This window comes from Zootermopsis nevadensis, unplaced genomic scaffold, assembly GCF_977971745.1.
Source record: "Zootermopsis nevadensis isolate Lab colony 2312 unplaced genomic scaffold, Znev_1.0 Znev_ptg000027l, whole genome shotgun sequence".
NCBI lineage: Eukaryota > Metazoa > Arthropoda > Insecta > Blattodea > Termopsidae > Zootermopsis > Zootermopsis nevadensis.
This window is the reverse complement of record NW_028259159.1, coordinates 2048128-3053641: the sequence shown is the minus strand read 5'-3', so window position 1 is coordinate 3053641 and position 1005514 is coordinate 2048128. Positions and strand designations below refer to the sequence as shown.

The following is a 1005514-nucleotide window of genomic DNA, read 5'->3' as shown; positions in this document are numbered from 1 at the left end:
AATAATTACAGAAGAACTGAATGGGCTGTATTATGTTACAATAATCTGGTTTAGAGCGCGTAATGTTGAAGCAAGGCTTCTATATCATCATATAAAGGAAGAGAGTGAAGTATGCAAGCTTTTGATAGGTTTCCTCGGAGACAGTACATGAATATTAAAGGCCAACATCTGATCGTTCGTTGAAAGGAATAAGGAAAAGCTAATGGGGAGGCAGGAATAAGTCGGCAAGACTAAAAATGTAAAATATTTTAATACAGCAAAAATTACACAAACCTACAGCCCGTGTATCTGCGTATGTATGTGCTTTACTGCACAGAGCATACTCCTTGAAAAGCTAGTAAAGAAATTTCTCGCCTCTAAAGAACCCACTACATAAAATTACAAAACCTGTTCTTGTCAGGAAAATGACAGTTTCCCATGAACATAATAAGCCTACATTCGTTTATACGCGTAAAATAAATTGCTGCTTGCAAGCGTTTTGGCCGAGACGTTGGGGAACTGAATTCATCGGTAACAATGCTCGCTTTACTATCATTAATTGTATCTCTTCTATCTACTATAAAAATTTGTGATTAGTCGTTGTCTTCAAGAAATGACGTCATCAACAATGCCAACAGATAATTGTTTACTCGGCATTGTTGTGGAACACAATAATGCCGAGTAAACAAATACCGCTTCACAACAAAGAGATCAAAAACTATCAAGCCAGTCGCATTATCACTGCTCCAGCAGCACATCGCATTCTTGAATATTGACTGACAGTTGGCCTAAAACATCAGAAAAGTGAAAGAAGACGTTATCAAGTATTTGAAGTACCAACTCTAACAACTGTAACAAGGTAAACTGATACTCATTCGATATATTACGATTACGAAAACTATTATGATCGATTTTAAGACGAAGATTTGCAAGGGTGGGGCTGGACGTAGAAAGTTTACTGACCAAGAACAGTTGGCCTCTGAACAGCGATGTAAAGAAGTAAAATATCAGATAGAGACAGCGGGGTTAGTTTAGTGTGTTACTTAAGATTTTAAAATACAACCAACCCCCCCGAAGGGGGGGGGGGGGTTGGTCAAATGTTTTAATCCCCATTCGGGGGGAGTTTAGTTTCTTACTCAAGGTTGGTTGCGTTTAAAAAATTGACCCCCCCCCCCCCCCCCCGAGGAGCTCCGAAAGGAGCGCTCTGCTCTAGTTGGAATCAAAATGACCGATTGTCAACACCCTCCTCAAGGAACGTAATGTTTTGTTTTCAAACCGCCAATCCGTCTATGATTAAATGCCTGTTAGTTGCAGCAAATAACTTTGGTTTAGTATTAGTCTAGATGCATGATTAATAAGAGGAGTCTGAGTTTTGAATCTTAGTTTATTTAATGAGAAGAGAGAAAGAAAGCAACAGTTGAACATCGCATGCATTGCTAGGGCACCAGTGCTGACGTAATTGCATGACGTCAACTCGACGCCACAAGCATCGACCCCCACGAACAGGATAACGGGGTTGAAGGGGTGGGGTTTGTAAGGTGACAGCAGAGGAAGGTAAATGTGTGTGATACGCACATCCAATCGGTAAGAATCAGAGGACATGTATTTTTATTAATACTCCCTTTTTATCTGCGCTAGCATTTCTGTATTGCAGCATCCTATGGTGTTCAATGTTAACTCGTACAGTCACTACCACACTACAATTCTGTGTGATAATGGGAGTAGGACTATATTTAAAGAAAGTTGCCTGTACTTTCCCAGATGAGCGCAGTAGGGTCAGACGAATCGTAATGGATATTTAATTTCAATGAAGGACCTTATATACTTTCTACCTACCATAAAGAGCCACTTAAGCATATGACTTCAAAAACTACCCTTTGTGCGACAGTCAGCCATTTCAGATACTTAACTCCGGAAATAAGACTACAGTAATTATATTTATTGTACTATATTTTAACAGTTTCCAAAACAAACGGGCCTTACATATGATTCCAAAGCAACAATAACTTAATTTATAACCTACATAGTTCGGGCTAAAACAAATTCCCACTGTCTTGATTTGTATCATCCCTAAACCCAGTACCTTAACGAAGCTGAAACCCTGGGCAGTTTCAGGATTTGTCACCTTCGTTCCTGAGATCTCGCCGAAACGAACAAATTTTGTGTAGGCGACGTTCTTGTATCGTGCTTAGTTTCCGAGCTACAGAAATCATATTCGTCGATAATCAAACCCAGGACAGTTTTTCGGGATTGCAACATAACTCCATATAGAAACTGAAAATACGCTGAATTAATCAAGAAATTCCCCGATTTTTATGGAACCCGGAGGTTCATTAGTGTTCTTAAGAGCTCACTGCAAGTCCCTATCCCTTGCCACGGATGAATCCAGTCTACTCGTAAAGCCTTTCCCTAAGATTCAGTTTAATATTTTCTCCCATCCACAGCTTGGTCTTCGAAATGGTTTCCAACAAAAATTTTGTACGCATTTCTCACTCTCCCATGCATTCCACATGCCCTGTCCAGCCCATCTCATTCTCAATGTGAAATTTTATATTGACAAAAGGTATGTATGCAATGTCAGTAAATTTGCCATGAAATAACTATGGACAGCAACATGGGTTCAAACATATTTATTTCTTCCATGATGACTACACTTATGTTTGCAATATGAAATATCAACCAATGGTCATATTTTAAAAAGATGTTACCTGTAAAAATGTCACTGTCTTCTTCCAAAAAAAATAATTAGATACATAAAAAAACTTATAACAATGATGACATTTTTACATTCCTTATATTGATACTGGCACTTCAATTTTATTTCCAATCTTTTTGTTGCCATTACTATAGCAATATATCATACAGCACAGAGTGGATGAAGAGAGGTGCAGTCTTCATTAAAATTTTGTATTTGTAAGTACCAGTTTCATTCTAAGCCTTGGGGACTTATTATTCTGTATTATAAAGCCTAAATATTATTGTAACTGATCACAATTTCCACATATTAAATAAACCCTGTGATAAAATCTTTAACGCAAACATTAAGACGCATTTATTCTTAACAGACACCATCGTTCCCTTTCCTCTTTCAGAACCAAGCCCAGATTAAAATTTCAGAAACTTCTTATGTACCAAGGCACAGAATTAAACTGTTACCACAGAAAATACAAGGCCCTTTACATCTTTCCTTTTGTAACAAAAGAAAATCCTCGCTGTTATCATAAAAGACCTATAATCCTAATTATGCACCTATAATTATGAATTCAATCTGTACCTGTAGACAAGTTTAAAAAGTAAGAAATATATATTATAACACATAAAATTACATGGAACACGTTACAAAATCCAGCCATTTATTTCAATGATTGTTTTTCAAAAGGGGAGAAGAAACATGATTTACTAATGATTTTGTACTTGCACATCATTTTCAAACTTCTTCACACTTTCTTGTATCCCATTTGCTCATTGTGTACCGTAAATAAAGTCGCGCGCCACCCGACGAGTAGCGGACTGGCAATGCGCCCAGACGCCACAACCGGCTATTACACAACAAAATACACAGTAACATTTAATAATATAAAACAAAGATCATATTTAAAAACTATTGGTATATTTGTATGGCAATGAGGTAGACCCAGTATAATTGCTATGTGTTTTACAACTGTCAACGAAAACATCGGTTTATCCTGCAGTTAGGTCTGGCAAGCCTTGGATCAAAACGCTACGGGCAATCAGTCTAAATATTTCCCGTGTCTACGGTACGCTAATGTAATTGCAGTTCAACTTCACTATCAATAACGCAGATATTCACACAATATTTACTCTTAATACATCTGACGCGGCGTCCGATACATGTCTGCGTAGTTCATGACATCACTAGATGGAATAAGAATATATTACACAACCGCATTCTCATCGTGAACTACGCGGGCGTCTGAACCCTCCAGTTACAGTCGGTCTTACCACATTATCCATGAAGACTAATTTCAACATAGAGAGAAAGGGACACCAACGGCTTTTAAAATTTTGTTATCAATACCTGTAAAGTTATTAAATAATTTCCTGCCAAATACTGATCAAGACGTTTCCACTTTTTCTGCAACTTTCCTCTTATGAAGAAAAAAGAACAAAAACTGAAACAGAATGACCGAATAAAGAACACGCAATTCTACGGTCGACTCCAAAACATTCCCCGGCGCACTTCTCACTCTGGTTACGCGCGGAACACCGGACTAGTTCTAAATAACGAGATAAAACATTACTGAAACTGGAGTTAATTTCAGACAACTATCAGCTTAACACCCCTTAACTAACAGACACTTACACATTTAATGAGGAGGGAACCACGGCATTCATTTGTTCACAACACAACAAGCCAATAAAACGGCATCACAGAAAAGAGGAGAAACCTTGAAATGCCCTCAAATTCTTCCAATCAGTGCTCTTATCACTAAACAACTAATTCTTCATTAGCACCAGCTGGAAATTATCTCCGTCTTCCTTAAATAAGAAATTATTGATCCACGGCTTGCTAAACCATCACTGTTTTAAATATTCAACAGTGGCGTTGAATGTTAGAATCCTGTAAGCATATGGTAACAAAGTGTATTTACGTACTGTATCGTTATTATAAAATATACCCGGTTATACATTATTTATTTTAAAAAAACATCAGTCAAGTGATTCTGCACTGTAAAAAAACCCTTTTTGTTAGTTTAGAATAGGCTATTACCAAACTTAACAATGCGATTGGTATTCGGCTTCAAAACGAATACTGGGTTGCAGAATGAATGTGTGTGTGTTGATGTACAGTCAATTCTTTAAGCTACGCTTCCAAAAAATCAAATACCTTCAATGTAAAGAAAAATGAAGAGTGGCAAAACGTATGTCTGCGAGCACGTGCTCAACACGCACAAAAACTTGCGTCTGCCGTATTGGACAACCTGGTATAATAATTAGGACTATATACAATTCAATTTGGTAATCAATTAATTATAGCAGAACTTACTAAATTGACTGTACTGCATATTATTATTAATATTAATATTATTATGCACTAAGAATATCCTTAAAAAAATTCAGAACACAAATGTTCAGCTTCCTACAAAACAATTAAAAATCGCACAACTAATTAAATTATGTTGTACTTTTTATCATATTTGATTCAACGATAATCAGATGACACCCATGCAACAACTGAAACTGGTTATTATTCTATAATACGCCTACATGACAAGATGGAGGTGTTACGCTACACAGAAACCATGTGGCAAAATTGTACAAAAACACATTTAGAAAAAAGATTATCTTTTTCTGCCATTCAAAGTTTTACACACAGTAATTTTCGTTTATATGATAATATTTAAAATTTAAGAACTTAAATTCTAAACATCATGGATAACTTCAAATCTTAATTTGGAATTCTAATTATTAGAAATGTCATAAAAAGTTAGTATTTTTCTTTCTATCCCATTTACCAAAAACATGACAAAACCTGCCTAGTAAATCAATCAAATTTTAAGGTGTGACAACACAAAACAAAAGAGCCACAGATTCAGTATACTACGCAATAATTTTATCAATTTAAAAAAGTCGCGTTAAGAATAAAATAAAACAACAGGGAATGTAAATTCAGAGAATAAAATTACAACCACTGAAAACGTCACTAGACAATGTATACTCAAAGAATCAAAATTATGTCCTTTAAAATTACACACGATTGGAATTTTCATCATTCTTAGAAAGGCACTTCTTTAAATGCCAACATCTTCAATAACAATAAATTGCCACGTCACTTGTCTGCAGTCCTGGATTTTGTCAAACTTCATGCAGTAAGTACATCTGTTGAAATTCATAAGCATTAAACCATTGTCTTTCCTACGTGCCACGGCTCAGCCTACGGACAAAAATTACTGGCAACACTGCGGTCCTGGGGGCGCTATATTCCGGCATCAGCGGCAAATATTAGCTTTTTGCGACAGACTGAATCGTGCTGCGTACATCAATATGTTTCTGCAAGTGCAGGATCAGTTTTAAAACGTGTACAGTGACGTCAAGCATCGGGTACCACACGAAGCTCCTCTAACAAGCGACACAGTTTCATGAAATTCCAGGTTGCACGAGGGAAAAACACACGCAGCCAACGTGCCGCAGCTCAGTACATCAGAGCATCCCGCCTACGGCCTTCTCGCGCATTTCGCCTTCATGGAGCATGAAGTTTCATGAAGCAATAGTGCTTGTTCTTACTGGAGGTTTCATTAATGCTTTACACCACTATGACACTAAACGGTTATACACTTGTGAAAAAAGGCCAAGACACGCAGAATGATTCAGTCTCTCACACAAAAGCTCTTTTCTGCAGCACTGCACCACTGATTTTATAATGGCCAATGCACTTGCTTAAAATGAATCTCACAAATAAGATTTGCAGATTGCAGAGAACATGAGTATCCAATGTAAATGGGCAACTTCGTGCTCTAACAAATTTTCCAATCTCATTGGGCCTCATATTTGTCTTGTTATTAGAGCAGACTTCTCAATTCTGTGACGCAACTTTTCTTTTTGTTAAATTTATAACGAATTTCACAGATAAACAACTCTTGTGTTGTGGCAGGATTGTGGTGATGGTTCTTGACATTCATGTCAATATTTCATTATTATTATGAGCAATGTCATTAATAAATTACGTCACTAGTTATTGTAGACTATTGGGGTATCGAGTGAGGTAATCTAAGTCATAATGTCAAAGACCTACCCTAAAGAATGGGGGAAATACAGACACAAGAACCTCAAATCTCAGATGTCAAGATATCAATTCACGAACCTTGCAAACGCAGACTGCTCACTTGTTAATACAAATTAAACTTCAGGACTTTTACTGCTAGCAGAATTCAATGAGTACACATTATGCGTGCGACTTATCAAAAATAATCAAATACTACTTCCTGTCAAGTTGTAGTTCTTATATTCCTCGGACTGAGAGTTTGCAATTGCGCTCTACAACATAAAAGTGCGTACTTATTTTCTTTTTAAACACAGTAGCATGTAGGATACAAAACATATTATAACCACACTCAAAAGTCTGCACGTTCGCAGTACACGAGTGTATGAGTGTCTCTGAACCTGGTCCACAAACATTCAAGACCAAAAACTGGTTGAAAAACGGTTATCCTGAGTTTATAAAAAAAATATTTATATAATTTCAGTTCTTAATTCATTGTTAGAGTTGCCAACATTTACCAAATGAAGAGTAAACTGTCATTGTAGACAACCTGAGAAAATCATAGTCTTCATTGTTTATTGCCTTTGTTGAATGCTGGTTAGTTACCATTGTCTTATTTATACTAGTATCAGCATTATAACATCTTCAGTGCTTATGTTATTCTTTTCTAAAAAGATTTCCAAAAAAAGTGTTGGCGTGAGGAATAAATACCAGTTTACTTACTACACTGCGTGAAAGAAAGGAAAAACCCAACACTACACAGGCCTACGAATTTTCAAAGTGGGCAATACCAAGTTAATTTGGCACTTATCTAAAGTTTTTACGTGTCTGATAAATGCCCCCTTCTGTACCGCACAGACTTTTAAACTAAAATATGTAATGTGAAGATTTAAACAAATTAATTTATTACCAGATGCAACCCAGTTTCTTTACCATTGCCATTATTTTATTCAACACTAACTGAATGAAATGAAGAGTGCAGCCAATTTATCATAGCAGAGAAACAATTAATTACTCAACTTCCCTAATTTCGTTACCTGACGGCACGCATCGTATTTTAATACCTGGGATAAAAAAGTAGTACGCAACATTAGCAAACCTGTACTTTACAGTATGTAACAAACAGCGGTAATAATTATCAGTACATAAACATACCACTGATACCACCAATGTAAAACATAAGACAATGGGCGAGTACCAATTTCTTTACCAAATGCAGAAAATATTGGCAACCCTAACCTGTATGAATTGGTGTACTTGGTTGACTCTTTATTGAATAGTAAATAGAATTATTTGATAATGCCTCATGATTCTACGTAGAAAATCAGTTTGAATGTTTGTTATATGAAGAAACTGATTTTCATTTCTTTTTTTACATTTTGTAATTTTGAAAAGCTTCCACTACAATTTCAATCTAACACTGAAGTCTATTTATACACTGATAAAATATATTTATGCTCTTACTCCTGGCCATCTTTGGATTACAAATGAGCTTTCTTTCTTGTGTTTTCCATTCTGTTACTTTGCAACACAGTTTTTAAAGTTGCAGCTATAATTCACAGAAGCATTTGTAAGTTCAAAGCATCTCCATGTCGTATCCAGTTATGTCCTGTAAAATTCACATCTACGTATGTTTTCTTTCACATATTCCAATCTAAAATGAATTACTGAAATTGTACCAAATCTTATAACCCTTAATAAAATTAAAGTTACTAACAAAGCTAATTCAATTTAAATCTTGAACTGATTACCACATGGACTTTGCCAATCACAGAAAAATACACATCAATCCCAAATGTTAGTATGGAATTCTGTACAATTCAAGAATACAGATTATCACTTAAAAAAAAAAAAAGAACGAAAGAAATCCCATTACCCACTCTGGTTTCTTGATAACTTACTCTTCACGAGATAATTCTGAAAGTAAATTCTAGCTACACTCAGCATCACCACCTTCTGTTAGAGATTTTAAAGGTCGAGCCGGTAAATTTTGCAAATTTTGCACATATTTACTTTGTCCAGAATCTCCACTTTTTTGTGTTCCTTTCTTAGGGACATTTCGTGTTATCAGAGGTGTTATTCTTGCCAATGTTGGTACTGTATAAAAGCCTCTGCTACTACTGATGCAATTACCTTCATCTTCATCATTGTCACCACCAGCACAACCACTGACAACTCCATCATTGCCACCATCACCACTACTGACGATGCCAGCGACACCACCTCCTCGGGAATTACCTCCGTCCGACTCGGAATCTTCCGCTTCATCTTCTTTCAGACTACTACTGCCACTAGGTGAGCCTGTGGATTTTTGTAAGGTCTCTACTATGGCTTCTACTCTTCGCTTTTTTCGAGTTGTACCGACACTGGCGGTTGAAGATGGAGACTTTTTAGCTTTTGGAGAATATTCTGCAGGAGGCTTGTTGTTCTCATACTGTAGTTTACGTGCAGGGGAACCTCGTGTTCTTGTTTGCTTGACTCTGGAAGCATTACCGATTCTCTTTTTACGAGGTGGTCTTCCTCTCTGTGGCACTATTACTTCTGGAGTACTACTAAGGGAATCATAGTCTTCACCACCAACACCAGCAGCTAAGGCTGTACCTTCGTCACATTCCACTAAATCTCTTCCTTTTTTTGTCACCTTCTGGGGCGAAGTCTTCAGCCTGTTCTTCTTTAAGATCCGATGTCGACCTTCTCCAGATGTACTTGGAGCAGTTAAAGTCTTATCCTCATTTTGTTTTGAACCTTTCTTTGAAACTGGTGATTTCTTTGTTCGTGTAGTTCTCTGAGTTTCACTCTTTCCTGATGGAATGCTAGAGTAATCTTCGAATGCTGCAGAAGTGGAAGGCTGCTTTGTGGATGATGCTTTTCTCCCAAGTATTGTGCCTTTCTTTGGTGATTTTTTTGCTGGTTGGTGTGGTTTCTCTTCCTCTTCTCTGGGCAAGGACTGACTTGTTGAATCATCATCTGTCCAAGTAATGTTATATTCACTATTAGAGTAATGAAACAGTAATTTATTCTAGGCAGCTACACATACTAGCAGTAATATAAAATGTGATTAAAAGGAAGTCAAGAGTTGTACAAAATAGCAGTTTTCATTCTTATTCGATGTAATCTGATTACCTTCTGAAATGCGGTGGTAAGTCCAAAATAAAGCAGGTGATGGAGAACATGAATAATATCTGAGCTACATCTGTTTTAACAGAATTTAAAGAATGTTTTAAGAAAGTGATTAAACTGCGTTAAACTTTGTGAGGATGACTCATCATTCAATATACAATTCACTGACTTCACATATGCTAATCACAAGGTTCTAAGAATGCCAGAAATTAATTGGCATCATAAAAGCAAGTTTTCTGGGGAAGGTGGGACTGGGAATCTTTTACCCTCTGCCATTCCTGTTTACAGGGATACTACCTTAGCCTCTACATAGCCCTTTAAATGTTAAACAAATGTGTCATATGAGATGCATAACTTTGAAAAATTGTGTATATATCAGAAACCAAAAAATATATTGTTAGAATTTTGAAGCAAAATTTGATTCACTAAACATTTAATTCCTGTACTCACCCTCAATTTTGAATCTCATCATCCCTTTCTCTGTAGTACTTCAAAAAGCAACAAACAAGGTACAGTGGAAGGTCACATTATTTACACTGTATAATGCCTAAATTCCACATTCTGGTAGTGTCCATTTTATATTTTTGATGCACAATATAATCTTTTGTGTAGCTTGCGATTTTGAAGAGGCTGAATTTGTACGCCAACTCCTCTTCCTGCCTGTATGTTTCTGTGATGTGAATGTTCTGATCAGTTTCTGCAGCACCACCGTCCTTTTACCTCAGCTGCCTGTTCCCACATGCAGTGCATGTTGGCCCACTTGTCACATTATAGAGAATGAAATGGTTCACAATAAACACATATAGTACAAAATATAATAAACTTCTATTACTTTTTGGAAGATCTATCAACACTAAAATATTCACACAGTTGGTCAAATCCACTTCCTCATACTGCATGTGTAATTAGCCACAGCTATTTAGGCATGGTATTTTAATCTCCATGACTATTCCTACTTCATTCTCCACCAGATATATCAGATCTCAGGTCTGAATTTGTACGCAGGAGCAGAATTTCATATAAATTGGTACACCAATATATGTTTCAATTTCATCAGCACTGGTGTCTTCCCAGTTGGCATCAGGTATAACAAACTTTCTTTAAGAAAAGGTAGTCAATTTTGTTGATTTCTTCTATCACATTGCAGAAAAATACAGAGTGTACACTTTAAAATGCAACCCAAACAACAATCATCACATACTACAGTACAAAATCAAAATCAGAAGCAGGTCCACCCCAGAGTCAAAGACTCTCTCAACCTCCCCCAATACTCAAATCATAGTCATCCCTGTTGCTAGGCCACCACTCATACCAACTCTGCAAAAGCTGTACAGGTGTAAGCATGGTGTATTTTCAAACATTACTTCACATTAAAATCACTTTCCGCTGTTTTTGAATCATTTAACAATCTGTATCCTGACAAGGAAGTACCAAATACACGATAAAGTAAAGCTGTCCCACTTTATGCCATGGAGGCACTTAAGGGGAGAGGTAGTATAGCTCCTACTCAGCCTTAACGTTAGCACTAGGTGGGGGCGAGTGGTTTACGTCACGCTCTGGGAGCACTTTACCCCTGGGAAAGGGCCCCAGTACCCATTGGATAGGGCCCCACAGCTGGTCTGGATGCAGTGGGTAGAGGATAAATTCCTGTTGGGGATAGAACCACAGTCATCCAGTCCATAGCCAGTCACTATACTGACTGAGCTATCCCAACTCATTTCAGGGGGATGCTTGTCTTAGTATCTGCTGTAAAACTATTCTGTAAGCTCTTCCTCACAAACAAAAACTAAAAATAAACTAATTTGTTTTATTATGTTGATGTTACCAAAAGCCTTGCAAATATTGTTGTAGTTAGAGTTGCATTTAAATGTAACACACTATATATCTATAACAATATAAACTAGTCATTTTTACATTTGAAATAGGAAGATTATGGGACAATCCTAAAAATTATCACAAATGGGTTTGATAACCTTGAAATTCAAGATATGGTTCCATTTCAGATCAGCTATCTTTTGCGTGGCTCGGACACTACCACCAACTCTACAACTGGTTTCTCTAAATACCTGTCTAATCTTCTCTCTCTTTTTCAAAATCTTCTTCTTCGCTCCATGATGTACCACAAATATCACTTTCAAATTATCTTCCACAATCTTGGACAGTGCACTGTCACTTACACTGGTTTTGTGCATAGCCACTACCAGATACGCAGAAGTCACGGCCTTGATTTCAACACTGAACTACAAACAGGCTTTGAGTTTTAGAGTGACATCAGTGTTACGGTTTATAAATCACAATCTGTCATTTCTTGATTTGAATAATTCAAACACCATTCATAGCCTCTATTTATTCTAATTTGTTGCTTAAGAACATAAAATCTGCATGCTTCATTATAACTTAAACAGCCGTTATAAAATACACTACCAAAAATTTGAAAACTACTGGACTGATTTCGGGCCAACCAAAGATGTCTTGCCTTTATATATGTAATCTGTACACAATTCTATACCAGTATCATTACACATATTTACTGTAACAGACATTTTATTTTCAGTCATTAAATATAAACAATACCTACCTTCAGTTGGGTCTCCACTGATATTAGTAGGGACTCCTTCTGGAATGTGCAAGCCAGCCTCAGCAGCAGACATCGCATAGAAGCAGTGTTTGTACTGTGGATGTTCTGGCGAAATCTCATGCTTCTCTAGTAAGTGGCGCCGTAGAGATTTTCGTACAGAGTATGCCTTTTCACACAGAAGGCACTTGATGTGTTTCACACCCGTATGAGTCATGAGGTGTGCCTTCAGGCGAGCTTGCTGTGAAAATGCCTTTGTGCATCTGCAGAAAAATAAAACCACCCATTTGCCAGACATGAACTGATCTTGCTACGTGACAAGCAGAAAATCACAATACAGGCATCCCTCCATATCCGCAAATTTGTCTGTCTGCAGTTCACCTCCCAAAAATACGCTATAATGAATTTTCCTTCAAAGAAATGAGGACAAAGCAGAGATTTATAAATTACAATATAATTCCTTGTCATATTTATAATGCTATTAAAATGAACAAGGGTAATAGTAACAAATTTCAATTAAAAACTAAATAATAGATAAAAATATTTACACAGACTAATGCACCCTACAGAAAATAACAGGTGGCTGAAACAAATGATACACCAAAGTACCATCAGTTCATAAAAAATAAAGCAAGTTTCAGAAATATGAACCCGAATGAAACAGTACACACAACAGGATGTTGAATGGCCATAATACTCCTCAATGAAGGGCTAACAAAATTCTAAAATGATACATGTAATTTTACTTACATAGGACAAATGAAAGTGTGAGATGGTTCATGGACGATGGCAACATGACGCTGAAGGTACTTTTCACTGTTGAAGCCTTTACCACACTGCTGACAGAGGATTTGTGTCTGGCGATTATGGATGACACGATGCTCTTTCAGTGCAAAACTGTTTGTGAACGACTGCAAAAGAAATATTAAATTTTTTTGTGATTAGTAATTCATTAACTGTTTAGCACGTGATGTAACATTCTGTAAAAATTCCAAATCCCACAGTTACTAACAAATTCATACAATTAAAGTTGCCAAAAAAGGTATCAATAATTAATGTGCATAAGCCATGTGACCAACTACTTTCCATTGTGCACGCCTGTAAATACGGTGCACCATCTTGCCTGTGCTGTCCAGCCCTGCTCATATGTCTCAATGTGTGCAAGGCCTTAATTACTTCACAAACAAAATGGTGAGGATGTTATGTCTTGCCCTATCCTAAATTTTTAAACTAAATTATTAACATTTAAACATCTAGTAGAGCAGCTGTTATAGCCAATCCAAATAAATGTGCCACAATTTTTCAAGAAAATGACAATGATGACACTGAGGTACGGGGCAGGGAATGAAACAAACCCAGAGGACAAAAACACCTCATGTGCCATGTCTCTATTCATAAACTAGATGCATCAAAATGTATTATATGTGCAAATGAACTATCTGTTAAGTCTCTCTGAAGTTAACAATCATGCATTGTGGGCAGGGTAAAGTGTACTGACCCATTCAGAGCAGTGCTGCCATGACAGCATGGAACAAGAACTTTCCAAGCATTTGCACTGCTAGGTAATGTTAACAATACCGTGGTTAAAAGTAAAGTGGCAATGTAACAACCATGTAGATGGAATAGTGGGTACTGTTCAATTTGTATTCTACTTTGAATCAGATTTATTTGGACAAGTTCAATTAAATAAGAGCAGAACGAACAGTGCTAAAGTACAAGCCAATATTCCTACCTTATCCAATGTTTCTAGGCCTCACCTTTGTGAACTGCTCTCTCATTTAATGGACATACTTCTTTAAATGTTATTACTTAATACAAACTAATGCTCACCTTGCTGCATATCTCACAGTTGATGAGTCCCTCACCTGTATGTTTCCGAATGTGGTACTTCAGTTTCTGAAAACATTAAAAACACAAAACTGTAAAATGCAAAATGACTAACAACATATTAATTACATTGCTTTTGATAATTAGTGTTTACAATGTCATTACTGTTACTCTGAGGGAAGAACATAAATTACAATTTTTGAAAATTTGCTGCTCAGGAAAATATATGGATGTCAGAGGAATGACATAAACAAGCAACTTGAGCTATTAATTAATACACATGATTTATATATGGCACCTAGTACTTTTAGGGTAGTGAAACCAAGGTTACAGTGGGCTGGAGTTTAGCTCTAACAGGGAAAAGAAGGAATAAAAAGAGAATCTTTATGTAGAAACACTGAAAACAATCTCTTGGAAGATTCAGAAACAAACTGAAGATAATATTATGATGGATCTTTCAGAAATACATTGTGGGAGGTGAGTGAAACTGGCTCAGGATTGTAGGACCCAGCAGGCTTTGGTATCAGCGGTGTTGAATCTTTAATTTTTATTATCAGATAATAATTTACTGCTTTTGTCATAATCGTCATATCAGTACATAAAATTAAACGTGTGTCTAGCTGTCCCAGAACCTGAGAATAGTCAGACCAATCTGCTTCACATTTTCAATATTTAAGAATACCACAATGTAAGTAATATTACAGATACAACAGCATCTCCCCAAGTGGATTCCTGAATTGCTGCCTTTCCAAGTTTTCTGATTCTGAGTTCACTGATTTTATATCCAAACATGCATGAAGTAAGTTTTTCCTTTCAATAATATAGAGGATAAGGACTGTCCTGGGGGACTGGTATTTAGATAGAGTGCTCAGGTTATACAAGTTGATAACAGAGTATGAACAAACATACATACACACACAGGCACACAATGTTCACATACATATAATTAACTCCAAGCAGCAAAGTCCTGCTTAAGAAACTAATGGTCACATACTGTTAAAACATTCCCTGCTTTTTATGCAGATTTATTACCATGTTCACAAAAGCTAAACACTAGATCTTATCCTAAGACAAAACAATCCAACACACACCCTGACACCCTTCTTTTAAGACAATCCCACTAAGCGAATACTGCTACTAATCAATTAGTCAATCAATATCCTGCATCAAGTTTAGAAAATGTATCTTATTTAAATACAAACATTCATTAACATGAAAACTACCAGAATCAACATACTTGTTTCTTAGAGAATGTCTGCCCACAATATGGACAGCTACATGTCTCTTCACGAGTGTGCACACGAATATGAGAGTTGCAAGCCCCCTTATCCGAGAAACACTTCTCACAGTACAGGCACTTGTATGGCTTCTCTCCTGTGCAAACAAATGATTGACACAATGTAATGACAAACGACTGGGAGAGAAGAGAAAAGTTAAATTACCAGGAAATGCTGTAATAATGGAGTTATTTCTTACAAACAGTGAAACTACCAATGACACTAAAGAAATTAATAATTGTATGGTAGTAGAATAAAAAGGTGGTAAGAACTAGTGAGGGAAGATATACCAGTTTAACCCATTATGACATATCAGTAATTAAACTAGAAACTCAGAGTACCTTTCAAGATGAGAAATCTTCACAAATCAGTCCACCATCATCCATTTAAATTTCAACATTATACTGCAGAATAATGAAGATGAGATCCCTGTCCTAAATGACACTTTGACGACAACTGATGATACAGTAAGCATCAGTTATAGGTAACAAAGTGTATAACATCACAATCCAGAAAATACTGTAATGTTACATACAGGGAATACATTATACGCAAGAAATGCTATAAAAATGTTTTATAAAATCACAATGAACCATGACTATTAGAATCACATTAAGTTTGAAGAATGACTGTACAAAATATGCCTCTTCATACAACTGTATGAAAATCAACACTTGCATATAACAAATACAACTTAGATGAAAAAGTAAAAATCCATTAAGTCCAACAATCCTGGAATCAGAAAAAACTGCATCACTTACCTGTGTGAATGCGAATGTGTCTGACCAAGTTGGATCTCTGGACAAACTCCTTTGGACAGTGTGGACATTTATGTCTTGGCCCATTGTGAATCAAAAGATGTTCATTATAACTGTCCTTACGCTGCAACAAAAAGTAATTTTTAATCATTTTAAGATCCTGAATATTGATCAAGTTACACGAAAAAGTGTTCCAGGTTTACAGAATTATTTCATGCAAGATTCAGAATCTGTTCATCCAGAGTGCCAGCACTACAAATTAAATCTGTTACCTAATAAAAATCCATTTGTCCACACGTTCATCATATATTTCATGCAAATGTTTCTGTAGGAAATATTTTAAAAGCTGGCTATAAATACCATCATCATATATGAAAAATAGCACATTATTTTATTCTTCTTCTGTACCTTACACATTATAGTAGTTTGGACCACTTCAAACACAAATCACTAAACATAAACACAACACAAAAAGGGAGAAATACCGAAGTCCAAAACTGTAGAAAACTCCTGCAATAAGGACCACAGAGTACAATGGAATAAGACAGAAATCAAGAAAGAAGAAAACAGTATCACTAGGAAGTGGAAAGAGTTGGTATTCATCAGAATAGGTCTGTAGAAATGCTTCCGGCATCAATATGGCTGCTGGCAGAAATTTATAACAACAAAAAGGAATAACAACCAAGGAAGTATAAAGTAAAAGATACCATTATGACAGATTAAGTCACACGCATAAAAGCACGCAAATTTTCGACACTCCTACTACAAGAAATTAATACAGTGCAGGAGTATACTGAACTTTACCGTAAATTCCTTTCCACAGTACTGGCATTTGGACACCCCTGAACCTGTATGCAATTGCCGATGACCATACATTCCAGACTTTGATGCAAATCCCTTTCCACATTCTGCACAATGATATGGACTTTCCCCTTCATGGTCTACTTGATAATGCAGCTTCCTGTAAATTCAATAGCTGAATTTAGTCTAATTCAGCAGTAATCTGTACAAGTTTGTTAACGTAATATATCACAGACTGAAGAAATCATTAATTCCATCCAAGTAGGATGACGAGAAAAATAGTACAAATATCAGTCGCCATCCACAGAATCAAAACCAGATGCTCTGGCAACATGCACAAGTATTGCAATTTTTTTGCAATGTTGAGCCACTGCAGTCAGAGATCACATTCCATGAAACTGGAGGGAAAATGTTGCTCTAATAGGTCCAAATGGCATCGAGTGTTAAACAAATTTACTTTCTCAATAATAAAATGACAGGTCTGTAAAAGCATTTTTTAATTATACAACAATAATTTGTGAATCATGCCCACCATAAACATAAAATTTACAACAGATTTTAAAAACACACATTTAAAATGTATTTTCTGTGTTAAAAGCTGGACTATTTCAATACCTCGGAGGGCTTTATGGCTTTACGACAAAATTCTTTCCTAGAAAACACCCTTTTATTTGATCACCAACAGCTAAATGTTTAAAAAAATTTCATACAATATGTCAGGTTGTGTACTTCGCTATTAAGTATTATTACACTGCTCAACACGACTCCACATTACAGCTATCCTTGAAATGTTGATATAATTTTTAAGTCAAGAAGTTTCCTGTTGTTACAGAACCTAACAAATCATCACTATGTTTGCAAAGTGGAGTCTTTGGACTCTACATCTAGCCTGTTTAATTCAGTCTACATCTTAAAACACTATTAGTCTGAGACTTATTTTAATATTACTGTCAAGTACACTCCTTGATCTCCCAAGCAGCCTGTTTGAAGTTTTCTGTCCATAATTATGTATGCACACTACATGTCCCATCCATCCATCATTTAATCACCTAACAATATTAAGTAAAAAGTACAAATTATAACGCTCCTCATTATGTAACTTCTTCCAACTTAGGCACTAATAGGCATAGTAGCTTATGTGCCTATAACCCACTACTACTTCTTCCATCTTGAACCTACTCTCTTAGGCCAAGTATAAAATTAAAAATATGTTTACTGTACCTCTCATCCTTAGAATCAAATCTCTTTTGACAGATACGGCAGCGGAAGCCAACTTTAGATGCTGCACTGTGTTTCATGCGATAGTGGATGGCATGTGCACGTTTACTCCATAACACCTTGCCACAAAGACTACAGTCCCGCCGACGGGCTTCTGAATGCACATTCTATAATAAAAATAAAGTAGGACAGAAAAAAAAACTCCCGTCAAAAGTACAAAGATGTACGTCACGTTCCATGTCAGATATGTTTAGCTGCAACATTAAGTCCTGAACCTCTGTAATAAGAATGTAATTTGCTATCAATGGCTGAGAAGTAGATTCTGATAATACCATCAGAGTGCAAACATCTTTGTATGTATTAACACCAAAAACTCATTTATTTTTAACCATAAAATTTTCTTACCTTAATATGTGTTTTAAGAGTCTTTTTAGTCTTTAGCGTAGTGTTGCAATGCCGACAATGGAAAACCAGGGCAGTGGGGTGTGAATCTCGGAAATGCTCTCTCATTAGGGCTACACTTGGGAAAGTAAGTAGGCACATCTTGCACTTGAATGATACAGATCTGAAGGCAGGGCGGTCTACATGGGACTGCTTCACATGACGATTCAAACATACCTGAAACAGCAGCATGTTGTGCACATTACGTAGTACAGCAAATGCTACACATCCTCCACAAACAATACACGACTATGAAAAACTTTTAATGCTTAAAGGCATAAGGTATGAGAATTAACATTTTACTCCAAAGATGAAACAATTTCTATCATTTATATATTTGTAATAGGCACACTAACCATAAACGTATGATTATATGATGCAATAAAATAATACACTGATCTCAAACAGCTGAAACATACTAGCAGACACTACAAACAGTAACTAATGACTATTCATCTAATGAGTATAGTGTCATGGAAACTTAACAGGAGAGAGCAATTTCTTATGATATATTTAAATATTTATACTGTAATAGAAATTTGTTTATTTAAATTAGTGAACATTTTCAAATTGAAACACTATATCATAATGCCATAAATGTTCAATTAAGCATTGGGACTTTGTTAAAACAGTAGGCAGCTGACTACAGAAACTATAAATTTGGTTCCATGCAATGTAACTTCTACACAATGTCTACAGGTTTAATAGTAGTGGATGATAGTAATTATGTGAATGATTATAAAGCAGGAAGTGGCTGTGGCTCAGATAACAAACCAGAAACTGCCTGGAGAGATTGACATAACACACATAAAGCCTTGGAAGAACAATCAGCTTTTTGGATGTAAACAAGACAGTCATGATTAGTGTGTCTGACGAGGTAGTCACTGCAGCTTATTTCAAGTTTTTAACAAATCAATCACGAAAGAAAAGCCATGAAAATACCCCACCTGTACAATTGATCTATTGCAGAACTGAGCCTCAGTATTCTAAAAAGAAGTAAAATGTAATACACTGACTGTTGTTTTGTATTACACATTTGAGTTACTGGATAGGTAAGCATATAACAGGAAGCAGTAACAACAGCCAGCAAAAACCTAAAAGGCCTGAGGAAACTCACAAAAGATCAGTCATAGCAATTGTTTGTAGTACAGTATGTCACATTTCTTTCAATAAGGGACGATGATGGAAAAAGGGTGCTAACACACTATTTTAAAAACTATCCCACCACACACATGAGAAGGAATGAGAAAAACTGTCATCAAACTTCAATGACGATAGATAACTCAGGATATCTGAACACCTTTAAAAATGTGTCCTGAACTTTCAGACACATAAGTAATGTTAGCACCCATGCACCACAGGACTATGACATTTTTGGTTGTATTTGAGAACAGGGCATTAGAAGAATATTTGGACCTAATAATAGGGACAACATAACAGGTGCGAGGAGAAAATTTGTACTCTTCATTCAACAACAAAGAAAAACCAATTTTTAAATTCTTGTCTGTAGGTTTGTGCAGCTGGAGTTCACTCCTTTCCACCTAATTGCTGCAAATCATTTCCAAAACAGTCACCCAGTCACAAGAACCTCCTAATCAGCTCCTCCCAATCTTCCTGTCACCTCCTTTCCTAACCACATGCTCCTCTCCTATTGGATAGCAGCCAGATCCTTCACTCTACCAATAAGCACAATCAAATTTATCTCTCACCCACTGCTTGCCCTATACAAGGCCTTCTGAAATTATCCCACCTCATACCCACATTCAAAATGGCAACTGCAATATTTGCTGGAACACTGGTTAACATCAAATATCTAATGCAGCTCTCACCTGAAGCAATAAATTTTTAAATATTAAAGATAGTAACTTGAACTAGCATAATTTCACAGTTCTTTAAAGTATGATTACAAAACTTTTATTTATCTGTGCATCAAAGAGCCGTTAACTTCCACAGGTGCTTCCATTCAATATAACTTCAACAGCAGAAAAAATAGTGGATTTCTGAAAGTATATTTATGCTAAAGAAATATTCTGTAAATTACACTAATTATTTTTGTTGTATTATTTACTGTATCAATATTTTACTGTAAGCAAACTACTTTTATATCAACAGCACTTTAAAATTACAATTAAGAAATGAGCATACATCATTATGTGAAAAGACACAGACCCCAAGCTGAGAAACTTCATTACCTAATATAATACTGCATAAAGCACATTTAATAACAGAAACAAAATGTACCTTGCTGGAAAAGAGATGGGAACAGACATAACACTTGAAAAAGCTGTCCATTTTGTCTTTATGGACATCAATCTGATGGTCATCACGATCCTCAGTGCGCCAGAACAGCATAGCACAATAGCGACATCTGTGAGCTAAGTCTTCTATGGGATTACCAGATAAGTAGTTTTCTCTGTGGTTGGCAAACACATGTTGGCGCATGGCTACCTTTGATGTAGAATGTATGGCACAGTATGGACACTGGAAAATCCTGAAAGATTCAGCATCTATTATCTTCTGTTCTTGTTGATGTACTTCACTTAGGTGATAACTTAATGACCCTTGAGTACTAAACACTTCTCGGCATCCTCTGATACTGCAGACAAACTCCTTTGGTGTACAGTATGCAGATATCGTAAAACCATGAAGGGAATTAAGGTGATCCAACAATTGCCTTGGACCTTCCTTCAGGGAGAACTTCCCATGACAAATTTCACATACTATTCCTTTTCTTTTTAATTTATTCCCACTATTTTGTCCAGCAATTTCCTCTTGAGGTTCATATTTTATTTCTCCAGCTTTCTTATTTACATCCAACTCTTTATCTTGTGAGGTGTCTTCTCGAAACAGATCTTGCATGGTCTGCTCAAGTAAATCCACATTTTCCAAGTTCTCATCACTTTTGTCTCTGCTGCTTCTAGTTTGTTTGATATCATGTTCTTTCTTGATTCTGACTGATGCAAATATGGTGCTTGGTTCATCACTGTCGGCTTCCACACCCACAAGATTTTCATCATCATTAAAGTTATCACAGTCCCCATCATCATCACTGGAATCAGTGAGGATACATTCAACCTCTGTAGGGTCAATATCAGCCTCACCCATCTCAGTTATTGGAACTACAGTATTTTTCTTTGCCTTCTCTTCTGCCTTTGTTTCCTTCACAATAAATTCCTCATCATCGTCATCAGTCAAATCTTCATTTTCACCTGCCTCAACTTCAGACCCCAAATACTCCTCCTCAGAGCTCATTTCACTTGATGAATCAAAATTTACTTCATCTGTCCCATCTCCATCAGTCTTTTTTCCATCCCCTCCACTATCTTCTACTGAATTCTCGTTATTTGTCTTTGAATTCTCTACACCTGATAAATCTGCTTTTCTTTTTCCTTCCGCTGCATCATCTCCTTTCTTTTCTTTAGCAGAAATTGACTTCTGATTGTTGCTTCTTGCTTTATTTCCCTGACTTTCATCCTTACTGCTTAAACTGGGTAATGTTCCACTCCCTTTAGAACTGTCATCTGTTTGTTCTTCAACTGCAGCTGTGATGGTGTCCAGAACCAAACTCTTGCTGTTGTCTTGGCCTGCAACATTTTGGTCTGATCCTTCAGTTTGTTTGGTTCTGTTCTTTATAGGTGTTGAACTGTCCATGTTATCACATGGGGGGTGTGTTTCTAACAGCAACAGCGCCAAGCGTAGAGTAACTTTATGATGCTGAAGGTGTTTGAAAAAGGAGATGATGTCTTTCATCAGTGAGGTAATATCTGCATCACAAAGTGAGCATATGACAGAAACAGAAGTGTTATAGGTCTGAATGTGGAAGAGGTCAGTCCCCACGAGATTGGTATCCATATTTCGAATGGCATGTCCAGAGATAGAACATGCATGTTCTAACTTAAGGTGAGTCACAAACCTTCCTTCCCTAGTCGACACAAGTGCTCTGCAGTAACTACACACACGCACACTGTGATCTGTCAAATAATGAGCAGAAAGCTGAGATTCCTGAGTGAACATGATATCAGTTAAACATTCTGCAACAAGGCAAGGAAGACTTCCATGTTCTCTTGCAACATGGGAGTTACGTGATGTTTTACTATTAAATGTCCGGTCACAAAACTTGCAAAGAGCCAGTCCAGTATTATGGCGACAGAAGAGATCGTGAGCGAGCTTTGGCACTTGGACAGAGTATGGATTTGTACACACGGTGCAACGACTTGGGGTTGTTAGTGAAGGTGAACTCGAACTGCGGCGATTTTCTTTATGTTGTTGATGATGATGTGATTCTTCACTGCTTGCAGAGATCCCTGAGGTTTGAGAAGCATCTACATTGGAAGTATTGTCCGCTGCTGTGGCCACAGATTCCAATGACTGCTGCTGGGTTGAGTTTTGTACATTTGATGACCCAGGTGCAGGAGTTCCCTGAACCGAAAAAACAATGCCTTCTGAAGCAAGAAGCTGGATGAGACAAACCAATGACAGACGATGATAGGAAAAGAAATGCCCAAATGTTTCCAACCTTTTCCTTTCTTTACCACACAGTCTACAATTGAAAGTCCAAATAGAATTCCCTTCCTGCCCATCCCATTTATCAACAATTTGAACTCTTTCCCCCACATCTTGCTGCAAAGCATCTCCACAACTTACAAAATGTTTTCGACGTACATGGACTTCATAATATGATTTTGGTCTAACAAGAACACCACAATATATGCATGTTCTAACATCATGTTCACTGTCGTAATGCTCAGCCAAGTCTTCTGATGTTGGGACAGAAGATTTACACATGTCACACTCCAGAGGAAGATGTGATTGCCGTTCATGTTCCACTAACACATCCTCAGATTCAAACAGTTGAGAACAGAAATGGCAGTGCTGCATTGAATGATTCATCACCAAATGAATGACTAATTTTTCACGAGAAAAAAACCAATCATTACATATCTCACAAATAAATGGCTGTTTGCCTGGTGTTGAAGTGGCAGAATCCTCTTTGTGCAATGAAAATGGCTCCTTTGATCCTTTCATTACCCGAGGCATAGTACGCATGTTGGCTGTGCTACCCATGATTGTGCCTTTCTGCGTTTCATTTAGCATTAATGGTTTATCCACCTCAGAAGCAGAAGTTCCGTACAACCAATGCTTTTGTGAATGGCCCTGTTGGTCCAGTGGTAACATTACGCCTGGAGTCGGGCTAGATGACAGGAGGTGGGGAATCATTAACGGATTTAATAGTGATGACGATGATGGAAGATTAAGACTGGATGGGTTCTGAAGTTGCTGCTGCTGATGTTGCTGCTGCATCAGGAGAGCCAACTGAGGCAACTGGAGACCCATTGCAAGGAGTGGATTCATGACAAATGGGTTCATGCTTCCTGGAATTTCACCAGTAGACCTGATACCAGAAGAGAAGTCTTTGTTGCTCTCCAAATCCCTATCACCATCTTCACTACCACTACTGTTCCTCCTCATGCCTCCTGAAGTCAACTCCTCTTGACCACTATCCTCTGCATTATCATCCAGTTGTTCAACATTTGCTGCACATTCCTCATTTGTTCTCTTGCCCCAGTTTGATAGCCCACTGTTATCTCTTGATGTCTTTGATGATATTTTACTTTTCTTTGGACGAAACAAAGGAAAACTTGTCCGTTCCAAATTTGTTCTATCACTCCCCTCTTCATTGTAATTCATTCTTTTCAATTTAACTTTAGTAGTGAATGCATTTACTTAATATATGCATTACTTAACACTTCTGATACATCTCATACACATCTTGGGGTTTAAACAGACCTACTATGCATTTGCTTAACAGAAGTAATTTGATTTCTTGATTGAAAATTGTAAAATATATATTTATGTACAAAAGGTATTTGTAGGTTGCTTATACTTGAAAAAGTAATCTTTTCATGGTATGATGTGATGCACCTGATTAAGGGGTTTTTCCTTCTTTGGTATTTCTTCAGTGGAAATGCAATATTTAACCAGTTATTCTATTGTTAACAGTAACATAAATTTCTGTTGATGAAAATCGAACAGAGGCCTACTGTACAATTATGGGATATATATGAAATATTGTAGTATGTGTATAGATATAATATATGGAAGGTATGTCTGTGTAGATAAAATATAACTTGTATGTATTCCTGTAACTATTTCAACATAAAACTGTGGATAATCTGAAGCAGATATTAAGGCATAACCCGTTGTTACTCGTTTAATTGTACTGTCTTCTTTTAACCAATTAATTGGCTTCCTTAGTGATCAGATTCCTGTGTATTGTGGACTAGGAGGTCCGTAAATATTTAAAAAAAGTTTACTGGTTTATCCCTGAGAAATTGCTATGTACATGAAGGAATTTCTCTTCCCCCAATTTAAATCTTGTGACTTTTCACTATGAAAATTCCATTTCCAAATGTAGTATATGTCTTCCCTTTTTAGCCTTTCTTCATTGTCATGAGATGGAAGTTTTTGGGACTGTAATGAAACACAAAACAGAACATTAGTATTTCTCATCTAATACAATTACATGATTTACTACACTGAACCAAACCAGGTGAACACTTCATTCTCAGGCAATACACCAATTATTGCTAAACCTTTGAACTAGTAGAAATAAATACATACCATAAAAACGATAAATATGTAGCTTTTTCTACCATTATTCATACTAACAAATGCAACCAAACAATACTCGTGAGAAAATAATGACAGGGAGCCAACCTTAATATGGCATGTACGTAAATAATCCAATGTACACAATATAAAGCGTTCATGTTGCCTATACTGTTGATTACATAGCCAAAACATAATACACGTGCACAATTCTATTATTATACTGGATGCACATTACACATTCGTCAGGGGTCTGGGTTCAACTCCTGTTCTTGGCAGCCATTATTATTGTCAATACTTGCAATGTACATGTAAATGATCGACCGGAAAAAAGATGAAGAACAACTTTCGGAAGGAAGGTAGTATATTAATACTACAAATAACCTGTACAGAGATACAACAATAAATCACTATACTAACCCGCTTAAAGGTAAACATTCAGCTATAACCTCCCTCAACCCTACGCTTTGACCTTTGCCCCACACAACAAAAACATCCTAAAAAACACCAGCGCCTTATTTGATTGTGTGGTGAAGGTGCCATCTGGCGGAAGAATTCTTATTCATTTAATTTGTCCATCATTGAGTGTACACTTATCTCTAAAATACCAGACTTTCTCATCAAAGATTACAAATGTTCAGTTTTTGTACGTACATGCCTAATTATTAAACACATAACGAAGCATTTACGCAATTCAGATATTGAACGAACTTCCCAAAAATTTATAATCTTTAATTCATTGGCATTTAATTGCACTAAATGTTCAATTCCACATCCTAATAGAGTACTATGATATATCTGTGGAATGATATATTAGGCTGGGGGTTCACAGCCACCGTGTCCTTAGACTATGCCGTATGTTTAACATCACTGTCTCTAAAATCAAGTGTCAGGGCAGTGACCCGACAAAAATACAAACATTGGGGCGCTGACAAGGACCTCCCTGGCTCGACTATAGCCCTATGGCCCTAGTTATATGTGCATTAAAGATAAAATTCTGGCCATATTTTGGATCTGAAATGCTACCAAAGAATAGTGTCGGTTGTTTACTGAATCTAAATTGTTCCAATCAATGACACTGTTGATGACGTCTGCCGCCTGGGCATTTAATTTCTAGGTGGTGATCACCTGATATTTGGTGATGTAAGATACAGGAAGCGTAACTTCTGCTTGGAAAAGAAAAAAAATTGGCGGCGTTAAATGTTGCATACCCTTGCCTGCGATATAATTGTTTCATTTATTAAACAGTATACAACAGATTTTAAGATTAAAAGTAATGCAACGAGGAAACGGAACTAATGTAGCTTTTTAAACTTGTCATGCCAATATAGGTAGTTGCAAAATTCGACATAGTGCTTGTTTTTATGTGTAGTCAGTTTTTTTAGCAACTGTACGGAGACAAGTAGTTGTTTTATATAAATTTTAAGCATTGCGTTCTGTAGGAAATATCTTTTTTCTCACTTCACAAGACTCTTAAGGTCGGTAACTATGCACATGTCTTTTGCTTACAATGGTTATTGGTCCTAACTTCTTTCCTAGTTTTACTAACAGTTATCGATAATGTTTCTGTTATACTTGTAGTCAGAGTTGCATGGTAATTTGGTGGAGGAATTTTCTAAGGAGATTTGAAAAGACTTATAATTGAGGTTGGGGAAGATTGAAATGGGGTCGAAGAAGAGTAACACTTCTACAGCAAGTAAAAGTAAATCTTTACAGACTAATTTAGGACGCAAGAATCATGGGAACTTATCGAACATACGTGGTTGTGGCTCTTCTGGTGAAATGCTAGATCAGTCAGAGTATCTCAGTTTTACCAAAGATCAACTTAAAACAGAACTGAAGAGAAGAGGTTTAAAGGCTTCAGGCAATAAGACAGAACTGGTATGACATTACCTCTCCTTTCAGTTTATTATTTTCAATAAATGTATTCTGTACGTTCTAAGTATAGGTCAGAATTTACAACTCAGTGCATGTGAATAGGTATTTTGTTTTGCAGTAACTTGTATAAATATTGCATGATTTCTGTTTAGTATGCAACATTTTGTGATATTTCATAATGCAAAGCGTAATAGGTGCCAGTACATTTGAAGCTAGATTAATTTATACACCCAAATATTGTACAATTTCTGAAGCAAAATAATGTTCTCATTCAAAGAAAGTTCCAAATGACTTCATTGTTAGATTTTTGTTTTTGTAGTTGTGTATAGAAAATTTCTTAGTTACAGCAGTGTTTTTGGCAACCTTTTTTCACTCATGGCACACCCTAATTTGTCAAAACCACATGATGGAACATCACATAATTTTGCCTGATGAAATGGGGATATGAAACTACACAGTCATAAATATGATACTACATATAAATTCTTGCCCTGTAGAAGTGCAGGCATATGAGAACAAAACAACATATGTTGAATAAAACTGTCAATGACAGACCAGTGTGTTTGCATTAGGGATTCTGTGTACGAAAGATAAGTTACCATCTGTTTCTAACTGCATGTGAGTATAGGGTTTAATTTTTTATAAAAATTCACGCAACATCTGAAACCTTGTTATGGCGCGGCAGTTGCAGAACACTGGTGTACAGTGTCAGTGTCTTGAATTGAATATTTTCATATTGTGAAAAATGTCTTTTAAAACAGTAATTTTCTCTTCAGATTCTTGATGTTTGTTTTAAGTGTCACTTTCACACACACTGTTTAACACTTTCTAAATGTTTAATGAACTACAGTAGATTCCAGTTAATTGGGCCATTGGTTAATCGGGGCAGCCATTTATTTGGGACAAATCTTAAAGAACAAACCTTTTTAACCCTTTACATGGAACTATGCATAATTGGGGCAGCCACTTAATTGGGCCAAAATGTTCTAGTCCTGATGTGTCCCAATTAACTGGAATCCACTGTATATATTTTGGCAGCATGTGACCATCTTCATGTTTGATGTGTGTATGTAGTCATTTTACTCATATTAAAAACCAAGTGACAGTCAAACAAGTATCAAGTATCTGAAGAGTAACACACTGGGATGCTGCATTACAGAATCATAATAAAGGTAAAGTTGTCCCAGTGCCCAGGCATTACTTCATTAAAGCAGATAGGGCTTGGAACAGTTCCAAATATTCTAGACCTTAGCATTTGATAGAAATAAGTGGTCTGCTTCATGCCGTGGGTGCTTTAGAAAAGGCCCCCGTACACATTGAACAGAATATTGGTTGGTTCTCAGATCTGTTCTGCATGTAGTACCAAAGAAAACAATCTCTGTCCCTGCCATAAGTTGAACCCCAGTCATCCATCTAGTAACCAGTCACTTTACTGAAAAGTTATCCTGGTTCATGTTATTTACTGAAACAGAAACAAATACATATAGCTTGTGTATAGTATTAATATATTGTACAGAAGTCATTTGAAGAAAATATTCCCACAGGTCAGTATCAACTTTCCTTATGGATATCTATTTGAGAAAATTATGACATGTAAAAGAGTTCTACGAAGCCTTAGATTAATGTACTTTTTGTGGATATGAAACTTCATCTTGTAAAACTTGGATTGACCAAAATATTTGTAAAATGACTATCTCAAATTAAGCCACTGACATTTCTGTTTTCACTATTATCAACAGCAACAAGAATCTGAATGCATTTCACTTTCTTAGTTTGTTTCTGTAGAATGATAGTTGAATGTTATATACATTATTACAATACTTATTGCACTTATTTTTCTTCTTCAAATAAGAGCATTTTGTTTTGCTATTGAAACACTCAGCTTGCTATGCCAGTATTTATCTGTTGTCTTCATCAGTATGTGGACTTTAGTCTTGGCACAGCTGCGGCCCAGTTCCGACCTTAGCATGTAATATTCTTTTAATGACTGTAACTGTCTGTAACAAATATGAATGCACAAGGGGAAAGAAAAAAGGAATATATTGCTATTGCTATTGATTATTTTGAAGACTCCAGTGTTGATGTATGTGTAACACTTGCTTAGATTGAAATGGAACTGTGGTTATAATGCTGTAAAATTGTGTATTTCAATGCAGTAAGAGTAACTGAGTTGCATTTTAGATAATCGTTTATGGAATGATAGTTTAAATAATTGCACATTTAACTTTTTGTGATATTGGGTAATCTGTCACCTATGTGTTTGTGAGTCTTTGTTCTGGTAAGTGCTTTCCTTTTAATGAGCAGTTTAATATTTCATAAGTAATGTGAAATTAGCTACTTCTCCAATGGTTGATTATTTATTTTATATTCTTGTATTAATTCCTTGGGTTCTGTAGCATCAAATGAGATTTTACAGGGAATATAGCCACTCTACAGCTGGAGTTTGAACCTAGTACTTCTCAGATGCAATATGTTAACCTCTGTACTATTCCACTATGTGGTCTGTTGCTATGCTAGCTTCATTTTTAGCTTTCGTATGGATAGTGGCACTTGTGAACAGTGCCATATTTTTGGATGTAAAACATATTTGTTGCAGGGAGTAACTACCAATTAAAATTTTGACATCAGACTTATAAACTTATTCACTCCATTTTCATTTTGCATTAAACATTTCCACAAAGCGAATGTGCTTTGGTACTTTGCTCTTTGAACTTATACATACACTCTACAGTCATGGCATACATGGATGGATTTTGCAAGAAAGAGAATTTGAGAGATGTGTTCATTGTGATATGGGAAATAGACAATTTATCACAGCCAGAATTGCCATCTGCCCATTAATATGTTAAATTAATAGTATATGAAGATTCCTGTCATACTGCCTCCGTCATCAGGGCGATGACGGAGGCAGTATGACTTCTGAAACGTTGGCTAACATCAACCAGACTACATAGCGCAACAACCCAGAAGACAGGAATCTTCATACTCACCGCTGTGAAAACCTCAAATCTTACAATGTTACATAATAGTATATGGTTATAAAGACAGTGTATGAATATTTGTATCACCAAGTACAAGGTATACAGTCAAGTTTTCCATCCATGTATTTTTTTGTGTGCATCATTTGCACGACTAAGACTGGAAATAAGTTCATTGTAGCTTCAGCCATTTCAGGGCTTGTGATTTAAATTTTACAGAGAAATTAAATAGTCCGAGTTAGTTACAGCTTTGTTAAATAAACCACAAATAAAATAAAAAGTGAATTTACAGAAAAAGGCAACATACACTGTGGAAGTGCCTGACTGCAGACTAACATGTTAATAAAAGCTATCAGAACAACCATAATGGGTCCGGAGATAGGGATTAGCTCTATCTAGTGGGCCCAACTGTGTAGGAACCTGAAGACGGAGATAGAGTCCCATCTCCGAAATGTCGTTTTACGTTTTATATTTACTAGATGATGGATAATATCCAAAGAAATTTTTATTCAATTAACCATAATGTAACTCAAAACATTCAGCCTGTAGTACAACTTTGTCTCTTCACATCCAAAAATGAACCAATAGCATTCATATCTAAATAATTGATGACTCTTCTTAGGACATCATACCAGTTGTAATTATATACTGTCATTCCTTTTCAAATCCATTAAATCTTCAAATGTATAAGAATTATGATTTTAATATCCTGTTGTTTTTTCATGGTTCTGGTTTTAGGAAATGAGTTAGCCACACGCATTGCTACTTAAGACCAACCAATAAGTTCTTTATTAACAAAGAAAATAGTTCTCGTGTTTTGTCTTCATCCTTTCTGTATATACTGTTGCTTATTTGCTCACCTCATATTCTACTTTCCACAGGTACAATCAGGCTGCAGGCTGAATGCATGGCTGACTCTAAGGAAAAGTAAAATAGAAAAAGTTGTTCACCTCTTTACCTAAATCTGTAGGGGAACAGAGTACTGTGTGCATATTTATTATTTATTTATGATTTATATAATGACGGGCAAATACTAGGATAGTACCTTAAATTATGACACAGCCTCTTCCTTCTATATACTTTCCAAATCACACATAACTTGATTCACACACATTCCAATAATATCAACCATTTCACATAGAAATGACCAATGCAAACACGTAAATGACAGTGTTTTACTTACCAACTGATACAAAACAGAAATGTTTCTCTAGCTATATAGTGATGACATAAAAGAACTTTGCTTCTATAAAAGAAAGACTAAATCACTAGTTTTGACTATGAAGAAATTAAAACAATTTTCTTGATAATAGGTTTATTGTCTGACCTGCTCATACAGTCCATTTAAATTGAGATTTTCATGTGTTTTAGTTACAGAGATTGGGTTTCAATATGAATATGTCCCGAGTGGCTAATTCTACTGTGAAACGAAAAAGTGATGGAATGACATCATCAGGACATAGAAATGGTAACAGTCTGACATCACAGGCACAAGTTAATACTTCTAGAGTGGCTGAAAAGGCAGAACGTGAAGCCCTTGTTCTCTGGAGACAGCCAATTAAAACTCTAAATTACTTTGTACGAGAACTGTTCTTAGATCTCTACATATATGGAATCAAGTAAGTGTTTTTTAGACACGTATTTTAGATGTGCAAACCCAAATAGTTGTGTGGTGATAACCAGTTTTGAATTGGTTCAAACTAGTTACCAAATCCTTTACAGCTTTTAAAACCCTGAACCGGAACAGAAGTGGAGTGTGAGAATACTCTCTGGACCAGATCTGTATTTAGAATAGTTTAAAACTCCGGTAGTGAGTGAACCATTCTCACATTTAGAGAATTTCTCCTCATTTCAGTTACCATGGGTGTGAAGTGATGATTAAATGCTCAGTAAATAACCTTACAGCTGGTATAGCATTAATAAATAATCTGTTAATAAGTCTGTCAGTCAATTAGTATTGATAAAGCACTGTTCACTTATTCCTTCAAGTGATTTATGGGAGGTTACTTTGAAAAGAGTGGTTTGACCTTAATAACTTGTTGATTCATTGTACAGTCATAGCCTATGGATATGTTCATTTTACCTCCCAAAACTACTACATCTTCTGACAATTTCTCTTGTATTTATTACATGCTGTTCCTTCAATTCTAAAGATTTGTTACACTGGTCTAGTAGCATAAAGGGACTCTGTCCATTGTTAGGTTTGTTGTGATTTAATTTCTGTATCCAGAGTTGTCACAGTGTTAAATTCTGCCCTATCACAGCCCACAGATATTCTGGTAGTTATATCCTTTCAAGTGCAAGGGAACTTGACCACTTGGGTAAGTAATACTCTTAGTTTGAGAAGTTAATTTCATAAAACAAATTATACTTTGAGATTATTTCATATATCTTTACATCTTATGTTTTCAGACTATTCCAGTACCGCTTGGCTCTTGGCATTGTCCTTCTAGTCACCATAGTTTGTTCTGTGTTGGTAAATATAGGTGGACCACATCAACAAGTAAGTGGTACAAAATATGAATTGCAGTGATGAAATAATGGAGTTGTTAGTGCAGTGGCATCCTTCTTTCCCAAGCAATATCTTATTTTTATATCACTGTGGGCATACAGTGGTATGTTTTAGTAAATTAAGACTTACTTGTTGCAGTACTGGGACTCTGTCTGTAAGCAGACTATGTGGTGCTTGTACTGGTTAGGTTTGGGTGTGTTGTCTTCGGTGGGACTTGGAACTGGTCTGCACACATTTCTGCTCTACCTAGGACCTCACATTGCTACAGTGACATTGGCTGCATATGAGTGTGGCAGTCTTAATTTTCCTGAACCTCCATATCCAGATGAGTGAGTTAAATTTTGGCTCTTTCATCCATCTTTTTTGTATGGATTTCCCTTTAAGGTTGTTTTTCTTGTGATTTATGCATTTAAATTAAATGTATGATGTTAATGTGAAATGGTGGATATAATGCTTTACTTCTTACAGAATAATCTGTCCAGATACAGTAGATCCAACATGGGAAGCAAGCATCTGGAACATCATGTCAAAGGTTAGAATAGAAGCAATGATGTGGGGTGCAGGCACAGCTTTAGGAGAGTTACCTCCATACTTCATGGCAAGAGCATCTAGACTCTCTGGTTATGACCCTGATGATGAAGATGATCTCAAGGAATTTGAGGAACTCCAGCGTAAGAAAAACAACCCCGAATCAATGGTAAATTTCATACATAGCTATAATTATTGTTACAAAAGGAAAAATATGTCCTTTGTCTCATTATAGTAGGCAGGGTTACAGTGATATGAACTTCTGTATTTGCAGACACATTTAGATCGAGTGAAGCTATTTGTGGAAAGACTAGTGGAGAAAGTTGGTTTCTTTGGCATTCTGGCTTGTGCCTCTGTGAGTATAACACATTTAATCATGAATATCTGTAAATTTGCTTTTTTTTTCTGTTATCTGTTTTTAAAAGTTGCATGTCTTGACCATCTCTGGCATCAATCCTCTCCAATCCAGTGGGTACCAGGGTTCTTCTCTTGGGAATAAAGTGGCTGAGGCATGAAGTCATCTGCTCACCTCTGTCTAGTGCTGAGGTTAAGATTGTATGGAGCTTTACCTCCATTCACCTATATGTTTGATGGAGTGATACTTAGTTCAGCCCCCTAGACACCTTTACCTCTACCTTTTTACATACAAATTAAATAATGACTCAGAAAACATAAGAATCAGAATTAAACTGAATGAAAAATATTTCTTTACAAATGTTGATTATTGATGTTATTCCTACTTCGTCTGTTTAATAAGCTGACATCATGGATATGATTATTGAATAAAAAGTACCATTTAAACATTTGAATAAATCATACTTTCACTTCAGTGATGGGTACAAAATCTTTTTCAGATTCCTAACCCACTGTTTGACCTGGCAGGGATCACATGTGGACATTTTCTTGTCCCCTTCTGGACATTCTTTGGTGCAACTCTTATTGGTAAAGCTGTGGTAAAGATGCTTATTCAGAAGATGTTTGTCATCATTGCATTTAATGAAATGCTGGTTGAGAAGGCTGTTGCTACATTAGCATACATTCCAGCTATTGGCCCTAAACTTCAAGAACCATTCAAACACTTCCTTCGCAAGCAAAAAATGAAGCTGCGTAGGAAACCAGGAGAAGAGGTGCCATTGGTATTATTTTTATTGTTGTTGTTGTTGTCATTTTGTATTTTATTTTATTTTTATACATTATGATTCTGTAAAGTTATTAAGAAATCTGTTTCTTTCCTAAGGTCAGTTCAGGATTGTATTTGCAATTACACTGAAAATCCGTTCTTCTTCTGGGGATGAAGAATAAATAGGAAATATTTTATTAGAATTGATTATGCACACTCATCCTAATATTTGGTGATATATAACCTGTGCAGTTGAGATAAGCATCATTAAATATACTAAGAAAGAAATATATTCAATTACTAATATCCTAATATGGTTTTATTTCAGGAAGGAAACATACTATCATCAATTTTTGAGAAGTTTGTGGTAGCAATGATCCTGTATTTTGTGATCTCCATTATCAATTCACTAGCCCAGAGCTACCACAAGAGACTACATAAACAGCCACGTAGTTTAAAGAAGTCATCAGATTGATGAAGCCATGTTTTCTAGTTGCCATATCGAAACGTTAGTGGCTTGGAAGAGAATTTGAAACCACCTGTGTTTAAAAAGCTGGATTTACTGTCCCATAAGTGTGGTTCCTTAAGTAGGATTGCTACATTCAGTTATTATCACTATACAAGTTTTGTAAGCAGATATTTTCATGCAATGTTTGGAGTGGGTTATTTTTTTTTTCAAGTGTGATTTTGCCACTTTTCTTTAGGGATATAGACTCACCAAATTTGTACTTAATTCCTTTGAATTGGGCTTTATTACATTTTTTATGGTATGTAACCATGATTACGAATTGTGCAGGATAATGTTTTTTGTTCAGTAATGTACATTTGAAGACACTGTATTTGCACCCTTCTAAGCAGACTTTCCAATTACAGTGTGTACTAGTACATCATCTCCAGGCTGTGATTTGAATATTATGTAAATTTTCTCTCCTGAGTGTTGTTTTCATATTGCTTACCAAGAGCAGAATAGTTTTAATATTAAGAGAACAGATGCATAATATACATGCCTTATCCTCATATTACTACACAAAATTGATCCATAAAATATATGTATCTTACATCCAAATCATCTTTGATTAATATTAAATTTAATATTTATGCATAGTACCTACATTAATAGTCTTTCTCCATCATGCATTTCAGAATTGTGTTGTTTTTTAGGGTTAGCATTTATAATTGTGTATACATTCCCATTTAATTGTCTTTGTAGAATATTTCAAGTTCAATATCATTGTAACATGAAGAGGTATGTAGAAAATTGATTTCAGCACAGGAATTTAATTTCGTACTTCCTGTTTTTGTATATGGTCAGGTTCCCCCCTTTCTGTTTTATAGAAGTTCTTCGTAAATTTTGCTGTTATGGGTCACAACCAATCTTGTAAGGGAGCCCAGTCTGTTTCAGTGCATTTACTCATATGTCCATAAACCTGAGTGCCCTCTTTTGTAAAACCAAAGAGTGTGAGATTTGGGGTTCTCATGGTGGTGAAGATGTCAGTGTTGATTTGCTAGGTTGTGATGTCACATGGACTTGTAGGTAGATACTGTTTAACACACTGTCTCTATCGTCAAGGCTCTATCATCTGCTCTGAAAATGCAGGCAGTATGTAAATAATGTTTTACAGGAATATACTCCCTCCATCTTCAGGGTTGAAGATGGCAAAATTTTATTCCTAAGAAGTGTTGGTGTCTGCATAAAATCCATAGAAATGATGTTACAACCTGGAAGACCAACATCAACACTAAACAGTTTGATTAATATAGAACCACACGCACACAATAAGTGTTCTAGGGTGGGGAAGACACATTTAATTTTCAAGATTATGCAAGTAATTTTACTGATGTGGGCTGGCTGAGTCAATCTCGTGACCATAGTTTGATTCCTGGTATGGGTATTTTCCATCGCATCCATACTGTCTCTGGGGTCCACCCAGCCTGTTCAGTGGGTACCAGGGATGAAATGTCCAGGACACAATGCTGACCACTTGCTTCCATCTAGTGCCAAGGTTAAGAATGTGTGGAGCTATATTTCCACTCCCTGTCTTCGTAGCATGGTGTTTAACTAAGTGCTGAGACAACTTGACCTTTCTGTATTAACTCTTACACATTTGAGACCATAGCAAATGAAACAATTAGATTTTCATATTCTCATTACTAGGTATGGTAGCTAATTGTTATACAATGTACTGGCCTACATTTATAATAAGATATCATAAACACTAAATTTTAATTTAGGTACAGTATTATTCATATGCTCCTGGTAATGGTTCTTTGATGTAAAATGGTTTTAAAAATGTTGATATTAGGTAAAATAATTTTTATTCAATGTCTGGTTAGAAGGGACATTTACAGTTAAAATTTGCTGCACTTTCTTACCATTTTATAACTAAGTAACAGATATGTTGGACTAGACTTGGTACAGTTTGCTAGTTTCTCATTTGATATCTTATTTATTCATGTTTCCATCTTCAGCATATAATTTGATGGTGTTGAGAGATTCCAGTAGAATTTGAAGATGAGTTTTGTAAATATGTTTACACTCTTGGTCACCATATTCATGTTTCTCACTGCAATTTCTTGTGAAATATAGTGTGAAATGTGTTTCTGAATATATGTTGTTGTTTAAAAAATACTGATTAGAATGCAGAATAGTATAAATTTGGTAAGAAAATGCAGTATGTAGTCATTTTTTATTCTGGTGCTAAACCTTCAAGATATTTTGTAAAACCTTTAAAAAATATATCAGATCAGTACATTGATGCTGTTGCATTATGAAGCACTCAGAAGCCCTCACATCTTGTTCTCAGGGAACAGCATTTTCGATTCATTCGTTTTTTCACAAGTATGAAGCTGGAAATCTTAGAAGTACAACTACACAAACTGGAAATTGCCTATGAAGGGAAATAAATTATAGAAGGAAGTGTCACAAGTAATGTGCAATTGCTGAGCTCACATGTACATTTATTATGAAACAATGACAAATGGTTAATTATTTTAAAAACACACCCATGGAATTGTTTGTAGCACGACATTTTTCGTATGTCCTACAAGTGACTCTACCCATTCCCATTTTAATTCCATTTTTTTATAATAAAACTTTCAAATAAGTAGTTCAGTCCCTGTAAGAAGTGGAATTTATTTTATTTTGTTTTGCCCTGTAGGAATGATATATTAGATATGTATTATGTGAACAAATGAGTGCCCTTGAAGAATGATGTATTTATGAACATTTATGTATGCCACAATGATAAAAGGGTGCCTTTATTTTCAACTGTATGTGTTGTGCTTGTGTGATGTTTATTTCCTGTTCCTGCTTCCTAGTACCAGTTGTTCCACAGTGTTTGCTGTCATAGATTTTCCCATTCCATTGATGAAATATATTTTTTTTAACAGTTTGAGCTGTGAGATAGTGTAGCACACAATATTTGGAACTGCTACTTGTTGGTCTTGACATACAGAAATACTGTGTTTCAAAAAAGGCGCTATGTTAACTTATAACTGGTGACACAACCCTTCAGTGCTGTGCTAAGGAAACTGCTTTGTTGCAATATAGATTAAATTAAACAAGTAAACATATTTTGGAATAAATGGGGAAATAGTTTCATCCTTCTACACACACTCACCCTGCAGGACAGTATCATCAAATGTTTTATAAACATGGTAATTGTATATCATGACCACAGGGGCACTGGATAATCCTTGTTTCCCTTGTAAAAAACAGTGCAGTATCAACCAGTGTCCAGTTTCCAAATGTTCATGCAGATATCCTTTTACCCAGGATTGTATTTTATAATACTGTGCAAGGAATATTGCAGAAACTGGGAAATGATGATATGCTTCTTGATTTAAGTGAAGTTCCTTTTAAATTTTAAGAATTCAATTATTATCAGCTAGAGTTAGTGTGATTTGTGAAATGCCCTGAAATGTTTTTAAACTTAATAGTCCTTACAGGCTGAAAAGATTGAAATTAAGACTATAAAAATGTATTTTATCCAGCCAGAATTCTTGTGAAAAATTTCCACTTATACTTTTATCACACATCTAATAAGACAATAGTGTTAATTCATTTTAAATTAATAAAATGTATGCAACTTTGTAGTTTTCATTGTATTGTTCTTAATGACATGCAGAATTTAAAGATGCATGAAGGTGAACAAACTGTTTCAGTTGTTGTTAGGCCTAAATGGAACTCTTAAAATAAAAATAGTTAAGTGTTGGCAATAGATTTTCCTTGGAACCACTTCAGTTATTATATCTTCAGTTCACAAACGTTTTAATTACACTGAATGAAACCAAGACATCTTCACAATATATGTGCAACTATAGACCTTTATTTCATATGAAGGACTGAAAATGGACTCTTCAGAAGTAGAATTTGTTGGAGAAATCAGTTCATAAATGTGTCATATTGATTTGACAGTTTGATAAGCCCTGTGCTAGTGTTAAGCATGTGTCAAACTATATATTAGACTTTAATGAGATATAAGATGATGTCTTGTGGCAAAACATTTTACAAAATACATTTAATTATGGAGCTTGCAATTGTTTTGGAAAGATATATAAGTTCGAGTGAAATGCATTTTGTATAGGTGTTAAGGACTGAACTGGAAATATCTGAACCTACAATATGGATAACTGTAGTTTTGGGCTTGGACCTACCTAGGGATTTGAGTGTATCTTAACATCAGACAAAGCACAAAATACCAAATAGACAGATTATAACTTCATTAGCTGTCTGTTTTATCCCAGCAATGGCTCGACTGGTTTATAAACAGTCTGCTGGCTCTGAGGCACTGGCATGTTTAAATTGGACATACCCAGAGTCCTGTGAAGCTTGTATATTTGAACTCTATTGTGTCTCTTTGTATTTAGCCCTTTGATGAGGTCATATATATATAAAAATAAATTCGGTGTCAGGGTACTGGATGGAAGTACCCATATGTTTCTCCACTTTCCAAATCCACAACAAATCTTTGCTTTGCTGAGTATTGTAATATTTTCACATTTCTGTGGGACTGATTACATTAAGTGAGTAATCAGTTTGTTTGTCTATGTAAACCCTCAGTTATATTTCTTTTGTGTGACATGAAAATTATGACGGACTGTAAACCAAGCAAGTGAACAAACATTGCTTGCAGACAGTGGGCTGTACAACTGCATACAAGATAGATGAAACAGCATTCTGATCCCTCATACTCTGTTGGTAGCAACACTTGTGTTGAGTCTGAATCTGAACCAGTTGCAAGAACTTGTCAATACAACTTAATGAAAGAAGCAGATGATTGAAATTAATTTCTGTGGAAAAACATGAACACAGGTGGCATATGTGATAATTTTACTGTGTAAGGAAAGAGTCACTCTGGCAATGCATCTAGATCATTTAAGTGTCACCCATCAAAGGGTCAACACAATAGTAAAATTATTGTGTATCTTCCTATGTTTCTGCTAACTTCTGTTTCCATTGAACACAAGGTTATCTCCCAAAAGTGTGTGCCCTTGTTCATCAACTTTCATCACCACTCCACTTGAATAATGAAACCTGTCATGTCTGATAGTATCATGAGATTTGGTAGCAGTTAATATTAACTCGCTGGCTGGTATGGTTATGTATGTAGCCAGAGCATAAGTTTTACCCTGAAAGCTAATCATTTAATAGTTTCTTCAGTCAATTAAAGTTTATTACAAGAGTAAGCAGGAGGTTGACTTATTTTCTTGTTGTAAAGAGCAGTTCAGTGGGTATAAAAAGGCTCCTTTTGTATGTGCAGCCATGAATAATTTATGACAACCTGCTGCCAGATAATCAAGAGCTTGCTCTTCTGAAAACAGGTTGAAGGCCTCAGCCCTTTTGTCCTCAAACTTTCAGTCTTGAAGACATATATCAGAAGACGTGTATCTGATTTAGAATCGTCATACTTGGACAAGATCTTATATAATGTTATAAAGCTTTGCCAAAATTATCTGAATATATATTTTGAAGAAGACATTTTCTTATGTACTGTAGACTAGGCAAATCATCAAAATGAAATAAGTTAAACAATATATTCAGTGTGTTGCACTTTGGCATTAATTATTTGCACTCATGAAGACAGTTTATAAAATGAACTAAACTGCACATTGATGTATCAAGCTTACATTTTGAAAATGTAGAGTATGTATTTATCTGAAATATGCTCATTTATTTATAATTTGAAATGAGATTTCTCTGTGTGTAGTATCTGTGAAGACACCAACATGAGGGAAAATTCCATGTAGCTTAAATTTTGAATAAGATTTGTGTGTTTTTATTACCCAAAATGTTAGAATGTTTGTTTTATACCTTTGCTAAAGTAGCTGTGCTACTTATAATAAACTCAATAAATAAACTGTTATTGTTTTAGTATACATGGTATCAAATTATTTTATTTCATCACATTTATTTCTGGGAGAACATTTTCTATTTCCATACTTAGTGCATATCCGAGAACCTATCAACCCCTATGAAATAGAAAAGATGATAGTAATACAGGCTAGCCAAGAAAACAATAAGAAAAGGATTATGGTAAATACAGTACTTGGTTGTACACCCATTTTTATGGTTGCTAGAACTGTATTTATCATGATTTAGATGCTGAAAACAATCAAAACCTTCCGTTTCCACTGATGATTAATTCTATTTTAATTAAAAAATACGAACAATGAATGTTTGGATTTCTTGGAAATAAGAGTGCTGTTTACAAAAAACTCTTATTTATGTTGCACACTGTTATTCTTGCCCTCTCATGCTGTGAAAAACATTTGTAAACATACAATATTTTATTCATACCTACCAATATTTTTCTGTTTTTAGTTTACATAATGTATTTTTACATTAAGTGGATACTGCTTTAAAGGCAAACTGAAATATACACACAAAGCAGGGGCACACAGTGACCAGGTGCCATTCTATATTACTTAGTCTACATCTTACATTTTCATCGGTACAGATGATCAGCATGGATGTTGGATGCTATTTCAGATTCCCATTTGTCACCATTATCTAATAGCTTCTCTTTGTTATACAGCAATTCTTCATGGGTTTCTGTTGAAAACTCAAAATTGGGACCCTGAAAATAAAGTACATTCATAAATAAAATAATTTTATATACTGAATTATTTGCATATGTTAAGGGACTCACAATTCATGCACTTCAAAGCACTTTAATAAGTATACTTACTTCTACAATAGCATCAACTGGACAAGCTTCTTGGCAAAAACCACAATATATACATTTAGTCATGTCAATATCATAACGAGTTGTTCGTCTACTTCCGTCAGCTCTCTCTTCAGCTTCTATGGTGATGGCCTGATATAACATTGAAAATTCTCTAATACAGCTTTCTTACAAGTATTAGCTTATAACAACATAGAAAGTATAATTCATCCTTCATTTACAAGCATATAAATACATTTAATTTGTTCTCATTCTTATCACAGTCAAAATATTGCAAATTAATCCAGTTATTTATGTTTTTTTATGAGTTAGAACATTCTATTTCATACCTGTGCTGGACATATGGCCTCACAAAGCTTGCAGGCAATACACCGTTCCTCTCCTGATGGATATCTCCTCAATGCGTGTTCACCTCGGAAGCGAGGACTCAGAGGACCTTTCTCAAAAGGATAATTGATTGTAGCAGGTTCTTTGAAGATGTGCCCCAAAGTTACTCCTAATCCTATAAGAAACAGAATTATTGTAGTCGGCTTCATTTCCAACAGTTTAATTCTCATTTTCAGACCAAAAATATGTGCACTTCACAAGATGCAATCTCTCTTCTCCTTTGGCTACATCACCTGTGTTTCACATCACTGTCCATACAAGAGATTTCAGGGCAGAGCGCCCCAACACGCAAAAAAGGTCTGGGACGATTCCGTGGCTTGAGTACGGCCCTGCTTACCTCTGAAAATCTCTGTCCAGAACATGGTCTGTGCAGCTCTATCAGTAATCTCCTTCATATTCAAGGTGCGTTCTTCGGCATTCACATATTTATATGAATTTCGTGTATGGCACACAATGGTGAACCGCGGCAATGGCCTCAAAATCTGTGGAGCTACAAACGAAATTAGGCGTATAAAACGTAAGACATTCATACAGAATTAGTACATTAACGGGAGCGTATCGCTTCACGTAATAGAAATACCTGGCTAATATGCCAAAGCAATTTAGAAATACTAAAGAACATCAAATTCAATGATCAGTAATAATTACAGATATATGATTAGAAAATTGTTCTCAGAAATAAACAAAATATCATTATTTATAACACTACCTTTGTTTAAAGAATATAATTTTAAAGCTGCCATGTTGAACAGTTTGCATATAGCCAATATCACTAAATTTATCTACATGGGAAAATTCAGATATCAGAGTTTTACAGACTGTGATTTGTAGCTGTAACTGTGGTAATTGCTATGTTGGTTAACGTTGTTTGTGAACAATGTTGCCAATAGATCCAATATAACCAAGAAACACCAGAAAATATTTTATCTATGGGAAGGAACAGATGGCATGGTAATGATTGCGTGTTTATTCGATTATAATATTTCAAGTATAAACTGTTTGGAATGGCCACAGACGAAATAGAATACAATGCATATTATCATACTTTACAGGTATTATATTTATCTTATGTGTGAAATAAAAACCCAAGCCTCTTGCGATATCAAGAACATTGAGTAATAGTGTCGAAATTATGTTTTGCAGAACGAATTTAGAAGAAAATATGAACAAGCCATATCTAAATGTTGGACAATTTGTGTTCCTTGCACCAGGGCATTAAGAGGGCTTGACATTACAGAGGATTTTGTAGGTATGTGATCCACGTATAACTTTGGTTTGGTAGGTGTTCATGTCTGTTGCATTAGAGTTGGTGCTGAAGGTTTGTTTAAATGGTTGTTAAAACAATGCATAGAGATAACCTGGAAGATAAGTTTGGAAAGATTCATATGAAAAGCTGGTATTCATACAGGTTAATTTTTTCTGTGCACCAGATGCAGGTGATCTGTATCTAGTGCTGAAGTTAATAGTACAGGGAGTTAACCTTCACTTTGCCAAATATCTTCATGTCAGGCCCAAGCCAAGCATGTAGAATATGTAATAGCACAAATACCAGTACAATACTTATTTCTGCTACAATTATACATTACATAGTTATGACAGAAATGTACAGTCAGGTACAGCATTACTGCCAAAATACTTACACAAGCATAACCACTATTACTTACATGCATTTACAATAGCTGAAAAATTCTGGTTGAGGTAAATTCTTCAATGGAGTAGAAGGAGTGAGATAGGAGATTCTAATTTAGAGGTGGCTTGAACTTCTTTATATTGTGATTCAGACTTTTTGTAGTGGGGGAAGAGTATTTGAGTAACTTAATTCCAGTAAACTTCTCTTGGATATTTATTGAGTTTAGTGTTTGGCACATGCAGGTTGTATCTGTATCTTGTACTTATGTTGTGGATAACTTAGTTTGTTTGAAAATTTTCAATGTTGTCCACTACAAGTGATAATAAGGAGAGCAGGAATTCACTGGCTAGAGGAAGAATATTAAATTTCTTAAGCAGTTCCCTACATGAGGCTCTCCTTTTAGTGCCTGCCATTAGTCTAATAATTTTTTGCTGTGTGTTAACTTTCTCCAGAAAGTGATTCCATATGGCATGATCGAATGGAAGTAAGTAAAGACTATTTTTAAAGTTTGTTTTCATGATTGATGTGACAATCCTCATAGCAAGGTATGCTGAGCTTAGTTTAGGGATAATTTATTGAATATGTGTTTTCTAATTTAAATTATTTTTACATAAATTATTTTTAGTTTGTAGGCCAATAAATTTAGTTGTTTCTACGTGCTCAATTGTTTTAACTACATACCATATACCTAGATTAATACAATTTTTGTTGGTAGTACAGAATATTATGAAATTTGTTTTATAAAAGTTTAATGTGTATTTATTGGCTTTAATCAGTTTCATCCAGCTAGCAAAGATGCCATTCATGCAGATTTTGAAACAGTCAATTTCTGGATAGCTCAGTCAGTATAGTGACTAGCTACGGGCTGGACGACTGGGGTTCGATCCCCGACGGGGGCAGAGGATTTTTCCTCTAGCCTCTGCGTCCAGACTGGCTCTGGGGCCCACCCAGCCTCCTCTAAAATGGGTACCGGGGTCCTTTCCCGGGGGTAAAGCCGGCCAGGGCGTGATGCTTACCACTCACCCCATCTAGTGCCGAGGTCAAGAAAGAGAGGAGCTATACCTCCACTCACCCCAAGCGCCTACATGGCGTATAGTGGCTCAGCTTTACTTTTTACTTTTTTTTATAATAATATTAGTATGATCCAAAAATGTATGGGTTTAGACTTGAGAGTTAATGGTTCTTAGTAAATTATTGATATATATGATGATAAGCAGATAACCAAGTTCCATTAATTATTTTTTGTGTTAATCATGTTTAGTGATGTTGGCAAAAATTAAGCCTTCAGAATAATGAAAAAATAGAGTATTGAATTACATGTGTTAATCTATAATATTTCTTCCAGACCTCCATATTCTCAAACCGTCAGTTTCATTTCCAAGGTATGTTTTACTTTTTTGGCGTGTATTTATTGCTTGATGTTTCTTGCTCTCCAACGTATGCATATTAATCTTTGCAATTAAATCTGGTTTCTGAATTATGATTATTTTCAGTCATTATGATAGCACAGATAAGGATAGCAGCCATAGCTTTGAGTTAGATGGTACTTCCCTCATACTACATGAAGCTCCAATTGATGTTACAGAAAAATATGTGGTGAAAATATTGTCTGTTGAAACTGGATATAACAAGGTAATAAATACAAATTAAATCTAGTTGAATCTGTGAAAATAACTGAAACATCACACAAAATAACTCTAGATCTTTCAGTTTACTAGTTCTCATAGTTTAAATACTGTTTTTGAGATGTCGGCAATATTCGTAAAACAACCCTGCTTTCATGGTGTAGAGTTACATCAAGGTCACGAGGTTGGTGACTGAGCCTTGGCATAAGGGTAGGTAAAGAGTTGTTTTCTTCCCAGAGTTACAGTGAAACAAACAAACTGAAACTTTTCTTCTTCTCCAGGAGTATCAGCAGTATAAGATTTTGATTACAGAAAAACCACTGAGTCCAAAGTATCAACCAGAACCAGGTGAAGACAATGATGTACACCTAAGAAAAATAAATTCACTGACAGAGTAAGCATGAATCATACTAAATGAACAAATATTGTCTGTATCATATTACATGGAAATACTGATCTAAATGTTCCAAGTTTAACAATACTTGGTTGAGTGGTTCAAGTTCGAACCACACCACTTCTGATCCAGCAGATCCCAAAAAAGAATGTGCAGTTGAGAATGTGTCATTAACAGTGGTGGAACCTCTCTATTTTTATCATGATAATGGGATAGATTTATACATTTGACTATGGTTTTATTTTTCCTTCACAGCGCTATTGGATTCCTTGCTCAGGTTCCAGCTCATGTGGAGATACTGAATAAACTAGGACCAGAATTACAGCAACTCTGTTCTGCATTGCTGTCTGACTCTTTACTGGCTGTAAGGGAGAGAGTACATGATACAATGAACTGCTACTGGGTGACTCTCCTCAAGACACATACACTGGATAGACAAAGGGATGCCCATTTCCAAAATTTGCTCAGTATTTCCATTGAGAAGTGAGTTAATTTTAATTCCAAAACTTATTCAGTTTCTCAGTATCTGTTTATGTGTACTTTGCACACTTTGCATAAACTTAATGTAAAATGATGGCATTGTGTCTAACCATCTATCATTGTGCATGTTTCTTCTCTATTCTGAATTTAGATTAAATTTGGCATTGGGGGTACACACTAAATATTTTAAGCAAATTTATTTTTAATGCTTACTGGTCAGTAATATCTGATACTTTACTTAAAGATCAAATAATACTTCTCAGAATAGTCTCATATGAGTTGAGTATATGATTTAAAATACAGGCCACATTATAACTTGTATCTAAAATATTTTTCTTTATGGTAAATGTTCAGCAAAATTAGAAAACATGCCTGACTGTAGTGTGGTTATCTTTGTAATATTAGATATATGTATGTATATAGTAAACAAACATCATAGCCAGTGAATTATGCAAAATCACATTTGAATACTTCTTCCCATTATTGCTTTAAAAGGTGTCTAACAACTTGTAAAGAGAGTGACAGATTTTCATGAAACTTGGTATGAAAGTTGTGTCATTGAAAGGCAGTGTGGGCAAAATATTGCATCCTGAAAATATAGTAATAGCTATATTAGAAATATGCCTGTTTTAAAGCTAGTTCTTTATGAAATGTAAAGTAAAATTGTAGGCTGTGTATATGTTCTGTTCTATAAACAACAAAATAAAAGTGGATAAACACTTGAACTTTGGTAAGACTGGAGATAGTATGAGAGATAATTTAGTATTATTTTTATGTGCATGTAACTTGATCATGTCTTTTGATAGTCGTATCATATTTATTACCTTATTTTATCCTGTACCTCTTTAAAATTATTTTCTTTCTCTAAAGATCAACTAGATGCCAGGTTAGAGGTGAAGCCTGACTAATGCTGAGGTTGTCCTATCATGCTGGCTAGTCCGTAGTGTTGTACGTCTCAGGGTTAATGATACATGAATGTAGAGCACTGATAGATTAGCAGGAGGGGAACATAGGAAATACAATTTGTCTTACATGGTTTGTGAAAGGCCAGTATTTTACTGCTTGGGCAATGGCTGGCCTCTTTATATATATCTTATCATTGTTTGCATATGCTTGTCATAGATTTGATTTGTGATGTATAACCAGTTACATATGATATTTTTAATTTCTGTTTACTATAGTTACATTATGAGCCACTTGCATGACTCGGTCTTCCAAATGGCATGCAGCAAACACCATGAAGATGATGCACAAATACTTCAGCTAGTGAAGGAGCTGGCTTCTGTAGGTGTTACTGCAGATCAGCTGGGAGCACCAGAGGACTTTGCTATTCCATTACCAGCAGCGGTATGATGTTGATGGGAGTGGTGCAGGGAAGAGAGAGATTAGGATCTTGTACTCAGATGTGAAAGAGAGTTACCTAAGCTTCACACCGTGATTATACACAAATGGCATGGCAATAAGGATGCATCGTTAACTGCTGCTCTAGATAGATACGAGTGACCAGCTTCAATCTGTGACTGATTACTTTCTTGGAAAATAGCCCCTGATATCCAGTGGATAGGCTGAGCTGGACCCAGAATCTGGCTGGACATGGTGACAAAGAAGAAAATTCGTTCTCGCTGACGTGAATCAAAGCTTGTCCATGTAGTCCTTAACCAGTCACCTTACTAAGTGAGCTGAAATATATGGTGGGGAAAGAAAAGAAAAGACCAAACAAACCTGCCCTTGCTTGGATTCAAATCCCAGTCTTCCAGCCTATAGCCAGATGTCACTGACTGAGCTATTCTTATGCATAAAAATATCTTCTAATTAAGTGTACATAACTATGTGTTAGTCTGGTTTTGGCTTGCTTCTGGTAATCCTAAAATCTCAACAGAAAATTTGTGAAATTAACACTTTTTGGGCAGACAATGGAGAGCATGCATACAATTGCCAGTGTTGATAGTCATTCTTGTTATTGTATCAAGTAGACTTGAAACACTGCCATTAAATTAATTACTTTTGTGATACTGGCCTTTTTTTCTGTATATGTTATTGGTACAAGAAAAGAGTTTATTTATTTGCAGGTGGTTGAACTGGCATCCCTCGATAGCTTAAATTGCCCAATAGATAAACTAACTTGCCTTCGAACCACCCTTGATCTAATCCTTGCCGAGTTGAAAGGAGCCATAGTAGATGCTCACAGTGTACTTTCAAGTGAGTATTGTTTAAATTATTTTGCTTTCTTCTGGAAGGCAGTAAAAATCACTTGCAATTCCTTTTCTTTATAAAGAGCTGATATGTGTTGATGTCACTTGCAGAAGATAGTCGGTTGCCAACACTAACGACAGATGATTTGATTCCCCTTTTGGTAACAGTCATCATACAAGCAAAACCTCTGCATATGGCATCCAATTTGTATTATATGGAGAATTTTCAGTGGACCTTATCACCTAATGATGCCATCAGGTAATACCATTGGGGTGAATATAAGTATCATCAAAAGCCTTCTCGTTCTTCTTCTTCATTAAATGATCTCATATTTATGACTTTCCCTTACTCACGTAGATCTTCCATCACTTGGGCTGTCTAATCCTTCATCTACTAGGCTTGTATGCCTCATAAAATTACGCAGTATCAACAACTCGTCCTCTCAAGTGGTAGATTTTGTTGTGGACTGGCCACTGTGCTGATAACAGTATTGTCTGATGAATCTTAGGGGATGATTTTCTGGATTGGGAGCTTGGGAATGTTGGCTTTGGATTGACTTTTTAATTGTATGTCAGTTAAGACTTCCTTTTGGGGAACAGTTATCCTGCACATTATTACCTGATTGTGCTTTCTTTAAATGAGTGAAATTTGTTCAAAATCAATTAAACATTTTTAATTCTGTTTCTAAATCCTGTTGGCATAGGCTGTGCAAGAATTGTTAATCTTTTTTTAAGAAAGATTGAACAATGATTAACAAGTGATACTATGTACTGCTGAAGTGCCAAGACATACAATAGAAGATAGTCTATAAGCTTTGGTCAGATATGACAGGACCTGGCTCATCAATTCAGTCAGCTCATTCGTAGATAGAGAGTGAAGCATTTTATGGTTTTGTATTTCAGTCTTCATGTAAAGGATCAGAGTCTTAAAGCTTTTAGATTTTAATTGTAGAACACTGTTTGGTGTTGTTGAACAGTATTATTTGTATTGTGAAATATGTTGCAGTTTCAGTCTTGTAACATTTAAAGCAGCGATTCAAGAATTATTGACCCTGAAACCTAAAGAACTGAGACCTCGCAGTGAGAAGGTACATCGAGAATTATGTCTAGAGGACCTTATAAAGGTGAATGAAAATCTTAAGGATCTCTTTCTTTGTGAGATGTGATATGGACATATAATCACCTTTATTTCTTCACATGCCTGATTACTATATTATGAGCATTATGGAAGAAATATTTTATATTTGTAAAGGTCTTTATAAGTATTCTTGTACTCCTGGCCACTATTTTAATATGGGGAAGGTGTGGGAGCCAATCACAAGTTCTGTGTTTCCTGTTTCTTCTGTACCATTCCATAATTTTTATTGTTAAATGTTTGTGTGTACTTGTGCAGATCTTCAAAAGGAGTATTTGAAGGAAAATAAGAGAAACTTTTATTAATTGTGTTTGTATAGAATGTTAACAGTTTGCCTTAGAGTAGGCTTTCCAGTTAACAGTTTACTTTTGTCATATGTTATTCAGGTTTAAGCTTTATCATATGGGAATAGGGGATTTAAACTCCTGTATTATGGGGCTGCTGGCTGGACTTCAACTCTAGCATTAATGATTTAGCAATATGCTGGTACAGCCTGAAGCCAGCTGGATCGTTCTTAAGACTTCGTGCTTTGTTGATGAAGGTCAAAAGAGCAAAATTGCTTTATGAAAAGTACACGTGTTTATAGAAGTGCAAGTAACGGTCTAACATCTTACAAAATGTGAATGTATGATGATGAAAGTGAAGCTGTGGATATTCTTTATGATAGGTAACAGTTGAAGTAGGACAGAGATTTGAAAGAAGTGGTGAAAGACGAGAGGAGATTCCCATCTCTCCATTGGATCGTCAAATGGAAAGGATAACTGCGATGATAGAAGCTTCCACACAGGAACTGAATGATGAAATGCTGAACACAAGTGGAAATACAGATGAAAACAAACATGTACCTGGATAAGTTACAGATTGGGCAACTGTAAGTAATTTAATTCTGCAAGTATAGTCTGTGAGAAAAGAGTATGTGCTTACCAGCTGAAGATATACAACCATGTTTGTTTGCTTCCGAGTAAAGATTTGAAAATGTAAATTTTACTAGATATCACAGATTTTTGGAACAAGCCACTCCTGTGTGTTACCATGTAAAGATTTATGAATAATCAAGCCTTAGCAATTTCATTGAGCAATATATATTATTTTTATACATATCAAACAAGTTAGTTGTAAAATCTGTCTTAGGGAACTAACTATATCATATAATATGGATTATATAGACCTCTTATGGAACTATCAAATGGTGTGCATATGGTTTATGAATGTGGAACCATAAGTAATGAGAGTTGCCTAAAATCTGACGATGACTGATATAAAGAAAATGTTCTCTTTTGTTATTAAATGTCTAGGGTGTATTACAGCATCCACCATATTGTTTATTTTATCTGTTAAATTAATTTTTTGTAGTCAGTTATAATAAAAATAATTTTGTACACATATAGTAATTTTCAAACCATTCAGCTGTAATAGGAAATGTTAACATAGCCCTTACATTAATTTTCCATATACATCAACACTGTTTACAAAGGTGCTCTGTAAACATTTTTTTCTATTTAAGAACATAAACCCTTTTTACATACTTTGTACAGAATAAGAACACTAAACTACAAAGAGCTTCAATTAATTCATTATAAGTTTGTTGTATTTTTGTCATTCCCTATTTTTACAATGATGCATCATTTGAGGAATATTGGCTGTATAGTTTACTGCACTTCTGTGATTTTTTAAAGAAGAAACCATGCTACCATGACCAGTCACCAATTTGCAGCTGTGATTTATCAATGTACATCCATCCTCAAGTTTTATGAAGTTTACAGAAGACTTTATTAGGGTCCACATTTAATAAAATTATAAGTAGACAACTGAATTATACAAAAACTTCTTTCCGAGAGGAATTTCCTTGGATATACTATTATTTTCAGTTTTGTACTATATAATTGAAAAAATAAATATGCACTCTTCTGTGACATTTACTTTGAATTAAATTCTTTTATTACCTTAAATCAATGTTGCTCCAAAGAAGATATAATTTTAATAAAACTCTTGATGTAGAATTTGACCAAAATATCTACTCAGCCGTTTGTAACTGTTATGTACAGACAGACAAGGTGAAGTCAATAGGTTTTCTTTAAGCTTTGTTCTGAATGTGTCTAAGATATGTGTTTAATTATTTTACAGCCATGCCACAGAGTTCTATATCTCATAGGACAGCTGCCTGTTGCTCTGACTGAACTTTCCCACACCTCTGTGAAGACACAGATCAGGCAGATAATTGCAACAGTAAATTTCACCATCTATTCCTTGTTTCCTGGAGTTTTCTTCAGCTCTCAGTCATTACCTCTGAGTGATGTTTCCATTGTATCACCCATCAGCAAAGAGAAAGATCATACATGACAAGTAATTATCATGATTAAGGAATATCTCCACATAGTATATACCAAAATAAAGCATCAGTTTCTTTACAGTGAACACTGTGTCCAGACGAGTACTTGGACAACAGAAGTAATAAGTTTTCTTTCCATTCTCAGCTTGCAGACTTAGTAGCTTTCCTAGCAAAGTACCTTTCAAGAGCTGCTTCAAATACAGGGCCTGCCGTTCGCTTCTCCCAAATGGAACATTTGGGAGGCTCTGGCATAGCAATACAATTTTCTTTATCTGCTTCTTTATCACCACTAATCCTTTTATCTTTTTCTTTCTCTTTTCCTCCTGATTCATCACTCTGAAGCTTCTTACTATCATTACATGCACTTACTTTTATTAATTCTGAACTGTCCTCATTTTTTGAATGTGTTTTAGCATCATTTGCTTCCTTGATTTCTCCTTCTTCTGAACCTGATGTAAAAACTTCAGACTTACTTTTTTTCTCTACTGCATTTATCTTCACACGTTTCTTCATATCTTTTTCATTGTCACTGCCATCACTATCAGAGTTGTGTCCAGTAAAATCTGAATCTGCATCAACATTTGTTTTTAATTCTGAGATTTTGTTTTCATCTTTTTCTGATTCTGATGAGGAATTCTTTCGCTTGCGATACTGTCTTGCTATTTTTCTCTCATTCTGCCCCTTGTTTTCTGATTTTGATGTTCCAACAGTGTCTGAAGTGTCTTTTACTGCAGATTTATTTTTGTCCACTTCATCTTGTTTCATTGTTATGCTATCCTTACAATCTTCCTCTCCCACTACCTGTTTATATAAGTGATGGTAGAATCCAGACAGGTCTTTCTGCTTGGGTACCAAAGCTGAAACAAAAAGATTGAAAAAGAAAATGGTTAAAGTAATTACTTTTTTGTTTATGTTTGTTATATGTGTATTACTTACTCTATATATTCCTTTCATTATTTCACACCCCAGTAATAATCTTAATTGTTCAATATAATTTTCTTTTGATTGCATCATTTGTGTCAGAGTTAGGAAGCTTTAATTTTCTGGATTTTATACTCTAAATTGTTCCTGTTGCACTGGTGTTTGTAAATGTTTTATCCCTAATTAATATCTGAGCATAATGCCACTGTTCTTACAAAGTACCAGTCACATCCTATACCACATTTATTTGAACACAGTACACACTTGAATAAGACACGCACCTCATTTTGGGAATTAAAAAATTTAAACTAGTTTATATAAGAAGTCTACTGACTACTAAAACTACTACTACTACACCATATTATTTATAAACATTTATTCCATTTTGCAAGATATTATCTTTGTTATGAAGTGTTTTGTTTTGTTTTGTTTTCCAGTAAGATCTTATACTACAAAACGCACAGTGGTATATGATTTTAAACATTAATGAAAAGGAATAAGAAACACAACACAGTGAAACATTAATTAGTAAAAGCACTTGTTCCTTATAATTGTTCCTAATGTGAGCTTTATTAATATACTTATATCAGTAGCATAATACTACGTTGTCTTTAAACTTTATTTTGGCTTTTTAACAGCAACAACATGACTGAAATGAAGTTGAAATACAGTATAGGAACATACTGAGGTCAGACCACATACAAGGAATGGAAAGGGATGAAATATTAGACTACTGGAATTAAAACTGAGAGGATGAAAATATTCCGAACCCAGTGCTTACACCAAACAAATTATATCAAGCAGACAGTAACAAAGGAAATAAGCTGTGGACAGTATGACCAAATTGTGGTGAAATTATGGAATGAATTCTATTAAGATAGCTATTTTAATAAAGGTCACCAGATATTTTCAGACTGTCAAAGACCAACCATCTATATGATCCTGGAGTCTTTCTTCCTCATCTAATTTCTTAAATTCCTCAAGCTTTTTGCGATATGCTGAAGTGACAAATTCTTCTTTATCCTTGAATTCCTCTCCTTCTGCTTCACGTTCCTTCTGCACTTCCCGTTCTACCCGCCGTTCTTGCTCCCTTTTCCGTCGCTCAGCTTGTTTCATTAGTGACTGTATGTAACGTGGCTGTAAACATCATATGGATCATAAAAATGTATCTGAAAGAAGCTATTGGCCAATTGTGAAGGATATTCAGGCCCAAAACATACAAATGTTAAGTACTGATTCAATATGGTACATTATGAGATAACTTTTTTGTGCCAATATCTGAAATAGCTGAAGTCTATCTGTTCTCTGTGATTCTTACTGCATTTGGTCACATTAAAATCTTTGTATTTCAGGTACACAATTAATGATGGCCAACTTGAATGTATGTTATTTAAACTATATATATATATATATATATATATATATATATATACACACACACACACACTATACCTTCTTTTCCTGGTCTTTTTTTATTGCCTTTGTTTCTGTTTTCCTTTCCTCCAGCTTGTCATAAATTTCATCATACTGGTAGACTGTAGGATCTTGCTCAAGTGCTCGCTGCATTTCAAGCTTGGTTTGCTTCTTCTGTACACCTTTTTCTGATTCTTGCTATAATTCAATGAACAGAAATGCCTTTTAAACCACTGGACCCAATAAAACTTTTATTTGCACTAAATATTTATGATTAATTGCTGTTTAATGATTGACAGTGGAACCACAGTTCCGGAGAATCTGACATAAATACGTCTCTGTATTTAAATTATATTTAAGCAATAAATACAATGAAAGGAAGGTAGCTAAATGTAATGTAAGGAAATGTAATGTCAAAATTATCTAGTCTACGACGCACTTCTTCTACAAGCGATTCACAGCTCAGCTCTTTCCGCAATAACGAAAGCGGACTATTTATATTTTATTATTTATTTATTTATTCATTCATTCATTCATTCAGCATGCCCCATTACAAGATTGTAATATTACATGCATTAATATATAACACGTTAACAGATTACACAATTGTAATATCGTGATTCATTGCCACCGTTTGTACCTATGTTCCTGTGCTAAACTGTATTATAATCTATGGATTTAATGAATGTATTAAAGTGCTTCATGTAACACTGGCCATGTGCCACCATTATTGGCTATTGCATCTATTAATTTACGCCTTGGTTGTTGTAGTTTTTCGAAGTCATAGATGAGATCATCCACTGTTTGTGCTGCTTTCAGACATGAGCATGTTGGGTCGTCAATGATCCCAAACCTGTGTAGATATGATTTGTTTTTGCCATGTCCAATCAATATTGCAGTTAGTTCGGGACGTATTACAATGTTTAGCTGCATTCATTGTCGCACTGATAGGAAGAATTTCTTGCACACTGCTCCTTTATTGGTGGTGTTCCACTCATTTTGCCATTTTATAATCCCTTCTTCCTTTGTTTCTTTAATAATTGTACTTTTAGGCTTCTTTGCATATACTACATTTCCACCATTTTCTGCTGCTGCTGCTGCTGCCTTCGCTAATCTGTCTGCTATTTCATTACCGAAAATTCTGATGTGTGCTTTGATCCACCCAAAATGAATAGTCCAATTTTGATCATCGAGTTTTCTTAATTTATTTCTTATCTTAGATATTATGAAGCCATGTTTGAAGTTGTTTTTTAGTAGATTGACAGAAACTTGACTGTGTACACCGCTACTATTCTTTCCTCAATGTTGATGTCCCTTAAAGTTGTTACTGCATCCAAGGCCTCTAGAATTCCGATCTGCTCAGCCTGATTGTTTGAGCAATGATCAGGTAACTTGGTTTTTAAACTATGAATTATTTCTCCATTTTTGAAGATAACAGCGGCAGCACCCACCCTTCCCTGGTGTTTACTTCCATCTGTATAGATTTCCACATTGTATTTATTGAAGTCTTTCACTTCATCAAGAGTTATTCTCTCTGCAGGATGAGGCCATTCCTTCTTGTTTAATGGTGCTTCGTACTCGGTAGAGTCATCTTTCAGTCCGTGTGTAGTTTTATATATCTGCACTGCTTCTTCGATATTAATGCAGATAGGCTTAACCCCGGGAACGGCACATGAGGCTTCATATGATAGTGTTCTGTTGACAGCAGGTAACAACAATGCACACAAGCTGGCCATTGTTGTCGGTCAATATTTGCACATTGTTGATATGGATCTTACACGTTAGGTAACAACAATGCCGAGTAAACACGACGTTCCCTAGGTAACCATTGTTGTCGATTTGTTGATCTTACACATTTTCCTTTCACTTTTTTGCCGAAAGACCCTTCTGTATAGACGTATTTATGTCAAAAGCGGATTGTTGAAGGCAGTAATGTAACACAACAATGCCGAGTAAACAGGTAACGTTTCCTAGGTAACATAACAATGCACGCAAGCTGGCCACTGTTGTCAGTCCATATTTACACATTGTTGTCGATTTGTTGATATGGATCTTACACATTTTAATTGCACGTTTTGCTTTCACTTTTTTGCCGAATGACCCTTCCGTATAGACATATTTACGTCAAAAATCAGAATTACTGTATTTGATATATTTCTTTCCACATGTAACATGTTTTAGACCAAAATGTAAAATTGAAAGCTAAATTATAACGACATCGCATACCAATAATGCCACAGAGTTTGATCTTCCGTACCTTAACACAAAGTTTAGCATTACTATATAAGATTTGCTACAAAGTGAAAAAAATTCAATATAACACACACTATTTTAATCTGCTGAAATACCCAACACTCAGGTTAATTAATGACACCTAATCGGAATACTTCTAATATGTTAATCTGTCACTCATTCTTATTTATAGTTATAATACCTGAAAGAAATAGGGTGCAGAACACTAGGGAAGTGAATATGTGGAACTACAAAAGTGAGTCAAGGGAATCCAAAATTATAGCATCAACCTTACTAATTATCTGACGAGATGACATTAGTGTACATGGGTTACAGTTCAAAAATGAGGAGTAACATGCCTTATTTTCTGCCACAAACCCTATAGCTATTTAGGAATCAAAAAGGTCTAGGTCTTCAACTGCAACTAAGGAATTTGTATGTATTATAATAATAAAGTGTAGTGTTAATTTAGATATTCCTAAACATACTGATAAATGCCAAGGAATGGGTAAAGTGATTAAATCTGTTGCATATTTTGAACTTGGAAATGTTTCTTTAACTATATTGTATTTTCTGAATATGATATTTTATTCTGACTTTTCTTGCTTCCAGGAACTATTAGATGCATCTGTGTCTATTGTCTATCATATGGGCTGAAGGATCAGTTTACTTCTCAGTATGAGGAGATAAACTCTTACGAGCATATATTAAATACATACATGAAACATTTTAAGACTTAAAATTTAAGTTGACGAACTATAATACTGGTTTCGAGAAACATGTTAAATTTCATATTAATCACACATACCTTAAGGGCTTTCTTGACCCAATCTGCACCTCCGTCATTGTCAGAATCACTATTATCGCCAAATATTGCTAGACGTGGCTGAAGTGGGCCTTGATTTGCCTTCTTTGGGACCAAAAGCCCATACCTGCAAGGAGATTTTTATAAAATTAGGGTACTTCAAAATGGAAATACGTATTTACGTTTAACGGAACTAATTCAAAATCAAAATATTTAATGTATATTGCAATATCATGCATATTTATCACACTTATCTCTGGTGCAACACCATAATTATATCATAAATTGTATGGAAACTGTTCAAAACAATTATAAAACTGTATTACAAACAAAACTTGTATAAACCTACTGTTTCTGGCTAGATGCCATCACATTCATGTACACAATTTAAGGTTATGTTCTAGTGACAATTAAACTCAATACAAATTCTCAAAGTTGAATTTAATTAGAATAAGAATACTTGACACAGTTTACAAATATTCTTAACGTAATTTTTTGTATTTAAGTTAACAAATTTGTACTTATGTTTAAAATTGTTTTTGTAAAGAACATGTGCAAGGTTTGTGTAGTCTGTATAGAAACTATGGCCGCTAGACAAACAATATTAAACATACAAAATTTGGTAAATCCGAGTTTACTTACCGGTAAGCACAGTGCTTAATATTAATTCAGCATTTTTATAAATCTTTTTGAAATTTGTATAGAAATAGAACAATTTATTTGCTCCACAGTTCCTTCATAGGCCCAAGCCAAGGATGTATGTCTTTACAATACGGTGACCGGTTTTCATTTAGGAACTTTGATCAGTTTATTAAGGCTGAAAATTCAATGACAGCTGGAGGAATTGGGTAGATTAAAATGGTGTATGTTAGGTGTGATTACTGTAAACAAGGGAGTTTTGGTTTTCACGCCGTTGAGGATTGTGATGTTCTGGGTTTCGACGCTGTGTAAACTCATTGGTAGATGCCAAAGTTTCGGAGCAACAGACTGTCTCCAATTTCAAGGCAGAACCTTCAGCCCTGAAATATGTTTCTCCGAAACTCTGGCATCTGCTGGCAAGTGTACATGTATATGGTCAGAGTATCGTAAAGTTTTTCTTGGAATTTTTCTGTTTTGAAGATTATTTGTGAAAATGTATATAAAGCCCCTAGCCTTCTCTTGAATTTTGAGGGTATTGTGGGGCAGTGTGGCTTGCCTTCACATATTTGTAAATTGGTGCATCATTGATACCCCATATTAACAACCAGGTAAGGTTATAAAATAAGCAAACAAACAACTATTAACACTATAAAAAAGACACTAGTGCCATATAGTGTTAATAGTTGTTTGTTTGCTTATTTTATGTTCTAATACACTACACGGTATGCAATGTTTTAAGGTAAGGTTAATTCAGAAGGGAAACCTGTGGCCTAATATGTGGCCAGGGAGCAGATCCATGGATCTGCTTGCAGTGTGTGACATTTGCTATTTGTGCTAATCTTGCATTGGTAATAGTTCAAGTCACAAAATTGTAAAATATGTAAGCCATTATCTAACACCATTCATAGTTAATAATTCAGCTCTCTTTCTCTTTTTCCTCCAGTTAAGAGAAACTACAAGAGATGGCTTGCCCCAACTCTGAAAGAACTGAAAAGACGAAAGATGAAGATGGGTCCAGAACCACCTACGCGGCGTTCTGCATTCTTAGAGTGGTAAGATGAGTCAAAGCACCATCAAATTAACACACACATCAACTTTCAAGAAAGCTCATTTGTGTGTATGTGGTGGGGTGATGCCTATGATACCCCTATGTTTATTTGTCACTATTAGCCTCTGCTTGCATGCAAAGATATAATACAGTCCCACAGCTCTACCCTTAGGGTTCAACACCAAGTTGTTGCACTCTCCTTTCCATTTGTTAATATCTGAGCTAACATGTATGATGATGATGGTGGATGGTAAGCAGTTTCTTTATGTTTTCTTTATTGATAAAACTTTTTTTTTGTCTAGGAACTATCATGCTGAACTGTTTGCTTTTGGAAAACGTCTGGGTGAAGAATTTCGAAAAGATTTACTTCAGCGTGCATTTACTCACCGTTCATACATAGTACAAGAGGAAATGAGACAGAAGGAAGTTGGTATTGAAGATCCAAAGCTCAGCCTTGAGGATAACCAGGAGTTCATTAGGAGAGGAGAAACACTCATGAGTGAATATTTGAAATGTCATCTCCGAGTTGCCTTACCTCGATTCCCAGAGGAAGGGATATGGTATGCCTTACTAATAAGCGTTATTGCTGTTTCTCATATAGTTTGTTACATGTCCTTTGAATGGGAACTGTTGAAGAGAAAATGCTCCTGTAGTTATTTGTCTTTTCCTAGGTTTTGTGGTGGATGAAAAATTGTTAGAATAAATTTTGTTTATGTTCTGTCACTTTCCCAGCTGTCCAATAAATTCTGATATTACTGAACAGGTTGGTCTACTGATAACACTCTATACAGGCAGTCCCTGACTTACATAAGTGTTTGGTTCTGTAAACCTTTAAATAAGTTGAATTTTACATGGATATGAAATTAACATAAATGTATGTGTTTGTCATATATACTTTAATGATACTCTGCAGATAATAAAAATAATTTACATGTGTGTAATGAACAATAATTTGTAGTGATACATTGTTAAAGATTGATGCAGAATGTAATTTTATTGTGATGTCAGATTTGTGTAAATTGAGTTTTATGTAATCTGCGGAGGTGCCCAGTTTAAATCCCAAAATTCTTACTGAAGTTTTTTGTACTTTTCTTAAGTCTGCCCAGACAAATTCTGGAATAGTACCTTTGAAATAGACCAGGACCACATGCTTCTACATCCTGGCAGGGAATCCGTAGCTTAATGTGTGACTTGAACCATGATGGTGGTTAAGGGAAAATCCCTTACTATATCAAATTCAGGGAAGGAAAGGATATTGTCAAGTATTTTTGGCAATTTATGTTATTAGTTTCTTTGATAACATTTTACTTTGTGACACTTGTGTGTTTTCTCCATATTTTTCTTGTTTTCAGTGCTGTTCATGGCTATTTGATGACAGATAAAACATTAGCCCATGTTTCCAGACATCTTGGAACCAAAGATATAATTCTTTCTTCTGTAAGTAAAGTAATAGTAGAACTAAATTTAGTTTTATGTGGAGTGTATGAATACATGTCACATCATCATTGTCATTCAATGGCATTCCTTCCTAGGTAGGGTTGTCTTATGATGGTGTCCTTTCCATTTGTCTCTATTCTCCTATAATCACTCCTTTATCTGTGTTTGGCTGACACGGTTATAATGTTCCTGGTTCTGACCCATTAAGTATTCCCAATACATACCTATTTTCTGTAAATATATTTGATAAATTGGAAATTGAAGCTGAAATGTACCCTTGGTGAAATTGTCAGTTTTGTCTATATCCCTTTGATAATGAAGCTACATTTAAGGCAACATTTCAGTACATTGCATATTTCTTTATCTGTAATACTCTTTACCTGTGCCCTTACAGGATTTTCCTGTTGAAGAAGTTACTCTTGCAACAACACTGAAGGCTTTAGTTGGAGCACTTGCAGAGAGTTCTGGAGCAGTTCGGGCTAGAGAGTTTGTCCGTGATTTCATTCTTACACAACTAGCAGGAAGAGACATAAATGAATTCTGGGAAATAAAAGATCCAATGAGAACTCTTGCAGACATATTGAAACGTGATGGCAGGGGCGAACCAGAGCCAAGACTTATCAACGAAAGTGGACGTAACACAATACTTGCCACTTACCAAGTTGCTGTGTACTCAGATAAACAATTTATAGGATTAGGTAAGTAATTAATTGCTGGATTATAGGCAGAGTGAAAATTAATCATAATCCTAATCACCACATCATGAAGGATGCATTAAGTTGGCTGATATTCAAGCCTGAATATAAATCTAGTGTTAGTGCTACATCAACCTGCACAGTGTAGGGCATGGAGATATAACGTCAGTAGAGGCACTAGATGCAGATAAATGGTATGCTACACACTGGTACTGCCTTTACCCTAGGGAGAAGCTCCATTGTGCCTTAGAATAGGCAAAACTGTCCATAAGGAGCACACTGTAGAGGCATAAAGAATGTGAGGTAAAGCTTCAGCAGTCCAAATTTGGTCTGGAGCGATCACTATTGTGCACTGGACTCCTTTATTTCCAGGGAGAGTATTGTCTGATGAATGCTGTATGCATCAGTTTTCTGACACAATGTTCCTCAAAATTCTTTAATGCAGATGGAAAAATACCAAATTAAAGAAATGGGATGTGATGTCACCTCATTATAAATTCAGAAGTGAACCTTTAGTTGAAAAGAAATAAGAGGAATGGAAAATACTTGGACTTAATGGAGTTGGCATAAGTGACACCACAGTAAATTATACAATAAGGGGAATGCCATGATTTGTCTCCCTGTGGAACTAAGCGATTAAATCAAGGAAGTTACAGTGCATTAGACACGTAACATTGGGTGGTAGAAACACAAAAGATTTTAGTGGGGGAAACTTTCAGAAAGTTACCACTTGGAAGGTCAAGGAAGAGATGGATGGATAATATTAAAACAGTTTTCTTTTAAGTGTTTGGTTTTGTGGGTTGGATTAAGCCAGATAATTGATCATATTCTAGTAATAAGTCCATGGAGCAGAGTCTCTTATAAAGCTGGTCATAAAATTCCCTCATGCACATAAAAGTTCTAGGCATAGCAGTACCCACCTTCATATAAAAGAACACTGCCCTTGGCTTGGTGAAGTTTGGGGGGAAAAGAAACTACACATGTTCATTGGAATATAATAGTTTTAATCAATTATTCTTATGAAGATTATTTATAGCTTTCTTAAGATAAAAGTTATGGTTTGGAATTATTATTATTATAGTACATTGCACCTTCAAATTCTATTTTATTTTTTGTTAACCAATATATTGATGAAAAATATTGTCATTAAGGTCCTTTACCACATAAGCTGTGGATAGACATTGCATTTTGAGCATGACAAATAATGACTTCAGTATTGGTATTACAGAATAACTGGATACTGGGAACGACCCATTCTGCAAGTGCCTGAACACTGCGGGTCCCAACTTTTCGTTGGCTTGATCTATAGACATTTTGGTAGAACTCCTAGGACGAGGGATCAGCCCGTCGCAAGGCCTCTACCTGTACACAGAAAAACGCGAACAAACATCCATGGCTTGAGTGGGATTCAAACCCACGGTCCCAGTGACCAAGTGACACAAGGTCCACGCCTCAGACTGCGCGGCCACTGTGACCCCTATTACAGAATAAAGTTTCTTTAAAGCCGGCAGTTTTAATAAGATCTGTGGAATGTAGTTCAGGAATCATTCTGCTAGTGCAACATACAGGTATATTTTTCAAATTTTTATGTACCCATATTTATTATTTTGAATATTTGTTTTAGGTTATGGTGAGTCCATTTCCATTGCAGTTGAGATGGCTGCACATGATGCTCTGAAGCGTCTGTTCCATACCACAGAGAACATGAAACCTATCCCATTTACAGTGGATGTTCGTAGTATGTCATATGATGAATCAAAGTGGAACACAAGTGTTAATGACTGGAGTAGTGCAAAAGTTGAAAATGTTGACTGTTAATAGGAACCACTGCAGTTACCACTTATAGATAGCAAGAAGGTATTTGATATTCTTTTTCATTTACAACAGTAGGTTCATGAATTATTCTATGTAACAGCTATGTGTCAAATATTATATTACAACTTAAATGCTTCTTGTCACAAATACTTTTGAACATACAATTCAGTCAAAACTTAAAAAACTACATATACAATTTAATTATAGTTTGCATGATTAGTTTTGTTATAATCTTTGTATTATTGAATCCATAATAAGATTTCCATCACTGTCCCTTACTCTAATTCTTCCATTTGCATATCTTGTTTCCAGTTTCCCATCGGCATACACAGTCTTCACAGTTCCATCTGGATACTCACGGCGCTAGAATAAAGATAAACCAAACACAATTTTTAAGAAATTGTGGTAATATGAAGATGGTGTGTTAAGGTTGATGGTTGGAAAATATTTATTGATTTCAATTTCTGGAAAATAAAATGATACAGAATAGAAAAATTCAATAATTGTTGACTGGTGTGATCATAGTCAGAACAGTGGCATTTGTTATTTGTGGCTATCCAACATAGTGGCCAACAGTTGAAATGGAAACTTGAAAAGGACACATAAAATGAACTGATCTAATCTTTGGCAGTGGCATTTACAAAAATAAATGATGATGAACACACCACAGAAACGAGACTCCAGAATGGTAGGTTATATCTTTAATTTACATAATTATATTTGTTAGAACATTCCCCTGTATCAAAATGTAGGTCTTAAACTGTGAGAAACATTGCACTGAGATAATGTATTAGGAACTTCCAACAGCTTAACATCCCTTTGGTGACATATTTTTATGTTTACATATTTCACTGAATATTGTGATTTGAATATAAAAAAGCTTCATTGATGCTGAACTAAATTTCAGGTGTCATTTTATTTTAACACCTAACATAGAAACACTAATTTTTTCATGAACTAAATGATAACATACAAAAGGACATTAATAATCATCTTGGACATATATTGCCACGACATTAGATATCTCATCATTGGTAGAAAAGAGGCTAAATCAAGAAACATTAAATGGGATTTGGGTACTACTTGATTTTGTCTCAAAATATCTATGAGAATTAATTTTAAACATTATAAAACAAACAGCTCAAATCTCTTAAGCTTCTGTGTTGGTATACTACTACTATTATCCAATAAGCAAAGTATTTTGACTTTTGTGGCTATAAGAATAGTAACACCACTAAAACAAGTAGGCGCCTAGCAATTATCAAAACATGCCTGTGTGTTTAAAGTCAATAGTGCATTCCTGACTTGTCCTCTTACCAACATCCTCATGAATTATCTTGTTTCCCATTAGATAAAGCACATGTTACATAGAGCAGTACACTGTGTATTACCATTTCTCCTTTGTAATGCACTTCCCTTTGTCCATTTGGCAGGAGTAAAACCCTTTCATCAAGACTGGGGTCTGTCTTAACCACCAAACCATCCTGGAAAATCCATTCCTCACGACCATCAGGAAAACATGTCCTCACCGATCCATTTGGATATGTGACTTCTTTTGTTCCATCTTTCTGATGCCGCTCAGTCTGTCCCCTGATGATGAAAATAACAGAATTACAAGCAATATCCAGAGTGGATAACTAAGAAATAGACCACCTGTGGTAAGTAGAAGTTTAAGTTTAATTTCCAGCCTGAGTTACAAATTTTTCAGTCTTTAAAACCAATCAACAACACTTTTCCTTGCTGTAGAATATAGAAATTACTTATGAAGATGGGTGTATGAAATGTGGATATTTAAAGTCAGTTTGTTTAAAAGAGGAAATGAAAACATGATTGCCATAAGAATTATTTCAAATTCATGAACCTTCAGTCAGTATGAATGTCTTGTGTAATGAATAGTATCAACGTGTTTTTTAACTAAAAGTTTAACTATGAAAGGGGTAAGATGTGACTAGTGCTATCTTCCCTTCAAGCTTCCCAATCAAAATTCTGTAATAATTTTTTGTCTCCCCATTGGCACTATATGCCCTTTCAGTCTCATTCTGCTTGCTTTGATCATCATAGGATAATATTCATGGAATAAGAGTACTTTGCTTTAATCGTGGTATGTGACCTGGAAAATTTCATCCTCCCTGTATTAATGCATATAACTGAAGAACCTGTAGAAACACTTACTCTGGAAATTCAAGTATTTCCAAGCCATATGCATAAGTTGTGTGCCATATCCTTGTTTCAGCATAGAAGTATTTCACTGTTCCATCACTGAGTGTTTCCTTCACATCACCATTGTAATAAATCATCTTTGTGAGAGATCCATCAGCTGATGTCTTTTTTAGGTTACCATTGGGATACCAGATCTCTTTTCTTCCATCTGGATAGACTTTTTCTCTACCTTCAGATGGTCTTGATATTGCACTGGAATTTTGTGTAGATGATGTCTTGCACTGTTGTGATGTATTAGAAGTGTGTACGGATAACGAAAGTGACGAATTCTCCTGTTCAGAATCTGTACTACTAAAATGATCTGGGACTCCATTCTTTGTACTTTGTTCATATTTGTTGTCATAATTATGATTGGCTTCTTCTCCATTATCATTTTGTACAGGGTGCAACTGTTGTGAAGGAACATGTTTGGAAACACTGTTTGTATCAGATCTATTTCCAGGATAAAATGCCTCATATATAGCCATGTGAATTTTGTTATTGTCCACTGGCACATCTCTTGTTGTTCCATTGGTTTTTTTGATGTCATCATCTTCAGATGAAGATGAAACAATATCTAAAGGGGTATGACAAACTGTAAGTTCATTTGCAACAGTAGCTTTGTTGTTCTGATGGGAATTGTTAGCAGTTCTGTGGTTTATGACAATATTTTTTGAAGTTCCGTCTTCATGAATTTCAAGTAATTTTTCTGCAGAAGGCAGAGGGTTAAGATCTGGAATGATCGGATATGCATGGTACACTTTATTACACATATTCCCCCATTCATTAATCTTAGCACTTGGCTGTTTGGCTTTAGCTTGTCTATGCTGTAGACTGTTTTGTTTTTGAAGAACAGATTCTGATATCTTCTTTGTAGATACAACATCATGGACTACGATGGAATCTTCCAAGTCAGTAGGCTTGATTTTTGTAATATGATCATTGACAGCATGAAGTATCTTGGCTGTAGACACTCCATGATTTCTTCTTGTGTTGGATTTCACCTGTAAAAGAAATAAGACAGGATGTGTCATATAGGGCTTTTTTTCTGTCAGTGTGCAGTGGTATATACTACCATCACTTCTTTCTGTAAGACGTTTACTGAAACGGAGGGAATGATGGAGGTTGAAATGGAGATAAGTTGTTATTTCAACTCATGTTCCTAATTTTTGTTAATTCAGATATATTGTTTCAACATAAGACATGGGAGAGATGAGAAGTGATGTAAAATTGTAGTCAGAGAACCTAAAAGAAAGATACCACTTGGGAGGCCTATGAATAGATGGGAAGATAATACTGAAACAGATCTCAAAGGAAATTAATTGTGAGTGTGGAATGCATTCATCTGGCACAGGATAGGTTTCAATGGCAGGCTTTGTGATCATGATATTGAACTTTTATATTCCATAAAAAGCACAGAATTCCTTCACCAGCTGAGTAACTATTAGCTTCTCAAGAAAAAATGTGCTCCATGGATTTAACTGAAAATTCAGATGAGAGATGCACAGCAGAGAGGAGGGTGGATTTTGGAGGGATAAACTATCGCCCAGATGAAGCTGTTCTGATGGCTTTCAGATGTTACTTTGTTGACACTATACATTGTGCACAGCTGGACACTGATGACTGTGTATGTTTTGTCTGTAAATTCACAACATTATTAACTGCCACATTTTTAATGAAAAAATATGGCATCTTGACCTGCATGTTTGCTCAGCCAAAATCAGCCAGTATGGCAGAAGTACATAAAACTAGTGACTGAAGCAAAAGTAGACAGGTAACACAGGTCTGTCATCTTGGAAATTTATGGTGTGAAATAATACAGTAATGTCAAAATGTAAACATGAACTTGAATGACACTATTAAATAAGAGTATGTACATAGTAATAGCTAATAAATTGGAGAAAACTGCATGTGGCAAAATGTTACATTGAGATTCCACAACTAATTACAGTAAATCTAACCATTTTTATTTGACTTTTTTCTTTTTTGAGTTTTTCAACTTCATTCTTAAGCTGGGCATTTTCTTGTTCAAGTTGCTTTAGCCGATTTCTTGTTCGAATCTGAGCAGCACTCCACCTGCTATCTTTCTTGTGCATCTCCATTTGTAAGTCTGCCAGCTGCAAATATATACAAGTAAAAGAGATTAAATATTGAAATCTAAGACACTAAAACAAAGATTTTATCACAACAAATTTCATTATGATAAATTGCCAATTCTCTGATTCTTATTTATTTAAAATGATTTTTGAACTATACAGAATATAGAGTCAAATAGTAGGAGGATGACTGAATGATGAAATGCAGATGATGTGGAAGTAAATCAGTGACCTGTTTGAAGGTACTATCCCAGCATCTGGCTGAAGGGACTGAGGTAAGGCATGAAAAACCTCATGCAGCACAGACTCAAAAGATTGTGATTCAAATGTGGGGTGTAAATAAAAGCAGAAATGTTAACCATTCCAGATGTTTGATCAGTCAGTCCTTATCTGATTTTTCATGTAAGCACATATAAAAATATCTGAATGATAGTCCAGTATCTTACCCCCAAACCACCAGCTACCCTGTGTAATATATATATATATATCACTGTATTTTGAAAGAATATTCTTTCAATATAACCAATATGAAAGGTGTTAAAAGTGGGACAACTGATTATCCTAAGCAACGTCTAAATTACATTCTTGCACATTACTTAATGCATGGATATAATACCTGTTGCTTTAGAGTTTGTATCTCCTCTCTCTCCTGCTTTGTAGGCTGATTCCTTAAATCCTTACAGTATTTCTCAAATACAGATCTTTCTTTATTCAATTTTTTTCTTTCCTCGTGAATGAATGATTCCATTTTCTCCTTTTCTTCATTCCTCTTCCTCTCCAGCTCAATCTTATCCTTATTAAATCTTGTTACATCCTCTTCATGCTTCCTTTTTATCTTCTGCAAATTTGCATTTTCCTTGCGAAAAATATCAATCTCCTTTTCAAGTTCTTCCAACCGTGTCCGAAGCAAAGTGCTCTTGAATACAATCTCACTGTTGCCTTTACTCTGGGTAGTCGCTCCAAAATCAGTCTGATCCTGGCCATCAGTATGAGGATGAGTATTAGCACAGTCGTTTAAAGGACTATATACCGATGTTTCAACATCTACTGGAAATGTGTGTATCACTTGATGCTGATTTACTGTTTGGTGTTGAGATGATGGTTTGGGACTCTGCAACATAGTGAATGACTGATAAGTAGTACTGAATGATGTGTTGGGTGATCTGCTCTCTTCACTGCTAGTGCAACTACAGCCATCACTCCATGCCTGGTCATCTTGGAAGTGCTTGCTATTTCTACTTCTCTTGTTTGTAATTTCCAATTTGTGACTGTCATGATCATCACCATAATCAATATTTATGCTTGTATCACTCTGTGATGAAAATGATGTATCACCATCACTAAGAGATTTGTATTCATTTGTCTCTGCAAACCTGACATGTAAGGGTTTATTACAAGGTGAGTTACCACTATTATTCATCCTTATACTGTTGCTGGATGTGTTCAAACATCTCTCTCCATCATCTGATTTCCAGTGACTGCTGCTTCTTACTGTTAATTTAGGACTTCTGTTCTTTTCATATGCACCAAATTTCAGTTCATTTGTCAGACCTTTGTCAGTAGGATTTTCATTGTCTGCATTATCCAAGCCATAAGGAAGATACCCACAGCTAGTACTTTTGTTATGAAACTGAAGACTGCCCAACAACATTTGGTCTTTTTTGCTGTGCCCTTTTCGAGAATATGAATGAAGTGGGGATGCTGTACATTTCTCATTTTGATAATTTTGAGGAGCCCCAAGTAGATGATTCTTCACTGGTGTTGAATTTATAGGACCCTCCATCAGACGTGCAACTAATGAGGAGGTTGAACAGAAACTGGAATTAGCTGCATGTTGTTCTAGGAGTTCAAATATTTTTAACTCTTCTACTTCTTTCTGTTAATGAAAAAATCAGTGTATTTCAAATATAACATAAATAATACAAGTAGAGAAACATCAATTTTAAAAGTGTGCTGTAGCTCAAATCCTGAACCAACAGAATTTATTCTTACTCCAGAACCACCAGGACCCATCTAAAATTAATTTTTATAAAAAATTTAAAAATGTATTTTTCTTGTTAGTTTGCTTAGACAAAAAAGTTCAAACTTTTCTCTGAATACAGTAGTTGTTCTAATGGTCTGGTAAACATTCTGATTCATACTACATTTTATATGCTGAATAACAACTAATCTGCTTTCAATTTTGAATTTTCCAACCAATTCAGTGAAATCTCACAGCCTATAAATGTACTGTGATAATGTGTTTCTTCCAGTTATGTACAATATTGTTTATGTGTGTGACAATTTAAGTTTTTATATTTGTAAATGTGACAACATGAATTTGTCACAAATTTTAAACCAATAAGACAGTTGAAGAGAAAAAAGATAAAAAGCATTCAAGTCATGCAGTCTCAGAATTATGGCAGGATTTTTATTTTGCAATAATACAAAACCAAGTTACCATAGTTCTGGAATTCATTATAGCGTTATTCTATATTACAGAGCCTTGTTAACACATTTCATTTGCTCCCATTTACCTTACTTTTTTTATCAGCATCTTTAACTTTTTCCAGAAATGAAATTTCTATAGAATCCATTGCTGGGCTACTTTGGGGTAAATCCGTCCTTTGCTGTACTTTAGGATCTGCATCTAGTGACTGCAATTTTGGGCCTTGTTGGTTTTGTAGAACATCTGCCCATGTAGCTATTGATGGTAGTGCTTCTCTGGTTTTTAGAGTTAACTTTGGCACTGCACTTTTTGGATACCAAGATTTTGAAGTCTTTGACAATCCAGCTGTATGACTTTTATCACTTGCAACACAATTTTTTGACCGTTTTTCCTTTACGTTGCTTTTGTTAGTGTTTGTCACAGACGAAGAAGCATTTTTCCTGGACTTGTCGCTTTGATTACTCAATTTAGTGGCACTGCGATTAGGCTGGTTTGTAATTAAAGTCCTCTTGATCTTATCCATACCATTGCTATTTTTCTGAGAATGAAGCAGAGTTGGCTTCATACGGAATCTTGCAAGACCTTCTCCTTTCCTTAGAAATTTTCTTTTTGGTTTATGCTGTTTATCTTCAAAAGCAGAATGATTATTATCCCCACCACCATACTGTTCCAATTTTTCTTGCAGAAGCTGATGAAAATCTTTATTTAGAGATGCAACAGGTGTCTCATCCAAAGTGTGTCTCTCTTTAGAGTTGTCTTTCATTACCTAGAATAGAAAAGTCTACAAAATACTTGCAATATTAACTACCATTTTTACAAGATAATATTAATTTCTTCCCCATGCTGATAAGTATAAAGAAATTAACTTAGATGCAGAGCACGCATTATTTACTTCAAATAAGTTTAAAATATTTCATATGCACTATTGTTTTCAGAATTCTACATCTATTTAAAATAAATAAATTACATACAGTCTGAAGAATGGGATTTGTATACGGATTATAATTTCCTGTCTCTCTGGCACTCAGATCTGAAGGAAACTCGTCTTTGTCATTATTAGAATCATCCTCTTCAGGGGTGAAGTCTTGACTCTTTCTGTTGGGTGAACTATTGAAGTGAGGTGATATAGTAGATTTGGATAACTGCACATGACATGCATCTGTAAGAGTATTTATTCAGTTAAAGTAATAGCATATTTATTTACATGGGTGGATGGTGATTAATATACTAAAGCAGTTACATACCCATATTCTGAAGTCCAAAAACTTCATACATCCGGTGCTGCTCATTACTGAGCAGCAGTCGCTGTTCCTCCTGTTGGTGTAGCAGTTTTTCATGTTGCTGATGCTGCCATTCTCTCAATTCCTCAATTTTTTGCATAATCGATCCAGTGTGGGAATAAGTTTGAAAATTCATTTTGTCGTTGTATACACTGTTTTATGCCAAATTGTTACTTAACAAAGAGCCATGGGTAGTTCAACCTTGATTACTTATAGGTTAAAATTTTAAAGAAATTAATGCTAAAAGGCAATCTTAACACGACTTTCATTGTTACTTTATATTATAAAATAATTCGATAGGTAAATAAATATAATCAAGGTTTACAGAAAACCGCGAAGTTTAAGTTAATAAACACAAATGAAGATCGAAATATTTCAGTCTTGTCAACATCGAAACACGAAACAACTTCTGAAACATATTCAGGATGTCCACCAATGAAATTCATGACGCTTGCTAACAGATGGCGGGCAGAAGCATTGAATTTCTGCCATCTGCAGTGAATGATTTAAAGTACATAGTGTTGTGTGTGTTCGTATCGGATGAAGGCACAAAGCAAATCAGCAAAGTAGGTGGCCACCATGCCAAATAGTATTTTTATTTCCTTACCAATCTTGTGCATGCTGTCCTCGTCTTGCCAATTATAGCTAATGAACAGCTAACTGTAAAGAGTAGAGTAGAGTTTATTTACATTCCATAGATCCTTCTTAGGACTCAACCAAAGGATGTAGAACATGTCATTTCATACAATATACATACACTTCAGAACTTTCAGCACAAGTACAAGAACGTATTTCACATATCAATCTATTGGTTTATGGGCATTTGTTGGCAATATAACAATTGGATATATTAAATTCAGTAGCTTTAGGGCCACCCCAGAATCAAAATCTAGCTATCAGCCCCTTAAAACAGGGATTTAAATCCCCGTTGCTGTAAGACAAAGGCTAAAAACTTTCCTCTTTATGTAGTTTACTGGAACAAATTGTTCTATACTTTCTGTAATTTTAGATTATTTTAAAAGATGGAAAACTATGTTTTTAATACAGTTTTCTTCCCTTTTTGTTATAGTTTAGAATAGTTTCTGAATGTTGCAAGGATAGTTCTACTAATCAGTGATAAATGTAAAATATGTAGAAATCACACAATGTTTGAAACAATGATGATCTTCTGGGCCGTATTTTGGTTCTGTGACAACATTTCAGAGGAACATTCAGCTTCCATAACCAGAGCTGTATGTTGCCCAGAAACAATGGTACAGATACAAAATATTACACAGCACCACAACCCAGAAGGTTCAATGTTCATATCACCGTGAAAATCAAAAATCCTGCAGTATGGTAACCAGTCATTTAGTTTACAGATTTACAAAAAATGACAATGTTTATTGCAGATTTATTATGTTATTTTCTAATACAATTGTTCAAATATAACTACACTAGTCACTAAGTTTATCAAAGTTAAATTCTAGTCAAATCTCTACTGTGTTTATGTATTATACCTTACCATCAACTCTTTGCTTCATTTAACATAATAAAATGCAGGAGAATTACATGTCCCTTGCCAGTGTTAAATTATTAAAATACAGTGCATGACAGGTATTTGTAATTAACTGGTCTGAGAATGTCAGGTTGCAAATTGTCCATCCTATTGATCACATAAGAAATTTCTCAAGCACACCTGTAATAACCTTGGTCATTGTCACCATCATAAAGTCTTGCCAACTTACGAATTGCACCTCTTGCTTTATCTGTCAAATAAGAATCAACTTGAGCAACAATGTTGACAAACTGAATCAACTTTTCGAAAGATCTGTTGAGTCTTTCTGCTCGCCCAAGCTCTTTCTTAAACAAATCCATTTCAGGACCTGCCTGGGGCTGTCTAACTCCTGGCTGCTGAAGGACTGCAGATTTTAGTATATCCTGAGACTGTCTTGGTTGGATGTTGTTTATCACTAAAGTGTTACTTTCCATCTCTAACTCTTGGTTCAAGTGTTCATAGTCTATTGGAAGCTTACTAAAACCATGATCACTAGTCACTGAAAAGTCATTTACATTTACTGGTAAACTATGTTCATTACTTTTGTTGTTGGTTAAAATATCTTGCAGAGGCTGTACTTTGTCTTCTCTAATAGCTGGGTAAAAACTCTGATTTGCTGCAATATACACATCATTCTGAGGTAAATTTTCATTTATTTCTGTGTCGTCAACATCCTGTTTAGTTGACTGGTTATTCATTTCTTGGATCTTCATGGGTGGTGAATTTTTTGTGCTGTCTGTAATTAGCTGCTTCATTTGATTTGTTTGAGATGTGTTTGTGGTTGTTTTCTTACCAAGATGTGTATTGCCTTCAAATAATGTTGCTGTAATAAGGTTTTTGTCAGGTAAAGAAAACTGAGTATTATTCTGAGGTATGTCTGCATTCAGTGTGATTTGTTTATTATGTTTCTCAGCATTCAATATGCCATTTTTGTTTTCTATTTCAGTGTTTGCAAAATCTTTCAAGTGATAATTTCGTTTGAAATGCCTTTGTTTAGCTCTGTACATATTGGCATGAATTTTGTTTTGTTCAACTGATGTAGAGTCATTTCTGATCAAAAAGTCATCAGTAATAGAACTATCATTTTTATGTTGTGTGTTTTTTTTATCAACATTAAATCTCCACATTGTCATCTTTTTAGGTTCCTCATTAAATGACTTGGGAATGTGTTCACTCTGCTGATCATGTTTAGCTGAACTGACCCTATTCTTAAATAATGCATCTTTGGAAGTTACAGCATCAGTTTGAAGCTCGGATGACAAATAGTTATCCAAAATTAGACTTTTGGAGTTCTGATCAGCTCTAGAAGATGCCTTCCTGTATGTGAAGTCACTTTCCACATTATAATGAACACATTTATATGATGGATTATTTTTTTCCTTGTTTAAATTTGCTTCTTTATTTTTCTGTGATTGACTGCTTTTACTTATAGCAATGATTTGGTTTTCTGTGTTGCTGTCAATAATTGACTTATTCTTATTACCTTCCAGAATGGTAGGATCAGAACTGATGCTGGAAAGTAACACATCTTGCTTGCTGGATAGAGGCATCGTTGTGACCTCCAAGTTCTTGCAGTGACACAGCATCATCTGGCAGGAGAAGAAATGGTGAGTGAAAATATTTATTTAAATTTTGTGTAAATATTTCTTGAAGATTTCTGTCGTCTGGGTTGTCGCGCCGTGTAGTCTGGTCGATGTTAATCAACGTTTCAGAGGTCATACTGCCTCCATCATCAGGGCAACAACCCAGAAGACAGAAATCTTCATACTCACCGTTATGAAAACCTAAAATCTTACATAAATATTTCTTAATCTATCCCTGCACAGTGATAAGAGTGGGAATATTCCAACCCATGGGGATGCTGTATATTTCGTGAATGTTGGCAACGTCAGATGAACATTTTGTGTGCAAAGTAATTAGAAATGAGCAGGTGAGACTAGTGAAATCTCTGTTTATGTGTAGTGCACAGAGGAGCATTACAAAGTAATGTTAAATAATTGTTTTCTTGTGCTGACTTGACTGTAAAACAGTGCTCTGTCATGGGCTTCAGTTTCCTTATGTTAAGGCCAGAGTTAACAAAATGCAACTAAAGCAATGATATTTAAGAGTGGACAAATGCCACATGTAACCAACCATAAGGATATGAGGTTCTCATGGTGGTCTGCTGGGTTGTGATGCTCTTTGGTCATGCAGGTGGTCACCAATGTTCTCAGAGGGCCAGCATCAACAAATATCCATCGAGTTCAAAGAGCTATTGACTTGTTGTCATTCACAATATTTTCATACTTTGAAATTTAATAACTTTCTGTTTGATCATAAAGAATAATGGTAAAAGCTTTGTGTTCTTGCTGTTCATATTACAGGAAATTATAAATCTAAGTCTTTGCACAGTTAAAAAATATAACTTTTCCATTGTAAGCAGACCTATTTGTAAACCATACCTGCATTGTTAGAGATGTAATGAGAGGAAGGTATCTGATGCATTCCTTCATATTTGAAGCAGCTGGAACTTGTAACAATTCTATAAAGGATGGTATTACTTTGATAGAATAGGACACCGTTTGACTGTAGACACTGTCGTGTCCATGTCAGCTGCTTGTTGCGGATTGTTAGGAATGTGTCATTATCAGCATCTAGAGCAAGAATGTCCAGGAGGAATGACTTGTGCTGATGACAGTGCATGATCCTTGAACACGTTTAGGTCTTAACAAACTGTTGGGATGTTTGAATTCGTGTTTTGAGATTAACCAACTTCAGTAGTTCAGCATAATTTTATTCTGTAATATATTTCTAAAGTTTTTTAGAGTTGTGTTCTAGTACTATTGTGACACTTCAATAGGACATTAACCATTGCTATTTAAAATGATGACGTTTAGATTTATCTACCGGCCACTACAGAGTAGGTAGTTAGTAGGTGTGTTCTTGCTTGAAGACATAGACAGATGAAGTCTCTGAAGCATAGTAAATTTTCGAATTTCAATTTTAAAAAATTGGCGATGGATAATGCCCTTCCAGAGCATCATGATAATTGCATTTGTATTATCTAACCATTTCCTTTGCAAAATTATGTAAACTTATCATGCGGTCGATATATTTGTGTTTATATTTCTGTACTAATCGGTGGTTGGCCTACATACAGAGTTTGCGTCGGATCTGTCTCCTTTCAGGAATACATCTTGCATTTATACAAATGGGCGAACACGTTACACCACCACTTAGTGACTCTTCTGCATTTTTTAGAAAATACGTCGATGATATTGTGATTTTCCGTTATTGGCATCGTATTTTAATGTACAAAAACAAATATTTAGACGACAGAAATAAAGGTTACTTACAAGTACGTGATATAGCAAAGGCGTGACTGCGGGGGTTATTCTGTACGAAAGATATTTGAAGGCTAAATGGATCTCACATTTCTGCAAATGTTGCAGTTTTTCACATGTCTATATGTGTATAAATGAAAGCATAACTGGAGTTTGATCACTCAAGGAAGAAACGAATTGAAAACTGAGACATCGAATAAAGTATAATGGGTCCACGTATTTTGTGTGGATTCATATTTCTCTCGCTTCTCTTCATTGCGTACTCGGCGGTAAGTATATACTAATACCGATGTTTCGAGTGTTAAAAATAATAAGTTTTCTTTAATGTCGTAATTGTTAAGGAGGAATTAACTTATCGCTTAGCGCTTCCGAATTTAGTGTAGAGGATCCTCGTTGTCAATCCCCCATAGTCGCTGTTATGATTGTCAGTTTTCGTGATTTTTGTTTTTTAAGTTTCCTCTGACGGGAAGGAAGGAATCATGGCTTAAATACGTCTTGTGATTGTTTTCAAAACCCGAAACATGTCCGTCGCACTCAAGCATAAAAAACTGTTCAGAAAATGAAACTGCACAAAAACACATCTTCAACTTCTTATTTGTGATTAGTTTTTAAATATGCAACTAGGCAAGAACGAAACCTCTCTCAAAATTTCGTATTTTAAGAGCTGTTAAATTCAGAACCAGATTCCCGTTCTCGTATGCCTTATCAGAAAAGAATCCGAGAAACGTGTGGGGTAATAAAATGCAGTTCTGTAACCTATGTCTTCCTTCTGTGCTGCTCAGATTCAACAAACAGATAATTTGTGTTAAGCATAGGGTTGTTTTGGAAGAAACTTCTGATGTTTCGGAGAATTTGCTGCCTCCATTTTCAGGATATCATAAAGATGAAATAATGACTAGAGCTAGGTGGTAGTGTGTCACGTGGCATTGCGGCCTCGTGACAGATGCGCATGAAGCATTAGTGGAATGATGATTGACGCAGGAAAATGTAAATTACGTGGAGAAACACCAACTTTAGTGTCACTTTGTCCGCCTCAAATCACACATTGACTGCTCTCGGACTGAACCCAGCAGTCTGACGATAACAGGTGACTTATCGCCTGAGCTAGAGAACGGGAATATCTTTCTTCTAAACGTCGGAAATTTGAGGAATAATTTATACACTGAGCATGTAGACATAAGTTCCTTCGCAAGGCCTAAACTTACTTCTAAAGAACGTCACGATTCCACAACTGAAAATAATTACTTATTAATTTGTCGTCAGATGCTTAAAATTAATAACTTTTATGGAGGATGTAGATTCTGTAGCATATAATGATGATGGAGTGCTGTATTATAATTCTTCACCAGGATTTCAACCATCTCATAAATTGTTTTTTAATATGCGTCTTATTTTTATCGTAACTGCAGAATTAATTTTACCTGAGATAATTTTGTTACGCAGATTATGCTGCGGAGATAATTGGGATAATGAAGGGCGTTGATACGAATATGAATTTTGATTTCCTGAGGGCCGGGTAAGAAACAGGTGTGGTATGTCGAAGGTACTAACTTACTCAAGTTTCATAGGCGCTGCGGGCTGAATTACCTTACAGAATTAATTTTAGGAACTGAATGTCGGAGGAAGTTACTGTTGCGTAATAATTATTTTGAAGTTAATTTTCTTCGTTAACTGTAACTGTTATTCTATTCAGGCATCAGCAGTTCCTATCAAAATAGCCACAGTCATCAAATCCTCGCCGAATCTTGAAAAAATTCATTGCAATGATAAGGAGTTCAAGATAAAGAATTGTGGTTCTCGCCTGCAGAAGAGGATGGTGGGACACTGCCTTGAGAGCGAATGCAGCTCTTATAAGCGCTATGGCGACTCGGAATCCGGGAAGTTCTCTCTATTACAGTTTCTACTAAAATATCTCAACTTCAAGTACAAAGCGTGGAAGTTCCTGAAGGGACTCCTGGCGCCTTGTGTCGGGGACTCCTCAGTTTGCTGACAGCACTTGGTATTTTTTAGGCTAGAGTCCTGTTTGTCTTTCACAAGACAGCGCAGAAAACGTGGAAAAACATCCATGCCTCTAGAGACATTGGATGTACATAAAACACGTTTTTCATGATTGTGAAATTTGGTCTCTTATTCTGTTAGAAGACTATAAATGGCAGGTTATTAAGGACAAAATATTAAGGAAATATAGAAAACTATGAGCTTTGAAGTACTATAACATAGAAGTTTTCGTGTTCATATGAATTTTAAGGCATTATTAGGGCGATTTCAGTGGGTTGGACATGTAGTAATGCAGTTTGGTGGAAAATAAATCAGGAAGGACAGAGCGGATTGGGAATGTTACTAATATTACTAAAAATTAGAATATCAATTGAAATGAACTGGTTGAGGGTAAGTTCGGTAGTTGGATTCCTTCTCGATAAATTTGTGCCTTCCGGATGCTGTCATTGAGAACTATTTATTTTCTTGTTTAAATCCTATTTTGGTAAAATATTGTTCAAATTATCGTATATTTTTAAAGTGATTTTTTGTCTATTTATTTACTCAACATTTTATCAGTTTTAGAGGCTGAAAAATACTTATTAACGATTTGATAGACACAAGAAATTAAAGCTAAATTTATGCTGTTTTCGAAGTTCGGAATTTTTAAACCTAGAGTGCATTGGATTTTATTTGTAAGGGATAATCTTCAGATATCTATATTAATAGGGCGTCGTTCGTTCAAGTGGAGTTTCCAGTACGTCTTTCTGTGCTTGTACTAAAAGAGACAGATGCTTGGATTTTTGGCTCAAATGAAACGGCTTATTACACAGAATTATATAACTAACCGAAGTTACTGAACATAGAATGAGAGTCACAAAACTTCTACCCACTGCTGTGTTCTGTTGGGAGATACCTGGCATAAACAGTAATCCTGAAGACTGAAGATGTATAAGGCTCTGTTATCCCCTCAGGGACCTACATCAGTGGGTACGGGGACTGGCACCCCCGAGGTACTCGAGCTGCCCGGTGCCTGGGGGTATAGCTGGGCCACCCTACCTCCGGGGGCTGTAAATACGGAGGTCTGGTCCTCCTTGTTGGGGGTTGGACGTGGGGCTGACAACCCCACCCTGTAAAAAGCAACATGTTACGAAATGAGATGAAGCAACTGCCGGATGAAGTCGTTCACGGCGGACTGGCAAACAGATTGTCTGTGAATGAGGAAGAATGGAAGAAGCTTTTGAAGTAGGCCAGGGCCCACACAGGGCTGTAGAGCCAATGATGATCATGATGAAGGCTCTGTTATGTAATGATCGAAAATATTTGTTTTGATTCTTTAATACTTCCTACATAACTGTAGAGGAATCGCGTTGAAATTTGTTAGGTGTTGTTAAACACTGCTTCCAATGATCGTACATTTGAAGAAACTGTTACATGTAACTGGCGCGCTGTAATGATTTTGGAATAAATAAAATGTTATGTAACTTTTCTTGTTTTGCGGTTTGCCATGTAGTGGCGTGTAAGAAGCCGAGAGATTTCTATGGTGGGCATTTCTCATCTAGCCATTGCCCACAAACAAATACAAATTTATTCATTTTCATTATCTGATCCTGAGAGATTTCCGCTTCAAGCAGGCTCGAAACGAGAACGTGACGTTCTTGTATCTGGTTATCCTGGTTGACGCTTTTCGTGCCTTTCTTTCAATATATCAATGCATATATAGGCCACTACCACTTCCTGAAACATCTAATATTATGTTACCCATAAAAATTTTATCATTTGACGTTGCATTTGCGAAAGTTATGTAGTTGAGAAAGAGTAATTAAATAAAGAAAGAGCCACTTCTCTAGTTTAGTGCATGTGTGAGTTTCAGAAAGACTTGCGTGGGCTTTGTAAGGAAGTTATGTCGATGTCCAATGTCTGAGGCAGAGTTAACTAAATTGATGTTCAACGGACAGCGGCTTATTATACTAGTTAGAGTGTACATATTTCGCAGATGTAAAAATGACTATTTTCCGGCAAGCGATCTTTTATTTTCGTTCCATTTAACGACTAAATACATTCTGTTCAACTTGACAACTTCCTTTACTCTCCCACCTTGTACGAAGTTTAATGGTGTGATTAGAAGAGTGGTGAGGAATAAGACTCCAAGTTTTGGAGCAGGTCGCTGCGACCCTCAGAAACGTGGAAGAGGAACCGTGTTACAAACACCAAATATTTGACGTCTTGAATTATTTCGTACGCCACTGTGAGTACATTTTGATTCCGAATATTGAATATGGATCATGGCGTCGTTTCGATCTTGATACTACACAAAGGCGTTATATTTTTTGTTGTTGCAAATTAACATGTTCAGGGTCAACACGTTGTAACAGTAATTGCATGTGTGAAGGATTGTTTGTTCTGTCCCCTTCTTCATCAACAACCACAGTTTTACAGGTCTCTGAATCAGAAAAGGTTTTTCCTCTGTGATTTAAATTCTTTTTATGGCGTTACAAATAGTTGATTATTAATTTCGAAGTGGTCAAATGAACCAGATAACATCAACCAAGACCAAGGTTTAGAATGCATGAGTAGCGTAAATGACTGCCTCAGTATCGCTCCCACGTTGGAGCGTCATAATTCTTTTATTTTCTGAGATAAACAGATTTTGATGCATCATTATCGTAAGTAATGATGGTAGAATATTTAAGTATATGAGTCGTATTTACCACTGACATTATGACCTTGCTTGATCTCATGAGGATCGGCTTGGTCTTTTATGTTTATTCATGTAACAAATATGTTTTCCTGTCGTTTGTTGAAGTAATCATATTTTACGAGATTTATAGCTCGCGTTATGGCTCGTATTTTGCTTTCTGTTAGCGTTTGTTTCTTAATTAATATTACCACAACATGCCACTTGCCTACTTTATATAGCAATGAATGGCTGATGACTATTAATGTTGCCGTAAGGAGGATATGAAAGGAAGTGATGGTTATCTTTATTAAGTTACTGTATTTCTTGGAGGTATTCAGAAATACGAATATAAAAAGCTACAATGTGTGTTATACTTCATTAAGTTTGCGGGACATGCGTAGGCCAAGTAGCGTCTAATGGCAAGATTGTGAATGACGAATTTGAAATGAAGCGAATGTGGCCTATTGTAAGACATTCTGGACGAAATTAGTGAATCTAGCAAATTCGAATCAGTATTAAATCTCTATGACGAGTTTTTAAGCCGAGATCTCTCGAGTATAAAGCAGGGATCTGTACGGATCGTTTTAATACACACCGTTCCCCTTTTGAATTCTAGTATTCCGAAGTACTTCTTCCTTTCAGGTCTTTACAAGGTCAACATTCATCACCATCCTTACATCTCATTCGATACAACGTAACATCTGAAGTTGATAGATTGTAATCAATGAAATTGTACTTTAATTAACACGAGTTGTGTAATGTCGATCCAGGTCTTGTATCCGCAGAAGACTGGTGTTGGGGATTGAAATCCAACTCAGACTATGGCTACGTATTTCTTTATTGCTTTATGATATTGGGTGCTTTACGATACGATGTTCTGCTTTTCCGCCCAGAGAGTCGTATCGCTTGCCTTAACCTCTGCAGAGTGCGAGATACGAGGGCACGAATCGAGCTGTAGCGGCTAAGATGATAGGAGGAACGGGATTGAATAGATGGCGAAAGAAATTGTTTCTTAAAAGAATTTTTTGTTTACTCCATCCTGACGTTTACAAGTGACAAGACACGAAATAGCTGTACTTGGCTGTACAATGTTAGTGGGCAGGTTGGCTCTGAGAGGCTGCTCGTAGGCTCGTCTGGAATTCGTTCGCTGTCTGCTGAACCTTGTCCAAAGCCGTGCGGGTGATCTCTTGCAAGTTCTGGCCGGCCGCCTGTGCGTCGGGCGTGATTGCATTTACAATCTGTGCACAGGAAAGCTTAATTAGCGACTTAATTATTATATCTTCTCTTCGGACTTAGTTTGTTTTGGGTTTCTAATTGTAAAATATTGGCCAATCTGAGATTTGAGGTTTCCACCGCAGGTACCATTCCAGGTCAGTCACCTCCCACTCTACGTCCATTTTCAGGTTTTTATAACTGCCTTCTATCCTCCTCCCTCACAGACGTTGACCTGAAGATTGCAACAGCAATGTTTATCGAAACATTTGGAAAACCTTCAACAAACGACACGACTTATCCCCGAAGGTGAAAATTATACATTAACCATTTGAAGCCAAGGTCTGTCTAAATAAAATTGAAAAATTCAGTCCGCACCTCAAAGAAAACACGTCTCCATTGCAAAGATCACTTGGTTAATGCTGGAAAACTGCGTTCAAAATGCAGAGTTGTTAAAGCAGATAGTGCATGGGCCTAGATTTGCCACTGGGCTTTAAAGGGTCAAAACTCCAGCATTGAAAATCTAAGGACAGGGATTAGATTTTGAGTTTCTTGATCTATCATCGTTTTCGTTGCACCAAATGCATTTACTATTCTCTCGAAAACGCCAATTTGTTACATTGCATACCTGTTATTTCCAGACCTTGTTTGTGTTTCCATTTGAATATACGTTAAACTCTTCGATATGTGCTCCATACTAAGTCGTGGCTCACCTTTTGGGCTTCCTCAAAAAAGGATTGGAGTCCGGAACTGAATGAAGTTTGCAGGTCCTGAGCGGTTCTTGTCACTTCGGGATTCTCGGTCTGCAGGTTTGTAGCGGTCTCGTTCCATTTGGCTGCAACCGACTGCAGGAGACTGGAGATTGCACCCTGTTGGGTTGAAGCCTGCAAACGGAGTTTGATCAGCCCCATATCACAAAGAATACTGAAATATGGCGGTGTGTAGGTCGACCGAGCCTTAACTGGGACTCCGAAAATTTCTGTCGATCACATGTCGGGCGTTTACATCTTAGTTACGTGTGTGTTTCCGATTTGTTGACACATTTTTTGGTTATTTTTTGCGCTGTGTTATCTTCCTAATTTATGTAATATAGAATCAGTTTTAAAAATTAACGCGAATTGTAGATAAGAGTTTGGAATGAGACGGTTCGTAATAAACTATTTTTAAATCGGAAATATATTAAAATAAGCAATCAGAAAAGCTAATAAAGATGTTACAAAATGTGCAAATCCAATGTACTAAAGTATTTGCCACGCAAAATAATTGTTTAAGAAAAGTAATCATTTTGTTAGTAATAACTAGAAAGAACTGAGGCCAAACAAATAAAAGACAAATGTTAATCCACAATTTATCGTTTTTGTTTTCCAAATTATGGCCCCATTATAATCTTACAACAAAAGTGCATGATATAATCAAGAAAAAAATTGTCATATGAATGTTACGGAATATAAATACTTAGGTACTTGGAATTTCAGAAAGAAAACAATTTTGAAACAGACCAATAATGCATCCGTATTTGAAAATAAAAAAAATGCGCTGAAAGACAGGAAGCAACGTGTTTGATTTGTATGTGGGAGGTTCTGCAGTGTATCAAAAATTGAACCTTTGAGATGATGCAGATGTCCTCAAGCAGCTTACCTCGTTCTGGATCTGTCCGACAAACTCTCCCACTGTGCGTGCAAAGCTCAGGGACTGATTATGCAGAGTGTTGGCCACGGTCTCGGGCTCAGGCAGCCCCAGAGCTTGTGACACTTCGGTGGCCACGCTGCTGACAGCTTGTTGTGCCTTGGTTACAGCTTCCTGCAGCTGGTTGACGGCGGAACTCGTGTCCGTTGAGCGTCTCACCCTACCGGCCTCCAGGACCTGTTCCATAATGCACTAAGATAAATTACTGGATTTGATTTCCAACATCGCCATCATCATCAGCTGCAAGTTTTAGGCCTGTTGAGCTATTTCAATCTGCAGGTTAGTCGAACCGATTCTCTCATCTCATCGGCGGTCGACCTCTCGCTAGTCTTTCTTCAGGGTGGTAGTCAAACAGCTTCCGAGGAATTTGATAAGTGGACGTTCATAAAACATGCCCTTATCAGTTGCATTGATGGTTTCTAATATTATATATTTTAATATGCCTATTTGTGCTAAGGACCGTGATGTTACATCGCATTGTTCGTTAAGAAGAAATTGCGTCGATATTGACAGAATAAAGCCCTCCTTTAATAAACCACGCAGAAAACTTATCTGCTTCATTCGTCTGTTTATTTTTCGTAGATGACCTGGGCCACAGAAGTACAATCATAGACACGGGATAGCATGAAACGTGATATTTGAACTGCTAGTGTTCATATTTAAGCTTATTTGATGTGATTCTTTTGTAAATATTTTGTCTCACATATAATACACGTTAATAAAATTATGCCATATTTATTTCAAGTAGTACAATATAAGTACGGATAATGAAAATATACTCGTGTATTTTTGTAGATGCTTACAACATTTAATCCATCTGTTGGCGAAATTTCAGTTGAGTGGTCACCTGGCATTGGATATGTATGTCTGATTGTAAACATTAAAAAGGATTTGATATAATTTTGAGAAAATATGCACGGAAATGTGTTACAATTAAATATCAAAACATCTTCAAACAAAACAGTATCTGAAGATAGAAGCAGTAGGTTCCTTTGGTACTGTAACCACCTTCGAGTCGGCGGGGTGTCATAACTTAGAAGACCGCAGTCTACATTTGCACCGTCGTGGTTACCTCAGATCATACAGAATGTATTTGAAAACGGAAATTTTGTTGTATTAGGAAATTTCGAACATTACGTGCAACTAAACTTCCTGCTGGTGAAATGCAGGCAGTTGGAGATTCAGAATATTTTAATAAAATCGGCAATATGAAATCAAAAGTAAATAGAAGAAATTATTATGGTGTTCTTAATGACAGCATTTTCGATTCATAAATGGCCTCAAAGGAATGAACTTATTTAAATTTTGTTCGAATATTTACCATTACACATTTTGTAAACGACGTCTATGTGAGAATGGAAAATTCCGCATTTTAAACTGTAAACTGTAAAATATAGGGTGATAAGAAAAATGAGGAATTTTGAAATTTCTGCTGACAACGCTTATTGTATTATCTTTTTTGTTGCTTTTACGAAGTCTTCTTCGCGTGATATCCTCAAAATTTCGTGCTTAGCGAATATTGCTCATCACACTTAGCTTTCTTTGATTCTTTGATGATATGTACTTCAGATAAGTAATTTGTTCACAAGAGATCAAAGAACTATGAAGACGGCTTTACTAACCTGTGTGAAACAAAGGAGTGTTGCAACAGTCACGAACAATGCCCTACTGACTGCCATTTTTGAAACGCGGTGCTCTGCTGCTGTTGTTACGGACACTGAGGTCTGACGACAGACGCAGTCCCTTATTTATACGATGTGCTGGCGTTTATCAAGAGACTTAATAATCCCCGAGCCCTGGCCACCTTTGGACTCAAGACCCTGACCAAGTGAATGATGTATGACTCCCACCTTCTTTCGGTTTTCCAATTCGGTTTGGAATAAAACTAGCGATAGTTGTTTGAGGGGTCATGATGTGGAGTACAAGACGATAATTTATGTTATACACGTACTGTACGACTCTTTTGGTAAGACATTGCCCATATATTGGGCACAGTCGAAATTTGCTTCATATATTGTATTAAAAGCTGGCTGTGATACGTAGGTGTAGTTAAAGTTAACTTGAGTAATCACGAGTGGGAAGTTCTGCTAGCGACGTCCATGTGGACGTACTTGTCTGTTATGAAATCTTTTATCAATATCTTTAATTGGTCTAATATTGAATAATTAAAGTGCATTAATTAACGGTCACTAAGTCAGTATTTTGCCCACAGTGCAGATTTCCTTAAACATTAATCATCTGATCCTTTTAATAGAATTATGTTGTGTTTTCTTTAATTATGATGATGTCTTTGAAAGCTGTTGGCTTAATTGTTTGAGGTCGATAGATCGGCAGGATTATCTGTAGACTGGGACACAGGACGAGGCGAGAGAAGTGGGAGTGTTGTATAAATTAGGAAAAATTCGGCAAATAATTATTCGCATTTATTTTTCGTGTATTGTTCACTGTTTTGTATATTTAACAAAATACAAGGTAAATTTTAGGAATATGCTATGTAGTGTAATATGCTTTTAAACGGTAAGCTTGTTTTCAATATTTCTTGTATATCTGCACTAATGAAAAGTTTCAAAGAATGCGTTGGAAAATGTGTGTTTTTCAACGGAGTATTTCTTTTTGGCGTGTCCGTTGTGTGCGAGATGTGCTCATCCTGTGTGTTGCTTAGTCTCATCCGTGACATTGCGGGTTACTGCATGATAACGGAATGAACATGTGTTTACTAAATGATTGACTCTCATGGTGATAATAAGGACAAAGGTCATTTGGTCATCTGTACATAATTCAGGGGCAAACAGAACGCCGGCTCTATATTGATGACTAAGGGATTTTATTCACAGCTTTAGGGGTTCTGGTTATTTTTTTCAACTGCTTATGATGTATAGTCTCGAGTAATGGAATGATGAATAGGAAACTGTGTGGCAGGAAGAAATAGTGGCCTATTTTAAGGTACTGCCCCAGAATTCGCTGAAACCGCTGGCACGAAATTTTGTGTAACCTATGTGTTTTAACTGATCCCCGAGCAAAGTTTACCTTAGTTTCATCACATTTACATTGCGTTTTACGGATTTATGCTTCGAATCGCTACCAACGAATAGCCTGATCTGACTCGTGGTTTTCGTCTGTTACTTCAGTCCGTCACACTCTCCCTCCCTGTTAATTTCTAGGACAGTGGGATTACTTCCAAGTAAGTCACGATCACATCCTTCAGAATGTATCCAGATTCACAGTTCACGATAATCGTAGCAGCATATTATATTAGTAATGGGAAATTATTTTCTTTTTTGGGGCTCTGTGTATATATTTAGAAGTGACCGCGGGCCGTAGAGCCCCACAGAAAAATAGTATGTACTGAAATGCTTAAATAGCTATCAATAATCTGCTCTGATTAAACATAACACTATGGCTATACCAAGATACGTCACGTAGTATGTTATTATTAAAGCGGGCGTGATGCCTTGTAGTCAATTTGGTGATCTCGAGGCGCTAGTAATCCAAAAACTAGAGTGTGCCCCACTTAACGTCTGTAGTCTGTATTATAAGACACTGTTTACTATTTTGTGCGTGTGTTGTTTGTCTGGCGAAGTTCTCAGTAATTACGCCAGATTACATACAACTTTATTTTACGTTCTGCTGCTATTTGGCATATTCTAGAAGTAATTTAAATATGGGTGACGTAAATATTTGGATGACATAACTGCTAATATATTTTTTAATTGAAAGGCCTGGTAAAGGGAGAAATGAGATAAAGAATTGGAAGCACGAAGGGCATGAAGTAAACGAAGGTGTGGGTCAAGGAATGAATGTACAAAAAAAATTGTCCCTGCTGAAATGAACGGGCCCTTTTTGGTAGTTATTAACAATACCTTTATATCGCTTCGGGTTGGATTTAATTTGCATTGGGACGTAGTTTCCTCTTATTGGAAGCTAGCTAACAGATTCGATCAGTCTCATGCGTTACTTAAGTCAGTGATCATAAGAATTGAGAAATAATTTTATTGCATTTTGAGGGTTACAAATGACACGAGGAAATCACGCATGTGGCAGGCTAGTTATTGAGCGGGCTGGTTTTGGGTGACAGCATGCAGGCTGCTCTTGAATTCGTTGGCTGTTTCCTGCACCCTGTCCAGAGCTGTGCGAGTGATCTGCTTCAGATTCTCGCTGGCTGACTGTGCGTTGGGGCCGATGGCATTCACGATCTGTAACGCAAATATGTCGTTTTATACTTTAATATTATCTTAAAGTGATGGCATTCACAACTGAAACAGAAATGTATCGTTCCGTACTCTGATAACCTGTCAGACTTCATTTACAACGGCGAAGTTGTCCTTGGCACTTAACTAAGCACCATGTCGTGAAGACGTGTGGGAGAGTAGTATAGTTCCACGAATTCTTAACCATGGCACTAGATGGGTGCGAGTATTTAGCTTAAAGTCCCGACTACGTTAACCCCCGAGTACAGAACCCCGGTATCCATTAGATAGAGAGGTAGGCGGGTTTTAGAGCCTGTCTGGACATTGTGGCGAAGAGAAGAATCCTGCCCCACCAGGTATAAAACCTCGGTGATCCAGCCTTTTGCCTAGTCAATATTTCTTCCTCCCCCTTGGTTCTGGTTAACAATTCTCTCTGGTCTGGTCCTTCCCTTAACATATTTTAATCCACGTACTTCCTACCATGCTAAACTAAGCCCTGAAGATGGAAGCATTATGTTCCTCCAAACTGATAGTATCTGCCTACAAGTCCACAAAGGCGTTATAATCCAGCAGACCGCTATCGATTGATCTTCTTTGTACTTTATGATAAATTTTCGAATGTGTCGCATTTCACCTTTTGGACTTCATCGAAAAAGGACTGGAGCCCAGAGCTGAAAGACGTCTGTACTTCCTGAGCAGTTTTTCTCACTTCAGGAGTGTAGGTCTGCAGGCTTGTGGCGGTCTCATTCCACTTCGTAGCAACAGACTGTAGCAGGCTGGAGAATTCACCCTGATGTGCGGTGATCTGTAACGAGAGGCATTTCTGATTTGTGATCGATTTATAGAATTAACAGTCTTTTTTATTATTACGTCTTTCAACGCTTAAGATAATCGAATTTGAACTGAATGTTTTGAATATTGCTAATATTTCCTTCCCAAAACCCTTCCTTGCTTTGCATGTCATGTGAGATGACGTATCTGCTAAAAGGATCTTGTCAGCTTTTGTCTCAGTTGCCTTGTATTTATTTCTGTTATTTGGACTTTTAAGAAGTTAGCTCATCTCACAAAATTCGACTATAAATTTAGAGACATTATTTGTGTACAATCGATTTATTCCAGTACCATTCCTGAAGGATGCTTATCTTTCAGCCCGTAGTCAATTCGATGTGTTCCTTATATATATATATATATTACATCCGTGATACGGTCCCTCCAAAACACTGATCACAAGATGTTAATTCGGCTGTAAGAGGCCTGATTTGTTCTCGGAAGGTATCGGTTCGATCTTGGACATTCTTACTAACTTTGTGTTGATTTCCCCACATTCCTCAGACGATGAATGACGCTTATACTTATACTTTGAATGTACTCGGTTCGAATCTTGGTCAGATTGTCGTATGACATTATTTCCCCTGTCTTTGAAAGTGGATGATTTGATATTTCCTTCAAATATTCCACGATCGTTTTCCTTTGTATCCCTTTCAAAATGGCATTCATGCTTATCTTTCCAGCTAATTACAAGATATATGGTAGCATATTCTATGAAACAGCCTTTAAATAAGCTGTCAGTTTAGGCCAATGCGTTCGTAGGGACTCACCATGACTGATTCTCATCTCGTTCCTTATGCGTTAATCCTCATACCTCAGTCGACTTCAAGCAACCCATCCTCTGAAGATGACACAGAGCTCACTCACCTCGTTCTGGATCTGTCCGACAAACTGTCCCACTGTGCGTGCAAAGCTCAGGGACTGATTATGCAGAGTGTTGGCCACGGTCTCGGGCTCAGGCAGCCCCAGAGCTTGTGACACTTCGGTGGCCACGCTGCTGACAGCTTGTTGTGCCTTGGTTACCGCTTCCTGCAGCTGGTTGACGGCGGAACTCGTGTCCGTTGAGCGTCTCACCCCACCGGCCTCCAGGACCTGTTCAAAGGATATGCATGCCACTCTATGTCATTATCGGATCGAATGCGTAGACACAACGAAAAGCTGCAAGTAAAAGTGGGGATAATGTTTTTCATGCAAGCGAAAAAATAAAGTTTTAAAAGGTTCTAATTTAAAAATACGCGGTATTTATGCTATAGTGCCACTGGACTTCTGACTGCCACTATTTCTACACATTTTCGCCATTTAGCCTATATTATTTCGTTTATACGGTACATAGTATCATATGTTTTTACTGTTACTCGTAGGATCACTTTTAACTCTTCACACTCCCAGTCAGAATTTTAAAATCGGATTTAAAATTGTGGAATTCCGCGTGAGGAATTACATGAAAGGAAACATTTAGACCATAATTTAGAAAAGTTATAATTGTCACTTTGGCTTTAATGATAAATGACCTAGTTGATTTTACTGACCTGTGAGAAGCAAAGAACTGCACTAGCCGCGAGAATTGCTCTGCCGATTGCCATGTTGCGATGCTGCTGGACACTGAGGTCGGAGAACAGGCTGCTTCATTTATATCTTCCGCCGATATTGACAAAGAAGCAATCCGTCTTTCTGATGTTGGCCACCTTTGGACTAAAGGCCCTGCCAGCTGCATGGCGTATGACCTCTACCTTGGCTAGGGTCTCGAATCTTCACAGTCTGGAATATGTTCACTTGGATGGGGTGTTATAAGGTTGCGGTGGTGCTCACGAGACGACAACAGTTTATAGTTTCACGAAGATTAAACAGCCTGTTGAGATACTTCTCACACATCCGGAACCATTGTAATAATAATTAATGAATTACTATTTACGTATTATAAGTCGTCTGCGTTTTTAGGATTTTAGCCTATAATAAAAATGGGCTGAAATAAAAATGTATGAGATTGTCTAAAAAGTCTTCTTTGATGCAGAACCAAGCTTCATGAAGGCAAAGCTGTGTATCGAAAATTTGCGCATAATAAATATGTGTCATGAATCAATCAACAAGCTTAATTTGGGCTGTGATGCCTTGTGGTCTTGTAAATGGGTACCAGCGTTTAGGAGAAGACGTGTGAATTAGTGCCTACCTTCCGTGTAATATACACCAAAAGCTTATCACTACTTATGTGTCCAGGTTCTTACATCGAACTCAGGTTTTAATTTTGGGCAATTTATTCCTTAGAAATGCCTTTGCACCCGTTGAAATCATTTAATGTATGTTCTGTAATAGTAGATATTATGTAAGTTCTTTACTCGAAGCACATAAATACTTCCACAGTTTGCTTGCTGTCTGAATGCATACATACCTGAATGATTTTTAGCTTATACCTGCATTAATTATTTTATGAGGGAAAATTTGTGTCTTCATCCATGTGTCTGCCCCGTAGTAAAAACTTCTGAACCACTGGACAGATTTTAATTAAATTTGTTGTGGACTTCATATCATTAGAGGCGTGAACATTTTTCTATATTTAATTTCAGTATCAGTATAACAACATGGCAGCCGTCATCTTCTTTTCATCTTGTAACTGTGTAAGTCCCCTGTGTGTCATTTTGTCGTCACTTTTATGAAGTTTGGAGAACATACAGAATGTATCGGTACATCGCAAGCTGTTTTAAAGTACTAGCCGTGCGTCCTGTTATTACATTTATGATTGATACATGTTAGAATTAGTATATTTTCTAGCTACTATTTGACTTTGAAGTCCATCGAATTGTGGTGTATGGTTTCTTTGGAGGGCAAAGTTCGCTTAGAACTAGTTATGTGTAACACCGCCCACTGACTTGCTGTGTGTGCCTGACATTTCCTGAGCAGTCCACAGAAATATCGATATTTAAGAAATTCCCTGACTAGAATGAAGACGTATTTTACTATCATCATGCAGATCTGACACCTCCAGTAGCCTTTATTTCCATTTATATCCCTAAAACACATTTTAACATTTTGTTTGATAGTAGGGCTCGGTCTCTAGAGTTATATAAACCCACACTGCGTCACAGACCAGAAGCCTACATGATAATTACTGTAATGCGGCTGCACTTTGCCGTCTTTATTTCTAACTACACCAGCCATAGCCATGTGTTGGGTACTGATCATCCGTGCAGCTGTTAAAACTTCCATTGCTGTCTGTTCAAGGCGACATCATGTATTGTTGGGGAGGTCGTCAGCTCTTCATTTGGGTATGCCGAAGAACATGAGTTACCGAAGCGGAGGTACTCTTCTGGTTCTTTGATAGTGATTGATTCTCAGGTTATGTAATATCGTTGTTTCAACTACGTATGTACCATGTGGTTATACCATAAGCCTGTTTTTCTTTGGAACTGAACGCAGTTAAAAATGGAACTTCGTGTACTAGGTTGTGAAGATCTGAGCTGGATTGAATTTGCTCGGGATAAAGTCGGATACCTTTTTTTATCCGTTATGAACATTCTAGTTCAACAAATGAGACGAAAACTTTGAACAGCTAAGGATCACTCTGTTGACGAATGCAGCACCTTCGCCATGGTTAGAGTTAGATTATGTCTTGACTTGTATGACAGCTTGATCTCAGATTCGTCATACGACATAGGATCAAAGTGTCCAGATAAGCCGCCATTACAACATAAGGAGAGTTCACTGCAGGTCAGGATCAGCATTTATAATTGTAGTATTTTATCTTCAGGCCTTGGACAATTCCAAGTCCAACGCGCCAACATAAATCTAAATAGATATCCTAATGTCTCCGAAAGTCTGCCTTGTTCATGATTGTACATAGAATTTAACCCTTTCATTGCCATTCCATCTAGGTATCGGTCTTCCAGTGTACCTTCTTTTTTGTGGACAGTAATTACAACTTTCTCTGGAATATATGACTTTTTTCCGTGTTTGCGCCATGTTATTTTTCTACGCTAAAATTTTGTCTGCAGTGCCATTAATAGTGATGTAACACGTTCACTTGTAAGTTTTCTCAATTGTTCTGCTACAAGATTTTCATAACCAAGAAATTCACATCAAGTCCAGTGAGCCATGAAAAATGTGCAAGAATGTATTTCAGAAATATGCACGCTCCAAATTGAGTTCTGTACACCTTTTTACTTTCATAAACTTCCTGTGATCACGAGGAGCAATATGAGCTTCTGAGGTGGGAGCAAATGTAGTTTAATTAAGGGGCGTTGGAGTGTTTTATAGTGATGCATATTTGAAAATAATGTTATTTAAAAAGCTTATGTTTCAGAAAATTCGTCTCTTGCTTTGTCCGCCCACTTGAATAATCAATCTCCCTAACCACTGTGCAGATTTCGATTAAATTTAGAAAATGTCGTCTACATGAAAATTTGTTGGTCAATCTAATCCCTGTTTATCTTTTGTAATCTCAAATTACAGGATTTCAAATTTAATTCTATGAATTATCAAAATTGAGTTATATTAAGAAATATGGATACAATTTTATATTTTAACGAAATACAGAAAAGATTATTGTTGTCTGTATGTAGTGTCGCATCAAATGTTAATTAGGTTTGTCACCAGTACAGTTAATGATTCTGTGCGGTGTAGCAAGTGTAACAGAACACAGGGATACAGAACCAGCTGTCTTAACAGAATTCAGCATCCGACAGGTATCTTTTTAAAACCCCGATTAGCAACTGCAATATTCATGGACTTCCTCAGCCCATCTACACGATTGCCAGTCGGCCTATAGTACCTTAAAATAGGCCACGGATATTTTTTCCACTTAGCAATATTTAATAGTATTTGATGGATTTGGAAATATTTAATGTTACAGTCTGGAGTAACTTGTTTTTGGATGCTGTAAATTATGAACGTGTGTTACTTGAATTAAAATGTAGTACAGCTCAGCTATACATTATGTTTTATTTATACAATGCAGTTGCATAATAATAGATTGGTTTATAAACTTTGCACTGAGTCAGTATTTATTGTATCTCTAATATCACGTAAAACGTTTTGCAATGAAATCTAATTTATTGCTAGCGTAATAAGTTTTACCTTCTCCAGATTACTTTGATATGAACAAAATGAAAGTGGACATAGCGTGTTTATGTTTCGTTTACGCTCCTGTTCCAATGTTGTTTTATAAATGTTATCATATTTTACTTTCCGGAAGAAACTATGTAATAATAGCAGGAGGAGGAATAATAATAATTATAATAATAATAAAAATAATTTTTACTCTCCGCAATGGTATTGATAGTACAATCAAATTAAGAGCGTTATGGAAATCACTGAAGTAGGAACGTAGGAAGCCAGGGGAAAATGTTCAGTGGTTGATCGCCACGCGTTTTGTTGCCAAAAACAAACAATAAACAGCTGTCGCTGTCACTTCTTTTGTTTGTTACGTGGGCTTGGCTGTAGTAGTGGAACTTGTTCTGGTGGCATTTTGTAGTGCGTTTTGTAGAATAATTCCCAACTGGTCCAACGCCGCTGACAATCCCTGCAGACTTGAGTTCAGATTCTGCATCGAGTTTCCTAACTGAAACAGACGTATCTACTTTTTAGTTTCTAGAAATGCACATTATTGGTATTTCTATAGAAATTAAACGATTTTTTGTTACGAAAATGATGGTTTAGGAACGGGAAACGAGACCTAATCGTCCGTAGTTCACGAGGATGATAATTATGGCAATTTACAAATGGAAATATTTAGATGTTATAAAACAGTTAGTTAATTACATCATGTTTTTGTGAATCGACTGACGTAATATTTTGGGCATCTTGTGGATTATCACCGCCCTTAAAGTGGTGATACAAAGTAGAGTACCTGACATGAGTTACATTTCAGTTAGTGAATATTTTAATGTAATGTATCCCAGTTCACTCACATGTTTCTAGAGTAATCGTTTTAACCGAATATTCGCATTGAACGGGATTTCTTAATCAGTGCAATGACTAGGATACTGTCTGGACGACTGGTGTTCATTTCCCGGCAGGGACAAGAATTTTTCTCTTTGTCACCACGTCCAGACCGGCTCTGTGGACCATCCAACCTCCTCCCCTCCTGCTCAGTGAGTACTCGGGGGTAAAGCGCCCGAAAAGTGAAGCTGGCCACTCCTGCCAATCTTAATAATGTGTGCAGCTGCCTTTATTCCTCCGACGTCTGCATTATGTGGTGCTTGTTCAAGAACCAGCGACAACGTCTTTTACTTTTACTTAACATGCACGACTGACTCATGTTTTAAAAGAATTGATCCACACTTATTTTTTTTTATTATTATTTATTTGACTGCAAATGGGTTTTTACCCGGTGGCAGTGGTCCTACAATAAGACACAACAAAACATAAGACAACAAAAACAATAAGAAACAACAGAACAATGAGACAGAACAAAACAATAAGACACAAAAAAACATAAGACAACAAAAATAATAACAACAGAACAATGAAACAGAACAAAACAATAACACAAAAAAACATAAGACAACACAAACAATAACAATAAGAAACAACAGAACAATGAGACACAACAAAACAGTAAGACAAAAAGACATAAGACACAACAAAACAATGAGACACAAAAAACATAAGGCACAACAAGAACAATAAGACACAACAAAGCAATGAGACACAACAATACAGTAAGACAAAAAGACATGACACAACAAAAACAATGAGACACAAAAAACATAAGGCACAACAAGAACAATAAGACACAACAAAACAACACACCACACTCAAAATAAAACAACTCATAATATTACAAAACCGTATAACCTAAAGTACATAACTTAAAAATTAATACCAACTAGACATAAGACAGTAACAGTAATGAATCACACGTTTCATCAGGACCTTCTCTTCACTTCACTACACTTATGAAGCCTTCCCATCCTCACCCCAATTTACCCCCCTTCACTGCACCCACCCATCTATTCCCTTTACTTCACCTCATTTATCACTTTCCTAACCTTCTTCCTAAACGTACTTGGTTTACAGGAGAGAGTCCCTAAAACCTCAGCAGGTAGCTGGTTCCAGAGTTGGATGGTCCTATTTACAAAGGAATATTTTCCGATATCTGTTCTTTGTTTTCTGCTCCTAACTTTCCGAATATGATCGACTCTGCTCAGGTAGTATGGCCTTTGCAATCTGTCACCTATAGCTTTCCATGCCCGATCTCCCGTGTACGCCTTGAAGAGAGCACATATTCGTGCTATCTTTCTACGCTGTGCCAGGGTTTCCCAGTTCGAATCGCTCCTGTGATATGCAAATTTACATGCTTTCCTTTGCACCCGTTCTAACGCATTTATCTGCCCCTCCCTGTAAGGATCGCAGCACGCCGCCCCATATTCCAGAATCGGACGCACTAGTGATGTGTAGGCTAGACTTTTAGTGTTACTATTCCCCTTTTTGAGAACACGCATTGTAAAATGAAGTGCCTTCCAGGCTTTTTTCACCGTATAATTTACTTGATCAGCCCAGCTTAAATCGCTGCTTAAGATAATTCCCAAGTATTTACAACTGCTCACTTCCGGAATTATTTGGTCCCGTAACGAATAGTTTAGTGGTTCCTTCACCCGACTTCTCGTGAAACTAACTGCCTTACTTTTACTTGGGTTAGTTTTCATATCATTTTCAACCGCCCACTCCCCCAGACTGTTTAGATCCATCTGCATCTTTTCTATATCTTTACTATTTATAATTTTCCTATATATTATACAGTCATCTGCAAAAAGTCTAATAGTCGATTCAATGTTCCTCCAAATATCATTTACGTACGCGAGGAATAGAAGTGGACCCAATACACTCCCTTGCGGTACTCCTGATGTTACTCTGACTTCCTCTGATAATTGCCCTCCTACTCTAACTCTCTGCGTTCGGCCTAAAAGAAATTCTCTTATCCATACGACTATCCTCGAGTCCACGCCCGATGCCGCGATTTTCATAAGCAGCCGATCGTGAGGAACTAAATCGAAGGCCTTCGAAAAATCGATTATAATCGCGTCTAACCTTCCTCCGTTATCCAGTGTGTCTGCAATGTCCTGACAAACCGTGATTACTTGACTTTCACATGAATATCCCGGCCTGAACCCATGTTGACCCTCGAATAACCAATTCTTTTCCTCCCAGTTTTTCCTCAGGTACGATGCTATAACGTGTTCCATTTGTTTGCAGACCACCGATGTTAAACTGACCGGTCTGTAATTTGTGACCAATGATCGATCACCTCCTTTGTAAATAGGAACCACTATGGCTTTTTTCCAGTCCCTTGGTATAGTGGCATTATTAATTGTTACGTCCAATAATCGCGCCAGGAATGAATGAATGAATGAATGAAGTCTAATGTACCTGACTTGACTCCCGGAATAGATCGTCGAAGCTATTTCTCCAGTCTTCCAGTGTCCTATTAGCTGTTTCCTGTGCATTGGTAAGATTGTTGTCCCCGCTGTCTCCGTCGACGGCTCTGCGGAACATCCTAGGTGTAGAGAGTCCGCCATTTAGCACCTGTTGGCAAGTAGAAATTTCTAGCGTGACTCAGATATCCACCAGTTAGTTTCACAGTCTAAGTATAATTTATAAATATACCAATTAATTAATTTGATGTTCTGCATGAAGTCTGTTATAGAGTTTTGAATTTTAACCCAGAACAAATGCGTAATACGGTACAAAAGCACAATCATAAACAGTTCCACCTCTGTATAATAGTCTTCCAGTTTCCTTCGTGACACTCGAGTCTAGGTCACCCTTGTTGCTAGGCAGCTGGTGATGACAGTTTGCCCCCCCCCCCCCCCCCCCAAGGAAAACTGCACAGTTACGAACATAGTTTATTGACGAGCAGAACATGTGTTCCAGCTCGAACATTACTTTTCATCGAGATCGTTTGATGAAGTTCGTGAAAAATTTAGCAGTGAAACTGGTAACAAAATTTCGGAACACAGGAATTTTTTATATGTGGCAATTGCTCATAGAGTGACAAAACAGCTGAAATTAAGGCCGTACTAATTTAAAGTAATGCATCATCTGCAAGAACGGGATGCGGCTACAGGAATTCAGTTTCGTTTCCTATTTGTGCATGAACGTGCTAAGTTTAATCGGAATTTGTTAAGCGTCAGCTTCGGAGATAAAATGTACGGGTTGTCAGGCACTACCTTACAATTAGATGTTCGTTTTATGTACTATACTTCGTGGAAACAACCACTTAATTTCTGAAAAGATATATCACTCATCTTTTAACATATACGTATAGATGTGTTTTTCCCCCATTTTGAAAGATCCTAGTTTTTATTATTTCAGACTTACCTGGAATATACAAAGAGCTGTAAGAAATAAAACAATTGGCTTGTTCGCCATGTTGTGAGTCTTGTTTTCCTTGCGCTGAAACTTCTACAACTGCTCTGTTATCATCGTTTTATTCCGAAGTACGCATACACGCAAATGCTCGATAGAAGGACTTTAATCCGTATCCTTGAAATAAATGCTTTTTAATGTTGCCAACGTTTTATGTGTATTAGGGTGTGCATGACAGATCACCATGATATGCGATAAGGATATTGTGTAAATGCATGATTGACTTAAGTCTCTAATTAGACATGAGTTCACAGTTATTTATTCAAATTGCAGAAATAAGAAACACACAGAGAATTATAGTTTAGAAGCCTTTTGGTAAGCCATCGCTTTTAAGACATAGACTCGATATTGGTGGATAATAATAAAACGAATTATATTGAAAACAGTTGAAATGTGATAACATTCTGGTCTACAAGTTTCAAGAGTGTTCAAAGTTTTCTTCACTGTCCTGTACTTTCACTTGTCACCGGAGAGCTAAAATAAATTAAATAGTCTCACTGCGTGTTCGTAACTGTGCATAGAAGTTTGACACCTGCCACCCGAAACGTATTGTAGGCCTAAACCGAGTAGGGTAAGTCTGGGTCAAGGAACAATAAGAGAGTGAACTTTGTTTTTATTTAGCCATGTCGAATACACATTTTAATTGATAAATGAAAAAAAATACAAATTTCTATTTTAGCTCTTGAATTTATTACACAAGTGCCCAACAAACTCAGCAGCAGAAGCAGTTGGACACAGTGAACTAACAAAGTTTATGCAAGGAATGGACTAAAGCAGTAGCCAGTTTAGCACAAACGGAGCTCTGTTATGTTGCAGTTAAAGTGTCGTACCATCAGTTAACTTACATTAGGAATTTTAGGCAACTTATACTACGGTTTTCCGGGATAGTACATAAAATTAGGCTACGGCCGTTTCCTTCCACTCCTTTCCAATTTATTATTCGCTGTCATCCTCTCATTCTACGCTATATAGTCTGACCTACTGAAAAAGCGTCGTTAAATAAACTATAAATAAATATACCACGCACCCAAAACAAGCTTCCCTTTTACACCACAATATGACTCGTGATACAAATTCTGACACTAATAGTCGTGTAAGTCTGTCATAATTTTGTTCTGATATTGCTTCAGCTGTTTTATTAGCAGTTCTTAATGACGCCTTAATAACACAAGCAATCTAATCATGCCAGCCATACTTTTATCAGCATTGAAACTAGTTTTAATCTTCTTCTTTTCCATTAATTTAAAAGTTGTTTTCTAAGTTATGTCAAAGTGATACTAAAACCAGTACTTTGGAGTATAGTTCTCCTTGGGAAGCTAACTAGTCGTTTACGTACAGAAAAATTCACAGGATATGGAATTCTTAAAACTTTACTTTTCTTATGAATTGAATTCATCTGAACAGTGCCATGTCTCATGTAAGAATTTCAGTCTTGTCGACAAGTAGCTGACAATGTCTGGCCATATGACAGCATTTTTCCCAGATGTCTTTCTGACCAGTTTCTTGGAATTTACCTCTTCGAATAAGAGGTAAATATATTTATATTTTAACAGAGTTGTGCCACGTCATAATGTTCGAGATCCTTCAGCTAAATGGTTACTGTTTCATTGATCGATACTGTACCCATGATCCGACGGTTTGACCGAATTCTTCGCAAGTTTCTCCATCGTCATGTTTGCGTTTACTTTCGTGGATTGCTGGAACGTCTTGAGAATTCCAACCAAGAGGTCATATATTTCCCTCTGCGTTGTCTTCTCAGCTGTGTTATCGTTCTTTCTCGATGGCTTACTTCCAGTATCAAATTCTTCTGAACTCGCGGAAAAATTCCTTCGTAATTCGCTCGTGTTCAAGTGCGTTCCGGTCACTGTATACGATTCAACGACGTTCTGAAATAAAACAGTTGAATAAATTCCCTTAAGAACTGCATGGAATTCAACTTATAACCTTTATGTTAAATTAACTTTAGACAAGATGGCTTAAACGTGTTACAAAATGTAAGCGGAAACGAACATGTCGATGTGTCGACGAAAGTAATTTCTCATTCACCACTGTTCGCAATTTATGCCCATGTCATGTGGTATCTTATAAAAAAGAGTATTGAAAATTATATGAACGGGAAGGTCGCCAAAAGGTCTGTCCAATTGTTCCGGAACTTGGAAGTCAGTGATTCAAATAGAAGGTATCGTGCTGAGCAGTAAGAAACTCGGGTAGACACTTCTTTTAGTCGAATCATTTCTTGGTTACAAGCAGAACTCTCCAGTTTTGGTTAGTTTGGCGATGAATAAGGTGATGAACAGTGATGACCAATTTAGAAACTAACGAAATAATTAAGCAACTCACTCCAGTGTGCAGGGTCCTTATTAAAATCTGATAGTCTCTCAGCTAGTCAATAAATGCTTCGCCTTTTATTGAACCCTAAAATTCATTACCCTGCTCACAGTTCTGCCCCCACCCCCCAGTCCCTATTCTGAGTAAGATGAACGTAGTCCACACCTTCACACCGCATTTTTCAAGATTTATTTTAATTTCACCCTCTTGTCTACGCCGAAATCTACCGAGTGATCTCTTTCCTTCATCCGTTTCAGCTAACACTTTGTATGCATGTATCTCCCTCATGCGCGCCATATGTCCTGCCCATCTCATTCCTCCATGGTAGCTTTATCAGTGTAGTGACTGACTACGGACAGGACGATCGGGGTTCGATCCCTCACAGGAGCAGATGATTTTTCCTGATCCTATCCCGGGGACAAAGCGCGGCCGGGACGTGATACTGACCACTCACCCCTATCTAATACCAAGCGCCCACATGGCGTGTGGCGGAAGTTTTAATATTATTATTACTAGAATTTGCAAATCATGTCTGGAAAAGAAATACGATGTAATCCGTTAACTTACCTGGCAGATCAGTGTTGAAATGAAAGTAATAGCTGTTATCGACAGTCGCATGTCCATTGCTGTTATGTGCTTATTAAGTTTGTACGTTTCAGTTTTCCTGCGTTGTTATAGCTGTTGTTCAAACTAGAAGTAACGTACAGTAATATATCAGATGGACTGGTAGTATGTGCGGCACATGTTTGTGTATGTGTGAAGGCTGAATCGCAGAGAATAATATCTTCCCTTTGCAAAGTATTTGCTGATGCAGAGATTTATTCCACCTTGGCTGTACCCTGAGTTTAACATTTACTATTTTGCGCTTAGTACTAATTCAGCATTTGTATTCATATCTGAAATGACACTAAAGTAATTTGTACGTGTCATTTCGTTAAATTATTCATGAATTGCTGGTCTCTCATTGTTTTACAATAAATAACTTTCTAGTTCAGTTGCCCAGTGGGAAAGATTTTTTTATTTCATACTTGTTCGTCACATTCATATTTGTTTAAAGATAATTAGTTAAAAACAATGAAAATATACATATTCGAGAACGTTGAATTATGTGAATCTTCGTAGTTCCAATTTACACCAAATAATATTAGGTTGGTTAAATAAAAGAAGATGAGACTAAATAAATAGTTGGGAAAGCTGGAGAGATAAAGAACTTGAAGACCTAAATGTAAATATTAGGATAGTTTTAGAGCTTGCTTCAGTTTTCAAGAAATGTGTTGGGAAATTCGGGACTGTTTTCGTCTGGCCCAGGGTAGGGATCAGAGGAGAATTGTTTTGAACACGACAGTGAACCATCTGATTCCATAAAAGGTGGCAATTTCTTGACCAGTTAAGCGACTCTTAGTTTGTTAAGAAAGACTTTGCTTCATGAAGTTAGTTGGTTAATAATTGTGAAGATGTTTAAAATGCAACTCGGCCTGGCTTTAACATGAATTTCTTTCAGAAGTTAAATAAATGTTTTTAAAAGGATATAATTTTATAAACGTAGTTATTTATCAAAATAAAATTGTTTCTGATATAACTTCTAAAGCTGTGTATGTAACCACATTAATAACAGTCTACAGAAAATAGCGTGTGAAGACTGTGAAGTTATTCTGACTCCCACAGTACAACTTCAAAAACAAATTCCGTTAAGTATGGTCAACTGATATAAATTGTATTGATGCCATTTGAAAATGAATTATGTGTATTGCTGTTTATCGTATGATTTTTAGCGGAAAATAACCGGCGTTGTAGACCTTGAACTATAAGCCGTTCTTGCTTCCAGTGCGACTGGCATAATTAACCTTGACACGAAGCATTGTCTGCTGAGTAATCCTGTCCATATGGTCTGTTGGCTTCTGTCGATCACCTGTTTGGCCTCAATACCACCAATGCGGTAGCATGCTTAGTCAGTATTTTATTGTCACCCTAATATTAACACACGCTAGTTATGCACTTTTTGTAGTAACTGCCTGTTAAATCGACGAATTTCTTAGCTTCGAAGACGATGTTAACGTGGCAGCCTCTTAGTTCAGTGAAGCAGAAGTAATTTCAATAGGTCAAAACATCGTCAATGTCGATCAACTTCTGGCATTTGTCCAAAGTCTTTGGAAAACCAAAGAAGACCTTGAGAGAATAGTGGGGCCCTAGCACATGTGTGCCTGTTTGTTGTAACCAACAAGACGAGCAGGAATGGTCTTACGTTTCATTCCTTCTTAGGCGGCGCCTGCGTGGCCCTACTCAGCGCGTAATCAAATCACTTCGCTCATGCGTCCGTCCATACGCATGGAGCAACTTGAGAACGAATCAACCGAGAGGAGGAGTTTACACAAACGTTTCGAGCCACGTCCGTTTTAATTTAGATCGGGAAATTTTAATGAACACTTTACGTTAGAGCGTAGATTCATAATAATTTAGTCACAACAAAACGTCCTACAAAAAGACAAAAGCTTCAATTCCAGCAGTAGGTCGCAATAATAAAACATGAATTTGGGTGTAATTGAAAGGTGCTGTATACCTGTTCGTCCGCATGTTTGATCTCTGAAACTACTAAACGATTTCGACTAAGTTGTATACTAAAAGCTGTTGACACAATTAAATATTTATTTCACCGTCTATTTTGGGCAATTTTAACCCTGGAATACTACACTTATAAATAGTCCTTGTAATACTATACTGGGGAACTATATACTCCAAGCGATATTTCAATGACAAGGAGATTTATAGTTTGAACAGACAACTTTTATTGATTCAGGAACTTTCTTATACGTAATAATTAATGATATTTTAGTATTTCTTTAACAAAATTCATAATTTATGAGCAGTTAGGGCACAAACACACTTTGTGGGCATTGCAGACAAATCGACAACACCTTTGACATTTGACTGTTGTTTTTCTGTCATTTTTCCCGGGGCAAACACAACATCGGCCCGAAATAGAGTGTTGGTAGTGTATCCTTAGTCAATTGAATTTCATCGTCTGCTACCACATCTTCCTAAACATGGTCTTCATCACTGCACTCTTCTTCTTCATGCGAATCTTCATCATCATCTTTCTCAAAGAGAGTTCGCAAAATCTCTTTTTCACTCAGGGGCTTATTTTCCATTTTCTTCTAAACTAAAAAGAAAGTTTCGTGCATCAAATGTGCTTTCTACAATAAAATCATGACCCCCGCAAAAAGCGATTTTATTTACTCTGTAATGAACACATAACCATTCTTTTATACTTGTGTACATGTTTCCATGTTGTTTCATATATATGCTTAGTCAATTGTGATTATAATAATGAAATAAAATTAAAATATCATTCACAGTTTTACTTACATGAATACTACACTGGGGAATCCAGTACCCCACCATCGTATTCCAGGGTTAAGAGGTACCAAATGGTAGGAATTAACGGATGGTCATTTAATTATAGACTTGTAGACCCTTGTTCTTGTTCTGTTACATGATTTGTTACCATTCAATTCTCTCGTCATTTCCTTGTTTACTCATTGTGAAATGATAGTAAAGGGCACCTGCCTGTTAAACAAGATATTTGTGTTTGTTTAGTCCTTGTTTATTACATCCGGATGTCAGCCATTTATATCTTTTGACCTGACGATATTCTTTGACCTCTATAGTCTGAGAAATATATTAGATCACACTGATCTTATTCAGAGAGCAGTGGCATATGTACAATTTCGGAGAATCTAAGTTTACTGACTACTGTATATTTTTTAATCACAGTTTCCATGAAATAACTACAAATGTCTTCGTTCTCGGAAGACAGGGGTTCGTTATCTCTTTAGCAGAAAGATACCAAACTGTTTAAACTGCAAACAAACCAACAACTATTAACACTATAATAGACACTATTGCCATACGCGTTTCGACCTCAAGAGGTCATCATCAGTGGCATCAGGGAAATTAATAGATTTAGTCAAATGGTTCAAACTAGATTCAGAATTAAAAATGAAAAGGTATATGACAAGACTTTTGAAGTGACACTGCACTAGATGCCGTTATTCACAGGAGTAAAACTTGCACTTAGCTATCGATCCCGTTGTTCGGTGGCCGTAGCTGGTCTCGGCGAGCTATAGTTGCGTCGTCTGTACCTGTGAACTCCAGAACTGTGGGTGAGAGGTTATAATACGCAATATTCATATTCTGGTCATTAGGCTATTAGGTGAAAATACTATTTTTCGGATGTGAGCACAATACGAATAGTGTGCAGTGTAGAAATTGAGCGAACACCACCGCACAGAGTGCCATATGATCGGTGACTGCCTGTTTTTGCCGTCCCATTGCAGAAGCCAAGCCCTGAGAATTCAAACCCAAATCAATATAGTTCTTTGCAGATGGGGAAAATAAAGGGAAAAAAACGCAGACAATAGCAGAAGCTGCAAAATTTATAGTTGGAAGGTGATGCTTTCGTTTATCCTTAAATATCATTATGTTTGAATAGTATTTTTAATCAAGTGAAGACAAAAGGAAATTTCGAAAAAGATATATTCTGTGTAAACATAGTTATGTTTCATATTTATAAGAGAAGGAATGTTAATCCATCAAGTGTGCTGCGACAAATTAAAGAAACATTCTTTAATGAAGGGGGCTGAAACATATATTTACCGAATTTTAAAACTAGATGGTGATTATACTTCAGTATCTTTGAAAATACTAGATATGGTTAGTACAATTGGATGTGGGCGTTAGTGATCTTAGAAATTGATTTTCTATTCTTGCACGGAATAGCTGTTACTTCAACAGGCTCTTTGATGAAGGAAAAGATATGCAACGACATTCCTAGAATAAAATTAATAGGTAAATATTATATGCGCTCAAGTGTTGCGACTTCAGGTAACTAGCTTCTTTTCCGAGGCTGCACTTAATGTATCTTAGAATTAATTAAATTGATATCAGGGTATTAAATGGAAATTATATGCGTTACAGAATCCTCATGTTGTTCTTTATTACATTTATTTATGATAGTCACAAGTTTATACAATAAATTAATGTTATTAGAGAAAATAATTATAGACTTATTTTCTATTTGTTGTGATTTTATTAGTAAGAAGTCTTTTCATTGTGTACTGAAATATTATAAATTTTAGGCAGTACAAAAAATATTAATATGCGACGTACAGAGTACGTATATAAATAGACATTATCTGGCTTATCAGAGTAATGTAATAAGTAAGTAAATAAATAAATAATATTAACTCATGTAAAACGGTAATAATTAATGTGATGAAATGTATGACGTACAATGTAATTCATGAAGGCGGGAGGCCTCAGTGCCGTTCTTAGCGGCAGTAATAAGCAGGTCAAGGATGTTCTGTCGTTGAGAGGAAAGAAAACTAATTTTTCAAATGCTGTGCAAGACATGTTACATGGAATGCAGTACCAACATATCTAATAATAGGTAGGGCATATTGCCGGATATATGAACTGATTTGGATGTCAGTTATTTTCTGATGATACTGATGTCTCAGCGGCAGTTTTAAATCTTATTCACAGTGTTGCATCAGTAATGTTTTGGGTATCCGTAATATCCTGGGTGTCCAAAGTGCCCAGTTGGGATTAGTGGATCGACAACAATTTCTTCAACCTCTTCTACTACTGCGGGGTATCCGTAATGGTTTTGGAATCCGTAATGTCCTGGGAACCCAAAATGTCCGGTTGGGGTAGGTGGGTCTACAACAATTTCGTCAATTTTTTCTAATATTGTAGGGTGTCCATGGTGGTTTGGGTACCCGTAATATCCTGGGTGTCCAAAGTGCCCAGTTGGGACTAGTGGATCGACAACAATTTCTTCAACCTCTCCTACTACTGCTGGGTATCCGTAATGTTTTTGGAATCCGTAATGTCCTGGGTACCCAAAATGTCCGGTTGGAGTAGGTGGGTCCACAACAATTTCTTCAATCTTTTCTATTACTTTAGGGTGTCCATGGTGGTTTGGGTATCCGTAATATCCTGGGTGTCCAAAGTGCCCAGTTGGGACTAGTGGATCGACAACAATTTCTTCAACCTCTCCTACTACTGCTGGGTATCCGTAATGTTTTTGGAATCCGTAATGTCCTGGGTACCCGAAATGTCCGGTTGGGGTAGGTGGGTCTACAACAATTTCGTCAATTGTTTCTAATATTGTAGGGTGACCATGGTGGTTTGGGTACCCGTAATATCCTGGGTGTCCAAAGTGCCCAGTTGGGATTAGTGGATCGACAACAATTTCTTCAACCTCTTCTACTACTGCGGGGTATCCATAATGTTTTTGGAATCCGTAATGTCCTGGGTACCCGAAATGTCCTGTTGGAGTAGGTGGGTCCACAACAATTTCTTCAATCTTTTCTATTACTTTAGGGTGTCCATGGTGGTTTGGGTATCCGTAATATCCTGGGTGTCCAAAGTGCCCAGTAGGGACTAGTGGATCGACAACAATTTCTTCAACCTCTCCTACTACTGCTGGGTATCCGTAATGGTTTTGGAATCCGTAATGTCCTGGGAACCCAAAATGTCCGGTTGGGGTAGGTGGGTCTACAACAATTTCGTCAATTTTTTCTAATATTGTAGGGTGTCCATGGTGGTTAGGGTACCCGTAATATCCTGGGTGTCCAACGTGCCCAGTTGGGATTAGTGGATCGACAACAATTTCTTCAACCTCTTTTACTAGTGTGGGGTATCCATACTGTTTTTGGAATCCGTAATGTCCTGGGTACCCGAAATGTCCTGTTGGAGTAGGTGGGTCCACAACAATTTCTTCAATCTTTTCTATTATTTTAGGGTGTCCATGGTGGTTTGGGTATCCGTAATATCCTGGGTGTCCAAAGTGCCCAGTTGGGATTAGTGGATCGATAACAATTTCTTCAACCTCTTCTACTACTGCTGGGTATCCGTAATGTTTTTGGAATCCGTAATGTCCTGGGTACCCAAAATGTCCTGTTGGAGTAGGTGGGTCCACAACAATTTCTTCAACTTTTTCTATTATTTTCGGGAGTCCATGGTGTTTTTGGTACCCGTAATATCCTGGGTGTCCCAAGTGCCCAGTTGAGATTGATGGATCTAAAATAATTTCTTCAAATTTTTCTACGACAGTCGGGTATCCGTGATGTGTAGGGATCCCGTAATGTCGAGGGTATCTGTGGTATCCAGACAACACTGGCTTTTCAGTCACAATTTCTTCAATTTGCTCCACAACAGCGGGTTGTCCGTAATGTCCAGGGTATCCATACAGTTTGCGGAAATCATGGAACTCGTGTGAATATGGTCCTTCGAATCCTAGGTTGGATGGATGTCCGGGATAACTGTTGTAAGTGTATTTCTCTCCGTAATGCCCGGGATAAATATCGGCAAAATTTGGTGAAGGCAGATACTTGCTAGGATAACCGTAATAATTATTGTTTCCGTAGTATTCTGGAGACAAGGGACCTGCGTGAATGTTACCAGTTGATAGAAGATGTTTGTCCTGGAGTCCGTAGTATCCTGGATAGCCTGAGTGCCAACTTGAAGGGTAATCGGAACCGTAGGGCAAGGGTTTCTCGATCAGTATGTCGTCTATAATTGAGCTTTGGTAACTGGAGTAGGGATATCCTATGTAATCGAGAGTCTTGCTAATATCGTATCCTGTGTGATCAAAGTTTACATTAGAATATGGCGTGGAGTAGGAGAAGAGAGGGTGATGGTAATTAGCGTTGTCAAAGAAGGGGTCAGGGTTGTAAGGACCTGGGAATGTTTTCCCGCCGAGATATTCAGAAACGCCTCGATGTTCAATGATGGGTGTTTCTGTGACTACTGGAAGAACCAACTCTTCGCCGACGTAAGGCAATCCGGTATTGAGGACACTACTACTGCCTAGTAGTTTGCTGTAGAATGGAGAATGCCTTGTGGATCGTGTTGATGCATCATCGGTGTTTGCCTGAAAATCAGTAAACAAAACAGGATGCAAATGTTGGCAGACTCTGTTTATGTAGCAGCTATATTGTTTACATTTACCTTCCACTGACGGATATACTAAATAGCAACACTTTTATCTACTTAGAGCGTTTGTAAATTGGAAATTTTCACTTCTTTAAACACGATACAATGAATGCTTAGAGTGTAGGAGTTTCTACTTCGGCATCGAACAAAGGTTAGGTCAGCCCTACTCTCTGGCCGCCATTACGTAAAGGAATATATTCCTCCCGGGTCTGTTCCATAGGAATCTGGATGCTCACTAAGTGTGTTCTGGACATGGTGGCAAAGAACGAAATTCCAAATGCCTCTGCTAAGAATCGAAATTCAACCCTTCAGCGCCAACTGAGCGTAGTGTTTATCTTACCAGTGGCTGTTTGATAGATTGTGGACCATACTGTATCATCTTGTCAGTCGTGTTAAAGGTTTTTTTCGCACGAAGGGTTTGTCCTCAAGAGTTAAGTTAGATCAGTGCGAGAATGGATACTGTATCATACAGTATTCATGGAGAAGTCTAATAATTTTATGATTAAGTTTAATGAATGTCGGAATACTGTATAATACATGTATACGTATACCAGACCCTGCGATTCGACAGATTTTGGTAAATGATTCTTGAGACTGCTAGGAACAGCCTTAACAAATTAACCCTACATACTTCATGACTATATATTTGTGTGTGTGTGTGTAAATTACGTAAGACTTTGAAGACTAGCAATTTTTATTTAAGAATCTAGGAAATATTAATTCAGTTGAGCTTATCACTACTTGTTTGTTTTTGTACTTTTAACTTCTGAATTTTGAAGTATTTGTGTTACTTTTTGTGAAACAAATGTGACGAACTTGATTTCATCGTCTAATTAATTGCTTTTGAAGGAAACTGGAAAATTAATGTATGCAGCTGTTTTCCACAAGTGCAGGTCTTTCGAAATAACATAGGGCTTGATTGCCCTCTTGATGCGCAGAAGCGAGTTCAGGTGCGCGGTAGTTCTAATTGCTGTCTGACTGTGCATGTCAAAAATACGTGGTTCTGAATTATGATTACTGTATGCGTGCATTTCTTAGTGCTTCTATCGCCTTAGGACCATAGGAGTATTCGAAAATATGAAATGAGTTGTTCTTACCTGACAAACTGAGATGACCAGAACAGAAAACAGCCACAACGTCTTGGCTGCCATTTTTGGAGTAACACTTAACTTCCGAACTAAGCAAAGTCCTTCTACTCTCGTTTACTGTAGAACTGAAATTACCAGCTGGAACTTCAAGTAACTCAAAAAGACAAATAACTAAGACGTTTCGTGGCGTGGAGGAGGCTTGTGGTTTCTTTGCAGAAACCTCAGCCAACTGATGATTATCGAGAGCTCTCACCTATCTTTTATAGTCCGTCATTCATAGCCGTTTGTTTATTATAGGACGAGGAATCATGATAAGGAATTTGCGTTGTTATTAGAGAGACTTAGTTTACATACCTTTTTGCTTTCCAAGTGTTGAAACGTGGGGTTTTATTGTAAATACAGCAAATACGACATGACAGTCTGTGACCTTTAAGCACGGTCTACTTCAGCAGTCAACCTCCAAGGTTTCTTAGTTGTCGGTGACCGAGGAAAGCTGCGATTCCACGAATGCAGTTATGAAGGCTTGTTTTAAATTTAAAAGAACTTTGATAAGTTACTCTTGCTTCTGTTCTTAAATTTTAAAATAATCTAGGTATAAATACTGTCCATAAATTTGCCCGTCTTCCAAATTATTTATATGCATTACATTTAAAGAATACTGACCATCCATTCCCATCAAGCGGTACATAAGTGAACACAATATAAAAATCGTACTTGTATTAATATATGCCTGTATATCCATGCCTTTATTCTCTGAAAATAACGTATGCAAACTATTTCTATTAAATCTGACCTAAATCTACGCCACCTGTTCTTGGACACATGTTATTTTGTTTCTTATTGGTGAAATATAATACCAATTGAAGATGAGTGTCTTCAGGGTTTTTGCACTATGTAGTCTGATAAAGGTTTGCTGACGTTTCAGAGGTCTTGCTTCCTCCAACATAAGAGCATCGTGATCACGGTAGTATCAGCTTTGGAACGTCGGTAAACCTCTATCAGACTACACTACACCTAATAGTGGATAAAACGAATACATTGAAATTGATCTAAGGGATCTAGCGATATTGCTCTTGTGGTGTGCGTGACTATGCGTGACGTACAGTAACGGAGTGACGAGATGTTGCAAAAATATTGAAACGTGACGAATAAATACAAAGCGTGACCAATCGTGATAATGCGTGACTATGCGTGACGTACTGAAAGGGCGTGACGAATTGTGGCCATAAGTGTTCAAAACGTCACAACAATTGTCAAAACGTTACCTAACCTAACAAAATCCACAAAACAAACACCCTAACCTAACCTAACTTAACCTAACCTAACCCAACCTAACCTAACCTAGCGTAACCAGTCTTTACTCTATCTAACGTATCGAAAAATAGCAGAAATTAACCGAGCCGTACGTAACATAACTTAAGCGTGCAAAAACGTGATTTAGTGACCATGCGTGATCAAGCGTGACATTGCGTGACTAAGCGTGACCTGCGGTTAAGGCGTGGATAGGGATCGCCAAATGTGTCGAAACGTGACTATGATTTACGAAACGTGACCAAGCGTGACAAGGCGTGACTATGCGTGACGTACAGTAACGGAGTGACGAGATGTTGCCATAAATATCGAAACGTGACGAATAAATACAAAGCGTGACCAAGCGTGACTATGCGTGACGTACTGAAAGGGCGTGACGAATTGTGGCCATAAGTGTTCAAAACGTCACAACAATTGTCAAAACGTTACCTAACCTAACAAAATCCACAAAACAAACACCCTAACCTAACCTAACCTAACTTAACCTAACCTAACCTAACCCAACCTAACCTTTCCCAACCTAACCTAACCTATCCTAGCGTAACCAATCTTTACTCTATCTAACATATCGCAAAATAGCAGAAATTAACCGAGCCGTACGTAACATAACTTAAGAGTGCAAAAACGTGATTTAGTGACCACGCGTGACCAAGCGTGACATTGCGTGACTAAGCGTGACCTGCGTTTACGGCGTGGATAGGGATCGCCAAATGTGTCGAAACGTGACTATGATTTACAACGCGTGACGAAACGTGACCAAGCGTGACAATGCGTGACTATGCGTGACGTACAGTAACGGAGTGACGAGATGTTGCCATAAATATCGAAACGTGACGAATAAATACAAAGCGTGACCAAACGTGATAATGCGTGACTATGCGTGACGTACTGAAAGGGCCTGACGAATTGTTTCCATAAGTGTTCAAAACGTCACAACAATTGTCAAAACGTTACCTAACCTAACAAAATCCACAAAACAAACACCCTAACCTAACCTAACTTAACCTAACCTAACCCAACCTAACCTTTCCCAACCTAACCTAACCTAACCTAGCGTAACCAGTCTTTACTCTATCTAACGTATCGCAAAATAGCAGAAATTAACCGAGCCGTACGTAACATAACTTAAGCGTGCAAAAACGTGATTTATTGACCACGCGTGACCAAGCGTGACATTGCGTGATTAAGCGTGACCTACGTTTACGGCGTAGAAAGGGATCGCCCAATGTGTCGAAACGTGACGATGATTTACAACGCGTGACCAAGCGTGATAATGGGTGAGTAGTGACCGACGGAAACTCCTTCATCCCTTCCTTCCTTCCTTCCCTCATTGAGTGGTTCGCATACTGGACACTCCCTGCAAGGCTAGCGGCCATAATCGGTGGATCCAGTTCTACTAAACGTCGGTTGCTTGAGGAGCACTCCATGTTACGATGTCCCTTACGACCTTCACCCCTTTTTCGGTCAGTCACGTGGACACCGTTCATTGAAGTCATAATGTTGTTTACTGATCTGAATGTATATTAAGTGACATTTATAAATACTAATTTGGCTTCAACCTTGAAGATAAATTTTAGCTAGTCGGTCCTTCAAGTCTTCACATGTGAGGCCATTCTTTGTTTTACTTTGAAATTGCAGTCACATCGTTTTGAAAGGTTGCCAGATTGTTAGCCTTAATTTTAGATTGGGGAGGGAACCTCAGGTGTCCGCTTTATATGAAACTTCTTTTGCCTCAACACAGTTATGGGGAGCTGTGTCCGTAATGCCCGTAATATCCATACCGGGAATCGAACATCGGCTTTCATTGAAAAACCATATCTTTACCATCAAAACTATAACTTCTCTGAAATAGCAGTAATAATAATAATAATAGCAAAAGATAAAGGTACCCCTCCAACACACGGTGTTATTAAGAAATAAGACAGCCTGTGGAGTGTTTGTTAATATTAACAATAATTTATTTTACATTTATATAACAATTCAGTGTAGAAATAAGCTCCGGAATAAAATGACACACTTTGGTACTGCAATACGTGTTGCATGGAATATCGTTGGGTTCCATATCTCCGGTGCAATTTGACCGCCATTTTGTTGCCGGTTAGTATAATTCGTGCAGTATAAAAGAAATACATTCAGAGAAAGGAGTTTAATTTTAATAGTAGTGGTATTGCGTAATGGTTGTATATAATATTTACAAAATATACATTTAACAACTGTCCGGTACATGTATGTAGTACACTTGATATCAGTGGAGTCATTTCGTTTACATTAACAATTTAATGTCCACTAAATGCGCGAGTTTATCACGTTCGTGCAATGAACTTTTCAAATTATGAACATACAAATAAACTAGTTATAAGAGGCGGTGAAATAAAGGTGGGCCGTGTTCGTTTTCTTTCCGCAGAAGTTGTGTTTTATTATGTGCCCTACTCGCATTATGGAAAAATTGTCTTGTCTAGGCGGTGCCAGAAATGATACTGTATGAAAAATGTGCATTGTTGTTGGCAATGAGACTATTTTCTGCGAAGATGTGGCCACCACTAAATTCTCCAATACGATAAATACCTTCAAGCGTTTATACTGTATTTTGAAATAAATGTATCAAAATTCGTATCCCACTTTTATATGAATTTACATTGTTTTGTTTACATGGCGCATTGACTTAATATTTACTTAAGAAAATGTACAATTTGACACTTGCAGATGGAAATAACTCTTTAATATGTATATTTTTATTGTGCCTTAATTTAAAAATTGCACAAATTTCGGACGCTGGCTCTGCTTCCATCTTCAGGTGAGCAACTTGTCGTGCTTTTGAATGACCAGTTCCGTTTCTGTCCGCATAACCCTTCGCCTTTGTTGGGATTAGTACGTTAGGTTAAGTGTTTTTGCCATTCATTTCATAGGCCTATGTATAGGTGTGAACTGGTTCAACAGAAGAAGACTATTGAAATACGGAAAACTGCGAGATCTAATACTCGTCAGACACGTATGGACTTCGTATCTGTGTTTCAAGTCCAACGTCGCTGTCCGGGATTTCTCTAGGGTATACCTCATGACTGTGTTGAGATCTTCTCTGGGGCCGGTGCAAATCCAATTTCTCAGAAGGAGAGTATTCTTCGTAATGTCGGTAGTGAGCAGGGACGTATTTTGCTATTACTTGTGGTGGTAACTTATACGAGTAATGTTTGGATTTCTTGTTCCCAATGGAACTGGCTTCTGTATATTCAGAATGCTCGTGTGGATGTATGGCACCTGGGTAATCTGTGATATGTTTTATTGGGTCTGTGTGACTCTCTTTTCCCTTACTAATGTGGTTGCCAACTTTAGAAAGAAATGAATGCTTGGGTTGGGTATTAGTTTTCTTGGGTTCTAATCGATATTTTTCATTTCTATTTAGGTTTTCAAATACTTTATCCTCTTCTGTCTGAAATATTTGATCTAGTGGGATCCTAGGTAATGAACTATGCCTCTGATTATAAAGCTTTTCGGAAAGTAGATTTTTTTCGGACGCACTTATGGGTCTATTGTATTGAGATTCATGCACTAATTTAGCATCATTTTGGGTGGAATATCCATACATGTTTCCAGTTTTCCATTCGTCCAGATCATATTCCTTAACCTCTCCCTCATATTTCTGACGTTTTCTGGTCGCATCTATATTGTCTGTGTTGAAGAGAATTACTTTGTCTAATAATGAAGGTATAACGGTTTCTGCAGCTTTGTTATCAGCAATGGCCTTTGAAATTTTGTGGTCCCTGTCTTCTTGTGTACATTCCTTGCATTTTCTTACACATTTACCCATGCAAGACACATTTAAGACTTTGTTTCTGCATGGAGATTGTTTGACTCCCTCACGGACACCTGTTGGCACCAGTTTTCCCTTTTTGTTGCGCGGCAACTTGAATGTTTCGTGAACAGCGAAATGTCTGCCCTCAGACTTGTTCACCACGTTCGTGGGCCCTTTCTGTTCCTCGTACCTCTTAATTTTGTCGTAATACTTGGTAGTCTTGGGATGATTTATGTTATTTCGCAAATCACACTGACGAATATGTGTGTACAGTCCAGTATCAGTATCTCCCTTGTGGATTTCGCATGGCAGTTTAATTTTACTTTTGAATCCAATTTCATTTGTTTTGAAACCTGCATTTGAATTTATCTCTGGGTGACTTCTTTCTGCATTATAATAATTCATTTTCACATCGTTTAATATTTGATTTTTCATATGACCCCAGTCATTAATATTTGAGGAAGATATATTCATGTCTGCGAGCCCGTGTTTTCCAAGCATCTTACTGATTGATTCTTCGATTTGAAGCTGTACTGCGTCAGCACGAAGCTGCAGACTTAGATCTTCTTTTTTCCCTGTTGCATTTCCTTTCGATTTCGATTTGTTGAGATGTGGCATCAGTGAGTGCGAATTGTAATCATGGACGGCGATGCGATCGGTGTTCCTGTGCATAGTACCGGGCGAAATTTTGTCATTATTGTATTGTAAATTACTCGCAGTTCGTTGAAAACTAACAGGAGAGTAATGTGTCTCCTCTATTAATTTTCCATCTTTAATGTGAATGCTGGGACGAATGTTGCTTCGTATTAAATTTGCTTTGTTACCTGGGAAACGTTCGTTATTTAATTCCCAAGTTATCCCATAAGGGCTGGCGTTTTGAGGGGTGTGTTTTATAAAATAGGTTTCATTAAATTGGCGGAAAAGGTTTGGTAGTGCATTTTCTTTGTCTCCGTGATTCTCATTGTTTGTGGGAGAAAAAGATTTCTTTATATTCTCTACTTTAATTTTAACATTTGGATGATGGCGAGTTCCTCTGAAGTCGCCTGTTTGGTAATTGTTTAGATTGTCGTCTAGATTTGTTTCTACGTTACTGCAGCGGCAGTGTTCAGACTCTTCCTTGTTTATATAAGAATTGGATTTAGATATCTTTCTCTTATCTGTTTTAGCATAAAATTTTGGGTTATAAGAGGCTTCTCTGAACATTAATGTTCGATGATCTTTTATGCTATCTTCTGTATTTATTTCGTCTTTACTGGATCTGTCATGATTCCTGTGGTGACTGAAATAGTCCCACGGACCAGTTTTCCTGTAAATATTAATGCTTCCAGCATCTTGAGCCAAAGTTTCAATGTTGTGGGCATCTTTTTTAAGCTTCTTATTCTGTTGCTGAGACAAAGTGTCACTGTGTTTGCTGCATGGATATGAAGATGTTGTATAATCAATTGTATTAGATTTTTCTTCTATGGGCATGTCTTTACCTTTTTGCTCGCGTGTATATTCTTTGCCGTTTTGAGCAGAGATCGGTATGGTGGTATGCCCTTCTTCAATACCACCCTGTTTATATTTCAAATCATATTCATTCCGGTTGTTGTCTCCTTGTCGGTAGCCTCCTTCATTATTTTCGACAGAAAAAAGTATGCCTTTCGATTGGTGAGGGAAATACCCTATAATTTCCTTGTCGTTCCGAACGAAAGACAGGTCGCTATAAATCTGATCGCTTAATTTCATGTCTGTCTTAAAATTATTTCCGTGAGTGACCGAATTATATTGATCTAAACCAGTGCTTTTGTATATTTCCGGATCACTATGATAATCATCATTGTGACTGGAAACAGGATGCACAGAATCGTTGTCTAACTTCGTGCTTTTATCTTTTTCGTGTAGATACGTTGGTGAGTTTTTGATGAACAATTTCCCCATATCTTGATCTTTGTCATCAAGATACTGTGTGATCTGGTGGAGTTCCGTTCCAAAGAGCTTATTTCCTTGTTTGAAAAATGGTCTTTCTCTGTTTCTTGCAGTTACAGTATACGGTGGTTTAACACGAGACTTAAACCCGGGACTACTGCCGTTTTTGTTTACAGTGTTGATGGGAACTGTTTGCCGGTGTACTTTGGACAAGTTCATGTTGGAAGACTGGCGGTTTGTTTCAAATCGTTTCCATCTAACCGTTTCACTTCTGTTGTCAGTTTCATCAAGATTTCTTTCAGATGCATCCTCTTCCCTCTTGTCCTCAGTTGTGTCGCCCGGATACTCAGAGTTCTTTACATCTTCGTGTTGATTTATGCTATCAGATGGATACACGATTTTTTGTTCTACTTCTGAGGCGTTCCATGTTTTGTTTATTCTGTGGGTATCCTGTGACTCCTGCTGCGTCTCAGAGCTAAAGGGAATTCCACTGTCAGTCGTACTGTTCTCTTGGTTATGGTAATGTATTTGGTTCGGTGTAAGAATAATTGGATCATCATTTATGCCAACAATTGTTTCTTCCTTGTTACTATTTATCAAAGATTTATTGTTCTGTAGTGAATTTAATTGTTTCTTCTTGTTAATTGAATCTGCATCTAACTTAATTTTATGTTCGTGCATGTTCATAAATTCATAAATTTCTTTGGAGTCTGCATTATTTGTTTCACTTTGTATTTCTGATTTTCCATTGAAATTGTTATTATACTGACCTTCAGTTACTTTCCTACCAAATGTATTAGAAAAGGTTTGTTGCTTCTTGTTGACAGTCGTGTCGTTTTTACTGTACGCCGAAATGGCGTTGTCTGAAAGACTTCTATGGATCGCTGGTGAAAGTGACGTATGATCCATTTCGTCTGAAATGTTTTCTTCGGTCTCCTCATGTGTTGTGCCTTTGGGATTGTAATTTTGATGTTTTCGCGGGTGTTTTGCCTTTGTGTTTTGTGCATCATAATGCTCTACGCGTTTGTGATGAGCGTTGCTTTCATTCCTTGCTTTGTTATATCTTGGAAATGTGTTGTTCACTTCATCATCTGCATTATCTTTCCAGAACGAATCCGTTTCGAGAAAATTAGCGTCCTTGTTACTGAAATCTTGTGCTCCAAAATAATGAACCCAGGACATATCTTCGTAAGTTCTCCTGTCTTCATCCGATGCTATGTAACTGAAGCTGTCTACTTTGCTGGTTGTGTAAGGGAACGCTGTGTTATGTTCGAGGTTTTCTGATGGAAGGAGGTGATTAAAGCTGTCGTTTGTTTCTTCCGACACTTTGTCGTTGTGTTTGTGGGAAGAGTGACGCTGGTTTCTGCGCATAAAATTTCTGTAACTGGTGGAGTTATTAGGTAAACTAGGCGATACTGAACGTTTGTCGTTCTGTTGGTTCTGCATAGGTGAGTGAGACAATGCGTATTGCTTTGCTTTTGCATGATTTACATCTTCGGTCTCTGAACTGCTGTGTTCATTGGAAGATATTGTTCCCACAAATTCCAAACTGCTGTTATTTTCTGTATGGGACTCAGACCTTCCCAAAACCGAATTTTTGTCAAACGTTAATATAAAATAATCTCCAGAGGCAATGGAACCAAAACCATCCTTGGCTGTGTGATCATATCCTATGTTTTCATCATTAGTATCTCGTTTTTCTCTGCTTCTGTGATGGTTTATCTGCTTCTTATTGCTATAGCTGTCACTGTGTGTGTAATATTCTCTGTCATCGTACCTGGGTCCTTTGTTTAGATAGTAGGCTGAATTATTGGCACTTCTACTTGAGTAGAAATCATGGCAGTCCGCCCCGACACCTTCGCTACTGAAATTACAAAGCATATGCATGACCTGAAATCACTTACTTAAGTAGTGACATAGCATTACACACTTGCGCATATTTTCGCGTAGACGTGCCACCGTGGCACCGAAATTCGCGGTTAGCATTCCAGTTTAGTGTTCTCGGGGTCCCGGGTTCCATTCTCAGCCCCATAGGCCGTTTATCTTTCTTTCATTATTTTCCTCTCTCCAGGCTGAGATAGTGACTTTAAGCAGACCGCAGTCTCTTCTTTCCACATATTTCCCGTATCATAGTTCATAATCGTCCACCCATTCGACTCCGTGCAATCCTCTGTATTTATTATTTATCTAATGACGGTATCTCAGATTGTGCAGCGTCGAATGAGAGAGTGGTTAATTAATAATGAGTTGGAAAGAATGTGGAAGAAAACGGTCGTGGTCTATTTGGATGTACTTTTTCGGTATTTTCTTGGAGGGACTAAGGAATCCCACGAAAGCCTCGGACAGGATAGCTGGCCTCTGGACCGGAATTTGAACCCCGAGATCTGGAATCTTTAATGAATTATAGACGTCATATGCATGGGGATAACCTGCCTCTTTAAAAAATTAAATACCTCTTGATTTAGTTATCTGCTTACGTCTTGGGGTGTGGCTTTGGTGTAGGCACTAGCGGCTCGTAGTTAAACAAATATTTGAGCTCCTCCTCGAGTGCCGGAGGGACCTCCAGTTTGTAGTCGTAAGAGCTGCCCGCAAAGGCTGGATTCTTCCTGGGAACTTGCAGCTGGTAGTCGTAGGAGTGTTGACGTTCATCCTTGATTTGTCGAGGCGGCACATGCACTGAATATCCGTAGCTGTACGTTTTTGGTGCCGTTAGAATCCTCGACACCTCTTCGTGGTAGGGTAGAGCCTGGTGATAAATGCAGCTATTAATTCAACGAATGATATTGTAGGGGATGACGTATCCAACAAGTTCCTGGCCGTATAAGTTTTTATGTTTTATTTATTATTATTTTCTTAGTCTCTAGACAGGCTACATTGCGTAAAGTATCCACCATATCCTGTATCTTTTCGTTCCTAGGCTGTGATTTTTCCCAACGGTTTAGAACTTAACACCAAGAGCGAAATTTCAAAATAAATATGGAGTGGACGTAATATTATAAGCAAACAAGTCGCTTGGAATAAATAAACGTGCATAGTTTCATTGCTTAACATGAATTTCGTACTTACTTCTTCTGACCTTTTGTGATGGAGATATGAACCGGCCATCACCTGAAAAAATGGAAATTGTCGTGTTAACTCAGATTGACCAAGCGTCGTTTACTAGCAAAAAACCGTTAGCTGGGGATGAATAATGCGAGTCGAGCACAGTCCTTGAAAAGCTAACAGTCGCAAAAATAATCAAGAAATTCCCCGCCTTTATATTGCCTGAACATTAATTATCGTATCCACTAGATCCCGCTGCGGGATCATATCCTGAACCTTTTCAATCTATTCCAGACCTTTACATCCTCTGATTTAAAATTAATTTTAATATTATCTTTCTATCTACGCTTTTGTCCGTTTGTCCGTTCAGGTTTTCCGACTAACATTTTGATACATGTCTCAACCATTGCATGGTTTTTATTTGGTCATCCTAATAATATTTGATAAAGAGGACGCAGCCTGAAGCTCCTCACTGCAAAAATCTCTCCATCCTTCTTTTACTTTCTTTTCCTTATACACGATTATAATTGTGTTGCTTCTTGCGTACTCAAGAACACAATGCTGAAGAATATAGTTTGCTTAAGAGAATGGAGAAATTTACACAGTGAGGAGCTTCATAATGTGTAGGCTACTCTTCTGTCTAATGGAGTATGAGACAGACGAGAAATATAGAACGCATTGTGACGTGAAGAATGCATACAGCATTTTGGTTGACGACCTGTAGGGAAGTGACCACCTGCGAGGTCCTAGGCATGTATGGGGCGAAAATTTTAAAAAGAATCTGAAAGCAATCCGGTGTGAGGATGCTGGCATTCAAGAGACAGCGTAGGGCCCACTGTTGAGCTTTTGCGAACACGAGAATTGAATTTCTGGTTTAAATGGAAGGGAGAGATTCCTGACTAGCTGGACAACTGCAGAATTAGTAATTGGGGACTGAAAACTAAAAATGTGGCTCGAAAAGAACTGTAAGTATTTTAAGTTCTGAAAGGGGTTTATTTTCGTGTCGACTTATGTTCAGATGAATTTGGTGTTTGCGACCAGATTGCTGCAACATTGCTTCCCAGAATAATCTGGCAGTATCTTGTCTCTCTCTCTCTCTCTCTCTTTTCTGTGAGCATCTCGAAAATTTCTTCTACTCCGAAGCAGGTCACGAACTGCATTTGAAAATCACCACTTCATACTTGTTCCTCTTACAGAATAAAATTGCGACATTTTGCATATAACAACAGCTCTGCTTACCTGGCAAATAGATGTCAGTATCATCAGGCCTCCTGTCACGGGGGAATTACGCTGAACCATGTTTCTTGTTCCTGTTCTGACTGGGGTGCGACTTGATATGCAAGCTGCTGGCGTATACATTCAGTTATCCGTTCTGTGTCCGTGACACTGCCTTTATATTACAGCGATATTGCGTAAGTTTTATGCAGTTTACTTAGCTTAAAACATTATATTTACATTTTCTGTATTGTTTTCATAATATTATCCCTATATTAGGTACCTTATTACTCATCTGTTTCTTGTAAATTCCATAACACACGAGCGAGGCCACAGCACACAGTGCCATACGGTTGTTATTGACTCGGGAGATCTACAGGTCGTCCATCTTCTGTAGGTTCCACACTTCGGATGAATTAATGTGAAAAGTATGCGTTTGTTGGGAAAATCTGACTTTAAACACACATGTTCCGTCTGTGCATTGAACTTGTGTGAAGCCGCAGGTTTAAGCATGAAACTTATCTGAATAATACTTAAAAATCAATTCCTATTTCAAAGAAAATTCCACTACAGTTGGTTAATTCTGTTCAAGGAAATAATCACTGTTTACCCTGAGATCCATACAGAACCCAAAAATACATTCTTAAGGCTATGCCATTTATTGTTATGAGGGTCGGACATATAGTTACTACTGCGATATGAAGAGTTAAAGCTGACCAGTGCTTTCAGACAAAATTACTTTAGTAACAGTAGTTTAGTTGAAGTCTCTTCAAACTCCGGACGGGACGAATTATCCTTAGTGTGGTTACCGGTGTCTCACTGAGATTTCGGGGTTAATTAATTAAACCAAAACACGACCGTCTCCCATTCGATGTTAATTTGAAGCGAACGTTGTTAGTGACCTTGAGTGTTGACACAGATGTGATTAAACAAAACTTTCTTTGTATTCTTGTAGCATAAGGCCTGTTTATTTTCAACCACTTACACTGAAATCCCCTCAGAGGTTGTACAGCATAGTCCGTCTCACCCATACAACGAGTAGAATGAATAAACATGAAAATTTGTCTGTACAAAAGAGAACGGTTGTAATCTCTGAAAAAGAAAGTTTTGGGGGTGTTTGAAACTATAATTACGGAATAAAATGAGAAATGAAAGGATTGAAGGAAAATATCCCGTGTTGTGTCCAGAAAAAGAGAATTTTGGGAAAGGATGTGCTAAAAATCGTTGAAAGGAAAGAAAGAAAGGATTGTTTACACCGAATCTGTGATTCGATGGAAGTAACTAATTTGAAATAAGGGACATAATATGATCAACAGAGTTAGAGTAAATGAACAGCGAAGTTGAGTCTCCTCAGGGACCCACATCAGTGGGTACGGGGACTGGCACCCCCGAGGTACTCGAGCTGCCCGGTGCCTGGGGGTATAGCTGGGCCACCCTACCTCCGGGGGCTGTAAATACGGAGGTCTGGTCCTCCTTGTTGGGGCTTGGACGTGGGGCTGACAACCCCACCCTGTAAAAAGCAACTTGTTACGAAATGAGATGAAGCAACTACCGGATGAAGTCATTCACGGCGGACTGGCAAACAGATTGTCTGTGAATGAGGAAGAATGGAAGAAGCTTTTGAAGTAGGCCAGGGCCCACACAGGGCTGTAGAGCCAATGATGATGATGAAGTTGAGTAGCTTTTTATACTTTGCGTGCAAAGGGCCAGAACATAAGAAAATAATACTTTCTTACGCGGAAAATCTCACAAACAGTTTTTTATTGCTTCAGATATATTTATAATTGCCACTGAGTTTATATTTTAACATTGCAATGCTGTGGATATAGGCCTGATTGTAATCATGTGAGCAGTGATTTTTAATTATACGGGGAGGCTAATTGGGTGGGCGTTTCCTGGAAGACCTTGAAATATTTATAATACGGTTGTTACACTCAAACTTCAAGAGTTGTGTTTCCTATTTAGGTTATGCATACAGAATTAACCACCTTAGCAACTTTACGTTCTGTCGCGTTGGCAGATTTTCGGTGTAACTACAAGCCTCATAAAACAGACACTGTATTTAGAATGGTGTAACACTTCCAATACAAATAATACCAGCAGGAAGGCCGCGGGAATTTTCGAGATGTTAGAGACAACAGCGCTACTCAGTGTTCATATCCTGATTTTTTTTCTGTTTTGCAGAATTAACCTAGTGTTCATAATTTACTCGATAAAGAAGTTTATTGATTGCATAGCCAGGATGGACGAAAGAAGAACCGCGCGCAGAATTTGGATGGGAAATTTCCTGGTAATTTTCTTTTGTACGGCCGAAAACATTAGAGTATAATATTACAATTTATCTTAGGAAAATGAGGTGTGAGAATAAGAAGTGAATTGAAGCGACCGAGAAGGGTGTCAAACATAAGCGATCCTAGAATTTGTTCGTTGTTTGTTGCAAGGGACTTATAGGATTGCAATTCATTAACTTGTCTCGCGGTTAAGTACTTGAGGTATTCATCAAAAATTGAATATTTTTGGAACGTTTCAGCTTTTTTTTCTCAAAAAAGTCATGTTCTAGTCTTTGTATGCACCATTATTGCCTCGCATCCATTGTATATGAAAGGTAATATTCTAAACATGTGTAATTTTTATAACTCATTATGTATGACCATGGTTGAGTTTGTCATTAATATATTTCCGGAGTTCGCCATATATAAATAAAACTCGCGTCTTTAGGACGACCTGCGGTCTTGTAATAATATATACACCTCCAAGCAAGTCATCATATTAACATTATAAATTTATTACAAAAACCACGCCAATAATCAGCATGTTGTTTCTCTTTACGAAGAAAATTGCGTAAATAATACGGCGCACGATTTTACCATATTCGCATATAGGCTTACAAATTTTTCTCTGCGTTACGAATTATTTTTTCACACAAACATAGAAACATTCACTGGCACACGTTTGCAGTGCTACACACATTTACTTTTAATAAACTTCACGAGAATCCGTTTATCAGTCTGAAGTTAAAAATTATTTAACTTACTCCTAATATGTCACTGTCGGATAGGAGAATCATTGTGCCCCGTAACTGGTTCAGACGTGAAAGCGACAAGAAGAATCCTCCCTCCTGCTTGCCTGTGCAGTAATAACAATATTTAAATGTTTAATTTTCTGTTTTATTCGTAAAAGAATATCTTTATTCCTAAACCAGCTAAGTGCGGGGTATATGCGTATATACATATTGATTTATTTAGAAATGACATTTATTAGAAGTACCAGAAGACATAGATGCTACACCCAAATACATTGCTGGTATACATATTGAAAAAGCAAGTAACATATTCACTGTCCCCATGCTTGTTTTATTATATCTGAAACTTTCTCCCCTATCATAATACAAGGAGCATTAGTGTTCCCGCTCGTGATGTATGGCATTATGGATGCATCGGCAACTCGCAGACCTTCGACACCATGCACCTTGAGCTGAGGATCTACAATAGCTGCTGCGTCCTTCTTGGGACCCATTTTACACGTCCCAGATTGGTGATGCAATGTATACACAGCCTCAGGTCCCCAAAGTGGGCTTGTCCCAGACAAAAAGTCCTCTCTTCTCGGCAGAAACGACGCGTTTACCTTGAAACCGGCGTCTGTGAGTGCCTTTGTCTTACCGAGTTCCACGGCGACTTTGTAACTTTCCAGAATAACATCGATGTCTTCCGGTTCTTTAAAGTAGTTAGGATATATTAGAGGCTGTGAGAAAGGGTCTGTTGTGTTTATGGTTAGATATCCGCGGCTCTTCGGCCGGAGGATAAGTGGATTGACGATTATCTGATCGTAATAACAAAATGGCATAATCATTTCGTCATGTGATGATTTTGTTGTGAAGATAAACTGAATATCCGGGTTGTCGATTAATTTGTTTGCGTATCTCGAATTGATCTTCGCGACAGTTTTGCATGCAGCTATTGAAGCCCATGGACTGTCTCTTCGTGAGAATGAGTACCTTAGAGAATCAATCAGGATATCCTCATTGCTCGGCATCACACGTGCATCCTCGTTCAGGCTGAAGAAAACACCTGGAGCAGTAAAGTGATCCTGTAAATTTTGACCGACTTTCAAATCTTTTATGATGGGAATTCCTAAAGGAGCAAGACTTTCTTTGGGTCCAATTCCTGAGAGCATGAGTAACTGTGGGGAATTGATTGTACCAGCACTGATGATTACTTCCTTTTTGGCGAAAACTTTCCCCGTTGCGTTTCTGTTTCCTTCAAAAGCATACTGAACTCCATAGGCCGTTTTGTTCTCTGCATGAATGAGTACTTTGGTGACTCTGACGCCAGTAACGACTTTTAAATTCCTTCTCGTGTTCCGGATTGGCTCTAGGAAAGCTCTGTTCGTACTCCGACGTTCTCCGTTTTCTTGCGTTGCCTGAACAGACATTACACCTGAATGGGTTTCTGTATTAAAATCGATACCATCATAGCCGATTTCCTTGAATGCTTCGTATATTGTCTTTGCGTTCCTTTCTTCGTACGGAAATCTTCCAACACTAAGATAACCACCCACACTGTGGTACTTGGTGTTATTAGCGATATCGGGGTCAATGTTGTTTTCGGACTTCTTAAAGTAAGGAAGAACTTCTTCGTAACTCCAACCGACGTTGCCTGAAATATGCAAATTGCTTGTTATGAGGCTTTATTAATGGCTTCTTGATATTCCCAAATTCGAGATACATTCGAACAACTTGGGTGGGGGGAAGCTGTTACATTGACTTTGAGGTAATTTACTTGCTCGATTGGTGGAATGCAACATGGCGTTTGTGAGTGTCTAATTTTACCTTTTTCGGCCCAGTGGTTGTAGTCGTGGCTGTTGCCTCTGTTGTATATCATGGCGTTTATTGAGCTGGAGCCTCCGAGAACTTTCCCTCGCGGCCAATAACACTCATTTCCTCCACATGACGTTGTCTGTTTCTGTGTCTTGTAAGCCCAGTCCATCCGACCTCCAGATGCATAGGGAAAGAAGGCCGGTACGCTGCTAATGGCAGGCTCCTCTCCGCCTGCTTCTAAGAGCAGAACTGACCAATCCGCTACCTCTGACAACCTGAAACATCATCATAATATTTAACTTAAACGCTACTTCTTCGTGCCTGGGCCTGCTCGCTAGCTATAGCTGGTAGATATTCGGTCGACAAAGGAATTCCCCACTCTTGAGGTCCCTTTTCAGTTACTCCTGCACCGGATTCTATTCTAAACAAACTTCATCAATTCCCCATCCCCACGCCCCATTTCTCTAATATCCATTTGAACATAATTCTGCCATGCATGTCCCTGTGTGGTATCTTCCTTTCAGGACCAACCGATGCGTTCTTGTCTGTTTGCAACTTGTTTGTTCGTCATCGTGTCCAACAGAGGATGATAGTGAGTGATGAAATGAAAGTTTCATAGAAGGAAGTGGTTGTGGCCCATTTTCACTCTTTGAAGGACAAAAATAATCTAATTAAGCCCAATGTTTAAACCTTGGTTTTCTCCTCAAAGTAAGCACACCACGTCATCATTATAGCCTCTGCTGTAGATGGACATGATAGATCAGCTTCACGCTTTGGCCGCTTTACCCCTGACATCAGCTTCCTGATAAAGAAACTTGGTTTTACCCAGATTCGATCTGAACCGAGGATTTTGCATGAAACCTGAGTCGTGTGTTCCTTATTCTAGCGATACCAGCACAGTGATAAACTTGTATGCTGTTCTTTATCAGTTCAAATCAGTTAAATGCCTGGTAAGTATAAGCATTAGCGATGTGACCTGTTGGCCACGACGCAGCCTGCAGATCCGGCACCGACTACAATGAAGTCGAAGTGCTCGCCATCTTGGAGTTGAGCAGGCTGCTTAGTGTCAGGCTCCTGGTTGATGACTGAAGTAATGTAGGTCATTATAGTGGGCAGATAGGAGACCGCGGCAACGCAGGTAGACGTGGAATTCATTTTAGTTCCCCTGAAACATGAAGACGCCTCTTTAATTTAAGAAGTTACTTAACGATACTTTTTGAACTGCAGTCTTTGTATCAACGGATGTGGAATAGGCAAGGACTTGAAAGGAATGACGCCTTGTATTTTTCAAAGTATTACCTCGCCATTCCTCTGGAGAGGCTAAACAAAGCCACGGAAGAACTCACTAAATATAGCCGATAGCTTGGTCCATATTCAAGTAAGATAACTTTCAAATACTAAGTGAGTTTTTAGGTTCTCACGGCGGCGAGTATAAAGATGACTGTTTCCTGGATGTTTAGTCTCTGCAACTAGCCCAGGTGGCGACTGCACTCATGTTTCACACTTTTCGCGTTTAAATTACCGTTGAAATCCCAAAGGTAAATTATTGAATTCTAACTGAACTAAGACAAGACACATGCCTACAGCATAGCAATACGGACTTCTGGCCACTTCATGTTTACGTAATATTTCTTTAGTGTGGTCTGTATTGCCATTATCTCTCACCTGTTCCTTTCATTACTCTCACTGATAATCCAATAATTCGAAACAGTTTCCATGTAACAGTTTACGACTAAACATCATAGGTTGTCACAAGCTCGAAAATTGTTGTTCCTATGGGGCAGAGACTTTGAGAAGCTGAAAATCGATTAGATGGTCAATATTCACCGCCTTAATAGAACCCAAAAATTCGTAATTGTGTTCAGAAGAGCCTGCAATTGTAACCTCTAGTGACCCATTTGAATTCAGCCTACATCCTCGCATTGTTTTAACTAGTTTTAACATTATTCTTCAGCGTATGCCAAGGTCTTGTAAGATGTCGCTTCCCTTCAGGTTTTCTTACTATACTTGCACATGCACTTCCCATCCCTCTTGTGTCTGCGTTTGTTTCTGCCCCATCTTGGTCATCGTCCTTGATTTGGTCGCCCTAATAAAATGTGGTGAAGAGTATAGATTATGAAGCATCTCATGAAATTTTCTCCGTTTCTCTTTCTTCTTTCCCATATATCAAAATATTCTTATCAGTACCCTGTTCTCAAACACCCCTCAGTTTGTGTTCTAACAGTCTGTATATTTTCACATGAAGCGTCTTGGTTAGGTATATTCCTTATCTACTTATTCATATTTAATATTATCCTAAATAAGTCTTTCTCCCCCTCACCTCCTGAAAATAAAAAAAACTACGTCTTTCTTTTCGTGGTAGCGTTGATAGCTGCTAGACTGATGCGAAACGCTTGCATACAGTAGCCATACAACGGATAAAATATAACTAACTCACCGTGTTATATTCGGTGGCTGGTAGCTAGTGTCTTTCAGGTGACTCTGGAAGTCGGTGGTGTAAAACCTTCGACGTCAGGAAAACAGTGCGGTTCGGAGTCGTACAATGTTTGAATGAATTAAGAACAGGGTCGACAGCGAGCCAGCTACTCCTGTGATTTCAGTTCTGCATAATCACTTCTCTCTGAAAGGTCGACCTTCGTGGACCACACAAAATTGAGCCGTTCTGCTTTGCTGACCTTGCCCCAAGACACGCTTTTCGAAACTTCTTGGGAGCTTTATGATAGTCTGTTGCGGCATATAAGCAACTGGCAGAGTGCTTTTACAAAATTAAAACTAAAACTGTATCCCCCGTGAAAGGAACGAGAGAACGAAACTCTAATTTGAGTTTCGTTGAACAATTCTTACGTTCGGGGTTTTTAGCGTCGTGTTGTCGTTGCTACGGATACAGTGTTCATGACTGGTTAGATTCAGCATCAGTTATGTCCATTTATGCAACGACTTGGACATAACATTGTAAAACATTGTGATTCTCGCTTTATCAGAAATATTGATAATTAATTCTGCGAGTTCGTACTGACACACAATATTGCTATAGCAGGTTGGAATATCACAGATAATCGCGCGGATGGGCCCGCAGGTGATGGCAAAAAAGAGACCACTGCCCGCGTAAGAAACTGGGTGTATTTTTGAGGGCAATAAATATATAGGAGACGTTTAGGTATGTATGTATTTATTATAATGAATGCTACTTAATTCAGAACACCAAAGTAATTACAAGCGCCATAGACAATAAGAAATGAACAAAAATTAAAAGGAGAAGACAAAACGGTGCTGCTTGACACCACTGCCAAATACGTAGTCGATTTCTGGTAGAAGATGTCGGATGCTGTGGAGTTCGGCTTGATGTGTTTTCGTTGTAACGTAAGCCCGTTAAGTATTTTCTATTTCACCAAACATTTTAGTCTAAAACAGTGTTTCCCAGTGTGGGAACCGCAGTGCCCCAGGGGATCGTGAAACGCCTTTTTGGGTGGGGAGGGGTGAAAGTAATTTCCATGTAAATTAAGGTTCCATGCGAATATTATCGGATTCAAATATGTATACAATTTAGCATTTATATTTATTATTTTCGATCACTTACAGAGAACCACCTTAAGATGACTTCCTGAGGACGAAATATGTAATAGATTTTAATAAACGTTCAGACTGTGATCACAAAACTTGTTTGGAAGGCGGACTCTCGACCGTACCATAAGTATGAACCTTACAAACCGACTGGTGCCTAAATAGTCTATTCACGAGATCCTTGATTCGAATCTCGACTATCTTGACTAAAGTTTTCCGTAGTTTTCCTCAGTTTCGTCAATCGAATGCCAGGGCAGGCCACGTCGTTTCCCTTGACATCTTTCCAAAATCACAGTTTTTAATTATCTTAGAATTTCCGTGTACTTGACGTAGCCTCCACTTGGTTGAAGCTTGCGTACGAAGGTGTTGTATGGTTTAGGTCTGACAACTGAGTACCTTCCCTCCCCCCTCTCGCCATTGCTGAACTCCTGCTCCTCACTGAAATCCTCAGCCTCGTGGCTTTTGAGCATCAAATGGCCTCCTACCCCCCTGCCGCATAGTTTCGGAGCCTGTCGGGAGTATTCTTCTTCGTGAGGAATGATCTGATCCTCAAAGGCAGCGCTGGACCCGACAACGAATTGATGCTGTCTCCTTGGAATTTCAGGGACGTAACCCAAATCAGCATAGCTCAGATAATTTGCTGGTCCTGTGTAGGTATTCTCTTCATCGTATGCTGCTTCTTGAGCGGCTAGAAGCGGTTCTTGGGGCGAAACACCATGTCTGACTAAAGGGTGTCTCAGCTCTACTATTTGTTTGTCGAAGCTAAAGAGACGATCTTCAGGCACGTCTTTGCTAGCTTTGATAACTGTTCCATCCTTTGGAATAGTACGAGGGCCGAAATTGAGGCCTTCTTCCTTAACAGCCGTCCCCGTGCGTCTGGCAAGTTCATATGCAAGGGTTACAGACACCGCGTCTGCTGGAGCGACAGGGCTGTAGGAATCATCTTCCTCTTCTGCGTAGTCGCTTGTGTGCTCGCTATTGCCGTAAGATTCGAACTCAGAGACCTTCGCGGCACCCCCACTCAGGGGATAGAATTGAGAATATGAGTAAGGGACTTCGATTTTATCGAGATTATACGAGGACTCAAGTTTATGGTATGGGGAAGAGCTGTACTTTGGTACAGGAGCAGCATGTATCTGAAACAGTAGAAAAAATTGTTACCTTAGTTTCATTCAAGATTATTGAGCTGCAGGGCTTCTTTTCGTTGTGTGGTCTGGGTGTTTGTCATTTTCCCGGCTCTGATTAACACATCAAATACCGGATATGTCCTTCTCCGCCACAAAACATTGAACTCTATATCGGCACATATCTCGTGAACGTTCTTCGTAAATTTTCTGCCAGTTTTATGCTAAATTCTATCAGTAGATGGTGAAATTTTACGGAACACTATCATGTATGTAAGCGGGTATCTCCATTGTTCTTCCTTTCTGATTAAATATCTACACGGCCTAACGGTTTCATTGAGCAGTTATTAATTACTAAGCATCGTGCTTTATCACAGTGTTTAAAAAAATTGTTACTGGATTCTATCCTGAGTCAGTCGAATCAATTCTATAAATTTATTCCCTGTTTATCCAATTTGAGGTTGTTTATCCATCTATGCATAGGACTCCCAAGTTGTCCCTTACCGCGAGGTTTTTAATTTCTCTGTGTAAACTGTGTACGATACACGTCACATGAGGTTCATATTTTTTTGATCCAATAATAATTATATGGCTTAGGGAAGGTCACATATACATTCCCTACGAATTTTAAGTGAAAATAATTTTTATCATTGCACTTAATGTTGCAAAATAAATTTTGCAGTTATAGAAGACACAGTTGTTAGACTTACATAGTTCGTGTCTTCGTATGGGTACAATCCTTCGGTCGGACCCAGCTTTACCCTGCTGCTTACTATTTCTTGTATAGTGGGAGTGGTCAGCTTCTGAGGCCTGGGTGGTCGAACCTATGGGTCAAGAAAGTTCATTAATAGAACGGATTTTTTAAGAAAAGCCTGATGTTGAGATGAAATTTGTCAGACTGACAAAAATTCGTAAATAAACAAGCATTATTGATTAATTTAAGAATGTTTATATCTCTGTGTACCTGTTACCCTATTCATAAATTATAATCGTTGTCATATGGTGAACCGACGGGTTATAGTGGAGAATAAATAATTCTTAGTCAAGTTTGCTTGCATTTGTTTATAATATAAGTATTGCGACTGAAACAACGTGTATTTGTTCCTCTTAACATACCACAGAATCTTGACAACCGCATACGTCAACACCCTCGGAAGTCAAGCCACAGCTACATTTCTTTCTGAGGCCCAAACCGGATACCTGAAACAAGAACAGGGCACAGTTCACTAGCATTGCAGGGGTGGAGGGCGTTGGGATGATTAAAAAACGTATAGGGGCCAACTGTCTGTTCCTCTGTAATAAAGACTCTTCTGCGAGTTTCGCTGTTGATTGAAACTCAATGTACGGGCTGAGAAAGAAATCGTTTCGTCTGTTGAGTATTTAGTGCTGCGTTGTTTGATCGAGTACTTTACCTTCTGTGTATTTTGTATGACCTTTAACTGCTGCTTGTAGGATTAAGGAAACAGACTTTATAAACGCAACAAATCTTATAGGACTAATACTTTTGCATGAGTGAATAGATAGGAAAATATTCTTAGCGTTACATAATAACTTTTGGAAGCCTTTAGCTTACGTATAACGATGTGGCAGGGTATTTTTACATATCAGTGGCTTGTGATAACTACTTCGATAAGGATAAAATGGTAGCCCGTGTAAGGTGCTTGGGAGAGATGAGAAATTTATACAATTTTTAATTGAAAACGTGAATTTTGTAAATTTGCGTCTAAAAAATTTCACTCGCGTTTTAAAAATTCTTCTGTTTAAATTCTAAGCATTTTCGGAAACATAACTACCTCCATATTGCCGTTCTGCCAATGAAAAAACTTAGTCTATATTCCTAAAGAACACGCCTCTTACCTGCGATAAAACTAAGAGTGCTGCGCTCGTCAAGAAAACAAACCTTGGATTCATTATCGTTCCTGAAACTTTCTCGCAGTGTCCCAAATGGGAAGTGTGAGGTAGAAGTCCATGTGGTTCAGTATTTATATCCTGCATTAAATTGTTGATACTCATACAGCATTTACATAACAATGAGAAACAAATACCACACCAAAAAGAGAAGGCGGCGATGGTTTATTGATATTTACAAAACTACATCCAGCTGATGACGTAATAATGCTGGAATGCTGACATGTTATTCTGTGTAATTTGGAGAAACGACGTGTAAACGAGCAAGAATACAAGAAATTTTTTTCTTCTTTGTGTCTTCACGGACTAGACACTGAACCGCCTTTAAAATGATCCTGACTTCTTCAACTTCAACTTTTTAGGGGGTTTATAATTCCATACATCATCTGTTTTTACCCATTCCTTCTCTTTCTACTTCTTTATTGAAGACAGTAATTAAATTGTTTTGACAATTATGTAATATTGTACAATATAACATTTTTGTGATGCCATATTATGACTTGTCAGAAGGCTGTTTATTCCAAAGTTCATGTTTCTAAAAATTGTGTCAAAAACATGTTTGCTATTTCAACATTGGGTATACTAAACCCTTATATTCTTAACGTTGTCTACTTTGTTATCGTTTATCATCAGAAGCGCGTTGGCTGTGAAAACTGTCAACTGCAGGGTCAGCAACACTTACGAAATTTATGACTGTTTACTTTGCTCAGCAAAACAGTGATATGCGACCTATGCTATGACAATGACCCCGTTTGTACCAGCCACAGTGAATCTAGATAATGAAATAAATTAATATCAGTACCTCAAACTCACACTTAATGGACCCCCACATAGTAGACCCCATTTTGGTATCTGAAGACGGAGTCTGGTCTTGAATCTCGTGTTTTTATATTTTGGTAGAAAATTATAGAATGTAACATCTGCGTAGAGTCGAATTGGAACCATATCGCCATTCCCTCAATTCGTCTTCATGGCGTGGAGCTTAAGAACTGGGCCAACATGTGATATAAACAAGCATTTCAGTTCACATTGATATATATGTAATCCTAGATTAGAAATACTTATTTTGTTAGATGAAGTAGACACAAAATGGCTGCCGATTGTATCGTGCGTGTAAGAACATGGATCAAAGATAATCTGAGAGTATGGCCACCAGTGTACCTTTAATGTAGGTGAAAATCTGTGGCCGAGCGGAACCGGAACTGGACATTAAATTACTTTGGTGTTTGCGTTTGAGACTAACCAAACGGCTTGATTTAAATTTGGCTGTTGCGGTGTGGTCAACATGCGGTCTGATAAAGGAAGTAAATCGTTTACATTTCATACACCACAGTTGGATATAGGAACACATAATGAGCCTGGAAAACCTCGAGTGACACGGCAGCGCCTTCAAGATCGGTTTGACAACGAATGCTCTTATTCGTTAAAATCAACCAAAGAAGACTTCAAGACGTCACAAAAAAGGTGGACGAATTTGAATCTGTCATCAATATCTCTGCTTCCTATTCATTCACGTCGTGTTCTGCGATCCGGGGCTGATAAATTGTCCCGAACTTTGAGTAATGTCCGTACGACGTTTGGCACCCTTTCTCAAGTAAGTCATGTTTCTAATGTGTGTACATATTAAACATTACGTTTCGTGTATTAGGTTTTGCCATTGCCAGAGATGGTGCTGTGTAATCATGTTATTGTTGGGTTAGAGATTTACAAGTTAACTCAACTCTCCAAACCACACTGTCACACTACCTTTACACTATTTATACACAGCTTTCAGTGTTTTTGCAGGTGTTACTTTGAAAAATAATGCAAACTTGAGGCTCTGAAGTGGCTGTCCTGGCATTAAGCTATATTGTGGTAGACTGGAAATCTTTGAAACAAAGGTTGCATATTTGCAAGCCTCAATATAAAGGCAACAAAGTAAATGGTTCTTATGTACTTAGAAAAGGAAAACTAATGAAGAAAGGCCACTTATTTAGATATCTTGCAAAATGCATTTTTTAAATTGTAACATTGTAAACCCCCTGTTTTCTATAGCCTGTACTCTTTTTGTACAATATTAAAAATAATAGCATTTCCCAAGAATGCAACCATCATGCAAGGATGTTTGCTCACCAGAATTCTGAATTAATTTAGTTTTTCTGCTGCTGTTAAGGTAATTTTCTTTTCCTCCCATTTCTTCCCCATGTAAACCTTTTGTCTGAGATATCTCAACAACACTAGGTGAGCAGTATAAGTCAGTCCAAGTATAATGAAGCTTCTATACTTGACTTGATAAATTTTCACAAGAACTCCATACATTTTGACATTACAGAAATTTCGCTGCTCAACAAGGCGCCGTTATCGTCTGAAGAATGAGTCACCACACTCTCCTATAACTCCACAGACTCGATCTCGCCATCTCTTGGGTCGTACTCCAACCAAACTGTACAGTCCTTTTGGAATTGAGTCTCCATATCGGAGAAATGTAAGAAGTGGTGGCAGCAGAGACAAAGAAAATGTAACAAGTATTGGCAAATGCCCAACTCACCAGAGGTAATAAAATATGGAGTGCAAGACTCCACTGTGACATTAGGATCATATAAACTGTGGTGTGAGATCCATTCAATATCCACTCGATGACCTTAAGACCAATTTTGATGTTTCCCTCCTATATACGCCTAAATCTCTGAGTGGTGTGTTCCTTCAGGCTTTCAGCCAGAATTTTATATTGCATTTATCTTCTCCCCCAACTGTTGTAATGCCCATCCCAATAACATTTAGTGGAATTTACAAATTATGAAACACCTCCTAGTTCAATTTTGTAGAGCCTTGTTTTATCTTAGGTCCAGAAATTCACATGTACTCTGTCTGTGTTCTTTCCTTATTGTCAAATATATCAAGTTTTCACAGTCTATACCTTATTGTGTACTATTTATTGATTTTATACTGGAAAATAAAATGAATTGAAATGCCCATAGTGTGAGGATTGTGTTTATAAAAAAATACACTATACTTTTTTATGTTGTTCATTAAATTTAGTGGAAAGTTGGAAGTGGGGCTGCTTAATAAGGTTACAATCAATTTAAAAATTAAAAATGTGCAAGTTTTCAATATCTGGCTAGTCACAATTTGGATACCAAGTGAACATTTTATTATAATACACAGCATATAATAAGCCAGTCTTATAGTCACAAATTATAATTTATTTACGTTTCTAAATGTGGGTGTGTGTTGGGCACTATGTGTTGCATTAATTGCTTCTGTGCTCTCTTCCAGAACCTAATTCTGGTGAGTAGATTCCTGAAAAATGTAATGGTAGCTCAGCTCCTCAGACATTTCCTACCTTTTCTGGAACCTAAAGGAACCACCGGACCCCTTTTCTTAGCCAGATGAATCCAGTATGCTTCATCAGATCCTGTTTCTTTAACTTCCACTTCCTTTGCAGAAGCTGAATTACCATAATTCACTACTATAACAGGTTAGTGTGATTAAGCATCTTAGACCAGTATGACTGTTTGACAATTTTACAGGGAAAGCACCCATTCGAGCTGTTGCGGTTCAACACGTGGATCTGGATTTTGTTGTCAGAGCACTTTGCATGATGGCAAACGCCCGTTTTCTTTCTTTGGCCCATGGCAGAAGTTTGATTCAGATTTGGAAGAAGCTCGTATTGGCATCTGGGAATTTAATCAGACTGCTAATGATATTGTGAGACGCAGTTTGAGGCACTGAATCATATCTGCACAGTTACTTTATGTGCCAGTCACTTCGTTTTTATCAGTAAAGTGAAACAAAATTTATTATCTTTTGTCTTCTGATATTTAGCTACCATGGTAGGTATTTCATGATATTACCATCAACAGAAGAAACTGTTGATATGTGGTAATGGTCAGTGTTATGTAACATACTGATTTTGTTCAATTTATATTTGTTGGGAGTATATGAGAAAATACTGTGCAGTTTTTATGCTTAATAGCTTCATTACATAAACATATGGCTGCTGTAAATCTGTGTAGAGTATTTGTTTTATAATTTTTGTGGATTTTGAGTGCTGAATGAAATAAGTCCCATGTTTAAATACTGCAGGTAAGGCATTACTCAGGATTTATTTTCTCATAAGCGGTTTTAGCAATCCATTTCCCTTATTTTCATCAAAATCCTTGCACTTTTGTTGACAAATGATTTCTGCTATGCAGAAATAGAGGAGACTAGATTTTAGTGAAAAGGAGTCTACAGATATGTTTTATTCCAATATTTTATATCATGCATATATATGTCATAGTTTTGTAAGTAAAATGACTTGCTGTAGATTACATGGCTGGAATTTAATTCCCAATATGGAAATTACCATCACTTCTAGATTAACACTGACGTCCCAGTCTCCTGTCCAGTGGAAAGTGGGGGCTGTTTTCTGGGGGTAAATTTTGTCAGCATATAAATCTACTTCTATATTTCTCACATATATCCATGTTTAGATAATAGACGTTACTTGTTTGGGTATTACATGGGTGATGCACTTTAACTTTTGTGGATAGAACAGTTTTTTCACACAAAACAATTCTTCGGTATAGACAGGAGTGTTCCACCAAAGGGCTATAATATATTTTCAGAAATAGAACATCAAATGTAAGTACTTGATATTGGTGAAAGACTCTCGGGTCACAAGCCATGTCAGGTGGCTGAATGGTGAATAAACCATATCTTCTGCCAACGTTGATGATGGTTTCACTCTGAGCCGTGCCTGGTATCCTGTGACAAAACTGCAGTCTGCCCAGAAGGCCGAGCCAACTAGTGCGAGCACGTGACCTCGACTGCCAGTTCTCATTGGCCAGCGTGAAACAAAGCAACAGATGGGCCACCAGCAACACCATCCGTCCACCGCCAGTTTCTCATCAACGAGCGCACAACAAAGAATCAGATTTGTTACCCAGCAGCCCTGAGGATGAGAGCAGAGATTGTTCTCGAAATGTTGGCAGAAGATACGGTTTATTCACCATTTAGCCACCTGATGTGGCTTATAACCCAACATTATTTCATGAACTTCACTTGCTGTGAAAGCTTCATTTTATACATTAAATACTTGATATTTTAGATATATAAACTACCTGAAGGCATACAAATAATGTATTTGTATGTGCAGAGGTTTTACGCTACCTTGATGCCTCCAAATTTATACATTGTCATTGTGATAGTATTGCATGACACATTGACACATTTATCTGAACTTATACTAAAAGGTTAAGTAATTGAGAGCCAAAGAATCATGATGCTAGATATTTGTTTATCAACCTATTAACAGACCAGTCTAAAAGTCTACTAATTGAAAGGAATATTGCCAAGAATTTAGGACCCAGGAGTGGACAATCATATAATGGATAGAACAAGTTAAGAGAGATAGTATAGTGTTCTATCAAGTTTATTTACAGGGATTTTTATGGATAATTTGCTGGACTCGTGGTATAGTAACAAGAGAGCATGGAGAAGTTAAGTTTAGCACTGCATATGCTTCCAGAAGGAAACCATATTTTTAAAAATATCTGCGATCATAACAATCTGGTAATACTGGTATGGTTGCCATTCATCTTATTTAATGCTGAGCCAGTTACAGTTGTATTCATTTATTCAACAAATTTAGTGTTCAAAATAAGTGTACATGTATCTATGACAAAAACAAGTTGCATATTTACTTTTAGCAGTGAATTATTATAATGGTATTATAACTAATACAAAACAGCCATTTTGTATCATTTATTAATAACAGAATTTTTGTATTGTCTCATGGAAGTAGTCAGGGTAAAATAAGTGCATATAACCCTATATCAAATAAACTGTAGTTGTGTGTTTTTAGTCTTGTCTGATGTGATTAAACTTTTAAGTATACTGCATGAGAAGCAGGATGAGTTAAAACATGTTTGTGGTGATGTCTTCAAATTGCATGTAAGATTTCTGTAATATTCATGTATGCTCCATTTTCAGAAGCTAATGACAACCTGAATGTCTTATTTTTGCATGATGTTGAGACTGTATTATTACTTACCAAAGTATACCAAATTTGATATATGTGTATTCTGTAGTATTAGTGAGTAAAAACATGCAATGTTTCAAATAGTTCAGTTTCCTTCAGCTGCTTACCCTATTATGTAAGAAGACATTTTTACAGTAATTTTTTAATTTGAAAAAAATTTAGATGTGACGTTTTAGCATCATCAGAGCAAAGTAATGTTCATCATGTAAAGAAGGCACCTGTACTTTGCATTAAACTGCAAGACTGTGTTGAATGGTAGTTAACTAAAAACAATGTTATTTTCTGTTGGGACAGGCTGGAAGAAGGTGTTAATTTTAATGTTACTGTTTTGCTTCGTGGGTATTAGTTAATAGAGTTTCGGAAGGATTTTCCAGATTATTAATGTGCTAAAGAGTAATTTACGGTCATTCTGTGTACATAACCTTTCAAATTGTATTTTGCCATTGAATATTAAGAGTAAGAGCTGTGTGAGGCTCTTGCATGTGGTCAGATGTTTTTTTAAAGGTCATTGCATCAACCAGCAAGGCATTGGAATAAATCCTGAAGTACATTTCTACCCAGGCATCTAAAATGTTCTGGGAAAGGAAGTGAGAAATTGTTCGTCTATCATTACCATAGAATGAAAAATTACGCTTTCAGATCTTTAATATTATTTTTCTAAAATTACCCATCAGTCATTACTAGAAGCCACAAGACATCGGGCTAAGTATGATGGAGTTTGTGAGTTGTGTCCATCAGTTTGTTAATATTACGCGTTATATGCCGATGTGAATAAAAATGTTGCGAGAAGTGTTTCAAAATGCATACTGTATCTGTACACTAAATTGGTGATGCAGTGATAGTACAGAGACTGAATGCAGTACAAACTCGACTGCTTTCACACGGGTTCAAATCAACAAGTAATACTTTATTTGGATAAACAGTTCATCAAGACTCCGAATAATCTAGAGTATAAGGCAACATTTGAAATTAGTAGTATTGGATGTATTCCATTAAATTTGTCAGCCAGTGAAATTAAGTGGTAGGACAAACATTTATGGCATTCATAGAACTGATTACCCATACTGTGAGACGTTCGTCGAATTATCAGGGTTCCACTACCACAGAGGGGATTTTAAATGCTAATGCAGCATTTATCAACCTATGGTACTTGTACCATTGGTGGTACGCGAACTACGTAAAAAAATCAAAAGATAATATTAACATAAATATGACGCAATTACACTATCTTGGTTAGTGGTACTTTTCATGTGTTAACTTAGAATTAGTGGTACGCCAGCAAAAAAGGTTGAGAACCCCTGCTCTAATGTATTGTAGCTCATTGCAGCATTTTGATGAACTTTCGACACGACGTCGGACAATACGTTATTTATTGGACCTGTAATGTTTAAGAATGTTGGTGGTTTTTATTCATGCCCGTGTCCTTTTTCATGTATTTAAAACATCCGAGACATTTAATGTGTATTATTTTCTTCTTGATCAGGATTTTGCTTCTGACTTGATCTCTTCCTCAGAATGTTGGTTATTTTGTTTTCTTTAAAAATGTTTTTGATAGTTTCAAATATAGTTCAACTCCACAATTATATACTTACATGCTCTCATTTGAAGTTGTATCACATTTTCTGCTCGAATACATCCAATTAGTGCTTAAGTACCAACACACATTCTGCAGTTCTTTCAAAAGTATTTATCAAATTTCTACGTTTCTCTGTTTTACGTCACTACAGTTGATAAAGTGTTTTGCACAAACTGTGATAAGATAGCAGTAAATTGGTCTTGACGTGTTATTTTAGGACGCTTAGTTGCGGTGTCGAACAAATGTGGGTTAGGTTATACCCAGGTGGTGCCAATAAATGACGTGTTTTAAAAGCGGTGAAAATGAACTGCGATGCGAAATTGAATGAAATTAATGTGTAGGACGTATCTGAGTATTGTGCACAAACTTGTCCAGTTTGGTTGATTAACTACGCAAACAAATATTTTCTGTTTTAAGTTTTAAACTTGATTTTATTTATCAGAACTGTTCTATATGATATTATGAGTATGGTAACAATGCATTATCTTCGAAAAAAACGTCGTATTCCTGTTGTGACTCGGCCTCACCTAGTTTGTTAAAGAAGAATGCTGCAAATTTCTCCGTATAGGATGTTCAAATATAACTGATTTATAATTGTATGATAATTTTCAGGAATGATTCAAAGATTTCTACCATTCTTTCCAAGACTGAAATACCTCCTGCTAATAATTTATTCAGATTATCCCCTATTATTTCATTTTCTACATTTCCAACGGACTGAAGTACAAAGTCTTTAATGTTTCCGAAACGGAGAAAACTTGCACTTCTTACAACAATATTTAAAGCTAAATCTACAAGCAGCTTTTGCTGCAGGATGTTTCCAATAACCTGTACAGTGTTAGAGTTTGGAAAAATCTTATTAAGGGTTTTGCCGAAGTTCCCAACTATCTGGGCTAAAGTGCTGTTTGGAAAGAATATTTTCTGAATGGCATCTAAAATATTTTCATTATCTAATGTGTTATTTGTAAGAGACACCTCCACCAAATCCTTTAGTTTCCCAATCATCTGCAGCAGAGTGCTGTTAGGGAGACGATCTTGTATGTCCTCTTCTATTTTCCCTAAAACATAAACCAGTTTTCCCGTACTTTGGACCACATTTCCGAATTCTCCATATCTCTGTTGAAGGCTTGTGTTGTTGCTTTTTGTAGGAGTACTTAGCGGTTCTTCCTTCTTTCCGAGTACCCCGATGCCTTGAAGAATATTCCCAATTAATCCGCCAGGTGCCGCAGTTGTTGACGGTGACTCTATAAAGTCACCTTCAAGTTTACCGATGTCTTGGAGCAGAGCCTGGCCGGTTATAATCATCTGTATCATGTTTCCGGGATCGTGTGTGATTGAGTTTGTTAGGCTTCCAATGTTCTTCAGTATCGCCTCCACATGTTTTGGTATGTCCCCAATTCCTCCTTCCAAATTTCTTTGTAGGTATATATCCATCAGGGCTTCCACACTTTGAAATGAACTTTGAATCTTACTAATTATGTATCCTGGCTCCGAATGTTGTGTCCAGTGTAAGATTGCACCTATCACTTCTAAGGTATTTTGCAAAATATTTTTAATATTGAACACTATTGCTGGAACACCTCTTCCGTGACCTCCTGCTGGCGGTGCTACAGTTGCCCTTGTCTGTGTAATTTCAGTCGTCTGCAGGTTCTTTCCAAATACTAAATCCAACAAGTTTTGGGCCCCATTCGTTTTCACTGGTGTTGTAGGTTTTGGAGAGGTAGTGGCGATTGGTTCGCCTTGAAATGAATCTGCCCCTGTACCTCCTGGTCCATCTGTTGTAACTGACGTAACATGAGTTGTAATGGTTGAAGGATGCTCGTGTGGAAGTACGTCCTTAAATGGATTTATATTGTCAAGCGCGTCTGCTGCGCCTTTAATTAAGTTCCCAGCCAGGTTTCGAAATGCACGTGGAAGACCGAATACATTTTTAAGTAGTGTATTCGTCGGCCTACTTCGTTGACATTCGTGTTGGTAATCATCGTTTCCTTGTTTTATCGGGCAGGGATGATTTTGTGTCAGGTACTGTAAAAAAGTTAAAGTGTCCAGCAGACTGTAATTTGCAATTCTCAGTCACGAACGTTTCAGGATTTCATTTACAACAAATTCAAGAACAAATATATTGATTGGTTTTTAGGTTAGTTAACAACGCAGCGGAAATGTAGGTCGTTATGTGACGCAATTTCCAAACCATCAGTCTGTGTGACACCTAATTGTAATCAGTATTCAGGAGTGCTGTGCGTTACTAAATTACAAACCTTAGAGTGTACTTGCTCTTACCTGTTGGTCAAAAGGGGTGTCGTTTCCCGACGGAGATGTCGGAGCAGCAAGACAGACATCTGCGAACACAGTTATGTTGCATGCATGTAGGATCGAAATACTGTATCTTTCCTAAGTTGGTTAGTAGATGATGTTACGATATTACAAAAATGGTTGATTCAACGACGTCAGTGGATCAGGTTGTAGCGTCGAATGATAGATAGTCTGTTAATGATAAATTATTAATTATATTTGAATGTGTAATTAAGCGGTCATGACCTAATTTATGATATTATTCCGGCAGTTGACTGTAGGGACTGAGAAAAAACACGACAACCCTCACAGAATAGCTGTTTCCTGAGGCATGTTTCAAACCTGTACTTCCTGAATACGAAACATATTTACTAATCACTCAGTCTAGACGTTAAGTGGTAGAATTATAGCTGTATATATGTCTCCTTTTATGTGCAGGTATTCAGATATAAAAATTAAAGATGTATTAAAACGTTGTGTTAAAATGTTTAGTGTGCAGTATAATCATTACTTATTATTCAATTTTTCAATTTCAATTCAGGTTACAAATTCCTTGTCCTTATGTTCTTTACAATACTTTGGGTATCATCATGTTGATATGTGCGCCCAACCACGCTTTTCACCTTCCAGATCCAAATCTGTATAACCTCCCCCCCCCCCCCCAAATCCCCATTGACATTTTTTCCTGAAAATGGTAACTGCCATACTCCATTTGAACATATTCATTGGATACTCGAAGCGGATTATCGCCAATAGCTGAAGTTATACAAACTTAACCAAGTCATTTAAAATGTATTGCTCTACTTCTGGTCTATTGCCTTGTTCTTGTACATTAATTTTACCCTTACCTGTTACAAATGTGAAAAATACGAGGACTATAAAGACGCACAGCTTTCTAAGAAACTGTGTTTTGTACTTGTTAACAGAGCCCATTTTCACACACACACATGATATCTTGTTGTCTTGAGAACTTCGTGTGTTTTGTGTAACTTGCTTGCCCGTGCACTGTGTATGTTGGTGGACGTCAGAAGCGGCATTGCTAAGCCTTATCGCTATTCCATTTTTCATGCTTCATTGTTTCGTTCTTCTTTCCGTATTGCAGATTATTTATTGTCTGTATAATACGTGTTTAGTATAAGGGCTACTTTCTTTAAAGTATAATTACGTGTATGATTTTTATATTTTAATAACCGTTTCGGTGTTTTGAGTTAGTAGTATATGCTTTCCTAATGCTTGTTTTATTTTATTGATTTATTAAATAATTTTCCTTAGCTGTGCTACACATTGTGACTTTAAGTACAAATAAACATAATAAATATTAGGAAATATCATTAAGATATTTGGAAATAAGAATTATGAATTAAGCGAGGTGTTTGGAATATTAGTTCATAATTTATACGGGGTAGTGAAATAAACAAGGCAGTGATGCGAAGAAATGTAATGCTAATCTCGTAAAATGTTGGCTTGGAAGACCAAGAGGGAGAAGGGAGCATAAGATTAAGATGCATCTTAAGGAGATATATCGTGTGGGTTGGAGGTGGGCGGAAGTAGCTGATGATTGCGTTCAGTGACGGGCCTTGGTTGCTGCTAACACAGCGGTAGCGTCTTAATGATTTATTCTTTAATGTAAAATGTCTTTAATTTATTCACCTACTGTTCGTAGAATTATTAAATGAAAAATGATTGTATCCCTTGAAGATGTGGAAATCATGAGAAACATGAAAGGAACAAACATCCTTTCCGAAAGCCTTCACTTACCAAGATCCCTCTTCGGAAACCGAGATGTAGCCTTCGTAGTTTTAAGTAAGAAGTTGAAACTGTCGAATACGAAGGCTACGAAAAGACGATTTTTTGCGTTTTATGTAGTACAGTGCAATACAAGAGGCATATTTCTACATGCACACACACAAAAAGAAAGTTATTCACTGTTGTAACTGGCCGGGTTACGATGAGATGAAAGGGTATAAACAAGTGCGAATTTGTAGAGAGTTGAACAAGCCTTCTGATCGTTCCGTAGTACAAAATGGTGCCTAACTACGTGGAATAGCGCCCTCAGTCACCTTACAGTCGGTTAACTGGTCAAGGCGTGCCCTAGATTTTATGGAAACCGTAGGTTTGTTACTGTGTTCACAAGAGCCCGCTATACTATATGAGCAGACACCCTCATAATCCCTATCTTTAAGATACAGTTTAATATTATCTTTCCGTCTGCTTATAGGTCTTCCAAGAGATATTTTCTGTTATGGTTTCCCTACTAAATACGGTTGGTTGTTTTTGTTTGGTGTGACTTCCATTATGCGTTCAATGCAGCTGGATAAACATGACTGTCTTCTGATGCTGCGCCGTGTAGTCTGGTAGAAATGTCGGCCAATTTCTGTCACTCTACACGGCTCAGCATTATAAAGTAGTTGGATAACTTAGGATAATAAAACAGTACTGAAATGTGGTGAATAATTACATGAATTAGCATGTACATGACTGACAGACAAGCTCGTCTATCGATTAAAAGTTTTTTATAATTCATATGGAAAGTGTCGTAAGATTTGTTTTATATGACAACCAAATATTTACAACATTCAAACTGCTTAACATCTGCGTCACATGTTTTCTAAAAGAACATGGGTGTAACGTTACAAGAATGAAATTTGACGTTTGTATTTAACTACCATAAGAAGTCTTTCTACTAAAACAATAAATTATTATATGAAAGTGTCAATTGTGAATTGTTTTATGTAGCCTCATCTCACGTATTTATTAAAACTGTTCTCAGATGACCCCCATCTCACTCTTAACAGCAGTTCAAGAGTCCATAATATATCATTTTAATACTTAACCAACCAGTACTTCTCCAAGAATTAACACACTCGCCGAAATTTTGCTTTTAAATTTAGCTTACACCGACGATAATGGACACAATTTATCTCTTGATTTGTAGATTCATAAAGCTTAGCATACAATTAACCAACTTAAATGTATGCTACTCTAAATGATAGATAAATGGATGCTTCGATGAACTGTTATACTATTAATTTACTCGGAAATATGTTGTTTATACCCTACGAAAACTGCATGAGACTGACCTTTTTCTATTGTAATTTTCTATAAGCTGGCGTGAAGCAGGTTTCATACAAAATCGTGTGCACCGTGGAGGCGGCAACTTCTCCGGATCGTGTGTTGTTTGGTATGCGTAAAGCATTCTTTCAGGCATAAGTTCTACTATAAGATGAATCATCGAGATTTAATGACGATATAAGCGGTAGGTTCTGAATTTAGTTTCTTTGATTCTGCGATGTGATGAGTAGGTCAGTGTACAAGATGATATGAAATATAGTGGCGAGATTTCAAGTTCCACGGCGATGTTGCTTCGTGTAGTCTGGTAGAAACTATTCAACATTTGAGGGGTGCTTTCTGCCTCGATCAGGGTGATGATGGGGGCAACAAAAACATGTGATTGTTATGTGCTCCAAAGAATACTGAAATTTCAGATCTCCTGATTCCATTTCGTCTTTGAATTAAGACACGACCTCTTCCTTCCACATGTATCCCGATTTATCATTCACAGTAATTTAATCACATCTCACTCGACTCTGTATAATTTTAGTATTTGACTATTTGATACATTGTATTAAAAATATTGAATACATGAACAGTTAATTTATTGATAAACAATAGATTTGACATAGATGTTGATTTTCTGACTTGTAGCGCAGTGTATACTTGTAGGTAAATGATATTTCGAAGAAATATAATGCATCCATCTTCAGCTGTTACTGTTCTCTTAGTGAAATTAAAGGTTTTATTTAATTTATTTATTTATTTTTACAAAACAACATGCTCATGATTATATTTGTACCTAATAAGTAAGAAGTGAGCGAGAAATTTAAGGTATTAGAAATGAACAGTTCCGTGATTACATGTCAGCTAGTGTTATTAGTATAGTGTAGCCCAGAAGGCTAGGGTGGGCGGGATAAATTTTAAGGATGTCGAGGAAATTATAAATGTTTGTTCGGTAACCGCTTGGGAAACGTGTACTTGGAAGGCCCAAAAATTATGTGTAAATATAATATTAAGGTGGATCTTGTGGAGGTAGGTGAGGTTTGTTGTGGATCGTGTATTATTCGGGTTCAACAACAAATTTGCTCAGTTTTCCATGGTATATGGTTGTGTAAACTGCCCATGGGTAGAAAGACACGCGAATCTCAGTTACATGGACCTAGCTGCATCACAATAGTGAAACTGTGGAATCTGTTCAAACGCCTGAGTTAAGTGTTTCGGTTTCCCGCTTTACAGTCACGTCAGAGAAGTTGCCGCACAATCACGGCGAACGACTCTTCTGATATACGGTGACCATTCACTAAACATAAAATATACGTCTGTGCTTTTTGCCCCACAGCATTTCACGTGTTTCGGAGGATTTTTTTTTATGATTCGCGACAAAGTAAATACTCAGAGGTTTATGCAGTCAACATGATATACAAACCTCTTCACAGACCAGCTGCTGATTTTGCACCGTATCAGAGGAGTATTCTGCTTTACAATAAAATTCTACAACAATGTATCATTATTTATCCATTAGCAACGAACAGTTTAAGTAGCATTAAATGCAATCCTTTTAACTCACCCCTTCTGCTGTGTGGCGAATTGTATTACAAGGACAGTTGCAATACAACAAAAATATCTCCATAAACTGTGTATCCAAATACATGTTTGTTAAAGAGACACAGATAAGAAATATTTGCGTAGAAGCTGCTTTGTGATCGTTCTTAGTTCGAATCAGAACCTTCGATGAACTACACAAAAAGTCGTTTGTTAACACTGTTCATCCGGCAACTTAGTTGGGATCGTTATGAGATGTATAAGAAGAAATTAATATTACACCATAATTTTTTTCTATTCTCCTACCCGAAACCTCTGGGAAAAGGCACTTTTTAATATCAATAAAATATTTGTGGAAAATTTATTTGGTGATGTGTCTCCCTTCGGTCCAGGACCTACTGGAAGGATAGTGGTGAAGACCTCTCGATAGCGGATTATACCATTGCAGGGTCCCTACTGTCACAGTACATAACATAAATATACGGAGTTCTCTGTTCGAACGGCTTAAGACATTGGCGGTCTTAAAGTCTAAATGCTGGGATCAAATTCTGTATTTTTAATATTTGCAAAGTTCCGGCAACTAGACTGAATGAACGCTTTCCACGTAAGTACGAGGGTCGCTCATTAAGTAATGCCCCACATTTTTTTTCTCAGCCAATAATGAAGATAGAAAAGTGCACTTTTACATGCTTGAGATTTGATGTTTCCCGCGTTCGTGTACGGAGTTTCAAATGATTCCAACCGATAGCGGAGCTGTAGTGAACTGTTAAAATGGCGTCTGTGAACGACTCTCGTTACAAACAACGAGCTGTAATTGAATTCTTTGTTGCTGAAAAAGAAACGGTGGTGAACATTCATAAACGTTTGTGTGCTGTGTATGGAAGCTGTGCAGTCGATAGGAGCAACGTTGGTCGCTGGGCTAAGAGAGTTAAAGCTTCAGGAAGTGAAGAAACCGAGCTCCGTGATCTGCCGCGCTCTGGGCGTCCTGCCACAGCCACCACTCCGGACATGTTGAACCGCGCGGATGCCATTATTCGTGAGGATCGGCGCATCACAACTCGACAATTGGTCCAACAGCTTTCAGTCAGCAATGGAAGTGTAATTGCAATTATCCGGGCTCTTGCATATTCGAAGGTGTGCGCAAGATGGGTTCCACGAAGTCTCACAGCAGACCACAGGATTCAAAGGAAAACGATTTCTTCTGAATTGTTGGAGCGTTTTGATGCTGAGGGAGAGATCTTTCTGTCCCGGATCATTACAGGTGACGAAACCTGGATACACCACTTTGAGCCGGAGACAAAAAGGCAGTCAATGGTGTGGCATCATCCTCTATCACCGAGAAAGAAGAAATTCAAGTCAACTCCCTCCGCCGGAAAAGTCATGATGACTGTCTTTTGGGACAGTGATGGGGTCATTCTTGTGGATGTGATGCCAAGAGGTGCGACCATCAATTCAGACGCGTACATTATGACCCTGGAAACCCTCAAGAAGCGTTTCCGACGAGTTCGGCCTCACAAGCATCCAGCAGAAATTTTGCTCCTGCATGACAATGCACGCCCTCACACAAGTCCGAGAACCCGGGAAGAAATCACCAAATTTGGTTGAACGGTGCTGCCCCATCCACCCTCCGACTCCATCTCTTTGGGCCACTTAAAGATGCTATCCGCGGAACAAGGTTTGAAGATGACGAGAGCGTTATTCAAGCAGTGAGGACATGGCTACGTGCACAGGACAAGAGCTGGTACCGGCAAGGCATGCACGCACTTGTTCCACGCTGGCGTAAAACCGTACAAGTTGATGGGGACTAAGTGGAAAAATAGTATGTGTAAAGGAAACATTGATTTATATTGTCACTAAATTTCAGCCATCTTGAATAAATATGTTCTGAGGAAAAAAATGTGGGGCATTACTTAATGAGCGACCCTCGTAGGTTAAGAGACCGATTATTAAGTCACTGTTACGTCATTTTTCGAGTCTCGAGAAGGGTATTCGAAATTGTTGCTAGTGTCTATTTTATGTGACATTATTGTCAGAATATGCTGTTAATTATTGTAATGACTACTTTAATACATTAAGAATTTTGGGTATAATTCATCTATTAAAATTTATATATCTCCAGTGAGATAAATTCTTGCACAATATGAAGGGTCTATTATGCTGCTGTAGCTATGTCGTAATAGACAGTCATTCAGAACATTTGCAATCTGATACTTTGCTAAGCTGGAGCAGAGCCATTGCTGCAAATGACATGCAGTTTTCTGGACATTTTCAGCAACAACGCATCGTTTGTGGATACGTTTTCGATACAGGAACGTGTTTACAGAGACTGCATATATTTAATTTAGTTGTCATTTGTTTCTGTCTCATGCATATGCTTATTAGCTCTTTTCTATTATAATGTTTTTGTTCTTGGCAAACACTCTAATGAGGGAACCGAAGTGAATGATTTATATGCTGAAGAGTCCGTTATTTGTTTATATAATAATGTAGAGGAAAATACAAAGAGCAATGAAACTAATAATTATATTTACCTGCTAATATGAAAAAAGTTTTATAAGCAACTAGCACAACAAATATGGACGCCTTCAAAGTTTTGTATAATACCTCGTTCTTATGACTGCTTCTGCAAATACTAGGTTATACTTTATTCAACGTTGTAAGACAAACACGATGTTGGTTAGGCATTATTCCGTTATCATTAACCTTGCTGATTGTTTAGAACTCGTTTACCTTAAATGTACAGTTTAATAACATGAACCTTGAAGAAGGTGCTGATAATTCTGAATTATGTTGAAGGTGACTCAGTGTCCCATATACTGTAAATAATGTGTCGGACATGTTAAATTACTTTCCTTTCTTATGGAAATAAGTACGCTTATGAGATCGCCGTGTTATCTGCGGGTGTGCCCTCGTTTGATCTTTTGAAAAGATTTTTTTAATCTCGTGGAAAAGTTTTGACATTCTAAGGTTCCACAAACTGTCTTATTATTAAACATGACAAATTGATTAATACATTTCGATATAATCGACCACGTGCTGGACACTTGTTCTGCATTTGTTAAATACTGGAGAAGAGAAATGAGGGAACAGTGGGACAGTACACCAGCTGTTTGCAGACTTCAAGAATGCATATGATTCATTTATGAGAAAACTCAGTGTCCCTGTGAAACTAGATGGGCTAATTAAAATGTAGCTCAATTCTAGAAGTTTGTGACGGTGGTACGTTGTTGAAGTAAAGAGTTTTACCTATCTCCGGATTAGCGCTATCGATTGGGCCCAACTGAGTAGCTCTACCTGAAGACGGAGATAGAGTCCCATCTCCGGAACGTCGTGGATTTTATGATTTTATTTATTAGACGATATAAAATATCCAAAAAACTCTCTACTTTAATTAGAATGTATTTAAAATAAATCTCTATTAAGGTCCATGTAAGTAAACGTTTGTCTCCTTCATTTCCTATTCGAAATGGTTTGAGAAAGGGAGATGGTACCATAGCTTTTAAATTTTGCTTTAGAACACATTACGGGGGAAGAAGCCCAAGGGGCCCTTAAGGATTTGTAATTGAATAGGACACATTGATTTGTGTAATTTCTTGACTACCTGGTTGAATGTCAGCTTCTGCAGAAGGACCCTACTGCATGATTCGGAGTTATAATCTGTGGGAGTTCAGTCTCTTGGTTTTACTACAGAAATTTAAGCGGACAGAAGAAATAACAAACCACATCCAGACCTTCTGTAGTTATTTGTCGAGTTTCTGAAACCTGCGGGAATATTAAGCTGCTCTGATTCTTGGAAATCTTTTAGTTATCAGCGAACAAACCTCAGGCAGTAGAATCCATTAATTTCACAAGCTGTTTGGTCTGTGCTGTCTTTACATGCGACAGTTTCTAGTACAAGTAGCAACAATGCAGGACTCTAGCTAGTACGATATGATATTATATTTCTCAGCAAACGGTAGAATACAGCTCATCTGAATATTTAGTGGAATTACGGAGAAATTAATTATACCTAAACACGCAAAAGTAACATCTGTTTATCTCCCCTTACCACCGATTAGGATGAAAACTTTTCTGACTGCCAACACAGTTTTCGCATTATACTGACCTGTAATGTCAAACTAGTTTCAGGAATATTTTGTCGTCCATTGTCATCCAGTGCGTTAAGTATTTTCTCTGTGATCGTCTATTTTTGTCTTAACGAATACATATTCAGTTCCTTCCCTGTAGCTTGTATATTTTCCTGGCACATGGTACGTCCCTCAACAATTCTAAAAAAATAATTTTTGTTGCTTGAATTTTGATAATGTTTTGTTCTCCTTAATCTAATTTTTCAGTCCCATGTAAATAGTGTAGGCAGTGCCATAAGTTTATATATAGACCACTGTTAAATTCCCCTGCCAGTAAAATTGAGCCTTATGTTGGTCTGATCTGGCCTGAGTTATCTCTGATTTCATAATTTTGCGACGGTTCAGTGTTAATGTGGATTCTGTTTTGACCTCATGGTGCCGTTTAGATGTGGGCTGCATTGCCGATCTTTCAGTGCCATGACCAAAAAACAGGATCCACATGCATTATATTGTCGAATGTAAAATTCAGCCTTCGAATCATGATGTTTGTGGAACGACCACCAAGTTTCTCGTTGCTTTATCCACGTGCTAAAAGTGTAGTCTTTGATCTTAATGCGATGTTGTCTATGACGCCTGTCGTCATCTTCCTAAAAAGTTCCTGCGTTCAAACTGCAACAAGCTTTTTACAACTCAGAGCTCAGATTGTGCGTGGCAGTCATGTTCTTACGTTACATTCCGTATAAACGATGTACATATTTAAGACATTCCATTGAACAAAAGTTTTTGGCCGTGCAGCACATGAAGTGCGGCTATTCTCCACCAATCGCGTTTCAGCACGAAGGGTCTTCGGAAGTTGCGAACACGGAGTAATCTTCACTGCCACGGGTCTCAGGCCTGAGTCACGGTTATGTAACTCGATAGTGACACCTACATGTGCCCGGCAGGGCACCCTGGTTTTAGGTGTCTTCACCACGGGAGTGTCGGTACCATGTAATTAAACTTTCTCTAACTATAGTTTTCCGAAATCTCAAGAGATTGCTGGCATTTTAGTATGTAAAATTCATCAAAATAATATTAAAAAATTGAATTTCTACATCAAATATAACACAGTGCTTGTCTTTTAAAAACATTAACTCAAAATAATAATCGCTGTTTATTCTCATATTCATGCGAAATCCATAAACACACTTTGCGGACAAAATGTAGTTACCGAATATTAAAAGTAGGTTGTACATTTTAATTACCAATGCCATATAGAGTTAACGATTTGTTAGTTTCCATTAAGTATAAATATTTAAATGGCTGTCTTTTAAATTGCTCAGAAAGTCATAGTTTTAACAGAGTATGTTCTTAAAACTCATTCTTCCCTGAATGTGTGGCTTCCGATAAAACGTGACGTCCTTTCCAGTATCTACAACGAAAATTCTTGGACGTTTCGTAATTACTAAGGCACGTATAAGCATTGTAATTTTTCAAGAATTTAACACTGAAATTTAACGTTTGCTATGCAAATGCCGTTATCAAGTGTGACGTTAAAACGTTAGCGTGTCCCTTTTTCCCGATGGTAGTATCACATACGAACTTCACATTCTTTCCTTGCAGTATTAAACTCTAAACTTCGTAGAAACATTTTGAAACAAAATTAATTTCATTTCCATCGTGGGAATGTTTTAATTCTTGATTTGTTGCCCGCACAAAGTGCGTAAACCAAACGTGTATAATAGAAAGCTCGTATCTGTTAGTCTGCCTACCTGCCTACATGTTTCATACCCAAAACTTTTTGACGGATTTCAGTAAAATTTTAAATTAACGTTTTACTTCGCTTTGTTGAAAGGCAACAGTATTAAATAACCTGTGGCGAAGTACCAATGTTGATTTGGCGGCTATAGCCGGCCCTGGGTTTATGAGAGTGTTCTTGGGGTGAGTGAACTCGCAAAAACGCCTTTTGAAAAAATATGCGAGTCGGTTTAGTTGCCGTGCATAAAACTGTAATTGTTTTCAGTTGTGACGTTTTGTTGCCAGCTAAAATGCATTAACTATATGTTATTTACCATTTTTCCCTCTATTTTATATGGTGATGACTAATAGATGATATGTTGCATAAAGATACCTTAAAAACAATAACTAGTTCTAGAGTTATCAACTTCAGTTGTTGTACTTGACGTATCACTGTGAGTGGCAGGTTGGTTGAGCGTTAGTCACCACTAATAATTATGTAACTACAAAACAGTATATAAACGCAAACCGATAAGTTTCACTCACTGTACCTGTCACCCAGCAAATCGTAACATCAAAAATGCTGAGGACTTCGGTTGTTGTTCTGTTCGTTGCTTCTGCAGCTTTCTTCATCTTGACTGGTAAGCATGTGTTATTATGTGAAACGATTTATCACGTAGACGTTTGGAAATATGATGGAGCGAATTTGTAAAATGCGTATGTAGGATTCATGGATAGTACGGTATATATGTTTTCTTTCTTTGGAGTGTTTCCGCCGAGAAGTGAACTTTGGGCTGAATTCAGCTAGTTCGAAACAGCATTAAGTTGCGGGCTCTTGTGAACACGGCAATTAACATTCTGGTTCTGTAAAGGTGTGAAATTTCTTGACTACCTGAGTGACCATCAACTTCCCAAGAATGCACTACTCCATGGCATTACTTGTGGGCCCAGCGTTGACGCATTACTCGTAGCTGAGTTCCGATTTCCTCCTTATCCACGCTTCACAAATTCAGTATCTGTTTATTGATTTCACCTTTTCAGCCATCTTTCTTTCGTTCAAGAAAACGAAATGGGCTTATGAGATCATCACACTGTGTCTGTGTAAGACTGTGTGTTGTTGTTGGCCATAAACTTGCTTACAAATTGTGAACGAAATGTTTTTTTATAAGTAAACGAGAACAAACGTGGTGGCTATGTGGATCTTTGAAGAGTCTGACAAACTTAACACATCATCTGTTCTTGTATCTAACTAAAAACTGCTGTTCATGCTGTGCTACTACTCCTGTTCCTTATAATGATGATAACAACAATAAGAATAATCTGTAGCAGCCAAACTGCTAGTAACTCTTCCTTGATCAGATAATAATTATTCGACAAATCAAGACATTCTGAAGTCTTTGCTAAAACCTAGCACTGTATCCTTTCGCCCTTGATCCAAAGCAACGTACTACACATCCTTAGAATCCATTTATGTACAGTCAATATTAATGTTACCTCTCTGCCACTCACGTTGTCTTTTTCTTTTAAGGTGTTCCACCTAAGGCGTTGGTGATGCGTTATACATTTTACCGCAAACGACATCATTCTTTGTTTAATCGCCCTAACCATATCAGTTGATAAGTACAGACAAAGATCCTCTTTTATTAAATGCTCCCGTGCAACTTCCGCCTTCTCGGATGCAAATATTCGTCTCGTGACGCAGTTCTCTAAAATAATCAATCGTGCATCTGCAGAGCGATAAACACACAACCGATACTAAATAATGTAATTTGTGTATTCACAGAAGCAGCTGGAGTGGATGCCGCCCCTGGTGATGCATCTTCCCTTGGGATCCCCAGCGCAATCGTCGAAATTGTAAGTCCTCGTTAAGAAACTGCGCACATGGTCACTTTTACACTTCCAGTTTGGATATGGGGATACAACAGTAAATATGTGTGGTATCCTGCATAGGGTTGGATAGCAGAATGACTGTGGCTGGAATTAGAATCGACACGCAGGGAAATTGTCGAAATTGTCGTGGCTTATTTTGGGATAATATTTGTGGATTTGCCTGGAGGGATTGAGGAAAACCACGAAAGTCATGGGTCCGAAATTCGAGACCGGGACGTTTTGAATAAGAATCAGGATGCATCAAGTAAGGCTAGTACATCCTGCTTCATATTCGGCGGGTCTGCAGTTTGAAACTCGACTTTTTGGCTACTATTCTGATTGATGATTCTTAGACCTACGAACCCCCCCCCCCCCCCTCCCGCAGATAAATGCTGGACGTGGAACTGTGACTGAGCTCACGATTCATAATCACTCAGTCCTTCGATTGTATGCTACTGACGGAGGCATTGTTGAATAAACAGCACGAGACACTGTGAATTATAACATGGTATTTTATTATAACTGTTCCTTGCACAGGGCATATAAAAGAACGCATAACAGGGAGGTCGGAAATGAAGGATGTGTAAAAAGTTTGCGTGGGAAGACTGAAGGGGCGAGATCATTCGGAAGACCTGGGCGTGGACCGCGGAATGGGGGGGGTGGGTGGGATAATATTAACATATATGCGAGAGATGAGAAATTTACGAACTTATTAAGGGCGTGAGTAGCTATCAGCTTCTCAAGACGGACTTTGTTACACTGTTTTCTCTCTTTTTCATACGAAAATTTGTATGAATGGGCGTACGTGTGTACACATCCAAGTAAGACTTACGTATGTATAATAGTGCAATGCTAGTTTAAGTCTTTCATTATAAAGTTGTTTTAATATTTTCATATGCTCTTCTTTCTGTCTTTCTTTGATACAGATACGAGACTTTATTAAGGAAATTATCGACAAGTTCTCCGACTTTGTCAGCAGTAATTTGAACGTCTCTCGTGAGGTTGTTGATGAAGTGAAGAATCTTATTCTCGAGGAATTAAAAAAAATTCCTGTTATAAGAGATTTCCTTCCTTAATGTTGCCCTTCCTTGCAGTTCGAACGTCCTCTCATACTTTAAAACAGACTCGACAAAGTAGCGAACCGTATGAAGATTTTTTGTTCCACTGCTAAACCGCCGTGAGCAAGTTTAAGATGCCTCATGTCAACACTAAGCATTAAACACACACAATTCATCTTATCCATAATTAGGGAAATAAATACACTTCGAGCAAATTAGATAATTTCATTTCCCTTAGTATGTTTCCGAGTCATAAAATTATATTGGATTCGGAACTCACCTATAAGATTGTTCAGGTTAATACGTTTTAACAGACAGAACTAATACTGCTTACAATGTATGTTGTAACTACATGTGTTTAATAAGGACAATTGTTTTTATATCATGTACTTCGTAGAAAAGCACGTATATCCTGTATGCCAAATAAGAATTTTATGCCACATATATTTAGAAAAAGTAAAAGGATTTGTGGAATATCATAATTTTGAGAAATCATTTTACATATTTTTGTATATTATCTGCGTTTTACTTTCCTTTCTGTCTATCCTTTTCCCTCACTTTCTTTAACAATGTAATCCTTTCGAAGGAAGTGTGGCTCAGATTTTGATGTCTGGGAACGATCCTGACTATTCCTGGATTCCGAGTATCACCGACTGCATCTGTCACGTTTCAACTGATTACCAAAACAGCTCGTACACAGCGTACATTGTAATTTTAATATGTATTTTAATTAATACGATACCGTACCTTATTGTCATTTCTAATGTAGATCCATCAAATGTACAGCTTACTCTTTACATTAACCTCCGAACAGTTTTTCGTAAATTGTCCTCTTTCTTTAGTTACATTCATGATATTTATACTTTCATGTTTATTTTCTGTTCATGCTATGGCATTGCACAAAAATGTGCTGTGAGTGGTAAGTCCAACGAGATATTTTCATTTCTCTTTAAGAAGACCCTTTGTTTATTTAATGTCTCGTATGATACGATAATAAGGGAATAATAAATTTGAAATTGTCACACATCAATACATAGCGATGGCATTCCAAGTAAGATGACATAAGTCAGTACTCAATCACGCACATTCCGATTTTTCCACTAAGTGCATTGACATTGCATTCCTAGTGAAAGTAACATCACAGGTTATGAAGATGGCCTCTGGGTTGTTGCGCTCTGTAGGTTTGTAGAAGGTTATCCAAAGTTTCAGATGTGCTTGCTGCCACCATCATCAGTGTGAACTTCCTGTTAACTGCCATGAGAATCTCAATCTTTCATTCACAGGTTATGTTTTCATTTGGTTAAACAGACCATCATGAATAATTTTTGAAGAGGTTTAAGAAAAGTAATATTTTCTGTGGGTTATAAATTCACAAATACAAAGGCTATTTCATTACCAAAAGTTTATCAGTTCAGATATACACAATTACAGGTAAAGTTATTTTCAATGTTGTTATTCTGTCCCTGTATAGTATAAGACGGGATATTAAATCATAATGAAGGATTTGGCTACTAGGGTGCAGCACTGGAAAGGAGTAGCGCAGATAACTAGTAGGAAACTCTGCATAACTTCCTACAGTTACGTGTGCTAACGTTGCTAGTAATATTGTAACAGAAGCAGAAAATAACTTTATAGAATGGTAGGCATACGGGAAACAATTTCTACCAGGTAAAGGAGTTTCAGCTTGTCGAAATTGGACATCCACCTCAAGTGTGGGACAGTCAAGTATTTCTTGCGTTGTGTGTGCGAGCCTCTGGTGACGAAGATTTTGTAAATGCTGCTGAGAACGCTCATCCACAAGCTAGAAATCACCGAAAAGAGAGACAGATATAGAGATTGGGGAATGAAACCTTGTAGACACCCTGTACTTCCTCATACTTCTGCCTGTGTTTGCTTCTTCTTGGCCCACAACCTGTTCTTTACTTCCACCCCTAACCCCTCACTCCCCCACTACATTCATTTAATTACGTCAGTGGTTCTTCGAGAAAAGAACGCCCTTTCACTTTGTTTCCGGCGTTGCTGTGACGAGGTAAGCTGATGCGTAGAAATCCAGAACAATTTCCTTTCAGAGTAAAATGGAAGGCCAGTCCATGCGGAGCTTTTATTGAATTTTATATTTGTAGATTTACTAATAGTTTCTTTATTTCCGAATATTAACTAAATACATGGTACAGAGCCGTTCTGCAAAAGCTGATGGTAGCTTAGCGGTCAAGGAATTCGCCGACCCTTCATTTATTGAACTAGAAGTTTCACTCATTAGGTGTACACGAGGTTAACCGTGTTAGGTTAGAATATGTCGAGCTTAGCTACGGACTTCGGGCTTGTCCTTTTGAAGCTAAATCGCTGGGTGTTGATCATTTTTCTGTCTTATATTACGTTATGTAACCCACATAATTTTTGTTTGGATTAGTGATTAATTGCCACAGCAGCGAAATAAATTCTTACTGTGCCTAATTATTAAAAAAGGACAACAGCTTTAATTATCGTGGAATGAATTTCGTACGCAATTCGACCCATTTCTTCTCTCAAGGCAGACTTCCTACGCAGACGAGGTCTGAGTGAGATCCCAGCTGGATTGCGACGTAATAGATCAGGCCCTGGTTACTTTGCAATTAGAATGGGGCATACAATGGGACAGTACGTCCGTGATTTATAAACTTCAATATAGCCGATTATTCAGTTAGGACACGTGTATTATACAGCACTCTCGTTGGATTCAGAATATCGATGAAATTTCAGGCAGTCCCCGCTCTAAGGAACCTTCAGACGATCTTAAAGCTTGTCGCTGTTTACCCATAAAAACAGTGTTATAATTGGGGAGGGGGTTACGTTTCCGAAATACCAAAAAAATTAGAAATCAGCCATCTTATTGCCCGAAATAAAATGTATTTACACCAGAAATAAAACGATGATTAAGTACGCTACAAAAAAAGTAAACAACGTAGAATTAAGTCCAAAACGCAATAGGAAAATACATGTTTTCCCCTTAATCCTTTCCCTTGGCATAATTCATTCCAAGGCATCCAGATAGATTAAAGCGCATTTTGTGGGGACCGGAGTAAAGATGGTGAGGGAAATGGGGGAGGCATCAGGAGAGTTTCTTAATCTGTCGAAAGACTCCGGGTGAGTTCGCTTTCGGATGAAGGGTACGCGCTTCGTTATTAAAGTTAGGCTGAGAATAATTTCGTAAAGCGACGATTGATTTAATGTAGTTAGCCCTATTAAAATCTGTTTAATCGGAACCCGCAGTGCGAACCGCATAATCTCATCGTCGTATGCGTTTGCAGTTAAGAATAGTCTCGGCCACGGTAATTATCAAAATGGGTGTTAAACTTTGCTTCAGAATCCGCCATCTGTGAAGTCTGAATTGGACATGTCAGCTGCTAAAATACTGGGTCGAAACAGAAACACGCAGCTCCATTAGACGCTGCTACAGGAGGCTGATCTGGAAGTAACGACGTAGAAAACAGACGTTTCGGGTCCTGAACGCAGGGCCGAATCACAGTACAAAGTTAAATATAGGTAGATGTAAGTTTGAGGAGGTTTTGGAGGACAATTATAAATGAATATCGACATGATTGTAAATGTCTTATTTGTTCTAGTTCATGGTTGAAGTGGTTTCCTGAGTGGTGCAAGTTAATAACTGCGGACAAATGAATTCAAGAAGGTAATGGAAGAGAATTACAATCTTCCACCTGGACTTGGAAGTAATCATGAGGTATTGGACAAAATCGGTAACAGTATTAAGCTTTCTGTAGACTTCAAAGAAACCAGGATTAATATTGGTCTTCTACATGCTTTAGTCCCCTCCAAAATCCAACCCTTGGCGTCCACGTCGCGGAGGGGGGTAACGTCCTCGGACGGCTAACAGGGCTCTGGTCCACCGAAGCCAAGGTGTGAGGTATCGTGCTGAGGGCTGCATGGCACAAAGGATCCCTTCAGGGCACTGCCGCCTTGGTCTGCTCTCAGTATCAGCCAGCCTGGGAAAGTTTAAAAGACAACCGGAGGCAGAAGCCCACCAGTTGTCAGAAAACTACCAGAAAAGTTCTGTGATATGGAGTCTCCATTTTAAAGCTGGTCATTCTCAGCAGGGAGTCAGTATTTCTGGCATACCACCACAGAGAGCTGGCATTTGCAGCAGACCCATGGAAGAATGTGATAAACAGTTTATAGCCTTGTGGCCTTCTGGTCGACAGGCAACATTTGGCACAGACTGCATGTCTGGAATGCCAGAGAGAGCCAAGATGGTACCAGGGGCATATGAAAACTGGGGTACATGACACTACCCAAGTTTAAGGAGGCTCTGACCAGGGTGCTTACAAGGCCCAGGTCGAAGGGCAATACCCCAAGTAAAGAGGTCAGTCCTCTAGATCGACCCAGGGGTCTACAGGGAGGCCATGATCATGGCCACCAATGAAAGCTCTTTAATAAAGAGCTTTTCATGATTTTGACATCTGTCAGTCATTTAGCGAAATCGGACGATTGTCATGAGATCTTGGCTGGGGGCTGCTGGTAGGTTAGAAGAAAAGGAACCACGAAAGATCAGTTAATGGTCACTTGAAGCCCATGCCCATTTATTTACATGCTTCAGTCCACATGTGCCATTGTTTGTTTCTTTAATTACTAATTTTTGTGCTTTTCTCCAACTGAAAATATACTCAGGCTGGTTGTGTGTTTTTTACGCAATTCTGTTGTTTATGCATGCAGCCTATGTGACGTTATGAATTGGCCTATTTGTTGATTGATACATGCTCATATTGCATTTCTTTGTTATGTACTCCCACATTATTGAAATGTGACAGAATACTTTAAACATGCTCTTAATTATAGATAGTTCCACTTGTATGTGTTGTGTGTACGCTGCATATTATTTTACATCACATTTTCTTTATATTTTCCCAAGTGCTGTGCACTTCTATACCTGTTAAAGTACAGATAATTATTGAAGGTTATGTTTGTACACATCTTATTTGTGCCATTGAGTTAATATGTACGGCCTATTTTAATTTAATTTTTTTTAATTGTCCTATCTGTTGCAATGATGTATGTGTTCATATTGAATTTTTGTCGTGTTTTTTCACTGTTGAATTGTATAAAATTGATTAAACTTCCTGTTAATTGTTCATAAAATACAATTTTCTATGTGTCCATTGCAGATATGTAATCTGTACCACATCTGCCTGTTGATGTATTTCCATCTGCTGGGAAGAGGCAACCAATCTGAATTGAGAGGGAAATGAGCATGCCTGGTGGAATGCAAAGTGACTTGTTTCTCTGACGAGTGTAATTTTTATTCCAGAATGCGGTGCAGGAGCTTTGAAGTTTCAGGGAGCCATGAAATACTATAGAAGAGAGGTTACAGTACTTGTTACTACGAGGCTTCGAAGAAACCTGATCTAATTCTTGTGTTCATGTGTTTCAGTGCAAACATTCCATGAAGCCATTATCATTTGTGTTCTGGGCATTCTGTGTTCTGCTGTTGTGTACTTAAATGTGAATTCAAATTTGTTGTACGCCTTATTTATTACGCTGTTATTTGTACACTTATTATATCAATTCTAATATCTTGTTATGGTTTATTCGTTGTATGTTCACATTGCATTTCTTGCTTCTCTAATTCCCCATTAATTGTGATACAAAGTGAAATTAATTAAAATTGACATTAATTGTATTCTTACAGTGCAAATGCTGGGCTTATTAGTATTACATGTATATGTTGAGTGTACTTCATTTTGATGTTTTTCTTCCTTTGTTGTGAATTTTATATGCGTGTGCTGAGTCTGTTGTATTATTTCATGCCAATTATAACACTAGTTTCATCTTAAGGCTAGTATCTCGATGCACACGAGATATGTTTGTCTGGGAGTGTTTTAAAACCTTGATTTCAGGAGTTCCCTCACAGGCCGGCCACATTTATTGGCGTTTGCAAGGCAACGAGTCTGAAATGGCAGGAAAATGAGCATGCCTGGTGGAATACGAAATGAGTTGATTTCTGTGATGAGCGTAATTTTTGTTCCAGAATGCGGTGCAGGAGCTTTGAAGTTTCAGGGAGCCATGAGATACTACAGAAGAGAGGCTACAGTACTTGTTACTAACTGGCGTCAGAGAAACCTGATCTAATTCTTGTGTTCATGTGTTTCAGGGCAAACATGCCATGAAGCCATTATCATTTGCATTCTGGGCATTCTGTGTTCTGCTGTTGTGTACTTAAATGTGAATTCAAATTTGTTGTATATATTGCTTATTTAACTGTTCTTTTTACATGTATTGTTGTTTAAATTCCAATATTTTGATATGGTATATTCATTGCATGTTCATATTGCATTTCTTGCTTCTTTAATTCCCTGTTAATTAAATATGATAGAGAGTAAAATTGATATTAATTATATCCTTACTATGAAAATGTTCCCTTATTTACATTGAGTGTAATTCCTTTTGATGTTGTCTTGTTATTTGTACTCTTTTATGCATTTTATATTTTTTGTGCTCCAAGCTGTCATAGTAAAGCTGCTGTATTGACGTACACAGGACATATTCTTTGCCTGGGGCTGTTTTCAAAGTATTTCAGGGATTCCGACATCAGGCCATGTTGATGGGTATTTGCGAACGATGGTGGGGCCTGTCTGCTGGGAAGAGGCAACCAATCAGAAGTGACCGGTGAGTGTGCATAGTGGAACATGAAGTGGATTTGTTTCTGCAATGAGCCCCTACCCTCAAAAAAAAGAATTTGAAAGCCTTTGGAGTCAGTGGGAGATTCTGAAGCAGGATGTGTGAAGAAAGTAGAGATCGCCTGGTAGATCATTTTTGTAGGTGGTCCTAAATTAGTACTATTCGCATTTTATTCCCCGTGGGCCTTTTTTAAAGCATGAGTTCAGATTCCCACCTTAGGCAGTGTTCCTGTGTGTAAAGGACATATTGTGATGAATTAAATTTTTTCTTCCAGAGGCAGTCATTCAAAATCAGCTACTCAAATGCCATAGCAACCACAAAAGGCATAGAAAGTGAGACAGTACGTGGGTAATGTATAGAATTCACTTAAGCCTGTGATTTAACTTTAGGAGACATTCTTTTAGTATACGAAATTCTTATCAAATGTAGGGTATCAATAAACTCAGTTTAGCTACAAAGAAAAGTTTGAAACTTACAAAAATGTTTGGTATACTCACCATTCAATGGTCTGATGTAAAGGATGCTTTATTTCTAGTGCCACAAGTATTTTTGTCTTGTCTCCTGAATGAAGGACACATTCAAGTAGTTAGGAGTAAGTGTAATAAGTTAAAATTGCTTTCTTGATGATCAGCCAAAGTTTCAAGTGAAGACAAAATCCCAAAGCCTGTAATAAGAGGAGAGGAATTAGTTCTGAAAAATTCCGTTCATGGAGACAAACCAATTGATATGTTACAGACATATCCAATGTATGTCTGAAGGAAGTGCTGGGTTGTTTGCTACCAGGAAGACCATCAAGAGGTGGAGGGATAGAAGAGGTCCAGGATAGTGGCAGGGAGACGACTGGAAGGTCAGTGGATGGGTGGAGAATTTTAATATTAATGAGCACGTGCTACTTTTCAATGTTTCATGAAATTTAACAATATTTGATGAATAATTAAAATAGTTTTTAATAGCAATGCTTTCAATTTCTCAGATTGTTTTCTCTGTTTTAAATTTCAGGGACAGAGTCGGCAGAACACGGCTACCCGTCTCGACAGCGTCTCATGAGTAGGTTCATGCATCATTGCATCATGAATAATTACTGGTATTATCCAAGGTTCATACAAAATGTATATTAATAGTATTGAAACCTTTACTTCACAGTCCAATATACACAACATTGGCATCACTACGAAATACAATCATATTAGTGACATGTGACACAACAACGGATGAAGATACAATATGAAGGACGTGAACATGATAAGAGAAATGAAAACTAAAAATCTTAAAAATCAGTAAAAATCAGTAATTCAGTTAAAAAGTTTATAACATAACACCTGATGATGGCTATATATAGCCGAAACATGTCGTAAAATGTTCCACATGTAAATCGAGTACTCGATACGGAACGTAAAATGATATTTTAATCTTTTAATTATCTTATATTGTGATTGACGGCCAATTTTAATATATTCTTAATACTATTTAAATAAATCACAATATGACGCACATACAATATCATACAAAATGTAGTGTATCAATGAAGGTTGTGTAGTTATTGAAGATGTTTTTAGGTGACATCCATCCTAAAATAAATGCAGGAACAACTTTATTACACCTGACATTCATGTGTATTTCTAGTATCCATAAGGAGAAACATAGGACATAGATGTGTGTTCTTGTTGCATCTCCTGCATTAATGACTGAGTTCAAGTGTTTAGAACTAAAATTGCCTTCTCTTAAGATCAGTACTGCTACCAATGCGAGATAAAATTCAAAAGCGTGTGATCAGAGAAAGGGTATCAGTTTAGCTACTCTGTTTGTTCAGGTATAAAGTCAAAATAACTGATGTGTTACAGACTTGTCCGAACTATGTGTGAACGAAGTGTTGGGTTGGTTTCCACCAGGAGGAAGTAACAGAGGAAGACCAAGAAGGAATTTTAATATTACTAAACCTATTGCTGTATTTGCGTATGTTTCATGAAACTGATACGAACACCATAAATAATCGAAATAATTTTCACTAATAATGTTCATAATATCTTCTCAGGTACTTGGATTAATTATTATATTTGTTCTCCTTTAGTCATGGCTGTAGAAGTTTCTGATATTGGAATTTTCACCGGCAAGCTATCTTTTACCAATATTTTATATAATACAATGCACAAAGAAGAATTTCCTGCATAAATGTTCCTAATTCCAGGGACAGTGTCCACACAGAAGGGCCACCCACCTTGAAACATCGTCTCGAGATGTGGTTCGTGCAGTCGTGGAGTTGCTATGGGTGTGAGGCGTGGTGGCAGCAGTTGCATATTGGGCACTTCAAGTTGTCTATGGTTCATACATCGCAGATGTCACGGATGTAACGGGGCAGAAAAAGATGAGTGCTGACGAAGCTGTCCATTGGCAGGTAGTCAACGTTCAGGGCATAATGCAAGTGGACAACGGGTGACTGAAGACCAGTGAATGACTGAAGAATGTAATCTGTGATGTGAAAGAGAAGTGAAGGCCGAGTGTCACAGCTTGGGTGCAAGAATTGATCCCTGATTTTGTGTTATACCATTCATGAAGTCTGCAAACATTTTGGAGGAACAAAAGAAGACGAGACATTCTTTACTCCTGCGCAACTTGGAGCTGAGGGGTCAGCTGCAGGCCCTAACCAACTTGCCCTGAGAAGAAGCTTTTCGTAAGAAGTGAAAGGCCAAATGGGTCACGCTTCTGGAGGGAATGAAACTGGTGGTCCAGCTAGTGACTGAGCTACATATTGTGGTATGTGACATTGTAGTGTTTATGTATCTGCTACGTGTATCCTGAGATTTCATTCTATCCCCTCAATTACTGGTATCGTGTTGGCTCACATTCCTTTCTGGCACAGAAAGGAAACAAAGGAGGCTTACATGTTCACCGCGAAGTCTGCGTTTGTCCGTCTTGCAGGAGTCAAATGAATTCACCAATTTTCATGGACAATTAGCCATTAGGCGTGGCGCGTATCTTGTACTTCTCAACCTTTTACAACTGATAAGGTTGTAAACTCGCAACTTGTAGTTTTAACAGATTATTGAAACCATTGCAATTTTCATCTGGTAAAAAGCTAACTGGCTGGGACATATTATGAGAAGGAATGGATTACTGAGTGATATCACCGAAGGCCAGGTTGAAGGAAAGAGAGGACTAGGAAGAAGATTGATACAGCTAACCGACGACCTTAAACAAGGAAAGAAGATGACGTTCCAGGAATTAAAGCGAGAAGCCGAGAATAGGGACAACTGGAGAGCTCTGTTTGGGCAGAGCAATGGACCTGTCGTAAGACAGAACTCTTAATAATAATAATAAATTTCTTGTGGAATTTAATACATTGAAGTGACTGATGATTAAAAAGTTTTTAATTTCAGGTGTTTGACAGTGCAAGTAATGAAATATTGAAGGTACACACGCAAAGTTTAATATGGAGATAAATCTTAAACATATCGTCTACATCATTACATTAATTTTAGGATACTTACTTTTTTGACAATAGTATTTCTTAGTAGTTTAATGGAAACTGATTTATGTTGCACATTCATCAAACATAGTCTTGAATTATTTTGGTGTTGCCCAATTATATTATTACTGTCCTTACTATATGGACGTGATGTTAGCATTCATCATTCTGCAGTAGGTGTTGTAAAGCGATATTTATATTTTAATTTGATGCTTGCATGATTAGAGAATATTAGTATTTGAACTACACAGTGGCCTGGAAGAGGGCTGTTCGTTAATTTAATGGTTTTAATAGGTCTCTGGTTGAAATGCCATTACAGTACATTGAATGACGTAATCACTGCCTCGTTTGTAATCGTTTCCACTTTGATAGGGACCGGCCATTATGTCATAAAATTCCATATGTATATTTGAAGCAACTGAAAATGTTAAATGAGAAGAAGTAATTACTTAAGGACCCACAGACCAGCAAAGTTCTAATCAAAAAGTGACACAACCGTGTTGAGTAAGTCATCAGTTTCATGATTGCATATCAAGAAATATAATTCATGGATTGTTTTATGTGGCTAAGAGTAACTGATGAAGTCTTTCTTGCTGTGACCATTTCTGCGTGAATTTAGTTTATTATTGTAGTAGTAGTGCATGCAGTTGAAGTAGCAGTGAGTAGCATGTTGCTGATTTGTGCTAATTTGAATTGCATGATGCAGAATTGTTGGTTGTGTGTAGGTAGATCATGTGTGAACATAAATTACGAATGTGCCATTTGCTATTGATAAACTGAAACAAGATTTATATTTCTGCAGTTTTGTGTACTCTGAAATTTGTGCTAGAATGTATTTATTGAAATTCTGAAGAAATTGTTTTGTGGGGGGCTTGAATTACTCTCATATAAGAGCATCGAAGTGCATGTTGAGAAAGGATGTATTGCGCTTCTGGATTGTGTTGGGCACTTTGTGCGGATGAGTTTGTTTTGGAACGATGTCGCGGTGATCCTGCAGATGGGTAATGCGATTTGTATACCTTAATCCGTGCCTATGCTACATTGAGCGCAATACACGTTACCTTTGCGATAAGAAGCGTTTGTATTTGATTTTGAAAACTGCCGTTGTTTGTCGCCGGATTGTTTCAGCTGCCAGTTGTGCGTTCTGGTGAAGAGATATCTTATATCCCAGGAAGACATTTTGATGTTGCTGTTTCAACTTGCTCCATGAAGAGTATGAAGCTGAGCTGCTCCATTATATTAAGCAATCGCTCATGTTCACTTTGTTCTTCATAAATGAAGATGGGTGATACGGGAATCAATTTGCTGTAACGGTCAAAATGACTTATGTACAAATATGTTCTCTGTAAGCTGAGGTGGGTGATATGTGACTGAATTTGGCGTAATACTAAAATGATGTATAAGTGTATTGTCTGTAATAATTTCCTGTATCTGGAATAACTTACTGATACTGGTGTTTCATGTTACAATGTGTATAAAGCGATGTAATGTGTTTTGCTTGTATAAAGAGTTAGGAACTTGGCCCTGTATAATGTATTTTAAAAAGGTTGTGTTTCTGTATTTATTTTGAAATGTGTGTGTCACTTATGTGCTGGTTTGTACTGCTACTTGTGAAAATGTGTATAGCCAACAGTGAGATTAAATATTGCTGATGTTTTGATGTGTAATTCAGCACAAAATGAGACTATCTGTATGTTAATCACAAGAATTTTGTAGTACCTTGTTTGCCAGGAATGTAACGGTGTCATCCTGGAGGTGGCATAAATTGCCTTCTTTTTAATCATGACATACGGCATTGAAGTAGGGGAACCTGTACGGCAGTAAGTATGAAAATGTTTAGAGTTTCTAATTGTAGTCTGCAATGTACATGTGCTGCTGGGATTTGAGAAGAAACTTTGAAATTTCTTGTAGTGCCCATTGTTACGGCACTGCCATTTTGAATCTCAGGTTTAGTGTGGTGAGAGTTATGCAACCTATCCTAAAGTTCTGTCCTTATATTAGTGATGAATGACAACAATTGCTCACTTGAAGTGCACTGCATTTGATGATGTGAGGGAAGAAAGAGAAAGTGATATGTAATGAATGCAAAATAAATGTGAAATAATGATGGATAAACAGATTGTAATATTATGCAGAATGAATGGCATTAAGGAAGTTTGTTAACAAAGATGTAGTAGGCTGTAAATATGTAAACATGTTTCAGTGATTTTAATATGAGTCTGTAATGCATAATTGTTGTATGTTTAGTATTGTGCCAAGTGTAAACTTTGAAATGCCTTGTAATGTTCATTGTTACAGCATTGTTGTTTTGATGTTGAAGTGTAATGTTGTAAGAGTCGTGCAACATATCCTAAAAATCTGTCCTTTTGTAGGTGGCGAATGATAAATATTGCTCCCTTGAAGTGAAGTACATTTGGGAAGGTAGGTACTGAATAACAATTAAATGAGATGTGATGTGATGTCTGATAAGTAGAGTAGAATATAATAGAGAATGAATGGCATTAAGAAAGTATGCTACGAATAGAGAGAGAGAAGGTAGGGCGCTTTCCCAATTGTTCTGGGTATCAGTTTTGAAACACAATTTTTCAGCAGTAAACTAATTAATGTCAAATAGCAATTACAGAGTTTTCACTGTGCCATTTCTGCCTTTGTACATGAACAGTTTTGTGCCTAGGGATTTTGTGAGTTGAGATTAGGGGTTAGTCAAAGTTAAGAGGAGTAAGTTTCTCCAGCCTTCACCGTTGTAAATTACTTGAAGTGATGGAAAAGATATCAGGGTGTGTGTGTGTGTGTGTGTGTGCTTTTTAGTGAAGAATAAATTTTTTTATATGTATGACATTACAAAGAACGCTGAGGAATATGAGTTCAGAATGTGTATTCAGAAACTGTCTAAGATGATGATGATGATGTTTTTTCGTTTTTTTTCTTTCTTCTTCTTCTTCTTCACCAGCTATCAGACGTACGTTACTCCGCACAACACATCTTGAAAATAAAACGTCTGACTACAAACAAACAACTCACCATGAAAATAGAAAATCTACAAACAAACCACAGATCATTATAATACATTGCATTAAAATATCTAATAATTTTAAAATATTGTAAAATTGATATAAACCTTAAGATGACGGTATTACCGTCGAAACATGTCGTTTAATATATAAAAGCGCTAAATAATGTAAAATCGTATTTACGATTAAAAGCGCCAAATATAATATTTTATACAACAATAATGTTTTAATATTATATAATTTTAACAACATCATTTAACTTCAACGTTTGTGTATGGACTGTAAAAATAAATATGTATGTCTAAGATGTGTTGGTTCAGATGAGAATTGAAAAGTGCTGAACTTTGGCTGATGTATATATTAAAAAGTACAAAAAATAAAAGAGTTTTGTATGTGAAAACATGTAAATTTAATGCTCTTAGGAATTAAAAATGGAAAAGAACAGAGAATGAAGCAGGAGTTGTAACCTTAATTAATTCTGGAGCCTGGGACCTTCTGAGAAGCGAGCAGTTAAGTTTCTCAGGCACTCAAGAAATTCCCCACATTTAATGGAACCTGAAGGTTCATTACTGTGTTCACAAGAGCTTGTCACTGGCCTGTTACCTGAATCCAGACCACAACACTTCAACATATTTCTCTGACATCCATTTTAATATTATCTTCCCACTTACGTTTAGGTCTTCCCAGCGGTCTCTTTTGTTCTGATTTGCCCACCTAAATCCGGTATCCCATATGTGACCTGACCATCTAAATCCTTCTTTACTCGATCAGTCTAATTATATTTGACAAAAAGTACAACAAAGAAGGTCCTCATTATGCAACTTTGACCAGTGTCATAGTAATTCATCCCTCTTAGGTGTAAATATTATCCTCCTCAGCACCCTGTTCTGAAAAACACTCGATCTGCGTCTTCCCGTTGGTGTCAGAGATCAATTGTTACACCTGTACATAACTACAGGTAAAGTATTATATTGTGGATCTTAAAATTTATGTTTTTAGACAGGCGATGAAAAGGCACAAAGTTGTGAATTGAATGGCAGCAGAAATTACCCAAATTGAAGGTGAATTTTTAGTGTCACTCCAAAATACTGAAATTCGCCACACACGTATGTTCTGATTTTGCCCTGCTTTCATGCTCTATGGTTCAAGATCAGGAATGACGTGTGATGTTGAAGGCTTGCAGTGTGTGTGTGTGTGTGTGTGTAGAGGAGCATGGAAGATGTCAGGAAGCACTGACGTCGAACAGGATGTTTGTGGATTGAAGAAGGAAAGAAACAGTGAGAGGTGAAGATTTAATTAGAGAAGAAAGAGATAATGAAATGATGGAGTAGGTAGAAAGAGTGAAAAGAGAAAACAAAAGGATGAGAGGAAAAGAAAATAGATTATAACGAAAATAGTATAAGATGGAAAATGATAGAAAATGATATAAAATGTTGAAAAATTATGCCAAAGAGTTTTTTATTTTTTTTTATTTTTTGAGAGTTTTCCCCCCCACACACCCCATGCATTTAATTTTTGTTGATATTGCTGTGCTGGTGCTGCTGCTGCTGCTGCTGTTTAAATCTGAAAACATTGGATACATGGGGATTTGAACACAGAACACACATCATTATACACTACAACCTTAACCACTAGGCTACGAAGCTGTTGGCAGTTCACCGTTTAAAACTCCCTCATATCTTACATTGTGTAAGAGTTGCCTTGGAGTACATTATGAGGCAGATTGAAGCCGCAACTGTGCAGAGTCTCTGGTGGTCTAGTGGTTAAGACATGAGACTGTTAAGTTGAGGGTTCCAAGTGTTGGTGGTTCAAATCCACCAGCCTGCAATAGATTTATTTTTTTATTAAAACTCCCTCATATCTTACATTGTGTGAGAGTTGCCTTGGAGTACATTATGAGGCAGATTGAAGCGGCAACTGGGCAGAGTCTCTGGTAGTCTAGTGGTTAAGACATGAGACTGTTAAGTTTAGAGTTCCAAGTGTCGGTGGTTCAAATCCACCAACCTGCAATAGACTTTTTATTAATATAAGTTTTAAAACATGAGTAAGACACTCGACCAACCCCCCCCGAAGGGGGGGGTTGGTCGAGTGTCTTACTCATGTTTTAAAAACTTGACCAACCCCCCCCGAAGGGGGGGGTTGGTCAAGTTTTTATAATGCAACCAACCCCCCCCCCGAAGGGGGGGGTTGGTTGCATTATAAAAACTTGAGTAAGATACTAAACCAACCCCCCCCGAAGGGGGGGGTTGGTTTAGTATCTTACTCAAGTTTTTTAAAATGTTGAGTGACCTTGACCTTGACCTTGAATAAGTAGGTCAAGGTCACTCAACATTTTAAAATTTCAACATTTTAAAAACTTTGAAATTTTAAAATGTTGAGTGACCTTGACCTACTTATTCAAGGTCAAGGTCACTCAACATTTTGAAAAACTTGAAATTTTAAAATGTTGAGTGACCTTGACCTACTTATTCAAGGTCAAGGTCAAGGTCACTCAACATTTTAAAAAACTTGAGTAAGATACTAAACCAACCCCCCCCTTCGGGGGGGGGGGTTGGTTGCATTATAAAAACTTGACCAACCCCCCCCTTCGGGGGGGGTTGGTCAAGTTTTTAAAACATGAGTAAGACACTCGACCAACCCCCCCCCTTCGGGGGGGGTTGGTCGAGTGTCTTACTCATGTTTTAAAACTTATATTAATAAAAAGTCTATTGCAGGTTGGTGGATTTGAACCACCGACACTTGGAACCCTAAACTTAACAGTCTCATGTCTTAACCACTAGACTACCAGAGACTCTGCTCAGTTGCCGCTTCAATCTGCCTCATAATGTACTCCAAGGCAACTCTCACACAATGTAAGATATGAGGGAGTTTTAATAAAAAAATAAATCTATTGCAGGCTGGTGGATTTGAACCACCAACACTTGGAACCCTAAACTTAACAGTCTCATGTCTTAACCACTAGACCACCAGAGACTCTGCCCAGTTGCGGCTTCAATCTGCCTCATAATGTACTCCAAGGCAACTCTTACACAATGTAAGATATGAGGGAGTTTTAAACGGTGAACTTCCAACAGCTTCGTAGCCTAGTGGTTAAGGTTGTAGTGTATAATGATGTGTGTTCTGTGTTCAAATCCCCATGTATCCAATGTTTTCAGATTTAAACAGCAGCAGCAGCAGCAGCACCAGCACAGCAATATCAACAAAAATTAAATGCATGGGGTGTGTGGGGGGGAAAACTCTCAAAAAATAAAAAAAAATAAAAAACTCTTTGGCATAATTTTTCAACATTTTATATCATTTTCTATCATTTTCCATCTTATACTATTTTCGTTATAATCTATTTTCTTTTCCTCTCATCCTTTTGTTTTCTCTTTTCACTCTTTCTACCTACTCCATCATTTCATTATCTCTTTCTTCTCTAATTAAATCTTCACCTCTCACTGTTTCTTTCCTTCTTCAATCCACAAACATCCTGTTCGACGTCAGTGCTTCCTGACATCTTCCATGCTCCTCTACACACACACACACACACACACTGCAAGCCTTCAACATCACACGTCATTCCTGATCTTGAACCATAGAGCATGAAAGCAGGGCAAAATCAGAACATACGTGTGTGGCGAATTTCAGTATTTTGGAGTGACACTAAAAATTCACCTTCAATTTGGGTAATTTCTGCTGCCATTCAATTCACAACTTTGTGCCTTTTCATCGCCTGTCTAAAAACATAAATTTTAAGATCCACAATATAATACTTTACCTGTAGTTATGTACAGGTGTAACAATTGATCTCTGACACCAACGGGAAGACGCAGATCGAGTGTTTTTCAGAACAGGGTGCTGAGGAGGATAATATTTACACCTAAGAGGGATGAATTACTATGACACTGGTCAAAGTTGCATAATGAGGACCTTCTTTGTTGTACTTTTTGTCAAATATAATTAGACTGATCGAGTAAAGAAGGATTTAGATGGTCAGGTCACATATGGGATACCGGATTTAGGTGGGCAAATCAGAACAAAAGAGACCGCTGGGAAGACCTAAACGTAAGTGGGAAGATAATATTAAAATGGATGTCAGAGAAATATGTTGAAGTGTTGTGGTCTGGATTCAGGTAACAGGCCAGTGACAAGCTCTTGTGAACACAGTAATGAACCTTCAGGTTCCATTAAATGTGGGGAATTTCTTGAGTGCCTGAGAAACTTAACTGCTCGCTTCTCAGAAGGTCCCAGGCTCCAGAATTAATTAAGGTTACAACTCCTGCTTCATTCTCTGTTCTTTTCCATTTTTAATTCCTAAGAGCATTAAATTTACATGTTTTCACATACAAAACTCTTTTATTTTTTGTACTTTTTAATATATACATCAGCCAAAGTTCAGCACTTTTCAATTCTCATCTGAACCAACACATCTTAGACATACATATTTATTTTTACAGTCCATACACAAACGTTGAAGTTAAATGATGTTGTTAAAATTATATAATATTAAAACATTATTGTTGTATAAAATATTATATTTGGCGCTTTTAATCGTAAATACGATTTTACATTATTTAGCGCTTTTATATATTAAACGACATGTTTCGACGGTAATACCGTCATCTTAAGGTTTATATCAATTTTACAATATTTTAAAATTATTAGATATTTTAATGCAATGTATTATAATGATCTGTGGTTTGTTTGTAGATTTTCTATTTTCATGGTGAGTTGTTTGTTTGTAGTCAGACGTTTTATTTTCAAGATGTGTTGTGCGGAGTAACGTACGTCTGATAGCTGGTGAAGAAGAAGAAGAAGAAAGAAAAAAAACGAAAAAACATCATCATCATCATCTTAGACAGTTTCTGAATACACATTCTGAACTCATATTCCTCAGCGTTCTTTGTAATGTCATACATATAAAAAAATTTATTCTTCACTAAAAAGCACACACACACACACACACACACCCTGATATCTTTTCCATCACTTCAAGTAATTTACAACGGTGAAGGCTGGAGAAACTTACTCCTCTTAACTTTGACTAACCCCTAATCTCAACTCACAAAATCCCTAGGCACAAAACTGTTCATGTACAAAGGCAGAAATGGCACAGTGAAAACTCTGTAATTGCTATTTGACATTAATTAGTTTACTGCTGAAAAATTGTGTTTCAAAACTGATACCCAGAACAATTGGGAAAGCGCCCTACCTTCTCTCTCTCTATTCGTAGCATACTTTCTTAATGCCATTCATTCTCTATTATATTCTACTCTACTTATCAGACATCACATCACATCTCATTTAATTGTTATTCAGTACCTACCTTCCCAAATGTACTTCACTTCAAGGGAGCAATATTTATCATTCGCCACCTACAAAAGGACAGATTTTTAGGATATGTTGCACGACTCTTACAACATTACACTTCAACATCAAAACAACAATGCTGTAACAATGAACATTACAAGGCATTTCAAAGTTTACACTTGGCACAATACTAAACATACAACAATTATGCATTACAGACTCATATTAAAATCACTGAAACATGTTTACATATTTACAGCCTACTACATCTTTGTTAACAAACTTCCTTAATGCCATTCATTCTGCATAATATTACAATCTGTTTATCCATCATTATTTCACATTTATTTTGCATTCATTACATATCACTTTCTCTTTCTTCCCTCACATCATCAAATGCAGTGCACTTCAAGTGAGCAATTGTTGTCATTCATCACTAATATAAGGACAGAACTTTAGGATAGGTTGCATAACTCTCACCACACTAAACCTGAGATTCAAAATGGCAGTGCCGTAACAATGGGCACTACAAGAAATTTCAAAGTTTCTTCTCAAATCCCAGCAGCACATGTACATTGCAGACTACAATTAGAAACTCTAAACATTTTCATACTTACTGCCGTACAGGTTCCCCTACTTCAATGCCGTATGTCATGATTAAAAAGAAGGCAATTTATGCCACCTCCAGGATGACACCGTTACATTCCTGGCAAACAAGGTACTACAAAATTCTTGTGATTAACATACAGATAGTCTCATTTTGTGCTGAATTACACATCAAAACATCAGCAATATTTAATCTCACTGTTGGCTATACACATTTTCACAAGTAGCAGTACAAACCAGCACATAAGTGACACACACATTTCAAAATAAATACAGAAACACAACCTTTTTAAAATACATTATACAGGGCCAAGTTCCTAACTCTTTATACAAGCAAAACACATTACATCGCTTTATACACATTGTAACATGAAACACCAGTATCAGTAAGTTATTCCAGATACAGGAAATTATTACAGACAATACACTTATACATCATTTTAGTATTACGCCAAATTCAGTCACATATCACCCACCTCAGCTTACAGAGAACATATTTGTACATAAGTCATTTTGACCGTTACAGCAAATTGATTCCCGTATCACCCATCTTCATTTATGAAGAACAAAGTGAACATGAGCGATTGCTTAATATAATGGAGCAGCTCAGCTTCATACTCTTCATGGAGCAAGTTGAAACAGCAACATCAAAATGTCTTCCTGGGATATAAGATATCTCTTCACCAGAACGCACAACTGGCAGCTGAAACAATCCGGCGACAAACAACGGCAGTTTTCAAAATCAAATACAAACGCTTCTTATCGCAAAGGTAACGTGTATCGCGCTCAACATAGCATAGGCACGGATTAAGGTATACAAATCGCATTACCCATCTGCAGGATCACCGCGACATCGTTCCAAAACAAAACTCATCCGCACAAAGTGCCCAACACAATCCAGAAGCGCAATACATCCTTTCTCAACATGCACTTCGATGCTCTTATATGAGAGTAATTCAAGCCCCCCACAAAACAATTTCTTCAGAATTTCAATAAATACATTCTAGCACAAATTTCAGAGTACACAAAACTGCAGAAATATAAATCTTGTTTCAGTTTATCAATAGCAAATGGCACATTCGTAATTTATGTTCACACATGATCTACCTACACACAACCAACAATTCTGCATCATGCAATTCAAATTAGCACAAATCAGCAACATGCTACTCACTGCTACTTCAACTGCATGCACTACTACTACAATAATAAACTAAATTCACGCAGAAATGGTCACAGCAAGAAAGACTTCATCAGTTACTCTTAGCCACATAAAACAATCCATGAATTATATTTCTTGATATGCAATCATGAAACTGATGACTTACTCAACACGGTTGTGTCACTTTTTGATTAGAACTTTGCTGGTCTGTGGGTCCTTAAGTAATTACTTCTTCTCATTTAACATTTTCAGTTGCTTCAAATATACATATGGAATTTTATGACATAATGGCCGGTCCCTATCAAAGTGGAAACGATTACAAACGAGGCAGTGATTACGTCATTCAATGTACTGTAATGGCATTTCAACCAGAGACCTATTAAAACCATTAAATTAACGAACAGCCCTCTTCCAGGCCACTGTGTAGTTCAAATACTAATATTCTCTAATCATGCAAGCATCAAATTAAAATATAAATATCGCTTTACAACACCTACTGCAGAATGATGAATGCTAACATCACGTCCATATAGTAAGGACAGTAATAATATAATTGGGCAACACCAAAATAATTCAAGACTATGTTTGATGAATGTGCAACATAAATCAGTTTCCATTAAACTACTAAGAAATACTATTGTCAAAAAAGTAAGTATCCTAAAATTAATGTAATGATGTAGACGATATGTTTAAGATTTATCTCCATATTAAACTTTGCGTGTGTACCTTCAATATTTCATTACTTGCACTGTCAAACACCTGAAATTAAAAACTTTTTAATCATCAGTCACTTCAATGTATTAAATTCCACAAGAAATTTATTATTATTATTAAGAGTTCTGTCTTACGACAGGTCCATTGCTCTGCCCAAACAGAGCTCTCCAGTTGTCCCTATTCTCGGCTTCTCGCTTTAATTCCTGGAACGTCATCTTCTTTCCTTGTTTAAGGTCGTCGGTTAGCTGTATCAATCTTCTTCCTAGTCCTCTCTTTCCTTCAACCTGGCCTTCGGTGATATCACTCAGTAATCCATTCCTTCTCATAATATGTCCCAGCCAGTTAGCTTTTTACCAGATGAAAATTGCAATGGTTTCAATAATCTGTTAAAACTACAAGTTGCGAGTTTACAACCTTATCAGTTGTAAAAGGTTGAGAAGTACAAGATACGCGCCACGCCTAATGGCTAATTGTCCATGAAAATTGGTGAATTCATTTGACTCCTGCAAGACGGACAAACGCAGACTTCGCGGTGAACATGTAAGCCTCCTTTGTTTCCTTTCTGTGCCAGAAAGGAATGTGAGCCAACACGATACCAGTAATTGAGGGGATAGAATGAAATCTCAGGATACACGTAGCAGATACATAAACACTACAATGTCACATACCACAATATGTAGCTCAGTCACTAGCTGGACCACCAGTTTCATTCCCTCCAGAAGCGTGACCCATTTGGCCTTTCACTTCTTACGAAAAGCTTCTTCTCAGGGCAAGTTGGTTAGGGCCTGCAGCTGACCCCTCAGCTCCAAGTTGCGCAGGAGTAAAGAATGTCTCGTCTTCTTTTGTTCCTCCAAAATGTTTGCAGACTTCATGAATGGTATAACACAAAATCAGGGATCAATTCTTGCACCCAAGCTGTGACACTCGGCCTTCACTTCTCTTTCACATCACAGATTACATTCTTCAGTCATTCACTGGTCTTCAGTCACCCGTTGTCCACTTGCATTATGCCCTGAACGTTGACTACCTGCCAATGGACAGCTTCGTCAGCACTCATCTTTTTCTGCCCCGTTACATCCGTGACATCTGCGATGTATGAACCATAGACAACTTGAAGTGCCCAATATGCAACTGCTGCCACCACGCCTCACACCCATAGCAACTCCACGACTGCACGAACCACATCTCGAGACGATGTTTCAAGGTGGGTGGCCCTTCTGTGTGGACACTGTCCCTGGAATTAGGAACATTTATGCAGGAAATTCTTCTTTGTGCATTGTATTATATAAAATATTGGTAAAAGATAGCTTGCCGGTGAAAATTCCAATATCAGAAACTTCTACAGCCATGACTAAAGGAGAACAAATATAATAATTAATCCAAGTACCTGAGAAGATATTATGAACATTATTAGTGAAAATTATTTCGATTATTTATGGTGTTCGTATCAGTTTCATGAAACATACGCAAATACAGCAATAGGTTTAGTAATATTAAAATTCCTTCTTGGTCTTCCTCTGTTACTTCCTCCTGGTGGAAACCAACCCAACACTTCGTTCACACATAGTTCGGACAAGTCTGTAACACATCAGTTATTTTGACTTTATACCTGAACAAACAGAGTAGCTAAACTGATACCCTTTCTCTGATCACACGCTTTTGAATTTTATCTCGCATTGGTAGCAGTACTGATCTTAAGAGAAGGCAATTTTAGTTCTAAACACTTGAACTCAGTCATTAATGCAGGAGATGCAACAAGAACACACATCTATGTCCTATGTTTCTCCTTATGGATACTAGAAATACACATGAATGTCAGGTGTAATAAAGTTGTTCCTGCATTTATTTTAGGATGGATGTCACCTAAAAACATCTTCAATAACTACACAACCTTCATTGATACACTACATTTTGTATGATATTGTATGTGCGTCATATTGTGATTTATTTAAATAGTATTAAGAATATATTAAAATTGGCCGTCAATCACAATATAAGATAATTAAAAGATTAAAATATCATTTTACGTTCCGTATCGAGTACTCGATTTACATGTGGAACATTTTACGACATGTTTCGGCTATATATAGCCATCATCAGGTGTTATGTTATAAACTTTTTAACTGAATTACTGATTTTTACTGATTTTTAAGATTTTTAGTTTTCATTTCTCTTATCATGTTCACGTCCTTCATATTGTATCTTCATCCGTTGTTGTGTCACATGTCACTAATATGATTGTATTTCGTAGTGATGCCAATGTTGTGTATATTGGACTGTGAAGTAAAGGTTTCAATACTATTAATATACATTTTGTATGAACCTTGGATAATACCAGTAATTATTCATGATGCAATGATGCATGAACCTACTCATGAGACGCTGTCGAGACGGGTAGCCGTGTTCTGCCGACTCTGTCCCTGAAATTTAAAACAGAGAAAACAATCTGAGAAATTGAAAGCATTGCTATTAAAAACTATTTTAATTATTCATCAAATATTGTTAAATTTCATGAAACATTGAAAAGTAGCACGTGCTCATTAATATTAAAATTCTCCACCCATCCACTGACCTTCCAGTCGTCTCCCTGCCACTATCCTGGACCTCTTCTATCCCTCCACCTCTTGATGGTCTTCCTGGTAGCAAACAACCCAGCACTTCCTTCAGACATACATTGGATATGTCTGTAACATATCAATTGGTTTGTCTCCATGAACGGAATTTTTCAGAACTAATTCCTCTCCTCTTATTACAGGCTTTGGGATTTTGTCTTCACTTGAAACTTTGGCTGATCATCAAGAAAGCAATTTTAACTTATTACACTTACTCCTAACTACTTGAATGTGTCCTTCATTCAGGAGACAAGACAAAAATACTTGTGGCACTAGAAATAAAGCATCCTTTACATCAGACCATTGAATGGTGAGTATACCAAACATTTTTGTAAGTTTCAAACTTTTCTTTGTAGCTAAACTGAGTTTATTGATACCCTACATTTGATAAGAATTTCGTATACTAAAAGAATGTCTCCTAAAGTTAAATCACAGGCTTAAGTGAATTCTATACATTACCCACGTACTGTCTCACTTTCTATGCCTTTTGTGGTTGCTATGGCATTTGAGTAGCTGATTTTGAATGACTGCCTCTGGAAGAAAAAATTTAATTCATCACAATATGTCCTTTACACACAGGAACACTGCCTAAGGTGGGAATCTGAACTCATGCTTTAAAAAAGGCCCACGGGGAATAAAATGCGAATAGTACTAATTTAGGACCACCTACAAAAATGATCTACCAGGCGATCTCTACTTTCTTCACACATCCTGCTTCAGAATCTCCCACTGACTCCAAAGGCTTTCAAATTCTTTTTTTTGAGGGTAGGGGCTCATTGCAGAAACAAATCCACTTCATGTTCCACTATGCACACTCACCGGTCACTTCTGATTGGTTGCCTCTTCCCAGCAGACAGGCCCCACCATCGTTCGCAAATACCCATCAACATGGCCTGATGTCGGAATCCCTGAAATACTTTGAAAACAGCCCCAGGCAAAGAATATGTCCTGTGTGCTACAATACAGCAGCTTTACTTGGCAGCTTGGAGCACAAAAAATATTGTGACGTAGGTTGGTAATTACGACCTTGGTTGTCAACCCTTGATTTTTGGGGTCTGCTGCCTTGAATCCGATCCAATTGTAAACTTGGTTCAATTGTAAGAGACCACGATGTCCTCCAGCAATGATCAATTTAATCAAGACTAAAACGTTTCTTGTACGTGGGATAACACACTTCAGATCCCAAAGCTGCTTGCGTCGGTGTCTACCAGGAACTTCTCGCCAGGTCTTGGATATCCTAAAAGGGGCGATGTACACAGCGACTCTTTCAAGGACTCGAATGCGGCGTCTGCCTCCGGGGACCAATGGAATGTTCTTCTCTCCTCGGTGAGTTGAGTCAGTGGCTTGGCGATGTCAGCAAACCCGGCAATGAATCTCCGATAGTAGGTGCATAGGCCGATGAAGCTCCTTAGCTCGTGCTTGTCCCTTGGCCTCGGCCACTCTCGCACAGCCTTCAGCTTTTCGGGATCGGTGGTCACCCCACCGGGGGAAACCACATGTCCTAGATATTTCGCCTCCTTCTGGAGCATCCGGCACTTCCCGGAGTTCAGCTTAAGTCCGGCGTCCCTGAGCCTCTGGAACACTTCCATCAGATTATCCAAGTGCTCCCGGAATGTCCGACCAAAGACGAGAACATCATCCAGGTAGACCAGGCAGGCTTTGTTCGTCAGGTCCCGCAGGACGGACTCCATCAGAGCGTTGCAAAGGCCGAATGGCATTACTGTGAATTGCTACAGCTCCTGTCCGGTAGAGAATGCAGTCTTCTCTTTATCCTTGGGATGCAGGGCCACCTGCCAGTAGCCACTCTTTAGGTCTGATGCCGAGAACCACTTGGCCCCTGCCAGTGTGTCTAGGGTGTCGTCGATCCTGGGCAGTGGGAAGCAATCCTTCTTGGTGACGTTATTCATCTTCCTGTAGTCGACGCAGAACCGCTGTTCCCCGTTCTTCTTCCGCACAAGCACGACGGGCGACGACCACAGGCTGTCTGATGCCTGGATCACACCTCGTTCCCACATGTCCCTTAGCATACCGACCACCTCTTCCTGTTTCGCTAACGGAAGTCTTCGAGGAGGCTGACGGATCGGACGAGCATCGCCTCTGCTGATGCGGTGGAGCACTCTGTCCGTCCGCCCATAACCATTGTTTTCTGTCGCGAAGACATCCTGAAAGTCGAGGACCAATGCCTTCAGCTCTCTGGCTTCCATTGTCGTCAGGTTCGGGATAGCATCGGCGACCATGCCCTGCAGTGGCTTGCACAGCTCTCTGTTTTGCGACGGAGGTTCTGTATTACCAGTCGGGCCCGCCCATGTGACCGGTTCACACAGGCCCAGGGTTGTGCCTTCCGCCAGCACTTGGTCGCCGTCCCCGACATTCACGATTCGCACAGGCACGCTGCCCCGGGTGCGGACTAGTGCCCTGGCTACGTATAGTCCTCGTGGTAAAGGGTCCACACCAAGTTCTATTATTCCGCTCGCCATTCTCATGGGATCGTTCATCCGTGCCATCACCACCCTCTCGCACCGCGCCGGTATTATTTCCTCGCTGGCTAATGTCAGGCGTGTGGATCGGGGTCTGCTCCGAGGGCTCCATAGAGATATCTCTTCTTGGCCCAGTCGCAGCACTTGGCGTCCTAGGTCCATCGTCGCATCGTAAGCTCGCAGGACGTCCAGCCCCAGGATGATCTCGTCCGTGATGTCGGCTACAAAAATCCAAGTGTGGATGGCACTCTGCCCCAGCGTTAGCTCAACTAACACCTTTTTCAAAACGGGGATGGTTTCTCCGGACGCCGTCTGCAGCAAGTACTGTCGGCCCGGTTCCCGCTCTGATTGTCCCGCAACGACGTCAGGCCTGTCGATGGTCACATTACAGCGCCTTCCCCGAATCCAGCCTTCGGTGATCAGACCGTCGTCACTCCTCTTAGTGATCACGCTCAGTGTAAAGCGAGGGGAAGGTGGTGGTGGGGCCGACGGTCCCCTCCTTACGCCGGCCATTACTCGTTTCCTGAGACCCGGTCGGTCCTTGCGGAGACCTGCGGACACTCTCTCATCAGATGGCCGGGGGCGCCCCCTTCCAGGACGTCTATCCTGAGGCGATCGCTCCTCCGTTGGGTCCTTTGACCGTATTCGACGCATCGTTAGTGGTGATCCTGCAGCTGCCTGTAGCTTCAGGGCCTGTCCGAGTGCTTCATTGAGGGATCGGTCCCCGCCCATTAGAAGGTGTTGCTTAATCTCCCGGTCTCCCAGGCCTCCCTCTGCAAGTAATCTGCGGGAAGCCCTACGAACGCTCAGTGGGCCAGCTTCTCTATTCCTGATGCGAATTCCTGCAGAGTTTCGCCCCTCCCCTGCGTCCTCGATTCCAACTGAGATCGGTAGACCGCCGCCAGCTGATGGTCCCCGTAACCGCCCTAACAGGAACGCCATGCAGGATGTCAGCAGCTTGCCCCTGAAGTACGACAAGGAGATGCGTGACCTTCTCGCCAGGAGTCCAGCCATTGTGGTTGGCCACAGCCTCAAACTGCCGATGGAATACTGTCCAAGACGAGGATCTGTCGAACTTAGGCGGTTTCACACGGTCCGTGCCACCCACGAACGTTCCGGCCCCTCCGTGCCTTGTTCGGGCCTCCACCGCCTGCAGCCGTGTCTCGAACTCCTGCCACGTAGTCTCTAAGTTTTGTCCCAGCTCGTCGCTCAGGACCTTGGTCTTCTGATTCACAACTGACAGCACGCCCCTTAGCTGTCTGTGGAAGTTGTTCTTCTTGGTCTTCCTGTTATTTTCTCGCGGTGGAAACCAACCCAACACTTTGTTAACACATAGTTCGGACAAGTCTGTAACACATCAGTTATTTTGACTTTATACTGAACAAACAGAGTAGCTAAACTGATACCCTTTCTCTGATCACACGCTTTTGAATTTTATCTCGCATTGGTAGCAGTACTGATCTTAAGAGAAGGAAATTTTAGTACTAAACACTTGAACTCAGTCATTAATGCAGGAGATGCAACAAGAACACACATCTATGTCCTATGTTTCTCCTTATGGATACTAGAAATACACATGAATGTCAGGTGTAATAAAGTTGTTCCTGCATTTATTTTAGGATGGATGGATAAGAATTTTGTATACTAAAAGAATGTCTCCTAAAGTTAAATCACAGGCTTAAGTGAATTCTATACATTACCCACGTACTGTCTCACTTTCTATGCCTTTTGTGGTTGCTATGGCATTTGAGTAGCTGATTTTGAATGACTGCCTCTGGAAGAAAAAATTTAATTCATCACAATATGTCCTTTACACACAGGAACACTACCTAAGGTGGGAATGTGAACTCATGCTTTAAAAAAGGCCCACGGGGAATAAAATGCGAATAGTACTAATTTAGGACCACCTACAAAACTGATCTACCAGGCGATCTCTACTTTCTTCACACATCCTGCTTCAGAATCTCCCACTGACTCCAAAGGCTTTCAAATTCTTTTTTTTGAGGGTAGGGGCTCATTGCAGAAACAAATCCACTTCTTGTTCCACTATGCACACTCACCAGTCACTTCTGATTGGTTGCCTCTTCCTAGCAGACAGGCCCCACCAACGTTCGCAAATACCCATCAACATGGCCTGATGTCGGAATCTCTGAAATACTTTGAAAACAGCCCCAGGCAAAGAATATGTCCTGTGTACGTCAATACAGCAGCTTTACTATGACAGCTTGGAGCACAAAAAATATAAAATGCATAAAAGAGTACAAATAACAAGACAACATCAAAATGAATTACACTCAATGTAAATAAGGGAACATTTTCATAGTAAGAATATAATTAATATCAATTTTACTCTCTATCACATTTAATTAACAGGGAATTAAAGAAGCAAGAAATGCAATATGAACATGCAATGAATATACGATATCAAAATATTGGAATTTAAACAAATAATACACGTAAAAAATAACACAGTTAAATAAGCAATATATACAACAAATTTGAATTCACATTTAAGTACACAACAGCAGAACACAGAATTCCCAGAAAGCAGATGATAATGGCCCAATGGCATGTTTGCACTGAAACACATGAACACAAGAATTAGATCAGGATTCCTTGAAGCCTATTTAAAATGCATATGCTGTAACCTCTCTTCTCCAGTATCTCATGGCTCCAACATCAAGGCTCTCTGCCCCACATTCTGGAACAAAAATTACACTCATCACAGAAATCAACTCATTTCGTATTCCACCAGGCATGCTCATTTTCTGCCACTTCAGACTGGTTGCCTTGGAAACGCCAATAAATGTGGCCGGCCTATGAGGGAACTCCTGAAATCAAGGTTTTAAAACACTCCCAGACAAACATATCTTGTGTGCATCGAGATATTAGCCTCAAGATGAAACTTGTGTTATAATTGGCATGAAATAATACAACAGAATCAGAACACGCATATCAAATTCACAACAAAGGGAGAGAAACGTCAAAATGAAGTACACTCAACATATGCATGCAATATAAATAAGCCGAACATTTGCATTGTAAGAATATAATTAATGTCAACTTCAATTAATTTTACTTTGTATCACAATTAATGGGGAATTAGAGAAGCAAGAAATGCAATATGAACATACAAAAAAATTAGGATTGAAATAATAAGTGTACAAATAACAGCACAATAAATTTGAATACACATTTAAGTACACAACAGCAGAACACAGAATTCCCAGAAAGCAAATGATAATGGCCCAATGGCATGTTTGCACTGAAACACATGAACACAAGAATTAGATCAGGTTTCTTCGAAGCCTCGTAGTAAAAGTACTGTAACCTCTCTTCTCTAGTATTTCATGGCTCCCTGAAACTTCAAAGCTCCTGCATAACATTCTGAAGCAAAAATTACACTCGTCACAGAAACAGGTCACTTTGCATTCCACCTGGCATGCTCATTTCCCTCTCAATTCAGATTGGTTGCCTCTTCCCAGCAGATGGAAATACATCAACAGGCAGATGTGGTACAGATTACATATCTGCAATGGACACATAGAAAATTGTATTTTATGAACAATTAACAGGAAGTTTAATCAATTTTATACAACAATTCACCAATGAAAAAACATGACAAAAATTCAACATGAACACACACATCATTGCAACAGATGGGACAATTAAAAAAATTAAATTAAAATAGGCCATACATATTAACTCAATGGCATAAATGAGATATGTACAAACATAACCTTCAATAAATATCTGTACTTTAACAGGTATAGAAGAGCACAGCACTTGGGAAAATATAAAGAAAATGTGATGTAAAATAATATGCAGCGTACACACAACACATACAAGTGGAATAATCTATAATTAAGAGCATGTTTAAAGTATTCTGTCACATTTCAATAATGTGGGAGTACATAACAAAGAAATGCAATATGAGCATGTATCAATCAACAAATAGGCCAATTCATAATGTCACATAGGCTGCATGCATAAACAACAGAATTGCGTAAAAAACATACAAACCAGCGGAACACATATTTTCAGTTGGAGAAAAGCACAAACATTAGTAATTAAAGAAAGCAAACAATGGCACATGTGGACTGAAGCATGTAAATAAATGGGCATGGGCTTCAAGTGACCATTAACTGATCTTTTGTGCTTCCTTTTCTTCTAACCTACCAGTAGCCCCCAGCCAAGATCTCATGATAATCGTCCGATTTCTCTAAATGACTGACAGATGTCAAAATCATGAAAAGCTCTTTATTAAAGAGCTTTCATTGGTGGCCATGATCATGGCCTCTCTGTAGACACCTGGGTCGATCTAGAGGATTGACCTCTTTAATTGGGGTATTGCCCTTCGACCTGGGCCTTGTAAGCACCCTGGTCAGAGCCTCCTTAAACTTGTGTAGTGTCATGTACCCCAGGTTTCATATGCTCCTGGTACCATCTTGGCTCTCTCTGGCATTCCAGACACGCAGTCTGTGCCAAATGTTGCCTGTCGACCAGAAGGCCACAAGGCTATAAACTGTTTATCACATTCTTCCATGGGTCTGCTGCAAATGCCAGCTCTCTGGTGGTATGCCAGAAATACTGACTCCCTGCTGAGAATGACCAGCTTTAAAATGGAGACTCCATTATCACAGAACTTTTCTGGTAGTTTTCTGACAACTGGTGGGCTTCTGCCTCCAGTTGTCTTTTAAACTTTCCCAGGCTGGCTGATACTGAGAGCAAACTAAGGCGGCAGTGAACTGAAGGGATCTTTTGTGCCATGCAGCCCTCAGCACGATACCTCACACCTTGGCTTCGGTGGACCAGAGCCCTGTTAGCCGTCCGAGGACGTTACCCCCCTCCGCGACGTGGACGCCAAGGGTTGGATTTTGGAGGGGACTAAAGCTTGTAGAAGACCAATATTAATCCTCGCTTCTTTGAAGTCTATAAAAAGCTTAATACTGTTACCAATTTTGTCCAATACCTCATGATTCCTTCCAAGTCCATGGCTCCATAATCAGAATACATGCAGGTGGTAAATTGTAATTCTCTTTCATTATCTTCTTGAATTCATTTGTAGCAGTAATCAACTTGCACCACTTAGGAAACCACTTCAACCATGAACTAGAACAAATACAACATTTACAATCATGTCAATATTCATTTATAATTGTCCTCCAAAACCTCCTCAAACTTACGTCTACCTATATTTGACTTTGTACTGTGATTTGGCCCTCCGTTCAGGACCCGAAACGTCTGTTTTCTACGTCGTTACTTCCAGATCAGCCTCCTGTAGCAGCGTCTAATGGAGCTGCGTGTTTCTGTTTACGGTATTTGCGTTTCGACCCAGTATTTTAGCAGCTGACTTGTCCAATTCAGACTTTACAGATGGCGGATTCTGAAGCAAAGTTTAACACCCATTTTGATAATTACCATGGCCGAGACTATTCTTAACTGCAAACGCATACGACAATGAGGTTACACGGTTCGCACTGCGGGTTCCGATTAAACAGATTTTAATAGGGCTAACTACATTAAATCAATCGTCGCTTTACGAAATTATTCTCAGCCTAACTTTAATAACGAAGCGCGTACCCGTCATCCGAAAGCGAACTCACCCGGAATATTTCGACAGATTAAGAAACTCTCCTGATGCCTCCCTCACCATCTTTACTTCAGTCCCCACAAAATGCGCTTTAATCTATCTGGATACCTTGGAATTAATTATGCCAAGGGAAAGGATTAAGGGAAAAAATGTATTTTCCTATTGCGTTTTGGACTTAATTCTACGTTGTTTACTTTTTGTAGCGTACTTAATCATCGTTTTATTTCTGGTGTAAATACATTTTATTTCGGGCAATAAGATGGCTGATTTCTATTTTTTTTTTTGTAATCTTTTGGTATTTCGGAAACATAACCCCCTCCCCAATTATAACACTGCTTTAAGATCGTCTGAAGGTTCCTTAGAGCGGGGACTGCCTGAAATTTCATCGATATTCTGAATCCAACGAGAATGCTGTACAATACACGTGTCCTAACTGAATAATCGGCTATGTTGAAGTTTATAAATCACGGACGTACTGTCCCATTCTAACTGCAAAGTAACCAAGGCCTGATCTATTACGTCGCAATCCAGCTGTGTTCTCACTCAGACCTCGTCTGCGTAGGAAGTCGGCCGGGTCGAATTGCGTACGAAATTCATTCCACGATAATTGAAACTGTTATCCTTTTTTAATAATTAGGCACAGTAGTAATTTATTTCGCTGCTGTGGCAATTAATTACTATTCCAAACAAAAATTATGTGGGCTACAGAACGTAATGTTTAAAGACAGAAAAATGACCAACAGCGATTTAGCTTCAAAAGAACAAGCCCGAAGTCCGTAGCTAAGCTCGACATATTCTAACCTAACACGGTTAACCTCGTGTACAGCTAATGAATGAAACTTCTAGTTCAATAAAAAAAGGGTCGGCGAATTCCTTGACTGCTAAGCTACCATCAGCTTACGCAGAACGGCTCTGTACCATGTATTTAGTTAATATTCGGAAATAATGAAACTATTAGTAAATCTACAAATATAAAATTCAATAAAAGCTCTGCATGGACTGGCCTTCCATTTTACTCTGAAAGGAAATTGTTCTGGATTTCTACGCATCAGCTTACCTCGTCACAGCAACGCCGGTAACAAAGTGAAAGGGCTTTCTTTTCTCGAAGAACCACTGACGTAGTAATTAAAAGAATGTAGTGGGGGAGTGAGGGGTTAGGGGTGGAAGTAAAGAACAGGTTGTGGGCCAAGAAGAAGCAAACACAGGCAGAAGTATGAGGACGTACAGGGTGTCTACAAGGTTTCGTTCCCCAATCTCTATATCTGTCTCTCTTTTCGGTGATTTCTAGCTTGTGGATGAGCGTTCTCAGCAGCATTTACAAAATCTTCGTCACCAGAGGCTCGCACACACAACGCAAGAAATACTTGACTGTCCCACACTTGAGGTGGATGTCCAATTTCGACAAGCTGAAACTCCTTTACCTGGTAGAAATTGTTTCCCGTATGCCTACCATTCTATAAAGTTATTTTCTGCTTCTGTTACAATATTACTAGCAACGTTAGCACACGTAACTGTAGGAAGTTATGCAGAGTTTCCTACTAGTTATCTGTGCTACTCCTTTCCAGTGCTGCACCCTAGTAGCCAAATCCTTCATTATGATTTAATATCCCGTCTTATACTATACAGGGACAGAATAACAACATTGAAAATAACTTTACCTGTAATTGTGTATATCTGAACTGATAAACTTTTGGTAATGAAATAGCCTTTGTATTTGTGAATTTATAACCCACAGAAAATATTACTTTTCTTAAACCTCTTCAAAAATTATTCATGATGGTCTGTTTAACCAAATGAAAACATAACCTGTGAATGAGAGATTGAGATTCTCATGGCAGTTAACAGGAAGTTCACACTGATGATGGTGGCAGCAAGCACATCTGAAACTTTGGATAACCTTCTACAAACCTACAGAGCGCAACAACCCAGAGGCCATCTTCATAACCTGTGATGTTACTTTCACTAGGAATGCAATGTCAATGCACTTAGTGGAAAAATCGGAATGTGCGTGATTGAGTACTGACTTATGTCATCTTACTTGGAATGCCATCGCTATGTATTGATGTGGGACAATCTCACTATGTATACAGCACCCAATATTTCTTCAGGCAATCCAACTATAAATGTGGGATATATGCATATATTAGTAGTCTCACTAGGATGCAGTCTCGAAATACTCTACGGGACTGCGTCATTATGTTTACAGTGTCTGCATTCCTGAAACATTGCTATTGGGAAGTGGTGCCAGCACCTTCCTCAAGATACGCAGACTGTGGTGTGTGTCTGTGTGTGTATATATATATATATATATATATGTACACATAAATAAATTAATTTAATTAATAAAAGAAGAATTCAGTATCTATGTATCCTCAGGTGTCTACATATTTCTTAAGGCACTGTAACTAGGAATACAGTATACTGTTTTGTGACTGTAATCTTGAGACTTGCAAGGAATGCAGGAAGTCCAAAGCATACTACTATACTGCAGAGCAGATGCTACCTTTCCTCCTTCACCCCTCTTCCTCACCCTGCAAGTCTCAGGATTAGTCAGGAACTACTGTATTTCTCAACAAACTGGGAATGCCGTAATGTATTACTTGAGGTACTCTTGCTAGAAATGCAGTGCCTACATGTATCTCAAAATAATTGTAAAAGGAAAATTATTTGGAGGCACTCTCATTATTTTGTTTGTGGTTTAAAATATTAGGTATAAGTGAGGTTAGGTTTAGGCTTTATGAATACTTTTGATCTCTTTGTATTGATGTACACATACCTGTGATACCATGTTTCTGTGCCATTCCTTATAATAATATGTTGCATAATTTAATCCTAGTTAGTGTACTGGAATGTATGTTTCAATGTTAAGCAAAATATTTGTCACATGTGTATTCCAACAAATGTTTGTGCATATGTGTATATTTGTAACATACTTATTAACTATACACAAAGAAAGGTATAAGATGTTCTTGCAGTTTACTGTGCACCTATAGTAACTGTGAAACAATTTTAGAAGTTATTCTGAATGACTCTGGCAAGTGACATGCTTTTTGAACCACGTCACCCCAAGGATGGTACATGCAACATAATGGTCTCAGAAAGTAGAAAAAACTGTATCTGCAGTAACTAGGTGCATAAATGGAATGAAACTCATTGCAGGAACTAAATGGGGTTGTGATCGCTCTACCCTAAAGACAACACACAAATAGTACGTCCTTCCCAAAATGTTATATTGCTGGGAGTTACTGATAACAGCTACAGGGAAAACACTGAGTGAATTAGACCAAGCGCAAAACCAGGCATTACAATTCACTACAGGAGGAGTCAAAACAACTCCAATCGATGCCATGCTCCTCCTAACAGGATTAAAACCTATTCCCAAAGTGATTGAGGAAAGATCATTAACTTTATATGAAAAATTACTCAGAAAGCCAGGGGATCATTTCTGGAAATCTTATTATAATAATGACAGAAGATTAAAAACACAGAATGGATTTATACAGAAAGTCCTAGAATTGAAGGAAAAATATCAAATAATTAATACACCAAAACCATTACTCCAGCAGCAGAATCCAATGCTTATGAACTCCATTAAATGCTCTCTAGACCTGGAAGAAATTGTTCTTAAAAAGGAAACAAACACAGACAAATCAAGAACCTTAGCTCTAGAAACAATCCAACATCTTTGCATTCTATATTCCAGTGGGAACATACATGATGGGGAAATTGAAGCCATCCGTGTAGCCCTGAACCAACTGGTCTGCCACCAGGAAAAGTTCAAGAATGTAGTTATCCTGTGCGACTCAAAAGCAGCTATAGAATCTGTAAGTTCCACAGATATTAAATCAACACAAATCCAAGACTGTCAAAATGCATTACAACATCTAAAAGCCAGTAATAAATTAGTATTTCTACAATGGATTCCAGGACACTGCAACATATATGGCAATGAGCAGGCTGACATTTTGGCTAAAAAAGGTGTTCAGATAACCCAAACAACATTGAAACCAACATCCTACCATACAGCTAAAATATACATCAAGAGAGTTATTCAAGAGACCCACACCCTTGAAATCAAAGCGAAATCACATGGAAAACCCTGGCAAAGGGATATCCTTACGATACCAGACAGGCCAAGAAAAGAAGCAGTTGTGAAGTTCTGCTTAACTGGACACGACTGCCTAGCATACCACCTTCACCGCTATGGCATTTTACCAGACCCGTCATGTAATTTGTGTGCCCTCCAAGATATGAATAGGGATCATCTCCAGCACTACCCAGCTCTGTCCAAAACGACAGAATGTGATAGATACTGGGAAGCGAGGAACCTTATTAGTCAATAATTTATTTAATTTTATCTATTTTTGTTTACAATTTGAGTTATTATTGTTTCATCTCTTTGTCTTATTTTGGAGATTTTAAAAATTCTGTCTAAAGGTTGTATTTAGGTCAATGATATAAAATCAATGTACCTGTCATTAGAAAATAATAACATAAGGTTTTATCCTGATTGTAGCTACCAGAAATGAATGATGCAAGTTTCTTTTACATTGTGCACTAAAACGTCATAACATGGATGGCTCATTATTAAAATACACGTATAATTAAGATCAAGAACATTTTTGAAGCACTCTCTGAGGAATGATAAGTGTACATGCAAAATACATAACTGTTTGCATTAACTTTCTTTGATTTCTGTTGCTGAAGAAAATATGTCATTAGGCACTGTATTTATATTGTAACATCAATTTATGACTGTTAAAGACAAGTAAAGTTAATGTGATTCAATACATCTATAATAATAATTCACAACTTAAATATTATGTTGTATGAATGGGGACAGAATACTGAAGTAAAGGAGTTTGTTAAACCTATTTCAGACATGTTAAAGATTTCAGTAAGTGAACTTTACATGCTTAATCATAGGATAGAGAAATAAAACATAAATGCTTCACTATGAGATATGTATTAGCAATAAATGAACATCAGGGCCAGTGATATATCAAAATCAATGTTTGGAAAATGTGTACATCAACTTTTGCACTCTGTTTCGTCCTTTTGGCCAGTCTGCATTCAGGGCCGTCCTTGGAATTGGGCACATTAACTTCACAGCCCCCCATCCACTCCAAATACACAAACTCTGCAACAATAACAGTGTTTTTCTTAAATTACATTTCATGTCAAAACTCTGCATAATTCAATTCCTGTATGGAAAAGAGTCCTCCAAAGGAGATAATTTTTGATAAAAATTCCCCAACAATCTGTAAATATCTGTTTCAGCAATGATGCACTGCTGATACTGAAGGTAGAAGTCTCTTATTTGCCTTGTAACTACTAATAAAAATTTTCCAATTTCACTGTTCCTCAAAAAGTTAGGTTATAACACAAAGTTCACATACACTTTGCAGTATATCATCTGTTTTTTCATTTGATATAAACATTTAAGAATATAACTACACTGCAGGAGATGTTACTATCATTCTTCTGTAGGATCACTAAAGGAAACTTCACCAAATTAGAAACATCCAAGCATAAAATATAACTATATGCCACAAAACACAAGCTTATTTTCATGAAGCTGAATATTCGTTATGATAAATAATTTTCTTCTGTTTCCACAGTACTGCTGATACACTTCACAGGTAATAACTAGCTAAATGTGCAACCCAACCATAAAGCATTTTTATACTCTTTGTATTACATGTCCACCTATCTCATCTACAAAAGTCTGTACCTTTTACTTTTTAAACTGACCAAATAAATAATGAGTGACAAGTATTTGATGTGATACATGCCTCCGGGACAAGCACTTGTCACAGCTGGTTTACTGGGAGTGATCATTCTGCATGTTCCTTACTCACAGCCTTTGTCTTGTGGAATAGGAATATCCTGGCCTACATCACCACCCATAATCTGTCAACGAGAAATAATGACTATATTTAACATTCACAAATGCCAGTTCCGCAGTTTGCATATCCCTAAAATTGCCTTCACAGAAGCATCATTCAAAATAACAGACACTTCACTGAGACCGCTCACTATGAATTTCCAAATAGCACACCTTCATAATCTGCACCCAACATCATGCACACCTTTTCTACAAGGACCCCTCATAATTGATGCACGCTGAAATTTCTCATAAACAAAACTTTGTTTTACAGCACCATGGTAGTTCCACAAGCGAACAGTCAGTACACAGAAATTGTGGTTTTCATTATCAAATCTTAACAGGATTATATGACTTTCAGAGACATGTTTTTAATGACATCAATGGCCAAAAGTGCCACCATTAAAGATTTATTTAAATGTCACACACTTTGATCCCATTAAAATTAAGTAACATATATGTCTTTCTACAAAACAACTTTTCACAGAATAACTATCACATTTTTATCTTGCCCACCTCTTCCAAGAATCAAACCTGGACCAACCATCCTATGGAGTTTGCTTTCAAAATTTTCCAAAAAGAACTCCAAGATAAAATACCAGAAACTGCAATACCAAGCAGGTGTGTTTCAAGAATTACCTAAAGGTCCGAGTGGTAGTGGGTGTAAGTGGCAATCCAAGGGGGAGGTAAGCAGTAGAGTGTCTATGTGGTATTGCAGATAAATGCTTGGTACGTAAATGACTTCTATTAGAGGCTTATGTCAGGATCTTGATGTTACCGAGTCTAAGTGAAGTGTTACTGGTGCAATATGTATGACATGAGGTCAGCAGTTCAGAAACAACAATCCACTTGCAAGTCAAAGCCTGTAGGCAATGTCAGGAGCATTATGATGGAAAAGGGGGTTGGGGAAGAATGTATTTGTATGTGCTGTCCACTCATATCCTGAAATACTTTTGGTCCCTTCCTGTTTTAAGATTCTCTACCCTTCACCTTGTTATTAGTTCTTACTCTGCCCCCCCCCCCCCCCCTCCCCTTCCATGTAAGACAGCAGCAAAAGCTTTTGATACTCATGCAGACTGTTGTTCTCCCTAGAAAATGAGGGTCCTGGAAGCCTCCAGAACTCCAGATGTGATGCCTGTCAGGGAGAGTTTCCAGCCCTTGAGACACTGCATGGCTTTGGATTGCAGCTAGTTTCACCATAATTTTCTGGACTGCCAGGCCACTTCTAGACTAAACAAATTCTGTGGCAGATCACGCAGTTCCTGCCAGGAGAAGGGATACGAGTTGTATATAATCATGCCAAGAGATGCACTGTATTACCACTTACCCACTGGAGGTCTTCTACTGAAAAATTATGGAAAACTACTAGAACACTGTCTAAGAGACTGTAAGCGGATGAGGCAATTGTGGTGGGGGAACAGGTGATCTTGAGCATTCTACTACCATACAGTTGTTTGGCAAGTGTAATAGTAGCAAGCAGCAGAGTAAAACTGCCTTGCCATGTCTCAGTCTGTAAACAGTAGTTATGCAGTTAATAACCAATTGCATGTTCTGCTACAATTACACACTATATGCAGCATTAAAAATGTTCATGACACATTGCATTCAAAAATTTGTGACTGCTTGTATGCCCATATGCAGTATAGCATTCAAGGCAATGTCTACATTCACAATTAGAGACTTAATTTTTTACAAATATTATTAGACACTGCAAATAACAAGTTTATTATGACGATATTAAATAAACATCTTAAGCTCTGATAAGATTTTTATAGGCAAAAAACACTGAAATTGCCTGGAATAAACCATGGTTTCTCACAGTATAAACAGTGAATAAATATTACTTACATCCTATTATAGTTTCATCAGCTTCAATAATCTCAGAAAGCCACAAACAAGTTCTTCTTAAACTCCCGTAATAGAGAATTAGTATTTCTGCCTTAATTATTCCATTTTAATGGACAGGACTTCATAACAAATTTTACCAATACTAACCACCACCATCTTGAATATTTCACGCAACGCATTTTAACCAATCACATCGTTTCCATTCCACAGATTATACGTACAACACTCTCCTGGATCACAGAACATAGTAATTTTCTTCCTAACATAACAGAGATATGGTGCGTTTTCATGTCCTCATGGCGTCGAGTATAATAACGTGTCTATCGGGAAGTTGCGCCATGTAGTATACACAAGCTTACCGACGTTTCAGAGAAACTTGCTGCCTACATCATCAGGGCGATGATGGGCGCTGCAAACAGCTTTGATATATTACTAAACTTTTAAACTACAGAATTATACTTCACATACACATTCTCACACTCTACTCCACAGTCAAGTTGAATGTGCTTCAACAAGCATTAAAACATACAGCCTACTTTGCAAGTCATCAACTTCCATGGTATTTTATAACTAATATTATTTCCATTCTTGGGTAATTACACTGTTTCGGGCTAGTTTGCTGGCACTTCATAAAATTTTGTCTTGAATATGAAGACAGCAGTAAACCAGCCCAATACAACACAGCATCATGACCTAAGAATCCAAATATGTATACTGCTTTTTAAGCAATAAAATATGCTACTTACGTGAGTCAGGTCACTTCTCAAAAACTGAAATATATTGCTCCAAGTTTCTAAAAATTAACAAGTTTTTAAAAAAGAAAAAGCTGTCATAATGACTGTCATCCGGTATGTTGCGCTGTGTACATTCTTCATGTAAGCAAATTAGTATTTTTCTACTGCAGTATTGACAACTAACTGTAGCTTATGGCTACCTTCATACCCTGATGACGGAAGCAGCACTCTCCTCTAAAACATCAGGCAGTTTTTACCAGATTATATGGTGCTTCTGAGAACCTAAAAACCTGCTGTCATGCCACATCCTGTGTGTAAAAACAAAGTTGCTATCTAGAATCCCACCACATCCTACATAACTCACTTGGAGGGGGTGTCACAATACAGAAGCTGAATACTTCTTTACTTAGAAGAAGAATGTTCTGAAATTAATAAATGACTGTGCTAGAGTACACAATCTGTTGCAACATCTATTCCACACGTTTCAGGTGCTCGTAATTTAATCTTGTCAGCATGCATGAATTTGAGGTGGATTATAAATTAAAAGACAGTAATTATCAACCCAATTAATTTCAGGTATGAATTGTCTGTTAAATAAAATAAATTGCACAACACTTCATAATAAAACATTTCATCACAAAATAGCCAGCTTCTAGTCAGGGTTGTTTTCTGACATCCATATCATTTCAGGCTTCTATGCAGCTTTAGCTAGTATTTGTTTACTACATCACAGCACAGAACAGAAACTTTATCACACAGTCAACATTATCAACCACTCTGCAACTTCAACAGTGTTCCAGAATTATACTTTACATTTTCCTCAGAAGTGGGAGGAATGTCCAACATAGAAATATGTTACATTGACATTTTCTATTCCCATCACATTCCTCAAATTTATAAGCCTCTTTCTGACACTAAACTGATTTGAGATGATGAGGCAGGTTCTGCTAGGGTTACCATAATCCAATCTAGCAATAATCAAATGCCACTTTTCTACATGTTCGTGTTTTGACAGATGGCACAGCCATGCAACATTTAATTTTATGTAATTTCTGCTACATAATCTTGGACACAGTGGTCTGTTTTATGTCAGTAAATCCTTACAAAACAGCCTGACAATTGTTGCATGACTCCTAGAACTAAGAATGGCAGTAAGCAGGTAAACATTTTGCAAATATTTATCAAAATTTTACAAATAAAAGTTCAGTGCAAATAACACATCACTGGGAAAGACTCAAGTCTGGTTTTATAAATTTTATTGGAAAATGGATACTAAATAGTAGAGGTTGTAAGACAACACAGCATTCTTTACACAGTTCAAATCTTAGAACCAATTCTGTTTCATAAATAGCAAGGATGACAATTTTGTTTTCTCAATTTTAATAAACTATCATTAAGAACTAAATACCAATGAAGATTGCAAATATTGTTTTCAGACAGGTCTGAGAAATAATTTTACACAAAAGAATATCAAACACATTCATGCAAAGGAAGGATTAAATTTATGTAGTTCAAACATTCCAGATGAAATTGTTTTATCAATTACATTACACTTGTTTCAAGGATATTGAGCATTAAAAAAGGAACAAAAATCAAAACATGTACACTAGAATATCCCTGAATATCAGTTATGTGGTTTAGAAAGAAAAACAAATGAAGGTGATTTCCAACAGGCCATGCGGGGATTAAAGATTGTCACAGGGTGAAAATTTACATTAGTAACAGCAATATTCCATTCTTACAATCTGACACACTTTCTTTTTTTTGAAAACATCCATTTTGAAGCACATATGTAGCATTTATAAATATGATCTCTTATTAAAGAAGCACATTTAATTTTCAAATATCTACATCCCCTACAATAGCCCCAAAACTATTTACTTCCCCCTTTGGCTGGTGAAATCATCTTCAGACTGAAAACAACCCCTTAAATACAGGGATGTTTGTTTTATTATCTGTCCAAAGTTGTTGCTAGTGCCATTGCCATTTCATTGTCAAATATATACATAATCTGTACAGACTTTCTGGCAATTCAGAGCAGCATAGGCCACTTGCTTGGTGCAAAGCTAGTTACAGCACTGACTGTGAACAACATGCATCTCTCATTTTCTTCAAACCAAGCAAAAACAAGGCAGTACACTTGAACAATGTCACTCTCCATTTCATGCAATATACATTCCCTTACCGAGTTGTAACTGTGTAATAATTTAATTGTTGTAGACAAGCATGCCAAAAACAAACTGATGTCCATTCACACACCCCTCAAAACACAAGTTTATCGTTGAAGATGAAAGATGAAACAAAAACAGCCCCTCCTTCCCCCCATTTCCTACTGCATACCCACCATTCATGTCCTCTTGTGCATTTCAGCAGTCTCCATTTCCAGAAAAGTTATTAAAAAACACAATCCAAAGGCATTTATTTGAGCTAACGTCTACACCGATACGATGTTTCCGAGAGCCTTTTTGTATTCTGACGATGGGAAGGCAGAAAATTACATCATCACAGGAGCACATATCGATATTCACACATCGACTGAGGGCTTACAGTTGATTTGCAGCACTCCCCAACATGAGAGCAATAATAGTTAACATGAAGTCTGCAACAGGGATGAAACCTAGCTGGTCATATTTTTCTTGGGGGAAGCAAAACTTCCGTTATGCTGAGTCAGTCCCGTTGACACATCATGAAGCTGCTGCACATACCTCACACTGAGATGAGTGGAGTCAGGCATCTCACTATCTTCTGAGGGCTTGGAGCAGTGTATCTCTCTGGGACATGGAATTCATGCATGCATTCATTCAGCCATTAGCTTGGAGCAGCATTTCAATATCCCTTCCCCTCTTCAACAGACACTGTGACTGTTAATTTTAATTAAAAACAATTATTAAAATTGCAATCATCTTTTTCACTTGTCAACCCCATGAGATCAGGCCCTCGTAATGATGGCATACTTCCTCCTATAAAAGAAATTCATATATAAATATCTGATCAGCAGATACATTATTAAAAAATAGGCCTCAGAAGTGGTGAACAGTGCAAGTCTGTTCTCTTTTTGTAGAAAGAATACACTGGCACTGAACTTCAGTGAGTATAGCCATCTCTGAATGTCTTCTGAATTTATACACACATTTCAACATTTCTGCCTATCCTGGAATCACTGCTGGAAGTCATTTCAGTGCTATCACACTACTCTGAATATTTCAGTTAATACAAAATTATAGTCTTTAAGATGATTAACAAAAGTACTGTGTGAGGTGCACTGCCAAAAATTTACTTCCTGCATAATATTTTTTTTTAATGAATGTGCTGACACTTGTAATGGATAATTCTCCTGGTACCAAAAACAAGATCAAAATGTTTTTCACCTTCTGACATGCACATAAAGAACACACATTGTGCTCTTTCCTCGCCACTGTAAGTCTCCATTTTGTTTTACACAATTCACAAGCGCTCTCAGTGGCAATGTGAAGGTCTACAACAAACGAAACTTGAGGTTACGCTCTACAGATATCTGCTGATATCAGCGCATTTTGGCTGCAGGTAACACAGTTACAGTTTTCCAAAGGTGTGCAGCTACTTTTGACTTACCCTGTACTTATCCTACCACTGGGAATATGGCATTTCTGGCATTCACTACTATGAAATTTATTTCTTCACCCACCAGGCAGGCAGAGTGCAGTAAAATAAAGCATAATAGAACTACAGGCCCACATCATAAAGAAGTATGTTAATTCGGTTATGACAATTTTAATAAATGTTATGTCTATTAACAGTGGAGAGACTGAATAACAAAAGAGAGGATGTAGGTAAACAGAGGGTTTTCTTTTATGAATTAAAGTTCATATTTGAGATTCTCATGCGAAAGAACTGCTGCATGACAGATATCAGAATGTGCCCTAAATTCTTAGATACTACAAATGCATAAGTTAAAAGAAACATAAAATTGGCACTTAAATTTAACACACTTACAAAAATAATTTTACTTAATTTAATGAGCAAACATCAATTGAGTAAACAACCAAAATATTTGCAGAGTACACAGTCCTTTGATAGGAAAAATGTAGAAGGCAACAAATTAACAGAAAATGAAAATAAAAGACCTAAATAAGATATTTAAAATGGCAAATTCCTGTGCCAGAACTTCCAGCTCATGTACAAGACATTACTCACCTCATTTTAAATAATCATGCCCAAATGAAATAAAAAAATGCCCTACAAACACTCCTCTTGACTTTTCCGTACGCATCGAGCCACTTTTCGTTTGAAATCTGTATAATTTTCTCTCCATTCTTTCTGTAAAGTGTGGGAAACAGAAAGAGTTGAAATGTTTAAATTGCATATATTAAAATGAGACAAAAAATCATGACACAATTGAAGGCTTCAAATCTTATTAGTCCCTTTGGATAGTCATGGACCTCTATTAACCCTGACATGCCCAACTTGATCAGCCAGACAGAATACAATATATCGATTACATTAATCTCCTTTATCAAATCTAGGCACAATTCTGGATTGCTGTATGTGACTGCTCCTGGCAGCAAATGTGAAATGTGATGCTAGCAATATGGGATATAAACATTTCATATATGCAGTCTTCACAGAATGGCAATGAATGGGTCAACTGTATGCATTACACATGAATTTGACTGGCCACAACAATAAAACCTTTAATTCATGACAAACTTATGAAGAAAGAAGGCTGACAGCATAAAATAACTACAGTTGTCACTATCTTCAATCCTTTAATTGTGAGAAACAAGGACTCAAAAATAGTTCCAATTTCAGTTTACTCATCAACCTAATATTCACTTCTGTGTGTTTAATCAGCTCAAAAGTGCAACTATGATCATGAGTTGTCATTTCTTCAAACAAACCTTGGTCTTATTTGAGTGAATGTCTGAACACACAAAATAAAATGTACTGGAGCACAGACAATCCAAAGTTTATGCATGAAGTTCTGTGTGGTTTGCTGTCTACTAACACACAGACTACTCATACTTTAATGACAAGATTTTTAATACTGGACCTTTGTCCTGAATCTTCTCTGACACTTCCTAACAGAATTACATTCCACATAAGATCCATACAAAAATACTCAATGTTATAGTATAAACTTATGCAAGTCCATAAATACTGCAAAGGAGTGCACACCATTTCATCTAGATGTATGTATGCATGTGTATTTGCACATATATATATCCATTTGCAGTCAGACAGTAAAAACATTTTCAGGAAAATCTTTAATTGCTTTTGATGGACCCTCCCTGTGTAATATTTTCGTGCATGTACAGAGGTACTGGGAGAGTATTGGGGGGAGCAATTTTAAAATATTCTTATTATCAATGCATTCTATGTCTAAGAAATGATTAATGGAGGATGCATTCTGACCTAATTTTGTCTAACATAGACTTTATTACATTCTCCTTTTTCAGTTTATCTTGAACTTCAGCATAAATAAAATGTAGGTTTGAAAACAAGAGCAGTAACTCATCCAATGGTAATGCACCAAAAAAAAGACTGGTATTTGAGATAATACCTTAGTATCAGCTATAACTGGAAGTGATCAGTATAAGTTCTTTTGGTAGGAGGCGTGGTTTACATGTTCTTTTTGTTTCCTTTCAATATGGTTTCCTGCAGGATCAGGTACAATAAATTCAGATCAAGGAAAAGATTCAAATAACCAGCAATCTCAGTTCTCCAATTAAAACTTCATGGTACAACTTCTTTACATTAAGTATTTCACACTGAACTAGTTATGCTTGGTCCAGGGTCCAAATAAGTAACGTCAAGCCAGCTACTTACTGATGTCCTCTAGTCACCCGTACCACTCTCATTCTCACTGGCATCAACGTCACTATTTCACAATCATTATCACAGAAAATAAGCCTCATATATTTTCATTACTATTGTCAAAAACAGACACCATTTCTTCATCGTCACACATTCTCCTCTTTGTCATATTTGCCAACATACAACAAATAAACCTCGGGTGGGGGGGTGGGGAAACTAAACACTTCATCGATGAGCATGAATTTGCACACATAGGAAACAATGGTTTCATGCACTTTCATAGCACGTAAAACCTGTCTTACTCTGAAAAGACTTCCTCAGAACATCAATGCCATCTGACTATCAGTACATTCAAACCTTTTACAAACTTTGGATATATCTGGTTGCCCCAAGAAAATGGTTAATTTCAAAATATTCCTAGCAATGTAATGTAAGATATAGAACCTTTTATACTTCCTTCTTTATGAGATGCCATAATTCAAATACAATATACTTACTGCTGCATCTACGTTGGCTGGACTCTCATCGTTTGGATCGGCCAACATGGATATGACTGAGATTAAAATAGTCTCCACCGTATGAACTGGTAGCCATCGTTCCGATGCCTTCTCATAACCCCATTTGTCATCGCCTGGCTCGTGCAGGATTGATATGCACACATCACCATTCTTCTCAACTATAAACATGTAATACACTGTTAAACCAGTGTTTATACAGGTATAAAGGTCGGAGATACCAACATGAGCCAATAAGACATGTGTTACATTTTTCTGACAGAATTACATTCATGTAGACTCATTTTAGGTTCACTGGCCAGTAACACAACTGCCTCCTCCACTGTGAAGAAGTTTATATAGTGGTTGCAATTACCATAAAAACAACGGTTACATATCAAAAACTGAAACAGCACAAACCATGGAACAAAGATTAGACAAAGACACAAAATCCTACAGCAAAAATTTACCTTCAGATCAAATATCAACACTTGGTGAGTGGTTTTTGGTTGCTCAGAACAATTTATAAGTACTCTGCATTTCTGTACTGCACAACTCCCACTTTCATAAAGATCTTTGGACCAACAGTGAAAGTTACATAAAGAAAAGAGTGATTCAACATTTTCAAAAAGATAAGAAAATACCATGATCCAAACTGCAGAAATCCGCTTCTCAAGTACCAAAAACTATTCTGTATTAAAATTAAAGCTGTCCTGCTATACACCATGGAGGCATTTGGAGGGGGAGACAGCATAGCCCCTACTCATTCTTAACACTAATTTCTTCTCTCAATACATTTACATTTTTTAATGTATTTACCACAAACTGAAATGAGAGGATGCATCCTAAGGGACAAGTGATGACATCTAAACCACTGAACCAGTGCACGTCAGCAAGCTGCCCATTACAACATATCACTGCTGGATTTACTCACGTAATATGGCCATATTTTTGGCAGGCCATGTTTATAACAAATGTTTTAAACAAGGTATTATATCGCAGATTCATACATCTAATTTTAGTTGGAGCTCCTCATGACAAACTGCATTAGAATGATTTAAAATAAATGCAATATTTATATTTCTTTCACACTAAATGTATGTAACCTATGCTTATAATAATAATTGAGGTAACAAGTAGCATAAGGACAACTGTTCTACAGATGAATTGAATGTAGTGCTAAGCATGGATAATGACACATCAAAACCACTTCTACCATGAACTACAGGAACCAGAGTTTACAACTACAAGTGCCATTAATGTGTAAATATGTAAGCCTTCCTTCATTCTATTCTCTTGGTGTTATCATTGTATTATAACATTTCTCATTACAACTTGTGGTTGAGGCTTGCATGATCACATATATTGTGGCATGGAAGGAAGTAAAGGTCGGAAGAGAGGAAGCAATCAAAGAATGAAAATTATCGACAATATAGGATTACCACATGAATTAGAGTGAAATTTAACCACTGCAACAGCATTTAAGGAAAGGAATTTTCAATAAACCCTATTATATTTATACTTTATTTGATGATGATGCTTGCAGCTCAGACCATATACAATGTCAAATGATACAATTACTAATACAGCCAATAATGAACTGGAAAGGCAGGAAGTGGTTATGGTTTACTTTAAGATACCATCCCATAATTTGCCTAGAGGGAACAAAATCTTTAAGTATATTTAATTAGCCTGTGTATGGTGATACCACTGACATGCTGAAACCATTTTGAACAATAATTCTTTTTAATAATAAATGTTTATTATCTCTTAAAATTATAAAGGCAGGGAATGGAGAAGAAAACCAGTCTATTAATATTACACAACATGAATTTGTTTTTTAACATTCTTTAGAAGCAATAAATATTATAAGAAGTTAATCATATCCTATCCTTTTCACTTGATTTAACAAAGTATGTTTCAGACAGAAGCTGTAGAATTCAAACACAAAAAATATTAACTTAATATTATTCTAATATAACCACTTAATGCACATGATTATAAAGTAAAAAACTGAATATGACAGCCTTCTGAGAAGCTGTGTCCTGATACATCAATCAACTTATACAAGGTAACACAGTGCAAAATCCCAGAAGGCTGTCTCTTCATAGCTGCTGCTGTGAGAACCTGATATCTCACTCAGTAACCAACTGCTATAGGAACACTACATGCAGGTAGTTTTCTCTGCCAACAAATACAAGCCTCAAGTAATTAAGGTCCAATTGTTGCAACATTTTGGCAAGCAGCACACACACCTTATTTTTACTATGAAATTAATATACACACACTAAATTGCCAACAATTATGATTTTCCAAAATAAAATTAAAATTTATGAAACATAAAACTGCCTTGCTAAACCTGTATGACACCTTATCTTATTATGTACCTAACTGTGACTGCAGATCAAGTGACCCAAAGGAGCCAAATAGCTTTCTACATATATCTCTAAGCAGAAGGTACAGTATACCTGTGCACAACACATTTCAAACAAATTACTTCTAGTTCGTACATGGCAATTTGATCTTATTAAAAGTGTCTCCAAATCTTTACAAAGATCCTGCAGCAAAGTCAAAATTGAGTTTCTGTTTAGGCACTACATATTGGAGTATATATTGGGACACCATGGACAAGAAATCACGAACATGGTTGAAGAAACACTACTTAACAGCATGACCACTAACACTTACTGTTTGGATGCCATATTTCTGTAATAAACTTCATCCGAGGAGGTCGTAATGGATACTCTTTTGGGAAGTGTAGGTGTGCTTTGAAAAATCCACCTTCACTGAAAAATTTAATGTGTAGCATGTATCAGTTATGTGCAAATGATGTTCCAACATTCTTAATTTCCAAAATTATAGCAATAAAAACATTCATTAAAAAAAGTAAACTCACTATAGGGTGTCTGGAGGTCCAATAATAAGTACCTCCCATCGATAAATATCATTGTCGTCTATGAGGCCAGCTGAAAACCCTTCAACAGGGTTCTTGTTCAGTTCTGAAACAGGTTAAGTTAGTATTAGTTAATGCATCACACAACGTCATCTGAATTCCCAAAATAATAAAATAATTGAATTTGGTGGTTAGCAAAATGGTAACTGATTATATGCAAATTTCATAATGTAGCAGCCAGATGATCCTACAACTACTTGCAAAAGGTGTGCACTTGAAATTACTAAGTTTATTATATTTTCATACCTTACAGACGTGTTTACAATGAAAACACCAATGTATTGTATTAACTGCTGACGACAAAGAAGTGGTACAAGAGCGAGGTCGTAGTCACGCAAGAATAAATCACATTACGTCTCAGAAACTTCAATATTTCATGATCTCTAAGAAAAGAAACCTTATAATTAAGCATACCTGCTAGTTGTTTCCGTAATAAAAGAGCGGACTGTGGCTCTGACATGAATGAGGGAATACTTCAAATTTACACGGCAAACAATCACTCCCAGAAAAGATGGCTAGGTTCGAAAGCTCAAGGCCGCATGCGCAAGATTCCATATGCTACTTCCGGCAGTTGGAAGAAATGTATGAAACATTTACGTAACAAAATAATGCGTCCCTAGTGGCAGAACCTGTAACTAATAATCCGCAGCCAGTGTTATATTCCATCTACAGGAGAAATCTTTAACTAGAATCGAGATTTGATGAGCGCAGGGATGTCATCTGAACACAGGCACTTGAACTTGTAGGTGGGTGCTTTCAAAACGTCTCTTCTGTATTGCAGGTGTTCGTCACCCGGGTCAGCAGATAGGCAGGCAGAATTGTCTTGGGTGGCTAATAAATCTTTTGAAAGTGTTACAAAGTTCAAATATTTGGGGACAACAATAACAAATCAAAATGATACTCATGAGGAAGTTAAGAGAAGACTAAATTCCGGGAATGCATGCTACTTCTCAGTTCAAAATATTTTGTATTCCGTCTGATTTCTAAGAACCTGAAAATTAAAGTATAAAAAATTATTTTGCCTGTTGTTTTGTATGGGTGCGAAACATGGTCTCTTACTCTGAGAGAGGAACATAGGTTGCACGTGTTTGAGAATCGGGTGTTGAGGAGGATGTTTGGGCCAAAGAGAGAAGACGATGGGGCATGGCGAAAACTGCATAATGACGAGCTTAAAAATCTGTACTCCTCCCCCAATATTGTCAGGGTGATTAAGGCAAGAAGAATGCGATGGGCGGGACATGTAGCGCGCATGGATGGGACAAGAGGTGTGCCCCGGGTATTGGTTGGGAAGCCTGAGGGGAAGAGACCGCTGGGGAGACCTAGACGTAGATGGGAGGATAATGTCAGACGGGATCTATGGGAGATAGGAGTTGAAGGAGACTGGATTTTGTTGGCCCAGGACAGGGTCCGGTGGAGGGCTTTGGTTAATTCGATGATAAACCTACGGGCTCCGTAAGCCATCTAGTTAGTTAGTTCGTTCGTTCGTCACCCGTACGCAGGAACTCGACACTAAACTTTATTTTGAAACATGTCTACGCAAAAGTGTAGTTCAAAAAGTATCGACGGTTGAGTACACATCGTTATTCTCTTGCCACATTCAGTGCAGTGCCATTTTAAAAGCTCCGTTAATACAAAGTACTAACTTCTACTTAGAACGATATTTGCAACTAAAAGTAACCATTCTATGACGAATAATTAACAGAAACAGGAGCACTGTACCACCTCCTTCCATCAGTCGCTACCCGTTGTCTGAATGGGAATCATCGTCTCCAACATTGATAATCACGGCTTTCATGTTCTCTGTCCTGTCATGAGTATCTGAGAACTGTGGCGCCCCTTTCTATCCTACGTGGTAGGCACAATTTCCCCACTTATTTACATTTATTTGACATTTATTTGCAGAAGCTAACATTATTCGTTTCCACCAAGGCTACCCTTTGACTTGGGTTTATAAGATCTGTATAGAATTCAGCTAACAGTGATATGGTGAAAAAGTTATTTATTTTGTGTTTTGACCATTTCGTAAACCACGGTCTTATCAATGAATACGTCTATGTTTTAAATATGATACTTTCTTGTAGAATGAGGTTTAAACATTCACAGGTCATTATCCACGAATCATTTCTCACTGCCAATGTTCATTGTAATTAGTCGCTTTCCTTCCTTTGACGGATTTCAGTCCTTTTAAAAAATCATCATTAGAAAACCTGATCGTCTGATACTGCATTAACCCAGATTTCATCTAAATAACAGATAATCTTAAACAGATAGATTTGCCCTCTTCATGATACCGTCTAATATCTGGAAGATTTCCGACGCTACAACACAATATCGTTTCTTTCTTGGGGACAGCTGTTTAATTTCAGTTTTCTGAATTTAAAACCCATGCTCTTTAGATTTTCATAAAGTTTTCTTCTTCAAATTACAGCTCGGAGCATCGTTCACAGCATTCAGGATCTTATCAACTAAAGATATTTCACTGCACCTTTAACTAACTCGTCAATGTTATAGGTTTTCCTTTTTGCAGCGACTGAGCCTGACTGGTGGATATACAGACCCTTAGTATCTTGAACACGCTACTCGTTGCCACTCCCATCACAGAGGTCGATTTTCCTGCTACGTCCGGTGGTGTTGTGAGAGGATTTTATATAACTTAAGCGTGTCTTTCACTCTATGGATACCGCGAGTGTTTCTCCATCGGAGATAGTTTATAACACCCGGTTGAGGATTTTCAGCCATGTTGAAGAACGAATCGCTTTACAGTGACAAAAGTAACAATAACAATAATTCAATTAAATAAGTTACTAATATAATTTAGAAGAGGAAATCTAATTGCATATAAAGACTGGAAGAGATTGGCCTTACTAAAGTGAAACAAAAACATAGTATATATATATATATATATATATATATATATATATATATATATAGTACAATGCAAATATAGTAAGGAATGTTCAGAGGTCTATCAGAATGTATGGCTACAATGTATATGCACATGTATGGTCTAGCTGAACAAGTAAATGATCAATAATAAAATTCTAATACACTCACTAATGTCTCTAACTGACCCGCTGTGTCGATAACCCACTGCCCTGACTTGTTTCCTTATTGCACTCATGACACGCCAGTGAACGATACCCGTGAATCTGTCATTACCGCAATGCAGCTGCAGTATTGCACCACTTACATGCTTCGCTGACAGCACTAATCAACACATTTTAATTTGAACCACTACCTACTCATCTCTCGTAGATAAAAGAAAATGAAAACAAAACACTGAGATGATGCGTCATACGACAACTGCTCTTATGACAGGACGAGTTTTAATGCAATAAGCGTGGAGCTTGGAGCTATAACCTAATACGTTCTGCGCCATGACATAAAGTTTCCTAATTGATCTTGAGAAATCAGCGCGTCTGTGTTAAACGTCACGCCATGAAAGCACACAAACAAAGGTAAAGGTTTATGGGAGTGAGTGGTTATCTTTATGCTCCGGCCTCTTTATCCTCGGGGAAAGTCCGTGAAAAATCTTGAACAGGGGGAAATGGTAGAATAGGGAAAATTTTCTAGAGTTCTTATCGAGGTTTAAACAGCAGTTTTTCAGATTAAAAATCGTGCTTCGAGGCCTCTACAGACAGAAAAATTGTAACACCTACGTGAAGAGTACAATTATGAAGTTATTTATTAGACCTATATTTGTTAATTCATCATTCGCCAGTCCGACCATTTTTCTCTGCACTTCACCTTATAATTCATCTGGATGAAAATGTTACTAATACAATATGGGTAGGATTGAAACTTAATACAGCGTTCCACAAAACTCCAGTCATATGGGTAGAGGACAGTAAATTAGTTAATGACTATGATTGTATCACGCGTTGAATGATAAGAGAAAGCTCGTTGAGAACGTCATGGTGCTTAATGAATATAAAATGAATAGAAAATGAATATTTTATCTAAAGTTTGTCTTGCAGAATAAAGTAGGTCTATTATAATGTGAAAAAATTCCGTATTTGCTCGCCCAAATAAATAACAACGTTGTATACGTAGATATCTATAGTGCTGTTTAGATTTCGCTCTGCTACGGCGGCAATTTCTCCGTCTCTTGTGTACTGCAAATAGTCGAAACGATAGGTGGCAGGCGCGACCTGTAAAGAAGGGAATGAAATCTACTACCGAGATTTTAGTTTCTCACGGCAGTGGAGATGTGGATTCTGGTCTTCTAGATTCTGCAGCCTTATTCGTGGTTACAAAAGTCTTGCAGAAACGCACTTCTATCGTCGTAACCCTGAATTTTTGTGCCAAAAATTTAATTCGAAAATGTAAGTTTAAGGCGTTTGTAATGGTTATTTTTTGTGCAGAATTGAAGGTGACAACAAGGTATCAAGCGAATTGTAAAAGTCTCAGTTGACAGACCTAAGATAAGCTATTTTAACCGACGACAGACTCATCGAACCGAGTCCTTCTTGATAAGATGACACTCGCTTTGCTGGTTAAAAAATTCCTCGCCTTTTTGGAAGTCATCATTGTGTGTTCACAAGTGTCCGCCACCGTAGCCTTACCAGAGCCACTTCAATGAAAGTAACTACAACTTAAATTAATTACTTAGTCACAGAGGCTGACATTTCGCACCAAATAGAAAGGTCAGAATTACGTCTGACTTTTATACCAAGTTACATACTCTCCTAACTTTGTAAATATAAGTATTCCGCGCCTCATAGGACATTGTTTTGGGCCCGAGTCTCATACTCCCTTGTTCTCAGACACACGCCCCCTGGCTCAACTACAGTTTTCGGCTTACTGGTACAAATTTGACACGGATATTGATCACTAAGCTGCGTTATTAACAATTTACTAGCGAAAATGGCCTGTTGAGAATCAATACGGAATTATTTATTTCCTATTTTCCTTTACATCCGTTTTCCTTACCTTTACTTCTTTCGTACCTATATATTCCTTAGAAGTATTTCTAAAAGCTACTTAATGGTAGCAGAATTTTTAAAATAGACATTCAGACATCTAGCTCCATTATGATGTCTTTGTAGGCCTACATATAGAAGCATCTAGAAGGTACGAGGGATCATAAGTTCCTCCAGAAACTTTTGTTAATGCTCAGTGTAATTCCGCAGATTCCCTTAGACCAAGTCCCACCTATTCGTTTGCCAACGTTTCCACAGAAATAGTGTGTAAGCAAAACCCAAAGCCCAGTAGCAGAAATGGAAAGGACAGGATGACAGGATATAACACATCGAAGCTCATTTTGTTTGTCATCACTTACGGTACCCAAGACACCGGCGACCCCCTTTGCCTGCTGTTGCCTACTGACAGATATATAACCCCGGTGCATCCGCTCCTGCTTTACACATCACGGATCAGCAATTTCTCATTAGTCCTATACGGTTACATAGAAAACCTGAGTGTCAAAGAAATCTTACCTTGATTTAAACTGGAGCACAATTTTACATGAAAGCTTAAAAGCGCTTTTCTGAATATAATAAAAAAATTAATAAATATATGAAATAGGCTTATTTGAAACAACTAGTAATCAGGAGCCCAGTATACTTAATGCAAACATGTTATGCTCATCTTGGAATATGCTATCTTAATTATATACCTACACCTCTGAATTCTCAGTGTAATGAATCAGGTCGTCTGGCCTGCTACGGTTCGAAAATAATTTCCGAAACAATGAATTCAACGAACAATACATTACAACAAAAATATCTGACACAGAAAAAGGCTCTGTTGTATGCAGTAAAAAAATAATTCAGAACTTAATGCTTAGCTCAGCAATAAAGAGTTTTAGTCCAGGCTAATGTCGATACAGTAGTTCAGCTTCTTTCACAACCACGTATCACGCATTTTGGGCGTTGAATTACAACTATGACCGATTTTAAATAGAACAATTATCTTCCTAAGTGGGCATAACTAACCACCTAGCTAATAATTAATGATGAAGAGACTAACTCGTTGTATTCGCCGTATAAAATACTACACATTACCAAAGAAATTAAGAAATTAGATGGTTTGAAAAGACTGTGCAACTTCAGAACGGGTCTAATGGGGGCAAAATTTGTAAGGAAAAAGACAGACTAACTCCATTTTAAAATAGTTTCCTTATAATATTAATCCAACGCTGTTGAAAATTCGAGTGCAAGGTTTGAGTAAAAGTAGCCCGTTTCACCGCAAACATCATCTAGAATAAGTGTGAGTTGGTTCTGTCATTTGTAACATTAAGGTTTGTTGGCCTGTCCATTTTTTTCTCTTTTTAATAAAAAGAAGTTGACTTTCGGACGATTTCTGTGAACGAATAAAAAAGTGTGAGATACTTCGTGCTGGTTGTCGTTGAGGGAAATGCTGCATGTAATTGCGGGGGCAGAGCGCTACAGCCACGCGGATGGAGCGATGGTAGCGGCGACTAGCAATGAACCCTCCGCGGAGGATACACCAGACTGGGAACTTACGAAAAAATAACGCTGAAACGCCGGAAGCAACTAAATAAATGCAGCAGAACAAATGCCTACTGACGATAATTATGATGACAATCTTGTTCTTCATTTTTATTTTCTATCCCCCAAACTCAGACTGAGGACCGTTTTACCCCCCACGAAATCCTAAATACGATAAATATGAACCTGCCAAAATAGTCTGTTTCATCCAGTGTCTGTGCAATGCAGTCCAGTCAGTCTCTTAAGATAAAGAGGCAACTGTAAGCATGGACCGGACTGAAGGAGACTCCACTTCACAGGAAGGACATGCAAGTCCTAATTCCTCCGGTGGGTCGGCGGCAACTCTCACCACACTGCGTATGTCATCGACGCAAGGGGGAGCCCCGCCTCTCCACGCACACGACACCCAGGGCTCTGTACCAATGGGAGAGCTTGGCCACCAGCACGTGGCTCTCCCTCCGGAGTGTTCCCGCCCAGAAGCAGTCATGTTTCGATGAAAACAGACCTCACAAACCCACAATCACAACGGCATAAGCGTAGCCTATGTGAATTGGGTAAAGAGACAATTTATACGCATTTAAATGCAACAAAAAACATGCATAAGTCGATTACTCGAACAGGACTACTGAATCCCGTAAACCTGTTGTCGTTGTTGACGCGAAGGGGTGAGCCTATGTTTCTAAGGAGCTGCCGTCGCGAACGGGTCCATTGTCTAGTCCCTAGATGACACGCGAGTGGATACGGATAAGCGGTGGGAAGATACTGAAAAATCCGTCCTAGTAGCAAGGACTGCCCTGGGCGCGAACCCCTGCCTCAGCAGTGGGAAGACGGCGACTAACCGCCTTACCGTTGACCTGCATGCACATCTCTGTCTGCCTCTGCAATATTCAAAGAACCAGATTTCGCAGATAAGTTATTGGAGAAGCAAACGAGAACACCGTTTGATAGACTATCGAGCCGATATAGTAGAAGATATAAAAAAAACAGACCTGCCTATTTTTGTGAGTGAGCACCATAACATGAAGACATCTGCAAGAGATGAATTCGCAAGTGCGAAGTAATATAATATTATTTAACGAAACGCCACCCAAAATTAAAATGCTGGCAGCCATTTAATGAACTACAGGCCTACGGTTTAACAGTTCACGCCGCGCTTTCGAAATCTGGATGTCTTCGTCTGCTACGTGGTTTCAGACACCCTAGAAATAGACCCTTCTCACACTATTTAATTAGTGGCTCGTGTGATGAAAGTGGTCTACTACAGAACAGTTAATACAACAGTTAAAATACATTTTTTGAGATTGATCCGTGCATGGAGTTCTGAACATTTTGCTGTTGCTATCCTGGTTTTCCTTATAGACATAATGACTTACGTGCAGGAGTGTCAATGAGTAATTCATTTGTCCGTAGCCCCGTTACAGGAGCTGAACTGGGCCAATTAATTATATAGGTTATAATATTCCTATCTGCCTATTCGAGAATAAAGATTTACCGGTAAAATTAAACAAATGTAATCAAATGTGTGGGACAGTGAGTAGAATGTTAAAACAGAAAAGGAAAGGTACACATACAGCATTAACATTTTATAAAATGATTGCGATCGAAACATTATGGGCATTAACAAATATTACCAACTGTAGAAATTAAAATGGCTGTCTTTTGGCAGATACTAACCGATGCTTTATAGAAACTTATTTATCGCCTTTGAAACGTCAGTCAATATTTACGAGACTGCACGCATGCTCGTCGCCATGAGAACCCCAAATCTCACCGTGTTCTGAGTCGGCGCAATCAAGTTCACGTCTTCAGTTAAAACTGCATCTGACTGGAAGGAATTTGACGACGCTTGTTGCATGACAGCTGCTCTAAAACTATTTTGAATGCCACTGAACCATCAATGTTGTAATTATAATAAGACGAATTTTCATAAATTCCTCTTTCGACTTGTAAAGTAGCCGTTTCTTCGCGATAAAATTCGTGAGACTCTGTAACTTAATGCACACTAAAACCTGTCAAGGAAATTATATTTTTGGTCACATATGTCCAGGAACTGGCTAACTAATATGAATATTCTGTGTCCGACTTCTTCCTTTTAATCTCCTAAGTGATTTTCCTAATAGGATAATTTGGTTCTGTTAATCTGTAGGCCTATACTGAACTCGTAGTTAAAATTAAATTCTGTAACGCACTGGCCTTCAGTGTTTCCAACAATTAGGAAAAAGTTGAGTTTCATCTCATCCTCCAGTTCCATTCTCAATCCATTGAAGTGTAGTAAGGCACCTGCTGTGAAGAAACTACATCACGTGAATGAACCAAGTGGCCGGGACAAGATTTCCTTTCGCCACCCTGAGAAGACCGGTCCTAGGATTAAGCAACATGCCACACCTTTGGCACTAGTTGCTCGGGCATCCCCTTCCCCGAAGGTAAAGCTGCGTGAGCGTTAAGCTGACGACTTATCTCCGGATAATTCCGAATCTAGAACGCATTGAGATTTCCCACATTCCCCGCATAAGCGCTCAAGTTGACGGAACAAACCACCGACTATCCATTCTCGTTACTGACGCACGTCGTTCACAGATTGACTCCGCCCCTAAGGCTTGAAGATCTGTTCACCTCTCCCACCCAAGACTACAAAGATAGATTCCTACGCTCTTTGCCAATGAGATGACAGAAATGTCTCAGCAGAAGTGAGGGTGGGAAAGCCGTCTTGAGCACGACATCTTCCACAGAGCAGTCTGAGTCTCTGTTGACATACTGTGAGGATAGACACACGAGGAGTATCCTACTGATGTGAGGACAGGAGTGAACCGTGAAGATTTTGGGATCGTGTATGTGTATCGGTGTGTGCCCCCATTCTACAGATACGCATTTGGGGAATAAGAATGATGTAAAATGTGGGAGGGGGCAGCTGTGCAGAGGGAGGGAAGGTAGGAGTAATTATAGTGTTGATGGTAGCAAAACTGATATTTTTATCTTTCATAGTGATTCTGGACAATATTTTATAAAACGTAAAGTGAAACGGAAAACAAAAGAGATTTAAAGCGTGTGTATTTTTTTTTGTCTTTGCAGACGTAGGAATGCATTTTGGACGTGCGTTGTTGAAGTCAGACCTGTTACTATCTTAAATACGTGCAAATAGCCCAATTCGAGAAATGCGCTAATTTGCAATGATTTCATAACTTACCAATGCAGTATTTAGACATATTTTCGTAATCAAATTTTTACTCTAGTAGCCTTTTCATGAATATTTTAGAATACTACCACTTTCATTCAGATTTTAGAAACATGCCCCTCCTTAGATGTAATACGGTAAAACATAGAAAATATTTAAATATTAAGATCCGTAGAGTTAGCTAACTCTTAACATTCAAATGATGTGTAGTATTAGATTAGGCCTATTAGGCCTAGGCAGTTATTAAACTGACAGCAAATCTGGCAATTGAATACAGACCATCTTCGCAATAAAACAGAATAATTATGTCAAATATTGGCTTATTTCTGCATAATTTTACTTATCAATTTCGAACTCGACAGCGAATAGATTAAAACCCACTCTTCCACTCAGTCAAATATAGTTGATAGCCACGGCGGCGTAGTTGTCACTTCGAGTAATCGATAATCTTTTATTTTGCTTTAAGTCAAAAGAAAAACTCGCCCCGAAGAATTAATGGGAGGTGACGAACATTTACACTTTTGTTCTCTGTTATCTTGGGTAAAGATCGCGGTTTAATTTCTAGCTAAACGCTCACTTGTTACGTTGGCGTGGCATCAAAAGACGTAAAGAGGCGTAGACTGAAGCTCCCACGCTTCTCGAAGTGTGACTTAAAATTTCTGTTTTAAAAATACTTTCCTTTGATTAATAGCTACAGTTTATAACGAACGTATTTTACTATCCTTTAAAGCATTAAATTCTCCTAAAAGGAACACAAATATTTTCAGTAATCCGAAGATCAAGAACATTTTCACAACGCAATACTGAGATTTAAAACTTAACTAGGCACGAATTTTATATTATGAAAGTATATGCATAAGCTAATTTATTAGACAGTGGTGTATAACAAAAGACAAACATTTAGGACTACTTATCAATTAAATTATTTACGCAATTTACTTAATTTAATTTAATTTAATTTGTTAGTTGTTTAGTGTTTTTGCAATACTAGAGGTGTAATTATAGATCAATGAAGACTGTTCTACTGTTTTTCACCACCGACCGTCAAAGTTAAATTTTAACGGATTCTGGGTGACATTCCATGTTTTCACGGCGGCGAGTATAAAGGTATTTTCTGTCTTCTGGGAAATTGCGCCGTGTAGTCTGGTAGTTTACCGACGTTTCAGAGGCACTGGCTCTCTCCATAATGAGGGCCATGGCTGATGAAGGCAGCAAGCACCTCTAAAACTCCGGTAAACTATCAGACGACATGAAGCAACATCTCAGAAGACAGAACAGACCTTTGTACTCGCCGCCGTGGAAACCCGAAATCTCAGTTACTTATTAAATATAATAAATAGAATTTTCATTCCATGTAACGTAAATTAGTTCGAATTCGCTTAAACATATATTTTAGCACAAGTTTACGTTCACAGTCTTTCTTTAATAATGTCTTACTTTAACCTAACAACACTGACTCAATATTCTTACAAACAGTCTGACGAGAGGTCTACAAACATGAGTCTTTCTAGAATTCTGCTTATTTAAATTATAGAAAAGAAAATGGATCATAAGATCGTGAGGTGTGTAGACCCTACAGGAAGACGACATATTCTTCCACACACTCCAACAGTTGTCATGACCTCCCCTATATGCTAAGAGCAGTTTTCAGCATAGTGGTTTGAAGCAGTACACACACACACACACACACACACACACACAATATACGATGATAAGAGATTTTCAACACTACTGAATAATGTGCTTGCTAATTTTAGTTGTCAGAACTACTTCCATCATGAGATGATGACCGGCATGTCTTACCATATGCACCTCACAATCGCGACAGGAGATGAAAAACGAAACATTTGCCTTTCATCGTTCTCCTATTAACATTTCCACTGAAGGAAAGACGCTAGTACCCTAACTTCGTTACTTATAGTCTTTAAGAAACAACAACTGTCTATTATAACACGCGGTTTTCGGCAGTGCGTAACTAGTAACGACAGAAAACAAAACTACGAAAACTACTTCATGCATTTTGTACCCAATTTGTTAACACTTTGTCATCAAATGCGTGGCGAAATTTTAATACATATAACAATAAAACTTGTTTGAAATGACGTCTTCAGTATTGTGCTCTTCTGTAATGAGGTATGGTAATATATCCATGAGAAGTAAAGTAATTCTTTTGTAAAGCAGACATCGGGCATGACAACAACAAAACTATTTTAATGATTGATGACTAAACCGATAATAATTGTAACTGGACGCGAAAACTTTATACGTGTTTGTTTAAATCTTGTCAGTCAAATCACAATAAAATTCCTATTAAATATTAAAATATTACTAAAATTAACATTTAAATATTTAAAATGATGTTCTCTATCGAAATGTTAATTTTAGTAATGTTTTAATATTTAATAGGAATTTTATTGTGATTTGACTGACAAGATTTAAACAAATATATATTTATCACAATATGACGCAACTTTATCATCTCATTTATACGTGTTATAAATTCATCTAAAATCACGCGAGTGGAATTCAAACATGCAGGGTACATTGCTGGTCTTCTGGGTTGTAACGCTGTGTAGATTTGTAGGTATATACAACAGTTTCAAAGAACATACTGCCTCCATTTCATGGCTAAAGTTCTCCGAGACGTTGGTATCTACTTAAAAGAACCACACGGAGTTATAGCCTAGAAACCTGACACTGACATCCTCACGGTATAGCCTAACTCCGAAACTTGTGCAAGTGCCTTTAATAGATCGTCGGATGACCCATTATGAAATTTGATACACGGCTTCATGAAACTAGTTATCATAATTAAAAAGAACAACTTAAAATAGCTTATTTATTTTTATAGATTATTTTCAGCATTCCCTTAACTAATTGTTTTAATTTTACGCAGGAACGAAACATCTACATTTAGGAGAAAATTTTATAATTTTTCTGGGTAATTTCAAACGTGCTGTGCAGTTTCTGAAGAACAGCCGCAAATTAAAGCACAATTTAAAAAAAGGGCTTATAACTTCTAATTCGAATTTTTCCACGACAGATTTTGTTCCTAAGCAGTCGATCGCGGATTCTGTCTCGCAGTTCCCGTAAAGAGGTCAATCTCAGAACCGCGTCCATGCTGCTGCAATGAGTGTCGATAAAGATATTCCACTCAGCAGAGTATGGGACGAGACTGCATTCATACGGAACGTGTGGCACACGAGCACCTGCAAACAAAAACTGTTACGGAACAACCCGGTTTCCCCGAATAAATTAGCATTTCAAGTTGTGCTTCACTTTTTGGTCACTCTGTATAGTACAGACCCACGAAAAATATTGATTTTGTGAGGACATGTTGATACAGGCTAGTGTTAAATAGGCCTATATTTCTAATTTACTTCGAAACCAGCGATAGAATTCCATGGAACCACAGAAACATCGCAAAGAAGTGTCGACAGTTATACAATCAAATTAAACGTTGTTTCGCCTCTGGCAGTCTCTCCGGTGGCCATTAAGTGCTGAAAATTACTACAGGAGTGAAAGCATGCGAGCAGTTTCCTTGATAAAACTGTCCGGTGTAGTTTAAAAAGTGTTCAACTTGAAAACTTTATTGACTACACGTGCACAACGGAGAACACTCTAAGGCACTGCCATTGAAAAAGGAAAATATATACACGCACAACATGGTCCTGAAGCTAATTCAAACTATAATTTTTAAGCGCGATTCGACACTATGAGACACCGCATATTAACTTATCCTTGTCCGTCCGTCCGTCCTCCTGTCCGCAAATAATGAGCTAGGACGAACTGTTTCTGTTGAAAGCAGTGGGATCTTCCTCAAGATATATTCAGAACAATAAACAATAATTTTGTTTCGCGTGGGTTTATCTCTCGCCCTGATTAAAGAGCACAGATTGAGGGAGACGATGCTGTTCTTGTTGGCTGCGACGCCGCGCGCAGACTCGTAGGCGGATGCCAAAGTTTTGGAGAAACATGCCGTCCCCATCCTCAGCAAATAGGTATATCCTTTTGTAGGGGAGCCTGTGAGTAGCTCTACCAGAATTGGCCAGAATGGTCTTTTGAATTAGAGGCGCTGAATCTTCCAGTTCTGTTACCTCACGTGCACAGACAACTACTAGCTACTTGGCTAATGCTTTACCCAGTTAAGCAGGTATAGGGGGATTGGGGGGGGGGGGCAGGATAGTTAAGTAGCACATTTTCATAAAACTTTAGGCCTATAAACGTTTGTTTCTAAGATTATTAGGCTGATCAAATCAAGAAGATTGATAAGGGGGGGGGGCAAGTAGTACGCATGGGTGCGAAGAGAACTGCATGCAAAATTTTGGTAGAAAACCATGTAGGAAAGATGTCGCTACGGAGATAGAGACGTATATCGGAGGATAATATTAAAATCGAACTTAAAGAAATATGATGACTTGAAAAAGGCGTGGACCTAATTCATGCAGCTCAGAATAAGAAACAGTGGCGATATTTTTAATACGGTAACGAATGTTTGGGTTACGTAACAGGCGGGGAATTTCTTGAATAAATGGGTGACTATTGTCTAAGTCTGTTCAATGGACATAATTATTTAGATAGCCTAATTATCTTCTAATTCTGAGTGGACTTCATGAGAGGTGTATATTTGTCATCTGCAGTGAAATCGACATATCTTATTCTTAGTATGCTCTGCTGTTTTTAAAGGAATATTTCGGCTGTTTAGTGGTCATTTGTAACTGTTTGCAGATCTGAGATGCGATTATAAGGAATCTCTTGTCTAGTATTCTAGAAATGTGCCAAAAAATGACGATACTGCGTAAGGCAATGGACTGAGGAAAACTTATAAGCATCCATAAGGATAAACGGTTGTTCTAATAGAGTGGTATTTATTTTAACACAAGTGATACATGGGCGGAAGTTTCGAAGCCTCGAAGTGACTTTCATCGCGCGTGAGACGTGTCCTGTGACCGCTGATGCGGCAGACGTGACTGGGAGTTAGGGCAGCTAAGCCCCTGAAAAATGCAACATCCTGGACCTCACTATGGGACTGCTGCCATTCCAGGAATTACCGGGACGTGGGTCCCTGCAGGAATCAGCAGCCCCGACTGGGGCGCCCAACAGCCCCTTCCGTCATACTCAACACCGATGAAGGAAATGGAAGGTAAGACCAACTGTAGATAGGAACGAGGCTTCTAGACAGCATTTCTGTGTAGCAGACATACGCATTATGGGTTGCCACGAATTGACGGGAGAAAAGTAAATCTTCTGCTTGAGTCCGCGATCGCCAAAGAAATTTACTATCGAAAATAACATGTATAATAATAACCAAGATATTCTAAATAATCCTTTCAAAGCGTATCAGATAAAACAATGATGAAAATCTGCCACAAAATGTATGACATAAATTTACAGGTAACGGTAAGCCTATATGTATCTTTGTTACAACGTACAATGCTGCGAAAGCGTACGGGTGACGTGGAGGTAATGTTCTAGACCTCCTCAGCACGAGATGGAAATTGCCAGTTACTCCCGATCACAACTGCATGGATCGGCCCCAGAAACAGTCTGGATGTGACGACAAACGGAAACATTCCTCCCACTGATGCAAAATGGATCCATAGCCTTCAACCCTGTAGCCAGCGTGTTCCAGATTTTTCTACTGATAAGATTTCTAACGCTGAAGTGCACTAACCGGCCATAAATACACAATTTGGGGGGGGGGGGGAGGGGGCTGCAGATTTACAAAATTACGACAGTCTGCTTTATTTTGGGACAGTACGTGGTCCTCGGTTTCTTTTAAAATTAAAGACATTGTTTCAAGTGAAAACAATGGGATTTTCTCCAGTGCAAATCCTTAGCAATAAATATGTCATCACTTATGCATACTGAGTAATTATATTAAGCTTATGTAGGAAGATGATATGGGACCGATGTATACCACGTAAATGCAAATGATTGGAGGTTGCGATCTCTTATGAAACTAAACAAATAATAGGCCTACATATTTGAATCCAAGCTGAATAAATCCTAATATCCTAATTGGAAAAGTGAGCTAGTGCAGAATCATGCAGTCTTTAGCTTCTGGTGGGTAGTTATAAATTATGAATTAATTCTTCACTTTAAGAAAAATTTGCGTTATTTGAAAACTGTTCGTTGCGTGAAAACGGAAGTTAATTTCCCATAGACATACCCAGCCTATAAGGAAAGGCAAACGTAGGCCTACTTACAATCCATTTATGCATGTCTAGCTGAAATACAGGAATGTGCATTTAGTATAACGAACATTCTGCTAAGTAAACCACAGGTTTTCAATGTAAAGAAAGAATTAATCAAAAATAAAACAATATAAACGAACTTCTTCACTGGTAAAATTTGTGTCTAGAGTTATGAGAAGAGATGGGATAACAGAAACATACGAAAGCTTTGGAATGTTTTTACTGTAACAAAAAGGGATATTATTGTTTCAAACGCGAGAAAAATTCGGTAAATGACGCGTTAGTGGACGAATGTCAGAAGTGTTTAGAAGAATGCCAACAACGTTGGCAAGCGTGTATAAACTCCTAGGAAGATTACTTTAAAGGCGGTCACAAAACATAATTCTTACATATATATTTATTTTATTGCTACAAATTGAATAATTCTTACGTTTACATAATATTTTTATCGCTTTAATGCTGGAACCTGTTCCCACGATTAGCTACTATTATCTCACCAAGGATGTATTAAACCAGTTCTTCCTATCACAATGTTGAAATTCCGTAGGCCAGTTGCAGGAGGAATCTTACGAATAATCTGTATTCAAAGTTCCACAGCCTCATTTATCCCGTTTAATTAACTCCTACATATCTTCAACACGCACTGTTAAGATAAGTGTAACCAGGCGATAACTGCAAGCGATATCGAACAATAAGGCAGTGGCTGTTAATTATAAGTTGGAAATGCCAGATCGGTGACTTTTAAAGCTCTGGGTTGCCACATAAATCAAGACACCTCTGACGCCGGAGGAATCCCTGCGGCAGTAGCACTGCTCACAAATTAGTCGCGGCAAATAGCCACTAAAACGTTAGGGTTGGGAACACGCTGCATTTCGTGTCTGTTATATGAACCCTCCGCTAGGATTCTCGTTACCGTGCATACACAGACTCCTGACACATTGTGGTTCGAAATTCAAACCAGGGTTCCTTGCCAGATGTAATATCTGACTGGTTGAATGAGTGCGGGTCAGCGATTGAATAGGCAGTGAGTGGATGTGTGACCCAGACAGAGAGAGATTGAGGTGAGTAATCGTGTGAGTCTGAAAGTCGAAGCATACAAGATGGCGCTGTGTTCTTCCATGTGTACCACTTCATTTTCGACGTTTACTGCACTTTTACATCATGATACTGTTTAAAATATCTTGCAGAGACAACTTCTAACAGAGTCAAAGAGCACAGTAGTATATGCTTATCTTTATGGCAGTTAAAACAAAGTAATTCGCAAACAGACGACGTAAAACGCACAATAATCCTTTATTTTTATTAATATAAATTTTGTTGGGGTCCCTTAACGGTCATGGGCTACAATGTTGGTTGTCATAAAACTATGTGGTATTTACAACGCGGAGATTAAAACAGGGACTGTAATTTTAATCGTCCCCGTGTCGGAACACCAAATTTTAAACCGACGGCGAAAAACAGTGAAGGCAGTTTGTAAGCCCTGGCACAAGCGGATTAGTCGTGTGCTAATATGCTCACGACAGTGGCTCACATGTTCAAGATACTCACAGCTCAACGAGACATGAATTCTATTCGACCAGATAAATAAAAAATTTGACACTTGCGATATTTACCGTGATAACTGACGATTACATCGCATTTCAAGTACAGTAAAGTGTTAAGGAATAACAAACGTTTTGAAGGAACCTAGGTCAACTCTGAAGAATGAGGCAGTCAGTTCTTTCGAAACGTCTCTATTATTTCCACACCTCAGTATGCTGTCAAAGGCTACTCGCAAGACAACGAAATGGACGTATATGAATCTGGACCTTCGTCACTCATTCTAAGTGAACAGAACGAATAGAGAGTAAGCCTACGTGAGAAAAATGTTTTGAGGAATGTTTACAGACCTAAAAGAAGGCATACATGAATGGAGACATACTGAGAAACTTGATAATGTGTACTCTTCGTGCAAATTAAATTCAATTCAGGAATATTATATAAAAAGTACACTAGTACATACGAGAAATGTAAATTGCACATAGAAGTTTGGCACAACATCCCAGAGACTATGAGTCAATTATGGAATTATTTTCTATTAGGTCTATTAATACTGTTATTTCTTCATTTTCTACGCATTTCGTTGACTTTGGATGTAAATATTTTCTGCTCTTTAACAAGCCGTACATCAGTTTCATGATGGCTATAATTCGGTTATGAAGTCTATTTATGGCAGGATTAATCTCATCTTTCAGTCGGGCGACAGGGAACGAATAGCTGCAAGTCAACGAAATCTGAGTAATAGTGGAAGCCAAATGTTACAAATGGAGTCCACTGTAGGCCTAATTTCGCGAGTCTGCGAGTGTTCGAACGTTTGGAACAGCGGCGTAATTCCATAGCGAAGAGGCTGCCGGTGAACGCGACTTCGCTCGCCGGCGAAGAGACGCGCCGGGACTTCGGCCTCCAGCTCAGCTACTAGTTACGCGGTGTACTTTACCATTTTAATCTTCTCGTTTATAAACGAACTGATTGCGGTCTAAGCGTCCACTAACCTGGTTTCATCCTGAACGGCAAACAAAAATTTATATTTCAATCACTAGTACCACACAGGCGCTATCACAACTGAACACAAAACAGCGCAACCTAATCCAATGTAACTTATGCCAATCAAACATAAATTAATCCATAATAACAGACACGCATAGGATAAAACCCACCCCCGCTTTAGGACTTCCACATAACCTTACAGGACTTCTCCAGAATTTCTCCATGACCAATGAAGTTCCTCATAGACTATCCAGGACTTGTCCTACGCCGCTCTAGGCAACATTTAATTGCCATAATTATTAAGTGCTGCACCTAAAGTGATGTTATGTAACGTAACATCCTCTCAATTGATGTTCGTGTGCTAAAATTTCTTTTAAATCTATCATTTATTTTGTTGTCTTTCAAACTATATATATAACCATTTTTAATTATTAAATCATGTTCCATAAGTAAATAAAGCTAAATACTTGTTCTATTAGTTTTGCATGTGGTTATATATTTTTAACCTTTGAATATTTCTTCGGTTCTGCATATTCTATATGAATCATTTCATGTTAATTCTCAAATCCTCATGTAATTCGAAACTATAGGATTCTGAAGTTGGCACAGCGTCGTTAGACAAGTGTGTGTTGTGTGTAGCATGTCTGCAGAGTGCGGGGGACAAGTGCCGGGACTTCCCAGGCGGCAAGACGACGGCCGGCGGAACGGAGGACGCCGTGCAAGACACGGGGACGGCATCGGCGAGCAAGAAGAAGTGCGCCCTGCCAGTTCACCCCAAGCTGCTCAACACGGGGGCCGCCCTCGAGATGAAGCCGCTGTGGGACGAGTTTAACGAGCTCGGCACAGAGATGATCGTCACAAAGGCTGGCAGGTCTGTTAGCAAGCATCCTCACCGCTTTGTTTGCTTCCTTATCTCCATTTCTCTTCGTTTCTTTCGCGATCTCCTTTTGCCTCTCAGGCTACCCCTCTTCATTTCTTATCAGTTAATATTTACGTATTTTTCTTTCATCCCTTCATTAATTTTTTCTGACTGTCCACATTTCTTTGTATCTACTTCCTTCTTTAATCCTTTATTTGCCCCTTATTTATTCTCCCTGTCTCTCATTCGTCTGCTTTCCAGTCTTATCTAATTGTTTCCTCCCTTATTTCCTTCGTGCTTTCATTTTATTATCTTATTCTCTCTGTATCCGTTCTCCTTCCTTTTTTTCTTACTTTCAGTCCTTCATTGTTTCATCTTTCAATGCACTGCACACTGGACAGGGAATGAGCACATCACAACATTTCCACTATCAAACGACAAGGCAGAAAATCGCGGACACACACACAAAAAAGTTGTATTTAAGCCCACAAACGCAATGCTCGCGCTCTGCACGTGACTGCGTATCACTGTTAACGGTTTTTAAAGTTATTGAGTAGGATTTCGAAATTCGTTCAATGCAATGTTGTATTCTTCAAATATATTTGTGGTCATCTACTGCATACAACGCTAATCACTAAAACTAGAGGAGTATAAAAATGTTTTTCTATAAAACAGTGACATATTGTTATTCTTCAAATACCTTAGCATTTAGGTGCGACCATCTTGGGGGAGGGGTTATTAATACGGTATTTCCTTATGCCCTGATTTGTAGAACAGAATTCGCCGCTAAAAAAACACAAATTTTCCATTTACTTTGATCAAAGAAGGCACGAAAGCTCATGCGTTGGCGTTCGATTTCACCCACGGTTACCGAGGTTGAGGCAGCAGGACCAGGCCGTCTGCTGAGTGTATGGAACGGACTGTGTTTGTATCGACTTTACAGCATCCTCCGTTTTTCTTCCAAGGATTCTTTTAATAAAAAATATAACTTTTTGCTGCTGTGGCTTGTCGAGATCTGCTTTATATAAAACGAGGTTCACTGGTTTGGGGAGAGCTTAGACAACTGCTTGGGTGGGCGGAGGAGATGAATAAGTAAAAAAGAAAAAAAATGCAGCTGAAGCGAGCGGAACATGAAACTGACAGTTGTTCCAATAAACAATTTTACTTAGTTTTAAATTCATCTGATAAATACATAAAAGATCCAAATCTCTTATTAGAAAAGCCTCGGCGCATATTTCGTAAGAAAGTGAAGAACGCTAGCTAAACTTATTTGTGTCCTTGTGTCCCTTTGTCCCTTCTTACGCACACTTCATTTCGGTCAACTGCAAACTTCCATGTGTGATATTTTCTTACACTCAGCTCCAAAATACCTCACTAACCCTCTCACTAATCGTATTGTCTGACAGTTCAATGTCAATACAAAGTCGCATCATTACACCCAATCCTGGATCATTTAAACTCAACTCACAATTGGATTACTAAAATTAATTCCATTACATTCTACTATTATTCCCTCGCATTTCGCGTGTCTTGCAAGTGATCAACAACAGAAATCCACCTGTTTTCCCATCTGAGATCCATGGCAAGTAACAGCTTTAATTTAATTAGCCCAACGTTAGCATCAGTCAGGTATTCGTATCCAGATTAAAATACATCACATTAATTTCGATAAGTGGATGATCTATAAAAATATTGAACACGACACAAAATCTGATTGATCATTTCGTAACTTATTTAAGGACAACGTTTCAATTAAAAAGACTGTAGCGTCAAATAAGATGGGAAGATGATCATGAATGATTAGTAGTTATGGATATGGAAGGAATCAGTCATGTCTTATTTGAAGAGAAACAGATTTTCCTGAAACCTGGGAGAAAGTATGAAATATAACTATTTATTTATTATTAATTTAATATATTTGGATGCTTAGAAGATACTGTATGGAAATGTAAACACCTATGCAGAGAATCAGAACTAAAACCAAGAGCACGCAAGGGTGGCACCACGCCCTCTCCGATATATGGATGAACCTGGAACAAGACGGGACGCCACAAAAACAAAACAAATATTGGAAGGGAATTAAATGAGAGCTTTAAAAAGAAAAGGCTGATGTATCTAGCACCGATGCGGTATCCAAGAAATAGGAAAATGGGTGAATATACGAAGGAATGAATAGAACAACTGTGTGTGATAAACGGCATCCGAAAGGACAGCAGGGAATAACTCCACAAAACGGAACAGCACTCCTGCAGCTCTGGAGAAAACGGGCATACAGCCGACTTTCTACTGAGAGCGCCACATGCCTGGCTTGGTAACTGCTTGATATTCTGTTCTTTCCAGACGAATGTTCCCAACTTTCCAAGCGAGACTGTATGGGCTGGACCCACAGGCTGACTACATGTTAATGATGGACTTCGTACCGGTTGATGACAAACGATACCGATATGCCTTCCACAGGTGAGTGTCAACTGTTTCATATGTCATTCAATTGCATGCACAACGAAGATTGAACTTCGAGGTCCTACTTCGGCAGAAAAGTAACTGTACCTTTGCCGCCACAGTGTCCAGACCACTTAACTCCTACTCAATGGGTACTGAAGGCACTTTCAGCGAGAGTAAAGCGGCTGGAGCGTGAGGCTGGCCGTCAGTAATTGTCTTGTGTTTTCAGTTCGAGCTGGGTGGTGGCTGGCAAAGCGGACCCCATCTCACCCCCCAGGATACACGTACACCCCGATTCCCCCGCGACGGGTGCCCAGTGGATGAAACAGGTCGTGTCCTTCGACAAACTGAAATTAACCAACAATCAGCTGGACGACAACGGTCATGTAGGTAACCGATGTGACAGCCACGTTTCTATCCATTCCTTTAACGACGCTGTATCATTTCAGGCCCAGCAGGCTACATAAACGGTAACTATTCTAGAGCACTGACCAAGATTTTCAGCCGAGATAAAGGTTATCTAAGTAATATGTATTCTCCTCAGTTACTCCACGTTACTTCCGGGACAAAACTTTGAAACTGACTACAGTCACCTAATTTTCAATCATTTGATATGAAAATTGCTCTACTTTACATAACCTCGCAGTTCGTGCAGCATCGTTAAATAACGAACTGTTAACACCATAGCACAGGGTTTTCTTTGAACAGCGGTAACTACTAAGACGACCAGGAAACACCCTGCTGTTATTGAACCCGAATGTGTCGAGTCCCGTACTTACAAAATTCCCCTAAAAATCCTACCCTGGGCCACATTAATACATTTACTATTCTGGGGATGTTCCAACGACAGTTGAAATGTGAATTCATATTCTAAATAATGTTTCAAATCTATAACAACTGCAGAACGTAATAAGTTAAATTTTACAATTTATTTTGTTTTACGTATATTACTAAATACTTGTACCATGAGTCGTTTTAGATGCGTTCGAATCCCGTGGAGCGTCTATTGAAATAAATGTGTGTGCATTCTCATGAAATCTGACACTGGGGAGTTTTACTAAAATGTGTCGAAATATACTAACTTTGTTCAAAATCGGACAATAACAGGTACTTTACATGAAGACCTATAGTCCTATGCATTTCTGCGCTCCGAAGTGACTGAATGATAGATAAGCTTCGTGGATCGCATACCATCAGATACAGCAACAGATCGCAATTACAGGTGGTCTAATATTTCGGTGTGTTGCAGATCATCCTGAACTCAATGCACAGGTACCAACCCCGGTTCCACGTGCTGTACATCCCGCCCAAATCCGAGATGACGGACACCGCACGCACGGAAAACTTCAAGACCTTTATCTTCCCGGAAACCAGGTTCACCGCCGTCACGGCCTATCAGAACCACCGGGTAAGTGGAGTGCCGCTGGCGCTGCTCAGTTATCTGCATTTCCGTTAAGTTAGATAATTCGTCTTTCCTCTCTGTTCTTCTCTTCCTTCAATTTCAATAACCTATTTTTTTTCGTTCCGGATGGCACAAAATATTATGCATAATGTTGTCTGTAGTTGTGGGTCTTATGTATGCACGCCTTATTGTATTATAACTTGTTAATCTTTGTTACTATTTTAAGAACAGAACCCCCCCCCCCCTATTTTGTAGTCCTCGCAAAGGTACACTGATAACTGACAACATATACATCTCGCATTAATTCTCGCGGAGATATTCCGATGTTGTTACGATAATAATTTGGCCCTCTATAATTTTAACAATTAGTCAGATAAACATTACTATTTTCATTAACCAAACCGGTACCTAAAACTGGGTACGATAAAGTCAAGTGGATGAAACTCCAGATTTGATTTACTATGCATAACGCCTTAAGAACAAACGTTAGTTCGTCCTCCAAGTACAAGATCTCCTCTAACTCCTGCTTTTAATTCTTCCCCTGAGCAACTAGCGCGTTGCATACCTCTGGTAAAAAAAAATGTTCTGCTTCAACATAAGCGAACAGTATACAACTGAGATTTTACCTTTCAATCATCAGTCCACGCAACTGTTGAAAAGGCCCTCTTCGGTCCGATTTTTGGTCGTTCGTTTCCATAGCATCTGCACACGTTTTTCATTTGTTTCAGATCACACAACTCAAAATCGCGAGCAACCCTTTCGCGAAAGGATTCAGAGACTGTGATCCAGATGATTGGTAAGTTTTTAAGATTTATGTTAGTGCATGCATTACGTACAGTGCTATGGACTGAAAGACCACTGTTCGATTCCTTATACGGGCATCCCCACGTCCATACCGTCTCTGAGGCCTTTCTATTTCCAATGGTTGCTGGAAGGTCGTTCTCTTGGGATCATGTAACCGTAGTATTAAGCTAGGAATTTACGAACATAAGGACAAGTAATTAAGGAAAATGTAATGGACGAGGCATGTAGAACGTATCGAGGGTTGAGAAATGCATATGAAATTTTGATTGTAAAATCATGAGGAAAGAGATGATTTGGAAGTCAGGCTACGAGTAGATGGGAACATGGATCTTCAATAAATAGGGTGTGAGGATGTGGATTTATATAACTGACTCATGTCCAGTGGGGCACAGTTTGCAGACACAGCAATTAACCCTCTCGTTTCATATAAGATGGAGTTGTTTCTTAACCTGGTGACTAACTGTCAACATTTCAACACAGACTCTTCTCAATGGACCTGGTTATTATTCTGCCTATACATACTGATTTTAAAGAGGAAAGAAACATCTCTAATCTGAAGACCGCCACGTACTAAGTTGGTGGTCAAGTCACCACCATGATTATGCTTAAGAAAAATAAATATAATAATTTCTTGACCTACGTACGAATATCAGAAAACAAACTCGGGTGATGAATTTCGGTTTAAAGACATGTTTTTCAGACTTCTTCTTCCAGCATATATTTTGGATTGAAGCCAACTCTGAACTAATGCTCCCGCATTTCCTTTCTCTGTCAACCTTCTCTACAGAAAAGTGTGTCTGAGAAAAGCGGAGGGGGTTCAAGAATTAATAGCCGCCAGGAATGTGAAAGCCATTCATCTCATATGAACTGTAACAAATGACGCTCGCACAGAACCGCGTGTTTCCCATATACTAGACAACGCACCGCCGCCAAATTTCCCTTTAACATTTGGTTTTCATAACAAGGCATTTATATTAGAAATACGTAGTTATTTATCTATAATTTATATTCCAGCTCATTTATGTAGGCTATTTTACATTAATTAGGAATGTTAAACTTACGTGGTAGTTAGTTTCTAAATTTATCAGATTTTAGATTGTACAATATATCATTACCAAACCAACTCATACCTGTAATCGTGTAAATAAGCATTTTCAAGGAAAATGTAACTGATATCAAGCTTAAGTTCGAGGAATGGCCATTGTAACATCCCTTATAATTCCCCTTAATGTTTCCTGATAACCATTTTCTTTCGTTTCCACACTTAGTTTATGCTGATGGATACATATATTGAATCATTAAATCTTAAGCATTTGTCTGGCAGACCTGCAAAAATAATAGTAATCTGGGAGATACACAATCGTTCCCATCCGTTGTAACCGTTAGAGGTGCCTCCAGTGTCTCTTTATGATATCCGCCCCCTTTTCAGCGATCATGACAGTAGGTGCATTTAAATTTCCGCTCACTATATATGGCATTACAGAGGCATCAATAACTCTCAGTCTCGCTACGCCATGCACCCTCAGTGCGGGATCCACCACTGCATTGCGGTCACTGTAAGGTCCCATTTTGCAAGTCCCACACAGATGAAAGTTTGAAAACAGAGTAGAAAACTCAGGATCTCTCCAAAGAGGGTTCTTCCCGGTTTTGAAGTCGTTCTCTGTTGGAAGAAACGTTGTGTTTAAAACGTAGCCCGCATTCTTCAATGCGCTTGTTTCTGCAAGTTGTTTAGCAATGTTGCAAGCGTCAATATGTATTTTAATGTCGTCAAGTTCACTGAAATAGTTCTGGTAGATGAGAGGTGAAGAGAAAGGATCTGTACTATTGATGATAATCTTCCCTCGGCTTTTGGGTCTAAGAACAGTTGGAAAAAATACCACTTTATCTATTTCATTCCCTTCCTTGGGGTTCAGATGTATAAAGAAACCCATTACATCTGGGTGGTCAATAGATTTATTGGCATATTTCGTGTTTATATATGCAATCAGTTGATTTACTCCGGTTGAAGCCCAAAGTCCCTCCTTCTTTGGCTCCGAGTACTTCAAGAAATCCATTAATATATCCGAAAGTTGAGATGTTTTGTGCTTCTCACGTGTAAAGAAAACACCAGGTGTTGAAGCATGGTCTTGAAGGTTTTCTCCTACCTTCAAATCCTTCATAACAGGAATACCTAGTGGCTGAAGAACTTCTTTCGGACCAACTCCAGAAAGCATGAGCAACTGTGGTGAATTCACAGCTCCACCACTAACGATTACTTCTTTCGTGGCAAAAATGCTACCAGCCACATGTCTGTTTCCCTCTAACACATACTCCACTCCATAAGCCGCCACCGACTGAGGATGTATCAGTATTTTAGTGACTCTGACATTCGTGACAACCTTCAGATTTGGCCTTCTCTTCAGTATAGGTTCAAGAAATGCTCTATTTGTGCTCTGGCGTATAGAATTCTTTTGTGTCGCTTGGGCAATCATAAATCCACTCTGTTGCTTACCGTTGCAGTCTACCTCTGCATATCCTATTTCTCTCAAGGCTTCAACCAGATGATTCACATCTTCATTTTGATATGGGAACCTTCCAACATTTAAGTATCCGTCAACGCCGTGGTATTCCGTGTCTCCACGAATATCAGGGTCTAAATTGTTTTCAGACTTCTTAAAATATTGTAAGACGTGTTCAAAATCCCAATCTGTGTTACCTGTAGAGAAGAATAACAAATCAGCTACCACAGTGTTGGTGACGTGCATGACTGTCACATCATCCTGTATCTCTCTTTTTGAGTTATTTAACGACGAGTTCAAACTACAGTGGTGATCTTACTCAGCGCCGAATGAGAAGACTGAGATTTATGAATTATAAAATACATGGGAGGAAGATGTGGTCGCTTACTTTAAAGACCTCTTATAGAAGTTGCGTGAAGAAACTTGGAAAAACCACAAAAAGCTTCATCTGGATAGATTACATCCTGGACAGAACAGAAACCAGAATCCCGAGAATGCAAAGAGGAGTACTAACCACTCGACCGCAATGAACAGTATAGACTATTTAGAATATAATCATTTGTCATCGTCATGAACTATGCAGAATTAGGACCAGTTTTATGTTCCCAAAATCTCTAGATTTCTTCGTCTCAGTGTCTCTTCCTGTAGGACTATTCTAATTTTATTCTTTCCTTTCTGTGTTGTAGCTAATTATTTTGGCAGTATTCAATTTCGCTCGTAACAACTCATTTTAATCAGGCCTGTATATTTTCTCCTGATGCCTCAGTGTCGTCATCTTGTGGCTGAAGATTTCGTATGTAAATGAACATGTTTAAGATAAATATTATATTTTTTCATAATCCCGACTTGAAATCTGATTCAATATGTCGAAATGCGATGTTTTTAAGTCATCAACTAAAAGCATGGCAGAAACGCGAAAACAAATTACACGTCAGAATATGTGATGACTAAATCGTAAAGTTCTCCAAACATGACTCTAGTATTTGTAACTTACGTTTGTTCTTAATCTTTTAAAATGCAATATGTATCATCTTCTATGACATTCAACAACTATGCATTTGACCTATAGTGTTTTATGGGTTTCGTATAATTCTAAGAGTAAACAACCATTATTTCCCTAAACAGTATGAACCAATTAATCTTCATAGTAGAGACGAGTTATTAGTCAGGAAATAATTTTCAAATGTTACTTACATAAGCTTCGACTTCAACTAGTTAGCTTATTTTACGAGGTTCTCTATCAGATGCGTGGTTTACTCATCAATGCAGTAAAATAGTAAGATAATACTCACTAGGAAGCCAAGACATACGCGCGTAAACATTTGCCTAGGGGAAGTGAGAAAAACGACAACCTCATCGGTCAGAACAGCTGATACTCGGCTTAGATTCGAAGTAGATATCTCCCGAATGAGAATCAACACGAGACATCCTGTTGCCTCTTCCTAATGTTTCTTATCCGCCTCTATCACTGAAGCGAAATGCACGAGGTCAAAACTGATGCTGATATGGGATAGAAACAGCAGAAAGAAGGTTGGCAGAATAATACACTAATTTATATGGGCAGTTGATATTCGTACAGTGTAAGTACAAAGACGATAAATAAGAGTCTCGGTGTTCATAGGGACCATGTAGCTTACGAGTTATAAAACTTAATGAGCATCACCAATATTTAAGAATTAGTAAATCACTTCAAAGTACAGAATTTGTAAACTAACGTAATTTTGAGAGTCCATCATAATATATAAAAATCAGACTTACCCGTTCTAGCCCAGTAGTCATAATCCATTTTGTTGCCCCTGATGTAAAGCATAGCGTTGATAGAACTGGAGCCGCCAAGACCCTTCCCTCTCGTGATGGGACATGGAACTCCCCCACAAATCACACCTGGGACTCCCTCGTAGCGCCAGTCCACACGGGTACCCCAAGTGAATCCGAGGAAACCGGGCACGTCGGCTAAGAAAGGCTCCTCTCCGCCAGCCTCAAGGAGGAGGACGGACCACTGCGGTATTTCGGACAGCCTGCAGCAGGTTCAGAATCGTTCATAGCACACTGACCAGCTGGCAAGTTACATGTGCTCAAATACATAGGTGGCTTACAGGCCCATGTATCACAGATTTCAAAATAAATGCGGCCAACAGTTCAGATTACAAAGCGTCAAATAACAAAGTAATCGACAAATAGTGAATTGAAATGATACGGAAGGAAGCAGGCGCGGCCTTATCTAAGGTTGTATGAGAGCATTTACCTGGAGGCCATGAGTAAAACCACGGAAAACGTCAATACCTTTACTCCGGAACCGAGCAAGTGCGGGGTCACAGATAAAGGCCCTAACTTGGGACACAGAGTATAATAATGTACTACCTCACACCTCATGGGGCGATGACATGTTTGAACAAAGATTATCAGGGTAAATCTGAAGAACTCGGAGAGAAACCTCCTCCACCACAAATTATATTTTAAGTCACCCGGGTCTCGATAATAAGAAAAGAGCCGAGCGACTATTCTGTGTTGAACTGGAACCTATATTAACCAACAGCAGCGAAGTTATCCTGAGGTCAGCTGCGGTATGATGGGCAATGCCACTCACCTGTTGGCCAAAACACAACCCGCTGACCCCGCCCCGACAATCACGAAGTCGTACTGATCTCCGTCGTGAAGTTGGGACGGTGACTGGAGGTCTTCTGGGGTTTGTACATTGATTAACGAGGTCACTAGGGCCATTAACACCTTCAGTGAACTCACAGCTATGCAAGTAGGCTCCATTCTGATATGCCCAAAACTTAACTAAGACTGTGCGTAGTAGTTCAATGGTACGCTGCATTTATATAATTCTGCTTGTGGTTAATGACGACACTTCCGCTCCTCAACATAGTTCGTCTCAAAATTTCCGTGACATACACGTGTGTAGATAAACCATATCGCAACTTACTTATACCACAGCACAATACGGACATATGTACTGTTAAAAAAGTAAAATAATTGGAGGTAGTGGATTAACACCGTATGTACGAAACTAAATGTGCTGCTCTGCTCTCTATCGTCTGCTCTATCAGTGTTTGTGTGGGTGCTTATTCCTGTAAGTCGGAGGTGGACAATTACTGCTAATGTGGCCGAACGGGGTTATGCGAAGTGACCGCGGGTCGGAAAACCTTAACAAAAATTACTGAAGTTTCAAAAAAATTTCATTGAACTCTCGATTAGACCTGTTCTCACTGACTGAACATACTACACGGGTAGTCTATTTTAAAGTAACATAAGAGTTGTATTATTTATTAATAATTAATTCGGCAGGGTATCTTGAAGTCTGATTGGTGTTCTTAACCTAACGTGGGCTCTTCTTTGCTCTCTCACACCCAATTTTAATTACAGCTGCCTAATAAAACTGTGGCAACCCAGATCCCTCGAAATCTTGGTTCCAATTATCTTGTTTCGCGGTTTTACTCTATTTACAGGCTTGTTACGTAGGAAAAATTAAAAATGGGTAAAGAGGACATCTTAGTGATAATATCAGAACTGTTCCGAGTCCCACAGTGAGACACAACTTGATTAAGTAGACGAGAATAAGAGGAAGTTTTTTTCAGGGCACGAGTTTCCGGATTCCCGTTGCGGCGAAGGAAGTCGAAACGACGGGAAACTGTGGGGGTAAATGTGTATATTAAGTTAATTTAGGTGCGGAAATCCCGTGCACCATTCGCGCATCTAAGAAACCAGTCCCAGCCGCCCAGTCTTTACATGGCATGAGAATCATTAGTTTAATATCGAATGCCATTTTAAAATGTTGCAATAACTTCTGTTTCTGACAGTCATAAGTTAACCAACTAGCTCATATTATTAAGTGTAACTAAATCTCGCCGGCCATCCTGTTAACGTTAATTGTCGCTATGTGTATGTGAAATTACAAGAAAAAGAAATTACGTATCTACCAATAACACAATTTACTAATCAGTCAACAAAGACCATAACCTTTTAAAAATATTACTGCATTGACATTAACTTGGGTGTGATCTATTGCACAATAAAACTGACTATAAGTCCGGTAATGAAAACATCAGAAAGATGTTAACAAGAAAACATCCCCGTAGCAATCGTCGACAAAGTTATTTTAATTCCGGCAAAGAACAACGGCTAACAATAAGGGTTTATGACAGGGTCACTTGGGAATATGGAAGTGGTGGTAAGTTTTCTTTCATAGTTTGCCAGGACACGGGTGAAATTTTTTCAGCGTTCTGTCGCGCTGTTCCCAGGGTTAAAAGACGTTTCGTTATTTCAAATGTCTCCGCGGGCAACGTGTTGCGGGCCTGCATTAGACACAGATAGGGACGGACAAAAATCACGAACTGGAGAGAAATTATACAGGAACTTTAGCTATTACAGACCACATATGAAGTCGGCATCTTCAGAAGACAAGCCATGCGTATTACCAATGAACCAACCTGATAAATGACATATTAATTGCATAATGTTAATTTATTAAACTATATAAGATTTGAGGTTCTCACGCGACGGTCGGAGAAGATATCACGTGGTCTCCTAGGTTGCAACGCCGTGTAGACTTACTGCGTCTATCTATAGGGCTGAAAATAAAGGCAGTATGTTCCTACGAAAACTATTTACCTACAAGTCCACACGGCGTTACAACACAGAAGACCAACATCGACAACCTGAGAATCGTCCATTAACATTAACTATTGGCCTATTTTGCTGCTACCAAGAACCCACTATCTGGATCACGTCAGTTAATCTTTTGTCCTTTGTGTATTGTAGTGGAGTGGATGTCCTCAACCATCTGCAGTTAGGGACACATCAGAGACTGAGGAATCCATCCAGGGGCAGTAATCCTGTACCTACCTGCAGTGTCCAGTTTGGAGCAAAGGAAACCAAAGGTCAGTACACTCAGCATTGCGCATGGACAAAGATCAATATTTCAGAACAAAAATTATAAATTTTTATGGCGAGACCGTCCAGGCTACAACCAAGAAATTGGTCACCTCTGACTCACTCAGCTAGTCAAAATATTGCCCGCTTCTTTCACAACAGTCCGTCATTTGGCCCTAACCTAAGCCAGCCAGACGAATCCAGTTCACACCGTTCCACCCTACTGCGAAGTGATGAATACGTGAGGATATGGAAATAGGATAAGTGATATGTTTAAGGACGCTGTACCAGCATTCGCCTGATGAATATAAAAGACTACCACGGAAACTTTAATCACAATAGCCAGTTGACAGGTAGGAACTCAAACCTAGTACTTTGTGAATAAATACAAGTGGTGGAGACCTGAACAGGATTACACTTCAAAGTCGTTTTCAAAAATAATCAATTACACAGTTTTCAAAGAACCCGTGCTTCTAACGTTAAACTTCATCCCTTCGTCATCAGATCGTTGTTGTACAATTTTTTTCCAGAAAATTTGAATTGTTTTATATATTTATAAAGGAATTTAAACCCCTAAGTCCTCCGTAAAGACGACCCAAACACGAAGATGGTAATGCTGCTTTGTAAGTTAGTTCAAAACTCAGCAATATGAAAATAATATGCGAAAAGAAACTGAGCAAAACTACCGCAATATGTAATCAGACCTTACGTTCTGAGACAACGGAACTGACCCTGTCTGCTGTATCGCTATATTTATCAGAAAGAAATGTGCAAAACAAGAACTCAGGCCTCCATCCAGAAACTGTACCAGTGGGACACTCGGTATGGTTTCCTCTGCGGCCGATTATCCGTCTATGTGCCATGTTCTCTTTCCATTGTAAATCATGGAATTATTTGCACTTCCATTGAAACGATTTTCATTTATTCTTCTCTTCCTCATTATTCACATATTTTTCTCATTCTTGTCTTTCGTCTTCTTCTCTTCGGTTCGGATGGAAAGGTGAACAAGATGAGTGGGTAAGAATTCGTAAGACGCAGTCACAGCCTGTATTAAAGTGTCCCGGTATTCTTTTTCATAGACTGAGGAAACCCAACCTCAGAAAGGGCAGGGCCAAGCCGTTAGAACTGCCGAGATTCAAGTCGGTTACGTTCCGAATAAACCATCGATTCAGTCCTGTTATTTCACGAGGACACATTTATACACGGAAGATAATAGATGTCACGTCTTTTTTGTATGTGTGTGCGCGAACGTTTCTAAAAACAGAATTGTAGACTGCGGGGGAGAGGGGAAGGAGAATATACTTAAGCGTTCCAAACAAGAGACACAAACGCATCTGGGAGACCCGTTTATATATACATCTCCAGATGTTAAAGGCCAGTGTTCAAATCGGCGAGGAACATACCACTCTGCGATTGTTAAACATCAGTACGGCCGTCATTAGAACGCACAGCATTCCCTGCACGGCCGCCTAGATACCACTGCACATGCAGCTACTCAGTATTTCTCTCGACGGCTAATGCATAGATCCACTGCTCTCAGGAATGTTATCCTCCTCCTCACCAGCGAAGGAACCTACTTGTGGTTTCCACCTAATGGGGGTGTGGGGCCAGGAATTTATTCTGGATTGTACAAATAGGGGATTCAGAAAATTCCAATTTTGGGGGGTTAAGAAGAAAACACTGTCTCCCCTTCGAAAAAAATTGAACAGAATTCCGGGACAGGTTCTAATGACAAAGAAGGGACATCCATTCTAAAAGCATATTTAAAAATATTATCTAACTAGGTCCTTCTAAAAGAGCTAACAATCGCTCAGCTGATCAAAACATTATCCGCATTTTATTGAACCCGAAGGTCCATTACCGTATTCACAACAGTGCCCGCTACTAGAAGCTGTCTTCAGCCAGATGAATCCATTCCACTCTCTCACACGCTATTTCCTTTACGTTAAGTTTACTGCTGTCCTCCCATCTATGCCTAGGTATCTTCACTTCAGGTGTTCCGACTAAAATTTGTATGCCTTCCTCATCGCTCCCATACGTTCTACACATTCCACCTATCCCATATGCTTTGTCTGACCACCCCAATAGGCTTATTTAGTGAACAGTGCAACAAGTTATTATCCTACGCACTATGCAGTTTTCTTTATCCTGCTGTTTCTTCCTCTCGCTCAGGTCCGAACATTCTCTTCAGCGTCCTGTTACGAAATACCATCATTCACGTCCTTTTCTTCCGCTGAGAGACAGTCTCGCACTAAAACCTCGAAGAGCTGAATTAAGTGACGAATGGTTTGCACTGCACAGGGTCTATTGACGAACTTGAATCTTTCACGGCGACCGAATGCACAACGGGCGATGTGCAGTGTGAGCATGGAATTCGTGACACAGAACAGATAGAACGATTTAAATTGTGTCATTTAGAAATGTGTGTGTCTGACCACCAGGGTATGAGAATGTGAATCGAATTTAACTCGCTCAGGATTCATCAAAATGGCGAGCCGTCATATTAGCGGATTCTATTAGCACAGATTTAAATCTGTTGGTCGAAGCCTTTGTCATAGCCCAGAGGACCGACATCGTCATCTTCACCGCCGCGATAACCTCCGGTCTCATACCAGACCTCTTACAACGCAATCATCCTATCTTCTGTGCCGAAAAAAATAATTTTAAACCACATTAAATTCTAATCAGTACATGCGATTAAGTGGCAATTGTCTGGCTAGACTGTGTAGAATGACGAAAATCCCTGGTCGGACATCGAAAAGGGTACTTCCAAATTCAAATCTAGATGGTCACCGTTACACTCACAAGGCTCCATCAAACAGCCAGTCAATCAATTAGCTGAAGTCGAACCTAGACGGATTAAGATGCTGCCTCCATTTTACAAGTTTTGTCAGTGTATTTATTTTCTCTGGAAGGGAAAAGAGGGAGCAGTGTCACACCTGGAGATTCTCAGCACGTACAAACTGCGTGTTCATAACGCGTCCCACCATAACTCTTATTACCAGCCAATAGCAGGACTGTCCCAGTGTTGGTTGCAGCCAATGAAACGCTGCATGCATCCCTTCTCTTGCTCAGGTAAACAGCGCACATTGCAAGGTTAAAGTGGAATAAGCAACGGCGCTGACCAAATAAAACAGAAGAGTTTGAGTAAACCAAAGTCCATTCCTGCATAACAGATGCTTTCGGTCTAGTTTTCAAAGAAACACACATTTTGGCCTCAGATTTGAAGTTATCAGCTGAGACCCTGATTTCATGCGCTCCTTGTACTAGCGGACGTTTAGCAAACCCCCCCTTTTTTTCCATTTGGGTGCAGACGACTGGATAATAGCAATTAGATCACAGCTAAAAAGCGTGTGAGGGCGTGAATTAAAATCAGTTTTTCTGAGAAACAGCCTTTGATGTAAACGGTAATATGAGCTTCAGAATCCATTAAAAAGAGGTAATTGCTGACTGGCTGAGCAACCATCAGCTTTTCAAGAAGAACCCCGCACCATCAAGTCGTAACAATGAGCCAGTGAGTCTCGAGCCCAAAATGGCCGGCTTGTTAGCGACACGCAGGCAGGCACAAGGAAGGAGAGCCGCATTCCTGTGTGAAGGACGGGTTGCCCACACCGCGACGTGGTTCTCATATTATCTGCCCGCCATTACAAGACGTGCGACATTTAGCCAACCAGCCAGAACGATGATACAGGAGAGACAGCCTGTAAAGCGATTCCTGGTACCAGACCAAACCGATCATCGTTGTACTGCAGAACAGCAGCAAGCAGAACAAAACTACACTTCATTACAGCAACGAACAGTCTGTTGATTGACTGATTCCTCCAACAAACCTGCTTCTGGGAACGGACCATATGCCAACCAAATACGGCAACACCATTCAGTTTATTAGCCAGAGACTTCAGCGCCCTCACACCGCAAAAAGTTTTATTGAGGATAGCCGGTCTCCGGGCCGAGATTTCAACACGGAACCTCCCGAATACGAAGCAAGGGCGATGTTCGGTTTCTCAACAGGGATTCACCTCCATTGTGTCAGTTAGCAGATAATAAGGCTTAGTCGTAAAATAATTCGTGAATAATAACAATAATATAACTGCTGAAGATTTCCGTCTTCTGGGTTGTTGCGCTGTGTAGTCTGGTCGATGTTAACCAACGTTTCAGAGGTCATACTGCCTCCGTCATCAGGGCGATGAATCGCCCTGATGACGGAGGTTAACATCGACCAGACTACACAGCGCAACAACCCAGAAGACGGAAATCTTCATACTCACCGCTGTGAGAACTTCAAGTCTTACAATATAACTGCTGTTGGGGGAATATGCTCTGGCAAGTTGGTATTCTGCAGCAGAAGCAGGTCGCTGCGTCCTAATGAGTGACGGGCAGGACGCCTTCGCTTCAAGTGTGAGGGTAATTTATTACTCAATGTGCCTTGAGACTTTGACAGGGAGAAAGAAGGATGATGTAGAACAAAGTAAATGGTGGGTGGAAAAACGTAACAAAACTAAAGTGTCAGAAGATAGATCCACTGGCAGACGACGACGTGCTGGCCAGCTCAGTGGCTAGCGATTCTAACAATTAAAACCTCTCCTCTGTCGTTTCCTTCCTAATTCACGTCCCAATCAATACCACATGTCCAGTTATTGCGGTGGCATTTAATCTATCGAGCTGTATTCTCAATCCAGAGATTTTAACTTCGGATCTGAATCACGTTTCAACTCTTCATGATGTCCACCTAGTTCACAGATCTTGAGATACTGACAGTCGCGCAGCTAGTCAAGACATTCCCCGCCGTTTATGGACCTCGAAGGTTCATTACTATGACCAAAACAACACACCACAGGATCATATCCTGTGCCAAATTAATCCAGCCCTACCCTCATATTCTAGTGTTTTATGATCAATTTAAACATTATCATCCCAAATAGGTCGCACAAAAATTTTATATTTGTTTGGGGGCCCGATTTTTTCTCTTACTAACTTCTAAGCACTAGTCTATATTCAGATCAGACGCCGACGTGACATAAAAGTTGTGATTGCTCCGCTTGTCAGGCCGCGTCGAGTTGCCACCCCTCAATTATTATTAATCGCCCGTTAACATATGGACACATCGTTACCCCGTTACCACAACCCCTCTCAACTGTCTGTTTCGCGGCTGCACGAACGTATCTGTCTTTTTCTCTCTGTCACCCTTCATCTTGCAGCTAAGACTGCACTTCCTTCTGTCGCTTATTTGAGTTTAGAAAATAAAATCAACGTAAGAAGCAGCTTTAAAACGAACATCAAACAATGGACGCCACTCATGTATAGTAAAATACAGACCACAAGTTCGTTAAAACACTGTCAATATGCAATCACATCCTGAAACAGATTTCTCTAAACATATCCTGAACCTGTGGCAGTGCACATTATCTTGTGTGATGTGTTCTTTTAACGAAGTGCATGAAATATTTATCTCCACAGAATGGAAATTTCGTATTGGCTATCTCTACTAAAAGTTGCCGAACGAATTTAATTTTGGTCAAGACCAGTTAAATACACTCTACAGAAATAGATTCGAACGTTCACAGATTTTGGCTAATTAAAACCCATTCAATAGTTTCGGAGGTGAAACACGACCTCCAACATTATGTGCTACAGTAAACATAATTCTTATTTATTTTTTAAGAACCTTTCTGTCGCCCCATCATAACATCAGATGCCACACAACTATAACATGATATGTTATGTTGAAAAAGTGTCGTTGAATAACCCAAGAACCAATTAACATCCAGCAAGTGCAGAGATAGCAATTTTAAACAGGGCACAACAGCAACATTCCAGATCCCTTCCAATCCATGATTTATAACCACTCATTTGAATAACATATGCAGTTTAGAAGCGTCTTTAAATACGTGATTATAAAAGAGAAAACTCAACCACATATAAAATCCAGAAGCAAGATTCGAATCCACGATCCCAAGGCCATGAGGTCAATGTGATCGCATGAACTGTTTTCTCGGAACTTAATGTGAAGCTTAGCCTCATCAAGACAGGGAACTGGGTTCAGCTGACGGCGAGAATGAGGTGATTAGTCTGTCATTAATGAAGTTTGTCCTGGCAGAGAACGACGGAGAGACGTCGGTGGCTCCCCCACCCCGGACGTCTCCGCACACACCCAACACGAGCGCCGCTCCTCCGATGTTAAGTGCCACTCCGTATCCTGCGGAGCTGTGCACTTATGGCCCCGTCTACCACCACCACCACCTGCACCAGGCGGCCTACACTTCCATCAGGTAAACGACCTCACAGCTTTCGGGTGTCAGAGTCCACAACATTCCTCTCACGAACGGGTAAAATTCGCGCTTGTACCGACATCCTGTCAATAATTATACAGTATACTATAAACTCTACCATCAGAACGTGGCCTTGCGACGGTAAAAACAGTCTTAAAAAATGTCGAATCTTTGCCAGAAAAATTCTCTAGAAAGGCAAGGGCTCAAAGTGGGCTGCCTCCCCCCTCCCCCTCCCACCACACTCCGCGCACACACAACTTCAAGGTAAAACTCATTATGGCTACATTCACCTGGAGAAACTGAGGAAAAAATTAGAACTGGATACTTTCCGAATACAATCCTAGAACGACACGGCTTTGAAACTTTCTTCACATTGTAGGAGCAGTAAACTATAACGTGAAGCTATAAGGAAATCTTCTGTTTTTGCGGGATAAGACTTGTTCTTCTGCATCTCAGAATCAGCCGAAAATGAGCAACGACATTTCACTTATCTCTCTATAAAGCACAGTAGTAACTCAATAGGTCTATGCTTACCACCTACTTTAACGTTTAGTAACTCTGATGTTGCCCACTGCAAGTCTCTATGGGTTTCCTATGGCTCTCTGAATAAATAGCGATTACTCGGGTTTTCCTTAACAGAATTTAGCGACTGATCTTTGTATTGGAGAACTGGGTGCTTCGAACTCTTAACGTTACTTGCTTGCGCAGTGCTGGCGGAGTGCCTAGTGGTCCCAGTGCATACGGCAGTCCTGTGAAGTCCCCGGCGTCCACAGCGGCAGCAGTGTTGAGAGCAGGCACCATGGTTTCTGCGGCAACTCCGGGCCCCTATGGGGGTCGAGGGGCCACTGTTAGTCCCTCAACAGCAGTGGGGCTCTACCATGCTACGGGATACCATCACCAGGGATTTTATTCTCCTCCGACGGGAAACAACGGCACCAACGTTACAACACACCATAGACCCAGTGCTTATCACGAGTACACCCCGAGATAGTGCTATGACGGTGAGACAAGAAAATAGTTTGTTCTGTGGACGAGAAAGATGAAGGAGCCATGTGTTTGGTGCGTGCACTTCCTTCGACATTTGTGTATTTGTGGAATATGAATCACAAGTGCATTGATGATATTCCATCGAATTTTTGTTCGTTCGTATAAAAGTGAAACTGTTTCGGATACGCTAGGATTTAGACATTGAACATATTCAACTGATGTAAAGCCAAAGAATGATGGTCAAAGAAGGTAAATATATAAGGAAAATATAGTCAAACTATTACTATGACATTTGGTTCAGTTACACAGAAATGAAAGTATTCTCTTTTAGAGAAGGTACAGACAAATAATTATGGAAAAGCTACGATGGCAAGGTTTTCCTTTTGCTTACAAAGGAATTAATTTGTTATGAGTTATGTTTGATAGACCACTTGAACCGCAACCAAACATTAAAGTGCCGTAAGTGGAAAATTTTAAGGCAGATTTAATCAATGAATTACGGAGTAAGATAGCAGTAGATACACTCTTCCTCGCCACAGAATTTTTGTACATTTTAACTGCATAGAAACCACAGAATAGCAGGCTAAAATAAAAACTTGTAAGTCGAATATAATCAATATTACGGCAGTGTGGCTTTTCTTTCCGTTATACGGATACATTATTCAGAATTTATTATCAACTCAATTAATTCCAAACGACAATGGCCCCAAAAGTACATTTATAAGTCGGATATAATAAAACCAGGAATACTCGTATTAGGGCAGTAGGCTTTCCTATCCGAAATGTAAGTTACACGGAGTTTCCCAGGCCACACACTTCTGTATTATTCAACTGAATTAAAAGCAAATAAGAGACTGCAGAGAGGGGCACATTTAAGGAAAATGTAATCAAACCACTGTGAAAACACCGCTGCACATTTATTTGAATTTCACATTATTCAAACGAGTTCAAGCCCAGTAATTAATAGTGGCTCGAGAACAAACATATAAATTATCAAATCAATACGAAATTATCTGAGTACAGTTTTCGGTCCAATTGTACAGAAATAAAAAAGCAGTCTGTTGTGAATTCGCTAGGTCATAAACGTTAATTGTCTAATATTCATCTGAACTGAAGACAGAGCTTGTCAAAAGAAGTTAACTTTCGCTTTTACTGATCCAGTAGAACGCCTAACTTGACAAGAAGTTCAAATCGAACTTTATTTCTCATCTTATATGTAACTACTTTTCGTTATTTTCATCTCTCACTTGTACCGATGTTCGTGTACTGCAAAAGTTGCACAGAAATCAGGAAATTCAACGCCATTTATAGAACCCGAAGGTTCATTGCCGTCTTAACAACAGCCCGCCACTGGTCATCCTGGGTCAGTGGAATCCTGTTTACACCTCACATCCTATTCGTTTAAAATACATTTTAAAGTCTGCTAATGATGATAGTCACTTTTATTTTAATTACTCATTCACACTGGATAGTAAATAGGCTACAATTGTGTAAAATTCGGAAGTTATGTGATTAATAAACTCCAAATGAGACTTCCCATAAGTAATGTGATAGAGAAGTATTTTATATGGTCAAATATTTTACTTGTGAAAATAATGTAATTATACACAAATGGAATTATATCTTTTCACTAATTTATAAACTGAATCCTTAATGTAAATCGACTATAGGCCTATACATTTGATTCCACGAAATCTTAACACGTGATAAGATTAATTTCATTAGAATCCTGATGCCCTAAGAATGTATAACTTTATGATATCCACTGTCAATCATGTATTGATTCAAACAGTTAATAATGTATCATAGGACTAATATTTTTGTGTCACCAACTTATCATGACCACTTTTATACTATTCTCGTGGATCAATGAGACCTACCAGTCAATTCAACACTCATTATTATAAAATATACCAAAGCTTAGAACTATCAACAACCATAACATTCCTCTATGTTTACGCGGCCACTCCAATCTCCCTTCCTGGGGTACATAACTGTACTGTCTGTTTCACTTATCCAGAAGATTTACCCTAAGATGCAACTGCAGTGTTTGCCGAAACGTTAGCTGAAACAGATTTTAACAAACGACACTGCTCAAATATGAAGGCTGATCTTACACATCACGACACGTGGCCCACATATGCGCAGTTACCGAGCACGAATGCTTTAATTATGTTGTAGCACTACGTTCGCCGAGAAGAACTTTTTTTTTGTAATACTGCATCATGTTTTGTTGGTGCTTTCCCCCCTAATTCTGGCAGTACCAATAACAGGAAATGTGATTAATACTAAATACTGATGTACCTATATTCTAAGTAAAACACACGCCAGATTACAATAACTATTTTGTCAGTTTGGTCAACATGATGGTATGCAACAACAATACTAATGAGCTGGGACAACTCAGTAAAATAATACGCCACGAAACAGGGTTAAATTCCCGGGAAGGGCAAGATTCTTCTTTCAGCCTCCACTCCAAACTGACTCTGAGGCCCACCTAGCCTTCCATCAGGAGTAAAGCGGCGAAACAGACCACTCATGGGTGAATTAACACCACTCCCCACATACGTCTCCATGCTGTGTTGTTTAGGCGCAGTGAATTTATTGTTATTACAGGAACAGTTGCATTTTAGAGTGGACGCAGTGAGTGGTACAACTCCCTAACGCATTCTAAACGTGGTCCTCCCATTACATATGTCACTTTTGCACTATCCCAGGTTCGGTTTATCGTCACTCAACGCTTCTTCGAAGTTCCGAAGTAACAATCACTGTCTAACAAGAGTTCGCTTTTGTGCGAACCAAATAGCCTATGTCGGTCGCCATGGTGACTGGTGTGGAGAGAAGCGAAGTTTACAACACTTGAGTTTATTGTCTACAACAATACGATCAGTAACGACAGATGAAACAAAACACAAGCACTGTCAAGGTTCTGCTGTTTGGAGAAGGCAATGCACGTGTGACATCGATTTTGCAGCTTCCTGCAATCACGCAGAACTGTGGTAAAATTAACGCGGACTTCTCAGATGGATGTGGGGAAGGAAATAAGAAAAGAGGAAGAAGAAAAGGGACTGACAGGATGAAAGGAATAAAAATATAATAAGCAGTGTGTCCGAAATAACTCTAAAAGCCAAGTTCTTCAAGAGAACCATATTCATTTTATGCTTAATAACGTAATTACGACGCTGAAATTCCTCCAAGTGCGTATGTGTCATTAGAGCGAATTTCTTCAACAAAATGTCTCAGTACCGGAACGTCCAAACTTCCAATACCCAGATCTTAGTGAAATAACAATGAGATTTTCCACTTTTACCATTGTTACAGGCTTACATTTAAGCCTAAACAAGAGACACAAATCTGTAAATGTCTTTCTAACCTGGTAATTAATTGCTCCTTCCTGACGCTACAGTCCAACTGCAGCCTTTGTCTCCTCCTATCCCCAGATCATAGAGGCAGGCCATAGCAAGACCTGTACCTTCACAGGACAACATAAAAGTAAACAAAGAATGCCTCCCGAAAAAGTCGAATCGCGATCCTAGGGCGCGAAGTGAGACCGTGACGGCCACCTGGATAGGCTTAAACTCCAGCTGGTCGATAGATAAGATGCCTATTCATTTACCTTCAATACATAAGCCTACTGTTGGACTGTATCAAATTTCGTACGAATAACTACAATGATTCGTCATCAAAGAGGCCATTACATTCACCTGTAGCCCCACTTAATTGTCTTTCAGCAGCGCGCTGTTGGAAAGTCATGGTTCCTGTGACGTTAAATCTAACTATAACAATTATCCCGACATGAAGTTCAAAAATGTAGAGATTAAGTACTGAAACTGCGACAACAATATCTTAGGACACGTCACATTATTTAACAATTTAATTATTTATTCTGTTTCTAGCGTCTCATGTGAGGCCACTACAATAATTCAAGCAGAAATCTAAACCAACTATTTTAAGAAAATATTACCCACCAAAACATTTAACTTAACTTTAATCTGGGCATAATAAATATGTTTTATAGAGAAAAAAGTTTTTATGCTGGTACTGTGTTATAACGAATGGGTCCAAAGCTATTTTTTGGGACCAACGTTATACAAATTAAAAAGTCTAAATAAATATATGCCGTTAACTGTCTAGAGGCGGTGTAGGAGCTTTGACATTTATATCCCAGGAGCGCTCTCTAATCGAGAAAGACTGTAAATTTCAGAAAATATGTCACTTGGCAACGTGTTTTATAAAACTAATCCATATATCAGAATGGGAAGGGGTGTACAGGTGGTACAGTCAGAGTCAAGTGCTGTCGACACATCCAAGACCATGATCTATTGCAGGAAGAAGCAACTTGTTTAGGCTAGGCTAGCATTCAGCGCACTCCCTAACATTAGACCTACACTGAAACAGGCTTGTGACAATTTCTGTTGGGTTTGAACCTACACTACGTGGCTCAATAATAACAATTCAATCAAAACGTTCAGTCAACCAAGGCCAATTACAGGCATGCACTAATAATAATAACAATACTACTTAAGCAAAGATGGATTTCTGGTTCGAATACCAACTATTGTTCAAGCCTTTTATGTTACGTTTCTCGTGGAGCATTGGGCGAATGAACGAACCGCCCTCGGATATGGAGAGTAGAAGTCATTACATGTATACACAATAAGCATTACGTCCAATATCTTAAAATACGTCACGATCGCGTCCTCTCAGATCCTTACCAGTCAAAATCATTATACTTTTGCACCCAATATAACTTGTACAACTGAGAAAACTTCGATGAATAAATTAAGAACGAGGGAAACATCCACAGTGGCACTCAAATGTTTGCCGCATTCTTTTGGCAATTACGAACTTTATGTAACAAAAATAGATTTTACCGTGAGTTACTTAAAGAGCACTTAATTTTAAAGCTACTTTTCCACTGTGGCTTGAACTCGACTATCTGTTCGTGTTGTGAGGTTTACAGCGTGTGACGTGTTTTGTCATATGTTTGTTATATTCGGTCGTGTGACAGGGCAAGAGTGACGTAGGCCACACTACTCATCAATGTGTCGACCCCATAAGAAAAGCAAGTCACTTTAAAGACGGTTGATTAGCTTGCATATTACTTGACACTCAAAAAATATCAGGTGCGATACGTCAGACCTGGGTTAAGATTCTTTTCACTATGATTAAATTTATGTACTGAAACTGTCGTTCACTTGCACTGGGGTCCGTATATCTTCTCGGGACTGTAACATTAATTCCTCTATATCTGACTCACAAGTATTTCAGCATTTCAATGGATAGTGGCAAGCTCTTGGTAATAATTCATGTTATTGCTAGAAGCTCTACATGAGGGAGATTTTCAAGGGCTATGGCCCATCCTTATGTAAACGAACCACTTGAAGAAACTAACTGGGTGGTCAGGACTCAATTCAACATGAATAATTACAAATAAGCACTACAAGAATATAATGAATACGCCTGCACACCCTTCTGACAACAAACAGGCTACAGTCACAGGGGATGCTCTTCTACTTTGATAATGAATGATGTCGGCTGTGTCCTAGAAATGATACGGAAAGGCGCGTCAGCGTGCAACAGCGACATTCTACGGGACATAAGACTGTTACGGTGTTGTGCATTCTTTGCAGAAATGTAAAAAAATGGCGTTGTCATGTCTGAAACTAACCTAAACTACATTTACGCCGAGAATGTCAATTGCTGGGTCAGAGGTGACGACCCTAACTCAGGATCGAGGGTATGTTGTGCCGCTCTGTCAGGGCTATCGTGCACCTCGCGGGGTGGTAATAGATATATGTGGAGCAACGGCGGAATGATGAGAGAAACCTGCTTCAGTGCCACCACGAATCTTCCTTGAAGTCATTCAGAATTGAACCCGGGTCTCCGCGGTGAGAAGTCAACATCTAGCATAACCTTTAGCATTGAATTGCAGAAATACACATTAAAAAAATCTGAAGGGGAGAAACTATCTGGGAGACCTCTGCGTTGATGGGAGAATAATATTAAAAATTTCCAACCACAATGTCATATCGTCTACTCTGTTATTTCCCCATGTTGACAACATGTCGCATTTCTTGTTCTGAGAACAATTAGATGGGTGAGTACAGAATAAGAACCTTCATGCTCCTGTTTCTAGTTGTTTCTTGAGATCTATGTGTGTTCGTCAACAACAACTTCCCTTAATCCATTCTCCACCCTCAGTAACAAAAACTAATTTTTACTGTGAAACAAGGGTGGCTGAAACATATTTCAGGTGGTCTGCGTGTTAGACAGAAAGGGTGACGGGTCACTCCGTCTCGGAGATAACACAAGTGGTCGTTTACAAGGAAAACCTCGTGTAAGACAAACCAGACGCCTCAACTCAAATCGTGAAAGTGTAATAAGTACAGCATGTAATGGTAGAGGGATTATCGAAAATAATGTGGCACGTTTGATTCATTAGACCGAAAGTATGTTGAAAGTTATGTATATTTAGCATACCTGACTTTTGGAAGATGGCTCTATTTCCAGCATACTGTAACTATCTTTAATGACAAATACTGTTTGAATTCGGCTATGTAGATAATTCCGGACGACTGTTTCAAGCAGAAATTGCACAAAGAAATGAAAAAGTGGCTGGCACACCTGAAATGCAGATATACAAGACAGTGACATACGAAGCCGCCGGGCTGAATCAGCCAAGAGCCGAACACAGTGACGAAAATAAATACTCCAGATCTGAATTTGTTGTATGAAAACAAGAACCCCACGTTACTCCAGGTGTTGAACAAAGCTTTAAAGAAGACGGCCGCTTCTACCTTTTCAACACTTTAAAACCTTCTGCCATCCTTTTCCCTACAAAGAGGAAAAATTCGTTTGATGTGGCCAACCTAAACTCTTATATTATAATACATAAACCACGAGCATAATAATCAGGCTGGCGAGTCATTTGTTGCTAGCTCCAGAGCAGGTCCACTTGTCTGTCGGCAGCGGAACGCATGTGTGAGAGATGCTGCGATCTTATAAACTTCGGATACACACTGACTCAAAACACAGGCGTTCTTTACAAGACTATCGTACACCGCCACTCAATCCGTCCGCGGTTGAGTTGACTTCTTCTGTATTTGTAGCCAGGATTGATTTTTGGCCAAGAAATCGCCGTCCTGACTGAGATTATTCGCGACTTTCCTCAGTCCCTCCAGGGAAATACTAGGATATTATCTACTAATAGGTCACTACTGCGACCTTTCACATACTTTTCCATTCACTGTTCATGTTATCTCGACACTACATAAACTATTCAATTGACAAAGGGTTGTTACACAAATAAATTAACAACGAGGCGGCCATCTTCTGGGCTGATGCGACGGTACTATTTCGGCGGTAAACGAATTCTGGTGACACTTTTAAGCTACAAAATTTAATTGTTATGAGAACCAACCGAAACAAGTACAAAAAAATCCATCCAATCAAAACTGGCAGTTAACCCAGATGCTTATGTACTTATTTGTTTATCTCGCTAACTATCGTACATATAAAAATATTGTCCACAAAAGTGAAATAAATTTATTAAATATGTATCCCGTGAAACACACTTCAATACCCTGACTCGTTTGTGACGAATTTGACTGAACTATCTTCCTTCGTACTTATCAATTTACACGTTACAATTACGAAGTTTCAGTAGAATGTCAGAATAGAGTGTGAATGGCAGTAAACAGTAGCTTCTTCCTCTTAACAGTAACAACGCATCGTAGAATTACGTACCTCAAATTTGTGCCCAGCGTTTAGGAACACCATGTGGCAGGAAAGTGGATGGAAGAGGACATTCCTGTCCGTTGACACACACAGTGAGTGCCATCTCTCTCTCCTTCCTTCACATTTCACAGTGTTTACCTTACTGTGATATACGGTATAGAGTTCCGGCTTGCACTTCATGCGGGACATCCGTCGACTCCCCCATCCCCGAAAAAATCACGACTTCAATCTCTCTATACACAACACACCAGCCCCGCCATCGCGGCGTGTACACTGCACTTCCGGCCAACCGACCATTCTGCAGTTCATTTTCGAAGTAGCCCATTCACAATCTATTAACCACTTTATAGGGTATTTACTTCTATGTACCCCAGACAAACCTCGCCCCTGAGGTACATAGTGCAACAGCTATTACCGAAATACATTTTGTTTTTAATACGTGTTACATGTATTATATAGTTTATTAATATTATTAACAACAACAGGCCTAATTCCTGTAATAATGATAAATTATTCTGTTTGTAGACTTCATTGTTTTGGCGACACTCCGAACAGACAAAACGTTCAAGATTTATACTGAATGTTGAGATGAGAGTTTTCAGTGCTAGGTCAATGCGCAAGCCATTCTATTTCACATAAGTTTCACATTCATGTGAAAAATATCAACGAGAAAGACCCCTTACAAAATTAAAAGGGGCACAAAACAAATCCCTCCTCACGAAATTTTGATCTTGGAGGAGCCAATCTGCACTTTGTAACTGACTTTCGATTTCTTTTCCATTCATTCCCTCATTCCTTCTCCATTTTCTTAACTCTTTCTAACTTTCAATCCAGTCTCTTTGTCCCTCTCTCAACCACCCCCATTTCCTTTCCTACTTTCTTCCTTTTCTTTGTCTCTTTTTGTCGCCTTAGTTTCATTTGTCTTCCTCTCCTCTATTTCTCTCTTCCTGCGTGGTGGTCATTTTCAGTAAATGACTCGCTACAGACTTTGTTTTGTTGAACTATTTTAGAACGTGCTCCAAAACAGACCTCAAACGGATAACAAATGGAGATCAATCAATCTCATCAGTGATTCATCTTCTCACGTGGTGACCACGTGGTGTGATGACAGGTGACGTCTGTCACCGTCACCAGCTGAAAGAGCCAATAAGCAATGCTGTCACTGCCATCGCTCACTGGTTCACAACCTGTACTCCGCAACCCATGCCCATGATAACATCGAGAAGTAACGGGCGTACAAAAATGCTTCTAGCCGTAATAAAATCGAAATCGGAGAATGAAGCCTGTACTTTATACGTGGGGTTACATATATACCATATAAAAATACTGATCACATCCCGGGATATAAATGATTACTCGATCCTCACTATTTTGTCTTTTAGATAAAATAACACAAAAGCCTGCTCGAATAAATTTATAAAAGAGGATATGGATAATTTGTAATATGATTCAGTTGAGAAATAACTTCTTATTTAATTACGTACCATCTATGTCTACAGCTAGAAAATTTTTAATATTTGTAAAACCAAATAGAGTGAGATTATTTTGCAATATGTTGTATATAACCAGCTACCTTTTCCACTACCAATTCTTACTATTTAAGACAAACGCGTTTCGGTCCATGCACTTCGGCAAGGAAGTCTGAAAAATTAGGTTGCTTCTTCTCCCTGCTGTGAACGTAACACAGTGTACCATACTTTGAGAAAGCTTCCCGTGAGAGTTCAGAGAAAACAAACGACAAACTGGTACCACAGCAACGACGCACATCCGGCCTGTGATGTACTGATCTGATACTTGAACATAGGTAGGATACCACGCGCAAGAATGGCATAAGCTACTACTCCAGTAGTAACACTCAAACCAAGATGTCAAAAATACTTAACCAAACTATTATTTACAATGGTCATTTTGGGGGGGGGGGGTTACTGTACAGTACAAGACGTTCTGTGAAGAGCTCAAGACCCCAACTTCGCTTTGAACGCATCAATTTATAAGATAAGACTAGCAAGACAATTAAGAATCTCAGTAAACCACTTATGTGCATCATATCCATTAGTACGTTCATCACCTTACCTAGTAAGACCCCCATGCCAAGGAATTAGTCTACTGCACCAAATTTTGTCAAAATTCGTCTAGTAAGATTCAAGTTCTTCCGAAGCGTGTTCGAGCTATTATAGCCCACTACTGCACGAAGGATGCTGAGGCCCAAACTGCTTCCATATGGGAGAAGAGACTTTACGACTTGCAGACCGCTCCCACACCGAGATCAGCAGAGTTCACTGTGTCGAGGTGCGAGTCAACATTGTGTTATATTCCAAACAAGAAAAATGGTTATGTGGCAAGAAACTGGACTTATTCAACAGAGCTTGTTGCAACGCGACCGCACTGTTCTGTTTATTAGCCACAGACCAGATAACCACTAGTCTCTGTAGGAATATATTCAGTATTCCCATTAAAACATTACATGTAATCAGAGAATGTATCGCCACTATCTTCAGGGTGGAAGTAAAGATGGTGATAGGTTCTTGAGAATCGTTGGTAACCACCTACAAGAGTACACGGTATTATAACCGCCGCGAAACCTCAAATCTCAAAAGAGATTTTGGGTGACCAGTAAACGAAAGACATTTTGAAACAGGCAAAAGGCACTAGCCTAACCCTTGAAAAGAAGACGAAAATAAAACATGGCATCTACGTAAACCTACGTATCAATCGCGAATAAGGTGAAGCTAATGATAATGCAAGGGCTAAAACAAAAGTTACATTGGAAGATCCTAAACATAAAAAATATCGAAATACCTCAAACGAGAAGAGTCTATCGACACGGGTCCCACTTGGTAAAGGTCGGTTATTTAAGAAATAAGATCTCGGAATCTCTCGTCTTTGCCAAGTTAGTACTTTTCAACATCACCATCATATCGTTATGCAGTTCTTCCTAACCTCTTAGGTCTAAATAATCTACTCGGCATCCCGTTCTCAACACCTTCAACCTATGTTTTCTCCCACAGGATTATATATGACGTTTCACACTCGCACAAAAAACGGGTAAAAATATATTTAGTAGGTTTTCGTACAAGAAACGAGAAGACAACACAGTTTAACCTGAACACTAGAAAATATTACAATTCTACAGAGATGTTAAATAACGTACGACCCATTTATCTAACCGATCCTTCGGAACCGTACGAAGTCTTCTCGCATTGCAACAGAAATGGAACTGGTCGATCCATCAGCTGAAGTGTCATGAAAGTTATGGCTACACATAAAAGTACGATATAAAGCACATATGCTTTTAAATATTTTTGGGGTTTAGTCGTGGTTTGGGGTGAGTGCAGACTGCGTGATCTCAACGACCCAGGTCGTCCATCACGTGGGAGGACGGAAGGCAATGCGTCACTATGGTAACGTTACCCCGACAGGGGAATCCACCGTCTTCACAAAAAAACAAACACTCCAGCTGCCGAGTAGGAGTGCAGAATCGCACCGTAAGCAATGCTACTTTTGATCAGCTGAATAACTGTGGTGGACTTTGTCATATCTGGGCCAGTCATTCAGGTCAGGTAGGCGTTCTTTCAGGCATACAACAAATCAGTCGCTCATCTAGTAAACCATTCAGCCAGTCAATTATTTAGGCAGAAGGCTAGATACTGTAGAAAAACCTTTACTCCAAGACCAGCCAGATCACAAATAAAGACCCTAGAGACCATGACAACGCTCTGCTTGGTCAGGGTTATAGCACACTTCGTGTGGCGGTGAGAAATGAGGAATGCTGATTGTCAGGGGGAAACCGAAGAACTTGGACAGAAACCTGCCCCAGTGCCACTTCGTCCAACACGAATCTTACGTGAAGTTATCCGGGACTCAACCCGGATCTCCCCGGTGAGAAGGCAGTGTCTACCAAAAGTTATGGCAGTGCCTGACGGAGATATGTGCAAAATTGTTCCGTTACCCAATCGCAGCAACACGGTACGAAATGATTTTGGACGGCAATGGTGCTCATAATTCATAATCATGCTACCACCCGTTTGTAAAGTAAATAGGGTGTTAGTAAACAAAAACAAATCAATACACGCTTGGAAGACGATCCATCAGACGCAGTTTGAGAAAGCAGCGTAACAAATTGGCCGTTAGTAGCCAGGCTTATGGTGGCAGAGCACCAGTCTGCAAGAAGAATGCATGGAATGCTGCCAACAGCACATGTGGGGTGCAATAATTAGCCGGAGATAGTCTGCGGACCACCCAAATTACACCCCCACCAAAAGACTACTCCAGCCTTTTTTGTGACTGTAAAATGAGTTAGGAGATTAATCACAAACTGTCCAAAATGAGATAAAATTCACTACAGTTAAGACGAAATGTATTAATATGATTATTAAATAATTCAAGGGCGTTTTTGTCAAGTACACATTCAGAAATTCACGATTGACTTTTAGGTTAGTCAGCGACTCGTCGTTAACTACTACACTGTATAACGTCGATCAGAAGATAATCAATGGACGGAAATTAATTTGAAAGGAGGCGGCCGCGGCTTGTCTGAAGGCCTGAATAAGCGAGCCGCGGTGTTAACAGTGCGCGTATGTACAAACTGCCATTTGTTCTGATTATTATTAAAGGAAACGGTACAAACATCGAATACAACTTCGTTTTCGTGTGCCAGCATCAAAAGAGAAAGCGGTCACTTGGAAAAAGGAAAGTGAGATATGAGGATAACATTAATACGGATGCTAGGAAGATACGTCGTAAACAAGAGAAGTACTCGGTCCAATGCTTAGCCCCCGCCCGAGTTTCGACACTTGTTAATCAACAATATGCATGTACATAAACCACTCTTTGACTCGAGAAATTGGAAGCCTTTTTGTGGCGTAAGTTCAGTCGTCACATGTTTTATTGCTTAGTCCTAGCGGCTTCCTTTGACTTAAACTTTACTTTCATCGTTTTCTGCTCTGCCTACTTAAAAACATTATGAGTTTTTGTCTATGACCAGGTCATCACGATGTTTGCCCATTTGGCCTAGTGCAGTTAACACTTCCAGAGACGGGGCGAGGGGCTTGTCTTTGGGTTCAATATTATATTTATTCTCGATGTTAAGGCCGATGGTTTCCTATAGTTTTCCTCGACCCCTCCATGTAAATGCTGAGATTTTATCTTAAAGGAGGACACTACCTTCTGTTTCTAGAGTAAACAAAAAAAAAAAAATGAAGGAAATGAGAAATGAGAAAGGTGAGTTACTTCGTGTGACAGTTAAACGTGCTGTGCTCAGACACAGGCTAATAATTTAGGCCATGTTTTCTTATTAATAACAAACAAAAGCAAGAAAATAGTGACATTTATAAAAAAACGAATTTGGAGCTGAGCAGAGACAGAGGAGTCGGTGTATTTTTGAAGTGTTCAACTTTTAGGAAGCTCGGCTTCATCCAAGCAAAACAGAAATCGTGGGCGGAAGGCAAAGATAACAAACAAAAACAGGAACCTATGATGAACGAGCTAGTTCTGCCAAAACCAATTTACCCTCAAACTGTTACAGCCACATTAAGGGAAGGCCTACCAGTCGATACCCTTCCAAACTGAAACAACTACACAGCAGCCACTCTTAGGATACAGTTCCTTGCGAACTTCAATGTGGCCGAACTAAATAGAAGCCTTCCTTCCACACACACTAAAGTTTCGAGTTGGAATCCCGCTTAGGGAATGGATGTCCATCCGTCGGCGTTGTGATGAAATGTGTGATCCTCCATTCGGGAACACCTCGACATGTCTCAAAATATTTACGCCTCAGAACTTAATCTAAAATAAAGCAGAGTGCGCAACCGATAAAGAAGAAGAAGCAATGGGAATGTAACGATACTTAGGTCTATAGCGCATTCGGAAGTCACGCGTTACAAAATCTTCATTATACGTACTTAAATGTTCCTCTTTTTATGAAGTCCGATTATTATATGCGAAATATAAGTAATATTACAACTGAGTTTTAACACCACGTCGCAAGCAAACAACGGGGGACATGGCTATTAAACCGCACGCAGACTCTAGCACTAGATGGAGAAGAGTGGTCAGCTTAACGCTCCGCCCGCTTTAACCCAAGGAAAGAGCTACTCACTAAATACGAGGCTCGAGAGGCATTCTGTGTGCTGCTGCAAACAGAAGAATCTACAAAATCAGTTTAGTGGTGGCTAGACTGTCCTGCACTAGGTTGGAAGTTCAGGTTCAAAATCCAGCCAAGGCCGCAAATCAAACGACAATAAAATTTATATTCTATTGGATGTGTTTAACGTTTTTTCTGAATCGACCAAAATATGATAATGGGTTGCAATACGAATCACAATTCATGCGTCTTTGCGCGAAGTGTATGCAACGAACGCACAATGGTGACGCGGTGTCTAACCGTGTTTGATGTCTAAAATTACTGACGGAATATCGAAGGAATTTGGAATATACAGAGAGAAGGAAATAATGTTGTCGGGTTCAGTGCGTCTTACCTGCCCAAGCAATTTAATTTAAATGCACGGGACAGGTTTGAAAACACTTTGTAAAGTAAACTGAGTGGACCTGCACATTTTCGTTAACGTTACTTATTCTCGGCGGGTAGTTAGCATTTCTTCTCCGTATTCGAAATGTCCAAAGTTCGATTCCTGGCAACTGGTCAGGCAATCCTTTGGGGGTTCATGGATTCTCTTAGTTCTTATACGAGAATACTTAAAGTGTTCGAAAACGCTCCCTTTCAAATCTTTCCCAAGTCATCATTCACAATGACCCTCACATTTTTCGCTGTATAATAATACCTATACAATTGAGAAAGCGTTGATAAATAAACTAAGAAACAAACAGTATTTGTTGTTTTATGTAACGCCACGATTACAGGATATTCCATCACATCCTCCAGATGAAAGCATGGAAATCATAAGTCTTGTACAAGAGACTGGATTCGTGAAAGGCAAACACACTAACCAAGAGATACCGCAACGTAAACAGTGATGACGCCACTGCTCAGGGTGTTTCCAATTCCCCGCTGTAGCATTCAGAAGTGAAATATTTGGAATCGGTTTCCGCGTAGATTGGATATAAATGTGGGACACACAATGGCCATATTATCGCTCATTCGTTGTTGATCTAGTGAATGTTTATAAGATGTGCTGCTATGCGTCTTCTAGACCACACTCAAGAACGGCACAAGTGTTGGAATTTAACTGGAGAAACGCTAGTTTCTAAATACGCGGACAACTACTGTCACACTCGAATCACTGGTTCAAATACAGCTTGGGGATTGTATGCATGTCTGCGTCCCTCTTTGTCGTGTTACTTGAGAACAAAGCATCGAGAAGAACATTATACAACGACAAGCGTCATCGTAGCGTACATTTCACCATAAATTATATTATTGGAGCGTTAAAATTACGAAATATGAAATGGAAATATATGCAGCAGGCACGACAGGGATGTTAAAGAAAATTTAATCGGAAGAATACGAAAGGGTGAGACCACTTGGAAGACCCAGATGTGTAGATGTAAAAATAATGCTAAAATGTACCTTAAATAAAGTGTCTGGTTCAGGACAGGGTCCAGTGGTGGGTCCGTGTAAACACGGTCTGAACACCCTGTTCCCATAAAATGCGAGTATCAGCTTCTCAAAAGCGGCCCACATAAAATTTGTAGAATTTCAAGAGATAAATATTTTGTTATGCAGACCCACATACATGATGTGGGAACAATTCAGTACGTCAAAACGTCTATGATCTGTAAGGCTGGCGTTGGAATCACCGGCGGAGATTTTCTCTTGGCTACCCCACGTTCACATGTCATAGTCTAGAATACGTAAAACTTTACTTCCACGCCTCAATACCGTGGCGCTTAAGCACGGGTAAATTATGTCACGTGGGGGGAAGGCGCTTAAAAGCGTTAGATGGTGAATATGTTCCGCTGTTGCGCTGAGCGTATCGTGGTTTGGCGCCAGCAGTTGGGCTATGTTCCTAGTACGGACAGTGCATACAAACATCATATGGACTCCTTGATTTGTGGCCGCTAAGTATTCCGTACCGATCGAAATAGCTTTCCAGGATGACACATTTCAACGTGCTCAGCGTGGCCTTCACGGAATTACAGAATCTCAGAAGTGACAATTCACCAGGAAATCTCTGCGAATATGTGTTTGTTTTTGTTAGTGACGTGTGATATCTCACGGGCCCTAAACTTACATCGACATGTGCGCGCGATCGTCATCATGTCCTCCAAACAACCCCAGCAAAGGCTTAATGTATTATAAGCAACAAGGTACACCTTAAAGGATCTGAACCTAATTGTAACGCTCTTCTGGATTTTGGCGCCGTGTTGACTGATCGGCAGATGACAACATTTCAGAGAAACGCACTATCTCCATCTACAGAGTCAAAACCCAGAAGAACATCATCATCGTCACCGCCGCGAAAATATCAAATCCCACACGATCTAAACCTACTTTGAAAAGTGGATCAGCGGGAAGTGTTTTTTTACGGGACATTCTCCTCAAAAGACACAAGCACATTTTTAAGTCGTCAGGGAGAAGTAACTTTTTGTGGAGTTAGCCTTTCATTTACAACAAGACCAAGTTATGCTCTATATAGGTATTCATTTGCAGGGTCAGTGAGAGGAATATCAGGCCTACGGCTAAGCCACACTTACTGACAATTAAGGAACGCCTGCATGTATGCCAGAGTGCTCATATCTCTTCACGACACTCAGGAGGGTCTGATCCATAAAACACTAACATTTTGAAGGGAAAGTCAGTTTTATAGTTGTCTGCTGTGTAAAACTGGTAACCTGTATGCGAGTGTGTGAAGGAAGTGTGGCATGGAGGTGGGTCTGGGTTAGGTTTTGCCAATGTCGCCTCAATAAATCTCCCACCACTCCCAACTCCCCCATCCCAACTTACATAACGTTCCAGGGGTGGATATGCTCATGAATGACCTCGTAACATACGAGGAGTTAACATCACCTCTGTTCAGAGGGATCAAAAGGGTCAATTGTCCTGGGCTTCCGGATAAGTGCAGGACCTAATAGGTTTCGAAGTGTTTGGATATAAGCACCTTACAACTCATAATAGTTACACTGGAGAAAAAACGGTTAGGTACAGCCACGTTCCTCTTGACCACAAAAGTGCAAGAAAATGAGCCTACTCCTTGGCTCCTGCTGCCAGCCACTGCACTGAGTACGTTGATGTATGTGTAAACCTCTGAAGTTTGTAATTATTACGAAATTATAATTTTCGAATCCGGGCCAGATAATCGGTTATTCTGACTGAGACTTTTCATCCTTTACCTCAGTCTCTTCAAACCAAGGACCTCCGTCTCTTTCCAAAGAGTTACCTATGCGCCATCCACAGCAATCTTCCCAACTCATACTACGCAATACGACCTTTCCAAATGAAAATGTATCGTCAAATCGTCTAGAACAGTGGTTTTCAACCTGGGGTACGTGAAATTTAAAAAATATATATATAATTTTATGATAAATACTGAATAATCAGTAATGTAATTTATTTAATTTATTTTAGATGTAGATTATATACTATGTATAACTTTAATTATACACCAATAACTTTGAGGGTACAAAGTTGAAGAGAAATTATATCTGGGGGTACGCGAACAAAAAAGGTTGAATACCACTTGTCTAGAAACCAACATTAAGATATAATATTAGGTCTATCTTCCTGCCTTTCCTCCCAAAACGGATTGTTTACAAGAGGTTATCCAACAGAAATCGCTGGTTGCATTGTGGGAGGTAACGAGAGCTGTCTGATGCCTGAGTCACGAGCTGCATTTTCGAAGCACTGCAAACTTCTTATCCAGACAGCCTGACGCAAGGGGATGAGGGAGGCCATGTGGAAAATATTTAGGTTAGAGGTGATAGGGGAGGATTTCAGATACAAACACACAGTAGTGATGTTAAGAATCTTTCAGCGGACAATTATTAACTTGAAGGGTTGGCTGTGTGTTACAAGTAGGTTACAGGGGTAGATTTTAAAATAAAGGAGAGTCTGATGTTTCACGTAAAAGAAAACGTGTCCTTCTCGCACCCTTAAAAGATTTATAAATATTTGTACCTCAAGTGTATACACGATGCCGGTTGTTCTATGTTATTCAAACTCTGAAAGAACTCCACTTCTGTAAGCCTAGTATAAAGCTACGGCCTAATGCAGTGTTAGGGACAGACTCTATATGTTACGTTTCTGCGGACAATTCTTTAGGTCATTTTCGACAAAATAATAAAAAAGCACCTCTTAATTCCGGTATATTCGCCTGTTTCACCATGCGGAACGCGGGAGTGATAGCACCCGGGATCGATGGTGGAACCAGAACCAGTTTCCGAAAAGTAGTGGTCTGTTCAGAATATCAAGACGATGTTCAAAGTAAAAAATGCCGGCAAGTTAATATTAACTTACTGTAATTACAATATACGAGGGACAAATATCCTTTATATTTGCATACAGATTCACGAGAATTTCAGTTGAAATTCACGTCCTGTTTGCTCTTAAAAGGAGGACAAACAATTTGTGAAGTGGAAAAGAAACGAAGAAGCAACTAAAACCTGGAAAGCATTCATCTTACAAGAAGTGTTTTTCCCCAAACAGACGTGACGTTAGAAGAAATCCTAAAAAGAAAAGAATGAAGGAAATTAAAAGAACACAGAAAGAAGAAGTCTCTGTCTATACTACCGTCCTGCAGAAGTAAACTCGATAGAGTTTCATGAACTAAACAAACTGAACGTCTAGAGAAGCCGCAGGATTTAAAAAAAAAGGAAGAAAGTTTAAAAGAGAGGTAATCCATCGCCAAGTATGAAGCACGCACAGAGAGCAGGATTGTTGATACAACGGAGGGTTTACGCTAACAGCAGGCTAGTTTATCTTGCTGCACAGTACTTAACTTTATATTATTATACTTACGCAGGACTTTTCGTTTACACCACAATGTAAAGAGAAACAACCACTCAACAGCCAACGTTATTCCTACCTGAGAACCAAACTCATCACCGTGCTTTAACGACTTAGACCACTGTTGCTCTCAGGTAGGGGGTCGCCTATGTTGTCGCTTCTGAGGGACGACTGACATCTTCCTTCCTGAGACAAGGCAACATGTGGCAATGCTCCCCACGGTTCAAACATAAAAACGTTCCGTTACTTTTCTCAATAAATTCGTCATTAAGAAAACAGTTAAAAAGAGTCGGATAATGGAAAGGAAAAGAGCGCAAACGTAGGCCACTTTCAAATATCCCTTGCGATTTTCTGATCTCCTGTCCAAGAAGTGCTATAAAATGTCTAAGAGAATAAGTAGTTTCAGAAGTGAATTCTAAATCGGAACAGGTCACAGGGCCCAAGCCGTAAAGGTGAAGGGTGACGAGAACAAAATTGGTGTTCATAATGTTAACCTTCCTTGCTTCACTACGAACGAATGAATGAGCTTTGCGAACGACTGTCCTAAATCATTAGAAATCTCCAGTTTACTATTTGTGACATGCCCCACATCAGGTTACCCTTGCAAGGGGGCAGTTAAATGTTGAGTATATACGACAGCTTCGGTGGGGACATGGAAACTCATTAATCACGTTTCAGGTCCCTTGTTTTCATTTGTTGACGGCAGAGAGTGGCGCAATTTTCTTCCGTCCCCTTACACGAAAATCGCAGGACAAACACCCAGATGACCGTCACCTTCTGACCACCCACACAGGCAACTCAAGAAGAAAAAAAAGGCCACATATTAGCGTTTCTCAGCCGGTGGGCAGTGACGGGACTTAAGGTGTGCAGTTATTCACAGATTTCTTTTATAAAGACGGTTCAGTGTGCTTCCTGAAAGGTTCGAATGATAAATAGGAAATTATGTAAAACGATACTGTGGTACATTATATTAAAATAGGTCATTATTCCAACATTTGATTGGCCAGACTGATAAAACCACAAAATTCTTAATCAGAATAACCAGCCTCTGGACTGATAGCCAAGAAGGGACGTCCAATGCAACATAGTTTCATGCTGTCAAACCAACAATCACAATTTCCCAGCTTAGCATATTACATGTGTCAAAACAGTCAAACTGAACCAAAGCAATGGACCATTCACAAAATGACGATGTAAATATGGTAAATATGGCGGTATCACATTAACCCTTGAAAGCTGAAACTCATATAAATAATATTTCATACTTCAGTTCACACCACAAAGGAAACACTAATAGCTAATCAATTAATTATTTGTACTTACATTCTGCTTTCATCACGCCATGAAACACTTCATCCACTTGCACCAGGAGTACAACTGTCTTGACACTTCCTAGCACCAATTCACCCTTTCCTATGGCTGAACCTCCTCAGCCAATGACCACAGTTGGCAATCCTAGTGACACAGGACTCAAGGTTGGGTCCTGCTAACTCCAACTTGTAACCACTGTTTTTCCCAAACACTATAAAAAATAAGGTATGAGAAAGTGAAATGGATGTCAGGCTCATTAACATGTTCATAAAAGCCCATAACCAATTAATATCTAGTCACCCTATCCTGCCATCTACGCCTTGGTCCTCCTCCAAGCAGCCTCTTCCCTTCAGATTTCTTACAAAAATTTTGTGCGCACTTCTAATTTCACCCCGAGTGCCACATCCTCCTCCTCGACTGGTGAAGAGCAGATATTATGAGGCTTTTCATTATTACGTTTCACCGTCCTCCTATCACTTCGGTTCAAATATTATCCTCAACACTTCGTTCTTTAACGCAAGAAACACATAGACCAGCAGACAAGAAGACAAATGATTCTGAAATGCATCATTAGTTGATGCAATTAGTTTAGAAAATCTTTTTAATCTGTTCACTATTTTCTGAAATGCTACCAATTAGTCGGATACAATTTAAATTAGGCTAATGCATTTTAGTAGGAGCTGTGGACCGTAAATATCAAATTTCACTTAACCGGAGTAATTACAAGGACACAGAGAGATGGATATGGCGTGGCTACAATTTTTTGCGAGGCATGGGGTAATAAAATAACAGTACTACAAAGGAAAAATTTATTTACAGTATTGTACAATCTTTAACAACTGTCACTTAAATATAACACATGGAGTATCCAGGAGAACATATGAACGTTATCATTTCTACATTGTATGTCATGTTACTTTTATTGATGGACGGTTCAGCCACTAAGACACCTTAAAATGACCACCCGCCATTTTTCTGAATCAAGGAATAAATTCACTTTCACACATGCCCAACACAACAAATGCAATTAAAATTAATATAGAGTAATTGCTTTTGCCTTCCACATACTTTCTTATTTGTCAAGACTATGAACTCAAAATGAAGAAAACTTGTTTACAATAAAGTAAACATTCTCTATAAGGCATCAGGAACCATGAAGTACTCACCTGTCTTAAAAAAATAACATCTCAGATACAACAGCTGTGTTTAATATATTAAAAAATTACTCCATATTTTGCTCATGTGGGTTGTGACATGTCGACTCACATGCAGATACCAACATTTCAGAGACCCACACTGATATCTTTGCCACCACGAGAACATCAAATCTTACTCCATCTTGTGTTACAGATATACCGTGATCTACACATCATCAGTTTGCGAGTTTTAATTTATATGAGATCCGAATTCCTAGGAAGACCCTGTATTGAAATGCTGGTACTCCCGAATACACAGTCCATTCATTTCTTGAAAAGGAACCAAAAGGTTAAGGATGCATGTGCTAAATCACAAGTTCAACTCCCTGAATCTAAAATACTTCAGTTCTTGGTCACTGAACCATATGATAATGTCCGAGATGGAAACTGGAAGTCTTGAAGACTAACGCATACACAAGCAGAGCTGAAATATTGCATGGGCCTCCAAATATAAATATTCAGGTGAATATCAGCTCACATGGACAATGAGGAAGGAATGGGACAGCAACAGCCATGGAATAATTGTAGGTACAACCTCAGCATTAACTTGGAGAGACTGTGATAAAACCATCAGAAATCTCAATCAGAGTTGCTGGCAACATCCTTAATGCAAGTGCAGTATTTTACTGTCACACTAACCTGATCAGAATATGGAAATGAAACTTGGATACGAACCAAACAGGACGGACACGAGATCTCTCAGTATGACTAAATAAACCAGGAAAGGTATGACTCAGTAATGGAAAACACTGGAACAAGGATTTAGGAGGACGTATTTCATCCAAAGTCACTCCTTTATAAGAAAACGATCCCTTAAAAAGGCAGAAAAAGTCAAACAAAAATGTCTGATGTCCTTATACATTTGCACCGGCAAGTCCTTAGGAATAGATGGTGAATTAGAAAGATTAGGTATAAATCTGGCACCTAAATACTTGAATTTAACTCTTGTTACTATGTAACAATCCAAAGGTTTGTAGAACAGTAGCTAAAAATAAAAATAAAAGTTAAAACTTCCAGAGAAGCACAACATACGATAACAATGACATTCTAGGCAAATAATTATGAGCACAACAATAAGCATGAAACATTGGGTAATTCTAGTATCAAAAATCAGCAACATGACATACATACTTCTACTTATAATCCTGTGATCAGGTTCTGCGCAACCAATGCAGGGTACTGTTTCCACGCAGAAATGGAATGCTTAAATTCTTTATAAAAACTAAGCTCAATGAAGATTCAGAAGAAATCAGCTGCTCTGGGTCTTTTAGGAAGATTCAAAAGATTGTCTGTGATGTTCAGATTTGGTGTGGCTACTCGTTTAATTCTCCCACTACTATTCTTCCCCGGGGTTGGAGTGTTAGCAAAATGAGGTGAAGGATGTCCGTTACGGGTGCTATGCCGAGGACTGGGGCTGTATGATGCAAGCAATGCCAAGTCACTACCTATGCGACGTCTCAACTGAGTTGATGCTAAGCGTCGAGCAGCAGGGGACATGGAGTTCAGACGATCCAATGATGTAGTGCCACTACGTGGATGAGGAGAAGGCCTGACAATGCAAAAGTTCACATTACTAAGCAACAACACCATAAACCAGAAATACGTGGTTTGATATTTAATTTAGTAAGACCACTGCAGCAAATAATGATATACATAGTAACATTTCATTATTATTCTCACAATGGGATGAAACTATGTGAATGGAAACGCTGTCACTAACAGGCCAATTGCCCAACCCCCAGATGACACAAGAGTGAATATGCAATACTGACAGGAGAAAGCAGAAGGACTCTAGAGAAAATCCTATCCACCGCTACTTTGTCTACCACAAATACCAAATAGACTTGACTTGGGAGCGAACATGGACCTCCACAGCGAGAAGCAAGTCGATAACAACTGCCATGGCAAAGGTTCAACAGAGCCAAGCAAAAATACCACACCTGTTTTAACACAACTGTATGCACAATACACATATGTTCAATACCAAGCTCCGATATTATTAACAGTACTGAACCACAGTCACCAAACTGCAATCTATATAATGAATCATATGCTCATGCCAACATCTTATGGAAAAAAGTGAATTCACTCTGCCATCAGCGACTGCTTCAACAAAGCTAACTGCTATGGCAAGGTATAGATTGACAGGTTTGTTGCCAATATCAATTTTCCTTCAATAAGGGAAACCTACTTTTACAGCGTATGGTGCCATTTGTTAAAGCAGCCATTATAATAACCTCAGGAGGGCATTGAAGCTTCCAACATGTAGTTCAGATTTTCTAGAGGTCTCAGTCAATTACATAAAGAGCGTCTACTTACGTTGCCAGTTGTTTCCGTGCTGCTTCTATGGCTTTCATCTTCCTGTCCCTGTGTCGTTCTCCTGCCTTCTCTGCTAATGCCAACGCCAGTTTTTCTCTCTTTGGAGGTTCGGGTATCCGAAATGAAGGTCCCTGCAGCGTGGTTCGAACTGGTGTGTCACCGCCATCAAGACGAAAAGGTGTCCCCTCAATTTCACCCCATGTCATTAGTGGTGATTCACCAACACCTGCAAAATACAACAACAAACATCAAAAATTTCATTTTATACACTGACCAAAACAGACTGGCTCACTGAGTCCAATAATTAATTACCCCAGTTACATTATTCTCCAAATGGACTGTAATATACGCTGTGCTCCAGAACTCACTCACACTGTTAAATGCATTTCAACAGTCACTGAATCCATCCACCAATGGGTCTGTTTTACCATATCGAAGTGATGCATCTGACATTAGTAATCCAGTTTTCTTTTCTTTTCATTAAAAAATTGTGTGTTGTCTTACATTCACAAACAAAGAAATATGCATAAAAAGGTAAGCTCAATTCAACAATTTCTGGAAAACAGACATCAACCAACATTGATGTACCTTGAAATTAGTATATCCAAACAGTAATGATGTATTTCTGAAGCAATCGTCATTACCACCATGCAGACATGCAATTTATCCAGTTGAAGCTACTGACTCTGCTTTTGAAGTACACTTCATAATGATGTAACATCCATCAGATGTGACTTGGTATTTCTGTCTTTGCTTACACCGAACCAAAAAGAATGACACATGAAGCAGAATAATGTTTCACAAAAATTCTCATATCAACAGTCTATAAACATGCAAGTCTTGAGGTAAGCCAAATGTCACTTAGTTCATGTTTATCATACGCACCTGGAGCAGGTGATGGCGTTTTCACAAAGCTAAACCCATTAACTTTTGGAGTTTCAGTGTGGATCAACTCTTTACCGTCCACGCCTATCTTCCCTTCTAGTGACTGTGCCTGAGACTGTGCCAACTGGTGTATTGTCTCCTTGTTTTGCTGCTCGTCAAATGGATTCGACGTGAGGCTCGTATTTGAATGGACAATAACCTGTCTCCGCCTTGCCAATTCTACTTCCTCTTCAGGAGTTAATGGAACACCTGCACAGAGTTTTACAAAGTCATTACAATGGGCTGTAGTCCGTAGAGAACACAGAACATAACACATCATTCTCTCATGTACAAGACATATCATTCAGATACAGTAAGGCAATAAATATAACATTTACTAGAGGGTTACACCATTTTTTGTCTTGTCTGATGTTTCTGGACACCTGACAAAGGTCAAGAAATTACTTCTAAGGAAAAACAAATATAAAGCAGGATTCCCACTTACTCCCAGTGCTAAGGTGATGGTGATGACAAATTACAGTGGTGAGCTACTACATAATGAGCACTCTGCAACACAGTTGAATTCTGGTGTACCATAGTCACAATGTTCTGTAGGAAAGACAAAGATCGGCATTCGATCCAACCAGTTGTGAACTCAATATATTTAGTACAGAAGTTATTCCTAAACCTAAAATTATAAAATTTAATGAAAATTTGATGTGTTGTACTAATATTCTTTACAGTTCAATATTATACTCTGCTGTAACCTTGAATAATCCAACATTCTGCACACAAAATAAATATACTGACTTTATTTGGTTCTTAGAATGCATACAAATAATAAGGGTTAACTGGTAAATTTAATAAAACTTGAACTAAAAAAGAACTGAACTGAGAACACTAAAAATAAAATGATTCACTTTCTTTTTATCTGACAAGTGCCTGTTCACAGCTGAAATCCCAATGAAGGACTGAAATTCTGATATTGTGCTGAATGGATGATTAATTAATAATATATTGGAAAGAATATGGAAGAAAGTGGTTGTGGCCTAATTTAAGGTACTATACCTACACCTGCATGGAGGAACTGAGAATAATCTGTCAGGATAGTCAGTCTCTAGGTTGAGTATGGAGAAAAATACTTTGGTGAAGTAACAAAAAATGATTAAATTTGTAACTCATCTTGTAAAGTGCATAGTGAGATATGTTATGAACAAAGGTACTCGTATACTGAATGACATTACCAACAGTTAACAGTTTATATAGCTCTTTAACCCTTAGAACAGAGTAGTACCTATATATATATATATATATATATATATATATATATATATATATATATATATATATATCACATACTTCAACATTCACAAACACTGTATTTATGGACTTAAAAATATTCTCAGAACAGTCACAGTTTCCTTAACATTAACATTAAGTCTTGTAATGGATATGCCATGTTTTAAGGTAAGAATCTAATTTTTGAACATTACTTACATAAACTTCAGGTTTCAAAGGATTAAAATTCTGACTAGAAACTGCGTGATTTCAAAATTTAATTTCTATCTTACCATCTGGGACATACATGATGTAGTTCTTGTTACGATATTTCCATGTATCAACCATCAGTGGCCTCTTCTCATTACTTGCTTGTTCTTCAATAGATGGTAGCCGCATCATCTCTTTCAGTTCTTCCTTGGAATCTTCCTCAGCCTTATATAACCATCCAAACTATAAAAAAAGTTTCTCCATCTTACTATAGTGCTTACATTATTGTAAATGTTACCACTGGATGATGGTCACAAAGAACAAGATGGTGTATTCTTTAATATGTATAAATTTGATGTTGAAAGAAATACTTACAAGATTCAATACAATCTACACCCACATTTTCAAATATAGGGACCTGGTAGTCCTGCTTTGTCTTAGCCAAAGGTCTGGGATTTGAATAACTGATCATTAGGTTAACAAATGTCATTTCTTAATTTCAGAAGTCATAGAGGGTTGAATAATATTACAAGATGATCATAAATGGTCAGCAGGTAAGAATTTGGAAGGGAACCTGACATTTACTTGGAGACACAAAACCAAAATCAAAAACATTTGTCATAATAGTAGGCAATCTGCATAACATCTGAATCAGGCTACTTCACCTTGTCATTTTAAGGCAAATTTTGACAGAAAAGATTTGCAAGTGTAACTACATACATAACCAGATTTTCTACATTAACATTAATGCACAGGCAATAAAACTTGTCAATAAACATGACATATCAGGTAACTGGTAACTGACAGTCAGTTGGAAATCACTACCTTAATTTTCACAATTTTTACTGGAGGAAATTATGCTACAGTTAATGGCCTTGTGACCCCCCCAACAAACCCTATAATTCCTGCTGGGTTACGCATGAAATTTACTACAATTAAAGAGATATTAGTATAACCACAAAAGTCAAGTGGGGAGAAATTTGGAATCAGACATACCTTATTTGAAGAATAGGGAAGAATGTGAAGAAAACCACATAAATATTAGTAATGATAGTCACGTTCCTAACTAAGATTCAAATACAACAAATCTTCCTTTCTTCCCCAAATATAAGACAATTTACAGTTGGGCTATATTTGTTTGGTCCCCTATTTGGATGCAATGTTGTCAAATGCTTGAAACCTAAGTAATCAAATGCCAATGAAGTTACATGACTAATGTAGGGCCAGAAATATGTCAAACCTTCAAGTTTCAGCTACTCCTACCAACTACTGCTCTGCAAAATAACTTCTTTTATCACAGTTACTTTCCCAAGCATACAATATGAATAATACATGACAATGTGCATACAGTGAGACCCATGGTTGGTGGAGGACCAATGATGTCACACATGCTTGAGGGATTCATTTGGCTGTATCAAAATTGCTCATCTCAAAAAAGGATTCCTTCACTTTTTATAAAAGCAAAATCTATAAGGGTCAGTTTTAATATACAATTCTACAGAACTTTATGTAACAAATACAACAGAGTTCGCCAGAAACCTCCAAAACGTGCAGCTGTCACACAAAACAAAAGCCTAAAATACTTATTTTCAACTTACTTTGTGTCTATGTCTGAGTTCTGCAGCTCTCATTATTTCTTGGAAACTCTGATTATCTTCACTTGTGTGAGAATTCAGGTACACATCCAGTGTAGTCTTTGCCTCCTCTATATAAATAAAAACAACAACAGACATCACTATTATTATAACACAAACATCTATAAAGGAAATAAATTAATGCATGAATCTGCTTCCTTACACTATAACATAACATTAGTTTCTCTTTAGAATACATCTTTTGTGTTCAGAACTTCAATCCACTGTTACTACGCGAATTTAGGGGTTCCCAAAATGTCACAAAATCATACAAAAAAACACTTTCATTAATGTGTTTATGATAAACTTGTGGTTGTAACAAATGGAATATGTTGGAATGAGCTGTCATCACTTGCCACCTCTCTTCTAAAACACCTAATCTCTTTGCTCTTCTTTGCAATTATACCACTTGACCACAAGTTTCCCTCCTGTACACTGATTCACAACCACAAACTGCATGCTGAGTATTGAAACTGTCTGATTTTTTAGAATCAATGAGCAAGTGCTTTAATAATTCAATTCTACCTTACTTTCTAAAGCCAAACCCACTTCTGTTCAAAGCTCAAATCATTCAAAATCTGAGTAATATTACAACTTTCAAGAATTCTAGGTCATTTTCATTTTACTCTTATAAAAAAGTCCAAGAGTCTCATTACGTTTGTCAAAATCCTGCGAAGACTTATCCTGCTCTGTAAAGGTGCCATCTTTCCCCTCTAACTGTGACTTGTCTGGCTCATCTTCCGCATCAGGATGGTCATCTTCCCGTCTAGCATCCAATGGTGTCTCAAACGTTGCAGGGCTAGCATCTGAAATGCACAAGGATTCAAACATTAGAAAGACACTTATTGGGACAGTACCACAAGCATATTTAAACAAATTATGTTATGAAGCATTATAAAGGTTAGACCATACATTTATATTGAAACTAAAGTTTAACTTCAAAGCAGCATCACTGCAATTTTTATAACTGTCACTACATCCTAGTATATACAGGGACAATACCTTAAAACAGGTCAATACTGGTTACTTCCATGTAATTCCCAATGCATCATATTTACACAACTATCCTATCATTTAATCCTATATAAACCATCTGCTGATGAAGAGCCATTAAATGAACCAATGACTACACAATTCCTCATTACATACTATCACATAAAGACACAAAAAGGGCCTTCTGAATTGTACTTACATCTCTCTGTTGGTGGACGTTTCCCAGAACTATATTTTGCGTAGATTTCTCTCAGTTTTTCCACATCATTTCTTTCCACCGCTTCTAAATATGCATTCTGTGCTCGTAATTTTTCTAAATCTGGAAAGAAGTCTCTCTGAATAATTCGACCCATTTCCTACAACAAAATAAACAAACATCGTTAAATAACAAGCATACATTCACAGCCACATGCAGTCTATTTAGATGCTTCTGAACATAATATCCATTACAATCATTACTTACTCGAAGGTAGGAATCTTCATCCAGTACCTTCTTGGTTTTGATTTTCAGCCTCACTGGTGGAACTGGCTCCTTAAATATTTGCAATTTGGCCATTTGTTCCTCTACAACAAGCCCCTTATCACCAGGATTGATTATATCTTGAGGCATGACGGCTTTAATGTTATTTCGGTCAACTATAAATCACAAACACGTACAACAATATCAACGCCATAAACACCCATGACGAAATAATCAACCAATGAAATTACAAGACACTCATTGGTAAATGGTAGTAGCAAACGCAGGTAAACCAACACACAGATAAGTAACTCAATTGAATATCCCAAACCGATTTCTCGCGTTCGGCTCACTCATCGCCCTGATAATTAAGGCAGTAAGAACCTCTGAAATTTCAGTAAATTTCTACCAGCGTCTGATATTTCCGTACTCACCGCCGTGACATCCAAAAATTTCTACTCAATGATAAGAGTTGGCAACGCACGAGGCGTGTGACGTCACGAATTATCTGTGCTGCCATCTATCAGCAACTGCAAAGAACTATTAATATATCAAAGTTGTGATAACCAATGCCGGATCTCAATCGGTAACAACCGTCCAACTAGCCCACCCTCAGTAAACACCCCAAACCCTGGAATAGTAAACTTAAAACTTTGGTAGAAACTGACCAGCGTTTCAGAGTTGCAAACAATACCACAACAGAGTGTTATGAATATTGAAGAATAACACAGTAGGAAGTTCATTCAAATTACGGAATGTGATATTCAAATATCATTTAATTTAGCAGCATTTTCACAGTCAACCAATTTGTTTTAGTGTGAATATGCAAGCAATATATCATTTTATTGCTTGTTTCTAGTTATTCTGTGTAAATCCTGCCTAATGTAATTACCCTGTGGGAAATGAAGAAAGCCATTAAAATCTCAATCATGATATAGCTGGTCTTCAGATGGATATTCAGAACTGCGACCTATGAAATATACAGTGGGACATACAGATACTCAAGAAAAGAAGCAAAATAATTTAATTTTCAAACATTAATTGGTGTTGATAATGATGGTTTTATTACTTCCTCCACACAGCATTTACAATTGGTGACTTTACATGGATATAATCTGATTTTATACACTTACTTTGTATCAGTAGTTGATTAAGCATTGAGTGGGGTACGTACAGAAAACACTAAATGAAGAAATATATATACACACACACATATAATAATTTTTTTAAGATCCTGCATTTCTGTCTCCCATTCTTCATTTTTAACAGTTAAACAACAAGGAGAATAAAGTGAATTACAGATCTGGAATCTAGTTACATTTGTCTTACAGTAATTACAACACATGTCTCACTAATATTTTTTCTTGTCTTAACTGATCACAACAGCAAATCACAATGTGTAGGATCATTTGGTTTAAGACCACATGACTACATTTAAGCTAAAACTGGACTTACTTTAACACTGATTTCATTACTTAATTATAATCATCTAAAAGAAGAAGAAAAAGTATTTTTTAATGTTGCTTTCTTAATTCTCTCACTTCCTGAATATGAATTTCTTAAACTGTGGCTCAGCTATGCAATTACTGATACATTAAGATAATGTCTGACAAACACTGAATTCAGTTTAACTGACTGGATGTGACAATATTGCATCCCAGAATCTTGTTTGGTTCCAGTCATGAGGAAACATAATTTCATGATTTCCAAAGAAAGTGTAAAAAATCTTTCACTTATAGTCAAAAATTTGTTAGAAACAAAAAATACTTATTTCAAACTTGAACCAAGAGAACATATTTGATTAGTTTGATAAATGTTTTCCAGCTAATAAATTATTTAAAATTTTGAAACATCAACAGTTCTGAAAAGTAAACTTAATAAAAATGTACCAATGATTAAGTAAGATCACTGTTTGGAAACTAAAGCAAGATATTAAAAACAAACACAAAATCTAACTCCTTTAGTATTTGACTCTTATCTGTAATGTTTACTGTTATAGCCATCATAAATTATACCTGTTTGCTGTTGTTGTTAATTCTTGCATATTTTTGAAATCCACTGCAGCATACATTAAAATGATGTGTTACTTTTAGTATGGGTTTGGAGCCAGTTTAATTTTAGTATGGGTTTGGAGCCAGTTTAATTTGTCCTGGTTGGTGAATTCCTGGTGATGCTAGAGAGGATTGTGTCATTGACTAAAGCTGTGGACCAGTTCTTAGTAGTTGTGATCTTTTATGAACAATCCCTGGTCTCCAGCTTGTCCCTGTACGCTGCCTGCCTGGTATTGACCTTTGGCAGCCAGTCCATTAGCCTGAAACCGTAAGAAAGTTATCAAACATACTGTGCGCTCTAATATTCACAATTCTTCACCAAACCATTTTGGCCCAAACTGATTACACTTTTTATTCTCATTTAATTCCCCACTAACAACACTCAATATATTTTGTAGAGCTTCATATCAGTGTCCATATATGCTCAATATTTATGATTTAATACATTTGACACTTGAAGCAATACTGTTGGCTATATTTGATTCAATAAATGTATGAATACATGGCAGATACAAGCACTGTTTATGTACTGCAAAGAACAGCAGATTTCTGTAATTTCTGCCATCATTCAAGGAAGTGTCTTTCAATGACATGTAGTGGAAGATATTAAGTTGTTCTTATCTCTAAGATACATAGTTTAAAGCCCACATTTCTTGAATTTGATCAATACACGAATAAATAAAATAATGTATAAATAAGAACTGTGATCATGTCTGAAGGATATCTGAGTATTGCGCTCTAAAAGGTGGGAAACATCTATATTTTGTAAATATTTAAGATAGTTTTACAATCAAATGTCCAATATTACCGATAATTCTGCATGGCCAAACATGAAGAATTATACAGTGTTTAAAGCAAAGCATGTGTGAGACAGGAAAACAAGAACATGAACACCAAGTATTAAGTCAACCCAGTCTCCTGTCATTAACTGTCATCACTGCAAAAATTCCACTTGGAAGATTTGGTGATCATATCTCACCTGTGTGTCTGCTTTCTCCATATAATGAAAGTAACTTCCCAGTCTAAAATATTTTCAGTATACTTACCATAACGGTTCTTTTCCTTTTAGCAATGAAAAGCATAACACAATATTATTAACACCTATCCTCAGTAACTTAAAATTCTGTTATCCTAAGGATGGTCCATGAATCTAACTGAGCGACACAAATCAGTCAAAATCATTGCAATTTATATGTATATCTTAATTCAGTGACATTGTTTCACATGGAACTCATGACTGTCCCTGGGGCCAATTCAGCCTCCTATCCAAACTGTACCCAAGTTCTTTCCTCAGGGGTAAAGTGGATGGGGCATGCAGTAAGCCATTCACCTGTATCCAGTGACAAGGGTAAGAATGTGTGGAGCTATACCTCCACTTTGCATGATGCTAATCTTAGTTAAGAACCAGGGACAACTTCATCCAAACTTTACTTTGGGTTTATTCATTCAATTATCTGAGTCATTTCCTTTTCAGTGGAAATATGGGGCTAGCTTCTTGAGTTTATTATTGGTTTATTTAATAATGCCTTCCCAACTGTAAAGATTATACTGTAAAACAGTGAATGTAAGGATAAATGTAAACAATAAATTTGCTAGGAGGTGAGAAGCAGCAGCAATGATCAGTTGTGTACACCCAGCCATGTTCCGCCAAGACTAAGAAAAACCATAGGATAGTCTCTGCAAGCAGAGATTCAAGTCTGTGAGACCCTCCAAACAGAAGCAGGAGTGGCCTAAGGTTCAATTAATTTTTAAATTAAAATGGTAGAGGTCAGTATTCTGCATTTATATGAAGTCAGACACTAGGATATTATGATGTGATATGAAGTAATGTTCTGACTCACACAACTGTAGATTCAAAGTCTGAAAAGGCTTTGATGGTAAGAAACTGTGATCTATGGACCATGCTTACACTAAACAAGAAAGATTTACAAACCATGAGTTCTAGAGGAGGAAAGTCAGTGCAAACTAGTGATGATCTAGTAAGAGTGATTTTTGACAAAGTTGGAATCAACTGCAGCGATGTTCTTGACAGATCCAGCCACATATTTGGCTTGACAAGCCAATCCATTAGCCTGCAAGATACACAGCAACAAACATGCTTTCAACAACACACAACAAACAAGTGCATGTCAGATATACAAGAGGAGTGAAACTGATTAGTTCAGTGTCATGCTATAATAATAAATAATATTTGAGCAAGCTGAAAACCATCATAAAAATTAATTACAACTATAATATATTCTTAATATTTAAATCTGATTTGTTGCCAAGCTTCCAATACTTGAGTATATAGTACAGATTCTCAAGTACAGTGACCAACTACTTCTGTAATACAAAAAAGTTTCAGTAACCAGATATAAGATGTCTCATTCCAATCTTGGCATTCTGCTTATTCTGCACACCCTTAATACACTCTATGGCTAAACACACTTTACACGTTTAATGACAGAAGCATCAAATATATTTTGGAATACCCACAACAAAATTATATGTGAAACTGTACAAAGCTGCATGAATGTCAAAAAGTTTACTTCATGAACCACAGAAGTAGTTAGTAGATACATCTTTACAGAAGTTTCTGAGATCAATTTGAGACATTCAGTTTGAAATATTTTAATTTTAACAGTTTTATAGTATTGTGAGAAGAGAAAATAAAGCTGATGCCAAGGGATTAATACAAAGCCACAACACTACTTTTAGAAGTTAATAGTTTATTTGTGTGCAGACAATAAAATCAGTCATACGCTAGTCTTACTAAATACTGGCAAGCACTACATTAAGAAATAAAGCCAAAATACAAGGCAATGTAATAACAAAAACTGATCAGCTGAAGGCACATGCTAAATTGACTGCACATATAATGACTGTATTTTAAATTTAATACAAAATGTTAGTTAAATAAATTTATGATGGTAACCACATCACTGCTGACCCACAGTTGCAAGACATTCTGTACATAAGTGACTGTCCCTTACTACAATGCATAATTATCCCATATCTAAGTGACTATGACACAATGACTTGTAAAATCAACACATATCCAAGACTGCCCTAACATTTCTTGCAAACTGAATACCAGGAACAATTCTGCAATTTTCTGTTCAGCTAGCAATTTTTATTCAGTGTTTATGTGCACAAAGCACATTTTTAAACTTAATGAAATAATGCAAGCAACTAACTGGCTAACAAACTTAAATTAACTCTTAAGAAGTCAACAGGAAAAATACTGCTTAAGTGCCATGTCAATTATATCAATCCGACATATATTTGCCATTTTGATTTGTTTCCTCCTCATGGCAATTGTGGAAATCTATTCCAGTGGTAACAAGTTAAATAAATATTCCACACCTAAATACAGAATAACAATCATCCTAATAATTATATCCTAATATTTAAGTAACAAAATTTAAAATGACTTCCCATCTACATTTTGGAATAACTGTGTCCATCTTCTAATGTTGCAAAGAACAAATATTTACAGTCATTATGTGGGCAATTCCAGTGTTTCTACAGTGCAATCAAGCTAGTCTTACCTTTAATATGGTTGTAAGGGTTTTATGTACAAGAATAGGAAAACACTTGCAGCAAGGTGTTGAATGTATGTTACTGACCTTGGCTCGCTTGATGAGTTCACTCTGTGCAGCCTTCACATTGTCCGGCTTCCCTCCCCATGCTCGAAGCACTGATGCCTGCACACAGCATACAAATATATGGCATACAACACAAAACAATTACCTAGTTTTCTTTTAACTTCTCTTTGGCAATAACTTCCTCCAATTAACTTAAAATTCAGATTACAAAAAATAGAACAGTACAGTCATTAGGTAAAAGTTTTCTTTATTTCTACGCCGCACAGTTTTGTGGGTTTATATTACAAACCCAACCAGAGATTCTTTTCTGGATCACATGCCTTTCTTTCACATTGTGATTTCTTCCTAATGAATCAGATTATTCCACAAATCTTATAGTCACTTTCCAGAATTGTCTTTTATTCAATGGGCTGGAGAGCTGACCCATTGCAGAACTCCCAATAGTAACAATGAGGAAAGGTGATTAGTGATCACATAGAACACACAATTATGCTAGGGAGCATCCGAAAACACAACTCAGACTGAAAGCAAAATTCTCATAATGGCCATGCCCACTACAGCTCATCCTGAAGTTGGAAGCTGTGAAACATCCTTAAATGTTAGCAAACCAGCCCACCACAGTCTCATGTCATTACTAAAATATAATACGTCTCACCTAATCATCATGAAAGCCTGAACACTTTCCAGCAATGTTTCATTAGCAACTTCTTATGCACAATCTAAATATTTCAGTAATGTGATTCTATAATGTCTTGACAGTGATGATGATCAACAGATATATCAGACAGAACCTACCAGTGTAAGAACACAGCCTCCTCCAAGAAGACCTACCTGCAAGGCACGTCCATAACTGAAGGTGAGGGGCCAGGGTTTCTTGCCACTGTACTTGTTGATAGCATCAAGGTTGACAGAAGCTTCCTCTTCAGACTGCCCACCAGACAGAAATGTGATACCTGAAAGATATGGGTCATAGAGATATTATATGCTGTTAAGCAGCTGCGAGTACAGAATATTCCATTTAAAATAAAACTATAACTACTACACATGAACACTTTCACATGCAAAGTGATAAAACCAAACTCAAAACTAGAGTACAGCTTTTCACTTGTTCACCTATGCAGAGATGAACAACAATGATACCTGCTACAGCAGCTGGCACGGTCCTGTTTAGAGCTGTCACAGTGGCAGCTGCAATATCCTGGGCAGTATACTTGGTGGTATTTGATTGACCAGCAGTCACCATGTTTGGCTTCAACAGTGTGCCTTCCAGGAACACATGGTGGTCATTTAAGGCCTTGTATACTGCAGCCAGGACAGTTTCAGTGACTTTCTGTGCACGATCAAGGTCATGATCTCCATCAGGCAAAACCTGTGAAATAATAAGAAGACAGAAGTTAGACACCTTTATCTCCCAGAAGACAGTCATCTTCATACTCATCACTGTAAGATACATACTTAGTTCCAGAGCACTTTCCATTTTTTACAAAGTTATGTATAATATTTTATTACAATAAAAATCATCTACAAATATTTTTATTTTTTACAACAAACATATTTCAGCTCTTTAAACCAACGTGATAAAGCAAAAATTATTTCAAACACAACAGAAATAATCTCACTTAAAATATATACAGTGGGTTAAGATGGGATAACTCATTTTCAAATCCTCATCCAGAATAGTTAAAGCTGTTAGCTTCTATGAACACATTACCTCAGGTTCTACAATGGGCACAATACGATTTGCCTGGCAGATAGAAGCATAGCGTGCCAGAACGTTGGCATTCTCCAGAATGGCCTGATATGATGGAGTGTTATGCTTGATCTTCAGCACACAGCGCCACTTGGCAAAGTGGCAGCCATCTTTCTTGTACTGTGCACAATGCTGGGCCAGATCATCCAGTCCTACAACACAGAGCAGTCTGGTTCTCTTCAAGAGCATAACTAGTATTTCATTTTCAGGGTGACAGGTGCACAAAACTCTCACCAGGAAAGTGAAAAAAGATTAGAAGGGTTTGGATTTGATTTATTTTTAAGAATTTAATTATAGTGCTGCAAAAGTAAAGACGATATAATATTATTAAGATAAGAAAATTATTATTAAAACTGAGTGAGCAAGGGAGTCAAATAAGACTGTCATGACCTTTTCAAGAAATAATCACAGAATTTGCCTGGAGGAACTGATGAAAATCACAAAAGTTTCAGTCAGTCAGACAGTGACATGGTCAACTGAATTTCTCTCAGACATAAGACTACAGCACTAATTCTGCATCAGCCTGAAGGTGTAATACAGCATTTTTTAAACAACAATTGTTTTAAAACATTCCATAAAGACATGCAGAAAACTAATATTATGGAATATGACATGAAAGATGAGATTAAGTGACAATTTAGCAAAAAAGCACAAATTAGACTGGTATATTACATTCCGACATCTTTTCTGTAAGATATATGCTCATGCAGTAGCTGTCAATAAGGTATATTAAACTATTTCCTTAGCACACACTTCAAAGAAGATCCTGTAGTAGGAACCTAAAAATTATCCATTTTCCTTGGAGGTTACAAACCAAAAACCCTGTATGCATTTCATACTTTCTGCTTTCTGTATCCATGCACAATGCCCCGCTCCTCTCAATCTTCCTGGTTTAACCACTTTAACAATGCTAGGCCCAGCTCTCCGCTGCGTCGTTACATTTATTCCTGTTATTTAATTTCCTACAGATCCAAATATTCTGCTCAGCACTTTGTAAACGTAAATGCTGAAAGAAACTAAATTTGTACCTTGTGTGGTGCATTCATCCTCAGATCCAAAGAGAGGAACAACACCCTTATCAACTTTGATGCCGGGGATGATTCCCTTCTGTTTCAGCAGTTCCACAAATGGTGTTCCATCATCAGCCTTCTGGTACAGCGTCTCATGGAAAAGAATCACGCCAGAGACGTTCTCTGCCACCACCTTGTCCGTAGTAAACAAGAGCTGAAAAAAAAGCAACGGAGATCTTTCATCTTATGTAAAACTCAAACACCAACTAAGGTACAAAAACTTGTGTTTGTGTACTGGGTTACTTAACAGCATACCAACTGCAGAGTGTAGTGAAAAAGGAACGACAATATTAATATAAAACGAAAACTGGTGGGACAAGGGAAACAACTGATTGTGGTCTCTTTTAGGGTATTACCCCTATACATTCGTGGAGTGACTGAGAATAAATAGGAAAAACAGAATTTCCCATGTCAGATGTGAGATATAAAACACAAGACCAGACACAAATAAAGCAGAAGTATACAGACATCAGTTAAGCATAAGGGCAAATAACTAAGTAAAATAATGATGAACTTGTTACCTATGACACGGTTAGATAAAAAAAAGTTCAACTTAATCCTCATGGCAGCATACCTGTCTGTAGTGGCGACGGTTTTCATCGGTGTTCTCTATGCCTATGTCAGCAAAACGCTTGCCAATGGTAGCAGTAGATTCATCAGCAGCAAGAATGCCCTTTCCAGGTGCTACAATTGCATTGGCAATCTTGGACAGCTCCTCCTGCAGAGCGGGTGAAGGGTAGTTGAAGTATGTAGTCATTTTTGACACTGGATTTTACAATAATAGATCTGAAATGACAAAATATTTAATTGTTAATCTATTATGTCTCTGTTTCTGTAGCTTCCAACAGCTCAATTTTAAACAATGCTGAATTACTTATATTGAATGACCTAGGTGTAAGGGAAAGGTGTTAACCAACTTCAATATTCTCTTATTCATGCACCTCCATTCTTTTAGATATACAACATTTTTAGGGTTCAGTAATGGGCTTTCTTTGGCATGGTAATAACAATTTTATAATGCAAATTAATAGGTATCATAAACCTCATTAACAATCAAATACATTAATTTAAAAAATAAATGATTGCGGAATTACAAGGTTTTTATAACTTTAACGCCAAATCCTTCGGAACACCAACGTACCGATCAAGTTCGCTTAAGCGGTAACTCTTCTCCATTATCGTGTGGAGGTAACATGCCCGGCTCGGATATCGGCCGGACCACGTACCATCTGACTGAGGTTCTTCGTGGTTTTTCTTAACACCTCCAGGCAAATGCAAACATTGTTACCTTGATATAAGTAATGACAACCCCCAACCCAATAATTTTAATATTCACCGAACGCCATCACCACCTAATATCATCCGACGCTAAAAAACACCGCAGTTGATATAGAATCGTTAATATTTTAAGACGAATGCATCTAGAACAATAAACACAATTCATTCAGCAAATGCTTCAATAGTTGTTCCCATGTGATGTAACACGAACTCCAGCATGTGCCTCCATCTACTGAATCGTACGTCATTTAACGACGTTGTTTCAAATTCGGAGGTTAATAAAATGGAATAAGAGACAGAATTAATGAATGTTGAGAAGGTGCGGATTTAGAAGGAGATGGTAGTGACCTTTTTTAACTTCTGACTTCACCTAGAAAGACTGAGGAAAATAGAGTACTAAGGCACTACAGCCGCATATCTGGCAACCAAGTGGAGATTCTAGCGGCTACTTTTTTAATACCAGTACACCAACCAGTTCGGGAGTGTTCTGAGAATGAGTTCATTGTATTGCTGATTTTCTGCCAGTGTTTTTGCAGTCAGCTCCCACATCATACCAATGAGGCTTCAGTAGTTAGAAGACTGGCTTTCTAGTATTGCATTCAATGAAGAATGCAGCCTTCCTGGGTTATTGCGCCGCGTAGTCTGGCTTATGTCCACCAACGTTTCAGAAGTCATACTGCCTCCGTCATAAGGGCGAAACGCTGGTGGAAATCTTCCAGACTACACGGCGCAATAACCCAGAAGACTGCAATCTTCTGACTCACCGCTGTGAAAACCTCAAATCCTACATATCGCATTCAATGTTTCCGGCACTCCACATACATGTAATACAATCAGACGTTTATTGTGGAATTTTTATTCACATGTAAGAAAAGATTTTAAATAGGTGTAAAAGTATAGAGAAGTATTACTTCACTGACATTTATGTAATTGGTTTGCATGGAAATTTAATGAGACGAAGACCAGAGATGAAGGAACGGGACAGAGGGAGGCGGTGGAACTTTCCAGACCTGTGGTAAATCAATATCCACCACTGCCGCTGTTGGACGCTCCGGACGTACTGGGGAATACAAGGGCATTTATGTAGCATAACGTAGTTGGTCCATGAATCCATATTCACAAATTAAATCATTTATCCAATGATTATGAAAACTGGTATGCACTAGTTGTAACACAAACATATACAACACTTTCCACGCTACGTACGAGATAAATCGCCTTGGATCCGAGCTCTTCAGTCTTGACTGTATGGTATTTGAAGGTAAACTTCTACCAGATTACACGGCGCAACAACCCAGAAGGCAGTCATCTTCAGACTCACCGCCGTGAGAACCTCAAATCCTACATGTATGGTATTTATCAACCAAAAGAAGCCTCTCCTAGTTTCTTAACACTTCAAACAATATACTTCGAGTTTCAAAGCAATTTTCCCTATACTGTAATTTACCACAGAATTATGCATAAAATAATCTTCACAAATTATTCAGCAGAAAAATAGCAAACATCCACAAAAATGTTTTAAAATCTGTACCAACTTCATAAATAAGACTGCTGTTTCAGATGCAGGGAAGACATTGGTCCCGATATTTTCCCAGAATTATTAAGAGGAATAGCGAAAATTCCCAATCAGGAATGGCAGGTACTGAGGGCTAGATTGGAAAATAACCTCTACTAAATATAAGTTAGCATCATCACTGATATCTAATTTATAATGCGTGTTGCCGTTTGTTGAAATAATGTACCAACATCTATGGAAAAATCATGAAAATGATAGGAATTTAAGAAATCTAAGCAATGAAATGTAAAGAGTCTTTTAGAGTAGCGTTATTTACAATGTGCACGCGGACCGATCAGGAAGTGATCCAAGGTCAAGTGTACTCCTGTTACTTTCCACTTTGAGACGCATTAAACAGTCACTTCATATTCGCTTGAAATGGTAAGATGGATGAAACCTCACTAATTCAAAGTTACAGGATCTTCGTTTGAAAAAACGACAACAGTTGCTCAGCTGGTCAAGAAGACCCCTGTTTTTATGATATCCAAGGTCATTAATCTTCTCCCTATTCTGAACAAACTGAATCCAAACCAGTCAATCAAATCCGTTTTATCTAAAGACCATTTTAATGTTGCACATGCTGCAAACAAACTACAGAAGTACCCAAAATCTATCGTCACATAAACAGCCCATCCATGAAATGTAATTTTCCCACTGTAGTTTCCCCTCATCTGCATTGCAAATAAAAGTGTTTCCTCGTCTCCTTCACCTTCAGAAGCGAGAAACAAAAAATTCGTGTAAATAAACGTGACTCTACACCATTTCAATAAGTTTTACGTAGAAACTAGTCCCTGTAGCAGCGTTTAGTCTAACCCGTCACACACAGGTGCAAGAGAAGTTGCCGTTCCAGCACGGGGTAACTCCGCCAACGCAAATTCACTCACCTCATTCTCAACAGCGCTGGGCTGAGAAACTAAAATACAATTTAGACGCCTTCTCGAGTTATTTAATGACATTGAGTCAACTGAATACGTTATATCGAGTTTAATAAATTACATTTTTGAAAGAATTGTACACTAGGAACAATTTTAAATAAATCAGCGGCACTAGAGGGCGGAATCACGTTCCGGTCGCATTATCACCGGTGAAAGAGCTCCCTATTGAAAAAAGACGAGTAGGTCCGTTCTGGACGTCCTGGTAAGGGATAACAATCAGAATATCAGTTCTCCGTCTAGCACGTTGCCCACTGAGGTATCGCGGGCTCAGTATTTGACTATGAGCAATAACTTATTTAGATACGCCGGGCTACAGTTCATTTAGAATTCCTACACCTGTTGAAGCAATATTCATCACGGATATTAACGATAACAGGATCTAAAAGTTACAAGAACGTCAAGTAAAAAAACAACTTATTTAACAATCTATCAAACTTAAACAACCTTCCTATACAGGGATAATAGCAGCCTATCTACAAAAACTGACAGGCAGCGAAGAGTGGGGGGAGGGGTCAAGTCTTTATGTCACGAAGATCGATAGGTGGAACGGGGTGGTGCTATCATGTTCCTAGTGCTGGCAGGACCTGGCACGAAATCACCCACAAATCATCCAACAGAGATAGTGATGGATTAGCCGCCCCGCCTATCTAACTTCCCTCTGCCACAAGATGGTACCACAGCACGGGGTTAAGCCGTCCAAAATTAGACTCACAGTTTACTACGTTCATCGAGCTGAAGTCTGAAATTTCTGCACACGAAGACAAACATAAGAAAGCACGGGCAGTCTACACCAAGCGTTTACTATCTCAAAGGTACCAGCCTTCATATACGTTGTGACATTCAGAGCCACTGAAAATATTTCTTTAAGACGTAATTGAAATAAAGAACTAAGCTAGAGGAAAATAAATTCATTACACATTATAATATTAAATTTCTATTATTACATTGCCATAAATATTAAATTCAAATCACGGAAGTTGAAATGGTTGGACTTGTGGAACGCATGTGGAATATGATAAATGAGTATGAAATTTTGCAAATAAATTCAAAAGGAAACGAATGGAGACGTAAGCGTAGATGGATTCTATTAAAGTAAATGTTAAAGAAATATGATGTGAGGACGAGGAATGAGTTCCCACTCTCGGGCTCTTGTGAGCGCATCTTCGAGTTCTATGAAACGCGGGTAATTTCTCGAACATCTCAAGAAGAACTCTATACAACAGAGTTTACTGTTTATTATTACTTTCCTTTCTCACCACGACTTTCCGTATATAAACATCGGAGCTGGATGTTACGTGAAAAGAACAAAATGTCGTCTACGCATAATTTGTGGAGTCGATAGTAGCAACAACAATGACAATAATAATGTTAATTCTTGAGAATCCTGCCATCAGTTGGTAAGTTGTTGCACGATAATATGGAATAAAGTTTCTCACCGTCGAGAACGTTCCCTCTTTTCAGCACAAAGGTTTCAGTTCCCCGTTTTTCTAGCGGCATCCGTTTTCCGCAATGCGCCAGGTGTAGAACCAATAGGGGACATCCAAGACAGAACGTCAACCTGAGTATTTTGGGAGTCACTGCCACAAAACTGCACGGCATGTCTGTCAGCTGTCTGTATATAATAATGCACTACTGTGAGGCCTTAACCGTTTCAGGCACTTGTGCATCAACACCTAAAGTCCGGTACACGCAAGGACCATGAGATGTTGTTTTGTCTCACTTCTCATCCTACGCGAAATAACCAATGTAGTTAACAAAGCGCCTTCAAACCAAGAATGAGGCAACTAAAATCCACCACACACGTTAGCAATGTTCCCCCTTAAAAGAACGGACTGCAGGGAACACGCACGATGGTGTGTGTGTGTGTGTGTGTGTGTGTGTGTGTGTGTAACACCGCAAGAAATTAGCACCGAAAATCGATACTATGGCAATCGATTGTAATTACGGCTAACCGCAGCGAAATACATGCAAGCTCTAACAAGTTGTGCTTTAAAGCTCCGCAGTTTTCACTGTTCCCAAAGAAAACACTGCGATTGCTGTACGTAATGCTGGAATAATGAAAACAAATTAGAGGTCGTTTGATCTTAAGGTCGTATTAAATACCCTCCTTCCATGGGACTGGCTACGGGCTGGGCGACCGGGATCCGACTCCCGCCAGAGAAAGGAAGTACATCATGTCGAGGTTAATCATTTATAGCCTTCAAAAAGCATTATTAGGGATGATCAAGTCACGGAGGGTGAGATGGGCGGGACATTCAGCACGTAGGGGGAGATGACAAATTCATACAGATCATTTTAATAGAAAGACCTGAAGGGACAAGACCACTTGGAAGAAGCAGGCTTATATGAAATAATAATATTAAAATGAATCTTAATTAATTAAGATGTGAGCCTTGTGAATGGATTGAGCTGGCTCAGAATAAGGCCAAATAGCAGGCAGTTTTAAATACAACAACGAATCTTCTGGTTGCATAAAGAAACATTTCCTAACCATCCAGACGACGACTATCAGCGACACATGACTGTGAAAATCACCGATTAACGATTTGATTAAGTAATGAATTAAAATTAAGTTACACGAGCTTCGTATCATGTACGTACTCATAATTTAGAGCCACCCAATTTATAATGACGTCGAACAAGAAGAGTCCTTGATACCATGAAAAGAAACTCGCAAACTTGTAACAAGTGGCCTCACACATCGAAAACTTCATAATCGAGTCGTACATCGCATACACCACAGAAACAAATGAAGACTGCGATGTCGATGATGATTATGATGATGATAATAGAGACTATGGGTTGATTGTTCGGTTCGTAGTCCGTTTAAAAACACTGTATCAACTTCGGAGGTTATTAGCATCGAATCAAGATTGAGAATTTTGTCTATGCAACGACCCTTTGTCATATTCATAAGGCACGTAGCTTTAACTGCGAAGAGGGTTTTAGAATATAATTAGGACCGATGTGGAAGGAAGAGATCATGTCCTCTGAGCCAATAACCGGTTCATGGAGGAAGTGATGAAAATCACGATAAACCTCGTCGGTCTCAAGATCTGCATTTGCATCCTAATTTCTAAAATAAGAAGCAAACCTGAAAATAAACTGCGAATTTGAATGGATAAGGGGAGAAAGACGAAGTCGAATTGCATCAAAGTACTAACTAGAGTGACTGAGGAAAACTAAGAAAAGATTCAGCTACGATATTCGGTGCCCCTACTGAGAATTATACAAAATTGAAGGACGAAAACCCGAACTACCTACGAAGTAGTAGGAATATTTTCTTTTATCTTTGCACAAGCGTTTAAACAACAGCTGAAAAGTTACAACCAAAGCGTTAATATAAATTTACAAGAAATGAGCAAAATGAAACAGGGAAGAAGTCCACATTGCTCTTGCGTCTGGTACGTGACTATAACGAGAGAAATTACTGACAATCATAATATCATATGCCGAAAATGGGAAATGTAAATGGAACCAGTGACGTCAGTCTTCTGCAGGCAATGATCTATAAATTGGAGGGATGTGACGCCTGTCTGTCTCGCTTGGTGATGACGTCATGGCGAAGGATTCCCTCACATGATTGCGCGGCTGATCGGGTATCCCCACGTGGGGATTCCCACCCGATCACTTGGACACGCAGATTTACTCACTGTTCGAGATTCGTCCGCTGGCCCACAGTCAAGACATCATTTTTAGTTTCCCTCAGTCTCTGCATACAAATTCGGAAAGAGTGCCTTAATTTAAACCATGACCGCAGCCCTGATCCCTCTCGATTGACAATTCCTCCAAAGTAAATGTAATGGTTTGAATGCAATGGCTCGTAGCCAAAGCCTTAATACTAAAAAACAGAGTACGCAATGTGAAGGTGAGACTGGCATTAAAGTAGATGTTCTGTATATGCATCTTACATCATACACAGTATAAATCGTCACGTACCACGAACATCAGAACATCTGATATAGTGACCGTTCTATTAATATTAAGCGGTGGTATTCTCCAATGCAGATATACGATAACATAAGCTAAATACAATAAACGTCTTGTCAGTTCTGTAGGCCTACGGCATTAAATTATATCATAACAGGGTTCCGTAACAAACTATACCAAAATGTACCGTGCTGAAAGTGAAACTTACCGTGATATGAATCCACACACCGACGTGCCATGTCCTCAGCCAAGAAGCACAAGCAACTGTTTCATGACTTAAGAAACCCCGACCCCTGACCTGTGCAGGCCCTCCAGCTGACACCGAAAGCGACCGGCGAGTTCGGACGCCAGGCGCCGACTGCAGCGAGATAGGGTCGCGACAACGACAACGTCAACCCCACTACCTCAGCTCTCGCCCGCCGCCGCAATGCAGAGACCGGGAGCTTCAACCCCCTACCGCCCCTGTGCCCTAACAGGATACGCTAAAACCAGAGCCAAACTTAGAGCAATAATGCAATATCTGCACGGGGAACTGCGGCAGAGCGAAGGATTCAAACAAAAAGTCATTAAATTCGGCCAGCAGCCTTCGTCGTGGATCGACAATTTCTTCGCTTATCTAAAGAGACTTAATAAAGAACAAATTATACCGGGTCAAATTACAAATTAATGATCAATGATGAGCGGAGAAATACGCAAATTCAAACTTTAATAGCTTGTTCTAATATACTATCCCCTGCATCGATGGAAGGGGCCGATGAAAATCAAGAACACTACAGTCGTTCCTCAAATTCGGGGCCCCATAAAAACAAACGTTCATCATAGCTATTTAAATATTCTGATTTAAAATCACAGGTTATGTAGCATCGAATGAGATGAAAGGACGATTTTGTATGCTGCACCGGAAAGATCAAAGAAGAAAGTGTCCATGATATATAATAAAGGTAAACAGAAAGATTACAGTCACTGCTGATAGAAATTTCATGCCTGCTCCGAAATATACAGGTCGTTCACTAATTTATTTTAATGTAATCATAAACAAAAATGCTTTCTTGCTTTTTCGTGAAAAACCACACGATATCTTAAGATGTACATGAACTACTCAACTCATTCGTGGTTACGCCTTCCTCTGGAACACATTCCTGAGAAAATTTAAATGTTTATTCCGTGCATCCTATTGCTCGTTCGTACGGCTAACATGAACCAGAGAGCGGTCAACACGACGTGTAGACATAGGAATGTACAATCTACAAACCACCACATGTTTCGATCCTTAAGGTCATCATCAGATGGTAATGCATGAGAAAGTCACTTCTGAACTGACACCAGGCCTATGTAACCACTTTATTGGAATGGATGCATATCAATAACGAGGATAACATATCGCAGCCCTGAAAATGTAGATAGTGTGTTGCTCCGAAACGTCTGTATCTATCTACAAGCTCACATGGCGTTAGAAGACCAACATTAACATTACCACTGCCGTGTGAATCACAATGGATCCAATTTACACAATGGTAACCAGTTTCCTTAACATCCATTTTCGTCCTGAAAACACTTCTTGCACCACCAAGTACACCACAGCACTGTTGGTGTCACAGTACTATCTACTATTACAACCCAACAGTCCAACGCCGCTGACACAAATTTATGCACGTATGACCTGACGTTTTCACGGCGACTAAGTACAATGAATACTTCTTGAGTTACCAACCTTGAGTACCCTGATGACGAGGAAGAAGATGGTTCTCGAAACGTTGGTGTTTTCTCCATTCATTATACAAATTTATGCAAATCGACCACACTCAAAATCAGTTCTGTAGATACCAAAGTTTCGGAGAAACATGTTGTCTTCATCTTTAGAGCTAAGGTGAACTATTTTTGTTTAAATTAAGGCGACATGTTCTTCGGAAACGTTGTTGAACCACTTACAAGACCACACAGTGCCACGACCCAGAAGACAACAATCGACATTCCTTTAATAGCTTCCAAGATGAGACATCAGAACAGACGGACGCTCAGACAGGCACAATCTCCGACTTCGCGTTCATTTCATGCACCTCATAAAGGAAGCATAAAATGATTTCACTTTACCCCAAATAAACATCCGATAGGGAACATAACCGCCAACAGTCACATGCGAAGTCAAAAACCAACATTATTTCTTGCACATCGTTCATCAAAGCCACAAATTAATGTTCCAATAATCAGAACTAAACGCCTTTAATGTTTGTCATACATTTCACCACGCGCAAAAACGAGCCCAACAATTGCTGTAAAGCGATCACAAAAGAATCCCACATTCATTCATTTACCTATTATAACGTGGAATTTAGAGGAACGCCGCTACAAATATCACTATCTCCGGCAAACCGCACTAATGAGCTAAGAGCAACAATGTAACACCTCCACGTAACACAATACAGTACTACACAAGGGCAGTAGGGAGACGGTGAGAGAGACAAAATATTTGCGTCACCAAGGGACATAATAAAACAAACTGGAATCCCAAAACATTCCTTTCTGATGCCACGGGCGTAAACATTTATGTGGTGAAGGACTTTAATGGCTATAAAATTAATTATAAATTGTACATGAAACATTTTAGAAACGCAAAGGTCACTAAAGTCTGCACTCAACTGTTAATTTCACCCTCTCTTGTGGATTCTTCTATGCGTTTTGTATATTTGTTTTATACTGTTCCTGAACATCTTTCAAAGGGAAAAGAAAAAACTTTAATTTTCTTACACGCAAATAAAAGTAACACCTCTGAACTCACCGATTCGAGACGAAGGATGGCAAAGCCTACCACTAGCCAGCTGGACCAACGTGACAATGATAAGTCACACGCAGCCTCACTGGACTCCAACCAGCGCTTATCTCGTGAGATAACTCAACTACACATTCAAATGACCTTAGTATCTTTTTGTTTTGATGCGACTACTACTGATTACTCCGGTGTCAGTCTGGATGTCATTAGAAAGTAAACAAGAATATATACACACCCTGTTACTTACATCAGTATTCCTTCAAACGGAAACTGAAACCTATCCAACGAGGTTACAAGTAAAAAACGTGTCTAAAATAAAAATTACACAGAACAGAAACCTCTTTTTATCCCAGGCCTGTGGAGTCGGTACTAAAATCTCAGACTCCGGCTTCGACACCGACTCCTTCATAAAAGCTCAATATGTATTAATATAGGTAAACCTACTAAAATGGTAAATGGCAAAATAAGAGATTTCATCACCACCACGTGAATCATCAGCCTACTTTTTAGACTTATAACCTATATTTAAATATACGTCTAATGGTTACTGCAGAAATCGGTTGATTTGTAGACAGTTTGTATTCTTAAGGTACCGGAGCCAAAGTTACATGTGGCTCAACGCGTAAGAGTGGGGCCGCCGGCGGCTCAAAAAGTATAGAAATTGTTCTTAGGATTTTATATCGAGGTCGGAGTCGGTACATTTTTACAGACTCCAACTTCACCTAAAATTGCTTCCGACTCCACAGCCCTGCTTTACCGGAACATAACATCCGGTCTCCAGGATATAGTAGAGAGTAGAGAGAGAGTAGAGAGTAGAGAGAGAGAGAGAGAGAGAGAGAGAGAGAGAGAGGCGTGACATCTTACACATCACTGATATTTAAAAAGTACCCTATCATTTTCGATTCGACTCTATTTAAGTGGGTAGTTGATCAAGCTCCGGTACTAACCCAGTAATTTTCCTACAGAAAACATGAAAAATGTCAGTCATAACAGTCCGTGTCTAAACCGGGAATCGAACCCAGGATTTCTCGAATATAAGCAGGAGATATTTACTGTTGCATTGAGCAGTGGTGATCGTTATAAATATTCCTGTGTAGAAAAACGCAACCTATGAGAACTTAGTAAGTTTTTGGTTCGCCTCAGCAGTAGAAACTTTTCTGAGTGGAATAAGCTTACGGAAAAATACTTTTAATGACGTCAAATTTGTTATCTTGAGTTTAAGTCCAAGAATTTGTTGGTCAGGGGTTAGATTGTTAAGACACTTGATGACACGTAATCTTTGACCCACAAATCCGTACGAGTCCCTTAAGAATTATCAGAGAACATGTCAGAGAAGTTCAGGAACACGTCAGTTTCTTAACTTTGTCCATAAAATCAAATGTTAGAATGTCGGTCTTTTTATAACAGTTCTATGTTAATAATTCTTTCTTCTACACTGGCAACATGAGAAACAACATATTTTCCTGACAGAAATTGTATCAGGCCTACGTATCCCTCGATCAATTTAATCACTGATCTGTGCTGATTATTATCCCTCAATAACACACGCATAAACTGCACATAACCGAGCAACTTGTGTGGCTGAACAGTTGGAGCCAATGTTACCAATGTCTTCTGGAAAACTCCCACAGGAAACCAAATTTACAAAATCACTTCAGTGAAGGAAAACTTCAGACAAAAAGTACAGACTTCTTGAAACAATGTGGACACAAAATTATAACAGCCCTATTCAAATCACTCATGTTCACAGCGATGATGAGCCAACGCGTATTACTCGTGCCGACTATAATTCGGTGGTCACGGCCTATTTCAAAGTAGACAGCATCTCACAAGCTACTTTGTGTCAAAAGTAACTGACGTCAACCAATTTGCTGAAAATGCCTGTACCTGACGCGTATTATATTGAACTTCTTGCGTCTTCCGAATACTGCCAAGGTGTGGAGCGAGGTTGCATACCACGAAGCGGGCTACGTGATCTATCAAGCAAATGACAGCATGATGTGATCGGTGCGTGAAAACCTGAGCTCAGACACATTCGCTTATCATTATGCCAATACGTCATCAAGGCAAGCAACTTCAATGACACATATTCGCCTAATTTATACAAAAACTTTGAAGGTCGTACATACTACTAAGACACTCTAAGACCAGCTTAACTGAACTGCTTGGCATAATGAGAGTTTATTCTGTTAAGTTATGACATACTGAAGTGTAGGGTATGCTGTCCTCTAGAAAAAGCTGCTGAGTTACAAAATTTATTCGCTATAAGAAGAAAACAAATCCTTTGCTAGTTTTCTTATCTCACCATGGCACAGATGCTTATTTATTGCAAAACAGACCACAGAAATCTATAGCCTTCATTACTAATGTCACTGCATAGTCAACATTATTTTTGCGAGCATTTCGTTAAGACTCGTAGTCACAACATCGTAAAATGTTTTAAATAAAATACGTACTTGAATGACATTTTATCCTATCTTGTATCGATGTTTCTTACCAAGAGTTTACTAGTCTGGAAAATATGAACAGAAAGAGACTAAATCCCACGATTCTGTTTCACATATAACAGATCGGCCTAAGGAGTAACATAATTTTATAAAATAAAACATTGTAACATTCACCCTAGAAGCATTTATATAAAAGTGGTAAGTGCAGATTCTAAGGTCACTGACATTGATAACAGAAAAGGAAAGGTGAAACCTTTTTAGAGGCTGCAATGCTGCTGAAGACTAATCTTAATATAGTATCGCATCTTAAAGGTGGTTCACGGTCATGTTATTTTTATATATTTCTTTAGCATCCTCTCCACATCTTTTATACATACACGTAAAGGTTATAAACATGGCGTCTTAGCCTTACAGTTCAGTCTAAAGTCTTCGATGGATTCTTAAATTATTTCAGTATATTACTACAATAATTTTCCTTCTTGTGTAACATTCCACTATTTTATGATATCCTATTTATGTTGTTGCAGTTTATTTCTATTTGTCTATTTACTAGTTTCTAACTGTACATTCAACTTGCCTGGTCATTCGCGACTATGCACGAAAACACGCAATCAAACGCAAAACAGGGAATTGCATTAAAGATAAAGTAACCTAAGCAAAGATTCTGCAGAATAAGTGGTACAGAGACTCAACTCGATATACAGAATCACCCGTAAAAGCAGGCTGCACGACGGAACGGTAATAACAAATCTAGCGTCCCTATAATACGTCAACAAACAGTTAATTCTCCTTACTGTCTCAATTTTGCTACGACCCAGAAGTATTATTTTATACCATTTATAAATAATCTAAGAGATTCCATGTCAGAAATATCGAAAGTTATCACAATGGACCTGCAAAATGTATCTTCAAAACAGAATAGGCCTATTGCGGTTATAAGAAATAATAAACACTTTCAAAAACGTAACAAAGCGGGTCCGAGAATGCAGATTAAGTATTAGAGACCTAGAGCAAAGCGTCGAGTATAAACAAGAAGGCCCAAACTGAACGGAAGGGCGCGGTTAGAAACTTATCCAAGAATAATGTTTCCTTTCGTGACAGTAATTCAAAGAAAACTGTGGTGTAGCTACTAATCTAAATTGGAGGAAATTGGTTATGTCATGAAGATAAACTGAACAAGAACAATTCAAAGAAGCAGTCGTCGGTCGCCTGTAGCAATTAACTCTTCGCACTTCGAATTTGCGTACAACTTCAAGCCCTCCCGCGCCCAAAAGTCGGTGAAATAGACTACGACATACACAACAGCCACTTGCCCGTGTTTACTATTCCAGCAAAATCATGGTTCACTAACCACCTGTTCAAAATTTGGAAACGGGCTGTTGATATTTGAAATTTTGGACTTTCAGTGAGCAAACTGAAACCAACACGAATGTTCTTCCAAATAATCTTTCACTTAACACTGATAACGTTGAGTTACGTCAGCAAGTTACACAGCATGCATATCGCGATAAATATTTACGAACATATTTGAAAAGTCCTTTACATAACCCTAACTAGAGCTGAGGTCTGGTATGTGGGAAACGTGATGTGTCACGCTTCAAACAATGCATTAAAATACTGATTATCGAAAACAATATGGAAGTATATTCATAAGATTTCAAGCAGTTATGTGATTTATGTGATAATATGTACCCTCAACAACAAAATATATATACAGAAACATGTGTTGCACAAAAGATAAAATTGTAAGAAGACATTTTGGAGGACTGTATACTGGTTATCAATCATGGAAACTGGGCGATCTTAAAACCAAACCACCAGAAAGTTAAATTTTAAAATTATCTGAAATTATTTATTCAACAATTGCGTAAGCAATACGTACTGGTTGCATGATGACATGCATATATCTTATAATGAAATAACTTGAAACGTTATTTACCTGCAAAACTGGCGGAAATTCATCGGTATATTCACAAAATGCAATTATTATTATTATTTTCATCATCAGCATAGTCCCGGGATCGAATCCTGGAAACACGTAGGCTATTCTACAGAGTGGGTGGGAAGTAAGTAGGCATTAAATAATCGCTATACATTGGAAATATAGAGGTTATAACCATGCCTCAATGCCTACTTACTTCCCACCCACGCTGTAATCTTTACAGCGAGTTAAAACAAAATTACGCAGGAAAAAAGAACAGTGAGATCCCTCTAATTAATAATAAAAAAAAATACTATCAAAGCATTTCAAAATTACAATAAAATATCCCTTGAAATCGAAGGGGGCGGGTCAACCTGAAAATTAACCTTATTTCCATTTTATTTTCTATCTCCGTTAATATATGACGGATTTTAAAAAATTAAACTGGCATTTACAAAGAAATTATCATAATACCATACAGTTTTCAAACAGAATAAGAATAGTCAAAATAGTACACTTACCACACTAATATTCTCTTGTAACACTTCTAGCAGGTGATCTTGCCTTACATCAAGGGCAAAGAGGACGAACCACAAACTACTGTTGCGGACTCTAGTGGAATAGCATCAAACCACTAACGGAATGGTGGGATATGATTTCGTTAGTGTTTTGTTCGGTCAGCTGTTTTTTTAATAAATTTATGGTAGTATCCATTTCATTACATGTAGATTGTTAATTTTACAACTCGATTATTTCAGTAAACATAATAAATGAATAATTTTTAAAGACATATTCTAAAGTACTGTGTTTCGATGTGTGTACATTGAGGTTATGTGAATAACCTCTACCGTTTAGTTGACAGCGTTTGTAAACAGTCTTTATTTAAACATTTTCATACCTTATTTGAATTTTAATCAATTAATTAGGGTTTCAATTGTCGGTCAGAAAATCTAACCAATTTTCGCATCCTTGTCATTTCATTTGGTCATATCATATGTCTTTTCATGCTATAGCATGAAAAATGAAGTTAACTGTTCATTCAGTTCTTCAGCCGTACTGCCTTTCAGCAGTGCTATTCCTCGTGTTCTTTAAATGTAAAGGGCATAGATACAGCGTGACCAGACACCAAAACAAAAAAATATGATATTCTGAAAATATGTGCTTTGGAAAGTAGAGGTAGGATAGAACTTGTCATTTAGATCAGACTTTTAAACGTTTGGTTTACAGCTTGTCTGTGAAGCTCACTTTTTTGATACTGTTTCCTTGTTCTTACAGGTCTTGAACTGTTTATGAATCAATTCCATCATGGCAGATAAAAAGCGATCCCACGGGAGCAGTTTAGAGTCACAATCTTTATCTCCAGACAGGACAAGGATTTGTAAGATCAGTGAGGCTTCTTCAGAACAAAATGAGCTGTCTAAAAAGCTGAGACTTAAGGAAAATAGCAGGTATGAAGGACATACATCTACCAGTAGTAAAAAGTTTAATAAGTCAAAGAAAATAAAAGGTAAACCAAAAAGTTCATCATCATCAGATTCACAAAGTCATTCATCATGCTCTTCCAGAAGCAGCAATCTGCCAAAGGAAAAGGAGAAGAAGAAGAAGCTTAAGAAATTAGAAAAGAAGAAGCGAATGAAAGAGAAAAAGTTAAAAAAGAAGCACAAGAAAGAAAAAAGGAGGCTTAAAAAGGCTGCAGCAGCAGCTATGACAAGTACAGAAAATGCAAAGGATGTGAAGCATAAAGTTTTTAGGGACAAGGAGCCTGAGGAACCTTCAGACCAGTTGTTGATGGACAGGGCTAAAGCTATGGCTCCAATGACCAAGGAAGAGTGGGAGAAGCGTCAGAGCGTGATTCGTAAAGTGTATGATGAAGAAACTGGTAGGCATCGGTAAGTATTGGTTTTAGTGACAATATGTAATAGTACAGAAGTAGTAGAAGAAATCAAATTATGAAGTTTGTTATGCAATATTCTACATTCTCATGTTACTTCTTTTTCCTAAAGTCCAAATATTATCTTTCCCAATTTGTTATGAACAACCCCAGTGTTTAATGACTGTAAATAAATCCAAAGTTAGTTATAGGTAATTTTTAAAAATCTAGTCATCCTTGAAAGTTTCAATTTTTGTCATTATTTGTCTTGCCATAATTTGATTTTGATTTGCTTTGCTTTGTTTGGTGTCACCCTGTTATATTGTGTCTTTACATTTCATAAACAGTTATGACAGTTCTTTAGTTTAAAATCAATAAGGTAGCATGTTTGACTAATGATACAAACACTGACAAAGAATAATGACTGTGACTCTGTATTTCAATAGGCTCATCAAGGGTGACGGAGAGATTTTGGAGGAGATTGTGAGTCGAGATCGGCACCGTGAAATTAACCGGCAAGCTACTCAGGGGGATGGTGCTTTTTTCCAATCCACAATAGCAGCCAAACTGAAAAAATAAGAATGATATATTGTGCAAAAATGAAAATAATATATTGTATTATATAGTAAAATGTGAATCTGATAATATGTTTCTGAGGATATGAAACAGATTATAAAATCAGGCTCTTCTCTTCTAAGTAGGAAGAAGGAGAGAAGACATCTTTGTGTACATAGGAGTCCTCAATCTAGTCAGTGTTTCTATCAAGTAGTTTACAATACCACTAATATTCCTTTTCCCAGCCTTTGAGTGCCGTATTTAATTTGCCATTCTGTCTGCATATTACGGTTCTCAGGTGAGAAATACATTCAACTCGTTAGGGCTGAGTGGTAATTATATGTATCACACTTTTACAATTATAAGATTTTTCTTAGAGTATATTTGTGGGTTTCACATAATTCTCATTGTTTTCCTAAATAAATTGATCTTCTTAATGCAGATGTTTTTTTGTTGAGGTAAGATAATTTTTAAATATTATTTAGATGAGACTGGCTTCAGAAGGTTAAGAGAGGGTTATGGGGCCCCAGTGGGTGTTCATAACACTGGTGTCACAACCAAGCATGCTACTTCTTCTGACACACACACACATATATATATATATTTTAAACCAAGATTATGGTAAGCAAGCATTTAGAAAGACCTTGGCAATCAAGCAATAAAAAGCAGAAGTTTCCCCTTTTTATTGTCAAGGCAGGAAAATATAAGACCAGGACGTCTAAAAGCTGTATGATATGTTACAATGTACTGAAGGCTACTAAGAGTTCAGACCTCTAATGCCTTACTTTATCACATAAGAGTGCAAAACATGTCATTTAATGGAGAAATATTGATCACCATTTCACAATGTAGTATACTAGTAACTACTCATAAGGTACATGAAAAGTAGACATAATGGGAGGGCAGTGCCAGCCTGCATATTTCATCTCTGAAACTATTCTACTCAAAATGTTTTGATTAAATTTGGTATCGGGGTATCTACAATTTAAGTTATAACACAAAGTTTGTCTGGATGGAATTTGTATAACCCCCATTTTACATTAATTCAATCATAATGTTCCTAGAAATGGCTCACTGATAATTATATAACAAAGGAGAAAGAAGGAAACCAGCATAAAAAAACAGATTCATTAAGGTGACTGACTTGTAGTCACCTGTATGCCATTCTTCAATAGAAGGAAACAATGTTTGACTATGCTCTGTCATCTGTATTGTGATCAGTTTTGCAATAAATGAACAAGGCCAATGAGTTATGGAAAATAGCAAGAGTGCATCCCTCCATTATCATTCAGTCATCAAATCTGATTACACTTTTAAATTTCTCCAAATACTGTTTTGTTTATAATACTACAAATAATCACTTCTGCTTTCAACTTTATTCAATGTTACATTATACCATAACATCTGCAATATGCAGAAACTTGGAATCTGGACCTCCCGAGTCATATTAAACATTCATAACTAAATAATTCTGATTATCTTTGTGTACAAAATATATAAAATTACCATCACAACTTATTGTGTTGCAATTACATATTTTCATAAAATACTTCAAAGCAAGTCTCCCGAGATGGACATAAATTGGACATTTGGCACTTGTTCCGGTTTATATGCAAAGGAAGGAGCTTAAGATAGGATTTTATTATGATCAGCACTTTTCTTAATCAAAATTTTTAACCAAATTTATGTTGGAAAGTTTTATTTTTATATTTTAGATATGTGAACTATCGGACACGAGATTTCAGTGTGTTTGCATCACGCACAACTCATTAGCACTTCTCACATGCCTTAGACAATAACAATTTCAGGAAATACAGGAAGCCATCAACATATGCCTGCCACATCATCATCAAGAGAAGAAACAGGAACCATCAATTCACTCCTGTATATTCCCTGAGATTGGATTCATGTTACCTGATCTAACTGAACCCAAAAATTAACCTCAAAATGATATCCCTGAGAAACTGAAGATATCCTACCCTTCTAACTGGTTATCCTCTCCAAACTGAGCAGGTTTTGGATAGGTACAGGAAGAAACAGAACATTTCAAACATAACACTTTGCAATCACAAGGCAAGCAAAACATACTTATATGGGTATCACTCATTTATCATCGGCACTATCAAATTGAGCTCTCCTGCTACCAGCAGCAGAACAATGGAATACCAAAACAAATTACAGCACACAAGACTAGGGCAAACAGAATATTGGGATGACTAATAAAGTGATGACAAGAAAATGCAACAGACCACATGGCCTAATGATAAAAATGGTAACACAAATCTGTATCACCTTGCTCAACTAAAATTCAGCAGATTTTGCCCCAAATGAGAAAGTACTTCATCAAGATTATGTGTATCTGTCATGCTTTTCCAATTTTATAAGAGGCTTATGACATCATCATGTCCATGTCACTCCCAACAACTACAGAACCAACTGTCTAATCACACCATCACAGATCACCCATTATCCACACTTTATAATTCAGTACCATAACACCAACATGGTGACCACGCATATCCCCGAGATGGGAGCAGCGTAAGTTCTGTTTAAAGTTTAAAATTTAGTTGTTATAAAATTTTAAATAATATATGCCTTCTGATAACATAATTTTTGTGATTAATATAAAATAAGAATATGGATACCACAAAAATATAAATTTAACTTTCTTTGATATCAATTATTGATGAACCTCTGTAGTTAGATGATAAATCATAAACATACCTACAAATTTTGTATGAAACACCTTTTTGAGAGTTAAAAATTATAAACATGGTGATGACAAACTTTGAGATTATGTCTTAATAAGTTTCAAGTAGAGAGAAAAAACTGATGGAAATTTTTTTAAAACTATTATCACTTCCACCAACATGTCTACATAGATTGAAGAATATAAAGGACATTAGGTACTGCAAGTTATTCCCAGAGTTTATGTTCCTTACCATGTAATTTTCCTTTAATAACATTCTTTTCCTTTACATAAATTACCTTTCTGTGTTAGAAAGTGTCTACAAATGACTCAAATATTTGTCTCTGATTTAATCTTATTTAACAGAAACAGAGTAGTGAAATTCAAAGTGTTCTAATTACTAGAGAATCAGTACTCTTATGAAAATGTATGCTATGATATACTTCAATCCATAATTCAAAACTATATTACTGTTGAATCACTTGTTGATATCACTCACAAGGTTGACGCAGTCGATCGTTACCGTCTGATTCAGCTTTAGTTTTGCAGCATGGCAGTGCACCTTCCTCTGACTTCTTGGTCAGAGTATTAAGTGTAGACACTCCACTTTTTCTTTAGAAAACAGTTTCATTTTGCCATACTGCAAAACCACAGCCAAATTAGAGGGCAACAGACTCAGTCCCATTGTCACATCAATTTTTTAGTACAGACTTTCTGTTTGTATACAGATCAGTCTCTTGCCAAACTCTCAATGACTAAGAGCTTATACCTCACATGGAACAGATTACAATTCAACTCACTGGGGTTAAGGAATAGGAAGATCATCAATAAAGCTGAATAATGTATGTTGTTGCACCATCTCTCCATGATGGATCATCAGCAACTACTGCCCTACACACAGGACATGTCTGTTCTCTGTCAAACCATGTGGCAACGCAGGTTTCACAGAATATGTGGCTACAGTGAAGGAGAACTGGATTTTTATAATCATCATAACAGATTGGACACTGGCTGCCTGCAGTTTGTAGCTGGTCTTTATTTGGGCTTATACCAAGATTCTGTAAGAGAAAGCACAACATTAGAAAATATTTAAAAGAATTTTAAACGGTTTAGATAATTAATCCCTAAGATTCAATATAAAGTACTCTGTTGTAGATTATGGTCTTCTGGTCTGTGACACCATACAAGTACGCACATAGGTAACACCATTTTGGAGGAACATATAACCTAACCTAAACACGGAGACGATACGTTACTCTGAAGCACTGGCAGCCACTTCCAACATCATACGCATCACGATCATGAAAACCGTGACCCACATTTCTGCCCCCAATATAATCTTATATCTTGGGTATTTTATCGTCTGCAAATTTCGGAGAGTTGGGTTTGTCAAATTTTTACCCCTGTGTATATGATCAAATTAGAGTCCTTATCAGCAATACATGCATCTATAACTTTTTTCAGCTCAGTAACCCACTGTATATTCCATGAAAAAAGTTGCTAAACATTCTGAACAGAAGGTAACCCTGTTCCAAAAGTCAAATTGTAAATTTTTTGTCACCTAAATATTCTGAATTTAATTTACAATAACCAAGAAGAAAGTTGCTGTAATTTACCTTTAAAGTAATTGATATTGCCATTTCTAGGATTAACTAAGGCATTAAGTATATGGGAATTTTGTTAACAATGTTTCAGTATGTGTGGTGTTGTACAACGTCTGAATTCAACATACCACACTCTGAAGCAACTTCCAAAATGCAACTCTCATGAGTTTTACTCTGTTCATGAGGTCACTTCCCTTGGATACCATATATGCCGCAGACAGGAATACTCCAACAACCTTCTCTGGTCCTTGGTAAGATTCCAGCAGAAAATACAGCCATGGCTGGATTGGGGCCAGGCTCCGGTAGAGCTGGGATGTGGCTTCTAAGAACAAGTACCATTTTCCCTACAACATGATCAAGAGTATGAGTTATCACATTGTTGATGTCATTCTGCAGGAGTGCAGAATTAGTTTTTTTCCTGAAATTCAGTTTCAGATATCTACTGTCACTGCCCATCTATGAATACGATAAGAAAACTATTGTGGATGGATTCATATCCAATTAAACACTGTTGGTTCAAGACAATCTACAGCATACTGTCGAAAACAATTTGGATCTTGGGAGTTGGGAGAAGAAAACTACTTTATATTTTAAATTAAACTTCAAATTTCATTTCTGAAAACATTTAATTACAAATTATTAGGTTTTGTTCACATTTAATTTGGGGCTTTGAATATATTTTGAATTAAAAAGTATACTATCTGAAAACACTGAACAATTTATACCATACTTTACATGAATCTTCAAAATTTAATTCAGAAAAAACTGTACACTTAGATTCTGATTATATTTATTGCTACGTTTTCTTAATAAAGTCCAAGCACAAAATGATACTTCGGAGATAAATTAGCTAATTAAGGTAAAAAATCAAGACATAATTTTCAGGAACATTTTGTGTAATATCCATTAAAAATCTTTCAGACAATATCTACAACTCAGCAAGATACACAGATGTGTCATCTCAGACATTTTCTTAAAAAACATTAAGCCTTTGTTTGTTTGTTTTTTGGAGAAATAAACTCTTGTTTCGTCTGGACTTGCTACCAGTAATACCAAACAATCTTATTTTAGGATAAAATATAAAGGCATATTTTGTAAGATTAGATGGATTAATATAAATAAAAAGTCTGAAGACAGACTTCAGGCAAAGCTTAAGCTTGAATATTTGCATGTTCATATATCCCTAATTTTCATTATTGGTTGCACTACATACCTATTACATATATTCTATTCAACCCTTTAAATTATTACAAATTATTTAAGGAAAATGTACAAAAGACAGAAGTTGTGTATTATCCATACTGGATGAAGTCTTGACAAGAAAATGTGAGACATGAAGGGATGGCAGTTCAAACTCAAAACAGAAGTTGAAAATGTTGTATGAGGCGACAGCAATGCCTATAGGGGGCATATGGGAAACAAGATATTATGTACCAATTCTTCCTTAGCCCTTTGAATCTGAAGAGTATCTAAATAACTATTAAGAATTCAGTCTGTATTGAGAAGAAAAGAACACTTCAACATTACAAACATCAAATGGTTAATGATACTTAAAGAAACAATCCATTCACATTTACAGGAATAATTAACTTAGTAAATACTACAAAATGGAAACCCCCTTACTCTAGGAAGAGATTATGGCCTTTTTAGTGTACAAGCCAACTTACTCGACTCTGGTAGGGCAGCAGGGCAACAGGTAGTACAGCAACGGACACTTTGAGGATTATTGTGATCAACTTGAGCACAAAGTCTGTCACAACCACAACCCACAGTAAGTCCCAGACACTGAGAGGCTGTGAATATGGGGGGATGAACACCAGGCTACAACAAAGGACAAATTATTATGGTCTTATTCACAGTTATTACACAAAAGTATGTTGACTGCACTTGAAAACTACTGATGGTGACAGCAGCAGCAAGGTTGGAAAAGGGGGTGAGAGCACTAGGAACTGGACTCTAGGATGATGGCTGTAGTCTGTATTGTGGTACCACACTGAGTTAAGATACCATAACTTTACATTTTTAAATGTATTCCTTATTACTTAGGAAAGTCATATTCTGTTCAAGAATGCATCTGCCTTTTTTCTGTATCTTAATAGTACCTGAGATATAGCTTCTGTTCTCGGAACAAGTAGTAGATAAACGGAATACATCCTAGAATATTGCAGACGATCAGTAACAGTGACGTCAAACTCCGCTGAGTCTGTTTAGCTATCTCCTGCTTCACCACTGCATTCGCATGGCAAAAGGTGATGAACAAACCAATGAAGAAAAGAATACCTGGAAAAGAAAAACATGCACACACTCTTGTCAATCCTAAATGTGGAAATGTGCAGAGCAAATACCACTGCTAGACAGGAAATATTAGTTTCCCCCTGGACCTGGTCTCACATTTCACAAGAGTTCCCCTCTACTGTTCCACTAACTCTTGAAAACACTATAATTTATAATATACAATGACAAAACTAAAATTATACTTGTTGTTTTATAAAGGCATGACACTTGAGTCCTAAACTACAGGAGAAGCACAGACAGAAAATGTATGAGAACAAGATGCAGAAGATAATAACTGAAGCGAAAGTAACAGTATGGAGAAAATTACATGACGAGTTTCATAGTATGTCCTCTTTACCAAATATTATTAAGAATTGGAAAGTGAGTTAAGAGGGACATGTAGCACCAATGGGGTGATGAGAAATATATAAATTTAAGTTGGCAAACCTCTACCATTTGGTAGGCCAATGTATACATAGGAGGAGAATATTAAAATGGATCTTGATATGGAAAAGTGGTGTTGGTGTGGCCTGCATTCAACTGCCTCTGGGTAAAGTACAATGGTGGTCTCTTGTCAACATGATGAAAACTTCAAATCCTACATGGTAATAAATCTTTGAGTTCCATAGAGGGCAAGAAATTTGTGGACCAACTAAGCAAAGAACACAATTTATGCAGTTATATTGAAAGTAGAACTTATGGTCTGTTTCAAGCCAAAATACCTAAACATTCAAAGAATCAAGTCAAACAGTGGGTTGGGTCTGACAATTTTTAAACTCAAACTGATGCATTAAGTTCATTTTCATCCAGTATTTGTATCTCCTTTGGAATTAAATCCAAAAACTTACCAAAACAATGATCATAGATGCCTTTGGCAAACAGAATAAGCAGGAAAAGTGCAAACTTTTGCAGAAAGGCGAGGGACTGCCTTGCTTCTGGACTCCGATGCAATATTTCTGCAACACCTAAAACATGAAAGTAGTGGCACAATTACAAACCAATGTAAATTTCTTATACTTGCCAAATAACACACTGAAATTCTTTTACAGCAGGATGCAACACAACAGTTGTTTTATAAAATTCTATTAAAATATACAAATGAAAAAATATTAACAAATAAAACATGAAATCATGTGTGATTTCATGAAGTATTTAGTTAACATGTGGATAAGGTGCAAGAAACATTCATCACAGAATATCAAGTAACAAAGCAGTCATGACCTGTTGTAAGATACCATTCATTAGTATGTATACTGGAACTTCACAGAGTGCAACATGTAAGGGAAGTGAACTCCTCACAAATGAAACAAGGAAAAGGATGAGAATGTTTTTCTGCTAAACAAAAATTATAATTTTAATGAACGTTTATTAACCTTGAAAGGAAGAGACCACTTGCGAGAACAAGGCATAGGCAGATGATACTAAAATGAATCTTGAAATGGATATCAGGGTATGAATGATTTACTTGGGTCAGTGTACAGTCCTGTGGTAGGCTCTTTTAAAAAAGTAAATAAATTCCGCCAACCAAATAACTATTTATTAACTTCTCAAGGATTCTCATTAATTTTTGAATCCTTCAAAAGTTGTTGGAATAGTAATTCATCACTTGCCTGACATAAGATCAGTGCTACTGAAGAACCTTTTTCTTCATATTCATGCATTACTTCTAGCTTACACTGTAACAGTGTAAGATATAAAAATGGAAAAGAACAACTTTGTTTTCTATCGTATAAATTTTTAATGACTTGGTCAAAAGAAGACATTTTGTTTAGAAACATGAAAATATTCCTGTTTTTAAATTAGGCAGAAATAGCAAAAGTCAGAAAGAACAGCAAATTTAACTTAGCAGAGAAAGGGTAAAACATATGTGCCCCTACATTTTTTGAATCCTTGATAGGACTCTTGCTTGGTGTTCCTTTATTCTCATTTTGACTGGATGAATGAACAGCAAATATATCATAAGAATGAGGGGGACTGCATTGCAACTAAAGAACTTTAATCACTCACAACAATAGCTTCATTGGTCCCTTCTCTCTCTCAGTACACAGACCAAACTTATGGTGCATTCAGCTTAAACTAGTCATGTCTAAAAGTGAAAATGGTACTCATTTTCCCGAGTGGTCTGAAATGAAACTGAGGATGAGGAAGATTATACCTTCTTGAACATTATTGTTGTTGTTGTTGTTAGGATGCGGCTGCTCTGGATGACTGGTAGCTGCAGCTTCACGGATATTGTTAAGGAAGTTCTCAGCAGTTGTAGTGTTTGGCACATTGGCCATGTTTGGACCGTACTGATGCTGATGATGGTGGTAATGAGAGTCTGATGCCTCATCAGTATCAACTGTGATCACAAAGCTATCACTAGAGGAAGGCTGAGTTATGGGAATAGTTTGATGTTGCTGTGATGACAATGGTGTTAGCAGCTGCTGTTGGTTCTGTATTTGCTGCTGACGAGTCCGAAGCCATGAAAGAGGAAGACCGTGGCTCTGTGCAGTTCTTGCATGCTCCATCAGTGGTTGCAGTCCTTGAAACATAGTGTGCAGATTGTCTCGCAAGAGCCTCTGACCTTCAGTAGAAGGTTGTCTTAACTGAGCTTGATTAATATGAAGTCCACTTAATGAACCTAAACAACAAGATAAAAGATGTTACTTGAACTGCATTTCCAGAGGCTCAGGTTCACTTGAGAAACTATTACATATACCAGTGGTCACCAACTTCTCTAGTCATACAGTTTTTGTTTGACAATAACATATAATTAACTAATATGGGTAAGTTTAAGAAGGAGAAATATGTCTAATTAAGCACCATACCATGACTGCTAGGTAACAATGATGAATGACAGTTTACAAACTTCTAAATTTGTCAAATTTGCTTGAAATTCTAATATTTAAAAATGCTAATATAACCTTTCATCATCCTTCAGAAGTAATGAAGTGCACCTGTTGGGAGCAACCGGTTAACAAAAAGTGTATGTCAACTGAGAGGCTGTGCACCGATGTAGGAAAATAAAAAAAAGACTCACATATTGTAGTACATGTGCAATGCTTTAGTTTGGGCATACCTAGAGAAGCAAGTGATTGAGTTACACGATACGGACTGCTGTGATAACTGCTAAATACTGAGAATGCTGGAAGGTTACTTCTCAAATTTCGGGTTTGTGTTGAGCTATTACGATCAAAACATGCCATGCCTAGAACAGAAAAAATGCACAGGTTATAACAAAGTTTCACTAAATCATTTCCTTCCAAACTGCATATGTCACAATTTTCTGAACATCACATGGGAACAATAAGTATGTTACAACAATTAATGGCAAACAATAAAAAAGGTGCTACCTTAATGTTCACTAAAGACTAAAAGAGAAGAATACAGATTTTGTGGTACAAAGAACATGTAGGAAAACCCATTATCACATAATGGAAACCAATAAATAACTCTATAGAGCAGAGTCCTTCTTGATAAGCTGATAGTACTCAGCGAGTTATGAAATTCCCAGCCTTTTATGGAACATAAAGTTTCATTACAGTATTCATAAGAAACTGTCACCAGTACAAGTTTTAGGCCCTGTTTAGCATTTAAAACACAATGGTCTTTTTACAGCCCCCAACCTATTCCCAGCTCCCACAATTCCCAGACTGGAGGATCAATTGGAAACCAATTAAAGTTCTGAAAACAAAAAACTTAATATGTCAGCTATTGAAGCAAGTCCTTCAGTACCTATTCAAAAATATTTGCCAGTGGACAGTAGTGTGCTTATCCCTAACTATGCACAGAAATGAAACAAATAACAACAGATGGCTGCATTATACAATTCACAAAGCTGTTAAACCCAGTCACACAGGACAAAGTCTGTAAATATGAAGTCATATACAGATGATTTGTGTCATTTCAATATCGCTACGTTATAAAATGCATGCCACATTACCTTCCTGATTCGGAAATAAAATGTTACTCAGACCAAATGTAATTGTGATAATCACAATATTAACTTGACAGGTCTGATGGTGACAACACACTGTTTCTGGTTACTACAAACAATACGTTAATTATAATGTTTAAACATATTGATCAAATAACAAAGGACAATCTTTCAATTTCGGTCACAGTGAAATACCCAAGCACATCACTAATATGGACACTACATAATTCTTTACCTCTTTGGACTTTGGTAATCTATGGACTGGAGTGTGTTCTATCATTGCATACGAAATACGCTAGTTTGATTACTCAGTCCGGTTACAGTTCTCGTGATATATTAAATTTCTATAATATTTTCCATCTATAAAAGTTCGAAATATGGAAGCAGAACTAATGGGACACATGATATAAATTTAAATTAAAATAAAATATTAAAAATTATCGATTAAAACTTACAAGTACAATCGACTTCCTTGAAAGATGCATCTAGTTTAATATTTCTCCGGCAGATGGAAGACCATGATCTGAACTGCTTCTGCCATCTGTCGTGTGATTGCATACCTTCGGCCGGTTTGTTCAATATATTAACCCATTTTACGTATGTTCCATATTTTATTATTACTAGAGCCACGCGCTCCTTTCGGAGCGCTTTCTTTAGAGTCGTTCTTTTTCGATAATTTCGCATTTTTCCTTTCGGAGCTTCTTTCGTCCATCAAGGTCATTGGTTGCGTTTTAAAATCTTAAGTAAGAAACTAAACTAACACCCCCGAACTGAGGGTTAAAACACTTGATTGCGTTTTAAATTCTTGAATAAAAAACTAAACTACCCCCCCCCCGAATGGGGGGTTAAAACACGTTTTAAAATCTTGAGTAAGACACTAAATTAACCCCCCTTCGGGGGGGGGGGGTTAGTTTAGTGTCTCATTCAAGTGTTTTAACCCTTGAGTAAGAAATTAACTATCCCCCCGAATGGAGGTTAAAACACTTGACATTTGACACTTGGTCAAGTGTTTAAAACTCAACAACAGGTAATTCTGTAAACTTCAATCATATTATTGTAATAATTGCCTCTGTTATCTGTTCCCCTGGCTATCCCGCTGACATCGTGGCCTGTGATGTGACGTAAAGAGTACACCTTTCCAATATTATTCACTGCATAGAGCGGAACAAGGTTCGAATCTCGGCTACGTTGCCGGCTGTATCTTCAGAGGACTTTGTGGTTTTCCCCAGTCTGCCCTGACTTGGGACACAACCGACTCCAATCAAACTTTCACTTACTTATAATTAATAATCATCTTCCGACCTTAATCGATGCCATACACCGATAGATATAAATTCCACTACTGATAAAGATTCCTTAGCTAATCTGAGGCTCGATAACTCTCAGATATTGCGGGGGGAAACCCCGCACACGCCAAAGTACGTCGGTAGATGTGCAGTCAATTAGGTCCTTCAACAAATGCGAAATGCAGTCTTCATAACTGATAGTCTCAAAGCATTTTCATTCTCAATGTCGGGTAAAACATTAACAGTTTCTTCGGACTAACGTAATGACGAAGGTTGAAGAGTATACAGTATCCGGTCCCTCCCACAAATCAACCAACCACAGAGTTCCGCGCCATTGAGAACACCCTGTCGTCATTTCCTGCGAGACATCTAGCGACTGCAACTGAAAACTAATTAGTACATAATTAGCAGTTAATTAACAGTAACAGGGCTCCAGTTGTCGCACATGTGTTACAGAAGGGCTTGCCTAACAGGAGCGAATTTAGGGGGCGGTGAAGTATGGCCTGTCACCGAGTGAATTCATCACCAGAAAGCTACTTACTTTCTTATGTTGCAGTACGTACAACAGTGACACGACAGACGTCTTCATATTCCATATTTCCAGTGCTGGCGGAGTTATTTTGCACTCTCTGCATAGTTTATTACACGAATAAATAACAAGGTGGTCTGTGTCAGCCTGTATGATTCATCTCCGAAACTATTCAACGGATTTGGTCCACGATCCATACTGATGGTATAGATGTACTGAAAGTTGCTGAGGGAATTTAGTCGTAGTGCATATCGTCCGAACATAATTACCATTTCCCATGAAGTTGAAATTAAAATTGTATTATTTTTCTCATTAAAATCCACCTCTTTTATTTAAAACTTTTGTGGTGTGTCTCTCAAAAAGGGTTCCCGATATCCACTTGAGGGGAGGCTGGGTGAGCCTCAGAGTTATTCTGAAGTGGATGGTGAAGAAAAGAATCTCAACGACCCTTCCTAGAATCGAACTCAAGTACGTGATACATTTAGCGCCTCACGAAAATACATTTTTGGAAGGGAGGTGAATGAAACTGGCTCAAGACCGTGTCCAGTTGCGTTGAATCTCCGGGTTTTTGTTAAGACACAGTTGGTTTAGTTACAGATTTATTTTCTAGAACTTTGTACAATCGACGGTTTAGTGAGAACGAAATGTTTGTCACCGTTCCAGAAGCTTATGATGCTCATTAATAACCCAGCAAGAAATCTAAGAAGATAAACTCGGTTGAGGAAACCGACTAACCGATGTAAGAGCCCTCGAGCTTGTTAACAGTCTGCACGCTGACACTCCATCTTGTCACACATGTGGCACCCACAGGATGTTCCGAATGGTCACAGCACAAGGTGTCTGTCAACAGCGACACTCATTTGTTCAAGAGAAGTGAAAAATTAATAAAAAGCAGACTGCAGACTACAAACATATTTGACAGGTTAAAAATTATTACCACTTGGACGTCTGAGGCAGAAGCGTAACTAAACATTGTTTAAAATTCAATTCCTACTTCAAAGAAAACACGAGGCTTCATTAGCCCATATGGATCAATAGGCTATTGACGTTTAAGGAGATTATAGCTCCTTATTCTGGGAAACATACAAGTGTCGCAAAACCACTGTGAGGGGAAAATGCAGCAATACTGAACGTTAAAGCAGATAATGACTGTGATTGCCACTGGAAAACAGTGTCTGCCGGCTACATAAAATGAATTACGCTCCCTGAGGAAAAAGCAACATAGGAAGGTGTGGGAATAGATCGAAAAATCAATTTAAGTTGAGAAACTTTTACAGGAAGACAACACGTCCTTCCAACACTATTCTACGAAAAAAATAAAAAAATAAAATCAACTTATATCAACGTCACCAACCTCACAGAAAATTAGTCTGATGTCTAATGAAACAATAGGCCTAACTTATAAGCTTCATATGAACCTAACAAGGGCCTTCAGTTTGAGACGTGGAGGGGAAAAAGGCTTGTTCACATTCGGTTTCGAGGTCCCCACAAAGCGACCAAACAACAGGAAGAAAAATAAAATTAAAATAAAATAAAAACATCAATGGAATACGCCCGAAACACAGCCCGCTTTTTGTTTTTTACAAATTAGGCGCGGAGCTGATGTGGTATGCGACACTAATGACCTCTGCTTTGGTCGACCCTTCTCTGTTTCGTAGAAAATGTTTTTTTTTCAACTGTGGTGGCAATTAATCAGTTGCTGTGATGGCAATCTGACTGTATCTAGGATTAACCGACACTAACCTAACCTAATTTACCTGTAACCAGTGTTGCCAACTAACCGGAAATTGTCACAATCAATTTGCACTTACAATAATGGGCGGAACTTCGTGTAGAATGTATAATGACAATAAGCTCTGTACTAAGCATTTCCTTAAACAGAAAACATGTGTCACAAAAACGCTTCGACTTATTAGATGAATTTAGTGTGTTGAATCGATCAGATGTTGAGAGAAAGCTGTACAGACCTACCTTCGGCACTACAGAGTGTTCAACTTAAAACGCAACCCTTCCACGCATAAAATGACGAATCCAACAACAGCTTTGACTTCTTGTAGCCGGATCCCATCGCTGCAGCTGCTGGACTACTTCAAGCTGCTCGATACGGCCGTAATTTCAAATGTTCTGTTGTTTGATGGGCACTTGTCACCTAATTATCAGAGGTTGTATTGTCCGGTACTTTCTTGTCAGGACATGCATTGCTGAATGCTCCACGAACAGCAGCAAAAGATTTAGAGGAGAAATATAGTTTGACAATGAACACACGTTCTGCACCTTCACAGCGTCTGAGAAACTGGGGTGATCTTAACTCGATTGTCACGGGAGACGTAGGGGTTTTATTACACGGGAGTGGGCCTGCTTCTGATTTAAGTTCTGTGCCGTAGCACGTGGCTGTTTTCTCAGCCCCTACACCGTCACGTCTCTCAACAGATACCTGGAACGTAGGTCTTGAGGTTTTCACGGCGGTGAGTCTGAAGATGGCTGTCTTCTGGGTTGTACACGGCACAACAACCCAGAAGACAGACATCTTCAGATACCTGGAAGTTTATGCCTGTGCCTAAAATTTTGTCCGTCATGCTTTATGCAATATTGTGAAGATTATAAATATCCATTAATCTTTATTCCAATAATTTAACAATTTCACAATTTATAAAAATTGCCCCTTTGCATGCCAGTAACGGCTGAGTAAAACTACTGTGTAATTTCTGTTCGATTAAGCCTACTACTATGTCCACTTGCCAGAAGCCTGTCCTACTTATACTGTTAGTAATTTCTTGTAAAATATAAAACGAGATTTTCGGGCAGTATTTTCTGCATGGCATAATATCCCAACCCATCTTTTCCAAGTTCGTTTAGTTCATATTTTGTGTTTGACTCAATTCCTTTTGTATTTTGTTGTTCCTGTTGCGTTACTGTTTGCTGCCGTCTGCTGAGTCAGGCTCTGAGACTGCTGCATCAAAATAACAAGTTGCTATTTTAAATTCTTTCCTATTTCCGCCCAATTGTTGTTGAAATCTGACAAAAATAAAGCTACAAGCGTTTATGCGAGCGAAAGTTGGTAAGTGGGGAATTTCAGCCAGATTAAGCAAGCGCGTGGGGAATCCCTGTGATGACGTCGTGAGAAGACAGCAACCACATGGAGAATCTCCGACTGTGATGTCACAAGCGCTATTCGCAAAGGTCAAATGTTGACGAATGAATCGGAACTGTCACGGCGTGAGTACGTTTCCTGACTGATTTCTTCTACAATTTAGGCCTATAAATCAGTGTCCCCTTGTTATGGTTGCGGAACGTTGCATTTTAATTTGAAAGAAGTACAGACGATGTATATAAAAGACAGTGGCTAGGAAAATATGTGGGCCAATACATGGATTAACTGAAGAATGGAAGGCGTGACGAGTTATCTTGAAGACATGCAAAATTTCATGATGGTGAGATAGGCTGGCTTTGTGGCTCTTATGGAAGAAACAAGAAGTACGTACAGAGTTTTTATAATAGAATCTACAGTAAATAAAACCGAGAATAAAGTAAAATAACAATATTAAATAAATATGTGTAAATTAACTGGGGGATAAAAACTGTAACCAACCGAATGTTGAGATTAGGCTGTCTTGTGACACTTTCCATGTACCTGCAGCAACGTTGGGTTTTTTTGTAATTAAAGCTTGACCTCTGGGGTCGGGGGGAATTATAGGTGTTTGGATTTATGACGACCCCTCCCCTCCCCCCTCCGACTTACTGGATGTTGTATTTGATTCACGACTGCACGAACCCCACCCTATGCTTTACGGAGCCTAACTCAGCGAATGGGCCTAACAAAGGTAACGGGAGAAGAGGTAAAGAACTGTGACACCGATAAGTTTAATGTGGGAAACAAAGCCTGGCAGTTGTTACTCAGGCACTACATGGAACTCGCCTGCTTCATCATTGCCCGTTGTTTTAAGAGAGGCAGTAAGCTTCCCAGGTGTTGCCGCTGTAGCCTACATGTTTCCACACACACTGACTATATTTACAGGAAAGACAGTCCGTTACGTCAGAGTTGGGTTGACCACCTTTGAAACTACTGAACGGATTCCGATTAAATTTAGTACGGAAGGTACAGCCAGTTCTAAATATTTCTTTGTAGTCCTATTTATCGATTACATTCAAAGCCTATTTTTCATAAGACTGCGATTTAACTCTTTTAATTACTTAAAGAAACTACTCATCGTACAAAATATTTCTTACGTGAAAAAATAATAGCGAATATGTAACGAAGTACACGGAAAATCATTTCCGCCTCTGTGTCTGTGATGTCTCTGCTGTCAGATATTTTGGGAACATTGCACTTGCATCCGGTGTAAATTAATATCAAGGCCAATGAAGTATCTAAGAGCAAAGAAACATTTGGATGGCACAGGCCGCGTCACCTGACGCAGTCTTTCCACCTGTTCCACGTACTGAGGCTTTCTACAGCCCCGTCGTGTCCTTTTGGAAACTTCATCCCCACAGAAAATAATTATTATCTCTTTTAGTTGTACGAACAGAAAAAAAATGCATGCGTGTGCCTACTGTTTAATGTTGACGTTTTTTATGACTGGCTGGCAATGAAATGTCGTAGAACCTAAACATGCTTGATTATTATCATTAAGAAGTAGCTTTTTCCCACAGGCGTTTCGTTAATAATACGGTATAGAGCTGCAATTATTTGACCAGAACCCATCATTATGAAGCCCAGGAATTCGCACGGCTTCCAGTAGGAAGCCATTCCTGAGTCTGAAACAAAAAATCTATTTGCGGAATCTGACGTCTCATGTCGAGTCTTTGTAACTTTCAAAGCTGCGCCTCGGTCTAGTATCCTATTATCTGGAACAGTGATTCGCAACCTCTCTTACCGATCGATTGATTCTTGGTTTACTTAACGACGCCTTCTCTGCAGTATAAGTTGTAGATTAATATGACGCATTGCGATGTGTGTGTAAGGAAGTGGAAGTGGACCGACATTTACCTTGAAGGAAAGAGAAAACCACAAACAATATCACTGAAACCGAGTTTGCAACCCAGGAATGCCAGAATAAGAAGCAGGGGTGCTCATCACTCGACCGCAGTTTTTGGTGATTTTTCTACTCTGGATGTCTGACAAGACGAAGGCGGGCTTCAGTCACACATTCTGAATTGGAAGGAGAGTGGACATGATCCAGTTTTCAATTAGAAAGGAATGAAGAAACCACAAACCACGGGCTGCAGGACTGCAGACAGGGTACGAGGTCTAGGTTACAGGTCTTCAGAGTTTGAAAACTTTGACCAAAAGGTCACATGTGTGAATAAGCTGCAACTGGCCTGCATCTGGACGGAACTGTGAAGACATAAGCCGCGTCTGATGACGTCATATTCACCAGCAGTTGGACCAGGAGATTAGAGGTAATGCAAATATGACGCAGAGGTCGACCCTTGATCCCTGATACAGACACAAGTCATTTGGGTGGGGGTGGGGGGGAGATTACACGGAAATGCATGGATCAGAGTCCTTCTTGACAAAGTGATGGTAGCTCGGCTCGTAAAGAAATTCCTTGCCTTTTATGGAACCCGAAAGTTGCTTACTGTGTTCACAAATGCCCGCCCGTCCCTGTTCTGAACCAGATCAACCCAGTTCACAGCCTGCCACCATATTTCCTTAACATCCATTTTAGTATTATCCGCGTATCTGAGCCTAGGCCTTTCGAACTTCCTAATCAACATTTTGTAATGGTTAGGTTTTCAGTCCGTCACACAATTCTTTTTTTAGTTTCAGTGTTTATTAAGAATTAAGAAGGTGGATTCTTAATATAAACACTGAAACTACAATAAAAAATAATTGTGTGGACGTACCGCCAACCTAACGTTAAACACACAACGGGATGCATCCCTAAAAATTTTGTAATGTTCCTCGTGCGTGCTACATTCTTTATCCATCTCGTTCTCCTATATTTGAATACTCCAAGAATGTTTGGAGAAGAATGCAATTACGGAGAGCCTCGTGTGCAGTTTTCTCAGTCCACCTGCCACTTCATCTTCAGCGCCCAATCTTAATCTATACGTGCAGTAGCAGAAAGGCCTAACAGCTGTTTACACTTATTACTCTTCTACACCGAACACTGGACATCCATGGATAAGTTAGTCTCGGGATGCAATTGTGATTCGTTTCTTCCATCTCTCTATAAAAATGCTGGGACACGGTCTGCCTTAAAACACACCGTGGCCGTGGCCGCGTCCTTCAGCATAGTTTCCAATACGCCTCCATCGTACAGTTCGACGCCTTATGACCCATGAGTTTGCAAAGACAGTTAAATATACAAAGAATCAATCATTCTCTGCAGACATGTCAGACATGACATCAACTGTCTGTCGGTTAACATGTAGAACAGGGTAGCCGGTGTCTGGAAACAAGACGGCGAGGTGTGGATGGAAATATTCATGCAAGCAACAGGTCGCCGCGCCGCGATCATTACCCCCCCTCCCCCGTTTCCAGCTCACCACCGCCATTATTGATCACAGGCGGTGGGCAAGGCAGACCAGTGCCGATCCTACCACGGCTTGGTGAGCAGCTTCAAGAAACTTGCATGGCTGCTGGCGAAATAGACAGACGGCATGGCACAAACTGACTTGTCAGACGTTTCGGGATTGACGGGGGTTGTGATCTGGTAGCCTGGCAAAACCTTTGTTCGGCTAGCGGCAGACAGAGCGATAGACATGGACCGGTCCACAAGGTGTTCTTTTTCGTTCACGCTAGAGCGTCAGAAACACCCGGGCTTAATATTTTGTGCCCCTTCGTAGCCTACGATAATATCAACGTTTCGCACAGTCTCCATATTTGTAATTAATAGTAAATAGGCGCTCGCATATCTTAAAAGGAGTGCACCGTGCAACATTTGTTGATTGGCCACGTTCACACCATTCCCTGAAATTTCTGGGGCAACAAAGAAACCTTTCTTTCTGACAAAACGTATCTCGAAAAATATCGGATGATAAAGGGATCAGAGTTTGTGCTAGAAGCGCAGTTTATATTAGAACGTCTATCTGCTGAACACCCTGTGAAGGCTAACAGAATACGGTTTTATTAATCGGTTTTCGAAACACTCCGTGCGAAATGAAATTATTTTCCCTCTGACAATATGTAATACAAGGACAATTGATAGTTAATTTGTAAATAACTTACGTATAAGATTATTTAAATACAGATTTTATTAATTGATTCTTAAAGAGATTCCACCCGAAATAAAATTAACCTTCGATTCTGCTCGGTTTTGTAGCTGGACGCTTTATTCTCATGGACTGGACGTACAATGCTCAGATTTAATGACACAGAAGAAGAAATACAAATATCAGAGAAGCATTGGTTCGTTATTTTTTGAATACGCCAAAAGCAAAGGAGAATATTCAGACTCGCTGGCTGCTGTTGCTGCTGTGGTGGTGTTGGTGGCAGAATTTTATTGACGAATCGCACGATTCGTGCAATGGAAGGATGAAAAAAGAAAGAGAAACGAAACAAGACGAAAAGAAAAAGAATCCCCTCTGCCGCAGTAGCACCCTTATGCTTTTTTTTTCTTTTAAAGTTCCCTTCCTAATGTTTACGCTCATTTTCTTCTTCCCCCCTTACGTACTTCTTCTGTTTTCATCATCTCATCTCTTGTCTATACGGATCAGAATCCAGTTACCGCCTACAAACCAATAGGGGCACAATTGGGCGGTTGCCATGGCGATGAAGTAGGAGGCGCTTGCGCATGTCGTACTACTAACCTGCTAAGTTTCAAAATGGGCGTGGCTAGCACCAGTCCCCCCACCGGCCTGTAGACATATGAATTAACCAATGCGCAAACCAGTCACGTGACCGTATCCGCGGTGCGGCGCGTCGAGACGGCGCAGAAGCAGAAGTGTTGTAGGCCATTCAGTGGTCGCGCAGATTCAAGTGCGAAAGGTTTCTACACCCGATATCTCGCGCACGGCACCCCCCTCCCCCCCGTCTCTGATAAAAAAAAAGAGACTGAAAAGCAAAAAGGAGTGAGGAAATTTTTCTTTACTGAATTGATATTTTCCAAGCGTGTATATTTCTGTGAAACTCGGCATCAGTGTGCGAAAAACGTGAAGTGCTTTCTGACAACAACCCAGTGGATTGGTGTAACACGAGTGTAGTTGTGGCGGCGACAGCTGTTCCAAGACAACAATCCAGGACACCACCAGGGGACGACATTAGGAATAGGCCGACGTACAGAACATTGTTGTAAACCTAACTGGAGGTAGATAACTTGGAATTTCGGATGTGGCCACAGCTGAGGAACAAGAGATAAACTGCACAGACCACGTGTTAACTTGTTTACACTTGGGCACATGCAGTATTTGACTATATTTCCGTTGCTTTCCGTTTATTGTGAAAAATCAGCTTACCCCTTTCGTAAGGCTGCTGAAATTTAAAACTCCAAATTTGAAAAAATACTCGTAGCAGCGTTATTTCGTTTAAGTAGCGCTACTTGGAAGCGATTATTGTGTCGAAAAAAATAATCTGAAGCCATATTCTGGGAATAAAACACACCGAACCCTAATTTCTGGTCCTTGGAAAGCAACTGTTGAATGTTAAATATAACACAGAACGAGTGTATGAGAACTATAGGCTAATCACAACGAAACGAGCTATTAGAACGTCATAACTTTTAATGGTCTACTGAAAGGTATTAAAGCATTCTCAGGCGACTTATTGGCAACAAGCTGGATATAAAATATTCTTTAAAAGGTTTATTCACTGTGTCTTAAACGTGCAAAGGATTATCTGCATTTCTGAAGTGACAGACATCGCTAACAATTCTGCAACCTGATCAGTGTACTGACTGTGACGAAAGACAGGGGGGTTTGTTGTACCCCCCGAAATATATTGTATGCTGAAGAGACATCGAGTCGATTGCCTCAGTTCCAGAAAGTACTTCTGTAGGGAGGCAAATCTTCCTCCCAGCGCACTAACCCAGAAAAGGGCGCACAAACTGAAGACAAATCCCGAAAATTATTTTACATCTGAATTTAAAAGAAATCCAAAGATTTGCTTGTGAAGAACAGTTATTGCCGAGGCAATTCTTGGACTCTCATTAACATTTCAACCCCGGCACCAACACGACGCCTATACAAGAGCATCCCCCTGGACAATTACACCCCCGGCGCCGCGGGGGAGGTGGAGGCGGTGGTGGCCTGACTTCTGTGGCTTATTCTTCATCTAGTGACGGCGAACTGGTAGGCCTGCATCTTAACCAACAACAACAGCAGCTGTTACAGGACACTCCTAGCGTCCTGGCGACCACAGCTGGGGCCCCCACATACCTGCCAGCAGCGGCCCTTGGACTCGGCCTCCACCAGCACCCCTTGGTGGCCCATGGTGGCCCTCCAGGGGGCTGTTGCGCTGTTACAACCTCCCACAACATAGGTGAGTGCTGCAATACATTCTGGTCCTGTAGAAAATAGAGGTTCGCTGTTTAAAATACGCTTACTGTAGTGCCGGGACTCCTTCAAGTAGGCCTAGGTACTAATTATGCTCAAGACGTCGACGGGAGTATAAAAAAAGCAGAAGCAAAACCGAGGCTTTCCCTAGACAGGCCAGTCTCAGTTAATCTCAATTGCTGATTTCGGAATAACTTGACGGAAAACTTGATAATGTACGGGCTTATGCTCTTCCTTCACAATGTGACGTGAAGAACTCTACATTACAGAGGAAAATTATGGGTACAAACTTCGTCTGAAACGACAAAACGAGAAGAACCTTTTCCGTAGCAAAATACACGGTTAAAACACAATCAGTTCGTGATTAAAGGATCAGATTTAATATCGCTAGCATATATGATATATCTTGTGTTAACTGAAATTTGAGATATCTTCGAAATTAAGATCTCAGATACGCTACTGTTCACAGTGGACAATGATTCTTCTTTACAGCGATAAGCCCTTCGGTCCCTGCCCAAACTCAAGACCCTAATGCAGCCTAACGCCAATTCTTATTTTCGGTAAGAAGGACGTAATTTAGTACCAATTAATTTCCCATGTACGAAGCACCAAATAATCGCTTGTTTATATTGTTTATGACCAACTACGGTCTTTGCCTTTCCAGATATTGTTAGAAACAGCAAAGTACACGCTTCTGTCGTACGTGAATCTGTAGCCCAGTTGCTGGAATTCAAACTGACAGGAGGAGGTGTTTAATGCTTAGGGTTCGTAGCGTATAGGTACGGTATATTAGTGTAAACACTGCAGTTAGTAGCCATTATCTTCCTAGTCGCGTTATCATAACAGTTTTAGAAGACTTGTGATTATTCCGTCATTAGACTGTCACTTGTTCCGTAATCAAAAAAGCAGTTTCGTTTCCATTTGGCATTGTTACCATACAAATGCAACATTAATTTGAACATCTAAAGACCATTTCCGTTGTCACCATCGATACCGGCTTAGTGCCACTGAAGTTGTTGAACCACTAGAGGTCTGTAGGTCTATTGACAGAAGCTGCCGTTATTATAATCAACACATTATTACTTCAGCAAGGCAAAGTTTGTCGTTGTAATTCTTATCATAAAAACCTCTATAACATGCGGTTACTATTGTCGTGATTGTTTCAACAGTCGATAGTTACATTCAGGTGGGACTTTATTATCATCGAACCACTGTCGTAAAATTTTAAGAAAATTAATATAGTTTTAGGCAGAGTTTACAGACCTAGAAACTACTATGGATGCCTTGAAGAGCGTTCACACAATCATTATTCAGCACTGCAAGTTATTAATGCTTTCTTGAAACCTACATGTTCATGCGAATTAAATAGGCTTAGAGTTGTGGAGTTGCACAGAGAATAACAGACTACGTTGTAAATTAATTCTGTTTATCTTAAAAGATTCTTCTGTGCTCACTGCAAAGGCACGCTCACAGATCACAAGTCTAGTAGAATCCGTGTTCAAAATATTCTTTAATCCTTTCTTGTATCGTAAGTCAGTTATTTTCGTACCTCAATAGTCTTTTCTGTTATTGTTGACGTACGCTTCATTGCAGGAAAACATTTTAGTACTTTAAAAGTTTTTAAACGTAGTCCTGTTCGTAGAAGAGGTATGACAGACGATTACAGGAGAGGTAAGACGAACTAATTTTCAGTTTTTCAAGACTTGAAATACGGGCGTAAGTCAGGTGCATACCCACAAATACACAGTTACGTTATACTGAGATACATTTAGAAGATACGAGAAAGAATGATTTAGAAATTTAAAATACATTAACTATCTATAACAGAATGCTAAGACCAGGCGTCTGTTGAAGCTGAAATACAATTTACTCTAGGTTTAGTAGCTGTTCAGATGACTGAACTGTATCTAACACACAAGCTTTTGGGTAGCGAACAAGATAATGAAGTGGCCCTATTTCGTAGTTCCATAGTTCAGTCTGCTAGTCGCCAGTAGACCGGAGTTTCGGCCCAGATCAGTCCACGTGGGATTTGTGGAGGACGAAGTGACCCTGATACGGTATCCTTCTATTTATCCAGTTATTATCATACTACCGCCGTTCCATATTAACTTATGTTTCATACGAGAATGGAAAAAGATCCCGTCAGAGGCCCAGTTCTACAGAGACATAGTATTACCCCACAGCAATGATAATAATTGTGGCCACATATTCTGAATGTAGGCCTTACACGGTGCAGACCAAGAAAAAGCCTGAGGTGTCGGCCGGCAAGGAGCGGTTGTCGTTATAACAAAGTCATTGCAGGCCGGTGGAAAAATACGACGAAATTATTACAATATAAATGAGTTTCATTTCCTAGGGCCGGAATTTTTCTGTCAGTACAGGCAGGGAGTTTTCTCCTCGACACAAGTCCGGACCGGCCCCGCTTCCCACCGAGTCTCTACCCGGTACCTCGTGGGGACTCTGCCCACTAGTAAGCGGTCGCGGTATGAAAGTGACCACTGCAGCCCACTCAAGCTGTTGGCAAAGAGTACAAGCCTATGGACTGTATTACGTGAAGCACACAATTTCAATAATCGACATTTATTTAGACCTATGAATTTATTTTACCAAACGTGGGCTAATGCGTGGTTGTAAGACAGGACCTATTGCCGTGGGAAAGAATATAAATAATATGCAGCAGCGGTAATTGAAAACGAAGTGTGGGCTATATAGGTCCAAATTATTTGAAACTAGGGTGAAATTACATGACTGGTACCTTTGTGATTTAGCCCCCTTCCCCTCAATGTAAGCACATGATTAGAAATCGAAATTAGGAATAGGCCTATACTATCAGTTTCTATAGATGCATCGATACCCTACATTATGATGGGCGATCGATGGAAAGAAAAGTATGATGAGAGGGTAAGCTAGATCTGGCCTACTGACAAATCCTCTTTCGGGAATTTTCTTTGCAATCTTTACAGAACGGCACTTTTATGTAAGGAAGGAATGACTTCTTCAAAGGCCTAGAGAATGTGCGACAAATGCCTAACGCTTCTCGAATGATGTATAACGCAGAACACAAAAATAATAGAGAACCCAGTAGCACAAATTGTTATTTTCTTCTTGCTAACTAACTTCATGGAATACAGTCGTCCTTGGGAAGCAAACAGTCGTTCAGAAACCGGACGTTCATTACCGTGAACATTTAATTTGGTGTTGTCGTTACACTGCGCCAGAAGATCCTATCACAGCCACTGATAAACGTAACGTGTACATGGAGTGACGGTTGTTACGCTCAAAGAAAAGAAATCTACTACAAGGGAAAAGGCGCTTTTCAAATTGACATTGCGCGGTTAGTAATGTTTTGCTGGAGAACAGGAGGCACAGAACATTTTTAAAACAAGGTTTCAATCAACTGGCTCCGTCGTCACTCCAAAGACTTTCAACACTTACGACTGTTATAACAATAAAAATAGTACTTGTGAAACTCTGTAAGCTTAATAAACGCCAAAATTCTTATTTCCGTCACTGTGACCTACTTGCTCTACAATATAAGATTCTCTAATTCTATAATAGGCCTGGGCATTTGAAGAAAATCAATTGGTGATGCAAAGTCCAGCCTGCACCAGGTTATGATGATCGTCGTACAAGCAGAAAGACGTTTCGTGGATGAGTAATAACGTGTAGACTGACTGAATTTCGAAACAAGTGTACATTACACCGCAAAATAGGAAGGTAAAGGTAAAGTTGTCCTTGGTGACAAAATGAATTCTGTGGCATAAAGACGTATGGGGAGTGGAGCAAGGCTCCAAGCATTCTTAGCCTTGGCACCAGCCTACATAGACTTGAGTCTACAGTTTCACTTCCCGGAAGCTTTACCGCTAAGAAAAGGGTTCCAGGTACATACAAGAATTTGATGTTGAATTATTTTCATACATTGTTGAAGTTAGATGCTTATAGGGTCGAGTGAGATAGGGTGAGTGTGAACGGATTTGGAAGGAAGCGATGCGACCTATTTAAGCACTATACTTACACTTGCCTAGAGGAGTTGGGGAATCCCTGAAAATTTGAAAATTTAAGAATGACCGATCACCGGTCGAGATTCGAACAGGACGTCTCCCGCAAGTAAGTCAAACTTGTTGGTGTTTCCGCCCATCCTGTAGCTTACATAGTTAATAAACGTGCTTTATGTGGGTGTGAAATTTGGTCTGTCGCATTAAGGAAAGAACACATTTTATTTTTATAAAATAGGTTCAGGTTTATTTAACGATGCTGTAAGCAGCTCGGACTACGCAGGATGACTAGCGACTTCGAATGGATGTGGAAGGAAGTGGTCGTGGCATATTTTAAGATGGGCTACTATCCCAGCACTTGTTTGGAGGGACTAAAAAAACACGAAACGCCTGTCAGGACAGCCGGTACCTCACGTATACGAAACCGACCACGACATTCAGTAGAATAGCGCAGATATGGGCTGTTTGAGTACATTTGGACTTAAGAGTGATGAAGTGACAGGAGGCTGGAGAAAACTGCATAGTGATAAATTCCAAAATTTGTGCTCATCACCAAATACTATTAAAATGGTTAAATCAAAGACGATGGAATGGGCGGTATATGTAGCACGCACGGGGTTGATTAGGACGATGAGACATGAGTACAAGAAGTTCCGGTAGGAAAGCTAGAAGGGACAAGACCATTCGGTAGACTAGGAGTAGGATGGAGGATGATATTAGCGTGGATCATGTGGGAAAAGTGTTGGGTGATGTGCATTGGCTTCATCTGGCGCAGTATAGGGACCGGTAGCGGTCTCTCGTGAACTCGGTAATGAAACCTCGGGTTCCGCAAAAGTGAGCAATTTCTTGAATAACTGAGCGAGTCTAAGGGCCCTCCGCTCCATGGAGTCTGCCTGCCTTTGATTTCTATAGACCAGTATCAGAAGTTTCACGAAACAATTTAGGTCTGCAGTAATGAATCTGATTCGTGTTGCAGAGTCTTCCGATAAAATCTCGAAGTCTACTGTTGTTGTTTTCCTCGATTCCTCGAAACGTTCATTCATAATATCTGCAGGCTATAGGACAGGTTGAACAACCTGAATTAATGTAAGGTAAACTAAGTTAAACTAAACTAAAGCAGACTGAAATAAACTTTGTGTTATGGTCAGTTTGACTGGTTAGAGCCGGATCAGCTTTACATATTCCAGTCTGCAAACAAATTAAAGGCCATACCACTCATACCAACAGTCGAAAAGTAATTAGTCCTATACCTAATTTAAATAAATCTGAACCCGTGGTAGCTCAGTCAGTTTATGCCTGTTGACCAGCTACTTGCTGGAAGACCGTGGTTCGATTTCCGGCTTGGTAGACTTTTCCTCGCCACAACTTCCAGACCGACTTTGGTGCCTACCCAGCATCCTTTTCAGTGGGCAACGGGATTATTTATTTGACGGAAAATGTGAAAGGGAGTGAAGTTAACCACTCAACTCCATCTAGTGTCGAGGTTCCGAGGTTAAGAATGCGTGGAGCTGTAGTCCTACATTCGCTGCGCCCTCCATATGCACGGCGTGATACTTAGTTAAGCATCAGGGACAACTTTATCTCTAAATAAAGCTAAAGTTGATGTTTGGGCATTAAGGTACAGGGGCTTGATGCTGGTTATCCCGTTCTCTCAACACAGCTGGGACGTGCTGAAGCCTCAAATGAGTCATAATAGGCTGTCACGGAATTTTTTTAGACATATAGGAAACTGTAATAAAGGATCATTATTGACTGGCATTAAAGACTGCCATTGCTATACAACATTTTTCTACAACTATAATTTTTTTTGGAATGTAATTCAAATCCCAGAGTTTGTGTTTGGCTCTCTGAACTTACGTAAGTTATTTGTTCTGAGAACGTTAATCCTAGAAGCAATTACAGCACAGTCAAACTGTCTCTTAAATAGTTCCGTACAGACGAAAGTAATAGGCCAATACATAACATCCTAATTATAAAGCGATAGTCTAATAAAATACAATCCAAAAGAACAGGAATGAGATGAACATTGATATCATATGCTAGAATTAATTTTTGGCAAATGAACAATTGGCGCACATGACCGCTTATGCATTACGTTTAAGTTTAATTTAATTTCACAGGAGTGTGAACCTTTGACCATTTGAATCTTGACACTGATGAGTTGAGGCAGTTTCAGACAAAAGTTAGATTGAAGGATAGTCGGGGAGGCGTTACCAGCAGCTGCTGTGACCGTTTGTTTCCGTTGTCGTTGTCCGCAAGTAGGGGTGATTAAGAAGTTCCATTTTGAGCCAAAAGACCCGAGAGAAAATCAAATTACTTTGTCAGGAGAGGACTGGTGTTCTGTCGATTTATTTCATTGTTAGCCAGACAGATGCCAAGAAATTAGAGCACTGGTAGCAATATTTCTAGCAGATTCCTTTGATTAAAATTGTTAGGCCTCATTTCTTGGTGTAAAAGAGAAAGCGAAGTGGCGAAAATACAACAATGTCATTCTGATTCGAATGCGATGAAAGTGAAAACGTGAAGTAGGCTGCACATATGCCTATATTTAAAAAACATTATGCGCTGTTTTGCTTAACTTAGTAGTTACTTACACAAATTTATTGTTGCAAAGCTAGTAAAGAGCACATATACTGTGCTGAGACGTGATTTTATTATGAAATATATATTATATTAAAATGGATCGGAGATCGCTGGGGTATGAGGATGTAAACTGAATTCATCTGTCTTGTTAATTTGGTAATGAACTTTCGGTTTCCATAAGAGACAAGAAATTTCTTGACTAGCTGAGCCACTATTATATTCTCAAGAAGGTCGAACAGTGATTTGATCTCAGTAGGACTTGAGGAATGTTTAATCTATAGTTCTCCATCAACTTCTTTTCCTTGTAACAAAATTAATTCAGACTTTTTCATCCGAAAACAAAGTGTCATTCTCTCACTGTGGAAACTAATTTACACCTCCTTATGCCTATAGTTTATAGAAATAGCCAGGAAATCAATAAGACCAATAAATGGATCTGTTTTATTTATGTAAAACTCTACGGTACAGAGTTCGTTGGATTCAAAAGTTCTTCAGCTGGACAAGAAAAGTTCTTTAACGTGTTTGCAAAATTCCGCCGTGGATGCTATCACCGATGCAATTAATCAAGTCCACGACCTTTTATTTTTTCGTATTATCTTTTTTAAAATAAAGTCCTTTCTGTCAGGATTCCAAAACAATTTTTATGAATTTACTGGCACCCCGTGAGTGCAAGGCAATTCCCTAGTAACATTAGGTAACGTTACAAATTCAGAAGCTCTTCTTCACATAATTTTCTCTGTTCTCCTACGACTTTCTCTCTGATATATCCAGAAAAGAGTGCCAGAAATAGAATTCTTTAGACACGTCTATGACGGAACGTGGGTTACAGTACAGAATCGCAGGCCTATGAAAACAAAGCAGTAGGAAGAAACAAATTAAATCTGTCGTAAGTGTAGGCTACGAATAGAAGAAACTTTAAGACAAATAACAAAGACATCGAATGAAGTGTAATAGTTTCAAGCTTATTAGAATGACCTGTATTTTAATTTGAAGCAATGTCTTTAAATACCCTTTAAACTAAACACCTATTCGATATGTGTACGGAGCGGATTGCAACTAGGCTCTTTCGCGCGTAGCACATCATCTTGTGAGGTTGGAGCCAAGATCTATAATTTGCTAACAAGTTCCCTGGTGTCATCAGAAATATTTATTTAATGACGTTCTTACAGATTTTTAATCACTGCTGACAGTATGAAAAAGGTACATAAAATCATCCACTATTTCCCACTCCACCAGAAACTCCATTTATGAAAGCAAGCAGCTGTAACTGTAGCAGGAATGTTTACCTTTAGCTACAAATAACTTTGATAGCGACAGAAATAAAAGCAAATTACAATTTATCGTCTGTCGGCCTTTTTATTTTGGTTGTTAATGTGATGTACGCATTATATAACCTTCTTAAGCATTCTGTGGATTGCATTTCAGTTGAATGACGTACCGTACTATTGGCACGTACGTAGCGTTGAAACTGAGAACATTAAATGAACCGTGATTGGTGTGGAACACTGGTATAGGCCTATATCAGAATGTATCAACTGTTGAAGCTGGACCTCTGAAACTGAGTCAGATCTAATAGTAATAATAATCAACAAATATAAAACAAAAATCAATAATATATTTTATGCACTCACAACGTACAAGTATCTCCCTTTCAAAACAAGGAAGAATAGGCATGCAAAGAAACATAAAATCAGAATGATAACAAAGCTAATGTGAAAGTACAAAAGTAAAAATAGCTTACAGAACTATCAATACAGTATAAAATTATAAATTATCAAAATGAACAAACATAATGGCAATAGGATCCTACTAATTAAAATTCCATGCATGACCGTTCCGTTAAATACGTCCGCGAAACAAGCTGAAGCTGCATTTGAACCTAGCCCGCAAAGATTTAGAGGCAATGCAATTCCAATTTTGCCTCACACCCACGCACACGCGCGGAAACCTGACTGACCTACAGGAGTAGGCCTATCCGACGTATTTTATGTTTTAGCATCATTTTGAGTAAATTTGCTTGTTATAGCCCCTTTATTGGTAAGAATACGCTTTCTACATACACTGTTTTATTCATACAGCAGTTAACAGTGATTTGAGCAAAAGGAATATGGGCCACACATATACTCTTGCCTCATATTTTCACTAAATTATTTAGTTTCGTGGCTCATAAATGCCAATCATTTTAAATGACGATAAATTTAGTGAATAGGCCTATGGGATATTACATGATTTAAACCTATATAAAACTAGGTACAAACATCTATTTTGTAATTACTATTTACTTCCTTAGAACTAATTCCATCGCACAACTCAACGATAAGTTGTATATTTGTGCATAATGCAGCAGTCACGCTGATACTAGTTACAGCTACAAATCGGTCTCACACAGTTGCGTAAGTGAACTTGAGTCAAATTTAATTTAATTTAAACGTGATGTTTAGGTCTGCCAGTTTGTGCAATGTGTCTATAAACTTCTTCGCCTGGATGAGAACGACTTAGTCTGTAAACGCATGCATAACATCGTACAATATCATTTATTTATTTGTATTATAGTATATGATCTTGTTCCTTCCAACTAAATAAATAATCTTTATACAATGCACGGCCCAGTATTATACACTATTATAAAGTACAACAGTTGTCACAGAGTCATTAAATAAGCTGAAAGACAAGTCAAGTAATCACCACACTAGACGGGTTTTTTATGGCAAATAGATCCTTAACGATAGAAAGTATATTGAACTACGTATCATGTTGAAATAACATTCTTAACAAGCAGAGAAACGTATGAGAATTGTGGTTTTCACGCTTTCTGAGATTTGTTCAGAAAGAGATCCTCTTCCTAGCCCACAGGAGTCCCTAAGAGTGTGATTCCCATACTACATCATGATATCCTGGCTAAGATGTACAGTTTAAGAGACAGACGCATTTCAGCAGGCCAGTTCGCTCTCTCACACTACTTTCTTGCTATTTGAACCATGAGCGAGGAAGTAACAAGTTACTCCGAAACAGGTAGACCAAATTTTACAGACACGACATATTTTATCTGACTTTGGAGTGTTTTGGTGAGGTAGCAGTGGCGTCCGATAGGAAGGACTGAACCAGGAACAGTGGGGCTGACACTCAGTGCATGACCCACACACAGTGTGTGGGGTCCAGGACTCGGAGTCAGATTAGTCGTAATGATATGGGAACATAACAGAGTACACAAACTTGCATGTTCAAGGGTAATTCGAGCCAACAGAGCGCAGACTGTGTTACATAAAACAAACAACAGCAACGTAAATTATATTCGAGAGTCACAACCCAAACTGTTGAAGTGTTCCATGTGACAAGTAGTTCGACGTTCTCCCAGTAGGTGGCTAATTACTGTCTCGTTATGCACATGTCATAATCTTGTCGACTGTTGTCAGTCCTCGGATTATGCACTTCCTTATTTACTTTAATGTTTCGACTTCAAGGTATTTAGGTCCACGCAAAGTTCTGACTCTGATTCACAATCGAAAACTTTTCCTGAATTCGCAATAAGCCCGGAACGTGCACCGTAGAGACAAAAGGATTAGATCGTTGTCGTAGAGCTATCTCGGTTTAATAAAAACACGTAACTGATTGGCTTTTGTTTTCAAGGATGTGAAGTTCTGAGAAGATCGTATGTCTTTATTTTTATCATAAATTAGTGGAGAGCGACATTTATCTCCACGAAAGACTAGCTGAAAACCTCAAGCTACAAATAAGTAATGATTCAGAACGATTCGGTGCATTCTGAAACTGACCTAGGACGACAGCCATCTCCACGGTTCAGAGTTCTCCGTGAAATGCTGAAGCTGCTCGCCCGATCCAGAACATCCCTAGCTGCTTAGAGTGGTCTCTTCTCTTTAGGGTTCCTCACAAATAATTATCTAGTTTCAGGAAACAAGTTGATGTCCTAGGAAGAATACACATGACATTTGGTGGTTGGTTGCTTTCGAAACATGGACCACTTCAAGTTACTTTTCTAGTCTCTTCTGATCATTTGCACCTCCAAGGATTAGCTCCAACGGCTGTTCCGGCATTTATACATCTATTTATAAGGTCTTCCATAATTATTTTTTCCTCGAGGACCATAGGACTGTCAAAACTCACTTGGGACACGATTTTCCTCCATTCGTTGTCTTGCACTCTTAATATAAGCCAATATTGAAACATGCCATAAAGCCGCCATTGAAATCTTTCTGCACAAACCCGGAACAACAATTCTCCTTTACCGAAAAAATCTCGGCAATCGTTGCATATCGATATTCAGGTCCCCCCCCTCCAACCCCACAAGGCATCGTTCGTTGCATGGTAACTCAGCCACTGATCGATAGCGTCCATCGCGACGCTGCGTTAACATGAGAACAGAAATACGCGCTGTTCCTGTAATCAGGCTGACGTTTTCCTCGACAGTCGCTCATTTATTCCCAAAACTCGGTAACTTAATGTTTCTCGTGTTGTTTAGCGGCAGGCTACTCTATAGACTGCAGATTGTCGGAATGCTATGTGCAAGGGTGAGATTAGAAATGCTTACAAAATTTTAACGTTTGTGTAGCAAACAGCAAAGGTCTATATAAAATATATCCTACTTCAGAAAATGGACAATGTTCAGCCAGCATTGTATTTGTGTAATAAACAACCATTGCCACGCACGTTTAGAGAATCATGACATTCCACTTTGACAATTTTGAAATTTGTCAAGTATATTTACTGAAATGAAACCTCCATAACTGAGGAATAAAAAAGATTGTGTTTAATTGCACGTGTATAAAACTGCTAATCGTCCTTTGTCAGCCTATAAAATGTGTCTCTAAAAATAAACAAAGTGATAGGACGGTTCACGAAACTCGATTGTGTGATCTGTAAAAGAGACACGAGGTCAGTAATTCCTTCTCGTAATTTACATATAAATAGAGCGTATATAAATTTAAGTAATCAGGGTTGTATCCAAGCGTGTAAAAGTGCGGTAAAACCCACACTTCTTCTATTATTAGCATGGTCTTGAGTGTGCTGGGGCTCCATTAACTAATTTAATGACGGAGCCCACAAACACGCGACTAATATCAGTGATCGTCTGCGCAGTACAACTCCCATATACGCCTATGACTATGATATCTTAATTTTCACGGATTCCTCAAATTACATTAAATTCTTCTTTGAAAACTGTTTTATTTAGATCTCTTTTATAATTTCCAAGGCTCTCATATTAGATTAATCTTCGCTACATCTGTCCACCTTATGTAGCTAGGTCCTCAGATAAAGCAAACGTTGTTACTGTACTTAAGCACCGCGCCATGAAAGTGTATAGGGACGTGAAGGTAAATAGGCTACCCACGAACTGTAGATCTTAGCGTCAGATGGAGATCAGTGATCTCCATAACCCTCCTGCCACTTTGCCCCGGCTGGATGAGACTTACAGATAATATAGACATGTGGTGGCAAGAGAAGAAATCTGCGCCTCACAGAAATCGAAACCCGACCATCCAGCAGATAGAGAGCCAATTTTCGATAATGTTGTGTTTTTAAATTTGTTGTAATTTAATTTTGTATTCTTCCGCGTTGTCACAACTGCGTAGGGCTGCATTTTTATCAGCTGTGTCTTCTTTATTATTCTCATGGACGATCTTTTTAGTCCTGTTACTTGATTGTGGCAAATATTTGACAATTTCCCCCGTACCACGTGATGATATGATGGTGGTCCGCGCAGATCGGGACTGTCCTGACTCTGCCGCCAGAACTGTCATCGTGTTCACAGGCTGACTCCTGTAAAGCTTAGGACTTGCCATTGTACAGAATGGGCCAAAAGACTTTGAACACATTTTTGTGTTATTAGATGTACAGACGAAATAAACTTGTCCGCCGAAACAAAATAAGTCACACATCTTTGCCGTGTACTGTCGAGGACTTTTTGCCAACAATGTATTACGACTCTCTGTTGAACAGTGTTTGTTACTTCCATTCACTGACCATTGTAAGAAGGTGACTGTCTTCTGGGATGTTGCGCCGTGTAGTCTCGAAGGAACAGATCGACGTTTCTACCACCAGACGACACGTCGCAACATCCCAGAAGACAAGTTGTCTCCGTGAGAACTTTAAATCTCACTTGCTGTTTCATGCAGGTCGGGTTCACTCGTCCGCTGTCGCGGCATGGCCATCTTAAGCGCGGGATACCCGTCTTGGACGGTTTTGGCCCGTCACTGTAGACTAGTATCAGTTTTTATAGGGCTAGCCCAGTGTCTGGTTGTTCCCGCTGTTCCCACGGGATTGTAACAGTGCAGTTTTGTGCAGGTCGAGTCCACCCCGCCGCGCTGCTCCCCGCCTCTGCCGCCAGTATGATCATCGAGTGCGCGGGTTGCGCCAAGCCCATCCTGGACAAGTTCCTGCTCAACGTGTTGGAGCGCACGTGGCACGCCGAGTGTGTGCGGTGCTACGACTGCAGAGGCAACCTCACGGACAAGTGCTTCAGCCGCGAGGGCAAACTCTTCTGCAGGAACGACTTCTTCAGGTAATCCTTCGGACAACTCCGTCTCTGATTCCCAGCATTCGTTCATCCAAACACATTGTCGAGCTCGGCTGTGCCACCTAATGACTCTAGGCTCACACTCGGTTATTTAACGACACTCTTCCAAGCAACTTGTACTACGCCGCTCATATTTCTCCCAGTACTCCGTTTCTTGTTGCTGCCGTCCGAAAGTGCTTGCCCCTGACATTTATAATTATTCGTTTATTTGTTCGTGACGTCACAGCAACTAGGCCTACTGTATCTCCTGTCTTCAACGTCAAGGCGCCGTAATGAAACGCAGCATGTCCATGAATGATGGCCAACTTAGCGTCGTCATATATTTATTTACTGATTACTTAATGAAGCCGTAGTAAATTTTGGTAAGCCGCCTACTTAACGCAACAGTCCATTTTCCGCTTAGTTACGTCCACGATAAGATGTTCTTACTGCCTTAAATAAGTTCTACCTGCTACGGGAACGTCTGTCCACACTGCTGATACTCCTTCAGTATATTGCATAGGGACTGCGATAGGCCTAAACGACTGCCAACGTCGGCGCCAAGTAAAACAACAACAATAACAGAACGGAGAAAATTACGTAATGAGGAGCTGAAGTGTTTGTAGGCTTGCTCTAGACTTACATTTGGTGATTTAATCAAAGAGTGTGAGATGGGCGAAGAATGCAACACACACTGAGAAGAGAGAAGTCGAAGGGGCCTACTTTTTAGTCGGAAAATTCAAGGGACGATCGCTTTCGGAAGACCTAGACATGGATGGAATATGATATTAAAACTGATCTCAAGGTAAATCATGTGTGAAGGTGTGGACTGAATTCAGGTTGTTGAAGATGATATCCAAGAGCAGGATTTTGTGAATAAGGTAATAAATCTTAAAGTTTCATAAAATAAGAAGCCAACTAAGGAATACTTAAATCCGCTGAGTAACTATCAAATTTTCAAGTGGATTGGTCTATCTGCACAGGTGGGTGCAGTTAAACTGAAAACAATTGTTCTTGAACTTTTTTCCCTGAGTGAAATTCAGAAACGCATCGATGAATCTCCACGTGTACTGGAACAATGACTGCTTTAAACTACTACATCCAAGGTTCGAAGACAAATCATTAACATTAGGACAGACTTCATAGGCATTTAAGCACAATTATTCTATACGTTTGTCATTCCTTTCATAGACGTTGTTTTCTATATAGGTGGCAACTTGTCACTTATAACACAGTAAGAAAAATTAAACTTCCAAATCGTTTCAGCTGCGACTTCATGAATGACGGATCGCCCTGGCAGAGTTATCCTAGTTTCATTTCTTTCTTAAAGCAAAGTGTTTTGAAAATCGTCCTCATGGGACCTAATATGCTAAATGGAACTGCATTTAGTTTCATTCATTTTTATATAGGCCACACAAAAATTGCAAATATCTATTTCGACCGAAAATACGGGCTATAATTAGAAGAAGAAGACGCTCAAGCTAAAGAGTTGACTGACTTTTTCCCCCTTTTTGCATTTCCCATCATGCGCCACGGTGAGATCAGAGGCTATCTACTTAAGCGGTTTCTCCAAATTGAAAACGATCTCTTCTCAGAGAGGATTACCGCTATAATACACCCCTGCCACCCCGCACCTCGCACCAGGGGGTGTGGGTTGCTTTCAGATGAGTATGGAGGAGCTCAGTTATGCATGAGATGCGCCAGTGGGCCTTAAAACCGCCCCATCACAATCCTCTCTACTTCAGCTTCATAGTATTTCAGAGGCTGGTGGTTTTCACTTGAAATGCTGCCCGTGTACTCTGGGGTTTAGACTCAAGTCAGAGGGTGGGAAAGACACATGTCTACTGTACACCCCCGACGAACCTTCCGGCATAAGGTGATAGCGCTAAGCGAATGATAACACAACATACATGAAGATCCTCTTCACAGATACACAAATTCTTTGAGGAGAGGTTTCGAAATCTTAGAAGCAGTGGGTACTTTCAGTACTTCCTGAGTAAGTTTCGATTCACGTACAATCAGTAGACTTTTCTGGGTGGAGGATCGGACCTTCGCACAGCCTCCTTACCTACACAAGACAACACAGAAAGCTCCATAGTGGGATACAAACCCTCTATTCTAGAGTTCGAGTGATAAGAAACCGCACATGAATTAGAGGATATTTTGCGTTTATTGATGTAAAATGTTACAGCTGGTTGCTTGTTTAAAATACATTTTAAAGTTAATTAAAACAATTTCAGCAGTGAGACTAGAAATTATGGATTCGAAGGGGGAAGGAGGAAACACCCCTCTGTCACGTTAAACTGTTCATAACAAGATGGGTCCATGCTGCTCGTCACATTAGCACATTAGCTTCGTACAGAAGAACCTGGTACTGGAATCTCTCCCCAAGAACACAGTCTTAATAATTTGACCGTCTTTTTCGAAAGATTCAAGTTCCTGTACTTACACGACCAGCAGTTAAATTTACCAAATTACAAAACACAAAGTGGATGGATGTCTTTAGTGAATTATGTGTGAGTTCCCTTGGTAATAAGACCAATTACTGACCGGTTACAGCCTAATTTATATACAGAAGGGCTAATAGTTGAATGATGTTTGCATAATCGCATTAGATAGACCCCAGTGTGGCCAACTGGTGAAAACTGCGGTAGCAGGGAAAATTATACATGACCAAAAGTCCGGTGATGGTACATCTAGATATGTGCCATCTCTGTGGCATGTCAGACCGTAGTCGTCCCACGAAACCACAATAAAAGTAAGTTAAATAGAGAACAAATACACAAAACTGATAAGTTGATAAGTGTCGGGGCGCTTCGTCTTACATAAGTATAAGAGGCCTTGATCTATAACTCCACACATTCTTAACCTCAGCAGTAGATGAAACTGTGATCATTTTCACACCTTGCAAACTTTCTCACGGAATCTTTCTTCACAAGCTAATTGGTCACTCAGTTAGTCAAAAAACTCCACGCTCTTTATGGAGCCCAGATGTTCATTACTGTGTTCACAAAACCCCATCACTTCACCCTATCTCGAGCCACACGAATCCACTCCTCGCGCTCATGCCCTGTTTATTTGGTAATATTATCGTCCCATCTCTGCTTCTGACCGCAAGTTTTCTCACCCTTCAATTTCGCGATTGTAATTGTGAATCTAAGCCTATTTATTATCTTCCTAAGCATGCCACATGCGACGGCAATCTAGTGACATTTATTTCATCACCCAAGTAACATTTGGTGAGGAATACGAACTGGAGAACCACTCACACCACAGATTTCTCAGTTCCCCTATTTTGTTCTTTCTTCAGTCCAAATATTCTCCTCAGCACTGTTCTCAGACAGCCTCAATCTTCTTTCTTCCCTTTGGACGAAGTTTCACACCCATATGAAACAAGATGTACAATTATATAGGTATGTGCACATTTTAAATAGGAGACGGGAAGACAAAACATTCTGAAGTGAATCGCGCAAGCATCGAGCCACTTGGATGCTCATATTTAGTATGCATTGTTTGCTGTTGAAGGTATCTATCGCAACCGTAGCCAAGTTCTTGTAGGGAGATATCTTAAAGATTCTGGCGGCTTGTCTTGTTCGGCTTCCCGGTAACTTGACCGGCGATTCCCCGCTAGGTTCAGTACAAGTATGAGACTTCCACATGTATAAAAAGCCTTGAGTAATCCAGTGCACAAGGAACTAGGCAAAACTTACAAAGGGATGGTAAATTATAAAATTGTATAAATTGTAAATTATATGCATCTATACTGGAGCTTTATCGTGATAGATAGCTAATACGTTGGTAAACAGATCACTTGAAAGACATGACCAATAAAATCTGTAAAATGTTTCGTCAGTAAAGAGAAAATCGATAACATTTAATTTGATCTTTGTGTGAAGAAGAAACGATTTATTAATTCTAACCAAACACAAATTCGCTGGACAGTTATCAGAGCAAATCCCTAACATCAAATATTATCGACATCCAGTTAAGTAGCTTCCTAGAAGAAACATGTGGAAGGACGGACGCACGACATCCGCATTGTGCGTTCATTTTAGGCACTAACTCTACACAGCAGAGTCCTTCTTGAAATGGCAATAGTGGCTCGGGCATTCAAAAAATTCCTCACCTTTTATGGAACCCGAAGATTAATTTCCGTGTTTCCGACAGCACGCCCAAGTCAAAGGCCATGCGTGCTAGTTTTTACAGTGTGAAGAACTGTTCGACCACCTCTTGTCAGCTGTACGCGACTGCTTATTCCATACATTCGCAGGCAGACTTACCTATCACATTTGGAAGCTGTCTGTACCACCTCATTTTATCCACTTTATGCAAGTAATGTGACGAAATGTGTATTTGAACATAAAATAGTACGAATAAAAAATTCAGTACAGAAGTGTGAAGCAACAAATGATATAAAAATCAGCCGGCTCGACCTTTGTGTCGTACTTCTGGAAACAAACCACAATCGAAAGTGTCGTCTTTGTTCCTTGAGAACGATATCCTTTTTGTACATGTAGTTACTCAATACTGACTTTGCTTTTACACCTCACTGGTTTACCATCTCAGCGTTTTCACGGGAAACCGATAATGTCAACATTAATGTGAATTTATATTTTATACGGACTTCTTGAAAACTCAGCCCCAAATCCAGCAAGCAATACCAAATAACAAGATCTAGTCCTTCGCTTGCAGTAGAACTCAGGACTTCGCGGAAACAGAACCCGTTAAACACGCCGCCCTTAAGAATGCCTTCACGTAAGGCCTAGCGCTACATTTTAATTGCAAGTAATGAACGCCTAATGATATGAACATCACACTAGAATTTTTACTTACTTCTTGCGTATAAGCCATTTTGATCATATGAATTTTATATTTTACTCTGTCATGTCATCCCCTTTTGTTACACGATCGTTAGATTATTTCACGACGCTCTTTAAACCCCAGAATGTGAATATTTGTTTCTCGGTAAGAAAGGCTTAAGTAAGTACAGATTGCTTTTGACTTAAATTATTCTTATCGAACACCAAAGGTACGGTGTCGAATAAAGTGAGAGACAATTTGCAAATGGTAAGCGGTTAAGGATTGGGAAGGTGTCTCTTGTGGCCTATTTCCGGGTCTACTGAATGCTTGCGGTCTGTTTGAACAGCCCACAAAATCAGCAAACATGGTTTATCTTCCAATTATCTCAGGTTTACTGTAAAAGAAACAAGTATAATATTTTAAGTTCTTTATCTCTGTATATACTTTTTGTTCATTTATTTGTTATTTCCACCGAATACTAATTTGTCCGACTTACATTTTCTGGCCAGTGACACAGCCCTTTTTCCTCCATTGTCCCGACAACGAGAACTGGACGTATTAAGAAAGCTGTTCTACTTATGTTTTTTTTATTTAGACTGAAACGCCATATAGTGACGAGTGTGAAAATTTTTAAAAATATTCCCAGTTTTCGTAGATGGTAGGTCTACACGTAAGCATTCGCGAAAACATTTGTGACAGGTTTTTTAAATATTTTCTGATGATTTAGACGTGGTCTTCCAAGTTAGGACAAGGCAGTTACTAACAGTTCGGGGGATTACGCTGCCTCCTTCTGAATGCTATCGAACCCGAGGAGACTACGATATAAAATGTTACCGCTATAAAAACCTCAAACGTCACTTTATGACGATCTTCCGAAACATAAAATATTCTATCAATAAATTTATATAGGAATACTTAAGAACTTGAAATTGCGAATATGCAGATAAGAATAAATCCTAGGGTGGAACGAAATTGGTTGTCTTTAATTTGGTTCTTTCGGATTTTCTTTTGTGCTCGAAGTACTGATATCTTCACTGCTGGGAAAGTTAGGATTACGTTCTTCTGCATTATGACTCGGCGTACTCTTGCAGATGGTAACAATATCTCGGAGGATCACGCTACCAGAATCTGCTTGAAAATAATTATCAACTGCTCTTGAGAAATATGAGATTCCTTGTGGTGTGAACCATTAGAAAATAATGCCCATTTTCAATCAAACCTGCTAAATTTTACTTTCGCCGTCCAATTTTAAACACTTCCCCTTATGGATGTATCACTTATTAAGGTAAAAGTTAAACGTAACGTTAAATAACTACGTCTTATTTAGAGACACGCTGAGTGGTTTAAATATTTAATTACTTAATGTTAAATTAGTCTGTATGCATTGACCAACTATCAAACCTGGAAATAATGGACTTTTCTTTACTGGCCTTCATATTGCGTGTAATTTACTTAGTAACAACATTACGCGCAGCCTTAAAATCGTGAATATTATGTTGTATTTGTAAGTACTAGTCTTATGCTCGGCTGTACACAGGTATAGTCTAATAGCCGCGTTTGCATAGGCCGAATCGAAATGCACGTAACTCAAAAGGAAGTAAAACTAAAAAAAATTAAAGACATTTCATTTGTAAAGGAAATACTAGATATCGCCTTCACATTCCACTCGGTAGCTTGTCTGTCTGTAGGCCCAGCCGCCTCGAAAATTCTTTACGAAATACTGCGGCTATGGTTGTCTTTTTTACACGCTTTTCACCCTTCCCCACTCCCTCCACGCCCTCAAAAACCTTCCGTTTCATATATTTTTTTTTTTTTACTGCTGTCTTTAAATTTGAGAAACGTGCCATGGAAGTCAGAGCTGGACCAAACTGAGGGAAATATCTTCTTGGTTCTGCAGCCCGCTTCGCCTCAGCGCACACCGCATTCAGCTGTATACCCCAGACGTACTCAACATTACACCCTCGTGCACTGCGATTTTCATAATTCGATGTGACAAAGATTTGGAATTTGCTCCTGCTGCATGCGATGTCACAGGATGAAACACGTGTTATGAATTAAGAGAGCGCGTGTGAAACGTGACAAGGAACGCCATGTACACTTCGTATCAAGGGTGTATATGAGTGAATATACAATAAAGAGAGAAGCCGTTAAATGTGTATCAAAAGAGTGGATCTGATGAGACACGCTACACCTTGATTTCGACTCCAAACAGAATAACTTCTCACCTGATTGAAATATCGATTAAATTACTCATAAGTTACTTAAAACACAGGTAGGCCTCTAAGCCTTTGAGTGTGATGTCACGTTGTAATGAGCATCGCAGATCACATTTGTATCTCACACCATAAACGAAAAAAATAAATGCTGGTGCTTTATGCATTATGCATTAATAGTATGTGATGAAAGTCTTTTATGGCTGGAGCTACATGTGTTAAAATTCCGTATCCGTATCAAGATTCTTAATGTCACATGTTTCATTTCGTGAAACTGCGTACAGGCTTCATTTAGCTCTTCGGGATGTGAATTGTGAAGCTTGTAAATCTAATATACTACTTACACGAACCTCAAAAATTAACATTTTTCTAAGAAAATAAATGTCTATCGTAGAAGGAAGTTGTTTTTGATAACTGCGATGTTATCTACTTTTTTATTAAAATTATTTTAATATTGTGTATAGTTTAGGAGAAAATAAAAACGTTTTATTCTATGCCGTGTGAAAAATTATATCTGCAGTATCATAGCTTACATTTTGTGCACTGAGATATTTAATTAACAAGTTAGACATTAGCAATTAAAAACGCCAACGTTTCCATTAAGATTTACGTAATCGAAAAATACGTACTCTTCTATATTTTGGAGTTTTCATCTTGGAATTTCTGAAAGAATATTATAATCTCTGGCTTACAGCAGCTACAGATGCACAAAATAAACCAGTATTGTATATCACCATTCAACAGTCAATATATCGGCCCATAACGTATTTTAATTGCTCCTGTAAATAATATAAATACTATCAGTTTTAATTTTAAAATACCGTTTCCATTTGTACTAGTACATTTATGATAGTCATAATCAAGGCCTTTTTTTCTACTTATTAAGACAATTAGTAAATCTGAGGAATAATATGTTGCTATATAAGCTTAATACTAATACTTTCTTATTTCAATAAGGAACGTTTTCTTCCTCAACAGGATGAACTTTGTAGGGTTAGGTCTTGAAGACTTGTTCTTACGAATGACAAAACCTTGGTCCCTGCGATCGTCATTTTGGTTGTCGAAGGTGTCTTCATCCCTTCGGTCGGCAACTGAATGCCTAATATCGGTTATAACCGACATGTATCGAGTACCAGTGGCCGAATATATTGACCGTAAAGATGTTTTGTACGTCACTAATCGTAGCCTTTTTGCTGTCCTAATCAGAACTCCGCGCTGCGTAGGGGGTCTGTCTTCTGCGCTTCTTTCAAGGTCCGCTGGAGTGAAGCTTGGCTTATTTGATTGTGGCTCGCAGTTGAGAGCCTGCAGACTATACAGGCACACGATGGTGTGTGTATGTGGGTCGTTGTGGTCATTTTGGAATGACTTTTCTGAGAACTAGTCCGCCCCAGCTCCCGATACCACAAGTGTAATGGGCAACAACGACATAAGTTTTATCAAGTGGCTATGTCTTTTTATTACTGACGTAATGCAATTTTAAGTAGGCTGCATGGTGCAACCGAACGTTGCTGCTACTGTTTCGGTAAAAACATGATTCTGCATTTCACTCGTCATACTTATTCTTACACATTTATTTATTTTTTCTTCTATGTATTTATTTAATTGAGCTTTATATTTATGCTGATCATGTGGCCTTGCGGTTGTAGTCTGTTTTGAATCACGCACGACACGCTGGAGTTCGACGATTTTCTGAATTTTGTCGTCTTTTTTTTTTTTTGGGGGGGGGGGGGTCAGGCTTTGAGGCGGCTTGTTCTGTCTTCTAAGGATTCCTTCCAAGTTTGTATACATGGTAAAAACATCCAAATATTGAAAACAGTAGCCGATTGGGTGGTGGAATTCAGTAGGCCTGCCAGGTTCCAGTTGATTACACTTGTAGATTTTAATATCACAGCCAGTGGATCTGATATTGGTGCAGTGTTTACGACAGGTCGGGTTGCTGTGACAGCCTATGTAATTTTGGTCTACCCAAATAAAGTATTTCTCGCGGTTGCCATACTCTGTTTATATGCCCCTAAAGAAATGTTATGGAAAATCGTCTGGAGGAATAGACACAGATTTAAGAATTATATATTAAAACTGTCGTTAAATAAATATATATTTATTTCTCTCTCTTCTTCTACCAGTATAATTTTTTTTTTCCGATTTGCCTGCAACGGACTTCACAATTTTTGTTAGCAGGAATTTAGCAACATATCGATATGCTAAATCACCATCGACGTGGAATTTCTCTTGATATCACATTGAATCGACTTATCGGTACAAGTAAGCATCCCAAATTCTGACTGTTCTCTGTTCTCCGCAGTTTCTCCAGCAGACACCAAACACTTCAAAGTATGACACAACCTCTTCTTCCTGCACCTCTTATCCAACGCCTCATGATCTCAGTGGCACACGTTGCCTTAAGCTGTTTCATAGCTGAAACGACGCTTCATCAGCTTCGTAGGTCTGTCGAGCGACCAAAATGATTGCGTGTGATGCAATGGAAAGTATGTGACAGGAAACAAACACCAACGACCTGCAGATCTGTTTTAAAAATAGCAATTACCTGCTCACCTGCGCACGCAAAGATACTACGTACTTCTCAAAATCCATGAGCCCTACATACAGCCTTGAGCGTCCCGTTAGAAATGTTCTATCTGTTGGTCAGTTCACATAATTTATTTATTTATTTAAAACTATATTTTTCTAACCATGTTATAAATGTTTATTTAAACAACTTATTAAGCAGACAGCAAAAAATGTATTACACATACTCTCTCATATCTGGCATGAATGTCAAAATAAGCAAAAAAAAAAAAATCGCGAGCTCCGTGTAATTCTAATCTATACCAGGATTATGTAGGATTAACAAGCACCATTCTAATCCTTAATCACTTCTCCTTATGCCCGTTTAACACGTAAAATCTGTGTTTTCGAGAATATCACCTCGTCACATACACATGAAGGCCTCACGTATAAATCGTTCGTTGGCAGCCGGTCTCATCCTTTTGCTAGGATGGAACAGTTATTTTTCATTTCTTCAGGAATGACCTTCAGTATACACATGTGCAACAGAAACGATTTCTTTATAGTTGCATTGCTCATTACTTCTTCGAAGGTTAACACAGACTGAGATAATCGTTTTAAAATAAACCGCTGTTTTGCATTCATTACTTGTTATAAAATAGCCGTTACTGTGAGTTATTAGTTTTATTTTCGCAGTAGGCCTATATCATACGAGAAATCATTGACCTGCACAGGTCTTAAGAACCTATATGCAGAGAGAGTTACGCGGCGCCCAGCAATATTTAGACTGAGGGGAACACGTAATGTATGCCTACTTGCATTTTATAACCCGAAGAACTTCTTACAACATATATTCTTATTAGCCAGATGCTGTGTTAAATGTTACAGATGTTTAACTTTACAGTTAGTAAAAATACCATGTTGATACTCTTGAAAGGATTAGTTTAGAAATGTGAGGGCTTGAACGGCTAATTCCAAAAAATCATCAATGCTCTGTACTAACCATCAAACAGTTTCATATAACATTTTTATACATAACTTGACATAATATTCTATCATACTAAATGTGAAGTGCTTAATTTCACTGGCACCGATTTATTGCCAGAAAACATATTTTAGTGACAAAAAATTACCCACATTACTCTATCAAAAGCAGGCTAAGTACGACCGCCATGTTTGAACAGTAGAAAGTATGTTAAATGGCGTCGGAATGGGACCCCAGCAGGTTTGCCCTTATACCGAATGTTCTTGTTCCGGATATTGCATGAAGAATTATCAGGAAGATACACAAACATTAAGCCTATGCATTAACATGAAACGGCGTTATCTTTTTAATAAGACAGAGAACAAGGAACAAAATTATCACTTCGCTACCTATTAGAAAGCTGTGCGTGTATGTGTGTGCCTGGCAACTGAGTTGTACGGACACCAATATTTTTATAAATAAATTGTTTTTCATAATACCCGACATGATCCACAAGCTATTGGAGACCTCGTCGTGGTTTCCTTCAGTTTCCATGAAAATACTTGGACAGTGTCTTACACTAGACCACGACTGCTTCGTACCACATCCTCCCCAATCCATTAAATACAATAATCCAGGAATAACTTCAACATACCAGTTGTTCGGCCAGGGTTTGAACTTGTGCCCTTCCGAAAAGGAACAAACAGTTCTAACACGTCTAACTACCAAACCACGGTATAAGGTGCGTTTAATTAACAAAGATACAGATTTATGGCAATCAGTTTATTCTTATTGCAGCTTTCAAATAGGCGAAGCTCTAGCGATTGATATTTTGGGACAGGGTTTAACACGCAGGCCTGTGAGACAACCACAAGATCACTCTAATAATATAATTGACCTCAGGATCTCGTAAAACAATATTCCATTCCTCCGTGTTCCACAGTTAGCAAATACGGTCACATTAAAAATACATTTGCTACAACTTAATCGAAGCTTGCAACGTTACTTAGACCGCTACTGCAGGAAAGCAACATGAAGATCGTCTGTACCCACTCTGTGGTTGTTGTTCGCTGCTTGTCATGGTGGTTTCTTTTTTATTTATTTTTATTTATACATATTTTTTAACATTTCTTTTTTCCTCAGTCTCTCTTGTCTCTCCAGACTATTGCTCCTTTTTACTTGTTCTTTTGCAATCGGCTTCATCAGGAGCTACTACATCCTCTGAGTTCTAACAATTACCGAGTGTAATAAAACAGCAGAGGAAGATCCTACTGTGGCTACTGCCTGGCGACATCATGGCAAACTCTATCAGCTTATTATCAAACTTTATGCTCAAATTAAATGGAAACAAAAGTTTCAGAAAATCTATGTGAGTACATCTTCATTGTAGCGGCTAATTTGTAGCCAGATTTCTGTATTTTATAATGACATATAGGTTTCTTATTATCACATTCCCCTGGTTTTGTTCAGGCAGCCTCAAGTTTGGTCTCAGGCTAGCTCAACCAGGGGTCAAACAGACAGGGCTTCTGTCCTCCTCGCTTTTCTAAGTGCAGACGGAAGCAGAATGCCCTTTCCGAAACGTACTTTTATTACTTTCTTAATTTAGACGACAGATAAAGTTCACGAGAACAGTTTTACAAATACTTCTCTACCGGCTTTATGAGATTTTACATCTAAAATTTTGTAGCATTTCTGACTTTCCCCAATTTTGTCAACAAACCTAACCCCAACCCCAACCGCTGTACAAAGTAAACTAGGATTCACAGTCGGAGTGCTGCTTCGCCTGAGTGTCATGCAACATGCAGAGCACCAGTCGGGCTTGCGTGATCAACATGGCCGCCACTGTGATTGGAGCGAATAAGATTCCTTGTTGGTAGATGAATCCCTGTGATCTATTTCCGACAGGTAGCTCACTGTCATCGTGCAACCGTTCGACACGCTACGTCTCAGTTTATTCTCGGTTTACGAGAAAATTTCTGGATATTTTATACGAAGGACATTCCCGCCGAGTCATTTTCATAGCGCGACAGTCTGTCTTATGCGCGTGTGTGCGATATGCAGCACACAGTATCTTTAATGAGTCAGAATAATAATTAACAACAAATTTTTCCTCTCAAGTATTGCATTTTTGCAGCTTGTCCTCCTTAATTGGCATTTACTTACAGTTCGATTTTTAGACCAACATGGTGGACAAAATGATCATAATTTTGTAGCATTTTAGAGGCGTTTCTCTTAGAACATTTTTGTTTTTGTTTTACTTATTTACGTCTAAAGATCCGTCACATAGAATCTATTGACGTCCTTACAATTCCACTTTTAACAGCAAGTCGTATGCCTTATATTTGGGTAAATATAAAACACTGAAGTTTTGTGCTGTACAGATATTATCTGCATTTATATGAACTGTTTTCGCACATCTCTGTAAAGAGTTGCTGACCTGTGTAAGATGAAGCACGTGTTTAATGACGGTTTCAAGTTTTGATGTGTCTTTAAACAACCTATAAACACGGAAGTTTCCTCAAAGTTGCAACATTTAGGAAGTTTCTGTGGAGATATTTCAAGTAAAGTTTCCGTGTCATAATTTTCTGAACCTACTTACAAGGTATTTGTGACACACTTCAAATAGAGCGGCAGCAGTGAAACTATTTAACCTATGCCCTTGCAATGCCTCGGGTTTGATCAGTTCTCTAAGTTTTGGGCAGGTTATATTTTGCTGTAACACAACTTAACAAATAAACAAAAACAAATAAACCTATGTTTACAAAATTACAAATATTTTTAACCTGAAAAAGAAATGAGTGAAGATGAGAAAAGAAGAGGACATTTCACTCACCGAATGAAGAAGGATGAGCACGTACAGACCTAAAATAGAAAACAGAAATCATGAAATGGTATACAGCGCCTTTATAAATTGTACATGTAACTATGACAGTTTATCTCAGTTGGCGTAGTCTAAGGACTGGAGATCCGGAGTTCGATTCCCAACAGAAGCAAGCAGTCTTCTCTTTTTCGAAAAGATTCACCTTTGTAATCGAGAAGTGTTGTGTTTTCGTTGAGTCAAAAACTAAACTTTTCAATAAAATTTAGACGACTTTCCGGCGTCATAGGGTTAACAGTAATTTAACATAGCGATGGACCACATTTTCCTCCTCCCTTATGTTTAAGTTTGACGCCAGTTTCAGCATTCAGTGGGGACTGATTGCGGTCAGCCAATCAGGTCTTCCCATCAGTAGCCAGCAACATGTGCGCATTTTAAGATGGGTTCCTATATCACACTATGCCCCAGTGTTCGTCCTTACTCACATAGGGCCATCACAGAACGATATACTGAAAAATTGTCTTGTACTAATAATGGTACTGGACCATGGTACTCGAATGGGGGCGTGCCCCCCTACATGGAATTGAGCTCAAAGAAAAACGACCATTCTAAAATATATAGGGCCTGTTGAAAGATTGGAATCAATTTTGAAATGAAAATAAGACCCTTATCGCTGTCAGGTTCAATGTGACGGGTTTGCAAATTGGACTAACCTGACATGCGGATCAATGCCTCGATTGCATTCTCTGAGGCCTGACCAGTATCCCTTGAAGTCGAGGAAATAGTGTGCCTTGCAAACGCGCCTCAAAGCGATCCACCCAGCCTTTCCGACGAAGCAGCTTATAAAATATGAAGTATTCACGCTGACATCAAATAAAAATAAAGAGAATCGCATTTTAAAGTTCAGAGTAATGGCGATGAAGACTTCCAAATACAATTCTTAAGATTTCACAAAATCGAATGTGGTAAAAAATGATCCGTGTGTCTCCCCTCTCTAGAAACCTCATGCGTCCCCTAGTGTGGGGGGGGGGGGGGACACAGGTCAAGAACCACGGTTCTTGATGTTCCACAAAACAATAAATATAAATTATATAACAGCCTGTTCTCAGACAGCCTCAGTATGTTCCTCCCGTAACCTGAGAGACCAAGGTTCACACCCAAACATCGACGTGGAATCATGTAGATCTCCGATTTCCATTCCTTCAGGTCAGAGAAAGTATAAAGGCTTGAGTTGTTGCGATGCCGTGTGGGAAAAGATGTCGCTAGGTTTAAAATTGCGCTTGTCCCAGTCCAGCTGATACATCTGCTAGTGTCGCCGTCGTGGGTTTCTTCTCTCCTCTGAAGAAGAAGTGAATTTATCATCAATTTATAAGTGGAATGATTCCTGACTGTAAGATAAAGTTTCCCATCATTTATTTCATACAGGCTATTTAAATGAGCAGGGCGGGTGCTATAACGAGGTGACGCAAGTTACAGCTCCCGGCTGTAGAGTAGCCAAGATGGTCTACAGACAGATAAGATATCTAGATGAGTTTTCTGGTAAAAATAACCTTTAGATTTACTTGCAGTGAAACGGTAAAATAATCTTATAACTTTAGTGAAAAAATGAATTAAGTCTGCTCTTCCCGGTCAGTGGCTACATACAAGGGCACGCTTACGATATCGCACCGCTCGGTCTCTGGGTTCGTCGGTTCAATTCCAGTTCAGGGAATGAACATACATTCGCATTTGTGTACGGCTTGTAGTTAGTGTAGTTACGTTGAATCTATCTTCTGTCCACGAAGTTAAAGTTATTTAAATGATGTGGGATTTAGAATTAATTCTGAATAGAAACAGGCCATATGCCTAATACATGATACCTGAAGAAGTATTTTTCCCCTGCATTTAAACACATCGAACTATTCGTAGTTCTTCTCTCGGTGTGGTCCCGAATTCTCCGAACTTCGAAACTTTCTTCGTTGATCATTACAGCATGCAAATTCTTGGTCGGTGTATTTAAATAGACCGTGACCGCTTAGTCTGCAGTTTGCTGACAGTTGATGGCGATCTGTTCCCATGTTGACGCCAAGGAATGACAATACAAGAGAGGAAACGTAGACACGCATTTTGCAAATTACTTCTTTGTAATTTTTCATACTTCAGAAATACAACTCTGTTGTTACAAGTAAATCGCATTACAAGTAAAACGAGCATAAATAAATAAATAAATAAATATATATTGTATTTCGATAAATATTAAATGTTTCAGAAGCTATGTGTTTCACCGACTATTGATTTTTATGGGATGAGAATGTTCTTGGCTTGAAACTGAAAGTAGATTTGAACTTCATGTTAAGAGGGTTATAATACATGATCAGGGCCAAAGTAATGTTCACTTAATTACTTTCAGGGCAGTCTCCAAAGTGTGGTCAATAGCTGCGGAGATGAAGCACACAAAATAAATTACAGATAATTTTCCATCACCATTTTTACGGAGAAATAATTTCCTGTCACAATATATACATAGAAATCAGATTTTATTTGTGTGTGTTTGAACATTTTTGGTAAAAAGTATAAAACGAGGTAATTAAAACTTTATACTTTTCCAGTCGATAAACATATGAAGTGGTCGGCTTTCAGGAATAGAATTGTGATGATAATGATGATGATAGTAGTAATAATAAATAGTTTAAAGGGTATTGTTGTTGCTGGCATTTTATTGTGACCGCGGGACGGGGACAGCAGCCGTGGCTACGTAGTTTCTGCAAACCCCGACTTAGCTTTTGGATCAGTAAAAACATCGAAAATTCTTTCCCATCAGTCTTACACTCACTGCCACGCGCTGTGCTAATTTAGTACAAAGTGGCACATAATTAATCACCTAATTTCAAATAACTAATTTTTTCATTTTATAATTTCTTTAGAAATAAAATAGAGGCTTGGGAGATTATTATGAACTTACGGGACTTCCCTTTTTCCGTACAATATTCAGCTGGTGCAAGAATTGCTGCTAAGAGATCATGAAAATGGCCTAGAATACTCCCGCACTTTCCAGCAGGGTTTTTATTTTGCACCATTCTGTATGAAAGCAGGATCAAATACGTTCAGTCTGAATACAACTCATTTGCACGGATCCTCTGAAAATTTTAGTGCCCACGTTCTTGCATTAAATGTAGGCTACATACGTCACTGTTCCCCGCATGGAAGATACTGTTGCAGTTTCCAGAGCCGGATGAAGACATTCCAAAGTGAATTGGAAGTTTTGCTGAGGGGAGGGAGGTGGCGGAGAGAAGAGGGATGATGATATATATCTATGTCGTCGTCTCTACCGCAGCGTCGGGAAGCAGCGTCGATATTATACCTGCCCCGCAAAGTGGACTACTGTGCAACTGGCTGTATGAACACGTTCTTCGTGGTGGCTGTTACCACATTCAAAATCTTGATTGAGTAGGCCTAAAAGGATACCTGCAGTACCGACGTCCAGTTTATAAGGCCTACCAGGTGTTGCTAACTTTTTTCGGTGACGGGCCACTAAAAAAGACCTTGAAATTCATAACCATGTTATAAAATTTTATCGATCATAATTAAACAAATGAAGATGTGCAAAAACCACCAGCCCGTCGCGAAAATGCTATAGTTGGTGACATGCGTAAGAAATATTTTGAAAGCACAGATTATTATTTCCCCCCCCCCCCCCCGAGATGTTGACGCTTAGATCGAACAAGGTACTTCTGATTGCGAGTCACGCTGGAGACAACTTGTTGCGGTCACAAATGTGAAATAGTGCGAGACTGAGTTATGCGATTCAGCGGGAAGTTGGACTCAGAGACATCGTTGGTACCAATCACTAAGAAGCCCCTTCCCTTCTACGCAGTAGGCCACACTCTTCTTCCACGAGATCCAGAACTTCGTCATTGCTGTCCAAATTAGACACCTCAGATTATCAGATTCAGAACCGCTTAAGTCCACTTGTTCGACAACGAAAAAATGGTTTTGGTACTCTGGTAGTTCCATTGTGGTTCTGAAGAGCTTCGAGTATTATTTTTGCTCGTGCTTGCAATTATTTGTGGTTCTGAAACGCCTTGGTTGTTGTTTACTTGCAGGAGGTACGGCACCAAGTGTGGAGGTTGTTCTCAGGGTATCTCGCCGAGCGACCTGGTGCGCAAGGCTCGGGAGAAGGTGTTTCACCTCAACTGCTTCACGTGCATGGTGTGTCGCAAGCAGCTGAGCACGGGCGAAGAACTCTATGTGCTGGATGACAACAAATTCATCTGCAAGGAGGACTACATCTCCGGCAAGACGCATCAAGGTAATGGACAAAACACTTTTACTTTATTAGCCAACTGTACTGCAGGCAAACTTGCCTTCACTTGTTCTAGAACTCGATTCAGGATCTCTCTTGCAAGACCTGTAACCCATTACAGAACTACATCTTGCGTAAGACCTAAAACTGTTTAGGATTGTGTCTATGTCTCCCAATAGTACCTTTAAGTCAGTTCAGGACTGCATAATGAGTAGGATACAGAAGTGTTTAAGACTGCGTCTCCCGTACGTCCTGCAACTGTTTGGAACTAATCTCCAGAGGGCGCTTGAATTATTTTTATGGCCACATCTCCAGTACGATCTAAAGATGTTTATGACTTCATCTCCTGGAATAATTTGTACCCGATTTATAACACCCAGTCTACGTCATTTTCCCAAAGAATGTATTTACAGGTTCGTATTATTCTCAGGATAAAAAGTGATTGTTTTCCTTCACAGCATCAACAGCATGATCTTCGTAATGGAGAAGTGTTTTGTTTTCTTTACGGTAGGAACTTAATTTTTATATATTATTTAGATGAAATTTGTGTTGCAAAGAATTAAACTTATGCGCCCTAAGTATTCTGCTACTTTTTGAATCCCCGCGTTTTTAATAGCCAGGGCAGACTGCCTCATACATGAGCCTGGTAACTGTTGACACTTCTAAATTCGCCGGACACAAGGCCAGAAAAGTTTCGTATGCGGCAGATTATTTAATTTTGGTGTTTTGTGAAGGGATGACAGGAGAGGGATGGAGAAAATACCAAGAGGGTTGAAGCGTAGTAGGGAGGGTGGTTAGCAAAATCGCGTTACTGCCCGCAAAAAAGCGAAAATGAAATTCGGATATAAGAAGAGGTGAATGAGAGATGAATGCGTTAGTACGGAGAGGCAAGCCTGTGAAGTATCGGGTGATTAGCAAAGCACTACCCTACTCAAACTTGTATAAAATATGCCCAATATACAACCGGTTGATTCCGGTTCTGCAACTTATTTACAACTGTAAGCTATAAATTAGACCATCTGCACACGAGGTCAATACGAAAACTCATGAACTATAATGCATTATAGGCCTGTTGCTACATTATAAGGGTGCACTATCTAAATATAACATTAGCAAACAAAGGGACAGCGGTGTTGTAGGAAAGTAGGCTTTATGGGATTTGCCCTGAACTTCTTGTTAGTAGTATTATTCGTAAATGTATCCGATTTTGTGGTAAAATAAAATAAGTTAACCTTACAGAAACAACACATTGGACAGCGAAAATATAATACACAAGCGAGATATGACAAAATATTTATGTTACCTCTGACTATATTTGAAGCTTCATTGGTTGTAAAATAAATAAATAAGAGATAAGCGGTTAATTTAAATATTGATAAAATAGCTATAACTCTAACTATAGGCTTACGTTATTGGAGAATAAAATCCTGTAGTGTTATATATTTCAAACACCCGCAAGGATATTCAAAATTACTAATTCTCGTTATGCATTTGAAAGAGTGGTCATTCTGTCATCTAAAACTGGGGTACAGAGGGAGCAATTAATATCTTTGTCTTTTGTTTAAGTACATTTTTGAACGAAGGGGCTATGAGGATACAAATTGTAGGCTACCCATCTACCTCAGTATACGATCCGGATTACATAAAAACAGGAAAATTGTTATAAGTGTGGTTTCCTGGGTTGACGCTGCATACTCTTGTAGGTAATAACAAATGTTTCGGAGGAACATATTGCTTCCGTATTCAGGGTAGAAGTGAACATGGATGTAATACGTTCTTTCGAAACGTTGGTAAGTACCGACGTAACACGGCGTCGCCATGCAGAAGACTACAGCCCACATTATCAGGGAAATATCTGGCCTGCTGAATTGCCATAACATTTCAAGGAAGATGCTGCACCATAATGGGTTTATATCTGGAAGTGCAACGATGTATGGCAAATAACAAAGAATGCGCTTGGAACATATTGTCATATACTCCTTTGCATTCCTTTCAGTAGTCTAAGCTGTTGTTTAATTGGCTATTTTGAAGAACTGCCTTGAAATTTCCCTTGTAAATGTTTATATAAAACGTTTAAATTCAGACGATTTTTTATTCAGTTGGCTCTTTCATCAAATCCCTCATCTTCAAAATTCGTCGAGGTTAAAAACCTGTGGACCTTTGCTTTGACGCACTCTGTACGTTATCATAATTTCCTGATAAGCAAAGAGGTAACTTCATTTTGCTTTGACCCGAATACGCAATTAGCTTAGAAACACGAACGGATTTCATACGCAGAACTGCGCCAGTTTTGTGACACCTGGTAGTGTGAAACGCATTTTTGGGGCATGCTGTGTGCCGCTAGTCCTCTTCAGTTCCCTGTTTAATGCCGAGTGCGATCGATCTGCGGGCCTGCCTGCCTGACCGGCGCTCTGAGCACTGCGTTCCACTTGTATTAGATTTGAAATTCATCCATCATCGGAAATCGTGTTAAAGTCCTCAAAAGGTCGCCGGCCCAAGTTGTTGCATGAGGTAATAATTTCAACAGGCTTGTTCATCATCTGCAAGGGGTGGTTTATGTGAGGGTGAATGAGACGTTTTTATAGTCCTATATCTGCGAATGCGGTTTTCAGGCAGACGATCACCAGTTTGAGTGAAGGTCTCTCTCTTCTTGTGCCGCTAGTAAGGAGCAGCTGATGGCCGGTCTGATTTAGCAATTCCTTTTAATTATCCCGAATGTTCATCACCATCACAACAAAATACCACAGCTGGACCCGATCCTGATTTTACATCACTGTGCATTAAACTGTATCTTGGCAAATAACTGTCTTCATCGAGTGGAGTTCTTGATAAACTGATAGTCGTTCAAGTGGTGAAGAAATGACCCGTCTATCAAAAAACACAAAGGTTCATTATTATGTGCATATGAGAATAACTATAAACCCTTTTCTGACCAGGATGAATCAAGTCCAAACCCTTATATATTTCTTTAAGATCCTTGTTAATATTATCCTCACATCCAAGCTGATATTTTTCAAATTCTCTACCATTCGGGTTTTCCAACTAAAATTTCGTATTAATTTTTCATCTCTCATATGCGTACTACTTAATAATTTTGGTGAATTTTGCTAATTATGGAACTCTTCATAAATTAATTTTCTCCGGCCTCCTGGTTCTTCCTCCCTCTTATATATTCTTCTCAGCTCCGTGTTCTGGAACACCTGCAGTCTAAGGCCTCTTCCTCGATGTCGAGAGACAAATAATAGTCATTTAAAAACGCTAGTCAGATTAATTTATTGTCATATAACATTTAAGGATAATTATGAAAGCTGGTATTGGAGGAATGAGGAAAATCGCTATTAGCTCAATTCAAGTTCCTTCCGAAACGTCTGTTGGTCTCGCCGAGGTAAAATTTCTATCGGAATAGTCTGTTCCTCGTAAACCAACACTTGCTGGGAGCGACTGAGCAAGACGGACAGTTGCAGGTTCGAACCTTGAATAAGACATAATGCGGCCCGCCCATTGGTGTGCAACGAGACGGGATATTTACACGGGCTGTGTTGTCATGGGACGGAATTTAACCGGCCAGTTAATCGATTAGGGATGTTTAAACCGTGGTTGGTGCGCGGGACATGCTTCGCTGATATCCCGGACGACAGCCAATGTTCATGGTTGTCCAGGCACTGACATGAGTCGCAAATGGCCCACGCCTTTCACTGACCTAGTTTGAAAACGCTCGCTTATCGCATACATCTGAGCCTGTAATGGACCAGTATGCAGTGTCGGTGGAATGATTAATGACTGGGGAACGCCAAAGTACTCGGAGAAAAAACTGTTCCAATGTCGTTTTCCCCACCAGTGCCCTGGAATTGAACCGAAGCTTTCTGGAAAGAAAGCCGGCGTCGTGGCGTATGATACAGTTTAGGCCTCTTTCAGGTTTAAATTCCATGAAATTTATTAGGTTTATGGTTGGGTTCCTTTGAATGAGGAATCAGCATATCGCAGGACCTCTACAATTTAATACAGGGCCTATCCATATTTTATATTGGTAAACAGAAATGTGTTAATAATTTTAAATTACTTCATTAATATTATAATTATACCTAGTTTTTCACAGCCATTATTTGGTTTTAATAACTCCAGAGAACACATTCTCTTAAACCATTCTGATTTACCTCAGTAAAAAAGAAAATGATATAGCGAGACCTTGTGAACGTTGATTATTTATTTATTCTTGGTTTGTTCAGAGACGCTTTTAATTGCTCAGATTGTTGATGAAAGGGCTTGCTTGCCATTCGGACGCAACTGAAGCCGGGTGCCGCCTGTTGTCGAAAGGCAGAGGATTGCTTAACCGATAGCCCTAGTGATTGAACGTTACGCGCTCTTACGGGACATGCGAACAATAAACATACAATATACAGTAATGCCCGTCCATCCACAACTTTATTCTCCAAAACTATTGAACGGATTTTGGTTAAATTTCGCGTTGACGGTATAAACCGTATGCTGTAAGGCGGATTTAATTTTGGGTCCTCTGGATACGAAGCTTAAGTATAATTTAATGCACTGTATGAAGAGCTGTTCACCCTGATACGAACTCGGCTTGAATTGCACTTCTTTATGATCTACAACTTCTGTTTAAAATGTTTCGATGTTTAACAAAGTACAAAATAATGCAGTACTCAGTCCTTAACTCTGTTAACGTTGTTCCACATTGCGAATTTGTACGTCTAATTTCTGCCACAAGATGGATAAGACGAACGAACTCGAGGAAAACATTTTGTGTCTGTAAATGAACACGAAGACCGTCAACGGATGCATTTTTTTGTGAAGATCACACTTTGAAATTGGCCTAAATAAGCCATATGATCCGTTGCAGTGAACTTCAACACTCTTGTTGTATTTATGCATAACGTTGAATCGAAGTTACAAGTGTCATACATAAAGGTTAGAAGATTCTTATTTTGACATTAAGAAAGTGTCCTTTTATCATACTGTAATTGTGTTGAAACACCTCACACACCCACTCATCTACAAAGCATCAATGTCCGATAATATAGTTGGAAACAAAACGGCGCAGAAGTAAATAACAGCGCTCAAGAAAATAAAAAAATAAAAAATGAAAAACGATGAGCAATGATTTGTGATGTCAGCACCAAAACAACTTCATGGGTGCCGAGCCCAAAACATTTTCATGGGAACCGGTTCCCCGTATTCTGACACCAGAATGGAGTCGCTGCTGCACTCACAGATCACAGAATGCCACGTACAGCAAATTAACACTTTGGGCTAAACACTGGATACAGCGATCTGTTACAAGACACTTCGTAAGTGTTGGATGCGTTGGTTGGTGGTGCGGGCTAAGGAAGAAGGGAGGAAATCCACTACAGTGGATGTCACCACTCATTTATTTCTCTGCGAGGTTTATGGAAAAGCTTAGGTATGTACAGGGAATTCAACTCAGGTGTGTTAAATACAGGAAGTCCTCTTCGTGTTCTTCAGAATGAGAGCTACACTTTCCGAGACCAACTATGCAAAATGTGGATTCATGTCTTCAGGTAGAAGTAACGAGGATGAAGAACCATATCTGAGAGATTCCTCTTTTTTAATTTAATAAGGATGCATTTTCACCACATATATAGTGCCGGATGGTTGAATATCGGATTATTTAACGACGTAGAATGTTGAACAATTTAAAGATACTTTTTGAATTCCACAGCTATAAGTAAAAATGTCGAACGGTAGGTTGATTTTAAAAACTTAATTTGAAAATATTAATTGATATCCTGAAGTGAGGTCAGCCGATCTCAGGGCTGAGGTAAGATTCGTGAACGTTCCGAATGAAAAAATAATCATTATCACTGAATCACAAAGTCAGGTAACCTTAGGTTGAACTGGAAATGCTCCCAACTAAAATGCAAATATCTTGACGTCAGGAATGAAAAGATCCATGTGGCCAAAGACCGTGGCCTATCAAAGAACCATAAGTAGCAGGAAGAACAGTAAGCAGTGTGGACAGGATCGTGTTTACAGGGGACAGACTTGATTGTGCGGCCTCCTCGTTAAGTAATGACCAGAAAAGGCAAAGAAATTTTTACAGCATTGATCCTGCTTACAGGCCAAGAAGAAGATATATTAGTCGGAAAACCGACCAAGATCACATGTAATTTGCTATATGTGAAATCAGATGTGTTTTATATCTTACTTTTGAAAATTAAATCCTGAATACAGTAGTGAATTATCTCTTGAAAACAGATGTTGCCCCGCGGACCACGTTTTGTGAAATCGCTGCAGGCGTCGCCAAGCCACTGATAATGGTTCGGCTCTCGGGTCGAAGGTTGCCGGTCCGCGGGCAGTGAATGCGGTCTGCAGCTATTATTGGCACACAACAATAGCACAGGAAGCGCCCTCCCAGCATTCACAACACACCCACAGCAAGAGCTTTGGGAACACACAAGCAGCGTGACTGCCACACCGGCTTGCACTCCGATACTTACAGACTATCTCGCTGGTACACAGTCGCCATCGAAATTGCCTCTTTCCCAATACTTCATCACAGTATCCAGAGTATACTGAACCAACTGACTCAAGTTCCCATCTTCCCAACTGTTTTATTTATCTCAACCACATTTTATTGTTATTCTCATGTATAAGTCTAGGTTTCCCATGTGGTGGTACCTCATATTGATATTTACAAACTAACTTTTGCAAGTTCTTTCTCGTCTACTCTATGCGCGCTGCATGTCCTCTCAATATCACGTCCCTTGACTAAATCACACTTAAGAGTAAAACTTATCAGACTCCTCGTTTTGTAATCATTTCGGGCACTGTACGTCCTCTTTCGTTTGTGCATATATTTTCTTCAACACTTTGTTCTCAGACACGATGTGCGTTCTTCCTACAGCGCTTAAGACGAAGTTTCACACCCATACAAAACAGCAGGCAAAACTGTGATCCTGCATGTGTTATCTTTTGTTCTCTTCGGGAACTGCGATCTAAATATTTCTGTGAAAATGAAACTATGGCCCCAATCACGACAACCGCTCTCCGGGCTCGGATTCGAACCAGAGACATCCCCAACCAAAATACGAAGCAGTATTACTAACCTAGCCACCCGATTATATTAATGGCAGATGGTCTTGCAACATTTTAAAAATGTTTCGTTGTCGGTATTGGAATCCCGTGACCTTGGTAGCCGAGGCAGCTAGGGGCAGTGTTAAACTCTTTAAAGCCCGGTGGTAACACCTGCTTTAACAAACAGAAACTCTGTATTTTACCCATTGGGTGTATTTTAAAGAGTTTCGTATGGATCTCAAAATAAACAGCTAGTATTTCCTTAAACAGCATTAACCATATTGTCTTTGCAACGAAAAAACGTTTGAGGTAGGAAATGATTTTTAAATATTGTTTACATAAAATTCGTGCTTCAAGGGGTTAAGAACTAAGGATCAGCTCAAGTTACAGAATTGTTTGTACCGATTAATCTTCAGTTAAATGGTCGCTATATGCGGGCTATATTGAGAGCTCCACTGTTCCTGTGATAGCTGCATTTCTTTATGTTGGTTCCTGTAAGTCTACGTCAGAGATGAGAAGTTGATTTAGAGTGCATCGTTCTTAAGTTGCTACAAACATAAATGTCAGTACAAGAGCAGCATTAGTACCACCCATACCTAATGTGGTTTAAGTTTAAATTTTAACGTCCTCAAATTCTTTTTTGCAGTTTTGAACTTAATGCCGATTCTGTCCAAACGCCAGTCTCAAATTCCATTTATTTTACTACATTATTTACAGAAGACACTTAAGTAATTTTGTATTACCTGTAGAAGTACGGTCCTAAATCTTTAAAATTAAAGTTCAAATGGAAACCGACAAACTGATGTCAAAGTTCTCTGTAAAAATAAAAATGAGAATGATCTTTGAAGAACCAGAAGATATTTCAGAATGGGACACAGGAAACAACAAATGAACTGTTTCAGATAAGAAAAAGACGAAGAAGAAAGGTTCTAAATCAGCGAGTATCCTCCCTGAATTACATAATAACTGGACAATGTATTGGTTTCTGCTACATGGAGTTACAATCCCAAATGTTCACATATAATGCCAACATGTAACGAACCAGACAAAGAAAGCGGCCTTATCACCGAGAACAGAATCAGGGGCATCCGGTACGACGAATTTCAGAGCACTTAGGACTGAAACCCTGACATTATGAACCTGAGACTAGAAAATGCATCGTCTCGTCACATTAAGCAAATAATCGATGCGTCGTGGCAGTTAGACGCTTGTGCCTGATAGCGCAAAACACAAAAACTGTAGAACCGATGTAGGAGCGCCCATCTATAAATTACCGTCCTCGGCCTTCAGTACGCAGACCGACTACTGTAGTGCCTATCTCCATGGTTACGAATAAAAATTCCCAGGCATTCATGCAGCACAGCATAAACTTCCCATCAATTGTTGCGTCAAGTCTCTACAAACCATTGTCTGTCTGGACTGAAAATTTACGGCGGTGTTCCCAAACAGGGGCTCGTGATGCTAAGTCGAGACGTAGGCTAATGCCCTGCAGGCTTTCTTCATCCGCGGCACGCAGGCACATGACGGCACACTACAAAATTTCGCATTACGAAGAGGGGGTAGGGACGATATATGGCCACAAATATGTGTCTGCATGTGGGGTTACGTCAGTGAAGAGCGTTCTTCATTTTAACACTTGTTAACACGTTTTACAACATACCACAAGCTACGTTCTCACTTTTCTAACATTTCAAATGTAACTCAGTCTTTTACGTGAAGAGGAATGCACTTCTTCAAAATGTGTATCAGTTATATGAATTGATGCTGTCCAAAATCATAATTACCCCGAACGGTTCTGTAAACAACCAAAGATTAATTTAATGTTGTTTATATTTTCAAAACCTGAAACAAAACATAATTCTGCTGTAATGTGTGCTCCAATGTTGGCAATGAGAGCCCACACATTTCTACATATTACCTAGCATCATAATTCGGCGCAAAGAAGATTGGCCGCATAAAAGAAGAATTAACCTATATTTGATGCCCTTCGTAGTAATGGAACTTGGCGTCTTCACCATTTCTATAGTTGCATAGGCCTAATTTAGCCATCTTTCCGAAACAGAAAGTTCTGCCTTTCATTGACGACATTGTGCGGATTTTGTTCTTAGAGCGAGATGCTTTGCAATAACAGAATGTAAATGAAATAAATAAACATCAAGGTCAGTGAGCTACACACCGGATTTGGAAATTAGGTGTAACTTACTCCATTGCAGCACGCTTTTCCACTCCATTCCTTTTTACCTGCGGTTTAGAATTCTTACCAAGCGAGGTGCTTACTGAATTAAGTTGTAGACAAATAAGAGTAGTCACAGGTCACTGATTCGGAAACATTTTTACGCGCATTTTTTACGCCTCAATTATTTCTTTTGCTGAAAATGAAACGAAAATTCCTTGCGCCATCTTCAAACGACTACATATTCAGTGACAAGGATAGACAAACGATGCACATTAAATGGAAAATCTGTCTATATGAGAAGTCCTGAGGGAACACTTCTGCGACGGTCGCTTGTTTTCGTCCGTGACAGGCTAGCTGAACACAGTGCGTCTCACTTATTCAAGAAGCACCCATTTCGAATTCAAGTTGAGAACTGGATTTTGCTACTGATGTTACAAGAGTTTTTTTCATAACCTCCCATCAAACATGTTATCGTAGACGTAACGTTTTATAAAGGTAATTATATTCGGGAGACAACATTTTCGAGCACGCCGGCTTTCTTCAGCGAAACTTTTTTTCTCGATCCAAGCACTAGGATAGTATTTCACAATATGGAACGACAGCCCTCAAAATCTTCGCGTATTTGCTATTAAGAGAGCCACGCCCATCCACAACTCTATCCTTCCCAATCCTTACCTATACCTATTCACACCGAGGTTCTTCATTGAGCGGAAAAACTTCTTCATCGCATTTTACAGCGTAAATCGCAGGATGGTTGTATGAATAATGAGTTCTTCGCAAAGAAACCTTCAGGTCACGATAGTCGGGGTCGAGTATCAAACTCAGTAACCCTCGAATACGAGGCAAGAGGGCTATCGATCCTACCGCGATGTTCCATTCCGACTGACAGCCATCCGTCTGTATTCGCCTGCGCCAGAATATTCAGATGTGGTGCCTACAGCCGGCCAGATGCAATGCCATTGTTATCTTTGGGTCTCTCTCCTTGACTCAAGTGGGTTTCGGGTTTCTCTGTGTTCTTTGAATGGTTTCTGGTGGCTCCCCTGGTCTTCTCTCATGCGATATGCATGCCAAGCTGGTGTATACGATACTCCACTCAGTAAGTGGCAAAATAAATATTTGTTTAAGCCCGGAACCTTACTGCAACCAGAAGCGGCTTGTAACGTCTGCTCTGTGATCGTGTTTGTCTAGACTTCAAATCTCAGTTCACGCGACATGTCAGGAATGGCCTAAGTACCACCGGCTTGCTTCTACGTTTATTCAAAGAATACGTCTCAAATGTCTGTAAGTCGCACAGAGATCGAACTGTAGGGTGTTCCTTAATACTGAGGTGGGAAGGAAGTGGATGTGGCGCATTAATGTAGGCTGCTATATAATAAATTGCTTGGCTGGACTGAGGAAGACTACGGAAGGTGTCAGAGTGTGGCCTATATTCTGTAAATATTCAGTATATTCTTTTTGTTTGAATAGGGAATGACGCTGTGATGTAATGATAATTCATTCTGAATGTTTTGCTAGTTTGGTTAACTCGTTTCAGAGATCGGAAATACCTTCATCTCCCACTGGGATGCCTTCATTTTAATTTAGTAGGCCTACACTTATTATTTAATGTCGTGTTTATAGGACGGATGTTGATGTGACGTGAAGCTGGAGAAAAATGCGTAATAATGAAGTGCTTGGTAGTTTCTATTCAAGGAGGATGTGATTGGAAGGGCACGAGTAATGCGTACAGAATTTTGGTTGGGAAGCATGAAGCCAAGAGATTGGTTTCTTCTGACTCAGGAAAGGGACCGATGTCGGGTTCATCTGAACACTGTGATGAACTTTCGGGTTCCACAAAACGCGGAAAATTTCTTTACTTGCTAAGCAACCATCAAGTTCTAAAGAAGGAATGAGCTCCATGGAGTTTGTTAAATGTGTTTCGTGTGTTAAAACTTAATTTCACTTCCAATGTCCAAAAAATAATCACACTCGCCAAGTTTATTATTGCAAATGCCCGCTGAGGAACGCAACGTCCATTATTATCAGAGTCTGTGAAAATAAGTACTCAGTTTATACGTTATCCAGTGACGTGGCGTTTTTCACGAACGCAATATCGCATAAATCTCGGTACATTGTGTGGCATTTAGAAAGTGCTGGCAAATGAACGAACTGAATAAGTCATGCCAAAGCGTTGACAGATTCTGGTGGTTGGTTTTCTGTTACATATAATGACGTATGGAACAGTTGGGCATTACAAGAATATCCACTCCATGTGCACTTTCTGCAGAAGGGGCGTAAGTTGCATTTATGCGTTGGCTTGTGTCAGCTGACTTAAGCAACTACAAAGTTAAAACCACTCCGTGGTGTTCAGAAAACCTAGTCTGCGCAACGCGGAGAGATTATTTTCCCTCAGAGAGAATATTGTTATTGTTGCGGTGTTCTGTGCCTCTAACAGGCCCTTTGTCCCTCCTAGACATGTGAGCAGCGGTGGAATGATATTGACAGTTCAAAACCGCAGGGTTCGGAGAGAAACCTTCGTCCGCCACGAATCCTGCAAGGACTGACCTGGGCGTGAACTAAGTGTAGCCGAACTGCCTGCTTCTGTTCCTGTGTTTCTTCGGTCGATCCACTGTCCCGAAGCCTGTGTTATCTCTGTGTGTTTATTGAAACGCTTCTGACAGATGGCCAGAATTAAACCCAATATGAACACGTAATATCTGAGTCTTGCCAAAGTAAATGTACATCCTAAATATACGTGTAAAACAAATTTTTAGGCGGGTGAATTTGTACTGTTGTATAAAATGCCAGATGCGGTATTTTTGTAAACAAAGGCTAATACGATACGCCGATAACACGTTACATTGCAAATGACTGCAGGGCTGTGCTAGCGGGTCGGAAAACGCCCTAGAGTTGTTTCAATTCATTACACGGCGTAGCAGCTATAAAGTTCCAATACATTGAAAATTCTTTCACTTGCTAAATAACACATGCAATAGATAAAGGGTCGTTAAATAACCCATGAAGCGAACTAACAGACAGTTGGTTGTAACTAGAAAGTATAGTTTTTTAAACACGGGTGATAGTCAAGAAAACGCGTAGAAAATGAACGTAAACTGGAAACTTACTGATACGTGAATAACCTAAGGACAGTGGCAATGGCGGGCTTTTGTGCCGATGGTGATGAAACTTATTATTACTATAAGGATCTTCATAATGTGTTACTTTATTCACTTTTTAGTCGCGTTAAACTTGTGGGATACAGTGCATTCTGTGTGTGATATAGTTAGCCTACAGTACGTTGTATCAATGATTCTTGCCATTTGAAGATGACCGTCTTTTCAGAGGAGCTTGCTGTTTCTATTGTCAGGGTAATGAGCGGTATTGAACCTTGTGTTATGCTTTCAAAAAGTTAGTTAAATTGGACTTTACGAAAATTAACTATATCTTAAATATCCTAGATTTTATATAATTTTAAAATAAAATCGGCTAGGCCTATACATGGGCAGTTTTAACAAGCACGCTTCGTTTGAATGCTCTGTCTTGTCCTTGCTGCTGTTATCTGTCAAGTTTGAAATGCGCTGACAGTTCTGCAAACTGCGCAAGAAACACACAGGAGCATAAATCTCAGGGGTTTAAGCTTCTTCTCTTGTAATAATCACCCTTGTCTTCTTTCCAGAAATGCAAAGAAAAGTAAGCTTACCAATTCCCCCACAATCTTTAAGTTCGTATAACGGTTTGCCCACCCTCTGAGGTAATTTACAGCCCCTTTGACACAATCCATCATTTCTTTCAAAAAACACAAAACGTCAGTTAATATTAGTGCCTCTGTAAATGTCATGAAAAGGTTCTCTATGGGGTCACTGACTGCTACACAGTAGCTCTGGTGTTTCTTTCTTAAGTAACTGTGAACATTTGTAGTGTTGTTAAGTAATGCAGCACACGGCAAACAAAAGAGATTAAGGCAGAGCTGGTGGAGTATTTAACAAAGATTTTGTCTGTATGATAAGAATAAATTGTCGGGGGACAATGTGATCCTTGGGCCTGTTTCGTTCTGACAAACTCCCAGTCGATATGAGTAACGGCTTGTGAGGCCGTAGACTTGTATGTTGGTAAGTACAAATGTTTCGGAGGTACATAACGCTTCCATCTTCAGCACTTAAACCCTAAGCATGGAGGTAATAAGTTTCTCTAAAACGCTGGTGTCTACAAGCAAGGCATTACATACCAGAAGACCAACATTGAACATCTTCACCTTGAGAATCTCAAATCCCATACATCTATGTAACTGGCAAAAAACCCGACGATTCAGCATTACACGCGAATACCAAAGCCAGCCATTGGACACAATTCTGAGTCATTACTAATCTTAAAAGCACTTTAAGATCAATCTTAATGTTAACTTGTCATTTCCTTTTCGATCTTCCAAGTTTCCGCTTTACAAGAGATTATAACCCTACCAACATAATTTCCCTGCATTTGTCGTCTGCAAGGATCTGATCCATCTTAATATTATTAATTTATTTCCCATGTAATATTTGAATGATGTCTTATAAATCACAAAGTTCCGCCTTATACAGGATAATATTCTAAACTGCTCACTTACTTCATCGATGTTATACTTGACTGTCGCCCTGAGAACTTTCAGAAACTTGAAACACACGTTCCTTCTTTTGAGTAACTAGGGAACTTGTAGCCAGCAACCCAGATCGGCTTTGGGATTCATCTCGCCTTGACTCAAATCTGTGCCTAGATATCTCATCCTGGCACAAAGCGGCCAGAGCATGAAGCTACAAATTTAAGTCCCTGTACACTTCTGTGGTGTTCATTAAGCACATGGGGAAATTCATCTTTACCTCTTAAAAAGTCCTGGCATTAGCTTTTATCTGTTGTAGAATGCAATATAACTAGGATGCCAGTTTGGTCCCATATGCTGAGAATAAGCCACAATGCTTCGCTCGGGAGGCCGCAACGGAAATAACGATTCTCGGTATTACAACTTTGCGATTTTGATGTATTTATGGCACTTGTTTGAAAGCCTTGTTGCTTTGTTGCTTGTCAAAGGCCGGTTGTGGTTACGTTTCGGGAAGCTACCGTTCTGTGGACCTCTACCCCATGAATACCAGCGGTTGGGCTTTGTGAAATACCAGGGATCTAAAGTCCACTTCAATGGATTTTGCTAATATCCTACATGCACACATGAATTGTCCGGGTTGTTAACCTCAAGTCTTCATGACCTGGTACTTTGTGCACGCACACTTTTATTTACCTCTGTCTGTATCAATTGCGCGCACTAATCATGAGTGCATATATATATATATATATATATATATATATATATGGCCTATGTAAATATGAATCACAGATAACACTCTGTGTAATTCAGATCGATTTTTTATGACCAGCAAATTTGGCTGTAGTTTGTACATAAGGATGAAGTCTTAGGGATAGATTGTTGCTTCCAACGCGCCATTTTTCATTTCTGTTTTCCTACAGTTCTTTGTAATGTAAATAGGCGATATTTCTTAGTCATTTAACAAAAGATACTGTCTGTTAATTACTTATTTGTCCTGTTAAAATATATATTTCCTTTCATAAAAATGCATCCACGTTTAGATTGCTACTAACTACGTGCCTTTCAGTTATTCCTGCTTGAAGTCCGGTGACGGAAGTTGTCAGCTCAGTGTGCTCCACTATATTGTTAATAAATGTGCTGTTCTCATAAGTTAACTTAACTAACTAGATGGCTTAAGGAACCCGAAGGTTCATCACCGAACTAACCAAAGCCCTCCACCAGATCCTGACTTTTAAGTTAACGCGGATGAAAATCGGGATTCTCCAATGGCCAAAATGTCAGCTTGTGGTAAGTTCAGTTTATGTTGCACGCTGTTCTCACGACTATGTTTTATCGCTTCTTATGTTAAGTCTTTTGTCGTCAGGCTTTAAAGCACATTCCAAGTGTACTGTTGTGCAAGGCTGCTAATAAACTGCATGAGCTATCGGCTCAGCCGCTGAAATTTCAACTATATTAGTAGTTCACATCATCAAAATTAAAGATTAATGAGTGAATATTAATTTAATCTGACGGTCATATATCCATATCCACTAATATAATGTAGAATTTGTCTAAATGTTAGAACTAGAAATGGAATTAACGTTTAGTAGTTAAATTACGAAATTAGAAAGCCATCGTATTTCAAATTCTGCATTAAACTCTCATTCCAGCACGTTTTTTTTGTCAGAGGTACTACATATACATAACTTATATATTGGTATATACATGGAAACACAACGATAGGGTATTTATTTTGAACATGTTTATGGCGAGTGTCTTTTCGAAAGAACATGCCCACATATGTCAGTTATCTCATTGCCTCGGTGTCGTGCTTAAGGAAGTTATTAATTTTAAAAGCATAGAATACTATTTAAATTAGTTCTCCATGTGGCTAAGAACGGAAGGTTCATAAAATATGCTTATCTTACTTCATGTCACAAATACCCGGTGCTTACACGCCACGGCCGAAGAAGTGCTCAGAGCACGCGGAGGAAGAAAGGAATCAAAAGGCGAGAAAGAGTATATTGAGTGAAAGATACAGACAGAAAGGAATGTATAAAGAGCTACAGAATACAGAAACAATAAAAGACGGAAAAAAGAGGCAGAAGGGCAGTATAAAGAGAAACATTTTTCAGGATGTAGAAAGGAAGCAGAGACATGAAGAAAGAAAGTAAAGGCAGACAGGCATGAAAGAATATGGTAAAACAGAACGAACGAGACATTAAGAAAGGCAGGGAGAAGGAAGGAAGAGACAACGAAAGATACAGACGAAAGGGTGAAGAGAGAAAAACAGAGAAGAGCGAGGTTGAGACATAGAAGAAAGATAAAGGAAACAAGGAATAAATGCGCCTGCTCTCGGAAGGAACTTTGTCTGTGGCCGGTGACATTGCACATGGCAAGTGGCAAGTGTCGATGTGGCACGGCGTGTGGACTGGGGGCCGCGATTGGCCACTGTCTGTGGCGGCAAGTGGGGCGGTTCTGCCCCAGCCACGCACGCGCTCGTCGCCATGACAACAGCCACTGGGTACACTGCATTTGAAAACAATATTCACTATAATCGTTACCCACGTATTGCAGAGAATGCATTCCCACATTTGTGAAAATGCTACACAAAGCTGCATTTAGCAGGATAATATTAAAATGGACATAAGGGGGAAACTGTAACGACTTTAAGTATAGAGATGAGTGGCGGAGATTTGTTGTATCAGTAATGAACCATCCATTTGAGTAACAGTGGCAGTTTCTTTCATGGGAGTGAATAGTTAAACATTTTTCAGGGAACACCCTGTACAAGGGCTTAGGTTAAATACTTCACCAAAGAAGCAAGGGCGGGCTCAAATCCCTGGTCTTTGAAAACCGTTCGCTGTTAGAGTGAACGAAATCCAGAAATGTTTCCTGAAGAAGTTTTAGTGATGATGTGGCATTCTCGAAGCCCGGTCCCTCCTCTGAGGTGAGAGGTGCAAAGTTCGGTGGAGAACGAAGCACCTGAGTAGCACGGCGAACGCAAGACAGCGGCGGCGAGGAGAATTGATAGGACATGCGTGTTCCGAGACCGCATAAACTGGCGCCAGCTGAGGGAACGGAACACGCCTGGATGGACACAATGCACTGAGCAGCGGGGGACATGCACCAGGTCCTTGTAACCCTCGTCCCTCGTCGATGCATTTGCACAATAAACTTTGCTTTGACAAATCGTCAGTTCCTACACTTAAGAAAACTCTCAAACCACTTAACCGTATCGATGAAATGTACCACAGCAGATTGTAATCAGAGCTGAGTAAAGAATTGTATTTTAGTCGGTATAACAGCAGCACAGCCAATACAAACAGGCCTGATGGAATTCGTTCTATTTTTATAGTCTTTGTCCACCACTTTGCAGGCGGGGCAGCATAATGTTCATACTAAGTTACATGATAACTCGTCAGTTGGTTTTAAAGTTTCTAGCGAGAACATTCACATACATATGATAATACTGTAAGATTACGCGTTCTACTTATATGATATGCAAAACAGGACTCACCGATACAATGTCTCTTGGCGGAACGCTGAAGAATTATTAAAATATGAAAAATGAATTTGAGTAAAAAAAAACCCAACTAATTCATCGTCCAGTTGTTTTTCCGGAAATAATTTTTATTAGTCGTTTAGTGTTTTTATTTTTCCTCAGACTATATAGCGTCATGTCGTGTTAATATAGGCCGTTGGTGTAAAAGGAACGTTACTTTCTTTTAAAGACTTTGGGTGGGGCTATATATTTAAAAAAAGGTTACAGTTATTGTCATTGTCTTCGAAGACTAAAACCATGTTACTAATTTTGTAAGTGAATATAATAGAAAATTAAATATTATATAATGTAATCCGGCATTGGAAAAACAGTTTTCCCTCGTATTATAGGTGATTTTTCACTCTTCACCAGTCTAAAGTGATAAGTGGTAATGTTGATACCTGAAAATTCTTGTTTGTGTATCAGATATTTTATCAAGAGGGAACAGATATGCGCCTATTACCATGTTACCGTTGCGAATTAGAGGACAAGGCCAACAAAAAAAAAACAGACCAGCAGGAGGCTTTGTCATATTTCCTAGAAGTCGGTCCTTACCGAAGGGCGATCGTCATTTGGACCGTGTTCTGTCTCCACCCGATCCGAGTGAATTCGATAAGCTAAGGGGATTTATCCCGCCACACTTTTTTGTTTATAATAGTCGCAGTAGCACTCAAAAATTTAGAAACCTATCAGAAAGCTGTTTAGAACGCATGAATCTACTATGTGTAATCGCAATACCACAGTATCCTACACGGGTTTTGCTGTAATTATTCTCTACTAAATGCGAAGTTGGAATGACAAGTCGCACTATACCTTTTCGCTACTCGAAACTAATGAATTTTGAAACGCCTCAACTTCAAGCTCAGAGTGTTGCATTTTACACAATTTCCTCTTCATCTCCTTACATAGGCTAGCTTTAAAACAACAGTATACTAGCTCATTTTACATTTAAATTTGAACCGAAGTTCGTACTTCTTTCCTTCAAGTATTTTTTTTTTCTTTTCACCCTACAGACAAGGTGTTGCAAAAGTTCATACATATGTTTATTCTTCTTCCTGTTAATGCGTTTCTTGCATCTGTCTGTCGTCTGATTCAGTTACGAACACCGTAACACTGGAGATCACCCTGTCTTTACACCTGAAATTCGTGCCTTAATGTCGACACGACAACCTGCGAACTTTCGAGGCGGAACACCAGTCAGCCGTGTTCCGTGCAACGTTCTGGAATGTTCGATCCACAGACCTGCTGCTATGAACTCGCAGATGTTAGTTATTTCGGCCCATCGGCTATTACTCATGATAATTACAGCTTTACATGTCCTTTATATGACGCATTATAAGAACTTCTATTAGAAATTTCGGCTGTGCCAACGTTTTCGTTGTTACAAACGGGATATCTAGATCTGGAATAGAGATCACGTTTGCTCTTAACATCGTTAGTGTTTAAATTCAAATTGAATTACTTTCAGGTAATTTAAAGAAATTTGTTGGGCGCCTTGAAGGGAACTGTCTTAATTTGCCACTGACATACGCTTAACTGTATAGAAACAAAAGCAGACAATTTTGCTGATTAAAATTCAAGATGAAAAGGGTGAAACCTACAAGATACAATATTGATTTATGAAATGGACACCGGCGACTGTTCCAATATTTATTACAACAAAACATTATATTAAACCAGCATTTTAACTGGTTACAGCATTAACTTCATGTAATACTGCATTTCCGCATAGGCTTACAGGGACAGAAACTAAACCAGCTAATAAGTGAATATTCCAGCGAGAACAAGTTTGTTAAAACTCACTAATTCCTATTTACGGACGTGTATGTGTTGTGCGTGTTCTGTGGTGTTGGAAGTAGAGATTAAAAAAGTTGTTTTACATTTTGAAATTACAAACTGAAAGATACGTGGACTAGTCAGCAGTTTCCATAGAGACGCAGGTTAGGTAGTTTTCTTTCTCCGACAGACAGACAGACAGATTGACAGACATTTATCCGAGTATCCTGCAAACGCCTGGAACTGTATGTAGGAATCAGTGGTTTTACTTAACACTGGTTTATGCTTTATAAAACAAAGTGATGTAAACACGTTTTCTAATTGGGCTGTTTGTATATTTGACACCGAAATGGAAGTATACATTTCTGGTTATTCCAGTACCCGTTACTTTTTAATTTGTTATGCTGTTTTTTACATGTCAGATGTGTCTTATTTTTTGTATGTTGGTAATTTGGGCATAATTTTTACTGGTAAAATGAAACAAAATGATAGCTTGAATTGTTAAAGTAAAGTGAAAAGTTCATCAGTGACGTGTTTAGCACCAAACGTACTTCAGAGGAAACATGCATGGTGTTTCTGGGTATGATATATCGTTCGTAGCACAGAAAGGGTTAATTATGGCCTATCATACTGGAATTGATGTCCCTAAAGATTAGTGCAACTGGGGAATACATCCTACCTCGTTAATGTTAGATTTTATACAAGTGATCGTACCATACGTAGCAAAATAAGAAATGTCCAGGAATTGTTGACAGTGACTTTATATTTACCGTCAACCTGTATATTTAACGACGTTTTTACAACCAAAGGCTCTCTGAAGGTTAGTAACCGTAAGCTGTGAAGCTAGTACACAGGATATAATGGCGCGTATCTCTTATAGTCAAGAAGTGTTATTAAATCTAAAAATGTTGTCATGGCAAAAAGAGATATTAACTGCGAACAAAGCGGGAGAACTGATTCTTTACTTACTTCTTGACTGGAAATTTGTTGTCGTCCAAGTTTCTTCTTTTTGCAAACTGCAAATGATAGGCCCATATAGCCTATTCGAATTTGGTCCGGGCGCAAAGAAGTCTACTTCCGCCACACGACCAATTAACAGTAGCAAACAACCAACAAACAATTAACGAACAAAGTGAAATAACAAACTAACAAGCAACTAACCAATAGAACTTCAAAGAAACCGTCAAATCAAACGACAAACATGGTAAGCAAACCAATGAAACAAATAACAAAGACAATGAACCAGTCAAGAAACTCAACAACACACCGATGAACAAAACAACTTACCAATCAACCAGATAAGCTGTTTACGTGTTATTCCGTAAGGCACTGTGCCAGAAATTAAATCACGTGTTTATTTTTAACAAAATTGTTCCCCAAATGTTGTTACTGAGTAGAACAAGCATCTTAATAGCAGGCCACGATAAATGACGCAAAAATTCATTACTACCATCACCGACGCCATAACGAAAATAAGAAATTAATCCCTGTCTGCGGCGACGGTTTGTGACGTGGTGGGAGTTTCGTTACAAAGTAGCGAATACTAAATGAACCTTTGCCTCAAGAGAACGGCACGACTGACGTACAAACAGTAATAAGACGAAAAGGACCCACGTGAGGTTATGAATATTTCATGTGGCGAAGGAGAGCTACTTCCAGCAGACAGACAGACAGACAGACAGACAAGACTGATAGTTCCTGAATCGTGATGCTGTACATAGGCAAATGTTAAAAGTTATCTTCAAAGAAAACAGAGTCGCTACGTGGTTCGTACATTAGACAACACTTCAAGGGAAGAGACCACTCGGGAGACGTAGGAGTAAATGGAGCATAAATTAAAATAGATGTTAATGAAATGCGATTCATTTTATTTAGGGCAGGAACCAGTGGCGAGCTCGTATAAACATGATAATGAAATTTCGGGTTTCATAAAAGGCTAAAATTTTCACGAGTACTGTATTACCGAGAGATGAACGTAAGATACATGCCTTGCAGAAGATTACTGAGCCTAATTCGTCTGCATGTCATGTTTTTAAAAGCACGTACTTCTGGAGCTGTTTTGTGTGTTGCGGAATTTGAAGTTGGCCTGTATCATATGTTCCACAGACCTGATTTAAAAGCCATGGAAGTTGCGCAGAACATGCTTTTATGCCAATCTCATGAGGAAAAGGAATATTTATTGAACCCATAAAACATGTATTTAAAAGCACGTTCTTTGAAGGTAAGGTTTGGTGTGTTGTGGGCTGTACTGAAACCTATAAAAGTGTCTCACGGAGTCGTTTACGATCGCGATGCTATTTGATGATCTCTTGAATCAGCGCTTCGGGCTGTCCGTTGCCAGCTCTGTTTGCGAGTGAATCACATGCCGCTAACCATACCGGAATGTACTCTGATAGCTATAAGCTTGTGACTGCACGCCCTGACGTTCGCATTTCAAATAAAGAGCCGACAACAGCGTTGTATTCTTACACTCCATCTGGGGCTTCCTACGTCGCTCGCAGGTTGGGCCAGAGATCATTAAAATGTCGGCGCTGTATAGGTATTAATACGTCTGTAAACAAAAAGTGTCACAAATTGCACTTGCTGCAATTTCAACATGTTTCTTCTCGTCAAAGACTGTAGGCCTATCTGTTTGTATTCTATCGTTCGCAGAGTCGCTGCTGGGATCTGGAACGGATGACGATGATGACGATGACAATAGCACAAGCACGACGGCGACGACACCCGGAGGAACGGGCGGACTGAAGCACCATCATCCCGGGGGTGTACACCCCGGTACCACGCCCGAAGCGAACAACAATTCGTTAGCGCCTGGTGATATGACACCCATCGTAGGGGGGCCTGGTTCCCTCAATGACAGCAAGACGGGGCAAGACGACTCGGAGGATCAGGGTGAGTAAAATCGGTCACCGAGCATGTGTCTATCTTGATGCTCCTCAGAATGCCACACATCGGAATGTAATTGCTTTTCGTATGTTGTGGGTCTGAGATACAGAAACGTAGAGGAACATGTCACGTTTGTTTCATTATTTAAACGAAAAAATATAAAAAAGTTGACTTTTAATTGTCTACTGTAATTCAGGAGGGCTTGTTAGTAAGTTGCTTGATTAATCACTCATCGACGTTCTTATTGAAGCAACTTCTGCATGTGGAAGGAAACAGCCGTGGCCAAATGTAAGTGATTATCCCGCAGGAACAGGCTAAGCAAACCCGGGACTCCCAAATACGAAGGAGTGCTACTACCCTAGCGCGACGTTCGGTTAAGGGCTGTGTCATGCTTGATTAGTATGGTGAAGACTGCTGTACCAGCCACAGGACGTAAAAGCTGCTAGGCTACAGCTCATCTTGTATGTCTTAGAATTAGTTAAATGCAAGCCTATGAGATCTTGATCGTTACAGTGTTTAGTTTTTATAGAGTATTATCTTGCAGGTTCGCTGGACGGGGACCCGGAGACGCGGGATTCGCAGACGGAGAACAAATCCCCGGACGACGGAAACTCGGGGTCCAAGAGACGGGGACCAAGGACTACCATCAAGGCCAAGCAGCTGGAGATCCTCAAGACGGCGTTTTCGCAGACGCCGAAACCGACGAGGCACATTCGGGAGCAACTGGCCAAAGAGACCGGTCTGCCCATGAGAGTCATACAGGTAGGCCCACGTGGGAACTACGTACATACGTATAGAATTTTCTAACTTTTATGGGAAACGCAAAGGTTATTATCGTGTTCACGGACTTTTATACTCAAACCAGTACAATCCATTTCACTTCTCGCAATCTGTTTTTGTGAGATCAATCTTCATGCCACCCCCCCCCCCAAGTAATGGTATCCTTGCAATTCTGTAACCAAAATTCTCAACGCATCGCTCATTCGTCTGAACAACCCTTAACATGTTATTTAAGGATTACATATTTAATTAGGCCTATCTGGTACGTTACTCATTGTTGCTTATACTTAACGAAACACGGGAAATTGCTAGAAACCCAGTACTTCAGAAAAGAGAAACACTCTATATGCACCGGTAGTGGGCGGATGTTTCGGGTGCACAGGCCTACCTCAATTCCTGTGAAACTGCACTCTGTCACGTAAGGTGCTGAAATTCGTCGCCCCAATGTCCAAGCACAACTGGACAGAATGCTCCAATTAGCGAATAAGCACGTTTAAAAAAAAATACTGCAATATTCTGACAAGTGTACTTATCCGAGTGTTTGATTGGTGTGCTCGTGGAGAGATACTGGCTACTTATGAAAGGAAGTTCTGATAACCGGTGCCTCTGAAATATACAAGTTGTCCGCATATTTATCGAAAAACCGTCATATTATATTCGGTCAATAACGGAATAAGAAGTGTTGCCAAAGAGACCAAGAGAATATAATTTTTAGATGTTCTCATTTTTGAAGAGAGTGCTCATTACAGATACGAAGTTCAGAGACCATTGATTCAGGCAGATGCCACTTTTGCGCACTCATTGAAGAGAATGTGACATGGCCGATTTTTCCACTATGCGAAGGTGTAGATGAAGTGTCTCGGAGAGGCTGTGTAACGCCTCGGTAACACAAACGACGCGGCAGAGATTGTTCTAACAATATGCGCCAGGAATCCAGTTTTCCGCCATACCCCAGGCCTAGTGATGTTCGCCATCTCACGACACAAGTAAAACTACATGAAGAGAACCAGTTTTCACTGCAAAAGTCCAATGTGCGCGAGTCTTGAGCAAATATTATGAAATTTATTGAATAATCCTAAAACTAAATCAGTCATGTAGTATGAAAAAGCTGACAGTATCTTAGTCAAGAAATCTCCCGTTTTTATGGAACACGTGGAATCATTAGGCCCACAATTCCGTACCCACACAAGCCCGTCACTTGATCGTATCCTGATCCAGCTGAACCCAGTCCATACCTTCACACTTTGTTACTTCAAGATTTATTCTAATGTGTGCAGATTTCCCAAGTGATCAAGTCTTCTTTTTCTTTTACTCGTATTTTACAAGAGGGACAGCTGAAACTCATTCGGGACAACAGGTCCTCAGACCGAAACCGAACTAGAAACCTCCAGAATGAGGAACAGTTCTAATCTCTACGTTTCCACGTTCAGTGTCTGGGGTAGATTAAGATTCGAGTTTCGGCACAGCAGGATATTTTTAGCTGTCGCGGGAAGTGTTTCATGCTCTTAAAATTATTTTTTGAAGTTTCTGAATGCTGATAATTATTCGGCCTGTTAAATTAATTATATAGATTTGGACTGTCAACACATGGCCCCCCCATAATGATACAGTCTCTCGGAGAAGCCTTGAGTTTACAGAGAACCATACGAAGAATGTTGGTAGATGTTTCACTCGAGAAAAAGTCATTAGGCTGTTTAATGGAATGTTTCAAATTAAAAAAGGAACAGAATGAGGCGGAGAGTGTTGCAACATTCCGTGACACGTCAGCATTTCTCTCCTGGACCACAAGAGTTGTCACCTCTGTAAGCAAAAACGGCTCAAGTGGCCGTCATTTATTTCATCTCTCCTCAAAATAAGGAAACTCCTATACCGTCGAAATGCAAGAACTTTAAGGAATTATTTATGAGACGTATTTTGGTTATAAGAACTTACATTTGTACGTAGATTATATAGATTATTATCTAGACACTCTAAAAGAAACTACATAGAGCAAAGTCATTCTTGAGGAGCACATAGTCGCGTAGCTAATCATAAAATTCCCCGCCCAAGTACGGGGCACAGCGTAACATTTCACAATGTGCTAATTTTTTACCGCAATAAATTTTTAGCCATCTAGTCAACCTCAGAGCTGGAGGACCACCTCTTGTCGGATGTCCATGGTTGCTTATTCAGTATATTCATATCTGCCCTTCATATCTGGAGGTCTCCTCCTCTAACCGCAAACTGTCGTGGCGACAAAGAACCCAGTTAACATGGAAGTTACGTTTTAAAAATTAAGTCACTTGGTCACGGCTTCAATGTTTTGCACGGCACACAGCCTTTACTCCGTTCCATGCAAGACGGATGCTTAGGTGGGATTGCAGCCTCGAGTCCTGAGACTACGGCGAGGCGTGGTTAAGACTAAATGCTCTGTCAGCGGCGGTCTGGTCCAGATGGACACGGTGACGGCGCGATGACGGCCTGGCGGCACGTGCGAGGTGACAGATTGAGTCACGGCATCACGAAACTCCTGTCCAACCTGCAACTCTTACAGTTTCAAGGCTCATAGAGACGACGACGGACTGAAGTTAAAGGGATAAAGAGCTGATTGGTCTGCAGATCATTTGACGACACTGTATTGACTGATGAAATTATGCACCATCGTACGAGATACGAAAGGATGAATACAAACGGCTACACTAAGGACATTAAACTTTTATGGAATATTGCAAACAACTTCCACTATGAAAAAAAATAAAAATAAAAGTCTCTCTGTAATTTTAAGCACACCGTACACGAAGAATGGCGTTATTCTAATCAACACCGACCACGCAGTGCGACTTTGATTTCAAATATTGGTGCACAGAAAATAAATAACTATGAGTTGAATCTCTTTCTGAAATACTTAGTTTACTGGGTGGGGTTCGCGAACCGCAGGTTGGATAACGCGGCTTAAACTGAGAAAGGGAAAGGAAGGAAAGATAAAATAACAACGTAAAGGAGATACAGATAAAAAATAAAAATAGCAAGAGAAGACTGAGAAGAGCAATGATAAAAGCCTAGAGACTTAGTTATTGTAATTCAAGTTATCTATCTACTGTTTTTAACTAAACTGAGTTGTAAGGCACCGCCATTTCGAGAGTGCTTTCAGAGCGTCGCGATAAAAACAGAAAAGACCGCACTCAGTGAAGCGACCTGTTTGTAATCAGAATATAAATGACCCGGGATCGTGTTAATTGAGTGAGACCAGGATGCTTGTCTGGGACCAGAGCACAGCGTAGCGTGTTAACTTGGCAGAGGCCAAATACTGCATGCACTGTCGACAGATCCCTGGGCTCTAATGACTGGTTCTGTCACGTTCACTCGCGTTTCGATTCCTACGGCCGCCTCTCCAAATCCATAAGTTATATCTTGTATATGTCGGTCGGTGTGTATAACGACGAACGCTCGCTCTTACGCCTACACAGACGGCGAGTAGTATCTAGTGCCAGGGTCGCTGTGAAGGCAAAGCGCTGGCGGAATACGTTCAACGCTGTTATCTTAGCATTTAGAGGGGCCGAAGAAATCCACGAAAAATCTCCATCAGGACAACGATAATCACCGGTTCGAAAGAGACTTTAAAATCTCCTGATAACAAAACAGAAGTTGGGTGGCCCAGTTAGGGAATTTTATTGCCAGGTATATTTCAATTTTGTGCCACGTCCTCTTCAGTATTTTAATACACGTAGACTCCGCAACATTCCGTGTTTTTTGTGGGTTCCGAATCAGAGGCAGTGTGGCCAACCGAACATTTGGTTTAACATATATCTTTAGAATGTTAATGAAGAAGGCTCTTTCCGGATTTATTATTTATACCAGTGTTATTTGTATGCCTGGTACAATGTATCCACAAATAAGACCAGTCTACGCGGATAACTGATAGCACAAGATTTTTCTAAACTATAGAAATTTTCTTGCTGATATCTCTCGCCGGCGGTCACTTCGAAATAGCCATTCTAGACTCCACGAGTAAAAATAGTTACCCAGTCCTATATTCGGCCTAAACAGGCATTTAAACCTTTTCATCAGCAGGTCTTAACTAAAACTATGTAACATTACTTATATTATGAAATAACGGAGTATTTCTCGTTGTTTACTTGATTATTTTACGACGCTGCGTCAACTAACAGGGAAGTGTAAAGAAGCAGTCGCCGCCTATTTTGAGGGTCGCCACTAGCCTATAATTTGTTTGAAGGGACTGAGGAAACCCACGATAAATCTTAGTATGACATGTAAGTCTATCCAGCCCGGATTCGAGCCGGTCTTTCCGGAATACAAGTCCGGTGGTTATTTTTGAGCTAAAGCCCTTCCGATAACATGGTCCTGTGGAACGTGCACATTTCAAGGCTTATTTAACAGAGTCGAGGTTTGTTTTGGGTTGAAAAGTTACTGCATGTGGCGGCACAACGTCCTCTTTGAGGTTATGGCCCCACATAACGAGTCCCCTCCGCCTCTCCCCAACCCTATTTTCTGTCTGTCAGCAAAGCCGCGCTGGTCGTTTGTATTAGCATAGCATTTTTCTGAAGTTTATCGTTTGTTCTCGCTTAACTTCAAAAGCGCTGCACTGATGTGTACCTCCCAACCTACCTACCCGTTTTTTAGTGACAGGGGAGTTGAGGGATCGCTCACAGCAGGAGGTCAAAACTCTACTTCCCTTGGCCCCTAGAACTGACCTCATCCCCCCTTCATCATGTTAGTTTCAGTGTAACCCCCTCCCCAAGACCATTTCAACCACGCCTACTGAATGTAGAGCACGCCGGACCTGACCGTACGTCTGTCTGTCATGTTCCCTTGCTGACACGGCTCCTAACAGAACAAAGTTTCCAGCCCACAAACTGTCTACTCACTTTCTGGACGTAAGCGGTATTGTAACCCATACCCCTTCGCGTCACTGTCTACTACCTACCTAAAAATGCGTGTGATAGAAGGGAACCTTACAAGGTCATACCTGTGTTTATTAATCCGTAGTAATTCTGACACTGGGTATTCATATTAAGTCCTGGCATGCAATATTACTGAACACCTTTTTGCACGCTCGTGCGTAAAACTAAAGCATTATGGGTGGCCCGGAAGTCCTGAAAGAAAGAAACTGCTTCATGGACTTCGGTGTAGATGAGAGGATACTAGTACAAGATTGGAAAGGTGTACTCTTTGGAGTACACTGTAATTCCAAAGGTGTTCTTCGCGCCACATCACGTACGGTAATGTCAGCAGGTTGCTTCGTTGATCAACACGGCGCGGTGGGACTGTGGACTTACATCACTCTTACTCAAAAAGAATACCAAGTGCAAGAATGTTATCAAAAAGGCAACAGTTGCATCGAAGGTCAATGTTGTGATGTCATCCGAGATATTGTGAACCAGTGTTGCAGTAGTATGTTCCACCAGTTCCATTGCTTCCCACTTTCACAACAATATATTCCAACAATTGCCTTAATTCCCATTTTGAAACAGATTTACAACAATGACTCTGGATCCTATTTCCTCAGAAAACGTGACAGGCAGACAAGGACGGCCCCTATGGTAATTCTCGCTCATGGTAGAGCGCCAAGAACAGCTAAAAATGGATCGTAAAGACATAGTGTGTGAGGCTTTGATCTGGACTCATCTGGCTTAGGATAGGGCCCAGCGGCGAACTCTTGTGAACACGGTAATGAACCTTCCGGTTCCATAAAAGGTGGAGAAATTTAGTGACTAGCTGAGCTACTATAAGCTTCTCAACGAGGGTTTCATTACTGCAGAGGCAAGTGTCCTCACCAATCTCTAAAACTACCCTCTAAGCCTGTACAACCACGTCACCGTCTTCTAATCAGTTCCCCTACCTGCAGGCTGAAAATTCCTCTAAAATATTAATATTACAGCCTCCGCACAGCTGAGATAGGCCTACTTGTATGTGAAAGTGGCACTTCATACAGTACGTCCATCTTATGAAATAAAACAAGAAAAATCTGCAAAAACAGCTTGAATGTTTAGATCGCTTTGCGAAACTTTAATGTGTTTTCTTTGCTGACTTTCCTGTGAATCGGAATACAACAGCAAGGCAAATGTTCCTTGATAAGCAAAGTTGTGGTGAAGCAGCTGTCATGGTTTCTACTTCAGGTATGGTTCCAGAACAAACGAAGCAAGGAGCGGCGACTGAAGCAGCTGACGTCAATGGGCCGAGGTCCGTTCTTCGGCAGCTCTCGCAAGATGCGGGGCTTCCCCATGAACCTGAGTCCCGCGGGACTTGACGAGGCGCCCCCGGGGTTTCCGTACTTCACTACAGCTGACGGAAAGTTCGAATTCGGCTATGGTGCCCCGGCAGGTTTCCACCACGAGTTTTTCCCCGGACACCATCCTCACCAAGGCCCCCCCGGACAGCCCCTGCCCTTCAACACCCCAGGTGAGAAAGCAGTAATAGCGCCGTGCATGCTTAATTAAATTCAGAGCAATTCTGTCTTGGTTTATACATTATCAACTAATCTGGTAATGTAGCGCAATAAACGGCTACGACTGATGAATGGGGAGAGACATAGTAGGAATCGATCATGACCTATTTTAAGGTATTATACAGGCTCTTATCCGGAAAAATTGAGGAACACTAAGGAAACCTCTGCAAATTCATGACTACCGTTCTGTCAACTCAGACATCTCCTTGATACATAAAATACGAGTGAAATAAAATATTCAGCTACACACGATCCACTGCTTGTTCCTGAGACAGGACTAAAATGTTGTCACTAGAGCCACCTCGTCTGTCGCCTGTGCTATGCCAGCAGGGGTTCACGTGATAACAGGGTACCACCTTACCCAATATTCATGTAATGTTTTCATTACAGGTGGACCTATGGACCAGGGTCCGATGCCCATGGGATCTGAGTTTGGGGGATTGACCCCCGAACCTCCCCCAGGTTTTCTCCAGCAGCCCCCTCCCCCCAACGAGCAACTGATTTCACAGAGGTCCAGCCCCGAATTCATCAGTTCACAGGGTCAGTAGCAAATCAGCTGTCTGGGGTCACTGTAGACCTCAGTATTAGTTTTTTCCCTCCTCACTAGGAGCACGTTAGTGTGTAGACTGATTTTTAGTGAACTATAAGGAAACAGACTTTAATATGTTCCGGTAATTTATTAGCAAGACTGGAATAGTACAATAAGTGCCACAAGTAAGTAAATGTGCTGCATAGCCCAAGGCCTGGCTTCGCCATCCTTCGTTCGTAGCTGCCATGTGCGAGGATCATAGACGCCTGACAGTGTCAGGACCGATCAATAAAATTAAAAAATATTAAATAGTGAGAATATTACTATCATAATCCCATGATCTGTGTATAAATAGTACTAGTATGTGTTAACTTAAATTTAACATATACACTTCTTAAGTGAAGTTTAAATAAAATCCAGTGGGTGCATAACTTCGTTTGATATGTTCTCGTTGTAAGCAATCATACAAGTACATAAACAAATGTAAAACGTTATATAAATCGCAGAGTAAAAGATAAAAGAAGAACGTTAGAAGAAAGAATAGCTTGCACTTTCATCCACAAAACATCTGCTATTGGCTTTATGAGACCATGGAACTGGCAGTATTTAATTGGCAACGCTTGATATGGAATGAAAACTTTTGCAGTTAAAATCATGAAGTATCAGATGCACTCACTACTGTAAATAAATACCTAAGCACATGTATTGAATAAGCCATGCTCACTGCTCCCATACTGCATTTCATGACCAGATTTCGGCGTTTGTATCAATTTTAAATAAAGAAGGGTGTGAAATGTACTAAGCGGAGACATTTTTTCAACAACAAACTTAACACGGGAAATTTGCTAGGCCATATGGAAGTAACACGGAAATTGATAAGTACTACCTGGTAATACAAACAGAATACGAATGCTAACAAACTCCATGGAAGAGCCTTTCTTCAGAAGCCAATAATTACTTGGTTAGTCAGTAAATTCCATGCCTTAGGAACCAAAAGATTCATTAACGAAATCGTGACTAATTATAATTAACGGCAGAATCTTGTATTTTGCGAATTATGTTTGAAATTGTTCATTAAGCATCGAAATCATTCGCTTTTTACTTTGTGAATTCCAGTTTTCCGAAGGATTAATGTAGTGGGTTTAATTAAGTTGTCATTCATAGTAGGCCTATAACCTATATTATATAAAAACAGGGCATCATGCAATCAGAAATATAGTTAGTCAGAATCTTAAGAAGGGTAACCACAGAGTATGTAAGCTTTTGTCAGAATTTTCCAGTCACAGTCCAGGCTCGTAAAAATATGATTATTAGACTAGGCGACCTACATACATTTACCGAACTGTTTAAAAACTTTCTGATTGAACGTCCACTTTGTAGCCTCGTGGTTAGAAACTCGCTGTCGACCAGCAAATTCATAAAAGTTGAAACTGCTGAAGTATTATTACTTCTAAAGGACTATTATTATAATTGGCATTGTCACCTGCAATAACAACAGGTAAGTACTGAATCATCTGACACGCTGAAGTTATCAACACCTTTACGATGGCTTCCTAAATGTCACTTAATTTTCATAATAAAAATCATATTTAAGATAACATGTGTATATGTTCCGAGGAGTAATTTAATTATTATTACGTACTTAAGCTGCAGGCCAAAATTACATTTACGATCTGCAAACTAGGCTTATAGGCTATATACACCCTACCACATGCAAAAGAAATTCCTTCTCCGGGGGCTGTAATGTGATAATGTTTTTGTGTACGGACAGGCGGGTTTTCCGAGCCGCAGCAGATGCAGAACGAGGGCCTGGTGTGGTGATAGCTGCCTGCCGTCAGCGGAACCTCTTGCTGTCAGGACGGCGACGACGTTGATGATGAGGAAGACTTCAAGCAATGAAACGAACAGCTTCAGATCTAAGCAGTGACTATTACGGAACCAGTTATTTAAGAAGACAGTGAACCGTGTTATCGGAAGCGATTTAAAAAGTATTGTCACCAGGAGTGAATCGTATTGTGTCAACGGTGATATTTGCTAAAAGAAAACACAGAAGAAAGTGCTTATGAGGGCTGGGAGTGTTAAGTGTCTATCTGCGACCTGAATTAAAAGCAAGAAAGTGATTTGAACTGTGAATATGTTAATAAACGATTATTTAAAACACAAAATGCCAGGTGTGAAAATGAGTTCTGAATTGTGTTTCGTGGTCATCGTAAGCCAAGGACTTCCCGTGGAAACGTTGTACAGATTGAAGACAGCAACAACCGCTCACGGCTATGCTAAACTGTATCAAAATCGAACACAAGTTATTCTTGCTTTTATGTTTAATTTGACTATAAACTTTGCACAGAACAGCAAGAACATAAGAACAAATAAGCTATCCGTAAAAAAACAATCAATGTGCTTTCGAATCCTCTACATCGTGGAGGCTATCATTTACACAGAATAATACAGAAACTGCTGCACTGTATCTGCTGTAGGCCTATCCAAGCAAAGGGATGGCTACTAATGTGTAAGAGCGAACTTCATCCAGTGGTTTGCTTAAAAATGGATCGAAGAAAATAAAACGTGTGTCTGTGTAAAGAAAACGTGACGAAAGAAAATTTGGAAATGCATTTAAGTTTAAGAGAAGAACAAATTATCCACGACTTTTACGTGCGTTAATTAAAATAACTCTGAAGAGAGAGACAAACAATTTTCACATTACAAATCACCGCATGTGCTAGAAAGAAAATACAGTCAAAAATTAATCTAACATTGTTTGTCCTTCCACTAATCGAATTATTCAGATACCTATGTGTGCAAAGAATAATTTCTGGAGTTATTTTTATTCTAAACAGCATTGTTTTGTTTGATCATGTTCCTGTTATCCATTGTGATTATCTACTGATTTTTTTAAAAGGAAAGTACTTCAAAATGTTGTATGACATTTATTATGCACCAGTTTCGTCTCGTCTATGTATCATAGCTTAGAAACACGGAATATGAATCAGTAGACCACATAATGTTCATTTATATGACCTGCCCAACATTAACATTTGTGTATTAGATTATTTCCTGAACCAGAATTCTGACCCTCAGTTACATAATTATTTCCGCTACCCACAATACAATGCGGTAGGTTATACTATAATTCCAGCCCCAAGGGATCATACAAGTTAAAGAACAGAATACGAATTTGTATAAATTTTGATCTGATGCAGTTTATTTTTACCCAGTTTAATACAATTATTCATAACAATTATTATTATACAACCAAACCTTTCTTTCTACAATCACACTGATGATAGTTTTGATGCAGCAGTGGATTAAAGAAAACATCTAGTGTGTTTCTGCCTGTAGATACATGGATTAATGTCTAAGCCAGGTTCATATTTAATACAGCTAAAATATAGACATTTAAAATAAGGGGGCAGGAATCCTCTTAATGTGTCCACCCACGTATACACGTTGTGACCAAATAAAACCACGAAAAGTACACAGCATCGGTGTATCGACGACAGTCCATTATTTTCAGAGTGCTTAGAGAACTAAAATTAAGAAATTTAGCTATTGAACAGTAGAGTGGCCACACGCCGTTAATAATTTGTATACAGTGCCACTCCAAGGAGAATATGCAAACATATTCCATTCAACTGTCTGAGAATAAATGAGAGTTTTTAGTACGTTAGCGCGAAAATTGAGTAACAATTCATTGGCCATTAACCGTAAATAATATATCAAAATCCAGTCCATACCTCAGAGAAAACACACATCATTTTATATGTCAAGTGGTTAATTTTATTCAGGGATATAATCGCTGTTTGCAGTGACAATCATACGGAACCCATAAATACAAAATGCATAGTTATTACTTGTTAAAGCAGGTTGTGTATATAGTTACCACTGGGCTAGAAAGGGTTAATATAGATGTTTCAAAACGCGTGTCCTTAATCCAAAAATTCCTTAAACTGCTGACGTTCGTCAAACGAGTCTATGTAGGTCTGCATGGAATGATTTCGTCACACACAGCAGTAAAAAGATTTCAATAGCTCCGAGTTCCCTTACCCATATCCTTGATATTGAAAACCCAATAATTGTTTAATGTGGAGAGGAAAGGTTCTCTTCCACAAAAACACAAAACAGAGAAAATTTAAATATGTCAAGTAACACAGCACAAATAAATACACGTACTGCAATTTATCGACTCTTTTATTAAAGAGGAAAATTATTTAAAGGGAATCAGTGGAATATTTTAAATATCGTAAGAAAATGTATTTTAAATTAAAATTAATATTAGTATCATAATAATCACTCATATTCCCACTTCCTATCAAAAACCTATAGATCGCGGAAAATATAAGAAAATTCAGGCCTCAATTGTATGTGTTGTTTTGTCGTGTGAACGTTCGTCTCTCACCCTGAGAACATAAATTGAGAGTGTCAGTGAAACGGGAATTAGAAAAATATTTGGACCCAAAAGATAGAACTACCTGGATGGAGAGAATTACGTAAAGTTGAACTTCGTAATTTTTACGTTCCACCAAATACTATTGGTGGTGACAAAGTCACGGCGAATTACATGGGCGGGACATGTGACACGCTTGAAAGAATAAACATTTGTGAAAAATGTGTATTTTGTTTAAATATATCTCACCATATAACATTTCCGGATGAACGCCGAATAACGCCAGTGTTTCTAGAATCCCAGAAGTTACTTCTCAGACCCACTAGTAAATTTTTTGAAATGGTACCTCAAGATAGGCCATGGCTTCTTTCTTCCGCCAGCTTTCCTATTTCATAATTTACAATAATCCTGTAATCTGATGCTACGCCGACCCTATTACTCGGTCTATAGCTTCGTGGTAGCAGCCTTGAAAAGTCGACAGAGTTTATTGATGTTTTGGGACCCAAAGGTTCATCACCTCATTAGAACTCGCTCTACTGAAATCTATCCTGAACTACTTGAGCCCAATCTAAATTTCCACGTCGCATTTCTTTCTGGCATTAACTTCCCATAGAAGCCTACATTGGTCCATCCACAAATATGTAAGCTTTCCTCATGTCTCCCCACGAGCTTTCGGAATGAAATCTATGTCAACTTTTCGTTAGTCTCGTTTGTAAATGTTTCCTTCACCGCGAACAGCTTTGTGTACACTGCGTTCAGGCTAGCTGTGCCTGTGGGTGACCGCTCATATAATGCGGAAAGGGGGAAAATGGGAAGATGCTGTGCGTACCGTTTCAAAAATACTGCACCTATTGTATAAGAACGAACGACACTCGTTCAATGCTAAAAATAAACTATGACTACACCTGCATGAGCATTGCCGACTACGGACAAATATCGCGAGTAGCACAGCTACAGTGAAAGCAGCGTAGACTTCAAACAAAAGACGCGGTACAACAACGGCAATGAACTAACTTGCGTAAAAGCTGAACCGAGTTTGATACCTTTCAAAAGTTCACGGAACCGTGCAACAAAGGTCTTCGTAAATATGATATTTATAACGTCCTTGGAAGTACGCTCATATCCGCAGATCAACTACAAAACAATGAAAAATGTTTTTATAAGTCTGTCTGAAATCCTGCAAGAAAGCTACGCACAATGCCACGCGCCGTGACGGCTGACAGCTCAAGGCGCCAACACGCCCTCGCTGACAAGATTCTTGGAAACTGGCATTTTCAGTTTGACAGAATTATTATAAATCTTAAAGCTAAAACGTATAACTTTCTGCACCCTTCTCAGTCTATGCTCAGATACTGAAAATGTCAAAGGAAACGTGAAGTGTAAAGTTTCCTGCATGTCTAAAGACTACGCCACGAAAACGTAAAACTCCACCCATTCTTAACCTCGGAAACAGATGGAAGTGAGTGGTTAGCTTCACAGTGCGTTCTTTTGAAAGGGCACTAGTACTTAATGGATGGCAGCAGGCTGCATAAACTTCAGCAACATGGAAACAAGGCTAAAAATGTGTACTCTTTGGAGTACAGAATCATTCCAACGGTGTTCTTCACGCAACATCACGTATGTAATTGTTGTGCAACAGTGTCTAAACAATGGTCCTCGGTCATGCGGGTTGTCTGCGCCCGTAGGAAAAACGCGATAGACAGTTAGAGAGAGAGGGATGGGCCCATAAATTGTTCTTCGCTCAGGCTAGAGCGTAAAGAACATCTAAGAGCTGTCTACCAAGAAGTAAATTTTATAAAATTATACCATAACATCGATAAATTCTGAATCCTCAACTGTCAGTATTCCGTTTTAAGTAAGTGTTCTGAATGCAGAAAACAATATTTTAATTTTGAGCTTAAGAGAGATGGAAATAACTTTGTGTCGTTCAGTATTAAAATGCTATCAACACATTTTGTCCGATTGTTTTGAACAGCTCTGCTGTCAAATAAAGCTTCTGAACATGGTCCTACCTGTGATATGTGCTTATAAATGAAAATCCAGTAGACTGACATTTGCATTCGTAATATTTTATCCTTCATTTAAAGAACATCACATCGACTTAGAACGTGTAGTCAAGTGGAACAGAATATTTACCAACTGAAACAAACACGATTTGACAGATGGACGTGTAAATGTGTGGGAATTTTAAGGTCATTACATTGCAACACGAAATTTCTAATACCTAAACAGAGTTACAGAATGTGACTGACATGAAATTTGCAGGGTATAAAGTCGTAACATGGGAGTGGACAGAAAACGAAAGTGGTGAGGGATGTGACGCTTCAGTTCTCGGTGATCAGCAGAAAATTATGAGTTGTATCACCGGTAATAATTTGAACAGCCCGAGGTACGATCCGTAACGAACGAAATAAGCTGCCATAACTACATCTGACAAAAGTGCGTACCAGACAGTACTACAAAAATCGAATATGGATGCGTGACAATACTATAGGCTACCCGCATTAAAAGGTTAATACATCCCTGGTACTTAACTACGCACTATGACATGCAGAAATTCTTAATTTCGTCAATAAAAATGGATGAGTGGTAAAATCCACGCCCCGGCCGACTTAACCCCGAAGAAATATCTGCGGAATCCATTAACTAGGAGGCAGGGTGAATCCCAGAACAGGTCTGGGCGTTGTGACGTATAGAAAAATCCTGCCCTATCTTAATAATACAGGCTTAAGGAAGAATTTTATAAATGAAGACAGATTCTCGCTATCACAATTTTCAAACTAGCCTGCATTTATCACTATAGACTGAGACAAACCACTTTTAGTGCGACCAGCAAGCCGGTCCAAAGTTAGACGAATATACAGAACATGAAAAACAGTCGATGACGGTATCTGTTATATGCCCAAGCATGTAACAAACTGTTTTTTGCGTTTAATATTATACAGAAGTGTTATTCAACTTAAAAAAAATAAACTTTCACATAGGCACAACATTACGCCACAACTAACATTATTTTAGTTTCAATGAAATCACAAATTCTCTAATTGAAAGACATATTGATACAACAGTACTGAAGGAACAGCACTACCGAAACATAAGGAGAGAACAAATGTTCTGAAATCTTAGGGTTTAGGTTAGGTTCAGAGACTGCGAGGGAAATTTACCACCATATAAAGACAAGTAAAACAAAAGAGTGATTAGAAAAAGCCGGGTTGTGTCCAATACAGTATCATCATTATTGTTTACGTAAACGTTTAATCCAGTATTTTTCTAACAAAAACAGAACATGATTTACATGGGTAGGTTGTAAGTGGAATCTATGACCTCTACTAACAATAATGTTCATAAAAACTTTTTCATTGTTGTACTAATGGTATCAGCCAGTGCAAACGAACATTTGAAAACCATTGGGAAGGAATACGAACAATCCTTAAAACGATTTCCTACATCCTTAGAAGTCGGTATGGTCAATATAGGAAATCACGCTATATTCAGATCTTGAAGGATCTTTACAAGAGATAACAAGCGATCGCCCGCACGCAGAAGCACGGGAAACTTGGCATGTGTGCAACATTCATGCTATCATGCCATTCATTCAACAATAGCCCCCACACACTCCCCCCCCCCCCCCCCGCGTTCTGCGGTCACCCTAATTTGACTTTTGATGTTCTGTGTAGCCTCAATTTTTCCTTTCTGTACCTCTCTTTTTCTGTCGTCATAATATTAACGAGCCTTCTAGTAGAATAGCAAGCGACTATATAAACCAACATTGTGATGCGCGTTTGTCATAACTGTCAGCAGCGCCGCGTGGTGGCATGGGGGCGGACTAGGGTAACAATGGCCATTGCTAACCCTATTTCCACATCGATTCCATGCCTTATGAATAATATAGTACCATTGTGTACGTATGTATTTTCTACTTTTTCGTGGTTTATACTGGTTATTCATGATACTCAAACTACGATTTTAATGTTTACAAATCTTGAGTTAAATTATTGTTGCTTTAGAAGCTACAGACTACGCGATTAAGGGCTTGAAACATTTACATTAACCTACCTCCGTCAAGATTCAAATATACAGTCGTACGAGTCCAAAAATTTGTTCAGATCATTTAGAATAGTACATCCCGATATTCAGTTAGTATCAAGCCAAGAAGACACCAGAGCCAATGTGGATGCAGGCGCGAAGAGAAAAATCTGAACGAAATCTTCTCTCAGCTCACCAACTGCAGATAAAGGCTCGAAAATTCGTAGAGACGTAACATTGGTAGAATTGACACAGTTGTCAATTTATTAGAACAGCACTACTTTCCTTTCATTTTTGCCCAAAATAACCTACAATTATCCCGGAGGCGTATTGTAGGCCTAATTTATTTTCAAAGGAGTGGTGAGTGCTCCCACGCACTCACAGTGATGTAACGGGGGCGCGTGATGAGCCCGAGTCACCTGCCCCCCCCCCCCCCGTCCTTATCAAAACCTCTAACACCCCCCAGTCACATCCGGCTGTACCCGACACAAAAGTTACTTTATTATCCGACGGTTGTCAGCGTTAAAAAGGGGGAGCTCTTAGGGGCAAGAACAGCCCACTTATTGGTTCTTTGTAGCGGTTAGGGGGAGCGCAACATTTTTGCAAGGTGTCGTCATAAGCGTGACGTTAATATGTTTGATGACTCCGTATCACGTCTCCATTATCACATTTCACTAGTTCGTGCCTTTCGATCCTAGTGATTTCCTGCGCACGACACATAAGGAAAGAATGAAAGGAAGAAAGAAAGTGAAATAAAAAAGGAGATAGACGGAGCCTATAACTTTGTTTTGTAAAGAAAGGCTGCTGGGCTAACTGCTTTTATGGAACTTCGTTTTGAATATCACACAATGAAAGGCCACCTCACCTTTGTACTTTCTAATTTCCTATGTAATTAAACATATCGGCAGATGGAAAGATATGGCCTCTCTGTTATGTGTTCAGTTTATGTACTTTGCGCAAAGTACACACAAACAATAAATATACTTTGAAATTTCCTAATAAATACTGTAACATACAATTAGGTTTACTCTATTCTTAGAACATGTGACCAATGTTTGGTGCCTTGTAGGTATTTTATACATCTAGCATAAAATTTAACATCTTGTGACATGTCCCGCGTTGTTCATTATAATAAATGTGTCTCAGAGTACAGTCTGACGTAGAGTTAGGCCTATAAACAAACTCAGGAGGAAATGAACACCTTAACTGTCAGATGGGAGACACCTGCTGGTGGCATATGAAACATCGTAGCATTATATTCTATGACGTGCAGCTCTTAATTCGCGTCCTGTGATTCCCCAGAAGATAGCGGCGGTGTCGTGTCAAAGGGTCATCCAACATGCCACATAATCTGTGACAACACAACAGCGAGACGTATCAACGCAACGATGTGCTTCCCACAATTAATAGAAGAAGAAAGGAAGGAAATTTATTCTTCTAGAGGAGAACAGTCATCGCAGGAGAGAAGGAGTGAAAGAAACGAAGAATAAATCAAAGAAACAAGAGGGAAAGAAGCAAAGAGAAAAATCCTCTCACCTGCGTCATATTTTCGGTTTCCTGGTATGGCGACATATTATAAAAAACAGACAAACCTAAAAAAGTATTCAGTTTCATATTTCCCCGAGCGGACTGCATTTTCAGCAAAAGGACTGTGCTCCATGGAGTAAGTTATTAATAATTTAACTAAACCATTAATCGATCACTCGAAGCAGCTCTAATATTTAACCTTAACCCGAAAGAAGCTGGCCTCGGCTCCGCTAGAAACGAACGAACGCTACGTAATTGTAATACCGTACACAGAGGAAGGTAGGTTAGCGATGATGCGAGGTCCTCGAGAATCAAAGTTGTGACCTTCCTGCTAGGAAATAGAGATGCTACAATGAGTTTAAAATAACAGTCGATCAATCTTCATCATGGACGCCATTAACCTGTATGCAAATTAAGAGAGCGCCGTTAAACAACGACGGGGAAATCAATCAAGTGTAGCAGAGTGTCCGGTGTCGCTTGTGTTTGCATTCCATCAGCTCCAGATAAAATAAGGGTGATGATGCTACGGGTACAGCACGTAATTACTTGCTGTCCGGGTGATGGAACACAAACAAACTCGCTCATCGCAGGGGTGCCAACATCCCAAAAATAAAGAATAACTTACATCACCTCTGAATAGGTGTCAGTCTTTGGCGAAGGTTTCTTCATATATGCCTACTTAATTTCAGTTTTTTGAAGTGCCACGAAGAGATAAAATTAAGAACCAAAGAAAAGGATGAGTTCAGATGTTATGGTACAAAGGAAACCCACAATAAGATGATTCCGACAAGTACGTAGGGCGGAAAATAAAAGACATGCGAGAAAATGCATGACAGGCCAGACATCGTGGAATAAGAAACAGACGTACGTAGCGGTACATTTCACGACATTTGAAAACCATCTTGCAGAAACTAAAATGTCCCTCAAATTTAATGACTGCCATAGAATGTTATCCTTTTCTAAAACACGAGCCCTATATGATTCTACAGTAAAGTGTTGCAAGCACGAGCTATTGGATTTAACTTCCATCGTCATATCGAATGTTTTATATTTTCAGTGGCTGGTAATAAACTGCACCCATCTGTGGTCTGTATGTGGATGGGACTAGAAGGAAGAGAAAAAAGAGCCGTGCTTTATTGATGGAAAAAGTAAACGAAGAGAAAAGCTTGAGATCGTAGTGAATGTTGGCTGCACGCAAATGTCAGTGGATCACGCACACACCCACATGGATGCACGTCAGCAGGACCTTTTGAATTCCAGCGTATCCCAGGTGCACGATGACAGGGTGAGAGCGATCGCTCGTGTCGATCACAAAATGGGTTAGCCCGGCGGCAGATCGTAGACAATCCTGGACTTTACTGCTGACTCACACGTTTTCCGCAGGGCGAGTTCGGAAATCTCATCTTTTGTTTTGAGAAAGCGTTACCATAGTAACCGAACGTAACCAAAATCAACGACCGCACAAATAAATAGATTTTAAAACACGTGATGTGTTTTAGACTTACAAAACACTACAAAAGTAAAAGTAAAGTTTGTCCCATTATACGCCATGTAGGCGTTTGGGGGGAGTGGAGGTATAGCTCCTCTCTTCCTTGACCTCGGCACCAGATGGGGGTGAGTGATCAGCCGGCTTTACCCCATTGTAGAGGAGGCTGGGTGGGCCCCAGAGCCGGTCTGGACGCAGAGGCTAGAGGAAAAATCCTCTGTCCCCGTCGGGGATCGAACCCCGGTCGTCCAGCCCGTAGCTAGTCACTATACTGACTGAACTATCCCGGCTCACAAAACACTACTACATTAGGTTTTATGAACGGTTTCGTTGAGACTTCGGTTACTTGATGGAGGTATATTAATTAAAGAAGTTATACAGCATCGGTGATCATAAATGGCGAATAAGCAAGGATATGCTTTTTCGGGAGGAATGAGGAAAACCACAAAATATCTGAGTCAAGATAATAGGTTGTTCCTTCGAATATAAAACCCGGGGCTTCCCGAATAAGCAGTGCCAAACACTAGATTTCCGTGTTCTGAAATCTAATAATATTTCGAAAGTTGCACAATTCCCCTCCCGCTCTCGAAGCAGAGAATTGCAATTGTCCCATTTTCTTTTAAGAAAGAAGCAACATATAATACACAGACAAATTATATAAAGTTTTGGGATGTTCCTCGTTATTCAAACATGTTAAGCTGTCAATAAGAAGGATACTACGCAAGCAGTCGGGGTTTCTGTGGACTATATACTTTTATTATTGCACGTTCTCTACTGGAGCAGCGCGCGCGCACGCACGCACCACCTGCTGTGAGCGAGAACCGTAGTACGGGCGCCCGCGGGGACATTTTCAAAATTGGAAAACTGGGATGAGAGAGACAGAAATGTACGTGGGACGAAATGAAGAGGGAGGAACGACGAGAATTACAGAGAAATTGAAAACGAAACGATCGTAGAAAAAGTAGAAAAACATTGCAGAGAGGAAAAAGAAGAAGAATGCTTTTGGAAAGAGAGAAAGAAAGTGTGTAGAAGAGAAAAAGATGAAATAAGGGAGAATAACGATACCATGAGGTTTTATGAGATAAACATACAGAAAATGAAGAGAACTGTATCGAGTGGGGAAAGTAAAAAACTGTATAGGCCAGATCGAAACAATAAAAATGGCTGCCTTCTAGAATGTTGCGCTGTGTAGTCTGGTAGAAAGTGACCGACGTTTCAGAGGTGCTTACTGCTTGCATTTCCAGGGTGATGAGTCTGGATGTATGGATGGCCTACATACGGATCGGCTTCTGCCTATAAGTAACCGTGTTCATAGTCTAATAAACAAAAGCCCACATCGGGGTACGGACCGAGAATTCGCTCGTGGCTGGATGTGAAAGACAACATGGGAAGATACGGAGACAGGGAACACGCAGCTATATAACAACACAGTTTGCGAGTTGGTACCACCGGGAGGGTTGTTGAGAAAATAAAGTGGAGGGTGGATAGGCCTATGAGTTGGAGGTGGGGATGTACGCCTTTTGTAGTATATTTCTGTATGAAAAGTGCCCCCTCCCCTTCTATCTCACCCACACACATCCAGTTCCCATTTCGCCCTGAAAATGAAGTGCAAATAAGGTTACCATGCAGCGCAGAGAGGGTGGGAGTGGGTGGGGAGCTGCCTGTACTCCACAACCCTTCACAGCATCCCCTTCAGTGTCGTCATGAACCGACTGGACCGAAGTGAGAAAAACGGAAACAGATCGACAGACAGATGGAAAGGAAGACAGATGGATACATAGAAATGCAGACATATAAAGTGTTCCATCAGCAAATTTAAAGATGCAGCAGGGTCTTGTATTAAACGAAGTTGTTGCAGAGAAAACAACAGAAGGCCGATTACTATACACAGTCAGTATGGGCCTTGCACATGTTTAGAGAAGCACGTCAAACTACGAACTAAAATATCAACATAGGACACTACGAACAACAAGAAACAACTCACCAAATGGAGAAGAAGTCCAAGAACTCCTGGAAGATGGCGAGATGTACACTTTGTAGAAAGCAGGAACATGGCCTAAAGAAAAGAAGAATTAAATTATTCGAGTTAGCAGCTTAAGTATACATACCCGTGTTCCGAGTCGGACTAGTCAAAGTCGTGCTGGTTGATAAACAGTAGGCACGTAATGCCTTTTTATTCTAACTTGATGTCTGCAAAGTGAACGACACTGAACCATATAAGACAATATAGCGTCGAGAGAACCGATAATATTAGTGATCTGGAAAATATATGGAAGAAAGTGATCGTGGCCTAACCTAAGGTAAAGTCCCGGAATTTGTTTAGAGAGACTGAGTAAACCCAGGAAAAATCCTAAGTTAGAATAGCCGGTCTCGGGGTCGAGCTATGATCCCGGGATTTTCCGAATATGAAGCAGTCGTAATGACCATTCGGCCGGCACGATGGTATATTAGTTTGAGTAGGCAGGAACAAGAAATTCTACGCGGTCTGCCACGAGTCTGAGCGCAGGACTCCACAGTGATAAGCCGTCGTAATAGGCCGAGGGAAAGCACGGGCCGGAGCAAAAGCACGAAATATTTCCATTTGTCTCCACTAAGCATTTTAATTTAGAAACAATTAATCCTACAAATACTACGATTATGTAACATGGACATGTTAACAGATTGCTGGGATTTCGAGTAGGGGAGGGGAGGGGAGGATTGGTGGGTGGATGGGTCGAGATGTAAGAGTGACACAGATGTTCGGCGCTTCACAATGGTGCTTGAACCTTTCCTCCCCCACTTCCTTTTTTGAAAGCAGCGGGAAGTTAACGATTTTGTGAAAAATCTATTGAAGTATTTCCGGCACATCCCTGTAGGGATAATCCTGTTTTCAAGTTGCAATTCAATTTCTGTAATCATATTTATTATTGTTTCCTGCTGTCTCCATATGTATCCCTCTAGAAATGTCTTAAGAGGTATCATACGTCTGATGACGTAATGTTTAGCGTCTATTTTTACTTCTTCAAAAGCTTAGGTTCTTTTGGAGATCAGAAATGGACACAAAAATTTGGTCGTAAAATTCAAATAAAAGAGGCCACTTGGAAGACCTAGGCATAGATGACATAATACTTTTAAAAAATGTTAAAGAAATAGCACAATAGATTGTGGACTGAAATCGTGTAGCTCATCACAGAACAACTAATCGTTAGGCAACATTGGTAAATTCAGAACAACGCAGAAAAATATCCATAATTAGAGCGATAGTTAAACCTGCAATGTCTGCTTGCGCGAATCTTAAAATAACACATTCACTTACCGCGGCCAACAACGGCATCATTAGATAAATTACGTAACGTAAACTTTGTATGTCAATATACATTTCAATGGGCGATATTCTTACTGAACACTTTTCTGCTTCTCCGCAGATGAGACTGAAAGACATTTTCAGTCGAGCAGTGATCGCATTCACTAGCCTCATGCACTCTCTTCAGTCCTGGCCGCGTGTAATATTTGCCTCATGCTCTTGAACACCATCCCCTAACTTTCAAGTATCAACAGAGCGATGGTTCTTGAGCGAATACAACCAGGCCAAACCACTCGTGCACGTGCTGATTGATTGCTTCTGCGTAGCACTTGTTAAAGTGTGAACCGGAAGCGACAACATCTCCAGGGGCAAACAGACATGTGAACCGTAGGAAGTTCCCTGGGAATCAAAGAATCCACACACACGTATTGCGCAGACGACATGTAACAGCATGTGTAGTGTAGTGTAGTGTTGCGCTGCTGGCTCGAATTATAATTGACCGGTTGCCATGGACTGTGTCGGGACCTTAGTTACTCCAATAGCTGTGGAAGATCGCCATATGAAATTGGAAATATTCAACTTACTGGACTACGTGCGTTTTCTAGACAGCGCAGACGTGAAACGGCTGAACTTGGCGGGAGCAGCGTCCCATCCAACAACCACAGCGGAGCTTCTCTCCCTGGCGTAAAAGCGCCCAGAACATGAAGCTAGCTGACCACACACCTCTCTCTAAAGCCGAGGTACATAATGCGTGAGGCCTTCCACGGTCTATAATGGGCCTTCATGGTATTGTTACCAGAGACTTGGAAGTGTTAATGGAACTGAAAATTTGAACCGTGGTATACTCGTTTATGACGCCGTGTAGTCTTGTAGATGATCACCGACGTTTCGGGAAAACGTATCGCTTCCAATAGTCCTATTATACGTTACCAGTGTTTAATCCAAAGAAATTATAATGCGGAATTAATTAAACACGGAAGTGTTATGACGATAGTTGATAATGAAAGTGACCCGCCCCCATTCAAACAAAGTCGAAGTTTCACTACTGTCACACTATAACATGTTATGCCTGTTTTTGAATCAAAGCTTCATCTTCGAAGCATCTTCATTCCGTGTTTTATTTTGATCGATTAAATATTTTGATGATAGCTGTGGCAAGATAATACGAGCAATGTGAACTGCAGCCACTGTACCAACACGAAATAAAAGAGCTCTCATCTCTTCACGAAGTGGCCACGGCCAGAAAGAGCTGGCTGGTGCGGACAGCACTGGCCATGACTGCACGATGCCACTGCACACGATCGCTGTGCAGACCGGAGGGAAGGACGGCGGATCGGACGTTGCTTAGTGCCGAGGACATGAGGAGGTGTTCACGATCTAGGAAGGATTGGTGAGGAAGCCGTCACAGCTTGTTTCAAGGCACTATCCTGGAATCCGTCTGGAGGAATTGAGGAAAGCCACGAAAGACCTCAGTCAAGATAACCAGTTTACCAGTCGGATATGAACGACAATACTCCCGAAGCGTTGCTGACTCATCCACCAAAGTCAAGTGTATGGACACGGGCTGTTTTTTCTCGATATGCCAAGATTAATTGCGGAGAATCGCGTAAAGCCTGTCAGGAGAGCTTGAGGCTGGTGTTCGAACACGGGGTATCCAGAACGCTTGGCAGATTTGCTTACTATATACCCGCCAGTACTGCGCCACTCGTTCCTAGAGAACTAGGGAGTTTCCTGGACCGTGTCCGCCTGCAGATGGTATTCAAGTCCCGCATTTTCTCACGTTGAAACAGGTGCACAGATCCATTATCGTGCGACAGAGCCTTGCCTCTCTCTACGATGCTTGTACCATTCCTGTATATAAAAGGCGAGTTTTCCCGAAGAGGAAGATTCTTGAAAATTATAGGTTCGAGGCAGTCAGGTCCTGATGTAGTAGTCGAGATGTGGATGAGAGATTGCTGGTTGCACGTACAGTGGCGGTGCAGCTTGTCTGCCTCCTGTGTGGAAAACCGCGTGTTGACCCTAGTGTTTGGGGTCACCGCGGGTATGCTCAATCACACAACGCAATTGGAGAAAAATGTGATTCTGTTTGATGTCACGCCTCCTGTCTTCCGGGGTGACAGACGTGTGATATAATCGCCATAGTTTCGTAATTCTGATGCAATTATGACGGATTATGTCACTCATAGTTGGGCAAATGATCTCGTTGTGAAACAGACTATCCTGGTTGAGCCCTTACGTGGATTCCTCAGTACCTATACACATTAATAGAACAGCACTTTATAACAGGCCATGACTGCTTCCTTCTCAGTTGTGGGACAGTCTCCAAAAATTGATGTGCTTGCTATTCGTGGCCATATTTCCAGCTAATATAAACCCTCGCATCCAAAAAAGTAGATCTAACTAACCATGTGATATAAAATGTTCCCGATTTATAGGTCTAATTATTAAACTAGTCGTTCCACCATTGCTCCCCGCGAGGTGTGCGACAGCCCTGCACATTTTCACACCAATGAATCTGATGTTAGGGGCTTCACCTCTGACCCACTCATAGCTGGTGTCGAAGCAAAGGCAGTTTAGATTATTAAAAATTATTAAAGGAAGTTATTTATCGTCAGGATGTAGAATTAGCAGATTCTAGCCGACTTGCAAAGTCAGTTACACCGCTTCTAGTTTCCCAGAAACATTCACATTTAAACTAATTACCGTGTAATGAAGGAATATTATTGCTTGTTACTACGGATTCCGTACTTTCAATTTCCTGTTCCCATAACTGCCATTTTGTCATAGTTAACAGAACGTCTATAGCCAATATCGGCGAAAACGCGAAGATATCAAACAAACGTTAGTCAAATATCGGATGCAAAACTACCGGTGTTGAAGCGTTCTTCCAAAATGTCGGTAACCACCTACAATATCGAATGACATCTCGACCCAGAAGGCCATAATTGACTATGTTCTCATGCTTCATCTTCGAAGACAGGACGCATTTTCATTACATTTCGTATTAGAGGTATATACACCGAAAATGTAAGGCAATTTTGATTTTGGTACGTATCTGTCCAATAAGATCCATGCTCTACATGAAGTTCAAAATATAAATTTGAATATTTTCAGAACATGGCACAACATGGTAGGTCTACATAATCAACGACAGACCTGTGAATATATATATTTAATAGATAAACAACAAAGTCAATGAAGTACAGATGAGCACATGTCAAAAATCCCAAATAACACGTTTCTAAAATAGGCCTATAGCCTATATATATATATCTCAAATTTTAAACCATTCTCGTTATTGTTAAATATGAACTAAATGAGCTTTGATTTTGTAAAAGGATGAAGGAGTACCGGTACTTGGCAGATACTTTCTCTTGAGATGATGCGACGAGCCGCCACTAAAGAAGAATGAAAAGCTATAAATAACTCAGGAAGGTGATGCAGGACACAATAATTACTAGATATGGGTGCAGCCAGGACTCAATTGCTGTGTCTACACATCATGGCCTTTAAAAGGCTACCGTAGTGCTGCTGCATGCAGCCAGCAACTGACAGACACCTGTTGTATTATGAATTTATAAAACTGAATTTATCATGAGCCCGACATATGTGACTCATACGAAAACACATGGGCATACGTGGAAATAAAGTATGATATAATTAGAATAATACCATCTGATTTATTGTCTTAATTCTATCTCTGTGAAGTCTTTCACTAAGTTCATTTTCTGCAGCAGTAGAATTGTCTTCAAAGGCATAGGAAATTACCGTTGAAATGTCGGAAGACAATGGGAATCATGCGACATCCGGATCGCTTTGAACACGAAACTTCGTTGTGTAATGGTTAGCATACAAGACTTTTGATTCAAGGAAAATTAGGTTACAATAACATATACATTCGCTGATATTCTTCGATTTTGTGCCTGCATAAGATTAAGATTTCAAACAAGTTCAAAACCCTGAACCAACTGAATTCACACATGTAAATCTAACAGGTCTGTCGTTAAATAAACCAAGATAATCAAACGCACTTTATTTCTCTCAGATCCGTTTCGATGAAATCGTTACACTCGCGTCTGTCTCTCCCAACTGAACTCTTCCTTTTAGATTTCCCGATCAAAATTGTGCGGCATTTCTAATTTGCTCTGTGCGTGCCTTACCATCCACCCAATCCTTTTTGATATTATCATCGTAAAAATATAAATATGAATTAACATCAGATACAGCGTCATTAAATAATATGGGGCTTACTCCACTCTCTCGCCTCACCGAGTGGTTTGCTGATTCCTGCTGAGAGGTAAAAGTGGAAGGGGTTGGCGATCCCAGATTATTTTTTAGAGAGTAACGTTTTTCTTATTATTTCGAAAACAAAATTTCCAGCTGGCGCGGGAGTGTATGTGAATTATTAGTTTCTGAAAACCGCTCGATCGAAACAGGCAGGTACAACTACTGACTGTTGCCCGTAGCAATTATGTAGGAGAGAGAAAGCAGAGATAATAGGTACGTAGCGTGGTTATTTGCCTGATTTATGTCTTTCCTCCTCCTCATGCCTGCCTCTTTTCTTCCGCAAGACAGTCTCTCCCCCTCCCCATCCAACAGACTACGTGTAGCACTAAAGTTGTCGACTCCCCGAACAACACCCAAGTCAAATTTCTCTTTTTGAAACTGGGGGGGGGGGGCACCATCTTAAATCGCTTCACATGTATAATATATGGCTAAAAGTTACAACCACCAGTTAGTGAGGTAAGAAAAATATATGCGACAAAAATATATGTTTATGTATTCCACACGCGGCGTGTATGGAAAAAGAGCAAGTACGGGATTTTTTTTATCAAGCTGAATTTTTGTGCCCCTTAAAGACTGACAATTTCTTAATTAGCCGAATTACTGACCAAACCAGACGTTCTGCCACGTGGTTTTGGGTCATATCCCACTTCGTATAAATTTGACTGTATGTGAGCCTCTTCACCTTCGAGAACCTTACTTGATGCCACAATCTAATATTTCCTGAGATTTCTACGATGGGCAAGGCCATTACGTAGGCAAAACACTAAATGCATCGAAATCCCAAAAATTATTATCAGGATCAAATTGATAGATGTTAACAGCCAATATGTTCGCTTTGAAGATAAATGTGTCCAGCTAAAATTAGAAACTACACAGGAACTATCAGCTAGTTATTTGAGGCTTACGTTCGCCGCGAGCATACGTCTGGCTTGACGCAGTTGGCTAACGACGCATTTTATATGATCAGTTCTTCTGTCTTCCAGTCTATGGAGTACCAGTGAATGACGAAAGCAAGATAGAAAAATTATTTTTTTGTTTTTTAAAGTCTTATCCAGGCTAACACGGTTAACATGAAAGCTCCGCCCCTGCCGGACACGTAACTTCTAAATTCTGTAACCCGGATCTCCGGAGCAGTATGAAACTGTTTTAATCCCACAATCGTGTGCACACAGACTTATAATTTCAATATGGCTGGTGTGGTCATGTCGGTCGTAATGAACCAGAAGTCTCGAACTGAGATATGTATAACATTGCGGTTCTGTAGTGACGTGTTTGTGGGTCAGTGTGCTTGTGCGTTGCTGCACGTCCAGTTGTTTAACACATGAAGTAGGTCCTTTTTATTGTTATGATGTATTTGCAAGCAGCGAGGCCACTGCACTCATGATCTCTTTTTGAACAGCGGCAGGCGACAAGTAAGTAAAGAACTTAAGAAAAATTGCGTAACGAAGCCAGCGGTCAACTGAGCGACAGAGTGCAGTCGTATGTGTTAACAAGTCTTGACCACCGTGAAATTTGTACACCGAAATCGACTGAACTATAAGACGTGTTTGAAGAACCAATACAAAAGAATACAGAAAAGCGAACTACGGTAACAGAGGAAGAATAAAACGGCAGAAAGCGATCTAATCAAGGAAAGAAACAAATAACATATAAGAAAAAGCATAACCACAATCGACAACTACGCCAATGCGCAAAGAAAGTCATTCGCTACCTTGCAGAATAAATGACACACACAAACCTTCCTAAGAAACAAAATTACAGCTTCCTGTAATAATAATAGGTGGTTGGTTACTTTCAAGTAATGAACTCGACGGTGTATAACCACACTAGATTCAGTCCTAATGCAGTTGCATCGAATCCACATCACCAAATCACAATTCCCTTGACGTTATTTCTATATGAGACGCCACTCTTGTAAATCGCTGTCTTTTAAGACTTTTCCCGAATAAATGTGAGTTTTTTCCCCCTTCGTTGAAGCTACATGCCCAGCGAATTCTGAGTTCGATTCAACTACCAAAACGGGCAAAAGAAAGAGTACAAATAATGGAACTTTCTTGGAAAACATGCCTTGCCTTACAGGCTTACACTGGAAATGCAATCTGTTCACATCGAAACTACAATGACTGAAGGTTTTCTTTATGAAGGTTTACAAACAGAAAATATGAAAGTGAAACTATTTATGGATGCAATGAAGTCTGATGATTTATAGCAGCCCAATCATACTTTTAAGCAGCGAGTGACTTCGTTAACCGGCGATCTGACGGAGGAAACAAGAAATTCACATGAAATTCTGGCGTTGTTAGGGCTACTTTTTAGAAGCAGATGCTTTAACTGTGGGAATATGTAGCATTAAATTGGGCCTTCGAGAAATATGGTTTGAGGGTGTAGGCCTAAGTAACTGAACTAGTTCATGATTGGTTGCAATGGTGTTAGTGGAGGCGTGGAGGTAATGCTCCTCGTATTCTACCTATACCTCGGCATTAGATATAAATGAGTGGTTATCTTCACGCTCAGCCGCTTTAGCCCCGCCGACAGAACATCCGATATGGGCTACGTTAGTCAAGTGCGCTTGTGGGCTACAGAACCGTTCGGACGTGATGAAGTAGAGGAGACTACCTATCACAGTCGGGGATAGAACCCTAATCGCTTTACTGACGGATTTCTTCCTAGTGTCATACACACACACACACACACAAACACACACACACACTCGAATATGTTCTTGTGCGAAGACCTACATGCCTACTATATGTACAGGCTATAAGTGTTTACGCTTTTCTTTCGACTCTAGAAATCTTTTCAAAGACTTAAACCTAAATGTTTCTTTCATGATATCGCATTGTTTAACTTTTGTGTTTATCCTCCAAAGGTTATGACCTGTAAAATCTCCCCATTCAGTAGTTACTCAATATTGCACGTTTTCTCTGTGATTAGATTCAGAAATTACGATGACGAATTTAAGAATAAGAAGATACGGAGTAGCGAGCCGGGAGCATTTAGCTTTACCATAATTTCGAGTGAAGTGGAGGTAGCAGCTCGTAGTGGGCTTTAGAGAAAGAAAGCGCACAGTTGAAAGTACCTATACCGACTGCCACTATAACTGATAGTGTGAGATTCCATTTGTTAACAAAGAAGACTTACGAAAGATTTATAGATCCTCTGGTATACAGTTCTTTGGAAGTCACAGTTAGTGTTAAATTATGGGAAGACAGAAGGCGTGTTCTTTTATCAATGAAAATTGAACAGATGATAATTTGTGAAATTATGGCACAAATTATAATTATATAAATATAATATATACAATCCGTCAAGCTCAGTCTGGTGGCTGCAGTCCACGCATATATCTATTTGGACAATACGTGCAGCCTACTCAAATTAGAGCAGGTCTTAGCACTTTTGTTGATATGAATTCTGGTGTGTATCTTTCATTCAACTTCGGGGAAGCTTTCAGAAAACCGAAATTTATGTTTAGCAACTTGAATGTCGTAATGTAGCGATTAGCTCTAAATTTCATAACCTGGAGGTGGCTCCGTAGAAATTTCTGTCGAAAAACGGTATGAGCTCTTTTGAAATTTTATTCAGACACTAAGAACGGTGGATTAGTTCATTAAAATAAGCCACAACTGCCTTTAATATCATTATTAATTTACCATTCGTTATCTCTCACTTACAATATACAGAACCCTTCCATCGAGCAAGTTGGTAGGCCTGCGTTAATAATTCCTTAGACCTGAGTTCAAGAAGTCCCCGGTTCAAATCACAGCCAAATTACAGTCTATCCTGACTTAAGATAAGCGTGGTTTTCCTCATTTTGTCAGATTATTGACGGAATAGTCCATTAAACATGCCACGCCAGCTTCGTCCCAAATTTTCATCTGTTCACCATTGAAGATAATGTTCTCATTTAATACTATGTTGTACAAGCAATTCAGCCGAAACAAGATAGTTAAGTATTATTTTCAATTCATACAGCGATGAGAACAAGCAATGGCTTTGCGATATGAATGGCAGCTGGTGTAGCTGGTAGTTGAGTGTATGCAGGCTTGGAGATAATGATACGGTAGTGGTCTGGGCAGATTGTATGTTGGAAGGAAGGGCTGGACCTCTGCAGACCTGTTATTAGCTAAGAGCTGCTCCTGCTAGGACGATCGACGTGAACTGTGTACGTACGGGGCGAGTGGGAACACACTTTTATTCTAATACTTATTTTTTCCCTACGAAAAATGTTACAGGTAAAATTGACAATTATTACACTGGTTGTTCCAAGGTGTAGACGGTGTTAAGTGAAAAGGTGAGGGGAGGTAGGGTTTTAAGAGTTCGTTTTACGACGGAACCAAATTATACTCAGTTTCAAACTTAAAATTTTGGTCTTTAATTATATTAAGAAAAACCTGTTACAATTGGAAACGCTTATTACAGCACGACATTTATCTGAAGATTTCTAATCTTACATTTATGTTCTGTAAAAGGAAACAAAACAACAACAACAACAAAAAACAACCAAACGTGGGCCCGTACGTCTTCTTGCATCTCCTTTAAAAATGTCACAACTCAGTTGAGCGTAAGCTTCAACTACGCGGCTAACAACACAAGTCTGGCTGCAGTTGGCTAATGAAGCATTTTATCTGATGGCTTATGCTGTGTTTCAGTGTACGCCGTACCACTGAAACAAAACATTAAGACTGAAAACATTATTTTTTTGTCGAAAGTGTTAGCCAGGCTAACACTGATAACACGAATAACATGAAATCTCCGAGTCTGTACGACACGTGTAATGGCTAGTAGATAAAGGACACACTGTCTCAATCTTCAGCTCTGAAGACTGAGACAGTATGTTCCTACGAAATCTTAGTATCTACATATAAATCCACGCGGCTTTTATCCCTGACGACCAACATCGACTTCTTGATTGCTGTTCAGTTAATCAGATTCAAAACTAAGTGCTCAAGTAATAACATCTCAGTGTCAGTAAACATATCGAAATGTTAACAAACGCCAATGGTCCATTCTGTCTCAAATAATTCCAAGAATTCCCTGTTTTCCTAAGTAGCCAACTACTTAAAATAGTAAAACTCGCTCTGTTGAGACTATAATAAAAGCATTTGATAAAATACTGACACAGACCTCACTTTAATTCGACCTGCTAAATTTCTCCCTGTAGACAATGAATAATATTCAAGTTTAATTTGTCTAATGGACCTAATTCTTCTCGTAATCATCGTTCCTTGGCACAGATCTTGAACCTTTGATATCAATGAGAAGAATCGGTCTCTGCAGCAACCAGCATTGCGGCATCACTTCCGGCAATTTGCTGTAAGCAGGCAGGCAGGCAGAAAAGCGAACCTCCAAGACTAATTTACAAACGTTTACCTCCCTGTAAATGTAGGGGAGGGAAGACACCGACCATAAGGCAAGGGTACGTATTAAGTTATTTCCATCCCAGCATAATATGGATTCGTCTAAAAGTCTGGCTTCCACTATGAGAGGAAATTGGTTACAATTATTTGGCGTTTTTAATGCAGGTTACAGTAAGTGCCGCGTGATGACGGGTTGGGGACACACCCACCCACATCAATTACTGGGGAGGATGCAAGACTGTGCCACCTGTCTATTCAGGCCGATTGTCCACGAAGGAATCTTGGTAGCGCTCAAAACGGCGTGGAGAATTTTATGGGTCAGTTCAGAAACTGTTAATTTCTCGTCTGCTCATAACAAAACTTACGATTAAGACAATCACACATACGGCCACGCTACAGAGACATTCACTCTTATACAAGAGAAGAATACAAAGGGCAAATATCCGAAAACTAAGCAGATTACCAAGGAAACAGCTGGCTGTAACGTGGATCTGAAACTCTGGGGACTGAGTCTTGCGGTATGAATAATTCATGTTAAAATAATAAGTGCATGACGTTTTACTGGTACAAGATTTACGCCAGTGTCACAAAAAAACGCCAAGAATGCGCCTGAACTCATGACACCCTCATAAGAATAGTGGTAAAGCTTCTTGCCACTAAACGGAAATGAGTCATCGGTTTCACGCTCCGTCCGCTTTAAGCCCGGGGACAGCGCTCCCACCATCCAATGGACAGGAACATCGATCGATTGAAGAGTAAATGGCGAAGAGAGAAGAAGGGGAAAAGCAAAGCAGAAAGAAAAAAAATATAAACAAGTTAGGAAATGTAAATAAAGCGTAACAATTTTGGCGGTTTCGCCAGATTGTGGTCTTAGATCTTTGCGAATGACACTAGTGCGACCAGAGTCGTGTGGGGCCAATGACATTTGTGTGGACAGGGTATCCGACGCCTGTCTGAATGTGTAAGTACGTCATCGCGCAGGATACACAAACACATTATGATTTTGCGGTTGATGGAGAATTCCCTCGTGAGATTCCCCACCCGGGAATCACCAACCTAATAATTTCGCGCTAAAATAAGTATGTTCGTCTTCATGGAAATCATCTGTTGTTGTACGGTTTTAAATAAAAATTGTTATGTGTTTACATATTTTAGTAACTTCCAAATATTTAATGTCATGTAAATCCGTTAAGCGGTTCTCGAATTGTCACATGCAGACAGACATGGCAAAGTTAATAGGAACATTTTTGCAACTTTTAGTTGTGAACGCGAATAGAGACAAAGAGGAAAATTATGTAGAAATAATCAAGGAAGGCAAAACGAAAGAAGATATAAGAAAGAAAGAAGGAAAAGGAAATGAACAAAAGAAAGAAACAAAGAGCTATGTAGCAGCGTGGCCGTGCGAAAACTGCACAGAGTCGCATTATTTTACAGCCGAGTCTGTCTGGTGCCGCGGTAGGTCTGCGTACAGCAGCAATTCTGCGCTCCCTTGCGCTCACAATCATAATCATTTCGTCATAAATTGACTCAAACGCCACCCACACCTCGCGATACCGGAAATGTCATAGCCACCAGCACATTATATAATTTCTTAATGGTTTCGTAAATTTTCTTCAGCGCAGTCTCAGGGATCTGCTCGAGCTACAGACGTTAATTCTCAATTAACAGAAAGAAAGTGACTGCAGCTACATGGATTCTTACTTGCTCTGAAGTGGCAATAACCGACAAGAAAATTATAAAATCCATACTGAAACACGTATATGTGTTTTCGCATGCAGCGATGAATTAAACGTAGTCACGAATTGGTATGTTGATAAAACATAATCAACAGTTAATGCTGTAGCTCTTAATTAGGTGTCACGTAGGCTATTAAAATCAGTAGATTTTATAGTCTTGTTGCTAACATGAAAATAAATTGTAGACATAAGCACCATACAATTCATATTATACAAGATGATATTTTCACGCTCTGAAAATATGGCTCAAGATAGGGATCAGAGGCCTGCAGACGTATTTATGATCTACAAGTCTTTGAAGCATGGACTATTTCGTTATGTACTCTATATATTTAAAGAAATGCCCAATTTTATCTAGGTAGTGTTATACGAAGTTTGATATGCTCGACAACAACAGTATTTGACCCCTGAAGATGTAAGCAGTAAGTTTCTCTGAAACGTCGGTCAGTATGTGCCAGACTACTCGGTGCAAAATTCCAGAAGACATCCATCTGTAACAGCATTCGATTTGGCTGAGTATTTGACAATGAAAGATCTACTGGAGAAAATAATTTCTGGCTGTATGCAGAGGGCTATTTGTAGTGTAGTCATTTTTGTTTAACTGGGTTAATGTCTGCAATAGGCCTAAATAAACATCAAGGTCACACATGCAAAAGAGCAAAGAAAGTATCTGAAAAATACACGCACTCCATTATAGTACATATTTCGATACTTAATGCATACCAAAACTTCCATGTGTTTCCCAGATATCAAAGTTCCCATGCTGGCTAGTGCGTCTCAAACACGACGTTACCAGGAAAAATAATTGCTGTCCCTATCCCCAGGGCTAGCATTTCGATGCACTGTTCGTCCTTAATAATAAAGATTATTCAAATGGGTGCCTACCCTCTCGTAACCCGAGGCGACACCACCACTGCACTTACGCACTCCCGCCTTCTCGTGTTTTTATTGTAGTATCTGTATTAAAAATGCGAATGGCGCGAGTTCAATAAACAACAAAGGGGAGCGGGGAACCGTTTATGTAAATGATGATTTATGTGGTCAAACGCTGGGCTGTGTGTCGGTAAATTACAAGTACAGCCTGTCGACGTGCGTGGCCACGCGATTTCCAAAGTCTCAGACTCCTTTGCGGGGACACGTATTCACTACTCCATAAAGTTGTAGCCTATCTGCTATTTGTTTTCAGTTTACCAAAAATGCATGAAGACACAATTTTGGATAAAATAGATTCCCCGTCTCTTATATATCCTCCGTTTTGTACTGTTACACACACACGCTCTCTCGTAACATAATCGAGAAACCGCATCATCAATGGTGGGAAATTAAGCGTAAATGTCCTATAATAAAAATTATTCACAAAAAATTATATTCCCATACATTATAAATATTCAAACAATTATGCAGTTAGGCCTATTCAATTCTACTTTTGCAAAATATAGATTATTGAGGTTGGTAGAGAAATGGTTAAAATCGCATTCTGATCTGCGTAAGTTATATAGAATAGAATCAAAAGATTATTATGAAAGATCAGTTAGGAAGTATGTCGAAGGAAAAGAGCGGCAGGCTAAGGAAAACCACGAGAAATCGCGATCAGGAGAGCGCTGGAGAATGAATGGACTGCGAACCACACTAACGTTCAGCTACGTACTTGATAATTTTCAGTTCCTCCGGAGGATCTAAATACCAGGAGAAATTCTGTCTCGTCTGCATCACGCTTCTTGAGATCCAAGTCCGGAATTTTAGCGTCTTTATTCTTTCAGGATAAATCAGTCTGAATATATGGCCGGCACTTTGTCGAACGAGCGTTCATCTGTTTTTCAAACGGCCAACTCGTGTGACATTTGAACGAGCGGGTCTGGGCCCCGGCTCGCTGGTCCGGACAACAGCTGCTACGTAATTATTGGGAGATGATATCTACCCATACCAGAAAACAAATAAAAACAAATTTCATTTTAAAACTGGACTGTGGAAACTCGTTAAAAGTAATTTCCGTTCGCCAACATCCGATCGAAATGCTGTGCGGCGCAATGAAGTGATAATAAAACGCAACAGCGCGATGCACCTCACGTTCCTCATTTGCTTCTGCCAGCAATGTGCGCTACAAGGTGCAGGTAACATGCACGGCTATCACGTTCTTATTCCATTCCTTTGGCGCGTTAAACAAACTCAACAAACTAAACTTACTTTAAGATAAGAATACAGCAAGACCCGGTTTTACGCTGTTTCCTACAAGAACATTCTGGTCTCAAAATGGACCACTCTAAAATTTATTCCACACATTTTAAATAAAATAAAACTTAATGAACGATCTGATAGTGAAAATCAATAACAACAAACCTAATACTATAGCCTACAAATGGGAATGATCATACGCCAGTTCAGTCCGTCTCCCACAATCGTCAATCACGATTAATAGGTCGTAGTACTATTAGTATCATCATCACCACTCCTCTACATAGGTTTTAACAACAAAGTTTTACACTACATCACGTTTTACAGAATACTTACTTTGCTCGTACTTTATTCAAGAAATTCTGTAACAGTATTGTAGTTGATATTGTCATTATTATTGTTATTTCCGTGTATAGAACCAATAGTCAGGTGCTCGGATTAAGGTACTTATGTTAGCAGCTAATAAAAGTCTGTATGTAGTTCGTAAAACCGACAGACGCGTTACATTACGCGTTACTTAAAACATACACACTGATATGGACGGAAGTCGGATATACATTCCATTAACATTAACATTACATTGCTGTTGCATTGCGGATTCAGTGTGCTGATTGTAACACTTTTCGACAGCTTCTCGTGAGTTCAGGTGGTCCCGAAACAGAAGCCAGGTGGGCTGAATCCAATTAAAACGCTGAATTTGCGTTGAGCGCTGGAGCACGTAGACAGGGGCGCCTGACGGTCCCTGCAGCATTCTGGCACGTACTACCAGGGTTATGCTACCAGTAAGGAGGAAGCTGAGATTGCTGGACGCAATGAAGAGGCGGAGGTCGGCGTTGTACAAGATTACAGGACACTTCCTCACAGAGCAACGTGGTGGAAAACCCTTCACTTCCAACAGTATGACCCAATACACCAGCTTCCATGCCTTGCCCACGGAGAGTCACTGTTGCATATTTCTCTGCCTAGCAATTTACCTTATAACTTCTAACAGTGGCGGATCTAATGAACGGGGCAGGAGCCCCGGGCGTAGATTATAAAGGAGCGCATTTATCTCAGTCAGAAAACGGCCTGAAGATGAAAAGAAATCATCACTGAATGTTGTCGGTTTGAAGCGGACAACGAACTTCGAACGATGCGAAACGGATTACTCTGTATGCTTGTTACTTTGTTGAAACTAAACAAATGTTGCTGGCACAGTTTGTGAATTGGTTCTCCATAAACTGGAGGAGGTGCGGAAGAAATCCTTTAACTTGCTCCGAGTGCAAGGATTGCTACTCCCGCCTTCGCTCCACGCGTAGTAGAGTCATAAAACAAAGTAGTGAGGCTAAATAAATAAAGCGAATAATTTAAAGTTACCACACGATTCCTAACATTTGTTACATCCAATGCTAATTACGTACGAGAAACCAGCCGTCATATTCAACACAGACATGCAATATTTCTTTTTTTTAGAATCGCCTTACAATTCCGATATATATACACATACACATATATGCAGGCCTAAATATAATTTTAATAAATTCTGAACTCGGAAACGTAAGCCATTTGGAGGTTCCTGCGATGGTCAGTGCTTGCAGCACAACCAAGACACTCTGTAGATGAAGTAATGCGTGATCACGATTGAGTCGGGCCGCTGTTGCAGACTCTGGACTCGCTTCTAGAATTACATTCCTCTGGCCACTGAAACCAGATCTTACAAGAACGAGACGAATTTCTTACAGAAACATGGAATTATTTCGATCAGGGCTAACAGGTTAAACAATAAACAATTACTTGACTGACAAAATAAATATCACAGAGAAACATGTGGCTTAGTGATTAACTAATAAATGACTGATTAACTGAGCAATTAAACCAACTGACTGACCACCAAAGTAATTAACTGTATGAGATTTGAGAATTTTCAGATCGGTAATAAAATGAATTAGTCACCTTGTAGTTTTGTGGGTGGTTAACATTGTTTCATAGGAATCTATCACCTCAGTCGCATGGGTAGAAGTGCCTGAATGTGGAGGCGATAGCTTCCTCCGAAACAGTGGCAAACGCACAAATGACTAAACGACTAACCATATGATATTCTGACTGACTGTGAACATGTGTACAGTTTTTAGTAAAATATTTTTGTTAACACTGATCAGAAAACATAAATTAAGTTACGTGCACATACACATTATTTCTTCTGATGTGCATAAACACTATATCGACAAATGTTGCAAATTAAGGTTGCGGACCTTAGAATACTGTAGGTCAGACAGAGAACTAACATTTTTCGTTAATTGCACTCACTTAAGATACCGATGACAGAGAGTAACCCTAACTACAGTCTTTCCTCTGACAGAACTATCGATATAGAGCCTAAAATGGCGCCAGCGGTTACGTATGTCACTCTTGTTTTCAAGGACCATAGTAATAAGAATTTCAAGCATCAAACAATTTCAACAGACAATCTAAGTCTGCTACAGTCGCTGTAATTTTCTGTAATGCGAAAAGCTACTTCACATCAGGTCACCATGGTGAAACATAAGGTGATTCGTTTCGTACCTGCCGCGTCATTACAGGGAAAAACGCCTGCACTCTTATATTTATTTATATAATTACAGTACAAATGCTTCCTAAATATGAAATAAAAGAAGTGTTATAAGTGTCTTTCCGCTTCTGTCCTCCGCGGGCAGGCTGAAGCCTGTTTAAAATGCATGGCCATTCTCTGCATGGTCTTCCTAGCCTTATAAATCCTTTGTAGATTATGTTTAAAAATAACTTTTTCGAGTTTCCTATAGTCAATTCGGTTATTAGAAATCTGTTAATTATAATTATAACCAAACTATGTGCTTGGAGTAAAGTCCTTAAGAAATTAAAATCGTTCGCCTGCTCAAAAAAGAAATATCGTCTTTTACGGAACTCAATAGTTCATTGCCATGATCACAACGAATACGATTCTCATATTTATGCGTGCGTCTCTCAAGTGATATATTATTTCTGGTTGTCCGACCAAAATTTTGTACACATTTCTTATCCCTCCCGTCAGTGGTGCAAGCACATCTCGCCGTTCTCATTCGAATTCAACACATAAAGAGCATCGTCGACCAACGTCCTCCCGTATCTTGTTCCTTCTTCCGCCTTAGGTCTTCTAATTTTTATACTGCATTTTAAATACACAGTCTTACAATTCAACTCTAAGTAAGAGGCTGATAACATTTGATAAAGCCTATGAGATTGCAAGTTTTAGGAAAGACGGAATGTTGCTGCATCCCAAGAATAATTTATGCATTGGCCTATCAACCCATAGGACAGACAAACCCGACACTGCCATTGACGGAAGTGACAACCCAGTTTTAAAACTTTTATAATTAGTTTTTACGTTTCCATTGTTATAATCATCCCACTTTCACTGCATTAGGACACTAGTCTGTCTCAATCAAGAATTAATTATTATAATCTCACATACATTACTGTTACTTTAACAAAATTTAAAATACAGGAATCTTTTTCATAGTATGGTACTTAAACTCCAATCCAAGAAGAGTATGGGCACTGAGATAGGACTCCATACATTCTCAAATTCGAAACTAGATGGAAGTGAGAGGCCGGCTTTGAAAAGGTTCACCCTGTGGTAGGGAAAAGAGGTGCCCGGCACCACTGGATATGAGCTGCTATCTATTACTGTTATAATATTAAACGTACTTAATAAATTGTTCTTTGAAGCGAAGACGGTTCACTTTGGAAGATAAATAAATCTGCTCACGAACGAAGTCACCGCTGAAAGTTTTTACGCCGTCGATGACGCTTTCCAACCTGATTTCGGATACTGTTTTATTTGTATCTCGAAACACTTGCGCGTATCTCCGAACTATGCAACATGTGGGGGATTAGCATTTATCCCCAAGGGTTGATGGTGGCAGTAGGCCTATTCCTCCCTAAAGCAAAACTAACCCCTTTCCCTGCTGGACCAACCCAATTTCACGTGTGGCTGCAGCTAGTATAGGGGTTCCTTCAAAAACCTACCCCTCAGGGGAATCAACCCCCTACTGTCACATTCACTGGATGGTTGTATGGCCTGGCCACCCCCTGGGATGCCATCTGCACAGTGGACAATGTTCAAACCACCCCCACCCCCGCATTCGCCCCAACTCAATGCTGTACACACTTCAACGACAGATTCAGTTCTCTGATTAGAATTTACAATACTTGAGACCACGGGAGCAGCACTTCTATAGATGTGTTTATATTTTTGTAATTGCTATGTCCAAACAACGTCTTACACCTCGACTAGTGATGACAAGTAGACCTATATTCAAACACACAACAAGTCTTTCAAATTCCTACACACTGGATAAGCAATGCAACATCGCGTTATAATGGTCAGCACTCCTGATTCGTAGCGAGAAAGACTGGGTTCGAATCCCGGCTACCCTTGCAGAATTTTCAAGATTTTTCTCTCCAGGGTAATCCTGGGATACTAAGGACAATCTTAAACCATGATAGCGTCTACATCGTTTCCAATTCATCTGTCAGAATCATTCCATTCCACCCTTCCATTCGATGCAGTGTAACCAACGTGGCTAAAACAGCGTCGTCGAATGAAACCTACATAATCACAAACGTTGTATATATAAATAACATATTTCCATAGCAACCAACAGTTCACAAATAGGTTTGATAACAAGAAACTGCAGCAGGAAACGGTCCTCTTTCACCGACTGCTACATACGCCTCAGCATACTCTAAGAAAGTCGGTGTGTCTAAATTAGAAATATCTTATGAGTAACAGTCCAATTTGTAATCTTTTATAAGTTTTGTAAAAAAATTTCATGTCTCCATGTCTGGTCTCGTTCATAGGTGATCTTAACAGTTTTCATTGTACAAAAATATAAATAGATAAGGTCTTTCTATTTATCTGCAGTTGTTTCACTATTTAGCAACCATTTAACACATAAAGTAATACCACGTGGCGAAACGGCGACACATAAATTTAATTGAACATTGGTGAATTTAAATACAGACTTATGAAAGTGTCACAATAAATAAGCAATGCCACTATTTCAGTACACATATTTTATTCCAAGACATACCAGGACAGAGAAAGGGTGCTTTCGCTAATTGGTCATAGAGTGAGAAGAACGGAGCCCAGTATATAAAATGTGTCATTCAAACGGCCACGCCCAGTGCAGCATTGTCCGGCATCGACATTCAAACATTCCGTATGCTTGCTGGTGCGGAAGGGCAGCTTAGGGCTCGATGCCAGCCCTTCGGAGACCACCTCACTGTTTCATGTGACAGGCCAACAAGATGTTATCTGATCTCCAGACTACTGTGCAGCGTGACATGACCACCCGCAAGGGTGCACAAAGCTGCGACAATTCTTCTGATACTCGCTCAGATGCTCAACAAATTCACGGGATATTTGACATTTCATTACAAAGATTTATACCTTAATTCATAGTCAAATATTTGTTTAATTTAGAAACTTATAAAAACAACAAATATTTCAGCAGAAAATATATAACCCACAGTCCCCATGCTCTGTAAAGAGTTCTACGGTGCAGCCACTGTTCAGGAAAAATTAATTGTCACTCTAGGATTTCGTGTGACAGTTACACACCTCATAACCAAATACTCACTCCCACTCATTCATCCTCGCTCCGAAGCACTGGTTATCTACCTACAAGTCCACACGACCTTACAACCCAGAAGACCAATTAAATGTTGCTGGGGAAAAGGTTGCAGCATTCAGTTGCTATAATTGTGGACATATCTGACAGTAAAACAAACAAAGACTCAAGCTCGTCAACGTCAAAGGCTTACCGTCTATTAAAATGAAATACTATAACTTTTCCGTATGAGGTTAAGACATGATTAGCTCCGTAAACAACTGCATTGTGGAGAAAAATGTCACTCAGACCAGACAGCACCTAGCAGACCCGTGCAGTGGCAAATGCAAACATTTGCTATTCAGACGTTCGGGGCTACGCGGTTTGAACCGAGGCCGGGCTCTCGGCTATCCTAGGTGAGATTTTCTGGTGATTTCTTTCAGTCTCTTAAGGGGAATTTTGGTACATTACGTCACGACCGCTTCGTTTACTATCTGACACTGAAGGACCAGCATCGGTAACACCAAATCCCACCAGCAGACACCATCTTCAGCTAGTTCAATCCAAGTCAGAATCTATCCAATCACAAGAGGTTAGTGATGTAACAACTCTGTACACGTTGCTTTAGAAGACACGAATCACAGTTGTATACCCCTTGAAGGGTTGCACCTGAAGCGACTTAGCCACGCGTACAAAACACAACAATCCGGGGACAATGCTACCCCAGGTGTCTGAAACGCACCCCCTCCCCGATGACTATCTCAACAGAGGATTTCACTCGGCCTGTATAATTCTGAAGAAAAAGGGTGTCTTATGGGTAGGTCCGGTCACTCTGTCAGCATCAGCACGGATCGCAGGATTTGACATCACTCCCTCTAACAATGAACAACAAAGTCAAGCCACTCAAAAGAGGATAGAATTTACAGATAGCGGTGGTCTGAACAGTTATTCCTAAGAAGCTGTTAACGGACGTTCCAACTTAAATTTCTATGCTAGTTGAGAAACTAACTCCAAGAAGCAAGGGTCCTTATTATGAAGCTAACAGTCTCATAGCTAGTTCAAAACATCAAACATCCCCATCTTTTATGGAATCGCAGCTTCATTACTGCGTTCAGAAGAACCCACTACTAGATCAAATGAAAATGGTTCACACATTTACATCCTATTTCTCCTGACTCCATGCGAACATAAGCTCCAACCTACACCTTGTCTCCAAAGTGTCGGTTTCCAAATAGAAGCAGTAAATCCTGTACTTCATTCACGATTGCTAAAGCACTTGACAATAAACTGCACACCTCTTATTGGGCGCAGTTCACGCAATGTATCTGCTAGTTAGTCCTTATACTGCATGAAATCATTTGGCAATGTGTCAAAGTTAAAATATTTAAGAATAACCTTAACAAATCAAAATTTTATTCGCGAAATTTTTAAGAGCAGATTAAATTCCAGGAATGCTTGCTACCAAGCAATTCAGAATCTTTTTTTCCTCTCTCTTGGTCTCAGTCAAAAACAGCAAAGATTAAAATAAACAAAATTATAATTTTAACCGCGATTTTGTGTGTATGTAAAACATTAAGGGATGAACGCAGATAGAGGGAGTTCGAAAACAGGGTGCTGAGGGATGACGTGACAGGAGGGTGGAAAAAATTACATAATGAGAAGCTCTATAATTTGTATCATCTGTTTGTCCACTCATTCATTTTTCCAAACAGCTGCATTCTTCTCCACCGTTACAACCACCGTCACAATCATCTTCTTTCCCATCGCCATTTTTAATTTCATCATCATCCACTGTGAGTTCTTTTTCTGTACCAATTCAAGTTATTGTTCGCTTTTTCTGTTTCGACCTTCAACTCAGACTTCCAAACTGCTCTATCCTGCCTTCATCCTGTCTGCTTGGTGTTTTCATCTCTACTCTGTACATGAGGGCGGGTTTCGGTAGAAGCAGAAGAACAATATATCTGCAAACTTCTAACCCAGTACTGGAGTAAGAATTGGTAAGAAGCGTATCCTTGGTCCACTCTTCCCGTAAGGATGACACATGTGCCAGAACACTGGATGTTCCTGGAATCCTCCTGACTGGCCCTCTTTACGTGGTAACAATGAACAGGTTAAGAAAAAAACTCCACTAAAGAAAGGCACAAAACATTTTTAAGTGATGAACCTCACACTTCAATCAGTGCTGTTCCTCGAAACAGCTTCTCTTCTACCTGTTCTCCATACTCCATGCTCTGCGTCCTATTATAATGGATATGGCAAAAATGAGGACGAGCGCTCGTATGAAGTTCGTCACCAAGGTCCCAGTGAACGAGTTCATAAATATAATCTATGGCAGTAGACTCGTCTGAAGGAAAGACAAATCCTAAGTTGGGTCTTGATTTTTTAAATCAGCAACGGGCCACGAGACAAGCACTGGGTTTCCCAAAGTGGCCACGAGCTGCTTTAATAGAAGGAAATTGAAACTATTCAAATAAAATACACTGTAGGATATCCTTATTCTATCGGACTTTCATAATTATTAACCCAACTCCGTGATGCAAAGTCCTTCGCGAGAAGAGCTAGCAGTCGCTAATCTGGTCAAGAAATTCCTCGCTTTTTTTTTTAGAATCCGAAGGTTCACAAAACCCCACTACTGGGTCCTATCCTGCACCACATGGATCCAGTCCACATCAAAATACCCTACTTCCCTGCGATAAATTTTAATATTATCCTTCCAAGACGCCTATTTGTTTCAGATTTTTCAGCTAAAATTCTGTACGCATTTCTTATTTTCCGATGCGTGCTACATGTCCCAGCCCCTTTGATTCGGTAAGTCCAACATTTGATGACGCTTTTATCACGCAGGTTTTTCTACCTTCTGCTTCGTCTTCCCCCGTTGGTCCAGATATTCTCCCCACTACTCTTCTCAGACGACCTCAATCTGTGCTCTTCCACATGTGGGGGTTTCAAGTTACAGACCCGTACATAACAACAGGTGAAATGAGAGTCTGTATATTTTAATATTTAAGTTTTTAGATAGGAGACGGGAAGACAAAAGATGTACATGCATGATAAAATGAAGGACTAATTTTTCTTTCAACAAAGCCGTCTGAACTGCGCCATCATTTGTTTCAAGACCAGTAACATGGACTGTAACACTGTGATGGTAGAACCGCTGAAGCTTCAAACTCTTCTATTGTTGCTTCTTCTTTCTTTCTTTTTCTTTTTCCTCGTCTTCTTGAGGAGAGGTGTTCAGTCGGGATGTTATTCTTTTTTCGAATGCTGTTACCTGCATAGGACCAGTTGGTCTGTTCGAAACGAAACCAACTGTTCACTCTGCTGTCATTAATCAAAGCCAGGCAGGCTGGCTGGAGAGGGCCACTGACAACCTAATGGCGCCACGAAACAAAACACTATCGCTCCAACAAGAAGCCATTCCCTTGTCCCGCAGAACCTGAGTCGTCCTGCTCGACTATTACACTTGACTTTTGTGATTAATAATCTTCCAAAGTCCTTTTCTGTTAAATGAGAGCGTTACACCTGCAAACGATCAGCCAGTTTCGAGCTCCGAAATGTTATCAGCCTCTCTTCAACAGGAACGGGACACCCCTTCCAGCATATTCGTCTGTGACACAATACTCTCTCACGCAACTGTAGGACTTACGAGTCAGCTAAATAAGCTAATTCATATTTCTCTTGTAATTGCACTACTTTAATTAAGAAATGAAACAGCAAATAGAACAGCAAAGGCGTTTCATAACTTATGCATCAGTATTTATTATTATTGTTCTTCGTTGCACCATATTGTATGTTTAAAGATTTTCTTCTATCAGAATGCTGTGTAGGAAGAACACTGTAGTTTCTATGGTGACTAGCTGAGCTCAGAGTGGCAATGCTGCAGACAGGAAGTCACTGGGTCCATCATATCCGGTCGTATGCTCACAACTAACATGTGACACATCCATTTTAATACTCACTCAATCACCTTTCTGTGTTCCAATGGCCATATCGCAGGAGTTTGAATCCAAAATTCGGGAAGCAGTTTAGTTTACTGCACCCTGTCTAAATTAAAGTACATCATATGAACCCTGACTTCAAAAAATGCAACTGTACGCGAGCGAGCGCCTGAAAGAATTTGGTCGGTCAAATACGAGTAGTTCGCCTTTTCGAAACCCAGCGTTTTATTTTATTTAGTCCACTTTCTCTAATACTACTACTACTGTAGTCTGCAGGGACTTCGATAGGTTCGAAAGAGAGGTTGTTTCTCTCGATCGTGTTTGTACTAACCACTGTACTTTACAATTTTTATAAATATACTGATTCTATTCGATACGCATTTATATTTTTCCCTTCTCACCTCTTAATCATAACTTTGACTTAAATTAATTGTTTAGATTAACTTGGATTAATTATTTTTGTCTAAATGATACATACTGTCCAGATATAATCTTTTGTTTGTCTGTGTACATTTCTTTTGTACGTTTATTCTATTCATCTATTCCTTTTTAACTCGTGATTACTTCGCAACTGGCCATTTGGCTGTAAAAAATAAATACATAATTTAAACGAATTACTAATCTGCATTCGCGCCTTATTCTTTTTCCGGCTAGACCCGTATCTTTCCACGGACTACAAGCAGATCACGATCCACAGACAGAAAGAGCACAACGAAGTAGCCTATGAATACCGCTTTTGTCACCTTGTCACCACTGTATCTTCCTGTACTTCCACGTAACCACAGGTTGTGACGTCCCGCGAGAAACAGAGGTTGTAACTGCACAGAAACATAGATCAAGAACGTCAAAAACGTTCACTACATTTCTGGAAATTTTCAGATATTTTAACGTGGTTTATCGAGTGGACTGGGTACATTACGTAAAACACAACAAACAAGGTTTCATAGCGCAGAGGAAAAACACGCTAACTCATGGCACGCGAGCAAATCGTTTACGGTGCAAAACATCTGACGCGAGACCACAATCAACTTCAGATTTACTGTTTATTTCGGATGTAGACACTTTTCCCTTTTACAGCAACGAGGTGTCTTATTACAAGTGCAAGGACGGAAGAAAAACAAACAGAAGCAAGGAAGTGACAGAACTAAAATTAAAGAAATACAAAGAAAACACAATAAAATAAAACAAAGAACAAAAGAAGAAGGAAGGCAGAAGGAAGCATAAAAGAAGGAAATAAATGGAAATCAGAACTCGAAGGTGTAAGCAAAAAAAATGGAAGAAAGGAAAAGTAAATAACGAAGTATTAACTTCTCTACTCTCAACTTTGCCACCTATAATACGGCGTCCTCCGAGACAAATAAAAACGAAATCATTTTGGGAACCACAGTTTTAGAGCACACAGTCTTTTGGTGTACATGGGCTGTAAATACAAAATACCCCAACGAGTAAGTAACAGAAGTGTATAAAAGTTCGGCTGCGTTCTGTTCCATCTTCACGAACAAAGAATAACCTTAATGTTTCTCCTTAGAGTTATGGTTTGTGAGGCCAAAAGCATTTCTACTCCAGCAACAAAGGCCCCAAGTACGGAAAGCTTTCGCAAGAGGCGCTGAAACTGCAGATATTTTTCACACCAGCTGATGCGATTCTATTGTGTTACGATGATAATGACTTTGCATCGTCCATCCATCCTGCTAACTGTTGCCTTCCAATTGTTATTTCTTTTTAGATTCTTTATATTTCTTCATGTTTTATTTTATTTTTTTTCCTAAAACCATTCCACTAGCGAGTAAAACGCGGTGAAAGAGTCTATTGTTTCCACCAGTAGGAACTCCAGTGGCGACGCCACACGTCCGCGTCTCGGAACTACTTGCTTCCATTGTTACATAACAGTCCGCAGCTGCGATGTGTTTTTGTTGTCGCAAGTTAAAAAACCTTGTCTACACTTCTTTCCTTTTCTTAACTGCATGATACCATACTAAGCTCATGTACGCAAGTTTACGGTAATTAAGTATACGTACCAAGAGGACAATATATTGATTCAAAATTTTGTATTACATGCATTATATGATTAACCGTTAACTGTAACCATGACAAAAAATAACGTCTTTCTTTTATATCAAACCGGACAACTATTCTGTCAAAAGAATACATCAACGGGTAAACATAATACAAAAGGATGAAAGAAATCTTGATATAGAAACCCGTTTATAATTAATTAAGGCCTTTGTCGAATATGAATTAATGAAAAATACAATTATGCCTACATGCGAAATTTTATGCGCCAGAGTAATACAAATACTCGTTCATAATTCCAAAGATGTACAACAATATACACACATTCTTACAAGGACGTATTTGTAACAGAAACATAAAAATTATCACAATATACTAAAGTGAGCGTCATATATATCTATAATATAGGTTTAATAAGTCACTTGAGTCTGTTACTTCAAACGAAATACTGAAAGTAATTCACTCCTAGTACAATAACTCCATATTAAAAAGTTTGAAATGAGCAGTTAGTTGCTGAAAAATCAATCCGTTTATAGGAAGATGCATAAAAACTTTTCATTGGATCCCATCCTGAGCAAGTTTAAACGAGTCAAGAAATTCACGCCCAGTTTCTTAAAGATACAGGCATTTTATGTTTTCCCTCACCTGCCGAAGCCTCCCAAACGATCTTTCGTTTTTTTTAAATGTCCTATTGCTTCACTTTGTATAATGAAAATATGAGTTCGACCTAAAATTAATAATATAAATTAAGCTTTCTGAAGAAAATTATTGCAAAAAATGCTAATCTGTTTTGCACAGTAAGATGGTAATTAACTAAAATAAACAGCCCTTTCCCGCTTTTATTAAACCCGAGAGTTCATTACCGTGTTCACAAAAGCCCGCCAGTGGTCCCTATCCTGAGCCAGATTAGCCTAACCATTCTACAGTCTCCCACACCATTTCTCTGAAGACCATTTTAATATCTAGTGGCGGGCCGCGGGCTGAGAACCAGTGTTCCAGGCTATATTAACGCTCCTCCTCTTATTTCGAATACAAAGACAAGCGACTGCCAATTCAAAGTTTTGAAAAAATTCTAGCCATTACATCATAATTACAATGACCCAAAAAATTAGTAAAGAAATTAAAGTAATATTAGTTTCATAAGAAAAAGAAAGGAAACCAGTTACAAAATTAGTACACTGTTATAATATAAATGAGGCTGCTTCTTTAGTAATTACATATGACTAGACAATCTGGAGGATTATTTGTGGCAATAACGAAATTTAGATTGATGAAGACATCGACATAATTGATTACTGTGCTGTAACAATGATGTACGAGCTCTTAACAGTAGCTGCTTAGCCCCCGGGGAATTGATGCGAGTTGGAATAAAGAACAATCGCCAGTTCTGCAACAGAACAAAACGAAATTTTAGAATGACAATGATAAGGCTAAATCTGTGTTCTCGAAGCGAAGTCATTACGACTGCTCTTATACATTATTCAGTTTTGTTTTCTCGTGGAAAAAAGACTGCTGCAGAATCAAAATGCCTCATTACAGAGTTCGCAGGCTAGATAAGAGCATGGGAAGACAGATTCAGAAAAGCAGGCCGACTGTTCAAATGAAATGATCATTCGCACAGAAGCGAATGTGATGACAAAATGGATCTGCAAGAAGCGGTGAGGCTGTACGCGACGATCTACATAGAAGCGCGATCCTTTGTACACCGCAATGAACTTACGGTTCCTTAATTTGAAGGGCAATCTGGACCAGCTGAACGATAATCAACTTCTCAAGAAGGATTCTGCCCTATCGGACTAGTAACTGGACTACTTGTTTGATTTATTCCTCGAGTGCACCAAATATTTGATTCTCTCTGTTTGTTTCACTTTTTACAAATTTTACGTGAAATTATTGTCTAATTTATCACTGTAGGCGGAGTGACGTTATAAATTGTCTTGCAAGGATTGGCCGCATAAAAGAAATATTCCTGCCTGTTATAAATTTTGGTGAACAATTCAGCGAAACTTTGATGACTCCCATTATTCACTGAAGTTCTGGATAAGCCGGTAAGGATTACTTGTGGTTCCACTAACCAAAGCGTAAGAGGACATCACACACTTGGCGGGAGGATCCGCATCGCTGGCCGCCAAGTTTGAACATAGTATCTTCGCTGAAGTAAACTGATCGTATAGCTCCATAGCAACACAAAGCAAACACACAAGTTGACATATTTGCGCGCCCAGCTTACTTTTATATTTCCGGGCAAATGAAGTCAAGAATCTCTTACGTCTTTCAGCCGTAACTAAATCTCTATGCGGGGAAAACGCAGACGCTTTACATAACAAACAGCTGCAAAGAGATAAATAATAATTATACATCTATGGATGTTACTATCCGGGAAGCAGAATGTGACGTCCTTAAACAACAGTAATTGTTATTATTGTTACAATGGGTCGAGGTGATACAAAAGTGGACATCGAGCAACGAGCAGTTCGTTTATAAATCTGCAACGTTTGCGCGACGCCCAGTTAGAGCGAAGCAGTGTACACTGTACAGACGAGGCCTCGATTTTAGTAATGTTATAATTGTTCGGCAGCGACATGGTTGCCATAGTAACGCAGAACAATGGTTTCTACCTGGCACAGTAGTGCAGCATCTCTCAACATATATCTATGTACGGCGCGGTGTGGGCACCCCGTAGTGACTCTTTTGTTTTCGGCGTGTAGCCCTGCACCGGACCCTCGCCGGGGTGCAAACCATTACATCTACCCCACCCCAACTATGGCTACAACATAACTAAACACTCCCCCACCGACATCTCACAGACCAAATGCACAACTGCAAGAGTGACCTAAGTCGAAGGCTACTCAACGCATTTTTAAATTATCATGTCTCTTGAAGAAAGTCCGAGTGTGATTTTTGCCAACTCCATGTGCGATGTGCCGCTCCTAGACTGAGTACGAATTTCTTAAATAAAACTGAGCCAGGGAATCCAGTCCACATTATCACACCACACCACCTAAATATTACATCCTCATGGACGTCTATTTCTCCCAAACTGTCTCTCCCCTTCTGGATTTTAAACTAGAATGTGCATGTATTTTGCGTCTCTTCCGTGCTTGCTGCATGCCCCGCCAATCTCACTTGACTTGATCACCTTAATATTTGATGAAGAGTGTAAATTATGATCTACTTAAACCTTTACACTGCAGTATTCCATTGAGTGATGCATCTTGAGAATGCCATCTTCAGGTAAATAAACAGTAAGTTATTTTGAAGTAATGTTACAGATGGACGTTAAAAATGGATTAACTTTTCACATAAATGTCATATATTGGTTAACCAATAATTTGTGAAGTTCCTAATTATTTAATTTTCTCCATCGTCTAATTACTTCCTCGCGCTCAGATACAAATGTTCTCCAAAGCGCACTGTTCCCAAACGCCCTCCCTTACATATACACACGTTATTACAATTTTATGAGTCTTTGTGTGCCGAGAGATACTGAACTGTGTACGAACAAAAGAACTGAGCTAACCTGTGGACGCTATGTGTACATGTGCCCGATATTCGCGTAGGTTTCGTGTAGGAACTCCCACACTCATTAACCATCCACTTCCCTGTGGACTGCCTTCTTCACTGTTTTGTAGAGTGCTTTGCCTGGAACTAGTTTTGCATTTCTAGGTTACAGTTCACAAGGTCTGCCGCTCGTCTCTCGTTTTTTCCGCCCTCGTTGGCCAGTCAGCGGGTGGTCAGCTCATGTAGTCGGCAACTTTTTGTACACATCCGAACAAAAGAGAAACAGACATAGAAACAACAGGTATACACCGGAAAGGAAGGCAGAAAAAATGCGCCTTTGACAACCGGTGAAATTCGATAGTTTCGGGAACCATTTGTACTAGTTATGGCGCCATCTCCCTTAGGGATAATGATCTTCAAAAATTCCAGCAAGCAACCACCAAGTGTGCAAAATTGTCTATTTTTAACAGCAATGCCGCCGATAAACAGGGATCTCAGTTTCGATTCCCTCTCGAAGCACGGGCCCTTGTCCGTATTTTCTTTCCCTCTCGCGCGTCTTTGTTGTTTCGTGACGACAGGCTTCATTAAAAGAGTTGTATCACTAAGAGATTCATTTTCCCTGCAGAAACTGTGAATCAGAAGAGAGAGTTTAATAAAATAGGTAAATAATTTCTGTTATGCGAGAGTGATGGCAGTGGCAACAGAATACAAGTCGCGACAGAATACGAACTTTAGAAATGGAACTATTAAAATTTACAGAATGTACTCAACTCATTAAATACCTTCAATTAAGGCCACTCTTGGGTACCATTCTCTTCAAAATCTTTTCGAACTGTCGTTCAGTTGCGAGGAACAGTGGCTTGGATGGAGTAGCAATACTGCATGTATAACACATGAGGGTACATTTTAATGGATGATGCGTTTATAAGACATAGAAATTATAGCTATGCACTAAATGGCAATTGAATGATCACTCCCTTACACACAAGGAGTGCCTCCAATTAGTAGGATCCATACAAAACCAACAAACTAAGACTGAAAATGCAGGTAGCAGACTGAATGTCAGAACAGACAATATAAACATTAGTCAGAACTTATATTTTATTGTGATGCATTTAGTTATGAACCTATAATCAAGCTACCTCACCCATCCCACTTGGTGGCAGCACAGTAGACAAGATAATTCATGGTCTCACAGATTGTACTGTATCAGTTCAATAAAGAATATAATCAGCTTTGAATTTCTCTACCTGTCCGACACGCTATGTAAAAGTAAATCTAATCACTGCTGACAACATAAAAAATTTCCTTTCACACAACAGTGATTTAGCGTCTACAAATAAAACGCATTGGCTGATTCACCGTCAAAGGGATTTATCTAATCAAATGTTTTCAAAGTGTCGACACTAATACGCAAAGATAGACACTTCCTGCTTAAATGAACTTCAACAAGTAACTGCCGCTTCTGATCGGCTAGAATTATGTTCCTTGCTCGTAGATAGCGGATTCTTTCGTTTACAGCAGGGACTATGGGACTGATCCGTCAGCAGGAGGACCGTGGGCTTAGCCCCCGTATCCTCACCAAGGAGGGCCGGGTTCGCCACCAGGGCAGTCCATGTAGGAATGCGGGCGACAAAGTGGTGATGGAATGGGTTCTTCATCGAGTACTTCGGTTTTCTCCTGTCAGCATCATTACACCGCTGGGGGTTGAATACCGGTCACAGATCCACAAAAAACGTCTCACCCAATCGCAACAACATAAAGAGGACGAATGCGAAGTGTCTGCGAAAAACCGGTGTTAAGGGGACACAGCTTCTGTGCAGTAACCTCAACTTAAAAAAACCCCTTGAAAAATGATCATAATTCGACCTTGTGTAATTTTGAACTATGAAACAGAGATTTTCTCAGCTGTTATAGACGCTAAGTTTTATGGAAACCGAAGGTTTATTACCGTTTTACAAGTCCGCCACTAAAATATATCCTGAGCCAGAGAAATTCCGTTCACACACCACCTTCAGCTCATTTACATAAGATTCATTTTAATATTATCCTGCTATTTACGCCGAAGTCTCCCACATAGTCTCTTCCCTTCAGGTTGTCCTGTTAGAATTCTACATGTATTTATTTTCTTTCCTATTCACACCACATTTTCCACCCATCTCACACACATTGGCTTATTCACCGTAATAATATTTAGCAGAGTAAACATATGAATCTTCTTATTATGCAGTTTTCTCCATCTTCTTGTAAATTACTCCCTTTCATATACAAACAGCAACTTCGAAGTAACTACAATACCAGCCTGGCAGATCATAAAGAACAAAACAACAGGTTAAAATTAATTATTATATCCGTCAGTTTCCTTAAATCCCGAAGCGATATACGTTCTAAACGGCACATTGAGGACCACACATAAATCATAAGCCTGCGTAATTCAGGTTGCGAGGAACACCTCCAATTACAGGTTTATGTGTTGTTTGTTACTTTGTTGCAGTGGTGACACTAATACCAGGCTACATAAGTCCTAATTTGCACTCACCCACGAGCTGCGTAGAACTGCCGAATCCGCTGGAGAGATACACAAGGCTGGCCGAGCCAGTCTTCATTTCAATTGGTCCACTGACCATATTATTAAGGACAAACTCGATATTACTTTTAGAGTGTTTCAAAAACAATTCGAAATTGATCTATTAGTTTCGTAATATCCATCTGACCATCAACTATCAAATAACAACGCCCAGAACTACCAAGCCAGTTTCGTTTAACTCGATGTAATTTTCTCCACCACAGTTCAAAAACCGGAAAACCACCCCTTATCGGCTGAATACGAATGCTAATAATAATAACGGAAAGTGAAAGCAAAATTAAACCCAATAATTACAGAGCAACTGGAATTGTCTCCAAGTCACTTAGAAAATATTTGGCCAACCTCCCGGGCGAACACAACATCAGAGAACTTCAGAAAACTGCCATTTTAGGATCTTCGTACATCATTCGAAAGACGCTGTCGTAAAATATGTAGTCGTCCCTCACAATAAAACTGTATATTAAATACATGTAGCACGTATTAAAAACAAAATGTATTTCGGAAATAGCTTCTGCACTATGTACCTCACGGGCGAGGTTTGTCTCGGGTACATAGAAGTAAATACCCTATAAAGTGGTGAATAGATGGAATAAAAACAACAACAACAACAGTGAATGAATCGTTGTATCTTTCTGGACCACCATCTGGACTAGGCAGTGTTCCTGTTCTAAGCAGCATCTGTAATTATCACCAATGAAGTAGCTTCTCCCTGTCGGAGCATCCGACATGGGAACTGACCGCTACGGTGCAAACAGCACTGTTGAACCTATAATTCTCATTCTTTAAAACAATCTAAGTATCAGAAGGGTCCTCCCAGACCTTGCAGCTATCTTACTAATCTTCCCACAAACATAGATCACAACTTTGAGAAGGAAGAGACAAACAAGGGCCAGAGAACGGTCTGCTTCTTTTTTGTGTGCCTCAAAACAATGATTTTTCAAGGAGAGAGAAATCTGAGACTCCGGAACTACATAAGGCACCAGGATTATTACTAGGGTTTGCCCGACGAAAGGTGTCAGACCGACGATTCACAATCCACGGCTATAAGAGGTAATTGTTGCAACAATGCAATCTAAAGAACACACTGTTGCAACACTACCCCAGTTTATATTATAGTAATATAATTACTGTTGTAGGAAACGTGACTGACAGACTGACAAGGAAAGGCCCATATGTGTAAACGGAAAGATAATATTAAATTATATAAATTAGATGTACGACTCAGGACTTGATCAGAATAGTGGCGGGCTTTTACAAACACGGACATTCTGATTGCAAAGAACCAGAAAATCTACCATTAGCTTTTCAAGGAGGACTCCGCTACATGAAGTTATACTTGCCACACCTTGACCCAGTGTTATGAGTTTTATTGCAGTTACTAGATTAGTAGCCGATTATCAAGCAATCGACAAAGTTAATAACGGCCAACAATTGTGCCAGCGCGTGACTGAAACATACGGTGAACGGAAAGCATTTTTATTTCATTGTTTATAAACAGTTTTATTTACTTTTTACACGACAATTGAGGCTCTTATTGTTGAACCACCTTTTCAGTAGACCAAAGTTTAACATATATCGTAGGGGTATACCAAATTATACTCACCGCATGCACTGTAGGTCTTTGGTCTTATAAATTTCTTATTTTAACAGAGACTATAAACTGCTTCCTGTGCGTCATTTCATTTAAGAAACTACAGTTAGATACACGTGAAGTTTGGGATAGGTTTTTGAACTAAATATTGCAGAGCAAGTTTAATTTTAATTTTAATTTTATACGAAATTAAAATCGCATACGATCAGATTTACAACTTTAACTTTAACCTGTTCGAATATGACAAACATTTAACTAAATACAAGCAAAAATAATTTCTAACCGCGTGCAGTGAAGTATCTATAATGAGATTAGGTTTACAATAAAACTGGTATTACTGTATGCATTAAATGGGAATTAAGACTAATGAGGTGACTGGAAAGAAGCCTATGATGCCTGCACCCACTGCCTTTCACTTCCAGCCGTCTTGAATCAAATTGTGCTATATTAAACCACGATACGATTGTTCAATCAGTTGCCGACAACGTAGAAAAATAGAGACAGGCTAACTAGTAGGAGAGATTTCGGGTTCTCGCGGTGACGAGTATGAAGACGGTTGTATTCTGAGATGTACCATACAGTGTGGCTGGTATTAATCGACAGTTTTTACAGCCTCCATCGTCAGGGCGGTGTCCTGATGATGGAGGCTGTAAGAACCTCTGAAACGTAGGTCAACCAAACTACACGGCGCAACATCTCAAGACAGTCATCCTCAAGCTAACAAGAATAATGATAGGGGGCGTGAAGTCAGGACCTTCCGATTACAAGGATTACAGGAGGATGCACTCCTCAAAGTTGTAATTACTCGGCCTTCGTGCGCCTCGTAACCCCATTATTATAACCCATCGGGTAAAGATAGCAACGAGAAGAAGAAGCTGTGTCCATTCAGAAGACCGCCGCTCCCCGGTAACAAATTGGCCATCAAATATAGCCTCAGTGCAGCTGTCAAATCTGGATGAAATATTCAGGTGTGAATGTAGGCAACCTGGGGTTCAGTTTCTGGCGTCTGAGTCTGAATGTAGGCTGACCAAACTGCCGCATGAAATAAGTCATAACCAGAAGTTAACAAAGTGGAATACACTGGTAAGATTAAGCTTTCGGTATCTGTAGCTATGTTAAGTGCTTTTGTCTGCCTGCATTTAGTAACTACGAGCATGCTTGCTTTTGATAACCCATATCTTGAACTTTCACTTTGCTGCAACTAGCTACAGTGTTCTGACTTAGGAAGGAAAGAAGGAAAGCTGCAACCCCCGCTCTTCGACCACCTACCTGGCATAACGAGGTGTGCTACATTTTGTTATCAAATCGCTCGTATTTGCTCGCAACAGTGCATGTCTTTGACGAGCCCTATCTTTTTGTGTGCATGTAAGTAATTGATAGAGAGCACCAAACACATTATAAATTGGATACAATTACTGTATTTAAAGAACTAATTCCAGATCAAATAACTGTACAGTGTGTAGCGTCACATATTTCTGATGCAATTAACAGAGTCCTTCAGAAGCAGATCGTACGTCATGGAACCTGAAGGCTTATACCCGTGACCAGAACTGGACCCCATACTGATCCAGCTGGATCCACTCCACACTCCCAATTCCTGGTATATAATACCCATTTTAATATTATCCTCCCATCGTCACCTCCAGACACAAAGATGCACGATTGCAGATTTGTCCCTACATGAGGAGATATTGTACGGCCGTAAATAGTCGATGTTGTGTGGTAAACAAAGCATAAGCTTCATATACCGTAGAAGTGAAAGGGTGTTTACGAGTGTGCCTAAACGTGAGACAAAATCTCTTTTTTTAACAGAGGTGGCCACGCGTACTGAGCCCATCTGCACAATTTAGATAAACGAACCTCAGCCAGCTGTAACATTTGCCCGCAAGACAATTTTCTCGCACTGCAAACGGGAGATTTACATTACTTGTTTTACTGCAAAAGCGGTTTGAGTGCGGACTTAATTAACACAAAAAATACAAGTTAACCAACTTCCGTTTCCCTAGATCTGTTTATCATTATTCGATTGACCGACCGATAAATCAGATTATGTGTAGCCTTAATGTAGAATATAACGCTTGGCTTAGCATGATTTTGATGCAGTGATAATACAAAAAACATCAAGAGAGAAAATATATGCTGATTTTACTAATGCATTACCTGAAAGATTGTTTGACTGACTGTTAATAAAAGAAGAGCGGGTACATTTACGAACAGTGAACACAGGACTATTCCAAACATAGACATGAGATTACTCATTTGGCTTGTAACAAGTTTACTCGTAGTTCTCTAGGAGTATAAAAAAACATGTAATTCATCGTAGGATATTAAAATTTCTCATGGTAAGGTATGAATAGATTGCGGATGTTTGTGGAAGAAGTGCCAGACAGATTATTTTGACCTGGGAGAGGGAGAGTGACAGCAGAAAAGGGGAAACCGAGTAATAAGGAGCTTCATAATGCACACTCTTCGCAAAGATCACTAAGATCATCGAGCCGATGAGGATGAGATGTGAGTGGAATGTAAGAAAATAATGGTAAAATAAGCATAAAAAATATTAGCTGGAAAACCTGAACAGAAAGAACTACGTGAAAGACCCAGGCGTGTATGATGGATAATAAACATAAGCGTGGATATTAAAGATTTGAGGAGTGATGGTCTGGACTGCATTCAACTGGATAAGAATAGGGCTCTTTGGCGTGTTGTAGTGAAAAGGTAAAGTGTTTCTGAGTTCCATAAAATGCATACAATCTCGTTACAAGCATCATTGCGTGTTCATTATTTTAAAGAAGTGAAATAAAATACGTACTATGGGCTGTATATGTAGGTTGGATGAAGGAAACAAAATATTTTACACGTTTTTGGCGGACGAGCCATTTCGGAAGTGGCCCATTAAGTCTTCCGTACTAACTAACCAACAACTTTCACGGGACAGAGTCTTTATAGTGAAGTTAAGAGAACGCTCAGGTAGTGAAGAAATTCTACGCCTCTTACAAACCCGATGGTTCATCACCGTTTTCATAAGAGCCGGCCGCCGGTCCACCTGAGTCGGAAGAATCCAGTCCACACACCCAAACTACTGGTATTCTGAACAACGTAAACTTACTGAGACAAAGATATTGCCAGATTTATGCCCCTGTTACACGTAACGAGATTGTTATTTCGGCGTGGGATCTGGGCGGGCGCGTTGGTCCATGCACACTGATGCTGCAATGCAAACAACAACTGCAACGTTGCCCGGGGCAACAAAACCACTGCCACGTGTGACGTCACACACACTCTCTTTTGACCTACACCCTTACATAAACACAAACAAACATCCCGTACAATGGACACCGGCGGCGATTTCCCCGAGGTTATAAATGGCGGGAACATGAATCTAATCACTCATCTGATTTTCGAGGCCGAGAATGAGTGGAGTCTTAATTCCACGCGCACTGAATCCTCCATGCTGCGATGCTTATTATACTTCTGCGGTTACATGGCCAGCTCAAATGTCGAATTCCTGGAGGGACTCAGATTTTTTCAACTCCAATAGCAGAATTTCCGAAACATTCCGCCAGTAATTAATCAGAATCAACGCAGTAACATCGCGAGCAAAGCATGTCTACAACGGAATGTATAGGAAGAAAAAACTTATCTGTTTCCGTGTCAGACAGGTTCCTGTTTAACAAATGTGCTTCCTTCTACATAAATGAGCTGCACAGTGCATGCCCATATTCTTGTGACTGAATCAAAAGCCAGAAGTTTATTATAAATGTGCAGTGTTCTATTATTAAGAAGTAAGTACATTTTTCAGACATTTTATTATTCTCTTATATTTCTCAAGTAGTTAAAGTATGTTGTATCGACCGACATTCAGAGGGAAATCAGATTTAATTATTTCCAATCTGTGACAGGCATTTTCCTTCTCAGGCAGAATTCGAAGAAGATTGCCAAAGATCAAAATCACAGAGAAGTCAATAACCATTAGAGGACGTTACTTTTCCATAATTTTTGTTTGTTTCCGTGTTAGACTTTCCGTTTATTAGAGATAGTTTTATGTGGTATTAATCTCCATCGTATCCTCTCGGGGCTAGATATTTTCTCTCATGAAAACTGGTTTCTATTTCTCTGTATCGAACAGGGTTACACTACCGCAGAACATAGAAGATCTCAGACTCGCGGACCACAAGCTGGTAACCTCGCTACAAAGCTTATGACGTGATATGACGTAGCTTGAAGGTGATCAAGCGGTAATTATTTTTCACGTTGTGTTTTGGAGAACAGAATGACATGAGGGGTATGGCAGAGAAACGGGGTGAGTTGAGTTGCTAGGGAGGGGAGTTCTTCCGGTTTAATCTCCTGTTTAGTTTTCGTTTCCACCGAGACTTCATTTCCTTTTATAAAGCGGTACACTCACTTACAAATGCAGTCGTCATCTTTTTCTATTCATATTCTGCTAACTCGTTCCTCTTCGAAGAGGAAATGTTCTTCATCCAATGAGAAAAGCTGAATGTTGTAGCTTTGTGTGTTTCTAAAGTTTGGGAGCTCACAAACGCAACAGTGGGAAAACTGTAACTCCCTTCCACCCTCTCATCTCACTCGAAGCTAAATGACCTCTACAGTTGGAGCAGAGCAGTGAAATAACATGCCGGAATTATGGTTCCATACCAGCGTTTGCCTGTAAACGCTTGCAGAGACGGTTCAAAATGAAGGACTGACGACCTGAACTATGGCACGCAACTCACTCACTCACCTCACTAAAATTTCTGTGTCACATGCATAATACAGAATCCTTTTTGTGGTACACTGAACTGTCCACTTGTTGGACACTCTTCAATCAAAATACTTTCTTAAGAACTCAGTTTCCAAATACTTGCGATTTTAAATTTTAAACTGAAGCATCCTGCTGTGTACGCGTTTCATTCGGCCATTTATATTATCGCAACATCGTAGTCAGACGTAGGTGTTAGGTGCAAACGACAAAGTTGTACTAAGAAGTGACTGAATAAAACAATTATAACTTTAACTCACGTTTTTCCCTCCAAGTATGGTACCTTGTTTCACAGTCACATAAAGAACAGATAAAATTATTGGATTGCAAGCTTATCTTCAGTGTTATGGACATAATTAAATAAAAGTTTGCTTGTGACCTGACAGTCTCTTGTTATCCCACTGAACCCCGATACAGCAAACTGGGAAGAGCGTAAGAAGAGACAAAGTCGTGTTAACACTGAGGCTCAGAAATACTCAGTGCTCCACACTAACACTAACACTAAAAGTCTAGCCTACACATCACTAGTGCGTCCGATTCTGGAATATGGGGCGGCGTGCTGGGATCCTTACAGGGAGGGGCAGATAAATGCGTTAGAACGGGTGCAAAGGAAAGCATGTAAATTTGCATATCACAGGAGCGATTCGAACTGGGAAACCCTGGCACAGCGTAGAAAGATAGCACGAATATGTGCTCTCTTCAAGGCGTACACGGGAGATCGGGCATGGAAAGCTATAGGTGTCAGATTGCAAAGGCCATACTACCTGAGCAGAGTCGATCATATTCGGAAAGTTAGGAGCAGAAAACAAAGAACAGATATCGGAAAATATTCCTTTGTAAATAGGACCATCCAACTCTGGAACCAGCTACCTGCTGAGGTTTTAGGGACTCTCTCCTGTAAACCAAGTACGTTTAGGAAGAAGGTTAGGAAAGTGATAAATGAGGTGAAGTAAAGGGAATAGATGGGTGGGTGGGGGGTAAATTGGGGTGAGGATGGGAAGGTTTCATAAGTGTAGTGAAGTGAAGAGAAGGTCCTGATGAAACGTGTGATTCATTACTGTTACTGACTTATGTCTAGTTGGTATTAATTTTTAAGTTATGTACTTTAGGTTATACGGTTTTGTAATATTATGAGCTGTTTTATTTTGAGTGTGGTGTGTTGTTTTGTTGTGTCTTATTGTTCTTGTTGTGCCTTATGCTTTTTGTGTCTCATTGTTTTTGTTGTGTCATGTCTTTTTGTCTTACTGTATTGTTGTGTCTCATTGCTTTGTTGTGTCTTATTGTTCTTGTTGTGCCTTATGTTTTTTGTGTCTCATTGTTTTGTTGTCTTATTGTTTTGTTGTGTCTTATGTCTTTTTGTCTTACTGTTTTGTTGTGTCTCATTGTTCTGTTGTTTCTTATTGTTATTGTTTGTGTTGTCTTATGTTTTTTGTGTTATTGTTTTGTTCTGTTTCATTGTTCTCTTGTTTCTTATTGTTTTTGTTGTCTTATGATTTTTGTGTCTTATTGTTTTGTTCTGTCTCATTGTTCTGTTGTTTCTTATTGTTTTTGTTGTCTTATGTTTTGTTGTGTCTTATTGTAGGACCACTGCCACCGGGTAAAAACCCATTTGCAGTCAAATAAATAAATAAATAAATAAATAAATTACATGACGTACGGAGGATACGCTGGTCCTTGTAACGTACATGATGAGTCTCTACACACGTCAAGGGAACACACGGTGTCATGGAGCATGTAAACGAGATAAGGGAAGCAGCAACACGACTACCAACACATGCCATCAGGCGGTCTCAGTCCACTTCGGACTAGTGTGATGAGTCATATCTGGGAACTAAAACATTTTCAGCCAAAAGTATCTTTCCTCGAAGACCAGGCGAGTGTGCGGTCAGAGATGGAAACACTGACTTAGGACCGAGGGTATGAAAACGTGCTGCTTGGTCAGTGCAGTTATGGAGATTCTTCTTCCTTGAACCTGAAGGAAGAATACTTCTTTATTAGTGGTTAAAAGCTGCTCAGCTAGAGCTGTTGGAGCGAGTGGGTGGGTATCGTGATGGTTGCGACGAAGAGCAGGAGGATATATTTATTGCACGCATGAGGGGAAAAATAGCTCATAATATGCCAAGATGTACGTGGGAGGATAACATAAAATAAAACTGGATGTGAGAACATGCGAGTGACTGAACTTGCTAAGAACAGTCTGTGTTCGATTTTGAAGAGACTGCAGTCAAACTTTCGGTTTTATAAGACAAAGCTTCGCTAAAAGCAGATAGTGTTTGTCATGTTTCCGACTGGGTGAAATAGGACTCGAACCCACACCCCGACGCACGCACTATCAAGAAAAATTCAGGAACACTGGAACCTCCCCCCCTTCGAGGCTCACGCGACTCAACTGACAAGAAAATAGGCTTTTCACTGCCTGGGCTACAGGACCGCACCCTCACGGCGGGACTTCAAAGCTACCCCTCAAGTCTCCCCTAAAATTGCACATACCGGCGAGGGGCACGAAAGATAGATAGACAGACAAAGAAGAAGGGGAGAAAGAAGAAACATTGAGCGGGAATAGAAGAAAAGAGTGGAAGTAAAATACTGAGAAGGGAAAAAACATGGAAAAAACGAAGGGAAGACGGAAAGAGAAATAAGCGAAGAAAAGAGGGAAAAGAGGGCATAAATAAACATAAAATGTAAAAAAGTAGAAATTAAGAAGGAGAAAAGGAAAAAAGGAGGCAAATTAAAACACGGAAAAGTAAGAAAGAATATAAAATAAGAAAATAAAAATAGAATCAGAGAAAGAGTGACAGGATGAAAAAAAGAAAATAAGTAAAGATGAATATAGGAACACCAAGTAAAGCGAGAAAAAATGAGAGAAAAAGGAGAGAAGAGAAAAATAAATAAGAACGAAAGAATGGATCAGATGAGAGAAAAGGACAGAAATGATAGAAAAAGAGAAATAAAATAAAGGGGAAAATACAAATGCAGAAGAAAGAGATGAGAGAAATAAAACTGAGAAAGGAGAAAAAGTACGGAGGAAAACAAATATAAACAGAAAGAAGGACTAGACATTTCAAAGACAAGATAAAAGCTCAACGAAACGAGAAAGGAAGAATGTAGTCTAAAAACAGCGAAAGCAAAGCAGAGAAATAGAAATAAACCAACAGGCAATTTATTGATGTAATTATCATATAAAATGTATGTGAAGGGTTTCGAACCCATACTATCGCCGCAGTCTCGTTAGTCAGGGGCTAAGGTAAGGTTAAGTTAGTTAGATCTGCCTCCTTCACCTGCTTTCTACGAACAGAGAGAGGGAAGAATGTTCTGAGAAATGATCATGACCCATTTTGCAATCTATTACACCACTTTCCTGAGGACACTAAATAAAATAACAACGGAGGACGTCGATATTCGAATCGGTAACATGCCGACTAATCTCGCTCGACTGCTGCGGTCTCTACAATATTGACCATTAAATTATTTAAAGATGACATAGTTCTGCTACAGTTGCTCAGATTTACATCTCGACCAGAAGACCGGCTGCCCTGGCTGAATTCTTTTGTAGTTTACTTTAGTCCCCTTGGAAAAATTTCGGGTATACCCCAACTGAAGTTCTTCCTCAGTTACAAGGCAACTGTCATGGATGCGGTCCGATTCCCCCCAGATTTCCTTAGACAAAGTGATTTGCCACACCAATCGCAGAGGCCGCCTGAAAATACTATCTCAACATTTCTGGGTTCAACCCCCTGACTAAATTTGGCCACGACCTCATCCTTCCACAATCTTTCGACTTCGTTATTCTTCAGTCATCGTGTCAATTACTGACAACGTCGTCAAAAATACACACATAAATAATTAGTATTAGACCCTGTAGAGATCAAACTGATCGCCTGAAGTGGACTTTCAGCGCGTTCGCTATCTTGAGGACGGGGGAGGGGGTGAGTGTGATGTACCCCCATCACATCAATAAGCACACCCCTTGCAATCCTTTAACCCGGCCAACTGGAAATGTCAAACGCATACGAACATTTACTCCCTCAGAAGACTGGGGAAATGGCGTGGAAACCATGTATTGATGATGAAGCAGTGGACGTCTTACATTGAGGAGGAGCTGCAGCCCCCAGAGCAGCACAGTTGCTGTAATTACCAAGTGTGCAACAAGTCCAGCGCTGTGACGCAGGGTCCGTTTGTTTGACGATGGATTATTTTGCATTAGGAGAGACTTGTGTTGTGTGATTGGTGTCGTGTTGCTGCTACTCTAATTCGGCAATTACGCTTTCCAAGAACTCAGAAGTCAATTGCGTAACTATTTGACTAACTGGACTAAAATGCCTGAATAAACAAATAAAATTAACTAACTGATGAGCAATAAAGTACGAAACCAAGTTAACTAAACTAAGTAACTAACTGAATAAACTAAACTAAAAAATGCAAAACAAGTTCAATAGATTCACATTTATTAAGCAGCAACCATGTAGCCTTCAACCACAGATTCTACATAGACAATGTCGTATAATGGAAGCAAACCAAAACGATATTAACTCTCAGTTTGCTGAGTTATTTCTCTGCCTTTCGTTTAATGCAGTTCAAATGCCCAGCAAAAGCCCATCATGAGTGTCTAGTATGCGAATCCATTACCATGTGAAGAATTGCATTTATGTAATTCCGAAAAGGCATTTGTCCTCGAAGTTCTCTGTACCAAATCACCAATGCTTAACAAAACCAGGAAGAAAATCGCTGTTAATGGTAACATGAAAAGGACGGTCCACCATGTTTCCATCACACGATATTAAGTTTAGCACTATATATATATATATATATACCAGTTCACACATTTACTCTTAATAACTTTTCGCGTTTAAATAAAACGGAGTTTCGGAATGTACGATGAATATACATAGTCTGTATATTCTCTTGCCCCTGTGAGAACCCAGAGCAGCAACTCGCCTCTTTGCTGTGTACAGCGGTACACTCTGCATCTCCCCTCATTTTCCTTCTTCTCCCAAGATCTAGCGAAATTGATTTTGTGTAAGTCCCAAGTCTGCTTCTACTGGTGGCGTTAGCGGGAGGAAGGGGTATGTGCCCCGAGAGATACTCGCAGAAAACCACCCCCGTCCTCGTCGCGAAGATCTTGCGCCTTCCTCAACTGCCGAATCAAATTTACCGAGAGGAGGAGAAGAGATGTGTGGCAACTATTCAGTCCGCTTAACGTGAAGGATTGGAAGTAGCACATCACTTTAAACAGCGAAAATACAGTTCAGTTATAGATGTTCCAAAACACCAAGCATAAAGGCATACAAGGTGCATACAAATAAAACTCCACGCAGTCGTATCCTCAATGTAGGCAAGTAGGCCTCATTAACCCAGTGGGAAGATCTACACTACACATCAGATATGAGTCTGAGGGATAAAAGACCATTCGAAATGGAGCGATGAAAATTACAACGCCCTGTCAGGGAATCAAACCCAGCATCCAAGTCCGTGGAAAGACATCAATCTCTTAAACGCCAAGTGGTAGCTATATGCACCATCTGCTTTAATGATCACCAAAAGTACATGTTGCCCACAGAATGTGTTTAGGAGTTTCATATAATTCTCTCGGTAAACAGCGGTCGTTTCCTTTAAACAGAATTAATCAAATGTAGAAACGTTGTGTTTATTTCATTTTGCATCACGGACTGAATTATTAAAAGACGTTTAGATGAGAATAATATCAAAATTGATAATACAGAAGTAGAATGGGAAGGTGTGGACTGGATTCATCGGACTCGGAGCAGGGACTATGGTAATGAAAAATTCGGGCTCCGTAAGAGAAGAATAATTTCTTGACTAGCTAAGCATAGTATTATTAGGTGGTCACGACATTCCACACATTTATGGAGTCCAAAGACCATGTCCTTAACAGTCCACCATTGGGACACATACTGAGCCAGATTAAACCACTCTACAATTCGTAGTTTTACAATTACCTGTTGTTTCATGCAAGCTGTGTAAAACTTCGTATCACATTCTAAGAGAACTCAGAGATTGAGGGCTTTTGAGAAAAAGGGCCGAAAAAGGAGGGACGACGTCATTGGAAAATGAACAATTTTAAGTAAAGAGAACCCCAGAAATATGTACTGTTCACCTAACACTGTCAGTGTAATTAAATCAAGAAAGACAAGTTGAACAGGAACTGTAGCAATTATTTTGTTTAAAAACTTCAGGAACGGAAGCTATTAGGCCGAGACGTAAACCAGAGAGAGAGAGAAAGCATAACACAGCTTAGAGAAATAAGTCGTGAGGACTTAGACTGAATTGAGAAGTCAGAATGGCGTCTATTTTGGGGATTTCATATGTACGGTAATAAACTCTTGGGTTCTGTAAAAACTGGTAATTCTTGAGGAACTTATTTTTCCATTATATTATTCAAGAATGACCACAATCAATTTTGAGAGCAGACTAAATTTGTCGTTTACAGCTTACGTCCCGTTTCATGGAGATGGCAACTGCATCGTTTGCCGAAGTTACACAGTGTGAAGCTTAGGCAGTTGCAGACGTAAGTGCCGGTCTTGTTCGAAGAGAAGGTTGCAAGAAGAGAGAGAGAGAGAGTGAGCAGCGGTGGTGGAAAATAGCCGGGGGTTGGGGATGCTGCTATAGTCAGGAAACCGTCGCCGTCGTGGATTCTGGCGGCGAGAAAGAGAGGAGGGAATGAGGCGGGTTGCATAGGGTGAGGGGGAGATATGTCAAGAGCAGACCATAGTACGACGTCAAGACGGACAGACGGACGGACGGACGGGAGTAACGAACCGACAAGACAGAAAGAGAGAGAGGAAGAGACGATGAAAAAATGAAGGCTACTGGTTGGAAGAAAATGAAAATCCACGCCCCGTATTTCACAGAAATGCCACTCAACCCACATTTCATCACAAACCATCATGGTATGACAACATTCTCTGAGGCGTAGTAGTTTTGTAAACGAAACAAAATAAGAGCAGATAGTGTAAAACCGCGAAAGTAAATTAACAAGACCTCGTTTGCAACATGAAGCACCACGTTTAAGGTAAATTTACGGGTACAAACCTCACCTGAAATATTTGGAACGGCGTCGAACAAAATGGCTTTCACATCAAAATTCAGTTACAAAAGAAAAATCTGGCTACAATGTCAAGATCAGGCAACCTAAGCCAAACAGAATTTGGTGTTGATGGGAAGACAGTACAGAAATATGTCATAGGGAAATAGGCCTAGGCTGGGACAGTGCGGACTGGATTCATCTGACTCAGACTAGGGGCCGGTAGTGGGCTCTTGACAACACAGTAATTAACGACGGACGGACGCTATGCCCACTAATGCAATCAGTCAATGCACTTCTTGCAAAGAACCAGAGTATAATAATGAACGCGGTAAAATGGATCTGCATGCGCCATATTGCCTTTCCACAAACGACCATGGATAATTTAATAGGTGACAACAGGTGATCACTGCGCGAAATACATTCTCTGGATTCTCATTGCTGCCGGGAAATTATTAGGTAATGTTTATTAATACAGAAACGTTAATAACAAATTACATTAGCTGACGTTTAATGCACTACTTTCACAATGAACAAATCACCGTGTTATTAATATTTTGTCAATGAACGACGAAACAATGTCAACCAAAAGGTGCCGGATGTGGGCGTACTTTTTTCTTCTCTCTGATTGAAAGTGGTACATTAAAGCCAGCTATTCACACACTGCTTATGGAATCAGTGATCAATGTCATGCTCCCGAGCTGATAGGTGTTATTTAGAAATCAGAGTAATAATATTAGTTTAAACTTGCCCCTGCACTCTACCAAGAGCAGTTGCTCCCACTGGCATCCTTAGAACTACATAAACGAATACAGGTTCAAAATGTACAGAGAGAAACAAGACAGGTTCGTAAGGCATGTGACTCAAACGACTGCGTGTTATAATGAACTGGGAATCAAGATTCTAACACATCACCGTGTATTTAGTGTCTCAAAGTGGTACCAAAATTCTAGCCAAAACGAAAATAATATATACGATTTCACAGAGAAAGGCCGGTTACAAAATACACGTTTTGGGGAAAAAACCCTGAGAAAACTTATGTTTATGTATTTTTAAACGCATAATTTGATGATTTATGCATCTAAATGCAGTTGCTATTGAACGATTTCGAAAATCTTCGGTTGCAGATAACTGGGCGCTTTCAAAGTATCTATTTCACGGTTAGTATGGGTTACTATAGAACGCAAGGACATGAGAATAATCTTCAGAGAGTCTGCTAAATGACAGTAAAAAACGATTAGAGTCTCCCAGTAACCAAATCTTTGTTAAAACTGGCTCTCGAGAGCTCAGTTATACTCCTTAGTATTCTGGGAGTGAGAAACTCCATGAATAAATATACCAGAATAAACCCTCTCTGAACCACATCCTCCCACCATTTTCTCTAGCAGCAACCCCGCAAAAGAATAAATAAATTAACAAAATGAATATGTACCCCCCAAACCCGCGTTATACCCTTAAGAAGGAAAGGTTTGCCTGAAGTCGGCTTATAAATTATTAAATATCCCGCAAGGCAGATTCCGTCAGCAATACGTGAAAGAATGGCCCAAATCACATTTGTGCTACTTCATTTGCAGAGTCTAACCAAGAAGCCAGGTTTATAAATATGTGATGTGAAAGTAAAATTGGAACGTTATGTATTTTCAAATAAATTTGGATATTAGGAATGCACACTAAAATTGTCGGATGAAATTAATTCAAATTTACCTTCACATATTCACAAATTAAAAATGAAGTTCTCCTCAGTACAACATTGAAGAATTAACAGGTACAGGATACAAAACGTTGGTTTACTGAACGCTGTTAATATTTCATTCAAACATTTATCGGATATATAAAGTTAGGTTATATACTGTAGTATATTTACTATTCCGCAACTTCTATGTAAATATAATTTATGGAGGAATATAGAGGGCACAGAGGAACTCAATTCAGAATTCGGCAGTTGATGTAGGTGAGTGGCCAGTCTCGCTGTGACAGAGTAGACCCCAGAGCTGGTCTACCAGTTCGCACTTCTCCATTATAAATATCAATTAGTTAATGTTGTTTACGGAAACAATGACAGATAATTCCGAGAATAATAAGAAATACATAAATGCAATTCGTAGGCAAAACTGACAGTTATTAAATGCTATAGCAAGTGGTACATATAGTTACCACTAAATTCTAAAATATGACGACTATAACAAATATTACTTAAATGTTAACATAGTAATTTCGGAAAGAATATATTTTAAAATACGTGTATGACGCGTTTAAAGTTGACCTGTATCGTGAGTTGAACTTTCAGAAGTGTTCGTTACAGACAATTCAAATCCATTCAAGCCAATTTCCTTGCCGCTGCCAAAGACAACAGCCTCGTTCATAAATTCATGTTTTTCATAAGTATAAAAGAGAAAGCACATATCCCACTGTTGCACAACATTCTCCACATGAAGAGCCATTAGAGAAAACATCTACCTTGCGCCTTACGAGAATAGCAACACAGAAACAGTACAGGCGCTGGAGCCACAAGTAGCATTAGTGAAAAATGAAAACAGAATGATTGTTATTCTTAGTTGCTTTTGAAGGATTAAAAACAATGTTACCCCCAACTTCTGGTCGCCAGAGAGCGTTCTGCGGTGCACATTTTAATAGTTTCTAATTGGGGAGGTCATATTTTTCTCTGAAATGTAACCCATGTTCTGAAGAAGCTATTCAGTTAACAGATTCAAAGAGGCACATAATGCGTAATTTTCATGAAACAGTTCAGGCATCAGGTCCGTCATTCTCCTCAGCTTCTGTAAATTAATTCAATGATGACGTCACTGATACTTGTTTCCTGACTATCACCTTGATTCACGAACGTTCAGTTAAAGGTCCGAATTATACATCTGACAAATTAAATAATTCTTGTTCGACGGGTTTAAAGAATTTTACCAACCGTGTCTGCTCTTAACGAAGTGCTGTTCCCTATAACAATAAATACCTATACAAGCAAGCACTACATATTTAGCGTCATCTCTTACAATCTATATGACCATCAATATCTCCATGAGAATTGTTTTCGCTTCACAAATTTTATAGGGTTATTTCCACTCAGCGTACTGTGCGGGGCGGCACAAAAAGGTGGTTTGTTTGTACAAACCTGGAAAAGAAGCGGGAAGCAAATACAGAAAAGGGGAAGTCAAGAAATACATAATGGAAGAAAGGATAAAGCCATAAATAAAGAAAGAAAGATGGTGGGAGGAGATTCAGAAGACGTAGATCAGAATGGGGAAGAAAGGAATAAAAAGAGAGACAAGTACCGCTTCAGAGGAGAGAGTCTGGGGGTTCGAACACTCTAACTATTTTGGCACATGAGAAAATACTTCTTCTGGCAACGATTAGTACGAAAAGAAATTCCGTGATCTACCGACTAATAACATGGATTTTTTATTAAGTAATTTTTTAAAACACTGTCCCCATTCCTCCGGAAACGGAATCATAAAAGCGCTTGTCACTAATCATTAGGGTGAACAAATCAGGTAGAGGCTCGACCCACACACGACATTAGACGGAAGAACTGAAGGGAAGAGACCACTTGGGAGGCCCAGCCAAGTCACTTTAGATGAGAGTATAAAATTTGAATGGATCTTAAACAAATATGACGTAAGGGTGTGGAGAGGATTCATCTGGCTCAGGATACGGACTAGCTTTTAGGAAAACAATAATAAATTTTCAGGTTTTACAAGACGGCGAATTTCTTAACCAGATGAGAAGGATTGTACTGCGTGGAGGCGGTTGGAATGTAGGCCTATCTGTAAACATGGAGACGTGTCTGATCCACCCCCACAAGACGACGACTTCTCGCGAATCAAACAGCACAAGGACCGCTCTTCAAGAAATCGATGTCACCAATAAGAAACGCAGATGTTGGGAGTTGCCTGGCAACGGACCCACCGTGAGGTCGCCATGGCAACACGTATAAACCACAGTGCTATGCCACGTCCGGCACGTGTATCGGAACTCTGGGTTCGATGCCGGCTCTGGTTATAATGAAATTAACGCGTAACTTGCAAGTCGTGCCTGTCTGCTCAGACCGAATGTTTCAAATCCTAAAATAATGAACTAATTGCGACAAAATTTTGAACTGGAAAATCTACACTAAACGTTATATGACGGGTTTAGTTTTAAGTGAAACCATTAGGCCTGCAATATATCCCATATTAGGTGGGTTTAAACTGCACTACCTAATACTTCGCAGTCCTAAAAATGCACTACTATAATGGCGAACGACTGCAACTTCTTAAACATTTATATAACCGAGACACCTCGTTCAGTAGCTACAGCGAGTAGGCTACGGGCTGAACGACCGGGATTCGATTTCCGGCCGATATAAGATTTTTCTTCCCCACAACACCCGACCGCTTTTGCGGTCTCTCCCCCATTCTGTCTAACTGGCACCTTGGGGGGGGGGGGGTTCTTTCTCAGATGTGAGGAGCATCACAATTTCTGCAGTTCACAAAAACAGAACTACTGTCAGACCAATCGAATGAAATGTACGATATAGACCATGTAACGCAGCAACATAGTGTGTAGTACGCACGTGAGAAATTAGAAATAAACAGAAGATGTTAGTCGGAAATGCACACAGACGCTGGCATATATGGAACGATTAGTCCTATATACAAACGGGTATTTGAGAAACAACGTGGCAAGGATGTGGATCGAATACACCTTCCTCAGGATGGAGTCTGTACACAGGAAATGGAAATTCTTTTTTCATAAAAGGTAGATAAGTTTTTCATTAGCTGAACGACTATCAACTCCTGAAGAAGGGCTCTGGAGCATGCTGTTATAAATAAGTGGTTCTTTGCAGTTCTCCGTGCTCAAGGAGCATATATTGGATCCCATTCCTTCCAAATGTCTTGTTTTGAGACCCAATGTAAAAATTCGTATCACAAGTCTTACTACCCTGATGGTAGCAGAACCTGTAAATAGAACATTTTGACGCCCAGCGTCAATATTGAGAGCTTTTCGGTCACTGCAAGCGCAGCCAAACACGCAGCAAAGCAAGCAAACATCAAACTGGGTCTTATATAATACAGATTCGCGAATAATATCCGTATCTAGAAGCCGTCTTATCCAATCGAAACTTCAGCGTGCTTGTATTTGTGTTTATGTCTCTGTGTTGTACAAATGAAGTACCTTCGCCGTGCATATATTACGTAAGAGTGTTCTCCATTTCGAGCACAGGTCAAATGAAATGTAGCTACGCGCGCCCCAGATTGCGGACTTGTGTACAACAAGCAATTACCGCTGTGCTGGGGTGCAGTAGGTGGAGCTATGTGTGTGTGGGGGGGTGTTGACAGCGCACTAACACCGGGGTTTAACCTGCTGGCCCCACGACAAAAGGGTCGGTCGCCATGTTCAGGTTACGCGGGATTACAACAGCTCCGAGTGGACACTTATCAACACCCTTCACTCCACATAAATAAACATGAAAATAAGTAATACGTTAGCACACCTGACGGAAATGAATTTGTGCCACCACATGATTTATTAATTGTCTTTAAAATCTGTAAAGAGGCCACTGTTCCTATTGGATAAGAGGCTGGGTGGCCCCAGAGCCGGTCTGAACGCGGTAGCTAAGAGAAAAGTAAAGCAATTTATTAAATTTATCATTGTAAATTTTGTAATAGAGATGAATCAAATTACAAACAGAAGTTTATAGTGTAGAAATAAATATTGTGAACGAGTTGAAAGGAGTGAGGAACACCGTATACTTCACAACGTCCTAGATTGTAGTCCACGAGGGAAAAAGGAATGTTGGAAGATTATTAGAAAGATGGATTCACAAAAGGAGACATTCACCACAACGAATAAGCCCGGTTCTTGAAATTGACGACGGTTGTGACGATCACGCCATTATCACTGCCTTGATCCTACACAATTTCTGACACGTACTGAGTTTCACAGCCGGCGAAGGAAACGCATTTATGTCGACAGACCCTGGCATCTGCCTTCCTATCTCGACCTTTAGTTTGCCAGTGGCGTCGTAAAGCAGTTAGCTAATAAGGAAAGCTATTATGAACCAAAACTCGGTCAAGTACAAGGAAGTATGTGGAACTTTTCGGTGTGGCTAGTCAATTGGAACGAATTTAAATTGTACACAGTCGCATACAGCGCGCATGTGCAATGTATTGATCCTGTCCTCTCGAGACCACGAGCTTCTATCATGAACCACCCCTCCCCCAGAAACCACTTCAAAACTACCGTGTTACATCTGTCTGCGAAATATTTGGTTACAAACTTCATTAAAATATATTTTTTAAATGGAGAGTTCTGTTTCATATTTATCCACTAAATATGATTTTTAAAGCAGTAGAGGAGAAACGCTCTTCTCAGAGTACCAGTTTTTCTACAAGGCTAAAGGACAATTGTTAGTTATTAGGATGACAATAAATGAAACTGCGTCATAACAACCTAACAAAAGTCAAGAAAAACATGATACAACTTTAAGTTATTAATCATTTTAAACTGTGCAAAAAATTGAATACGTGTGAAATCCAAGTTGATGTAACAAGCGGAGAAAACATGCCTATGATCAGAAGCTTCACGGTTTGTACATTGCACGAAATTTAGCTACGGTGATTTTTTAAGAAAGACGATATTGGAGAGACACGCTGCATGCAAGGAGGAAATAACAAATTCATGCAAAAGTTTGGCCTCAGGGGAAGAAACAACGTGGGAGACAATAGGATAATAGTAAAATGGATTTTATAGAAGTAAGCTGTGATGACGTGGATTATATTAAAAAGGTTCAAGATAGTAATAAACGGACGGACGGACAAGTTAGATACATCGACAGAGAGATGTAAGATAGACGGATTAGGTACAGGACAGACAGACAGGCAGGTAAATGGGTAGAAATGTAGAGACAGAGATAGAGACGAATTATAGTGTAATTACAGACGGGTGGGTAGTTAGGTTGGTAGATATGAAATTATCGGTAGCTGTTAGAGTAATTAGGTAAAAGCAGGTAGTGCGTGGGTAGAAAGGCCTATACAGGAAGTTGGTTGGTTGAGTAGCAATACAAAGTTGATAGGTGTGTGTGAAGGTAGATACATACGAGTAACTGGATCAGTGGGTAGATATATATATATATATATAGATAGATAGATAGATAGATAGATAGATAGATAGATAGATAGATAGATAGATAGATAGATAGATAGATAGATAGATAGATAGATAGATAGATAGATATATAGATAAATAGATACACAGACGCAGATGTGGAACTGCAAAGCACCAATCCGCAATGTTACAGAAACCACGCACTGGACAGAGCATTTCAAGCCGAGCTACAAACCCATCAATTGCGCTCGGCCTAATTCCTTAAATCACCGAATTAGTCGCGCTGAACTGCAAAAAAGGAACGAACATTTCATCATAAATTCAGAAAGCCTCGGCCCGTTAGATGTGGGTGGCTCGCCATGCTCACGTCACACAACATGTTGCGGTCGAACGCCGACGTGTAACATGGCACTGTTACGTCACCATATCCGGGTTACTCAACCACAGCGGTCAGATGACGACCCATAATGACAGATACTGCAATTGCGTAATGACGTCAGTGATGAAGCTCAGCCGCCGATTTTTATGATTTCCGTCTTTAATCTGGGATTCAGTTTACTGTACATCCACAAGAGTAGAAACCACTTTCAGGGCGAGGCTGCCACATAATGGAACGTTATTTGCAACAACCTGAGTCGGCTGGGTAGGTACTGCAGCTATCTCCAGTATCATTTCGACAGAGAAATAGGGTTTTTACAAACAGTTAACAGGAACTACCTTATTGCACGGGTATACCGAGCAGCCTGAAGTAGCACCGATATTTCTGATTTGGAACCCTCGTTCTTCATAACGTACCCATTACAAATATCGGATTGGGTACAGGCTGTCGTCACCGAGGCTTCCGTGGGTTTCCTCAGTAATTCCAGGGAAATACCAATATTATACAAATGGGCCGATATTTCCAGCACGCGACGCATAATCACTTTTCAACTCATTGCAGACTGCAAAACGTCGAAGTTCTTGTTAACCCTCCGAGAATTAGTGTGTCGATTACGATGACCACTCGGTCTAAGCGTGGCATGGAACTGCTACATTTTTAGAAAAAACTGGAGACCGTAATTTACGCCGAAACGTTGATATATACTGACAAGTCCAAACGGAATTACAAGACAGAAGACCAGCCCTTACATCTTCACCGCCGTGAGAAACTCAAATCCCACACAATAATTATTTACTTGGTTTTAATATGAAGTTCAAAGTTGTTAAAAGTCGTAAGACATCATTGGACTGGTCTAATCACGTTGAAAACGTGCTGAAACAGTATTCTGAGTGTCTAGACGAGGAAAGAACTCTGAACTTTCGGAAAGCGAACTACGCACACTATTTGAAGCCGTGTCGACACAATCAGGCATATAGAGAAGAAACAAACAATCAAATCACTATTCCAGATATGAATTTCCGTTCTCAAGAGACAGTCATCTGTCACGCTGTAGTTGTCAGAGGTCAGGCAGGTACTTGCTCATGTTGCTACAGCTACATGGTTTTTGTTGAGGCCTTCTGACGTCTAACAAATTGTTGTGTATTTGTCAATGGCAGTAGTCACAATGATTGACACAACAGTAAGGCACATGGCCGACAGGCGCAGTCGTCTTGGCGAAGCTATCAAACAAATATACAAATGAAAGAGTAAATATAAACAAATGCATCCGTAAATAAACACACAGCAAAAAATGGACAAACAACTTATGGAAGTTTCCAGGTGTTCCAATTCATACCTCAAACTTTCTGACAATACAAGTCCGGATATGTAAAAAATTAGGTTTACTAATGTTTCCCCCAACACGCTTATCACTATTAACGCTTTTCAAGCCATGAATGTGATACCTCGTTTATAAATAATGTTTTAGATACATACCTACTACGAACAGCACGGATTCATGCAAATATTATATACAGCAACGTATACAACTAAGCATTCATATCAATTAGTTTCGAAAACATAAAGAGAACCACCTGAAGATGACTAATTAAGGTCGAAACATGTAGTGGATATTAATAAACATTGAGACGAAAATAAAAATTTGTTAAGGAGACGGACTGTCAACCATGTTCCTTCTTGTTTGAATTTGTTCAGGTGTTTGATAACATCAATTACAGAAGCTTATCCTTTGAAAAAGTTAAGCTGTGTGTGAATTCTTAACAGTACAAATCGTTACCATGGAGACAGTCTATAAGCAGGCCTATTACAATAACAAAGTGTCCTGCACCAAAAACCACCCTAAAATGAGCAGTGTGTGTTTCAGCCGGAAAACTTTAAGGGAAGAGAGCATTTCGACACTTGGGCTTCGATGGAGGAATGCTATTGAAATCCATCTGAGTAAAGTGTGAGGGTGTGGTCGGGACTCATGTGGCTCAGAGTAGGGATCTTGCGAACACGACAATGAACCTTCGAGTTCTATAAACTGAGGGAACTGGTTGAGCGACTGTAAGCTTCTCAATAAGAACCATGTTGCACAGGGTTAGATCAGTGAAAAGGAACCTGCGATCTACAGTTCAGTTTGTGAGGCCAACCTTGGGTCATGTGTGTCATATGCCATTGCTGCGCTGTAGAGCCTGATGTAAGAAGTGGAGAGAGCTCATCAGTGGGATGGCAGCGGCACACTTGATATATGGAAGACACGGGAAGGGGGCCACAGGAACCCAGAGGGGGCGCCGTATGTTGCACCTTGAAACAAATTGCTGGTCCATCGAACCGCCAGCTGGGAAGATAGAATCAGACCAATTATCGGCTGCTTGCGGTTTCAGCACATTTAAAACGTGCCACATGCTAGTAAGAAACAGGATCATACTTCCGAGTTTTCTGTGAAAAGTGACAAGTCGGGTTATTACTTGTGTGCCTCTTTTATAACCAGGAACTTCATGGGATTTAATACACGTGGCAGTCGGCCCTGATGGAGCGCAGCTTTCAGTTCACGGTCCAGAGACGCGTTCCATATCGCCGGGATTCCCGATATTTGTGACATCGTTTCCGAACGGCCTTCTGCTTCCATTCCTTAAAGCTGTACATAAAATTTAAAATACCTGTGTCGTATTTATAACCAGGATTCGCACAAGGAACAGCGGCCCTGACAGTCCTTGGTCCCGAAAGTGTCGGATTCAATGGGCTTATGTTCCATACGGCCTGTTTATAACGTGGTGTGCAAAAACTCTTTCGTTTTCAGTGTATAAAACAACCCATAAGATTAACAGTGTGTCATTTACAATCAAGGACTGGAGGAGTTTCAGCCCAAATAAGGAGAATATCTGGAGCGGTCTTGATCCTTGGAGCTACGATCCCGTCACGTGGTCAGACGTTTTGGGGATTTTCTTTCAGATTCATTGGTTGTTTAATGTTTCGTCCCGTAGAGCCTTCTTTAAATCAGATCGATTTTTAGCTAGGAGAATTAGGATTTCTCTCACATGACTCAATGCAGATCTACCAGTAGGTAATAAAAAACATGACAAGATATTTTAAGGGCGGAAATGCTTAAGTATTTATGGTACCAAGTACGACGTTGAAACCGAGGAAAGCATGTTTTCATACAATTAAAAAATCCCCGTTGGTATGAAGATGAAAGACGTAGGAATGACTAGTGGATAGTATGTAATAAAATAATACAAACACACAAAAAACAACATAATATTGAACATTTTGTAAGGTATACAGAGGATTACATGTAGACGTTATAAGTGTGTTGGTGACGCAGGCATAAATAGGAATGCTTTGTTAAGAAGGATATTAAGGAAATATAACGTGCGAATGTGGACTGGCTTCATCTGGCTCAGAATTCGATCCAATAGCGGCGCATGTAAATGCGACAATAAACCTTCTACTTCCATACAAGACGGAAATCGTTTTGTCCAGCTAAGAAACTATCACTTTTCAAGAACTATGCTCCTTGGGGTCAGTCACATGCACAAACCTAACGAAATTCATGATATTTTATGTTAGTTATTCAAACCATATAATGTATACAATTCGACAACATTAAACTGGAATTCAGTAATGCATCAACGGTTGCTGCTGTGTACAGAAAACAAACTCGAAAAGGATAAAGGGAACGTCATAAAATACAGCAAAAGGTATTTAGAAACGCGCAAAATGGGTAATATTAATACGGTACTGAAATTTAAAACCATATCAAAACATTTGTATTGCGGAAACAGAAGAGAGGGCACAAGCGTTTCAATCCGTCATCCAATCACTTAAATTTGCACCCACCAAAGAGAAGGAGCGAGCGTTTTTGCAATACAGCTTACTAATAAGAAAACCTAGAAAATATTTGTGAACAAAGTCATAGGCCTAAGTGCAGATTTCCCACACTTGCTGACACAACATGATATTTGTAAACTCACCTCTGACTGGCAAAACTAATGAATCTACTTGGCCGTAGCCACCTCTACACCAACAGGTAGCTTGGAGTCAAAGCAAAACGCCCCAAGCAAAAAAAGAAAAAGAAAGAGATGCCGGAGAACAACAATGAGAAAGAGGATAAAGACAAAGGAAAGAAAGATTAAAAAACGAAGCGACTGCAGATAAAAGAAAGAATAAAAAAACTTAGAAATGGTTGGTAGTTGTCTGTCTTTGTCTGACCATTTGCAGGATGTCAATCACACAAACAATTTCCATTAAAGCGTGTCTGTCTAACTCGTGGATGTAACGTCACGTTCCTATGAGTGAGAACATCCAACATACACGTACACACACACACACACACACGTATTCCCTACCTCACGTCTGTCCTCAGTCTAAACAAATCTGTGTCTACAGCATATCCACAATTTCGAATCTCGCAAGTTTTAACTCAGAATCGTGAATTTTAGGGCCCAGGGTGGTCCAATAAAATGCATAACGTTTTATTTTCTCTCAAAATTCTATTCGGTCTGCCTAATTTAAGTAGGTGTGGAAAATCAATCCACAAATCCGGCAGTAAACAAAGAGAAAGATCATTCACAGAACAGAAAATAAAAATCAACATTTAATACTTTACGTTCAACATTTAAAGCGCAGTAGTGACTATAATCAGTAACTCTGTATGGGTTTCGTAAATGTAAAAGAATAAACGGCAATTTTTTTCAAACAGCCGGTTGATTTACTTATCTTAAAATGGAACAAGTTGTGCTAATTTTAGATAGTTAAATTCTTAAAATGTTCAGATTATAAATGATGTTCTTTAGTTTATTCAACAATGTTTTACTGAAATTCACAAAATATACAGCGTGGAGTGGGAGGATAATCTTCAACGATGAATTTAGGATAATGCGGATGGAATAACTCGTACCCTCTTGAAAGGTGCAGATCTATTACTTGCCTTTACGAACTGAATAAAACAACGAAACCTCAAAAGTTCAAGCCTTCGGTTCGACAATCAAAACCGGAACCTCCAGAACGTAAAACAGGAGTTACATCCACGAAACCACCAGAAGAAAACCTTAGACTGATTGGTGCATCTAACGCCCTCACAGTATGTTTCTCGGAACCGTTGGCATCTACCGCGGCAGACATATTTATGTCAACATGTAGGCCAAAGGTCTGACTCAGGTTACAATCCGGTGGCCGGCTCTTTGAGTACTATGGACCTAATTAGGCTTCCGCTCCCAGAAATTAATATGTCTATTTGTCTATTTGAGCTCCTATCAACTACTTGACAAAAACTCCCGATCCACGAAGTGCAGTTATTCACTACGGGACATAATAAACAATGTACAACCTCTCCTATTCCAGTATCTACTTGGGGATAAAACAAATTGAGATAAAAGCATAAGGTTAAAAAGACCATCGATTCATTCCTGCTGGTTTGTTACGGATCTTTTATACAATATTATTCATATAAGGTATAGGTCTACCAATCAGCATTGGTCACATTGTAACACAACACAAATATTTTAAAGGCACAGGAAAAAATTAATCAAAAAGAAAGAAATAATTACTGCAGTACTTTCACATAAAGAAATTTCATCATTTGAATGACAGACTTACCCAAGTATCCGATGACGTAAATCTCACCCAGAAAACCTGTAACAAAATACAATTTTCCGTCACTGACAACTTGAAAGCCAAAATGCCTACTGACGACAGACTTTATACATGATTTAGAACATAAACAAGCACACGAGACAAAGAGCAAACTGCTGTACAATTGTATTACATGCATTCAGAACCAGCCATGATGTTGACACATGGTGGTTCTTTAATCATAAAAATGCATTTTTAAGCAAAGAGAAAGGAGATGAGAAAACAGAAAATAAACAAACGAAAGGCAATCATATGTATATAATGTAAAGACAAATGAACAAAGACAAGAAGGATATAAAGCGAGGATGACAAAAACGAGAATGGAAGATAAAAAGTAGGAGAGCGAGAACTAGTCTTCATGTAATCTCAGGTATATCAGAAGGGATTTGAAGCCGCAAACCCTCTAATTAGGGCCCTGAAAGATGAAACAGGACAAACAACAGAGTGATAAAAAGGACAAAGAACTGCAGTTGGCCTATTCAGTAAAACATTCCTGCCTCCTATGGGGGTAATTACATATTCAATTTTCAGTACGTAATTCATTCCCTTTAATGATATGTGATCCTATTATACATTAATCTACTGCAAATAGTATTTTAATATTTTTATTATTATTAAAAAATATGCATATGACCTAATTTGGCGCAGAATTGGTCGGAAATAAAATATCTGTAGGCCTGTGCCTGTGGCTCCGTCGATACGTTATCTACCCATCGAAAGACCTCTGACATTTAACAACCCAGTAAATATCAATATACGCCAAGAATCAAGCGCTCAGCCCAAATAAAAAAATATCGCGACATTTGGTTGCAATTTGTTATTATCTAATGATACTAGGCTAAAAAGTGCACGGCTTGTTTCTCTGACGATCCGTTTCTCCACAGAAACTTAGGCCTTTCATATCCTGTCCTCTCACTTTTGTGCATTCTGGTTTTCCACACTCTAGATGGACGATGGACGAATAGACACACGTGAACAGATACATAGAAGGATAAATAAATATATGGGTACATACATAGATATACAGATAGATGCCTAATGACAATGGCGATGTGATCACGAAAATTAAACAAAACACGACGGAAAGTCTTAAATCGAGTAACATGAAATGGAGTTTTCACTTTAAACAGTGATTTTTCTGGTTGGTTTGACAGTAGATTAATTAGTTTGTTTACTTAGTTAGTTACTCAGAAGTCAGTCAGTTATTTTGTGTATTAGTTATTTGTGATCACTTCACCCTGAAGGTAAAGGGGGATACATTCCTCGGAGACCATGGCAACCACCTACATCACCACAATCGACATATTCGACTCACCTATCAGTTACATTTATCTTTATACATGCAATTCAAGGTACATGTGCGAACAGTAATCCATGCCCCACACAATATCGGATGAATGTCAAATTCATGACAAACGTGGTCTTCACACCCCTGTCACAAGATAAATCCACGGCAGAGGGGAGAAATGAGTTTGTCCGGTATACATTTGCTTTATTATTGCCTGACCTTATACCGGTTGTTTCATCAACATCACCATGGCAACAACGAAACTCAAGGAAGATGCTGGATTTAATAGGCGGCGCAAGGACGACCCCAAGTCATAACTCATCCCCCTTCAACCCCCGTGTTATCGACCACTGCCAAAAAAAGGGGGTCTACATTAATAGTCCTGGCCGATAACCACTACCTGAGAACAGGTGTATAAAAACTTAAAACAAAAACATCTAGAAATATTGGATGAGAAAGAAGCGTGATATTTGCTCCCGTGCACAAGAGCAAATCACGAGAAGATAAAGGGGGGGCAAACGTGAGGCTCCACGAATTTCAGATCTTGGACTAGGCGGAGCCGAGTAATAGCTTCATGATCCGACTGTTTACCACGGTGAACACGGTAATTGACCTTCGAGTTCCACAGAAGACGGACGACTTCTGGACCAGATGACCGACTATCAACCCCTCAAGCAGGACTGTGTTCCATGGAATCAGTCAAGCCCATGTTCAGTCTCCTTGAAAACACAGCGAGTGCAGCTCTGATAGGTCAAGACAACATATCTAAGTTAATATGAAATTACACATGTCAAAAGGTAAATACAGAACAATATGAAAAAATACAAAAGGTACCACTGCATAAGTTTTATACAGTAGTGGGAATGCACCAGAACGATGGCTTCCGACGAAAACCCAAACAAACAGAATTCACTCCAAACAATGTTAGACCAGTACCTTCCAAATTCATCACTTACGGTCGTCTAATCTCTGAAGCCTTTTCATTTGAAAAATACTTCATAAAATAAACTCAGAAACAAGCACTGTAGAAAGGTCCTCTAAACGGCGCTACTTAACTTGATTCTGTTTTCAAGCTGATGACGGGAACCGAGCGGAAGACACAAGTTACAGGACCTCAAGTTGCCCCCATGTATCAGTTAGTTCGTCTTCAGTTTTCTCTATTTGTAGAAGGGGACATGTTTATTCCCTTGAGACGATGGGAGATATGTTCTCTATCAGCACCAGAAATTCATCATTTCCTGCCTAAGGGAAAGCTAATACTGTTTCTAGAAAGTAGAACGAGAAACTCCCGCCGGATATTCGAAAAGGACGAGAAGACTGCTAAAACCAGAGACTGCAATCTTTAACTTAAGAATTTCGTTTACATATTGACCTAGACTACGGTGAATATCCCCTTTACATTTTAACGTCACCCGATGTCAATACGGAACAAATTAAACTCGGGATATTTACTTACACAGAACACAGAAACATACACTAGACGAGATATTAATGGTGGTGCAGCGGAGACGCCATAAGCATGCACTGTGCACCAATGTCTTAATTCCATGTGTTTAGATCCTCCCACCTAACCCCTAAGACTCATGTGGTCTCTTTTCCTTAGAATTTAAAACAATTCTGTATGCATTTCTCATTATATCCCATTCGTGCAACATGCTCCTTGAATCTCGGTCTTATTCATTAGGCCGCCCTAATAATACACTCTCAGAGCTTAATAACTTCTTTTATCTGTCTCCTTCCTCTATGTACATGCCTGTGTCAAATTAAAATGTAAAGAACGCCAAATACTAACATTAGACTACTACAGTGATTAGATTACTAATATAAAATTAGTTACACATGTATAGAACAAACAAAACTCCCAGAAGGATTCTAAAATACTATCCACAGAGGGTCGTAGGTCTATGACGAACAGGGCTATTAAATTAGGCCTACAAAAATTCTGTATGAGACGTCTTTGAAATTTACAACTTCCTTACAAAATATTTTTCGATAAAATGCAAGCTTAAATATATAACGAAAAGCGAGTAAAATAATGTAATGGTTCGGGTCTCGGTGTAATATATTCTTACTGCTGTTAAATGACAGTTTCTTCTTTATTTAATTAAGCCGTGTTCACTTAATCATTATGTCTGCGTCCGCTTAACAACGATTTATTGCAATTCACAGTTCCTACGCAGCTATTTCCCATAGCCATACTCCCGTATTATACGACGCATGTTCAAGTCTACGTATAAGCATCTCTTTTCTCTCACATCCTAAATTAACAGTTACTGCTAAGTAATTGTATTCTTCCACTTACGTAGTAACAGTTGTTATTATCCCATAGGCTGAATACTAATTTTTGCTGTGCCATTTATTGCATAAAATATTATCCTTCCACTTCGTCTCTCCCATCAATGTGCTTAAAATATTCATCCTCCGAGCACATGGAACATCTTCCTTTCGCAAATCCTCTCCTAACGCCTTTATATTTCAAAATTTTTACCTTCATTTATGTTATCCCATTGTTCTCATTCCTTGTGTTACACAATAATAACATCAAATCCCATTAAACCTTCTCTCTTATTTCTGGAAACAAATTATGTCTGTGAATCTCATTCCATCTTCTTTTAATCAATTTACCTATTTTGCTTATTTCCTCTCACCATCTCTTTGACCAGGTTTGAAATATCAATTACGGTTATTGGAACAACATATCTGTATATACATTAAACGAATATGGTGTGTTATACAAAATCCCAAGTAACAGATTGGAAATTAGGAGTATTCTCTTCGAATTTCATCTGAAGAGGTAAGACTTTGCCTGAGTTTAATTACGTACCACACCATAGAGACTAACAGGGGGATGCAATTCGGTTCTAGACGGAGGTAAATGATAGTTTATGCCCCGGCAGGTTTAAAAGGTTCGTCTGGCCACTGGACGGGAGGTCGGCTGGAAACCAGAGTCGGTCTGAAGGTGGTAACGAATTGAAAAATCGCTGCAACTTCCGGGACTAAATCCCGGGTCGTCCAGCCCATAGCCAGCCACTTTACTGACTCAGCTACCACGGCTACTCTTGTTTTTTTCTTCTGAAGTTGTATTAATTCGAGTTAATCCTTTCAGAACCAGCATCAGTTCTGATTTTTGAAACTGTATCATCCAAATTAAATAAAACAAAGGGTCCCATTGTGGTTATAACATAAACATTCTGCTGCCCGTCTTTAGCCTATAACCTAATTCTTTTTTAAATTAGATCTTGTTATATTTCTTTTTCTTAGCGGGCAACAATGACGTGGCATCAGTATGGCGGACAGAGATGTTCATTTCATTTGAGCTTGCTCCGAGCGATCATTAATCTTTCCGACGCGAGCGGCTCCAAATATCAATCAAAATCAGACAAAATCGAAGCAGTCGACTTGTAATTGATCAGACGAATGCAAAACTGAAGTAAGGATCTAATTATAAGTTGTTGGCAAATTTGTACAAAATTATTATCCAATTAAGCGGGATATTTAAAAGCCTACATTAAATAGTAGTCCTACAAAACTCTAATCTTATGAACAGTCTTACGTGGGCATGAAAATTATCTGCTAATAAGATAGTACTTAAAACAACAGACCACAATCTTTCAGGACCCTGAAACACATTGAACATTTGCGTGTTTTAATATTCGTCTGTATTTAGTTGAATATCGGAAAGACCAAGTCTCTTCCAGGTAAATATTCACCCGTGTATCAATGACTTTATATTAAATAATTCCATTGCTACTAAATTATTTTCATAGCCTGCAGGATCTTATAATTTGGAATTTGAAAATTAAAAAACCTGCAGAATGCTATAAGGAACAAATTGAATACGTTTTTATTTTAAATAAATATATGGCAAAAGACAACCTCACCGTTTAAATTGTTTTAAATGGCATATCACCCATTGAAACTAGTGGTGTGTCTTTGTACACAAATTTTGATACGGGTGACCACGTTACTACTTTTCAAATCGCAACTGTTTCAGTTTAAATCTCTGTTCTGAACGAGTACAAAATACTTCATATTCCAAAATACCTTTAATCCTAACCATGAAATAAGCTAATGAAGTCTCAAGTATTTGAGATAAACTCAAAAAAAATGACTTATCCGTTTATTCGCTTTGGAGTTGTTTCATTTATAAGGAAGAATATTATCACACCCTACGTCATATCATCTACGCATGATGAACAAGCCTTTCTCATTGCCTCGATGGTGCTGAAATCAGGGGCAGTCCCACATACACGAGCTACGTGGTGTATAGTTTTCTACAGCACTTTAAGTCACTCATGATTTTCCGACAAGCCCATCGTATGTCTACCCCCAGCCGCCCTCTAAATATTCTATAAAATTGTGTTAAAAAGCTGAAAAACATTTTCTGGCGAGGGGTGGGTTTATACGCAGGGATTGTTCTGGAACTTTTCAAACTATTTAAGGACGTTCGTTGCGGGGGGTGGGGGGTGGAGATGAAGTAGGGGTTGATTTGTGCGGAATGACTTTGCAGCTTGTATGCTTGTTTATTTTTTCAGCAAGGTTTTTATTTTACTGTCTCTGTCTCTCGTACATATTCTGTCTGACACGGCATGTTTTTCTGTTGCTTTGGATACCAAGCTCATTGTTGACATCAACAACAAAACAAGAAGGAATAGTAGATATGGATCCATTCTGTCAGTGAACTAATCTAATGGTCTGAATACAACGAACAGGCGTTGAAGCCACAATACCGATAGAAAGATCGTACGGACGACTTTACTTACACCAGTTAAATCCTTCTGTTATGGCAGAAAACCCGGCATTCCACTAGCAGAATAAATTTAAGGGGTTTTGTTACTTCACAGTGACTGTTTCCCTCATGTCAGTTAACTGTTTGATGCAGAGGGGATGTAAAACGCATCTCGTAAAGAATTTCACAGCTTAACAATCACTTTTACAAACGATGGTCTGGGCATCTTGTCATGGCAGAATACCTATTATGTATTTGTACTGGAGGAAATTCCACTACCTAATTTAAGATGGTCGGTTCATAAAAGTCCTAACAGAATGAACATGGCGGATAAGTGGTTAACACTCTTGCTGTGTATTCGAGAGGTCTCGGTTTCATTTCACGGTAGCAGGAAAGGTCATCCTGACGGAGGGTTTTTACAGTTTTCCTCAGCTCTTCTAAGTAAATGCCGAGATGATAACTTTAATTAGGCCACGACCGCTTCCTTTCATACCCATTCAAGTTAACTGTTCCCTTTCGTTGTATTATTCGACGTTATATGTGGCCTCAGCTACAAAGCAGTCTCGATTTGTGACATTAATAAAGCATGGACACATATTTTCATTTCATTATTCTTAATCGTTATGTCTGAAAGTCATGGTTGAGTTGTTTACATTTATGCTTCGTATTCGGGGGATCACAGGTTCAAATCTCGACTCAGAGAGATGATATCCTGGGATGTGTTTGTGGTTTTCCTCAATCTATCCAGAGAAGTGCAGAGATAATGCTTTAAACTAGGTCATGACCACTTCCTTCCATACCTTTTACAATTCATTAATCATCTTATTATTCGACGTTATAGGCGTATAATCAAAAAATTAATACAAAAAGAACGTTACTGGACCGCGAAAGTTCATCAGTGAAATGAACAGTTAAGGACAGGACGACTGAGTTCAAAGTCTCAGCAGGGGCTTTAGAATTTTGTCTTGACTATCATGCTCCTGCAGCTCGTCGAAGGGGTAGCGTACCAGGGGGCTATTTAACCAAGTAACTACGTAGTTAAGTCACTCATTAAGTGTCTGACTTATTCTCTAATAGACTTATGGTTTCCAAAACTGTGCGGAGTTAGAAAAACTCTACTACAATCTTCTGTAACGGAATTCGCATAAGAAAGACTCCAGTTTAATGTAACACCAAGACTCGTTTTCGTGTTCACAGAAGCCCACCAGCGGACCATAATCTGAGTCATTCGGTCCAGTACACGCTGTCATACCCTAATTATTTAAGATTGATTTTAACATTATTTTCCCTACCAAAGTAATCTCTTCAAAATTTCGTATGCATTTATCATCTCATCCACGCGGGTTATCTACAGTTCCAGGCCACCTCATCCTCCTTGACTTGATGAACCTAATAACATTTGGCAAACAAAAGTTTACAAATGATGTAGCTCCTCATTGTGTAATTTTTCTCCGTCCTTGTGTTCTCTTTGGTACCATGCAAACAAACTTTGTGCTGCGGAGTTAAATAAATACGACATGCAATAGAAGTAATGCCGTCAACAGAGAAGCAACAATAGTAAGAATTTCAAGATGGTCGGAGCTGACCGAACAGAGGAAGGAGGAGTTGTCGACGTTCCTCCGACCAACCAAGCATCACCAGCATTTTCAAGTGGCAAGATAATTAATTTATATGCTGCTCTTCTTCATGAGCCTGCCTGCCGCACTAAAACGAGAGAAAGGCGTGGCAAAACAGCAGAGCCCACACAAAAGATCAACCCAGCCAGATACAGGCTCACTTGCAGCGGCAACATCTCAGAGCAGAAACTGCACAAGTCCGTGGTACCTGCAGCAGCCAAATATCGCGTGCTCTCCAGCTGCGAATGTTAACAGTCGCGAGAGTCGCTTATGTTGCCATATTTGGAGTTTCCATATTAGAGCTCTAAAATACAACAGGTAGCATTCCTGCGATCTTCCATTTGCGAAGACCAGTGTTCTTTAATTTGCCTTTGGTTTATGATCACTAAAATACCGTCATATACTGTGGAACCATAGTCCTCCCAACAGACACACACACAGATGGTAAGAATTACAGATGTAGACCTTACATTTGCCACACACAAGCTACGATTTGTAACTGCAAGCCTACGACATTGTATAACTGTGTATATTTAGATTTCTATGGACATTTTACATTTAAAGAGAGATCATAAATACACGTATCACTTGGTACCACTTGAGGGATACAGGCGTAGATGGCAGGATAATATTAAAATGGATTTTAAGGAAATAGGGTGGGAAGATATGCGCTGTGTTCATCTGTCTCAATAGCACCACTAGTGGATTTTGCGAAACGGCAATGAACCTGTTACGGATCAGTTAGGGAACCGAAAGCCTAATCTGCATGTAATAAAAGAATTTATAGTTTTCGTAATAAAACATCCAGTCTTAAGAATTCTGTGCAGCAGACTTTTTACTTCAAATCCTTAATTTACTTAACGATGTCTTCAAAACTGCGGTGGTTATAGGTATATAACTTACATAAGAGATTGTTTATGGACGATGATAAATCGAGGTGAATATGAACGGCAGTGTCATACCCTATTTTAATACAGGCCTATTATCCCAGCATCTGCATGGAGAAACAGAGTGGCCCTTTCCCCGCCCGCTGTCATATCTAATATAAGCAACTGAAGAAGACCTTCGTCCTGAAGATGGCAGTTGCAATATTTGCCGAAACGCTGGGAAATCTTCAAATTCTACGCTGCTTACTCCCGAAAGCCCAAGTTATAAAATAGTCATCTTTTGTTTGCATGTTTGTTTCTTGTATTATCCATCTACTGTTCTTTTGTGAATACCAGCATCATTGTAGTTGCATAACGGTAGTAGTTGATGCAGTATGTGCTATCAATCATGATTCCGTTCAATACAATACACCCGTATCTGCAAGGTAACATGCTAACTTCTTGGAACGGACATCTAAGCTAACATATTTCGTTCCTACCCACAGAAGGATTCGTTATCTACCTTTGGATGCAATTACGAGCAAGACAGTTTTAAAGGCAACTAAATTCTTTCATTAACAGCTCAGATACCAAGTGCTTGAAATTTGTTAATGAATTCTGAAATTAGCTGCAAAATATTTACCTGCGTAAATTCTAAACTGTACAATGACTCTACTACTACTAATTTTAATAAGTTTCTCGACCATTTTCAACTGCACATGCTTTAGCGTCGAATTTTAGGATAATTCGTAAATACATTCGAAAAGATGTGTAATGAAACGGAACTCAAGAAAGTGGTAAAGCAAACACAGATCTCTATAAGACTATCCGATTTCGAGGCAGAGATTTTACGGTGGACCTACCGAGCAGAACTACTGACAACTTCGCAGCGACGCTTTTTCAGATCCTTAACATGTGCTTTAGGCCTATTTAATTGGTTTTGCATGTGTAGTGCAATTATTTTGATCCAGCTGTCGTCTGTATGCAACGCGGTCTACATACTGAACAAGTCAGTGTCTTACTTAATCTCCTGCTTTATAACGATAACGTAACAACATCTACTCAGAGGCCCCTACACGCCTTCAGGATGAATGTACGCATTAGTTTACAATAAATTATGACCCTAATATAAGGTGAGTCAATAAATCCTTCAAAAATGTAGTATAAAGTAAGGATATTTGTGACAGACGGTAACATATCAATATTAAATTCATGGAGAAGTTAGTGGCACATCAAATTCGGGGAATGGTTTCTGTCATTACGTTCAGAGTCCTACATCTTCCCTCTTCCTGTATAAACACATATTTAAATATATAAAACTATAATTTTACTTGTTATTTTACAGAAATCTACTTGTACAACTAGGTTTCTTGCAATCACTTAGAAAATATTTGGCCAACCTCCCGGGCGAACACAACATCAGAGAACTTCGGAAAACTGCCATTTTAGGATCTTCATACATCATTCGAAAGACGCTGTCGTAAAATATGTAGTCGTCCCTCACAATAAAACTATATATTAAATACATGTAGCACATATTAAAAAAAAATGTATTTCGGAAATAGCTGCTGCACTATGTACCTTAGCGGCAAAGTCTGTCTCGGGAACATAGAAGTAAATACCCAATAAAGTGGTGAATACATGGGATATAATAATAATAACAAATAATGGCAATGAGGGATAACAAAAATATCGAACACGCAAAGGAAAATCCGAAATAAGGGGGGGGAGAAGAAAATTTGGGTTCAGACTTCTAGTTGTTCAAGTCGTAGCCTTTAAAAAGAAGAACGAAGAAACAAATAAATAAAATAAAACGTGAAGACCGTGACGCGTGAAGATTTAACGATACATTACAGAATGTTCGTCGGACTCCAGAACTAATTTAAATTGGATTAATGAAAATTGGGAAGGAAAAGGAGATGTTCTCTGGCATTGCTTCTGTACAAGTCATGATTTATGAGGAAGCGGGGCCTCCCTCAGCCTCTCCGTCCTCTTGCACCTTTAATTCTACTGTTTCTTCCTCTTCAGACATCTTAACATGGACGTGGCCAAACATAAAACGCAACTGGACGTGAAGTAGGAAACACGAGATATCACTCAGTGGTGTTAGGAGCTGAAATGCAGACACGAATGAGAGAAAGAAACAAAGAAGATGAAAGAACAGAGAAATAACAAAGAAAGACGGAAGAAATACAGCAACAAACACAATGGCGTCGGAAGGAGCGAACATCGAAACGAAGAAAGAAGCAGAGAAAAAAGTGCAGGAGGAAAGACATGAAGGCGCAAAAGAAACAAAGAAACAAAGATACAGACAAGGGGAGGAAAAGAAAGCAGAACACTGTCAACTCTTTCGTTAAATGCAACGTCGTCACAGCGTCCACGTGTAGTGCAGATTGGTGATCCACTATTACTGTGTGTTAGAGAAAATTAATTCTGACAAAATGTTTACGTTGAAATTTACCAGACTGGGCGGAACTTTATATAGCTTACCTCCACGTCTCTATACGCTAATGAGATGATCAGTGACAGGAAATTATCTCTCTTATTACAATTGAACTCTGGCAGGTCACATGTAACGACAAAATATGTGGTCCAGGGTTCAAATCCCATTTTGTACAAAACTTATTGTTGTTCCTCTGTTGGCTTCTGTGGTTACAAGCTTTGTGCTGTCGAAGTGCGATATGCACACACAGGGGAGAGGTTCCCCTTAAGTCGGATATCAAGAACTAGTGTCCCTTAGACAACCTGAGTGTGAGGGGTGGTTTCTGAAAAGCCAAGTTCAGATTTCCCGGTACAACGGACAACAAATCACGAAAAAGTAAAGAGTTTCATCGCTACGTCATCTTGCTGGGAAATACGAAGACGAAAGATAACTTGCAAGTTTTCCCGCTGTCGCTGAAACTCTCCGTAATCAATGAGCAGCTTTCGTTTCTACTTGTGGAAACAGTCTACAAGTTGCCCTCCCGTGCCTTGCAATTCGTGCTTAAGTTCATTGCTCTAGTTGCACTTGACACGTGGAAAATCCAGCCACGCTTTGAAACTCTGTACACCGCACAGGCGTACTACTGGAGCAATGACATTTAACTTCGTCTCGCATGGTACATTTAATTTTGCTATGTACTAATGCGATATGTGTTACAAAGGGAAATCATGCGTTTCTACACATTGAACAGTAGATTAAAAACTGGTAACAGCACATCACCAGCTCGTGCTGCCGTTATTTGTTCAATTACTTATCTATATTTCATTAAATAAACCACACGACTTTACAATAAATTCCAGCTGCACTTTGCAATATTGTCCGGAAGCCAATCACAGCAGCTGTGGCTGTGCAAGGACTTAGGCTGCCTGTACATTGGAATCGTATTATAACGGAAGAACTGAGTGGGGAAAAAACACACACAAGAAATCTTAGGCTAACCGTCTCCGGGCCGAGACTGAAACCTCTGTAACACGAGGCTCCATTATAATAATTATTTTACATTAATTTGATTTCCTTACACGTGATGTATTCACGTCAATAACACCGAGCAACGACAGATCACAGTAGGTGCGACCTCATTTAAACGTCTAAAGAGGAAGAGTGCCCCAACTTAGTGAAACAATCTGAAATCTTAGCCTCACAAAATTAACAGACGAGAGTTGTGTCGCTCTCGCACGTATCCGTCGCTGTATGCAAATGGTAAACGGACGCGAGGTGCGCAACAATGGAGGTCTCTCTATGGTGATTAATTGTTGTTTGGTTATCGAACATCTGAAGCCCTGTCTCGGCGGGGGGTGCGAAATGACTGATTGCCCCGGGCACCAGCAACACACAACTTTTATCAGAACGGATCTGCTGTTACCACTTGCAGCACTCCACAGATTTGTTGAAATACGTATTTATCCACGCTAAGATGCTTACTTGTGGCTCACAAGCCAAGTTACTTAAATGTTCAGACCAATGATATTAAAATGGTTATTTGACCAAAGCTTTACCCGGTAGTAAATTAAAGTTCTTCAACTTATCTCCTTATATATATATATATATATATATATATATATACACATACAAGGCATTGCTTAAAACACCATTTTCCTACTCTCAATACGTCTATTATTTAACAGTCAGTAAGAAAACTGTAATCTTTAGTAATCATAAAAAACGAAAGGTAAAAGTTCGTTAAAATTCACCGAAGAATTTTTTTTATATTAATCAGTCGCCCTCTATCTTTCTTTCCTTTAAAACTTTATTTTCTTCTTTTCATCTTCCGGTATTTCCTTCCCACAGTTCTGCGTCTCAGTCTCCGTTTATCCGTCCTTGCAATTTCATTTTATTAAAGTGCCTAACACAAATTACAGTAGTGCGCTGATTATTCGGAAAAAAAATATCCGTGAATTTGATTATTCGTGTTCTCAGATTGTCTCTAATATATAATTAAATCAAGCAAAAATTACGAACTTTCTGACAAAATGACTTCAGGAAAGAATATTTAGTATTTTTAAGTGTGTTTTGCAGTATGAATACGTTCGTTTCTATGTACAGATATGTATAACTTCCTACTTTCTTAACAAGGATGATAATACTTCTAACAAAACATAATTTGCATTAACCGTATTTTTCGATTATCCAGACACCTGCTTCCACTAATTACCACGGGTAATCGGCGCTGTACTGTATCTGAACACACCCCATTCATTTCTTAAAAACAACAAACTCAAATTTAATAAAATTACAAGGACACAATGTAATGTAAAAATATACGGCGGAACCTCGATATACCGCGGCTGTGTTCATGTCCCTCATTATGATTACGTAAGTTTTACGTCGTATAAATTTCTATGAAATGTTTTGGTTACATTATAAGACTGTATTTAAACATTCCTTGCTGCAGTGTGCGGATACAGAGGGTAAAGTCCATATTCCGCTATGAATAGGTACGTTTCTGCACAAGACGAATTTAATTCCATTTCCAAAACAAGACGTTAAGGCTGCGTGTTATGTACTCGGTTTTAATTTAGAAGCAAACAACCTGGCGGCTTAGATTGAGGTAGGGACATTTGAATATCTCCCTCCGCCCTCATCATCAGACCGAGTCTATGAAGAACACAACTTCCTATAAAGTTTTGTCTCCATTATGGTACAGTGATTAGTCATACCACAATCAGTTTTTTTATGGAAACCGTATCGAATTACCGATAGTCTAAGTAGGCCTATGGAGTATAAACAAATCCAGCGAGGCTAGAAAGTCTTGTCCAAACACTTGATTTGCCGGTCATTGACAGTAGCATTTCTCCGCAGGTGTCTCCTTGACAACCACAGTGACATCCAAGAGAACCATTACTCACCGAGATATGCAAATGCGCCATCCGTCTGGCTGCTACTGTGTCACTCTCGATTGCAGGTGTGGCGTATCAATGGGACAATTTGTAACTTGGACCAAAAGAATGAGTGATTTAAGGGACATGTATCCTGGGGGGCATTTCCCAGACTGATGAAAGAATCTCGGGTTACAAGCCGCGTCATGTGGCTGAATGGTGAATAAACCATATCTTCTGGCAGAAGACAGTCTTTCATCAACTTCAGTCGCCGCGAAAGCTTCACCTTATTTCCCAGATTCATAAATAGGACAGCTATATGAGGACCCTGATCGAAGATATTTCTAAAAATGAAGATTAAAATTGTGAGGCGCAGGAATCGAACTCTGACTCGGTTTAAGAGTGCCACATATGCGCTTCAACAAATGGCACATTCGCTACAATCATTATGCACAGTGCAGGAAAACATCACTGCTTTCATGTTTGCCTTAACTGTCATAAAATTGGTAACATGGTCCCTCGAAGTTGTAACAAATTTTAAATATCAAATTTCAATGTTATTTGAAAATCTGAACTGAGTAAATATAATTTTATTTGAGTCATATTAAAATAAGTAATGTTCTAACCACAGAAACACAGTACAACAAACTTTTTTATTGTACAGCAAATACACTTAAGTGGAATAAAATACAAATTGTTCAATTGTAAATCTGCGTCCTTTCTTTCCAAGCCATAATAATGTCTTTGTTTCATCCTACTTTATTTCATATTCGTTTCGACATTTCCTCACTCAAGATTGTTGCAAATTTTACGAACGATACATATAAATAGTGAGTAACGTCATATTTAGCTGGTCAAGAAATATAAGCTGTCCGAAGTTTCAGCGCACTTACTGCGAAAGACCGTTATTGACTATCCTAAATCAGATTAACACTGTAAGCACCTTCAACCCTTACTTATTTTAGACACAATTTATTATTACCGTCCTAACAGTCGCCAACATCTTATTTAAGTCCAAATAGGAACGAGGAACAGGGTCGTAGTTTTATTATCAGAAACTCCTGCTAATTCTGTGCTTTATTAGCGCCAGACTTGGTGCAAATATCAGGACAGTCTGTTTCCCTCCGCGAGTAATTTACATCCCATCACTGTGGTTAACCACATTTTACAAATTAAAAATTAACTAATTTTTCTGCGAACTTTCAATGACACTATGACCACAATAAATTTCTTTCAAAGTGACGAGATTGCATTTATGCCAAGAACAACATATAAAATCACTGGGTTTTGATCGCTCAGGTATTAGACCTTGGGTTCGAATCCCTCTCGAGGCATGAATCTTTATCGTAGTCTTTCTGCGTGTTGCTGTCCTGTGTAGGTACAGGCCTTGCAGGTCTAAGGAATTCCACAACTGTCAGAAAACGACCCTGAAACCTAAGGTAAGGAGGCTGCCAGGTTCTCCATGAAGTGTAGAGCAAAGTATAAAAGGTAAAAAGAAATTCCATGTCCGGAGGCCGTCTCTTACATCCGCAAACTGGAACGTGTCACTCTGCATTGACCACGGAACACTTAAATTTGCCACGTGAGAACGAGTGAAGGAAATCATTTGCCTCAGACTCTCCAGCTAAAATCCACAATTAGTTTCATGTCCGGAAACCGAACTGCTGACAGGGGATCATTTAGGTCTTCGTTTGTTTTAGGAGATCTATATTTATTCGTCAGTGTCAATGGCTTAAAAGATAAGCACACAAAATAGTTGTTAGAATAGCTGGCTCCAGGACTCAACACAGAGACCTTCCGGTAGTTTACAAGAAGCGTCACATGCAGGAGGGGCGCTCCATAGCCCACTGTAGCAGGCAGGGGCTCGGACACAGTGTAAGGAGCCAGACGGGCAACACAATGCTCACTTAGCCTCCTCCAGCGCGCCAATATGTCATTACACATTGTTCCTGAGCAAGTAACATCCGCCCGCACTCCATTATTACACGGTAGTCCGGGCTTCTTGATGGAATTTTACTGGTTTATCCGCGTCCCATCAAACCTGCCTCGGTGACCGTAGGCCTATCGCCAGATTCTCTGCGTGTCAATTAATAACTTCACAGTGCAGGGTCCTTCTCAAGCAGTTGTACGTCGCAGAGGGGATCAAGACATTTTCTACTGACTAATCCATGGTGGAGTTTAAGAATGTACAAATGAACCTAGTCTCATCGTACTTGGTTTAATCACCCCGAGACAATTACGTGAAGCGCACAGATTGCAAATTTCTGTTTTATTTAAATTCTCCCTAAACTGCAAAGCTCATATGCACATACTCGAGACTGAAGTTACATATCAAATAGCCAATTTCAATTATATAAAATAACGGCAATGATTACATATTGATCTTTCTGAAGGTAAAATATGAATGCTCAGTTCCATAACCGTTTATGAGATGCGAATTATAAACTAAATAGCAGATTAATTATGTTTGTTATTTGTCTTTGATGTTGCACCATATATTCTGGTAGATATTGATCGACGTTTCATAGGTGCTTACTGCTTCCATCATGAGCGATAAGATTCTCTGAAATGTCGGCAATTTCTACCAGACTATACGGCGCAGAAGACAATGCATTTCTATATAAAATGGGTTCTCATCCCTATGTAAAAATCCAAAATTTGAGAATCGTCACTTGTCTGAAGCCACAGACCTGGGCCTATACGTATATGCATGGATCAGTGGTATTCAACCTGGGGTACGTGTACCCCCGGGGGTACGCGAAGACATCTTAAGGGGTACGTGAAATTTAAAAAAAAAGTATATTATTTTATGATAAACACTGAATAATCAGTAATGCAATTTATTTAATTTATTTTAGATGTAGATTATATACTATGTATAACTTGAATTATACACCAATAACTTTGGGGGTAGAAAGTTGAAGAGAAATTATATCTGGGGTACACGAACAAAAAAGGTTGAATACCACTGGCATGGATAATAACAAAGTGTTCTTTCAAGAAACAGGATGTTGGAATGTTTAGTGGACTCATCTGGCTCAGGCAGAATAGGGGCGAGTGGCGAGTTATTGTTAGCACGATACTAAGCCTTCGGATTAAAAAAGGGGGTACTTCTTGACAAGATGGGCGACTATTAGCTTCTTAAGAAGAACTCTGCTCCAGGAAGTTAGAAAATACAAATAAAACAATTGTGAGTGATCAGTTTACACAATGACATCCAGCAGCTGTAACAAGGCTTTGTCCTGTTTTCCGAACTTTCAGCATGTTTCAGCATCTCATCAGAATCACGTTGTTGTAACAATGACTCAGACATGTGAATTGCGATAACAATGGACAGAGAATGAAAAGCGACGTGATGGAGACGTGACCGAACGTTCCACTGGCGTTCGTCTGCTATCTCGGTGCTGCACGGCGCTGTCCTCAGCGCTAGAGCGAAACATGTCCACTTTTACAAAGAAGAATTTGAAAGAACCTTAGGGGCAGAAATGTCAGAACGAATATGAAATAAACAAGTATGAAACACTAGGAAGAAAGAAATTCTTCCTCTGGCTTTACTTAACCTTTAGCTTTTGTTTCAGTCTATTTCAGCTTGAGAATATTTAACAACGAACGAAAAGGTATTTATTGTGGTTTATTGTTTTCACCATTACTTATTTCTAAATATAAACTATATTTGAATCTCTAATTCAAATACAAGTTCAGAAACTAGAATATTTAAGTATCTGGGAATAGTAAATCCCCAATAGAAAATGTACAAAAATGAGGAAGCAGATTTAACGAAAATGTTTTAAGGACGCCTATTTCGAGCAAACGTTTTGCAAACAAAAATTGAGGTCAGGAGGAAATGGAACTGAGCTGGACATTTCACGTTCTGGTGTATGCAGGTGTTAATTCATTATGAAAAAATTATAAACACCAATTTGTGGTCTTCACCAGATATTATTAAGACGACCAAATCAAGGAGAATGCGATGAGCGGGGCATGCAGCACGCATGGAACAGAAGAGAACTGTGTACACAGTTTTATTTACAGTAACACAAGGGAAGAGCGACGTGGAGACGTACGCAGGCATGCAAGACATATCTAAGAAAGCCTGTGGATAGCAACGAGGGCTGGTTCTCGTGAACACGATATTGAATGTTCGAGATTCAGAAAAGGCGGGAAATTTCTTGACTAGGCGAGCGATTCTTAGCTTCTCACGAATGACTCTGCTCTATGGAATTAGTATATTGTTGTAGGCCTAAGGAAGAAAATTATTTTTACGAGTATGTTGTGCCACTGTTGCGCGGAGTATTGTTTTCATTGTTGGGGTGTGGATTTATAGTCCCTGAGAGTGTTGGTATCTGCATGCAGCTGCCTCCCATCATAAACCATGACAGGGGGCTGTTGACTGGTGCTGTCGAACATCCAGTCCAGTCTTCGGTTCGGTTCCAGGTAACATTAACCAGTGTTCAAAGAGAAGGCATGTAACGGCCCGTTGGGTCGAATCTGGCTACAAACACTGTCCGTCTGGATACAGATACTTAAGGACAATTCAGTATCTTACGATACATAGGATTCGAAATACCTGAAATGGTTTTAATCGAAATGGAAAAATATTAAATCCAACTATAAAGAATTTAAGTTTTTTTTTTTTTTGAAACTTGCGTCATGTATCCTCGAAGAAATTGACCGAAGTTTCAGAGGTGCTTACTGCCTCCATACTGTGTCCTGCCCTGGCAATATAGGCAGTAAGTACTGAACCGTCGGCCACTTTCTACGCAAAATCCCAGAAGACACAGTCGCCACGGTGAGAAATTTAACTTTACGGAGCAACGTCCTTCCTGAAAAAGTTATAACCGCTGAGCTGAAATCCATAGGTTCATTTCCGTGTTCACTAAAGTAACTATCTCAAGCCAGTTCAATCCAATCCACGCCCTATATTCCATTTCTTTTGGATCCATCTCAGTATTATTCTCCCAAATACGTTTCGCTACAGCGTGAAACCGATCACTCACGTCCATCTAAAGCCAATGTATAAAAATGTGGACCTCACCTCAAGGCTGCTTCACGCCTTCATGCCTCGGTGTTTAAGCACAAGGGAAGCTTAGCCCCTTTTTATTACAGAAGTTATGAATTCCCTCCGGAGGTATATTTTCGTGTCGCTGAATACCTCGTACCTACATGTCTGTCCGCGTTCTTATGCCCTTCGCCTGTGTACGAAGATGCCCTTGTGCTTGTCTGCCTCGTGTCCAGATGTCTTTCCTCTGACTGCCTTCGTGTCATTCTCCGTGTTCCGTGTGTCGAGGTGCTGTATCAGAGCTATAATTGGGCTTCCCGCAGGGCTGACAAGTGGCGTGACGTTGCATGACGCGGCGCCAGGCGGATCCACGACGGCACGTCACGAGCAGCGGGTTCGAGACCTGCCACTTTCAACAGGCTGCTCGTACATCCGGAGTGATTTCGCAGACTAACACACTACCTACATTAACTGTATGGGTGTGGAGGTTCTCTACGACGATGAGCGTTTAGACTGCGGTCCTTTGGGTTCCATCACTGTGCAGTCTTGGCTGATAGAAAGTCTGACTGACTAACTGAACTATGCAGCAGAGGAGCTCAAAGGTTAAGCCCTTCTACCAAATCCCGCCACTAGAAACAATCCTGTGTCATTTCTACAACCTCCAAGTTCCACAACTTACGCTCCTGAGACCCCTCTTAAGAGCATCCGTCAGTTTCATTCTTGAACTTCATATGGACGTTTACAATACGCTTTCCCGCCAGAATTCTGTAAGCATTCTTATCTTATAAAACCAACACAATATATCGGTAAAGTCTGAGAACTATTCAAAATTTTACCTGAAACTTATTCCAGTGGTTTCACCATACATTAAAACAAAATCCATTATCCTCTTGCGGCTACATATTTATTACTAATCGTAACCATCTCCAGCTTCTACAGAAGTTTCAATCTGTCAATCTTTATTTTACGACTGCATTTCAGATATACATTTCTAATAAACATTCTTAAAGTTACAGGTATTGGAGACATCGAGAAACCGACAGGCTGACGTTTAGTAAAATGAAGGAGAACACTAAAAGCAGATTTATCTGTAGCTACCTGTGACTGTTAATGGTGCGCAATTTGTGGCAGACGCATTCTCGTACAGCTACTACATAGGAGGTCACTTTTATAAATAGGTGGAATTTGTGGTTCCAAGTAAACGCTCTTCGTTTTTAAAGAGATTAGTTTCGTATTAGGCCTAAGTCACTTTACTGCGATCATTCTGGTCGCTTAAAATAATTGGATTTCATGATTTACGCTGATAACTTCACATAAAGTAAAACTTACTCGTTAAGTTCAATTTACACCATCTTAAACTCATACGTTACACAAATCTGTAACCAACAACCGATTTACATCCGCTAGGGAATTTTAATCGTTCAATTGTGGGAAACCCATAAAAAAACCAACAGATCAGCAAAGCTATGGTTCCGATACCAATGGTACGAGCGACCATTTCCCTTAGTACCTCCAGTACCCAACGTCTGTTGAAGCCACTTTAATCAACCGCGCAAAAACCCTTGTCATTACAACACAAAAAACGTTTGAGCTTCTTGTGACGTTTCAGTTTCCCACAACGGCGAATATGATCGCTTCCATTCACATGCTTCTCAGTTAATCATTCATATCATATACTCTCTTTGAGATCTGAGGTTCTTACGGCAGTGAAGAAGTGGGTTGTAGCTTCGTGTAACCTTGTAGGTGGTTACCGACGTTTCAGAGGAACAAGACCTCACTGAGTCAGAATCTAAAAGACCACACTCGACATATGGCCTATAACATTGCCTTTCCAAGTTATACGTGCCCATCCAGAAGCTGAGATTGCATCAGTAAACTGCGTGCAGCATTCTTGATACATCTTTACCGTGGTTTGAGAGAGCAATGAAAGCATTTCTCACCAAATTATCTCACTTTTTCCTGCAGACAGGGATCCAGTCAACAAATTCAACTACAAAGCAGTAAAACTGATTTAAAGGACAGCGTAAAGTTGCCGATGTAAAAACATTTAGAAAGAAAAAATGACAATGCAAATACGTGTGAGAAAAAACAACATTCATTGTGTGAAACTAAATTTGCTGTGAGAACCGTAAGTTTATGCACGTCGCCATGACAACCATATCGCAGCAGGTACCTGAACGTGAAGGTCTGGCGGCAGATGGGCCATCATTCGCCGCCAACTCTAGACCGAGAAGTGCCGGGATTTTACGCGTGTTAGTTCCACACTGCTTCAGGTAGCAACATGTGCCCTAAATTTCTAATGGGCAAGACACTCCTCTTTCATAAGATAGCCTACCTACTATTCTATCTGGGACACAAAATACATTTTATAAGCATAGCAGTACGTAAATACCAAATATATTACTGTTATAAAACACGCGAAAATATTTTTTAAATTCATTTAATTTGTAGGGTTACAAGAGAAGACTGTGATAAGCCGACTTAGGGTTACATGCAGATGTTCCAGTAAATCAACATTAATGTAGCGCAAGACTAGAATAGGCATATAGTGCATCTGTTTATACCGTTAAATTTGAAACTAATTATTCTTAATGTTTGTATAATGTAACAGGATATTCCTGCCAAAAAGAAATGTCAACTTCTTTCCTTAAATCCTTCCACGTTTATAAACAGGCAAGAGAAAGTATCATTCACATCAATTGATCTTACAGTCCACATTACTTCACGCACTGACTACGTCCTTAGCTGAAGATCGACGTTAAGTATTTTGCGGAGAGAAAAATGTCTCGAATAAAGTTCTAAAATGAAAGGTAAAGTTTTCCTGCTCTTAACGCACCACGCCTTGACGGCGTGTAGGAAAGCAGAAATATAAGGTCACGCAGTCTTAGCCTTCACCTTAGTGTTCAAGCTCACATTCCGGCCGCTTTAACCACACAGAAAGGACATCCTGTGCGCATTGTGGGCCCCAGAGCCGAGCCGACCTACCCCTAACCAAATTTGAACCCTGTCGTGTGAGTAATTAGTACTATTAATAAAACCTATAAAACATAAACACCCCAAAGTGTATTCACAGCTCCTGAGATCGCTATACCGTCTGCCTACGTCCACACGATTTACAACGAACTGCCAATACTTACAGAGGGCACAGAGGCGGGACAAAACCCTCCTTGCACCCGAAAGGTGCATTTAATTGCCGGTGTTTGTGAATATGTTGCACGAATTATCGTGAATTTCAAACAGAAAGGAGGAAGGTAAATGTGGGCAGCTGTTCTTGTTGCAACAACGTAAGAACACGTCTGCAGTTAACAGCTATTCCGGTTACATGATCAGATTATGAATTCAAAAGGTCGATTGATATCATTTCAGGATGGTTAAAACTACCCTTCTAAATAACGAGTGGCGTCGTGGGATGGATCCACCCCACCCCCCAAATCTCCCCCCTTCCCTTAGACCCTCTACAAATCGTTACGTTTCCTCTAATACACTCACGCAATATTTTGTTGAACATCGCAAAATGTTTTGGGGGAAGGCTGGCAGTTCATGGGAGTGTCTCGCGTGCTTCAGTTCTGTTAGTGTGCAGACAAGTGACCACTCCTCCCCCCACCGCCGAGAACCAGAATGCACACTCCGTTTCAGGAATAGAACCAAATGTTTGTGTTGTAATTCCATAACAGTTGTTTTCGAGTGTCCTATGCGCATTAGTTGGAGGAGGCTAAGTACACTAGTAACGAGTCGGAAGGCCCTGAGGAAAAGCAAGGAATCCAATCATGCCAAAAACTCGAAACAGAAGGGGCGGGGGGGGGGGGACCTGCACGCAAAGTCAGAAGGCGACAGGGGTTAACCAAGTTAACAGGACTGACAGGAAAACTGCGTGCCGCGCGTGCGTGATGCGTGACGTGGTCGCGTGGGAACTGCGTTCAGGTGCTGTTGTCACGTGACTCACTTGTCAGTCACCGACAATGGCGAGCTACACTGGGAAGAATTATTCAGAAGTCCACTGTTGATTCACTCACAATCATTTTGCAGTAGCGTCATACGACTGCGTATTGTTGTACCGTAAGGATCCACCTATCAACTGAAATACTCCAACAATCTGTGAGCAGCATCAGAAGATTCAAAATCGCTAACAATATCTACACCACTAAATACAATCGTTAGCCATTTTAATATTATCGACCGTACATCCCGACAACATATTCCTAGAAACAACAACAATAAAACAAATATTTATAGCATCAAGAAAGAAACAAACTTCATTGCCACAGAGCAGATATAGTAGGCAGCATGTAGCTGGGAAGGAAGAAGAAGAAGAAGGAGCAAATAAGCATAAACGATTAACATATTACCAAAGAGCCAAAGGAATATTCATAAAAGATCATGATAACAGCCAACCCGAAAAGTCTGTGATCAAAACATCAACGAAAGTTCATGAAGACGGGTCACAGAGAAAGTGGATGAAAAAACTGAAACTGCAGCAGACACACGTGGACGGGCCCCACAAGGTGTTCTTCGCTCACGTTAGATAGTGAGGAACATATAACAACTTAAGTTGTCCGTTTCCTAAGGGATCTGGGGTTTAGAACACGACGCCGCCGCCGCATTTCTGACTTACCCACTGCCCCCCTCCAAAACTGCGTGCCCCTTCCGCAACACTCGGTAGGTCACACCATTAAACTCTGCAAAAAGGGAGGCAAAAAAGTAGGCACGTAGTTGCTAAGAGGAAAATAACTACTCTTCCGCCTGCAGAATAAAGGCTGTAGGATTGATACTGACATCGGGGCGATCAAGAGAAGGCAGAGGAGACGCCCGGATCATGAAGTACAAACACGGAAGGTGACGACTGCCTATACGTGACATTTTAAAAGGAAAGTATGACAGAGGGAGGCTACTTGGGAGACTTAAATACAGGCCCAGATTCAATGATTACATTAAAACTGATCTTACAAGACTGGGGTGTGGATGCGTGAGCTGGGTTTATCTGGTTTCGCTCAGCGTCCAGAAGAGGACTTGTTCTTCGAGCTCTTCGCGTAAAGACGCTCACGAACCTTCAAATTTCATAAAGGATGGTACATTTCTTGACAAGCTAAGCGGCTATGAGCTTTTGGAAAAAGGCTATTCTCCATTGAGTTAAATAATTGCTAGAATTTGTGAAATGGCGTAAATTAATATGCACTCGAGCAGTTGTCCGTGGACAACGGACTGAAAACGCTGCTCTACAGAGCGACCTCTTCCCTTGTGTTGACACCAGTTACAGTCCTACCATTATGTAAATATTGATAGATATGATTTTACGAAGAACACAAATACATACCTGAACATGTAATCAGTATTTCATATTTATTTAACCTGTTTCACAAATTAAACTTCTTCTAATTATTAGCATATTTACATTATAAGACTAATTGTAAAACAGAACATCATACAGAACAATCTTTTATTTTTAACTGTGAGCAAAGCAGTTTCAAAACCTAAAAAAGTTTTAAGTTTCAAAATCGTATCCATAGAAATGAGAGGCAGAACGGTTTTGAATAAATCTGCAACAAACAACAAGCAAATTAGAGTTTCCACCCAGTGAATCTAGGTAGCAGCACACGTCTAACACTCTGAAACATCGCGGTAAATCCGCTTAAATAACACGCATCCCCGCTCTGTCGGAACAAAAATTCCACTGCTCACATACAAATAAAATTCTACCTTGAAACAAAAGGAACTAAGTACCATTGCTAAAATATCTCCGCAATGTCATGTTATATATTTTACTATAGCGGGTTTCATTAGAAGGAATCTAAAAACAACTGAAGACCGAAAACGAAATCCGACATTTGAAAATATCATACATGAAACGAAGATTCCGCGATATAACTCAAATTGGCGCCAGAATATATTCATATTTTTATTACCTTGAAATTGTAACATGTGGGATATGCCGTTTTCCTATAACTCGAGGGAAAACATAGGGGAAAGAGAACGACATTTGAAAACAGCCCTCAAAAAGCTTGTATTTTTTGCCTCTATGTGACGCGACGTGTTAAATTGGTGACTGAGCTTCCACCCACCTGTTGGTTTAAATACTGAATCATCATATAACATGAACATTATTATCATAGGACCTACAGAGTGGCTCATTATCTACGTTCTGCTATACCAAATAATGTCTCCACTTGTGATAAATATCTTCAGCGACTTTCCAGCCACCAACACGCTCCTGTCTCTACTTTCTTTATTCAAAACTGGAATCAATGAAAAGTAAGAACAAGTCAATTTCCTTTATAACACCGCAATAAATTTAATGTGTCAATTAACAGGCAAAAGTTCTTAGGTACCGTTTACACTGGAAAAGTACCCGCAAATATCGACGGGAAATTTCAGAGTAGCAGCCTACTTTTAAAAAACACATTTCTGTTTAAAAATTAAACAAGAGTATTCGATCTACGCATCACATATGGACAATTCATGGACCCCGTAGCATGGTTACCTTCTTTCTCACACAAGTTTCGAATCCTGCAACTCGATATGGTAATTTTAAAACATTATCACCGACCAACACACGTCTTTCAACCAATTTAGGAGATTAAACTGTTACACATGAAGACAAAAATTGCGCGAAACTTTATTGAAGATACGTAATGAGAAACTAGGTTATCCGTAATTTTCCTTGGTCGCTCAAAGCAAATGTTGGAGATATTACCTTAACATAAGCCATTGCAGCTTCCTTTCACTTTCTTTGTAATTCATCATAGATAAACAATCCTACGTGTCGAAGTTACATAACTTGTCTGTTCAGGTGAAAAGATATTGTTACTATGTGGAATCAAAGACGAGATTGGAACTGGATAACTCCCGAACAGAAATAAAATGGGACGATCCGTCTGACGAATTACGGAGATCAGTGAACGCGGGGACACATGTATTGGGACACACTGTACACTGACAGGAGTGCATTATGTGGTGGATGTTTTGGAATTCGCAGCGGGATTTGAATAGCTAGACGTGTGGTGGATATAAAAATGAAGTTGTTAAATGCTGTTGATGACATGGAAGGCACTGTGTGTTTAGCGGGGATGATTGATTGTGATGTGTTTTTATATTTAAAAGGACACGAGCGCTAACCTTCACACTTATTCATTCATTTTCACTTCATATTCCTACCCCGCCTAATTCGATTTGTTTTTGCCAGCATCGGCGAACAAGACGGTCGTGGCCTGTTAGTACAATTATCATACACGTCAAATACTCGTCTTAGTTAATCAGCGGTCATCTCATGTAGCTGTTGTCAAATGCAGTTCTACACGGAAAATTTCTAGCTGTAACTTGTATGAGCAAAGGTGATAATCCCTAACCTTGCTGCCTGACATTTTCAGTTCATCGTCACGAGTGTTATTTCTTCATTTATTCCTTCAAATACTATAAGTAGAAACTTCATCCGATTTCAAACCGCTTCATTGTCATTTTAAGTTCCGTTTCATTTTTAATTATGTTTCAATGCACTATTGTGAATCATTTAGTCTTCTGTGCATTCTGAATGTTAAGCACATTTATATACGTAACTTCACATTGCATAAAGTCATGAATAGTCCTATGCTAATCAAATATTATTTACACTATACCTGACGTATATTACTTTCCCGTTTTCAGGCGATTGGTTGAAATTATACTGATACTATATATTAGCGTTCTATTTTTGACATTCCTGACAGGAATACTGTATAGGCATCGCTTGAGACATTTCATGTCTTAAATAGACTTCAGAAAACGGTAAATAAATCCAGATTACTGAATAAATCGTTATCATAAAATTTAAAAGTCCACCCATAATAAACTGAGTAATTTAGTTGAGTTTCTTGAACACGCTGTAGAATGTATATAAAACATATGTTTTTATGTCTGACCTGTAAATCTGGACTTGAGGGTAATTTATGTCGTAAGCAGTTAGAGTCTGTAGAAGGAATTTATATATCTTTTTTAGCCGTTCATTAGTGCACTGCTCGAGTCAGGACGAGCTAGGCCTCGGCTGAAATACACGAGATAATTAAATCCTAGCAATGTTGCGATACAGTACTGTACCTGGACACTGCATGAATAATTTCTAGTGACGCCCTTAACTTGTGATAGTACCGTGAAATAGTGGCCTAAGTACCCAAAAGTCTAGTCCCTGCTACATTCCGCCCTCCTTCTTCGCACATGAGCTGATTGCAGTACAGACTTCATAAGCGATATCGATGTGTATGAGAACAGTTATAAAATATTTTGGAACTATATCATCATCATCGTTATCAAGTATTAAAACTGTTTATTATCGTACGAACTTCTAGCAAATAAAAACACTTGTATTAAGACGTGAAGGTTTGCGTGGTTGATTTTACATGAAGAGAACTGTTACAGGGCTAATATATATTTTGTATGCACACTTCAAATAAACAACTTGCTTCCAGATAAGAGGTTTTCACTGCTGTGAGAATGATGAAAACGTTCTTCGGGGTTTTGGCGCCGTATAGACTCGTCGGCAGATGCCAAAGTTTCGGAAAAACATACTGTCTCCATCTTCAGGGCTGAAGTGGAGTCTAAGCGGCGCCAAAACGTAGAACATTACTAACTTGTTTTAAATGTTTCTATATCCTACTTAGTTTAAATCTTCATTTCTGACATTACATTATTCTAATTTACACAGTCTGTATTTCACGTAATTACATGACCTAACAGTGAAACAATTAAATCACTTGCTACCCAAATCCCTGGTTTTACTGAGCCATCAGGCTATTTAACTGATGCCAAAGTACAGAATGAAACAGTGCAACAAGTGCGAACATAAAGAAATAATGACGCACACACAGTTCAATTTATGAGGCATCCTTGATGGAGTGTCAGGTGATTAATAAGGAGCGATTCTACTGTTATGAAGTGCGCAAAAACAGTCTTAAAAATCCATAGCAAACGCATTTGTTGTTTTTATATCTAGATGGATTGGATAAATTGGTAAGTAAGTAAATAAATTAGTGATGAATTAATTGTCCGATTAAATAAATTAATTGCTAACAAATGTAACGAATAATTACACAACCAAATTATTAAGAAATTTATTGAAAGATTAAATTAGCCACGAACATAATGACAAGGCTATGGGCTGGGTGACTAGGTTCGATTCCCGGCAGGTCGGAGTTTTCTCTTAGCTATAGCGTCCAGACTGGCTCTGGGGTCCACGCAGCCTCCCCTTCAGTGGACACAACGGTTCTTTAATCGGAAGATAAGTGACAGGAGCGTGAATCTAACCACTCCGATATTATGCCCAGCTTAAGAATGCTTGGAGCTATATCTAAACTTCCCCATACGCCTTCATGACATGAGATTTAATTATGTACGAGGACATTCTTTATTTTTAATTAATGACTTAAATGCATTTTTAGCATCTGTACTTCTGATTATATTTATCAACAAGAGGCAATTTTTTTTATTTGCAGTAAATAAACATGAGGGATTAGTGAGTGGGGCAAAGTTGCAAAACAAACACTTGCAAACTCTTTGTAGTAGCCTACGTAAACAAGTCCACCCTTTGCACTTCCTTAGGAGAGAAAGAACTATTTAAGGAATAACTGAGATTTTATAATATGAGACATGTTCATATTTTGGAACATGGCCCACTCTTCCTTCACGAGGCCCGTCACGCAACTCAGGCCTCTGAGTCTTGTTAAGGGCGCCCTCTATATGTTTTATTCACGGGATGAGCTTTGAAGTCCGTCAGACATTATGTGTCGGACTGGGTACACTCGGATACAAAACATTTCACACTTTTCAACAGTACTTTCATTTGAACGGTTTTGACTTTCGGCAGGTTTAACAAATTTCTAAGGGAGAAAGTTTCTGCACAGAACTTGCGCTGTGCATATTGACAGGAACACTTTAACGAGTTAATATCCTCATTTGAATAGTCTATTGCTGCACAGATTATTTAGCAGAGTTGTTTCACCCCAAGATGTCATAAAGTATCGAATGAGATGTGACGATGATGATGAATGTCGAGCAGGCAAGGAATGCACTTCGACAAATCGAGAAAACCTCAGAACAGCCGCTAACCTATGGCAGATTCAAAGGCGGTTGTGAAAAGTGTTGCCGCTACACTAACCTGCTTCGAATGTCCCAGTTTATGGGGCAGTTGAGTAAATGCATAGGGAACGGAAAGTATCCATTATAATATGTGAGAAATGTTATTGCGTATTGTCAAGCATTTCACCAGATTTTCTTCAAGATTTTCTCCAAGTTGGTAGGATTTTCCTACTTTTTGGAATCATATTTCCTCACAATTATGTATAAACAACGCAGTTGAGAAATCGTTGGTAAACAAAATGAGAAGAAGAAGCAGGTGAGCTAGGTTACCTACTTCCAGAGCTGTATGTCTATTAGCTTTTGTAATATACTGTAAAGAGCAGTGATAATATATGGCCCGTTGCAGACTTGAAGTAAGGTGTGCCTGCCAGCAGACTTATTTCAGCCAATTACTGCGTTTCCTTCACACTCAACTAAGACTACCACTTATTGCTCTTTAAGACACAACCAGTGGGTCGCAAACCGTTGTTTCGCCCGACACGGAAGAACTGGGAGCGGCAGATTGTTGTTAACATGTTTGTTTCATATTTAGAAGTTCGCAGATGGATTCATAGCCAAGGAGTTTGATAAGAATTTCATCATCACAATGAACACATTTTGGGAATTAAAATTGAATACTTCTCCGCAGAGATAAAAGATAATGCTAGAACAGTAATTTAAAATAGACCACGACCGCGTTATTATATATATATATATATATAAATTACATTTCATGATTCACAATCAACCATTAATTCCAAATTAGAAAGAAGGTTAATAAGGTCATTAATGTAACCAATTAATAAATTCATTAAGACTGGATGACTAGAGATCAGTTTCTGTCTAAGGCTAAGGCTAACCTACAATGAGGCTAGGACCAACTCAGCCTCCTATCTAACGGCACTAAAAAATATTTCCCCAAGAAGAGGTACAGTTGCAGCATGAGCCACTCATCTCAACCTACAGCAGAGGTGAGAATGGAATTTGTGACCTCCATGCGCTCCAAAAGAGCTGACTATGAACATATGTCCCGACAATAAAGATGTGCAAAGAAGTGGAAGATACGATAAGATCATGTAAAATAACCATCAAGGTCACCAAACGTCACACTCCTTTCAGGTCGTTTGGCGAATGTCGTCCAAGAATAGAAGGAAAATATACGTTCAAATGCACCAGCATTTCTCAGATTTCGTAAACTGCTAATGTTGTAACACAGTTCTATTTTCGGTTCAGATTTAAGGCACAAGTTTATACGACAGAGCATAAACTATTTTCAAAATGTATTTCCCAAAATGTTTTACTGGAACAAACATTTTAAAATAATGCCTTTGGATCGGACTGGTAATTCCTTTTTTGAATACAGAATTAAACTCGCTTTATTATAAGTCCGTGTTACATTACTAGAGCAGTAAGCCGGTTTAATATGATGTGCTGGTTGGAATATTAAATGTTTCCGTTCCAAAACCAAGTTAATTGTATTCTTCCCAGCCATTATTATTTAAGGCTTATACTGGGATCGAACTCATGCCCACATGCTAACTCGTCGGTTGAAATCAATTTCTAAATGGAAATAACATTGAATTCTGTATAGGCCCTACGTTTACCCACTCCCTTTTCCATCCATCTCCCACAGCGCAATTCTACACTGTCAAATCAAGTAAAACAGGAAGTTTTCAACAGCAGCGGTGCACGGGAACAATATCAGAGCGTATATATCGGCTAGGCAGCATGGTGTTGTTGCCACGGGAGAATCGGGTTCAACAGTTTTCTAATTGATATTCGAAGTGATGTTCTCTAGATAAGATGGAGAACCGCCTCATTTTACGCTCAATGAGAGCGCATTTGTTAACAAAAGAAAGTTTCACAGCAAATAAATTCTCAAACAAATTACGTCGAATGGCCACAGAGATCACCAGACCTCGCATACTACTTCTTTCGTTTCCGTTTGGGGTCATTTGAAGTATGATGTCAATGAGGTGTGTCCAAGAACAGTGATTGATTTTTAGTTCCTTCTATCGGACGTGACAGGATCGGCACTCCCGACAGTTCCAAGAGGCATGGTTTTTGAAATATTGAGTTCTTTTCAGAATACTACATTATGGACAAAGTTCAGAATTTCAGTAATACTAAACGTAACATATCATCGTAAAAACCCTTTAGAGCTCACTTATAGAAACAGAGATGGCCATTTTAAAATCACATTACTGTAACCCTGCTGTGTATGACTTACGCCCAAATAACTTGCCGAAAATTTTATTTATGTGCAATAATTTAATACTCAAATAAGGCTCCGAGGAAATAATTTTCCTTCCTTCCTTTGGACCATTTTAGAGAGCTGCGCGTGTGGACGTCCGTCCGTCTGTCCCTTAGTCCAGTAATATACAGACACCATTTCATTTATTTCGTAAAGTCGCTGTAGGTTGTAAACGTGGACAGAACTAGCTCAGAATCGTGTCGAATGGCAAGCTTCGTCATTAGCGATGTTGAACGTTCGGTTTCCGCTACCGGAATGTTACTTACATGACCTACGTATTACATTCGGGCCCATGTGGTTATTCGAATTGCAGAACAGATTTCTGAATTATGACAGTGTATATATATATATATATATATATATATATATATATATACACATAATCTGTATGAATGTGGTTTCAGCAACTGAAACCCCGTAACTCCATAGGATCACACACATGCCCGACGTATTGCAGAGCGATGTGGGAGAAACAGAGACAGAGCAGCGGGTTTAAACAACTGATGACGTGAGAGCTGTTAGCCGGTTGCAAGGACAAATTTTAATCGAAATGCACGTAATACAAAACTGATAATCCATGCCTCTACACACCCTAGGCTTTAGTTGGGTTAGCACAAACATCAACGCCTCAATCACACAGTACGTAACAAGACAGCGGTCTTCCTAGCTTGACTCATGCAATGCGAATACGGGAAAACCCTCTGTAACTTTTGGTCAAAATCCAAATCACGTGAGACCGCCTATTGCATGTGTTGATCACATGTCAGTTGCCAATTATAACGGTTAGCACTATGGCAAAATGAAGCGTCATTAAACAAATTAAAAGAATCTTCATACCACCTCTCCTTATAAATGAGGACGTAGGAGAGTAAGCTATAAAAACATCTTGTAGATGATTAGTCTGGTTCTAAATAAAACAACAACAAAAGCAAAGTCACAAAGTTTCCAAGAATCGCGAATAGCCAGACGCTTGCATTATCTGTTGGGCCGTGTTTCCCTTTCAACTTGTAAAACTTTTCTTACTGTTTGGGGGAGGGGGGAGGTAAAGAATTCCGTCAGACGCACAAAAGAAAAAAAAAGAGATAAATTACATTTTGGACCAGGGTATGGCAAAGGAACAGTCTGTAAGAAAACTATACAGTGGGGGTAAGAGCCTTGATTAGTTGCCATCTTGATGAAAAACATAAACATGTTTGGAAATGTCTGCGAAGGTGCGTTAGCCGAATGGCATGTACATTGTATCATGAACTTTATCTGTGAAAGGAAGGGCCACGCCGACGCTGCATCGTTGTTTGGTGGGTTCTCCTATTTAACGGCTTAAACTTAACACGTTAGGACCTATTCTCACAGAGTAACATCTGATGTACGCTCGCCAGAATTTGCACCTCAACATTTGCGAATGACGCCAGTGACGCCACAGTCATCTGGGGGTCAGCGGCCTTTGTATGGTCTCTACGATGTTACTATGGAGGATTCCCCGTCTGCAAATAACAGCGGCAACCAAGATAAATGTTGCCATTAGTTATATTTAAATAAGCTCTTGTGTAAAAAGATCTTCATACCCATCCGATCTAAATCAAAAGTTGGCTGAACAATTAATTTTCCGCAAAATTCTCCAGAATAAAATTTTATCATTTCATGTGCACTTAGGTAAGGAACTATTTTAGGCCATCCGCAAGGCTGAGAACGTTGCGCCTAATAAAATGGCAGACTGCGAGGATTTATTGAGTTGCTATTCAGCTGGTTAAGAAAGTCTCTATTTTCATGGAACCCTGAAGATTCACCACAGCCATAAGAAACGATAACCACTGGAATTCGTCCTGAAAGAGTTCAAATCTAAACAACCTATGATAGTGCAGTTGTAAATCGCCTGTCTGTATCTACACACTCTGTGTCCTCAGACAATCCAACAAGTTATTTCAGCAACGCGTGAAAATGTTCCGACAAGATTAACAGAATATCAAGGCTCCATCTGGTGCCGAGGTTAAGAGCAGCATTAGTCAATCTCGTGTATCCAGTAAGTGCCCCCATGTAGGCCTATCTATTGCTTGTCTAGTAAAACTACTCTTCTTTACAAAGCTTTTAAGAAGTTGCAAAGAATAAGGGTAAATATCGGATTATTGTTGTAAAGGTAAATTTACTTAGGCCCAGAAATTACAGAAACATTTTTGTTGAGCCGTATTATATCCACTGCTCACTAAAGACACTGTATCATGAAGCTGATTCAGTCAGACCCCAGTCTCTCAGTTATGATGTCGGCATATTTACGACGAAAAATTTGTTAGACAAAAATAAAATAACATTTTCCTTAAAAGTTAATGCATCATTTTCCCTCATTTACAGAGACTACACGTGACATCCTGAATATTAAAATTAAACGTCAGGTTCATATGTCCGGGAAATATGTCTTTCACATGTGAATGTTAAGGGAAAACTAAACATTGAAAAGTAGTTTCCTTGTGTCACTCTTGCCTCACAAAAATAGTTTGTTTCTTCAGTCAACAGAGAAAGGCAATTAATTGAACGTATGTATTGATGCTATTGTTGCAGGTTGTCATGTGGACTATATATGTATGTCTAGGTGATGTCGATATATCGTGTAGTCATCCTGGTTGTTAGCGACCTACAATGCAGATGCTTCCAACTCAAGACTTTCAAGTCTGTACCCGTTTTTTTAATCTTACGACATTCTTCTCAAACTAAGGCTACTGTTATCATATTCCTCAGCAGATAAATAATGAACCCCTCCGTTTGTAAATTTCTTTCATATAAGAAGATATTAATACATTAAGCTATTAATATGTCAGATAAAAAGAGCATCTCTACTTGTATATTCCACCTAAAATTGGAAGACCAAGGAGTAGATGGGAAGATTGTACTAAAATGTAACTTAATTATAACACAAATGGAGTTTGAAATATGAACTGGATTGGACTGGTAAAATTTTAGGGTCTTAACACTTACAGACCGAAATGTTCCCGATATGTGGACCAACTAATCCAAAATAGTTGGTGTCTCCCTACATACCTGATGGCGAAGAAAGATACACCCTTCGAAACGTTGTGATCTTTTAAGGCGTTTTAAAATCTCTCAACATATGCTGAGAGAAGCATAAAGTAAAGAAATTACTAATACAGTACCACCGCCCCAGACATTAAGAGAAGAATTATTTCATACTTTATTATATTCAGTAGCCATAATATTATATGTGGAATTTACATTATTTATCCGCGATATGAAGACCCGAGATAAGTATTTCACACATGATGGTAGAATGACCCTGAACATTGCTTGGTTATTCAACTCCATAAATCTTTAACGAAGTTGTGGAATAGGATAGTCAATAAATCACATTTTAAGTGTTGTTTTGAGAAAAAAAGAGATGTAATTTTCTTGTTTTTGAGGCCAATATGTATGCGAACTGTTAACGGAAATTTTATGACAATACAGCCTTCTGTTCTCATTAAGGACCGTAGTTCAAGTCCGAGTGAGAGCTGTCACAACCGGATGCAACCGTCTCGTGACGGATAAAAACTGCCTTTCTATCATCTCGCAGATTAGGGCATGCTGAATGCCCAAAGGCACCATCTCCGGGCAAAACAAAAAGGGCATACGTCTAATTCTGCTGAAAAGTTAGTTCTTTTAGAATCCATAGACGACGGATCGGAGTGATTATTAACTTTTCAAGGAGGAATCCACTCCACTGAGTTAGTTATTTACTTGGTATGCGCATGTCTTTGTAAAATTTACAGTACCATGAAGTCTTTTTTTAGAATGGATTCCGTCTCCCTTCTGCCACCAAGTATAAGTATTAGAATGTTTCTTCAGAGTAAGAAACTATTTCGCGGCGATACAAAAGAAGGGCTAAAAGAATGTTTTTGCACATTTCTGATCTTAGTGTAGCAAACCTGAACGATAAAAAGGCGATAGCAAACGTTCAAACTATTTGCAAGAAGCAAAGCTTGATTTGCCAATCTCTCCACCTCACTTATCAAACTGTGTGACAAATGAGAAACAAAGATATACAAATAAAGTGCACGCGGTGCACTGCATCGTATTTGCTTTACACGTCAAACTAAGCATGACGGAACTCAGAGATGGAAGGAGATCGCAAACAACGCAGTCAGCGCCGAAGTAGACAAGAATCAAGACCTGCAGTCGGATCTAGCTAGCAGGAGCGTATCTTACTCCAATCTCGTTCCTCTTTTTGTAACATGCTTGTGTATGTAGTGTCTGATGTAGGCCCCTCCTCTTGGCCAATGACTAATGGTCATTTTAACCCTGGAAATATCTTGAACATAACTTTACACCTTTCTTCATGGTGGACTGGACCAATGGCAATCTGTTTGAAAATAAGGACATGAACAACCTCCCGTAACCCCACCCACAGTACCCGTCCCCTACACAACTTACACGCCAGTATGTTAAACAAAATAAAAGAAAACAAAAGAAAGGACAAGATAAATTATAAAAGAGATGAAGATGCGGTCTAAGGACGAAGAAAATAAAACTATAAAAAGGAATGCGCCTGAAAAGGAGCAACGAGTGTTTCAGGAGTGTCTTCAATAAGTAATCTGGCGATTACAAGTAACTGCGTTCTTTAACGACGAACAGAATTTTTTATCTTAGGTCTTACAGTCCAACTTCTGGATAAATGCTGTCATTAAAAATCCAAATTAACTTGTAAGTTTACCTGTTGTTCTATATGGGTGTGGAACTTGGTCCCTATAGAAAAAAACGGAGTGTGAAAGAGAAAGCTTGGACTCAAGAAAGAAGAAGCAACAGATGATGGAGAGCGTTACACAGTGAGATCCGTCATGATGTGTGCTCTTCGTCAAATGCCATAGGGTTGATAAAACAAAGTTGAATTGGCAGGACATGCAGCACGCACATACATTGTTACTTGGAAGATCTCAAAAGAGGATAGATTTTGGGGGACGAGAATGGTTGTTAGAGGAGCAGAATGTTAAAAACTGGAGTTGACCAAATTGGCTCAAAATTCGTTCTGATGGATAGCTTTTGTGTACAAGGTAACGAATCGCGGGATTTACTGGCTGTTTGAATAACTATTATCTATAAAATTAGCTACTCATGGTTCGGAGTTCGCGCTGGTACGAATTCACTGCACAAGAATCTTGATACATCGATATTGCCAAACACACTTTTAGTCCCGAAAGGAAGACAGCGGCCAGATTCACGCGAGTTCCTAAATAGTAGGCTGCCTGTGAAACAGACAACCCCGTCTTCACCACTTCAAATCTAGTTCCACGCATAATAACCTCAGCAGTTAATAAGGCTTTGATAAATAAAATACGAAACAACGAACTTCATAGGCTTGTTTGCTTAAATGCCCTATGTGGAATACTACAAAAACGGCTTGTAATTACGATGGTAGGCGAAAGTAAAATTGTCAGATGCACTTTTCCCCGTGCACACAAACACTAAAATTGCATTCCATACCGTAATGGACACAACAATTTGGAGGGTTTATGCCCTTTAAAGGGATATAAAACTACAAGCGTATACACATTTATTACACACACAGAACAAAGAAACATTGTCATATTATCACCATGACAATACGTCTCGGCGCTCAGCAGCTAAAAAACACGACGCAATAAATTCTTCAACTGTTTATCACGAGTAGCACATGTGTAACGATAATTTCGCTATGACGAAACATGTGAATGCTACAGGGAAGTTCCTTTCTTTGTTACATTCGGAGAAGGAAGGGATTTGATGTGGTGAGGGTGTATTGTATGTTAAGGGGCTTCCTTCATCTTCTTCTAGGCTCAACTGATGGGTATTCTTCCCTTCGAATACCGGCATGAAGACGCAGTTGCGAGAAAAGTGGCATATCTACAAACGCCTGGAAATATACTTCATGGGCTTATAAATTGTATGGTCAGAACGATGATACTTATGAATTCAAGTAGCCGACCTTTCCAAATTTCTTTCTGCACACAGATTGATACGGCATATCGTAAAATAAACAAAGATATTCGGTAATAAACATTTTATCTTAAATTAAATAATAACTGACTACAGACAAATTTAAATTAAATTTTAAAGTGTCAATAAATGTACTAGATTAGACAAGATCAAAAACGAAGAAGCCAAACATTTGTTCAAGAAATTGACGAACATATTATTACACTGAAAATAAGTTAACTTACTTGATCATAATGAACGAAGACACATTCCAAATACTTACATATCATTACAAATCAAAGGGACATAAAACACAGGAGGAATAGTCAGCAGACCAAAATGTGTGGAAAAGAAGAGGAAGAAGGTGAAAAGAGTATTTTATGCGCCAGGTAGTTAGTAATATATCTATCCTACTACTTTCAAGTAGTTCTACACGTTTTCCAAAACATTTCTATATAAAAAATCTCTACGTATTCCTTGTTTTCACAGCCAGTCATGTTCATCCCATCTTAGACTTCTTGACTTGGCTATTTCTGACGATGAAAAGTTTAATATTTTGTTATGTCACCTACATACTCTGTACTGTTTATACAACCACTCTTCACTCCAAATTGACCGCTCCCTGAATTCCGGGTCGCAAGAGATAAGGACGAGCTTCAGAAATTCAATTGGCACATACCGTCATCGCTGGGGACAGTCATATTTAAATTAGTGAAATGCCACAGAAATAAATTCGAAATAATTATTTTATTTCATAATAGGTATAGCACATCCACATAGACGTTTCGTGTTAAGTAATGAGAAGTTTGTTTAAAAAACAATTAGAAGAAGCAGAGCCCTTTAAAAGCTAATAGTCGATCAGTTAACTTGAAGTTTCCCCGCTATTTATGAGCCCCTAAGTTTCATTGTGGCGTTGACAAGAATCCTCCACTGGACCCCGTCTTTGTACCACTGTTACATTGAACATAAGAGTTCTGTTATTATTTCTCTCCTTTTATGATTATTGTCATCCGCCTTCTCATACAGAGTACAAAAGACAGCTATCATCATTCTCACCTGTGATTTGTGTTCCTATTCCGTGGGTTATCATAAAGATAACAATACATCGCCATATTTGCGAGGTCTGCACGTCGATAATCGAAGTAGTACCTCCCACATTAAGGAAACATTTTTTTCTATTTTAGGCAACTGTTCAACTCCTACACTACGCGATCGCACAGGGCTGCTGCAATACGTGCGGGCAAATAAGTTGGGGCCTCAGTTTAGTTACACAGAATGAGTCTGAGTAACATAGGGAAGTTTGTTGCAAGCAATGATTTGGATCCCAGAGGTTTAGTGAATGGTGGTGGCATACGTTTCTCAACTGTACTAAGACAAATCTTAACGCTTTTCCTTCAACACACAACAAAGCAAACCTCATAAAACATAAACAACATACTTATTAAAATTACTGATAATGTAAAGAGTTGCGTACTGCTACGTGTGTCAGCCTACATTTTCCTGGTATGTTAACCACAACCGCATGTTCACTTACAAGATTCTTAGCTGCGTTTCCGTAGCATATAGTTACGATATCATTTAACGCAATTTTAACAAAGCCTCACAGGTATAAAAATAATATGATAATACCGCTGAATTTCAAAAATAAGTTACTTTTATCGAAGGTTGGCTGCAAGACGGACAAATATAATCTGAGTACAAAAAACAATCAAAGCAAATACAGAAATTGAAAGCTATACTGAAACTGCTAACGGCAATGTCTCGCCGGAAAATCTAACACGCATCTCTCGGAGAAAGAGATTGATGAATGCACTCACAACAACAACGGGCATTTAGTTACGTACTATATTCAGTGATATGTTAAATACAAAGATTTCTAAATGAATACGGCTCAAAACAGAAGATTACAAACTTCTGCTGAAAACGTTAATCAACAATTTACAAAAATGGATATAGTCGCTTTTGTGCTAAAATTCCCATACCAAATTTAATCCAAATCTATCAAGCGATTCTGGGAAGATGAAATTTATTGAAGGACGAACAGAAAAGTAGACTTTCACATTAAATGTTAGACTCGCGATTTGAGCGCAAAAATACATTAAGTATTAAATGGTTTTTACATTAATCATTACATCCATGACCGGAATCATATTTCAAAATATCTATTAAGAAAAACTCAAAACAATTTTATTCCAGAGCAACAGCCCTGTTTACCATGATAAGAGAGACGAGTTTTGGAACTAGAGAGCACAGGGCACAGTAAGAACGAATTTCAAAATTGAACCTGATCCCAGTTGTAAGACACGGGTAATAGGAAACGCGTGTGCAGCGGATTAGCTCCCACAATGCATCACGACGCATGCATCTGACAGCCACATCCTCACACGCCCCGGTAAGCAACAACACACCCCCTACCATTATATGGTTCCTCAGACTTGCTCCAGGCAGAGGGTGGTTTCACCCCACTTCATCTATAATTTCCTTTCATACAGCATGAACCACAAATTTGTTTCTAGTGTGGAACTAGGAATGCGTGACCTAAAAACAATAGCTCAGCATTTCGATATTGATTATCTTCCACTTGTAAATGGAATAATAATATTAAAATGAATCTTCCAGTACTAGGGAACAAAGGTGAAGAACAGACCTAGCGGGAACAGAATAGGGCTTCAATGTACATGGTAATGAACCGTTGACCTCCTTCAAAGCACTAAAATTCTTGACCAGCTGTGGAAATGCAAATTTTTCAAGGAAACAAACGCAACATTCAATTAGTCAGTTGAATGTACAGTTAACTTGGTAATTATACAACACAGTGGTCATGTTAGTCTTCTGGGTTATAAAGGCGTGTAGAATTGTAAGTGGAACATACTGCGCCCATCTTCAGGACTGAAGTAACTTCAACCCTGAAGATGAAGTATTGGGATGATGCTGAAGTATAAATGATAGGGACCGAAAAATAACGAAAGGTTTGTAATGGAAAACTTTCATTACATTGAGTTTACTCCGTGTCTAAAGGTTAACACATACTTCTGAAATCCATTAAATTTCATTACTGCGAAATTAATTTGGAAGCACATCCATGATTTAATAATTTAATTACATTTTCCAGGATTGGTGTGTATGGCGACATGCCTATTACATGTAGAGATTAGCATGGCAAACAGTGTAACTGTAGTGTAAGCAGCGAACTACAGCATAACAAGCTTCTCATATTGACCAGACAGACACGCTAACCAGTGGTTTTAACTTTCCGATATGTTACTTGCAGAAGGCTCCAGAACATTACATAAAGGCCTTGCCTGTGTGTGATTCTACGGGGGTTTTTTCACGATGTTTCCAACATCTCAGCGCTGATTGTGTCAAATGTTTCACCTGAGAAATTAATAAACGAATTTCAGTTTCATTTTGTTAGTGTTCTTATTTTAGATAAAACAACGATGTTTTTAAAATTGTATGCATAACATAGTCAGGGTTTTGCTAGGATATTGGGGTCAATGTGAGGCTGACTACACCTCCACCCAGTGCCGAGATTAAAAATGACTGAAACTTAAACTCCACGCCCCCACGCGTCGCAGCAGCATAGAGCATAAGGACAATTTACACTTATGAATCAGTCACATAACACCTCGTAGCTTAGTCTTTATTTAGAAGCTGATAGTAGCTCAGCTGGTCAAGACATTTTATCATTCTTGTGGAACCCAAAGAATTATTTTCGTGGTCACAAGAGCTCGCCATCGGTCCCTGCCCTGAAGATGAATCCAGTCCATATTCTCACACTATGTATTTTTAAGTTCCACTTTAGAATAGCCTACCGTTCCAGCTAGTTCTACCTCTCCAAATTGATATATTTCTTTCCGGTTTTTATGACAACTTTTTACGCACTGCACATCTTCCTAAGCGTTCTACAAGCCTCGTCCATCTTATATTCCTTAGCTTGACTACTCTAATATTAACTAGAGACGCGCATTAGCTGACAAGTTAGGAAACGTAGGTAAGAAAATCGATTTTTGAATTTCAGAATGCGTTATATTTTCCCTCAGAACTTGTGGACTTGGTGATATTGGGATATATATTTGTGAACTCACTATACGCACAGTGGTATATGCGTGCTACACATCTCAGAAACACTCCTAACGGGTTCACATTCATTCATTTTCTGTCTGCAGCAGCAACGTCATTCACATGTTGCACCAGTGTACCCCGAGAGCAACAAGGGCATATGTGCATTTTGTTTGGGAGAAGACGAAGCGTAGTTTGTTTCTGCGATATAAATGCTACAACAACGGAGGTCAAGCACACTAAGGCAGATTAGAAATCCAGGTTTGAGATAGTTGTTTATTCGGACGAACTGTCTCGGCATTACCAAGCCAGAACTTTATAGATGATCGTATTTCATAACAAGGTAATCCCTGAAAACATTCACCACGACAAACTCTCTATAGTTTTATTAATCCCTTCTATGTTATGCACGATATATGCCGGCTACAAAAATTAAGCTTCATCTTTGAACTTACGTTGTGTCTGACAAAATCTGTGGAAGAAATGTGTACCGCAATATGCTAAATCGGTTTTCTAAACAACAGGAATTACACAGCGCACTGCCACGGAGACATAATTTACCGACACGAGAATGTTTCTTTAAATAAAGACCAAACATTCCTTAGTTTAAGGACAGAAAAGTAACCATGAAACACCAAATTGAGTTTCGGTGTAGATTTTTCGAGGGATGCTGCTATGGACTTATGTCAGTTTTATACTTCAGCGTTTAAATACATCAACAGCAGCGAACTTTTTCCAAGGGAACACGACAACTGCAAATGCCTGTTCTTAGACTCTTCTGTTCCAAATTACAGAGTCTGCTGAAAGCTAATTGATTACAGAGGCCACGAGTTAAGAGTCCATTGATTATCGGAACTAATAACAGTGAGTGACGACGTTGTTGCAGGCGTCACTACGGTGATGCTGAGCACTTAACTGTCGTATCTCCTGGCAGGGGGCAAGTGCTACATAAAAGGGGACATGACTCTCGAAAATTCATAACATATCAATCACTTCTGTGACTAATAACCGATTAAATCATGTAGGCTATCTACAACATAAACACTTTTGGCAAAGACATGCCATTAACTTATACATATTGGTAAATATTTTCTTTCGTCTGAAAATTAAAGATCAGCGACTTTAGAGGGCCACCAACAAAAGGCCCACTTACACCACAGCCAGCTATCTCAAGCTAGTGATGTAGGAATAAAAGAAGAATTATTCAAAATCGTAACTGTAACTGAGATTACAACACACAGAAACAAGAAGTAAAATGTAAACTACTTTACTATTTTAACGACATAAAGATGACTACTGTTACAGTTCAGACAACATGCGCACATATTTTAGATCGGAGGTGTCACAAGATGTAGATTGCGGTCTTGTAGCCTTTGATGCTGTGTTGATCTACATAGCTACACGGCGTTATAACCCTGAAGACGGCAATCGACAATATAGACAGAATGCAAGAAGACAGGAACCCTCAAATAACAAACACTAATGTCCTCACGGAAGAAAGAGATTTATGAAGAACTAGAAGTAGAGAGAAAATATTTAACAACTGAAACTCAGCACTGATTTCAGAGCAACGTATTTAGAAATAATACGTTCCACAGCAACAGACCTACCGCGTGCCTTTCATGCAATGTCCATAGGTATGTCCCAGGCATGTACCTTCAATTACCCGGAACAAGATTATAAGCCATCAAAAACCCTATATACACCCACACATAGCGAAGACCCTAGGGCTTATTTACCCTAATACCCACCCCTCCCTATCATGTTTCTGTGTTTGCCCTGGTACTGGTGGATGTGATCTCTTGCTTCAAGAGATTGCAGGGAATGAGTGAGAATAAATTCCGTTTTCAACCCCCTCACTACCCTTATTTCTCTTTCTATTTCTTCATTGCAGGCGATCAGTTATTCTAACTGAAGCTCCCCCGTTCCTACTCTGAACAACGCACGTCTAACGCAACCCCACCCTCTCTTGGCTGTAACGCAAGTCTTGAGAGAGATAACTCTTATCTACCCCTAACAGTACAAAGGAGGGTGGGGGTGAATCACACATGTATTGTTGCCTGACGTCTCACGTGACTGTCTTCAGATAACACACACACACACACGTTCGACGTCATTCGTTACATGATCGGCGCTGATAATTTCACTAAGTCTGCACATTTTATACAAAGAGCTCTGGTGTTCAATCATGAAGTTACGTCCAAGGAAACGGACCAGCAGTCACTTTATTGCGTGCATTAAATCAACACTTTGTAAGCATTTAAATTACTGAACAAGTTAGCACAGCTGTACCTTGTATTCCGTTCTTATCCAGTTCGAAACGCAGGCTATTCTGACTGAGGCTTCTAGTGGTTTTCTTCAGTCTCTTTAAGCAATCCACTGACTTCGTCTATGAGATCGATTTGATTTCATGCCACTAAATTTTGTTCCTTTGTGCTACAATCCTTGAGAATTGAACTAACTGCTTTCAGTTTTTACAATTTAATTTGTGTAGGTTATGCATGGATAGTTAGTACTCATGCAAATATTTAACGATTATGATCACGGTATTTTGCGACAGAATATACATATTAAAACATATGTTTAATCTTCTTGGGTTAGCATTTTATCTTTCTGAGCAATCTTCTCTGCTTCAAAGTAAATCAAATTCAATCCCTGTATAGCTACTACCATTTTCCCTTTAACTTGCAACAAATCTGAATCTGCTTCTGCGTTTACTTTCGACGTCATTACGTAGCAACCAAACAAAACACGGCTAAACAAATGAAACTAATGCATGAACAAACAAACATGTTTATTAAATTCAGTTTCAAATTATAACAGTCAATTTCACGTCCACACCTGTAACCATTTCGAACATTTATATGAACGTACCGATCAGTTGAAAACTTCAATCAGTAGACAGCCAGCTAACACTTTTCGTCCGTGGAATGTAATTTCTGTATATACTTAGTGAAATCACGAATGATATTTCTTAAACCGTAAAGTAACCCGCATGTTAAAACTTGTACGTCAGGAATAAATAATTGTAAAGTATGAAATAAACGTTCACAAACTCATACTTCACTGAGGACAGTAACGTTGCTCTTATTGAGAATGATGAAGAAATTAGAGGAGAGAGGATGTAATCTGGTTGGAATGGCTCGGCAGCGCAAGATTGAAAACTTCTATGTGAGGTGTGATTATGAAATAATTTTTAAAAGTTTGAAGAATTTTAAGCACTATTTGGGCTATAAGGCGTATACTATGTTCCAGAAGCATATGAATACTATGTTATTTTATGCGTATAAACATATACGCAATTTTGTTTCATGGGGTGTAACACAGCAACGATCACATCTGGACTGAGAGTCATGTTAATCTGCGTCGGAAGTCGATTGTAGGACCATCAGAATAGACTATAAACACAGCGCGAAGTTATATACTACTGTGTGTAGGCCTAAAGAACAAAAAAGAGTTAGCAACTTTTCGTATGCAAACGACTATACGTTTTTGCAAGGTTGGTTGGATCGGATTTCGATTTATTTTAGGTTAGGTTTAGTTTTGTCTGACTGGAAAGGGGGGGGGGGGAGGACGTTCCTCGTTCCCGGGGGACTGTGTCATGCTCGTGTGGCGACACGGGTTGACGGGGAGAGGACCATCACTCGCCAACATCTCTTGCTGTAGAGAAATATTATTACACTAACTTTATAAAATGTACTGCAATGGATTGCAGGACATGTACCATGTTGAAAGTTCTACAGATTGCAACTACGTCGCAGCGAACGGTCGACTGACTGCCTTGACCGACCCCGATCACAAAGGTCTGCTTTATTCATACCTCGTTCACGATTACTGTGCAAGTAACGGGATACTACTTTAAATCAAGTAGCAACTGCTTCCTTCATTAACCTTTCCAATTAATATTTCACTAATTATCTTACAATTTGACGCTTTGGAAGTGTCGTTTGATAAACCACAACTAAAAAAATAAACATAACTCTCGGCTCACTGTGAACTAGGCTTCCCACTTTGTATTTCCAGATGATTCGTTGCTGTTTGCACACACTCAATCCATAGACATCGTGTTCAATGTACAGTAGGGTCTGCTTAAGTTTCATGCGATGTGTTGCGCAACGGGAGATGGCTTGCGACCATTATGTTAGTGCAGACACAACCATCATCTGGTGGATGAAAGAAATAGTTAGGAGATGATAGGGGTAGCTTATGTAAACAGTGTGGCGACACCGATACTGCTTTGTGTACTTAGCATCCAACAGGAGGGACACCCGCCCCTGGCAAAATGCAGAACTCAGCCTGCCACCGCACTGCACTGCTACTGTCTCACTGCTCAGTAAAAAAATGTCACATTACAATGCTTTCTTTGCATAAAGTCTGTAACGTACGTAACGAGGTCATTTCTAACTCTTTGTCAGTTTCTATGTTTCATCCCACAGACTGTTGGGTTGTGTGGACTTGTAAATAGATGTCAACGTTTCGGAGGAACACACTGCTTCCATAATCTGAGCTCCGAAACGTTGGTATCTGTTTACGAGCCCACGCGTCGTTACAACCCAGAAGACCATCGTCGACATATTATTTTTGCGCAGTTTATGTAAAGAAAGACTTAAAATTATTTTCGTATTATCGAAAAAGGATGTCGTTACAGAGAAAACATAAGAACTTTCTGAAAACTGAATACGACAGTTACACATTGAAATTATATTCATAAAGAAGTTAAGAGCAGATTAAATTCAGGTAATATTAATTACCATCCAGTTCAGAATCCAATATTTCAAAATCTAGTATTTAAGTATGAAAAATAAACCTGTAATTTCACCGTATGCTCCGTGTTGAAACAAAATTTGGTGTCTCAATGCGAGAAGAGAATAAATATACATATCAATGCATAAGAATACAAATCTGATTGAAGTATTTGAGCCTACATGAGACGACTAACAAGCTGGGTAACTTTTGAGTAGCCTTGGCCCAGATATAGTTTTATCATCATGGCCACGGGTCGAAGCATTACGTATAAAGTAAGCTGTTGCCAGTAGTCTACAAAATCAGGTTCAAATCGAGGCTAGTGTCATGATTCAGATAAAACGAACGGCTTGTCATGGATTGTTTATCCCAGCTGCAGAATTGTAGATTACTGCATGAGGAGGTTCATAATTTGTACTCTTCATTTAATATTGGTAGGGTTACACCAGAAGGGATGACATGTAACAGTCACAGGGGAAATGAAACATTCATACAAAATTGTGGTAGGGAAACCCAAAGGAAACACTACATGGCACACTTTGGCGCAGATGGGAGGACATGAGGTATATTCACATCGGTTGAAATAGATTAAGCGGCGTGTGAAGATGTAGACAGGTTTAAATTGGTTGAGAATGTGGTCCAAAGGCAAATAGATGTTTGTGAAAATGAAAGTGCACTTTCCGGTTCCACACAAACAAAACATATACTCACCAGGTGCCCAAAAAGAAGGGCACCATGGACTTAGTTCTGAGTGGGTTACGAAAAGGTTGGCAGTGATGCAGGAGATATGCCACTGCTACATTACGTGCGTGGAGAATCTCTACTCCCGTGCTGTAAGCAAGCAGGGAGAGGGACACAGAAATATAGGCAATTAATGAGGCAATCTAAATGCATGATCAGTGGCTATCAGTCATTAATCAGAATAGCGCTAGGTTGGCACACAGCCGCGCGGACAAAGTATTGCAACAAGAAAAGATACAAACGTCTAGACAAGACCTGGTGTTCATTGTGTGGGCCACGCCCCCTCTGAGGGCCTTCTTTATTGGTTTTAGATTCCTTATTAGCCGGACGCCCAAGATGGCTGGGCCCTATTTATATTGTTCTAGACGCTAAAGTGAATTATCCAGTGATCATATTTTGTCTTTCAAATAAACGCAAGCTACTTCTTTAAGATACGTGTAGACAAGTCGAGCTCGTCTCGCGTGCCTCCGTAAATGTGGACGGTTTCATGATCCCGAGCAGCGAGACAACCCCGGAGTCATGGGCTCGAGCGGTTCGCTGCAGTGTCGGTAGAGTAGCTGTCTGTACACACCGGCAAGTCACCCCGAGTCTCTGTAGCACAAGCCTGAGAGAGCAAAAAAGTTGTCCCTGGAGCTTGGCTAAGCACCACGCCATGCAGACATGCAGGAGGGTAGAGGCAAGTCTCCACAAATCGGTACTAGATGAAAGTAAATGGTTGGCTTCGACCCCCGACCTCTTTACCGTCAAGAGAAGAACTCCAGTATTCACTGGATAGGATTTTGGGTGAATTCCAGAGCCGGTCGGGACATCGTGGCGCAGACAAACCTCTGCAGCCCAACCAACCTCCTATACAATGGTCACCGGGGTTTTGTGCTCGGGATTGAAGCGGCCATGGCGTGAAGCTAACCACTCACCTCCATGTAGATTAAAGAAGTGTGCGGCTATGCCTTCTCTCCCCCATTCTTCTGCAAGGCGTGGTGCATAAATGAGTATCGGGGATTTTACATTTACCTACTAAGTTCAATAAAAATAAATAATATGTGAATAATAAAGTAGCAGAATGTGACAGTGGAGGGGGCAGACCACAGGCTGTGCACGAGTGAACAAGACAGCTTTGATGAGTGCTGGGACAGAAGTGGAAAAACTTGCAGAATCAAAATTTTCCCCGCCCTTCCTCCTTCTCTCCGCGAGTAATAGAGTTTCTTGGAAATGTAATGCAATGTAGTTAAGCAACACGAAGAAGGAAAGGAAAAATATGATATTATTGGAAATTTATAATAACAGGAAGTGAAATTCTTGGTAAGGCGACAAAGTCATTCCATTTCCGTTTCATATAAGGGCCTCCTATCAATGATATTATTTGCCTTTCGGCTTGTCGTAGCTTTTTATATAAGTTAAAAGGAAAGATATTCACGGAATACAGTCTCTGTCAGAGCCGATTATCGCAAAACACCTCAGCGTGGAAATAGGTATATGGTTTTAGAGAATTTTCTTCTTTTTTATTCTATATTCTGATTACAGTTGCTAATATATAAAAATTAATCGCTGCCGTTTAATGGAACCGAAACGTTCATTACCATGTTCACAAAAACCTGTTTCTGGGCCATACTTTCGACCGGAAAACTCTAGTCCACACGGTGGATTTCTTTGAAGATACATAAGTATTCATATAGTCCTCCCACATATGCCTATGTCTCTCAAGTAGTTTCCCGATAAAAGTTCTGTATGAATTTACAATCCAAAATATTTTAAATTCTTACAGGGCAAAGGTTTAATTTTTAACACTGTGTAAATAAAACTGATTGTTTATGTTCATAACCGGGAGATAATCACATCCCTTCTGAATCTGTCAGTACAAACACCTGTTGTCAGGGACAGCCCCTTAGGGGTTTTAGGTGTCCCACACCCTTCCCCGTGTACACTGACTTGTCAAATGCAAATAATGTATGCAATTGACAGATGTGTCATTTTACAGTGTCTTCATTAACAATCAGCGCGCCAACATCCTACATTTGTCAGGACACGTCTGTTAAATAAGGGTTGCTAGATCAGGAAACAGAAATAAAGACCATGATGTAAGACCCTCCTTAAAGATCTAATAATTACTCAGCTGTTCGACAATTTCAATGCTTTTACGGAACCCGGTGATTCATCGCCGTTTTAACAAAAGCCCACCATCGTGCCGTATCCTGAACAACGTGAGTGCAGTCCAAGCTTTCACACTAGGGTCAATTATAGGATAATCGTTAAATAATTAGTAGTAAGGTATATAGAAGGACTCTGCCGTGACTAAATTCAAGGCGCTGTCCCGGAATTTCGCTGGAGGGATTGAGATTAACAATGAAAACTCAGAATAGCGGGTATTTGGACCGACATAAGAACCTAGGACTTACCGAATAAGAAACAGTAGTGATAACCATTAGAATGGGATGTTTGGTGTTTCCAAGACAAATTTAAAAATATTTTTGTGCATAAAATCAGTCAAGAAAAGACTGAAGTTTAGACAACTGCAGGAACGTGTATATGACGATGAAGAATGCCCAGCGTTATATTACTGTAATGAATCAACATTTAGTTAGAATGGAACAATTTCATAACAATCGCTTCGGGCAGACTAAGTTAATGTTGCAACAACCTCAACAAAAACAAGCAATTCATAGCAGAGGTTTCTTATATCCGTAACAAAACACATAAAACAGTCCTCTATTTAAACGAATCTATCGTTGTAACTAAAAAGGGGTGACATAACAACAATAACAACCCTAACAACTCACCCTCTAAGAAGCCTCAATCTGCTATTAGCATATTAAACCGGGCATGAGAGGGGGCCACGGCTGAGCAGAGTGCAATCGCATTACGACGACCCTGGTTCCTACACGCTTGGTCTGGTAACGCGATTCATAGCCAAGAACCAGCGTGCGGGCAGTATCGCCAATCAGGCAATCAGGCGAGACAGCACAAAAGACAAGCAGGCCTGTTGAGAGTTGTCGCTGTCGGAGCAATGCATTTTAGGATTCTTAAGGATTAGACCGATTCTTAGGCTTATCGACACTGTATCAATAGATTATGAGCATGGTGGGAAGGTTGGCATATTGAAAGTCAGAGAAAGTCAAAAGTTTTGAAACTGTAGACTAATTTGAAAATGGGGTGAAATGTAAAATCTTTTTGTCTTCTCACTATATGCTGCATTCTCACGGCACAAATTAGCGTTAAAATTTCTGGTGCTCTATTTCTTCTACTGACTCCAAAACTTAACATCACGCGAGAAAACATTACTAGAGAAGGTGACAGTCGCTTAGTTAGTCAATAAATTAACCGTATTTTATGGGACCAGAAGATCCACTTCGCGGTTCAAAACAGACCGAATAAATAATTATTTCTTGTATTTATTTAAATTTAAGTTACATCGTATCAAACTACTATTTAAAGCAAAGTTATTGATTTTAATTATATCTCAATTTTATGCGCAGTACAAATTTTAATAATTAATTACATTTACGACATGACTGAACAAAAGAATATTAACTTACACAAATTCGGGGCCGTATTAGTCGTCAGGTCCTAACGTTATTCCCCTGCATGCTGTATTCTGACTCTCCCGCCACACTCTTACGTATGAGAAGTTGCCGCAAGATCAAGGTAAAACAGTAAGCTTGAAGCTCTACAGTTTCTTCATCAGCAGTTGTGATAAAATGATACTGCCAGGTTTCTGATTACTCGACTTTCGTCCCACCAATCATGCACCATCACGCACCGACGTCTCTGAGGTATGTGACAAACACGAACTGGTGCTCTGTTATCATGAACTCCCTTAATCGATGGCTCACCACCAAACATCCAATTAAATGTATTAGGTAAAAGTAGTTTTATGGAAACCGACCCGAACTTTCATTATCGTGTTCACAAAGGCCTGCCACTGGACCCTGGAGCTAGACAAATTCGATTCACGCATTCACATAAGCCTCTAAAATGGGTTTCACGTTTCGGATGAGCGATTTATGCTGATTAATTATTTAATAAATTCTCTCGTATGATTTACAAAAGAATATTTTCAGAACAGTTGCAATTCTGTTAGTACGCCTTAAAATCGAAGTTTGTGGCCTATTTAAAAACGATAGGATAGATGAATTTTAAGTTTCTGTAATTAAATTTAAGGAATATTTCAAAGAATTACGCAATTGCCTTTCGTCGTCTCTTAATTAGTATACTTCTTCAATTATACCCCGACCCCCACCACGATCGTTGTAGATGATTTAATGCAGGCAGCGATGGGTAGTGCTGAGGTCAGACAACATCACAACGGCTAATATGGACGCTGGAAAGAAGGAAGGAGGCTTTTCTTTTTTACTTTCCTCTTTCTCCACCACCTCGAGTCAGTCCTTCCCCCCCTTTCTCCCTCTTATCTCTGCGACCCGCGATCCACCCCATCCAGAGAGGTGGGGGTCCGCCTCTGTTCATCAATGGACTAAGTCTCTAGTGTCTCAAAGTTTCAGACTAAAACAGCGTTTCTGTTACTGATCCATGAAACGACATAAAGTTTTCACCCCGATGCTAGTTGATAAAATCCGTTGACAATTTTACAACAGTGATTTGATGCTTTCCAGATTGGAGTAGTCTACACTGACTTTCAAAATTAATTTATCGCCACTTCTTTCATTCATAACAGATCTTGATATTGATTACTGGATATAAAATTCGGTTACTGACGAAACAAACATAGAGAATAAACATTAAACTCGATAAATCTGAAGTTTTCTCCATGTATGTCATTAAATATGGAGGCTGCACAGTTCCGAAAATGTTTATTTTGTAAACCATGGAGGATAACATAGGTGGGGTACATATTGTACATGACGGTTAGAAGTGAGTACAAAATGATGGTGGAAGCCTAAAGGTAAGAGACCATTCGGAATACATAGGCGTAGAAGGGAAGATAATCTATTGCATTCTATATCACTTAATTTAGCTCACTCTACTTCACTTTAATTTCATTTGGTTGAATACGAGGACTATGAGAATGGACAGCACAGTCTGTTGAATGACTGGCTGACAACTAACACCAGGGACTCTTTCCCGCGGAGTTAAGAGGCTGATGAAAGCTGGCCACTCGCCTCCATCTGGTGCAGAGGTTAAGATTGCTTAAAAAAGGAGACAAATTCACTTTAAATTTAAGTTATTTGCTTAATAAGTTAATACTACGGAATCAGTCATAGCCCTGCATTAATATCAGCCCGTTTAAAATATTGCCACAGATCACTTGTCAGTTAATTTGGTTCAAGGCTTATACGTTTGTCGTTGATGATCTACGTCAGTGCCACTGCCAGGAAAAGTTCTGAGCTGCCGGTTTGGACATAGAACAGTGTTGCAGGCAGTCGCAGAGACGGGCTGGGCCAGTCAGATAAGCCGTCCCTAGCAGCAAGTGGAGAGAATCGTAGCAGGGAGATGAGACCGGGGTTGCACCACTTGCACGTGGCGGGCCCTTCGCTTTCTTTGTCGATAACTTCCCGAATTTCAAATTTTGAAACATTTCGAAGAGAAATGGTAAGATTTTCATGTGTTGCATCGCAGGGTAATTAATTTGAAAACTGTTCAGTGTCAAAATGTAAGTTTCGAATTCTATTTTATGGCGCCGCAGCCTGCAGTACCGACTGGACAGACAGCCAATGGACCACAGATCGTGTCTGGATATGGTCAGTTGTTCATTCATATCGAAACTCCACGAATAAACAGAGTAACTTTCATAAAGTATCAGCATCTCAGTAAGCGGGCACTTCCATCTTCCATCCGTTCTGATAAAAACTTTACAAACGTCAGTTCTCTTTTCTTTACAAAAGTGTCTGGGCCATTCAACCACACCAAGAGCAGAGTTGCAATGCCGCGCGATCCTCCGCTGGAACTTGCCTGTATTTACGTCTGGCACGAATTGCACCAGTAGAACGTTTCAAATCAGCTAATTCTACACCTTAAAGCTTTTATTATTGTCTATGTGAAATTCTGACGTTTAAGTCTTTGGTCTGCCATTTTTAAGCTTTGATTGTAATGTCATCACAGCGGTGTACTAAACCTAACAAATTCTTTCGTTAGTTGTGAGATTTGAAGTTTCCACTGCGGCGAGGAGGATGATGAAGTTCTTGGTTTTGTCACCGTGTAGACATGGCGATAGATGCTAACGTTTTAGATAAACTGTGAACTCCGAAATGCTGGCAACTACCGACAAAAGTGCCAAAACCGAGAACATTGTCATCTTTCAAAAGTTATTATGAATTAGGTAAATGACAGTAGGCAGCAAAATGTATGAAGGACCTGCAGAATGTGGACGATACGTTCCAATGGAAAAAAGGACTGTAAATTGTCGATTTAGTTGTTAAGTGGTGATGGTGCAACCATGATGCTGTACAGAGAGAGAGAGAGAGAGAGAGAGAGAGAGAGGGACAGAGGACACTACAGCCGACTCTGCAGGTCGATATCTCATTTATAGCAAAATAATAGAATTTATGAGAAGATGATGCCGCCGCCGCGCCTCGGGAGCCGAAACTTAAGACGCAGAACTCGAAGGGCTCCTCAGTGTCAATCAGACAGTCTTGGGTTCACATCCCGGTTGCAACAGGTTAGTTACGCCGTTCGCTCCTACATCGTAACTTATGAATAATGAATGTAATCCTAAAACGGACATCGAAACAAGCAGTAAATACCAAATCAGAAGAAGAAGAAGAAGAAGAGGAAGGGGGAAATAAGGAGGATAGTTATGTAGCCATTTGTAAGAATAACTGCAATAACATAATAATTGATATTTGAATAAAATTACATTCTTAAGAAAGAAACATAATTTTTATCTCAAGAACATTGTACAATTAACCGCTTCTGTGGAGGACACGCTGCTGGAACATGCGTTTGAAACGAGGCACACCTTAATTAGCTAATGCCTGTCTTTAATGACGGTGGCAGATACTTTGTGCTCGCCAAGAATGATGCAACGTGCCGGATATGAATTTTACGGCTGCCATGACAACAAACTCCGCCATCTTGCAGTCAGCACCTGCGATCCCATGCTCATTTACACTTTACAGGGGTGTCAATCATTGGTGTCTGTACTCACATGACAGTGAATACACTACAGGCAAATCCAACAAACTCAGTGGAACAGAAATCTTCTAATTCTCGATCAGATAGTCAAGAAATTCAGCGGCTGTATGAAACACGAATGTTCAATATCGTGTTTAGAAGAGCCCGCCACTATTCTCTATCCTCAGTCACTTTAATTAACATTCGTCCGATCACTCCCAATTCAAGGTTGTCCTTTCTCGTCAGTTTATCCGATCAAAACTGTCTGCATTTCTTATTTCTCCTAGCGTGTCATGAAATCCAGTCTTCGACCCAAGACTTTAACCTCGGAACTCCAGAGTACGAAGCAGGAATGCTAACCACTCGGCCGCAACATTCAAAAGGGAATGCTTAATTATCCGCAATACTTATTAACAAACGAATTCCAGGGAGCAGAGTCCATCTTGAGAACGGTGGAAAAACAATACAAAAAAGAGACCAATGACCTGTACTTTATAATTCATTAGTACCATGTACACATTTTGTTTTCAAATATCAGTCAGCTTCCAGCATTCACAGCGACATACGTCGACGACACACTCGTTTCACCAGAGTGGTGAATATCTTGCTAGCTAAGCAACTACTAGCTTCTCCAAAAGGATTATGCTCGATTGAGTTAATTATTATTTTTCCATTTAAGTGTTAATTCATCTCCCTCAGATCTAAACATCCCACTTAGCATTTTACTCTGCAAGAGATTTCACCGTAATTTAGTGAGAACACAGTTTTATGTAATTCTGTCCTGAGAGGTGAACCGGTATATGCGAGCGTCGGCAAGAGCCGTACAACTGCCAGTCCAATGCTCGAGGGATGAGAGGTTTAGTCTGAACATGTAACGCCGAAATTAATAACGCTGTGGAGCTTTATCTCCACTAACCTTATAAGACCTCGTGACAAGGCACCTTGACAGTCATCTTTCATTACAATCGAATTATGAAACAATAATTATAATAATTTTGTTCTGTACTTTACAGGTAGAATTTGGATTCAATGGCACAGAACTACTCGGCCTCCCGTTTTCCTCACGCGTTGATTGTGCATACAGACGCACAGCGGCTTGTCATCATAATACTTCATGATAGGGCAACACACCCCTCATAACTAAACCAACTAACCCCCTAGGAGTTGCACCTGTCTATATACACCACTAACGGACCACACACATCCTGCCAGCTACATGTTTCTGTATTTACTTTGCACTAATTCATCATCATTTGTAGGCGGTAGTTAACATCCGGACATAAAACTCCGAAAATATTTTCCAGTAGTACTATAATATTCCGGTATAAAATTCTTTAGTTTAATAAGAATAATGTATGTATTACAAAAACTTTTCTGGAAACGCTGAGAAACCTCATAATTTCTTTCGTGACTGATCACCTCTCCTCACCTCCCTTCTCCAGTAGCGTTTATTTTTTGTAATATTTGAGGATATGACACAAACACACGTAATTAAAAACCAATAGGCCTATAGTACTCTGTAATATACATATAGGTAGCAAATATCGCTCAAAGCATGCCCTCACAACAATGGAAAAATCAGCCGGGCTACACATTAATTTCAATGTTTCCCCCAGCTCCGCGCCCATTTAAAATCTATTCTGCGAGCACAAGCAAATATCAAAGCAAACGAACATCAAAATGGCTTTTACGTAAAAAGATTATCCTTTCATTTACACATACATCTCTCTGGAACTTTCCAATTTTTTATTCAAGCAACACGTCCCACTCATTTTATGATTCGATATTCAGTTTCCATACTAATAATAGGTTATTAGCACAAACTAAAATGACTCATTATGTTTTATCTTCGTCTCTGCTACTTTGTTTATCTTAGGTCCAAATAACATCTTCAGTAATTTTATAATAATCTTAACATAGTTCATGTTTATACGCTTTGTTTACATATCTGAATCTGTCTCTGATAACAACGCACAAGTTAGTTTAAATTTCTAATTCTTGCAGAGAGTTAAAATTAATTACGAAAAGAAGAAGGAAGAATTAGCTGGGCTCGGGAATAATACATAGATATTCACTTCCTGATTTGTACTGTTGTTTGTTGTTCTCATTAATATCGCATTCTGTTAGGCGGACACCGCATGTTATAGAGATCTCAAAAAAATAAATATTTAATATTGCAATACAAAAACAAAGTCAAAATATTATAAATATCAACCGTCAGGGAGAAGAGATATAATCTTGCATTCACCAGAGTAGAACGACTCAATACCATTCAAGAAAGACTGAATAAAATCACAGAACATCACGAATTCTAACATCGGGAATCGACATATAGACATTCAGCCCCCGGTTTGTATGGCCACTTGTTAGTCTCATCATTAATCTTTCAGTCAACAGGTGTATCTGTGCAGTGCGGGTTGCAGGTGCGAGATTCACAGTTCATAAGGGATACTTAGTTACTGTACAAATACCCCCCTCCCCTTCCCGTACGGTATCTGTTGCACGTTCGTTGAGTAGCTTTTGTCTAACAAATTCAATCAACACGTATGCCAGTATGAACAGAGAACATCTATACTATTAAATTTACTGACCTCATATGTGGGTCTAATGCCCACTTACAATTGCAATCATATTTCTGACAGATTCCGTGCCTCAGGTCAGTTCCTATTATTATTGTTTGTGGCTCTACAGTACTCGACGGACCTTGACCTCTTCACACATGGGAGGTTACTTGATCTGTTGTAGATAATTCGTCAAATAAGTTCCTATAGACACCGAAATTCTAACTTATCCAGCCTTGAATTAAATTCGTTTCAGTAATGTGAACTGAATCGCGTTCAGTGGCGCAGGCTTTCGTTTCTATCATGCTAAATCCTAAGGTTCTGTCAGCAGACAGTCAAGAAAGTAGTACACAGACAGACAGTTTCTTGGAACCTAATCCCTGAAACAGAAGTATCGAACCTTCAAACGACATAGTAAATTATGTTTTCATTTCCACCCCTATTTGGGAAAACAGTAAGAGATCAAACGTACATTAATCATCCGATCACTTAATGTAAGACTCCTTAAATATCCAAAAATAAAATAACCTCCGCAAATATATGTTTCACCTTTAAAGAATATTTACTTTTCTGACAAGAGCTTGACAAAATAAACAGAAAAAAAATAGTTTCACCCCCACGTTATTAATTCACCGGGCCACAACGCACATGACCACTGCCAACGAAAATATCACTCCCTCTTACGTCATGGCTCGTGCGTTCATCTATTTACACCGGCAGTTGCATCACCGTAATTTTCATTTGTTGGGATTCCAACATCGATCACAATTCACAAATTGGCTTCTCTATTCAACTGTTCTATTTTCACTTTTTTAAGTGTCCCCCTGCAACGCGTGACGACCTATTTATTGTGTAAGGTTTTCTTTAGAAACATTAAAAAATCGTCACTTAGCAACGATACGATAGATTCAATCACGAGAAATGTGTAAGACTTCATTGCATTATAGGGTGTTTCAAAATACAATATCGGTACTGTGGAGGCGACGAAGTTAGGACATGTAATTTCACACATTTGTCAAGTATAATTAATTTATGCATGATTTCTCTGTAGCCTGTCTCTCTTGCGGAAATCATAGTAGAATATTTGTTTTCATGTTCGTTGATTTTCCATAATAACTTCAAACATCACACAGTACGGAACATCACCACCCAGCATTAAACCCTCTCGTTCACGCCCCACTTCATAAGGAATTATTTTACGCACCCTTACATTAATCGGTCTGCATTTCTCGTACTTTTATTAACCAAATATCTTAATATTCACTATTTATCGCACATGCAAAATTTCCTACGCTCTGTAAATAATATTTTATTGATGTCTCAACACAGAGTGCAATGTTTTAGGTCCCAGATTCGAATCCCGACCGCAAAATAGAAGCATCTCTGAAGTTTCCACTTCCTCCAACCCCAACCCCCACCACAAAAAACATTCAATTTAGACTTGTTAGCCTAACAAATACGAGGTCATAAATGATGCGACCTCTACTGAGTTAATAATGCCGGCTAGACCTGAAGCTGATTCAACATGGGATTACAAAATAACCCTTGGCGGCCTTTGGTCCATCTGGAACAGCTGTTAAAGTCATACAGTTTATTTGTTAGTGCATGCACATTCGACGATTACTGGGTAGCAGTTCCTTAGTTTCTACAACTTATACAAAGGAGAGGAAGGAACGTGTCATAAAATACTTTCTGCCAGAGAAACTCCGATCAGCTTCTACAGTTTCATGCAATGCAAATTGTTGCAAGTCGAAGAAGAGTTTTCCTGCAGTTTCAGTGTTCACATTGTCTCGGCAAATTAGAAACGGAATGGAATACTGATGCTCATGTTCTAGTATTAATCACTCGCCTTGTTCTGTCTAAGATAAAAGCAAAACAAATTCCGCTTGCCACAGGAACTACTGCTAAGACCAACAGCTCTGACAGATGCGTTCAGATTATTAATTAGATATATTACTAAGTTACACAGACACACCGGCAATTACAGAAACAAGACCTGAAAACATGACTGGTCAAAACAAGCACTTATTTATCATTATAAATTAAGTTTATAATTACTGTTATTGTTATATTATTTTCATCACCATATTGGCTGCGTTAACATACACCGTCGCTGCAAGTTCAGTTCCCCAAACAGAACTTTCTGCAGTTAACGTAATCATCCAGAGAGTACTTGAATCTTTAATAAGGACTGGCTTTAAGTACATAAGCACGCCGACCTTTCTCAACGATAAAATCCACTATTAATTTATTTTCAAGTTAACTATTTTGAGATATTGCGTGTGCACAGCTGGAATAAATTTTTCTGGTAATAATTGTTGAAGATATACCAAGATGTGTGTAATTAATGCTGTTGCTGAACTTACTCATGGAGTCAATGTCACTTCTTACTACCACCATATGTCTTTAATTTGTTAAGTCAAATTAACATATTTTTTAATACATTTTGAAAATTAATGCTTAGTGGAATTAGAATGTCAGCCATTCAAACACTCTCTCTTATTGTTATAAGCTAGAGCAACAAACATCCTTCTATTGGACATATTTGTTTGGTCTGTCATCACTTCTCTATTCGTGTAGTATTTACACATATTGTTTTCCGTTCCGTAACATTGTGTGTGATTACTTTTAGTATGTTTTATATTATTTAGCAATTACATTTTTCTGCATTTTTATGTTATAGTTTTGCCACATTAATATAGCTGTTTGTATGCACATAATTTAATTACATTAATACTGAATTATCCATACATTATATATTCTACGGTTTCATTTGCTACTCTACACCGTTATTTTCTGCGCGAGGTGTTTTATTTTATAATGTACAAATATCATCTAAAATTGTTGATGCTTTCGTACACAATCGCCTCCTATACTATTATTATCAGACCTATTAATATATAATCGAAACGATACGACTCGCAGAAAAATGTGCGAAAAAATGTATACATTCACTATCAGCAGTGTTTATTGATTTATTAGACTTAACAGCGAACATCTGATGCTATTGGTGACCTGAGAGGCAAACCTGGTTCTGTTTACTTTGCGCGTGCCTGTGTCTAATCGGAGGATCTACGTGATACACGGTCAGCGTTCGAATCCATGAAGAGAAGTTGGCAATTTTCCCCTTGCCCAGACTTCAAAATGGATCTGGGACCATATTAAATGGAAACCGGGATTTCATTCCCCGCAGATTAAGATGGCCAGAGCGTACATTTCTTCTCACACTCTAGCGCCAAGCAAGAGGGGACGTGGAGTATATCACCATACTTCATATATTCCTTCTGATGGTCCCAGGTTCAACTTTCGACCTGGAGGGCTGCCATCCTGACAGGTTCCTCGTAGTTTTCCTGGGTCCCTCTTAGTGAATACTAAAAAGTGTCTTAAGATAAATTATAGCCTCTTATTTCGGCATCCTACCCAAGCCATCTTTTATAATTATTCGTCCATTCGACCTACATAACCAATCCAGTTGAGAAAGCGTCATTAATCAAAAACTATGGAACAAGCCATGGAATGTAACATAGAACACTGTTGCAACAGACATTTCTTGTTCTCCTCACACTGCAAGACGTGTAGCAGTATGGCCTCCGCTTTGCCCTACAACTGTCAAACACTGTTTGTTGAAGCGATGTTGGACCACAATAATCGAACAGGGGATCAGGAATGAAAAGATAGATACGCATGTTGAACATGGGATGAGATGTTCAATACAAAAGTACTAGATCACAGGACCAGAATAGCGCCAGTAAAAAACCCAGTAATGCAACAACACGTGTCATAAAATGTCAAATTTTCTATAATTGATTTACTCACTTCGTAGAGGAGAAACCTTTTTGGAAAGCTGATAGTAACCCATATGGTCAATAAATTCCTCGCCATCATGGAAACCCAAGACTAATCACAGTATTAAGAACAGCCCGTAGCTATGTTATATCTTTAGCCAGATTAATCCATTTCAAACACTCACACCGTACGTTCTAATTCATTCATGTTTTGATCTCTCATGTAGTCTCTTCCCTTTAGTCTTTCCGGCTAAATTTGTGTGTACTAATTTATAATCTCCTTCATGGTAGCTACGTGTCCTACCCATCCCATCCTTCTCATTACATTAATTATATCTGGTGAAGCTCCTCATTATGTTAATTTCTCTCTTAGGTCCATATACTTTACCCATTAATTTTTTTGAAACAATAAATTATTTCCTTAAGACAAGATGCTACTTCACACCCACATGAAACAGCGAAACAACAGGTTGCATATTTTAATCCTTAGGCCTTGACAGGCGTATCAAGGCCTGCAGCGGTACCACCGATGTTCCGTATGATCCGAGCAGTGGATACAAAACGGCGTTGAGTGTTATGAACACCCTTTCTTAACCAATTCCTCGCCTTCATGTTCTTCTTAAAGTTCTACCACATGTTTAAAATATAAAACCCAACACAAAAGGCAAACCCACCGTGGGTTCTTTCGGAAGTACACAACAACGAGGTATCACTTACTTGAACACAAGAGTGACCTATGTTCCGCTTCCAATCCCAATAGCTGTGAACGTTAGTAATTCCTTGCAACGCACGGTGAGTGCTGCTTTCTTATTTTGCGGAATGTTTGTTTTCAGTACGAAGCAGTAACACAACCGGAGGAAAGTATATACTTATTAAGACAATTACATCAGTACAATATCCTATTACGTAGAACATGGAGATCTGCCGTTACAGCCATCTCACAGAATTATCATAATAACATGAAAACATGTCATTCTGGCAAGAATTTAATTTAAAAAATATTGGCAAAGATTTGAACATCATTTATGCGACCAGCATGCGTTGTGTGCTTTGCAAATTAACCCGTAAAGTTACTGGTTACGAGGGCAAAAAAAACGGAGTTTGATTCCCGGTAAGAACATAATATCTCTTCGTCACCATGTTCGACAGGCTCTGAGGGCCAACTGTCACTGAAACATTTGCTTGAAGGACTGAGACAAATCACGAAAAGCTTCAATATCCGGGGAGCTCTTACTAACCAATTAACCACGACGTTCCGTAGTAAACAGGTAGTTCACTTAGACCACTGTTGCACGGGTCCGCGAAACAATGCGCATCTATTGTTATAGCGCACTCTTGTTATCCGACCTGCTTCACCTGGTCTGTAACGGTCTGGAGTGGACCCCACAGCTAGATCGGGGAACTAATCCTGTGCTGTCAACTCTATGGATAGGGAGATCATCCCTTCAACAGGGTGACGAAAAGCCGTACTAACCCCAACCCCTAACTCCTGCTGATACATGCTGACGCTCTGTCTGTCTGCTTTGATCAAACTGGATTTGGGAAACCGCATGACTACTGCACTGGAGCCTTTAAGTACACGCCATACACCCTCGGCTCTTACCCATTTGTACAACATGATACAAAGTTCTGTCATCACCACCTTAAGTTACCAAGAATTTAACTACTGCTTGAAATGTGGTCTATGTTATGAAGATGGCTAAATTGTAAGCCAGTGGTTCGGAAAATCTTTTAGTCACAGCCTCCTTTAATGCGAATTAAACATTTCGAGGTCCACAATATTTAAAAATTATAACTTTGCAATGCCAAAATATAATTATGTAGATATCTACGAAAGTACTTGTCCTAATAAGTTGTGTGTTAAAAATTCAAGTGACCTTTTCTTATTGATTTACATGCATTATACGCGCAAGTTGAGTAGCTTCCATTCTTCAATTCCTTTTCTGCCTCCTTCTTTCTATTCTCCCTCCTTCCTCTCATTATTAATTTCGGTCCCTATTTATTTACTCTTTTCTGTTTCATCCATCTCTTTCTTACCTTTTACAATTTCCATAGTTCTTTCTTCCGAGACAATAGTTTAATCCGAGATACCGCACCGATAATTAACGACTGGGACAGAACATCACGACGCAAACAGGCCCGAAGTAATAATTCTACTTACATGGCACCCTGTACGTGGGTACAGTCATATGCTCTGTGGGCCCTGTTGCTGTCAGCAAGCAGAAGGCTGACATACAAGTACATAACATTATTATTTTTTTGAAACTGGACGCACTGGATCGGAAAATGGGTTGGGTTTGACATCCGACACCCTGTCTACTGATACTGTATGAAAGAGGGTAAGTTACTGAGCCACCCTTTTGTTAAGGGAGGATTGGTGTGGTTAGAAAAACACGACAACAACAATAAAGGTGAGTCGGATTTAAATAATTTCGCTTGGCTGGCCAGCCAGCAGTCTTGAAAGAAGATAAATACAACAATGGGGCTATTAATAGGGCGTTTCCCGAGTTGCAAACAGACTTAATGTAAGCGCATGTCTCTTGTTTAACAAGGCACTGTGTAGCAGGCTTGTAGCTGCAAAAACAAGTGATGAAGTCCACATTTAATGAGAAAATCGCTACTAAAAACATTTAACAAGCTTAAGATCTATATCAAAATTGATCCCAGTCCTCAAAAACATATCAGCGTGATATTATATTGTGTTTTTTTCCGAAAATATATAAAATTAGCATATATTAAAGAAACTGGAGTCTACAATGTGTCGTCTGTATTTAGAGAAACCAAAAGTAATGCCAAGATGCTTTAATTAACCTGCCGATTGACTCCCTGGCGCACCTTCTCGAAAAACAGCGCTCAGCTAGTCCAGATTCCCCGACGTCATACGAAACACAAAGTTCATTGCCGCGTTCACATGAGCCGGCCACTGGATCCTACCTTGAGCCAGATCAATACAGTCGACATCCTAAAATCCTATAGGCCTATTTTAAGGTCTGTTTTAACATTATCTTCTCATTTATGCCTAGGTCTAACACATTTTTTGTCTCCTTCGAAATTTACTTCTTCCCCACATATTATTTCTAATTCGTTATTTTTGTCAACTTATCATCCGACACTATAAAATCTGAGGTTCTTGCGAAGATGTCAACGGAGACAGTATGTTTCTCAGAAACGTTAATAGCTGCCCACAAGGCCACGTGGCGTAACAACCCATGCGACCAACATCGACAAAACTCAGTCTATGCTTTCCTTGTAAAAGTAAGTGACCTTTCCCACACCATACAAAAACCAGACTTAAAATTATAATTTTATGCAACAGTATTTTAAAAGGAATGTATTATTGTCAATGAAATAATAAAATTACTGTAACCAACAAGAATTTCAAAACAACATTAGTGAAGCATTGACATAACGCGAAACAGCACGACAAAAAATTTTCACAAGACGTCCGACACTCAGCCATAGTTTTCCGCTCCAAGATGAAAGGAGTTGAAGCGATTCGTAAAGTAATTCATTTCTTGTGTGTCTGTGATACACTACTGTCACAATCGGTTAGGAAATCGAATTAATTTTCCGAGCGGCGGTTCGGGAGGTCTTCACTTTCAACTGTTCAGAGTATACGAGGAAGAACCAGCCAACAACCTGCTCTTCCTTCAAACAGAAAAGTCTAACACAGCTTCCGAAAGAAAGTAATCTGAAGTGGTCCAAGCTTTCCCCATTCCATTTGCTGCAGTTACAAATCCGTCATTACAGACAAAAATCAAACGTTGCAAAACTAATCACACTACACGTATTGAACAGAGTAGCAACATTTTTTCCTTGAATTTCGTTAAATATTTACAATCCAGAAAATCATTTTTAAATAAAGTCTGAGATATTTATAAGCCCACTGTTATAGTAGTTGATCTACGAACGTATCCCTCGCCCTAAGTGCAATTCTAGATCTGACAGTGGTCCCTGAGGCTTGCTCCACTCTGTGTCGGAGGAAGAGCATGCTTACTGCTCCTGGTTTTAGACACAGTGGCGACGGGGGGAAAAAACACACACACAGTGATGCCCCGCCTCCTCCATCACCGGGTTTTTGTCGTATTCTCGGGTCGCGACCCTCCAAACCACAGCGGAATGTAATAAGAACCACACGATGGAAGGGTAGCGCTTTTTGCCATCCCTTATACTTCGGTAATGAAGACTGAACGAAATCATAACTGACGCACTTGTGCGGTAAGGGCGACACTGTCATTTAATTAGCAGCCACAAGCTCCAACTGAAGGAACTCGTATTTGTAGAGAAGGAATCAGATCGCAGGTGACAACTCGTAAGTCAATCAGGGTGAATACAGAAAGAAGAAATCTTAATATGTTAGAAGAGAAGTGGAAAAGTGCTCTTTTCTAACGCGTTCTTCACTGCATTTGTGTTAATTTAATGCAGATATGAATCAAGTGAAAGAGTCAACTGTGATGAGGTCCCATTCATGAAGTAACATATGAAGTCGTTAAGTGGCCTGAGTCTAGCAGCCTTCTAAGTTATCGATGGTAATGTCTGAGGTCCAGTATGACGTAGTATGAAGTTAATTATGAAGTAGATCTTAAGAATATAATTTTAATACGGTGTGTATGATTCAATAACTAAGCCGATAATGTCGAAGTCGGAAATAATAAAGGTTACCCGAGCTACAACACCACTTTATGCAAATTCTTCTCTAATACAGTTTTCCTGCAATAATAAAATAAATGCAAATTGATATTTGAATATCCTTGTGAATATTAAAACTTTGTCCTAAAGAAAGCAAAAGAAGAAAATACCAATGACGACCAAACTTTAGCAGAGAAAATTAAATCCATTGGGACCGGCATCTTCGTACGCAAGTATATATTTCTATCGCTGCTAAAACTCAAAAGTTTCATAAAACAACTGATAAGGTCTTTCCCTGAAATAGTGATAAGAAGCTAGCAAGTAGCTGCTTTTTGATTGGTTAATTTTCCACCCTTCCACAACTGCCCTGCATCTTGCCTGTCGTATAAGAAGTGAAAGAAAATAAAAGTAATTCTCCGAGAATAAGAAGAAGTTTGCCCAACTTCTGCTGACATCCATGGATATACCCAGATTGAACCATTGCTATACAACCCCCTCCCCCCCAAACACACAGACACACTTTCATCGAGTAAAAACTGTCTAAGAGACACAGCGTTTCGCTGTAATAAGAACGGCCTGGCGGAAACTCACGGTTTAGGAAACTTTGACGCAGTTTGTCTTGTTGCATAGATTCACTCGGTACGTTACGAATCCCTTGTCTCGGATCTTCAATTAGATTATTCCTCCGAAGAAAGATAACACACCAGCCTTATCTTCGACCAATACGAACTCACTCATAATCACAACTTCGTTTATAAATCCAATGTCTAATATTTAATAAAAAGTTTCTGGCACTCATTGTTACATATAAAAGTTAGATTCAGCCCCGGCAGTCTTTCTTAACATATCATAACAGTAATTCCCTAACTCCTACACCCTTAAAGATAAACTTGCACAAATACATTAAACACTGCAACATAATACAGGCTTACGCCAGCAATAGCATCTTCACAAATACAGTTTTGTTCAATTAAAAGTGTACGGTAAGGTCTGTCCAAAATAAATATGTTACAGGATGTGTGCTTTTTGGCGATACAGTGTTTTAAAATGTTTTTGGATGTGCGCGTAGCAAGAGAGAATTTCCTCACATTTCCTTCCTCATAAGATAATCGTTAAGTAGCTAATATTTAGACTCTGTATGTAATAAAGTATTCATGATTTAGAAGAAAAGACTTCCGGGCTTTTCGAAAACTTCAGGTTTACGCACTTAGCTAATTTAAATATACTATATAAAAAAACGTAACACGAAATTAGAGATGAATTTTTAGTATTAGTCTCCTGTATCTTAATGATAAATATGCAGCCATGTTTCACACTGTATATACAAATGAAGTTCTGCAAACAGAACCATGTTTACGTGACAATTAAGTGTAATGCAAGGGAAATCGCAGTGGAAAGAAGTTTATCCAGTTTCAAATTTAAATTATTAGAAATTCTTGATGCTTAAAAGTCGTGACTAACCAAGTTGATGCAATCAACTATGATACAAGAAATATGCTTAGACTACTTTTCAGTTCTCTCTTAATACTTAAAGACGCAATTCTGCCGTAGTGAAGTGCCGTTTCGCCATATTCCGAGGAACCAAAGCCAGCATCACGAAAAAGAAAATCAAGGTAGATGGTCCATTCTTCTGCTGTCGTGACAGACTAGCGTTATTTTTCTTCCCGCTGAGAGCCTTGTTATCTTATAGTTGCAGCTTTTGGGTGAAACTTTTTTAATAATCCCAAGTTTCTCTGTCTCCTTCCCAACGTGTGGATAGAACACAGAAATGCAAGTCTCCTTCTCTCTTCCAATATACAGAGGTACCAACTGTGATTAAATGTCACATGGCTCAGCCTCTACCAAAAGTATATTGTGTTTTAAAACAGAATTACCCTATTATTACCTCTTCTTCGAGTAAATGATCACAAAGCAAAAAGAAGATAATAGAACTGGACGGTGTGTTCAAATGGATAATATTACACCTTCTATTATTTTAATAATTTTATACTCTTACTGAAATGGAAATGTCAGTACAAAACCACTTCATTTATTTCGATTAAATTTTATATGGAGCATATGTACTAAGCACTGTCTGGTATAGACACTATAATTCATACTCTGCTCATACATAAAGCAAAAGTCACAAGTAAATAAGACTAAGAAATGGATCAACGTAGAAATGAGAACATAAAATAATAATTTTTTAAGTTGTGCATTTAGCGTGTCAATGGTGGTGCTTAAAGCAGTGTTTAAACGTTTTGTTTTAAAAAGGTAAAGTTGTTCCTGGTGCTTAACGAAGAAAAAACGTCATTCAGACTTATGGAATAGTGGGAATCGAACACCGGCCATCTGTTCCGGATCCTAGTTACTACGTTCTCTGCGCTATCCGATCTTCCTTTGACCTTCAGTTTATTCGTGGATGTATGCAGTACAGAGCACAGGGAAGAGTGCCTGAGAAGTACCAGTCTTTACAAATCCCGGCTAGTATTAAAGTTCCGATAATACTAGAAATGGAGCATATGAAGTCGACTAAAACAATAAAACTGTAAGTGGCATTACGACACCACACGCTAAGCGAGCGAAGGGTATTTTCCGAGGTCCAACCCACCGACAATAACTTCCGTTAACCACATAACCAGTACGATTTAAGTGACTTTGTGCAAGCAACCGAGAATATCGCTCCTCCCCCCGACTCTCCCCGTAATTCAACATCCGCGGTCCGCTATTATTTTGTTCTGAAGTTTAGAATCTAAGCAGTTCAGTCGATGCAAAAATTTATTATTCCTATTGGCTGAGACTCTACTGTAAAACACTCTTCATTACAGAATTATTATAAATTCGGAAAACTCACCAGCTGCCATGACGTGCTGTCATCAAAGATCCATCTGCTGCCATCTGCAATCTGCAACAATGAAAACCAGTTTAACGCAAACAATTCGTTATTCTGAAACTTTAATGAGGCGGAGTTTTTTTAGAGAAATTTCACAATTCCTATATTTGTTTGGTAAACTACTAAACTGGTTAAAATCTGAAGGATACAGGACTGCTACAGGCACGAAACAAAAAAAAAAGCGTGAATTTTTCAAATATATTTGCGGAATAATTCCTATAATAAGCCTATAAATAAATGGAAGTTGATTGGTTAACAGGTTAGACATTTAATTAATTAGTCATTTATTTAGGAAGTAATATATTGTCCAGTTATTATATTTGTTTGAAAAATAAGTCACTTGATCACTACTTGATAGTAAGTTACCAGCTGTTTAACCATCTCATTAATTATTAATTCACCAGTTAAGAAATCATTTCATATGAATAAAATCAATTGGGAAAGTCAGCTGCTAATCACAGTGGCCGCGCGGTCTGAGGTGTCAGTCGGGGGAATGTGGGTTGATATCCTACTGAGGACATGGATGCATATCAGCGATTTTCTGTTATGCTGTCCTGTGTAGGCACAGGCTTTCGCCCAAATTCAAAAAGGCCTACTAAACACATGACAGAGGGTGTGAGAATCTGGAAATTCGCTCCGAAACTCAGAAATCGAACGCATTTAAGAAGAAGTTAAGTTAGTTGCTTAGTAACACCAACAAGCTTCGCAATTAATTTAGTTAGTAAGTAAAGTGAGTTAGCTGGTTAGACAGGCAGAGACCAGTAAGTTAAAAATTCAGCCACTTAGTGAGTTTGCGGACAGTGTACCCTGGCTGGACGATAAGACAAATGAAGCGAATGTGTAGAGCAAATGATTCTCAGAACAAAGATTATTTTTCTGAATAGTTAATCTTTGTGATGGAGAAATTTTTTATTCAGATAAGCTTTGGCATCGAAGCGTTAGTTTTAACGCCGGTGATTTCGAAATGGTCTACACGTACTACTGCAAAGAAGAATCAAACATCTCCTCCAGTATACTTGTGTTATGCATTCGCCTTATGCTACTGAAACTTCTCCGACGCACATGTAACGCAAATAGTCTACATCATTCCACAGGAAGATCATACTAACATTCTGCATAAAAAGCGTACGGGTTAAAAATCGGAACAATTTAAGCATTTGGAACTTATCACCATCTTAGCACGTTTAATTAGATTCGTAAATAGCCCATCTGTGTTGTGCGCAAAGCGTATTTCATTTACTGATATTGGCTGATTTGATGTTCTAATTCTTTAAAGCACAGTGGTAAATGTACATATCACATGCTGTAACATTCAATAGATCTGGATTTCGTCCACAGGAAGAGCTTCTGGATTTCGCATGGTTCTCGGAATACACGTCAATTATATTTTAAACAGCTTCATACAATTGATCTTTGTAATGAAGAAGAGCTTTCCTTGAGGTAGAAAATCAACAAATTAATGAATTTATATAAATTACAGAAGGTGTAGTAGCTTGATTCCCTGGTCCCATAAAGATACATATTTATTGCTGATAAAACCACTGCAAGTAGTCGAAGTATTAAACGGCAAAGAATTAATTCCCTCATTATATTTAATTACGTATACAACGCATCGAAAAAGTTTCCGCAGACATTAACGATATAGTCTATTTTTTCTTTACGCCATGTACTCAAGTTTTCTACTATTAGCCATTTTTATAAAGCTCGTTAAGTTCGATTTGAGTTTAAAACAAGCGAGGGGAACAGTACGAATCAAAAACAATTTCCTTTTACTTATTTTTGCTAAATTTCATTTAAATAATTTACGCTCATGTTTATTCTTTTCAGAAGAAAATATGCATTAGAGGGCAAATAGCAATGCAGACACAGTCACTCAACTAGTTATCATTTTTATATTAATTTAGTTAAGTATTCGCCATGCTGTAAATTATTTTCAATAGCAATCGCAATCCTTCATGGATTCAGAATATTTCATGCACTTATGTAACAGTTTTTATACGACAGTATATATTTCATGTTATGTTATATTTAGATTTCATTCAAAGTAGGCATTAAGTTCAACCGATACGAACCAGGATTAAATTAACTCTTTTACGTTTAGCGTAGAACCCCAATACCAAATTTAATCGAAATCCATTCAGTAGTTTCTGATGAAAGTCATGAGAGAGAGAGAGAGAGAGAGAGAGAGAGAGAGATCAAACCAGACATTTACACTGTCAGTTGCAAAAATAAAACAAAATCATTTCTTTAAGCTCCTTTCTCAATTCCGGATAATCGCAGCTTCGTGATAACTGTGCCGTTAGCTGGGGAACATAATCAGTTTATTTCCGTGACCTCTGTTAGGTTGTTACGGGACAAATGTCTTCCCATCATCACATGACGACACAGATTAATTAACGCTGACCACTTCATGTCGACACTATATGGCAGAGTGAGATAGCAATGTGATGTCATCTCGGAGTGATTCGTCTTGGACAGGAGAGGGTTGGGGCTCAAGTCGGGGGAGGAAGATTGATTACAGTGTAAACACCGGGCACTGCATCTCTTGAAGGATGCATTAATAAGCAGACACAGAGGGCGGCAGAATGTGTACTCATAACTGGCAAGCATTCTGCCACATTCTCACGAACAGCAATTACGAGGTGCTTTAACGCGTTAGTCACCAGGTTACCCGACATGAATATTTCAATTTTCTGCTCTAAAGAGGGACTTTTATTTTTAAGCGTGAAATATAAATTACAGAAGATCAAATATTCGTCCTTCTAAATATTTCATTAAAAATACTCACACTTTGGGATTGAGACTTGGAAAAGTAGTTGAAAGTAGGTCCTATTTCAGTTTCATGTTTGTGAGTGTAATATAAACTGTATAGATTTGTAAATGACTTTTCTCATGTTTAAGATAAAGGTGCGTTATTTCGAACGTGTTTCTTCATGAACAATCTGTAAACTAACTTCATGAAGAAGAGGTCATCTTAAGAAGCCAATAATCAGTTAGCGATCAGAAAATCCTCAACCTCTTATGGAACCCAAAGGTTCATGACTGAGTTCACGACATCCCGCCACTGGTCCCTATCCTGAGCCGGATAAATTCAGTCCACGCTGTCATATCCTGTCGTTTAAAATCCATTTTAATATTGTCCTCCCAACTACATCTAGGCCTCCTAAACAGTCTCGTCCTTCAAGTTTTACGACCAAAGCTCTGTATGCAACTCTCACATCTCCATTCCGTTCTAAACATACGCCGTCTCACACTTCTTGATCTGATCACCGAAAACACACTAAACAAATGCGATTTCCCGATAATTCACAAGGCAATAAAAAGTGATATGGCGAGCTGAGATAACAAGCTTAGATAGGCCTACGCAGCACATTTTATTGATTGGAAAGTCGATGGTGGTCTTCTGGGCCGTAACGCCCTGTGGACTTGTAAGAAATTCAAACATTTCGGAGGAATACACTGCCTACATCCTCAGGGCTGAAAAAGTCTAACATCAAAACTCATTTCTTCATCTCATGATTTTCACTTTTAATTCATAATCGCGTAATATATTCAGCTGTAATCATTCTATGTGCGTAACTATGTTATCGATCGAACGTTTCACACGTATTTCTGCGATTCCTTTCTCCTTAAGTCTATAAAATATCAAGCTTATTTCTTACTTAATTCTTATGACGAATGCCCTACAGTGTGTAGTTACGAAATGAGTGACAGAAGCCTGTTAACACAGTGGAACCTGTTGTCGAACGCGAAGCGAATCGGACGTCAGCAAGTGTAAAGAACGACGCAGCTGTTGGGCATTGTTCCCTTACTGCACATGGCCATGTGATAAAATTTGAATATGCCATTATAGTCGGATCGTTAGCTAATGGCCAGCCACGAGTGAAGGAAGAGAGCCATGGGAACGCATAACGAAACAAAACCTGCCACTGGCCTCTTTTGTAACCGATCGCCAAGCGATGGGGAAAAATTCGGTATCGGTCGTGCTAGGGGACGGAGTTACTTTCACAACACTCCTTCCCGCCCAAATGTCTGGAATGAAGCGATGCCATTTTCTTTTAGAACAAATATATCCCGCACATACGCAGGTCTATACGCAAATCAAATATTTAATGGGTACATAAATAGTTTTATTTTCTTCCAAAAGTATCTGTGCTGTATTACATCGTCAGTTGTTTATTTAATTGAAAATGCAATAAGTTTTGTGTAAGTCATGTGTGACAATAAGTTTGTTTAATTTAACCTTTCTAACCGAAGTACGGAGGCGCATAGAACTTCCGATCAAATGTTGAACGAAAAGGCGTGGTATGTGACAAGCTGGACTGTCAGAACTCAGTTTCACCGAAATACGTTGAGTACTTTCTCAGAGTAAAGGCGGACGGACAAGCAGATTTCCCGGCCATACATCAATGTCATGCATGCTGCTATAAAGCCGTGAGATGCGGGCTAACTACGTTTCCCTTAATGACCACATTTGGACGCGTATATTTACATTTAATAGTCTACAATGTAGAGTGATGTAGGCAAATTTCTGCATGAGGAAGATACCGGAAATTTTATCACAGCTTGGGATATTCATGCCGGCGATATTTTACACCTGTTTGCGAATAAAATTTTGTTCGCATCTCATCTTCCGTCGCCCGATATCTCGTATCCGTGTAGGTTGTATAATTTAATGTTAATTCTGTGTATCTGCGTTCATCCATAAGGATATACGGGGTGTTATTTTTATGCTTTAAACCATCGTGTGAAGGGGGATGCTCTGTTATACGTGCCGAGTTTCATTTGTTTTGCGAGCCGCGCGAGTCATTTGTCACGTTTATCGCCATAACGTTGTCGTTAGAGGCCCTCTGTTTCCGCGAGCTCATTATTTCTCGGCGAAAATTAGAACTGCTACCGCAAGAGGAAAAGAGCTTCCGTATTATAAAAAGGTGTCCGCAGTAGGATGTAATGTTGGTTTGTTAGTATCCAACCAGATTAAATACCTGCTGTTACCCCTGAAACAGGAAGTGTGTAAATTCTACCTTAATTACATTCTCCACCGCCAGGGTGGAAACTTGCACCACGACACCCGGATTTTTTGCTTTTTAAAATATTCCCCCATAAAGAAACGTAGATACCTGAGGTTTAGGGATCCATAATTTTGTTACATAGTCGCCATAGTTACATTGTTTTGTGCCAGTGACATCAGGATTTTGAATGTCAGAGAACTGACCTATGATAACATTTTGATGTTGGTCTCCTGGGCTGCTACGTTATGTATAATCGTAGGCAGATACCACCGGTTTGAAGAAACACACTGTTTCCATCTTTAAGGCTCATAAAACTGTACTTAAAATCCTTTATTAATTTTTCCAATGGCAGACGTTGACACAAGCTAATATTCTTTGTTCTCACGTCTATGGGTCACAATTTCTTTACACATAATCATATTATAAAGCACTGTGTTCAAAATCCACTCTTCTATTCCAATGACAACACAGATTAAAAGTAACTGAAAACTTTGCAAAGAAAACTCGACGTGTCTCTTTTACAGAGATCAACTGGTTAATGCTCTTCAAGGAAATAAATATTGTTTACTCTGAGAATCATAAGAACCGCATAAATACACTGTATGAATAAAATGCAACGTTACTTAATGTTAAGGTATGTTTTACATACAGTTACTATTGGCCTTTAAAGTCTTTTGTCCGTGTCCGAATGAGAAGACTGATGGACAGACATATGCAGGTTAGTAATTAGACTTCTTATCCATCTACAAGACTCCAAAAAAAGGGGTTGGAATTACTACACTTTCAGTGAAGAGTACGAGTTTCTAAGATATCGTCTGCAGGATCCATGACCCTGGCGTAAGAACGAAATCGAAAGAGACAAACGAAGACCAGAGATGAAGGGAGGAGCTGAAAATGTCTTGAATGTTGAAATGTAAGGGAGAAAAAACGCAGGAGGAGGATATTAATGAAGAGGAACGCACAAGCAAAGATAAAGCAATAATGAAATGTCCCAGTCAGTTTATAAAAGACGAATTATGGAATTTATGCAGGAGTGACATACAGTAAACGTTATTTGCCTAATGATTTAACAGCGGCTGCTTCAGCGACGCACCCTCATTTGGCGCCACATTAAAATAGCCTCTATTTTATATACATTGCATTAAGAGGTGAATTCTGTTAGGCGAAATTAAAACACTGCCGATAACAGGAGCCGCGCTAGACAAGGATCGGGTCTCAACCGACATTAGAATCGTGGGTTCGAATTCCACTCAAGGTATAGACATTTATTTCGCAGTCTAACACTGTTCTGTTCTATCAAGAGAGCTCTTAGTGATTACTGAAGTAATAATAAAAGGAATAAGGAAAATCAGTAACTTTCATTCAGTAAAGTTTATGCTCTGTCCAAGATTCGATTTAGGAAAATTCCTAACCTGAGTACTCATTCTGCATAGCAAAAAACCATTACGGATTCGCGAGACAAAGAAAATATGATCTGCGGCTTACAGGTCGTACATACATTCCCTGGTACTAAATTTCGGGAGGTTTCTGAATACAGCCCTTTAAATGTTTCCCTGAATCCCTTGCCACGATGAAGCAACTCGGTTGAAACTGCAACTGCAGTCTTCCAGAACATTGACTTGCAAAGTAGCGGGGTTTCTATCTGCCAGAAATGATTGATGATGCTAGTGACAGAGTAACTGGGCCAATAATATCCCCTCCCCTCCAACGTGTCACGTGTCTAGCGGACTTCCATACGGCTTATTAACCAATACAAGCAGCCCAGGAATACGTCTGCCTGCAGGCGATGACATGTGCACCAAGAGATCGTGCCTTGAAGCTGGTTACTTGCGCGGAACATAAGCTGAAGACACGCAGTAACACTCCATACTTGTGTTCGGCGATACTCGGACTGAATGCCACCCAGGTGACTGGTTATAGTGACAGTAGCAGTACCTCCAAGCAAGCCATAATCGCCTTCTTCCAGATCTTTAACTACACACCGTTCACGGCCAACTTCCCATATCATCCGACGTTACACATCATAGACAGTGAAGCAACCTAACAAGTAACAAATAGTGAAATTATTCGTTTCTTTAGCATAGCTGAAGTCCTCTAGACCAAAACTGTGGCTTTCGTATAACGTATAGACAGAAGTAGGCACTTCTTTCATAAGCTACTGATGTGTGACAACATTTACATCCCTCACTTTCTTTAAAATATGCGGAAGTGCAGTATGATAAAATAAGCATTTAACGCGTGCGGTCCGCGGGCCACAAATAGGGTATGAGCACCAAACACTGACTTCCTAATCTGTTACACAGTTTACTTTTCAGTGTCACAGGTTAGATCACGCCAGGGTGACCACCCACGGGGCTAGAACCAGGAGGCTTGACCGATTAGGGCCAAATCACCTCTAGGGTCTGCACACCATGGCGAAACCCTGAGGTCGTATCCACAGCCTTCCTTAAGGAAGGGCTTGCCACTCCTGTCTGTCGCGACTTTCACCACACCGTCGAAACACAATATTGCAACAATGGTCACGTTTCCTATTGTTACATTAATGTTTTAACCGCATTGTTGAAACAAAGGTCTCGAGTCACATAATTGGAACAATTACCAGCAGTTACACATGACTTATCAATACAATTTACATGAAGCATCACAAATTAATCTTCCTGTTCTAACACAGAAGTCGCTAATTGCTGTGTATTGTATATTATCCCAAAGTAAATAAATACTAATTAATCACTTAATTAAGAGGTTAGATTAAATCTGTATTTATTTTGCTCTCGTGCCAATAAAATAATATTTAAACAAAAATAAAATTATACACGTTGCACACATTTCATTACTAAACAATTCTACACTCCCATGCAAAAAAACAAAAAACAAATCTAGCCCATTTGGTGTAAAATATATGGATTTTCTCTGAATATGTCGTGAGCAGGTGAATCAGTGCCTAACAGAAGGAAATCTACAAATTCAATAATTTTGTCACAAGACGCATTTCAGTACAGAAGGTTCTTCTTGCTTGGCATAGACCCCGGTTGGTTGGCCTTTGTAATCTATCCATGCTACTATGTGAGTGAAATGGAGACTTAACATTTCCTACATAAAACATTCGTATGAACATGTGCTAGTTTCACACAGGCTTCGAGTTTATCAACATGGGAACAACATAAAAACATGGAAGGTGACATGCAATAACAGTATCCATAACCTTGCAATACACGTAATTTCCAACAAATGACGACACATGTGAGGCCTGAGGCTGTTGTGCATAAGATCCATAGGGACTACACTGACCCACATAAACCTATGCATCCATCATTCAAGAATGACCCTTACATGACGCAACGTCCTGTATCAGTGATGACTGCCTGGCGAATATCTATGCCACATGTCGCAGGGCTGAACAAATATGATCAGTGGCACTCAGCCTATAGCCCCGCCGTTCATGCAATGTACTGAGTCCTCATTTAATTTTACACAGTCCAAGTGTTCAAGTTTACATGGGCCGGTGTTCAAATCTCGACCCAAAGACAGGCTATTCTGCCTAAGGTTCTCGTCCTTTTCTTCAGACCCTCTAGGTAAGCGTCGGAATAACACCTTAAATTAGGCCACGACCGTTTCATTCCCTTCTGAGCAGTCTTAAATGGATCAGACTCTGAAATATTAGTAATTGACTAATTCAAAGAAGCATTTTCCATCCCGAAAAACTGATAATGGCTCGAATGGTCAAAGAATGACCACTTTTTATTGAACTCGATGGCTCATCAGCGTTCCAGAAAATCTCGCAACTTTGACTTTATCCTGCACCAGATGAATCCACTCCACCTCCTCACGTTTAATATTATCCTCCCATCTGTACCCGAGTATCGCAAGTGTTATCTTACCTGTAGATCTTGTGACTGAAATAAATTATGAAATTAGAAAAAAACATTTGCTCGACCTCATAATTCAAATGAACGCACCCGAGAAGACACTACCTGAAGATAAAAAACGTAGATATTCCCAAGTGTTACAAACGAATGCATAAAGGAGAGATTTAGTTCCGCATCCTGACGAGAAGAGCCAGCACTGGGATCACATATTTGGACCTCCTTTACAAGTGAGTGGAGTGAGGTGGTTATAACAGCCCTACAGGGACAGCACCTCACAGTTGCACCCTTATCATAAAAGGGGGTGGGGGTTGTGAAACAGCTCCCAACTGAACTCTTATCAGTCCAGTAGGGTGTTTCTCTAGGGATGAGGATGGGTGGATTTGAGGAGCATATCCCCTCCCTAATCACAGATCCACCCCCCAACCCCCAGTCATAAGTCTCTGGAGACAAGTCGAGTTGTACAGCTTACACGGACGACCGAACAGTTATCACACACAGCATCGCAGCAAGAGTGCCACAAGTCAGTTTTCCGAAGAATTAAGCGGATTCGAGAAAAGAGGAACCCCTGCCCGATCCAGTTCCCTACGAAATCTGACGCGTTTACTGGAGCTGCTCAAGGAAAGATACCGCTTTGGAGACATAGGCACTAATGAGAGGAAAATATTAAGGGGAATACTAAATACATAGAGTGACAAGGTGTATTTGATTCATCTGGCTCAGGACACGGTCCATTGGCTGGCTGCTGGGAACACGGTAATGAATATTCGCGATCCAAGGGATTAAAAACATTTCGTCGGTAAACAGACAATTTATCAGCTTCGCCAGAAGAATTCAGCTTCCAACAAAGAACAATAACTTTAATGTCACATACAACAAGCGCAAGTAATTTGCGTAGGAAGCTGTTTTACTCTCGTTCTAAACGCACATTAACATCAGGTTAGTGATGTCATATACCGTTGTTGCAGCCAACTTTTCACAGACCCCGTGTAACTTTTACGCAAAGCAGAACCGATGTCGATTTGATGGCTAGAGAAAGACGAATGCATTTTATAATCGTTCCAGCGATCAGGCATACTGTAACGGGGGTTGGTGTTTTAGGGAGTCGAATTTTGTGAGGTTGGGGGAGAAGATTTCCATAACGATACTGCAGTGTGTATTGTCGTGAAACTGACAACAAGGGGTAGAGTCTAAATCATGTTGTCAACTCAATATATATATCGATATCATTCTGTCTGATTTACAGTACCCTTTTCACGATAAGCGAGTCAGTCAAGTATGAACGCTAGACAGTTAAATTCTCAAATATCAAACTAAACCCTATGAACGCTGGGATCTCGATTTCGACCCCGGTCGGGGCATGGACTCAGGCCTACCCGCTGTGTTGTGCTGTACTGTCCGGCTTGACATGTAGCATGCACACATCGGAATAGATAAGCAATTCATACAAAGTTTTAGGTTCAGTACCAGAAGAGAACATGTGAGAATGATATTAAAATAAATCCTAAAGAAATAGGAGTGAGGGTGTGTAGTATAAACAACATTCATAGTTAATGTGGTTACAAGATAACTTATATTAATTTCAAAACAAATTCATTGGCGGATGGAATGGAAAGAAAAATCGTTAGTAAATGCAATCCAGAGAAATTCTGTTGCTTGAATTCCACGTCGACTGACTGCGTCTTAAGATCAAGTAGTCGCCGCATTCCTAAAACGTAATTGTACGAACAGAACTAATAGCAACGTTTCGACACAGGAACTCATTAGAGTTTTACCAGGCGTGAAGATAAGATGGGAGAGACATTAACATTTGTGTTTGATTTTTATATCCGGACTTGTGGTAATTATTTAAGCTCCGGATCGTTCTTCTTTTACCATATCAGTGGGCACTGTTCATTTCAGGCACGCCTCTTAGGCTGTAGTAATGATAGGGTGCACGTACTTCTGCAGCTACCTGGTGGGACGCTGCGTCGTGACTACTCACATCACAACAAACAAGTGCGCACTCCGCTACAGAATGTTCTGTAGTGTTGTTCACTATCCACGTCACATAGGATTAGTACTCTGCCATACGGTGAGTCATAATATGGGTCATTATATTCGTGAAAAACCACAAGAATTCTGCCATAGGGCTCACTAAAAAAGAGGCACTTTTCTCAACTTATTACGAGAGTCAAATATTCTGCTACACGGTGTGTCATAATAGGTTTATGTACGACTATTGACGACTCCATTATGAAGTAATAAATTTAGCAGGTTCTGTAAAATGGTAACATATCTTGGTTTGTGTTGCGGCAGTATCCGGTTTGAATCTCGACAGGGATATCGGCTTTGTTGTCTGAAGATTTTCGTGACTTTCCCCAGCCTACGAGGTGAATGTCGACACAGCAACTTAAAATAGACTACGATCCCTTACATCACAGTCGTTTCCATTTCACCACACATATCAATCAAATAAACAAGTGACTTGCCTCCAGTTTTTTTACATTCTATTAGTAATTACTATATTAAATTACTTAGAAGGCTGTTTATTTAGTAATATGCGGCGCTAATTTAAATTGAATAAATTGACTATTTGAAATAACAATGTTAGTCTCAAATGTAATTTTAATAGTGTTATAGAATACCAACTATTTCCCCCTATTGAGAATTTAAGATACTTCGGTAAGAATGTATGCGACTCTCATTTTTATTCTAAACATTTCCAAGGAGACTGTGACGGTAGAAGTAATACGGAAAGAGCCTAAAACAATAAATGCCTCCTGAGAGTAAGAACATGTTTGTGCTTCTTTTTAAGAGCAGCAGTGGTGCCGTCTAGCTGTATTGATCCCGATACAGGCGGGCTGCGCCATCTTTTCGTTTTTATATAAGTTACATCTCATCTCGACTGCAAGATCCTAACGCGAGTCTTTGCCTGTATGTGATACGCAGCACAAGACTAAGCTGACTAACTGGACTAATTAAGTGCATGACACTGGGTCTTCTTGAGACGTTGACAGTTATTTATCTATTCAAGAAATTCTCTTATTCCTTAGGGTAACTAGAGACCCATTCTGTCTTTACAGTATCCGCCAACTATTACTTTCTATTCTGAGTCAACTCACTCCGATTGATAACTTAGTACCATACAGCTCGAAGATCATTTTAATATTGTCCTCAAATCTACGTTTACGTTTACGTTACCATAGTAACATATTCGCTTGAGGTTTTATAGCCAAACATTTGCATGCGTTTCTTATTTCTGCCCATGAGTGCCCCAACAGCAGCTTCTTGATTTAATCACGGGAAAATAAAGCTCCAAATGACGTAATTTTCTCGAACCGTTAGTCACTTAATCTTCCTTTATTCTAGAACGCCCTCAATTTATATTCTTCCTTCACAGCAACAAACCAAACTTCACACTTTGAAAACAACAGACAAAATTACCGTTTTATACACAGTTGTAACTGTTCCATTTTAGACGGGATACAGACATACATAGGACACTAATACGTCCGAGGAGTATTTAACGATTTCAATTGAAGATGCGAACGAAAAGTAAGCAGGTATTTACGAAGAGTGCGCTGTAATTATACGAGTTTAACAAAAGCTGGAATGTGCCCACAAATTTTAGTAACACGCTCCAGTACAACATTTTACAAGCATGTGTTCAACAGTTTTCAAGTTGTTCCATGCACAGAAAGAGAAGGACAGACAGACAGGCAAGGCCAAGCTAATAAGTGCATTTTTGCAACTTTTCATTCCTAACGCACCTCACGAGTCTCTAACAAAACTTTCAGACACTATTTATAAAGCTCAGTAATTTCAAATATCATATTTAGAGATACAGTGATTTAGCGGGTATAGTCATCAAATGGGAAACATTTATTTTTCACCTCGGACAAAAATTAACATTAAACATCACGTTTTTAAGTGTCCTGTGATTATACAAGATTTAAAATGTGGACGAATGTTTCCAGCATGCAGTAAATGTAAATATACATTTTGCACACTTCAATCGTTATAATTAGTAAATCTATATCTACCTTCTATTTTAATAATACTGACTGAAGCTTCCAGGCATAAACGATCCAATTACTGCTGTAGTAAATAAATGACAAGTTTCAAACACTTGTACTTGTAATTTTCATAATTAGTTCAGATGGCGGTTATTTCTACCAAACTATCAGGCTGGGAAAAATCAACAAAATTTCACGCAAATGTAAAGTTGCCTATCAATGTTGTTGTTACAATCAGCAGACCTACCGCTGCATGTTGTGCGAACTTTGATAAAGTGACTCGGACATGGACAACCCTATCATCGCCGTAGCAAATGACTCCATCTAAATGCATGATGCGACGCGACGCCCAGATTGTATGACCGGCGTCGTCAAAGTGTAAACCAACCCCTCGCCTGATTACCGTTATCAATCCCTGGAAGCGCCCCCAAACATGTCACCGTCTTCTTCATGCGCAACGTTTCCTCCCGTTGGGGGTTCTGGACGTGACACTCATCAGTAGCCTTGTTTCATTCGTGTGGGGCCTGCGGACCGAGCCCAGCTGGTAGCTATTCTGATTTCTTCCATGATCCAGAGTCCTAGAGAAACTGGTCGTCGTTCAAATAGTGAAGAAATTTCGCTCATCAAACATAATTTTACGGTTCATTACCGTGTTCACGGAAAATAGTCACTGTTATTTGTTCTGAGCCAGATACATTCGGTCCACACTCAAATTAACTGTATCACAAACAACACATTCCAAATTTTATAATTTAAACACCAGACAACCTTCTTAGATTTACATAAGATTGTTTAATTCATTCATGATTATGTCACAAATTATCAAACCGCACTAGTACAACTATATTTATGAACACGTCGGCTAAATTCATTCCAATTTCCGTATTTATCCATGACATTAAAACTCTGAATATTTGTGTCACCTATTATAGAGAACATCCTGTCACCCATTATCATGGTATAATCTTTGGTATCGTCAACATCCCGGAAAATTAGGTTTACGCCTACTTACTTTTATTAATCTGTGCTCTATTACATTTTGAAAATGAATCACTGTAATATGACCAAGAGTTCATCATGGCTTCCTTGAGGTGTAATGCTTTGTGTCCTTCATTTTGCCTGCTACAAGTGTTATTCATTACGCCATTCTGTGTCATTTTGTTTATTGTACGCAACCAGTGTGGACTGTAATTAGCATTAATCTCCATCAACGAAAGACGGCAGTGTTAAACGTGTGTCTGTTTTACGGTGGACTTTACCTGTGCATGTGTTCTATGTGGTGCTTAGTGCAAATACCGATTTATCATTTATGATCGCAACATTCATGATCTCTGGTCATTCTGTACAAGAAAAAGCATCCTGGATAAGTACCGCACACTCGTACACATTGTGCTTGATGCTAAGAAGCTGAAGCCAAGACGGCAAGCAGACGTACACGTATCGGCAGGCACAATATTTCTACTCTGAAGCGGTCATTTGCTGGGATCGTGTCCTGCCCGTCCCTCTAATACAAGAACCACCACATATTATTATAAGTTATAATAAACCTGGTAGCTGTTCCATCCCACTCCGTGAGCAAGTAGATACTGGACTTACAGCAACAGCCGCTCATGTCACAGCGAACTCCAGAACAAGTTTTGAAAGCTGATAGTCGGTTACGTGGGCAAAAACTTTCCCGTCTTTTACGGACGAAGGATTTAATAAAGTGGTCACAATAGTCAGCCTAGATCCGTAACTATTCAGATTAACGCAGTCCGCACCGTCGAACCGTGCTTATCTAAGATGCATTTCAATGTTGTTATGTTACCCATGTCTAGCTCTCCCACGTTCTCCCTTCCCCTCTGGTATTCCGACTAATATTCTGTGTTCATTTCTCTAGTTTTCTCATCACGCCTGACACGTGTCACATCAGTCTCATCTGAAAATTTGATGACGAGTACAAACTATGAAGCTCCTCAAGGTGCAGCTTTACCCAACCAAAACAGAAAAACAGAATTGTAATGGCAACAATTGAATACCAAGACGAACGAGGAGTTCAAAATCGCAAAGATTGCATCTGAAACAGTATATGGAATTTGCCATTCTTCGCTTGTCTTAAAATAATCGACGTCAGAGACTCTTCCCGACTTAAAGTCAATACACTCGTAATGCATACACACTGCTCATCTTCGACAGCATCAGTCTCACATCAAAATAATAAGAACAACTTGAGCATTTATGACGCGAGACGAACTTAATGGCCCGCTCTCTTAGTGCTGGGAGTTAAAGGCGTTAGCATTTGTAGAAATAAGTTAAGGTATATTTAAAGATGTAATAAATGAAGCACATAACCACCAAATTGACATGATTATACTCTCCACTACTGCATATCCATCATAAAGGCTGCTATTAGCTATGTCGTATCGATAAGGATCCATCGCGAAACAGCGCAGGATCTGAATAAAATTTTATTACGTAGACAATAACTTGCATGCAGCGTATTCTCTTGTGAGCTAGACCCATCTGAGCGGATGTCGATTAACTTTTGTTCTTATTATAATACTGTAGCGGTAACAATGGGTCCGCAATGATCACGTAAGCGGGACTTCGCGGCTTCTGCTTTCGCGCCGGTTCCTTGACTTGAATACAGCGTGTGTCGAAATATCAGTACACAGACTCAACTTGCTATATGTAGAAACAAGAACAACACTGCTGGAAGACAAGAGTTGTGGGTTGAAAATGAACAGCCGAAGAAGAAACAAGAATGATAACGCGTACTTTGAAGTAGCTACAAATCTATTGGTGAGAGATCAAATTAACAGTACAGATACTACGATTCACAGAGTCACAAATTAAACTTTAACGAAGTGATAGACAAATAGTTTCCTTACATTAGGTTAAATGTTAAGCATATGGAAACACGATTTAAACAAAACGAAACCATAAACCGGTGATAACGTGGACCCTGATTTGAAGTTATGACACCGTGCAGATTTGGGCCGAAGTTTCTGGAAGCCTTATTGTCTCCGTCTTCTTAAAAATAAAGATAGTTTCGGAGATATAACCCACATCTATAAGGTGCTATGATACGTAAACAGTATCCACATAAAATTTTCTTTAAAAAAACCGTGTTATGAAGCAAGATTCTTAATTTATATGAAGCAGGGATTTCAGTGACTTTATACTAACAAAAATTAAATTAAAATGCCAACTCAGAATGTGAGTTTTCTGTATAAAATTCCTTCAAAATATATTCAATAGTTTTGAAGATGAAACATACGTATGGGAACGATCAACCTATTATGCGTTCATAATCAGAACCGGACACTTCACATTTCAGTCCACCGTACGTGAGGACCTTCTAAAAGTTATTTCTCATTTCCTAAACCTTTATGGCTTATACTCTTTTACCCTGGCACAGGTGAATTTATGGCGAACATATAATGAGATGCATGTATGTGTACGTAAATAAATATATGAAGGGCACAGAGAAGCTGCATGGCTTTCACCTAAGTATAAATGCCCTACGAAAGTAAATCTGCTGTAATATCTTCGAAATATACATAAGAAAGGGTAGGGACGATACACTCGAGGGTTTCTTCATTTCTCTTTTGCGCGAGGGGTTAATGTGTACTTAGCGATCGGCGGAGTGATATTAGAAGATGAGACCCCTGAGGAAACTACATAGGAAAGGAAGGAACTTGTATTTTGCTATGGCAGTAGGCGATGACGCCGAAGAAATATCTGCAATAATTCACTGCACCTAGATACAAATAAAATAGATAAGTGACGTGCATTCTGGTAAACACAGATCGACGTTTCAGAGAAGCTTTACTGCCTCCGTCATCAGGGTAATGACTACAAGAATCCAGAAGACAACCATCTTCATACGTGTCCCCACGAGAACCTGAAATCCAACCTCAATTAATAGAGGCTTTAAGAACAGGATGTCTGATCTTCTGGAATCCTGAAATACATTACGGCAGCCCCGAGTGACCTTAACATTTGCCTCTTAAATTATGTGTTACTAATCTTGCGTAATGTTCCATACCAGAACATGAAATTGGTCTATTTATTCTATACGGCCCTGCTAACGAATGCAGAAAAGCAGTTACAGCTTACCATAAGATACAGAAATTAAATTAAACACGATCATGTGTTGGAATGTATGGAAGGTCACATACTGAATTTGGTTGGAAAAAAACCAGTCCATATGACCAGACGCAACAGAGCACAAAAAAGAAAGAAAAGAAAGAGAAGCTGTTACGATAACAACGACGAATTGCAGGGGTTTTCATGCGCTCGCCATTTGTGTTCTTCCCTCTCGCTGGAACAATTTTTCTAAAATGGTAGTACGCAAACTGAGGTTTACAAAACAAATACTGTGTTCCCAGTGTAAAACTAAGGATATAACAATAATGGTGACCTACATAGAAGGACTGAAAAATTATCACCAATATTCATGACGTATTTAAAGTCCACAATAATTATTTCAAAAACACTGTGTTGTCATAAAGAGGGCTACACATATTAAAATACTTCCCCCTTAATGGCAACGTGCATTTTCTGAAACACTAAATAGACATATATATATATATAGAAAAGACGAAGAAAAGAGGAAAGAAAAATGTGCGTAGCAGATAGAAAGATGAGGAGGAATTAAGAGAGATGGGGAGGAAGATAGAATGGGGCTGGTCCATGCACGGTGCAGGTCGTATACCAGAAGCTGTTTAATCTGTGTTTCCGTGGCAACCACGCCGTTAAGTCAAGTCAGCAGCACGAAAACTCGATCTCACACCGTGAGGACATACAGGCACTTCAGAAAACGTCAGCCACTTTTTGAGAAACAGGTAAAAAAATTCCAGTCCTTTGAGGAAAGAAGTGGTGTTTAGACGTGCTTAAAACTGCCCTCCCCTAGCTAAGTTTTATCATCTCAGAACCTGTATGGATGGAATGGTTATTGAACTTTGGTCTGTAGATGTGACGAACTCAAATTATTACAGTACGTCATATGTTATGTAGCTCGGAGGAAAGCAATCTCAGATAGGCTCCAAATAGTTCATGAGATAAAGTACGTATGTTATTGAAATGGTTATTAAGTGACATTTATATTCAAACTATAGAGTTAATTCGTTATTGCTCAGCTGGAACTCTGTTATAAAAGGTTTTATTGCCTACCAAAGAGTTAATTTTCGAATCTGCTAAGAAGCAAAACTTTTCAGGAGAGCACGTCAAAAGTTTCTTGTCAAAAACTAGTTATTCTGCATTATGTAATATGGTCTATGCTCAACCATTGGTAAATGTATTCTACAGCAGGTTACGGAGAAATTACAATAGAACAACTATATTTTATTTCAAAACAAAACTGTGTCTTACTTTTCTGAAAAAAAATATTTTTTTGGCAGATTCGCAATTTTACCTTAGGGACCACGATACAATGAAAGTATATTAAAACATTGCAAACTACAAACAAACCTTACACTTTAAAACAGAGAAAAACATTTTAATATTATCCTATCATGATCGCCTAGTTATTCGAAATGGACTATTTCATACAAGTCCTCCGAATGAAATTTTGAATGCAATTCTCATCTCTCTCGTGCGTGCTATTTACCTTGCTCACCTCATTCTTCATTTGATCATCTAAATAATATTTGGTAAGGAATACAAATTATGAAGCTCCTCACCATGCATACACAAATTTCATATTAAGGCACTACTGAAAAATGTTACAAAATAATGCTTAATAAACCGATACCAACTCTAATTTTGGAAATGTTTCTTAAACAAAGCATCGTGATTTTGTTTTCGGCGATGTTGCTATCATACATGAAACAGCATATCTGCCGATATGGCCCATTTCGATCGATTCATTAATTACAAAATCATGTGCAAAGTAAAATATCGTAGTTCTTCGAAATCTTTAGGCGAGAAGAAACAATAAGGAAATTAGTTTAGAATTTCGATAAAAAGAAATATGCTGTATACTATCAAAGTAAATTATTCTATGACAAGGAAATGTGTGTTTTTAACAGATAGTATTGCTAAGGATTTTAACAATATCCGCACTATACAATTCAGGTAATTCAAAAAGCGTATGTTATTGAAATAGGTAGTTTGACTGAGAGTGAGTAAAACCGTTCTATGGAATCAAAGTATTGGTCGTACGGAAATTTCTTCTTGAATTTGTAGTTTCGAGGATAAACTGATAAAAATTATAGTAGAATATAATAATATGAAGTCGATAACATATATGTACATAGAAAGTAGCGTTGTTACGAATGTAATAAATTTTGAAGATCAATATTCAATATTTATTACATATTAAACATATAATGAGTGGAAATCGAACATGAATGGGGTACGAAAAAGGAAAGTGTGTCGTTTAATGGGAATGTGTATGACTCTCTTTTGAAACAGACAATGTGTAATTTCGAAAAGGAGAATTTTTTTATCGAAAGTAATATTTTGGGATGCACTATATCCGCACAAAACTGAGTTGTATTACGAGAATAAAACCTTTTTTTCGATCGAGCACATAATAATTTGATATAACAGAATTCTTTTGCAGCACATAAGTTTTCATAATGTGGTCTACTACATGCAGTTTTTTAGATCGAACATAATGACATCTGAAATGAATTATACTTTAATAATATAATATTCTAAAATGTAACTAATAACATACGCGGTATATAAGTCAGCTAGGCGTACTTTAAGATAGTTATACGTATGTTATTGGAACCGAGAGTATACTTGAAATCGAGCACAATTTTTCTCTGACTTATATTACGTTTTTGAAACCGGTAATATTGTAGATTCAGTCCACTATATATTCTGGTTTGTATTCATCCTGGAATGTATGGAAATTGAAATATTTGACTAAAACAATTATTCTGATTAAGACGGTCATTTTTGGAATCGAACTCCTGATACGCTGATAGCTGAGATGTTATTGGAACAGGTATTAGCGTGGTGCGGGTCGAGTTATCTCGGGGACAATGCAGGGGGCTGCTGGTGTTGGGGGTGAGAAATCTATGCATATAGATTGCTTATTTTCCAGCCTGCAGCCTCCATGTACACCGAGTGGCATGGCGGTCCAGCGAATAGGACACTCGCGTCCTGTCAAAGTAGGCCAAAACACCTTCACCATTTAACAGTCAGCTACAGTGCTCCTGGTTCGGACAACAAAACACACTACTGCAAATACTAAATAGCTTTAAATTATTTAACGAGGTTCTATCAACCACAAGTTTCATATAATGATGTATCTTTTTTAAAAATTTAATACCTATCAAGTGCTAAAGATATTTCCTACAGAAAATGGTAAGATAGTCAGTGAGTGAGTGAGTCAGTTTGCCTGGTACAAGGTTTCGAATGAGATGTGAGGATGAGAATTTATAATTAAATGAAAAGAATGACCAAAATATAAGGACTTATTTAAAAATAACATGCTGGCATTTATCCGGCAGGCCGGAGGAAATCAATCTAAATGCAGTTTCTTTTGATGGAAATTTCCATATGTACTTGCTAATTATGCGATGCGATTCAAATGGTATTAGGCTATAGACCTATATAGAATATTGTCTTTCTAAGAATAAATGCTATTTGTCCTGACAAGTGAATTCCACGGTATAAGGTGGAAAAATTATCCGCAGGTTAGCAAAAGCCGTTTATTCATAGCAACTGGGATTAATATTGGACACGCTCTTCTAATGAACAGTTGCTCCTATTCTGTCGTTTGACCTAAAAGCGATTCTATTAGAAGTTCTACGGTCATAGAGTCGACCACCCTATCGAATCGTTACATAAACGCACAGAAACCATTACTTTCCAAGAATTGTGTGGAACAAGTCGGACTCCGGGCCGAGAATCAAACCCAGGTCCTCACAAACACGCAGCGGCAATACTAAATATCCGACAGTAGGATGTCGAGTACAATCACAGCTTTGTTTTAGAATCACATCACGAGTCCGTATTATTCCAGCAGCCCAAATTTCGAGTGGAACTGAGCGTACGAAGTGATGCAAAAGAGTGAGAGAGATAGAGGGAACTGGGAACATTTGGTACACGGCGTGTAGATAGGCTAGGTGAGATGAAACTAGAGCGAGAGCGGATACTGCAACTCATTCAATTCCTGCCTTCTTCTTATTATTATTCTCCTCCACCCAACAAATATCTACAGCTTCTATTATTTTCGTTTACAGAGCCCAAATCTATTTCAGAACTCCAAATAAAAAATACATTTTTCACATATTCATATGAATTGTCAGACTTATCTCGACTGTATCAAAGTACTTGACAATGGAATTCTGAATACTGTTATTATGGTAAAGACGTATTTCTTCATATCAATTTACAAGTATAAAGTACGAATAGCATACGCTGTCACTATGGTAACTGATATTCGTATAGCCCGTGTGGTGGAGTTTCGGTGAGTAGATCATTTACTTGGGAGTGTCTTTTTTCTTGCATATAGCAATTACATCTTGAAGACGTTTCCTTACTTTAAACAAAAAAATTAAATGAGACATTTTTATAAGTGAAATAGAGTTCGGGGTCTGCTGGGTGAGAACCTCAAATCTCTTCTGAAACGTCACGAAGCAGAAGACCGTAAAAATAACAGTATCAAATAAAGAACAAAGCTTACACAAAATCTTAAAATCTCGTGCATTACTCGCATTCAATAATAAACTAATCAAATTGAAATGTTTGTTGAATGTTTTCTGTTTTTATTTTGCATAAACACTGGTACTTTATAGATCATAAGCCCCTGTAACGGCAGGCAACTTCTCCGACACCTACGTGTTGCGTGACAAAAGAAATTAGTTGCAGGGATTTGTTGTATGCGAACGATCTATTGGTTTGTTTAACGAAACTTTATAACCTCCTTAGGGCATATGGCATCGAATGCCAAGCTGATTTTAAATTTTTAACGAAAATTTTAGTATCTAAGAATAATCACATTACAACTAAAGAAGACAGTTGTCTTGCTAACATTATTTATCTGATTTATCACACAATGAGTCTGCAGACTTTGCCAAAGACTGTATTTATGGCTTTCGTATAATTCTGAAAACAGAGATTGGTAATTTGGGCTGTAACGCCAAGCGGACTTGTAGATACACACCAGCGTTTCAGAGGTACATACCACCCCCATCTTCTGGGCTACATTTATCATAATTGAAGTTAACAATGTGTTCTAATGTGTTTTAGGCTACATATACTAGTTCAATATAGTTTTACAATAAAAATCTGAGTCACCTTATGAATATATAGTAACTGCGAAAGCCCCAATGATGCCCAGAGTTTTGAAAGTAGCGGGATTGCGTCGCACTGAATCGCCTTTTCGCTAGCTATTCACAGCCTGCAGAGAGTCAGATTACACGTTAGTCCGATGGCAGACATGCATCGTGTCTTGCAGTTGCCCACTGCAGTTCGCGTAAAACCGATCGTGTTTCCGCAATGCTGTCTTGGCAACTAATAAAACAGCCTGCGGATTATCCCAGTGCAGCGTTCTTACGCGAGGGTAGATGTAAATCGAAAGAAAAGAATGAGACGAAACAAAGAGGTGCCATGGGACGAGAAATAAATGAATAGAACATTGAGTAATTGTTCTCCTTCTCCCTCAAACATTGAAATCCCATGTGGGCAGATTGCTACTGTACTGCTGTACTCCACCGACTGCTGCCTCGTTCACGTCTTTGCTGCAAGAATGGCACGAGTACGACTAGCGACAGAAACACAGACGACGACTAACTCCACGGACAAGTGTCGTCTTTAAAAAGCGAACAGCCACTCGGACAGTCAAGAAATGTCCGGCCTTTGATGGAACCCAAAAGGATTCCTTATCCTGAACCAGACGAATCCACTCCACACCTTCCTGAATGACAACGAATGTAGTGCAGTGTAATAACATTTACGTGCCAGTAGAGAGGCGTTAAGTTCACGGTAACCCTGTGAATATACTTAATATTGCGGCATCAGATTTGTATTCCTTCGTGTTGGCGATCAGAGTTTAATGCTACAATTAAATTGCAGAATACGTTAATAATAACGATACAGCTCACACAACCGGTAAGGAAATTTGGCGTTGATTTTTTTAACAGAAACTCCAAACTACTGACAAAAAACTGTGTATTTTATAACATGAACCTATAAAATCGTCTGGATATATATGAGAATTACGATCTAATCCGATGTATACAGGCAGATAAATAGATAGATACGTGCATAAACATACAGATTTAATTATCGATGGTAGGATAAATGTTACTCTACCTTCCATAGAGCTCTAAAGTCCCATGCCAAAACCAAACTTTCATTTGAAGCCTCTTTCGCAAGGCTTTATGGACACTAACCACCAGCCCGCTGTTGTGGCACATAGTTACAGAAACCTACAACAGCAGCCTATGTGAAAGGTTATACACAAGAAAGCACAATATAAATATTACTTTCACTGTGAAAAAAGAATATCTGCATAATTTTCCTTCTAATATTGTGAATATACAACAAGGTATAATTATAATTTTATTGCTTTAATACCCGAAGTATTAAAGCAGAAATCAGCCAGCATACGACAGCAAGCAAAGCTGTAGCCCGAAACCCAAAATTTTGCTTACTGTCTGTCCCCTACGAAAACTGAATGTCTTTAGCTCCCTTCTGCACGACAGAATCAGTTCCCTCGAGACAGTTGTGAATCTCGGCGCAGTGTGCACATGTCGGCCGCATCGATACCAGATTAACGTATGTAATACACCCATTACTACACACAATGCGACTAAGATTATCATAAGAAAGACGAACGTCCCACGAGACTTGAGTTAAGACCACAATTTTGTCAACAGCGAGGCCTGGATGAAGTCGGATTGCTACCGCTGACTTCAAACGCCTTACTCGTTGCAATAATTAGTTCAGTGACCACTCCATCCTCCCCGTGTGTTCAAGCACAGTTCAGCAGTTGCACAGAACGTGCTGTGGAACAGAGCAGCTACATTAAGTTCATTATTTCCGTGCTCCTAATATTTTCCGTTCTTTGCTTTCCCTTTTTATTTATTTCTTTTTCTCTCTTTATTCATTTGTTTTAATTTATTTCTATTATACATCCTTTATTTGCTTCCACTCTTGATCCCTCCTTCACTCCTTGGTTTCCTTCCTTTTTTAATGCCTTCTTACTTTCTTCATTTCTGTCTGTTCCTATGTTTCCCTTCGTTCATTCCCTTCTATCCTCTGCCTTCTTCCGTTCTTCCATGGTTTAAATCAGAACAGCGTATCGAGTGTGTACATAACATGGCGTCGAATAGAAAACCTAAGCAACAAGACAGCGCACCAATTGCTTCTAAACTGTGGAAGTTGTTTGTAAACAACAACCTCGAGATTTAAAGACGTATTTTCTTATCAACACAAAACTTTTGTTAGTTCTCTACCTTTCTATAAAACAAAAATGTCGACGTAATTTATTTAAAAAATGTACCATCTCATAAGCTTCAGAAAATAAAAATAGAAGTCGGGTTCACCCCTCCAGAGGCATGAACCAACTCTTCAAACCTACCCCAACCACCATACGAAAAGACGCTGTAATCTATCTTAATTTGAAGGTCTACTAACTTCATTTCAAGCAGTGAAGTACTTTTCTTCCTACAGTGGCGGGTTCGAAACATGCACAAAGATATGGCACAACGTAGTCGCAGAATCAAATGCGAGTTTTCTTTGTATTACGATAAATAAACACAGCGAGATATATTTCGGGTACAAAACACAGGCCTAATCTTAACGCGATCTAAGTCCACGTTTTATACAACTTTCTGTGTTACAAGTCTTTTTAAGAAACTGTATCGAACTGAATTTAGATTCAATCGAAAAGATGTTTATAACTGGTGTGCATTAAGAGTAAATTCGCCCCTCAAGCTTTAGTTTTTACCCAAATACTAATGTTCAGTCACACCCGTCGAGTAATTTCGGAAATGAAACATGGTGAGGGACAGACAGCCAGTCCACCTCTTGACGCCCTCGTGCTATCACTTCGTATATTCTCAATTAATAAAAACCTAAAAGATAGGACAAAAGAAAGATCGAAAGACACATGAAATCGGAACAGGCAGGAAAACACCTTGGAGCGCAGAAGAATAAGAAACAGAAGTCTGACAATATTCAATCCTATATTCATAATTATTTGCATGTATTTGAAAGAAAAAACTATGAAATCAGGTGTAAGAAAAAGACAACTACAAATCTCTATTCTTCATCACGTATCATAAAATACAGAGAATGATCTGTTCCGAAGAAAATCATGATATCTGTCGGATTTATCCACACAACAGAGATATTGGCGGACATTTCCATGTGTACTTATACAAAGTGACGAGAAGGTATTTTTATTCCTTATACACTTTATGCAACATATGACGTTCATGTAAAAGTTATTACACATTTCCATTGTAGAAGACAGAAATATAATAGAATGAACATGAACATAACCCTAATTTATATGTGAAATCTCCCCCAGTACCACCATCATTTTCCTGAAACTTATCATGTCTTGATAATTAACGGGGACTACGAAGAAAACAAATGCTGGTGTCAAGGCGTGGAATGTGTTGAGCAATGTCATTACCTGTGCTTTGCCGCCACTGAGCTACAGACGGATGAACACAAGACCACAAACAGGAAATAAACAAGGTAGCAACGTCTCCCCAAGTCCCCCATCTCATAACTTGGTGCGTCTGTTTCGATTAGTTTAGTTTGTTGCCGCTACTGCAGCAGGAGCGGGGAACCCCCTTCCACAAAGTACACTTAACTACAAAATTGCTTGTACGACAGAGGAATGCAACCGCAAGATACTACGGGCGTCGCCACTTGTAGTGTAAAGAATTCCACCGAAATCTGGCATTGGTTTCTAATTTAGTTTCCACAATCTTTAATTAGACCAGGGGGAAAGCAGGCGATAACTTATTTAATTTTTTTCTGCTGGATTATCCTATTGATGAGAAATCTTTTTGCATGAGGACCAATTTAGAAAGCTCAGCGTGATAAAATCAAGGAGAATGAGAAGTAGCACGCTTAGGAGAGATTAGAAATGGATGCAGAATTCTGGCCGGAGAAAAATAAAGATAACAGTTCATTTGAGAGACATTGGCGAGATGGAAGTAAAATATTAAAACGGAACTTTAAATAAAATGTGGAGATTTGGTCTGGATTCATGTAACTCAGAATATGGACCAGTGGACTGATGGTTTTTGTGAACACGGCAATGAACAATCCGTTCTTATAAAATATGAGGAATTTGTTGGCCAACTGAGCTAGCATCCCAAGGAAGACTTCCCTACATGTACATATTAATCTAGCCCTTGTACACTATATAGGCGTATAAAATTCCGCTCATTAATTGATGTTTCCTGCTGGCCTCACTACACAGGATTAAGCAGGTGTCATTCGTTACACAGATGAGCTGTCTGTATTCGGGAAAGCACTGAGCACTGAACACTAAACACATTACCAGTCAAACCGGCTAAATGGGTAAGAAAGAACGTGCCCACAGGTCTATCCCATTAGCCATGCTAACTTCGTCTCTAGAAGAGTTTTAAATCACTTTCACCCTCTGCAGGATCCCATGCCATATCATAAAGAGGGAGCAGATACAGAATGAGACTAGATAATACCATTGGGGTCGGGGGGAACATTGAGTATTCCTGTCGTAGCTTGACATGCATCAGTCATCATCCGACTGGCAGTGTTAGATTGCGAGGCAACCTGTATGACACACACGTAAGGTGGAATGCAGAAGCACAAGGCGTGTGCAATCACGTAGCTTATTAAGGACAAGAGGTCGGCAGAGTTCTGTTCTTAGATTTCCTGTCACGGTGTAGACGTTAACGAGGGTTTAACTCGTGAGGAAGGGAAAAGAGATTTTACACGAAGGCCATGAAAAACAATATAACCTAAACTCTTACATTGTTCTAAAAAAATTTCACAATCGCGTGGTATTATTGTTAGGGTACTTTTGACATTATCTACCATCTGTGTTGTAAAGTCTAAAATTTAAAATATTTTGCATTATCCGTTCAAAATGTCTTAAAAACTTACAATTTAAAACACAGAAAATGCGTGATCAAAGAAATTACCTGCACCCTTAGATTTTAAAGTAGCCTATTTTCTAAACAGTTACGTTGTTAGTTTGAGGATATTTGGAGAAAGAGCGCTGAAGAAGACAGTAGGAGAAACAATGTAATAACGGACTGGAGAATATTACATAATGAGGAGCTTTACAACAACATTCTTCACCTGTTACTGTTTACTAACTTACGGCATGGAGAATCATTTTCCTTTAAAAGTTTATGTATACAAAAGGCCGTCACTGGACCCTGTTCTGAGACGGTTTAATTCATTCCTCAACTTTACACCCCATTACTCGAACGTCCACTAATTTAACTCCCATCTATGCGTAGGCCTAATAGGTGGCCTCTCTCAAGTTTACCGATCAAAATTTTGTATTTATTAGCACTCATTTCCCTCATTGTATTATATTTATCGTCCACGACTCTAACAGCTTTGGGTGGGGAATAACGATAATGAAAATCCCCATTAATGTACTTTTATCCATCCCCCTGTTAGATTTACTTTCTCTTTCTTGGGTTCATTCTCCTCAGTACGCGTTCAACCTGTACGTTTCCCTCAAAGAGCGAGACAAATTTTCACGACCTCTAGAATTAACTGGGAAAAGTAACCCTTAAATTAGTCAAAATTTTAAGCTTACTAAACGCGTATGTGTAAAATCAAGAGGACTATGTTACATGTTACGTTGTGCTCGTGATACACCATGTTCGCACCTCCAAATTTTTTGCGCAACTCACCTGAGCAGCGGCCTAATAACATGAGTGGCCTTCGTTCGTGTCACGGAGGAAATTGAGAAAGTCTATTGCAAGGGGGCGAACATGCTTGTGATTTAAATTTTGTACCACACTATGTGATTATTCTTGAGCTGCATTTTAAATGGCACGCTCTGCATATCAAATATAGGCCTACCTCACACAACCGACACTGTCCTATTTAATCGATAATCGCGTCGTAATAAATCGATAATTTTCACAAACCTTTAGAGAGACATTAAAGATTGGAACGCCTCAGCACAACTGTACAAAGTGTTATGATCTTTCTCCATTGAATCAGAGTCCACAAAAAGCCACAAAAAATGAACTACCGCATAAAGAAGCCATTTAGAGAGTTTGGGGGCGGGTTATAAAGGCTGAGTCACAGTAACGCCCCGTATAAAGAACTCTTGAGGGAGTGTTTACATCACCACCACCACATGCTGACGAATACTGGGATGACTTCTAACCTCCAATTTTGTTGCTGGAGGGTGAAAATGTTGTCGCACGAAGAGGGTAAACCTGTTTGTGACTGGACGACACTCCGATTGGGGTCACTTGCGAGACAGGAATCGAAGTCGCGTTTTTATAGTAAAGTATTATATTCACGTGTGACGTAATCAATGCAGCAACACCAGTTTTATGCACACTTTGACAGAAGAATAAACTAACCGTTTGTTAAATAAATAATCGCTTATCTGAATAGGCAGCAGAGTAATCGGTTAAGCAGCATTAAGTGCAGACTGAGGTTGTTTGAAAACTGGGTGTTGAGGAGAATATTTGGATCAAGAGACAGGAAGTACCCAAACAAGGGTCTGTATAAAATTACATAATTTACAACTTCGTCATTTGTACACTTGACCAAATATTTTTAGAGTGACCAAATCAAAGATGGATGGACCATGTAGCACACGCGGGTCTGAAGAAAAATACAAGAAGAGTTTTATTACAAACACATGAAGAGGTCAGACCATTTTGAAGAATCAAGTGTTGATGAGATAATGGTATCAAAATTAATCGTAAAGAAACAGGATGTTAGGACTTGGACTGTATTCAGTTTGTTCTGGATAGTGTTCAGTTGCGGGCTGTTGCGAACATGGAAATAAGCCTTAGGGTTCATTAAAGTGCGGGGAATTTATTCATTGGCTGAGCGACTATTAGCTTCCCAAAAAGGACTTTACTCCATGGAATTTGTTATAAGGTTAGTTACTCAGATAGTGACACAAATAATGTAAGGATATATAGTCCTCTCATCACAGATAAACGAGTAATATCTTGCTCTTTATTAGAACTGTTACCATAACTTCATTACATGTATCAACAGTAGAAAATCATCATCAGACGTCAGATAACATACCAATAAGTTGTGTGATTAGTTATGTTCACGAATTACACAAAATAAATGCATAATATATAGGCCTTATCCGTCTTTCCGTGTGTTCAATCTTAACGTGTTTCGACTAAATTTAGTAATGTGGGGTATATAACGAATTATGTCAGCTGAATAAAATTTGTTCCGTCTCAGTCCAATATAAAAAACATTTTGATATTTTCTCCAACATCCTATGAACAATTGGTAGGACTATAGGGGTTTACCATAAAATATAAGCCTCACATGCTCTATACTCTATATCAAACTTTTTCGATGACGTGTTTATTGAATAAGACATTTTTTCAAACACGTAGGACTGTACCAATTTATTTAGTATATCCTATGGTGTGCATAATTACAAGATAACTGTATTAGCAAACAAATAAATATCAAGAACTGGATGTGTATTTCAAAGACGAGTAAAATTCAAACTGGACTATGTTCTCCTCTCTTGTTAGTTGTGTGTCCTTTAAGCATTAACAGGTGATAGTTCCGCAAGTGAAATAATATTTGTTTTATTACCCGAAACAGGACAATGGGATTTTACTAGTTTTTTCAAAATTCGAGAGCAGTTTTACAATAACGAACGCAGATAACTGAAACACCGTAACAGAGACGATGACTGAAGAGCATAGCGTGATAAAAACGAGGTGCATCATCGTAACGTGGTGAAACAAAACATTGCACACATAGACTATAAAGAGGAAATCCCGGGGAGATCAGCTGTTGATGTAGAACCCCCCGCGAGGACGACTGAAATGACTTGCGACCGCTAACATAGTTGCACAACCAGCGGGGCGCAGCGTAGGCAACAAGCCTTCAACCGTTGTTAATGCGGCCAGTTCACAGAGAATCAGGCAGACTAAACACAACAAGATCTTGATAGCCGTAACCAGCAATTGAAACAATAAAAGAATACCAGGAACAAAGAATAGAGCAACGAAAGACTTCGAAATAAAAGATAAATAATAAGATAAAATAAACCACGTGAGAGTTTACACAAACAGACAAACATGTTCACTAATATGAATGTGATATTGACCATTAAACATTACACGTTTGATATCACATCATGAATAGGTGAATGTACTATGCAGTGCCTATATGAAAAGATAAGGATAGTGAATAAACTTCCAGAATTTGTAGGCATATGCCTATACATCTTGTTCTGGAACTAGATGAATTTTTCGCTTACAGAAGTTGTTCCTACAACTGTCATCCAAGAATTTATATTTCCATCTCTTTTTGGGACGATCTTTATCTGTTTTGTCAGTGGATTTATAATATGATGCTAACGTTGGTACTTGAAATACTTTTAGCATTCCTTCTACAAGTTTCTTTCAAGTTCTGTTGATAACTGCCTACTCTTCCACTATAACTTGAACATGCAGTCTTTCCGTTATATCTGTATGTGTTTCTTTGGTCTTTAATTTTATCCCAGCAGTGCCCTTTCTAAAATCCGAAAATTCTCTTTCCTAAATACTTAAATTCTTTAATTTGTCCTATCGTTGACACGCATTCTCCAACTGCTTTTGATTTTGTTGTAGAAGTTCATATTTTCCAGTAACATTTCTTTGCAACGTTATTCAATACATGTAGGCCCATATGTACATGATTATCGAGCACTGATACTTAAATTATTCTGCTGGCCGTCTGTGCATTCTCAGCACACTTAGGTGTGTTAACTTGCAGTTTGTTCAGTTTATAACTCGCCTCCAACAGGAGACCGTGCACACAATTCCTTAAACATTCCCGTACTGCTAAAAGGCTCTTCTTTATTTTTTAAAGAAATAGAGAGAGGCAGCGAGCGAGGTGGCGGTATGACTTGTTGATTGCATTTCCTCTCTCCGCTCTAATTTGTAATCAACATGGAGCGCTTGGTCGTACACTCACACCCAGTCACAACTGCTAAACGTGCTGAATCTATACGCAACTTTTGACAACCCCCCGTGTACATTAATGTGAGATTTGAGATTTTCACAGAAATTAGAATGATGTTCTGCATTTAGACTCCTAAATACATGCCAACAATTCGGAAAGACATCCTCAGGGCCCTGAAGATGGAGGCAGCAAGCACATCTGAAACGTCGGTAAACGTCTACCAGACTACACGGATCAGAAACCCAAAGACAGCCATCTTCATACTCGCTGCCATAAGAACCCGAAATCTCGCTTATAAATAGAGCACTGAATTGTTAAAATAGCACGTCCATTTAAGTTCATTATACGGCCAGGAGAGTTGCGCACAAGCTGGTAAGTATTTAACACTGTCGCATAAATACACGTGGAATCCACGACCGAATCTCGGTAGTATCACCGCCAACTTCAATGAATTTATTCGTGATTTTCCACATTTCCTTCTGGCTAATGCCAAGATAGTACTTTTTTAAACGTTCGTTCTTAATTTCTTCTACGTATTATTACTTCATAAAATTCTCTTGTAAGTAACGTGTCAGAATAATGCAATAATTTTAAAGAACGTGGGAACCAACCAACCAAACTTCGTGTGGACAATTTTCTTTCATTGTTCTACTTCGTTTGTTTGGTGACTATACCGATATGACGGCGTCACTTCCGGGTCCGGAGAGGGCTGGTGACGATAACCTAGAGTCCAGGCCCTGGGGACTATAAAAAAGGGAAAGCAAGGGAAGGGCCGACGATATAAATAATAAAAAGAGAAGGACTCGGAATCCTGTGAAGGTAAATTATCGCCCTGCCTGGCAGGGCAGGAAATTTGGTGCCCTTCTACAGGACGATTAGAGCAAAGTACGAGCCAACATTTTGTTGTTACCAAACTTTTTTACTGTACGAAACCTAATATAAATCCTCGCTATAACCTCACTCTTGAAAACTGCGCGTTTCCTTATAAAAATCATTTATGGGTCCTTAATTGCATTACTGATTAATTATCGGAAGATGGAGAGTTGCAGTTGGAAAGTCTGACTCACTTCCTCTACAATATTATCCCGAAGCATTTATGAGATTAATTTAAATCCGATTAAGAAAAGGTCGAGGTTAAGCTTGACTCCACTCTTTAATTTAGTAAAAACTCTATAAAAGTATTTTAATAATGCACCAAAAAGTCATGCATGGATCTATTCCTCAGGCCAATAATAATTATAACCATTAATTAAAATTATCTAAACTCATGTTTTATTCGACTATTTGTACGATACAGGTCCTTCAGTGAGTTATTCAACTAATCCCTTCTGTTACAGAGTCCGACTGCGCATTTGTGTTCATAGCAACCGATCCTGAATAAGACCATCCAGGCCACCCACATAATTACACCCCATTTCTGAGATCCATTTGAATATTATCCTTCCTTCCATCCAGATTCTTCCAATTGGTATCTTTCCTTCGGGTTTTCTGTATGCATTGTATATCTTCCCAATGCGTGCTACACGTACCGCCCTTTTTATTCTCCTTGATTTGAAAGCGCTAATAGTATTCAGTGAACAGCACAAACTATGCAGCTCCTACTTATGCAATTTCCTCCATCATTCTGTTACATCGTCTCCCTTATGACAAAATAATTTGCTGCCCTCAGCACTCTGATTTCGGACTCTCTCACTCTGTTATTATCTTAGTATGAGGGGCCAAGTTTCACAGCCATTTAAAGCAACAAGCACAATTGCAGTCTTGTGTATTTCCGTCTTCAGGATCACAAAACCGCAGTCCCGATGTTCGGTTATTTATTTTTAGAATATTTAACTGCGCTGTTTCAAGTGCAGGGGTTATATAACGTTAAATAAATATGGCCAAACATCCATGATTTGAAACATCAATTCCATTACATAATGAGAGAAACTCAGAGCAGAATATGGTAACAAAAGTTTGACATGTGGCATTACAGCAGGATTTATTTAAAACGCATTTCTGAAAATTCGCATGTAGTACAAACGACACGATTCGAATATTTAATACAATAAAACGCATTTACACGAAATGTCACATGTAACTGAAGTCACCAAGCAGATATGAAAACGAAGTGAGAAATATTTACCCCATTCAAAAATAAAAGTCGAAATCGTACAAAACAATATTCAAATTTTTAGTATTCATACCGCAAGGGCGAAGAGCAGATCCGCTGAAATCCAACTAAAACCATGGCAACCGATTGAAAAAGTACCCCGCGTCTAGCTCCAGTTTATACGATTCATGTGAATTTCTCTTCTAGCTGCAGAGCTTTTGTGTTATTCCTTCAAAAGGCTGATGCCATATACACGCGTGTAGTTACTAAACAGTTGAAAGAAGGAAGAGAGTACATTTAAAAGTTTTTTAAAAAAGAATAAAAAGACAAAAGAGATAGAAAGAACATAACATTGAATCTAAACAGGAAAATAAACATAGATATAACTTGCCCTATGCAAGCTGTTAGACATCGCTAAACAAACAAACAATCTATCGAACAGGTCCTGGAGCTTCCTCGCCACAGACAAAGACAACCGGAACGTGAACTGTGACCCTTAAACACCAAGCTTCACACACCTTCATAGCGTAGTGCTCAAACACTGAGACAGCTTTACCCCTTAGAACTACAATCGAAACTAGCCTACCTATGCATGGAATGCACAGTAAAAAAAGGTCTTTGTTTGCACTGACTGTACTTCCATACAAATAGGATGTAAAATAAAGGCCCACTAGTGCATACAATAAAACATGCGGTTTCGTCACGAAATTAGGTATGTACATCGCTGTTAAGTATTAATATATATAAACAGTTCATATAGGGGAGAATGGGTAAATGGCGGTCACTTCAGAGAAAAGCTAGATAAAACGAAAAGTATACGCAAAGTTAAAACTTTATATAAACTGACATTTAGTATGAAGGGTCTGCTTCTTAATTATGCAGTATAAAATACGTTGAACGTAACAAAAATTCTCTAGGAAATGATAACTGAAGAAGTAGCTTTGACCGGTATTCCCCACCCTTAGGGGTAAAAACGGTCACTATTTGACCTTCAAGATGTCACTGAAGTAAATAAGATAATGAGTGAATAAAATGTGTTTTCTTTGTAATAGGCATGTATCTTAGTTTACAAAATGTCTACACGTCTAAATCATTTGAACGTACAAATTCTAACGGAATATTAAGATAGAAGTCTTCAATAACCTTTTTCATTTTGTATTTCTTCTTCTGAAACACAGATCACAAAGATAACCATCCGTAAATTCCCAGCCACTGCATTCTGCATGTGCCCAGATATAATTCAATGAAAGGTCACTCACCTCAAATATTTCAATGTAAAGTATTAGATCACTGGAGCACAAAACAGACACATGCAACTATCGCAGTAACTGCGCCAGAAGCAAATAGTGGAATTCACTGTTGCACTTCATTTAATCAAGCACTAGATGTCAGCACCAGCTTGAAGCATCTATCTGGTACCTTCGTCAGAAAAATACCTGACCGCCATTCCCCCGTCCTCCCCTATGTTGTTTGCATACGTTGATACATTCTGTTACGTTATGGATATTAACACGATACATGGCGTTTCGAAAATTATACCATCGTATAGATCAGCAAAGATCTTAAAGCAACAAAAATACTCGGGACATCTGAAAGACGAAAAATAAGGTGTCTAAAAACGTTGAAAGGGAAAAATATCAGTATTTGTAAAGGTTGTCGTTTGGTTCAGCCTACAACATAGTTTTCACGTCACAGAGAGATGTCAAAAGAATTGTCAAGCGTAAACGAAAGTAGGCATGGATTGCAGGGAACAGATTAAGTATTAGAAAATTGTACACACGGAGAAGATAAGACAATAGATACTTTCATGGACTGAACACCACTTCTCTCTAGAGGACCACCTGTGCATGAAAACATATCCCAGTTTTATGAACACACTGTAGCCTCGCCCTTCTGGTGCGTTAAGAAATTGGATGAAACATTATTCATGTGAACAAAGTGGTTTACTTTGGTTCTGCCAACCACCCACTTACCCCTGTTCTTTTAACGAAGGGGGAGACAGTAATCACAAATTTCAGAGATAAATAACCAGCGGAAAATATCGTGATGTAGAACAGGCACTGATTGCAGTTAATGCCAATGTTGATTGATTCCTATTAATTAACAACGCTGTGTCAAATGCGGATATTATTGGACATAGAATGAATGATACGTAAATATAACAATTAAGAATGAGGAAGTAATTATTTGGTGAGATCACCGTTACCCACTTCAAGGTACATTACGTACGTGTCTGATGAAAAGAGGAAATTCCAAAAATTTTCAGTCACCCAGACTGTAATCCCATTCCTCTTACTTCAGTTAAAAATATCGCACGAAGAGCCAATTATGAGATGCATTCTTACATTTCCACGGAACACGTCTCAAATAAATATGGCTGCCTTCCGGGATGTTGCACCGTGTAGTCTGGTAAAAGTTTACAGACTTTTCAGAAGCTCTTACTGGCTCCATTATCACGCTGATAAACGCAGTAAGCACCTTTGAAACGTCGGTCAGCTACGGCGCAACATCCCAGAAGACAGTCACCATCGTACTCATCGCCGTGAGAACCTGAAATCTCACGTCTCGCATACACCGTAACATCCACATTCCCCATGCAGTAGCCGGGGGCTGGATGTGTTAGCCGGGGTATAGAGTGCATTGTGCCATGCATGCTGGTAGCATTTCTGCACCAAATAACATTACGATGGTTTGTTACATGCCCCGCTGCTTGTGTGTGCGTATTTGCCAGGGCACCCCCTCCGGCGAACTAACAGCCCTACAGCATCATATGAATATCTGTATGCAAATGGCGTGTAATACATGTTGCTAGAAGAAATTACAATATATATCGAGAACTGCTATGTAGTGGTGAACACCCTCCCACCAAATATTAACTCTATTACTGATCACTTTCTTCTCCTCTGGGGTATGAAAATGTAACATGATGGGAGCGACATTCCAAGCCCCAAACTCACCCACTTTCATACAGTCCACTACGACAAATTGTAAAAATCGTCCCCGGTACTTAACTAAGCATCACACCAAGCAAACGAATGAAGTGGAGGTATAACTCCCGAATGATCACAACAGCCCGCCAATGGTTAATGTTCTGAGCCATACGATTCCAGTCAAATTACTTACATAATATCCATTTTAATATTATCCTTCCACTCGTTAGTAGATTTCCAAATTGGACGCTGTCATTCAGGTTTTCCAACTAAAATTCTGTTCGTATTTCTCATCTCTCTATATGTGCTACATATCCCGCCCATTTAATCCCCATCTATTTGACAGAAGAGTTAAAAAAAAGTTTCTCATTCTGTAATTTTCTCCAGCCTTGGTATTTCTCCTTTTATCTTATTTTCACGACATGTTCACATCAGAATATTTAAAACTGTAGTCATATTTATTCTTGGTCTATTTAATAACGCTTTCAGTTGCTCCGATATACACCGTAGAATGGTAGGACGATTAGTGACTGATAAATTATGAACGTGTCTTGACCTAATTTCAGGTACAATACCGATATTTGCCTGGAGGGACTGAGTAAAACCAAAAAAATCCTTGGCCAGGATAGCAGGTCTCCGGGCCAAAATTCGAACCTATTACCTCCTGCATACGAGGCAGGCGTGCCAATCACTCGACCGCGATGTCGAATAGCATTTCTTGTCTATGAATTCTTGCTTGGAATCCCCTGACTGGGCGGATGTTTTTGTAGAGATTAATGCAGTGAATACAGTGGAGTGCACATTGCGAAGTACACGCGTGACTTCGCGGTGACTGTGATGATAAAAATCACCGCAGAATCTCACTGCAGGAGGGTGCTAGACAATAGATTACCGGCGAAGCAGAAACCTTATTCCGCTCCTTCATTTCATCCTCGAAAACCACCCCCGAGTTAAAATAGCTTCCACATGACTCAAAGTTCAAATAAACTACATACACCGAACAAACATTATGTTAATATAACGAATTAACGCAAATTACTTAGAAACTGAGAAAGCCTAAGGCTCATAAGTCGAAGAAGGTTCGCTTGTAATAGTATTGCCAAAGTAGTGTGCAACCCGAGACCCGCCTTACCTCCTAATGTAACTCAGATTTATTTCATGAATGGAAGTCTAAATGTATTTAAATATCAAACGCCCTGATATTGGTTAAGTCGGTGGCAAAGAAGCAGTCAAGCTTCTTGTTAAGTTCACCAAATTAAAAACGTGAACGAAGAGAATGTTCACCGTCATATTTTGCCCGAGAATATTGTAGCAAACTTTCTACATAGTAACACGCAACTCACTCTCTATGGTGCAGAATATTCTATGAAAAGTCGATTGTTACGTGCAACTTAAAACCATTTTATAGATTTGCCAACAGAGAATCCTGTGCCTGAAGATAAGCTACTAAGAAACCAAATCTCTGGTCATCAAATTCAAAAATTTAACACCTCCAATTCCATCACCACTGAATAAAATAATAACCCTCCATTGCCGGCCCTTGAAATGACCTCATTCCAATGATTTATCATTTCTCGTACATGACCAAATCACTCTAGCAATCTTTGACTACGCTGACAATACTGGGTCAGCTGTATAATTTTAGTTCTTCATTATGTGGCATTTTCCTTTTCTGTTATTTCATCCCTCTAATGTCCAAAATCTTGAATGCACACTTTTTTACTCAGACACGTGCTCTGAACTAAGATATTTCTCAAACTGTCAGCAGGAAAGGCACAACATGCAAAGTAATAAATAATTACAAAACATCTCGCTTAAAAATAAAGGCCATATAAAAGATATACAAAATGAAGATTAAATAGAAATCCGTAAGATTTGAGGTTTTCACAGCGGTGAGTCTGAAAATTTCTGTCTTCTGGGTTGTTGCCCTGATGACGGAGGCAGTATGACCTCTGAAACGTTGGTTAACATCGACCAGACTACATGGCGCGACAACCCAGAAGACAGAAATCTTCAAATAGAAATCCATTTGAGAGCAGATACTTGTGGTTCACAACAGCAAATATCAGGACAGTCATTTGGAAACATATGAATTCCCACAGCGCAGCTGGCTGATAATCCACAAATTCAAAATACTACTGAATGCAGCATCTGTTTAGAAATATCTATAATCCCCGTAAGTCGCGCAGCTAATGTCGCAAATCAACGCCTTGCACGACTACAAACCCGATCTACTGTGCCGACGGACAGACCACGTCATCACGTGGTGCTTCGAACTGAATCATCCTCACACATCGCACGACAATCATCTCTGTTAAACGTTAACAGCTTAAGCGACAGTCTCTTACCTTCTGCGTTGTCTGTGGCCTTCAAGGTGTGGAGGAGTAAGGAAAGTCTCTGGGAACAGAAAGAGAGGACAGATCATCAGAATGGAAGCTGCGGTGATGTCAGTGTCAAAGTATTTGAAAAGAAGAGGACAGCTGAAATACAGACATCTTTCTTTCTTCTTCACCATTCACACACCTCACATGAAAAACATCTGCAGTCTCCATTCTTTCGATTAATTATTCTTAAGTAATGAAATTACATATCACACAAGAGTTCAAGAGACAAAAATAAGGAAACGTAATAAAATAGTAATAACGGTTTATAATCTTAATTAGAAATATCCAGATAATAAACAAATCATCTTTAAAAAAGACAACTTTCATATGGTAAAGTACACTACACAATGAAACGTACCAACAGTCTTTATAAACTGATACAGCAATCACAAATTATCATAAATTAACAGATACGAAACCTGTAAATTGAAGGAATCGACGCATTAAGTCCCATTATTGTTATATTAAAACACATAAAACCGTGGATTTAAAATAATTCACATTTAAGCGCCCGGGTGCAGTTTTAATTATTTAAAACACAGATGACGTCAGTTTTAAATGTTCCCAGCAAATAACAATCCCCATTTTTCAACCAAATTGAAGAAAGAATTTCTAATGGAATTGCACACATACTAAGCAAATTAAAAGCAGCTAGAAATTTTCTTCTGCCTGAAGCAATCGGTCAAACGCACATTCGATTATGCAATAAGAGACGTCAGAACTTATCAGTGTTTGAACCAACGTACTGCAGGACAGTACGACTGTCATTCATTTTATGGGTGAAATATCTGGTCTTGGACAGGACAGGCGAAGGAAGAAAATCTTACGAGAAGAAGAGAGAGGACGGTGGGGCACTTTCTGTGGCACCCAGGATTGGTTAATTTGGTAATGGAAGGGGGAGACAAAGATTGGAATGTGACGCAGATTATTGAGGATGTGCGCTGCAAAAAATACATGGAAATGAAGAGATTGGCGCAAAAACGGAGGACCGCGTCAAACCAGTCGAAAGACTGACCACAAACAAACAAACAATATTACATTTATTCTTACACTGTACATATTTAGATATTTCCCCTTTCATCTATTTAAAACAGATATTTACCAAACAGGTTTCTTCTTCCATGATGAAAAATCTATTAACTGTTTATCTCTTCATAAATATCACCAAAACATTCTTCTTCGAGCAACATTCTGAAAAGCAAATAGTAAAGAATTACATGATGAAACAATGCCACCATTTTTGTCAGCATCCTTGCTACGATGCATCCAGCATTAGGAACAGATATGTTGCGTTATAGGTCACTTATATTAAAATATAAAATAAACAAACAAAATATATTTACTTTCTAAACCCAGTTTAAATCTAGATTAAATGAATTAAATTCCTTGATGCCACTGATGATAACCTCTTGAGGTTGAAAGGCGTAAGGCAATAGTGTCTTTTTTATAGTGTTAATAGTTGTTTGTTTACTTATTTTATATTCTAATACACTACACGGTATGCAAAGTTTTAACACTTATATTAAGTCAATTTTCCATACATTTCTTCCAACATTAGAGTGTAATGTAATTAAACTTCCTCTGTAAGGTAACAGTGAAAAGTATTTAATAATTTATTTAAATTTGTTTCAAATCCTAATGCATGTGCTTTCCAGATTATCAACAGCCCTGCTCACTAAATGTGATAGCTGTTCCCCTTGTTGCTTGCTTCTTTCCCTTAACACTTATGGTTAGTGCACTAAATTGGAAAAAACTCATGGTAAAGCAAAGGATTTTTGCCTGGCTGAGACTTGCCACAGGTATTACAAAACAGAAATGATAATGAGTAAAGCTGTCTTACGGCTGTATATTAGACTTCTATTATTATTATTATTTAGTGTTCTGTCTGACGACAGGTCCATTCTTCTGCCCAAAATGCCCAAAAAGAGTTTGCCAGTTTTCCCTATTCTCAGCTTCTCGTTTTAATTCCTGAAACTTCATCTTCTTTCCTTGTTTAAGATCGTCATTAGACTTCTAAGAAAACATAACCTACAACTACCCAGACCATGCAGCACGTTGGTCCCAGCCTGATACACATAAGTATTAAAAACTATGTAAACACCTTTACATGTATGTTATTCAACTGAGAACGACTACATCGTACCTCTATCCTGAACCAACATTTCACTCAGTTTCAATATGACAAACGCACTCACCACTGGGTTGTAACCAGTCGTCTCCATCTTTCTTAGTTCCTGCAAAAGTTTCTGTTCCTCCAGTTTTTCTTGTACTTTCTGCTTCTCTGCTTCCAACTCGGCAATCCGCGCTTCGGCCATCTGTCGCTGCTGTTTGTCAGAAACCTGCACAAACAGGACAAATAACACAAATAATGCAAGAATTTTAAACATTTATAGATTCAGTATTCATATTAAGAATATGTTTGGATGGAACAGGTCTGAAGAGGAAGAATAAGAATAATTCAACTCATAAATAAACAACCTGGACATTACCCAAAGCGATACATCTATCCTGACTTTGAGAGACAGAATGTGAAAACTGCGCGAGCACTTCTCACCAGACATAAAATTTGACTTGCGCACAACAAACATAAAACAAGGGTAAACATGAGCTGACAATGACAGATCAGTTGTGGCACATTATTTTCTTGGAGGAACTGACAATACCTACAGAACCTTGATTAGGATAGCCAATCTGAGGCCGATATTTGAATAATGCACGTCACACATATCACCATTTAGCCCAAACCACTTGGTGCAGACCAAATATTTCACTTGCACCATTAAAAGGGCTACCAACACAACTAGGAATGTACCTGTATATCAATCTCCTTCCTGCGTTCTTCCTTCATTTTGTTAAGAGCTGCCCGCTGCTCCTTCAGCTCTGCATTCACTTGCTCAATGTGGGCAACAAGTTCCTCTCTGCTCCTGACTAGATCCCGCTGCTCAGCAAGGTTCGCCTCAAGTCTCTCCTCCAGTTGGTGCTGCACAGTGACGAGCACCTCTGTTAGCAGCCGTTCTCTGGCCTCACATTCACGATTCCATTTATCTTCCTGCTGCGTCCACATCCGCTGTGCCTCCTCACTGTATGAATAGGAAGAGGAGGAGGAGGAGAACGAGAAGGAAGGATACATTTTTAAAAACATTTATTAGCATTCAACATTCTGGAATAACAAATCATATTTCTCAAGAATGGTTCACTTTGCTAAACATATTAACAACACTCATAACATTTCTGTAACTTTTATTGAATATACAGCAACATAAATTAATTCTAACGGCCCATACTTGAAAAGGAACTCCATATGTTTCTCACGCTCCCTCTCAACACGTGCCTGCTCTGCTAGAGCCTGACGTGCACAAAGCATCTCTCTACGTGCAGCTTCCTGTTGCTCACTTGCTCTTCTGTTCTCCTCCATTTCCATAGACATAAGTTTCTCTAGCAAATGCAAATCTTCTGTTAGTTTCTCTTGCACTTCTTTAGCACGCCGGCGCAGTTTCAACTGGTACTGGCGCTGCAAGAATGATCTACAACATGCATGATACAATCACTGATATTGTCCATCATCAAACAGCAGCTCAATTTTGGAATCCATATCTTAATGTTAAAAATTATGCTAAGAATGACCTTTATTCCGTGCTGTCCCAAATACAATCAGCGCTGGGTGGGAGAAATTAAACACTGACCACAGAGGAAGGGGAAAGTAACAGGGGGTGCCAAAATCAAACATTGCACTAATTTATCATACCCAAGTTCTGCCTTCTTGCGCCGTTCCTCAGAAGACCTCCTCTCCATCAAGAGGTCTTCTAACTTTGCCCTACGCTGCATCACCTCAGACTCCTCCCTCTGCAGTTCCTCCGCTTTCTTTTCTCTATCTCTGTAACATTCAATTCAGCAGTTTGTCTAAGATTTGTGCACCACTGCATGGCTGATGTTCTGAATGCTACTTATGATAACAAAGAGGCATTACTAAAACAAGAAAATTAAAAAAAAAAGTTTACACTAATAGAGAAGTCAAAAATAAACAGAAAAGTACAGGAAGAACACACAGAATTATTACATGAGACATATATCACACAGTGAGTAAAACTGACCAAACCACCAGCTTACTGACTGATTAAATACGTAAAGTGTCTGATCAATGTAACATCAGATTACATCACTGGAAAAGAGTTGATTAAGTTGTAGAAAAACACTTGCATACAGATTGTATATGGATACATTCACAACGTGAAGATCAGTATGTAAAATTAACTAAATTATACTTCAAAATTTGTATATTTCAGTGATTAGAAAAACATTCAAAGTAAATACCCTTTTATTTTCCTTACATAACATTCTGCATCTATTAATGCTGTTAATGCAAACTAATGCCACTTTGAAAAAATCCAAGTGAAGGCCGTAACTGGGAAGTGAGAGGCTCACCTGAGTTCCGCAATTTGTTGCTTCAGTTGTGACTGAAGGGAAAGGGCCCTGCTCTTCTTCCGATCACACTCCTGTTTCTGACGTTCTTCCTCGGCAAGCTGCATCGCTTCACGCTCCTTCATTGCCTCTAGCTGCTCCTTCTCCGCTTTCTCGCGTTCCACCTGCTTTTCCTGCGTCTGCTTCACCCACGCCTCACGTACAAAATGACCGTGCTGCTTCCGTTCAAGCTGAGCATTCGTTATTTCACACAATAATGATAGTAAGAAATAATAACATTAACTCTGTAACTTAAAGGTACACGTATCAATAATACATCTTGAAATAACATATCGACAGGGCATTTTTAGCATTGATCTAAATGCTAATAAACATTTTTGGCCAACTCAGATGAGAAAAATAAGAAATGGTTAAGGAATGTTAGTAGGAATCTTCTTGAAATTGACAATCGGAAAGACTGAAATGAAACAAAGTTATTCAGTCATTTTATGACAGTGGACCACCTGTTGAGGCTACAAAACATCTAACAAAGTAAAATGGGATGACTGTCAATTACGATTTTGGAGGAAATGGCATGACCTATGTTCTATCTCGGCACACAGCTTCAGAGACTGAAGCAAAATCACAAAAAATATTTGTTAATGTAGCCAGTCACTGGCAATGATTCTTAAGTAGCCACAAACAAAATCAAGAGTTACACTACTTGAATAAACAGCTCCATACTGAGACAGACACAAGACAGAATTACAACAGACTGCACTGAGGTAAACTGAATTAAACTGGATCAGGATACGCTGAAGGTTTTATTTTAGCGATGTTGAAACTAAGAGTCCAAATATAAAATTGCCAAGCAACGTGCATTACACAACTTTCAGGATAAGCAACGCAAAATTACCAAAAAAATCTTCCTTTGGAATAAGACCAAATATGTCTAAAAAAAAAATCCCTGAATCACCATTACAGATTAAGTTCTTTCATCTAACAGATAACAGATTAAGAGAGTTTCACTGCACATCCGAACACTAACCTCTGTAATGGAAGGCTGCTTCATCCTCCACTGGTGGTATAATTTAAGTTCTGCTTCTCTGCGTTGATTCTCCTCCTCACGACGCTTTAACTCATAATTGACAGACTTCAGCTCTTCAAGCGGCATTCGATGATGGATACTTGGATTGCCCCTCTGTCGAGCTAGTTCTATTTCATACTGTCTTGTTTCAGAGTACAGCAACGCTGCTAATTTCTGTTGACGTTCTTCTAAACGTTGAGCTTTCTTTTGTGCTTCCATTGCTTTGTTATACATTTCCATACTGTACGACAAAACCAAGAATTATTAACATACTTGAAAATTCAAGTGGCCTCATCTTATTTCTTAACACCCTGTGTCATGTTGTGTGGTGTTTCACAGGGATTTTGGGCATACTGCATGTTTCAAGCGCCAAAAACGTGAACGGAAACAGGAATAATGAATGATTTACAATTGTTGCACTATGAAAAAATCCGTATTTAAATACAATAAGACCATCATAATGTTAACAAACGACTTGTGTTACATTCTGAATATCACATGGTATAAAAATCATCCAGCACTGCAAAAGCAAATTAGTATCACTACCTTTGGCTGTAGTAGCGAGGGGAAGCCCAATCATTGTGTTTGTTGGACTGTATGTCCCAAGTGTGAAAGTACTGAGTAATTCCATCCCACAGTTGCTGATGATCTGCCTCTGCATTCCGACGTCTGACAAGAGCCTCCTCCTGACGATTCCGCCGAGAACATGAAAAAGTCACAGCACTGCGTTGACTCGACATGCCTTCGCTGAAAACAAACAAAAATTAAACCACGAAAAATATTAGCAACAATGATTACCAATGAAAGCACCTGTTATTTGTCCCAGATTTCATTACAATTAACTGAACAGAAATAATGAAATTGCTTATTTATTACGACAGTAACATGAATACAGGCGCACATTTCCGTTGACCCCCCCTCAAGAAGTTGTCGAAATATTATGAACACACATTCCTGTTAACCCGAAAGCAGTATCTACCAAAGAGCATGTTCTTCACCTGGTCTCTATAAAGATCCTTCAACTGCAGTAGCCATGCAGGATCACATGAAATGGCATTGTAAGCACAGAATATGTTACTTTATTTGTTGCTTAACTGGTTCCTTGCTACGCAGCAAAGACTGCTGTGATTATGTCTCCCAAATGCATTACCGCTATATCAACGCCATCGGTCGATAATTTTAGTAAAATGCATACATCATGAAACAAAAGTCCTGACTGACCAGTGAGACAATATCGATATTGTGAATTTTAAATTTTGAAAGTTTTTAATTTTTAAATCATCCAAAATTAGCTAAGAATCACATACATTTAACAATTTCCGAAACACGTAGCTTTCATACGAGTCGATGAGAAGTAGCTCAGCCGGCGTAGTGACTGATTATGCGGACTGGACGATCGAGGTTCGAACCCCGATGGAGGCAATGAAGTCCTCCCCCAGCCTGATTGCAGACCGGATCTGGGGCCCCTGAACCTGATTATATATCCATGAAACTTTATTACGTCATTACGTCAAGCACCCGTAAAAAAGAAGTAAAATTTTACCTTCGTACGTTTTAATCTTTACGTTTTCAGATAAGAGACGGGAAGCCAAACGAGTCTGAACTGAATGGGAGTGTATGAAAACAAAAGCAAATGAACAGCCTACTTACGACGTTCACTGTGAGGGTTTCTACAGTAAATTCCCGCACCAACAAGTCTGTGGATTCAAAGATGACATGCGAACGGACAGACAGACATCAATGCACAAATTATGGTTTTCGTACAAAAGTACGTCTCAGTACATCAGACAGTGCGGGTTAAGGAAATCCCCTTTCTATGCCCACGGGAATAATAACTTAAAAGTTAGAAAAACATTAGCTAACACTTCATGCATATGTTAACCGTAGTCTTCAATAACAAACATTTACAACAGCGCCCGAAGAGATAAAAGGCAGTGATGCCTTGCGTTAGGTCATAACTGCTGAGTAATTCTACTGACGACTGATGTTACTGACCACAAGAAAATAGAAGCTGTTGGATCCTTGTGTCTGCAAAGGAAGTCAAGGTCCAGAAGTAAAAAACCTGTATGTTAACAAGCAACCAATAAAACGCCAAGAATGGCGAAATACTGTGAAGGGAAGTCCCTTTCTTTCTGATGGCAGACATTGTAGATGAATAATAAACATGAAGACATCAATGTCACATGTAACAGATCACGTAGTTAAAATGTTAATAGCAGAGCACATCTGCTTAGACGAAGATAAATGCTACAGATGTACTCGTAGATACAAGAAGCATGTGTCCAACTGAAGCAAGCGATTCATTATCTCAAACTCACACACTAATCCACGTCAAACTTGTAGAGTGATAGCAGGCATTCTGACGCAGATGGATGATCAAATATTTATTCTAGGAGAATGTGAAATTGCTTCAATTCTTACATTATACAAATTTGTTTGCATTACCCCAAGAGTTACTTTTCCATTAACTGTAACTTAGATAAACATATTACATGATAGCAAGAAATGGCGAATTCTGTGAACATGGTTACGAACCCTCGAGTTCCACAAAACAAGTGGATTTTCTTGAATAGTTGAGGGGCCATCAGAATCTCGAGAAATCTGTTCCATGCAGTTAGGATTATTAACTTCCTTTATATGGACTTAAATGACGACAGGAGCTTCATGAAAATATAGGTTATCTTATCTTTCATTACATTACTTCACACATTAACGACTACGGGAGGTGGGGAAAGCTTTCACTTGGTCTCACTGTTGCAAGTCAAGTAATCAATGTTTAAAATTCTGAGGCAAATATTCCCTCGCAATGCATGCTGCGACTCTGTGGTTCGTATTTTGCTGACAAAACGAATTTATCACAAATGCAACGTCACCGTTCTACCTGCTGACCACAATAACTCCAAGCGCTTAATTATGTACAGAAACAATTTCACATCTAACTTCTTGCGGCAGCGGCTTACTTTGGACATTCTCTATTATCTGGCAACCAACTTCAACAGTGCCATGTCTAGAAATGAAAAATATTTCTAGAATAACATAAAATATACTGACGATCAGCATCACTACGACTCAATACTACTGAAAATAAATGGAAGGTAACAGAAAGGGACCTTACTTTGATTCGTAACGAAGTGTCGACTACATTTTAAGATTTTCTTCCAGAAAACAAGAAGAAAAGGTAACCGATCCGCTTATATCTATGGACATTTTTGATCCTTGTTACAGGTTTGATAACCCTGTCTTAAAGTAAACAGCATAATCGAGATTTCATCATTCGGACGCGCGCACTTAAAAGTACGTCTATTGCCATGACCCCACGACGACTTCCTGGAGAAGTGACACGGCAATTCACACGATGCCGAGGGGAATCCTCGACAAACACCGACCAGTGTGAGACGAACGCTTCAGAAACTATTCGGACTTTCAAGGCGCCACATTCTTAGCAAGGGGCTTAGACAGCTAAAGCAGTATTATCTTTTCTCATGGGAAATTTCTTCATTTGTTTAAACAGCTGAACCATCTCAGACCCGAGTAGTGACGGGGACCATTTCTTATCGCCGGCTCAGATCCATAACTACACACGGGAACGTTAAACGGCCGAAGACTTGGACAATGTGTTATTAAAATTGCAAAATCGCATTTTAATTGCTGTGGGTTATTGAATGCCAAGAAGTTCGACAGTCACCTAGTCAATGTTGTCCTAATGCACAGCGTGTCTCAAAAAGGCGCGTTTCATACACATGAGCGCGCTTTCGTGCAGTCGGCTTCAGTGTTTGGCGGTCACTAATTCCAAAAATATATGAAGATAATGACTACAGCAGATAATGACCCCAGTGAAGGTTACAACTAGATGAAAAAATACTTCTGCATATAGTTGTAACGACAATGCCGTTATGTAGTGCCAAACAGAAGCATGATAATTAACAATGAATTCGAAAGAAAATATAGTACATGTCGCGGATTTTAAGGATATATTCCAGCTTTTGCCCGAAAAGACTATGAAAAAGTCCAACATTTCAGATGGAACCCTCCCTGGACCCCAAAATAAAAGCAGGAGTGCTAACCATTTCTCCGCAACTTTAAGAAGTATCTGTCGAAGAACAGGTCTATCTATAAACATTATCGTCATCAGAACAATCTCATGAAGTCGCTTGTTACGCTTTTGTGACCGTAACTGCCTAATATTTAAGACCTAGGTGTTATTAACAATTCAGATGCCAGCACTGGTTAATATTCAAACCAAGTTACGACTCTGAACGGCGTTTAATGTAACTCTTACGGTACACTATACAACAAATACTTGATTTCGGAAATGCCCTCTGGTTAAATAAAACCGGCTGCTTCTACTAACTAACTCCACGTAGCGCAGCAATTCTTGATAAGCTAATCGCCAGGCAGCCAAGAAATTCCCCGTATTTTATGGAACCATAAGGTTCATTTCCTGATGACGACAGCCAGCACCGGTCCCTACCCTGAGCCATTTGAAACAAATGCACACCCTTCTACCCATTTCCCAGTGACCAGTTTTAATATTATCCTCCCACCTACGCCGACGTGATCAGAGTGGTCTCTTTCCGCCAAGCTTCCCAACCAAAATTGTGTGTGCAATAATCACCCCCGCATGCGCTACACGACCCTCCGATCTCATCCTCCTGCAGTTGATCATCCTCAAGCCCTGAAGATGGAGGCAGTATGTCCGTCCAAGACGATGGCATGCAACCAAAATACTACAAGACGCAGTAACCCGAAACACCAACATCTATGTCCAAGTAGAGTTCTCTACAGCAGTATTTTTATCGTTAATTTCCGTCACAAGAATGCGCCACAACATGGAAGAAGAAGAAGAAAGAAAACCGGTATTTAAACATTACCAATTGTATGACATTGCCGTTCAGGAAATCAGCACTGCATAAAAATTGTAGTTTACTTGTTTCTGACTGCATGGGTCCAAAAGAGGCTACTACGAACAAGAGGAATTTTAATTGGTGACTCATTAATTTATACCACTTCATTCTACGACCACTGAATAGTTATGGGTCATTCCTCTGTTATAATTCCCACTAAAATTCAAAATCACAATACATAATAAGCATTTCAAGGATAATGGAAATGGCTGAACGATTAGTTACGGCATTTGTAGATAATTTGACTGACACAAAACAATTTTCGGAGGTTAAAGTCAATACAGTGACAAGTTGCACAAAGAAACAAACACGTTTCTCCAAACCGGAAAAGGACATCAGTAGTGGCAATAATTTAAGCATCAGAAACTGATGGGCAACAGATGGAAAGGCAGGCTGCTTTAACCCTATGACGCTGACTCTCGCCTAAATAATATTTAACAATTCTGTCTGTACTGCAAAGAAAACACCGTTTCAAGATCAATTGGTTAAGACTGTTTACAGTGCGAATCATAAGAAACCCATGAATACAATACAAAGAGTTGCTAGTTGCTGAAGCAGGTGGGACCATTGGGCTCTAAAGGGTTAAGAAGACCCAGTGATTTCGAATATAAAGTCAACGTTTAGTTCATTCCGTATAATGCTCTAGACACATACATTATTTATAATTTACTCATAAGGCCTACGTAACGCATCCTCAAAATTAATCTTGTTTGCATTAGGCGACTTCTTACTCGAAAATAACAAACTTCATGGAAAGAAACCCAGTGGCCAGATCGACTAAGACGCTAATAAAATTACTTCCAGTACTTACGTTTATACTAGTCTGTATCAACAATTGCTTAAATGACTAACATTAAAAACACGTGTATTAACAATTCACAGACATTATACTACTTCAGTATAAGCCTAATTTTTACAAACAATAAATTACTATAAGTGGATGAACGTGACAAGAGAACATCATTCCATCGTCATTCTTGTTATCAAAATTTCTTATTCGCGCACCCTGGAAAATAGATGGAAATAAAAAAAAACGTAACAGTAAGAAATAGAAAAAACAACGCATAAATTCACGAGCTGTGGTCTTCACTTAGAATTTATTCATTAAGCAGCCTGAAAAGAGTAAACAAATTCGCCTATCTCAGTCACATTATCAGCACAATCTTCAATATTTTAATCGAATGGGACTTCGTTACTGAAAGCCTGCTGCATGTTGCTGCCCAAACCAGGATTCGATCCCAACAGTTTCTACTCATCTTAAAATAAAATAAATAAATAAACAGACTGACAGTATAATGACAACCAATCACATGAAGGAGGGAGCAGATCGAACATCCTAAACTTCCAGTAGACCCTATGTCAAATTACCTCAGATCATAATTAATCAACGTTTAGAAACCCTAAACAGCGAACTTCGTTTGCATTTCCCCAGAGACAGTGAACATCACATACTGGAGTGGACATTATAAACACAAGCACATGGAACGGGCCTAACTGCGTAACGCTATGCACTCTGTTAACCTTGTTATTGGCATTTCTTTTGTCTCCATCAGCGACACGACAAAAGAACGTGTCAAGAATGAACCTCTGAACCGTATCATTAAGCATTAAAGTTTCAATGTAGGTTACCACAATAAACTAAATGTGTAAAAAGTGTCATTGTCTCTTACAGAAAGAACCCTTGTGGAGTTCCTCTTCATGTTTTTGTTATATCAGGAAGTAATTCAATTTTTTTGATAGACTGACATCATAAGTGACCTTGCTATTACTACATCACTCATTAGTTTGAGTAAATACTGCGCAGTTCCACGTATGTTATGGTTGTAATGATGGCAGTAGAGAAGGCGTGGCCTCGTTATTTGTCGTATTAAGTTTGTATTGTGTAAGAAGATTCTTGGAGGTTATAACCTCTAGGCATGGTTCAGCTTTATCCAATTCACATTACATCTATACCGATGTTCCATATTATCAGCACGTCTGTATTCAAAATATATTCTTTCCTAAAGATCTACCACCCAGATTACGTTTAACAGTTTAAGTTAACTAATCTCTGAACATGACAGCGATTCTCAAAGACTTACGAAGTCCTCGCACCAGACTTCCTCACAACATTTCTCGGGTGTTTTTTGTTTCCTGCCACATACAATTTTTATGCAAAACCATACATTGAAGAGAAATCTGTGCATTAACTACATGTAAACCACGAAAACGACGAGGGAAATGCATACAAAATTTTAGTCGGAAAGCCTGAAACTAAGAGATCACTTGCAAGACGTAGACGTAAATATATATATAATCATAAATGGGGTTTTCACTCCTGTCCACAAATCATAAAAAATGCCTCGTAGGCCGCGTGCCCTTGCCCTTTTTGTTGGAGCAATCGATAACTCCATACAACATACATTTAACTACAAATAAATGCCATTTCCACGTGTTTCCCACTCAAAAATCATTATCAGCAGTTAAATATGAATTAAATCAGCCGATTTGTACCGGACAGGTTGGCGGGATTTGCACTCACATTTCGTTGATTATTCAGTTACTTTCACTACGCTGCATCTAGTACTAACGTTATATAGGGCGAATTTGATTGCTAATCAGGAATGAGAGTGGGAAATTATCGTGACCTGAGAACTCAGAATACGATCTACGAAAAACTCAAGATAACGCATCCCTCGCGAACACGGAGTCATACAAATACAAAACAGACCTATAATTTCGAATCATACAACTTTTTAATTTTTCTCCGACATCTGCAACATGATGGCACCATGCTGTGACGTCAGGAACCACTTGCTGGACACAGGCAACAAACATAAAACAAATGTTGAACTTCACTGACAAAAAAACATACGATAGTCAGTACGGGATCGATAAGAGGGGGGATAACCATGAGAGTTAGGTTAAGCGTAAAGTACTATAGCAGCTTGATGACGTCACATGTGCCATTGACATGAATAAGTAGGCTTCGCGGACTCGCAGCTCGTGCAATGTACGGCGCGCCGTCATTATGGGACAGAGAGCCGTGGTCGTCGAGCTGTGCTCCGTCATCGCCATCATTCTGCTCAGTAAGTGTCACTTAGCGGTTACACACAGGCTGCTGTTATCAGCTTAGATTTCTGGAAGACGACGACAAAATACACTTTCATTGGGTGTCTTGAAAATGTTCCAACGTTTTGCGAAATATCAAAGATTTCACTTCATCTAGTGGTTGAAAATTAGTCAAAAGTTTAGAAATACTGAAGAAATTTACTGACGTTAGAAGTTTCGGAAGTCAGCTAATATATTGCAGAATAACAGAGGAATACATCTTAATATTTTCTGAAATAATAAATGCATTTATGGATACTTTTAAAGTTCGCCACGGGCGTGCATAATGTTACGACCTCTCCTTCATGCATGTATTTATGTCGAGTACAGAAACTGCAACGAGGATGTTCATATGCTTTACAAAGTGACTAGCTAGAAGATCAGTTATTCGCACTAAAACAATAACATTTCTTACTTTTTATATTAGCCTATACGCCTTCAATATAAATCATTGTGTTTGCGTAGGCTTATCTTCAACGAATTTCCTACATGCATATTTAGTAAACTTCATGTACAATGCAAACAATAACTTGAGTATTTTGGCCTATTAACTGAATCAGCAAGACACAAGCACTGAATTATACTTACTTATCATTGAATTAATATTTTAAAATGAAACACAAATGCAAAGGTAGAGTACTAACCAACCATGGCACACTACAGCAATTCCTTAACTTTGAAGTTATCCGACAATGTGTGGGTAACAGTTTCCAAATTGTTCGTTCTTATTTTGCATATGTACAGATCACAGGTGAATGTCCTGCGTTGTAACGCAAAAACGCACACAAATCCAGGAAAATGTACATAATAAGAGAATACTGATGACACAATGGATAAAAGCTTTGGTTCAGTAGGTTTCTATTCGTTCTCTGCTCAAGTACATAAAATTATGTGTCACATAGGATGTCATATCTGTCCTTCAGCAGGAGGCCATACCACAAGCGCAGCTTCCAAATGTCCTCACTGCATATACCAACACCACCTGCAGACTGCAGGATAAATGTTAAACTAAATTTTGGTGATCGAAGTTTAAACGTTTCTCATAACGGTGAGACACGTGTAAATTTGTTTTTTAGACTTCGTGCATCGTCTAGTTTGGAAAAACACGTTTCGGAAGTTGTTTCCGCTTCCGTCTTCAGGTAACAGGAGGACAAAACCATATCCCCCCCGGGGCGAGTTAGTTCTTACTTGAAGCTAGCTTGACCAAGGGGGCCAACAGACACGCTTTTGTCCTGTTACCTCAAGACCGAAGCAGAACCACATTCCGAAACGTTGTTTCTTGATACACCTTAACGATGGGTAAAAGTAGAATTAACTAATTTACATCTGCATTTGGTGGTGGCATAGTCTCCCTCAACAAGTAAAACAATCATAACATCACAGTTCGTCAGTGGGACATTCCCCTACACCAGGTGCAATGATTATACCACCCTGGCTAATTCGGTCTCCACGGCCTCGTTTATGAAAGCAAGAGTGTCCCACTGGAAGATGAGGTTGAGACAAAGGTACGACGAGGCTTCAACAACACGTTCTACTTCCTGCACATCCAAATGACGATACAATGCTTTTAACATTTCAGTGAGTGAAGGTGCTATTGTAAGACGGGATGCCTCGTGTCTCAACATCGTGACCCGAGCAGAGTGGAGTGCCAAACCGGCCAAACAGCGAGACAACATCACATCACTGCCGGTTCCGTTCGTCATTTTACACCACACGTACATACCTAAAGACTGTAACTCGAGCGAGGAGTGCAAGGAGGCGATGAGGAGCATGCAACACATGCACCAAGACCTGCGGGGCTGGTTCGATATAGGATACAAGTAAGTTGTACAGTCAGACACTCAGAAGCAGGGCGAATGGACGCGGTCCTAGTCGTTTCCGTATTTCCCAATATCAGACGAAAGTCAAAATTAATGCGGTGTATAGCAATCCCTCGCCAACCGCAGGAGTTAGACCTACGTTCCTGTGAAAAGGTGCGGTTGGTAATCTGGAAGGTAGAAAACTGGTTTCTGCTGCCATTACAGTCCTTCCTCCAGTAACGTGGACCTCTTAATGCAGAAACCACCGATCTAAGCTACACAAATGTACTTGAAAAGCCAAATATCGCGGTCAGCAAAACTGATACATATGGAAAACGGCGATTGGTACGGAATATCGATACGGGAAGATAAGTAGGAAGTTAGAAGCGAGGGCACTATCCTGGTACCGCTTTGATGGACTGAGGAAAACCACGAGAACTGGTAACAGGGACGAACTTCGAATTAATGTTACCATTACATCATATGACGCAGAATGAAGTATGAGGTACTGAATTCTATCCTCATCACGTCCTTGTTTATCATCAGCATCGTGAAGTTAGGTCTGAACAATTAATAGCCTCATCGTAATGACGGCAGGTAAACGTAAACCTGTCTCCGTGCCTCTGCCATGCAGATTTGTGGGGGACTCGAGGCCACGCTTCGTGTATTCTTCTTAACCTCAGCCTCAGAAGAAGATGAGCGGTCAGATGCACGTTCCAAGAACCCTTCCCCTGCAGTCTTTCCTCCGGAATCGGTCTGGACTTTTTTTTTTTAAAAAAAATAAAACTACTACTCTTGTCGAAAAACATCATGCATTCAGATTAACAATATTTATATCAAAGAGCATAATATTTTCTACCGGTAACAATAATATGTTGCATTACTGCGAACCATATGTTACTTGCTTTAAAGGTCCTATCGTTTAAAGTCGATATCTGGCATGAGCAATCCCAGGTCCGTCGTCACTTTTCATCCGGTCCACATAAAGTTTTACAATTTCGATTTCGGACATTTTTTCCAACTACTGATAATACTTGTATGACATGTACTTGAGAACAATAGATCCGGCCCGAGGCTACTTAAAGACTGCCCATGCCTGATCGATCCCTTGTCTTCTTGCTCCACAGTTTCTGTGTGGGTGAAACGGGGGAGGTGTACGAGGGCCGAGGATGGGACATTCAGGGCGCCCATGCACCTCGATACAACAATCGAAGCACCGGCATCTGTTTCATCGGTGATTTCATGAGTAAGTTCGGAATGTATTAAGTATGCGCACACACTACACTGGTGTGAATTTCTCCTCGCCAGCTATCCTAACCGACTCGACACAGGCAAAGAGGTGCCTGTATTTTCCAAGCCCAGAGCACATAGTAAACAAGTTCCCTGACGAACTGCAATACCTGGCAGCTAATTTATATTTCGTGCTCTTACTTTCAAAGACTCGCTGCCGACACCCGAAATGATGGAAGCAGCTAAAGATCTGATCAAATGCGGGGTGAACCGAGGATCCATAGCAGAGGACTACAAACTTCTGGGACACCGTCAAGTTCGGAATACACTGTGCCCTGGAGACACGTTCTACGAAAACATCACCACATGGCCTCATTGGGACCCACTTCAGGACGTAGTGCCCGTCCCTAAGCAATAACATCTCAGTGCCTGTACCATTTCGAATTGTCTAAACAGCAGTGGCTCCACCACACTTTCTACAACTGACCCCCTCATACCTAGTCATGATCCCTGACAGCATTCAGAAACAAAGCCACAGACTCAAAATACAAGGCGACAATTATCATAGTTTCTCACGAGCAGGAGTCAGTATGGCATATGTTCCTTTTGGAAGTGCAGGCCTACTTATTCAGCTACATTCGAGCCAGCCGTGCTTCAGACAGACCTAGGACTGAAACTGTAAATCAGGGTATTGAGATACAATTGCTGTCAGTGGTCTCGGTATGTGAGAGGGGCGTCATACACTGCAAATCTCGGGTGGGTGAGACCCCTCGGTGATATACACGTATGTATCAAGGAGAAGAATATCAATACAATCGAATGCCATAGCTCCTCTTCAGGATTTTTGGATCTATCCTTGAGAACTCTGACAGAAGAAGTTCATACAATCATATTTTGTTAAAAAGAACAACCTTTTGTCTTTCTTGGATCTAATTTTCTTCTATTTCACGCCACTTTTGCCCAAACAACGTATAAAACAAAATTAATAGTTCAACAATATTTCTTTCCAGTTTCTCTGCAACAGTTTCGTGTGTTTGAAGTTACCAATATTTATGATCGCCATGACAACAGCAGAATATATAATCAGTATTTAACTTAATATTAATATATATATTGATCACTTACAAAAGTCAGGTAGTATTTTCAAATGTGTGGCCAAGATAACACAGATCACCGTAATGTTAATGAATTTATTCGTTTGTAAATAAGCTTGCTGCCTTTCCAGTCTTGCTTGAACGGATAGCTCATCTTTTTTAATCATCAATAACTTTGCATTTGCCCACAGCATTAATCAACTGATCTTTGTAATAGAGAAGTGTTTTTCTTTGAGGTACGGACTGATTTATTAAATATTATTTAGAAGAGCTTCAGCTTGAAAGGTATAAGAACTATGGCGTTTCTTTGTTGGTGAATAGAAAATTCTATTAGCATTTTAGAAAATTCTTTCATCAATTACAACTTTTTTAAGACCCGAAGTTTGTATTCAGGCTCCAGATGTTCAGTTCGTTGCTCTATCCCATCGAAAACGGGCAGATTACTTAGGGGCATCCCAAAGACAAATATAACATGTATTAATAAATAATTATTTCTATTCTGATAACACTGAAAGGAGAGAAACAAGCCTACTTCCAAACTGCTAGTTCCTACTATTTTAGTCAGAAACTAAATACCTCGCCCGGTACAACACCAGTGCTCCTTTCACAATTTACGTATAATTTAATTATGGTTAAGTTCCTTACATGATATTTTTAACAAACACGTGTTCAGAACAAGACGTAACAACAGCGTAACTGCCGAAAATATCACTGTAACGATTCTCTGCATAACAGTGAATGATACGCACAGCCATCGCCCAAAAATGGAAGAATTAGCATTTTAAATAAAGCGATACATCCTTTACTTTCGGCGGATCTAAATAAGTTCGTATATTTATAAATGTATTTTAAATACTCTAATAAACATTTTCATAATCCCATACGTTAAAATAAAATTTCAGCGAATTCAATGTTCCACTTGCACACATCGATCAGTTTTAGTGTTGAAATGTTCAATTATGACGGCTGCATTTATTTACTGAATGATGGGAAAGTAAGGCCCAAGTTATGGTTCATGGAGCTGGGATATGAAAACCAAGTGCCTTGTGTTTGGTTTATGAATAATGGCACAAGTTCTTTTCTGGTGATTAGCCGACTCTTCGTGCAACTTATTCGTAATGAAGACAGAGACAATAACACCATATCCAAAATGTAGGTTAATTCTGCACCGTTTCCCACAACAACTAAAACGTTCAAAGAAATCGCAGCTACTTCCCGATGATCACTATATCCATAATTAACACAAGGTTATACTATCTTTATGCAGAGAAATTAAATTGGAAGAGCTTTATACGAAATATTTCCTTTATGTATATCTCAATCTGTCATAATTAAACCTTCAAGTCTTGCTTTATTTGTAATAACCTCACTGGGGAGTCTCCAAACTAGCCAAACGAAACGTTTTATAGTGTACAAAAGTAATGCATCTTAAACAGTAAAATTCATTAGCTATAGCTAACTTGTCAGCAGGATGAAAATGCACATTTAACCACTATGATATTATGTTAGTAACTGTATTTGTGAAAGTTATGTAAAGACAACATGTACTATTACCAACAGTGGTAAGTTTTTAAATAAATGAGCCAGTCCATTAATATTACTTGCATCCATCTTATATCACACAGAAACATACATACAAAAGCCTTAAATCAAAGTTCCTCATTCACTGTTCACAACACATGGCTTCGCATCATTTTAAAATTCAGCAATTTTGTTCCTACAAACTTTTAAATGTATATTCTATACCTCACAGAGATTATTGCAATGCAAATGCATCTTATGGCGTAATAAATTTATTTATTATCGATGGCAAGATGGCCACGTCAGTTTATTTGGCGTCTGTAATCAAAATTTATAGATATTTTGGTCCAACTCGTTATAGGTTGGTTCATGCTAACTATATTACGCTATTCGCTTCATCGTTACCATATTATTTAGCGCATAATGCAGGCAATACCTTTTGCTACAGTAATATGAAAGATCTTCGATTCTGTTCCCACAACGCCATTACCATGCCCCAGGAATGTCCATTCAAAATTCAATTATTTATTTAATGTCTTTAACTACTCAAAATTACGACGATCACTTCATAAAAATGATAGACCTTTTACAAGCTACTACACTTCTACAAATACAGCTCATACCCCCGAATTACGTTTCCCGTAAAATAATTTTAAAACGTTTGGAAATGAGTGTGTAAAATGGCAGCCTGTTCCACAATTTCTACTATCTGCCACAGACATCTGAAAAATATACACGAGCCAAATTTATCTTCTAAACTGCAAGTCAAACGAAAATAAGGAAAGGAGGAAGAATATTTAAATTTATCGGTCTGTTACATAAAAATATGAAAACCAAGAATCGATATTATTAGGCACATACTATTTAAAATATTTTCAAAAATTACTTATCTGCTAAACCAAAGTCGAAAAATATATGACAAAAACAAAATGTATGTATACTTCTCCACCTTCCCCCCAAAAAAGCATAAGTATACTGCTACTTTGTTCGAAATATTAGCCAAAATGTTCTTAAAACACGTTCACAATAAACATTGTATTCTGAAGTGCACGAAAACAAACATAAGCGCCAAAACGTCTGACATTCACGTCACTCAGATCAACCACTCGATTTCTACAGACATTTTGACAGTAATTATTCGGCGTTAGGGTTTACGACGAAAAAAAAACCAGACAAAAACTCTGAACATCAACACAATTAAAAATTACCGACTCCCACATACAAGAGCACTGGTAAGTTTACTTCTTTTAACCATTGGTGAGATCTTAGGAGCAAACACAGTTCATCTTATGCAAATACGTAATACAGATCAACAGCTTTTATCTTCTATATTTTTGGATGCGGCAAACATATAACTAAATAAAAGGGAAACAATTTCTGACTCTTTTCAATGTATCTGCAGCCCCATTAATTTTTAAATACTTCCGGGTCAACTGCGGTATACCTGCTGACTTCAAAAGGTCACACTGTAATCCACCGCACGTAACAATCCTCTTACCTCATACAGTGGCAGATAACATTTACTACTGACATTGTGACGTGAAATAACTTACGATTAAAATGTCTAAGAACTACAAAATATGGCAGTTTATTCTACAAACATCCGCAGCTTCCAAGAAAAATGATCTTGAAGGAAGAGGAACTAGATTATTAAAGGCTGTTAAAAGGGGATTACCCCCAGGACAGAGTTGTTATGTGTTTATGACGTCACCACATAAAAACACGCTCTTACAGTAATAAGCATTACAAGCTACACTGGGACAAACTCAATACTCGGCGAGCATCCTTACGCTGAAGGCAGCATACCAGCGAATATGTTGCGACGAATTATTAAGAACACTCTATGTGTTCTCTTCATTACACATCTAGCAAGTAAGTGAACATAAAATCGTATATATTAATACGCTCTTAATCAACATTTAAAAGGTCAGTGCACATACATCTTAATTTTTAAAAACACAAAGCTATTTAAAAAAAATAATTATCAAAGGTCTTTAAAGGGAAAAACAAATTTTGAGGGTAGAATTTGATGTTTTTACGACAGAGCGAGAAAACGGACCTCATTGCTTGTTGCGCCGTGTAGTTTTCTGGGAGTATACCAACGTTTCGAAGGAGCATTCTGTCTCCATCCTCTGGCTGATACCGCGATCTTCAGTGTTGAAGTTACTTCAACCCTGAAGATGCAAAAACTAAAAGAATACGTCGCGGCAACTCAAAAGTCTTCTGATATACTGAAGGTGTTTAAAAACAAGAAGCTGAAGATAAGACTAAGAACTCCACTGGACACGATCCTCAGCTAGTTTCATCCTCTTTGCAGTCTCAATTAATTTAAGTAAGATTCATTATAATTTTGTACTTTCATATTCTTCGATCTCTTCCAAGCAATCTCCTTCAAAGAAGCTTCCACGCCAGACTCCTCCACCCGAGTTGCATGCCCAACCCTTCGTGTCCTACTAGACTGCACTACACGAAGACTTCTAAGTGAAGCGTCACGAATACCGCGTTTTGTAGCAATTACAATTTCCCCCTTATTTAATCAACACCGATTGTTTAATTTAATTTCTAAAGACAGCGCCGTTTATTCATGAATGGATGGGCTTTTAGACAATAAGGTCGAATATTGCAGCCATTTTGTGATACATACTGTACATGACACAGTGGGTTCTGTTTGTATAGTTATAATTAAAACTGGCTGTATAACGCTACTTATAAAGGAACTCTAGCCTGGAGCATCTTGACGGCCTTGTGTCTGGGATTCACTCAGTTTCTTGTTTACATCGTCATGCACTGGAGAATGGCGGTTCATGGTCAGAACATGTACAGACGGCAGCTGCGTCATATGAACACAGGCAATAAGAATAAGGCATTCTTTACGCCGAGTGAGGAAGGGTGCTACTTATTCAGAGCGCACGTGGCTGCTGCCCCATGGAGAAGATATCCCGTTTGCAGAACGAAACGGGTTACTATTGAAATTAAATTGGTACTTGTACAATATTTCAACCAATCAGGAAGGTGACTTTACTTGAAGGCCCGAGAGAACATTTCCTTCTATGAAGTAAAATGATCACTAATATTATCCTCCCATCTGCGCTGAGTGATCTCTTCCCTTCCAACTTTACAACCAACATTTTGTATTCCTTTCTCATGAGTACTATATGCCCTGGGCGTTGCATATAGTGACTTGATCACCCTAAAAATATTTAGTGAACATGGCCACTTTTTACCATTACAAATGTCCTGATGAGATTTTCAGGTGACAATGAGGGCTTGCGTAACCCTCATTTGGGTCCATACATTGACGTTCGTTACTCAATCAGAGAACAGCGTGCGTACAAGGTTCCTGACAGCAGTAACTGCATTGCCTAGCTGCAAATGAATTTCTGTCACCAATATATTATAGCCAATAGTATTGTGGTGCAGTGACCGCATGTCCTGAGATCGTGCCACGTGCAGACTGGGGCGCAGTGGCCGCAGTTAGCATCGTGGTCCTGACTTCCCTCCCGGTGCCATACGTCGTGATCCACCACACGTTTCTGCCCGGGTTCTGTAACACCAGTCAGACCTGTGAGGCCGCAATGAGAAGCATGCAGAACTACCACCAGAACACCAACCAATGGCACGACATCGGCTATCAGTGAGTATCAATGTTGACACTGTGAGTCACAGTTTGTTTAATTAATTCACCAAGGACATTCAGTAATTAAAAGGTTTAATTACAGACGGATGAATGCACGGGCAGAGAGATGAATAATTGTTAAACTGAATATGGCTGTCTTCTGGGTTGTTGGGCCGTGTAGTCTGGTAGAAGTTTACCGACGTTTCAGAGGTCCTTGCTGCCTCCACCAACAGGGCGATGACCAGACTACACGGTGAAACGACTCAGAAGACGGCCATCTTCAGACTCACCCCTGTGAAAACCCCAAATCCTACGATTCTTAGACTATTTAAAAATGTGTTAAACATGTTTAATTATACGGAAACTGTGATTAGAAAGGAACCGGAAATAGCTTCTCTCAATCCCGGATTTAAATGGAACAACTGAATAAAACCAAAATATACCTCAGTAAGTACGGCCGGTAACCCGGTTAAATTTCGAACCAGGTACGTCTTGAATAAAAGGTCGGATGTATGGATATTTCCTTCAAACGCTGGACAAGGTGAAGTTAACATGTTCTTGAGAAATGAGCCTAGGAAGGTCAGCTTTCGTACTGTTGAGATATAACGCAGTTTCGCGATCAGGCTTCACGCCACACACTGAAGACCGAAAAATTGCATAAAGAACTTAATTATAACACAAAACGTATGGAGTACCGCCCAGTTCCTAAAGACAATTTCATATTATCTGCGTCTAGGCCTTCCAAGTGATCTCTTCCCTTCAGCTTTACCCGCCAAAACGTTCGTACATTTCATCGCTCTCACCCATCCCATCCAATTTGATCAAACTAATAATATTTCCTGTACAGAACAAATTATGAGGCTCCTCATACAATTTCTCCGGCCTCCTGTCACTTCGCACCTTACGTCAGTGTAAATCTGGGCTGGATTCAATAGCTCAGAATAGAGTCCAACGTCGGGATTTTGCGAACACGGTAACGAACTTTTAGTTCCAAAAATGTCGGCAATTTACTAACTACACAATTTTTAAGTTTGGTCGCATAATATACGAGTTACGCATGCAATTGCGTACTTGGTTAATATAATCACTGCGGTGAACTCAAATATCCAATAAAACATAATAACTAATGAATACAATATTTAATTGTCCTCACAGTTTCTGCATTGGTGGTACAGGTAAGGTGTACGAGGGAAGAGGATGGGACGTGGTAGGGACCCACACACCCAAGTACAACAGTAACAGTACTGGCATCTGCTTCATAGGCGATTTTCGCAGTAAGTCAGTTCGAGTTCACGTACCTGTGCTGATCACTAAACAAATCGCCACAAAACAGCGTGAATTAGGAACCTGAGGCGATGGCTTAGACTCATGAACACAAAGTCTGACAGAAAACAAAAACAGTTTCACCAGACTGTTTCCGAAAAAGTATCTAGACCATTTCCATGTACTCATTTATAATATTTCCTAAGCTACAAGTTTAAGAAACGAAAATAACACATTTCACTTCCTACAACTGATTCCAGGGAAACATAAATTGTTTTCACAAATGTATAGGAACAATTTGAGCCACAATGCCGAAAAGTATTCAAACACAACACAAAATCAGATATCGTGGCGTCCGTATTTATGCTGCTAAGGCGCATGCCTGCGGGAATATCTCAGAGCACTCTTACATATATATTAATACCAGAATTATTTTCCTTTTTCAGCTGAGCTGCCGACACCGGAGATGCTATCCGCAGCCAAGTCTTTGATAGAATGTGGGGTGGAGCGCGGTTCCATATCACCAGAGTACAAACTTTTGGGACACAGCCAGACCCGAAACACTGAATGTCCAGGCGCAGCACTTTTCAATGAGATCAAAACTTGGCCCCACTGGGACCCACTCAATAACACCAGCAGCACTTAGCTCAATCACATATCCGCCTCAATCAACGCTCCTGCAGGGCCAAGTATGAATTTAACCAAGTGTTTGATAGGAGCAGAAAAGTCAATTGCAAAAAAACTACCGAAAAAATATAACAAAATATAAATAATGTAAAAGCAAAAAGACCTAGGCCCGCAGATAACACAGACAAAACAAATTTAAATTTTCAATTTCTTTCTGTGCCAAATATCATTTCTAGCTGAGGACGACGCACATAATAAAATTTTCAAACTTTAACCACATGTAAGGAAGAATTAGAAATACATTGAAAGAAAAGTAAAATAAAACTATAACAGGAACAACATTAATTTATGGCAACGAAACAAAGATGATGATAAAAAGTGACCAAAATCAAATATGATACAGAGTGTCAGGATGAATCTCACGGTTATTCTCTCTTCGACAGATACAAAAAGTGAGGACACGACATTGTAAGAAACAGAGACATGAAAATTAAACGACAAGATTCGACAATCTCAAATAGGCCCACAGACGGAATGGACAAATGCCGTTCACCAAGACATGACAACTATTCCAGAGGAAGATCAACTGGTAGGCCACGGAAGAGACAATTCGATCGGTGGCTTCTGCTTCTGAAGACTTCGCGCTGACCCTGACTCCTGTTAACTTTAAGTAATAATTTTAAATAACTTAAAACGTAATTATAACACATATAGTAATTGCATCACTTATAAATCTATAGCACGATTAACTGATATGCAAATGCTTGTAAGGAATAACAATCAAAACACTGGATTATTAAAGAGATTACTAACTTCATCCTCACTGAGAATAATAATGTTAATTTTGTCTCCAAGCAAATTAAAATATCCACAAGCTTGTAATCTCCACAAAGCCAGAGATCGATCTATAGCGAGGAAACTGGGGGTGACGCGACCGGAGCATGAAGCCGACCACTCGCCTTCATTTAGTGCTGAAGTTCATGATTCATATGCAACAGGCTTAACTTTACGCCCCCTTTTCGTTTTCATGGCGTTGTGCTCAGGCAAATGATAAGAAGTAACATGACGCGTTCCTTAAAATTCGACAAGAAGTAACTTGCAACAAATTTGAGAAAGATTATTTTGCGTAGCGTCGAATAAAACACGGTAGTAACTGAACTCGCGATAAATCTTGGCCAGGTGACCAATCTCGATACTGGAATATCGTAATATGATCCATTTTAATGTACTAATGTACCCGGAGATCAGGATTTTCGTCTTCATCGCCACGTCCAGATCGACTTTGGGGCCCACCCGGCCTCTTGCCCAATGGGGACCGGGATTCTTTCCTAGGGCGGAAAGTGGCCGGAGCGTGAAGATAACCACTCGCCCCCATCCAATGCCGAGGTTAAGAACGTGTGGAACAATACAATCACTCCCACATAAGCTTGTATCGCGTGGTGCTTAAGCTCCAGTTACAACTTTGCCTTCATCCGTAATTAGCATGGAGAGACTTAGAAGGTCCACGAATAGACCCAGGATAGCCAGTCTAGGCCGGAATTTGAAGTGGTCGACTCCCGAACTGGAGTCAGGTGCGTTACAGCCGTGCACGCCACTGGGGCAATGCCGATTATGATTATAATGATGATGTACGAAAGAACATCTATCCTTCAATGAAATGCAATCCTGCCGACTGGACAACACGAGTAAACTTGCTTGTGCCAGTGTCCCGAAAACCTGCAGTCGTTACCCAATAGTCACCGAACTAGAGCCAAAAATAAACCCTCCACAGTCATAAAGTGTACACAAAGCAGCAAAACTTGCCTCGGGAAGCTTCGATGGGAACAAGAGTAGGAACAAAAATATATATGAAACGCACAGTTGGCCAAGAACTTCCTGCGCCTCTGACGTCACATGACGAAGAGCTAAAGCAGTTTTGTGTTGAATGCCCCCCACCCCCCGAAATAGATAGCGACACTTTCCAAAAATTACCCTTCCCCCTCTCAACCTATTTTCTCATAGCCCTCACAGAAGCTGGGTGCAGTCAGTTGGGTTTCTGTTAGTGTGGAGACCATACAGTGTTTGTGTTGCCGTGACAACCATCTCATTGCTGCAGAAAGGTAGGTGATCCTTCACACTGAGGATAACAATGTCTAATCCTCATCCTTCTCTTCTACCGATTACTTCTTAAGGTACCAAAAACTGGACCTTCCATTTCTTCCTTCACCTCGCCATCGGGCATTTCCATTACGCTTATATTAAAAAATGTTAGAGTAATATTAAAATGAATCTCAGTAAATTATGACGTATAAACCAGATTCAGTTGGCTCAGAACAGGGTCCCGTGGCGGATTCCTCTGAACATGAGAGATCTTGATTTCATAAAAGGCAGATTTAGATTTGAATACGAAAACTTAGTTAAACTGGACCAGGATAAGGTCAGATAGCGAGCTTCTGTTACGACGGGTTCTAGCAGGAAACATCTCATCTATGAGCTGCTCAGGAAAACTCGTTTGGTGTAAACATTCTCTTCAATTGAAGTTTGAAGAGGCAAATTTTACAAAACAAATCTATTTTTCAAGTGATAATCCATTAATTACCTTAATTGGTTGTTATAAGATGATAAAGAACCACGGCGCCTCTGCCAGACGTTCCATAAAATCGACTTCCAAAAATCACTAGAAATCCAAGCCCGAAACACATTACTGCCCCTATCCGTTTATTCACAGATACTTATCCACCCACCCGGTCACCCATCTACCTAAAAGGTGACTATTTCTTCACTTGCTTTCCTTCTTTCCTTGTGTTTCGTTACTTTCCTTTCCTATTCTCTTGCTTTTTTATTTCATTACAGAAATCCAGCCAAGTTTGGCGCTCACCCGCTATTAGCATATGGCATAACCCAGCTTCGCAGTGCCATTCTATTTTAAACCAGTGTTGAATAGGCATAATGGCGCATAACTCTCATATGTCAGGCTCCTATAATCCAAGATACAGATTCCAATATTATCTGAAAAGTAAATGAGTGGATATATATTTTCAAATTCAATGTAGCACATGACATTACGCAATGATTACGAACCTAATACTTGGGGAGGGGCTGTATTTATAACATCAATAGCGAATATAGGCTTTTTACTTCTAATACAAGTTGAATACAAATTATTAAAAAATTTACGTGAAACGAAAATCCTACTTTTCACCGACAGAGTAAACTTCATAGCTATATGCCCTCTGACCCAACATATTTACAATGGCCCCGTTGCTACAAAAGGCAGTTTTCTGCAATTCCCCCTTCTCCAAATGTGTATATATTAGCTCTAGGAGTTAGCACAACTGATTTTCTTTAGTGGTTCCGCAACTACACTACGTTTCAAGAATATCGCTGAGGATTGGCTAATATCTTTCCACGTTGCACAATATGACTTGCAATGCTATGGGGGAAAAATTAGTTACAAAAATATTAAAACCAGTTACTTCTTTAAAAAGTTTGTGAATAATTAGTTATTTTCTAATCTTTTCATGAATTACATTTCAGGCCAATATAACACAACAGTTGTACTTATGAGGAGCTTCTTCCCCTGTAGTAAGATTAATCAACGCACAGCAGGCCTATGTGCTTTTGTGAAAGAATTTCACAAATTTCGTACGGCATCTCGTACGACCTGAAACTCGTATCCCTTTCTGTAGCCAGAGGTAACTTTTTTCACCGGCAAATCTCAAAGGTTGGGGAATCACTCTAGCCGAGCCACGCCTCACTGAATATGTTTTAGTGTCAGCTAATCTCATACTTTAATCATAGTTTGTCACCTTGTACACTAGAGCATGTGCAGTCTAATTTAATTCTTTTAATTGTTATTTTATGGCAGAAAGGGCGTAACTAACCAGCGCCATTGTAGTACTTCACAGCTGACGTCATGTAAGTTGCTATTCTCTTTGGCATGTTGCCTCGTTTTCCTTCAAAACTTGACAAACATTCTTTAAAATTAGACCTCATTCCCTTGTTAGAAGTATGTTTTAAAGCTGGTTTTACGGGCATGTGTGTGAATGTTTCTTCAATCCTTTAACTTTCAACTGACCGTTACAACGGATGCACGATCAAACAGTCTAACAGAAAAAGAATGTTTGGCAGTAAATATTAATTACTCATTCAAATACAATAATGGCTTTCCGACTTTCCTCGTATGAGAAACATAATCAGATACGGTAACAAAATGTTCTCAGGCAAGCTCTATCGCCATTAATCAACGTGAAAGCTTCAAGCCACAAATATACACATTTTCTTAAAATTTGGCATGAATATCGTGCCATTGCGACTTTCCGATTTGAATAGCAGTTTTACTTTTGTCAACATGGCGGTTTTGCGAACTTAGGAGACAGACGCAATGTCAACTATATGTTAAGTTTTGTGTGATTATATATAATTAAAAGGTATATAATTTCATCACTGTTTGCGAGTTCTTTTAACTTTCGAGCTTGTTACAAGACTGGAGCGGTGAACTACAGAAAACTCACGACTTGCGGCCCAGGAACTTTGCCAATAATGTAGAGCAGTAGAGTCAATCAATAAACATATTGAACACGCAGAGAAGATAGACTAAAATCCCGGAGTAAAAACGCGAAACTGGAGGTCAGGTATCTCAAAAGGTCTTGAAGGCCGCCTCCTACCGTAATCTTGGCAAGAAACTGCAAATACTACGCACTTGGCGAAAATGTGCAAGGAAGATCCTCTGGACCCGAGTTCATGTTGCAGCAGCCAATTACACAGCTGTCTGCTTCGGCTTCGGACTGATAAACTGTTAACAGGTGGGGTCATACAGTGCATTTTTGAACCAATGCAAAATACATCACAGCTGAACCGAAAATTTATTAACAGAAAATAATCCTCACGGTCAAGACAACCCGGTGTCAAACTGTTGTTTCCATCGACTTCTTAAATGTCCTTTTCTATTCATCCTATAGCTATAAAAGCTCCCATGCCATCATCGGCAACATGTCTTCAGCCATTCAACCTACAGTATGTTTCCAGCTCAAAAACACAAAATGAATGTTCAACGTCTTCGAATTTTCTGTTACCAGTCCCAAAAAGTCTATAAAAATCTCTTGTGCTGCTCCCCTCCCAAGAGTTGGGTATGGAAATATAGCTTTGCTGCAATGTATGCTGTATCTCTAGTTTAACCAATAATTTCAAACATGAGTAGGCCTATTTCTAAATATTACTGCACCGAAATGTATGTACTTACATTTACGATGGTTGCCTTTTATTTTATTTCTACTGTCATATGGGCTTATTAAATTTCCTGAACAATATCCTCACGGCCATACACAGTGCTTAGAATAATATTTGGACTAATCGCGTTGCAGGGACAAAACACCCTTCGTATTAATGCGACCAGACGAGGGTTTGTCAACCCACGACCCGCCGAAGTCTTCTGTGCGGCCCGGCAACATTTTTGCAACACTTTAAACTGACCTCATTTATAAGCCGGCGGCAAACATATAAGAAAGGGTTAATGTGGCCCAAGATCTCAAAATGTTCAAGAACCCATGATATAGAGTCTAAACAGAGTTTCCAAATCTGGAGGTCGAGATAATCTGTGGGGTGGACATTTATTAACTGACGATATTTTAAAATGCAAATAAACTGACTGGCTAGCAGACAAATTAACCAAATCGAAAACAAACAAAAATTCCTCATATAACCGGTAGTTATTAAATATACGACACACTTCCTGTTCCTGTGGAAACCGGAGGTTTATCATCGCCATCCACACGAAAATATCCTCAGTCAGTTCAATCCACTTTGTGCTATTAGATGTTTAAAACACAGAAGTTATAACTCGCGAATCTTAATATAAAATCACAAAATTTCCTTCACTACTTGTCCCTTCCTCTTCCTCTGGATACCCACATGATCAGCATTACTGCTACGTTAAACGTATTTTACAAATACTTTCTCTTGTCAATGGAAAGGACGATTCGTCAACTGTACACTCCGACTATGCTTTTGGAATACACTACAGTAACAGTTACATACACTGAGGTTGTTTGGGAACAGGATGTCAAGGATATGAGAAAGGAAACTGAGGGTACATATTGAGGAGCTACATAATTTGCACTTTTCACTAATTAGGAACATAAAATGAAGAATGAGATGGGTTGGGCATGCAGAACGCATGGAAGATATGAGAAATCATTCAAAATTTCATTCGAAAAACCTGCCGGGGAAAACTTGACAGACCTAAGCATAGATGGGAGGAAACAAAACTCAGGATAGTGTCCTGTAAACACTGTAATGAACTTCCAAATCCCACAGAACATACTCCATGAAAATGGTTAAGCTTCAATGAAAACAATGGTATTTCCTCATTTCTCTGTATTTTTGCATGAAAGACGTTGAATGAAATTTTCGCATGGAAGCCCAATGCATTCCTTTAGAAACTGGGAGGCAAAAGGCCAGCTTTGTGTTTACGATTAAGCTAATAATAATCCACAGCTGCAAGCCCAACCTTGCAACTGCACCTTAACACCACCACACTAACCCATCAACATAGTAAATGTAGAAATTAATGCTGTGACAACCTAAATGCCTAACATATCAAGTCTCATAGTGATTAGGTAAGTGAGTAGGCACTTAAAGATAGACACACATGACAAAACATGGTTCCAGTCGTCTGTCAGTCAGTTGTAGTACTCGCTGGTGCAACAGCTGTACAGAATAACGTAGCAGAATTTAAATGTAATTTGTATCTTCCTACCCAATGGATTAATATGACAATGGCTTGGTTATAAATATACATGAACTGAAGTCCAAATTTACAAATGTATATTAACTTTATGTCCACAGGCCTCCAGTTTTCATCCATCAAATGCCGGCAATTAACCCAGGAGACGCTGCCTCCAATGGGCCCCAGCAACAACAAAGGACAACATTTAGACCTCCATGGGTCAAGGAGGGTCCTGAGCCCCTCCCCCTACCAACAGCACCATGGACTCTAGCTCGTACACGGCAAAGAGGTAAGAATCAATACAGAAAGAAAATGAGGTCAAACATGGCTACATAAATCTGAGATGAGGTTTTAAAGTGACGAAGTTTCACAGATTGAAAGTTGCAATGTTATTCCAGAAAATTTGTTTTGGTGCCCTTAAATACTGGTGGATATTGGAGATTTTCTTGTGTAGACAACCCCCTCTGCTGATTGAGGTCTTAGTCTGTGAACAGGCAATACGAAGCCTGAACAGGCGGATAAATGACACTGACTGTTATAGTAGAATTTTTGTGATTTTTTCAGTCACTTCAAGAAATGCTTAAAGTATTCCCAGATTACTTCTTTTCAAGTTTTACCCTGTGAATCGGAGGTTCGTAACCTTTTTCACCTTTACTTATCACCTTATGAAGGAAAATTTACTTAAACTTGGAAATTTATTAAAAATTCTACAAACAGTTTGCATATTATTCAATAATATTCTTTAAACATTTGCTGATTTGTTATTTTTCCTCTATAGCCATGAAAAAACTTGAAAAACAATTTAACTGTAACCTGGGAATAAACAGGCTACTAAGAATGCTTGATCTTACCTTCACAGCACCTGAAGCTCAGGAGGCAGTTCCTGTAAAGACCACCCTGAAGCCCGTGTCACGTAAGAACTCCACAGCTACAAGCAACAATGCAGCAGCAGCAGACAATTCCAGCAACAGCAGTGGATCATCAGGGGCAGCCAACAATGAGCTCCCACCTGTCAGGAAGACCAGCAAGATCACCATAATACCATCTAGGTAAGTATATCCCTCACTTACCAAGTACAAATCAATGAAAGCAGTATAATTGTGGTCACAGTTCAGTACATTCATTAACACTCCAGGAGTAGGATAATGGATGAGTCCAGGGAAGAGAAGATGTGGTTTCACTTCCACGAACTTTCGGAAAACAAAAAATATGTTTAAAAATTGAAATTCTAGCTTAAGATCACAATACAGCACAGATCCATTTTCACAGTGTAATTAATGACATAAGCCACAGAGAATATTTTATATATCAAACAGCATAAAACTAAATGTTGTCAAAAACTTAAACCAAATCAAATAACTTCAGGGCTTCTCAACAAAACATACAAAACCTAAAGAAAACTTATATAGGGTAGCATGTGATATAACGCATACAGAGTCGCATGAGTCTTTCAGGTAATGAGAAGTACAATACATGTATTATAATAAATACTAAATAAAAAATATATAAAAAAGACAATTTACAAAGATAAATATTTAATATCAGATGCACCATTAAAACAAAAACACCTTTTTTAATTTATAAAATGTGTATTTGTAAATATACTTTCAAGTTTATATCACTTAACTTTTGCCAAACCAATAACATTTTATGGATAAAGTTACAAAAAAATTAATGTGATAAATAATTTACGGCATACATAAATTTGTTTTCACCAAGAGCCATATTTGAGAAATTTAATGAAACATGCCTTTGTATATTTCAGTTCACCTAACAGCTATAAAGACAAGAGAACAAAAACCCTTCACACTTTGCTTACTTAAATTCTTGTTACTTTTTAATGTGTTCACCTATTTCAACTGTGATTTTTGTTATCCTTTGTATTTCTTGTCGTGTCTTTCTTGCTTTCTGTTCCTACACCTAAGATATTTATGACATTTGTAAATAAACCCAGCTATTCCAGTGTAGGTTATGTCTGCTCATGTCCTTTAGCAGCTCTTCATGTGTTCCTCATCTGCCAGGAATATGTCATCCCTCAGCTGTTGATCCATTGTTTTATATCCAAAGAGATACCAAAAATGTAATGATTATCATTAGTTTCCTATAAACTTTTCAGACCTCTGGGAGATGGAGCAATTCCCAAAGAAAATGGTCATGATGCTTCCAACACAGCTACTACCAACTCAAAACCAACCAGCTCTAAGAAACAACAGGATGCAACAGAAACAAGATCAAGGTCATCAAAGTCTCAGGCATCACAAGTTAAAGAAATTCCTATTGAAATCAAGAGTACAACCAAACCTAAGCAGGAAGAACAGAAACAAAAAAGCAGCAACAAACTGGAAGTAGATCAAAAATTAAAAAGTGGTAACAAACAGCAAGAAGAACAGAAACAAAAGAGCAATAACAAACTACAAGAGGAACCAAAACAAAACAACAAAGTGGAATCCAAACCACCTGAACCACCTGCACCACCCATGCCACCACCACCCATGCCAGGACTAGGTATGTACAGGACAACAGCTATCCAAATTATCTTTGACAGTAAGAAAAGCAACAAAACCTCAACCCCAGGTGTTTGGGTTTGCGTAGGCAGTTGTGCCTCTTATGGCTACTGGAGACTCTGCTTAACCCAGTCTCACTACATCTTAAGTAATTATTACAGTAAAAATATGTAAAACAATTAAGATAAAGCACGAGAACTCACAAACACTGACAAAGAAAACACTGAATATTTTGGCTATAAGGTGGAATTTTGTATGTACAAGACAATTATGATGTATTTGTTCTTTCATAAAACCTATTTGTTTCACATTCAAATGCATGAAATAAGAAGGAAGGAAATAAGCTCTTCACCAGAAGACTATAAGACTACATATCAGTGTCATTACAATCCAAAAGAACATGAACCACATTTTCACCACTATGAGAATCTCACTTCACTCCAGTACATGCAAAAAGTAACTGTGAGATACCTACTACAAGGCCTATACAGCCTCATCGGTATGAAATTCAAGGCACACTCAGGGTCCAGCCTAAAAGGTTGAAAGAATAACTGACAGAAACATGAGTCAGTTTGGACACCTACAATTAAGCTGAACAAGTTTTTTGCACACCATGGTGGTCATAACCTAAATGATGTAGATACTAGTGTTATTCAAAGATGTGACTCACACAGCCAGAAATTTGGCTGCCATCACCTCCTAGTTACATAGGGTTACCGGGATGTTATTGAGACAGCCACTCAGGGGCATACAAACTTTCGCATTATTATATTTTGACAAAAAGTGTTTAGATCAATTCAAATTATGATTGATTAAAGCCTTGTTACTTTGTATTAAATAACTGCCGCCAAAAAATATAATATGTCTACATGTATAAACATTTACATTTGTCATTCCTGCATTCAGTTTTAATTGTGATGTTGTGTCTCATCTTTCAAAGTACTGAATAGATTTTGATAATACAGTAATGGGGATCTATACCAAAGTTCTTGTCCACCCATGTTGATGATCACCATCTTAACCCTGCATCATCATAAGTTATATGGAACAATTACACAGCCTCCCAAAAAAGCATAAATACAAATACACAATAAATCCTCCTCCACATTCTCCAATCCTTCCGCAGTCATAAAATATGCAGACTGGTGGTCAAAAAGTAAAATCATGATTTGGCCTCAAATAAATATGCACAAGTTATGTGTACAGTGCTTTATATATATATATATATATATATATATATATATATATATATATATATATATATATATATATATAGACACTTCCCAAGAAAGCAGATACATTGTAATACTATAATTTTAATAACATTTAAATTATACACCAAATTGTAATGAAGCATAATGGCATGACTTTGATAATACATTTCATGAAGACATACAAATACATGACGATAATTTTAAGACTCCTTTTCTTACTGAGAGAAGGAATGTCAAACCCAAATAACCAGACATAAACAAATGTTATTTGAGATTTCAGGCTTTCTATGTTGTCTTCTGGGTCATGTGTAGTCTTGTAGGTGATTACCAACATTTTGAAAAAAACCATTGCCTCAATCTTCAGGGTGGAAGATAAAGGCAATATATTCCTCCAACACCACTCACAAGACAAGAAGTGTCATAACACAAAAGATCACATTTTAAATCAATGTTACTGTTGAATTTAATCATGATAAATAACATGGTCTTCTACAACAACTGAACACAGACACAAACTAGCTAGCAGTTAGCTTAACTGCAGTCCCAACATCTCCAATAAGTTGGATTCCCCTGGGCTTTGTACAAGACAGAGACACTTTTGAACAGGGATACCTTGGCTCCCTGCCAGATCATCATGATCTCTATGATCCAGAAATACCCTGTCAACCCATTCCATCTCATTCCCTAGCAGCAAATGCACACAAGAAGTCAAACATTGGATCAAAGCCAAGCTCTTGCAGAAAATACAGCTAAAATAGTGGCCACTCATGCCAAAAACATGGGGGTGTGAAAAAAAAATCATCATTTTTCAGAGATTCCACTGAAATGATACTCCAAAATTGTAAATAAGATTAAAATATCGAATAAGTGAGTTCATTTGAAATAAAAGTAAGAGAGGGCCAATGCTGCAGGGAAATGGGAAAGGAAAGGAGTATATTAACAATTTTTACATTAAAAAGGTAAATATCAGATTTTATTAAAATCTGTTCACAAAGAATGCAATTAATACAGGATATTTATCCATACATTTCCCATTGCCTAAGACAATGAAGCATGCCAGTTATCTCATGTTAAGGGAAGAACACAAATTGAGGGTGTTTGAAAACAGGGTGCTTTGGAGAATATTTGCACCAAGGAGAAACAAAGTAATGAGAGGCAAGAGGAAACCGCAAAATAAAGAGTTTCATAATTTGTACTCTTCACCAAATATTATTAAAATAGCATGATCAAATCAAAAATGATGAGATAGGTGGAGCATTAAGCATGTATAGGGGCAATAAAAAATGCATGCAAAATTTTGGTTGGAAAGCCTGAGTGGAAGACACCACTCAAAAGACCAATGTGTATATAGTAGGATGATATCAAGATGGATCTTTGGGAAATAGGTTTGGAGTGCGTGGATTTGATTTATATGGTTCAGGACAGTAACAATGAATACATACACACAGATGATTACCTGTGTTTAAAAGGGATCCTAACAACTGAACTCACATAATGTCATATAGAAAGGTATATGAAAAATACAAATAAAAAAGACAATGGAAATAATGAGTTTTCTATATTGTTTTCTGAACAACAAATGTTTTATGTAACAGATATAACACCAATGTCTGAAAGCAAAGTTGAAAAACTGGAGACGCTAAGGAGTCGACCCAGGAAACGCCCTGATTGGGGTGCTATGATGAAGGAAGTGGAGTCAGGTAGCCGAAGGCTCAAACATGTCCAAAGCAATGACAGAAGCAGTCCACTCCTGCCTAAAGTCAAAGTCAAGGATAGGGTAAGCAAATATAAATAACTACAGTTAAGACAATAAATAATGTATTGCAGTTTTCTGTCTTATTAACAGGCATGCTTCCAAATTTTAGGTTTTGAACTGGTTGTACATCAGTAAATTTTCTAATAATATTCTTGAACATCAACACATAATCCAATTTAATAGATGAATTGTGTGCTTTTTACATATGTTAGATAACAACTGGATTATAATGGCTCAGTGCATCAAGATGTGTATAGTTCAAAAACACTGTGTTAACTTAACAATTTAACTGAATATGGAATGCCCCAGAAACTTGTTAGGTAAAAATTAAAATGTTTATGCACAAGTTCATACAAGTAAACAACTGTCTGGTGCATTTTCAAATCACAATGAGATGCTTTATTATTACTGCATTTCAATTTTGTTTCAAAATATAAAAAGAATAAGAAAATGCTAACCATTATTTACCAGACTGAATGTTTATACTGTTTATACCATATGTGATGAAGTGGTATTCCTCTTATTCAAAAGTTGAAACTGCCACTGGTTCATTATGTTACACTACTCACTCAACTGCCCCTAATTTTATCTACATAAGGTACACATGTGCTTCTAGTTTTCCTGACCTGCTGTAGTCAATATAAAATATATTTTCCACTTCAAAATTCTCAGAGTATATTCATGAGAAACCATGTAATTCCCATCTCACCTACATACATTGTACTTCAGAAGAAATTATTTTACTATCAAAGGATTAAAACCAGGATAAATTTAACATAATTTGGTACAAAATTTAACTGATGCATCATAATCATGTTTTCAACATTGCAGTTTATGTATGAATCAGAAAAACCCAACGTCCACAACCAACTACTCAAGGAGATCCAGTCAGGAATAAATCTCAAGAGGGTTCAAACAAATGACAGGAGCAGACCACAACTTGATGGTAAGTGCTCACCATAAACTAATTTTCTTTTATTTTTTTAACATAATTTAGCACCGCCAGTCTAACACTAAGGACTACCATCAATATGGGTCCCATACCCAAAACTGCTTACTGCCAAAAGGTTGAGAACCAAAACAGTTATCATTTTGCCATCCAAAAGTTTGCATTTTATTTTTACTGGAGTTCTACCAGATGAGAAAACTGATCTTACAAATGGGTAGGTGATTTTATGAACAAAATAATTTCCTTTATGTGTGACAGACAGATGTACTGATAACACATAAGGGAAGGAGAGCAATAACTTATAACAGATTTAGTTTCTAGTATGGGTGAGAAACTAACCGTAAGGGAAGAACAAATATTTACAGTATTGAAGAACAAGGTATCCACAGGAATATTTGGATCTGCATGCAATGATGAACTTCATTATTTGTAATCTGTACCAAATATTATTAGGATGATCAAATCAAGGAGAATTAAATGGGTGGAGCATGAAGCACCAATGGGGAGAAATGAGAAATGTATATACAATTTTAGTCAGAAGAAATGAAGGGAAAAAGACTATTTAGAAGACCTGTATGTAGAAGGGAGAATAGGGTATAAGGGTATGTACTGGATTAATCTTGCTCAGGATAAGGATCAGTGGCAGAAGACTGTGAACACTCTAATTAACATCTGGGTCCCATAAAAAGTAGAAAATATTTCAATGAGGACTCTACTCCATGGAGTTAGTCTCCAGTCTACTTGACGAACACTAAAAATCAGAGAAGGTATTATTTTATGGCCTCAAGTGAATAGATAAGATCTCAAAAAACACAAACAGAATATGGGCATAAATCTTCAGTGCTACTTTAAAAGGCAAACTACACTGCCTCTAACCACATTTAAATGTAAAAGGTCAAAGATTCACACTGGTGGGTTAGCTCTTTGGCCTTTTACTATGCTCATGAATCATTGAAACATACTCATTAGCATTAACTGATTCCATGGAACAGAGTTGTTCTTGAGAGAAGGTAGCAGTCACTCAGATATACAAGAAACACATCACCTTTTGTGGAACCTGAAGGTCCATTACTGTGTTCACAAGAGTCTGCCACTGCATCCTAACTCAAGCCACATGAATTCAATAAACATCCCATTTATTTAAAGATCACTGAGTTATTAAATGGGTTAAATGTTTTTAATTCATCAAGTATACTTCTTCAGTATCAAAATGATGGAAGAATGATAGAATATACCTCTTTATATGAACATGCTTACCATATCTGAAAAATATTCTCTCAAATTTCACATTTAACAAAGATTCTCTTAGATTTCACACCCAACAAAGAAATTATGATGTAAGATAAAGAACTTAGGCACACAATACTTAAAGCATACACTAACATACCGTATCTACCTGCAGGCCTTCGCAAGTTCCGTCGCCAGATGACAATAGAGGAGCAAATCCAGAAAGCAGAGACTGAAGAGAATGAAGTAGAGCCTGATGAACTGGATGATATTGACAAAGTGCGGGATGATCTTCAATCAACAAAACAGATGCTTGCACTTGAATTGAGGAACAAGGAGGCCATGGAGCGAGAGAATAAGAAGCTTCTGGTAAAACTGCCAAAACACATCTAGTTTGCATTCAGGAGACCAGGGTTTCAAACTATACTAATCAGATTACTGGGCTTTATCCCTTTGGGATGTACTGTGGAATCCTGAAATAGATGACAATGAATTTCTTACCAGTCCTTAATACAGCACCATTCACATATCTCAAGATCACCAAACTGGGCAAGTTAACCAAGCCACAATTGAATCTTGGTTTATCTAATTATACTTTTCAACTGCTTTAAGTTATTTAGTGCCGAAGGTAGGATGATTTGTGATTTATGCATTAGAAAAGATATGAAAGGAAGCAGTCACAGCATATTGTATTTATCAACTGTGCACTGCATCTTAATGCACATATCACCTGAGTGTGCTTTCCATTAGTATACCATTAAACTGTTAACCCTCGAGTTAAAGTCTGGCCAGCAGCCCTGTATTTCATGAGATTAAATTACCTTCTCCTGTACAATAAAGGTTACAGTATTATTCAAGCCTCTGCCTGTAAGGACTGAGGAAAACCATAAAAGCCTCGGGCAAGTTTTAGTGATTCTGGTATTGGTAGTTACTCAGCCAGCCTTAGAACAAAATGCATTCACACATAGTCCTACAGCATTTTTTATTCAAGAATTTTTATACATGCCCCTCCCCCAATCCCCATTACCCACCCATGGTGAATAAACAAGCAGATTTCTGGAGTCCTACATATATATATGAATTTCCTTTTATTGTACCTAATTCTTTTATTTTTAAGAAGAAGAGATCAAATAAAGGAAGACTGACACATAACATATATGACACATTTTCCTGTTACTGTTAATGGTCTGAAATTGTATTGTTTACAGACCAGGATACTAAACCTGGAAATTGAGATAGAGAAAGAACGAGCAGCCAAAATGCAGACAGAGGAGAAGTCACCTCAGGCCAAGAGTGAGGCGGATGAACAGGTCAGATAACAGAAAAAGGATAATCTTGTTGCTGATTAATTCAATAAATGAAGTTTAGCGAATTAAATATAATCACCACACCCTTCAGTCAAATAATCAATGACACTAAATGAACATAAAACTTACAGACACTTTTAATTATAAAGATTCAAGTCTCTCATAAGATTCTTGGTACAGGAGAAACATAAACTGGAGAAGAAACTGGAGGTGGCACAGAGGTCAGCAGAAGAAATGGAGATAAAATACCATGACACGGCAGGTCAGCTAGACATGGTACGGGCAGACCTGGAAGAAGTTCTCCGCAAAAATCAGGCACTTGAAAGGAAACTACAAGTTAGTCTCCTTAACCAGGTAAACAAAAGGGATTAACATTAATTGACTGTGTGTCATAACATACATGCAGTCCAGCTGGCCATGTGTTGCAGCAGCATATTGCTAAACTGTCAACTCTGGAGTTCAGTACATCTGACAGCCTCACCTATTCCTGTAAGATAAAGGGATAACAGCTAATCTATAAAACCTCAAAGACATCATATTGCAAAGAAAAAATATTACACACATCAAAGATAATCTGAAAATAAATTATAGAATATTAAAATTTGGTCTTATCTTTCATTTTCATGCAAATTTCCATACTCTTTATTAATTATTTTTCATGTCCTACATTGTTTACCCTAGACTTATAAGGTCAACTGATATTCATTAATGCTGAACAAAAAAACTAGCACACAGCAAGTAAAAATCTGACACTGATTTTTATCAAGACACAAAAATTATATTTACCTGGAAAACAAGAAATATAGGGATATCAATGTTAATAGTGCAATATGACCCTGCTAAAATATTTTTAATATAGGTATGAAAAATGTATACAACTCATGCATATTCATTTTTATTTTTGTATTTTCAATCTGAAGAATGGAAAGTCAATTCCTTACTTTTAATAGTATTTACAAATCCTTTCTCCCTCTGTAAGACTTAAATCTAAAATGTGATCACACTGGCTCTTGAGTGATGCCACTAGCTACTTCATTAACAATACAAAAATTAACATCCTGACAGTGGTAACAAGTACTCTTCCAAACTTGGGATGTATGTTCTTTTTGTGTAATACAAATGAACTCAGTACCATTATATTCCATAACTAATTTTCTGATTCTCCTTAACTTGTGTAATAATTTTCTTTTGTAATGTGATGTCTGTGAGGTTCTATTGATTAATCTTCATACTACAAGAAAAGGAGATGAAGTCTTCATACTTTGCGGCTGTCAAGTGAAATTTTTTAGAATATCTATACCAACATGTTATTTAAAACTGAATGCAGCCTCAAAAACGTCACACTTGAGAACTTCTGTTCAAGGCGTTGACCCTGTGCAGGGAAATCTGTTGGCCTTCAAGTCCCTATTCAGCTTTTCAGAAACTTCAGCCCTTCAATTAATAATAATCCTCCAACCAGATGTAAATCAGCTGCTAATGTTGTCTGCAGGGATGCCTGAATTAATATTGTAAAGATATTTTCATATTTAGTAAGCAGTTGAGTTCAATGCAATATACTTTTTTAAAAAATCCTTTTTTTCCTTGCTACTTGCCTTTGTGCATTAACTTTCATTATAGTAATGTAAATTGTTGATAATTTTATTGTTTTTGGGCTCTATCTGTAATTGGCCATGCGGCTGTTGATGCAATTCACTAATAAAAAAGAATTGAATATCTATAACTAACTGAATTCCTAGGATAGTGAAACTATAATGCATCACTTGGTCTATAATTAAATTCTTTCATGAGCTCTAACACAGCCACCTCTTGACAAACAATTGGAAGTATCTGAAAATCTCTTCTAACATACACAGGTCAGTAAGCTAAGAAACACGGTGTCATATTGTCATCAATGTTGTAAAACTTAATTTTCATTCAAATGTTCCATTATAAAGAAAATGACAATTTGATCTCTTGAATTCTTTATATGGAAATTCATACACTGACTCATTTTTGGAAAATATTAAAGTCCTATACAAGGACTGTTGATTTTTGGAAACCAAATCCAAATTCCTTGAATTCATTATAGGCAAAGACCTCTCAGTTAACAAACAGCATGTTTACTGCAGTGGAACCCCACACATATAAAATAATCAGTGTGAAATACTAAGAGAGGCTGTTTTTATTTTAAGGATAAGGGCAGTGAGCAACCCCTAAGGAAGCAGCCATCAACTAAGAAGTTGGCAGCACCTGCTAAAGAAAGCAACAGTAACATGCAACAACAATCAAAAGATGATGATGAGGAGGAGTCAGAGTATGAAGAAGAAACGGACACAGAAACTGAGTCCTCTTCTGAGGAAGATGATGCTGAGGCACTTCAGGAGAGGAGGACAGCTCGAGAACTGAAACTGCTTGCTACAAAGCTCAAATCATTCAAAGAGAAGGAAGAAGTAACACGGAAAGAAAGGCACTCACTCCGGGATCAACTTAAGAAGCAACAAAAGGTACAAATTTACATTAACCATTTAAAAGCCCACTGGTAAACCACATGTAACTTCAACAATCAGTGCATTTATGGGTTTAGTATGATTCTCAGAGTAAAGAGATATTATTTCCCTACACAGCATTAACTAACTGATCTTAGTAATGGATATGCTTTGTGTTTTCTCTGAGGTAGGGACTAAATGTTTAAATATATTTTCATGAGATTCAGCTTTAAAGGGTTAATCACCATAATGTCAAAAAGTTGCTAGCAGAATTACTGGGGACAGACTCATAACAAATCATGATAGTTTACCCTGAAGTTATATTAATGAAAACTTAATGATCTAAAGTTTTCCATTTGGCCAGCATGTTTCCAAGGCCCATCCTGAGCATGAGTGTCATTTTATACAAGTTTAATCATCTAAAAGTTATGTTATGGTCCCTGAAAGCATGGCGTTAATACTCATGAGGTTCATCAAAATCTTTCTTGTTAGTTTAAAAATATACTGGACAGCTGTAGATAGTCTGACACAGGCAATAATTCTGTCAATTGAATGAGTGGATGGACTGATGGAAAAATAGAGATATGCAAGTCCCTGAAATTGCTTTCCCTTTCATAAAGAAAGAAACATAAAATTTTGCATTCTTTTACAATCTCACCCTATTTCCACACGATCAAACCATTCTTTCAGATTCTGAGCGAGGAGAGAAAGAAGTATAAAGTTCTTCAGAAGGAGGTAGATAAAATGGCAAATCTAATGAAGGATGATGATGAAGGAAGTGAGGAAGAAGAAGAGCCTGAGGAAAGTGAGGAATCAGAGTCAGAAAGTGAAAGTGAGGAATCAGAAGAAGAAGTAAGTGATGGTGACCTACCCCAAGATGCTCCAGCAGAAAAAAGAAAGCAAAATCTGTCTGAAAGAGGCAAAAGGCATGAGAACTGCCTGGCAGCTCTTCGCAAGGGCAACTACCTGCTAAAAGCAAATATAGATCGAATCAAAGATGACCTCTTCAAGCAGAAAGAGATGTCTCTGAGACTACAAGAAGACCTCAACTCTGTTCTTGCAGAACTTGGTTGAATAAAGCAAAATATATTCCTGAATGAACAAAATTATTGTCATGAAAATAACAAAACCATATACTTACTGCAGCTTGCCAGGGGGCATATACTGAAGACAAGTATTCTGATTAAGTATTCAAATTGGAGAAAAAATTATAATATAAACCACTACACAGGAATTTCAAACAAATCTCCAAAAGAAATGTTGTAAAATTAATAAAATATTAGTTGACAAAACTTGACATGAATAATACAAATATCTGTCACAACAGGGAAGTAAAAGTTTTACTAAGTCTTCAGTATACTTTGTACTTCATGCATAAAATAAATGTATAATGGAGAGGTCCTGTCAGTCTGTTAATGCATGACTGAACTCTGATCTCCCAAACAATGTAATGAGTTATCATATATCAGAAGTCTATATGAAAGGCTGCAAAAATTTCATTTTGGCCCAATCGATTCACTATTATTCAATGTGATGATTTACTTATCAAATTTCTAAACAACAGTGTAAGACTTGAGGTTCTCACAGCGGTGAATATGAAGATTTCTGTCTTCTGGGTTATTGCGCTGTGTAGTCTGGTCGATGTTAACCAACGTTTCAGAGGTCATACTGCCTCCGTCATCAGGGCGATGAATATGCCAATAGGGTGTGAGGAGTTGGATTTTATAGGCAGGGACGTGAAAGGTGTAGCCTGCCCCGAGCCAATGGGAGCAGGTATGGGAGTGGACCAATGGTAGCACGTGGGCGAGGGTGGGAGAGGGAGAGAAAGTAGAGAGAGAAAGGTGAGTGTCCATACAACTACACTCACCTTTCTCTCTCTACTTTCTCTCCCTCTCCCACCCTCGCCCACGTGCTACCATTGGTCCACTCCCATACCTGCTCCCATTGGCTCGGGGCAGGCTACACCTTTCACGTCCCTGCCTATAAAATCCAACTCCTCACACCCTATTGGCATATTCATCGCCCTGATGACGGAGGCAGTATGACCTCTGAAACGTTGGTTAACATCGACCAGACTACACAGCGCAATAACCCAGAAGACAGAAATCTTCTAAACAACAGTTTATTGCACAAAACATAACTAGAAAACAAATGTCACTATGATCATCATTTTTATCAGCAATATTTAATACTGCACACACTTAACCAAACACAAAGAACACATACAGAACCTGTGTCCTCCAAAGTACTATTTATATCATACATAACAATTCTGATAGTCAATGAATAGGAATATGAAGTTATTTTATTTATTCCTCATATGATTAACAGATATTTCCAATAATTCTTCTAGAATCACTTTCCACAAGAGATTAATTTTGAGCAGCTTGCTTCTTGAACAAAACATAAATACCTGACACATGCTTGCAAATGTGACAACATTCAAACAATGAATATCCTTTATTGCTACCCAAAATTCCTTAGAACAGTTGGAGAAGAATGCCACAGATATCTATACTGCAGGCTTCTCACCAACTAACATGAGACCAAATCATGATCCCCTGACATTAACAATGTAAGTTTCCATCAAAATATGGAAGTTTACAGTAACAATGTTTCCATTTTTAGTTAACTGTTATTTAGAATGAACAGGCACACATAAGTAGATACAAAATTTTGGTTGGAAAACAAAGGAATAAATCACTTGGGAGAATAATACATATAAACAAGGATTTTAGAGAAATAAGGTGTAAGGGTATGGGCCACTTTCAACTGGCTCAGTGTCTGTAAACTTAGACATGAACTTTCAAGTTTTAAGAAAACAGGGGAATCAAATGAGTAACTATAAACTTTTCAAGAAGGACCCTATGCCCTGAAGTATTTTACTTAGTTAATATACACACATTCTAGAAGTTATTTACTTAACCTGCAGAAATGCAGTATGGCTAACAACAGAAACACATAAAGTAAAAATATGATGGAATAGGCTGACAGTGTTAATGCATAGTTTAAATTACAGGGTTTGAATCTTGGCCAGAACACTGCATTTCCCAACCAAGGTTGTCACATTTTTTTTAAAATCTTTGTAAATGAGTGCAGAGCCAGTATTCTGAAATATGCAATAACTATTTCCTTCCCTGTTCCTACTCATTGCTCATCTCAGTCAGTATTAAATAACCACTGCAACTGATGTAACCCACAACTCTCAGTCAATATAAAATATGACTGTTGTACAAGACAAAACATTACACAAAACAAGCTCAAAGAATGTGGCAAATCAACATTTTGATCAGAAAGGTGTCATCCTGAATATATTTTCAAGCAGATGCAATATCTATATTGGTTTATTTCTCCACTTTCATGCAAAGTTCCATGTTGCTTATGGATTATTTACTCTATGTGTTTGAAGTGATAGAACATAAAATTGTATAGACCTTGTCAAAGTTGTGATATCTTATGCTCCTATAGGAACTTCTTATATCGTTGTTATTATAACATTGATGTATATGTGCTATTTTTCTACATGAAAATATTAATTGCAATTTAAGATTAAAGTTATAACATTTAATAGCATGGAACTGCTTTATTTTCATGATACTCAAACTGGGTTGTGCGCAGAACCACTCAAGTATAAACCACAAAAGTACTACAAAGACTGGTTCTCTATGTACTGTGTTACTGCAAAATATCACATAAGAGGGCTTGACTTGAGTCAGTTTACATTGTATCAAGAGAAAAAGGAAATACAATTATAACATTATTTAATGCAAATCTTTGTAGAACATAAGTTGTTTTAAAAATGTCTTATAAATAATCATTACAGACTGTGTTACCTAAGTGTTATAAATTATTTTTAAGCATTGTGAGTTTCGAGTGGGTGAAGACATTTAGCTAACTAACCAACAGATAATATGCTAAAAGTTGTAGAAAAAGTCTTTTCTTCCAAACTGAAACTCTCAGGTACAAAAACTGCTCATCTGTAAATACTAATGAAGTGAAACAGTTAACTGCAATAATATGTATACATTTCTGAATTACAAATAAACAAACTTTCCATTCCTTCTTAATAAACAGAAAGTAGTTTTGGTGTCAACAAATTCTGAATCCACATCACACATTCCACTTTCCATTTCAGTGTGTACAGGGTGTGTGCAGGGTTGAATAATGTATGTTTAGTTAAAGAATAAAAATAACAAGTAGATCAGGCATGACCCAACCCAACACTTATTGATACTTTCCAAACAAAATATGTACACATATTTGGAATCTTATATAATACAAAATTTTCAAATGATGACTACAGTGATTCATCTGGCTAACTTATAGATTCATGAAATGTAATAAGAGTGTAAGTATCAGTTTACCGACGTTATAGAAGTATTTGCTGCTTCCATCATCGGGGCGATAGCAACTCTAATGATGGAGGAAGGAAGCACCTCTGAAACGTTGGTAAACTTCTAGCAGATTACACGTGAAAACCAAAAATGCTATCTTCGAAGATTTTAGCAGTTAGTTATTTATACTTGCAATAAATTAGTAATTAATACACTTACCGAGAACTGTCATATTCCACAACATACAACCGCCATTCTAAATCTCCTAATTTCGATGATCGACTGTTCAACAGTTATCGACTACAAGGGTATAATTGAGTACGTTGGATGGTAGTTACCGGTGTTATCGACCGAGTTCTTGGCACTGGCTGCTAGGAATAGAATACAATTTATTTACATTCCATAATCCTTCACAGGCCCAAGCCAAAGATGCAAATTGGATGAGGGTTGAATTAATTGAAGTATAAGATTGCACAACTTTTAATTTCATCCGAAGCATCCACCTTATTGGCTCTGATGGAAAGGAACATCTTGCCAATATGAAATAATAAAATATGGTACCCCATGCATATGTTATGACATACAATAACAATACAATAATAAAGATGTAAGATTGAGGTTTAGTTGCACCTCTTTCTCTACTCACCACCAATATTACACAGCTCAGCTAGGTTATATTGGGATGGGTTATTTAATTCAGCAGCAGTAAGAACATTTTGTAATTCCATGAGTCCCTCCTAGATAACTCAGAATATACATATCCCTGTGTAACATTATATAATTTTTTTAGGAATTCCCCTCCATACAACCATTTTCCATGCATATGAATGATAAATCATGTTCCTATTGAATGAAAATCTTGGTAGTGGAATTATGTTTCAACATTGCAAATAGAATAAATTACAAGAAATAAAATGTTTTCTTACATGAACAGGGCAACACCACTGATTGATATGGATTTTCAATACTTACACAAAAAGTATCTATCATTTATCTCTTAGCAAACCTTCTAAACAGTTTTCATGCCGACAAACAGTTTGGGAACCTAACACACGATGTAGAAAATGATAGTAAGATGTCTCCAATATGACAGTTTCGTAAAGTTTATGTGTATTTAACCTGATGCCTAAAATAGAAAGCCACTGAATGATTATTACCTTACATACCACACTTTCAGAAAACATTTTATATTACATGTAATTAAAGTACAAACACCAATTTCAAATACGCTACGCATTTATTTCCTTATTATGTAGACAGTCTAACAATTTACTTAATTTTAAGAAAGATATGTAATTGCACTTTTGGTGTAAAATCTTAATGAAAATGAAATCTGAACAAGAATGGATGGAATAAATTTTATCAAGTTATAGATTTATTTACCAAGACCCTAATATGAGACTGTTACAATTTGAATGCTGGCCAATATGAAATTTTTAGCCACTGAGAATAATGCTGACATTTTCTTTGGTTGTTCCTTTTAGTATAATTATTCAGTCTGATGGTTAGCAAATTCCCTGAAGCTCCAAAATAAATGGGCAATATCTCTTCTCACCCATATACATTTCATCATACTTTTACTTAAATGTAAATGAATAAACTAATAGCATTGGGTTATATAAGACAAACAAAATTGAAATGTGTAAAATCAAGTAAAGATATGTTGTTTATTCATCCCAAGTGCACCTTTTAGGAAACCATTTAACTAACTAACTAACTAGATGGCTTACCGAACCCGAAGGTTCATCACCGAATTAACCAAAGCCCTCCACCGGACCCTGTCCTGGGCCAACAATATCCAGTTTCCTTCAACTCCTATCTCCCATAGATCCCACCTGAGATTATCCTCCCATCTACGTCTAGGTCTCCCCAGCGGTCTCTTCCCTTCAGGTTTCCCAACCAGTACCCTTTGCACACCTCTTGTCCCATCCATGCGCACTACATGTCCCGCCCATCTCACTCTTCTCGACTTAATCACCCTCACAATACTGGGGGAGCAGTACAGATTTTTAAGCTCGTCATTGTGCAGTTTTCTCCACGCCCCATCGTCTTCCCTCTTAGGCCCAAATATCCTCCTCAACACCCGATTCTCAAACACCTGCAATCTGTGTTCCTCCCTCTGAGTGAGAGACCATGTTTCGCACCCATACAAATAGGAAACCATTTACCAGTTTAAAAACAAAATATTGATTGCCTTACTCCAAACCTCTGACCTTAGTTCTTAATCAAATTATATCCATCCTCTAGATTTTGGTGAAGAGATGTTTGTTGTAAATCATATTCTCTTACAGATCCCAAACAGAACACATACATAGTCTTTACTTCACAGCACACTTCCTGATTCTGCAGTCACCATAACAAATTATTATATACTAGAAATTTACTTGAAGTACTCTTAGACCTATTGCACTTGTTTAGCTACATTTTATGCATTTCAATGATATGTTCACAAGAAAAGAAATCCTCCAAGTTTAAACTTTTAAAAATTTAAAAAATTAAATGTGTTGTATGGGAAAGAACTTCCAAAAATTGGTGGCTGCAACACCATAGAACATGAGAAAATTCATATCTTCAATTTGATTTGCCTCTTGCATTTGCGGAAATAATTCAACTGCAGTTGACTAGAATCTATCTCATCTATCAAGTTTGAAGTATGTGATAAAATTAAGGTCCTGACACATATTTGATCGCTTCTGTCAATGTTTTGAAGAAATATGACTCTCTTTCCCTAACCACCATAATAGAAGTTTCATAGAAAACAATGACAAACATGTAACACTGAAACACAGTTTTACTGTTTTGGTATTAAAACCTGCAAATCCTAGATTCCTTATTCATACATAACAAATATATGGTTTTTAAACTCATAAAAGAATGTTGTTATCATATCCATGCCATTTAAATCACTCACAGAATAAAATGTATAATCGTTATATCTGTTATCTATAAAATATAATTTCATAGATAATAGATTTCATACCAAATAAACAATATCTATCTTACACACAGAGACTGAAAGAGATTACATTTTTATTAAGCACTGTGTTACTTAGCAGCCAGATAATTTTGGTTATTGGTATCCTATAATTAATGTAATGTGAAACTGGATTAATTACACTGACTTGTATCCCACCATTCACTTGCAGAGACAAAGAAATTTTTCAGTCAGGATAACTGATAACTTGAGTAAGTACTTTTGGAATTAAAGTTTAGAACACCACCATTACACACTTTATTCATATCATCATAAGTTCATGAACAGAGGTGAACTCCATCACACTGATTTCAAAGCACAGGGCTCTACAAAGTATAGCCTGAAGGACAGAAAAATCTTTATTTACCCTATTAATTTGTTTCTCTTTAATGTGAAAAGAGCCTAGATATGTATGATGGTCTTGAGAGTCCAGTCCACAATCACAAAATTTAGTAAACAAGTCAGGAAACATGGTAGACCCTGAGAATACCTGCTCCAGCATAACTACTGTCAGTCATAAATCTAACTAAACTGGATCTCAGATCCTGGTGTCATATTTTATGAACAAGTTTAGCATTGGAAATCTGGCCAATATTCATTTATAGTTTATTTAACAATGTTTTTTCCAGTAGCTCAGACTATATAATGTTGAATGAGATGATGATAGTGAATAATAAATTGGAAAGGATGGAAAAATACAAACTGTTGTATAGCCATATACATTTAAATAACATAACCAATAAAGGCTTTTATATCACACAGGTAAGACTTCTGGCATTTCCAGCTCCTACAAAAGAATCTTGTTTATATCTAGATATCACAAGTGCTTTTATTTTAATTAGTGGATAAAACAATATTCTGTGTATCTTTCACAAGTGCCAGCTACACTATACATATTACATATAGTGTATTAAATATTCAAGATGTATAAATTCGTTGTTTTATGTCAAAGTAGACCTATCTCAATATTAATCCAAAATGGCATATGCCTGTCTGAGTTCTCTGTGATTTTATAACTATTTACCTGTGTATTCTACCCTCTGGAACAGTGTTTTGATGTAGTCATAGTTCAATTATTAACATGTACTTCATTGATATTAGGTTATGTTCAAATGAGTTTGTTATCTAGTGTCAACAAAAGCTTGCTTCTTAGCTAAAAATCAAAATATTTAATCATTGCTTGACACACAGCTTTATTCTATGGACATTACCTGCTGTCTGCCTGATGAAGATGTGTCACATTCAGTTTAGGGCTGGCTTTGTCATTGTGTTCAAATAAATGGAAATATTACCCACTCTGTTGGGCCATTAGGTAAAGTCAGATCTCACTATTAGGCATACTGAATGAAAACAGTGCAGACAATGCTAGGCTCCAAACATTAGTTCATTCTTCTTTTATCCAGACAGGGAACAATGTTCAAAGAACATGCTTCTGTGACAATACTAACCACTGTCCCAAACAATTAGAACTACGATGACTTAAACTGATGCTAAAATCTGTGCAGTAAATGTGTTAACTCAACATAATGTTCATCTTACTGAGAGCAACTAAAAAAACAACTCAGTTCTTGAGTACTGCATAACTTTTCATGTTATATTTCCTTAATGTTGATTTTATCACAGTCTAGTGATTGTCAGTAAGCTGAAAGGAAAGGGCACATTTAAAATTAAAATGAGGTTTATCTTGTCTATTTACAATGAAGCGTATAACTGCTATTTCATTAGCATCCAAAGAGAAAAATAAATAAAGAAATATTTATAAAAAGTGGGGAACATTAAATTAAGGCTAAAGGATTATGTAAACCTGACATTATCTTATTATTATTATAAATATGTGAAAACTACCTACATCTGTTACAATCCTGCTATTTTTCTGATGTTTTCAGCTTTGTTTTTTCATTCAATAATTTATGTTTTCTTTAATTCCCTGAATACCCCACCTACCCCATCTTGACCACCACATTATCTTCAAAGCAGAGGCCCAGTCTTACACAGTCAGATATCACAGTTCTGGCAAATATTCTTTTAACACTACTTTCATCTGCAACCACAGTGTTCACTGTTTTAGTATTATTAATAAATCTTTGTTTCCAACAAAATTATTTCTGACAGACATTCCTGAAGGCAGGAAAACTTGCAGTCACTTTGAATTTCAGAGAATGCCTGTGACTCTTCACTGTTATTCTTGCAGCTGAAAGTCTGGATGTCACGGTGCGATGCTTGTGGCAATCATCGTTGGAACAGACCAAACAGTCGCCTTGTGGAGGTCCTTTTGCTACTTTCCAAATTGTTTGCTTGACGAAAGCGCTCCTGCCTGCAGAGTTTCTGCTTCATTTGATCATCCAGAAGGCTTTGCATGTCCATCTAAAAATAATTTAATATTTGTAATTTTTAAAGTTTCCTATTGCTGTTCATTTCTTCCACACCACAACATAAAAGCAAACAGACAGAATCCAGCTGAAAAATTGCTTTACAATCTGAGTATCAGTACTCAATGACGTTAGTTTCACAGTTTTTCATGACTGTATAATTTCAACTCAGGACAGTAATTAAATCAGAATTACCAACCTGCCACTGTTCAAGTTGCTGACTCAACTCGACTTTCTGTTGGATGGCTTCCATCAGCTGGCTATTAGCTTGCATCACATCTATCCTTGTCTTTGCTAACTCTATTTCGATTACATTCTTCCTTGCCACAGCCGTATCACGCACCTCCCATGCTTTGTGTACCACTTCATCTCTTGAAAGGTGGGTGTTCTCCAAGTCGGTGCGTGCCCTGTCACGCTCCTCTGTGATTCCAGCCAACTCTGCATCTTGCACACTCAACTGTAAAAAGCATTACATAAAAATTTTGTAAAATGACAGAACAGATAAAGTGGTCTCTATGTAATACAGGAACATTGCATAAAGCATTTAATCCTTTGTCACGAGTAACATAGTAGAGTACAGTACAGTCAAATGTCCCCTACTGCACTTAATGTAATAATAAACAGTGGAAGAAACAGCACTTAATGGAAAACAAAAGAATCTGCCAGCAAGCACTTTTTGTGGATAATTTCACCATACTTTAGGAATGACTCATGAAGTAACAAGATTTGGAAGAATTAAACTTGCCATTCTATCAAACTACCACACCTTGCTGGTGAGCTCCATGACTTGCTCTGTTTTCCTCTTGAGTTCCTCCTCTCGCTCATCAAGCTGCCTTTGCAGTTTCTCCAGACTCTCATTGGCTCTATGTAACTCTGCCTCCAGTTCTAGCTCCAGATCAATGCCACTGCTGGATGATGAACTGGGTCGAGACTCTCTCCTGCTCAGAACCTCCTGGATCAACTTAGAGAGTTCCTTTACAATTTCTGACAGCAAGCCAACCTGACAAAAAGATGAATGTTGTGAAAATTTACTATATTTGCATAAAACTGTATGTTTAAAATGCAGTGTTCTGTTGGGGCCTTATTCTGAATAACCAAGTGACTCCATGGAGCAAAGCTGTTTTTGAGAAGACCACAACTGGTCAGAAAATTCTTCTGTCCCTTTAGAGAACACAAAGGTTCATGCATTCATACACATACTTGCACACTATGTCCTACAGCACTATTAGTCCTTTCAAAACTGTAAAGAATAAACATGTCAGTATTTTAAATATTTAACAACATAGAATTTCAGCTTATTAACTACAGACAGTAAAATTAACCTTATATTCTGTATTTATGAAATGGAAGATTATGACATGATATGGACATGTTTTAAGACTGAATGAAAAAAGTATCACAGAGAGGGTTTTTGAACATAAAAGTAAAACACTAATACCAAAGAGGAAAACTGAGATCATGATGGGAAAACAGGCTAGGAAATATATTACACAGAAGGATGGAAGAGCATAGGAATAAAATAAGTTGTAGGAAGACAGAGATAGATGAACAGGGAACAAGAAGCCAGCACAAAGTACAAGTCAAAACAAGCTTAATAATGACATTCATTCGGACATACCTTGAGTTTACTAGGAGATATATCTTCACTTATCATGGACTCCATATCCCAACTTACTGAGTCTCCTCTGCTATGGCGTAGTCTATCGCATGCTGTTCTAAGCTGCTGGTAAGCTGAGAGAACTTCCTTTTGAAGCTGAAGGCAGAGAGTAAATATCACTTAAATTGAAGGCATCCTTTTCCTTAATCCATGAGCATACTGTTTGCCTATTAAATACCTGCATAAAATTAAAATATTTCAGAATAAATCCCCACAAACTATTAAATTCTGTATAAGTAGGCCTTCACTAATGAATGAGAACAAGAGGTGTGCTTACAATCGTTCACATTTCACTGTTGCATGTCAGTGATTTCCTATTATTTTCTTCAAAAATCCCCATTCAGGACATACAATGCATGTGATATCTGTTTTAAATTAACTATGCTATGGTAGAATACAACTTTATTTAGAAAAACATGCAGTCATAATTGGAGAAACATACAATAAAAAATACTTCAAAATCACTTAGGGCAAAAAGGATGGGAAGATGAACATTAATTGTAAGTAGATACAGTTTTAGAAAGTGTTCAAGACCTGTTTAAAGGCATTATTGTGGACGTGCCTCCAAAAATTGAGTGAAAGCTGCTATTTCTTTATTGTACTATAACCTGAGAATCAGAAAGTTATGCATTAGTAACTCACCCCATCTAGTTGCTCTGAACTGCTGTCATTATGGGGTATCAGCTCTGATTCACTGCTTGTATCATCACATTCCATCTCTTGCAGGAGTGATCGAGGGCCTGGGGAGGAACTGTGGGCTGAAAGCACTTCAATTCTCTCACCCAGTGAACCATTTGTAGCTCGTAACTCCTCAATCTCACGCTGAGCTTGGTGCAACTGAAATTGCAAAGGAATGACTCAGCTCATAATGTTTAATGCAGTGTTCATTGATATGAAAATGTGGTTCAATTTTCAACTAATGAATTTTTATGCCCTTTCCACTGTCAATAAAATGTTCTGTAAATACTGCTAAATCAAAAGTGTACTGTTGTTCCACACTGGGGATCACTTGTATAACAGCCAGGATCCATTTCAGAGGATAAACCAAGACTTTATTTAGCAATGGCCTACCAGGAAGGACAGAATGAAACTAAAGGGGAAAATTATACAAAAATAAAGTACAGTTCTGTCCTCAGTTATTTAGTACTTGGTACCTGAAGTTCTTGTTCTCGGGCCTTGTGTTCCAACATGACAATGCGGTCTGTAGCTTCATCAAGAGCCGATCCCAAATCCTCTCTCTCACTTAATAGGGACTGCAACCTCCGCTCCAGCTCACATTTCTTCTCAGACATGAGGTGGATCTATGCAGGACAAGAAGAAATGTATGTATCTCTGAATTCATTGAAACAGTCACTAAGCTTGGACTCAAAGTGTTTAATACAGTGATAAACGCGTTTTACAACTTAGGAGATACGGATACATACCTCATCTCTCAGAACTTCAAGACTGCTTACATGGTCCTGAAGACTGGACTTTTTAAGGTTGCACTGATCCCGAAGGCCCTGAAGCTGCACAGTTAGCTGTTCTTCTACACGACTAGACTGTTGCACACAAAACAAGAAACTCTTTTTACTGCATAACTCTCATTTTACTCTTCTCAGTATTGAATTACTTAAAGCTATTATGTTAAAATGCCAATATATGATAATTTAATATTAAAACATGTAACAAAAGTATAACTGTTCATAAATATGTGTTAAAAATAAAATCATTGTGTTATTTTGAGATACAGGTTGAGATTTCAATAACTTCTTATTTTCTCAATCTATTATATTTCTTTCTTTGGTCATTAGATAACCATGTGATTCTTAGTTTCTTGCTATTTAAAGCATAAAATTTGATCTGACACATAAAAGTGGATCAAAGATAGTACTTCTCTATCCTCTATTTAGAAACACATGTTTGTAATGTAATGGGAATTAAAGCAGAGAGGAAGAGTAAATACATTCTTTTGTTTGTTCAACAAACTGTGTCAGTCCACAGCATGCTTACTTTACTGGTTTAATTATCAGTGACAGAATACATTTGCTTTTCCCACCAAATGTTTTCAGTGTATGAATAAAAAGACAATTCACAATGGTACAGAGGATATTTAAAGATTTTTTGCCACTGGCATTGGTTAACACAAATGGTGCATGTCAGAATTATGTGATGTTGTTTTTTAATATCACTTTTTCAGTTACATAGGTTACATATCATCAAATGGTAGGACAATGAAGTAGAAACAATTTGATAGAAAGTACTTATCTGCAGCATGCCTGGAGCAAGTAAGCAAATGCAAAAATCTAAATCTTTATGCCTGGTCTCCAGGTCAAAATTTGAAACTAGAAACTTCTGAATGTGAAGTTGGAGTGCTAAAACTATTTTACTTTCTGGAACCAACTGCACAAAGTCTGACTCAGGTGAAATTTCCTAACAAGAAAAATTTCTCATACACTTACTTCTTTGAGTTGATTTGTAAGCCTCTGGTTCTGTTCTGCCAGTTCAGCAATAAGAGTTGTTTTCTCACGTTCAGTCTGTCTGAGGGTTGTCTCTCTTTCTACTAGTGTTTTATTTAGCTCCCTGATGTCTGCTTGAAGTTCAAGCAATCTCGTGTCACATTCTGACTGTGTGGACTCGAGCTTCCGTCTCAGGGAATGCCGATCCTGCTCCAGCAACTATAAAAAAATTATGTTCTGTCATTCAATCTTCTTCTTTCTTAACAATTATCTATGTATAATAAGTAATTTTTATTAACTCTTCAATTAAAATTATATATTAATTTAGGCAGTAACTATTTCTTCATTACACAGAATGATACAACATTGCAAAAATGTACAAGGCTGCACAAAACAAATTGGCAGGATGCATACAGTTTATGGGCTGTGGGTTGAGAACCCCTATACCCTCCCAACAACATGGTCTTAAGACAAGGAACTGCAAGGTGTTGATCTCGACTCCAATAGAATGTTTAGTCACCGTAACTGTAATAATTCAAAACTCTTACATAAACTTCAAGGCCTGCTTTACCACAAAGAAGAAACGAAAAACTGGAGTGTCATAAATTATGTTTTTAAGTAATAGTTAAAGAAGCCCAAAATATTTAACTCTTGTCTTTGGAAATGACTAAATGTTCAAGAAAGCTTTGATTTGTACAAAAAAAAATCCTTTTTGTACACATTATTATTCAGATATCAAAATGTAAGTTTTATGTTAGGGAAGAAACTTTCTTCACTTCATATGAAAATGCATATAAATGTAAGATAACTGAAGGTAATTTTCATTTAAATATTTAAGTTGTAATAGAACACTTTACCAAAACTAGCTTCATCCCATTATTTTCTCATAGTACTTAATACAATATTTCTTTAACCTATTAGTTTATATATCCCAGTAGGTCAGCATGATTCTTTGTTTGTCATAAAAAGTATAATTATAGTCTAACAGGAAGTAAGCATTCCAATGAAGAGGAACACCTGGTTTCATATTTACTTCCCACGGTTCATTCTCATGAGCATTGTTTCAACTTGTAACTGGATCAGTAAATTCTTGTGCTCTTCTTACATTACTGGGATGTGGAATACCTCTTAACACACCACAAGCTGACCTCAGATAAATATTTTTGCTACTCATCAAGGTCACTGGTACTCACCTGCCAACTGTTACCTGGCGTAATCATTCATAATAGTAACGCAACACTATTAGCTCAAGACATGGGAGACTTAGTTTTTTGAATGTAATTACTTGTTCTTGTAAGTCTAAAAACCTTTTTAACATAATCCATGTTCTCGCTAGTTGCTCCTTAATTGTAACAAAAACAAACTTGGTCTTCAGATTAATACATAAACTATTCTTAGTAATTACTTATTTAAATACTGGATTTACAAGGACAATAAACAAAGCCGGTACATTAATGAGCATGCAATGAACACTAAGCATAATTTTAAAACTGGCTTTCTTTTATTTAACAAGAATTACATAACACAGGTCTTCTGTAGTTTGAAAAATCCCCAAAGGTTACTAAATGTGACACATACTACAAAGTCTTTATCAGTGTCACAGATAAATTACTCTAGATAGACAATCACAAAACTGTGTGACAGAATGATCCGGGGTGTGTATAAGAAGATGCAGAGTGATAGACACCTCAAGGAATATCATATTATCTTGCTTGAAACTTCATGGCACAATGCACCGCGTAATGAAGTTTCTGTCTGCTGACTTTTACAGCCTGAACAATTAACAGTTTAACGAACAAGCTCCAAAGCAGAACACGGCTATAATTTCACGTTCCCTGCACCTGTACGGTTTTTTTTCTAACAGTTAGATTCCATCTACAAGGTCTTTGGATTCAGGAAAAGTAGAAAAATTAGCAATTCTGTGTAGAGTAATAACACTTGCAACATCTATACTGTATATGCAATTAGAATATAATAGTGAATTAATTTGTCCAAGATCGGAATATTCAAGAAAATATATTTAATTTCTAATCTCAAACAGAAATATAGTTGTTAGTTTTACTTTAATAGCTGTATATAACAAGACAATATTTTCAAAAATTCTAAACTTATTTCTAATAAAATCATTTCATCTTGTTATGTCAAGGTAACAAAATAAACTGTTTCAGTTATTTTAAAGGTCAAAATAAATTTATTGGACAATAACAAAAATGTGGAATCAGAAAACGAAAAATATGATGGATAATAAGAATTAAAAAGGAATAGAGAGAAATTTGAGGGAACAGCAATGAAATGATCAGCAGTTATGGGGCACAAGAATGATAACACTATAAAAATAGAAAAACTCATAAGGAATAAGAGGAAAAAGTAAAAATGAGCCAAGAAATCTCCTGAGTTCCATACTTCATTTCACTTCAATAAGTTAAAAGTGAACATTTAGATTATTTGTATTTATAAAAGTCCTGCAGAACCTTTATCAAGTAGCATAGTTTATTTCATGACTTGCAGTTGTTCAAGCTGTATTTTTCCAAAACTGTATAATATACAAGACTATAGAAAACATAAGTAAAAGGCATTTAAATGTATTATCTTATCACACTAGCTAGCTCTACGTAAAAGCTAATTTTCTAAACGAGCTATGAGTCATATGATGAGTCAGTCACTAATTTGTGTTGTCTGATAAGCAAAATGAATCACTGATTATATTGATTTTGAAACTGTGATAAGGTTGTTGATCGTGACCTTCTGCGTATGTGATACTACATAGTCCTGTAGGTGGGTATCAACATTTTGGAGGAATATACTGCCTCCATCTTCAGGGTTCTGGTGATCATCTATAAGGAACCATAGTGTCACAAAACAGAAGATCACAATCAAGATCTTCACTGCCATGAGAACCTCAAAATGACAAGACTTTGAGACGAAAACAAAGTTAAATTTAGAAGAATGTGTGGCTACTTTAATTTATCTAGAATTTTATAATTTTTGGCTAGTTTTGGAACATATTCTAGGCCCACTATACTCAATGTCCACTTGCATTTTTTATGAGTCTGACAAATTTTGTAAGGCAGTTTGTTATAAGAATATGTTACATAAGTCAATTTTCTTTATTTAATAAAAGGTGTTGTTTTTAAGTTCTCTGCAATAAATAATCACGGTTATAATTTAATCACTGAAAGTGAAATTATTGCGTGCTGGAAATGATTAACTGTACTTGCATATAGACAGGGCTGATTCACTTCACAGTGTCATTCAGTCTGCAAGTCATGTTTGGGGACTCTTGCTTTATTCAATATCATAGCTACTGGTAAGGAAAATAAATGTCTGTAAACAGCGATCCCTTCTTTGTTGTTATATCAAATGGGCTCATTTGGAAAGCGATTTTAATTGTTTCTTAATTTATCTTTGCCTTCTTTAATATTGATCACTGACGGTCAAGGTGAACTCAGAGGAGAAATGTTAAGTCCACGTTTAACTTCTGTTTATTGATTTTTACGTACAGTACAACACTTGTAAAAGTTCACAGAATTGTGTGGCCTGGCAATGATATGTAACCATAAATTGTAGACATAGAAATCTTTCTTTAACACTCCATAGAAAATTAAACAAGTGACCATAAATGTTTTTACAGAACTACTGTATGTATGCTCTATTTAAACAACGCTAATTTAGACACTTCCGAAGCATGCCAAAAATATTTAAAAAAAGTGTAATTTAGAGGCATGCTCTGCTTACTACCACATGATTATACAGAATCAAGAAAAGAGAATCAAATAGAGTAACAATTCTCCTTTTTTTCAGACGTATACTAAAAGGACGTTTCAGACTAAAGTTTGTTTTGATATCTACTACTTCTTGATTTCATTTGAATGTGGAAAGTGGTTGTTATCATCACTTTAATGTTATGCTGAAAAGTAAAGGCACAGTCAAATCACATTTTTTCCAAACCGATCCCAAAACAAAAGTTATTTTTCAAAACTTTAACGTTCAGCAGAGCATATGGAGTTATTGACATATTTTGAATATTATGTTAGAACCTAATGAAATTAAGGTTTTGTTGTTATAAAGGATCTGAGAAAGTAGAGAGTAAATCCAACATTCTCTTGTTTCACATGACTAAATGAGCGACTAATATCTGACAGCAAGAACAATTTTCACTTTTTATATATATCCTTAATGGGGGGCCGTATATATGATTTGGTGTGTGTTAGAAATTCGAGAAGTGACAGAAATGGGGCTGGGTCAGCAAGCAGAGTGTAGAGGTTCCGCTCTCATGCAGTCTTGCAAATAACGGGCTCCTGCATGCGAGTGAACACAACTGTTCAGAAACGATATTATCATACTCTTTCATGTAACATGTTATTTGCTCTCACACTAATGGCGGAAGGGGATGATTATAGTGATCGTTAATCTTGAACCAGTAAGACTGAAGATGGTAGAAGCGAAAAATATTGCTGGCTCATAGATATTTAATAACACTATATCGACAGAAAAATTATTTTTTGCTGAATTACATGGGAGTTATTGTCTGGCTCAGTTTATTTGGCGTCTGCACTTCACTGTCATGATTTGGGTTTGGTTCCTTGGGGTCTGTTCCGTGTGTAATAACTTATACAATGCATGTGACTGGGTTCATTTAATACAGTATCTGGACAACGTATGCTGTAAAACTCGCCTGAACTCGATCCTAGAGACTTCGGAATGGAAATGAACAGCTTATTCGCCAAGCTTCGTCACTACTTCGGTCGAGTGCTTCGCTGGCGGTCACTGTAAAAACATTTAAGGTGTCGTAATTGCCTTACCAATTGCAATACTGAGGGGTGATTTACAGACCGCGACAATACTCGCCGCATATGCAACTCAATTTACACCTCTGCCATTTGGATTGCCTAACTGATACGCCAGTGGGCGCTGATTAAAATTATACCTCTTGTTCTGATTGCAGGTCATCAAGATGCAATTTATTTCATTTGTGATCACACTGGGCACGCCTAGTCAAAGCACAAACCAACAGCACAACTGGTTGTTTATGCCTGGAATGTTTTAGGCGCGTTTAGGCGTGATGCTATCCAGGGTTTTGGTGCCGTGCAGACTCGTCGATAGATGCCAACGTTTCGGATAAACATACTGTCTGCATCTTCATGGCTAAAGTTACGCTCCGACATCTTGAGTGGAGCCCCGAGATACGGTTAGAAAAGTTACAAATGTTCCTGCCAGGAACTGAAGTCAGTCCGTGGCCAGTCACGGTTCATAATCTTACAATGACGTCAGCCAATGGTGACAGCATACCCGCTGCCATGTATCACCGAATGTAACAAAGGTACGAAACCAGAAGCTGACTCATGCGGGTTGGGCAAGGTGTTTCGCTCGGGTCGCTGGACACAACTCACCTTCACTTTCCAACACGGTCAATCATGCGGTGCCAACCTCTCTACCGTAATAACAGCAGAGAAAGTGAACTGGCAGTACATCCTCCAGCTGACACCGTTTACATCTGTGGTTTACATGCAGCAAGGTCGCGTTGAAGGAGTGCCATGTCTGGGTTTGAACTTAGTATCGCTTAAACTTGGTTATTACCAATCCTGCCTGGCAAACATCGAAAAAGTTCCATTTAAATCGGGAAATGGTTGTCTTATGGAAAGCTGTGCCATGTAGTCTGGTAGAAAATGACCGACATTTCAGAGGTCTTCACTGCTCTGACGACACAGGCAGCAAGCACCTCTGAAACGTCGGCCAATTTATAACAGATTACACGGCTCAATATTCCAAAACACAGACACGCCTTAGCCCCGTACTTGGTAAAATTTCGCCTAGCGGCCAACATGAATCCCGGTATAAGTTCATTTCGTGGTCATCGTGTACAAAACATTGGGTACTTTTACTTCGAGTGACGTTATTCCATAAAACGCGCGTACTCTTTTGGGAAACGCTTCTGGATTTGGTCGCGATTATCCAACTACTACTTCCGATTTCCATATAACACGTCATGTCTGTGGCCAGCATTACCTCGGAAGAAGGAAGGCCATGCTTCGCTTAACAAAAGCCACCTTCACTACAGAGTGAAACTTGTGTTGTTTCTCTGCTATGACTGCAGATTTGTGTATATTCAGATCTGTGACTCTCTAAAGGTTTGTGTCTGCGGTTGGTTCATTATAGGCCTATAAACATGACGCTGGCCACTGCCCATTGATTGTACTTAACTTTGTCCAGTTGACTCTGCTCTCGTCTTCAGGTGATCGACTGTCATTATATTCCGACAATGACCAGTGTTTATCTACCTGGCGATAGCGCTGAAGTCTCTGGATAACAAACAGAATGAGAGGTCGTGTATAAACACGTTCTGTTGATTGCACAGGGCCAATTCTTTCCGTATAACGAACCATTAACCTTGGTTGGGATATACCAACAGATTTATGAGTACCCTTATTATTATTTTCAGTATAAGTGGCAGGGATCCTTTGAGTACTAGGCTAGTAGCCTACACTGATTACTAATATTCAAATAAATTTAACAAAAAATTTTGTCAGTATAATGACAACTAATCCCCTGAATGCGGGAGCAGAGCAAACTCCCGAAACATCACGTATTGCAAATTTACTTCAGACAATGGGCAATGTCCAATATAATATTATTATCACACAATAAATTAGCAATATTTGGCTAGTCGACGATTTGATTATAAAGGCAAAAAGACTTGAAGAGTGTACATCAACTTGAAATAGCCTACACGTATTTTCCAAATGATATTGCAATTTTGTGATGACATCACGATGCTTAACCAGGGATTTTCCGAGCACTAAGCAGGAGTGCTAACCACTCGGTCACAAGTCGGGTCTTCTTAACAACTCTCGGTGAATAATTAAAACCATTGGGCTGTCCATCACGTAATTTCCTCTCTTTTGCTCTCTCTTAGATCCAAAAATGTATTAATCAGCACTGCTCACGAATATCCTAGATCGGTTTTATTGCACCAGAATGAAAGACTAATTTCAATACCCACACAAATAAACAACAGAAAATAAAAAAGCGAAAAGAAAATCGCTGCTGAGGTTTGAAGCCGCAACCGTGCGGCTGCACGATGCGTGGTGGCACAACTTGGGCGTGTCTGTCTATCTGCCCTTCATGGTCAGCATCCGGACACGCCTGCCGGCTAATGGACAACTTTATCCCGGATCTTGAATCATCTCATCTTCCAAATTCGGTAAATTGGTCTAGCCCAATTCACTACCTTTTAAAGCTAAACACTTTAACAAATAAAAATTGTTAACAAAAACTAACAAGCCAAAGTGCAATGGAAAATACGAGGCATTTTAAAGCAGATCGTAACCTATCAGAAGCCAGGGGCCACATTCGCTTTTCCAAATCTACCTGCAGGCCCTAAAGATATAAATAAATGTAAACAATTTGATAATTTATCAAACGTTCTACTAAGTTTGGTCTACCATTACAAACACTATGTACGATTTGAGGTTTTTAAGGTGGTGAGTCCGCTGTTTACCAGTCTAGCAGACTACACGGCGCTACTACCCAGAAGACAGTCATCCATTGCTAACACGTTCACATGTTACGTTCCTTTAATGAAATCAGCCATGGGTGCGATACATGACACAACTCTGGCTTCGGCATTCTTCCAATTTCAGTTTTAATTTTTATTGTGCATTCCTCCAAGTGCTCATCAGTAAAACTAGTCTTAGTTCTTGGTTTGATGTTCTTCTCTAGGCCTAAGCTAAACCGTTGCTCACAACGACAGCCGATGCCAGATACTGCGGACATTAACAGGTGACCACAGCAAATGAATACGCGGGCCCACAAAACATATCAGCGGACCGCGAGTTAAGAACCCCCGTTTTCAAGCCTGGAAACAGCGCCGTTATCATCGTGACACCGTCTACAATTAACACATAATTGCAGGTGCCTAGAAATAGATATTCACCAGTCTTCGTAAATTTAAGCCTAAAATATGACTACGACCAACTTCGCATTTCTAATATACAAGAACGCTCCATACAAATATTTACAGCTTTTGAAATTCGCTATAGTAATGCTGAACTGCCAGAACTGCAGACCTGGCATGGCTTTACAAACAGCTGACTGTTCTCTCCCCCCCCCCCCTCTCAGTTGTGCCATTAGCTGAGCACAGTAAACGAGAACACATGACAGCGGTTCCGCCAGGTAAACACTGCTTCCTGGACACTTCCAGTTCTGAACAAAAGACACGACAACTTATTTTCATCTACTAACAAAAGAGCTGGGTTTTATATTCGACAATCCAAGACACGAACAGGAAAACCCTCCGTTAAACCAAGATAGATCGGAATTAGTTTGCTAAGTAACTTCGTACAACACTTAAATTACATAAAAATTAGGACGCAAAACCTCATTCATCCTATTTCTACAACCTAAAATGTTTCATCTTGCCAGAGTAATCTATTACAAATAATCATGAAAGGAAGTACTCAAGGTATTGGCTAGTTTTAAGTTTGTATCGCAATTTCTCGCTTTTCTTCAAGGTTGTGTTGTTAGGTTCTTACGTCTAGGTTTCCCTTTCTAAAAGTTTACGGCAGTCGTATGTTTACAATGCAACACATTCCAGGATCAGCTGGAATAGCCATGATAACAGATACAGATGATGGTGCAAAAATTACCATGTCTTCACTGAAGTTTCTATGTTAATATGGTTGAGATGGTTTGCGTTTCATGCTCTGAAACGTTTTGTCTCCGTTACTTGGAAAACAATACGTGATTATACTCACAGGTACACTGTTTCTTGTCTGGCTTCTTCATCGGCATTAAACATCTGCGGAAGTATTTATGGTTTCTGTTGCTATTTAAGCGTATTCGTGTTCAGCACAGAATGTGACAACGTAACTTTATTACAGGTAAATCTGACCGTGTCCAATTCAGACGGTAATTTGACAGTACTTCATTTTTTGCTAACAGCTCTTCGCATTAGATAGTAGTCTATAATATGACAAATGCTTGGAATCTGCTTACTCACTTAAACTTAACATATTGACTGCCCACCACCAGTGTCAAGTTCGAGAATGAGTGAACTCCATATCCGTGACTTCCTTGGCGCGGTACTTTGCATACGAACAACTTTACCTGCGTAACGCAAACCAGATCTTAGGAAATTTACGGTTAAATTAATTTAATTGTGTGAGAACTTTACATTTCGAATGCGATGATGACAGGCTCTTTTTATGATACAATGGTTTTACTTTTTGTTAGTTCTCCCTTAAGCTTCTGCATCAATGCATAAGGCTGATCTGTTCATTTTTTAAATGGGAGCAGTAATTTCATTAATGTTGAAAGTCATTAACTTATTTTTAAATATAGTACTTAGGGGGATGGCAATGAAAATGTCATTGGATCCTTTTCGGACAAATTGCATAGGTATGTAGATAGGTAAAGAGATTCTCAGACTTCGTCACTTTACAAATCTCCTGAAACATCAATATAATAAACAAACTCTCGTTTCGGAAACTGGCTACTTCCGTCATGAGGTAGCAGGATAGGAAGTTTCTTACTCAGATGGACCCACGGGACAGAGCAATTCTTGATCCCTGGGTAACAAACGACGAAGGACAATGTCCAACAACAATAATGTTCATAACAGCGCCACTGTTGTAAAACACATTCAGATTTAGAACAAAAACAGGATATTCTACAAGAACATTTTTGTCAGTCTGAAATTCCCAGAGATATAGGTAACCTCAATGACAACAGTGTGTGAACAGTTGCCTGAACGGTAAGGAGCTTTCGTTGGACTGTTTACAACTGAGCCAATAACACATTACCTTCGTGCCTATGACTGAAAACTCAGAAGACAAAGGTAGAAAAGAGGATGAGAAATCCACACGGGGAATGCAAAATAATCCACTTCCGGCTTTTAATTAAGTTCAAAAAGAGAATCAGAGAACTTTCTAGGACATTCTCTAGTAAACTATTACTTCAGTGTATGTTTACGGCTTATATATGGGAGCTTCGATAATTAATTATATATTTTAAACACGAAAGAAGAAATAAACTGTTTGCATTAGCAACGAAAGCCCTATTTCAGAATGAACTAAACACAATGTACAGCAACTCCCCCACGTCTTCAACGGAGTGTTGCTTAACTGAGCACAGGGACAGCTACTTGAACATTGCACAACAAAAATTCCGTGTATGAACACGGTCATATGCGTGTACATTACAATATTGGAAAGCGTTACTCAACCCAGCTGCACGGCTATTCCGTTCTTGCCATTTTCATCTGTAAGGTAAACACTTTCGTAACGCAGTAACCTTGACAAAGCATCGACTCTCGCGTCTACGTGAATAATACGCATTATCGCGATTATCCCTCACGAAAAGGACTGCGGGGGAGGGAAGTGGAAACCCCCTTCAGTCTCCTCTGGACTTTCAAAAAAATATATTGAAAAAATAAAAAAATATACCAAGGAGTAATGACAACAGTTACGTTCTACATACAGAAGATTTTTGTCAGCTGTACAACTAACAGCAATCAAAGCTATTAACTAATACTTTCGTGGCAATTCTGATGTTTAATTTAATTTTATCAAGCAAAATATCTTCGCATTACCACATTTCCGTATCAAGAAATCAATTAATCACTTGAACCTGTTAAAAAGCCAACTGAAACATGGGATTTCCAACTGACGTGCGTCTGTATTACCTAAAAATTAAATTAATCCTCTAAACATAAATTACGTAACAAAACGAATTTTTTAATTCCAAAAACACCATTTGTGTAAACAATGACTTTAATTCGACAACGTACAAGACGCACTTAATTACCAGGAAGGAAAGCGAAATATCCTGTAGGAACATTGCGTAAGCTCCAGACCTGACTTTAAACAATAAATTTCAGTAATAATTACCCGGAACATTTCTGTTAACCGGAACCGCTCGTATTAATAAGAAGGGAAGTGTTTCAAAGCGCCACTTTAACTGCCGTTGCAGAATCTGGATGCGAGTGGTTTTGAGAACTGAACCTGTATCATCCCCTCGTTTATGTAATTTACGTCTACGTAATGTATTTATGCATTTATGTGTAAATATCGTACGATAACGTCTAATAAACGTCTCGGCCATGTTGTCATGATGAGGTTCTTAAAACAACAAGTTCTGAAAAGAACACCTACTTTACACCGTCCCCATATTTGCGATTAACATGTAAAGAAGTGATTTCATACGGTATTTTCGTCATGTATACAATTTATATGACATGTCCAGCTGAAACAGCTACTGTAGCAGCAACGATTAATGCAACTTTAATTAATTCACTTTCTTTCATCTCTAACCTAACAACTCAACTACAATCCTTTGTAAATGGATTTACCTTCTAATGTATGGTTCAAACAAACCGCAAGCTACAAACAAACCTAATGTTTGCACGATGATCGTGCTGTTTTACGTTTAAAATAAAGACGTGGCTTCACAAAGGTTCCATCGTTATTACGAAACACAAAATCGGCTCACTGTTGGAGCTTCACCTCAATTTCGGCTGTACCCGCATTGAGATCGATTGTTTTCTAAGGTGAACCGGTCAAGAACCTTGACAACGAACGGTTGCTGTTGGCAACCAGATGTAAACACGTGAGGTTGGAGGCAGAGGATCGATTTGCGGATGGTATTCTCGTTTCTTGCAGGCTAGGCCTTTTAGCAGACGAATGGCCTGACATGGCCACGTCCACTAATGTTTTGACTAACTAACTAGATGGCTTAGGGAACAGGGAATGTTCCAACAACCAGGAAAAAGCCGGCTACCCCCCCCCCTTTCTGGTGGGGCGGCGAAAATACAGCATGTTTTGGATGCATCCCTGTTCCTTCAGTGTCTTCGCAGTTTATTTAACTTCACTGTAACAACAGATAAAAATTCCTTTGTAACGTCATTTTACATTCAAGTCATCCTATGTTCCCTGTTTTTATAAAGAAATATTGGCTAGTGGCTTCGTCGTGTGTTTAAGTGTGTGTATATTTCTGTTTCTCTGGTTTCCCAATCCAAAAACCTTTTAACCAAGTCACAGATTTCCGTGAACCTTAGTACAAACGTCGTCTTCGGAGGCTACTTCAACACTACCAGCAATAGACCGCGCGAAAGTTAAGGCGAGAACCGATCACTCAATGCATAGTTTGATATTTTGGATAGTAATTATCTTAGAAAAAAATGATAATGTTGTTAGTGTCATTAACGATTAAGCAACAATAAAATCATGACAGCGTCGAAAAAATATTTAGCTTTCCGTTTAAAAGATCATTTAGTGAAAATTGACGTAAAATGCGACTGTAAATGGAAAAAAATTACTCATGTAACTATGTGTAGGACTGTATAAAAACAACCAACATGCTGACAGCTCACAACTTTCCCAAAGGAATGTAAATAAATACGCCTTTAAAGACAAAATCCTTCACAAATAATTTCTTTTGGACATTTCTCGGCTTCAAATAGCAGTCGCGGGCAGGCACAGATACAAATTGCGGTTGGTACCGGTATTTGGCAGGATAAATAAGATTTCGAAACTAATACGCCCATGTTTCAAGTTCATTCACAGCTGAAGAGAGCCACACAAATTTCATTTAACTTAGCAAACTCCCATGTAAACACCTCATTATGATGCTGTTCACACGAATTCAGTTAAATGGAAGACTTAGCAGCATGTGCTTGAACTGCAACTAGTTTGTAGGACAGCAACTGTCAGCTGCTGCCCTGTTTACTACTCCATTATTTACGGCATACGTACAAGATTAAAATACAGTACAAACCCCCGAAACAATAGAATCAAATTAAGAAGAACTTATCTGAAGTTCATTGCCGTTACACTACTGCATAAAATCACGTGATTGTAATTATTATGTAAACGTGCAACAATAGAGGTATGCAGGTAACATGAAAAACAGGGGGAAAAAACACAAAAAATTACAGGAGTTAAAAATGAAATCAAATGCCCATTCGAATCTCACAGTATGATGAAGAACGACAATAATATAGCAGTTGCAGTGAACTTTCTCTGTTTAAAATCCTGCTTGAATTACTTTAGGAGAGATGTTTGCCAGGCGAAAACTGCTAGATTGCATTGTAATACAGTTCCTTCCATACGTCGACGGAATTATAATTCAAAGCATCGTTGTGTTACACATCCTTACTATGAAGTGTTTCCGGATTTCAAGAATCCTGTAGTTTCGCAATGTTTCTAAAATGTTGCGGATATGCACATGAGAACCGGGTGACCGCACAATAAGAGTCCCAGAAAATGAAGAATTACAATTAAAGATCATTGTGGCATTTATCTGTGATTATACTTTGTATGTTTCATAAAGTGCTTCTGGTTTTTATGTTACCTTTCGATCTCTTCAGTCAACTTAGATTCATTATATTATTTAATTTCTAGAATGTCTATTTTGTTTCGTTTCTTTAGTACTTGGCTGCAATTGTCCTTGTTTGACTATTGTAAAGCACGTAAAAACGTTAATGGAATTATTACTGCAATTAAATATTACTTTAATTTACTATTGTAATTTTATGATTACTAAAGTACGAGGCCAGAGGTCCACTAGGTATCAAGTGTAAACACCAAGTTGATGTATTTTGAACGCTTCTTTCGAGGTATGTCTGAGTGCATAGTTGCGAAACAAACATAACTCTCCAAGAAATGTCTACACATATCAACAGCAAAAGAAGGTTTAAAATAAATAAATGAAAGCAGGAAAAGTGAATTTCACGCTACTATAAACACGGGTTAAAACCCGCTGACACTTGAAAGTGAAGTGCTTCACATTCGCCACAAAATGTTACGAAGTTCATAAAGTTTAGAAAGCTGTGAGAATGTTCGATACATACAAGTGTGGGATAGGAATGAATAATGATAATGAATTTGTCCATAATTGCAATCTGCGGATATCCGTTTCTGGCTTTTTAATATTTTTGTACATCTTCAGACCGCTATCAGGGTGTTACTTTGGAGTTTATTTGGAAAAGTTTAGCCATTCTAAGAAGACATCCGGATATTTACTCAAATATAACATGCCAAATCCCTGTTTTTTACATGCCATCATACTTTTCTAAAGAATCTGACCTAAATATTCAGAATATCAACAAATAAAGTATATTTTGTTATTTAGTGACATCTACGAAATTATATATAAAAACTGTTCATAACTACCGATTAAAATAAATTAACACAAGCTACATCGTGAGTGAATTTTCATGCGGAAAAGTAATAACTACATCATAATTTTCATATCGTATAATGTATAAACTGAGGCAGGGAGGTAATATTCTTTCAAAAACTTCTTAAGGTCTGCCTGGTTCTATTCTTAGGTATCGTAAAGAAAAACGACATTATTATTTTAATATCATAACCTATGAAGAGATTCTTCTTATTCATTATTTATACTGAAATGTAAACGTCGTGATATTCTAAGACTGGCATTGTGCCCAGGATATTGGGTACAAACTGTGTATTAAAACAATTGACTGATGCTAACCCCAGTTCTGGTTTCTTGTAGGAAGTACACTTTTTACGCATTCGCCCGGGCAATTAGCTTATACGATATTTACTAGGTACCCATCTTTTTAGAACTGATTTCTCATGGATTCTTAGATTATCTGACGACGCGTTTCCAACTGCATGTTACAAAGCGTTTGATGGTAGTAGAGCTGTTAAATGAAAGGATGTGGATGTAAGTGATAGTGGATTATTTCAAAATTGACGAATCATTTATCAACACTTTTTCTAAACTGCATCACTTACAGGCTTACAGCTTCGCACTGGGGAATGAGTGAAAATAATGACAGTGGCCTTACGGCTTCTCGCTAGGTAATCTCTCTCTCTGGTCCTGAAGCTGTGTCCTTATGATGAGATCAGCAGACTGTTTGTCATGCCTTGGGGCAAGGTTGCAGATGGGTCTGCTACCTGCTTGAACCGGACCAAGTTTTGTTTTTCTTACAAATAGCTATCGGTCTGAAGGCAAACGAGCCTTGGTCGGTCCTTCTTTGGTTCTAGACTCAACACGTAGAGAAACAGGTACACTGTCAATCGATTGCAAGTATTTGTAACAATTTATACTTAAGCCACCAAACAGACTATGCACTTAACATCAACCAAACTGGAGGACGTTCCATAGCCCTTGAAGTAAGGGGGTAGAACCGCCGGAGCGTGTAGCTTACTTCAGTACCCCATAAATTATGTCTTGACGGAGTGGTGAATAATTAAGTAATATTACTTCCTTTGTGTAAATGTCGAGTTCCTCAGAGTATGTGCAGTCACTCTATGCTCCTGATGTTACCCACTGGATCAAGACAGCAAATACACATATTTTTAATGGTAATTTCTTAAACGTCTCTTACGTTACCTCGTTTATGGTTATTTTGTGCCTTGATTTTTACGACGCGGTATCGACTGCGTAGGTTTCATATTGTGAAGTTCATGTATAATTTCGGAAGGACGTAGAAACACGATCATGGCTTATTTCCTGACGACCGAAAAACTAGCAAATACCTCCCTCCAACCCTAGATTCGGACCGGGGACCACCCGAATTGTTCACTGCCCCAAAAACTTCACAATACATTATAGACATTGAATCAAGAAGAAACTTTGTTCCATATCACGGGGGTTGTTGGCTACAGTCAGCATCAAATAAGACTGTGACTTGAGATAAATGTCGACTTATGAAGGTTGTATATTGTTCTCAGAACCTTGCAAGGTAATATGGACGGTATTATATCTGTGGACGGGCGGACACACGCTTTCTAACTCTGCCATTGCTCAAGGCCCACCCATATCCTCAAGCCTTGTTTAGTAACACGACTACATTTCGTTGCAGAAAATGTAACAGGATTTTGATTTAGGTATCAATTACAATCGGGCTACTTCAGACGCATCGATGATTTCAGATATAATCTCATCCGTTGAGCACTGTCTCAATTATCTTTAAAAAAATAACAAAGACAGTTTCTCATCACATTCATGGAGGACAACTGGAATGACACCCATAGACGTGTTCTGAATTATTTTCTTTAACTTTTTAACGAGCTATGTGTGTGTACAGAGGAATAGGAATTGTCTTTTATTTCAGTTACTTGCGACTGCATAAAATGCTGTTTCCATTCAGAATCTTTCGTATCTCCATGCCCTGTCTAAAAATGTAAAGATTAAATACATGAAACTATAGTGTTACCTTCTTTTGCACGGGTGTGAAACTTGAGGGAAAGGAAGAACACTTGAGAATGTCTGAGAACAAGAAGAATATCTGGACCTTCAAGGGATGAAATAACAGGAGGCTGAAGAAACCTGAATAACGATGAAATTTATAATGTCTTGCGAAATGAACCTGCAGACAACAAAAAGATAAAAAATAAAATGTAACGTAATAACTTACACCTGAAAGGGCATGGAGAATGACTACTCGAGTACTTACAACCCACACGAAGGGAAACACGTTTATAACCTTACCTCAATCAGTAGTTAAATGTTCCCGGCCACCAATAACGTATTTGCTTTCTGAAAGTCTTATTAACATTTAACTACAAACATGACTCATTAAATGTCATGTCACAGCGAGAATTACAGTATTAGCTGCATAAAGAACTCTTTTCCGGTAGATAACCTTGAAATTTGACGAAGTTCGTGCGTCAACTGATAACTTCTCAGTGTTCGTTCTCGTGTGGGCCGTCAAGCACTTAGCAACTCAGACTTAATGCACTGTTTTGTTTAATGAATGAAGTGTACTGTGCATATTTCATCATGACTGACTATTCCACGAAAGCAAGTCTGCCTGCCGATATGGATTCACACAGAGGCTAATAAAACTTCTTCTTTTTTATTGTTCTCAGAGCTTACAAAGATAATCTGCCATTACATTTCTAGTTCTCTTGAATTCGAAACTATTCAACACAACCCTCGTGACAGATCTAAGAACATTTTAGGTTTCAAATTTCCTTCTGTGATTCCAAAAGAAACAGCGACAGTTACAATTTAATGACAAGGTGTTTGGACACGATCAAATTTTCGCCTACCTAACCTAATGAAGAAACGTCTCGCCTGAGTAGTCAGAAATCTTGCTTTGTATTCGAAAGATCCTAGATTATATTGTTACCTGTCATGACTGAAGATTTTCGTGGTCAGAAGTAATTCTGGACAAAGGCTGGGGCAGTAGGCTACCGAAAGAAAAGTTTCATTCCAGAATTCATCATCCACTTTATTTTATCTTTCAATATTGTAAAATTTATGTTATTTAATTAAAATCATATTCCGGAACAAAGAGAAGTAAACTGATTTGGCATTTAGGCCAAGTCGTCTAGCACCCAGTCGTGTAAGCGAGCGTTCTGGTCGTTTTCTTACGACTGCGTGTAAGTTCGTGACTTGTTTTGTTAACATAAGATGACGTTACAATAGGTTGAATGTCAGAGTACTGAATTTCAAGGAACTGGGATGTACAACCCAAACATAAATTCGTAATATAGAGAATAAAATGTATATTGTTCGGAAACATTACGCATAGCACAGCAACTTCGGCGATGTTACTTTCTTTACTTTTTTAATGTGTGAATGCTTACTACAGATTCTCCCTAATACATAACGTAATAATATAGCGCGCGTGAGCAAAGACCTCAAATACAAAATCTGATGAAAATGCGGTCACCGGTTCTCGAATTACGAATAGATACAACCTAAAATTTTACTTTGTTTAAGCATCTTACAGAAAAATGTACTGAGCACAATCTGTGTTTAATTTTTCTCAACAACTTCTGTCAGAAACATGTTTCGCTCCGATAAATACTTAGCAATCACAAACGATTTACTCTCGAGATTCGTGCAGAAAAGCGTGCAGATCTTGCAGTGTCCGTTATCGGCGTCAAATTTTAACCAAAACTAGAAGACGTTTACGAATTTTAGTAAAACTCCCTAGTATTAAATTCCATGAAAATCCGTTCAGCTGTTCAAAAGCAGTTACATGCGGACAGACAGATATGGCAGAGCTAGCACCTTATCGTTGCGAACTCTCCGGACACAAGTGTACAGTCTTCTACAACTTACTTAAATATAGTCCATAACCTCACGCATAATTTAAGATAAAATTTAATATTATTATTACGTACAGGTCTACTCCGGGTCTCCAAAATTCTTTCTTCACGTTTTCGGACTAAAATATCATGGTTAATTTATTTCATGACACGATGTCAGTATTTGAGTGTAAATAGCATCAAATTAAAAAAAGGCAGTGTGGTAAAAACAGATTTGTATGAAGAGAGAGAGATTTTCTTGACGTACAACACCAGCTTATCCCTTGTCTAAAATCCCCGTCTTTAGGAGGCCTATGAGCCCTGTAAAAGGGTGGTAGAGCTATAAAATTCGAGAGGGAGGGGACGAAGCTTTTGGGGAGAAAACTACAGACGCTGCTTGTTTAAACTCTTCACAGATGGGCCTATTTCTGAAATCCTGTTTAAATAGCCAGCACAACATCGGGGCCTCCTTGTGGGAGTATATTTTTTATAGAATGGATCGTGCCATACAAGCTGTCACTCCTCGGGTTCACAGGAATTCTTCTCCTCCCAGTTTTTCTTATACAACATGCCGACACACGAATGTTTCCCCTGTAACAAAACACTGGTCACTGCCTTTTCCTACAGTTCAGAGTCCCTCGCTTTTGCAGATCGTGGTGCTATGAGACAAAAGGTACACATGCACTTAAGCACCACACTAGGGGCGGAGAGGCAAGGCTCCACGCTTTCCACATATCATCACTACACCAGATGATTGGTTAAATTCACGCTCCGGCTGCTTTGTCACCAGGAGGGTCCGATACAACGGGCAGAAGGCTGAGTGGTTCTGAACGTGAAAGTTACAAAGAAAAACAAAAAGGTCGCCTTTCCTAATTTGAATAATGAACCTTCGGTTTCTAGATAAGACAGCGAACATCTTGACTAGTTGAGCCGTTATTAGTTCTCCAGAATTATAATTCTCCATGGAACAGTATCAAATAAGTAAGTAAGCCTATTTCGATTGTGTGCATGAATAACCTGGGGAGGTCATGGCCCGAAAACCGGCCGAATCACCATAGATGATGATGATGATAATGATATGAATAACCTACAACTACTTTATTTTACTATCAAACATCCTACACCAGGAACTTTAAACACTTTACGTATTACTTTGCCTTACCTACTTACATCATGCTAGAACATTAATTTATTCGTTCCCAGTTTCTAAAGAAACTTCTCATTAGTCACCGATCCGTGAGCTTTGTTTGGGCGAACCTGAATGTTGGATTGGTCATATCGGTCAGGTCATTACGTAGGAGCTAAAATTAATGTGTGCTATTACTTCTTCGTTGTTGCTTAGCATCCCAAAGCTGGATCGCAAAGTTCGGGCATTATGTAAAAAGGGTTTATATGTTATAGATCTAAATACATAAACAGTTTCTTTGATAGTTTTGGTGCACTGCAAATAAATTCCCGGCTTTTTGTGAAAACCGAAGGTTCATTACCCTTCACAAAAGCCCGACACACCAAACGTCGCTACTTAATAGTATTCGCGCTTCGTATTCGGGAGGTCACGTTGTAGACATCCGTCAAAGATGCGCATGAACCGGCCCTTTGTGTTAAATGCGACAAATTTGCAACACAAATCGAGATACATCGGTCAAACGAGCCTCGTACTTTACCTGACAATCAACTGTCACCAAATACATAAAATACAATATAGCCCTATTGAACTACCTCTTGACAGGTTATTCGTAAGATAAGCCTTGTGATATCAAACTGAATTTTAATGCAACTGTCTGTGTTATGTGATGACTTCTTCAACTGATTATGTTCTACTTAAGCTCCCAGTTCCACAGTGCCAACAATTAAGGTGCTAGACGTTTCACTTATATCCATGTTTCATTAACTTCGGCAATATGAATAATACTCCAATCTCGTGGTGAATCACTTTCTTCAAATTTATTCTGAGATCCCGGATGAGAGTATGAACAAGCCATGACCGCTGCCCAAAACGTAAGCCCACCAGCTAACATCTGTAGATGTTATACAACCATATAACCAACATTTCTGGAATTGTTATTCTCAAATATATTTCCATTTTGAAAATATGAACAAAACTGACCACTTGGGAAGTATAGGCACAAACGAGAAGATGATATTAAAATGGATCTTTAAGAAACAGGGTGTGAACTACAATGATACGTCTCCGGTTTTTGCAGCCCCTTGTGAACACGTTAACGGACATCCTGATTCCATAAAATGTGTAGAATTTATCGATTACCTAAGCGACTACTGGGCCTTGCTAGATTCACTCTGCTCCATAGAGTTTCTTAATAATTTAATAATACCTTTAATTACTGGAGCAAATGGAAGCTTATTATGACCATTTCAAAAGTATTCAGAAGGCCCCTTGTAAACACTCCAGCGTGAAACTACAAAAGACGGTCATTCTGAGAAGAGCACACAACGTGAGGAAGCTAATTTGAAATATATTTTCCAAAAGCTACCAAGTAATGAGCCTCAGGGACTTGGTTCGACCCCGGCTTGTGGACAAATACCATGTAATACAGTGTGAGAATAATAATAAGTTTTATCGTGGAGTAGTTTACGCCTTTTCTACCTGTTGTTATGCTCGAGATCAGGGCTGTCCCTTGAGTACCGCGAGAGCCATTAGACAAATGCTCTCTTTCTAAGGTTTTATCACCTTCCACTCACAGGACGTGCTACTCCCGTTATTCCCGCCTCTGGTCTGACCCACTGTGACACACTTCACGAATGTGGGCGACGGCCTACAAGATTTTTAATTGTGTGAAGATGATTCTGTTAGTGGTGCAGTCGCCTACCATCTGTACCACGAACTTGAGACACCAATTTTCCAGTAATGTGTTCATGTAAAAGAGTTCTAAAACAACAATAACATAACGGATTAAGTTTTCAGGGTGTTCCAGTTAGACCAATTTCAGGATTCGGTTTCCGGCACTCTTTCCAAAAGTTCTAGTCATTCAGATTGACTGTTTTGAACTCTGTATTGATATCTAATATTTCAAGCTATTCTACACCATCTTTGTTACTTTTATGATCGTCTTTTTGTACCCTGTAACCTTTTGAGGGCAATTTCTGCTCAATGTTCTCAGAACTACTGGACTACAGGATTGCTGTATTTGAAATGGTCCAAGGCGTGGTGCCCGGCCGCTCAGAAACTGAGACCGTGGGTTCGAATTCCACTGGAGGCGTGGATGTGTCCGTGTTGTAATGTCCTGTGGAGAAAGAGACTCCACGATGGACTGGCCATCTTTCCAAGGAGTCCTGCCATGTGTCGATAAAAATGTTCGAAAATCTGAAGATCAGAAAAAGTTTCCTTACAAGGCCAGTATGATCGCTTCCTAAGCGTACTTTAGCAACAGAACAGTATTGGCAATAAACATCATTACAACTTCCTTCCAACAACAATGAAGTCATCCCAAAGACAGGGAATTTTGAAAACATGTCAGTATCCCAGCACAGGCCTTCGTGGTCATGAAAGTCGAGCACTCCCAACTGGTTTCGTAAGAACAGAAGACAGCATGTTGTTTTTCTTTTTGGAAATGTTCAAGCCAAAGAAAGATGTGCCTTCTGCTGCTACGATTTACTGAATTCCTCCGTAATGCACAATACATCCACTGCACGCAAGGCAAAAAGCTTCTCTTAAGGAGTTACCTGTGTACACGAACTGCGTAATTACGTGACGTATACTGTTACTATAGATCACTGAATTATTCCCGCTTTTTATGGAGCCAAAACGTTCATAACTATATTCCCAAGGGACCGACATTGAATAGCATCCTAGTCACTTAAACTAAATTTTCCGTATTCAGCACGCCTTTAAACACGTTATCTTAAATAATTTATACAAGATATATCTCTGAATGAAGTTCTGGTTCTTTAAATACTTTTTCATCTTTACAGACCTTTCCCTTGCTATTCTTAACACAATTCATATAATGTATCATTTAATTCTGAGCGAATATCATTTTCGGTTCGGTTCACATTTCGATTTAATGTCTTTGTCATAAAACATATTCAAAATGTCAATATTAATTATTTCCACACTAGATTACACCTTTCCATCCTGCTCAGTTTTTGGTATGATTTGTCTAATGTTTCAAGATGCGAATGGCCAATTTATTTCAGCCGACCCAGTAACTAAATAGGGCAAGCTACGAAACTAAAACCAACAAAGCTTTCAGATCACAAAACTAGAAAGAGCCGACTCTAAAAACCAATATGCCAGTGGTCCATATTCGTTGGAAATAAAGTTTCCTGCCACTGCGAAGCGGCTGAACTGTGTGGAGGTGTAGCTTACGTGTGTATTTATTAGAGCAAAACGTACGCAAAGGAGGAGAAAAATAAACAGGAAGACGAGACGGCAGTGACTGGGGCTGTCACAACATGGTTCCTCACCTCAGAAACTTTTCAGTCTTTCTTCTATCTTCGTTTCTTGGACACTCGGTAGCGCGCAAGCAGTGGAACAGATTACCTGCTCTTTTGCAACTAATTACAAATTCTCATGTAACAACGACGCATATCCCTTTCCGCGTTTATGACGATTTTACATTTTATTGTATCTCCTCTCAAGACGCGTGGTCCGAAAATAACAGTTTCCGTTCTCTTCCACTGAATAATGGGATGCCATCTTTTCTCTTCTCGTATTGTTATACAATGTTTACGAAACGAAAAAGAACCCGTTGTTATTTCTTCATGAAATAATTAACAATTTAACGGTAGTAGAAAACTAAACCAACCGACAGAAACACCGATTTCCACATTAAAACTTTCTTTATTCCCCAGCTTTCACGATTTCGCCCTCTGGCTTCTTCCAAATTAGAGATAGTTCTACACTACTTAGACACTGGGAAGACTTCCCGGACGAAGGATAAGCCCATCGCAAGCACCTCGCCTACACTGGACAGTCCGCCACGTAAGAAATATGCATTCACTAATGCTTTGAGCGGGATTCGAAACTGCGATCACCGTCCGAGCGGACCAAGATCTTACGCTTCCCACACCTCTCTGTTATTGTGATTGGAAAATTATATCTTCTTCATGTTATTCAGCTTTTACAGATTTGTACTTACGCCCTATCCCAACTCTGAAATACTTCTGAAATCATTCATCCGTTTAGACATTTAGGACTCTTGGACGAGAGAATGTCCCGACTCGAGGCTTCTACCTCCAGAGGAAAGCACAGCGCAGAAATACTTCGGACAAACATTAATGCCTCAAGTGGAAATGGAACCCAGTGTCTCAGTGTCCGAGGTTCGAGCAATGAAGATCGACGTCTTGGACCGCGAGGCCGGTGTAGTCATCAAAACTTCAAAGGATGAAAATCCTTGGGCTCATTTTGGGTTAGCATATCCTGCTATGAATCGAGAAGCAAACGCGGGATTTCCGATCAAAAACAAATTTCTTTACGTTAATTTTTTAAATAACGTTAAATTATTAATTGAAGTCGCTGGAAGTGTTTTGCGCCTAAGGTCATCAACTTTGTTTTAATATTATGTTATCTACATGACCTCACTTCAGTTCCACTTCCTGTCACATATGAGGTAGTCTCCAGACAAAAGAAGCTTGTTTACATGCAGGAATTGGTCTAAGCTTCTTCTCAAGTCTAAAACAGAGTTAAAAGACGCGAAAGAAAGAATGCTTTCCTAATTTTATGTTGGCATGATTTTGTACGCACGCGGAGTTTTCTTTTCTATGCAATTAACAAAGGCTTCTGGCTGCTAGAACATGCGAAACAAAACCGTGTCGAATGACGCCGAGGTTTACGTAACATCCAATCAGAACCTGTAATTCCATCGAGCTGTTAAATCCGATTTCTTTGCGTATTTAGGAAATTATTTTATAAGGAGGAAACTGGTATTTTTAGGTGGCGTAACTGATCAATCAGGATGCTATTTCGAAAATGTTCTGAATCACAAAAAAAAATCGAGTGCAAAACAGATTCTACACATTTTAAATGACTGCTAGCTGCAAGCAGTTCAATATATAGCAACGTTTGTCTGAAACGTAATAAAATTGATTAAGCGGAAACTTATCTTCATCAAAGACGTTTTCTGATCAAGAAAATTTATAATAAAGAACTAATGTGCAAATTATGTCTAACGAACGAAAACTCTTTATTGCTGAAGCGGAAAATAGTTTGTTCGGGCATTTATTGCTTGGTACCACAGCGTATCTCAACTTCAAAACAGCCAGCAGCGAGTTTCATGTTTTTCAACATGACCCCGAGCTCGAAAACAGTTTCACATCTGTGTTCAGCAGCTTCGGTTTTCTTAAAACAGGGAGTAGTCTAAAAATGACGTCGGCTAAACATAGGCCTATGTGTCAGACAGAGCGCCTCACAGATCTGATCTGTTTCTCGATCTCGTGGTAGACTGCGATTAGAGAAATTCATTGCTTACAAATAATCTAAGTGCCCGTTTTCTGTGTCTCCCGAAGATTTATTACTTCCAGCCACTGAACCATATCCCCAATACGATCAATCCAGCGCACACGGTTACATCCAATTTTTTTATGATTCATTTTAATTTATCTTCTCATCTACGACTACGTCTCCCTTAATGTTTCCCGACTAAAATTCTGTATTCATTCTTCATCTCTCCCGTGAATGTTACATGCTCCGCTCACATTCACCTTCCTTTATTTACTCTTCATCAAATACCATCATAGTAACTGTCGACTACAAATAAAAAAATATCCTTCATGAAAATCTCAAAGAACCGCAGAGAGAGAAAGTGATTTCTTGTTTGCCTTGCAAAGCACCAAGTGAATATTTTGTTTTGTGCGACAGATGTGTATGAAGAGTCTCGATAAGCCACATACTTTCTACTTCTTCATTGCGACGCCTTTGCTAATGCACGACATATGATTGTCTAAGCTAGAAAAGTTCGTCATGCAGCTTAAATTGTTAATTTAGAAGCAGAGAAAGGAACAGTCGGTACTGCTGCTTGTTGTATTGCCGGTACGTCACACAGTGTTAAATCTACAGGGCACTTTTCGGAAGGGATCGCCAGCTACGCAGAAGAAAATACGGGAAGTTTCATATTGACTCAAGTCCACATGTAGATCGAGGTGGGGGTGTGAATAAAACATTTTAACATAGGAAAGAATGCTGGAAGTTCTTCCTAGGACTCATTCGGCTTCACATCCCACCGCGACCGACCAGACCAGGCACTTTAGCTCGTTTCAGAAATCACTTCTAAGTGTCTGCTCTCCCGCAGAGCAATTACGCACATCTGTCTCTCAGATCAACAATCTCCTGACGACATCATTTTGAATGAATTATATTTCACCAAAGTCTCTGTGCTCATGACTGAAACAGCTGGTGCCCATGTTGCATTAAAATTTATGTCTCAGGTGTACGAACTGGTGTATCGCGTTCCCTACGTCTAACGGTTCAGGCGGAAGATATTTCTACTTTATTATTTATGCAGACACATTTGTTTCACCATTCGGCGTGGCACATGAGATCTTACGTTGTCACGGCGGTGAAGATGTCCATATTGGTCTTCTGGGTTGTGACGCCGTGTCCTTAACAGGCAAATATCTACATAGCTCCTCAAGATGGTCTATGACCGCTTCCTCCCACATTCCTTCCAATTTACTAACCAGCTGTATCATTCCTTCCATATCTTTCGACTTACATAATCGCCAGCTACCTCCATGGACCATATTCCTTCTTGAAAAACTGACCGGGAAATCCGATGTTTCAACGAAATCTTAAGGTTCATTACCGTGTTCATAACAGTCCGTCACTAAATCATATATCACCTGTCACTTTAATCCAGACAAACACCCTTATATCATTTATCTGTAAGATCCATCTTAATATCCCCCCCCCCCCCCCCCTGTGCGCCTGATATCCCAAGTCGGCTCTTCCTTCAGGATTTCTGACAACAAATTGATATTTCCTATCTCCCCCGTGGGTACTACATGCCCCCATAGCATCTTCCTTTACAATTGTTTCATTATATACAATATTTCGGTTACAAATTGTTACCGTTGTCGTCCACAATTAAGATATTTATAAGTAACCTCTATTTTAATAATAAAACTGATTTTATTTACAAATCTAATAAAAAAAGTTACAGAGGATTATTTACAACCTTCCTCAGAATGACATGCATATAAAGCGATATTGTTCCCAAGATGGTGTTTTATGTCTTACGGAATATGACGTAAATTAACAGGAGCCTCACTGAGGTATTTTCGAATAATTCCCTTTGTTGGTAGGCCAACTGGCGAAATATTCATTTAAAGATTTTAAAAGCTACATCAGCATAGGCCAAGTTCATGATTTTTGAGATACTGTTTTGTTGTGTTCAACATTTAAATGTAGGCTGATGTCCATAATTTTTGCTTCGTTCTTTCTTTAATTATTATTGTTGAATAATCAGTGTAATCAATAAACAAACGCGAATTAGGCTGACAGTTTCACAAAACGGCATATAATTCCATATTCGGCTACTTCACTGATCATATGGCGTCATTTTGAATGATGCAATTTACAACGCTGAATTTGCTGAGACGTGACCCAGTTCTAAAACAGAAAACACAACACAACAATAAAATGAGCTTAGTGACTGCATACAGACATGATCGCCACAACGCAACGCGGAAGAAACATTTTTTGGATTACGCAACGTCTTGAATAGAAAACAATGTGTTCGGTGTCTGAAATCGTGATTCCTTCATTCTTAACCCACGAAATTAAATCACTGATTAAAATCGGTTAATGTTGATGTTACCGTCATCACAAGATCCCATCCACCATCAAAGTTGTTAAATCCGAATTATGGACCTGAGAGTTGATGACAGTAAAAATGGCAATTGTGGTCTTCTTGGATGTAACGCCTTGTCGTCTTATTTGTGGCTACCAACGTTTCGGAGGAACATCTTTCACGCTGAAAATGGTGATGGCGTTCCTCTGAAACGTATCCTCCTGTTGATACCCGCCACTCAGGTCCCAATATTTCCTTCAGCAAATTATGTTCTCCCTTTAGGGAATTTATCCGCGGACGCCTCATTAACAACAGCGCGGAACACAATTTGGGATCACCGCTTCTTCCTAACCTCGTATAATTTCCCTGTATAACGTTTCTAAACAATGGGAATTTTGCATCACTTCGCGTGCGAGCTTGCCGGCAATCCCTCTGAGACCCGTTATCTCACATCATCGTTGCGTGACATCTAACCCATCCGTGTGCCAGACAGTTCCATGCTGTTTCATTTGTGCACTGTATTATATCGATCAGTTATCAAGAGCATAAAGCCTCTAAATCTTAAAAGAAAAATACGGTTATGACACAGCCTAGAAATGAGGTCAATCGTGAGAAGCAGCGTCCCACGCTGTGACTGACCTATTCACGAACGAACTGACCTCATGGAATCAGCTTTCTGCCGTTTTCTTCAGTTCCTCCAGGAAAACGCCTGGACGGTACATTGATCTGGACCTTTTACTTTCATTATTAATTAATAAACTTATAATTTAACGCTATATAGACTTGTCCAGAGGTTCTGAACGTTTTGTGTCTGGTACCCCCGATAAAGTCAAAGAAATGCCTAGTTCCCTTGCTAAAGAAATTTAGAAATACTGAGAACGGGTGAAAAGTTTATGTTTCCAGGTATAATAGCTTTGCTGAAAGCTTACAATCTCACTTAATTTTTAAATGGTTTGTGACAAAGAATTGTTTAAAGCATTTAATTAATGCTGTGAAGTATATGAACGAGGATATAGTGTATGATACCCCTGGAGAGCATCCCTGGTACCCCAACGTGTACCGTTGCCACAGTTTGAGAACCACTGGTCTAGGCTGAGCTAAACGGCAGCGTGGTTGAGTGTAAAATTAAGATAAAACTTTGAGCTTACTTGTCTTACTAATCTAGCCTGATAAAATGTTCAACGAGTGAAAACAGTGCGAGACTTTCGGATTACGTTTGCAAAAGAAAATCATAGTTAAGTATACAGTATTTGTTTTTAATATATCTACCGACCAGTAATTATTTAACCAGTGTATATTTAAACGCGGTATAGTCTAATTAATGTTCCTGGATTTCTAGACTTTGTGTATCGTCTGAAATTACGAAAAGAACATATTTCAGAAACTGGGTGTATCCGTCTTCAGGTAAAAAGGCGTGAATACATACTCAGTTGGGTACATTACAAAGAGCTAGCTCAATCACTGGACAACACAGTACAGTCCAACAGCTAAAGTGGACATCACATAACTATTCATCCCAGCTGTAGACAAACTCCAAATCATAGTTTCATAATACCTTATCTATCATATAAAGATAAAACTTTTTAATATCTTGCTACGAGAAAGATATAGATAAAACACTGTCCTTAAGAGTACATGAAGATGACTCTTCTGGGATGTACCGTGCAGTCTGGCAGTTTACCGACGTTTCAGAGGTGCTTATTGCTTCCATCGGGGTGACGATGGAGGCAGCAAGCAATTTATAACTTGTGTTGGGCAAGGCCGTGGTCTAGGCAACACGGAGTTTTTCCAGTTTCTCCATGGCATCCCAACTATTACTCCATTCACACACAGAAGAAGGCAATGGCAAACCACTTCTGGATCATCTGCCAAGAACGTATATGAACAGGTCCCAGTCCGAGAAAAGGATGGAAGGATCCTGTTCATATGGACCTGTCGTCAGACAGAACACTAAATAATAATAAATAAATCCTGTAATCTTAACTTGAGGAATCTCCTGCTGTTTACTTTTTCCGTAAGCTTCTTTAGAGCAACAATTGTTCATGTCACATACAGTTTTGCGAAATTAACAACAGCTATTACAGTTTACAATCTGCACATCTGTCTTTTCTATACCAGAGAGATATCTAAATGATTGCGTGTAGATGAAAGACGCGTGTCCTTCGCCTTGTGTCACTTCGTATCTGGTCAGAACAGGGTGAGAGATAACAATGATCACCCAGGAAAGTACGTATTAGGGGCCAAGAGATGAAGTTAACGAACGTTTCAGTCCGAACATGATGAGAAATGTCGTGATTTATTGAGTTCATCGAGAATGTTACGGAAACAAAATCAAGAGGGCCACGATGGGTTGGGCATGTAGCTGGTTTGACACAGAAAACCAAATCTACGAATGAGATGGACGGGCATATAGTACTCATGGGACAGATAACACACATACAGAGAACATTTTAGTCTAAAGACATGTCCGGAAGAGATTGCTTCGATGATCTAGGCATAGATGGGGCAATATTAAAATTTACTCGTAAAAAATATGGTATCAAGATGTGGGCTGATTCACCTGGATAAGGACATTGTTTTCACTACGTCCCGAAATCTTCCATGCTGGTTTCTTCACGCAAGGTCTCTTCACGTCGTGGTGTATTTTGTGCTTATGTTGTGACTATATGTAAAGCTGGTTAGTACACGAATAAACTAGAAAAGGTTAATGATCTATCAACTAACATTATGTCCCTTCATAACAGATATCCCAAATACTTTACTGACTGATAATTGTAGTTCCTTCTTTCTAAAGATGGAAACAATGACAGACTTCAAAAAGCCGTGTGTATTTGTTACCTAGATGATAAATACTGCAAAAATATTACCATGATGGCTCTTTAGATGAAAAATTCAGTAGGTCTACGTATAATAAAACATAACTTGTTTAAATACGTCCAAGAATCTCAAGTCCATAGCACAAATTATGATTGCTGCAAAATAAGAAGAAATTAATTTAATTGCAACATACAGTATATCTCAACGATGTGGATTTTAAAGTCGACAAAATGCCACCTTTCACCGTTTAAAGCTCACTGGTAACTATATATACCGCCTACTTTAATATAGAGTAAGTTAGGAAGGGTACACTTGAGTACACGGACATTTCAAAGGTGTTCTTCACGCCACATCACGTAGGTCATTGTTGAACTAACGCCACCAGAGGTCATTCTTGAGCAACAATGTTTTTCATGGCAATTACCCGAAATTCCTTGCAGATGAACGTGATTTGCTGAATCTCCTTCCTTCCCATAACCAGACATTGTTTTAAAACGTTTGCTTATTTCTACTTTTGAAATTTATCAGACAATGCATATCTATTTGCAATTGTGAGCGTATCTTAACGCACAATCGTGGGCTAGATATTTGGTAGTTTATCGATGAAATTAACTGCAATTCTAATAATCATTGTTAAGTAGGCGTCCTTTGTGTTCCCAATTTTCGTGTTGAATCACCATAACTTTGTGCACACCCCACTTTTCACACATTTTCCACTACTGTGAAATATCCACCTTTTATATAAACATGTTTCGACCAATACTGAGTCATCGTGAGGACTGTAAATTATATGTAAACTACTGCACGTTTTATTGCATTATACATTGCTTTTTGCTGAAACTTTTAAGAAATATACACACGAACACGCAGTCTAACAAAAAAATGGACACTTCACAATAGAGTAAAAACATGTCAGAAGTGGGATATGCATAGTGATAGTGCTAGAACACTTACCTCAACTTTCTGTGAATAATCTTCAGCTATTTTCTCATTTTGCCGGCTGAGCTCCTCATTTTTCTCGAGGAGCGCCTTTCCAAGTTCTGCGGCAAGAATAAGATCCTTTTCTTTCAGCTGAAGTTGAGCGTACACGTCTAGATCCTCGGGATCGGCGGACGGCTCCAGACTACGAGATTCCATCTCGTATATGTAGTCCTCTAGAGCGTACTTAGGTTTCATCCTGTCTCTATGCATCATCACAACACACACCTCTTGACCACCTTCACTTCATTGGAAATAATCATGACATTAGTCAACAACACCATTACGAGTTCTCTGTGCTGCATTATTTGTACCTGAATTTAAACACATTTTCACCTCTAAGCCAATGTTGGTGTTTCCGTACGTTTTCTAGCATAACCAGACGTCCACCACCCTCCACCTACGAACTCCGACTACCGCAGTTTATCTGTGTACCGCAGTCTCACCTGCACCTCTGCGCCTTATACAAGGCGCGCTTTTGGTTCACGACCGTCATTTTTTCAGTTTAGAAATATTTGTGTATTGTTATGCCATCTATGAGACAAATGTGAAATCTCCTGCTTAATCCGATATCTCGACTCTCGTTGTGGGTCGAGAACTCAAAATTGACTTAATAATCGATCCATAATTAAAACATTATCGATTATCAATAAAATCTTCTTGGGCAATCAGTCGCGTTAACTCGTTATCGTAGTAAATCGATATTTTGGGAACAAACTCTGTCTCCATCTTCAGGGTTCCGATGTGACTGGATCCTCGGAAGTCGCCTTTTATTGATTGTACTCACCACGAAAGTCTCAAATCCAATATCGATTATATTACGGCGGTCTGAAATTGTAACCAATCACGGACGGTGATTCCTATCGTAAGGGACCAATAAGAATAGAATTGTTCAAGACGTCAACCAATAACATGTTGTACTTGAAGTCGTACAGTTTATAAAGAGTACTAAGTAATTGTAGTAGTATGCAACGGACAGTAGTTCTGTTTAAATGTTTAGTAAGAGTGTGTTTTAAGTGTAAAGTATTTTTTGTTGTTAGTGCACTTTTTTAAATATTAGTTAAACTTAAGTAAGGTAATCATATCACTGGGAAGACCTAGGGTTAGATAGGAGGATATTATTAAAATGGGTCTTACGGAAACTGGGTGAGACGGTGTGGACCAGATTTATGTTCCTTAGGATAGGGACAAGTGGTGGGCTGTTGTGAACATGGTTCTGTAAAAGGCAGGGAATTTCTTGATTAGCCAAGCAACTATTTTTTTTTCAAGAAGATAGTGTTAAACCCCAGAGTAAAAATTTGGCTGGCATTTGTGTGACACAGGATTTGAAATCCCCTATTCCTGTATGATAAACGTTAAAGCAACAAATGCAGGTTTTATTATTACTCTGTCACTAATAATCACATTAGTGAAATTTACTTGTTTGTTTAGTATTATTTTAAAATTGTGTGCTTAATTTCAGGTTAAGTTATTTGAAACTGAGACTGCTGTTAGAGTTCAAATTTAGGTGACAAAATGGAGCCATCCAAGGAACCTATCTGTGTACGCATTACTCGTCTGAATAACATATTTTTGGGAAGACCAGGTGCTGGAAATGTAAATGCTAAGAAACATTACCTTGGACGGGAAGGATTGATAGATGCTCTCATCCTTCTTTACGATGAATGCAATAATGATGCACTGAAGAAGGACCGGAATATTGCTCTGTTTGTTGAGAAATGTAATCTAATTTTTAACAATTTCTGTATAAAGTAATCTATAATTGTTTCCAGATTGAAAGCTATGCTGATTTTTTTCCACAGATCGTTGCATAGTTTCAGAACTGCGTTGCCTACGAGTAAATATATTGGATTTTGAAGTAAGAAAAGTTATTGGTCGTGGTCATTTTGGGGAAGTTCAAGTAGTACGAGAGAGACAGACTGGAAATGTTTATGCAATGAAGACTCTTCGGAAGTCTGATACTTTAAGTCAGCAAGAAGTGAGTATTATATAGTATAATCTTTTATGCTGTGCCCTCATAGCTGTGAAGTTAAATTTTTCTTCACTTCTTTCCATCTTGGAATAAAAATTTGGGAAAGAAAAATTAACGATTGAATTGGAGTGTATAGTGGTACTTCTTATGCCTTTGTTTATATATCTGACAAGGAAGAGAGTAAAATACAAGCATGAAAATTGTTTGGTGGTGTGTTGCTGTTGTGTTGATATGTTTTGCCATTGAATTACCTGATGCTTCTATCTACCATGAGTCTACTGAAATGAGCTCATATGAAAAGCTGACAACAACATTATGTCATGCCCAAGTTGGGGCCTGTTATGTCTTATGCAGGCAGGGTTAGGGATCATTAATTTTGCAATGCTATAGTAACTTGTGTGCCACCCACCAGCAGAATTGGTTGCTATGAAAGCAGCACTTTGTGTTGCCATAATCTCTTGCAGCTTCGTTACATTTTTTTTAATAAGAAATATTTCCACATACTAGTAAGTTTTCTTTGTTTCTTTGTTTCTTTTCTGTTACACCCTTTCTAGGCTGCATTTTATGAGGAAGAACGAGACATTATGGCTCATGCCTCTTCTCCATGGCTTACCATGCTGCAGTATGCATTTCAAGACATGCATAATCTTTATCTTGTAATGGAATTTCATCCAGGTGGTGATCTGCATGCACTGCTAGATAGATTTGATGGCCTTCTGGCAGAAGATATGGCTAGGTAAGTGCATTAAACATTGTCTTCTTATTTTTGAAGTTATTAAATTATGCCTAATTTAAAACTGTCCGTATACAGTCCTTTTTAATATTACATTTGTTATGCACAATGGCTGCTCTTGGATCTTTAACTGAAAATGTTGGATGGGAAATGGTTCCAACATACAAGAAGGTATGTTCTAGCATTATATTGTGGGCTTACCTAGGAAAATGTATAATTTCTTCATCACACATGATTTTTTATTTTAAGATTTAGTAATAACAATAGTATTTTAAAATTCTTGAGCAGCATGTTTTAATCTATCGTATGTCCATCTTCAGGCTCCTCTCAAGTGTAATTAAGAGATATGAAGACATTGCATTAGTAAAAACTACAAGTCTGAATATGTAAGACTTGAGGTTCTCACAGCGGTGAGTATGAAGATATCCGTCTTCTCGGTTATTGCGCTGTGTAGTCTGGTCGATGTTAACCAACGTTTCAGAGGTCATACTGCCTCCGTCATCAGGGCGATGACGGAGGCAGTATGACCTCTGAAACGTTGGTTAACATCGACCAGACTACACAGCGCAATAACCCAGAAGACGGATATCTTCAAGTCTGAATATGGCGATAGGTTAATTAAATTTAATTTATTGTATTATGTAGTGTTCATTATCAGGTTCAAGTAAACATAAATAAAACATGAAAACCTGCATTATCCTTGAAACTAAGAGGGGGAAAGTAACAGAAGGTTGGAGAAAATTGCATAATATGGAGCTTTATCTTTGTCTTCTTTACCAAATATTTTTATGATGATAAGTTTAAGGAAGTTGGTAAGGGTGGCACATGTAGTACACATGGGAAATATTATAAATGGATATGAAAGTTAGTTGTTTAGTTAGAAGGGCTGAAGTGAAGAGACAACCTGGGAGACCTTGCATAACTGAGTATGTGTACTGGATTTATGTGACTCAGGATGAGTCCAGTGATAGATTCTTATGAACATGGTGAATAAACGTTTGTGTTTTATAAGAAGCAAAGTTTTTGACTACCTTAGTGGAAGAACTCTGCTACTTGGGGCTAGTTGACTGTTAATAATACCTAGAATACCTATGATGTTCAACTGTTCTTTATTGCAGGTTTTACTTAGCGGAGCTGGTGCTTTGTGTGCGTAGTCTCCATCTGATGGGATATGTGCACAGGGATATTAAACCTGATAATGTCCTCATAGATCGCTGTGGTCACCTCAAATTAGCAGACTTTGGGTCTGCTGCCAAGTTAACTGCTGCAGGAGTGGTGATGAGTCAGATGCCAGTGGGAACTCCAGAATATATTGCACCTGAAGTAATGGAGTCCATGGAGGCTTCTTTGAGACACACGAGAAAGAAAAACCAGGGTGGTTATGGGGTTAGCTATGTTTATACTATTATATGATGTAGGGCAGCATTTCACAATGAAAGAGCTATGAAGGGATTTGTGTAAAATGCTCCGTGTTCCACTCTGTAAATGTGATTAGTAACCAGATACTGGTGCTTAGAAGCAGTGCTAAGTTTCTCATTAACATTCTGTACATAAGATGAAAATTGTAAGCAAAAGAACGTTTATTATCATAAACTTTCACCAAATGCACATATATTTTTGGAGATCTAGGTATTTTAACTGCTCTCAAAGTCTTTCATAATCCATTTCAAGGAGACAATGTTACAGAAATAATGTTTTAGAACAGAAGTAATGTTATGTTTCTTGCTGTTCACTGTAATTTATGTTGTCTGTAAAATATAGTTTGTATCTGCATTAAATCCACCTTAAAATAGGCCATGATCACTTCCACTATTCTCCAGTTTTATAATTCACAATAACTGCAACAATGATATAAAACAATCAGTCTCTTTTCTGTTACTGTTTGGGGAAGTGAAGATGGAAAGAGTAAACCATCTTATCTTTTAGTTCATTAAAGACAGCTCTGTGAAGATATTCACTGGTACCTATAGGTTAGGAAAGCTAAAAAATGTATTTATATGATAACCATTTGGCTTGCTGGTCCCATTTGCGTGTTACAGATCCTCAAAAAGGGCCTGTATCTGATACAGAAATGGAAAAATGGGCAATTATAGTTCAGTGGAGTAATAAATGTTGAGTTTCATAGTTATTTGGCTAAGCATAAAGTTTCTTTGTTCTCCATTATGCTGTTGAGAAAGTTATGTACACCATGACCATCCGATACTTTACAGGTTGAGTGTGATTATTGGTCGCTGGGTGTTGTTGCCTATGAGATGGTGTTCGGGCAGACTCCATTTTCTGGAGACCAACTGACAGCCACATACTACAATATTATGAATCACAAGTCCAGCTTGCAGTTCCCTGAGAACTATAATACCTCACAGTCATATCTTGACTTGGTTAGAGGTCTCTTGACTGATGCCACTTCACGCCTCGGTCATGAACAGCTACTCAAACATGTGTTTTTTTCTGTTATTGATTGGAACACATTAAGAGAAGGTTAGAATTGCCTAATGTTGAGTTCAGTATTATTGAATAGTCTGATAATATTTGGGCAGTGGCCTTTATAGAGTCCTTTGTTTTTGTCTATCCTTTACTGTACCCTTTTAAATCTCCAGTGTACAACTCAGCTAGACCAAGTTCTTTTTGTAGGTATTTAAATTTATATGCAGACTTTTACAACGGATGCCTAAGCTTATGGCCAGCTAACTGGCTGCAGGTATTTAAAAGGATATTCCTTCCTGTTAGTCTACACATACTTTAAAATCTAATAAACAGAGCACAAGGAATTATCCACATTACCATGTTTTAGTAAATTTAGTGTGATAACTAGGCCTGTTTTAAGGCACTTCTTGATTACAATGAAGTCTATTAATAATTTTGAAACACTGACAAATGAGAATGATATCTTCCTGATTTTCAGCTGTTCCACCTTTTGTTCCTGTTGTCAGAAGCGTAGATGATACTTCAAATTTCGTTGAGTTTGAACATGAACCACCAACTGTGTCCATTGAAAACTTCAAGATTAAGAGGGAATTTTCAGGAAGCAACTTACCTTTCTTGGGCTTTACATATGTTCATGATGTGGATGTGGTTTCTAAGTAAGTACGTTTAAAGGTGAAGCACATGGCTGGATCCTTGGTTTTCTTTATATAGAAATATTTGTAAGATAGCAGTTCTATTGTAATTACCTTATCATTCATAGATGATCTCTTATAACAGGATATTTTGAAAACTAGTGCATTGACTTATCTGGGTACATTGGAGTAGCATAGTTCATTCCATCCAAGTACTGTCGAATCATTGAGCCTCTTTATCTGTTCATATATTATATGATCCAGAATTTGGCGTGTGATTATTGCCTTTTAACACTATTATTTCTATGTTATTTTTGTAGATTCAAAGATGGAACAAGTATGCCTCCCAAGATGAAGAATGATCTTGAAGATTGTCTGTCCAGTTACAAGAAAGAGATAGAGAACTTAAAGAGAAGAAATCATCAGTTGGGGCATGGATTTGAGGAGAGGTAAGTGAAACAGTTGTATAACATGTTTTACATTATGATTATAAATAAAATTAATGTTAAAATCGTATAGAGTCAACTGTAATTCAGAGGTATGTATTTCAACTACGGTAGTGTACACAACCAATTTAAATTTTAATTTTCTTGCATATATTTATTTAATATTTTTGTTTTTATTGTTTATCAGTGGCTCTGCCTGTGCTTGCTTTGCTTGTTTTTCCCATCTGGGTGTTCCCATGACTGCCTCCTTCCAAATCTTTACTGTCATTTGCAATCATCTTTTTGTCTATTTCAGCACTGTGTAACATTTGCAGTTGAAAAGTATCATTATATAACTGAAGGAAATCCATTTTAAATCAAGAATCCATTGGTTTCAAACGTAGGTTACAAAGTAATGGTTTTATGTGGAGGAGGGGTAATGCTGAGAAGCCTGAGGCTTTGGCTGCTTTGGTGGTTGATTCAGGCTTGCAGAAAAAAATAATCTGAAAACTGCTCCAGCAGAGAAATAAGGAACTTATAATCCTTACAAGGCTGCAAATATCCCAGTATGCCAAATGCAAAATATCAGCAAGCTTGAGCTACATCACATTAAGAGGGGAAGGGGAAATAAGGCACCTTATATTTTATTGCTTCCCCTCCCTACCCATACCTCAGCTGACTGGCCATCAATGTGTGTATTTATAACATTCAGTGAATCTTGAAAATATCTTGTGAAAAGTTTATTATTTGGTTTTATTTGTAGTGTCCTGTATTCATGTACATTTTCAGGAACAGAGAGATAGATGTCCTGGAGAAGAAACTTGAGCAGCAGTGCAATCAGTTAGAAACTACAAATGCAGATAAAGAAAATCTAGAACGTGAATGTGAACGATTAAAGAATGAATGCATGGTATGTGTAGTAGAGAAGAATATTTAGTTGTAATTAATATGAAATTAGGCACTGAGAACACTTTCCCAGAAAGTAATATGGTCAGAGAATGTGAAATTACAGAATACATAGATCTTTATCTTCATGTTACCTGTATTCACAGAGGCAACGTTGTCTTTGTTTGGATTGAATGGTACAGTAAAATTACATTATCATTTGGTTTGTTAATAACAGTTTTAAAAATAATGTGCAATATAATTTGTTTTATGCAGTTGCATAGTCAGAGGTGGTATGAGCAACCCTTCTGTTCTGGGAATGTAAAAAAAGCAATTGTATTATCAGTTTTACATATGGTCATTATTATGTTGATATAATTCTCAAAACCGATTTTTTGTTTATGTTCACAGCAGTATTTTATTTTTTAAGTTATTAAATTTGTATTTCAATTGCGTCATGTTTGTGTTGATTCGAATATACATATTTATTTTGGCCGTCTATACACAAACTTATTAAAATGAGTTGTTAAAATATTATAACATTCACAATATAAATATAAAATATATAAAATACTTTATGTTTTTTTTTTGCTCTTTTTATCGTATTACGATATTACATTCCATTTTGGCACCTTCATATTAGAAACGACATGTTTCGATGTACTAAGACATCATCTTCAGGTTATCAATTCTATTAATTTTACAAACTATTATATACTAAGCTGCGTTGCATTTATTGATTTTCTGCGTTTGTGAATCCATCCATCTTCATGATTGATTTTGGTGTTAATGTTTCGTTGTTTATTGTCATGTTGTAATGTGTTGTATCATGTCTGACACCGGGAGACGATAACCTGCCAAAATGGAATGTAATATTGTAATACGATAAAAAGAGCACCAAAACATAACATAATGTATTTTATATATTTTATATTTATATTGTGAATGTTATAATATTTTAACAACTCATTTTAATAAGTTTGTGTATAGACGGCCAAAATAAATATGTATATTATTAAATTTGTAGCTGGAATTGTCAGGCTAAAGAAGCAGTAGTAAATTTCAAAGTGTGATAAAGTAAACTATGATAATTTTCTCCTGCAAGCAAGCTTGTACAAATCAAACTTACTTGGGGTGTATGTGTGTGTGCATTACACTGAGTCTTGTTTTTTAATGTTCCTTATTAGAATGTATTTTTTTCCTATGATAGTGTTACTTGTGAAATGGACACTGTATTGAAGTTTTATTTAGAGTATATTGCGGACCCTGGAGAAGGAGCGCAAGGATCGCCAGATGATTGAGATGAAGGCAGTTGGACTGGTCCGTAATAACAAGAACAGTTGGGAGAAGAAACACAGACAGGAAGTAGCATCTCTGGAGAAGCAGGTGGAAGTATGTGTAATAGTGTTTTGATGTGAAATTTACAACAATGTTACAGTAATAGGCGGATAGCAGTTTCTGCTGTACAACTCATTTCTTACATTTTGAGCCTTTAACATTAACCCATAAGGAATGGTCGAGTTGTACTTTTACATACATTTATAACCGCCAAATTTTTAGATTAGTGATGTCTAACTGCCACATTTAAAACGAGTGTTCAGTTTTTTTTCTATAACAGTCAGCTATGTTTGACTGGAGTGATCACTTTGTTGAAAATCCTCCCTTTCAATTTTTATCTCCTTAGTTAAGTTCACAGAGGACATACTATCTTGTGCTGTCATCTGTATCTTTTAGATCTTACTCTAATAAGTGTTCTTAGCATACTACCATCCAGCTTGGCTTGTAACTGTTTTTCTGTAGTCTTTCTGCAATGTATACTTATTTCTCAAAGAGCACTTTATAGCATGAATTAAGTATTTATGTCCTAATTATGAAATCAAGTTATAACTTCTTTTTTCATGTCTGTATTACATGGTTCATAAACAGGCCAGACCACTTGGTTGTCAAGAGATGTTTGTCATTTTGTTGTGTATACTGGAAGCATAGAAGCAGAATAGTTTGACATTAAAACTGTTGGTACTAGTCACAAGAAATTTTGTTTTGCAATTCAGCAAAAATGTAACTATTTTACAAATTTCGTCCCTTGTCTTGATGAAATATAAATGGTAATGTGAAACAATTAAAAATATAGTTTCAGAAAGGACATGGAATATTTATTTAAAAAGTAAAGTAAAGTTTGTTTGTTTAAAATAATAATATTTTTGAGAAGATGGATATTTGGTATGCAATGTTTTAATAAGCCACTTCTTAATTTGGGTGTTTGCAGAATCAAACACAGCGCATCACTGAGCTATGCATGATCAACAACACATTGAGTAGCAAAGTGGAGCGACAGACAGAAGAACTCAAATCAAGTCATTCTGAAATTGAGATGCTGCAAGCATTGGTCCAGGAGAACCATAATAAGATGGCAAAGGCTCGTGAGATGAATAGGCGTAGTGTAGTGGGTGTTGAGACCAAGCTAGAACGTATTGCTGCTGACAGTCAGAGCCAAGTGGCTACTCTACAATCCCAGTTAGCTGATGAAGCCAAGCTGCGGTCAGAACTGCAGGAACAGTTACGGAAATTTCAAGGAAATGTTGCCCAGAAGGAGGCTCAGGTAAAGAGCTTTACATATTTAAGTGGACTTTTTCTTGATAATAAAAATGCTAAGTTTATACATAATTAATTGAATCACTTGAATGTGATAATGAACAAATTTAATCAATGACTTGCCTTTATTACAAAAAGAAAGTTAATACAAACTTTCTAAAGCCGTGAAAGTTTGTTGCTCAGAGTGTAGGTTTACATTTAAATCCTCATTGCAGTGAGTTTGTTAATACCAAGAACTGATCCACAAGAGAGTGGGTTTAAGTCCCAGAAGGTATTTCAGTGACTAGCCATGGTGATTTCAGTGTCCAGTATATGAGTATGAAGTATTTCTTTATTGCAAACTATTTTTTTAGCTTTTGTCCTTACAAGAGCAAGAATCGTCCCAAGTAGCTGAATTGAGAGCTGAATTAGAGTCAAGCCAGCAGCAGTGTGTTGAGCTGCTGCAGCAGGTGCAGGTCCTGCAGGAACAAGCTGATAGTGCATTTAAAAATCTGGAGAGCAGCAACAAGGCTCTTATTTGTGAGCTGGAAGAGAAGTTACGCAGAGAAAAACAGGACTGTCAAGAGTTGAGAAAACGGTTAATGGTGAGTGTATCAACTGGGGAACTCCATACATTATTGTTTATATTAAGAAAGGTCACTCAGAGGAAATTTTGTAGCTTCATGTTTAACAGTGAAATGCAGAGATGTGATAGTACTGGTGGAAGACTGTGGACTTTCATTATGAGGGTTTTTGGTTTGGTCTCACTGACATCTGGCTGCACACATTGAAGTCTTCATCAGTTACAAGGCATAGGACAGAAGACGCTGAGCTGTCAGTATGTTTCAGAGACCAGATTAAACTGTAGTTTCCCTCATTCAGCCATCTTTTTTTGGTGTAGTCAAATTTATCTCTGAAGTGCATTCTTCATCTTGCCAGAGAAAGTAGAGGATAAAAAGTGGTACAACTGTAACAGGAGACATTTGTTTGAAAAACAAGTCATTACATTGAACTTGTGCAGAACTTAAGCTTGTATTTGTAAATATTAAAATATCTGGCAGGTCTTAAAGAATACATTGGCATGAATGAATAATTTATTTTCATGAAACATTTCACCCTAAGCAGCTTGCCAATATTGCATTTGGCAGGTCAAATAAATTATCATCCTTATTTCAGTTCAAACTAATTTGAAGTGTAAATATTATGAGAGTTGTTGAATATGAAAGAAATATACCTAAATTATCAAAGGTTTATTTTTAAGCTGGGAGGAAATGATTTAATATGTGAAAATTGAATTTAACTCCTTAATCCTGTCACAGCAGGTGGAAGGTGAACTTAATGAGTCGCTAGTGTCACAGAAGAACATATTAGCTGCTCGGGAAGTAGAACATGAGACATATGTGACCATATTGGAAACAGATCTTAAACAAACTGCTGCTGACAAAGTGAAACTGCATCATAGACTTCAGCAGGCTTTAAAAAAAGAAGGTATAGTTCACATCATATTCACAGTGTATTCTCAATAAAGATTATCTGCCTCACCCAACTTGAAGGAGAGCATATAATACCAAATTTGGTTTCATAAAGTGAAAAAATTAATTTTGAACAAACTTTGAAAAATATGTAGGAACATCATGAAAGTCATGAAACAGAAGTTAATCCTGATAAATATTTGCATTTTTTACATGAGCAACTTCCTGATAATGGCCATATGGAAGTTTTAGATGGGATAGACTCAGCATCAATATCATATGGATAGCATATGTGCTTTGTATGTAGAAAGTTTCAAGTTAGAATTAGAGCCGAGTGGTTATCCATCCAGATACTGTTTCTAATGGTTGTCTTTAATCCCTCCAAACAAATAGAATAGGACCTTTCATGACTGCCTATTTCCACACCCATTAGGAATTATTCACTCACAGTCATCCCACCATTTGATGCTACAATGAAAATTTCATAAAGTTTAAATATGTGTTACAATGACACCCAATGTACAGATATTTAACTTGTTTACAGAGGAAGACAACCACAGGCTGGAAACTCTGGAGGAACTATTGAAACGCCTGGAGCAGCGTCTCACACATCTGGAGGAAGAGAATCTTACATTAAAACGACAGAGCAAATCAGAAGATGTCAAGAATCCCAGTAACCTTATGGAAGAACTCGAGAAACAGAAACTGATTCTGGTGGCTCAGGTGGAGAAGTTAGAATTGCAGGTAGAGAAATTAAGAGAGGCATCAATTCTTGATAAGCAGGCTGCCAAAACAGCACAGGATCAGCTGTGGAAGGTATGAAATCTTTTTATTTTTAATTAGTTGACACTTGCTGTATTTTATAAGAAGTCTGTTATATTGCCAATTTTACCTGAAGCATCTTGAACTATTCCATTGTAGGTTTTAAGTTTAACTATGTGAGTTTAAAGGAAGGGCAGCCTGAGAAATTTGTAACAGAAAAAGGATTAACATTTTTGCGGTAGAGGTTGCGCTTGTGTAGCAAAATACGTTAATTTATTTCCATGATTTTGTTTATTTATGGTTTAATTATCTTTGCTCCAGAAAGAAAGGGCGTTGTCTGATGCAGAGATAGATCGGCGCATTGCTCAACGTGAAGCAAAGACTGCGGAAGATCAGTTGAGAGTACTGCAAGAGGAGAAGCAGAAATGGGGAGAGAAACTGCAGATAGAGAAGAATACTTATGTTGAGCAGCTGCAAGGAGAACGTAACAAGGTTGATGAACTGCAACAGCAGCTTACATCTTTAAATACAGAATTGCAGGACATGAAGCAAAGAGAGGAAGCAGCAAAAAAACAAATTGATGTAAGTAACTGCAAGAATCAGAGTCCTTGAGAATTTAAAAGTGTGCTCAGACAGTCAAATTCTTTGCTTTTTATGCCTGAAGTTTATTACCATGTTTACAAGAGTCAGCCACAAATTTGTAGCCAGAGCCAGATGAATCCAGTCCATTCTCTTCAACCGTGTTATACAAAGATGCATTTTAATATTCTACTATATATTTCTAGGTCTTTTGAATTGTCTCTTCCATTCAGGTTTCCTGACCAAAATTTTGTTGCATACCTCATTGCCACATGCATGCTACATTCCCTGCCTATCTCAGATGTAAGTTGTAAAATGGGTTTATTTGCAGACTATTTTTTGTATACTTCAGTTCAGCACAATTGTATTTGGATCAATACCAGCCAGGTCCTATGTGGACTTTGTGTACACCTTTTCCATTTCACAATCTGACAAAGTCAAAACTTTGTAAATGTGGGGAACATTATCCCCCATTCTTGGTTGAGACTTTGTTAATGTGTATGTCAACTTTGCCAGCAACCAACCTTTCATTTTCCAAAAGTTTGAGACAATAGTTGATTCATTATATGAATATAATGTTGTACATTGTGCATTGCCTGAGGTATGTTTGATATACGTGATATTTTGGGTGTTTTCTCTACTTTTGTTTTCAGACAATTAGTTGTTATTATTTTGACAGACTTGTTTTAATTTTTTTATCATTTTGATACTAGTAGTGCAGTTGTGATCAGACTTTGGACATTTTGAATACTAAGCTAGTCAATCATCTTCTCTGTCGCTCTGCCACTAGGAGTACATGAAAACATGGAAACTGTGAAAAGTAATTACACTTAAAGAAAGAAACAACAAAATTAGACTTATTTTCCTAACAGTAGTATAATAAGTAGAAAATATCTTCTTCTTTTTTTTCAGTTTCCCTCTCTATTTCTTGCTTGTGTAAGTCTACTTTGTTTGTTTATAATTCTTATCCAGGCAGAGAAAGTAATGCTTGCCCAGAAGAAAATGGAACTAGAAGCCAGCAAATCTTCTGCCCAAACATTACAGCATGATCTGAACATGGCCTACAAACAGATTAAGGTTCTGGAGCAGCAGGTGTTAAATTTGCAGCTGGAAACTAAACGTTTGAGTGAAGTAGTAAATCATATTCGTGAGGACAAGGTGAAGTTAGAAGCTGAGTTAGAGGATCAGAAGAGAAATAACAGCAGTTTGGAGATGGCAAGTGATTCACTGTAATTAAAATAGAAAAATTGTGTTTTCTACACTGAGGGCTTTGAAAGTCAAAGAAAGAAAGAAGTTCAAGAAATAATGATACTGAAATTTTTTATTTTTCTATTTTTTGTATATGTAATGTTAGTGCAAAGGGTTAAGTTATATTATCTGTGTAGATATGTGAACAGACATTATATATGTATAATTATTTTTTGAGAAAATTTACACTACCTGTAACTCATCAGAAGCAACCACAATTTTTCATGTCATTATGTTTGTAATTTTTAACTCTGAAAAGGGATGAAGACTAATTTATAATAAATATAGAAAACAATATTCAGGTCTGTATTGATAACACATTATACATATAATTTATAAGCAGGTAATTTTAGTTGATGCCTGTGAATGTTAGTTTTGTTCTATTCTAGAATAACAACTGCCTCAAGGATTTGTGTACAATGCATGATGATGAGCTGGAAGATTTTGTTAAGCTTACAAAGTCTTATGAGGAGAAGATGGCTGTACTGAAACAGGAAAAGTAAGTTTCTTGTTCTGTCACAGCAAATGCTTTACTTTCAGTTACATGGTGTTTGGCATTGCAAATGATTTTAATGTACTTGAAAACTAGCATGCAAAGAAGACAAATAATTTCTTGTTCAATAGCTGGAAAACACAGAATGTCATGGCCAAGTGATTATTAGCACATCTCTTTTATATTCTGGATGACCAGGTTCAAATCTTGGACTAGATTCGATGGGATTATAATGTTATGGTGAGATGACTTGTATCATGCCTGAAAGAAGCCAGACATATGCATGAAACTTAGGGATATTGTATAGAAAGAGTTTGTCTGAGATACTTAAGCATAGTTAGGAGGATAATATATAAATACATCTTAGCAACTATGATACGTTATCAGTATACAAATCTTAAATTTAATTATAGATATTAAAACTAAAGTGAGAATGTACATTTTGAAGTTTATGGACAGAATATTTACTGTATTTTCTGTTTACATTGATAACACCAGTTCACCCATAACTGGAGAATATAATTGATTGATACAGTGAAGTATGGAATTTACAGGGAATCTTTCCAGTCAGAAATAGAGACCTTACAGTCTGAGCTTCAGGCAGCTTGCCAGTGTACAAATGAAGAAAAGTCCCTGCGTAACTGTGCAGAATTACGAATCCAAACTATGGAAGCAGATCTGCAATCCCACATGGATGATTTGGAAATGCTGCAATCCCAAGTAAATGCTTATCAGAATTTAGCTGAGCAGCGCGCACAACAGGTTAGTGCAGGGGAATGAAGAAGCCACTTTAGATCAAATATTTTGTATCACATTTAAATGATCATCTGTTATGTGTCTGTTGTTAGGTGACAGAACTTGAAGATAGGTGCTGTGCAGCTGAATTAGACCTGCGTAATATTCAGCGCCAACTACAAGCATCTAATGATGGATGCAATGCTCTCAAAGAAGAACTCACACAAAAACTCACACTGATTAACTCTGTGAAGGAATCTAATTTCAAGCTTAATCAGGATCTTGAAGAATCGAGTGACCAGATCCAACAACTAAAAAATAAGTATGTTTTTCTTTGTTTTTAAAATTAAGTCTTTTGTATGGTCTGTGCAGGTAAATATTTGTTTGATACATATCCTGCCCAAAATGGTCTGAAACAAGGAGAGTATTTTGCTTATGTTTTCCTTATTGTTTCTGCCTCATTTCATTTGTCTATGTTTTACAGATACTCTGATCTGGAGGCTACATTGACAGAGCTGGAAGTATACTATAAGCAATGTGAATTCAAGAGTGAAGCTACAATTCAACAGCAAACAAAACTTATCGAATACTTACAAAAGAGGATAGAAGATGGAGACAAGAAAAAGAAGGTACTTATAAACTCTGGTAGTCTTTGTTCAGAACCTCTTTTTGCCATGTCTGTTGATACACAAATTAAATCCAGTTTAATGCCAATAGACAGTAGTACTGTATTTCCTGGTATAAAGAAGCAGTACTTTTTCTAAAGAATTGCCCTAAAAATTGCAGCATCTCTAATGCACCAGTGGATCTTATACATAGAGAAGTAACAATGAAAATGAGGTAAATATTATAACCATAGCTAACATTTCCTTTTTTCCTTGGACATTGCTCCTAGATTAAAATTTGTGTTTTCCTTTTTATATTTACAATTTTCCCTCAATCAGTGGTTTAAAAATACTTATCTATATTTAATTTTGTTTTCTTCATTAAATAGGCTACAGTTGTTTACTTTCTTTATTCTTAATTAAATCATTTTGTTATAATTATTTAATAAATAATAAATGTTGTTTAATAAACAGAAAAAGTACAAAAAATCCTGAGTATTATTTTCTGCTTTTTGTAGACACTGACAGACAAGTTATTTGGTAGTCGGCAAAAGGAGAATATTTCACATTTATCTAATGCACCATCAGGCAGAAGCAGGCACATTGCTAGTCAGCATTACCAGCAAAGAAACAAGGCCAAGTCTTTTGGAGAGCACATGGTACCGCAGCAAACACATGGCAGAGGTATAGCTCTATATAAGAATCTATTTCATTATATTAGGTATTGTTATTTTTATTCCTCATGTTCCACTGACTTTCATAATAGAACCTTAAGAGTTTAACACCACCAATACCAATCTGCCGTTGGTCCAAATTATGAACCAATTCAGTTTATATCACATCTGTATGACCAAAATCTGTTTTTTCCATCCTCTCATCTCTCTTTCAGTCTTCAAAGTTCTTAAGATATTTCTACATGAAACTTCTGTATATATTTTTTGTTTACACTATCTCTGCTGCATGTCCATTTCATCATACCATTTTCATTGGACATTACTAGCTAAACTGTAAATCATGCAATTTGATTGTCATGCTCTACTTAGACATAAAAAAATTGTGACCAAGCTTTTAACATAGTGTTATTTGTGATCAACTGGAACTGCTAGTTTCTGTTTTATTTCAACAAATTGTATTATATTCTATTGTAATGTCTTATATGTACATTTTTCTGACAATTTGGCACTTTGAAATATAAAAGGATAATTAATTAAGGTGTAAATGTTGACTGTGGTCTTCTGGGTTGTGATGTGATCTTGTAGGTGATTACCACAGTTTTGCAGGAATGTTTCACCTCCATCTCTAGGGTCAAGTCCCAACAATGGAGGTGATACTGTCCTTCAAAGCACTGGTAACCACCTACAGACTGCATGGCATTATAACCCCAAATACCACATCAACATCTTCACTGCCATGAGAACCTCAGATCTCACATAGGATGTCAATTCCTTTAAAGTTTCATGCATTTCTAATGAAATACTTTGTAGACTGTACTGTTTATTCATCTTTTATGGAGCAGATGCTGATGGTGGAGGGATCTCTCCTTTAACTGCAATGACACCCATCACACCACAGTCAAAGAAGGCACTGATGCATCTTGTAGAGTCGCCTGGTTCCCAGTCACCAGGCTCTTTGGCTCGACAGCCATCACTTCAACGCATGCATTATAACATTCCACACAGGTATGCTAGCACTACATGATATGTTGTTCAACAGGAAATATTTTTTGAAAATAGTGAATTGCATTGATGTAATGTTTGCAGGTTTCACCAGAAGCTATGTATGCGTGTTATCAAGTGTGCTGCTTGTCTGGATAGTATTCTGTTTGGTCATTATGCTTCTGTCTGTCAGGAATGTAACATCACTTGTCATCCTAAGGTAAGTAAAATTCACTGCTAAATTAATATATAAATCAGTAAATACCAGTTGAATCACATGTGTCAGGAATATATCTTGTATTAAAGAACCTATTCCTATACATTTGTTTTAGTTTCAGGTTAATTTTTAGCCCATATACTTCAGTGTGGATCTGAATATTTTATTTAGATTTTATTAAGACATTACATTTTATTGAAATATTAAGCATACACTTTTCTCTGGTGCAAGTTTGAAGTTGTATGTAAAATGATAGCATGATTAAAAAGTGTCATTTTGATCTAGAATTTTAGTATGCATTTCCAATATTGCATTTAGTCCTAATCTGCTGATAAGTGATTTAGAACCTTTTCAGTGTCACAGATTTGGATTTTCACATAAAGTAGTAGTCTATATTGACAGCAGTTGACCAGAATTAATGTCATAAATACACTTTAATAAAGTCAACCATTATTGAGTTTTATGAAGATTTTCTTTATTCACTGTAAATTTTGTATCATATTTGCAAAATATAGTCATAATAGGCACATTTATTCAAAATTAAAACTTGTAACAAATCAGATTTCTTTCACATCCCTAATATATATCACTTTATTACAACTGTCTTGTTAATATTCTTCTAGTGTTCACTGGTTCTGCCATCAACATGTGGTATACCATCAGGGTTTGCAAGGCACTTTTGTCAGTCCTGGAAGAGCCACCAAGTGGACAGTGGGTCAAACATCAGCAGCAAGAGTACTGAATTAAAAGCACAGTCCTCTAAATTGGAAGGCTATGTTAAGATTCCCAAGTATGTTTATCATAGGCAGTAGCTCTAATAGCGTGTACTTCATTTGAATTACTTTTTTAATCATGCATACAGTACTCATTGTGTTGCAATTTTTAGTTTAGACTAGACTAGACCTTCAAATAATAGAAGATCTTGAGGCACTGTTTAAAGTCTCCAACTATTATGACTTTAGTTTTAGTTACTTCTGACTTGTAGAAAGTTACTGAGAATTTTTGGCATTTGAAACTTTCTTGTATCAATTTTTGGAATTTTAATAGTCATTCAATCTTTTTGGTTGCATTCAAGTACAGGCATATTAAATCTGATGTTTTTAACATACTTTTGTTACAAGTAGGTAATAGATTCTACATCTGGAATTATCTTTAAACAATAGTTTATACCTTCTAGTTTGCACAAGTTTAGATTTTCCTTCTGTATGTTGTTTATGCAGACGAGGCAGGTCATGTTGGGAGCGTAAATATCTGAGATTGGAAGGAAGTGAACTGCAGATATTTGACCATGAACCTACAAGTGAAAAAATGTCCCCATCACAGACATTCCTTGTGTGTCGACCAGAGGGCACAACTAGTATTTTGAGCTCTGTGCCCTATACAGAAGTTGTAAACACAGCACAATCTGACATGCCATTCATTCTTAAGGTGAGCGACAGCTGATACAGAACCATCTTACAACTCACTATGAATCCCTGTGTAATAATCTTTACCCCAGTTTCAGTTTATACACAGGATGATGCAAAAGTAGCACAACAGTTTAAAGTCAGGTTTTGAGTTGCCATGGCAAGTGGTTTTGTGTGTGTGTGTGTGTTTGTCGGCAAAGCCGTTAGCCCGTGATTAAGCATTATTTTTACCTTAGTTGCCTGTAGAGAACCCTGATTGAATATTAGTTGATGCCAGTTTTAGAACACAAACCTGAAGAAAGCCACTTACCATGGCAACTCACAACCTTAGTTAAAATTGTAGTGTTACTTTTCTGCCACCATATATAGTAGTAAAGTATGTTCTGTTTGTTATCAGATTGAGGTGAATTCACGAACTACCTGCTGGCCGAGTAGCAGCCTGCTTATCATGGCACTCAGTTTAGCAGAAAAAGAATCCTGGGTGTCTGTACTGGAGTCTATTGTTCAAGGTCACAACAGCAATAGAATGGAAGTTGATAATGGACAACCTATGAGATATAAGGTCAACACGGTGCTCCATCTTGATCGGGATGAAGGGCTGGACCTTAACTGTTGCCTTCAGCTCAGTCCAGAGGTACAGTTCTGTTTGTGAGTTTTGTTTCCAGTGGCACACATAGTAAATTTTAATCTTTGTAGATAGAAGCTGAAGCAGCAAAAGGAATTGGACTTCAGTTAAGGATATTTTCATGGATAAATTGATTTGTTACAAGTAGACATGATAGCTTTAAACTATCTTGTTAAAATAAACATATGTAATAAAAGTCTGTTATTAAGGAAAACTGTGCTGGAAAAATAATCAAACCAATTTCAACCAATGCATCAACATCTACAACAGGTTTAGCTGCAATAATTTAATATTGCCATCGATTTTGTCATTCTGTGAACGTAGGGATTTATGTGTAATAGTCAGGGTTACTTTCTTAGTGGACCTTTTTGTTTGATATTATACATGTGAAGGTAGTGGACAGAAAACTATTGAAATTTACAACATAATAATCACATAACTGACGATAAACTTCTTGTTTTAGAATATGTATTAATCTGATTTCCTATGTTATAGGTTATGTTGATTGGAGCAGAGGAGGGCCTTTTTTCTTTACATTTGAAACAGAAAAATGCAAAGCCTGTCAAGATACTGGGCTTGACACATGTCCACCAGATGTCAGTGTTACCTCTTCTCAATTGCCTAATTGTGTTGGCAGGTGTGGGATAACTCTGTTGTATTATGTGGTTTAGTTTCCAAAATTTATATTCATTTTTATTATGATAAATATTTTGAATTGCCATTTAATTGCCCTGAACATTTTGTTATAATAATTTGTCATGTGAAAGGTTGTTGAATCAGTGTTAGTATTTATAGAATTAGAGTAATTACAGACGTTTATTTGTAGCTAGTTGTTTGTATTCCCCAAGGAGAAGGCCGAAATCTGATGCAGTGTGACTTACGTCAAGTGAGAATCAATGCAGAGGCAGCAGAATGTGTTGAGCCAGGTGTCACTGCACATCCTCTCCTACCAGCTACTGGACCCAATAGTATAGGATGTTGCCTTTTGTTTGCTGCAGCCACAACTGAGGACAGGCAAGAGCAAACACGTACCATAATTTGTGCTGCCACTGAGAAACGCATCTTGTAAGTTTGTAGTCGCATATATACTTGAGGATAAATTTTAGATCCAGCACATACCTATACATTACTCCTTGTCTTACAAAATGGATGAATTCCTTGATGGTCATTTGTTAAATAAACATTTAATAAATAATAATGATTTTTCTGTAATTTTAAAGGAAAAAAGGCATACAGTGTCCTGACATAATATATACAAATGGATCTTACAGAAACAGTTCAATTCAGTTCAAATCATCATGAACTGTATCTGTCTCATTTGCTTTTGTTATTAACTGTTGGTTGTCTTGGTATGCTTTTGTTAACAAGGAACAATAATGAACTTTCAGGTTAGATTTAAATTAAAAATTCTTTATCAACTGCTGAAAGAACACTGCACAATGGATTTAGTTTGTGATTCAGATCTCTAAATGTCTATAGAGACACAGTCTCACCCCTGTTTTTGTTGATACTAATACAATAATTCTGTATTTATTATTGATCCAAGAATTTTTTAACTGCACTTGTACTTCTTGTGTGCGGTCAGGTCTTTTCTTCATACAATAATATGTACTAAATGTGTTAACCATGTGTTTAGTTTGTTAACAGAACTGTGATTAGACTTGTAATAAGTAGTACTTAGGTTTACATGTACAGTAGAACCTCGATATAACACAGGTTTCAGAGGACAGCTTCAGTACCCATGTTGTATGTGAAATTGACACGTATCTAATTTTGGAATCTCTGATATGTATATTTATCCAGTGACTAAAATACATGAAATTTAAGGTACATTTCAAACTTATGTTTCACCAATGCTACTGGCACAGACCACTCTAAATTACTTAAATTTATGCCTCCTTACGAAAATAGTCATGTAGTATAGTTTGTTGGAACTGATGACTATGTTTTTTTAGCGCATATTGCTTAATACTAACCAGATGCAGCAAATTAAGATATTTATTATCAGTCTGTCATTCTAACGATGCTATCACTTCATTCATATTTTCTAACACTTTTCTCAATTTTGGTACCAATACTTCACAGGAATCATCACTATTGTTTCCTGACTCATTGGCTCAAAGTTTGTCATTTGTCTTCCCATTTTTCACAGAAACTGCAATATCCTCTTCAGTAAGATTTCTGACCATCAGTATTCAAGCGGGTAAAAGAATTAGCATCAGAACATTGCACCTCTTCCTTTCTCAACCAAAAGTGGTGCTCACTAAATTTTGCTGTTTGAACAAAATAACCCCAAGGTTAGAGAAACCAGAAACATAACTATTCATAGCGGACTATTGACTTTACCCTCTGTACCCACACACTACAACAAGGAATGTTGCAATATAGTCTTATAATCTAACCAAAACATTTAATAGAAATTTGTACAATGTAAAACATATGTAATCGTATTGGGGACATGATCACAGCCGCAGTATATCCGAGTCCACGTTATAACAAGGTGTGGTATATTGAGGTTCCGCTGTATTTTTCAAAGCAAACAAATGTTTAAAATGTGTAATAATGTTTGCAGGTTGCTGCGGTGGAATGTGTCTCAAAATACATTTCAGCTCTCTAAAGTTGTGGACACAGAAGAATCTTGTAGCTGCATTCATTTTGCTCGTCATTCCATAATTGTGGGTTGCAACAAATTCTTTGAGATAGATATCCATGACTTTTCAGTGGAAGGTATGAACAGCTGCTGCCTTAAGTGCTCAGAGAACTGAGTCAATGCTCTGTCTTAAAAACTGTGTAAAATGAACTAACAACTATGCAACAGCATTAAATTGTGTGGCTGAGACAAATATGCTTTTATAAATTTTTGTTTCTGAAAATAAGTTTTGCCATCATTTCCCTTTTTTTCATTTACCTTTAAACCATAAAATTATAGATTGTCTTACATTGATGTGTACAGTGAAACCTCTATCCATCGTTCCCGGAACTATCGTTTTCCCGGATGCATCGTCCGTTTTGTTCGGTCCCGAATACATCCCATAAAAAATAATGTTACATTTTCCCGCTTCTATCGTTCCTCGAACTATCGTTTTATCGCATCGATCGTTCAAAAATCTTAGTCCCGGCCCACAATTTTCCCGCAATGATCGTTTCTGAGAATTTAAAATGCTGGGTTTTGAGATAAATTAATACCGAACGACGCACAATGTTTTTGGAATACACAGTAGTGGTAACCTGTTATGTCGCCCAACCAGCACATTCTTTTGGAATGAGGGTCAGCGGTGCAGGGGTGATAGTTGGAGTGAATGGCATTGTCAGAAATTTTACGATTTTAATTAGGGTGCACTCATATTTCGTTCCACCGATGCCAGATGGCATGTGCAGTGTGAATTTCTTCACAAATGCTTTTATTATAAGTACAAAGGAAAGGCTGGCGGCACTTTTCATTCTTCTGGTTCATCTTGTTTCCAGCGGTTCTGGGTCTTCTACAGCTACGTTTCGTTGAGTTCGGCAGTAATAGTATTTCCATTCTTCCTGTTATTGTCCGCAAAGGGGGTTGGAGTGGTGAGGAAGACGAAGACGACGAATGCGAGCCCGAAGCTTTGCCGAGTTTTGCCGAAGCACACGCTGCATTGGCGAAAGTGAAGTTGTTCTTTTATGCGCTTAATATTAGTGAACGTGACGAGGAAAACATTTTGAACGTGGAAAGTGCTCTGTTTGGTCTAAAACGTAAAGTTTCGACAAACCAGTTGTCCATTAAAGACTTTTTTGGTAAAAAGAAGTAACTTTGAAAGAGAAACATTGTTTTTTTTAAATTTTTAATGCTTTCCCGCATCTATCGTTTTCCCGCATTCATCGTTTTTATTTCCCACCCCCGCCGAAAACGATGCATCGAGGTTTCACTGTAATTGTGTATATAATAAGCATTTGGTTTGTGTGAATACACAGTATTTACAAAGATGTAGTTGTTGCTTGACATTAAATTTTATGGTAGCTGGTATTTATAAATACCAGCTACCAAACTTATTCAGCACAGAATTGTAAGTTACTTACAAGCCTTCCATATGAACACTAAGGAAGTGATCGTGTAGGCAAATTATTGCAAATGACTCGCAAGATTATGTTTATTAGTATAAATTTATCCAGATTTACATAATTTGGAAATGAGAAGCACCACATTAACTGTAAAATTGGTTTGAATTGTACATATTTAATTATGAATCAGTTTATTTTTCCTCTTTTTGTTTCTTAGAATTCCTGGACCCATCTGACAAGAGCTTGGCTCATGTTATATTTGGGACTCAGCAACTGCATATCTACCCAGTTGCCATATTAGATGTCACCAAGACAAGAACTGCAGAACCTGAGTACCTCTTATGTTTCAATGTTTTTGGTGTTTTTGTGGATAAATTTGGGCAGCGAACACGATTAGATGACATAAAATGGAGCCATTTACCTCTTGGCTTTGGTAATAGTTTAATTTTGATTTTTTTATTTACATTTCTATGAAACAATTTAAGATTTTACAGAGTTTGTTTGTTTAGATTTGGGTTGTGTTGTCTTACTGCTATATTTCCAACTTTGTTGTGGTGTGAGACTGATTAAAAAAAAAATAATGTTAAAGTTTCATAAAAGTATAAATTCTGATGGAACAGTATGATCAAAAATATTTTGGAAATTCCAGTACTTTGCTAGTAGGATTTGTAGTTTCCTAATCTGAAGAAAGTTCAGTTGGCATTATGATGTATTGGATGTAGTGGATATTTGGGAGACAAAGATATGGAATGGAAGGTATTACAAAAATTGATTCAAAAGCAAAAAAAAGCTTATGTGTGATAGGATACATTGCTGGATTTTTGCTTAAAGAGTATTTGATTTTCAATTTCTACTGCTGGAAGTTTGACAAAAAGATCAGCCACACCATTTTGAAAGACATGTTCAGTAGATGCTTTATGTTTGTAACACATTTACATTATTCAAACATAGAAAATGCCTAGAATATAAATGGTATCCATTAATAAACACAATTTACTCTATTTCAGCCTATCGCAAGCCATATTTATTTGTTGTTCACTTTGCTTCGGTGGAGGTTATGAAACTGTCAGATTTGTCATTCATCCGCAGTCAGGATGACAGCAACTCCATTGTGAACTATCCAGAGCAAACATTTATTGAGCTCAGTAATCCCCGTTTTCTTGGTAAGTAGCATTTATTGCAACATTTATCTTGAATTTCATTGGAATCTGTTAATGCAATGGGCAAATATGTTACTTCTTATTAAGAGCTTATATTTTACTAAAAAGTTTGTAGTGAGGTGATGTTAGAATTAACTCCAGTGGGCATCAGAAATGTATTCATTTGCTATCAAATGAAATTGATCAATTAAATGTGTTATAAATTCAATTTATCATTGTAGGTAAATATGTTCATCAATAAATCCAGGTGTGTTTTGAACAGTTTACTGATTGTTCAAGCTATCCTTTTAAAGTTGCCTAAGTCATTGAATCCAAAGATTTTATGACTTGTTATTGTTCTTGTTAAGTTAAAGGCATGTCAGCATTTGTGGCTCTTAAAACCTATGTCCATTTTGAATTAAAAGAGTGTGCCACATCATGGTTAAAATTCATCTTTATCCTGCCAGAGTGGTATTCCCAAACGTAATAACAACAACTACAAGAAAACCAGACTGTAGAGAACAGTCACTTGAACTGAGGATAAAAATACAAAGTCAGCACAGTAACATTTATCTGTATTCCACCAGTATGGTACACTAATATGTAATAACAATGCCAGATACATTGACAATTTGCTTGCTGGGTTGCAGGTCCAGTAGAAGGTCAAGGTCCAGCCATATATGTAGGTCACTGCACCCAGAGCAAGATGGAGATATTGATAGTGGAGGGTTCTTTTGCATGCAAGGAAGAGAGTTTTAGTGTAACGAGCACAGACAGATCAACAGAAGGGTGAGTGAACTAGCAGGCATTGGACCAAGAAAGTACCCATCTGTTACTTGATCTTTTAATCTTAAGATCTGTTAAATGAAGAACCATAGAATAAGGCTCCTCTCGTTAGAGTGGATACTGTATTAGAGACCTTTTGTTGTGTGCAGTGTGATTTATAATATAACGGCTTTCTTTTCTGTTTTGTGTACTTTGTTGAAAACAGCTGTCTGTGTTCAGCATGCTTTTCACATTGTGGTTTTATATTCTGTTCAATTGTAAAAAAAGTTTATTTTATCCTCAAGTGGACCATTTTATATAACTTATGTGTCATGGAGTTCCCTTGTAGTAGAAACCCAGCCTGTAATTAATATGATATTTCCATCCATTTAGTTTTTCCTTTATGATATTATTCCTTGTGAATTTAACTTTAGAACAGTGATAGGCAAAATAATTCCTGCAGAATATTCTGTCTAACCTGCAATGGTGTTCAGATATTAATATTGGTGTCCTTTATACATTTTTACTTCCTTGTACACTGTAAGTATTGTGAGTACAAAAATAAATAATAAATATTGAGAATTTGACAGAAATATTTGTTTTTGAGTCCCATGTATACATGTTTCCAAAATTTATGTACTGGGGACCCAAAACATGACATTTCTGTCAAATTCTCAATATACCTGTGTTTCCATTTACCACATATAAAATTTGTTAATAGAAATTCAAGTGGCATCCACTCTAATTTTGTTTTAATGTGTCTCTTAACACTTGATAACAGAAATGAGAGTTTGGGATATTGTGCCTAAATTTATCATTAACAGTGTTATTTCTGCTGTTTCTTGTATGTCTTTAAAATGTGCTCATTCGGTGATGATCGCTGAAAGTTATTTTGACAGTGTCTAAAATACAGACTTTTCTCATGAGGTTCTTCACCTTTCAGTCACTTCAAAATAACCCCATCTTTTTCACAAGTAAAGTTATTGCCAATTATTTCCTTAGGCTCTTATTTTGGATATTTTTGTTGGGCTTCGTATTATCAGAATTTACCATCATAATTATTTATTCTAGAAAAGTTATTTTATTATGACCAATCTTTTATAAATGTAATAGAAATTAGTCACATGCTGATAAATAAATTTATGCTAATGTACTGTCTGATGGATGAAGTAGTTGTAAAATAAATCTTATTACTGTGAGTGTAGTCAATAATGGGAGCACTGTCCTCGTAGCTTGTGTTTATTTGTTTATTATTTGAGCATGCAGCAATAAAGCATGTCAGATTTGTCAGTCTCTGATTCAAAAAGGGGGGAAGAAAATATACATGATTTTTGTGGGAACTGTGTCTAAATCTTGTAAGTCATATCTTAACAGCCTGCTCTAGCATTTGAAGTGGTGCATGATTTATTGTACAGGGATGGTGCTGACCTCAATGGTTATGCAGATTCTGAATTCAGCTTTACATCATCATTGGTACAGTCTCTGGAGAATATCAGAGACTCTACCCTTTCTGTGGATAATGAATCTATTGATTTAAACACTCAGCATAGAAGAGTACACTTTGATGGTGTGTGAACAAATTGGTGAGTTATAAGATTATTTTCTGGAAGTCTTGTCAAATGGTTGGATCATATTTGTTGTATGTAAGGTTTTCCTTTTCTTCCTGGAAATATTAAACCCACACAATAATGTGTTCCAGTTTTTAGTGTCATGTAATTTTATGTGTGTACTCAGTGAAGGAGAGAATGGGGTGATGTCTTTAATACATAGAAATGTGAAAGCACTATTGTACAAGATTTTATTAGAAAGTATAGATTCTGGGTACTGTACTTACAAGGATGAGAAAATAATCCCGATCAAAGTAGTGTAAAATTTCCATTGGTTGTAAAAGAGTCTTTTATACATTTTCATGTACATGAAGTACAAAACAGTGGATCAGGGGGGGCCCCCCCCCCTCCATCCTTTCAGTTCTTTCATCTAATGGACTATATATGAAGATAGGTGTATGTTTTGAATTTTCAACACTTTATATATGAGAATGGAGTATCCTGCATTTAGACCATACCTCGTGTGTTCAGACTGAAGCTTTGGCATAAAAAATGTAACCTACACACTTGTAAATACAGTATATATTATTATAAGCTCAATGGATGATTTGTGTGGGTTATTTCTGTACTGCGTAACAAACCAATTGTGAATTGCCAGATATAAATCCTGAGTTAACTAACCTGATTGAGAATTATTGTGGTTCATCTTTTGTGTTTCCTGGCAACGTGACCTGAACAAATGTTAATTTATATTTTATGAAATTCTGTTGAGTGCCTCATCTTGAGACTTGTCCATAATCTTGTCACACTTGTGTACAGGTATCCTGTGTCATGTGTAGTTACATGTTGGATTGTAACCTGCTGTTTTTTTTAAAAAAAATTTGTTTTCCAGTGTAAAGACTGCCAATTAGGATTCTAAAACCTGAAGAAGCATTCATATCTGTTATGCTGGAATCATCTATGATCTGTTGAAACTGGGTTGTTCAAGATGCATCAGGTTTCTGTCAGAACTACAGTGGTATCTGGTTTTACTTTATTTGAATCGATGTACTTTGTTGCACATAATGTTGGCGTTAATTATTTTTATATGTGAAAGAAGTGATGTTTAGCAAGGATTCTATTATTCATGGTAGTTTCATTCAGGGAACCTCTATTGGACTTTATTACTGTATCCACATTGTGTGTTCCAGCCATAAATCACCATATAGACCTTATGATAACTTGTAATATAAAGCAATGATTAAGTGGGTCCAGATTCTTGAATAAAGTGGTTTAATGATATTTCCAATTTATGTGCATTCAAATCAAAGTACATACTAACAAAAGTTTTTTTACAGATTTGTAAGTGATGTTTATTTCAATGTAGATTGTAATGTAAGAAAAGTTACAGAATAAAGTAGCAACAAATGGCTTGTAACCATTGTTTTGTGTCATTATTCCTCATTACTGTCTGAGGTACTGCTAAGTCAGGACATTAAGTGATCAGAGTAGTCCAGGCTACTGTATACAGTTTAAAAAATTGTCCTGTCATATATAGTAACTAAGTGTAGAAGCTTGGTAATAACAACTTTACAGAATTTTATGCAACTTCAGGAATATAGGAATGAAGGAAACCTAAGCTACCTGCATTAACAAACCACTAAAACAAACCTGTTGCCAGCATGAAATATTCTATTATTCTATGCCTGTAATTTTACCATCCTACTTAAATTTAGGTTGTGTATTTAAATTGAGTTTGCATATAACAAGCACTGACTCAAGACAAATTCCACCAGGTTATAAATATTTTAAATTATTGGCCTATTGTTTTACTTAAATTAACTGGAGTTTTAACTAAAAAATGTTTTGTGACATGAATAAATTAATATTGTCTATAGGTAAATGTTGTTGCTGCTGCTGCATGATTGTGCCATTTTATGATGGACATATTTTCCATGTAAGATTTGAGGTTTTCACAGAGGTGAGTAAGAAGTTTTCTAGGTTATTGCGCTGTGTAGTCTGGTCGATGTTAACCAACGTTTCAGAGGTCATACTGCCTCCATCATCAAGGCTAATTTAACTTTTTATTAAAACAGTTAGAAAAAGTATTGCTGCATGTCATGAAAATGATACCGTTTCAATATTGTATCCCAAATCTGTAATAAAATTGTAGATTTACTTGATAACAGATTAGAAGATCCTGAGCACTGAATTCAGTGTCAAGCTTGCAATAGCAGTACTGAATAACTTATTCTCTTGTTTGAGCTCCAATACTGAGGGGTCTGAGCTGAAGTTATAGCAAAAGCACCACTTTACCTTCACATCTGGTTTCTAGATGGTCCATAAAAGATCAATCAGCAGTGCCTGCTGTATTGTGCACAATTCAAGGATTTGACAGAAAAAGAATGAAACTCTTATTTTATGAACTTGTGGAAAAGAAACCTGAATTATTTTAGTGGTTTTAACTCATAAATTTTGTCAAAGCATTCCTGCACATATACAAGGAATATAACAGAATTCTTCTGCTCCATTATGTTTATTTTGGATTTTACTGCATACAATTACAATTGCAAGTGTATCAGACACTATAATAAAGACATCTGAATTATTTTATCATGGACATGTTATAATAATTACTGGTCTCTCTTGACTAGAATTGAGTGAATACCATGACTAAATACCTTCAAGTTCTTCCTTCATTTTTCAGCTCAAATGGAAGGGTGGGAACATACAATACATCACAGTTGTACCCTTTTCCTTCCTCATGACTCAGTTTATAATCACCATTATTGGTGTAAGAAACAGACAGTATGTATTTGATCTATTCCTGTTCAGTGACCCATATTATATATAAAAAATCCAGTCACCATAATTATTAAGACAAAATCAAATAAATGTTGGTACACATCAGACTACTTTTCTTTGACAAGAACTTTCTCAGTGAGGAGTTGATATTAAGTTGATGAAAGACAGAATGTTCTTGTATACCAGTGACTCTAAAATGTCATCCTACTTTAAAAATATATTATAATATGTGAACACTTGCTTGTTTCCAATAGTTTCTGTATCTTTTTTCAGACATTCACTTGACTTATCCTACCCCCACATGTTAGCCTTTTCATCATTTCAAAAACCATTGCCTTCTGAAAAGAAAAGAAGCCAGAGGAACTGCACATTTCAACTAGACTGTTGGAAATATTACAAAAACAATTATTTTAAGAGAGAGAAAGAACAACACTGTTAGCATTTACCTTAAAATTATGGCACACAAAAAATTTCCACTTGCATGTTTTTTCCCAGCAAAACAGCTGAAGGACTTTCCATTCAGTCCTGGCTATGATAGTTGGTGTAAGTATACTATCATCTTATAGTTACTTAATATAAGTCCATACAACTTGCTTATGGGCATGTGTAAATTACAATGTCTTTTTACATCATTTTTACAAAATTAATAATTAATATGTGACACACCGCATTTCAATAATTTATTTTTATTTGTAGGGATACATTGGTTTTAACATCCCTTGCGTCTGCGGCCTCCTTTCTTTGGACAAGGGGAGCTTTGCTGTCTTGGTTTGCTTTTTGACCATTGGAATTGGAATCCAAACCACCAAGACAAACTCCCACCACTGTAAGGAATTTGTGGCACGGGGTAACCACCTCCACAGGCACCACCATAGCATGGGAACCAGCAGTACATCAGGGGACCTGTGCAGATATTATATATTTTTAGTTCTATTTGGATTGCCAGATTATCCACTTTTCTCTAATCAGTCAGTAAGTATGGAAGAGTTTAGTTTGATAATGTTATGATACTACATAGTCAAGTAGAACAAAGTACAGTTAATATCCATAACATTCTTGTGTATTTGTTAAATGTAGCCTAATATTTCATAAATGAATATAATTAAATAGATGATGTTGCAAAATGACTACCAATTTTAAGGTGTAAATCTCTTCTTCCAGCTGTTATATTATCACTTTATGCAGCATAAACAAAATCCTGTCCCTGTGTACTCCAATCACAGAAGTTAATTTATAAGTTTTTACGTGGCCAGCTAAAGTGCAATAACTAGAGGAATTTAAAAAATCTCTAAGACACGTTGATTACGTTTGAACGTTTTGGCAATCAACATTGTGCTTACCCCATGTTGTGACTGATGGCAATGTTGTCATCCTGCTGCTGATTGTAATGGGTGTTGTTGCTGAAGTAGTACTTGTAGTTGTTGCATTGGGAGGTGGTGCTGGAGTCATTGTGGCATTGGAGGTGTTATTTGTGCTTGTTGTTATGACTGTAGTTATAACAGTTGTAGTTGTGTTGGTAAAAGTTACATTCTGTCCTGCCTGTAATAGAATGAATATTTGAAGATTCCATACAGTTCAGAAAAATTATGTTTGCATAGTGATTCTCAAGAAACATTTTTTCATTGTTTAAACAGTAACTGTATTGTTGTTGAAAATCAAATTTATTTTTGCTAAGTGTTTCATGAAAATGGATGTTTAGTCATTTCAAGGGACAGGATATATTCATCTCTTTTATGATCTAGAAAATGTCATCAATAATGAGGCCAAGCACCTCTACTAGCAAAAGTTTCTATGACAAATTCCAAATAGGCATTTTTGAGCACTTGTTATAAAATTTGTGCTCTGAGCAATATGATTGTACATCATAAAACAAAATAGGCCTGCAACTTAAAAATGAGGCTTTTCTAGAACAGTGTTTATATGAACCTTTTTATTGTACTGATTTATAAAACTCACTCTTATATTTGTATCATGCCTTTAAGTTACATCTTGCATACGTAATGAATCACGTAACTTGCACTGTCTTTTCAGTAAGACTGATATTATCAAAACCAACTACTTGAATATTTATTAATATGTGTTCATCAACAACAGAAAGAAAAGAAATTAACATCAATTGTCCAATCTGTAACTTTTCAGATGATTATATATTATTGCAAATGCATTCATATTACCTAAGAGTCACAAAATATTTATTTTTGCATTTCATTAAATATTCACATCAACAAATATTTTTAATCAAAGTTGTAAATCTTGTCATAGTGTATGAAGATATTTTGTGAAAGTCAATAAAGTTTGATTTAAACTTTGTATAAAGTAAAATTTATATTGGACTGACTGCTGAGAAGATTAGATGCGTGAACAACAGAGATTTTGTGGATTACAGTCAATATTTCAATTTTCTTTTAACCCTGTATTATTTGGGCTTCCAGGCAATTACTGCATGGAGAGAAATCTGATAGCTTTCTGGCTGGTAATAGTAACAAAACTTAAGAATCAGCATTGGTGAGATTTCAGTGAAAATTGTTCTCTACAACAGAAAAATATATGTAATAAAAAACTGTAATTTTTAAATTAGCTAGGAGAAATTTTTACAAATGTATTTTGAGTGTCAGGCTACAAAACACTAAGGTGGCAACTGAAATTTTTTCTGAAACACTTTGAAACTTTCAACATTTTAACAGCATATTCCCAAAATCTGAAGTTACAGCCAGGAAAACCTAAGGAAGAAATAAGTAGCATACTAGTTGCAGGTCCAAGGAACTTATCACTTAGTAAGTCTAGGGTTAATAAGTTGTATAAGAACATCAGTGACCGTATAAATTTTGTTACGTTTTCTGATCAAAACAATTCATTGTGCAGAAAATTGATACCTGTCATAAAATATAGGTATGATTTAAGATTACACCTTTTATTGGAAATCTTGACACTTTGAATGTTTAAGAAATTGTGAGAAAAATTATTTTCTGACTTCTATGTAATATCTGGAAGTGTAATGAGCTATGCAACAGTAGATTTGTGTCTGTATTAAATGAACATCAAGGCCAATAGGTCTGCAAAATAGCAAAGAATATATTTGTAAAATGTTTATTTTCTCTATTTTCCATTTTTCACTCTTGTTCAAAAACTTAATGGCCTGTATGTTGTAGAGTTAGGAGTAGCCAATTATTGATTATTCCTCAAATTCTGCTGTAATTAAAGCATATTTCATTGTGTAATACTTTTAATTGCTTGTATTCAAAATAAAAATACCACATTTTGAATAAAAAAACAGGACCTCTATTATCACTAGTACTTACCACAAGATTGGCTGTGCTGAGAAACAGAAGTGTGATTACTGTTGGTAGGTTCATGGTTGTCATACTGGCTCCTGCACTTCCTACAGCACTGCATGCCTATTATATGTGCCTCACCACAATCAACACATCTGACTGGGAAAATCCCTTCCCATGATTTGCTAATAGATGAATCACAATTAAAGCAACTTTTATTACTGGCTGTAAAGTGCATTGCCACTGTATATACAGATTTATTCTTATTAAATTGTACTCTATGAGTGATTTACTGTTCTCTTTCAATGACACTCAGGGATAACCAAAACACATTTCTTGGGCCATATGTGATCTCCTGTATGTTTATATCCCTATAATATCACTACACAGCCAGGGTAGCTCAATCAGTATAGTGACTGATAGACTGGACAACCAGGTTTTAATATCATATACAAACGATTTTTCCCTTAGCCAGACCAGCTCTGGGGTTCTTCCAGCCTCCAATCCTATGGGTGCTGGGGACCATTTTCATCTCCATCCAGTGCCAAGGTCAAGAAAGAGTGGGGCTGTACTTACACTACCCATATGTCTTCAAGGTATGGTGCTTAATAATTACCAGGGACAAATTTGTCTTTTTATACTGCCACTATGTATGGGAGAGTTTTCAAGGTTAAGATTTGTGTAATACTAAGTCTGTAATGTGCAGGGGATACAGGTTAGGTGGGAGTTAATTATGTGTTCTGTGACAGCTGCTTATCATTCACCCATTGCTACCTCATTTAAGATCTTATTATTCAGTGTTATGGAAAGTAGATGATATAATTGAAGCATTTGAAACAACAATAAAATTATTTTCTGTAATTATTATTATTATTATAATTTCACTAGGGACTGTTTACACCAATGAGCTGGGATAGCTCAGTCAGTATAGTGACTAGCTACGGGCTGGACGACCGGGGTTCGATCCCCGGCGGGGGGCAGAGGATTTTTCCTCTAGCCTCTGCGTCCAGACCGGCTCTGGGGCCCACCCAGCCTCCTCTACAATGGGTACCGGGGTCCTTTCCCAGAGGTAAAGCCGGCCGGGGCGTGATGCTGACCACTCACCCCCATCTAGTGCCGAGGTGAAGAAAGAGGGGCTATACCTCCACTCGCCCCAAGCGCCTATATGGCACGTAGCAGGACAAACTTTACTTTACTTTTACTGTTTACACCATGAGCTAATTATTAGTGTTTGGTCATGTATTCATAAGTGTCATATTAAATAAGCATTATTTTAGTACAGTTTATTAGAAAAACCTGGACAAAGAAAAGGCATTTATAACTTAATAATTTTGTTTGTTCTCAATTTGTGTTATGTAATGTAACCATTGCAATTATTATACCATTGTTAAATTACACTGCATACAATAACCTGTTATTTAAGCAACATTTTGCTTCTAGAATTTAGTTTATCTATAAATCTGGGGGTCAGAGGCCAGCTTCCAAATTTACACCCCTGGAATGGCATAGCCAGTTATTTTTGTCTGAAAGAGGTCAGTATGGAGTAATAGTAATAAATCTTATGAGCTCATAACAATGAGCCTTTTATTTATACTGTCATCATTTTTTAGACAAATATATAGCATTACGGATCCATGAACCCATAAAACAAATGTCCTTGAAAGCCAGCTCAAGGCGGTATATTAAGGTATTAAGACTATCAACCTCCACACCAAATAGCACATAGGAATTTACAGTTACCACAAAGGATTAATTAGTTTTGAGAACTGTGCAATCTTTTAGAGCCTGACTGTCGTACTGTTTTTGTTTCTACATAGTTAACATTTCACAAATTAGCTCTCAGAAATATGGTTACACTGATGCTTTAGACTTGACATCCGAAATGTGCAATAGGTATGACCAGGTAGCATGGCACCACAAAAGTCCACCCACTGTTATGTTTATTTTGCCATTTTGTCCCACATATGACTGCAACCCCAAACAGGTTGTTTCATTGATAATGCTGTACACTGTATTTGGGAGATACTTGGTTCAAATCTTGACCAGTTACTTGCCATCCTAAGTTTTTTGTGATTTCTCTCAGTTTCCATGTGAATACTATGACATTACCTTCAAATATACCAAACTTGTATACTTTTACCATTCATGAAAATCTTTTACTCTTATTTGATGCTGTACAAGTTATGTAGGAAAGAGAACAGTCTGTACTTTGATTTCCCAAGAGGTCTCATTCCATGAAATTTCCCATTTAAAATGTGTGCATTTCTTGTTTCCCTCATGCCTGTTAGATACAAGTATGACATTCAGGCTTTAAAATTTACAAAGTTACCCACATTATTACAGTGATAAAGGTATATAGTTAGTTTGACAGGCTGTGAAAATGCCCCTTTTTTATTACATCCTGTTTGTCATGGCTGTGAAGTCCCCACCAGCTACACCTGACTTCTCTGTTCATGCTTGAGCGATTTATGTATTATGAAATGTTATTTTGACAGGAAACATGACAACTGGATATTTAGGTCTCTAACTTAATTTCTGCTTGTGTGTACAATGATGTCACATTTAGAGGTATTGTGTGGAGTGGTTTTCCCCACAAATTTGTTTGTTTAGTGCTTCTCAGAATTCTAAAATAAACATTGAGTTAAAATATATATATTTTAAATATGATAAAATAGTAACTTTGCTTCTGATTCAAGGAAGTAACTTTGTATTGTATCACACAATCTTCTAAAGCAAATGTAAAAGACAGTTAGCAGTGGGAAATATTTCTGGCTAGAGGCAAGGAAGCACAAAGTGAAAAAAGGAGAGGCTGCTTTTACAGGTAGGTAGCCATTTTGAAGGAAATTTAACTTGAATGCTACTTTTTAAAAAACAATTAAAATTTCAGAATTGCTTTTATGATAGGCTGAAAGTGTTTTAAGAACCAATATTGACACAAATAAGTTTATGATCCTTCAGTTATGGTCCTATGAACCTTCTTGACGTCTGTGTGTCTAGTGAGCTGAATGGATCTGTAATGGGGGTTAGAGCACTGTAAGACAGTTCTGCTACTGTCAGTAGCATGTTAACACTGAGAAAAGTTGCTTTTAACCACAGTGTGTCATTGCAACCAACTTATAGGTAAAAATTGCACAAGAAAACATTTCTCAGTTTTATTTATTTATCTTCAGAAACACACATCTAACATCCAGTGTTGAATGTTTTACCTTTCTAAAATACTAACAGTTGGAATATACAAAACTAATTTTACCCATTGATTTATATTGGTAACAAACTGTGTCTACTCTGTAAGAAGAGGATGTATGAAAACAAAAACTTCAGGTATAAGAAATATTATTAGCAAGCTGTAGAAGATCACAAAATAATTACCATCAAAACATGATGAAACTAACATTGTACAAATTAATGAAGACAAAAAGAAATACAAAATATTAGAAAAGAAAAATTAAAAATAATATTTATAAGCCCAAGATGTAGAAGGGAGAATAATAATTTGAACCCTAGGGACTGAATCTTAGTCTCCTACTTCCTGTAGTCATATCAGGGGATATTATTAGTAGCCTAGTGCTAAGGATCATATACGGTAAACAGGTGACTCCCATTTTTTAGTAGTGTTTATACAATGGCAAATTATAAACTGCATATGCTCTATAGTATTGAATGACTGCATGATTACATACTGAAGTAGGTACCAGTATTACTCCATAATTTGTCTGGAGGGACATATAGAATGATGAATTGGGAATAATCTGGGAGAAAACTATCATGGCCTGTTTTAAGATACAGTCCCACCAATTGGCTAGAGAGACTGAGGGAGACTGAAAAACTTCAGTCAAGAGATCAGGCCTCTGGGCTCTGAATTGAACATGGGCTTTCCAAATATGAAGGCAGAATGCTGACCTTTCACTTCTGATTTTCAGTGAAAAGTCATAGAAAACCTCCATTATCATACATGGTCTCCAGGCAGGGATTCCCAAATATGAAACATAGTAGACTGTGATATTTGGTAGACATCAATTCAGTTCTTATTTGCGGATAACATTTTTGCCTTGAACCAGTTATAACAATATTACACCACAGTACTACGTGAGTTATTCTTTCTTTGCAGTCTCCGCAGTATGCCCTGTGCCTCTTGAATCTCAGCTACAGGTCTTGTCCACCGATTGACACTCATTGGCTGGCTGCCAAGTTGACGCTCATTCAATCTTACATTAAAGTTTCCAGCCACTCTCCCTGTAGTTATGACTGTTTCCATACCTTCATCCAAATGAAGAGCCTGGCGGATATCAGAAATATCCTGCTGGAGTTGATGAAGCATCGTTAAAATGCTGCTGTGATCAGCAGAACTCATGGGAGATGCTACAGTATCTCGATCTGACACACTTCCATATTCACTTCTACTACTGATTTTGTTTACGCTGCAAGATAATTAAGAACTTTAAATTTCTTGAATACAAGTTTTATAATCTACTCTTATATTACTTAGTGACAATATTTCAACCATGGAGGAACAGTGTTGTGAACTGAGGGTGTTGTAATGGAAATTTCCTGTGGGTACTGTAGAAATGAACAAAATATTTTGATCATATGATTATTTACCTGGCTGAGATTAAGACTAGGTTATTCCTGAATAAAAGTTACATTACACTGTGCCAACCTACTGAAAGGAAACTTTTGTGATGGGAATTCAAGTCAGACCAGGTTCATACAGAGTTCTGTTAAAGCAGTACTAAAGTGGATGGTAGTTAATTTAATATGAAAAGCCTCAATAGCATATAAAATGAAATCAAGAAGAAGTAAGGTACTAAGATTTATTATTTGATATTTTCTCCCCATTTATTGTGTTCTTTTTCATTTAACATATACTACAGTATGAAGATCCATTTACCCCTGGAATGGTTGGTGCATGATGCAATTAATTACTGTGTTTCTAACAACAATTGGCACCACCCAACTATTTTACAGCATGGTCACGAACAGTCCATGATTGGCACTGTTGTATTTTTTTTTATTTTGACACACCTAATTTGAGTGTAGGCTGGTCCCATAATACCATAATTTGGGTTTCTTTCATGGGTTGGCCCTAATTCAGGTAAATACAACTAAAAATATCAGAAAAACTGAGAAGACCTGTGAGAAAAATGGGAGAAAGAAAATATTGTTAGTTATGGTACTTGAATAACAAGCAAGGGAAAACCATAAACAGAGGAAAATTAAGTGAGGATTCCATTACAAATCCTTATTTTTATTAACATTTAGTGATTTTGTCTGTGAGTACCTGTGGTAATCATTTGAGAATCTTGTATCATGTCCAGCAGATTTCTGCTCATTGTGAATGGCAATTCCAATAATTGATTCCAGGAGTGTGAAAGACAAGTCTTTCCTGCCAGATGAGATTTCACTTGGCTGGATCACAAATAAGGTCTCAATGCTACGTCTGTCATGGAATATTTTATGAAACCAACTAGGAAATAATGCTGATTTGAGTATGTGGTGAGAACTCAATTTCTCACAGTGTGCCAAAAATTCAGCCTGTTTCAGCAGTCGCTGGATATGTCCTTCTGTCTGAAGTTCCTATGATAAGAAATTCTTTAAGTTATTTATCATGCTTGCAGAAACAGTCAGCAAGGATACAATTATCTGGATATTTCTGTAAAGATTGCAGTTAAATAATACCTCAGTAATTAAGACATTCAAGCCAATGGTGAAATGTAATTATCAATATATAAGTTACATATATACTAACTCCCCCAGATCAGAATCTTTCTTGTGAAGGTGTTAATTACTTAACTGGTGGAGAAATTCCCCACCTTTCATGGAACCAAAAGTTTATTAATATGTTTTCAAGAGCCTACCACTGGGCCCTATCCCAGGCTAAACGAATACAATCTCTCTTACAATCCATTTAAACTTCACTGCCTGTGCATCATGACTTACACATGATTCAGATGGCCATGCCTGGCTGTGCGTTGCAGTATCATATTGCTAAACCATTAACCCCAGAACCTTTTAAGTAGTCTTGTCTCTTCAGGCTTTTTGACTAAAATATAAAAAAATATTAATTTTTAAATTTTCCCATACATGTTTCATCTCATCCCCCTTAATTTATTTGCCCTAATATAGTAAGATAAAGGTTACAAGTTATAAAGCTCCTCATTATGCACTTTTTACATCCTCTTGTTATGTTCTGTCTCTTAGATTCTAATTTATTTAACTCCAGTCTTTTATAAATACTGCCTCTTCCCACAAGTTGTAGTAGGACATCTTTACTTTACTTGTATGGAGTACAGAAAAACTGTGCCAAGAACAAAGTTGTTTATATCAGAGAGTAGATTACAAAAACAAAGTAAATAACCTCAAAAATCTGTCCTAGATTCAAATCCTGATGAAGATGTTTTCTATAGCTCAGTAACTAAGCAGCATAGAAGAATAGTGCTAAGCATTTGTAAGCGTATAAACATTTGTTAGATTTTCCTGTAGTAAAACTACGGACACTCTGCTAGTAAATGTAATAATTGAGCAATCCTTTTTTGGCTATCAGTTAATCATTTCAGCTGATATTTATCAGGTTAATCAAAAACTTCCTGCTGTTACTGGAATCAAAGTATTTCTCTTCAACATCATAGAAAGGTACAACTGGAACCAAAACAACAGACTGTGCTCTTTCTCATGCTTTACATGCAATTGGGTAAATGGAGAAGACAGAAGGTATAATGTGTTTATGAGAGAATAAACGGTATAAATAAGAGAATTATTGAGAGAACATATATTAAACTTTCTATAAGTTTAAGTTTAAATGGGCATTCTACTAGTGATAATAAATTTATTGGGACATTGTAAACCATATACTTGTCATTGTCCATGTAATCACATTATGAAGGACATCATAAAGTTGTATGAATAACAGGTCTTATTGAACACCATAAACAGTACCTGGATGTCATTGACTGCAAGACCAACCATGAGATTCATGAGGACAATAGATGAAAGGACCACAAATGCAAGGAAAATTATACGGCTTGTTCCCTTCAAACGCAGCTGCATCTTGTCATCTTCAGGAAAGAGGTCTGAATATTCATATTCACCCATCATCATTACAACTGTCTTGACTATGGACCACCAGAGGTTTCTGAATTGACCGGATTCATGGAATTGCACACAGAAACTGAAGGCAAATCCCATCACCAAGCCTCCAAATGTCAATAGAACCTGCCGTATGAAGAAACAGATCATTTTAAGTTCAGTTTCACAAAATCCAATTGGATCAGGAGACAACGAATGCATGCCAAATTTAGATTTCTGTTCCTCTGTCTCTAATCTGGTTAGTAGGTAATCACAACAAGACTTATTAGTTTGAAAAAAAATTCCATCTACCACTCTTTGGTTGCATGGAAACTGTTTAATGCACATTCATGAGTGATCAATGTTCAAACATGGTCATTAAGCACTTGATATAACATTTTGGTATCAGAAAATCAGTTGGTTTAGGCAATAGTACTCTACCTTTATCACATTCTGAAGGACTTGGTAGAACATGAGTGCATAGTATCCACAGGTTGGGAACCGCCCCATTAGTAGCATGAGCTCTGTCCAGGCAAGCAACACAGCAAAGGACATGACATGTAGCACCCATGTACTTTCAGTTGGCTCACGATTTTGAAGGAATGGCATCATGTAGTTAGTAGTCTCTCCACCCACGGCAATGGTGAGAGATAGTAGGATACACACAAGATTGATCCATGTCTCATACTGAAGTAAATAGTGGCGTGGCAGCATCATAATTTGGACCAGTAAATGTATAAATAATACCAAGACAGATACAAGCAGGACTCGGCGTGACACAACAACCTGGTAACAGAAAAACAGCCGCAACAAATATCATGAAATTAAGAGACAAGTAGAGTCTAGTAGCCAGCATTTGTGAATATGATGTTGAACTTTAATGTTTTATACAAGGAATAGGATGTGGCCTATTTGTGGTTTTATCTTACAACTGTCTGGTAGAACTCAGTAAATTACAAAAAGCTCATTGATAGCTTGTATTAGGGCCCAGAATTGAACCCAGAACCTCTTGAATATGAAGCGGCAGTGCTGACCACTCAATCACAGGATTTGGTCCATTGGATGTAATGTGAGTAGTCACCATTTCAAGGAAATAAATTATCTATAGCTGTCTGTAACATTTTGCTGACAATTATGTATATTTAATTTAATTACCGCAGTGAAGGAAGAATCATTGTTGTTGTACACCAGGAGCAGACAGTATGTTGATAGAGATGCCACAAAGCAAGCATGCACCACTACAATCATGCCAAATATCATTCGCAGACGATGCCACTTTAATCGCAAAAATGTTTCAAGTAAGGGATGCTGAAGAATTCGTATTTGCTGAAAATTATTCGCACCAGACATAAGTGCAGTCACAACTGCCATCTGCTCTTCAGGACCACAGGGACATAACACACTGAAATCAAGTGTTGCCTAAGTGGAAACAATTAGAAACATATTATTCAAAATGTTAATATTGTTTATAATGAAAAATAGTTGAGAAGGGGAGGAATAACAAATGCCAGATTATTAAGGAATAATAATTATTAGGAAAGCAATGGGAAATGTAATGATGAATGAATCAAGTCAACTTATACACTTATCCTCAGCTGAATTAGAAATTAACTTTTTGTCAAAACACATTGTCTTATTTGAATACTATGAAAATATTAATATACATACCATTAGTGAGAAGTACTAAAAATTTCTGTTCTCAACACTTACACACAAACATAGAAGTCCCCAAATTACAAATGGGTTACATTCCAAAAGTTTGCTCTTAAGTCTTTTGTTCGGAACTTGGAATTTGATTGTCATATGTGCAATGTCATAAATGGTAATTGTGTTCTCAAGCCAGTTACCAATATCCTATTTGAATCATAATTAAACTGAACTGTATTACAGTCAGAATGAATATTGATATAAAGCAATATTTTTGTAATATCAGTAATGAAACAATACAGAGAAAAAAAGATCAATAAATAACTTTTGTTATATCTTTATTGCCCTTATTGGAAGTGATGCTTATTGAGAAGAAACAAATTTAATTAGAGGAATATATGGAGGTTGAGATCACCATGAAGTAATTAAGGATCAATATGTATGAACTGATATTCACATGACAAGATTATTAAAATATTAAAATAAGTAATCACTTCTTTCATATGTGCAAATTTTTAGATGTTAGATGTTCAAAACTCAGGAACAGTGTAATTTTCAATTAATTCAGATCTCACAAAGATTATGCTATGAAAAACATGGAAGGCTGTATTGGATCACAAGGATTTAGCCACAGATATATCACATTGTTCTTGACCAACCTGATAGTGAACCTGTTCATCTTATTTATTGTTATATGTATTAGTTTTCTCAATGGAGAAAGTAAACATTCTGAATAAGTGAATAATTTGAAATGGCACAAAGAATATAAACTTGAGTTGAAATAGCATTGGCAGCAGGAACACATCTAGCTAGCTAATAATAATATTGACAGTCATGATGATGGTAATCGTCATCATCTGTAATAAAAAGATTGTCTGAATGTTTGTATGAATGAACATATGAATGTTCTATTCTCAAAATTCAAAATATATTGAAATAAGAAATTTGTTTAATTAACATACCTTGAAACTACGATCGTTAACAGAGGCACCATTAGGGATAATGCTTCCATTCAGAATATCTGTGAGGAAATGTACAGGGCGTGGGATATGAGAAAAGATGACATCCATGACAGACACATTGGTGCTGCTCTGAGCTGCCAGGTCACCCCCATGCCTCAATAGTGTGGTTAAACAGTCACGGGCTCCAACATACGCTGCCTTGTGTAGTGGTGTACAGCCAGTCTACAGTAAATGTTATGAAATTCTTTACATGTTTTTTTTACAACTTTCACTGTGACTTAATGTAATAAAGTCTCCTTGGGTGATCAACTATGTAAGTATGGAGCTGTAATCCAGAATTTAGGAGACTTTCTCTGTCTGAATCATAATTGTTGATATTACAAGCAACATGACTGCCCATGTATTTGTACCCACAGCTAATTTTTGGAACCCCTTTGAAGTCCACAAGTGAGGCAGTAGGTAAATAATTACAGTAATAGATACACAAGTAAAACAATATATCTACAGGAACAGTGAGTGGGCAGTCAGGCAGTTAGTCATCACAAAGTCTGTGATCCTTAACCTTGAAATTCAGTGCTACCAGCTGTTATTGATCCTGCTTTCTGTTGTTGCTTATGGCATGGTGCCTAGTCTAATTGTTAACTGATTCAGATATTGCAAAGCATGGCTCTGTGACTAATATTAATCTTTTTAATACCATACATTCTGACATATTCTTATTAGGTCCAGTGTATTTTCTTGAAATGTAACAAGTATTGCACTGGAACACAATTTTATAAATGTAGGGCTGAAACCAACAAGATCTATTTATTTGAATGCAAAGCTAATTAAAATCTTCTTCAAGATAGTCCATATTGTTGAACTGAGACCAATAGGAGACAATAAATGGTTGAAGAGACCATTACTGTAATTGTTTCAAGAAGGTTTGCATCAATATAAATCATTACTAATTCACATCTCAGGACCATAGTTATAGTCACAAATGTTTCAATGCTCTTAATAAAATGAACACACCTTATCCTTGACATTGACCAAATGATCTGCTCCCTGTTTTAGTAGGAGTTCTATCATTGCCACAGAACCTGCCTTTGCTGCCTCATGAAGTACTGTTACTCCTCCTTCAGTTCTGCCTTCTTCGAGTACAGCACCTGCATCCAGCAGAAACTGCATGGCTCGCACAGAGCGCAGCACTGCAGCATGATGCAAAGCTGTTGAACCCGTGTCCTGGTTGTATACATTGACGTGAGCCCCTGCCTGTACTAGTAGTTCTACTATCTCCTCATATCTATAATATTATGGTTATAACAAGTTAGCAAAAGTTGTGAGGTAAATTACAGTAGTAGTTATAACAGAATCAAGCAGACCTTGCCTAACTTTGTTATACCAAACCTAGTGGTACAATGTATCCAAAAATTGCCATGCTGTTTCATAAGAATTTGAAGATTGAGGCTTTCATGGTGCCTAAAACTGATAAAATCCTATTGGGCGATCAGACACATAACTTGAGAGCAGAAATATTTAACTTTTGCTCCAGATATATGTGGCTGATTGCCAAGGAGATTAATGTAAGAACACTACAATGAGAGATGTTTGTGCTGAGGATAAGAAGTATTTAGTCTCAAAAATAAAATATTTTCATCTTTTAGCATACATATATATATATATATATGATGTGCAATGTAAGGCCAGTCTCTATGCATCAGCAAGATGAATAACAATAAATAATGATTACTTATTAACACCATTCTTGTTGTCTGGCACCACCCCAGCACCTGCCAGTAAAAGAGGAGTTGTGCCCTTCTCATCTTCAGCATTCACTTTTGCTCCAGCTTGAAGTAGCAGAAGAACACATGCAGGGTTACCACTTTTCACAGCTTGGTGTAGTGGAGTACGTCCCCAACATTCCGGAATAGGTAACTAGATATTGTACAGAATTATGTTAGATTAATAAATATTTTAAGTCACTTAATTTTCTTCTTCTTGCCATGAATTGCAGGATATTATTCATTTTACTTTATATAATGTTTTCATTCAATTTATCTGTATCTCTTATAGAGCAGCTGTTTGTTTTCCTGCTTTATATTCAGGATGTATTCACTTTCACTCTTATCAGGAAGGCTAGCAATCCTGGCTGAGGATTTCCATTGTTTCATATTCTTCCAAGAAGACTCTGGGGCAATACCTTAAAATAGGCCATGATTAGTCTCTCCCTCATCCATTCTGTCTCCATATTCTTAAGCAACTTTTTATCCTTCAGTACTATATAACCAGTGCAGCTGGGATATCATCATTAAATAAATCAAGCACACATTTTACTGAAATTTTAAAAGATGCCTCTGTGTCAAAATAAGAAGTAGACAATATTGAAAATCAAATATTTTGTGTAGTTATACCATGTTTTGAAATAGATATGAGTATATACAGTGAAAATTGCCTTAGTAGTGCTATCACCTGTTCTACTTACATTGAACCTTGAAGTAACTTCTTTACATTCAACATCTACACTGTAGTCTGAATGTAATATGGAATGGTTATCCAACTGTTGCTTGGGCCTGGAATTGACTTGAAAATGGGAATCAACGTGAGCACCAGCTTTTAACAGTGCTTGCACAGCCTCTTCATTGCCTAATAAGGCTGCACTGTGAAGGGGTGTTCTGCCCAGTTTATCAGACACATTTGCCTTTGCTCCATTCATCAGCAACAGGTTGACCAGTTGAGCTCCATGTTTGCCTGCAATGGAGGAAGTTTATGATGCTTTGCAATGATAGAACACAAGACAATTATCAATAAATAAATTGTATTTGTACAAGAATAAAAATAACTTCTGGAAAACAAGACAAATGATGATGTGGCAGTGAATTTTGCAGATAAAATATTTACAACAACAAAATAGAGAACTACAAAGTATAAAGTTTATTCCTTTGATGTTTAGCAGAAAGTTCTTAAATAAAACACAATTTTTAAGCTTTTCTTACTAGCACCAAGTATTTATGAAAATATAAATGTCATCTACATTACTAGTTCTCTAATATAAATCAAAAACTTCGTCCTCTTCATTTCTTATTTATTTTACCTAAACCTTATTATTGCCTATAGAAGAAATGAAAGCCTGAAACTGTGATTATTTATTTATTTTTTATTTATTTTACAAGTTCCAAGAATCCAATAGTGGATATAGAACACGTCACAAACTCAAGTAGTATCTGTATTGAAAAATAATACTGTTAAGCATCTAAATATCTCCATAGAATCTTTCTAGATTAGTTCATAAAGAAAGGTCCTGTTTATTACTTTAATAAAAAAAGTCCACCACTGCATCCTCAGACAGTGCACATAGTTTACATATTCACAGCCTATTTCTATTAAATCCATTTTAAAATTATCTTCCCATCTATACAAAGATACCCCAAGTGGCCTCTTTCTTTGAGGTTTTCATACCAGAATTTGGTTTGCATTTGTTGTTTCTTCCATATGTGCTATATATCCTGCCCATTTGAACTGTCTTGGGTGAATCATTCTAATATTACGTGAAGTGTACAAATTGTGGTACACCTCATTATGTAATTTTTTGTTAGAGTAATATAAATTTTGTACAGATATATGAGAAAAAGGTTGACTTAACTTTACTGCAAATAATTAACTACATCAAAATATCATAGCTGCAAAAGAAACCATATTGTAAAGATGTAAACTTCCACTTTCTTATATGTAAATATTTATTTCAAAACCTGGTTGTCAGATAACTTCAATCTGGGTTCATTTTTCAGGATGAGACATTATTTTTCATACTCATGTAAGTCCAACACTTGTTACATATTCTAATACTTGCCTTTAGTAGCTGCCAGCTGTAATGCTGTAAGTTGTAGCCTTCCACAAGGAACATTTACAACAGCTGATGCTGACTCCGAACTCTCTCTTAGTAGTTTCTCAGTATCTTCAATAGCTTCTTCATCAATTGCTGTCATTAACAAAACATTTTGATGGCATAAAAATTTAGAATCCATATCTTCTGCTACTAGTGATTCAGTCTTATGCATCTTTTTTGTCCCAAGAATTTACAATACATCAGTAATTCATTAAGACTTTTGCTAAATTTTTTCAAGCCTTTATCTTTGCTTCTATTTGTTGCTATATTGCTATACTAATTAAGAAACAATGCAGTGATATTCATTGTTCCACATTCATAATCAAATGATCTTGGAATATTTCTATCTACATCCTCTGTGTGACAACATGAATGCAAGCTGCTGATGCCATGATTACCCAGTGATGACTCTGCACTACAGTTTCTCAGACATTATGTCCCATTTCAGTGTATTAAAACAATAGAAGTGTTAACATATACTTTAAGTTCACTCTGTTCCTGTTATTGGCATATGTGTTTTGTTATCAAGGTGACAGGAAGTGGTCAGCTGGTAATGTAAGGAAATGGCTAGTGTGATATGACACAAAAATAGCTTATAAATACTGATAACAGATATTAGTACATGGTTCTGCACTGAATTTCCTCCCACTGAAAGAAGAAAATTTTATGACTCTTGTCTTTAGTCAGGGATTCCATAAAGGTAAAAAGACTACCTTGTGAACAGGAAAATACTTGACATAGTGGACATGCATAGCAGTAATAAGTTAAATTAGTTTTTAGGGCAGACATGTGTGCTAATGCTTTCCTTTTCCTAATTCTGAGCAGCCCCTGACCATAACCAATCACATGTTGGATATTACAGTTGGACAGAAATTGACTTGTTTCAGAGTAGAGTAGAGAGTTAGAGTAGAGTTTATTTACATTCCATAGATCCTTCTTAGGACTCAACCAAAGGATGTAGAACATGTCATTTCATACAATATACATACACTTCACAGAGGTGCCTACAAATTCATTATTAGGGTGATGTCCTGATGATGGTGTCAGTAAGCCCCTCTGAAATGTCGGTTAATTTCTACCAAACTAAATGACAATTAAGAATTTCAATAGGCTTATAACATGACTAGTGAAAGTGAAGTTTTAAACATCCAGCACAACATGCGTCCATGCGATAAGCCTCCAGTCACTAAGTTGAGCAAAACAGATTATATCTGATACATTGACAGCATCTGGGAATTTACAAAATCCCCTTCACATAATCCCAGAAGATTCGGTTATGTAAAATTAAGTGGGAGAGTGGAAAACAGTTCAGTTGGATATTGTTATCGACAGAGCTGGCAACCATTTGTGACTGTCGGAGACAGTCACAATCTTTGTGGACAGGTGGCAGGACAGGGTATGCGTGACGTCAAACACCACGTACGTTGCCAACGTTTAACATTACATTACATTTTACATTTAGATACTAATTTGTATGTTGGCATTTGCTGTGGTTTTACGCATGCGTGAAGCCTCTTTGCTCTGTAAGGTCCAAGGGTACAGAAGCAGAAAGGAAAGGTTTGGCAAATATTATTATTAAGTATGTTTTCCCGATTTGTAAGACCGCAGACTGCGTCTGTTCTTCATAATAGCGCCAAGAACTTCGGTACAAGTACTCAGGTACCTATTTCTGTTGTAAAATTAACATTCGTGTATGCTTTTGTTCTAATGGTACTTCCCTTAACCTGGAATTCAAGGATACTTTAGTGAGAGAATTGTTACCTCTGATTTTGAAACACTTGCCGTATTTGTGGAACAGTGAACTGTAAATTTACGGTTTCATTTATCGTTTCAGAGAAACGTGAAGGTCGCTGTGTGTGGTGCCAGTGGTGGCATTGGACAGCCCTTGGCCTTATTGCTGAAAGGTTCACCCCTTGTAACAGAACTATCACTATATGATATTGTGCACACTCCTGGTGTGGCTGCTGACCTAAGTCACATTGAAACTGTAGCCAAAGTTACGGGCTTCAATGGACCAGAGCAGTTAAAGGTAGATTAATTAGTATAAAGTGTGCAAGAAGGAACTATGCTATTTTGAAAATCAACTAACTAAGATAGAACAGTATTAATCACACTTTATAACCTGATTTTCAGAACATTTAACAATTTTGTGACTTGATGTAACTGAGGAAGAGTTCAATTTATTTTGATCTGTCCCTAACCATTTTCATTTCAAGTTTATTAATTGCCAAGCTCATTGCAGTTGGTGTTAGAGAGCAAGAGGAGATTCAGCTTGAACAAGCAGTAATCCTCATGTTGCCGATGTTCCTCTCATCTTTCAGGATGCCCTGAAAGGAGCAGAAGTTGTAATTATTCCTGCTGGGGTGCCAAGGAAGCCTGGAATGACCCGTGATGACCTCTTCAATACTAATGCTTCAATTGTTCGTGACCTTGCCCAAGCTTGTGCTGAGGTCTGCCCTAAAGCTCTTATTGGAATTATATCCAACCCAGTAAGTAAATCTTATGTCTGAATGCACAGAAATCATTCTATTATGTTTTGGGTTTGTAATTACTTCCATCAGCACCTTGGAATGGGGGTTTAAAATTGCTTGGTAGAGTGGAGAATGCAATTAACAAATACATGGTTCTTTTGTGAAAGTAACAGCAAAAATTCAGAGTAGGCAGCTGAAAGTACCTTCTGCTTCACACTTCCACACAGCAGTAATATGTCATCATAAACCAAAAGTAAAGGAGTCTCATAAATCAGGATAACAGAATAAAGTCCAGTCTTGCCAAATTTATTGTGTTGATTAGTAAATATAGAAATATTGTGTTAGACATTGTCCATTATTTGAGGTTTGTATGACCCCCATTAGGTGGCTTGATAGTGTAGAACAAGATCTTCAAGCTCTCGGAGTCCAGGGATGGAAAAGGAAAGCCGTAAATAGGGACCAATGGAAGCACATTGTTGGGGCTGTAATAGGCTGTAGAACTCGTGATGATGATGATGATGTCCAACATAGTATTTCTGTATTGAATTAATCATTATTATACACTTTTAGAGGATAAATAATCAGTAAACATGAGTGAATGTATTGTGTGGCAAAAAAGGGACTATGTATAATGTTGGTCAGGTATGTACATTCTTACTTGAATCTGTGTATGAGCTGGCATAGCTTAGTGTAGTGACTGGCTATGGACTGGATGACGGGTTTGATCTCCGATGGGGGCAGTGGATTTTTTCTCTAGCCTCTGCATCCAGTTCTGTGGCCCACCCAGTCTCCTATCCAGTGGGTACCAGGGTCGTTTCTCTAGAGTAAAGCGCTGTTGGGGCATGATGCTGGCCACTTACCCCATCTCGTGCCGAAGACAAGAAAGTAGGAGCTATACCTCGTCTCCTCCCAAGTGCCTACATGGCATGTAGTGGGACAGCTTTACTTTTACTTGAATCTCTGAAAACTAAATATACTTAATATCTGAACCTAATTGTATATTCTTAAGTTTTTTATGATCCATGCATTTGCAGTAATTCACATTGTGGTAAGAAATTCTGATGTTATAATAGGCCTGACAGTTAAATAACCCCAAAGTACTGGAATTGTAATTTCCTTTTCGATTTTTATTACCATCTTTGTGTACCATTAAGTATGAAAATTAAAGTAAATTGATAGGAAACTAGTGGCTAAAGGAACTGTTCCGATTGGAATGATGTGTAATTGATGAGCATTACATTCTTTTTAATTGTCATGACTGAAGTATCTTGTAATGCTGGAAATGAAGAGTGATTAATTTATCATCCATTAAAGAGATAAGTATATGCAGATACTCTGCATGTTTTCTTAGAAAAGGTGTTAGTTTAGAAATGTCTTTGTTTCAGGTGAACAGTACAGTGCCTATTGCATCTGAAGTTTTCCAGAAAGCTGGTGTTTATGATCCAAACAGGATCTTTGGAGTTTCCACCTTAGATGTGGTTCGAGCAAACACCTTTATAGCAGAAGCCAAGGTCAGACATATCTGTATCTTATTAACAGATTAATTATCTCATAATTCACTTCCGTTTGTTGTTACCTATAAGTTGTAAAAGAATCATTAAATAGCCTAAGAATCAATAAGTTAAATTCTTTAAAAATGTAACATTTCATCTTTCACTCTCCTTGCTTTGTTTTGTTCTAAAAAGAAACCCCTGCTTCATCTGGGCACTGTTATGCTGCAGTATGTGGTAACATCACATTTTCCTCCTCCTAGACTTTACCCAACATTGGTGTCAGATTGTCTTATTTGAAACTTAGCATCGATTGTAACTTGCTGTTTTGTTTACTGTGTTGTGTTCAATGTTATTCAATCCAAACAACACATCCAGACCCAACTGGAAATACTACCTATGCAACAAAGTAATTTTATCCAATAGGCAATTTTTGCAGACATGTTTTTACAATACCTTGATATATTGATATTCCTCTGACATTTGTGTGTGTTACCGTATCTTCTTTTTTATGCAGTATTGTGGCATAATATGAGATAATCTACAAGAACAAGTGCAAAACTCATGTTAGAATATTCAAATTACAAATATTTAGTAGGGGGAAAAAGTTTTCAACAGAAGGTCTGAATGTGTTAAAATTTATATGTTTGTGTGTAAAGAAATAGCTGAAAAAGGGAGAAGGTTGTGTTTGTATTTCTTTCCTTGCTGATAATTTTATTAAATAATATAAAGTGGGGTCCGCATTGGCCGCGCAGTCTGAGGCGTGAGTCTTGTGCCGCTTGGTCGTGGGGACCGTGGTTTCGAATCCCACTCAAGCCATGGATGTTTTTCTGTGTTGCGCTGTCCTGTAAATGGGTAGAGACCTTGCGATTGGCCGATCTCTCGTCCACGGAGTCCTACCGAATGTCCATAGATCAAGCCAACTAAAAGGTTGGGGACCCATAAAGGGTACCGGAAAATGTATAAACATTGTTAAACCGGAAAAAGAAGAAGATAATATAAAGCATATATGACCGTTAAGCAGGGTTTACTAAATTACATAACATCAGAATTAGTATATGAAGAGTGCTTAGAAATCTACAAATCATATTGTTGGTGCATTTTATTTTCTTTGAGTGTCTGTCAGTGAGATAGTGAAAAATGTTAATTTTTGTATTTGCTATTAATCTCTCTGTGTGTCTCTCTCTCTCTGCCCCCCCCCCACTGGTTTTGTCTGTCTTCATAAAAACAGAACTTGGATCCATCAAAGCTAAATGTTCCTGTGGTTGGTGGACACTCTGGAGTTACCATCATCCCACTCATTTCCCAGGCAAAGCCAGCTGTTGACTTTAACAAGGACAAGCTGAAAGCTCTTACAGAAAGGATACAGGTAATTATGTGTATGAAGTGGTTCTGGCTCAAAAGACAAATAATAAGGTAATAAAGTATAAAATTGTAGTAAATTTTAACATATTATCAAATTGGTTAGAGAAAGGAAAGACCATGTACCTGCTTGTAAGGACCCAGAATTATTATAATATTTTCACACAGATTGGAAAATGGAAAGGGTTAAGGGGAAAAAACAGTGAATATGTTTTCTTTCGCTTTTGTATGAATCCAAACCATTAATGTAGATATAATGAGGATCAGTTGTATTTTATTTATTATTCTATGGTACCAAACCTCTTATCCTGCATCTAGAAATCCAGATAGTTCTTAAACTGACAGGCTGATTGTAATGCCTAAGTAGTTTGCCTGCTGGTCACTTAGTTTGAATGATGCCATTATTATGGTAGGTATTTATGCCATTCTTTGGAAGCTAATAGTTACTCCCTGCCATATATAGACCCTAAGAGTTTGTTGCTGTGTTTGCAAGATTTAGGTAAAAGTTCATCTCATTTTATTTTAAGTTTAAAGTGACAGATTTGGTTGCATAATTCTATCATCCATTTTATGTGAGTCATTGGTAGTCAGATAATAAGGATGTAAATACTTTCTTGAAAGACAAGGCATAGCCAGGAGAACAGTATTAATCCATCTGTGTGGGTATCTGAGATTCTTGCCTACTTTGGGAGGAGTTTACACAAGTCAGCAGCTTAAAACTGACAGATATTTACTCTAAAAAATGCATATATCTGGTCAGCACATACACTAAACAACAGCCTGGTCTTTGATCTTGAAGGCTAGCAAAGTTCAATTCATGTAATTTAAAAAGTGTTTGTTAGAAGAGGGCACAGAACTTGTTCATTTGTTTACAGTACATTTAAAATCATCAAATTCCAAGATTTACTCAGTGAAAAACTGATAGATCTGGGCAATACATACACCAAATGAAACCTGGATTTTTATCTTGAAGGCTATGCAAGTAGAATTCATTTTAAAGACTATTTGTGGGATGGAAGCATAAAGCAGGAGTTCTCATCTGCGTACAGAAAGCATCACTTCACAAACATGAATGGCATGGGTGTGACATGCAGTGCATGGAATGCCACAACAGATTAAAATATACCTTGAGGGAAAACCATAATTTGCAGTTATGATTATTCAGATTGAGCCATTATACTGAATGAGTATTGTTACTTTGTACAGGAAGCGGGTACTGAGGTTGTGAAAGCTAAAGCAGGTGCAGGCTCAGCTACATTGTCCATGGCTTTTGCTGGTGCCCGTTTTGCATTTGCACTGTGCCGGGCTCTGAAGGGAGAACCTAACATTGTTGAGTGTTCATATGTCCGCTCTAACATCACAGAAGCTAAGTATTTCTCCACACCTCTACTGATAGGGGTAAGCACAGCTTGTGATTTTGTTAATTTTAGAGAAAATGCAGTCTTACCAACTACAGAAAAGAAACTCCCTCCTCCTCCTCCTCTCCTTTCTTGTTAAGAATAAGAAGTCTATTTTGTCATAGTTATAAGGAACTGGTCAAGGTAGTACAGCAGTTTAAACTGCATGCAGGAAGAACTAAGAGATCATACATTTCATATTTCCACAGCATACCAAACCAATGTGACTGACTCATCAAAGTGTTACCCTTGACAAGTGTTGAATTTGTTTATTACCTGAAATGAAATTGCTGTCTATCTGGTCTAAGTGGTAGTTGAGTGTTTTGCTGTCTTATTTACTCCTAAAAATGAAGTTACTGTTTGTTCATGGTTTGAGTGATTTTGGTTCCCATCATTTTATAAGCATGTCTTGATTTGTGAGATGTGACACTGTAAAGTCTAAGTATGAAATGATGGCATTTGAACACCCGCTCCACAGCACAGCCTTTCCTCTCTCTATCTTTTCCAGTGTGTGTGTGTGTGTGTGTGTGTGTGTGTCTTACCAAATGTTTATTTTGTATCCTGATATATGTGATTCAATGGTATACAGCCCAATGGAATCCAGAAGAATTTGGGTCTTGGAAAACTTTCTGATTTTGAGAACGAACTATTGGTAGCTGCTATCCCAGAACTGAAGAAAAATATTCAGAAGGGAGAGGATTTTATTAACAAGAAGTGAAAACGAGCTTCTGCTGTAGAAAGCACGGGATTACTGTTATCAAACAGACCTCAGGAAAGAGTGACTGCTTCAACAGACTTGCTGTGTGGGTTTGTAGCTATTGTTGTACTTCTAAGCATTTGTCATGGCTTGAAATTACAAAACAATTATAAATTTGTATATTATTGTACAAAATACAAAAACGATTGTAGTTAGTGCACTAATGATATAAGATACATGTAATTATAATATGGGACTTATTACCTTGTTATGTTGTTGTTATTTTCTTGTAATCTTATTAGTACTGTAATTTATTGTGTCTGTACATTTATTCTTAATCTACAGTTTAAAGCGATCATCAATGTAAGCACTGGACTATGTTTCATGAAGAAAGAAAAATAGCATAACAACCTAACAAAGGAACATTTGTCACTTCACATACATCTTACAACAATTTAACCATAAAATTACATTCCCTGTTTCAATTGCCATTATATCCAAATAGAAAAGTATGAGAATGGTCAGATTTGATGAAACTGGAGGCATTTTGCCAGGAAGTGGCATTTTGGATCTTAACCTTGATAGACTGCCTACCACTGGCCTTCAATATGATGACACTTCTACCTCCCCACTCTGAGCCCTTATATTTCCTCATCAGTATCATTCTTCCAGTTTTCATATTTACTCATGTATCATCTGAGGATGCACAGTGAGCTAAGTGGCTTCAGTTCCAGAGACATAGTCTCGTCCCATCAAAACGGGATACAAAGTATATGACTGGACACTGGCCAACCATGCCTCTTTGACAATGTTGGTCGATAGTGGTTTTATATTGGAGTATGTAATAGTTATAGAATGACTACCGAGTGACCAATGTTGGACTCTGGAGGTTTAATAAGTACAAACATTTGTCAGGAAATAAAAGTTATTGCCTTATCATCATGCTATTTAAAAAAGATGATGGTTTGTTCTTTGTTTATATAATGGATCAGTTGCCCAGGTTATTTAGCATTGAATGAGATGAGACTCATATACAATGAACAGAAATTATGAGAGGTATCAAGGCATTCACTTTAAATGACTGAAAGAACATTAAAAGAACCAGTGTCCTAGCTAAGGTTTGAACCAGAACCGTTTGGATCCCAACTTAACCTGCTGGAGATGCAATTCAACTCTAAAGGATTGTGACGATGGTGGATTGTACTGGACTTTTAACATCATCCTTGTTTAAAAACTAAGAAACCACGACGTTTTGGAAACTGGATCTGTTTAACTGCTAGATATGACCAAGCAGTGTATAAATAAGGTGTATGGGGAGAATGGATGTAAGGTTAATACTAGACATGAACAATGACCTATAATTTCCCTCGTGTCCTAGTTTTATTTTTCTGAGAAGACAGCAAGTACCACCATTTTATAAATTTGTTGACTGATATATATATATATATATTCTTGTGGAGACTTTCCACATATTCCTCTTAAATAGCTGATATCTGCCTTATTTTTATCGTATGCATTCACATACTCAAATTTTAAAGGAGATCCACAAGGGCATTGTTAATATTTATTGTGTATTTAACATACAACAATTTTTACAAAAAAATTCATCAATCTGAAAAAATTACATAATTGAAAGCTGTAATAACATCTGCTACAGGGGGGCCTACTTGCAATGAAAAATGACGGTAAACTTATTTTTCATAAGGTTAAGCGGTATTCTCGTTGTAATTGAAATTATCCTCTTAGGTTTGATTACGAATGATTCGATGAGTGATATCTTTCAACTGAATATCTTTGATAACGGCTTTCATCTGTGAGACATTTCATTGGCTGAACTTTGTCATTGGTTGATTTTGTAGTACAGGCATACAGGCGTGGGAAGTAATTGTATGGGAGTTGAGTTTATTAATATAACTTACGTAATTAACGACTACGAAACTGTTTATCCTTTGATTATGTAAATTGTTAGTTTGGCATGATTTGTAATTACTTTTGACATAGAAAGACTAAAACAATATTGTAAAGGCGAAGGTTTGATATTCGGTACTTTGGAGGGAACTTCAAACTATATTTTGGCAGGTGATCTAACCAGACCTAGATTTATTTTTTCGCAATGACGTGATCATGTTCAATTTAAATTCGTAAGGAAGCCGGTACTTTAACGCTTGTTGTATTAGTATTCATTCTGCTAGGTGTGGAATAACGTTTAAATCGCCAGGTTCACATTTGTTCCCATAAAATCGGTATGTTTTTTATTATTATTTTAACTTAAATGGTTAGAAGTATTTAATTATTACTTAAGCAGTCACTCGAATTTCATTCCATTTCAGGTACGACGACAATGTCAGGAAGAAGGAGGGCAAATCGGGCAAGGAAGAAGAGAGCTAAAAGGCAGAAAATGTTGAATTTAATGGAAATAATCAAAAAGAAGGAAGATGTTTCTGAAGAGTTAGAAATGGAACCACTAATAGAAGGGGATATAATTACTGCGGAATCCTCACAATTCTCTGATGTGTTAAGCAGCACTGTAGGCAATGATAGTTTGCATTTGCCTAATGTAAATATGGAACAAGACAATGATACAGCAAGAAAAGAACTTCTGGAACCAGTTGGAGTTAACATCAGCTCTTTGGAAAAAAGAAAGAATGAATTCTCAACACTAAAAAGAGCACCCAAACGAAGTAGAACTTCCATCCTTGGCCAAGGTGGAAGGAAAGATCTCAATTGGCCCGAGAGGAATTCATCTACACCCTGCTTAACATCATGGCTTGTAGCAGCAGAGCAGATGTTTGTGCCTTCTCCAGTGACAGACGATGCACCAAAAGCTAAACGAAGTCGTGATGATGTGACTGTGTACTCAGAGGATTGTTCTCTTGTATGTCAACCTGTTAAAAAAACAAAGAGCATAGCAACTTCCACTAAAGCATCGTGTTCGTCTACCCATCCAGTGATGGAGATAATGGAAACATCACCTGTATTAACACCTAGCAACAAGCGTACAAGGCACAATTCAGTGTTGAATAATTCCTTTACAATTGAGAAGATGTCTGAAACAGATGATTCTCCTCCAGTATTTAGGCCAAAAAAACGCACAAAAAGTATGTCAGGAATTTCACCTCAGACGTCAAAAGAGTCACTGAAACTTTTACCAGAATACCCATTGCCTTCACAGATGCCTTATTTAAAAATTACACCTGCTGAATCTTGTACTACAAGCCCAGTGAGTTTACGTACTTATGCAACAGGTCCAGAACACTATTTGTTTTCAGCACCTCAGTTGCAAGAGACAGACAATAACTCAAATTTACTTGACTCATTCCCTCCGATGGATGCACAAAATAAGGTATGTTATATAGTATAATTGAAATGTGGGCTAACCATTTTCATCATTAGGGTGATGAATGCTGGTCTTTTAGTGTATGTAGCGATGGAACTGTAAGAAGTGGGGACCATGCCTTGGTCTTGCGCCACAGAAAGGACTCATTACTTTCTGCATTTATTTCAGTTTGATAATTTATTAACAAACAAATGGTATGATCATTAGGCTTGTTCATATTTTGATATTCTTTATGTTGGAAAATACCAAAATGAAAATGACTGAAATCAAGTATATGTACAACAGTATAATTATGAGCTTTGGTTCTGAAACTGCCTCTTTCCTTTTTCTGTATTGGAGTATAATCTCAGGAATTGCCTGTTAATAGAAATCCAGCTTGTTGAAAAGATCTTTATTTGTGGTAGTCATTTGCATTAATTTACAAATATGAAATATGCTGAATTAAAGAGGATTGTTCCTTCTTCCCTGCTTAACACTGATATCTTTGTTAAAAGGTAATTGAACATGACAAGGAGTCGCTGACTTATGTTCAATCAACTATATGGAAATTACTCTCTGCAAGCCTGTTGGGTTATCAGAAACGTGTTCAGTGGCCTGCCTGTCTCTCGATTTCCAAAATGTTGGAGATGTGTATGTCAGTCTGCTCAAAGGTAATCTGCTGGCTCAAATTCTCAATGAAATATCTTAGGAAGGTGAGTTCCATGGCAATTGATAAGCTCTTATCAGATAGTTGTGGAAAATATGTATACCGTGAGAATCATTCTCTCTCCTTCCTTTCCCAGCTATTCAAATATTGTGAATCTGCTGGTTGACACTACCATACATTGGCATTTTATTAATTATCATCAGTTAGTCATACAGTATGTAGTATAAATACTGTGTTTTTGTTTCTCTCTTTTACCATTTATTCACTTTTAATTAGGTACATATCTGAATTTTTGTTTGTATATTTAATGTTTTATTGATTGGGATTTAAAAGTTTAAGGTGGAAACCCTTTGTCAGTTTGTATCTATGCCAAGGAAAGCTACTATCAGGCTTTGGTTAATTTTGAATGGCAGATTCTCTAAAATATAATGATTAAATATGATTTGAAGCTTTCTGGACCTCTTATGACTGGCAATTTTCTTGAAAGTGCTGTCTTATTAATTATATATTAAATTGACAATATTTTGGACAGAAGTTATATATCATAACAATATAAATATTTGTTTCTGACACCAGACCAGTCTCTTAGTCCATATTCTTTCCATGTATGTCCAACAATCTAATAGTTTGTCATGCAATTATATTTTGTATTTCTGCTTTTTGTTGGAAACTTCATATAACATTTTACTTGAGTGATTGTTTATGAATTAACTGTGCAGGTCTACACATCGGTGAAATGTTTCATGTCAGTGAACCAGTTTGGGAAGGAATCATGCTGTTCTTGCAGAATGCACAATGAACAACTGGAACAGCGTCTTTCTGCTGTGGAAAAAGAAATTGTGAAGTTGCAGGAATTATTGGCTACCAGAGTTATAAGCATCAAAACCAGTGATGAATTACTCACTGTAAAGAATACATCAGTACCACATCCTCCATGTTGCCCTCCACCACCACCACCACCGCCACCACCGCCACCGCCACCACCACCCCCACCCCCACCCCTTATGCCTGGTCAGGAATCAACTATATTGAAAACTGTAAAGAAAACAGAGAGTTTACTGCCCAACAAACAAATATCACGTCTGGCCATTACTGTAGATGATATACGCAAAGTTCAGCTCAAAAAAACACCATCTGCCATACGTGTAAGTACCATGACATACTGACAAAACTAATTTTTTGAATAAGTTTTTATTAACTGTATGGCATTAGCAACCTTGTGAGGCTTTATTAACAGACTTCATATTTTGTGTCTAGACCAGGCAGTATGAACTGTCACATAAATTAAATTTAAACTTTTGGCCATGGGCACAATTGGCAAGTGGAATTTATCTTATTATGTATCCTGTTTAAATCTAAATGGACTAAAGCAAAACAAACTTTTGGTAATCACTGGATTCAGCAATGTGGGTGAAAGATTGATTTTCACATGGTACAACCAGAAAGTATTTTTTGAGACAAACAGTATAAAATGTTTGTCAGGTTCACAAAATTACAAATTCTGAATACTGCTATGAGGATGTTGCAGAATGATACAGAAAGAAGTTTGTATACAGATAATTACAAATTCTTTGCCATAATGGAGAATATTTAATATGTTTAGTGACATTATAAGTAATTGACTTTGTTACATAGGCCAAAAGTTTCAATTTTTTGTTAGTGGTGATACTCTTGATATGCTTTGTGTTTAGTGTTGTGATCCACAAATCCACGTTTGTTAAGGCCTTACCTTTATTGCTTGAATTAATTTAATTATGCACAAATAATTTCTTTACTGTACCCTTCCACCCTCAGGTTTTGATACATTACCTCTAATTTTTCCAGGGAGAATGTCGTACACCAACTATAGCTCACAGAGGACCTGTAGTATCATTGGAAATGTTGCGTTCTGTTAAACTCCGGTCCAGTCAGGCAAGACGCAAAAGTAGTGAACAAAATAAAGGATCATCCAAGTTTCCCTTCCATTCACCTAGGTGAGACCCCTTTCGGATGAGAAGTTCTGGGCAGAACTCATGAAGCTAACTTTCCTGAAGCACAGGATTCTTTTTTTCTTCTTATTCTTCTTCTTCTAGCGTCATATCTATTTTATACTGGTCAATGGTGCACTGATTTTTATTTATGTAAATCTTGTGTTGGTAATGTTATATTTAGTAATGTAAGTACATAATCTGACAAGAAAATGCAGTTTGGTTTAACTAATAGGTTAGCATGCTTATTTGTATGTGATCATAGGATGGAGTCTTTGTTTTCAATTGCTTGCAGTTGTAAATTGTGGTACAGATTGTTGTAATGACTATTACTACTATCATCATCATCATTTTACAGAGAAATTACCATATTTCTTGAGTACAGATTCTGTTTACATTGAATTTGTCAGATATAATCTGAAAGTTTTTTCAGTTTCACAGAGTCTGTAATTACTGAATTAAAAACAATGTTTTTCTAAGGTCTTAATAACAAATTTCATGTTCCTAACTCATCCAGTAGCATAACACTCATACCATATTGCATGAAAATTGTTCATTTGGTTCAGAAGTTTATATGAAGAAGCACAGCATTGTTTGCTCATAAGATTGTGTTGTTTTTTGTTATTAAGAAAGGAAAGCAGGCTAATAAATAAGGAAGATTAAGCAGAGTAAGCAATATTAGGAGTATGGAATGCTGCAGCAATAATTTGGAATTTCTTTGTCTGAATCTCCTTGAATAATGTAGTAACAGAAATATATTACTGCAGATCAAACTGGAGATGAATTTCAATGATTAAAATGGCTCTTTAGGTTCTCAAGAAGCAGACAGGGTCCAACTAAAAAGTGTAAGAATTTGAAGACTTTGAAACTTTTGTTGTCTCATAGTGAATTTTGTTATTTGCAATTACGTCATACAAAAACGTCACTCCACACTTAATGCTTATATATACATTTACAAAGAATATACCTATTTTGATCAAACATTAACAGAAGGGTGAGTGAGAAGTTGACCCATCTCATTTGATGAAGTGGAATGTTAATCAAGTTATGTAAGTTTGGCACATCAGCAGTACAGATGTGCAGTAATAACAGTTCCAGTGCACCTTACATAACTATGCTTTTCTTCACATTCTTATGCAAAATAATTACTATTATTTAAGGTGATTTTAATGGACAGTAAAGCAGTAATATAATGGAGGGGAATAGTGAATATGTGTTGTATTTTCTCAGCTTTTTAATCTTTTCTTTAGTATTTGTATAATTTGAAACTATTAATATGAGAATATTCTTCAGGAAAACATTTTATTTTATCAACTGTCATAATAGCAGATTTACACTGTAACTAACTAATGAACTCTGGAGCAGATTCCTTGAGAAGCTGATAGTATGCTCAGTAAAGAAATTCTGCACCTTTTAATGTAACCTGAAGGTTTGTTACTGTGTTCACAAGAGCCTGTCACTGGTTCCTATCTTGAGTCAGATGAATCCCTGAATCCAGTTCACACCTTCCCATCCTGTTTACATAAGACACAGTTTCATATTGGAGGTCTTCTGAGTGGTCTTTTCCCTTCAGGCTTCCCAACCAAAATTTGTAAGAATTATGAAGCTGCTCTCGTTTTGCTGTTTTCTTCTGCCTCTTATCACTTCATCCCATTTAAGTTCATATATTTTCCTCAGTGCCTTGTTCTCAAACATCTCATTCCATTTCAGAACAGGGCACTTTGAAGAATATTTTGACATAAGAGGGATGAAGTGTCCAGAGGCTGGAGAAGACTGCATAGTGAGGAGTTCATTAATCTGTATTATTCTTCTGTCCAGTTTTACAGCATGTAATATCCACTGTGAAATACAATTTGTTTGCTTATATTGTATTAATATCTTGCACTCTGTGTCTACATTTTGAGATAAATATTTTGTATATTTATGTTTTCATAGAGATGCAGCCATTTGTTCGCGTATACTGCAGAGTGTGGACACCAATGTGAAAGTGCGGCAGGGTGTTTTAAAGGAAAGTGATTCTTGTTCAAATGAGGAGAAGCTGCCAGCATGAACTTGAGGTAAAAATCGCATAAAACTGTGACTGTACCCTTTCCATGGCATAAGCAGTGACAAAGCCTAAGGCTGAAGACTGAAGATGGACAGGAGCACAATCATTGACACCAGCATTGAATTTGACCAGATATATAAGGATATCAGAATATGTCTCAGGTGCATTTTGTAGGTTTGTTATGCATTTTATGACTTTTACTTTAAGCAACATTTCTCACCTTAAATGTTTGCGTAAAGTAAAATATAAGTATGAGTTTATGTATTTATTATTAGGTGAGTGGTCTTTAGCATTGACATAGGAAAGACGTTTCTGGTTTATGTGGACAGAAGTTATTACTAATCAAAAGCTGAGGCTGATATTATTTAACATTCCTTGCCTATGTCAACTTTGCTTTCATAACCATTAAGTAACATTTAATGTTACTGAATGTCTAAAATCAAGTAGTGAATACCTGAAGTCAGGGCAGTTACTTAAACACGCTTAGTAGAAAGACTTACACCAATAAATAATATGGATCAAATGATATAAATAGGATAATTCTTTGAAAGTGGCATGAAATGATATTTAATCATGTATGATGTGGCATATATAATGACTTTTTTCCTTATTCTGCAGTCAGCATGATGCGAATATTATTTAACATTCCGGTGTTGTATGCTGTGTAAGTGACTAATTGTTTTCCATTGTTTGCATTGTATAATTTCCAGGATTTGTGGGGGTGACAGAATAGACATTTATATGCTTCATTCTGGTGCTTGTAGTCTGTTAATATCTTTTATTATTTGTCATACATTCATTAAAATACAAGAATTGTACAACCTGCCTCACTTTGAATATCTTATGGTTGCATAAGAGTGTAATTCCTAATTATTATTATTATTTGCTCTGTAAGGTACATCAGAGAGCATTAACACATGGGGCAGTCTTCTGTGATGACTGCTGAATGGACAGTAAATGTTCATATACAATCTTGCCCATTTGCAAATATAATCATAGACATCACCACATTTATACATTTCAGAGATAATCTTTGAACAACAGAAGAAACAATATTGTAATTTTCAATTAAAAGATGTGATATTGCATGAACTCTGTGATGTGAATGTCTGCTGTTAAGGATAGATTCCTTTCCATTCATTGCAATACAGATAACTATGAAAAGAGTGAAAGAAACTGTATAATTAGGTTGTGGATAATGTGTTTGTGTTATTGCTGAGATGAAATTGATTACCAAATTTCTCAATGATGTTCATAATGTTAAGTGTTTTCTGTAGTATCTGGTTCAAAGGTATTGTGATCTTTATAATATGAAATATCTGTTCAGAAATCAACTCTTCTAGGGCTTACATTTGCATTAGCTGAATGCAGATTAATTGTTAACATTGTGAACTAATTAATATATTTGTCTTGTTTCGTAATGTACAATGTAATTTATTTTTGATTATTTTTTAACATGTTTGCTTTGACAGTTGTATTGACTTTGTAATATGTTTTTTTATATACTTTTGAAATTGAATTTGAAGTCTGTTATACAAACAGGTAATGATTAACAAATTATTTTTTATGTAAGAATAGTCTGATACCTAGCAATAAAAACTAACAAGAAAGACTTGTCGAATGGTTACCAACCTACAGTACCTATAGTGACTTCCAGATCCTTTACATAGGACTTTTCTGTAGGCGCTTAAAGACCATGGCTGAAGGCATATAAGGGCTTTGAGTTAAATTTCCATGGCATTTGATTAGGGTGAATTACTATAGTCTTGTTGTTTTACCTGCTGAAGGTAGAAAGCTCAGTGCCTGTTGGATAGAAAGGTGAGGAGAATACAGAGCCATTCTGATTGTGGTGACAATGGTGCATGAAATGTGACATGTAACCAGGTCCTATTTAAGATGATGCTACTATATAAAATAGGTATTTGAGCAGATGTATTTCTTATAAGCTGGCGCAGTGGCCACGCGATCTGAGGCATGGTCCTCATGCGCTTGGCTGCTGCGATTATAGGTTCAAGTCCCACTCAAGGCATGGATGTTTGTCTGCATCTCCTCTTCCAGTCTGGTGGGTAAAGACTGGCCACGGAAGGCAAGGCGAAATCACCATGGTACTTTCACAAGAAAACCCCGAAAGGGATCACTACGGTCAAGCTTGACCATGGACGGTGAAAAAAAAATTCTTATAAGCATTTTGTTGAATTAATTGCTTGACAAAAGAACTACACTAGTTAATGAAATTAGGAGGTATACTAGTTTCATGCATTTTTAACTTCAGTGTGAAGGTGCATCCAGACTACTCAAGCACAGGTTTCTGCAGTCTCATGTGTGTGTGTAAATGTGGATGCTTCCATAAACCCAAGCAGTGTGATAACAGAAGTTAAGGGATTCATGTGCTAGCTACAGAGGCACAACTTCAGAGAGAGGTTTGTAATGAAGAACCCCATAAACCAAAGCATCTCAAGCCACTGAATGAGCTGTTTTGACACAGCATGTGGTCAACTTCATGTCTCAGTCAGTTTTCCTAACCAGTATCCTCCAGATAAAAGGTTGGATAGTCCCCAAGACTCATAAGGATGTGGCGCTCAAGAGACATTCTTGTCTTACTAGGATTCGAACTCTGGTCGCCCAGTCTATATCTACTTGGTATATTGACCTTCGTACTGACCGCTATCCTGGTTCTGTCAAATGACTTAATTTAAAATAAAAACAGAAATATGTTGCTTTCAAATTTTGCAGACTTACGGCACTATTTATTATGTACGCGTTCAATATATTCATCCGCATTGCCTGCTATGACATAATAGTTTAAATTCTTTATTTAGCATCAATAACTATAAATCGTAGCTACTATTTATTGAAGAAAATAAAATGTTATAACCGTTGATTTGGTAGTATGTAACTATTTTACTTCTCTCGATGCATATATCATGTGTTATGATTATGTAGAAACAGCAGTAGCAGCTGCCATCTTTAAAATGGTGGTTAGTGGTACGTGGATGAGTGTTACATTTCTGTAGGTTTTACAAGTAACTGTCGAAATGACGGAAGGAAAAGTTTCTGCTAATGAAGCCGAAATGAAAGGCTGGTTGTTTAAATGGACAAACTATTTAAAAGGTTACCAACGACGATGGTTTGTTCTGTCCAACGGTCTCTTGTCTTATTACAGGTGAGTAAAGTATTACCGCATCACAGTAGAAATATGTGTTTGTAAGCTGTTACTTACATTACAAGCATTTGGCATTATCATAACAGTGATATGAATAACAAATTTATTTCATTGTATGATATCAAGGCTATGCACTTGCGTCGATAGCTTACTCATCATTGAAGGTAAATGAAGGACAAATTTTGACAGATGAATTAGGCCTTGTACTTCTTGTGTCTGGGTTGCATGGTGTCAGATTAGGCTTTGGGGAAATTTTAATCGTAATTATCCACCTATAGTGTAGTTATTGTGTTGATAGGGTTGACACTTCGTTTTCATATTTCATGCTCCGTACAAATCAGGGTTTATTCTAGGGCCGAAAATTCAGGGGGGTCCAAACTGTCTATCCGCCGACGTCGGCGGGCTGGTCGGACCGAGTAAGTATAGTGGCAGCATGAACTTGAGCTAACATTTATTACTGAAAGAACTAACTCTGCTCGATCCCCCGCCATTTCCAGTCGTTCAAATAGACATTTTTGGCTTCCCTCACAACCCTATGCTCACCCACCAACTGCTACTAGAGGCAGCTTTATTAGATTTGCATGTTTATTCCACAGACCTGCAGGATGAGTGAAAACTATATACTTAGTATGCATAGTAATGACATTCTTGAAATGTTAAGCCCATAAAGAGATGGAACAGGTTTGTTAATTTCATTTTTAGAGTGTCATTGTCACAGTACTGTTATATGAGAATCCTGTAGAATAAACCCTGAGAATTATTGGATATTCTTTGCATGGACTGCTCAGATCCTCTTCTCTGCACATAATTTTTCTACCAAACTAATCGTGAGGTACCAAGTTTCAGTTGCAGCAGAATGTAACCAGCAGTCTCTCTGCCATAACCATATTTTTTCTAGGATTACCCAAATTCGCAACCTGATGAAATAGTTTGAGGCAGTACTGCGTCAGATAGCCACCATAATATGTGTTTTGTCGATCATTTGTTGATAGTGTTTGCATTTTTTAATATACACTCTTGTTTTCTAAAAACAAGTGTGAAGTGAAACAGTGATGATTAGTGTGTCTATAATTGATGAATCAAAAGAACTGAAGCTGACAGCAGCCGCAAGACTCCACTGGACTGATCACTTACAACGTATGGGAGATGATCAGATGCCCAGGCGACTCATATGTACAAAGCCGGGGGAGAAAAGACACATTGGAAAACCAAGTGCAAGGTGGTTCAATGAAGTCAGTAGTGACACCAGGAAGATATGAATTAGAAGTGGTAGGCAAGAGCTCTGGATAAAGAATGGCAGAGGCTTTTAAAGGAAACCAAGACTCTAAGAGAGTTCTAGTGCTATTGATGATAATTGATTAATCATTGTTATGCTTAGTAAGTGCTTGTGATGACTTTTCACTCTGCTGCATTTTTATTAGTTTTATTTATTATTTCTTAAAGAGAAGAATCTAACTATGGATTAATCAGCCTTTTGATTAACTGCACTACCACTTAGTCTTTTTTTATGCTGGTTAAGTGGGAGTCCACTGTAATACCAACTAGATAGGGTGTGTGCACACACATGTGCATGCTCACACACAGACATACATACATACATTCTTGCACTGTAGTTGGCTGCATCTTTAATTGCTTGGGGTTACTACATTTTAGTAATTTTTCTCCATATGTAATGAACACTGTCATATAAAATTCCTTATACAAAATCTTTCCTTGTCTTGCTTGATTTTGCATTGCTACATACAAGCTAATATGAAGACCTCATCTGTTTGGGATATTTGCTAAAGGCAAATGTAAATTTTGCTATGAATAGAATAACATTTTCTATTCCATTTACATTTTGAGAGTTCAGCACCTCTTTGGTTGCAACCATGATTGTATGAGTGTATTAGTCTTTTGTCTGCTTATTATTCTTTTGAGGACCACTGAAGATAAAGAGTCAGAAAGTATATGCCCAATATGCAGGAGAGAGGAATGTAGTTGAAGTTCTATAATTCATAATAGGATGTATGTAATATCTGCTTACTGTTTGTAATGCTCTTTGCAAGGTACATTTAGTTTTTGGTATTGTGTTTCAGTGTTCATGATAGTATTAACATTTGGCAATGTCTGTTCTGTGCATAAGATGTTTTGTTATATGTATATTATATGTACCAAAATACAGCAGTATTAACTTTTTTAATTCTATAAAACTTGGTTTTGTTTAATTTGCTCCTTCGTATATTGGTCACCCGTTGAACATAAGATCAAATGGACCCAAGTTTCAACCAGAATAATTTAAAACTAGATGTGCATCTGTGCCATGGTTGGTTTGCTGTAATCCATTCCCTTGTTCTCTTTGCACTTATCTCTGTCAATGTCATCAAGTAATTTAATCCTGATTATAGTGACCTTTAATAAGAGACCTTTGGTTTTCTGTTTGTGTTATACTCTTCTATTAGTTTATAATGAAGTACAAATTGTACTTCATTTTGGCAAGAATATGGCTTGGTCAGTGCCAAATATTTGGTGCTTGAGCTGCTGGCACAGTTGTTCTTTCCCAGACCCCACTGAATTGCATAGTAATTTCAAGTAACTTGCATGTAACAATGAATATTGGCTTCTAAATGGGTGTTCATTTTGTAGTTTTGCCCATCAATCTGACAGTATTATAATAATTATTTATCAATGTGATTTGTTATCTATAGATGAACTACAGGGAGATTTTTTGGCAACTGTACAGGGGCACGGCCTTTCTGCTGTGCCCAGACACTGCGTTGGTTGCTGCCTAGTTGGTCAGCTGCAGCGATTGTGAGATTGCAGTAACATAATAGAGCGAAGTTTATTCATCTATTTATGTTACAGGGGTGCTGAACAAGTTCCCATTGGCTCAGATCCATTCCCCATACCTTCTAAACAGATTTTGACTCATGCTGTGTAGGTATTCCCTGGTTGTGTGGGAAACTTCAGGTTGAATGATTTCTCTGAGTTATTTACTAGGCTTTAGTTTTTAAATATACTCACTGGCTGAAAGTACAGATATTATGCCCAGCAGTTAATTCACATAGATACAGAGACTGAACAACTGTGGTTTATAGTTTTAATAATTTTATAGCAGTTCTTGTGGTCCCCTTTGATACTCCAATTTCTTGTGCAAGGCACATAAGAGGCTTGTAAGGTAAATGTTGAAGCCAAGCTTCAATATCACCTTACTTTTTCCTTTAATAGTCAGCTACTCCATTCACACACAGAAGAAGGCAATGGCAAACCACTTCTGGATCATCTGCCAAGAACGTATATGAACAGGTCCCAGTCCGAGAAAAGGATGGAAGGATCCTGTTCATATGGACCTGTCGTCAGACAGAACACTAAATAAATAATAGTCAACAATGACTTTCAGATTGCCTGTCAATTAGCACAGCAGTTCTTATATTATTGTTACGATTCTGAGTAGCGTTTCTGTCGGAAAACTCCAGGAAGTCTTCCTCTGACTTCCCAGCAGTGTTACACTTCACATTAGATTAATGTAAAACCACTCCATGCTCTAGTATGAACTTACCCATGTCCTTTATAAATAAATCTTGCCCGATACTTAGTCACATGTGAATATTTACACTTTCTCTTTTCACCACTGCTGACTCTTCAGGGTAACATCCACTGCTGTCGCAGCTGATCAAGTAGGAAAGGCAGCAACCAATGCAGTGACCATTTATAGTGGAAATGCCTTGCTCAGGTGCAGCCACCAAAAAAACCACACTATAGAAAGGACTGGGGAGGAAGTGATATGGCCTGTTTGAAGGTACTGTTGTTGTGGAATTTCAATGAAGGACTGCTGAGAGCAACAATAAAACTGTCTCCTTGATTCATATTAAGCACTTTATCAAGTGAAAAAAAGGATTTACAAAGAAGTCTATTTAGGAGGGGTGTTCCAAAAGTGATATCCAAGGGTGTGTTGTACTCATTTATTGCTTAACACTGGTTTGCAACTGTTAACAAACTGTCTATTTTTTTACATGATTGTTAGAGCAACTGAAACATTTATCACAGCAATATGTCACTTGTTCAGTTTCCATAGAAAATAAATCAGGGCTCAGTGTTTGCACCCAGTGGTGCACCTAGACTTTCACTTTTTTGTCACATGAAAAATGTTTTCATTCAGTGGTCTGAAAATCTGGAAATCACAGAGTGCAAGGTCTCATATGTATGATGGATGGGAAAGATTCTAGTGAAATTACTCCAGGAGTTACATTGTGGCACTGGCTTATTGGGGGTGGGCATTGCTGGGTGTTTCTGTTAGATAGCTTCCTTCAGGTGTCAGTAACATTAATTGGATTTAAAAGTAATTGGATGTAAGGATGTAGGCTATATTCATCTCACTCAGGATAGGATCTAGTTTCAGACTCTTGAGAAAATGGTAATGGACCTTCAAGTTTCATGAAAGGTGGTGAATTTTGTGCCCACCTGAGTGACTATTAGTTCCTCAAGGACTCTTCTGCATAAAAGTAGTTAAATTGGTATTACTGAAGAAGTGTAAATAGATTATGTATTATTTGTTATCCACTGGTCAGCTTATAATGTAGCTGTTATGGTGACTGCTAATAAATTGTAACACTTGCTTTCCATTAGAAACCAGGCAGAGATGGCACATACATGTCGTGGCACCATAAGTCTGCATGGAGCACTTATCAATACAGAAGATTCATGTACATTTGTCATCTCAAATGGTGGCACTCAAACATTTCATATGAAGGCTGCTAATGAAGTTGAACGACAGAGATGGATCACAGCCCTGGAACTGGCAAAGACTAAAGCTACTCGTCCCGTGGAATCAGGTGAGTGACATAACACATCTATGTTGTTGGCATGTTTAACAGGTTTTGGTGGGTTGTAAAGTTGAAGCTGATATAAATATATTTGAAGGGTGTGAAGCTTGTAAACACTATGCTTTGTCTACTAAATCTTCTGTGCTTAAAAAAAGTGCTCTCATGCATTCATAAAGATATACGTGGTCCAGCATGAGTGACTTCAGCTATTGGAAATAACATTTTTAAATTTCATGTTGCCAGGTCATGTGCATATAATGGCCTCATTTGTGTGGTTGTCAGGCTTATCCTTATATCAGGATGTTTTCAGTGCACGATTGACAGATCAGGGTGGAGGTATACAATTAGAGGCAAAAATACTTAGGAATAGTGTATTATAATTTTGAGGTTAATTCAGGGAAGCAGTGTCTTGTTGGTTGAGTTTTTTATCAAGTCATTTATGGAAATGAAGTTTAATTTGAGGTTGTACAAATTATTTTTACTCAATCCTAATAAAAAGTTGTCTTTAATGTGTATAAGATTCTGCAAGTAATGCTTTAGCCGTCATTATTGAAACATGTTTTCTTAAATAACATGTAAGAATCACAGTTATAATTTGCAATATTGGTACTAGGGTATAATTGGGTTTATAAATGTATTTAAGAAGATAAAAGTATCATAATGGTTATTTGTTTGCGCTTCCCATGATATTTTAAATAAGCAGAAGAATTTCTTTTGTTACTGGTGTTATGCAGACTGAACTATGTACATGTGAGCTATCCTATACACACATGAATGTATGAGCTTTCTGTTTTTTCTTTTAACTGTATCTGATTTAATGTAATTGCAATCACTGAATGTATAAGCCTGAATGACTTTTGACAAATAAATCGTTTGTAACTGGCGATCTAAGAACTTTGTCAAATATCCATACTTCAGAAATATATCATCTTTAAGTGTAGAATGTTAACTAACACAACTTTATCCTTCATGTTTAGCGTAGGATTGTTTGTCAGTGTTGGTCTTTTGGGTTGTAACACCTTGTGGTCCTGTGAGTAGATATGTTTCAGAGGAATATAATACCTTCATCTTCAGAAATATTTGTATCTGCCTACAATGCTATGTGGTGTTACAACCACAAAGACCAGTACTGACACATTTACTGCTGTGAGAATCTCAGATATGATATGATGGTCTTGATTTGTCAATGGAGAATACTGGTATCTTTCAAGCCCTGAAATTTGCAAGCATTGTGATAGACCAGTGATGACCATCGTGTATTTTGCTGCAGAAGAAGAGGAGGAGGAATATGACGAGTCAATGGCATCACAAAAGAACGAGGTCCAAAATGTGATCAAATCACTGGTATCTAGGTTGGAGGATCTGCAAACATGCAGTGACCTTATTGCTAAACATGGTGCTGCCCTGCAGCGCTCTCTCTCAGAACTGGAGTCACTGGATACTGCACAGGACATTCCCACGAAACTGAAGTCTGTCAATGAAAGGGCTACACTATTCAGGATAACCTCAAATGCTATGATGAATGTGAGTAGTTGATTGAGTTCTTGTAAACAAGCAGTTCTCAAGCAAAGATATGGTGTGCCACATTCACAAATAAATGCGCTGTTTTTACATTTTATTTTAATGTTTTACACATATTTTATACTACATTAAATATCTTTACATAATTGGACATGTAATAAACATTTAGGTGCAGAATTTAATCAAGGTATAGAGGAAAAGGATTTAGATTAACTGAAGAATGCCTTGTCATATAAATGTGACTTCTAGACATCTTATCTAAACATTTCCTGGTGTTTGGATTCATCAACATATTGAGGCATCAGTAACTGCTGTGATTCTTGAATTTTTAGATTTGGCCACATCTGTTAATGCGTTAAATGAATGCTTTTATGAAATGCAGTGGTATGAAAAATCTGGTCATCGTTCCCTTACTTAAAGTGATTAAGAATCTTGGAAATAATTGTTATAGCAGAAATTAAGAAACCTGTTTTTAAAATTAATTTGACATGATTTGCATGTCAAACATCTTATTATATATTTTGGTTTAAAACTTGAAAACTGAAAGGGTATTGAATTCAATAATTTGTTTGATTTTAAACATAAATTCGTATGTTTTGTATTAATTCATTAAGTACTGCATATTTTCCTGCCCCACAATATACAACATTGTAAGAAATATGACATCAAACCCAAACCATGCTTTAAAATACCGTTTGGAGATTAAGAATGAAATTCCATCAGGAATTTGAATAAATATTGTAAAATGGTAACAGCTGTGAAAGCAGACATCATCAATGTAAAAATTGTGACTCATATTTAAGGATATGTGGTTGAATGTATTGTTAGTTGGCGTACATTTTGTTGCAGATAGACAAGTTTTTTCAAGACTTGTTTTCATTGTCTGTGTTATCATCTCTTACCTGCTGCTAACATTCATACCTAATAAATAGTTAATGAGAATTCAGTATGAAACAACAACTAAAAGCAGCATTTATCTAATTACTCAACCTTATAATAGTTCTTGTCAATGTTTGGTTTTCATCTTAGGGAGCATTTATTTTGATTTCTAATAAATTGCTGCAGCATTTCAATAAATTGTCCTAACATACAACTCTGTGGCTCAGAAGTCAATTAGAAAGTGTGAATGGGGGCCCAGGTGTGGAAAAGCTTGGGAATCACTGGTATAGATTTTTGTGTATTTTATGTTCAGTTTATATCTTTGCATTCAAGGTGAATGATTTCCACTGAATGAAAACAAACTAAAAATATTCTCATTTTGACATTAGTTAGTGTAAGTTATACCACAAATGTTTTGTTGTGCATGCATGTGTGTGTGTGTGTTTAAATGTACCATTAGGTTTAAAGACTGTTTAATTTCAGAGTTCATTACCAGATATGTGGTGAAATTGAAATATACATGCAACACTAAACTGGCCTGACATCGAGGTTGAGGATAAAACTTTGCAATTATTGCACCATATCTGTATGCTGTTAAGTGATAAAAATATGCTAAGCTGTAAGGGGACCTGAAAATAAAGTATGGATGACATAAGGGTTGTTGCAATACAACAGAGATAATGAGGAAGATTAAAATTTAGAGCGAATGGGGGCACAAAGTATTGTGGCAAGTCATAGTTGCATATATGTAAGAGATTAGATGACAGTGCTTGTTTCCTGCATGTGCATGGTATTACTGTATATGAGGGAGGTAAATGTTAACAGTTCTAGAACTCAAGAATGACACAATTTAGAGACTTGCCATTTTTGCAGGTTTTGTATGGAAATATGTGACACATGTTATGACAGGCATCTCATGTAACACTTTTGCATGGATTGCTCATTGGTGAACCTCAGTTTTATTTTTTGTGTGACACTTTCACTTAGTGTTGTTGTCATCATCATCAACAACAACAATAACAACTCGAGGAAGGTGGGGTGGACTATGCACATTATGTAGCATGTATAGAGCTAAAAAATTCTACTTTTGGTTGGAAAACCTAATGGGAAGAGAACACATTTTTTGACGTAAATACGTCTATATGGAAGGGTTATTTGGCAAAAAAGTGAAAGGAAAACGTGTAAGATCCATATCAACAATGTGTAAATATTGACCGACAACAATGGTCAGCTTGTGTGCATAGTTATATTCCCTAAGAAACGTCATCCATTTACTCGGCATTTTTGTGTTACATTACTGCCGTCAACAATCCTGGGGTCTTGGGTTCGATTCCCAGTGGTGCCCGAATTTATAACTTGTGTTGGGCAAGGCTGTGGTCTAGGCAACACGGAGTTTTCCTCCGGGGGCTTCCCCGGTTTCTCCGTGGCATCCCAACAATTACCCCATTCACACACAGAAGAAGGCAATGGCAAACCACTTCTGGATCATCTGCCAAGAACGTATATGAACAGGTCCCAGTCTGAGAAAAGGATGGAAGGATCCTGTTCATATGGACCTGTTGTCAGACAGAACACTAAATAATATAATAATAATAAAAATGTTTTAGAATATCACAAGTACTTATCTTATGTAAGACTTATTACATTACAGAGACGTCAGATTCTCCGGAACCGTGGTTCCACTGTCAACTTTTTATGTAGGCTTAAATGGAAAGCTATGAACTTGATTATATTGGCTCAAAATTATATCCAGTGGTGGACATTTGTAATTAATGACCATTGAACCTTTGGGATTCATAACAGGGAGTTTCATCAGGAAAATGTAATCTGCTTAAGGAAGAAACTGCACTGTGGAATCACTGCATGAATGTTTTAAGACCACATTGTTGAACTATAATGTTCCCAAGGACATCATATCCCATTCTCCCTTGGCCATTCTTCAACCATAGAATTATGAAAGTTGGACACATGTAGGCTATATATTTTGTTCTTTACCTTGCTAATCATATTTGGAGTTTTATAGTAGGTGCGTACTTGAAATTAAATCTACGTTACTTGTAGTGGAAGATGTGTATTTTGTCCCAGACATTCTGTATTTATTTATGTTTTATTTTACAATTCTGTCAGTAGGATCTCAATGGTAGAAAGACAATTTTTGAACCAGTCATTTCTTAAATTTTATGTAGATAGACAGTTGGGTTTACAGTTTCATAGGTCTAAGCCTTGGATGTTCCTGATGTTTTCTCTTATAAGGAATTACAGGGTTTCATGAAAGGAAATACTCTTATACAGATTTCATAGTCTTTGATTTGTAGAACACCGGTGGAACTTCAACAGTTGTTTGCACAAAATAGCAAATTTACTTAGGTACCTCAAGATCTGTATGATCTGTATCTGCTCAAAATCCATAAAATTCAGTTGCTGAATCAGTGAGAAGTATAGTTTGTATTGGCAACAAATTACTGGGATAATGTAGTATGTTAATGCTTTTAATTGTGTAGAATGCAACCCATCTTTAACATTTTCAGCTGAAAGGGAAATTTGTTCCCATGACATGTATTTGTAATTGGCCATATGAGACTATATTGTATCTTTTATACCATGATATTATTGAAAGTTTCTTATGTTTGCAAAAACAGAGCCATGTATGTCAAAAATGATTCTGTATGCTTTGCATATTGTCAGAGATTTGTTTATAATTTAATCATCTGCTTTAAGTGGTGTGTTTGCTAACATTCTTGTGAAGTTTTAAAAAATATTAAAATAATTATAATTGTCTCCTTGGAGCTGTTCTGTCTTTGTTATCCCACAGAATGTCAAAATGTGAAACACCTCTTGTTAATCTCAATGCAACTTTCATAAAATCCACATCCCCTTTGCCTGCTTATTTTATCAAGATATAGGCATTAAAAACAGGCAGTAATGTAGTCCACTCAAAAGGAATAATAAGAGGATTGGGTGTCACTTTGAAGCTAACTCGTTTTGCAGTAAAATTCTTATACCATCCTTCAGTGAGTGTTAAGTCATGCACAGTAAGTTGCTGTTTACCATAGTCCTCAGCATTAGAAGTTTATTCTTTTTGTAGGAGAATTATAGTTAGAGAGGTTTTGGTTTTGAGGCCCATTAGAATTGCCATGAGGGGCCAACGATTTATAGATGTGGTCACCAGATGTTCTTATTAAAATAAAAAAAGTTAAGTTTAATGTGTTATCAAGTTTTGTCCAAATATCTGAATTTCTTTCGTTATCCAGTCACTGAATAAACTTTCCCTTTATCACCATCTGCAGAAGAGCTCTGGGTCCCACCCATCTTCCCATCCAGTGGGTACTGGGGGCTCATTCCTTGGAGGCAGAGTGTCTGGAACATTAATATGATAATTCACTCCATTTAGTGATGAGGTTAACAATACATGGAGCTATATCTCCAAATTCATAGTTTGGTGCTTAATTAAATATAGGGACATTTTATTCAGTACCCACATATTTCTGCGTGTGTAGTGATGGAAGCTCCTCATATATTTTAGAATTTAACTTGAAAATATTAATTTAGAATTAAAATGACCGTAACAAATGTTTGCTTGGAGATTGTTGTGCTAGGCAAATTTGCATTGTCACTTATTAAAGTTTTGCATTTAATTGCTTCAGGATGCTCAAAACATTTAAGGAAGCCCAGTAAAACATTTATAAAACAGGGGAGCAAGTCTTTGTGATTAGAAGCTGTAAAACACTTCTCCACAAAATGTATTCTCTGATTTAACATATAAAATAATAACCCATTCTTCTGTTTAAAATGTGGAATATTTTTCTAGGCTGTCAGTATTATTGTGTCTCAGATTCCTGTACATCTCTGTGCAAATAAAACATTGTGATTTGTTATTCTTCAGTTAGAGAATTATAACTGTATAAGTGCTTCACATTGTGTATATGTTCAGAATAAATAACACCTGACCAAGAGGCATGGATTTTGTTTCACTTTAGCCAAAGGGTTTAATTATTAGATGTACACCTTTAAACTCATAAGTACTGTGTTGTTTTATTGCAAGCAGACATGCTCAGATTACCTAGACCTGGCACAGACACATGGCCGAAAGTGGCAAAGGATGCTACAGCATGAACGAGACCAGCGCTTGAGGTTAGAAGATATGGTGGAACAGCTAGCACGGCAGCTTGGAGGCCTGGAACAAGCTGCCAAGGAGCACTCAATCCCTGTGAGGGATAGAAGCAGTGAGTTTTTCAAGTACAGCAAAATGCATGAAGGAGATGTTTGTATGTCCAGGCCATGTGGTGATGAATTACTGTGAGATACAGTTGAATGCCTTGCCAAGTCAAGTACCTATTGCATATTCCCTTTTATATTTACACATAGGCTTTTGTATGTACACATTATCCTTACACTGCAATTAACTTCAGCATCTATTGTGTGAGATATATTTGATTTTGTACAGTGTTTTGGAATTTGAATACCCTGCTATCTTCAAGTGACTGGATGATGTGTATGGACATTATCCATTGTCTTGTAAGGGAAGAACCTGAATAATGTTTCTCATAGAAATGCAGACAAGGTGCTGTGCCTGTGTAGAAGAGTTTGAGACGCTGTTTTCACTTATAAAGAAAATATGCCATGCCACAAATATAATTGATGTGAGTTTGTCATTTCAAAATATTTATTGCATACTTGTGAACCATTGCTGCTCTTTCATCACTGAAGCCTGGCATACATAAGGCCTGATAAAAAGTATTGACAGAATCTGTGAAAATCAAGATACTATATAGGGCTGGGAGGGTAATACTGTTCTAAGCAGGCTCCAGTGGCATATCCTCACAAGTTTCATCAGTAAGCACATTCCAGAATTTTTTGGAATCACCAACAGTAGTTTCATTGCATTTTCTTTAAATGATTCCATGGCTTTTCAAATTTTCTTAATTCAGGAAGCCATAAGGAAATTGTCTTCTCTTAATATATTCTGTGTTGTAGCTAAAAATTGCCACACAAATGGTGCTGAATGTGTAGGTATATTGTCATGGTGAATTTACCACTCATTTAATGATTATCCATAACCTGCATTAGTTGGAGAAATCTATAAGAAATTGTGTTAAAGACATGTTACCAAACTAGGACCTTATTTAAAACTGAAAAAATGTGCATAGAATTATTTATTTGTGTTTTATCAACCCAAAACCACTGAATGTGGTAGATCTTTAGTTGTTAATAAAGTGATAAACCTGTTTTTGAAACAAGGTGAGCCTAATCATTTTTACTGCTTTGGAAATTAATGAAAGTTAATATGAATTTTTGTTTTTAAGTGTTCAGTACCATAATTTTCTTGAGTGAACTAAGTGTGTGAAAAATGACAAACAAGAAAATCCCAATAATCAATGCACTGGGATGCTACACTACAGACTAGATTACAGTAGTGGTTTGATGTAATGCAAAGCAGTCAAATTCCAGGACCAGTCTCACTGATTATGTTTCCTGTTTCAGATGTATCTCATTCATCCCCATCTGATGAAGATGATGAAAATGAGTTCTATGATGCTCGAGATGAAGCCTCTAATCAAGATACAGAAGCAAACTTCATCCTCAAGATTCCTTTGGGTCATAGGAGAACTTCCTCTGGGGTAAGCTTGGGATTGTAGGTTAGATTTCACTATTACAGGATATAATAACTAACTAGATGGCTTACCAAGCCTGAAGGTTCATCACCAAATTAACCAAAGCTCTCCACTGGACTCTGTCCTGGGCCAATAAAATCCAGTCTCCTTCAACTCCTATCTCCCATAGATACTGCTTCTTGATTCGTGATTCTTAATAATGTATCTGTAAAATGGAGGAGGAAGTGACCAGTTGCTGTTTGAAAATATTTTCCCATTTAAAAATCAGTTCATATAGCTTACCCAAGCTATAATAAAACCATGCTCCTGTTGTTATTTAATGTTCCTTTAATTTAGCTGCTAGAGAATACTGCTCTCTTATTTATGTTAGTACAGTTATTGATTATTTTAAATATGAAAAAGTTAAAAATAGTGCTATTTTTAAATTGTAATGTCTTGCCTGAAACCTTTTCTGTCACAAGCTTAACATGTCTCTCATCTTGAAATCATTGGAAATGCTGCATCAAAACAATTAATTTTTTATGTCCTTTGTATAAATATGAAACTTAATTCTATCTGTATAATTACTGCTCTTCTTATAACATGTGTTAATATGTAATATACTTTGGTTTTTAGTATATTATTTGAGTGTTTGTTTCTAGTCTTCAGATCCAAGGCTACATTTGCAGGATGGACATGATGAGGCTTCAGGTTCAAGCAGTGAAGTGGATGATGCAACAGAAACTAAGGTGCTGGTTATTAGTTCAAGTGATCCAGCAGCAGCATGTGATAACCTCATTGTAAGTGAGACTGAATTTTTATTGCCTGGATGAACACATTGGAGCATGTAATGAATTATATTATTTTAAGATTTTTTTATTCCCTTTCTGTATCATTTATGTTTCCTTCACCTCAGCACTCTGTCACTTATGATTGGAGCAAGTGTATGTTATTTCTTATTCTGCACATTATTCAGGTTTCTTCATATTTTATTTATTTCCTTGAATCTGTTATGGAAGGTCTTTTGTCAGATTGTTTCATTAACAATTTAGTAACACTGTAATATATGGTATGTACACAAAGTATAATAGTTAGGATTGTAATGAGCCGACATTCATTCCCTGGAATCTCACAAAGAACTGGTTTGTCAGTATCATCACCATGCTTCATGTGAATCAACGCATTTTGAATTTCTGCACATTCAAGATCATGTGTTTTCTTATAGCTCTACCCAAACTCTGTAGACAGACCTTATGCAATTGGCATATTCTGTAGTGCTGTTAGGAATGATTCTATCACCATTACTTTCATCACCAACTAATATACTTTGTATATTGAATATGATGTAAACAGTAAATATTATTAACATTCTTTGTTTATTACAGTCAAAATCAAATTTACTGTCACAACAAGGGAGTAATGGACGACAGCGGACTTCTGCCATTTCCCAACCCTCTTCTGTATCTCCAGCTTTGTCTACATCAGACTCAAAGAGACTGCGCCGTACACGTGTCCCTGACAAACCCAACTACCCACTCAATTTATGGAGCATCATGAAGAATTGTATTGGCAAGGAACTGTCCAAGATTCCTATGCCTGTATGTACATAGTAATTCATAATGCAACCAGCCATTAGATATGTTAACACAGGGCATGCTTTTTATTCTGTAATAACTGAGATTTGTAGGCACATATCTGTTGTTGCAGAGTTAGTAAATACTGCAGATAATAACAGTTTGTAGACATAAAATACTAATTTCAGAGATTTTAATTAGAACTGTTCCTTATGTCATGCTTTTACTTTTGCTTGATTAGTCATTTATGTTAATGAAGTTTAATTTCAGCTTTCTTTGAAATGGGGATTATATTGGACCATTTCAAACCAAAATGAAATTAATATAACTACTAGTTTTATTATAGCCTCCCCCAATACTGAATGTTTCCAAGACAAGTTGTAGTTTAAATGTGATATTATATTTATGTATGTCAAGCACATAAAATCTTGAAAGTGTGCCCTTGATTTGAATATTTACCAAATGTGCAAGGTGAAATCTGTTACAAGTATTATTTACAGTATGACTGTTAATGACTATTTTTACAGGTGAATTTCTCAGAGCCTCTGTCCATGTTGCAACGTCTCATAGAAGACTATGAATATGCAGACATTTTGGACATGGCATCTCTTTGCAGTGACTCATGTGAGCAGATGGCATATGTTGCTGCATTCACTGTGTCTAGTTACGCCACCACTAGCAACCGCACTGGCAAACCATTTAATCCATTATTAGGAGAAACATATGAGTGTGATAGAATGGATGATCTTGGCTGGCGGGCCATATCTGAACAGGTCTGTGTGTCTAGTGTTTATCCCAAAATATTTGAAAAATGAAGTCAATAGTGTGCTACTGTGGATAGATCAGAAACAGAAATAGCACATTCCCCCTTAAATATAAATTGCCTAAACACTTGTCAACACAGTGGATATAATAATGAAACTATTTCTTGAGAAAAATGTAGCTTTTGCTTTCCAGGTCTCCCACCATCCTCCAATGTTGGCACAGTACTGTGAAGGCCGAGATTGGCGCTGCTGGCAAGAATTTACCATGGCATCCAAGTTCCGTGGAAAGTATCTCCAAGTTATTCCACTGGGTATGGCACATCTTGAATTTAATTCTGGTGAGTTCACATGTTAATATGCCATAGTATTATATTTCTTTGTAATGCAAGATGGTGCTGCAAATTTTTCAATTATCTTGAACAGTGAGGACAAGGTTGAGTTTATTTTGCAAAAATTACTTTGTTGGCTATGAAGGATAGTGTGCTAAACTTTGCATAGGATAGTTCACATATACAGAATTACTGTCATTACTTCTATATTAAAATTCTGATGCATTAACGTTAATATAGACATACATATAACTCAGAATAGCTCTGTAAGTAAAATGACTGGGTTTGATTTCTGGAAGAAGCAGACATTTTTCTGTTCAATGTCTTAATTGTATCTTTCTTAGTTTCAAGGACTCTTTAACTTTTTTACTTGTATTTTACAGTAGTAGAAGTTTATAAGTTTTGAGGCTGAAGGTTGCAAATGCTGAAATGTAATGTAAGTGTGATTGAACCAAATAAATATGGTACTTGTAACTGACATGAATTACTTGTTACACAGGCAATCACTATACGTGGCGCAAGGTTACGACCACTGTCCATAACATTATTGTTGGTAAATTGTGGGTAGACCAACATGGAGACATGGATATTGTGAACCACAAAGATGGAGTGAAATGCCATCTCAAATACATCCCCTACAGCTATTTCACACGAGATGTGCAACGCAAGGTGAGGCATTGGTTTGAGGCTTAACTTTAAAACTATTGTTTGAAGTGTTTCAGCTTTCCAACCACTGTGTTACTAATACAGAATAACATTCATCAAAGCAGAGAACAGGTGTCTAGTGTGAACCAAATGTTTGCAATATCATTATAGTTGTTACAAAATACAACATAATTATTTAAATTATTTAGTTAAAATTATTCATTGTCAGGACTTTTTCCATCGTCTATACTTTAAAACCCACAATGTTTCAGAAGCTGGTTCTGTCTCCGTCTTCAAGTGAGAAGTACCTACTCTGTTGGGTCCCTTAGATAGAGATGATGGAAAAAGTCCTGGCAATGAATAATTTTAAGTGTAATCTACCTTTGTCAAACCCCTTTAGAATTAAATTAAATTATTTAGTATAATGGTGCAGAAGGGATGCACAAAAAATCCTAGAATTTGAGTAATTCAGAATGTTCTTAATTTCAGTTCTCACATGCTTATCACATTAATACCACAGTCATAATTACAAGTACTGTAATAGCACATTATGGACCTTGGCATATTAACTTGCCAGTGATTGGTGTGTTTATGAGTGCCTGTCTAAATAAGATAATGGTTAGATTGAAAGGTACCATCTGTATCATTTGTAACTCATGCTTTTGTTTCCAGGTGAAAGGTTGTGTAATGGACAGTGATGGCAATGTCAGGTGGGTTGTCTCTGGAATGTGGGATAACAAAATAGACATAGCACCAGTCATTAGCACAGAACGAGCCAGCTCTGACAACCCAGTGTTCAAGACAGGTGCATACACAACTGTCTGGAAACGGAAGAGCCCTCCGTAAGTAGGGTTTATACAAAAACCGACTTTTGAGAAAACCAGTTTTCGAATCCCAGTATTTCCAAAAAACTGGTTTTCAAATGTTTACAAAAAAAATTAAAACAGTAAAAAATATTTATACTTATTTTAAGATTGTTCAGTTTATTTAATATTTATGGAACTATAAAAATATAACAAAATAAAATATATTCCATAAAAAACTAAAATAACTAAAATCCGTACAAAATATAAATTATAAATTCTTATTTCATTTAGTATTTTTCTTCAGGAAATATGATTTCAAAAAACATAAAAAGTCCACTGAACGATTACTTAATCTTGTTCTTATTCTAGATACAAAATTGCCTGAAATAGAAAATACTCTCTCACTGGCTACTGATCTTGGTTTTATCATTTTCAGGGCATCAAATAAATCTAAATTCTTTGTTCTTTTATTGCTTGCCTCAAATACTGAAAATTCGTCCTTCAGTTTCTTCGGATTTGATATTATTTTTTCAGGTTCCTCAAGAAACCTATGAATTGATTCTTCCGTGGCTTCTTTTAGAGCATTGCCCTGATTAATAGTTTCTCCGTCTCCAATATATTCATCATCGGAATCTGTTTCCATACAAGAATTTGGATATATTATAGACAATATTTTTCCAGATAACTTAATAAAATCAAGTTTCGAAGCTAGTGGAAATACACTAGATATCTTTTTTGAAATGTTTTGTGGATTTTGCAAATATAGCAAAAGGGTTACCAATCCAACTTGTCTTCTTTCTTGAATTCATACTTATAAAGCATTTAGTAATTTGGAACTAATTTCAGTGTTTAAATTTTTTAGTTAATTTAACAGAAATTTTTACATATTAATTCTCGTATCTAAAACCGGTTTTCGAATTTTACAAATTTATCAAAAAAACCTGTTTTTAAACCCCGACAAACCCTATCCGTAAGTATTTCAGAACAGGCTAGCATAGTTACCATATGACATCTGCCTAGCAAGTGATTTATAAATTCTGAATTACATGTGACAATATGAAATTTGAACATCATGATCCAGTGGTTGGCACTCCTGCTTCGTATTTAGGTCCTGGGTTCAAATCTTGTTCTGGAGGCTGGCTATTCTGACAGGTTTTTCATGGTTTTCTTCACTTCTGTCAGGAAACGCTGGAATTGTACCTTAAATTAGGCCATGACTGTTTTTTCTCAGTATCCTTTCCAATTCATAATTCACTATCACCCTCTCGTTCAACATTTGAGCTATTTAGAAAGCATCATTAAATAACCTATGAATAAATATAAATAATATGGTATTTCATTTTGTGCCTAGAATTTTTAGATAAAATATTTTTTTAATCATATGTTTTGTCATACTGATGGGTATTTTATTCTAGTTAAAGTGTATGTGTACACTATTTGTTTATTAGGAGTTGTGTAGTCAAGGATATGTGATCCTTGAATTTATTTAGTCATTAAAACAAATTACTGCTGGAGATAGTGATTGACATCCTTAACATATTTTTCTTCTGTCATCATTCTGTGTGGATATTGCTCATGTTTTCTGACATTTTTCAAACTTTATTGGATTTGTATGTTGATTGCCTTGCAGTTAATTTAACACCTTAAACGTATAAATGAATTATTCTTTCACAACTCTGTTATTCATTTTGTATGTCAGACTTGTCTAAATTTTGTACTCTCCATTTCATAATTAAGTTTATATGAAATCCAGTTTCTGTTTGTTTTAATAGTCTTTTAATGCTTTGTTCATCTCCCCGTATCAGGGCATTAACTGAAAAGCCTGTTTTTTTATAATTTCTCACAGTTAATTTACATTTTCCTCTGACCAGTAACAGCTACCATTATTGAATTCAATAAAAGTGGGGAAAGGATGCTTTCTAGCTTCTCTGTGCTGCTGAGCCATATTTCTATTCTACAGGAGCATCTCTGGAATCTGCAGTCTTATACTTTGCAAAATTAAGACTTTCTTTCCCTTCAGTGTTCCCATTATTTTTCTTTTGTACATAGCAATCAAAGAAGAACTCCATAGTTTTAAAATGTAATATATCTCATTTAATTTAGGATATAAAGTTATGAAGTTTGATGTGAAATATTTGGCAACTGTGACATGGTAAACCAGCACATTGCTGACGTTCATTATACATAGGTATGTTTTTGATTTACAGGCCTGATTCAGATCGGTATTACAACTTCACAGAACTGGCGTGTCAGCTAAATGAACCAGAACCTGGAGTTGCACCAAGTGACACACGCAACCGTCCTGACCAACGATTGATGGAGAATGGATTGTGGGATGAAGCAAACATAGAGAAAGTGCGATTGGAAGAGAAACAACGGGCTGCTCGGAAGGTACGGGAGGCAGAAGCAGAGAAAGCTGCAGCTGAAGGTATAGAAATCCAAAAAAAATTATGTAGTTGGTCTTATTGTTGTTATGAATTTGTAATTGTTTATAGCCTAAATATCTGTTTTCATGTCTTGCAAGAGATTCTTCAAATGTTAATAGTTTTCGTTTCTGCCATTTTCTACTTACTAACAGCTGAGTGGTACAGTGTGACAACTTCATATACTATTGAAATTTACATGGGTTACATCCTAATATTTGTGAAAGAAAGTAAGAACTAGAAAGTAAACCCTTTGACAACCTGTAACTTAGCCTTCTTCACCATAAAAATATTTATTACTAATTTTCTATAAACAAAACAAGTTGTATGATCCATGCTGTCTTCACAATCTTCCCTTTTTGATTTTAGGCAGGTCTTCCATCTCTTCTTGGTCTTTGAGTACTAGGCTGAACAGTTCCATGCAGAATCACCCCATGGTCTCTTGCCTATAAGTTTTAATTATAATTTCCTTGTCAGTATCCTTATGCTGCCTATTTTGATTACAAGGACAAATCATTGCAATTCTTTTCTGTTAACAAATTTTTGATTCCAACTTTCTTGTTTTTCTCCAAAAATATTCCTCTTTTCATATGTTGTGAGTGTGTAGGCAGTGTTGTAATGATAATTCTGTTTAACAGGTCGTCCTTATCCACCATATGAGCCGGTGTGGTTTAAGAAGGAAAAGGAACCTTGGACAGGGAGTGTGATTCACATGTACCAGGGTAAATACTGGGAATGTAAAGAGCATCAAGATTGGTCAGTGTGCCCAGATATCTACTAGGCAACACCAGGAACCTCCATTTGCCTGCCGTTCCAGTAGAAGTTCTATCAGCATGTTGAGACAGACAGGTTTTAGTAATTAAACTTTTTTTTTGTGATTGGACTTGTACTAAGAGTATACTGTCATTGTCTGTCACATAGCAGGAATACACTGTAGGCAGGCAAGTATTTGATTGTCCTGCATAGGAACAGCCTTGATAAGTTTATTTACTGCAAAGTGTAATACACAATAGCGATGAAAGACTGAAGGTGGTTTGGGCAATATGCACACGTCTTTTTTTGCCTTCAATTTTGTCTTTCATGTGAGGGTTGTTAAGCATCCTGATTGTTTCATGTATTTTTTATAACTATGAAATGGTATGGTTTAGATTTGTAATTGTTGCTCGATGGTAGATGAATTGTTTGTAAATAGGATCATGTCAGTCTTATGAGAGCTACTGGCAATAATTGTGAATGTGACATGTAAATTAAAGATCTGAAAGTTCTGTCCTGTTTGTATCTTCCAAAATAATAGTTACATCCTACTTTTGTGTACTGTTACTAGTTGCAGAAGAATAGCAGTTTTGTTTTCTTTCTTTGTCTATGAACAACAGAACAAGGGCTAGTACAGTGGGAATAAATCTTACAGGTTAATGTTACATTGATGCCACCTACTAGAATGCTTGGATATTGAACTCACTGTTAATTGGTTCTGCAACAGTATTTCTAGAGTTACTAAGGTATACAAGCATTATGGTTAACTGTTGTATATGACTGAAAGACAAGTTTCAGAGTGCCCCTCGAAAGGTGAGAATACAAAAATAAATACAATTAAACCCACATATTTGTCTGTACTTGGGCTTCCTCATTTTTTACATTAAAATTCTAGTGTTATCTTGATAATACATTTAGTAACACTTATCTGAGTCAGGGGCATTTGTTAGTGATTCTATGGCCTATATTAAAGATTACTATATGGTGTGCAAGAAGTTTGATATTGTAAGGCTCTAGTTCAAGGTACAGGTTGCTTGTTATCATCATGTCACCAGTGTACCTCACTTTTGACCACTTTTGTTTAATGAAGTTTACTGGCATATTCTTGTCATTTGAAACTATTCTCAGTTAACCTCCATTGACAATAGTTGCCATATTTTTGTGCATATAAACTGCATAATAGTCATACAGTCAGGTTTAAATGTGCTAAATATTTGGGGTGGAAGGATATTTACCCTGTGAAAGTTAAGGCTGGAAAATGTTTAATGTGTGATATGCTGAGGTGAAATACGTTTATAATTCAAAATCCTTACATGAACTGTATTCAGAGGAAACCTCTGAATGATGAAGTGAATATGAAAATTAAGATATTTGACGTGATCAAGGATTGGCAGAGAGACTGACAAGGAGGAAGTCTGGTACTTTGTCAAAAATGTGAACTTTATCAGTTATATGATAGCATACTGAAAAATAAAAAATTGAATACTAATTTGTGAAGTGGCAGTCAGTAATTTTCATTTTGATCTAGAATGCGTATTAGTGGATCTTAAGATCCACAATACTATTCTGATATGTGACAGTGATTTGTTTATTTTGAATTAGAATACCTATCAGTAGACCCTCTAAACCATTCCTTTCAAGGTAAAAAATATCTACACTTAGTTTCTTAACCACTCTTGTCTCTTCAGCCCCTAAATTTCCTTGGAATATAGTGACTGTTTTCTGTCGCTGTTCAAACTGTGGTCATTATTTTTTGTGTTATTCTTGTGTCTGTATGTTTTCCTTTATTTTTAACCTTATTTGCATAAATTTGTGCTTTAAATGCTGTGTCCAAGAAGACTATGCTATAAATTCTATTTGGGCAGTTAGCAGGAAGGAAATGAGAATGTCATAAGATATCCTTTACAAAATCTTCTAAATTCTGAACAGTTGCCTTGTCAGTTTGTTGGTACAACTTTGGTATAGTTGTTTGTTTGCTACATCCTTGGTAAGGACTCATATTTGATTCCATAATAAGAAATAGTAATTACTTTAATTGAATTTAAATTTGTAGTAAGTGTGCATAAAATAACAAGTTTTCTGTTTATCAGTGTAATTACTTGAAAATGTGGTACAAATCTGTAATACTTCACTTGCTGATAGTGGTTTGTGCATCAAACTTCTTTAAATATTAGTTACATCTATGATGTGTGTGCATATATGTATATATTTTAAAATGACCTGTGTGGGAGAAAATGTGGTATTTTAAGTCCATATAATAGATGCACATATTGTGTAGGTCTTAGAGACATTGGGTAATAACAGGTAGCAGTGTCATATTGAAATTGAGAATTGTATTTTGTCATTGCTTTGGCCAAAATAAGTAGCAAACCTTTTGATTGTTGATATTACCATTTAATGAAGTGTTTTTCTAACTAAATCACCTATGGTTGAACCTGTTATACACTCTGTGAATACTAGGGTAATTTTTGTTAGTTGTAAACTGAATAATTCGAATTTGGTATGTTTTCCTGAATTTCTGTTAGAAACGAGACTTGCAAAGACAGGAGCTTGAAATTAAATGATCTGTAATGAGTGAATCGATTGTCTGAGTATTTAGCTTTTCTTCCCAATACATAAAATGACAATCATGAGAAGCAACCTCCATTTCTAGTAATTCTGAATACATTTTTTAGGGTTGCCAGTTCTTGAGATTTATTAGGGATACTATCAGTAAATTTGCGAATTTTGGAATTGTCTATTTCCCTCCTGGATGACATATTAACTGTATTTTAATGGTAGTTGTGGAAGGTTTTCTTTTGCCTGAATTGTAAGGTATATACACACTGACCCAGATTGTGACAGCAACAATAGGTTGGCCATTGTTATATCTGTTCTTTACATTTGTATTAATTACAAAGAATTTTTTTTTGTAAAACATGCAGTTTTTATGTTCTTGAAATATATGTGTAATATAAACAATCTATGGCAATTTAATGGAAATATGGTTTAATGTATTGTTGTATCCAGGTTGTCATTTTATAAGATTTGGTCATTGACAGCTCTTACAATGATAATACTTTTATTTGGCAAACCAAATTATGTAGTCTGTTTTACTTGATCCTGTTACAAACTCCATATGAAAACTCATACTTTTCACAGTAAAACCCTGATGACATAGGCTCTACAGCCAAGCACCTGTTGCTGTGTCATTTCTGGTCTTAGGATGAAAGTGTAAGGTATGTTGTGCAGCTCCAAATTGTAGTATTTTCAGAAACTGTACAGCATAACATAACTTCCAAGTCAAGATTGTTACCAAATACTAAAGAAAGGTTTGTACATTTTTTAAAAGAGCAGTTTTGCTTCTTAGAATTTGTATTAGTTTTGCTGATCATATTGGTTGATCATGGCTTTGAAATCATGCAAAGGCATATTTGTATTACAACTTTATTTTGTAAATAACCAGTAAATTAATCAGTCTTACACAGTATTGCATGCTATATACATACGTATTGACTGACATGCATATAAACAAACATGTACATACAAACATTTATATATGCATAAGTAGATGTGTGTACACATATGTACATACATTTTTTATTTCTTTGTAGGGCATTGTTCCATTACAAAAGTAATTATAAAATTTGTTAAAAACAAGATTTTTAAATTCTTAAGATTAAGACAGATGCACAGACGTGCGCACACACACACATACAAAACTGACATGCACCACAATCCTCATATTGCAGTTTTTATTAATTCATACAGATTTTGAGACATTTAAGTGAGGGATTGAGGGCTGTAACAGAATTTTTTGCTCATGTATAATAAAATTGTGGATTGCTGCTGTATATTTAAGCTTACACTGTGAATATTGTGTATCATAAGAGGTTACTGTCTCATATAAATGAATAGATAATGGATAGATTTAGATACATGGCTGCTTTGAAAATTCTATAAAAATATACAATAAAGCTTCTCTGTATGTATATATAGATATATATTTGTGTATGCAAGTATATATAAAAATCTTCATAGAGGTATTTCAGGCCTCAGAAATATATAAAATTTGAAAATATAATTTTATTTCATTCAGTTAAAGTTGTTTATGTTTGGAAATGACCTTGCAAATATGTATGGGATTGTTGGTGGCTGGTAGGAGACTGTGAAAATTAAATCTTTTGAAGTGTGTGTTAGCCCTGCAACTGGCAGGTATTGTAATTGTCGATTGTATGGGTCACTGGTATTGATATTGCTGACCTTTAGAGAAATTCTTATAAGAAGACAGAACATATGTTGAAACCACCTGTGAACTATATCAAGTGTAGGGTGTGAGCAAACTGTTTTCTCCTTTATTTGTCTGTAAGATATTAACTATTTAGTTGTGTAATATTTTTTGTTCAGAAACAGTATAGTTTAAGACAGTAATGAGTTAGACAAGCAAATAATTTTCTGTAGCATCTTATAACGATAGTAATATGAAATGGAGGGCGCTGTTAAGAATGGAAAAGGATCTATTAATTTTGCATTTGTGTTTCACAGCTTCATAAAGACAAAAACAAAATTAATTAATTTTTTCATAGTATAACTACTAAAAATTAAGCTTTCTGATCTTGTATATAATAATGAGATCTTTACAATGATTAAGAAACATGTGGAACAAAAAGTATAAAAATTGTGTTTACAAAAATATTTGTCTTACTAAGAGATTGGTCTAGCACTGTAAGAAATAAATCTAGCAGTCCCAGGGTTAATATTCAAGAACATATATAAATTATTTACTAAGAAATTGGTTGTGTTATTTATATAATGACTTTTAATTCTGAAATGTATGTGCTAAAAATAACTATAGAAATTAATGCTATGAGTGTTGGTCATATCTGCAAGGCTGTGAAATGAAATTGCTGGTCAGTTTCACCATGTCATACATCACCTTTCCTTCTTCCAGTGACTTAATTTTGTAACCATTACAAGGAAATGTTTATTTAAATTCCAAATATTTATATATCAGATGTGGTGTAGTGGTTAGCATTCATATTTAGGAATGCTCTGATTTTGATCTCACCCATGAGATCATCTGTCCTGATTTATATTTACATTTTCAGTTGGTCCATACACCTACAGACAAATACCAGGATAGTACCTTAAAAGAAGGAGTGACAGCTTGTTCCACATTTTTACCAACACACTATTGATATTCATCCTATAAGTTTTAATTTGATGTGTTATAACATTTTCCACAGTTACATTAAATATGACAGTACAGTAATCCATTATGAGTAAATGAGTTTAGCTGGTTGCACACCATGAAGTGATCACCATTGCTGTACATAAATTCATCAACATTTTATTCTTATTCTGTATCACTGTTTCATAGGACAGAATGGGAAAGCTCTTGTATTGACCATAGTTTCACATAAAAACCTGAACTTCAGTTACTTGTTTAATTATATGTTGTTGTCTTCTGATTTCCTGTAATTAATTCAGTAAGTTGATATTTGAATGGGATATTAAAATTTGAAGATGATGTATTAATTGTATGTCTATAATAACTGCTGTAAATTAATTAACCAAAATTTGGAACAGCAAATTGAGACTGATATAGGCCACATATTGTCTTTTCTCCAGTTTTTAAATTTAAGTCTATCTCACAACTTTTCATATGTCCAAAATTTCATAAATCATGGTACTACATTTTCTTTCCCATTTAGGCATTTTTCCTGGCAAAGGTGCCTTTGTCCAAGCATCATTTAAAATAGACTGTATTGAAACAATGAGATTGTTTATTTGTAATAACAATCTTAAGAATGTGTATTCTTACTGGCAAATTTTCTGTCACCATTGTAATGATGCATAGTGATTGCTTCATGCACTATAAAAACTTTGGTTATCACCACCTAGCAAACAGCTCAGAGGCAGATAAACAACAGAAAGATAATTTTATGTATGAGATTGAGGGAAGCAAAATTTCGGTCATAATTTTCAGAGTGGATAAAATAGCCTTCAGCAGTTTTGTATTTTGGCCTGTGGCCCAAACCCAGAGATGGAACAGGTCATTACATAGAGCTTGAAAATACTATACTGAACATATTGTTTTTACCTGACTGTTAGATGAAGCTTTTCTTTTATTTTGATTCAAGAATATGTGTTATCTTATATTTGTAAATTATAAGATACATAAACAACAAACAATTCAATGATTTCTAGGAAAACAGATGTCTAACAAATGTAACATTTTGAAGGGATGAAAATTATGTGGAGCTAAGTGGGCCATTATGAAGAGTTATACTACAGAATTATACCTAAGAATTTTATTTAGGAAAGTAAGTTAATAAAAGTGGTTACTGTTTGAAATATTGTACCATTAAAATGGAGTGTCCTGTGTTGAAGTCATCTTACAGTCGTATGATGTGGTATTTCTGTTAAGTGATTGGTTATTAACCACTTGACCTAACATTGCTTGTGGTTTATTACAAGTTAATATTATTTGTACAGTGCAAATAAATTCCGAGTTGGTTTTATGTTATGTTTATATAACTTGTCAACAGATTGTGTTTGCACATGATTTTTTTTTTGATGCCCCATTACTGTTCTGTATTTGTATAGCATTAGTTCTGCTATCAAGATGAAAAGTGATGTCAAAACAATTGCTATAAAACCTCTGACTGGAAGTAGAATATCTGTCCACTCCATTACAACATAAAGCATCTTGTTACATTGTTGAGGTTGTGGCACCCATTTGAGCTTTAGGCGTTGAATTAGGCCAATGCTCTTCATTTTAAGTATGCTGAAACATGGGAAGAAGTAGTGTAAAAGTATATCCACACAAAACGTTCAATATACTCTGCCAAGAATTGGTGTTAGCACTGTTGTACCTTTGTGTTCTATTATCAGAATGTTGGTATTTATGGATAAAGTGGTTTGGTCTTTTTTTATATAACTTTTAAAGTTTGGTAACTTTGTTAGTTTTGTGAAACAGTTTTTTTTTACTCTTTGCCATATCTAATGCAGTATAACATATAAAAATACTTAAACATAATGTACATAGTGCATTGATATTAAGTGGTCTTTTAATGCCAGAATACAGTGAATTTAAATGGTGTTGCAAAGGGTTAAAAAAGGTTCTGCTGTAAGTATCACAATAACATTTTTACCTGTGGTTAATGACCTCTTTGTATGGGGAGTTCTTCTGCAGTGCAAAACTAAGTCCTCCACGGAAATATTTGTGAGGCAGAGCCAGAATCTTACAGGCCTGTGCAGGGGTGAAACTGTGCTGCAGTGTGTTCTGACAAGAATCTTCTAGCCCCAAGAATGCAAAGTGACTTCCAGCAAGTGTTGCTGATAGACCTGATGTGTAGCTATTCATGAGGTGACCAGGAAAAGGCTCAAGTTTAAGGTGCCACAGTTTACCAAAAATGCTTCCTGGTTCCGCATTCTGAAGGGACAGGTAAAAAGTTTCAGAAGTATATTTACTAAAAGGTACATTGTTTTCTGCTCAAGTACCTCTAGACAATGCTGGGACAGTTTCTGTTAAAATAGGCCATGACGACTACTACTTTCTGCTTCTGTATTAGTTAATCATTATGATCATTACTCATGTATGCACTTGATAAAGCATTGTTGAATAAGCCAAAAAACAAGTCATGATTTTTGCTTGAGGTGAATTGTCTATCAGACTGTCTTGCTGTCTTGTTATTCAAAATAACCTTTCCTAACCATGTGTTACAACTTTTGCATGATCTAGCTGGCCATGCGTTGCAGTAGCATACTGTTAAAGCATTAACCTCCAAGTTGAAGTCCAGCCGGCCACTCCATATTATAGGATTTAACTGTTCTTTAAAATACAGATGAAGTACAGTGTAACAAGTACCAGCAAAAACATTAATAACATGAATTTTCATTTGGTGTTGGTCATACATTGAATGAGAGGAAAATGTTCATGAATAGTGAGTGAATGGGTCAGAATATGTAAAAAGGTGGTCATAGAGTTCTTTTTCTGGAGAGACTGAGTAAAACCACAGAGTGTGTCAGGATAGGTGGTAGCCTGGCTGATATTCAAACCAGGTACCTCTCGAATACATTTATCATGATTACCACCACACCAGTTTCCTCAGTCATGAATTGGAGACCTGACAACTTTTACAAAATCAACAAGTTCTGATAATAACTTATGCCTATTTTCTGCCAAATGCTTCTTTTTATATTGTGAGGCAGGAGGAACTAAAAGAATTAGTAGTGACATAATTTAGTTGTCTGTTTCTGTGCATAATTGTAATTAGTACTGATTCTGTGTTACATTTCTCAATACAACCGTAAAATGTCGGACTGTCACTATTGATTAATACTTGTACCATCATACAAAAAGATTCAGTGTGACTGCCATGTTGATGTTATTGATTATAGTAAATTAAGAAGTTGGGCTATCCTTAGGTGGCGTGATGTTCATAACAAGATTAAATTGGTTCAAAACTTGTCAGGGGAGAGGGGATAAACATGGAAATAATGTTCTTTGTGTTGTTTAGGAGTGTCCGACATACGTGCTTCCAACTTGCCTTGAATGTGTTGAATGGAAGACTAGAATTCATGACACCAAACTTCCAGCTGGAACTCTTCAGAATGTCACTGAGATCGCCAAGTGGTGGTTGTGGTTTATACAAGGTTGCAAGTGAAGTGAGCTTGGCACTGTAAGCAATATGCACAACCAAAAACAGGAGGGCACTTGAGTGCTGCACTAACCTCATGGAGAAACTTGAAGGAGAGTCTGTTCCTGTGAATAGTAGGTAAAATTGGTACTGTTCTCATTTTTAACCTTTTCTTTTAAATATACTTTAGTGGTATGAGTACAAGCTTGACTTACCTTGTTGCAGCATGATGGTCACAGTTGTGAAGAGGTTTGATAGGAAACCTGACCTTTGCGTGGATCCATGCAGATTATACGTGATGTAATGGAGTAGGTTGTTAATGGATGTGAACAAGAGGAGACCCACAATGAGAGCAAACCATGTCCAGACATTGAATGGATGAAAATACCAGTCCATGGAGGGTTCCTTTGTTCCTTCATGTACATACAGCTGTGTTCTGCAAGTACAACTAAGAATTTTTAATAAGGCCTCTATCGTTGATATAATCTTTTAATGACCTATAGATAAACATAAATTAAACTTAGTCAAATGTTGTTTATGATACACTGTTGTGTTAGTTTAATAGACTTACGCAGCAGTGTGGAGAGGCAAGGTAAAATCTATGACTTCTAATCGGTCTGCTGTAATAGATACTTCACAGATTGATAAATCAGCTTCCTGTTTTTGAATCGCACCTATCATTCCAGTCCACATTGAAGTGTTGTCAGTAGGTGTGTTCCCATAGGAATAACCAGGCAGGTATATGATAGTGTAACTGCAGGCAGAGAGTTCTTGGTATCAACACAAAAGAATTATACAAATTTGTTCCAGGCCTACAATCTGGAGCTACCCAATAAATAAAATTGATAAAAATTACCCCTGTAACACGATGAGTACCCGTTATATGTCTATACTGCTATTTAGAAAAATTCACTGTCACACATATCAAAAGTGTGGTCTAATGCTATTTGCACACAAATCATGAAAGTGCGCCAACAAATAGAGTCAATTTTGTAAAACAATAATAAAGTAAGATCAAAGGAAAGAATGCTATCTGTGTGCCTAAATTACCTGCCACAAAGGTGTGATTTTAAAGCTCCATGCATTCCTATCCTTGGCACTAGATTGTTATTAAGTATTCAGGTTTATGCTCTAGTTGCTATGGAAAAGTCCTCTGTACCCACTGGATAAGAGGATAGGTGGGCCCCAGTGCAAAGAGGAATATCCCTGTTTGTGTCAAACTTCAGTCATCCAGGCCATCAGTCAAGTAAAATAAATCTGTCATTAATCCATATTGATTAAATTAATTAACAGAATTCTCATGTTATTACGTTAACACCGTGAGGTTTCTCATATGAATTTATTCACAAACTTCATACACAACATGAACCAAAGATTTATTGGTCCCTCTTCTAATAAGGAATTAATACCTCAACATATTTGGTAGTAGAACAAAACAATCTACTCACGTAAAATTCAGTGCATTTGCAAGAGTTTTGAAGACTTCACCAAAGTATCCTCCTGTTACTTGGAAATGATCACCACTCTTTTGTATTTGAGTGTAAAATTCATTAATCTGGTTAAAGGACAAATTAAAGTTCAAATAATGTAATTACATTTAGTGTTGTAAACATGTGTGAAACTTTTGTATCTTAATAATGAGATGCACATTTTACATACCTATTCTGGATGTAGAAGAAATCTAATAAGGTAAAATTATACTTTTAAAATTGATAGATGAGGAAAGTCTCTTTATTTCTCACTCAATCAATTTCACAATTATAACACAGTTTCTGTTCTTTTATTGAAATTGTTTAAATTAAAAGTCTATGTTTTTACTGGTGAATCTATTGAGGAATCCAATTCAGGGACAATTGGTGGACTCTTATTATTCTTTATTATTATTATTATTGTTTGTGTGCTGTATCAACAGCCTGATGTGTGTATATATAATTAATCTTTAGGTTCTATAAAAAGTGGGGAATTTATTGACTAGTTTAGTGTACTAGCATCTTCTTAACAAGAACTCTGATGTATGTAGTTCATTTTTAGGAAAAACAAACAGTTGTACAGAGCATGTTTAAAAAAAGTTTCGAATTTGTAATTTCTTTGATGTGCCTTACCAGTACGGTTGTTGCTCGAAGTTGGTATCCCTGCAGATTTCCATGCCTGTGTCTGTCGTACTTGTGTGTTGAAGGTGGGACTAAGTTGCCAGGGTTCCATTCACTAATAATGTGATGCTGGAGACTGGTGTTCTGACCCAGTGTGCCCAGTGCATATGTCTCCAATAACTGCATTTGGAAGGATAGTTCATGAATATGACAGTCATGTTCAACTAGGTACATGCCTTTATTTTGTTTAATAATTTTGTTATCTCCTTCATTGGGACGTTTCAAAGTCATGTAAATATGCAAAAAGTACCAAGAAATTATGAGTTTTCAAATGCAGTTAAATCCTCATTTTAGATAGGCTGACAATCCATCTACACAAGTTTTTTATTATAGTCTCAGTGTTTATTAAAAATTTACTACACGTTTTGACTTTAATTGGTCATCTTCAAGATGTTCTCTTTAAGTGTTTTAAATTAATAGATATGACCAGCTAAGACTCTAATAAAATAGGTAAGCTGCTTAAGACAAAATTCATTATGTAGTGAAGTCAGCAACAGAAAATGTGTGTGCAAATTAGCAGTCATATCTATTAGTTTTAAACACTTAAAGAGAACCATCTGAAGGTGACCAATTAAGGTCAGAACATGTAGTGGATTCTTATTTTTAAGTGTTTTAAAAATGTTCAGTTCTCTCCATGTACCAGATTGAAGCAATTTGTTCAAACCTGGATATTTGCTTCCTTGCCATAGACTGCAATGAAGATATTGCTATCAAGTCGGATGTTGAGCTGAGCAAGGTTTTGAAACAAATGAGATGAAAGTGAATCAGAAGTTAAGAACAGCCAGAGAATCCTTCCATTGAATTGTCCTTCCTGAGAACACTGAAAATAAATTTGAATAACTCAGTAAATCCTGTTTGTTGAATGGAAAATATTAAGCCTGTGATGTCCTGATTCCTTGGCTTCTGAATCTACGAAAATCCCAGCAGAGATTACTATTTTACAGACAGATTTTTACTGTGAACTTAAGAACACTATTTTAATTAGACGTAAGCCTATTTCTGTCAATTTTGTAACATTTCAGACAGTTACTCAAAGAGACAAATCTTCAAGTTGCAACATTTGTATCTTTTCTCCTGTATGTAACTGCCAGCCTCATTCATGTTCATTATGCTAGTTCATGCAGGGTATAAGGTGAATTTTAAAAAATTAGAGCTGTCTGCTACATACCCTGCAGGCATTTGGGGGAGAAGAGGTATAACTAATTCAGCTTATGTGCAATTAAGCTAGCTGTATTGCACTAGAATACCACAGAACCAATAATTCTAAGTTAAAGTCTGGCCAGTAACCCCCTAGTACAGGGGTTTAAATCCCATTCCTGCATGATAAAACTCCTTATCTCACTAAAGAAGAGTAACTCATAGAATACTGAGCACCTGTTTTAGGAACTCATGATGTTGTGTAGATGCCCTGTATGGCAAAACAAGGAGTGGAGTTTTGCCGGCACTATCTGGGAGTGGCTGACAAGAAGTCCATGCCTGGGTGGAGGTGACCAGGATTTTCAGATACAGCTGTGATATGAACTTCACAAATTGGAACTCTTTCAGTGATATGTTACACCAATCTGAAGAACATAACATTTGGTAAAGATTTGAATCTCCATATGATCTTTTATTCCTGTACAGATCTACTTCAGTGCCAAAATAACTCTTACACTTTCTGATGCACACACTGAATATCTCCAAAATAATTTTTTATTGTCTCAAAAGTTTTGAAGTTAAAGTTATTCTCCTTATGTAATTTCCATCATGTGACATAAAAATATGATATTCTGACTTTGAAACTGGTTGGAACCTCTGATATGGGACATTAAAATACAGGTAAACAAATATGAGCAGTGTGTCAATGTTTTATTGATAAAGATGAGCAACAGTAGGTCATAAATTTAATTTAAAGGATGAGTGGTGTACTGAAAAACTGAAGAATGGAAATTACAATTTATTGTGTATATAAAAAAATCATCTGTGTTTGTGATATATATTTTGGTAACTTCATCTCCAATTCTTTATTTTCAAACAAAATTATATGGAAAATACTATTTTTACTGTCATTTCTGAAATTTCAGAGAGAAATTCAGTCTGAATATCCTCTCACTACAACCCTGAAGAGTGATAATGTAACAAACCTGTGATATCATAGAGAATTATGCTACTGCACAGCTGATGGTGACAGAAAGTTTGGAGAAACATAAGCTGCTTGTCATGTGACAGTGAACTGCTAATCTGTATAAGTGGAAGCTTTGCCAGCAGACACAAAACTAAACCCTTCATTATGCCTCTTGTACTGTGATGTTTCATTCCAGGTATTGCTTTTTCTCACAACTCAGATGACTGCATTTTTCTGTCTCCACAGGATTTTATTTTGGTGTTGGAGAAGCTTTATTTGCCTCTGATTTTATTCTGAAATTAATTTATGAGCTAATATATTTTATCCATTTTTTTAAATCTCAGCTAAAGAAGAAAACCTGGTGTTGATTCTGACATTGTCAAAAAACTGTCACCCAGATTAAAAACTTAAACTGTTATATCCAACTTCCTGGACTAGTGTGCTATTTATATCATCACACTTCTACCTCTCAATTTTGTCATTTGCAGGTAAATCCTCACTAATTCAGACTGTCTTTTTTCTTTCATGTATTTTATTTTTGGAGATTTTTTCTAAATGAGAATTTAATGATACAATTGCCCACTACTTGTCAGCTTGGGGGAGTACTGAAATGCACATATAGTATCTAATTTGTAGTGACAATACAATTTTCCAATTTTAATAGAACACTTTCAAATGAAATATTTTTTCTTTCCATCATGTCTATGTCCTTATACCATCTATGTTAACATATGTTGCTGGTATGTGAATACATTTTATTGTTTTTATTAACTTGAAAAATATTTGCATATAATTATGTCCTGTATTGCAGGTCTTTTACTAATTCAGATTATCCCCCTCCTCCTTTTAATACAAATTTGTGAGGTTTTACTGTGTGTGTGTGTGTAGATATATATATATATATATAAACCTTTAGATACTTACACAGCCGTATCCTGGTCTTTTAAATTGTAGACATAAAATACAGATATGTTTTAAATACTGCCTCTGAAAGGTCAAAGATTTGTCATTTTGTAAACAAAATTGTTAAATACACATTAAGAATTAAAGTATGTACAATGAATGCATTTACCCTTTTATTTATACTTCAGAGAAAATTGTCACATATTTGCTACAGAAGAGGATAAAATAAGAAAAGACTGAACATAGTTTCCTGTGTTTTTTTTCCCATTGGAACTTAAAACCACTGCCATATAATTTATCAACTGTTACAAAATATAAATTTCCAAACAAGGGTTTCATTTCACTAGCTTATAGCTGAAATGTAGGTGTACTTTTCACCATCAGCAACTGGCTTCTTACCTAAGCTGTTTTCAGTCCATGCTATTGCACACGTGCACTATGGAAAGCAGCTCATTAGAAACTTGTTTTGTGAAGTGACAAGGCATGTTATCTAAAGGAAAAAAATGTTTTCATGCATAATGCAAATCATGTTAGGAAAGTATTTTGTATAAGCAGTCCTAAAGATGACTGTAATGGGATTATTATCTGTATTGCATAATATTCAATGTATTTTCAGCAACTACAGAAATATGTGTATGAACCTACAGTTGAGCAAGAATGAGACAAACTGCAAAAGTGACACGGGCTTCTATTCATTCTTAACACATAAAGACAGCTAAATGTTTAAAGGAAGAACTGATGAGGCAAACATACAATACATAGAATATAACTGTGTATTGTGGTTTTCTGGGTGACACTTTGTGATCTAGTAGGTTGTTTCCTACGTTCTTAAAAATGTAGTATTTGAGGTTATCACAGCGGTAATTCCAAATATGGCTGTCTTGTTTCAGCGCTGTGTAGTCTGGTAAAAGTTTACCAACATTTCAGTAGTCCTCGCTGCCTCATCACCCTGATGACAGAGGCGGCAAGGACCTCTGAAACATTTGTAAACTTCTGCCAGACTACACAGCACTACAACCCAAGGCAGCCATCTTTGTAGTCTTGCCCAAATGATAATGAACATATCTATTCAGTTGTTACATTTTTACACAAGTTACTGTGCCATGTCCCTCCTGTAATATACAGATTAAATCCACAAACAGTTTAATATTTTGAAGTTTCAAAGAGAACATTTGCCAATCTTTCAGCAATACTCTATTTACAGTAACTGTTCTGAATGCCTCTTTCAGAATTCTGAATGTCTTGTAGTCAGTGGGAATATCAACAGATGTACACATTATTAGGGGTCTTGATATTTAATGAGGATTTTGGGACATGTGGTGGCTGATAAGGGTGTATGCTAGTATTGGCTTGTTTATGTTACAGAAATAGCTGGAAAAATTCTGCCACTTTATTTTCCTGTATGAACTTTATTTTTTTTAATGTTCTGTAATATAAGCCATTCAAAGTACCAGGCTAGAATTAAATCCCATAATTATCCTGAATTTAAAACCATGCACTTTGGAACCATATGAGTTTTCTTGCAGGAATTTTTATTACCATCATTGAAAATGTCAATCTGGTATGGTTGTTAGTTTTGCAATAATGGCAAATTGACAGTATTTGAATTCATCACCATTATCAGCACCAAGGATTATGCCTATTGGCCTGTTCTGATCCTGGTTCTGTATGAATTGACAAGTCTTTAAAAGGGATAAACTCATTCTCTTCGTTTGTGTTGCGATTTTTATTTGAGCAACTTTCCATAATTTACCTATATGTAATATATGAGAGGTTTTATTTCAGTTAAAAAATAATTTATGTGGCATTTTCCTGAAGGGACTAAGTAAAATTGTTGTGATAAGTCCTTCAGTGAGATTTATTCCATGTGCTTGCACATAAAACAATAAGTATTATACAGAAATCTTGTAAAGATGATGAATACTTTGAATATGGTGTCCCCTAGGGTTTGTACTTGGTCCTTAATGTTTCATCATACATGTTAATGACATGCAGAAATTTAATAAAGGCAGAGCAAACATGTATGCAGTTGATCCCTCAGTTCTAAATGCAGGATAAAAGAAAGTTTACATACAAACAACTTAAAACCTGATTGAAACTTTGTTTGTAAATACAGTAAATGTCTAGATTAAAAGTCATAAAGAATAAAAATAAAATGAGTGAAATGAGAAGCAGATATGTACTTGGGATTGTCATTGACAGAAATCTGCCTTTGGAAAGGCATGTGGACAAAATGTGCAAAAGTTAGATCCAATCTGTATATAATTAAGAGGCTGTCTGATGTAACTAAATTGGATGTTATGAATACGATATAAACTCAAACTTGGCATACAATAATACTTGTTTTTTGTTTCCAGTACATGCTGTGAATGTGCTAGGGGAGAGCTGAGAAGGTAGGTCTCATACTGGTTCTTGAACTTGCCTCTGCAGGGAGATGAGTGGTCAGCAACATGCACGAGCCATGCTTTGGCCCTGGGAAAAGGACCTTTACCCATTGGAATGGAGACTGGATAGGCCCCAGAGCCAGTCTGGATGCAGATGCTAGAAGAAGAATAATTAAATTAACTATTGAAAAATGTGATTTTTATAACAATCTTCCTCTACATATTAAAGGGATGAAAAGTAACTGTCTCATAAAAGAAAAGCTGAAGGTGCTTGTAATTGCTACTGTTTAACTGCAGAAAGATTTTACTGATTTTCTTTCAATATGCACATCATACTAAACATTTTACTTGTTTTCTTTCAGTAAACTCAATTTATTGTATTAATTTTAACATATTTTAATATTTATATCATATCCAACATCAATATTATATTGATCCACTGGACGAATGAATGAGTTACAGCCAAGCAACAAATCTAAAGCTCGAAGGGAATTTTTTATCGCTGGTATAATTGTTGGTATTCCTGCAAGGGTGAAGCTTGAGACTATTTTCCATTGAATAGAAAGCGTCACATAGATGTCAATCGCTGTTATAAGAGTGGGTGCATGTTTAGTGAGTTCATCTGTGATTCATTGCGTTGTATTGACTGATAGAGAAGTGTGGTTGGTGTTTTGTTTAAAAATAATGACAGAAGTGGATATTTATAGAAATACTCCAATTAGACTGTTGGGTAGTTATTATTGATATTAACTATATTTGAAACTTGCTTGTTTGTATACCCAATTCCTTTTTATTATAACCAGTTGAATCGATATTTAGTGTGTCATTTCACCAAAATGTATTCATACTGGTTTCCAAAATAAGCAAATCGAAACTTTGCATAGGTTAGTTGATTATTGTTAAATAAGTATTATGTGGGGACGGGGAGAAGGCAGATATGATACAGAAGTTCTTTTACAAATTGAATTTAGCCCACCCAGCCTCCTATCCAATGGGTACCGGGATCCTTTCCCGGGGGTAAAGCCGGCCGGGGCGTGATGCTGACCACTCACCCCATCTAGTGCCGAGGTCAAGAATGAGTGGGAGCTATACCTCTATTTCCCCCAAGCGCCTAAATGGCATATAGTGGGACAGCTTTGCTTTTTTCTTTGCTTTTGCATATTCCCTAAACATTTTGCATTGTATGTCTGTAATGTTCCAGTGATGATGTCTTCAAGCAGAAAATAAAGAGGGTGAAGGACTTTGTACTCATTTGAGTTGTCTTTCTGCTTATTACCTGAAGACAGAGACAGCCAGTATCTGTAACATGCAGATAAACTCCTCTCCAGACAGTGGACATAGTCCAGAGAACCTCCTTACATCAGTTCAAACTGAAATTAAAAATTGAATAAAAATTATTTTAATTTAGTCGAAACTTACATGAATTTGTGTGTTCTGTCTATAAATGGCAAAAAATGTTATCTTTTCTTTTTGATTTAGGGTATGCCAATGAAGTCGGGGAAGCTTTTAGACCCTTGATTCATGTCAAGTGGGTACGGCTTAGTTATGGAATTGCCAGTGCTTATGTGTTGGCTGACACATTGGACAAAACTTTTAAAATGAGTAAGGTTTGTGATTTCACTGGCTATTAAATTGTGTATTTATGGAAATCTTTTTCACTGTAACTTGAAAAGATGTTTATATTTCTCTTGGTTCTGTTTACTTTACAGCATCCATTTGTAAGTGACAGCACAAGATATCATCAGGTATTTATTGCAGGAGTAGACACCCTGATCTGGCAAAGTTTTGCTTCTGTGATTATCCCCGGCATCACCATTAACAGAATATGTGCTTTGTCACTGTACACATTGAAGTACACAATTAAGCTTCCATCTAAAACTCGTAAATGGCTAACCACAGGCATTGGTCTTGCATGCATTCCATTTATAGTAAAACCAATTGATACATTTGTTGATTTTGTAATGGATGAAACATTCAGAAAAGCACTAAGAACTGGTAGGTGACAACCATAATGAGGCTAGTAGTATGTTACTAAACAATATAAAATATCATTTGAAATGGGAGCCATTTTAATATATGGAATAATGCTGGAATTATTTTTTCCATTAATTAGAAGAATATGTGATCTCTTTGGTATATAGAAGCAATGTTGATTGTTAAAGAATGTGAGCTAAAGAGTAAGCACTGTGTAAAATGCCACTGTTTGAAAGACTTGTTTGTGAATCTCTAAAAGGAATAAACAATACATGTATTTTGTGGACCAAATCTTTTTGATCATAACTTTCCTGTTTTCCTTTTCAGATAACATTAGTACCATTAGAAAGAGGTGCTAGTAGAATACAAGCAAAAGGCAAGAGTGTTAAATGCTAGTATGCTGACTGTTGTAGATATTTCTATGCAGTGAAAACTGGCTTACTAAAGGAACCTAGTTTTATTATCATGTAGTATATAGTACAAATCAATTTATGGGTAGAAAGGAAAGGAACATAGTGACATTAATCTGATGTAAACTGGATTTTTAATTTTTCAAAGTTGAGTATGAGTGATATATTCTGTGACATTGAAGCATATGAAAGTAGTTTTAAAATAGTAATATTTTATGATACAAAGATGCATATGAAATTTGATTGTAACTAATCAGGAGTGTCAGAAATGTTCTAAGTCACAGAGTCCAGCATAGGGTGGGTGAAGATGGCTGTCTTCTGAGTTGTTGCGCAACCCAAAAGGCAGCCATCTTCAAAAATGAAGATAACCTGAAATTTTGTTAGAATCCAACAAAGGATAATAAATAATGGCAATTTGGTTCATTTATAATCCTTTAATCTTGTTTTATTTTTATGTAGATTGCCAATATTAATTGCCGACTTTATACTTTTATATAAGCATATGTTGTTTGAAGTACTGACTGCAGACGGGATACTTCTGATTTTATAAACTCCCGCTGTAGTACAAACTTAGAGACATTTAAAAGCAGTGGCATTTATTCACTACCTCTCTATGGGAGAAGCAGACGTCTGGCTCTGTAAGTTACATGAGAAGTGTAAATAGAAAGCAGTCGTATTCGTTTCCTGTGATTGGTTCATAATGCCACAGTAGGTTCTGGGGCGGTGATGGTGGGGGTGTTGATTGTAGTGTCGTCGTGTCCGACGAGGGATAGGTATGCTAATAGTATGATATTACTTCTCGGTTTTCTGGTGCTGAAGTAATTAACAACTTCCAGTTTATATATTTTGAACTTTTTTAGGAATAAATGGCTGTCGATCATCGCGAAAGTTGATGATCTTTCATTTGCATTAGTGATCCAATATGCATTCTAAACTTATAATAACTACTCTCTAGAACTATGGCTTAAAATAATTTGCTGAATGTTATTGCAGGTAAAAATGAAGAGCTCGTTTACTTTTTGTGTTAATGAGTAATTGTATGTGTTACTTGTTTGTACTGTCGGTTCATACGTGCTAATGGCGTTAGACGTAAGTTTATGCAGTTTGGGCGAAGTAATTGACGTTAGGTTGGTGACGTAACTCTTGGCAAGATGCCCTGAAGTGTTGTTTATTGCAGATTTGTCTGACCCATATTAACCTTTTTCTGAGAAGTAAATTGAATGAAGTATTCCGAACACGTTTTCAGAATCAGCTATCCAAGTTTTTATTTTGTCACATGCTGTCTACTTCACTGCTATTGCTGATGTACTGGTATGATGTAGTTCACTTGATTGCTATGGAGAGGATGGTAAAAGTGTTCACATCTAATTTAATATCAAGATGGTTAGCTCTTAGTATGAACTGCCCTTATGTTCAGGATGTGATCTTATGATGTTAAGATGGCATCATATCAAGAACAAGCAGAAGAAGATACTTGTTCAGAGGCAAGTAGTGCTGTGCATAATGGATCTGTGATTTCAACCGTACCAGATCGTCATGGATTTCTTGGTGGTTCGCAGTACACTGCTGATCCGTAAGTAAATTTATTTTATCTTCTCCTTCTTCCTCTTGGAAAGTAATATTTGTCCATTAGTATTGTCAAACAAAAGAAGATGAATGAAGATTTCCGTCTTCTGGGTTGTTGCGCTGTGTAGTCTGGTCGATGTTAACCAAGATGAATGTTCTTGTTACCGCTTTTAAGTTAACCATTTTGTTAAATTATGATTAAATTTTTTCTACTTAACCTACACCAAAATTTACCAAGAAAATTAGATTTTGAGCTACACCTTTCATTGTTGGTAATAGCTTATAGTAGTCATTTTTATTTCACTGTTAGCAATTTTTCTGATTTCTTTGAACACTGTGTAGTTAACCTACACTGAAAATTGTGACAGATTTTATGTTTTACAATACAGGGCTAGTCTAAATGATGTTCCTGATTTGAAACACATGTTACTCACATTTAATGTAATTCAGATGCACAAGATTGATACCGATGGAAAGAGAAACTCTCCAAGTTTATGTTGGTATACTTTGTGGCCGCGTAGTAACACTGTTCGCCGCCAGTCTGTTATTAGTGTGCAACGGCATTTCCGAACCAAGTTTGCGGCAGATCCACCCAGTGGGCATACAATTTGTAAGTAGTATTCCGAATTTAAGAAAAGGGGCTGCATCTGTAAGAGAAAGTCAACCAGCCGCCTGTCAGTAAGTGACGAAACAGTGGAGCGGGTGCAACTCGACTACAGGCTGGATGTGTGCCGAGTTACCAAGGGGGCTCACATTGAACACCTGTGATGTACTGAAACAAAACTTGGAGAGTTTCTCTTTCCATAGGTACCAATTTTGTGCATCTGAATTTTATTAAATGTGAGTAGCATGTCTTTCAAATTGGGAACTTCATTTAGACTAGCCCTGTACTTGGTCTGTACAAAGGTTTTGCTGAATGAGCAAAGCCTAGTTCAGTGATCCCTTGTTAGAATGGCATGATGTCCTCAGGTTATTGATGGAGGTGACAGTCCCCAGATGTTGATGGCAATGTGAATATATTTAGAGCAAGCAATTATAGACAGTCACCAAAAAAAATAAAAAAGTGGTTCCTCAGGTTGAAGGATCAGGTTTGTACCTAATAATCTATCACTTATAAAGACTAGTTTTACTATTTAATTTCAACTGGTGCTTTATTTCTCCTTGAATCCCAAAAGCAATTGGATTTGGCTTGGGATAAGTGAGCTTTTGTGAATATATTTATTAACCTCTGGATTCTGTAGAAGCAGAAAATTTGTTATAATTGTTGGTTTTTTTGGGTTGTAATGGCATGTGAATTTGTAGGTAGATACTGAAGATAGAGGCTGTAAGTTCCCTGAAACATTGGTATCTGCCTATAATTCCTCTCTATGTTACAGCCCATAAGACCAGCATCAATATTTCACTGCTGTGAGAACTTCAAATCTCATATTGAAAATTTTGATCAATTGAAAAATTTTAAGCTGCTCTAGGTAGACACAGTATCATTGAGAAATTAGGGGAGTTTAGAATGCTTTCACTTTGTTCAATGATAGTGAGTTAAACTCTGTATGTATGTATATATGTATGAGTTGAATTCTTTAACTGTGGTTGTAACGTTGATTGTGTTGGTGCCCTGTTTGGCGAAATGGCTATTTATTAATCATGCAAACCATGTCTCCATTGTGTAGCTGCACCATGGACTTGGTTTGGCACTTGCATTGAATAACAAAGAGCATTGATCCCAACTAGGAAGTAACATTTACAGGTAATAATTGTCCATTTAAAGATTGAACCTTCCTGTCTTTGTTCATTAAATGGTGAAGATTGGCAAACCTCTCCATTGGAAAGTACAAAATAGCTTCTATTTATTATCATTGTCTCCCAGTGAATGTTTGTAATTTATAGCTGATGCATCTGATTTAAAAATTAAGTAAATTACATTATGTATGTGATGTTTTGCATTCCATGTGGGGCAAGAGAATGTTTTTTTTTTCGAAGTGGTAGAAGTGAACAGCAGTATGTATTTGAATGACACTCATATAACTTGTGGAGAGCATTCATAAATATTTGTACAGATAGACTTCCTTAGTTTGGTTGATTCATCAGACAGAAAGTTTGGAATGTTATAGGCACGTTAATAATTCATTATTATTTTTAATGGACTAGATGTCAGGTGATGCTACAGTTGACAACACAGAAGGCTCCATTTTCCATTAGTCTTTCAACTAGCAGTGTTATAAATAACATTGTGTACTGTTGAATATGATTGTAAAGCTACCTGTTTTAACCATTTGTTAAAAGAAATTTTTTGCGCAACCCAGTATGTTCATTGATCTATCATGAAAGACAATGTGTGACAGAACATATGGCAGTGAAATAGTTTTTTTTTTAATTGGCCAGAAAATATCCTGTTGGAAATTATTCAACTCAGGTACATGGTAACAGTGTAAATTATTGCAGTAGGAGTATTTTGTTTGGACACTGGCCATTTTCTGGTTAAAAGGGATATAAATTATAAGAGTTTTGAGGCAGACTTTAGCTCCATCTCCAGGTAGAAGGAAATGGTACCTACATTATGGGGCCTTTTAGATATATGTAGACATAGGATCAGTGATAAGGGCTAATTTATTAGGCAGGCTTCACTGAAAAGGTACTCTTTCCTATCTGAATATGGAAGCCAAGCATACCTCCAAAGGATTCTGTATGTTTGTCTAGACACTATATCCAGAAAAAGGTCAGTATAAAATAACTTGACAGGCTACTTGTTGAGATCTCTGTTTAATACAATTACACAGGGCATACAAGTGTTGTAAGATGCAAGAAAGGTGATAATGTTTGTTCTACAGGAAGCAGTTGGTGCCTCCTAGTGTAGTGTTAAGACGTGAGCAGAAGTGGCTGCGCATGCTCTCCAACTGGGAATACTTCATGACCAAAAACTACAAAAAAGTGAGTAGAACATTCTTGTTATGTTGTGATTTTATGCCGGATACCAGCTACTACAGTTGTAAAAAAAACTGTGATATTTATTCCAGATTTGGCTGCAACTTTTCAGACATTGTGATATTTGGGTACATATTCTGCCTTATTTAAAATTATGGCTTATTTGTGTTTATTTGCGATAGAAACTTGAATTTATTCATCCTGTATTTTCTTGCACAGGTTCGGGAGCGTTGTAGGAAAGGCATCCCTCCATCAGTGCGTCCTCGTGCATGGCTATATTTATGTGGTGGGAAGCTACTCTTGGAGCAGAGAAGAACATTATATTCATGCCTAATAACACAGGATGGTGACCCACGATGGGTCGATGATATTCGGAAGGATCTAAATCGTCAGTTTCCATTTCACGAGATGTTTGTTGATCAAGAGGGTCATGGGTAAGAATTTTTGTTTGATCTAGGTTGTGGTGATATCGGAAAATTTGGATGAGGGAGCTGAACAGGTAAATGTAATGACACAAAGTGCTGGGGAAGGAATATTATTTTGGGTTAAGAATATAATCAAACTGTCTGTTTAATTATACATGACAATGTTGTAAATTTAATTATCTTCAGGGATTTCAATGAACTCTGATCTTTTAAATCTGAGTGATTTTAAAATTTGCTGTAAATATAGTTTCATGCTTCTTTGTTTGTCTTTTAATTCACAAAAACAATCAGAAATATTTTTTTAAATTGTTTTCTGTAACTTTTATGTAACATCTGTGTAATTTTGTAAATATCAGAGATTTTTGTATCATATTGCATAATCTTCTCATCCTATAAATGAGTATTGCATGTGACTGATAATTCTGCGTTTCCATGTGTCACATTTATAAATCTATACAGTTTAGTGACACTTTTGCTTAATTTGTTATTTGATCTTCCATCCACTTGTATCCACTGATTTCTGCAAAGTATAGCTGAGTAGTGACAGCTCTGGTTCATTTTGAGTTCCTTGTTAGTTGACTATTTACAGTTACGTTTTCAAATATACTGTTTGCTTTCAGTGTTGTAATGTTCATGTTTTATTTTGCTTCAATGTATGTATTACAGTAATAATAAACTAAAGGTATATATGGAGTTTGCATCTGCCACAGCTCACTTTTTTTTCAGGCAACGTGAATTGTTCCAAGTTCTAAAAGCCTATTCTATTCTGAATGCAACTATTGGCTATTGCCAAGCTCAGGCCCCATTGGCTGCATTTCTGCTTATGCATATGCCTGCAGAACAGGCTTTCTGGTGCCTCGTGTCCATCTGTGACAAGTACCTTGCTGGCTACTATAGCCAGGGAATGGTAAGTCTCTTCATGGTTCCAGTACTGCTTAGTAATACATAGCTCAATAGTTTCCCCCCCTCCCTCCATTTCTTTCACAAGGGGATCTGGTTGATTGAAATCTTATAATTCAACTGTGGTTCTGCAGTATGACTTCCTGGCCAAAATATTAGGTGTTCACAATTCACTGTTTATTTTTAATGCACAGTCTCCCTCTACTTTCTTTACTGTTCATAAGTCTCATGAAACTATGCATACATACAGAGTAATTTACCAGTCCTCATGAAGCTTGGTATTTACATTATGCCATTGGAGGCTATCCCATGTTAATACTTTTAAAGTTCTATAACATCAGTAATGCAAATGTAGTGGCTTTCAGACTTCTAAAGTAAGACCAATAAATGTACCATGTCAACTGGACCAGCAGAGTAATATACAATTCTTATTCCTTCCTACATAATTACTGTGATAATGATAATGCTTGTTCTATTTTTGAACAGGAAACCCTACAGGTGGATGGTGATATCTTATTTGGCCTTCTGAAGAAGGTTTCTCCTAATGTATACAAGCATTTAGTAAGTACCTGGTTACTTGTTAGGTTTTTGGACTTTGTTTATTGTCCTGTATTTTACAAGTATCACCACTATGTTATGTAGGCTCCATCTGTTCCCATATTGAAGTGAAGTGTACCTACCTAAGACAGGTCTGCTAGAGAGGGTCACCAAATTGAGTTTGTAACATTAGCTGTTACTAGCTGTCTGTTAACAAGGTCTTAAGATTACAGTTCTATGAGAGGAACTTTTTATTTTTGAGGAAGGCACTGGATTGCCTCCCTAAAGGATTTAGTTTAGAAATTATATGTCCTGTGCAAAATTGTTTGCATGTCTCCTCATATTTTATCTCTTATAAGATCAAACCGTTATGAATGTTGAGAGTACAAATACTCCATCATAGTTTAGAATGCAATGTTTAGCTGTACATCCCCTCTACCAGTTGTCATCAGTAGCCTATTGGATATTATTAGACATGACCTAATGCTTTATGTGTGCTATAACTGATACTGTTGTCAGTTGAGAAAACTGTGGTAACATGTGATGTGATTAATGTCTTTGATATTTCCAGAAAAAGCAGAAGGTGGAGCCAATTCTGTATATGACAGAATGGTTTCTTTGTGTGTTCACACGTGCATTGCCATGGGATACCATTCTTCGGGTTTGGGATATGTTCCTTTGTGAAGGTTAGTAGCATTCACTAAAATTATTATTTAAAATGTTGTGTTGTTTATTCCTGATGGTAATTATGCCAGTCTCTGAAACATCCTTACATCTTGAAATCAGGCCATTGTTAAACACCTTTTGAACTACAAAACACTCAGTATTTATAATTACACCTCTAGAAGTATGGATGTTGCAGAATGATGTTAGTTGAAAAATAACTGTGATGCTGATTTTCATGTAGCTCTCTGATAAATTTCTATGCCTTCACATAGGAGTGAAGATTATTTTCAAGGTAGCACTAGTAATCCTCAAATTCAGCCTGGGACGTCAAGGTGTGCTGAAGAAGTGCCCCACTATGTATGAAACATTGGAGGTGCTCAGAAACCCTCCACATGCTATAATGGATGAAGAGTTTGTTATACATCAGGTAAAGGCATATTAGTATAGTCAAAATTCTGTGTTTTAAATTGTGTTTGGATGATGGTGGCTGACATTTTTATCAGCTGTGGTAATATCAGGTTATTGAAATACTTTTACTGAAAACATTTTTCAGGCTTGGATGAAACATCCATTTGAATCTCATAATAGTGTACAGTTTTCTTGCGTTCAAGAAGCTACCACAGGCTGGCATCTTACTCTATGAACAGACAATAGTAAGGCCAGAAAGAAGGAATCAGTCACTCTTTATAAACCGATATGAAAGGTGATTTTTTTTTATTCTTTCTTTAGATGAATCGGCTCAACCTTACAGAAGAAGACTTTGAATATGAGCATCAGAGGCAGACTGCAAAACGACGGGCAGCACAGGAGAATGGCAGGCGTTCTGGTGGCAGACGGTAGCAGCAGAATGCAGTTCTTCAGTTGAAGGCAAGTTGTCAGAAAATTGGTGACACGGTTCTTTTGCAACATAGATCTTGTTGCCTCATCATTTGGTGATAACATCTTATTTCTGATTACCATCCATAAAGAAATGTTCACAAATATTATGCACATTGTAGGATAAGTTGAGATGATAACTTCTGAAAGCTGTATGTTTTATAATCTTTCGATATAATTGCGTAGAATAAATGGTGGTGTTTCCATTTGTGTTTGAAGAAAATCAACCACAGATAATATATTTAATAATTTTTTACTACTTTTGGCTATCAATTGACTACTTTGTTTCTAAATTTTTGTTTTGCATTCCTGTACCAAACTAGTTACAATGAGAATCTAGGAAAATTAGTCAGTATTAAAGAATCTTCAGAAAATTTGTTACTTTATATGATGCATATCCCATAAATTGAAGACTTCTGTGTCTGAAATTGCATTATCTGTTTTGGAAGTTTGACCTTATAATAAAGAAAGATGGTGTGAGAAAGAAACTGGCAGAAGTACCAGAAGACTTGTTCTAAGTATTCATACTTTGTTTATATACTTAATTAACCCCCCCTTTTTTTTGTTTGGTGTGTGTAACAAACATAAATGTTTTCATAATTTATACACATCTTCATTTTGCAAGGATAAGTACAATTTTTCACAAGTTGTGCAGAACCACATGTGATGTTACATTGTCAGATATGCTTATTGACCTATATGAGGTGCTACCCAAAAGTTCAGGGAATTTGCCCATAAAGAAATTGCTTATCATAACTCCTAGTTTCCACCGTCTCCTTCGAAGTAGCCCCCTTGGGCATGGATACAGCGATCCCAGCATTTTTTCCATGATTCCATGCATCCCTGGAAGTCTTCAAGTTTGAGTGTTTTAAGCACCTTCTGTGATTCTGCCTGAATCTCCTCAATTGTGTCAAAACGACGGCCTTTCAATCGAAATTTCATTTTGGGGAACAGGAAAAAGCTGCAGGGGGCGAAGTCAGGCGAATAGGGTGGGTGGGGAATCACTGTCGTGTTTTTGTAAGCCAAAAACTGCCGAACAACGAGCGATGTGTGGGCGGGCACATTGTTGTGGTGGAGAACCCAGCTGTTGTTCTCCCACTTTTCCTGACATTTGCGCCTAATGCTTCAAAACTTCACAATAAAACTTCCCGTTGACAGTTTGACCAGGGGGGACAAATTCCTTGTGGACAATGGTCGATGGCCGTCCATCCTTAAAACGTTTGTACCACAAAAAAGTTTTACTTTGACTCATAGCATTTTCACCAAATGCTTCCACAAGCATGCCATGGGTTTCTACAGCAGTTTTTTAAGCTTAAAGCAAAATTTGATGCAGTTTCTTTGCTCCTTAAAATCTGCCATTTATGCAGGTTTAAAAAATTGCCGAACCACTACAACACAACGTTATAAAAACGCACGAGACTCAAGAACGCAGCCTCTAGCCTTCAAGGCTGTTGGTACACTAATTCACAAAGGGTACTGCTCGCCCCATCTAGCAGCAGCAGGCCATTCCACAACCGGTTCGCTCGTCGAATTCAAATTACCCGAACTTTTGGGTAGCACCTCGTATGTACAGAAATGTACATTGCCTTCATTAAGTTTACTTCTTGTTAGCATACTTTTCTGGTGAATTTGAATACATGTTAGAAAGTTAACTCAAGATTAATTGTACAACAGACAGTTGTAAAATCAAGCAAAGAAGAAGGTTTTTGAATATTGGTCCCTACAGTAAGAATTACTCCCCCTAGCCCTTTTTTTTGGTTTTGATTTTGCATAATTTCAGATTAGCTCAGTTATGAGTGACATTTTCTTGTCAGCTTTCATCATACTAATAGATTCTTATAGATAAAGGAAAATGTCTGCTAATATACACCAGTTTAATGTCACACCTTCACCAGAAACCTTTTAGACTGATCTTCAGCTTTCTAGTTTATTACTTACTACAAAGTTACAAGAACAGACAATGGTCTTGTAGATGTAGATTGTGCTTTTATGGGTTTTAACATTGTGTAGTCTTGTTGGTAGTACCAGCATTGCAGAGGAATTTATTGCCTCCCTACTTCCAGGGTTGAAGGTGATTACCATCATTTTGGAGGAACATACCACCTCTTCCTTGACCTTGAAGGTTAAATTGATACATTCCTGCAGCTGTATGGCCTCACAATCCACTAGACCACAGATGGCATCTTAACCTCCATGTGAATGTTAAATCATATTCCTATACATGATTTTATATGGCATGTGACTAACATTTGCATATACAGATAAAATACATTCAGTAATTATGAACATTGCATGTAGAACTGTGTAATGATCTAATAACTAGGAAACAGATGATACTGAGGCAGGAACACATGGACAAAATGTTCTGTGATCTGTTACATGGCTGTCATCATAACTGGAAAGCATAAATATTTTTAGGTTCTTAATTTATGCATATTTTTGTAAGAGGTTTAGCATTACATATCAAAGACATAGCTTTATTACACTATTAAATAATCTGTGTATCTTATAGACTGATGTGCAGGTATATAATATACGCACTTGCAGGATAAGTCAATGCATGTTAAATACAGCCAGTAAATATTATCAAAGTAAAGTTGTCTCTGTGGTTTCCTGAGTTAGTGACGTACTAACTCATGACAGACATCTTGATAAAAGAGAAACTACAAATTTAACAGTAGGTAGGTTAGACAGTTCCAATTCAAGTAGAGGTTTGCTAATGATGCAGCCAATATGCATTTAATACTGTTTGTCCTGATTGTCTTTATGACCAGAATTGTCAGTAATAATATGTACAGAAGCACTTGAAATTTATCAAATGCCTGAGTTGACAGTATTTACAGGATAATTACATAGTGTTCCAAAAAGGTGTATACACATTCAATGAATGATATAAACATTTTAATATATATATATATATATATATATATATATATATATATATATATATATATATATATATCAGCATTGGCACTTGGTTAATTAGTGGATCTGGTGTAGGTGTTCAAAACAACCACCATTAGCTTCATGACGCAGTTGACAGTGGTGAGTGAATGACAAGTAGCCACCAAAGTTGCTACTGTGTATACATGTTTTTGGGACTTTTGTGTATCTTCTTCAAGACTCCAACAGGAGAGTTAGAAAAATAATAAAACACACTTCCATTCTGCCTAATTTGAGTGTATGTTCTCCATTCAACTGTCCACTTTGAATCATAGTTATTACATTGGTATTGGCACACACAACTTTAACAACCATTTTATAACTTTAGTGACTTTTGTTGTTGATTTTGGCTATATGATAACAGTTTATTCATAGATTAATCTCTTGTCATTCTGCTGCTTTGTATATGTTGAATATAGAAGTAAATGTGGAGGCCCTTCTTTATATTTTAAATGAGTTTGTAACCTTAGAGGTTTCTGTTGCTGCAGATCTTGGTGTGACAGGATTTGCAGGGTTAGGCCATATTTAGATTGAAAAGTACAAATTTGTAACCTACCTGATATGCATATTTGAATATTGAAGTTTTTGTTTTATTTCCTTTCTTTAATCATTCAAAGAATGTTTCTTTCTTATGATAAATTTTCCCACATGTTTTTGTTTATTTATTTTCAGAGTAAAAGAATGTCAAAGGTTATCTAATTAAAGTAATCATGATATGCTATGTTATTTGTGTTTTTTATGATATTAAGCTCAAATATCCATCTTCATTGTTTTAATAATGGGATATTTTCTTTCTTATTTTATTCTCTTCTATCTGTTGGTGTAAATAGAGCTGTCTTCCTTAGCTGGTCTTGTTTGTATTTTGGCTTCATATTGTTTTATTCATCTTTCTCTTAATGTGTTCATTTCTGTTTCCCTGTGTTTTTTGCTGTATTGGCTATCATGCTTACTTAAGGAATAATTTTTCTTCTAAATGCAGAGGATATAATGTAATTATGTTTGCACTGGAAAGGCAGATAGCCCAGAGCATATGTGGACAAGTTTATGTTTAACAGGAATATGTATGAAACAAAAGCTGTGAACAGATTAACTTTCACAGTATATGCAGATATAAATTAAGTTATTTAGACCCCCTGTGTGGTAGTAATAGGTTCTGATCTGTCTTCTGGAATAGATCCCATGTCTTCCTAGTCACAGTATTTTATGTTGGCAGCATAAAGGTAACAGTGGTTCCAATAAGTCATATGTGTATGGCTATTCTCACTGTGTCTACTCTGTTGTGTATGTTAGTTCACTCTTTGATGATGAATACCTTCTGTTGTTGCATCTGTTTTGAACACATCAGTGTTCTTGTTCTGTTAAAGGGGTAGAGCTCCATTTGAGTAAATTTCAGTTATATGTTGTTCAGTTTTATTGGTAAGTATAAGAAGATATACTAGCAAATATTTATATAATATGTATTTTATACTAGCTTCTATAATCATATAGTATATCACTTCTCAGTTTCAACACTGTGCCAATACTTATATTAAGAATAACTGTTAAGAATTTTATTATATAGTTACAATTTTTTTTGTCTGTCTTTGTTGTTTTCATGTTTAAGTGTTTGCAGATATGTTATGTGCAGTACTTCTGATCTTGTCAAGAATTTGTATATTATTGTTGTTTCATTTATTAGGCATATTTCCAACCTGCAGAACACTAAATGAAACAATCCCATTCAACTCTTTGTCTGTCTGTACACATGAAAAAATCTGGGAACTGATCGACCGATTTTTTTGAAATATGATCTTGGAGAATTAAATGTTTTCAATCCATTTAACTTTTTATTTACACCAGACAATTTTAATAGCCTCTTTACATAAGATTATTTGAGTGTATCTCAGTGTGACTGCAGATGATATTTACTTGGTTACCTTGGTCATTGTCTCGAGTTGGTTAACTGGGGAGGCAGAGTTCTCCATGATGGTATCATCACCCAATCAGATACCCTACTCAGATGTGTCATTGATTCTGGACCTCTGGAATAACTGGCACCATTTGCAGTGGTCATGTCAAATTCTGGTGGGTGCACTATAAATGTTAAAATCTCCAGGCAGAACTCATTTGTGAGATCCAAGTTGTATATTTAAATGCTACATACTGGGAGATATTAAGGTGGTATAATGCTGGAAGAGTATAGATTCCAACTTTATTTTGTAAAATTCCTGTCACTTCCACTGTGCCATCTGCTACCTTGGATCAGTTCTGTATAAGATCTTTTTTTGTAATTGAGTGCCCAATATTTATTTAATGAGGTGTGTGCTCAGATTTTGATACTAATATTAGACAAAGGATTCATAAGTGGTGTATTTGTCACATTTGTGGGATGCATCAGGGTTTTAATGGGGCCATAAAACATGGAGAACTCTAGTCAGAGATATATAATGACAGTTTTCTGGTTGCAAAATCAAATTGTGCTTGATCAGTGCATGATGTGTAATGACTTGTATGTAGAATCGTTTCTCGGTCTAAACAGGATTTCCATGGTTTTTCAGTCATTCCAAGCAGTTGCCATAGTTGTGCTCTGCACTTTGCCAGTCTTCATAAGTCTCTTAGCAAAATTGTTCTTTTGAAGCAAACGCATACTGTCTGGCATTTTATTGTTACCTACATTCCATGGTGCATTTTATTACTCACGTCAAGCTATACTTCTCAGTATTCACTTGAAGCATTGCATACTGTTAGTGTTTCCAGTTTTTGTAAGTTAAGATTAACATAACTTTTCACATAATGAATATGAACCTAATCTTATTTGACTTTAATGCAATGGAAAACATAGTATCAAAATCCTTGATATGTATTTAAAAGGTTCTGAATATTACATGTCTGTTAATGTGCTTAACAGAATTTGTGTTTAGTATGAAGACATAATCCAGATAAGGCATGTAATTGCCTCAAAAATAAAACCTGATCATAAATTGTGATTGAAAGAAATTAGAGTTAGAATGTTGACTTGACTTGTTTTCTGTTCTGGTCATGGAATTTCTGTGACATGGAAATGCTTGTAGGAACATATAAATTTTGTTTTTAAGGCGCTATGGAGCATGTGCTCATTCAGAACATGTTAGCCACTTTGATGGCTGTCAAATGTTGCTGGGTAAAAGACAAGTATTTTGGTTGTGCAATAAAAAATTATGTATGTATAGGAAGGTTTTGTGATACGTCTGTAGAATTTATTCTTAAATCTTTGAATAGAGGACACTTTCAGTTAGTATGCATTTAGGTTAAAATGATTTGTAAGTGCATTAAATTCTCATATTATATAGGATGCACTTGAATTCATATTGTCAACAATAAATGTGTTATCTATTAATCTGCTTTTGCTTATGTATTCTGTGCAACGTTATGTGAATATACAGTGAATACGTTGTGTCCATTTGCTGGGATCACCATGGAAACTGTTTAGCTGCTCAATATGTGAATCTTAAGAATTGTGGCACATAAAACTGCAGAAATGCTATAGACATGTTATTCCTTTGAGGCAATATAAAATCTTTGGAGTTAGCACATCAGGTATGCATATGTGTAGTTTTATCATTAGCATTTTATTGGTTGATAAATATGCTAACAATAACTGATACACGGTTATGTAGTATGATATGGCAGCAGAAATGTTTCAATAATATTTTTATAAAACAAAGCATATTGGTACCTGTGATTTGATAGTAGTTATATTTGTTGATTGCTTTAATATAATAAATCATCTTTCCATTATTGCTAAATATTTAATACATAGTAATTTTATGCAATGAATAGAGGTATCTGACCCGTAGTTTGCCAACTGCAAATGGTTCCCGATTTGCAGTTGTTGCCCATGCATGCTGCATTTTGTTTCCAGAATATATTTTATTGTTTATCATTTGAGTAAGGGATTGTTAATCATAGCTGATCCATTTGTTATGACTGAAATGTATAAAGGACAGTTTTATTGTTTGAAATATTTTATGTAATAGACAGATTTGAGTGATAAGATAGGAACATGAATAAAATAATAACCAGTCGTATGTGTTTGCAGGATGAATTCAACTTTGTTAAAAGTGTGCAATACATTGAAAATTTTGCTTCTATTTGAGATGTGAAGGTGACTGGTGAGCATTATGCTCTGGCTGTTTTGTTTCTTGTTCCTATTGTGTAGGAAGCTGAGTGGTACCAGACTCAGTATGATAACACTAGGCAAAAGAATATCCCTGTCCCTGTTGGGAATCGAAACCTGGTCATTCAGCCCATGGCCAAAATATGGATGAAGAAATTGTTGTGGGTTGAAAATTTTGAGGTCAAAATTGTATTTTGACACCTGAGTTTGGTTGTATATGTAATCTCACGTACTAATAATTTTTAATGTAAACATTTCTTATCTCTCAGTACTGTGGCCAAACACAGCAATTGCTTTGTATTCATTGCCATTCTACTGTATTCTACTCAATTGAATTCTGCAGCAGCTTGAAACATTTATTTTAGGAAGTGCTGTCACTTGAACATATGCCTTTGTTGTAAAGGATCATTAATTTACTACATTGTGTATTGGTGAAATCTGGAAACTTCCAAGCTCCCCCTGTGTACTGTCAATGTTCTCATAGTACACCTTGTAATATGAATGTACAACATGTTTTATTTTATTGTGAATGTGTTATTCTCATTAGTATGTAAAAAACCATTATTATACATGTAAATTAAAAGTTCATACCTAAGTTAATTTATTTGATGTGTTTCAATAAAGAAATCACAATAATTAGAGGGGTTAATTTACAGCTTTTTCAGACTGTTTTGTAAGTGAAAGAGTTTGTGGTCATTTGTCTTACAATATCTCAATTCCTCTTGATCATAAAGTTTTGAGGATTATCACCCATTTAATACAATTGATATGCTGCTATAGATACAAAGAGTACTAAAAAATGTGACAAGGCAGTTTGGTTAGCAACTCCAGGTTGAATGAAATGGGCATGAACCAGCATGTAGTAAGCCATATCTTAACAGGAGCAGACTACAACCATTATAAAAGTGAATCAGTACACATTTATTCTTGTGATCATTCAGCTGTAAACAATTTTAGACACATTTGCTGCCCTGTGGAGCACTTGTTAAAGTAAATTTGTCCATCATTGTGCTAATAGGGGTCACAGTGGCCACACAGTCTGCAGCATGGGCCTTGTGCCACTTGGTCACTGGGACTGTTGGTTTGAATCCCACTCAAGCCATGGATGTTTGTCTACGTTTTTCTGTGTTGTGCTGTCATGCGTACAGGTAGAGGCCTTGTGACGGTCCGATCCCTCATCCAAGGAGTCCTAGCAAAATGTCTATAGATCAAAGCCAACGAAAAGTTGGGACCCGCATTGCTCAGGCACTTGAAGAACGGGTCGTCAAAGTATTGTGGTAATGAGTAAGAATAGTGGAATGGGATTATTCATTAAATTTAATGAGTTTTACAAAAGTTTGTTGACATATTCCAGTTTTGCTTGAGATTGAACAACGATAGTGGACTCTTCACATAAAGACTTTCATGTGTTCTGAAGTGACTGGGTAAAGAATTCCCTGGCCATAAGCAAAGCTAATTTTGGTGAAAGTTCCAGAATTTTGCTGTGTGTAACTAATTAAATTTTCACCAATCTTGGTGGGATGTAAGAGCACCTGTGTATAAAGAGTTGGAATTGTAACGTGTAAATAGGTAAGTGTGTACCAGATTGCTGTTATTTATGGGCTAGATGAATTGTTTTTCCTTGCCCATTTGGGGATGGGGAGGTGCTTTTACTTTGATTAGGAGTTACAATAATGGAAGAGGGTCATAATAGGAAATGGCAGTTCTGATACTACTGCACACAAACAGCGAAATATGAGAGAATATTTTATTTTAAAGGAGGAAAGGTCTGCTACGACATATTTCTCGCATTTGGATGATATTGATTTAGAAGTTTCTCATAATGTCAAAATGTCTATGAGAAGCATCCATTGTAGCTAATTCGTGTTTCTAAGAATGTATCCATTTTTAAAATTACTGTGCAATAATAGGATCCCATGCACTTTAAAATTAAATGGATTGTTAAGGGAAATTATTGTGAAACTTATGTTCTCTGCGACTAATAAACGGACGGTACTGTCATAAACTTCGTATACGTATGAAAAATTATGAGGTACATCTCATATCTGATCTTTTGGTGTTTTAGAAAGGTAACTGTTTATGATTATTTAATGTAAAGGTATACAATACTTTTTCGTGCTATTTTTATGATTCATGTCCGAACCTGATATAAAATTAACATCAAAAATTATTTTTGGTTTTTATTTGCGGCTTTGTTTGAATTACTTGATATCAGTTTTTATTATGTTTTAGAGTAGGCGATATACAAACACAGATAAGTATGTGTGACGATGGCGTTCAGTTTTGTTCAAATTGGTAAGTGAAATACGTCTTTTTCTAACTTACTAAACGCAAGAATTGAATGTTCAACTAATTGATTATATTCTCATCTCTTTAGCAAGCGTGAGGTCCCGCGAAGCAATTTTGTAATGCATAATGTGCATTGCCAGAGGAAGCTAGCTCTGTGTAATAAGTGTGATGAACCTGTACCAAGATGTGAACTTTCAGCTCACAATACAAATTTCCATGCTGTTGTTAAGTGTCCGGCATGTGGTCATCAGTGTGAAAAAATACATTTAGTTGACCACCAGGTTAGTACAAGAAAACGTGGATGTCATTATTATGCATTTATGATTTAAAGAGTATGATATACACAGGGTTGGACAGCATGAATAACATTTTGGGATGTGGTATGCATTGAGCAGGTAGGAAGGATACTGCTGCCTTTGAAATACGTGTTTAGGATTTATATGTTTATCAGTAGTTTGGGAAATGTTTGCATATTGTTTCCTAAGCTTTGGATAGGTATTTGGCAGTTGCGAATAAGTGACTAAACCATTTCATGCAAGCTGAAGCCATTTTATAAGTTGATATTTTTACTTAATTGTGTTATGGAAGGGTAAATAAGGTATTTGTTTATAATTTTCAGAATTCCTCATGCAGCCATCGAACTATATGCTGTAATTACTGTCATATTGAAATTGAAGCCAATGAATTGGCAGAACATGAAAATTACTGTGGTAGTCGTACAGAACGGTGTGAAGATTGTGGAGAGTTTGTGATGCTGAAGTATCAGCAGCTACATCAGGATTCTAATCATAGCTTCTTGAAACTTAAAGATGGTAATGCACAAGAATTTTTATATTTTTGGGTAAATTACATAATATATAACCAAGTCTCACACTTTTATTTGCCAGAGTTCACTTGTATTTCCTCTTCTCCTTATAACTGTCTGACAGTGTGATTAGCAGGATATAGCTGAGGGAGAAAGCATTCACTCTTTCCATTTCATTTTCAGACCTCCTTATGCCTGACATATTTTTATCAGTTGTTAACACAGTTTTTGTGTAAAAACTCTTCATTGTCATTGCCACTTCAGGTCTCTCCACAGTCTGACATGCATATTCTAATTTTACCAATTGTCTGGTTAAGAACCCTGAAGTAGAATTTTATGCATATAACCATAGATGCTGAGATCTGTAATCTTTATTTCTTTATTTGTGGTGTATGTAGCAGTCGGTAGCAGCTCAGACTATATAGGATTGAGTGATCAGATGATTAATAAAATGATAAGGGTAAGGAAGAAAGCAGTTATTGTCTAATTATAACTCAGCTGTGAGGTTTAGTACCTCTCATCACACACACACACGCGCATACATGTGTTCTGACATGCGTCCTAAGAGTGTATTCAGAGGTGACATTCTTGATCTGAACTTTTATGACAACACTTTCAGATTACAGATAACCACTGCTCCTGGATGTGGAGTTGGCTCTCATCTCATTATTGGCATGTCATTTTTAAACTACTCCACTGTATTTTTCTAATTTTTGTAAACGCAGGATTGACACAACTATAATAATACAGAATAATTCTGTACAATATATTTTGACTTTATAAAAGTCTTTCACTCATGAAAATATCTAATGATACTTTCATAAAGTTGATACTCGTAGTGGAGTAATATGCTGTGCTGTAGTGGTGTTAATAACAAATTATGTACTGTACTAACCATGGCTTACAGCATATAAAGATACTTTGTTACATCTGTTCATGTGTAGGTATATTTAAGTAAGGACATTTCCCATGTTGTGGAACCAGAATACACAGACAGCAAGTGCTGTGCTTTGTGTTGGTAGTTATGTGTGAAGGGAACTGAGGAAGATGATGAGGATTGCAGTATCTGTGTTGTCCACTAGTTCTCTGATGTTGTGTTTATAAGCTTTCGAACAGCTTGTGGATACAGGAAATGCATGAACATTTCTATACCTAGACATCGTGGAAAAAGCCACTGGGAAGATTATGGTGTGGGCAGGATGATGATTTAACAAGTTCTGATAAGAACTTGGGAACATGCTTTCCTTTGAATTCTGTGTCTATATAGAGTCTAGCAGAGAACTAAAGTTGGTCAGAGATTTATCTGGCTCTAGATATGTCTCAGTGGTTGGCTTTTGTTGAATTAAAAGTACTTTTTTATGAACAGTTTTACCTAGGTAGGTTATCATTGTTTTCAGGAATTTTATTGAATGATGTTGCTATTAAGGCAATGATTATAAAGAATTATAAAACTTTGTTTTAGAAGTTTTCCAACCAGGTATTTATATGGATTTCTTGTTTTCACCATGCATGCCACATTTAAGCTTTATTTCATCATTTTAACATTATTATAATTCAATTTATGAAGCTCCTCATTATGTAACTTTTTCAATAACTTGGATGCTGTTGTTGGTGTAGTGCTCAGTATATTAATCATGAATATGGTTTTAGAGCCTGGGCCTAAGCCTTCTTGGAGCAATATGCGAGTGACATCTTCCAGTCTGCTCAATGATTTGGGTCGCCAGCGTAAGGTATCGAATGCCAGTCAGGATTCTGCACGCCCCACTTCAGCCTCCAATCGGCTGTCTCCCAGCAAACGCACTAATGACATGCCTCAAGTCAACTCTGCCACAACTGCAGCTCCTACAAAGGACCATCATAAGACCACTATACCTTCAGGTAGTTAGCACTGTTGCTAGCAATACAGGAAATGTCCATGACCATCAGTGAAATTAAAAATAAATTGAAGCCAAGTATCATCATGGCTTTTTTTATCATGATCTGCTCAAGAAAATTACATCATACTCTATTAGTGCTTTATTTTACACTAATCCACATGAGGTTGCAACTTGTATACAAATATCAATTGAAAGTTCTTTAAGGAAGCTTGTAAAGTCAGTAAGGTAATCAGTTGGCATTATGTATAACTATATTCTGATTCTTTCTCAGGTTTTCCTAAAAGTAAACTGTACTGAAAGAATGGAATTGCTTACTTGTTATGACAGTCTTATGAATATCGATTCTTGTTGATCAATTTTCTGCGGACAGACTTGGAGCCCAGAGCATCTACTCATATGTCCAAAGATGGGCACAGTCTGTATGCAACAGGATTTGATGCTAGCTAATGTAAGGCGATTATCGCCACAGAATTTTGGAATAATAATATTTAGGCTTTGTTGGACACTGAAATAAAATGAATGAGTTGAATGCTGGGATGGCACCTTACATTAATATGACACAACTTGTTCCCTCTTGTCCCATTTTACATTAAATGAACTCTCCAGTCAATATAGCATCCTAAAAATCTGTGGACTTAACCTATTTATGGTTCTTAAACTACTACGATGTAGTTTTTCTTAAATTGACACTTTTGTCTAATTTTTTAAGGAAAAATGTGACTATCATAACATTCTAATTTTATTGATGTAGACAGGGACTTCTGTTACAGATGATGGTGGTGTTGACTTGGATCAGCTGCTGGCTCTCCGATTGGCTGAACAAGAGCATATGTTGAACACCATCCCTTCAGCACCATACGTTGTTGATGTGGGAGCCCTGACCCAGGGAGGTGGGGAGCTTGTGGCATTGCCCTGCGAATTTTGCCAGGCTATGGTACCAGCCAATCAGCTTGTTATCCACGAGACAGGCTGTCGTCCAGATCTGGCTCGTTATGACCCTGTTCCTGTACCATTAAAACATAGGAAACCGTCTACCTCATCAGAAGAAGACAAAGATAGTGATGGCTTGCCATGCGAGTTCTGTGGTCTTCTCTTTCTCCCACAGTTTCTTCTTCAACACCAGGTATGTATAATATTTGGAACTTTGTGAGAAGAGTGTAGGCAGGAATAGTGATTTTCAAATGTATTCTCTATGGCAGTGGTCCCCAACCTTTTTGTGCCTACGGGAACATTTGAGAGTTTGTGAGATTGTGTCGGGCACCAACCAATTAACAAAGCCAAATTTTATTTTCTCTGGACAAATAAGATAAGGACACCAAATAAAACACAAAACAACACGACATTTAATGATACAAGAAACCACGCAATCAAAAATACATAGTTTTATAAGTACAATTATTATTACTCAAGTGGGAAGTTAGTGTGATGTTTGTCACTGCATTTCATCGGCCAGTTTTTCAAATTTGGGAGTGTAGGATGATGTCACTGCTCGCAAACAATCGTCAAGATGGGCATTAGTAAGTAGAGATCTGTGCTTTGATTTTATAATGTTCATGGTTGGACGGCCTTCATTATTCAGTATAACCTCTTTCTGTATCAACGCGGGCACCCAAAGGAACCATGGCACCCGCGGGCACTGTGTTGGGGACCACTGCTCTATGGTTACATGAGGAATGAACAAGATGCCACAAATGTGTCTAGGTCCTTTAGAATCAATCTACCTGATGCTGTATAATGGGAATAGTGAAACTGAGAATTAAAAGAATTAAGTATTAGAGCTTATGCTAGAATTTCATTACACACATATTTAAAAACTAAGCCTACAAAGCCATATTGTATTCTACCCAGTTCTGTTTTGGTTTTTTAGCTATTTGTGATGGAAATCTTGGGACCTTCACCATTTTTATTTGTAATGTGTTGGTAGGCTTTGTGTAATGTGACACCACCTCTGCATGATGGTATCCTAGTGAATGAGCTGGGTCCTGTACCAAGGTCTAGCAGTAGAACAACTAAGAAACTGCTGAATCTTGCTCCAGACACTCCACTACTCTTTCCCCCAACGTCCATAGATCACATGGAAGATAAGAATCCTTACCTGAATGAGATGCGGGCAGCTCTGAAGAAACCCGTGGCCAACGTACAACCTATTGGTAAGTAGGAAACTATTTTGGTAAAAAGGCTGAACATAAGATTGTCTTAAAGTGTCAGTATGAAAGTAAATTTGGTCATGTTTATGTTATATTTTGATAGCAGTCCCACCAATTTGTGGGCAGAAGAACACATTGAAAGAATGAGCTGTAATAGGGCAACAAGAAAATTATAAAGTGAACCTTAGGAAGAACCCCCCAAAAAAGAAAGATTTTATTTCATAAAATGTCAGCTAAACCTAATACTTGAAAAGTTGGTGATGACTATAGGACTAAAAAACTTTTTGCCTGTTTCAAGGTCACCAGTACTCATCTGGTTCTGAATTTGCTCAACAGAAAGAACTTGAAACTGTCAACTGCCATTCAAATCTTACTTCACAAGGGTGAGTTTTAATTGTACATGAATATTCAAAGACGAGTGCATTTCTGAATTGAGTTTAAACATAGTTGGTACCTTGATATATGCACAGCAGAAAAGAAGTGTCTCACTGCTTTTGTTTTTGCACTAAGCAGTGGGAGTAATGTATACTGATTTTCATGAACCAGATTTGGTAGGTAACAGTTGTCAGAGATGTCAAATTACAGCCTGAGCTCCACATTTACAGTATATTTTACATGTGTCTTGCTCTTGTATGCTCTTCCAAGCAGTGGAGAGAACTAACAATATATGAATTCAATGGTCATTACTGAACCTTTTTTCAGGTGTGCTAATGGTATGGTTCGTCATCCCACATCAACTGGAGCAGTACCCAAACAGAAGGCAGGAAGGCGTGTGAACACCCGTGTGTATCATACTAATCCATACCTTCTGTTCGTGTACAACTGGTTATGCTTGGCAGTCGTTTTGTTTTACTAGTTCTGCATTGATATGACACAGCACTTTGATTTGTTGAAAGCACAGCTTCTTAAAAATGTTTTCATTTACAGGCAGTGCCTATACATAATGTGACAGACACTCAGGTTAACTCAGGTTAGGGACCAGTGGCAGGCTCCTGTGAGCACAGTAATGAACTCTTTTCTTCTAGAAAATGTCTGGAATTTCTTTACTAGTTTCTCAAGAAGAAAATTCTCATTGTAGCTCATAGTCAGTATAATGGTCTGTTACAGTAATTTTGTTATTTACCTTATAACGCTGGTTGATAACAAGAATTCCTCCATTATTCTCTGATTTCCCATTAAATATTTACTCTTTATAGAAGCATATTATCAAGAAAAGGTATATGAAATGATTGAAAGGGCTTCCAGCGACTGATATACATACAATAACAATTTAACTGTTACATTATATTACAGTAGTATGTTATTGAACCCTTATCCCTGTATCCTCTGAGTTGTTACACTGGTAATTGATTCTTCCTCTCTTTACTGCTAAATTTTCATTGATTTGCCAGTAAATTTTCCTGCATATGATCACTTTAACAAAAAATATATAAATTTTGATATAGTTTTTATTATTAGTATCTGTAACATCAAGTTTACAAAGAAATGTGCATGAATAATTAGTATATGCTAATTAATATTATTATGATCTGCACAACAGTGATGATTTGGGATTTCTTCTACACATTATGAAACTTTAACAGTGCATGGTGTCATATCAGTGTTGTATTTTACAATCAGCTGATTGCAGACATTGCCAGTTGTTAAAAATTCATTAGAATGGAAGGAATAGGCAGCATTTAACATGTTTGCTAACCGTATGCTGGAAAGAAAAGTCTGTGGTATCAGCAGAATGAGTGATGCTATTCTAACAGAAAAGATAGTTGCATGTGTTATAAAACAAAACTTATTTATAACCTCTTAACTTATCACTTTACATGTTTCTGCCAAAGAATGGATAATTTCACAGTATTGTTGCATAACTTCATCATGAAACAGATAAGATATATAGCACGTACAGGAGAGTTGAAGGTATCAGACCACTTGGGTTACCTGGTCATGGATGGGAGGGAAATATTAAAATGAATATTAAGGAAATGGGGTGTGGAAGTGATTGGATTATCTGGCGGAGATAGAGACCTGTGTCAGGTTATTATGAATATGGTACTGTTACTTGACAGTGCCTGTCCTGAGGCCTAGATGATCTAACCTGAGAAAATAGAAGCAAATGGGGTATCCAACCTAGGAAAGTCAAGGTCAAGGAATAGCAATAATAAAATGGATTTCCAAAGCTCTGGTGGGCTAGGCACGGAATAGAAAGCCTGGGGAGCAGAGCTTCAGGAACAGGAAGTGCACAGGGCCAGGCCCCAACAAAGCAAGCATCCTGGGAAATAGCCTGGGTGTCAATGCCCCATGGATTAAATAAAGCCCATTCGGGACTAGGCATTGGGGACAATACTAAGGGTGTCCTCAGGAGGGCATAGCCATGTGGGTAGTGAAGCCCTTGGGGGGGGGGGGGGGGAGCATTACTGGTAATCCTGTGCCTAGATGAGTAGAGGAAAAGGTGTGTTGAATGTGGGGAAGGCAAGGCCAAGGAATAACTAACAGTAGGCATAACAACAACAATAGGAACAGGAATAATGGTAATAAAAATTGTATTAACAATAACAGTAGGGTGATTAAGTTGAGAAGAATGAGATGGGTAGGGCATGTAGCATGCATGGATGAGACAAGAGGTAGGCACCAGATATTGGTTGGGAAGCCTGAGGGGAAGAGACCACTGGGGAGACCTAGACATAGATGGGAGGATGTCAGGTGGGATCTATGGGAGATGGGAGTTGAAGGAGACTGGATTTTGTTGGCCCAGGACAGGGTCCGGTGGAGGGCTTTGGTTAATTTGGTGATGAACCTTCAGGTTCATTAAGCCATCAAGTTAGTTAACAATAAGTTTCCATTATTGTGCAGCAGTTACCCTAGTCATGCAGGTTGACTGCCTCCTAGGAAATTTGTGAAAGACAAGGCATTGATAGGCCCATAAGGTATGCTTTACTCATGCTAGAGCATGAAGAATACCTAAAAACTAGCATGTTATGAAATATTTTTTGTCTACATTGTGTTAACTAATTGATCTGTAACAAGCTACCAGAAATTTAATTTAAGGATTTAATCAGTTGAAATACTGAAGTGATGCTTCTTCAGTATTTGAACCTTCATGCTGGGTATATAGTTGACTCGGTTTCACTGTGTCAAAGTCTTTATTTTCTTAAGTATTGTTTCATTGTCCTGATATTGTATCTTATCAGAGGTAACATATGTTTTGCATGAGTTACAAAGGGCAGACATTCTTGAAGGAGGGTTTAATAATAGAGTGGTAAGTTTATTATGTTAATCCTGATGTATTTGAAGTTCTCATGGTAGTGAGTATGAAGTTGGCTATCTTCTGGGTTGTACTACCCTGATGTTGGAGGCAGCAAGTACCTCTGAACCAGTACATAGTGCTATAACCAAGAAGACAGCTATCTTAATCCTGATGTACCTTCTGAAACTGAACATGCCTGTGGAAAATACAGTATAGTTGTTATGAAACTGTTACAGCCTATAACAGTACCATGATTACAGCAAGAGGAAACAATTAAATTTTGAAAACTATATGTGCAAGAAACTGTGCGCAAAAATAGTGACAAAGTTATGTATGACAAAGGTAACACAGACTGTTTGTACATAGTATAAGTTCTTCCCAAAAGAAAATACTATGAAATAAATTTGTATCTGTACTAAGTCAACCTTAAGGTCAGTGATGATTGGTGGTTTATTCTATAACAGTTTCAGTGTGTATAAATTTTAAAAATGGTATGATCTACAGTTGGGGCAGGAAAACGAAAGAGTCTGCTTGATTAAAGTGTTTGTATTGCAATTTTAATGTATGAAAACATGACACAGTACAGGAGGGCCTTTTGATGAATAAACATAAATGTACTGTAGCAGCTAGTAACCAAACCATTTAGGAACACGATCGAGGCAGTATGATACACTGGTGTTATTTTGGATACAATTTTGGGAATTTCCAATATGAACATTTTATCATAGTCTGTTTACATAGTGCTTATATGAAATGAAGCAAGAACATACACCCAGTTCTTTATATGCACAGATTGTAAATTTTATACCTTACTGTTGGCATAGTACAGAGGATCGGGAAGGGACTTGAAAAAGTTCATTGAAGTATTTAAGGCAGTGTTTAAAATACCCTTACCTTCTTGTGTTCATGAACATGATTCCTGTTCTTGCAGATGAAGTCTCCCAAGAAGTATCGTGCCCCACTGCCACCACAGTAAATCCATCTGGACACCTGCAGTTCCATCATACTGATACCAAAAGATGATCAAGTCAGGTGTTTAAGCTACATTGGTTGAGTAAGCCAGTTCCTTCTTCCATACATGAATACCCCACTTGTAATAAGATTTAGTTGTTAGACACTCTGATTGTCATTCAGCAGTGCAAGTAGTGGCTGATACTGTGGTGTCTGTATTACTTGTACCAGTCAGTATCAATGTGATACATCCTTGCATAATTGCTAAACAAATACAAAATTAAGATTGTAGACAGTATGTAAACAGTGAACAAAACTGCCGTTATATTTGACTTGCTGCTGTTAGTCACATATATACGAGGGTCGCTCATTAAGTAATTCCCCACATTTTTTTCCTCAGAACATATTTATTCAAGATGGCTCAAATTTAGTGACAATATAAATCAATGTTTCCTTTACACATGCTATTTTTCCACATAGTCCCCATCAACTTGTACGGTTTTACGCCAGTGTGGAACAAGTGCATGCATGCCTTGCCGGTACCAGCTCTTGTCCTGTGCACGTAGCCATGTCCTCACTGCTTGAATAACGCTCTCGTCATCTTCAAACCTTGTTCCGCGGATAGCATCTTTAAGTGGCCCAAAGAGATGGAGTCGGAGGGTGGATGGGGCAGCACCGTTCAACCAAATTTGGTGATTTCTTCCCGGGTTCTCGGACTTGTGTGAGGGCGTGCATTGTCATGCAGGAGCAAAATTTCTGCTGGATGCTTTTGAGGCCGAACTCGTCGGAAACGCTTCTTGAGGGTTTCCAGGGTCATAATGTACGCGTCTGAATTGATGGTCGCACCTCTTGGCATCACATCCACAAGAATGACCCCATCACTGTCCCAAAAGACAGTCATCATGACTTTTCCGGCGGAGGGAGTTGACTTGAATTTCTTCTTTCTCGGTGATAGAGGATGATGCCACTCCATTGACTGCCTTTTTGTCTCCGGCTCAAAGTGGTGTATCCAGGTTTCGTCACCTGTAATGATCCGGGACAGAAAGATCTCTCCCTCAGCATCAAAACGCTCCAACAATTCAGAAGAAATCGTTTTCCTTTGAATCCTGTGGTTTGCTGTGAGACTTCGTGGAACCCATCTTGCGCACACCTTCGAATATGCAAGAGCCCGGATAATTGCAATTACACTTCCATTGCTGACTGAAAGCTGTTGGGCCAATTGTCGAGTTGTGATGCGCCGATCCTCACGAATAATGGCATCCGCGCGGTTCAACATGTCTGGAGTGGTGGCTGTGGCAGGACGCCCAGAGCGCGGCAGATCACGGAGCTCGGTTTCTTCACTTCCTGAAGCTTTAACTCTCTTAGCCCAGCAACCAACGTTGCTCCTATCGACTGCACAGCTTCCATACACAGCACACAAACGTTTATGAATGTTCACCACCGTTTCTTTTTCAGCAACAAAGAATTCAATTACAGCTCGTTGTTTGTAACGAGAGTCGTTCACAGACGCCATTTTAACAGTTCACTACAGCTCCGCTATCAGTTGGAATCATTTGAAACTCCGTACACGAACGCGGGAAACATCAAATCTCAAGCATGTAAAAGTGCACTTTTCTATCTTCATTATTGGCTGAGAAAAAAAATGTGGGGCATTACTTAATGAGCGACCCTCGTATATCAGGATAGTTAAGAAATGAACTATAACCAGTGGTGCAAGGACCCTCTGATGCCAAAGGATGGCAGATATTTTATATACTATGAAATTTGTCAGTCACTGGTATTTAACACACTCTGATAGTTGCCGTATGATTAATGAAATACCTGATTTTATTTTCAGTCAGTTTTTTTTTTTTGAGTTGTTTTAAAACTTTCCCTCAGACATATTTTCATTTGTAATATAGCTGCATACAATTTTTAGTAATTGTGTATTTTTAATTAAGCAGGCATTCCTTGAATTATCTACTTTGGCTTTGGAGTTGTGTTTAGAAATTATTTCCATTGCAGTGTTCTTTCTGGTCACTGCATACAGTACTCTTGAGAATAGCTGTGAATCAGTCAGATATGAAAAGTTTAAGAAGAATACTTAGTGTGTACTTTGATTCCCATCTTCATTATGGGTTACTAGTAATGTCCACTGAAATTTGTTGCAAATCCAAAATGAATTTTTCTGTGGTGAATGGTTATGTAATCTTCATTTGCTTGAAATTAAAATATTCACAACAGAATATTGTTATATATGTGTGTGCCAAGTTTTTGGACACCCCTCAGCCCAATATTCATAACAGGAAACTAATTAATTTGTCAGGATTTTTCTCTCAGAGATGAACATTTTTTCCCCAATTTTTCTATTAGGGCTGTGGAGTCAGAAGCAATTTTAGGTGGGGTCGGAGTCAGTAAAAACGTACCGACTATGACCTCGATATAAAATATTAAGAAAATAACATTTTAACACTTTTGCTACCTTGTGAGCTGCTGGCGGCCGCACGCATAGGATAATTCAATGACATGTTGAGCCACATGGTGTGGGAATAATGCTTTGTAACGTTGGCTCCGGTACCTTAAGAATACAAACTGTCTACAAATCAACCGATTTCTGCAATAACCATTAGACTTGTACTTAAATATAGGTTATAAGTCTAAAAAACAGCCTGATGATTCACGTGGTGGTGATAAAATGTCTTATGGTACCATTTACCATTTTAGTAGGTTTACCATTGTTAAGACATTGAGCTTTTATGAAGGAAGCAGAGATTTAGAAATTAAGGAGCTGGAGTCAGAGGTTTTTTGTACAGACTACACAGCCCTGTTTTCTATGACTCAATCTACAAGTCACCCAGATGCATATTGAAATGTAAAACAATTTTTTTTCCTGGGTTCTCTCTCCAAGAACATTTTTGTATTTACCATTTATTCTATGATTCACCATTGTATGTAGGTTCTTGAACACTCCTGTGCCTAATATTTAAAACAAACAAAAATAAAGTTTCCCAGGATTGTCTTTACAATTTGAACATTTTTTACATTTACCAGTTCTTTTTACGACTTACCTGGGAGAAATCCACCATTGCATATGGTAAGAGATTCTGACTGCATGATAGCAACCATTCACTGAATTTAATCTGCTCTTAATCTTTTCATGGAAGAAATTTCAATTTGTTACCACTGTCCCCATATATTTTAACTTTGTCAAGTTTTCAAAGGATTTATAAGCTGCCTTGAAAAATGATTTTGTCTTGTGATGATACATGATCATATATTTATGTGTCTGTGTGTATACTTCTAGATGAACCTCCTTACTAGCATTTAACATAGCTTCTTTGTTTTTCCTTATGTTATTTATGTTTTTGCAAAATATATTATCATCATAGACCCTTCAGTTCTAATTCTGCTTTATCTTGGAGCTTGAAAGTGAAGTTGAAACGCCATGGAGTTAAAGTATCTGCTTGTTTCACATCATTCTGAATAAGAAATGCACCAGAAAAATACCTGCCTTTGCAGACTTTTAAGTTTATTTGATGAAAATGGGACATGTGAATTTATTATATTTTAAAATCAGTTATCCTTAATTTTGTGATTTTGTTATGAAAGCTTGTATGTAATTATACTCAGATTATTTTCACTACAGCACCAATTTTTATACTGCATTTATGTAAAGCTACATCTGAAATTGTCTGTACTGACTTAACATGTCTTTCAGGGTATTATGATGGTTTTCAAGTTGTCACATATCTTATTCACATAGCACTAGTCTTTGTTGGCATTAAGAACAAAATGTTGATGTGATATAATTACATTGTTGCCAAAGGAATAAATAGGCTGTTATATTCTGGCAGGTATGTCAAATATCTTGCCTGCAATGCCCAGTGTTAGCCTATAAAAATAGGATTCTTTATTTTTAGTGCAGATGGTTGTGCATTGTACATCACTCACTATTTAATGCTAATATATCAGGTTTGCTGCAGTTGTGTATGCATGTCATCTGTACATACTGATTATTCCAATGGCACCAAAGACAGTCTGATACATACAATGTCATTAACTAAACCATAAATAAATAAGAGCAAGCCTGTAAACAGATGCTGAAATGAACTTCATATTTATCATTTATATCTTCTTTCCAAAAGAAGTAAAGATTAGTGTTTGCTGGAATTAGCAACTTCAAGTTGAACACAATTCATTGCTGTTTAATTGTAACAATATGCTGTAATACACAGATTGGAAAGGCACTATTTTGCTTTGTTTTCATAAGCAAATTTTTTTTAAATAAACAAAACAGATCTATAAACTCATGCACTCTCTTCAAAGAAATGGTCAAGATAAATATTCCACTGTTGTAAATACTTCGCAACTTTATGATGAAGGTGAATGAGTAGGAAACCTTAATGTGATGACCGTACCGATTTTTCCAAATCAATCAGAAATAGCTATAAGAAAAAAAACAGTTTCATTCTTACATATTACACATACTGGTGATGCTGATGATACATTGGAACATGAAGAAATAGTACAACTATGTATATGCTATTCTCCTCAGTTAACATATTGTATTACAGTGCTTATTTAAATAACCATTTTATCAACAATTATGTCTTAGCTTTAGGTCTCAAGAGTTGCACAGCAGTTTTACCTTTTATAATTTTTAAACTTTGGTTTGCTCATGTGTTGTTATTTTGATTTTTTTCTGGAACTCTTTTTATGTGTGATGCAGAATTCACAGACGGCTAATCACATGAAAGTTGGGTTAGTCTTTTCTGTTTGCATAACAAAGACTGTATCATAATTCAGGTAGAAAGAGATCCAGGCATCTCTGTGCCAAACCCTGGGTAATAACATACATAGGTCCTGGAAGAAGTGGGACCAATTATTTCTCAGGAAAAGTATACTAGATCTTGCCAAACAGCCTCTGCAAAGTTGGCTGGTCTTGGAGTATGGATGTCTATTTAAAGATATGTTCAGATTTGTGAATAATGCAGAATAACTATTTTATTTGAATTGTACATTGAGGTTCTTCATAATTCTAACTTCTTGATGTGTCAAAAGCATATAAAATACGGTTATTTGTGTTTTTCCAGTTCACAAATTAGCCCACTTTCATCTGACTCATAAATGAAAACAAATGTATATATTACTGGTTTATTGCACAAAAACTACATTAATTGTTCTTTAACATTACAGTTCATCCAGTGTTATTTAGTAATCTCGGCCAGTTTCAGTAACAGACTAACTTCAACTTTCGTAGTTGTGTTTTATATCCTTCCACAGTTTCTGTAAATAAAATAAATCAATCAGATAATAGGAAAAATGGAACAACTCTCACTATAAAAAAAAACTCATAGAAGTCTTACCCCTCGGTTAATTGACTCGAAAATATATTCGGATGTTATGTCAAACGTACGCTCGAATAAAAATGCCCCCACCATTATCGTTGCTGCAAAAGTTGAAGTTCTCCTGAAGAGACTATTATATACTTTACGAGCTATTCCAACCATTTTACTTTTACCCAACGCCCACTGATTGCAAAAATCCAGAGCCTACACTTCCAGTTCCTTTCGATCAGAGTTGCCAAAAGTCATAACATATTTACCCCAGATAATACTATGCATCTGGAAATTAACTATATTGGCTATGCTGTAATATCGCCCAAATTACAGCAAGGAGTATTGGAGGTTTGAATTAATCTTTTTATCCTCCTTGAGAAATTGCGTGTGGGTTTTGTTTCTGTGGAATTGTTCATCATAATCTAAGTAATAAATTTATATAATCACAATTTGGTGTTTACAGCAGTTTGTGTTACTAAAAATGTGGATATGATTATTTTCTTAGACCATTAGGATAGTATTATGTAGTGATTCAGTATTTAATAGATCGCGTAGCTATATTGAGATTTTCAAGATGGACGGTATGTTGTGTGTGTCTGTCATGACAAATATGTCATGCCAATTAGTTGGTTTTGCTTAATAAGTGACGTGACCTTAAGAATTAACAATGGGAGCAAGAGATTCTAAGCCGTGTTGTATCACATACGAAGAAGCTGTCAAAAGGGGTAAGAATGGTAAAAGTGACTTAAACGAATCGTCTGCTAGGATTATATGTAATCTGGGCAATACATGAAAAATGATACTTGAAATGGAGGAATACTATCTAACAGTGACACACTGTTCTTTTATTTCAGTCACTGATGCAGAACTTAAGCGACTAAAAGAGGCGTTTAAAAGGGTTTCCACTCTGAATGGTTGCATAACAAAACAGTCTTTTATAAAAGATGTTTTGGGGGAAGGGGTGCCTACACCAGTGGCAGAGGTTAGTTTCAACTTTGTACTTCTGTATGTTTATAATTTTTTTGGGAACCTGAAGTTATGCTATGTAAGAGACAAGTGAAATTGTCAATTCTGATTGTAATTTCTTACAATTACAGTACATCTTTAGTGCTTGTGGTGGAACACAGAAAGGAATAGGTCTTAAAGATTTACTTTGTGGTCTTGTGCTGCTGACCAGAGGACGAGAGGAAGAGAAGTTAAAATGTAAGTGCAACGTTACTGTAAACATACAGGTAACAGTTTTAAATTGTTGTAAAATAACATTTGCTTTTCTTATTTTAGTTCTATTTGGGCTTTATTCAAATGAAAGTGGAAGCTATGTTGTTCGTGAGGAACTGCAGTGTATGCTTCAAGCCTGTGAGAATGGTTATGTTCCTGATTCAATTGCTAGTCTTTTCTCAGAGGTAAGTAAAAAAAAAACTCTTTGTACATGTTAGAGATTAGCAGTAAAATGTTCAAACAATGTTTATTTGCATGGGAGCGTAGGTAAGATTTTCCTTAGCAAAGTATGATTATTTCAGCGGTATGTTATCAGACTTCCCTACCTTCAACGGCCTCGACTGACTCAGGATAACTTTGGAGGACATGGATTCCTATTTGAAAGTTGTTCTCTCTGAGTCCCTCTATACATTTTGAATCATCCTGTATATATATCAACTGAATGATTCAGATTTGGTAATATAACTACAATTGTAAAGTTCATAATTGATTGTAGTTAATTATTGACAAATAAATTGTAACTCACATTATTCATATTTCTGAAATGGAAACAGAAGCTAGGTATCATAACTTTCATGTGTGAACCACGTGCATTTTAATATAATCTGTTATAGAACATAGGTAGTGTTTTGTTTGTGAATTTTATATGAGCTTTTTTTATATATAATCCTGGAGAAATCTGCAAACTGCTCCTATTGTTTGGTGGAAATTTCTTGTCCCGTAGCGAGACCGTGCATCATATGAGGAATTTCATGATTGGTTGACAGCCCATCCTGATGCAACATCTTTGAGTCGGTGGTTGCTCTCAGAACCTTGTACTATTACACTGAGCAATGAATTGGAGACACCCACATTTTACCAGACCCTGGCAGGTGTTACACATTGTGAGTAGTATATAGATACTGCAAGGAGTAACAGTATTGTAACAAGCTTTAGTTCAAATATTTGATGCATCTGTGGAACACAGTGGCTCTATAACAAGCGTTTGAGGGGAGAAAACTGAATGTATGTTTATATTTAGTGGAGGAGACGGATATCATGGAGTTGGAGAAACGATACTGGCTCTTGAAGGGGCAGTCACATACTGGAAAATTGGATCTCGACACACTAGTCCCACTCATCAGTCCCCCAGTTCCATTATCAGTTTGTCCGGGAGTGTTCGGAGCTTTTGATGAGAATCGAGACAGTCATATTGACTTCAAAGAAATGGCCTGTGGAATTTCTGCAGCTTGCAGAGGGCCACTCACAGAGAGGCAGAAATGTAAGTTCTGAAAGTGAAATTGATGTAATTTATTTCCATGAGTGTTTTGCCTCTCAAGATCCTGTTTTGTTTTGTGTTTTTCTCTGATGAATGTTAGTAATTGACACATAATATACTTCCTCTACTTTTTATTATCTGCATAAATCTTTTTGGTGATCTTTGTTAAACAAGCATCTTTTATGATGCTGTATCATAAAGGAATTTATTATTAGATAGGGTTCAGATCTGAACTTATGATCACAATTGGAATGAAATAGAAGTACATGCTATGTTAATATGTTAATGAATTTGTGATACATTACATCTTATTTATCACCAAAATATAAATAATTTGAGACTTTAGGTTCTCACAGTGATGAGGGTGACAGTGTTCTGGGTTTTGACACTGTAGACTCATAGGTATCTGCCATCAAGTCTACATGGTGTCAAAAACCAAAGAAGATGATGGCCACCTTATAAATCAGTGAGGAATTGCCAGCCTTGTTTGGTCAACAGGGTATGTGGGTTCATATTCTCCCAGGATGACACTTTTTGTTAACCAGCTGATCATTATAATGGAGATGCATTATGCTTTTAAACGAAGAACTCAATTTATAATGTTATTTAGATGAATTTCATGTTTTAAGGGATTAATAAGGATGTACTTGTTAATATGTATTATCCTACTTGTTTGTGGTGGGAATAGGGAGAACTGTCTCTGTCTGGGTAACTGGTTCTGAACTTGTTAAATATGTTTATTTATTCTTCTTCCTTAGTTTGCTTCAAAGTGTTTGACATTGACAGAGATGGAGTTCTCTCAGAAGAAGAACTTCAACACATGATTGATGTTCTGCTGTTCGTTTGTCGTGAAAACAAGTCTCCTGAAGAACTGGCGTTGGATCCTTACGGACAAGCTGGTGAGTCATAAAATTCAAAAGGGATTATTTGTATAGGATGGTAGATGGAGTAGTAATGCCATTTTATTTTTGATTACAAATTTATTTGTTTATATGTGCTTATGGGAAACATTATTTTATTGAAAAATATGTTTACTTTTCCTCTGTATTTTGTAGGTGTGAAATTACACAGTAATTAAAAGAAAAGTATGGTGCCAGATTTACAGTACCTTAGAGTCACAGCACAAAGTAATTACAGTATTTAACTAACAATAAGTTAACATTATCAGCTTTCCAGAAATGTTCTTCCTTTTATGGAACGTGAAATTCCTCACCATCTTCACAAGATCCTGACACTGGATGTTCACATGAACCAGATGAAACTAGTCCATATTGTTACACTCTGTTTGTTTAAGATCGATTTTAATATTATCCTCAATCTGAGTCTAGATCTCTAAAATGGTTTCTTGTCTTTAGGGTCTGATTACAGTATTTAAATGTTGGGAAGTAAGTGTTACAATATAAATACGTATATCTGTTTACTAACCTTGTGAACAGACACAGCTGCAGTCTTAATAGACATCCGGAAGCATGCTAGCGGTGACGGACTGTCAACTGAAGAATACCTTATGTGGACAGTGAATAATCCTCTTCCAATGGAGTTTCTGAATCTCTTATTTCAAGTAAGTTTGTACACTTTCTGTGTCTAAACTGTAATGACCTTAACCCTTGCTGTGTTAGTATTTTGCATTGTGAGTTATATTTTCTGTTATGTGATATATTTTAAACAGTTAATACAATGTGTCCGGTTTATTTTATATGTATGTGTCATAGTTCACAAGAAAATTATGTACTTCTGAATTCCTTCAGAACTGGTAGCTTCTTTTATTAGAATGTTATGTTGGTCTTACATATTCTTTATTTTTACCCTTGGATTATGAAACAAAATTGCTAACAAAATTCTTTGAGTTAGCTATGTTTCAATCAGTATATTGATGCTTCAGTGCAGTGTTCTGATATTTCATTAATTATTACTGAAAGCTTATTTAATTTGTGTATTTATATTTGATTAAGATATGTATAATTATTCAAATTCATTTTATCACCGAACATTGTTCTGCTAAAGGTTTTTGTTTGTTGCAAGGTATGTTATGTGTTAAATTATATAAGTTTTAAGTATTACCTGATTCTGTGTATCAGGTACCTAGATTATGTTAAATTAATAATTATCTCTGTTTGGTATGAGTCTGATGTTTTCAAACCCGTGTTTCTGTTATGAATTTGTTTCCTTTAAAAGATGGAACACATGATCTGAGACGAGATTCACAAGTTCACTAACGGGCAAACTAGACAGAATGATCACTATTTTATTCCAAAACATTGTGGTAAGTGACATATATATGCAAGTGGAAGAACTTAGAAAGAATGATGATGTGAATAGAATGATTAGTGCTGAAATTCCATATCACAATAATGGTTCCACAGCAATTTGATTTGCTCCTAGTCATTAAGGGTTTTAGCTGTGTTGCTTTTGAATGAAATCTGACATTAAATTACCATTCAGATTTTCCATTCTGCATGATTTCTGAGATTTACTGTCACAAGATTGCAGCTATTTGCATCCCCATCTTTGAGTCTGCAACTGCATATAGTCCCTATATTATGTCCATAGTTCATACAGAACAAATATGAAATGTAAGATCCTGTTGCAGGTATGTCACATTGTTCTTGGCCTACGACCAGTGTCACGAGAGGAAGAGGGAGACATTGTGAGAGGGTGGCTGGAACGGGAGGAACGTCGTGGTTACAGAGTTGGCCAGTTCTGGTATCTGATTGCTATGGACTGGTGGAGGAGTTGGAATGACTATGCCACCTTCAGAGTGAGTATGTTTGATTCCTTAAACAGGGTGTGTCAGCAGAATTTGGTATTTTGTAGTCCAGTGCTGTAGGAGACTGACTATAGTGGGGGAACAGTGTTTTGCATAAGTATGCTCAACAATATATGTGTGGGTTTGTAATTATGGCCAGTAAAGCAACATGCATTTATTGCAGAAACATATTCCAGATTGTAGCCCTGTCACAAATTTGACACAGCAAAGTACGGAGAATTTTAATACAAGACACAGTTTTAAGATGGGTCATTGTCTTTTGTATTCATATTAGTCACCCTCAGAAGCAAGTTCCATTTTATTAGCTACTTGTCTACAGTAAGGCACTGGAAAGCACCCAGTTTCACTGATGGACTCTGTGCCTAGTTGGCCAACCTTTTGTCATGAAAAGTAGTGGCAGAACTTCACACTGAAATGAAAATCTGAATACAATAATTAAGCAGAACAGGAATATTTTTAAGGGTGATACATAACTGTAGGAAGGTAAACAGTGTTGAAGTACACAGCCTGTCTCCAGTAGTTGACTTACTTATTTGGGATTTTCAATTTAGCTTAATCACAAAACAGAAACCAAGATATGATAAGTTGCTATGTTGATTTTTAGGTAAATTGTACTGAGAGTGCCAAACTATGGTTTTACAGCTGTGAAAATTTATATTGTGGTGTTGTGGGTTGGGTATTTTTTCTTCAAATTGATTTTAGAATGTTCTAGTACAAATTAACCAAACTGGGGCAGTTTTTAATTTTTAAAATTTGGGCAAAGAATTATTTGTGATAGCTCTATAAGTGAACTGTAAGGTGTGTGAATTGATGTCTTCTGTGCTTCCTGTTGCATGACTTGGGTGAATTTTTATACAAAAAAGAAACACTTTTTATGAGTTCTAAGAAATGTTTAAATTTGAAATGAGAGTAGAACTCTCCTGGAATCCAAAACTAAGAAATGAATTAAGAAAATGAGTTTTCATTGTGGCTTAGCTGCATGATCTGCCTGTTACGATGAATATTCTTGTGCAGGCTGGCAGTGAAAGTCCCCTGACCAACTCAGCAAATGGAAGCTGTTCAGGAAGCAATACAGGTAGCTTGAAGCGCACTGGTCGTCTGTCAGGGAGACGAATGCAGCAGCAGTTCTCTCTTGTAGAAGATTGTGTTGCCCTTGACAACAATAGTTCTGTAGTAGTGACAGGGATAAATCCACTGGACAATGCAGTATCCTGGGATACGTTTAGTTGGCAACAGCGTGCTCTTGGGGCAAGTCCTAAGAAAGCCAGTTCCAGCTCATTAAGTCTTCTGGGTACCCAAGATTGTTCAAGGTAATGTCAAGTGACAAGTTCAGAGTAGAAGTGTTACAAGGTACAGGATGCATTCTTCATTAAATCAGTGTACTCAAATATTTTTCTGTTTCACATTCTATGCTTTAGGCCTCCTAGTGTCACATCCAGTCCCAGCCATTCCCCACGGCAGCCGAGGAAGACAATGCCAAGTTCCGCAGTGGGTCCCCCCTCTGCACCAGGTCCCATAGATAATACAGTTCTGGTTGCAACCCCTGCTTGCAAGGTGGTAACACTCACAGGCGAGGGAGGCAAATTGAAGCGAAATCTAATGCTAGTGAGGTGGCGAGATTTTGAATTGGTACCTGACTCACTCTGGAAGGCTCTGTTTCAGTGGTATGGAGGTGCTCCTGCCCTACCTAGACAGGTATGTGAGTCTCTTCAGGGAAGTCTGTTTTGAAAACTAAAGTAATTTATTATGTATCTGAAAACATTCTGTAATTCACTGATCATTTGTTGGATGACACTCAACCTTCTAACATGTCATAGCAAAGAAGTCTGGACACTTATGCTTGTTCCGTTGCATGTTATATCAATAGGCTAGTGAACAGGAGTTCAGAATTAATTATTTTATGGTTGTGTTTAATGTTGATTAAATGAATGCTTCATATTGTATAAGTGAAAGAGTGTTTCAAACTATGGCAACAAAACAATTGCTTATACTTGAATGCAGAGCCTGAAATAAAAGTATGTCTCTGTGAAGTCAGCAGCTTTCAGATAGTGAAATAGGAAGACTGTATGGATTTTCTCTGATGATCTTCATTTTGAATAACAGATACATAATACAATCAGCATTCTGTATGTTAGAAGGCCATTGATGTTCGACTTTATTTGCTTTGTGTGTTGTATCTATCTGTTCAAATTCCATACAACCTGATACATTGAATGTCATATATGTACGCACAGCTATTTATGAGTGAAATTTGGGTGGAACTTGCAAGAGCGAATGGTGGGTGGCATTCTTGCTCTAATAAGCAATCGGTTTGTGCGTACAAGAGGTAATGTAAGAGAAAATCAACTTCTCAGTCCAGATAATGCTAAAGTTGTTGAGAGTGTTGATTTGATCTGTGATAATCATTGCAGAAAAAATAAATATTTTCTTCCAACATTTTTTTTAATGTTTGTACTCTTTTGTAACATGTTTAATTGTTTGTTAAAAGACAAGCATGAAGATTATGTATTTCAAAGGTGATGGGCTTGAAGATACATATTTCAATCATTTTTTGATAATAGATTACCCATTATAATATGTATTTTCTGAGTTTTTAAGTTCTTGTTGTATTGAGGTTAAACTGTGTATTTTTCCCCTTTGTTGTTTTATAGCTAAAACATTAAGAAGTGTTTGAAATGATGTGATTAATTGAGGTTGAAAGTATTACTGTGATTCATATATAGAATATAATTTTTACTGTGGTGTTTTATTGTAGGTAATACTTCCCAGGGACAGTCAGCAAGTGGAGCTAGAATTATACCCATTGAATCTTCGCCTGCTTCGGCACCAGGCTCAACCAGCTCGTGCTCCACAGACAGCATGGTCTGGAATGGTAGGAGGTTATGGAGCAGCTGCACTCAGTAAGCCATAAACACGTACACTAATTCACATTCATATAAAGCCCTAGCAGAACACAAACACATTCAGAAATGTACATTTTGATCCCCATTGCCAATTTCAACAGCCAGAGGTTTTCTCAGCTCTTTTAAGTTTTAACAGTGAACAGTTTTATAATAAGAAATGTGCTTGTATGTTTTATCATCATCTTGTAGTATAATGCTTAACAATTAGTATAATTTGCTATAAATTTGTAAGAGAATTCTGTAGCCATATTTTGTCAGTCTTTGTGTGAAATTCAATCCTATTTTAATGGATCTAATACACATATTTATTTTGGCCGTCTATACACAAACTTATTAAAATGAGTTGTTAAAGTATTATAACATTCACAATATAAATATAAAATATATAAAATACGTTATGTTATGTTTTGGTGCTCTTTTTATCGTATTACGATATTACATTCCATTTTGGCACAATACAAATTTAATGGATCTGTTTGTTTCAGGCACAACAGGCTATGCATATGTGTCAAACTTACCAACACCTCCAAAACGTTACCTAGCCTATGTGGCTGCATTCAGTCGCATGGCAACAGTTAAGCAAGTATATGACTTCTTATGTTCTCGTCTGAGGATTCGACCAGAAGACATGCGTCTTTGGCATTATCGTGATGAGGTCAGTTTACTAAATGAACAAATATACTGTCTGTTTACATTTATGATTTTTTCAAATAAATTAGAGTAATATTTGTTCATGCTTTGTGTATAAAGCTATTTTTTACTTTCTAAATAAGCTTATTAATGTCTGAATATCACAATTAAAAGACTAATGATTATATTTCCTTTGGAAGGTAGAGGTACTGCAGCCCATCAAATACTGTCCTTAATGCTAAGGTATGCTATTAGCAGTAGACAGATTGAAAGAATAATGTGTAGTTATTTTAATTGATATAATTAGAACAACATGCTGCTGATAGAAGATGAAGAACCAACACTGGAGGATCTTGGTATTTTAGATGAAGACCAACTTCTCATAGAGGTTCGGAACAAAGATCTCACTTGGCCAGAGGAGATGGGATCACTTGCCACACCAATGCAGGATAAACGTAAGCAGGGTAAGCAGGCATCTGGTGTGAACAGAATTCTCTGATAAAATGTTACTAGAGTAAAAATATTACTTGCAGGCTTATAATTACAGACCTAGTAGTGGTGTGAAATGTTAGGAACATGACATTTTCCAAGTAATGGAAATCTATACTAGTGAAAATGCATAAAGATATCACTTGGTTATAATGTATATATACTGTATTTCATGCATCCTAATTTTTCATTGTGAAATTAAGAAAATATAAATTACACATACTTTACACACTCCACTGTTACTTATGAAAAACATGCCAACAAAAATTGTTTACAAAATCTGAAATGGTAGTAGCAGGGGTAAACTCTAAAGGGAGTGTGAAGATATGTGGTTCAACTAAAATCATTTTATGTCATTGCTGTATGTCACATGATCTGCATCATGATCTTGCGACTATGCAAATGCAACACACTGACCACAAGCAAACATGATGTGTATGTTGTGAAGACAGAGTAATAAGTGCATGTATAGTTTAAATGAAGCAGATAGACTGTCTTTTATCTCAATTAACTTTATACATGCTTTGCCCAGTTTTTTGTTTTTTATTATAAAATTTTGGCAAAAATGTTCACGAATTATGCTGTGAAAAAAGTATGTATTGTAAATTTTATTAGCTTTTAAATAAAGTGTGTTTCATAAATTCTTGGTGTAGACCTCTTTGTTAATAATGTGAAAATGTAATTGGTAATGAGTGTCATCTGTTTGCAGTACCTACGGAAAAGGGAGCTACTGGTCTGAACAATTTGGGTAACACGTGTTTCATGAATGCAGCACTGCAGTGTGTGAGCAATACATGTGCTCTCACTCAGTACTTCACTGGCAACATGCACCTTTATGAACTGAATCGGAATAACCCGCTAGGAATGAAGGGACACATAGCTAAACGATACGGTGATCTGATCCATGATATATGGAGTGGCACTGCTAAGACTATAGCTCCTTTAAAACTGAGGGTAAGTCAGTTTCACAGAAGCAGTTGGCTATTGTAGCTATATTTCTTTCTGAATTGCTGTATGTTTCACTCAGAAATTTTTTTCTGATAGCTTCAAGTACATACTTCTCCTTGGTTTTATACTTTTAAAGTGTTCAGTAATGTTTAAGGATGGTTTGTATATATCATGCATTTTGATGTTAGTGACCATACTGTAAAATGATTTTAAAATGTTTGTAAGGATGAGATGGGAGCAGTATGGGAAAGATATGACATGCGTGCAGAATTTTAGTTGCAAAACCTAAAGGGAAGAGATCACTTGGGAGACCTAGTTATGGATGAGAGAACAACTTTGTAATTGATCTTAAGAATTATTTTGTAAGGGTGTGGACTTAATTCTTCTGGCTTAGACATTTCTGGGCATGGTAATAAATGTTTGGGTAATGCAGAAGCACATCACTAATCATGATTCCAAGTCAGCACACATTATATCTAGATCACATCTTCACAATGTTTTTCTGTAAGATTTGTTTTAAAATTATCTTCACGTCTTTTTTAGTCTCCAAATTCACCTTGTATTCTGATGCCCGAACCATCTCAACCTCCTGGATTTGACTACCTTACAAACACTAGAGCAGTTTTGTAAACCACAAAGCTCTGTATTGTGTAATATTCTTCATTTTTGCTTCTTAGATTAATCTTGTGTTCCTGTATTTTTATTTGCACATGCATGTGAAAGAGGCAGAGCTATTGTTTTCTTTGATTGTGAATTTAATCAGTTTGGAAGGAAGAGATAAATTATTAAGTTTAAATTAAATAATGTCTCAGAACATGAGGACTCGAGAAGTTTCTTATCACACCTTTATCATTTCTACATGTTCAGTTGTACAGCTGTTTAGTTAACAGATTTCTCTCTCTCAAACTTTGCTTTGCTGTGTGTTACAGTGGACAATAGGGAAATATGCTCCTAGGTTCAATGGTTTCCAGCAGCATGACTCTCAAGAGCTTCTTGCATTTCTCTTGGATGGCTTACATGAGGACTTGAACAGAGTTTATGACAAACCATATGTTGAACTAAAGGACAGTGATGGCCGTCCTGATGTTATTGTTGCACAGGAGGTGAGTACCTAATAAGTAGATGCTAACAAAGTAAGGGTGTTTTCAATTCATACATCATATGTACATACCAATTCCACATACATTATTGCCAAGATCAAGGAGCAAAATGATGCCTGCTACTTGGATGACTGGAAACAATGATGGGTAGAAAGAAGTAATGGATGAGTAAGTAAGCTGTGTTGCATCCAGCATTATGAATAGAGTTACTTTGAACTTATGAACTTACTTTTCATAGCAGTACCCATATGAAATTTTATTTTATGTTTCTCTTTCATTCTGTAATGTCACTGTTGATTTATTATACAAGACAGCAATGAAAATAACTCATTTATGAAAAGTGTTATTGTTTCAACAATAAATTTCTTTTTTAGATCTCTAACTATGTAAACATAACAGCCTTCAGTTGCTGCCCCATTTTCTTATACATTCAATATAATAAACTGCAAAAGATTAACAGTTTTAATTTTTGTATTACCTGATGTGGTAAAGTTTGTGTTACTAGAGACTGGTTAATGGTAGTTTTGTAGGCTGTGCAGAATATTACAAATTATTTTAAATGTGTCCACTATGTTATAAAGAAAAATATAAGTTTATCTGTAAATGAAACTACCGAAAGTACAGGCATTTGAAAACTTAAATTCCTACAGACAAGTTATATATGTACATTACTTGTTATGACACTAATCTACCACCACAAGTTTGAGGCCATATTCAAAATCTGATTGGCCATAACCCGTAATCCATAATGTGTTGGCCTATATTATCCCACTATATGTTGCAATAGTGGATCTGCCTTAATTTCTCTTTCAGAACTGGATATTGGAATAATGCTACAGTATTTCTTGTTCTCTTCAAAGCTGGATTAAAACAATTGAGTAGAGTTAAAAAATCTTCAGAGACTCATAAGGAATGTTATACGAAAGTAAGATGAGCTTAAGTATAAGTAACTGTGCATAAACAAATATGGTTTTGTATTCTTGTTCTCATGAGTCAACAAATAAAAAAAACTCAGGGAAATCAAAAAAGAGAATTCTATTAGTGGTGAGGTTTAATCCTATTCATTATTTCAGAAGTATTTTTCTTTATTTAATTCTTGATTTTCACTTGTTATCTACCATCCCTATGAAAAATAAAAGTATAAGTGTAATTTTTTGTCATTTAGGCTTGGGAAAATCACATTCTTCGCAACAAGTCCATCATAGTGGATTTGTTTCATGGTCAGCTCAAGTCCAAAGTAACATGCAAAGTGTGTGGACATGAAAGTGTTCGGTTTGACCCCTTCAACTACCTGTCTCTACCCCTACCTATGGAGAGCTATGTCCATGTTCAGGTCATTGGTAAGCTATCTTTTTAGTTGATCTTGTTTTCTTTTGTAGTAGGTCATAGGTTTGATGTACATTTCATTAATATGTTATTTCAATCAACAAAAACTGCAGTGGACTTCATTAATATCTCATATATACCCAACTTTTATTTTAATTAAAAATTGGATATTGTCTTATATTTGCATATGTGTAAAAATGTTTTATTCAACTCTTTGTGTGAAAATTATCATCTGGTGGCTGTGGCTTACACTGAAACTTGTGTATCCATTGACTACTATATATTATTATGAGAATATTTCCAAAGCAGTAATCAGTAGCTTTATTGCTCTTACCACCTTACTTGTATATGTAATTAATCCACGTATATTTATTTAAAGCCATTGTGCTAATTATGCTAGTGTTGGAGAATTGTGCCTAAATTTGATCTGGGCAAATAATAAATTATTTTGTCTTAAAGGAAAGGAGGGTTCATCTTATATCTGATGTCATTGTAAAGTTGGGTAAATACAGTAAACATGCAAAATGTGGTTTTCAGTAATATACATACACTTGACTAGCATTTTGTTTGGTCTGTGTTTTTATTTATTGATGGACAGATTTGTGTTGCAGTAATACTCTAATACTCATATTCAGGAGGTACCTAGTTTAGCTCTTGACTTTGTTATCATTTTTCCTGACTGAAGGAATTTTTTGTGGCTTGTTAATTTCTGTCCAGGCATATGCCAGGATAGTACATTGCAGTAGGCTGTGACTGCCTTCTTTGAAATCCTTTCTAACTTATCATTCATGAATATCTTGGTATCTTATTTAATACTGTAACATTTGCATTTGAAACATTGTCATTAAATACTTTAAGAATCAGCAGTCTTTGCTACTAATTGATGAACAGTTGTGCTATAACTGTGCATAATTATATTTTGAAAGGAGTTTATTACCTGTATTTCCTAACAGTTATCCGATTGGATGGGTCAGTTCCTGTGAAGTATGGCCTGAGGCTGAATATGGATGAGAAGTACAGCAGTGTGAAAAGTGCATTGTCTGGCCTCTGTGGGATTCCAGCTCATCTCCTCAGGCTAGCTGAGGTCACAGCAGCCCAGATCAGGGTGTGTATCTCTCTTGAAGTTTCAGATAATTACATATCAGATGAGCATGCTGCCATGGTTATTTACAAGTACCAATTGTTTGCATGCAAGTGAACAGGAAGAGAAAGAACTTACTCTAGTACAAATATTTCATAGTTGTATGTAAATAGTTCAGCTTTTATTGCATAAAGGGGCAATTTATTTTTCCTCAGAAATTTGTCATGCATTAATGGTATAGGAGTAGAGTTCAGCTCTGCCAAAGTTATCTATTGTAGGGTCTCATATCCATCATCATTTTTCCACTTGCCTCACATCATATATTTCACTTCCTGTCACTCAGCAGTTGGTAATCTGTGCTCGATAGTGTCAATTTAACAGGAGCATTCCTAATAAGAGGTTTTCAAACCATTTCTAGACAATTTTTTGTGAGGGAGATAATGTGAATTCCACTTTGATAAAGCACAAGGCAAAGAGGATTTTTCACGATGTTGAGGCTAGTCTTTATTGGTGTTTATTTCCACAAAAAATTAGTTTGATGCTCAAGTTTATGACTTCTCTGGAACAAACTGTCATCGTAACACAGAAGTATATTTCTGTGTATCCATCAGTTCGTTGTCTGTTGCACTTTTGAGGAACCAGTTAATGATGGATGTCAAAGGCCCATTGTATCTGAGAAAAGTCTTGGTTTGCTGTTACAGAATGTTCCTCCAGATGACCAGAAGATAAAAACATTGGCTAGCAGTTCATTGTATGCATATGAACTGCCTGAGAATATGAGTTCAGGCTCCTTGTCAGGTGGGGAGGAGGAGCGACTGTCATTGTGTTCACTCAAATCACAGAGAGAAGCACAGACTTTCACAGCAATTCAACGTTCCATCCAGCCCAAACAACAGTCAGCAGGTAAAATAAGTGGAAAGCAGGGGTCAGAAATATATTTTGTATGATTGAGCTGAAAGGAAAATAAAATATGAAAATGGGACTTAGAGCAAGCAACATTGTTTTGTTTAATGAATACAGTTATGATACTGGTGTGTGGACTGGATAAAAATTGGGAATGATGTGACAGAGATAGAAGATGGAAGTTGCTTTAATACAAACTGTGATTAATGTTCCCATTATCTAGAGAAAGATAAGTACTGAATATTTTAGAATAAATGATATTAGAACCAGAGTATTTTTGATTGTACAGTAAAACTTGCTGTAATGAAACTGTGCCTTGCTTTGAATGTGATTTTGGCAGGAATGACGAAGATTGGCAACAGTATTGGAGGAGACATTAGTTGTTTAAAACAGCAACCCATTAACAGTAAAACTGTAATAGATGAGTCCTCTGAAGCATCATCAAGTCCTTCTCAACCTCCTCCAGTGCCAGCTGCCACCACTGTGGAGGTAAGGTGGCACCACAGTTTCTGCATGCCTGCTGCATTCTTATGCTTCAAGGTATGGTGTTCCTTACTCTACTGTTTGGTTTCAAGCCAGTAAACAGGACTGTTTTTCCTGTCCCAGTATCTTACCTGTCATGCTAGTTACTGCATTTGCTTTTGCCATTTTTCATCCCTTCTTTCCATAATCTTACATCTGTGACTTTATTGTGAAAATAAATGGTTAAATAATTAGAGATGATTGACAGAAATGCCTGTTTTAAGGCAGCATAATACCATAATTTATCTTGACTGAGGTGAAGCAAAAAGCCATATACAGTGAAACCTCTATCCATCGTTCCCGGAACTATCGTTTTCCCGGATGCATCGTCCGTTTTGTTCGGTCCCGAATACATCCCATATAAAATAATGTTACATTTTCCCGCTTCTATCGTTCCTCGAACTATCGTTTTATCGCATCGATCGTTCAAAAATCTTAGTCCCGGCCCACAATTTTCCCGCAATGATCGTTTCTGAGAATTTAAAATGCTGGGTTTTGAGATAAATTAATACCGAAAGACGCACAATGTTTTTGGAATAAACAGTAGCGGTAACCTGTTATGTCGCCCAACCAGCACAGATTCTTTTGGAATGAGGGGTCAGCGGTGCAGGGGTGATAGTTGGAGTGAATGGCGGTGCCCATTGTCAGAAATTTTACGATTTTAATTTGGGTGCACTCATATTTCGTTCCAGCGATGCCAGATGGCATGTGCAGTGTGAATTTCTTCACAAATGTTTTTATTATAAGTACAAAGGAAAGGCGAGCGAAACTTTTTCATTCTTCTGGTTCATATCGTGTCTTCTACAGCTACGTTTCGTTGAGTTCGGCAGTAATAGTACTTCCATTTTTCCTGTTATAGTCCGCGAAGGTTGAGGGAGCGTTGAAGAAGAGCGAGAAACGACGAATGCGAGCCCGAACTTTGCCGAGTTTTGCCGAAGCACACGCTGCATTGGCAAAAGTGAAGTCGTTCGTTTATGCGCATAATATTAGTGAACGTGACGAAGAAAGCATTTTGAACGTGGAAAGGGCTCTGTTTGGCCTAAAACGTAAAGTTTCGACAAACCAGTTGTCCATTAAAGACTTTTTTGGTAAAAAGAAGTAACTTTGAAAGAGAAACATTGTTTGTTTTTTTAAAATTTTAATGCTTTCCCGCATCTATCGTTTTCCCGCATTCATCGTTTTTATTTCCCACCCCCGCCGAAAACGATGCATCGAGGTTTCACTGTATTAAGAGTACTCACAACTTGTGTCATGAATTAACTTGCATTTTTTTGTGTTCCAAAGGGTTAGGCAAATTCTAATAGACATATTTATAATACATTACCATTACTAGATTATTTTCCATTTCCGTAAGCAAGTAGCATAATAATAATTACATTTTGAGTGATGCTAATTTTATTACAACTATTTTATAGTTTTTGATAATTGTTAATGTAATGTAGACATTATACATTGGCAGAGACATTTGAATTTCATAGCATTTCAGGATTTGGCTCTACTCGTGTCTTCATCATTTTACCAACAATTTTTTTTATTCTATTAGTAGCAGTGGTTGGAATCAAGCCTGAGACTTTCTGAACACTATGCTAGTTTACAAGCAATTAATTTAATTTCTACCACACAAGTTTGCATGGATGCAATGTTGGTGATTTTGATTATAGAGAGTTTGAAAAGTACAAGGTTGTGCTGGCCTCAAATTCATATATAGACCACTTACAAGAAAGTCAGTCAATTGGATCCTATAATATTGATATCTATTTGAAGTGAGGGATGGATGGACAGATAAATACATCTTGATCATTGAGTTGGAATAAAATTCTGTTTCTTTTCATTAAATGTGCAAGTTATATCTGTACTGTGGTTATAAATCTAAATTCTATTACGAACAAAACATGCTGTCCAGTATTGTAAAATACAGTATATGAGCCTATAATTTGTACAACCTCTTATTGTGTGGAAATGGACAATATATTATTTTTATTGTTAAAAGTAGATCATCATAATTGTGATAGCTCAATCAATGAAGTGATGGGAACATACAGAACAACTAGGGTTTTATTGTCACTACCATGTCTGTAATGGCTCTGAGACCCACCTTAAGTCCTGTCTGGTGGGAACCAGGAGTGCTCTCTCTCTCTCCTTTTTTTTCCCTTTCCATTCTTCTTCTGTGGATAAAGGCACCCACAGGATGAAGCTGTCTGTTCACTTTCAACTTGTGCCAAGTTTTGATGCATATAGAACTTCATGATCACCTCTCCTTAGGCTTCTGTAATATGGTGTTTAGACATGGACATGTTTAGCTATGTAACATATAGGGTTATCATGACAATGAGACTATTGTTCTTGTGGGTGTTTGCACCGTGTAGACTCATCACTGTTTCAGGGCTGACTTCAGCACTGAAGATGGAGATGGTATGTTTCTCTGAAATGTTGGAATTTGACAAGTCTACACAGTACCAAAACCCAGAAGAACATTATAATCTTTATCTTTGCCTAATTTCATTTAATGGAGTAGGAGAAAATATAGAAAGTGGATAAGTTATTTTCAGATTGCCCCTTTGATATCTAATGTAACATAAAGGATGATTAGGACTTACTGAACACCATGTTACTCATATTTAATTATATCTGTTCCTTGCACCATCAGTATTATATAACTGGATTGTTTATTTTCCACTCTCTACTGAGGATACTCAGTTTGCTTGATATGCAGTTTCTGATTTTTGTACTTGGACATATTGAAGAATAATAATGTTGAAAACCTCATTGGCAAGAATTGCTGCAAACCGACTACCTTGGTATAAGTAGTGGTTAAGCTCTTTCATAGCAATTAATACACAGGTTTCAGAAGCCAGGTTTGTGAGATTTCTTTTACTAAGTACACTTTCTTCTTATACACACTTTTTTTTTGTAATTTTAATGTATGTTACAGCATCATTTAGTTGGTCTTTGCCTGTATTATGTCTAACTTTGTTTTAATTAACCTGTTGACAACCAGCTATTGAGGCACCTGAGATTACTTTTCTGTTATAATTTAATTTTATTGAACTTGGGAGGTTCAAAGTATCTAATACATCAAAAACAGATGAGTTAGTTGTGGAAGCCAATATCATGTTTCTATATTTATTCAGTTCACCCACACTTGCAGATTTGTGTGTATGTATAGTGATACGGGAAGTTCTTTCTAAAATGCAACCCCAAAGTCTAAATGTAAATTAACTGGTGATTATTTCTTCTGCTTTTATGTATTTGTCAGGACTCCATATTTTTGGAGGTACTAATAACCCAAAATTAATTACTTAGCTTTCACAGAATGCCAACTTTCAAGATCTCTACCACAAAGCACAAGTCAGGAGCATTTAGTGTACTGGGAATTGCCAATAGAAAGTTTAATAGTGTTAAATATAAGACCCATCAATTAAAAACAACATATTTGAAAAGCAGTGTTGATTTCTCAAGGACTCTGCTCCTTGGAGTTAGTTAGTAGTTGGTTAGATTTTATGTGCCATTTCTCAGATTTGAAGATGGGAGGATAATATTAAAATAAATATAGGGAAAACAGGTTGGGATGGTGTGGATTGGATTTGGTTGGCTTAGGATAGAGTTTGGTGGTGGGATCTTGTGAACAAAATAAGTTACATTCAGATTCCATAAAATGCATGGAATCTTTTGACTAGCTGAGTGATTATAGGCTTCTCAAATTCATATTTAGTGTTTTGCTCGGTTAATGAAATATGTACTGTGTATATAATTTAGTTGTTATGTAAAAGTTGAAGTTTATTTTTAAATGTTTGTTGCACAGGCTTTTATTTGCATGTTTTATCATTATGTTAACAATTACTGCAGAGGAAATGTTTTGTTAGTGCTATTAATTTTAGTGTTATTCTTAATTGTCTTATTTTTCTGAAATATCTTTCCTGAAGTAAGGTATTTAGTTATTTATTTGTTTATTGCAGTAGTGCTATATGCTGCATGGGTTGTGGTGTTACGTTTTGTATATATAATTGCTAAAATATTTTTCCAGGCTTCTCATGTGTATGTTTCATGCATAGTTTACAGGTGTTTGCTGTCAATAAATTTTCAGTCTGTTGTGAGCAAAAAGTGTATGTTTAGATATCTTGAACTTCAAGCAAGCTATACATGTCTTGATTGTAGACTTTCATTGCATTCCTTATTTATGACAAACAAGAAGCTTTTGAAATGTTGTGCAGCCTTTTCTAATATTCAGTATTTAAACATTCAAGATACAGATGTCTGGAAATTTTTTAACGAGTCAAATATTTGATTCCGATATTTTGAACTCATTGTGTGGGGTTGCTCATGTTGTAGTCATCTTCCGCCACTCCTTCATCTGCACCACCGGCATCAAATTCCAGCATCGGAATGGTGGATGAGCTGTCACCAGTATCACAGCTGCATCAGTCAAGTGGGAACAGCTCAGCTAGCTCAGGAAGCTTAGCAGGGCTAAGTGACACAGATACTGTGACCACGCTGCCTGGCCCAATTCATGGCTTCATTATTGCTTTGCATCGAAAGATGGTGAGTAGGTTTTGTATCATTTGTGTTATATAGTGTAGTGTGTTAAGTTTGCAGATAAATGGCTGCCTTTCAGTTATCACTAGTTGACTGCCTATATTTCTGATGCTAGAACCAGTAAAGAGAAGTGAATGGTTGGCAGTTATTTCTTGTAGGATTTTTTATATCTCTCATTCTGGAAATAGTATATGTATTCCTTCTTTTAATTTCTCTTTATATTTTTGCAAACTTGAATTTTCTCCTGCAAACAAAACAGGTTATCGCAACCATACTGTGTCTGACTGTTACAGGGGATGTACCTGGTTAAAATCATGACCAGGTCACCAATTATATGAATAAGGCTTTTGTGGTTTTCCCGAGTTCCTGCAGCCAAATATCAGAATGTCTTGAACTAGGCCATGGACATTTCCTTTTGAAGTTACTGGACATTCATAATCTGATGCCATTTGATGCTAAATAAGTCTTCAGTTGATACAAGTTTGCAAAAAACTGGTTTATCAAATTTTGAATTTTATGTGAAAATGGTATAATACCCATTGGAAACTAAATTGGAATTGCCTTAATTTTTTATATAAACTGTATTGTTATTGTTTACCAATTCAGTGAATTTAATTGTAATATCAAGCTTTAAATGTGAACACAAAGGTGAGACCACAATAATACATGCTATAAGATGGCTTTTAGCCTTATGGACAGACATTGGCTGTGACGTTTATAGGGCCTACACAAGTGTAGCCTTTTAGGATGACATACATATGTTGGATTTTATATGTGTAGATTGAATTTAAGCCCATGCAGTTTGTTTTGTAGTAAAGTTCAGTGGATAATTGAAAAATATTTAATGGATATGTATATTTCCATTTAAATTTTGGTGAGTATACCTTAGTACAGTGGTATTCAACCTTTTTTGTTCGCGTACACCCAGATATAATTTCCCTTTAACTTTGTACCCTGAAAGTTGTTGGTGTATAATTCAAGTTAAACATAGTATATAATCTACATCTAAAATAAATTAAATAAATTACATTCCTGATTATTCAGTGTTTATCATAAAATAATATATATATATTCTTAAATTTCACATACCCCCTAAGATGTCTTCGTGTACCCCAGGTTGAATACCACTGCACTAGTAGATACACAGACACTTTATTTTATTGAAGCAGAACTAACTGGAGAAAATACATAACATGTTAAAATAAATGTGTTTCATATCTTACAGCATGTATACAAACAAAACTGTTTACACTTTGAAGGACACTAATGCCAAATGCATTTCGACCTCAAGAGGTCATCATCAATGGCAAAAAACAATTTAATTCATGTAATACAAATCAAAAAGTTTATGGTTTTTAACAGGGCATAAAAGGTATGTATTTTACAAAAACCATATTTATGTAACACCTCACTGGACGTTGATTGTACAGGAGTCAGTGTATTGTATTGGGCACTTAGCTTTTATGTCCACTGGTCTGATTGCCGTTGTTGGTCTACAGTGAGCCATGGTTGCATTGTCTGTGCCTGTGAACTTCAATGATGCGTGGCCGTTACTGTCAGTTTTAAAAATGTGTAGGGTATATAAACTCTGCTTTATATTTCAATACACTACACAGTATGCAAGGTTTTAAGTTTAATATCTTACAGCTATTGTCAAAGGCTTCTCGAAAGCATACATTGCTCTATACTTTATATTTTTGCAATTGATTTCAGATCCGACAGGATGTTTACTTCATGTCATCACAAAAGACCAAGCCAAGCTTATTTGGACTGCCTCTCATTGTTCCTTGTTGTGAGTCAACCACTCATCAGGATTTGTACCAAGCTGTGTGGGTCCAGGTGGCTCGCCTTGTATCTCCTTTGCCTCCATCAGAGACTGCAGCCCCTAATCATGCTCAGGACTGGTACATAAATTAAACTCTGTTTTCATTTTAGGATGCATACTGTTGCAGATTCATATAAGAATTACTGTTGGTTACAACATAAACTGAAGGTACATTAATTAAAAAATAACGTTTTAAAACATCATCCTCAGGGTTATTAACCAATTTACTTTTATAGTATAAGCAACTTCTTTTACAATATTGTTCTGACAGAAAAGTATCTAATTTGCTTATGCTATAACAAGTAAATTGGTTGATACACCTGAGAATAACCTTTTAAAGACACATTCAGTTCGTAATAAATTAACTTCAGTTTGCATTTGATGCCAATTTTTTTATAAACTTGTTTCTTTTTATCATTAGTTGTTCAGTGAGCTGTGCTTTTTTAAGGAGGAATGTAGGGGCCATGGAGTTCAACCCCCTTTATACTTAAGCAGTTGCTGGAGGCCATTCCTGGTCACGGTAGTAAAATTCCTTATTGCATTCTGAATCTTGGCCATGCAGCCTGTAAGAAGTAGTCACTGATAAAGCTCATACTCTTATAAATTGCCACTTGAATACTGCAATAGCAACAAGTTCATTGAAGAGGATTGAAATGAAGACTCTATATCCTGGTTTTAGTGGGAGAACTTTTGAGTGTGAGGAAATGACCATTAGAAAACTTAAAATTATTTGGTATATTACCTTTATACAGGGACATGTCTGATATATTTACAAATTCCAGATGTTTTGAAGGGATAGAAATATTTATTGAGTCATCTTTTAAATGAATGTGGAATTGATGAATTTAGGCAGACTGAAATGCATACAACTGAGCCAAAAGCACCTGAACCTTTTGTGTTGAGGTTGGAAATACTATTGAAACATTTAAATAGTACAAATCTCCAGGTGTTGATAAACTTCTGGCAGAATTCATCGAAGCCGGAAATAAAACATGTTCTGAGATCCACAGACATTTGGGATTTTTGATATGCATGTAAAAATTGAGATGCAAAACCTGAAAGGAAGAGACTGCTTGGAAGATCTATGTAAATGGGATGATATCATATAAATAGTAAAGAAATATTTGAGGGAGGGGGGTGGACTGTATTTGACTGACTCAGGATAGGGTTCATTTGTAGGCTGCTCTAAACACAATGAACATTTTACATTCCATGAAAGGTAGGGAATTTATTGACCAACTGAGTGACTATTTGTTTTCAAGAAGGGCTCTGCTTCATGGATTTAGTTCATTACTGAGCATCATCTCCTCTGACTGCATTAAATGTTGAAGTTGAATGTTTAATATGCTTGCTCCCTGTCTGGAAAGTCCCAGGTTTGGTTCTGAGTCCGAAGGGTAACTACAGTTTGTAATTTCTTTCTTAACAGTGATGACAGTCTAGGCTATGAGTTCCCATTTGTCCTGAAGGCAGTACAGAAAGACGGTTCACAGTGTGCATGGTGCCCCTGGTACAGGTTCTGTCGTGGCTGTCGGATCCAATGCTGTGATGCTGAATTCAATTTTGGTAGCAGCCATCTTGCCATTGATTGGGATCCCACAGCATTACATCTCCGTTATCAGACATCACAAGAAAGGGTGAGAACAGAATCAAGTCAGAATAAAAGCAGATTTAATGTAGACATGGATCCATAGGAAACTGTTATGCTACATTTTGTCCTTTTATGCCTTAAATTTGTTTTGATGTTTTGATCACATAATGGACAGAAGGTGCTTTAAAAATTCCAAATCCATATAGAAAATGTAATAAGGTTAAAAATTTGTAAATATGTTGCAGGGAAAGGAAGGAGCACTTACAAGTTTTGTGATCCAGACACATTGCATGAAAGAAGGCAGCACAGTAAAATATGCATATTTTACAAGGACAGAATTAAATGAATACATAATGGGGATATAGTTTGTAATTCTGTATGCTTCATCTCTAAATTACTGAATGAATTTTGACATAAATAAATATTCAAACAATTGGTGCTAAAACTTGTAGAGGAAAATTTAATTTTGTTTATATCAGTCTATTATAACCTTACTTTACATGAAGTTTAAATTAAACTTTATTGGTTTTCTCGAAAATTGTTCATTGTGCAAACAAGATTGGTATATGAAATAAAATATAGAGCTCATTGAAGTCTGCAGCTTTTCTTTGAACCGTTTTTTGCTGTGGTCAATATTTGTGGTGCAAGAAAAATTAATTTCTGATTCTCTCTGAGTTTGATCACTGTAGTAATTGAAATTGGAACAGTAGATTTTTATCTGATGTTCATTACGCGTACCCCCGGGGGTACGCGTAATGAACATCAGGACCAATGAAGTATACAGAATTGCAGACAATGAATGCGGAAGATATGTGTACTCTGGTGGAGCACATGTTTCCACTTATTTAATACATGACGTGATCTTCCTCTATCCAAAATTGAAGTCTTCTCAGAATATGGTAAAGTTTGCAGCATGGATGAAGCAATAGGCACTGTCTCTTATCATTATTTTTGGCCCCTTCCTTTTCCTACTATTCATCTTGCATATGCATACATAATTTTCTTGCAGATTACCTTATATTTTCTGGAATATCAGTTCTAGATGTTTAAGTGGCAGGAACTGATGTGTTGCAGGTTTATGTTGAGCATGAGAGTGTAGCTCTCACAAAACAGCAGCAATCTGAGCCCATCAATCTGGACTATTGCCTTGAAGCATTCACCAAAGAGGAGCACCTAGGCGAGGATGAAAAGTATTATTGCTCCAAGTGTCGAGAGCACCAACTCGCCAGCAAAAAGCTGCAAATTTGGAGGTTGCCTCCAATTCTTGTAAGTATTAGATATCTGAAGTGCCTTTCTAAGGTTAAGAATGAATAAAACAAAATGAAGAATACATGCTGATGGATAAGTCCATAAACACATTATCTGGATTTGCTGGCCATACAGTTATTCACATATATAGATTTAAAGACTTAAGGGGTTAAGAATATTAGGTCCTCATCTTGGTCTGGAGCTCACATTAGGCTGTGCTGACCATTATTTTTGCCTTCATCATGTGGTTAGGAGTGACAGAAATTCCCTTAGAAATACTTTTCTTTACCTCAGTGTTTGGGCAGAGGCCAGGACCTTTAATACCAGAGGACTGAAAACTGAAGTAAGTGAAAGGAACATTTTTATGTAGAAAAGAAAGAAATTACAAAATGGAAACAGAAGTGTGATCAAAACTTAAATCTGCTTGATTTTTTTTTGTATATTTATGGAAATAGTTTGTGGCCACACTTGATTATTGAGTATCATTGACTAAATTTTTTGTGGGTTTATTTGCAGATTGTTCACTTAAAAAGGTTCCAGTTTGTCAATGGAAAATGGGTGAAGTCTCAGAAGGTGGTGAATTTCCCTTTCAAAGACTTCGATCCAACAGCTTACTTGGCATCTGTACCTAAACATACAGTAGTGAGGCACAGGGAGCTGGAAAGGCTGAGGTTCGAAGAAGTGGGTGGAGTCTTCATCTACTCACCACTTGCCCTCAATGGGGGACAGGAAGTAATATCATCAGAAGACAGGAATTTAGAAGCATTCAAAGTTGAGGATGGACTATTAGAGGCAGATCTTTGCAGTCAAAGTAAGCATTTAAGTTTATAATGTGGCACTCACACATGTTATTCAGAAAAATCTTGTTTGTAGCTTAGAAAGGACTGAAGGAAAACATAGACATTAATGACGGAATGATAAGAGCTTTCAGTTGCAGTTGTGGTTAATATGCAGAATAATTAACTATTTATAGAATGAAACCAGTCTTTTAGTGATTCTCTGTGTTGTCTTCAAAGAAATTTGTTATTATTTAATTTTTATATTAAAAACTGGCTTATTTTTAAAGTGCTTCTGTAGTGCCAAATGCTAAACTCCTTTATCTGAAAACAATTATTTCACTTCAGAATCATAGTAACACAGTCATATCTCAATTTTATGCAGAGAGAAACTTGGCAAATGGTGATGTCCCAAATCTTCGCCTTTCTGTTTTGGCAAGAGAACGGTTAGAATCCACATCCTTGGTTCGTACCCCAGTCACTGACAGTGCTCTTCAGGACTTCCATCAGCACAGGTTGAACTTGGGCACTGATCCATTTGATCTCAAGTATCATCTCTATGCCATTGTTGTGAGTATAATTCACATACTATCTCTTATGGTGCCCTTCTTCATATGTTGCTTAACAAAGCTTGTTCAACTGCCACAGCTATATAGGGACAAATGAATTATTATTATTATTATTATGTATAGTGAGCTGAAAATAGTTGGGGAGGTTGTAGTTGTTGCCTATTTGGATTCTAGCATAGGTTCAAACCAGGTACCCTTGGAATGCAAGTCAAATTATTGTAACTGGGATTTAGTTGTATTAGGTGGTACCCTATGAAAATTAAGTTATTAACAACATTCTTTGATTTTGGCCAGGTTATAGAAGTGAAAACCACCCTATAGGCAGTGCCTGCCACCTGCCATTCGTCATACTTGCTTTTTAACTGAGTATGTTACCCTTCTTATTAATAATCTTGCAGTAATAAAAACTGTTGGTGAGTTGTTGTTCTGGGTTGTGATGTCATACAGGTAGATATCAGGATTTTAGAGAAATACAGTGAAACCTCAATGCATCGTTTTCGGCGGGGGTGGGAAATAAAAACGATGAATGCGGGAAAACGATAGATACGGGAAAGCATTAAAAATTTTAAAAAAAAACAATGTTTCTCTTTCAAAGTTACTTCTTTTTACCAAAAAAGTCTTTAATGGACAACTGGTTTGTCGAAACTTTACGTTTTAGACCAAACAGAGCACTTTCCACGTTCAAAATGTTTTCCTCGTCACGTTCACTAATATTAAGCGCATAAAAGAACGACTTCACTTTCGCCAATGCAGCGTGTGCTTTGGCAAAACTCGGCAAAGCTTCGGGCTCGCATTCGTCGTCTTCTTCTTCCTCACCACTCCAACCCCCTTTGCGGACAATAACAGGAAGAATGGAAATACTATTACTGCCGAACTCAACGAAACGTAGCTGTAGAAGACCCTGAACCGCTGGAAACGAGATGAACCAGAAGAATGAAAAGTGCCGCCAGCCTTTCCTTTGTACTTATAATAAAAGCATTTGTGAAGAAATTCACACTGCACATGCCATCTGGCATCGCTGGAACGAAATATGAGTGCACCCAAATTAAAATCGTAAAATTTCTGACAATGGGCACCGCCATTCACTCCAACTATCACCCCTGCACCGCTAACCCTCATTCCAAAAGAATCTGTGCTGGTTGGGCGACATAACAGGTTACCGCTACTGCGTATTCCAAAAACATTGTGCGTCTTTCGGTAATAATTTATCTCAAAACCCAGCATTTTAAATTCTCAGAAACGATCATTGCGGGAAAATTGTGGGCCGGGACTAAGATTTTTGAATGATCGATGCGATAAAACGATAGTTCGAGGAACGATAGAAGCGGGAAAATGTAACATTATTTTATATGGGATGTATTCGGGACCGAACAAAACGGACGATGCATCCGGGAAAACGATAGTTCCGGGAACGATGGATAGAGGTTTCACTGTATACAGTTTCCTTCTTCAAGGGTGAATAGAGACAGTATATTTTTGCAAAATGTTGGTATCTACCAATGAGTCCACGGCATTGCAACCCATAAATATCAACAATGTAAACTGTTGCATCAATGAGGGTTCTGTGAAACTGTTATTTCCAGATTGAATGAATAAAATCTTCTTGGTCAATTAGCCATGTCAGTAGGTTACATGAAGTGACCAATGTTTTGTGAACCATTTCTTTCCCCCATGCAACTGGTTGCCTGAGAAGATTTTTATTGAGTTTAGTCACTATGAAAGCTTTAAATCAGAGAGAATATGGTTTTTTGTTGACAGTCTCATTCTGGTATCCTGGGAGGTGGTCATTATGTAAGCTATGCCTGTAACCCAAATGGAAAATGGTACTGCTATAATGACAGCAGCTGCAAGGTGAGTTGTCTAATTCCTAAGTTAGAAGGTCAGCATTCTCTCATTGTAATAAAGTGGTTGTTAGTGGTTCAGTATTGAATTACCATGATAATGCACACACCAGTTTCACTGCGGAGAATAACAGTAAAAGAGAATTGGTACTTTTTTACTCTGAATTAAAGTAATTTATATATGTAGGATTTGAGGTTTTCACAGCTGTGAGTCTGAAGATTGCTGTCTTCTGGCTTGTGCTGTGTAGTCTGGTAGATGTCCACTGTTTCATCGCCCTGATGACGGAGGCAGCATGACTTTTGAAACGGTGGACATAAACTAGACTACACAGCGCAACAACCCAGAAGACAGCAATCTTCTTAATTTATTTATATTTAGACTGCTACCATGAGTATAGCTGGTTTTGTACATACGTGCTTCAGATGTAGCACAGACAAATGATTCTGAGGTTCTGATACATTGTGTATTTCCAGTACACCTCAGATAATGGGCAGTCTCCAACATAAATGTGATAAAGAATCAGCCAAGAGCTCAAAAGTCAGTATGGCTCACATAATGAACTTTGCACTTCCCATGTCTCATCTGAACTGTGAAATTTTACTTGTTTGTTTTGTAGGAAGTGAGTGAGAATCAGATGGATACTAGTTCTGCATACATGTTGTTCTATGAACGAGAAGGTTTATGTCAGCTGCAGTACATGCCCAGTGTTGCTGGTAAGACACCCGACACACGAGACCTTGATGATGACTTTGACTCGGACCTGAAGAAACTGTGCTGCATGATGTGAAGAGATATGTCTGGTGGTTGATTACAGTGAGCCTTCATAATTTATTCAAAGGTATGATGAAACTGTTTTCCACTTTTGCTCATTCTGTTCATTGTTCATTCCTATCTATTCATCAGAGAGGCAGGAAATTGTGTATGTTTAGTTTAAACAAATTATGGCATTCATTTAAAACTATCACTGAAAAGAGGCCACATCCTGCACCTTCAGGCATGTACAACAGTTCTGACTTGGCTCTTTTCACCTGTTTGGATGATTTGTTTTTCATACTATACATGTGGTCACAGAAAGCAGCTCCCTCCTACAAAAAAAAAAACATATTGACCCCTATATAAAATACAGGTATATGAAGTTCATCTTCATATTCTGCAGTACATAGTTTTTCTAAATGCAATATTATTCATATGATTTGTTTTGAGGAATTTGTTACATAGCTAACACATGCAAAGTACATGTATATTATTAAAGATGTTACTTCATTGCATTTTATATATACAAAATTGTTTTCTGAATTTCACATTTTATTTTTTTTTCATAACAAAATGTTGAATATTTTGTTTTTATAAATAAAAGTACCCACAAGATCAGATAAATATATACCATGAGGTGACAAGGAACAACAAATAGGGTATTACATACCAGTATGTGGAGACAGATTAAGCGTTTTAGTAATGTAGACTTTATATGGTACAGCACATACTACACTAATATCCATTGGAAAAACCTAGGGAAATTTTTAAATATCTGAGAATCATATTAGAATACAGTTTCAGAATTGCAGTTGGAAAGTGTAACATGTTCATCCACATGTGGTGTAATTTAGTTCTGTACTTGAAAGGCATACAGGAGATTAAAGCCTTCACATGTCAATGTTGCAGAATAATTTGAAAATTTCCATAATAAGAGCTTGAAGGTAAGCTATAAGAATTTGGAATTTTCTTTTCTACTGCAAGCAGCATAGTGTGAGATGATTTCTTCGGGGTTTAAACTGAATCTCTTATATTATGTACATAAGTAAACCTTTATGTCTTTGGGATCCTTGTTATGGCACCTTCTCAAACTTCCTTGTCTTCTCCAGAAATTAGTCATGTGTTAGTATTTTAATTAATATTGTTTATCTTTTTCGTTATTTTTTAACAGTTTGTTTCAGAACTGTTCTCCATATGTCTGCCCATACAGCAGTGTGTGTGTGTGTGTGTGTGTGTGTGTGTGTGCTCATGGCACAAAAAGTAATGTCTTTGAAAATTTTCTCTAGCATGTTAGTAATCAAGCTCAAGGTTTGTAACTGGCTGATGATGAGACCCTGTCAATTGTTAGGATTCTGCTAGTACTTTACTGATAACAAGTCTTGGAACTATGGTTAATTCTGCTTTTATACTGGCATGAAACTTCTTTCTGTATAATACATAGCATTGTGAATACAGGATTTCTATTAAACATTTCAAGGTTATAATGTGTTATATTTCTGTAACTGTAATGTAACATATTCAAACAAAACATCTGGAAAATTAGTCACTATTACTGGTAATACCACACACATTTTTACAACATTCAGTAATTGCTCATAGATCCCCTTGAAAATAATTAATCTACTGATTTCATTACTTACTGGCTCAATATTAATTTCATTTCATTTCATTCTGCAGATGATCACTACTGTCAGGATGTATGAACCAAACAGTAAAGGGGTGTTTATGTGCTAAATGTATATAAAATGTGGCTTGTTGAACAGACAGTATTCCAGCATTGCTGTGAACAGGGAGTCAGAGATTTAGAGGTTACTTGCTGTCACATGGAATTAATGTTTTCATTCTTGATCAATAGAAAGTAATGTTAAGGAGATCAGATTTTTATCCAGACAGTTACATAGAAGGTTTAGTTGATAACCAAGTAATTGGTGCCATTGTGCCACAACAGGGATGGCCAGTAAATGAACAGTGTAAGAGATCATAAGGGTCCACAGATGAAGTTCAGTGAGCCATTAATTGTGGTGAGTGCATGTTACATTTATTACAGAAGAGTAACTTAAAGTTGTAAACCCAAATGATGTGTGCAGATTACAACAAAAGAGATATTTTATTTTATGGCATTGTTACATCTATATTATAATATTACATGACTAATTATTTTAGAGTTATCTGACCTCACTACATGTTGTGTGAGGGGAAGAAACTTTAATGACAGCAGAGCACTTGCCAGTCTGAGGGAGTAGGGGCAATTGAAAAATTAAACTGTTTCCTTTAGGCCAATGAACTGGTGTTTAGAATATTAATATATTCTGCATCCTTTCAGCCTATGTCTGATTTGGTATCATCAAGTAATACAACTATATCATGGTTTGCAAACCATGGGCTCTCATTGGTAAATGAGTTGATTTCTGACATTCCAGCAGTCTAACAGTTTTATTATAAAAGACATTAGAACACAACAGAATTTTGATGAATAAATGTATGCATTAATTGGAAGAGGTGGTGTACAGTAAAGATTAAAACTTGGTTTTTGACACACCTATGGAATTGGATTGTTTCAAGTAACTGTGTTGGCTCTGCTTATTGAGAAAGAAACATGTTTAACTGGTGTTAAATCTGAACTGCACTGTTGCTATCTGTGCCAGGATCTAACATACAAAATAATATAAAATGCATAACTTCTGTTGGAGTTGGTTATTTTCTGCCATGTTGTGACTGCTATCTGCTTTGCTTCCAGGAACAAGGGTAAATAAATTATTAGCATTGGAAAGATAATACCCAGTCAATTATTTCAGTAGTGAGAAGTGAAGTTTTTTTCAAATAACTTGATATAAACAATTTAATTTGGTTAGTTAATTTAATAGTAACAAATTTAAATATGTTTCATATTATGTATCACCAGTGTGAATGTGAAGTGTATCATTCCTAAAAGTTCAAGAAATGATAACCAAGTTTAGAGCCACAAATCAGGTTTATTGGTTTAAAAAATGCAGACAATTTAGACATAAGGTAGAAGTGCTGCTTTTGTTATATTACATGTAATGTGAAATATAAAGAACAATCATACTTCTCTTGAAACTTATACTGATTTACCCTGGCACTTACGCTGTGTGATACAATGAAACACAAAATAAGTACCATGAGTGTTACTACAAAGTGTGATTTATTCTATATTTACATAAGCTCATTGTTAATTTTTTTTAAAATACCAAAGATATATCCATACTTAGTTTCAATTATTTCTGTATATAAATTGAAAATTTAGTGTCATTTTATATCATTATTATTACAAGGAAGTTACAGAAAAGTGTTTAATTATTTTGCATCCAAAAAGGTTTCTGTTATGATTCTGTCTGTTGCACAAGAATTACTGGCTTATTTTCTACATCTGTTTGCTAGTAGATTTTATTTAGCTGGTGACAGACACAAGTATATTTCACTGTTATGTACATGTTTATTACACTATATTTTTTACATATAGTCAGTATCATTTCAAATACTCACATTAAATAGTCCCAAATTAGATAACTATGTCACTATTACTGTGAGCACTCATCTTGTACTGTAATATGAAATTTCTATGTTGATTTAAAAATTTTAGAAATTTTTAATTGATAATTTTTTTCCATCATGCAGAAGATATCAAATTTTATTAGGATCGAATCACATGAATAATTTTGTGAATGTTGAAGTGTGTTACTCATTCGTCCAGGATATTGTTAATAATGTAATTGGGATGACCATAATTCTTAAGGATTTATTAGTGGGGCATTTGTATAACAGAATTGTCAGCAGAGCTTTACTAGTGATGAAAAAGATGCCTTATTTGTTTAGCCAATAGTTATCCAGTGTCCACATGAAAATAAATCATACAGATATATGATAGTATATTATGATGGGAGATAGGAGCAAAATTCTATTACATTCCTCTCTTTTTCTTGAGATTACATCATGTAAAGATGTTTCCTGATTCAGCTGAACTCATTGTAGTTGTTCACAGCTGTATTTAAATGTAGATGTATAAACACAAATTGAGTTAACAGTTGTTTGTAAGAAAGATTGCACCACAGTGATATTTAATAGTTAATGGCAATTGATTTATCCCCCCCACTTCCATCTTTCTTTTTCTGCATAGAATTGACAGGATCATAATTCTGCTTGTTGATATTACGTAAAGGAATTAAAATTTATATAGTTTCCTAACTTGAAAATAATTGTGATACAATAATTAGATGTTGCAGATATCTGAACACTCTTTCCCTGTTAAGTTTTTGCTAGTCCATGAACTGCCTGTGGTTAAAATAAAGCATAATATCCATGCAATGTTTATAGTTATTGCAGGCAGTGTGTATTATATGTACAGGCATCTTTAGTTCCATTCAGTAGTTGGTAAATCAGTTATTTGAATTATCTTCAAATGTTGTATGTAAAATGTATTGGTTAGCTTATAGTTTCATTGAACTGATGTAATTTGTATATATTGTATTATTTTCATATGATATATATAACTATATATAATATATTGGCTAATGATAGTTTGTAATTGCAAAATTTTGTTATATCATATTTTTCCTAGTACTTATGCTGTCCTGTCATATCCTAAGCCAAGACTTCCCATGGCAGTTCCATTAGACAAGGAAAGGGTGAGTGAAGTACATGATGGCACACAGTATTTACCACCTGTCTACCTGGCAGCATGATAAACTCAGATATAGCAGTGGTCTGCATTCACAACTTTATTATGGCATTCAAAGGTGAGCTCTCACTGTTCTTCCACTTTAAGTAGGATGTCTTGACAGCCAAGTCTCTCCATGTCTCTTATCTTCATGTGTGACAGCTTTCCTAAACTGGCATTCCCATCTCAGTTTCAGTATCCCTCGTAAGGGTTTTCCTTTCACTTCCATGTTTGAAACTCTCCGTTCATTCTCAAAACATGTCCATACCATCTATTCTGCTATTTGTTAATTTGCCTTTGAAGGTGTTCTGCTTTGAAGCTCACTGTTCATTCATGTCAAATTAAGTAAAAGTACTGTACAGCATTACATAAAGGAAACGTTGCCCTGTTCATAATCACTGTAACATGGAAGCATATTTACGGTGTTGAGTTAAATAAAGTTTCAGGCTTTACAGATGAGTGGTCAGCTTCATCTCAAAGTACACTGGATAGGGGACTGGGAGGAGCCCAGAATTGGTCTGGATGTGGTAATGCAGAGGAAGATCCCGGAGAGAATTTAGTCTTGGTTGTCCAGCTTGTACCCAGTCACTTTATTGATTATCCCAGCTCATTTGCTTTTGAATCCAAGATTAAAATGAACACAGTACAAAAACATTGGTGATAATGAGGTACAGGTAGCCCTCCATTTGCGCCGATTTTGAAACCAGAAAGCCAAAGAGTGAAAAGAAATATATTTTACTATTATTTATAACGTTTTACAATGTTTCTCGTACTGCTTCTTATACTAACTCGTACATCGCTGATTTTGAATAAAAATTATAAATACAATCATCTCTGCAATTACGTATGTTTCGTTAACGAGAATTTGCTCCAATGAGATCGATGAATCGATAAAAGCAGTTTGTGAAATGCAAAGTTTTGCGTATGCGAGTTTGCTCTTATACAATTTCATTTCTGGCGCTTTAAACTTTTGAAAGAAAGAAAGAAGAAATCACGACAGTCCACACTACGTGCCTTCTTTAAGAAAACATGACGATATTCAACCAGGGTTTTCGACAGAGTACTAACGCCGCTTCATCACGCCATCGCTGATTGTAAGTGTTTAAGATCTATTTTTTAAATTCCCTTTATTTTATTTACGTTATTTCAGAGCTTTAAATGTAATGCCATTATATTACTCGTCAATATTTAGGTGCTGGGAACGCGTCATTGACTTCCCATCGATTTACATTATAAAATCGTTCCAATTTACGGCGGTTCGTCCAGGAACACATCCCAGCGTAAATCGAGGGCTATCTGTAGTGAGAAGATTGCTACTTTTGGTTTAACGATTATCCACTCTAGTTACAATTGTATATATTGCTCACCATTCCCCATTAGGAACAGTGTGTCCTTTCTGAGGGTTATTAACCCTTAAGGACCAATGGTAACTATATGCACTGCTTGCTGTGACGGTCAGTAATTCTGCATTTTGCCCACAAAGTGTATTCATTGGTGTCATGAGTCTCGAGAGTAAATAGCTGTAACCAGTTGAGACCTTGTAATGGACATCGATTATGTTTTCTTTGAGGTAGGAACTGAATATATAAATATTGAGGCAAGTTTCAGCTTCATAGGGTTAAGGAATGAATAGGACCATGTACAAGTGCAGTTTTCCACTAAAGCAACCAATCACACCATCTTTACAAGCAACAGCACCCTTCTTACTAAATTGTTCTCACAAGGACAAGACAAATAAAGATGGAAGAACAGAATTTTTTAGGAGCAAGGGCAGGGTTCAGCATGTAACAGACTTGAGTTCATCTTGGCACCTAAATATTTTCTGGAGTACCATTCTAAACTTGTTTTTGCGTTGATGAGAGGGGGGGGGGGAGAGGAATGATTGGCTAGTACATACTACTTCTGTCATACAGATCAGAGCTTCAGTATATGGTACAACTGGAAGCCATTCTGTATAACCAGTCATCACTTACGAAAAAAGTATGAAATGTTATGATTGGTTTTTCAGAAATTATATTAATTGTGCATTATTGAAAGAACCTTGCTCCATATTTTAAATGATGATGCTTGAGTCTTTTTATTATGTAATCAGAGCCTTTTAAATTTTATCATTTTTTATTCTGAGAATCAGTAACAGACTTGTATAAATGTTTTAAAAGATCTATTTTATTGTAGTGAAGTTTCTGCAAAAAAAGTACATAACTACTGGCCAGCACTTTCATTTTGTAATATTTATTTACACCCAAGATTTTTGGAGATCTAAAGACAATTTGTGGCCTGACATAAGTAATAAGTAGTAAATTTTAGGAGAATCATTTATTTGCACTGATGAACTTGTTCCTCATGAAGTATATGGTATTCTAACCATCATAACATTGGAAAGTGGTGTTATGATCTGAATGAAAGATATGAAAATCCAAGTCAGGACAGTGAGTTCCTGTATCTTTTGAATAAAACACAGGAAAGAGATGAGATTGCAATGGAAAAAGTACAGCCTTTAATAGAGTAACATCATGTTTACAATATATTTTCTTAGAGTTGGTCATATACTGTTGCAAATTTCATAACTTAAATTCAATAAAATGCTGTGCCTCCAGTGAAAATTTGATTGTAACAATAAGGAAAATAAGTTTTATGCCTCATGGGAGCATTTAAGACCCCTTTCTGGAGGAATAAACTGTACACCACTAACAATGTAGCTATCACAATAAAATATTAGTGTATGCACATAAAGAAACTCAAGATCTAATATAAGCTGTCATCTTTTGTTTGCAAAATATTGGTGAAGTTCCTTTTCTGTTTGATAACAGTCTGTCGTTTCACATTAAATACAATGACTGACTGACTGATCATGTTAAGGCACAAGTTCAGATTCTATTTTTTCCCTCCCCACACAATGTGAAAAGTGTCCCTCTTCAACACGTAAATGTAATGTGTGCACAAATATATCAAGAGGGGCAGAGAAAGAAGCTCGTGACAGCACGAGTTTCACTGTGTTTACGAAGTGTGTATACAGACTTAATGATGCACTGAACCGTGGTTTGCACCAATGCCATGCTAATGTTGGAATATTTTCTATTGGTGCCAAAACATTATCATTAGTGTTAAAAAAAATAATTTCTTTGAAATGTGATATTATTTAAGTGATACGTAATTTTCTTCTATTTTCAAACAACAGAAATCAATAAGAGCCACAATCAGCTCTCAGTATCTAGTTTGTTTAGCTAACACAGATATTGAGTGGTCTAGTCTACTGAACATGGTTTCCAAAAAGCAAAGACAAATGTTCTAATTACAGTTGAAAGTATCCACTTCCAGTTGTGGAATGCACTAAGGAAGAGTAAAGTTTCTGCATTAAGTTCATAGAAGGGAAACAAAAATACTGAAACCTATGGTCAAACAACACTGGTTGAAATGCTTTAAGAGTCTAGGAATGATGTTTCTACCAGTCTAGTAAGTAAATAGCATCTACAGTGCTGGTTAGATGGAAAATGAGGGTGTCACATCATGAGGAAAACAAATTGCAATAATACAGAACAAGAACATTTTCTAATTTTGCCCAGACATTGTGGAGTTTGGAAATTTAATGTGCAATCTAAATGTTCACTCATAACTATTCAGAAATAATTTTCTGTCACATCCTAGATTTCAAACAATTTGAACAGTTATATATGAAAAGACTTCTGTTAATTCATCTATAACATGTTTCATAGGCCCCTTCTAAATTAACCATTTTCCCAAAACAAGATCTGTAAAGTGCCTGCATTTATGAGAGAGTCATATGGCAAAATAAAATTGTTCATCATGTAAAAAAATATTAACATTATCTTAATTATATGTTTTGGGAACTAATGAGTACCTTTAATGCTAGGAGTGTAAGACCTGTATCACATTACCATTTACAACTTTGTTTGGCTTACATTTTACAAGATAACATACAAATTAAGAAGTGTAAAGTCTAATTTGATTTGAGTAGCCTGAACTCATAAAATGAGGGCTGTCTGTACAGGTGAGGGAGTTACAAGTTCTCTCCCCCAGAAATTCTAGGATGATGAGAAAAGCACAATAAAATTGATAGTCCAAATTTCAAATTACAGTGGCTTCTACTTGCTCTTACATCATGTGCATGGGTCTTCACATTGTTTAATCGAGACAGTTAGGATCTAGTGTAAACCATGTTACAAAGGATGCCAACGCTGGTGTTCTAGGCTGTAATGCTGTGTGGACATGTAGGTAGATACCAACATTCCAGAAGAATGTACTGCCTCCACCTTAAGCCATATTACAACCCAGAAGACCAACACTGACATCTTCAATGCTGTGAGAACCTCAGATCTCATGTTATGAACTATGGCTCCACACATACCTCAATAAAACTTGCAGTGTACAAAGGAAGTGTCTTATCCTCATTGTGACATCCTCACGGTTGGCCATCATATACCTTACCTCAATGGGATTCATATAACTTCACACGCATAAAGCTAACACTAAACCCATTTTGCTTTGATCTTGATGCTTTTACTGATCATACATATAAGGAACATGTCAACTTGTGAATATTTATAGGAAGCTACTGCCCCATCATAGTCACAGAAGTGAATACAATTTAATGGAACTGATTTAGTTTTGTTATGTTGATATCATCTTACATACAGGATTTAAATGTGACAAACAGAAAGCTCAGTCATTTATCTGCTTTGATAGTAAACACACTGGAAATTTCTACATTTCATTTACCGAACTGTTGATGGAGTACAAGAAGGGACAACTGAGGAAGTGCAGGGGACACTTCTTGAAAACAAAATAATTCGATACCATTTTATATTTTTGTCATCCCCAAAGAGTCCTTTTCAAAATACATGAGAAACATTCCTTTATACTAGGGTTTATACAAAAACCGACTTTTGAAAAAACCGGTTTTCGAATTTTTACAAAAAAACGAAATATAATTAAAACAGTAAAAAAATATTTGCTTATTTTAAAATTATTCAGTTATTTAATATTTAGGGAACTACAAAAATATAACAAAGTAAAATATACTCCATACAAAACCAAATAAAAGAAAACTAAAATAACTAAAATCCGTACAAAATATAAATTATAAATTTTTATTTCATTTAGTATTTTTCTTCAGGAAATATGATTTCAAAAAACATAAAATGTCCACTGAACGATTACTTAATCTTGTTCTTATTCTAGATACAAAATTGCCTGAAATAGAAAATACTCTCTCACTGCTACTGAACTTAGTTTTATCATTTTCAGGGCATCAAATAATAAATCTAAATTCTTTGTTCTTTTATTGGTTTCCTCAAATACTGAAAATTCGGCCTTCAGTGTCTTCGGATTTGATATTATTTCTTCAGGTTCCTCAAGAAACCTATGAATTGATTTTTCCACGTCTTCTTTTAGAGCATTGCCCTGATTAATGGTTTCTCCGTCTCTGATATATTCTTCATCAGAATCCGTTTCCATACAAGAATTTGGATATATTCTAGACAATATTTTTCCAGATAACTTAATAATATTGAGTTTTGAAGCTAGTGGAAATACACTAGATTTCTTTGTTGAAATGTTTTGTGGATTTTGTAAATATAGCAAAAGGGTTACCAATCCAACTTGTCTTCTTTCTTGGATTCATACTTCTAAACCATTTAATAATTTGGAACTAATTTCAGCCTGACTCATGAAGATTAGTTTTACTACAATATGCTTGTGCCCGAGGCAATTTCAGGTCAAAATGTTAACGTTTTTAATTAATTAATTTTTACATATTAATTCTAGTACCTAAAACCGGTTTTCGAATTTTACAAATGTATCCAAAAAAACTGGTTTTTAAAAACTGACAAACCCTACTTTATACCACAGACTTCATTAACTGTGCACAATCACCTGTCATATCTTTAAGAATGAATGTAATAATTACAGCAAGTTACTAGCATATACAGATCAACTGAGAAAGGAAGAGACCCTTCATAGAGGAACAATGATCTGCAAAATCACAGACTGAGGGAATAACTTCAATTTTTTGTTCACAAACAGAAAGTGTTGTGCAGAAACAACAATCAACTGGAGGAAGATGGGTCTTATTTCTTTATTCCTGTATATGTTTCAGGTCATATTACACATATTTCTGTAACCAATGAAGGGATGGGCACAGCTGTTCAGTCTTACCTTCAAATCCCAATCAAGACATGAAAATATGTATTATCACCACCATTATAATACTGATTTCCCCACTGTCTCAGAGTTTTTGCCCCAAGCCCTGTACCTTTGTTAAGGTTTATTTTGGTGTTTGTGTGAAGGGATGAAGGACATTTACGGGGATATAATGAAATATAAAATGCTTAATGGCAGAGACCTGAGAATACCTCTTGTACCAGTGGTCTAATGTTAGATCAAGTCTCTTTGGTACATTTGATGGAAAAATCAGAAATCCTGTCCTCCCAAATGCATCTCTCCAATGGTTTTTCCCTCTTATGTAAAACAAGACATTCTCTATGAGGCCACTGAATGACCCTTGTATGGAACATGCTATACTGACTTACAGGATGCAGAAAATACAAAACAATCACAGGTCTACTGGAGGTGAATATATAGCATTAGATTCATATTTAATTAGATGCCATTCAACCAGTATAGGGCTAACACACTAAAAATATCCATAGGTATGTCTGCAAGAAGTTAGAGTACATAATACTTTACATAATATTCAGAGACTTTGGGACCTATGTACTTTCACACTGCTAAATCATAATACAATAACAATGTTAAATGAGATCATCAACATACCCCTGTTTTAACCAGGCCCACTCCTTGTATTCCATGTAACTTTGTCTTAATAAATGTCTCTTCCTTACAACTACAGGAGAAGTATACCAGCTGAATTAATTCTGAAACATTATTCAAGCAAATGCTGAACAAAGACCCTGCAAGATTTCTGCCTCTCTCTGAGCATACATAATCTGGGAAAGATGTCAGCAGAATTTTCATGCTGCCAGTTACACAACTTGACATGACACTTCTGTTCATATATAAAGATGACACCTGAACAAAAATGTAAAAACTGAATAACAATGGTACTTATATGAATGAAATAATAAATAATGTGGAATGTGACTTAAATACCATATGGTCCAAATGAGCAATGGAGGGAGTAAACAATGTTGTCTGTATGATAAATTACTGCTGAAGTCCACCATCATATGCATAGTCTGCCTTATTGTGCATGATGAGACGATCATCTACAAAATAGAAGCTGTCTGAACGTGTCTCAAAGGGGTGAGATATCATCTCCTTGACTGTAAATAAACACACATTAATTCAACACATGGGAGAATGCCAAAGAAAGTGCAGTCCACAACAAACAATACCTATATTCAACTCTGCATCCCAACAGGAGATGGCCATTTCTTGCAGATACAAATATATTGTTTGCAGTTCTAGTCGACAGTGGAACCACAGACTGCTCTTGTTTATGTAAAATAAAGAAAACTTCTGCTTCAGCAACATTTTATGACTTACCGGAATCTGAGTTTTATGTCATATCATTTTCTAAAAGAGTACTTTTTGATAAATTTGTTTAACAGCATTAAGCACAGACCCCTAATGTCAAGTGTCATGGAAATTACTGTTACCATTTATTTATTTGATGGAGTTTCAATGAAATAGAAAAGTTCTTGATATCCCTGCCTATTATTATCTTTGAAGACTGCCAAGGAGTAGAGCAAATGGTCTAAAATTACAATTTTCAGGATCCTTAACTGCACAAGGATGGGTCACTCACCTAGATCAGGTGCAAGAGTGGGGAACTCATAGATGTGCTCACAAGTGTTCTTGCTGTTTGGAATGCAGAATCCAAATTCAAAGTCAAAACTCTTGAGCAACTTGTCCCTGAAGAAATGACGTTCAATCATTCGAAACTTGCTCACTGCTTTATTGCCCACTGTGAACTCCACACTGCAACAAAACTCCTTTATATGAAATGCGAGACTTTCTAAATATTTAATAATAATTCCACACAGCAGAGTCCTTCTTGAGAAACTAACAGTCAAGGAGTTGCCTTTTATTAAACCCAAAGGTTCATTACCATGTTCACAAGAGCATGTTAAGATCCCATCCAACCCCAAAGCTGGATGACCACCACTTGTTACTTGTCCATGACTGCTTTTTCAGTAGATCTGCAGCTACTCTGTTTATCAGTCATGATCGCCAGCCTCAGGGCCAAAAACTGGACACAGTATCTTCAGAGTAAGTGCTAATCTCTCAACTGGATTTTGGATAAAGTTTTAATATAAAGGTGCATAAAATAACACATTCAGTAACAGTATAAATAAAATCACTTTTCATTAAAATTAATACATAATCACTATATGGTATCAGAATAGTGATGAATATAATGAGAAATTGTGGGTTAATGATGCTAGAAAAATTTCTATAAAGATTAATTTTTATATTCTTGTTCATATAATACTTACGTAGCTCCCACAGTCTTCAATTTAAGAAACTGTGGTGTAAACTGATATCTGACAAAGCGACCAGCATTGGGATCCAACTCCTCTTGTTCTGGTTCTGGATCAGCCTCTTCTGAATCTTCATGTGAATGAAAACAGAAACACCAACACTGACAAGTTCTACTAAATACAATCATAATGCAACATACACTATATGCAACTGTTATAAGTTATACGATACCTGTAGGAGGTGGCTTTGCAATTTCAAACAACACTGTACCACTCTCCAAATCACGAATTTTGAAACGTGTGAAGTCAATATCATATACATTGGCTTCAGGTGAGCACAAATAATCTGAAATGTTTTAAAAAAAAATCACATTATCAAGCAGAAGAAACTCTCACTACAATGTGATATTCAAGGACAATCATAATACTAACTATCTGTTATTCTTGGAAGCCGCAGCACATCCTCAGGTGAGACGAATCCCTTCTTCACCACTGACTCTTCTGTAACAAGATCTGTAAACGAAACAAGTTTTTATGGTTGTTGGTGCCATTTATGAGGGACTACAGAAAAGAGTTGTCACATCACTATTCAAGAAAGGAAGAAACAACTTTTGAATTCTATGGAGTTTCGGTATTTCACTGTCATTTTTGTAATAATAAAAGTTTAATTAGCAATTATTATTTTGAATTTACTTAACCATCTTTTCCGATCACAGATTTCACCACTGATATGTGTACTTCGGCTGGTTGGAAAATGTCAGACCAAAAAGTGCATGCAATACATCATAAGGTATCGCATTAATATGATATAAACAATTACCTCCATCTAATATTACGGTGTCTTTACGCGCTTTGGCTTGTCTTACACCGACATTTGTAACCACACTCTTTTTATGTGCAGCGTTGCTCATAATACTCATTTCTACGTACGTTTAGTTCAAACACCTGATTATTCTCTTGACCACACACACTGCATACACTTTCCAACATAGACATACACATAAATTAACAAAAATATGAACAATGTAAACCTCTTGTTAACGAATCAATCACAATTTTCTTTTAGATTTGCTAAACTATAATTCGAATACATATCAAAAGATGTCGCGTTAAAGTAACGGCTTTGTTTTTTCCTGCTGACTGCGGGTTACTGGGTCGTGGGGAAGAAATAATTTCTGGTGAAGAGAGATGCCAGTTGTACAAGACGCTAACATATTGTGCCAAAGAAACAAGCAGAAATTTAATTTATATAAAAATTAATCATAAAATAAAGGTAAGTTGAGATATGAGGTCCTCACGGCGACGTGTGTGAAGATGGCTGCTTTGTGGAGTGTTGATCCCTTTAGTATTGTAGATAAATTCCAAATCCTACAGACATAAAGTTTACTCACATTTCAGAGATGTTTGCTGCCCCCATCATCAGGACAGTCAACTACAAATTTCACATCTTGTCAGAAAGTAGGCGAATGAGTGTGAAAGCGTAAACATAGATTTATGTCTATCAAAATTACATATCTTTGTTTGCTTACACTGTTTTTGTAAATGTTCCAGGTCTGTGATGCTGACTCATGACAAGGACTTGGTTTCATCACCATCTGCTGTAACAGCGAGCGACTACTGACACACAGCTGTATGAAGCAGGTAATTTAACAGTTTGAGGTTTCCATGATAGTGAAAATGTGGATTGTAGTCTAATGGGTTGTGATGCTTCATAACCTTGTAGGTGGTTACCAATGTATTAACTACCATCAAAACCTCAGACTTCATATAGTTCAGTAAAACATTGTAATTGAGACTTTTGAGGTACATGGGTAATGGACAATAGTACACAAAGATAAACATTGTGGTCTATACTCCTATCCTATCTTTGTTGCTTTATTGTATGAGAGATATTTGTGGTTTTCTCATGTAGCACACAAGATATAAGAAGCAAAGTCATATGAAAATTGGAAGATTAAGCCAAAAATGAAATAATAGTACTCAGATGCTAATGTAATTGGCTAAGGATAGTCGGCCAGTCCTGTATGTTGCAGCTTGAATATAATTTTTAGAAACTGTTTGAAAATGTTTACAATTTTAAATAGGAGTGTGATACAAAGGCCAGTTAATGAAGGTGCCTTCATCATTGGATCATAATGAGATAAACAAGTAATATTTTGTAAATAATTTATATGAAGTACAAGCCACTTGTATGAGCCGGGATAGGTCAGTCAGTGTAGTGACTAGCTACGGGCTGGACGACTGGGGTTTAATCCCTGATGGGGGAAGAGGATTTTTCCTCTAGCCTCTGTGTCCAGACCGGCTCTGGGGCCCACCCAGCCTCCTCTACAATGGGTACGGTGGTCCTTTCCCGGGGGTAAAGCCAGCTGGGGCGTGATGCTGACCACTCACCCCCCTTCTAGTGCTGAGGTCAAGAATGAGTAGGAGCTATACCTCCACTCCCCCCAGCGCCTACATGGCGTATAGTGGGACAAACTTTACTTTTACTTTACTTACAAGTCACTTGTTCAGCTCCATGCTGTTCAGTGTTTCTTGCAGAACATTACCACATAGAACAGTAGTCTTACATGAGACTGTAACCTGCATATTGCAATAAATTTGGCCTTTCCCACACTTTTCTCTGTTACCTGTGATTTTGGTGACAAGTCAAAAACTTTTGTTTTCACTTCTAGAAATGCATGCATGGCCTCTTGCAGTTTTGTGCAACAAGGAGAGACTACTGCTCGTATTACAGCTGACCTGAGGACGCAAGAGGATGCTGAGCAGCTGGTCCTACAGTATGTTGGATTATAGATAGAAGCATGTGCACATTGCGCCTTTGTGTGAGAGATGCGTGTTTGGAATAAAACATTATGCAGGAAGAACTTTATTATGCTTGTAGTAAGCTATCTCAACAGCAGACATTTATGTATAGTTAATTTGTTCCTTCTGCAGAATTTTGTTATGAAATCTAGAGTCCATTAATTCTGATCATCGCCTATTTCTTGTTGCAGGCCATGGATTTTATTAAGAAAGTTGTCTGATTAGGAACTTCAATTTTTGTCTGAAATTTTTTGATTTACACTATAAATGTATCTGATAATGAACTTTGTTCAAATCTCACTAATTTTTTGGCACATTTGAAGTTGATGTTTATGATACTATAGAAGTGCTGAGCATCTTTGCTGGATATGTGTAACTGGAATATGTTAGAGAAATGCATAGACTCTATTCCTAGTGACAGTGCCTTCAGAAATATGTGGACACCATATTTTTAGGGAGAATGCCTTGAACAACACATTCTCAATTGGATTGTTTAAAAAATACGGAAACTGGACTCATGCTGAGTGTCTCCGGAGGATTCATAGATACAGAATTCTTAAGAATCTTGAGAAGTACAGATACAGCAGTCCCATTTAGAATATCTTGATGTGTTTGTATGTGTGTGTGTGTACGCATGCACTACTCCATAGTCTGAGTATCTTGAAATCAGTGCTGGCATCACTTCCCAATAGCAATGTTCCAGAAATACAGACACTGTAATCATAATGAGACAGTCTGTTAGAGTATTTAGAGACTCTACTGATATATACATACACCCCACATTCGTAGTCAGATTGCTTGAAGTGATAATGTGGGTGCTGGATACATAGTGAGACTGTCCCGCATCAATACATAGCGATGGCATTCCAGGTAAGATTACGCCTATCACTTCTCAATCACGCACATTCCAAATTCTCTGTTATTTTATATTGCATTCCTAGTGAAAGTAGTAGCATCACAGGTTATGAAGATAACCTATGGGTTGTTGCACTGCGTAGATTTGTAGAAGGTTATCAACGTTTCAGAGGTGTTTGCTGCTGCCATCATCAGTGTGATCTTCATACTCACCACCATCAGAATCTCAGTCCTACATTCACAGGTTATGTTTTCATTTGATTCAACAGGCCACCATCATAGAATAATTTTTCAAGAGGTATATGGAAAGGAATATTTTCTGTCAGTACTAAATTCACAGATACAAAGGCTATGAAGCAGACAAACTAAAGATTTGAAATTCTTTACAAAAAATTTTTCAGTTTAGATAAATTCAAGTCCATGTAAAGTTATTTTCAGCGTCAGTAGTCTCAGTTGCTGTGTAGTATAATATTGTATAAGACGAGAAATTAAATCGGAATGAAGGGTTTGGCTGCCACGGTGTAGTACCAGAAAATCAGTAGCGCAGATAACTAGTAAACTGTGCTGTAACTCAGTAAAGTTACATGCACACATTACCTCCTCGCATATCCTGTTTCCTGGATACCGAGAAAGAAATTAAAAATGGCGTCTTTCTACTTATAGCTATGTAATTTTGGCTTCAGAGGTAGTATGTAATAGTAGTAGTAGTAGCTGTGTATTGAATTGTCAGGCAAATGTGGTTCTTGCTGAAGGTAAGTCAAAGGAGGTGTGACGTGTGATGTTTGTGATTGGTGGTTCCATTGGGAATGTGCCAATATCACTAAGAGTGATGTAGATGCTGACAAGCCTTGGTATTGTATGGTGTGCCAGCAAGTTAGGAAGTCTAAGGTGCAGAAACAAACCACGACACATATTACTGCATACACTTACTTGACTCCATGGAATGAAGTCCTTCTTGAATAGGTAACACACTTGTATGCTTAGCTAGTTGAAAAACCACTCAAAATTGATGAAGCACTAATGTTCATTACCCTATCTGCAACACCCAGTCTGATGGAAGCCTGCAAGCATTTCTGAAGTACTTACTCCCTTCCATGAGAACCTCAAATTCTATCATCAAAAAATTCTTCTAGAATGCCTTAAACAGTGTGATTGTTTGAAATGATGTGTAATCCTGTCAACCTCTACATCCTTAATTTGATGACCTATATAATAAATAAAGTTTACTAATTATGAATCTCCTATTTATGGTAATTTTTGCACTCTTCTATTGTACTTTGATTTGTTTCAGATACTACATGTTTTGGGTAAAAATGTATTCAGTCCGAACTAGCAAAGAATTCTGTCAAAAGTGTTATCAGTTACAAATGTGCTTGAATTCACTTCATATGTACTTTTTAATGATGCTATGCTTATGGAAGGCCTTTGAAAACCTTTTCTTTTGTTTCTAGTCCCTTTGTTTACTCACTTTAACAATGCGGTTGAAGGGTATGAACCATTGCATATAACTTTCATTTAACTTTATTATTTATTTAGTGATCTGTCTGACGACAGGTCCATATGAACAGGATCCTTCCATCCTTTTCTCGGACTGGGACCTGTTCATATACGTTCTTGGCAGATGATCCAGAAGTGATTTGCCATTACCTTCTTCTGTGTGTGAATGGAGTAATTCTTGGGATGCCACGGAGAAACCGGGGAAGAAGCCCCCGGGGGAAAACTCCGTGTTGCCTAGACCACGGCCTTGCCCAACACAAGTTATAAATTCTATTTAGAATAAAGTGTTGTGAGCATTTAATTTTTAAATTTCACTCTTTATTTTCCAAATGCATTCTTTGCAATTATTTATACTTAACTGGCTTTTGTCTTTATTTGTAACACATACAGATATGTTGTTGCAAAGCTGTTTTCAGCTAACAATCTCACAAACCTTTATCAGAAGCTGATAGTCTGTTGTCTAGTGAAATAATCAGCTCAAAGGTACACAGGCAGATTCAGGAAAACCTGCAAGGCATCCTACTGCAGTCAGAAAATACAGTATCTGGGTACATATTCATCATAATGCAAAATGTTAAAAATAAAAGTTATGCCATCTCAAATCTTTATGTTCATAATAGTACTTTTGTAGATTTTTCAAAATAGCACTAAATATAAATTTAAGGGAAAAAGACAGAAAATGGCACAAATACTTCGGTAAGAGTTATTACTTAACCTAAATTTATGGCTTTCCACAATGTGAATACGTTACGTCATGTTGCTACCCCTGGAGGGGGCTGCTGCGCCATCTGGTGGCGAAGGCTATAACTGATGGGCCCGCGAAACATTTTCTGGCCCGTATACCTCCTCGCATATCCTATCTCCCGGATACAAGCCTGGAAATTGAAAGTTGCACACATTAAGCTGCAGCGCCATCTGGTGGCAAACGTTTGAACTAATGGGCCCGCGAAAATTTTCTGTCCCGTATACCTCCTCGCATATCCTATTCCCCGGATACAATCCTGGTAACTTAAAGTTGCACACATTAAGTTGCAGCGCCCTCTGGTGGCAAAAATTTCAACTAATCTACCGAGCCAAAGGAAATTTAAAGCGCAGCGCCCTCTGGTGGCAAAAATGTGAACTAATCTACCGGGTCGGAAAAATTTTATGGTCATTAGTTGCCATTTTTCCCGCTAGGTGGCGGTGCAATGCACTTGGCCAGAAAATTTTCGCGGGCCCATTAGTTCAAATGTTTGACGCCAGAGGGCGCTGCATCTTAATGTGTGCAACTTTCGGTTTCCAGGATTGTATCCGGGGAATAGGATATGCGAGGAGGTATACGGCACAGAAAATTTTTCGCGGGCCCATTAGTTCAAACCTTTGCCACCAGATGGCGCTGCAAGTAAAATGTGTGTAACTTTCAGTTGCCAGGCTTGTATCCGGGGAATAGGATATGCGAGGAGGTATATGGGACAGAAAATGTTTCGCGGGCCCATTAGTTATAGCCTTCGCCGCCAGATGGCGCAGCAGCCCCCTTCAGGGGCAGCAACTTGACGTAACGCATTCGAATTGTCGAAAGGCATAAATTTAGGTTAAGTAATAACTCTTACTGAAGTATTTGTGCCATTTTCAGTATTTTTCACTTAAATTGACTTTGAATTTGTGGGAATTTTTTTGGGGCAGTTCTCTCACAAGGAATAGAACAAAGGAGCTGTGTACTTGTGGCCAAAGTATGTAGAGTAGAGTTTATTTACATTTCATTGATCCTTCCTAGGATTAAACCAAAGGATACAATATACATAAAAGTTCCGAACTTTCGATGCAAGTACAAGAACGTATTTCACATATCAATGTACATAAACTTCAGATTCTGCAATACAAGTATGAAAAATAACTTTACAAATTAGTATACAAAAACCTCAGAACTTTAAAAAGAAATACAAAACTTACTTTACATATAGATTAGAGATGTACATAAAGCTTAAAAATTTTCAGCAGAGTTGAAATCATTACAGAATAGGAGTGAATGAAGAGGTAATCTTTCAATGCAGGCTTGAATACTTTTATACCATAATTTAGACTTAATTGTTGGTGGAAGATTATTAAATAACTTGATAACTGTATAGTACGCTCTTTTTTGATATATAGTAAGGTTAGCATTTGGGACATAAGAGATCATGTTTTCATCTTGTATTTAAATTATGTACATCTATATTTCTTTTAAATTTATCCAAGTTTTCCACCACAAATGATAGCAAGCAGAGTATAAATTCACTTGGAAGCGGAAGTATATTAAATTTACGAAATAATTTTCTACAAGAACCCCTACTTTTGACACTTGCCATTATTCTAATTACTTTATTTTGCATGTAAAAACAATATCAGTCTGCTGAATTTCCCAGAAAGATTAATCCATATGACACTACAGAGTGGAGGCAAGTAAAGTAAAGTAAACTAGCTAATTTAGATGAAATTCCATCATAACCACATGAGTTTTTTGACTTGAGAGAAGCTATTATACTTTTAATTTCATTTGGTGTGGTAGGAATAAGATTGATATTCGGAAATGACTTAGGAACTGCCTTAGCCCAGAACTTCATTGCATCTTCGGTTTTTGGGGTTATGGTATCACTGCTGTTCATTCTTTCTACAATCGTTAAAAAGTGTGTATTAAAATAGTAAACTATAAGTTTAGGATCATTTACTCTATTATTATTTAACATTATTGGTGGGCTTTCAATGTCTCTAGATTGTTTGCCAGTTTCCTTTTTTACAATCTTCCAAACACTTTTTATTTTATTTTCAGACTATTATCAATTTATTGTAATGCATGCATTTAGCTTCTTTAATGACTTGAGTTAAAATTTTGCAATATTTTCTATAGTGTTGCTTCAGCAGTTGGTTATTACTGGTCCTGCTATTTAGGTAGAGAGCTCACTTATAATTGCATGATGTTTTGATGCCTTTAGTTATCCGTACATTGGTTTCAGACAATTTTTCTCTGTTTTAGTAAGGAAACTTTTTCAAATATTCTTATAAAGATCTTTAGAAAAGAATTGAACTTCAAAACTATAACACCACCATTGAGTAATAATTCCCAATCTTCACTACTCAGATGTTGTATAAATTCAATTAAAGTCACTTCATTTATCACTCTAGTTACCTTCTTATCATTGAGAAAGTTAGAAATACGGTTTATGTTTTTTATAACTAATAGCTGAGCATCATGATCAGATAGCCCATTCATTATTGGTTTAATCGAAATGTGTTCTAACCTGTAACTATCTACAAAAATATTATCAATGGCAGAGTTGGAGCTATTTTGAATTCTTGTGGGAAAACTAACTGTAGGTGTAAGATTAAACGTTGCTAAAGGGAATTTAGACATTGCTTACGGCAGCTTTCAAAGAGATACTCATATGAGGCTTGTCATGACGCCAGAGAAGGCCAACAAATCCAACATTTGTATTTATGCTGTCGTTCGCAATGTAGCTCAAGTCCTTTCCAATTTGATAATTTCTGTCCAAATCAAGGCTATTTCCTGGTCCATCCACTATATTGTTACATGATCATCCTTAGTCATATCTTTACTGAGTGCTTTCAGGTCTTTGGCAACATTGTGAAGTTCAGCATTTGGTTTGAATATACTGGTGACAGCATACTCAGACCCCAGGACTGCGTGAAGCCAGTCACTCAACCCTCTACCATGGCTACTGCCTAGAAGCAGAACCTTCTTATATTTTTTATTTTTAGGTTTAGGATTCTCATCTTTCTTCAACTGAGCAACAATTTTTGGCTCCGTACTTAGAGGCTCAAACTTCTTTGTCAGTTTTACATTCACATTATCATTTACGGAGGAAAGACTTTTGATTCTGCGTCGGTCTTTTGCTTTAACGTTGGTCCACAAAGAGGATGAACAGTTACTGCTACAACTACAACTGGTATTTTCTGCAGTTTTCAAAAAAGCAATCTCAATATGAGCCAAAGCCAGCTCCGTCTGCAGACTCAACAATCACAATCACCACACATTCTTTGACTTTCCTTCAGCAAGAAAAATATTTACCTGACAATTCAATACACACCTACTACTACATACTACCTGCATTTCAGTATTTTTTAAACCTTCCAATTGAGAATGTATTTTTCAAGGCATTCTCCCTAAAAATATGGTGTTCACATATTTCTGAAGGCACTGTCACTAGGAATAGTCTATGCATTTCTCTAACATATTCCAGTTACCAACTAGTCACAATTATACAGACACCAGAAAGTTTCTTACTTGGTTATCATCTTCATCTCTGCCAACTGTACAACAACTTAACTTAACTTAACATGCTTCAAGTTGATAGTGTACCACAATGCTTCAAGTGCATGTAAATCTATCTTCGCATTAACCAAAAAAGCAAGAAAGAACACACAAGTTTCTCTTATTCCAGTCTCCATAAAAAATTTTCTTATCCTGTGACACAACTATTACCATGGTAATATTTTAATCAAAACTCTTAATATCCTCTCATCACACTATGCTGGCCGAATGAAACATCAAGTTCCAATGTACCACAAAATTAGTGAGATTTGAACAAAGTTCATTATCAGATACATTTATAGTGTAAATCAAAAAATTTCAGACAAAAATTAAAGTTCCTAATCAGACAACTTTCTTAATAAAATCCATGGCCTGCAACAAGAAATAGGCGATGATCAGAATTAATGGACTCTAGATTTCATACCAAAATTCTGCAGAAGGAACAAATTAACTATACATAAATGTCTGCTGTTGAGATAGCTTACTACAAGCATAATAAAGTTCTTCCTGCACAATGTTTTATTCCAAACACGCATCTCTCACACAAAGGCGCAACGTGCAGATGCTTCTATCTATAATCCAACATAATGTAGGACTAGCTGCTCAGCATCCTCTTGTGTCCTTAGGTCAGCTGTAATATGAGCAGTAGTCTCTTCTTGTTGCACAAGAGGCCATGCATGCATTTCTAGAAGTGAAAACAAAAGTTTCTGACTTGTCAACAAAATCACAGGTAACAGAGAAAAGTGTGGGAAAGGCCAAATTTATTGCAAAATGCAGGTTACAGTCTCATGTAAGACTACTGTTCTATGTGGTAATGTTCTGCAAGAAACAATGAACTGCATGGAGCTGAACAAGTGACTTGTACTTCATATAAATTATTTACAAAGTATTACTTGTTCTATTACTTATGATCCAATGATGAAGGCACCTTCATTAACTGGCCTTTGTATCACACTCCTATTTAAAATTGTAATCATTTTCAAACAGATTCTAAAAATTATAATGAAGCTGTAATATACAGGACTGGCCAACTCTCCTTAGCTAATTACATTAACATCTGAGTACTATTATTTAATTTTAGGCTTAATCTTCCAATTTTCATATGACTTTGCTTCTTATATCTTGTGTGCTACATGAGAGAACCACAAACATCTCTGATACAATAAAGCAACAAAGATGGGAAAGGAATATAGACCACAAAGTTTATCTTTGTGTACTATTGTCCATTACCCATGTACCTCAAAAGTCTCAGATTACAATGTTTTATTTAACTATATGATGTCTGAGGTTTTGATGGTAGTTAATACATTGGTAACCACCTACAAGCATCACAACCCATTAGACTACAATCCACATTTTCACTATCATGGAAACCTCAAACTGTTAAATTACCTGCTTCATACAGCTGTGTGTCAGTAGTCGCTCGCTGTTACAGCAGATGGTGATGAAATCAAGTCCTTGTCATGTGTCAGCATCACAGACCTGGAACATTTACAAAAACAGTGTAAGCAAACAAGGATATTTAATTTTGATAGACATAAATCTATGTTTACGCTTTCACACTCATTCGCCTACTTTCTGACAAGATGTGAAATTTGTAGCTGACTGTCCTGATGATGTGGGCAGCAAACATCTCTGAAATGTGAGTAAACTTTATGTCTGTAGGATTTGGAATTTATCTACAATACTATAGGGATCAACACTCCACAAAGCAGCCATCTTCACACACGTCGCTGTGAGGACCTCATATCTCAACTTACCTTTATTTTATGAGCAACGCTGCACAAAAAAAAAAGTGTGGTTACAAATGTTAGTGTAGACAAGCCAAAGCACGTAAAGACACCGTAATATTTGACGGAGGTAATTGTTTATATCATATTAATGCGATACCTTATGATGTGTTGAATGCATGTTTTGGTCTGACATTTTCCAATCAGCCGAAGTACACATATCAGTGGTGACAATGACAATGTACAAGAAATTAAAATTAATTCTTCTGCAACTACAGTTAACAAAAGTAGAAATTACATAAACTATGCATATCCATGAATACTTCTCATTTATTCAAGTGCAACAGGGCAATGGAGGAAACTTTGAGGGGAAGACAATCCACAGCTTCCCTGTCATGTGGATGTTTCCACTTGTCAGGTCCTCATCAGTTTTCTCACAAAAGTAATTTTAGTACCAAAATCTTTTGCTTTATATTCAATGGGCATAGGAAACATGCTCCAATTACTGTATCCTTTCACATTTTCTATTTCAAATCAATTTTTGTCACTGTTGCTGTTGTAATGCCACTTCACCTGGAACATGACTACTTCACTTGCATGGAAATCACAATGGTAATTGCACCAATATTCTTCATCAGTTAATTTAAAACCTGAAAGAGTTTTACATGATACATGTTTGACATTATTACTACAAACACAACAAGGATAATGAGAAAAACATCAAATAAACAATATGCACTATTTAGACACTATAAAATATGGAGAATTAACACATTCTAATGTAAGACTATACTAAACAGCAATTTAACCATAATAAATTTTAAAACAAATTATAATGAGACTTAAGAAGTACAAGCCCATTTGCAATAATTAAAATAACACACACACACAATTAAATATAAATAAATCACACAGCAACATGAAGAGCAAAAGCGTAAGAAATGCCTAAATGTAGCCATTTCACTGACTACAACCAATGTCATTATGCTTTTAAGTACAGAACAGCAGTGCACTTACCGAAGAAAGCAAACATTATGACCTGATGATGGCATGTGCTGAAATGCGTAAATGATAAAGACTGCATTTCACCATCCTTAATAACACACCTGCTTTCATGAATATAATATATTCAATGAGAATATTACGTCTCCTCAAATTCAATCAGACGTCTTTGAAGTATATGAATAACTCGTGTAGTCATCTTTTCTCAAGTATATCACGAACCCTTTCAAAGCCAAGGCTCTGTATAACATTCTGAAACAAAAATTAAACTCATCACAGAAACAAATCCAGTCTTCCAACCCTCGTGAGGCATATGGTCAATTCTTGTGTCTCTCCCCCTATTATGAAGTCCCTAAAAGTGCATTTCAAACGTATTTTTAACTTGCAGAATCCATTTTCGTCCCACAAGTAACAGAAATGAGAAACTAGCTACCCACACAGCACTACGCGAGTGAAGGTCATGAATGTGACAGGGCGCTGCCTGGTGCCCAAAACAAACTGTTAGCGACACTTGTCATCACCTCACTGCAGTGCAGCCAACAGCAGAATATTCGTTTCTTTGGTGGAGCAAAGCCCTGTTAGTTATCTCTAGGGATGTTTCCCCCCTCCCCCCGTGGTGTGGACATCAGGGTTGGGTTTGGGACGGGATGCTGATATATACATTACTTGAGTCAGAGAAAAATTTGGCAAGATAAAAAATATAAGAACCAATAAATCCAGCCCAACAATTACTCTTGAAATATATCACATCAGAATTTTTAAAATTGCTATATATATTCACTACACACGATATTTTCTTAAAATAGAATAGCTTTTTCTTGCTGGATCTCATACCTCTACAACAGAGCTCACTATTTGACCGATTTTTTATTGCAGCCAAATCACACTAGACCAAAAAGTAGGCCAAAATCACAACCAAGAAGAATGCCATCTTTATACTAACATCTTCCTCCCATCTATTTCCTCCAAGCAGTTTGTCCCTTTCTCATTTTCCAATAAAAATTTTGTAGGTACTTATCTCATACTTCCAGATTTAATTACTCCCAGATAATATATGGTAAACACCAGATGCAAGCTATCCATTATGCCATTTTTCTCCTGTTATTTCTTCCCTCCTAGATCCAGATATTACCCTCAGGACCCTTAATCTTTGTAGTGATAAAGCTGGTCCCTCATAGAATTAAGCACCACTCCATGGTCAAATACGACGTGATGGAGGTTTAATTCCACACGTTCTTGACCTAGGCACTACAAGAGGGGGGGGGGGGAGAAGTTACCTTCAAGCCGGAAGGATAAATCCAAAAATATCCATTGAATAGGGGAGTTCGGAGAGCCCCATGCTATAGCGAATAGAAAAATAGCAGCACTGCAGAGAATCGAACCCTAGTCGTCCCATTCGTAACACAGTTACTAATTCAGCTATTCCATTATTTCTTTGCCATGAGAGACCATTTTTTTTACAGTCGTGCAGCATATCGAAAACCTTTACGTTTTTAGATAGCAGACAGGACGACAAAATATTTTGAACTGAACTGTAGCAAGAATATTATAATCTTCCGCCTGCTTTTCACGAATTCCATAAAACAAATGTAACCTGTTATTACGGCTCCAAAAGACGTGAAATTTGCAGCACCTTCAAAAGATTTATATCCTACCTTCATACTGTTATTCAGCCCTGCATTCAGGACCCGAAACGTCGCATTCACTCTGCTCTCCTATAGCAGCGTCTAATGGGGCTGTGTTTCTCTTTATGGTATTTATATTTCGAGCCAGTATTTTAACACCTTACACGATACGCTGACATATCCAATTCATACTTTACAGATGGTGATTTCTAAAGCAAAGTTAATAATTACCGTGGCAGAGACTATTCTTAACTGCAAATGCATATACAATATTTACACGGTCTGCACTGTGGGTTTTGATTAAACCGATGAAATCAATCTTCGCTTTACAAAATTTTGCTCATGTTAACTTTCATAACGAAGGACACACCCTTCATCCGAATGCGAACTCGCTCACCCAATACCTTTCGACGGTTTAAGAAACTAGGACCCTCATGTTGAAGCAGAGGATTCTGAGGCCTCCTCCACGCCCCAATCCCCACAAAATGTACTTTAATCTATCTGATGCCCTGGAATCACTTGTGACAAGGGAAAAAATTATAATTTAGGTACTATTGTGTTTTGGACAAAATTCTACAGGTTTTTTAAATAGCGTATGGAATCATTTGATTTATTTATGGTGCATATACATTTCGTTTGGGGCAATAAAATTGTTGATCTTTTCTTTATTTTTTGGTATTTCGTAAACGTAACCTCCGATTACAACACTGTCTGAATGGAGACACAGCGACTCGCTTTACGACCGTCTAAATGTTCCTAAGAGCGCGAACGCCTGTAGTTTAATCGATATTCTGAATCCAACGAGAATGTTGCATAATACACGTGTCATAACTGAATAATCGGCTTTATTGAAGTTTGTTTCTACGCTCCATTAAACCAAGTATCTGACGATTGCAATGCACCTGACAAGAAAATGATGTATTACGTCGAAAACCAGCTACGATGTCACTCAAACCTCTTCTGCGTAGGAAGTTGGCCTTGAGAGAAAGCTGTTGGTTAGAATTGTGTACGAAATTCACTTCATGATAATTTAAACGTTTTTTCGTCCTTTAATAATTCAGCACAGTAGTGAATTCTGGCACTACTGGGGAAATTCATCATTATGCACAACGAAATTGACAAATACGTGGGCTACAGAACGCAATGTTTTACCCCGTATCAATTGATTATGCAAGAATTTGACAAATACCCGACGATTTATAAAATTCTAACATTTTCAAATAGCAACTTCAAAAGAACAAGCTCGAAGTCCGTAGCTAGCTCGACATATTCTAACCTAACACGGTTAACCTCGTGTACAGCTAATGAATGAATCAATAAATGAAGGGTCGGCGAATTTCTTGACTGCTAAGCTACAATCAGCTTATGCAGAACGGCTCTGTACCATATATTTAGTTAATATTCGGAAATAATGAAACTATTAGTAAATCTACAAATATAAAATTCAATAAAAGCTCCGCATGGACTGGCCTTCCATTTTACTCTGAAAGGAAATTGTTCTGGATTTCTACGCATCAGCTTACCTCGTCACAGCAACGCCGGAAACAAGTGAAAGGGCGTTCTTTTTTTTTGAAGAACCACTGACGTAGTAATTAAAAGAATGTAGTGGGGGAGTGAGGGGTTAGGGGTGGAAGTAAAGAACAGGTTGTGGGCCAAGAAGAAGCAAACACAGGCAGAAGTATGAGGAAGTACAGGGTGTCTACAAGGTTTCGTTCCCAATTTTTACATTTGTGTCTCGTTCCGGTTATTTCTAGCTTGTGGATGAGCGTTCTGTTGTGGTTAAGACTAAGAAAAATATTTCGCTTTTCCCGTCAATACACCACAAAAGCCTAACTAAAACATTAAATGTAGATTTTAGAAAATTACTGCCAATGTACAAAGGTTGCGTGGTGACATGTTTCGGCCATTTATGTTCCAAAAAAGCAAAAACATTAAAGCTGCCCCACTATACGCCATATAGGCAGTTGGGGGAGGGAACTTCTCCAGGACATCCCCAAGGCAACCGAATGAACACGCTAGATATTCTTCAGGAGAATGTAAACCATCGCAGAACATAACATCCTTATATAACTTAACCTAAGCAACCTAAAATTACATTAGCTAACCTATCCCAACCTAACCCTACCTAAGCCAATACAACACAACCTAATCCAATGTAACTTATACCAATCAAACATAAGCGAATCCAAAATAACTGACCCGCATAGGATAAAACCCATCGCCACTTTATGACATCCACACATCCTTTCAGGACTTCTCCATGACCAATAAAATTACACAAACACTATCGAGGACTTGTCCTACACCACTCTAGGACCTATCCAGAACTTCTCCATATTTTGTAGTAATGACTGCTGTGAGCAACTGTGACGTTAATGAAGAACATCAAATCAAGAAATTAAACATATTCTTAAAACTTTGCATACCGTGTAGTGTATTAGAATATAAATAGGTACACAAACAACTATTAACACTATTAATAGTTGTTTGTGTGCTTATTTATATTCTAAACATATCCTACTAGCTGATGTATGAATTATAATAACATAAATGAATCAATATTGAAAAGCTGTATCAAATGTCTCACCAATCACTAATTTTATTAAAACAATAGTGACATGATCCTGTTTGCAATAGCAGGCCTAATCTAGTAGGATTTTTAATAAATTTTCATGGCATTTCAGTAAGCTAGAGTCATTCATAACCTTGTGGCTTTAAAAACAATAAGAAAAGTCAAATGTGGCCAAAGTCTGAAAATGAAGAACCACTTCTGTAGCCTGTTTCAAGTCAGAGCTACATAAGAAAGATTCCTTCTCAGACAGTGTCATTTTCATAGAACCTGTTAGCAGGATTTCCAAGATTGTACATAATTCTTCTGACCCCCTACCGTTTTCCTAAAGTTTGTTTCAAATCAGGAATACTCATGATCTGCATTTTATTCTATGCACTCACATTTCCCTTGAGACTGTACCAAGTCATGATTACCTATGGTCTGTATATTTTTTCACGTATTCCGCTATTTAATTATTACGGAGATTTTGTGTACATTATTATTTGTGTTAAAACAAGGATACTGATATTGGATACAGTACTACTACAAAGCATTCATGATAATTTCATTCAACACCACACAAATTCTGCTGTTGAAACATCGTTAAATAACTTGAAACTAACCAAATATCCATAAACCTGGATAATGTATTTTGGGACATTAAAGCAACAAACAATTATAAGAACAAAAATGTGGTTCTAAATTTTTCGTCGCATATGCCATCTTTACAGTAAGTCATATACACAAAGAATATGGTTACTAATATCTTATGTGCAGAGCCCGTTACACGAAGTTATGCAACACACATCAAAAAGTGGCCATACTTTTTCGTCACAGCGATGATAAGGCGTACCCTAAAACAAATATCTTATGATGTGCACAGCCCTGTGACAAGAAGTTATGTAACATTCAGGAAACCATTCATTCTTTTTCAGGGCGTGGGTGTTATTTCTGCCCTTGTTCCACAAGCAATCTACTGGTGATAATTATCACCATTAGATCGCTTGTATTATCAGTTACACTGGAAAGGTATAGCTAATCTGTCTTATATTCAGAAGTTAGTTGCTTTAAGTTTTACATTATTTAACAAGTTTTAAATGCAAATAGTATAATATTAAATGAAATTGGAAAATCATTAATGATGATACAATATGAAAACAAGTGACAGCAGCATATTTCAAATTACAATCCCATGTTTTATCTAGAGAGACTTATGAAAACTATGAAATTCATCAAAAATACAACTGATAACTTGATTCATACAAGGTACCTCCTTCATAAAGATACTTTCATTTACGGCATAATTATATGTGAATTGAGCAATTGTTTCATTAGATTTTTTTTTTTGAGTGTTACAAAACTTAACACATTTTTTCGAAATATGTGGTTGAGGAAACCCACTACATTTTTCACGAGCTCTGTCATTTATATACATGTTTGTGTGTATGTAATTATCAGCATATCTTACAAGCAAGGAAATTTTACACCTCTGGTTTTATTTGCACAGTATACTAAAAATTAAAATTTCACAGATACGAATAAGAGGGTAACACACAATACGCCATTTATGATAATCTCTCCTTGACACAACTATCATACCAAGAGTTATGTCATACTTTTCAGAATCAGAAATAAGCATACAAGATTGGAACAGTGTACTCGTTTAAATACTCTAACATTGAAAGGCGTTCTTTGTCATTGCAATACCGATGTGATCCGAGATAACTACCGCGTCTCTTGCACTGTCATATCATACACCCGGGTCATGTAGGTTAATTGCCCTGGAGGACCTCCCAAGCAAATATTATTTTTTTGTATCAGACGTCATCTTTCCTCGCATGTACGTGAGTATCAGCTTCGCGGTTCAGATCTTATCACATGCCACAAGAAGCTAGCAACATATGACCGGTGGCATGATAATGCTCTGCTCGCATACTTCTGAGGTGACGACGGGTGAGATGAAAGAAGGGCGGAATGGTGATTAATAGAGGTAAAGTGAATAACTCTAAGAGATACTCGCTCCAGTGCCACTGCAGTCAGCTGAGATAGAAACCCTGATCTCCGCAGTGAGAATCCAGCATCTAGCCACCTCAGCTATTATCATAAAATTTACCACTGACTTAGGTACTGAGGCCAAGAGGAAGATACTTCATTTACTCAGCGTTTTGCAGTAATGCACCTGCACCATAAGTGCTGAGAACCTGTATTTTTAAAAGTAATTTACAAATTTTATGAATAAGCTGCTAATGTTTAAATAAATTTATCACAATCAGCACCTGTATTATCACAGAGAAAGTCAAATGGCATTTCTGACCCGTTAAATAACAGTGTAACGAATATCAGTTGGAGTACACACAACAGGCATGTGTACTATCAGTCACCTGACGTTACGAAATTTTTATCGTGAATATTTCCTACGTATTTATAAACTCACACATCTGCAAAATGGATATGGTTACTGCTTGTCGCAGAACAATGTATTCTGTTCTGATGTTGGTAGTCTTTCTGTTCCACGAGCCTTCTCAGACATACGGTGAGTATATCATACCCCCTATCTGTTCCTAGTAATGTAAGTTTCCAGGAGATATCTTGAATTTGCATTATTAGCCTATAAATATTCTACACGACGCCTGTGTGTGATTTTAGTTCCTAAAATCTACTGATTTCGTTGTTGTAAGTTACTGATACGTAAAGTAAATAAATTATATTATAAATTACATCAACTAAATTAATAGAATAAAAGAGGCTAATTTTGTGTTAGGGCCATAGACCTCTGAGATGCAGATTATAAAAGAAAATTCAAGTTGAAAATGTCTGTCTTCTGGGTTGTTGCGTCTTTAGTCTGGTCGAAGGTTACAGACGTTTCAGGGATGTATATGCATCCATCATCAGGCCTCCCGACTACATGGCGCAACAATCCAGAAGATAGTCATCTTCATATTCGCCGCCGTGAGAACCTGAAATCTCTGAAAAGCAAACTGAATTTTGTTTCCAAAAGTAACGTTTATAGTGTTTCTGATATAAAAGTTGTCTGATTTGATGATTATGTATATTAAGTCTTATAATATTTACTTACGAAACAAATATGGGTACTAATGGATGTCTCCAAATGGCAATTCACCTTCTGCTCTATCGTATGTTACGAGACAGATCTGTGTAACACACATTAAAAGCTCACTGTCAGATCCTTGCGACATTAGAATATTGAAATGTTTGATAAGAACACTGGGGAACATTTCAGATATTTCATTAGAGTAACGACCCTCAGTTGAAACAAAAAATATGACTAAGGAAAGTAAGAGATAGAAAAGAGGGAGGAAATAAGAAAGTTATTAGGAAAGAATGTGATTAGGAACAGGACATGGAAATGTTAGCACTTGTGTCAACATAATAATTAATGTGCGAATTTAAATAAAAAAATAGCCTACTACTCTTTTCATTTTTCAACCCCCTTCTTCCAGACATATTCCTAGATATCTTGTTGCAATAGCACATGACTGATCAAGACTCAAACCCCTTTCCCAAGCTATTATGCATATGGTCCGATCTCCCGTCCATGGCATGCTGCAAAACATCTAAATATAGTATTGTTTCAATTTTTTTAGAGAGCCTCACATAATTGCTCTGAACGTATATGGAACAGTGAAACGGACATTGCAGAATGCTACATTTTAATTCGTATGTCACAGTTCTCAGCAGAGATTATTCCCTCCTTCACTACGTGCAAACTGAATATGGAGTCTGACCCCACATAACCTTCTAGCGAATGTGTACTGCAGGGTACAGAGTAAAGCCTACAATTCGCTTCAATCTAGTTTTGCTGTTAAAATGCATATATTGTTACCTCCGTTCTGACGAATTTAATCTTTGCCTTGTCTCACACAGGGGAAAACTTCTGTTGTCCTGATAACGAATGTTATTCCATGGATCCACCATGGAGATCTGTTTTTCGGCCAGTACCAAACCCTACATGTGTGGACGATGTGGAATTTTTACTCTTTACCAGGTAAAATGAGTTTACATATTAAATAATGTGCTATCGTTGAGATTCTCCAGTCATTCACCCCGTTACTAGTGAACGGATTGTTATGAAGCACTGTTCTTCTTAACATTCGCTTCGCTCATCTGGCCAAGAAATTTCATGCTTTTATATAAACCGAACTTTCATTACCGTGTTAGTAAGATCCCCGCCATTGTACCATATCCTGAGCCAGATTAATCCAGTCCCAATTCTCACGTGACATTTCTTTAAGTCTCGTTTTAATGTGAACAGTGGAAAATACCTGTTGATATTCAATAATGCATTACATCTTCTTTATATGCAGTCCTTGCTCTCTTATTTCCTTTCCTTTATCACTTCTAACGGTTACCTCCTTTAAAAATACTTCTAATAGCTATCTGACTATAGAAAAACTTGTAAAGTAAACCTTCTGCCATCCACTATCACTATTGGGAAAGTTGGTCAGTCATTCATAACAAACGTACACATAGTTGTAAATGGCACCCCATTATGTTACTCGTATGTAGATACATCATGCCATCTACTCCTAGGTCACCCGTTTCATTGCCATAAGTTGGTTTGACATTGCCTACAGAACCAAATACAACATACAGGCCTTTAGGAAGGTAAGAGTAGACCCAGGGAAAGAGACGCACGCAAGTAGGAATGTTTGCATAACTAGAAGTTATTACACTGAATGATGGGAACTTACTTCCAGATGTCTTATGTGGGTGAAATAAGAAATACGATATTGCAATCTCTTTCTCACAAAAACATTAATTTTTCACCTGGATTTTTCGGATAAAATTTTGTTATTCAAGTCGTCGCAAACATTTTAGTTTATAAGAATAACGGATTTCGAGCATCGTAAAATACTACATAGCGTGACAATTAAAACACATGACGTAATTCTAGCTATTTATCAGCGTTGCGTTCAACTAAATGTTACTTTCTTGCTTGCCATATATAAATGCTACATTACGTTTATGAATATTTAATTGTTATTACTGCGATCGGGCTCTGCGGAACTGGGTCTCTAACGGACCCTTTGTCCATCACCCAGATTATATATTAGTGAATATGAAGTAGCAGTGGAATTATGTTGACAGCAAAATACCTAAAATCTTGGAGGAAAACTTGTCCCAGTGCCACTTTCTCCGCCACAAATCTGGGCGCAAATTCGGGCCTGAATGGTGAGAATATGGCGACTACCCGCCTGAGCTATGCCACGGCTTTCTAAATGTTTTACAGATTGCTAACTTTTCAATACTATACAATAATAGTCTAATATTCTCCGGTGCCAATTTCTACGATGCTACAAGGTACACGATTCCAGAATGTTCATCTTCATACTTACATCAAACCCAGGTACAGCTAGTAACATGCCATTATAAAGAGATGCAATTTGCACTGCAGATCAAATCCAGGAATTCCGTTTAATACCTCAATGAAGAATATGTCGCTGGATGGATCTTACTACAGCGCAGGAAAAGCCACTGTAATTCTTTTAAGCGGTTGGCTTATGAGGATTGATGGGAAACCCTGGGCCTCTGTTGGACCAGCTATTTTATCAAATGTAAGTTCTGTAAAACGCATTCGAATGTTTCTCGCCTGAATATCTTAATACAGGCGTGCTTGAACTTAGATGCTGGACGCAAGAATTTTCTTGTGGGAATGTTTCACGGCTTCTGGCTTATTTATCTAGAAGGCCTATAAGAATACTAGAACTCTGAGGCTTTGGCTTGAGAACCTCCTTGTGAAAACGTTTTAGAATTATTTGGTTAATTTTTTAAGTTTAAGAGTGTGTGAAATTACAAGATTGAACCTTGTAATTATTTTTGCACATATGTATTTATTATATAATTATAAATGGACACTAATCCATTACTACTAGTATTGCCAAACGTAGCAGTAAATATAAAAATGCTATAAATTACACACATCGCATATAATCTTGTTTTGCCAGACACCAAATGAAATGTGATGATTTGTGTGTGAACATGCCAGAACATTCTATTCAGCCAGCAAGTTGCAATACACGCTTCACATAATTCTTTATTGTTTCCGTCCCACATGTAAAACGTCCAGATACCTGGATGTAGTAACGATTGACGACTGACTGAAGGGTTGATAGATTAATGCGTTCAAAATCAGCATAACTCCACTAGTTAGTGCTGTCAACACAATAATATGAGACTGATACTAACATGGTAGTGGTAATATTACTACAATAATTTTAAATATGCAGGTTTATGCAGAAGTATATAGATAAACATTTATGTATTATTAATTTCTCAGTTCTCCCTTTTTCAGGTCGATGCCAATGTTATATATGCTAATTACAGCTATGTCACAAGTAACATTAATTACCCACAAGTTGTGTCGGATATTAGAAGACTGGCCACACTGGTATGCAAGTAAGTACGTCAGATATAGTACATACTATTTTAGAGAAACACCACTAGACAGTTAGTTACGAAAATTAAGAGCATAAAAATTGATGAACTTTGTACTTTTCAACTCATTACCTCCTTTATCGCCTTCTTCACCATAATTACCTCCTTGTCACTTTTCCAAAACTAAAGATTAAAATAACTATATAAAATAATGTGAGATAAATCTGGTGCTCTGCGTTGAGCGAAGACGAAAGACTCGAGGTAACTAGGTAACTTAAACGGCAAAGTTCTGATAACATTTTTCGCCAAAGGGGAGCGAAATAAAGCGAAGAGAATGCCTTCACAATTAAGACATTTCTATATATAAGATCTAAGGTTCATACAGCGGTGATGATGCCTATCGTGGTCTTCTTCTGGGTTTCGATACCAAGTGGACTTGCAAGAGGGCACCAATGTTTCGGAGAAATATACTGCCTCGATCTCGACGGCTGAAGATGGGGACAGCACGTTTCATTGAAATGCTGATACCCACAAGTTCACACGGTGCCACAACCCAGAAGACCACGGTGGAAAAATATTTTCCTAGTTTGTTCGCTTCACTCAGTATTGTTACATTTATGAAGTGAAACAATTTGCGACCTGACACATAAGAACATTATTTCAAAACTTGTTACTCGAAACCCTCGTAATAAAAGAATATTTTGAAAACAAAGGCATAATTTGAATATAATATTAAAAGGAATCTTAATTGTTATCAAGAAAGTAGTCTAGACGTAAGTGCATTATTTAAACTGTAATTAAAATAAAACTTTTATTTATATAGTCCCTGCAAGGGACTTGTGTTTCAACTTTAACAGAAGCAAAGGAAGAACACTAACCAATTGTAGAATGTAGTCTTCTAGTTTGTAATCAACGTTTTGGAGAAACATACTGCCTCCATATTCATGGTAAAAGACCACAATCCACAGTTTCACAACCGTGTAAACCTCAAATCAAATATACTCTAAAATACTACTTGTTCCTATAGGCGTACATGCGCTACAAAATAAATTTTGTAACAATTTGTAAACTTTTTTTCATTCGAATTTTTATTTTTTAAGGTTTGTCTCCTACTTAATTGACGAGAAGGGTGTCTCTAAAAATAAAATCCATTTGGTGGGAATGAGTCTCGGGTCACATGTAGCGTCCTACGTAGGCAAGTGCATAAATGACCTCGGCAGAATAACAGGTAAGATAAAATTTTCAATCCTTATCGTCGTTTTCCTAAGTACCTTCTGGAAAATTCCGGTATAGCACCTGAAATTAGTCCACAACCATGATGGTCCAAGTAAATAAATAGTAGGATTTAACGAAAGTACAGATGCATGAACGGTGTCATTGTTAACAAACAAGCGGGTTTAAACATTTTGGGGCCCATTAGAATTACGAACCAAATTCCCTAGGACATACGTACTTATCACGAGGAATAATGAGTAATTATCTTTCAGTTTGCTGTCAAAAATTTAGCAATCTATATTCCTGATTCGTGTCTTCTTTAAGCCGAGTGTGCATACAATAATTATCCTACGGGATACCATATATATTCGATACTGGAACTGCTAAACGCTGGCCTTGTAATCCTGGGGTCTCGGGTTCGATTCCCGGCGGTGCCCGAATTTATAACTTGTGTTGGGCAAGGCCGTGGTCTAGGCAACACGGAGTTTTCCTCCGGGGGCTTCCCCGGTTTCTCCGTGGCATCCCAACAATTACTCCATTCACACACAGAAGAAGGCAATGGCAAACCACTTCTGGATCACCTGCCAAGAACGTATATTAACAGGTCCCAGTCCGAGAAAAGGATGGAAGGATCCTGTTCATATGGACCTGTCGTCAGACAGAACACTAAAAATAAAAAAATAAAAACTGTATATGTTCTAATTTTGTAAACGGTTGTAGCTTTGTTGAAATATGTATCACGATAAAGAAGACAGCTTCTTTAGCTGGAGATTAAACCCGGGTCTCGTACACTCTGACATATGGAACTTCATGCTAATCGTAAGCATTATGTGATGTGTCTGCTAGTATATGAATAACGAGACAATGGTCCATTCGTAGGTCTAGATCCAGCTGGACCACTGTTTAATGGATTCAACTGCACCATACATTTATGCAAAGGAGACGCTCAGTTCGTGGACGCGATTCACACAAATGGGAACCCAGTCTGGGGATTTGGGACACACACAGAAAACAGTAAGTACTAACTACAGGTTCACTTAAGAATTAATTTTAAACGCTCCATTAATTTCATCATATCTATCCGTCCACATATAACGGCTCGAACAACCTGAACGAAAATAGCTTAATTTCGGTTTGGTAAACTATACTAAGTACTGCCCTGGCATTCTTATTTAATCGAATATATGTATATACTTGCATTCATATCAATGGAAACATACCGTCAGCTCGCCGTTGCTACTCACACTGCTATCAGCCACTTCAACAGTATACTTCAGTGCACTGTACATAAATACGACATGAATAAATACGCATTTAATGTTGCATTTAATTATTTCTAGCACGGTTTTTCCTGTTTTAAAACTATCATGACCTTTTAACCTTTACAAATTGGGCACGTGTTTAGAGGAATGTTTATTCGAAATTAAATGATAGTTGTACCAGCGAAGTTGGCTTTCTGGGTTCTAACACCGTTAAGACTTGTAGATAGATACTAACACTTCAGAGGAACATACTGCCTCCATCTTCACGTCAAAATTTCCTGAAGACAAATGCATTATGATCCTCCGAAGCCTTGGTATCGAAATATGCTTAAACTGCGCTGCAATCTAGAAGATCAACAACGACATCTTCACCGCCCTGACAACCTCAAATCCCATACTCTGTAATGAAGTATTATGCCACATTTAAATTGTGTTACATAATAAAATGTATTCACCTGTGAAGGAAGCTCGAGATAATACTAATTGTAGAGGCGACTTCTATCACAATTAGAGTTCAAGAAAGCATCTAATTTGAGGCCACAACAGCCAAGTCTTTCAAAACCCTTGGAAAGCAATTTACACGTTTTACCAAAGAAATTAAACGATACATACATATTCCGTGTAATTTAAATAGAAAATTTAGTACTGATTTTTAATTTCTTTCATCAGATGATGTTGACATCAATATGAACGGAGGATGGGACCAACCCCTGTGTGGTGTGCCAGACAAAAACACAATACCCAATATAACTGCGGGAAACTACACTTCAATGGGTAAGAATCTGTACGCATGTAGCGAATTTTCTGTATCCCTCTCATAGCACCGCCAGTAATTCTTTCTATCTTTCACACGAAAATGTTGTCCGTTACTTTTCAATCATTAAACATTATGGTATATAAAACAATCATGTTACTAATGGTGTTGCATGGGCGTAAAACATTGCCCTTTGCTTGTACGAAAAACATAAATTGCAAAATTCCTGCGCAGAACGTGCTTAGAATATCTGTTATTTACATCTAAAAGTGGTAAATGTAAGGGTTGAGATAAAGTCGTCCTTTGCACTGAACTGAGTACCACACCATGCACACATTGTGGCTAGAAGAATCCTGTCCTGCCAGCAGTCAACCTCCGTTCAAGCAACCCTTAGCCCATCACTATACTGACTGCGTTCTTACTACAAATTTTTGAAAAAATTTACAATGAATATCGTAAGGTATTATTATTATTTGGCCTTGTTTGGCCGTTGTCAGGCAACTACATAAATTAAATGAATTAGATTAGTAACATATTTTAGCCTTTGTGTAGTAATTGAGACCTTCCCATCCTTATGAAACCAGACTGCTGTATCTGTAGCAGGGCCATGGTTAGCAACTACAGACCTAATCTTTTCCTAACCATTTCTCCAAAAAGTTGTACTTTTTTATTTATGATCATTTCTGTTGCTTTTAAAGTACAGACTTTAACCTTCTCTGCATGGCTTCCGTAAAAATAATTCCACTTCGACCAACCTGGTTAATTATCTTGACAATGTTATGCACTCTGTGAGTACACAGGGAAAAAGTGATTTTATATGTTTTGATTTAAGTAATGTTTGGTGTATTTATCTCTTGATCTTTCATGTAATTTGTAGATTTTATTTTATTATTTTATGTTGTACATATTTCTTTGGTGTTTTCTTCTAATTGGCCTTGTGTGGCTGTTGTCAAGCACATCAATAAATTAATAACACTTTTTATTATTGATTTTCATAACAGATATACTGAAGACATTCATGTGCTCACACCTGCGTGCGATATATTATTACGTTGAAGCACTAAGGAACAGGAATTGTACATTTTGGGGACAGCCTGCAAATATGGTCAAAATGCATGTGAGGTATGTAAAGTTATAAAAAGCAGAAAAATTGTGGTCTCAAAGCAGACCTTTAAATTTATATTTCGAGAAAATATGGGTGCGGCTGATATTTGCACTACCTTGAGCTGCTCGAATACTGTAATCTCTAATTCATATATATCGCTCTGGACATCAGCGTATATCTGCATCATTTTATGTCGTAACATGCAAGAAGTATGAGGGGCATCCAAAATATTTTGTGAAAAATCTAGCACATTAAATGCACGCTTTACACGCTACGCATGAGATATATCGTCCAGGAACACCAGGTTCTAGTACTCTGAATTTCTTTATATCGTTTTACTCAAAATTATAATGGAAAATACTAGTTTTCACATTCTATGATCACAGAAATCGCATCATAAGTCTATGGAGAATTCTATCAGGGAACAGTCATATATAGTAACGAATTACAGTATTACCACCACTCAAAATACAATAAAAGCAACCTAGATGCAAATGATGGAATATCCTTCATTTGCATCTAGTTCTACAAGCTCGTATAGTTTCGGTGTAGCTGACACCGAAGTAAATGAAACTTGTTCTTAATTTCTTACTTCCCATCGTACTTCTGAAATGAAATGTTACTGTTAGCTAAGTAGAAACATTTTTTGATATTTTAACAATAGAAGTAACGTCTATGTTACCAACAAAAAGTGCAAATTTAAAAAAAAACACTCAGTATTGAATAGGATAGTTAAAACTATGAAAAGAGAAAATAAATCCAGAATGCTAAAAATATTTCTATCGGGCTAATCCGCTCTGATCTTGTGTGAAGTTACTAACATGAATATAATTATCCTCTCTACAGTCGGAACACTTTGGGGTACGGTACAAAATTGGTCGTAGATTCTGCGACGTGCACGAATGAAACCTGCGCTGCAATTAAGCTTGACATAGCGAGTACTGAACGAGGACAATTCATTGTTGCGACAAATTACCTAGAACCATACTGTGGTAAGTTAGCAGCTTAAAATCTTATCTGAATCACAGTGGAAAAATTGATATATACGGTGTTACCTAACGCCATGAAATGACAGTCACTCAGTAAGTTAAAAAAACCCGGATTTTATGTAATCAGAAGTTGCATAGTCGTACTCAAAAGAGCCCGCCGCCGAATCGATCCCTATCCCGAGCTATTTCAATACAGTCCAAACCAAAACACTCCATTTCCTTGGCCATCATCACCTATGGTGCCTCTGCCTGTTTTCGGGCCATGACCTCCCCACTTAAGAGGATTCTTGGTCTTTTGAAGCGTGCATTTGTGAGTAGTGAGTGACCAGCTCACTGACTCCGTATCCTTGATATCACTTCTAATAAACAACGTTTCGCAGAATCTATTAGCTGCTTTAACTCTGAAGAAGGAGGTAGTACGTCCTCCGAAAAGTTGGGTCGTTTTCATCTTTTCGACAAGGTATAACACTCGGAACAATGCAATAAACGTGGATGTTGTGAAACCCTGAAGCATTTACCAACATACCTACCTGACCACGTACCCATCTACGTACCGACCAACCGACTACCAGTCTGTCTGAACTACTTAAGTGACTGATATTTCAGGTTTTCACGGCAGTGAAGCTGTTCTTCTTGTTTGAGATGCCCTGTAATCTTATGTGTGGTTACTTTAAACCCAAAGATGTAGGCAATAAGTTTTTTTAAACGTCGGTGGCCATTTCAACCCTAAAAATGAAGGCGATACTTTCCTCCGAAGTGTTGGTAATCACTTAAAAGACTGCACAGCGTCACAATCCAGAAGACCACATTTCACATTTATGTCCAATTAACTAACGAAGAATATGACTAAGTACTTTCTAATGACAGAATCTTAAGGTTCAACTCCCACGCCAAAACCTGGCATTGACAAGACGCTGCCTCAGTTCCCGGTTAATATCGTAGAGTAAAGTAAAGTAAAGTTTGTCCCACTATACGCCATGTAGGCGCTTGGGGTGAGAGGAGGTATAGCTCCTCCCTTTCTTGACCTCGGCTCTAGATGGGGGTGAATGATCAGCCAACTTTACCCCCCGGGAAAGGACCCCCATACCCATTGCAGAGGAGGCTGGGTGGGCCCCAGAGCCGGTCTGGACGCAGAGGCTAGAGGAAAAATCCTCTGCCCCCGTCGGGGATCTAACCCCGGTCGTCCAGCCCGTAGCTAGTCACTATACTGACTGAGCTATCCCGGCTCATAATATCGTAGAGTGTGTTCATGCCTACGTAGGTCTCTATTTTTACTTTTTATGGAACTGAAATTTTTCACAGATGTCACGTGCTGTGTTCACAGTGTCGGCACCTGAACAGGAGGGAGGAATTTTCAACTCTCTGATGAGTATTCTCCCGTGAAGGAGAATGAATTTTCTTTCACAAGCAAAACTGAAGACTAAAGATCGAACAACATGAGAAGAAAACTGGAAGAAAACGCATCGAATATCTTAATTCAGAACAATACAGTCCCAAACAAGCACATTTACAGAGATTTGCGTTTTAAGTTCTTTTTGGTAGCATCATTTTGTGTACAGATGTCATATTTAAGAATCGGAAATATTTTAGCCTCTATCTTGATGACGAAATGACTGTGAAATAAACTTGCCCTCCTATCTGTAACATGTGTCACAGCATCAGAACTGTTGCCAGTTATTTAAGATGTGAGTTGCAATGTCTCTGAAATGTCGGCACACCGAACAACCACACTACAGCACCATCGCCCATGAAGAAAATAGTACCCCACTGTGAAAATCTTAAAGATTCTGAAGCACAATTTTTATGATACAGGTAGATGAAGGAAATAGGGCATAAAGCGTTTTACATTGTTTTTTGTTTTGTTACAATATTAAATTCTCTTTAATGCAATCTAATACTTTGCCTTTTATTTTTGATGTTATCCCTTTGATCAAAAAGAGTCCTTCTGCTAGATGCGCATCAGCTGCTAATGTCATCTGCAGGGATTTGGACATATTCGAGACGAAAATTGTCACACTTCTTCACATTTTATAATAGTATAATTTACTTAATTGATTCATGTTATTTTTACAAACATCCTAATGTAGTAATTTTTGTGTATTTATTTTTCCGTATCAATGTATTTTATATATTGCTTGTTTTACCTTTTATGTTTTATTGTGTTTGTGAGTTTATCTCTGTGCTGTATCTGTAATTGGCCATCAGGCTGTTGATACAGCACACAAATAATGAATTGAATTGAATTTACCTGTTGTTTTGTATGTATGCGAAAGTATGTTTCTCACCTTAACAAAGGATTTTTGAGCCGGTTGAGAATAGAATTATGAGAAGGATATTTTAAACTTAATAGAGAAAATAACAGGATGACAGATATTTTACGAAAAGACTAGGTTCATAATTCGTATTCTTCACAAAATGCTGTGACCAGCCAGTCCTTTCGATACAGCTTTAAATAATTTCCAAAGCTTTGACATCCTAACGTGAGCTAGCCAATTCGGCTCCAGTATAGGAAGTAAACGGGATGGTAAGCAATGCAGCAACGGCTTATTTAATGACGTCTGGTCTGGATGGACACACTAAATAACGTTTAGGTGCACAGTATAAAAATCATAATTTACGAAGACGAAATTTTTCAGGATTTGGTATTCAAGTCACACGTTAAAAGTGACGTCTGGACACCCAAGAGTAATTAATAAGGTAATCCAAATCGTAGAAGTCTAACGTACCAACGAACCGAGTCTGCTAATCGATCAATTAAGTAGGCATAATAGAAATTAGTTACCCAAAAAAACTTTTATATGGTTTAAGCCGTTCATAACACGGTTCAACAAATCGGCTCATTGGTTCAAAAACTGTGAAAGGGAACAGACTAAAACACTACGCAGAAATTATGTATCAAATGGCGTCATGTACCGACACTTTTCCATTTTTTATATTTATACCTTGTTTTCATTTGCAAAAAGTAAAAAAGAAATATAAAATGTACATTTAGTATTTCTCAATCCACAGATAAGTCGAGCCACTTTCTCAATGCTATGTGACGTGTTCCGAGGCTATCTAATAGAGATACTTTCGTCCTTCATTAATCACATGTTTTTAAATATTCGAAACAACTTTTATCAATATGCAAATTCTGTGGTGCTAGGGTAAAGAGGAAAAACCATTAAAGTCTAAGAAACGGGAAACAATTCTCGGAAGATTCTAAAAAAATCATGTTTATTGATTTTCAAGAAAACTGTAGAATTATTACACAATTTACACTTTAACTTAACGGTGAAGTGACAGTTTTGCTAAATTGTAGATAAGGTGAAATTAGGCTGTAAAGTTACAACCATACTTCCATTGTCTAAATTGGACTAGTGCTCTTTTCCCTGGCACCGACTAATTCAAGGCTTCTCTGCGTTTATTTTTGTACCTTGAACAACTACTTCATATCTTTTCTTGAATGTGGAGCAAACCTTTTAAAAATTCTAAGCCCAGGATAAAATAAACATGAAATAAATAAGAGCTATAATAACAAAGTTTAAAACCCTAGTGCTTGACAGACCACCACAAATACAAGAGTGGCCACATTACTAAAAACGCCATGCATTCCACTTTCTCGTGTTTTATACTGCTGCTTCTTGTCCCTTCATTAACCTGCGGTGAGTAAATTAACTAATTAAAGTACAGTACAGTAGGGCACCACATATACAGCGAAAAGCGTCGAAAAGCGGATCTTTGCCTTTTTTCACTTGCAAATGCACATCAAAGCCTAACAAGATGTTTACACTGTCAAGGGAGGTAAATCGGGGTGAGGATGAGAAGGCTTTATAAGTGTAGTGAAGTGAAGAGAAGGTCCTGATGAAATGTGTAATTCACTACTGTTACTGTCTTATGTCTAGTTGGTATTAATTTTTAAGTTATCTACTTATTGTAGCACCACTGCCACTGGGTAAAAACCCGTTTGCAGTTAATAATAAATAATAATATAGTAAGTGCACAATAGCTCTAGGCCTAAGAAAATTAGAAAATGACGCCGGACACACTTCTCTGACTCAGCTGTTGGGCGCGTGGGGTCGAAAAAGTGGGGCCCTACTGTACCGATGATTATATTATACGTAGCTACATTTGGTGTTCGGTAGAAGGGACGGAAATTGAAGTTGTCTTGACTTAAGCCCCTTTTTACCGACCACCAAATATTTTCTAACACTAAAGTGAAGCTTTCTCGGCGACTGAAGTTTATGAAAAACTCTTGGGTTACAAGCCGCGTCAGATAGCTGAATGGTGAATAAACCACATATTCTGCCAACGTTTCGAGTGCAATCTCTGCTCTCATCCTCAGGGCAGCTGCGTAACAAAACTGATCCTTTGTAGCGCGCTCGCCGATGGGAACTGGCGGTGGACGGCAGGTAGTAGCTCGTAGTATGGTGTTGCCGGAGGCCCGTCCTTTGCTTTGTTTTGCGGTTTGTAACCCGAGAGTCTTTCATCATTTTCTAACACTGCTGCTGAATTTGGTTACGTGGCATCCCTGAACGTGCCATGAAACCAAAATTAGCAAATAGATCACAATACCTCTGTTCATGAAGAACTGAAGTCGTAGATTACAATACTCTTAAAACTGAAAATAACTGAAGAAACAATTAAGAATGCCGCCAATAAAAGTTATTAAAGCACTGTATTGGGCCGAAAAATATTGGATAAAATATACTGAAATAATGGTCTCACATGAGATTACCAAAAAAATTATAAAATAATAACGTAGAGAAAAATTTATTCAGGAAAAATGTCATTAGATAAAAACATTCTGTTGTATAGGCTAATAGTTGTGACAGGGCAACTATACCTCATATTAAGGTTAATGATGTTATTGATCAATAGTCATTCCAAAGACCACAGAATTATTTTAGGATTCTGCACAATTCTTCAGTAGATCTTAATGTGCAAAATTTAGTTAGCAATTTTCTTCCTACAGCTAAGCAGAAGTGCTGTCCCGATAATGAATGTTATGATTTGGGCCCACCATGGCAAACACTCACACGGCCAGTTCCAGAACCCAGGTGTATACAAGATCCGGTCAAATATCTTCTTACTACCAGGTATGAACAGAATCAATACACCCTTGCTTGAATTAATCTCTTCTTCCCATTATCACTGTTAATAATCACCATCAGTAATGCCAGAATAATATAAGACAGGCGTTTACATAAATCAAAGCTTTCATTTATATTGTTGCAACTATATTTCCAATTTAATTTAACTGCTATACAAAAAATTACAACAGATGACGTCACAAGAACATAAACGGAACTCAGGAAAACCAGCGCTCAGGTGGAGATATTCAGAGGCAGAGAACAAAAATCAATTTGCCGTCACCCCGATTTAACGCCCGTATTTGGTATTAAGTAAAGTGTGACGCTCTAATGAGTATGACTGTACAAATAAAAGAAACTAACCGGATACAACCACATTAAACGAAACGACTATAATACAGGATTATTAAAACGACGTAACATACAGTGAAGAAATAAAATAAGCTTTTATTACATTTTAATAATGTTTTAATGTAACCTGTACCATGTCAAATTTGGATATTTTAATAGCATAGAAGTAGGCTATGAATGCCCTTTGAGAGTGACAGAATTTGACCGAAACATGTAAAAAGTCGAAAAGGTGGCGATTTAAATTATAAGTAATTGTGTACTTCTACACATTGGAAAATGATTTTTAAGAAATTAACATGCTGAGCCCACCTGATATTTTATTACTGATTTCCTACGAGTCACACGGCATTACAACCCACACCGCCGACATCAACATCTTCACCGCCGTTCGACGCTATAGGCTATATTCTGAGCTACTGAAAAAGCGTCGTTAAATGAACTATAAATGAATGTACACCGCCGTCGGAAACTCAAATCTACATGTTTCGATATTTCTCAGACTTGTCTCCATAAATACCGAAGTTATACATTTGTTCCGCAGGTCAAACGTAGTTTACCCGGTCGTCTTTACACCAGAAAACACATCCAAAATTCCAGACTTCTGCGACGTAACGAAGAAAACAGCATTTGTTTTCCATGGATGGATGGGCTCGGAGACTTCATCTTTCATGAGAAATGTGACGACCGCGTATTTATCACGTGTGAGTGTTGCAATAGTTTTCTTGTCACAATATGGAAAAAATGTCTGTAATAAAGAAAATAGCACGACAATTTCAAAAACCCATTTTATAATTTTACAATATGACGTGGTGACCCCATCCATGTTGTACTCCAGACACTAGAACACAGCAGAACCGAACTTACGGCCGGAATCAGCCATGATTCTTTTAAACCGTAACAATTATTTATGATCATAGCCAAAAATCTCAGGGTAGAGGGAGACCAATGCATGCACATTGTATTACATGCAAATGAGATAATAGGTTACAGTGTAAATGGAGGGCTACGACTATCTGATACCCGTTTAGCTACACCCCTTACGTTCTGAGGGTATGAAACAACTTAACATCTAGAGTTACAAACACCTACAGAGTATTACTGCCAAAATATTCATATTGGTTTGAAATTTTCTTACAGGTTGATGCTAATGTTTTTTTCGTAGACTATGGCAAGGTTAGTGTTAACTTGAACTATGCACAAGCTGTATCGGACTTAAGAGTTGCAGCGAGATATGTGATCAAGTAAGTAAATTACCCACAAGGGATGTTGTATAATTAAAAACTATTTTATATCGATAGTTGTCATAAAATGTCCTACTTTTTAAGATTAAAATACATCTGCATCGATATGCGAATTTTTCACCAAGCTTTACTGAAGATTATCCTACTAAATTATCGTCTAACACGCACGTAATACAATACGACACTGTTGAAAAATAACATATTGTTATTATTTAATTTGTTAATTTGCTTCAGTCACAACTTTATATTCATTTATTAGAAAAATCCTCTATATCTAAAATAATTACCCTACGCTTACAAACTGTATTTGCCCTCTTAGATCATAAAGTAGAGATAAATAATTTTATATACTTCATTGCTTTCATACTCCGAATATTAATAGCTCATTCCCAGTTGTGTTTAATACAATGTACCTATTCGTATTTTTAAAGCCATCATATTTGATTACAAGATTATTTATTTCCTGTGTCTTCGCACTGGGTAGCAGGCTGAGACCCAGAGCTTGAGTGGACTTCGTATTTCACCTCCGACCCCAAAAATAATAATACGTCTTGTGATTTTGCTGCTGTAGCTTACAATCCTTCAGAGAATGAACACCATTCTACTAAATCAATTCAGTAGAATCGAATAAAATGATAGCCTCAAGCTCTTCCTCGCTGATTACAAGAAACTGTCCCACATGACGTGTTCTTCCTCTTCTTACTGTTGTGAATTTGGAACTTTTTTCCAGAATGGTGGAAACTATAATCACAGCAGGGACCAACCCATCCAACATCCATTGCATCGGACTAAGTTTAGGGGCACATGTATGTGCTTACGTAGCAAAGGGAATACCTGGTATTGGTAGAATAACAGGTAATTTGTTATTAAAGGTATACAGGTAAAATCTTCCCCGTTGTTTAATTCAGAACGACGCCATGAAGCCACGAGGAGGAGTGGAGGGAAGCCTATAGTCCCACACATAATTTAACGTCGGCACTAGATTAGTTATTAACTTAGCAACAACTTTTACGAAACAGCCGAAGCAGCGCGTCTTTATTTTATTATGAAACAGACTTAATACGTATTATTTGGTGCAATAAATAAAGTTACTTAAAAAACCATGACATTAAAATAATTACATTAACGTATTGCAATATTTTGCGTCCAGATCGGTACTGGGGCCCACCCACCCTCGTGTCCAATGGGTATCGAGGTCCCTCCCGGGGGTAAAGAGCGGCCGGTGCGTGACGCTGACCACTCACCCCTATCTAGCCCTTAAATGACGTATAGCGGGACAGCTTTACTTTTATGTAAAAGTTTATCGGTTATATATTAAGCATTATATGAGGACCTATAATTTTAGTTTAAAAACTAAAGGAGACAGGACAAACATCACCTACAAAAGCTATGTTTGGTTTGCTTTCTCGTAAAAATAGCTAATAATAACAGTTCCTGCCTTGTTAATAGCACTATAAAACACACGAAACCCAGAAAGTAGTCTTTGAATGTTCTTTGGAAAATTAGACTTAATAACTTCTATTCTGGCTGTAAGGCTTTTGTTAGTGTAAATATTAACGTTTTTAACACTGAATCTTGCAGGTCTGGATCCTGCAGGGCCACTCTTTACAGGCCAGGCTTCAGAGGTGCGTTTAGTTTCCGGAGATGCAAATTTTACGGATGTGATCCACACAAACGGAAATCCTCTGTGGGGACTTGGAACATCCGATGAAGACGGTAGGGAAATGACTTACTAAGAGGGAATCAGACCTGGCTAAAGCAGCTAGCATGATACAGCCCGCCGGATGAATATGTGATTTTAAAAATAAAGTAATATTATCGTAAAGGTGGCGACTGACTTGTAACATTTGCCTGTAATGTAACGTGTTACAAATCGAGCATTACACAAGTGAAGACAGCGAACGGAGCCGCTCGATGCGAGCCGCTCACGCTCGCGGGCGCTCCATCGTGTTGTCGGTTTTTTCGCGAATCCCTTTGAGTGTTACATTACAAGTCAGTCAGTCAGTCGAAAGGCGTCGTAACGAGCATTCACGAGTTCTTTAGATAAGAGTGGAACAAAGATAACACAACCTCCACGTCCGACATATTGAATGAAATGAATGGAGCACACATGAGCACAGTCGAGCCGAGCGTTCAAAACGAGCATTCGATACGCCACACCAGTTGTGGTGTAATGTAACATGCTCGCCGCGAATGTTACATTACAGGCAAATGTTACAAGTCAGTCGCCACCTTAAGAAGCAAACTGCTAGTAGCGTAGGAAACAAATATCACATCCACATTGGCGTCATTTATGCAGAAAAAGCTGGCTGCATGATTAAGATTTTTAAATGTGACTCAGCTGCAAAAATGCTTGTTTTCAACATAGTAAAGAAATCGAAACATTAAAACTAAAATGTAATGTAGGAATTTTAGCAGCCGCAATTCGCCCACACAACCGTAATGTTCATGATCTACGGTTTTTCGATCCTGTGGCTATTGAACCTCCATTTTCAGGCTTGAAAGCATAGAAATAGATGTCAGAGGCAGTTACAATTGCACATTTCTCATTGCACAGAACTACAGACAGACTGCATTTTATTAATTCCTGAAAATGGTAGCCTATTTGTACGCATCCTACATGTGTCCGCATTATTAATAATGCACGGATATCACTGCACAGAGACGCGCAATAGGTAAATTGTAAGGTAGAATATATTCGTAGGCTATGAATGGAACTACAGAAAATCACGAGGTAAGAAGCAGTTTTCAGAGAGTATGCAGAGAAGACAAACATTTGCAAGCTTTACAGTTTGTAGGCTTATAACAAGTACAAATACTTTTAGTTCAATTTTTAAAGGATATTACACTATTACATATATTTGTTCTAGAACGCTTTTATTTCATCAGGTGATGTGAATTTTTGGGTAAATGGAGGTTGGGATCAGCCGAATTGTGGACTGTTAATAAATCCGTTGTTTTTCCTGCACTTAAGAGAAGTCAAAGGAATTGAAGGTAAGAAGTGAAAACTGTAATATTTGTTTAATATAAAATGTATAAAGTAACTATATAATTAGTTTTAAAAATTCTAAATTAATCTGAAAATTATTTAATCTCGGTTTAAATATATTTTGTTTGAAGAAGTCTTAGTAAGCTATTCTGTTGTCTAAAACCATGTTTCGAGCCTCAGACTTTCAAGTGTTAGTAGGTAAAGGTCAATACGATAGCATAATATGATTCATACTTGAAAGCAGTAAACGCCAAATTATCAAATCACCAAACTACTTAACTTAAACATGACCCATTTAGATGGAAGTTATTAAAAATGGATTATTTAGAATTATGGTTGTCAGCCGTTTCTAACCATTAATTGATGAAGTAATTATTGTAATATACGAATAATTGAATACTTTGATAAACGTTGTCACAGGTTGTCATCGAATTAGGTAACAGAATTTTGTTTTCCTTCTTTCGAAGGGCGTAATGTTGGGCTTATTAAACAATTAGCCTATAGAGTAACATAATAAGCTATTCAAGGCTTCGTCGATTAATGAAACAGTTCTGTCTATCAATTTTGACGTACTAAATTAGACATAACACGGAAGTAGGTAAGATTTTCATTACATAATTTGTTCTTATTTGTCTTTTACAGATGTACTGGATATGTTATTTTGTTCCCATGGTCGTTCTATGTTTTATTACACTGAGGCATTAGCAAGTAACTGTACGTTTTGGGGTGTGAGGCCAAATAAATTCAACATATGGATAAGGTACGATATCTGATAACCGTCGAAAGGAACAAGACGTCTAATTGCCTACGAGAATATCTCATCTCACTGGCGTTAAAATAACTGTGGAAATAACTCCTGACTTCCTGTTTTGCTTTTGTGGAGTACAATGCCGACATATATGGACGTTTAGGATTATAGTGTCATATATTCTTAACCTGGGCACTGCATAAAGGTGAATGGTCAGCTTCACGCTTCTGCTGCTTTCACGCCGCACAAAAAGACCTCTGTATACACTCCATAGCCACTTTAGACACAGAGACAAAGATAAATTTTGTCTTGCTGGATGGAACCCCGGTTCTCAAACATAGCTTCTTTGATGCTAGTTCGATCAGGCCCCTGCTTCACGAGAATCTCTGTTTTCTCTTAATTTTCCCTACTTTGCAAAGTACCATAACAATGCGAATAATTTCCAAGTATTTTTAATTTAAAGAGCGGCGGGTCAGCCAGTGACTTAAGAAAGAGGTGTATGAGAAACGGACAGATGGCAGTCCGAAAGAGAAAATATTCATGCTACGTGCTCGATTCGAAACGACTAACCCAGTGTCCCCTTTGACTCTTAACTCTGTATTCCCAGACCGAAAAATGAGACGCATTCTTCAAGTCACTTGTGCATTTCTCAATTCAGATAAATTATACTGTCGAAAGAAAATTGAATTATTTATTGTATGTAATGAAAATTACTGTTAAAGCAAAAATGTTTCAATATACGACTCCTTTGACAGTCGAGCGACGCTGGGAGCTGTGACCAAAAGCTCAAACAACTGTACCATCGAAAACTGTGTACCAATGGGGATAGACACGATAAATGCTGCAGGCAGAGGGAACTTCATCGTGGCAACAAATTACAAACAGCCTTATTGTGGTAAGTTGATTCAGCTACGCAGGTAAAGCAAGAATTTATATGAAAGAACTCACACTCCGATAGCAATATTTATAGCAAAGAAACTTTGACCTTGTTTAGGTTCATCGCAGTTGCAATAGGGACCAGGAAACATGGTAACAAATATTCTGGTTTCATAAAATGCGGATTATTTCTTGATTAGCTTCTCAACATGGATTATGTTAGATGGAGTTAGTTAGTAAGCAAAACATTTATACATCGAGAATTTTAATAACTTACACACTATTTAACTATCAAAACCGTATTTATCTATGTCCACAGTGTCGCAGCCATGAACAAACTGGACAGTTATAAACTTCAACAATATCGAGAACTCGATATACGATTCCTAATACGCAACGAGACCTTAGGAACAGAGAATGGTTCAACATTATGCCTGTATAACAGCACATTTTAGCAAATACACATATCTTGAAAAACCGCTCAGCTATTAATTCAGATAATTAAATCATTCGGCCGGGAAGTATTTTGGAAACGTGTCGGTTGGTATGCAATGTGTTAGGAACACAGACTGCGTGGATTTAATCGCAGGGACAAATCACACAGCTGATGCAATGGGTTTACCAGGAACAGGTTTCCTCAAGCGTAAGCTCAAGCGTTAGGGAGTGAAAGGTTTCGAATTTGGCTGCCCGAACGTTTAAGATTCGTAAAAAGAAGAATTCTTACAAAGTTAATCACACTAACAGATAACACATTACCTAGCATAAATTACTTTTTCCTTGAATTTCATTAAATACAGACAAATACAATTACTGAAAATGTTTTCAACAGATATAGGTCAAAATTAAATCATACGAACCAATGGTTTTGTACAATGTTATGCAATTTTATTTTAGCTTCATATAACCCATGATTTATAACTGGCCGAAAAAAATCAACATTAAATCTCTAGACAAATGTCTATGTTTATTCCAAAGCAAAATTTGATCAGAATCCATTCCTTACATTCAATAATTTCTGGTAAGATCTACTGTTGGATAATGCAAATCATTGCGCCTAGTAAGTAACAAATGTTTCCCCGCAATACAGCACTGTCAGAGAAGTTGCGATAGTTCACGGAGCTACCAAGCTCAGAGGCAATGATACGATGTTATTAACCGACCTCTTGTAGAGGCTACGATCTTATTTCTGCCTTAGGAGGAGAATAAGACTATGGAAATGAAAATAGGTAGAAAATGATCGCTTCCTAAACATTTCGCTATTCATAATTACACTGCACCTTGCAGTTAAAAAATTGTCGTTAAGTGATTTAAGTATCAACTAAACTTATTGTAGGTACTGGAAGGTTTAGCAAAGTGCGCATATAAAACATATAAGACAATGGTCTTGGTGTTGCAATTTCCTACAGTAAGGACGAAAATACGAAAAATAAAAATATTAATATCTAATTATCATTCAATCAGAAAACAACTATTTTATGTTTCGGGCTTGAAGAGTTAATACATTTTAATGACATTTAGATTTGTGGTCCTTGTTACCTCAATATTTTTAAGATAAGTGATGGAGGCAGTAAGGGTCTCTGAAGTTATGTTATTAATAGACATATTTCTACCCGAAATAATACAACTGAAACAATTGTATTTGGGCATTTCTTTCATATTTTACTCACAAATAAAAATCTGGTGAAAGGTTATATTGGATTTGGTTAATTTAATATAATTAATTCTATTACAAATGGTAATGAAAACTATCGAATTAAAAATCGAATGTTCTATCGACAATTCTATCCAATAAATTTTTAATAGGAAGATTCGACATAATCGGTCATTTTGTAAAACTTTCGAATGCATTCGATTATAATAATTTCCAACAAAAACCTATGAACTGTCCTTCAGTGGTTATGTACTACTGAATAACTGTTACACGCTACCCAGGCATAGCAGATGGAGTAACAAGCAATGTGGAAGAAACGGATGGCCACAATTAAATTGAAAACAATGAAGGAGAGAGAATAAGAAATATAAATTCAAATACAATTTTTCATGCTTCACTCACCAACATTCTGCTTGCTTAAATAATGAGTTGTGGCCCTTCCATTCTGCGCCTCTCTGCAGGTCATTTATCTGAAAAATCATATTCACAAACACTTATGAAGGACAATCAGTCTTCCAACGACACCAACGATGTCGTGCCGTGTAGTCTCGTAGAAAGTGACTGACGTTTCAGAAGTGCTTACTATCACCATCATCAGGGCCCTGATGATATGAATTGACATCTAGTCTACCTCTCGCCCATTATTACAAAAGTTCTATAAATCTCAAAAAGATAACAATTGTCATTAAATACGGGTGTATGAACACTTGGCAGCTTTAATACGAAAAAGGAATTGAGATCAGGTTAGGTTAGGTTAAGCCCTCAAATTGCCATGGCATGATTTGTAACAGAAAACTTCTTGAACACCTAAATGAATGTTCAGAGAAGGCCACTGAAGGAGGGGTCCAGTTACCAGAAAAATATTTCAAAAAATCTATCCTGTTTGGCCAAGGAACGATGCATTTCCTTGAACGTAAATCTCAAATTACTATTATTACAGCTGATAATTATAATGAAATTAGAATAATATCCATTTCACGTGTGTTTCAAAGACTACCTAATAGTTTAATCATGCTCGTCCGTACTTTCTCATCATTATCAAAATCGGTCTGGCAGAATTTTCATATCAAATGCCATTCCACTCAATGTTCACTGCGCGACCTTCGGCAGACACTTATACGACCACGCTACCAAACTGGACGAAATGGAAATGGGAAAGGGTTTTCTCAAGGCCATTTCGGTTCTCCGCTTTCAGTATCATTCCACCTCTGTTCCATATTCATCTGGGGGAAGGACAATGAACCCAAAGGCGGACACATTCCCACGCAAACACACACGTGACACATCGCAACAGAAATAACATTGGAGAATGAATAGATTTTAAGATGGATTTTACTGGGTACTCAAATGAAAGATAAACGTCGAAGGAAACTTGTTAAAATCATTCTCCAACTTACTTCTTGGAACCCCTTAATCTGATGCTGAGCTCTACTTACAGTTACTTGAATACTACCACAGACAGCAGTGATGACTTGACAAAACAAAAATTCTTCATGCCAAAATAACAAATATTTCAGTCCTATTATGATAAAACTTATAGAAACGTACATGAGGATTTATATAAGCGCCAGTATATATAAGCCAGTGAGGTCTAACCTTTACACTCCGTACACAGATCTCTACAAAAGACACAAATACTTTAAAATCCGTGAAACCAACAGGCGAAAAAAATTTCGACAAAAATTATCGACAGACGAGCACAATCAACCAATAGGCGTTTATGCGCTGCTAAAAAACAAGATTATCATTCTTCAAGGGCTATTAAAATGCGCAGGTCACGAATTGTAATAAAATACACTTCAAACAGTATTATAAAAATGTTCGGTTTAGTCAATAAAACAATGACCTCAATTTCGGAAATGCACCGTTCTTTGTTTCACCCGCTCGCCACGTTGAGGCACAGGATATGAGCGGGACCTGAAACAACCAAAACAAACGAAACGCCTTCTATAAGAAGAGAACCAAAGAAATGTGAATTAACAACATCAACGAAAACAACTTACCTGTGATGTTGGTAATCTTCATCTATCTTCTGTTGCAGATACACAAACTGCATGATTTAATGATGGCGTGTAATATTTGATGATTGGAGTTGCCCACGTTCAGTGGTACAACTCAGCCACAAATGAAATTAATCGAATTCTTCGCAAAACAAAACCTCGACGGCTCTACGCATTGAAGATGCAACTAAAGTCTCTCGTGTTCGACGGACGAACCGATCGGTCATAAAACAAAATCTCGATAACGAGGCCCTACCAACGATCTGACTCTGACTTGCCTACGTGATTACAGAAAACAAAATTTCTCGTCCTATTAAGAGGTGAAATCGCAGCTTCGATATTAGCAACAATCCAAACTCGATTTGATTTATCGATAAACGTATTATTACGAGATTAAGTTTTCATTCGCGTGAAATTCTAACGCCTACCGCATTTGGGCGATTCCCACTGCCACGTAAAACGCAAATGTAACTGACCGATTAATAACCTGCATTTTATTGTCACGTAATAACTATTCGCGCGCACTAAGAGTTCCTTCAAAGTAACAACATTCATTTTTTTTCTCTAAGTTGAATCTCCAGTTTACAATATAGCCTGAAAAAGATAATTAATCTCAAAGACAAACCTAAGATACACGGTACTAAGATGAAGCCATGACAAGCCTGGGGGCGGACTGACATGAAAAGAAAGTGTCGCAGCTAAAGTCCTGCAAAAAAACGCCCATCCAAAAGAGTTACAAAAAAAGTTTTGGTTCTACGTTACAGAGTACGCGCTGCTCCTCTAGAAGAGGTCCTTGGATCGATGCCTGAAACTGAAAAGCACAACACAACACCACACAACACCACACAGCACAACACAACACAACACCACACCACACAGCACAACACAGCACAGCGTCGCAGATACTTGAGAGAGCCTTGTATCAGATTCAGCACTACACTTTTCAAAATGAAAAAGAAGGGGGACACGCCCCGGCTTGAAATTAAGAATCGCAAGATCAAAAAATCCGCCCTTTAACTACAATATTCTATATACAGCAGTTTTAACCCACAAGGCAGGCGCTAAATTGACGATTCACTAATAAACAGACACGACGTGTCTCCTCTCGCGAGCACAAGAAATTAAACTCGCGAAGCACACACTACCAACCGGACAAATGAGATAATTTGAATGCAAAATCTGGGATTAATGTACCTAAACTTCTTATCGTGCTTAAAATCCGACGATTCAAGTACATACCTAAACAAATAATCTTCCTCGCTGTAAACGTCATGAAAAAATCAAGAATGTCAGGATCGGCTGGCCACATAGAATGCACGTAGCAAATACGAAAGACGCAGGGGCAGCTTAGGCAATTTCGAAGGCAGACAAATGCAACAGGAAACGTTAAACAGTTGTGATGCATACATTAATAAACTGAAGTAAAACAACAACACAGATCAAATACCGGGCTCCATACACTGCAGGTTGCATTCCAAAGATACAAAGATCGAACCCAGGCAACTTACCTTCTGTATTTACTGACGCTTTCGTGTTTTTATTCAGATTTCGCCCTCTAGTCCCCCCCACCAATTACCCCGACATATTATTCCCCTGACTTTAACCTCGGCAAATAAAGCCGTGACCTTAACCTCGGCAAATAAAGCCGTGACCTTAACCTCGGCAAATAAAGCCGTGACCTTAACCTCGGCATAATAAAGCCGTGACCTTAACCTCGGCAAATAAAGCCGTGACCTTAACCTCGGCATAATAAAGCCGTGACCTTAACCTGGGCAAATAAAGCCGTGACCTTAACCTCGGAAAATAAAGCCGTGACTTTAACCTCGACACAATAAAGCCGTGACCTTAACCTCGGCAAATAAAGCCGTGACCTTAACCTCGGCAAATAAAGCCGTGACCTTAACCTCGGCACAATAAAGCCGTGACCTTAACCTCGGCAAATAAAGCCGTGCCCTTAACCTCGGCAAATAAAGCCGCGACCTTAACCTAGGCACAATAAAGCCGTGACCTATACCTCGGCAAATAAAGCCGTGACCTTAACCTCGGCAAATAAAGCCGTGACTTTAACCTCGGCAAATAAAGCCGTGCCCTTAACCTCGGCACAATAAAGCCGTGACCTTTACTTCGGCACAATAAAGCCGTGACCTTTACCTCGGCAAAATAATGCCATGACCTTAAACTCGGCGCAATAATGCCGTGACCTTAACCTCAGGAAAATGATGCCGTGACCTTAACCTGGGCAAAATAATGCCGTGACCTTAACCTCGACACAATAATGGCGTGACCTTAACCTAGGTACAATAAAGCCGTGACCTTAACCTCGGCACATTAATGCCGTCACCCTAGCTACGGCAATTTAATGCCGTAATCCTAAGCTCGTCAAAATAGTGCCCTGACCCTTAATTTGGTACATTGGCGTGCTCACCCTATCGTCGTCCTTGCGTCCATCGGTCTGTATATTTGTCGCACGAATTAAAATTTGCCTTTTCCCGTAATGTTTTCATCGTAAATACGAGATTTTCTGTGGTCCTTTTTCGCTAGGCTTCTTCACTGCCATAGACAAATAAAACAATGTAGTTCCTCTGTCCACAATCATTAATCAAAATTCATTTCCGAATCGTCGACGAATATTAGAAGAAGTTTTGATCGGATTTAATTTGTCAACGATCTGCGTACCACAGTGTGCGAATCTCTGTGTAATCTAACTCCGTTTATTCGAAATGTTGGTTTAGTATTCAGTTACAGAATTCTAAAGGAAGGATACGTCGAGCCCTGAATTTAATTGTAAATGGAATTTTGGACACACATTCAGAATAATTTCTGGGTCCAAAGAAGCAGACAAGTTTAGTTTACACACACACATGAACGTTCAAATGGTGTTAGTTAAGCTACTGTTTGCCGGCCATGCATACATGCAGAAGTAATACCCCAAGCAAGAGAGAGAGAGAGAGATTATAAAAGTAGGTTTGTTTGTGTGTTAGAAGGTTTAGTAATTTGAACAGATCATGTGTGGTAACTGAAATAAAGAAATTTTTGTATCAGTCTGTGACATCAGGTTGTTTTGAGTGACGTCATTTTTATTTGTGTTATTACCTACACGAAGTAGTAGTAAATTAAACGAACTAAATTTAATCTCAGATTCTGAGATCGTATGCAGTCATTTTAAGAATTAATTATCTTGTCGAATTCGTGGCTGATTATCAACTGCGTAAAATTTGCAGGCGTAAGGAAAGAGAACAATTTTAATAAACTCTTACCGTTATAATATTAAAAAAGACATGTCTCATAATATTTCGCAAGTTCTTTATTTCTCTGTAGATACGTATCCGATCGCACTCTCGTGTCGGTGAGCGTAATCTAAATACCAATAAGGAAACAAGAATTGCTTCCAAGATTAAGATTTAGAGCCGAGAAACTATGACGTTCGTAAAATCGTGTAGAGTTCAATGTCAATCAACTTATTAATCAAAACAATGCTTCTGTCTTGTAACCGACCTCGAAATCTACAATCACAAACTTTCAACGTAAACATGCGCCTCAAATTCATTGAATACGTATTTCTGCACAAACCGCCCGCGATGCGCGCGTCGTTTGTTTATGTTCTGTCGTATCTGTCCGTCCTCTGTGGCTGGTCAAGTCATGTGATAGGGGGCACTGTCCTTGACGAATTCAGGAAGAAACTTTACGCTGGGGAGTCTAATTTCAGCGTGGGAAAGGAATAAATGCTCTTCAAACGCATTGCGGATTCTCGGCTATTAATTCTGTAAAAGACACGTCAAAACCTTCGTGTCGTCCATTATTCGCAGGGTAAACAAAAGCTTCTTTCGATGATATAAAGAGACGCTGTACCAAGTGGGCAAGTTTAGAGTCTCAATAATATTTTTTCGGTTCTATTCAGTTGAAAGGTCATTTGGGAAGGAAAAAAACATGTCGTGAGCACATCAGTACACACGTATTGCCATCAGAACTACAGTTAACGTTTCCTATCATCAGAACTCTTGTATACGTCGCCCCCAATCATAAGCACACTGGTGCCAGCCCACGATCTACAGCGCTATAATACAATCCTAATATCATTAGCATTCCTGTTCTTCCCCCTATCATCAGCACCATAGTACATATCTCCCATCATTAGCACAATATTGCTTCCTTCCTATCATCAGCACTCTAGTGCTTCCTTGATATTATCAGCAAAAATGTGCGTCCTTCCTATCATCAGCACAATATTGCAAATGTCCTATCATCAGCACAGTAATGCATGGCTCGTATCATCAGCACTCTAGTGCTTCCTTGTTATCATCAGCACTCTAGTGCTTCCTTGTTATCATCAGCATAAAAAAGTATGTCTCCCATCGTCAGCACAATATTGCTTCCTTCCTATCATCAGTAATGTAGGTCACGCCCTATTATATCATTACAAGATGATAATCCACTCTTGCGCTACAGAAGTAAATATTGTAGTCTGTGTTGTAGTTGTCGATTATAACAGCATATCCCTACACCCATTTCATCCATAATTAAATATACATTTAATAATCTGTCGGGGGTGGTTACTCATAGAATTGGCTAAAGTAACTTATATTATTTTCTGCCTAATTAGCTAGATGTTATCACATACTCAGTTAGAAAGCCTGAAAAAAAGATAACATGGTAATGCAATTCATCAGAATTAACTGTCATGATGACCGATGACTAGAGAAACTGAATAAAAACACGATAACATCAGCAGAATCAGATGATAGCGGTCGGGATTCGATCCAAATACCTTCCCATTGCAACAAGCAGTGTAGAAACCAAATAAATAAACAGTGTTCATGTTAAACACCAATTTATAAATGTCGTTAACATACCTGTAATCATATACTATTACATTGCTGTGTTAATTAATTAATTTAATTTCATAATATTTACTCAAATATATCGACTATTCATTTCAAATTTGTTTCAAATGGAACTATTCAAATTTTAATGTTTGATATTTACGTATTTTTTACTCTATATCATGTATTCAAAAATAAAAATTACTCTCGCTTATGAAACGCAATTAAATATGTCTACAGCTTTGCAGTAGCCTCACTTAATTTACATAATATAAATAATTAAATAGTGAAACTTTACAGGAAATATTCTACAAAAATATTTTGTACGTCAGAAAAGTCTTTAATTGTCGATGTATAATATGATTCGTGTCAGCATTAAAATTCATAGATGGTATAAATCTAACACGTCTGAAAGTAAAAATGGCTACATCCTCTGCAATGAATTATCGTACTATATACAACGATCGTAATTTGAATTACACCTATATTGTTTAGATAAGTAACATATTTTTATATATTTAAATTTTTGAAACTATATGGCCATTATTTATATGTTTAAACTCTGTTAATTAAATATTAATTAAATATTTAATATTTCTAACTAGCAAAAAATAGCGCCATTATACCCACGGCAAACGCCAATAAAAAGAGGGGCGCAATAATACATATAAACTTCGGAACTAGTTTATGTTTGATTCCTTACCGCGAAAAATAGTTACAGAATTCCTGACCTGCATTGTAAATACAACAGAAATTATAATTAAATATTTTGAAGAAATTCCTGATAAAATATATAATAAACACTTCATTATTAATATTATTATTAATTAAAATCGACGTGAACTTCGAAGTTTTGGGGGCACTACTTTATGACGTCATCCAGGAAACCACTGTCAAGTTCTTTCTGGAAGTTTCTAGCAGCAAGCGAGCGCCAAAATAACGTAAAAGTGCGCCTTGTTACCTAAACACTTCACAAATAGTTCTCCATCTATAAATACACAATTCCTGACCTAACAAATTTATAATTCCATCGAAACTTCAATTTCACAATTTTAATAAATTTTGAATAAAAATTAAAGTATTTGTTATTATTTCAACTGACGTAACGCACTATCTTTCGTGGGGGATGCTTTTGGACGTCACCCTTGAAACTACCGTCAACTTATTTCTGCACGTTTCTCACTGCTTTTAATTAATCTGTAATCACACGAACTAATCACCAAAAGCTTGCATTTCGCCTAAATGATGGGGTTGGAATGTATTTCACCTAAAAACCCGATTATTTACCTGGATTTCTCTGCAAAAGTAGCAGCCCGGCTCACACACATCCACTCCCTACAAAACGCAATGGCTCTCTGATGTCACTGCGCGCGCAGCTATAGCGATAAGGGGTTCATCTGGCTGCCAGCACGGAAACGCTGCCTTAGCGGCGGATCCAAGAAATAATCTGTGTGTCAGTTGTCCAAAGTTGAAAATCATGGAAAGACACGAAAACGCCTTCAGATATCTGCCGTTTATTGCAATTTAGCATTTCATAAATATTAAATGACATGTTTTATTACAATTATTGTGTGAATACCGTGATAAAATAAATAAAGCTTACTCATTATACGCCATGCAGTCGTTGGGGGAGGGAGCAAAATGTGCATATAGCTCCGTGTGATTCTTGACATCAGCACTAAGTGGGGTGAGTGGACAGCATCACGCTCCGGTCGCTCTTAACCCCCGGGAATGGACCCCGGTACCTATTCGATAGGAGGCTGGGTGGGCCCCAGAGCCGTCCTGGGCGCAGAGTCTGGAGGAAAGAATCCTCTGTCCCCGTCGTGGATAGAACCAAGGTCGTCCAGTGCGTTCCCACTCTCTATACAGACTGAGCTACGCCTGTAGTATCGTAAAGTAGGCCACGACCACTTCCTTGTTGTCACAAACTGAACCGTCAGGCAGATTATTTAGGCCAGTTAATGGCTTCGTATTTCTTGAGTTACTAGTAGCAAACTACCACATGACGTTGATCTTGTTACATATTCATTTAGTTCTGAAAGAGCGTGGTTAAACGAACAACAGCCTGTCATATGTAGGAGTCGCTGAGGGCCGCATGAAACGGGTGTGGGCGACCGAGTCACGACAAAAGTTCTGAGCAGAGAGCGAAAGTTGGCTGTGCGAGGAAGTGGTCGTGGCCTACCTTCAATGTGTTATTCTAGCATCCACCTGGAGAAACTGAGGGAGAAAACTTAAAAAATTTAATATGCGAGGAAGACTGGCCTTCTAGCCGAGATTTAAACTAGACTCCAATTGAGGTGCCATTTTCCGGTTCAGGGCACTGAATTTTCTTTTTCATTTTGAAACGAAATATCTGAGGCGAGGTGACGGGGTACAATACGCTAACCCATGGATAGAACGTCTTATCTCACACTCACGATTTCACCCTTTCCTTCGTGTCCTGCCAGGCAAGTGTTCTCATGGTTTTCCTCAGTTACTCTATTTCATGTCGGGGAAAGCGCCTTGAAGGAAGCCACGCCCATTTCATATGTTCTAACAATTAATTTGTCATCCGAGGCTGTGTAACCAGTGAAGTTGACAAATGTGTTTACACAGTAGAATTTTGCCTCCTCGCCCTCTATACACCTTCTCGTTCTAGTGCCCACGCAGTAGAATACTCTAGAAACAATAAAAGTGAACCACTTGCGATCATACTGTGTCCTAGAAACGGAATAACAACTTATAAACGCGTTGTTTTGTAATTAAGTTAATTTTCTTTTGAGTAGTTCAGTCTCAGCCTTGCCTGTCCTTGCGATCCAGCACTGCACGCGCTCTCTCTCTCCCACCATCTCTCTCGCACACTTCGCTTCATACACCCTCTCAGCCCCGTCGTGCCGACTCACCTTCTTCTCCATTTGTATCACTCCGCGGCTTCTTGATAAGACGAGGGAATAATCGCATATTATTATGATTTTTTAACATTATTAAGAAAGACAATATTTTTAAAAGAAACATTACTCAGGCGCGTATGTCTGTAATTAATTAAACTCTCTCTCTCTCTCCCTCCATCTCTCTTTCGCACACTTCGCGCCTGACGTCACGGGGTTTAATTCGCCCTCTAATCACAGTCGTGCCGGTTCACCTTCTTCTCCATTTGTATCACTCCGCGGCCTCTTGATAAGACGAGGGAATAATCACATATTATTATGATTTTTTTAACTCTCTCAAGAAAGCCCATATTTTTAAAGAAACATTACTCAGGCGCGTGTGTCTGTAATTAATTAAATAAATTCCATTCCTAGTGCAGCAAATACAAAAGCATTGCACCATCAGAAAATCCTGCATTCTAAATTCATTATCTGCCTTGAAATCTATACAACATTGACATTACGTCATTATGCCCCTTGATCTGACCCCCACAACGAACTGGGTTCTTCGTCACAAACTGATTAATATCACCCCCTCAGCTTCAGAAACTTCCCGAAACGAAGATTTGTTGGACCATTTCTTTGTTTTAAGTATGTAGGCCGGTATCTGTCCCAGATATGTGGCGTCTCATAGCCAGGTTAAGGAAATACGACGTTTATAACTCGGTTCAAGTCTGAGAAATACAAACATTTTCTACGCTATTCTAATGTGTTGAGACAGCGTGGTGAAGTATTTTAATAAAAGGGCAGCTGGCCATTATTGAGTCGGCCATTGTGTTCCTTACTTTTACGAAACGAGAATGTTCATCAACCCAACAAACAGATATTAAAGTACGGGTAGATTATCGTGTTACAAGACCACCTGTTCACGGCTTACGTTAGGTCAGCTCAGTGTTGAGTGACAGATTAAGGACTGAAGGTTGTGTGTAAGGAATCTGCAGTGATTTTTAAAGCTCAAAGCTCATTAGCTTTCTCAATGATCTGCTCAGTGCATGGTCGAGGACGTGTTTTGGTTTAATGTCAACAACTTGCCTATTTTTATGCTATCCTAATGTATGAAAATCCAGTATTAATGCGGTTTTAGGAATACGACAATATCCCTTCATATTATCTTTCAGTGTGGTGCAACACGGTTCATAATTTGATTCGAATCCATCAATAGTTCTGTAGGTAGAAGTGAAGTAACCCACTGAATTTGCTATATTTAACCCAAGCGTTATTTCAGTTTCACAACGTTTGATAATTATAATGATTCGCGTAACATGAAAGAAATAATTATTAGTGCAGATAGAAGCTGATAATGGTCATTATAAAATCATTATTTTCCCTTGAGATAGCGTAATGTGAAAGTTAATATGAGGAACAATTCGAGATTAGGGGTCAACTTAACAGCTGCATAATGAAGCACTTTTTTGGAAATTGTTTTTTTTCACTGGTCCCTAATCAGTTTTACGGGGTTGGTAGTAAGAGTGTGATAGCATGAAAACAAAAATAAAACTGTTTTGTTTCCATTTTGATGAAATTCATTATGTGGTGGTCCTGTGCCCATTCGTATCATGCGCAGAGGACCATTTTCCTTCTCTTTGCACATGGCTGCCGAGCACTTGACGGGCTGGCCAATGGGCGACCTTGTCTCGTTCAACCCGTGAGGGGTTTGTGGGAACAGTAAGGGAGCAACGCACGGCACGGAAGCAGACTCAACGGCTGGGATAAAGACTCGGCACGGATCGGACAGACACGTGTGAAATATGTAACAGGTCAGGGTTAGTTCGGCATAGATCAGGTTCCAGTCCGTCTTTGCATGAGCAGCTTATCTGCTTTCTATTGGTTGTGTTTCTTACTACGCAAAGAAATGTTTTCATTGTGACTGCCTTAGACACTTGGAAGAACTAACTAACCAGCTGGCTTACGAAACCCAAAAGTTCATCACCAAATTGACCGAAGCCCTCTACCGGACCCTGACCTTGGCCAACAAAATCCAGTCTCCTTCAACTCCTATCTCCCATAGATCCCGCCTGATATTATTCTCCCATCTACGTCTAGGTCTCCCCAGCGGTCTCTTTCCCTTCAGGCTTCCCGACCAGTACCCGGTGCACACCTCTTGTCCCATCCATGCGTGCCACATTGCCTATCCATCTCATTCTTCTTGGCATAATTACCCTGATAATATTAGAGGAGTAAAAATTTTTAAGCTAATCATTATACAGCTTTCTCCACACCCCATCCTCTCCTCTCCTAGGCCCAAATATCCTCCTCAACACTTATTCTCAAACACCTGTAATTTATGTTCCTTCCTCAGAAAGAGAGACCATGTTTCGCATGTTTCAAAACAATAACAGGAAAAACCAAAGTCATGACCTTTGTTGGGAAAGACTCAATAAGATCAAAAATTGTCAATGACAACCTTGTCTTCCAAACGAGTTGTACACTTCGAATACTTAGTTACAAATGCGAAAACGATGCAAACGAAGAATTACATCGATTTCAGGCAACATGTGGAACTACACACAGGGCACCGAAACATAAAACCATACAAGAATCAAAAATGAAATTTTGTAAAGTCATGGCTGTGCCACCACTGTCACATGAACGTGAAACTTGGGTGCCGACACAAAGAGATGTTAGAAGGACACAAGCAGCGGAAATGAGATTTCTCCGGAGCGTCGGAGGACGTACAAAACAGGTCCAAACATTAAGACGTAAGAGAGGAACTAGAAATTAAGGCTTTTTTACAAAAATAATTGATTACAGCGGGAAATGGACAATACCAGACTATCAAAAATTGCTTATAACTACAAACCCACGGGAAGACGAGACTTGGGACCACCCAGAAAACGATGGAGTGACTTGTGAAGCCGGAGCAGGCAATTACGCCTATCCCATGGAGTGGAGAAGAAGAAGGAGAATAAGGACAAGAAGACGTTTGTTTTCTTGTGGTGCACCCAGGATTTATGAGATGCATCTAAATTTATCTATGAATCCAACTGTCCAAAGTCGGCGCAGATTCAAAGCCACTGCTTACGTATCAGTAAAGAGGTGACACGAGAAAAGTGTGACGTAGGTTAATTCTGTAATTATAATGAAACCAACTTTTATGTACTAGGTGATAAGGCTTGCTATTATCCACTCATTGTCGTGTTTTTGTCGGCTTGAACTGGGACCCGCGCCAAGTGGGAGTTGATATTACATTTCCTTTTGGGGCAAAGATTGAAATTTTGATTGTCAAACCAAAGCATGTTTAAGGTAAAAGAAAAAGGGGTTTTGCCGACTGTTGCAACACAACACTTTGTGAGCTTGGGAGGGGTGGACGTACGTGCGGAGGTGGCAGTGTTTTGTAAGAGGATTGTGAATTAATAAAGTTGTGGGTTGATTTCCTACGAACTGGCCGTGAACACAACTGAGATGAGTCGTTGCCTACCGACCAGCTGAGCTAAGCAAATATCCCTGAGAGATCCCGAAGACCCAACAATCCCTACCAGCAACATCGTAGCGGATGATGTGAACAACCAGTCCGTGGAAAAGAACGGTTACACCCTGAGCAGGATTCTATGCTGGGCGTTACTAGTTCACCCCACACAAGAGAGCAGCCATCGAGCAGAAGAGTTTTCCATTGGCCAGCCAGTTCACGGCTGCCACACGGAGTTAAATGCTCCTGCGCAAGAAGTTGTCCAATGGGGTAGAGCGCAAGACAGCAACAGGGCCTGCCCGTGATGAAAACGATCATATTATTACCAAATTGTAACACATATATTCCGGGAAATATTTTTAACAGCTGAACTACGATCAGCTTCTCAAGAATTATACTTTGTCATACAGTTGTTGCTCCTGCTAAAAAGCCTGTTTTCTGTCATGTTGCGCCGTGTAGTCGGTAGATTCTTACCGACGTTTCGGAGGTGGTTACTGCCTACGTTATCAGAGTACGGAATGAAGTAAAAACTCTGAAACTCGGTCATTGTAACGCGAAGTGATATCCCAGTAGATTCATCTTCAGAACCTGAAAGCTCATCAGGTTTGGTCTTTTGATTGGAATCTCATTTTTATTTACACACCATCGTAATGGTACCCTATGTCCCCAGCCTCATTTTATAGTAGCGTCCGAAAAAAAAAACTTTTGAAATTATGATCCTATTCCTTGGTTCTCATTACGTGTGCTGCTGTTTATGGATTGGCAGTACTTGGTACTTCGACGCTGGAGTTTTTCCCAAGGGCACTCAATATTTTTTAATGACCATTAAATATGAGTCCATTCGAACAAAAAATCATAATACTCACGTTTCACACAGTATTATTAATTTTATAATCGGTTACATTAAACGTGCCTCAATGAAAGAACGCTTGGTTGGTAAATCTTATTAATGTACATGTATTCGTATTAAATGTGTATTAGTAGACGAGGAGCTATTTTTAGAACGAGTACCTCGTGCTTTCTAATCCATATGTATATTGATTTTGTGATATTGCATAATGACCAATATTCCTATTTCACTAGAGTTCAAAGTATTTTTCTCATGTTAAATGGTATTCACCCGAAACACATCCAGAAACACGCACTGAGCAGGTCATTGAAAAAGCTACTGTGCCTTCAGCTTTAAAACGCTGTAAGCATACCTCTTTTCCCTACAGATTTCTGAGTCACTCAACCCTGAACTGACCTAACGCAAGCCGAGAACAGGTGGACTTGTAACATACTACTCCACCCTTACTTCAGTATCTGTGTGTTGGGATCATCTACTTAAGACAGAGTCCATAGCCAAGGTTTAGTGAACTGACTGATGTACATTCTCCTTTCGTAAAAGTAAGTGACAAATTAAACGACTCAGTAAATGTAAACTGTACCTTTATTAAAATCCTTCACCACGCAGTCTGAACGCATTAAAATAGCGTAGAAAATGTTTCTATTACTCGGACATGAATTGAGTTATAAAAGTCGTATTTATTTTGCTCGGCTATGAACCCCATCATATCTGGAAGATATACCAGCCTACAAACTTAAAACAAAGCAATGGTCCAACAAACTTTCGTATCGGGAAGTCTCTGAAGCTGAGGGGGTAGTATTAATTAGTTTGTTACTAAGAACCCAGTTCGTTGTGGGGTCAGATTAAGGGGCATAACGACGTGATGTAAACGTGGTTTGGGTTTCAAGGCAGAGAATGAATTGAGAATGCAGGATTTTCTGAAGGTGCAATGTTTTTGTATTTGCTGCACTGGGACTGGAATTTAATTAATTACAGACATACACGCCTGAGAAATGCTTCTTTTAAAAATATGGGCTTTCTTGAGAGGGTTAAAAAATCATAATAATACGCGATTATTCCCTCGTCTTATCAAGAGAACGCGGAGTGATACAAATGGGGAAGAAGGTGAACCGGCAGGACTGTGGTGATAGGGCGAATGAAACCCCGTGACGTCAGGCGCGAAGTGAGAGAGAGAGAGAGAGAGATGGATGGAGAGAGAGTTTAATTAATTACTGATATACACTCCTGAGTAATGTTTCTTTAAAAATATGGGCTTTCTTAATAATGTTAAAAAAATTATAATAATACGCGATTATTAATTCGTCTTATCAAGAGGCCGCGGAGTGATACAAATGGGGAAAAAGGTGAACCGGCACGACGGGGCAGAGCGGAATGAATGAAACCCCGTGACGTCAGGCGCGAAATGTGTGAGAGAGAGAGATGGATTGAGAGAGAGTTTAATTAATAACAGACATACGCGCCTGAGTACTGTTTCTTTAAAAATATGGGCTTTTTTAATAATGTTAAAAAAATCATAATAATACGTGATTAATCCCTCGTCTTATCAAGAAGACGCGGAGTGATACAAATGGGGAAGAAGGTGAACCGGCACGACTGTGGTGATAGCGCGAATGAAACCCCGTGACGTCAGGCGCGAAGTGTGTGTGAGAGAGAGATGGATTGAGAGAGAGTTTAATTAATTACAGACATACGCGCCTGAGTACTGTTTCTTTTAAAAATATGGGCTTTTTTAATAATGTTAAAAAAATTATAATAACTGGGAAACTGACACACAGATTATTCCTTGGATCCGCCGTTAAGGCAGCGTTTCCGTGCTGGCAGCCAGGTGAACCCTGGATCGCTCTAGGTGCGCGCGCAGTGACATCAGAGAGCCATTGCGTTTTGTAGGGAGTGGATGTGTGTGAGCCGGGCTGCTACTTTTGCAGAGAAATCCAGGTAAATAATCGGGTTTTTAGGTGAAATACATTCCATCCCCATCATTTAGGCGACATGCAAGCTTTTGGTCATTAGTTCGTGTGATTACAGATTAATTAAAAGCAGTGAGAAACGTGCAGAAATAAGTTGACAGTAGTTTGCAGGGTGACGTCCAAAACCATCCCCCCCGAAAGTTAGTGCGTTACGTCAGTTGAAATAATAACAAAGTGTTTACTTTAATTTTTATTCAAAATTTATTAAAATTGTGAAATTGAAGTTTCGATGGAATTATAAATTTGTTAGGTCAGTAATTATGTATTTATGGATGGAGAACTATTTGCGAAGTGTTTAGATAACAAGGCGCACTTTTACGTTATTTTGGCGCCCGCTTGCTGATAGAAACTTCCAGAAAGAACTTGACAGTGGTTTCCTGGATGACGTCATAAAGTAGTGCCCCACAAAGTTCGAAGTTCACGTCGGTTTGAAATAATAATAATATTAATAATGAAGTGTTTATTATATATTTTATCAGGAATTTCTTCAAAATATTTAATTATAATTTCTGTTGTATTTACAATGCAGGTCAGGAATTCTGTAACTATTTTTCGCGGTAAGGAAACCAACATGAACTAGTTCCGAAGTTTATATGTATTATTGCGCCCCTCTTTTTATTGGTGTTTGCTGTGGGTATAATGGCGCTATTTTTTGCTAGTTAGAAACATTAAATATATAATTAATATCTTATTAACAAAGTTTAAACATATAATTAATGGCCATATAGTTTCAAAAATTTAAATACGTAAAAATATGTTACTTATCTAAACAATATAGATGTAATTTAAATCACGATCGTTGTAAATAGTACGATAATTCATTGCAGAGGATGTAGCCATTTTTAATTTCAGAAGTGTTAGATCTATACCAGATATGAATTTTAATGCTGACACGAATCATATTATAAATCGACAATTAAAGACTTTTCTGACGTACAAAATAATTTTGTAGAAGGTTTCTTGTAAAGTTTCACTATTTAATTAACTGTAGTATGTAAATTAAGTGAGGCTACTACAAAGTTGTAGACATATTTGCGTTTCATAAGCGAGAGCAATTTTTATTTCTGAATACATGATATAGAGTAAACAATACATAAATATCAAACAGTAAAATTTGATTAGTTCCGTTTGAAACAAATTTGAAATGAATGGTCGATATATCTGAGTAAATATTATGAAATTAAAATAATTAGCTACTTGACACAGCAATGTAATAGTATATGATTACAGGTATGTTGACGACATCTATAAATCGGTGTTTAACATGAACACTGTTTATTTACTTGGTTTATACACAGCTTGTTGCAATGGGAAGGTGTTTGGATCGAACCCTCACCGCTGATCATCTGGTTCTACTGATGTTATCGTGTTTTTATTCAGTTTCTCTAGTCATCGGTCATCATGATAGTGAATTAAGATGAATTGCATTACCATGTTATCTTTATTTTCAGGCTTTATAACTGAGTATGTGACATCGTCTAGCTAATTAGGCAGAGAACAATATAAGTTATTACAGCTAATTCTATCACTTACCACCCCCGACAGATTATTAAATGTGAATTTAATTATAGATGAACTAGGAGTAGCGAAATGCTGTTATAATCGACAAGTACAACACAGGCCAGAGTATTTACTTCTTTAGCGCAAGAGTCGATTATCATCTTGTAATGAAAAATATATTTATAATAGGGCGTGACCTACATTGCTGATGATAAGAAGGGAGCACTATCGTGCTGATGATAGGAGACTGCAATATTCTGCTGATGATAAGGAGGGAGCACTATCGTGCTGATGATAGGAGACTGCATTATTCTGCTGATGATAAGGAGGGAGCACTATCGTGCTGATGATAGGAGATTGCATTATTGGCTAATGATAAAAAGAAGCACTACTGTGCTGATGATAGGATACTGCATTATTCTGCTGATGATAAGAAGGGAGCACTATCGTGCTGATGATAGGAGACTGCATTATTCTGCTGATGATAAGAAGGGAGCACTATCGTGCTGATGATAGGAGACTGCATTATTAGCTGATGATAAAAAGAAGCACTACTGTGCTGATGATAGAAGACTGCATTATTCTGCTGATGATAAGAAGGGAGCACTATCGTGCTGATGATAGGAGACTGCATTATTAGCTGATGATAAAAAGAAGCACTACTGTGCTGATGATAGGAGACTGCATTATTCTGCTGATGATAAGAAGGGAGCACTATCGTGCTGATGATAGGAGACTGCATTATTCTTCTGATGATAAGAAGGGAGCACTATCGTGCTGATCATAGGAGATTTGCATTTTTGTGCTGATGATAGAAAACATGCATTGTTGTGCTGATGATAAGAAGGAAGCAATATCGTGGTGATGATAGGAGATATGTAATATACTGATGGTTAGGAGATTTGAATTATTGTGCTGATGATAGGAGATTTGCATTACTGTGCTGATGATAGGAGACATGTATTATTCTGATGATGATAGATTTGCATTATTCTGCTGATGATAGAAAACATGCATTGTTGTGCTGATGATATGAAGGAAGCACTACTGTGCTGATGATAGAAAAGATGCATTGTTGTGCTGATGACAGGAAGGACATAACAATAGGACCGAATGGAAGAGGAGAATTGAGGAGGTCATGGACCGAATATGGACTGTAGAGCCATAGAAGGAGAAGAAGATGATAGGAAGGAAGCACTATTGTGCTCATGATAGGGGAAGAACAGGGGTGCTGATGATTGGGGCGGAGTATACAAGAGTTCTGATGATGGGATAATATAACTGCACTTCTGATGGCAGGAAGTGTTCACTGGTGTGCTCATGACATGTTTTCTCACCTTTCCAAATGACTTTCCACTGAATAGAACCGCAAATATATTTTTGAGACTGTAAACTTGCCCACTTGGTAGAGCGTTTCTTAATTTCCTCGAAGGAAGCATTTCTTTACCCTGCGAATTTTGGACGAAGCGAATGTTTTGACGTATCTTCTACAGAATTAGTAGCCGAGAATCCGCAATGCGTTTGAAGAGCATTCATTCCTTTCCCACGCTGAAATTAGACTCCCCAGCGTAAAGTTTCTTCCTGAATTCGTCAAGGACAGTGCCCCCTAACACCTGACTTGATCAGCCACAGCGGACGGACAGATACGACTGAACATAAACAAACGACGCACGCATCGCGGGCGGTTTGTGCAGAAATACGTATTCAATGAATTTGAGGCGCATGTTTACGTTGAAAGTTTGTGATTGTAGATTTCGAGGTCGGTTACAAGACAGAAGCATTGTTTTGATTAATAAGTTGATTGACATTGAACATTACACGATTTTACGAACGTCATAGTTTCTCGTCTCTAAATCTTAATCTTGGAAGGAATTCTTGATTCCTTATTGGTATTTAGATTACGCTCACCGACACGAGAGTGCGATCGGATACGTATCTACAGAGAAATAAAAAACTTGCGAAATATTATGAGACATGTCTTTTTTAATATTATAGCTGTAAGAGTTTAATAAAATTGTTCTCTCTTCTTACGCCTGAAAATTTTACGCAGTTGATAATCGGCAACGAATTCGACAAGATAATTAATTCTTAAAATGACTGCATACGATCTCAGAATCTGAGATTAAATTTAGTTCGTTTAATTTACTACTACTTCGTGTAGGTAATAACACAAATAAAAATGACGTCACTCAAAACAACCTGATGTCACAGACTGATACAAAAATTTCTTTATTTCAGTTACCACACATGATCTGTTCAAATTACTAAACCTTCTAACACACAAACAAACCTACTTTTATAATCTCTCTCTCTCTCTCTTGCTTGGGGTATTACTTCTGCATGTATGCATGGCCGGCAAACAGTAGCTTAACTAACACCATTTGAACGTTCATGTGTGTGTGTAAACTAAACTTGTCTGCTTCTTTGGACCCAGAAATTATTCTGAATGTGTGTCCAAAATTCGATTTACAATTAAATTAAAAACCTGACGTAGCCTTCGTTTAGAATTCTCTAACTGAATACTAAACCAACATTTCGAATAAACGGAGTTATATTACACAGAGATTCGCACAATTCGCAAATGAAATTCGATCAAAACTTTTTCTAATATTCGTCGACAATTCGGAAATTAATTTTGATTAATTTTTTTGGATAGAGGAAATACATTTTCCATTCTTCCGAGGCGGTGAGAAAGCCTAACGAAAAATAACCAATGAAATTCTTGTATTTAAAATAAAAAACTAAATACTCAATCGATGAAAATATTATAATAAAACGTAAAGATTTATTCGTGTGACAGACATACAGACTGATGGACGCAAGGACAATGATAGGGTGAGCACGCCAGTTCGACAAATTTAGGGCCTCGCCACTAGTTTGAAGAGGTTAAGGTCACGACACTATTGTGTCGAGGTTTTCGTTACAGAAATATTGTGTCGCACTTAATGTTACGGCACTATTGTGTCGCGGGTAATGTCACGGCATTATTGTGTCGTTTATATTGTCACGGCACTATTGTGTCGAGGTTTTCGTTACAGAAATATTGTGTCGCACTTAATGTTACGGCACTATTGTGTCGCGGGTAATGTCACGGCATTATTGTGTCGTTTATATTGTCACGGCACTTTTGTGTCGAGGTTTTCGTTACAGAAATATTGTGTCGCACTTAATGTTACGGCACTATTGTGTCGCGGGTAATGTCACGGCATTATTGTGTCGTTTATATTGTCACGGCACTATTGTGTCGAGGTTTTCGTTACAGAAATATTGTGTCGCACTTAATGTTACGGCACTATTGTGTCGCGGGTAATGTCACGGCATTATTGTGTCGTTTATATTGTCACGGCACTATTGTGTCGAGGTTTTTGTTACAGAAATATTGTGTCGCACTTAATGTTACGGCACTATTGTGTCGCGGGTAATGTCACGGCACTATTGTGTCGTTTATATTGTCACGGCACTATTGTGTCGAGGTTTTCGTTACAGAAATATTGTGTCGCACTTAATGTTACGGCACTATTGTGTCGCGGGTAATGTCACGGCACTATTGTGTCGTTTATATTGTCACGGCAGTATTGTGTCGAGGTTTTAGTTACAGAAATATTGTGTCGTTTTTATTGTCACGGCACTATTGTGTCGAGGATAGGGTCACGGCACTAGATGGCCGAGGTTAAGGTCACGTCACTCTTGTGGCGAGGATAGGGTCACAGCACAATTGTTACAAGAATAGGGTCACGGCAATGGAATGATGTTAAGGTCAGGTCACTATTGTGGCGAGGATAGGGTCACAGCACAATTGTTACAAGGTAAGAGTCACGGCAATGGGATTATGTTAAGGTCAGGTCACTATTGTGGCGAGGATAGGGTCACAGCACAATTGTTACAAGGTAAGGGTCACGGCAATGGAATGATTTTAAAGTCAGGTCACTATTGTGGCGAGGATAGGGACACAGCACAATTGTTACAAGGTAAGGGTCACGGCAATGGGATTATGTTAAGGTCAGGTCACTATTGTGGCTAGGATAGGGTCACGGCACTAGATGGCCGAGGTTTAGGTGACGTCACTATTGTGGCGAGGATAGGGTCGCGGAACTAGATGGCCGAGGTTAAGGTCACGTCACTATTGTGGCGATGATAGGGTCACAGCACAATTGTTATAAGGATAGGGTCACGGCTCTTGATTGCCGATGTTAAGGTCACGTCACTATTGTGGCGAGGATATGGTCACAGCACTAGATGGCCGAGGTTATGGTCACGGCTTTATTTGCCGAGGTTAAGGGCACGGCTTTATTTGCCGAGGTAAAGGTCACGGCTTTATTGTGCCGAGGTAAAGGTCACGGCTTTATTGTGCCGAAGTAAAGGGCACGGCTTTATTTGCCGAGGTTAAGGGCACGGCTTTATTTGCCGAGGTAAAGGTCACGGCTTTATTTGCCGAGGTTAAGGTCAGGGGAATAGTATGTATGGGTAATTGGTGGGGGGGGGGGACTAGAGTGCGAAATCTGAATAAAATCACGAAAGCGACAGTAAATACAGAAGGTAAGTTGCCTGGGTTCGATCTTTGTATCTTTGGAATGCAACCTGCAGTGTATGGAGCCCGGTATTTGATCTGTGTTGTTGTTTTACTTCTGTTTATTTATGTGTGTGTCACATCTCTTTAACGTTTCCTGTTGCATTTGTCTGCCTTCGAAATATTCGTTGTCTAAGCTGCCCCTGCGTCTTTTGTATTTGCTACGTGCATTACTTTAAATATGCACTCTATGTGGCCAGCCGATCCTGACATTCTTGATTTTTACATGACGTTTACAGCGAGGAAGATTATTCGTTTTTATATATGTACTTGAATCGTCGGATTTTAAGAACGATAAGAAGTTTAGGTACATTAATCCCAGATTTTGCATTCAAATTATCTCATTTGTCAGGTTGGTAGTGTGTGGTTCGCGAGTTTAATTTCTTGTGCTCGCGAGAGGAGACACGTCGTGTCTGTTTATTAGTGAATCGTCAATTTAGCGCCTGCCTTGTGGGTTAAAACTGCTGTATATAGAATATTGTAGTTAAAGGGCGGATTTTTTGATCTTGCGATTCTTAATTTCAAGCCAGAGCGTGTCCCCCTTCTTTTTCATTTTGAAAAGTGTAGTGCTGAATCTGATACAAGGCTCTCTCAAGTATCTGCGACGCTGTGTGGTGTTGTGTTGTGTTGTGCTGTGTGGTGTTGTGTGGTGTTGTGCTTTTCAGTTTCAGGCATCGATCCAAGGACCTCTTCTAGAGGAGCAGCGCGTACTCTGTAACGTAGAACCAAAGCTTTTTTTCTAACTCTTTTGGATGGGCGTTTTTTGCAGGACTTTAGCTGCGACACTTTCTTTTCATGTCAGTCCGCCCCCAGGCTGGTCATGGCTTCATCTTAGTACCGTGTGTGTTAGGTTTGTCTTTGTGTTTAAAGCTCTCTTTCAGGCTTTATTGGGAACTGGAGATTCAACTTAGAGAAACAAATTGAATGTTGTTACTTTGAAGGAACTCTTAGTGCGCGCGAATAGTTATTACGTGACAATAAAGTGCAGGTTATTAATCGGTCAGTTACATTTGCGTTTTACGTGGCAGTGGGAATCGCCCAAATGCGGTAGGCGTTAGAATTTCACGCGAATGAAAACTTAATCTCGTAATAATACGTTTATCGATAAATCAAATCGAGTTTGGATTGTTGCTAATATCGAAGCTGCGATTTCACCTCTTAATAGGACGAGAATTTTTGTTTTCTGTAATCACGTAGGCAAGTCAGAGTCAGATCGTTGGTAGGGCCTCGTTATCGAGATTTTCTTTTATAACTGATCGTTTCGTCCGTCGAACTCGAGAGACTTTAGTTGCATCTTCAATGCGTAGAACCGTCGAGGTTTTGTTTTGCGAAGAATTCGATTCATTTCATTTTTGGTTGAGTTGTACCACTGAACGTGGGCAACTCCAATCATCAAATATTACACGCCATCATTAAATCACGAAGTTTGTGTATCTGCAACAGAAGATAGATGAAGATTACCAACATCACAGGTAAGTTGTTTTCGTTGATGTTGTTAATTCACATTTGTTTGGTTTTCTTTATATAGAAGGCGTTTCGTTTGTTTTGATTGTTTCAGGTCCCGCTCATATCCTGTGCCTCAACGTGGCGAGCGGGTGAAACAAAGAACGGTGCATTCCCGAAATTGAGGTCATTGTTTGGATTATTGAGAAATCACTGGAGAAAATTAAAATTATTTTATTTGTTTACGTATTTATAAATCTTGATTTGTTTTATTAAAATTGTCTCTTTGGTGCGATCATTTTTCGTGGTGAACATTAGTTTAAGTCCGATAAGTGTTATTTGTGATGTAGCTAACTGGTGGTCTTCTAAATGCTCAAATCAAGGGGTTTTATTCTGTTTTTAGCATAATAAGTTTCTAGTTGTCTATTTTCACCAATGTTTAGAAGGGATTTTTGATACGAAACCAAACTTTTGGGAGAGCAAAAACAAGAAACAATTTGTCTTACGCATTTGCAGTGTAATCGTAATGCCTTTTTCTAAAAGCAGAGGTGTCTTACGACATATTTTTGGGATGAAATAAATAATTTTATTGTAACTTCACAGGAATGCATCGTTCTTTGGCCAAACAGGATCGTCTTATTGTAACGAAAATTTAAAAAAAAGAATTAACCTAAGTTTAATGCGAGTCTGTATCGTAGCAACCTTAAATTCTTTTTTACATGCAACACAGACTTTTTTGCAGTGATGATAAGGTAATTGGTATCCTATTTACAGGACATATTTGCTTCATTGTTATTTTATCCTGAGTCTGAAATGAAGTCTTAACGGAAAGACAGAATAGAATACAATTTTAACAATGCACATAGATTTCAGTGATATTACCTAATAATATCTTGTCTGTGAAATTAATTATCTTGGCCTTGAAAATATTAACATGCCCCTGATGGAGAATGACAAAGGTGTAGAATTGCATATAATTTGTGGATTTTATATGGCATAAAAAGAAGAAAGCAGAAAATTAAAAGCGCCCCGAAAAGCTTCCTGTTTTGTTCGTGCATTAATTACAAGACATATTTCTATTTAAAATATGTATAATTTTTTAGAATTTGTGTCTCATTGAGAGTGTAGCATCTAGCATTTTGGCGCATATTTGATATGTTTCTTATTCAAATACTCAGTTTATGATCAAAATTTATCACTGGTCTAGATTATGACGTATCACAAGATGTCATAATCAAAAACGTTCTTTCGTATTGCTCTTAGTATGAAGGTAGTAATTGCATTCTAACATTTTCCATGAGATTATTAACCATGCATTAAAATGTCGTTAAAATTTAGTTAATCTGATCACGTGTAAAACATTGTCGAAAAGGAGGGCTGAGTGTCCACCAGAAGCGTTCAGTGTCTACAATGTGGTGATGTTGCAGGTAAACCAGATGGCAGCTGTGCACGCCCCAAACCTATAAACACTATAGCAAATTGTATTTTAGTGAGATGTAAAGATGGAATACATTTCTGAGGACCTGGAGGGAGAAGCGAAAACCATGGACACCCCAAATCAGGATAACCAGCCTGTGGTTCATAATTTGAAGCCAGGACGTCCCGAGCAAAACCTAGAAGATAGTCATCTTAAAAGATTGTAGTTGCCTATTCTGAATATGAATTTTGTTGGGCGTTGATGATAGCGGGGAGGTGGAAATAGGTTGAGTCGGATGGTAGGTAACGCTGTTACCGACTGAGCTCTTGGTAGTGGCTCACACCATAGTTTAATACAATGTCTTACAGCCAGATTGTGTAATGGTACATGGTGATTAAATTGGTGTTTTTATTTGTCATTGGTGGAGTGAATAGCTTTCTTCGATTTTTGATTAATTAGAAATGGAAACGAATGTTACACGTTACAGCGTCTTAGCACTGATACAAGAAGGGAAAACATTGAGAATGAAATCAGTTACTTGAAGTCTGTAATTGATCGTGTATTATAGCATATTAGTAATTCATGTCGTCTTTGATACAATTGTAATTTTTGGTAATGCTGTAGTTGTCGGGATGTTCAAGAGTTCTACAATTAGTGGTAACCGAAGAGCATTTTCTCACTATTTCTCCGAAGCATTTATGGCTAAATATTACTCGTTTTTCCGCAGAACAATGTTGGTATGACAGTGGATACCCCAGACAGGATTTGGATGTGTACTAATTCCGAGATGCCCGCCTTAAAATTATATGTAATTGGCAAAATCATTTATTTAGTACTCTCTGTACACCGTTTCTTTAGTAAGCATTGCCATTTTTTCTATAAGTAGTATAATTTTGAATAAGGCTTATGTGGAAGTTCAGTAGATGGTCAACTGAATTTTGTTGAATTTTAAACACTTAATATAGTAATGCAAACATATGTAAACGATAATCCCATATTGTTTCCAGATAAATCAGAATATTTTAAACCAAAGTGCACAGGAGTATATTTGGACATTTGACTGATCAAATTGGAGGGCAGTTTACAGTATTACATTATGAGGAACTTTGATGTATACAGTATTATTAAGATAGTGAAATCAAGGTTATAATGGGCTGGTCATGCGTACTAGATGGTATAAAATGCATACATAATTCTGCTGAGTCTTCTTAGAAAAATTGTTGGTATATGTCTAATTACAGTATTTATAAACCATCAGTATCTACCTCAAGTACACATGTCATTAGAACCCAGAAGGCCAATGCCGATACTCTACCGCTGTCAGTACCTCAAATGTCATATAACCCGAAAATCTACTTACTTCACAATCTCCATAAAACAGACAATCAACGCAAGTTTTAAAAACACCTAATAACAACTTTTATTTTATACAGCTACATAATATATTCAGACTTCTCGCTAACTCGTCATATGACGTCTGCGCTGTTATATAAATACAAGGATAGCTCACGTTCCATTTTCGCATCCACCTGTTCTTCTGAAACTAAAAACAAAATGTGACATTAGTTTTATGATTTCTCAAGAAAAAAATATTTCAAACGATATTAAAGAAGTACTGATACAGTTCAGATACGTAAAAGCTTGCGACCTATCATGGAGACATTACATAAAAAAGTAATATTGAAAGGACATGTTCAGGTATTTCATATAGACCTATTGTGGAAGATTTTTTTACATTTCACAGGTGTCATACTACTATATTTGGTTATATTTATTAAAATGAGGAACTTGTTTTATGGAAGAACAAGATGACTGCTTGTTTCAGATGCTGAGAGAAAGTTTTGTGATCAGAAACAACAATTTCAGGATCCAAATCATTGTCTACTTGTCACATAAATTTTATCTAAAAGTGTTTTGGTTTGTCCGTAGCTGATGTTTGGTCATAATTTGAATTTAAACATGAATCAAAATAATTTAAGCTGTTACATCCTGTTGTGTATCCAATAAAACTAATAATGGTAAGCCACCTACAGAACTGATTTTAATTTACGGTTTTCTTGATTCAGATCAATTCCTAGTGTATGGGTTGAGATCTGCTGGTTAAATTAACTGCCACAGTAGGTAGACGTAACTTTTGAAGATGAAATCATACTGCTAATGTTTTGTTGCACTACTCACTACAGTAGGGTGGTGAATTATATGTAGCAACCTCAAAGGACCCTCTGGCAGGGAAATCGATAGTTCTGAATCCCAGTGGAGTGCAGGTCGTTATGGAGCAGTCAGATGGATAGTTGAAAGCCCTCGAAAGCCAACCGAGACTCAGAATGCTATGGAAAAATGTAATTCATTGGTTTGATAAATGCAATGCATGTAACACACGGAACACAAATATTCAAACATCATGTTCACCTTTTATTGAACACTCTGTAAAGGAGGTATTTAAATATTTAGTAATGTTTTCTAATCATGTTCTTCAATAATTAATAAATATAGGCTGTTCAAATATGGCTTGCCCTGTACCATGAAGTCAGTCGGTATGTTTAAACTGCATAAATTAGAGTAGCCGTTTTGAAGACAAATATAACCTCATCACATCCAAATTGTTTGTGAAAACTATAACAATACACATGAAGACTTACAAAAATTTGTTTTTCTAGAAATGTTTAGCAGAGGCCTACCTTACTGCAGACTTGATAAAGCCAGACTTTCTACCCCAGAAAGTGCAGTTCGGGTAGGCAAGAGCTTCTGTGTAGTATTCAAAGGCCCGATTATGAGGGCATATCACTGAGTCTACAATATCTGTAAGCAAAGTGATTTTTAACTTTTAAACACACGCTGTGTTATTTGTGAGTAGAGTCAGTTCATATTATAATCTAGTAACTGACTTCGTCGAACAGTGTCCTTCAAGAGAATATAACATTCACTAAGTTAGTCAATATATTCATGTTTTTTTATGGAACCAGATAATTAATTGCTGTATTTATAGAACAGTTATAATTTTCCTGTGCATGTTACATCACCATCACACATTTTTTTTGAATTTATCACCTTAATAAAGACTGGTGTAGAGAAAATTTTTGTAGCACTTCATTTTATTTTCTCCCTTATCTTTGCCGCCGTTAGAACTTGGGATAAACCAAATGGACCTCTCTGTGGTTCTGTATGCCGGTGTCACACATAGCTACCTTCAACAGGAGTGAACGAAATGCCTCGCGAAGCAATCTTCTGGAGACTAATAACAGGAATCTGGCAACCGGGCTGACTCCAACCCCCGTTCACATAGAAATCCACGTGTCCTGCAGCAAACAGGTGCAGACCTGAATTACACGGCTCAGAATTACCTCTCATCTTGGAAGATTGTCATTGTTTTCAACATTAACTTGAAGAAAAGTTAAAACCCAATTTTGGTTCACTAATTTATTATTACTTACTGTAATCTGTGGTCTGTTTGCATAATTCGACCCACACATAGTTTCAAAATTACAAATTGAAGCCATATTTTAATATCCTATAATGTATCTGACAGTACAATTTAGAATGTTTTCAGAATGAGAGATTTTGTGCATACATTTATCATTTAATCATTCAGCGACATACGAATTTTTTTTAAAAAAGAGCTTTTATCGAATAATGAACAAACTAATTATTTACCTTACCAACTGCTCTTAGAATGCCCGCCCCCAAAAGCGGGACAGCGGGCTTAGCGTCTGTGTGCACCACTTCCACGAACAAGGCATCGTCTGCGTCCAATTGCACCTCCTTCTTGAAACCCTCGAATAACAGCTGGGCTGGGTCCAGACCTGCAACAAAGTTAAACCTGACAGGTTTCTTGATTAATGATAGCTACGGTTACCAAGGAACAGATTTTCTCTGTTTCTTCCCAGTGTAATAAATGTAAGCAAATTTCGAGTCGGAAAGCTTGAAAGGAGGAGACAATTTGGAAGATTAAGAAATAGCTGGAAGTATAATATTAAAATGGATCATAAAGCAATATAGTGTGAGGGTGTTGACTAGATTGAACTGGCTCACGATCATTTTGGCGGATTCCTGTGAACACGTTAATAAACCTACGAATATCAAACGGGATTTCTTGACAAGTTGAGCTATCATCATCTTCTCAGAAAGTCTTTGTTCTACGGAATACGTTAAACGTCATCTTCATAACCTTAAGGTCCAATACATTCACAGCCACTGCAAATCACACCAGGTTCAATGAGTACTGCAGCATATCACGTGTTTCGTTACTAGCCCTGCACATGGTTTCGAACCGCTACTCACCTGTAATGCGTCCAACTCCCGGTATGCTCTTAGCAACGTAGCCCGCGGTGTGTGCCCCTAGACTGTGCCCAATCATGTGAAATCTTATGGGCGATGCCCTCTCTCTCTGGATTAAATATCTGCTGAGCCTGCAATCATTAAAATGGTAATCATTAAAGTACCGTGTTTCTCGGTGTATAACACGCGGCTTCCCCCCCCCCCCCCAATATCCCTAAATTTGCGATGCGTCTGAATACGTCGAAAAATTCTATCTTAAGTTACAAAACTTACAACTGATCATATTAACCAGGCGTTATTTTGGAGGCAACAGATTCTATAAGATATAGTTTGTCTCAGTATCACTCACCTTGTGATCTCGGCTCCGACGACCCTAATATTAGCACAGACTTTGTTGTATTCTCCATCGCTAGCTCCAACTCCCCAGTCAACAACGAACACGTTTGCATCAACCTAAAGGAAACAGTTGCAAGATGTCTTGAACAGTACTACCACTACTAAGTCTGTTAGCCGTATGAGATAAATGAGATTAAAACGGACATCAAAGAAACAGCTTATGAGGTCGTGGACCGAGTTCATATGACTCAGGATAGATTCCAGTGACGACGTAGTAGAACAAGGCGATGAAATTTCGAAGGCGGAGAATTTATTGTCAGCTGAAAGAATATCAGTTTCTCAAAGAAGACTCTTCTCCGTGAATTTGGTTGCCTGGATTCAGTTTCTTAAGAGTTGTTATTCTTGAGGGTGCAGATATGTTTAGTATTATGAACTGTAATTTTTAAATTATTAAAACCTAACGATTCAAATACTTACGTTATTTAGGTAAGCGTTCTTCATGTCATTCAGCCAGGTGTCGTTACCTGTCGACATGAATCCGTGAATGATGAACACAGTTTCCTTACTTCCGTTGTAGTATGAATTTTTCATGTCAATATTTGGCCAAGTCTTCACATAATAACGATTTGTAGGTCGCCTTCTGTTTGTCACAAAGATTAATAGTTGTATTAACAAATAAAATCATACATACGTTGCAAAACTTATTCACGTCTGGACACTTCGCAGAGTTCTTCGCTGCTGAATATTGGTTTCACTTTACCTTCTCATGTTCACGGATAATAAAATTGGTTTTGTGACAACGTTTTTATCAGTTGCCAGTAAATTATTTATATCAATTTTATGATTCGTATATATTGTTTTGTCTTACAGAGTAATTTTATTCTATAATATACATATATCTGAATTACTTGATTTGTGTCATTAGAAAATGTTAATAACAACCTACAGATAACCTGACAGCAGAGCCTTTCTGTAGCATGTTACCTTGTGTAAAGATAGAATCTTGTCTGGATGACACTGGGGTCTTCAGGAAGAGGAACTGGTCGTAGAGGACCGCTCCAGGGCTCGTCCACCGAGAAGCAACCTAGTTCTGCGTAACAAACCGACTCTTCTTCTGAAGGAGGGAAAGAAAACGAATTATGTTTTATTTGCACAAAATACAAGAAGTAATAAGAAGTAGTAGGCGGAAGCCGCGTCCGCCTGTCTTGGACACCGGTCATACAGGCAGAGGTGTTTCGTGGTTTTCCTTAGTCCCTACGAACAAGTGTCGGTATGATACTTTTACATCATCGACAGCCTTCCACATCATTTTCAACTTATGATATATAAATCTCCCTACACTTCCACGTTACAGAATCTGTACAGATCATTAGTTTCAAATACAGGCCAATTATAAGCTATACGAATTGGTGCACGGAGGCTCAGATTTCAATGTGGAATCTCCTATTTAAGCGCACGATTAAAATTCAGAGGATGTGTTTCATCTTTCATGAATAATCCACAAGTTTCCTTTTATTAGGTCTGCAAATATAACAGATAGTAAGAATGAACACATAATCTTGTTTTAAAATCAGAAAAACTATGATAAATAAGGTGCGACTTGCACGAAATCTGTATAACACAAGCAGTCTTCTAGAAAATAAAGCATAATCTATCTTTACATAAGCTTAGCCAGAAACACTTTTAGAGCAGCTGTTAATTTTAACGATATTTCACTGAACAATTACTACGTTCGGGAATTTATCGGTTTTTTCATATTTTACATTTATTACTAACCATTAATGAATATTTTACTCCAAATTATTATATCTTTGATTCCCAGTAAGAATGACTCAACTCTTTAATGCACAGTGGAGTGGTACCTGTACGTATTAAATTTTCAACGCTTTCACTTCTTTACAACCCACAGTTACCAGGAAAAGCGGGCATCGCGAGGAAACCTTCAGAACTGCTAAATATCTGTTATCCTCTGTAATAATTGCAGTGTCTCTCACAACCCTTCCACATTTCTCTCTCTGTCTGGATAAGTTAGCACTCATTAAGTTTTATATAAGACATCTTAGATATATCAATATCTGAAACCTCAACACTGTAGTCGTACACAAATCGACATATCATCATATCTTTAACTTACCGCTCTGAATCACCAAAACTTGCACAAGGAGCACAGCACAGAAAACAAAATTAAAATATTTCGAAGAATTCATTTTTGTACTTAACTTCTGATGACTACGACAAAACTAAACCTCCGTATTTGAAGACCGAAGGTCAAAAGAAACTGACGTCAGACTAAAAGGTAGTTACGCTTGCAAAATGATTGCTGCAGCTACGCTCACGTGTCTTTTCATTTTTATGTCGAGCCTTCTTCGTTTAACACTGTCTTGTTGCCAGGTACATGCAGTCTCACGCTCAGCAGTTCTTAGCGAAACTGGTTCTGCACAGCTCTCTACATTCATTTTCGCTTTTGCTTTATTTGCTTAGTTTAAACTTGTTATGTAATTCAGTATCCCGTGTTGTGTAATCTATAGACTTACAGGTTTAGGTTATAGATCAATGTAAATTCAAAGTGGATTTAATGTTATGTAAACATGTAAAGTAAAAAAATTATGTCAAGAGGGCTTCCGCACATTAATGAATCGTATCTGAGGTATAATGATGACTGGTGGTCCACACTGCTCTGGGCTAGTTACAGTATTCCGTATTACACGGGGTAAGTTAGCACGGTAGCAAATTTAATTGCGTTTTGATCTCAATATGCATGTTCCAGTCCAGGAAATCTGAACCGATATATCCTGTTGTAAAATTAAAATTAAAATTGTTCTAATTTATAATTAGTTTAATAAATGACGTATCTCAATTTCACTCGTAATACAATGTACAGATTAATTAGGAATGATATGAAAGGAAACGTTTAGGAGCGCATTTAAAATATCACCCGATCTAGAAAAATTCAGTGGGATAAGCGGTCTCCACTCCCAGGTTTAGACTTCGAATCTCCCATATAAAAGCAGGTGCAGTAAAAACTAAACCAGTTCACGGTGGGTGATTGGTTTTTATACTGTTTAATAACGCTTTATTGAGGAAGTAAGTTATATAATCTCTAAAGAGATGCGTAAATTATTGTAATTGGACAACTGGTTATATTAGGCCTTAAGACAGAATTTATTGCATGTGGTTGCTGGTCCACTTCCTTCATATATAAAGATGTGATACTGTTTCAGAACATTCTAACACCCGTCCTTTCTACCGAATTTTCAAGTTACCAGTTTATTACTCGCAAGTATGTAAAACCTGCAGTTGTCATGGAGACATTAAATCGAGTAAAAATACAAAGTTAAATAAATTTATTCCATTTATGATACAATACTAAATTTTAGGCTATTTTTCTTTTTATTTTATAATAGTGGATTAAAAGTATGACAGTTGATTGCCCCTTAATGATATGTAGCTTAAACCAAGTTTCAAAATACTGCCTTCTGTACCTACGTAATAGGAAAGCGAGGACTGGGAAGATGACTGATACAGCTAACTGACCATCTTAAATATGGAAAGAAGATGAAGTTTCAGGAATTAAAACGAGAAGCTGAGAATAGGGAAAACTGGCGAACTCTTTTTGGGCAGAACAAGGGACCTGTCGTCAGACAGAACACTAAATAATATTAATAATAATACCTACGTAATGAGTGCCGTAGGTGCCAGGATAGAACAGACAGAGTTTAAGAGTTGCGTTTAAACATTGGTCTCCATCCACAGACACGAAACACATCAACGCAATAGAGAAGGCCAACAAATATGTAAGAACTTGGATAAGATGGAAAAACCAATGAGTTAAAAATATTGTGGAAGACTTCTTGCGTCACTTTTTTCACAATGTCTAGAGATTCTGGGGAAAAAAAGATAGCCTTAGTCACAGCAGTCGGTCTTCCCGGACTTTCCTTTATCGCAAGAATATTCTCCAATACGAAAATAGGTTAAGCTTAGCATTCCATACAGGGTAACAGTTGTTGCTGTGCTTAAGAATTACGGCATGACGATGTATGGAGGAGTGGAGGAAAAGCTATACATATTCTTAACCTGACATTAGATAGAGGCTTTACCATCGGAGAAAATACATCTGACACGCGATGGATAGAAGGCAGTATATTCCAGAGCCGATCTGGACGCAGTGTAGAAGAGAACATTCCAAATATTTATACAATTCTCAATAATATTGGAAGGCTGGAATGCGCGATGTTAGAAACTCTGAATTTTCCAGCAAATAAAATAAGTTAAACTAAAGGGGAGTATCCACTTCAGAATCTAGCCCACGTCACTAACTACCGTTTAATCACGTAATTACGGTCAATCAGTTTACAGGCAGTAGCACAACCAGTGTCACTTCGAACGTCAGTACTACCTCTGCACATCAGATGAGGAGAAAGTACGGTGCAGCTCTCAGTTTTGCATGCAAAGACCTCGGACAGGAGCCGATTGAGTGCTAAATATGACTCTGAACGATCTACATATTGGGCTCAATCTTCTTACACTATTGAGTTTTACATTTTGTTTATTGTAAAATGTAATGAACGGGATCATGGTGGCATTAAGATAAGAATATGTTTAAGGAAGGATTATTATTTTTATTAGTAGTAGTGGTATCATTATTATTAATTACTTTAAAAATGTTATATTCGGTTTGTCTTCTTAAATTTTAAATATCAAGGCATAAGACAAATTTTCAGTTTGCTTTTTATAATCGTTAATTTCGAGAAATACACAAATCACATGTTTAAAAACAAAGTGGTAAAGAAAAAATCTGTCATCAGAGGTAGATATGAATGTGAAAATTTGATGAAAAATGTGATTTATACAAGCCTGTTAGGACAGTGGCGTTGCGATGAGCTGGATATGTAGGTCGCACGGGATTAAAGAATACATAGAGAACTGCATTGGGAAAAATCTTGTAAGCGGTTGTTTAGAGAGTAGAGGATAGTATTAATATTAATCTTACGTATATAAGTCTTGAAAGTGAGAACTACCAGGAACAGCCAAAATTTAATTAAGTTTTCTGAATTCTTCTTTACCAATTCAGTAAAACTTTTTTTTCAATAAAGACAATATAAATGTACAGATTCAAAAAATAAATTCTTCATATAAAATGCACTGAACAAGCATTTTTAGTTACCTCAAAATACAGAAGTATGAACAGATGTAAGGTATTCATTTAATACTTCATAACACACCACTCGCTTACTTTAGAGCTTCTGGTATGACAAGGGCAATCAGTCCGGCTGTAACTATATTATTGACTTAGTATGATACACGTACATAGTTACCAACCCTGTCACCGCATATCTTTTAAGACTACCACAAGAACAAACAGGAAAACTACGACGGCATTAATTGGTAGCACTGTGGCAGATCCGCTGCCAGAGCTCAAAATCTTTATGTTGTTACCCTCTGAGCAGTATTTTCTTGGTGGGCCAATGCAGGCAGAGTACCCTATCACATGAGCTATGTAGTTCTGTTCGAAAACTCCAGATAAGAGGTGCGAATTGGGTCCCCTCGAATAGACAGGAACATCTTCCCCGGCGTGTGTTTCGTCTTTGAAGTAATATGGTGAGAAATGTTGATATCTGGAACAAATATTTTCTTATATTAATTACGAAAATTAGGAGATCACACGGATGCTGATGGTGAACCTTTCCATCTAAAGTGCGAATATAAGAATGTGGTTTTATTGCTGAGAAGAATAACAGGTTCTTATATTGTATGGGCCGAAATGGATTTAAAGTCTAGTAACATCTGGGTCAGCGTAACTGAACAAGTGGCACCAGCCTTACTTTGCTTGCCGCCTCTCGTCTTCTGGTACCACTCGCCACAAGCCTGCAGAGCAGTTGGACGAGTTAGACGCCAGATGGGTATAAAACCCGGGGCCATTTGCGTAGCTCAGCGTCTCGTATGGAAAATCCGAAACAGATGTCTTGACAAAACCTGTAAGAGCAGAAAAATACATTAAAGATTTTTACATAAAATGCAATGTACGATATACTTGCGTATTATAACACAATAGATTAGACACACATGTAATTAACTCAACGGAGCACAGTGCTTCTACAGAAGCTAAAATTCGCTCAGTTAGTCAAGAAATTCTCTAGTTTTTCTAGACCCAGAGCAATACGAATCGAGTCGACGTCTTCACACGCATTTTCTGAAAATCTATTTCAATATTATACTCCCACCGACGTCTATATTTCCTAAGTTGTCCACTGTTTTCAGATTTTCTGATTAAAATTCTACATACGTTTTTCATCTCCCCCATGTGATATAAGTCCACCCACCTCATCCTCCTTGAATTCATAAACCTAATAATATTTGGTAAAGAATACAAATTATTAAGCCCCTCATTATGCTATTTCTCCAGCTTCCAGGTACTTCCTCCCTCTTAGATTCAGCATTCCGTTCTCAGGCACCCTCAAAACCTGTTATGCCCTTTATGTGAGGGACCAAATTTCACAACCTGAAATTAAACTGTGAAATACTTGATTTAGTCGTAATTACTAACGTGATTTAAAATGTACAATAAGTTAATAAACTGCTTAATTTCGCTTGTCATTTTTAGCATAAAATAAATAAAATTATCTATCCACACACTACACGGTGCTGACTCATCAAAAAGACATTTTATCTTGTTGCGGCGACTTCAAAGTCCGTCGCTACCTGCACAAAAATTCACCTTTATATCCCATTGTGAGTGCGATAAATGGAGTTCACATCTTCAAAATCTCTCTATCACAGATTCATGATGGATGGATGGATGACAGATTATTTTACGACATTGTATCAACTTAAAAAATATTAGTGTCAAATTATATGAGAAGCTGAACACATCCAGAGAAGTGGACATTATTGGAGACTGGGCATATTTCGCCAATTTCAGTGCCTAAAGAAAACCACGAAAACATCAGTCAGAAGACTAGTCTCTGTTAATACAACTATCGAACACCTCTCGAATATAAATAAGAAATTATAGTGCTTGAGCCAGCTTGCTCCACAGAGTTTTCGTCACTAGGTCAGTACCGTCATGTTATTACATTCAGTACCTAAGATGTCATTTCCACGGTCGGGGTATCCATTGATTGTAAAAGAGTGCGAATGATCTGCAGTGACAATGATAAGCGTGTCTGCTGGGTCTGTGCTGGCTGCCGCATATGCTACAGCATCGTCCATCTCAGCGGCTTCATGGAGAGCCATATGAGCATAATTAGCATGATGCGCGTGATCTATGCGCCCTCCTTCTACCATCAGTACGTAGCCATCTTGGTTCCTCGAAAGCACCTTTATGGCTTGTGAAGTCATGTTCTGCAGCGACGGCGACCCGTTTGGACCATGATCTCTCTCCATTGCGTAGGGCATGTGTCCAGGACTAAACAATCCCAGCAAGTAGTCCACCTGCAATGCAACGCAATCTCAGTAGGTGACATCAAGTTGCGATTGCCACTAGATACGAAAGAAGTGTTTGACAGAGCCTTAGGATTGGACGGATTGTTTTCGAGGCAACACGAACACCACACTGTTTTCATATCTAGAATCTGCGATGATATGTTCTTACCTCGCTAGTATCTGCTTTCATCAGATCTTCTGTATTGTTAACGAACAGATAATTCTCTTTCCCTTCTACCCAGGTGTCCAGAAGATTTCTGCCGTCGGTTCGATTGCACGAATCATCATTTCCATGATCCACAGGAATTCCAAATTGCTTCAAACCTCCTCCCAGTATAACTCTAAAATTCCTGCAAAGAAAATATTCCCTTCATCCTGCTGTTAACAGACTTATTCCAACTAACATAGATATCTATAGGAATCTTTCTCTTTTGTCTTCCGACGACATTAGCCTCGAATGTGAAACATATGCACAGAACATGCACAAAAAGTGTGAATCGGTGTGGTACTTCCATCTAACTCGACTGAGTAGAGTTCTTCTCGAGAAGCTAATAGTAAACTCAGTTAGACAATACATTATCCGTCTTTCGTGGAAGCAACAGTGCATATTTAGTACGATTTGAAGTTTCCACGTTGGTGAGTATGTAGATGACTCTTCTGGGTTGTAGCACCATGTAGTCTGGTACAAGTTTACCGACGTTTCAGAGGTTCTACAACCCAGAAGATAGCTATCTTCATACTCGCCGCCGTGAGGGCCTCAAATGTCGCCCAATAACAGTACTGCATACTTGGCAGGTTCTTCTTCTACCATTTGTCTTGCAATGTCCTTGATGCAGTCCCTGAAGACAGGTGGGATTTCTGAGTCGCATTCCCAGTCGCGATGGTTACTGTGAGCGTACAGCGCCGCAGGGGTGGCGTGCGTCACCCTCGTGGTGGTGACTACCCCCGTGTGCTTCCCTGCCACCTGAGCCCAAGTCATAATGGAGTCCAGCCTGCTCATTTCATTCCTCCCGACGTCGCAGTCGTTAAACTTGGCGTTCGAATCCAGACCCAGCATGTAATAATTGGACTTAACGCCAGTGAACATGGCCGTGGCTGTTCCTGCTGAGTCAGGGACCTGCAAGAGGTAATTCAGGTCTCTACCGTCATATTCGACCAACCAAGTAGTCATATGACACATCTATGTATGTACAATGACTGAATGAGAGACAGGAGCGTGTGCCTATCTATTCAAACAATAATGGACAATAAATGGAACGAACATTAATTACAAATTCATGTTAAATAGTTATTTACAATACGTATATCACAGTTGAGATCAAATTATTTTAACATATGCTTGATATCGTGTAGTTGAAAATATCATTTATTATCGTTTGAGATCTAAACACTTAAGATTAAAACGTACAAATGCATTAACGTGTTGCAATAGTCTTACATTTGAAACTCTATGATAGTCGCTGTTTGCATTAACACTTTAAATGCGAGAAAAATTTGTTAAACAACTGCACGCCAAACAATCAAGATACACTCCCACCTGTTTATCCACATTGTATGTCTTGGAAAGACCGATATTCGGAAAATGCTCAAATGCCAGTTGGTTCTCCTCGCCATGTTTTCCAGCTAGCTGTCCCTTGTAGATGCGGGCTGCAGTGATGGTGGACATTCCCATACCGTCCCCGATGAAGATGATCACATTCTTGGCGCGACCCATTACGTTCTGCGGAAGTGAGGTAGAGAGTTTAGATTTCACTGAAGGAGCAGAGCAGAGGCTGTGAGAGGGATGTTCGTGTAAAACACGAAAAGTTGTTGTGGAAACTTGAATTGAAGTAGGTCAAGGTAACCCTGAAAAATGTAAACATAAAAACCGAAATTCGATTATAAGAAACAAATTATTAAAGTAATACTACTATAAACTTCCAATAGCCTGTGTTTCTATCTGTAGTGTGAGGGAAGAATTATGCAAGAATGGATCTAGAAGTATATCAGGATAATTGAGAAAAGGTCAACTTACCAATAAATGCAAAACTTTATTCTAAAAACGAAATAAATGCCATTTTGGAAATCATCCTCACTTTAGGAAGTAGGAATAACCGCGGAAGGTAGGCAACAGTAAAGACAATTTTGAAAAAGCATCTAAATGACTAAATACCTACCGCTCACCGTCACAACTGGGTAATGAACACTCTTGCTTCGTATCTCAGAGGTGCCGGGCTCAACCCGGCCCTTCGGACTGAGTTATTTCCTGGTTTCATTTAGTATTTATCGACAACTGTTAAGATAACTACTCAGAATAGTCCACTCTAGTTTCTTCCCTTATCCCCATGGATTCGTCACTCATATTTATCCTACCACACTTTATTTAATAGTGGTCTAACTCACCAGTTCATATATCGTCGTAAAGTAACTGAATGAATAAACCACATGAATTACTTAGTTTCATTTGATTTCCGTTTACCTCACGAGTCAGGGCTTTACGCAGACGGGTTTCTCCATATTCCGTCCAGTGTCCAACATCCTCTACCGGACCTCCTGTGACGGCTGCAACCAGCTGTACCAATATCCACAGAAGACGTCTGGTTATATGTTTCTTCCTCATCTCGAATTCTGTTCTGGAATTGCAAAGTGTTTTGTGTTCATTTAAAGAACGCAGAACTTTTTAAAAACTATTTTCTGGTACACAGCGACTTCTTAATTAAATGAAAGTACAGTTTATTTAACGATATAACTTTTCCGAGTTTTATTGAAAACAGAAGCTCAATACCGCGTTCACAGAAGCAAGTACTGGTCACTATCCTGAGTCAGATGAATCCAATCCACATTCTCACCTTATTTATCTAATATACAACTTAACGTAATATTTCCAGGTAGGCAAAGGTCCTTGTCTCTTCCTATCAGGTTTTTGGAAGAATAATTTAAAAGCCTTTCTCCTCTCGTAACTATAACTATTTGCAAGTTTTGTGTGAAGAATTTTTTGTGTATAAAAAATTAGAAAAATAATTACCATTCATAACTTTGACTTTATATTTGACACATTCAGTGTACTAGCGGCAATGACAAAAAATTAAAGACTAGATTGTATAATTAACAATTAATATCATTACTAGGCTTATTACATAGATATAACCATTTAAGGTCATTTAATCCTCGCAAGTTCTTCCCAGATCTTGTTTTTATACTTTTTGTGTACCAGAATAGAACACACACAAAACCTTATTCTCCGTATTTTCACTTTCTACTGGAATCCTTCAGCGATGCCCACAGGGTATGGAAACCGTTGTTTCAATCTGTATGTCCAAACAGGCCCCATTTTGTTGTCTGCAGTTATTATCATACCTATTTTAATATGGTTCTACAAATAATTATTTAATTTACGTTGTTATTGTAACGGATATGTTAATTTGGAATAAGAAACAAATGAAACAGAGCGAATGAGGAATATTAATGCCAGATCGAGAATGTGAATAGCTGTTTAGTAACGTTTCATATGCAAATGAAGCAGCAGTAGAGGTAGGACACGATGTTTTAAAATTAGTATTTTAATACTACTGAAGGGATTGAGAATGCCTTAAAGCTGTGTAACTGACGGCACATCAGATTCACCAGTAGAGCGGAAAATAAAGGCGAGTCACGTCATATCACACTTGTTATTTTTGTGTAAAACTGCTCGATTTTACATAGCAGAGGAAAATTTGTTTTCACGCCATTACACGCATTCATCCTTAAATCCTAAAATCCATATCTAAGGACCATACAGATTGATGTAAATATATTCTAATGGTGTAGTGTTCAAGAGATACTCGATCTAAATATCGACTGTTCTGATTGAAATTTCGTCTGATAATTTTCTCAATCTCTCCATTAAAGCCTTGAAGCAGTACATGCAAAGAAGCACTTGCTTCCACCTTCTAAATCCTCAGTTACTGACTATTCACTATCATCTCAGTTGTTTGATGACCATGGAGAAAATGAACATGAACATAAACCGTGCTTCTTTATTTCTTCATATTGTGTAAACGCACAAGAGACGAAATATTTTTTTTTTCTCAGGCCGTTTCTAGTGTTAGCCTAAAACCTTTTTCTTCTTAGGTTAAAGGATTGTGTGCACAGAACACTGGCATATCAAAGCAAATCTGTGTCATGACGGAAACTATCATGGGAATCTGAGCAATCTAATTGCTGACACGTTAAGAAAAATGTTCATTGTCTCCTTGTCTGACCTCGGCCTAACACCAGCATAACAGCGCTAATGTGAGCCACATCCAGCTTTGTCAGAAATGTAGGCAGCAAACAAGAAGAATAGCAGAATTCTCCACCTTAGAGCAACACACAACTTCTATCCACACTCTTTGAAATTTTGCATGCATCATTAAACTCTATATTAATTTATCACAAACATAAATATATCACTGCAGACTCAATCGGTTTGATTGGCTCCTTGAAGGTTAGTTGTTTTTTTTAAGAAAACACCCTTGAATTGTCGCTTTATTGCTACTGGTGCAATGGTTTACATAAGAAATCACTTCCAGTTTACGTCTATATGTCTTCTTATCGTTGTCAAAATGAATTAACTATAATAATTGACTGGATACATTTTATGGACTTTTTAAAATTAAGTATATCTAATTAAACATGGTGATGACTATTTGTAATTTTATATCATACGTACAAAGTAATAAAAGTTTCAAAGTTACTAGTATACATCTGGTTGCATATTGTTTCAAATATCTTACAAAACAAAAAGATAAAACGTGTGTAAACCGATCCCTGTCACTACGAGCCCAGATTGACTGAGTTTAGCTACCACAAAAAATCGTATTAAATAATTAAGAATGTCACTTATGACCCACTGTGCTCGATATTCTCTTGACATCTACGATACGATCATCACCACTCAGTGTTCCAGTGACAAAGACTATCTAGGTCAGGATTACGCAATTTATAGTCCTTGGTGTAACAATTGCCACATTTTCATTAAGTGTCATTGTGACGACTGTCCAACTTGATTGGAGGAGAATTGCCACTAGAAAGCTGACACATTCAAGACCACCACATCAGATAACTTCGTGAAGATTAAGTTCTTCTCAAGAAGCTAATAGTCGCTCAGCTGGTCAATGAATTTCACCACCTTTAATGAAAACTTTGTAAAATGAGCCCGCCCTTGATCCCTACACTGAGTCGTATGATTCCAGTCCAAATTCTCATATACTATTTCTTAAAGGTCCACTGTAACAGCATCATTTCATCTACGCCTAGGTCTCCCAAGTGGTCTTCCCTGAAGGTTTACAGTTTACGATGCAGACGTATGAATTTATAATCTCCTCCGTTCCACCCCACTAACACACGCTGTAATAATAATTGAGCCGTCATACATTTGCTTCATTACCGGGTTGGGATTTAATAAATAAAATGTAAAGAGTGAGATTTGAGGTTCTCACTTCAATTGATTACGAATCACCGTTTTTCGACAAGTTTTGGGAAGTTTCATCCCTTGAATTTACAGTTTAAAACAATTATTTATCTCGCACACTTTTCACTACATCAAAATACATATATTTTGTGGCACACGTCGTTAAAATACATCAGTTAGACACGATAACAATCAAATTGGAAGTAAAAAATTGTTATGGATGCTGCGACCTAATATTTTTAATATTTTTCCACTATAGGTTTCTTGGTTTCCAATCCACAATTACTTGAAGGCAAAATTTAGAAGTCGAAACAAATTTAGTGTCGCCAAATAAAAAAGCGCAACTTTCTTCACTGCAATCTTGTGACCTCTACACGACACCGAATTACAGCTCACGGAAGTACCTAAGATGTAAATCACGGACACTTGAAAATTTGCATGCAACATCTGTTACTAGAAGCGGATCAAAATTTATATGCAGTCAGCACCTTACCTCTCCACCTCTGCTGCTGAAGGTTACAGTGACCCGACAGCGAAGTTCCTCACAAGTGAATGCATGATCGGATACAAAGTGTAGCGCCTTTTGTAATACGTTCTCCTACTCGCTGTTTCAGCGTGTAGCAGCTGTGGATCAGGTGGAGAATTATATCACGTGATTATTCGCACAAAAGAAACAAAAACAAAAAACCCAGTTACAGCTGGCCTTAGTTTTCCGAACTAAGGATAAGAACCCCGAATTCTCCAAACATTATAGAGATTATGCAATCAGAATCTGATGTCTTCCAACGCTTCTGCAGAAAGACTGGTACGCTAATACGAATCGACAGTACTTATTTATTTGTGTAGGGGGCAACGACATAACAGACATCACGATGGTTATGATAGTCAGTAGGTAGGGGCAGCTTGTTACATGTGAATGACCTGGGTTGTTTACCCACAACCAGGCGTTTCCGAGCATCTAAATTCAACTCCTGTGCTTTAAATGTTTCTTTACATCCACAACGAAAGTTTTAAAGAATTGATCCTCGTAACGTGAAACTTGTATTTTCAGTATTAAAATACAGCTTATTCATTATTATTTGTCGACCTCACAAATTACTCTTCATCTGTAATTCGTATCATGATTTTTCACTCTTCGTCTTCTGTGTATACAAATCGGGATTGTTCACAGGTTTACAGCGATAAGACTACGGGATGGAAGACCGGGGTTTAATTACCGATGGGTAACCCTTTTTCTCCTCGCCACTTCTAGACCAGCTCTGAGGCTCACCTAATCTCCTGTCCAAACTGTACTAAAGTTCAACACACCTTCATCTAGTGCCGAACTTAAGAATACGTGGAGCTATGCCTCCACTCCCACATATATTTTCACGGCTTGATGGTTAATTAAGCACCAAAAACAGCTTTAGCTTACCTAAATTCTTTGCTTAAAAACGTGGGGCAATTAATTTTCCCTCTAATAGCTGCAAATAAGTAAGCTTCAAGGCATTGTGCAAGCATTCGTTATAAAGTATGGAGTTTCGTGGCAAGCTGTCTGTCGGTCTCCTAAAGGATCCTCGCGATCCCGACACTGCCAAGGTCAGGGTTGTCTATCCATTTTCTTTCTAAGGTCATACCACTAAAAATATGGGTCTTGTCAACTCTGGAATTTAAAAAAATATATACGTGTTTTATAGTAAAACAAACATTTAGGCATACTTCACATCGGCTGATGGTTTACCTACGCTGTAACGATTACAAAAGTCATTTAACGTCGAATGAAATGTGAAGATGTTTTAGGTGTGTAGGAGAAATCCATTGTGGTCTTTTTCAAGGATATCTGGTAGCATTTGTCTGGGTGGGAACAGAAAAACACCTCAGTTACCACAGTTTGTGACTTGGCTGCGAATCGTGTGGGAGCCCCCGAATACAAATCAGGCACTTTGTCATTAGGTTGACGCGTTGAATTGAATGATCTCTGCGTGGGCTTAGAAAGTTTCTACCTCAGTTGTCGGGGAAAGGATTGGCGGCGCAGGGGCTAAGGGAAGAGTTAAAAAGTTAAAAAAAGTGATCTGATTTTAACTTATTTGATAGATTACTCAAAATAATGTGTCATAATTTTTGATATTAACGTCTTACATGCTATGGGTGAGATATACTGCCTTCAGATTGACTTATTCTGCCTTCACTGTGCCTAACTGTAAAGTTATCGGTGAAATCTATTGTCTCATATTTTGAATATTTAAAGTAACTATTCATAGCTTACACAAATTCTTGTCATTCCGTGGTGACTACGTCGTCTCACTTTCACTCATATACTTACGTTCAAGGCCTGTTGTCAACCAAGAGGCACATAGAGAAGGTACCACGAAGAAACTTTTGCTAAATTTTTTGTATTTTTATTTGAAAAATTCCCGACGTGTGCATTCAACCTTTTGTGTCCTTCAGATGCGAGCAGTAACTCAGCAAGGCACTGCCTCGTCCGTCAGTAATTCCCCGAAAATTTAAATGTGAAAGTTTCCTCTTACCTTACTTACGAATAAGTTATCACGACGTTTCTTACAGCACGATCAGCATAAGATAAAGCGTTACCAAGGTTAGCATTATGTGTTCCGAAAGAAATATGCTACACAAAAAATAAGAAATAAAGATAAAAGTAAAGAGAGAAATAGATGGGGAAAGATGAATGCATGATACAGAAAAAAATAGTGAAGAAAATTTAAACAAATTTTGTTAATAAATTATATAAGTCCGATTGACCTGTTCTGCACATTTCGTTTACGACTAAAAACAGTGTGTGTTTTTCCTTTAGTATGTCAGTGGAACGCCAAAACCTTTCAAGTCACAATCAAGCGTGGCTTTGTTATGCTTTATCAGAATAGGCAAGTGTGCCCTTCGAGTGACATTATCACTGTGTGTGCTCATTACATATGACGTCTGCATACTGTTCTAATACCCACATAACAAGTGTGGTACTGACTTCGACCAAAATGTGTTAAAACACTCTAAAAGTTCAGTTATATATTCATGGTCCAGGTATAAGCAAAGGGGAAACTTTTAATGTTTATGTTGATTACGTTTATTTGAGTGGTGATGACCTATAGCTTTGTAGGTGATAACGAACAGTCCAACTTCAGAGGGAGGTAATACGTTCCTCCGAAACGTCGGTAACGACCTACAAGACACACGGCGTCGTAAACAGTAAGTTCGAAATCAACATCTTTACCACTATGAGAAATTCAAATCCCTTCAACTTCTAGGTCTTACGATATAAGACGCTTTGACGTAAGAGCATTACAAATTTCTTTCACCTACAAAGAGAAATCAGATCAACTTACAAAGCTTTATAAATAGATAATGAAGGATGCAATGTTATATATACAACTGGTTAATACCAGAGACAGACTTTACTTAGATATCCTCTTACATCGTAATCACTGCGGATTTAACCTAAATGCCAATACAGACACGTGATTGGAGATTCTTATTATTTGTAGCTTGTTGTTACAGTGACCACCAACAAATATTTCGTTATCTATTGTCAGGCGGTAGAGTTTCTTCGATAAAACTCTTTAACGCACAGCCTGCTTTAACAATCAGTAGCACTTCATTTTGTAGTTGTGTTTTATATGAATCTCGCTATAAACAGCGATTATTTCTTTAAGCAACGTTAAAAACTTAATTTTTATAAAAGTGAAGATTTTTTTAGGTATGGGCTGAATCCTTAACTATTTATTGTTCAGACAAACTTTGACTTCAAAGGTTAACTGCCTTTAAATCATTACCCTCTTTGTCTTGTTTTTACATTACCTGAATTTCTCTATCACATCAATGAAATGACAGTTCCGTTCAGCCACTGTACTTTCTTTATTTTTATATGCTCCGTTCAAGGATCCAAATTGTCGCTACATATTAATCACGGCATTCTGAATCCTAACACGAGCAACTTTTATTTCGTCTGACACGTGTTCTTCATTTGGTCCTAAACCAGTAACATTACTTATTTTCCTATTTGATGACGTGTCTTTGTTAGAAGATTCTTTACATTGCAGAATATTTAGACATGTGAGGGATGAATTATTAGGGAATTTAGAGAATTCATAACTTGGAATTTGTTCTTTCTGTTTTTAATACGAGTAAATCAAATAATGTGAGATTAACAAAATATTTAACACTAAAGGTAAAACAATGTTACAATTATTTATATACTTCTTAAAGATAATAAGATGAACCACTTCGAACGAAATCGAGGCTTAAATAAAAGTACAAAATTAGCCTGCGGTGTAGTACACAATACGATTTTAAAACTATAACAGATAACCGTAGTAACGCAATTAAACATGCAGGGTGGAGTGCGAAACTTAAAAAAAAAGGTGTTTTATTTCATAAATAGCGTAATGTATTATGTAAAAGTGTAGCCGATAATTAGACAGATTTAAAAACTATATAAAATACAGCTTAAATATTTTGTTTTTGTACAAACAGTTAACCAGACGCAAATGGTCTACTTACCTAGCAATGCTCACGTTTCCACTGAGAGAGAACGTTCAAGAGAAAAGGTGAAACGTCACTAGCCACAACGTTCTGACGTGTACTTAACCACGACTGCTGTAAATTTCCCGTACGATCCTTTGCACAACTGCTTGCATGTTAGTATTTTTTTTTTGTAGTTCGTAGAAACAGACTGGAAACGATTCGAAACCGGCTAGGCCAGTTTTGTTTAAATAATCATGGCTGCTATCTAGGATGATAATATTTTCGCTTTGTAAAAATGTACGAAGCACTTGTACAAATAGGGATTCCGGTGTAAATTAAGTATCTGAGAACATGAAAACAGCTTATCTCTTTTTCATTACCAACACGGATGCCTGTACTGCGATGTGAGATGTCTGCTGACAAAAAATGAAATTGATTCTGATATCTCCAAAATAATCAGAAACAGAGTCGGAGGTTAAATGTTATGACAATGTTCGTCCTGCTAACACTTTGAAAACGAAAAATAAAACGTCTTACTTTCGTAGTTGAATGGCACTGTAGACACTAGAACATAGCACAACCGATCACCAAAAATGCATCGTTAGCCAGTTTTAGCCAGCCATGAGTTGTTACTCAAGGAATTGAGGTTCACGCTAGTGGCGAACGAACAAATGAATACATTTTTTTGAAATCATGATTATGGAGTCTTCACTAAGCTGTATGTATCTTTAAATTCCTCGTAAATTGGGTTCCAACAAATATGCAGTAATCAAAGTCTACTTCAGGTATAAATTAAAACCATCAATAAGTCCACTAGTTCTTTGAATACAAACATTTTCCAAGTACCTTGGTTTCCTCTTACCAGTCATCTTTTCCGTACTTACCCGAAACTTTATCGCTAGTCTAACCGCGCTGATAAGGCTCATACTTAACATTCATGTTTGTGATGTGCTGTGCATTTTAACAAGTTTGTTACAAACCGATTCAGTCTAAAATTAGGAACAGCTCACTCAGTCTTGAAGCGTATCATTTGTCTTCAATGTAATCACAGTTCACGCCTTGAAGCACGTCCCAGCCTTCTCCTGCTACGTTCTGTGGGGAACTACACGTTGCCCCAGTAATTCTGTCACGAAGAACAGACCATTCCTTCTTGAGGGCACAGTTACAAACAAGAGGATTCTTGTCCATATAAATCTGTACAGCTTTGTTTAGACCTTCTAGGGCGCTGGAGTTAATGCTCTCCATCAAATTCTCTTTTAGGAAAATGGTTGTTAAGGTGTGTACTCTTTCAAATATCTTTGGTTTTAGACTCTTCAAAAAATTGTTGTTTAAATTCAATAAATTCAAATTATCAAGCCCTTCAAAAACTCCATACTGTAAGGATTTTATTTTGTTATGCTGGAAACTTAGAGAATTTAATTTAAACACACCAAAGAAAGCACCAGGCTCGATTATTTCTATTTCATTGTTGTCTAGATGCAGTGAGAGGAGATCCTTCAGACCGCTGAAGGCATTTCTCTTTATTGTGACAACACCACAATGAACTATGTCAAGTTTCCAGAAATTAGGCAGTTTGAGGTCTGAGAAAGCATTGGCTTCTATGGTTCCTATATTAAAAGACTGGAGCGACATCGTTTCAATTTGAGGTCCAAAATGACCTGGTAGATCCTCGATTCTACCGCTGATGCATCTTGCCCAGGGACCAAGACATTTGCAACTTCTTGAACACGTCGGAGACAAGTCAGTGACGGAGGACTGGGCAAGATGTACGATAAGAAGTACAGCGCAAGCAGATCCCAGACGCAGCAGCATGGTCTACAAGAACAAGCAGAATAAAAGACTTAATATTATTAATATATTCCATATTTTAAAAACTTTGTTATTTTAACGTCTATTGAGCTCATCTGCCCAATGAACCCCAACCTGATATGTATAATATCCGAGACGTCATCAAAGTTATTTTCCGGCATAATTTATAATTATAGTTACAAATCATATGGTATAAGAACCATCGACCAAAGAGATACTTGTCTTAACGCATAAAAGAAAATGGAAAGAAGTCAGCACACGTGCTGAAACTTTACATACCCTCTTCCGCAATAACAACTAAAATTGGAAAATTAACTTTTTCAAAAATTTGTAAAATAACTATTTTCTGAGTGAGGATTTGGCAAAAGCAAAGAACATTTCCAACAAATTAAGCACAATCTAAATTAATTTATGTCTGTTATCAGTGGCTACAAGTGTCTATGAATTTAGTTCTGACGTAATAAATGTACTTCGCTGTTAGACTGATTTTTGGGTTATTTGTGTTCCTTCGGCTGCACTGGTCATGTTTGTTCGATGGCCGTTGACACGAGGTATTTGTGAAATATTTTTCCTGCTTGTTGAGCCAGTACGTGGACACAGGAGGCGGGTACCAGTAGAACGAGTCCTCAGTCCTCTCACCGAGCAGGGCTACCACCACAGACTTGAGAGGGATTTATTTAAACGTTAAACGCAACTAATTCATATAGGGATATTTATAAAGTAAAAATTCTACCCCGTGTTTCGACCTTTATAGTTTAAATTAACTTACTGTAAACTCCCAGTCACTTTAAAATATGGCCTAAATAATATTTTCACTTCAGAAACACCGGAGGTTTCATGTACCATGATTGGACACCATGAAATAATTCACTGAAGACGGAATTCTTGATAGACTTACTTAAGCAGCAATATTCCACCAGCAAAATCCGAAGTTGTATTCTCTGTTGTCAGGAAGTGTTTGTTACCTCACCGGAGTAAATACTTGTTAGCACTGTGTTCGTAAATATAGACTACCAATTTGCACTAGTGGCCTTAGACTCAGACGACTGATACGCCGTGGGCGACACGCACGGTACTGCGACTGAAGACAGGAAGAGCTCGATTTTTATCTATGAAGCAAACTTAGCTTTCCGTTTTTGTACTGCACCGTCTGGGTAAAATGTGACGCATCAATGACTACACGTGATGATAATTGCTAGTTGCGACAACAAATTCAGAAGAATCTTCATGGAGCGCGTGTACTTCAGTATCGGGTAAAAACGCATTTGTTTCTTCCATACTCTTCAATTTTTTTTCGAACGGCCAAATAGTACCATGCATGTAACCAAATTAGGATTGGCCCGAATTGGTGTAGTTCAAGTAAAGGGGGATGTCCTAACACGGCCTACTTCGTAACAAGACTGTCGAGTCTTAGCTCGTAGAACATAGACTTAGCTTTGTTGTTTAACTTGTAACGCTGTCATCTTAATACAGCTCATAAATGTTGAGCAACAGCAGAATGATTTTTTCTGAGCGATTAATAAATAAACGTGTAAGATTTGAGGTGTTCACAGCGGCGAGTATGAAGATTCCCGTCTTCTGGGTTGTTGCGCTGTGTAGTCTGGTCGATGTTAACCAACGTTTCAGAGGTTATACTGCCTCCGTCATCAAGGCGATGAATATTCATCGCCCTGATGACGGAATCTTAATAAATAAACGTTCAGTAAGTGCATTTGCTGTTCCAAAGACATCCTGAGAAACTATGTCTCGTCTTAAACTCAAGTAACAGAAACGTAAGTGTAACCGGCGCAAAAACCGGCAAGAGATATCAATGGTCTGAAGAGAAGTTGAAGTAGGCAATGGAAATTAGAAGGTCTAATATTAAGAATGTCGGTTCTTCAGACGGTAGGATCTTACGACGTACCTCGTCCAACATTTCGAAATAATTTAACGTCAAGCAAGTTGTCAAACGAAGTGGAAAACCAGGTCATGTATACTGCGTTCCAGCGTTCTTGCCCGCTGAACTATGTGAATTGGACTCTCGGAGCGAGTCACTTAGTTTGCTGGAAGGGATGGCAGCAGGCCGCGTACGGGTCACGCCAAATAAAATATCACCACGTTATGCAACACAGAAAAGTTGATTTCACTACACTAAAAATCAACATTACAGAGAGTATTTGATAATTTAAATCTTCTTCACAACTCTTCGGCCCTCTTCTACTTCTTCCACTCCTCACACACCATCGCATTCTGACATATCACTCGAATCATTACTACCGCTGCTGCTGTCCACTCAATTATATGTATTATAAATATTAGTGACAAAGCGTGACTAGGCGTGACATCCTTTAAAAGCGTGAAGAGAGGAAACCGAAAGTGTTAAAACATCACCAAGATTTTAAATGCGTGACCAAGCGTGACTACGCGTGACGTATTGTAATGGCGTGACGAGAAGTGGCCATAACTGTGGAAACGTGACGAATCTTTTCAATACGTTACCTAACATAACCTAAGCGTGACAAAGCAAATTGTCAAAACGTTATTTAACCTAATAAAATACACTAAACAAAATTAACCTAACCTAAACTAACCTAATCCAACCCAACCAAACCATAATCCAACCAAACCTAACAAAACCTAACCCAACTTAATACAATCTAACGTAACACAACTTATCCTAACTTAACGTAAGCAAATTCATAACCTGACTGAACATGTCGGAACTTAATCTAACATATTGCAAAGAAGTATAAATTAACCGAGACTTGTGTAACATAATGTAAGCGTGCCGAAGCGTGACTTAGTGACCACGTGTGCTCAAGAGTGACAATGCGTTACCAGGTGTGAACCGCTTTGACCTCGTGACAAGAAATCACCATATGAGTTCAAACGTGACGAAAATATGCGAAGCGTGACCAAGTGTGACAAAGCGTGACTAGGCGTGACCTGCTATTAAGGCGTGACGAGAAGTCACCATAAGTATTAAAATAGAACGAAAACTTGAAAAGAGTGTCTAAGCGTGAGAAAGCGTGACAAAGCGTGACTAGGCGTGATATACTGTAACGGCGTGACGAGATGTGGCCATGAGTGTCGAAACATGACGAATATTTACAAAGCGTGGAATAGCGTGACCAAGCGTGCTTAAGCGTGACAAAGCGTGACTAGGCGTGAAATACCCAAACGGCGTGACGAATTGTTGTCATAGGTGTCTAAACTTCACAAAAATTTTCGAAACGTTACCTAAACTAACAAAATACACTAAACAAACCTAACCGCCCTAACCTAACCTAACCCAACCTACCCTAACATTACGTAGGCGAATTTATAACCTAACCTAACATTTCGAAACCTAATCTAACATATTGCCAAGTGGCCAAAATTAACCGAGCCGTACGTAACATAATGTAAGCGTGCCGAAGCGTGACTTAGTGACCACGCGTGCTCAAGCGTGACAATGCGTGACCAGGCGTTACCCGCTTTGTCCTCGTGACAAGGGATCACCATATGAGTTCAAACGTGACGAAAATATGCGTAGCGTGACCAAGCGTGACAAAGCGTGACTAGGCGTGACCAGAAGTCACCATAAGTATTAAAATAGGACGAAAATTTCAAAAGACTGACTAAGCGTGAGAAAGTGTAACAAAGCGTGACTAGGCGTGACTAGACTTGATATACTATAACGGCGTGACGGGATGTGGCAATGAGTGTCGAAAAATGACCAATATTTACAAAGCGTGGCCAAGCTTGACCAAGCGTGAGTAGGCGTTACGTACTGTAACGGTGTGACGAAAAGTGTCTTAAGTGTCAAAACCCGGTGGTTCGTAGGTGCATTATCATACCCTTAGTGTCCTCAGACGGGCGACAGATGTACTACAATGTAAATATTACCCATAATTAATTTCTACTTCGTACGAATATCATACTTCTGGTGTCCTCATACGGTTAAAATACACACTAATCTCAAAAGCAGATATATCGATAAATCTGTGTTGGTGAAAGTATGCCAGTATGTTTGTTTATCGCGATAAGTGCAGGGAGAATTTCAATTTCTTATAGTTTGATTTAATCTACATGAAACGTAATAGCTAAATGAACGTCAGCAGTATTGTTTTAGTCGTTTGTATTTCATTGTAAAACACAGATTTAATGCAGTTTTTATGTAATAGGTAAGCTCATATTTGTATTGTACCACACTCGAAATCGACTCTGTAGATAGTAATTGAAATAAGCGGTATGAGCTGTTGCTCTTCACCATCGAAGCGATTAATTCATCTGTGTGGAGAATCCACGGATGATGTTTTGAAGAGCTTTGGAAAATTGTAGTGTTGTGTACATCTTATTGCAGTTGATAAGATAAATCTCATTACTCATACATGACGGCATGAGATTCAGAGTCAGTGAATTAGATCTGTTAAAGGTGATGTTCTTTTCAACGAGAATTATAGCCCGGAGGGCAAGTGTTTTCCTTTCGCTTTTAAATAGATCGCACCATGTTAATGTATACCAGTTCACAGTGCTAGAACTGTGTATGTATGCCGAGAAATCACAAAATGATGACTTATTTTAATGTATTGTCTTTGTAGATTGATAACAGCATTCCTTATTTCGCTTAGAAATAAAGCTGCAGAAAGAGAAACTACTTTCCATTAAAGAATGGTTGGAAAACTATACACCCAAGTGAATAGCAATTTATTTGTGAAAGTTACATTGTGTCACCTTGATGGTCATTGTTCTCAACTAACCTCTAACACGTAGACACTGTAATTTAGTCTTTAAGCAAAGGTGTAAAGTTCTTGCTCAATAACTGCAGGTAGTTCTGATACATAGTATTGACTTAGTGAATGTAGTAGTAGAGTGTTTTAGATGACTCATGAATGCTAATTCTTCTTTCAGGTGGGCTTTACATATTTTCCCATACTTTTCTTTATGCATTCAAAAATAACAATCAAAATCAGTAAGAGATCATGCTTCAATTTACTGCATATTCTTCTGCAAGAGAGAAGCAGTGGTGTGGGATTTTTGAAAAAATAATCATCATTTGTTGTAGTATAATTATTACTAGATGACTTGCTTTACAACTGACACAACTGATCTGTTTCACCTGTTTTTTGGATTTTTTGACCAAGTGAACTCACTCATCCATGCAACTCCACCCAAAAGAACAAAATCATTTTTGAGTGCATGCCATTTCTTGTGGAATTACGTTTAAGCTGTACTAGGGACATAGATATTTGCTCAGTTATGTGTGAGCATCGACTGTTTTGCGGTGAAGTCAGTTTAGATGTTTGAGGATGACATGGAGGAGATGAGAAATGTGTACAAAATTTTGGTTGGAAAGCTTGAAGGCAAGAATAGAAAGAAGACCTTTCTGTAGGTGAGGATGCTGTTGAGGTGGATTTAAAGGAAATAATATAGGAGGGTGTGGGTGGGTTGGATTCATCTGGCTTAGAATATTTATGTTATGTGCTGTTTTGAATATGATAATGAACCTTGAGGTTTTGTGAACAGTTGTTGTTTTAGCTGAGTGAGTATCAGCTTCTGAAGAAGGACTTCCCTCCATGTAGTTAATGATTTTATTCTTATATTTATTGTAATGTTTTAAAATAAGTGATACTGAGAAGATAATTTGGAAACACATCATATAACGTGTAACATACTGCAAAAAGGAAATTTGTGTGTTAAACATAAATTAAATCATTTTTGTGTCCAGCCTCTAGTAATATGTAAGAATATTAGTAAGTTGTGTTAGTGGCACGTAATTTTCGATTTTCAAGATATCAGTAGCATGTTCCTTTTATCTCAAGGCTGTCTCCAATAGATTCTAATGTAAGAACCAAAGTAAACAAACTGATAAAAGTCTTGGGGTTAATCAGCAGATACAGTGTGGCGAACGAACACTGCTCAACTTACCACAAGCGTCATGGGTTCCTCAAGCTCTAAAACACTGAAATCTTCAAACAAGAAAGGTAAATGAACAGCATTAATGTATTAAGGTGTCTCTGTAGATGCATGAATGTGAACTGTAGCTGGGAAAGGGTTCTTCACTTGTGGCTGATGGTTCAAGTGACCTGCCACTATCTTTTGTGTGGCCCTCTTACATACAGTTTTGCAATATTGTATCACCGTGTTTAATGAGAACATGGTTGTCATTTTAATTAAATATTTAATTGCAAGTGAATAATTGACAGGAATCGTGTTAATTTGAAAGGGAGGGGAAGAATGAAAAGGGAATAGGAAAGAAAAAATCGTTGAAGCCTTGTTATAAAGGAATATGGACAAGGTAGGGACCATGAGACCTAGGAACTTCAAGGAATGTAGATTAAAGTGTCAGAAAAAGAGTTAAGGACAGATTGGTTAAAGAAGTGGACATGTATTTATTTGGGAAGTAACAATTCAGAAGGGAAAATTGATAGAGAGAGAGAGAATAAAAAGATACAAAATAATTCTAAATTCTGTCACACTGTGCAATAATATGGAATGGAGAGATATCAAAACAGTGCAGAAATGTAATTTATAAAGTGAACTTTAAACCAGTTTTAACATTTAATGCTGAAACATGGAGTCTTACAAAGAATTTTATTTGAGCATGTTATCTCATGGAAGTAAAATAGGTTTTATCTATGCAGTTTCTGTTGAACTACATGGGCAGATTTTCAGTTGTCACATATCTTAATCTTTGTAAATGAATGGAATTGGTTGTACGGCTTGTATTAGTTTTTGTAACAACTGAAAAGTAATATGCAAAATGTAACCTGTAAAGGTGTTTTGTTTACAGTACACTAAAATTCTAAAGGTGTGTTTCATGCTACATCATTTAGGTAATTGTTGCACTCTTATTTGAGACCTAGTTGTGCATGTGTCCTTAGGTCATTGTTGCACAAACGCGGTTGTAATTGTGTAACAGTGTATTCCAACAAAGATCTTGTTTAACATTTCCATGTGAATGTTGTCGGTGTTGAACCTGCAGGTTCTGTTATGTGAGTGTTTCAACAATGGGACCACTGCTCCCTTTGTTGAACAACAGTGACTTTGGTCATCCAAGATGTGTACCTGCTAAGGAAAATGTGACAGACAGACATACATATATACATACATCTACCTGCAAGTAAACATGCAAAGACAAGACAAGTAAAGACCAACATCAACTTTTCTGATCTCGCCATCTTCATGATTGTGCTGTGAATGTAAGATGACGTTGGAAACAGAACAGTGCACAAGTACCTTCTTTCTTTATTTCCAGAGCATAGGGCCTCCTTTCAGAGGTTTCCTTGGTCTTTTGATGTGTGCGGTACAGGTACCTAGTCACAGATTTTTTTTGTGTGCAAATCTTTAAATAATGAAGATAAACATTTATGCCAGCAGATTAGTGATAAGTTAATATCAGTACTTCAACTTAATGTTTGATTAATTACATCTGCCTCCCCCTCCTCTTCCTCTTACTACTGACACTGATATATTTGTAGTTCTTATTACACAAATTTAATTTTCCTTATCAATTGCTGTAACACTCATGCAATCAGGATATCACTGTCTTGATTTTTATTTGCAGCTTTATCATGATCTAATCTAATTTGAGTGTATGACCATAGACAGGTGTACAGGGCAAAGATCTATAGCATAAGTTGTAGAAGGCTTTTTTAACTTCATGAATTACTTAGGTGTTATTAAAATCACAACATGATGAAGTGAGGGCAGGTTTGAGATTAGCTCGACCAGGAGATCCAACAGATTATTAGGCTTTTGTCCTTTCATCTGAAGACAGAAGTAGAACCAGCTACTTAAGTGTTGTAGTTTTAACATCTAGATGGTGGATGACGTCTCCCCCCCTCCAAGAAAAGAACAATTTAACACAATGTGTCACACCATCACTACTGGAAACCTTCAAACATTGATGTTAGGAGGCTGTCTGCTTTTGCTTATCTTCCACTGTTAATATTACACTTCTATTTATGTATATTTTTGGTCTAAGATATATATTCTTGAAATTATTATGACCTTCAGTTTGGGCATATATTTATACATGCAGTCCTATTTTGTTCCCTTGTCCCTTTGCTCAGCTGCAAAGTTATTACCATCTAGAATAAACTTTGTGTGTTTACTGTTTTTGTGGGTAGAGGTCCAGACAGTCACTCATTTCAGAATCAGATAATGAACAAGCAAGGAACAATATGTTATATTGCAAATTGAAGTATGTAATGAATTTCCAATGGAACTACTGTTTTTGCAGGTAAGATGAAGGCTTCAAATGATGACTATGTGGAAGCCATTGTGTGTCAAGAATCAGATATACAAGAAAACCAGTAAGTATATACATTGTTTTAATGTTTGTGAAATTAACTAAGATATTTTCTGTACTGTTGAGAGGACTGTCTTCTGGAATGTTGGGCCATGTTGTCTCGTAGCTGTTCACCAAAGTTGCTTAGTGTAAGCATTTTAGGGATGTCAGTCAATATCTGCCAGACTACACAGCACAACATGTCAGAACACAACCATCTTCATACTTACCACAGTGAGAACCTGAAATCTAATTTACTGTACTGTTGTGTAATGAAAGGTGTTTTCTTAAAAATATCCATGGAGCTGAGTTCTTGTTAAGTTAATTATCACTCAGCCTGTCAATAAATTACCTTTCATGAAATTCAAAGGTTTATTACAATGTTTTTAAAAATCCTGCCACTGGACTTAAACTGGTAAAATAACTGCTAGAATTTAGTAAAACAGTAATATTGTGGTGAGCAAATGACAATGGTTAATCAAATTAAGATTACACCTAAAACACTCCATTTGCCAGGCCAATCAACAAGTCCAGTGCTTTCCAGATTTTTTGATCTGTGGAAACTTTCAGGTCAAAAAGCAGAAGTAACAGAGCTCTAAACCAAATTTAAAACCCACCCCTCTAATAAAAATGTAGGAGGATGATATTATATGGTGGCAAAGTGAAAACAATGGAAATAAAATTTAATATTTTATTATTTACTTAAAATTAGTGAGAGGAATGTTTCTTAATTGTCTTATTGCAAACTTTCCAAGTAATGGAAGTAATACTAGGAAATGGATTTTTATAATACAAGCAATTTAAATTTGTTGTGACATTGTATTATAAACGTCTGGTTCCATAAAAGTATATTGTAATGGAGTGTATAAATGTGCACATCACATTTTAGGTTAAGTACTCTTGTTTTAAACTGTCCCTGAAATTTGTTGAGGGAAGGTATTTGAATAATTTCTTCATTGTGAATGAAGAATTAACTTTCTGTTTCAGCTTGATTGATACCGAGAGTGGTGTCTATAAAAATACATAATCTTAATGGGAACATAATGAAACATTTGAAATTATCACCCAAGTGTTAAAAAATGCCTGTTGATTCCTACTTTTCTTTTGTGGGCTCTTTTATGTTTATATGTACTGGCAATATAAAGTCATTCAGAAGTTTTGCTTTCTATGCATCTGGACCAGAAGTCAAAAGAATTTACTTTGGAACACAGTTTTCAGATGAATGTAAAGTGACGGTTTATGTTGGTGTTCATGTTGAAATGTGCTATTAGAGAAGTATCTCACTAGAACATAATTTGGAATTACTGCACTAAATTATTATTTAAGTTTAAGTTATCGTCATTTTGGTACAGCATCTCTCTTACAGGACCAAAATAGTTCAAACTTCAATGAGTACATAATAAAATATGTGTCCATTTACACCTTAGGATGAAGGCATTTGAACTTGGAGATGCGGGTAAAATTCTTCTGGTGAAACAGAATGGAAAATTATCAGCAATAGGTTCCAAATGTACCCATTATGGGGCTCCTCTTCATGCTGGAGTGCTGGGTAGTGGGAGAGTCCGTTGCCCATGGCATGGTGCTTGCTTCAACATTGCTACAGGTAAGCATGTCAGGGTTTAGAAAGTATACATATTTAGAGTTGATATAAGCATATTAACTTTTTTCCTTGATATGATCTCAAAGTACATTCTTTTTATTTTAGCAGAAAAATATTAAACAAATTTTAAAGCTCTGTACATGATTCTCATAAATTGTGAGATTCTTTTTATCTGAGCAAGGCCCACAGAGATGCTTTTAGTAGGATGCAGTCAGTTTAATATTATTTATTCTCCACTCATGAGAACATTTACTCTATTACATATCTTATGCAGGTGAAAGAACAGTTTTATGTAATAAATTCAGAGTTTGAACTTTGTTTTTGTTCTAGTCTCTTACTTGATTTGATGATGATGTACGACTGCAGAGGTTATATGGTGTTAAGTGAGATATGGAAAGTTGATGGTGATTTGGGAGGAAGTTATTATTAAAACAGTTCAAGAATTTTTGTAACAACAATAAACTAGCAACAGAGAAATACAGACTACAGAGATTTGGATTGTGTTAACATTGGCATGTTTTTTATTTAAGAATTCTGGTTCACACATGTGCAGAATTATAGTTACCATGAAAGTACCACACCACTTCAGGTCTGTTCTTACTTGCCTACTATAGAACTGAACTATGGTTAAATTGAAATACAGAAGTATTGCATCATTATTGTGAATTAAGGAGTTTTGATGATGACAGAAACCTCTGAACCACGCGTCATGTTGTTTTACAGGAGACATTGAAGATTTTCCAGGACTGGACAGTTTACCTTGCTACCAGGTAGTGGTCCAGGATGGAGGAGGTGTGAAAGTGAGGGCCAAGAGGAGTGAAGTAAAATCCAGCAAGAGGGTTAAGGAAATGGTTTTGAGGGATAAAGCAAACAACACTACTTTTGTGGTTGTTGGTGGAGGTAAGTTTTAATCACCTCCATGTTGTTCAAAATGTGTTCCTCGTACATTCTCGTTATACTAGTGTATTAGGTGAATGGAAGTTAGAAACAGAATTTTACTTATAAAACTTACAGTATGATAATATCACATTGCCACTATCCCAGTATTTGCACGATAATTGCAAGAGGATGCATGAATTTTTGAAAAGCACAAGATAAATTAAATGGTCTCAAACAAATGTTTCTGCTTTTGAATGTGTTCTTAAAGAGTCAAGATAGCTGAGTATTTTTCATCTTCCATGTTTGAAAGTCTCATAACTCACAAAAGAGCCTTTGCTGTACTCATTCTTTCTTCTTCATTCACTTGTAACTAAATATGTATAATATTTCTGACAAGTTTAAATGATTGTGGTCTAAAAACGTTTTCCCATGTTTTGACAATCCATAAAACACTGCTTCATTAATGCAATGCTACTGCATAAAATGAAAGTGAATCAGTGTTACAATACTTATTAATTATGTGTATAGTCATGTGTTCCAACATATGTCACATCACTGATGCTGACATCTGTCATAGAAATAAATCAGTCTGCTTACTTTATCATCAAACCTCACAGAATGGATCTTGTATTTTACTATGTTTTCTATTAGCTGGTGACACAAATGAGATTGATGTCTCAGTTCCTTGTGACTTGTTTTGAAATTCAAGACTATTATCCCAAGAGTAATAGAGATTATTGCTTACATTCATTTTAAACTTTGATCCTTGATTTATACAGGTCCTGCAGGAGCATCGTGTGTAGAGACTCTTCGTCAGGAAGGTTTCACAGGGCGGATTGTGCTTGTCTGTAAGGAACCGGCTTTACCTTATGATCGTGTAAAAACAAGCAAGGCTTTAGATGTTAAACTGGAGAGTATTACATTTCGAACCGCTGCTTTCTATAAGGTAGGTATTTTAGGTTGGTATGTAATGTGTAGTGTTATGGTGTTAGAAGGTCGGGAAGGTATATCTGAGCTAATGGGGAACATTTTCAGGATATTGTGTAATGCAGGTAAGTAAAATTCACTCTGTGATGTTACATCAGTCTTTCTATCATCACAGATAACCAGTTTGGGAAGGCAGCAACCATTGCATTGTTTGTGTACAGTAGAAAGGCTATGCTCTGGTTTGGCAGCTGAAAATTCTCTCTGTTCTTCATGCCCTTCAAAATTGTTGTAGATGCTGTAACACTTTGCCTATCCAAATCTCATACATCTCCCTAGTAATCTGTAATATTAAAACTGTGTATCACTAGCAGATATGGTATGTATGAATATATTATTTTGTTGTGAGCAACTGTTTCTTTTGAACATTTAATAATATAAAGTTATTGAAGAGCATGAGCCTTTAACATACTTACATATGGCAGAGTGTACTTCTATAATGAAAATTTACAGGTGTCACATAAAGAAGATGCATAAGAAGGAACAAGTTATTACACAAATTAAATATATCTTGGTTGCTTAGTGCAATTAGTATATAATTGATCAGCAATAATTATTGTTTTCAGGAAAATGGAATTGAAGTATTGACAGGCACAGAAGTGACTGGATTAAATCCTGAAACAAAGGTTGTGAAACTCAGCTCTGGAAGTGAGCTGAAATATGATGCTGTCTTCTTAGGCACTGGTTCAGAGTGAGCAACAAGTTGTGATATAATTATTTAGCCAGATTTCTTTATTTTTAAGCTTTCTGTATTTGATAAATAAGTATAGCTTATAAAAATGGTATTTATATGTGCATTTGTCAATCCCTAATGGCTTTAATGAAGGATGTCATACTGTTCCAGGCTACTCCACCTTCACACTTCTCTAATTCCTTACCTTTGATACTACAAATGTGATGTCCCTGAAACTTCTGATGTGGTAGCAACACTGTTATGGTAGCTAATAACAGTTAATGTTACAGGGTTTTCCTTCAGCTGTTGGTAGTTACTCAACTGATTAATGAATTTCTTGCTTGTGGAACTTGATGATTTATCTATATGTTAATAAAACTGTACCTTTTGACCTCATCTTGAGCAAGTTGAATCCAGTCTATACTTTCACAATAAATTCTTCTATGAGCCATTATAATATTATCCTACCAGTTATGCCCAGCCCTCCCAAGTGGTCTCATTCCCCAAGGCTTTCCAGCAAGAACTTTGCCTCTTACAGTAAAAAATTACTTAATGCATTGTATATTTTTACACTTGTTTGGTTTAAATCAGCCTTTTAGACATATTTTGTTTTCCAGCGCTCGTTGGCCTACAATTCCTGGAGCAAGACTGAAAAATATATTTGTGGTTCGAACAATAGAAGACTCATATGGTATTTATGCCCAGCTTGGGCCAGAGAAGAATGTTGTTATTCTTGGAGCATCATTTGTTGGTCAGTGAACATTTTGTTTACTTTATGCCTTTTAATTTAGAGTATTTGAGTTTTGTGCCACTTTTATTTTCCCCCATCCCCTCCACCTTTAAGTGATTGAAGGAGTTCATTCTTCACTTCAATCAACAAATAATCTTCACCTTTTACAGTCAGTTTTGCCATCATTCTATACTTAATAAGGAAAGATAGATGTATGGTATCATGGCTATGTGTTTGTCTCCCCTTAATTACTTTTGAACCACTGGATTGGATTTTCATGAAACTTGCTATAAACATCATGCCACTGTACATGACAAACAATATGCAGAGTAAAACAATATAGTTTCATTCAAAATTGTAATACACACCCATCATGTTACTGTTTCAGGTATGGAAGCTGCTGCATATTGTGTAGAGAATGTGAAGTCAGTGACTGTGATTGGTAGGGACATTGTTCCATTCCGTGCCATTCTAGGAAAGGAGATTGGATCCCGCCTAATGGGACTGCACAAGGAGAAAGGGGTTTTGTTCAAGATGGAATCAGGAGTGGCTCGCTTCCTAGCAGGCCCCTCGGGTGATACAGTGAATGAGGTAGAGCTCACAGATGGCAGCATTCTACCAGCTGACGTATGTGTGATCGGAATAGGGTCTGACCCAGCCACAAAGTTCCTTGATGGATCAGGTGTGAATCTTGACAAGAGTGGTGCTGTAATTGTTAACAAGGTAATGGGGATGATGTTCTTTACATATTGTCTTTTGGAAATCCTATGCAATGATATTAAATGGGTTATCTTAGGGCCAAATGTCACAGCTATAATATTTGGGGATGGTGATGAACCATTTAGTTCCATATTCTTTGCAAACGTTTCCTGTATTACATATTGTTGAGCTTCATGCAGCTTCTGAGCATCTAGTCCATTTGCATTGTCACAGTACATCTCAGTCCATGCCTTGCTGTTGAATTGGCAGCATCTCACACTTAGGCAAAATATCTAACCAAGTAATATGTTCTTCAAAAGGAATCTTCTTGAAATATATTCACTGTTTATTGTTTGTGTTCATGTAGCATTTGGAGAGTAACATAAAGGGTGTGTTTGCTGGTGGTGACAATGCATATGCCCCTATACTAGACACAACTGCATGCATTGGACACTGGCAGTTGGCACATTACCATGGCCGTATTGCAGCACTCAATATGGCAGGCAAACAGACAGAAGTACAGACTGTTCCCTTCTTCTGGACCATGCTGTTTGGAAAAGGCGTTCGTTTTGCAGGTATGGTGTTCAGTGATACTATGAGCCATAATTATTTCAAGCCAGGTTTATGCTTTGTATTTGTTAACAGAAAGCAAAATTAATTATGTTGAAATCTACATTTGTGGCAAAGTTTGTTACTTTGAATTGAAACTTATGTGCAACATGGTCTTAAATTTTATTATGGTGAATGAGAAATAGTTTCCTCTTTTAGGGTATGCACCAAAATACGATGAAGTTGTGATAGGTGGCAGTGTGGAGGAATTGAAGTTTGTGGCACATTACATTGTTGGCGATCGTGTGGCAGCTGTTGCAACAATTGGAAGTGACCCTGTTGCAGCCAAATTTGCTGAGTTGGTATCCACAGGGAAAGAGCTTCTGAAGTCTGATCTACAGCCAGATGCACTGGCATGGACAAAACAACTGTAATGAAATGTCACGTGGACCAGCTATGAAATCAGATGTCACAGCATCAGCCTGGAGTTTATTAAAGGAAGTATTTATTAGCACAGTGATTATCATGTGTATATTATGTTCCTTCATGCATTATACATTAAAAAAAAAATTTTTTTGTATAACCAGCATTCAGAAAGTTGTGGGAGTGTACCCCAATTTGCATTTAAATTTTTAATTTGTTAAATACTTTTGGCTGAAGTATCTGTGACTTTAATTTATATTAGAAACGGGAATAAAATAGCGTATCAATGTATCAAATTCTTCAGACTTACACGTACGAAAATATAAAATTTCTCAGTATTTATCCCCCATTTTGTAAGCCGTAATGCCTCTTAAGTATCTTGAATATAGAAATTCACAGGAACTTTTATGAACAAAATATACAATGTTAGATGACATTGTTAAATTCTGTCAGGAACAAGAGTTGTTTGGCGAAACCTTACACATTATTAACAGTACTTAAATTGAAAATCACATTTCACTGGTAAGTCAACACAGTAGTTTCCTTCAGATGCTTACAATGCAATAAGAATGCAGGTCATAGAATGGCACCATTTCACAACCCATTATATGGATAAAGCCATATGAATAAGATTTCAAAATTTGGCTCCTACCCTATAAAAACTCCATCACATCTTCATTTTTAATAATAAAGAAATGTGTGGTTGTCTATCAAGAGCTTAATGTAGCTATATGCATTTATTCATAAAATGAACCTATGCTTATATTAATTTATACATATTATGGTCATCTTGCATTTTGAATGGGTAAGCATCATCACATTTATTCCCAGCTACTTCCACAAAGAACTTCTATGTCAGATGGTACTGTAGAACTAGCCTAAAGATTTACTGGGAGCTTATGTTGACTCACAAGTATTATAGATGATTTCAAAGTTTCACGAGTGCCTGCATTTTTAACATAGAATTTTAGGAGCAGGTTTTCATTTGTATGGTGCATATTGTGTTATTTGGAGAATATGTCTTATTTAATATACATGAAATAGAATACTGTGTACTACAGATTGCTTATTTCTTGTCATGTACATACTCAGAATGTGTTGTAGTATATGTGCTAGTATTGCTCAGTTTGCTTGTATGTATATGAGAAGTTTTGCTAAACCTTACAGAAATAGGGTACAGATCAGTATGAAGTATTCGGTACTTTTCAGTATTATAGAACCAATGAGAGATCACATCAGTGTTTTGAACTACATATATATTTTATATTATTTTGTTTATAAATGGTGCTATAGACTCTTGTGGACCAAATCTTTATGTACAGAAATTTTATAACTAACTAGATGGCTTATGGAACCCGAAGGTTCATCACCGACTTAACCAAAGCCCTCCACCGGACTCTGTCCTGGGCCAACAAAATCCAGTCTCCTTCAACTCCTATCTCCGATAGATCCCGCTTGAGATTATCCTCCCATCTGCGTCTAGGTCTCCCCAGCAGTCTCTTCCCCTCAGGCTTCCCAACTAATACCCAGTAAGCACATCTTGCCCCATCCACGCATGCCACATGACCCACCCATCTCATTCTTCTTGACTTAATCACCCTGACAATATTCGGGGAAGTGTTCAAATTTTTAAGCTCATAATTATGCAGCTTTCTCCATACCCCATCGTCTCCTCTCCTAGGCCCAAATATCCTCCTCTACACCCTATTCTCAAACATTTGCAATCAATGTTCCTCCCTCAAAGTGAGAGACCATGTTTTTAATCTTCAGGTTCTTAGAAATCAGACAGGAAGACAAAGTACTTTGAACTGAAAAGTAGCAAGAATTTCCAGAATTTAGTCTCCTCTTTAACTTCGTCATGAATATCATTTTCATTTGTTATTGTTGTTTCCAATTATTTGAACTTTGTCAAACTTTCAAAGGATCTATTAGCCACCCTAAGAGAATTCTGTCTGCTGATGGGATACTAACATGTACTTAGTTTTCTCTGAATTTATTTCTAGCCCACCTGTCTACTAGCATCTAGTAAAACTTCTGTTCCTCATTATTGAATTTATATCATCCCCCAATAAATTAACATCATCAGCATATGCCAATAGCTGATGTGTCCCATTCAATTGCAAACCCTCCTGCCTATCTTGGATTTTCCTGATGGCTTATTCTAGTGCAAAGTTAAAGAGCAATGGAGACAAAAGCATCTACAGAAATGTTATGGAATGAAAATATTGAACCCAAGGATCTCTTTTATTACAATATTATTTCTTCTTTGCACTCCACCACTGTACAAAATCTGACATCAAATTTTACACCTGTCACAGGGCTATATAGGATCTATCCAACAGAAATCCAAAATTGTATCAACTTCTATTTGTTTGGATATGTCAGAACAAGTAAAAGTTGATGAGGAAAGCACTTAGACTTTTAATTAAGTAAATTGTGTCTATATTATAAATATTAAGGGCAAATATGACTACATGTGCATATACTGTCTCATTCCAAAGCTAATAATAATATAACTCTTGACAATGAGTGTGTGGTTTAGTCCATCTCAGCCAATGAAATAAAATGATGATTATGAAGAGTGATACGCAGACTCATGTTAAAGCTACAGTTGTTTGGTGATTTGACTCTTGACCATAGTACTGTATTATAGTTGCTGTAACTGCGTGTTTGCACAGAGAAAGGGTTTTGTACCTCTGGGTTTTCAGTCATATATGTTGATTTCAGGTGGGAAGAAAGCAGCAAACGTTTTTCTGCTTCTCATAAATAAATAATCATTTGTCAGGCTAAGAATATGAATTATGTTTCCTCTTTCTGAGCTTCATGCAGAATTGAGCTTCATATGATAATAGTGCCTATTATTTTTCATGCATCCTACAAACACTATTTTGTAACAAAATTTTAAAGCAAGGAATTAATGTTCTTTCATTATTATATTCTAGTCCTGTATATATAACAAGGATTTTACCATAACAAACATTGCATTATATTGGCATTTTATAGTTTAATAAATTAATGCACAATGCAAAATTGTATGCTTATGAGACAGTACATGAAGTAACAGGACTATCTGCCTGGCTTACATACATGTAGGAAGAAAATTCTTGGCAAACAAATACTTCTGGAGAGAGGAAGTAGAATATGTACTTTTATATATTTTATGTAGTATGCTTAAACGAAACATACTTTAAGGTACAACAGGGGATACATTTAAATGCACATGAAACCTTGGTTATATAGAGTTCCCATTTAATTGTCACTAAAACTATTAGCTTAATGCACCTAGAAATATTTTATTACATGCCAGAGGGTTACTTTTTTATACATTTCAAAAAGTTTATTACTTGGTAATTGTTAATGATTGATTTATATGAGTTTATAATATATTTTAAATGATCATATCAAATAAATATTCTTGTATTTTAGTGCTGTTTTCATATCCTAGCTTACTAAAGATTCATAGGAGGTTGAATTTTCAGGATACTTAGGTTTATTTTAAGAGAAACATGAGTTTAAAAATTGTTTTTAGTTTTACTGAGATCTTACATTTACATGCTAGATAGCAAATAAGTTCTTAACAAATTCCAATGTGCTAAGATAAAAATGCTCTTGTGCACAATATAACACACAGCTTCATTCCCAGGCATCTTTAACTTTCAAATGTGAATACTGCATCTCCATAGTGAAATGGTCCTTGTATGTAGTACGTATTTTTCTGAAGTTTTCTATCCATTGTACCTTTTTATTAAGAGCCAGTGCATGTCCATGGGACTGCTCCTGTTAACAAAGATTCAGTTTCTTAATATGACTAGATTGCTATATTCCCATTGTATGGATACTGTCCTAGCACAAAGGATGCATGAAAAGTAGTCTTGAATGAGATTAAAACCAAATACTTCAAAACAAATTTTCACTGAGCAAACCTGATTAAACTCACAAGTTACTCTCCTGGAACCAAATTCAAGTACGGATTGTAATCGTACTGTAAAGATAAACATTGGCCAGTATATGAGATTTGTAGTTCTCAGACATAAAGATGTCAACACTGACCAGTATGCCTGGATAAGATAGAGTTTTTATTGGGGAAGTATATAAAACCCTAATCAATTAATATCTATGGTCACATAATTAAAAAAGGTTTTCCATTTTATGGATACTTTAACCTAGTCACCCTTACTGAAGGGTTTGCATCATAACATGCAGGGAGATGAGCATAGATTGCCACCTTCAAAAAATTAACTTACAGAAGTGAGATAGGGATGTCTCAAATAAAACATGTTTTGTTCTTCACGGGCATAGTCTAGTAATAGATTGCTGCGATCTTTCGGTGTAACTTCTTTCAAAAGTTTGTGCTTCCTGAAACCACAGAGAATTGCGATTAAACAAAATAAATATAAAGTGCTGACTGGACTTCTACTTATGCTTCAAAGTCACTACACTATTTTAAATAGTTGCCGCCCTTAACCTAAATCACACAACATGAATTTTCGTAAATGGGTAACAAAAGTAAATGTAAGAATAACTAGTACAATATAGATTTACCCTCTCCATAAGTGCCCATGAGGGCCTTTCTTGCTGCAGAGGTACAATGCCAGTCTCATTACGAATGTGTTAATTGTAATGCTATAACTGATACACTGCAGAAAACTTACATCAAATGAACATCGTTTTTAATACTAACGGCATTACCAACGCAATGTAACTACCATCGCGACATTCTACATGATTTTTCTCTATACCGTCATATCAAAGATGACTGTCTTGGCCCTTGCAGTTCTGAAAGAAAGGTAGTTATGCATGTTATTATTATGGGACATATTTAATATGAACTACACAGTTTACCACTTTATTTATTTACAATGCACATAGCAGTGCCAGCATTTAAAAAGTAATGGTCATTTCAGGTGTTGGTTATCCTGAGAAAATTTAATGGCGTTGTAATGGTGTATGAGAGCGAATTTTGATATAATTTTTGGATCCAGTGTATCAGTTATAGCATTAAAATAAGCATATTTGTAATGAGACTGGCATTGTACCTCTGCAGCAAGAAGGGCCCTCCTGGGCATTTATGGAGAGGGTAAATCTATATTGTACTAGTTATTCTTACATTTACCTTCGTCACCCATTTACGAAAATACATGTGTAGTGTGGTTTAGGTTAAGGACGGTAACTATGTAAAGTTACGGTAATTTGTGTTGTATTTAAAATTGTGTAGTGACTTTGAAGCATAAGTAGAAGACCATTCAGCACTTTATATTAATTTTGTTTAATCGCAAGTCACTTTGATTTCAGGAAGTCATTTTCTTTGCAGAATGGAAATGTTGCCGTTGTAGGAAGCAAGACCATATTTAAATCATTCACAAATTTTGGTAATACAAATATCCGTGGGTACAATAGCACTTCAGTGCTGCAGCTTCAGAATTATTTGAAGACATTAACAATTAGTCAGCGTGGGATTATGGGTACGAGTACTGAACCACAAGGAATCCATGAAAATGTCTCTGCACTGCAGATGAGGACCAGACTTCAGAGGCGAAAAAGACCTTCTATGGAGGAAGAGGATAGCAAAAAGCTTGGGGTATGGTAATATATGAGGTTCAAATCTGTGTTCTGTTATCACTTAATTTGCCATGTGCACATGAGGTGACTGTTGTCATGTGGGTAGTTTAATTTAATACACTGGGAGAATGTATAGTACAATTTTTGAATATTGTTCTGAGATATTGAAACTTCAGGAGTTCTGGAAATTGGACCCAGACTAAAAGTCATAACATGAATGTAAATCCTTCATAATTTAGATATAAATTTAGGAATAATTGAATACATCAGTTTCCAGGCTTCAGTTACTAGTCATTTGAAGTACACAAAAGTTATAATATTACCAGTACTGTACTTTTTTCCCCCCTTCCCCTGTGGTGTCTGAAGACATTAAATAAGTTAATCCAGCCCTATTCATGCCATTTATACATATCCCAACACTGTTAAATTATCATTCTTCATGTTGTATAAGTGTAGTTCTTTTCTGTGACCTGTGTTGATTTTATCTTTATGAATGTTGGATCTTTGTAACTTCTTTGCTGTTACTTACATGTTTCAGATACACAGGCATCTCAGAATAGAATTATTGAAATGGTGTAAGAGCACTGACAAATTTTTAACTAGACTATATCATAAAGCCAAAGAGACTGATAAATTGTAACAGAGATGTTAGAACTTACTCATAGTAACTGTTCTTTTTTTTTTTCAGTATTGGAATGTAGCTGCATATACAACAGCTGAAGAGTATGATTTGGAAAAACTGACTAAAGGACTGTTGCTACAAAATCTGTATGTTCCCAATCCACTGCTGCGGTCTCTTGCAGATCCGAATGGAGTAGGTAAGAGAAATATTTTAGTTAAAACAATTTTGAAAATGAGTGTTGAGCTGACCTTAACATCATACTTAGTGGAACAAAATATATGATGCTGAGGTGGCCTTGATGTCTGTTTCCAGAGGGTTGATGGAGATTCTTGTGCATTTAATTTAAGTTTTGAAAGTATCATAGGTTATAGGTTAGTACGAATTTAAATATGTTCCAAGAAGTTTCACCAACAGTAACGACTTCTTGTAGCTAACTTACTTTCATATATTAGAATAATTCAGCATTATTGTTGGTTTAATAGATTTATTAACTGACATATAGTGATCTGACATGGCATACTGCATATAGCAAATTAATTTAATTGATGTTAGATCAGTGGCCTTTGTTTTACCTTGAAAATGATTGGTAATCTGCTCCCATTTGTGGCGTTTCCAATTATATATGATAAATCAACATTTTATGACTTTGCATAAAACTGTATTGTAATTCAGTTCCAGATGTTGTGCACGTAGAGGCTAGGTACCAAGTCGGTGTTGAGCCGAGGGAGATATATTTTTTTCGTGAAGGCACAACTGTTTTTTGGAACGTTCCTGAACTGGAGAGCAGCAATGTCCTGAGCTTCATACGGCAGTTTGAACAGAACAGTTATGATGAACGGCTTGTGCATGATGAGAGTGAGGCTATGCCGTACACTCACTCTACCGGGTCAGTGATTACTAATCTAATGTAACTATACATTCCCTTTATAGGTGGTATACTGTCATATGAAATAGGAAGCAATGTTTGCTGGAGTAAGTGCCTTTCGGTAGGGAAGTACAGATATTTAATGGAGAAGTACTGGAGAAAACTCTTTTTATCTTCTGTTATCATATAACTTTTGACGAAGTGACACTGTGTGAGCATCAAGCCACTAGAGATCACATCGCCATTGTATTTCTTAATTTTCTGTTATAAAAATAATAATGTGTGTGTGTGTGTGTTTGTGATTTTTGTTTTAATACCAGGTTGGTAGTGAAGTATGTGTGTTTAAAGTATAAAATAAGCAAACAAACAAACTATTAACAGGTTTCAACCTTAAGAGGTCATCATCAGTGGCATCTGGGAAATTAATTAATTTGATCAAAGTGGTTTAAAAATGGTTTAGAAAACAAATAATGAAGTAGAGTATTTTACAAAAGCATATCAAGCAACACTACACTAGTGTCTTTTTTATAGTGTTAATAGTTTGTTTGTTTGCTTATTTTATATTCTAATACACTACACGATATGCAAATTTTTAAGGTTGTGTTTAAAGTATTTTCTTAATATCTTCACTTGCAGTATCAAGGTTAAGTTGCACGTTGCAAGTTACAAAACAAAATTTATCTGTTTATGGTTCTAAATTTCCTTTCATTTTGTTCTTCCCAGTGTCTTCTTAAAGAACAGTATAAATCCTGATATTAGTAAATTGTTTGTTTGTTAATTTGTTGTAATGAAAAGTGTATATAGCATCCATTTCATTTTATCTTCTTTTAATTCGGTATTTGTTGCTATTAGAAACATTGACAAGGAAACGTAAATACACTCTGCTGTCATCAGTTTATCCAGCAACATATGCTCTATATCTTCTTTCCAAGGTTTGCACTGTTATCTTGGTACTGATTATACAGTTCAGTCATTTCCTCATCAAGTGGATGCATCATTATGGAATTTTGAGTAATAATAAATCTACTGTATTTTAGAAAAAGTCACCTTCAGGATGGTCATATTGCGCTTGGAAGTGATGGCCGAACAGAACTGGACAAATACACTTTTTCCAATGCAATTGCTCTATCTGTAAAGTTGGGTGTATGGGAAGCGTCTCTCAACAGATATGTAGACAGCATCGAATTTGTCACTGAGGTTTGTAGTGGTTTCAAAGTTACTCAGTTTTTGTAAGGTCAGAAGTTTGTATGTCTATTTACCTTTGTTATCGTCGCATGTATATAGGATGTACTTACTACATGGTAAAAGAACACAAAGATTTAGTATTGATAATCCTAAAGCCCATCATTGGTAATGATCTAGAGCGTCCTGTCCTGAAACCCTGTCTTCCTGAAATCCATGTGTGTTACCCTCCCATCTCCTTTGGGGTCATTCAAACGGTCTTTTCTAAGAGATTTCACGGTGTCTGTCAGTGGCACCTCGTATCCTGTCAGTTATATATTTTATGTTATGTCTGTCATGAGTTAGATGTCAGTTCAAGTTATTCAATTTCTTTTCATCACTTGCAGGATTTAAAACGGGGTACAAAGATAAGCATGTCAAGGGAAGATGTTCTACGCAAAACAGGTGAACTGTTTGCGTTGCGTCATCTGATAAATCTGAGCTCAGATTTGCTGGACACTCCAGATTTCTATTGGGATCATGAGGAACAAGAAGAGCTCTACCAAAAAATGTGCAGCTACTTCAGCATAAACAGGCGTACGAGAGTATGTATACGGCCTGGTTGGAAATTATAAATTAAATGTGTTTATTTGTTAGATGGAAGGTTGTTATGTCTCATAGCACGTAACTAACGTGTTACAAGATGTTGCACAGAGCCTTGGACTTGTCAAATTTTATTAGGGTGACCAAATCAAGGAAGATCCTGTTGTATTTCTAATTGAAATTTCAGTTTCTGTGCAGTCATTTCTACTGGCTGACGATGATCGTAGCCGACAACTTACTGCATCTGTCTCACTAAGTCTTCGTTCCATGGTATTTTAGACCATCTATCACTGTTCTTATCTTGCGTTCATGCATTGGCCAAGGGACACCTTCAAGTAACAGATCAGTACTCCGTGAGACAAAGCAATTTTATTTTAAATTTCATGGTTCCTTTTTCACTTATTGAAAGTTATTTTTGTGGTGTCTAACTTTTCACCTTTCAGTGGATCCATTATCTACTGACATCTCTGAAGAAATAAATGTACTCCAAGCTTTCAAATCTTGCATGGCATGAAATTCTGTTTACTGCACTAGATAAGAGCACTACAGAAGCAGGAAATTTTCTTCCAACCATTTGTATGTTAAAATATACAACTTTTCACAGAATTGATTCTGCCTTTTTATAGGTGATGAATGAGAAGCTGAATCATTGTGTGGAATTGGTTGAACTGCTGTCATCACACCTAAGTGATCGTCATCACATCCGCCTTGAGTGGATGATCATAATACTTATCATGGTGGAAGTTGGATTTGAGATTATTCACTATGCAGGCCGCTACATGTAGCAATTACTGTGTGATCTGCTGAATTATTCTAGTATCAGGATTCCATAATGCAGCAAAGTGTTACTGAGAGCAGAGTAAGCAGAAGAGGTAAAAGTATATGACAGTTTTTATAATTTAGTTGCATTCAGATATCATGATTCTAATTACAATATACAGGCTTCGTATAATGTAAAATTTAATTTATTTATGATAATATTAAAACTGATATAAATTTCATATACTGTTAGGTTTTTTATTTGTATCCACAATTTCTTTGTCTGTGTGAATTTATGATTGACATGCTCTAGTTCAGTGGTATTCAACCTGGGGTACGCATACTCCCGGGGGTACGCGAAGACATCTTAGGGGGCACGTGAAAAAAATATATATTATTTTATGATAAACACTGTATAATCAGTATTGCAATTTATTTAATTTATTTTAGATGTAGATTATATACTGTGCATAACTTGAATTGTACACCAACAACTTTGGAGGTACAAAGTTGAAGAGAAATTATATCTGGGGGTACGCGAACCAAAAAGGTTGAATACCACTGGTCTAGTTAATACGGTAGAACTTCCATGAAAAGTGCCACATGTCTTAACCTGGTTATATATTACTTCACTGTGTGTTTGTGTATGTGTACTGGTTGGCACAAAGAGCAAGCTTGAAGAACCATAAGAATCAGTTCTGTAGATTTGTATGAAACTCATGTAAATTGTCTAGAACAGCGTTTCTCAACCTGTGGCTTGTGTACCACTGGTGGTATGTGAGCCAATGTTGAGTGGTACACGAACTAAGTAAGAAAATCAAAAGATAATATTAACACAAATAAGTTTTCCCTGAACGCATTTGGTTAGTGGTACATTTAATTCGTTAAATTAGAATTAGTGGTATGCCAGCGAAAAAGGTTGAGAACCCTTGGTCTGGAACATACTTAAGAATGTGAACAAAAAGATTGTGTTCAGTTGATTCAATAGAATTTACATCTTGAATGTTAAGAAATGCATTTATTTGTAATTTAATTGTATTTTTATGAGAATTAGTGTTGAAGAGTTTATTTAATCACTCATAAGTCAGTTGATAGTGTTCGCTAGTTCCATTCCGAGTTCATGGTTCATTATATTATGATGAGGTGTATGGAGGTGCCTGGAAACCAAAGGTGCATCTTTTTCTTTCTTTCCCCCCCCCCCCCCCCCCCCCCCCCCCAAGAGATTATTGGTTATAGCTTAAATAGATTTTGTTTCTGTGTTCAAAATATATTTTAGTCTCTTTTTGAAACATCATATTTTTTTTACTTTGGGGACATTTTAACCAAATCTGTGATGCAAGAACTTGAAGCTTGCAATTGGATGGAGCCAGTTCCCTCTACTTTCCATCTTCACGACCTCGTATGGGCATTTACAGATACTGTAGAAGTTTTTATTTCCAGATGCTTCCTACACACAATAAATAATACATGAATATGTAGCTTATATCAAAATAAGTTTGAATTTAAACAAGCTACTCACTTGTATGGTACAGCCATTTTCTTGGAATACAGATCTTTAATCTCGTCCTCTCCTCTCATTGCACACGCAATCTGTATCCTTTGAATGCATTCCGTTACCACCTGGTAATCAAAATGAATAGTGATGTCACACACACCATTTGTTCAGAGTTTGAATCCTTTTGAAATTAGATACTATGAACGCCAACATTGGGTTATCTGTGTAGCCCCACAGTTGGGATGTTCTCCGAAGTGAATGATAGTATTTAAATTAAATTATCAAAACAAATCCTGGTGATGTAATTGTTTGGTTGAAAGTATATGGGTCCAGTCTCGAAAAATGGGTCAGAATGTCAGGTTATGAACCCATTGGTACAAACAGAGGAAAAGACTGTAGTAACACAATTAAGGAAGTTATGATATTATAAGGGGTTTAAACCCCCATAATATCTTCTTCTTCTATGGCTCTCCGGTCTATGGCCTCCTCAATTCTGCTCTTCCATTCGGTCCCGTCCTCTGCTGCCTTCTTCCAATTTCTAATCCTCAGGAGCAGTGTGGCATCCGTTTGAACTGCATCCTTCCATCTGTTCCTGGGTCTTCCAACTGGTCTTCTTCCTCCAACACTTCCTTTGAATACCATCTTTGGAATTCGGATGTCGTCCATCCGAATCAGGTGACCTGCCCATTGAGAATCTTGATTTTTATAAATTGTGACAGTGGTATGTCTTTATATAATTTATAGATTTCCTGATTAGTTTTTATCCTCCATTCACCTGCTTCTTGTGTTGGGCCGAAAATTTTCCTCAGGATTTTCCGTTCAAGCAGATCCACATTATCTGCTGCATTCTGATTGAGTAGCCATGTTTCACTCCCGTAAAAAGGAACATGTCTCGAAACCCCCGTAATATGTGGAAGTATAATAAATGAAGGGCCTGACTAATTATGAGTCCATACAGTTTTATCAGACTTGAAACATGTCACAAAAATGTCTCCAAACAGACTGGGATGTTATGATAATGTTAGCAGGCGCTGTGAACAGATTTAAAGAACGTATAGTTAATGATGCTACTGTTCTGTTCATTTAAGTTAGTGTGGGTTGTTGCGCCGTGTAGTCTGGTAGAAATTTATCAACGTTTCAGAGGACCTTGATACCTCCAGCATCAGGGTGATGACACCCCCATGGCGTGTAGTGGTACAGCGTTACTTTTTCTTTTACTTTAATACTGTAGGCGCAGACAATAGGCGCGTAGTTTCCTGACCAATTTGTCTCAGTTGAAGTATAATGACTTCATAACCCGCTTCTCAGGCATTTTGTCGGAATAAGTCATTACTAGTGCGTACTGTGTAGTTTTTTATTTGCATATGCAATTGTCAGGGACTTCTCATTTGTGAGTGACATGGTGAATAATAGATTTCTCTGTCACTCATTTGTTAGGGGACGGACATACATCCATTTTTACGTTAGAATTTTTGATGTGATGCGCAAGGTAACAGGATAGAATAAAAATTTTATTTAAAATAAGATCAGGAGTAAACAGAGGTGTTGAGCATAAATTATTTTTCTCTGTAGGTCGTCAATATACATAAATCCTTTTGGATGTAGATATATTTTTGTGTTTTACTACCGCGAGGACTTCAAAGCGAAATGCAGTTTTAAAAACGCAGACACGTGAGCTCATATTTTACTTTGTCGGATCTTCATCTTCCTTCAAAATCACGCATTTTTTTTTTAGCAAAATTCGTAAAAACAACAGCTGAAACCTAAGCGAACATCTCGAATTACTTATGAGCTTTCTTTACTGAACGTGGTTTAGTCAGAGTGACTTGCAGGTGTTCCTTAGTTTACTTATTTGTTATTCATCACAACAGCTTCAATACGATCTTTTGAACTACACAAATTAGAGACAAGCCTTTCTGCGGTGGCAAATGAAAAACTGATTTATTACGCATTGCACCACAAGCTTATCAATAATTTTAATATATTTATAATTTAATACTGTTGAGTCTGTTTTTTAAATAAGTTCATGAAACTGCTACTCTTTTTCTCAAGGATACTTACGAGATCTTTATATGAACAGGATATTTTGACAAGGTAAATATTCGTATTTCGCCGTCATTCAGTAAATCCAACTGAAATGGCACGAAGATGACTGAAGTGGTGGTAGGAAATTGGCTAAATCGTCTTGAAATTCGAACGGATGTACAAATTAGACACAAAACAATATATTTCCGGCTCACGTGTACCTGTATTTTCCCTGGGTAAGGTCACACTTATGACGTTTTTTTTTCTGATTCCTTATGTGACGATATAAGGACGTTCACAGAGCCTGATCGTCGCTTCTTTCTGCTGGTTGTCACGGGTTTGCTCAGAAATTCACCATGCTGATATCTGCCTTTCCTCACTTCATCATCTTCGTATTTGCGGTACGTTTAAAAGAATTTATTTAAACCCTATCTGCTAAGTTCATAGAGGAACATCTTTATGTAGTACGCAGTTACAGTTAAATACGTTTGTATTAATTAACGCCATGAAACAGAGTACTTTTTGATAAGCTGATAGTACCCTCAGCTAGGCATGAAGTTATCTGTCTTTTATGGAACCCGGAGGTTCACTGCCGTGTTCAAAAGAGCCCAGTTACAATTATTATTACTATTGTTATTATTATTTATTGTTTTTAAAATTTATTTTATCTTCTTGTGCCAACTATAACTGGCTCCTGTAGCTATCGAGTTAGCACGTTAAAATAAACAGTTAAATTGAATTATTGTTATAGGCAATGAAGTTAGTCTTTTCATGTTTGAATTTGGTTTCTTAATAAATTAGCTTACAAAATAATTTCGTATACTCAGATTTCGATAATTTTCTCTCTTCATTTTTTTTCCTTATTTGGATGTTGCAGTACGTTCTTTAAAAAATCTGAATGCATTCTCAGACACATTTCGAACGGAATTATGTTTAAAGAATGGTGCAATTGAGGGACGAATACATTCTGGGAAATGTAATTATTCGGTTTAAAAATTGTTATTCCATCTAACTAACAAACAAACTCCATGGAGCACAGCCCTTCTCGAAAAGCTCCTCGTACGCTCAGCTAGTCAAGAACTTCCTTGTCTTTTGTGGAACTCGAAGGTTCATTACCGTGTTCACAACAGCCCTCCATCGACGCCTTTCCTGATCTAGATGAATTCAAAACACCCATCAACCATATTGGCTTAAGTTCCATTTTAATATTATCAACCCATCTATACCTACGTCTCCCGAGTGATTTCGTCCCTTCAAGCTCTCCGACCAAAATTTTGTACGTGCTACACGCCCATATATCTCGTTCTCCTTGACTTGATGTCCCTAATAAATATGTTTGGTGATGACTGCTTCTCAGCATCCTGTCTGCTAGCTCATCTGATTTCCACAATGTTAAATATAAACTAATAGTATATATAAAACAATAAATTTGCCAGTTTTATAAAATCTAGAATCGAAATAAGAACATATATTGCAATTGCCTTATTTCGAAACAAAAGTAAAATATGAGAAATAACTTAGCACTTCAGAAAGAAAGTAATGATTTATACAGGCTACATAGCAAAGCCGGGACAGTTGTGATGGGTGGCTGGGATGGGAGAGACAAGGGATGCATACCGAATTTTGGTGCGGAACCCTCTTTAAAGTGAATTCTTCTAAGATCCAAGCAATAGTAATGTAACGTTGAGATGGAGCTTAAGAAGATACATTTTGAAAATGAGAATGGATTTTACTGGTTCTCAAATGGTATTTTTTGAAAAAGGGTTCTACTGCTAGTGAGTTAATTTTTTACTCAGTTATGATGTTAAAATATGTTACGTAATGCAATTGCTTGAAATTGTTCGTCTGTTCAAATTTTGCATAACGTTTTTAATTACAGGAACGGCTTTTTCGTAATTAAGTTCAGGGTCTCCGAATGTGCTGAAACCGGTATCAAAGTAGAGATGGCCCTGACTGCCTTCCATGTACTTTGTTCTTATTTTTACATCTGTTGTATTTTGTCCTAATTTCAGGCCCGTGTACACGCATATGACAGTACACTTAACGACGTAAGGATCCAATGCAACGAGACATTTCCCATTTCATATGGTAAGTGCATTGGCTACAATTCGGTTTTGTTCCTTTATGTTTTCCTTTCAGAGCAAAATTTATCGTTTATGACACCTAAATATTTAATATATTATCCATATTTTTCGACGCACTATTTTTCGGAAAATATATATGATTTGATGTTACGATACAGTATGTGAAAGTTCATGAATTCTCTTGTTTCTGCTCTGTTTACAAAATGTAGGAACCAGGACACCACGTAATGTTATGACATGTTCATTCGCTCAGGTGAGCTAATTAATGTGGTATGTTTTGAGACGACGTTTAGCTTCTTTTGTCTGCACTTTCAATCTTGCAGTGTTGACGGCCTTGTGTTGGGTGCGTGACTTCATTTTTTCCTGAGGATGGAATCCAGAAGCATGACAAACAATTAAAACTCCAAATGCGCTGGAATTTCCTAAATTAATTTGAAAGAAACGCCTTAGTTGTCTTAAAGCGTTTGTTAACAGGAACAGCTTTTGACGTGAAAACCGTCTTCTTGCACAAGACAGAAGCGTGACTTGGAACAGTTTTATGAAGATTATGTAATATTCAGTACTAAAAAACTACTTTTATTTACAATATTTTTCCTTACACGCAAAAAATAAAATGATTATGATTGGCAACCTAACGTTGTTAACCAACTCCATGGAGCGTAGAAATTCATAAAAAGATGATAGTAGCTAAGATTTCTGAGACGCTCGTCAGATTTCTGACAAGCTCGCTACAATATCTCTACTTGCATTCATATTCCGAATTGACACGGCCTATTCTAGATTTAATGGGTTATGCAAAACTTTAATAAACTTTTCTCTAAAACTGGATTGTTATAGGCGTTTGTTAACGAACTGTATTTTCATTTCTAGAGTACGATGTCCATTTGATGAACTTCGGCAGTTTCCCGGATGAGTCCGACCAAACTTCCATGGTCAGTTCGTTATTTTCACTCTTCCTCCATAAAAGCTAGTTGACTGTGGAAGACTTTCACTTTCATGAGTCATCACAATTTATTTGCCTACTTTTGGTGCATCTTCTAAGGTACGGGTACATAGATTGAATGTGTGGGTTCAATGACATTATGAGAGAATTTCAGCGGAAATATCTGTTCCTAGGTCGGTTTATATACCACGACCGAGGGTTATTATAATCTTTCTCTCAGGATATGAGTATTTGTGTATTTCTGTCGTTCACTTCCGGTGGTCTGGTACGCCGTTCAAGGTGTCTTGTGACTATATAATGAGAATATCGATACAGGTACGTCTGTAGGGCCAGTTAAGAGAAGGGAAGTGATGCACACCCAGCTCTTAGAATTTTAAAGGACAAAAACATATTAAAGTACATGGGTAACTCCAAAAGAAATCTTTAGAACTTCGGAGAGATTACCATCTCATTCTCATTTAGGGCACGTAAGACATACGTATTTTCAGAGTTGTTTAACCTGGCCTGAATTTCAAACTGGTCTTACAAGTTAAGCATATAACAAGAAAAATACAAAATGTCTTCAAGGTAATGAGGTAGTGAAAGACGAAGCGAAAAACTATAAACCTGGAAGTTGAGAAACTTTGTCTTATTAATGATATATTTTCTGCTGATGATGTTCTTACGTAAAGGTCCCTGTAGGTAAACAGTTGTAAGTAACTTATTTTGACTTGCAATTTTCCACGTGTAATACTAGAGGAATAAATTTGTTATGAGTGAAACATGAAATTTGTTCTCATTTTGGTTTTCTTTTACAGTGCTTCATTCATTGTGTCATGGATAAAACAGGAATGGTAAGGTTACATCTAACTATCTTTCTAACTATGCAACTAACTGCATGGTACAGTGTATTCATTCAAATAAAAGAGATATTCTGCTTTCATGGAACCCTGTCTTGATTTCTCTATTTTGATATTCTGGGCTGTGACGCCATGTCGTCTTGTGAGAGGTTCGTAGGAAGCATCTCCTTCATCTTCAGGGCATATGTGAATTGGGATGTACATATCACTTCTACTCTGAGGATGTAGGCGATGCAATCCTCAGAAACGTTGGTAACCACCCACAAGATCACAGTGTCAAACCTCATAAGAGCTCAGATGGCTCACGGACGCAAGAACCTTAAATTTCAGATTGATGACGCTAATTCTTACTGAAGATTTTGTACGTTGAATTCCCGTTGTAATAATATCGCAGATAGAAGTGTATTGCAGGTAACTTCTAAATTGTTTTGTTTTATATAAGTAAATAGGCTGCTTCCATGTTATATTTGTTGTTATTATTATTCAATTAGTTCACCAGTAAAGCCTCTTACTGTTGTGACTAGAAATTCAGCCATATTATTTAATAAATAAATGTTTAAAGAGTTATAATATATGTTTTTCGGTGATATTCAGTAGACTTAATAAACTCCATGTTTCAGATGGACACAGAGGGTACGTTTCATAAAAATACAGTGGTGGAGAAGCTGCAAGGGTTTCCAAACGATACCGAAATTCCAGACCTAGAGGAAATTGTGGAACATTGCGTTACAGAAACTGGTAGGTGGAAATAAAAAATGGCTACATCGTAAATGTTCAGTGAAGTTGTTAAATATTACAAAAAATATTCTTTAGCATTGTTTTTTTTCAACATTCCTACATTTTTCAGACTGAATTTACTAAGTTATGGAAGGAGTTTGAGGTATATGAAAATCCTAGAGAAGGCGTCAAGTGTACAGACCTTAAACTTTCTTAGCACCAAGATTCGTTCAAGAATGTCATCCCAAAGGAACGCCCATGTGCGAATGAAAACCTAAAAATACACATTTTGAGTCCGAACAGACAGATCGTCTGTAACGAGATAGATAATGAACAACTTATGGCCCACAAACAAATTATCGACTCGCATGTCTATCAAATTTAATTTCTCCCTAAGCAAGCCGTTGGGTTTAAGTATATTTTCTACCTGATTTTTTCCCGAAGACAATATACAATGAAAGAATTTGCGTGGAATAACCGAGTGAGGTAAACGAAGAGAAATCTTGGTAGTCATAGCAATCTTTGAAGTTGAATTCGCGATCTCAGCACAAGGCAGCTGTGCTAGGTTATAGCTGTACACCTGTTGTCCCACAAACGTAGAAACGTTTTCATTGTAACACCTCAAAGCAATTCAGCTGTTGTTATATCTGTACAAAAGAGACATTTAATATCCAGTCAGTATTACATTTTATTTATGGAATGAATTTAAGAGTAGATATTAAGATTTTTACTATATTCGCGTCAGAAAGCAGACAAATAAATTACGATAATAATTATTAGTATTACTTTTTAAATTAGCTTATTTTAATACAGAAAGCAGTCAACTTTGTTAATTAGGAATAAGCGTAATGATGTATCTGTATAACAATGATTTTTCTGGCTTACTTTCAATGCTTAATCAATCCAATTTTAAACCTTGTATTAATGGCATTGTATGAAACTTTTCCAGGGTAGTAATTCTGTAAGCATAATCTAATTACTTCTCTCGTATTACAAACAAGGATAAACTATATGAGCCTATCACATGTCAACATTCACAGTCCGGTTGTCGTTTATCAGACACTGACATTGGAATTGAGATGTATGATGCATATCGTTTTTCATTAAATGCTCACTTTTTAAAACGCGGGCTTTGTAAAATATTTCTAGGTCCAAAATGGAGTGACGTTAGACTCAATGTTTTGACAAGTTCATTCGGTCACCGTGTTGTAAGGAAGGGAATTGAGAAACAAGAGTATAGATTACGTAATGTCGGTCTATGAATTTAAAATAAATTACAAGTACAAAGAATTAATGATGTCATAAGCCCATCTTTTATAATGAAACAATGAAATTATGCTAATAAAACTGTCTTCCATTGTAATCAGTTTGTCTATTTGTTGCGTAAAAACTTTAAGATATAGTTACTTGACGTACAGAATTAGATCTCTTTACGTTACAGAATGTGACGAAACATGAAGTGTGTTTTATTTTCTCTTCTGTTATAATGTTTTAACAGGCATTGGTTACATTAGTAAGAATATTTACTTTAAGCCTGCGACCACCATATGGTCAGTTTCTGTGTCTGACAAATCTGCATGTAGCTTTACAATTGGAGTAGAAAGTTAAGCTATTATCACTTCATTTACCAGAAGTGTAGTTCAGACAGAGTCCATAATGTCGATATTGGTCTTCTGCGTTGTGACTTGAAACCCTCAGATGGATATAAACGTTTTGGCGGAACGTGCTGCTTCCATCACCAGGGATGAAACCTGCGAAACGCTGGTACCCATCTACAAGTCCGTATAGTGTCAGAACCAAGAGGACTTCCATTGATATATTCACCTTCCTGAGAACTTCAAATGTCCATTTGAGCTTTTGATTTGGTTGTTTGATTCGCTTTTAACCTAAACTTTGGCAGATTAATATTTAATTGTGAATTCAGTTTTATATAATGGACACGTTTTTTGAAAATGAGTTAAAATACTTGTGAGCCATATATTAATGGCTCCTAGCGCCGAAATGCCGTATATCATAAACAGTTACGATAAAAGTGATTATATATTCAAATATTTGTAATGATTATTACAGTACTTGTGTATAAGATATTTGGTATTACCACGTCACATAAAGAAATCTTATAGTCGACTTTACAATAGCTTTCTTTGTAACTTTCAGACCAAGAAGAATTGTGTGAAAGAGCCTACGGCTTTGGAAAATGCCTTATGATAGAGGTAAGCGCGCTGTATATTGGACTGGGATATTTTTTATTTATTCTTCAACAAAGGGACATTACTTACAACAGCCTCTACTTCAGATAGTTTATGCATATGTTGTGAAGTTGCACTATTTTTATTGAATTATAATATTTATTATCTTATTCATACTTTAACATTGTTAGACTGATTTCCCAATTTTATTTTCACAACACAGTGATTAAGAAAGTCTAATTTTATTTAGCTAGAGGTTTGGAGTGTATTTTGCAATGTTTGCACATTGGTCCTGAAAGCGTGACTACACGCTATACACTGCTGAGCAGTTGCGTGTCTTATGGACGGTTGAGTGTTCTTGCTTTCTGTAGGAAATACAGCGGCATGGGGAAGCTCAGGAGGAAGAATGAAGCAAGGAACAATGACCTGGTCTACTTTTACCACTGTTATTTCGTAGTACGACATAGTCGCAGCACAAACGGAAACTGTCTTACGTAAAACGCTTGTGTTTTTTTTTTAGAGATTCTTGTTTTTCTTGTACCTTCCCGCTACTCCACATATATCGTATTAAAATTATATCTGATTGTTATGAATATTATGTTTAGAATTTTAGAATAACTATATTAATTTTTTTTTTAGAAAAATATTATTTTATCTAGCTAACTAACTAACTAACTAGATGGCTTACCGAACCCGAAGGTTCATCACCGAATTAACCAAAGCCCTCCACCGGACCCTGTCCTGGGCCAACAAAATCCAGTTTCCTTCAACTCCTATCTCCCATAGATCCCGCCTGAGATTATCCTCCCATCTACGTCTAGGTCTCCCCAGCGGTCTCTTCCCTTCAGGTTTCCCAACCAGTACCCGGTGCACACCTCTTGTCCCATCCATGCGCGCTACATGTCCCGCCCATCTCACTCTTCTCGACTTAATCACCCTCACAATACTGGGGGAGCAGTACAGATTTTTAAGCTCGTCATTGTGCAGTTTTCTCCACGCCCCATCGTCTTCCCTCTTAGGCCCAAATATCCTCCTCAACACCCGATTCTCAAACACCTGCAATCTGTGTTCCTCCCTCTGAGTGAGAGACCATGTTTCGCACCCATACAAAACAACAGGCAAGATTATTGTTTTGTATACTTTAATTTTCAGGTTCTTAGAAATCAGACGGGAAGACAAAATATTTTGGACTGAGAAGTAGCAAGCATTTCCGGAATTTAGTCTCCTCCTAACTTCCTCACAAGTATCATTTTGATTTGTTATTGTTGTTCCCAAATATTTGAACTTTGTAACCCTTTCAAAGGATTTATTAGCTACCCTAAGATAATTTTGCCCGCCTGTCTTCTGATGACGAGATACTAACATGTACTTAGTTTTTTCTGAATTTACTTCCAGCCCCACTTGTCTACCAGCCTCTAGTAAAACTTCTGCGTTCCTCTTTATTGTATTTATATCGTCCCCCAATAAATTAACATCATCAGCATATGCCAATAGCTGATGTGTCCCGTTCAATTGCAAACCCTCCTGCCTACCTTGGACCTTCCTGATGGCGTATTCTAGCGCAAAGTTAAAGAGCAAGGGAGACAAAGCATCTCCTTGTTTTAGACCGTTCTTGATGAGGAATGTCTCAGATACATATTTACCTACTCGAATTTTGCTGCAGGTTTCATTTAAGCACATTTTTATTAGACCCACTAGCTTCTTTGGTATACCAAATTCAATAAGAATATTATATAGCACTTCTCTCTTCACAGAGTCATAGGCTTTTTTGAAATCTATAAATAACTGATGTACAGTCCCACCGAACTCCCATTTTTTCTCTAGTATCTGACGAATGCAAAAGATCTGATCAATCGTTGATCTGTTTCGTCTGAACCCACACTGATGATCCCCAATAGTTTCATTCGCATATGGGGTTAATCTTGCCAAAAGAATGTTGGATAGAATTTTGTATGAGGTTGATAGCAGCGATATTCCTCGGTAATTACCACACTCAGTCTTGTCCCCCTTCTTATAAATAGGAATAATTATGGATTCCTTCCATTGATGTGGCATCTCTTCCTTATCCCAAATTAACTGAATAAGCTTATGGATCCTCATATGCAACCCTTTGCCACCTGCTTTAATTAATTCGGCCGGAATCTGATCAATTCCTGGAGATTTATAACTTTTCAACTTCCCAATGGCTAGTTCCACTTCATCTAAGCTAGGTTCTGGCACCAACAGTTCAGCTGTATGCATTTTAATCTGTCTAATATCACCAGTATTATGAACATTTAAGAGCTCGCTAAAGAAATTTTTCCACCTATTCACAATTTTTATTGGATCTGCAAGCAAATTGCCACTATCATCCTTTACCAAATTAGTCTGGGGTTGATATCCTTTCTTAAAGTTATTAATGCCTCTGTACAGGTCTCTGATGTTTTTTTCCTTATTATTTGTCTCAAGTTCAGCAATTTTGCCCTTCAGGTATTCCCTTTTCTTAGTCCTAAAGGTTCTACTAGCCTCACGTCTCACGTTACATAGATTATCCGCATTTGTTTTGTTTGGGTTCTGCAACCATTGAAATTTTGTTTGCTTCCTTCGATCTATTAATTTTGAACATTCTTCATCAAACCACGGTTTATTTTGCTTTCTCCTGTAGTATCCTAGTTTCTCTTTTGCTGAAATTTTGATGCAGTTTCTGACATTTTCCCACTCCCTGTTGATGTCCACACTTTCATTATCCTCATTTGTCTCTAAAATTTGAAACCTATTCGAAATTTCAACTTGATATTGTTCCTTTGCCTCTCCCTCACTTAATTTTTTCAAATCAAATCTTTCTGTGTCAAAATTTTGTTTAGTTCGTCTACTTACTGAAAGCCGCTCCCTCACTTTTGCTACCACCAGATAATGATCAGTGTCGCAATCTGCTCCTCTGAATGATCTCACATCAATTACATTTGTCTGCCTTCTCTTATCTACTAAAACATGATCTATTTGATTGTGTGTTCTGCCATCTGGGGAAGTCCAAGTGTACTGTGTGTGGAATATATTAAATAAACATAATAAAGGACAACCAAGCAAAAGAAATAGAGAGGTTTTCTTGTAAGTGTAATGTTCCACAATACCATCTATACTGCAATAAAATCATTTCAGTGGCTGGCTGAAATTCATTAGGACAATTTAAAAGTATAAAGAGGTAATAATTTAATAATAATAACGTTTTGAAGCTTGTGAGATATTAGAAAATTTTCCATTCCATAGATATTATTTGGCCATAAACAATATATGCCTCGCTACTGAAATATGATTTGTTTACTTCATCGCATACTTCAATTGTCTGTTCTTTTTTGTGATAAGGGACTAAAGCCTTAAATGCCTGTACGACATTGTTTAGTCACAATGTCTGTTTGCTGATGTTTACAGATGGTAGTGGCCAGAGTTTTAAAAGGCAGAATCCATAATGCAATTTTCTTCTTTTACCTTCCTTTTTCAGGGAAAAGTCCTGGATCACATAATAACGTAAGTCAGTGTTAAGTAGGTGATCAAAATAATGCAGATTTTTATTGTCTTTTTTTATACATTCAAATAACAATTCAATAACACGAATACAGGCACAGAATCTTCATCACATTCGCAGTGAGTTACCAGTTCTTATTTTGACTCCTGTAGTAGTTTCAGTGGTGAAATCCAAACGCTTCATGGCCCTCGTGATTGTGCACGTGTACTGGTACCGGGACCTTCACAGGGTAGGGTATCGGTTTCTCCACAGGGTAAGGGACTGGTTTCTCCACAGGGACTTTCACTGGGTAAGGATACGGCTTTTCAACCGGATACGGGACATGCTTCTCAACTGTCACTGGGTAGGGTTTGGGCACTGGGACGGGGTATGGACGATCAACAGGGACCTTCACAGGGTAAGGGACCTTTTTCTCAACTGGGTATGGAACGGGCTTCTCAACCGGATACGGGACATGCTTCTCAACTGTCACTGGGTACGGTTTCGGTACTGGAACAGGATACGGACGATCAACAGGGACCTTCACAGGGTAAGGGACTTTCTTTTCGACAGTGTATGGTATGTGTCTTTCTACGGTAACGGGGTATGGCTTGGGAACTGGCACTGGGTAAGGTCTGTCAACTGGTACCTTAACTTCAACTGGGTAAGGACGGTCGACAGGAACTTCCACAGGGACCTTTATATGGACAGGGTAGGGTTGAGGGACCGGTACCTTTACATGGACAGGGTACGGTGCGGGGACTGGGACTTTCTTTTCGACGTAGACAGGATAAGGTTTATCGACATGCACTGGGTACGGCTGTGGTACCGGAACTTTCACTTCTACTGGATAGGGAACTTTCTTTTCAACAGGGACATGTATGGGAACCGGTCGGTCGAAAGGGACTTTAACTGGATAGGGTACTGGCTTCTCTACCGGATATGGCACAGCCTTTTCAACTGTAACAGGATATGGACGATGCACTGGAACTTTGACAGGGTAAGGTACTGGTTTCTCCACGGTATACGGAACTGGTTTCTCAACTGGAACTTTTACGGGATATGGCTGGGGTACTGGAACTGCGACTTTCTTAGTAATAGTGATAGTTTTAATATTGTGATGGTCTCCTGATGATAGTCCACCCCCAAATTCTTGTTGACCAAAACCACCGGTTTCAAATCCACCGTCATGGCCTCCAAATCCACCGTCATGGCCTCCAAATCCGCCGTCATGGCCTCCAAATCCACCGTCATGTCCTCCAAATCCACCGTCATGGCCTCCAAATCCCCCATAACCGAATCCAATAATGCCTCTCTTCTCCTGGTTTTTCTCCTTTTCAACAGTTTCGGATTTCTCTGATGGTGCTGTTTCTTGTGGCTTCTCTTCGACTTTTTGTGGTGATGATTCGGCCTTGTCTTCAGCTGAGCCGAGGATGGCCAACGTCAGTAAGACGACGCAAATCTATAGAAAAGAATTTACTTGTAATACATTTTCATTTATGTTCTATTTTTTAAAACTGTTCTCATGTTTCGGAATGCTAAAAATCGATTGTTTAACTTTATGTTTCAAGCACCACACATACCAATGTATGTATAATAATGTATTCGTCACTGGTAGTTATTATACATTAGCTGGTGATCAAAAAATAAGTTCTTCGGATTATTAAATTATAGATTCATAAATAATTTATTGCAACTGCATTTGATACGCGATTATACAGGCTTAATTTCTTCTTGCTTATATGTGCCGTAGGCCTACACAATTTACGTAATATGACATGGAAATTTGCAAGTAATGTAATCCACTTTTAAGTAATTAAAACTGAATTTCGTTTCATTAAAAATCATTGACAACAAACGAGTAGCATAAATGTGAGACGTTTAAAAAGATTTAAACGTAACGATAATGTGTCATTCTTTATATAATAATATCTAGATATGTTTTAAACACCTAGCTATGTACAGAAATTACTTAAAGTCATCTTCCTACTTACAGACTGATTTTCTTTCATAATTGTAGGTTGTGACATTATCGAGTGGTTTATATTACATGTTTGCGTAACCAGAATACAGTCTTTTAATAGTAAGTCCTTGAAAGAATACTTTCCTACAGGTAAACTTATGTGTAAATAAGTAGGCCTCTATCCAAGAATAAAGTCTCAGTTATAATTTTCTGGAGTGTTTTAACATAGTTTGAGCTTATTTGCCTTTTGTCTCTCAAATTTAATTACTCGTTTTATTCCTGACAGGAGAGACGAGATGATTATAAAACACAAAATTTCACATTATGACCCATGTTGAAACTCGAAATTTCAATCACTGTTCTTTCATCGTTACCTCAGTTACTTGATCTAGAGGACTTTTATGGAATTCGAAAGTAAAGTAGCTTGTTTATAAGGTTCTACCAACATATATTCTCTTAATCGAAATGTATTTTTTTTAATTCATAAAAGAAATATTCGTTTGTGTCAATGCGAAAATTTATAGAGGAATTAAACAAAATTTCAGTACAGCTATATTAAAATATATTTTGAAATGTGAAACTTTAGATCCTTACTAAAGAGCTGTTGAATACCCTCGATTGTTGTCCACACTCGGAAAGCTCTAATATAATTTTCAACAAATCATAAGTATGTATTTGCGCAAATATTAATTTTCATAACATTATCTATATATCAATATCCAACTAACTGAAAAATTCTTTTGGAAAATATTATCATAACCAAAGTATGCTTATATTCTTTACGTGTTATTTATATATGAGTTATTTTTCAGAGGATAGTATTTGTCCCCTGTGTTTGCAGCAAATGCGATGTGTACACTTTGTTAAACAGAAACACAATACGAAACGTGGCTGACTTCACTGCGTGTTCTTCGTCCTTACACATTGTTGAGTATGACTCACCAATAATCTCATGATGCCAAGTATACTGCAACTCAGGAGATCAGTCTTGAGCGACTGGATACCAACCGAAGATGTTCCTCAATCTTATATACGGCGCGAGACAGCTTCTCACTTTCCATCGTGATTTTCTCGGCTAGCCAAGACACAGGTATGCACCACATATGATACGCTAGCTGCTTTCTTCCCCCTCTCCACACATATTCCGCAAGAAACACCTCGAGAAAGTTTTTTTAGGATAAACAGTAAAAATTCATTGTATGTTATGTTTACAGGTAAACAATGGTTGCTGTGCTGTAGATAATGTACAGGAAGGAAGAATGACAGTGTCTTATGGAAGAATATGATGAAGGGACGAAGTGAGCACAGGCGCGGAAAACAGCTGCGAATAAATACACAAGACTATGAAAAGTAGATAAGTGAGATCCTTCATTACGCAAGAATTCAACATATAGAAGATGTGTCCAGATTGTGGGTTTGTCTTTAGATGAAATGAACGTCGCAAATGTATGCTTTACACATTAATTTCGGCTGTCAATACATATGAAAATATAAAATAAAATCTCAGGAGACTAAAAATAACTTAACTAAAATGATATAGATACAACATAACTGAGAATTCTGTCTTATAAAATGTGATAATCTTTGTGTTCATAAATTAGTATCATAGCCTCTGTATCTCTGTAGATTAGATCAAAATTAATTTTGTATGCAAGACATAGCGGCTTCGAAACCCATTTAATCATTGTCCACAGTGATTTAAAATGTCATAATTGTTCAAATTCTTCCTAATGTAATTCCGGAAGTATGTATTACAATATATTACTGCGATATCCTTCCAAATCCTTTCCCGTTTATCTTACATAATTATTGTCTTATTAATGTTAGTCCACGTAACCTCGAAGTTAATAAAGAAAAGAACGGGGTGAGAGTCCGTCTGCGTGGTACTGCATCTCAAATATGCCTCTGGTATAATACCAGCCCCTTTTAAAAAATCAAGAAGATTAATGGAATGGTGACCTCAGTATAAAACGGAATACCCAAAGGTAGATCTGTCTCACACGTGAACCATTCTCCTAGCTATCCCTTGGTTTTGCAAGTGATGTCTTCTCTTCATGTTTCTCAGTCTCGTGTTCAGGGGTAAATCTGTAGGAACGTGAGGCGAGTTACTCGTATGCTTATAGTACTGAGGTTAAGAATCTATATAGCGTTACCTTCACTCCCCTCTGGAAACCTCAATTGCGCAGTGCTTAAACACGTGGTCGATTTTGCACTTACTGTTTATACATGGGGAAACATTACTGTGCTGTAACTCGTAACCTATGCATTTTTAAAATACATTATTTTACTATTTAAAAATTCAAATTGTAATGATTTTAAACCTGAGTGACTGCATAATGTGTGTAAAAAACACATAAAATATGAAGGAAATAACTCTGAGCTATTCTGTACCAAATTGAATAGTCTTTGTACACAAGAATTATCTAAACGGACCTGTTACAAACATTCCTAATTTGCATTTCTGGTCTTATTCTAAGAGGGGCCAGATAGTCTCCGGAGAAATTTTGAATGATATGAAATTAAGCAACTGAAGCTATGTTTCGCTAAGTTCACTTTCTTTTCGTTCCACATGAGAGCAAAGAGACTCTTTACAATGACCAGTCAAGAATGTAGGTGGGCAGAAGATGAACCAGACACATGAAACTGTGACAGGCAGGAAATGATAATTTGATAGAAAGGAATGCTGAAAAGTGAATTCTTATCAACTGTCGACATCTGGCATTCTTCGCCTTCAGTAAAGCCTACGTTCGAGAATATTAATACTACAACAAATAGTTCTCGTAAGCTACAAAACTTAACTAAAGGCACTTAGCTTCTACCCTGGCCACTGAAACAACGTTACCTCAGATAATTTTGAAATCTGCATCACAAAATAATATATCCAAAGTAACTGAAGATAGCAACCGTAGACTACTAAATTTCTTCACACACACATGTTTTGCTAGATAATTCATACGGAATCAGCGCACAACAGACAATGGCCGCATGCGGTGCCAATTTAAAAAAAAATCTCGCTGTAATCTGTCCCTTGCGATCCGATGGAACGAAATAGCGTTTTTTTCTTTGCCCTTCAATTTACAGAGTCATATCTATTCTATTGATCAAGGCGCTGGCCTATACTTATTTCTGTACTGCCAGCCCGAATTCCCGGCTTCACACTTAAACGTACATTTCGTATTTTGATTAAACAGAAGATCGTTATGAGTCATATATGTTTAAGTTGGTGACGCAACAAATGAGAAAGAACAGCTGTTGGAGAGAGCAGGTTAAGTAGAAGGACCTCGACCTTGTCGGTTAATAAGACAATCGTTAAACCAACACTGTGTGTCCTTGTGTGGGTCATTGAATATCGTGTAATAAACTTGATCAAAGTTGCATATCAGCGGCTTATTTTGTTCTTAAACTTAATTGACGTCCAGTTAGATCTAAATATTCTAATTGGATGCGAATAAACTAAGTAGACTGTGAAGAAATATTAGAATTTGTGATGTTTTTTAAACCAGTTCTGTGTTTATGACTGTAAGTCCGGAATCAGATCTCATTCTAGAGTAAAACTGCATGTAGGGATCATTTCATTGGTATCTTTATTAATATGCTAAGAACTTTTATACTTGAAACTCGTCAAACATCTGTTTTTTTTTTCCGAGAGGAAGTGAGTCTCCGACCAATACTTGCACAGGTATCAAATCCTTACTAATGAACAGGTCAAATGTAGGAAAAAGCATCTATTGTCAAAGCCATAAATATAATTTAGTTGATTTTCAGTTCCTTTCGTATAATTAACGCTTAAAAAAGAAGTTTCGTGTGCCTCCTTTATGCTGTCCGAGTTTCGTTACCTCAAGTATTGGAAGGCCACATTATTAACCGAGCGGACCGTAACATGACATAAGCGTGCCGAAGCGTGACTTAGTGATCACGCGTGCGCAAGCTTGACAAATCGTGACTATTCGTTACGTAATGTCATGGCATGTCGAGATGTGGCCATAAGTGTCGAAACGTGATGAAAAATTACAAAGCGTGACTACGCGTGACCAGGCATAAAGTTGTGACGGGAGGTCATCATACGTGTTGAAATACTGCGAAGATTTGAAAAGTGTGTCTAAGCGTGACCAAGCGTGCTCAAGCGTGACTAGGCGTGACGTATTGTCACGGCGTGACGAATTGTAGCCATAAGTATCAAAACGTCACAAAAATTTTCAAAACGTTACCTAACCTAACAAAATTCACTGAACAAACTTAACCTAACCTAACCTAACCTAACCCAACCTAACTTATCCTAACCTAACCTAACCCATCCCAACCTAACCTGTCGTAACTCCATCTAACGTATCACAAAGTGGCCAGAATTAACTGAGCGGATCGTAAAATGACATAAGCGTGCCGAAGCGTGACTTAGTGATCACGCGTGCGCAAGCGTGACAAAGCGTGACTATTCGTTACGTAATGTCATGGCATGTCGAGATGTGGCCATAAGTGTCGAAACGTGATGAAAAATTACAAAGCGTGACCAAGCGTGACAAAGCGTGACTATGCGTGATCAGGCATAAAGTTGTGACGGGAGGTCACCATAAGTGCTAAAATACTGCGAAGATATGAAAAGTGTGTCTAAGCGTGACCAAGCGTGACAAAGCGTGACTACGCGTGACGTACTGTCACGGCGTGACGAATTGTAGCCATAAGTGTGAAAACGTCACAAAAATTTTCAAAACGTTACCTAACCTAACAAAATTCACTGAACAAACTTAACCTAACCTAACCTAACCTAACCTAACTTAACCTAACCTAACCTAACCCAACCTAACCTAACCTATCGTAACTTAACCTTACCTAACCTAACCTAAACTAACCTAACCTAACCTAACCTAACGCCTGGCCTATCTTCATAACGTCATCACAAGACCCAGGAATGTGACTCGATCGATTTGGATAACTTTGGCTGCAAGATTAGCAAACCGACGCTTGGCGTCGCGATGCCGAACATTGCGACGCTCTAACATGGCGCCAGTGTTATCGCACATGAATTTAAATATCACTGCTGACGAAATTAGAATACCGACGCCTGGCGTCGCGACGCCGAACATTGCGACGCTCTATCATGGCGCCAATGTTATCGCAAGTGAATTTAAATATCATTGCTGACGAAATTAGAAAACCGACGCCTGGCGTCGCGACGCCATCCGGCGTCACGCCAGATGAAGAATACCGCCCTTGGTATAACGTTTGGCACGAAGATAGAAAATCGACGCCATGCGTAACAAGGTTCTTGAAGGACGAAATTTTACCGAAGACACCAACCTAACCTAACTTATCCTAACCTAACTTAACCTAACCTAACCCAACCTAACCTAACCTAACCTAACCTAACATAACCTAACCTAACCTAACCTAACTTAACCTAACCTAACCTAACAACCTAACCTAACCTTACCTAACCTAACCTAACCTAACCTAACCTAGCTTTTTCGACGATTTCCCGTTTTTCGATTTTCCGAAAATTTTCGAAAAAATTGAAATTTTCAAAATTTTTCCAAATTTTAAAAAAATTAAAAGTGGCTGCAAGTGGCAAGAAACGCGAAGAAAACTAAAGATTTTCGAAATTTTCGAAAAAAAATTTGAATTCAGAATTTTTCAAAAATTTTTGGTTTCGTGCGCTTTTTGGACGATTTCCCACGTTTTTCGATTTCCCGAAAATTTTCGAAAAAATTGAAATTTTCAAAATTTTTCCAAATTTTACAAAATTAAAAGTAGCTGCAAATGGCATGAAACGCAAAGAAAACTAAAGATTTTCGAAATTTTCGAAAAAAATTTGATTTCAGAATTTTTCAAAAAATTTTGGTTTTGTGCGCTTCTTGGACGATTTCCCACGTTTTTCGCTTTTTCGATAATTTTCGAAAAATTGAAATTTAAAAAAATAACCTAACCTAACCTAACCTAACCTAACTAAACTAACAGAACCTAACTAACCTAACCTAACCTAACAGAACCTAACAGAACCTAAGCTAAGCTAACCTAACCTAACCTAACCTAACCTAACCTTACCTAACCTAACCTAAACTAACATAACCTAACCTAACCTAACCTAACGCCTCGCCTATCTTCATAACGTCATCACAAGACCCAGGAATGTGACTTGATCGATTTGGATAACTTTGTCTGCAAGATTAGCAAACCGACGCTTGGCGTCGCGATGCCGAACATTGCGACGCTCTATCATGGCGCCAGTGTTAACGCACATGAATTTAAATATCATTGCTGACGAAATTAGAATACCGACGCCTGGCGTCGCGACGCCGAACATTGCGACGCTCTGTCATGGCGCCAATGTTATCGCAAGTGAATTTAAATATCATTGCTGACGAAATTAGAAAACCGACGCCTGGCGTCGCGACGCCATCCGGTGTCACGCCAGATGAAGAATACCGCCCTTGGTATAACGTTTGGCACAAAGATAGAAAATCGACGCCGTGCGTAACAAGGTTCTTGAAGGACGAAATTTTACCGAAGACGCCAACCTATCCTAACCTAACCTAACCTAACTTAACCTAACCTAACCTAACCTAACCCAACCTAACTTATCGTAACTTAACCTAACCTAACCCATCCAATCCTAACCTGTCGTAACTCCATCTAACGTATCACAAAGTGGCCAGAATTAACTGAGCGGACCGTAAAATGACATAAGCGTGCCGAAGCGTGACTTAGTGATCACGCGTGCGCAAGCGTGACAAAGCGTGACTATTCGTTACGTAATGTCATGGCATGTCGAGATGTGGCCATAAGTGTCGAAACGTGATGAAAAATTACAAAGCGTGACCAAGCGTGACAAAGCGTGACTATGCGTGATCAGGCATAAAGTTGTGACGGGAGGTCATCATAAGTGCTAAAATACTGCGAAGATATGAAAAGTGTGTCTAAGCGTGACCAAGCGTGACAAAGCGTGACTAGGCGTGACGTACTCTCACAGCATGACGAATTGTAGCCATAAGTGCCAAAACGTCACAAAACTTTTCAAAACGTTACCTAACCTAACAAAATTCACTGAACAAGCTTAACCTAACCTAACCTAACCTAACCCAACCTAACTTATCGTAACTTAACCTAACCTAACCCATCCCATCCTAACCTGTCGTAACTCTATCTAACGTATCACAAAGTGGCCAGAATTAACCGAGCGGACCTTAACATGACATAAGCGTGCCGAAGCGTGACTTAGTGATCACGCGTGCGCAAGCGTGATAAAGCGTGACTATTCGTTACGTAATGTCATGGCATGTCGAGATGTGGCCATATGTGTCGAAACGTGATGAAAAATTACAAAGCGTGACCAAGCGTGACAAAGCGTGACTACGCGTGATCAGGCATAAAGTTGTGACGGGAGGTTATCATAAGTGCTAAAATACTGCGAAGATATGAAAAGTATGTCTAAGCGTGACCAAGCGTGCTCAAGCGTGACAAAGCGTGACTAGGTGTGACGTACTGTCACGGCGTGACAGTACGTATCTTCATACTCGGGATCGTAAGACCCTGAATTCTCGCTATTTTAAGGACTTTGGATGAACTGAGGAAGACCTTATTTTTTATGTCTAAGCCTCGAACCGGACATCTTCCTGATACAACTCACAATCGTTGCATATCCAGCTGCTATGCTCGTTTATATTTAATAAATATGTGAATTACTGCTTTTTGTGCATTATTCATTTTCTTCATTAGACAATTATGACAGGTCTCACGGTTATCATAGAAAATTTAAAATTTGGTTACTTTAATGTTACATTTTGTATTAATTATCAATATTGTACTTGAATAAATTATGTGCTTTTGCAGTTATATTTGTAATAACTTACCTTTTCGGGAATAGGGATTATTTCTAGTTTTAGTTTATAGTTTCTAAAGATTAAAGTAACTTGCCACAATATTTGTAAAAAAAATTCTTGATGGGTAAGTAATTTTTAAGACTTTCCATTCATTCTTAGTATTCTTTCTTGGAGCCATTCTCATATTTGACTGCATTTTATTCGACGAATCGACTTCAATTAATGATAAGCATTTGGAACATTTAACCTTGTCATATTGGTGACACTGATAAGCCAAAGTTTCTTATAGTCACATTAACCTCAGACTTAAGCACGGGCGGACATTTTGTGTGGACTCGTACATTGTTGATGTATTATAATGGCAGTGTTGGTTAATATGTTATGTGGCTACGTCTATCAATGCTGTATTTGCATTGCGTTGCACTATGTAATGCATTTGTTTATACTTGTTCACGGGTGAACTTTGTGGTCAAATATAAACTATCAGTTTTGTAAGACACAGATTCCATCTTCTGCGAAACAACGTTAAAGGTAGGTGATGAAAGAACAGTACTTAAACATTAACTTCCCGTCTTTCGTGGTCTGGTTCGTATTTCGTCGTGCAGCTAATTTCTATTCGATCCTGCACTGAAGAATAATCTTATGAAGAAAAGTGTAATGACAATATTAAGAATTCGTTTGCTGTTGTGTGGTTTGACAGTAGAAGGAAAACATACATTGTCGGTGATTTTATTTTAAGATCATGAAGCAGCTGACCCGTCAAAAAGTCCTAAGCGTCGCATGTTCGATGTTACAGGATTTACTAGCAGAGTCACGTATAATTGTATCAAATAAATTAAAACGAGTCTAAATAAAAAGCTTATTTTATACAACATGCTTGTTTATAGGTGAAGTTATGTGGGTATATATTGAACAGGTTCAAGTACAGGTGGTTCTCGTTATTTTTATTGTGTTTCTGCAAATCGCCGTTATGTTGAAAACGCACAAAAGGGAAAACGTATAACAAGTGTCATTTTGTTGATAAACTGGGGCCATAATTATTTTATGATAAACTTGTAATTTGCATCACATCCCCTGATAAGTCTGGAGAAGCTTCGATGCAGGAATGCGGGTAACAGCTTTTACAGTTTGGTCGTAGATAGGATATTGATGGGCCCCATGATACCTCATCAAAACCGCAGATGTGCAAAAAGACTGATAGCGAAAGCGCGTGTAACGAGAGTCATCTGTTTACTACTTGGCCACCGTATTCTAAAGCTCTTCTGGAATAGGTAATAAGAGAATAAACGAACATGTCACTGATGTAATTTACTCTGAAGTTTGGTGAAGTATTTTATACAGAGTTCACTATGAGGAAAAACTGCTAATTTGTAAGGATACCTACATATGTCACAGAACCTATTATAAGCCTCTTGTATTATTTTTTTTGTTTGTTTTTCTGTGGCTACTTTTTGAATGAGACTAGATATCGCAGCTTCAATTATGTTGTTACTGAAAAGTGTAACATGTATTTTTTTAAAGTTTGCTTCGTATTTACAAACGCACAAGTTTTCATGATCTTCTTCAGAATTGTATGTTGAAAGGGTAATGCTTGTGGTCCTTCGTTCTGGAAAAAAGTAAAACGTAACAAATTAATATTAACATTGAAATCAACGTTTAAAATTTTCTATTGCCACGTGTAGAAATAAACCTAAGTATGAGGGCCTACTTTTATCGAAAACATAAAAGTATTATCTAAAAGCGTCAGTCTAAAAAACAAATATTAAAATCAAAAAAGATACGTGTTTTGTTAATACAGATTGTGTAAAAACAGCTTGGAATTTGTTAAACAAATTGCAATAGAGACGCCCCCGTATTTGCAAGTAACTTACTGAGTACTGTATGTAATTAAAGTAATAACATTCTTGAACGTACTGTATGAAGTCGCATATTCTCTTGTTCCTGTTCAAAGCATCCATTGCAGCTACGTCTTCGGGCACTAGCTCGAAGTTAAAGATGTCGATATTTTCTTGAAGGCGGTTCTTTTTAGAAGATTTAGGAATTGGTACAATTCCATGTTGAATCTAAAATTCATTGAAAATTATATTGAACGATGTCGTTGTTGTTCATCTGGGTTGTGACGACGTGTGGTCTTGTTGGTAGATACCAGCATTTTGGGGGGAAATACTGGGTTCTCTCACACCATCGTGAGAGTCTAAGTTCATATACTGAACAAAATGAACATGTTCCTCAAAACGACGATGGTATTTTCAGTAGATTTACTCTCAAAACATTTGGTGAGCGTTGGGTTGCTTCTTGTTTTATTTTAAAAGAAGTGTTAAAATTATAGTAATTTTCTTCAGTAGGCCTACTTAAGAAACCATATGTATTAATGAAATTCACAGTATGAAATTTAAAGGGATGATTAGATAATTTGCTAGCAGATCGGAGAGTGGTGTTTCCACAGGGAGGGCGGACGGTAGAGTAGTCATAGGGTAGAACTGAGATAAAACGGTAGACAGAACGACTGATGTAAAACATAATTTGAAAGCCAACTTTTTGGGACCATGGCGCAGTCCAGAACGTGATTTCAGCAATAGGATAACACGTGATACCACAATACAACACAATTATCTGTGGTGTAAATATATTAAATCAAATTCCATATAAATGCTGTATCAGAGGTTTATTTTTTGGGGCGAGGTTTAAAATGAACAAACTGAAACGAAATATTGTAAGTATATTGAAATTTAAGAAATCAACTTTTCTCCTGGTAGACTCCTTTCGTCTCATCAATAAATCCAGGCCTTAAAATAGTTTTACAACTTATTTACTGTATTTCATATTGGGTTGAACGAGATGATATATTTTCCTGTGTTTCTTCTGTCAGAAATAACAACCATTAATGCCTTCATCAGGCATAAGACGTCAAAAAGAACTGTTTTAGCATTAATACTGATGTGAGGGCCAGTAACGTTTACGGAAGGGCAGTGCTCACCAGATATCTGAGGATGATCTGTGCTGTGGTCTTGCCGTACTTGTCCGCCACTTCCTTTATTTTGGGGTCCTTAAGTGGTTCAGGGGATTCGCCCTTATGCAGTGGCGCGATACTTGTAGGTCCCCCGAAAGGGCTGTATCCTGTGACCACTATCCCCTTTTCTTTGCAGAACTTAATCAACTTGGTCTGGTTCAAGTAGGGGTGACATTCAATCTAAAACAAAGCCGTTTTTAATCCATATTCATGAATAGAAATATATCGAATATGTTCATTAGTGGTCAGGCACGTTTACAGATAATTAGACCCATACCTGGTTCACGACCGGTTTGATGGTGGCAACGTCTAGTACTCGCTGTATCTGCTTGCTGTTGAAGTTGGACAAGCCGATGCTTTTTGTGAGACGTAATCTCACGCAGTCCTCCATTGTTTTCCATGTGTCTACGTAATCCACGTCACTGTAGATCAGTTTGTGAGCTGCATCCTCAGGAAGCCCGTTATCACCTTCCTGCATGTCAGATGCATATAATCTTATTTACGAACTCTGTCTTACGCGTACTACTATAAACTCAGTGTATCTGAGAGCAGGGTACTGAGGAGAGAGGTAGGAAGCAACACGAGGTGGCAGAAAATTTCACGGCGAGGAACTTAATGATAATTTGTACTTCTCGCTAAATATTATTCGGATGTTCATATATTTACTGCGAGATGAGAGCGGATATAGTACGCATGAGAAAGACAAAATTCATACAAAATTCTACTCCAGAATGTGAGGGAACGAGACAACTCGGGTGACTTAGAAGTAGATGAGGAGATAATATTAAAGAGAACGCTTCTTACTGATGTAATAGTGAATCAGCTATCTACGGATTACCTTCCGTCTGTCTGCACAGTCGAAAAGCGTTAGGCCTAGTAAATAAACCGTGAAAATATCCATCTATGAATGCATACGTAGCCACAAGCCATGCGTTTCCACACACACGCGTACATAAATAAATAGCCATGTGTATGTACGAGAATGTTTCGTTAACAGACGTGAGATGCCCGAATTCTGATACACATTGTCGTATTTGGCACAGTTGGTGTTCTTATTGCACGGAATTACATATCATCTGGGGACGAGACCGCTGGACCAGAGATTCTCATGTTTTGTCTGAAAGGACCTTGATAGTACGTGGTTCAGAGCACTAACTGGTGGAAAGAGCATTGTTGAGACTGGTAGAATTCCAATAAATTAACACACATGATCGAGTGTACAGTTAGAAATGACACACTTACATTTAAAACTTACCTTGAAACCGAACGGCCAGTGAATGAGATAGAGGTCAACGTATTCGAGTCCTAGATTTTCCAGAGATGTCTTTAGGGTAGGCACGACGACATCTGGTCTATGGTGTGTGTTCCATAGCTGAAAGTGACGGTATCTTACGCCATAATCAGTGTTTTATAATAGTAACTTTTATGCCAAAGAAAATTATAATTACAGCCCTTTTGTAAATAAAAATAATTATAAATGCAATTTCAGTGGAAACGACAATACGAAGAACAGGTGGGAATTTATACATCTGACGGTTAAAACAGTATTTTAAAAAGTTCATAGTTCCATTTTCTCAAGCATTTTCTTTGCTTAAAGCAAGAGACAGAATATATTGTTTTTTTATCAGAAGACATATCATTAAGTTTTGGGTTTCATGTCTTGTAACAACATAATCCTCTCACTCCCACAAAATTCATGACCTAGTAGACTTAACTTACCTTCGTAGTGACGAAGACTTGGTTTCTTGTTATGGTTCCGTCTGCAATCTTAGCTCTGATGGCTGCACCAACCTCCTTCTCGTTTCTATAGAACAGAGCGGTGTCGAAATGTCTGTACCCTGCGTCTATGGCGTCTTTAACTACCTGCTTCATCTCTCCGGGCTCGGCCTGACGGTACAAAATTTACACATTATACAGTGACGCATTACGTTAAGCGCATGTGTGTATTTGAAAATGTTACATTTACAGTGTATTTTGTTATAGGAGTTTCTTATTGCATGTCGATCTTAATCCGGTAGTTATTTTCTAATTCCATGTCAATTTTGACAGTTTCTTTGTGCGCAGGGTACCGAGACATTTATTTTAATGCGCTTATACTTTTATATATAACATTCATAAAGAGGCTTCGTTAGGCTGTGCCTAGTGGGATACATGTTAATTCTTTGAAGCACAGTGGTAACCTAACATTCGTTAAATCTGCATTTTGTTCCCTGGGTTTATTTACAGAAAACTGCGATTATGTTCCTAAACAGCATTAACTAATTGAGCTTTAAGGGGGGGGGGGTGTTTTCTTTGAGGTGGAATTTAGTTAGAAATTATTATTTAGATAAACTTCGTGCCTTGAAGGGAGTCGCTTTAAAATGAAGGAATTCCAATAGAGCCCTATTTTTTTTTAACGATTTTAACTATGTTAGTAGAATCTAAATGTTTAACCCTCTGAAACAGTGACCTTTCATTCCACATATTCTGAGCCAGTTCTACCCAACTCCTCTCTTCATAAGCTGCTTATATAAGATCCACTCACTAATACCCCCATCTTCTTTCCGCACTTCCAAGTTGCCATTTTCGAAGCAGTTTCGCCACGAATACGTAGTATCTGCATGCCCAGCCCATCATAGCCTCCTGCTTATTCCAACTTCGTTATTTCGTAATCAGTGACTGTGATAATAAATCCGTCCATTTATGACGCCTTTGTAAAATTTCGTAACGTAGAACATTTTTCTGCGAAATATTTCTAGATCTGCGCTCATTATCCAAATTGGACGACCATCCATGTCAGCTGTCCCCGACTGTAAACTTTGTATTTTCACACCTGATCTCCGTGTCCGGAGATATCTCTTTTATCCACATCTTGAGGACTCACATTCTTGTCGTGATATGGGGCACACTTAACATGGAATTGACTGTTTAAATTGTTTTTAATCCAGAATTTTAATTACATTGCGGGTTAGAACAAAACGTATTGATTTGTGCAACAAAGGTATGTTGCACGTAGAACGGGTCTGCTCACTCACTTGCTCGCCATCTGACCACCCATATATTGACATTATAATTATAATGGCATGTTTGATCGAGTCATAAGTTTTAATTCGAATGCACAAATTATGTAAAACTAATTAACGAATATCTTGATAAGTCGCAATTCTGAGTTACATAAAACCTGTTTCATACTCTCTAGATGCTTGCTGTGATCATACATTAAACTATTCTACGACTATGCCTTCAGTACTTATAATTTTATTAAAGGTGAAAGCGTGGCACAAAGCGATGAAAGCAGTATTAATGATATTCATAACTATTATTAACTATTTAGTTTTTGTGTTAAAGTTAACCAAACTTTAAATACATACTGTATATGTGCCCAAGCCTAATACTGGAAAGTCTTGATTATTGTTTAACTTCACCGTTGGAACCATGGCTGCAGCCTTCTGTAGTCAGAGCTATTATTCTAATTACTGATAGTTAATTCGAAGTGTGTGAATAATATATACCAGACAGTGACAGTGCAAGAGATGGCAGTTTATCTGAACATTTATCTGAATGCTTTGTCATTGTCACTGTTGAGCAATATCGCAGAAAGAGCATAACCATGCGTTTAATATGAGCGTGCATGTCCATATCAACTAACGAATACGTCGATTAGATAAAAACGGTTTTAAGCAAGTAATTCGTAGGAGGACATCTGTTCTTCGGCACGAGATAAGATACGCGAAGTTGTCCAGTCTCTGTCATATGTGACATTTATCATGTCAGGGAGGGAGACTTCATAGTGCTACAGATCTCGCAAAAAAAAAACTGGCCAGCTTTTGATTGCAGACCAACGCTGTTTCGATGAACTTATTCTACCCGAGACATGTATACACTGAAGGAGAAAGTTGTCCAGTCATGTAATAATCTGTGTCTGTAACGGGACCAACGTCAGTGCCTTTCCTTCTCACCCATGCCACTTAATGGCAACTTTGCCAAGAACATATTGTTATGTTGCTTCGGTCGCAAATGACGAACAACACAGTTTGGATCGACTTCATTGGTTTACATGTAGTTTACGCGCATTACTTTTCATTTATTAAACAACGTTATTATTGTTGACCATAATTGACTTATGATAGACTTCCTCAAGATTTCCACTTTAAAAGACTTTACCAAAATAACCTCAGCTCCCATCTCCTACCCGTAACTATTGTCGTCCACGGTGCATTTCATGACCTATACTTTGTTCAATTTAAATGCGTTTCAGGCTGAGGTAGGGCACATCCATGTAAGTTTTGTTTGTGTTACTGCTCCTGTGTACGTCAGGTGTGGACTGGATTCATCTGGTTCAGGATAGGGACTGGTGGCAGGCTCTTGTTAACACTGTAATGAACCTTTGGGTTTCATGAAAGGCGGGAAATTTCTTGACTGGCTGAGCGTGTTATTAGCTTCTCAAGAACACTGTTCCATGGGTATAACATGCAGTTGTGCTAATTATAGTTAACACTACCGATAGTCCATGACTATTTTCTACTTTCGCCGATACTTCTAGGACTTTCTTCTGCTTTCGCCGATACTTCTAGGACTTTTTATGCTTTCGCCGATAATTCTAGGACTTTTTCCGCTTCCACCGGAACAACTTTTATTGCTGATACTGATAATACTGAATCCCAACTAAGGAGAATGGTTATGTGGCGAGAAACAGAACTAGTGGCTTCGCCATCCTATTTACTAGCCAGGAATCAGCGCTCTCATGTGGATAAAACTGTCCCCTGTTAGGATATATAGCCTGCTACTTCTGCTGCCATATTGCTCGCCATGGCGTATATGTTAACACTTCAGCCTCGTAATCGAGAGGTCCTAGTTTCAGATCTCGGCTCTGAGACCCGCTATCCATGGTAGAGGCTTTTCATGGTTTCCCTCAGTCCCTCCAGACAAATGCTGTGGCCGTAATGGTACCTCTGATTAGATCATGACCACTTCCTCCCAAAGCGTTTCAAAGTCATTCATTGATCATTTCATGATTCGACACAATATAAGTTATCTTAATTTCTCCTTCCCAAACCATTTGCGTCTTATCGGGAAGAAGGTTAAACGGCACGGATAAATGATGGCGACTGTTAGAATATAGTATGCGGTCGTCATGGCCGTGGAACGACTAGAATGCGTAACTGAGCAAGCTTAATACATATATAAATTCTGAGCTTTACAAGCCAGGAGATGGATCTTAAAACAGTACATACGCTATAAGTTATTTATAAAATGCACCTTGAATGCATAAGGCCAGTGAATGAGGTGCAGGTTGAGGTAATCGAGTCCGAGGTCAGAGAGGGTCCTGTTGAAAGTTGGCACCACCAAATGAGGAGAATGGTTGGTTTGTGTTCAACTGTGTGTTTTCAACTCTTAGGTTCTGAACTTACTTACGTATCTAATTATAGGTTTCATGGAGTTTTTTTGTGTTTACTGCACTGTGAACTTGAACTGGGGTGAAACTGTCAAACAGTGAGCAGAAAAGGGTGCATGTAAGGTTACTGTGGTGGAGTACACGAATTTTCAAAGCACTGTCGGTGTTATTTTGCTTGTCTTAGTAGGATGTGAAGTTTTCACAATTGTGAGTTTAAATTATGGTCTTCTGGGTTCTTGCGTAAAGCAGTATCAGAGTTGTGTACTAACATTTAGGAGGAACATGACGCCTTCATTTTGAGGTTTAAAGCAAGTTCAACCCAGACGATGGAGAAAACACGTTCCTCTGAAACCTTATTATCCAACCACAGGACTAGAAGTCGCAGCAGTCCAGAAGACCACAAAAAACAGAAAAATAAACGATTAATTTGTGTAGACTTAATAACTCATGGAGCTAATTAACACAAGTTTCTTGTTTATAGATTTAAAGCTACATTTGACTTAAACCCTTGTTTTACAAGTTTAATCATGACACCATTATCATTTTGAAATAAAATTTATCTTTAGAATTCAGTGTTGAAGGGGTAATCCTTTAAATCCGCAAACCTGAAACAAAAACAGAGCTGTAATTAACGAACTAACTGCACAGAGCACAGCTTGCTTGATTTTAAATAATAATTTGAACGGTATATTTCAAAATAACTGTCATACGTACAGAGAGTATGTGAATATTCTACTGTCGCTGTTGAGTGCGTCTATAGAACTGATCTCAACAGGCGTCAGTTCGAAGTTAAAGACGTCAAAATTTTCTTGTAGGCGGCTTTTATTTGATGACTTTGGAATTGGTACAACGCCATGTTGTATCTGTAATTGTTAAATGTTACAGTTCATTAGACGAAAATGAATATGTAGTAAACACTATAAACACGTGTTTAAAATCACTTGGGGACTTGGTTGGGGATAGGATAGTGTTGAAATGCTTGGTATGTTTGTTTGTGGTGAAATTTGAGGTCCTCAAGGCTACGAATTTGAAGCTGGTTGTCTTCTAGGATGTTAAGCCCTGATGATGGAGGCAGTAAGTATCTCCGAAAATTTGATTACTTTCTACCATTTTACAATGCGCAACAAGCCAGAGACAGCCATATTCAAGTTAGTCCTTATCTAGTAGAAGGAAATGTGCGAATTTGTCTTGCGGGACTGAAAACGAATCAAAAACACCAGAGTCGGAATAGCCGGTCTCCGGGCAGAGATTGGAACCCAGGACCTCCCGAACACGAAACAGTAGGCCCTGCTGAAAATTACAGGTTGAGAGAAATTAAAAGTGGGAACATTCAAGAAACCTTTGCCTGCATTGCTTTGTTTACCGCAAATCCTAGAGAGTGGCTCACCAGATACCGCAGTATAACCTGTGCTACAGTCTTGTCGCGTTTGGTAGCGATTTCTTGCAGCTTTGTGTCTTGCAGCAGCGGGGCGACGTCGTGCCTAATGTAATTCACTGTACTTCCTGGCCTTCCAAATGGAGCATAAGCAGTCACCACTATCCCCCTCTCCTTGCAAAAGGCAATCATTTTGGACTGGTTAAAGTACGGATGGCACTCAACCTGAAACATATTAAAAGGTTCTCAGCTCACACCTGTCGTGGATAACACGTTAAGATAGGCCAAGACCACTTCCTTTGTAATTTAACTGTCGCAATTATACTACCATTCGATTTTACATGACAGTTGAAAATCTTCATTAAATATCCAAAGAATTAAACAGACTTGGTGACTTGCTTCGTACAGAAATGCCCTGAAGGCGAGAAGCGTGTACGGGCGTGGAGAGAGAGAATGCGAACGGACTCATGACAGATAAGGTTTTCACAGCGGTGAGTATGAAGATTTCTGTCTTCTGTGTCGTTGCGCTGTGTTGTCTCGTCGATGTTTACCAACGTTTTAGAGGTCATACTGCCTCCGTCATCAGGGCCTCTGAAACGTTGGTAAACATCGACAAGACTACACAGCGCAACAACTCAGAAGACAGAAATCTTCATGACAGAAGAGTTGCTCCTTTTTATAACACAAGTATAATAGCTCCAGACACTCGTAATATCATCGTGCATACCTGGTTGACAACAGGTTTGATAGTAGCGACGTCTAACACACGCTGAATCTGCTGACTGTTGAAGTTAGATAAGCCGATGCTCTTAGCAAGACCCAGCTTCACGCACTCTTCCATCGCCTTCCACGTGTCCACATAGTCCACATCGCTGGGTATGAGTTTTCCCGTCTCGTCTGTCGGAAACAGAGTATCTCCTTCCTAAAATATAGGCATGAAATGTAGTGAGGCAGTGTGTGCTGGATCTTGAATCATTGGAGCAGCTTTAATGTTGAACGTATTATTGACAGGGCTTCGAGTTCAATGTAAACTGTTACCAGCAATCTCTAAAATAAGATTGAAGACAAATCTATCAGTAAGACAACCAAAAATATAGAGATTATTGTAGACCGAACCCGAGTCCTTAATGAAAAACATCGATCATTTAGTTAAGAAATTCCCCTTTTTATGGAATCCCAAGTTCATTACCACGTTCAACATGAGCCCGACACTGGCCTCTATCCTGAGCGAGATAAATCCAGGCCACACCCTCACACCGTGTCTCTTAAAATCCATTTTTAATTATATCTTCCCGTATACGCCAGAACCGTGTCCCGTAAATGTAATTTTAGTCGAGCTAATCACCTTAAGAATATTCATTGCAGCTACATTTTATAAAGATATTGAAATGGTGGCGTAAATTTGGTAGTCAATTAAAACAATGTCAGGGGTATTTAGGCTTTCGTATTTTATCAATAGGATATTACAGGATTTTACAGAAAAATGCCACTGTAACCATTACGGTCGTTTCTTATTTCGAACATCAAATAATATGTGTTAGTCATTTCAGCATATGTGCATTCTAATATGAATAATCAAGGGAAACCAATCTTAGAATATATGATATCGATAACAGTAACTTTAAAAATAGACTTTTTATTTATTTTTTGCTACATATCTCATAATGTTTTGTAATAATAATAATAATTATTTATGCACTCGAGTTATTATTTATCTTTAGGCCGAGGATTAAAGTACTCACCTTAAGTGCAATTGGGTTATGCATTAGGTAGAGATCTAGATAATCTAGACCCATTGTTTCGAGAGTTTTCTTGCAAGTTGGTACCACTAGATCCGGCCTGTGATACGTGTTCCAAAGCTGTAAATACATTACTATATTTTCACTCATTTAGAAACAAAAAGTTGAAAATGAAAATTCAAAAGGTTGTAAAACTACAAATATTAAGGTCGCTTAAGGAAATATTATGAGTAATAAGATATGCTCACTGTTTGTAACTGTAACTGAAGAATGTAAAAGTGCATGGTATCTCTGGATGAAGACGAACTGGAGTACATGGAACTTGCACAGGCGTTATTTTGCTATTTTCCTTCTAAAGCGTGTTCCAGAAACTTTAATACATTTCAATGAAATTTCGAACACAATATAAAATAGTAGGCTATGTGTAATTTATTCTGTGTCTGAACTGTTTAAAGTGGCACCGAATGATAAAGTAATAGCATGTTTCAACAAAAGTGTACAAAGTTTTATCCTCAAAATAAAATAGTCTGAACGTTATTTATTGGACAAATTCGGCAAAAAATATAGTCAAAATAAGCAATGAAGCAACAAAGCTGAATGAATTTATGTAATATAATGTCTGCTAAAGAAAGATGAAAGGAAATGCATCTTATGTATTTTATTTAAAACTGTGCTTGTTACAGACAATGCCTGCTGACAAAATGGAACACATGACCGTGTAGTTTATTCTGATAACGAAATGCGGATAGATGTTTACCCGGCGAGTTACGACATACATGGACTTTGTCATATAACATTCACATAAACTCATAAACAGTTATAACATTTGGTTGATTCCAAAACTAATGCTGTAATTCACTCTTAAATAAGCTATTGGAAGCACAAATTTTTTTAAGTGCACTGGATTTTAGGCGCGTTCGCAATTAAAAGTTGCAAAAAATTGCTTATTAATCTCACCGTATATCCGACAGTCCACATTAACAACCTTGGTACATAAATTTCGATGCTACTTTGGTAATTTGCGGAAACCAGAGCCAGCAGCATAACCTCGTATGAAAATCCTTTGTGATGACGTCATTACACAGTCCGCCGGGCTGCACGAAAATCACCCCACGCAAGGGTCTTAGAACCAAGACAAACACCAGTACCTCTGGCTGACTTCGCAAACTGGAAAAGCAAAATTCTGCCGAAAGCACCAAAATTGTTACGCAATTCACGCATTTACTAATTTGTTGGTTTAGTTAGTGGTGCGACTAGTAGTTTGGCCTATATAATATAGAACGAGACATGGCGAGCTGCGGTCTTGACCTGTTTCATAACCCTTCTTGAAAGAGGGAGAAAAACTACGAAAATATCAGTCTGGATAACATTTTCCGGAACGGGATTCGAATCCATAATCATCCGAATAAGAAGATTGCTATGCGCTACACAGCGATGTTATACTTTTCGTTTATCAGCACATGATCAGTGAATAATTGCGGTACCTTGTTCGTAATAAAGAGGTCCTCCCTTTTCACATAGCCATCAGCGATTTTTTCTCTAATTGCTGTTCCTACTTCTTGGTCATTTCCATAAATCATAGCAGAATCAAAATGGCGATATCCTATATCGATGGCTTCTTTTACAGCTTTCTCCATCTCTCCAGGTTTTGCCTGTTTTAATAAAACAAAACTTTATTAATCAATGTGATTACATTTGCCCATTAAGGCCTGCACGCTGAACATGTAAAGCAAACTACAAATTTAACATAATCCTTATCCTGAAAAAGTCTGTTATCACAAGGTTTTATTCAGGCCTGTACTGTAAGAAATCGCAGACACACCAGTATTTTGTGTTGTTAATTATCATGTTAGTGGAATTTGGAAATATTTGACATTTATAATTAGTGTCAATAAACTAGAGTTCCTCAAATGTTCTAGTGTTAACTGGAAATATAATTTTTATAAAAATAAAATGATTCCTGAAATGTTATGTGAAACCTGCTAAATGAATTAATAAATTATTTTAACAAGTAACAACCACAAGAGTCAGCAATCAGGACTAATAATACCGACGTTTCGTCAGTTGGACCTTTCATTTTTATCGGCTGTGTGATTACCTGATTCCTGTCTCCACGTAACACAAGAAAGTCGAAAAAATCCTCTACTACAAAGAACCTAATTTTGTAAACACGGTTTTCACGTACAGTAGTACAGAATTTTCTAAGATGTCATTACTTAATGTGCTGAGTCGTGAAATGTGACACTGTACTTGTGACGAAATAGCTAAAGTTTTTTTTATTATTACTTGTCTCAAACTCTTACACTGTGATTTGAAAAGATACACAATCTCAAGTCGGAATTATCTCAAGTACAACAATATCAAACAATGCACCAGAACCGAAGAATGATTGTTAAACATTAGTCATGGTTGTTTACACTGTTCATTAGCACAGCACTACGTCACTGATGGGTCCATCACAGCTGCAGAGGAGTGTATTATAGACGATAACCTTGTGATTTTATAAATTAAATTCTAATCCTATAGCTTCAGAGCCTTTAAGACCGCCAAGATGATTCGACTTACCTGAGACGTTCCCAATCCTATTAAAGGAAAATTTATATTGTTGTTTAACTTCAAAGCTGGTGTCATCTTGAAATATCGCGAGTTCCACACAATTGCCGTGACCTCTGCTAAACAACTAAGTAACAGTTGTTCTCTTTAACAAGAAGTCGTGTACGATACGATTAATACCATAATGACTTCTTAGATAACGAAATGGTTTCCTCCACTCAGTACATTAGCTGGAGAACAGATGGCAGCATAATTTAGTATTTGAATACAATACTGGATGCCAATCTTGTCCGTCATTTGGTTTTTGGATCATCTGTCCTTTAGCTGGAGAGTTATGGCGGGGTCTGGCAACAACCCACCGTGTTACCAAATGTTAATAAGATCCTGGTATTTAATGAATTCTTTGCCATTGTGAGCATAGGTTTAATTAACTTTTATTTTCCATTAAAGCTGGGCAATTTCTTGACTATATGGGCGACTGTTAGCATCTTAATAGTAATTCTGCTTGGTATTCGGGAGATGCTGGGTTTAAATCTTAACTCAAAGATCGGTACAAGTAAATGGTACGACGTTACCAAATGGTCTTCTTTGCGCAAACAACAATAAAATTCTTTCAATTCAATTCAATTCATTTATTTAAGTGTTTGCTAACAGCAAGAAGTCAATAACAGGCAAACACTGATAATATATACAATAATTTTGAAAAATGAGGTCAAGGAAGAGAGGAGCTATACCTACATGGCGTATAGTGGGACAAACTTTACTTTACTTTATTTCACAAACAATTTAAATAAACATATATGTACAGTATTAAATATAATAGCCAAATATAGGCAAACCCAAAATAAGCAATAATAATAATTATAAAATGGTCTAATTATTGACTCAAACTTTGTTGATTTTTTTTTTGCGCAACAAAGTGAATTGTATTAACCATATTAATGTAGTGACTAATAGATTAATTAGGCGAGTTATTAGTTTGAAATCAGTTGATAGGCCTATTATAGCCATTCTAGAATGTGGCGTAGATACTGGGAGCAGTTTTGCAGGTCTGGGTTTTTATAACATTTACCAAGGACATTATTGTCATCGATTTTATGGTTACAATAATATTTTATGAAGACTGGGGATTAAGGAGAATACTGCATCATGCTGCAGGGGCTTCAGAACAGGAAGTATTAAGCCATGGGTTTCAAAACACATCAGAGAGCCATCATCTGAATTTCAGTACAAAATGTGTGCTTCATTTGTACATCGTCAGAAAATAAGTAGGTGCCAAGGCAAGGGCAGAGACTTGAGATAAATATTTGAATATTATAATTTATAATTATAACATACAATTACATAATATTTAAATGTATTTATACTTATATTCAACATGTTTTTTATTTATCTTGAGTGTTACATATGTGTCAAACTAAAATGCCACTTCCGATGCAAAATTGTCATTTTAATCACCTGTTTCTTCAGAATTCAATGTTAAATGGATACAACTTATGATCCTCAGCACTGGAACAAAACGACATATTTCAGTTACACTAAAATATGAAGACGAATTATTTAAAGAATTCTAAATTCTTATTAAGGAACATGAAATTAACACCATACCGCAGTGACAATACTTACAAGGTACAAACCCTAACGTTTCTATCGAGCGCATCAATAGAGGCCATCTCTTGCGGGCTCAATTTGAAGTTGAAGATGTCGATGTTTTCTTTAAGACGTTCCTTGTTTGAAGACTTTGGGATTGGTACCGTGCCATGTTGGATCTTTAACATAGTTTTAGCAATACCAACAACAATATAAAATGTCACAAAATATAATTATGCCTTAAACTGGCTGTTGATTGATTTCAGTTTCTCTGTCTTTGCAGAGAAAATAGTTTCGAGTTATATAATATATTGTAAATTATGAACAGTCTGAAAACAAATCGTCAGGTTCATTTTAAAGTCTTCTAGGTACAACATCGTGCAGACTACTGCGTATATGAAAATTACAACAGAACATGCAGAGATATGAACACAAAGGGAAGCATAAATACTCACCAGATATCTTAGAATGATCTGAGCAGCAGTCTTTTCATGTTCCTTAGCAATTTCTTGCAGTTTAGGGTCTTTAAGAGGCGCGGGTGTGTCCGCCATGGCGATGCTGTTGGGACTTCCAAGGGGACTGTAGGCTGTTACCACAATTCCCCGCTCCTTACAGAAAGCGATCAACTTGCTCTGGTTCAGGTACGGATGGCACTCAATCTGCAAATACGAAACTTGGTTGTGATACTGCGATGCGGAAGGCAAGTAGGGAAACCACCGCATTACAGTTTCCTAGGAAAATCACATCTACTTTACTATGGCGGGTCGAATTAATCACGGGCCCGAGTTCCGGCACTCCTTAAATGGGGCAAGGGTTCTAAAAGTCTCCGGACCCGCTACGAAGGCAGGAGGAGACTATCGTGGTTACAGAATGTTCGCCAATGGACCGGGATCCAAAGTGCGGCTGTTCCATCAAGCAGAGGATCGTGAAAAGTTTAGCGATGTGATCGCCAACCTTCGCTAGCGGAGAAGGCACTCGAAGAAGAAGAAGTTATTAAAAATAGATAAATTCTCTGTCGATGTGTTACCTGGTTGACGACAGGTTTAATAGTGGCAACGTCCAGAACCCGCTGTATCTGTTCGCTGTTGAAGTTGGACAGACCAACACTCTTCGTAAGACCCAGCTTCACACACTCCTCCATCACTTTCCAGGTGTCCAAATAGTCCACATCGCTGGGTATGAATTTGTCGTTTTCGTCTTTTGGCATCAGACTTCCTCCTTCCTACAAGCAAAGCAGATAACATGTTTTCCGTTTATATGTACCTCCACTTCACATTTTCTTCATTTATATTTCGATTTTTATGTTGGTTCATAAGGACACAGAAATCTCTTATCGATTCCAGACTTCAGTTTAGAAACAAATAGGACTTCATTCATTCGGGAATTACGCCTTTTTCATTGCTTTCAAACGTGAGTAGATTTATAATGTTAGGGGCATTCACATAACTAGTACAGCAATGTTCGAAATTCACTAGCTCCATGAAGCAGAGTCGTTCTTGAGAAACAAATATTCATCACACTCCTTGATAAATCATAAATGTAGACATATCACGACACAATTCAGGACAGTTTTAAGTGATGAGGTTAAAAACTGAGCACCAGATTTTGTAACACATTAGCAAAACTAACTTGTATTTTCGAAAGAACACACATATTTAGCTACTAGCCTAAATATTTAACCTTAATGTGCACGACAGACCTGTATATGGTGCATCGTGGTATTTATTTCTGTTAATGTATATTCGACTCCCTGTTGAAATTCTACAAGCACGAAGGTACCTTGATTCTGTAGTTGAAAGTCTTTATTAATTTCTATCTCCATCGATCGAACATTAATGTGAGCGTTGAGTGATATTTTACCTGAAATGCGAAGGGCCAGTGGACGAGGTACAAGTCCAAATACTCGAGACCCAGGTCTGATAGCGTCTTTTTTATACCTTGCATTACCAGTTCGGGCTTATGATAAGTGTTCCAGAGCTAGAAGGAAAGTGTAAGTTAGAACATCCATTCCTAACTTTACATGTTTTTTGTGCGAATTCTACTTTATTTTATAAAATTATTTTAAAATTTGTAGCAACAGATCAAATATGTAATGCTGAGCAGTAGATCAATTGGAATCGTAATGTATCAGCATAAATCCAAGCCAGATTTCTCTACCATTTTTCCCCCGTTTTTGGGGGCTACCATTGCCCCAATATCCATATCCACTTATTCTGTATAATTATCTTCCACCTCACAGTTGAAGAACTGCTGACTGATTGGAAGTGAAGTAATTACAAAGGAAACGCATTTACCTTACTAGTGACGAATATGTCATCTCTCATTATGACGCCTTCCGCGATCTTGGCCTTAATTGCTGCTCCAACCTCCTTTTCGTTTTCATATACCAATGCTCCGTCAATATGGCGGTACCCGATGTCGATAGCATGTTTGACTACTTCCTCTACCTCGCCTTCTTTACCAGCCTGTCAAATATCAATACGAATCAGTGAGATACATGCAACAAGCTTCACGGACTATATATTCTGCGACTCTTAAATAGGCTAATCACTAACTGCACCTCTTGACCATCAGGATACAATTTTCAAACACTTTCAGCATTATATAAATATTTTATTCCTTCTACTACTACGTTTAATGTTATAAGTTTTACAAGGATTGCTAGGCAGTTAAAATATGCACATATTTGTTTCTGTTTAATCCACAGGATACAAAACTAATCAGGTAGTAAATAATAATAATAATTTTGGAAAGATGCAGTTCGGAGATGAATACAGTTCCCACGTGCGTTCTTTGCAACTTTGCATTTTGACTGCTTCTAGTTTTGTATAGTCCCGTATGTCATGCACGCTGAGACAAGAGTCCGGATGAAGTTACTTAAAAAGTAAAAGTCTTATAGCGGTTTCTGTTATAACAACCGTCTCAATGCTTACTTATTCTTTATTTGTTTTCACTTAGTATTAATACTTTATCTTATATATGTCATCTATGTAGTGTATCATAGTTATTGACTGCTGTAATTGGCCTTGTTTGGCTGTTGTCATGCACACTAATAAATTAATTGAATTATCAATAATAGTATTATTATTAATAATAAATTTCAGAATAACTCATTAAATAGAGATTTTTGTGTGTGAAATGAATGGCTGTGACTACTTACATTGTACGTCCCGAGTCCGATGATGGGGAAATCGAGATTGTCGTTAAGTTTCACTGTTAGTATCATTTTGATGCACAGAGCACGACAGTCTACTGCTCTAATAAATTTCAGACAAATGATGTTGACAAAAGTGATGTCAATGATCAGTTAAAGAAGAGACCGCTCTTTACAACAATCTTGCTCCTCCGACGTATCAGTTTCAACTGGGGGCTGCAGTCATAGACTGCCAGGGGAAACAAGTTCGCTGACAAGATTTGGCCTGCCTTACTGTGCTCCCAAGGTCTCGTGTATTACACTCACTGTCCCACATAAATGCTTGTCAGTTATTCTTTTTTGTCTCTTAGCTAGTCAATAAATTTTTCGCTGTTCATAAAAGATTCATTACCGAATTTACAAAAGCCTGCCACTGCCCCTTATCCTGAGCGACACGAATCCAAGTTGTCATATACGTTTCTTTAAAAGCCATTTGAATATCAAGCTCGCAATTGTACCTGAATCTCCGAAGTGGCTCTTCCCTTCAACTTTCCTTCTTATATCGTTTGAATTTCTCATATTTCCCACGTCAAACCAAATTCAAAATATTCGTGCTGGCCCATTCTGCCTTGTGGTATTCTCCATACACTACAAGCAGGAAGAAACTAATGGGAATTGTAGGGTCCCCACACTAAGATTCATTTCACATTCTTCGCAAATTATCAATTATGTTAATAACAGTTTTGTACGTTACAGTTTATTATCGATGTCTGTTCGTTGTTTATAAAAGTAATGTAATGAATCGCCTCTGAATCCAGCAATAGAGGATTCTTACCGAGTCCAGTTTTAGAAGAATTCAAAACGACTGAATTTGCTGTAAGACTTGTAACAGAATGTGTAACAGAAAACACTTTCACGATTTTCCACGTGTGTTCACTGTAGATAAATTAACGTGCTGTTGGCCTTTTTGGTGTTTGTGCAGCAGCTAAAATGTTAATAGAAAATTATACGTGTCATCTAAAATTTACGCCGGACGATCGTCACTTTGCTTGTACAGTCAGCCGACACTTTCCGTTATGATTATAATCTGTTTTATGCTCTAAGACGGTGCTTTCTTGTTTAATGTTAAGAAAGTATGCAAATAGGAGGGGTTTTTACATTCATCGAACATCACATTGTCAATCTGAAAGACAAAAATACGAAGGGAATTGGAAAAAATAAGGTCTGTATTTGAATACTTTAGTTGAATGATTGGTAACACTGCTGAGACCTCGTCATACTGTAGACAAGTTTCTGTGCACTTTACTGCAAATAAATTACATTCGAAGACAGAAATCTTCATACTCACCACTGTGAAAACCTCATATCTTACAAATTACATTCATTTTAGTAAGTTATAACTTTATTTGTGATTTTTCGCTACGTTTAAAAATAATCTTTTTCAGCATTAAAAGCTCACAGCTTGTTTTCATTCCAGACGATATTTTTAATGAGGTCATGATGATGATGATGATGATGCTGTCATCCTTATGTCGGTCAGTACTCGATGTCGAAAGGGTAATTCTTGTCTCCCTTTCCACTAAGAGAAACAAAAATATAACAAATTAGGTGTGTGATTGAAATTGATTTTTGCACATGAAACTAACTTATTAACAGGAATATCAAATATTAGGTCAAGTTATTCTAAATTATATTAACTCATGAAGCAGGATTCTTTCTGAGAAGCCCATGCTCGTTCTAAAAGAACTCTTCTACGTACTCATTCGATGGCTGCGTGAATAGGCCTTCAGAGATTATCTGGACGTGGTAGGGAGAGACAAATACCGATCCTACTGAGCTTAATTATCTTAGGGAGATGTTAATAAGTTTATAACAACCTACGACCTGCGGGGCAAATCAAGAACGGCTGATCAGATTTTGTTGATATCTTATATTGGGGAGTTTAAGTAACCCAAACTTTGAAGTCAACTTACGATAACAAGGTAGCATTTCAAATTCATTGTTATTACGATATGCCATTTAAATCAAGTAATTTGAAGAACTTGCAGAGATATTAAGATTATAACACTGATTTTAAGAAAGTTTTGCTACTTTATACTAAGATTGATTCTACATTTTATATTAAAATAGATTATGATCATTAATAAGAAGGGCTTGAAAGTTTTACATATGACCCGCTTTCTCAAAGTTTTCATATATAAAATTTTATCATACTGTAAGCTACTTGATACTTACTCAGTGAAGCCACAGATTCTGACGTTTCTGTCCAATGCGTCTATTGCAGCAACATCTGCAGGACTCAACTCGAAATCAAAGATGTCGAAGTTTTCCTTAAGCCGGTTCTTGTTTGAAGATTTTGGAATTGGTACAGTGCCATGCTGAATCTGTATTGTTCCAGAAAACATAAGTTGGAAAATGCCATCTTATATATATATATATTCAGAGTCATTTACGTAGTTATTCCTGTAGTTTAATTGTAAAACTGAAGGTGTGTACTCACCAGATACCTTAGAATAATTTGGGCCGCGCTTTTCTTGTATTTCTTAGCAATTTCTTGCAGTTTAGGGTCTTTAAGAGGCGCGGGTGTGTCCGCCTTGGCGATGCTGTTGGGACTTCCAAGGGGACTGTAGGCTGTTACCACAATTCCCCGCTCCTTACAGAAAGCGATCAACTTGCTCTGGTTCAGGTACGGGTGGCACTCAATCTGTTACAGACAGAATAAAATATTTTGAGAGTGATTTGTCAGTTAGGATTGATTTCAAATGAAATATCATACCGAACAAAGTATGTTCAGAAGTAGCCCGATTCTCGTTCCTGGATTTCAGTACTTAATTACGCTGTTATACTGCATAGAGAATGTATTTGCCACTGTTATGAAAGAAAATATGTAATTTTGGAGACTGAAGAGAAATTCCACAAATTCGACCCGGAACAAAATATATTGAAACAAATTTCTCTTACTGAGGCTTCTAAAAATATGTACAACCTAAATGACTGTTAGAATGCTAACTTTGCGTCCATTTTCGTTTTCCTTAAAATAAGCATATATGGTTTGTTTCGTCAAATTTGAGGGATGAAAATATTACAACCCTTTCAAAATAGGGCGTGACTTTATACACTCTGGAATGGATGGCCCAAAATAACATGGAGATGTAAACACACAATTTCAAATGTAAGAGGAAAACCAAGGGGACCTTGCAAAAATAATTTTTATGTCGATAGTCTGACAGTTGTTAGTTAAGTTGGTTTCTTTTGTGAGTACAGGAACACTATTTTCACAAAAATAATATTTTACCTGGTTAACAGCAGGCTTAATGGTTGCCACATCCAGAACACGCTTTATTTGTTGTGTGTTGAAGTTGGAGATGCCGATACTCTTTGTAAGGCCCAGTTTTACGCATTCTTCCATCCCTTTCCACGTTTCCACATAGTCGTCATTAGCTAGGAGAAGTTTGCCGTTTGAATCTTTCGGCCATAGTTCTGCTGAGTCCTACGAACATTTTGGGAAACCAATGAACCATTCAGCCATAAAAATGGGACGAACATATCTCTTACTCTTGTGAGCTTTGTGCAGAAATAAGTAGGATTTTCAACTGTATTTCAAAATGAAGTCTCAGATTTAAAAAAATCTACGGAAGAAGACGTTTTGCTAAGGAGCTATCTTAAAATGCTCTAGTCCAGAAGTTCCCGAGGTGTGGTACTTGAGCTTTATTCATGTGACCAGGAGAACTGCGATTACAAAAAAAATTACAAAAGAAAATTAACAAAAATCCATAGACAAATAATACAGAATTGCTAAGATACTTATGGAATATAAACGAAAAGCAATACCAACTTCTTTATTCTAATTTTTTTTATTATTTGTAGTAGGCCAAAAATTCGGGGGGGGGGGGATTGTACACCATCACTTCCTAGGCCTTCTTATTGATTAAATTATTTTTATATAATGTTCTGCAATCCACACTTGTCAATTAAGTAAAGAATTATCACTGCGTGACACACGTATGCTTCTTAGACAAACGATCAATCATTGCTCTCTGTGCATGTTATAATGTATCGCAATCAGTTTATTTTTTATTTAGTGTTCTGTCTGACGACAGGTCCATATCAACAGGATCCTTCCATCCTTTTCTCGGACTGGGACCTGTTCATATACGTTCTTGGCAGATGATCCAGAAGTGGTTTGCCATTGCCTTCTTCTGTGTGTGAATGGAGTAATTGTTGGGATGCCACGGAGAAACCGGGGAAGCCCCCGGAGGAAAACTCCGCGTTGCCTAGACCACGGCTTTGCCCAACACAAGTTATAAATTCGGGCACGATTATAAGTTACATGAGTAAAAAGTAGTACAAGGTTGATTATATTGAGTTTGCTTACAAGTTGTGTTTCACTGTTACCTTGAAGGCAAGTGGCCAGTGGATAAGGTACAGGTCCAAATATTCCAGGCCGAGGTCTGAGAGAGTCTTCTTGCAAGCGTCTACTACCAGTTCACGCTTGTGTTTTGTGTTCCACAACTGAAATGAATCAAAGTAAATTTATTTATGACAACAAACTCAGGTTTTCATAGGCTTGTGTGTACTCAATTAATTCCAATGAACTTTAGCTACCGCCTTTCAAATCTTATTTGATCTGAGTCCTTCTTGATAAGCTAAAGACGCACAGTTTATCAAGAAATTTCCAGAATTTTATGGAACCCTAAGGTTCATCACCATGTTCACAATCCCGCCACTAGGAATAAAATCAGTTAAATCGAGTCAATAGTTCTGTCTTTGAAGAAGCCATTATTCTCATCAACTAGGTCTCCCAGTTGGTTTTTACTTTCAGAGTTTCCGGCCTAAGCGGCGTAAAAATTTTTGTCTTCTCCATACGTGCTGCATGTTTCACCCGTCTTACCCTCCTTTATCTTATAACTCATAATATGTGTTGAAGAGTAGGTCTACACATTACAAAGCTCCTTATTATGTAATTTTCTTGTCTCTTAGGACACAGGACCAATAGTGCGGTGTTAAATGACTTCATGGATGGAGTCATTCTTGAGTAACTTATAGTCGCTCAGCTAGTCAATAGGTACCAACTTCTTACGGTCCCGAAGGTCCATTAGCGTGTGCACAAGAGTCCGCTACTGAACCAAACCACATTGTCGGTTTTAAGGTGCATGTGCCAATTTACGTATCAAATGAACGTCCCCATTTCTAGGATGTCACCGTACGCTACCTTGCTTGTAAGGAAGATGTCTTCCCTCTTGACGACTCCTTCTGCGATCTTAGCCTTGATACCAGCTCCAACTTCCTTCTCATTTTGGTACACAGCAGCAGTGTCAAAGTGGCGGTATCCAATGTCTATTGCATCTTTTACCAGTTGTTCTCCCTCGTCTGATTTAGCCTGTTAAGTAAGCAAAGACAGTTCATAATCGTAAAGGAAATACATGGAGGCTGTTTCATGTGAAGATCTAAGTAGACGATGCGCAACGAGGGAACTAAATGTTAATTACAGTATGACGGAACAAATAGATTGAATGGCTAACAGTCCTTCGAATTCGTGAGATGTTAGGTTCAAATCTCGGCAAAAAATAATAAAATTCTGACACAATTTTTTCGTGATTTTCCTCAATTCATCCAGCCAAATGCCGGAGCGGTATCCCAGGCGAAGCCACGGCCGCATCCTACTTTTTCTTTTCTCCAAGAGAACAAACCGTGTTTCTGTACCAAAATTAGTTGATTTTTTTGAAAGTTATTGCTAGACTAAAGGCATAGATTTACTGGGCGGGCAAAATACCAACAGAATTAGCATTAAAGTAAGATAATTATGGAAGTTCAATATTGGATTGGAATTGGTTCTGAAATCCGTAGACTTGTGAGTGTATATTAATTTGCACGTTTAACAGAGTGCAAAAATAGCCATCATACATTCGCATTTTGTGCCAGATTAATTTTTCAAGGCTGTTCTGATATATTTCATCTGGGGACGTACCGGTACCATTTCCTGATTTAAGGAAAAACCTCCCTCATTGATACAGGTTTGTTAAATAATCGATTATTTGCCCAGTAACATACACACGATCATAACATTAGAATTAGCATTAAATTTTTCATAAATAATATCTCTGATACGATTACTATTCTTGCTGGTATTACTTCTATATCCAATGAATATTAAAAGGCAACATCAACGAATAATATTCATCTTTAGGTCTTTATTGAATTTTAAGAATCGGTTTCGTGCTATCTACTCGTTACTAATTTCCTGATTCTCTCATAGACTCTCGTGTTTTACACACTGCTCTTACGTAATGCTTTCCAAGGCCAGAAGTTGGCTTCACGGATCGTTTCCTTGTTGATTTTCAGTGGATACGCCTACCAAATCAACAGTCGACTTTATTATAGGACTGAAACAAGACCGCAGATAGTTGTCACTTACGGCAACAAATTGCCACGTCTTGAAAATTGACAATTTGTGTTGTAGTGGTATCTCTTTGTACCACCTAGTTTAACATTTAACAGCTCCACATTTTGATTCTAAGAGTGCACAGTGATTATTTCCTTGAGCAGCATTATCAAATTGATCTTCTTTAAACAGGGAACGATTTTGAAACAAGGAAGTTCACTACGCAATTTAAACTGAGTGACAAATGAAAATAATTATAGTCGGAACACATCCTGTGCAGATTTCGTGAATTTTAGTTGTGCAAGTGATATTGGTATGCATTGCAAATATAGAAGTGCTCAAGTCAAAATACGAAGTTCTTAACGATAAATAGTGTTTGTGATATTAAACTTACAAACAGTGTTCCCACACCAGGAACTGGGAAATCTCGGTTGTCGTTCAGCTTTACTGTCGTCATCCTTGGAGCTTGTGAACAGACCAGCTGAGCGCTAACTACACTGTTCCTATGATCCGCTATGAATGGCAGAGACTGGTCGCCGGGTCTTTTATAGGCTATGCTACGCGGTAGATAATATGTCACGTGAAAATTTGCGCCTGTTGTTCCGCGATTGCAAATGTATCGAATGAAACAGTTCCATTGTGTAGATTTGTGTTGAAAAGTATGTGAGTCGTTCAGATAGTTAAAATACTCCTCTCTTATGGTACCCAAAAGTTTGTGACAGTATTGGCAAAGTCTTCATTTCCACAATGCATTTACCTTTGTTCAATTTTAATGTTATATTTACATCTACGCCCATGCCTCCCAAGTTCTTATCATTTTAGGAGTTCCGACTGAAATTTCGTATGTATTTTCCATCTCTATAATGCATGCTACACGCCCCGCACATTTCATTGTCCTTGATTTTATAACTCTTCGCATATTTGTTGAAGAATACAAATTATCAGACCGACCGACCGACCGACCGACCGACTAGCTTTTATTACACTTATTTTAACAAACACATAATTTGTATTGGACAAATGTGTTTGGGTATGTCAGATCATCAATGTCCTTTGTTAATGAATATATCTGTCATAACTGTGGTATATTTATGTGAAATATTAACAATGCCATTGTATTGTTTTTACACACGTTAAAATGTTCAGTTAAAATAACGAAATTAAAATGCATACCTGGATATTATAGGCATCAGTAGAAGAGAATAAGTATTACATTATTTAGGTGTCACCACGTTTCCCTGTTTATTCTGATACATTCCCCGATTAAATATTCTCTGTTGACAAAGGCTTTGAAATCGAGTCTGCTCGACGCCAGAAAGCTTTCGTCAAAAATTCATTCGTCGAACCTTGAACTCGCCCACTCTCCCTCGTACCATGACATCGTCGGACAGATCAATAAAACATTCCGAGTTAACAGTTTCGACTTCCGAGGCCAATACGAAGTACGACTTACTCAGCATAAATTCTTATTCAACTTAAATGAATTATACTCTCTGATATGTTATCGATTCTGAATTAATTCCAAAAAATTTAATCTCTTGTACCAGGGATCGGCAGCCCATGGGCACCTTGGAGCTCTCGAAAGGGTTTATGGATGCCAGCGAGAATTTGAAAATTTTTATAGTAACTGATAGATTAGTCACTGATGTTTACAGAGCACGTGGTGATCTAGGCTCTAATTTTCTGTCATGTGACAAGTAAAGTTCTAAATATTTAGATTGTGATCAGACGTCACATTAATTGGTACGTTCGGATGTAAATAATGGTGAAACTTTTTAAGACAATTACTTATTATCATTCCTTAGGCAGGACATTTATGTGAGATGGAGTGTGATAAAAAAGTGCTCGGAAACTGTCTTGGTGTCAGAACACAAGGCAATGATCTGTCTGTAATCCAATTATTTCCGTTCGCATTTTTCAGCAGATAAATACCGTGTCCACTATAAATTTAATCTTCTGCTAGTTGCCCGTCACCTAACAGTGGTTGGGGACCCATGTCTTAGACATTTGGTCAGAATTTGGGGAATTGGCCCATCATAAGGTTCTTTCTTTCGGGCAACAGATGAAAACGATACTCATCCACATCACGTTACGAGCTTGTCTTGCTCAACAATTGCATTAACCTCACCGATTTCCATAAAAACCACTCGCGTAATAAGCTAACAAACCCCCTTAATTGTGGACAATTAGATGTGTTATCCAAGCTACTGCGAGTGTCTTGCTGTCTGGGTAATTTTCTCTCGAGTTTTAACGTCATGCGCATAGACAGCAGATAGGATTTATGTGCAAATGTACTGCACCTTTTTTCAAGCATCTAGTACAGCGTGATGTTTCTAGTTCTTAGGAGATTCGTATCTTTTTTGACAGCAGTCAATATGTTTAATCACTTTCGTCTACATAATGTGGATGACTAATCTAAAGAGAAGGACATTAAAGTAAACAACAGAAACTAAAGATAAGATATTTCAGAATACTTGCCAAGCAAGATAACAGCTAGAACGAACTTCGTTGTGCAATGTTATGTAACGGAAGAATAGTCTGGAACAGTAAAGTGCAGTGTCATGCCAGTTTTGTCTGTTGAATCAGCAGATTTTGTGTTGCCTCTGAATGAGTTACATCGCTATGCGAAAACATCCTGCACTTTACCGGTGTTAATTGGCGACAGTGATAAGGTGGTTAATCAAAACGCTGGTTGAACCTGAACCTGAACCTGAACTTGAGTTACATCCTTCGGTTGGAGAAGCAATAAATCAGTAAAATGTATTAACGGGCAGCGCAGAGTGAAAAATAATCACTAGTATTTACAATGCACTACAATCGTTTATCAATTACAGATACACCACGCAACACCACTCTTTTTTGTTTACTGATTAGTTTTTAGAAAACAAGAAATTAAAATATAAGCAAATTTCCCTAACCACAAAGCCGCAAAATTATGTAAAATGATGACTGTCTAAAAGATATATATATATATATATATATATATATATATATATATATATATATATATGTGTGTGTGTGTGTATTAATCAGTACACTTAAGGCTAGAGTAACAAGGCAACAAAGTAAAAAATTTACAAGAGTCTGAAGGATTTTATTCAAAAACAATCATATCAACCAGGAAATTTCCCACTCATTTCCTTCAAGGCCACGTAAAGTTGTCATAGAAGGACAAACGAATATCGACAATACACATTGAAATTTTCCTTGTAATATATGTCCCTTTAAAATAACCGATTAGAAACAAATCCTCCAAGGTTGCGTAAGAAAAGAAGACAAGTAAACCAAGGTCAGTATTACGGTTTGATTAGTCTGAAGGTGGTTTTAGGCTTTTACTTGATGACGGAAATAGAGCAAATTACGAAACGTTGTGTTTTATCCCTCCTTCCCCAAAGAAAAGGGACGAAGGAAAAGTTCCAAGAATATGTGTCAGTTTAATAATATGGTCTAGTTAAGTTAATAAAGCATCAAACTGTATTAGGTTTATTCCATTGATGTGATGACGCTGGTTTCTTCTTCAGAATTCAATGTTGAAGGGATAGTCCTTGTGATTAGATGCCCTAGAAGGGGGGAAATAAAAATAATAAATAGTTACACAAAACGAACGTATGTCATTAAGTAACAAATCTGAATTTGTGTTGCTTGGATACTGTAAATTGTATTATCAGAATGTGAAAATATTCATAGCATTGGTTTCCAAGATCGCTTATTCCACATACTTCATTGGCCTTGATGTTAAATTATTGCTTTGATGATACTATCGTAGTTGAACAATTCAAATGTACTTCTTCTATACAGCATTAAACGTGGGAACGTCGGTAATTCTAGTCTCATAGGATGTCTCTCTGAAATTATTTGGACGCCTCTAACTATAAGGACTCTGTTCTACGGAGTTAGTTATAGCTGTTATAACTTACTTATCGAACAGAAAAATCCGGAAGTTCTTGTTGACGGAGTCGATATAAGCCACTTCCTCTGGCGTCAGCTTAAAGCCAAATATATTGAAATTTTCTTCTAAACGCTGCTTGTTGGAAGACTTTGGTATAGGAACAACGCCGTGTTGGATCTGAAGAAAATAAGCTTTCTGGTAACTGAAGCAGTCGTCTCCCACTTCACGGTTCGACAGTGTAAATATCACATTTATTCAGATTTTGTGTTCAATATTTTGACCAATTTGTGAACTTAAAAGCTTTTTTTTATAAACTTAATTGTTAATTTAATGATGAAATCTGATTAATATACGCAAACAGTTAGACAGAATCTGTTAATCTTACTATTGAACCATATGTAGCGTTATCTTTCAACACATACGTTACTGTGCTATGGAGATTTTCGTGTGTAGTTTGATTTCAATGGAAGTTTCGCACGTGGTTATAGGCGTAAGTGTAAATTGGGCATAATATAATTACAATTTAATACAGTTTAAAACGTTTACGGCTTAACCTTTAGCGATGACTACTCTCATAATTTGCCCACATCAGTGTATTTATGTATTTCGTATGATTCTCAGAATAAACTGATTAATTCCCAAACAACATTAACAAACTCATCTTTGAAATGAAGATGCCTTGAGATATCTTGGATTTCATGTCGAAGTCTTAAATGCTGTTTAGATGAACTGAGTGTTTCCGAGGTTTCAATATAAATTATATTCTAATAATTTAATGTTTTAGAAACCAGTATATTACTTCAGAGTGTTTAAAAAACTTTTTGTAGAATAATTAATAAAAAAATCTTCAGAACAATTTTTAAATTTTTAAATTGTCTAGCTCATACTTCTTGAAATTAAAGTTAACATTATTCCATCAAATGCAGAAACTACGTTTTTACTCTGCTTTGTAGTCTTTGAAACTTACCATATATCGGAGAATTGTCTGAGCAACAGTTTTACCATGTTTCTTGGCGACCTCTGCGATCCTGGGATCTTTCAGAGGCGCAGGAGTGTCAGGTTTCGCCAAGATTCCGGGACTTCCTAGAGGACTGTAGGCAGTTAACAAAATTCCTCTCTCTTTGCAGAAGTCTAGTAGCTTGGACTGATTTAGATACGGGTGACATTCTACCTGCAACACAAACACAGTTTCACGTTTGTGATGAAGACTGGAGGGCCAAGGTTTGGATGCTGTACGGGTAATAGGAATTATGTTAACGAGAATAACTTTGTTCCTTGTTAAACTCATCGAGTGAGGTAACTGGGTTAGTTTTTCTTTAGCAGTTCTAACACTTATTGCATTATGAGGGATTTAAAACTGACGTTTCCATAAGTTTAGGCACCTTATACGCTTTTACACACAGGTTCTTGTGCAGCGCAGTTGCACAGATTTCATGAAACTACTATCTTAGGGATGTCTAGTAAGAATTAGTTACAATAACAGCAAATGGATTACTGAACCAACGAACAAAGCAGCATAGCATTATTATAAGTTGGTTATACATGGAAAATATAGCATCTCTCATATCGAGCGTAAACCTGAAAATTGTTGTCCATAGATATTCACTGTTCCATCCCAAGAAATAACTTAGGTAAAGTTAAATTATGGGCCTTTGTTTCTAATACGCGATACTTGACTTAATTAAATAATAAATAAGTCAAATAGTGTTGCAAGTAACAGATTTTGATGAGTATGATGTAGTTTATTCTCAAAATGTAACTTAAGCAATTTAAATTGATAAAATTAGAAACATTACAAAGCCCCAGCTTATTAGCCTAAATGGCAGTCTAAAAATTTGGTTGAGTGCAAAAATATAAAACTCCTCACATTTCTTTTCCCATATATACATATTCAATAATTACATTTCCATTAAAAGTTTATCTACTTCTTTCGGTCTGATACCTGGTTGACAACAGGTTTGATAGTAGCGACGTCTAACACACGCTGAATCTGCTGACTGTTGAAGTTAGATAAGCCGATGCTCTTAGCAAGACCCAGCTTCACGCACTCTTCCATCGCCTTCCACGTGTCCACATAGTCCACATCGTTGGGTATGAGCTTGCCTTCTTCATCCACGGGGTCGAAGATATCTCCTTCCTTCACTGCGAAAGGCCAGTGAATGAGATAAAGATCCACGTAGTCCAGTCCAAGATCTGAGAGTGATTTCTTACACGTTGACACCACTAGGTCGGGACGATGGAAGTTGTTCCACAGCTGGAAAGAAAATAATCCATGAAGCAGAAAACACTTTCATTAGCTAATAATCTTTTTGCTGGTCAAGGTATTCATGGCCTTTTATGAAATCAGTATCAAAATATGGACTTCTGTACAGAGCCAGATTTATCCAATCCGAATCTTCATGCTGTTCCTTCAAGATCCATTTTAATATTATCCTCACATCTACGCGTAGTTATCACCTATGGTGTGCCCCATCAGGTTTTCCGAATAAATAATTAGTGTATTTCTTATTGCTCCAGTGCGTGCTTCGTATTCTGCCAATCTAATTCCACTCAACTTTCGGGTTCACAAATGAACGAACTTTGTTATTTGAATTTATTCCTTCAAATGGTATTTATTTTAGAACGGTTGTGGAAGACAGATATGCTGGGTTTGTCAGAATTTCAGGCATCAATTGTACGCGCGTTATGTAATAAAATTCATAATTAGTTAAGATATTTCAAAGTACTGGTTTGAGTGTACCTTGCTGGTAACAAATAGATCTTCTCTCTTGATTAAACCCTCGTTAATCTTATCCCTGATCGCTGATCCAACTTCTGCCTCGTTTTCATAATACATGGCTCCATCAATGTGACGGAAACCGACATCAATTGCGTCCTTCAGCACAGCCACCACTTCCCCTGGTTTTCCTGCCTGCAGATACACAATATTCACAGTCAGCATTATGCTCATGAATCGTAGCGAATTCCTAGAATGAAAGGCTTTTTCCATAAACCCCATTCTGTGTCCATGCGACTTTTGTATGAACGTTCCGGGAATTACTGGGTCCATCCGTTTTATTTATTTTTATGTGGAAACTGTATACCGTCTGTAACCCCGGACAGGTGCGGCAACTTCTCCGGCGTACGAGTAAGAGATAGTCTAAACACAGTGTTGCAGGCGTTTTGCAACCCTTTCTGAAGTTCCCTACTAACACTGTCCACACAACTGCAAGCTAGAGCAGCGTCTGTCAGATTTGTAACTTGTCTTTTCTATTTCTGAGTGTACGTTCTCTTGTCACATACTGACCTGAAATGTGCCGACACCTATTACTGGAAAGTCACGTCCATTGTTGAATCTGACTGTAGGTACCACCATTATGGAGTACAGATACTGTGAACAACCCAGAGCTTTGTGTAATAATCAACTTGCAGAAGAGAACAAAATACTCGTACTAAACCTTCCGTGGACCTACTATCGTTATGGCCTGAGAGGTATTAGAGTAAAAACAAGATATCAGTTAAATATTTTAAGTGTTAGCGGTGCATTATGGTCTTATTATTGCACTTATCTTTTGGGATATTTCAAGATTAAATGTAATCTTAACACAGACGGTTAGACATTCACCTCAGCGTCTGAACTTTGAAATATTCCAGCATGTTCTGTGGCAGTTACAGAATGTGGAATTGTGTATGGAGAGAGTTTTATATGAAATTCGTTTTTACACTGAGTTTTCATGGTGATCATGTGAATCTGCGTATTTCAAAACGAGCTCTTAATTTTAAGTGGTATATTTATTACTCCAGCCATATCGGATAATCTGTATGCGTCCATTTTATCTCACATTAAACGTAATGTAACATCTATAGCGATCATTGCATTTCAGTTTGTGTATCAGACTTCTCATGCAGCTGTTATCAAAGTGTTCGTTAGGTAATGTGTGTTTATTCTAAATTGTTCGACATTTTAAACCTATTTTAGCATTGCCACTTTTAAACACTTTTGCTGTAATTCTTATTTTCTACCCGTTCTATGTGAAGGAAGCCAATTTATACTTTTGATCTTTACTGTACTGATTATTCATCGAGATGTTTGTATTCCTTTAAGAAATGGTTAATTTGGCATACATGTGCATTTGTGTATGAATATTAAATTCTGTTGTTATATAATGTGTTACAATATTTAAAAAAGGAGATATGCTTGCAAAGCTGTAGGAATGATAATACTGTCTGCGTTGGACACAAACCTTCTTCAGATCTTCTCTCTCTCTCTTCAGTTAGGTAAGAAATATCCCACTTTTAATGAAATGGAAGGTTTAATTTTGTGTTTATAAGACCCACCATTGATCTTTGTCCCGTGACAAATTAATCCGGGCCACATCCTCAAATCCTGTTCTTAGGATAAATTTTACTCCCGGCCTCTCTCTCGTGTGCCGCTCGGGCTTCCAAATGGTCGCCTTCATGTTTTCCAACTTAAGTGTTTTAAGGCTATGTATTTCTCGTCTTTCACAATCATGCTGCGTGCAACAAAACTCTCATTATCCCCCACTGATTCACTGAATTTTATGTGAGTGGGGACACGTGTCATCCGTTTATCTGAATTGCCATAAAAAAAAAACAAGCCGAGGTTGTTCATCAGTTCGGTACTCACGATTGTTGAATAGCAATGCACTTAATTCTTGGAAACATTTGAATGACTAATTGCTCAGACACTATTACCATATATATATTTTCATTCTTTGTGTACAAAAAACTAAATTCATTTCTGTACTGGTCTGTGCGTACACGTTCCGTCGTTGATGAAGATAGTTTATTTTAAAGAGTAACTGATGGCTTACATTTGTGCTTTGTGTATTAAAACGCGACTCTGTATGTTGATATATATATATATATATATATATATATATATATATATATATCGAGGTTTGGTAACAGCAGTATTTCTTCATCTGCATTAGTTATTTCAAGAAGCTGTTCCCAATACGTAATATAAAATTAACTTATATGAAACATTTAAAATTACACACACTATCTTAGAATGGCGTCTGTTTTCAACAGTAGGCATACTGAAATCAGTATGTTTAGAACGAAGATGTATTTATTGCATTTTAAAGCAAGTACGCATGTCTTGTACAGCAGTGACGTCAGAACACTGGAACATCGAACCATTGCCATTGTTTCTCCAGCGTGTCATTCAATTCATACTTCTCACACCTCGACTTTAGTATTCTGTAAAGAAAAATACAGGTTCATAGTAGTTATGAAGTAGGAACATTTAATTATTTACTTATAGAAATGAAATATTTAATTTCAGTACTTTTGACAGAACATGCGAGTGTATTTCATAAAATATATTTAATATGTAATTTCATTATCTGAATAAACTGGAAGTGAACGACATACACAAATGTAAGTATGCATGTATTCCAAACGCGTTATTACCTCATTAATATTTATTACGTTTTCTTTACATAGACAACTGGTAATTATAATATTTAAATTATGAATAAATATTATGTGTATACCGCATCACATTAAAATTCAACATCACAAAATTATAACTTACCTGAATTATGAAATTAAATCACTGCTTACTTTTGTTCGAATAATGCGTTTGCCACATCTCTACCATAGTGGTAATTATACATTTCAGTTTAATTGTACGCTGTAACTAAGTTTTCTCCAACAATAGGAAGAAAAACAAATTATCGTCAGTAGCCTTAAATGAATATACGTAAGTTTTATGATTAGCTTTAAATAGCTGAAGACAGTATTAGGTGAATAGTACAAATTATTAAGCTCCTTATTACGTAATTCTCATCGCACTTCTGTTACTTCCTGTTATTTATATTCAAATACGTATTTTCCTGGTCACTTTGTTCTCAAAGAGTTTCAACTTGTATTATTCCCTTGCGGTGGGAGACCAGTTTTCGTATTCTGTGCTGAATGGCAGCAAAACGTTTCCTAATTGTAGAAGTATTTGTAATTTGCAATGAATATAATTTAGATGTCGAAATGGGTCACTTGTATGTCCAACTTTGTGGCAAGAAGATATAATTTTAATATTTTACTATAATTCTTAGTACTAGAACTTCACCACATTGACTGAATGGCTGACTCACGGGTTGTATTTCTTGCACCGCACGATGGGATAATCTTTCTTGTAACACTGTGTGCCAAGCACGTCGAAGTACGTTATACCAACTTCTTTAGACCCGAAGTCGTCGTTCTTTTTCAGACAGTAATAAAATTCATCATCACATTTACAGTGTAGCCTGAAACAAAACATTATAATAAGAACAACAATAATATTCCTTTAGCTTGTGTGGAACTTCAAAATATGCCAGGAACTGATCGTTACTGATTTAGTTAAGAATCTCACTTTGTGTAGAAAGAGTTATTAGTGAGATTATGCTTGGAATGCCCCGCCTCTATGCTATCTGGACAACTGTCGTGCTCTCTGCAACATTTGTCCGTTTCCTGGGATGATCCAAGGTCCGTAAAGTTGGCAGCAATGTTCCCAGACCCACACCATTTCGTCCCTGTAAACAAATAAATATGTTTTAATTTTAATAGAACTGAATAGGGCTTGCCAGAGACGAGGCTACATAGACACACACATATGTAGCAAAATATTTTCTTAATAAGAAATACAAGAGAATTTTTTTAAAGAAAATAAATAGAACACATGAAGCGATGAACGAAATACCAAAAACTGTTCAGTTACCATAAAAGCTTTAATTTAATACACGTCTATAGTGCTCTTTTATAAGTTATTATAATGTATTATTACCATCAGTAATTAAGTGCTGTAATAAATTATATTAAAGAAAAATATGAGCATTTATTCCTTTATAATTGTTGATGCCAATGAGACAGAACGAATAACAAATTAGTGATTCTGATTAATTATTATGACATTAAAAAGTAACAAATAAATTAAGATGTAATGTTCTACAAGGCTAAACATAATCATTACGAACCTCTGAAATTTGTCACCCATAATTTAGATACCCAGTAACCGTTCACAAAGTGTACACAAAATACATAATAAGAATTAAATGCCCAAATATAAATAAATATTGAATTCAACAGACCAACTGATAGATACTTATGATTGAAAGAACAAATACAAAAATAACAGCGCTTAATAAAATAAATTAATTTTAGGGTGGTATTTAATTAAACACAGAAACAAAGGAATCTAGACTTACAACATTTTAAACTGTATGAGACTAACTAACTCCACGGGGAGAATTCTTTTTAAAAAGTTATAGAACCAAGATAAATGGGAGAATAATCCACCGATATTAAATTACGTACCTGGAAAAATTAGACTAAATCTTAGGTCGTTCTTCAATCCTCCCTTACTCGAAATAGTCCAGCCTTCAATTTCCTGTGGCCAGAGTTTTGATATGATTAGGAAAAACAACATCAGAAGACACTGGTCACACCACTTCATTGTACCTGAAAACTGACATATACGAATATGCAAATTGAATGTCAAAAAGAGATTTAACGAAAAAATACCTGAAGAACCTAATGGAGCGTCTTAAGTAGCTTAAAATTATTCTGTATGCCCGCTCAAAGGACCCTATATATCTTCCTCGTCTATCTTCTACGAATTAGGTCTTGTGGCTTGTTTCAATTCGAAATTAGACTTAAATTATGAATACTTTTAGAAATTTGGACGGAGGTGGGTCCATCGCAAGACCTGTACATACTAAAGACAGCACAACACAGAAGACATTGGTGAAAATGAGATTCGAACCCACGTTCCCACTTTTTCAGCGGAATTGATCTATGCGTTTTAGGCTGAACCGCCGCTGCAATGGACTCTAATTATGTGTTTCCGTTTTTGAGCACAACAATCTTTTACACGTTAATTTATTTAAATTTTCAACTCTAGTATAATATGTTAATGACATGAAACAAAACGCTTATCATATTTCACACCCTTCCTGATATTTTATTCAATTCATTGAAACGAAAATTCTGTTTATAGAGTAGCTTTATGTCAATAACTTTTCACCAACAGTCTGATTCTAGTGAAACCCACAACAAAAACGATGACATAGGTTACCTGAAACACTTACCTGGGTGTTTCTACAAAAAGAAAGAATGTAGGTGCTCTGCGTGAATGTTACGTCAGCACGCCCGGTACAGTATCAGATAATACTGCAGCCTATTGCTGGACTTTATACAAACATCTAAATACACTATTTAAGAGTTATTTCAGTAAATTTCGAGCGGATAAATAAGCATTTGTACCTAAATTGTAGTTGTTAACGACATTGCAGTTTATGCACATTTTCATTCTACGTGGTTTCGCAGTCATTTCACTGAAATATTTAGACCACTAATGCACAAGATCGAAATTCTACATTCTTTTCCCATCATAATTTAAGTTCGGTTCCCGGAAGGGATTGTATGGCCCACCTAGCCTTCTATCCAATCGATCCTGAAACCTCCCTTGTGGTGCACAAGACGAGCGGAAGTTGGTGACCACCTTCGTCCATCCAGTACCATGGTTAAGAGTGTTAGGAGCGTTGTCACTATGCCTTTAGAGTTCGGTGCTTAAGAGCATTGGTAAATTTACCTTTTACTTTTACTATGACTGTTTCAGCAGAGCCAGTGTAATTTATAGGCCTATAGATGCAGAAGCTGTCGTAATCAAACTCGTGATTCTGTTTCGCTTATAATATGTAACTCCTCAGTGAAACTGAAATGTTTTTAAACGTAGTATTAGAATAGTTGTGCCTTTGCATCCGCTGCTCAAACAAACGCATCACAGCGACGTTCAAGAGTGCTGTGTCAAGATACTGGCCCTGCGTGCGCCTATATATGACAACATTAAGTGGCAGAATATGGATCTAGACTAAAAGAAAGTGTTATCAAGAATCCCGCGGTTTTATATGTAAGCGACGTTGTATTGTTCGGAGATACGTTGTTTAGCCGGTGGGCAAGGTAATCAGTATGGTCATATCTAAATTAGTGACGTGTATTTCAAAGGGCCCTCTCTTTCGTATTCATCCTGTATTCAGTTGCCGTCATGGGTAGTAGCCGATGTTTTTACTGTTGGTAATATAATTCGATTAGAATGTAGTCTGAGGTTGTGTTTAATGACTAATCGACTAAACAACTAACTCATTACTGCCGAACCGTTCTTTGAAAAAGAATAGTGGCTCAGATAACAAGAAATGTTCTTTCTTTTTATACAACTCGAAGGTTTATTACCATGTTCGAAAGAGTCCGCCACTAGACACGACCCTGAGCCGAAAGAAACCAGTTAACATTCACACCCTATTTATTTAATAACCATGTCACCATTATTTTGCCATCTAGGCCTATGCCTACATGTCCAAGCGGTCTTTTCTCTACGTGTTTTTGGATTCGAATTTGGTATCTCGTCTCCACAATGCGAAGCTGGAATCGTAGCCACTAAACTACGGCGTTTAGAACTCTTTGATTCAATGAAACGTCGAAAATGGCTGGCTTCTTCGTATTCGCCACCGTGAGAACCTCAAATTCTGCCTAATGAAATGTCAACTCTGTGACCTTTCCAGGTGTCTGTCTGATGACCAGCGGGGATTTTACCCTGAAATAAAGGCGGCCAGAACTTCAAACCTAAACGTTTTTTCTTAAATACCTTAATGTGTCAACAACCCTTACCTTTAAGCCATGATTTTAATGACATGGTTCAGACATAAACTTATTTTATAGAACCGTATAACGCGTCATTCTATTATGTAAACTCTCGTGTGGAAGATGTCACCAGTTTCTCTGTTTTGTCGATAGTTCGTCTCACATTTTGAATTTTTAGCCTCACATGCGTCATTATTCAGAATACAGTTAGTAAACTATTAAATTATGCAACGCGTAATTTAGAACGTAGGTTTCGTGAACAATATGTTGATAACAAAATACGTGAAATGATTTCAGGAACACGTGTGTGGTTATCAGTTGTTGTATATTTTCACACGAGGTAAGGGGTTGTGTCACTCACTACGAGCGAAGCTATTATCGTAATTTTGTTTTTAAAGTTTAAATATATGCAGATCACCTATTTTATACAACTTCTGATATCAGGCAAAGTGATATGTAAATAAAGCTTGTGGAGTAGTTGTTGAAAGTTGGTTTGATTTTTAATTTTAAAAGCTAGTTTTAATTACATGTGTAATCTGTTTTTATTTTCAGCAACTTATGTTTTGCCTATTGAGTGTAAATCCTATTTTCGTAATCGCTCGGTTGACATTTTAAATAGCAAAATAATTGTTTACTTTAAGTTGTTCTACCATAATACTTTTATTCAGTGCTGTTGTCGGTACAATTGTATTTTTAGACAACTTATATTAATACCCTTCACATACACTCTGAAAGTCCAACATTTCCTTGGTATTCTGGAAGAATTTATAAAAATTCTTATGGTATTTTTGGAAGGTATTTTATCGTGAACTCTGAAGTATATATCAGATTCTTATGACAGTGATAAAACTAAAATATCATAATGAAAATAATGAAACTAAGCGTTGGACCTTCGATCTGTGAATGTCTTTTGGTGGGGACTGATACACATGTTTAGAAATATTTCATTTCAGAACATCATTACATTTACATTTGTAAAAACCCATAATTTACATACGTGTTCTTTCTATTATTACAGTTTTATTGCATCTGAAGTTTTTGAGCATTTCTGCATACAACGCAAAGTTATCACTGCCGCTTTGTTTCGGTCATATTTACAAATATACTAAATATCAGTAATGTACATTTGTAGGTCTACATGCTGCGGGCTTCGCTGATGTAATGACCCATGCACGATTCTATTCGAAATAGAGAATAAGAAAAAATAACTGTTTATGTTTACTTACAGATGAAATGCAGATTAATAGAGTAGTGCCAAGATCATCAAATAGAAGTGGATAATACACGTTTTGAAAATTTGACAATTTTTCAGTATTTGGGAACGACGTTAAAAAATAAGATTTTCGTTTACGAGGAAGTTAAGAGCAGAGTAAATGCGGGGAATGCTTGCTGCCATGCACTTTAGAATCTTTTGCCTTCCGTCTGATACCTGAAGACGTCAAGACTGAAATATACGAAACCATAATTTAACCTGACCTCTTACGCTAAGATAAGAACACAGATTGAAGGTGTTTGAGAAGAAGGTGCTTTGGATAATATTTGGACCAAAGAGAAATTAAATGGCAATTGTTATAAATGAATGAATAGCCAATGGGAATTACAGTTCTGTTCAACATTCATGCGGTCGTTCACTGAACAGATCGAGCTCAGTATTCGTGTATGGGCCTACACAACAAAAATGCAGTCTTATGTTAAAACGTCTCGGTTGTTCAATAATAACAGGGACATTTCCAGACACAGACAAATTCCATTTCCTCATTACTAAGCTCATAAAGATTTGTTTAGTTTAGGGGTAACAAAAATACAGCCCGCTGTCATATTCACATGATTTTAATTATAATTTATTGTTACTTTTTAATTTCTAATATATGTTAAGAGGAAAGCTTTGTTCTAAAAATTACATAAATTGAGTATTTGACCGAAATATCAGTTTTAAATTCCTTAGCAGGTGTATTTGCAATTCTGATTTTCTGTACGTACAACCGAGTAGGAGAACGTCGAGAGTGGAGCCACTACAGACTCGGTTAATGCGTGGCTTAGGACCTTGATAATGTTAGAGTATTATCTTTGAATGAATTATTTCTAATGTAATTTTTATATACTTTAGTACATCTACACCATTACCGTAACTCTGTGCTCGATAAGAATTGGGCCCATATTCACAGAACATATGTGACTGGGAATCCTCTTGGGAACAAGCTCTTGAAATGTTGATACAAGACTTGAACCATGTTGTATAGAGGTTGCTTAATGCGTGCAAATAATTGATAGCTATTTAACGAATTTCGAACTACATAATTTTTCTCGTAATATAGCTACGGTATATGATTATTTCGCAACAGACTAGTCCGGTAAATCATAATTGTTTACCCTAGTTCAGTAGGAACGCAATAAATAATTGCGGCTCCTTACAATTAAATTTTTTACTAGTATTGAAGAAACTGAGAGTGCAGTAAATTGCAAGATGTGGACTTGGCTTGTGGTTGTGTCTTTGTCTTCCAACAATTTTTGACCGCTAATCAGAATTCCATCGCGTCAAACCACTGCCAGATCTTTGGTGATGAATAATTCATGTCGTATTTTACGCATCCCTTATGCAGTAATCTGTAACATTAAACCACAAAAATATTTCATCCTTACAAGTCCTTACTCATTATTCATAATATTATAATATTAAGTCGACAACGTGTCGTTAAATAACCTGTCAATGAACCAGTCTTCAGATCCCATAAAAGACGAGTGATTTCTTGATTAGCTGAGTGGCTATTAGATTCTCAAGAAGAACCCTGCTGCATGTAGTTAGAGGCTTACCATTTACGGATTTTAATAGAGTATCTCACCGAGTGGTGAGGTTCCCTGCAACCCTCAGAAGAAGGGAGGTGGAACTCAAGACAATTGCGTTTCGCATTTCTTATTCTTTCATTTCCAATGTTAATTTTTAATGTGAATGAATGTGATGTTATGTTCCTGTGACTTTAAAATAATTTCATGGTGCCAGTTTCTATAGAGTAAAAACTATATAGGAGCTCGTAATAATTCGATTAAAACCTGGTTTTTTGATAAGCCTACAATGTGAGGCAAATAACGTGCTCGTCCTCGGCAAACCCGTGGCTGTTGCACTCAACTCACCCATCGCGCTCTTTACATCCTAACACGGGGTATTCCTCCCTGAAACACTTCGGTCTCAGGATATTGAAGTAACCTATACCGACTTCTGTGGAGACTATATTGTTGGCTTTCTTCAGGCAGTAGTAAAACTTTTCATCACAGTCACAGTTAGACCTGTAAGTAAACATTGTAACATTTCTACACGTGGCAACCACACATCATACATCCAAAAACCCGACTTGAAGGAGGCCCCCGAGAACACATTTATCTTCATTATTTGCACGAAGTGAACGCATAATGGTGGGGACACTATTTTCCTGTTTGTCCTTCCACATGTTCCATCTTCTGAACTACTGAATAGTATAACATATATTAGTTAAATAAGTAGCGTTAGTAATATGACCTGAAATTTTAACACCGCTAAAACGAAAGCCCGCCATTGGACACAACGCTGAGCCAGATGCAGGGCTCGTCTGGTTCTTATAGTCACAATCAATTTCCCGAACATTCAACTTAGTGGTATAAACTCATCTCATTGGTCTTCGAATTGACTTGCGCACCAAAATTCAGTGTGCATTTGTTGTTTTATTGATCTAGCTGCACACCCATTCTACCGTTAGGCCTACTATGAACTGAATGAAGGAGTGATTAACGAACTATCGTAGACTAACAGATTTAATTTAAGTACCAGTAATTACTTAAATCCAGTGATTTCATATTTTGTCGTTTTTTAAACTTAAGAATAAATTACGGATTTTTTGTTCTCTTTACTCTTTCCTTGTTTATCGTTTCACTTAACGATTTAGAAGTTTATATTTTCTTTAATCTATTATGCATTCAGTAGGGCTTCTTGGATTGGGATATATCCGCAAACCAAGCGAGATTAGAACCCAGTGTACCAATGTCCAGGTGTTTATAAATGGAGCATCGGTCCAGATATACTCTGATATTACTGTGTGCACGGAGAAAGATTTTAGGTCCCTATTTCAGAGTCTTAAGTAGTCTGCTTATATGAAGGATGGTCCCATCGGAATGCCCCTACTACTAAATGGCAACACAGACAAGCCTCCATGCATCCTGAGTTATGTGATGCGCGGTTCCAATATTCGGTGGTTCCAGACTGCACAGTCACTGTACTCAGCCGGAAGTGCTCGGAAACAGTTTTGTAATGCCAATTTTATCGTCTGCAATTTGAATTACGTTTGGTTTTTCGTTGATACGACAAGAAGAACTGCTGACCTGGTGAAGAGTCCCGAGTTCTTGAGCCCGTGCCCGGACTTCCCTGCAATAATGTTATCGGGACATTTGTCATGCTCCCGGCAGCAACTGTCCGTCAGTTTGAACAGCCCCAGATCTTCCGCACTCTTCGAGCGATTACCGACCCCACACCATTTCGTTCCTGGAACAAGGAGCTTCAGTTTAGTAGTTTCACTCTGCCTAAATCTGCAGTCCTGATGATGGAGGCAGTGTGTTCCTCCGAAACGGAATCTGCCAGTACACAAGGCTTTACAACGATGAAGACCAATTTCTACGTCTTTACCGCAGTGTGAATCTGAAATCTCGTATATCTTAAAATTGGTCTCCACATTTTTTTTTTAAATTTTCATTAACAAATCATCTTACAATTGGACGCTACATAACCTAGAAAGTTGAAAATATTCGTCAGATATGATCGTTAGATTGTAGCTATGCCAGGTTATTTTTTAGCTTCAGACGCCCGGCTGATCGTGTAATTAAAATAATTATGTAATCTTGTCTACACATTACAGTCGTTCTGTAAGCCATTACAATATTATATTGAGGTGTCGTAACACGTGAGTTGCCACGTTTCTTGTACCTGAAGACCGACATATTCCAAAACAACCAATACTTTTTTGTATTGTACTGTCAGTAGGACTTGACAAGATAGGTAAATAAGTATCACGCACAAGTTTCTACTGTCTTCAACTTTACTTTAGCCAGGTTTTAGATACTGGCAGTTCGCGTGTTTTAGCAACGTTAGTAAATTATATACAAAGGAAGATTTGAAATCTATAAATCCAAGGGAATTTGTAAGGTAATTAGTGACGTAACCGCTGGCATATTGCAACATTACTGATTTTACTGAAGGAATAGAACGGTAACGAAAAATTGCATGAATCGGAGTTAAATTTTCTGCCTTCCTCAACATTGATTGAGAAAAACGCGGACAGAATGTGGAACACACTTGAAGTTATAAATTCATACAAATTTATAGTCCAAGACCTTCAAAGAGAAAGATTAATCACAACGGAGACGTGTAGGAAAAAGGGAAAAGAATAAAATGGATATTGCAGCTAGTGTGGACGTCTGGGTTCGATTCAAGTGACTAAGGATATGGTTCCATGTCTAAATTTTGTTAACACGATGCTGATAAATTTGGTTTCACAATACGAGGGAATTTCTTCGTCAGTTATGTAGGTATCCACTTATCCAAGGAGTTACTTAACAGTCATAGAAACAAACCACTCTAAAAATATTCAGTTGTTACGGTTAATCGACTTTTGTCTTGGTACCTACGTTATTAGATCCACATCTTAATTCATGTTCATTAAAGGTTTCACTGATTTATTGGCTAAGATGCACACCCTGATACTATTAATTTTGAATCCTCCATTAGAGATCTAGGCTTAAAATTATTTATCATTGCCAAACACTATTAGGATGATGAAATCAAGGAGGATAAGATTGTCGGAGCACGTAGCACGTACAGTGCATATGAGAAATTCATACAGAGTTTTGACTGAGTAAAATTATGGGGAAGACATATCTCGAAATACCTAGGAGTAGATGGGAGAATGATATTAAAATGTATGTTAATGGAATCAAGCTCAGGACAGGGACCAGTGCTGATGTTTGTGAACACGGCAATTAACTTAAAATTCTCAATCAGAACGTAGGCCTTTACATAATTTACCTGGAACTATAGGCTTCAGACTGTCGAAAATTTCTTTCTCAATGATATCTGCAGCTTTTCTAATACGGTCCGACAATCCAGGTTTGGGCTTGGTTGTTGTTTCATGTTCTTCATAGTGTGTAGGGTTCTCTATGGCTTCTCCGTGAATCAGTTTCAGCGTGAGGCTGATCGACAATAGTAGCTGTGTCTGAAACAGTAACATGATTAGAATAACTTCTGATATCGGGAGTTTTTTTTCAGAGCATGATGTTTAAAACGAATATTAATGTAGTAATAACGTTGTTTTGTTTACAAGATAAAAACTCACAGCACATAAATTTTATTGTTGGATTTCTGCCATTTTTTGTCTCCTACTGTAGTTCGGAGTGTTCGACATAGCAAATTCGTGTGCTAATATTTACTTTTACGATAGTTGACTACTTGCACAACGTTTATTTTTACCATGTGACATACTGACATAGTGCGGCACCGTAGTTGAAATTTAAAGGTTTTGTCGATAGTGTTATTCAGTGTTGTAATAGTTCTGTTGGACTTTATTGTAGTATGTAAATGTTTTGAAACAGAGTACCGTTCTTACTCCCGCCAGAAGACGGAAGTAGAACCAGATTCGGAACCGCTGTGGTTCCGAAGCCGGTTCTATCACTGAAGTTGGTAATTAACAGCATCACCAGAAAAAAACAACATAATTTTTCTGTTTGTACTATAATAAATTTTGGCCTACTGTCTTACAGTAAGCTCTGACTGCTTCTTACATATATTTTCCAATTCATAATACGATACCGGACAGGATAACGCGTAAGTTAATAAGGCCCAGAATAAATCGTTCATAACTATTATCTAGCAGTGGTTAACGCTTTCGACTTCACTTCTGCTTCCCTGTACTACACAACTGTTTATTTATTTTTAATAGAATTTTCGTTAATTGTATTACATATAAATGCATTTTCATAAAGAGGACGACCGAGTATTTAGCAAAGAATTTTTCGTAGGAAAAACCCTGTTATAGCCTCTATTTCTCTAATGTCCCTTATCAAATTGCCACAGTTCTATGAAACTAAATCAAGGGTTCTCAACCTTTTAACAACAGGAAATATATTCACTCTTTTTTACCGTCTGACTGTAAATGACAACAATTAATTGAAACTTAGTGGCAATTTATTAAAAATGCTACTCGCTTACTATCGCAAACGTATTCAGATATTCCGATTACCCTTTTATTCCCTGAAACACATGTTATTTATCTGTATTAACTATTCACATAAAAATATATATGTAACTTATTCGGTACCTATTGCTTCAGCGTAGAGCATATTAACAGTAATACAAAAATTAATTCAGGCCGCAGGTTGCTAAATGCTGGTCCAAATGAAAGAGGCGTCTTTAAGAGGTTGAGAGACCAAGGGAGAAGAATACGAATTCATAGTTTGAAGCTACAGTTAATACTCACCTTCATGTCCGTTCTGTCTGCGTATTCACTGTCTTACATGGAAACACGCGCTTTAAAATATACCTGCTCGACCTCCAGTGTCGTTTTTATTCAAGGTCCAAAATTCCCCCCCTCATAAGCACTCCTCGCGGACCTCCTTCAGTTGCCCCTCCTACAATTGCAGTAATGTAGGAAGTAACCTATAACTGTTGCTTCCAACCTCGAGAATTATACTTTCGTAGATTCCATATATGATGACCGAAATGCACATTTTTTCTGTGGGGAATTTACTCTTTTATAGCCGCTTTCTTGTACATATTTCCATTTTTCAATTAACTTAAATTTTTATATCAAATTACCAAGGCGTAGGTGTAAGGATGATATCAATACAGATCTTAGAAAAACAGGGTTTGGGGTCTTGAATTTGTATGCTTTAGGATAGGGACAGATTAGGGACTCTTCTGAAGATAGTCATGAATATTTTGGTTTAGTAAAATTCAGGGAATTTCGTGGGTAGCT

The 1005514-nt window shown here is 37.7% G+C and overlaps 59 protein-coding genes, 8 long non-coding RNA genes and 1 pseudogene across 179 annotated transcripts in view; 26 read left to right on the top strand and 42 right to left on the bottom strand.

Annotated features, from left to right (window-relative positions):
- Nucleotides 1-2594: 2594 nt before the first annotated feature.
- On the bottom strand, nucleotides 2595-25856 carry LOC147872464 (uncharacterized). 2 transcript variants are annotated; one of them, XM_087356771.1, is made up of 11 exons: nucleotides 25747-25856; nucleotides 20959-25188; nucleotides 18682-18894; nucleotides 18280-18443; nucleotides 17062-17218; nucleotides 16261-16381; nucleotides 15460-15596; nucleotides 14226-14291; nucleotides 13146-13306; nucleotides 12399-12658; nucleotides 2595-9667 (listed from the first exon to the last, which is right to left on the bottom strand). In XM_087356771.1, the coding sequence occupies exons 2-11, from the start codon at nucleotides 24403-24405 to the stop codon at nucleotides 8631-8633; spliced, it is 5763 nt and encodes a 1920-aa protein (XP_087212897.1). In that variant the 5' UTR covers nucleotides 24406-25188; nucleotides 25747-25856; the 3' UTR covers nucleotides 2595-8630. The 2 variants fall into 2 exon arrangements, with proteins under 2 accessions (XP_087212897.1, XP_087212898.1); XM_087356772.1 differs by lacking the exon at nucleotides 25747-25856 and adding an exon at nucleotides 25339-25640.
- Nucleotides 25857-26413: 557 nt separating this feature from the next.
- On the top strand, nucleotides 26414-37610 carry Tango5 (Transport and Golgi organization 5). Of its 9 annotated transcripts, none has more exons than XM_022063169.2 (9): nucleotides 26415-26657; nucleotides 27043-27207; nucleotides 31554-31801; nucleotides 32595-32685; nucleotides 32833-33023; nucleotides 33163-33391; nucleotides 33497-33577; nucleotides 34077-34358; nucleotides 34671-37610. In XM_022063169.2, exons 2-9 carry the CDS (start codon nucleotides 27109-27111, stop codon nucleotides 34815-34817), a joined length of 1368 nt encoding a protein of 455 aa, XP_021918861.1. In that variant the 5' UTR covers nucleotides 26415-26657; nucleotides 27043-27108; the 3' UTR covers nucleotides 34818-37610. The 9 variants fall into 9 exon arrangements, with proteins under 9 accessions (XP_087212529.1, XP_021918861.1, XP_021918860.1 ...); XM_022063168.2 differs by having other exon boundaries at nucleotides 26415-26804; XM_022063165.2 differs by having other exon boundaries at nucleotides 26415-26804; nucleotides 26908-27207.
- Nucleotides 27209-29152, bottom strand: LOC110829456 (uncharacterized). Its single transcript, XR_002542970.2, has 2 exons — nucleotides 28918-29152; nucleotides 27209-28666 (listed from the first exon to the last, which is right to left on the bottom strand). It is a non-coding gene; the product is annotated as an uncharacterized LOC110829456 (long non-coding RNA).
- Nucleotides 37611-40969: 3359 nt separating the features above from the next.
- ND-23 (NADH dehydrogenase (ubiquinone) 23 kDa subunit) lies at nucleotides 40970-42761 on the bottom strand. The gene is made up of 5 exons (XM_022063183.2): nucleotides 42626-42761; nucleotides 42254-42406; nucleotides 41859-42031; nucleotides 41533-41661; nucleotides 40970-41421 (listed from the first exon to the last, which is right to left on the bottom strand). Exons 1-5 carry the CDS (start codon nucleotides 42657-42659, stop codon nucleotides 41290-41292), a joined length of 621 nt encoding a protein of 206 aa, XP_021918875.1. The 5' UTR covers nucleotides 42660-42761; the 3' UTR covers nucleotides 40970-41289.
- A 39-nt stretch (nucleotides 42762-42800) lies between these two features.
- Nucleotides 42801-51291, top strand: LOC110829448 (ankyrin repeat domain-containing protein 27). Of its 2 annotated transcripts, XM_022063175.2 has the most exons (11): nucleotides 42801-42968; nucleotides 43060-43165; nucleotides 44892-44928; nucleotides 45040-45178; nucleotides 45453-45565; nucleotides 45821-46048; nucleotides 47227-47392; nucleotides 48115-48244; nucleotides 48349-48496; nucleotides 49244-49361; nucleotides 50040-51291. In XM_022063175.2, the coding sequence occupies exons 1-11, from the start codon at nucleotides 42921-42923 to the stop codon at nucleotides 50223-50225; spliced, it is 1419 nt and encodes a 472-aa protein (XP_021918867.1). In that variant the 5' UTR covers nucleotides 42801-42920; the 3' UTR covers nucleotides 50226-51291. The 2 variants fall into 2 exon arrangements, with proteins under 2 accessions (XP_021918867.1, XP_021918868.1); XM_022063176.2 differs by lacking the exon at nucleotides 49244-49361 and having other exon boundaries at nucleotides 50040-50180.
- Nucleotides 50761-57839, bottom strand: LOC110829449 (uncharacterized). 2 transcript variants are annotated; one of them, XM_022063180.2, is made up of 5 exons: nucleotides 57715-57839; nucleotides 57076-57199; nucleotides 54075-54233; nucleotides 53552-53759; nucleotides 50761-52558 (listed from the first exon to the last, which is right to left on the bottom strand). In XM_022063180.2, the coding sequence occupies exons 3-5, from the start codon at nucleotides 54186-54188 to the stop codon at nucleotides 51843-51845; spliced, it is 1038 nt and encodes a 345-aa protein (XP_021918872.1). In that variant the 5' UTR covers nucleotides 54189-54233; nucleotides 57076-57199; nucleotides 57715-57839; the 3' UTR covers nucleotides 50761-51842. The 2 variants fall into 2 exon arrangements, with proteins under 2 accessions (XP_021918872.1, XP_021918870.1); XM_022063178.2 differs by lacking the exon at nucleotides 57715-57839 and adding an exon at nucleotides 57422-57554.
- mRpL44 (mitochondrial ribosomal protein L44) lies at nucleotides 57589-63607 on the top strand. Its single transcript, XM_022063181.2, has 7 exons — nucleotides 57589-57716; nucleotides 58655-58763; nucleotides 59062-59319; nucleotides 60112-60196; nucleotides 60591-60894; nucleotides 62516-62748; nucleotides 63019-63607. The coding sequence occupies exons 1-6, from the start codon at nucleotides 57596-57598 to the stop codon at nucleotides 62707-62709; spliced, it is 1071 nt and encodes a 356-aa protein (XP_021918873.2). The 5' UTR covers nucleotides 57589-57595; the 3' UTR covers nucleotides 62710-62748; nucleotides 63019-63607.
- Nucleotides 61893-71065, bottom strand: LOC110829441 (spindle assembly abnormal 4). Of its 2 annotated transcripts, none has more exons than XM_022063153.2 (8): nucleotides 70674-71065; nucleotides 70401-70588; nucleotides 69518-70195; nucleotides 67618-68877; nucleotides 66867-67022; nucleotides 64879-65909; nucleotides 64098-64296; nucleotides 61893-63069 (listed from the first exon to the last, which is right to left on the bottom strand). In XM_022063153.2, the coding sequence occupies exons 1-8, from the start codon at nucleotides 70843-70845 to the stop codon at nucleotides 62932-62934; spliced, it is 3822 nt and encodes a 1273-aa protein (XP_021918845.2). In that variant the 5' UTR covers nucleotides 70846-71065; the 3' UTR covers nucleotides 61893-62931. The 2 variants fall into 2 exon arrangements, with proteins under 2 accessions (XP_021918845.2, XP_021918846.2); XM_022063154.2 differs by having other exon boundaries at nucleotides 67618-68795; nucleotides 69523-70195.
- A 1024-nt stretch (nucleotides 71066-72089) lies between these two features.
- Nucleotides 72090-78573, bottom strand: LOC110829446 (uncharacterized). 2 transcript variants are annotated; one of them, XM_022063164.2, is made up of 2 exons: nucleotides 78463-78573; nucleotides 72090-73835 (listed from the first exon to the last, which is right to left on the bottom strand). In XM_022063164.2, exon 2 carries the CDS (start codon nucleotides 73833-73835, stop codon nucleotides 72378-72380), a length of 1458 nt encoding a protein of 485 aa, XP_021918856.1. In that variant the 5' UTR covers nucleotides 78463-78573; the 3' UTR covers nucleotides 72090-72377. The 2 variants fall into 2 exon arrangements, with proteins under 2 accessions (XP_021918856.1, XP_087212527.1); XM_087356401.1 differs by lacking the exon at nucleotides 78463-78573 and adding an exon at nucleotides 74688-76187.
- A 2658-nt stretch (nucleotides 78574-81231) lies between these two features.
- LOC110829437 (uncharacterized) lies at nucleotides 81232-84904 on the bottom strand. Its single transcript, XM_022063146.2, has 4 exons — nucleotides 84747-84904; nucleotides 83077-83301; nucleotides 82152-82322; nucleotides 81232-81464 (listed from the first exon to the last, which is right to left on the bottom strand). The coding sequence occupies exons 1-4, from the start codon at nucleotides 84801-84803 to the stop codon at nucleotides 81318-81320; spliced, it is 600 nt and encodes a 199-aa protein (XP_021918838.2). The 5' UTR covers nucleotides 84804-84904; the 3' UTR covers nucleotides 81232-81317.
- A 2190-nt stretch (nucleotides 84905-87094) lies between these two features.
- LOC110829453 (uncharacterized) lies at nucleotides 87095-89824 on the bottom strand. Its single transcript, XM_022063184.2, has 4 exons — nucleotides 89669-89824; nucleotides 89007-89231; nucleotides 87946-88116; nucleotides 87095-87317 (listed from the first exon to the last, which is right to left on the bottom strand). The coding sequence occupies exons 1-4, from the start codon at nucleotides 89720-89722 to the stop codon at nucleotides 87171-87173; spliced, it is 597 nt and encodes a 198-aa protein (XP_021918876.2). The 5' UTR covers nucleotides 89723-89824; the 3' UTR covers nucleotides 87095-87170.
- Nucleotides 89825-93368: 3544 nt separating this feature from the next.
- Nucleotides 93369-97617, bottom strand: LOC110829454 (uncharacterized). Its single transcript, XM_022063185.2, has 3 exons — nucleotides 97452-97617; nucleotides 96501-96656; nucleotides 93369-93690 (listed from the first exon to the last, which is right to left on the bottom strand). Exons 1-3 carry the CDS (start codon nucleotides 97500-97502, stop codon nucleotides 93553-93555), a joined length of 345 nt encoding a protein of 114 aa, XP_021918877.1. The 5' UTR covers nucleotides 97503-97617; the 3' UTR covers nucleotides 93369-93552.
- A 7325-nt stretch (nucleotides 97618-104942) lies between these two features.
- Nucleotides 104943-109132, bottom strand: LOC110829445 (uncharacterized). Its single transcript, XM_022063162.2, has 2 exons — nucleotides 108923-109132; nucleotides 104943-107763 (listed from the first exon to the last, which is right to left on the bottom strand). The coding sequence occupies exons 1-2, from the start codon at nucleotides 108974-108976 to the stop codon at nucleotides 105376-105378; spliced, it is 2442 nt and encodes an 813-aa protein (XP_021918854.2). The 5' UTR covers nucleotides 108977-109132; the 3' UTR covers nucleotides 104943-105375.
- Nucleotides 109133-112213: 3081 nt separating this feature from the next.
- On the bottom strand, nucleotides 112214-120292 carry LOC110829440 (uncharacterized). Its single transcript, XM_087356381.1, has 4 exons — nucleotides 120204-120292; nucleotides 118989-119030; nucleotides 118400-118668; nucleotides 112214-117786 (listed from the first exon to the last, which is right to left on the bottom strand). The coding sequence occupies exons 1-4, from the start codon at nucleotides 120261-120263 to the stop codon at nucleotides 113196-113198; spliced, it is 4962 nt and encodes a 1653-aa protein (XP_087212507.1). The 5' UTR covers nucleotides 120264-120292; the 3' UTR covers nucleotides 112214-113195.
- A 3123-nt stretch (nucleotides 120293-123415) lies between these two features.
- LOC110829443 (glucose dehydrogenase [FAD, quinone]) lies at nucleotides 123416-127630 on the bottom strand. The gene is made up of 4 exons (XM_022063155.2): nucleotides 127433-127630; nucleotides 125972-126160; nucleotides 125008-125270; nucleotides 123416-124834 (listed from the first exon to the last, which is right to left on the bottom strand). The coding sequence occupies exons 2-4, from the start codon at nucleotides 126148-126150 to the stop codon at nucleotides 123513-123515; spliced, it is 1764 nt and encodes a 587-aa protein (XP_021918847.2). The 5' UTR covers nucleotides 126151-126160; nucleotides 127433-127630; the 3' UTR covers nucleotides 123416-123512.
- Nucleotides 127631-128147: 517 nt separating this feature from the next.
- Cp7Fa (Chorion protein a at 7F) lies at nucleotides 128148-142503 on the bottom strand. Of its 5 annotated transcripts, XM_022063160.2 has the most exons (6): nucleotides 142309-142503; nucleotides 141449-141507; nucleotides 132402-132577; nucleotides 130797-130880; nucleotides 130391-130504; nucleotides 128148-129692 (listed from the first exon to the last, which is right to left on the bottom strand). In XM_022063160.2, exons 3-6 carry the CDS (start codon nucleotides 132531-132533, stop codon nucleotides 128859-128861), a joined length of 1164 nt encoding a protein of 387 aa, XP_021918852.1. In that variant the 5' UTR covers nucleotides 132534-132577; nucleotides 141449-141507; nucleotides 142309-142503; the 3' UTR covers nucleotides 128148-128858. The 5 variants fall into 5 exon arrangements, with proteins under 5 accessions (XP_021918852.1, XP_021918849.1, XP_087212526.1 ...); XM_022063157.2 differs by lacking the exon at nucleotides 132402-132577; XM_087356400.1 differs by lacking the exons at nucleotides 141449-141507; nucleotides 142309-142503 and having other exon boundaries at nucleotides 132391-132569.
- On the top strand, nucleotides 132808-137673 carry LOC110829451 (uncharacterized). Its single transcript, XM_022063182.2, has 3 exons — nucleotides 132808-133182; nucleotides 133900-134120; nucleotides 135098-137673. The coding sequence occupies exons 1-3, from the start codon at nucleotides 132874-132876 to the stop codon at nucleotides 135297-135299; spliced, it is 732 nt and encodes a 243-aa protein (XP_021918874.1). The 5' UTR covers nucleotides 132808-132873; the 3' UTR covers nucleotides 135300-137673.
- Nucleotides 142504-152320: 9817 nt separating the features above from the next.
- LOC147872463 (uncharacterized) lies at nucleotides 152321-155248 on the top strand. The gene is made up of 3 exons (XR_015537307.1): nucleotides 152321-152480; nucleotides 153623-153693; nucleotides 154635-155248. It is a non-coding gene; the product is annotated as an uncharacterized LOC147872463 (long non-coding RNA).
- Nucleotides 155249-156640: 1392 nt separating this feature from the next.
- On the top strand, nucleotides 156641-168309 carry LOC147872462 (uncharacterized). Of its 6 annotated transcripts, XR_015537313.1 has the most exons (7): nucleotides 156781-156795; nucleotides 158369-161423; nucleotides 161710-161783; nucleotides 162171-162282; nucleotides 162435-162519; nucleotides 163621-167319; nucleotides 167849-168309. It is a non-coding gene; the product is annotated as an uncharacterized LOC147872462 (long non-coding RNA). The 6 variants fall into 6 exon arrangements; XR_015537312.1 differs by lacking the exon at nucleotides 167849-168309 and having other exon boundaries at nucleotides 156641-156795; nucleotides 161710-161779; nucleotides 163621-166580; XR_015537310.1 differs by lacking the exon at nucleotides 167849-168309 and having other exon boundaries at nucleotides 156642-156795; nucleotides 162435-162482; nucleotides 163621-166580.
- A 5647-nt stretch (nucleotides 168310-173956) lies between these two features.
- On the bottom strand, nucleotides 173957-185643 carry LOC147872461 (uncharacterized). Of its 15 annotated transcripts, none has more exons than XM_087356419.1 (8): nucleotides 182833-185643; nucleotides 182473-182546; nucleotides 179115-182119; nucleotides 178755-178828; nucleotides 178256-178367; nucleotides 178019-178103; nucleotides 176352-176917; nucleotides 173957-174510 (listed from the first exon to the last, which is right to left on the bottom strand). In XM_087356419.1, the coding sequence occupies exon 3, from the start codon at nucleotides 181784-181786 to the stop codon at nucleotides 180026-180028; it is 1761 nt and encodes a 586-aa protein (XP_087212545.1). In that variant the 5' UTR covers nucleotides 181787-182119; nucleotides 182473-182546; nucleotides 182833-185643; the 3' UTR covers nucleotides 173957-174510; nucleotides 176352-176917; nucleotides 178019-178103; nucleotides 178256-178367; nucleotides 178755-178828; nucleotides 179115-180025. The 15 variants fall into 15 exon arrangements, with proteins under 15 accessions (XP_087212545.1, XP_087212543.1, XP_087212537.1 ...); XM_087356426.1 differs by lacking the exons at nucleotides 173957-174510; nucleotides 176352-176917 and adding exons at nucleotides 176937-177261; nucleotides 177826-177959 and having other exon boundaries at nucleotides 178056-178103; XM_087356417.1 differs by having other exon boundaries at nucleotides 173957-176917; nucleotides 178007-178103.
- Nucleotides 185644-185658: 15 nt separating this feature from the next.
- Nucleotides 185659-187848, bottom strand: LOC147872460 (uncharacterized). The gene is made up of 2 exons (XR_015537234.1): nucleotides 187423-187848; nucleotides 185659-185884 (listed from the first exon to the last, which is right to left on the bottom strand). It is a non-coding gene; the product is annotated as an uncharacterized LOC147872460 (long non-coding RNA).
- Nucleotides 187849-187852: 4 nt separating this feature from the next.
- On the top strand, nucleotides 187853-192143 carry LOC147872459 (uncharacterized). The gene is made up of 2 exons (XM_087356406.1): nucleotides 187853-188970; nucleotides 190069-192143. Exons 1-2 carry the CDS (start codon nucleotides 188822-188824, stop codon nucleotides 190706-190708), a joined length of 789 nt encoding a protein of 262 aa, XP_087212532.1. The 5' UTR covers nucleotides 187853-188821; the 3' UTR covers nucleotides 190709-192143.
- Nucleotides 191316-204652, bottom strand: Ube2g1 (ubiquitin-conjugating enzyme E2G 1). Of its 4 annotated transcripts, none has more exons than XM_087356410.1 (9): nucleotides 204489-204652; nucleotides 204018-204120; nucleotides 203810-203907; nucleotides 201125-201303; nucleotides 199008-199130; nucleotides 194847-197794; nucleotides 193243-193514; nucleotides 192161-192278; nucleotides 191316-191505 (listed from the first exon to the last, which is right to left on the bottom strand). In XM_087356410.1, exons 1-5 carry the CDS (start codon nucleotides 204532-204534, stop codon nucleotides 199050-199052), a joined length of 507 nt encoding a protein of 168 aa, XP_087212536.1. In that variant the 5' UTR covers nucleotides 204535-204652; the 3' UTR covers nucleotides 191316-191505; nucleotides 192161-192278; nucleotides 193243-193514; nucleotides 194847-197794; nucleotides 199008-199049. The 4 variants fall into 4 exon arrangements, with proteins under 4 accessions (XP_087212536.1, XP_087212534.1, XP_087212535.1 ...); XM_087356408.1 differs by having other exon boundaries at nucleotides 194847-197695; nucleotides 204489-204549; XM_087356409.1 differs by having other exon boundaries at nucleotides 194847-197605; nucleotides 204489-204549.
- Nucleotides 204653-213201: 8549 nt separating this feature from the next.
- org-1 (T-box transcription factor 1) lies at nucleotides 213202-242843 on the top strand. 5 transcript variants are annotated; one of them, XM_022082526.2, is made up of 10 exons: nucleotides 213202-213366; nucleotides 218582-218841; nucleotides 223061-223292; nucleotides 225621-225737; nucleotides 225949-226105; nucleotides 226969-227127; nucleotides 227850-227917; nucleotides 235188-235306; nucleotides 241396-241567; nucleotides 242276-242843. In XM_022082526.2, exons 2-10 carry the CDS (start codon nucleotides 218700-218702, stop codon nucleotides 242556-242558), a joined length of 1449 nt encoding a protein of 482 aa, XP_021938218.1. In that variant the 5' UTR covers nucleotides 213202-213366; nucleotides 218582-218699; the 3' UTR covers nucleotides 242559-242843. The 5 variants fall into 5 exon arrangements, with proteins under 5 accessions (XP_021938218.1, XP_087212531.1, XP_021938215.1 ...); XM_087356405.1 differs by having other exon boundaries at nucleotides 218427-218841; XM_022082523.2 differs by having other exon boundaries at nucleotides 213202-213453.
- LOC110838878 (glucose dehydrogenase [FAD, quinone]) lies at nucleotides 228914-262651 on the bottom strand. 2 transcript variants are annotated; one of them, XM_022082521.2, is made up of 3 exons: nucleotides 262518-262651; nucleotides 232182-232441; nucleotides 228914-230620 (listed from the first exon to the last, which is right to left on the bottom strand). In XM_022082521.2, coding segments are annotated over exons 1-3 (1575 nt in total). In that variant the 5' UTR covers nucleotides 262520-262651; the 3' UTR covers nucleotides 228914-229307. The 2 variants fall into 2 exon arrangements, with proteins under 2 accessions (XP_021938213.1, XP_021938212.1); XM_022082520.2 differs by lacking the exon at nucleotides 262518-262651 and adding an exon at nucleotides 233011-233203.
- Nucleotides 243455-247895, bottom strand: LOC147872458 (uncharacterized). The gene is made up of 2 exons (XR_015537235.1): nucleotides 247270-247895; nucleotides 243455-245532 (listed from the first exon to the last, which is right to left on the bottom strand). It is a non-coding gene; the product is annotated as an uncharacterized LOC147872458 (long non-coding RNA).
- Nucleotides 262579-271707, bottom strand: Es2 (ess-2 splicing factor homolog). Of its 2 annotated transcripts, none has more exons than XM_087356404.1 (8): nucleotides 271463-271707; nucleotides 271199-271355; nucleotides 270663-270812; nucleotides 269971-270077; nucleotides 268456-268615; nucleotides 266906-267154; nucleotides 266021-266246; nucleotides 262579-262716 (listed from the first exon to the last, which is right to left on the bottom strand). In XM_087356404.1, exons 1-8 carry the CDS (start codon nucleotides 271607-271609, stop codon nucleotides 262665-262667), a joined length of 1248 nt encoding a protein of 415 aa, XP_087212530.1. In that variant the 5' UTR covers nucleotides 271610-271707; the 3' UTR covers nucleotides 262579-262664. The 2 variants fall into 2 exon arrangements, with proteins under 2 accessions (XP_087212530.1, XP_021938221.1); XM_022082529.2 differs by lacking the exon at nucleotides 262579-262716 and adding an exon at nucleotides 263301-265250 and having other exon boundaries at nucleotides 271463-271706.
- Nucleotides 271708-272500: 793 nt separating this feature from the next.
- Nucleotides 272501-295392, bottom strand: Ald1 (fructose-bisphosphate aldolase). Of its 6 annotated transcripts, none has more exons than XM_022082508.2 (9): nucleotides 295275-295391; nucleotides 280495-280706; nucleotides 279879-280074; nucleotides 278812-279002; nucleotides 278241-278469; nucleotides 277932-278053; nucleotides 277122-277199; nucleotides 275444-275582; nucleotides 272501-273770 (listed from the first exon to the last, which is right to left on the bottom strand). In XM_022082508.2, exons 2-8 carry the CDS (start codon nucleotides 280675-280677, stop codon nucleotides 275487-275489), a joined length of 1095 nt encoding a protein of 364 aa, XP_021938200.1. In that variant the 5' UTR covers nucleotides 280678-280706; nucleotides 295275-295391; the 3' UTR covers nucleotides 272501-273770; nucleotides 275444-275486. The 6 variants fall into 6 exon arrangements, with proteins under 6 accessions (XP_021938200.1, XP_021938204.1, XP_021938199.1 ...); XM_022082512.2 differs by lacking the exon at nucleotides 275444-275582 and adding an exon at nucleotides 274557-274572; XM_022082507.2 differs by lacking the exon at nucleotides 275444-275582 and having other exon boundaries at nucleotides 295275-295390.
- Nucleotides 295339-297615, top strand: LOC110838876 (uncharacterized). 2 transcript variants are annotated; one of them, XM_022082513.2, is made up of 4 exons: nucleotides 295339-295456; nucleotides 296029-296201; nucleotides 296319-296642; nucleotides 297070-297615. In XM_022082513.2, the coding sequence occupies exons 2-4, from the start codon at nucleotides 296059-296061 to the stop codon at nucleotides 297200-297202; spliced, it is 600 nt and encodes a 199-aa protein (XP_021938205.1). In that variant the 5' UTR covers nucleotides 295339-295456; nucleotides 296029-296058; the 3' UTR covers nucleotides 297203-297615. The 2 variants fall into 2 exon arrangements, with proteins under 2 accessions (XP_021938205.1, XP_021938206.1); XM_022082514.2 differs by lacking the exon at nucleotides 295339-295456 and adding an exon at nucleotides 295546-295929.
- Nucleotides 297616-300106: 2491 nt separating this feature from the next.
- LOC110838874 (RING finger and transmembrane domain-containing protein 2) lies at nucleotides 300107-308040 on the bottom strand. 2 transcript variants are annotated; one of them, XM_022082505.2, is made up of 8 exons: nucleotides 307900-308040; nucleotides 306807-306935; nucleotides 305901-306368; nucleotides 304594-304710; nucleotides 303574-303751; nucleotides 303139-303292; nucleotides 301600-301815; nucleotides 300107-300925 (listed from the first exon to the last, which is right to left on the bottom strand). In XM_022082505.2, exons 2-8 carry the CDS (start codon nucleotides 306931-306933, stop codon nucleotides 300692-300694), a joined length of 1494 nt encoding a protein of 497 aa, XP_021938197.1. In that variant the 5' UTR covers nucleotides 306934-306935; nucleotides 307900-308040; the 3' UTR covers nucleotides 300107-300691. The 2 variants fall into 2 exon arrangements, with proteins under 2 accessions (XP_021938197.1, XP_021938196.1); XM_022082504.1 differs by lacking the exon at nucleotides 307900-308040 and adding an exon at nucleotides 307671-307893.
- A 9329-nt stretch (nucleotides 308041-317369) lies between these two features.
- Nucleotides 317370-383955, top strand: Lim1 (LIM homeobox 1). The gene is made up of 8 exons (XM_087356314.1): nucleotides 317370-318900; nucleotides 331793-332009; nucleotides 349386-349591; nucleotides 371318-371557; nucleotides 372096-372313; nucleotides 378448-378730; nucleotides 379167-379316; nucleotides 381077-383955. Exons 2-8 carry the CDS (start codon nucleotides 331837-331839, stop codon nucleotides 381124-381126), a joined length of 1320 nt encoding a protein of 439 aa, XP_087212440.1. The 5' UTR covers nucleotides 317370-318900; nucleotides 331793-331836; the 3' UTR covers nucleotides 381127-383955.
- On the bottom strand, nucleotides 344140-557571 carry LOC147872457 (uncharacterized). The gene is made up of 5 exons (XR_015537217.1): nucleotides 557522-557571; nucleotides 519144-519194; nucleotides 451634-451669; nucleotides 392713-392784; nucleotides 344140-345347 (listed from the first exon to the last, which is right to left on the bottom strand). It is a non-coding gene; the product is annotated as an uncharacterized LOC147872457 (long non-coding RNA).
- Nucleotides 557572-557802: 231 nt separating this feature from the next.
- LOC110840234 (trichoplein keratin filament-binding protein) lies at nucleotides 557803-589884 on the bottom strand. 2 transcript variants are annotated; one of them, XM_022085120.2, is made up of 9 exons: nucleotides 589744-589884; nucleotides 563589-563789; nucleotides 563004-563283; nucleotides 561980-562206; nucleotides 561303-561431; nucleotides 560842-561081; nucleotides 560370-560637; nucleotides 559753-559896; nucleotides 557803-558748 (listed from the first exon to the last, which is right to left on the bottom strand). In XM_022085120.2, the coding sequence occupies exons 2-9, from the start codon at nucleotides 563780-563782 to the stop codon at nucleotides 558719-558721; spliced, it is 1512 nt and encodes a 503-aa protein (XP_021940812.2). In that variant the 5' UTR covers nucleotides 563783-563789; nucleotides 589744-589884; the 3' UTR covers nucleotides 557803-558718. The 2 variants fall into 2 exon arrangements, with proteins under 2 accessions (XP_021940812.2, XP_021940813.2); XM_022085121.2 differs by lacking the exon at nucleotides 589744-589884 and adding an exon at nucleotides 584765-585071.
- Nucleotides 570899-583009, top strand: LOC110840236 (peptidoglycan recognition protein 3). The gene is made up of 9 exons (XM_022085124.2): nucleotides 570899-571014; nucleotides 572616-572856; nucleotides 573963-574081; nucleotides 574275-574480; nucleotides 578402-578552; nucleotides 580101-580314; nucleotides 581452-581570; nucleotides 582006-582248; nucleotides 582630-583009. Exons 1-8 carry the CDS (start codon nucleotides 570957-570959, stop codon nucleotides 582203-582205), a joined length of 1308 nt encoding a protein of 435 aa, XP_021940816.2. The 5' UTR covers nucleotides 570899-570956; the 3' UTR covers nucleotides 582206-582248; nucleotides 582630-583009.
- On the top strand, nucleotides 584143-601714 carry LOC110840232 (uncharacterized). Of its 2 annotated transcripts, XM_022085118.2 has the most exons (12): nucleotides 584143-584285; nucleotides 586034-586083; nucleotides 589012-589181; nucleotides 589752-589941; nucleotides 591009-591397; nucleotides 594206-594387; nucleotides 595198-595312; nucleotides 596718-596911; nucleotides 597751-597852; nucleotides 598030-598203; nucleotides 600021-600332; nucleotides 601005-601714. In XM_022085118.2, coding segments are annotated over exons 2-12 (2214 nt in total). In that variant the 5' UTR covers nucleotides 584143-584285; nucleotides 586034-586081; the 3' UTR covers nucleotides 601389-601714. The 2 variants fall into 2 exon arrangements, with proteins under 2 accessions (XP_021940810.1, XP_021940811.1); XM_022085119.2 differs by lacking the exon at nucleotides 586034-586083 and having other exon boundaries at nucleotides 584151-584285.
- A 4582-nt stretch (nucleotides 601715-606296) lies between these two features.
- On the bottom strand, nucleotides 606297-645092 carry LOC110840226 (bicaudal D-related protein homolog). 3 transcript variants are annotated; one of them, XR_015537252.1, is made up of 11 exons: nucleotides 644976-645087; nucleotides 644616-644883; nucleotides 614090-614305; nucleotides 613073-613189; nucleotides 612803-612949; nucleotides 612291-612485; nucleotides 611610-611744; nucleotides 610758-610991; nucleotides 610191-610448; nucleotides 606817-609986; nucleotides 606297-606353 (listed from the first exon to the last, which is right to left on the bottom strand). XR_015537252.1 is itself a non-coding variant. In XM_087356478.1 (9 exons), exons 1-9 carry the CDS (start codon nucleotides 644853-644855, stop codon nucleotides 609852-609854), a joined length of 1677 nt encoding a protein of 558 aa, XP_087212604.1. In that variant the 5' UTR covers nucleotides 644856-645092; the 3' UTR covers nucleotides 606297-609851. The 3 variants fall into 3 exon arrangements, 1 of the variants encoding a protein (XP_087212604.1); XR_015537251.1 differs by having other exon boundaries at nucleotides 644616-645092; XM_087356478.1 differs by having other exon boundaries at nucleotides 606297-609986; nucleotides 644616-645092.
- A 235-nt stretch (nucleotides 645093-645327) lies between these two features.
- sti (citron rho-interacting kinase sticky) lies at nucleotides 645328-672975 on the top strand. Of its 6 annotated transcripts, none has more exons than XM_022085115.1 (34): nucleotides 645328-645504; nucleotides 646102-646359; nucleotides 646442-646617; nucleotides 647166-647347; nucleotides 648463-648730; nucleotides 649555-649822; nucleotides 650247-650424; nucleotides 650721-650849; nucleotides 651615-651735; nucleotides 652962-653102; nucleotides 653977-654309; nucleotides 654656-654886; nucleotides 655601-655769; nucleotides 656298-656569; nucleotides 656837-657097; nucleotides 658067-658309; nucleotides 658732-658841; nucleotides 659390-659597; nucleotides 659684-659892; nucleotides 660055-660199; nucleotides 660694-660859; nucleotides 661692-661854; nucleotides 661936-662050; nucleotides 662671-662837; nucleotides 663268-663475; nucleotides 663851-664087; nucleotides 664574-664715; nucleotides 664927-665143; nucleotides 666651-666805; nucleotides 668325-668540; nucleotides 669115-669270; nucleotides 669897-670035; nucleotides 671427-671594; nucleotides 672451-672975. In XM_022085115.1, the coding sequence occupies exons 2-33, from the start codon at nucleotides 646155-646157 to the stop codon at nucleotides 671584-671586; spliced, it is 6090 nt and encodes a 2029-aa protein (XP_021940807.1). In that variant the 5' UTR covers nucleotides 645328-645504; nucleotides 646102-646154; the 3' UTR covers nucleotides 671587-671594; nucleotides 672451-672975. The 6 variants fall into 6 exon arrangements, with proteins under 6 accessions (XP_021940807.1, XP_021940806.1, XP_021940804.1 ...); XM_022085114.2 differs by lacking the exon at nucleotides 645328-645504 and adding an exon at nucleotides 645547-645657; XM_022085112.2 differs by lacking the exon at nucleotides 645328-645504 and adding an exon at nucleotides 645547-645674.
- Nucleotides 672728-677788, bottom strand: LOC110840231 (uncharacterized). The gene is made up of 3 exons (XM_022085116.2): nucleotides 677642-677788; nucleotides 675683-675881; nucleotides 672728-675245 (listed from the first exon to the last, which is right to left on the bottom strand). The coding sequence occupies exons 1-3, from the start codon at nucleotides 677702-677704 to the stop codon at nucleotides 675052-675054; spliced, it is 456 nt and encodes a 151-aa protein (XP_021940808.1). The 5' UTR covers nucleotides 677705-677788; the 3' UTR covers nucleotides 672728-675051.
- A 2964-nt stretch (nucleotides 677789-680752) lies between these two features.
- Nucleotides 680753-691645, bottom strand: LOC110840228 (transient receptor potential cation channel subfamily A member 1). Of its 3 annotated transcripts, XM_022085109.2 has the most exons (11): nucleotides 691549-691645; nucleotides 691115-691243; nucleotides 689750-690015; nucleotides 689018-689202; nucleotides 688300-688570; nucleotides 687286-687507; nucleotides 685832-686095; nucleotides 685118-685462; nucleotides 684548-684823; nucleotides 682893-683188; nucleotides 680753-682032 (listed from the first exon to the last, which is right to left on the bottom strand). In XM_022085109.2, exons 3-11 carry the CDS (start codon nucleotides 689978-689980, stop codon nucleotides 681684-681686), a joined length of 2439 nt encoding a protein of 812 aa, XP_021940801.1. In that variant the 5' UTR covers nucleotides 689981-690015; nucleotides 691115-691243; nucleotides 691549-691645; the 3' UTR covers nucleotides 680753-681683. The 3 variants fall into 3 exon arrangements, with proteins under 3 accessions (XP_021940801.1, XP_021940798.1, XP_021940800.1); XM_022085106.2 differs by having other exon boundaries at nucleotides 691115-691626; XM_022085108.2 differs by having other exon boundaries at nucleotides 685832-686002; nucleotides 691115-691625.
- A 1002-nt stretch (nucleotides 691646-692647) lies between these two features.
- Nucleotides 692648-698838, top strand: Mdh2 (malate dehydrogenase 2). Its single transcript, XM_022085111.2, has 7 exons — nucleotides 692648-692809; nucleotides 692985-693179; nucleotides 693472-693639; nucleotides 695007-695132; nucleotides 696343-696480; nucleotides 697680-697871; nucleotides 698460-698838. The coding sequence occupies exons 1-7, from the start codon at nucleotides 692732-692734 to the stop codon at nucleotides 698586-698588; spliced, it is 1026 nt and encodes a 341-aa protein (XP_021940803.2). The 5' UTR covers nucleotides 692648-692731; the 3' UTR covers nucleotides 698589-698838.
- A 1548-nt stretch (nucleotides 698839-700386) lies between these two features.
- Nucleotides 700387-707522, top strand: LOC110840242 (uncharacterized). Of its 3 annotated transcripts, none has more exons than XM_022085133.2 (6): nucleotides 700387-700646; nucleotides 700898-701910; nucleotides 702399-702596; nucleotides 703270-703695; nucleotides 704375-704523; nucleotides 706453-707522. In XM_022085133.2, the coding sequence occupies exons 2-6, from the start codon at nucleotides 700909-700911 to the stop codon at nucleotides 706565-706567; spliced, it is 1890 nt and encodes a 629-aa protein (XP_021940825.2). In that variant the 5' UTR covers nucleotides 700387-700646; nucleotides 700898-700908; the 3' UTR covers nucleotides 706568-707522. The 3 variants fall into 3 exon arrangements, with proteins under 3 accessions (XP_021940825.2, XP_021940826.2, XP_021940824.2); XM_022085134.2 differs by having other exon boundaries at nucleotides 700388-700810; nucleotides 702399-702554; XM_022085132.2 differs by having other exon boundaries at nucleotides 700388-700810.
- Nucleotides 707523-709483: 1961 nt separating this feature from the next.
- On the top strand, nucleotides 709484-736317 carry Osbp (oxysterol binding protein). 3 transcript variants are annotated; one of them, XM_022085127.2, is made up of 14 exons: nucleotides 709484-709727; nucleotides 710081-710143; nucleotides 714333-714538; nucleotides 715800-716053; nucleotides 720975-721152; nucleotides 722411-722547; nucleotides 723183-723320; nucleotides 723906-724118; nucleotides 724622-724867; nucleotides 725052-725196; nucleotides 725687-725856; nucleotides 726505-726674; nucleotides 728846-729066; nucleotides 729700-736317. In XM_022085127.2, exons 1-14 carry the CDS (start codon nucleotides 709600-709602, stop codon nucleotides 729840-729842), a joined length of 2412 nt encoding a protein of 803 aa, XP_021940819.1. In that variant the 5' UTR covers nucleotides 709484-709599; the 3' UTR covers nucleotides 729843-736317. The 3 variants fall into 3 exon arrangements, with proteins under 3 accessions (XP_021940819.1, XP_021940820.1, XP_087212679.1); XM_022085128.2 differs by lacking the exon at nucleotides 710081-710143 and having other exon boundaries at nucleotides 709487-709727; XM_087356553.1 differs by lacking the exons at nucleotides 709484-709727; nucleotides 710081-710143 and adding an exon at nucleotides 713366-713505.
- On the bottom strand, nucleotides 734988-746477 carry LOC110840239 (putative glutamate receptor). 13 transcript variants are annotated; one of them, XM_087356558.1, is made up of 13 exons: nucleotides 746399-746477; nucleotides 743995-746136; nucleotides 743617-743679; nucleotides 742712-742985; nucleotides 741963-742150; nucleotides 741253-741408; nucleotides 740541-740708; nucleotides 739887-739993; nucleotides 739010-739192; nucleotides 738654-738874; nucleotides 738349-738563; nucleotides 736951-737231; nucleotides 734988-736583 (listed from the first exon to the last, which is right to left on the bottom strand). In XM_087356558.1, exons 4-13 carry the CDS (start codon nucleotides 742881-742883, stop codon nucleotides 736280-736282), a joined length of 1995 nt encoding a protein of 664 aa, XP_087212684.1. In that variant the 5' UTR covers nucleotides 742884-742985; nucleotides 743617-743679; nucleotides 743995-746136; nucleotides 746399-746477; the 3' UTR covers nucleotides 734988-736279. The 13 variants fall into 13 exon arrangements, with proteins under 13 accessions (XP_087212684.1, XP_087212685.1, XP_087212680.1 ...); XM_087356559.1 differs by having other exon boundaries at nucleotides 746018-746136; XM_087356554.1 differs by having other exon boundaries at nucleotides 746321-746471.
- A 72-nt stretch (nucleotides 746478-746549) lies between these two features.
- On the top strand, nucleotides 746550-748244 carry LOC110840243 (mitochondrial fission process protein 1). Its single transcript, XM_022085135.2, has 3 exons — nucleotides 746550-746709; nucleotides 747459-747586; nucleotides 747689-748244. The coding sequence occupies exons 1-3, from the start codon at nucleotides 746556-746558 to the stop codon at nucleotides 747980-747982; spliced, it is 576 nt and encodes a 191-aa protein (XP_021940827.1). The 5' UTR covers nucleotides 746550-746555; the 3' UTR covers nucleotides 747983-748244.
- Nucleotides 748245-749038: 794 nt separating this feature from the next.
- wkd (TBC1 domain family member whacked) lies at nucleotides 749039-763934 on the top strand. 3 transcript variants are annotated; one of them, XM_022085101.2, is made up of 10 exons: nucleotides 749039-749136; nucleotides 749781-749936; nucleotides 752755-752854; nucleotides 753068-753282; nucleotides 754000-754180; nucleotides 754660-754734; nucleotides 755282-755396; nucleotides 755649-755803; nucleotides 756106-756243; nucleotides 758316-763934. In XM_022085101.2, exons 2-9 carry the CDS (start codon nucleotides 749803-749805, stop codon nucleotides 756214-756216), a joined length of 1086 nt encoding a protein of 361 aa, XP_021940793.1. In that variant the 5' UTR covers nucleotides 749039-749136; nucleotides 749781-749802; the 3' UTR covers nucleotides 756217-756243; nucleotides 758316-763934. The 3 variants fall into 3 exon arrangements, with proteins under 3 accessions (XP_021940793.1, XP_021940794.1, XP_021940796.1); XM_022085102.2 differs by lacking the exon at nucleotides 749039-749136 and adding an exon at nucleotides 749176-749356; XM_022085104.2 differs by lacking the exon at nucleotides 749039-749136 and adding an exon at nucleotides 750899-751017 and having other exon boundaries at nucleotides 749813-749936.
- Nucleotides 763935-765190: 1256 nt separating this feature from the next.
- Nucleotides 765191-778726, top strand: LOC110840245 (TRAF-type zinc finger domain-containing protein 1). 6 transcript variants are annotated; one of them, XM_087356491.1, is made up of 10 exons: nucleotides 765191-765399; nucleotides 765563-765625; nucleotides 765708-765900; nucleotides 766239-766431; nucleotides 768075-768302; nucleotides 769057-769424; nucleotides 770226-770451; nucleotides 770747-770831; nucleotides 771151-771230; nucleotides 774618-778726. In XM_087356491.1, exons 2-10 carry the CDS (start codon nucleotides 765591-765593, stop codon nucleotides 774707-774709), a joined length of 1500 nt encoding a protein of 499 aa, XP_087212617.1. In that variant the 5' UTR covers nucleotides 765191-765399; nucleotides 765563-765590; the 3' UTR covers nucleotides 774710-778726. The 6 variants fall into 6 exon arrangements, with proteins under 6 accessions (XP_087212617.1, XP_087212619.1, XP_087212620.1 ...); XM_087356493.1 differs by lacking the exon at nucleotides 765563-765625; XM_087356494.1 differs by lacking the exon at nucleotides 765191-765399 and having other exon boundaries at nucleotides 765439-765625; nucleotides 771151-771208.
- Nucleotides 778727-779756: 1030 nt separating this feature from the next.
- On the bottom strand, nucleotides 779757-780203 carry ox (ubiquinol-cytochrome C reductase complex subunit oxen). Its single transcript, XM_087356496.1, has 2 exons — nucleotides 779983-780203; nucleotides 779757-779902 (listed from the first exon to the last, which is right to left on the bottom strand). The coding sequence occupies exons 1-2, from the start codon at nucleotides 780124-780126 to the stop codon at nucleotides 779864-779866; spliced, it is 183 nt and encodes a 60-aa protein (XP_087212622.1). The 5' UTR covers nucleotides 780127-780203; the 3' UTR covers nucleotides 779757-779863.
- A 120-nt stretch (nucleotides 780204-780323) lies between these two features.
- Nucleotides 780324-812785, top strand: Usp32 (Ubiquitin specific protease 32). 4 transcript variants are annotated; one of them, XM_087356488.1, is made up of 29 exons: nucleotides 780324-780680; nucleotides 780810-780937; nucleotides 781053-781158; nucleotides 781237-781358; nucleotides 781898-782057; nucleotides 782195-782434; nucleotides 783190-783330; nucleotides 783868-783992; nucleotides 785022-785189; nucleotides 786213-786508; nucleotides 786617-786893; nucleotides 787954-788098; nucleotides 788587-788756; nucleotides 789039-789195; nucleotides 789930-790174; nucleotides 791098-791271; nucleotides 792434-792608; nucleotides 793548-793699; nucleotides 794377-794578; nucleotides 794916-795118; nucleotides 799430-799639; nucleotides 801347-801537; nucleotides 802885-803092; nucleotides 804121-804312; nucleotides 804811-805105; nucleotides 805456-805640; nucleotides 807398-807490; nucleotides 808098-808319; nucleotides 809912-812785. In XM_087356488.1, exons 1-28 carry the CDS (start codon nucleotides 780623-780625, stop codon nucleotides 808266-808268), a joined length of 4989 nt encoding a protein of 1662 aa, XP_087212614.1. In that variant the 5' UTR covers nucleotides 780324-780622; the 3' UTR covers nucleotides 808269-808319; nucleotides 809912-812785. The 4 variants fall into 4 exon arrangements, with proteins under 4 accessions (XP_087212614.1, XP_087212613.1, XP_021940789.1 ...); XM_087356487.1 differs by having other exon boundaries at nucleotides 809406-812785; XM_022085097.2 differs by having other exon boundaries at nucleotides 780325-780680; nucleotides 794919-795118; nucleotides 809406-812785.
- Nucleotides 812786-813749: 964 nt separating this feature from the next.
- LOC147872455 (uncharacterized) lies at nucleotides 813750-826272 on the top strand. Of its 2 annotated transcripts, none has more exons than XR_015537273.1 (3): nucleotides 813750-814003; nucleotides 822923-823012; nucleotides 824044-826272. It is a non-coding gene; the product is annotated as an uncharacterized LOC147872455 (long non-coding RNA). The 2 variants fall into 2 exon arrangements; XR_015537272.1 differs by lacking the exon at nucleotides 813750-814003 and adding an exon at nucleotides 822505-822644.
- LOC110840219 (protein unc-119 homolog B) lies at nucleotides 815384-822331 on the bottom strand. The gene is made up of 6 exons (XM_022085094.2): nucleotides 822192-822331; nucleotides 821804-821884; nucleotides 821604-821717; nucleotides 821387-821501; nucleotides 820696-820868; nucleotides 815384-820210 (listed from the first exon to the last, which is right to left on the bottom strand). Exons 1-6 carry the CDS (start codon nucleotides 822289-822291, stop codon nucleotides 820092-820094), a joined length of 702 nt encoding a protein of 233 aa, XP_021940786.2. The 5' UTR covers nucleotides 822292-822331; the 3' UTR covers nucleotides 815384-820091.
- Nucleotides 826273-828235: 1963 nt separating the features above from the next.
- LOC147872454 (uncharacterized) lies at nucleotides 828236-830516 on the bottom strand (annotated as a pseudogene).
- A 395-nt stretch (nucleotides 830517-830911) lies between these two features.
- LOC110840222 (uncharacterized) lies at nucleotides 830912-864259 on the bottom strand. Of its 5 annotated transcripts, none has more exons than XR_015537277.1 (4): nucleotides 862770-864259; nucleotides 833558-833794; nucleotides 832203-832292; nucleotides 830912-831495 (listed from the first exon to the last, which is right to left on the bottom strand). It is a non-coding gene; the product is annotated as an uncharacterized LOC110840222 (long non-coding RNA). The 5 variants fall into 5 exon arrangements; XR_015537278.1 differs by lacking the exon at nucleotides 862770-864259 and adding an exon at nucleotides 836691-836708; XR_015537276.1 differs by lacking the exon at nucleotides 862770-864259 and adding an exon at nucleotides 833980-834093.
- Nucleotides 840085-851334, top strand: LOC110840218 (pancreatic lipase-related protein 3). 2 transcript variants are annotated; one of them, XM_022085091.2, is made up of 10 exons: nucleotides 840124-840251; nucleotides 841604-841724; nucleotides 843135-843294; nucleotides 844032-844135; nucleotides 845215-845342; nucleotides 846209-846343; nucleotides 847261-847365; nucleotides 848347-848467; nucleotides 849297-849442; nucleotides 850764-851334. In XM_022085091.2, exons 1-10 carry the CDS (start codon nucleotides 840164-840166, stop codon nucleotides 850820-850822), a joined length of 1167 nt encoding a protein of 388 aa, XP_021940783.1. In that variant the 5' UTR covers nucleotides 840124-840163; the 3' UTR covers nucleotides 850823-851334. The 2 variants fall into 2 exon arrangements, with proteins under 2 accessions (XP_021940785.1, XP_021940783.1); XM_022085093.2 differs by lacking the exon at nucleotides 849297-849442 and having other exon boundaries at nucleotides 840085-840251.
- Nucleotides 852982-862407, top strand: LOC110840221 (phospholipase A1). Its single transcript, XM_087356364.1, has 10 exons — nucleotides 852982-853083; nucleotides 854394-854517; nucleotides 855404-855563; nucleotides 856000-856103; nucleotides 856834-856958; nucleotides 857685-857819; nucleotides 858993-859097; nucleotides 859735-859852; nucleotides 860596-860735; nucleotides 861036-862407. Exons 1-10 carry the CDS (start codon nucleotides 853026-853028, stop codon nucleotides 861047-861049), a joined length of 1083 nt encoding a protein of 360 aa, XP_087212490.1. The 5' UTR covers nucleotides 852982-853025; the 3' UTR covers nucleotides 861050-862407.
- A 24379-nt stretch (nucleotides 864260-888638) lies between the features above and the next one.
- Nucleotides 888639-894292, bottom strand: LOC110828498 (inactive pancreatic lipase-related protein 1). 3 transcript variants are annotated; one of them, XM_022061261.2, is made up of 10 exons: nucleotides 893989-894292; nucleotides 892839-892968; nucleotides 892332-892494; nucleotides 891868-891971; nucleotides 891522-891649; nucleotides 890900-891043; nucleotides 890429-890560; nucleotides 889922-890042; nucleotides 889422-889570; nucleotides 888639-888786 (listed from the first exon to the last, which is right to left on the bottom strand). In XM_022061261.2, the coding sequence occupies exons 1-10, from the start codon at nucleotides 894059-894061 to the stop codon at nucleotides 888710-888712; spliced, it is 1221 nt and encodes a 406-aa protein (XP_021916953.1). In that variant the 5' UTR covers nucleotides 894062-894292; the 3' UTR covers nucleotides 888639-888709. The 3 variants fall into 3 exon arrangements, with proteins under 3 accessions (XP_021916953.1, XP_021916954.1, XP_021916955.1); XM_022061262.2 differs by having other exon boundaries at nucleotides 890429-890539; nucleotides 893989-894291; XM_022061263.2 differs by lacking the exon at nucleotides 890429-890560 and having other exon boundaries at nucleotides 893989-894291.
- Nucleotides 894293-896869: 2577 nt separating this feature from the next.
- LOC110828497 (alkaline phosphatase 4-like) lies at nucleotides 896870-910168 on the bottom strand. 3 transcript variants are annotated; one of them, XM_087356577.1, is made up of 9 exons: nucleotides 909178-910168; nucleotides 905180-905310; nucleotides 901735-901888; nucleotides 900814-900996; nucleotides 900065-900393; nucleotides 899446-899626; nucleotides 898937-899285; nucleotides 897677-897827; nucleotides 896870-897469 (listed from the first exon to the last, which is right to left on the bottom strand). In XM_087356577.1, exons 3-9 carry the CDS (start codon nucleotides 901873-901875, stop codon nucleotides 897178-897180), a joined length of 1626 nt encoding a protein of 541 aa, XP_087212703.1. In that variant the 5' UTR covers nucleotides 901876-901888; nucleotides 905180-905310; nucleotides 909178-910168; the 3' UTR covers nucleotides 896870-897177. The 3 variants fall into 3 exon arrangements, with proteins under 3 accessions (XP_087212703.1, XP_087212704.1, XP_087212700.1); XM_087356578.1 differs by lacking the exon at nucleotides 905180-905310; XM_087356574.1 differs by lacking the exons at nucleotides 905180-905310; nucleotides 909178-910168 and adding an exon at nucleotides 904127-904277.
- A 1896-nt stretch (nucleotides 910169-912064) lies between these two features.
- Nucleotides 912065-929166, top strand: LOC110828496 (apoptosis-inducing factor 3). Of its 9 annotated transcripts, none has more exons than XM_087356572.1 (11): nucleotides 912065-912203; nucleotides 916803-916895; nucleotides 919157-919229; nucleotides 920632-920807; nucleotides 921528-921704; nucleotides 922463-922629; nucleotides 923234-923358; nucleotides 923958-924091; nucleotides 924459-924793; nucleotides 925137-925344; nucleotides 925538-929166. In XM_087356572.1, exons 2-11 carry the CDS (start codon nucleotides 916850-916852, stop codon nucleotides 925750-925752), a joined length of 1656 nt encoding a protein of 551 aa, XP_087212698.1. In that variant the 5' UTR covers nucleotides 912065-912203; nucleotides 916803-916849; the 3' UTR covers nucleotides 925753-929166. The 9 variants fall into 9 exon arrangements, with proteins under 9 accessions (XP_087212698.1, XP_087212697.1, XP_087212693.1 ...); XM_087356571.1 differs by lacking the exon at nucleotides 912065-912203 and adding an exon at nucleotides 914910-915095 and having other exon boundaries at nucleotides 916806-916895; XM_087356567.1 differs by lacking the exon at nucleotides 912065-912203 and adding an exon at nucleotides 914910-915095.
- Nucleotides 929167-929252: 86 nt separating this feature from the next.
- LOC110828515 (large ribosomal subunit protein mL63) lies at nucleotides 929253-930422 on the bottom strand. Its single transcript, XM_022061294.2, has 3 exons — nucleotides 930284-930422; nucleotides 929986-930097; nucleotides 929253-929518 (listed from the first exon to the last, which is right to left on the bottom strand). The coding sequence occupies exons 1-3, from the start codon at nucleotides 930340-930342 to the stop codon at nucleotides 929375-929377; spliced, it is 315 nt and encodes a 104-aa protein (XP_021916986.1). The 5' UTR covers nucleotides 930343-930422; the 3' UTR covers nucleotides 929253-929374.
- A 9-nt stretch (nucleotides 930423-930431) lies between these two features.
- Nucleotides 930432-935552, top strand: LOC110828513 (required for meiotic nuclear division protein 1 homolog). Of its 4 annotated transcripts, none has more exons than XM_022061289.2 (7): nucleotides 930432-930528; nucleotides 931034-931319; nucleotides 931989-932118; nucleotides 932595-932808; nucleotides 933825-933984; nucleotides 934356-934553; nucleotides 935178-935552. In XM_022061289.2, the coding sequence occupies exons 1-7, from the start codon at nucleotides 930464-930466 to the stop codon at nucleotides 935334-935336; spliced, it is 1212 nt and encodes a 403-aa protein (XP_021916981.1). In that variant the 5' UTR covers nucleotides 930432-930463; the 3' UTR covers nucleotides 935337-935552. The 4 variants fall into 4 exon arrangements, with proteins under 4 accessions (XP_021916981.1, XP_021916982.1, XP_021916983.1 ...); XM_022061290.2 differs by lacking the exon at nucleotides 930432-930528 and adding an exon at nucleotides 930590-930818; XM_022061291.2 differs by lacking the exon at nucleotides 930432-930528 and adding an exon at nucleotides 930591-930818 and having other exon boundaries at nucleotides 931053-931319.
- A 3534-nt stretch (nucleotides 935553-939086) lies between these two features.
- On the top strand, nucleotides 939087-946238 carry LOC110828514 (general odorant-binding protein 84a). The gene is made up of 7 exons (XM_022061293.2): nucleotides 939087-939231; nucleotides 940843-940918; nucleotides 941785-941846; nucleotides 942655-942690; nucleotides 943317-943434; nucleotides 945571-945626; nucleotides 945974-946238. The coding sequence occupies exons 1-7, from the start codon at nucleotides 939187-939189 to the stop codon at nucleotides 946010-946012; spliced, it is 432 nt and encodes a 143-aa protein (XP_021916985.1). The 5' UTR covers nucleotides 939087-939186; the 3' UTR covers nucleotides 946013-946238.
- A 2879-nt stretch (nucleotides 946239-949117) lies between these two features.
- Nucleotides 949118-952135, bottom strand: LOC110828538 (uncharacterized). Its single transcript, XM_022061345.2, has 2 exons — nucleotides 951989-952135; nucleotides 949118-950545 (listed from the first exon to the last, which is right to left on the bottom strand). Exons 1-2 carry the CDS (start codon nucleotides 951998-952000, stop codon nucleotides 949262-949264), a joined length of 1296 nt encoding a protein of 431 aa, XP_021917037.2. The 5' UTR covers nucleotides 952001-952135; the 3' UTR covers nucleotides 949118-949261.
- An 8018-nt stretch (nucleotides 952136-960153) lies between these two features.
- LOC110828525 (aldo-keto reductase 1B) lies at nucleotides 960154-965338 on the bottom strand. The gene is made up of 7 exons (XM_022061315.2): nucleotides 965221-965338; nucleotides 963590-963757; nucleotides 963126-963242; nucleotides 962148-962342; nucleotides 961838-962050; nucleotides 960775-960923; nucleotides 960154-960466 (listed from the first exon to the last, which is right to left on the bottom strand). Exons 1-7 carry the CDS (start codon nucleotides 965284-965286, stop codon nucleotides 960424-960426), a joined length of 951 nt encoding a protein of 316 aa, XP_021917007.2. The 5' UTR covers nucleotides 965287-965338; the 3' UTR covers nucleotides 960154-960423.
- Nucleotides 965339-967698: 2360 nt separating this feature from the next.
- Nucleotides 967699-973100, bottom strand: LOC110828526 (aldo-keto reductase 1B-like). Of its 3 annotated transcripts, none has more exons than XM_022061318.2 (7): nucleotides 972924-973096; nucleotides 971843-972010; nucleotides 970362-970478; nucleotides 969347-969541; nucleotides 968632-968844; nucleotides 967959-968107; nucleotides 967699-967849 (listed from the first exon to the last, which is right to left on the bottom strand). In XM_022061318.2, exons 1-7 carry the CDS (start codon nucleotides 972987-972989, stop codon nucleotides 967807-967809), a joined length of 951 nt encoding a protein of 316 aa, XP_021917010.1. In that variant the 5' UTR covers nucleotides 972990-973096; the 3' UTR covers nucleotides 967699-967806. The 3 variants fall into 3 exon arrangements, with proteins under 3 accessions (XP_021917010.1, XP_087212705.1, XP_021917011.1); XM_087356579.1 differs by lacking the exon at nucleotides 972924-973096 and adding an exon at nucleotides 972457-972588; XM_022061319.2 differs by lacking the exon at nucleotides 970362-970478 and having other exon boundaries at nucleotides 972924-973100.
- Nucleotides 973101-974205: 1105 nt separating this feature from the next.
- LOC110828519 (aldo-keto reductase 1B) lies at nucleotides 974206-978756 on the bottom strand. Its single transcript, XM_022061303.2, has 7 exons — nucleotides 977662-978756; nucleotides 976796-976966; nucleotides 976362-976478; nucleotides 975529-975723; nucleotides 974957-975160; nucleotides 974538-974680; nucleotides 974206-974420 (listed from the first exon to the last, which is right to left on the bottom strand). Exons 1-7 carry the CDS (start codon nucleotides 977725-977727, stop codon nucleotides 974378-974380), a joined length of 939 nt encoding a protein of 312 aa, XP_021916995.1. The 5' UTR covers nucleotides 977728-978756; the 3' UTR covers nucleotides 974206-974377.
- Nucleotides 978757-978911: 155 nt separating this feature from the next.
- Nucleotides 978912-984711, bottom strand: LOC147872453 (aldo-keto reductase 1B-like). Its single transcript, XM_022061302.2, has 7 exons — nucleotides 984411-984711; nucleotides 982847-983014; nucleotides 982030-982146; nucleotides 980930-981124; nucleotides 980135-980338; nucleotides 979870-980018; nucleotides 978912-979213 (listed from the first exon to the last, which is right to left on the bottom strand). Exons 1-7 carry the CDS (start codon nucleotides 984471-984473, stop codon nucleotides 979171-979173), a joined length of 939 nt encoding a protein of 312 aa, XP_021916994.2. The 5' UTR covers nucleotides 984474-984711; the 3' UTR covers nucleotides 978912-979170.
- A 2378-nt stretch (nucleotides 984712-987089) lies between these two features.
- On the bottom strand, nucleotides 987090-991418 carry LOC110828520 (aldo-keto reductase 1B). Its single transcript, XM_022061306.2, has 6 exons — nucleotides 991192-991418; nucleotides 990646-990816; nucleotides 989848-990159; nucleotides 988873-989076; nucleotides 987934-988082; nucleotides 987090-987576 (listed from the first exon to the last, which is right to left on the bottom strand). The coding sequence occupies exons 1-6, from the start codon at nucleotides 991258-991260 to the stop codon at nucleotides 987534-987536; spliced, it is 948 nt and encodes a 315-aa protein (XP_021916998.1). The 5' UTR covers nucleotides 991261-991418; the 3' UTR covers nucleotides 987090-987533.
- A 1367-nt stretch (nucleotides 991419-992785) lies between these two features.
- Nucleotides 992786-998028, bottom strand: LOC110828522 (phospholipase A2-like). The gene is made up of 5 exons (XM_022061309.2): nucleotides 996481-998028; nucleotides 995205-995355; nucleotides 994264-994423; nucleotides 994004-994156; nucleotides 992786-993110 (listed from the first exon to the last, which is right to left on the bottom strand). The coding sequence occupies exons 2-5, from the start codon at nucleotides 995341-995343 to the stop codon at nucleotides 993026-993028; spliced, it is 537 nt and encodes a 178-aa protein (XP_021917001.1). The 5' UTR covers nucleotides 995344-995355; nucleotides 996481-998028; the 3' UTR covers nucleotides 992786-993025.
- Nucleotides 998029-998167: 139 nt separating this feature from the next.
- Nucleotides 998168-1005514, bottom strand: part of LOC110828524 (acidic phospholipase A2 PA4) — a 23545-nt gene continuing 16198 nt past the window's right edge. The window contains exons 6-7 of the mRNA XM_087356580.1: nucleotides 1000656-1000808; nucleotides 998168-1000130 (exon numbers count right to left, since the gene is read on the bottom strand). Coding sequence (XP_087212706.1) covers nucleotides 1000046-1000130; nucleotides 1000656-1000808 — 238 coding nt within the window. The 3' untranslated portion in view covers nucleotides 998168-1000045. The remainder of the gene's footprint in view (nucleotides 1000131-1000655; nucleotides 1000809-1005514) is intronic.

Coding starts and splice junctions, on each gene's coding strand:
- Ube2g1 (XM_087356410.1), bottom strand. CDS start 204,534: ATGTCAGAGCCACAGTCCGCTCTTTTATTACGGAAACAACTAGCAG. Junction 204,121..204,488: donor ATTACGGAAACAACTAGCAG/GTATGCTTAATT, acceptor AACCTGTTTCAG/AACTGAACAAGAACCCTGTT. Junction 203,908..204,017: donor GGACCTCCAGACACCCTATA/GTGAGTTTACTT, acceptor TAAATTTTTCAG/TGAAGGTGGATTTTTCAAAG.
- LOC110840232 (XM_022085118.2), top strand. Junction 597,853..598,029: donor AGAGTGAGGCGGATGAACAG/GTCAGATAACAG, acceptor TTCTTGGTACAG/GAGAAACATAAACTGGAGAA. Junction 600,333..601,004: donor AACTTAAGAAGCAACAAAAG/GTACAAATTTAC, acceptor CCATTCTTTCAG/ATTCTGAGCGAGGAGAGAAA.
- LOC110840243 (XM_022085135.2), top strand. CDS start 746,556: ATGTCAATCGCTGTTATAAGAGTGGGTGCATGTTTAGTGAGTTCATCT. Junction 746,710..747,458: donor TACTCCAATTAGACTGTTGG/GTAGTTATTATT, acceptor TTTTTGATTTAG/GGTATGCCAATGAAGTCGGG. Junction 747,587..747,688: donor AAACTTTTAAAATGAGTAAG/GTTTGTGATTTC, acceptor TTTACTTTACAG/CATCCATTTGTAAGTGACAG.
- LOC110829449 (XM_022063178.2), bottom strand. CDS start 57,450: ATGAATGTGATGGCATCTAGCCAGAAACA. Junction 54,234..57,075: donor GGGTCAAGAAAGCCCTTAAG/GTATGTGTGATT, acceptor ATTGAATTATAG/CAAGAATCAGAAAAAGGTGT. Junction 53,760..54,074: donor AAAAAGACCAGGAAAAGAAG/GTATAGTGTGTG, acceptor TGATGTTTACAG/CCACGTTACATACAGTCACT.
- LOC110840245 (XM_087356491.1), top strand. CDS start 765,591: ATGTGTGACGATGGCGTTCAGTTTTGTTCAAATTG. Junction 766,432..768,074: donor CTTCTTGAAACTTAAAGATG/GTAATGCACAAG, acceptor ATATGGTTTTAG/AGCCTGGGCCTAAGCCTTCT. Junction 770,832..771,150: donor TCAAATCTTACTTCACAAGG/GTGAGTTTTAAT, acceptor ACCTTTTTTCAG/GTGTGCTAATGGTATGGTTC.
- LOC110829453 (XM_022063184.2), bottom strand. CDS start 89,722: ATGGCAATCGGCAGAGCAATTCTCGCGGCTAGTGCAGTTCTTTGCTTC. Junction 88,117..89,006: donor TCGGACAGATCCAGAACGAG/GTGAGTGAGCTC, acceptor CTCTCGTTACAG/ATCACCGCACATCAGGGTGA. Junction 87,318..87,945: donor TTTTCGATGAAGTCCAAAAG/GTGAAATGCGAC, acceptor TTTGCGTTACAG/ATCGTGAATGCCATCGGCCC.
- LOC110828519 (XM_022061303.2), bottom strand. CDS start 977,727: ATGATACTAACAGTGAAACTTAACGACAATCTCGATTTCCCCATCATC. Junction 976,967..977,661: donor TCGGACTCGGGACGTACAAT/GTAAGTAGTCAC, acceptor GATATTTGACAG/GCTGGTAAAGAAGGCGAGGT. Junction 976,479..976,795: donor ACATATTCGTCACTAGTAAG/GTAAATGCGTTT, acceptor CTTTCCTTCTAG/CTCTGGAACACTTATCATAA.
- ND-23 (XM_022063183.2), bottom strand. CDS start 42,659: ATGGCAGCTTTAAAATTATATTCTTTAAACAAAG. Junction 42,032..42,253: donor CTGGACAGAGATTTTCAGAG/GTAAGCAGGGCC, acceptor TGTTTCTTATAG/GATTAGGAGTAACTTTGGGG. Junction 41,422..41,532: donor CAGTTGATGCTATTGTAGAA/GTAAGTATACTT, acceptor CTTTATTTTCAG/GGTCCCAATTTTGAGTTTTC.
- LOC110829445 (XM_022063162.2), bottom strand. CDS start 108,976: ATGGCAGCCAAGACGTTGTGGCTGTTTTCTGTTCTGGTCATCTCAGTT. Junction 107,764..108,922: donor TGGTCATCTCAGTTTGTCAG/GTAAGAACAACT, acceptor ACTGATTTTCAG/GCAAACACCGATGATGCATC.
- LOC110838874 (XM_022082505.2), bottom strand. CDS start 306,933: ATGGCATGTTTTGATCGTAATAGCTCAACACAAACCCGAAATTTGAGA. Junction 306,369..306,806: donor TCAATCACTTGCTTCTCTAG/GTATGCCCAAAC, acceptor CTTGTTGTTTAG/GTTCATTAAGTGGACTTCAT. Junction 304,711..305,900: donor CAACAATAATGTTCAAGAAG/GTATAATCTTCC, acceptor TTCATGTTTTAG/GTGTTGCAGAAATATTGCAT.
- ox (XM_087356496.1), bottom strand. CDS start 780,126: ATGGTTGGAATAGCTCGTAAAGTATATAATAGTCTCTTCAGGAGAACT. Junction 779,903..779,982: donor TCGAGTCAATTAACCGAGGG/GTAAGACTTCTA, acceptor TTTTATTTACAG/AAACTGTGGAAGGATATAAA.
- LOC110840228 (XM_022085106.2), bottom strand. CDS start 691,322: ATGCATAAGACTGAATCACTAGTAGCAGAAGATATGGATTCTAAATTT. Junction 687,508..688,299: donor TGGTCAATGTCAAGGATAAG/GTGTGTTCATTT, acceptor CATTTACTGTAG/ACTGGCTGTACACCACTACA. Junction 683,189..684,547: donor TTGCAGTCAATGACATCCAG/GTACTGTTTATG, acceptor TTCTTATCATAG/GAACTTCAGACAGAAGGACA.
- Cp7Fa (XM_022063156.2), bottom strand. CDS start 142,393: ATGGGCTCTGTTAACAAGTACAAAACACAGTTTCTTAGAAAGCTGTGC. Junction 141,508..142,308: donor ATTTTTCACATTTGTAACAG/GTAAGGGTAAAA, acceptor CTGTGTTCGCAG/ATGTCTGTCTTGCTGCTCCG. Junction 141,194..141,448: donor ACACCCCTTTTGACCAACAG/GTAAGAGCAAGT, acceptor ACTTTTTTACAG/TACCTGACACAAAATCATCC.
- Ald1 (XM_022082511.2), bottom strand. CDS start 280,677: ATGACTACATACTTCAACTACCCTTCACCCGCTCTGCAGGAGGAGCTG. Junction 280,075..280,494: donor ACCGTCGCCACTACAGACAG/GTATGCTGCCAT, acceptor CTTTTTTTTCAG/CTCTTGTTTACTACGGACAA. Junction 277,200..277,931: donor GTTATGGACGTGCCTTGCAG/GTAGGTCTTCTT, acceptor TGCTGTGTGCAG/GCATCAGTGCTTCGAGCATG.
- LOC110838876 (XM_022082513.2), top strand. CDS start 296,059: ATGGCAGATAAAAAGCGATCCCACGGGAGCAGTTTAGAGTCACAATCT. Junction 296,202..296,318: donor AGACTTAAGGAAAATAGCAG/GTATGAAGGACA, acceptor ATGCTCTTCCAG/AAGCAGCAATCTGCCAAAGG. Junction 296,643..297,069: donor GAAGAAACTGGTAGGCATCG/GTAAGTATTGGT, acceptor GTATTTCAATAG/GCTCATCAAGGGTGACGGAG.
- LOC110828497 (XM_087356574.1), bottom strand. CDS start 904,149: ATGTCAAGAGAATATCGAGCACA. Junction 899,286..899,445: donor TGAAAGCAGATACTAGCGAG/GTAAGAACATAT, acceptor GTTGCATTGCAG/GTGGACTACTTGCTGGGATT. Junction 897,828..898,936: donor CCGTGGAAATGACATCTTAG/GTACTGAATGTA, acceptor CTGCTCTTACAG/GTTTTGTCAAGACATCTGTT.
- LOC110840236 (XM_022085124.2), top strand. CDS start 570,957: ATGGGACAGAGAGCCGTGGTCGTCGAGCTGTGCTCCGTCATCGCCATC. Junction 572,857..573,962: donor TGGTTCGATATAGGATACAA/GTAAGTTGTACA, acceptor CTTGCTCCACAG/TTTCTGTGTGGGTGAAACGG. Junction 578,553..580,100: donor CTTCATTACACATCTAGCAA/GTAAGTGAACAT, acceptor ATTGTGGTGCAG/TGACCGCATGTCCTGAGATC.
- LOC110829443 (XM_022063155.2), bottom strand. CDS start 126,150: ATGAATTCCACGTCTACCTGCGTTGCCGCGGTCTCCTATCTGCCCACT. Junction 125,271..125,971: donor GGCTGCGTCGTGGCCAACAG/GTCACATCGCTA, acceptor ATGATGTTTCAG/GTTGTCAGAGGTAGCGGATT. Junction 124,835..125,007: donor CAACCACTGGGCCGAAAAAG/GTAAAATTAGAC, acceptor TGCATATTTCAG/GCAACGTCGGTTGGAGTTAC.
- LOC147872464 (XM_087356771.1), bottom strand. CDS start 24,405: ATGAATTACAATGAAGAGGGGAGTGATAGAACAAATTTGGAACGGACA. Junction 18,444..18,681: donor CTCTTAAAACACATATTAAG/GTAAGAAAATTT, acceptor TTTTTATTATAG/AATGTGCATTCAGAAGCCCG. Junction 13,307..14,225: donor ACTGTGAGATATGCAGCAAG/GTGAGCATTAGT, acceptor TTTCTTTTGCAG/TCGTTCACAAACAGTTTTGC.
- LOC110840218 (XM_022085091.2), top strand. CDS start 840,164: ATGGATATGGTTACTGCTTGTCGCAGAACAATGTATTCTGTTCTGATG. Junction 843,295..844,031: donor GACCAGCTATTTTATCAAAT/GTAAGTTCTGTA, acceptor TCCCTTTTTCAG/GTCGATGCCAATGTTATATA. Junction 846,344..847,260: donor TGGGACACACACAGAAAACA/GTAAGTACTAAC, acceptor TTCTTTCATCAG/ATGATGTTGACATCAATATG.
- LOC110828522 (XM_022061309.2), bottom strand. CDS start 995,343: ATGAAGTGGTGTGACCAGTGTCTTCTGATGTTGTTTTTCCTAATCATA. Junction 994,424..995,204: donor ATTTAGTCTAATTTTTCCAG/GTACGTAATTTA, acceptor ATTTGTTTACAG/GGACGAAATGGTGTGGGTCT. Junction 993,111..994,003: donor CGGTGCAAGAAATACAACCC/GTGAGTCAGCCA, acceptor TTTTCTTTACAG/AATACTAAAGTCGAGGTGTG.
- LOC110828515 (XM_022061294.2), bottom strand. CDS start 930,342: ATGAGACTGGCATTGTACCTCTGCAGCAAGAAAGGCCCTCATGGGCAC. Junction 930,098..930,283: donor CATGGGCACTTATGGAGAGG/GTAAATCTATAT, acceptor CTGTGGTTTCAG/GAAGCACAAACTTTTGAAAG. Junction 929,519..929,985: donor GACATCCCTATCTCACTTCT/GTAAGTTAATTT, acceptor CTTTGTTAACAG/GAGCAGTCCCATGGACATGC.
- wkd (XM_022085101.2), top strand. CDS start 749,803: ATGGCATCATATCAAGAACAAGCAGAAGAAGATACTTGTTCAGAGGCA. Junction 753,283..753,999: donor GTTGATCAAGAGGGTCATGG/GTAAGAATTTTT, acceptor CTTTTTTTTCAG/GCAACGTGAATTGTTCCAAG. Junction 755,804..756,105: donor AAGAGTTTGTTATACATCAG/GTAAAGGCATAT, acceptor TTCTTTCTTTAG/ATGAATCGGCTCAACCTTAC.
- LOC147872459 (XM_087356406.1), top strand. CDS start 188,822: ATGCAGGAAGTCCAAAGCATACTACTATACTGCAGAGCAGATGCTACC. Junction 188,971..190,068: donor GCCGTAATGTATTACTTGAG/GTACTCTTGCTA, acceptor TCTATATTCCAG/TGGGAACATACATGATGGGG.
- LOC110840239 (XM_087356558.1), bottom strand. CDS start 742,883: ATGAAACATCACAGTACAAGAGGCATAATGAAGGGTTTAGTTTTGTGT. Junction 739,994..740,540: donor TTCGAGCAACAACCGTACTG/GTAAGGCACATC, acceptor TCCTTTAACCAG/ATTAATGAATTTTACACTCA. Junction 736,584..736,950: donor AAAGAGGTCATTAACCACAG/GTAAAAATGTTA, acceptor CCCATGTTTCAG/CATACTTAAAATGAAGAGCA.
- mRpL44 (XM_022063181.2), top strand. CDS start 57,596: ATGTTTAAAATTGTTTTTGTAAAGAACATGTGCAAGGTTTGTGTAGTC. Junction 59,320..60,111: donor TTCCCAGAGGAAGGGATATG/GTATGCCTTACT, acceptor TCTTGTTTTCAG/TGCTGTTCATGGCTATTTGA. Junction 60,895..62,515: donor TAAACAATTTATAGGATTAG/GTAAGTAATTAA, acceptor TATTTGTTTTAG/GTTATGGTGAGTCCATTTCC.
- LOC110840226 (XM_087356478.1), bottom strand. CDS start 644,855: ATGATGCATAGAGACAGGATGAAACCTAAGTACGCTCTAGAGGACTAC. Junction 612,486..612,802: donor CCCGAGAACAAGAACTTCAG/GTACCAAGTACT, acceptor TTGCAATTTCAG/TTGCACCAAGCTCAGCGTGA. Junction 610,449..610,757: donor TCATGGAGCTCACCAGCAAG/GTGTGGTAGTTT, acceptor TGCTTTTTACAG/TTGAGTGTGCAAGATGCAGA.
- LOC110828514 (XM_022061293.2), top strand. CDS start 939,187: ATGCTGATATCTGCCTTTCCTCACTTCATCATCTTCGTATTTGCG. Junction 941,847..942,654: donor AGTCCGACCAAACTTCCATG/GTCAGTTCGTTA, acceptor TTTCTTTTACAG/TGCTTCATTCATTGTGTCAT. Junction 945,627..945,973: donor GAAAATGCCTTATGATAGAG/GTAAGCGCGCTG, acceptor TGCTTTCTGTAG/GAAATACAGCGGCATGGGGA.
- LOC110838878 (XM_022082520.2), bottom strand. CDS start 233,186: ATGGAGCCTACTTGCATAGCTGTGAGTTCACTGAAGGTGTTAATGGCC. Junction 232,442..233,010: donor GGTTGTGTTTTGGCCAACAG/GTGAGTGGCATT, acceptor AACCTGCTGCAG/GCTGTCCGAAATACCGCAGT. Junction 230,621..232,181: donor TGACTACTGGGCTAGAACGG/GTAAGTCTGATT, acceptor TCTTCTCTACAG/GTAACACAGATTGGGATTTT.
- LOC110828498 (XM_022061261.2), bottom strand. CDS start 894,061: ATGAATTCTTCGAAATATTTTAATTTTGTTTTCTGTGCTGTGCTCCTT. Junction 891,650..891,867: donor GTCGGAGCCGAGATCACAAG/GTGAGTGATACT, acceptor TAATGATTGCAG/GCTCAGCAGATATTTAATCC. Junction 890,561..890,899: donor GGGCATTCTAAGAGCAGTTG/GTAAGGTAAATA, acceptor CGTGTAATTCAG/GTCTGCACCTGTTTGCTGCA.
- Usp32 (XM_087356488.1), top strand. CDS start 780,623: ATGGGAGCAAGAGATTCTAAGCCGTGTTGTATCACATACGAAGAAGCT. Junction 785,190..786,212: donor ATGACTATGCCACCTTCAGA/GTGAGTATGTTT, acceptor ATTCTTGTGCAG/GCTGGCAGTGAAAGTCCCCT. Junction 791,272..792,433: donor ATGTTATTGTTGCACAGGAG/GTGAGTACCTAA, acceptor TTTGTCATTTAG/GCTTGGGAAAATCACATTCT.
- LOC110828520 (XM_022061306.2), bottom strand. CDS start 991,260: ATGGTGGTACCTACAGTCAGATTCAACAATGGACGTGACTTTCCAGTA. Junction 989,077..989,847: donor TCAAACCTGTTGTCAACCAG/GTATCAGACCGA, acceptor TTTGTGTTGCAG/GTAGAATGTCACCCGTATCT. Junction 987,577..987,933: donor CGGATTTTTCTGTTCGATAA/GTAAGTTATAAC, acceptor CCCCCCTTCTAG/GGCATCTAATCACAAGGACT.
- LOC110828496 (XM_087356566.1), top strand. CDS start 915,311: ATGAGATTCAGAGTCAGTGAATTAGATCTGTTAAAGGTGATGTTCTTT. Junction 916,896..919,156: donor GAAATCTTCAAACAAGAAAG/GTAAATGAACAG, acceptor CTGTTTTTGCAG/GTAAGATGAAGGCTTCAAAT. Junction 924,092..924,458: donor TCTTGGAGCATCATTTGTTG/GTCAGTGAACAT, acceptor TTACTGTTTCAG/GTATGGAAGCTGCTGCATAT.
- LOC110829446 (XM_087356401.1), bottom strand. CDS start 74,738: ATGAAGGAATGCATCAGATACCTTCCTCTCATTACATCTCTAACAATG. Junction 73,836..74,687: donor TTACATCTCTAACAATGCAG/GTATGGTTTACA, acceptor TTCTCCTGCCAG/ATGATGCTGTGTCACTGCAA.
- LOC110828525 (XM_022061315.2), bottom strand. CDS start 965,286: ATGGTTCCAACGGTGAAGTTAAACAATAATCAAGACTTTCCAGTATTA. Junction 962,343..963,125: donor ACTGGCCGTTCGGTTTCAAG/GTAAGTTTTAAA, acceptor TCTGACATGCAG/GAAGGTGATAACGGGCTTCC. Junction 960,924..961,837: donor AGATCATCCTCAGATATCTG/GTGAGCACTGCC, acceptor AATGAATTTTAG/ATTCAACATGGAATTGTACC.
- LOC110840234 (XM_022085120.2), bottom strand. CDS start 563,782: ATGTCGAGTCAACGCAGTGCTGTGACTTTTTCATGTTCTCGGCGGAAT. Junction 561,082..561,302: donor CGCAAGAAGGCAGAACTTGG/GTATGATAAATT, acceptor TGCATGTTGTAG/ATCATTCTTGCAGCGCCAGT. Junction 560,638..560,841: donor CATATGGAGTTCCTTTTCAA/GTATGGGCCGTT, acceptor CTATTCATACAG/TGAGGAGGCACAGCGGATGT.
- LOC110840242 (XM_022085133.2), top strand. CDS start 700,909: ATGTCAGGAAGAAGGAGGGCAAATCGGGCAAGGAAGAAGAGAGCTAAA. Junction 701,911..702,398: donor CGATGGATGCACAAAATAAG/GTATGTTATATA, acceptor CTTTGTTAAAAG/GTAATTGAACATGACAAGGA. Junction 704,524..706,452: donor TTTCCCTTCCATTCACCTAG/GTGAGACCCCTT, acceptor ATGTTTTCATAG/AGATGCAGCCATTTGTTCGC.
- LOC110829441 (XM_022063153.2), bottom strand. CDS start 70,845: ATGAATTTTCAAACTTATTCCCACACTGGATCGATTATGCAAAAAATT. Junction 65,910..66,866: donor AAAAAAGTCAAATAAAAATG/GTTAGATTTACT, acceptor TTTCTTTTACAG/GTGAAATCCAACACAAGAAG. Junction 63,070..64,097: donor TGCATTACAAAGGAGAAATG/GTAATACACAGT, acceptor TCTTTATTCTAG/CGCCGTGAGTATCCAGATGG.
- LOC147872453 (XM_022061302.2), bottom strand. CDS start 984,473: ATGACGACAGTAAAGCTGAACGACAACCGAGATTTCCCAGTTCCTGGT. Junction 981,125..982,029: donor ACTGGCCACTTGCCTTCAAG/GTAACAGTGAAA, acceptor AAATGTTCGTAG/GACTCAGCAGAACTATGGCC. Junction 980,339..980,929: donor TTAAGCCTGCTGTTAACCAG/GTAAAATATTAT, acceptor TGTCTGTAACAG/ATTGAGTGCCACCCGTACCT.
- LOC110840231 (XM_022085116.2), bottom strand. CDS start 677,704: ATGACAACCATGAACCTACCAACAGTAATCACACTTCTGTTTCTCAGC. Junction 675,882..677,641: donor TCAGCACAGCCAATCTTGTG/GTAAGTACTAGT, acceptor ATTCTATTACAG/GCAGGACAGAATGTAACTTT. Junction 675,246..675,682: donor GCCATCAGTCACAACATGGG/GTAAGCACAATG, acceptor ATATCTGCACAG/GTCCCCTGATGTACTGCTGG.
- LOC110828513 (XM_022061289.2), top strand. CDS start 930,464: ATGATTTTTCTCTATACCGTCATATCAAAGATGACTGTCTTGGCCCTT. Junction 931,320..931,988: donor AGGATAGCAAAAAGCTTGGG/GTATGGTAATAT, acceptor TTTTTTTTTCAG/TATTGGAATGTAGCTGCATA. Junction 932,809..933,824: donor CCGTACACTCACTCTACCGG/GTCAGTGATTAC, acceptor ACTGTATTTTAG/AAAAAGTCACCTTCAGGATG.
- LOC110829451 (XM_022063182.2), top strand. CDS start 132,874: ATGCGGTCTGATAAAGGAAGTAAATCGTTTACATTTCATACACCACAG. Junction 133,183..133,899: donor CGTTTGGCACCCTTTCTCAA/GTAAGTCATGTT, acceptor TTGACATTACAG/AAATTTCGCTGCTCAACAAG. Junction 134,121..135,097: donor AAATGCCCAACTCACCAGAG/GTAATAAAATAT, acceptor ACAATTTTACAG/GGAAAGCACCCATTCGAGCT.
- LOC110840219 (XM_022085094.2), bottom strand. CDS start 822,291: ATGAGTATTATGAGCAACGCTGCACATAAAAAGAGTGTGGTTACAAAT. Junction 820,869..821,386: donor TTGAAGACTGTGGGAGCTAC/GTAAGTATTATA, acceptor GTTTTGTTGCAG/TGTGGAGTTCACAGTGGGCA. Junction 820,211..820,695: donor CACTCTTGCACCTGATCTAG/GTGAGTGACCCA, acceptor GTTTATTTACAG/TCAAGGAGATGATATCTCAC.
- LOC110828526 (XM_022061318.2), bottom strand. CDS start 972,989: ATGACACCAGCTTTGAAGTTAAACAACAATATAAATTTTCCTTTAATA. Junction 972,011..972,923: donor TAGGATTGGGAACGTCTCAG/GTAAGTCGAATC, acceptor TTATTAAAACAG/GCAAAACCTGGAGAGATGGA. Junction 970,479..971,842: donor ACCTCTTTATTACGAACAAG/GTACCGCAATTA, acceptor ATGTATTTACAG/CTTTGGAACACGTATCACAG.
- Tango5 (XM_022063165.2), top strand. CDS start 26,989: ATGGGGTCGAAGAAGAGTAACACTTCTACAGCAAGTAAAAGTAAATCT. Junction 27,208..31,553: donor CAGGCAATAAGACAGAACTG/GTATGACATTAC, acceptor CATGTGTTTTAG/TTACAGAGATTGGGTTTCAA. Junction 34,359..34,670: donor CAGGAGAAGAGGTGCCATTG/GTATTATTTTTA, acceptor GTTTTATTTCAG/GAAGGAAACATACTATCATC.
- LOC110840221 (XM_087356364.1), top strand. CDS start 853,026: ATGCATTCCACTTTCTCGTGTTTTATACTGCTGCTTCTTGTCCCTTCA. Junction 857,820..858,992: donor TGGAACATCCGATGAAGACG/GTAGGGAAATGA, acceptor TTATTTCATCAG/GTGATGTGAATTTTTGGGTA. Junction 859,098..859,734: donor AGAAGTCAAAGGAATTGAAG/GTAAGAAGTGAA, acceptor TGTCTTTTACAG/ATGTACTGGATATGTTATTT.
- LOC110829437 (XM_022063146.2), bottom strand. CDS start 84,803: ATGGCAGTCAGTAGGGCATTGTTCGTGACTGTTGCAACACTCCTTTGT. Junction 82,323..83,076: donor TCGGACAGATCCAGAACGAG/GTAAGCTGCTTG, acceptor CTCCGTTTGCAG/GCTTCAACCCAACAGGGTGC. Junction 81,465..82,151: donor TTTTTGAGGAAGCCCAAAAG/GTGAGCCACGAC, acceptor TCCTGTGCACAG/ATTGTAAATGCAATCACGCC.
- LOC110829440 (XM_087356381.1), bottom strand. CDS start 120,263: ATGGTTCAGCGTAATTCCCCCGTGACAGGAGGCCTGATGATACTGACA. Junction 119,031..120,203: donor TACTGACATCTATTTGCCAG/GTAAGCAGAGCT, acceptor CCATTTTTTCAG/GTGATGGCCGGTTCATATCT. Junction 117,787..118,399: donor CCAAAGCCACACCCCAAGAC/GTAAGCAGATAA, acceptor TTGTAATTTCAG/TAGCGAAGGTGTCGGGGCGG.
- org-1 (XM_022082526.2), top strand. CDS start 218,700: ATGCAACATCCTGGACCTCACTATGGGACTGCTGCCATTCCAGGAATT. Junction 227,128..227,849: donor CGGCCTATCAGAACCACCGG/GTAAGTGGAGTG, acceptor CATTTGTTTCAG/ATCACACAACTCAAAATCGC. Junction 227,918..235,187: donor GACTGTGATCCAGATGATTG/GTAAGTTTTTAA, acceptor TGTGTATTGTAG/TGGAGTGGATGTCCTCAACC.
- Osbp (XM_022085127.2), top strand. CDS start 709,600: ATGACGGAAGGAAAAGTTTCTGCTAATGAAGCCGAAATGAAAGGCTGG. Junction 716,054..720,974: donor CCTCAAATGCTATGATGAAT/GTGAGTAGTTGA, acceptor TATTGCAAGCAG/ACATGCTCAGATTACCTAGA. Junction 723,321..723,905: donor CAGCATGTGATAACCTCATT/GTAAGTGAGACT, acceptor TGTTTATTACAG/TCAAAATCAAATTTACTGTC.
- Lim1 (XM_087356314.1), top strand. CDS start 331,837: ATGATCATCGAGTGCGCGGGTTGCGCCAAGCCCATCCTGGACAAGTTC. Junction 372,314..378,447: donor TGCCCATGAGAGTCATACAG/GTAGGCCCACGT, acceptor TTTCTACTTCAG/GTATGGTTCCAGAACAAACG. Junction 378,731..379,166: donor CCTGCCCTTCAACACCCCAG/GTGAGAAAGCAG, acceptor TTTTCATTACAG/GTGGACCTATGGACCAGGGT.
- sti (XM_022085115.1), top strand. CDS start 646,155: ATGGAGCCATCCAAGGAACCTATCTGTGTACGCATTACTCGTCTGAAT. Junction 646,360..646,441: donor TGCTCTGTTTGTTGAGAAAT/GTAATCTAATTT, acceptor TTTTTTCCACAG/ATCGTTGCATAGTTTCAGAA. Junction 646,618..647,165: donor ATACTTTAAGTCAGCAAGAA/GTGAGTATTATA, acceptor CACCCTTTCTAG/GCTGCATTTTATGAGGAAGA.
- LOC110829454 (XM_022063185.2), bottom strand. CDS start 97,502: ATGGCGAACAAGCCAATTGTTTTATTTCTTACAGCTCTTTGTATATTC. Junction 96,657..97,451: donor CAGCTCTTTGTATATTCCAG/GTAAGTCTGAAA, acceptor ACTTGCCAACAG/GTGCTAAATGGCGGACTCTC. Junction 93,691..96,500: donor TATTCCGGGAGTCAAGTCAG/GTACATTAGACT, acceptor CGTCTGTTTCAG/TTAGGAAACTCGATGCAGAA.
- LOC110829448 (XM_022063175.2), top strand. CDS start 42,921: ATGGCCACAGACGAAATAGAATACAATGCATATTATCATACTTTACAG. Junction 45,566..45,820: donor AAAATAAATTCACTGACAGA/GTAAGCATGAAT, acceptor TTTCCTTCACAG/CGCTATTGGATTCCTTGCTC. Junction 47,393..48,114: donor CTATTCCATTACCAGCAGCG/GTATGATGTTGA, acceptor ATTTATTTGCAG/GTGGTTGAACTGGCATCCCT.
- Es2 (XM_022082529.2), bottom strand. CDS start 271,609: ATGCCTCAAGATATAATCAATCCTGGTGATAAGGGGCTTGTTGTAGAG. Junction 266,247..266,905: donor AACGCCATCACCTGCTCCAG/GTGCGTATGATA, acceptor TGTATTTTGCAG/GTGTTGGTGAATCACCACTA. Junction 265,251..266,020: donor GCACGGAAACAACTGGCAAC/GTAAGTAGACGC, acceptor TTGCATTGTCAG/GCCTTCTCCTCATCCACGTA.
- Mdh2 (XM_022085111.2), top strand. CDS start 692,732: ATGTTTTCCCGATTTGTAAGACCGCAGACTGCGTCTGTTCTTCATAAT. Junction 695,133..696,342: donor CCTTTATAGCAGAAGCCAAG/GTCAGACATATC, acceptor TCATAAAAACAG/AACTTGGATCCATCAAAGCT. Junction 696,481..697,679: donor CTCTTACAGAAAGGATACAG/GTAATTATGTGT, acceptor TACTTTGTACAG/GAAGCGGGTACTGAGGTTGT.
- LOC147872461 (XM_087356417.1), bottom strand. CDS start 181,786: ATGGCTGGACTCCTGGCGAGAAGGTCACGCATCTCCTTGTCGTACTTC.